The sequence below is a fragment of the Bos javanicus genome, chromosome 4 (genome assembly GCF_032452875.1).
Source record: "Bos javanicus breed banteng chromosome 4, ARS-OSU_banteng_1.0, whole genome shotgun sequence".
Lineage (NCBI taxonomy): Eukaryota > Metazoa > Chordata > Mammalia > Artiodactyla > Bovidae > Bos > Bos javanicus.
In genome coordinates, this window is record NC_083871.1 from 38627601 (window position 1) to 39781033 (window position 1153433).

General features: G+C 36.6%; 3 protein-coding genes and 1 long non-coding RNA gene across 18 annotated transcripts; 3 read left to right on the forward strand and 1 right to left on the reverse strand.

Annotated features, from left to right (window-relative positions):
* Positions 1-86425: 86425 nt before the first annotated feature.
* Positions 86426-608415, forward strand: CACNA2D1 (calcium voltage-gated channel auxiliary subunit alpha2delta 1). 13 transcript variants are annotated; one of them, XM_061413776.1, is made up of 40 exons: positions 86426-87017; positions 200103-200184; positions 222766-222882; positions 370699-370758; positions 402895-402936; positions 420789-420918; positions 462176-462307; positions 476786-476855; positions 479103-479153; positions 482572-482671; positions 517352-517510; positions 523549-523653; positions 537901-537979; positions 538815-538864; positions 540038-540127; positions 545251-545328; positions 547264-547338; positions 547557-547631; positions 550544-550600; positions 553841-553912; positions 555195-555266; positions 558395-558456; positions 564625-564701; positions 565969-565989; positions 566632-566692; positions 574176-574273; positions 575426-575513; positions 577246-577308; positions 577980-578083; positions 578986-579072; positions 580588-580655; positions 580980-581018; positions 582444-582515; positions 583022-583174; positions 583260-583312; positions 584894-584949; positions 585319-585448; positions 587580-587689; positions 588814-588896; positions 590572-590773. In XM_061413776.1, exons 1-40 carry the CDS (start codon positions 86923-86925, stop codon positions 590704-590706), a joined length of 3351 nt encoding a protein of 1116 aa, XP_061269760.1. In that variant the 5' UTR covers positions 86426-86922; the 3' UTR covers positions 590707-590773. The 13 variants fall into 13 exon arrangements, with proteins under 13 accessions (XP_061269760.1, XP_061269761.1, XP_061269765.1 ...); XM_061413777.1 differs by having other exon boundaries at positions 553856-553912; XM_061413778.1 differs by lacking the exon at positions 590572-590773 and adding an exon at positions 604528-608415 and having other exon boundaries at positions 86429-87017.
* Positions 608416-753080: 144665 nt separating this feature from the next.
* LOC133246787 (uncharacterized) lies at positions 753081-760469 on the reverse strand. Its single transcript, XR_009736176.1, has 4 exons — positions 760153-760469; positions 756941-757573; positions 755890-756023; positions 753081-753218 (listed from the first exon to the last, which is right to left on the reverse strand). It is a non-coding gene; the product is annotated as an uncharacterized LOC133246787 (long non-coding RNA).
* Positions 760470-864041: 103572 nt separating this feature from the next.
* HGF (hepatocyte growth factor) lies at positions 864042-950787 on the forward strand. Of its 3 annotated transcripts, none has more exons than XM_061413790.1 (19): positions 864042-864217; positions 864502-864631; positions 871542-871707; positions 877177-877289; positions 879135-879249; positions 884578-884720; positions 890664-890784; positions 892143-892261; positions 913640-913814; positions 917114-917241; positions 927181-927283; positions 933252-933385; positions 937314-937352; positions 938531-938627; positions 941033-941107; positions 941940-942086; positions 942778-942884; positions 943005-943150; positions 947129-950787. In XM_061413790.1, the coding sequence occupies exons 2-19, from the start codon at positions 864544-864546 to the stop codon at positions 947303-947305; spliced, it is 2193 nt and encodes a 730-aa protein (XP_061269774.1). In that variant the 5' UTR covers positions 864042-864217; positions 864502-864543; the 3' UTR covers positions 947306-950787. The 3 variants fall into 3 exon arrangements, with proteins under 3 accessions (XP_061269774.1, XP_061269775.1, XP_061269776.1); XM_061413791.1 differs by having other exon boundaries at positions 884593-884720; XM_061413792.1 differs by lacking the exons at positions 864042-864217; positions 864502-864631; positions 871542-871707 and adding an exon at positions 874382-875410.
* Positions 950788-1037283: 86496 nt separating this feature from the next.
* Positions 1037284-1038739, forward strand: LOC133245982 (nucleosome assembly protein 1-like 1). The gene has a single exon (XM_061413793.1). It carries the CDS (start codon positions 1037402-1037404, stop codon positions 1037981-1037983), a length of 582 nt encoding a protein of 193 aa, XP_061269777.1. The 5' UTR covers positions 1037284-1037401; the 3' UTR covers positions 1037984-1038739.
* The last annotated feature ends 114694 nt before the right edge of the window (positions 1038740-1153433 follow it).

Here is a 1153433-nt window from a genome sequence, read left to right on the forward strand (position 1 = left end):
CTAGCATCCATGCATAAGCCTCTTATCCTTATCCATCAGAGGGCAGCCAAAAAGGCAACCAAGTGTACATAAAACTAACCAAACTGGTCACTTGGATCACAGCCTTGTCTAACGCAACGAAACTATGAGCCATGCAATGCAGGGACACTCAGGATGGATGGGTCATGGTGGAGAGTTCTGATAAAATGTGGTCTACTGGAGAAAGGAATGGCAAACCACTTCAGTATTCTCACCTCAAGTTATATCCTTATTACTAACATAATTCAAGAGACACAGTGTCTTAGAATAAATGAGGGAAGAAGTATGTTTTAATATAGGGGATAGAAGTAGTAAACACTGATAAGAATAATTTGGTTGCTCTCAGGATATAAGACAGTACTTCCAAACCTATAATATTACCAGAATATTGGGAAGCTTTATTTAAAAAATAAAGTTTCCATAGCATCAATATTTATGTTCTGAATTAGAATTAAGATGGCTTCTCAGGTGATTCTAATGACCAGCCAGTTTTGGCAGTTTTTAAGGAGACCTTGGAGAAGGCAGTGGCACCCCACTCCAGTACTCTTGCCTGGAAAAGCCAATGGACGGCGGTGCCTGGTGGGCTGCAGTCCATGGGGTCGCTAGGAATCGGACATGACTGAGCGACTTCACTTTCACTTTTCACTTTCATGCATTGGAGAAGGAAATGGCAACCCACTCCAGTGTTCTTCCCTGGAGAATCCCAGGGACAGGGGAGCCTGGTGGGCTGCCGTCTATGGGGTTGCAGAGTCAGACACAACTGAAGTGACTTAGCAGCAGTAGCAGCAGCAGAGGAGACCTAGTAGAGTAAGGATTAATATTTTGTGAGCATTTTGGGATTTGATATCTTATCTCCTACTCCCACATTCTGGAGCCCAAACACTAACACAAAGGGCAAACTTGTATAAGATCTTGGCTAGATATGGGCATCCTTTTAACATAATTTACAAACCATATGTTAACAGGAGAGTAATTGTTCCAGCGTGAGAAGTAGAATTTTTGATACGACCTCTGTGCTGTGATCACCATGGAGGTTCCTGTTCCTCCAGGCCTCATTATCAAGCCCTTAAGCCCCATGAGCACTACTCCCTTGTCACTCTTCCCAGAGTGGAAATGGATCAAGTGGTTATTTACTGCCATCCTAAGCTGAAGGCAGGGCCTTAGGAGATTTATAGGGTAAGAAGTTGATGAAAAGCAAAAAGAGAGAAGGCAGCTAGTGCATGGAGTTCTCTGCCCTTTACAGACCCACTTCCCAACAGGGACCAGTTGGATATCTTAGAAAAACTGTTCTCAAATCTCCCACCATGTAAATTCAATAAGGGTTAAATTACACTGTTTGCACCTAAAATTAAAAAGAAAAAGAAACGGGGAAGAAAAGAGGAAGTGTACAGAACAGATTTAATATTTACAGGATTTAATTATGTGCTCAGTGAAATAACAAGAAAATATTTCACTTATGGAGTATAGCAGCCATTCTTTATACAGTAGAGTTTAGTGTCAGAGATACATAATGATGCCATGTTCTTGTGGGTGTTTACTGTATATTGCTTTTCCAGAGCTAAGCTCTGTGATAGACTGTATTATCAAAGATATATAATACATGATCTCTACTCTCAAGGAACTCAGAGCCCAAGGAAAATCCTATTAGGAAACAAGCAATTACAGCTTCCTATGTTAAATATCCTGGTGGAGACTGAAGTGACCGGAAAAGCTTGATCATATCCTTCAATGGAAGGATATACAGGAATTTTTCTGATGAACAAGAATAAAGGTATTTCTAGTTAGGGAAGTTGAGGATGTAAAGACATGAGTGTGTTAAATAGCATGGTGGTTTATGAGAAGTGAGTAGGAGGCTATATATCAGCTTAGAATGTAAGGTTTGGGATCACATGGAGATTGGAATTCTTGCATCTGCTACTGACAGTGACACTGCAGCCTTGCCTGACTTTGTTTAGATTTCTGTTTCTTCTGCAGTGAAATGGTTATAATAATACCTCTGTCAGTTTTTTAAGTTGCATATTATGTATGTAAAGTGCTTACTTAGCACAGTACATAGCAGTGCTTAGCAAAGTACAACTTAAATAATAACTTAGTGGTTCAGTATGGTTGGACTAGGAAATACATAGAAATGTGTAATGGAATTTCAGTCTTAATTTATACATGACCAGATCAAAAGAGGCCATACAGCATTGCTATAGAAAAATCACTGCACTCTCAAACCATACAAAAGATCTTTTGTCGTTTTATGTCTTGCAATGAAATATAATTGATTTTGAGTATTTCCCCTGATACTTAAAAGCAAAAAATACCTCAAAGAAAACAATCCTCAAAAAAAAAAAAAAACCTAAAATGGATGTTTTTATAATGTTGTAAAGTATATTTATACAAATGACTCAGAGAAATATATTTGTAAAGAAAATCTGTACTGTTAGACCCCAAGGTAAGTAAACAAGAAAATGGTAATATAACCCGCCCTTCACCATATGTCATTGTGTGCCTAACATAAAAATCAATAAACAGAGAACACATGCAGTTTTTTAGCCTTCGTGTGATTTGCTCTTGACGCCAGTCTTAAAATTCAGAGCAAAACATGACCCAGAGTTTTACTTACTTAGATGTCATTTGTATTACCATCGGGACAGGAAGTACACTGGCCTCTGTCGTTTGAAGATGTGACCCTCTCCCTCATGTGACATGTAGTTCACTTTAAAATTTCAAACACTGGATCATTAGCTACACTTGTGCAAGGGCTGCCCTTTCCTTTCACTTCCTGCTGCTTTTGTTTTATTTTTATTGAATCTGTTACTTCCCTCCACCTCAACATGTATGAATATTATGAACAAACATAAATTTAGCAGAAGAAAAAGAATTTGAACCAGAAATATGTATGAGAATTGTCACCTGTTCATATTATGGAAGTGTACCAAAATAGGAAAAAATGTGTTTTACTCCTGCTGCTGCTGCTGCTAAGTCGCTTCAGACATGTCCAACTCTGTGCGACCCTGTAGACGGCAGCCCACCAGGCTCCCCTGTCCCTGGGGTTCTCCAGGGAAGAACACTGGAGTGGGTTGCCATTTCCTTCTCCAATGCATGAAAGTGAAAAGAGAAAGTGAAGTCGCTCAATCTTGTCTGACTCTTAGTGATCCCATGGACTGCAGCCCACCAGGCTCCTCCATCCATGGGATTTTCCAGGCAAGAATACTGGAGTGGGATGCCACTGCCATCTCATTTACTCCTGCTTTGCCCATTAAATGAAATTGAGCAGCTGTTTAGGCTATATGGGTTTCAGTTACTACACTTACAGAAGAGGTCACTTAAATAGTTGTACTCTGAAATCTATCCCACTGTGTGTGTGTACTCAGCTGCCTCTGACTCTTTGTAGTCCACCATGTTCCTCTCCCCATGGAAGTTTCCAGGCAAGAATACTGGAGTGGATTGTCATTTCCTATTCCAGAGGATCATCCTGACCTGGGAATCAAACTCCTGTCTCTTTCATCTCCTGCATTAGCAGGCTGATTCTTATCCACTGGGCCTCCAGGAAGGTCCTCAGTTTTACATTTTAAAGCCCTCAGATCCTTGGGCTTGTCTGAATTTATGGGTTATATATTATGTACACCTTATATAACCACTGTATCTTTCTTAAGTATACATAATAGTAAAGATATATCTATTTCAAGATATATAATTTAATAGTTAGCTGTTAGCTGTACTATTTACTGTGTTATAATAATAATTTGCCCAGTTATGAAATAACTGATCCAAAAGATTTCAATTTTGAACCCATTTAATAAAAACTCAGAAGAAAATGCTGCCAGATAATAATCAAATATTTTGTTAATTTATGCACAAAAAAACAGAACCGGTCTTACCGTATATTATAAGTAATACTTACCTTGACTTTTAGCCAAGTTTTCTATGATAGCTAGCAGGTAATATTAAAAAATTAGACTCTTCTCTAGTATCGATGTATTTCTGTGTGTGCTGTCAGGTCATACATGATATAAAGTCTAGACAGTAACGTCTATGTTGATTGTGTTGATAAAATTCTCTGTAATGCTGTGGAGCTAAAACCAAAGTGGTCATACAACAAACTTAACAAAGATGGCAAATCATTATCTAAAATCTAACTGAAATTGCATTAGTTGTTTTTTGGTATCAGTGCCACTTCTTTAGAGTATGTTTATAAAAAAAGAAATCACAAGGTATCTTTATTGAGAAATTTTGTTCGGTAATATTTTTTAATATATTAATGAATTTGACTAGAAAATGTTCTACTTACAAATGGGCAATGAGAAAAAGGATGCTAGTGTATAACAGAATTATTGGAGTTTAGCTAATTGTTATAATATAAAAATAATTTGCCCAAGAAGACCTATCTAGCCCTGGTATTCTTTATTATAATCCACTTTTAATTAATTCCTTGGGGCTCAAGGGTGTTTTTGTTTTTGTTTAATGCTGTCATATCAACTGCAGAACCATTCCTTAAATATGGTGGTCAGGAATTTTATTTCCAGATCCTATTCACTTTTCTAATTAGCTTGCTTTATAGACAGAAAGGAGATCCAACCAATCTATTCTAAAGGAGATCCGTCCTGGGTGTTCTTTGGAAGGACCGATGCTAAAGCTGAAACTCCAGTACTTTGGCCACCTCATGCGAAAACTTGATTCATTGGAAAAGACTCTGGGAGGGATTGGGGGCAGGAGGAGAAGGGGACGACAGAGGATGAGATGGCTGGATGGCATCACCAACTCGATGGACATGAGTTTGGGTGAACTGCAGGAGTTGGTGATGGACAGGGAGGCCTGGCGTGCTGCAATTTATGGGGTCGTAAAGAGTCGGACATGACTGAGTGAACTGAACTGAACTGAACTGATAGACAGAAAATGTGAGGTATTATTTGCCCTGAACAAAATAAAAAGAATATACTTTTTTATTTTTTTAATTTTTCTTTTTTTTCAAATTTTAAACTTTTAATTTTGTATTGGGGTATAGCCAATTAACAACAATGTGGTGGTTTCAAGTGAACAGCAAAGGGACTCAGCCATAGATATACATGTATCCATTCTCCTCCAAATTCCCCTCCCATCCAGGCTGGCTCATAACATTGAGTAGAATTCCACATGCTATACAGTAGGTCCTTGTTGGTTATCTATTTTGAATATAGCAGTGTATACATGACCTTTCCAAATTCCCTAACTTTCTCTCTCCCTCAGCAACCATAAATTCGTTTTTTTTAAGTCTGTGAGTCAAAAAGGGTATATATACTTCTTTTAAAACTGATTCTCCTCCTAGGTAGGTGTGTGCTAAGTTGCTTCAGTCATGTCCCAGTCTTTAAAATCCTTTGAACTGTAGCCCACCAGGCTCCTCTGTTCATGAGATTCTCCAGGGAAGAACACTGGCATGGGTTGCCATTTCCTGCTCCAGGGGATCTTCCTGACCCAGGGATTGAACCCGCGTCTCTTATGTCTCCTGCATTGGCAGGCAGGTTCTTTACCACTAGCGCCATGTGGGAAGCCCTCAGTAGTTAACTATCTGATTAAAACTCTCTCTACAAAGAAAGTGGGCATTAGGACCTCTGCTCTCATTATATTCCAGAAGTAGCAATTATATCCGCTGTGGTTATTGTGTCCCACCAAGAGAAGTGGCAATTAGTAAAATCATTTATTTTAGGGTGGCTCCTGAGTAGCTGAGAGTGCTTGATTTTATTTGTTGTTTTTCTAGGAATGCCAAGGTCACCTTGTCTTTTAACAAAATAGAGAAAGTTTTCAAGAAGGGAGCCATCAAGACTGTCAAGTGCTTCTAGGCACTAAATCAACATAAGAACTGAGAAGTGTTCCTCTGATTAGTGTTGGGGAAATCATTGATTTCCTTGGCAACTGCAATTTCAATGAGATTATTGATAGCAAGAAGCCAGATTGCAATGGGTTGAGAAGTGGGTGGGAGGTAAGAAAGAATTCATTACAAGTGTAGAAAATTCTTTCAACTTGTTTTGTTATGAATCATGATGAAGAAGATAGCTGGAGAGGGTTAGGGAACTAAAAGAGAGTTCTTTCATTATTTTCTAAATGGAACCTTTTTTAAATATTAATGGAATAAAGGCAGAAAAAAAAAGAAGTTGAACTAGAATAGAGAGGTCAACGTAGCAATTTCCCTGAGAAGGGATAGAAGAGTCTCAGGTAGGAAAAATGACATCACTTCTGACTTTAACAGAAACAAGATGTCCAAGTGTTTATTTGGGAACATTTACTAAGCCACTGGCAGAATATTGAGGAGTTTTCTTTCTAACAACTTTCAATCTGACATAGCAGAGAAGATACTTGTTGAACATAATGTAGAAGATGGGAGAAGTAGCATGGTTAAGAGCTCAAAAAAATAATTTTTATTAAAGTGGAGAACTGGGGGAAAAAAAAAAAACTTTATTTTTTTTTGAGGTGGGAATCCTGGGGAGTGTTACCAGCATAGCCAATATTAACACCTCAACCAGGAAAAAAAAAAAAAGAATATATGTATATATATATCAAAGCTTAATCTAATTAAATTTCTCTATCATCTCAGGGGAACTATGAGAGATATAGGGATGTGTTAAATGAAACCAGGAAAATGTAATTAGTTAAGACCCATGGTATATGTGATCCAACTGTTTCATCAAAAAACAGCAGTTTAAAAGGATAAAGGAACACTTTTTAAAAAATACAACTGAAAAAAAAAAGAGCAGTAATGAGGTATTAGGTCATTTAGGATGACTGTTATTTTGTTAGGTATAGAATTAATAGCATATTTATTTAGAATTGACTATCTGAGAAGTGTGGAAAAGTATGAGCAATAGGGAATGATGTTTGAGATTTGTTTTGAAATTTGTCAGAGAAAAAAAAGCGGGGGGAAGGAGTAGAATTAGAAGAAGCAAGAAGGGGGAAAATGCCAATAATAAATGTTGATAACTGTGGAGACAGTGATCCTGGGCATCTATTTCAAGATGTTTTGTTGTGAAAACTGAAACTGTGAGGCAGCTGGCAGGGATGTGGGACAAAGCAGATTACTTATTTTAAGATTTTAAGTGGTATTCAAGCATGTTTGCCTGCTGGTGGAACTATCCAGTAGATGGGAAGAAACCAGTGATATAAGGAGAAGAGTAATGACGGGCACAAAGTTGCTGAGCTGAGAGGTGATGGCGTCCAGAACTCAAGCAGAGAAGTTAAAGTTCATCTTTGATAAAAGCAAGGAGGTTTCATCCACAGCAACAGTGAAGGTGGTGTGTCTGTGTACAGATGTAGGTAGGTTACTTGTGGGAGGAACTCAGAGTTCCTCAGTGAAGTCTTCTCATTTCACAAGTCACATAAAAGGTGGGAGAGTAAGATTAAAGAAGCAGTGAGGAACTGGAAGAAGTTTGAAAAGAAAAGAGAAATATGAAATGGTCCTAGAAACCCAGAAAGTGCTTTTCAGTTGGATTTTTCTTCTGAGTAAAAGCATCTGTCTATATATATATTTTTAATTGGAGGTTAATTTCTTTACAAAGTTGTGTTGGCTTCTGCCATACAACAATGCTCATCAGCCTTGAGTGTGTGTATATCCCCACCCTCTTGAACCTCTCTTCCACCCCAGCCCCTTATCCTACCCCACCCTCCCATCCCACACCTCTAGGTCACCAGGGAATGCCAAGCTGGGCTCCTTGTGTTACATAGCGGCTTCCTGCTAGCTATCTATTTTACCCATGGTAGTGTGCGTAACAAAGGTTTGTCTAGTCAAGGCTATGGGTTTTCCTGTGGTCATGTATGGATGTGAGAGTTGGACTGCGAAGAAGGCTGAGTGCCGAAGAATTGATGCTTTTGAACTGTGGTTGGAGAAGACTCTTGAGAGTCCCTTGGACTGCAAGGCGATCCAACCAGTCCATTCTAAAGGAGATCAGCCCTGGGTGTTCTTTGGAAGGAATGATGCTAAAGCTGAAACTCCAGTACTTTGGCCACCTCATGCGAAGAGTTGACTCATTGGAAAAGACTCTGATGCTGGGAGGGATTGGGGGCAGGAGGAGAAGGGGATGACGGAGGATGAGATGGCTGGATGGCATCACCGACTCAATGAACGTGAGTCTGAGTGAACTCCGGGAGCTGGTGATGGACAGGGAGGCCAGGCGTGCTGCGATTCATGGGGTCTCAAAGAGTCGGACACGACTGAGCGACTGAACTGAACTGAACAGAGTGTGTGTATGTCCATGCTAATCTCCCAGGTTGTCCCACCCTCTCCTTCCCCTAATGCGTCCACAAGTTCATTCTTTACATCTGTGTCTATTTCTGTCCTGCAGATATGTTCATTAGTACCATTTTTCTGGATTCCATATATATGCTTTAATTTATGATACTTGCTTTTCTGACTTCACTGTATAACAGGCTCTAGGTTCATGTTTATTTACTAATGAAGGCTGTGATGTGGTTCTAAAGGGAATGATACCATGTTTGTTAGATTATTTTCCTGTGAAATTACTTTATCTTAACTTCATCTTATCTTGAGGGAATCTGGGCAGTGAACAATTCTCAGTCATACTCTAGTGAGTCTACTTACTTGGAGATAATCACATGAAGAAAAAAAAGGTATTTTTGACACTCCTGCCACAGGGCGCTGTGCCTCTCATCTCAACCTTCAAAACTATCAGCTGTTCAGACTGTGAGATTCCACAGTGGCTTTATGTAGAAAATGCTACTGTAGATGTAATGTCTTTCTTTACCTTCTTTGAAGAAGTATCCTTTTAAAGTAGCTGTAGAAGGAGAGGAGTGATTAAAGGGAATACGTGGAAGACACAATGCAACTTTGTTAGTATATCTGAAACCAGGCTGTGTTCACTCTGCACCACATAGCACATATCATATGAAATAATAATAGATTAACCTAACATCCTGGTGGAAGTGGGAGTCTGAAGGCCAGTTACACAAAACAAGTTTTTTTCCTAATGTATCAAAACAGTGTAAGTGGCTGTGCTAAATAAATTCACGCTGGTGCACTGCTGTGAAAATTGAATGATTAATAACCTTCAGTATTATTCCTGCTTCATTTAAGACACAGTAGACTAATGATCAGACATCATGCAACAATACCTTTCTATATGGGTATTGTGAATTCCATTTTAATTCTCTGCTTTCTCTGAGATATATATTCCTCCAGATTTGCTTTTGTCCCTTCTGAAGATTAATATAAAAGGTCTTAGGTCTTAGGCTCAGAAGAAAGTAAGCTTTGAAACTTTAACCTAAAATGGGCTAGCTGTTTGGAAATGGGTTTCTAATGAATTCAGCATGCCTGAAATGCTCCCCTAAATTGGAGCTGAATTAATGCAGAAATGTATATATTTATTTGTTTATACCTGTAATTCTTGTTCCATAGTGACTTGATATGAAGGGAAATTTTAAGGAAAAACTGAACTTAAAAATACTTTATCAAAAATGTAGTGCATTATCATGGGTATTTATGATTTAAAGTTTCTATTAAAAATGAGTACTATTTGAATCTTATCATTTTACAGTGACTTACATTTACTCTTTCCTTTATGAGGATTCAATAAAAATATGAAGGAATAAAGGATAAATATTAAGACTTGAGGTCCCTTCCTCATCTGGACACATTTTACCTTCTTTGAGGTTTTCTTGATATGAGATGCAACTTAGTTTTTTAATTATATGGTAAAAATTTTATAAAATGCTATATGTCATATTTCTTAAATTCCATGTGCATATATAATTTAATATTCTTTTTACCATCCATTCATTGCAAGAAAATAATGTGAAACAAAACTAGATACAATCTTTGCTAATCAGGTGGTGCTAGTGGTAAAGAACCTGCCTGCCAATGCAGAAGACATGAGTGATTCAGGTGCGATCCTCAGGTGGGGCAGATCCCTTGGAGGAGTACATGGCAACCCACTCTGGTATTCCTGCCTGGAGAATTTCCTGGACAGAAGAGCCTGGCAGGCTACAGTTCTTAGGGTTGCAAAGAGTCAGACACAACTGAAGCAACCCTGTACACACACACACAGTCTCCCTATAGGAGAAATCTGCAGTGAATAAACTCGCATATAGATTAATTATCTCATTTCAAAGTTACTACATGAAAAATTGGAGTTTTGACATGCCAAATATTTAAAAACTAAAGCTTATAATTGACATTTTATTTAGCATTTTTAATGAAGTAGTATAATCAACAATAGGTAGTCACTAAAACACTTGGAGTTAGAAGAATCATAAAGTATCAGAAGCCAAATCAGTTCACTTAAAACTTTGCTAGATAGGACTTTGCATACTGATATAAGATACCTTTCTTCTCGTCATAATTTTAGTTTACAAAAGCATATATTAAGTAAACATATTGTATCAAAGTTAAATTTCTTGAATTAAGTAGTTATGGTAATAAAAGAGAACAGCCCATTTCTTAGGAAAAACTTGCCAAAGTACTGAGAGATGATGTGTAGAGTCATGATGTCTGAAAATTATTCTCACTGTGTAAGTGTGTGTGCAGTGCACCTGTGAGTATATGATGGAGGAGACAGAGAGACACCTGGAGGACCTTCTGTTTCTGTAAAAGAAAGAACAAGTTGACTGTTTCAGTGAAACAAACTTTCTGACGTTCTGAAGACGTTTCCTTGTAGTCCCTCTTGATTAAACAATAGATTCCTGGGAACCTTAAGGGCACTGTCCCCCAGAAGCTTCACTTTGGATACAAAATAAAGAGAGGCTTGTCTGAAGAGATCTGCAGGTATGACTTTTAAATAATAGGTTGAATCCCATTATGATTCATAGAACAGTACGAGCAGAGATGCCACAAAGTGAAAAACAGCCTTTTGGCTCCTGAACCTTCCAAGGGCAAGTAGGAAATCCAGAAATCTATTCAGTTGCAAGTACAGGCTATTTCTTATCAAAATGACCAGATGACTCAGCCAGCAGAATCAAGCAAGAGCCCAGATGATAGGTCCAGGAGTTTTGTAGAATTATTCCCAGGGAATAAGACTGGATTCTAATCAATGGAGACAAATGCCTAGCTGGCATTGAGGATTGCAGAGGATGAGTAACTTAGTACTAAGATTCTGTTTCCCACTCTTCCCTCCCTTTCAATGGGAGTGTGTGCTGTGATTATTGTATCTCAGCTTCACTATTTTATGTTGGGTTTGTGGACAGCAGGTAAATTCTCTCTTTGGTTGATAGGCCTTCAGATTGAAAGCAGTCATGCTCAATACATATCACCCATGTAGCTTCACAGGCACCTGGACTTGAATTAGACGACAGGACCTCAGGCTAATTCTGGATTCTTGAGACTTTGGGTTCTTGGGATGGTAAAGGTGCTAAGTACATTTTCATATGAAAGAGATGCAAATAATTTATAGGCCTAAGATGGACTATGGCAGACTAGTGATGGCCACGCACTCTTTGTTCATTCCAGTAAGAGGTGAAGTTTGTGTACCATCTCCTTGAATGCAGGAAGACTCTGTCTTTGCTCTGGCCAATAGCACATGGCAGAAGTGGTGCAGTGCTGGTTTCTGGGCCCAGGCATCAAGAGACTGGAAGACTCTACATCCGATGGACAGTCACCATGCTGTGAGAAACCTAACAGGAGTTTTTAAGTGTAGATTTGGTTCTTATTCAGCTATAGTAAGACCAGCAGTTCAGGAAACAACTACCTCTGAAAAAAAATAGCTTGTTGCTCATAATTCTCAAGAGGAAAGGATACACTGTACCATTCAGGGCCACACAGGGTTTCACCAGGGTGGATCAGGAGGCAGAAGGAGTGACAGAAAAGTATGATAAAGTGATGGAATCTTTATTATGATCTCCAGAGGAAAGGCAAGGCAAACAGGGTAAGAAGTTTTAGGATTGGCTAGTTTAAATAATGTCAGCAGGCTTTGTCATCTAGGGACTGTGTTTACTGATCTGGTACTGGTGCTGGGATGATTAGACCAGAGGGAAGATTGCCTCCTGGAGTGTAAGAGCCAGTATAGAAGAGGCAGTAAAGAATATGGGCTCTAGATCAGTCACTTGCATACAAAGGGCATGCTTCCTTGTGAGTCATAAGCTGTCTCCCAGAATTGGCCAGCCCTGGGAGTGGCAGTCTCTCTCTCTGCAGTCAACAATGCCTCAGAGGCCAGTATACCAATAATATAGAAAATGTTCTATTTCTCCATCAGTCTGGAAAAGCCTTGTTGTTCAGGAGAATAACTACCATGGCTTCTAGTTCTTTGATGAAACCTCAGAGTCATGGCAGGAGCATTTGTTGTCTCCCAGTAGATTGCAGCTTTCTATACGATTGCTGTGGCTGAGCCAATAAAGAAGGCATATGCAGATTTCTACAGAAATTATGATTCCATAGACGATTTTGAGGAGATGAGGAAGGCTGGTATCCTTCAGAGTTCATAAGTGAGTCTGAATGTAAGAATTTCTTTGGGTTGCTTTCATGGAAGTTTGCCACTGACCTGTGTTCCTAAACCTTGAAATTAGGAACTATAAGTATGTGGGCTAAGGAATAGTTTCTCTTGATAAATAAATGATTAATGATACTGTGGGAGATGGAGGATACAGAAAATAAGAAAATATAGTTAGTACAGGCAGCTACTTTAGCCAATGAATGATAGCCATGTGAGTGGACTGTCTCGAGGGTTCAATTAACTGAAAACTTCAACTGACTTCAGCCATATAAAAGACCCTGAACAAAAACCACCGAGCTGAGCCCAGCAACCCACAGAACCGTGAAAGGTAATAATGAATTGTGTTTTAAGCCCCTAAGTTTTGGGGTATGCAAATGAATTGTGTTTTAAGCCCCTAAGTTTTGGGGTATGCAAATTCCAACCGTAGATAACCGAAACAGAATCTGTGTGTGTCTATGGATATATGTGTGTCTATACACACACACACACACACACACACTAACACACACACACACACACTAACACACACACACACACGGGGAGAAGAGAACAAATGTGGCAAAACAGTAACGGTTTGTCAGTAATCTAGGTAAAGAGTTTAGGGGTATTCTTTGTAATTTCTTTTAACATTTCTGTGGATTTGAATTTTTTTTTAATTAAAAGTTTTGAGGAGGAAAAACACACATAGAAATACCAAAAAACCATCTTATGTGAAATGTGGACATGAATTCAAATTGTATTAAGAAAGCCAGAAGGAAGAATGAAGACTTTTCATTAGGTTGATGCTCACATAAATAGAAAAGCATCCCCATTGTGGGTGAAGCCTACATAACCAGAGCCCTAACTTTTCTGCTAAACTATAAAAGAGAAAGAAGCTCTGTAAATAAAAGAAATGTTTAAAAACACTGCCAGATTTAAAAATATTCTCACATTAGTTTACTTTCAGAGATCTGGAAATTATTGTTGTTGCATCCCAGCAAATCTTTGGGGAAAAAAGATGTTATTACATTCCGATAACTGCAAAATAGACATGCCTCTAGCATTCAAAAAATAAAATAAAGATACTTTGTTAGCTCATATAACTGAGAAGTCTAGAGATGGGTAAGGATTCATATAAAGCTGACCATAATTTCTCAAATACTTTAATAAGGGTCAAGTTTTTCCTGTCACTACCTTCTGCCTTTCTCAGTGCCAGCTTGATGCTAAGCTTGATTCCAATATGGCAGTGCATCCCAGGGCTATCTGCATTCTTATTCATTTAAGAAAGTGCAAGTGTCTAAAAATCTGAGATTCACTAAGACCAAATGCTTACTATGCTCGTAAGGCACCAGGCCATTTTTATTTCCAGAAGATGTAATGTGATGATCAGCCCTGCCTTGATTATATGGTTTGCTTCATAAGACAGGAGTGATAGGAGCATCTCTCATGCCACCTAAAGGAGACATAGGTGGGCTAATAATTCAGCAAGAGAAAATAGATATTCCATGGGCAGCCAACCAGTAACTACTGCAGCATATAGTCTTTCTCCTGTGCGCATGATTTTCTCTTTGTTCAGAGTTTCATTTTTTTTCTCTCTCTCTCTTACACTGTAAAGTGACTGCTGGCTGCCAGAGTCGAGTTTAGAATACTTCCTTCAAGAAGATAGCCAGGCTTACATTAGAAAGTTCTTCTCCCAGATCAGATCAGATCAGTCACTCACTCGTGTCCGACTCTTTGCGACCCCATGAATCGCAGCACGCCAGGCTTCCCTGTCCATCACCAACTCCCAGAGTTCACTGAGATTCACGTCCATCGAGTCAGTGATGCCATCCAGCCATCTCATCCTCTGTCGTCCCCTTCTCCTCCTGCCCCCAACCCCTCCCAGCATCAGAGTCTTTTCCAATGAGTCAACTCTTCACATGAGGTGGCCAAAGTACTGGAGTTTCAGCTTTAGCATCATTCCTTCCAAAGAAATCCCAGGGCTGATCTCCTTCAGAATAGACTGGTTGGATCTTCTCCCAAGGCAACTTTATAGGCAGCAAATACTGCCTGGCCTACTCTGAGTCGTGTGACCAAATAAATGTGGTCATGGCCTTGAGTCAGTTCCAGTAAGCAGAAGGTATCAGATTCATCTTTCTTTATTGTTGGATCATGGATGTCACTTTAAAAAGGAAGTTCATGGGAGGACTGTAGAGTCAACCAAAAGTTGTCCACTCCAGGTGTCATCCTAAGTGGGGTATTGGTTATTGATTTAAGATCCTGTAATAGCCAGGCTCCAAGATGGCTTCCAATCCTTCATTCTCAGCATTCTCATCCTGTGTAATTCTCTTCCACCATGAATGGTTTGCTCTGTGTGAATACTGTGAGTGTGATGGGATGATATCTAAGGCTGGTTAATAAAAGGTGTTGTAACTTTGGCCTTGCTTTCTTGGATTGCTCACTCTCAAGGAAGCCATGTACCATGTCATGAGACTTCTCAAACAGCCCTAAAGAGAGGCTCACGTAGACAAAACTATGGTTTTCTCCAACTGCTAGTCTCATCTGAATAGCCATAATGTTTTGGCAACAAGGGAAACAGAATTTTGAACGCTGTTTAAGCTTTCAGATGACTACAACCTCAAAGAGCATCTTGTTACCATGTCACAAGAGGCTCTGAGGCAGAACTCCTCTATCTTATCTCTTCTGAATTTTGTATCCACAGAAACTGAGAGTGATATAAAAGTTTATTACTGTCTTAAGCCACTAAATTTTGAGGTAATTTACTATGTAGCAACAGGTGGCTAAAATAGTCTTATATTCTCTATTTTATTAAAGAAAAAATGTTTTATTGCTAGGAGTGTGTGTGAGAAAGAGAATTCTGTCCCAGGTTAAGCATATTAGGTATTATATTTCATTAAATGTTCTTTTAGAAGCAAAGGCAGCTACTGTTAATTTTTTTCTGATTAGATAATTACTGATGTATCTTCTACTTTTATTTTTTTAATTTAATTTAATTTTTTTACTTTACAATATTGTATAGGTTTTGCCATATATCAAAATGAATCCGCCACAGGTATACATGTGTTCCCCATCCTGAAACCTCCTCCCTCCTCCCTCCCCATACCATCCCTCTGGGTCGTCCCAGTGCACCAGCCCCAAGCATCCAGTTTCGTGCATCGAACCTGGACTGGCGACTCATTTCATATATGATATTATACATGTTTCAATGCCATTCTCCCAAATCATCCCACCCTCTCCCTCTCCCACAGAGTCCAAAAGACTGTTGTGCACATGTGTGTGTGTGTAAGCTTATTTGAATGATTTCCCACAACATTATGAACTAGGTTTTAAGGAAGAAACTGAGGCTTAAAGAGGTTTGGGAACCTAGCCAGATTCACCCAGCTAGCAAGTGCCAGCTCAAGGATTCAAGGTCATGATATTTTACTTCATATTTTAGCCCATGCTTTTCATCATTACATTTTATATAAACCTTCTATTCTTACTCTTGACCCTAATTGCTCATGATGTACTCTGAAATTTGGAATGGTGGTATTCATTTAGGATTTTGTATTACACTCACAGAAGTGTTTTCTCTCTGTCATATATACTATATTGTGACATTTGAGCATCAGAATGTTAGCTTCATAAACCAAATTGAACTACTATGCCTAGATTCTGTACCAGTTACAGTGTGAAGATCACATATTCCATTAAAATATGAAATTATTTTGAAAGTGTGGAATCAAACTTCATGGTTTCAGAATCATTTTAAGAGTATCTCTGAATCAACATATTTTTTATGTTTTTAATATTTTTATTGTGAAATAATCACAAAATTTACAAAAGAGTAAGATTTTGTTATTGTTGAAGTATAGTTGATTTACAATGTGTTAGTTTCTGGTATATAGCAAAGTGATTCAGATATATATATATATTTCTTATTCTTTTCAATTTTAAGTTGTTACAAAATACTGAATATATTCCCTGTGTTATGCAGTTCGACTTTGTAGTTTATCTGTTTCTACATATATGTATTAGTATGTATCTATTCATCACAAACTCCTAATTTATTCCTCTCCTCCTTCCCCTTTAGCAACCATAAGTTAGTTTTCTATGTCTGTGAATCTTTCTCTGTTTTGTAAATAAGTTCATTTGTATCAGAATTTTGATTCCACATTTAAGTGATAGCACGTGATAGTTATCTTTCTCAGACTAGAAGAGTGAGACTTTATAATGAATGATTTAAAAGTTAGTTTGTCAAACTGATAGCATACCACCCTCAAATACCATATTGTGTAATTCCTATAAACAAAAACATCCCCCCTATCCAAACTAACACATAATCATCTAATCCTTGGATACCATTCAAGTTTCACTAATTGTTCCAAAAATATCTTTTCTACAAAATGGTTCAGTTTGTAACTACTGGCTACACTTAGCTTTCATGTCTCTTTAGTCTTCTTCACTCTGGAAGAATTTTTCAATGTTTACTTGATTTTGGTGACCTTGGTATTGCTGTGAAAGCGTTAGTCACTCAATCATGTCCAGCTCTTTGCAACCCCATGTACTATAGCCCACCAGGTTTATCTGTCCATGAAATTCTCTAGGCAGGAATACTGAAGTGGATAGCCATTTCCTTCCCTAGGGAACCTTCCCATCCCCGACATCAAACCTGGGTCTCCTGTGTTGCAGGCAGATTCTTTACCATCTGAGCCATCAGGGTAGTTTACAATATTTCCTGACTTGAGTGTTCCTTTGTAAATATGAATTTTTATTTCTTTTCAATTATTTTAAAATATTTAAACCTTTTTCTTGATCTTAAAGATCGTGTAGATTGGGGCTGGGGAGGGATGAGGGGTGAGTGAGTCTAAAGTGAAGTCGCTTAGTCGTGTCTGACTCTTTATGACCCTATGGATTGTAGCCTACCAGGCTTCTCAGTCCATAGGATTTTCCAGGCCAGAGTACTGGAGTGGGCTGCCATTGCCTTCTCCAGGGGATCTTCCTGACCCAGGGATCGAACCCAGGTCTCCAGCATTGTAGGCAGCGCTTTACCCTCTGAGCCACCAGGGAAGCCCAGAAGGATAATAAATAATCAGTGACTGAAACCATTTCCCCATCATCCTTTGTTCTGAGCATTCTCTATGCCCTTTCAGATACCCATCTTTTTCATTTAAAACCCCAGTCTTTCACCTGAAAGATTTTATTGTATAAAAGTTCCACAGGTAAAAATATTTGGTCCAAAAAAAAAAAGGAAAAATAATCAATATTTTAGGGCTTTTATTTTTTCTTTTGTAATTGTGTAAAAAATGGGGGAAAAAACACATAAAAAGCAGAATTTTAATGTGAAGACATTTTTTGCTATAATCATTGGTTTTAGGGGCATTGTTAGTTTAGCATGTGTGCAGAGTCTGTTTCCCACATCTTTCCTCAAGTATCTTCTATTTTTATCATGAATTCCCTTTTAATCAACTGTAGGTTATTTAAAATAAATTCTTACAACTTAATGGGAAAAAAAGTTTGGATTTATCTGCTGTTTTCTTATGATTGATTTCATGTATGGGTCTTTGACAGGACTGTAGCAGAAGTGGCTGCATCCTCCTCTTAGCATCCTTTCAGGTGACACATGATCTCAGTTTTTCCCATTACTGTTGGTGGTTCACTTTGATCCCTTGATAAGCTGATGTCTACCAGAAATGTCCATTGTCAGGTTACCCTTTCTTTTTAAATTAGTAGATATTTTGAGTTGGACTGTGAAGAAGGCTGAGCGCCGAAGAATTGATGCTTTTGAACCGTGGTGTTGGAGAAGACTCTTGAGAGTCCCTTGGACTGCAAGGAGATCCAACCAGTCCATCCTGAAGGAGATCAGCCCTGGGATTTCTTTGGAAGGAATGATGCTAAAGCTGAAACTCCAATACTTTGGCCACCTCATGCGAAGAGTTGATTCATTGGAAAAGACTCTGATGCTGGGAGGGATTAGGGGCAGGAGGAGAAGGGGACGACAGAGGATGAGATGGCTGGATGGCATCACTGACTCGATGGATGTGAGTCTGAGTGAACTCTGGGAGTTGGTGATGGACAGGGAAGCCTGGCCTGCTGTGATTCATGGGGTCACAAAGAGTCGGACAAGACTGAACGACTGAACTGAACTGAACTGAACTGTGTGGAGATAGTTTAAGGCCATGTAAATATGTTCTCTGTGTATTTATTAATTTATTTTGGGTATGGATTCATGGTCAGAAAGTGTCTGACCCAGGTTTGATCCGAAAGACCCAGGTTTGATCCCTGGTTTGGGAAGATCCCCTGGAGAAGGAATTGGCAACCCACTCTAGTACTCTTGCCTGGAATATCCCATGGATGGAGGAGCCTGGTGGGCTACAGTCCACGGGGTCGCAAAGAGTCTGACACGACGGAGCGACTTCAGTTTCACTTTCATGGTATAATTCAAAACTATCAGTATTGGATTGTTTATATTCATTCTGAATATATGAGACCAATGGGAGCCATCTCAAGCCAGCTCTTATGTACTCTTCACATGTTCCCATCATTCTTTGAGCAATGCCTAGTCTCTGGCACAAGATATTCTTGATTTATCCTGTAATTTCCTTGATCAAACATGGTATTACCATTTCTTCCAGGACCCCTGGTTGCTTTTAGTATAAATGGTTTTGAGAAGCCAAATCTGAGCTCTGTTTGCTTATGTTATTGAAATGTCATTAGTTCCAGACAGAGAACAGAGCTACAGAGTATATGCATGTATGTGTGTATACACATGCACACACACACAGACACGCACACAATGTGCACTCTATTGCTTTGTCTGTCTATGTCTCTATATTGGAAACTCTTAGTTCACACTAACACATGCAATTCCAGGTCAACGCCACATTTTCATTTGTTCCCCGTCCACACCCCTAACTCCCTTCTATGATATTGAAGAATGTGGTTCTCATGGTACTTACTATATTTACTTATTTGACCCCCTGTTCATGACCTATTTCAGAATTTCCCTGCCACCCTTCCCCCACATAGAAGCATCCCTCTTCCTTTTAATCTAACTCTTCAGAGCATTCTCCCTATTTGCCTGGAATGAATGTCAACTCAACCTGTCTGAGCCTAGTGTATCATTACCCTCCACACCCAGCTTGGGCTGTGACACCCTACCCTGTTAGGCGACACTCCGATACAGATGCCATCTTTATTTTGCTCAGTTCTGACACTTCATTCCAGGCCACAGTTCTGTGAAGTGATATCCTCCTTCCCCTGCGTGGGTTCTGACTTCCCACGGTGAGCAACTTCTATAGCTGCTTGGATTGACACCCCACTTTGGGCCTCTCCCCTTCCCACTCCCCTACAGACAACTACTTTTCTCTGCCACACCTAATAGACTTGGGACCAAGTTGTTTGGGAAGGGAAGAGGAAAAAAAGAGTGGATAACTTTTCAATAACTGATTTCAATTTCCTGTACCAATAGTCTTTCCAATAATTTCAAGTTTAAACTTATTTACTGTATAAATTTTTTCAAAGAGATGTAGTCATTTCAAAATTCTCAGAGCACAGAATAATGAGGACAAAATTCTAAGCCACAGCAGCTACAAATTTTGAAAAACAGTTGTCTGATATCATAGTTGTACACATCTTGTGAGAAAAGGCATTCGATAGCAATTATTTATGTTTCTACATGAATTGTGAGTTGTCTTTTTCTTTAGACTATCTTTTTTTCTTAGACATGGCACCCCACTCCAGTACTCTTGCCTGGAAAATCCCATGGACGGAGGAGCCTGGTGGGCTGCAGTCCGTGAGGTCACTAAGAGTCGGACATGACTGAACGACTTCACTTTCACTTTCATGCATTGGAGAAGGACATGGCAACCCACTCCAGTGTTCTTGCCTGGAGAATCCCAGGGACAGTGGAGCCTGGTAGGAGGCTGTCTATGGGGTCACACAGAGTCGGACACGACTGAAGCGACTTAGCAGCAGCAGCAGCAGCAGCAGCAGCAGCAGCAAACAGCTTTGGATGATAGAGATTCTTTCAGAGCAGAGGACAGTTTTGTTTTCTTTTTGCCACCCAGTGTAATAAAGATTTCTTCTTCTGGGGCAAACGTTGAGCAGGTTTGCTTGCAACATGTAATAGAAGACTGAGATTTTCTCTCTTGTAACACAACCCACTGTGTGGTAAGAACCCTTATCCTAACACTTGTAGGAGATGGGAACTTGGGAAATTGGCACAAGAAAATAATGATGCTCTAGCTTCTGATGCTGCTGGGGGGTAATCAGCTATCCTTTGTCTATAACTTAGAGTCTTGTGTCTTCTGCCTGCTTCTGTGAAACTGTCAGCATTACTTTGAGCTTGCAAAATGGGTAGCATATCAAATATTTTATAGTTTTTATAAGAAATGCATTTGACTGCAAATAACAGAAAGTCTAAATATTACTGGCTAAATAAAAATTTGTTTTTCTAAAATAAATAAATATGTAAATAAAAATCTTGAGATGAGTGGTACAGTAATAATGCAGTTGCTAAAGAATCATCATGATTTGGATTCTTTCTTTCTCTGCTTTGTCACCTTTTCAAGCATGGTTTATTCTCAGAATATAGGCATCATCTATTTACCAGATAGGAAAATGAGAGAAGAGAAAAAACAATGGATGGGACCATTAATTTTGCCAGAAAAAAATTGTTTTTTTCCCTGGGAGCACTGGCCAAGCCAACTTCCACTTACCACTTATTGTCACAGAGACTGCCCTAGGGTCTAAGAGCAAAACTTTGAGAATGTATCTTAAGTCAACCAAGAAACAGTATTATTGAGTATTATTCTATAATGCTTAGTCTTCTTTGAACACATTACAAAATTTTCTCATTTCTAGTTCTTTGAATTCATGTTTTCTCTGACTGATCTTCAATAGGTTTGCCAAGTATATCTTTTTATTATTATTAGTTTTATTTGAAAAACTTATATTAGGGGACTTTTGCTTTTGACTACCATGAAGTAATAGGAACTGGATTTACTCTCACATCTGAAACAGTTGAAAATCAATGTAAAATATATTAAACAATGATCTTCAGACTTTTGACATCAGACAGCACAGGAGGGTGACACTGGAGAGAGGAGATGTCACGTAGTCCAGCAGTTCCTAAAGCAGGGGCATGGTGGCAGCTGCTAGGTTGATTTGCCACAGAAAGGAAGACAGTGAGCCAAAATGGATCTGGACAGTGCGATTCTTATAGCACCAGTAACAAGTTGGAACTGATTTTCCAGAATTCAGTTCCTACAAGTGTTACCTGTATACCCACTGGGGATGCATTACACTAGGGAGAAGTATCTTGAACTTAGGAGACTCCTAATCACATCAGGAAACTCCAAGCAAGCCTGGCCAGCCCATGCCCTAGAGGAAGACATTGTATTTATTATCTTGGTCAGATATCTCTCTTCTGCCCTAGAGGGAAAACTATGTTTGTTATACAAACATCTTTGAAAATATAGTCTAGGACAAAAACTGTCACAGAGCATGTAGAAATGCCATGGAGGGTTAGCAACAAGGAAAACAAACAAGATGAGCTCTGCAATAGCTCTAGTTTACTGCCTGGAGAGAACCATTAGGGTGCAGTGCAACAAGGGGTAACCAGGCAGAGCTTGCTTCTGAGAAGCACTGCCTCAATAAACGACAGGCATCCAAATTTCTGTCTCATCTTCTGCTTCTGGAGATTTCAAACTATGAAAACCATTTATAGTCAGTTTTTATAAGTGCTTCATAGACACTTTAACAAGAATGGGTATGTAAGATGTACATTTATAGACCTATATTTATGGGCTTTTCAGGTGGCTCAGTGGTCAAGAATCCTTCTGCCAAGCATGAGACATGGTTTCAATCCTCGGGTTAGGAAGATCCCCTGAAAAAAGAAAAGATAACTTGCTCCAGTATTCTTGCCTGGGAAATCCCATGGACAAAAGAGCCTGGTGGGCTACACCCATGGGGTCATAAGCGTCAGACACAACTTAGGGATTAAACCACCACTGTGGTGAATGTGCAAGTTACCAGAAAAATGGAGGACTGTTTTATAGATGGAAAAGGAAGTTGAGAAGACCCCATAAACAAGGAGTCCATGGCCTTTCATTGGCTGAGTCATTGCCAGGGAAGGAGTTTTTCTTCTTCCTACTGGGCTCTGCTATTGTAGCTGGGCATGAGAACTCACAGTTCTAGTCCCCTTACTCTTTTAATTTAAGATTTCTGTTTATTAATTTTTTATACCTTTTAGGCCTGCTGTTTAACTGTCACCTTAGGACCTGCCTTAACTTCTAGAGCCAGTTTTTTAGAGCCAGTTTCTTAACCATTCTTGTTCTCATTCAGTCGCTCAGTCATGTTGGACTCTTTTCAATCCAATGGACTGCAGCACACTAGGCTTTCCTGTCCTTCACCATCTCCTGGAGCTTGCTCAAACTCATTTCCATTGAGTTGGTGATGCCCTCCAACCATCTCATCCTCTGTTGTCCCCTTCTCCTCCTACCTTCAATCTTTCCCAGCATCAGGGTCTTTTCTAATGAGTCAGTTCTTCACATTAGGTGGCCAAAGTATTGGAACTTCAGCTTCAGCATCAATCCTAATGAATATTCAGGACTGATTTCCTTTAGGATTGACTGGTTGGATTTCCTGGCAGTCCAAGGGACTCTCAAAAGTCTCTAAAACCACAGTTCAAAAGCATCAATTTTCAGTGCTCAGCCTTCTTAATGATCCAACTCTCACATCCATTACATGACTACTGGAAAAACAATAGCTTCCACTAGATGTATCTTTGTCCACAGAGTAATGTCTCTGCTTTTTAATAGCTGTCTAGGTTGGTCATAACTTTTCTTTCAAGGAGCAAGTGTCTTTTAATTTCATGGCTGCAGTCACCATCTGCAGTGATTTTGGAGCCCAAGAAAATAAAGTCTCTCTCACTATTTCCATTGTTTCCCTGTCTATTTGCCATGAAATGATGGGACCAGATGCAGTGATCTAAGTTTTCTGAATGTTGAGTTTTAAGCCAACTTTTTCACTCTCCTCTTTCACTTTCATCAAGAGGCTTTTTAGTTTTTCTTTGCTTTCTGCCATAAGGGTCGTGTCATCTGTGTATGGGAGGTTATTGATATTTCTCCTGGCAATCTTGATTCCAGCTTGTGCTTCTTCCAGCCCAGCATTTCATATGATGTACTCTGCATATAAGTTAATAAGCAGGGTGACAATATACAGCCTTGACATACTCCTTTCCCAATTTGGAGCCAGTATAGTGAATCCATTATTTTGCCAAAGTATATCCCTTAATTGATCTCTCTTATTCTTATGCTAATGCAGTCTCTCTTGCTCTCTCTCTCTCTCACACACACACCCACAGGCATCAAAAGATCTTACCTTTATTCTTAGATCTTTTTTCATTCATCTGCATCAACCCTCTGAGGGAGTATTTGATCTAAACATTTTTTTGTCCCTGGTGTATGTTTTTTCTTTCATTATTCCCTCTATTCCCAACAGTTCTGTTTTCTCTAATTTAGACTCAATCTGAATTAAATTTCATCAGATATTGAGACATTTAGATTAATCATTTATGTCTTAGAGTTTTCATCTTCTTCTCTTTTTTTTTTTTTTGCTCTACATCCTTTTGATCTACAATCAGGGAGAACTTATTTACTCTATTTTCCAAATTTATTATACAATTTATGTTCATCAATTGTGCATTTTATTTCCAGGAGGTTTTTTATTTGTTACTTTTCCATAACATTGATTATTTTTCATGGATGCAATATCTTAGTGAATGTGTTTAATGACAAGAAACGATTTTTTTAAATGTTATCTTCAGTTGTGCAAATTAGTTTCCTTGAAGTTAGTCTTTATTTTTCATTTTGATCTTTTACTTTCAAACACCTTGATTATCAGTTCATAATGATATTGTAGATAATATCTTGGTATCAATTCCTAGTTATAAGAAAGAGGAAGGGGCACATTTTATGTATTCATGTATTATATTGATTGATTCTTTTAAAGGTAGTGTCAAGGACCTGGCATTTATGCTATGTGTGCCTTGAATTCCAGGATTAGAAGAAATTTGTGCTGGGATGCCAATAATCATACTTGTTTTACTTCTCAGTAGAATTCTATTAAGTTATTTAGAGCACTCTACTCTGTTAGAAGTTGTATTGGGTACTAGCTAACAGCAGGCTGTTCTTCATGAGGAAGTTTGGGAAAGGGGTGTCAAATGCCTAGTGCTCAGTAATTCATGACATTTCCATGTTCAAATCTGGACTCCCTCCTCTTCACTTCCTCTGTCAGAATTGTACAGTGGATTTCTCTGTCTGTTGGCAGGCTTTAATCCACTTACTGTCTTCCAGATATTTGATTAAGCCTCTTGTCTGCTCTACTTTCATATAGTAGAATACACTTTTAAGAATTCTATTATTATCATTGTTCTGTTATATGGGGAGAGAGAGAGGTTAAGCATAAGTTTTTAGTCTACCCTGTTGACCCAGAATCATTATGATATTGTTGATCCGTTATTTTTAAAAAGTAATCAAATATTTGATTCAAGTTTTTTCCATCTCTAAAAAGAAAGGAAAATTTAACAGAAGGTCTCAGTTGTAGTGTCATTTCTGACTCTCACAGAAGATCTTGGCCAATGAACTTCTGCGGACCTCAAACTTAATACCTGTAAAATTGAGCATCTAGATCAAGAGAGTTCTAAATTTCTTTCACCTCTAAAATTTTAATACCAAGTGTACTGTAAAATATTTATTAGTTGAAAAAAATTCTTCTGGTTATCATAGAATGCTTTCTTATTGCATATTCTGGAAAGAAAAAGCAAGAATTAGAAGACAGTGTTATTAAATAAGAAAATCTCATTCTTCAAGAAAAAAATCCTTTTTCCATTATAAATTGTATTCTGAGGGGGTAAACCAGCTGGCTTTAAAACAGTAAGGTTTTATTTATAGAATAAAAGAATGACAGCTCAATTCACTTTAAAGAGATGCCACACCAACAGCTTATAAGAAAAGATTCTCTCCTTTGCAAATGTTCATATTGCTCTCTCAATCTTTTTCCAATTATGAAAATTAGAGAGCACCTCCTGTGCAGTGATGGATTTGCTTTTGTTCACAGCACGTTCACAACACTTTTACAGATTTGGGGTCAGTAGACTGAGATTTTAGATTCATATTCTTAAAAGATTTATTTTTTAATTCTAGGGAAATGTACAGAGAAAGGCAGTTGTAATATTTTTATGAGCTAAATTATACCATCGTTTGAGGCTGTTTACTTTTATTGGTTCTTACTTTGAGCTCCCTAACTTAATCTGAGTTAGTGCCTGTTCTTTAACATGTCATAAAAGTGATATTATTTGAAAACCAGTGAAACACATTTTAGTTCTCATTTTACCCTTGGAGCTAAAGTGCTGTTGATTGGTGAAGCACTATATGGAACCCACATTAGTAAATTCTGACACAGATAAGTGGAAACTTTTACTCCATGGGCATATAGAAGAATTGGAAGGAGGCATGGATACATCACAAAACATAATTGGCTCTATTTTAATTGGATCTTGGGGAAAAACTGTGCTTCTTCAGCTTGAGGGTTTTCTTCTGGGAATAAGAAAACCATGGCTCCTTTCTTAACAGTTTTATTCTTATACATTTTAGCATCAATTTAAACTGCAGAGATGATGATACTAAAATATTTATTAGAAGGAAATACTTAACTAAACTTCATGAAAATATCAGCTTCATAAATCTGATCCTATGTCATGAAGTTGTATATTTGACAGAAAACTTGTTTTCATTGTATTGAGTACTTTAACCTATGTTTATATTATGTATATATATTTTTTAATTGTAAATCTATGGGAAGAGAAACAAAATAGTTTCCAGTCATTAAAATTATATAAATTAAGATTATTTGCAGAACTAGGAAAGTTAGAACAACAGGATTGAAGGGATCGACATCTTTCGTAAAAGATTTGCTGCTTTCTTTGGGCTACATGATGTTTCTAGTTGTCTGTTATTACTAAAGTAGGATATTTAGAAAATTATTTTAAATACCAATTCTTACATTTGTTATAGGAATAATAAAGAAATCTTGTGTCTTAGTTATGTTTTGAATACTCTTTGTTGACAAACTTAGTCTCTTTTTAATTGTTCTTTTTATTCTAGCCTGAAGTCCCTTTGTTCCTCAGGCTAGCTCGGGCCTCATTTTATTTGTCTGCTTGTGTTTTTTGTGGGTGTGACATTTTTCTCAGTCTTGTGAGATTCCAGATGTCAGAGATCATATTTTATTAGTTATATTGTTTCACTACTTAGATTAGTGCTTGCTAAGGGCTAGATAGATATTTGTTGAATTTAATATTGGGTTATCTAGATTTTAAAAACTAGGTCTTTATAATCATTTTCTCTTTCCTGTAAATTCATAGAGGACTGTAAAAATAATACAAGAATATTTCACTTTGACCAAGCTGCTGAAAATTGTTGTTATTGTTCACTCGTTAAGTCATGTCCGGCTCTTTGCGACCCCATGAACTGCATGCAGCACACCAGCCTTCCCTGACCTCCATCATCTCCCAGAGTTTGAAGAAACTCATGTCCATTTAGTCAGTGATGCCATCCAACCATCTTATCCTCTGTCACCCCCTTCTCCTCTTGCCCTCAATCTTTCCCGGCATCAGGGTCTTTTCTAGTCGGTCAGCTCTTCGCATCGGGTGGCCAAAGTATTGGAGCTTTAGCTTCATCATCAGTCCTTCCAATGAATATTCAGGGTTGATTTCCTTTAGGAGTGACTGGTTTGATCTCCTTGCTGTCCAAGGGACTCTCAAGGGCCTTTTCCAGCACCACAATTTGAAAGCATCAAAAAGTAAGGAACAAAATGAAACAAATTTTTACAAGTGACATATCAGAGTAGATTTTGAGGAATCTAAGCATATAACGTTGAATTATTACAAGTTGACCCTTACAATATGGGTTTGAACTGCAAGAGTACACTTATACATGGATATATTTCAATAGTAAATACTACAGTGCCACACCATTCAAAGTTGGTTAACTCTGTAGATGCCGAGGAAATGTGGATACCAGGACGAAGTATAAATTGTAGGCATATTAATCTGTGCATTATTCAAAGGTCAACAAAGTTCAACTGTATTGAAAGAAATTTTATTTTTCAGAAGATTTCATAAAGAAAAAGTTATCATTGCCAAGTGCTTTAAATGCAAAAATTGATAATATTCTTTGTGAAGGTATTGTTTGTAAAATGGATTATTAATAATCTCAAAATACTTGAAGTAAGAGGACCATAATGAAAACATTCATCATTTTCTTAAAAAATTTTTTTTCTAACTTTAGTATCTTTTAATTTTACTCTCACATTCTTCAGTTCTGTGAAGAAAGCAATTTCTGAGATAAGGTGATTTGAAGCAAATAATTATCAGATCAGGCTTTCCAGGTGACTCAGTGGTAAGGAACTCGCCTACCAATGCAGGAGACATGGGTTTAATCCCTGGGTTGGAAAGATCCCCTGGAGAAGGAATTGGTAACCCACTTAAGTATTCTTGCCTGGGAAAATCCTAAAGACAGAGGATCCTGACTGGCTACAGTCCAGGGAGTTGCAAAGAGTTGGACATGACTGAGTGACTGAGCATACACACACATATATATAAAATTATCAGATCATAACTATAGAAAAGAATTATTTAATCAATGCCTTATTTTAAATCAGCTGAATCCTGGTCTGCTCACACTTGCTGCTACCTTTCTCCAATTTCCTCTCTTTGTCCATAATTTTTGGTTTCTGTTAAAGAGCCTATTCTTACGCTGTTTGAACCTTGTCTTTCACCCACATACATCCTGCTGCTTTGCAGGTAACCATGACAATGTTTCACAGTTCTCAGGTTATATGCCGTATAAAATGCAGCCATGCTGTCTTAAATTTATTAGCAAATACACCTTTCCCAAAATATGCACACGCACACAAACAAATACCATATTAAAGCTGCATGACATTTGGAAACTTTTACAGGACTGAGTATAAAATCAAATGATTTAATGGGTGGAAACAGCTCATGATTCTTTTGTTAGGAACAAATAAAAGGATATGAATCCTTGCTGATATAGACATTGTAATTTTTTTCTGAATTATTTCAAATACTTTCATGTCTTCAGTGTCTGCCTTCTGAGATGTACCTTATAAGAAACATTTGGTTACTAAGCACAGTAATGTTGGAGATAGATGTATTTTCTGGTTAAAAAGTGCTAATAAATACTAGTTGCTTAATATTTCTAATTAGACAACCGTGGTACAGCATAAATACACTGGTCAAGATTCAGGTTCTGGGAAGCCATAGAAATCACTGGATCAAACATTCACAGCTTTTCAACATGTATATTGTATGCTATTTGGGGAAACAAAGTATACTATACATTGTTTATAGTATACGTATAGTATACAGTATATGCTATATGGGAAAACAGTGGAACAAAGAGAGACTTTATTCTTGGGCTCCAAATTCACTGCAGTAGTGACTGAAGCCATGAAATTAAAAGACACTTGCTCCTTGGAAGAAAAGCTATGACCAACCTAGACAGCATATTAAAAAGCAGAGACATTACTTTGCCAACAAAAGTCCGTCTAGTCAAAGCTATGGTTTCTCACATGTATGGATGTGAGATTTGGACTATAAAGAAAGCTGAGCACTGAAAAACTGATGGTTTTGAACTGCAGTGTTGGAGAAGACTCTTGAGAGTCTCTTGGACTGCAAGGAGATCCAACCAGTCAATCCTAAAGGAAATCAGTCCTGAATATCCATTGGAAGGACTGATGCTGAAGCTGAAACTCCAATACTTTGGCCACCTGATGCAAAGAACTGACTCATTGGAAAAGACCCTGATGCTGGAAAAGATTGAAGGCAGAAGGAGAAGGGGATGACAGAGGATGAGATGGTTAGATGGCACACCAACTAATGGACATGAGTTTGACTAAGCTGCAGGAGTTGGTGATGGACAGGGAAGCCTGGCGTGCTGCAGTCTGTGGGGTTGCAAAAAGTTGGATGTGACTGAGCAACTGAATTGAACTGATACTATATGCTAACATATTGTTTGCCCACACTTAAAGATCTGATTATCACCTCTTCAAAAATACATCTTCTTTTGAGCATTGGTGGAAACATTGATTTAGACCCTGAGATTTAAATAAAGACGTTAGATGTTAACCCAGAACTTGGAAGATTTACAATTAAGTTGGAGATGTGCCATATCTTTGTAAGCTTTTTTCCTACCTTTTCCCCACTTGTTAAACTAGTATATACTCAGTGATCAGTATGGCTGCATCCTCTCTTAGATATGCCCAAGAAAGGAAGGCACAGTGCTGGCCTTCAGGAACTTGTATTCTTCATCCTATTCTTCCTCAGTCTACTTGCTCCCTTAGTTCATGCTATAATTTCAGTACTAACATTAGTATCTTTTTCTTAAACTTCCTCTGTCAATGAATTACATAGCAGATTAAACTCTTAAAAACAAATTTTCCAGTATAACAACAACTGTAAAACCTTCTAACAGGATGGAGTTTGTCATTGAAGGACCAACAAAGCCTAGCGCTTAGTAAACCCTGTGTTATCCCGTTGTCATATTTTTGCCAACATTTTTCCTTCTACCTAGAAATTCCTAATATTTATAGCTATTCAATATTTCAAGACCAATTCAGGCTACAACTGCTCTTTGAAGTTTTCTCAGACATTCAGAATGACATCATTAATGATAAATAATAAAAGCAATAATAATAATAATATACAATATTTAGGGAATAGGCCTGTACTTCAGATAAGCACTATGATCAATGCCTTTACACATCTCCTTTAATCTCTGTATGAACTTTTTATCTGCTATAATAAATTGCCACACATTTCCTGTCTTATAAACAATAGAAATTTATCATTGACAGTTCTATAGTTTAGAAGTCTAATGGGTATCATTGACTAAAGCCCAAGGTATGGACAGGGTTGAATTCCTTTGTACTAGCTCTTGGTAGAATATTCCTTGCCTTCTCCAGCTTCTGGAGGAACTATTGTATCACCCTAGTTTTCTTAAGAGTATATGGGTTCTAGGAGAGTGATGGCTAAAAACAAGAGCTCTAGATTCAAAAATCCTGCATTTGAATCCTAAGACTTCTATAAATTCTTTGTGGCCTTGAGAAGTTGCCTTTACTAATTCTGTGCTTCAGTTTCCTTTTCTTTAAAATAGGGAAAACAGTGGTCCTTATCTCATGGGACAATTATGAATATTAAATGACTTAATCCCTGCAAGGACTTGAAGCAATAGAAGCTACATGTCATTTCCTATGAAGAATCCTTGCAAAAAGTCATCTAACTGGAATCCAATCATGTAAAAAGGATCCAGACAAATCCAGAATGAGGGACCTTCTGCAGGACAATTGACCTGGAATCTTCAGTAAAGCAGTCAGTCAGTGTTATGAGAAACAAAGACAAGGCTATCGTTCTAGATAATAGAGACTAGAGAGACAAAACAATATTGTTAACATGTAAACTTTCATGGGATCCTGGATCTGCATGGGGGGAAGTTTTGATAGACATTTTGGAGACAGTTAGAGAAAATTTTCATGTGAACTATGTATTGATTACAGGGAATTATTGTTAATTTTTTACAGGTGAAAATGGTGGAATTTTTTAAATTGCTACTGTACCAGATTGCCCAAAACTTGGTTAAAAATAATACATATTCTTTATCTTAAAGAGCTGTAGGTTAGAAGTCCCACATGGGTCTAGCTGAGCTAAAATTGAAGTGTTGCCAGAACTACGTTCCTTTCTGGAGGCTCTTTGAGGCTTTAGAGGTCACCAGCATTCAATGGCTGGGGAGCTGTCTTCTTCCATCTTCTAAGTTAGCAAATATTGCATCGCTCTAACTGTTCTTTTTGTAATCACACCTGCCTCGGACCACAACAGGAAAGGCTTTGTACCTTTAAGGATCCATGTAATTAGATTGAGCCCACTCAGATTAACCAGAATACCTCCCCATCTCAAGGTTTTTAATTTAATCACATCTGCAAAGTCTCTTTTTCACTGTTAGGTAATTATTTATAAATTCTAAGAGTAGAACTTTGGAATGATGGAGTAGGAGGGAAGCATGATTTTCTTAACTCAATGGTATTGTGGCTATTTAGGAAATTCTTTTTATTCTTAGGAGAAACATAATTAACTAGGAATAAATCTGCAGTTTAAATATATATGCTGCTGCTAAGTCACTTCAGTCGTGTCTGACTCTGTGCGACCCCATAGATGGCAGCCCACCAGGCTCCCCCGTCCCTGGGATTCTCCAGGCAAGAACAGTGGAGTGGGTTGCCATTTCCTTCTCCAATGCATGAAAGTGAAAAGTGAAAGTGAAGTCGCTCAGTCATGTCGGACTCCTAGCGACCCCATGGACTGCAGCCCACCAGGCTCCTCCATCCATGGGATTTTCCAGGCAAGAGTACTGGAGTGGGTTGCCATTGCCTTATGTATATTAAAAATATATACGCATATACACAACCATAAACACACGGGTAACCAAATATAGCAAAATGTTAACAACAGCTGAATCTAGACGGAGGGTTTATGGTTGTTTTTGTTCTGTTCTTTCAACTATCTGGTAGGTTTACAGTTTTTCAAAAGGTAAAAGAGAGGGGCTATCGAACACCTTCAAGTCCCCTGACAATCCAGGACACATCTGATTAGAGATGATTTTAGAAAAGGAAAGTGGGGACAATTTTAAAGTGGAATATCTCAATAAAAAATCTATAGTGAGAGCCAATTAGAATAATAAAACAGTAATTGGTTAAAAAGATGTTACTCATATTTCTTGGAAAAGGGAGGTGTTCACTAGTTTGTAGGTGACATAGAGACCTTTTTGGGACTGTTTAAATAAAATTACGAAGTGACCTTGTTTTGTTTCATTGTGGTCTTGTCTGATATTGATGTTCTATAAGAATGTCTAATATTCAACAGGACAGCATGGTCTAGCTGTAAGCACCAGGCCAGTTTCTGACAACAGCAAGTCCCAGCTGTCAATGTCAGACCAGTTTTAGGCCACCTAGGACTGCTTTTCCCTTCCTTTTTTTTTTTTTAAATCAAGGCTCCCAGCATAGTAAGAAGTGAGTTACTTTTCATTCCAATGGTAAATTTGCAGAATATAGTCCTTAAAAGTGGTAACTAAACGTAGGGTAAATATTTCAAGGAAAGTGAATATTACTCATACAAATTCATTCATTTGATAAATATATTGAGTATTGAGTAGTTGGAAAGAACTCTCAGTAGCCCAAAGGGGAATGAGTATGTAGTTGCATATGAGACAGTGATTGTCTCTTAAAAAAACGTACATTTTGGTCATATATATAATAAATATTTCTTCTAACTTAGACCATTTATTATAAATAAGGAAAAACTGTCTGTGTATTTGTTAACTAAATTCTTGTTTAGAGCTGAATTCTAAATAATTATATGTAGTAACTTTAAGAATATTGTCAGAGAATCCTTATGGAATTATTTAGCCTGCTATGTTTGTGACTATGTTTGTGAAACTCAAATATTTACCTCCCACAGAGTTTATCAAGGCTGCTATACACTGAGTTGTCAGTAGAAATAAATACATGACTGAATTTAACCAAAGAAATCAGTGTTAAATAATATATGACAAATAGCTGTTCGCCACAAGAATCACCCTGCATGTCGTCTCTAGCAGTGCTCTGCACTCACACTGATATGATAGATGTATGATATAAAACCAGAGCTGTGTCATGTAGTCTTGGGTATTCTTGTATAAAATAAAGATTTCTTCATAATTTTTTTTTCTATTAAGTCACAGCAAAATGTGATGGTAGGAACCACTGTTCTTTTTGGTATTGTCATCAGCCTTTTATAGTCAATAAATGCAATCCTCTAAAAGGAAACACAGGGGAAAGCAGCCCAGTTTAAAGATGTTGTTACCAAAAGTAATTGACATGCAGAAAGAGAGGTCTTTAAGTCCTGTATCTACCCTGTGGGTGTATATTTGAATGAGTATAGTTTCTATGAGCTTAAAATCTCCACGTTATCCAAAATGAATGAAGCAGTTCCTCTTTTTGTTTTATGGACTCTCAGACTTCCAGCTGGATTGGGAGGAAGTTAAACTATTTGAAATTTAACTTAGCTCTCATGTCTTTTGTTCATTTTCTTTTTGAGTTATTTAGTTTTCTGCTATGGAGTTTTGAAAGTTCCTTGTTATTCTAGATCCTATTTTTCAGTCATTATGTCTTAGTACCTTTTCAGCCCTGCCCTCTCTTCTACTTTCCTTCCAAGATTCCTGGAATGATAGAAATGTTCGATCTTTTGTTATTATCCCACAGGTGATGTTGATTGGGGGAGGCGGGGGGGGGGGGGGCGGTGTATTTTTAAAAAATTTTATGTTGAAGTATGGGCTTCCCTGGTGGATCAGTAGTAAAGAATCCGCCTGCTAATGCAGGAGACACAGGTTCAGTCCTTGAGTTGGGATGATCCACTGGAGAAAGAAATGGCAACCCACTCCAGAATTCTTGCCTGGGTAATCCCCTGGACAGAGGAGCCTGGTGGGCTACAGTTCATGGGATCACAAAACAGTTGAACACAACTTAGCAACTGAACAACAAATTGAAGTACAGTTGATTTACAGTGTTCTGTTTCTGCTGTCCAATAGAGTGAGTCAGTTATACATACACATACATCCACTCTTTTTAGATTCTGTTCCCATGAAGGTCATTACATAGCATTGAATAGGGTTCCCTGGGCTATTCACTGGGTTCTTATATCTATTCTATATATGGCAGTATGTATATGTCAGACTCAGTCTCACAATTTATCCTTCCTGCTCCCCCCACCTTTTCCCCCTGGTAACCACAAGTTTGTTTTCTACATCTGTGACTCAACTTCTGTTTTGTAAGTAGGCTCATGTGTACCATGTATTTATGTACCACATCTTCTTTATCCATTCCTCTGTCGATGAACATTTTGGTTGGTTCCGTGTCCTGGCTATTGTAAGTAGTGCTACAGTGAATACTGGGTGCATGTATCCTTTCGATTTATGGCTTTCTCTGGATATATGCCCAGGATTGGGATTGCTGGATCATATGGGGTCTATTTTCTTTCTGTTTTTCCAACAGGTAATATATATCATTCCATCTTAGACATCATTGATTCTTTCCTCAATCCTCTCTCTTCTGCTGTTGAGTTTACTTTATGGCAGTTACTGCTTGCCATAAAATTTCCATTTGGTTCTTTTTTCCTTTTATTTCTTTGCTGAGACTTTCTTTTCTGAAACTGTCCATTTTTATTTGTTTCCAACATTTTTATAATACTGGTTGAAGCATTTTAAAATTCCTTCTTTAACATCTTAGATATTTCTAATATGTCATTTCAGTGTTTATATTCTTTTTAAATTCAAATTGTGATTTTCCTATTTCTCAATATGAGATGTGATTTTTAAAAACTTAAAACCTGTACATCTAAGGTATTAAGTTTATGAGACTCTGGATTTCACACAAATCTCTGCCAAGAAGTTGGCTTTCTCTGGCACTGCTGGAGCAGGGGAAGAAAGAGGTACCTTCTTGTAACTGCCAAATAGATGTCCAATTTCCTACTCAGTTTCCAGGGAGACTGAGGAGTGTCTTTTCCTGCTGGGTAGGGGTGGAATTCCAGTTCCCCTCTAGGTCTCTGCTGACACGACCCTGCCTAGGAATGCTTCCTGTCTACAGAGTGTGAGTGGGCATCCTGGCCTCCAGTGATATCAGGGCAGAAGGAGTGACCTCATTATCACTGGGTTTTGGGGAAAGTCCTAATTCTTCACCAATCCTCACCTGCCATTCACCTTGGTAGGGAGGAGAAGGGATGCTCAGTGGAGATGAAGTCTTAGCTTCCAACGTGGTCTTCTCTGGCACCATTCCAGAAGTGGGTTGCTGAAATTTGTTACAGTCTAGAGACAACTTTCTTCAACTTTTGCTGGGGTCAGAGGCCGAGTTGGAGCCATAGTTTTTTTTCTCTGATGTCTGGCTGGAGTAGTTATTGTTTAAAATATTTCTCTGTGGCTAACCTGCCCATTTCCTGATCTTTGGGCTGGAGAGCACAAGCTTTTGTTGGAGTTATTTTTGTCTGCCCCTATTTGTATTTCCAGGTTACCACTTTTCCAGCATGCAGTCTGGGATATATGGGGCTGAAAGAAAACCCATGCTTTTAATATCATGCTTTTTTTTTTTTTTTCTGGTCCCAAGATATCTAGCTGATCTGCCTCTTCTCTCTACCTTTGAGAATTGCTATTTTTGTTTTATATATAATGTCCATGATTTTCAGTTGTAATTAGTGGGAGATATGTGAAAAAGAATCTACTCCATCTTCCTGTAAGTGGAAATTCAAAAAGAAATTTATTTTTTATATCTAAATGTGTAAATTTTATTTATTATAAATTTTATCAGTGAGGACAGTGAGACTATTTGATGGACATCTCAGATGACCTTCAGCATACAATTTATTTTTATAGTTTTTTTTAGCCTTGTAGTGAGAAAATTCTGCCTGACACAAATAAGGAGTTACCATAATATCCTTTTTTACTTCTCCTGCGACTGATAGGGCACATCTCACCCATTGCCTGCTTTGGTAAGCAAAGTTAGATTGGCTCACAGTCACATCAATTTTTTAACATGTGTGTGGCTACATTTGCAGTACAATGTCAGAGTTGAATAGTCATGACAGAAACATTATGGCACACAACACTGAAAGTTTTTTCTCTCTGTACCTTTAGAGGAAGAAGTGTGTCAACCCCTGCTCTACAAGTTTCACTTTACCTTTTCATGATACTAGTATGTTAATCCAACCCAGAAACTGAAATGAGAAGTGTGAAATATTTGTATCACAAAGAAGAATTGCCAACTATCCTCAATAACTCATTATTTGGTTAATAAAGGAGTCTTTAGCCATTTAAACAATTATTTATTGGTGTAAATATTTTTAGACTAATTTTTGTTAATGTGGTACATTCAGTATTGTGAGTTAAAGAAAATAATAGATGTATTAATTGGAAAGTCAAATTTTTTTAAGCCCCTTTATTAGAACATGTTGCATCTAAAATTTTAAATGTGTTGAATTGCTGATACTTTTTAATCTCAGTTGGAGCACTGTAGTATTGTGTTCAGACACTGCAGTACCCAGTGGAGTTTTTCTGAGCAATGTGCAAATGCGTGTCATTGGAAAAGACTGATGCTGGGAGGGACTGGGGGCAGGAGGAGAAGGCGACGACAGAGGATGAGATGGCTGGATGGCATCACTGACTCGATGGACGTGAGTCTGAGTGAACTCCGGGAGTTGGTGATGGACAGGGAGGCCTGGCGTGCTGCGATTCATGGGGTCGCAAAGAGTTGGACATGACTGAACGACTGATCTGATCTGATCTGATCTGATACCACACATGAGACATATGTGAAGGTAAAATAAAGGAAGAGAGTCATGGGGATAAGTGCAAAACTTTTTTCTAGACTGTATTGAAAATTTGAGGAGTAGTTACAAAATTTTCATGGCTGGGAAAGAGTGAAGGAGGAGGAGAAGACTGATAGAAGATGAGTTTAGATACGTGACCAGGGGCCAGTCATGTCAGACTCCTTTACCATGTAAAACGTTAATTTCTACAATGAGTGAACTAAGGAGCCATTGGATGGTTTGGGGCAAAGAAATCACATGATTCCACTGAAGTTTTGAAAGGATACTTTAATGTTTGGAGAATGGGCTCAAAGAAAGTAGAAGAATAAGTGGAATATCATTTGGGAAGCCATTGCATAGTCCAGGCAAGAGATATTGGTGATTTGAGCTAAGGGGGTGTATGATAAAATTTTGACTGGTCTTCATCCCTGGTTCCTGGGAGGCAGACTTTCAATTCTTGGAATTTCCTGAGTGATAGGAATGTCTTTGTTTTCGTGTTGGGCCCTGATAATTATGCCAATCAGGTGACTTATAGTAGGCGCCAGCATAGTTTAAGCTGGCAAGATGACTCAGAATGGTGGTAATTCAGGCCATAGAGACCAAATTGTGTGATTGGAAGACTGAGGCTTTGAGCCACACATCATTAGCCTGACCCCTAGCGAGGAGAAGGCTCTGGAGAATCAATTCAGTCATGGTGGCGAGTGATTCAATCAATCATACCTATAATGACCCCATCCCACCCCCACACAGTCACACACAAGAGCTGGACACCAAAGCATGGATACAGTGATGTGTACAGAGAGATTTTATGAAAAGAAAACAAATGCTACTTGAGCACTCTTTGGGCAGGTCAGTAAGATGCTGTGATGTTTGGAGAGTCATATTGGCTCAGACAGTGAAGAATCTGCCGGCAGTGCAGGAAACCTGGGTTTGATCTCTGGGTCAGGAAGATCCCCTGGAGAAGGGAATGGCAATCCACTCCAGTATTCTTGCCTGGAGAATTCCATGGGCAGAGGAGTCTGGCAGCCTATGGTCCAGGGGGTCGCAAAGAGTTAGACATGACTGAGTGACTAACACTTTGACTTCTTTCACCTTCTTCCTTAAAAGCAAGATGTTATATTTGACAAGCTGTTAGTCATGAAAATAAATATAGAGTTTACAATATTTTTGTGAATACAGAAACGTTCCATAATATTGTGTATCAATATTTGCACTTAGTAAATACTGGAGTGGTTACGGTGTGATCTTGGCTCCATTTCTGTATGTTACAGTACCTTGGACTTTTAAAGCATATGTATTTGCTTTGATAGAAGATTAAATGAGTACTATACTTTCCAATCCCTACCCTGTCAATTACATTTATAGAACTGGGGACACTCTTGACCTGACAATGCCACAGCTCTAAACAGTTCCATGTGTATATGTCAAATCACAAAGAACTATACTTATATGAAGTGACTGGTTAGAGGGATGTTCAAATAAGTGCATATAGCTTCAAAGGATCTGTAGATCTTAATTTAGACAGAAACTTAGACTTCATTTAGACTTTAAAACTTTAACTGAAAAATTCTTGAAGCCATGGGAATAGCATTTGATAAAGAAACACTAGAAATCTGTGATAAAAATTATAGATTTTCAATGTCATGTTAAAGTCACTACTATAAAAGTTAGAATCACCAATTCAGAGCAGAGGACAAAGTTATGACATATATATAAAGCTGGCCTTAAAACATATATATGTATATATTTTATATACATATAAAAATATATATGTATATATATTATATATTAAATTTAATTAAGCTAAATTAAATCTTTGAGCTATGTTTGTGTATGTAGAATAAAAGAGGTTTTGAGGCACCAGAAAACTCCGTTATAGGTGGCAGAAAGGAGTCTTCACCAAATATAGTACTGTATTTTAGCAAAAAAAAAATCTAGAACACAAAGATACCATGACTATAGTTACAGGAATAAATTGGGGCAGTAATAGATGTTTTTAATAAGAGAATTGCATGTTGCTTTTGCATTTTCCCCAAGCTCTTTCAAAGATTTATATAAAACCAGCCAAAAGCTTGATGTTTGTCAACAACTCTATATTGTAAGAAATTTAGTGGTGGTATACAGAGCTCATCTATTATAAGCTACCTGGAGGAATGTGTTCTTTTGTATTATGTTTAATACAAATAGTGAAATTAACTGAATGATTCAAATGCCTGGATTCACAGGACTAGTCATTTTTTAAATTACCATCACTCTCTTATTAGGTCATAAAAAGTATATTGAATTACATCAACTAGAGTCGTGCAAGAGATGTGTACCCAGTCTGAATCTGTAAGCAGATATGAGCTAATTGGCCTAACTGGCCTAGATCCAGTGTTATTTAAAAGGTATGGAGACTTTCTAAAATAAACTTACTAAAGAAGGTAGGATAATGTTATATTTTGAACATACATATTTAAATCTCAGGGAGTAAAGCAATTATTTAGGTTTATCTGGACATTGATTATTGCTACTTCAAATCTAGACTAGTATTTAATCTGCAAATGTCAAGGTCCACTGGTGTGGATTAATATATCAGGTCAGATCAGATCAGTCGCTCAGTCGTGTCCGACTCTTTGCGACCCCATGAATCGCAGCACGCCAGGCCTCCCTGTCCATCACCAACTCCGGGAGTTCACTCAGACTCATGTCCATCAAGTCAGCGACGCTATCCAGCCATCTCATCCTCTGTCGTCCCCTTCTCCTCTTGCCCCCAATCCCTCCCAGCATCAGAGTCTTTTCCAATGAGTCAACTCTTTGCATGAGGTGGCCAAAGTACTGGAGTTTCAGCTTTAGCATTATTCCTTCCAAAGAAATCCCAGGGCTGATCTCCTTTAGAATGGACTGGTTGGATCTCCTTGCAGTCCAAGGGATCTCAAGAGTCTTCTCCAACACCACAGTTCAAAAGCATCAATTCTTCAGCACTGAGCCTTCTTCACAGTCCAACTCTCACATCCATACATACCCACAGGAAAAACCATAGCCTTGACTAAACGAACCTTTGTTGGCAAAGAAATGTCTCTGCTTTTGAATATGCTATCTAGGTTGGTCATAACTTTCCTTCCAAGGAGTAAGCATCTTTTAATTTCATGGCTGCAGTCACCATCTGCAGTGATTTTGGAGCCCAGAAAAACAAAGTCTGACACTGTTTCCACTGTTTCCCCATCTATTTCCCATGAAGTGGATTAATATATATATATGTGATAAATAATTTCTGCATTTAAGAAATTTATGATACTATGGGAAGTATAATACATGTTCACATGATATATAATTTATGCAAGACAGTGCAATTACCAGGCAGTTAGGGCATGAGATAAATATCTCTAACCTAAGATGGGCAAATAAAGTTGTTCACAGTAAATGCATGTTGACATACAAGGATATGTCACAGCTGAATATGATAAGGAGAAGGGTGGTATCAGCAAAGGATCAAGCAAGGACTGTGTGTGTTTGGAATTGGCAAGTTGATATATTTCCCAGGATATTTAAATATATGTGAAAAAGCAGTAAAAGTAAGATTGGGTTTTCTTGTGGAGGATATTAAATGCCAGATTGGGAAGTATGGATCTCAAACAGTGTATTAATATTTTCATTTGGATTCTGAGTCACTACATCCATAAATCAAAACATAAACTTAAGATCTGGATCAGTTAAAAAGTGATGAACTTGTTTAGCTGAAAACAGCAGTTGTTCATTACATGCCTCTTTTCTTTGACCTGAGAAGAGATTTTTTGCAAAAGCAAATACGTAAAAAATTTAAACAGTTGGTTAAAATGATATGAACATCTTTATCAATCTTAATGACTTCATGTCTCTGAAAGAGGATTTCTCACTGTTAAAGCATCCCCTGTGATGATTCTCCAGGGCTACCCAACAGTATATATTAACAGGCTTTTGTGGTTTTCCTGCCCAGCACCTTTCCTTTGACTTCACTCCTGTTTTTCATTCTCCATTGTAGGGGATTTGCCAGTGAAAGCGCCCTGACCTTCTCTAACGTTGAGACACGTGACCCAAATGAATCAGATTCCCTGTCCTTGGAACTGAAATCTTGGCAGAGTGCCACCAACTCTGGAACTCTGAGGCAAAATACCCCAATTTGTAGCACCGTAAAAAGATAGTTCATTAGTTTCTATTACCTAGCCTCCAGGAGCTGTTCTACTTCCTGAGCTCTAGGACACTGGCTTTTCAGTTTTCTCATAATATGCTTCCAAATTCATTTTTTGCCTAAGTTTTCCCAAAGAGTTTTTGTGGCTTGCAACTCATGACATTGACTGGTAGCAGGCAATTTCTCATAATATAGTTAGGGGATTTCAGCGTGACATGCTATTGTTGATGGGTTATGCTTTGGACCCATTAATGTCTTGTAGGTAAGGTAACGATATAATTCATGATCTTAATCTGGGACACTTCTGAAAGTCAGAGAGGGCATCATTTAAAATTAGCTATAACCACAGTAAAGACCAAGACATAGGTCCTACTCTTACTTTTAGTATATCTTGTGTAAAAAAAAAAACTTTAGATAATAAGCTCTGGTTTGTATTTACACACCTTTGTTTTAAGAAGTAATAAAGAATGGGCTCATCATTGAACAATCATGTCTTTCTACAAAATTTTGAGTGTGCCACTCCTAAGATTCCAGAGTGGTGGTTTGCTATCTTGAGAATTTATCTGACCTTATAGTTCAAGTCTTCTGCATTAAAACATTATTGCTAAGGTTGTTACTGTATGAAGTAATAGAGGCACAACAAACAAAACCACCAACAAAGACGAAAAGGTCTGGCTGATGCTCTCCAAAACATATTGGCTGTATGAGACAGCCCACACTCAGCCCATATTCTTTTGAATATGTTCCATTCTATATAGGTCAGTAGTACTCTTTGTTTTTTAAGGAACAGAAAAGTTGAAAAAGTCCTTTTAATAGTAAAATTCTTTTAACCATGCCTACCATATATATACATACAAATATATATAATATATACATATACATATGTGTATACATATACATAAATACTGATCATAATTTTCACCTACTGAATTACCCAGTTTACACAGATATTGTGAATAAATTATGTGATAATGTAGGGATGTTCATACATGGAAAAAATTCCACAAAAAACCATGAAGAGAATAAAAGTACAGTTTTGTAGTGTAAGGATTAATTGTAAATATGACATCGTAATTCACTTTTTAGCTATTTTCCACCTTTAGGGTTTTTTTTTTAACCTAGGAAAGACTTTTTTTTAATGAAGGAAATACAGTTGATTTACAATGTTGCATTGATTTCTGCTGTACAGCAAACACACTCAGTTGCATATTTTTTCCATTATGGTTGACCATAGGATACTGAATATAGTTCTCTGTGCTATGCAGTACGATCTTGTCGTTTAGCCATTCCATATATAATAGCTTGTATCTGCTAACCCCAACCTCCTAGTCCATCCCTGTCCCAGTGCCCTCCTCCTTGACAAGTCTGTCCCTGTGTCTGTGAGTCTGTTTCTGTTTCATGGATAGGTCCATTTGTGTTATATTTTAGATTCCACATATAAGTTATACCATACCACATGGTATTTGTCTTTCTCTTTCTGACTTATTTCAACTAGTATGATCAATAGTTGCATTCTTGTTGCTGCAAAAGGCATTATCTTTTTTTTTTTTTTTTATGACTGAGTGATATTCCATCGTATGTGCCACATCCTCTTTATCCATTCCTCTGTTGATGGACATTTAGAGTGTTTCCATGTCTTGGCTGTTGTGAATAGTACTTCTCTGAACACAGGAGTGCATATGTCTTTTCGAATTATAGTTTTGTTTGGATATATGCCTAGGAGTTAGATTGCAGGATCATATGGTAATTCTATTTTTAGTTTTCTGAGAAACCTTCATTCTGTTTTCCATAGTGGCCACACCAACTTATATTCCACCAGCACTGTCCTATACTCCTACCAACCTAAGTGTTCCCTACCTTAGGACTTTTAAGTTCTGCTGCCTGAAAAGCTTGTTTCTCACTTTTCTTCTGATTCTAACCTTTCAGGTTTCCGTTTAAATATTATTTCCTCAGCAAAGTCTTACCTACCTGTCCAAATCTAAATCACATACTTCTGATCTTCAACATATCCTTAATTTTCCTTCATTGTAGAATTTGTAGTCATATCCTTATTTATATTATTATTCTATACATTAGAAGAATAGAATATACCTGAAAGCAAAGGTCTTGCCTGCTTTGACTCTTATTAGATGTTCATCAAATTTAATGAAACTCCAGCTAATTTCTAAAACTGCTTATTTTTTTCTTGTCATGTCTTGAGTCTGTTCCAAGAGCACATAAGCAAAGATTCAATAATGTACAGTCTTCTGTATGATTAAATTTGCTCCAAAAATTATGTATGTAGTTATCAAGTATTATCAACCACAGATTTTGTAGGCAATATTTAATTTCCTTTCAGTCAGAATAGCAAACAAATGATAAGAAAAATCATTAAAATTCAAACTTTATTATGTCATAATTAAAGGTGGGCAAACTTTAGTGTTATTGAGATAATTAAAAACATGAGGAATAGGAACTCCCTGGCAGTTCAGTGGTTAAGACGTTGTCTTCCAATGCAGGGGATGTGGGTTTGATCCCTAGTCAGGAAGGTAAGGTCTCATATGCCTGGTGACCAAAACATAAAACAGAAACAATATTGTAAAAAAAAAAATAATGGTCCACAAAAAAAATTTTTTTTAATCCAAAAACCATGAAAAATATATTGTGACCTGATAATGTTATCAGTGTTGCTATCAAATAACAAAATACTTGAATTCTGAATTCTCCCATAAAATTATTGGGAGAAAAAAGAGTGTTACTTCACAAATTTAAAAAATCTCCCATAGACCATAATTTTCTCCTTACTGGGTCTTAATGAAAAGTTACTTGCATGGTTTGTTTACAAACATTTTTTACATACATTCAGTGTCACTGAGGGAATCCATAATTCAAAGAAGACTATTTCACGTTTGCTTAGTTGACATTTTGATAAAAACACATCATATCAATGTAAATGGTTAATCATAAAGACAGAAACCAAAATAGCACATTTTTTTCATTGGCTAGCCATTATATTTGGAGAAGGCAATACCAGTACCCTTGCCTGGAAAATCTGATGGATGGAGAAGCCTGGTAGGCTACAGTCCATGGGGTTGCAGAGAGTTGGACACAACTGAGCGACTTCACTTCAGCCATTATGTAGAAATTGATATATATTTCAAACTTACAAATTAGATTGGTAAAAGGTGTACATTTATCCTTCTTTTGTCAAGGTAATGATCTTTTTTACCACCTCATGATTTTTAAATTGAGTCAAAGATGAGGAATATTCAGGAGAAAGCCAATTACTTTTTCCTTCCATGAGGATCTTCAGAGCAGATTTTGGAGGTATGGCATACTCAACAAAAATACTTAATTAGAAAAGTGTGAGTAGATGAACATCACTAAGACAATAAAATAAATTCATTTCCTTTCTATGGCTATAAGAGTAGTATTTTAGCATATGCTAAAAAGCTGTTATCCATGAATTTAGAGATGTTATTTAACATTGAACAATTGTTTGCCAAAGACAGTAGAGATTACTGTGAATTGACAAAAAGAGATAACGCAGTGTTAGCATAAGGCCACTAGAGGGTGAAATGAAAAACAGTCACAATTCCATATGAAAACATTTCTGCAAAACAACATTTTATTTAATCAATATATGACCATTTATTTCACCTTAAAGCATTATTTACCTTCACAGAATTTTATCATAGGAAAATAGTCATACTTTGAGATAATTTATAAACACAGATGATTTTATGTTTTGATTTGAGCCACATAATTGGAAATATAGCTCTCCTTTGTTGTTAGTGTGACATTTTGTTCCTTATTTTGAAAGGGATTTATTTGAAAACAAACCAAAAGCTATGTTTTAGTTATTTTGATCATTTATTACTCAGATAAATCCAATAGAGTCAATTTAATAAGATAAACCAGTAATTACGTTAAATGTTTGAAGGATAACTCTGCACTCTGTGGTTGAAGGGAAATCTGGCAATACACTTGTGAAAAATGGTAGATTGGTTGGAATTCATAATAAATCCTAACTTTACTTTATAAGTATCAGAAAGGCCTACAGACTTCTTCAGAGTGTCTCCACTTTAGTCATAAATTAGATGTTTTAAATTTGACTTGATTAAGACTCACGGCCAGATATCATTTGGTTCTTTTATTTTTAACCTGAAACTGCTGTTGGAAAATCTGTAATCTTCTATGTATATGCTTCCTTTTCAAATTGTACAAGTATTAATTTCATAGACTTATTACTGTTTTTGGTGATGAGCCTGATGATAGTGCCAATGACTGGCATTATTGAATTAGGCAGTGTTTAGAGTCAATAATGATCTCTTTAAATGTACCAAAAACTATCCTGAGTGTGTTAGATGAATTAACTCATCCAGTCCTCAAAACAAACCTATGAGGTAGGTAGTATTGTTGTCTTTGTTCTACAGATAAACTAAGAAAGAGATTCATTAATTTGCTCAAAATCTCATGCCAGTATGTGGTGAGGTCAAGATTTTACTTTTTTTTTTTTTTTTTTTTTGAGGTCAAGATTTTAACCCAGAAAGTTTAGCTGCTCATATGCTGATAAATTTTTGGCTTTAATTTTGTTTTTGTTTAGTCTCTAGGTCATGTCCAGCTCTTTGCAGCCCCATGGACTGTAGCCCACCAGGCTCCTCTGTCCATGGAATTTCCCAAGCAGGAATACTGGAGTATTGCCGTTTACTTCTCCAAGGATCTTCCTGACCCAGGGATGGAAACCGTGTCCCCTGCACTGGCAGCTGATTCTTCACTGCTGAGCCACCGGGGAAGCCCCTTGGCTTCAGTTACTTAGAAGCAGTTAAGTTCTGCTACGTGGAAACAACACACTGTTAAAAGTCATCAAATTCTCATATCTTACCATACAGTCTTAAAGTTTATGCCCATTTTTGGTTATTTATTATTCATTTCCATTTCTTAAATTCATAAGATCGTAAAACTTCCCAATGATATGACATATCTAAAAATCCTGTTTTCTGAATTATCAACCATATAGATTTTTAATTTCATGCCACATCTACACAGTATATATTACTCCATGGTCAGAAGAACTGACTGACTTATTCTTTTTTTTTTTTTTTTATCACCAAAACTATGATTTAATAGAAAAACCTGTAATCACTTTTTAAAATCCAGATGCACATAAAAATTATCTTGAAACTTTTTGAAAAGTACAAATGCCCAGGTATTGCTTTTTCTCTCCAGAGTTCCAGATATATTTCTAATGAGTAGTCATGTTTAAAAACAACTGGATTATATGATGATCTTTTACTTTAATCTAATTTGTTTCACTTTTTCTATTTCATATTCAGTGCTCCCATTGCATTTAGTTTCAGTTCAGTTCAGTTCAGTCACTCAGTTGTGTCCAGCTCTTTGTGACCCCATGAACCGCAGCATGCCAGGCCTCCCTGTCTATCACCAACTCCCAGAGTTTACCCAAACACATGTCCACTGAGTCAGTCATGCCATCCAACCATCTCATCCTCTGTCATCCCCTTCTCCTCCTGTCTTCAATCTTTCCCAGCATCAGGGTCTTTTCAAATGAGTTAGTTCTTTGCATCAGGTGGCCAAAGTATTGGAGCTTCAGCTTCAGCATCAGTCCTTCCAATGAATATTCAGGACTGATTTCCTTCAGGATGGACTGGTTGGATCTCCTTGCAGTCCAAGGGACTCTCAAGAGTCTTCTCCAACACCACAGTTCAAAAGCATCAATTCTTCGGTGCTCAGCTTTCTTTATAGTCCAACTCTCACATCCACACATGACCACTGTATTCATTGACTGACTTATTCTTAATCTGTTTTCATATTTGCTTTAGCTATTCTGTTAAAGCTATATTAGAAATATTTAATTATATAAGTTACTTAGTGATATTGATTTACATTTATATTTTGATTCGTTACCTGTCTTGTCTTTTTTATTTAATAGTAAGGTTGATGATGCTAAAAGGTGTTTATATGATAACATGATACTGAGGCAGTTTCCTAATGTGAAAAAAACAAACACTGGATTAAGTATGAAAGATGTGGATTCTGTTTCTGACTCTGCCACTTAAGTGGTACCAAGCAGATGCAACTTTTTGAGTTTCAGTTTCTTGATGTAAAAACAGAAGATAATTCCAACTATGGTAGTCCTATCACAGAGCTTTTAAGAAATAAAGCATAATTATATATTAGACAACATTTTTGCAAACTGAAAAAAATGCAATGGTGTGTTTATTATCACTGCTTCAGTTAGTGTTAACTCACATAAACATATATCAAAAGATTAAAAAGGAGCATGTGACAGCTTATAATAACTGTTTGTAGCAAATAACTTGCGGTTTAGTTCTGTAAGCTATTAAAATCCGTGAAAGAGTACAGAAGGGAATAAGTTTTGAAGAAGTTTGGATTCAGATTATGAAGAGTTTTGAATGTCTAAGACTTCTGTCCTCCATCTAAGAGAAAATCTGACTCACTGAATGCTTTCCCACAGAATAATGTATAATACCTGTAGTTTAAGATTGATTTTACAGAAGTGTTTAGGACAGACTAACATTACTAAGAGTCCAAAAAGGAGAAGGCCAATTATAAAAGAGTAGGTAGGGCTTCCCTGGTACCTCAGCTGGTAAAGGATCTGCCTGAAACACAGGAGACCTCGGTTTGACTCCTGGGTTGGGAAGATGCACTGGAGGAGGCAGGGCAACCCACTCCTGTATTCTTGCCTACAAAAATCCAATGGAAAGAGGAGCCTGGCGGGCTATACTTCACGGGGCCGCAAAGAGTCAGACATGACTCAGTGACTAAGAACAGCTCAGCACAGGTACGAGATAAAGAATGCCTGCATGCTATTGCAAAGACAGTTTAACTTTGAATAATTTGCTTCAGAATATTTGCTTCAGAATAACTTGAATATTAAGATTAGTGCTGTGCTATGCTTAGTCACCGGAGGAGGCAACGGCACCTGACTCCAGTACTCTTGCCTGGGGAATACCAAGGACGGAGGAGCCTGGTGGGCTGCAGTCCATGGGGTCGCTAAGAGTCAGACATGACTGAGCGACTTCCCTTTCACTTTTCACTTTCATTCATTGGAGAAGGAAATGGCAACCCACTCCAGTGTTCTTGCCTGGAGAATCCCAGGGACGGGGGAGCCTGGTGGGCTGCCATCTATGGGGTCGCACAGAGTTGGACATGACTGAAGCGACTTAGCAGCAGCAGCAGCATGCTTAGTCGCTCCAAATCTTTGTGACCATGCCCTCCTCTAAGGTTAATCAGTTCAGTTCAGTCACTCAGTCGTGTCTGACTCTTTGTGACCCCATGAATCACAGCATGCCAGGCTTCCCTGTCTATCACCAACTATAGGAGTTCACTCAAACTCATGTCCATCAAGTTGGTGATGCCATCCAGCCATCTCCTCCTCTGTTGTCACCTTCTCCTCCTGCCCCCAGTCCCTCCCAGCATCAGGGTCTTTTCCAATGAGTCAACTCTTCACATGAGGTGGCCAAAGTATTGGAGTTTCAGCTTCAGCATCAGTCCTTCCAATGAACACGCAGGACTGATCTCCTTTAGCATGGACTTGTTGGATTTCCTTGCAGTTCAAGGGACTCTCAGAGTCTTCTCCACCACAGTTCAAAAGCATCAATTCTTCGGTGCTCAGCTTTCTTCACAGTCCAACTCTCACATCCATACACGACCACTGGAAAAATCATAGCCTTGGCTAGATGGACCTTTGTTGGCAAAGTAATATCTCTGCTTTTCAATATGCTATCTAGGTTGGTCATAACTTTCCTTCCAAAGAGTAAGCATCTTTTAATTTCATGGCTGCAATCACCATCTGCAGTGATTTTGGAGCCCCAAAAATAAAGTCTGACATTGTTTCCACTGTTTCCCCATCTATTTCCCATGAAGTGATGGGACCAGATGCCATGATCTTCATTTTCTGAATGTTGAGCTTTAAGCCAACTTTTTCATTCTCCTCTTTCACTTTCATCAAGAGGCTTTTTAGTTCCTCTTCACTTTCTGCCATGAGGGTGGTGTCATCTGCATATCTTAGGTTATTGATATTTCTCCCAGCAATCTTGATTCCAGCTTGTGCTTCTTCCAGCCCAGGGTTTCTTATGATGTACTCTGCATAGAAGTTAAATAAGCCAGGTGACAATATACAGCCTTGACGTACTCCTTTTCCTATTTGGAACCAGTCTGTTGTTTCATGTCCAGTTCTAACTGTTGCTTCCTGACCTGCATATAGGTTTCTCAAGAGGCAAGTCAGGTGGTCTGGTATTCCCATCTCTCTCAGAATTTTCCACAGTTTATTGTGATCCACACAGTTAAAGGCTTTGGCATAGTCAATAAAGCAGAAATAGTTGTTTTTCTGGAACTCTCTTGCTTTTTCAATGATCCAGCGGATGTTGGCAATTTGATCTCTGGTTCCTCTGCCTTTTCTAAAACCAGCTTGAACATCTGGAAGTTCACAGTTCACGTATTACTGAAGCCTGGCTTGGAGAATTTTGAGCATTACTTTACTAGCGTGTGAGATGAGTGCAATTGTGCGATAGTTTGAGCATTCTTTGGTATTGCCTTTCTTTGGGATTGAAATGAAAACTGACCTTTTCCAGTCCTGTGGCCACTGCTGAGTTTTCCAAATTTGCTGGCATATTGAGTGCAGCACTTTCACAGCATCATCTTTCAGGATTTGAAATACCTCCACTGGAATTCCATCACCTCCACTAGCTTTGTTCATAGTGATGCTTCCTAAGGCCCACTTGACTTCACATTCTAGGATGTCTGGCTCTAGGTGAGTGATCACACCATTGTGATTATCTGGGTCGTGAAGATCTTTTTTCTACAGTTCTTCTGTGTATTCTTGCCACCTTTTCTTAATATCTTCTGCTTCTGTTTGGTCCATACCATTTCTGTCCTTTATTGAGCCCATCTCTGCATGAAATGTTCCCTTGGTATCTCTAATTTTCTTGAAGAGATCTCTAGTCTTTTGCATTCTTTGTTTTCCTCTATTTCTTTGCATTGATGGCTGAGGAAGGTTTTCTTATCTGTTCTTGCTATTCTTTGGAACTCTGCATTCAGATGCTTATATCTTTCCTTTTCTCCTTTGCTTTTCGCTTCTCTTCTTTTCACAGCTATTTGTAAGGCCTCCTCAGAATAGGTAAGTTTAAATAAAATAGGTAAATTTGAGTTTATTGTAGATAAATAAACTCTGAGTTTTTTTAGTTTATCCTTTGAGTTTACTGCAGATAATTTAAGCTTTGAGTTTATTGCAGATAATTTAGGCTTAATTTAAAAGCAAGTTGTCTAGAGCAGATAATTGTCTATTTAAATCCTGGTAAACTGTATATAGTTTTGCTAATATAATTTGCTAATTCTCATTTTAGGGAGTTCCCTTGATCATTTAATTTTGAAAAAGCCCTTGTATTTCCACACGTGAGTAACAGTGTTTGATTAAGTGCTATATATTTATCATCTATCAATATTTTAGAAATTTGACTAAGCATAATTTAATAACAGTTTAACCCTTATGTACTTCAATACAAAAATGGTCCATAATATACAAAATATTAAAACATGAATATGAATACACATGCATATGCAGTCACTTAGTGTTAATGCTGAGGATAATGGCATCAAACCAACATGAGTGATCACAGCAACCAAGAAGTGAGTGAGAGTATAAAAACAGCAGTTCTGGGTAAAGATTTTCCTGAAGAAAGCCAGAAAAACATTAGTAAGGTATTTTCACTTATATTTGATCATAAAGAAATGACAGGCTGGCAAGATTATCTTGGGAGCGAGCCATCAAAATACAATCAAGAAAGCAAGGGACTTTACAGACAGAATGAGCAAACCTTTGAATTAAGTATACAGTGGCCACAAGACAGAACACTGCATTTTCTGTCACAGCTTTTAAGATGGAAGGATAATGTATGATGACCTCAAAGAGACTCACTTTAACTGACTAACGCTTTCTGAGAAATCCATTTTGGTTTGTCTCTTCATGAATAATGAAACTGTTGAAGGAAAGGGGACCCCTTCCTGGGCCTGAAAGTGGGCTCTTGTCTAACACTCAGAAATGAATTGTTCGAAGAGACACATGTGCTGACAAAGCAAGAGATTTTCCTGGAAAGGGCGCCCAGGTGGAGAGGAGTAGGATAAGGGAACCCAGGAGAACTGCTCTGTGGCGTGCAGTCTCAGGTTTTATGGTGATGGGATTCGTTTCTGGGTTGTCCTTAGCCAATCATTCTGGTGGTGCATGCCTTGTTCAGCCAAGATGGATGTCAGCGAGGATTCTGGGAGGTGGTCAGACATGTGGTGTCTCCTTTTGATCTTTCCCAAACTCTTCCAGTTGGTGGTGGCTTATTAGTTCCGTGTTCCTTACCAGGACCTTCTGTCCTAAAACAACTCATGCAAATGGTTACTATGGTGCCTGGCCAGGGTCGGCGGTTTCAGTCAGTTTGCTTCCCCTAACAAAACCACATCTAAGTTTAGCTGTGCTGTGAAACTGAATCTCACTTATTAAATAATAAGTGACATCTATTGGCAAGTTAAGGAATAAACATGTTGGTATACTCAATCTCAGAATAAACATGATTGATATACTCAAACTCTGTTAGATGTAGTGAGACTACTTATTCTGCATATTCTTTGAAAGATCAATTGATTAAATAAATCAGGATGAGTTCAAATATATGTTGGTTTAGATAAGGAAATCTTTGATTACTCATGGTTTCCTAACTATACGAATTCAAGTACCTTTAAAAGTCTTATGAAACTAGGAAACACCAGAAGTGGTCTTAACTAGCAATAGGATATATTGGTGGTGCTAATTTAAAGAAAAACTGTCTCTGTCATAACAGCTGGTCACTGCTGTGCTCAGACTCTCCACGCTATTGCTTCTCATTTAAACAGAAATGACTGATGTCTGTAAAAAATCGTTTTCACCGTTTAGCTGGCAGTGGATAAACCTGCTAGTTACCAGCCAAATATCGAGAACTTGCGAAATAATATTTTTTCTGTTGCTGATTAGATGGTGTAGCTTTACAGCTCTGAGGTACGAGTAAAATTAGAAACTCTTTGGAGTTGATTTAAAATAAAATTCTTAAGGTTGGTTAGAGATAGAAATCAATCATTCTTAAAGTCATACTGTTCCACAAGCAGAGTTGTAAACAAGAGTACCCATAAAAGGAAAAAATGATGTGGAAGTTTCTTGATACACTTTTCAGTGGATTCAAGAGGAATTGTAATCAACTTTGGAACATGAAATAAAAGATTGTTATTGTGCTTAAGAGAAAAATATAAATTTTAAATTAATATCTTCTCTGCAAAAAAATTAAATGTAGACAAACTAGACCCAATCTAAATTGATTCAGTCTATTAAAACGTCTTGTAGTGTCTCCAGTTGGAAAATCATTCTTACTCTATGTCTATGTAAGCCTAAAAACATGTTGTAAAGGAAAAAATTGTTTGTATATCAAGCACCTAAGTTTTTATCCTAAATAATCACAAATTTGGCTTATTCTCTCAACTGACCAGTCCAGGGAACTAATCAAAGGAATAAATGATTGTTGCAATGCCAGTAACATGTCCAACATCCCTTATGTGTTGATGATTTGCTCATGATTTTTCTGAATTCCTAGCCAGTAGGATTTTTTTTTTTTTTTAAGTAAGCAAAATTGTGATTCCAGATGAGTGGGTTTTTTTTTTTGTTTGTTTTTTGTTTTAAATAGGATTTGCTGGAAATAGCAGGCCAGTGGAGACTGAGGAGTCTTAACCTTTTTCTCTCACTTTCCTGCTGCATTATTTCTCTCTTCAAAATACATTGTTTTTCAAAATGGTCCTTTTTCTTGGCACTATGGGATTAAAAGGGAAAAGAGGGAACAACTTGTGGAAGGGGAAATTACCTGACAATCAGAAGTCTCAATTCATTCCTGTATTATAACCAACAAAAGCAAGTCCCTTAGCATGTCTGAGTTTTTGTTTCTTCATATGCAAAAGTAGGAGTTAGAAATTAATGCTCTCTGAGGTTCTTTTAGCTCTGTAATTTATTATTCTGAGTATGTGAGAACAGATAAATCATCATATATTATTGAAGGAATATTTGTTACAACAGAATGGCAGTACTTTTTTCCTTCACAGAAACAAATGTGTTAACTTCAAAGCGTAATAATTTGATTTGTATTTCTAATGTTTAAAAAAGTAGAATATAAACCCCAAACACTGGTATAATCTCTAGAGAGTTTTAGAAATCCTATTATAATATACCCTGTCTTTTCAAGATACCTCATTTTACCAAATGTTTGCGACTAACAGCTCTTTTTCCGGAGGAAATAACAGTTAAAATCAGTTAAGGCTTGATAGTGCTGAGTTTTTGTAAGTTTTCATACAGCAAAAACTTAAATGGAGAATTATTGGGGACTAAATATTAAAAGCTAGAAAGAAATCATTGTTTTCATGACCTTTAGCTTTGATCATTGCGGTACATATATGTATCAAATAGACTGGAAATTTTATCGTACTTTCAAGCGTACAAGTTGGCCTGCCACAGTTTCATGGTTGCTGACAAAAGACATGAGACTTCTGTGTCAAAGACAGAGGACTTTATTCCTTGTTATATGAGCCAATATTAGAGTATTGACATTTATGTCTGTGTCCCAGTTTCAGCAGGGAGACTTGAAGCAGGGTAGATGTTATTCATGGGCTTCGCAGATGGTTCAGTGGTAAAGAATCCACCTGCCAATGCACGAACCCTGGGTTGGGAAGATCCCCTGGAGTAGGAAATGGACACCCACTCCAGGATTCTTGCCTGGGAAATCCCATGGACAGAGGAACCTGGAGGGCTACAGTCCATAGGGTTGCAAAGAGTCAGACACAGCTGAGCAACTGAGCGCAAATGTTATTCATATACATTGTGGGTTACGTTACTGAGAGGAATCCTGAGCTTAGGGAACAAGTCCTTTAAAATGAACATTAAGTCTGACTGACCTTTGCCCCAGTAGGAGACATTATATATATTTGCATGCAACAGTAAATAAACCAGATTTTTGCTCCAGAGAGAGACTTCAGTTTCAAATATTATTCCCTGTATGTTCAGACATCCTTGGGAAGGTAGTTCAGAACAAAGGCTGTCAGGATGTACAGAAACCAAAGAGACGTGTGGAGAATTATTCCCAACTATATGTTAAATCAAACTGTCTATGAGTGACTTCCCTGGTGGCTTAGATGGTAAAGCGTTTGCCTACAATGACAGAGTTCTAGGTTCAATCCCTGGATTGGGAATATCTCCTGGAGAAGGAAATTGCAACCCATCCCAGTGTTCTTGCCTGGAAAATCCCATGGACAGAGGAACCTGGTAGGCTACGGGTCCATGGGGTCACAAAGAGTTGAACACAACTGAGCGACTTCACTTAATGAGTGACTAATCATTAAAGCCACATACAGTAAAAATATGTATTGTGTTATATTAAAACTGTTTACCTTTCAGATGTCAATCACAATTGGAATTTGGGATAATAGTGAGGTAGGAAATAAAGCAAACCCAAAATACTGTTTTAACTCAACTCTTTAAATAAGAGTTGACTATATTGTCAATGTCATCAACAAACTTCATTTTGCTGAATCATCAGTCAATCCAAATTCCTTCTCTTACTCCACCACTCTACAGCACTGACAAAGTTGACTACCTCTCAGTCCTGAAGCACTTCCTTCAAAGATATCCAAGATGTTACAATACCTTGATTTTACTATTACCTTATTGGTAGCTACTGTCTAGGTTACTTTACTAAACTTTATTCATCTGACAAAATTTTACATTTTAGTGCACCTGTCTGCTGATATAAAAAAAGACAACCTAAATTTGAGAGTTATGTTTTATCTGGTGGACCATTCTGAGGACTTTAGTCCTGGAAGATAAAACGTTCAGCTTATTCTGAGGGACTGGTCCAAAGAGACAAGGTAGAGGGAGTCAGGATATATAGAATTTTTTTGCAAAAAAAAAAAAAAAGGCCAGGTAGCAAAAACATCAAAAGATTACTGTTAATTAAAGCAAACTGGATATCTCAAGTTAAGGAATCTAGTGCTCTTCTATGTATGGGAGGATACAAGATTCTTGGCTCACTGAAATTATTCCTTTGATATGCACTTAAGCTATCTGGGGCAAGTATCCAGTGTTTTCTCATCCTGAGTTTCATGAGGGTGCCAAGGGTGGTTGCAGTGGCTGACTGCTAGATGGACTTGGCAGTGGGCAGCCCATTTGTCTCCATCCTGGGTTCCATCAGGGTTCACCATCAGGGCAGCTGTAATGTGATGGCTTGATGGCTGCAACATCCTTTGTTTACTGATATGGCTGGCAATATTTTTCATTTACATGACTTTGGATAAAGTTGTTAGCCCTCTTCTCCATCTAACTTTGTCCTAGGTGGTCTCACTCAGTCCCCCAAATTAAAATTGCCAGCTGAGAACCCTTTCTAGATATCTAGGCTTGTATATCCAACTCTCTATATTTCTACTGGGATACAACTGGTATGTCAAACTCAGCATATCCAAAAAAGAGTTTTTAATTAACCCCAGATCAACGGGATCAATTTCTTCTTAATAATTCCCTACAAATATCAGCTCGTTTGCTCAAGCTCCAACCACACTCAGAAGTTACATTTGGATTCTCTTTTCCATATCCTTGACAAATGATCCATTAGTAAATCACATCAGCATCATCCCAACATAAACCTGTCATCTGACTGCTTCTAACCATCTTTCACACACAACTATTATCCTAGCTATTATCATTTCTTGCCTGTTCATTAGCTTCTTAAAATGCTTTTACTCTTGGCTCACTGTAATTCATCCCTATATGGCAACCAGTTTGACACTGGATTAAGTATGAAAGATGTAGATTCTGTTTCTGACTCTGCCAGCAATGCAGGAGACCTGGGTTTGATCCCTGGGTCAGGAAGATCCCCTGGAGTAGGGAATGGCAACCCACTCCAGTATTCTTGTCTGGAGAATTCCATAGTCAGAGAAGTCTGGCAGCCTACAGTGCAGAGGGTCACAAAGAGTCAGACAGGACTAACACTTGGACTTTTCACGTTTTTCCTTAAAAGCTAAATGTTACATTTGACAAGATGTTAGTCACGACAATAAAATAAACATAAAGTTTACAATATTTTTGTAGATAGAGAAACCTTCCACAATATTGTGTATCAATACTTGCGCTAAGTAAATGCTGGGGTTGTAACAGTGTGATCCTGGCCATTTTAAAATGGCTTAAAATTTTCTCAGGCTTAAAAACCTTACTATGACTTGCAGTTATCAATAGAAATAAAACCAACTCCTAGTAGCCTCTAAGACCTTGTAGCTTTAGTTAGTGCTTCTTTCTTGGTCCTCTTCTCATGCATTCTCCCTGATATTCTCTGAACTTCAGTCACACACACTGTCTTTCATGTGTTTGTCAAGCACATCAAACTTCCCCATCTTGGGTACATTTCTCTCGGTCTTCACTTTGCCTAGAATACTCCTCCTCTAGATTTCTACGTGGCTGTGTCCTTCTCATCAGTCACATCTTGGTTCGATTTTATCTCAGAGAGATTTCTTGGAGCTCCCACTCCTTCCAAACTAGCCATTCACTGTAGCAGACACTCTTATTTGCTTATTACAAAGTTCTTCTTTGGTAACAGAACCTTCACATTCACTAAAAATTTTAGAACAAAGTCTTCAAGGGAGACTGGACCCTTCCCAATGCCAAGGCATGACTCAGTTATTTAAAACATAAGCCTATCAAACAATTCACAGGAAGCTCTGGATGGGGGCAAGGAATTGTACTTCTAGAAAATTGTATCTCTTAAAAAAAAAAAAAAAAAAAAAGAATGCTCCCTTTACTACCCCAGGATATCTAACATCTGAGACACTCTCAGCTATTTTGAAATCCTGAGGATATCTAGGCAAAAATACTGGCAAACGTGCTGAAAATGGCAAAGAAGAAAGCATTTCTATAAATAATGAGGCAACTGAGCTTTTGAATTAATCATCCTGGAACTTTTCTAGACCCTGACTTCATATTTTGTGAGATAATAAATGTCCTTACTGACCAAAAAAATTTTTTTCTGGTAACTTGAGACAAGAAATATCCTGACTGCTATATCAGATAGCCCATTGTCCCGTGTTTTCTTCCCACCACTTTTCTCAGTGAGGCTAGGGAAATCTTTATCTTGTTAATCCTTATTTGTATAGCACTCGGGATAGTGCCTTGACATAGTAGGTACTCAGTAAATATTTTTAAATTAAAGAAAAAGAGTAAAACAAAATCAATGTTCAATGGAACTTATATTAAAAGGAATTTGAAAAAATTTCATACACACTTGTGTGATAGATGTAAAATCCTTTAAAATATGTTACAGAGCTTTTTTGTTTTACCTTTCTGTCCTCTGTAATCTCCTCATCAGCTATTTTTGTGTGTGTTGGTTAGGGCAGGGAGAGTAGAGGGGGTAAGGAATTAGGGTTAAGGAAAGAGAAAGACATAACTGCTCAACTTTTAAGACCAAAAGTAATTTATGGGGTATTTGTCTTGCAAGAAACTCTCTAATCTCCAAGTGTTTTGACAAAGAAAGGGATTTTATATGTTCTTTTCTTGAAAATATTGATTTTATTTATTTATTTGTGTCAGGTTGCAGCATGTGGGATCTAGTTAGCTGACTAGGGATCAAATCCACGCCCCCTGGATTGGGAGCACAGAGTCTTAGCCACAAGACCACTAGGGAAGTCCGGATTTTCTATATTCTTTAAGTGTCTGTAAGCATACTAAGATTTCAGCCCTCTCAGCAGGAGTGTTAGGGCTCTTGTAAGATAGAGAAACATCAAGAAAGTGAAGTGGCATTTGTGGAAGAAAATGTTTTAAAGAGGTTTTGAAGGTAGGCAGCAAGGAGAAATTACAAGAGAGAAAAAAGAAAAATATTTTCCTATTCTCCATGAGATTGTGTGAGTTTGAAAAACACTGTAGATGTATCAAGACAAGTATCAGAAGAAATGGAAAATATTTGAGATCAATAGCTCACTTTTCTGGGCAGTCATAGAAAAGGTTGAAAGGTAATTGGAGAATTTTCCTATGTGATCCATCCCAAGCATAGAAGGAAGGGACGTGTCTAGATGGAGGTACCCCAGGGGAATGGAAGGTTGGTGTGAAAGGTAGAAACAGAGGTTTTCCACAAGCAAGGACAAATGCTTGAAATGCAGAGCTTTAGAGAGTGTCAGCAGGGTGCAACAAAGGATCAGAGCCCATCTCACTAGAAACATGGTGAGACCAACCGACCCACAATGGAAGCCAGTAAGGATCCTCCAAACAGTGTATCAGTTTGTGGCTACCTCTTTGCCACCAATGTCTATCCATAGTCCAAATCTCAAAAATGTCTGTCTGTAGTCCAGACCTCACTTTTGAACTTTAACATGCATACCCAATTGTCTACTCAGCATTTCCATTTGGATGACAAATTGAAATCTTGAAACTAACATGCCCCCTCAAAACTAGCATACCTAGATGGGATGCGGAGGGAAGTGGTAGCGGGGCTCAGGATGGGGAACACATGTACACTCATGGCTGATTCATGTGAATGAATGGCAAAACCACTACAATACTGTAAAGTAATTAGCCTCCAATTAAAATAAATAAATAAATAAACTGGCATACCTAAAATGGAAATCATATTCCTTACCCTTGCATTTATTCCTCTTCCTGCTTTTTCTATCTCAGTAAATGTTCACCTTACTCACTTGTTCAGTTGAATGTCTTCAACCTCATTCTTGACTCCACTCTTTAACTAATACTTAATTTCAAATCCATTACCAGGTTTGACCATCTCTAAATTTAAAGCACACTCAAAATCTGATTGCTTCCCACCCATGTCTTCTGCTCCCATTTGAATCTAAGCCACTATCATCTTTTACCTGATAATGTCTTAACTGTTTTTTTTTGCTGATGCTAGTTTTGCCTACTTTAAGTCTATTCTGCACACACACACATCTGTCAATATGATATTTTCAAGATATGTCATATCATGTCTCTTGGCTTAAGCCCCACAATAATTTCACAGTGTGTTCACAATATAATATCCAAATCTCTCACTGTGGTCTAGGAGGCTACTCTTTATCTAGTCCTTAGTACATTTCTGATGCACTCACCAACTACTGCTCACTCTGCTAGAGCCTCACTGACCTCATGATTATTCCTTTGTCAAGACAAGATATGCCTGCATTAGGATCTAAGAACCAGTTCTATGGGTTTGACGTTTAGTGGTCCGTTAGCTTGCTCATTTACTTCATTGAGTTCTTTGATCAAATGTCCTTTCATCAGCAAGCTCCTTTATGACCACTATCAAAGGAGGGCAAACGTATATATTTTTACTACCATAACGCCAAAGCTTTCCCTTACAATTCTTTTCACTGCCAACCAGACTATAGTGTATCAATTGCAAATTGCAATCCTGTTATAGAAAATATAAGACAAACTTAGACAATGAAAGCTTTTATTATTTAAAATACACCAGTAAGTTATGTAGAGTTCAAATGAAGGAGAAATCATTTCTAATGAATGAAATGTGAAAAATATTTAGTAGATGGCAAATAAAACAGACCTTGAAGAATTCATACAGCTTATCAAGACCTAGTCAGAACCTAAATGTCAATCAGGTCCAAGTAATGAATTGTAAAAATACTTAGAAGTATTCATGTGTCTCCAGCTTCTAGGATACTAGGTTCTATTATCAAAATATTGGTTTTCATTGGAATTTTAAGATGAGAAAAGGCAAAGTGACAAAGGCTAAAATCATAAAGTACCAGGTTACCAAGGCAACAATATAGGGATGAAGAAGCAAGAATGTTCTTTGTTTTACAAGACTCTGGAAACTAAAATATGATAGCTTGGTATATAAGAAAATGTAACAGTCCACTTTATAGGTTTATGAAGGAAAAAAATTAGAGATTTGAGATTGGTTTGAGGCTGACATGCTCAGATTTTGGACTTTTCTTGTTACCCTGCCAGGAAACAGGGCGCTATCTAGGATCCAGGGCTAAGTGTTTTGGTCTACTTGGGCTATGCTATAGCCCAAGATTCATATGCTGAAGCCTTAACTCCCCATGTGACTGTGCTGGAGATGGTCTTTAAGGAAGTGACTAAGGTTAAACAAGTTCGTAAGGGTAGAGCCCTTATCCAGTAGGAGTGGTGTCCTGGTACAAAGAGGAAGAGACATCAGATCTCTTTCTCTTCCATGAGAGGACATAGCAAGAAGGGAGCCACCTACAAGTCAGGAAGAGAGCTTTTACCAGAACCCAACCATGCTGGCACCCTGATCTTGGACTCCCAGCCTCCAGAACTACAAGAAAGTAAATTTATGTTTTTGAAGCCACCCAATCTATAGTATTTTGTTATGGCTGCCCAACCTAACTAAGATGGCGCCAATCAAAAGTCTGCAATTTCATGATGATCCACATGCCAAAATGAACAGACAAGTCAAATAAGTGAAAGTCATTCAGTCGTGTCTGACTCTCTGAGACCCCAGGGACTGTAGCCCTGCCAGGCTCCTCTGTTTGTGAAATTCTCCAGGCAAGAATGCTGGGTTGGGCTGCCATTTCCTTCACCAGGGGATCTTCCAAACCCAGGGATCAAACCCAGGTCTCCTGCCTCAGAGGCAAATTCTTTATCATCTGAGCCATCAGGGAAGCCCACAAGAGTCAAATAAGAATTCCAATATTACTACATAAATTCTTCAGATAACAGAAATCAGGCAGTTCTGCGAGATCATGGGCCTCCTAAATGGCATTTCCCTACAGTCTTCCTGCTCACTGATAGGACCTGTCCAATGCAGAGTGATGGCTCTACTGCGCCAACCTAATCATGACATTGGCTTGCTTCTTCAATAACAGCAAGTCTGTGGCACAAAGTTAATACTGATCCTGGCAAACAATGTCCTTTGTGATCTGGCCCCCAAAGCACTCAGGATTCATTTCCTGCCATTTCCAGAAACACCCTAATTATCAGCCTAAAGGAACTACCTCATATTTCCCAAGTTGCCATGCTGTTTTCACAGCTTTAAGCTTTACACCTTGCCTGAGAAACCTCCTTTTCTTCCCAATCCTCATCCATTTTAAAAACTATTCATTTTTCATGTTCTGGCTAAAATTTTGCCCTCATTCCTAACCATATAATTGTACCTTTCTTCACTGCATCTTGAACATTAGTCCTGTATATATAATCAATTGCCATATCTGGTCCATGTCCTTCCCTTTCCTGGACTTACTTAAGAGCCTCAATGTATCACACATTATTCATTGATCTGGAAATTCTCTCTCTTTTGTGCTTCTCTGTTTGGCTTAATAATTTTTTGGAAAACCTTCCCAGTCTCTTAAAATTAGCTGGTCTCTCTGTAAATATCCTTGATCACTTGCATCACACCTTGATTGCAATGTTTTTATTTGCTATTTTCCTCAGGCTGGAATAATGAATGAATAGCATCTATTTGCTAACTGAATTGCTTAGTTCAGCAGCCACAATGACATGTGACTAATAAACAATTGAAATCTAGTTAGTCTAGGTTGAATTATGATGTAAATGTAAAATATGTACTGTATTTTGAACATAGTACCAAAAAGAATATAAAATATCACAATAAAATTTTTATATTGTTTGCTGCTGCTGCTGCTGCTAAGTCACTTCAGTCGTGTCCAACTCTGTGCGACCCCATAGACAGTAGCCCACCAGGCTCCCCCGTCCCTGGGATTCTCCAGGCAAGAACACTGGAGTGGGTTGCCATTTCTTTCTCCAATGCATGAAAGTGAGAAGTGAAAGTGAAGTCTCAGTTGTGTCCGACTCTTAGTGACCCCATGAACTACAGCCCACCAAACTCCTCTGTCCATGGGATTTTCCAGGCAAGAGTACTGGAGTGGGGTGCCATTGATTTTAACATCTCAAATATATTGAGATAAAATATATTATTTAAATTAATATCACTAATTTTACTCCCTTTAACCTGGCTACTGGAAAATTTTAAATGTTCATATATGCCACTCATTATATTTCCTTTGGATTGCTACTACTGTAGCTCATGGTCTTCAGGAATAGAGAAAACATTTTATTGATCATAAATTTATCATATGGCCAAAATATTTATTGAAGGAGTCAGCTAATAAATGGCAAGTAATCAGTAGAAAACACCTGCATTCTTTAATTAGCAACAAGTAATTTGCACAAGTTGTATGTTACTAATCCAGCAAAGTAATTTTAAATCCATCATGATAATATTTTTATATGCTTTTTTATATGCTTATAAAATGAAAGAAATCAGGGAAAAAGAAACTACCCTGAAACCCTTATGATGGTACAGTTCTGACTCTAAAATAAATATACATCCTGACTTTTCTTTAATATATTTTTTAAATTTTTTATTTGAATCTATGTTTGGGGGGCAAATCTAAATGTGCCTGTCATAGGCAGATGCTTCTGTTCTCTAAGACTAGAGACATAGGAATCAGTAGGTGGTGGTGCAGATGGCAAAGAGAGGGTGGGGTGACATTTCAAACTGTGGGCGGGACTAATGCAAATTTGGCAGCCCAAATGGAATTTTTGTGGGCCTGATCATTTTTGTAAGACTCTTGCTTCCCAAACGGTCTTTGCCTACCCCCCCAGGATATATATATATATATATATATATATATATATATATATATAAATAAATATATATGTATGTGTGTGTGTGTGTATATATATATATATATTTTTTTTTTTGCTAATGAGATGAGATTTCATACTTCTCTAACATTGGACATTACAGGAATTTCTATGATAGAGAATATTAAATATAGATAAATAGATTTCATTCTTTCTCAAGCATTATTAAGATCATATATGCAGATGGTTTCAATAGAAAGTGCAACTTATTTCATCTGAATATTTTAGCCATTGTCACTGGAATTGAAGAGCCATAGAATGCAAATGGTTTGAGAGAAGTCAGCCTTCACACCAAGCTTTGTGGCATGACTCAATACTGTTTCCAAAGTCATGGCAAAAGAATTTCATCTCTATGTTCTTGATCCCTAATCTTTTAATAGAGAATGTCCTCCAGGTTGACAACATCTTCATATAGCAATGATGTGTTTCCAACTGTCTAACCATATCCCACTGTGTTAAATCTTTTTTTTTTTTTTCCCTTTATGTGCTTGATCATGGGAGGGCCAATTATGGTATGGTACAAAAACTTTAAAAAATTCTAAGTTTTTGCAAACTATTATTTCCAATGTTCTCATCTATGTAAAAATATGAGAAGTTTCAAAGATGAAACTTAACTGGCTGCTATAAAACATTACATGTCTTTAAACTTAGCAAAATACTGTAGACCATTAGGTTTTGAATTCTAGGTAAATTTCATTTTAAGCTCTTGCTGTAGCAGGAGAAAAAAAAGATACTATCAAGTGTAACTGAGGCTCTGGAATATCCCATATTCTTAACACATTGTTAGTTGGATCACAAAGCATGATAGCTACTGTGAAAATAATTTGACATTGTCTAGTAAAATTGTGCATTCCCAGCTACTCAACAATTCATTCTTAGGATTGTATCTTGAAGAAATTCTCAAATACATGAGGCAAGAAACAGGTGCAAAAATGTTCACAGAAACACTATCTGTGAGAATAAAGAATTAGGAGGTATGTAAGGATCTATCAACAATAAAATAATTCAAAGAATTGTGATAAATTTATGCAATGAAATGTTAACTAGCAATAAAATGAATGCTCTTTAGCTAAACTTAGCATGAATCTACCTTGGAGTCATGAGATTAAATACGGAAATAAGATATAGAAGACTAAATACAGTAAAATTCCATTTATATAAAATTTAAACATGTACCATAAAACAATACATTAATTTTAAATAAAGACATAGATAAAATTACATAAAAATTGGGAGTTTCCTGGTGGTCTAGTAGTTAGGACTCAGCTCTATCACTGCCAGGGCCCAGGGTCCATCACTGGCTGGGGAACTAAGATCCTGAAAATTGTGTGTCATGGCCAAATTAAGGAAAAAAAAAAGCTTAGAGAAAAGATTATGGCAAACTAAAAGTTAGATAACTGTGCATTCATGGTAAGTGAGAAGGGTTGATGGAACCAGGATGGGACAAAGAGGGGCTTTCAAGATATTCTGGTAATACTTTGTTTCCTGAACTGAGTGGCAGGAATGGAAGTGTTCAATTTTTTATTACTGATTTTAGCTTACAATCCATAATAAATGTTTTACTATTTTGTGCATATCAAATATTAAATTTAAAATAATTTAAAACATGGAGTTATAAAGGAAAAGAAAGAAAGAAGTGAGAGAGGAAGGAAAAATCATGGACAAATAAAGATGAAAAATAAGGACCAGGAGAGGAGTAAATTAGTTGAGCAGTCTGAGCAAACAGAAATCCAAAGGGAAAGTTGAAAATAACAGGAAAATGTTGGTCACGATGACATATTAACAATAACATTAAAATGATGATGACAATGATGATATAGTAGCTAATGTTTATGGAGTAGCAGTTATTTTCCAGACAGTGTTCTCAGTTTATGTACATTAATTCATTTAATCATTTCCAAAACTTTATGGGATAGGTCTACTATTTCTATTTTTCACATTGCTAAACTAAGCAAATAAAATCTGAGTAAACTTGAAAAGGTTTCACGCTGATAAGTGGCAGAAGGGGGATTTTAATCCCATTCCAGATGGGCTGCTTCCTTCTTCTTTGGTTGTTTTAATTGAGGTCTAATTGACATTTAACCTGTAAGTTTCAGGTATATAGCATAATGATTCAATATCTGTATATATTGTAAAATGATCATCACAATAAGTCTCGTTAACCATCCATTTACCAGACATAGTTATAAATTTCTTAACATCATAAAGTCTGCTAGAATCATGGTCTCCAGATGAGTGATTGATTTTTCATAGTCTATCTGGAAACACTTCCATGAACCTCCCTCAGTCTGTCCTAGACTCTACTAGGTCATTTCTGGGAATTTTGTTTGGTCTAATAGATTTTAGGCAGACTGTGTGAGAGGCTATAAGATTAAAAGTCTGTTCAAGCTTCTATTTTCACCTTTTAAGAAAGTTTCCTGCTCCTTCTCAAGACTAGCCATCTTCATGAGATACTGAGTTTGGAATCTGTAGCAAAGGTATTAGATCACTTATAATAAAGGCATTCTTGTGCATTACTGTATTTCTATTTCAATTCCTTCTTCCGAAACAAAGAGTAAGTCTTATGTGATGTATAGGATTTTCTGTGTGTCACATAATCTTTCATTAAAGATTAAAATTGGATAAAACTATTTCCCATAATTTTATCTCAGTCTTAACTAAAAGCTTACTCAGGATGATGCCAAGCTTAGAGATTTATACACAGAAACAATTACAAATTGTTACAAAGAAGAATGACAAGGTTCTATATATTTTTCTGAAATGTCACTCTGTGTTGTAAATGTCTCATTTCTTCTATCACTGTGATGACCTTATTCTGTGGAATTATGTATGCTTATTAATATTTTATCAGTCTTGTTAGCAGAAGTCATCATAAAATTATATGCGACTCACCAAGTTGGGGAAAAATAATCATAATAATCACTGAAACTAAGTCACCTTCTCTTTATTATTCTATCCTGTGGTTCTACAGCCCATCTACAATGGGATTAAAAGCAATGATTATGCCTTTACCAGTTTAACTTCCTCTAGAACCTAAGTTCCCTCTTTAGTATTTCCTGAAAAGTGTGAATAAGAATGTGAAGCTCTAAAGAGCAAGATGGAGTAAAAACACCACACAGGCTTTAAGTCAGTGACCTCTGTCTATTTTTAGTTCTGCTATTTGACAGTGTGCCTTGCTAAACAAGTTTCATAATCCCTGTTTCCCTCAACAAATCGTTTAAACTTAGTTTCAATTTTCTCACCTGTGTAAGGAAAATAAAGACCTCCTTCATATGGTGGGTGTGAAAAGTCAGTGAGATGACATATATATATATATATATATGTAGATATACAGATGAATAGACATAGATACGCAGAGTCAGACACGACTGAGTGACTGAACTGAACTGAACAGATACATACATATAACACAGTGTATGACTTGAATACTTGTTAGTTTCCTTTGTGGTTGTTGTTCAGTTGCTCAGTCATGTCTGATTTTGCAACCTCGTGAACTGCAGCTCTCCAGGCTTCCTTGTTCTTCACTATCTCCAAGAGTTTGCTCAGACTCACGTCCATTGACTCAGTAATGCTATCCAATCATCTGTCACTCCCTTCTCCTCCTGCCCTCAATCTTTCCCAGAATCAGGGTCTTTTCCAATGAGTCGGTTCTTCACATCAGGCGGCCAAAATATTGGAGTTTCAGGCTCAGCATCAATCTCTCTTCAGTGAATTTTCAGGACTGATTTCCCTTAGTTTGGACTGGTTGGATCTCCTTGCAGTCCGAGACTTTCAAGATTCTTCTCCAACAGCACAGTTCAAAAGCATCAGTTCTTTGTTGTTCAGCCTTCTTTATGGTCCAACTCTTACATTCATACATGACTACTGGGAAAACCACAGCTTTGACAATACAGACCTTTGTCAGCAAAGTAATGTCTCGGCTTTTTAATACGCTGTCTAGGTTTGTCATAGCTTTTCTTCAAAATAGAATGAGTCTTTTAATTTCACGGCGTCAGGCACCATCTACAGTGGTTTTGGAGCACCCCCCCCCCAAATAGTCTGTCACTGTTTCCACTGTTTCTCCATCTATTTGCCATGAAATGATGGGACTGGATGCCATGATCTTCGTTTTTTGAATGTTGAGTTTTAAGCCAGCTTTTTCACTCTCCTCTTTCACCTTCATCAAGGGGCTCTTTAGTTCCTTTTCACTTTCTGTCTTAAGGGTAGTGTCATCTGCATATCTGAGGTTATTGATATTTCTTCTGGCAATCTTGATTCTAGCTTGTGCTTCATCCAGACTGACATTTCACATTGATGTACTCTGCATATAAGTTAAATAAGCAGGGTGACAATATACAGCCTTAACATACTCCTTTCCCAATTTGGAATCAGTCCATTGTTCCATGTCCAGTTCTAACTGTTGCTTATTGACCTGCTTACAGGTTTCTCAGGAGCAAGTCAAGTGGTCTGGTATTCCCATCTTTTGAAGAATTTTCCGCAGTTTGTTATGATCCACAGAGTCAAAGGATTTAGCATAGTCAATGAAGCAGAAGATGTTTTTCTGGAATTCTCTTGCTTTTTCTACGATCCAGTGGATGTGGGTAATTTGATCTCTAGTTCCTCTGCCTTTTCTAAATTCAACTTTAACATCTGGAAGTTCTCGGTTCACATACTGTTGTAGCCTGGCTTGGAGAATTTTGATCATTACTTTGCTAGCATGTGAAATGAGTGCAGTTGTGCGGTAGTTTGAAAATTCTTTGGCATTGTCCTTCTTTGGGATTGGAATGAAAACTGAAAAGGCAAATAGGTTAGTTTCCTTAACTTCCATTAATTCATTTAGATTTTCCCCCCATAGTAAATATATGTAACCTCAACATCTCTAAAATTATATAGATAAAAACAAAATAATGAACAAAATATCTTCCAAGGATCTGTGAGCAGTATTACATTGCTAGATCCTCACCTTGGCAGCCTTTAATTTCCCACTGGTTTCATCAGTGATCACTGGACCCTGTCAGGTAATCTCAGCCTTGCCAGTATCCTAACAACCACTGGTTAGAGGCATTTTTACAAAATCTCACTCAACACATAGAGACTTTGCTTGTAGTTGTTCTTTGAAACTGTGCCTAGTTGTTCCCAATGTGCCTCCATCTTACTTTAATACTTTTTGTTCTTAATTCCGGTAACCAGATTTCTGATCTCCAGTATTTATACTTGCCCCCAATCAATTCTCTTCAGAACTGCAAAGGTAAAGCTTTTAATTGTGCATATCTGATCATTCAATTCCCCAAATGAGTCCTTCAGTGACTTTTTATTATACTAAGATAAAATCTAAAACCCTTCAAGATTCTCTATAACTTTTCCTATTTTCTTCCTTTTCAGCCTCATATTGAATCACTCCTTTGTTTATTTATTTACTGAAGACCAACAAGTTTAGCTTTAAAATTTTTTTTCCTTGAATGTGACAAACTCTTTCTGCCTATTTCATTGAACTGCTTTCAAAAATGTCTCATTGTTTCTTTTTTATTTTCAGCAATTTGCTATGTGCCTAAATGTGATTTTCCTTTTAAATATACTAATTGAGTTTCACAGTGCTTCCTAGATTGCTGCTGCTGCTGCTAAGTCGCATCAGTCGTGCCTGACTCTGTGTGACCCCATAGATAGCAGCTCACCAGGCTCCTCTGTCCCTGGGATTCTAGAGGCAAGAATACTGGAGTGGGTTGCCATTTCCTTCTCCAGTGCATGAAAGTGAAAAGTGAAAGTGAAGTCACTCAGTTGTGTCCAACTCTTTGCGACCCCATGGACTGCAGACTACCAGCCTCCTCCGTCCATGGGATTTTCCAGGCAAGAGTACTGGAGTGGGGTGCCATTGCCTTCTCCCCTAGATAGCTGAGCTGACATCTTTCCACAATTTTAGAAATTCTCAACCATTCTCTGTCCTTTCCATTTCAGACTCCAATTACATGTGTGTTAGACCTTTTTCACTCTGTCTTGCATGTCTATTCATATACTTTTCTTTTTAATCTGGATAGTTTCCATAAGTCTGTATTCCAATTCCTTAGTTTTGTCTTTTGCATATTTAATACACTGTTAAATGCACCTCTTTTTCAGTTATAAAATTTTCCTTTTAGTTTTTGATTTCCTAGAAAAAATTTTCTGAATCTTATTTTATTATGCATGGTCTTCTCTGTTTTCTTGAATACATTAATAATATTTGAATGCTATTGTCTGATATACCCACTATTTAGAGCACTGTAAATCTATTTGTATTTTCTTAAATTTTCTAAATGTTTAGTTATGTGATTTGATCTTTAACATCTCTAGAAATGTCTGACTAAATACTGGACATTAGGCATTGAAAAAAATGGAGATTTTAAATTATGTTATCTTCTTTTCTTTTCTAAGAAAATATATTGAGACTGATCTCCTCAATATAATCACAGACTTATGGGTTGAAGTTTTGATGGTATTTTGTTGACTTCTGGATTTCTCCTGGAGCATATTCCCCTAGGGCTTTAAAATGAATGTTTGAGATCTTTTTCTGGCAGTCTAGACCTCTAATTCTTGTCCTCTAGGCACAGTGAAACTATTGTAACCTCTCTTAGGGTTTTCAGAAGCGTTCGTCTTAGTTTATTAAACTGATCATGTGTCAAGCACAATTCTCCAAACGTCTCTTCTTATCAGGATCTTTGATCTTAGCCCCAGAGATCTCCTTCCCATGCACACCCCCCGCTCTCCTACTCCCTTCCAACCTTACAGGACTCCTGAGATCTCTAGTCATTTCCCTATCCTTCAGCAGTCATCTTTTGCCCAAGAAAAGTCCATACTCTTGGACATTTGCTGAGGAATATTAGCTCATCCCTCTACAGTTCCCATTTCTCCAAACTTCTGGCCTCTTTACCATGGTTGGTTTTGAAGATCTTTGGTGCTTTCTGAACATTTTATGTGACTTTTTAAGTTCTTAGTAGAGACTGGTATGCTACAAGCTGCCTCATTCTATCAGAATGGGAAACGTGCCTCCACGCCTTCACACAATTATCCTTTCTTTGGGATGTCTCTGATCCACTCTACCTAACGATCATTCTTCTTCTGTATGTCTTTCTCTGAGAAATGACTTACTCGTATTAAGTCTTATTGTTGGATTCTCTTATAGTACTTTAGATTTTTCATCTGTAGCACTTCTCAGCTCTTGTAATTGTATGTGTGACTTATTTAATGCTTTTCCTTGACAAAATTGTAAGGTCCAAAAGGATAGGGATCCCTGTGCTTTTTTTTTAAATGTTTTTTCCCCCAGAACCTATTACGGTGCTTGTGTTTTCCTGACCTTTCTATCAGTACATATTCAAGTACTCCATTCTCCAAAGAATCAACATTTTTGCTTGCTACTTCTCCTCTGAGATGTAGCATAATACCTCAAAACCAGTGGTTTTCCATCCTGGCTGAGGACATCGTCCTAGTTAGCAAAGCTCTTATAAATAAGAAAAACTTTAAAATACTCTTTTTCGAATATGATGAATATGTATTAGTAGCAAAAACAGTTCACTGTCTAGCAAAATGTGTAGATCTCCTTTCATAGTATAAAACTGACTTTAGAGAGGCCATGCTATGAAAAGAGACTAGACTTCCTAGCCTATCTGCATCTAGAGAGGATCATGTCTCTCCACTGAAAAGTGAACAGAAATTCTGTGACGTGCTCTTATACTAAATCTTTTTAGGAAAAAAAAAAAAAGCCTGCCTTCTCCTCCCCATCTCCTGCTGGTGAGTTTCAGGGAGGTTGGGACCACAACTTGAAAACATCTAGGTGAATCCCCATATTGTACTGTTAGCAGAGTGAGAAAAAAAAAAATGCCCGTTTTTTTTTGGTTTTTTTTTTTTTTTGGTGAACCACTGAAACATATGGGGTTATTGGTGAGACAGTGAACATTCTCAAACTAATGCAATTACGGATTCTTTGAGCTGGGGTGATACCAGAACCAAAGCCTAAAATATGCAGCATTTGTTCAGTGGTCAGGAGGTGGTGAGCAAAGAAACTGATCTAACAGACTAGGAAAAGAGACACATATTATGCAGATTTCATCAGGGTATCACTAGCAAAATGTAATAAGGAAACTACATAGCTACCAGACCTATAGTTCTTTCTAGAAAAGAGATGGGGGGCAGGAAAAACCCATAATAAAGATAATGGATGGTTCTTGTGTGACTTAACGGAATTTGATAAGAAGGGCTCATGAAAGAACAGAGTGAAAAGTTCAGCCCTATGGCAGAGATTAAGAGTATTTCAGTCCAAAGATGTTTATAATCTCATGTGGTCATGTGTTTCTTAATGCAGCTTATATTAAGGGAAGAGGGAGAGAAATAGAGAAGGAAGAAAAGAAAAAGAGTAAAGCTGGTTTGAGTATGATATCTAAGAACTTTTGAGTATGATAATGGTAACTTGGGTACTAATGGAACTAATTAGATCTGAAGTCTCTAAATTTTTAGATAATTTTATTGTTAAGAACAAAACACGAGCCTGGCCTAAAAAAAATTTTTTTGAAGTTTCTATGACCTGCTAATTTATCGTAATAGGAATTGAGATCCAAAATCTATTGCTGCTATACCAGACCACCTGACCTGCCTCTTGAGAAACCTGTATACAGGTCAGGAAGCAACAGTTAGAACTGGACATGGAACAACAGACTGGTTCCAAATAGGAAAAGGAGTATATCAAGGCTGTATATTGTCACCCTGCTTATTTAACTTACATGCAGAGTACATCATGAGAAACGCTGGGCTGGAGGAAGCACAAGCTGGAATCAATATTGCTGGGAGAAATATCAATAACCTCAGATATGCAGATGACACCACCCTTATGGCAGAAAGTGAAGAACTAAAGAGCCTCTTGATGAAAGTGAAAGAGGAGAATGAAAAAGTTGGCTTAATGCTCAACATTCAGAAAACTTAGATCATGGCATCTGGTCCCATCACTTCATGGCAAATAGATAGGGAAACAATGGAAACAGTGGCTGACTTCATTTTTTGGGGCTCCAAAATCACTGCAGATGGTGACTGCACCATGAAATTAAAAGACACTTACTCCTTGGAAGGAAAGCTATGACCAACCTAGACAGCATATTAAAAAGCAGAGATATTATTTTTGTCCACAAAGGTCTGTCTAGTCAAGGCTATGGTTTTTCCTGTGGTCATATATGGATGTGAGAGTTGGACTACAAAGAAAGTCGAGCACTGAAGAATTGATGCTTTTGAACTGTGGTGTTGGAGAAGACTCTTGAGAGTCCCTTGGACTGCAAGGAGATCCAACCAGTCCATCCTAAAGGAGATCGGTCCTGGGTGTTCATTGGAGTGACTGATGTTGAAACTGAAACTCCAAAACTTTGGCCACCTGATTCGAAGAGCTGACTCATTTGAAAAGACCCTGATGCTGGGAAAGATTGAGGGCAGGAGGCGAAGGGACAACAAAGGATGAGATGGATGGATGGCATCACCGACTCAGTGGACATGGGTTTGGGTAGACTCCAGCAGTTGGTGATGGATAGGGAGGGCTGGCGTGCTGAGTTTCATGAGGTTGCAAAGAGTTGGACCCGTCTGAGCGACTGAACTGAACTGATTATAGATTACCACAAATATAGAGACTTAAAACAACACAAATTTATTATCTTAGAGTTTCGGAGGCCAGAAATCCAAAATGACTCTCACTAGACTAAAATAAAATACTGGTAAGCCTAAATTCCTTCTGGGAGACGGTCTGTTTCCACCCCCCAGCCCCGGCTTTCAGCATTAAGAGACCCTTGCATTCCTTAGGGCATGTTATTCTTACTTTTAAAAGCTACTGGTGGATGGTCAAATCTCTCTCATTCTGCATTATTTTGACATTGGCTCTCTTGCAGGAGAGACAGGTCATCAAAATTTGTGCTCCATCTTCTGTTGTATTTATGGGAAGTTACTGCTCTGACAGAGATCTTCATCTGTCAACCTCCACTTTCATGTAGGCAGGGCCATTGGACTAGTTACCACAAAGCAATGAGAGAAGTAGCTGTTAAGAAGTGGAGATTCCTTATCCAGTCTACCTTTCTTCTGTTTGGATGCAAAGGACTCCAGGGCTCTGGGTAACAAGAGCTAGGAGCAGGAATCAATCTGTTTCCTTTAGTTACCACTAAGCACAGTCTGCTTGGTGATAAGCAAGCCTGCAATGGATTACTAAATGAGCAAAAACAAAACAAAAAACCTTGAAGTCCTTAGATGTAAAGTTATATTTCTCACATAAATCAATGTTAACCTAATATAGAATTACCTATATAATTAGTTAGAAAAACAAACAAAAAAACAAAATGAAAATACACCTTAATCTTATAAACCAAAACATTAACTTAAGAGGATGTTCATTTTTCCCCCCACTGAAATACCAAAATTTTACAGAGCATGATTTCATAATTAGTTCTGTGACTATTTTAATGAATGCCAAATATGTGATTATTTAGGTACAAAAATGCCTATTCTGTTGAATACTCCTTTAAAAGTAAAAATTAGATAAAATACATTGATAGAATCTAGCATGATCCCCAATTTATATTTTTAAGGGTCTTAGTTATATTAAGATATATATGAATATGATCCTATCATATCAACTCCAACATTCTGTGAAAAATTTTGTATTAAAGGAAAACATGTATATATATGTGTGTGTATTATTATTAATAATAGTATTATTGTTTTATATAAAAGAAGCAGAACCAAATTTCATAGGTGATAACATTTGGAAATGTTGAGTATATCATAGTAAGAATTAACCTATTCAGTTTTATAAACTACAGCTAAAGTAGCCCTAACATTTCAGGGGCTCAATTTTTTTTTTATGATATCAAGATACTTTAATAATGTTACTTATAGTTTAATTTAAACCCCAGAATTACCTTGCTGAGTCACATAATGCATAGTAAATGTAATAGTGAATAATCAAATAGTTACAATAACGGTGCTGTATTTCTTATAAATTAAAACATATATATATATATTTTGGTTTTGCAGATGGTTTTCAGAAGTCACAAAATCTAATTTAAACTTCCAAATCTTACAGTAACCCAATCCATGTATTTACCAGTGCCAGTCTCCATATTAGTGTGCCTACCTGTTTATTCATATTGACATAATACAAGTAGGGAGCAAACATCTATCTCCAGATGATACACATTTCTTTGGAAAACCTGGGGAACTAAAGGAAAAGGAAGACTGGATTACAGTTCTGTACTTTCTCTATCGAATCCTTTAAATTTTATAACCATATTTTTTTTGAGCATCCAGATTACTTTTATGCCCAAGGCATTACGGACAGTTCCTTTTTTTTTTTTTTAATTCAATAAGGATTTTTTTTTTTAGTTTTTGCTCTCTGAAAGGATTCTGTGTCCTATATGAGGCTCTGCTGCTGCTGCTGCTGCTAAGTCACTTCAGTCGTGTCTGACTCTGTGCGACCCCATAGACGGCAGCCCACCAGGCTCCCCTGTCCCTGGGATTCTCCAGGCAAGAACACTGGAGTGGGTTGCCATTTCCTTCTCCAATGCATGAAAGTGAAAAGTGGAAGTGAAGTCGCTCAGTCGTGTCCAACCCTCAGAGACCCCATGGACTGCGGCCTTCCAGGCTCCTCTGTCCATGGGATTTTCCAGGCAAGAGTACTGGAGTGGGGTGCCATTGTCTTCTCTGCTATGAGGCTCTAGGTCTTATTAAAAAGAGTGAAATTGTCCTTTAGGGTCACATAAAGTAGATTTGAGAAACAGCTAATAATAAGACTATGTTTAAAGCACTCTTTGTTAATAATGTTTCTTGTTGATTATTGTTCTTACAAACTTATTTTCATGGTAAATTAAATAAAAATCTTAATCATTTAATTTCAGAGTGAAATGGTTACAGTGATTTAAATCTGTACTGACTTTCTTTACCAAAACAAAAATAATTTCTCATAGAGCCTGGAAATCTCCTTTCAAGGTGATAACTAGTTCAGCTGATAAAACAATTTTTGATAAGAACAAATGAATATTTGTTACCTCTCAATGGGAGTGGTATTTCCACCCTAATAGCTTGTGCATTTGAATATACTTCTTAATAAACCTAATGTAATAAATTTGATAACAGTGTTTTAAGCTAAGTAGGGGAGGGAGGTGATGTTGAGGGTATATGTTTGGAGAAGAGTGAGGTCTTTGACATATTCCAACTCTCATACTGAAGGGTGACCTTCCAACTTGGCCTCACATGTTGCTAGAGCTATTATAGGGGCATGCCAATATCAGTTAATTTGAAACATGAAAGGAAGCAGGAGATCTGATGGCAATTTAGCTCAGGAATTAGTATGAAGGGTATCATCTGGTAGTAAAACTCCCTTACTGAATCATCCCTCTCACCAGGTACCAAGATAATCCACCAGTGTTCGCAACTTTGCTCTGAGTTGGTTTATCAACTTACAGAATTTGTATTCAGTATGTCATCCCTTTTCTCTACTTTTCCCTGACTCACCTCACATCACTTCCCACTTACAAACATTTAATTTATGAGTAAGCAGCAGAATTTCCCTGACCTGCGAGATCACTATCACTTGTGAATTTGTTAGACATGGAGATTCTCAGGCCCCATTCTGGTCTATGGAATCAAAAATTCAGGGCTTGGAACCATTTATGGTTTAACAGGTCTTCCAGGTGTTTATGATGCCTAATCAAATTTGAGAACCACTGATTTGTGTGACTGGTACAGTACCTTCAGTGTTACCACTATAGCTTTCTCCTGTCATTAGGATTTTTTTTCTCTGTAACATCTCAGTCCAGCCTCTATCTCAGGAAAGTGATTATGGGCTGAATATGTCCTTTGAAATTGCTTAGGAGGGATAAATCCTCTTCTCTATGAATTCACACCTCCCAGGAATTTATCTTGGCTCTTAGGGGGATATTTAGAAGAAATTTCAGTTATGCGAGATTTACTTTAAATATACAGAATACCAAATTTTGATTAGTTTTTCTTGCATGTAATACTTTTGGTTCATTTACCTTCTGTTTTGCTTCTTTCATAATATAGGTATAGAGTGTAATTCACAGCCCAGGTACTTAACTAAAGGCAGTATTTTGTATAAAACTTGTAATGTAGTAAATACACATACACACACACATAGATTATATAGTATATATGAGCTGTAATTCAGGTAAAGTTGATATAACATTCACCCATGTAAAATGTACTATTCAGTGGTTTTTAGTATATTTACAACGTCGGCTGCCATAACCACAATCAATCAAAAGTTCTACACAATCTAATGTTCTAAATCTTAGAACATTTCATCACTCCAAAAGAAACCCCATACCAATTTGCAGTCACTCCCCATTTCACCCAACAACCTAGTGTAGTCTGAAGTGACAGTATTTAGACATGTCATGTATTAATACATAGAATTACATTATTTAGCCTTTTGTGACTGGCTTCTCTCACTTAATATATTTTCAGGGTGTATCCATGTTTAGTACGATCAGTACTTCAGTAGTTTTTATTGCCAAATAATATTTCATTGAATGGGTATACCACATTTTATGTATCTTTCAGTTGATGGACATTTGGCTTGTTTCTGCTTTTTGGCTATTATAAATATTGCTGCTCTGAACATTTCAGGTACATGTTTTTCTGCAGACACAAGTTTTCATCTCTTTTGGATATATACCTGGAAGTTGAGTTGCTGGGCATATGGTAACTCTAAGCTTAACCTTTTCCAAAGCTCTTGCCCATCCGTAGTGTAATTTACAATGGTTTTTGACCTGGTATTCTGGATATAAGTTTCAAGTTCTAAAACTTTGTTTTTAGCACCAAAGGGCATGATGTACCTTGCCTTAAGGCTAGAAAATAAGTGGATATCTCATCTAATGTATGTATCACCTACACACACACACATTTCACTCAATTTCTGGATGGTGAGTAGAAACATATATACATTTATGAAGCTTATGATTCCTATTAGAATATATAGCTCTTAGCAAGTTCTTAATGACGAATAGATGACTGACTGAAAGAATAAAATATGAACAAATTAATAAAGACACATCTAAGTTTCTAGTTTACATCAAACAATATACTATGTTCTTTATGTACTCATGTATATACACTACATGTGTGAAAGGGAAGACATGGCTTTTTTTCTTAATGGGATACAATAAATTACTCTTTATTTTTGGCTGCACTGGGTCTTCGTTGCTGCACATGGGCTTTCTCTAGTTGTAGTGAGTGGGGGTAAATTACTCTTAATGCTGTTAATGAGATTAAGTGATGAAAATAAATCCACATTAATCAATAGGTACTTCCAAGGTTATTAATTTAACTGTGTTTGAGGTCTGTTAGACTTTGTGACTAGAAATGGTAATTCTATACACAGCATTTGAAGCTAAGTGGGAATTTAAATACATGCTCATGTTGCTAACTAAAATTCACATCTATGAGAAAATGCAACCTGGGTTTCAAAACACTGATATAATTGTTTGAAACATATTTATAAGTTGGAGATTGACTGTATTTTCAGATTACTATTACTATAATGGTGTTTAGAAAGTATTTTTACTTGTTTTTAAAAAATTAATTAATTTTAATTGGAGGCTAATTACAATATTGTAGTGGTTTTTGCCATTTACTTAAGTTTTTAACAAAACTTCTAAGAGAAAGCACTTGATTCAGTAACTGTTACTATTTTATTGAGTAATAAAATGACAAATCCTCCACATATGATAGATTTGAGGATCTCATAGAAATTATCAAAATAAAATGCATTTAGTTATGAATTTTATTGATCTTTTTTTCTGGTATTTTCATATTCAGTTTTTAAAGCTTCTTATTTACTTGATCAGGGTGAGATTGTTTCATCTCTATAAAATGTTTCTGCCTTTCTCATCTCCATTGAAAGGCTCAAAAATCAGTACTATGAAGATGTCCTGGTGTCCTACTGAGGTATTGCTGTTTATGGAAAAACAGTACATAAAGCAATAAATAGCTCTAGCCTGAGATTCAATGTAGAAGCAGAGCTGATGTATCTGATGAATGGCAAATGCCATTTACAGCCTCATATCCTTCAGTATCATAAATACTAGTCTCAATGTAAACATGGTAATACAAAATGAACTGTATAGTATATACTTTGGAGAAGGCAATGGCACCCCACTCCAGTACTTTTGCCTAGAAAATCCCATGGACGGAGGAGGCTGGTAGGCTGCAGACCATGGGGTCGCTAGAGTCGGACACGACTGAGCGACTTCACTTTCACTTTTCACTTTCATGCATTGGAGAAGGAAATGGCAACCCACTCCAGTATTCCTGCCTGGAGAATCCCAGGAACGGGGGAGCCTGGTGGGCTGCCGTCTATGGGGTCGCACAGAGTTGGACACTACTGAAGCGATGCAGCAGCAGAAGCAGTATATACTTAAATGATAGAAATGAAGAAGTAGGTGCATATGCCAATCTGAATTATAATTTGTTTTTATGACTCTATCAGAGTGAGCTCAAAGTGATTATTTTTATCATTTAAATTTAAATAGAAACTTTTATAGTGATTAGTTGCTTGAGGTGGACTATGTGAAGGATATAGGCTAAGGTTCTATATTTGGCTATACCCTAGTCATCAGTAATTTGTATAAGTATCAGGTTGTTAAAATTTGTTTAACATTAATATTACTTTGATTAACATATGCTACATGTCTACATAGCTAATACTTGCAGATCTCATAAAATACTCTCTTAGTTTAAATATGTAATAACTGATATTTTAAAAAATAGAAATGATAGTGAAAACCTTTTTACAAAACTGAAAGCCATTGGACCATACTCTTTATTTTTAATTTATTTTTTAAATTGGGGTATAGTTGCTTTACAATGTTGTGTTAGCTTCTGCTGTACAACAAAGTAAATCAGCTGTATGTATACATATATCCCCTCCCTCTTGGACCTCCTTCCCACCCTATGCCCCCATTCCACCCATCTAAGGTCACCACAGAGCACCGAGCTGAGCTCCCTACACTACATAGCAGTTTTCCCTTGCTATCTGTTTTACAAATGGCAGTGCACAGATGTCAGTCCCAGTCTCCCAATTCATTCCACTCCCCTCTTCCCTCTCCCCTCACTGTGTGCATAGTTCATTATTTACATCTGCATCTCTATTTCTGCCCTGCAAATAGGTTCATCTGTACCATTTTCTCTAGATTCCACATATATTCATTAATATTCAATATTTGTTTTTGTCTTTCTGATTTACTTCATTCTGTATTACAAACACTATGTCCATCCACATCTCTACAAATGACCCAATATCATTCCTTTTTATTGCTAATATTCCATATCTTTATCCATCCTTCATGGACATTTAGGTTACTTCCATGTCCTGGCTATTGTAAATAGTGCTAACAATGGGATGCATGCATTTTTTTGAATGATAGTTTTCTTAGAGTATATATGCCCAGGAGTGGGACTGCTTGGTGATTTGCTTTTAGTTTTTTTAAGGAATCTCCATACTGTTCTCCATTGTGACTGTACTAATTTACATTCCCACCAACAGTGTAGAAGAGTATCCTTTTCTCCACACCCTCTTCAGCATTTATTGTTTGTAGATTTTTTTGATGACGGCCATTCTGACTGGAGTGAGGTGATGCCTCATTATAGTTTTGATCTGCATTTCTCTCATAATTAGAGATGTTGAGCATCTTTTCATGTGCCTCTAGGCCATCTGTATGTCTTCTTTGGGCAAATGCCTATTTAGGTCTTCTGCCCATTTTTTGATTTATTTTTTTTGATACTGAGTTTCATGATCTGTTTGTATATTTTGGAGATCGATCCCTTGTCAGTTGCTTCATTTGCAAATATTGTCTCCCATTCTGAAGGTTGTCTTTTTGTCTCATTTATAGTTTTCTTTGCTGTGCAAAAGTTTTAAACTAGGCCCATTTGTTTATTTACATTACTCTAGGAAGTAGATCAAAAAGATCTCGCTGTGATTTCTGTCAGAGTGTTCTTCCTATATTTTCCTCTAGGAGTTTTATAGTATCCGGTTTTACACGTAGGTCTTTAATCCATTTTGAGTTTATTTTGTGTATGGTGTTAGGGAGTGTTCTGATTTTATTCTTTTACATGTAGCTGTCCAGTTATCCCTGTACCACTTATTGAAGAGACTATCTTTTCTCTATTATATATTCTTGCCTCCTTTGTCATAGATTAGGTGACCATAGGTTACATGGGTTTGTCTCTTAGTTTTCTATTCTGTTCCATTGATCTGTATTTCTTTTTTTTGGGGGGGGGGGAACATATCCTTTAAATGGTGAATTATATGATTTTTTAATGATCAGTAAAGCTATTAAAAAGAACAAAAATTGGGGGAAATAAAGACCTTATCGTATATTTCCAGTATCTATTTTTTTTCCAGTCATATTTGCCTACCTAAATTGACCCTTGAAAACCACTGATTTATTGAGATAATTTTTAACTTAATTAATTTTGGGCTGTGCTGAGTCTTCATTGCCTTCCCCAGGTTTTCTCTGGTCGTGGTGAGCAGGGGCTACTCTCCAGTTAGGCTGCTCATTGCAGTAGTTTCTCTTGTTGCGGAGCACAGGTTCTATTGGTATGCGATTCTTAACCACTGGCCTACCAGGGAAGTCCATAACCTGGCTACTTTTAAAGTAGAAAAAGAAAAAAAACAAATAGAAAAAGAATTTTTTTTTCATATTTTTGTACATTCATGAAGATTTGTATCATATTTGTATCATATTTCTTTAGCAATAACAATTTTAGATGATTAAATATTGAAATCAGTGATTTGCCCTACTCTTTTGTGTCATGAATGCTACAAGTTTCATTCTCAGTTTTGGCCTTTATGTTTCTGTCTCTGCTCTACTTCTTTCTTCTTTGCATTGTGTTCATCTGTGTTACAGGAATAAACCCATTCTTCCTTTCACATTGCTCTTCTTCATGCATCCATTTTTCTCTTCCCTGGATAATTTTTCTTTGCATCCCTTGATTTTTTTCCCACTTTTCTCCTTGTTACTTAAAAAAAACAAAGTCCCTCTTGTGGTATTGTGTTAAAGACAGTCAACTATTGTATGTGGGGGAAGAAAAAAAGATCAAAAGAAGGGGTGGAGAAGGGGCGGAGTGGGGGTGGTTGGTTGACTTGGGGAAGAAAAGGGGAAAGAATAGCAGAACCTTCTGTTCCTGAACAGGGGTGAATCATGGACATTTGTTAAGGCTTGAATTGAAGTTTTGTCACCAAGTTGTAACTAAGTTTATGATGAGGGTTCATCTTTGATAAGTATTTTGTTGTAGTTGAAAGGGAAACATTGTACACATTTTGAGAGGAAAAAAAAAAAAGAAATTTAAAGGAAATGCATAATCAGTCCAATAAGTAGGAAATCCAAAAGTACTCTCATAATCTTTTGAAAACCATCAGGTCTTGAATATAAAGAATTTTTAGATACTAACAGAGAAAGATATAGAGATGAGTGAATCTACATAGTCTTCTCAACCAAAACATACTTGTTTTTAATACAAATAACTACTACTCACATGAATGACATAAGTATTTCACTATCAATGGCAGCTAGATTATGAAATGTTATTAAAATGTTATAAAAACAAAGATCTTTATTTTGAAGTTATTCATTTGATATTTTAAAGTTATGCATTTAACTTACAAAATTAATCTGCATGTATTCTGACAGCATTAATTCTATCCATAAAATGAATGAGATTCTGGCAAAAGATAGATTGATCTCTGTGTAACAGAAAGACTGGCAGTAATGTCTAGGTAATAAATAGGCTCAGCTTAAAACTCAGAATTTAGTTTACCATTTTACATTGGACTATCCTCACCCAGGTTGGCAAATTTATGAAATCAGTTCTCTTCTTCTAGCTGGTTATGGACATTCTGAGAGTACCATATTCTTTAAGAACAAGTTACCTTAGAATAAAATTTAAGGAATTTGAATAAGAAAGAAAAATCAATTTATATAAATCCAGTTGTGCACAGTGCAAGCTATCTTTAGTATTGTTCTTAGTTTTAGAGGTATAAAATGTTGAAATATTACTGATTTAATTATGAAAAAACAATAGGACGTTTGATAGCATATGACAATATCGTTCAGTCTATTAGGCATTACAGTATTTCCTCCCCAAATTACCATAAACCCTATTATATCCCACCACCTTATATATCTTGAAGAAAATACTGTTATTATATAAATATGTTTGCTCTATTGATTTTCCAATGTTTCCTGATACCCAAATTAGAAGTTTATATCTTCCATTTGCAATAAGGGAGTAAAAAAGACATCATATCATTGTTGTTTGTCAATGGAATATGGGATTTTAACTCTTAAGTTTATCTTCTTTGTACTAACAGTTGGCATTTTAATAACCTAAATCTAAAATATGTGGCTCCAAAGTCAAATGATTGATCTTTTATTTTCTATCCCATGCTCACTTCAGCAGGAGAAATTCCTAGCAACACCCTTTTGTGGTGCTTCTGTGGATACTCATCTAATTAACTATGTGTACAGAAAGTGAATCTGATCCCTAACATATCCATATGTTCATAGAAATATGCTGGGTTATAATGGTGTTTTATTATATAAAGTATATTTAAAAATCTAGTGTCAGAAAAATAATATAAAAAATGATTTTCCTTTCTTTCTCATGGAAGGCTACATCCATGAAATTAAAAAACAAAACAAAAAAAGAGCATCAAGAGTTATTAGCTTTGATTATTTCAAATGTTACTATCTACTTATTATTAACCACTTCACATTGTGTTTTTGTTGTTAGTGAATACTTAGATAAATAACTGAATTGTCTACATTCTTTTGTCTCTATAGGCCTAAGTAAATGGATTCTATATACTTTGTGTTATAAATTATAGTTCAAACAACAAACTCCACCTCTATTTATGGCGAAGGATCTTACTATGAAATCTAGATTTTGGAGTCTGAGTTTTGTTTTTTTTTTAATGGAAAGTCATACTGTAGATGCTGACTTTTTCTGAGATGTGTTTGAGTTTAATGGTGGAGGAAGAGGAAGAGCAAAAATAAAACAAAAATTAATGAAAAATTCTATGATTAGTAGAGACTGAAAAATAGAATGGCCTAAACCTATTGCTTGTTGAAGATACAATGATGTTTTAAATGCAACAGCTTATTTTTCTACATACTTAAGTTAGCATAAATTTGCTAGCAAGAGACTCCTGTGGGGAAATGATAAACTTCCAATAAATACTTTTAACTGTTACTTTGTGTCCATTTTAGAAAAGGTATTTCCTCAAAAGCTTAATGTGGTTATCTGTCAACAGGTGTATTATTTAGGCCAAGGAAAAATGTCTTCTAAATATTTGTCTTGATTTTGGGAAGTATTTGACCATACCTGTTCATCTAAGACAGCGTCTGTTCCACGTTGCTTTGTATCAAGGCCTTCATGTGCTGCTTCAATTTGAAAGTACTGAATGTGAACGCTGACTTAAAAACCACTACACACGCGCTTAACCATTCTCCTGGGAATTGATGCTTCTGAGTTGCTTTCTTTCGTATTCCCATCTCCTGAAAACATTCCCCAAGGACACAAATAGCGGAAGCTTTCTTTCCATTTGTCTTTAACTTTGCTTTCCTCAGCACACATCTGTGCAAGGCAGCGTGACAGGACCTCAAATCAGAAGTATTTCTGATGTGATTCTTCCACATATATTGATCTTAGAACCAGGTCTTTTACTCTATTTGCATATAAGAAAAAGAAGGTCTTTTGTCACACTTTTTGCCTTAGTTTTCTACAGATATGACAAAAAACTAAAAATTCATCATTTCCTTTAAAAGTTTTCTAACTAAGGAGGATTATTTTCCTTTCTAGTGTTTGTACATGAGAGGGGGGGAAAGTGAGGGGAGGAGAGGCCATTTTTAGAATTTCTTTGTCCTTTTCTTAATCTCAAATGTTGAAGAAATTAGATTTGACTTACTGAAAAATAAATAATAGAAAGCATGCTCATACATACATAGAAAAATATGGGAACATCCAACAGAAATAGAATTTTATGCTAGCAATACACACAGTATAACCTAAAACAAAAAGGTAGAAAGAGGAAACATTTTATGGCTGTTCTATTCATATTGTTTTTTGTTCATTCTTAATAAAAATGAAATTATATGAACAAATTAAACATTTACATATTATAGCAATTGATGGTTAGCTAAAAGTGACAGATTATAAATATGAGTAAAAGTGCTGTGCATGAAATCTTTAAAGTTTATTAAAGGAATGATTAAATACAGACATCTAACTTTTCATTAATCTTTACTTTCTTTTTAGAATATTTCCTCCTAAATGAATAGTAGATACTGGTTTCTTATATCTTTCTCACTTAAAGCCCATAATTCAAGTTTTATCATCAATCCTTATGGTATATAAACATTTTATCTTGAATGGCAAATTTTGGTGACTTAGCAAAATTTAATTAAAATTGATAGGCTATGATCTAATCTTCATGAAATTTTCCAAAATAACACAACTGGACAGAAACTGTACATTATAGAATGCTATGGTTAATCAATTGACACATAATGCTGTATTGTGAAAATGGTCTTGGTTTAGTTTTCATACAAAAGAAACAAAAGCCACATTTTGAATATCATCATTAAAAAGGTTTAGATTGATAAAAAGCAATTAACACAACCGAGGATTAAGCAATGATTTCGGCTTACAGATGACAATCAACCCCATCAGAAAGAACTGTAGATGTAATATCTTTCTTCAACAGCTTCAGAAATGAGAGAGCACAGTGTTTCATCAGAGTGATCCAAAGGAATTGAGATTTGGCTCAAAGGCCAACGAACTTAATAATGAAGGCTGACTACCTTCTCGAGAAGTTTATTACATTCTTTTATTCCTTAAGCTCTTTCTCTTAAAGATGTAAAATTGGAAATGGTGTACCTTAGTAGGAAGTCTGAAGTCATTATTGAAATAATTATTTCAGAATTTATTAAAATATTTTTCTGCAGTGTGGCTATTATACCAACATATCATGTAGACAGTAATGGGCATCTGATTCTGCCATTCTTAATCCCCATGCTGGGGAAGAAAATTTGCTTTTTAATCACTAAAAATTGGAAAAAAAAAAAAAGATGGACTTTACTATTTTGTTATCTAATTTTGGAGAAGAAAGCTATCTATGGTTATATAAACTATCTTTGTGAGCTGAGTTCTCAATCCTACTCCATCACATCCCACTTTATCGCTCATTTGCTCCCTCCTGCTGCCATTCTCTTGGTTTAGCATAAAACAAACTAAGTCAAGTCACGGTGGGGTGCCTTTTGTGAGGTCACTCAGAATAAGAGGAAAGAAACAGAGCGCAAGATATATATGTACAGAATTAAAGAAAACAAGGCGTGCACGCGCGCGCGCACACACACACACACACACACACGAGAGGTTAGGAGGAGGAAACATCACTGGGTCAAGAATCATAAAATCACATCACATTTTAAAATGTTGCTATTAAGTATTAATAGTCTTCTGTGTGAGCAGATTGCCTTTAGAGAGATGGCAAATCAATTCCGCATTAATAAGGGTCTTTCTGTTTTCATAATCTCAAGAAACTAGAGAAGGGCTAATTAAAAATCCCAGGCCTCCCATAATGACAACTTTTAGGCATATGCAGGATGGTAATTTTTTTTTTTCCCCCAATCAGAAATGGTGTCAAAGTGCTCTAATACACTACTAGAGGGGGCTTAATAATTTAAGGTGTTCAGGGAAACCTTTTTATCTGGTGCACCAGCTCCTTCCTGAAGGAAGCCTATGTGGTCCGAGAGGCCTACGCAAGACGCACCTGTTTGTCCTAATGGAAGGCCTGGGCACGCATGCCTGCGGATGCAGGTGAAACTAGTCTGTACCACAGTGCTGTTCCCTAGCTCTCTCCCTCAATTCCTCCTCCATATTTTAGGCGCGTTTCGCAAATTGCCACCTGTTTCTGCTTACCCTTTTCATGCCTTCATCCGGACCAAGTGAACTTGTTTTGCAGCAACCTTGTCAGGGCAGGGCAGACCACAGGCCAGACCAGGCATTTGGGGGACTTTTGGAAGTAGTACAATGCTTTTCTCGCGGCACAGTGCTCCTCGGGTATAGAATTTGTCCTTCCACCCCTCGGTCCTACCTAACACATGGCCAGAGTAGGAAGATTTTACAGCATTGGGTCCTTCTCTGATTGTCCTCAGCCCGGACCTTGCCAGGTCTGTCTTGCCTTGCTCTGTCTTGCCAGGTGAGGGGTACCTGGGCGTCGGGCGGCGCTGCCACAGTTGGCACTCAGCCACGCCGGAGGCTCTAGCCTCTGGCACTCCAGGGCAAATAAATAGTGCCACCTGGTAGGGAGTCAAAAGTGGTGCTTTAAAATGCAAATATAAACCCCTCCTACACTCGTTGTCAAATCACTGCCCCACGATTCTCAGGCAGGCAGTGGATTCTGCGCCTGGGAGAAGGGCCGGGGGAACACTGCCTGCCTGGGAAAAATAACCCCCGAAGACGCGAGCCAAGTGCTGGCCCGGAGCCCCTGCTGCCTGTGGATACCCACCCAGCGGCTAGCGGTCCCCTGGGAGCTCCGCGGGGCCCGCCCCGCTCTCGTTCTGCACGCCGGGTGGCTGGAGCAAGCCGGCGCCGACTTTGGGAGTTCCTTTCTGCCTTGTATGGAGGGCCGCTCCTGCCCGTCTCCGCCCGACTGCTCTGACGCCCAGCCCTCCCGCTGTCCACCCCCAGCCACCTCCCTCTGACTTGCCCGGAGAAGCCAGACGAAGCCTCTCTCTCTGCCACAAGTCTCTCCGCCTGCCATTCCCCCATTCCTGCAGCCACCCCCACCCTCCCCAGTGCCGTCACCCCTTCTCCGCCCCCGCCTCCGCCCCCCGCCTTCTCCACGGCAATCGGGGGAATAAATCAGGGAGGAAACCGAGAGGGAGCGAGAGCGCGCCAGCGCCGGCGGGCTCGCCCAGGTCTGTTTCCAAAGTCGCCCTTGATGGCGGCTGAGGCGAGGCAGCTGCGGCGCGGAGCTGCCGACGCGCGCTAGTGGGTCCGCCCGCCGCCCCTTCCCCCGCGCCGGGCTTAGCCCCTGCGGCACCCCCACGCCAGCCCGCGCCCCAGCCACAGCCTCGGCCGCGCCAGCCCGCAGACGCCTGTAGTCCGGGCGGACCTTGCTCCTTCTCCTCCCGCGGTTTCCAGCACCGGTCCTTCCCCCGGCTCCGGAGGGAAGCCAGATTGATCTTCGATCGCGAAGATGGCTGCTGGCTGCCTGCTGGCCTTGACTCTGACACTTTTCCAATCTTTGTTGATCGGCCCCTCGTCGGAGGAGCCGTTCCCTTCGGCCGTCACGTAAGTGCTCGGGCCGGGCAGGCAGGGCGGAGAGTGCGGGCCAAGGGGTGCCGTGGAAGTAGGACGGGGGCTCCGTTCCCGAGTTGAGGGGGCTTTTCTGCCCGTGGGGGTGGGGAGCGAGCCGGGCTCAGATCTGGAGAGGCCGAGCGGGAGGTACGCGCGGCTCATCGCCGGAATGCGCACGGAACCGGCGTCTCGGGAGCCTCGGCGGGGCCGGGCTGTCCCAGGAAAGGTCTGCTGACGACTTGCCGGCACCTCAGCCCATCTCTAAAAGGATTCCTTGGACTTAAAGAGTTTAGCTGCGCTGTGGGAAAAAGTTTCCAGCCACATACCCGCTCTCATCAAACCGACTCCAGTAAAAAGTTGTGTTTGGCTAGGGCATTTTGCAAACAAGTAACTGCAGGCTGGCCTGGGTAGCATGCACTTCTCCCGTACTTGGCCTCTGAGATGCTAATTGCTGTGGTATCCAAACTCGTTTAGGTCCCAAATTACTGGGCGCACTTGACAGCCTTTCTGATATGAGGAGTGCTTGGCCCTCGCGGCAGAGGTGCTGTCCACCCCCAGGGGCTCGCAGGAATTGACACCCTGCCATCCAACCTCCCTCACCCTCTATTTGAAACAGTGTCGGCAGACACGCGGTTCCTGTTGTTAGAATGAATAGAACCCTCTATTCCTTGGGGGGGAGGGACTGAGCGTTTTCCAGAGTCTCCTGCAATTTTTCTCTTATTTTTAACATTTCTAAAATAGCTTAAGAAAACCTCGCTGCTGTTCTGGAAATAGTGTTTGAAGGTAGCTGTATAGTCACACGGCAGGAAGGGAGTGAAAAATAATAATTCTCTCGTGTTGGAGAAAGGAATCAAAGTCAGTGGCACATAAAAATATATACATATTTTTAAATGTGCTGAATAGCCTATTAGGCATTCTGGGAAAGCATTTATTTTGGTTGTTGAAGCTACTTTAAAGCTTGTAAGAGTAGGTAATGGTAAGTGGATGAGTCACTTTAATGCATTTTACATAACAAAAACAAAGCCCAAGGTAGCCTTCCCGGTATTTTTGCTGTTGGGAATTATTTTCTGTCCTTTGTTGGCAGAGTGCTGAAAACTGGAGTTTTTGGTGTATACTGACCTTAAAGCTTCACTAGTTGAAACCCTGCAGTTATTATTTAAGACTCAGCTTAAAGTATTTATTGCATTAGGTGTCAGTGCAAGAACCCGAAGGATGCACATTCTAACCCGGAGAAGGGGAGTGTCTAATATTTTTGTCATGATTTACAGTCATGTTATTTTTTAGATAATCTTCCATAAAAATAATAGCAGATCATTTTTGTTATGAAGCAAAAGGGTAAATGCCATCTGTAGATCTTCCTTTAATTGGCAGTATATTCCAAGCGGATATTTTGAAACGTGGAAAGAGTAAGAATTACACTAAAGATGCTTCAATATTATTCACTCATTAAGAAATTACACTTTTATTCTTTTTTAAGTCTTTTTGTAGCTTGGCCTATAAACTGAAAACTGAAGTGAGTCGCTTGCGTTTTGTGTCAAAGAAGTGGCGCTTTAAAAAGGAGTCAGTGTGTTCAGTTTACAGATTTTTAAAGTGTTATTTTTAACTGGCAGTTTATCAATATTTCTATCATTTGGAGGGAATGCATCATCACACCATAGGGGGAAACTATGACTTTTAAAGATACAACAAAATACAATCTTTTGTTCCTGAACAGACCATGGTAAAATATTAATGTAAAAAATTTTTGTTGTAAGAAGGACATCTGCAATAAGTGTTTTCCCAAAATTAAGATAGCTAAATTTTCATGGTCAGAAATTCACTAAAGAAAAGAAAGAAAAGTGAATAGTTGGCAAAAATAGGAATTAGAAACCCACAATTTCTTTTCTTTCAAAGGATTTTAAATTTATTTCCTAACAATGAAAATTTGAGATATTTTCAAATAATTTGAAACTATTTTGTAAAAAAAAAAAAAAAACCTAAAAGATTTTGTATATATCAGTCTCTTGTAGGAAATACTATTTTTATAAAGCTTCTGCATCTTTAATTATTAATTTGAAAAGTCAGTCATTTCTCCTTCTCTTCTGAGGAAGATGTACTTCATGTTAGATTTCTGAGTAAACTTTATGAAATTTACAAAATGTAGCATTAATTATATCATGATGCAGTGCCATTTGCTTTTCTTGCAAAAAGAGTTCATATGGCGTATTTGTCAGGATAAATCTCAAATCTTTGGGAAAAATTCGAAGTTCATTAAAAACTCAGTACAAAGATTACAGCATCACTGAAGACAATTATTGTGCTTGTCTATACACATTTTTCATTAGTAAATTCTTTTGGTTTTCTTGATCATTCTAGTTTTTCCAGAAAAAGGTAATATAATAAATTTTTTTATCAGAAGAGGAAGAATATGCCACTAACAGTATAAAATTCATTATGCACTCATTGGAGTGGGATCTGAATTAGAATTAGTAATACAAAGTTTTTTGTTTTGTTTTTTACAATTTTTACAATAAGGGCTTAAATATTATTATAAAAACATAAATATCATTCTAAATATTTTCTTTAATTTTCTCTGGTTTAACATACATTCTCATATAGCATATTCTGAATTAGTGATTAAATTGTTCTGAGTTAACACTAAAATAGCTTTTTTTTTTTTTTCAGACAAAGGGAGGAATTTTGATACAGTTCTTTTGCTAGTTTAGGTTTTTCTTTTGGAAATGATTGTTTTAGTAAGGTGTAAAACATAAATATGCCATATGGTTGCAGCCACCTCATGCATATTGGTTTGTATATAAATGGAAAATACATAATTTTCATGTTACAGTATGCACATGTTATATTGATAGTTTAAAATGTAGTTTTCTAAAAGGGAGTTCTCGTTCTAGAAATAATTTGGCTCATATGTGAAAACACTTCTATTTTAAAACCCAAGAGTATTATGTATGGTAGCCAGTATTGTAATGTTAATTTGAATTTGTCAGTTCTAATTTTAGAATCTATTTACAAATCCAATTTTTTAAAAAGAAACATAGTTATAACTACTGTTCATTTTAAACTTTTAGTTATAACTACTATTCATTTTAAACTTTTATCTCATCATATCAAAATGCCAATATGTCCATAATAATTGGCTGAGAGCCCATTGGCATATGGGGATTTTTAATATATTTAAACTATATAATGGGATAAATATACTGGTAAGAGTTACAGGATCTATAGGAAATATAGCATCTCATAAAAGAATAGGACCTTGGGGTTTAAGTACTTAGTTTATAAATTTTTTATGTATTATGAGACAAATTTATATTTAAAGGCTATTAAAAATAAATATTTTCATTGGAATGGATATCTCTTTCATGTATTAGAAGTGATATAATTATTCTTATTTGGGCTTAGCAATTTTAATTTGCATACTATATATAGAACAAAATGTACCTTATGATAAAATATGAGCTAATATATTAGATTGTAAAGCAAAATCTAAAAACAATGAACATTAATAAATCCCTTTCTCAGATCTTTGTTCTCATCAGTTTCATCACACATTTTTCCACAGGTGTATCTTTAAAGTATGCAACAATAGATACATTTTTCCAGATGAGTTGTAACATATTAAATTTTAGTGGGTATATGTGTAGTTGTTTGGATTGGCATTTGAATATACATTAGACAGGTTGAAATGAATATAGTCTAAACATTTGGAAAGGTACAAGAATCTAAGCTTATTATGGTTTGTAAAAGGAAATAAAATGTGCCTTTATTATTTTTCTTTGGCTTTCACCAATTTTAATTTAAAAAAGAAATATATAATCAGAGACTATAGCAAATTGTTCATTGTGAAAATAGGTAAAATTTTACCATTCTCTTCCTTCAAAGAAATCTTGCTTTGTAGACAACTTTCCAATGTTTCTCCTACATTGATACGTTGTTAGGTTTTGCAGAAACATAAATAACACATGCAAATTATGTATTCAGATTTACTGTTTATATTTAGAAGTATGTATTCATAAGAAATAATGCATTTAGAAATTTTAAAATTAATACAGAAATTATGCCCATAACAAGCTGTATTATTTAATTAATGTGTTCTCTGAAGTATCACTATATACAACACATACACAGAAATTTCTTGTTAGTTTTCAGTACTGATGCAAATATCCAAGGAAGTAATCTGTTCTTCTGAATTCATATCTTGTACCTAAGGTGTGTTGTCAAGCTATTTAGAACCTTAAAGTGGAGATTTAAGTGGTTAAATTGAAATATTTTAGGCAATTGTCCAGTTTATTGATTTCAGTGTATTTCATGTGTGGACATAACCCTCACATGAGCATATTTGGATGAAAGTTTGGGGAAAAAATCAGAATTTGCTTCAGTATTTCTAAAAAGTAACATTTCATTGCTATTCAGGTGACAGCTTCCATCATTTGTAATAAAAGAACTGGCTGTCATAGTATTTCAAAAAGCATGTAAGTTGCTGGTAATGCGTAACTGATCTCTGTTCTATGACATCTATTGCAGGTTTACTTAAGGCATATGGTATGTATCAGGCACTGTGTCACACTGTGTCAGCCAGTCTTTCTTTTCCTGGACTATTTATGCATTGTACTACAACTGTTCCCTAGGCTTTCATATGGTGGCTTTCCAATAAACTTGAAACGGCACCGAGATAGTCAACCATGCAGCTTACACATGGTTTGTTTTCTTCTGTGTGCACAAAACTTGGAAATTACTGTGTCATTACTGTTTACAGAGTTTAAGGAAAAAAAAACGATTGACTTCGGTGTCAATTGAGATAAAATGGTAGCACTTTGTGAAAAATACTGTATTTACCACCTTTTTGTTTTTCTGAGGGTTTAAAATATATTAGCATTGCATCATTATATAATTTGTATAGTGTGTCTTATTTTAATATTGAATTTAATACATAGTATTTTATGTCTCTATATCTTTATGTATCTATTATCTCTATATGTGTGTATACACACCCGTTTTTTTTCTTAATTCTTCAAGTGGCTTGTTAGAGTAGAAGAACCTCAGTAAGATAAGTTTATTAACAAAGGTGCATGCTGAAAGCTCCCTGCCAGTCCACAACTGTTCATAGGGAGTAATCTCATTCAGAATATTTTTATAACAGCAGCATTTAAAAATATTTCATGAAGAGAATCAGATGAACTATTCAAAATGTTCAGGTCCTGTTAGACAAGTTATTAACACAATTGATGAGTGACAAAAGAAGTGTGGTTTTGAAGATAGGCTTACTGTCTTTTAGATAAAAGGAGGAAGAGACTATTGCACTTGAACTGTTGAGTGCTTATTAAAAGGTCTTTGCATGCTAAGCAATTTTATTTCTACCATTTAGATATAGGATACTTGAAATTTTTAAGAATTAAACATTTGGTGCACCATGTTTTAGGGTTGAAGGATAAATATGCACAGGTTTTAAAATTTTGTTCGTAAAACCTAAACTTTTCTTTCTTATAGGCTTTATATAATTTGTGGTAATTGAATTCCATTGCTCCTTTAAAATTTGCCATTTGCATAGATTCTAACAAGATCTTAAGGAAAAGATTGACATTGTGGCCTCAACAAACTGGCACACTTTTACCGTTAATTTCAATAATACAGAATCAGGCTGTTATATATGAAGCAATATTTAAAGGTCTCTTTGAATATGAATGTGGGATATTTCTGGCTCAATGTTATTTTAACATTTGCTTCTGCTGATTTTTTTTAACCATATGCTTCTGTTGGATTTAAAAAAATTAGGATACATTTTAAATTCTATATCATAAATGGAAGAACAACTTAAGCTAGAAATGATAGCAATGGAAAATAGTGGTGTTGCCCATTTTAAATGATTGAGATTTGGGAATAATCTGTTTATCTGAAGTTCTTTTCCCTGAGTACTTAAAGTTTTATTGCAGTAGTCTCCTGGCAAATTATGAAAAACAATTCCTGTATTCTTTTGTTTAGATAATTCCTTGCCAATTCTTCTTTCTCTCTTCCTTACCACCCCCCCCCCCACACACAATTAGTATTAGTCATACTTGATTTTTATTTGTATGTAATGTCAAATCAATTGGAGAAAAAAGTTTTTGATTTGTTTTCCATCAGGTTACCTGTAACCAGACCTCAATTTTGGGTCCTTCAGACTTGAATTTTCACTCTCTGTTGCAGGGGACTTCCTTTTACTACTAGATTTTTCTCTGTGTAGGGATATTGTTTAGAGGTTTCGATGCAGAGATAAATCTGTGATACGTTATAAGTACTTTCATCAGAATTGTCAGATGGTTTGGACTGTTGTTGCTTTTGACATTTGCCTATATACTCTGGGAATAATTGGGGAAAGAGTGAGAAGAGCTGACGAGATTGTTCTCTGACTAAGGTACATACTGTCAGGCTATATAAAAGGATTGTCAGACATTAATAATGTTTTATTTTGAGGGTCAAAGGAGAAATGGCTCAGAAAAATAAATGCACTTAGGTATACTGGGAAAAAAATCTGTTTTAAAAAAGTAATCAAAAAGTGTTGTGATGAATATGCTGTGAGGAATGGTATGTATTTAAGTGGAGGCAGACAAAGGAGCCCTCAGATATATGAGGTGTGAAATTACATTAAAGATGCTAAGGTGGCAGTTGATTATTTTATTTTGCTTTTATTTTCTCCCCACCCCCATTTTCCATGTGAGCTTGGTTATCCTGGAAATGCTGTTTACTTCACATACTTGATTTTACTGACCTAAATATTCATATATTGGAAATTCACCTGAGAAACCAAAGACAATAAAATTGTCTAGATTAAAAAAATTGAAGCAATTAGACATTCCTTTTTTTTTAATAGAACCTTGGGAAAATGGGGTTCATTGGATAAGACATATTGGTGTAATACTGTATCAAAAGCTTAAATACTAATAGTCAAGAAAATTATCTTAGTAAATTTCTTCCATTAGATTATAAGAAATGAAATATCTTGAAGGTTATAGGCTTCTAGTTAGTACACTGAAGACTATTTAGACCTCTGATACACAGTACATCTTATTTTTAAAGAATAATTTTGATTTATGCTGTCTCTTTTAACAACTTCACAGATTTTTAACATCAAATGTAATTTAATTCAACAATTAATGCAGTTACTGTTATCCAGAGCAAATTATGCACTTCTCTGAGTTACATGCTGGGAGTCCAAATTGAGGAAGAGCATACCCAAGGAAGACATTCCCAACTCCAGGCTGCCTGTGAAGCAGTGGAATCTAACAAAGCATGACCAGGGAAAAACACACAGCGTGGTGAAGAAGTACCCATGGGTTGTTTCACGTCAGGCTTGGGACTCCTGGGCGTGAAGACAGGTTGAGGCTGAACCATCAGTCTGAGGCTAGGTTATACAATTTTTGCATTAGAGTTATCTTCTCATATGACCCGGAGGGGAGTTGGGCAGTGTGGTAGCCCAGCTCTGTTTTCTCAAACAAATTTGGTTTTCATCCTAAGACTTTGTAATTAAAAATAAAAGTCATGGGTTTTAAATCATAGTATGTGGAAGATGGATTAAAGAGGACCATTATTTAAAGGGACAATGGGAGCAGTTAGTAGACCATCCTAGAGCGAGAGATGCCGAAAGACAAGGAGAAGAGTGGCAGTGGGAAGGCAGAGCAGGGATGAAACGTAGTTTAGAGGTGCATATTCAGGTGCTGTTGGTTATGGGGTTGGGGGAATCGGGAAGAGAGTAGTGTTAGAGATGGCTCTAAGGTCTTTATTTCTAAATTTTATTTACTTTTGACTGTGCTGAGTCTTCGTTGCTGTCCGTGGGCGCTCTCTAGGTGTGGTGAGTGGGGCTACTCTTTGTTGCAGTGCATGGGCTTTGGTCTTAGAGCATGGGCTCTAGGGCACACAGGCTTCAGTAGTTGTGGTGTGTGGGTTCTAGAGGGTGGGCTCAGTAGTTGTGGCGCTTGGGCTTACTTGCCCCATGGCATGTGGGAATCTTCCTGGACCAGGGATTGAACTTATGTCCCTGGGATTCTTAACCACTGGACCAGCAGGGAAGTCCTCCAAGCTCTTTAAAAGGTAATGCAGAAAGAACAGCAAGTTGGTGGTGAGTGAGGTAACATGCTTGCTGTTGGGCATTTTGACATTGAGGCATCTCTATAGATGACTATTAAGCTGTTAGAAATACCTATCTGAAGGGGATTTGGAGGCAAAATGAGTATCTTTGAAAATGGATCCTTCCATTTACTTAGAAAATATCTATTTAGTATCTTTTATGATAGGCACTGTGAGTTTCAAAAGATGAATCTTGATCTACAGATTCATTTTGCAGAGAGGTCGACGATGGGCTCTTTAAGGAAGTCACCAGACCTTTGCTGACATGACAGCAATTTCAGTAGCATGTTTTGGGTGCAAGCATGGCTTCCGTGCCTTGAAGAGTTGTTGTGTGTGTGGTAGTTGCTCAGTCATGTCTGACTCTGTGACCCCATGGACTGTAGCCCTCTAGGCTCCTTTGTCCATGGGATTTCCCAGGCAAGGCTCCTCTGTCCACTGGATTTCCCAGGCAAGAATACTGGAGTGGGTTGCCTGTTTCTTCTTCAGGGGATCTTCCTGACCCAGGGATTGAACCTGGGTCTCCCATATTGCAGGCAGATTCTTTACCGTCTGAGCCACCAGGGAAGCTGTGAAGAGTGAGAATATGAAGGCAGCAAATGCAGATTCTTTCAAGGAACTTGGCAATGTGAGGAAAGGGAGAGAGAGAGCAACTTTAGAGGAAGATGGAAGGGATTTGGCTTTCTTTTGTTTTGCTTAAAGAGTAGGAGTTATAATAGGTTACTTGGGATTGCAGGTAGTAGAAAACTACAGGACTATCTTGAACCAAAAAGAGAAATATTTTTCAACGGTCGTGAAACTGGATGCTCAGTTATGGGAATCAGCAGGAGGAATATGCCCCCAGTTGCAGAAAGGGGTGGAGCTGTTATCAAGATCATCTCTTGTTCTAGCCTCTGGTTTTCTTTGACTCCTTTCTCGTCCCTTTCCTTGCTAAGGCTTTATCTGCTTCCTGGAGCTCACTTTGTCGAATGGCTGTAAGGATTTACATTTTTTTCCCATTGAAACTTTGAACCAGCTTGAGAGTAGAATCGAAGTCCAAAACATAGCCTGCTAAAGAAGATGTGTTGGTAATCTGAATATGAGTCAGATAGTCATCAATAGCCCATTAATTTGAGATCAGGAGATGGGATTTAAAAAGGTTTTGATTGCCTGAGCTTGGGTCACTTCTCCCATCCTGGTCAAATCTCGTTAGGAGGTATTGCATTGCAACAGGCCAATTGCTAGTACCATGGATAGAGGAAGAGGCAGTTCTTATAAAAAGGCATCTGCTGGGAGGGAGAGGTTGTAGAGACAACTAAATAAGTGTTACCAGAGGGAAATTTAAGCATATCAGAGGAAACCAAATGGCAGAGAGATGAAAGGGATGAGAGAGGCCATGATTGATGGGTGAATGTTCTGACCAAGGCAGGTGAGAAAGGGATCAAGACTAAAAACAATGTCTTACAAAGTAACTTTTGAAATATGAAACAGCCCTGAGAATTAAAACAGATGGTTGGAATATAGGATAGATGCACTTTTAATATACTGGAGATGTTTTTGGAGGATTGTTCCAAATTATGTATTCCATTCTCAAGAAGACATGACATTCAGAAATGTAATAAATGGACATTAGTAATGTTCACATTTTGAGATATACAGGCCAGAGTTTATCTTTTCTTGGTAGTAACAAGACTCTAGTATGTCACTGTGTTTCCTTTGGACACAGCAATGTTTGTTTCTTTTTCTTTTCTTTTTAAAGTAGAGATTATCATCCTGAAGATCCATGTAGTTTTGCAAAATGTCATTGGTTTTAATAAGTGTATATGCTTAGATAGAAAGATGTTTCAGAAATATCAAGGAAGAGTAAACAAACAAACAAAACAAATAGTTCTTGTTTGGGGCAATTTACCATTATTCACTTGTAAATTTTTTGGCAGATAGGAACAGTTTACAGCTGGTTTACAGCCTTGCTCTGCCTGTGCTTCCCTGCACCTCCCAACCCCATGTCCATTCTTTAGCAGAGGGCAGAAATTTGAATTGAAACAAGATTGTTTAAAAAAAAAGCGCATTTGATAACAGCAAACCACTGACAGAATATTCCAGCAGAGCATGTCCCTGGTCAACTCATACAGAGGCATCTCAGGTCTCTTGAAGGTCTGAAAATCACTGGCAACTGCTATCTCAGCAGTTTTCTGAATTTCCCAGATGACTGAATGAATGGTTAGGATTACAAATGCTGGCAGATCTAAGAATCAGTCTTGATCTCATTGGTCCCACGGCAATGTGAAGAAACTACCCTTGTGGTCTCTAACAAGAGAAGAGGAGAATCAGGGTGGATATTTATTGCCATTTTGTGACTTTACTTTTTTTTCTCTTCCATAGGTAGTCATAGTTTGCGGGAACTAATTTTGATGTCTCTACCTGCAGAATGTCTGGACACTAAAAATTACTCACAGCTATCTTTCAGTTATTGTGATATTGCTTTCTATAATTTAATTTTTGAGCTCTCGAATGCCAGGCACTGTGAATTAATACTCTGCTTATTTTTTAATCCATCTAACCTTTAAGTCCCTTCCCTAAAATAAGTATTATCCCTATTTTATAGGTGAGAAATGTTAAGTTTTGAGTATGAAGGAGTTTTCTGAGTTTTTTTAGGAATCAAGTTTGACCCCAAGCAGCTTGATTTTAGAGTCCTACGCTTACCTGCTATACTTTGCTGCCTTTCCCTGGCAGTACCCTGGATGTCTTTGCATCCATTATCTTACCTGTTCAAGTTGTGGCTGGCTGCATATTCTAACAAGGAGGCCAAGGGGGAAAAGGAATCAGTGTAAAGTAGAGCAGAATTAACAATAAGTCCAGTTCCTCTATCTGCAGATCAAGGGTAATATTAAGCTAATCTTGAATCACGGTATTCCATTATGGGGATCACATGAGAGGATGCGTTGGGAACCTTGAAGGACCATTTTAGAGCCAGGCTTTATTATTTGTACCACATATTATTTTTTCTGCCTTCAAGAGGTCATGAATCGATGCCTAAGGGTTAGTGAGTTAGATTATTGTACTAATACATCATTTGGGCCAACAGAAAAAACTAAAATGAATGAGAAAAGGGATGCTTAGCTGGCCTTAAAAATGTCTCTTCTTACAAGTTGTGTAGCCTTAAATGATAAAGAGGAAATGAAAAGAGATGCAGTGGATTCCAGTGAGGGAAGTGTTTTGTCTCTAGGTTCAGGACACAACCTGTATCTTAAAAGGGACCGAAAGAAAGCAGGACCGCAAGGGATTTGATGTGCTTCATCTTGGCATTTCAGCCAGCACCTGTTGTATGAGTTCTGTGCCACAGGAGGTTGAGTCTATTTTTAATCGTCATAATTTTGCCCCTGATAACCTCTCATTGTCAAAGATGGGAGTTATCAGTTTCAAGACAGAATATTTGAAAGTGAATAAAGCAGTCTGTCTATGATGTTTATAGAAATGATTCCAGACAACCCTGAAAACTGAACGAGCACAGAATAGTAAAATTGAGACCAGTTGCATTTTTAGCAACCAACACAGAAGTCAGAAAAAAAAAAATCTGCCAAGAGCGTACTGAAAAAGGCCAATTTTTTTCTTCTGACTCATCCCACTGATGATTAGTTAAACTCATTGAACCCCACCCCTTCACTTTACAATATAAATGGAGCCTAGCCTTTCACAAATACTTTTCCCATTTTGGTAGAAATAAAACACTTAAATTTCTGCTGCACGTTTTTGATCGATTTATGGAGGGAAGAGATATTTTAGATGAAACTGTTTTAATACCAACGACAAATGAGCACGACTTGAGGATAACCATTGAAACAGTAAGTGTTCCATGCCAGGAACCTGCCTTCTTATGGCAGTCATTTTGACATTTGCTACAGAAAGGAATGTGTAAAATTCTTATTATGTCTGTCACTTTAAAAATACCAACCCTTCTTTGCCATTACATTACATTAGAATTGACTTAAATTTGCATCTGTGAAAATGTTAGGAGAGATAAACAAATGGGCCATGTGAAGCCTCAGGAGGATGGGCACAATGAGGGGTGTGCAGATTGCTCTAAAATAAACATGTAGAATGCTTGGTTGTCTCTCAAAACACCTGATTTTCCTGTCGATGTAAATGTAGAAACCAGAATTAATTTTCATGAGGTGAAATTTTATTGTGCCTGTGTAGCTCAGTTCCCAGGGGGTTCATCCATGCTGTTAAGATCTGCTAGTGAGTAATTGTTTAAAATTTATAGTAATACTTGATGGTAATAAATAAACATAGGGGAATGGTAACTCATCACAGAGCAAACCATGCATGATAATTAGATGAGGTCATTTATCTCCTTAAATTATCAGAGGTGACGCAACCTGTCTGTGTGGTGTGTAAAAGCCAGCTGAGACCCTGGGTGTAAATGATCCTGACAGGGGCGATTTGAAGGTTGCAAACTTTGGATTTGGTCCTACACCTCTGTTTTTTTTCCCCCTATAAGTGATGTAGGTTGGCTCCTGGGATTTTCTGCTTTTATAATAAACACAAGGATCTAAAACCTGAGTTCAGAAGGTTGCTCAGAGTCTGTTTTTCAATTTCATTTTTATGTTTCTTCAATTTCATTTTTATATTTCTTCTGTATTTTTCTGTATTGCATTTTAATCTTTACAAAGAAATGCATCTATATATAAAACTATAAATGTGTATAAACACACATATATACATAGTTTATAAATATTAGATGTTGGTTCTATGCTGAGTGCCATTGAAGCTGTGTTTTTTGAGGTGACTATTAAGTACTTCTGAATTCTAGAAAGTGATCATTTGTGGTGTGGTTGTAGCCTTCCTAACCAGGTTTCCTCATCTGAACCACAGAACAGATAATGATTGTGTTTATTTAGTGACCATTCCAAAGGTACAGGGTGAAGTTAATAATGGATGCTTTTGAATATTAGGGCTTAATTCCCTCCTGGAATTTGCCTGGTTGGCCAATAGTGTGGGTTCAGAGATCAGCTCTACCATTTGAACAAGTTAACTCTTTCATTGCTAAAACTTCATAAGGTTGTTGTGAGAATTAAGAATGCTAATTCATATGAAGTATGGCACAAAAAAAGCACTGGAAAATATAATTTGACTAGAAGCAAGGGAATTTAGTGGAGTCAGGTGACTTGAGTTCCTTTTTGCCTCCACCAGTATCTTGTAAGGAAGAATTCCTGGCTTTAGCCCTTTCTATAATTACTCACCGTCCAGTCATTTCTGAACAAGTTGGTCTTAGTTGTCATGCATTTGCATTCACGTGTCTGTTGAGCATAAATGAGAAGTTTCTTGGTACCCAAGTATTCCACGGCCCGTAAGGATGCTTCTGAAGAGTTCTCACCTCCAGCCCCCACATTTTAGTATCTCTCTAATAATCTTTCTGATAGCAAAAGTGGTAAAATTCGATGTTTTCCTCCTTTTTCTTTAACTCTGTGCTATCCCCACTTGTACTTAAGTGTGATATGGTCTCAGACTCCTTTCTTTATTTGATTGAAGGGCCCACAAATAAATATATAAGGAGGCCAGTGACCTTGCATTCTTGTGTGCAGAGAAATAATGTTAGTGGCCTATTGACATATGAGGTTTTGGTTCTGTGAAATACACCCTAGATGTTCTCATTTGATAATATATTTCTAGTAATGGTTGCAAATTGTCTGAAAATGGTAACTTTAAATATCAGTAATAATTGTGTGTAACATAGAATAGTGCTCTCATTTTCTTTAAAATGAGCAAAAACCACGTTATCATACATTACCCATGGAATAAATGAATATTATGAGTGTTTTTAAAAGAGTAGAACTCAATTGTACTGTTTAAAATATCTAATTTTTCAAGGAGAATTAATATTAGGGCTCATTATACATCTTAAAGTTTCAAAAAGGTATGTGTGTAGAATCACATGAAGTATGGCCTTTCGTTGTGCCCAGTTGACCAGCTTTCCTCATAGTAAGGAATGGAGAAGGAAATGGCAACCCACTCCAGTACTCTTGCCTGGAAAATCCCATGGACGAAGGGGCTTGGTGGGCTACACTCCATGGAGTCGTGAAGAGTCGGACATGACTGAGCAACTTCACTTTCACTTTCATGCATTGGAGAAGGAAATGGCAACCCACTCCAGTGTTCTTGCCTGGAGAATCCCAGGGACGGGGGAGCCTGGTGGGCTGCTGTCTGTGGGGTTGCACAGAGTCGGACATGACTGAAGTGACTTAGCAGCAGCAGCATAGTAAGGAAATTCCTAAATGAGAGAAGTTAGAGAAACAGTTAAATCCTCATGATTTATGCAAGAAAGATGTGAATCAGACTATACAAAGGGGATTGAATACTGACCATGACCACTCGTTTAAAGTATAGTGAATGAAACAAACCAATAGAATCTTTGTAAAGGCATTTTATGTGGAGATTGAGAGAGAAAATGAATCCTTTGTTTAGAATTAAGTAATCTAGACTCGTGTTTATTTTAGTTTGATGTCTTCTATGTCGTGAATACCACAAATTCAGTGGTTTCAAACAATGGGCATTTCTTTTCTCAGTTTCCATGGTGATGAGTCTAGCCATGGCTTTGCTTGTTCCTTTCCTCAAAGTCGCACATGGTTGCAATAAGGTGTTGACTGGCTTGCATTCCTTTCCAGGGCTACTCTCTGCTCTTTTTTCAGGCTTTTGTGGTTGTGGATGCTTGCTTGTGGTTGTGGGACTACTTCCCCACTTCCTGTTTGTTTTCAGCTCTTGGAGGCCACTCACTTCCTTTCCACAGGGACCTCTCAGAGGTCTTCTCACAACATGGCAGTTTACTCTTTCAAGGCCAAGGCCAGCAGTAAGATCTCTAATCAGAAAGGGGTCCCAATCCCTCTTTAAAGGACCTTCAATTAGTTAAGTTAGACCATTTGCACTCTTGATTATATCTATAGAATTCCTTCACTTTAGCCATATAACAATCATGGGAGTGACAGCCCTTCTTGATCCCAGGTTCCACCCCTGCACCAGGAGTGTGGATGATGCACGCGAGCTGTCTCAGAATTCTTCCTCCCTTGAGTTTTATTATTAGACAACCATCATATAAACACTAACAACTAGAAAATGGGGAAACTTACTCCTTTCCACTTAAGATGTTCACAAACTTTGAAGAAGCACTCAGATAACTGTCATCATTTTTGCCTCAGGCGATCTGTGCTTTGCCACATTGGTGCTGATCCATCCCATCAGGAGTCAGGAAAGCAAATCCCAAAAGCTCATTAACTGCTCATTACTAGTGTAGTTAGTTAGCTGAACTTTTCACCCTCTACAAAGCGTTCTCTGTACTGTGGTTTAAGCCAGTTTGCACAATTATTGTTAATAAATGTGTGAAAAAACTATAAGAGTTCTTTTGTAATGTAAAGGATCAAGTTAGTTGTAAATTAAGGTTGCTGCTGCTGCTACTGCTAAGTCGCTTCAGTCCTGTCTGACTCTGTGCGACCCCATAGACGGCAGCCCATTAGGCTCCTCTGTCCCTGGGATTCTCCAGGCAAGAATACTGGAATGGGTTGCCATTTCCTTCTCCAATGCATGAAAGTGAAAAGTGAAAGTGAAGTTGCTCAGTTGTGCCCGACTCTTAGTGACCCCCATGGACTGCAGCCTACCAGCCACCTCCGTCCATGGGATTTTCCAGGCAAGAGTACTGGAGTGTGTTGGCATTATGAAATCTTAGATCTCTCCCTAAATTGTGTGCCTTTCCCTGCCTGAATAAACTAGGTGATTCTGTAAATTTAATCAGCATCTAGTTTTGCTTATATGTATTTATGGTATGGTCATGTTTTCTAACTAATGCCCCAGTTACAGAGTATTAATGCAGGAATGTTCATATGTAACTGAAAGCATCCATACGTGATTTCTCCTCTTCACTGACTAGATTCAGGTGAATAGCTGTGGCTTCTGCTTTTCAATGAAAGTATTATAAGATACTTCTTCACAGTACCTAAGTACTGGGTACTCAATAAGTTTACCTGGAAAAAAAAAGGCCCCTCTTATCTTGCATGTAGGTGTGCCTTTGCTCTGTACCATGTATGCCTACTGACTTTGTTTTAGAAGTACTGCTGATTGTCTAATTTATTCAGGATTTGTCTTGTTATACCTTTAACACTAATTAATTTGCTAACATGACGAGATTCTGGCCAAAGTAATTGTCTGTCTAATTCAGTGCTTTTCACACTAACTTTGCTAAAGGAACACAGTTTGTTTATTTTTTGTAAATTTCGTATTCATTGCAAATGTGTATTTTTCTAGCATACAATGAAAATCAGTAGAAAAATAAGATTTAGAGAGGTATGAATCTTTGTTTTTAAATAACTATATTCGGTAGTCATAACATTACTTTTTCAGACTGTTATCAAAGTGTCTAAACACCCTTCGTTTCTGTACTTTACCTGAGCTGGATTTGCAGAGTGTAATCTGAATAACTCTAGTTAAATTGATTTAGCTATTTAAGGTAACTAAATGTTTTCAGTTTAAAGTGGCATAAAAAGAAACAAAATTCCCAAAATTGAAGGTTTTCACATTAAAAGATTTTTTTAAGTGATATGTCCTACTTTAATGCTTATCTTTTATATTGGCTATTAGATAGAAATGGCATTTTTTCTCAAAGTCTTCGTAATACTTTGGTTTGGAAGGAGCTGCCAGTTTCACATTGTTACATGCTGTAGTTCCTTACCGGCATTTTATGTTCTTCACAAGCAAATTTATTTGACTTTTAATGTGTTTTCTTTAGAACATTTACCATTTGCCATAGGTCTAAACATTTGCTATCAGTAAAGCAAATATTTTGGTACTGTAATGAAGTTATATGGGCTGCATACCCTTCTTAGGACCATTTCAATAAGTCAGGACTCATGTGAAGATAACTAGTACTCCCTTTTGATGGATTATGGAATTATTTGGATATATTCAAAAACAGAGGGACACAAAATTGTTACTTTACAAAGATTTTATGTCCCAGAATCAAGATGAAAACATCTTAAACATTCCTGAGGTAGGTGAGGTTTTTTTCCTTTCCCCCTTCCTTACCTTGTCTTTAAAAAATTATATGTATTAGGTGTAGTTGGTCTCTGAGGCTGAGGCTATATAAAAATGTCTACCTATTTCTCAGATTTCAGTGTCTGCTGAAGTATAAAAGTATAATCGTTTTCACTGTGTTGAATAACATCCAGAATGAAAATGATTCTTGCAAAAGGCAATTTTTTTTTTTCCAAAGAATGCAATGTGCTATTTATCTTTGGTTCAAATGTTCACTTAGTAAGTAATGAAAATTCAAGAACTTTTTCATTTTGTAGAATTCACTTACTCCGTATGCATCTGTGCACTCTAAAGTTGACATGTATATTAAAAAGCTTTATTGGACAAGAATATTTTTGCTTTCTGTTGGTTCAATTAGAGATTTTTCTGACAGTTTGTTACCAAAGATGTCCTTAAGTTATATATATGATTTTACCTAACAAAACTGAGGCATATTAAATTATATCAGTAGACTGGCAGAATAAGATTAGCTGCTCTTTATTTTCTGTCTTTTCTTGCAGTCCTTCTGAGTAATATCTTTCTCTATACACTTATTCCTGAACAGTTGTCTCAAGGATTTTTATATGAATTTTCCAGACTGCTGAGAAATTAGCTTCCTAAAAAGTCAGAATTATATGTTTTAAGAATGTCTTAAAGGATTCTTACTGTTCTTTAGTGGATTACTTAAAATGAACTGAATTACACTAGATCTTTTTATAAAGATGTTGCTTCTTTCAGCTAATAGTTGGGATGTCAGGTCAAGAACAATACCAGTCTTAACAGTGCTAGACAAACTCTTGCTAAACTTCCCAGAATGGTAATCTCTTTTAAATGACTTTCAGGATAAGCTCACAAAAAATACCTTGTTGACAAATTCTTAAAACTTCATGAATTTTACATAGTAAAAATTGTAGCTATTTCTATGTAGTTTGAAGAAAGATTTCTTGAAAAGGATGTTCAATTCAGCACATTACAAAGGCCATTGATTTTAAGAAATCAGCTGAAATCTTACCAATGAAATTGTCCAACACCTTGGTAACCATTATAGTTAATTATTGCAATGAAATATCAATTATTACATTTTATGTGCATATCATTTAAAATATCTTGCCGAGACGACCTTCATACATGAATATTTTAATGTAATTTAATATATTTGCAATTTGGCCAAAAGTATGGCTAGAAATTTAGAACCAGATGTCATTGCCTTTTAAATGTCACATCTGAAAGTAAAGTATTATCTTCGTAGTGAGCAGCTTTGGCTAGGGGTTAGTTAGGGCTGTTTCTTAGAGCTACATGAAACAATAGGTAGGGAAAATATGGTTAAAGACTATATGAACAAGAAAAACAGAACCTTTGCTGCTTAAAATTAAATAAAAATTTTATTTTAATCTGAGAAGTTATTCTGTTGACCTTAGATGGCCCAGAAATGAAAGTCGCTGCAGTATTCTTTCTTTTCCCTGACCGTCCTCAATTTTTAAATTAGATTTCATTTAAGGCACACCTTTGCACATGTGAACCCACTCCAGTGTTCTGGCCCGGAGAATCTGAGGGACACGGGAGCCTGGTGGGCTGCCATCTATGGGGTCGCACAGAGTCGGACATGACTGAAGCGACTTAGCAGGAGCAGCAGCAGCAGCAGCAGCAGCATGCACACGTGATCTGATTCCATCTGAGCCGCCCTTCCTCCGAGTGAGCTGCTTAGGACTGACAAGCGTCATATTCAGTGGTATGGAGGCAGTCTCCAACTGTGTTGAAATGTGCTTTTGTGTCCATCTGCCTCTCTTTTGCTATTTCTCTGCCACTATATTTCTTCCTTCCCTGATGGAACAGGTGTATACAAGCTCTTTCTTGGTTTTATGCTCCATCCATGATTTTTCATTTGACAGTCAGAAGCAAAGTTTTATTTATAGATAAACTGGTTTTAAAACTTATATTTAAAGTGGTGTGTTTCAACATCTGTTTAGTGATGCTGAAGTTCTAGAGGTAGAATCAGAAATGAAGATGGGATTACCTGGTTCTTGTCTTAAGCCAGAACCTAGAAAAATGTAAACTTAACCTTGCACAATTTCTCAATGAAAATAAAAGTTAGGAGAAGATATGATGAAGTTGGAGTCCTTTTAAAAATATCCTTTAAAGTTTTATTCTAGTCTTTGTTTTAATAAACTTATGCCTTTCAGAAAAGAGGGGATATATTTATACATATAGCTGATTCACTTTGCTGTATAGTAGAAACCAAATCCCATGGACGGAGGAGCCTGGTAGGCTGCAGTCCATGGGGTCGCTAGAGTCAGACACGACTGAGCGACTTCCCTTTCACTTTTCACTTTCATGCATTGGAGAAGGAAATGGCAGCCCACTCCAGTGTTCTTGCCTGGAGAATCCCAGGGACGGGGGAGCCTGGTGGGCTGCTGTCTATGGGGTCGCACAGAGTTGGACATGACTGAAGTGACTTAGCAGCGGTAGCAGCAGCAGAAACCAACACAGCATTGTAAAGCAACTATACTGCAGTAAAACTTAAGAACAAACAAACAAACAAAACCCCAAAATAAAACAAAATAAAAAGTTACTGTTGTATGGAAATTAGAGAAAGTCTGATTCTTGTAGAATTTTCTGTTGTGTGATTCCACGTTACTGTAGCCTGTATTGAAGAAGATAGCATATGTCAGTGTGCTCCACAGACCATCTGCATCGGTCATGAATTTACTCAGAATCTAAGGTGGGCCCAGGAACCTGCTTTTTAACAGCCCTGCCAGGTGATGCTTATGAATTTTCATGTTTAAAATCATGGCATTATGGACAACTTGTACGAGTAACTAGCTGGCAGCTTACTTTGATAAGTTTGACTTAGATGTGGCAGATCTAGTGTAGAAACACCTCAGAACAAATTAAAAACGACACCTTAGGGCAAATGAAGTACTAGAAACTGGTTAGAAAGGCACTTAGTTCCAGGGAAGACTATAATGAATCAGAGTTTCCAGCATTCAAGTTCAACAGTTTTCATTTTGATAGTTTTGTGATTCTTACCCTTAAAAATATTTTGATAATGCTGCGTGCATATTCTTTCCTAAGATGTTTGCATATGAGAGCCCACGTTTGTTTATGTTATGATGGTTTCTGGGTTAGAAGATGTTCACATATACATATTAATCATAGAGTTTTCTGTGTTTTTGGCATAGCAAAATATTGTATCAAAAAATACTAATATGAAAAGAATGTGACAGGAAGTCCACAATATAGTAATTTATGAGCACAATTTTTTTCACTGTAAACTTATATTTTGAATGAAAGTGGAACTTGCCTGACTTAACACATTACTGACCAGGAAATTTTTGCAGAAACTTATGCCTGTGACTGGTGATTTGTTATGCGAGTGAATATTGAAACCCCCAATATTCAGGTGCATTTGAGTAAATAGCGACAAGGTTTTTTTGCACTTAAGAAACTTACAGCATGTCAAATCAATCTTCTTTCCTTCTGTAACATCCAAGCAAACACCTTTTATCCTTCTGGTAATCACCTCTCTTTATTATTTAGAAATATCCTAACACTGGAGAAGGAAATGGCAACCCACTCCTTTATTCTTGCCTGGAGAATCCCAGGGACAGAGGAGCCTGGTGGGCTGCCGTCTATGGGGTTGCAGAGTCGGACACAACTGAAGCGACTTAGCAGCAGCAGTAGCAACCCTAACATTGAATCTGTTTTAATGATAATTATGCTGTTTTAGGTTTATTGACCAGAGGCCATTTATTTAAGTTGATGTTCTAAGATTGAGTTAAAATAAGACTGCTGTGCTTTTTTTGGGGGGGCCAAACTGCTATATTATGTATGTATATGTGCTTTATAAAACTTAGGGATATGAAAGGAGTCCGAAGGTTACAAAGAATGCTTATTAAGCAAAAAGGAAAAGGCAGATGTGTTGTGATAAAAAACAATGAAAAATAGATGATTATTTTTCATTCTGTTGGCTCTGTCTTTTCCTGTGCTTCAAGTTCCTTATGTGAGCCTTTTTGTGAAATCCCTGTCTTTCAAAAAGTAATTTGGGATGTGGGGTAGGCAGGGAGAAATAAGAGTGTAAAAGGCGCAGAAAATACACTGTAAGTGAAAGTCTTTAGAAGCACATATAACTAAGTCTCCTTTAACCCATAGGCGGGCTATCCAAAGGAACTGCCATGGACTCATATTTAATAGTATGGAGGCAGTACCCAACTGTGTTGAAATGTGCCTTTGTGTCTTATCTGCCTCTTTCCCTATCCCTCTACCACTATATTTACTCCTTTCCTGATGGAACAGGTGTACACAAGCTCATCCTTGGGTTTATGCGCCATCCAATGTTTGAGACCTGCCCCCCTACCCCAGCCCCTTTTAAAAAATTCAAAGGACCTCTTGTCTCTGAAACATGGGATAAACAGAATCTTCCCAGAGAGGTGATTTTAAAGGTAGTCTATTACCAGTGGTATATCCTCATTACGTAGACCATGTAAATGCAAATCATAGTTTAAGGGAGGAGTTTTCTCTGATTCTGTTTTGACTTGGTGATTGCAGCTGTCAAACTGTCAGGTAAATATCATCTGGGCTTTCTGCTTCTGAAAGTTTTCTCACCAGTGTTTTGCCACAGAGTCCTGGAAAAAGCTGTGAGAGCATGATTTCTTGGGGTTTTCTATGTAACTTCAGATACTACCCCTTAGAACTCCTCATACTATTCTAAAGTCTTTGTAGATAGTTATCAGTGGCACTATAAAGAAAGCTGAGTGCCGAAGAATTGATGCTTTTGAACTGTGGTGTTGGAGAAGACTCTTGAGAGTCCCTTGGACTGCAGGGAGATCCAACCAGTCCATCCTGAAAGAGATCAGTTCTGGGTGTTCATTGGAAGGACTGATGTTGAAGCTGAAACTCCAGTACTTTGGCCACCTGATGCGAAGAGCTGACTCATTTGAAAAGACCCTGATGCTGTGAAAGATTGAAGGCAGGAGGAGAAGGGGATGACAGAGGATGAGATGGCTGGATGGCATCACTGATTCTATGGACGTGAGTTTGGGTGAACTCCGGGAGTTGGTGATGGACAGGGAGGCCTGGCATGCTGCAGTCCATGGGTTCTCAAAGCGTCAGACATGACTGAGTGAGTGAACTGAATTGATCAGTGGCACATAATAAAGTGCTGATAAGAAGCTGGACATAGCTAGTATAGAACTACTCTGAATATATGTGGTATTTTATAATAATGAAGCAAGAATGCTATTTTACATAATTATGGTTAGTGGAATACCAGTGTGGTAGATTAAGAGGACAAGACCATTGGAATAAAAAGGTAAAGATATTTTGAAGGACTTGCACTTGAAGAAGTATAAAGGATAACTGAATCATAAAGACATAAGTGATAAAGCCAGTGTTAGAGGAAGCTGTGGCCTGATGACTTTCTTCCTACTCTGATTTTTCAGAATACTTTACATTCTGAATTGAAGATTGAAAATCTGCTCCACGTAAAACATAATAGAAATTTATCAAAGGCATGTATTCTCCAAAATTGTTGTTTAAAATATGGAAACAAGAACCTCAAACTGCTTAAAGCAATTACTCTGTAAAGTATATCACAGAAAAGATATTCTAGTATTTTTCAAGATATAGCAATAGATTTCCTCTTTATATTCATTTAGGTACATTTTTGAAAGCATTTGTCATTCTTTTATCTTTCAACAAGCATGGTTCTGTTTCTGGCCCTAATGATGTGGTGGGTTAAAAGTGATGTTTTATTAAAAAAAAACAAGTTGGTTATGAGGTGAAAACTGGAAATTAAGAGGTTTTTGAAGTTGTCATTTGATATTACATGCAGCTCAGTTTTGATTCATTTATATTTCTTACCAATCTTCATTTCTCCTAAATTCAGACAGTATGATAAAGGCTAGACTATTTTGTTTTAATTTTATACTATTTTTCTTAGCATTTCATAATAATTTTATAGTATTTTGGAACAATTCAGAATTATAATTTTAACAAGTTAGAAAAATCAAACCAAAGAAGTTTCACTGAAAATAACTATTGAAGTCTATTAAAATGTACCTAGGAAAAATAGTATTGCCACATGGAATTTATTTTAAAAACCCATGAATTTTCCCATACATTGTAAGGCTGGGTTTCTCAGGCTTGGTGCTGTTGATATTTTGGACTAGATAGTTCTTTGTGACAGTGGTCTGGCGTGTGCTTTGTACTTAGCAGCATCCTCGGTCTACCTGTTAGAGGCTAGTGGCAGTTGTCCAACTCAGAGTAATAAAGAAACATCTCCAGACATTGTCAGATGTCTTCTTGGGTGCACAGTCACTCCTGGTTGAGAAGCACTGATCTAGATGGAATCTGCACAATAAATTGGCCCCTGATATGTATTCCTCTTGCCAATGATGTCTATTTTTGGCTCACTCCCACAATGCTTAGGTGGTGTTTGCATTTTGCTAACATTTTGTCACACCAGTGAGTTTTATTCATTGATCCCTGATAATAAGTATGCCATTAAAAGGGTAAATTAGCTAGTTCAAAATATTTTCGAAATTAAGCTCTTAAATTTAGTGCTTGGTGAAGCAGGAAGTGTAATTATTTAACTTATAGTCACATGTGCAAGGGTAAAATTCTCCTGTTCCTGGAGATCTCAATTTCCTGAAGGAAAATTTTGTAGTGAAACTTGTCTTTAACAGAAGCATATTGGTGTCTGCTCTTTCCTGCTGAGTCTGGAGCGGAAATGAGACAATCTTTCCTGTCGTTGTGCACATTGAATAAAATGCTTTGTAGATACCAGAAATGTTGGACAGTTGCCAAAGTGGCCTGTGGGCAAAGTGTAATTAGCATGGACATACACTCTCCTTATGGGTATTTGTTTCACCTGGGAAAGCGGCATAGTAAGTTAATGAAGATTCTTCTTGGTTGAAAGTACTCCATGTTTTTCAGGGGAGAGCAATTGACAGAGTCCCTGAAACAGTACGAGTACTACTGGGACAAAGTCATGGCACTGCTCAGTTCTATTTGTAGGTATACTGTATAGTGTTCTGTCTTATATGGAGCTTTGAAATTTTATAGTGCTGGTCTGAGCTGATCACGCACACAAATATCTTGATGACTATGAAATGAATACCAGGTGTTTCTGCTCATCTACTTTTTTCTGTAAATGGAGAATAGCTACATGCTGTTTGTTCTCTTTTAGGAGAGTGCACTTACAAGAATGGCAACACCAAGTGGTGTAGTATAGAAACAGTAATCCCAGTGATCACTGTCTACATTGGTTAGGAGGGAATGCTATTAAACAAGTGAAAATGGAAACCCAGGATCTCTGGTCCAAGATATTCTTTTTTTTTTTTTTCTGTTGTTCAGTCAAAAGAAATTTCTTTGCTTCTTTTATTTCTGTTGTTAAAAAAAAAACAAACAAATAGTTTACCTTTTTAGTTGATTGGCTTAAATGGGGGTAAGACCCCAAAAGAGTCTGAAATGCAGTACTTGGATACCATCTCAAAAACGACAGAATAATCTCTGTTTGTTTCCAAGGCAAACCATTCAGTATCACAGTGATACAAGTCTAGGCCCTGACCAGTAATGCTGAAGAAGCTGAAATTGAATGGTTTTATGAAGATCTACAAGACCTTCTAGAACTAACACCCAAAAAAGATTATAGGGGACTGGAATGCAAAAGCAGGAAGTCAAGAGATACCTGGAGTAACAGGCAAATCTGGCCTTGAAGTACAGAATGAAGCAGGGCAAAGGTTAACAGGGTTTTGCCAAGAGAACACACGGGTCATAGCAAATACCCACTTCCAACAACATAAGAGAAGACGCTACACATGGTCATCACCAGATGGTCAATTGACTATATTCTTTTCAGCCAAAGATGGAGAAATTCTGTACAGTCAGCAAAAACAAGACCGGGAGCTGACTGTGGCTCAGATCATGAACTCCTTATTGCTAAATTCAGACTTAAATTGAAGTAAGTAGGGAAAAACCATTAGACCATTCAGTTCAGTTCAGTCGCTCAGTTGTGTCCAACTCTTTGCAACCCCATGAATCGCAGCACGCCAGGCCTTCTGTCCATCACCAACTCCTGGAGTTTACTCAAACTCATGTCCATCAGATGCCATCCAGCCATCTCATCGTTTATTGTCCCCTTCTCCTCCTGCCTCCAGTCCCTCCCAGCATCAGGGTCTTTTCCAATGAGTCCATTCAGGTATGACCTAAATCAAATCCCTTACGATTATATGGTGGAAGTGACAAACAGATTCAAGGAATTGGATCTGATAGACTGAGTGCCTGAAGAACTATGGATGAAGGTTTGTGACATTGTACATGAGGCAGGGATCAAGACCATCCCCAAGAAAAAGAAATACAGAAAGGCAAAATGGTTGTCGGAGGAGGCCTTACAAATAGCTATGAAAAGAAGAGAAGTGAAAGGCAAAGAAGAAAAGGAAAGATACACCCATTTGAATGCAGAGTTCCAAAGAATAGCAAGGAGAGATAAGAAAGCCTTCCTCAAGAGATCAAGACAGAGAAATAGAGGAATACATTAAAATGGGAACGACTAGAGATATCTTCAAGAAAATTAGAGCTACCAAGGGAAATTTTCATGCAAAGATGGGCACAATAAAGGACAGAAATGGTATGGACCTAACTAACAGAAGCAGAAGATATTAAGAAGAGGTGGCAACAATACACAGAAGATCTATACAAAAAGGATCTTCATGACACAGGTAATCACGATGGTGTGATCATTCACCTAGAACCAGATATCCTGGGAATGGGAAGTCCAGTGGGCTTTATGAAGCATCACTACGAACAAAGCTAATGGAGGTGATGGAATTCCAGTTGAGTTATTTCAAATCCTAAAAGACCATGCTGTGAAAGTGCTGCACTCAACATGCCAGCAAATTTGGAAAACTCAGCAGTGGCCACAGGACTGGAAAAGGTCAGTTTTCATTCCAATTCCAAAGAATGCTCAAACTACTGCACAATTGCACTCATCTCACATGCTTGTAAAGTAATGCTCAAAATTCTTCAAGCCAGGCTTCAGCAGTACATGAACCATGAACTTCCAGATGTTCAAGCTGGATTTAGAAAAGGTAGAGGATCCAGAGGTCAAATTGCCAACATCTTGGATCATAGAAAAAGGAAGAGAGTTCCAGAAGAATATCTATTTCTGCTTTATTGACTATGCCAAAGCCTTTGACTGTGTGGATCACAGCAAATTGTGGAAAGTTCTTCAAGAGATGAGAATACCAGAGCACCTGACCTGCCTCCTGAGAAATCTATGCAGGTCAAGAAGCAACAGTTAGAACTGGACATGGAACAAGACTGTTTCCAAATTGGGAAAGGAGTACGTCAAGGCTGTATATTGTCACCCTGCTTATTTCACTTCTATGCAGAGTACATCATGCGAAATGCTGGGCTGGATGAAGCACAAGCTGGAATCAGGATTGCCGGGAGAAATATCAATAACTTCAGATATTCAGATGACCCCACCCTTATGACAGAAAGTGAAGAAGAACTAAAGAGCCTCTTGATGAAAGTGAAAGAGGAGAATGAAAAGTTGGCTTAATATTCAACATTCAGAAAACTAAGATCATGGCATCTGGTCCCATCACTTCATGGCAAATAGATGGGGGAACAGTGGAAACAGTGATAGACTTTATTTTTTGGGCTCCAAAATCACTGTAGATTGGTGACTCCAGCCATGAAATTAAAAGACACTTGCTTCTTGGAAGAAAAGTTATAACCAACGTAGATGGCATGTTAAAAAGTAGAGATATTACTTTGCCAGCAAAGGTTTGTCTAGTCAAAGCTGTGGTTTTTTCCAGTAGTACTGTATGGATGTGAGAGTTGGACTATAAAGAAAAATGAGCCCCGAAGAATTGATGCTTTTGAACTGTGATGTTGGAGAAGACTCTTGAGAGACCGTTGGCCAGCAAGGAGATCCAACTAGTCCATCCTAAAGGAATTCAGTCCTGAATATTCATTGGAAGGACTGATGTTGAAGCTGAAACTCCAGTACTTTGGCCACCTGATGGGAAGAGCTGACTCATTCGAAAAGACCCTGATGCTGGGAAAGATTGAAGGTGGGAGGAGAAGGGGATGACAGAAGATGAGATGGTTGGATGGCATCACCAACTCAATGGACTTGAGTTTGAGTGAACTCCGGGAATTGGTGATGGACAGGGAGGCCTGGCATTTGGCAGTCCATGGGGTTGCAAAGAGTTGGACAAGACTGAGCGACTGAACTGAAATAATTCAGAAGTGTTGCTACTCTGATATATGTAGGAGAGGCTAGAAAGATCCCCTTTATGTGATTAACAATATTTCCTTTTCATATTGTCCACCTCATACTTTGTTCTCAGGCATATCATTCATTTTATTCACAAAAGAAATATATATTATGCTCTGATACTGTGGAAAATCTAGTGCATTTCCTCACATTTCTCTCTCCTTATAGGTGTTCTCCTTATAGGTATTCCTACGTGAGTAGAATAATCACTGCCTTTCCCATTCTCTACTACAGACTAATAAAGGAAAAGATATCAACCTTCCAGCATTTTCGTTCAGCCCAGTTCTTTTTCTTACTTATCCTCATGTTGGGCTTGACCAGGACCCATTTGGTTCCTGCTTGTTAATACTACACTGTCACTTTCAAAGTGTCCAGGTTCAGACACCAAATTATATAGTCCTGTTGTGCTCAGACTCTATCACCAGTATGCCTTACCATGCATTCCAGTATATGGTGTCATTAGTAGGAAATTTAGATTGTGATTTACTAATGTATATGTAACATATAGTAAAATATTGAGTATTTATAAACTAATATACGTATGTCTGGATTGTAGCTATATCAACTCTAAAAAAACAAAATAGTTGAGACATACTTGTTCTAGCTTTTTCTTATCCTGAATATATGCTTTCCTTAAATACATCAAGACGTGGGATATTTATTATATATCACACAATATTAATCTTTTAAAAAATATTTTTATTTTGTGTTGGGGTATAGCCAATTAACAGTGTTGTGATAGTTTCAGGTGAACAGCGAAGGGACTCAGCCATGTATGCTGCTGCTGCTGCTAAGTCGCTTCAGTCGTGTCCGACTCTGTGCGACCCCATAGACGGCAGCCCACCAGGCTTCCCGTCCTTGGGATTCTCCAGGCAAGAACACTGGAGTGGGTTGCCATTTCCTTCTCCAATGCATGAAAGTGAAAAGTGAAAGTGAAGTCGCTCAATCGTGTCCGACTCTAGCGACTCCATGGACTGCAGACTACCAGGCTCCTCCGTCCGTGGGATTTTCTAGGCAAAAGTACTGGAGTGGGGTGCCATTGCCTTCTCCGCAGCCATGTATACATGTATCCATTCTCCTCTAAACTCCCCTAGTATCCAGGCTGTCATATAACATTGAGCAGAGTTCACTGTGCTATATAGTAGGTTCTTGTTGGTTATCCATTTTTTTCTCTTAAGATACATATTTTATTGAAGTATAGTTTCAGGTATACAACAAGATGGTCAATTATATACATATATTATTTTAAAAATTATTTTCCTTTTAATGTTATTATAAGATATTGACTATAGTACCCTGTGCTAACAGTAAACCTGTTGCTTGTTGCATATATTTTTTTTTAAAATAGGAATCCAACATTCTATTCATACTGAGTCAAACAAGTAGAATCAAAATGGCAAAGTTTTTAGTGAGGCAAAAATTCACAAGTCTTCTAAAGTATGTCTACTATAATCATTATGATGATCTTTTTCTTTTATCTCATTTGTTTCACTTTCTGTATTTCAGTTTCAGTGCTCCCATTTCATCTAGTTTATGTTTTCCAATTTCTCCATCTCTTTTTCTTTTTCTTCTTTTGATCTTAAGCTTTTATCAAGCATAGGTTGACTTGTGTACTCCCAGAATCCCTGTGTTGAAGCTCTAACCACCTTTGCTTCAGAATGTGTCTTTAGTTTATAATGAGGTCTTTGCAGCTGTAATCAGTTTAAATTAGTTCAAGCTGCAGGAAGGTGGGCTGTAGTCTATCACAGGTATCCATATAGAAAGAGAAAATTTGGACCCTGACGCAAACATAGGGACAGTGCTGTGTGCTGCTTAAATCAAGGACCCACCAGAAACTAGGCGAGGGGCCTGGAACAGTTCCTCCCTAGTGCCTCCAGAGGGAGCATGGCCCTGCTGACATCTTGATCTTAAACTTCTAACCCTCAGAACTGTAAGGTGGTAGATTTCTGTTCTGCGCCACCCATTTTGTGGTAGTTTGCTTTATGGCAGCCTCAGTACAGTAGTACAGACACCAAGTCTGAGATGCTCTGCTGAGGAGGTCAGGGTATCACACTGAGTCATTCAATATCTGGTGGCTTAGAGTGTCATCAGATACCATAAACTTCAGTGGCTTCATTTTAAATGAGACATCGTTAAAAATAATTCCTGTAGAACATTTAACTATGAATGCTTCATGTATTTATATTCCCAATATTTTTTTACTGGGTGTGTATATATGTACTTGTTGTTCAGTCACTCAGTCATGTCTGACTCTGCGACTCCGTGGACTGCAGCACGCCAGGCTTCCCTCTCCTTCACCATCTCCTGGAGCTTGATCAAACTCATGTCCATTGAGTTGGTGATGTCATCCAACCATCTCATCCTCTTTCATCTTCTTCTCCTCCTGCCTTCCCTGATCTTTCCCAGCATCAGGGTCTTTTCCAGTGAGTCGACTCTTCCCATCAGGGGGCCAAAGTACTACAGCTTCAGCTTCAGCATGATGTACTGGCCATACACATATATGGTTGCCTGCTAACTGGTTTGTCTTTGAGATGTTTTTTTCTTTTAAAAATTAAGATTGAACTAATGAAAGATAAAGTGCAATACATTTAAGCTAAGGAAAAATATTCAAAGACTACTGTTGCATATTCCTGCACAGCCTGTGCAGTGGGTAAGAATTGTGCAAAACCTACCTGACTAGACTAGAAACAAGATGTATGCAGCAACAGAGCTTGTCTTTGAGATCTCAGAGGTAAAAATTCTAGGAAGTTTCATGCAGCTCCTAGACTTCATGCTGAAGGCATTTTTCTGGCCTTCCCTTACAAAGAGAGACTTTTATCTGATATTATTATGCTTGTACTCCTCTCTGGCACAACACCAATAGGTCTGCTCTAGATTTAGGAAAATATGTGATGGATGAATAGGATGATTCTTGCCAGACAGACTTCCCAAGAAATAACCCAGAACCCTTAGGCCTTTAAAGATTAGTTTAATTAAAAAAAAACAAAAAACAAAAAACAACCAGAGGCCAAATTGGAAAGCTTTTATTTCTTCTCATAAAATAATATGATGATAGTACCTTCTAGTTTGGGACATTTTATGTTAGAAGAGTATGAATTTGTTACTGTGTACATTTTTAGGATGCTGATGATGTGATTATAAGTATAAATGATAGCCAGTGCCAGGACGTTAAACGCACGGTTTCACTGAGGTGTACACTCCCAGTATGTATAGTCTCACAGAATTGGAGGTGGGGCTCACTGTGAACTATCAGCCTGGTACTGTGTCCACCTTCTTGAAGAAAACATTGTTATAATAAACCTTTTGAACACATAGACTTCCCTAGAGTGGGTCAGAACCACTTGTCTGCGGAATCAATACTGCATGTGTCTTCTTTCAAGATTTGATGCTCTTTGTACCCTGGTCTCTCTGGATAGATGCTTGATATGTGCTTCTAACACTCATGGCCACTCTTACTTACCATAGATTAACACTCTATATTTCATTGTTATTATGCTTAGTTGTTCTTTACACTTGTCATTTTTCCTGAAGCTTGTTTGATGGTTCCAGTAACCAGCTCTATAGTATATGTGTAGGGTCAGTTGTGACCTAGGCTTTCTTGCTGGCTGTGGGCCCATGTTTGCAGTGTTTGACACTTCAGTCTCCGTTTCCTCATCAGTAAAATGCTTTCAAATGATCTTTCTTACTGAGCTCACTGTGTGGTTGTGACATTCAAATGTGGTGATATTATGGAGTACTTTGAACAAGCTGTAGAGCACAATATTGATATGTGACATTAGACTATTCATTTTCCTCATTTAAGCCAGTGTGTTGGATTTGTATAATATTAAACCCATCGTTAAGATTGGCGGTTCTGTTCCTTGCTTTTTCTGTGCTCATCTTATGTTTGAAAAGCAGTGTCGGCTTCCCAGGTGATGCTAGTAGTAAAGAACCCACCTGCCAGTGCTGCTGCTGCTGCTGCTGCTAAGTCGCTTCAGTCGTGTCCGACTCTGTGCGACCCCGTAGATGGCAGCCGACCAGGCGCCCCCGTCCCTGGGATTCTCCAGGCAAGAACACTGGAGTGGGTTGCCATTTCCTTCTCCAATGCAGGAAAGTGAAAAGTGAAAGTGAAGTTGCTCAGTCGTGTCCGACCCTCAGCGACCCCATGGACTGCAGCCTACCAGGCTCCTCTGACCATGGGATTTTCCAGGCAAGAGTTCTGGAGTGGGGTGCCATCGCCTTCTCCACCTGCCAGTGTAGGTAGATGTAAAAGACAAGGGTTCTATCCCTAGGTCGGGAAGATCTCTTGCATACTTTTGAATACTAAAGCAACCCACTTTAGTATTCTTGCCTGGAGAATCCCATGGACAGAAGAGCCTGGCAGACTGTATGGTCTATAGCGTCGCATAGAGTCGGACATGACTGAAGTGACTTGGCACGCACGTAGACACCCACCGTCTTGTTTAGACACTAGCATTTGTGTTCTATAATTTTAAAGTTATGACTGTGTTACAATTGTGTCTTGGTTTATCATTTTAGTATTTCATTGGTATTCTAGTATTTCTGGCATATAGATTGTTATAAATACCATTCATGATAATATAGCCTCATTAGTAAAACGTTCAGTGTAGTGTTTCTATAAATATGCATTGTATCTATAGATGCACATACACATCATGTACCTCATGTATCACATATGTATTGTGTCTATATAATATATAGGTACAGAGGATGAGATGATTGGATGGCATCACCAACTTGATGGACTTGAGTTTGGGCAAGCTCTGGGAGTTGGTGATGACAGGGAAACCTGGTGTGCTGCGATCCATGGGGTCACAGAGTCAGACACGACTGAACAACTGAACTGATGTAAATATGTGTGTATATGTAACATATACTAATTAATTAGATGAGTAAGATAATATATATATATTTTTTGTCCATGGGATCACAAAGAGTAGGACACAGCTGAGCGACTGAACAACAACAAAATAATTAAACATTATCAGTCATGGGCTAGGCCGTATATTAGTTCTTGAAGAAACAAAGGCATTGAGCAAGATCATAGCCTAAATAATTCATAGGACAGTTATAAGAATACTTAATACTTATTTTTACTTATTAATACTTATTTTACTTTTATTATTTTTTTCTAGATTATTTTGGGTTAACAAGTGTTTTGGTTGTAATCAAGAATTAAAAAAAAAAAACTCGGTTTTTTGTAAACCACCCATACAATAGAATAAGCTCCGTTTATTTTTCTAAGGAATAATGAGACTCTAGCCAAAATCAGTGTCAGACATTGTTCTGGAGCCCTCAGGGACTTGCTGGTCATAAGGATATGACCAGCAACTCATAGAGATGGGAAGCTGTCTGAAGAAATAGTCTCAGCCCAGGCCTGAAAGTGCAGACCCATCACTTATTTGGCTGAGAAATCAGAGCATGAATAGAAATAAACTTGCTGATGACCCATTTTCCTTTGGGCAAGTGTTAGATATTATAGAAGGAAAATTAATAAGTCAATACAGTGTTCCTCTTGTACAGACATAAGAATGGTTCTGCAGTCAAAAAAAGTGATTGAGAAATATCCACTTAAGAAATGCTCAGAAAAGTTATCCAAGAAATGCTCATGAAGGCTGTGTAAATCTGTTTAGTTTGTATAATAGATACGCAAACTAATTCAAATAGTATTGTTTCTTTTTTAGATACATTGAATATAGTTAAAATACTTTAGCAAACTAAATACCTTATTTTTAGCAAACTTACGTAGTTATACTTACTTAGAAGTAAGTATAAACTTCTAGTTTATACTTCTATACTTGCTAGTAGTTTATAAGCATTTTGGAACTTTTTTCCCTCATCATTTTACATCTGAAAGAACTTGGGAAATATTTCAGTTACTTCTGAGTTTAATACAATGTCTTGTTAATCTCAAGGGAGGTATATGATGTTTACTCTAAATGGACCTTCTGAATTTCAAGTATTTTTGCATAATATTCCTCTTTTATACCAATAATTAATGACTTCTGGTCTAAAGGATAAGGTGAGAAGCAAACTTAGTATATATACTGTGTAAAAAATAAAACTAGTTTTCACCAGATTTACAACTGGTTTCTATTTTCTTTGAGAACCAAACCAGAGAAAATGGCTGAAACAGTTAGGACACAGATAGCTTCAGATACAAATACAAAAGTGTAACATGTGAACAGTCTCTGGGAAGACAGCTCAAGAGTCCAGTGGTGATGCCTGTGAGATGAACCCAGAATTTTGATCAAAGTTTACTTTTTAAAATGACTTCTCATGTATTCCCTGACACCTTGGAGGGAGGAAACTCAAATACATTGTTTGAGATTTAGGTAAAGTGATAATGATTAACCATGAATCAGGATTTTTCTGGGGTTTGTATTAATGGAGTGTGTGTGTGTGTGTGTGTGTGTGTGTGTATAGTTTCTGTTTTGGCTTGAGCTTAGGAGTTGAGCGTTTTGAGGCACTATCAATTTCTATGAAATAATTTCCACTTGTCATCAAATATAGGTATCTCTAGTATGTGCATGTTGTGAGAAATGTACCAAAATGCAAAATTTTCTCTAGCAAAGTTTACCACCTGGGAAAAAAAAATTCCCCAAGATATTTTTCACTTCTATTATGCTCTGTCTGCCAGAAAAACAGGAAGAGGTAAACTGTTTAGAAAAAAGGCTTTGAGATTTTGGATTCTTAGATGTAAATAGTATGTGCCTACTTAAAAACAGCAGCAGCAGTTAAAACAGTATTGCTTCTTGATGGTTCGATCATCTGCTGCTCATTGAGTAATATCAATAGATTATTGTCACCAGTAACCATCATCTGTAGTATTTATTGAGTGCTAAGGGGCTGACAGTAAGCTAGTGTCCTGCTGATACTGTCTTATTTAATTCTGACCTCAACTTTATAAAACAGGGATAGACATTATTTTCATCTTTAATAAATGAAGAAGCTGAGATCTTGAGCAGTTGAATTCTGTGCTTCAGACCACCAACAGTGGACGGGGGATGCAGCTCTGAGCTGATTTCAGACTTGCTGTCCTCCTCAACATTTTATTACCTTCTCATGCAGAACTATTCTGGACCAAACATTTAAAATAGCATTTAAAATAAGGATGACCTTATTTGGCTCATGAAATATGTTATTAGGAAGTCTGTAATTTTCCTTTTTTTGGGCCAGTGATTTTTCAGTGGAAGACATTTAAATTGCTATTTCTCTGGATGTGTTAATAACTCTTTTAACTCTTACTTCTTAGACCAAGAGTCCCGGAAAGAATACATAAAATATTAACAGATAAACAGTTTTTCCCCAGAATAATACATGTGAAAGCAATCTTCAAAGTAAGATAGGCAAATGAATATCAAAGACACTTATTTTAGAGTGTAATCCTACGAGAGAGCAGTCTTGAAAGATTAAAAAAAGATTCTCTTTATGATTATGAATATGAAACAGTTGGAATGAATTCAGTCATGGCAACATAACTGAGGATCATTTCTGAAAGTGAGGGATACAGAAAGTTAAAAGACTCATTGCTTGGTGCTGAGGTCACCTGCTTCATAACAGACTAAAATAGAAGAGAACAAGTGTTAGGAATTCATTCTGCCTTCCCAGTGCTTTTGTAGTTTTATTTTTAGAGATCTGCCAACAGTAGTTGGAGCATTGTTTGCCCTTCTGCGCCTGCTCAGTCAGACTCAGCCTCTTTCTTGCAGTCTTTGCCTCCCTCGACAGGTGTAAGGGACTTCCTAAATGTTGCAGACCAGTCACCTGTCATCAGCCACCCTGAGGTAGCTTGCTTCTTCACTCACTGAGCTCATAAGAGAGGTAATTTGTATCTGACTGTTAACATGCATTACTTTTTTCTTAAGGCTGAGGTAATCAGAACAAAAGGGTGTTGGATAGACAGTGGTGCAAGAGTGGTGGAAAAATACTTAATAAAGAGTATGTGTTTCAAATACTTAAATATTTAAAACCCAGGAAACAATAGTGAGCAGAAGAAGTCTTAGTGACTTTCTCAGAAACTGTCAGCAGTTCATGTTGTTCATTGAAATTAAGTGTGATTCAATGGTTTTAAGCACAGATGCATATTTGAATTACCTGGGAAGTTTTCAAAAAACCATTATTTAGTTCCCATCCTAGAGACTATAATAATTGGCTTGGTATTGGTATTAAAAATTTTTTTCTCCAGATGATTTTATTGTATAGCCAGGGTTGAGGGCTACTGACTTAGACAACTCAGCAATTAGTTCTGCTTTTGCCAACATCTGCATCATCCTTGGGTACCATACTTCAATATGTCAGTGTCCTTGTATTAAGGACTATTAGAAGAAATAACATATTTTAAAACTGGAAAGCCGTGTAAGGTGTGTTCAGAATTACATGCAACCATTTATATTTGGCTTGCATGATTTGTAGAAAATAACATTTTTTTAAAATTTTTATTTTATTTTTAAACTTTACATAATTGTATTAGTTTTGCCAAATATCAAAATGAATCCGCCACAGGTATGTACTGCTGATGCTACCGCTGCTGCTGCTAAGTCGCTTCAGTCATGTCCGACTCTGTGCGACCCCATAGGCGGCAGCCCACCAGGCCCCACCATCCCTGGGATTCTCCAGGCAAGAGCACTGGAGTGAGTTGCCATTTCCTCCTCCAATGCATGAAAGTGAAAAGTGAAAGTGAAGTCGCTCAGTCGTGTCTGACTCCTAGCGACTCCATGGACTGCAGCCTACCAGGCTCCTCCGTCCATGGGATTTTCCAGGCAAGAGTACTGGAGTGGGGTGCCATTGCCTTCTCCCTTAAATGTACTAGCATTAATTAAAAAAGAAATAGCACAATGCTTTCATTACCTGACCATATACATATAATGGTCATTCAAATATTTGTTGAATACCTACTATGTAGAAAACACTGACGGAAAGCCTAAAGAATCTGGCTTTGTTTTGTTGTGAATGAATTTGTGATCTGGTGAACTAATAGGTATAACTTAAGAAGTAATTAACATTCCAAAGCTCTGTGTGCTTTACAGCAGTGTACAGTAGTGCTACAGTGAATGCAGGAAGAGTAACAACTCTGGGCTTCTGCTGTCATGGAGAGGGAGAGAGTTCATAGAAGGTATGACACTTGCAACGTTGACCAAGTTGCTGGTTTGCAGTCCTCCCCATTACAGCTTTTCTTTTAAAGCCTCAGAGACTGAGAGGGAACTTTTTGTTGGTGGCTTAAAGTTCTGAGATCAGATCACTAATTTAGACCTATCTGTTCTTCCCTTACAGATAATTATTTTCTTACTGAATAACAACATTATCTAGGGCCCGCCCTTAATTAGCTGATTACCAATTGTGTTTACATTTGCTTGGTGCTTGAATATGATGCTTATGTAAGACAAGAGTAGCTTTTGAGCTGGCCTTACAAAATGAACAGAGTTTAGGTGTCAGTAATAGTAGGTTGAATTCTCTGTTTCAGCTATCAGGAGGAACATACTAAACAAAGGCTAAGGGTATATAATCTGATTGGGAAAGAAACATTACTGCAGTAGAAGCGGAGTTCATACAGTTCTTCCTTCCTGTGCCCTATCTGTTAAGTGTATTTTGATTTTTATCTTTTGTTTACAACTTCTGCCAGGTAGTAATTACTTTTGTTTAGTACAATGTGAGGTTCAAAGAGTTTGTAATATCATACATCAGTAAGCCATCAAGTCAAGACTCACACATAACTCAGTAACCATTCTGATATCAAAAGCAGTGCCCTTTCTACTCTGCCGTGTTGCCTTCTATAAAGGATTAATGAGCAGAGACAGAAGGAGAGTACCAGGGAGAGACTGGGTTGTGGAAGGCCTTTGATGGATTTCATCCAGATGGAAGTGGGTAGCCACTAAAAATTTTTGAAGTGGAAATATATTTTAGGTATTTTAGGAGACTTACGTGGCAAGAATGTATAGGTTATATTCGTTCAATAAAAATGCTTATTCATTCAAAACCTATTCTATTGAATACTGTGTTCTACGCTGTGTGTAGTCTCTGGGAATGGAGTTGTATTAGTGAGTGCTTTTAATCCTGAACTCTCTATATAATATACTGTGCTACACACTTTGGAGAGAAAGAGAAATATGACACAGCATCTACCCTTTACACGTCTTACGATTGAACTAGCCTGTTGGATAATTGGGTCCTTGTTGGTATTTTTGTCTGCCCAGTTGCAACAACGATGGCTTCTAGGAGAGGAAGGTAAAACCGGGATCACCAGGCTTTTGTAGTGGTCTGGATGGTTTCAACTCAAGCGGTTAAAGAACTGGAAGTATGGAAAGAAGAGATCGCTGTAAGAGTAGGCAGACTTTAGTTACATGATACATATGGGAAAAGTAGGGACAATCAGAGACAGTGTCAGTAGGATTGGTCTGGGTAACATTTTAAAATTTCCCCTCTACTCACATAAAGCTGCCTAAATAGAGGAGCGAGCATTTAAAATGTTTCTCTACTGTCTACTTTGTTTCTTTGAACCTTTATGTTTTATTTCAGACAAACTTCTTAAAAGTTCTGTCACCATGAATTAATACGTAGCATGCTGTGATGTTGTGTATTTGTGCTGTGCTCAGTCATGTCCGACTCTTTGTGACCTCATGGACTGTAGCCCGCCAGGCTCCTCAGTCCATGGGATTTCCCAGGCAAGAATACTGAAATGGGTTGCCATTTCCTACTCCAGGGGATCTTCCTGACCCAGGTCTCCTACTTTGCCGGCAGATTCTTTGCCACCAGGGAAGCCCTAGTGTTCCAAATATAATCGGTTTTTAACTTTCAGCATGGAAATAAGTTCATCTTATGTTATATAACTGTCTCTTTATGAAATGTGTGACATGTAAGACTATGAGAGATACCACTCCTTGCATGTTTCTTTATAGCAAAAGAGAATTCACATTTTGACATGTTGTGTTAAGAAAGATTATATTAAGCAAGAGAAAAATTATGTATTAAATTATATAATATTCTTCCTGCGAAGATTTAATAATTCACTAAATTTGACCAACATGTTTTTTGAACTGTCTTTCTTGATGGTAGATACTCTTTCAAGAAAAACTATGTGAATACCATTAGGTGTCAATATTATGTCTAGAGTACAGAGTAAAATTACTTCATTGTAGCATTAAACACGACTGAGCGACTTCACTTTCCCTTTTCACTTTCATGTACTGGAGAAGGAAATGGCAACCCACTCCAGTGTTCTTGCCTGGAGAATCCCAGGGACGGGGGAGCCTGGTGGGCTACCGTCTATGCGATAGCACAGAGTCGGACACGACTGACGCGACTTACCAGCAGCAGCAGCAGCAGCAGCAGCATTAAACCCTCTTCCTGGTCTTCCTTAGTACAAGCTCTGACCTAGTCTATGTGTAAGCAGAGGCAAGAAACTCATCAAAACCCTATGGACACCACACATTATCTATAGCATAGACATAAACAGCTATCATGTTCATAATAATTATTGTTATTTCTCAACTGTATGTCAATTTGGTGTTCTCAATAGATATTTGGACATGTGCCATTCCTTTTTGTTAAAAGGAACCCTGATTCAAAATTCTAGCAGCAAGCTCTTAGTCTTTTTTTTTTTTTTTTTGGCCAATGTGGAGATTATCAAGAAAAACTTAGTTAATGAGTATATTAAAATAGCAGTACTTTTCCCATATTTGTGGGATACAGGAATGTATATTTTATGGAGGTACAGCAATATGAGACATTTTGCTTATGCATGTTTTATTTATCTAGTGATATGAAAAACTCATCGAAGTAAAACTACATTAATAGGGATGTCAAATTCATTTCCCATTGCCTCTTCAAATTTCAAATACATTTTCATAGCTCTAGAAAAATAATCTCACACACCTAGTGTGTGTGCTCTTTGTGTTCACACTACTTAGGGTGCTAGGCAAATCCCTCAGAAAATAATTGAAAAAAGAATTGGAGACAACTGTCAGGCAGCTATTAAATTAAGCTGTGCTAGAGTTTTCTGTCTGTGCCAATCACATTCTTCAATTCGGCAGAATACTTTTACCGTTAACATATCTGCCTTATTGGACTCCTTATAATATTTTTGGAGGGGTTCAGTTCAGTTCAGTTGCTCAGTAGTGTCCGACTCTTTGTAACCGTGAGAAATGCAGCACACCAGGCCTCCCTGTCCATCACCAACTCCTGGAGTCCACCCAAACCCATGTCCATTGAGTCAATGATGCCATCCAACCATCTCATCCTCTGTTGTCTCTTTCTCCTCCTGCCCTCAATCTCTCCCAGCCTCAGGGTCTTGTCAAATGAGTCAGCTGTTCGCATCAGGTGGCCAAAGTATTGGAGTTTCAGCTTCAGCATCAGTCCTTCCAATGAACATTCAGGCCTGATCTTTAGGATGGACCGGTTGGATGTCCTTGCAATCCAAGGGACTCTCAAGAGTCTTCTCCAACACCACAGTTCAAAAGCATCAATTCTTCTGCACTCAGCTTTCTATATAGTCCAACTCTCACATCCCTACATGACTACTGGAAAAACCATAGCCCTGACTAGACGGACCTTTGTGGACAAAGTAATGTCTCTGCTTTTTAATATGCTGTCTAGGTTGGTCATAACTTTCCTTCCAAGCAGTAAGCGTCCTTTAATTTCACTGCTGCAATCACCATCTGCAGTGATTCTGGAGCCCCCAAAAATCAAGTCTGACACTGTTTCCACTGTTTCCCCATCTATTTGCCATGAAGTGATGGGATCAGATGCCATGATCTTAGTTTTCTGAATGTTGAGCTTTAAGCCAAATTTCCACTCTCCTCTTTGACTTGCATCAAGAGGCTCTTTAGTTCTTCACTTTCTGCCATAAGGGTGATATCATCTGCATATCTGAGGTTATTGATATTTCTCCCGGCAATAGTAAATAGAATATGTGATTGTTGACATTAGTTTATATATATATGGGCCTATCATTTGAAATTGCTTAAACATAACCGTTAATTCATTATAATTACTGAAAAAAATTTAAAAGTGATTAGCTGGTTAGGTTGTAAAGAAAGTGAGAAGTCTAAAATTAACAAAGTAGAGATGGGGGTAAAAAGCTTCCAAGATTAAAATAGGTAAGGATTTACAGAAAAGAAAAGCAATGTGTTGAACACTAAAGCTATGATTTCTGAGCCAGGTTTTCTCCAAAATGAGAATTTTTTAAAAAGATTTTATGTTTTAGAGTCCTGGAGAAGGAAATGGCAGCCTACTCCAGTGATCTTGCCTGGAGAATCCCATGGACAGAGGAGCTTGGGGGGCTGCAGTCCATGAGGTCATGGAGAGTCAGTCATGACTGAGTGACTACACTATATTTTAGAGTAGCTTTATGTTCACAGCAAAATTGAAAAGAGAGTAGTACATTGATTTCCCACATCCCTCCTGGCTCCACATGTGCACAGCTTCAGTGTCAGCATCCTTTTCCTTTTACATAAAGCACAAGAATCCAGACTATTGCTCAAAGATAGGAACGCTTGAGGACGTGATGCTCTGTGATGTTAGTTTGGGGGGTGTCTTCCGACCAACACCATTCAAACTCCAGTGCCCACACTTGAAAAATGGTTCCAGTTGTACAGACTTGATAATTTGTGCTGTATGATACATGCTGAGCCATGTTCTTTGGAATCCCCTTCTACTTTCCACCCACAACATTGCTAGTGGCCCACCAGCCACAGTGTGAATTCCTAGAGTTCATCCATTATTTTCCTACTGACCAGCTTCTATATTTTATCCAGGTTTTGTTTTTTGGCTTTTTTTTAGGGGGTGGGCAGGAATGTTGTATTGCCTTTACTGATAAATAATTTCCCCAATTTTAGAAATATGATTGTGTTCACCTAATCTGTAAATCTGAATTTATATGATGATTTTAAACCTTAATTCTATGTCTTCAGACCATTCTGGTAAATTTTAATATACAATTTTATATTTAAAATTTAATATATTTAAAAGTAATGTGTATTAATGGTCTATTATTTTCATGTTACTATTATAATAATTAGAAATACATCTTCATTTTTAAATTGAGAGCACTTATTGTATTTTGGCATTGGTCATATTTTATGTTTGGAATCCCCATGAACAGTGACATGAAATGACCAGTCAGATAATCATAAACTGGTAAAGAGAAAGTTAATTTTTTGTTTGCTCATCCTCTACAAAATTTATGATAATACCAATAGAATTTTATTTAACCAGTTTTGAAAGACTATAGCTCCATGAGAGTAACTCTCAAAAACAGCTAAGTCAGGAAAGGAAAGTACCTTCGATGCTTTGGATTTTTCTATTTAAATCTCCACTCACTGCCCCAAGTAAATATAGATTTAGTATCTGAGTGACAGCGACAAATGTTGAAACCTAACCCTAAAGTCTCAGTGCTCCAGTGGACCATATTTGGCAAATCACTGCACTCTCTGGACTTTACTGATCTAGCAAATATCTTTTCTGTTGACACCAGAGGAGAAACTACGTGAGACATAGGGCACACAGGCTCCTGGTTTTCTTTTCTGAGTGTAAAATTAATAGTACTGGCTGAGGGTGAGAAATAATGAAGTAGTTTTAATTAAAAGTTATCTTGTGGTGCAAATGTAGAATTAAAGTTTGGCTTTAATCGAAAGTTCTATGATACGTACAAAAGCAAGTATACAGGAAATATAATAAAATTTATTCCCCTATGATTGAACTTGATTTGGAATTCCAGCCTTAAGAATAATGATAGAGAACTTAAGCTAGTTACTTATAACTGCTGCTGCTGCTAAGTCGCTTCAGTCGTGTCCGACTCTGTGCGACCCTGTAGACGGCAGCCCACCAGGCTCCCCGTCCCTGGGATTCTCCAGGCAAGAACACTGGAGTGGGTTGCCATTTCTTTCTTCAATGCATGAAAGTGAAAAGTGAAAGTGAAGTTGCTCAGTCGTGTCCAACTAACCTCAATCAATTTGAACCCATTTGAACCAGGGCTCGCAGTTTAAGATCTGAGGATGGCTTAAGTAGTTTCTCCGGCTTTGGAAAGGAAGGTTTTGTCTAACATTCTTTGACGTGACACGAGTTTGGCCTCTCTCCCTGCTGCAGACACTTAGATATGCATGTTCCTCCACATGTCACTCTGTGTCCTCCTTATTGCAACCCTGAGGTTCCTTCAGGTCACTGGCCTCAGCCGCTTTCACATCTCTCTTGGCCAGGGTTTCAAGAACTTAGAACTCTCATCCAAGAATTTGACTCTTTTCTTTCATCTTTGTACTTTGGTGTCCTCCTTTGGCTACTGACTCAGTATAGGGGCTGGGAGTGGAGGGTAGAGAAAGGGGGAAGAAAGTGAATTCAGTTCGTTGCAGTAGGTTTTATCCCTTTAGTGGTTTAGTCACTAAGCTGTGTAAGACTCTTGCCACCCCATGGACTGTAGCCTGCCAGGCTCCTCTGTCCATGGGATTCTCCAGGAAGGAATACTGAAGTGGGTTGCCATTTCCTTCTCCAGGGTATCTTCCAGACCCAGAAATCGAACCCGAGTCTCCTGCATTGCAGGGAGATTCTTTACTGACTAAGCTGTGAGGGAAATCCCCACCCCCCCTTTTTAAATCCCTTTGCACATATTAAAAACTATTCTGTATTTACAGTATTAATATATTTTCCTCATAGAGTTGGAATATTTCTATTGTCATTACATTTGGCGAGGGAGTATAGTTGAATTTGGGTGATGCTGGAAGCTTAATCAATCCTTAAAAAGCCTCTAAATCATAGATAAATAACTTTTTCTTCAATGTGATGTTTGAAAAATATTCTCCCTTCAGTTCAGTTCAGTTGCTCAGTCGTGTCCAGTTCTTTGCGACCCCATAGACTGCAGCATGCCAGGCTTCCCTGTCTATCACCAACTCCCGGAGCTTACTCAAACTCATGTCCATTGAGTCGATGATGCCATCCAACCATCTCATCTTCTGTTGTCCCCTTCTCCTTCCACCTTCAATCTTTCCCAGCATCAGCATCTTTGCAAATGAATCGGTTCTTTGCATCAGGTGGCCAAAGTATTGGAGCTTCAGCTTCAGCATCAGTCCTTCCAATGAATATTCAGGACTGATTTCCTTTAGGATGGGCTGGTTGGATCTCCTTGCAATCCAAGGGATTCTCAAGAGTCTTCTCCAACACCACAGCTCAAAAGCGTCAATTCTTCAGTGCTCAGCTTTCTTTATAGCCCAGTTCTCACATCCATAGGAATGTGACATTGTCCCTTAAGGAAATGGAATAATAACAACCACTGTCAGCTTTGGAAGGCAATTGAGCAGGACACTGGAAATACTTCCTCGTCATTCATTCCAGTTTTCCCCCACTGTGTGGCATCTACATAGTTTAGGTCAGCCCTCATTTCATGCTAATCAGTGTAATCCCATCCCTTGTGACAGTGGTGGGAATGACAGAGCTGGTGGGAATGATGTTTAAGACTATTTTCAGTAAGTAGGGAAGAAAATATTTCTCTTCTAAGCTGATTTTGTGGTCAGCATAGTAAATGAATGAATGTTTTATTTATCTTTTATTATAATGCCTAACACAAAAGCTGGCATATCTTCAGTTCAGTTCAGTTGTTCAGTCATGTCTGACTCTTTGCGACCCCATGAATCGCAGCATGCCAGGCCTCCCTATCCATCGCCAGCTCCCAGAGTTCACTCAGACTCATGTCCATTGAGTTGGTGATGCCATCCAGCCATCTCATCCTCTGTCGTCCCCTTCTCCCCCTGCCCCCAATCCCTCCCAGCATCAGAGTCTTTTCCAATGAGTCAACTCTTCGCATGAGGTGGCCAAAGTACTGGAGTTTCAGCTTTAGCATCATTCCTTCCAAAGAACACCCAGGGCTGATCTCCTTCAGAATGGACTGGTTGGATCTCCTTGCAGTCCAAGGGACTCTCGAGAGTCTTCTCTAACACCATAGTTCAAAAGCACCAATTCTTTGGCACTCAGCTTTCTTTGCAGTCCAACTCTCACATCCATACATGACCACTGGAAAAACCATAACCTTGACTAGACGGACCTTTGTTGGCAGAGTATTGTCTCTGCTTTTCAATATGCTATCTAGGTTGGTCATAACTTTTCTTCCAAGGAGTGACCGTCTTTTAATTTCATGGCTGAGGTCACCATCTGCAGTGATTTTGCAGCCCCCAAAAATAAAGTCTGACACTTTCCACTGTTTCCCCATCTATTTCCCATGAAGTGATGGGACCAGATGCCATGATCTTCGTTTTCTGAATGTTGAGCTTTAAGCCAACTTTTTCACTCTCCTCTTTCACTTTCATCAAGAGGCTTTTGAGTTCCTCTTCACTTTCTGCCATAAGGATGGTGTCATCTGCATATCTGAGGTTATTGATATTTCTCCCGGCAATCTTGATTCCAGCTTGTGCTTCTTCCAGCCCAGGGTTTCTCATGAGGTACTCTGCATATAAGTTAAATAAGCAGGGTGACAATATACAGCCTTGACGTACTCCTTTTCCTATTTGGAACCAGTCTGTTGTTCCATGTCCAGGTCTAACTGTTGCTTCCTGACCTGCATACAAATTTCTCAAGAGGCAGGTCAGGTGGTCTGGTATTCCCATCTCTTTGAGAATTTTCCACAGTTTATTGTGATCCACACAGTCAAAGGCTTTGGCATAGTCAATAAAGCAGAAATAGATGTTTTTCTGGAATTCTCTTGCTTTTTCTATGATCCAGCAGATGTTGGCAACTTGATCTCTGGTTCCTCTTCCTTTTCTAAAACCAGTTTGAACATCTGGAAGCTCACGGTTCATGTACTGCTGAAGCCTGGCTTGGAGAATTTTGAGCATTACTTTACTAGCGTGTGAGATGAGTGCAATTGTGCAGTAGTTTGAGCATTCTTTGGCATTGCCTTTCTTTGAGATTGGATTGAAAACTGACCTTTTCCAGTCCTGTGGCCACTGCTGAGTTTTCCAAATTTGCTGGCATATTGAGTGCAGCACTTTCACAGCATCATCTTTCAGGATTTGAAATAGCTCAACTGGAATTCCATCACCTCCACTAGCTTTGTTCATAGTGATGCTTTCTAAGGCCCACTTGACTTCACATTCCAGGATGTCTGGCTCTAGGTGAGTGATCACACCATCGTGATTATCTGGGTTATGAAGATCTTTTCTGTACAGTTCTTCTGTGTATTCTTGCCACCTCTTCTTAATATCTTCTGCTTCTTTAGGTCCATACCATTTCTGTCCTTTATCGAGCCTATCTTTAGGTACCAAAAAACAGTTGCTTGAATAAATGAATGAGTGATGCTATAAACCTGAAAATTGGAAGAATGTGATTGAAATACAGAAGGGTTTTCTATCATAGTTTAGGTGCATTTAGCTTTAGAGAAAGTGGATGTGAATTGTAATGATAAGTCTTCAATGCCTTATTTTGGGCCTTTTTTTTTTTCGTCTTTTTTTGAGATGGAGGGTGCAAAATGGAAAGAAAAGGTGCGTGGGAGATAAAGCTTTTAGTTTATACCCATTTACAAATGAAACTGTTATATAAAGTTTTGCCAGTTTATAAAAGGGAATTGTAAGCCTAAACATGTTCTATTGGTAAGAGAATTTTTTTTTTCTAAATTATTTTACTATCTGGTGGAAAAGTTAAGTTTCTACATAGCTATTTAAAACATAAAGCATTGTTAAATCACAATGGAGACAAACAGAATTGAGTGGAATCAAGAGTGCCTTTTCATGTTGATTGTGACTTTTATGAGATGGAAAACTTTACTCAATTTCATAATAGTCATAGTCCAGTAAGATTTTGGTGACTGATCTTATTGGTCTGACTTGAATGGGTGACTTAACTGTAGAAGGTTCTCTGTTCCAATTTCAAAATAACTCCTAGTTGATAATTCAAAGAAGTAGTGAAAGAACAGAAGGATGAACAAAACAAGGAAGAAAAAAAGAAGCAAAAACAGATGAAAGGGAGGGAGGATAGAAGTAATGAAGGAAAGAGACAAACTACTGTGATTTTTCAGTGAAACCTCACTCAGAAATGAGTAAAGCAATTCTAAAATGTTATTTATTTTATTCATTGTGTCTAGTAGCATATTGCATCTCTGGGTATAGTACTGTAGTGTGAATAGATAAGTACACACACATATGTACACATGCATATATTTATGTAATAGTTCAATACATAGTACATAATAAGGAATTAAAACATACAGACTCTGATTTGAAAACTCCTTTGTTGAAATAAGTGTCTGTAAATGGAATAATGTTTGTACTGTGGCAAAGACAGTTCAACTGTAGGAGTGGAAAATCAGCTGATTGATCCTTTTCTCCCAGCTCAGTATTCTTTCTTCTTTACTGTGAGTCTCTCTCCTAAGTATTTATTAGGTCTGGGGCTCTGAGGCTGCTGAATCATTCTTTCTTGTATGTTGATAGTTGTGGTTTAACCTGAGTTTCCTATAGACGCAATGTTCAAAGAATGACATCACTATAGATATTTAGGTAGAAAAGCAGTTGGAGGCAGCCTGTTTATGAGGCCTGGCCTTGGGCTGCTGTCATCACCTGTCCGATCCTGTCCCTCTGTGTCTCTTTGACATACTTGTGACTATTGGCTGTTAATACATTTTGTTCCCATCACTGGCCTACTCTTTCCCACTTTTATCACCTAATGAAAAACATTTCATCTTTCAAGACCCTGTTTTGTCTTGAAAGTGAATCTTGACTCCGCTACTGGATTACTTTGGTAAGTTGTTTAACCTCTGTGTGTCTCATCCATATAAGCACCTGTCACAGAACACAGCAATGATGATTAAATGAAGTCCTATGGGCTTAGTACATTCTATAATATGGCAATATATGTTCAGTAAATTTGGCAATCAGAGGAAAATTTGTTGCTGCCTTCAATACTAATATTGCCCTTTCATTGTCAGATACGTCATTAAAACTCTTAACTACATTATATTGTTATCCTTTGCCCTGTGTTTCTTGCACGAGTTTGTGGGCTCCATCAGCATAGATGTTTACATTTTCAAATGCTCAATTCTATGCAAAATGAATATTATTATTAAGAATGATCACTTAGAATCTAAAATAGTCCCATAAATACAAATATATAAAGTCTATAAGTATATTCAGTATACTTCCCTCATGCCTTTCTCCTTTGGTGATCATAAGTTTGTCTTCTTTGTTTGGGGGCCTATTTATACTTTGCAAAAAAATTTATATCATTTTTTTAGATTCCACGTGTAAGTGATACCATTCCTTCATTTGTGGATATGTAAAATAGCAAGATAGCTGCCAGGAAAACCAAACTTCAGAACAATAGTGAGTTTTACATAAAAGGTTCTACACAGTGAACAAAATTGAAGGGCAGTATTACAAATTGAGGAGGGTAATTCTTGCCTGGAGAATCCCCATGGACAGAGGAGCCTGGCTGACTGCAGTCCATGGGGTCGCAAAAGGACGGACACTACCGAGGGACTGAGAACACATGCACATATTACAAATTGAGGAATAATTATTCAGAAGTAAAGGAGTAGCAAGTACAAGGAATCCCCAGGGAAGAAATATATTGTGTAGCCACTAAGTGGTGAATCAGCCCTCAGAAGTGCTAATATGAAAGAAATATTAGCTGATTTAAGATTATCCAAATATCTTCATCTTAAAGACCTAGATTATGGGACTTATATAGTTATACCTAGCACTCTGCATTGCCTAAAAATTGGATAGAACCTGAAAGTGGGAAAGAAAAAACTTGGAGAGTAAGGGAGCAATATGGCAGTTCAGAAGGTAGTATCAACTGAGAAATAATGGTTACTAAAACATGAGTTTGGGTTAAGGAGTTAAGGGCAGAATATTTTATTTTGAATTGTACATAGGCAAAGTTTAATAATTACCAAAGTAATAGAGTATATTAGGAAGTCCAAATAATTCTGTAGTTCTGTGAAGAGAGAATGATAAAGAACACTGCATTCTTTAGTTTGCATAGCATTTTTACATTTGTCTTACTTAAGCCTATCAAACAAATGCCAGGAATGTGTCTTTTGCCCATTATTTATTTATTTTTAAATACATCGATGGAGACTCAGAGTAGAGTCATCTGCTTGACTCTAATTGCAACTTTCTTTCTGTTATAGAATATTTCTTTAGGCTGAGAAAATATGCTCTTACTACGAAACATTGATGAAAATGTGAAATGTCGTAAGTATAGACAGATATGCGTGCTATTCTAACTTCCTTTAGAGTATAATTGAAATCATATAAACTATTAATTGTAATCAACTATTTATATCAATGACCATTATAATATTCAGTGTAGTTCCTCAAACACTTTTAGAGTTAGCATTTTCACCTTGCCTGCTTTTTGAGTTTTGTGCTTAGAGGTTTATTGAATTACTCCTTATACAGTATCAGGTAGAAAAATATAAAATCTGAAAAGCAGAGTGCCATGTCTGAGCCCTGGCCAGTGTGCTCTTACATCCAAAAGAGTAAAGTCCATGGTATGAAGAAAGGGGTCCCGGAATCAAATTGCTTGACATTGCCCTTGTCACTTACCTGGTGTTCAATGCTGGGCAAATACCATTTAAGTTCTCTGTAGCTCAGTTCACTCAGCCAGATTGTGTAATCTATCAGAGTTATGTTTTATGTTTTTTGTTCAATATTGTATTCTGAATGTCTAGAGTAGTGTCCTATGTGTAATGAACATTCAATAAGTATTTTTAAAATACATTTGCAAAAAACTGACTATATTATCTACCCATAGGTTGCTTTGAAAGTAGGCCATTTACCATTTACCATAGCTTTTGGCAAATAGGAGATGCCGTCTCTTCTTTCTGCTATGCTTTTTATCATCATTATCATTATTACTGTCTATTATTGTGGCTGAGGGTGAAGGAGGTTTAAAAGGCAAGACATTGTAGACTGTTCTAAGTAAGTGAGCCGGTGTTTTGGGAAAGGACTCCATTCTGGTAAAATATCTGGTGATTGATTCTATTTAGTTAAACAGAGAGGAGGGTGATGGCTTTATGTTAGTCTCGACTAATAAAGGTTTCAAGTGGCCTTGACCCTCTTGGTTTCTTCTTCTGTTCTAGTAATCCCTTTTCATCTCCTTTCACAGATAATCAGTCTTTGATTCTTTTACTTCTGATGGTTGGGTTTTATCAAGTATTTGAGACTTGAAACTTAAACCATTGGTGTCGTTGCTCCATTTTTCTCTTCCCTATCACTTCTTCTCTTCATGCTTTCATATGCAATGCTGCTGCTGCTGCTAAGTCACTTCAGTCGTGTCCGACTCTGTGTGACATATCTGTAGCTAATTAAATTAACAACTAGTGTTTAATTTTCCTTTCCGAAATGTAAAACTAATTTGGAAGGTCACGGGCCTAGTCCAATATTACAAGGGCTTAGGAACTTTTTATAATATACTAAACATTAATAGCTTGAGATATTTGTCATTTTTTGGAGAAATCTCCTTTTTTTAAAAAAAAAAATAGAAAGTATTCTAGGAAAACAAGCACAAATAAGCCAACAACCAACAAGCAAAAGCAAACAAGCCCCTAAAATCCCCCAGATATTTGTTATGCATGTTGCTTTTTTGAGAGTGGTCTCTTATTCCATGTTCTCTATGCAGGATACACTGCTTTCATAAAAAAGGGTCTGTGAAGCAAACTAGCTGACATGTGATTGATTACTGATAACCTGACACTCAAGCGCTCTTATCTGTCATGATAGATTTCAGCATGGAGAGTTTAGTTTTATTTTTTTCCCTTCCTTTCTTTCCTCTTTTACTTCCTGTCTTCCTTTCTTCTAGTTTTCTTTATCCTCCCTCCCTCCCTTCCTTCTTTCTATTCTTTTAAACTCTTTATAAAGAGGATTGAAGGTATTAATGATAAAATCACTAAGTTTTGATTTAAATTCAGGTAGATGTATTCTCTAGAGCAACAATCCCCAACTTTTTTGACATCAGGGACCAGTTTCTTGGAAGACAGTTTTTCTATGGATGGAGTTAGGGAGGAGTGGTTTTGGGATGATTTAAATGTGTTACATTTATTGTACACTTTATTTCTATTACTATTATTACATTAGCTCCACTTCAGATCATCTGGCAGTAGATCCTGGAGGTTGGGGACCCCTGCTCTAGAGCCCTCTTCAAATCCTCTCATCATCCGTTTCACCTCAGAGTTAATCAAACCCTCCTCTAGGTCGTGTTGCACTTGTACTTGCCTTTATTGATGTACTTACTACACTTCATTTATTCTCTATTATCTGAGTAAGAATTGAATCTTTTTTATTGCCATTCCTCATACTTGGCACGTACCAAAGGCTCAGTAGATGTTTATGTTCTACTTCTGACCTTTAGCAGAATTTTTTTCACTTCTCATTCGAAGTTTCTGTTGTTTCTGCTATTTTCCCACTGGTGTTGCATTAGGGATGTATAAGATTATCTGTAAATAAAATATGCAAGTTATATGTACACACAATGTACATACATCAGTAAGTCTGGTATCTAGTTATTTTATGTTTATATGATCATTTTACATTTTAGAATATCAAGAATAAATAGTTGTTTACAATTATTTTTCATAGACTTCTTTATGTCAGGCACAAGTGAAAGTTTTAGTGTAAATGTGCATGTGTGCTAAATTACTTGAGTCATTTCCAACTCTTTGAGACTGTATGGACCATAGCCTGCCAGGCTCTTCTGTCCCTGGGATTCTCCAGATAAGAATACTAGAATGCGTTGCCATGCCCTCTTCCAGGGGATCTTCCTGACCCAGAGATCGAATCTGCCATCTCTTGCGTCTCATGCTTTGGCAAGCGAGGTGGGTTCTTTACCACTAGCACCACACATTGCAACATTTGGTAGCTATGCCTCAGATAGATCATTCATTATCAGGTATTCTGATAAATGGATTTTATGTGTTGGAAAAGTTTTTTCAAGTTTTTATTTTTTATATTAAAATAATTTAAGAATGGACAGAAAGTACATCTTTTTTGGTTGCTTATTATATTGAAATAAAATAGATGATTAAGGTTTTTTTTTTTAAAGGTTTCTTTATTTACTTATTTTTTATATGTATATGTTTTGGCTGTGGTGGGTCTTGTTGCTGCATGCAGGTTTTCTGCAGTTGCCGAGAATAGGGGCTACTTTTCGTTGTGGTGCTCGGGCTTTTCACTGTGGTGGCTTCTTCTGTTGTGAAGCACAGGCTGTAGGCACACAGACTTCAGTAGTTGAAGCACACGGGCTCAGTAGTCGTGTCTCGTGGGCTCTAAAGAGGAGGCTCGGTAGTTGTGGCGCATGTTCTTAGGTGGCCCGAGGTATGTGGAATCTTCTAGGATCAGTGATTGAAACTGTGTCCCTTGAATTGCAGGGTGGATTCTTAACCACTGGACCATGAGGGAATCATTCAGTTTTATTTTAATTCCACTTTCTAATGTAAATATATATCTTATTAGCCTCTCTTTTTGTCTCTATTTTTGTTAATATAGATACAGTACTATTATTTGAGTTGATGGTATAATGAGCACATCTGTGTAGCATTTAGCTTGGATTATACATATACTTTTCAGGTAATAACATATGCAGCATTATTCTTTCTGTAAGAAATAGCATTACCCTTTTGCATAAAAATACTGCATCTCTGTATATAGGTAAAAATTCTACATGCAGATGCTGTTTCAAGGTAATTCAAGAATCACTGCCCTTTGCTTTTTTTGTAGTCTGTCATTTTATTGTATTTGAATCTTTCACCACTGAGCTTTGAAGACTGCTTACTTACAACTTTATTTTTACAAAATTCATGGAAATTATTGATAATACAATCAAATTGTTATCACTCCTAGAATATTTATTACTTGGATGGGGGAACACTATGTTTCAAAATGAAAGGTAATAAATTTATTTCTTCTCTTTGCTGTTTCCTGATGACTTACAGAGACACTTGAACCTTTACATCTAAGGGGCAATATTTATAATCAGAATTTTTGCACTGACATGGGATAGAACCCAGTGATGATCTCTTTTTCTCTGAGGTACATATTGTTCAAAAATATTGTTTTATCTGTTTTCTTAATCATAATAAATTTATTCATTCTCAGCATATAGTGCTTTAATATGTCACTCCTCACAGGGGCATTCTGAAATAAAAGAACATTTCAGGAAAGGGAGAAAAGTTTATATAAAACAAGGAATGACTAATTACAGGTGGGAAGGTAGTTAATCTTTCTAGCTCCCTTTAAATGCTGCCATATGGGACTACCAACTTTACCTTCTGTTTGGTTTGAATTTGTACAAGGGAACAAAATAAGCCTTAAGAAAAATCTATTGTGTGAAAATATTTAAGGTACTTAAAGGCCAAATATAATATTTTTGTGCTGTAGTCTACCTTAGTCTGCCATAATATCAGTATCCTTTATGACATGGATAATTAAATTTCATTGCATTTTGAATTTAAACAGATCAGTTTGGATAATCTGAGACTTCAGAATTAGATGAGTGGGAAAAACATCAAGGGGGTCAGCAGAAGTGAAGATTACACTGTGTAATTTGCCAGTCCTGTTCAATTTAGTGCTAGAAATTGAGTAATTTTTCATGGACATAGAAAACATGCAGAGGACGTAACTTGTTTCCATCTAGTTATATGCTTGTGCAGTGAATGTGTTATCCGATTCTAAAACCATCTTTGAATTAGCTTTTTTTTTTTTTTTCACGTTGGTACTCTGTGGTTTCTGAGATTTTGTATGATCGTATGAACTGCAAGTGATGCTCAATATTGACAAGTACAGTACAAACAGCAGATGGTAAGATACTGATGGAGACATTTGTTAATGGACCAGTAGTCTTCCTTAGAAGTACAGATTTTGGGGAGAGTTTTTGGCTTTTTTAACCCACTGCTTTTCTATACTGAGTACCTGGGAAGGAAGAAAGAATCCAAAGATTCTTTTGTGTTTCTTCATGGGTAGAAAAGGTGAGTATCAGGATTCCATCAACCTTAGGTGAAACCACTGTTAGTAAACGGAGTTGCTACATTAGGAAAAAGAATGTATGTAAACACCAGCTCTCACACACTAGTTGGTAAACTTGGACAGATTTCCTAACCCTTCTGAATTTAAGATTCTTTTAATGTATGTTGAAGATCACAATATCTATTTTATTATGTTTTCCATTTACTAGGATGAAGTAATACATGTATAGAAAATGTACATAGTGATGCTCCTGGATATTATTATGTAACTGGGAACTAAACAATGTCATGGGAGATCATAGATTCTACTGGCTTAAAGTATGGGCTTCAGAAAATCAGAAAGATCTGGATTTGAACCCCAGACTTACAGCTTCCTTTCTGTGGGAGCATAAACAAATTACTTTCTTAGTTTAAGCATTAGTTTCTTTATAAAATGGAGTATTGTTGTTATATGGATAGTGCTGCTGCTGCTAAGTCGCTTCAGTCGTGTCCGACTCTGTGCGACCCCATGGATGGCAGCCCACTAGGCTCCTCTGTCCCCGGGATTCTCTAGGCAAGAACAGTGGAGTGGGTCCCATTTCCTTCTCCAATGCATGAAAGTGAAAAGTGAAAGTGAAGTCCCTCAGTCATGCCCGACTCTTAGCGACCCCATGGACTGCAGCCTACCAGGCTCCTCCGTCCCTGGGATTTTCCAGGCAAGAGTACTGGAGTGGGGTGCCATTGCCTTCTCCCATGGATAGTGCTGCTGCTGCTGCTGCTGCTGCTGCTGCTAAGTCACTTCAGTCGTGTCCGACTCTGTGCGACCCCAGAGACGGCAGGCAGCCCGCCAGGCTCCCCTGTCCCTGGGATTCTCCAGGCAAGAACACTGGAGTGGGTTGCCATTTCCTTCTCCAATGCAGGAAAGTGAAAAGTGAAAGTGAAGTAGCTCAGTCGCGTTCGACTCTTCCCGACCTCATGGACTGCAGCCCACCAGGCTCTTCCATCCATGGGAGTTTCCAGGCAAGAGTACTGGAGTGGGTCGCCAGTGCCTTCTGGATAGTGCTACTTATATGCAAATTATTCTAGAGTTGGCATGAATTAATTGCTTTATAAAGCTTCCCAGGTGGCTCAGTGGTAAAGAACCCATCTGCCAGCACAGAGACGGAGGTTTCATACCCTCTGGGGAAGATCCTCTGGAGAAGGAAATGGCAACCCACTCCGGTATTCTTGCCTGTAAAATCCCATGGACAGAGGAGACTGGTGGGCTACAGTCCATAGAGTCACAATGAGTCAGACATGATTGAGTGACTGAGTACCCATAAGTGGTAATTACTATCTCTTTCTCTCTCTCTCACTTTTTTTTTATCCCCCACCAGTGACCATGCTGTCACTATTTTTTGTTAGTAAAATAATAACTATTTGAAGGATTGTTGTAAGTTAAAATTATTTTTGACAGGTCAGAACATGAGCCATAACTAAAAAGATGAAATTGTATAGGGTTGAATGTAAAGTCCTGCATTTAGGCTTATGAAAAATATTTAGAAATGAAAAATAAGAGAAAAGATGAACTTTGTAAACCTTATGTTAAGTGAAATAAACTAGAAAAGAAGACTACATAGTATATGATTTCATTTGTATAAAGTTTAAAAGATAGACAAGTTACAGAGACAGAAAGATTAGCAACAACTCTGGACTTAGTCCTGGGGAGGACAGGTAGAAGAAATAGAAGTTGCTTACTAATGGAAGCATGGGTTCTTTCAGGGGGTACAAAAGTGATCTAAAATTACATAGTAGTAATGGTTGCACAATCCTATGACTTGACTAAAACAGAACACTAAACTTTACATTTTTAGTGAGAAATTGTATGTAAATTTTATCTCAATGAAGTTCTTTAAAAATGAAAATAATACTACATTCAAAATAATTTCTGTGATAAGGGTTAAAGTGATAGTTTCACTTTTAGAACTCGGTTAATCCATTCAGTAATGAGCATTTTCCACATTAGAGACATAGTTTTGTATGTATTATGTTTAAGTGTGTATGGGAGGTGCTGTCCCATGACTGTAAACATCTCAAGGGGAAAAAAAAAAAAAGGGTCCCAGGCTTCCTCAGTTCTCTGAAACTATACACATTGTCAGTTAATAAACCCCTTTTCTAGAAGTGGTATTTTGTACCTCTGCTGTTATTTTATTGTTAATTGGCTATTTCTTATTGATGATGTAGTCCTTAAGACCTGCTTTCAGGAATCCCTAAAGAGCCTATGAAGCTTCAACTCTAATTTACCTCCAGGTTCGCACAGTTACCTGAGCCCTTGGAGAAGACTTAGTTTTCCCAGCAGACTTTTCTTTTACTCAAGAAAACAGGAATATTAGCACACAGATAAAGATTGGTGACTCTGCTTTCTGATACAGGCAGGTGAAGACCCCAAAAGAGGAATTGCTCTTTCCAGTCTTGAAAAGGTACACAACTATACAGGGGCTCACACTTACTTCAAACAAGTCTTTTTTGCTCTTTTTTTTCCTGAGAAGAAAATACTGCTCTAGAGAAGCCAGTGAGCCTCAAGTTTGGTGAACTTTGATGGCCTTGAATGTTGCTTGGCTGCTCTCTGGCCTCTTAGACAACATCCTATGGCTTATTCCCTCACAAAGCATAGGGCACAGGGCCTCTGACTTCGTGGACTGTATGTGAAATGGAAAATGCTGCTCAAAATGAGCAACCCACCTGAACTGATTTTCATGGTTCTGTGAATTTTGCTCTCAGAACAGAGTACTATGGTGGCTGGAGCATCTAGAATTCTAATCTGTGCTTTAAGAGCTCATCACACCTCCACCTAGCCACTAATAAAGTAAGCCAACACAAAGCCAAAACATAACCTGCTTTTTTGAATATCAGGTTGTCAGGGGAGTTTCTAATTTCCTTGGTTCTGCCTCGCCGCAGCAAAAATTTGAAGCAGTGGATGGACAAGTGTTACAGCTCAGTTTTATTTGGCAAGTAAAGGAAAATCAAGGCATGAGGGCGGGCTGACCCAAAAGACATGAAGAGAAGAGAGGCCTCAGGCTCAATTTTGGCTCCTCTTTTTACATGTTTTTTCTCCTCCCCCTGAGCCTGCCCTGTGTAAATTGGGCTAGCCAGGGGGGTTGTTTGTTTCACCTGAGGTTCTCACTCAGGTCCTCAGACCTTCCTTTGTTCTATTTTCACAGGCTTTTCCCTTTCTTTATCTTTTAGCCAGCACCGTTTTGGATTCCTTTTTCCTATTCTAACTACCTAAGATTCCCCCTTCAGGAGATGGGAGGCCTGATTCTTTGGGAATAGGGGTGTCGAGGTCTCTCTGGCTACTTCCTGCAGAACTGGGATGGCAGGGGGAATTGGGCCTCCCTCTCTTGCTAGTCTCAAGCCTCAGAGTTCTCACTGTGGTGTCCATCTAAGGGTGAGTGATATTTTCTGTGGTTGGCTGTAGTTTTATATATCCTTGTTGAAGTGGCACTGCATGTTGTAGTTTGTTGACCTGGGCAGAGACAAAACAGGTTAGACAATTGATAATACATGGAGCGATCATAAGCAGCATCAATATGGTGATAACAAGGGCTAGTAGGGGCATTAGCCAACTCCATATTCCCCCTCGCCAGGAGAAGGATCCCAGAAAGAGAGATTGTAGCCACCCCGAGGACTCTCCAGCTTGTTCTTTGAGGTCCTGTAGGCTTTGGAATGTTTTTCTTGAGGACTGTGAGACTTTCTTTAACTTAGCTGGAAGGTATTTACCCAGAAACAACACGTCTCATTCAAGATGGCTCAAGTCCCTCCTTGTTCAGGGATCAGAAGATCTGTCTCCTGTCTATTTTGGAGTATAATCCCTGCCAAAGTGTGTTGGCTCGTTAGAGCTGTCCAGAGAAGTCTTATCCCCAGAAACTTAATTTTGGGGGTGTTCATTAGAATGATACTCATCTGTAGTCCAGAATAGGTATCTAATAGCTCCCAGGGGCTCACAGGTGGATTGAGTCCTCTTCTGTTTTCTTCCAAAGCTGGACTCATGAGTAGTGAATCTAGGAGTCGTGTCCTGGTACCTTGACTGCTGTGGGGATAGAAAGTATTACAGGGTAGGGGCCCTTCCATGTGGGCTGGAGTTGAGCCTTTGGGGACCCATCTTTCCAGACTTTAATTAGGACTCGAGCTCCTAGAGCATATAGTGGTGGCTCTTTAGAATCTTTTGTGTGCTGGTTGACACCCAACAAGCATATATCTTGTTGGAATTGCCCAATGGCCATGGCCTAAGACCGGAGGGTCTGAGCCTCTGGATCTAGGAAGAGGTCACTGACATAAACAAAAGGTCTCCCATATAGCATCTCATAAGGACTACGTCCAACCTGTTCCTTAGGGGCAATATGGTGTGGAGGAGAGCTATTGGTAAAGCCTTCTTCCATTTGAGAGAGGTCTCCTGGGTTATTATTTTTTATCACTGATTTTAAGAATTGGTTGGCTGTTTCTACTTTTTCTGAAGACTGAGGCCTCCAGGCACATTGTAGATAATAAATAATGCCCAAATGCTTTAGAGACCCCTTGAGTAACCTTAGAAGTAAATGATGTCCCATTGTCACTTTGTAATGACTTGGGCAGACCAAATCTCAGAATGATTTCATGGAGCAGTTTTTTTTAACCACCTCCTCAGCCTTCTCAGTCTGGGAAAGTCTTCAATCCGTCCTGTGAATGTATCTGTCATGACTAATAGGTATTTATACCCTTGAGAAACTGGCATCTGGTGAAGTCCATCTGCCAGTCCTCTCCTGGGTAGGTTCCACGTTATTGGATGGGATGGGCTGTCTGGGGTCTTTGAGCTATTTGGGGGTTGTTTAACTGGCAAGTGAGACGGCGGAGACTGGCTGCCTTATAGTTGTTTGGAGGCCTGTCCTTCTGAAGGACCTTTTTAGTAATCTTTGGAGGGCCTTTTCCCCTAAATGAGTGGTGGCATGTAAGGAGTTAACCAACTTCCGTTGGAGGTTCCCAGGCAGAAAAAGGAGTCCCTCCTTTTGGAACCACCCCATAAGATCTTCTTGAAAGTCCTCACTCTTAGATTTAAGAGTCTTACCTTCAGTATATGATGGAGTTTCTGGCATATTAGTCTGTGGAACTAAGGTGGCAACCCCTATTAGGTCATTGTTCTGTAATGCTGCTCTCTTAGCTGCCTAATCGGCAGTTTAGTTCCTTCGTTCCACTTCCTCGTGCTCCCTTTTGGTGTACTTTACAATGGGAGACTGAAACCTCGGTGGGCAGATGGACTGCCTCCAAGACCCTAAGGATGTGGTCAAGTGGCCTCTTTATTTCCAAATAGCGGCATGTGCATGTAGCACCAGAAGGGCAGGCTTGGAGTCAGTGCAAATGGCTACTCTTTTTCCTTTTCCCAGCTCTAAAGGTTGAGTCAGGGCTATGAGCTCAGCTAATTGGGCTGAAGTACCTGGTGGCAGCAGCTTAGTCTCTGTGGTCTCAAAATTGGAGACTACTGCATATCTGGCCCTTATTTTTCCATCCAAGACAAAGCTGCTTCCATCAGTGTACCATATTTCCTCAGAATTGGTCAGAGGATCTTCTGACAATCCCTCTCGGGGTTTTGGCCAGTGGTCTAAAGTTTCTAGGCAAGCGTGAAAGGGGAGAGAGACCTCAGGTAGGCAGGAGGGTAGCTGGGTTAAGAACCTCACAAGGGGATGTAGTCAGGCCTGGATTTTCTTTTCTTTTCTTTTTTTTAAAATTAATTAATTTATTTTAACTGGAGGCTAATTACTTAATATTGTAGTGGTTTTTGCCATACATTGACATGAATCAGCCATGGGTATACATGTGTCCCCCACCCTGAACTGCCCTCCCACCTTCCTCCCTATCTCATCCCTCAGGGTCATCCCAGTGCACTGGCCCTGAGCACACTGTCTCATGCATCGAACATGGACTGGCGATCTGTTTCACATATGGTAATATACATGTTTTAATGCTATTCACTCAAATCATCCCATCCTCGCCTTCTCCCAGAGTCCAAAAGTCTGTTCTTTACATCTGTGTCTCTTTCGCTATCTTGCATATAAGGTCATCGTTATCATCTTTCTAAATTCCATATATATGCATTAATATACTGTATTGGTGTTTTTCTTTCTGACTTACTTCACTCTGTATAATAGGCTCCAGTTTCATCTACCTCATTAGAATTGATTCAAATGCATTCTTTTTAATAGCTGAGTAATATTCCATTGTGTATATGTACCCCAGCTTTCTTATCCATTCATCTGCCAATGGACATCTAGGTTGCTTCCATGTCCTAGCTATTGTAAACAGTGCTGCGATGAACATTGGGGTACCCATGGCTCTTTCAATTCTGGTTTCCTCAGTGTGTATGCCCAGCAGTGGGATTGCTGGGTTGTATACCAGTTCTATGTCCAGTTTTTTAAGCGATCTCCACACTATTATCCATAATGGCTGTACTAGTTTGCATTCTCACCAACAGTGTAAGAGTGTCCCCTTTTCTCCACACCCTCTCCAGCATTTATTGTTTGTAGACTTTTTGACAGCAGCCATTCTGACTGGCATGAGATGGTACCTCATTGTGATTTTGATTTGCATTTCTCTGATAATGAGTGATGTTGAGCATATTTTCATGTGTTTGTTGGCCATCTGTATGTCTTCTTTGGAGAAATGTCTGTTTAGTTCTTTGGCCCATATTTTGATTGGGTCGTTTATTTTTCTGGAATTGAGCTGCAGGAGTTCCTTGTATATTTTTGAGATTAATTCTTTGTCAGTTGCTTCATTTGCTATTATTTTCTCCCATTCTAAAGGCTGTCTTTTCACCTTGGTTATAGTTTCCTTCATTGTGCAAAAGCTTTTAAGTTTAATTAGGTCCCATTTATTTATTTTTGCTTTTATTTCCATTTCTCTGGGAGGTGGGTCATGGAGGATCCTGCTGTGTTTTATGTCATAGAGTGTTTTGCCTATGTCCTCCTCTAGGAGTTTTATAGTTTCTGGTCTTACATTTAGATCTTTAATCCATTTTGAGTTTATTTTTGTGTATGGTGTTAGAAAGTGTTCTAGTTTCATTCTTTTACAAGTGGTTGACCAGTTTTCCCAGCACCACTTGTTGAAGAGATTATCTTTTCTCCATTTTATATTCTTGCCTCCTTTGTCAACGATAAGGTGTCCATAGGTGTGTGGATTTATCTCTTGGCTTTCTATTTTATTCCATTGATCTATATTTCTGTCTTTGTGCCAGTACCATACTGTCTTGATGACTATAGCATTGTAGTAGAGCCTGAGGTCAGGCAGGTTGATTCCTCCAGTTCCATTCTTCTTTCTCAAGATTTTTTTTGGCTATTCGAGGTTTTTTGTATTTCCATACAAATTGTGAAATTATTTGTTCTAGTTCTGTGAAAAATACCATTGGTAGCTTCATAGGAATTGCATTGAATCTATAGATTGCTTTGGGTAGTATACTCATTTTCACTATATTGATTCTTCCGATCCATGAACATGGTATATTTCTCCATCTATTAGTGTCCTCTTTGATTTCTTTTATCAGTGTTTATAGTTTTCTATATATAGGTCTTTTATTTCTTTAGGTAGATTTATTCTTAAGTATTTTATTCTTTTCATTGCAATGGTGAATGGAGTAGTTTCCTTAATTCCTCTTTCTGTTTTCTCATTGTTAGTGTATAGGAATGCAAGGGATTTCTGTGTGTTACTTTTATATCCTGCATCTTTACTATGTTCATTGATTAGCTCTAGTAATTTTCTGGTGTTGTCTTTAGGGTTTTCTATGTAGAGGATCATGTCATCTGCAAACAGTGAGAGTTTTACCTCTTCTTTTCCAATCTGGATTCCTTTTCTTTTTCTTTCTTATTGCTGTGGCTTAAACTTCCAAAACTAGGTTGAATAGTAGTGGTGAGAGTGGGCACCCTTGTCTTGTTCCTGACTTTAGGGGAAATATTTTCAATTTTTCACCATTGAAGATAATGTTTGCTGTGGGTTTGTCATATATGGCTTTTATTATTTTGAGGTATGTTCCTTCTATGCCTGCTTTCTGGAGGGTTTTTATCATAAATGGATGTTGAATTTTGTCAAAGGCTTTCTCTGCATTTATTGAGATAATCATATGGTTTTTGTATTTCAATTTGTTAATGTGGTGTATCACATTGATTTGCGAATATTGAAGAATCCTTGCATCCTTGGGATAAAGCCTACTTGGTCATGATGTATGATCTCTTTAATGTGTTGTTGGATTCTGTTTGCTAGAATTTTGTTAAGGATTTTTGCATCTGTGTTCATCACTAATATTGGCCTGTAGTTTTCTTGTTTTGTAGGCCTGGATTTTCCATCAGTACTATTTGATGCTTGAGGATTCTCTGATCAGACATCCATTAAATGGCCTCTCCCATTCAGGAGTTGTTTCACTTGGTGGCTGGTAAAAATAGTTATTTTGCCCCCAAAAGAGTTTTCACACATCTTCTATCAGGACTGTAATAGCTGCAGGATTTTGAAGGCAGGGAAAGATCTCTTCCCAATGAGGGAATAGGACTCTCAGGGGCCATCAGAAACTGGTGGGAAAAGATTTGTCCATCCCAGCAACAAAGAAGTGCTTGGGTGAATCTTTTTGTAATTGTTTTCCTTGTAGCACCCACATTGGTACAGGTTTGGGAGGAGAAGGCTCCAGAGTATGGAGGTCAGGACAGAGTAGGTAGCCCCTGTGTCAACCAAGAAATTCTCAGACCTACCTGCCACATCCAGTTGCACCCTTGGCTCCAGCCCCATGATGGTTATTTGTGACAGGTGGGCTGGCTGGAGTGGGCTGCTTGAGGGAAGGCTTGGCGCTTGACCTTGAAACTCTTGGGTCCCCAGGGCAGAGTGCCGCCCAATGTCCCAATTGATGGCCTTTGTAGCAAGCCGTTTTAGGAAACTTGTCACGGTTTAGACACTCATTGGCCCAATGTCCCACCTGTCCACAGATTAGGCATTTGCCTCAAGCCTTGTTGTTCAAGGACCCAGGGTTTGCCATAGGGCTTCCCTGGAGGGCAACCAGCATCTGGGCATGCCTTATCTCTTTCCTTCTCTCCCTTTCCTGGGCCTTGGCCTCCCTCTCCTGTTCTTTGTTATAAAAGGTATTGGTTGCTGTCTGGACCATCTCATTTAAAGAGGCAGCAGGGTCCTGCTGCTATAGCTGTTGTAACTTTATCCTGATGTCTGATTCACATTAGAACAGGAATTTATCCTTTAAAATCACCTATCCCTTGTAAGAGTCTAAGTCCAGATTGGTAAACTTTTGGAGGGCCTCTTTTAGCCTTTCCAGAAAGGTAATGGGGTTCTCGTTGGGCTCCTGAGTTATTGCTGAGCCCCGGGCATAGCTTATTACTTTTTGCTAGGCTGCTTATAGTCCTTTACACAGATCAGAAAATGATCCCTTTCCCAGATGTGCTCAGGGTCATTATAATTCCAATTAGGATCTAAGGAGGGGTCCGCAGTTTTTCCTACTGAGTATTTATCGCTTGACATGTGAAGCCCTGTAGCATACCTTCTTGCTCTCTTTAAGATACTAGCATGCTCAGGGTCAGATAAAGTTTGACTAAATATGACCATGATGTCCTTCCAAGTCAAGTCAAAGGCCAAGGTAATGTGTTGGAATGTATCTATATATTTGCCTGGGTCATCCATATAGCTTCCCAGGTCTTTAGTTCTAAGAGGGAGAAAGGCTTAAGGACCCGGGTTGGTCCGAATTCTCCCAGTTTCGACTGGGACAAATTTGAGTTGGCTTTTGTGGAGGGGGTGCTCCCAGATATGGAGGCACATTTGGATACAAGGAAGGAGCACCAGGCAACTTGGGAGCCATGGGAGGTGAGCCTTCAGGGGGGCTTCCTTCTCTTAGTTGTCTGTGCCTAATACCATTTGCCCAGTAGGCTCACTTTTAGGGCATATAACAAACCCATACTTAAGACAGAGTTCCTTCATATCTCTTAGCCGGAAGAAAATTTGAACACGGGGCGGGGGGGTCTCTGTTCATTCCCTTGTCTTTTGCAGAATAGATCTAGCTGCAGGATTGTATTGTAATTTAAATTTCCATCCTCAGGCCAGTGTTCCTTGTCAGCCAGAGGGCACCATGGCCACACAGTGGTACAAAAGAATTTTAAGCGACTTCTCCTTAGAGTTAGAGGATCAAACAGCTTCCAGTTATCAAGGATGCATCTCAAGGGCATCTGTCTGGAAGTGGATTGGTTATTTACCATGTGAAAGACAGTGATGACAGGGAGGAAAGGAAAAAAGAAAAAAACTAATAGTCCTTCTGTTTTTATGGATGGACACCTTAGGGGTGAGTCTTTCTGAAGCTTGTTCTACCCAATAGTGTTGCAACCTGAGAGCCAGGCATTCCTAGGTCAGGGTGCAGATACACAGGCAGGCTGAGGTATGACAGTCTCCTAAAGATCGACTCCCTGGGCAGGTCGAGGCAGGTAAGCCTCCTGAGAATTGGGTCCCTGGGCAGGTCGAGGTATGTCGACCTCCTGGGACTCCCAGACTGGAGTTGGGCATCCCCAAGGTATCCAGTGTGACCAATGCTGGGTAGGAGTTCAGTTCAGTTCAGTTCAGTTGCTCAGTCGTGTCCGACTCTTTGAGACCCCATGAATCGCAGCACACCAGGCCTCCCTGTCCATTACCAACTCCCGGAGTTCACTGAGACTCACGTCCATCGAGTCAGTGATGCCATCCAGCCATCTCATCCTCTGTCGTCCCCTTCTCCTCCTGCCCCCAATCCCTCCCAGCATCAGAGTCTTTTCCAATGAGTCAACTCTTCGCGTGAGGTGGCCAAAGTACTGGAGTTTCATCTTTAGCATCATTCCTTCCAAAGAACACCCAGGGCTGATCTCCTTTAGAATGGACTGGTTGGATCTCCTTGCAGTCCAAGGGACTCTCAAGAGTCTTCTCCAACACCACAGTTCAAAAGCATCAATTCATCGGTGCTCAGCCTTCTTCACAGTCCAACTCTCACATCCATACATGACCACAGGAAAAACCATAGTCTTGACTAGACGAACCTTTGTTGGCAAAGTAATGTCTCTGCTTTTGAATATGCTATCTAGGTTGAATATGCTATCTAACTTTCCTTCCAAGGAGTAAGAGTTTTTTAATTTCATGGCTGCAGTCACCATCTGTAGTGATTTTGGAGCCCAGAAAAATCAAGTCTGACACTGTTTCCACTGTTTCCCCATCTATTTGCCATGAAGTGATGGGACTGGATGCCATGATCTTCATTTTCGGAATGTTGAGCTTTAAACTAACTTTTTCACTCTCCACTTTCACTTTCATCAAGAGGCTTTTGAGTTCCTCTTCACTTTCTGCCATAAGGATGGTGTCATCTGCATACCTGAGGTTGTTGATATTTCTCCCGGCAATCTTGATTCCAGCTTGTGTTTCTTCCAGTCCAGCGTTTCTCATGATGTACTCTGCATATAAGTTAAATAAGCAGGGTGACAATATACAGCCTTGACGTACTCCTTTTCCTATTTCGAACCAGTCTGTTGTTCCCTGTCCAGTTCTAACTGTTGCTTCCTGAACTGCATACAGATTTCTCAAGAGGCAGATCAGGTGGTCTGGTGTTCCCATCTCTTGAAGAATTTTCCACAGTTTATTGTGATCCACACAGTCAAAGGCTTTGGCATAGTCAATAAAGCAGAAATAGATGTTTTTCTGGAACTCTCTTGCTTTTTCCATGATCCAGCAGATGTTGGCAATTTGGTCTCTGGTTCCTCTGCCTTTTCTAAAATCAGCTTGAACATCTGGAAGTTCATGGTTCACGTATTGCTGAAGCCTGGCTTGGAGAATTTTGAGCATTACTTTACTAGCGTGTGAGATGAGTGCAATTGTGCTGTAGTTTGAGCATTTTTTGGCATTGCCTTTCTTTGGGATTGGAATGAAAACCGACCTTTTCCAGTCCTTTGGCCACTGCTGAGTTTTCCAGATTTGCTGGCATATTGATTGAGTGCAGCACTTTCACAGCATCATCTTTCAGGACTTGAAATAGCTCAACTGGAATTCCATCACCTCCACTAGCTTTGTTCGTAGTGATGCTTTGTAAGGCCCACTTGACTTCACATTCCGGGATGTCTGGCTCTAGGTCAGTGATCATACCATCATGATTATCTGGGTCATGAAGATCTTTTCTGTACAGTTCTTCTGTGTATTCTTGCCACCTCTTCTTAATATCTTCTGCTTCTGTTAGGTCCATACCATTTCTGTCCTTTATCGAGCCCATCTTTGCATGAAATGTTCCATTGGTGTCTCTAATTTTCTTGAAGAGATCCCTAGTCTTTCCCATTCTGTTGTTTTCCTCTATTTCTTTGCCTTGATCTCTGAGGAAGGCTTTCTTATCTCTTCTTGCTATTCTTTGGAACTCTGCATTCAGATGCTTATATCTTTCCTTTTCTCCTTTGCTTTTCTTTTTTTTTTTAATTTTATTTTATTTTTAAACTTTACATAATTGAATTAGTTTTGCCAAATATCGGCCTCCCCAGACAGCCATTTTGCTTTTTTGCATTTCTTTTCCATGGGGATGATCTTGATCCCTGTCTCGTGTACAATGTCACGTCCACTGCAGATGTGAATAGATAACTTGATGTAAAGCAATCCATATCTGTGCCCTGAGACTTGGAACCTGGTGAAACACCCATAAGCCTTATCCTCTTATTGCTCTGAGGGAAGGTAAGTCACTGACTTCCTCCCCTAGTCTTTCATAAGAACAGCTTAGGGTGTTTTCAGTGGTAAACATTTCATTGTCATAGACCCACTTTAGGTAATAACAGAAGTAATGACAAAGGAGTGGGTGATTTGGTTCTGTTAGGGGCATTAGGAATATTTTAATAATAGGTGATGTGGAGCAATGTTGCTTACAAGGGGGCAGGGTCCTGGTTGTAGGAGTTAGTAAGTGGCTTAAGAACAAATTGATAAGAGGCAACAGACTGGATGTTCCATAAAAATGGAGTGGAGATTTGATCCAGGGGTATGTTTGTAACTTTAGGAGAAGGGTGGTAAGGATTTGGGCCCAAACCGCCTGCAGGGCTAACTCCCAAAGTGGCCAACATTACCCCTGGAAGCCTATTTGCCCTTGAAGGGATGCCAGCAACAGACGGAGTTCTAGCAGGCATTGTGTGCCTATCACCAGACCTAGCGGGTTCACTGAGATGCTTTTGTTGCACATGTTGTAGGAAACATGGAAAATGAAGGCCTGAATATCTAGAGGGATTGAATATTATGCAGTATTTCCTTCCCAAGGGCCAGCTGTTTTCTGGTTGTCCCTCCAGAAGATTGTAGAGGCAACATTGTTGGCCCAGACCGGGCTCAGGAAAAGAGCATGGAACTGGAGGGAAGGGGGCGGGTCACAACTTTCGAAAGAATAACATAGCCCAAGGGCATAACATAAACTAATTAAAATCAAATGTGTCTAAGAAGACAAGTCAAATTCAACTAAACCTTGATCCTCAATCTACAAGCTAAATGACACACCTAGAGGTGTCAGGACAGTTCCAAGGCACTGTCAAAAGTCTTGAGGAGTGGGTGATTCCCCAATTGTTGGAATGATCCTCCAGCTCATTAGCATATGAAATCACCCAGTTCAGGAAAACTAACTACACTATATTCCATGGCCTCTGCACTTGCCCTCTGTGATGGCCCACACCCTGTGGAGCATGCTTCTTCCTAAATCTGAACAAATCTACCTCCTACCTATTGCTCTGTTTCTCACTGAGCTTTTTCAATGAGACATCAAAACCTGAGATTGATTAGGTCCTGAAACCAGGCACTGTGGGTTTTGGCAGGGCTCAAATCCCAGTTGAACATGAATGAGTGACTAAGCATAGCACAGAGTCCCTGCCATGAGGATTTGAGTCCCAATCTTAGGTAAACGGTTTCAAACACAACTTTCAGAAATGGAAAGCTGATGACCTCCCCAGTCAAACAGTGGCATAGATGGAGAGAGGAGCTGAAAGGAGGGAGGAAAAAGCAGTAGGAAAAATGTGCTGAGGAATCTCCTTCATAACCTGCTGGAAAATCTGCTAAATACCTGACCTGTGCTCACAGTTTTTATTGGCCTGATCCTTGGCACAAAGAAGATTAAGGAAGGAAGAACCCCTACACCTTGGCAACAGCTACTAAGGCACAGCAGATAGTAGAGCCTTCAGGACACCCTGGAGCACCCATTGCCACTCGCCTGTTCCCAGGGGATTCGAGGAAACAAGAAATGAGAGATTGTAAAGAAATTAAGATTTTGTTAGCCATATGTCCTTCCAGCCATAGGAGGGAGGATTTCCTACTCCAACTGGAGGTCTTCTGGAATCTGAGACTGAGCTGCATGAGCTTTCTGCTGAGTTTGTTTTTGCTGGGTTCTTGCATGCTGGGCTTCTTGTCACTTCTACCGCGCTGAGTTTTCTTGATGTTTGGCTTCCACTGTGGGAACTTTCGCCAAGTTGAGCTTCTGCTGTGCTTGGCCTCCACCTCTCAGTGGCCAAGCTGAGGTTGTTTCAGCCAGGTTAAATCTGAGAAACGGCACCATATATGTCAGGGGAGTGTGTAAATTTCCTCTGTCTGTCTTGCGGCAGCAAAAATTTGAGGCAACAGATGGAAGAGCGTTTGGAGAAGGCAATGGCAACCCACTCCAGTATTCTTGCCTGGAGAATCCCAGGGACGGGGAGCCTGGTGGGCTGCTGTCTATGGGGTCACACAGAGTTGGACACGGCTGAAGTGACTTAGCAGCAGCAGCAGCACGGAAGAGTGTTACAGCTTAGTTTTATTTGGCAAGCAAAGGAAAATACATCCTCGAGGCATGAGGGCGGGCTGACCCAAAAGACATGAAGAGAAGAGAGGCCCCAGGCTCAATTTTGTCTCCTCTTTTTACATGTTTTTCTCCTCCCCCTGAGCCTGCCCTATGTAAATTGGGCTAGCCATGGGGGGGCTGTTTCACCTGAGGTTCTCACTCAGGTCCTCGGACCTTCCTTTGTTCTATTTTTGTGGGCTCTTTCCTTACTTTGTCTTTTAGCCACTGCCATTTTGGACTCCTTTTTCCTATTCTAACTACCTAACACGGTATAATGAAACTTCTAGAATATTTGCTAATTCATAGACTGAAAGTGAATTTGTAGGCAGAAAATCAATACTTCTCTGTTTTCCTGTAAAGGGAAGATAACTCTGCTTTATGGTATTCTAATGTATTTTAATTTTCTTTGCTACTTATTTGCATTTAGCTAAGAAAAGAGCAGAAGCATTCATACTGTGTTCTCAGGTATTTTGCAATGAAACATATGTGATATATTATGGGAAAGTCAGGTGTTGATTAAAATTTTTCCTTTTGATTATCTAAATAGTTCAGAAAATTTAATTCATAGCTCAGAAAATTGCATTTGCAATGTGAAAACTAATATTTTCATGGTAATTTTCATTGTTGGATTATTGTATCAGTACATTGTAACTTCATAAATGAGATTTGCCATCCTCTGCACTTCTGAGCATGAGAAAACATTTGTGAATATGTAGAAACATTAATCAAATTTGGCAGTGCAGAACAAACTAACAATATTACTAAAAATGTGTGTTTTTTACTCAGATCTGGTCTTCATTGATCTAGCATTGATCTTCAGTTTCACAAAGAGGATAATGTTCCAGAAAATGCTGTTTAAGGTGGGATGTGTTACTGAGCAGGACCCTATGAGGCTTCCGCCGTATCCTCTGCTTTAGTGCCTCTGAAGTATCTACCTAGATAGTGGTATTTGAGGCACATTTCATGAGTTGTTTTACAGATATGAAACCCCTCCCACCAAATTTTGGTGACCATACTTCCAGGCTTTCCAGAGCCTAAGGACTGATAATGTTAACTCCTGTGACTCCATTCTATTACTGCACCATCAGCCAGTCAGAGAATTGTACATGAGCTGATTGCTTAACTCTGAGACCCGTTTCCCTCATCTGGCTTTAAAAATACTTTACCAAAACCCTTTGGGGAATTCAGGACTTTTTAGTCCTCCTTTTTCTTTTTTTAAAAAAAAATAACTTCTTTAGATTTTTGATTTGGTGTTGAGGAGGAGGTTGCTTGCTAGTCTCCTTGAATGGCCCTGAAGTAAATCTTTCTCTGCGCCAAACTCCAAGGTTTTGGTGTATTTGACCTCACTGCATGCTGGGCACATGAACTCATGCTAACAGATTGGAACAAAGAATGATTTAAAATTTGAAGGATGAGAGTGCTTATATGCTTGTATCCAAGGGTTATTTCACAAAAAATTTTGTTCTTCATTAGTATTACTTCTTATGGTTGTTTATTATACAAAAAAAAAAAGTCTGGGGAAGGGCTCACTGTGGATTCCTATACTAGCCCTCATAGTAGGGGCATTTAATGATTTATAAAAGACATGTGGCCATTGCAAATGATATATTTTTTCAAAGAAATATCTTCAAGTGTAATAATTAATTACCACATTAATCTTTAACCACCTGATAAATACTTTTAAGTTACTTCCACTTTATACACTGTATGTGTGTGTGTGTGTAGAGGGTACTAATCTAATTGCTTTATAATAATTTTAAATTCATTGTTAAAAGCCCAGTTAACATAGTATGTTTTTACACTGAAACAGTAGTGGATTTAGAGGCTTTGAATAGGTGTAGTGGTATATTTTATTTCATTTTTCATACCTGCATGTATATTTCTGCTAAATACTGGTTCTCAATGGATACTCCCTTGGCTTCAAAAGGTTTTTATTATGTTAAAATGTAGTTTGAAACAGGAACTAATTTCTTCCCTCAGTCTCATGTGGAAAGGTATCTCTAACGTATTGTCTTATGTATTTTTCTCTTTCTCATCGTGTACAGTTGCATTTGACATAAAAGTTTCCACTGGAGAATAAAGCACAAAATAAGAAATGGGAACCTGGTTCATTAAAACAGAGGGATATTCAATACTATAGAAATTTTTTACCTTTGCTGAATGTGTTTATTGCTATGATCATTGCCATTTAAACAAGCAGAACCTGCCGCTTACTTAATGGTAGCAAGTGGTCTCTAGGGGAGTTTGCAAAAGATTTCAAGGATACATAGTCATTCCATGAACCAAAAATATTTTGAAATTGCCTGAAAAAATCTTAGCTCACTTATTTCTAAATGTGTTGGTAATTCTAAACCTAAATATAAATGCCAGCATATAGTTAATGTTATATAATGAAAAACAAACTTAAATAAAAAGTCAGAAAGTATATCCAGTATAGGTGGTATCTTTCTGTAATGTTCCAGAATTTATAAGAATATTCTTTGGAAAATGAGCATATATTTTATCATAAAAGCAGTAGTTTCCCATCTCAGTTTGTAAAGCCCATTTGAACCAGATGTCCTACACACAAAAAAATTATTTCACCATCAGGTTTTTTGCTCATTTACTCACTGTGAACATCAGTGGGGGACACATAGGCACTTTGGAAGAAATAAATTTGGAAAAGTCCTTTCTCTGTTTCTCTGATTGCTGTGGCTAGGGCTTCCAGACTATGTTGAATAAGAGTGGTGAGAGTGGACATCCTTTTCTTATTCCTGATCTTAGAGGAGATACTTTCAGCTTTTCACTGTGGAGTGTGATGTTAGCTGTGAGTTTGTTATATATGGCCTTTATTATGTTGAGGTATCTTCCCTCTGGGTTTCCCACATGGCTCAGTGGTAAAGGATCCACCTGCCAATGCAGGAGACATGCATTCAATCCCTGCATCAGGAATATCTGGTGGAAAAAGAAATGGCCACCCACTCCAGTATTCATGCCTGGAAAATTCCATGGACAGAGAAGCCTGGAGGGCTACAGTCCATGGGGCTGCAAAGACTGGATAGAACTGAGCAACTGAGCACAGCACACTGGGTACTCTGCCCATTTTCTGTAGAGTTTTTATTATAAATGGATGTTTATGATTTGAATTTTGTCAAAAGCTTTTCAGGCATCTATTGAGATGATCATATAGTTTTTTATTCTTCAATTTGTTGATGTGGTGTATCCCACTGATTGTTTTATGGATATTGAAAAATCCTTGCATCTCTGGGATAAATCTCACTTGATCATGGTGTATGATCCTTTTAATGTATTGTTGGGTTCAGTTTGCCAGTATTTTGTTGAGGATTTTGCATTGATGTTCATCAGTGAAAACTGGCCTGCAATTTTCTTTCTTTCTTTTTTTTTTTTTGTGATCTCTTTCTCTGCCTTTCTTCAAAGATTTAATAATCCTCTTATAGTAGGTTTTTGCCCATTCCAGTTTGACATTCTAAACTATCTTCCCTTTTCCAGCAGTGGGAGAGAAGACACTCTCCAGCTCTTTGGGCAGCAGCAGCAGGAGTGGAAAGGGAAACACAGCAAAGGACAAGTTGAACAAAATGTGATTCTGTGCCTCAGGGAGCTTGCGATCCAGAGGGCAGGCAGGCAGTTCTTTGATTTGTTGTCTTGAGAAATAGTGAAGTTTTGTAGATGTTGAAAAGAGGAGGAGGAAGCTAATAATGCAGGCAGAAGAGAAAGATTTGCAAAGCCCAGTGTTTCAGTAGAGGATTAGGATGCAGGAGCATTTCAGTGCAGTAATGTGATTTATGTTCCATCTACATGCATTAATTGATTCTTACATCATGCCCCATTTTCCCTTGTGTCTTGCAGTTGAAAACAAGTCCATCTTTGCTTTTTTTTTTTAGTAGTGAAATATACTTACTTTCTGTTGATTTCGATGCTAACTTTTACTGATTTCAGGTTATATGAAAAATCTCTTCCTCAACTAGCCAGGTATTTTTATCATTTATATATAAGGCTAACAAATAACTTATGAGGCTGAAACTCCAATACTTTGGCCATCTCATGCAAAGTGTTGACTCATTGGAAAACACCCTGATGCTGGGAGGGATTGGGGGCAGGAGGAGAAGGGGACGACAGAGGATGAGATGGCTGGATGGCATCACCGACTTGATGCACACGAGTTTGGGTGAGCTCTGGGAGTTGGTGATGGACAGGGAGGCCTGGCGTGCTACGATTCATGGGGTCACAAAGAGTCAGATATGACTGAGTGACTGAACTGAACTGAACTGAACAAATAACTTTACATTTCTTTTATCTTGAGTATTTGAATGCAGCATTTATTTCATACCATAAAATATAATTCTTTCTAGGGCAAAAGTATTTTTTCTTTCTTTCTTTTTTCAGTTTGACTGTCAGTCATCTATTTTTTTTTTCTCAAAATATTTTACAACTAATTGTGTTAGTCTGCTTGGGCTGCTATAACAAAGTACCATAGATTGGGTGTAAACAACAGACTCTTTTTCCTCATGGTTGTAGAGACTGAGAAGTTCAAGATCAGGGTGATGGCAGATTTGGTTCTCGGTAAGAACCCTCTTCCAGCTTTGCAACCTTTTTGCTGTGTCTTCACATGGCAAGGAGGGAACATTTCTCTCTTCCTCTTGTAAAGCCTTTAATTCCATCATTAAGGCTCTACCTGCATGATCTCATCCAACCTGAATTATTTTCCAAAGATCCCATTTCCAAATTCAGTCAGTCACATTAAGGATTAGGGCTTCACAATTTAGTCCACACCACTGAAATTGAAAACAACAGCAACGACCCTGATTTTTCTTTAATTGCTGCATTAATTTCCTAGTGCTTTTGTCAAGTGAAACTTGAGAAATGAGAGATTCAAGTGTATACTCTAACTGAAAAGGAGCTATATACTTTTTCTGTATATTTTATTTCATATTTTCAGGACTCACTTGGCTATGCATGGTAAGTATGTATTTCATATAGACTTGCAAATTTTTCCAGAAGCTGCTTTTGGCTTGTTTAGTTTTAAGTAAATCATTTTGTTTTTCACATATGTAAAAATGACGTGTGCAGAAAGAGTCGAGTTCAGGTGAAAAACAGAAAGCAATATAAATACTGTGCTTGTTCCTACTCTGGAAGCCTCGGCTCATCAGCATTTCTTTGAATTTTTCATACATATTTGCTACTAATTTAGTTTGAATGTATGAAGACCCAGGATGCTATTTTTATTCGAATTTCTGAGGACATTGTGTATGTCCCTTGTTTCAGTACCACCTTTCTTCTGTGACGCTTCTTTCCTGCATGCCTATTATAAATCCTCTTCCTTCCTTCTTGTATTTGCTGCTCTATTTCTCCTTATTGTTTTCTCTTCCCAACGAGGGCTGAATATGAATAATTGAATGGGAAGTAATTTTTAGTTCAGAGTGTCAGTGTTCTAGCTGGCTGTCTTGCCTACAAACATCCTTGGGATGGAATAGTTTAGCCTTAGGGCTAATTCTTCTGTTTTGGAATAGATCAATGGCCCAAAAATCTCATTAAAAGAAGCTACAGCACAAGTTCTGTAAACGCTAGTGGAGGAAAAGTCCCTAGTATCAATTATGATCTATTTTCTAATCAAAACTTTATTCTAAGTGACAAATGTGTAAATATCCCTAATGGTTTATTTCTCAATCTCTACTGACTTTTACACTACTAGGTAAACTTGTGAATCTTTCTTCTACCACTCTGGAACTGATGATTTGGAAGGAATCAGAGTACCATTTTAATAAATGCAGTTAAATAGTGGGAGACCTAAGTCGTCTTCATATCTCTTAATACCATTATATGTTTTCAGGCAGAAAAGTCTTAGATACACTTACTGTTTTATTTTTGGAACAAACATAGTAAATATTTATGAATGCCAGTTATATAATAGATTTTGTATTTTTTCTGTATATCTAAGCATGTCACTTGATTAGTTTTAAATACCAATAATTCATCTAATCTTTTCAGAAGCCCGATTTTAGGCCATGTAACATTTACGGTATCACAAAGCGTATTATGGAGGAGGTGGTTCCCTTACATTACTTAGACAACCAATGACAAATAGAAGGTCATTTTCTGATTTAAGGGGTCACTTTCCTTTCTTCTGTGGAGGGCCACCATCCCGCCCACTGCCCCTCCCCTAACATTTCGCTGAATAGTCTCAGTGAATGGGCCAGCACGCCTCTGTTTAGGCCTCAGGCACTCTTGGTGCAACACTTGAAAAGAGCAGGTGCAGGTCAGAAGTGAATGGGATAGCCCAGAATCACTGCTGGGAAACATGTGCACACAAGTCTCAAGCTAATCTGGGAATGACTTCAGACAAAGAAAACAAAGGAACACTTTAGGGTCTAAATCACCCACTTGACAGAGGAGGGTTCCGGGATGAGAATGCCGATAAGGACCAGTTGCTTCTGTTTTCCTTTCACTCAACTTCTAGTGCATTTAAGAGATGAAAGACAAAACTCTGGTCATCTGAAAGTCAGAAAATTTCCTTACATTTAAGTGAATCCTATATGGGGCTATTCAACATATATATCTTCCTTCTTTCTAGAACTCTGTACGTATACAACTCAGCTTCAATTTAGACTATTGCTGTTACTGTGGCCTTCAAAGTATCTTTATTGAGAGGATGCATTCTTCAAGTTAGTTTATGTCTCTCCCCAGTGTATGGTTTGATTAAATATTTCTCTTTTGTGACATGGGCAAAATAAATCTATTTGGAAAAAATTATATCTATTAATGTTTTGTATTTATAGAAATACAAGAATATAAAACAATATGGTAAAATATGAAAATAATACAAAGTTAAAGACAGGAAAAGAGTAAATATGAATAAGAGGTGTGGATAGTTTGAGTGCAATATGTAAACAACAGGGTATTATGTAGTCTCTCAAAATTCACAAGCCATCAGGGAAGACCCACATGCTAGTAAGATAATGTTCAAAATCCTTCAAGATAGGCTTCAACGGTACGTGAATTGAGAACTTCCAGATGTACTTTCAGAAGCTGGATTCAGAAAAGGCAGAGGAACTGGAGATCAAATTGCCAACACCCTTGGAGCATAGAAAAAGCAAGGGAATTCCCAAAAACATCTGCTTCATTGACTATGCTAAAACCTTTGACTGTGTTCACTGTTGTGGATCACAACAAACTGTAGAAAATTCTTAGAGATGGGAATACAAAACCACCTTACCTGTCTCCGAAGAAACCTGTATACAGGTCAAGAAGCAACAGTTAGAACCAGACATGGAACAATGGACTGGTTCCAAATTGGGAAAGGAGTACTTCAAGGTTGTATATTGCCACCCCTGCTTTTTAACTTATATGCAGACTATATCATGCAAAATGCCGGGCTGGATGAAGCACAGACTGGAATCATAATTGCAGGGAGAAATATTAACAACCTCAGATATGTAGATAATGCCAGTCTAATAGCAGAAAGCTAAGAGGAACTAAAGAGCCTCTTGATGAAGTGAAAGAAGAGGGTGAAAAACCTGGCTTAAAACTCAACATTCAGGAAACTAAGGTCATGGCATCCGGTCCCATGACTTAATGGCCAATAGATAGAGAAAAAGTGGAAAGTGTGACTGGTTTATTTCTTGGGCTCCAAAATCACTGCAGATGGTGACTGCAGCCAGGAAATTAAAAGATGCTTGCTGCTTGGAAGATAAGCTATGACAAACCTAGACAGTGTATTAAAAAGTAGAGACATCACTTTGCCAACAAAGGTCCCTATAGTCAAAGCTATGGTTTTTCCAGTAGTCACGTACAGATGTGAGAGTTGGACCATGAAGGAGGCTGAGTGCCGCAGAATTGTTGCTTTCAAAATATGATGCTGGAGAAGGCTCTTGAGCATCACTTGAACAGTAAGCAGATCAAACCTGTCAATCCTAAAGGAAATGAATCCTGAATATTCATTGTGAAGAACTGATGCTAGAGCTGAAAATCCAGTACTTTGGCTACCTGATGGGTGAGCTAACTCACTGGAAATACCCTGGTGCTGGGAAAGATGGAAAGCAAGAGGAGAAGGGAGTGAGAGAGGATGAGATGGTTGGATGACATCACTGACACAAATGGACATGAATTTGAGCAAACTCTGGGAGATAGTGAAGGACAGGGAAGCCTCGCATGCTGCAGTCCATGGGGTTGCAGAGTCAGACACAGTTTAGTGATTGAATGACAACAATTCTTGAAATAACCAATAACCATGCAGTCAAGGCTGTATATTGTCACCCTGTTTATTTAACTTATATGCAGAGTACATCATGAGAAACACTGGGCTGGAAGAAACACAAGCTGGAATCAAGATTGCCAGGAGAAATATCAATAATCTCAGATATGCAGATGACACCACCCTTATGGCAGAAGGTGAAGAGGAACTGAAAAGCCTCTTGATGAAAGTGAAAGTGGAGAGTGAAAAAGTTGGCTTAAAGCTCAACACTCAGAAAACGAAGATCATGGCATCTGGTCCCATCACTTCATGGGAAATAGATGGGGAAACAGTGGAAACAGTGTCAGACTTTATTTTTTTGGGCTCCAGAATCACTGCAGATGGTGACTGCAGCCATGAAATTGAAAGACGCTTACTCCTTGGAAGGAAAGTTATGACCAACCTAGATAGCATATTGAAAAGCAGAGACATTACTTTGCCAACAAAGGTTCGTCTAGTCAAGGCTGTGGTTTTTCCTGTGGTCATGTATGGATGTGAGAGTTGGACTGTGAAGAAGGCTGAGCACCGAAGAATTGATGCTTTTGAACTGTGGTGTTGGAGAAGACTCTTGAGAGTCCCTTGGACTGCACGGAGATCCAACCAGTCCATTCTGAAGGAGATCAGCCCTGGGTGTTCTTTGGAAGGAATGATGCTGAAGCTGAAACTCCAGTACTTTGGCCACCGTATGCGAAGAGTTGACTCATTGGAAAAGACTCTGATGCTGGGAGGGACTGGGGGGCAAGAGGAGAAGGGGACGACAGAGTATGAGATGGCTGGATGGCATCACCGACTCGATGGACGTGAGTCTGAATGAACTCCGGGAGCTGGTGATGGACAGGGAGGCCTGGCGTGCTGCGATTCATGGGGTTGCAAAGAGTCGGACACGACTGAGCGACTGAACTGATGGAGTTATGTTTTTTTTTTTTTTTAATTTCTGATACATAGAAACTGTTGACACAAAGTTGATATTATGAGTTATCAGAAAGCACAAGCTAGAGTTGTAGACCTATTTGACTGATACCTTTTTTTTTTATAAGTCAAAGTGAGTTTATTTACAAAGATACACATTCCACAGGCAGAATGCAGTACCTCTTTGAAGGTGCAAGTGGCTCTGAGATATGAGGTGACTTATACCTTTCTCATTACTCATAAAACTAATTTTTTAAATTTTATTTTCATTTAATTTTTTCTATTTAAATATTTTATTTGTATTTGAGATTTAAGGTGAACCATGCTGTAATGCCAAATGGAAGCATTCTGTTTCTTGGGTAATGGAAGACAATTACAGTTAGAGAACAGAATGTAAATGTAATAAATGCTGACAATTTAAAAGTAATTCTGTAATGGAGAGAATCTGGGTTATGAGTGGGGGTTAGGTGATGGAGGGATGTGGCGTGGTACTAATATTTTTACTTCTAATACTTAAGGTCTGAGTAATATTGCCTAAAGCCTATGGATAGTCCAATAGAGTTTTTTTTTTAACACTTATTTTTTTGAGATATAGTTGATTTCCGATGTTATGTTAAATTCTACTGTGCAGCAAAGTGATCAGTTATTCATACACAGACACACATTCTTTTTCATATTTTTTCTATTGTGGTTTGTCACACGATATTGAATATAGTTCCCTGTGCTATACAGTAGGATCTTGTTCTTTAACCGCATCTGTCTTTCTATCAATGGATGTGCTAATCCTTAAATCCCAAGCCATCTCTCCAGTGCCAATAATAATAATACTAATTAGGGTATTATTTAATTGTTAAAATGAAAATAGTGGAAAAGTTACAAGTCACATTATGGCAAAAGTTGGAAGAGGGGAGAGAAAAAGATAGACGGGTTTATGGTGGAGGAGAGGAAAGGTATACATGTGAGCTGATTTCTATATAGCTCATCGCAAGAGTGAGTGGTACTTCCTACAGCTGAAAAATCAAGAAATGGAAGTGAAAACAGATTATTTCAAGTTCTGAACATGACCAAAACGAGGCATATAAAGAGAAACTGGAGAAAATAATTGTACTTCCATGGAAAAAACTGGGTAGGGAATGATAGGAAACATTTGCTTTTAATTTTATAACTTTCCATACCATGCATTACTTTTATATTTTCAAAGAGGTGATGAGCAATTCACTGGATATATTATGTGTGAAACTCCAGACCAGTTTCTGAGTAGTCAATAATATTTTAATGTGTCTGAAGACAATATAAATACTTAACGCATATTTTCCCAAATGCGATTTTGAGAGAAATTCAGATAAATGTAAATAAATTACAAAAGCATCATTTTTTTTGGTAAAATCAGTTTATACAGTTGTTATAAAGGTAATTAAGAGTATGATAAAGTACTTTATGAATTTTAAATGGTAAAAATGTTATATGTTACTATTAATTTATCAAGATTGTCTTTGAAATGTTTTTCTAGGGAGAAGTAAATATTTAATAACTTTATGAGAAAAAATGGTTTGTGTATTATGCTTCCATGGATTCTTTTGACTCATGCTCTGAAATTCACTATTCAGCAGGCATAGGGCTGGACCAGCAAATGTTTAATTTTTTAAAGTTTTATTTTATATTAATCAACTAACTACACTCCAATATAAAATAAAATTAAAAAACAATTACACATTTGCTGGTCCAGCTCCATGCCTTGCTAAGTAATGAATTTCAGAGCAGGGGCCAAAGGAATCCATGGAAGTATAATTCAAAAACCATTTTTCTCATAAAGTTATTATATATTTACTTCTCCCTAGGAAAACATTTTAAAAACTATCTTGATAAATAATGGAAGCATGTAACATTTTTTTTTCAGTTAAAACAATGTTGTGTTAGTTTCAGGTGTTCAGCTGTGTGACTCAGTGTTACATATACGTGTATCTATCTATTCTTTTTCAAATTCCTTTCTCATTTAGGTTGTTAAAGAATATTGAGCAGAGATCTCTGTACTATGTGGTAGGTCCTTGTTGGTTATCTGTCTTAAATATAGTAGTGTGTACATGCCAGTGGCAAACTCCCAGTTTATCCCCGCCCCCCACCACAACTCTTCTCCCCCGGTAACCCAAAGTTTGTTTTCTATGTCTGTGGGCCTATTTCTGTTTTGTAAATAACTTCATTTGTATTTGGTTGTTTGGCTCCACATATGTGTGACATCATGTGCTACTTGTCTTTCTCTTACTTCATGAATTATGATCATCCCAAGGTCCATCCATGTTGCTGCAAATGGCATTATTTCATTCTTTTTAATGGCTCAGTAATATTCCTTTGTATATGTACAACAAATATGTAATTTTTAAAGGCATCTAATTTATTATAAAGCAAATGGTTGGAGAAAACACTTTGAGAAACTGAATAAAAAGTAACTGGTACAGATCACTAAAAAATAGTACCACTTTCCCTGGTCTTCTCTTTCACTCTCATTAAAAAAAAATAGTTTCACAAGTAAAATAAAAATTCTTAGTGTAAGTTTACTGTCTGTAGTGTAGAGTGGAGAAGAACTGGCTTAGGTGCAGCACCTGAGTTTAACATACATGACACAGACACACTCCAGCAGCACCAGTAACCAGCTGATTATAAGCAAAACATATCATCCCTACTGAGACCCAAAACTCTATCCTGGTCAGATGACAGTTTGTATGTTGGCTTCAGGTCTCAAAGTTGAAATTTTATTTAATAAGCTGATTGACAGATTATTTTCAAGTAGACTAGGGTGCTCAAGTAGCAGGGAATATTATTCTAATAATTTGGTGTTTTTTAAACAAAAGATTTCATGACAGAAGTAGATATAATGAAAGCATCAGAAATTTAGGCTACTGAGTGAAAGTTACAGGGTGGCAGAATATGGTTTCAAAACTCAAAGTGAACTTGTCATTAATCATCTTTAATACAATTATAATAATTGCTCTTTATTGAGAACTTGTATATTAAGTACTTTTAAATCCCTTTAATCTGTCATTTTTTAAAATCCTTACAACATCCCTGAAAGAAAAGTATGGGTAAATAACTCCATCTTACAGGTGAGAAAAATAAACACTCAAGATTATTTGTCCTGCTTATGATCTCACTGGCTGTACATGGCAGGGAATCGAATCTTAGCTCTTCAGAACTTTGAACTTCCAAATAAGAAGATGAAGTCATAGTTTAATATACTCAGGTTACCTATGTTTGGAAGAGGAACTGAGTTAGATAACATCAGTGGTTTTCTTTTCTTTTTTAAATGTTAAGTACATGTTTAATGATTTTCTTCAATCTTATGTTGGAACCAGATTGATATGACCTGTTAATAGTTACAGTTGCGTTATTTAATGATAGAAGGTAGGAAGGTCAGTCCTGTTTGCCACCTAGTGGAGTTTGGATATTACCATGTTGGGACTTAGAAAAAAGTATTTTGGTCTTACTCAGTGGTTGTACAAAAAAAGATCTAGAAATGCATGAATTTCTGCCAGACTTTTTTTTTTTTTTTTTGCCTTTTCAGAGAAGTTTCTTATAAAGGCACATAATTCATGGGCAAAAGTACTATCGTGGGTGCTCACAAAGTGATTGATAGCCTCATGCAATGTTTGGAGCTAATGACTTAGCTGTAAATAACCTTTGTGTATCTAAAATTCGAGCCCATTATGCTTGAGTACTTGTAGAAACAGTGAGAGTTGAAGCACGACAGAAAAAGAAAGCTTGATCCACAGAGGGGGCTTCTGCTTTCTTTTCCATCCAAATTCTTAGAACCAGGAAGAGAAGGAGAAGGATGTAGTCTGAAGTCAGATAATCATGTGGCAAAGAGCAGAGAGTGCAACAGAGAGAGAGAGATCTTTTCTGTTAAAGAATCCTTGCCCTTTAAACCATAGTGATTGCTGATTATTACTAATAGTAGTCACTGGAGAATCATTATTTCAAGTATGAAGCAGTAAGATTATGAAATCCTTCTTTTAGGTAGGACAGACTGAGAGGGTGAGATCCCATTCAGGAGGATGGAGAAAAATATTTCAAGCAGTGGAAAGAAAGCAAAAATATTCCCTCACTTGGATTCTTTTGCCTACATTCTTGACAATTTTGCCAAACTCCCTAAGAGTCATACTGGTTGCAGTAACTGTAGATAAGCTCTGGACTGAGACAAGCCAATATGAATAGCTGAATCTGACAGATGGCCACAGCCTTGGTCTAGTATAGCAATCCTGATCTAAATGAAAAGGAGGATCTGATACCTTCCAAAGCAGCTCTGAAGCTTTAATCAATAACTGGAATGTTAGGTTTTGGCAAAAGAAACTGACTACATGACCCAATTAAAAAAGGATCAATTTTTATTAGGAATGGAGCCTGGTAGTTTTGCATAGTAATCCAGAATTTCCTTGACAAAATTTGAGTAATGGATTAGCTCCAGTGGAAACTGCGCAATTTTTTTTTGTGTGTGTGTGACTTAAACATGATGCACAAAAAGCTTCAATCAATAATATCCTTGCGTTGGAGAACAGTGTTTAAGTAGGCAAGCAGTGTGTATAATACTGTCATATGTATATAATTATCTCAGCATGAGAACGGGTAGAAAACAATCTTCAAGTGGCAGAAAGTTAATAACCTTCTATTTCACTGTTCAGCATTTTCCTCTAAGTTGTGTTGGTTTGTTTCCGTTTACCCTCATCGCTTGAGATTGCCTTAAAAGTATAAGCCTGACATTGCTCATTACAGCTTACTTTCCCTCAACGGTGAGCTCAATGCTGTTGAAAGCCAAATATTTTACTTATCAGTGTCTAGGAAGGCTAGTTACAAGGAACAAAATTAATCAGCCTAGCTAGTGTATGGAAATTCTGTGCATATATAGATTTGAGTCTAACCCACATGAATTCTTTTAAATTAGATACAGAAGTATATATTTGGAAAAGAAGTATGAAACTGTTCATTTCAGATGAGAAGATTTTAACCTTTGCTGACATTACTGAACTAAGATACTTGCTGTTTTGGAATATATATTGTTTACTGTTAATAACTGTGATGAGAATATATGGTTCATAATCAAAGATTATATTTTACCTCATGGTCATTTCTCTTTGAAGGGGATATTAGCCTTGAATAAGGAAGTCAAGCAAGGACAACATGCACTGGAATCATGAGTGTTGTGCTGGCATTGTGAGTTTCCAGCTGTTTCATGTTTTTTATAGCAGTAGGACAAACTGTAAGAGTAGTGCTATGTGCATTAAAGCTTGTTTCATTTTGAGTTTGTGAATGACAGGTATTTATTGAGTTGCTTAAGACATATAGCAAGATGGAAAAATATTCATTAAAAGCTCCTAGCCCCTTGAAAAATATTTTTAAAGAATTCAAAACTAAATTTGGCAGTGTGTGGGATCCAACTACATTTCTTACCAACCTCCCACGCCAGTGAATTGGACAAAATCAGCCATACCTTTTGTTTGTTTTGTTTTGAGGCAAGAAACACAGATTTCCTGTATTTTACAAGATGGTAGGGGTGCTCAGTTCCCTGCAGATCTCCTTTGTGACATCTATTTTCTGTACCCCCAGCTCTGGCTGACACACAAAATCAGTGACATGTGGCCTTGTTCCACTGACGGACAGCCAGTGTGTTTTTAGTCATTAAGCTTGCTCCTGAAGCCAAGAGAGCCCAAGGCAATCACCCGTAACTTGATTTTTCACCCCAGAGACCTCACAGACACGGCATTTGGGGCTGTAGGCAATTAAGACAGTCTAGAGTGAAATCAATAATATTTGGGGGGGGCATTAAGTATATTTATAAGCTTTGTGCCACATGTGTTTGTTTCCTGCCCACAAAAATCTGCCTCTTTGCGGATGAGAAAGTACACACAGGCAGCTTGTTAACTCTATGATAAGAAATTGGAAAGAGAGAAGGGTTGTGCGGTGGAGCTATAACAACTGGGAATTATTTGTAGGGGAAAAGGCTTGAGCAGAGCACACACTTCCATGTCTCCACACCTCCACACTCCTGTGATCAATGTGACTGGGAATTTAATCGGGCGCTTGCACTTCCAATAGGAGAGATTTTATGATGTGACCAGGGTATCTCTCTGTCACTGAAAATGCTAGGAACAATTCTGACATGGCATTGCTAGAATCTGAAATGCAAGTAGTCTTTGAAATAAATGCCTTTATTTTCTCTAGTGGCCTGAAATATGACGTAGGGTGATGGGGGGCTAGACGAGGCTTTTCTGTATTCTGAAGACCCCATTATGGATGATGGGATATGGCAGGATAGTGGCAAACCTAACTGCTCTGAATGTGTGTGTGTGTGTGTGTGTGTGTGTTAGGAGCATTCAGTTTGGAGTGGTTTTTCTACCTCTTTTCTGCTCCTTGTTTTTATTTTATATATCTCTGACCCAAATCTTTCGTTTGAGTTATCCCACAAAACTTAGATCTAATATGATACTCGTAGGGATAAATCTCTTATATTCTGTCAATTTAATGCCCTTAGCTTGTTGAGGATTAGAAAACTGGAATCTGTTTTGTAAACTCTAAAATCCAGCTGCATCTTTAAGCCGTCATGAAAATGCCTTATTTTCCTCCTTTTAAAATGCTTTTGGTTAAGAGAGACTTTCCTTATGGTAAAGTGAATTATTTGGGTCAGCAGATACTGTATACATCTCCAAGAGGGCTGTTAATCAGAAGGACAAGGAAACATGATTGTGTTAACTTGCTGGATTCCCTGCTTTGCATGAAGATGTGAGAATTGGTTGGCATATTTCAGGACTTCTGAGCTTCAAAAAACCCTGCAACTGCAGTAATTGTGAATCAGGTTCTAGTGACGAAACAAATTTTAATTGCCAGGAGATTCACTTATTCTGTATATTGTGTGTATGTTTTTTGTTTTGCTTTGTTGGATGTTTTTGTTTATTGTGCTCTGTTTTTAGTAATTTTTTGAAAACAGCTATTTTATGAAAAGCATTGCTGTATAAGAAATTTGTAGTAAGGTATTCCTGAATCTGAATTATGTTAGCTTTCATTTAGCTTTATTTATTTTTCCATCTATGTATCTGATCTTTGGGTACTGAATGCAGTCACCATAAATTCTCATTTGCAGAGATGGATGTAGCAATGACTAAAGCATGGAACAAAGCTTAGAAGGAGTGTGTGTTTGTCTGTGGGTGGTGTTTGTGTGTGTGCATGTGAGATGTCTTGATCCATTTGTATATTTCTCTGGGGAATTCTCAGGCAATTAAGTCAACCTATTACAAATAGAGCCCTCTCTGTACATTCTGATTTGATAGGAGAATGGGTAATTCCTGTTAATGACTAGTACATCTGTTCAATTATATTGTTTTGTATTGATGCTTAATTAGGTGTCAAGTTGGAGGAGAGGGAGACCTGAATGCATGATTCCCTTTTAAATGTCAGAGACGCTTCCTAAATTACCTGTCTTTTTAACATACACAGAACACTTTGACAGGCATTATGTTCTTTTGACCTTAAAACATTTACACTGTCTTGCAGAAGTATAATGTTCCTTAGAAAGTGAGCTGTATGTATTGGAACTGGTTTGCCATGAATGTCACTCATGTCCGGTTTCATGTGGAGTGACCCTTGTCAACCTTTAGCTGGCAACAGAGAGGAGCTTCCCATGGGTAATACAGTTTTTGTTAAATAGCTTTCTTTTCTCTGGGAGGTTTTCGTTAGAAAATATTGCCCCAAATAAAGTTGATGCTGTATTGTTTAAAAGTATAACTTGGTTTTTTTTCTAGGTGTATTTAGATATAAGCAAATGAAAGACCAGTTGCATGTTTTTTTTTTTTTTTTAAAATGGTAAGATCACACTGAACCTATTTCTAGAATATAGATGGACTAATGTGTAGGTTTACTCAATGAATAATAGTGAGTATTTATAAATCTAACTCTTGAGAACAAAACAGGAAAAAATTTGTAGTAGAATGGAGAGTGTCTAAGGAGCTGAGTAGTATTTGTTACATTATCTGGAGAGTTACAAGAGTACCACAGTATAAGAGCCTTTTTAGCCAGCTTGTAGGTGTAATTTTCATTCTTTATTGATGTCAGTGGGTGTGTTGAGGCCAAAGATTATTACGCTTTACTTGACAGCTCATGCTATGTCACAAGGCAATATGATGTGTTCTGATAAAATTATGTATTATGTATGAGATCCTGTAACAATTAAAAAGGGAGAATTGACGGCACAGAAATTAAGTTCTTAAAAATGAATCATAATAGTCAAGGCTTGCTTGACTAGAAGACTGATCTTGTTTAAAGTGTTTGGAGTGTTTTTTTTTTGTGAACTGTGGTTTTCCATAACAAAGGAGAAGGAGGTTAATACGATATTCAAGAAATGAATAAAGAGTTGTTGATTGTAGTAACTTTGGTTAGAAGCCCCTTGCCAAAAGAGTCATGCGGTTAAGGCAGTCTAGTAATAATCCAGCAATTCTCAGGTCTGGTCCGTTCTCTGTTTGGTATTGTTCTTATTAGTAAATTTTTTTTCTTAACTATATCTTAAGATAGTAAAATATAAGAATATGTAAAGGAAACTATAAGCCATCTCTTGACTCTGGACACAGTAAAATTTAATCATCCATTGTAGGTTCTTTACAAGTCCTCCCTTTCACAAATTTCATCAATATTTCAGGTTTTATAAATAGTGCTCAGGAATATTATTTGTAAACTATATTTTAAATTTGAATAAGGTTATTTTCTTTTATTGTTTAGGTAAGATTGGAAAATAAAAATCTACTTTGCATCATATATTGCTGTAATTTTATACTGAATGACATTTTGCCTTACTGAATTTCTTTTTTCTTGTATCAATTCTGTAAGTTATTGCTTAGAGAACTAATTTGTGCACGTCTTAAATGCAGTGAGAAATCTCACACTAATTTCCAGAAGACTGAACAAATTTTTTGAGTCATGATTTGGCTCATAATATGTGAATTTTTATAGTTTATTTTGTATTAATACTTATATATATATTTGAGAATATTGTCTTAGAATGGAAGTTAAATGTAAGTTAATGCTGTAACTGAGCATACTTTTTGTAATATACAAAAATGTATTCTAATGATAATACAAATCAAATAACTACAGTTTTTAAGCTTCTTATCTTATTAATTTGTTTAATATATAAAATTAAACAAATTTTATTTTTTATAAATAAAAAATATATTATATATATTTCAAATAAAATATATATTGAAATATATATATTTCAAATAATATATATATATATAAATATATATATATTTCAAATAAAATTTTGAAATTTTCTTTTCTAAGAAAATTCATTTTCTTTTTCTAATAACAGAATGTTTATTAAACATAGAAAAAGTACTGAGGGGGATTTTAATAAAAGGATGAAAATGACGAACAGTTGTACAACATTCCAGGCCTGTAGCCTTGTAATGAAATCACACATTAAGCATTTCCTGGAATTTCATTATAATGAAAGTTTTTTTTTATTTTTTTTAATTTTATTTTTAAACTTTACAATATTGTATTGGTTTTGCCAAATATCGAAATGAATCCACCACAGGTATACATGTGTTCCCCATTCTGAACCCTCCTCCCTCCTCCCTCCCCATACCATCCCTCTGGGTCGTCCCAGTGCACCAGCCCCAAGCATCTAGTATCGTGAAATAGAACAAGTGATTTTTCAGAGGAGCTGTGTATAAAGGGCACAGTAATCCCTATGTGGTAACTTGAAGTTGCAATTTCTGGAAGACAGAGGAAGAGAGAGTCAGTTTGACCAGGTAGGGGACTACTGCAATAGTCTATGCACTAGATGGAAAAGTCCTTAAAAACAATGGCAGTGAGAATGGAAAGAAAGAAGGGATGGCAAAGAGATAATCATTTAATAGAATTAACATTAATTCATTAAACATTTAATGAATTCACACTAGCTGTCAGTCTAGTCAAGTTTAATGGCAAGCTTGTTGACAAATAATTACTATGAAATTTAATATCATTGTAATATTATAAGTAAAGTGTATGATATCCAGGAGAGATTTGCTGAGAACTTAGTATTTGAATTTGGCCTAACAAGGAATTTTCCAGGAGAAAGATTTCAAGGAAGAGATGTTTCCAGTAGAGAAAGTAGAATGCAGAGAGTTTGTACATTAGGAAAAAAGAGTATGTAATGTTGTTAGTAATGTGCTATACCTAAATTATTTTGACTTTCTGAATTTTTATACCAAATAATGTTTTGTTGAACTCATGTTATTCTGGGATGAGAATGATATAAGAATCATTATTTATTACATACAGCAAAAGAGAAAATATTGATAGAAAAAGGATTGGAAATATAGGAGGTGCCAGTTTGTGGAAGCTGCTCATAAAACATTAAAATGTAAATAAATGGGATGTACCTGGAAATTTCTGGACAGGGAGTGAAATGATAGGTTCTGGTTATTCTGAGTAACAGATTTGTAAGGCTTTAATTTGTTGTTGTTACTGTTAATCGATAATAGAATGCCAATCCCAAAGCAACTACCTAGGAAAATGAGACTGGATTAAAGCATTTGTAAAACATGTAAAAGAGTGCATTCCTTGGAGTTAATAGTCTCTAGACACTTAAAAATGGTACATTGATTTGTTTAAAGTCTAAAAATGCAGAAATAGAGACATTTTGTTTCTACTTTAATTTTAGATTCTGCTTTTGACTGAATAAGATATCAGCTATGGTATCATTACTTTCCTGATTCATAGAACTTAAAGAGCTTTTAAAAGTAATTTTAGCCATTGACAAAGTCAGACAATATTAAATAGTAACCTCATTGTATTTCGACACAATTTGTGTAGGTGCTGTTCTCCAAAGAATCTAAAAATTACCCTTGTATGCCAGAGCTTTCAACTTCACAGGGAAGGTGTGCCTGTGTGTGAAAGTCACTCAGTCGTGTCCGATTCTGCGGCCCCATGGACTGTAGTCTGCCAGGCTTCTCCATCCATGGACTCTTCCAGGCAAGAATACTGGAGTGGGTTTCCATTTCCTTCTCCAGGGGATCTTCCTGACCCAGGGCTCGAACCCAGGTATCCACGTTGTAGGCAGACATTTTCCCGTCTGAACCACCAGGGAAGCCCTCCTTAGTTCCTTGTGTTGAAGTTTCTGCAAATGATGAGAAACATTCCCACTATCAAAGCAGTTGAAGTTTAGGTAGCTGGGCAGATAGACAGTGGCGTGCAGTGCTGGATCCCACCTGGTGGAGATGGACAGTGTCCAGAAATTGTTACTCTGATTGCATTGCCATTTCTGATACAATGGCATCATCCCAGTTGGATTGTCTACTTTTTGCTATAGGAAAACAATGATCCTTTTATTTTTCTCATTCAAAACTGACCTGACATAATTTTATGGACATTTTGCATGAAAATTCAGACATTTGAAATGTAAATTTTTTCCACATGACTTTAATATAAACTTTATGGTCTCTGTGTCAGCAAACATTATGTTTACCTAATCTTCTCCATTCTATTAATTGTGAGTAGACTTAAGAAACAATAAGAGCCTGATATGGACAGGAGGTGGGACAAAGAGGTAGTTTAGCTAGTGTGGTTGGGAATGTGTCCTTGCCCTGGGTTTTAAAGGAATGAGGAGAAATGAGAAGCCATGGAAAGGAAATTTGGTAGGCAGAAGAAAGAGTAGATAAGAACATGCTATTCAGTGATGGTGTCAAATTCTAGAGTGGCAAATTTGAGATCTAAGTCTCTTATATCTCTGCTATAGCATTGAGCTAGCTAGGAGAAGAGTTGGCTTAAGAGTTACTTGACATTTAAGTTCATTTTCCATTTTGAAGGTCCAAGTGCTAAAGAATCTCCAATTCATTAGCTGAAAAGTTAGGGAGTAAAACCCCCAGCCAGGTTATAAAGCACTATCAAGACTACCTCCCCACAGTAGCTTGACTTCCCAGATCCTGTGTCATCCACTGTGTTCAATAGAAAATAACATGTCTGGTTATGCAAATCAAACAATATGACCTTAGCTCTCCTTTAAATCTCCGTTATTAACCACATAGAACTCCTAAAGAGAAGGTGAAAGATGGGGGTCAAAAGTGTAGAGGTAGCATATGCAATGGCACTTCAGTATTTAGTGCAATAAAATAAATGTATGTCTTTCACAGATATGTTCAGATATTGGTGTAGCTAAGATGTGAAGATGCACAAATATGAGCTCTACTTCTCTGCAGGGAACCAGTTTTATGATTGCTGTAAACAAATTATCATTCATTTGTTGGTATGTCATTGATCTGCACAGCAAAAATCAATGTTTTTCAAATATTTGTCCACACTGAAAAGATGTATACTTGATTAGCAAAGGTGAATGAACATTGTTTTTTCCTAACAATAAATTGAATGTAAACAAGAATTCATATAAATGAACATAGTCTTAAAAGTGATTTGATTTCATAATTCTATGAGAAATAGAGTGAAACAATCATATATCCCATTATAACCAGATTAAGGGCTATATCAGTTTATAGGACTATTAATTATATATCTCAAAAGTTGCAGTGATTATGTAAATAACATAAATAACGCTTAATTTAAAGTTTTTGGTGATAAACCAAAATTTTTAAGAGGTGCAAAAGTAAATTTTCATCTTCTTAGAATTCAATTGATTTTTAGAAATATGCAGATATTTTTAATATCCTTTTTTTTGTGTGTGTACTCTCCTCCTCACTCTTCCCAAATTCTGTGTGTCCCTATTCCTCATTTCTTCTCGTGATTTCTTTCTTTTCCTTTGAATCCATCAAGTCTCTTTCAATTTCTTCTGTTTCATTTTCCTTCATTTAATCATATCTACTACCAGGTGACTATGTTATAAATTCAGGGAGAGTTGGTTAATCAGGAGCATGTTATTTCCCCTGGGCTTCCCAGTTCTGTGCACTCCTGGATTTTTCTAATGAAGAGTAGAAATACTGTGTTGGGTGTAATGGAGTCTCTTCTGTTAATTCTGTTGCCTGCCCATTCATTGCACACACTTCTCCTTCTGTCAAATCGGAAGAGTGAAAGTAGAGAATAAGACCAACTTGGATGGAAATGAGAACACCTTTACCATAGTCCTGATAGAGGTGTTTCCTTTAGATGGAAAGTATATATACTGTTCTTGAATTTATCCAAAGATAGTCCCTTGGCCTTTTTAAAAAATCCAGCAGGAAGAATTGATTGAGAGAGTCAAGAATAAGGTTCTAATTTGAGTTCTGGCATTAACATAAAGATGAGTATATTTACTTCTTAAACTTCAGTTGTCCAAAAGAAATAGTAAAACCAAATGAACTTTCCATTGTAGTGACATTCTGCATGATACACTTTGGGATCCTCAGAGTAAGAATTTAAATAGATGTGCTTAGTTGCTTACTCGTGTCTAACTCTTTGAGACCCCAGGACCACAGCCCACCAGGCTCCTCTGTCCATGGGGGTTTTCCAAGCAAGAATACTGAAGTGAGTTGCCATGCCTTCCTCCAGGGGATCTTCCTGAGCCAGGGATTGAACCCAGGTCTTCCACATTGCAGGCTGATTCTTTACCATCTGAGCTACCAGGGAACCCCAGTACTGGAGTAGATAGCTTATCGCTTCCCCAGGAGATCTTCCTGACATGGGAATCAAACCAGGCTCTTCTTCATTGAAGGCAGATTCGTTACCAGCTGAGTTACCAGGGAAGCCCTTATAAAGATAGTAAAGGTCTTTAAACACACCTTCATGTCCATGGCCCAGTCAGGGCTTTTAGCAGCTCCCTTTGAATCCACAGATGGACAGGAACACAGGAATTCCATAGATAAGTCCTTAACCACATTGTGAAATTATTGGACTACTCCTTTGATCCCCAGTCATGCTCTATTTTTGTCTTTTGCTGTATTATTGTCTCCAGTTGCTATTCTCTTTCTAGAGCCCCTGTTCTCTTTTTACCCAGCTTATTCGAACCTTTATTTCTATGGGCAACTTCTTTGGTTCTTGGCTCCAACTTTCTTTTTGGACACTGGCTGCTGGCTCTTCTTTAACATTCATAATCCAAAGAACTTGACTGAAGCCAGGCCCCAGTCTACACCTAAACCCAGACCCAGGTTCTAGAACTTACCATTTGAGCAGAAAAATATTTCTATTAAACTTACATGGGATGTTCATTAATCATTATTACCTGTTTGCCTTTAGTTGCTGATTGTTTTTTCTTTTTTTAATAGGAAGGAGAAGATAGAAATTCTCATTTTTTCCTTTACATACATGTATTTTGTTTTCCTTTTTTATTTTGTTTAAATCTTAGTATAAAGACAAATACAAGTAGGGCAGTCAGATGGCCACAACTGTATTAACTGCATTCATTGTTCTTTTGCTAGGCATTAGGAATTGCATGTCTGAAGACAATTGTTTTTCTGAAAATTTTATAATTTTATTTGTAAATTTCAAAGTGATGATAAATAAAAATCAAGCCACATAGAAACATATATAAAAGGTATTTTGGATGGTTGCCTGATATTTTATAAGATAAATATACCATGATTTTTTTTCACCAGAAGAACTTTCTAATAGTTCTGCCCTTAAAACAAGAACATTGTCAGTAAGATACAGTAAGCTCCCTTCATACGAACCTTCAAGTTGTGAACTTTCACAGATGCGAATGTGCGTTTACATGTCTAGTCATGTTAGTTCACGTGTCTGGTCTACATTCTCTTGTGTGTGCATCCTCTCCCAGTGGCTGTGCTTTTGTGTACTTTACTGTACAATTCTTCATAGAGTACAGTACTATAGTATCTTTGTTTCAAGTGTAGGATGTCCGGAAGCAAGCATAAAAGTAGTGGTGATGGAGCTCATACTGCTAAGAGGTGCCGAGTGATAACACTGGGAACAAAAGGGAACATAATTGAGAGAGTGGAGTGAGGTGAAAAGACGGTAGACATTATTCATTCTTCTGACATGAATTGTTCAACCATCAGCATGGTTTTAAAGGACAAAACCATGAAACGTGTGAAGTCTGCTGTGCCAATGATGTCAACTATAATTTTAAAGAAGCATGGAAAAGTGATGGAGGAGATGGAGAAAATTCTCAGTGTGTGGATGTAGGATTAGCATCAGTGTTGAGTCCCACACAGCTTAATGCTGATTCAAGAGAAAGCTAAAAGCGTTTCTGAAGACTTCAAGAAACACAGCGAGAAGCATAGGGTTCACCTTTTAATGCCTCTCATGACTGGCTCCTGAGAAACCTGTATCCAGGTCAAGAAGCAACAGTTAGAACTGGACATGGAATGACAGACTGGTTCCAAATTGGGAAAGGAGTATGTCAAGACTGTATATTGTCACCCTGCTTATTTAATTTATATGCAGAATACATCACAGGAAATGCCAGGCTGGATGAAGCACAAGCTGGAATCAAGATTTCTGGGAGAAATATCCATAACCTCAGATATGCAGGTGATACCAACCTTATGGCAGAAAGTGAAGAACTAAAGAGCCTCTTGATGAAAGTGAAAGAGGAGAGTGAAAAAGTTGGCTTAAAACTCAACATTAAGAAAACTAAGGTTATGACATCTGGTTCCATCACTTCATGGCAAATAGATGGGGAAACAATGGAAACAGTGACAGATTTTATTTTCTTTGGTTCCCGAATCACTGCAGATGGTGACTGCAGCCATGAGATTAAAAGATGCTTGCTCCTTGGAAGAAAAGCTATGACCAACCTAGATAGCATATTAAAAAGCAGAGACGTTACTTTGCCAACAAGGGTCCATCTAGTCAAAGCTATGATTTTTCCATTAGTCATGTATGGGTGTGAGAGTTGGACTATAAAGAAAGCTGAGCACCGAAGAATTGATGTTTTTGAACTGTGGTGTTGAAGAAGACTCTTGAGATCCCTTGGACTGTAAGGAGATCCAACCAGTCCATTCTAAAGAAAATCAGTCCTGAATATTCATTAGAAGGGCTGATGCTTAAGCTGAAACTCCAATACTTTGGCCACCTGATGCAAAGAACCGACTCATTGGAAAAGACCCTGATTCTGGGAAGTATACAAGACAGAGTGGGAAGGGGATTGACAGAGGATGAGATGGTTGGATGACATCACTGACTCAATGGACATGAGTTTGAGTAAGCTCCGGGAGTTGGTGATGGACAGGGAGGCCTGGCTTGCTGCAGTCCATGGGGTCACAAAGAGTGGGATGTGACTGAGTGACTGAACTGAATTGAACTGATGACTGGCTTCAGCACTTCATGGCTAGAGCCATCTTTCATAACATAAAAGTAAGTGGCGAGGCAGTGAGTGCAGATATGGTAGTTGCCTGGGAATTTCCTGAACCGATTTGAGAAATTATTAATGAGGCATGTACAGTATTTACCCAAGCAAGATTTTTTTTTAACTAGTTAATTTATTTTAATTGAAGGGTCATTGCTTTACAGTACTGTGATGGTTTTTGCCATACATCAACATGAATCAGCCATGGTTGTACATGTGTCCCCTGCATCCTGAAATCCCCTCCCCCTTCCTCCCCACCCTATCCCTCTGGGTTGTGCCAGAGCACCGGCTTTGAGTGCCCTGCTTCTTGATTCACACTTGTCCTGGTCATCTATTTGACATATGGTAATATACATGTTTCAGTGCTATTCTCTCAAATCATCCCACCCTCTCCTTCTCCCACATAGTCCAAAAGTCTGTTCTTTACATCTGTGTCTCTTTTGTGGCCTTGCATATAGGATCATTGTTATCATCTTTCTAAATTCCATATATATGCTTTAATATACAGTATTGGTGTTTCTCTTTTTGACTTACTTCACTCCGTATAAATGGCTCCAGGTTCATCCACCTCATTACAAGCGACTCAATGTGTTCCTTTTAATAGCTGAGTATCCATTGTGTGTATGTACTATAACTTCCTTACGCATTCGTCTGCCAGTGGACACACAGGTTGCTTCCATGTCCTGGCTATTGTAAACAGTGCTGCAGTGAACATTGGGGTGCACGTGTCTCTTTTTTAGTTCTGCTTTCCTCGGTGTGTATGCCCAGCAGTGGGATTGCTGGGTCGTTTGGCAGTTCTGTTTGCAGTTTTTTAAGGAACCTCCACACTGTTCTCCATAGAACAGTGTTGTACCAGTTTGCATTCCCACCAACAGTGTAACAGTGTAAGAGGGTTGCCTTTTCTCCACACCCCTCTCCAGCATTTATTGTTTGTAGACTTTTTGATGGCAGCCATTCTGATCAGTGTGAGATGATACTTCACTGTGATTTTGATTTGCATTTCTCTAATAATGAGTGACGTTGAGCATCTTTTCATGTGTTTTAACTATCTCTTTGTCTTCTTTGGAGAAATGTTTGTTTAGTTCTTTCATCTACTTTTTGATTGGATTGTTCATTTTCCTGGTATTGAGCTGCATGAGCTGCTTGTATATTTTGGAGATTAATTCTTTGTCAGTTGTTTCATTTGCTATTATTTTCCAACATTCTGAAGGCTGCCTTTTCACTTTGCTTATAGTTTCCTTTGTATGCAAAAACTTTTAAGTTTAATAAGGTACTATTTGTTTATTTTTGTTTTTATTTCCATTACTTTGGGAGGTGGTTCATAGAGGATCTTGCTGTGATTTTTGTCAGTGTTCTGCTTATGTTTTCCTCTAAGAGTTTTATAGTTTCTTGTCTTACATTTAGATCTTTAATCCATTTTGAGTTTATTCTGATCCAGTTTTTAATGTGGGTGAGATAGGACTGTACTGGAAGAGAATGCTAGGCCAAAGTTACATCAGTAAGGAAGAAAAAGTGATGGCAGCTTGTAAAGCAGCAAAGGCTAGGCTAACTCTGTTGTTTGGTGGCGGTGCTTCTGGTGATATGAAGCTGAAGCCTCTCTTAGTTTATCATTCAGAGAACCCAAGAGCCCTTAAAAACATAGCCAAGGGTTCTTCTCCTCTTTTGTGGAAGAGTAAGCCCCCAAACATGGGTTACACAGGACGTTTTCCAGGAGTGGTTTTCCCATTGCTTTATCCCAGATGTAGAAAAATACTGCTTGGAGAAGGATGTCCCATTCAACATTCTTTTGCTGCCCAACAGTGCCCTGGGCCACCCCCCATAGATGGACAACTTTCATCCCAACATCAAAGTAGTGCATCCACCACTGAATACTACCATGCTTATTCAACCAATGGACCAAGGAGTTATAGTGACTTTCAAGAAATAACTTTTACATTACAGTTTTTGTTAGGTGGTAAAGGCAAGAGATGAATCATGAACAACCTTGTGACAATTTTGGAAGGATTATTACATCTACAAAGCCATAAAACATATTGACTTTGTCTGGCATGCGGTTTTGGCTGTCACCAAGAATGAGATTTGGAAGAACCTTTGCCTGCACTTTGTTCATGATTTTTGTGAATTTGAGAAGTTAGATGAGTCGTTCAGAGAGGTCTTCAGTAACTTAGTGACCCTCAGTGAGAAGCTGGAGCTAGATCTGCAAGTGGGTGACTTCATGGAAATCCTTGTTCTACACCATGAGGAGCTGACCAACCTGATGGAATTGGAGGCCCAGAGAAAGGGTGAAGGGAGACAAGAGGAAGAAGTAACTGAAGAGATTCGTGACACAGGAAATGGTAAAGGGATTTTCTTTAGTTGAGGAGGCACTGTTCGTTTTTGACTCACAGGCCCTGAATTTAGAATGGTATGAAGGTTGCAGCAGTTCTTCAGAATGCAGTCCAGTGCTACTGTGTTATGTATGATGAGAAAAAAAGAGCTACTACTCATGCACCACTGGATCACATTTTTCAAGACAGTAGATAGAATTGGAATCACAGGGAACCTGTGCCGTCCACATCAGTCATAAGCGAAGTTGCACCTTGCCTGTTGTCTCCTGTTGCTGATGATTCTTAAGCTCTACCATCTCCCATCTCCTCTCTCTCCTCCATTCAGTAATTCTTCTTGCCTGTTCACTCAGTGCCAGGCTCTGTATGCCAGCTGCACTGAACTACTGTAGTTTTCAAGGTACTATACTGTAAGGTTAAAGATGTTTAATTTTTTGTTTGGTTTTATGTATTATTTGTGTCAAAAGTACTATAAATCTTTTACAGTACTATATTGCCGATTGTGTTAGTTGCATTCCTTAGGCTAAGTTTGTTAGACATAGGAACACATTGGACTTATGAACAGGCTCTCGGAAGAGAACTTGTCTGTAGTATGTAGGGGACTTACAATAGTGAACACCTACTCCGGGAAGTATTTGGGTGAATTGACATGATCATTTTTTATCGGTAATAATATGAAAATCACCCATTAAGTAGGAAACTGGACTGCAGGCCTGAGGTGTATTCTTCTGCAGTTTTTAGAACTGAAATAACATTTATTGCCTGCATTAACTGGAAAAATAACTTGAGTTAAAAGATGTTCAAAGGTGATATAAATGTCTATGAGGTTACTCTTTCCCTGATGTGATCAAGAGACAAGAGAGCATGATCTGGAACTTGAGGGCAATATAATATGAATAGTTGAAAAGACAGTTCTCTAGATAGCAAGAGATGTGGCAATGGGCTTTTTCTTTTTTCCCTTTTTTTCCCTCTATACTACAGTGACCTAAAAGTGGTATTGTGAATTCTAATGGAGCGCCTGAGCTCAAATTCCTTTGTGTTTTCTGAATAGTAATAAGGGAGTTCATTCAGCCTCTCTTTTACAGAAGGAACATTTTCTGGGAAAATATATGGGATGTCAGGCCTGTGGGAGGTTGCTGAGTCACATATGATTCACAGATCTGGCTTCAGAAATCTTTAGATTTTTGTATTACAGTACAGGGTGGTCTGTTTCAAAACTGCTTGTTGAAATCCACATTGAGGTGTCTAAATGGAGCATGAGGAACACTAACAGTAACTGTTAATGAAAAAAATTAGAAGCCTGCAACAGCTCTTTCGGAATGTTGATTTTTAATTCATGCTGCTGGCTGCTTTGTGATTCCTTCCTGTTTGATGAAGATGATGAGTTCCATGGACGTGCCATCTTACCTTAGACCTCTGGAGCCAAAGTTACCTCTTTGGGTGAGGGCTTATGAAATGCTTCCTCCCTGTTTCTAAAATGACCGAAGGAGATCAGTTTCTCATCTTCCCTTCTGATTGTAGAATGAGTATTTCAAATGTGGAAGATAGAAAGTAAGAGTGAGTATTCATTACTCAGTTGTGTCTTATTCTTTGCAACCCCAAAGTGTAGCTCCCCAGGCTCCTTTGTCCATGGAATTCTCCAGGCAAGAATACTGGAATAGTTATGCAGTCCCTTCTCCGGGGGATCATCCCGACCCAGGGATTGAACCCAGGTCTCCACATTGCAGGCAGATTCTTGACCGATTGAGCCACCAGGAAAGCCCTGGAAGATACAAACATTAGCACAAATGAGACTTTGAAGAGATTAACCATTGTATTTTAAAGTGTTTATATGTATAGAAATAACTTAAATTCAAGTAACCATCTTGTTCACTGTGTGATAAAGGAAAATATGCCCAAGACTTTGATTTTTTAAATTTTTTAATAATTGTGAATTATCTGATAATAAAGATTGATTTTAACTAGAAAAAATTTTTTAGTTTGTATTTAAATTGGACTTCTAAGTAACTATTCATACATAAATCATGCTTTACAGTGTTTTTTTTTTTTTTCTTTTCTTGTGTTTCATTCATTTAAAAATGTATTTTGGCTTCACTGCACAGCTTATAGGATCTCAGTTCCTTGCTACAGGGGATCACACTGTGGCCACAGCAGTGGCAGTGCCAAATCCTAACCACTGCATCACCAGGGAATTCCATACACTGTTTTTAAAACTTACTAAATGCATGACAAAGAAGCTTCAATTGGATTTCATTATATAAAGTGCAAACTTTTTCCTCTTTGATATTTTTTTCTATTTAATTGCCTAGATTTTGACCCATCTTTCCATATATACTGCATCAAAGGTCATAATCTTACAATGTCGTTGATTAAACAATAGCAATTATGACATAATTTGGAAAATTATGTACATCATGAGTACCTCATGAGAAACGCTGGGCTGGAAGAAGCAAAACCTGGAATCAAGATTGCTGGGAGAAATATCAATAACCTCAGATATGCAGATGACACCACCCTTATGGCAGAAAGTGCAGAGGAACTAAAAAGCCTCTTGATGAAAGTGAAAGAGGAGAGTGAAAAAGTTGGCTTAAAGCTCAACATTCAGCAAATGAAGATCATGGCATCTGGTCCCATCACTTCATGGGAAATAGATGGGGAAACAGTGGAAACAGTGTCAGACTTTCTTTTTTGGGGCTCCAAAATCACTGCAGATGGTGACTGCAGCCATGAAATTAAAAGACGCTTACTCCTTGGAAGGAAAGTTATGACCAACCTAGATAGCATATTGAAAAGCAGAGACGTTACTTTGCCAACAAAGGTCCGTCTAGTCAAGGCTATGGTTTTTCCAGTGGTCATATATGGGTGTGAGAGTTGGACTGTGAAGAAAGCTGAGTGCCGAAGAATTGATGCTTTTGAACTGTGGTGTTGGAGAAGACTCTTGAGAGTCCCTTGGACTGCAAGGAGATCCAACCAGTCCATTCTGAAGGAGATCAGCCCTGGGATTTCTTTGGAAGGAATGATGCTAAAGCTGAAACTCCAGTATTTGGCCATCTCATGCGAAGAGTTGACTCATTGGAAAAGACTCTGATGCTAGGAGGGATTGGGGGCAGGAAGAGAAGGGGACGACAGAGGATGAGATGGCTGGATGGCATCACTGACTCGATGAACGTGAGTCTGAGTGAACTCCGGGAGTTGGTGATGGACAGGGAGGCCTGGTGTGCTGTGATTCATGGGGTTGCAAAGAGTCAGACATGACTGAGTGACTGAACTGAACTGAACTTGGAAAATTAATTATTTGAATAATACATGTTCAAAATTGTGACCAAGGGACTGAAAATGATTTCTTTTCCTGTATTCTTTGACATGTATATAAAATTTTCCCAATGGTTGACAGTCTTTGCAAGGAGTTATTTGATAGTGCCAAAAGTTGTAATTCTTTGACTGTTCTATAAGCATAAATTCATTGTTAAATGCAGTTTGCATAATTTCACTACGTTAATGGAAGAAAACCTATTTGTTTAAAAAAAGTAGTTCTGCTTTGTGTTTCTATTGAGCTCAGACCAGGAAGGGCAACTGGTCGTAGTCCCTACCCAAGAAGCAATTTTCTACTTGGAAAATCTGGTGCTCTTAGACCATCAGAGAGGAGTGCCAGGGCAGTGAACATGCTGCTCAGGCAAAGAGGGTCAAAGAGAACCACATGGCTGTGAGGACAAAAAGGTTGAAAGCAATTAAATTGTAGTGTATTTCTGAGCTGGGAAGATGTGTACTATTTCACATTTGAAAAACAATTTTATTTTTCTAGAATCCTGTGCTTAAATATTCAGGAATAAAAATCTTACCAGTGGGCTACTTTTAAAATGTTCCTTCTGATGGTCTTCAGAAAGAAAGTTATTGTTTTTCTAATTTGTGCATTGATAAATAAATTTGCATGAAAATCTTTTTGATTGATAAGTTAACTTTGTCCTGGAATAGCTATCAGACAAATTACACTATGAGCTGTCTTTAAATGCAGCATCATACAAGTTGGTCTGGGCCCAGACTTTTGTATTCTTATATTTGTTTGCGATCTGAACTTGCAGTATGAACACAATGAAGGCCAGCTGCGAGAGTCTCATTGTTGAAGGATGTAATGTTACTTCTAGAATATTTTATATTTAAAAACACATCAGGGCTGACTCTACATCTGACCTGCTACTCCATGTCAGATCTTTGTGCGTGTTGTGTATAATACGAGAGTCTGGCTATGTACCTAATGCTGAGGAGCCATGATATTATGTTAATGAAAGCAGCAAAATTCATGGTTTTGTAAATATAAGAACTAATGCTTGTTTATTTGATAATATGGATAAAACTTAATTTGAGGAAAAATTGTTACATAAATAGTCATGCATATCTTTTTAGGAAGATGCCTGGGTTTTCTCAGTTATAGGTTTTAAATTGTTATTTTTTAAATATAACTAATTCTTTTCTTACTGTGTAAAAATAAAACTGAGGTAATTGTTATTTCCTCTATTTATATCAATGAAATACACTTAGAACCTAGGCCTATGAAAGTCTATAAAAGTGAAAAACAGAAGACTTTTGTAAGTTAGGATGAGAAGAGGATTAGAGTCTACTGCCTGGTGAGATAAGAGATGAGAACAAGCCATGTTTTAAATAACATCGATCAGCATTTATTAAGATGGTAGACTCTTGGCTTCTAAGGGTAAATTGCTCAGCTCTGTCGCTTACTAATTCTGTGACCATGGACAGGTAATATAACCTCTCTATGCTTCAGTTTCCTTATCTGTAAAGTGTGATTTGTAATAGTAACTGCCTCATAGAATTTTGGTGAGAATTAAAGAGTTTGTTCACATAATGTGTTTAGAACAGCTGTTGGCACATAGGTGTGTGATAGATGCTATCTATTGTCTACTGAGCATTTACTGTCTGTTCAGAAATGTGTTAGACATTCTCTGAATACAGAACTAGAAGCTGTGTCCCATCCACTCAGGGAAATCAAGCATTGTTGAGGAAAAATAATACTAACATAAGACAATATATCAGTGTGTATGCTGTTTTGTAGGACAGGCTATGTCTATTTTTAGGAACTTAGGAGGGCTTGAGGGCTTGCCCAGAAGAAGAAACTGAAGTATCGACTTGAAAAATGATGTTCAGGCACTGAAGAGACTTAAGAGAGGTCATTTGAGGCTAGTGGAAAATGTGATTAAATAACATGACAAAACTGACATGTTTGTGAAACTCTTAAACTGGCCTCACTTCAAATACCGATCTATGAAGGGAAGTAGATGGGCTCTTTAAGTCAGAATCCGAACATAATAAATATTTAAGGATTTTGCAGTATTGGAAATATTGTGGATGTGCAGTAAATAATTCAGAGAAGAAAGGAAATGAGGATAATTTGATTATGACATTAAATAATCTTTACATGCTTGAATTAGGCTAAAATAAAATTTGTGAACTATCTACAATCCCTAAGAAAAAATATAGATAAACAATGAAAGAGAAGATCCTCAAGAAAGTGAACGGAGGTTTTATAATGTGCAATTAGAAATTCAGCTCATTTGGTTCATAGAAACACCAGCAGATTGTGTGGCCATTTGGGACACCTCCCTTGGCACCAGGCTGGAGGGACAATGCCTCAGGTTGTAACTAAGGGTGATGTGGAAGCATAAAAAACAAAGCTCTTCAGGCCTCCAGGGAGCAAATGCCTTGTATGAGAACCCTCTTCCCTCTAGCTAATCTAGGGAACTACACTAACATCAACCCTGAAGTGTATTGCTTATTTGTTGTTTTGGAAGCTGGCAGCACATTGCTGCAGCTGAGGCAAAAATAATAGCTAAATAAAGAAACAATGAAAAAGCTGGGATAAAACAAAAATCAATCCAAGATGGTGGGAAAGGTAGATCTCATGAAGAAACTTTGGTCTTTGAGAATTATGAGTATATATATTTGTATTATATATGTAGAGGATATATATTACATATAGTAATATGTATAGTATATATATTTGTATATATTTGTATTATGAGTATATATATTTGTATTATGAGTATATATATTTGTAAAGCAGATTAAACAGACAGACACAACAGCGAAAAGCAAACAAAATGAAGGCAGAGGAACACAACAGCATAAGAATCCATTTTTAGTTTTAAAACCTTTTTGCTTCTATTCTCATGTACTTTAGTTTTCCACTGTGATTAGCACGATCACATCCTTCTCTGCATTTCTTTCAGGATTGACTCTAGACAAAAATGAAATAGTAAGACATTTCACAAGTCTAAACAGCTTTCTAAAAACAGAGCAGCAGTGTTATTGAAAATGGTTTAAATAGAGGATAATTTCAGGAACTAAGGTTCCTGTCATGACATGCATCTCACAAGCAATTTTATGTTTAATGTAGATACCAAGTGTTCCTTTCACACACACATACACACACAGTATTTCATAATACAGTTATCCATGTTATAAGAAATGCATATTTAATAAAACAGTATGTGTAGGCTATTTAAATCTTTGGCTTACTTATGTTATTTTTTATCCAACTATGAGAACACTGTGGGTGTTTTATTATATAACAACTGGGAAAAGTTTGGCATTGGTGGGATATTTATAGCAAGTGGAACAGTTTTGAAATATATGGTCTTATTACTTCAAATTTATGAAAAAGCTGTATATCAACACAATTGAAACGGTCAGTTTATTAGACCTTGTGATATTTTTATGTTTTCCCAGGCCCACAGGGCAGAATTGTTTCTAATTTCCTTGGGTTAAAAATAAAATTATTTCTTAAAAATACTAGTGTAGGCTGAGAATTGCCTTAGGACAAGGACTCCAGAGGGCATGGGCTTCTCACTCTCCTGCCTCCTCTTCCTCTCAGTCTCATACTGTACCAGCCCTCTTCTGTTTGCATTTATTTTCTGTGTATCTACAATAACTTAAAGAGATTTTTAAAGATTAATTTTTATTGGAATATAGTTAATTTATAATTTTGTTTTAGTTTTTGCTGTACAGCAAAGTGAATCAGCTATACATATACATGTATCCACTTCTTTAACGATTCTTTTCCCATATAGATCATACAGAGTATTGAGCAGAGTTCCTGTGCTATTCAGTAGGTTCTTTTGTAGAAACCAAACTTCTGGTTACCAAGGGGGAAGTGGGGGTTGGGAGAGGGGATAAAGTGGGACACACCAGTATCTTCCTTTTTTGCTCTCGTCTCTATAATTACTAGTGGGATAATTCAGGATGGATGTAGGAAAAAGATGTCTGTTTCAATACTCTATTACTAATAGCAGGAAGTTCACACATTCTTTTTTAACTGAGGACTTACTATGTGAGGGTAGGAAGGAAGACAGTCAGCCTCTGTAGGACCTGTTACAACATTTCTTAGCTTTCAGTTTGGCTCTATTATTCCAACCAGTAAAAAGGCAAATTCTCTCTGTAGCATTTAAAACAATTAAATAGATAACTATACAAACTTGACATTTTGTACTCAACTACTACACTTTACAATAGATGGAGCAGGGTGTAATTTGTGCTGTTCTGAATTTGATGTTCCTCAAATGCATGCAAAATGAAATGAATTTCCATCTCTCTCTCTTTTTTTTTTTTTTTAAATAAAGTTTTCTGAACTATGCAATACTCTTTTGAAAGCCATCTGACAGGCAAATGTCATCTCAAAAGGAACAATATTAATTGCATGACTAGTTTTTTTTCTCAAGTTTAGTGAAAACTCGATTATATTATTTGCCTTCAGAATTTGTGCTGTTTGTGTACAATAAAGTGAGGTAGAGGATATAAAAGATTATCTCAACTATTCAATAAAATATTTGCCTCAATTTTTAGCAATCTTTCCAAATTACACTGGATCTGCAGACATCATAAAACAATTGGAAGCATATACTGATATTTGAATTTGTAATAAGTTATTGTAGAGTTAGAGAAGGATTACAAGACTTAATTTTTTTCTGATGAAATTTAATATCCAGTTGAAAGATTTAGAATTATAAGTTATATGCATGCTAGAGATTTAAAAAAAATTATTTAAACTGTTAAGTCATATTTTACAATTCTTCTACTTGTTGAAAAGTGGGTGCTTTTTATAGAAACATGGATTCAGTAGTTTATGTTTTTCTCATGTGAATTTTGGAGAGAAGAAGGAATTTAGTAAATAAATCACTTACTCTATGCATTAAGTAAAGATAATTGTACATTTTAAAAAACATTATGATTACATTTCATTTCAATACACTTTTCTATTTATTCAATAAATATATGTGTGCCTGCTATATGTAAGGCAGTATAATTTTGATTGAGTGACAAATGAGAATAAAAGTATATCTAATCATGAGAGTCTACAGAAAAACAAGCACAAAGCATATTTTTAGTTTGGGAGTTTGTGAAAGGTGATATTAAAGTATTTGTGAAATTTATTCACAATGATGGTAGAGGCTTAATTTCAGGGAGAAGTTATAGAGCAAGAGCAGAATGTGAAAAAGGACAGTCTACGCACATGGAAATATGGGAGGTTGGTCTAAGTAAATGGTCTTAGAAAAGCAGAAGCTAGAAGGCTGAATAGTTAAATTTCAAATTTCTCTGAACTTTGTTTTCTCATCAATGAAACGTGAGCAGTGTTTTTCTGATGATGGAGAGAGAATGTTAAATACTTAGGCAAGAATTTTGGCAGAAAATAAGATCTCAGTGCATTTAGCTATCAAGTGTGTGTTGGAAAAACACTGAGATGCAAAGGATTGATTGAAGAAGGGATATGATGATGAAATTGATGGCAGGGACGTGGATGACTGAGAATATGGTTGGTCAACAAGTAGAAGGAGCATGGGAAGATTAGTGCTATTGGGAGGAAGGATTTTGAGTTCAGTTTTATAGATTTTTGGAAAAAAATGGTGGAAAATCAAAAGGGTGTAATCTGGCAAATAGTTAAGACAGAACTGGAGCTCAGATTACGTATGTAAAGGTGGTAATTGAAGTCATGAGATTTTGACTTTTTATGGTTGTAGAAACTTGAAAAACACAGGATTTCAAAAAACATTGGAAAATTGGGAGACAGGGGTAGCAGAGTGATAGAAAGTAGTTGTGTTACATTCTGTGGTTGACTACATACCCAGTCTCTGGAACTTCTCACCATTTTCCTCTATAAATATCATGCATTCTCACTCTCCTGCTTAGATCATGCTCTAGTCCTATCCTTGTTACCTTGAAGCCTCTGTTACCACTTAACACTTGAAGCCATGGTTACATTTCTAATAAGCAGCGTAAGTGTGTTATTGACATCACAATTTGAAAAATCCCATGCATTTTCTCACGGAAACACTATACCTATTAGTCAAGTTCTGTTGTATCTATATAACCAGATCTACATTGATTCAACTTTTTTTGAACTGCTCAGGTATTCTAATATATATTTATTTCTAAGAGAAAGATGTTCAAGCAAATTGTTAAGCTTTCTGAGAGCAATCTGTTTTATTTCAGTACTTTTAAGAATTTTTTCTTTTAGAAATTATATGTTGTTTCAGGTGACTTAAAGTGAGATATGTGTTCAGGCCACTTTCTTCATTTAGTCTTCTAACATATTATTTTGTGAGATTATTAGTCTAAAAATGTCCCAAATGATGAGAAATTTGAAATTTGGTAATGTGGTATTAGTATTTTTGGTTCCATAAGAAAAGTATTTAAGAAAATAAGCATTATATATGAATATAATACTATAACATTTTAATGACTATTTTTGGTGGTCTTTGTTATTTAGAAATAATAGAGATCTTAAAATTTTCAGGTCCTTCAATTTATTTTTCCTAGTCCTTTATTTCCCCATCTGCTGGTATCTGCTGCATAGTCATCTGAATGCCTTTTTTTCCCATCTTGCCCTCTTTAGCTTAGTACTGGTAGAAAAATTCACAGTTAAGCTGATTAGTACTGTTAAAAACTGATGACCTCCAGTATAGGACTGGTCCTTACTCTCCAGCTATTGTTCTTTTTAAACCTTCAGCTCTTAAACTGCCCTACCTTAAAACCTCCTGCCTTTCTCTGAACAGAGGACTGTGTCTCTGTTTCTGTTATTAAAAAGAAAAAAATAGAACTTGTTTCCAGTTCTGTTTGTTTTTTCTAGTTATTACAGTTATTTCCATTTACTTAAAACCTTTTACATTTTTCCTTCAGTCTCCATGGAAGAAGTAACCCTAAGTTTCTCCTATGTTCTGCTTATCTCTTTACTCATCCGCCATCTCATCATATTTGGAATATAGGGGGTGAGCAAGAAAAAGCTGAATGAATTTGGAGTCTTTTGAAACCTTGCCCTGTCAGTAAGTTACATGTTCTCTCCTGAAATCTCTCTCTAATGTCTCCTTTTCTCCTTGCCGTCTACTTTTGCATGAAACCATGTCTTTGTCTCTTGTGGCAATCTAGTGTTTAAGACTCTGTGTCCCCGTGCGGGGGACATTGGTTTGATCCTTGGTCAGTGAACTGAGATCTCACATGCAGTGTGGCATGGCTGAAAACAAACGAAAAGAAGCACTGAACTGCTTGTTCTCCATTTATTCCTAGGTTCCACACTGTTTTCTCACTCTCCTCACATATAAGATTGATAAATTTCTCTCTTCTTATTTGGTAACTCTCTTTGGAAAGTCTCCCCTTCCCTAACTTTTTTGATACCATTGTTCTTGGATTCCCTTCTCTCTTGCCACTACTTAGATTGCTGCGTCTCCTCTTTTAGTGTTGTTTACAGAGTTCTAGGTCCCGTGTGTTTTCTTCCCCCCTCTAAACCTCTCCTATGGGAATCATATTAGTTTACCTTTGTCCTTTGTAACTACCAGATCTTTCAATTCTATGGAAACTTCTGAGAGCTTAAAATCTATGTATATTCAGATCCTACTGAGTTTCTATACATCAATCTCAAAAATATCTCTACTTCAACCAATAGCAATAAACTCATCAATATTCCTTTAACTTGTTCTTCCTCTTATACTATCATCGTGTAGCTGAGAAATTCCATGAGTCATCTGCATTCACTATTTAAATCAAGTAAGACTTGAAATCCTGTTGGCCATCCTTCAGAATTTTGTTGAGCTGGTTTCTTCAACTTTCTCTCTCTCTCTATTTTTGGACACTCCTATGGCATGGCGTGGCTTAGCATGTAGGATCTTCGTTCCCTGACCAGGGATGGAGCCTGTGCCCCCTGCAGTGGAAGTGCAGTGTCCCTAACTACTGGACCAGGAAAGTCCCTACTTGGTCTTCGTTTTGTTCCCCTCTCTACTCTCACTAATACTGAGCTGTTTTGAATACTACTCATTTCTTATGTCTTGTCTTGACTTCCCTCCTCACTTTTTGTTTTCTCTTTAAGCTACCATCCACTCGGCTGTCACAGGAATTATTTAATAATGTCATTATATACTTAATTGATCTTGTTACTTGCTAACTTCACATTTTCCATCATCTCTCCTTTATTTTGAGGATACAGTTTAAATGCTTTAGAATGTAATTTAAGACCCTGGGTCTGGCAGCTATTTGCTTGAATTTCTTCCTGACCATTCCTGCCTCCTTTCTATAATTTGTTGAGCCAACCTTGGACTCTGGCTATACAGGCTACTTGTGGTTGCTGACTAGGCCATGGTTTACATTCCCTCTGCCTTTGTTGTTACTGCCTTCCCTTCTCGATTTTGTCAAATTCCACTTGTATTTCATATCTTAATTTAAGTAGCTAGTGCAGAAAGCCTCCTCTGTCCACCCCTCCCACACAACTGTCTGGTAAACTTTAAGGGACTCTCATATTGTACTGATGGGATTGAGTATATGCTACCCCAAAATGTGGTTACATGGCCTATTGAGTATTTTAAGCTGAAGGTGTTTGGGAAGTGGTGTGTTTGGGAAGGACCTCCTGACCTTACTCTCTGGTGAACATTGTCTTCCCTGTACTTGGAAGAAAAGGGCATCCTTATCTCTTAAGACATGGGGCAGAAATAGAAATGTGTTGTTTTCCCCAGTTTACTATACTTAGCTGATATTCTTTGTCCCAGCATATCTTTTTTTAAAATTAATTTTTTGGCCACACTGCTATGTAGAATCTTAGTTTCCCGCATGGCATATCAATGAACCCGGGCTCTAGGCAGTGAAAGTGCAGAATCCTAACTATTAGACTGCCAGGGAAATCTCTATCATATCTTTCTGCTTTTCATCAAATCTAGCATAAAGATATTATGCTTAACCATTTTTTGATTAGGCTTAACTATTTTTTGAGGGGATCTTCATTTCCTTATCAAGGCTCTCGTGTCATATAAAATTTAAATTAGATAAATTTGTGTGCATTTCACTTATTAATCTGTCTTTTGTTACAAGGTTCTCAGCCAAGAATTTAGAAAGGTAGAAGAAAAAAATACTTTTTCCTCCCCTACATCACCTTCTTCTTTTTCTCTTCTGCCTCTTTCATATCAGACTCAGTTTAAAGCTCAACCAGATAGTAAGACATGTATCTTTCATTTCTACCCCTCCAGGTTTTAGTATCTTTTCCAACAATGTTGCGTTATATGGGTGGATAGAGAAGAAACAACACATTCTTCCTCATGGAGTGCTACGTTAGTTTCTTATCATCTTAAAAGGCTGTGTCTTCTGTAGAGACATTTAATAGTGCTTAGTGATTATACAAGGCTTCCCTGATAGCTCAGTTGGTAAAGAATCTGCCTGCAATGCAGGAGACCCCAGTTTGATTTCTGGGTCGGGAAGATCCACTGGAGAAGGGGTAATCTACCCACTCTAGTATTCTTGGGCTTCCCTTTTGGCTTAGCTGGTAAAGAGTCCGCCTGAAATGCGGGAGACCTGGTGATTATACATATGTGCTTGACAGTTTACCCTAGAAAGACTGATGGAGAATTTGCCCATGTGAATATTTTCCCTTGTGATCAATGAAGTCTTTGCTTATATCCTAGCCATTATTATTTTCTAATTCCAGGTTTGAAAAGCAAAGTGCCTATACATTTTAGAAAAGCCAGGTAACACCTTTTGTCTATAAAAAATAATCTTTGTTCCTATAAAATGTTGTTGACAGCTTGTCAGTGGGACAGAGAAGACTGGACAGGCCCTGAATTACTTTTCAGCCAAAACAGGTTCACCCCAGTGAACACTGGCAGTGACAGCAGACTCGGGTGTCAGGATAGAAAGCGCGTTTTGGATCAGTTTAGCATAAATCAGAATTCTAGAGTTAAGTTTTTTACATATATAGTCTTTGTCTCTCAGTTTCCCAGCCGAAGACTTGTATAACACTTCTTACTATTTTTTTTTTTTTTTCTTTTTTTGCTGGGAACACTATTTGTCAAGGTTGGGAATTATATTTGAGAAGAGGTGATTCATTTTCTCTGGGTTTTAGGACTTGTTCAGTAATTGCTTGGAGAAATGAAATAGTTTCTCTGAATTTAGAGGATGATATCTATGTCTTTTTCTCCTACCCATCCCCTACTGTAATTGTTTGTTCTTGATATAAAAGTGTATTACATTTATACTTAACTTAATAGAGTAGTAAGAATTATTAGCAGTTATAATATTTTTCAAATATATACACCAGCTTGTAAGTAGTACAAAGTATAATATTATTCTAATAATGTGGTGTACATCATTTATTTTAATGGAACTATAAATTTTTCTTAATTTTACACTCTTTTTCCATTTATTTATGTCTTGTTTCTTGATAATCATGTTTAAAATCATACTCATATAGCATAATTCAATAAATATTCTTTCTTATTTTCATTTGTGTGAAAAGTACCCCTTGTTTTTTGTGTTTCATTTACCACCTATTTTGTTTCACATGTAAATCAAGCCTCTGTGTTTTCCTCTAAGGTATTCCATCCTTTTTCATGATTGATTTTCAATTTTCTTTGTTCCTCTTTAGTTACTCAGCTCATTATTCTTTTATATGTTCTCCTGTATATACCTAATTTAAATCCCTTTCCCATGTAGAAGTTAGACTTCTACATTTAAGTTTTAATACTGTTCCATTCAAAATTAGCAGAAAAAAGTTGATGACATTGTAGTTCTGTCGAATTTTTTGTCTAAGGAGAAGACATACATGCTAAGTTAAATTCTTGTGATTCCTACTTGTGAAATACAAAGTTTATTTTCAAAACAGGACTTTTCTACTCCATTCTAGGAGGAGTGGAAACTAGGCCAGTGAAACCGGTGAACAGGGCTGGGCTTTGAAATAATGAGAACCAGTTCCCTTGGTAGAGGCGGTGTAGCCACCTGCCATTTTAGATTCAGATTGTTGGTCAGTCAGAGTAAGACAGTGGTTCAGTGTTACTCTTCATCGCTCTATTTCCTAAGCGAAAATGTGCATAAGTGCCTTTTAGATACTAATCATGAATAATGTGATTTTCCTCAGGGTAAATTTTTCTGAAATGTTTGGGAGCCACTCACAAACTTCTGGAGAATAGGGAGAGGGACCAGGATTATTGTTCTTCTACAGAGTCAATCCACTGATGAGCTAATTCTCTAGCATTTTAAAGAATCCGTACATTTAGAGTTTCCTGGTGGAATCAGCAGAGATGATATCTACTCTTAGACATTTTCAAAGCCCATGCCCCTTGTCCTTCCATTGAGAAGGCTAGTAGTCAGGAGGGGGCAGGCTCAGTTCGGTGTGAATGCTGACTGGACAGAGTCAGTGCTATTGTGGGCAGACCAGCTTCAGTCCTTGAATTAGTTTACTGAAAGAAGAGTTACCTTAAAAAATTTTTTTTAATTGAAATAAAGTTGATTTACAGTGTTGTGGTAATTTCTGGTGTATAGCAAAGTGACTCAGTTATACGTGTGTGTGTGTGTGTATAAAAATATATGAAAACTGAAAGTTGCCCAGTCGTGTCCAACTCTTTACGACCCCATGGACTACACAGTCCATGGAATCCTCCAGGCCAGAATACAAGAATATTAGAGTGGGTAGCTATTCCCACCTCCAGGGGATCTTCCTAAACCAGGGATTGAACCCTGGTCTCCCACATTGCAGGCAGATTCTTTACCAGCTAAGCCACCAGGGAAGCATATATACACACACACACACATATACACACACACATACATACATATATATATATTCTTTTTTATATTCTTTCATTTTATCACTGGATGTTGAATATAGTTCCTTGTGCTTTACAGTAGACCCTTGTTGCTTATCTGTTCTGTATATACTAGTTTACATCTGCCGATCCCAAACGTCCAATACTTCCCTCTCCCACCCCACTTTCTCCTTCGCAACCACAAGTCTATTCTCTATGTCTGTGAGTCTGTTTCTATTTCATAAATAAATTCGTTTGAAAGTTTATGTTCACTCTAAGATGAACATATCTAAGAGTTACATTTTAAATGTATGAATTATTTGCTATTTCAGTATAATGAAACTAGATCACACTGTCAAAAGGAAAAGGAAAGAAAACACTGTCAGTCAAAAAAAAAAAATTGAGGGAATACATTTAGTGCCAATGAAATCCAAAGAATAGAAGAGATAAGCGACATATAGCTACACATGCCATATATATAGAGAGAGAAAAATTAAAATACTGATAAATCATTATTTCCTATTGTTTTTATTAGTGTTTTATTTCTATTTGAATGGACAGAAAAGAATACACACTTTTTGCAACATGAGGATGAATAAGTAAAATATATGAAGGGATTGCAAATTAATTTATTAGAGTGGGAAAAATTGTGTGGCATTTGGTAATCTCTAGTAGCGGGAAAAATACGACCATCAGTTTAGAATTTTTCTAAGATCTCTAGACATCCATACCTCCTATTTTAAGATCTCTGTTACATTAATCTAAAGTATGTACAATTGTCCCTCAAACAACATGGGTTTAAACTTTGTGGGTCTACTTATAGTAGATTGATTTTCAGTAAATGCACAGTACTACATGATCTGTCATTCGCTGAATCTGTGATGTCAGCCAATGGATATGGAGGGATGACTGTAAGTCATTTGTGGATTTTCAACTGCTTGGGGGCTTGGTACTTTTAACCCCCAACATTGTTCAAGGCTCAACTGTACATGGAAAGGATTTGAACTGGATCCTTCAGCCATAATTTTAATGCTCAAAACCATCTCTTTAGAACTTAAGCCTTGATCCAGTAATTCCAAATCTGAGTCTAGCTAAGGACTAAGCTTTTAAGCTTTATGTACTAAGATATTTGTTGCAGTGAAACTTTTAGTGGTTAAAGCTGATGGCATTCTAGCTATATATTTATTTATTTTTTCTAAAAAGGAGTATGGTCAAGTGTATTAAGTGATTTAGAGATAATGGAATATTAGGTGGCCATTAAAATGCAGTATTTATAAAATACTTGGCATGGAAGAGTATCAAGTGACTGATGTCAAAGACATGAATTTTACATAATATGTGCTCAACTATACAAAATGCTTTTAAAAGACTAGGAGGGGAGTGCCTCAAAATGTTAAGAGTGGCTATCCTTGGGCATTGGAATTATAAGAAATTTTAAAATATTTATTATTTTCTTGAATTTTTCAAATACTCATTTATCACACCTTTAGTATTATATTAAGAAGACTTGGGCTTCCTTGGTAGCTCAGCTGGTAAAGGATCCACATGTAATTCAGGAGATCCCAGTTCAATTCCTAGCAGGAAGATCTCATGGAGAAGGAATAGGCTATCCACACCAGTATTCTTGAACTTCCCTGGTGACTCAGATGGTAAAGAATCCACCTGCAATGTGGGATACCTGGGTTTGATCCCTGGCTTGGGAAGATCCCCTGGAGAAGGGAACAGCTAACCACTCCAGTATTCTTTCCTGGAGAATTTCATGGCCAGAGGAGCCTGGCAGGCTATATAGTCCATGAGGTTGCAAGAGTCAGGCATGACTGACTGTTACTTCACTTTAAGAAGACTTGTAAGCCAAAAGATTAAGTTTAGTTTAGAATATTCTATTTATTAACTTATTTTAATGGAATTTTCATAAAAATTAAGCATATATTTGTAATTTCTCTCTGTTTGAATTGTTGATATTTTAGCATCCTAAGAGGTTGGCCCTTAAAGGTTCATTGGTCTTGTAACTTAAAAGTGGGCTGGGGAGGTGTAGGCATAGTAGGAGCTATGAGGGAGGAGAAATATTTAAAGATAATTTAAGAACTATCTGTGGATAATGTGTACATATCAAATGTCAGTCTATGACCTTACTTTGCCAGAGATTTGATAGAACATTCTTTCCTCTGATTTCTGCAGTATCAAGTCATGGGTGGATAAGATGCAAGAAGACCTTGTCACCCTGGCAAAAACAGCAAGTGGAGTCAATCAGCTTGTCGATGTGAGTAAAGTTCCTCCAAACTTACACATCATTTCTTTAATTTGAGTGCAATTTTTCTAAGAAATCTTATTTCTATGTTTTAAATAGTACGTAATTTTTCATGGGAATATGATAGTGAAATTGAGAGAAACTCTTGGTATTGCTATTTATTACCATCCTTAATAGTTAGTGAGGTGTTTATATACAACCCTCACTTACATGAGTTCACGTGATATATATTCATTCCTACAATTCAAATCAGGATATCCTGTTTCCTCCATCCTTCAGAGCATATTGGAATCTCACATGTAGTGGTTACTTTAAGGCTTGTGATGGATTCTTTTGAATATCCTCAGTGGGAACATATCTTCATTCTTTGAGGGTAGATTTTATTTTCAAAAGTGGTTTCCGGTGTTTACTACAGCTATGCCTGAAGACATGAGTGAATCACTGAGATGGGTAATACAGACTTTTGTACAAGAGAAAGAGACACTTTTATAAAAGATAGTTTTTCTTATGATTATGAAATGGCTATGAATGTCACTCTAAAATGATTTTTAAAAATGATAGCAACATATAAATACTTGTGTGGCATCTTAAATAGATCATGTTCCTTGGGTAAGAGCATATGCATATAGAGCTTCTGTAAGATTTATTAAAAAGTAAATGTCATTTCTTTGGAGTCTCACTGCTTCCATTTTAATGTAAGTAATCTAACAATTTGAAAATATCTCATCTGTGTTCCTAGTGATGCAGTGAGGTCTTTTGTTTCCAAAAAAGTGATGGGATCAATGAGGTGAAATGGTGTAAAAGTGGTTTCATGTATGGATATATGAGTGTTTTTTTTTAATATGTGAATATTCCTTTCTGGTGGAAACTAGAACGAATGGTTGGTTACCTTGTGAGTTACTAGGAATTCACAAGGAAAACATGCTAAGCATATACTTCAATATATTATTCCAGAATTTCTTTGTAAAACAATTGTAGTTTTCAAACTGAATATCTTGAGTAAACTTAAATATCTGTGAGATGACATAGGAATATGCTTTGAAATGATGTGTTCTTTGTTAATAACAATTATCACACTTAATTCTAATGAATACTTAACGAACACATGCTATATCCCAGGCACTGTGCAGGCTACCAAGGGTTTATGGGGAGACAGTTCCTCTCCTCAGAGAACTGACAACCTAGTAATCAAAAATCTCCATTTTTGAAGGTGCAAAGATGCCTGAAAGCTATTGTAAGCTGATGTTTGGGAACTGCAGTGATTTTCTGTGGGAGAATAAATTGAAATATGAAAGTGTGGAGGGTAATAAGTAAGCCTCTATGAAAGTCATGGTGTTAGTGGAATAAGAAAAAATAAATGAGAATTGACAGATTCTGGTTAAAGATTTCATGACAAAATGAAATTAAAAATAAGCTGCTCTTGGGAGCTCTCCTTCACTCCTGCAGTGTTTCTCCAGCCTCAAAAACCAGCTTCTTGACTGACCTCTTTTTTACTTCTGGTGTTAATATGTGGACCCTCTCTTACCAAATCTGCAGTTTTCAATGAATCCATAAGGGAAACAATAAGTGTCGTCTCATTTCCATTATGCTTTATGAGGTGTGGGTTACTAAGAAGAGTGTGAATACTGATGAATGAGGAAATGGCCTTGTCTGAATTAGGATAACGAAAGAGAATTGACAGGATGGAAGAAAATTCTTACAATGTTGCTTTTATAAGACATGTACCTTATTATAGTCACAGGGAAAATACAGATAAAAGAATCATATGTATGTAACAGGGAGGGAAAGAGCAAACTTTACTATTGAAATTTAAGTATTAGGGGACAAGAAGGTAAATGAATGAGTCTATATGCCTCTTCCCTTTCATCCAGAGAGAAGGTACGTGATGGGGACAAAAGAGGTGCATTTTTTTTTTGGCCACAGGAACTCAAAGCACAGACTAGCTGAAGGACACCAGAGTTGAGAATGAAATTTGTGCTGAGACTGGGGGTGTTAGGTGCATGCTGAGGACAAAAGTTGAATAAATAGAAGAATTTAGCAGGTTTATGGGTTGAAATTCAATATTTTAAAATGATGGATCTTCCAAAATTATCAAATTTAGTTTTTACTGACTTCACAGGACACATCTTGCTTTTTACCTGCAGACTCAACCTCAGTGAGTGAACATATCTAAACAGGATATTTTTGCAATTTTATAAAGATTACTTTATGGCATCATGAAATATTAGCTCAGAGAAGATTGATAAATAGTATTGAATAAATGCAGAACTTTAACTTTTAAAAGTTAGAGATTTTGCCAGGTGCCTGCCTGCATGTACGTGCATGCTAAGTAGCTTCAGTCATGTTTAACTCTTTGTGAGCCCATGGGCTGTACCCTGCCAGGCTTCTCTGTCCATTGGATTCTCCAGGCCAGAGTAATGGAGTGGGTTGCCATGCCCATGTCCAGGGGGTCTTTCCAACCCAGGGATTGAACCCATGTTTCTTGAGTCTCGTGCATTGGCAGGATTCTTTACCACTAGTGCCTCCTGGGAAGCCCTGATACTACCTAACTTCAGTTAAAGATCACAGTGAATAGGCCTACATAAAACTGCTCTCCCTGATGCTTTCAACTTCTAAGATATCTTTTATTGGATTTTTCCATTTCTAATAATATATTGGAAGAATACGTATGTCCTTCAATTGCATATGATTATCCACAAAAGTAGATTAAATAATTGAGGAAAAAAATAAGAGAGATAAATGTATTACACTTTTTCTTAATATAATATTAGAACCTTTTAAATACAACTAAAAGGCTACATTTTTTTTCTTTCTAAATTAGTTCAAGTACTGTCCTGAGCTCTTTTCACCCATTATTTTATTAATCTTTAGGACAACCTTGTGAAATGAATATCATCATCTTTGATATGAAGAAAGAAATTGTTTGCAAGGTTAAAGTTTTTTTCTAGGTTATACAGCTACTAAATGGAATGTAATTCCAACAGTGAAGAGAGTCTTGTTATGCTTTAGAATATATGTTAATATTTTATGTTTTTATATTGCCACATGTATTTTGAGAAAGTGAGCAGATCCCCAGTTAGGTACAAGGTTAATATGTCTTCTTATTCCACTGCTCTTTTTATAAAAAATATAAAGGAGAAGTCAAAGCTTTGCCACCAAATATCCAAATATCCAAATAAAAAAGAAAAATGTAGAAGGAAGTTCTAAGACCAAAACTTACATGTATAATTTTTAAAACTTCCATTATTGTGGTGTGCATGGAAGTGGCTTTGTATGTATATCCATTGAAAGAATTGCTAAGAATGGTACAGAAAGCTTTTCTTGTCTTCATGGTCATTCAGCTGAAAGAAATACAGTTAATTATGTTTTTATATAATGTTATAACATATTCTTTTAAATATCATTTTAAGACTGTTATACCTTGTGGTTCTTTCAGTTAATATAGCTTTGTGATCTATCCAAGATGTTTAACCTCATGGAATTGTTGAGATAGTGGAGTGGGTTGCCACTTCCTTCTCCAATAGTTGACATAATCCATATAAAATATTCATTGACCTGTAATCAGAACTCAACAAATATCATTCATTTGTTTTATTAAATAAGGATATAATATTGTATTAGTTGGAGATACAGATGGAACTAATGTAGCAAAGAGATAAGTTAACCATATGTTTTCCTCTCATATAACAGTCTGGAGGTGAGCAGTGTAGGGTCAACAGAGTGGCTCTGCCATCCTCAGTATATGGCTTCCTTCCTGGGTCTAAGGTGATCCTTCTAGTTGCCCTTATTTCCCAGACTTCATGCAAAGGAGAGAGACTAGGAAAGCAGGTACACAGTCATATTTGCTTCCATTCAAGTGGTCAGAACTTACTGTCAGGGCCATATCTTTCTGAAAAGAAGTCGGAACACTGAAATCTTTAGCTGAGTGGTCATATATCTCCTCTATAACAATGGAAGATGAGAACGAACAGTGGAGGATAACTAGTAGTCTTTCACTGATAATGTATCATTATTTGAAGAACTATATCTAAAAATGTATTAAACACCTGCTAATACAAAATGGAATATGTATGTATATTTAAACATAATTAAGAATAAAATTGTAGATGAAGGAAAAATAAAGACTCCCAGATTATGAAACAGATGGTATTTTTTTTTCTATAAGATCATTTTATGTAAAATATAATACAGTCTCAAATTTTATCCTGCATACAACATTACATGGGAACTTTATGCATTTACAAAATTATTTGACAGGGAGGCCTGGCGTGCTGTGATTCATGGGGTCACAAAGAGTCAGACACAACTGAGTGACTGAACTGAACTGATACATTTATGAAGAAAGATTTAGCATACTATTCTGTCCTCATTTTTAAAAAATTTATTTTAATTGGAGGCTAATTACTTTACAATATTGTGGTGGTTTTTGTCATACATTCACATGTATCAGCCGTGGGTGTACATGTGTTCCCCATCCTGAACCTCCCTCTCACCTCCCTCCCCATCCCAGTGCACCAGCCCTGAGCACCCTGGACTGGTGATCTGTTTCACATATGATAATATATATGTTTCAATGCTATTCTCTCAAATCATCCCATCCTCCCCTTCTCCCACAGAGTCCAAAAGTCTGTTCTTCACGTCTGTGTCTCTTTCGCCGTCTCGCATATAGGGTCATCGTTACCATCTTTCTAAATTCCATATATATGCATTAATATACTGTATTGGTGTTTTTCTTTCTGACTTCGTTCTGTATAATAGGCTCCAGTCTCATCCACCTCATTAGAACTGATTCAAATGCATTCTTTTTAATAGCTGAGTAATATTCCATTGTGTATACGTACCACTGCTTTCTTATCCATTCATCTGCCGATGGACATCTAGGTTGCTTCCAAGTCCTGGCTATTGTAAACAGTACTGCAGTGAACATTGGGGTACACATGTCTCCTTCAATTCTGGTTTCCTTGGTGTGCATGCCCAGCAGTGGGATTGCTGGGTTGTATGGCAGTTTTATTTCCAGTTTCTTAAGGAATTTCCACACTGTTCTCCATAGTGGCTGTACTAGTTTGCATTCCTACCAACAGTGTAAGAGGATTCCCTTTTCAGGTGGAGTCTTTAGGGTTTTCTATGTAGGACTTCCCTGGTGGCTCAGATGGTAAAGCATCTATCTACAATGCAGGAGACCTGGGTTCAATCCCTGGCTCGGGAAGATTCCCTGGAGAAGGAAATGGCAACCCACTCCAGTACTCTTGCCTAGAAAACCCCATGACGGAGGAGCCTGGTGTTTCTATGTAGAGGATCATGTCATCTGCAAACAGTGAGAGTTTTACTTCTTCTTTTCCAATCTGGATTCCTTTGATTTCTTTTTCTTTTCTTATTGCTGTGGGTTAAACTTCCAAAACTAGGTTGAATAGTAGTGGTGAGAGTGGGCACCCTTGTCTTGTTCCTGACTTTAGGGGAAATGCTTTCAATTTTTCACCAGTGAGGATAATGTTTGCTGTGGGTTTGTCATATATGGCTTTTATTATATTGAGGTATGTTCCTTCTATGCCTGCTTTTTGGAGGGTTTTTATCATAAATGGATGTTGAATTTTGTCAAAGGCTTTCTCTGCATCTATTGAGATAATCAAATGGTTTTTGTCTTTCAATTTGTTGATGTGGTGTATCACATTGATTGATTTGTGAATATTGAAGAATCTTTGCATCCCTGAGAGAAAGCCCACTTGGTCATGATGTATGATCTTTTTAACATGTTGTTGGATTCTGTTAGCTAGAATTTTGTTAAGGATTTTTGCATCTATGTTCATCAGTGATATTGGCCTGTTTTCTTTTTTTTTGTGGCACCTTTTCTGGTTTAGTATTAGGGTGATGGTGGCCTCATAGAATGAGTTTGGAAGTTTACCTTCCTCTGCAATTTTTGGAAGAGTTTGAGTAGGATAGGTGTTAGTTGTTCTCTAAATTTTTGGTGGAATTCAGCTGTGAAGCCGTCTGGTCCTGCACTTTTGTTTGTTGGAAGATTTCTGATTGCACTTTTCTAAGAATTTGTCCATTTCTTCCAAGTTGTCCATTTTATTGGCATATAGTTGCTGATAGTAGTCTCTTATGATCCTTTGTATTTCTGTGTTGTCTGTTGTGATTTCTCCACTTTCATTTCTAATTTTATTGATTTGATTCTTCTCCCATTTTTTCTTGATGAGTCTGGCTAATGGTTTGTCTATGTTATTTATCTTCTCAAAGAACCAGCTTTTGGCTTTGTTGATTTTTACTATGGTCTCTTTTGTTTCTTTTGCATTTATTTCTGCCCTAATTTTTATGATTTCTTTCCTTCTTCTAACCTGGGGTGCTTCATTTCTACTTTTCTAGTTGCTTTAGGTGTAGAGTTTGTGATTTATTTGACTTTTCTCCTGTTTCTTGAGGTAGGCTTGTATTGCTATGAACTTTCCCCTTAGTACTGCTTTTACCGAATCCCATAGGTTTTGGGTTGTTGTATTTTCATTTTCATTCATTTCTATTCATATTTTGATTTCTTTTTAGATTTCTTCTGTGATTTGTTGGTTATTCAGAAGTATGTTGTTTAGCCTCCATATGTTTGTATTTTTAAATTTTTTTTCCTGTAGTTGACATCTAATCTTACCACATTGTGATCAGAAAAGATGCTTGAGATGATTTCAGTTTTTTTGAATTTACCAAAACTAGATTTATAGTCCAGGATGTGATCTATCCTGGATAAGGTTCCATGGGCACTTGAGAAAAAGGTGAAATTTATTGTTTTAGGGTGAAATGTCCTATGGATTAGGTGTAACTGGTCTATTGTATCATTTACAGTTTGTGTTTCCTTGCTAATTTTCTGTTTGGTTGATCTATCCATAGGTGTGAGTAGGGTATTACAGTCTCCATTATTATTGTGTTACTGTTAATGTCCCCTTTCATACTTGTTAGCATTTGCCTTACATATTGTGGTGCTCCTATGTTGGGTGTGTATATATTTATAATTGTTATATCTTCTTCTTGGATTGAGCTTTGATCATTATATAGTGTTCTTCTTTTTCTCTTTTCATGGCCTTTATTTCCAAGTCTATTTTATCTGAACTATGGAATGAGGTTCATGACATTGTACAGGAGACAGGGATCAAGACCATCCCCATGGAAAGAAATGCAAAAAAGCAAAATGGCTGTCTGGGGAGGCATTACAAATAGCTGTGAAAAGAAGAGAAGTGAAAAGCAAAGGAGAAAAGGAAAGATATAAACATCTGAATGCAGAGTTCCAAAGAATAGCAAGAAGAGATAAGAAAGCCTTCTTCAGCGATCAATGCAAAGAAATAGAGGAAAACAACAGAATGGGAAAGACTAGAGATCTCTTCAAGAAAATCAGAGATACCAAAGGAACATTTGATGCAAAGATGGGCTTGTAACAAAACAGGTAGTTTGACCATTAAAAGATTACTGTTAATTAAGGAAAACCGGATATCTCAAGTTAAGGAATTTAGTGCTTTTCTGTGTATGAGAAGACACAAGAGTCTGGGCTTACTGAAATCATTCCTTTCATATGTATCTCATCTATCTAGGGTCAGCATTCTTTGATTTTATTATATCTATCCTTAGTTCCTTGCTTATTGTAAGCAGTGGTGGCAGCTCAATGGCATTGTTCTTCCTGGGCTCAGAAACTCACATTTGGAGGGCTGGAATCCCTGATGGCTGTGATATCCTTGTTTACTGATTTGACAGGAAATACTCCATTTCACAGTGCTATAGCCATTTTAACAATATTAATTCTTCCATGTACACAGGGTATCTTTCCATTTGTTTATGTGTTTTCTAATTTCTTTCAGTAAAGACATTTTATAACTTTTAAACTCATATACAGACACACAAACACAAACTTTTTACTATCATGCTGGCAAATGAAGCTGATAATCATATATTAATAAATAGATGACATTTAAAAAATTAAAGTCTTAATATTCTTTGCATATTCTTTGTCTTAATATTTTTGGAAACAAAGTTTATAAAACATTCTCTAGCAACCATTTTTTCATTTAATACTTTAATAGCATTTAACATTGTGTAATATATAATTTAATACTATAGTTAATTATAGTATATATTAAAAATTAAGATATTAAATTTAATATTTTTAAAATTAAAATATTAAATATAATATAATTTAGTAATACTTAATATGTAATAAATTTAATAATGAATTTCATTTGAGAAAACATTTAATGATAAAATTGTAGCTAAATTTCAACCAATATCTAAATGATCAGATATTCTAAATGAATTGGCTCTATAACAATAAATTTTGGTTTATTTAAAAGATTTCTAATAATAAATTGATTAGAAACCATTGTTGATTTTATAAAATGCCATTCTGAATCCACAAAAAATTATATTAAAAGGAAAGATAAGTCTGCTGTCTGTCAGAAATGCTCTGTTGCTGCACTTGATGCCCCTACCCTGGGAAAGCAAACCCCAGTAGTAACGTCAACTACAGCCATCCAGGAGCTTTGTTGTCTCCTTTGTGCACTATTCTCTTCACACCTCTTCTTTTGCCTTTAGGAGTCCAAGGCTTTCTTATTCCCTCCTCTTTATTACAAAAGGAAGGGATTGATAGTTATCACTTACACTTGCTTATTTAAGTCTTTGTTTACTCACTTTAATCCCTGAATAGAACATATTTGGTATTAGAAAGCAGGTGTGAAGGCTGCATTTTGGAAGAGGTAGAGTTTCTCCTCATACCGAGAATGTCTGTCTTTTCTGGCAGGGACTGGGTAGGGATGGGGGATTTGCAGAATCTGGAACAAGATGAGGCACACGATGCACTGAGGGTGGGGAATTTAGGGAGGCTCACTCATCCTGAGAGTCTAACGCTTGTACGATTTTCAGAGTGAGTGAGCAGCTCCTGAAATTTATTGCCTCACCCTAGTCCTAGCTCTGGGGCCCAGGAACAGTAAAGGCTGACGTGCTCTGCGTCTTCTGCTCCTCATGGCTCAAAGGAGAGGTGTTTAAGCCTTTGAACATCACAGGAATTCCAGGCTACCTTTTCTTCCCTGTGCATTTCTCCCCAACATATAATGTTAGGTCTTTCTTGCAGCTTTACTTGATGCTTTATAAGCCTTCCAGACTCTTATGTCAATGTAAGGTACAGTGGCTGTTCCTCTAGTGTTAACAATATGTGCATTTTGAAATTTTTACCCCATTATTGGACACTCTTCTCTACTTTGCCTCTATTTCAGTTCTAATGTGTTGTGTCTTATAATGAAGAATGTTAGGGAAATCCAACTTTTTGTTGACAGAGACTATTGTATTCCTCTTGTTATCTAAGAGAGTTGAAATGATGCTTGTCACATTGTTTTTATAAGACATACTTCTTAAAAGTAAATTTTGTCTGGATTTTTAACATGTTAGGCTAGAATGTGCAAACACATTTAAGAAACTTACTGAATAATTTTTCCTGGAAGTTTATTCTTGAAGTAGACTCAGGCTGCAAAGGCATTATCATAGAATTTCCTGGCTTTTGATTCACTGTTATGATTTCATAATTTAAAATTATGTTGACATTAATATCTTCATATTTTAATATGCTCTCAAAAATGTAAATATGAAATGTGTCTAAATATTGAACATTCAGAACTCTTAATTAAGTTAGTATTTACATAACTGTTTTAAGTGAAAAATTTATTTTCATTAGTTACTTATGGGACTAACAGACTGATGCTCTGACACTATAGTCATGCCATCTTTATGTAAATAAAATATTTTCTAGAATCAGAATGTAATTAATCATTGGTGATTGTGTCTAGGAAATCAGCAAGATGCAGAGTCAACAACAGGATTGGGGAATCTTCTTTTCTACTCTAGGTGATTCTGTTAAGTAGTACCATGATGCTAGCTTTCTCTTTACCTGCTTGTCCAGTGAGGCAGATAGTAATATTCTCCCTTGCTTATAGAAATGTTACAGGGGTAAAAGGAAAATAACATGAAATGTGGAAACAATAGTAGATGCTGTGAAGAAGTTAAATTCTTATTACTTTAAAAAAAGTAGCTTTGTATTACTTTGTAAAAGCAATATATTTTATATATTTATAATTACTTTATAAAGGCAGTATAATGATTATAAAGATAATATAATTACTTTTCAAACAAGGCTATTTATTTTTGTTTCATATGTCCTGGTTTTATTTAGAGTTGCCCTATTCCCTCAATGATGAAGTGTTGTAATTAAATCAGTTACCATTGCATGTCAGCAACCTGAGATTATTATGATTTTAGGGGTGAAACACTTTTTTTCTCTTAGGAGAAAGAACTCTATTTAACTATAGACTATATTATCAGTAGAGACTGTGGACCCCCTTTACCCAACTACTGAAGATTTTAAAGTAAGAAGCTATTTTTTTTTTTTAAGACTGTAGTTAATTACATTCATTTTCAAAGTTACAGAATACACTAAGGGAATTTCTAATTTTAAAGTGACTTTCAATATTTTATTAACAGATTTTTAAGTACTGTTGTTTCACACACATGAACAGTGAAGGATTATTACAGATGTTTTCTACCTTACAAATCTGTTCCATTGTCAATCAGTAATTAACACTTTAAATTATGCTAGTACTTGAAGGATGAGTGATTTGTTATCGTTTCTCCAAATAGCAATCAAATGGTTTGGTAATAATAATTAGAGAGTAATGTATAGTAGTTGTGTTCTTTGCTTGTCTATGAGCTGCACAGAGAGAGGAAGACTAAACGCTCATAAGTGTTGTAGCCAAGTGTTGGCTTCTTGTCCAGAATAAAGATGAATGGTATAAAAGACGATGATTTACTACTGCACACTCTGAATATGCAACACGGAGCTACTGCTGCTACTTTTCCCCCCCCTAAAGACGTCTGTCATTAATGTCTTTATATCTAGAGCAGTGGTTCTCAGCCAGGGGCAGTTTTGTCCCCCAGGAGACATTTGTCAGTGCTTGGAAACATTTGTGATTGTCACAGCCAGGGGCGGGGGAGGGGTGAGTGCTATAGGCATCTAGTGTGGAGACTGAGGATGCTGCTAAGCATCCCATAATACACAGGATGCCACCCCACAACAGACTTATTTAGTAAAAATGTCCATAGTGCAGTGCTTCTAGAGCAAAACCACTCTAGAAGGACTTAAGAATTTAAGGCAAGGATAAATCTCCCAGAATTCTTTAAAAGAATATACAGTTGTAAAAATTGGATCTCAGCATCTCTGGCTAGCAGTTTTACTTTCCAAAAGCTGTTTGTTAATAAAGTATTGTGGTTAAGGGCGAATTAAACTCTGCTCCTCTTCAAAATTCTTTTGTTGGCAGTGAAATGAATTTAGGTCGTTTGAGGTTAGGGACATTAAAAGAGCCTCTCACTCAGCCTATGGTTAATTATTTTTTTAATTTAGTTTTTATAAAATCTAATATTATCTCTTTTAATTACATATGAATTTTCTGGTCAAAACACATACACAATTCATATATAGCTTCAGATATTCAAAGGGAAACAGAATAATAAGTTATTTCTGGAATTAAAACCAAACAGAAAACTAAGTAGGTAGATTTTATACATATCTTAATATTTTTCTTGTTTTAATTTTAAGTATTCTAAGAGAAACTTAAAACTTACCATATGTGGGCGATGTTTCCAACCTAAAAACTGAAGAATTCTTGATCTGGATTTTTTTCATGCTCATCTTAGTCTTTGTTAGAGTTGTTTTCCTTATTCCAGAAATGACCCCTCGTATTTCACTTGTATTTTTTGTTAAAAATAATCACCGATTCCTATGTGTAGTACGGAGAAAGTGAACAGGCATATTTATGGTTGTCACTTGTTCTGTTCTTTCTTACATTTTTAAATATATTGCTCAAAAGTATCACCATAAAATTCTTGTGACTAGGAATTAGGGCAAGAAGGAGTATATGCTGTGGAAGACTAGGAATTAGGGCAAGAAAGTGTATGCTGTGGAAGAGTCACTAATTTTGACTTCTTTCTTAATATTCTTCCTCAAAATACTGTCCCAGTTGAAATGTGATCCTGTCCCAGCTAAGATGCTGTGTCATATCAAATGGAACGAATAGGGGAAGTAGGGAAAATATTATCAAACTCTGGTGTCTTATTTTAGAATGCCTGTTTGATGTAATTATGACAGGAAAAACATGTACTGTAGAAGTGAGAACATGACATATTGTATATGTGTATTTATGCATATGTGTGTATATGTACATGATTAACATGTGTAAATATGTTTATACATACGTATGTATATATATTTGGATCATGTTTATAATAAACAAGCCTATGTTATATTTTAAATTCTTCCTATATATGAATTGTTATAATAGGCACTAGACGTTCTAGGAGTCAGTTTAAAATAGCTTGGACTTGACTACACAGTAAAATACAAACCAATATCTTGAATTTTAAAGCTTTTCATCATAGTGTTCCAGTTTGCCTTTCAGTATTGTTCAATAATTCCTTATATCACATTCATTCGGATATCTTTCTCTCCTATTAATACATATTTCCTCTAAAACATGGCTGTAATACCATCTTTTGACTGTCACAACCCATGTAATCTTTTCTTTGAATTCTGATAGCCACATTTTCTGTACCTCTTCAATGAAACTGTAATAATATTCTTCCTCATATTGGTCAATACCTTATTTGTGTATTTATTATTAGAATCTAATTATCATTTAGGTGTTTTTATTTCATTATATAACTGCAAAACACCTTATGTAGCCTTTTTGGGGGGTTCAAAATAGATATGCATTTTTAAAATATAAGGAAGACTTTGTTAAATAAGCATTTACATTGCTAGAAAAGCCTGACGTAGTGGCAGTATCAGTGTCCATTCACTGATTCATGTCATCGGTATTTATTGAGTGCCTGCTACATGCCAGGCACTATACATGAGCTGGGCTGAACCAGTGAACAAAATGGACAAAAATCTGCCCTCTTGATACTAACAATGTGATTAAGAGAAGTAGGAAATACATAATAAACATGATACTTACATGTTAATGATGTTTGCATATGCTCAAAGGGAGCAAAAATACAGAGAACTGAAGCTGTAAAAATTTCAAAGGCAGTATCCTATCTCAAAAAACTAGGTTATTAAAAGAAAAAAGGAACTGTAATTTACTTAAAATGAAGTTGTAGACAATCAAATCTGATTCTTTTAATGATATTAACATATTCTTTCATCTTATGAATGCTTATATCTTCATAAATTTACACAAATTCTATTGGATTAATATACAATTGATGTTGTTATTCATTTTTTTACCCAATTGTGTTAGCTGATACAACACATTTTAAAAGCTTGACTTTTGTTTGAGATTGCATTATTTGCTTTTTAAATCAAGAGGGAAGAGTTTGAATAGTTTAGGGGGTTATTTAGGAAATACTTCATATTTTTTATGGCAAATTTCACCTTTTAAAATTCAGCTAGCTTTCAATGGAGGAAGGAAGGTTTTGTTTTGTTTTGTTTTGTTTTTTGTTAAAATATATTCCAACATCAATTCAGATTTGGTGTTAGTAGTTACTCTTTACCTTAGATGAAGGACTCTTCACATATCTTAATGTCTCTCTCTGCTGGCCAGCTTAGATGATGATGAGATTTATAATAAATTTAAAGGAAGATTGTACCTTTGAATTGTAAAAATTTCTCAAGGGAACTTTCATCCTTGAAAGTGACCAAGAAAAAAATATATATATATCATACTTTCGTGTTACTGCATCTTTTAAGAAACAAGACATTCTTAAGTTGTTAGGAAACAAGTAATTCAGAAGCCCACAGAACACTATTACAAAGGAAAAAAAAAAAAATCCCAAACTGCAGAATTCAACTAAAAGTAAATGAAATTGATTTTATGATTATCTAAAGCCATCGAGGGGGTAGTAAACCTCTTTTCCTGCCTGCATCAGTAGTGAAGATATATGAATTTAGTCAATAAAGATAGTGAAATTGGAGTGATGGTGAGGTGTATATTCTTTTTCTCTTACGCCACCTTTCATTATTATGAGGTAGAATCATATTTATTCACCTAATTCATATAGATTTTTGTACAGTGTATGCCATCTATTCTTTATATTTTTAGCTCCTCTTTCTAATATTTCTTTTCAGGCTCCTAAACAATTATCCAGGCTATAATGTGAGTCCTGAGATAGCTTCATTATTTCATAAAGTCTAATGGAAATTGTACATTTCTCACAATAGAGCTTATTTTTTCATTTCAGTGAAGAGAGTCTGATGACTAATGAAAATGGACATTCAAAGAGTATTTAATAAACAATGTTAATCGCAACTTAGAAAAATACTCCTTAGCGTTTTTAGTTTTTATAGAGTGAATCACTTGGGGAATTTATTGTAGGACTACATGTAAAAGAAATGTAATGGTACCACATGTAAGTGAACTCAGGAAGAGTCTGGGTTTCAGCAAGAATTTAAGGCGTTTGGAAGATAGTTTGGGCAGTGAGAGGGAAGGTCTAGAGCCAAGACATCCCCTGAGGCTGAGTATTAGCATTGTCTCCACTGCTAACTCCTTGTGTTAGTTTTCTGAGTGTGATAAATTACTCTAAATTTATTGACATAACACATTTATTATCTTACAGTGCTGTGGATTAGAAGTCCTTTCCTTGCCTCATGGCCCATTTTCTTCCCCCTTCAAAGCCAGCAACACATGATAATTTCTTCTCACATTATCATCCATTTGGTTTTCTCTTGCATGGTTGCGTTTTCCTCTTCTGTTTTTTAAGGATCTTTGTGAATACATTGGACTCTCCAGGACAATCCAGGATAATCTCTTTAAATGCAACTGATTAGCAAAACTTCATCTACAAAATTAATTCCTCTTTGCCATGTAACAAAATATTCACAGGTTCTAGGGATAAGGATATGTTTATCTTTGGGAAGTCGTTACTTTACCTACCATAGCCATCATTTATCGCACTAATAGTATTTGAAGACTGTTTTTCTCCTGCTAGTCTTTTCACTTTTGCTACTGCTTTTAACTTTGATCCATCTGTCATTCTATGTGGAGAAAACTTGATTTCTTCAATATATTATCCTTGTTCATGTAGATCTTTTCTATCTGATTCCTCACAGATTATTAATTCAGGAATTAGCTGCTTCCAGGTCCAATATCAGTTCAATTCAGTCGCTCAGTTGTGTCTTACTCTTTGCGACCCCATGGACTTCAGCACACCAGGCTTCCCTGTCCATGACCGACTCCTGGAGGTTGCTCAAACTCATGTCCAACGAGTCAGTGATGCCATCAACCATCTCATCCTCTGTCATCCTCTTCTCCTCCTGTCTTCAATCTTTCCCAGCATCAGGGTCTTTTCAAAAGAGTCAGCTCTTTGCATCAGGTGGCCAAAGATTGGAGTTTCAGCTTCACCATCAGTCCTTCCAATAAACACTGAGGACTGATCTCCTTTAGGATGGACTGGTTGGATCTCCTTGCAGTCCAAGGGACTCTCAAGAGTCTTCTCCAACACCACAGTTCAAGCCTCAGTTCTTCAGTGCTCAGCTTTCTTTGTGGTCCAACTCTCACATCCATTCATGGCTACTGGAAAAACCATAGCCTTGACTAGATGGACCTTTGTTGGCAAAGTAATATCTGTGGTTTTTAATATGCTGTCTAGGTTGGTCATAGCTTTTCTTCCAAGCAGCAAGCATCTTTTAATTTCATGGCTGCAATCACCATCTGCAGTGATTTTGGAGCCCAAGAAAATAAAGTCTGTCACTGTTTCCACTGTTTCCCCATCTATTTCCCATGAAGTGATGGGACCAGATGTCCTGATCTTCATTTTTTAAATGTTGAGTTTTAAGCCAACCTTTTCACTCTTCTCTTTCATCAAGAGGTTCTTTAGTTCCTCTTCACTTTCTGCCATAAGGGTGGTGTCATCTACATATCTGAGGTTACTGATATTTCTCCTGTCAGTCTTGATTCCAGCTTGTGCTTCATCCAGCCCAGCATTTCACATGATGTACTGTGCATATAAGTTAAATAAACAGGGTGACAATATATAGCCTTGACGTACTCCTTTTCCAATTTGGTACCAGTCTGTTGTTCCATGTCTGGTTCTAACTGTTGCTTCTTGACCTGCATACAAATTTCTCAGGAGGCAGGCAAGATGGTGTGGCATTCCCATCTCTTGAAGAATTTTCCACAGTTTGTTGTGATCTACATGGTCAAAAGCTTTGGTTTAGTCAGTAAAGCAGAAGTAGATGTTTTTAGAGAACTCTCTTGTTTTTCAGTTGATCCAGTGGATGTTGGCAATTTGATCTCTGGTTCCTCTGTCTTTTCTAAATCCAGCTTGAACATCTGGAAGTTCACAGTTCATGTACTGTTGAAGCCCGGCTTGGAGAATTTTGAGCATTACTTTGTTAGCGTGTGAGATGAGTGCAATTGTGTGGTACATTGAACATTCTTTGGTATTGCCTTTCTTTGGGATTGGAATGAAAACTGATCTCTTTCAGTCCTGTGGCCACTGCTGAGTTTTCCAAATTTGCTGGCATATTGAGTGCATCACTTTAATAGCATCATCTTTTACAATTTGAAATAGCTCAACTGGGATTCTATCACTTCCACTAGATTTGTTCATAGTGATGCTTCCTAAGGCCACTTGACTTCTCATTCCAGAATGTCTTGCTCTAGATGAGTGATAACAACATTGTGATTATCTGGGTCATGAAGATCTTTTTTGTATTGTTCTGTGTATTGTTGTCACCTCTTAATATTTTCTACTTCTGTAGGTTCATACCATTTCTGTCCTTTATTGCGCCCATCTTTGCATGAAATGTTCCCTTTGTATCTCTAATTTTCTTGAAGAGATCTCTGGTCTTTCCCATTCTGTTGTTTTCCTCTATTTCTTTTCATTGATCACTGAGGAAGGCTTTCTTATCTCCTTGCTGTTCTTTGGAACTCTGCATTCAAATGAATATATCTTTCCTTTTCTCCTTTGTTTTTAGCATAGGTCTGATATGTCCTGATGCTATTAGGCAGGGGCCAATGGCAAGATCTTACATTAAAATATTGCTACCCATTTGTATAATGCTGGACCTCATTGGGATAAGAAACTCAAGTACTACATCCCGAAAGTTGTTTACACTGGCGTCTACCCGTCTTATGCAGGAGGCGGCGGATTCCTCTACTCCAGCCATCTGGCCCTGAGACTGTACAATGTGACTGACCGTGTCCTTCTCTACCCCATCGATGATGTTTATACTGGAATGTGCCTTTAGAAACTCGGCCTTGCTCCAGAGAGACACAAAGGCTTCAGGACATTTGATATAGAAGAGAAAAGCAGGAGTAACATTGTTCCTATGTAGATTTGATGTTGGTACATAGTAGAAAACCTCAAGAGATGATTGATATTCGGTCTCGGTTGCAGAGTGCTCATTTAAAATGCTGAATTATGTGCAAACTACATTTTACATAGAAATGTATCTCAAATAGTTCCCATTTGTGTTCTTTTCCATTAGAGGTCATTTCTATGTAAAACCATCAAAATTGCCTTTATAGGTCATGTCCATTTGACGGCCTCTAAACCCTTCAGTTCAGATGATAAAGCGTCTGCTTGCAGTGCGGGAGACCTGGGTTTGATCCCTGGGTCGGGAAGATCCCCTGGAGAAGGAAATGGCAACCCACTCCAGTATTCTTGCTTGCAGAATCCCATGAATGGAGGAATCTGGGGGGCTACAGTCCACGGGGTCGCAAAGAGTCAGACACGACTGAGCGACTTCACTCACTCACTCACTCACCCATTTGTAAGGAAACTCCTCTGACTCCTGTTTCATCAGGGACTTCCAAGAGAAAACTTCCCTCAGAAAGATGGCAGAGGTTTTAATGGCTTGTCCAGGACAAGTTCCAATGGAGGGAAGTAAATGCACAACTATTGAAGGGGCTATCAAAATGTACATATTTTGATTTACTCTGCAGACATTTGACTGTGTTTGTCTTTGGGGAACTTAACTTACTGCCAACAACAACTTAACTGAGCTGCCATTGTTTCTCCCAGAATGGGGGAAAAATTATTCTCACAATTTCAAGGTTCAGCTTTTTCAGTTTAAAACAGTCTCTTGTGATCAGTTTTATATTCAGTTAATTCAGAGTTTCAATTCCCTTTCAGTATTTTCTGATTTTCTTGACTTTTCTCTTGGGCCTCTGGGTACAAGGTAGACTGACATGACAAGGTATCTGGTGTATTTACTGTTTCTGTTGACATGGATATTAATGTTATTGGTACTAAGAACTTGGTCAATCTTTCCAGATAGTTTTCACCATTATTCTTCAGCTGGATCTCTGCTTCCCACTGGCCATTCAGTCTGCATTGGGATCCCCTTGAACTCATACCAGGGTCATCTCCTAGAAGAGATAATTATCCTTAATTTCCAGCCTCCTTACTTGTTCATCCCAAGGGGCTTTGCGATGAATATTTTGGCACATCCTGCTGAAACAAAGAGAGGTCCCAGATAGACAGTGGCACTCAGATTCCCTTTGTGTAACTATGATACATTAGGATTTCATTTCCTTCTGCTCTAGGCAGTGGTTTGCTCCTGAGCGATGTGAAATGGGACTTAAAGTCTCTCCACGCTTACATTCTGGAGGCTGACACCCACTGTTCCCATGAATAAAATGATTAAATGAAAGTGGTGGATGGTTTTGGCTTCCTGGGTGGCTCAGACGGTAAAGTGTCTGCCAGCAATGTGGAGATCCAAGTTTGATCCTTGGGTTGGGAAGATCCCCTGGAGAAGGAAACAGCAACCTACTCCAGTACTCTTGCCTGGAAAATTCAATGGACGGAGGAGCCTGGTAGGCTACAGTCCATGGGGTCACAAAGAGTTGGACATGACTGAGGGACTAAGCACAGCACAGCCTACATATGAACCTGCAAGATGCAAACTTTCAAAGATGCTAAAGTGCATTCTCATGATCAATCACATGAGATTGATCACAGTAATTCACACGTGTGAAATTCATCATTACATGCATGCATCCTCTCTAGGTGTTTGTGCTTTTGTGTACTTTACAGCATAATACAGTAGTACAGTATCTTTATTTCAAGCCCAGGATATCTGAAAGCAAATGTAAAAGCAGCAGTATGTAGCCAATTGTTTTAGTTGGGTACCTTTGCTAACTTTGTTGGACTTAACGAGAAAATTGGACTTATGAACGTGCTCTCAGAAGGGAGTTCATTCATATGTAGGGGAATTACTGTATTTCACGGTATAATTCCATGGTGTGATACTAATATTATGATTTTTGAAACATTTCATTAATTATGTTTATTTAGCGATGGTGTCAGTGAGTGATGTTGCTTTTTAGATAATTACAGGTGAGTTATTTTTAAATGTATTGTTCTGGAAATTATCGCTGAACCATGGGCTTAACTATAGAGCAAAGAGACTTAATGGATGTTTTCAGTGAAAAAGGTAGGGAAACCATGGTTTCTGTAATCACAGCAAATCTTGGCCTCTGAGTTTTGTAGTGAAAGAAAATTAAAACCAGCTAGTTAAGATGATGAGAAGGAAATAATGTACAAGGCGACAAATATTCTTTTTGTCAAGACTAGTGTTAAGGGTGGCAGTGTGAAGATTTGAGTTATAGAAAAAATTAATAGCATGTTAGTGTTATCAGTCAGGAGGAAAAAGATCCTGTCTTGAATTCTCTTTATGTGCTCCATTCTTCCTAGTAGAAGAAACGGAAGCCAGTGTCACATGGCATGTGAGGAGCTGACATGTGATTTGAAAGTAGCTCTGTCTGGTGCCAGAAACTCATGTTATTCCCATCATGTTGTTTTTCTGTCAGGAAAGACATTGGATAAAGGGGTAAAGCAGATAATTAATTTTTTATAAAGGAAAAGAAAAACTAGGAAGAAGAAAAAAAGATATTTAAGACTCTTTAAAATATTCATGTTAGCATGTTAAATATTATAGAAATGTGGTTTATTTTAGTGGTGGAAGGAACTGTAAATACCTGTAAGTTATGGAAATATAATATCTTAAAAATCCATGTGAAACCTTCTACTCTGAAAATTGTTCACTAAACATGCACCAGGCTCTTTCTCTTTGAGAGCCATTGCAATATCTCATGCAACAAAAACAACAAGATTGCATTCTTTGAAACCAGAAGCAAAGTCCACTTCTTTTGATGGTGGCTGTTACATGATTCTAATTCATGTTTTATTACAATGAAAACATTTCAAATGTGATATTGTACCTAAAAATGTATGGCAGGGCATTTGCATTGGGGCTCTAGATTTAAGCTTCCTTGACTTTATTTATTAAAGTTTATTTGCATTCTGGATCTTATTTTTTATTTCCTAAGCTTTTAAAAATTACTGTATAAGTGGAACTTGAGAGAATATTCTCTGTTTGAGAAAATATATATACTTGAACTAGTTTTTTCTTATTTATAATTCATTCATCCTTTATAGCATTTAATATGTCTGGCATACATAGATAGTGGCTAATAATTGGCATTAGCTGTAGTACATAATATGAAGTAGAGACTGTGTCCTGAACTAAACTTTACCAACTTTCAGTTCTATTAGAGTCCCAATACCACAGGAAGGAGGTTAGACTTTATACAGAAATGAGCAAGATATTCATGATACAAAGCACATCTGCCTTTCACAGCAATTAATTATATTGGTTTTTCTGCAAAGAACTAAATATCCTTGATCAATTAGAGTGATGTTGAGTTTTATCTGTTTGTACCTCAAATCAATCTGTTTAGGAGTTCATGTTCCTGGATGAGGTCTTAGGCTGAAACAGATAGCTTTGGACTGGAGGGAGTCCTTCATGGATAACCTGGGTCTTTAAAAACAGGACACAATAATCTGTCCATCAATAAAAAGTAGAAAAAATCCAGTAATATGCAGGAATCATGAATGACGTTAACTCTTGGGATTTTATATGACTAAATTACTGTGCCTTGAATAATTGGGATGAGAACCTACAAGGTCAAAGTTCAAAGTGTGAGGGGAAAGCCTCATGGTTTGAAAATGATAAACAATTTTAGCAATAGAAGTTTGATTTAAATCTCCAAAAATATTTATTAGATAATTAATTTTATTATAGTTAATTATTTTAACTTATTAATTAAAATGTTGATATATTTTAAATCACTTAAAACTGTGAAACTTCATGTGAAACCAACACACTTCAAAAAATAAATGTTAGCAATGTATATTGCTCCTTTTGAAACCAGTGTTTACCAGCAGCATTCATGGTCGGCTGGGACCAGCTGTAGAACCTGTTGGTAGTAACCAGAATGCTGGCATTATGCCAGTAAAAAGCAGGGTTGAACTGGTTCCTGCTTGTGCCTGGATTCACTTCTCATAAGACAGTAAAAACCTGCCAGTCCCTGGCTTTGAAGATGGTTTAGTCATGCATGTGCAACCCATCTGTTGGATGAATAAGGGATTTCCTTTTCAGCCCAGCCCTTCAGCAACAGACATGGTCACTGTCTTTGTGCTCCTCACTAACCCCCCCCCCCCGCCCCACTTTTCTTTTAATCTTTATTTCCTGCCAGGAGTATACACGCTTGATAAACCAGGTGCATCTTATGCTTCTCTAGGGAAATCCTTCCATAAATGCTGATGTGAGCCAGAAATGTAATTGTTTTCTCTTGCTGTCTAGGTTACTTTCAATATAGTCTTATTCAGTGAATTAAAAAAAAAAAATTCAGTTTCATAATATAAATGCTTATACTATTACAGCTTCAACCAAACTTTAATGTAGACCTCGTTGACCTTGTTCTTCACTGTGAAATGTGAAGCTCCCTGTGCCACCAGGATGAACCTGAGGAGGGGAAGGTCTTCATTCTCTGTGTTTCTCTGTTTGGTTATAAGCCTATTTAGCAGCGTACATCTTAGCTTCAGTGATGGAAAAGGTGCGAGTCTCCCTCAGTGCAATATCTTATTCCCTTGTCCTGACTTTTGTTCAGTGCACACATCCTCCAGTTTTGATGTCCCATGCTTAAGTTCTTCTATTTTCTAGAATAACCTCCCTGTTTCTTTAAAATGCTGAAGGTGGAAATACCAGGTTTGGGGCTTCCCTGTAGCTTAGCTGGTAAAGAATCTGTCTGCAGTGCAGGAGACCCCAGTTCAATTCCTGGGTTGGAAAGATACCCTGGAGAAGGGAACAGCTACCCACTCCAGTATTCTGGCCTGGAGAATTCCATGGACTGTATAGTCCGTGGGGTGGCAAAGAGTTGGACAAAGACTTTCACTTTCAATTTTTCACTTTGAGGTTGGAGGTACAACTTGAATTTGCAAAATTGCACACACAAATTGTGTTACAAGATGTTTTACAACCTTTTAACATGATATACTGTTTTGGTGAGCTTGTGGTCTTACAGTTAATTGATATTTATATGTATATCAACATATATATATTTATATATGCATATATATGTATATTTTGAACACACTGGAACTCCAAAAAGATCAAGATGAAGCGAGGAATAGATTTGTCTTTCTAATCAGTTGTTTATGGTTTTAAATATATTCTAATGTGAGGACGGGAACCAAATAAGCAATTATTGTTCTTACTAATTATATTTCCTCTTCATACAGATTTATGAGAAATACCAAGATTTGTATACTGTGGAGCCAAATAATGCACGCCAGCTGGTGGAAATTGCAGCCAGGGATATTGAAAAACTTCTGAGCAACAGATCCAAAGCCCTGGTGGTGAGTTTAAATTGTATCTACTCATTTTATTATTCTATATTACTCATTTATTATTTATCTTTCATGCTTTATTTGGAGGTTTTCTTTAGTATGCTGTTTTATCTGAGAAACTGTGTTCATCTAATATATGTTCATAAAAGATAAGATCATGGTTTCATTGTGGACTTGAAATAATGAATTAGCTTGTTTCTAATTATTATTTTATTTGTATAAGATGATTTTAATACAGAGAAATAGTATATTTAATTAGAACATACATCTGTTTACACATATGTAAATAATCATGTGTAATAATCCTGTTTAAACTGATCATACAGTGTAAAACCCTTGAATATTGCAAGCATCCTTAAACCTGCCTTTGTAGTATTTGTCTCATCATCCTGCGTCTATACCAGAGATAGCCAGTACACTAGATATTTGATTATTTGTTTCTTTGCTCTTTAAAAGTAGCTGTACCTCACATAAATGTTTTGCTAAACATGTGTTAGTCATGATGCTGTATGTGGTCTTCAGCTACATCCTTTCTTCCATCAACATTATGTTTGCATGAGTTTTTTAGATGTTTGTGCTTAGCTTTAATTCATTTTTATTCATGGTAAAATATTATTTTTTGAGCATATATCTTAATTTATTCACTTATTCTTTGCTGGTAAATTATTATTTGGATAGAACCATGAATAGGGTGGCTTCATTTTCTTGAATGAGTTTCTCAGTACATATGTGCAAGAATACGGGTCAATATGTGATAGTAGAATATTAGACTATAGGGTGTTCATAAAATCAGATTACATAAGTATGACACTGATTTTCCAAAATAGTTCTATCAGTTTAGACCTCTACTACCAGTATTTGAGTCCCCATTGGTCCATATTCTGGCCAATGAGTGGCAATGTCAGAGTTCTTAACTATAGGCAGCTGAGTGGGTGCCAAATGGCATCTCTGCTTATCCCTAATGACACGGTTATCTGTTTTGTATTCTGAATATTCTTGTTTCCTCTTCAGTGACATATTTCTTCATATCTTTTACACATCTTAATCATTTAAATTGATTCGTAGATTGTATATTCTTGATGGTAGTTCATTTCAGTTACATGTGATGCAAATCTCTTTTTCCAGTTTGTGACTTGTCTTTTTATTGTCTTTATGGTATATTTTGATCAAATAAGTTCTTAATTTTAATGCTGTCAGAGTCAACTTTAAAAAAAATATTTTGAGGTGTATGCTTTGTTTAAAAAATCGTTTCCTACTCTGATGTTCTAAATATTTTTGTGTATTTTATTGTAAAAGATTCCACTTCTTTCAGATCTATTTAAGCCACCTGTAGCTAATATCAGTATACAGTTTTAGGTCACAATACAAATGATTTTTTTTTTCTGATCAGTTCTCCTGAGACCATATATTAAATATTTTACCTTCCCTTGATGAAGCCCCATTTATCAAGCTAGTATGCTCAGCAGCTCACCATCTTCTTCTTCAAAAGGAATTGACTAGTCTTGAATGTTCACACATTATTTAAAATTTATATTCAGCATGCAATTATTTGAAACAATCTTTACTGGGATTTTAAATGGTATTCCTTTGAATTCCAAATTAAGACAAAATTTGGAAGAATTTATATCATTATGATTTTTGTCTTTATATTTATATACATGATTTTTTATCCAGTTAGCTGTTTTTTATGCCACTTTATAGCATTTTAAAATTTGTTTATAAAGTTCTTATATATATCTTTTGTTAGATGTAATGTTGCAGTTTAAGTTTAACTCCTTGTTCTACAAATCTCAGCACTGTTGCAGGTGTTTGTTCCAGGATAACTCTGAATTCTTTGTTTACTGATCACTTACAGTTCAGATTTTTAACTTTTTATATATATATATATATGTATACACACACATACACATCTCTTGGCATTCAGAAATTGTCTGTTTTGTTTTTGATCCTTACACATTTCTATGTATCTTAAAATATCCAGGATCTTGTTGTAACATAATAAGAGGATCCTTTGGAATATTTGGTACACATTGCCAGAAGTTGAAACACTTTTTTTTTTTAAGTATAGTTGATTTACAGTAGTTTGCAAATTTCTGCTGTATAGCAAAGTAACTCATTTATACACATATATATACCCTCTTTTCATACTGTTCATGGGGTTCTCAGGGCAAGAATACTAAAGTGGTTTGCCATTCCCTTCTCCAGGGAAATAGATGGGGAAACAGCAGAAACAGTGTCAGACTTTATTTTTTTTGGGCTCCAGAATCACTGCAGATGGTGATTGCAGCCATGAAATTAAAAGACGCTTACTCCTTGGAAGGAAAGTTATGACCAACCTAGATAGCATATTCAACAGCAGAGACATTACTTTGCCAACAAAGGTCTGTCTAGTCAAGGCTATGGTTTTTCCTGTGGTCATGTATGGATGTGAGAGTTGGACTGTGAAGAAGGCTGAGCGCCGAAGAATTGCTGCTTTTGAACTGTGGTGTTGGAGAAGACTCTTGAGAGTCCCTTGGACTGCAAGGAGATCCAACCAGTCCATTCTGAAGGAGATCAGCCCTGGGCTTTCTTTGGAAGGAATGATGCTAAAGCTGAAACTCCAGTACTTTGGCCACCTCATGCAAAGAGCTGACTCATTGGAAAAGACTCTGATGCTGGGAGGGATTGAGGGCAGGAGGAGAAGGGGACGACGGAGCATGAGATGGCTGGATGGCATCACCAACTCGATGCACATGAGTTTGGGTGTACTCCGGGAGCTGGTGATGGACAGGGAGGCCTGGAGTGCTGCGATTCATGGGGTCGCAAAGAGTTGGACATGACTGAGTGACTGAACTGAACTGATGGCCTCTTTTAAAATATTCTATTAAGGTTTATTTCGAGAGATTGGATATATTTTGCTTTGCTACACAGTAGGACTTGTTTTTTATCCATTCTAAATGTAGTAGTTTGTATCTGCTAAACCCAAACTCCCAGTTTATCCTTCTCCCTACTCCCTTCCCTTGGCTGAACCACAAGTCTGCTCTCTTCCATCTGTGAGTGTGTTTCTATTTTGTAGATAGGTTCATTTGTGCTATGTTTTAGATTCCACATATAAGTGATAACATGTGGCTTTTATCTTTCTCTTTCTGACTTCACCTAGTATAATAATTTCTAGTTGCATCTGTGTTCCTGCATATGGCATTATTCTGTTGCTTTTGATGGCTGAGCACTATTGCATTACATATATGCTACCACATCATCTTTATCCATTCATCTGTCAATGGATATTTAGGTTGCTTCCATGTCTTGGCTATTGTGAATGGTGGTGCTATGAACATGCTGCTGCTGCTAAGTCACTTTAGTCGTGTCCGACTCTGTGTGACCCCATAGACGGCAGCCCATAGGGATGCATATATCTTTTTGAGTTATAGTTTTGTCTGGGTAAATGCCTAGATGTGGGATTGCTGGGAACTCTGTTTTTAATTTTCTGAGGAATATCCATACTGTTCTCCATACTGGCTACAGTAACATATATTCCCACCAACAGGTATGAGAGTTCCCTTTTTGCCATACTTTCTCCAGTGTTTGTTTATTTGTAGACTTTTAATGATGGCCATTTTCACCAGTGTGAGGTGGTACCTCATTGTAGTTTTCATTTGCGTTTCTCTAATAATTAGCGATTTTGAGCATTTTTCCATGACCTTAATGGCCATCTGTATGCCTTCTTTGGAGAAGTGTCTACAAAGTCCTCTGTGAAGCACAATTTTTAAGAAATGTGTAATGGTAAGGGAAACTTTCTTGATTAGAAGATTCATAACATTATCTTCAGATTTTGTTATATGAATATACCTCTTTAAAGCATCATTTATAGATGTAAATATATTTTCATTAAAAGTTTATCTAATAAAAATTACTTCTTAAGTGATTAATATTCACTAATGACTACTGAAAATGATTCCATTTATATTGATTTTTATCAGCTTACATTTTTTTTTTCCGCCCTGAATGTAGGAAGCAGATAATTTGGTCATCACAGTCCTTAGAAGAATGTGTTGGAATGAAGTAGGATGTATCTTGCCTTAACTGGATTAAAATGGGAGCTTAATGAGACTTTATTTTTTATCATTTGGAATTGAAGACCTAGATACCTGGTATATTATTTGAGTCCTGTGGGATCACTGGCTATCTTAAGCGCATGATGGGAGAGTACAGAAAGCATAATTACTAATGAAATGTAGAATTTGTTAGATTTTATGTGAGGGAGAAAGATTCATGTTTGTTTGCAAACTAAATTTTTATTTAACTTTTTGAATACATGGAAATAAATACATTATTTGAAAGAGAAATATTTTGAGGATAATTAAAAAACAGGTTCTATAATGTGTTGTAAATGAATATAAGATGAATATGAATTCATGAATAAATTAATAAATTTATCCATATTCATATTCATAAATTCATTCATACAAGACGGATATGAATGAATATAATATAGTAATCTTATATAAGAATATAAGATTACTATATTATTAATAGTAATGTATATTATTAATTCACTTCTACTTTTGTTATTGGCTTATACTCAGGGAGACTTCAGTATTAAAGGAGCTTTAATTTATCTGCATGGGGTACCAATGTAATTGCATAAATAAATACTTTGGAAATATATCTTGAATATACAGGTTTGAGATTGATGATCAAATTTAATGCCAGTTATACATTATTGAGTGTTTATTAAGTACTGTTACCTGATGATTTCTCATAATAATGCTGTGCACTATATACCATTAGTAGTCTCATTTTTCAGTAAGGAAATGGAGTCTTTGAATATTCTTTTAACTTTCTTCCAAAAACATATTTAATAAGCAGTGTATTCCAGTGTTTCTCAAACTTTAATGTGCATGTGGTTCACCTCTGGCTCTTGTTAAAATGCAGATTTTTATTTAGTGTGTGTATGTGTGTGTGTGCACTCAGTCATGTCTGACTCTTTGTGGCCCCTGGACTGTACCTTCTAGGTTCCTCTATCCATAGGATTTCCCAGGCAAAAATACTGGAGCGGGTTGACATTTCCTACTCTAGACGATCTTCCCATCCTTTGGATCGAACCTGCATCTTTTGCGTCTCCTGCATTGCAGGTGGATTCTTTACCACTGTGCTACCCTTTTTATTCAGTAGATCTGGCCAAATATACTGAATTTCTAATAAGCAAACAGGTGATGGTCCTGCTACAAAGACTGTACTTTGAATCAGTTTAGTTCAGTTGCTGAGTCGTGTCTGACTCTTTGTGACTCCATGGACTGCAGCACGCCAGGACTCCCTGTCCATCACCAAATCCTGGAGATTGCTCAAACTCATGTTCATCGATTTGCTGTTGCCATCTAACCGTCTCATCCTCTGTCATCCCCATCTCATCCCGCCTTCAGTCTTTCCCAGGATTGAATCAGGATCTTTTCCAATGAGTCGGTTCTTCCCATAAGGTGACCTAAGTATTGGAGTTTCAGCTTCAGCATCAGTCCTTCCATTGAATGTTCAGGACTGATCTCCTTGCAGTCCAAGGGACTCTCAAGAGTCTTCTCCAACACCACAGTTCAAAAGCATCAATTCGTTGGCACTCAGCTTTCTTTATAGTCCAACTCTCACATCCATACATGGCTACTGGAAAAACCATAGCTTTGACTAGACAGACCTTTGTTGACAAAGTAATGTCTCTGATTTTTAATATGCTGTCTAGGTTGGTCATAACTTTCCTTCCAAGGAGTAAGCATCTTAATTTCATGGCTGCAATCACCATCTGCAGTGATTTGGGAGCCCCCCAAAATAAAGTCAGTGACTGTTTCCACATGTTTGCCATGAAGTGATGGGACCGGATGCCATGATCTTCATTTTTTGAATGTTGAGTTTTAAGCCAACTTTTTCACTCTCCTCTATCACTTTCATCAAGAGGCTCTTTAGGTCTTCACTTTCTGCCATAAGAGTGGTGTCATCTACATATCTGAGGTCATTGATATTTCTCCCGGCCATCTTGATTCCAGCCTGTACTTCATCCAGTTCAGTGTTTCTCATGATATACTCTGCATATAAGTTAAATAAGCAGGGTGATAGTATACAACCTTGACATACTCCTTTTCCTGTTCTTACCTTGAGAATTCCATGAACAGTGTGAAAAGGCAAAAAGATAGGACACTGAAAGATGAACTCCCCAGGTTGGTAGGTGCCCACTATGCTACTTGAGATCAGTGGAGAAATAACTCCAGAAAGAATGAAGAGATGGAGACAAAGCAAAAACAACACCCAGCTGTGGATGTGACTGGTGATAGAAACAAGGTCTGATGCTGTAAAGAGCAATATTGCATAAGCCAACTAGAGTGATATAAAAAGATTGCAAGTTTATTTTCTCTCAAAGCAGGAAACCTGGATGTAGGTAGCTCAAGAGATTTCCAGAAGTCTCATTCTGTTACATCTGCCTTCATCCCACTGGGTTACCCTTGGCTGCAAGGGGAAATAACAGATGGAGTTTTTTCAGCTGGGACACCACCTCTCTGTACAGAATTGTGGTAGTCTTAATTAAAATGTGGATCCAGCCAGCCAGTGTCTGTATCAGATCTTTTCAAGATTGAATGTGAGTTTTAGGGAAGAAAGTCTGGAGAAAATTCATTTTGAAAAAGCTGAGGAGGGGAAGGAAAATGTTGCTTTCTTTGGCTTTTTATATAAAGTCCCATTTTGTAAGAATATTTTATTGAAAATATAATGATTGCATGTGTAGTCAAATCAGCTTTTTCTAACAAGGCTTGGCACAGTGTGAACAGCAGTAGATTGAAAGGACTATTGAATCCATGTTTTAAGACTCGTAAGAGTAAATTTTTTAAATATCATGGGTACTTGAGAATTAGTCAACGATAGTTGAAATATTTGAAATCATGAACCATGGGTAGATCTGGTAATAGTTAGAAATTGTGAGTTCAAAAGAGTAAACATTGTTACGATAATTTGTAGTGAACAGTGGAGAAAAAGAAGTTTTGATAAATAATAGAAATGAGAGAAATTAAGAGTTCTGGGTGATAAGGTTGAGGCATGAGTGAATGCTCAAGGAATTTTGAAAAATGTGTTCAACTTTACACAGCAAAGAATTCATTTCTGTATATGTATATGGAAATGTGGTTGGATACAAGCATGAGGTATTTTTTTTAACAAAATAAACATAATACATGGTGTCATATTTCTCACTCAGAACATATGATTTTTCTGAAGTAGATGACAGATTTAAATGGGAAATGCTTGTCTTTCTTGATACCATTTGCTAATGTGTTAAATGAAAATCTCCAGATACAACAGCACATTTCCTCTCTCAAGTTATATACTTTAGCAGCATTTTTATGGATTTTAAATCTCAAGTAATGATAATGCTCGAAATTTGGGGTCAGACAGAATGAATGGGGAAACACTAAGTGCTGTGTTTGGAACCTCTTAAAGTACCCTAAGGAGGAAACAGATCCATATACTCGTAATGGTGCTGCTACTCACTACCACACTCAGCACTTTAATTTTTATAAAATTCTGTTCTGATTATTTGAAGGTTATTTATATTATTTAAAGGTTAGCAGCAAGGTGTTTTTAAAATATTTCCTGCTGTTACTCGCTCTCTGCTATACAGTACTTTCTTCCTTGTCCATTCTGTGAAATAGTGTTCGTACTGAATTGTCTGAGCAAAGACACTTTTGGAAAAAAGATAGCTGCCAAATACCCCTTTAAGACAGAGAGTAGAATTAATGGTAAAATGAAAGTGAAAGGTTTTCTCATGGAAGGTGTTCAGAAAAGGAAAAGTTCTGGGCAACACTGATAGTCTCTTTTTACTAAAAAAAAAAAAAAAAAAAATCTCTTTTGGAAATATGATTTTCATAGACTTGAGTTGGCTTAATTATTTAGGATAAGAAAGTAATGTCAACACCGCAGTATTATTGTGTTGATAACTTAACAAACGTAATATATGCTCCGATAGCACTGCATTTGCAAAAATTAGGAGAAGAGGGAGTGTTGGGTTGTTGATCACATGAAAGATAATGAAAATTAGATGAATTGAATTGGAAATCTCACACAGGCAGTAACAACTATGTAATTTGTGGGGTCTTGTCCAAAATGAAAATGTGGGGCGCCTCTTGAAAGAAGTTATTCAGAATTTAAAGACGGCAGCCACAGAGCTTTAGAACAATTGTGGGATCCAGCTGGGTGATTGCACAGGTCCCACACCCATGGAGCTGGCCAGCCCTCACACCCAGGTGGTCAGAGTCAGAACTGGAATTGGACTTGGGATTCTTAATCATGCGTGCTGTGCTGTTTCTACAGTGATAATCATTGAACTTTACCTGGAGACTTAGGAGTCTTCAAAACCTATGATAATTGTAAAAGAATGTCAGAGTAAGATCCGTATTTCATTCCACTTCTGTTCTAGAAAATTGCAAACTCAAACCAGCGGAATAATAGACATGCTCTTATCTAAATGTGCTAGTGAATGATGTTGACAAGGGAAAAATAAATAGAGAGAAGCAGTGCTAATCCAAGGTTACCATCTTTGATTCACATAATGGAATCTTTCAATAAAACTTCATAACATGCTGTACATTTGGAGACAGTCTGATCAAGTAGTCTTTGCTAAAGGAAGGTAAACAGTGTCTTAGCTGTTTATGGAATTCAGCCTTCCATGGTGTTCTGATTCTTTTTCTGAGTCCTTACTAACTTTATTTTTTAATCTTTTGATGTTTAGTTTTCCCCTTGCCCCCATTAACTCCTTATCATCCTCCTACAGAAATACATAAACTCTCAACCTTCCTCTGAATTAATTTTTATCTTTAATGGAGAACAGAAGGCAGCAGAAGCCCTTTGTGAGATACCCAATGCCATCCAGGTTTTTTTTGTATATACAGGAATTCTTTTAAATCTATTCCAATAATTTTTTTTTTTTTTAGAGCTTGTAAAATCATGAACTACATTTTGCAAAGATGAGCTGTCTGTGCTTTGCTTAAAACCTCCTGACACAATTTATTGGGAGAATGATGGAATGTCCTATTAATTTAATTAAAGTATCATAGAAACGTGAAAGTTGAAAGAATTGGGGAATTCAGTTTTCTGGTCCTCTTCTCATAAGTAGGTGAATGTCTAAACCACCGAGTTTGAGAAAATAGCTGTTTCTTTTCTCAGATATTTTTGGTGATGAAGCTTCCATAATTATAATATCCCATTATTATTGCTTAGCTTAGTATTCAGGAAATTATTTCTAACATGGATGTCCTTGTCTAATTTAAATCTATTTTCTTTTCTGTTCCCTATATATGTTAAAATTTGTTTGGCTTTCTCCTTACCAGAGTATCTCTCTGTGTTGGGTTGAGGAGTGCTGTGGGTGGGAGGACCCATCATCAGCTCCTCATAGCTAAGTGTTCCTGGCAGATCCATATTGATGATTCTCAGTTGGTGAGCAATCTTTATTGCCAGCCATCGTGTTAAATGCTTTACACACATTCTCGGAACAACTCTTAAGAACAACTCTTAATCTTCAGAACAACTCTAAGAGGTAGGTGTTGTTGTGTTGAGGTTGTGTCTAAAGCTAGAGGTATTACCTAACAAAATTGAGCCATCTCAGTTAGCAGGTAGAAGAGATCTTCAACTCAGGTATCCCTGATTGCTAAAGCCTCTGTTTTTGTTCTTTTTTTTTTTTTTTTTCTGTCAGTATGCTGTACTCTGTAATCTAATGAATTCTAATTTAACTCCCTTATATAGACATATTTTTTGGTTTCTTTTTCATTTCTGTATTCTGGAAATTATCAAATATTCTCCAACTTTGTTAAAACATGGAGGATGCAATTGAAGGTGGTTCTTTTATTAAGGAGTAATTTGATAAAGCATAGTATAACAAGTTCACCAATTTTTTTTTTTTTTTTTTTGGTCACGTGATCCAGGTACAGTGAGAACTGCTTTATTCTCTGTGGGTTGTGTATTAGATGATACCACTGTGAATGTTAGATGATTCTGATATATGTTATACTTATGTTGCTAAATTTATAATATATTCTTATAAATAATTTAAGCAATATAAAATGAAAAAAAAATTCCCTATGAGTTAAAAACAGTACCTTCTATAGTGTGGTGACTACCCTTTAGGACTCTTTTGAGTGTGTGTGTGTGTGTGTGTGTGTGTGTGTGTGTACTTATGAGTATTCCAAGAAGATTTTATGTCTGTGGATATGAATACATAAATGCTTCTTATGGCTTTGTATATATGAGTATATTATTTATTTAACCAGTCTTCCATTGATAGTTTCTATATTTTTTATATAGACAATATTTAATATTCTTTATGTCATACCTTTGTATATGGGAAAACTGATTATTTGAATTAAGACATATAAATGGAATGGTTGAGTAAAAAAGCTTATGGGATATTATTTATATTTTTATTTTAAGAAAATAGAAATCTTTAATCTTTCCACTGATTTCTTCCCTCCTTTTTCTTTGTTTTTAAATAACAGAACTTCTGATAGACTCAGGTAGGAGTGACTAGGTTGCATTTGGCCCAATATAGTCAGTTAAATATGTACACAGAACTTAATTTTAAATGATATATATATTTCTAATTATTATAATAATGTCAAAAACTGTTCTCTAAAGATTAGTCCCTTTGTTGTTGGCAACATAATCAGTTCAGAATTAACAGGCTGGCTGGGGCAAACATCTGTCTTCCAGATTTATTAAAAAAAACAAATTCCGCCTAAGAGTTGCAGTTGCTGATTACGTATACCAGCTCATATGCTCTAACTTGCATGCATCATCTCAGCCACAGGCAGAGTGCCAAATGCTGCACTGTGGATACCTGATCCTGTTGCCCATAAACCTTGTATTCTAGGGCAACTGACACTGTCAAGGCCCAGTTAAGAGCAAAACCAAGTTATGTCTTGACAGCCAATGTATTTGTTATAGGATTCTGTCTACCCTTTCTGTGATTAAATTTATTCATTTAGTTCCAGGACTCATTATTCCCCAATTACAGCTACTCCTAGAAATGTTGGTCTATTGTTGCCTGACAAACCAATCACCCCTGATTATTTACACTGCCTTTTATAAAAAATTCTAGGTCAGCTGACTTGAAAGTCCTGTAATAAATAATAATGACTCATTTTCTCCAAGAGGGTTTACAGAGAATTTATTGCCCTATACATCACTGCCTGTACCATTTTTTCCCCGGTGTAACAACATAATATGACCTCTTAAAAAGCAAAATAATTAAATAAATCATCCAGTATGGTATTTGTGTGCTTTGGATGTTTCTTTAAAATGTGGATGTTCAGTGGTCATTTTTTGCTTGCAGCTAGTTCACAGTAATGGGTTTGACTCTTGCAGAATATTAGTTCACTTTCATTAAATAATATTGTCTACATGAACTCTTCCCTCTAAAACAGGTATTTTTTAACTTGAGAGATAAAAATAGATTAATCAAGTGTATAGTTTATGATGCCTTTATTAATAATTATGTTTTGAATAATTATATTATTTGAAATGAAATTGATTCTCACATATTCTCATTAGAGAGTGATGGCATCTTTAGTTTAAATATTAAATTGTTTTTGTAAATAGCATTATATGACATCTTATATTGAGGGGTAGTAATAACATTTTATGAAGCACTTATGATATACTAGGCCCTGTGCTAAGGACTTTATTTGGATTTACTGATATAATTCTTACAACATGCTTCCACTTCATGTATTATTGTTACTATTTAATGGATATATTTTCCCCAAGGATTTGAAACAAGATGCATTTCACTGCCATGTTTTATAATTGTGGTTTTGCACTTATGACGTATCAGGCACTCTGCTGAGTATTTTACATGTATTTTCTGTTTCATAACTTCTCTCTTTCTCTTCCCCTGTTCCTCCTCTTTCTCTTCCACTTTTCCTCCTCTTCCTTTGACCTTCAGCTTCTTGTAATGAGCATATAATATGATCAGGTAAGGAAGTATAGAATTAGAAAATTTTTAAGTGTATTATCCAAGGTCATGTTGCTCTAGGTTGGTATTTTTGTTCCAAAATAGGATTATATATTAATGTATTTTATTTTATATAAGATTTGCTATATAAAAGAATTAGTGAAAGTGAAAGAGTCGCTCAGTCATGTCTAATTCTTTGTGAGCCCATGGACTGCGGTCCGCCAGGCTCCTCTATCCATGGGATTCTCTAGGTAAGAATCCTGGAGAGGGTTGCCATTTCTTTCTCCAGGGAATCTTCCTGACCCAAGGATCAAACCCATGTCTCTTGTGTCTCCTGTGTTGGCAGGCAGATTATTACTGTGCCACCTGGGAAGCCCCGAGCCTTAATGTTATTTGTCTTGCCTTAAGTATTTACCTAAAAATATGTGGTTGTCTGCTGATGGAGATAGAGCTAATAAGATCCAAAAGTGTTATTAAGCTCAGTGTAATTACTTGGGCTTATATCTGAAAACCAACAATTTTACAGTATCTACAAGCCACATGCTTCTGGGGCTTTTACTTCAATAAGTGGATATATTTTGAGAGTGTTTTAGGGAAACTCTGGTGCAGCATATACAGTTGTGGTCTAAAGATAAAAATTAGAAAGGTTCTTGTTTCTAAACCCAAGCTTCAATACTATGTGGATATGCACTCTCTTAATGTAACCAATGAAACCAACAACATTTTTTTGTTGCTATACTCCTCACTTGATATTTCAAGGAGTAAATTTTAATATCTTATAAATATTGGTTAAAGACAGAGATGCAGAGCTCAGTGGGCTATTTGCATGTCCCAGCCTAAGGTATTCTTAAATTAACCAACTTCCTTTTTTTTTTTTCCAACTTTCAATTATAATGAATAGTGAGAAACCCTGGCTGTGGACACCTGTCAGCCCATTGATCACTAGGGTTGATTCTGCTGATCTGGTAGACTGAGTGGTATCCCCTCCTCCCTCATTGCTCCAAGTGCATCTCCCCTGAAGCTGTACACTGATAGAAGAGGATGACCTTCTCTGAAAGAGGCAGACATTTCTTTGGTGAAGGTTTCAAGAGTAGCTGCACTCACCTGCTAGAACCTCCAAAGTGCTCCAATGGGGTATTTGTAGGACAACAGGTAGTCAGCTTCCAGAACTCCAGACACACCCAAATGAGGTGCTGCATGTGGCAGTCAGCATTTCTTAAAAACATTGTGAGAAAGGAAGGGCTATGGTATATATTGAAAAGGCAAAATCACTCCTTTAAAGGGGAGAAAGAGGCATCATGGGAAGAGGAAAGTTAGAACTTGGAGGCCAGCTGAGTTAGTAAAATACAAAGAACCTGGATCAACTCCTAGACTTTTCATTCTTCTTCAAATGTATAGATGTTTAATATATTCACTGTCTGTCATTCCTTTGTCCCCAAATGGTGACTGTGGCCATGAAATTAAAAGAGGCTTGCTTCTTGGAAGAAAAGTTACGACCAACCTAGACAGCATATTAAAAATCAGAGACATTACTTTGCGAACAAAGGTCCGTCTAGTCAAAGCTATGGTTTTTCCAGTGGTCATGTATGGATGTGAGAGTTGGATTTTAAAGAAAACTGAGCACCAAAGAATTGATGCTTTTGAACTGTGGTGTTGGAGAAGACCCTTGAGAGCCCCTTGGACTGCAAGGGGACCCAACCAGTCCTGAATATTCATTGGAAGGACCAATGCTGAAGCTGAAACTCCAATACTTTGGCCACCTGATGGGAAGAACTGACTCATGTGGAAAAGACACTGATGCTGGGAAAGATTGAAGGTCTTTCTGAAGGAAAGAGAAGAAGGGGACTACAGAGGATGAGATGGTTGGATGGCATCACCGACTCAATGGACGTGAGTTTGATCAAGCTCTGGGAGTTGGTGATGGACAGGGAAGCCTGGCGTGCTGCAGTCCATGGGGTCACAAAGAGTCGGACACAACTGAGTGACTAAACTGAACTGTTGCTTTATAATTCAGAAGTGATATTATCAGTTGGGAATTTGGAGGAGGATACCTCTGTCTTTAATTTCAGTGATGCCAAATGCCTACCTGTCATCTGGCCAGGAAAATCAGGGCTGCTTACTGTTGCTGCAGTTCTGTGATCAGATTTCCCTTCACTAAATGGTAGTGTCTAGTGGTAGGGATTGGGGGCAGGAGGAAAAGGGGACGACAGAGGATGAGATGGCTGGATGGCATCACCGACTGGATGGACGTGAGTTTGAGTGAACTCCGGGAGTTGGTGATGGACAGGGAGGCCTGGCGTCCTGAGATTCATGGGGTTGCAAAGAGTCAGACACGACTGAGCGACTGAACTGAACTGAGTCCTTAGCTGCCATTTCACACCAGTTGCTCCATTGCTGATGGAAGCTAAATCAGCGTGTCAAGAAGCAGCGAGCGGCACTAGTGCCTGTCTTGAGAAAAGCCCCCAGGTTTGAGTCGCCTTGGAGTTCCTCAGCTGCTCTCCCTGAAGAGTCTCAGACGCTGATTTGAAACAGCTTTTCTCAGCTTGGTAGAAGGCACACTGAATAGATGCTGGAAGGAGGACAGTTTAAAGACTTAAAGGCAGGTCCTGTCAAGGCAGGCCTTACTTTTGCTCTCAGCTGCACACACACTAGAGAATCAGTCCTGTGACCTGCCAGTGTTTTATTGCCGTGTTAAGTAGGCGTCCATTACAGAAGTAGCTGCAAGGCAACATTTTTGTTGTGTTTGTGTGACAATAGTAATTTCCAACCTCTCCATTTAGTGACAGTGTTTAAAAAGGAAAATAACATTTGCATTTTAAGAAACAGTGAGCTCCAAAAGACTCTTGGGAGCTTATAGAAACACCAGTCGTGTGTGTGGTACAGCTGATGTTTAATAGTTGGATAATGTTCAACTGATGCTGACCAGTGAAAGACTGGAGTGTGCTAGTGTGCCCTTGATGATGTTGGTATACCCTATTTTGGTTCCCTTTGTGGTGTTACCTGTTCGAGTATTACTGAATTAGATTATTTTTGATTTTATATATTAGATCCTGATTCAGTTGTTTTAGCTTTCTGGTCATAGGAAATCATTCCATTATATTTAGTTCTCATTATCAAAGAGGTTCTCAATAAGTTTAATTTAAGGGCGTGTTTCCCTTGTGGCTCAGCTGGTAAAGAATCTGCCTCCAATGCGGGAGGCCTGGGTTCAGTCCCTGGGCTAGGAAGATCCTCTGGAGAAGGGAAGGCTACCCACTCCAGTATTCTGGCTTGGAGAATTCCATGGACTGTATAGCCCAAGGGGTCGCATAGAGTTGGACGTGAATGAGTAACTTTCTTTTCTCTTTTTTTTCCCTTTTAAGGAACTGGATTTTTCTCTTGATAAGAAGTTGGGAGTGGGGAAAAAGAATTGACGGTAGAACCAACAAGGCTGAGGATTTTTTTTTATTATTATTGAAGTATAGTTGGTCTGGTGGGCTACAGTACATGGGGTCACGAGAGTCTGACATGACTTAGCAACTGAACAACAATAGTCGATTTACAATGTTGTGTTAATTTCTGCTACACAGCAAAGTGATTCAGTTATGTGTATAATGCATTCTTTTTTAAAAAGTCCTTTTACATTATGGTTTATCATAGGATATTGAATATAATTCTCTTGTCATTTATCCATTCTATATAAAATAGCCTATATCGGCTAAACCAACCCCCTAAATCCATCCCTCACTCAACTCTCTACCCCTTGGCAGCCACAGATCTGTTCTCTATGTCCTTGTGAGTCTGTTTCTGTTTCATAGATAGTTTGATTTGTGTCATATTTTAGATGCCACATATAAATGATATCATTTTTTTTTTTCTGACTTACTTTCTCTTTCTGACTTAAATCTCTAGGTTCATCCGTATTGCTGCAGATGGCATTATTTCATTTTTCTTTTTGTGGCTGAGTAATATTTCTTTGTATATATCTACCTTGTCTTCTTTAGCCATTCATCTGTGGATGGACATTTAGGTTGTTTCTGTGTCCTGACTATTGTGAATAGTGGTGCTATGGACATAGGGATGCATTTACCTTTTTGAATTATAGTTTGTTTTTCCCCACCCGCACTGCACCCCCCCACCCCCTGCACCGCACCCCCCCCCCCCGCCCCCAGGTATATGCCCAAGAGTGGGATTGCTGAATCATATGGTAATTCTATATTTAGTTTTTTAAGGAATTTGCATGCTGTTCTCCATAGTGGCTACACCAGTTTACATTCCCACCAGTGGTGTAGGAGGGTTCCCTTTTCTCCACATCCTTTACAGCATTTGTTATTTGTAGCATTTTTAATTATGGCCATTTTGACCCCTAGAGGTGATATCCCATTGTATCTCACTGACTGTATTATATAAGAAGATAGTGTGCTGAAAAATCTAGAACAAGAGAAACAAAGCTATTATTCCTTTTTTTCCCTTACAATGTAATATGAAGTGGAATGGTGAAACAGAGGGTGCTGAAGCCTTGATAACTATAGTCATATCTGCTTTGAATCATCTCATTATTATGAGTATAATGATGAACAAGGTTATCTCATGCATTTCTGTACCACATTAAAATGTCATTATTTCTGCTGCTAGGGTGACTGGACATTTTTCAAGTTGGGAAAGAATGCCTACTGTTTAAAATCACTAATTAAAATAGGTGAATATTTATTCCTTAACCATATTTGAACCATATAAATTAACTAAGATTTTGTATTTTTTAAAGGCAAAGGTGGCATGCAGAGGTTCAAGCAGCGTAATTTCTCTCAGGAGCTTTAAGATAGCCCATGTTGTATTTTCTTACAGTTCTTCCTACATATTGTTGATATTACTATGTTTATTTGATACGCTGACTACAGGAATAACTTAGAATGCAAACTTTGCCAAAAGTCTCATTATCCTGGTTTTTTGAAAAATTGGACAAAAACAGTATTATCTGGTTTTCTTACATTCTTTAATGAATAGCACAAATACCTGACTGGGAGAATAAATGGTTTTAGCATTTTGAAAACAACTACAGTCCTTTAATGTCTGTAAAAAGAACAATGAAGTTACAAATAAAGCTTTTTTTCTTCATTTTTTAACAAACTGAAGATGGAAAATATAACAAATAGAAAAAAATAAAAATCAAGCAAACCGAAATACTTACCTGTGCGCCTTGGCATCCTTTGATCCCTTGAGATTCATATATAAAAGAAACCAAACATTATTAATATTGAAAATATGATGTCATAAATATTTTTCATCCAATTCTTTTAGAAAGCCTGTGTTTTTTTCAAAGCAGCATTGGATATAAATAAAAATTGTTGAAAATAATGTACCCTACTTTTCCTTAAAAATATTTAATCTATTGGTAGAAGTCATTGATGTAATATAGTTTTAATTTTTATTTAGTACTTATTAAGGTAAATTTTTTTTTTGGTCTCACAGATAAGCATGTTCAATATAAGAAATATGAGAAATGGAAATACATTAAGTCCTGTTATCCAGAGACAACCATGATTTGCATTTTTAGTATTTATTTTTCAATTATTTCTGTATACATATTTAAAAGTAAAAATTGAATTGTTCTCTGGACTGTTGATGCCTATATATTTTACATGCTTGTACATGTGTTCACCAGACTCTTGTAAAATATTTCAAATGTATTATCTCATTTAATCTTCACAATTATCATTTTAGAGAGGAGTTACCTGAAACTCAGATAAATGTATTTTCCAAAATCACAAGTATAATTAGCAGTACACTTTGTTGGCAAAGTGATGTCTCTGTTTTTTATATACTGTCTAGGTTTCTCATAGGTTTTCTTCCAAGGAGCAAGCATCTTTTAATTTCATGGTTGCATCACATACTGGATGTTGTTTATCAGGTGATTTTTCTTTTATAGCATTTAAATTTGGAAGTTGTCATATATTCTTTATAATTCCTAATGTCAGTCTTCCAGATCCTACTTCCTTATCAGTATATTGGATTGATTTGGATCTCTTTTCAAGGATGAGATTATAGGCATAGATTTTTAATTTTAGAAACTATATTATATATACTTATGATATTTAATGTCATTTTCTGTTTTATTTTTATTCTACTACAAAGGCAGATACCTGGACTGGATGTAAATTACCAACATTCTGAATGCCTTCATCTCAGTATGCTAAATATTCTAACTTCAAAAGCCTTCTTTTGGTTGACTCTTAGTTATGGTCCTCTGTTGAAAAGTGTGGTTGCTTGTATTTATACTTAAGATAGGAATAATTACTGCCCCCAAAATGGTATTTCCTGCATACTTATAGAAAATATAGCAAAACACTGGGGCTTTTAATATATATTATCTGTAAAACTCTAATTTTATGAATAACTCAGTGTTTTCAGTTTTGTTTAAGGAAGACAGTATGATCTATATATTAAGTCATACAAGAGCTTTCACGTTCTCATCCACTTACATATTAAATATTATCAAATATTATTTATTTAGATAAAGTTTGTATTCCTATCAGTGCCTTTGAGCCTTTAAACATCTGGCTTGTTTCTTTCTCTTTGGTTTTCTTCATTTCCCTTGTCCTTTCACACTGCTTTAGTTCATGGGTCTTTATCTTCATTCCCATCTAAGAGTATTTCCATATTCTGTTTCCTCCCTCAACTTAGTGCTTTATTCCTTAGATTTCATCGGGAAGGTCAGTTGGTCAATATATCCATGTTTGACTATATTTTTTAAATCATTCTGAATTAGAGACTCCTATATTATCTTTAAAACAGTGATCACAAATTGGTAGTTATTGAAGTTTTTGTTTGTTTTTTTTTTTAATTGTCTTTGTAAGCAGTAATGTCCACTAGGGTTCATTTCAGTTTTTATTAATCTTGTATCTGCAGTGCCTCTAATAGTACCTGATGTATGATGAATATTCAGTCAATATTTTCTGAATGTTTAAGTTCCTTCATGATTAAAATATAGTTTTATTTCCTTAATGATCTCTCTAATATTTTCTGGTTTGCTATAGTCATAATCCTTTTGAGCTACAGAAATGATTTTGAATCATTTTATTGCTACTCAAATAATAATAAAACTAAGTTTGAATGAAATAACAGTGAGGACACTTTGATGTTATATAAGCTTATTCTTTTTACATTAAATAATCTTTGCTCTTGTTTCTTAGAACATCATGATTGAAAAAAATAAAAAGTAAACAAAAAAGACCAATAAAAGTTCCTATGTTAACCTAACCCCTCTAAAAACAAAACAAAACAAAAACTACTAAGAGTAGTTTATTGTAAGATGATCTTTTCATTTTATCTGTAGCATTTCTTTAATGTTAACCATGTGTCTATATAACAAGTAGATATTTTTTTCCAGTTCACAGGTCAGAAAAAAATAGTTTCGCAGTTACCATTATTTCCCCTTATTAATTTGTGCCTACCATAACTTGCATCATTGTGAAAGACATTTGTAGGATTCTTCAGTTTAAATAAATTCCATAGTGTGATTGAGCTATAAATATGAACTTTAAAATAAAGAGAGAAAACTAGTTCATGAACTCTAGTCTGTAGTTTTAAAGATAGAAGATAACTGTCATTCAGATGTTATAATATATCATTCAGATGTATTATAGAAGGGAATGGAATAACCTGAATTATGACAACTCTTGAAATATATAAGCATATGAGAAAGGAAGACAATGGAATCAGAGGATTTCATAATGTGACTCTAATATAGTGTATCTTTTAGTGAAAATTAAAATTATAGTCCTTTTCTCTAATATTATTTATTAGTAAAGTCAAAAATAAAAAGATGAGTAGTCTGTGGGAATGTCTACATTTCTGTTAGGTTTCAAGTTTATAGAAAATATTTATGTGATACAGATATTTACTGCCATTATTTAATACTATAGCACTTTAAAAATTCACAATAAATATTATTTAGTAATTATAAGTAATATTTATAGTACTGCAATGACAGTATATGTTTCTTTGTATTGAATTGAAAATTTGAATAATATTTTCTAATTAGTCATGCATTTTATCATTTTCTTTTAATGTATTTAATGAGGAAAATCTTTGTCTTATTATTAAAGCTCCAATTGTACTCTACTTGATTCTAATTAAAACTGCCTCTTGGCAATAAATTCTGCCTCTGAGATATCCATACTACAAGAGTGATTGTGAAAATTGTTTGGGTCTCATTTGGTAACAAGGTTGTTAGGAAGGTGAATGAAGACATAATTATTTATAAGATTGCTTATTACTTGTTCTGTTAGATAATAACATTCTTTATTACTTGCTTTCAGCACCTTAAATAACACAATCCTTAGAATTTTGTCTTATATAGAATGGACTGAACGATGCTGAAAGACACAGATATTGGTGAAGACCAAGCTAGATTAGGGCTTCCCTGGTGGTTTCTTGCCTGTCAAATTCCCATGGACAGAGGAGCTTGGACAGCTATGGTCTATGGGGTTGTACAGAGTAAAACATGACTGAGGCAATGAGCATGCCCTCAAAGCTAGATTAAAAACCTGAAGGTAATTGCAGGAATAAATGTGGCCACAACATTTTAGAAATCTGTTGTTATTATTTTTAATGAGGATCCTACTTATTCTGTAATCATAATGAACCTTCTTTTCATTTTAATTTCCTTTGAGAATGAAAATTGACCTTACTTAAGGTTTTCTAGCACTCCAGTATTCTTGCTGGAGAGGAGCCTGGCTGGCTGCAGTCCATGGGGTCGCAAAGAGTGGACATGACTGAGGGACTAAGGATACACACACAAATTCTGTACGTTCCTTCCATTACTGCTTTTATAATAAGATTAGAAGAAATTCACATCTAATTAGACACAGTTACATATGGAAAACCAGTGGTAGATTGTCTTCAACCTTCACCTCTAAAGAAAGTATCTTTATTCAGTATTAGCTGTCAGGAGACATTTATGTTACATTATCTATTATCAAAATTGTTCTTAAACTATTAAATGGGGTAGGTAATGCATTTAATGTTATTTTTTTAAGTGAAGAAACATAGTATTCTAGACCCTGAAATATAAAAGAATTTCTGCAGATATATAATCTCAGTTACATGTAGAAATCCTTTTAACATCTTAGAAACTTATTTATTGAATGTGTTTGGTTCAGTCATGTCGGACTCTTTGCAACCCCATGGACTGTTGCCCACCAGGCCCTCTGTCCATGGAATAGACAGAGCACATATATTTGAGGAAAGCTTTGAATATAATGAGAACATCAAAATGACAAACAGGATAAAAAGGAAAAAGAAGACAAAAGCAAAACAGAGACAACCATGACAGTGCAGGAAACGTAAGAAAATGTCAATTAAATGATAATAAATATCCTTAGATAAGAGATCTTTCATTTCTGAATTAAGACTGGAGTGTTATGTTAAGAGAACATGTAAAAATTTGTAACAGAAACAAAAACATTATGTAAAAGGTAAGGAACGTAAAGTTCAGGACACTTTCTTAGGAAAAAAAGCCAAAAGAAATGAGACAGAATCTTAGAAAATTAGTCTAGGAGGTCTGTAGTGAAATAAGAGTTCCAAAAAAGAGAAAATGGATAGGACGAAATGATATGTACATATGTGTATATGTGTATGATTTTTCTTATGAATTTTATATACATTTTGCATATATATTCATATATTCATAAATATTTATGTATTTACATTATGTGTGATGATGAAATGGACTACAGCCCACCAGGCTCCTCTGTCCATGGGATTCTCCAGGCAAGAATAGTGGAGTGGGTAGCCATTCCCTTCTCCAGGGGGTCTTCCCGACCCAGGGATTGAACCCAGGTCTCCTGTGTTGAGCTTCTCTGGTGACTCAGATGGTAAAGAATCTGCCTGCAGTGTAGGAGATCTAGGTTCTATCCCTGGGTTGGGAAGATCTCCCGGAGAAGGGAATGACAACCCATCCCAGTACTTTTGCCTTTAGAATTCCATGTACCGAGGGGCCTGGTGGACTACAGTCCATGGGACGCGAAGAGTTGGACACAGCTGAGCGACTAACATTTTGTCCTGCGTTGCAGACGGATTCTTTGTAGTCTGAGCCACCAGGGAAACCCTAATTCCCTGTAACTGAAGATCAAGAAACCCAGTTTGATGAGACTCACTCTCATCAAAGTATAAGAAAGTATACTCATCAAAGTATAAGAAAAAAATCATTGGCAGGAGGTTTGAGAACATTAGAGATGATAGTTCTGGCCCAGAGAGAAAAATAAGGGATATTACATTGGAATAATAGTCAAAAGACAATGGACTTTTGAAGAATAACATTGGGAGCTAAAGACAATGGGAAATGCTTTCAAAATTCTGAGAAATGATAATTTCTATACAAGATTGCATATCTAGTCAAACTATCAATCAAGTGTGAGATAGGGTAAGTAAATTCTTATAAAGTTGTTCTTCCATACATTCTTTCTCAGGAAGCTACTGCTGTAAATACTCCCAACAAAATGAGGAAGCAAGTAACAGAAGAAATGCATGGATGTTTTAAAAAAACAAGAAAATGAGAACAGAAAAGGTAGTGAACTACATGTCAACAGAATGGCAGGCCAAGAGTTTGGAGTTCAAACATGCGCAGGGTGGTGGCGAAGTCCACCGTGAGGTCTCCAAAGAAAACATGAGTTTTATATTGCTCAGTGTGTTGATCCTGTTGGAAGGATTGACTTTTCCTTCAGACAGCCTGGCAATATGCAACTCCAGGGATATTACAAGGTTGTAAGAGAAACAGAATATTTTCCCAGTACACTACATGGCTTAGCTTTGAGTAATGTCTACATTATAATTGTATCAACACTGAGCATTGAATTATCTAAAAAATCTGACTATACTGGTAAAATTGATGGAGGAAGAAAGTGTGTGTGTGTGTGTGTGTGTGTGTGTGTGTGTGTGTGTATGTATGGTAGGGAAAGGGAAGTGACATAAGTCACTGACGACGTAATTTTTCGTAGGAGGAATTTTATGGATATTAGTGTCATTTTTAAATGGAGGTACATAACAAAAGAAAGATAATATGATTGAAAATGCTTGAGTTGGGGGGTCAACTGTGAGTTGAAAAAGGTGTAACAGGAATTTAAGAAATCTTTTTCCTTTTAAGAGTTATAATGCTTATTGACATTTAAATGTTTATTTTTGTTATTTTGGCTGTGCTGAGTCTTTTCTAGTTATGGCAAGCGGAGCTACTCTTAAATTCATAGGCTTCTCATTGCGGTGGTTTCTCTTGTTGTTGAGCATGGGCTGTAGGGCACAGGGACTTCAGTAGTTGTGGCATGTGGGCTCAGTAGCTGTGGCTCCCAGTCTCTAGAGTTCGGGCTCGGTAGTTATGGTGCACAGGCTTTGTTGCTCCATGGCATGAGGGATCTTCTGGAACCCAGGGATTGCACCTGTGTCTCCTGCATTGCCAGGTGGATTCTTTACCACTTAGCCACCAAGAAAGCCCCTGAATTACTTTTAAATGAAACATCTGTATTATTCGGGGAAAATAAAGTTTAATTAACAATAAAATATTCTGTGCATTTTCTAATTGGAAATAAATATCCTGCATTTTTATTGCTTCTATAAAATTATGTATTACCCTACAAATTTGGCTTGGACGCTTGTATCTTTGCAACACTTGTGTATAGTTTTAGGCACTATAAAACTGCTGAAAGATATATCTATTTTCTTCTTGAAATCCTGTATTTTTGCATTTAGTAAGAATGAAATAGCAACAATTTATCACTCTTCTTTCTGTGCCTTAGCAGGTAGATATATGAGGCATCCTTTGGGGCTTCCTAGGTGATGCTAGTGGTAAAGAACCCCCTTGCCAACACAGGAGATGTGAGAGACCTGGGTTCAGTCCAGGAAGATCCCCTGGAGGAAGGCATGGCAACCCACTCCAGTATTCTTGCCTGGAGAATGCCCTGGACAGAGGAGCCTGGCAGGCTTCAGTCCATGGGATCGCTGAGTTGGACATGGCTGAAGTGACTTGTAGCATTTGTATTTGTATCTTTCTGCGTTATGCTTGCCTCTGTTCTTGAGTCTTCTTTTTATAGATGCTATCTTAGCCTGGATTTTTACTACTTCATACCTGTCATGTAGCAACAACTTGTGAAATGATTTTCTACTCACCTACTCTTCCCATGCTTTAATTTGTTCTACAGTGCTTACAGGTTAAATTGCAGTAATCACTACAGGGATGCAAGTTCTTTCAATAAACAAAAAAGAATTAAAGGGAAAATGATGCAAAATATTTTCATTGGAAATTAATTATCTCAGGATAGTCATTTCACATCACTGTTCCTGGTGCCAGTGATAAGGTTATTCACTCAACAGTATTTGTTGATTATTGAGCAGACACTCTACTAGGTTATAAAGATTAGAAAGACAATCCCCTCTCTTTTCAGCCACATTGGTAGAAAGGCAGTTAATACTAGCATTTTTACAGAAATGGCTGGGGTTTCAGAGCCAATAGTTGGCTAAGTATTTGCCAAGAGAGATTCAGGATCATTGAGGTATATTTCAGCTGTGGTAGATTAAAAGGTGGTTCCTTTTCCCTCTTATGTTTTTACTCACTGAGAATAATGTTTATTTTTTTAATCAAAGGTTTTCAATTATCGTAAGTCACAGTTAAAAATAAATTATGTAGTTGGTTACATTCTTGAGAATGGTGTGCCCTCTTTCTCTGTGTTCATTTCTATTTTCACTTTTACTTACCTTTTTATTCTGGGCCTCTGCACACTTCCATCCACAAACAATTGCAATTTCAAAATGAATAATTCATCTGATTCATTGTATCCTGAATCGGCATATCTTAAAGCAAATATAATCCTGTGTGTTCATACAGGAAGCCTTTTGTTCTTTTGCAAAAGGAGAAAAAAAAATGTGAAGTGTCAAAAGATGTTTGTGTTAAATTATTTACATGTTGAGCATTTGATTCTTACAGTCATGCTAGGGGGTATATTTAAATGTGGGGATATATAACTAGATTTCATTTTCCTTTTCTGCATTGAATACATTTAAATAATATCATTTCAGTTCTCACATCACCATAAACAAATAGCATTTATCTTTTCCTTTAGAAAAGACAAATAGATAAGTATTTTAGTTGGATCCTATCAAGATGTACAACTGTATGGAACTAAATATTTGTGCTGTGTGATCATGGTGCCCTTCTGATGGTAGTGGCTGTTGCAGGCTGGCTACATGGCTGTGATTTATTATTTAACCACAGGCTGTGTTCATTTCAGCAGGGAGCCTCTCTTCCTGCAGCTCCTTTGAGATCTCTCACTGTCATCATACTTTGCACAGTGGCGTGGACATTGTTCATAGTTGCAGATCTCTCAGAACCCTCTCTCCAAGAGGGTTCATTTTCATAACCTCAGCGGAACACACAGAGAACGCAGGCCTGAGCTTCTTGACTCTCTGATAACCAGTGTGTTCATAGTAGCATAAAACCATAGGCAGCTGTTTTGGGCCCCAGTTGCCAGGTGGGAAATTACGAAGAGCTTCATGCTGCTCTAAATAATTAAAATTAATACCAGAAGAAAGCCTGCTCAGTTAGCATTAGATTCCTTACAGATATGGAATATTAAACTAGTGTCTGGAAGAGACAGATGTGTATTTATGAGATGCAAATATTTAAGTAGGACTAATTTTTAATCTGCCTAGACTATTCAACAAAGTTTATCAATTCAGTGGCTTGGTAAGGAAGCTAAGCATTCTGGTGTGTGTGTGTGTGTGTGTGTGTGCGTGCGTGTGTGTGCGTGTGTGTGCGTGCGTGTGTGTATTCGTTAGGTAGGGAGCCTAAGGTTTTGATGTGAATGTTCTTTCTTCTATCTTAACCTTCAAAGCAATCCTCCCTCCCTTCAATTTCTTTAAAATAATTCATAGAATAACTTTTGGAAGACAGACATGAGACCAAAGGGAACAAGGAAAAAACATTTTTTAAAAGAAATACTGAATATCAAAAACAACTTCTAATATTGGAATGGATGTACAGATGACAACTGCAGAAATGTTTACTCTGACACTCGATGACCTATATAAAATTCTTGGGAATATTGTACCTGAAGCAGTATTTCCTACAGCAGACAACTTCAGCAGGTGCCCAGCGTCCAGTGCTCTGCTCCACATATGAGCTGAGAAAAGCATCACACTGTGAAAGTCTGTAACCAGGGTAAAAGTAAGAATATGAACAAATTCTGTTCTTAGTCTTTGTGTCTCTTGGAGCTCTACTCCTTTATAGTGATGTCATTAGATAGTTTATAGTTTGTTTTCTCATTATTTAAATTGTCTGCACCATTTTTAAAAAGGCTTGTCAAAGATATCTTGCCAAAATACATGACATTTGAATCATTAAAGGATTGTATTGTGATATCCTAGATCTGAAAGTAGAAAGTGCACTTTAATGCTCTCATTTGAGAATTTGGGTCAGTACTCCTGGGAGTTCTGAGTTTGATACTCATTTTCTTTCTCAACTACATTTTTTTTTTTTTCCACTGAAAAGACACTGCATTGAAGTGTATAGGACAGATGTTGTGTATGAGAAAGAAAACTGAAAAACAAGCACAACTGTGCAATGGGATGTGGTTGGGAAGAGATGTAATGGAATCCAATATGGTTATTTCTCCAGAACATCCAGCCAGGTGTAGCATCCATTCTTGAGGCCCCTGACCTTACAACTTACCTGGTCTGTCTAAATAAAATGAAAATTTATAAGAAATTGGTTTTTAGAAATAAATGAGAGATTCTCTAGTGTGCAAAAAGACAAGTAAAGAGTCCAGGCTAGACTTCCCACGTGTTAATTGATTTGTATGTTAGTAACCAGACAGTTGGTCTTGAAGCTACTTTCTGGAAATCCATTAAAAAAAAAATTTGATGCTAATTGTCACTGCCCTAGGTTGAAGACATAGGTTATTAAAAAAAGAATGTTCAAAAGACAGTGATAATAAATTGTAAATGAACTGTAAATTAGACCAGCTGATGATTAAAACACGAGGAAATTACTCTTTTAATCTGTATGTGCTTGTTAAATGGCGCAGGAGGCAGAGAGTACCTGCCTGCCTTTTCTATGCCCTGGACATGCTGTGCTTTTGAAACCTCTAGACAAGTCAAATATGTTCCCAGCAGCCCATGGAGTCCATTTTATCTTCATAAATGGAAACGCACACATGCATGTGCGCATACACACACACACACACACACACACACACACACGTAAGGCAACAAGATAAAGTAACTTGGTTAAGGTAGTTAAAAACCTATTGGGAAAATTTTTTTAATAAGGCATTTTTTTTTTTTTTTTGCTTCCTTCTTCCTTTCTTATCAGAACAAACTAAAGCTTTTTAAGGCCAGATGAAGTATTGAGACATGATCTAATCTGCCCTCCTCTGACCAGGCTGTGCCATCAATAACCAGAGTCAGCTGTCAGAATATGAAAGTAGGGAAATGTAGGGAAACTACAGTTTCTAGGAGTCAACTAGAAAATTCAGGACTTTGAGAAAAAAAAATTGATATGTTTCTATAATATTGTGTTTTGTTATCTTAGATTGCAAAACATTGTCGGATATTTGCCATTTTTTGTTTTAGAGTGGAACTTGTGTCTATTTCAGTGAGGTTATTTTTTGATTTTTTGAGTGGAGTATATGTGTGTGTCAGTAAAACTTGATCAAAATTTCCTGTGAGGGGTTATAAATCCACTTCTTCCTCTGAAGTATAAGAATATAAGTAGTGTGGGGACTGGCAGAGTCAGGAAGGAGAGGAACAGCCTAGATGGGGCAGAGAAGAGGTAGGAAGAGCAGAGACTCCTGGGAAGTTCCATTCTATCTGGCCCTCACAGTGAAGTTTCCCAGTAGCCGGGATCCATTTTCCCCAAAGTGTTTCCTGTTGCTCTCTGGATGACTAGGCCTACTGCTTGGCACATAGTATCCACTATGTGAACACTATTAACCGACATAAGAATGCTGTGAGATATTCCCTATAAGACATGGGAGAGAAGGAAAAACAGGAGGAAAAGTAGGAAATGATGGTGTGGTACAAGAAGCATGGAGAGCAGTGAAGGAAGAGGGACAAAAAGACAAGACCAAAGGAGAACAGCGAAATACTGCTGTTGGATTACCTTTGAAAATGCTCTCATCTTCTAAGGAGTAATTTAGTAGACTCTGGCTTTTTTCATATTTGATCTGCAAATAATGGAACTAATTATTAATTCAAATACTGTTGTTTTTTATAAACTATGTTTGTTGAACCTCTTTAACCTATTTAACTCATCATAAAGTGGGAGAGATTCTTTGTATACCATGTTCTCCATAGAGGGCTGTGGGCTCCATCCCAAATTCATTAATATGTTATCACTAAACTAATGAGGGCACCCTTGTATTCCAGTTGCCCAAGGAATTCCTGATTCTGTCTGTAATCCAATGCATTTATATATACCACTCAATTTTATTCTTTTTGAAAGGGTTCCATTTAAATGATATGTTATATGGTCTACTTCAATGAACTCCAAGCCAAAACTGTCATAATGTGTCTACAGGTGTGTCTCTGAGACTATCTCATCACCCCCTTATTGGACCTCAGATTCCTTATAAAAGTTATATGACTCTTAAAAGACTGAAGTTAATAGATATTTAAAGTTCTTTATATGTTAAGTGCACATAAGGAAATAACTATTTCAAGAGTAGCTATTACATACTATGACACTTTGCCATCTACAGTTGGTCCTTGGGACTGCATTATCCTAGCTGGGTTGTGTAGGGGTTTTGAAGGATTTGGGACCTGATCAAGGAAAAAGTCACGACCATGGGAAGCAGTAAAATACAGCAAGCTTTATTGGGTGGCACTTGGACAAGGTTGCATGAAAGGGGGGAATCCATAGCATGTGACTGTCCATAAGCGTATGGGACAAGGAGCACCTTCCAAATGGGGCGGGACAAAGGAACTCCTGGAGAAGAGGGGCATCAGAGAGGGATTTCCATATCTGGGTGGTGTTGCTTGGCAGTACTGCAGGGAGCCTCCATGTCAAAGAGCTCTGAATGGCAGAGACCTTAGGGTCCACCAATTAGTTGTTACTAGCACATATAGGGTAGGATTTTTGACGGGGTTTGCAAAGGATGCAGGTACTAAAAGGCTTAACATCTGTTTGGGTTATTTTTTAAATGGTTGTATAAATTTTGAGTTTGATGCTAGTGGGCTTTTGAGCTCACAGAACTCAGTCTTCTGGGAAGATATAAGCAACCTAGGGATCAACATACAGAGGTCGTCTTTGGCTCATTTATATAACTGACCCATGCAGTTTCCCAGAGTCAACTGAATGAAGGACTGGACCATTCTGGCCCTAATGTATGTTGAGACAATCCAAACAACTTTGATCTTTATTAACCCCCACAGTGAGAGAGAAAATAGCAAATACTTGGACAACTCCAGTGACTTCTTATGTATCAGTTACACCTCTAAAACACTTCTTTCCAAATACACAGCGATGAGCCACCACTGCTTCCTCTCAGACTCATGGCCATCAGGGTCATTAGTCTTGTGTTTTTCCTGGTACAGCTCCTGGTATAACTTAAGACCAGCAAAACTTTGGTTGTTTTATAAATTTAGGTTTATTTAGAGTTTGCCCAAGTATTTACTTAGTTAAATACCTCTGTCTTTTCTGTAATAGAGGAATAGAGATTTTACAGTCTCTGGGTGCTTAGAGCTGGCCCAAGCTACTAGAGTACTGGTAACATTAGTAATAATAACATTTTGGATATGTTTAATGTTTTGTATTCCTGTAGTAATTGTAATGATACAGGGAACATTATTGGCCAGGTATTTTAGTTTCTAAGAAACAATGACTCTTTGGTTGAAAATCATGTCCTGTATGTGAACTGCAAAATATATAGTTTGTTTCACCCCTTTTCAGAAATAGTTGTTCATTGGCAATCTGTTTTATTGCTGGAAATGGGCAGGTTACAGTCTGGAATAGAAAAGAGGAGCACAAAGGGCCTGTAATGATACATTTTTTCCAAAACATACACAATTCAGTTTATTGCTCCTTTTTGAACATGCAGATTCTTTCTGGAATAGGTAAATGAGTCATAAGGGAATTACCTTAATAGCAAAATTTTTTCTTTTTCCTCTTCAAATATGAAGATCATGTAATTGCCCATGAAATACAACAAAGTTTTCATGAAAAGGGAAGAAAACTTTGGAGCTGATTTTCTGCAAAGTTTCTGTAAATGGAAATACTGGGACAGGTAGCTAAGTGTTGGTTGGAGGGTTTCAAGTGTGTCAGGAGCTGAAAAGGAAGTTATCTGGGTTTTAGATTTTTAGATTTCCATAAACCTTTGAAAATTACTGAGAACCCACTCATGTGTTCTGTTGACACATAGGACATTTATATATGCTTACCTTTCAAGTCTTTTTTTTAATTAATTTATTTTAATTAGAGGCTAATTACTTTGCAATATTATATTGGTTTTGCCATACATCAACATGAATCCGCCACTGGTGTACACGTGTCTTATGCCCTGTTTTCCCTTCAGTGCCTTTGTTAATTTAAATTTTGGATGCTTATTCAAATGAAACTAAGACAACTTTAAACATGGAGATTAAACTACAATTTTGTACTTTATCATTAATATTTGAATTGTTACATTATTTACTCGAAAGAAAGGAGAGATGATAATTCAAGCATTTTATAACAGATTTTACCTAAGTTTCATTTTTGGAATTTGGCTTCATCCAAAGATGGGAATTTCTTCATGTAGGGAAGATGTACATTTTTGTTCATTGATACCAGTGTATTAGGTCTATCAATGATGTTTCAAAAAATTAGTAAATTGTGTTCCATTTGTGGTATAAATTGTATTAATGTAAGAGGTTGACAGCAGTCTCCTATGTTTGTAAGTGATACATTACTAAAAGTAGAATGTATGAAAGTTATACATGTTGAGAGAGAAAAGCCCTGCTATCAAATAACTAAAAATATATAGAAATTTCTTTTATGTTATGTTCTTTTTAAAAAAAAAAAAAAAAAGATTTATTTTGTTTTTTGGTTGTGGTGAGTCTCCGTTGCTGCACAAGGGCTTCCTCTAGTTGCAGCGAGCAGGGGTTACTTTCTAGTTGCTGTGTGTGGGCTTCTCACTGTGGTGTCTTTTCTTGTTGAGGAGCACAGGCCCTGGAGCGCGTGGCCTGAGTAGCTGTGGCACACGGGCTTAGTTGCTCTGTGGCATGTGAGGTCTTCCTGTACCGGGGATCAAAGCAGTGTCCCTTGTGTTGCATGTTGGATTCTTAACTACTGGACCACCAGGGAAACCCCTGGTAGGCCCTTTTTATGACGTAAGCTCCAAGGATAATTCTGAACATTTTGTTTGTATGCATGCATGGGTATATATACACACACTAATAGTTCCTTATCTCCAGTTGACGTTAGGGATTGGTCAGTTTTGTTAGGTCAAATTCCTATCATTGTCCAAACTCTATTAATGCAATCATATTAATGATTCTTTGCCCAATATCTCCAACATTACTTTTCCAGTCTGCAGTCATTGCATAAAATAAAAAAGGGGGACTGCAGTTAAGAGTTCAAATATAAAGTCCTACGGACACTGCTGTGCAGACAAATGTGACTATGCTGTTCAATAAAACCATTGGCTCTTAGATAGTAGCACTTTGAATCAGCTCTAAAAGGTCAAATGAGTTGATTAAAAAAAAAAAAAAAGAGATGGTGTCTGTCTATAACCTATCAAAGTGTCCATTCCTTGAAAGTTGTCTTCATGACATTTTTAAGTTTCATATAACAGAGAGTGGCAAGCCGATTTAAATAGCAGACGTATTTATTGCATGAGTATATTGGCTAATTCACAGAAGCACATTGCATACAGAGCCAGGCTGAGGAGGACACACTTGTCACCACCCCAAACGCGGGTACCATGGCTTAAATTGCCGCCATCAGCATGGGTCGCCGGGGGCACTTGTTGCTGCCTCTGAAACTGGATGTTGCTGCTACAGCCAGGTTGAGTGTGTCAGTGTCCCTGCTTCTCTGGGTGACAAACCTCATTCAAAATCCAGGGCAGGTCCATCAGCTTGGCTGAATCAAAGAGGTTGGTCAAAACTCAGGGGCAAAGAAAATAGACAAAATAGGTTTTTGATTTCTGTACTTGATGTGGGCACTGCCTCTCAGCATAATTTATATCTTGAGACATTCTCTAAACAGAGAGAGTGAAAAATAAGTAAACTGAGACAGTTTAGCTTATTGTAAAGTTTAGCTTACTGCAGTTAAGTATCTCTAAACATGCCTCTGTCGAAATAATTTGACATTCAGGTTTCTGTGATTACTTTAATCAGCCTGGGCAAAATAGACTCAACTCATTTCAAGAACATGATAAAGTAAAACTGCTTATTTGATTGGTTTGCCTGTCAGGAAATTAGAACAGTTAAACAATTACTTAATTGGTATAGATGTAAATGAGATAATGTGAGTGGAGACCTTGGAAGAGCATATCCTTTATGGTGGGATATATATAATGAGTGACAGTTCAAAAGCCCATTATGATCTGCTCAATTTGCTTTTTAAAAATCTATTATGTTTCAGCAGAAAATCAGTAATTACCCTGTCTGTCAAAGGGCAAATGTTCTATCTTCTCAAACAATTATTTAGTGCTTAGTGTGTGCATGCCCCTGCACTGTTGCTTTACAAGATACACACTCACAAGATACATCGCTTGAGCACTGTTGATCTTTGCCTTCCAGTGTGTATTGCCTTTAATCAGCCTGGCAGGATGAAGTGTTGCTTGTGGAAAGTAATTACAGGCTTTCAATGGAAATGACAGTGTAAAACCAGCTAGATGATATTTGTCGCACTGGAGAGTGTATGGGAAGCGTATACAAACTGCGCGCTCTCTGCAGAAAGACCCCGTCCAGAGATAATGATAGAGCTGCTTTGGCAATTGATTGAGTCAGAGAGCAATGTGATAGGGGGTGCCGCCCTCACCTTGGGGGCACAGCTGTGCCATCTGTTTAGGAATATCAGGGAAGTTTAAAGAAAGTGTTAAATAATGAGCACATGCTGCTGGATATGTGGCTCTGAGCTGGACAGAATTTAAAGAGGTATTATAAATGGGGGTAGAGATGCTATTGAAATTTTGATTACTTGGGAAAGCAGTTCAAATGCGATATTGTTTCCAGGTCTTTTCAGGGAACTAGGTGACAGAGCTAAAGCTCTTGTAGGTCTTGGGTAAATTTTAATGTTTAATGAAGTAATAAATTTAAACTGTGACTTAATTGGTAGCACCAGACAACTGGCTGCTTGATGAAAAAAGCTTGCATTGTACAGCAGTGTATATATTTCATATAAAACTTACTTAACATTTGCACGTGAGATTGGCTCATGAACAGGTGATTTTCATTCTGTATACTGTTATACTTTTACTGCTACATGCTAGAGGTCACAGCATGTATGTCCTCGCACAGAATTACATTTGGCTTGTTTTTCCTATTCCCTGAAGTTAATGTCATTTTTTAATGGATGCAGGTGTTGCAAGAAGAGGGACCCCTTCCAGGGCTTGAGAATGGGCTCTTGTCTAACACTTGGAAATGAACTGTCCCAGGAGACACATATGCTGACAAAGCAAGAGACTTTGTTGGGAAGGGACACCCAGGCAGAGACCAGTAGGGTAAGGGAACCAAGGAGAATTGCTCAGCCATGTGACTCACAGTCCTGGGTTTCATGCTGATGGGATTAGTTTCCAGATTGTCTCTGGCCAATCATTCTGACTCATGGTCCTTCCTGGTGGAACAGGCATTGCTCTGCCAGGATGGATTGCAATGAGAAGAATTCTGGGAGGTGGTAGGATGTGTGGTGTCTCATTTTGACCTTTCCTGAACTCTTATTAGTTCCGTGTTCCTTACCAGGACTTCCTATCGTAAAACAGCTCATGCAGATGGTTACTATGGTGCCTAGCCAGGGTGGGCAGTTTCAGTCAATGCTTCCTCTAATGCACGGGATGAAATTTACTGGTGATGCCCTCATTCAATAATACATAAATATATGTATTCAACAATTTTATTTATTTTGGAGTGCCTATTTTATATCGTGTTGATTTACGGGCTAGAAACAGCAAACAGAAACTAATCACCTCCCTCGTGGAGCTTATATTCTAGTAGTCTTTGAATGTAGGAATGCAGTTGCATTGAGAGGACTGCCCACATATTGTTACTGATGTAGGTCTGGTGGTCTCCACTTTGCTTAACCCTTTGTTGTGGTTTAGTAAGGATAAACAAGCAGTAACAGACTTCAGTGAATGAAGTAGAAACAAAGAAGGAAAAAGAGTACAGTCCCTCCATATAAGCCAAGAGGGGAGACTGTATGAAGACTAGGTGATGGTCAGCAAGGTGTTCACTCTAGCCTTCATTCATTAGAAAATATTGCGTGAATTGCTGCTATTGAGTAGGCATATTTTTAGGGACTTGGAGTACGGCAGTTACCAAGATGGATAGATTTCCTGCTTTAATCTTATATTTTATAAATTAAAGGAGATAGACCATAAACAAGAAAGTAAAAAAGAGATTTTTTTTTTTTTATAGTAAAAAGTACTCTGGGGAAAAAAAAAAAGGTTCTGAAGATTGGTAACCAGAGGGACATAATTCTTAATTTGTTGCCTGGGCAGAATATGATTGTCAGTAAAGCTCCTCTGTGTTGATGTGAGAGGAAAATGCATTGGGAGAAGGAGCCATGCTCAGGAATGAAAGTGCTGCTCCAGGAAGAGGGCAGGGGTGGTACGTGCAGAAGCCCTGAGGTCCATGGAGCTTTACATGGTCCCAGGATAGAAGGGCCAGGATGACTGGAGTTTAATGAACAAATGTGAGAGTTTCAAAGAATAGTTGAGAGAGGCAGTCAAGGGTTAGATGACATATGGTATTCTAGAAGAGCACTGACAATGTGACTTTGCCTTATTCTTTTCTTCACTAGATGAATTACTTTCTCTTTGTATTAGATGTCATCACTAAGTCATGCCTCAGCACTTGAAGAAGGGACTGTCAAAGAATTTGTAGACATTGTTTAAAGTTGCTCAATAGATTTTACCATTTTCTCACTGGCATATTATAGGACATTGACAGTATTACTACAGTTAATACTGGACAGTGGACAGTCAATGCTACCATCTCCCTGTCTGTAGTCCAAATTTTACTCATTTTACTATTTTACATGCTTATCATATATTCCAATTCCCGTGCTGTCATAATTGTTTATTTTTAAATGTTTGGAATGCTACAATTTAGGTTATATTCATATTGTTTAGAATACCTGTCATTTAGAGATTGTATTAGGGAAAAGATTCTGTCATACATTTTGATTCATAAATTCATTATTTGGATTTCTGCTTCAATGAGTTTTTACTTGTATAAATTTATAATTTGTATTTGTGTATACTATTTGAATTGTTGGTCTATATCTACTATCTAGGATTATAAATTTTATTTATTTCAAATAGGTTAAGATAGTCAGGAAAGAAGAAAATGATTTAGAGTTTTATACTGTAATTAACTGCGTTCCTCACTCTAGCCAGTTACTTTATTCTGAAACCTTTTTATCTCCTTGGCTCTAATTAATAACTCTCTTTCTAAACTTCAACATTGCTCAGCTTCTAAATATGGATAATAAATGAGCTTTATAGCCACAGCATGCTTGTAATATTAGTTAGCTATCACTTTCTTAGTGGTGGTGATAGTGGTGATTGCCTGAGGACCAAAATCAGCAGATTGAAAACTAGCAAGCTTGTGTGAGATCTGGCCAATTGGAATGTATTAATTTATGGATGGGAGAAGATACATAAAGTTAGAGTTAAAATCTCCATTTTAATGGAATGAGTATATTTTATGGGATAAAGAATGGAAACAAAATTTGAGAGAGAATCAAGATAATTCATAGACTACATTATAGGGGAGAAACATGAGCAAAAAGAATTGACTCAGTATTTTGAGATTGAATGATTGGGTGAATAATGGTATTTTTTTGAGTAGTAAGAGGAAAGTCTAGATGGGAAGCTAGGTTCTAGAGAAAGCAGTGGCTTTACTTGCCTACAGAGGAATTTGAGGTGATGGTAGTGTTTCTTGCTGTAGCTGGTTAACAGCCAGTGAAGTTAGAGGATTGACACTTCTGAGAGAAAGGATGATAATAGAGATGTGGTTTTATATGCTGGCAGTTGACATGAAAAGCAAGAGCAGAAGGTTGAATCTGTAGTGAAAATACGATATTTGTAAAGTGGAAGTAGGGAATAGAGCCAGAGTTGCATAGGAATGAAGAAATTAACATGACCAGTACAGCGAGGGGAGGAGTTGGCAGTTAAGTAAGAAATTCAGTTTAAGTAGGTGATTATTAAAAAAAAAATACAGTTGAGCTACAAATTGTAGATATTAGAGTAATTAGGCAGAAGACATAAGGAAACAAGTAAAAGCATGAGTGAGACCTAAAGAAGTAGTTAGAAGGAGTTGAGTAACGGAGACGGTAGGAAGTCTGTTTTTTCGAGTTCACCAGAATGGCCAAAATTTTTTTAAAGTTTTATTATGTCAAATTTTTTAGAAGACTCACTATGCCAAAGATTTTTTAAAGACTCACCATGCCAATTTCTGGAATGTAAATACATTAGATGTAAGGATACCCATTTTTGTAGCAAACTTTGTGGAAAATTTTTTGAGCGTATCTCACCCTAGTAAATCAGTCCTGAATATTCATTGGAAGGATTAATGCTAACGCTGAATATCCAGTGCTTTGACCACCTGATGCAAAGAACCAACTCATTGGTAAGGACCCTGATGTTGGAAAAGATTGAAGGCAGGAGGAGAAGGGGATGACAGAGGAGGAGATGGCTGAATGGCATCACCGACTCAATGGACATGAATTTGAGCAAGCTCCGGGAATTGGTGATATACAGGGAAGCCTGGTGTGCTGAAGTCCATGGGTTTGCAAAGAGTCGGACATGACTGAGTGACGGAACTGAACGCTATGACCCAGCCAATTCTTAGAATATACTCAGGAAAAGTGAGTGCGTGTGTCTACCAATAGTCACGTAAAATTATTTGTAATAGTTTTTGCCTGAAAACTCAAATGTCCTTCAACAGAAGACATTTTTGGATAAACTTTAGTGAATTCATACTTGGGAATGTTGCACAGAAATAAAAAGAAAGGAGGATTGTTACACACAACAGCAGTTACACATCTCCCAGGTATAGATAAGAGCCCAGAAAACCAGACCAAAAAAAACTGCATACTACATAATTTGATATATGTGAAGTTCAAGAACAAGCAAAACTAACCTGTAGTAACAGGGGTTAGAATGGTGGTTACCTCAGGCATGGGGACAGAGGAGGATAGCTCTTGACTCAAATAAGCATAAATAAATGTGAATAAACCTGAAAAAGTAAGAAATAATTGGCAAAGTTAGAAATAGCTAAAGAGAACTGGTTAAGAACTTAATTAGCGGAAGCCCAATGATGGATCTTTAATTCAAGATACGGAAACCAGAGAGACAGAGCAACAGTTAGAATTGTATAACAACATAAAACAATGGAGTCTCGCTTGCCTACTTTTTATGTCTCTTAGAAGTCCCAGTTTAAGGCTGTGAGCTGGGAGGAATGGAGAATGTAAATGAAGAGGTTAGTTCTTTCTGCTGCTTTCTTCCTGATATCTGTTAGGCCTCAGTCATTTATTTGCTCAGAAAAATTTTTAGTAAGTACCTCTTATGTTCTAGACATTGAGCTGAGCTGGGTACTGCTGCTGCTACTGCTGCTAAGTCGCTTCAGTTGTGTCTGACTCGGTGCGACCCCATAGACGGCAGCCCACCAGGCTCCTCTGTCCCTGGGATTCTCCAGGCAAGAACACTGGAGTGGGTTGCCATCTCCTTCTCCAATGCATGAAAGTGAAAAGTGAAAGTGAAGTCGCTCAGTCGTGTCCGACTCTTAGTGACCCCATGGACTGTAGCCCACCAGGTTCCTTCGTCCATGGGATTTTCCAGGCAAGAGTACTGGAGTGGGGTGCCATTGCCTTACTAAGGAAATACAATTTAAAGATGGTATCTTTGCCTTATGGAACTTATAGTCCATTAGAGGAAGACTGTCAAGTAGTCAAGTAGACAAAAAGAAATTTTTTAAAATTATAGTTGATTTACAATGTTTTATTAATTTCTGCTGTACAGTAAAGTGGTTCTGTTAAACACACACACACATATACACATACACACATTTATATACACACACACACATATATATGTATCCTTTTTTGTATTCTTTTCCACTATGTTTTATTACCAGAATTATTGAATATAGTTCCCTTTGCTATACAGTAGGACCTTGTTATTTATCTATTAGACAAACAATTTTAATAGATGTACAAATACTATAGATGTGGGGAGAACACTTCTCAGACTCTTGAGGTGAAGAGAAAGCTTAAGAGAATTTCAGATGGTACACAATAAGGTTATTGTGCATAAAGGAAATGATGAGATGCGAGACCAGAGAAGTCCGTAAAGTGAAGTGAAAGTCACTCAGTCGTGTCCGACTCGGTGTGACCCATGGACTGTTGGGTTTCTCCAGGCCAGAATACTGGAGTGGGTAGCCTTTCCATCCTCCAGAGGATCTTCGCAACCCAGGTCTTCTGCACTGCAGGCAGATTCTTTACCAGCTGGGGAAGCCCAAGAATATTGTAGTGAGTAGCCTATCCCTTTGGAGAAGGCAACGGCACCCCACTCCAGTACTCTTTCCTGGAAAATCCCGTGGACGGAGAAGCCTGGTAGGCTGCAGTCCATGGGTTCGCTAAGAGTCGGACATGACTGAGCGACTTCACTTTGACTTTTCACTTTCATGCATTGGAGAAGGAAATGGCAACCCACTCTAGTATTCTTGCCTAGAGAATTCCAGGGATGGGGGAGCCTGGTGGGCTGCCGTCTATGGGGTCGCAGAGTGTTGGACACTACTGAAGTGACTTAGCAGCAGCAGCAGCCTATCCCTTCTCCAGCAGATCTTCCCGATGCAGGAATCAAACCGGGGTCTCCTGCATTGCAGGCAGATTCTTTACCAAATGTGCTATGAGGAAAGCCCACAGAAACCAGATAATCAATGGGGCTTGTATGACCTGTGCCCTGGGAAACCTCTACACTTGAAAGTGGACATGTCTGGACTTGAATTTTATGACTTAACCAGTAAGATGGAGAAAATGTTGTCCATTTTAAAGCATTGTGAGAATTATAGGCTTAAATCCATGCTTGCTGTTGCTTTAGTGAAGGTGGTCCTCTCATGACTAATAAAGAAAGTAAGTATTGGTATTATTTTAAATTCATGTTGGTAGCTTTAGCACTGTATGGGTTGGAGGATTTCAAAATCAGATTGGGGAAGACCAGTGCTGTAGAAATCCTAGAATGTGAAGACATCTTGAAAGAAAACTGTTCTAATGCAAATGTAGAAGGCCTCCCTTGTGGCTCAGATGTTAGAATCTGCCTGCAATGCTGGAGACCCAGGTTTGATCCCTGGGTTGGGAAGATCTCTTGGAGAAGGAAATGGCAATCTATTCCAGTATTCTTGCCTGCAGAATCCCATGGACAGAGGAGCCTGGCGGGTTATAGTCCATGGGGTCATAAAGAGTCGAACAGGACTGAATGACTACACCTGGTGCGAGATAAAAGAGGAGAATATGTATTTCATGATGAGTCTCTGAATGTGACCTTTGAGAAAAAGGTGTTTATGTTTCTGATAATCAGGTGGACGCTGGTCTTTTTCAGTTGGGAGAGTGTACAGGGGCCATCCACTTTCCGTTGCAGACTACTCAAACTTTGTGGCACTTTTTTATGCCGGTTCATCTTGTGCTGTAATTCTGGCCTGTGGAAACATCATCTTTTCAAGTTCCTCTCTTCACTTTCTTGTACAGATCAGGAACTCTGGACTGAAGCTTCCTGACTCCCTCTTCTTATCTTTGTCCTGTTCTAAGGTGTTTAGCAGACTCTTCAGATTTACCATCTTGGAAAGGTTCCTTGTCATGGTGTTCTGTTAACTCTCATTTTATCCTCTTACTTTTTGGCTCAGGGGTCTCTCCAGTCCTCTTTTCATTCCCACTCTCTCTAAAGCTCATATTTGCTTTTCATCCTTTAAGTCGCTGTGCAAGACACCTTTCTCCTTGTGGCAAAACTGGTTTTTCAACTTTTTGTCCAAACATGGTCCACATGACTCTAGCCAGTAACTCTTATTTTGGTGTATTTCTGGTTTTGATTAAAAAAATAGGGTGGAATGTAGGAAAATCAGGGTGAACCATGTTTGTTTGGAGGGAGAGTGAATAACTGGGTGATGTCCATACATGGTTGTGATTAAATAAACCCCAAACAGTATGCCTCAGGTTCTCTCCATATTATCAGTAAGTCATTGATTGTTTCATCTGTTTCTGTGAAAGAACTATTAGAAGTTAATTTCATATTTATTATATTTTATGAATGCTTTCAACTAAAGTACTTATTGAGCATTTATAGAAATTATATCTGAAACATTAAATCTTAGCCATTTATGATGAAATTTTTGTATAAGACAGTTTTAACTTTGGTGTAATTACAGCAGTTTATTTCTTTTGATCAATTTCAGTCTTTCTCCATTTATGTTTTACTAAAATTAAAAAAGCTTTCCTGGTGGCTCAGCTGGTAAAGAATCTACCTTCAGTGAAGGAGACCGGGGTTCAATCCCTGGTTTGGAAAGATCTTCTGAAGAAGGGAAAGCCTGCCCACTCCAGTATTCTGGCCTAGAGAATTCCATGGACTGTATGATCCATGGGGTCGCAGAGAGTCAGACACGACTGAATGACTTTCATTAACTAACTCACTAAAAAAAAAAAAAAACAAAACACTAGAAACATAAGTTTATGCCTAAACTAGATTTTCCCCTCTGCTTATATAAAACATTGAGGTGACTTAATTTTCCACAAGTAGTGAAAGAGTTTTTACTTAATAATTTATTGATTTTTCTGTTTTCCAGATAGGTAGCTTGTAGATTCTATATGTATAAAGAAGTTGGCTTTATTGTTTTTTTAATTTTTGTTTTATACTGGAGGATATCTTATCAACAATGTTTTGTTAATATCAGGTGTACAAAAAAGTCATTCTGTTATCCAAGTACATGGATCTATTCTTTTTCAGAATCTTTTCTCACTTAGGTTATAGAGCACTGAGCAGAGTTTCCTGTGCTATACAGTAGGTCCTTGTTAGTTATCTATTTTAAATACAGCAATGTGAACAAGTCATTTGTAAACTCCCAATCTCTCCCACCTCCTGTTAGCTTTAAAATCTTTACTTTTGTCAAATCCATAGGAAAATCACATGTTGTGTTGCTTTTCAGGAAAAGTGTGAGCCACTGGTTATACCAAGAATGTTATTTAGTACCTGTAGTCAAGAAACTTACAGACTATTGGGAGAAACAGACGAGTGCTAATAATATTAAAGTAAGACCATATACATGTTTAGGTGCTATAATTGAATATCTTAAGATGAATTGTTAGCAAACAAATTATTCTGAGATATTTTCTTGATTTCAATATATAATACCAATTGGTGCTGTGCCATAAATAAATGTGACACTTAGGGAATGTATCATGAGCATATCAAAAAGTTATACTTTCTACATATCAATAAGTAAAAAATGAACAATCCAAAGAAAAGCAATGTAAAAGAAAAGTCGTTACACGCTGCCTCTCCCGTACACTCCCACACCAGTAACATATGAAAGTGCTTGTTCTCTCCAAGAGAAATGCAAGTCAAAATATTGATATATCCTTTTTCTCCGTGTATATTTTAAATAATTTTAATAGGGACCTTTTTGGATTTTGATATTTACCTTGAATTTATTTGAGTCTAAATTAATTTATTAATTTTAAAGGTAGCCAAATTCTGTATACAACCATTGGAAGCATCTAGTTGATGAATCTGGTAGAAGAAAATATACTTTAGAAATAGTATGTCCTGTTATTGAAATGTAGATATAGAACAAATCAAATATATCCTGGATGGGTTCTTCTTTAGGATAGAATAGTTCTCCTTACAGTGTATCTGGACAAGGAAAAAGGTCAAACATATTTCTGTTACGAATTAGTCAAAGACGTTTTCTACCAATAGACAGTGATGGAAAGCTTCAGGCACTGACCTGCTATATTTGGGATTTTATAAGATAGTACTTATGAGTTGATTTCTACAACTGCTATGATTTATTATATTTTAGATGTAGATGAGAATGAACTCAGATCCATTATCACTGTATATTCTTCTAAACTAACTTAAGAGTATTTGGAGAAGCATATAATTAGTGGCAATCCACTCCAATTTTTTGCCTGGGAAACCCCATAGACAGAGGAACCTGGTGGGCTACAGTCCAAGGGGTCACAAGAGTTGGACACGACTTAGCAACTAAATCACCACCACCACCATACTTACTTAAATCAATGGAAGTACATGTGTATTTTTAACACCAGTGACCAGTGAAGGAGTCTGTCTGCTGATAACTAGTAGCACCTTGCACTTATAAATCTTAAATCAAACCTTGGATTTCACGTAGGCAAAGGAGATGTAGCTCATTATTATCTAAAGGCCAGGCAATTTCTCTTTCATTTTCGAAATTGGCTTATTGAATGGAAATGCTTTCGTGGCTTTTTAAAGGTAATTGAATGGCTACGGTAAAACTGTCTCTGTCATAAATTTCATAAATGTCATAAATTTCATAAAAAAACAGTGCATTATATGCACACACACAAATAAATATACCACCATGTAGATCTAATAGATGGTTTAATGAGGTAGAATATATTTCCATCTATTTCTTTTAACATCATATAGACAGAGCTAGAACTATTAAAAAATAGCTAACCAAAAATATAAGATTCTGTACTGTCTCTCATTTCTCTGAATCAAATCCTGGATAATGGAGAAGGAAAATAAAGAGGAGAATGATTGAAAAATCAAAAATTTAATATATAAAAAATGGAAAATGGGCTGCAAATAATGGCATGTTGTTGAAGTATGAGATGCAGTTTTAAGATAAATTTACTCTTGAGACTAGCTATATTATACTCTTACATGGAGCCCAAAAGACTTTTCCAAATCTTTCATAAGGGCTTACAGAAACAGGCAGATATTCAGAGAAGAAAAGGAACTCAAGGCAGATTAAATTTCTAGATTTATATCTGTACATTGATAAAATAAGCCAAAAGGACCTATTACAAGTGGAATTTGGGGATGTTGAATGAAATCCAGATGTATTCATTGTTAAATAAAGGGATGAAAACACTACAGGCATCAAAAAATGAAAAAAATTAATCATTAATATGTATGGGTTAGGTTTGGCACCAGAGATCTTAGATTAAATACTACTGGGTCTGCATTGCTCTAGGAAAAATGTAAAGCAATATTTAGAAGAAAAAATGATGCAGTGAAATTTAGCATTTCAATTCGAGAAATAGTGCTTTGCTTCTAATGAGCAGATGCTCAACTGTGTATTGAGAGACCTGATGCAATTAAAAGATGTTTTTAGGTGGGAGGAGATCATTCAGCCTTGTATTGCCTGTCAGATCTACCTTGGCCAGCTTTCCACACGACAGATGCAGTTAGATTTTCCTAAGTCTGTTCAGCCAGCCATTAATTTGGCAGCAGTCCTTCTAACAATAACTTGTAAGACCTGGGTTTGGGAGAAGACTTATATGTCCCTTTTCTAATATAACAGAGATCAGATGTGTCACTGCAGTGATAGGAACATGCCTAATAATACAGTGAACCTCAATGGATTTTCAGGACAGAAGAGAGAGATTGAAATTAGACACAGAGGAGAGACCTAATTGGGAGAGGCTGCTGTAATATAGGGATGTATTTGGATCTCTGTGTGTGTGTGTGTGTCTATACACACACGTACGTACATACCTGCGATAGAAAGCTCCTTAAAATAAGAGCAGAAATGCCTCTTTTCAGAGTGAGTTACTCCATCATTAATGTTGAGTCTTGCATCACACTAATTTTAGTTTAAAACATCTTAGGTGAGTAAGCAGGTGCATCTTAAGTAATAAAGTGGAGCTTTGAGACACCAAGTCATAAACTGGATTCAAAATTTGACTCAACTGACATGCTTTCCCTTGTCCATTCTTTTCCTTTACTTTCTTCATTTCTCTTCAGGTCAGAGGCTGGCAGCATAATTAAAATTTGAATTATTTATGAAGAGCCATTAAAGTGGGTGGCTTGCAGATTAGTCAAAGACAGCCGAGCTGACACTAAGCTGTATTTCTTTTACTCTCTCACAGTAAATGATACTGTATGCCTTGAAAATCAGCATTTGAGGTTGAAGCTTTTAAAATAGAAAAACAAAACATTGTGGCTGTTTACACTGAGGCAAACTTAAGTGTGTATCTATAATCATCTTAATGTGCAAAAACATCCTTTGTGTGTGCCTATATAAATACAAGACATTTCTTGACCAGTCACTCATTAATATTGAGTAGAAATATAATTACCACGGGGAAGAGGTTTCTGTAGATATAAAGATATGACTGGAAATATAAATGCACACACATGGGTATCATTAAGTGTGCATTTTATATTTGGATAGGGACACTGAAACAGTTCAGAAACATCTGTCACCAGTGCGACGTGTTGAGAAGCAAAGAAATGGAAATGGGTGTCTGTTTTCTCAAAAGCATTAGGATCTGTAAACATAAACATCATTTTTTAAAATCTGCCAATTAGAATGAGTTTATGGGCCTAATGCAATTTTTGAAAACAGTGAGAGCCTACATAATAACGTCAAACTAGAATATTCTCCAAATTAACAGAAAAAAATTCCCATATGATGTGCTTCTTTATAGCTTTATCCTAGTCATGGGGGAAAGCAGCATATTGTGATATGTTTCATTTGCAGAGATTGAAGCAACCCTCTCTATTTTGTTTACCATACCCGTGTAGATTTATTCATACCGTTAAGAGGAAAATTAAACATACCTTTGCTTTTCTGGTTTTATTCTTGTTCATGAGAAATGGCCCACAACAATTTAGTTCTAATAACATTAAAACTGAAAGAACATTAAATATATTCATATGTTTAATTTCATTTTTAATGTCTCTTGTAAGACATCTCTAAGCAGAATTTTTTTAATGCTCTATTAAGATAATCACTCTTCTCTGATATTTTTTCAGTCATATTCATTTGTAATTTCAGAGTTAATTCTGTGGATAAGATCAATCTCCTTTTTTGTTGTTGTTGTTTCTTTTTTAAAGGAAAAATACTAGGCTTAAAAAAAAAAAACTTGGTAGCAGTGTTTTTGGAGAAGGCAATGGCACCCCACTCCAGTACTCTTGCCTGGAAAATCCCATGGATGGAGGAGCCTGGTGGGCTGCAGTCCATGGGGTCGCTACGAGTCGGACACAACTGAGCGACTTCACTTTCACTTTTCACTTTCATGCACTGGAGAAGGAAATGGAAACCCACTCCAGTGTTCTTGCCTGGAGAATCCCAGGGATGGCGGAGCCTCGTGGGCTGCCGTCTTTGGGGTCGCACAGAGTCGGACACAACTGAAGCGACTTAGCAGCAGCAGCATTTTAAAAATAATAGCATCCAGGTTTAATCATTTAAGCTTAGGCTGTTTGTCTGGAGCCAAATGACCAAAGCACGATGCTTTCTATGGCGTGTTGATATATGTATATAAGAGGAACAAATCCCTCTCTCTCTTCTTGTGTTCTTTCTTTTATGTAAGGTTTTGAGTCATCTTCAGCAGATTTTTACTTGTAGTTCAGTGAATTACATGATAAAATAATAGTAGCACAGCAACAACAACAATAATAATAATGAAAAGCTTCTTACTTTTTGTTAGCATAGAAATGTTGCATGGAAAGGATAGGCTGGTCGCCTTCCTCACTAGCACTTGGAATTGACATTACCTCCAAATAAGTACTCAACAAAGTTTAATTTACTTGAACTCTTTGAGTGCAAAGGTCATTGTAAGAAAAGTACCAGAAAGATCCTGAGCTTTACCAACACCGAAATATCGTTTGTCTCAGTTTTTCCACTTACAATGAACTATTGTTTCTATGATAAGATGATTTTTTTATTAGAAATGATTATGTACAATACTATCCTTACATACACGTAGAAAGGCTACCTTTATGATGTTGTTTCAAAAATGCTTACAAGAGTGTTCCTTTCACCAGTCCTTATCCAATAATTCATTTGTACCAGAAAGGAGACTTCATCAGCCTAAGGGAGGGTTATTAGAATGGAAATACCTTTTTCTTAAATCCTGGGCTTTATTTTTGCTTAATTTTTTTATATTTTACTTTATTTTTTGCCTAAAGCATAAATTAGAATCTGGAGATAAAAAAATAACAGCCAGTAGTGCAGCACTTGTAAAAGGAAATTGATCCACTGGCCTCAGCCACACCGGTCATGTGGAAAAAAAGAAAAAAGATTAGTCTGAAAAGTTTACAGATAATGAAGTTCTTAGAGCCATACTTGCTGCTAAGGAAAGGAATGGTAATTACACAATGCAGCATTTGCCAAAATGTGTTCCATAGCACCCAGGTTTAGAGAGATTCTAGAAAAATGGGGCCATGATCCATTAAATTTTGGACATACTTTATATATCTTCATAGACTCATTAAAGCCTGGGATTAGGGTCATATATTTCAGAGATTTATGTGAGTTTGTTTAGTCCAGCATTTCATATATATTCAAATGATATCATGTGTATATATGTGATATAATGGGGTCCCTGGTGGTTCAATGGTAAAGAGTCCTCCTGCCAACGCAGGAAACACAGGTTTGATCCCTGGATCGGGAAGATCCCCTGGAGAAAGAAATGGCAACGCACTCCAGTAATCTTGCCTGGGAAATCCCATGGACAGAGGAGCCTAGTGGTCTACAGTCCATAGGGTCACAAAAGAATTGGACAAAACTGAGCGACTAAACAACAGCAGCAAAGGTCCTACATTTAGGAGACCTATTTAAGTTTGTTTAATCCAGTGTTTCATATATATTCAAATGATATCATATGTATATATGTAGTGTAGCATCGTGATATTATTTGGCTATTATGGGGGTGAATGTATCTATATATGTATTTTTATGGGCCAGAAAGCAAAGTAGGGAGAGGTTAAAAAAGTAGCTCAAGGTGACAAAGCTAATAAGTGGTTGAGTTAGCAGTCAAACCAATGAATAGGACTACAGAGTGTAGGCTTTTTTAATTTTTTTGGCCACACTCCATGACATGCAGAATCTTAATTCCCTGACCAGGAATTCCCTCTGCAGTGAAAGTGCAGACTCAACCACTGGACCCCCAGGGAAGTCCCTCCAGAGTCTAGGCTCATAACCACTGCAGTACGTGGAGAGAAAGGCTTTGTGCACATCCCTGGTCCTCACTTCCCACCTGCTTGAGCTTGTGATCCGAGGCAATTCTAGTTTTTCAGTTCTTTATCCTTCCAATATCAGTGTTGCTGGATAGTTGCGATTGTGTCTTTCTATTTACTTTTTAACCCCTTTAGCTTTTAGGACTGAATTAATGTGTACTTAATAAGTATTTAATCAAAGAGTTCTCATTATCTTTTATCCCTTAACTACTGATCAAACCAAACAACACAACTCTAGACTTGCTTTCTTGGAACTAAATTTATCAGCTGAATTATTCTCAGAGTTGTTCTGCTACCAATATGTTATCTTCCAGTAGACATTTATAGGAAAGGACTTGTTGTATTTCTCATGTTGTAAAAAGTTCCTAAAATTCTCTAAATAGTTATTCAAATGATATTCAATAGCCATTTGACAGTATATATATTCCAGAGAATATAATAATAATAATGGTAATAATAATATATATTAATATTAGTACTATTAATTATATTATAAGAGTCCCTGGTGGCTCAGAAGGGTAAAGTATCTGCTTGCAATGTGGGAGATGCAGGTTCGATCTCTGGGTTGGGAAGATTCCCTGAAGAAGGAAATGGCAACTCATTCCAGTACTCTTGCCTGGAGAATCCCATGGGTGGAGAAGCCTGGTAGACTACTGTGCATGGGGTTGTAAAGAGTTGGACACTACTGAGCGACTTCACTTTCATATATATAATATATATTCCAGAAAATCTTTGGAATCTCAAAATCTGTAGAGTGTTCTGCCATTTCAATTCCTAATTGTTCTCATTTATAAAGGAGGGACAGTGATAACTGCCCCAACAAGATTGGAAGGATGTGATATTAAGTAGCAAAAAGAGGCCTTTAGTTAAGGTCAATGACTGAATAATTTGCATTCAAATTTAAGTTGATGGCCTAAATAACTCAAATGTATATCACAGAAAATTGCAAAGAGGTTCACATTAAAGCTTTAGATTGCTTACAATGTGGGAGACCAGGGTTCGATCCCTAGGTCAAGAAGATGCTCTGGAGAAGGAAATGGCACCCCACTCCAGTACTCTTGCCTGGAAAATCCCATGGATGGAGGAGCCCAGTAGGCTACAGTGCATGGGGTTATGGGTCGCAAAGAGTCGGACATGACTGAGCTACCTCACTTCACTTCACTTCACTTCACATGAATGTTACAAGCATGTTTGTAAAAGTACACTGATATATCTATAATTTGAAATAAAATTAAAGGTACATTTTGTATTTTAACCTTATCACCACCTAAACTTTTATGTTGAGGCCAGACATAATGGTCCTTTTTTGGATGGAAGATGACACAATCCTCAAAGAGCCTATAATACTAAACATGTCTGTCTGTCTAATTGTCCGTCTATCCATCTGTGTCTGTCTATATGTATATATGCATAATCATCTACCTTTCTATCTATATCTATCCCAGTGTTTATTCAGGAATAAGTTATAGGATTTTATAATTTGAGTAGTTACAGTTTTCTTCTAATAAGCAGAACCACTTTCAAAAGTATTGGCTTATGTGTTCCTCTGTTGGTTCAGATGAATGATTCAATATATAGTGAAAAGAGAACAGTGTGTTTGGAAGAGAGGGATGTGATTAATATTTAAATACCTGCAATGGAGCTTTCTCAGTGTTACATTTTATCTTGTCATCTGAAACTGTTTCGAGTGACACTCCAGATTTTAAACTAGAAATTCACTGTTTGTCTGAGTACTACAGGATATGATTTGGGACCCTTAATTCTATAAACCCTACTGACTCAGTAAAGTTTGCATAAGGCTGGTGTAAACTGTACTAGACTTATATGTTTTCAGATTGACCAGGAAATCTTGGATGAAACTCACAGAAGCACTGTTTTTCATCTTTCTTCATAAGGAGAAAGGAGTAAGTCAATCTGACTATAGGACTGTAATCTCTAAAGGAATTGGAGAGGGGGAAAAGTCATTGTGAGTATATACTCTTCAGAATGGAGAATATTTGATTTACTTTAGTTGTGAGAGTGGAGGTCAGACTTTCTTCTTCTTTCAGCTCTAATATCTTCAGACTTTATCTCCATCTGTAGCCGTTTCCCTCCAACCCAGAATGTGTCCTTTCCTATGTCAGAAGTTAATGTCATGGCCTGTTTTTAAAACCATTTGCTTCCCATCTCTCCCCAAACTGGGGTTTCCCTCCACAATCTGAGTTCCTATTTTATTTTCAGTCTCTTCCATTTTGCTGTCTCTTGGCTCAAAGCTTACAAGTTTATACCTGTTCTAATCTCTCCCATCTTTTAAAGAGAAATCTACAAACAAAACAGATATTATTAAAGTTTGTGTTCCTCTTAATTAAAATATTTCTTCTTTATTTATAGCCAGATTTTACTAGACCTTTCCAGATTTTTAGATTTCACAGATCAGTATATTCTTTTAAATGTAAGAATTCATCTAAATTACTAACAATTACCATATCTTGCAGCTAAGTTTCATCAAAGAGAGCATCTTATATTAGTAACCATAAAGGAAGAAGGACATATTTAGGTTATTCTATTCTTACTACTTATTTTAGGGTTTACATAGTCCTGGAGTATAGAATTTATGTTTTCATTAATTCTTCATTTCTTTATTGTGATATTGTTGCAATTCAGTGCCTGTATTTAGATTTTAGGCATCACTACATTGGCTTTGAATCAAACAAGGAATGTGATTTAATTCTTTGGATTGTGTTGCCAGTTGTAAATGGGAATTATCCCAAGATGCATATGCGTTTTCCCCGAAAATAGATGATTGGCACAGAGTGTGTGTTTTCAGTGTCAAGATAGGGGTAATATATATGATTCTTGGTAAAATATAGACTGCTGTGGGCTTGGGGCCAGAATCCTGTCTCGTATTCTATGCCAGTCCCTTCGAGGAGCAGAGCTGACTGGAGCTGATCTGCTCAACTAAAATGCCATATGTAAGATACCAGACTGAGTTTCATTAAAGGAGGGAAGAACGAACTATTTTTTGGACTGAAACTCACTGAATTTTTATTTTTCTTTGTAATGAAAAGTATTAAAGGTTAACACAAATACAAATAACAATCTACTATAATCTATCTGGTTAATATGGGGAAATACTGACAAAATACTTCCAAATTGTAATAATTCAAGTTAGATTTGTTGTTCCTACTTCATTGTTGGCATCAACCCTAATCAATTATCTGAACTTATTATGAGTGAGATTTTTACATTTTGGAAACTTCCAATATATTAATATATATTATTACCAATGATGGTAATCAAAGCATCTACTAAGTCAGGTATTTTTTTATAAAATTTAACTTATTTAAGTTTTTCTGCTTCAAATTTTAAGTGACTTATGGATTCAGATTACTTCAGTTCTTTGTGCTTTTCTTTTGTCACAGTATTATCATAATATTTTTTAATGGATGGCTTGATTAAGGGTCTTCATTGTAGGTTATAACTAATTAAAGTTTTCTAAATAGGACAATAAAGTCACTCTGAAAGATTCAAATGTATTTTTAAAGCAGTTCTCATAACTATATATTCTTTATTCTCTTTGATGTATACAATAGTAGTATATGTCTTTATTTCCCTGCATCTATAAATGCATATAATTATTACATGCTCTCCATAATCAGTATTACTGTGTGACTAAATTTAATGTGATTATAGTAAATATATTAGAAAGCACACACAGTGAATTATGGAAGATATAGAATAAAAGCTGGAACTGAAGCAACTCACAACTTGGAAAGAAGATCAAAATTCGATAGTCAAATTTTAATCGATATACACAGACACATACAGTCAGTGGATGGCTGAAGCATGAATCTTAGGAATTCTGAAACCAGAATGCTTCCATAACTTGACTGAATGTATTCACTTACTTCAAAAATAAAAGTACTAAGTTAGTTAACTGACTTACTAATTAAGTTAGCCAGTTAGTTGATCAGTAGTAGTTCAAGTAAAGAAAGAAGGAAGTTTATAAAGAAAACCTTTTCTGTGTTTAAACATTACCTTTTGAGGGAGACACTTAGCCATTGGTTGTGAAACAGAGGAGCCTGGTAGGCTACAGTCCATGGGGTCGCAGGGTTTTGGACAGGGCTTAGTGTGAAACACCATTGCTATTGACATTTAGGTACCATTCTCAAGATTATTCCTAGATGCATAATGTATTCTCACCATTCCCCTTAATTATTTAATTCATCGAAGGCCCCTTCTTCTTCTTACATGATCAAAAGTTTTTTATCATTTGGCTTTTTAAGAAGTTTTACCTGCAGCGAAATTACTGTATAGGTTATGCCAACAATGGTGATCCAAAAGGTGATATTTCTTAGAAGTAACTGATGATTTTGTATTATACCACAGTTTTGTGGGGCTTCTCAGGTGGCGCTAGTGGTAAAGAATCTGCTTGCCAGTGCAGGAGATATAAGAGATGCAGCAGATTGAATCCCTCAGGAAGGCATAACAACCCACTCCAGTATTCTTACCTGCAGAATCCCTTGGACAGAGAAGCCTGGTGGGCTACAGTCCATAGGGCCACAAAGAGTTGGACACGACTGAAGCGACTAAGCACAGAGGCACAGTTTTGTGAACCAAGTTAGTTCTTTCCCTTGTGAAGTGTTTATCAGGATTCTATTAATAGGCCAGCTGTATTTCATACTCAGGGTAAATCAGTAAATAAACAGGCAAGTTGCTTGTCCTTGGAAAACTTAAACTGTGGAATGGTGAGGTAGACAGGATAGATTCTCAGAGAGAAAAACACAATAAAGTAAGCGAACATAATGATATAATAGAGAATAACTGGGAGAGAGAGAAGGAGTTTTTTGGAGGAAGGGAGGGGGAAGTGGAATCTGTAATGACTTTTAAAAGGAACTAAAGGCTCAGAGAATTTATTTAGCAAGTGAGAGAACAGTTTTCCAAGCAGAGAAAACCAAAAGTTCTGAGCAGACTAGAGTTTTAGTATACAAAGAAAGCTGGTAAAGGTAGGAGTATATAATACTAAGTAGAATCGTATAGATGAGGGAGTTTGGATTTTTTTTTTAGATCTACTTCAAGTACACTGATGAAACCAAGATTTTGAATTTCTGAAGCTGAAAGCCTGATTCTGGAATATCATCAATTTAAATACAATAAATAACTAGAGCCTGTTATATCTTTTGAGACCAGTTTTTCTCACAACCTGAGCCTGTAGACTTTTCCTGTATATGCTAGCAACACCATGAATGATAAGCATAACATTACACATATCAACAATGCCATGTAAAATGTCATACTTCTGACCATTATTGTTTTAAATCATAGGACTGATATTATATTGCTAACTTAGAGAATGATATACTTATTTAGGCAAAGGGAGACCATGCAACCTAAAGAAACATAAATGCTGCTTCACAGCTAGATCTTAAATACATCCTGCCTTCCACTACTAGACACATGAAGGGACTTGCCTGGTGGCACAATGGATAAGAATCTGCCTGCCAGTGCAGGACACATGGACTTGATCCCTGGTCCTAGAAGATTTCATATGCATGGAGCAGTGAAGCCCGTGTACCACAGCTACTGAGCCAGTGTTCCACGCTTGCCAGCTGCAACCACCGAAGCCTGCGTGCTTAGAGCCTGTGCTCTACCAGAGAAGCTGCTGCAATGGGAAGCCTGTACATAGCAACTAGAGAGTAGCCCCTGCTCTCTGGAACTAGAGAAAGCCTGAATGTAGCAGCAAAGACACAGTGCTGAGAAAAAGGAAATAATAAATAAATATTAATCAATAAATACAGATAGTAGTGTGTACATGTCAATTTTTTAAATAAAAGGCAGACAAAGAATTATAGCCAAAGTCAGAGTGCCAAGAAAAGAAAAGTGAGCCAATAAGACATTATATACATAAATAAGCAATCATTTATAGCTCCTTTATCTCACAGTTACCTACAAATGATACTTACCTGCACACCCACTCCCCACCAATTAAGCATATTTCAGGAAAACACAGGATTTTCCATGGAAATTCCATAAAAACCATGGAATTTATGCTGAATACTACTAATTTATTTGTTTTCTATTCAGTTTTAAATGGAAGGAATAAGAACTAGCCAAGTTGAATTCTAGAGATGGAAGAAGGTTAGAGGAATGAGAATATAATCTTTTTAAGTCCATCAGTTCAGTTCAGTCACTCAGTCCTGTCCGACTCTCTGCGACCCCATGAATCACAGCATGCCAGGCCGCCCTGTCCATCACCAACTCCCGGAGTTCACCCAAACTCATGTCCATTGAGTTGGTGACGCCATCCAACCATCTCATCCTCTGTTGTCCCCTTCTCTTCCTGCCCTCAATCTTTCCCAGAATCAGGGTCTTTTCAAATGAGTCATCTCTTCGCATCAAGAGGCCAAAGTATTGGACTTTCAGCTTCAACATCAGTCCTTCCAGTGAATATTCAGGACTGATCTCCTTTAGGATAGACTGGTTGGATCTCCTTGCAGTCCAAGGGACTCTCAAGAGTCTTCTCCAACACCACAGTTCAAAAGACTCAATTCTTTGGGACTCAGGTTTCTTTATGGTCCAACTGTCACATCCATACATGACTACTGGAAAAACTGTAGCCTTGATTAGACGGACCTTTGTTGACAAAGTAATGTCTCTGGTTTTCAATATGCTGTCTAGGTTGGTCATAACTTTTCTTCCAAGGAGTAAGTATCTTTTAATTTCATGTCTGCAATCACCATCTGCAGTGATTTTGGAACCCAAAAAATAAAGTCAGCCACTTTTTCCCCATCTATTTGCCATGAAGTGATGGGACCAGATGCCATGATCTTCATTTTCTGAATGTTGAGTTTTAAGCCAACTTTTTCACTCTCCTCTTTCACTTTCATCAAGAGGCTCTTTATTTCTTCTTCACTTTCTGCCATAAGAGTGGTGTCATCTGCATATCTGAGGTTATTGATATTTCTCTTGGCAATCTTGATTCCAGCTTGTGCTTCTTCCAGCCTAGCGTTTCTCATGATGTACTCTGCATATAAATTAAATAAGCAGGGTGACAATATACAGCCTTGACGTACTCCCTTTCCTATTTGGAACCAGTCTGTTGTTCCATGTCCAGTTCTGACTGTTGCTTCCTGACCGGGACACAGGTTTCTCAAGAGGCAGGTCAAGTGGTCTGGTATCCCCATCTCTTTCAGAATTTTCCACAGTTTATTGTGATCCACACAGTCAAAGGCTTTGGCATAGTCAATAAGGCAGAAATAGATGTTTTTCTGAAACTCTCTTGCTTTTTCCATGATCCAGTGGATGTTGGCCATTTGACCTCTGGTTCCTCTGCCTTTTCTAAAACCAGCTTGAACATCTGGAAATTCACGGTTTACGTATTGCTGAAGCCTGGCTTGGAGAATTTGAGCATTACTTTACTAGCGTGTGAGATGAGTGCAATTGTGCAGGAGTTTGAGCACTCTTTGGCAATGCCTTTTTTAGGGATTGGAATTTTAAGTCCATAGTGACATATAATTTACTTTTTAATAGTCCCCACTTGGTAAGTGGGTGTCCCTGGTGGCTTCGACAATAAAGAATCTGCATGCAATTTAGGATTCCAGAGACCAATCCCTGGGTCAGGAAGATCCCCTGGAAGGAGGGCATGGCAACCCACTCCAATATTTTTGCCTGGAGAAATCCATGGGCAGAGGAGCCTGGCAGACCCACCTCAGTCCACGGGGTCACGAAGAGTTAGACACCACTGAGTGACCAACACACACATTTAGTAAGTAGCAAAGCAAAAATAGAATTTGTATATCCTTATTGGTCGATTAAACTAAAGTTTAGATGAATAATATGTTCATGTAGTCAACTTTTGATGTTGTTTTGTTTTTTAGTCAGATCAGAAATACTCCCCAAGCACAGATCAGCAGAAGGGTGAAGCTACTCATCAAATTGAATTGTCAGGGAAGAAAAACATTCCTTTCCAAAAAGCCTGCCACTTAAAACAATATTTGACCTCATGTTACTTAGCCATATGGGAATATACTAAATTCAAGGTTCAGTAGCTTCAGGGAATCTGCGCTAAAATCTTGCAAGTGTCTAGAGAATAAACTGTAAGTATATATTTTTTCTAGTATAAAAATATATGATAAATACATTATGTGGGACCATAGGAGTTATTAAAGGAAAAATACTGGAGAAAGATTTAATATGAAATACATTCACAGAATTAATGCACATTTCTTTTTTGTATACCAGTATTGTCTTACCAGATTCTTTTGGTAGTCTTTGTTTTGTGTATTAAAATATTTATTGATATATTTCAGATTTTCTTATTAAGTGATGTCATTTTTTAGAACCAGTACTTTTTATCATTGTTTCCTTGACTAATGTTTTGTACATTGTATTATTCAAAGAATATATGAAGCCATACTTAGAGAGTTTTTCTCTCATTGCTGGTCTCCCTTTTTAAAGCACATTTAAGAAGTCTTGCCCTAGTTCTCATCACTACCTCAGTTCATGCGTTTATCATTTCTGACTTGTGTTTCTGTGTGTCCTCTTGCTTTAGATTCCCACTGCTCTTTGATTCACTTCAGTTTCCATACTACAGCCAGTCTTCCTTTTCAAATTAAAAAAATTCATTTTCCTGTCCCAAATTCCATAAGGCTTCCCTGGTGACTCAGTGGTAAAGAACCCATCTGCCAGTGCCCAAGATGCCAGTTTAATCCCTGGGTAAGGAAGATCGTTTAGAGGAGGAAATGGCACCCCACTCCAGTATTCTTGCCTGGGAAATCCCATGGACAGAAGAATCCAGCAGACTGTAGTCCATGGGGTCAGAAGAGTTGGATGTGACTCAGCAACTAAACAAGAGCAGCACCAAATTCCATACTCATTTCTCCTCCCCTTCAGGATGTAATTCTCATTATTTTCAAAGTGAGACTGAGTCTGTGTTCCAGCACAGCCTCTGCTTTCTCTCTTCCTTCTCTGGAGCTTCTCACACTTAGCTTCCCTGAATGCCTACAGGCTGTGTCCTAACTTTTGAACACCCTTAATTTTATTCTTCAACAGGTGAGCTACTTATCCTTACACAAGTGTTTCCCCACAAAACCTTTCTAGATTTTAGTCTCTCTGATATGCACCGCTCCCAACTCATTCTCTCTACCTTCTACAGTTTGTCTCTGGGTTGAATGTTTCTTCTTTTGCTTAAACAACTTAGCTCTTATTAATACTGTAGTGATGTTAGAAAACACTAGAAAGTGTTGTGATCCTTCCTATTTTGAAAATCCTTGAGTTTAGGAACTCTTTATCTTCACTGATGAATACAGAGGTCATTCAATCAATATATATTTAATGAGTGTTAATACATGTTTAATTAAGACAGAGAGTAGAACTGATGTAGTTGTGATAATGTCAGGCAGCTCCACTGTTACCAGCTATTATGAACAAGTAAGTTACTTAAACTCTCTGTGCTTTACTTTTCTGATTGGAAAATGAATGTTACATGGATTTCTAGCTCAGAGCATAGATGCAAGGGCATAAGGCAGTTAGCAAAATGCTTGATGTATCATCAGAGCTCAAATGAATGTTAACTGTTATTGCAAAAGAGGGAAGTTTATCAGAATTATAGTATACAGTATCTTTATTTTACTATCCCAAAGATTGCTCACAATTTCATTTTAGAGTACAAATAAGAATAGGGTACAGCATATTTGGAAAATAGTCATTATTGTAATGTCTAATAAATGAACTGTAGTAGATAAAAATGTGATATATTTATATTTTAAGGACATAAATTCAAATAATGAAAAGTAAATGAATCATAGAAATAAAGTAATGATTTGCTAGACTTTTTATCACATATGTCCTTTGTAGTCCTATGACTGATAAAAAATGTTGACAAAACATTAGCAAAAATGGTTAAACATCCTTAGGGAGTCAGGCATTTGGCGTCAGGCAGATCTAGATTTGCATTCCATCTCGTACTCTCTCCATGCTGATTGACTACTTGACATTTCCTAATTCACTTAGGAGTTATTTTAATGAATATAACGTATGACAAAATTTCATTCTTTTCTGAGACTGCATACACACACACACACACACACACACACACACACACACCTGGAGAAGGAAATGGCAACCCACTCCAGTATTCTTGCTTGCAGAATCCCATGAACAGATGAGCCTGGCAGGCTAGCTTCCATGGGGTTGCAGAGTTGGGTATGACAGACACCCCCTCTTCCCCGCCCCCCACCCCCACACACACTCACTCACTCACTCACTCATCTTCTTTATCCATTCATCTGTTGATGGGCACCTAGATTACTTCAATATCTTGGCAATTATAAATAATGCATGTATCTTACTGAATTTGTGTTTGGCTTTTTCAATTATATCCCCAGGAGAGGGGTTTCTGGGACATATGGTAGCTCTGTAGTTTGGTAGTTCTGTAGTTTTGTTTTTAGTTTTTTGAGGAACCAATAGTGTATGAGGATTCTGTTTTCTCCACATCATTGCCAACATTTCTTTGTATTATTTTTGATGATATGGTTTTGATTTTTATTTCCCTGGTGATTTTATTAAGCAGTTTTTTTGTTTGTTTGTTTTTTAATGCAGAGGAATTGCAGGGGAAGTTTAGAGACTGATTTGCTAGTTGGCTACTCATAATTCATTTCCTACCTTTTCCCTTCTCAAGGCTTTCCTATAGTACCCAGTCAAAAGATTTAGGTTGGACTGATTTAGGCCCAGAACCCATCACTTATGAGTGGATTTTGATTGTTTAAACTACGTCAGTTCAGGATTGGAGATAAAGTCTTCCCATATCAGTCAGTACAAGATCTGTGCTTGATTACAGAGTGTTCTAATAGTTAAGATTCAGAATATTGTTTAATTGTTTTGAGAATATGACCTCTGTTCTGCCACTGGATAAAAATAAGTGTGATTTCAGCAATTTCTGGTCATTTTGCAGCAATGAGTTTGGCAAAGCTGAAGATACTTTGCTAAAGCTAACCCTAACACAGGGAGATCAAAGCTAAGGGTGTGTCTTTTCTTTCTTTAATGTGGCAAAAGTAGTCTTTCATTATCTGATTCTTGCACACTTTTTTAGCCTCATTTCCAGGCTCTTCCCTGCTATATTCTTTAACCTAGCTGCGTCATCTGTGGAGAATTTCCAGATTGTCCCATACTCTTGTTTCCATCAAATTCCTTTTTTCCTTCAAGTCCTTTTACCTAAAATCCTTCATTCAATCATGTTTCTTCAATCCACAGTTACCATTTATTTTTTAAGACTCAGCTCTAGGGAAACTGTCAGCTATGGTCTGAATGCTTGTAGGCTCCCTGCCGCTACCCCCGATTCATGTGCTGAAACTTAATACCTAATGTGATGGTTTGGGTGGGGAAAATGGGGAGGTGATGAGTTCATGACGATGGAGCGTACATGATGGGATTAGTGCCACTTACAGGTTAAATTACACATTCAGATAGGCTTGAAAAAGATCAGTTCAATTCAGTCGCTCAGTCGTGTCCGACTCTTTGCAACCCCATGAATTGCAGCACGCCAGGCCTCCCTGTCCATCACCAACTCCCAGAGTTCACCCAAACTCACCTCCATCGAGTCAGTAATGCCATCCAGCCATCTCATCCTCTGTCGTCCCCTTCTCCTCCAGCCCCCAATCCCTCCCAGCATCACAGTCTTTTCCAATGAGTCAACTCTTTGCATGAGGTGGCCAAAGTCCTGGAGTTTCAGCTTTAGCATCATTCCTTCCAAAGAAGTCCCAGGGCTGATCTCCTTCAGAATGGACTGGTTGGATCTCCTTCCAGTCCAAGGGGCTCTCAAGAGTCTTCTCCAACACCACAGTTCAAAAGCAACAATTCTTCGGTGCTCAGCCTTCTTCACAGTCCAACTCTCACATCCATACATGACCACTGGAAAAACCATAGCCTTGACTAGACAGACCTTTGTTGGCAAAGTAATGTCTCTGCTTTTGAATATGCTATCTAGGTTGGTCATAACTTTCCTTCCAAGGAGTAAGCGTCTTTTAATTTCATGGCTGCAGTCACCATCTGCAGTGATTTTGGAGCCCAAAAAAATAAAGTCTGACACTGTTTCCACTGTTTCCCCTTCTATTTCCCATGAAGTGATGGGACCAGATGCCATGATCTTCGTTTTCTGAATGTTGAGCTTTAAGCCAACTTTTTCACTCTCCTCTTTCACTTTCATCAGTATGATTTAATTCCAAATTAGTTACTGAAATGTTATTTTTCCACTTCAGATCCTTATTTTAAAACCCCGAGAGACATAAAAGAGGAGAAAGCAGGTAACAGGGTTGACAGTCCTAACTCGTCCTCTTGGTCAGTACAGCACACTGTGGCTTCCCTTCTTTCAAAGCCTGTTTCTTTGGTAGATAAGTGATGGCCTGAGTTACCTGGAACGAGATACTAGGAATGGGAAGCATCTCTGTACCTCATGTGCCCTTGGTGTGACTGTGTCTCTGTGTATGCATGTATATTTGTGAGGTAGTAATGTGTAGGGGGTGAGCATGTAGAGTATCTTGATATATAAAACTATCAGGATAAAGTCAAAAGGGTCCTAGAACCCCACTTCCCTCTCTCCCAGCCCTCTGTGTCTGTATCACCAGCCAGAGATGGTTTGCCCTCTTCATAAAGATAAAAACTGTCTAAATATTCCCTCCAAATATGTTTAGATACTTTTATGAAACAACTGGTAATTGGAGGAGCTTGTACACTTATGTCAACTACCGTGTCAGCCGATCAAAGAATAAAGCCGTTTCTTGCAGCCCTGCTCCCTACACTGTCATTCTCCTTGCCCTGCTAACACACACAAATGCACACACCCTATAGATCAGACCAGGCTTCAAGCAGAGACTTTGCACAAGTAACATCTGACTTTTAATCAGATAAGGCCACAGACTTATTGATATATACACACATAGAATGAACATATAGCAGTAAGTAACATACTGAAAACTATCATAGAGGGATATTTAAATATAAACAAAGCTTATGCTATGAAATAGCAACCCATTCCAGTATTCTTGCTTGAAGAATCCCATGGACAGAGGAACCTGGTAGGCTGCAGTCCATGGGGTTACGAAGAGTTGGACACAGCTGAGCAACTTCACTTATGCTGTGCCAGAAGGTAAAGTTATCAGGGCTTTTATAACTAGCCATCAATATATATTTTATTCTTTAATAACAGTCTTTAATAAAATTCTGTATTCTCCTCTGTGAGAGTGAAGACTTGACAACATTTTCTTTGAGGTGAACTTTACAAAACTGAAGGGTTTTTTAATGTGTGTGTGTGTGTGTGTGTTGCTGGATAAAGAATTTACAACATTTTAAGTAACTAAACATTTAAGAATGCTTGGCTTTTTTACAACATTTGATGTTCCCTTCTATTTGTAGAACAGATATCTTCACCAAGCTTACTGTATATAATGTCTAGTTATTCCATTATAAGAATTTTCTTCCCCCTTGGGAAATACCAAAATGGAGAGTTTAGTATTCTAAAAAAAGTGTCTCTTTTGCATGAATATATAATTTTCCAGGGGTTTATTCAGGACACAAACAAATTATGCATCAGTGCAGAGCTGAGCAGTCTGTAAGCTCAAGAGGATTCAGAGAATTTTGTTTCACCTGTGGTGAAGGTGAATAGAGTAAAACAGTTATCATTGACAGTATGAAACATTGATGTTCCATGGCTGGCCTAAGGTTTGCCATGGACATGCTGCCAAGGTTACATATTACATAGTTCTTATTAGAATTGTTGCTGTTCCCTGGGTTTAAGTGTATGTGCTAGAGTATGCTTTAAGCTTTGTTAGAAAATCAGCTTTAAGCTGTTGCTACATTTTCAATTTTATTATGCTTTTCCCAAGCGTGAGAGGCAGTAATGATCACAGATTTTTTCCCCCAAGTATAATTCATATGATGTTGATGGAAAGCACATTGCCTTTGTCTGTAAGTGGAATACAGTTAAAATTATACCTTTAAAATAATACTAGTAACTGTGTTTATATGTGTTAAAGTTGGAAAGTTGATAGTATTAGGAAAATATTTTTATTTATTTTTTCTTCATTTAATTTCATTTTCCTTTCATTTCAACTGATGTGCAGGCATTTGGCCTGCTGTGTTATTTCTACATGGACTTTAAGCTCAGCTCCTAGTAGTTATTGCTTGATTCAGTTTAGCATAGGTTAGTGATGGTGGTCTACTGTAGACAACTAAGATTAAAGCGAAATTCCAATGTGTATCTCAAAAAATGTTTGTGAAGACCATTTTACAAAAGAAATTATGATCACTAGTTACTTTAGATTTCTTTCTTCCTCAAGCTCACTCTTCCGTCTTATGGGACTGTAGAAACCTCTTTGATAAATAAAAGGATTTATGTGTAGCTTTGGATACCTCATCCCTTAGTGTCATGAAGGATTTGAACTTAAAGCTAATTAAAATCCTAATAAATGAATATACATATGAAATATTTATCCATTGAGATAAAATGGCAGTTCCAATAACAAGAGTGTATTTTGTTTCTATGAAATGTTTTCCCTCGAGAGGCTCAATGCCTTTGAAAAAAATAGCAAAATCCACAAATTATCTCACTGATGTGCACATTAATGAATGAAGGAAAATACTTTCCCCTCTCATTTACAGATACAAATCAAGGTGAAATATGAAAGGCTTTTCACCTCTAAATTAGTCTGTCAAAAGAACAGTGAGTTCAGTCCTGAAAATTCTTAAGTCTTTTGTCTTTATTCCCTTCTTGAAACCAGCATGAAATTTCTGGTCACCTTTGAAAATGGGAATTTTGATATTTAAATGCAAGAACCACAAATCATACTTTTAAAAACTCAAAAGCCTGAGTGAGAATGTAAATAAGTCTGTGATTTCACTGTTGAAGGCCATATAGAATAAAGTTTAAGGTTTGGGGATCCGGAGTCCTCCCGTGTGGGTTTTCTTCTGGCTGCACCCGTGCAGGGTGTGGGGTGAGAGTGAGCAAGAGACATGACCTTTTGGTACCTCAGCTTTCTCACCTCTGCAGGGGAATCGTGACACCTTGTTTGGATTTGTTGTGAGGATTGGATGAGATACTGTATGAAACACACCATATCTGCTTGGCAGGTAGCATGTACTCATTAACAATTGGCTATTTTACTAATACTTTAATAGTAATAACTGACAATAACAAGTAAATATTTGTATAGCTAATTTGTTCTAATTGGGAATTTTACTTCCCTATTTCAGGAAGAGATGAGGCAATCATATGTCAGGCTGTTTTTTAAAAAATGTTTACAAAGCATGAAATCCATTGTAGGATTGAATTTTTAAATGATCTGTAACTAAAATCAGCCAGGACTCTTCTCTTTGGGAGAATATGAATAAAATGTGTTTTTTAATGGTGCTTGTGGAAGATGGGATGGTGGAGGGGATGATGGGGTGAAAGATGGGGCAGACTTGAAATAAAAAAGAAGTCAATGGTTTAGTTCCATATACCATATTTAAAGGTTTGCTTTTATTATAAACAAAAGATCAGAACAGCACAGCTTAAAATGGTTTTCTGCAAAACTTTAAATAGATATTTAATTAAATATCTATTAAATATCTATTTAACATATAACAAAATGTTTTGGTATCCTAACAATCCAGAGTTAAATATATAAATTTTTGAAGCTTTAAAAATTTTCTCGAACATTCAATTTGTGATTTTAAAAGAAGACTGACTTTCATAATATGATGAACTGTTTCCTAATTGTGACAATAATTGTGGTTTTAAGGCACAGTCTTAATAAAATATGAACAGAATATATTTTTCTTGCTTTTGCAAAGTATTTTTTTCAATAAATTTGGAATGAGCCAACTAAATAAAATTGATTTATAACGTATGGATGTGTAAATCCAAAATAAACAAGTAAAAAAAAATGAATGCAGTGAGTTCATTTACCACAGAAAAAATTTATATTTTATATAATGAAAATCTCTTCCTTGTTACTTGATTTACTGAGTAAGATCTTTTGCATTTAAGAAAGCCATGTTCTTTCAGGGACTACTACTACAAAAAACTTAATGTCAGTTAGGGTATGAGGGTGAAAAAGTAGACTTTATTTAAAATGATGCAACCTAGAAAGTCTTACCAGGAGAAATGAATATAAAGTACTTAAGATCCACAAATAAAATTATTAGTCTAACAGAGAAGTGACATAGTTGTAGTGAATTTGAATATGAGTGCTGCTGCTAAGTCGCTTCAGTCGTGTCCGACTCTGTGTGACCCCATAGACGGCAGCCCACCAGGCTCCCCCGTCCCTGGGCTTCTCAGGCAAGAACACTGGAGTGGGTTGCCATTTCCTTCTCTAATGCATGAGAGGGAAAAGGGAAAGTGAAGTCGCTCAGTCGTGTCCGACTCCTAGAGACCCCGTGGACTGCAGCCTACCAGGCTCCGCAGTCCATGGGATTTTCCAGGCAAGAGTACAGGAGTGGGTTGCCACTGCCTTCTCCATTGAATATGAGTAAATAACGTTTATTTTAACATTATAAGAATTGCTTATAATAGCTATGTCCATTGTCAACTATACTTTAAATTTCTATAATTTTACATCTTAGAATGTTCACTTTTAGAGATATTAATATTTCAGATAGATTAGAAAATTCTGATTATTTTAGTTTAGTGTCTCATATGCTACTTTCTGATATTATTTTTTTGGCAATAAAATCCACTTGTTACTTCAAGAATATTTAGATGCACATAATATTAATTAATCCATAATTAATCCCTAGATCACATACTGAATAAGTTTGTCTTATTCAAACCTCATAGCAGACTTTGGATGACAGATTTATCCTCTTTAAAAAAGTGAAGAGAGAGAGGAAGATTTTTAAGAATAATCTTAGAAGCTTATATTTGAGATTAAATGTACTTGAGGAGGTATGAGCATAATTCTGCTCTTACAGCTCAGGATGTTATATTTTATCCTGTACTAAGATTTTTAGTAGACCAATACTATGCATAATTAGTCAGTTTTACTCCTAGAGAAATTAAAAATAGTAGCATGTATTTCTCCTATTAGCATGCCACTTTATTTATTTAATTTCATTTTTTTTCCTTCTAGAAACTTGCCACTGTATGTAAGTTCATACTGTTGATACAGCAATGTTAGCACTAAACATAGGAATTATTTCCACTTACGTGTAGTTGGGTCCAGCATTATCTCTTCTGACCTGGTCTCCCCACCTCTCCTTACATACACACACACACTCTCTCTCTCTCACACACACACTGTCTGTCTCTCTCACACACACAGGCACACACATATACACTCTCTCTCCCCAGTGATCTCTCAGTCTCTCAATTCTAGAATGATTAGGAGATTAGCATCTAAAAGGTGAGATTGTGTTGGTATAAGTAGAACTCTTGGGAACACTTTTCTCATGAGTTCCCAAATTGATCCCACGGAGATGAAGTGAGTATTCCCAGTGTTGCTAAAGTTTCCTTGTGGGGTATTGGCCTGTCTTCAGCTGTCTGAAGGTTGAAAATCATTTCCCTGGAGCTTAAGAAGTCCCTGAATTAATTCAAAATATAGTCTAGATTAGCATGATTCTTTCTGAAGCTACTTCCTAGTGTTGAGAGCAAAATATAGAATAAAAAGTATTTAGGTCAAATCTTGAAATATAGAAACATAGTTTATCTTTAATAAGTAAGCATTCATTAATTAATAAAGCTTATAAAGATATCTGATTCATAATTGAGCTATAACTATTGAGAAAATCTAAAAAAATTATTTTCAGTATATATTTGAGTTACATCAGTCCTACTATACAACTGATAGCATTGGAATACTGATCCAATAACCAAATTAAAGATGTTCTTAGGACTACCCTAGATTCTTTGGTTTGCATGCTGTTAATTCAACTGCAGTTTTTAAATGATTCTATAATGATAATCTACAACACCTTTTATGCAAAACCTTAAAGGTGACTTTTACATAAAATTTAGGAAGAACACTTTATTAAATAGAAAAATTATTAAAATAATTGAATTAATTAGCATATAAGGCAACAAAAAATTAAAGATACACGATTTGTGAGAATGCTTTGATGCATTCACACTGCCAGATGTATAATATAGTTATACTTGCTGCTCAACTTTGAGATTTTAAAGACCATTGTATTAATATGTTTTACATCGTCATGAAAGGGTAATATTTTTTCTAAACTCAGTTTTACATGAAATTATTAGCTCAGGAATGATTCAAATTCTCTTGAAGTTTATTGTGAATTAGGAGATGGAGAAGAAATATAACATACAATGAGAACCTGTTGTTTGAGAGATTCCATTTGATTTAATAACCACAGTAAACTTATGATGTCAGCAATGTTGTTACAGTTTTCTAGAGGAGGAAACAGAGGCTTATTAACTAATTTGTCTGAGTGATACAACTGGCAGGTGGGTGAGGGTGAGGGGTGGGATTTAAATTTGAATCAAAATATGATTTAACTGTGACTCCAAAGTTGAGGATCTTTTTTCTATTCCATAGGTTCCACAGAAAGTCTGAAACTGTAATTCATGTTCATTGCTCAGTCCTAGCTACATTTTGATATTCCTATTCTTAGTTAAACATGTAACATTTACATTTGTTCTTACTTTTTTACACTTAATGTCTTTATCTTTTTTACTACGGACTGTGGAAAGAGTTTGAGCAGTGTGGCTGAGATCTTCTACATATGTCAAGACATTGGAAACTGTTCCATGGTGATGGTGTGTGTGTGTGTGTGTGTGTGTGCGCGAGTGTGCATGTTTACACATCATAAGCACATAGACAAGTTCAAGTAGACCTTGTGTATAGGCTGAATACTTCAACAGGCCTTCCTGCCTTGGACAAAGTAATTTGCTGGGCAGGAAAATGCGATTTCTTTCTTTCTTTCTTTTTTTTTTTTTTTAGCATTTATTAAGCTTCTAATATAATTTAAAATGAGGCAAATGATTTAAACTTCTCTTCTATGGAAAGCTTTAGTGCTGGCTTCAACAATATAAATTATGATGTCTTTATCGTGGATACTGGGACTATTACTCTTGGTGTTTGTTTTTGTGAAAAGCTTTGTAGCTACATAAATGTGCCTTAAAGAAAAAAAATTAATTTACTAGAAAAAACCGTATTTCAAGGCCAAATTTGCCTGTTACCCCAGGTGTTTCTTGACTTCCTACTTTTGCATTCCAGTACCCTATAAAGAAAAGGACATCTTTTTTGGGTGTTAGTTCTAAAAGGTCTTGTAGGTCTTCATAGAACCGTTCAACTTCAGCCTCTTCAGCATTACTGGTTGGGAAATAGACTTGGATTACTGTGATATTGAATGGTTTCCCTTGGAAACAAACAGAGATCATTCTGTCATTTTTGAGATTGCATCCAAGTACTGCATTTTGGACTCTTTTGTTGACCATGATGGCTACTCCATTTCTTCTGAGGGATTCCTGCCCACAGTAGTAGATATAATGGTCATCTGAGTTAAATTCACCCATTCCAGTCCATTTTAGTTTGCTGATTCCTAGATTGTTGACGTTCACTCTTGCCATCTCCTGTTTGACTACTTCCAGTTTGCCTTGATTCATGGACCTAACATTCCAGGTCCCTATGCAATATTGCTCTTTACAGCATAGGACCTTGCTTCTATCACCAGTCACATCCACAGCTGGGTATTCTTTTTGCTTTGGCTCCATCCCTTCATTCTTTCTGGAGTTATTTCTCCACTGATCTCCAGTAGCATATTGGGCCCCTCCTGACCTGGGGAGTTCCTCTTTCAGTATCCTATCATTTTGCCTTTTCATACTGTTCATGGGGTTCTCAAGATAGAATACTGAAGTGGTTTTCCATTCCCTTCTCCAGTGGACCACATTCTGTCAGACCTCTCCACCATGACCCACCCGTCCTGGGTGACCCCACACAGCATGGCTTAGTTTCATTGAGTTAAACAAGGCTGTGGTCCGTGTGATCAGATTAACTAATTTTCTGTGATTATGGTTGCAGTGTGTCTACCCTCAGTCAGTGTGTCTGGCACAACAGACTGATTCCAAATAGGAAAAGGAGTACGTCAAGGCTGTATATTGTCATCCTGCTTATTTAACTTATATGCAGAGTACATCATGAGAAACCCAGGGCTGGAAGAAGCACAAGCTGGAATCCAGATTGCCAGGAGAAATATCAATAACCTCAGATATGCAGATGACACCACCCTTATGGCAGAAAGTGAAGAGGAACTAAAAAGCCTCTTGATGAAAGTGAAAGAGGAGAGTGAAAAAGTTGGCTTAAAGCTCAACATTCAGAAAATGAAGATCATGGTATCTGGTCCCATCGGTTCATGGGAAATAGATGGGAAAACAGTGGAAACAGTGTCAGACTTTATTTTTCTGGGCTCCAAAATCACTGCAGATGGTGACTGCATCCATGAAATTAAAAGATGTTTACTCCTTGGAAGAAAAGTTATGACCAACCTAGACAGCATATTGAAAAGCAGAGACATTACTTTGCCAATAAAGGTCCATCTAGTCGAGGCTATAGTTTTTCCAGTAGTCATGTATGGATGTGAGAGTTGGACTGTGAAGAAAGCTGAGCACTGAAGAACTGATGCTTTTGAACTGTGGTGTTGGAGAAGACTCTTGAGAGTCCCTTGGACTGGAAGGAGATCCAACCAGTCCATTCCGAAGGAGATCAGCCCTGGGATTTCTTTGGAAGGAATGATGCTAAAGCTGAAACTCCAGTACTTTGGCCACCTCATGGGAGGAGTTGACTCACTGGAAAAGACTCTAATGCTTGGAGGGATTGGGGGCAAGAGGAGAAGGGGACGACAGAGGATGAGATGGCTGGATGGCATCACCGACTCGATGGAGGTGAGTTTGGGTGAACTCTGGGAGTTGGTGATGGACAGGGAGGCCTGGCGTGCTGCAATTCATGGAGTGGCAAAGAGTCGAACATGACTACGTGACTGAATTGAACTGAACTAGAAAAAACTACCAGATGACACGATTATTTTTAGCTGCTGCTGCTGTAATTACTAATGAAGAGAAACTTGGAGAAAACGAGGGAGGCATCACTATCGTAGCATTTTTTTGTTTGTTTGCTTGTTTTGATTTTTGGAGGGGATGTGGCCTATTAAATAGTTTAAAACTATTAGTTCATTGAATCATGATTTAGTGGAGCTTAAATTTTCGTTCCCTTATGGTGTTTTTATATAGTCCTGATCTTTTTTTTGGAGCATACTCTGGATTTATCACATATGGCCCACATATAGGTTTATTTGACCAACTTATTGGCATTAGAGGCAATAAGATTTAGCTTTCTGCTTAGCGTACTCTTCAGTGACTTTATTCTCCTGACATAATAGTATTTCTAAATTAATATTCTGTTGCTCTTAAAGAAATGAGAGAAAAGGGGGTAAAGAGATGGATTTAACTAAAATACTGCTGTAAAAATGAACACAGGTTACTAGAGCTTCTGTTGGGTTGCCATTATTGATACTTTTTTATCAGTTTAATGTATCAGTTCCTAACATATTGTAAGGAGCCTCCTACGGATTATTACTTAGTAATATTTTAGTTTTCTCATAATGTCCTTATCCTAATACATCATCTACTGAGTAATTTTTTTTTTAACTCTATAACGGTTTGTTTCCCATCTGTTTAGTGTTGGATATTGTAATGAGTTCTGGAAATAATGAGATGAATGAGTTGTTGTGGTTGTCCTCAAGCAACATCTAGTCTGTCCATAAAGACAGAACCGTCAGAGCCAACTACATGTGTGTTATTAAGCCATGACAGTTTTCGACTCCGCGAGCATTTAATGCGTGTCTGTCGTGTGACTGGTGTGGTGATAGCCTTGAAGATACTAATGTGTCTAAGTCTAGACTGTGCATTTAAAAAACTCAGAGACTTCTGGTACGTGGAGGTGTAAGTATATGGTTTGTTTTGACCGTGGCTATTAGAATTACCTTCATGTGTTTGGGAAGTACAGAGAAAGGAGTGGTTACTTGTGTTGGGCTGGGCGTAAGGAAGGTATCACTACTACCTGATTTAGGGATTGCTGAAGCAAAAACATGCTTGCCAGCAACGATAAAATAGTAATTCGATGGGACTAGAGAAACACCATGGTTGAGAGAAATCTTTTTCTTCTGTTATTTCGGTAGCAACACAGACTGTCATGTTAACGAATTTGGGATTTTTCTTGAAAATGACATGCAGCTATAAAGAGACTTTAAATGGACTACATTGTTTTCTTAAAACAACAAAAACAACAACAAACAGCCCAGGAGTGCAAACAGGAAGGACTAAGGCCAGAGGCCAGATGATTTCTCATTAACAAGATATTTCACTGCTAAGGACCCATGGCCGGCTGGCTGTGTGTTCACAGTTGGCAGGCTATTTGTTCAACTGAATTTCTTCAAGTACCTTTAATTTCCTGGGCTCTGAAAATAAGAAGACCATGACATGGTCCTTCCCATAGGCATTTTTTGGCAGATGAGTATACCCCTGCCCTGAGGTTGTTAGAGATGATCTTTAGCTATGTTGGAGTTATTAAAGACCGTTCCTCAAATTTTCTTCCATACACTTTTTCAGTTAAGCTTAATAGAGAGTTTCCTAGGTTTATAATTAATGGATGTCTAAAAATTGCATATCTTATTCCTAAAGATGCTGCTGCTACTGCTGCTGCTAAGTCACTTCAGTCGTGTCTGACTCTGTGCGACCCCATGGATGGCAGCCCACCAGGCTCCCCTGTCCCTGGGATTTTCCAGGCAAGAACACTGGAGTGGGTTGCCATTTCCTTCTCCAATGCATGAAAGTGAAAAGTGAAAGTGAAGTCGCTCAGTCGTGTCCGACTCTTTGCGACCTCATGGACTGCAGCCTACCAGGCTCCTCCGTCCATGGGGTTTTCCAGGCAAGAGTACTGGAGTGGGGTGCCATTGCCTTCTCCTTCCTAAAGATGAACATATATAAAAGAATATATACATTATAAAAGAATATAAACAAAGTGAAATATATATCAAAGTATTGTATGCCTATGAATTTGGTTCCTCAGAAGAATCTCATGTTTACCATAGATACATAATGATAAATAAAAAAGAAAATCATTTCAATGAATTTTTGATTTCCTAGCAGGTTTTGCTTTTATTTTCCTAATTTGTAAATAGGAAGAGCTCTGTTATGGGAGAGAGATTTTGATGGGAAGAAAGGCTTGCAAAGACTTTGGAAATCACCCTTAGAGGTGGGACTAATGTATCCATACTTGGCCTCTAGTTATATGTTCATAAACTCCTGATGGTTTTAGCTCTTCACCTGTAGTCCATGTTATTTTCTAAGTCTTAGGGTCCTTAAGCATTTTCAAGTCCAGTGACTTTGGTCTTTGAAGTTTTCTCTTAAGACCTGATCTGCTTTCTGAACATCACTAATCAAAATTAGTGGAATGAAAATTAAAACAATAGTTACACACCAACTCACATCTGTCATAATGTGTATTATTAAAAAGACAAGAAATAGAAAATGTTGGTGAGCATGTGGAGAAAAGGAAACCTCTTGCACAGTTGGTGTGAAAGTGGTGTGGGCACTGTAAGAAATAGTATGGAGATTGCTCAAAAAGTTAAAAATGGGAGCTGTTAATACCATATGATCCAGTAATTCTGCTTATGGGTATTTATCTGAGGAACAAATGCACTAATTAGGAAAGATACATGTACCACTGTGTTCACTGCAGCATTATTCACAGTAGCCAAGGTATGGAAGCAGCCTAAGACAAATGGAAAATGACGTGGTATCTATATGCAATGGGATATTCTCAGCCATTACAAAAGAATGAAATCTTGGCATTAGGAACAGCATGAATGCACCTAGAGGGTATTAAACTAAGTGAAATAAGTCAGAAAAAGAAAGACAAAGACTTTATGATTTCACTTACATATGACATCAAAAAAATAACAAATGAACAAACAAAATGGAGATAGTTATAGATACAGAGAGCAAACAGGTAGTTGCTAGAGGGGAGGAAATAAATAAGGGAGGTTAAAAGGTACAAACATCTAACTGCAAAATAAACAAGTTGCATATATCATATGTCTAGTGTGGGAAATACAGTCAGTAACTATGTAATATCTTTGTGTTGTAACAGGTCATAACTAGACTTACTGTGGTGATCATTTAAAAATGTATAGAAATATCAAATCACTGTCCTGTACAACAAGAGCTAACATAGTGTTGCAGGGCAGTTGTACTTCAAAGAAACTCATAGGAAAAAATACCAGGTTTGTGGTTATTAGAGGCAGAAGGGGGAGGGAGAGGCAATTGGATAGAGGCAGTCAAAAGGTACACACTTCCAGTTAATGTAAGTGCTAAGGATGTAATGTACAACACCATTAATACAGTTAACACTGTTGTTAAAGGGTAAGTCCTAAGGATTCTCATCACAAGGAAAATGTATTTTTTTCTATTCCCTTTACTTTGTATCTGCGGCTTTCGTGGTGGCTCAGTGGTGAAGAACCTGCCTGCCAATGCAGAGGATTCAGGTTTGATCCCTGGGCTAGGAAGATCTGGAGAAGGAAATGGTAACTCACTCTAGTATTCTTGCCTGGGAAATCCCATGCACAGAGGAGCCTGACCAGCTGCAGTCCACGTGGTCACAAAATAGTTGGACATGACTTAACAAGTAAACAGCAAGAAATTTTGTATCTATAAGACAGAGGAACCATAGATCAAATTGCCAACATCTGCTGGATCATTGAACAAGCAAAAGAGTTCCAGAAAAACATCTATTTCTGCTTTATTGACTAGGCCAATGCCTTTGAGTGTGGATCACAACAAACTGTGGAAAATTCTGAAAGAGATGGAAATACCAGACCACCTGACCTGCCTCTTGAGAAATCTGTATGCAGGTCAAAAAGCAACAGTTAGGACTGAACATGGAACAACAGACTGGTTCCAAATCGGGAAAGGAATATGTGAAGGCTGTATATTGTCACCTTGCTTATTTAACTTACGTGTAGAGTACATCATGTGAAACACTGGGCTGGATGAAGCACAACCTGGAATCAAGATTGCTGGGAGAAATATCAATAACCCTTAGATATGCAGATGACACCACCTTTATGGCAGAAAGCAAAGAAGAACTGAAGAGCTTATTGACTCTTGATGAAAGTGCAAGAGGAGAGTGAAAAAGTTGGCTGAAAACTCAACATTCAGAAAACTAAGATCTTGGCATCCGGTCCCATTACTTCATGGCAAATAGATGGGGAAACAATGGAAACAGTGACAGACTTTATTTTTTGGGCTCCAAAATCACTGCAGATGGTGACTGCAGCCATGAATTAAAAGCCACTTGCTACTTGGAAGAAAATCTATGACCAACCTAAACGCATATTAAAAAGCAGAGACATTACTTTGCCAACAAAGGTCCATCTAGTCAAGGCTATGATTTTTCCAGTGGTCATGTATGGATGTGAGTTGGGCTGTGAAGAAAGCTGAGCACCGAAGAATTGATGGTTTTGAACTGTGGTGTTAGAGAAAACTCTTGAGAGTCCCTTGGACAGCAAGGAGATCCAACCAGTCCATCCTAAAGGAAATCAGTCCTGAATATTCATTGGAAGGACTGTTACTGAAGCTGAAACTACAATACTTCGGCCACCTCATGTGAAGAACTGACTCATTTGAAAAGACCCTGGTGTTGGGAAGGATTGAAGGCAGGAAGAGAAGGGGACGACAGAGGATGAGATGGTTGGATGGCATCACCAACACGATGGGCATAAGTTTGAGTGGGCTCTGGGAGTTGTTGATGGACAAGGAAGCCTGGTGTGCTGTAGTCCCAATGGGTCGCAAAGAGTCAGACACAACTGAGTTACTGAACTGATAATAAATGATGGCTGTTCACTGAACTTATTGTGGTAATCATTTCTTGATGTATTTAAGTCCAGTCATTATGCTGTACACCCTAAATGTACATAGTGCTCTATGTCAGTTATATCTCAGCAAGGAGTCAGACATGACTGAGCGACTGAACTGAACTGAACTGAAAACTGGAAGAAGAAAAAGAAGACTGGATCTGTTCTGATCATGGCTGGTTTGACTGATTAGTAGTTCCAGCATGCATTTGGGAATGCTCACTGGTGTGATGTGATTTTTCTTCTCTCCTTTTAGACTAGATTTAAGTGAGTTTTGGTGATAATAAGAACTTACTCAAAAGGTTAGCATAAGCCTACCTGCTTGCTAGTGAGGAACACAAGAAATATTGGTTCTGTAAGACACACATTAGTAGTTGAATGCTGGACTTTTAGACAGATAATCCTGAATCCTTATTAATATTCTTGTTGCCAGTGTGAATTTGTTGTGTGATTTCACTTTCCTTACCCCGCAAAAGAAGATAGTATCTATACTATCTAAAATGTAGGATGGTGGAGAAGATGATGGCAGATTATGTAGGAGATAGTGCGTGAAAAAAATTACTGTTACTGTATAACAATAAATACCTGAGAATAACAGTAATGGTGGGTAACGCTTATATCATCGTAAGTCCGGTTCACATTTCCTTATTTTTTATATTGACGTTTCCAGCCAATTTTAAATTGGTTTCCATGTAAGCCACTGGTTGGACCAATTGCTTTGACTTTGGAACGAATTCCATTAGTGAGGTTAATACCTCCTCATGATTTGGTTGTAAAATTAAAAGTACTTACTTGCATAGGGTTTGACACAACCTGTTCATACCTGAGAGTAACAGTAGAAAAAATATCAGGAGACATGGGGAGAAAAAAAAAACTCTTAAAAGTCAAACAGAAAGATATGTTTGTATGTATATGTCTGATGTTTTGCCAAAAACACGTACAACTCTGATATGTTGTGTTGAGTAATTATTCACTGAGCTAGTTTTAGAGGTTCTAGTTGTTAAATTTGCTGTTTAGTTCCTAACATTACCCCAAGTTTTAAAAGGCTATAAAGGGAAGGGACTATTATTATTGAGATTTATTAAGAGTAGGAAAATACTTTAAGAACTTTAGCTTTAGGGTTTAGGAGACAGTGATTCTGAGTTTCTTTGTAATTTAAAAAAGTGTTCAGTAAGTTTTCAGCTATTAGACACTTTAAAATATATTCATGATAAGCACAATGTTATAGAATTAGTGTGACAGATTTCAGTTCTACAGGTACTAGTATATGATTTAGGTGTACCCACTAAAATAAAGACTATTTAAATTTATAATTATATTTAAAATACCTAGTTAGGAATGTAAGTGGATTCCACTATTGCTGAGGAAACAGATTTCCAAGTTCTAGCCAACTGGGTCATTTGTAATTTTGTTTCTCTCTTCAATATAAAATTTTAGAATTCAGAATAAAAATCACCTGCAGTAGATGGCAAATTAGTTTTATGTCATGGAACTCTGCCATTAGTGAGGAAACATTGTTAAGAACATAAGTCAAATAGAACTTAAAAATAATAACCTTTTTCTTCTGCTTTTGTTATATTGTCAAGTTGGATACTTTTATAAAAAGCTGAAATGTAGGCAACACTACTGAAGGAGGAGGAGAAGGCTTCTGATAACTTTATTTGAATTCCTCTTTGTAACTTAAATCAGTGAAGAAAATGGCTTCCTTGGAGTCAATTTTTCTGATATACAATTGGTTAGTGTAGAGATTAAATTATAAGTGTCACATTTAATTTAAAACCAAAGAGAGAAATAGCATTATCACGGAGAGTGTGCTCTTTTGTGAATGTCAAGTGCAACTTGTTGAAGGTCTTTTGAAAAACAAGTAAGACTTTGTGCATTAGTTATGCATGCCTGGAGCACCTACCAGTTTGGCATACAGATGCCAAGTACACTATTGATCTGCACTGTTTTTAATGCAGGTTGGCTCTTGGAATGATGCTGTCTCTATTTTCCATTCGAGCCCAATGAGCCTGTGCTTTGGAATGGATCCAAAGCCCCAGAAAATTTGCTTAGAAATATCATTCTTGCCTAGGAAGTCGGTGTTCACTTTCTGTAAGTTTGGGGTTTACCTAGTAACAGCAGAGTTTCTAGAGAGGCCTTTTCTCTCGATGCTGCATTTTTCTCCTCAAATCTTGGTTTTCCTTAGGAAGCAGGTGTCTTTTTGTTAGTCCAGTGCTACACAACTGAGAATGTTAACAGTTGTCAGTCTGCTTGTTTCTGTTCTCTTCTTAACCTTTCACGTAAGTTTTTGAGAGTGTTAGTAGGGTTCATTCATGGAAAGTTCTTACTTAGTTCCTAGCACAAGTCAGTCATCCTTAGGGCTAGTGGGGAGTGTATTTTCATTAGAGAGAGGAGGGGAATGAGACACAGAAATATCATCTCCTTAGTCTAGAGACATCATTGGGCCTCATGCACCGTGGCGTTTTAGGGATACACCCAGGTCATTCTTGTTTCTTTAACTGTTGCCCACTGCTTATCGTGCCTCTATCGCTCCGAAGCTAAAAGTCCAACCACCAGAGTCACTGGACAGTCAGTGTTTCTTGGCATCTTAGGCAAAATCTGTGAGAATGAATAAAAAAGATAAAATTAGAAGAATCATCAGTAGATCTTTTATCAGTATTCTTCTGATTAATCTTTGATTATTCAGCTATTTCTATCATCATCATCACTTTTCACTTCTCTGGTTTAACCGAATTTGAAGTGATGTGTGAGAATGGATGGAGTTTCTGGCAGTTAAAAGGATCATTGGCAATAGCGAATTCATAATGTTGCCAGAGCAGGGAAGGAAGCATCCCTGTCTTTCTAATTCAAGTCCATTTGCTTTTGGTGGTTATGCTGGATAACTTGGCCCAAGGCACCAGCTAAAGGACTAAAATATAATTGGTTTAGTTCCACTTTACATTTAGGACTGGTTCAACTGTTCTCTCAGGAGACAAGCATATCATTTTTATCTGCAGAGAGGAGTTGATTTTTGCCGATTGCACCACGGAGAATATTTGAGCAAAATGTTTAGTAGCTTTATATAGCTTACCAGTCCATCTGTTTTGTAAGTAATTTTAATTAAGAGGAAGAGGGACAGAATTAAAGCATACCATTGTTGGACATTACTTTCATCTTTTAGTTTGCTTGTTTAGCCTGGTGAACATGTTTTAGTAATTTTACTCCTTCCCAAGTTTCTACTCTGCTCACTGCATTGGATGTTGGGTAGAGTTTAATATTTGCCATGTGATATGTTGCAGCAGTTAAATAGTAACAGTTTTATTAGTAATTCTCAAAGGCCATCACATTTAATACTAATTCTATTTAAAGTAAAACTGTATTATGAGCCCAGAGGCAGATATGCCTGTTTAGGAGAGAAGTAAGAAAAAGTTTCTCTCTTCAAATGCATAGTATATATATATGGGACAAAGCAAGGTAATTTGTATTCATTTTCACTTTCAAAAATTATACTTTGCATTAATAAACATTTCTTTAACTACTTAATTTTCATTGATTGATTGACTCCCCTTTCAGTTTTCTGTGGGTTGTCTGAAAAATTCAAAGAAGATTATTATGGCCCCCTTGTGGTGAAATAATGTAAAATTTTTCAAGATTGAAGAATAGCTATCTTTTTCTAAAACAAAAAAAAATTATTCTTGAAAAACTTTTGATGGATAATAAAGACACAAATTCATTGAACATATATTTAACATATGGCTAGATATTTAATTTTTAGAAATTAATAGTACAAATATATTACATATGTTTATATGTAAGTGTTAATTGTTAATGCTTATGTGAATGTCATATCTGGATAATTACATTCCTTACCCCACCTTCTGTGATATTTTAGTTGAGATATATTATAAGGTAGTTTAAAAAGTATGTCTCACATGATGATGAATCTGCTAGCTATATATTATTTAATACTTAAAAACAAAATAGGATGTGAAATAGCATGTATATACTTCTGGTAATTAAGTCTTAACATTTTAATTAAAAGAATTATCTAGTTTCTCATATAATCCTATTTTATCATTGATTAGGAGAAGCATTTTGAACCATTTCTAAGAATATAAACATTAAGAAAAGTAAATTTTGGAAGTTTTTCTCCTGTGTTCAGTGTATGTTTTATGTTTTACAAAAGGATTCAAGAGGTTAACATCAGGAGGCATCTTAATATTCATTATTTATCTTAACATATCATCTTAATATATACATTATTTTAATATATCTTAATGCATATTTCAATTAATAATTGATTGTAAATGGAACAAGCAGTTGTTCTTATCACAGTGTAATGAGGCTTTAAATTATTTATACTGAGAACATTTACTGACATGAAGAGTTTGTGTCCTACCTTTTGGAAATGACTATACATAGAAAAAATTGTCTAGATTTGGGCCAACTGCTCTCTAAAATAGATGTGAAAGGTTATGTAAGATTGTTACATGTATAAATCTTTCTACTTAAAATATGAAAACAGATGGTAGTGAACTAAGCACGAATAAATCATGTTATGCAAATATAACTACTATCTCTGAGTTGTTTTAGTGAAACATAATCTTTTTGGTTTTGCTGTGATTGTAAGAGTGGAAGGGAAAAATAGAACCTGCAAGTGTATAGTATGTGCCAATGAGAGACTTTCAAAGGCTGTCCCGATCAGTGCCAATTTGATATTACTATTTTCATCAGGTCTGCTTCACTTGATCTCAGGGGATAAATTTCTGTCTTCAGTGAAGAAATGAAAGAGCTAGCAGAAATTAAATGAATACTTCAATAAAGGTCACAAAGAATTTATCAGAGCTTTGCTAGATTAAAAAATATCTGTGAAGGCAAAACTAATCTCTGGTGTTAGAAGTTAGAGCACAAGGGGCATTTCTGAGATGCTGGTGATTTGGTTTTGATGTGAATGCATCATGAGTACTTCCTTCGTGTTCAAATCATTATACTTGATACACTTTTCTGTATGGATACTATTTTTCAACAGTAAACTAACTTAAAAAGGGAAAAAATATTTGTGAACACCTGAAGAAAATTCTGGAAATGTTTGTGTTCTAAAATATTGATATGTTAGGGATAAAATGTTTTCTGGAACATACTTTTATGATGAATTTAGTTTAAGATGCTTTAGCATTAGTTCTTTCATCTAAGATAAATTTTATAAAGAGTTTCTTTTCTATAAGTAGCTCAAAGTCAGGAAAGAAAAAGTTTTCATCTAAATGTCATCTAAATTAATTGCTTTCCTGTTGTAAGAAATTACCTACCTGATTTTAAATATTGAAGGATTTCTGCTTGAAAACAATCCTGAAGCATATATATTAGTTTTAGTCTTTTCTGTGTGTATTTGTGATGTTAGAAACCAAGTGCATTACCGTGAATTTTGTACAAATGAGAGCAGTTACAATATGCTTTGCAGCCTTTGATAACACATGAGAAACTCTATAACATAAGGTCTGGTACATGACATGTTTTCAATAAAAGTTTGTATATTCTTTTTTTCCCCATGGATATCTTATCTCAATCTACAGTTAGAAATGTGTGGATTATCTGATTTGCTGGCAACACAAAGAAGGGGACATTTGTTACTTTAAAACATGTATCACTTTATGAAAGCATTAGCCAGATGAAAAATCTTTATGTTTAGTAGATGATATGTATCAATGTGATGTGAATTGGGGCTAAATGAGTGTGGTATCCTAATTTGAGATGCTGCTGCTGCTGCTGCTGCATCACTTCAGTCGTGTCCGACTCTGTGCGACCCCATAGACGGCAGCCCACCAGGCTCCGCTGTCCCTGGGATTCTCCAGGCAAGAACACTGGAGTGGGTTGCCATTTCCTTCTCCAATGCATGAAAATGAAAAGTGAAAGTGAAGTTGCTCAGTCGTGCCTGACTCCTAGAGATCCCATGGACTTCAGCCCACCAGGCTCCTCCGTCCATGGGACTTTCCAGGCAAGAGTACTGGAGTGGGGTGCCATTGCCTTCTCTGATTTGAGGTGCGATTTGGTTTTAAATTTTAACATTAGGACAATTTAAATTTGTAATACTGGCAAAAGTATTTTAGAAATAAAAAATGTATTTTCTTTGGCCTCATATTCCTATTGCTGGGTATATGTCCTCAAAAAATAGTTTATAAAGTAGGAAAAGGGCTAGAAAGCCACAAACACAGAATAGTAGAAAATTGTTCAAAATTTAAATATCACACAATAATAGAATATTTATAATTTAAACTTTTTTGGTGAGTAGAGTATTTTATATTTTACAAAAAAAATACTATAAGATGTTTGTTTCAATACAGACAGTGTGTCATGGGGTAAAGTAAAAGTTTAAAAGTGTATGCACATCATGATTTATTAGAATTGTACAACTGAACAAAGACTATAAGCATTAGGAAAAGTACATACCTCTCTTGGGCTAACGTTGTGGAATTAGGGGTGATAATGTTCCTTTATCATTGTTATTTTCTTTCTTTTCACTTGGGCAGGATCACCTGGAGAGCGAGAGTACATAATAAACTACCAATGACATTTTTTTGTCACACTGGTATCTATATATCTTACAATGTAGTTTTGTTTTTTGGTGGTAGTATATTGAAATCTTACAAAAGTGAAGTGTTTTGCTACAGGGTTCTTTCTCTGGTTCTCCCCAAAACATGTTATTGGCAATCTGACCTAACCGTCTCTTGAAGTGAAGTGAAGTGAAGTCACTCAGTCCTGTCCAACTCTTTGCGACCCCATGGACTGTAGCCTCCCAGGCTTCTCCATCCATGGGATTTTCCAGGCAAGAATACTGGAGTGGGTTGCCATTTCCTTCTCCAGGGGATCTTCTCAACCCAAGGATCAAATCCTGGTCTCCCGCATTGCAGGCAGAGTCCTTACCCTTTGAGCTACCATCTCTTAGCAAGTGTAAAAGATTAATGCCAGTTAATCACAGTTAATGTGGCAACAAATGTGAATCGAAGCTTCCAGGTTTGGTGGCTCACTTGCATTTCTGACTTCTCCTTCTTGTGCCTGGTTCCAGGTACACTCATACCAAGCAGAATCTCCCTCCACCCAGCGTTGGGGTTGGAGGGCTCTTACACAAATCATAGGTGAACAGTCTGTGTAACTAGAGTGGGTAAAATGCAAACAATTACTTTTCTTCTTTTGGTTCAAGTCCTTTCCAGTCTTCCACTGTGGCAGGGTCTCTGCAGTTTGCACTGGGGCCTGAAGCACAAACAACAAAAGGCAAGCTGGGGAGGCAGTTTTAAGTAATTTTATCAAGTGTCCTACCTTCTCATTAAAAGAACATTTCAAGGGGAACATTTGCTGATGTTTCTTTTTGAGGATTCATTTATTTTATAAGCATTGAACCAGAGCCTTCTATGTACTGGAGGTATAAATGTAGGAATATAAAGGTGAATTTGACCTGGTCCCTACCTCAAGTAGCTTATATAAGGGAGAAGTTTGTCCTGCTCAATTTTAAGATTCTCTAAAATGGAAGCAGCTTCTTTTCTTTTTATACTATATAAAAGGAAAGCCAAGGATGCTTTTATTATACTGGTATTCTTGGATAGATGTATTTCCAGTAGATGTAAATTATTTTATTTCACAAAAGCTAGTCTGTATATTTCTAGAAGTAAAACTGGCATACTATCTGCAGTGTTTTTCTTTCTCTTTTTGCAGAAGTAAAAGTTTAAAGCAGTCTTTTCAAATAACAATAGCATGATAGAGAATACAAGGTTGGGGTTGTATCAATTCAAACACTAAGTTTCTTCCTTTAGTTTTAATTGGGAGCCAGTACATGGTTTCCATGATTTATTTTTAAATTAGAGATACACTTTTGTATATATCAAAGTGAAACATATGTATACACTATAATTGTGCAGTTCTTAGATACATTTCTTGATAGAAATGTGTAGGTTGCCAAAAGACATACACTACAATGTTTATTGTTGTTTAGTCACTAAGTCATGTCTGACTGTTTGCGACCCATGGACTGCAGCACACCAGGCTTCCCTGTCTTTCACTTATATGAATGTAAGAGTGCAAAAATGTTCATTCATAGCAGTGCTATTCAAAAAAAAAATTATTGAAGTATAGTTGATTTCCAATGTGGTTTTTAATTTCTGCTATAGAGCAGAGTGACTCAGTTATACATGTATACATAGACTCTTTTTCATATTCTTTTCCATTATGGTTTATCACAGGGTAGTGAGTATAGTTCCCTGTGCTCTACAGTAGGACTTTGTTGTTTATCATCCTATATCTAATAGCTTGTATGTGCTATCCCAAACTTCCAGTCCTTCCCTTCCTCACACTTCTCCTTGGCAACCAAAAGTCTGTTTTCTATATCTGTGAGTCTGTTTTTTCCTTTCATAGATATGTTCGTTCGTGTTGTATGTTAGATTCCACATATAAGTGATACCATTTGGTATTTGTCTTCCCCTGTCTGATTTACTTTGCTGCTAAGTCACTTCAGTCGTGTCCGACTCTGTGCGACCCCATAGACGGCAGTCCACCAGGCTCCCCCGTCCCTGGGATTCTCCAGGCAAGAACACTGGAGTGGGTTGCCATTTCCTTCTCCAATACATGAAAGTGAAACGTGAAAGTGCAGTCGCTCAGTACTTACTGTTAAAGTAGTCTCTAGGTCCATCCATGTTGCTACAAATGGTGTTATTTTATTCTTTTCAATGGCTGAGTAGTATTCCATCGTATATATGTTCCACATCTTCCTTATCCATTTATCTGTCAATGGATATTTAGGTGTTTCCATATCTTGGCTATTGTAAATAGTGATCAGCACTATTTTTAATAGCACCAAACTGGAAGCTACTCAAATGTCCATTAACAGTAAAAATGGAAGCATAAACCGTGGTACATTTATGACATGGGAATATGATATGGCAGTGAAAATATGCAATAAAAAGGACAAATCTGAAACATAGCCTTGAGTGAAGAAAGCTGGATACCACAAGTGGATACTTTTCCCTAATTCCATATCAATAAAATATCAAGCAAGCCAAGCTGCACTGGGATTAGCAGTTAGCATGGAAGTTACTCTGGGGGAAACTCTAGTGCCTGGAAGGCAGTGCAAAGGAGGGTATTTGGGGGCTGCTCAGAACATGGAGTTTTTTCACCTCAGAGCTCATTACACAAGTGTGTTTGCTATTGATGTTCAGTTGCTAAGTAGTTTCTGACTCTGGAACCCCATGAACTGTAGCATGCCAGGCTTCCCTGTTCTTCCCCAACTCCTGGAGTTTGCTCACACCCTTGTCTATTGAGTCAGTGATGCTACTAACCATCTGATCCTCTGTCGCACCTTCTCCTCCTCCCTCAGTCCTTTCCAGTATCAGGGTCTTTTCTAATGAGTTGGCTCCGTATCAGGTAGCCAAAGTACTGGAGCTTCAGCATCAGTCCTTCCAATGAATATTTAGGCTTTATTTCTTTTAGGATTGACTGGTTTGATCTCCTTGAAGTCTAAGGAACTCTCAAGAGTCTTCTCCAGTGCCACAATTCAAAGGCATCAATTCTTCAGTGTTCAGCTGTCTTTATGGTCCAACTCTCACATCCATACTCGACTACTAGAAAAACCATAGTTTTGGTTTATAAAAATTCATTGAGTTTTAGGCTTGGGAGATGTGACTTTCTGCGTGTATGTTGTCCTTCCACACAAAGTTTAAATGAATGGATGGGGAAAATGTAACAGGAAATGGAGCTGTGTTCCTAGCCTTTATGCTGCTCATACACCGACCTTTGGAAGTAAATGAAGACCTTGCCTGTTAGAAAAGACAGAGGCTGTCTATTCTGAGTTTTATATGGCAGCCACCATCACTTGTACTTGGCCTAGACACAGGGGCAAGGAGGGGAGTGGGACAGCATTACAAAAAAAAGAGGAAGGGCTTAGAGTGTTCTGTGATAGGAAGATGTTGGCAAGGGGAAGCTACGGAGGACTGTCCAGAAGTGGGGCATCTCATGTGATTGGTTGGGCACATAGATGGCTTTCTTTGGTCGATCCTGAGTTGTAATACAGGGCAAGAGTATAGAGATGCTGGCAGAACTTTGACCAAGTTCTGACAGTGCTGAGCAAGTTGCTGCAGAAATGTAGTGTGGTTTCCCAAGTTGGTTGCTTCAGAGGTTGTGAGTCAGAGCTCTGTTGTCATACAGGGTCTGAGAGGGTCTCATCACAGAGGGAGCCATGTGCAAGTGGAATCATTACACACAGGCTGCAAGGAAAGTGATGTGCTCTTCCAGAGCCTCACAGTTGATGCACTGTGGATATAAGCCTCAGTCTCTTGTATTTGTGGGGCTAGACATTTTCCTCAAAGTAGTTAGACTGTGAGAAAACAACCACCTAATAATCTAAGTCCATATACACTGAACTAATTTAAGAAATTTCTAATGGAAAGACTATTTATGTAACCTGGCAGACATATCTTCTTAAACAATTGGTCATTCCCTTTTTTGATGATGAATTTGTTCAGAGAGTCATTAGATGCTACAAAAAGGAAAAAAAAAAAAAAAAACCACCAGCAGCATCCAGGATTCCCAGTGATGATATATTTAGAGTAGTGGTTTTTAATCTCTCTGATATCAGAATCAAGAGGGACCTTTGAAAACTGTCATGTTCCTGATCATACCAGCAGAGAGAGAAATACCAATGCAACTGATACTGTGTGGGACCCAGGTATTACTTTTTTTTTTTTTTTTAAAGATCCCTTTTTGTTTTTAGTGTGGCTAGTATTGATCACTCGGAGAAGGCAATGGCAACCTACTCCAGTACTCTTGCCTGGAAACTCCCATGGACGGAGGAGTCTGGTAGGCTGCAGTCCATGGGGTTGCTAAGAGTCAGGCACGACTGAGCGACTTCACTTTCACTTTTTACTTTCATGCATTGGAGGAGGACATGGCAACCCACTCCAGTATTCTTGTCTGGAGAATCCCAGGGACACAGGAGCCTAGTGGGCTGCCATCTATGGGATCACACAGAGTTGGACAGGACTGAAGTGACTTAGCAGCAGCAGCAGCAGTATTGACCACTACACCACTGGTTTCGGGCAAAGGTTGCAAAATTAGTAATTTGTTGTTGTTCAGTTGTTAAGTCATGTCTGACTCTTTGCAACCCCATGGACTGCAGCACACTGTGCTTCCCTGTCCTTCACTGTCTCCCAAAGTTTGCTCAAACTCATGTCCATCGAGTCGGTGATTAGTGGATTGCCATTCAACCATCTTATCCTCTGTTGTCCCCTTCTCCTCCTGCCCTCAATCCTTCCCAGTATCAGGGTCTTTTCCAGTGAGTTAGCTCTTTGCATCAGATGACCGAAGTATTAGAGCTTCATCATCAGTCCTTCCAATGACTGTTCAGGGTTGATTTCCTTTAGTATTGACTGGTTTGATCTCCTTGCTGTCCAGGGAACACTTAAGCATCTTCGCCAACACCATAGTTTGAAAGCACAGCCTTTTTTATGGTCCACCTCTCACATTTGTACCTGACTTTTGGAAAAAACTTAGCTCTCACTGTATGGACCTTTGTTGAAAGTGATGTCTCTGCTTTTTAATATGCTGTCTAGGTTTGTCATAGATTTTCTTCAAAGGAGGAAATGTCTTTTGATTTCATGGCTACACTCACAGTCCACAGTGATTTTAGAGCCCAAGGAAATGAAATCTGTCACTGTTTCTATTTTTTTTCCTCATCTGTTTGCCATGAAGTGACAGGACTGGATACCCTAATCTTGGTATTTTGAATGTTAAGTTTTAAGCCAACTTTTTCATGTTCCTCTTTCATCATCATTCAGAGACTCTTTAGTTCCTCTTCACTTTCTGCCATTAAGGTGGTATCATCTGCATATCTGAGGTTATTGATATATCTTCTAGCAGTCTTTATTTCAGCTTGTGATTCATCCAGCCCAGCATTTCACATGATGTACTGGGGGCTTCCCTGGTGGCTCAGATGATAAAAGAATCTGCCTGTAGGGCAAGAGGCCCAGGTCTTATCCCTGGGTCGGGAAGATCCCCTGGAGAAGGGAGAGGGTACCCACTCTAATAGTCTTGCCTGGAGAATTCCATGGACAGAGGAGCCTGGCAGGCTATGAAGTCCATGAGGTCACAGAGTCGGACATGACTGAGCAACTAACACACTCTACATATGTTAAATAAGCAGGGTGATATTATACAGCCTTGTCATACACTCCTTTCCCAAGTTGGAACCAGTCTGTTCCATCTCCAGTTCTAACTGTTGCTTCTTAACTGGCACACACAGATTTTTCAGGAGGCAAGTAAAGCAGTCTGGTGTTCTCATCTCTTTAAGAATTTTCCACCATTTGTTGTGGTCCGCAACTCTTTAAGTCTAAGGCTTTAGAGTAGTCAGTGAAGCAGAAGTAGATGTTTTTTTCTGCAAATCCCTTGCCTTCTCTATGATCCAGCAGATGTCAGCAATTTGATCTCTGGCTCCTCTGCCTTTTCTAAATCCAGCTTGAATATCTGGAAGTTCTCGGTTCACATACAGTTGGAGCCTTGTTTAGAGAATGTTGACATTACTTTGCTTAGTGTGAGATGAGTGCAATTGTGCAGTAGTTTAAATATTCTTTGGCATTGCCTTTCTTTAGGATTGGAATGAAAACTGACCTTTTCCAGTCCTGTGGCCACTGCTGAGTTTTCCAAATTTGCTAGCATATTGAGTGCAGCATTTTCACAGCATCATCTTTTAGGATTTGAAATAGTTCAGCTGGAATTCCATCACCTCCACTAGCTTTGTTCATAGTAAATGCTTCCTAAGGCCCAGTTGACTTTGCATTCCAGAGTGTCTGGTTCCAGGTGTGTCATGATAATTCCTGGTTTTCTATCCAGTGTTTTACGTACACTCTTTTATTAGATTATCACCAGCATCCATTAAGATAGTTGTGGGAACTGAAATTCATAGTAACTAAATAATTTGCCTGTAGCAATTAAATAATTAATGTGAAGTCACAAAACTATAGGTACATGAGCCCTTATTTATAGAGAGCTCTTATTTACTGAATTCCCATAACCCAGTATTAAACACAGTGCTGGGAAGTTTAATGTAATAGCATATTCATTTGTATATATTCATCTATACAATGTAAAATTGTATTTTTTCTCTGTAAAATTTTTAAAAGTATTCTAAACTCTGGCCCTGAAATTTTCAGATAAAGGATTATGAAACAGGAGTAAGAACAGAATCAGATCTAATCAGATCCAGAGAATCCCTCTAAATTACTAGGCCATATACTGCTATCATGTGAGGTTTTTATTAAACTGTGTTAATCTAATACATTTTCTCCATCATTCTAGGAACATGTTTATCCAGAGAACCCAAACCAGTCCCTATTACTGATAGGCCTATAATTTCTGGTTCAGAAGAGATCTTAATAGCTTTCTAAACCAATAACCAGTCAGATACTTGATGCAATTTAATCTTCTCAGGACTCAAAACCTATCCTAGAGCCTTTGCCAGAATCAATAGCGAACTCTCAATTTTGTAGTTTATACAATTTATTTTCTCATACTTTTGGAAGATCAGTTGCACTTGTATATCTCGGCGTTTAAAGACCTTTTCCTGTTCTTTGTGAGCCATGTAACACGATAACGTATTGTTGGCTGGGTCATTTTTAACTTTTTCCAACCTTTCAGACCAAAGGTCCTGAGCTCTTTTAGTATGAATAAGTTTGCTACCACGAAGGTGGGGGATGGACACTATTTTATTATTTTTTCAACTCTTTATATTCTAGAGACTGTATTTAGCCCTAGAGAAACATCTTTCAATTTTATTAATCTGTATTCAGGTTTTTTTGTTTTTTTTTTAAGTAGTTTTAATTTTTAGCATGAAATTTTGGGAGCAAATCATCCCAAGGTCGTTTAAAATTTTTCATTGTCCAGCAGATAAGAATTGTAATAATTTATGTGTTTTATATAATGCAAAGTGAAAACCTCCTAAAATAGATTTTATACTACAAGTTAAACTGAGCACAGCATCTGGTTCAAGTGATTCTTCGTTTAGAAGGACTAAATGAAGGACTAAAAGATCTAGTGTATAATGAAGTATATAAACACATACAATTTGGGAGTTAAATGAGAAGTGCAGAATAACAGTTAAGATAGTTTCTCTGTCTAATATTATAGGAGTAAGCCCCTGAATCTCATATTTCTTCTTCCTTTGGGATATTCTTTTCTTTTTTGTTGGTCTATGGTTACTGCTTAGTCATTTCAGTTGTGTCCGATGAATCTGTTTTAATTTCTAATATGATGGATAATTGAAGGGATCCTTTCCTTATCTGTACTCAGAAAGCCTGTTCCATTGTCCCTGTAACTCAGCTGTTTTTTAATCAATCCCTCTGAAGAGATGATATGCTAGCAGAATGACGAAATGTCTCAGAGTCTGCACACTTGTCTGAGAAGTTAAATCAGTTCTTCCCTTTCTCCAAAAAAATGTGTAATAGGAAAAGCCTTTGACCCAGAAAGGAGGTCTAGGTAATAATCCTTTACCTCATTTAAAACGCACTTCAGTGGCCTTCCTTTCAATCTCTTGTGAGAACAGATGAGAAAATATGTGTGAAATGCCCAGCAGAGTGTAAGTCAGCCCTCAATAAATGGTGATTGGTGAGCTGTGGAGGCGATTGTTGGCATGTTGGTGACGGCATTTTGAGCTGTTCATATTTCTTAATGAGAATCAGTGAGTCTTTGGTGTAAGAAAGTCAGTTGGTCCTAAATGGACTCTTATTCACCTGTACTTTTCAAAAGATGTCTAAGAAGGACTGACCACCTAAACCAACTAAACAACTACGTAGGACATGATTTTTTAAATATAATTATATATTTTGTACTTCTACTGCTGCTAAGTCGCTTCAGTTGTGTCCGACTCTGTGCGACCCCATAGATGGCAGCCCACCAGGCTCCGCCATCCCTGGGATTCTCCAGGCAAGAACACTGGAGTGGGTTGCCATTTCCTTCTCCAGTGTATGAAAGTGAAAAGTGAAAGTTAAGTCGTTCAGTCGTGTCCGACTCTAGCGACCCCATGGACTGCAGCCTACCAGGCTCTTCCATCCATGGGATTTTCCAGGCAAGAGTACTGGAGTGGGGTGCCATTGCCTTCTTCATATTTTATACTAAAGCAGCACTAAAGTAGAATAATGAAGGATGTTTTAACATGTGTTTTGCATTTGGGAATTGGTTTCATTTTGAATGATGAATAAACTATTATCTTTATAGCACTTAATTTCTCTACAAACCTTAGACCTATTTCAAGTCTGCATTTGCATGGAGAGCCATGATAAATATGCATGGGTGCTCAATTAAATGGGTCATTGTCAGCCATTTTGGAAATACACTTATGTTGATAGAAAATAGGATCAGAAGGACTGCCTCTGTCTATTCAACACATTAATAAATTAGCAATTTAAAAACTGTGCTCTGGTAGAGGATGAGTTGACATTCCTTTATGTAGGTGACTTAAACCCAAACGGAAATCTTAGTTGTGAGTCTTATAAAACTTCTCTTCCATATATTTCTATATGCATGTGTGTATGCATATAAAATACACAAATATCAAAGAGCACCTATTTTTCATGATTATATTGAGTAGGCTATTTTTTCTTAAACTCTGTTAAGTCATGGATTCCCTTGAAAAATTGGTGTAAGATGTGGAAGTTTTTACAGAAAAATTGACATATAAATGCCTACACAAAATACTGTGGACAGTTTCTAGAGATTGATGAATCTCATTCTGGTAGGTGATTCATGAATCTCAAAATCAGCACCATTCTTCATTGAACTTTGAGTCAGGCAGGAAATCTAAGTGATTACATAAATTTTATAGTGAGCTTATTAAAGTACAGAGTAGGTAAGCCAGTCAGCTACCTTTTGTAAAGAACAAAAAGCCTAGTTCTTGATTTTTATATTAGCATTCTATTCCCCTATTTCCTAGCTGTATCCATAGTGATTTAATTCCATAATTGGCAGAGGCTGTAGAATAGGTTCTATGTTATATAACATAACTACTTCTGGTCATAATTCTTACTGCTCCCTGCATTAATTTCTGTCAATTTATTTTTCTACCTTTGAACAATTCTCTCAGCAAAGTAGCAGGGTCACTTAAACAAAAATTAGTCTATAAATTAGAATACAGCAAAAGTTAAGAGAGAATGATTTTTGTATAGTTCTGTGTATTAATTTTTCATCATGAATTTGAAAGTGAATACATTTTTACATTGGACAGTCTTATCAAGCATGAATTTTGTGTCTCATTAGTGATCTAAGTTTGTTTTCCAACTGTGAGACATTCCAACTTAGTTTTGAATTTCACATCCAAATAGGAGCAGAATTTCATCTGTCATTGCACATTGTAGCTTTGCTGAGAGGAAGACCCAGATGCCATGTGGAGGGAAATGTGGCCTGGGGATGAGTAAACAGCCACTGCATGATTGATGAACAGGAGCAGTTCATGCAGCTTCTGTTGAGACAGAGAGCTACGTCTCCTCAGACCTCTGTGAACTATCAAGTGTGGGCTGACTGAGAAATAGGTCCTGTCTTATTTCCTACCCTTCCCAACATGACAGGAAAAAATGCTCCTTGAATCGCAGCAAATCATTTGACACATAGTAACAGTAGATCAAAATGATTTTATGAACCCTACAAGAAAATGAATGTTGTAAGACTTAAAGTATCTCTGTTGTGAAGTTCTTCTTGAAAATTAGTGTGTTCGCTGAAGGAAGGACCTTGAGCTAATTATATAGCTTGTTGAACCTCAGTTTTTTCATCTGGGACAATGATTATTCCTACAGCATCAGTTTTGTGTGAGGAACAAATTAGTTAATGCCTCATGTATGATAAATAAGCTTTCAATGAATACTAGCTATTCTTATTTTTAAATTAAAGGTCATGCAACCTAAAGGGGTGGGATGGGATGAGGAGGGATGGGAGGAAAGTTCAAGAGGGTGGGGACATGTATATACTTACGACAGATTCACAGTTTTGTATGACAGAGACCAACACAACATTATAAAGCAATTATCCTCCAAGTTAAAAAATAAAAACAAACTGTAATAATAGTTAAATAAAAAATTAAGTTCATGAGAAATGTTTTTCCATAATTTTACAATTCTGCATGTATTTGGACTTTTTAAGAATTATTATTAATTATATATTCATTCATTTAGCAGATACTTTTGAGGGGCCTCCAAGTAGCAGAAACTGTTCTTGATCTTCAGCAGGTAGGACTGGATGAAGCAGAGTGACAGGAGTGGAGTTGCAGGAGGTTGCTAGGAAGGGGTGATGATAAGGGAATATTTGAGTAGACCATGGAAGCAAAGTAAGGGAAGTGAAAGGAAGAGCGTTCCAGGCAGTGGATCTCAGATGTAATAAGTCTCCAAGGCCAGAGTGTGCCTAGTCTGTTTATGGAACCAGAAGGCCCCCGGCAAAGTAGTGTGAGGAATATCTCCATGGGAGATGAGGTTGGTAGTGAGAGTGCAATGCACATTGCTTCCGATCTTTCATAATAGGTGCAAGAAAGGGAAGCCATTGGATGATTTTGAGCAAGAGAGTAACATCAGATTTATATTGTAAGAAGGCTCACTGCATGCGTTGGGAATGGGGGACACACATGGAATCAGAAAAATCAAATAGGAGCAGTTGCAGTTGTTTAAGTAGAAATGATGGTTTCTGGACAAGCCTGATGGCAGTGAAGGTTTTTTTTTTTTTTTATAAGGCTCAGTAATGTGTTAAATGGGAGAAGGCAAAGGCACCCCACTCCAGTACTGTTGCCCGGAAAATCCCATGGATGGAGGAGCCTGAAAGGCTGCAGTCCATGGGGTTGCTAAGAGTCAGACACGACTGAGCGACTTCACTTTCACTTTCCACTTTCATGCATTGGAGAAGGAAATGGCAACCCACTCCAGTGTTCTTGCCTGGAGAATCCCATGGACGGAGAAGCCTTGTAGGCTGCAGTCCATGGGGTCGCACAGAGTCAGACACGACTGAAGCGACTTGGCAGCTTGGCAGAATGTGTTAAATACCCACTGTGCATGGGATGCTTTCCATGTATATTGTCTAATCCACACAACAACCCTAAAAGGGAAATATCAGTACCATTCAGAGGTATGATTTGCCCACAAGGTCCTTCAACTGAAGTACAAGTATAGCACGAGGCTCACTATGTTCCCCTATTTCTACATCTAGACAGAAAGGAGAAAAGAAAAATGACAAGTACTGCACGCTGATCACGTTGCCTGGCTGAGTAAATTTTTCACGTGTACTGTAGATATTTTCAGTAGTGGATACTTTGAGGAAAGGTTGTAAGGCTGACAGATGGAAGAGAATGGAAAACATTGTACAGTGTGTTTTAGAGTTTTTAATGTTTAGAGATCTAGTGCATTGAAAGTAAAATCTTTTTTCGGAATAAGCTGAGTGACAATTTAGCATTTTAGATAAAACACTAGAAGCAGAATACAAAAGTGAAGCTAGGAACAATAAAAAATCCTGAAAAAACTTTTAAATTTTAATGGGATATTTATTTAATAAGTAAATAATCATTACACTTGTTTAGTATCTAGTCTGTGGCAATTAGAAACTTAACATTTAATAAAAAAAAGTAAGACATGATATCTGCCCTCAAGAGCTTAGCTGTATGCTAAATGATAATAGTTTAAAAGGAACCATAAAGTGTTCTCTAGAAAGTAGAAGGGCTTCCCTGGTGTCTCAGATACTAAAGAATCTGCTGGCAATGCAAGAGACCCAGGTTTGATCCCTGGGTCAGAAGATCCCCTGGAGAAGGGAAGCAACCTGCTCCAGTATTCTTGCCTAGACTTCCATAGACGAAGGAGCCTGGCAGGCTACAGTCCGTGAGATCACAGAGTCCAACACTGTTAGTCCAACTAACAGTTTCACTTTCCAGAAATCAGTAAGCAGGTGTGTGTCTTGAGGATGGCAGGGAAGTTGTCACAGGGGAGAAAGTAGTTTTGATAAATAATCTCTTCTGTTAGATTGGACCCAATGGAAAAGTTCACTTGATTCATGGAATAAAAATCTTCATTTTTCAGTATATAAAGTCATACAACTTTAGCCATAGGTCCCTATCACTATAGTTAATATGTCTGTAGCCTAGAATAGCTTTTTCTGGCCACCCAGATCTCAACTGACCATGAACGATTAGCTTCTGATAATGACTCTTATAAGTTATTGTTGTTTCTCAATTTGAACTTCATCTTTGGACTGCCTCTTTCTATTCTGGGGCCAACAGCAACTCTATTTTTTCCATCCACCACTCCTTTATTGGGGCTTCCCTGATAGCTCAGCTGGTAAAGAATCTGCCTGCAATGCAGGAGACCCCAGTTCAATTCCTGGGTCAGGAAGATCCGCTGGAGAAGGGATAGGCTACTTACTCCAATATTTTGGGGCTTCCCTGGTGGCTTAGCTGGTAAAGAATCCACCTACAATGCACAAGATCTGTGTTCAATCCCTGGCTTGGGAACATTCCATGGTGAAGGGAACGGCTACCCACTCCAGTATTCTGCCTGGAGAATTCCATGGACTGTACAGTGCACGGGGTCGCAAAGAGTCAGACACGACTGAGGGACTTTCAGTTTCCTCCTTTACTAATTATTTTGCTCATATTAGGATGATATTCTACTAGCACCTAAAGAAATGGGTCCTGATTTTGAAGAGGGGCTGTGATTCCTCATATAGTGGTAAAAACAATTGGTATTTTAGAGAGATTGAAAGGAAACCCTTATTTTTATTACAGCCGGCAGGCCTTTCATTACTTAAAATTGTTCAGCTCTTTTGACTATAAGGATTTTTTTTTGTATCAAAATCATGGTATTGACTTTAAAAGCACCGTTATAGAAATTATTCTGTAACTTGTCTGGCAGTCATTTTGATGTGCTATTAGCATTTGTAAATAGTTTAATATTATTCTAACAGTGAGCTGATTTAACAACAAATAGTTGTTTCACCCTGAGGTTGGAAATCTAAGACCATGTCCTAGCTCTGGTAGGAATTCCAAGAATCTATTGTAGACAAAGTGTTAGGAGTGAGTCTTATGTGTAATATGCAAACTCAAAGTGTAATATTTATTTGGCATGTGTATAATGTGAAAGTGTTTGAGAAGTTGTCTGTATTTAAACATTCAGAATCATTGATTCTTAAAGTGTGGTTGAGGCTCATCTGGGACTCTACAGAACCCTTTGAGAGGGAGTGCAAGTTACACATTATTCATAAGTAAAAAAATACTTCACATGTAAAATATACCAATAATCTATTTCAGTGTAATACAGAAGGAAATGTTCGTTGATAGGGTTTCAGATTTTTCATTGCACTAACCTTTAAGAAATTTTAGAAATTTCTGTTTGTTGAGTTATGATGTGGTATCACAAAAGTTTATCCACAGTTGTCTATAAAGCACACTAAAATATTCCTTTATTTTCACACTATGTATCTTTGCCACTCTTCTCATTGTTTTCTTAAAAAATCTGTTTATTTTCATGAAACTATGTTATTTAATCATATAATATGAAGATTATTATTTTTACTAAAAGAATCAGTAGGTTATAAGTTAAAGACTCTTAGTTTAATTGCTAATAGAATAAGTGCTAACAGATATAACCCACATACCCAAAACCTTTTGGAGTCCTCAGTAATTTTTAAGAGTATAAACACGTCAGAGATTGAATGTGTATTGTGACCTCCAGCCTTCCAGACTTCACTTCTGTTGCTTAAGCCGCCTAGTGCACAGTGATTTTTATAGCAGCCCGAAGTGAGATGCTTATAAAGGTTTTTTTATTAATGGCCATGACTTCTGTCATTCTCAGAAACCATGCTTACTACTTTTGAAGAACAAACCAATAAAGAAATCTGCAGTAATCTTGATATCATTAAAAGGGAAGTTATCCTTTCATAAAGATTCTACATATGAAAATCAACTGTCAATATTGTAGACTTTTCCTGTCTAAAATATTTTGTATGGGTATTCTATTTTTGGTAAGTACCTTTTATATTGATATTTTAATGTTCTCATCAAAATAAGATAAAATTAATCATAAAACAGATGAGAATGTTGTTCAGGTATTTTTGTAACTAAAATGTAGTTTTAATTTTAGGATCAAGTTTGTACTTTTTACTTAAGTATGACTAGATTTAAAGTTACTTTGTGAACCTTTCTAACAGTTTTCTTATTTATAAAAATTTAAAGCAGGGGAACTATGAAAATATATCTTTTTTATTCAAAGAAAATAACTTTCCTTTGAAGATATTCCTAAAATGTTAAAATATAAGGTCACTTATACTTCTGGTTATAATTCTTTATTTAAAAATAAATGCAACAGGTATTAGTCTTTTAATAGTTACTAAGTATTACACATAAACAGCAAAAATAATAACGAAAAGCTTATGGTTTTCTGGTACTATTGGAGGCATAAAATTCTCGAAGTAGAATCATGATACTGTTATATAAGTGACAAAGAAACTGAAAAAAATAATGTTCTCTCCAGGTTTTAAGAAAAGCTATATAAAATAATTTTTACGAAGTATGCACTATATGGCTGTCAGTAATAAAACAATGAAATTCTTACTAAATCAAAAATGTTTTACTTATACTACTTGTATCTATATAGTTATAGGTTGTATAGGTCTCTTGTAAGTCTTTGTTGTCCCAGAACTGTTTATATTTTTTAGATAAGTATATATTATGTAAATAATTTACACAATTGTAAATTCCTTAGGGGATCTTACACTGTCATTTTACAAGTGAATAAGTTTTTGAAACATCTTCTTTGATCAGTATTTTCAATTTAAAATTAATTTTAGCACCAAAGAAAAGAAACAAAGCTGTCCTGAAATGGAGGATCCCATGAAGGCCATTTAGGGAAAGCTTAAAGAGTTGACTCATTGGAAAAGACTCTGATGCTGGGAGGGATTGGGGGCAGGAGGAGAAGGGGACGACAGAGGATGAGATGGCTGGATGGCATCACTGACTCGATGGACGTGAGTTTGAGTGAACTCCGGGAGTTGGTGATGGACAGGGAGGCCTGGTGTGCTGTAATTCATGGGGTCGCAAGGAGTCGGACACGACTGAGAGACTGATCTGATCTGCCTACCCTGGTTCCTTTTTCACAACTATAGGCTAATTTCTTTACTCTGATTATTTTAAAATGTTAAAAAAAAAAAGCTGTATGTCTCAGGAAGCTCAAATAGGGGCTCTGTATCAACCTAGAGGGATGCGATGGGGAGGAAGATGGAAGGGAGGTTCAAAAGGGAGGGTTTATATGAATACTTAACGGCTGATTCATGTTGAACTTTGACAGAAAACAACAAAATTCTGTAAAGCAATTATTTTTCAACTAAATATAAATTTAAAAACATGCAATCCAAAATATCTAACTGTTCAAAATTTTAATTGGCTCATATCATAAGCCACTTGCTTGAGAGTTCTTGAGAAAAATATTCGAACAGAATATTTTAACAGAATATTCTAACAGAACAAAATTCTAACAGAAGTCAGTAAAGATATGAAACTCAGATGGACCTGTATTGTGTCTGGTTCTCAGCTGCTATAGAGAAAATGAAGCTTTGCATCAGTATCAGAAGTTGGACCTTCCTTCTCTGATCAGTTCTTTCTTGCTGCTGCTAAGTCACTTCAGTCATGTCCAACTCTGTGCGACCCCATAGATGGCAGCCCACCAGGCTCCCCCGTCCCTGGGATTCTCCAGGCAAGAACACTGGAGTGGGTTGCCATTTCCTTCTCCAGTACATGAAAGTGAAAAGTGAAAGTGAAGTCGCTCAGTCATGTCCGACTCCTAGCGACCCGTGGACTGCAGCCCACCAGGCCCCTCCATCCGTGGGATTTTCCAGGCAAGAGTACTGGAGTGGGTTGTCATTGCCTTTCTTGGTGATTAATAAATTTGTAACTAAAAAAAAAAAACTATAAATTTGCAATGCAGAAAAATCCTACACTCCTATTCTATAATAGGGAATATCTTTGGAAATATTATCAAGTAGAAAACAATTTGGAGTAAAGACTTGAAGATAACTTAAATGGCCATCAACAGAGCAATGGATTAAGAAAATGTGATACATATATACAATATTACTCAGCCATTAAAAATAATGAAATAATGACATCTGCAGCAACATGGATAGAACTCATACTGAGTGAAGTAAGTCAGAAAGAGAAGGAGAAATATTGTATGACATCCCTTATATGTGGAATCTAAAAAGAAATACAAGTAAACTTACTTTTGAAATAGAGGCTCAGAGACTTAAAAAATGAATTTATGGTTGATGGGAGGAAGGTATAGTTAGGAACTTTGGGAAGGTCCTATACACACTACTGTATTTAAAATGGATAACCAGTAAGGACCTGTTGTATAACACATGGAACTCTGCTCGATATTATGCGCTGGCCCGGATGGGAGGAGATTTGGAGATTTGGGGGAGAATGGATACATGTATGTATAGCTGAGTTCCTTTGCTGCTCACCGGAAACTACCACAACATTGTTAATTGGATATAACCCAATGCAAAATAAAGTTTAAAGTTTTTGGGAAAAAATACTTGCAGATAACCTAGCCATTTCCTGGAGAAGCAGCATATTGCAGGCTTATAATTCTAGGTCTGAACTGTGTTACTTGCTCAGTTGTGTTCAACTCTAGATCTAGGTCTAGAGAAAATTTTCTCTATTTTAAGATCAGTATTTACTAACTGTCTGAACTTCAGTAAGTGAGCCTCCTTAAGCATCAGTTTTCTTATCTCTTAAGTGTGGGTAAAAGTAGTACCTTTTGTAAGAATTTATCTGAGAATTAAATAATAGTCTCGGTAAAGCTGTAGCATAATATCTCCCACATTAGAAAAAACAACTTAATGTATGTTAGCTCGATTTACATTGATTATGATGATGGTGTCAAATATGAGGAAGAAAGAACTGGACAAATGTTCAAAAAGAAATATTAATGATATTTTGCTCCTGAAACTATTTTGCATTTTAATATCCTTAAATTTATTTTTCCTTTCTTTTCATTTGAAATTAATGAGATAGACATATGGTTATGTACCAGCCTGATAAAATATTTCCACGATAGAAATATTATTTTGTATGTGTGTGGAACTTCACCATGACTGATAGTAGATCTTGCTTGTGGCAGTAATATAATAGCCGCCATAAAATGATTGCAATTTTATCTTTACCTAAAATGAAATTTCCTGTCTCTCTTTAATTTTGTTTAAATTTTTAGTTGGCTTTGGAAATGCATCAGATTTATTTGACCTGGCTTTGAAATTTCTTTATGTCAAAGGCATGTTTTTTTCCTGATATTAAAACAAAGACAAACACACACAGGATGTAACAGACATCAGCATAACGTAAGGTACAAATCTAGACTTCTAGTTGCTCTCGTTATCTCCTGTGTTATACCTTATAGCTTCAGGATACTGCCATGTCGTGTGTGTGACTTGTAATTAATTGAAAGTATGTTGTTTAAAGAGTTCAGGAAAAAAGATTGTTGAGAGGAACAAATTGACTCACAGAAATCTCTCACATGCTAGGCCAGTCAGACAGGTGATAGCTTCTGTCCTTAATATAGATGGTCAAAGACATTATAAAGGAAAAAAAAATAGCACTTTTAAAGTAGGTGACTGCAAAAAAATTCTCCGCTGATCTGACTAAAGGATATCATATATTGTGATTTAAAGTATCTTCAACCTCATCTTTTAGAAAAAAATATGTATTCCTTGAATCTCTTTTTCTTCCCTCCCTCCTTTTCTTTTTTCTATCCTGTTTTTATGTTTTTCTTTTTCAAGTATTCAGCCATGAAACTTGAATTGATATTCATTTAGGCTTACAGCTAGTGTGAAGATCAAGAGGTTTTAAATTTACAATTATTTTTTGATTGTTCATTAGTGTATGTACTGGTTTTTTGGTTGCTTATTTATGGAGTTTTCTTTGACATTTGGGACATCATTTCTTTTTTACTTTACTTTTGGATCCTTTGAACTCTAGTTATTTAATTTTGCTAGAAATCTGATCTTTGGGTAACTGAAATACTTCATAAAACCATTGTTAAGAGTAAAGTGTCTCATTATGATGATGCTTTAAGTTCCGGAATATCCCATAGAAGTAAGAATATATCAGCAGTCTAACTTTTAGAAAGGGAAAGTTTAGAATGTTTATTATGAAATATCTCATGAATATGTAGCAAATCAAATTGATTTTGATAAACTACTTCATATTCTACTGTTATTTCTCTTCTAGAAAATTTTACTTTGTGTGGTGGGAAATTAAAAGAATATAAGAAATATATTGGAAACAAGTGTATTTGGAAACAAAAAAAGTGGTCTGAATATTAGGGGAATGAAAGAAAGAAAAAGAAGCCATTACTTTTAAAATGCTGCTGCTGCTGAGTCGCTTCAGTCGTGTCCGACTCTGTGCGACCCCATAGATGGCAGCCCACCAGGCTCCTCTGTCCCTGGGATTCTCCAGGCAAGAACACTGGAGTGGGTTGCCATTTCCTTCTCCAATGCATGAAAGTGAAAAGTGAAAGTGAAGTCGCTCAGTCGTGTCCGACTCTTCGCAACCCCATGGACTGCAGCCCACCAGGCTCCTCCATCCATGGGGTTTTCCAGGCAAGAGTACTGGAGTGGGGTGTCATTGCCTTCTCCAACTTTTAAAATAGGGTAGAACAAATTCAGTACAGCAGTGCTTTTCAAGGACAAGCCTATGTTCAAGATCAGAAAATAGTTTGCAGATCTCTGTTCTGATGGGCCCTCACTTCTGGTTTTCTTATGACCTTTCAATGGATTATTCCAAACGTGGGAATGAATTGGTTCTAGACTGATGTGTTGTTTATAAAAAGCTCCCTCACCTACAGCATTCATTTGAGATGCCTTAGAAAGCTTTTTTGAATCCATATATAATTCTTCAGGATAAAGAGGTCCAGTTATTTGAAGGCCACAATGTAATATCTCTTAATGCTGAGGACAGCGCATACTGGAAAATGAAGAGGCACAGTTTTATAATTAAATAGTATGGCCAAGGAATCTGTGATAAAGTAAAAAAAATAATGTATTAAGCAAAAAAAAAAAAAAAACCCTCAATTTGAGGTAAAATTGTTTTTGACTAGTTAATCAAAGGTACAATCAGGATTTATTTTGCATATTTTTTTATGTCTGATTAAATTGGACTATATGAAGTATTTATTTTGCACAGAATTTTTCATGACTATTAGAGTAAATCTGATCATTAAGAAAAAGATGCAAAGATGTTAGTAGGACTAATCAGAAAAACATTATTTTTAGCTGAAGTAAATTTTGAATTTTAGTGCTTTAAGAAAATGATTGCTGTTGAGGAAATTTTGGCATAAAAGATTAACTCATGACAAAGAAGAAATATAATTAAAAGACTATGGCATAGGAGTTTAAAGTATTAATTGGATAAAATTATTTTACATGCCTTATATATCAGAACATACTGAATAAATGAAATGGTTTAACAGGAGAAATTTTTTAAAAACAGTTATAAAAGACATCATATATAAATTGATTTAGACTTTATGTGTTATATAGTGTCATTTATTGCTAAATCATTCTGAGAAACTAGTATTTCTTTTTATGAAATGTGAAATAGAAGTGTGAGGCTCAGATTCTGGATGTTTTTGGAGCAAAATTTTAACCTCTCTTGCTACAATGGTTCAAGTATATGGCTAACTGCTTTCTATAAAGTTTCTTTTAATTGTTCTTGGGATTGTTAACTTCAGTGATTTCTTTCTGATGCTTCTGGAAAGAAAGAGACTATTGATAAAGCTGGAATGACATATTCTGTTAAGAATTAATGGTTAAACCCCTTGGAAATTTATAAATGCTTCTTAGGGTACCAGAATATTTTCCTTATTTTCTCAGCTACTGAGAGCTTTGGCAGTTGAGGTTGTCAACCAGAGAAAACCACTCAAGTTGTGCCTCCCCCTCAGAAAAGACCTGCAGTGAATGGCGGGTTAATCAGACGTTAAATAAAGAATGAAAGAGGCAACCTACACACTGATTTCTTTTATAAGTTGAAGAGCATTATATCAACAATAAGGGGTAGTAACAAATCATGGAGATAGACATCCTGGAATGCGAAGTCAAGTGGGCCTTAGGAAGCATCACTATGAACAAAGCTAGTGGAGGTGATGGAATTCCAATTGAGCTATTTCAAATCCTGAAAGATGATGCTGTGAAAGTGCTGCACTCAATGCCAGAAAATTTGGAACACTCAGCAGTGACCACAGGACTGGAAAAGGTCAGTTTTCATTCCAATCCCAAAGAAAGGCAATGCCAAAGAACGTTCAAGAAGAATGTTCAAGGTATTGCACAATTGCACTCATCTCACAGGCTAGCAAAGTAATGCTCAAAATTCTCCAAGCCAGGCTTCAACAGTACGTGAACCGTGAACTTCCAGATGTTCATACTGGATTTAGAAAAGGCAGAGGAACCAGAGTTCAAATTGCCAACATCTGCTGGATCATCAAAAAAGCAAGAGAATTCCAGAAAAACATCTATTTCTGCTTTATTGACTATGCCAAAGCCTTTGACTGTGTGGCTCACAATAAACTGTGGAAAATTCTGAAAGAGATGGGAATACCAGACCACCTGACCTCACTCCTGAGAAATCTTTATGCTGGTCAAGAAGCAACAGTTAGAACTGGACATGGAAAAACAGACTGGTTCCAAATAGGAAAAGGAGTACGTCAAGGCTGTATATTGTCACCCTGCTTATTTAACTTCTATGCAGAGTACATCATGAGAAACGCTGGACTGGATGAAGCACAAGCTGGAATCAAGATTACTGGGAAAAATATCAATAACCCTTAGATATGCAGATGAAACCACCCTTATGGCAGAAAGTGAAGAAGAACTAAAAAGCCTCTTGATAAAAGTACAAGAGGAGAGTGAAAAAGTTGGTTTAAAGCTCAACATTCAGAAAACGAAGATCATGGCATCCGGTCCCATCACTTCATGGCAAACAGATGGGGAAACAATGGAAACAGTGACAGACTTTATTTTGGGGGGCTCCAAAATCACTGCAGATGGTGACTGCAGCCATGAAATTAAAAGACACTTGCTCCTTTAAAGAAAAGCTATGACCAACCTAATCAGCATATTAAAATGCAGAGACATTACTTTGCCAGCAAAGGTCCATCTAGACAAAGCTATGGTTTTTCCAGTGGTCATGTTTGGATGTGAGAGTTGGACTATAAAGGAAGCTGAACTCCAAAGAATTGATACTCTTGAACTGTGGTGTTGGAGAAGACTCTTGAGAGTCTCTTGGACAGCAAGGAGATCCAACCAGTCCATCCTAAAAGAAATGAGTCCTGAATATCATTGGAAGGACTGATGCTGAAGCTGAAACTCCAGTACTTTGGCCACCTGATGGGAAGAACTGACTCATTGGAAAAGACCCTGATGCTGGGAGAGATTGAAGGCAGGAGGAGAAGGGGACAACAGAGGATGAGATGGTTGAATGGCATCACCAACTCAATGGACATAAGTTTGAGTCATCTCTGGGAGTTGGTGATGGACAGGGAAGTCTAGCATGCTGCAGTCCATGGGGTTGCGAAGAGTCAGACACTACTGAACGACTGAACTGAACAAACAAACCAAAGAAGGCTTTTTCAGAGGAGTTATATTAGTTTAGCTTTCAACTGATAGCAGGGCATTCTAGGGATACAGAATAGCATAAGTATTTGGAGGTTAAACTAAAAAGCATGGGTCCTATATGGAAGTTCCAGAAGTTCATCATGAGCGATCAACAGATACAAGTAAGAATGTTACTGGGACATGGAAATGGACAAAATCCAGACAATGACAATTCTTGCGTGTCTGTAAAGGGGAGTATACTTGACCAGTAAGCAGGGTACTGCCATAATCAAGTTTGTGTTTTAGGCATGTATTCATCTCTAATTTGAATTATAGTTAGGTTTTGTTTTAGAGTTTTTTGGCTATTAATGAGCTTGGATTTTGAATCTAGTTTTGGGGTGAGAGAGAGAGCAGAGTGTTTACAGAAGTACAGCCACGTAGGAGGGAGTACTGAGTTTCTTGAGCACAGTTTGGAGATATACATTTGCCTCAGGTTGTATGAGCCATGTGTATACAGCCAGGGATATGTCCTCTAACCTGCCAGTCTAAACGAGATTGGCCCTTCTCTAGAGGGCGTCTCTCTTGGAGTGTGTGTAACTGTTCTTTTCTTTTGTTTTTAAAGAACTCTTTGCAGTTTATCATGTTATATATTTATTTTTTAGAAAGACAGTCTACAATATTAAGAACTAGGATATTATACTCGTATTTTGTTTTCAGTCCCAAATCTACCACATACTTACTCTGAGACCTAAAATCTATCAAAATAATAATTGATTTCTTTATTTATGAGAATGACAAAGGCATATTAGGTCTGAATATTTCATTGCCATGTGATAGAAAACAAATTCATGTTTCAATGTAAAATTATATTGGCATAATAACTTTGAATTGTACCTATTGAGACAACATGCAGAGGCAATGTTGAATCCAGGGGTTCAAGTGACACCATCAGAACTTTGGCTCTACTCTGCTCTGTAAAGGTTTCATTCCTAGGCTGACTTTCTCCATGTTTAGCCAAGGATGGCACCCACCCAATCATAGTCTTATGTACTACAAATTTAGCCTTACCAGGAAAATATGAAGGGCTTCTTGTCTGATGGTTCAGTATAGTCTTGGTATTTGAATTTCAAATAAATGAATCATTTCTTAAAATCTTAGGTTAAAGATTGCATGGAATGCACTTACATTAAGAAACAATTTCTCTGTATATATGAAATTCAACTGGAATTGGGTATCCTGTATTTTTATTTGCTAGCTATGATAACCCTTCTTAGAAACCTATCAGTTTCTGAACTCATAACTCTGTTCAGGGTGATAGAGTGTTGATTAGGCCTGGGTAGGTACCTTCTTAACTAAACTCTCCCACCTTAAAGCAAACGGATCAAGAAAGGGAGAAAGGTAATTTTATTACAAAAATTGAAGTGCTAGTATTATTCTGTGCATATAGAAAACCAAAAAATATACACAAATAAAAATGTTTTAGAAAAATGATATCTAATAGGACTCCCGAGGAGGTTCCATCATAAATCATCCTTTTAAAGCTGTTAGTACAGTGCCTGGCACATAGAAAATCTTAGTAAGTGCTTTCCACTGCACATACTATTACTGTTCTGGTAATTCTAATACATAAGTATTGACTGCATTCATTCAGCAAATATGTATTGAGCATGTCAATATTGTTTCAGTTTTCATGCCTTATTTCAATAGGAATAAAAGACATAATAGGAGAATGATGAGATAATTCTGTTGAACATCTTTGTTCCTTGGACTTCCCCTCCACTCCCCCCCGACCCCCTGCAATGAAAATTTTCCTAGGAACAGAGAGGAATTACTAGCTGAGGGGGAATGAGTGTTCTGAAATCCAGTTACTTGTGCTGAACTGTCAGTTATAGCTCTACAGTTTCCATGTTCCAAAGTCAGAGGCTATTTGTCTCCCACTACCCATAGATTCAACCCTATTTCCAAAACCAGAGCATCCAGATATCTACACTCTCAATCTAGTTCACAGCTCATATGACCCCTTACTAGTAAAGTCGCATGGAAGGTTGAAAATTAGTTTCTATAGTTGTCTGGCCTGAGAGAGACATTCTCACCTTCCACCCCAATACAAAAGTCCCAGTTTAGACTTGAAACTTCAGTGCTGTTACTGTTTTTCCAGAGCTCTTTACTCTTCTCTGATGACTTCTTCCAGTATATCTTTAACCTTCTGAGGTCAATTTGCCCTTCATGTAGCAGGTAAAATAAGCAGTAGATAGAAAATTTACTTAGGAAAGCCTTATCAGAATAAACCTAATATTAGAGAAAACCAGAGTCTTAACGTTGCTCAAATGACTTTTTTGAAGTGGAAATATAATCTCCAGCCATCCCCGTTGACCACATTGATCTGCTTTCCTTAATCCAGAGGTTCAAAGAATTATTCTCCTCACTTTCAGTTCTTTCTAGTTCTTTTGTTTAGAAGACTGAAGAGAAATTAATGAGGATTGCAATTTTTAAAATAAAATAGGGACTTCAAGGAAGGTTAGTCTTATTGATGTTTAGCTTTGTCTGTTAAAGAAACAAGTTCAGCTAAAATTCTCCATAACAGGGATCTGAGTGGACCCACGTTAGGGAGTTTCATTCACACTTTAACTGTGTATACATGTAGGAAATGGATGTCCCTCATAGCTCAGTCAGTAAAGAGTCTGTCTGCAATGAAGGAGACCCAGGTTCGATTCCTGGGTTGGAAAGACCCCCTAGAGAAGTAAATGGCAACTCACTCCAGTATTCTTGCCTGGAAAATCCCCTGGACTGAGGAGCCTGGAGGACTGCAGTCCATGGGGTTGCAAGAGTTGGACACGAATTAGCAACTAAACCACCACATGTAGGAAGGCAGCCAAAAGGGTATCCTAAATTGTTTCACACATCTCTCTAAAGGAGATTGAAATTTATAGGTCAATTGGGAAATATCTAATGTTTAGACAACAACAGTCATTGTCTTAACCTAATATTCTGTTGATGCCAAAACTTCCCAGTCTCACCAAATACTACTTTATCCCTGTAGTTAAATATTCATGAAAATGGTAAGCACTCAACTTCTTTGAAAGTCAATGGTCTATCAATTCATACTTTCCACTAATATAAAATACTGTCTCTTTTTGTGTCTAAGACTGATTCTGTTGCACATCTTCACTCTTGTGGACCTGGATTTTAGTAGTGTTTTGCCATATATCCAAATACATCCTCAACACTCATGGTTTAACCATACATTTCATTTGATTGACTGGGTTCACTTGCCTCCACACCACTGACTGTATTACACAGAGGCTCATCTACTCTTGGAAGATGAGAAATTCATTGGCTTGCATAACACTTCAGATGGCTGCTTGTTCAACACTAATTTTGACAAAAATACTATGAAATCGTATAAAACATAGCTCAAAGAGTCACAAAGAAAATTAAGCTCATAATGCTGAAATTATGTTCTGCATAGCAAATAATCACGATGGTGTGATCACTCACCTAGATCCAGACATCCTGGAATGTGAAGTCAAGTGGGCCTTAGGAAGCATCGCTATGAACAAAGCTAGTGGAGGTGATGGAATTCCAGTTGAGCTATTTCAAATCCTAAAAGATGATGCCTTGAAAGTACTGCACTCAATATGCCAGCAAATTTGGAAAACTCAGCAGTGGCCACAGGACTGGAAAAGGTCAGTTTTCATTCCAATCCCAAAAAGGCAATGCCAAAGAATGCTCAAACTATCGCACAATTGCACTCATCTCACACGCTAGTAAAGTAATGCTCCAAATTCTCCAAGCCAGGCTTCAGCAATACGTGAACCATGAACTTCCAGATGTTCAAGCTGGTTTTAGAAAAGGCAGAGGAACCAGAGATCAAATTGCCAACATCCACTGGATCATGGAAAAAGCAAGAGAGTTCCAGAAAAACATCTATTTCTGCTTTATTGACTATGCCAAAGCCTTTGACTGTGTGGCTCACAATAAACTGTAGAAAATTCTGAAAGAGATGGGAATACCAGACCACCTGACCTGCCTCTTGAGAAACCTATATGCAGGTCAGGAAACAACAGTTAGTACTGGACATCAGTTAGAACTGAACAACAGGCTGGTTCCAAATAGGAAAAGGCATACGTCAAGGCTGTATATCGTCACCGTGCTTTTTTAACTTCTATGCAGAGTACATTATGAGAAATGATGGGCTGGAAGAAGCACAAGCTGGAATCAAGATTGCCGGGAGAAATATCAATAACTTCAGATATGCAGATGACACCACCCTTATGGCAGAAAGTAAAGAAGAACTAAAGAGCCTCTTGATGAAAGTGAAAGAGGAGAGTGAAAAAGTTGGCTTAAAGCTCAACATTCAGAAAACGAAGATCATGGCATCTGGTCCCATCACTTCATGGCAAATAGATGGAGAAACAGTGGAAACAGTGACAGGCTTTATTTTTTGGTGGGCTCCAAAATCACTGCAGATGGTGACTGCAGTCATGAAATTAAAAGACGATTACTTCTTGGAAGGAATGTTATGACCAACCTAGACAACATACTGAAAAGCAGAGACATTACTTTGCCATAGGTCGTCTAGTCAAGGCTATGGTTTTTCCAGTAGTCATTTATGGATGTGAGAGTTGGACTATGAAGAAAGCTGAGTGCTGAAGAATTGATGCTTTTGAACTGTGGTGTTGGAGAAGAGTCTTGAGAGTCCTTCAGACTGCAAGGAATTACAACCAGTCCATCCTAAGGGACTTCAGTCCTGGGTGTTCATTGGAAGGACTGATACTGAAGCTGAAACTCCAATACTTTGGCCACCTGATGCGAAGAGCTGACTCATTTGAAAAGACCCTGATGCTGGGAAAGATTTAAGGCAGGAGGAGAAGGGGATGACAGAAGATGAGATGGTTAGATGGCATCACCGACTGAATGGATATGCGTTTGGGTAAACTCCGGGAGCTGGTGATGGACAGGGAGGCCTGGCGTGCTGTGGTCCATGGGGTTGCAAAATGTCAGCACAAATGAGCAACTGAACTGAAGGCAAATAATAATGAAAATTTCTGATTGGATTTTTAAATTGATAAATAGAATAATCATGACAGAACTAGCTGCCACTTACACAATGTAATTTAGAGAATACTTTTATAAACATACAGGGCAACATATAAAAACATATTAGTGTGTCAGTTTTTCTTCCAGTTTTTGGAAATATTACCTTGCTAGAGGCATGCAATTTAGAAAGTGAATTTCATCATACTCTGGTATTTATGCTTTGCTCATCTAATATTTTGGTAATGTAACTGTATTTATGTAGAAGAGTAAACCTATGTGGAACATTGTCTTTACTTTGTATCTCATTTCTGTATTTATAATTCTGTGAAAGAATTATGCATTGTTTGACCAAGTGTCTCAATTTATCCTGTTAATATTATTAGGACCTAATAACAGTGATAATGTCCATTTATTCACTGCTCAGCATGTGACGAACATTAGTTAATTCTCTCCAGGCTGTGAAAGAGCCCTTGCTACTCACGTATTCTTGGAAAAGTACACAGAATTTTATTTTGGTTAGGGAAGCCTTGAGGATATGCTGGGAGAAAAGGCCTGTAGATAAGCTAACAGAGGAAGGAGTCAAAGACAGGCTGCTAAACATAGGCCAGGAGAGATTAATTCCTTCATTTCTTAATCTCTTTTGAATTCCTTAATTCCTTCAAAATAAAGGAGTATTTTCCTCTGGGGTGGAAGAAGAGGAGAGGGTTGTAGCAAATATTAATAAATTGAAAGGCAAACATTAATGCGAGTTTGGTTGACTGTGATTATGTACTGTCTTAGGTTTTGGCAACTCTAACAAAATACCATAGACTGGGTGACTAATAAGCAATAGAAATTAATTTTTCATGATTCTGGAGTCTAGAAGTGTGAGATCATGGTGCCAGCCTGCTGAGGTTGTGGTGAGATCTCTCTTCTGGGTTGCCAAGTGCCGCGTTCTTTTCTCCTCACACAGTGAAAATGGGAGAGGCAGCTCCCTAGGGGTCTCTCCTTTTTATAAGAGCAACAGTGCAGTTCTTGAGGATTCCACCTCCCTGACCTGATTACCTCCCTATCACTCTTAACTCCAAACACCTTACATTGGAGACGAGGATTTCAACATGAATTTTGGGGGGACATGAACATGTACTATAACATGAACCAGTTTGGAGGTGTTGTAGATGCAAAAAAGATAGCAGATTTTGCTGATCCAAGACTATGAAGTTTTATGCAAGTTAGGACAGAAAGGCAAAAGAACATTCCAAACTGAACGTTAACTAATTATTCGGTTTTCAAGTTAATCATTAGATGTAGAACAATTGTGTGTGCCTCACACCATTATAGAGTATTCTCTGCTCTGAGTCTCACAGTCCCATCTAGAAGACAATACATACAGGCAAAGCTGTAAACAAGGAAATAAACTGTTAGTCCAATGATGGATGTTAGAGTCATTTTACATGGCCAGTGTTCAGAGTGATGTCAGAGAAATTTTAAGTTCAAAAATTCTCTTTAAATCTAGGATGTTCCCTTCATTGTAGGCCACAGGATAATATTGCATTTTTTAAAAATCTGCAAACTGTGAGTCATCATTCATTGTAAAACCAATCCAGATTTTATAGATATCAATTAAAATGGGCAAAAATGTATCTCTCCAAGGCAATAAATAGATGTGTAATACTTATATTAGAATTAAAACTTCAAACTATTGCAAATTTAACATAATTTTGAAGAGACCCATTCTGAACTTAATTTACAAAAAATGAATCCATTATTAATTACCTTCTCAATGCATCAGTACATGAAAACTTGTACAGTTCATGCCATATAGTAGGCATGGTTCTTGGGAATCATCATTTTATTTACATTAGCTTCTGTGAAAAAAATTGATTTCATGTTTGATAAATTTTAATTAAATGACTGCTGATTTTATAGAATTCTGGTGCATAAGGTCATTTGCTTTATAGATGGCAATTCTCTTTTTAAAAAAAGTTTTTTAAGTTGACAATTAACATGATTTAAGACTTAAACTTACCTTGAGGATATTTTTAGATTGTGTTGTAAATGTTGGTCTGCAGGAACCAAAAATATACCTTAATTTGTTCATTTATAGAAGCTAAGAGGCAAGGTTTATTTGATTCGTACTGTGCAAAACTGTGGCACTGGCTATATAAGGAGCAATTTGGGAACAGCAAACCATTTCACAACATCCATTATTTCAGAAATAATGCCTGTTTTATTTCGTTGACTATAAGAAAGAATTAGAACTTTCCTGGCATATGTACAGAAATGAGCTCATTAGCGTTGGAATATCTTCTTATAACTGTTGGGAACAAGAAAAGAAAAACCAATCTGTTTGTTCCTTACTTCATATTCATGAAGCTGCTCAGAGGCAGTTTGATTGACACCGCTGGTATATGTTTTCTGCTTTCTTTAGATCAGGCCGAGGGTTTTGGTTCACCTATCACTCACTTTCACTTAGCTACCAAGGGCTATTGTGGCTTTCTAAAATTGTGTTGTGATGAATTGCCCATTTGGGAATTTTTAGGATATCTTAATTCCAACCTGACAGAAATCCCTTCGATAAATAATCTACCAACCCCTTCTGCCAAATACAAGTGGATCAGTGGACATAGATTTATGACAGCTTTCACAAATGAAAAGCAGTGGCAGGGAGTGTATGCTTAGCATGCTCAGAATCCATGAATGGTCTCTATTTCCCAGTTTAATTTTTCCCCACATGTATTTGGTTGAAACGTGTCCTGCAGGAGTTTCTTTAAAGCTCTGTGTGTGTGTGTGATGTGTGCATGTGCATGCCCCATGTGTCTGAATGTGCAGCTGCTTCATTGATTAAAAATGGGAAATTATTTATAAAGCAATCACTGGAAATCATTTTTATTTATAATTTGGGATTTTCTTGGGTAAATATATAACTAATAGAATCTGAATGATAAGAATAGGTCACTCATTTTAAGGGATTAAATTTTCTTCAAAGAAAGTGGTTTTCATTGAAAAGCACATGAAGTTACCTGTGGATGAATTAATCTGATTATTTGAATCTGAGCTGTTTGGATTTATGCCATGTGATATAGAAATGGCAAAGAAAAAATTGTTGGGTAGATGAAATACTTGTAATATTTTTAGTGTAAATTCTATTATTTATGATAAATTATTAAAAATATCAAACCGTTAATGCTATGGAATAAGCTTATGTCATAGAATAGACTCGAAGTACTATTTCATGTGTATTATATACATACATATAATATGTTTTATTTATTGAACATTTAAAAAGTGAGAAGTAATTTTAGGGAACAAATTCTGATAATTAGTCTTTTTTTTTTTTAGTAATTGTTGCATTATCACAGTTAGACTGTGAATTTTGTCACTCTATTACAGAAGCATCGATCTTTCTGTAAAGTGACAGCCACCTTTTCTCACCCTTAAGGCATATGGCACAAGTTCACAGCAAGTTAGAATGTGACATACTGCTTTTTCCTGTTAAAACTTAGACAGCTTTATAAGCTCCTTATGAGGCTGAGAGTTTTCTTCAGTAATGAAGAAAAGAGAGGGTTGTGTGCACACGCGCACACATGATCCCGTCTGATGGTGTACTGTGTGTTTTTTTCCTTTTCTTTTTGTATATATTTGTAAAAATACTGGTGGCAAAAAAATAAAAACAAGAACTATGGACTGGAAAAGTCTGTAATTTACTAAATCCATAGAAGTAAGTTAATATGGGCGTATTGTTGTTTTAAAAAAAAAAAACAACTGGATTTTTTCAGAACAAATCCCAAAGAGGTTCTTGAATCCCTAATAAGTACCACCTTCTTTTCCTTTGCCAACAGAGCTACCTGCAGGTGACTGCAGCCACATTAAGGCTGTAACACAAGGTCAGGAGCGAAATTGCTTCTGGCATGGATAACTGAAAAAAATCAGAGCCTTCAAATTAGTGTTTGTGTTCAAATTAGACAGTAATACCGGTAATACATACTCTTTTTTTTTCTTCTTCAAATCTTTCTTAATGAACCCTGAAAAGTATGACACAGGATAATTGTTAAATGAAGCCAAATGTTTTAATTTTTTGTGGCACTGACATTATGCAGCACTTTTTCAGGTCATTTTCACCTTATGTCCATACAATGATTTTTGTAAGGCTTGAGGGCGACTCTTGTTGAATCCACATCACAGAAGAATAAACCAAGGCACAGAGAGCGGTAATTTACCTAAGATCACAGAGCTGCTAGGATCAGGTTTACTGAATTCTGTTTCATTTTGAGCCTTTTGATCATGTTTTCAACCAGGGGTTGATGTAATACCCCTCCTATCACACTTTCTCCCTCTGCTTGCCCAGCAAGAGACTTTTTGTGTGGGACTGTTTTGATTATCATAATATAACAGCTGCTGGTGTGTAGCGGGCAGGGCCAAGGGTAGTTCCACACAACCAGGGCTTTTTCTACCTAGACATTCTGTAATGCCTCTCTTGAGAAACATTTACAGTCACGCACATGCCGGGAAAGTGGTTCTTATAATTTTATATGAATTTTTAAATTTCTGTTTTCATGTGTTTAATAAATAAGTCTAAGATTGTATGGTTAAAAAATTTTATTCTCTAAAGAATATTATAAATAGAACTAGTAAAATAACAAATGAATAATTATAATTCCTCATTCCTCTTTTGACATTTAGCTATAATACATACACATAAAAGCATATCTATATCTTTCTATACATTTTAATATACTTCATTTATTATTCTTCCAAATTAGAAATATTATTAGGACAGTAATTTTTAGCCTCTTTTAAATTTGCTATCCCATTATTTATACTATATTACCAAATGCTGTGGTTTGCTCCTGCTGTTCTGAGACTGAGAGGGAAGGTGATAAGCCTCAGGCTTTGCCTGAAGAAGCAACAGAAACTGTCCAGTTAGCAATTACATTTGCACTTTTTTTGGCATGAGTTTAACATTTGATTTGAAGGGTGCTAATTATTTTATTTTCTAAGTATCTAATTTGGTTTATGGAATGTTAATAGTGGTAGTATTGTTACCATTTGACAAATTAGGAAATAAAATATATATGGTTGTTACTTCTAAGAAGTTATCACAATCAAGATAAATGTTTAATTTTATGGTTATTGTAGACTTATATCCTCTATGTTCCTCATTCATCAAAGGGATAAAAAAATTGGTAAATTTTTGATAGTTTACTATGTAATAGCATAGTTTTTGAATAAAAAATATATATAATATAGACATCTGCCAATAAATAACAATATATATGGCTTGTATGGAATTGACTCTTGTTGTTTTAAAATATGCTTTTAGAAGCAACAGGTTAGGATTTAGTTAATAAAGTTAAAAAGAACCCATAAAATTCACATTCATATTTTATTGAATATATATTTTAAGGTCATGATTAATAGAAGTTCAATATGCCTCAGAAACAAAGTTTTCTTTGGACATTAATGGGAAATTTCCATTTTGAAGCACATTCTTGGTGCTTGTATCTTTCTTTTAATTAGCTGATTTTTAAAATAAAAATGTTTAATATTTTCTATCAAATTGAAGAAGATTAGAAAAGGCATGTATAATATTGAAATTACTGTAGTGAATTGGTTTAATTTGATTTAGTCTTTTATGGGGACTGTTTCAGGGTTCAGCATAGCTCTATGATTTTTGTGGTTAAACCTCTTAATACTTCAAGGCATCAGCAATTGCACATTATATGAGTTGAATTTTATATTTGTGTAGATCTGTTTTTAAAAATCAGATTTTTTAAGGAAAACTTGTTATTTGAAATGACATATAATATAAAAATAATTGCGACTACCTGCATTCTTCTAGTAACATAGAATAAATATTTGGGTTTTAATCATTTCTGACTTGAAAATTAGTTGGTGTTTCTTAAGAAAGATATATAGTATGACTATTTTATTTCACTTCTGTCTTCTTCCACTTGTGGAAAGACATAGCCATGCTATCCTAGTTATTATTGCAATTGCTTATAGAGAATAAACTGCCCAGAAATTAATATCAGAATTTCCCTAAGGGGTATTACCGTGAGCAGACGTAAAGGATAAATTACTTGAGGGGGAAAGTTAAAATAGCAGAGATCCATGTATTATATTAAATTATGAGTGACAAAATAAGCAACGTACAATTCCAAGAGGTTAGAAAATGGAATCCTGTGGAATAAATTTATTAACCCGTATAAGTCTTTTGATAAATTGTCGGTGGCTGCTTTTTAAGATTTTCATTGTAATAGTATTTTCCCACTTACAGGGAATGAGAGGTCACTTAGTTCAGAACAATAGTTAGCTGGAAGGAAGTAAAAATTTAGTATGTATTGTTCTCCATTCTAGTAGAAGTGGTCTTTGTGTGTGTGTGTGTGTGTGTAATTATTTTGTAGTATTGTATTGGTTTCCAGTGCGCAACAAAGTGGTTTAGTTATGTGGGTGTATGTATGTGTGTTTGTATGTATATACTTTTTCAGATTTCTCCCAATAAAGGTTATTACATGCTCTTGAGTATAGTTCCCTGGGCTATACAGGAGGTCTTTGTTGTTTACCTAGTTTCTATATAGTTGTGTATGTTAATCTCAAACTCCTAATTTAGCTCTCCCTTGTACCTTGTATCCCTTTTGATAACTGTAAGTTTATTCTGAGTTCAGTGGAAGCAGTCTTGATGAGCTAACAGTTCTATCAAGTCTTATAAATAAGCATTTACTATACATATTTATATATATCCACATTGTAAATATGCATATAGTTTAATAATTATACACACACATATAACTGAACCACTTTGCTGCACACTGGAAACTAACAACATTGTAAATTAAATTTCAGTTTAAAATTAAAGACCATTTCTACTAGAGTGGAGAAGAATATCGACTAAATTTTTAATAAATATATATATATATATGCATGTATGTATATATGTAGAGAGAATGGCTTCCTGGGTGGGACAGTGATAAAGAATCCACCTTCCAATGCAATGGATGCAAGAGACATGTGTTTGATCCCTGGGTCGGGAAGATCCCCTGGAAGAGTAAATGGCAACCCACTCCAGTGTTCTTTCCTGGAGCATTCTATGGACAGAGAAACCTGGAGGGCTACAGTCCATGGGGTTGCAAAGAGTCAGATGTGACTGAGTGTGTGCACACACATACACACACACATGACCACATATAATTGTCTTAGGTCTCAGGCCTCAAGGGAAAATCTATGCATTTGTATACTGGTCAGATTATTCAGACACATAATATATTGTTTGAAGTATTGTTTGTGAGTAATAACATAATCTCTAATGATTAAAACAAATGTGATTAGAACTATGAGACACAAAATGCAGAAAATATTGTTGAATTCCCACAAGTGACCAGATTCTCCCTAGAGGTTTTGCTCCCCTTCCCTCCTTCATGATTCTTCAACCAATGATCATTGCATGTGGGAAGGCAAGAGGGCAACCCCGTCCCCAACAGGAGACCAGTTTCGTGCTGTGGTTCATACTAAGTGTTTGCCATGGGATCCAGCTTACAGTTTTCTGTCCAGTATGTTAGAAAATGATATGCCTGTCAGTTCTCATCTTTGCAGTAGAATGCCTTACATATGGAGAAGGCAATGGCACCCCACTCCAGTACTCTTGCCTGGAAAATTCCATGGATGGAGGAGCCTGGTGGGCTGCAGTCCATGGGGTCGAGAAGAGTTGGACATGACTGAGTGACTTCCCTTTCACTTTTCACTTTCATGCATTGGAGAAGGAAATGGCAACCCACTCCAGTGTTCTTGCCTGGAGAATCCCAGGGACGGGGAGCCTGGTGGGCTACTGTCTATGGGATCGCACAGAGTCCGACACAACTGAAGCGACTTAGCAGCAGCAGCCTTACATATGTATTCTGATTTATGGTTTACAAAGTTGTAACACATACATGATTCTAAATATTTCTAGTGTTTTTCAATTATAAAACTCAGTTTATTTTAGCAATGTATTCTGAAGCACCTAAAACATCAGATATTATTCAGAGAATGATAGATAAGGTAAAATGAAAAATATCCTATTTCCAGTCACCTCATAAATTACTCTTCAATTTTAGATTTTCTCTTTGAGCATTCCTAACTTTTATATCCTGCCACAGGGCAGTGTTTTAAATTAAATGATGTTTAGTAAAGATTTATTGGCATACAACCTTTAATCTCTAATGAAATAATCTATTGTCTTTTGTGTTATAATAAAGTTATTTATGTGATAGTTAAATGCTTAATTAATTAGCCACAATTTTTCCTTGACTGATTTTATCTAGTACTGAGGTTTTCTACAGTTTCTACAATGAATACTACAATTCATTAAGACAAGGATATCTTTCCTTAAAAAAATTATACAGTAAATTTACTTATTCTCATGTAATGCTCTTACTCAAATCACCAAAAGAAATGTGTTATTTCATCTCTGTACTCCTTTCCTCCCATTCTACCATATGTTCCTTGATTTTCAAACTCCTGACATCTTTTCATTCAGATATGAAATTGAGGATGTCAGTTGGAACATCCTCAATTTCTTTGCCTAGCCTTTTCTCACCTGTAGCCATATTCATCCATCTCCTTTATTTCTGATTCAGGGAAATAATACTCTACTTTGCCCAAGTCTAACAATCTTTCATTATTTGGATCTCTTTCTCTTTTCTTTAAGGACTTTACTCCCCTCCATCAACTATTGTTGTTTTCTCCTGTTCTTTCTTTAAAGGGGGGAAAAAAATACAGACCAACTAAGGCCATAAAAAACAAAAAACCCAATAGCAGCAGTAGTTCTCAGATCTCTATATCCCAATCCTCTTAATTCTATCTCCTTCAGTTTGGTTCAGTCGCTCAGTCAGCTCCGATTCTTTGCAACCCCATGGACTGCAGCACGCCAGGCTTCCCTGTCCATCACCAACTCCTGGACCTTACTCAAACTCATGTCCATTGAGTCGGTGATGCCATCCAACCAGCTCATCCTCTGTCGTTACCTTCTCATCCCACCTTCAATCTTTCCCAGCTCAAGGTCTTTTCAAATGAGTCTGTTCTTCGCATCAAGTGGCTAAAGTATTGGAGTTTCAGCTTCAGTGTCAGTCCTTCCAATGAATATTCAGGAGTGATTACTTTAGGATGGACTGGTTGGATCTACTTGCTGTCTAAGGGACCCTCAAGAGTCTTCTCCAACACCACAGTTCAGAATCATCAGTTCTTCAGCACTCAGCTTTCTTTATGGATGTGTCCAACTCTCACATCCATACGTGACTACTGTAAAAACCATAGTTTTGACTAGACGGACCTTTGTTGGCAAAGTAATGTCTGTGCTTTTTAATATGCTATCTAGGTTGGTCAAAAGTTTTCTTCCAAGGAGCAAGCGTCTTTTAATTAAATGGCTGCAGTCACCATCTGCTGTGTTTGGAGCCCCAAAAATAAAGTCTGCCACTGTTTCCACTGTTTCCCCATCTATTTGCCATGAAGTGATGGGACCAGATGCCATGATTTTAGTTTTCTGAATGTTGAGTTTGAAGCAAACTTTTTCACTCTCCTCTTTCACTTTCATCAAGAGGCTCTTTAGTTCTTCACTTTCTGTCATAAGGGTGGGGTCATCTGAATATCTGAAGTTATTGATATTTCTCCCGGCAATCTTGGTTCCAGCTTGTGCTTCATTCAGCCCAGTGTTTCTCATGATGTACTCTGCATATAAGTTAAATAAGCAGGGTGACAATATACAACCTTGACATACTCCTTTCCTCTTTTCGAACCAGTCTGTTGTTCCATGTCCAGTTCTAACTGTTGCTTCCTGACCTGCATACAGATTTTTCGGGAGGCAGGTCAGGTGGTCTGGCATTCCTGTCTCATTAAGAATTTTCCACAGTTTGCTGTGCTCTACATGGTCAAAGTCTTTTGCATAGTCAGTAAAGCAGAAGTAGATGTTTTTCTGGATCTCTCTTGCTTTATCGGTGATCCTACGGATGCTGGTAATTTGATCTCTGGTTCCTCTGCCTTTTCTAAATCTGCCTTGAACATCTGGAAGTTTACATTTCACGTACTGTTGAAGCCTGGCTTGGAGAATTTTGAGCATTACCATGCTGTCATGTGAAATGAGTGCAATTGTGCAATAGTTTGATCATTCTTCGGCATTTCCTTTCTTTGGAATTGTAATGAAAACTGACCTTTTCCTGTTCTGTGGCCACTGCTGAGTTTTCCAAATTTGCTGGCAGTACTTTCACAGCATCATCTTTTAGGATTTGAAATAGCTCAACTGGAATTCAATCACCTCCACTAGCTTTGTTTGTAGTGATGCTTCCTAAGGCCCACTTGACTTGGCTTTCCAGGATGTCTGGCTCTAGGTGAGTGATCACAAATCGTAATTATTTGGGTCATGAAGATAATTTTTGTATAGTTCTTCTGTATATTCTTGCCCCCTATTTTTAATATCTTCTGCTTCTGTTACGTCGAGACCATTACTGTCTTTATTGTGCCCATTTTTGCATGAAATGTTCCCTTGGTATCTCTAATTTTCTTGAAGAGATCTCTAGTCTTTCCCATTCTATAGTTTTCCTCTATTTGCATTGATCACTCAGGAAGGCTTTCTGATATCTCCTTGTTATTCTTTGGAACTCTGCATTCAAATGGATATATCTTTCCTTTTCTCCTTTGCCTTTCACTTCTCTTCTTTTCTCAGCTATTTGTAAGTCCTCCTCAGACAAACATTTTGCCTTTTGCATTTCTTTTTCTTAGGGATGGTCTTGATCCCTGCCTCCTATACAATGTCACAAATCTCTATCCATAGTTCTTCAGGCACTCTGTCTGTCAGTTCTAATCCCTTGAATCTATTTGTCACTTCCACTGAATCTTATTTACGTCACCATTCCTCATACCCTTGGGTTTAGTCTTGTTTCCCATTGTTGTCTCCCGAGTATATTAGTGTTATAGGTACCTAACAGAAATCTCTACCTCAGATATATCTCTCCTATCTATCTTTCCAAACATCCATCATAGAATTCTTTAGTGTCATTGCCTTTATGATACGTTCTAAACCTCATATCATATAAAACTGATTGTTGACATGAGAGTCTTCTCATCTGGAAATTTTTTCTAGGCTCCAAAGCTGAGGATTATGAGTGTAAAGTATCCCTGTTCTAAAGAGAGTTATTAGACTGTGTATGTAGCATTTGAAAACAGTGGTTCCAAAATCTGTTTCTAGCTTTTGCTAATCTCCTCCCTTGAGGCTAGATAATAAAAAGTGAAGAGTATACCTGGTGTGAGTCAACAAGTCCCCAGCTAAAAGAGCCTGACTTGAATCATCAGAATCTACATTGGATGGAGAAACTTACACCCCATTCCAGGGGTGGGAATCACCATTTCTATGTGATCACATTGAGAGATCTCCAGGGAGGGAATTTCTGTAGAATGGTTAAGATTTCCTGGGAAACGGATTTAGCACTGGAATTCCTTCAAACCCACACACAGCAAATTATAACTCTTCAGCCAAAGGGGACCCTTTCTGCCATCATTTCTCCCTCTTCAGCTGAACCAAACTATTAAGGGTTGCGTGAAGTGTGGGAGGTAGTCTTAGAGTCTGGTGTGTAAATAGTGTTAGCTATTCTGTAGATCTTTCAACCTGAATCAGGACAAGAAGGTACAATGTTCAATCTGATAAAGATCTCACTAGACAAGAGGTTTTTTGCTTCTTAAGATCTGAAATTACAAAGTCAGAGGGGATAATATTCCGACTTAGGGAAAGGAGATTTGACATTGCAAGGAAGAAAGGCTGTTACTTGCACCATAGTGTCCTAGAGACCTTTAAAAATAATCCAGTTCTGATAGCAGGCAAAATCTTTAAATATTTGTTCCCTATTTATCTAGCAGTCCTTCAAAAATCAAACTCTTTATCTTATCAAAACACTTTGAACACCCTTCATCATCATCGTCCTTATTTAACTCCCATTTGATGTTAAGACAATTCAGGAATCACCTTCTCAAAGGCACTTCCCATAACGTCACACCCCACCTCCTTTTACATTAGATGTTCCCATTTATATTTTTCTGGCACCTTACTTACTCCCATCCAATCACTCATCAACCTGGATAATGGTGGTTTTGTCTTTCTCCCTTATAAGACTATGTAATTCTTTAAAGACTATGTAACTCTCTTTTGTATTTACATCCCTGACACCAATTGTATTGTCTCTTTTATTTTTTTTGGTAAATGAAAATTGTTAATGGCATTTTTGAATTGAGATATATTATAAATCTGAAGAAATATGTGGAAATACATGGAGTCTAGTTCACTAATTGAAACATTTAAAAATTGCGGAGCAAAAACATTCTTTATATAAGATAAGAGGAAAATAAAAAAGTTACCTTTGTGTTACTTCTTGTGTCGCTGCTCTCCCTACCCCTCACCCTCATTCTGTCTCATTCTCTCCTTGTGCTAAGCAGATACAGAACTGCAGTACTGCTCACCTTCCGTCTGTCAAGCACTTTCACTGTATCTTATCTCGTTATACACTCTAGATACACTAGAGAGTTGCTTTTCATTATAGGTTTGCAGCCCTTTTTTACAGAGAATATGCCTCGATATGACCTTTGCCAAAGATTGTTATTATGCCTTTCCCCCAAATCTGATCTGAACATGTTTTTGAAATTAATCTTCTATTAAACATGCAATAATATATATCAAATAAAAATATCATGTAGTTTTATTTGCCTCATCTTCTCATTAAGATTTCTGATGCTTCTGCTTTAACTTTAGCTTACTAGCCGCAATTAATTAAAAAAAAAAAAAAAAGACTTAAGGAAACACGGGTATGAGATCCACCATGTAAATACCTCAACTATTGAATTTTTTTTCCACATGCAGAAACACCTGTGCATGCAAATCATTTTAGGATGATTTGTTTTTTTTTTTTTAGCTGTTCCAGTATAGGAAATAGGGACATGTTTGGCCTAATCCTATGTGAACTTGGGAAAGTTTATTTACTTGGTATTTGCTATCTTTGCACAAAGCATAATTACATTTGTCATCTTGAAGGACAGACTTGTGGCAGTCACAGGAGCCTTTGTGCCCTGACGTGACTCCCAGAAGCACTTGGGGAGGCAGACCCAACTGGTGGTTGCTTGTGGTAGCAGATACCCAGGTCCTCTGAGCAGCTCATGGAAGAACACCAGAAACTCTGCTAATGACTGGTACCAACCTCTGGGGATACATATAGGGCTTTCAGCAACTGCTTTGAAATCCTGCTGATTGGTTAGTTTTAGAGATTTAATTCAACACAAAATTTGTTATTTAAAGGGATTTGCTACCAGAGCAGCAATGTAATCTCGTTTGGATGCCAAATTTATTATAGTGATAGTCCAGCCCAATCTGAAAGCAGTTAGTTGTACAAATGTGACTTTAAAAAATATATATATATAAAAGCTATAAAACATGCATAAATATAAGGAATACTTGCAAAGCATTTATACATATTAGTGTGTGTGTGTGTATGTGTGTGTGTATATATATATTCTTAGATTTTATTTATTTGGTTTTAAACCAGCTAATCAAAGATAAAGTTAAACATAATAAATATTATAATTAGCTATCATGGTAAATTTGTTTTTAGTATTAATAATATGTACTGTTCCCATGTTGAATTTTAGGTGAAGTTGAAAGGGTAAAAACTCAGGCATTCTCCAAGATTTCCAAAACATTGCTAAACTGATTTTAAAAACTCTTAACTATGAAATGCAGTGCATTAATTTTAATACTCATTTCAATGTAGTATGCATTTCTGTATATTACAGTGTGTTCAGGTATAGTACATGTTTTGTGAAGATTCATTGTTTTAATGTACTACAGAAATCAGACTTTTCATTTTGTCCATGCTGAATCTTTATTAGACTTAAAAATGCTCCTACAAACCCACACATCTCAAAAAATTTGGCAAACTACAATGAAAGCAATTTTTGTTAATTCCAAACACTGCTAAAATTTCCCAGATATTTGTCAGTTTGCCTAGATCTATTTTGGACACACATGTTAGAAGAGATTAATTTTCTATTATCATATGGCCATTAGTCATCAAAAAAAAAAACTCGATAATGTATAAATGTGTATTGTTTGAAATTACTTCAGAAAAATTTCCAGCTGTGTCTACCATTAATACTATTCAAACACTTCTCTTACCTGTTTGGCCTTGTTTGATATTTTGAATTATAAGGAGTTAGAGGCTGTTCTATTTAATGCTGTTCTCTATCCAAATCTAGCTATAAAGCTTCAGGATAAAATTTGTATACCTTTGAGATCAGCGTATCATTCACCAATATAGTTGGGCAAAAGAAACATCACAAAAGGGATTAGGAATTAGATTAGGAGTGTAGTTTCAGTTTATCTATTGATTCAAAGGTAAACTTGATAACTTTAATACAATAAGAAAATTATGACTAAACTATCATTAATCAACTAGTATTTTTTATATAGGTCAGGACTTTAGATGTCCTTGTATGGTTGTGTGTGTGTATGTGTGTGTGCTTGCACACACATGTGCACACACAGTATTTCATTCAGGTGTTGAAATAAATTTTTTAAAAAAGGAATGACACATGTATACCTGTGGCGGATTCATTTTGATATTTGGCAAAACTAATACAATTATGTAAAGTTTAAAAATAAAATAAAATTGGAAGAATAAAAAAAAAAAAAAAAAAAAGGAATGACTGCTCAAGTTACTAGCATTCAAAAATCTATGTTGAAAATGCAGAGACAATGGAGCATACTGAATAAAAGAAATAAGAAAACCTATCAGGGAGTTGGCCTCTGCCAAAGGGAGACGATCTGATACTTACACCGCCATCATTTCAGCTTGTGACCTATACATTAGGAATCAGTTTTGAATCATCTTGGATGCTGACATTCTGTTTTCTTTACTGGTTTCATTGATCCTTGTACTTAAGAAATAGATATTTCTCAAAGATTAACTCTGAACTCTCTTTGCCATTCTCTTTGTAGTCTCCTTCTAGGATCACATTTAATATTTTCACAGAGAAGAAGATGGCTGTCAGTCAGTACTTCTGCATTTTTAAGCTATTGTTCCTCATTCCAAAACATTAAAATCTTACTCAGATTTCCAGATTCCACATGTATCTCAAAATCCCAAACTCCCAAACCAAATAGATAATGTTTCCCTCAGAAAGTCCTTCTTCAAGATTTTGTGCCTTTAATAGCAACAATGTTATTTTTGCATTGGAATTCTGCTTCCACAGTTGCAGCCTTTTTCTTACATACCTTATTGGCCCCAAAGAAGCTAAATGTGTTTCTTCAATTTCCCAAAGTGATCATGTGTGTCATACTGAAGATTTCAGAGAGAAGTTAGAGTAAGGGATTAACTCTGCCACAAAAGTCATGCTAAATTGAAAATTAAGCTTCTCAATTGTTTAAAATTTTTTTGACTGTCCCCAAATGAGAAATTGTCCCTAGTCTCTCATTCCATCTGCTCTACATATACATACAACCTTGAAGTGTCGTCTTTCCTTCCTAATACCCTCCAGAATTTCCTTCCTCACCTACCTTCCTCAGAACTGTAATTTCATTTTACCTACAGAGAATTATTCTGGTTTTCTTAGTTTGATTCCCAAACTTGTGTATGTAAAGCCAGCTAGATGCACAGCAGAACAAAATGCATTTCTTTTTCATAGGATTTAGTCTCCTTAGGAAAAATTCATTTTTTCTAGGAATAATATTTTGTGGTGCCAGCCACACTTACTCTGCTTCTTCCCTATGCAGTCTCCAAATTCCATTTTGATTTAGAAATTGAAATTAACTTTTTTCAGTCTTTCCTATGAATCAAACACTGGACCATCATTTCTTAAAAAAATATTCTCCATTTTTAAAGACTGTATTCGATAGTAAATGAAACTATATATATATAGTTTGATATATATATGTGTGTGTGTGTATATAGTTTCTCAGGCCTGCTGGAAAAGGTTTTTACACTTAGAACATGGTGATAATAATACTGTTGATGGGTTATTGTGAGATTATCTAGCACCATACCTGGCACTCAGCACTAAGTGATTAAAAGTCATATTCTCATTTTTTCTTTGGAACCCTAGTGTTGATTACGTGACTTTAGGATGCTCTATTAATCATCCCATTAAACTTTTTCCTTTTCTCTTTCTCTACATTAAATTGTGAAGTTCTTGAGGGCAAGAACTGTATCTTGGTGCTTAAAGATATGTACATATATCTCACAGAACAAAGTGCATTTGAGTAAAGAAGATTCACGCTTTTTTACCTACATGGATTTCTGAAAATATGACTTTAAGAAGTTCCTTGTAGTGTGTGGTGAGATTGTTTTGGAGAGTTGTGGGGCTTAAACTCTCAGTAAGTAGTGATAATTTTTCTGTGGGTTTCTAAGATAAATGTGAGTCCAAATTGAGAGAAAATCATATCTGACTAAAGTTGTTTATTGCAGCCTGTCCTTTGAAATATAGTCATTAATACTGTGATTCAGCATTTTCATTTTCTTTACTTTTCTTTGTCCTTGTCTTTTGATTAGCTGCTTTCAAATGCCCATTTATGCTTGAAGATTATTACACAGGCACACATTCACACACACACACAGATATGTATGCCCCATTAACAAGAGAAAAGGAAATTAGTTGGGTTTATTCATGCTTTGATGTTTTACATTTTTTTCTTTGATTTTAAAAGATATGGAATACTTTTAAAGTCAAAACTTTCCTGGATAGAGGTGGTAATGAGTGGAAAGAAAAACCAAAAGTTTTGTACAGGATAATATTCAAAGCAGCTTGCCTATGTTCTTTGAGTTTGAAGGTGGTGATTAGGTTTTCAGATTTAGAAAAGTGTGAGACAACCTAATTAAACACCTTTTTGCTGAAAAGCAGCTCAGTAAATTCAGAGTGCTTTGGGAAGCTCTCAAAGCTTTTATCAGAAAACTAATACTGCAAAAGTCTTCTAAATTAATAGCTTTTGAAAAATTATTTCCAAGGCTGGAAATAGATTATAAAGATATTTAAATAAATATGCCTGCTAGGATATCCTTACATTGACTAGATGCAAAAATATGTCTTAAAATATATGAAATATACAGTCAGTAAAAGTGTTAGTATATATTTCCTAGTAGTAGTTAAGGTGAATTAACTTAAAAGGTAACTTTTTGAGCCCTTAGCTCTCTGATATTTGTTTACAGATCTTTAGTAATTATACATGAAGGGGGTCATATGGAGATCTGGATGAAGAAAGAAAAGCAAATCTCTATACATACTAGATTTATTGAGTTGTACATAAAACCTTGATTTTCTTTATAAGCATATGTTTATTATTGCCCTCATTAGCAGTATACTTACTAAATGTGAATCATTTACCTGTAAATATAGTGGAACAGATTTTGTAATTTTGTGGTATCATGCGATAGCATACCTTCCTTTCTAACAAAAATCCTTTTGGATAGCCTTATTCAGTGCCCAGACAGAAGGATCTTTATCTAATTTGTTTTGTCATTCCTTTGTGAGAGGAATAGCCTCTAAAATCCTTTCCAATCTTTAATAACATAAGATTTTATGGCTTGATTTTTTTATCATAATGCCAAGAGGACATGGTGATGGGTTTAGATGTTGGAGGATTCCCTTATTCAATTGAAAATAGTCCAGGGTACTAGAAGAGAATATTTAATAAGATGATATTACAATTTGAAGAGAGCAGGAGATTGCAGTTAGATAATGAGTAATAGTGGTGTAAACAAATCCACACACTATTGGGTTGATTAAATTTAGCTTTCTGGGAATTGAATATATGGTGGTCTTTTATATTACAAATGAGATTTGAGGAAAGTTAATGAAGCTGAATCCTCATTAGGTGGCCATGCTTTTCTGCCTGTTTGATTGATAGCAAAGGATTGCTATTGTCTTTTAGTAATTAATCTCCTTTGTGTCATAGAACACATTTTTTATTTAAAACAATTTATTCAAAGTTAATACAATTATGGATATGAAGCAATTAAACATTGGCTCACATTCAGGATAAAGAAAAACTAATCGATAAGCTGAATTCTCCATACATACAACAAGAGCAGTACTGTATTACTGTGGAGATAATTCTGTGAATGTGAATAGCAATATTATTTTGGCTTCTAAAGTTGTTACTTTTAAAGTTATAAAATTTTGCTTCTGTGACTTTATCATTTAATAAAGAGTCCAAAAACGGCAATTTCCTGTAGTTGGACACTACACTACTTGATTTCATATTCTGTAACAGAATTTTTTTTTCAAGGTAAGGCAGGTTTAGGTAATAATAAATTCATTTTAAATTGCTTATCTTTGAAATGTATCTGTGATAAAATTTATGGTTCCCATCGTTTCATTTATTTACTGTAAATTTGTAATTCATAACTTAAAAATAATTTAAATTCAAAAAAATATCACATCTGAATTTTTTACAGCCATTAAAAACATTGTATAGAAAAGGGAGGAACGGGGATGGCATTTTAATTTTTTAAATTTTTATTTATTCTTATTATAATTTTTTATTTTTCATTGGGGCACAGCCAGTTAAAACAATTCGTGATAGTTGCAGATGAACAGCAAAGGGACTCCGCCGCATGTATACATGCATCCATCCTACCCCACATCCCCCTCTCTTCCAGGTTGAGGAATGGCATTTTTTTTTTTCCAGATTAGTAGTGGATGATTCTGATATGGTAAAAAATAAAGACTAGTAAATTGGGTATTTTGCCAATTTGATTGACTGATTTACAATTTTTCAAATCCTTAGAGGAAAAATTATACATGTGGGGGAGGAGCACACAGCATGCAGTTTTATCTACCAAACAATGCGATACATTGACCCCTAATGTATTAGCAAAAGCAGAAAATAAAAGGAGTATTTCTGTAGCAACATTCTTAAAACACAAAATTTTCCTGCTAAGACCAGATTTTTTTTTTTCTCTTCTGAGCCAACAACCCACCCACCAAATTGGCAGCCTGTGAGTTAATTAAACTCAAAGGTAGATTATTTAAAAGTAAAAAAAAGATTAAGATAACATAGCAGGAATGATAAATAGTTTACAAGCAGTTAGTAGCCTGGGGTAAAGGAAGCAAATCTCCTTTGACAGAAGAAGAATCAAAGGGAGAGTAGTTGGAGAAGGAGAGCTGAAGTTGGCAAATCATTAGTGTAAAATTAAAAGGAGAGGGTGCTGAAGCAGCTGTAATCCGACAGGATCTTGGGTGCATGCAGTTTATTTAGACTATTGTGATATATAACTGTTTGATTATACTTCAATAAAATGAAAAAGCTCCTTATTCCTGTTCTTAATTTCTAAAAGCTTTTGTTGACAAGGATATCTTTCACTGCTATGTTTGTTTAGCAAAAATCTTAACTAATGCCTAAACAATTCTGTGAAAGGGTACTATTGACCGTTTTACAGATGAAAAAACAAAAGTGCAGAGAAATTAAATAACTTGGCCCATATTTTCAAAGTCAGTATTTTTTTTTTATGGTTTCCTTAATTCTTCTTGAACAAGCCCTGCACAAAACATTTTTTTTTAATGTTTTTGACTATTTGGCATATTTTATTTTTTAATTTAATTTTAATTTTAATTTTTTTAATTTTTTATTTTTTCCCCAAGCATCCAGTATCGTGCATTGAACCTGGACTGGCAGCTCGTTTCTTATATGATATTTTACATGTTTCAATGTCATTCTCCCAAAAAATAATTTTTAATTTATTTAATTGGAGGCTAATTACAGTATTGTGGTGGTTTTTAAACTAACCTCAAAATTAAGTTCTGAATAGCTGAATACTTTCTATAATATCTTTGGTTACTATGTAATATTATGAAGCTTCTGCATTTACTGTTACTTTAAATTTATGTGCGGTAGCTACCCTCTCTAGTTATTTGTTCAAAGAGCAGGTTAGGGCAGTGGCAGGTAATGAATTTCTGTCTGTCTGTGAGTTGATTTAGAGGGTTAATAATTCAGGCTGTTTTAAAATTCTTTAATTATGACAAGGGAAATACAGTTATAAATGCTTTATTGGTTATAATTGCTGAAAGATGTTGTATCTGAAAAGAAATGATCCTTTACTAATAGGCTAAACCTTTTAAGTTTTCACTATAGGATATCACAAGAAATTTGGTAGATTTTTCAGTCCACCCTTCTTGACTGGGCTTCCCTGGTGGCTCAGAGGTTAAAGCATCTGCCTGGAATGTGGGAGACCCAGGTTCGATCCCTGGGTCGGGAAGGTCCCCTGGAGAAGGAACTGGCAACCCACTCCAGTACTCTTGCCTAGAGAATCCCATGGAGGGAGGAACCTGGTAGGCTAGAGTCCATGGGGTCACAGAATCGGACACGGCTGAGCGATTTCACTTCACTTCTTTACTGGCTCAACTGATAAAGAATCCGACTGCAATACAGAAGACCCTGGATCGATTCCTGGGTCAGGAAGATCCCCTGGAGAAGGGATGGGCTACCCACTGCAGTATTCTTGGGCTTCCCTTGTGGCTCAGCTGGTAAAGAATCCACCTGCAATGCAGGACACCAGGGTTTGATCCTTGGGTTTGGAAGATCCCCCGGAGAAGGGAACAGCTACCCACTCCAGTATTCTGGCCTGCAGAGTTCCATGGACTGTATAGTCCATGGGGCCGCAAAGAGTTGGACACATGACTGAGCGACTTTCACTTCTTGATAATCCCCCCCCAAACTTAGTATCAGTTTATTGCTAAATATGTAAACTTATACATATGCATGTATAAAACTAAAGATAAATTATAAACATCCTGCTTCTAGTTATGGTCTTTGAAGAGAGTTGAAGCCTTTAGATTCACCTTCTGTTTTTTTCTTAAAAACAAAAAGGTCAAAATAAAGTGTCAAGAAATAATTTCAAAGGTACTTCTTACCTATTATACTACATCTTTTTAAAAATTATGTCAATTTGCATCATGTTCAATTAAATAGTATTTTTGTTATTGTTATAAACTAGTAAAACTCAAGTGAACTTTGGTTCATTCCTAGATTTGTAGGAGGGCAGAGCCTCACACAAAGCATAAGACAGTGAAAAGTGGTCTTTCCACATCTTTTCCCTTCTGTTTAAAGTGGTTATATACTTCACCAGTTCTTTTATATTACCTGCTTCCTACAAAATCTGATCCCTTTTTTAGAAGTACCACCTTTCCCCCCATTCTCACTTGTCTACACTTCTGTGCTTTATGCTGTATTTGCCAACCAACATATAAAAACCAAAATGAAGCCCTGCAGCCTATAAAAGTACCTGCAAATTGTGAGTGGTGGGCTTAAAAGAACTAAGAAAGTTTAGCCCATTCAGTGTCCTGTATACAAGAAAGAAGGGAAATGGGAAGGGAAGGATGCAGGAAGTAAGGCAAGAAAGAAGGAGAGAACTGTGGGTTATAAATTAAGGCAGTGTGTTTTGATAATATATTCAAAGAATAATAGTAAGATAATTTTAGACATTTATAAAGTTCACTTTTATTGATTTCAATTAATCATATTTTAGTATATTTTACTGAAGATTCAGAGATACTTCTCCAGTTTCTGATGTACATTTAATACTCTGTTCTATAACATTATGCGGTTGTTTTACATATTTTTCAAACTGGCAAGTATTATTTTCAGTATTTTAATGCTTTGAAATTAAAGTTAATGATCTCAGATACAAAGTTCATAAACTGTATTAATCAGTAAAAGTAAGGCTCTAAATTACAAGTAGACTTCTGAATTGGTATCTTGTGATTGGGGTTAATCATATCATGGATTTTTGCCTCATGTATTCATCTCTAGTATCTCTGAGATACAAAGTTTATTATTTTAAAAAAGACTTTAGAACAAATAGTTTATTCTTATTTTATTTGTTACAGCTATAAGAGCTTACTGTTAAGATAATAGAAACTTCAGTAGAACAGGCCTTTTCTTTTAGAACAGTGCTTCTCAAACATTAGTTCACATAAGAATCACAGGGAGGGTCCTAAGATGGCGGAGGAATAGGATGGGGAAACCACTTTCTCCCCCACAAATTCATCAAAAGATCATTTGAATGCTGAGCACCTTCCACAGAACAACTTCTGAATGCTGGCTGAGGACACCAGGCACCCGGAAAGGCAGCCCATTCTCTTTGAAAGGAAATAGGACAAAATATAAAAGACAAAAAGAGAGACAAAACAGTTAGGGATGGAGACCTGTCCTGGGGAGGGAGTCATGAAGGAGGAGAAGTTTCCAAACAGCAGGAAACCCTCTTATCAATGGGTCTGTGGGGAGTTTTGGAATCTCACAGGGCAACATAACTGGGAGGGGAAAAAAAAAAACCCACAGAATATGTGCCTAACCACATCTCCTGGCGAAGTAGCCCAGACACTCAAACGTCTGCCACCAGCCAGTGAGTAGGGGCTGGACAGGGAGGCGTGGGTTGATTATCTCAATAGATGCAGAGAAAGCCTTTGACAAAATTCAACATCCATTTATGCTAAAAACCCTCCAGAAAGCAGTCGTGTCCGACTCTGTGCGACCCCATAGATGGCAGCCCACCAGGCTCCCCCGTCCCTGGGATTCTCCAGGCAAGAACACTGGAGTGGGTTGCCATTTCCTTCTCCAATGCATGAAAGTGAAAAGTGAAATCACTCAGTTGTGTCCAACTCTTAGCAACCCCATGGACTGCCGCCTTCCAGGCTCCTCCGTCCAGGGATTTTCCAGGCAAGAGTACTGGAGTGGGGTGCCATTGCCTTCTCCAAGAAGGAACATACCTCAACATAATAAAAGCCATATATGATAAACCCACAGCAAACATTATCCTCAATGGGAACAATTGAAAGCATTTCTCCTAAAGTCAGGAACAAGACAAGGTAGCCCACTCTCACCACTACTATTCAACATAGTTTTGGAAGTTTTAGCCGCAGCAGTCAGAGAAGAAAAAGAAATAAAAGGAATCCAGATTGGAAAAGAAGAAGTGTAACTCTCAGAGTCTGTGGATGACATGATCCTCTACATAGAAAACCCTAAAGACACCACCAAAAAATTACTAGAGCTAATCAATGAATATAGTAAAGTTGTAGGATATAAAATTAACACACAGAAATCCCTTGCATTCCTATACACTAACAATGAGGAAACAGAGAAATTAAAGAAACAATTCCATTCACTATTGCAATGAAAAGTATAAAGCACTTAGGAATAAATCTACCTATGTATAGAAAACTATGAAACACTGATTAAAGAAATAAAAGGTGACACAAATAGTTGGAGAAATATACCATATTCATGGATCAGAAGATTCAAAATAGTGAAAATGAGTATACTACCCAAAGCAATCTATAGATTCAATGCAATCCCTATCAAGCTACCAGCAGTATTTTTCACAGAACTAGAACAAATAATTTCACAATTTATATGGAAATACAAAAAACCTTGAATAGGCAAAGCAATCTTGAGAAAGAAGAATGGAACTGGAGGAGTCAACCTGCCTGACTTAATACTGTACTACAAAGCCACAGTCATCAAGCCAGCATTGTACAAAGACAGAAATATAGATCAATGGAGCGAAATGGAAAGCCCAGAGATAAATCCACACACCTATGGACACCTTATCTTTGACAAAGGAGGCAAGAATATACAATGGATAAATAACAATGTCTTTAACAAGTGGTGCTGGGAAAACTGGTTAACCACTTGTAAAAGAATGAAACTCGAACACTTTCTAACACCATAGACAAAAATAAACTCAAAATGGATTAAAGATCTAAATGTAAGTCCAGAAACTATACAATTCCTAGAGGAAAACATAGGCAAAATACTTTCTGACATAAATCACAGCAGGATCCTCTATGACCCACCTCCCAGAGTAATGGAAATAAAAACAGAAATAAACAAATGGGACCTAATTAAACTTAAAAGCTTTTGCACAATGAAGGAAACTATAAGCAAAGTGAAAAGACAGCCTTCAGAGTGGGAGAAAATAATAGCAAACAAGCAACTGACAAAGAATTAATCTCAAAAATATACAAGCAGGTCATGCAGCTCAAACCAGAAAAATAAATGACCCAATCAAAAAATTTGAGAAAGAACTAAACAGACATTTTTCCAAAGAAGACATACAGATGGCTAACAAACACATGAAAAGATGCTCAACATCACTCATTATCAGAGAAATGCGAATCAAAACCACAATGAGGTACCATCTCACGCAAGTCAGAATGGCTGCGATCCAAAAGTCTACAAGCAATAAATGCTGGAGAGGGTGCGAAGAAAAGGGAGCCCTCTTACACTGTTGGTGGGAATGCTAACTAGTACAGCCACTATGGAGAACAGTGTGGAGATTCCTTAAAAAACTGGGAATAGAACTTCCTTATGACCCAGAAATCCAGCTGGGCATACACACTGAGGAAACCAGAATCAAAAGAGACATGAGTACCCCAGTGTTCATTGCAGCACTGTTTATAATAGCCAGGACATGGAAGCAACCTAGATGTCCATCAGCAGATGAATGGATAAGAAAGCAGTGGTACATATACACAATGGAGTATTATCCAGCTATTAAAAAGAATACATTTGAATTGTTCTAATGAGGTGGATGAAACTGGAGCCTATTATACTGAGTGAAATATGTCGGAAAGAAAAACACCGATATGGTATATTAACGCATATATATGGAATATAGAAAGATTAACGATGACTCTATATGTGAGACAGCAAAAGAGACAGATAAAGAACAGACTTTTGGCCTCTGTGGGAGAAGGCGAGGGTGGGCTGATTTGAGAGAATAGCATTGAAACATGTATATTATCATATGTGAAATAGATCACCAGTCCAGGTTCTATGCATAAGACAGGGTACTCAGGGCTGGTGCATTGGGATGACCCTGAGGGATGGGATGGGGAGGGAAGTGGGAGTGGGGTTCAGGATGGGGGACACATGTATACCCATGGCTGATTCATGTTAGTGTATGCTATTCTTTCAAATCATTCCACCCTGTGTACACCTGTGGCTGATTCATGTCCATGGATGGTGAAAATTAGTATAATATTGTAAAGTAATTAGCCTCCAATTAAAATAAATAAATAAAGTAAAAAAAAAAGAATCACAGGGAGGTCTTGGTAAAATACAGATTGATAGAGCTTCTGATTCAACAGGGCTGAGATGGGATCTAACAATATGGGTATCTAACCTATTCCCAGGTGACTCTGCCCCCTCTGATCTAGGAATAATTTGAAAGGGGTGCAAAATGCATGCTCAGGAAATAACTGAAGAGAAAATAAAGATGACATCAGTTATATGATGGTGAAAGTTTAAAGATAGGAAGATGGATGAGTGAGCATTTTCATAGAAGAGGACTCAATCAGATATGGTGTGTTGAGAAGTGAAAAGGGTCTGAGATTTTACTCTTCATGTACCTAACAAGCTAGCCAATTACCATTTCATAGGTTTAGGAGACTCCCTGAGTCGGACACAATGGACTTGGTAACTCCCAGCATGGGAAGTTCCACAGGTAACTCCTTACCATCAAGTCCAGGGCAGGCCATTTCTGAGTTGCCCAGATAGATTGTGCCTATGCTGTGAGCTTTTGTCACAGCTGAGGAGCCCTGAGCTTGGGAAATGCCCCTCTTTTAAAGGGAGTCTGCCCAAGTTTTGCCCCATGGGGTTATTTTTATTTACCTGAGGAACAGATAAATCTTTCTTCTGCCCTGCAGGGAGACACTCTGTCTTCCAACTCTGTTTGCTACACAAACATTCTTGAGAAGATAATTTAGAGCAGAATCTACCCCACCTCTGTTCACAGAATGCGCAGAAACATGAGAGAATTGTCTCCCAAATGGTGATTGGATACAGAAATAGTTCATAGGGAACAGTGATGACATATTTAAGATCGTTTAAAAATCAAAATGAAGTAGCTGTGGTTCAGGCAGCCAAAATGGACCTGGTGGCCTTTAGGGATATATGTCTTGGGGTTCTGAATCGGCATTTGTATTCAACATTTGAAGAATAAGGCAACTGATTATAAATTGGTTTTAGAATCTCAGAGTGGAATTAGAATTACATGGATTAGTTTGGATCCATATCACATTCAAAGCCAAATTCTACTAAATTTTAAGGATCATGTGGTGATGAATTGATCCAGCAAGTTTTAATAATTAGATAGTGATGTATTGATCTAGGAATATGCTTGTCTTGTGGGAACGAGTTTTGTGACCTCCTGAAGTATCATGAAAATGAATGTTAATAATGTAGTGAACTTAGTTATTAATCTTGATACAACTGAGATAAAATATTGACAGTACTTAAAAGTGATTATTTATACATTTCCACACATAGTAATTGAGTATCTGTTCCCTGCTACACATGGCATGAAATGTTGGCTGGGTACAGACATGAAAGAAATGTGTCCTGTGCCTAATGGAGTTGCTGCTGCTGCTGCTAAGTCACTTCAGTCGTGTCCGACTCTGTGTGACCCCATAGACGGCAGCCCACCAGGCTCCCCTGTCCCTGGGATTCTCCAGGCAAGAACACTGGAGTGGGTTGCCATTTCCTTCTCCAATGCATGAAAGTGAAAAGTGAAAGGGAAGTTGCTCAGTCGTGTCCGACTCTTCGCGACCCCATGGACTGCAGCTTACCAGGGTCCTCCATCCATGGGACTTTCCAGGCAAGAGTACTGGAGTGGGGTGCCATTGCCTTCTCCGAATGGACTTGAAGTTAGTGTTAAATAGAAAGTCTGAGAGAGAGAGAGAAAAGAGAAGGAAAAAGGGAATTAGGGAATAGGAGGGAGAGACAACAAAGATATGGATAGAGTTAAGTATGTGATGGGAGTCAGGATAATGTAAGGCTAGGGAACTAGTGGGTTATTTTTGTTTGTCTATCAACTTGTGCTACTGTTTCAAACAGTGTTTTTCAAAGTGATTAAATTCATATGTCTAGTATAGCTAAGATGTTTTTCTGGAACTCTCTTGCCTTTTCCATGATCCAGCGGATGTTGGCAATTTGATCTCTGGTTCCTCTGCCTTTTCTAAAATCAGCTTGAACATCAGGAAGTTCACGGTTCACGTATTGCTGAAGCCTGGCTTGGAGAATTTGGAGCATTACTTTACTAGCGTGTGAGATGAGTGCAATTGTGTGGTAGTTTGAGCATTCTTTGGCATTGCCTTTCTTTGGGATTGGAATGAAAACTGACCTTTTCCAGTCCTGTGGCCACTGCTGAGTTTTCCAAATTTGCTGGCATACTGAGTGCAGCACTTTCACAGCATCATCTTTCAGGATTTGGAATAGCTCAACTGGAATTCCATCACCTCCACTAGCTTTGTTCGAGTGATGCTTTCTAAGGCCCACTTGACTTCACATTCCAGATGTCTGGCTCTAGGTCAGTGATCATACCATCAATAAACTGTGGAAAATTCTGAAAGAGATGGAAATACCAGACCACCTGATCTGCCTCTTGAGAAATTTGTATGCAGGTCAGGAAGCAACAGTTAGAACTGGACATGGAACAACAGACTGGTTCCAAATAGGAAAAGGAGTTCGTCAAAGCTGTATATTGTCACCCTGTTTATTTAACTTATATGCAGAGTACATCATGAGAAACTCTGGACTGTAAGAAACACAAGCTGGAATCAAGATTGCCGGGAGAAATACCAGTAACATCAGATATGCAGATGACACCACCCTTATGGCAGAAAGTGAAAAGGAACTAAAAAGCCTCTTGATGAAAGTGAAAGTGGAGAGTGAAAAAGTTGGCTTAAAGCTCAACATTCAGAAAACGAAGATCATGGCATCCGGTCCCATCACTTCATGGGAAATAGATGGGGAAACTGGAAACAATGTCAGACTTTATTTTTCTGGGCTCCAAAATCACTGTAGATGGTGACTGCAGCCATGAAATTAAAAGACGTTTACCCTTGGAAGGAAAGTTATGACCAACCTAGATAGCATATTCAAAAGCAGAGACGTTACTTTGCCAACAAAGGTCCGTCTAGTCAAGGCTATGGTTTTTCCTGTGGTCATGTATTGATGTGAGAGTTGGACGGTGAAGAAGGCTGAGCACCGAAGAATTGATGCTTTTGAACTGTGGTGTTGGAGAAGACTCTTGAGAGTCCCTTGGACTGCAAGGAGATCCATCCAGTCCATTCTGAAGGAGATCAGCCCTGGGATTTCTTTGGAAGGAATGATGCTAAAGCTGAAACTCCAGTACTTTGGCCACCTCATGCAAAGAGTTGACTCATTGGAAAAGACTCTGATGCTGGGAGGGATTGGGGGCAAGAGGAGAAGGGGACCACAGAGCATGAGATGGCTGGATGGCATCACTGACTCGATGGACGTGAGTCTCAGTGAACTCCAGGAGTTGGTAGTGGACAGGGAGGCCTGGCGTGCTGCGATTCATGGGGTGGCAAAGAGTCGGACACGACTGAGTGACTGATCTGATCTGATCTGAGTATAGCTAAACTATTACCTTCTTCTCGAGCAGGGTTTCCCAACGTCCAGGATCTAATGCCTGATGATGTAAAATGATTTAAGGTGAAGGTAATGTAATAATAATAGAAATAAACTGCACAATAAATGTAATGTGATTGAATCATCCTGAACTACCACCCCCCCGACCCCCTACACACACACTCTTACAGTTTGTGAAAAATTGTCCTCCACAAAACCGGTCCCTGTGCCAAGAAGGTTGGAGACTGCTGTTCTAGAGGAGCCTTTTCAAGGTTTAGTCTGTGGAAAAGATGTTCTCTATGAAACAATGTAGATTTCTGGGAATGATCCCAGAATCAGAATCTTCAGATGGTTGTGGAGTTGAGTGGGTTTGTGTGTATTCTAGGTGATTTGAACAGGTTCATCTGGTGATTCTTTTCAGGTATCAAAGTGTATCAAAGAGGTGTGTATCAGGCTGTGTATCAGCTTTTTCAGGTATCAAAGAGCTGATGTAGAAATTACTTTCCGTTCAACAGCTTTTTATTTTAGTGTTTGTGCTGCAGAGCCAAAAAAAAAAAAAAAAAGTGATAATTGCCAGTTGTGTATTATTTACTTTCACTATTGCTAAAAGGAGTTTTGCTATTCTTACCAGATGACATCTCCTTTACCCTGGCTTATATATTCCAAGACTCTGCCAATTTATTTGGAGCTAATTGCATGTTGGAATATTAGACTTGAAGCTTTGTAGTTAATTTCAAAAGCATTTCCTGAATATGTTAGATCCTGGCTGAAATCTATACAACAAGATCCAGAAGCCATGTTCCAAAAGATTTAATTTTCACTGGGCCACAAATAAAAGAATAAATAATGACTGGCTTGATTTCAGCGACTTTTATTTGTATGTTTTGCATATATGATACTCCCTTAAATCTTACACTAGAAAGGAAAAATAGCGTTCATATACTGATCTGTTCTTGTTTCTAATTTCATTTATTATAAGATGAAATAAGACTGAAGAACTCATTTTACTGACTACTGTGTAAATCTGCTGTATTCCCTAAATTGTGATTGCTTTTGGTACACTCTGTAGTTCCACAGATAAGAGCTTTTCTACAGATCAAAATACAGTGAAAACTTAGGGACCATTAAGATGTTTTCATTCATTTCACTCACATATGTACACATTGAAGTGGTTATCATTGATTACCGTGCTGACATATTCTGTCCTATGTAGTTTGTTTGTAAGATTCAAATGGAAGTAAAACTTTATTGAGTTTATAATATGGTAGATATTGAAATACCAATAGAAAATATATAAAGTAGATATTGTTGTGAAATGCTGAAAGAATGTTAAGTCCATTTCCTGTGATTCCATAGTTAGTGAATAGCAGTACCAGAATTGGAAACTGGATCTGTTTGATTCAAAAGTACATGCTTATTTTAACAGTTTTTTAATTGTTTAAGTATTTAACTTATTTTAATGCTAGGGCTTTCCTCAGATCATATCAGATCAGATCAGTCGCTCAGTCGTGTCCGACTCTTTGCGACCCCATGAATTGCAGCACGCCAGGCCTCCCTGTCCATCACCAACTCCTGGAATTCACTGAGACTCATGTCCATTGAGTCAGTGATGCCATCCAGCCATCTCATGCTCTGTGGTCCCCTTCTCCTCTTGCCCCCAATCCCTCCCAGCATCAGAGTCTTTTCCAATGAGTCAACTCTTTGCATGAGGTGGCCAAAGTACTGGAGTTTCAGCTTTAGCATCATTCCTTCCAAAGAAATCCCAGGGCTGATCTCCTTCAGAATGGACTGGATGGATCTCCTTGCAGTCCAAGGGACTCTCAAGAGTCTTCTCCAACACCACAGTTCAAAAGCATCAATTTAAAGAATTTGCCTGCAATGCAGGAGACCCGGGTTTGATCCCTGGTTCAGGAAGGTCCCCTGGAGAAGGAAATGGCTACCCAGTAGCCATTCTCCAGTATTAGTGCCTGGAGAATTCCATGGGTAGAGGAGCCTGGTGGACAACAGTCCATGGGGTCGCAAAGAGTCAAACACGACTGGGCAACTAACACTGTCCCTATCCAGACTTATCAGTGGCACCTGTACACTGTTCTTCAGAGCCCAGAAGTCTGTTCTTTTACTTGGTTGCTGTTTTCAGTAGATGTTGTTAGATCATTCAAATGATTATCCTGATTCTTTAGGTATCTTAAGAACATTGGATGAAAATAGGGAAAACTTGTCAACAGAAACATAATACAATAATTTGCTCATTCTTATAGTTTGTTGACTATTTGAACATTGATTATATTACACTTGCATTTTTTACCAGTCTATTGTAGAGAACTAGTATTTACTTATTAGAAAGAAAAATCTTGACATACACTAACCAAAGAAATAGTTTTGAATTAGTTATTTATTTGAATGCTGTTTCAGTTCTTCATATTATTAACATTGAGTATCAACATTATTGGATTCTAGCAGAAATACCAGTTGATCCCTGAAGATTTCCTTTCAAAGCTATCAAAGGAAAATTCTTTGTAATTAAGTGTTTCAGAGAACTTTATCTTTCATATGCTATTAGCACACAGTCTAGGAAGTAAATTTTTTACAGGTTTGGAAAATATTCCCAAGAAAAAATATCTTTAGATATTTTTAAGGAAAATGATAGCTTTATTTCTTCTTACACTGTATAATTATACTGCTTTTATTAAACCTGCACATCACTTGATAGAATGCAATGCTAGTGGAAAAGATAAAGATATGACAAAAAGGTGAAGGTTGAGAATAAATAGACCTTCAAGGGAGCTGATCTTTCTCTGATCTGATAAAACCTCTCCCATTATCTGTTTCTTTCTCTTCTTTTTTTTCCTTGCAGATCACTGCATATCAAAAGCTTTCTCCCTGATTAGCAACATTCTCTCTGGATTTGAGGGCAAGACCAAAAGAAAAAGATAGTATCCAAACTGACATATGACATTCTGTTCTATTTTTCTTGTAGTCTTTAGCAAATTCTAAAAAGTACTGGGTGTTTTTCCATTAACCTTAAATAGTTTTCTGCCTGTGTTTTTTTTTTTTTCCCTTGATTCTACTATGTGTCTTCGTATATTCTATGAATGCCAAGTGATATTAACACTTTGATAGGTTTAGTGGTAACTAAAGGTTTGTCTTGTGGAATAAGAATAAGCTTTGGAGTTGGAAGGCTTAGGTTCAAGTCCATTTTGTTAAACTTGTTCTTAAAATATATCTTTAAGATGATTTTTTATTTTACATGCTCAGACCAACAGGTAGGTAGGGATGTATATATTATCAGTACTTTAATGACATTGTATCTATGCTTATCATTCCATACCCAAAGGACTTTTAAATCCATATATGCTATTTTACTTTTATAAAGCCATTTAATGAAAATTTCTGGCTTATCTTAATATGACAGAATCTTCAGTTGTTTTCTTGTAGGTGTTTATGCTGATCTCGGTTTTTTGTTTCTATCTGGTGCTACATCTGGTTTTAGTGTTTGATACTGTACTAAACTGTATTGTAAATTAAATGAGAGGAGATACATTTTCTTTTTCTGAAGTAAGTTAGTGTTCACTTCAGTTCAGTTACTCAGTCATGTCTGACTTTGCAACCCAATGGAGTGCAGTACGCCAGCCTTGTCTGTCCATCACCAACTCCCGGAGCTTACTCAAACTCATGTTCATTGAGTCAATGATGCCATCTAATTATCTCATCATCTGTCTTCCCCTTCTCCTCCCGCCTTCATTCATTCCCAGCATCAGAGTCTTTTCCAGTGAGCCAGTTCTTCACATTCAGGTGGCCAAAGTATTGGCCATTCAGCTTCAGCATCAGTCCTTCCAATGAATACTTAGGACTGATTTCCTTTAGGATGGACTGGTTGGATCTCCTTGCAGTCCAAGGGACTCTCAAGAGTCTTCTCCAACACCACCGTTCAAAAGCATCAATTTTTTGACGCTGAGGTTTGTTTATAGTCCAACTCTCACATCCATACATGACTACTGGAAAAATGAAAGCTTTGACTAGATGGACCTTTGTTGGCAAATAATGTCTCTGCTTTTTAATATGCTGTCTAAGTTGGTCATAACTTTTCTTCAAAGGAGCAAGCAGCTTTTAATTTCGGGGCTGCAGTCACCACTTGCAGTGATTTTGGAGCCAAGAAAAATAAAGTCTGTCATTGTTTCCATTGTTTCCCTATCTTTTTGCCATGAAGTGATGGGACCATATGACATGATCTTAGCTTTCTGAATGTTGAGTTTTAAGCCAATGTTTTCACTCTCTTCTTTCACTTTGATCAAGAGGCTCTTTAAGGGTGGTGTCATCTGCATATCTGAGGTTATTGATCTTTCTCGTGGCAATCTGGATTCCAGTTTCATTCCAGTTGATTCCAGCATTTCTCATGATGTACTCTGCATAAAAGTTAAATAAGCAGGATGACAATATACAGTACTTTTGAAAGTACTCTTTCCCTATCTGTTGTTCCATGTCCAGTTCTAACTATAGCTTCTTGACCTGAATACAGATTTCTGAGGAGGCAGGTCAGTTCATCTGGTATTCCCATCTCTTGCAGAATATTCCACTGTTTATTGTGATCCACATAGTCAAAGTCGATAAAGTAGAAGTAGATGTATTTCTGGAACTCTCTCACTTTTTTGATGATCCAGTGGATATTGGCAACTTGATCTTTGATTGAACAAGTTATTGTTACAGGGTTTATATATATAGGCAACTATGAAAACAGGGATTTCCTACTAAGCAAACATTCACATTTTATTAGGTAGGAATTTTATCAGTCTTAACACAATTTCCCCATGGCATTTAATGGTAGATCATTGGCTTTAAAATATAAAATGTCACTTTACCAAAATAAAAGCTAATTAGGGACTTGCAGTGTCCAGAAGATGTCTTTTTTCTTTTTCTTTTTTTTTAAATTTTATTTTATTTTTAAACTTTACAATATTGTGTTAGTTTCGCCAAATATCGAAATGAATCCATTAGAAATGAAAATGGAGAGATCACAACAGACAACACAGAAATACAAAGGATCATAAGAGACTACTATCAACAATTATATGGCAATAAAATGGACAATGTGGAAGAAATGGACAAATTCTTAGAAAAGTACAACTTTCCAAAACTGGACCAGGAAGAAATAGAAAATCTTAACAGACCCATCACAAGCACGGAAATTGAAACTGTAATCAAAAATCTTCCAGCAAACAAAAGCCCAGGTCCAGACGGCTTCACAGCTGAATTCTACCAAAAATTTAGAGAAGAGCTAACACCTATCCTGCTCAAACTCTTCCAGAAAATTGCAGAGAAAGGTAAACTTCCAAACTCATTCTATGAGGCCACCATCACCCTAATACCAAAACCCGACAAGGATCCCACAAAAAAAGAAAACTATAGGCCAGTATCACTGATGAACATAGATGCAAAAATCCTTAACAAAATTCTAGCAATCAGAATCCAACAACACGTTAAAAAGATCATACACCCTGACCAAGTGGGCTTTATCCCAGGGATGCAAGGATTCTTCCATATCTGCAAATCAATCAATGTAATACACCACATTAACAAATTGAAAAATAAAAACCATATGATTATCTAAATAGATGCAGAGAAAGCCTTTGACAAAATTCAACATCCATTTATGATAAAAACCCTCCAGAAAGCAGGAATAGAAGGAACATACCTCAACATAATAAAAGCTATATATGACAAACCCACAGCAAACATTATCCTCAATGGTGAAAAATTGAAAGCATTTCCTCTAAAGTCAGGAACAAGACAAGGGTGCCCACTTTCACCATTACTATTCAACATAGTTTTGGAAGTTTTGGCCACAGCAATCAGAGCAGAAAAAGAAATAAAAGGAATCCAAATTGGAAAAGAAGGAGTAAAACTCTCACTGTTTGCAGAAGACATGATCCTCTACATAGAAAACCCTAAAGACTCCACCAGAAAATTACTAGAACTAATCAATGATTATAGTAAAGTTGCAGGATATAAAATCAACACACAGAAATCCCTTGCATTCCTATACACTAATAATGAGAAAACAGAAAGAGAAATTAAGGAAACAATTCCATTCACATTTGCAATGGAAAGAATAAAATACTTAGGAATATATCTACCTAAAGAAACTAAAGACCTATATATAGAAAACTATAAAACCCTGGTGAAAGAAATCAAAGAGGACACTAATAGATGGAGAAATATACCATGTTCATGGATTGAAAGAATCAATATAGTGAAAATGAGTATACTACCCAAAGCAATTTATAGATTCAGTGCAATCCCTATCAAGCTACCAACAGTATTCTTCACAGAGCTAGAACAAATAATTTCACAATTTGTATGGAAATATAAAAAACCTCGAATAGCCAAAGCTATCTTGAGAAAGAAGAATGGAACTGGAGGAATCAACCTACCTGACTTCAGGCTCTACTACAAAGCCACAGTCATCAAGACAGTATGGTACTGGCACAAAGACAGAAATATAGATCAATGGAACAAAATAGAAAGCCCAGAGATAAATCCACACACATATGGACACCTTATCTTTGACAAAGGAGGCAAGAATATACAATGAATTAAAGACAATCTCTTTAACAAGTGGTGCTGGGATAACTGGTCAACCACTTGTAAAAGAATGAAACTAGAACACTTTCTAACACCATACACAAAAATAAACTCAAAATGGATTAAAGATCTCAACGTAATACCAGAAACTATAAAACTCCTAGAGGAGAACATAGGCAAAACACTCTATGACATAAAACACAGCAGGATCCACCATGACCCACCTCCCAGAGAAATGGAAATAAAAGCAAAAATAAATAAATGGGACCTAATTAAACTTAAAAGCTTTGCACAATGAAGGAAACTATAACCAAGGTGAAAAGGCAGCCTTCAGAATGGGAGAAAATAATAGCAAATGAAGCAACTGACAAACAACTAATCTCAAAAATATACAAGCAACTCCTACAGCTCAACTCCAGAAAAATAAATGACCCAATCAAAAAATGGGCCAAAGAACTAAATAGACATTTCTCCAAAGAAGACATACAGATGGCTAACAAACACATGAAAAGATGCTCAACATCACTGATTATCAGAGAAATGCAAATCAAAACCACTATGAGGTACCATTTCATGCCAGTCAGAATGGCTGCGATCCAAAAGTCTACAAGCAATAAATGCTGGAGATGGTGTGGAGAAACGGGAACCCTCTTACACTGTTGGTGGGAATGCAAACTAGTACAGCCACTGTGGAGAACAGTGTGGAGATTCCTTAAAAAACTGGAAATAAAACTACGTTATGATCCAGCAATCCCACTGCTGGGCATACACACTGAGGAAACCAGAAGGGAAAGAGACACGTGTACCCCAGTGTTCATCGCAGCACTGTTTATAATAGCCAGGACATGGAAGCAACCTAGATGCCCATCAGCAGATGAATGGATAAGAAAGCAGTGGTACATATACACAATGGAGTATTACTCAGCCATTAAAAAGAATTCATTTGAATCAGTTCTAATGAGGTGGATGAAACTGGAGCGTATTATACAGAGTGAAGTAAGCCAGAAAGAAAAACACCAATACAGTATACTAACGCATATATATGGAATTTAGAAAGATGGTAACAATAACCCTGTGTACGAGACAGCAAAAGAGACACTGATGTATAGAACAGTCTTACGGACTCTGTGGGAGAGGGAGAGGGTGGGAAGATTTGGGAGAATGGCATTGAAGCATGTATTATATCATGTATGAAACGAGTCGCCAGTCCAGGTTCGATGCACGATACTGGATGCTTGGGGCTGGTGCATTGGGATGACCCAGAGGGATGGTATGGGGAGGGAGGAGGGAGGAGGGAAGAGGGTTCAAGACATCTGTTTTCTGTGAGTCATGACTAGCTGGTTTTTTGCTACAAGAAAGGGCACTATCAGCAACTATTTGTTTCGATTCCGAAGATAGGCTAAGTAGCTAAAGTTCTGTATTTTGCTTTCTCATGAAAAATGCTAGGTAAAAAAATTATTTTATTAATTTCTTTGTGAAAAAAGAAGATAGTAGTAGTGCATTTTCATAATATGTATCTCTTGATTTCCAAGCTGGGGATATAAAATTCAGCAAATTTTCAGCTCTCAATTAATGTGTTAAAATACTTTTTTGCTTCTACAGAAATACAGGTCTTTAGGCTTCTAAAGCTATTTAGGAATGTTGCAATAAATGGCATTTACTTCATAAAATTAGTGTATCTATATGTATAATTATCATATATGTATAGGAAAGATTATTTGGACTCTCTACCCTCTAAGAGAGTCGTCTTATAGTTTATGACCGTTGTTCATCCCTGTTTAGTTTTTTCTAGCAATAATTAGCTGATGATTACTATCACTATGGCTTGTTAAATGTGGATTATGTTCCCATTATGAACCATGTGATTCTGAGTTAGATCAGAGTACAGCCCAGCATGGTTGAGTGAGACCTGGTGCCCTGAAACCCATGTATGGTCCTGTGGGTGAATGTCCCCCAGTGTGTTTTGTTGGATTAGCAGCCTCCTTGTGTGTGTCTTGCAAGGAAAAATCTTAATATCCCTCTTCAAGAAATGTTAGAGTTCTAATATTTCTTAACCTAAAAATTATATAACTTATTTGTATTCTATCCAGTATTTTGTTTAAATTCACAAAATGCTTAAGTTTATTATTGGCCCCATTTGTATGAGTAATTTAGTTCTTATACGCATTGTTAAAAATGGGGGAAGGACATACATTCTGAATTTTCTGAAGTCTATGCATTTTTCCCCCTCATTCTGTCTTTTCTTTTTTCTATTTTTCCTAGTAAAGTTTTCTTATAAAGAAATTGCTTCCAATTACATTTCTTTTACCATTTTATTCATTTTTTTTAGCAATATTTTTATACTGTATGAGTTTTTAATGTATTGTGATACAGTGTGACTTTCTGAAATAAATACACTTTTCCCATGATTTTGGTCTATTTAGGAGTTTGTCTTTTTTTGTCTTTTTTGGGTTACTCTCCCTGGTACAATTTCTAATATTTATTAGATTCTCCTAAGTTACATCACTGCCTAGTAGTTGATAAACCGGAATCATTGTCATTTAAGCACGCTGGGGAATTTTTCCTTTAAAGTGATTCAGTGGGCTTTCCTGATAGCTGAGTTGATAAAAATCCACCTGCAATGAAGGAGAACCTGGTTGGTTTCCTGGGTCGGGAAGATCCACTGGAGAAGGAGTAGGCCACTCCAGTATTCTTGGGCTTCCCTGTGGCTCAGCTGGTAGAGAATCTGCCTGCAATGGAGGAGACAGGGGTTCGATTCCTGGTTTGGGAAGATACCCTGGAGGAGGGAAAGGCTATCCACTCCAGTATTCTGGCCTGGAGAATTCCATGGACTATAGGTATAGTTCATGGGGTTGCAAAGAGTCGGACATGACTGAGCGACTTTCACTTTCACTTTTCAAGACTCTTGAGATTTCCCACTAGGCAATATTTTGTAGTCATTGCGAATAGGTACATAATAGTTTAGAAACATGAATGGGTTATAGTATTAAATGGGCTTCCCTGGTAGCTCAGCTGGTAAATAACCCTCCTGCAATGCAGGAGACACCAGTTTGATTCCTGGGTCAGGAAGATCTGCTGGAGAATGGATAGGCTACCCAATCCAGCATTCTTGTGCTTGTCTGGTGGCTTAGATGGTAAAGAATCAGCCTGCAACGTGGGAGATCTGAGTTCGATCGCTGGATTGGGAAGATCCCCTGGAGAAGGGAATAGCTACCCATCCAGTATTCTGGCCTGGAAAATTCCATGGATGATATAGTCCATGGGGTCACAAAGAGTCAGACATTTCTGAGTGACTTGCACTTTCACTCTCACAGTATTATATAAAAGGGAATAAAGCCAGTACAGACTTCCCAGGTGGCACACTGGTAAAGAATCTGCCTGCCAATGCAGGAGATGCAAGAGATGCAGGTTTATCCCTGGGTCCGGATGATCCCCTGGAGTAGAAAATGGCAACCCTCTCCAGTATTCTTGCCTGGAATATTCCATGGACAGAGGAGCCTGATGGGGGCAAAGAGTCAGACACGATTGAGCCCCCCCCCCCACACACACATACACAGAAGCCAATATACTAATATAAAATTCATCTAAAAGAATGTTTCCTTTCCTAGTCTGGGCTAGACTTCCACAACAAGACCACATACTGAAGTGTACAGTTTATACTGAAAGATCAAAAACATGAAACAGCAAACCACTATGAGATTTACACTTTTCTAAAGCCTAACTTGATCGTTTCTATCTCTAAATAAATTAGTTTAATGCATATATTTACTGTTAAACTTGTCCTATTTTGCCTGTCTCCTAGCTGTCTAGGGGGCAGGATACAGATGAAGTGACATAGAGTACAGATGTAATCATAATTATCCTTCACAGTTAGATAGCTGATGTATATATTTGCTTACTGTCTGTCAGGCACTGTTCTAAGCAGCTTATATATAGTGTAGTATAGTATTTAATTCTTTCAGCAATCAATGAGGTAGATTTTGACACTATTCCCATTAGAAGATAGGAAGAGAAACTTAACTTTTCCCAAGTTTGCACAGCTAGTGTGCAGCAGGGTTAGTATGTGATTCCTCTTTCTATGAAATGTCAAACATTAGGAGAAATAATATTAAAATTCCCAAATACCTCCATGATAGCAATATTCAGGAAATAGTTTATGGTAAACATTTTTAATAAACAGCAGCATAAAATAATCAGTGTTTAATATCTCTGGTGTGTGAAATACAAATGCATATATCCTCAATATAAAATAGGCTTCTTGTCATTACAATTTCATGCTTGTCTATTTGAAATGCCCATAATAACAAATCAAACATTAAGTAATAACAGTGATTAAATGCATACAGTGAAAATAAGGAAAGATAGGGCAAGATATCTGAGTAGTGCCATTATGTATTCGAAAAAAAAAATCTATATCGAGTTAGAAACAAAGGAAACAAGGAAACAGACCAGATATAAAAAGGCAGAGATATAAAAAAAAAAAAAAGTAGAATCATCAAAGTGATTCAGTTGTGTGTTATATATATATATATACACACACATCTGCAACCAGCACAATATTATAAATCAACTAAAAAAAAGGTTATTTTGTTGAAGCAAATCAGGGAAGCAAAACAAACAATCCCCCCCCCCCCTTAATAATACAAACGAGAAAAAATCCAGTGGTATATTTAAGGGACAGGAGAAAATAGAACATGTAAGCAAGTAAGAAGGATAAAACCAAAGGGCAGAGTGATCAGTAGGAAGCTAAAAAAAAAAAAAAAGAACAACAACAAGAGAGTAAGATTTACATGTTTTCAGAAAGAAAAATGAAAAAGAAAGGTAAATCTAAAGAAAAAAATAAATAAATAAATAAAACCAAGTAGTCTAGTTTTTAATCTATTCTTATTCATTAAGTGTTACTGTCTTTTGTGAAAACTTAGCCCAATGGAGAACGTGATAGCATCAGTGGGAAATACAGAGAGAAAATATAAAAACTATTGGAAAAAAATTTATCTGCAAAAAATCATTAGCAGGCTGACAATAGGTATTTCATCTCCAACTAAACCTAACGAAATAACCTTTTAGAAGTGCTAAAGGTAAATAAGTCAGACTAGAATTCTCTAATGACTTTGGAGTACAAGAAAGAAGGGGAAATAAAGCCATTTTCGAGTGTGTGGATTGATAGTTTGCTCCTCACAGGTATCTGAATAAACTCTTAGGAATGTATTTTACCAAGGAGAAAATTATTACAATTTTGTCTTTTTTGGTTAAAAAATAAGCTAAAAATGCTATTAAGAATGTGTGTGTACAAAATTTAGCCCATATTTATTGATTTCCGAATGTCATTTCTTTCCAGTATATGTTATAAAGGTATTCATTAAAAGCAAGGTTTTACCGATTAATATACTCTAGTGATGGAGAAGGCAATGGCACCCCACTCCAGTACTCTTGCCTGGAAAATCCCATGGACAGAGGAGCCTGGTGGGCTGCAGTCCATGGGGTCGCTAGGAGTCGGGCACGACTGATCGACTTCACTTTCACTTTCACACAATGGAGAAGGCAGTGGCAGCCCACTCCAGTGTTCTTGCCTGGAGAATCCCAGGGACGGTGGAGCTGCTGTCTATGGGGTCGCACAGAGTCGGACACGACTGAAGCGACTTAGCAGCAGCAGCAGCAGCAGCATACTCTAGTGATCAAAGCTTTTCTCTTAAATAATTGTTAGTCATTGATAGATGGCATCACACTACTGAAGAGGCAGAGGTAGTAAACTTACTGGTATTCAAGAGTACTATGCTATTTACATTTAAGAGTAAATACATATATATCAACTTTAGTAAATTAGGTTATTAAATCATTTAGAATTTATGATTCACAAATAAGGAACGTCTCTTTTATGTCTTAATAATCGATTTGAAAACCCAAACATTATATAACAATTATATAATCATGTGGTCATTTGAATTCTAAGAATCTTGTTTCCTTTGCAGCGTCTAGCTTTGGAAGCAGAGAAAGTTCAAGCAGCCCACCAGTGGAGAGAGGATTTCGCAGTAAGCACCCTTTTAAACAACTTGAATTAATATTTACATTAATGTCCTGTGTTTTGATAACCTAATGGTTGCATTTAAACTATATTTTTAGTGATGGACTTTGGGACAAAAAACAGTTCACTATACTTCATTTAAAAAAGTACCTTCAAATATCCCATACTCCAAGGTATTTATAAAATTAATAACAAAAATAACATTAAACTGTAGTATATGAATAATCTTTGCATGTATTATGAAAATATAGTAGTTGAAAAACAAGTGGCATTTTCTAAGAAATGCCATGCATAATGTAATCACTTTGGTGGGCAATACAATTGAAGTTAGAATAAATGTATTAAGGTTTCTTTAATTTGTTCCACAGTAGCTAGACATTATTGATTGTCTGTTCTGGTTTGTTTTTACAAATATCAGAGGATACTAACTTTTGTCTGAGTTTTTTTTTGAGAAACTAGTTTTGTGCTTCAAGAGTCATTGGGGTGAATTATACAAATCTCAGAAATTCTTGTGATGAATTCCCTTCCTTTTTTGCCTCCCTCCCTCCCACCCTTCCTCCTTCCCTCTTTCCTTTCTTCCTTCTCTCCCTCCTTTCTTCCCTCCCTTTTGCCTTCCCTTCCTTCCTCCCACCTGTAGCTTTGTCTTATCTTCTTATGTCCTTGAAGAAGTCTGACTTTAAATAGTTAAAAGACTTCTGTTACAAATATTTGAGTTATTTCATTTATAGTGAATATCTCTTTCAGTTCAGTTCAGTTCAGTCACTCAGTCATGTCCGACTCTTTGCGACCCCATGAATTGCAGCATGCCAGGCCTCCCTGTTCATCACCAACTCCTGGAGTTCACCCAAACTCATGTCCATCGAGTTGGTGATGCCATCCAGCCATCTCATCCTCTGTCGTCCCCTTCTCCTCCTGCAAGAACAGTTCCAGACAACTCATTTGGGGAATGTTAACTGTGTCCTCCCCCGTTTAAAGTATCTTTCTCTAATATGATTACAGTAAGAATGACAGCTTGAATATACTGTTCAATTGTCTTTGAAAAACAAAAATCTCAAATTTCAAGATAAAGTTGTGCTTCAATACAACACTAAACTTGTTTAGTGTTTAGGAATTAAGGTTTAAGGTTTAGAAATTAGCAGTTTTACTTTGTGTTTCTGTGATTATATTGTATATCAAAGGAAAATGTAGTAAATGGCACTTCATTTACTTATAGGGTAATAGTTAAATAGTCTTTTGTGTTTATTAGTTCTGATATTATTTACTTTTACTCTCTTCTACCAATTTATATTTCTTAAGTAAACTCCTAGTCTACTCAGTTGAGACTCTGATTACTGTCAGTTCAATTCTTTCATTTGGATTGATCATATTGCTTGATTTATTGGTATCATGTAGATACTGGCTTAATCCACAGTTGTTTTTTATAGATGCACAGGTCAATATGGCATCCATAAAATATATATAAAGAAAAAAATTAATGATTAAGTTAAAATGCAGTCTTTTTCAATATAGAGGAGAAATTTTAAACTCATCCAGTGAAGATTTTACAATGCAGTTTGTTGCTGTTACATGAAAGGAAACTAAACTTGCATTTGTTTGGTGTGGCTTGAATAAACCAAAAATAGCCAAATATTCTTTTGATGAACTGATAATTAATGCAATTTATTTTTCCTCCCCTCTTAGAAGTGGCATAGTAAAAGCATAATAGTTGTAAAGTTAGACCTTGTAGTCTGCCTAGTCTTGATATAGTAAGTTGGTGCTTTTAGTTTTAATCATGAGTAATTCTGAGAATCTAAAAATTTTAAGTTCATTCAAATCAGACTGCACAGCATGTAGATTAGACTGGTCTTCTCAAAAGCTTCTCTTGCATTAAAGGAATTTGGTAATATTTCAGTCATTTATTAGTGGTATGTCTTTTCAAATTTTCTAGGGAAAAATGCTGTATGAAAATAACTTTACAAGTAGGAATGTAGTATATAAAATTTCCTTTCCCAGATATGTTGACTCATTAACGCTATGTTAACATTATGGCAATGATTTATTTTTCCTTATAGAAGTAATGGGTGACCATTGTAGGTGACATGAAAACTCTTAATAGATGACATGAAAACTCTTAAATGTGTGCTAGCCATTACTCTTTTATTTAATCTAAACCATCATCTATTGTATTGCACTTTACCGTTTATGTATAGCTAAGAAGGAAAAAAAAAGGGAAACCAGTCAAATTATGATACATCAACAATTTTAAGCAGTATTTATACTTTTCGGATATCAAAATGTGTAAAAATTTACCTTGAAATATAGCTTTTTAAAATCTACTCTCTCAGTGCCTGTATCCATACAGAAATATGGCTAGGAAAAGTTATGCAAGAGAACAAGTCAGTTACACAATGACAGATGCCATCACTAGATGTTCTATTGTTAAATAGAAAGTAAATGATTTACCCAAATTTAGGAGTTCTTAGCAAATAGTCATCACTGTGTGGGAGAATTTTGAACAAATTCAGTTCTAAATTTCCCCCTAAATTACTTCACAATTTATTCAAGATCTATGAACATAGTGATTGACATTAAAAGAGACCATTTAAGGGAAAACAAATTAGTGCACTTTAGAGCCCTGTCAACTCATTTCCTGAGTACCCTTCTTGATGAACTATAAATGGTGTTCACAGTATACATATCTGTCACAATTTGCATGTTGAGAATTGATATTTTCCATGAAGTCTTTACAGTAGCTCTTCCCTTTGAAATAACACAGGTGAGGGACTGTTGAGACAATAGTGATCTTATATTTGAAGAATAGAACCTGGATGAAGATTGCCTTTGGATTCAAATAAGTAAATATTGCAAAAATAGGAGATCCTTTTCCTCCCTTTTGTTTGTTTTCTTCTCTGATAAACTAGATGATGCTACAATTCATTTACATACAGTAAGGTTAAACAAATCCTTCAAGACTGTGAAAAAAATTAAGTTCACTTTCATGAGTGGTTGGTAATTATTAAATCTCCCTTTATTTTGTGAACACAGGCAAAACAACTGCAAATTTATCAATTTCTTAACCAAACATTTAAAAATATTTAAGTTAAATTCTTCCATACTCCAAAAGATCCTTCTTTTAAACTTTATAAGCCTTTTATCTTTTGAAGGATTTAACTATTTGCATCAGTGCAATACTTCTTTAATGCCACCCTTTAATAATTTAACACTAGGATGATTTAGAAGGCAGAAATAATTTACTAAAAGGTACATTAACATTTCAAAAAGAAATATAATATGCTAGTTCTTCCCTCCAGTATAAGTAGGGTGGTTTCATTAACATTACTTAGGCAAAATGTTGATTAACATTCTGTAGTCCGTACTGTAGAGAAATCTCAAGAACAACAAGAACAAAAGGCAAAGCACTAAAATGCTGGCAACAAGAAAGGGCTCCTGTAATTCACGCTGTCCTTCAGCTCCACTCAATTCCCAGTTGGATGTACAATTGAAGGAACAAAAGGCGTATACTCTAAATGGATTAAGATTTATGTGGTCATGCATTTACAAGTTCAAACCAATATTTGTAAATAAGCTGTGTCTACCAGCTTCCTTTCAGGTCTGCATACAACTTACTGGCATTAAAGGGGACTTTTTATTTCATGTATGATGGGGCAAATTATTTTATTAAGGGCAGGTGGGAGAAGGAAAAAGGAGCTTGGAAAATTAATTGTTCTGCATTAAATAATTGCTTTTATTTCTACTGAACAGATCTTTTCCATTCGCTTCTGAAATCTCATTTGATTGCATTGCAATGGTTGGTTAACTAAAGCAATTTTGTTTCCAACTAAGCCTGCAATATTAATTGTACTTACACATGTATAAACATAAGGGGTACCTAATTTGTATTTTAATAAGTGGGATCCTTATGTATGGCTTATTAGCATCAGCTTGCTACTGTGAAGGCTGAGTACAGACAGGCTAAATTGGCCAGTAAATAAAACATTTCACGAGCCTCCTTTTAGCTCTAGCTTCACAGAGAAACTAAATTAGACAGTAGAAATTTTTCTAGTGAAGTTGAATGCTATTGAGTGTTAATCAGGCTAATTTAGTTTTCCTAATTTAGTTTTAATTATATATATATTTTTAAATTACCTTACTCTAATAATATTTTCAAATGTTGCTTTAAAAGTTGTACTGTGTAGAATTTTGTGTTTATATGAGTTAAATTAATGGGCACTGGCATTGTATATTTATTATTTCACCTATCCTTATCATTTCATGAAATAGCCTAACCTTTATTGATTGCAGCACAAACAGTTGTGAATATGGGAACTATGAAATCATACTATATTCATTTTGGTTACAATGTATAAGAGAAACACTGTTCTAAATTTGTGCAGGTGCTGGATATGAAAGTGCTGACTTCCTAGGAGTAAAAAATGAAAAATGGTGGGCAAGGTGGCATTTTGTCTTAATGAAAGAATGAATGAATTTAATAGATTATCAAGATACTTTAGTCTGTAACTGGATTTAGTCTTTGTCAGTTTCTACCTTTGGTAGAGTCATTTTTTTGGAATCAAGAGCATTCATATTTCAGTATATTTTTGCAACACTTCTTACATAGGGAAGTAATCAATTTTTTACTACTGCTTTTTTGAATCTTACCAATTTTCTCCTCATCATCAAGACAGATGAAAAGGAGCCACAATGCAAAACTGATTTACCCCCAAATTGTGGGAAACCAATTTAATAGAAAAGATCCAGACAAATATGTGTTATCTGACTCTTGTTTGTTTGTGCATGCACATAAAAGCCCATGGTAAAATGACTATAAGACACCAGAGTAGAAAATAATAACCAGGGGTGTTAAATGATCCATTATCCTGATTACCCCTTTTTTTTTCTTATATTGAAAAAAAAAGCAACATATTTACTCATTATTTACCTAGCCAATACTGTTTTTTAAAAAAATAATTTTTAATATATTCTAGTAAGTATTTTGTCCTCACTATTATTTCTTTTGAAGCCAAAGTCACATGATAGTATACGATGATACAGTAGAACTCCTGCAAGTAAAGCATCATGACAGTATGTGCTGGAATAATGCAAATGTAGATCTAATTGGAGCTTGGTAAATTTTTTTTTTCCCTCCTCTCAGGAAGGTAGAGAGAACTTGGGACAGGTGTCTGATTTGGGAAATGGGGAGGTGGATGGAATCTTCTATATTTTTCAAACCTAATCTGCTGCCTGTGTATCCCAGGATTGAGCTGATTTTACATTACTACATTAAGGGGAGATTCCTGGAATTACTGCCATGTTCTAAAAATTATAACCATGAAGAAAACACAAAATCATCCTCATTGATACTTAAGTTAGAGTCAGTTATTATCATTGGCAGATATTAAATTGTAATTGTCACGAGAGCTTTTGAATGTACTCATTCATTAACTTCACTATAAGTTGAGCTGAGTATTATTACAGTTTTTGGATACCCCTTATTTGCATTAAGGTGAGGTTTACTATCTTAATTTCTCAACCGCAAAAGAAATGAAAAGATGAAGAAAAATGTATCAGCATTACAAATCAATGTAGAGTCTACAAAGATTTGCTATATAAACTTTTATCCGATTGATTTTCTTACTTAAAAATCTGCAGTTACTTTCCATTTTCAGTAAATGGTATACCAGGCCTTTCATGATCTTGCCCCATCTTATCTTTAGTAAATTTTCCATTGCAACATTTTCCCAGTAGTTATTACCCTTTCCCTGAAATTCTGAGTCCTAAGCAGAGTAAACTACTTGATGTTTTCCTTAGACAGTATTTCCTTCCTCTTCTCACCTTTTGAAAATTTCTGCCTAGAATATTTCATCTCTTCCCCAATTTCGTTTTGGTTTTGATCCACCAATCTTGGATTCATTGTTTGTTTTATATGGTCCTCTAATGCTGAGCATGTATTCATATTCAGGTATATACTCCCTATATAATTTTCCTTTTACCATATTTTTTCAGCACTGAAATGTAAACTTCTTGGGGATAAAAAAAACTTTGGCTAAAGCATAACCAAAATAACTATAGTATAATGGCACCCCACTCCAGTACTCTTGCCTGGAAAATCCCATGGACAGAGGAGCCTGGTGCGTTGCAGTCCGTGGGGTCGCTAGGAGTCGGACACGACTGAGCAACTTCATTTTCACTTTTCACTTTCATGCACTGGAGAAGGAAATGGCAACCCACTCCAGTGTTCTTGCCTGGAGAATCCCAGGGACGGGGTAGCCTGGTGGGCTGCCATCTATGGGGTTGCACAGAGTCGGACACAACTGAAGCGACTTAGGAGCAGCAGCAGGAGCAGCAGCAGCAGTACATAATAAGACAGTAGTGTATAAGTAAGTAATTTTTAAATTAAAGTACTGAGATATCCATATTTTATTCTAAACATTTATTGTCAATTTTTCTGGAGGAATAATTTTTAAAGTTTGTTGAAACTGCACATTTTTAATGTCTGAATATGTTTGCCCACAGCTGTGGTATAGGTACAGAACACTGGGCTTGGAGGTATGCAAATCTCCTTTAAGTACTGGCTTTCCTACTAACTTGCAATGCAATTTTAGAAAACTAGCAATCTTTTGATATTAATTTCTTTATATAGAAATCTTGGTTCTTTTGTCTCCACTGGCATAATTATTTTTGTGAGATGCTCTGTGCCCTCCCTAGCTCCATAACAAAGAAGCTATTTACTAGAAACCTTGAGATACATCTCAGGTGCTCACATCCAGGTTGGTACAAGACCTGTGATGGCTGTTTGCCTAGTCCAGTGAGCATCTCCCAGCTGCCTTGACTCTGGTACTCAATCTCTTTTCATTGCTCTGATGAAAGAAATACCATTCTGCTCAAGCTGCTATCAACTGGTGCATCCCTAACTGTAAAGCCTTTGAACTGCAGTAGTAGGGTATTCTGTGCAGAAAGAGGGTAAATGACCTTATTCCTAACCATAGACAGTTTTTAAAACCTAGATAAATAATATTTTAATGTACCATTTTAAAAAGTCAGAGTTCATACAAAACATCCACTGTGAACAAAATATCAAACTTACTTTTCTTTATGGAAAATGGATTGTCATGAGAACACAACATGAGATCTATCCTCTTAAGAAAGTATAAGTAAAGGTACAGTACGTTGTTACCTAAGGGTAGTGTTGTGTGGTTGAAGCCCATAGCTGTTTCTCTAGCTTGGTTGAGATTTTATGCCATTGATTACTGACTCCCATTTCTTCCTCCTCTCCAAACCCTGGTAACCACCATTCCAGTCTTTGATTTTATTAACTTGACTGTTTTAGTTATTTCATGTAAGTGGAATCACGTACTATTCGTCTTTGTGTCTTCTTTATTTCACTCAGTGCAATGTCCTCGAAATCCATCCATGTTGCTGTATTTATTGTAGAATCTTTACTTTGTGTGTGTGTGTGTGTGCATTTAGTCATGTCCAGCTCTTTGCAGCCCCATGGACTGTAGTCCCCCAGGCTCCTGTGTCCATGGAATTCTCCAGGCAAGAATACTGGAGAGGGTTGCCATTTCCTTCTCCAGAGATCTTCCTGACCCAGGGATCGAATTCATGTCTCTTGTGTCTCTTGCATTGGCAGGCAGGTTCTTTATCAGCTGAGCTGTTGGTGAAGCCCTCTACTTTTTAGAGAGGCTGAATAATAATATATTGTATTTATATACCATAATTTTTTCATCCATTCCTCTGTCAATGGATGTTTTGGTAGTTTCCACATCTTCAGTTCAGCTCAGTCACTCAGTCGTGTCTGACTCTTTGTGACCCCATGGACTGCAGCACTCCAGGCTTCCCTGTCCATCACCAACTCCTGGAGCTTACTGAAACTCATGTCCATCAAGTCGGTGATACCATCCAACTGTCTCATCCTCTGCCATCCCTTCTCTTCCTGCCTTCAGTCTTTCCCAAGATCAGGGTCTTTCCCGATGAGTCAGTTCTTCATATCTGGTGGCCAAAGTATTGGAGTTTCAGCTTCAGCAATCAGTCCTTCCAATGAATATTCAGGATCGATTTCCTTTAGAATTGACTAGTTTGATCTCCTTGCAGTTCAAGGGACTCTCAAGAGTCTTCTCCAACACCACAGTTCAAAAGCATCAATTCTTTGGAGCTCAGCTTTCTTTGGCACTCAGTCCAACTCTTACATCCATACATGACTACTGGAAAAGCTATAACTTTGACTAGACAGACCTTTGTTGGCAAAGTAATGTCTTTGCTTTTTAGTATGCTGTCTAGGTTAGTCATAGACAGAGTGCCTGAAGAACAATGGATGGAGGTTCGTGAAATTGTAAAGGAGGCAGTGATCAAGACCTTCCCCCCAAAAAAGAAATGCAAAAAGGCAAAATAGTTTTCTGAGGAGGCCTTACAAATAGCTGAGGAAAAAAAAAAAAAAGGAAGCTAAAGGCAAAGGAGAAAAGGAAAGATATACCCATTTGAATGCAGAGTTCCAAAGAATAGTAAGGAAAGATAAGAAAGCCTTTCTCAGTGATCAATGCAAAGAAATAGAGGAAAACTATAGAGTAGGAAAGACTGGAGATCTATTCAAGAAAATTAGACATACCAAAGGAACATTTCATGCAAACATGGGCGCAATAAAGGACAGACATGGTATGGACCTAACTGAAGCAGGTATTAAGAAGAGGTGGCAAGAATACACAGAGAAACTATACAAAAAAGATCTTCATGACCAGATAACCACGATGGTGTGATCACTCACCTAGAGCCAGACATCCTGGAGTGCAAAGTCAAGTAAGTGGCCCTTAGGAAGCATCACTACAAACAAATTTCTAAATTTCCATATCTTAGCTGTTTTAAATAAGGGTACAATGAAAATGAAAGTGTTATTATTTCTTCTAGATCTTGATTTTAATTCTTTTGGACACATAGCTGCAAATGGGATTGCTGGATTAAATGATAGTTCTGTTTTTTGTTTTTAATTTTTTTTTTAGCAACTATACTGTTTTGTGTAATGATTGCACCATTTTGGATTCTCGCCAGTAGTTTGCAAGGGTTCCAATTTCTCTACATCCTCACCAATGCTTGTTGGTTATCTAATGCATTAAAGACCTAATGGTAAAAATCTAAAACTGTAAGACACTTAAACATAGCGGAAAAGTTTCATGACATTATTCTTGGCAGTGATTTTATGGAGGGACAGCAAGAGCATAGGCAACAAAACCCAAAACAGACACATGAGACTGCACAAAACTAAGAGCTTGTGCACAGCAAAGGGAGCAATCAGCACAGTGAACAGCAGCCTGAGAACGGGAGAAAACATTTGCAAACCATATATCTGATAAGAGGCTTATCTCCAAAATATATAAGAAGCCCATACAACCCATTAACAAAAATAACAATCTGAGGCCTTTCTCGTCATCAGACTGTGGAGCTAGTTCTCCTATTCCCATGTGTTTAAAGTGAAAGTCACTCAGTCATGTCTGTCTCTTTGCAATCCCATGGACTGTAGCCTTCCAGGCGCCTCTGTCCGTGGAGTTTTTCAGGCCAAAATTCTAAAGTGAGTAGCTGTTCCCTTCTCCGGGGGATCTTCCCAACTCAGGAAGCAAACACAGGTCTCCCTCATTGCAGGCAAATTCTTTATTGTCTGAGCCACCAGGAAAGCCCGTTTATTTAATTCTTCTTTCAAATAGGGCAGACACACTTTTCCTTAGGAGTCTTTGAGGAGACTTAACCTTATCCTCTGGAGAAGGCAATGGCACCCCACTCCAGTACTCTTGCCTGGAAAATCCCGTGGACCGAGGAGCCTGGTGGGCTGCAGTCCATGGGGTCACTAAGAGTCGGACACGACTGAGCGACTTCACTTTCACTTTTCACTTTTCATGCATTGGAGAAGGAAATGGCAACCCACTCTAGTGTTCTTGCCTGGAGAATCCCAGGGACCGGGGAGCCTGGTGGGCTGCCGTCTTTGGGGTTGCACAGAGTCAGACATGACTGAAGCGACTTAGCAGCAGCAGCAGCAGCAACCTTAACCTCATCTTATAAATATCCCTGTAAACTCTTCTTCATGTTTTTCTCCTTTTGTAGAAAACAGTCCTCCTCCAGCAAATGAATGCATGAAAATAGATTTCTGATAATTTTTCAGCTTTCTTCCTATATTATTATAGTTCTTGTTCATTCTGAATGTCCTCTATTTTTAAATACATTCATATTTCCAAAAAGCTCTTTGAAATTAAATGAGATAATTTATGGGACTATGCTTAGCCCTTTTGAAGGTCTCAGAAATGGTAATTTTAATAGAGGATGCACTATCTTCTTCAAGCCTTATTCTTTTTAAGAAGTTCTCATTGCTTCTTAATGATTAAGTGTGGCTGGGTATATCTACTTAAGAAGGAAAATATGTATTGCCCATAATAGCCAATAGATGATTGCTTATTAAATTGACAAATCCATTTTACTTACATTCCATTTATGAAAAATCAGTGCATTTGGAAGTGACAGGTACTCAGCATGAGACTAAGAAATTTTTTTTTGTTCTTACTGATATTTGTCTTTTTGATTGTATGAAGTTCTAGTTTATTTACTGCCTAAAACTACCCTGGTAGACCTTAGTAGAATTAAAAAAAAGTTGTATCTAAAGATATTCTTAGGAAGTACAGAGATTAATACATATTTCTATTTACTGTAGATCCTTTATGATCGACCCTAGGGTAATAACTCTATTCTCAGAGATAATTTTGATATTGAGAATAGCATTAGATGTAGGAGAAAGAAGTGGCAACCCACTCCAGTATTCTTGCCTGGAGAATCTCAGGGACAGAGGAGCTTGGTGGGCTGCTGTCTGTGGGGTCCCACAGAGTGGGACCGGACTGAGGCGACTTAGCAGCAGCAGCATTAGATGTTGGAATGGTTTCACTTTAATGGCATTAGAGATATGTTAATGTTTGCACATATTGCCATGGGAAAGAGAATGCTTCAGGAATTGAACAACTGGCGTAGAGAGCTTTTGTTCCTGAAGGACTGGCACTACAGGGATGAAATTTGGAGCTTTTTATAAAGAAGCCAAGTGATAAGATGCAGGCAATTAATATACAGTCATGGGGTTTAGTCACTAGTAGGATACAGTTTGACTTTGGGAGTCACCTAGAAAATGACCATGAGAACTGTGTTTCAATGGAGGGATGATATGTGTTCAGACAGAATACATGAAAACTGTTGAAACATGGGTCTGGATAATGTTGGGAGTATGAATATTGCAATGAGAAGTCTATCAAGTAAGTCTCTTAAGTAGACAGAAGGCATTTTTAAAAAGGTCTTTGAATTAAACTTATAAGTTTAAAAGAAAAGACAATGAAACCTAGAGAATATTGATCCACATGATTGAAAAAATATTAACTGGACTTTAGTGCTGGATTTGATTACATATAGGAAAATACTATGAAAATTTAGATAAATTATTATTTCCACTCATGCAAATCAGCTTTCTTCTTTAAAGTTCATGCTTGTGTCGTCTTTTAACCTTACAAGCCAGTTTGTCAATGGATTTTGTTCCTCATGCAATTCTAAGTTGTCAACATGTTTGTTTGTTTTACTTTCTCATCAACATAACAAACTGGTTCCCTTTTATCATTAAAAAAAAGTCATCTCTTTTAGTTTTGCCACATTTCTTTTGTCTTATTCTTCAAGTTTCAAAAAAAAGAAAAAAAAAAAAGGTAGACCCGCTCTATCTTTTCATTTTCATCTTCATCCAGTAGCCAGCCAACTCCAGTCTAACAACAAAATTCATCCACGGTGAAAATATTCTCAGTGGTCACATTTACCTCAGGTCATCAAATCTAATGAACTTTTTTATCTATCTCTGTACCTGGTCCTTTCCTATCATTTTAGTGTACCACTTCCTATTTATTCTTTCATCAAACACACGTTTCTTCTGTTAGTTTTCAGGAAACTCCATTTTTCTGGTTTTCCTATTTTCTCACCTTTTATTCCTTCTTAATCTCCTTTTTTAGTACTTCTTTCTGTACTGTAGCTCTACAGTACTTCTGTAGTTTAAATTTAGGGAACAGTCTTAGAGCTGTTCTAAGTTTAAGGAACAGCCTTAACCTGCTTGTTTTTAATGCCCATATTTTCTCCCAGGACACTGCATCCATTTTGTTGAAATTATATAGAATTCTACCCAAATCTCTTTTCTGAGCTCTAGGCTCATTTATGCAACTGACCATTTGCTGATTCCATTTAAATGTCTCACCTGCATGGCACTAACATGCCCAGAAGAGCTGTTGTTTCCATCCTACTCCCCACCCTCCAACCCGCCACCACCACCCAGTACCCTGATCATCTGTTTCTCTACCTCAGATGAGATCAAGTTCTCCCATTTCATCTAGCCAAAATTAAGTCATAATCCTTTATTTCAGGACTTCCCAGATGGTGCCTGTCAGTGCAAGGAGACACAAGAGAAACAGATTCGATCCCTGGATCAGAAAGATCCCCTAGAGTAGGAAATGGCAACCCACTCCATTATTTATGTCTGGAAATTTCCATGGACAAAGGAGTCTGGTGGGCTGCAGTCCATGGGGTTGCAAAGAGTCAGACACGACAGAGCAACTGAGCACGTGCACGCACACACAGTCCTTTGTTTCTCCCTCTGCCAGAACTGCTCACATACTGTAATTTGTGTGTAAATTCTGTTCCAGGCCCATATATATCATGCAACCATCCATTTCTTCTTTACAAACACCATGTTTATTTGAATTACTGGGATCCCACAGGCAGAATAATCTTGAAATTATTAATCAAATTATGAATCAGAAGTCTACTTTACTGAACTGGGGGAATCCACAGGTTTGTTTTACAGAACTTTAGTGGCCCAGGATATACATAATTAAATAAGATTTTAGACTCTCAGTTCGATAGAAGAGAATGAGATTTTTTAAAAGAATAAACACAATTTTATAAGATGGCGGGAAATGGAGCTTTATATATCCTTCTGATACAAACATTTTAGACACCAAAGAAGATGAACAAGATGTACAAATTTTAAACTAGGAAGTCAGGGAAATATCAAAACAGAGTAGTTTAAATAACACAAAGCTGTATGTAGAAAGTAATAACTGCTGCTTTTCTCAAACTATCCATGAAAAATGTGTGTTTGTAGCAGTAACAACAGTAAAATCCAGGCAGCACAAGTAACAAAAAGAGGGGAAAAAGCCAAATATTACTTCTAGCCAAAATTAATGATACAAAATATGGAGTTTTGTATGAATTTCATTGTAAAATAGCAATATCTAAGTGCCTACTTCTGCTTTGTTAGAAGACATTATGGTCTGAGAGAGAAGGCAATCCAGAGAGCTTGTAATTGCTGGATGTTGTAAGAATCAGCTATCATGGGAATTGTGGTGTTGTGTGCCATGGGATATATTATATGTTAATTAAATTATTAGATTCAAAAATTATAAAAGTAGAAAAAGCTATTTTGTTATAATGTTTCACCAGTGTGTGTACAGCTCTCCTAGGGATCGTATAAGAATCAAGTGGAATCCTTTGTTTTCCAAAGTCTTTTCTTACATTCTCGCCATAAGGTTCTCTGTGACCTCAAAGTCAAGACATTGAGAATCCTTCGGCAGTGAGGCAGGGTAAATAACTGGAATGTGATTTCTCTCTCATGGGTCTTAAAACTGAAGAAAGCTTGACAGACACTAACTGGAAGTCTTACTAATTATGAAAATAAATATAATTAGTCTAAATGCAGTTCTAAAGGTTGGAAAAAAGGAACTGAATAGTAAATAGACCTGAGGTAGAAAAGAAAATTATAATAAGCAAGTAGAGCTCAAAAAAACTGAGTAGTATGGCTGCTCAGTTACTCAGTCATGGCCAACTCTTGTGACCCCATGGGTTGCAACCCACCAGGCTCCTCTGTCCATGGAATTTTCCAGATAAGCATACTAGAGCAGGTTGCCATTTCCTACTCCTTGAAACCATGTCTCTTGCATCCCCTGCATTGACAGGTGGATTCTTTACCACTGCGTCACCTGGGAAGTCTGGGAAGTTGGATTTAGTTAATAACAAAATAGCAATAACAGTAATAATCAGGGCTATGCAATCACTTTTTCCCTACAGTTATAATACCGTAATTGTTTTTGTAATAGTTTTAGTATCATGATTTAAAAATTAAAATAATTACAAAAGAAAACTTAAAATCTTGCCTAAACTCCGTTCCTTGTTTACATTGTCTCATCATGTTCAGTTTATCTGTTTTTACTTTTTTCATGTATTTTTTCATGATATACATACAAAAATTCATTGATATAGTCAATATAACAGAGTGTACAGACTTATAATCAGAGAGTATGCTCTATTTGAATAGATTAGCATGTCCGTGCATTCTCTCACTTTCTTCATACATCCCCCAATCTTCTTAAACTACTACTTTTAAGATTCATCTTACTTCTGTAACCACAGTGTTTAATACTGCTTCTGTAATTTGATAGATTAAATGCTATCAGTATAACTTTTATGATAATTCGCCCATTACTGCCCTTATTTTTTTCTCTTTAAATTCATATTTGATTGAATGCATTTTGTTGTGAAGTAGTTGGAACAAGACGAGCTGTGAGATTCCTTAATTCCTGAGTTCTTGTATGACTGAGAATATCTGAGCATTTCATTTTGGGCTTGAAAACCTTGACTAAGTATGCGTTTTTTCCCACTCGAAATTTTGGGACATTACTTTACAGTCTTCTGTCAGTTTTCGTGGCCATCAAGAACTCTTAAGGGGCTTTCGTGGTGGCTCTGACAGTAAAGAATCTGCCTGCAGTGTGTGAGACCAGGATTCAATCCCTTGGTCGGAAGATCCCATGGAGAAAGAAATGGCAACCCACTCCAATATTCTTGCCTGAAGAATTCCATGGACAGCCAAGCTGCAGTCCATGCGGTCACAAAGTCAGACACAACTGAGCAACTAAATCACACACACACAACCTACTTAACTAAGCTATTCTGATTTTAGCCCCTGGTTTCCATCCTGAATTGATTTGATTCTTTTCACTGATTCTCTAATGATATGTTCTTTGTTTTTGAGGTTGAACAAGGAGTGATACATCTGATTGTTGATTGTTTGATGTCTTCTTATTAAAATTGTAATTTCATTTCAGAGATGTTTATGTTTACTTTCAGCATAGTTTTGAATATTTCTGTGTGTAATTTTTCATGGTTTTTCAAGAATATTATTTAGTGTAAGTTGGGACTCTATTTCTGGTTTCCATAACTGTATATTCCCTATTACAGTTTTTAAAAAATATATTTTTATTCAGTTACATTTCATTTGATATGATTTTCTGAAGCCTGTCTAGAATGATGGTCTTTTCACCTGCATCTGTGCTTTTGTTGTTTTCTTGTGTCTTTTTTCAATAAATAATCTTTTTTTGTATCTCCCACTTAGTTCTCTGTGTTCTGGCAGCTTCTTTGCCAACTTATATTGGTTTATAAACTAATATTTTGAACTCCTCTATCTTTTATTTTCTTTTATTTCCCCCCCTTGCCTTCTCCCTCTACCCTTTAATTTAAAGAATTGATCTACAGTTTCTCTGACCCTCTGAAGAGTCATGGATCTTAATTCTTTCTTTTATTTTAGAATGTCATATGTTGGCAGTTTTCCTATCTTCCCTCTCTTTTCCAAAATGGCTATGTGCAGGTTCCAGAATCTTTGCATTAAGTAATGATTTGATAGAAGTTGATGAAAGTTAAAAAAAAAAAAAAAAGAGAACCAAAGATAATTTAGAGAAAGTTCAGGCCTTCTGCTCATAGGACTCTTCCACTAAGATGAACAGTCTTAGCTGTGTTCCTTTGTACATTTTCAGCCAGTTGTTATCATCCAAGAAGTCTGTAAGACATGGTAAAAACAATTAAGTCATGGCTTTTCTTGAAGCAATATGCTGATTGTCATTTCTCTTTCTTACCAGGATTTATTTTCTTTTATGCTTTTGGTAGTATTAATCACATTTTCAAAGTCAAAATAAGGAATGTCTGATTTATGTGTTCCTGCAAATATTAACATGTATATGTAATTATCCACTTGGTACCAGCTGGATATCATAAATTCCACTTTAAAGTACATTATTAGAAAATATGATGAAGAAAATAAAATATAATGTAAACCATTATGAAGATAGAGAAATCAGAACATACTCTAAATAGAAACCCTACAGTTACCATTTGTACATTAGAATTATTGATTTTCAGCTTATAATGTGCTTCTTGCTTCATTTAATAGGTTATTTTGTTGCATAACATTCAGTCTAAAATGATTTTTTGAGCCATGAAACAATTAAAACCTATGATATTAGAAGTGGCAAACAATAATAAATTTTGACCAGGGTCCCAGAAAGATTTAGTTTGTTTGTTTCCTATTATGTGATTTTTAGCTAACTAATGTCTAAACCACAGTTTTTTTAACAATAAAAAGGGGATAATATCGGAAATGTTAGCACAGAATTTTGATACTTAATGAAAATTATGCATGGAAGCCTTCATGCAGGTCTTTGACAAGTAGATTTAAGCATTTGAGATAACTGAAATTTGCTTAGCAATCCAATTTAGCTTTCTTTAAAAATTTATATTCTTCCCACTTGGTTTCAAGTAGACAGCATCCTGCTCTCATGAAATACCCTTCACATACACATAATTAGTCCATTTAATTGAGATCAGTTATGCTTGCAAATGTGTTGTTTCTCTTTAAACATGGTTGTAAAGATTAAAAAACAAAACAAACAAACAAAAAAAACATGAGATAGTCAATAAGGCAAACAGTACAGAATCAACATATCCATGTTGATAAATGTTTATTTGTTCTGAGGGGTTTTGGTTGTGAAATAAAGAACATGCAGTATACTCAGGAGAGAATAGATTACAGAATTTAAGTTGTGATAAATCTAAAATATATGTTTGACTGCTAAATTCCTTTTCATCATATTTGTGCTGAGTGAAAATGACCCCATCGTATATTCAAACTGACTTAAGTCTATTTCTTTGACTAGAAGGGAAATGAAACTACGTGACAGTGAATATCAATGTTTCTATTATTTTAGTATCATAGATGTTAATCCTAAGGCTTCCCTGAAGTGTCTGTAACTTTTACAGGTTTTTCTCTGAAATTCTGATTCAGAAAGTCATTCATTTGATAACCTAGATTTTAATCTCTGGTTTCTTCTATATTACAGGCTTTTAGTTTTAAATTTTCATTCATAATGAGCTACCAGCTTGGGGTGGCAAGGACAAGTGGTGGGAAACATGAATAATTTTAATCTGTAAATGAGTTATACACCATTTTAATCAAACTCTTATTTTCTAATCTGAACGGCCACAGAATAAGCACCAAGAGTTGTGGAACTATAGAATGCTGGCTTGTCTGGCATCTGAAGCTTTGTCTGGCTTACTTGCTCTTGTTTCCTTTCTCAGTGAAATGTCAAGGGTATTTCATTGATGATTATGAATTGTCTTGAGTCATGCCATGTGACTCAGAAAAATACAGCAATGACAAGAAAAGCCAAGGTCTCGCTACAAAAGCACTGCTCGGCCATGTTGAAAGCTTTGTGAATTCAGAATGAAGATGGGCAATTGTACTATAATTCATTGCTCTGCTTCAGTGCCAAAGAATCATATCTTTCAATAGCTTTCAAGTTCTTCAGGAGATGTAAAATTCAAGGTTACTGTTGAGCAAATTAAATTCGTCAAATACTTAGACTTCAAAGGTATAAACATCTATTGTGTGGTTTGAGAGAAAGTCTGTTGAATCATGTTGGTACTAGTCAATTTGCTAATACAGAAACTATACAATATAAGAAACTTTCACAACTGATTATAACGTGCAAGCATATTTTCATCAAAAAGTGAAATTTCCTTGGCTTTCCTTCCACTCCCCCTCTCCATCCAATTACAAAAGGAGAAAGAAAAAATATTCTAAGTGAGGACTAAAGTTTAAGTGTGTGTGTTCACTTGTTTTTGACTCTTTGCAAGCCCATGGTCTGTAGCCCGCCAGGCTCCTCTGTCTGTGAAATTTTCCAGGCAAGAATACTGGAGTAGGTTGCCATTTCCTCATCCAGGGAGTTTTCCTGACCCAGAAGATCAAACCCATGTCTCCTGCATCTTCTGGACTGGCAGGCAAATTCTTTACTGCTGCACTGCCTGGGAAGCCCTTTAGTGATGAATAGTTTGGTTATTATCTGTTACTTGAGATTTTATACATGAAACTTTTTTTTTTCCTTTGAGAAATATGGGTTTATTTACTCTTTTACTAAAAATCATGGTTCTTTTTCAATTATACTTTTTCAGAGGTGCAGTTAATATAAATGTGAAATGTATATTATATATATTCATTACATATATAATTTTTCTTAAGAAAAATGCAATATATGTATGTATGTCACATATATATCTGTTTTATATATATATATATAATATTTTCTTAAGAAAAAATAGGGTGGCTATGTATTTATTTGGAATTATAAAGGGCAGGTTGATTACCCAGAAAAATTGGGCAAACTGTTGCTTGAGCTGCTTGTAGATTGATTTCCGAGCTTCTCGCTTGTTAAAAACTGAGTATGGCAGGAGCTTAACTGCTCTCAAGCTTCCCTGCGGCTTTATTTGTACCAGACAGTTTGGTGACAGGCAGATTCCTGCTGGGACACCTGATCCCAAAAGTAAATAGAAACCCAAAGTAAGGAGATGACAACAAAATAGGTCACTAAATAGGCTTTATTGGCATTGATTGTCCCTAAATTTAAAAGCAAGTTTTAGTGAATTAAAGCAAATGTGTGGGCAATTAACTTGTCTGCATAGTGTGTCAACACATTTTGAATAAAATTAATTTTTATCATCTTGCCAATAGGTATTTTGTAATGATATCTTGGCACACATTTAAAATTTAAATCTTACATATTAGCACCAGGTCTTTAATGATGCAAAATTCATTTGTTTCTAAACTTTTTAAAATTTTAAGTGAATTGAAATGTTTTAAGAATTAGATGAGGGAGCAAATAAAATATTACAGTACATGATACTGATACGATATAAGCAAATATGCCGTGCTGAATATGTTTCTATCCAAATGTAATTATATCTTGCTTCTGTATTTCTGTTTCTCCTTAACTTTCAGCTGTCTGTTTAGACTGCCCTCTAGTGAAATAAACAGTAATGAAAGCAGTAATGAAGACAGTCTTTGAGCTGGTGAAACCTTATTTTCTGTACCCTGTGTCGTTTTCCTCTTTATGTCATCTGCATTATCTCAATAATTTGACTTGCTAGCAATAATCAGTGAGGGAGAGTTGAAGAAGCACAGAGACCAATTTAAAGAAAAGTCTAGCTTTGTGAAGCTGATTTCCTTTTGCTAATGGGAAAAAATATCATTTCAGAAACTCACTGGAAGGGAACATTGTTATTCAGAAATTGAGAGATTTTGCATTTGATATTTCCGTATTAAAGATGCTTGTTTGGTTTATTATATTTATTAAATATCCACAGGTTTAAAATATATAGCATATGATGTGAAATTAGTAAGGGAAAGAAGAATGTTCATTTGCTCCAGAGGAAAATATGGAAGCTTTAACATATATCTGGATTCCAATTCTGTGTTGCTTCTTACTAAGTAACTTTGAGAAATTGGCTTACCTTCCCAAACCTCCATTTTCTCGTCTCCAAATTATAATAATATACATATCTTTAATATTTGAGATGAGCACTGCATGAGAGAGTATGTTTACATACTAAATTATCAGTAAAATGACATAATGTTATCATTATTATTGTCATAACCTGTTTTACAAAAGACAGGTCTATAAAGATTAACTGGGATTTATTCTTTGAATCATATTTTATACCTCCTTAAATTCAGTGCAAGTCTTTTCAGTGTTTATGTGAGCATGCATATATGTTTTATGTATTATGTTGTTCTTCTTCTGGAATTAGAAATGAGGGCTGATAATCTCAGATTCTTGGGTTTTCCTTTGTATACATACAAAACTCACACATTTCATAACAAAACATTTCACTTAAAGTTTTGTGCTGACAAATGTAAAAACAATCCTGAAAGAATGATATTGGATCATTGTCTGTTATTTTTCTATGCAAGTAATGTTAATACTTACTGTGGATGGAGGTTATGGGAACAGAGAGGGAGGAAAACAGAGAGTGGCTATTTAAAGAATTTTTTTGTGTTTTATCAGAAAACACCTTTGAAGATCTCCGCCCACTGTATTTTTTAGTGTCTGTCATGCTTTGGTGACAGGGAGAACCAAAAAGGATTGGTGGGAGCAGAATGGACAGTACTTAAGCATCACTTAAAATAGTTTTCAGGTTCTACCAAGATGTCAGAATTTTGTACTTTGATAACAGGAATGTCCTCTGTCTGAGAAAGTTATACTATTTGACCTAGGGTGGGAGGATCAAATAAACTATAGTTGGAATGTAAGTGTGTATGTACCTGGCCTGTCAGGTCATGGATATCAGTTTAGGTGATCTGTGCGATCGTAAATATGACAGCCTTCAAAATTTAACATACTGCTACTAAGTTACCAATGTAAACATTTTGATGATTCCTTAGTATATTTCAAAATGAGAATTAAATGAACAATATCAGGTAAATATATGTGTAAAATTGACAATACCATTGAAGCATACCGTACATTTGACTAAGCATTTATTCCAACTTTGCAAAGCAAATATCCCTTGGCCTTTATGGGTAGTTAAGTTTTCTAAAGACTGGAGCAGTTTGTAATTTTGATATCACTCCTTTGAGATCGTTGTTCCAAATTTCATTTCAAAGCTAATGTTTAATGATACAGCATCCTTCTCCCCTCCAAAATTTCCTGCAACAACATTTAATTTTTAAAGTGTTGGTAATAATATAAAATGTACTTAAATTATATAATACTGTCTTATAAATTAGGGTTGCCAGGTTTAGCACATTTTAAAAAACCCAACATGCCCAGTTATATGGCATTGAAACATGTATACTATCATGTATGAAACGAGTCACCAGTCCAGGTTCGATGCACGATACCTCTGGGGGTTCGATGCACCCCCAGAGGGGTGGTATGGGGAGGGAGGAGGGAGGAGGGTTCAGGATGGGGAACACATGTATACCTGTGGTGGATTCATTTTGATATTTGGCAAAACTAATACAATTTGTAAAGTTTAAAAATAAAATTTAAAAATAAAAAAGAATTTCAGATAAATAACATATATCTCTTATTATAAGTGTGGAACGTATTTTTACAAAAAACTATTGTCTGAAGTTCAAATTTAATTGATTGTCCTCTGTTTTATCTGGAAAATTGTATTTTAAATACTTGTATTAAGCTCTTAAATGAAAATTCTTAGCTCAAGCTTTCATCAACTTTCTATACTTATGTCTGTTTTTGCACAGTCTCTGAACGATTTCTAAGTAATACTAGTTCAATCATATAACTAACTTTTATATCATTTATTTGGTGAATGGGAAGGATATTATGTATATTAGTATTTATCAGCTTGGTTAATAATTTTTAGCTTTGTTTTGTACTCTGTTGATATATAGTTTGACAAATTTACCTTTAAAATATGAAATATAGAGGATAATTTAACTTGACCTGCTTTCAGTTTACTTGCTTCTCTTCAGTGTTTCTAGAAGAGCTATTTTAAACAAATAATCCATGAGAGATGCCAAAATATGCAACAGATTGGAGGAAAAAACACAGCTTTCTACTTTTTTTAGGGAGGAAATAGTGTCTGTAAAGGTTAATTGGCTGCTAATATATTCTATTCTCACCTAGATATTAACTTTGAAATCTCTTTCTTCTTTAAATGTAAAATAGTTTTCATACTGAGTTTCTTATGTGCTAGGAGAGAAGTGATTCTGATCAAAAGATGAGTATCCTTTGTTCAGTAACACATCTGGAAGCATAGTTTAAAATGTAGACAACTCTGTAATTGGCTTGCTTTTTTGCAAGATTTCTGCTCTCCACTGAAGTGACATCAGCCTCTTGTGATTAAAATATCTTCAATTAGTCAAGTATTTAAGCTGGTCAATGTCTCTTTTCCCTCAGTTTCTTGTTTAAAAACTGTCTAAGTGTTATTATTGAAAAGAAAAGCTATGACAAACCTAGACAGTGTATTAAAAAGCAAAGACATCACTTTGTCAACAAAGGTCCATATAGTCAAAGCTGTGGTTTTTCCAATAGTCATGTATGGATGTTAGAGCTGGACCATAAAGAAGGCTGAGTGCTGAATAATTGATGTTTTTGATATGTGGTGCTGGAGAAGACTCTTAGGAGTCCCTTGGACAGCAAGATCAAACCAGTGATCAATCTCAAAGAACATTAACCCTGAACATTCATTGGAATTTCTAAAGCTCCAACATTTCATCTACCTGATGCAAACAGCCGACTCATTGGAAAAGACCCTGATGCTGGGAAAGATTGAAGGCAAAAGAAGAGGGCAGCAGAAGATAAGATGTTTGGATAGCATCACTGATTCAATGGACATGAACTTGGGAAAACTCTGGGAGATAGTGAGGGACAGGGAGGCCTGGTATGCTGCAGTTCCTCAGGTCTCAAAAAGTTGGACACAACTTAGTGACTGAACAACAGCAGCAACAAAAATCATTATTTATGTTTAACCAAGTTGAGTGCCATTTTTATTTTTAGGAAATACTTATTTCCGTTTCAACCTTCTCTTAGTCTGTTCTGTTTATATAATCACATCTCTAACACAAATACTTTTTGGTTATTTAAGTAATGGCATTGATTATAATTGTATAAAATAGTCCTAAAATAATTTGAATACTAGAAAGTTGTATATATAATCTATGCACATCTTAAAATTTCAAAGTTCTTTCAAATAAGTCAGAACTTAAATTTATCATTGCAGCCCTTTGAAGTTGGAGTTCTTTCCCTAGCTAATAAATGAGACGACAAAACAACTTTGGCTGTATCAATTTACTCGTTTGCTGCCACAGACTAAGAATTGAACAAAGGAATAGAATTCTAAAAGTGCTTTTTAGATGCTTTCGATTTGTGGTGCCAGAGAAAACTCTTGGGATCGCCTTGGACAGCAAGGAGATGAAACCAATCAATCTCAAGAACATCATATTTGAGGAACGGAGCACGGTCCACAGAATTCCTTTTCCCTGTCCGTTGTTTAAAAATTTTGCACAACAGATGAAATGCATTATACTCCTTAGGACTCTGTTGAGTCTTTTGGATTACTTGAGAATCTTTTGGATTGTGACTTTCATAAATTAACATTCTAACAATCATACATGTTTTAATTAGAGATGTTATATCTGAGTCACTGAACAGTTTGAATTTAAAAAGCTCTTTGAATTATGACTTAATTAAATGCAATTACTAAAACTAGGCTAATGAAGTATATGCTACTAGGAAGTTTTTTGTTGGTTTCCAAAGCAGTTATGTATTATTCAGATGGAATGGAGTGCTTCAAAATGTCAGAAATTATTTCATTTATTTCTTCTGCAGTAACCTTTCTTTTTTGTACTGTGAGCAAAATTATTTTCACAGAGAAGTAGCTCAAATTATTTAAGCTGTAATTTATCCCCTAGAAAAACACTGATTTCTACTCCAGTTTAAATAAAACTGAATGGCATTCCATTATATTAATGAAAGGCAGCAGCAATTGATCTAGAGCAGTTCCTTTCTACCGTAATGAAGAGAGTGCCGGAATAGTTGTGCTAGGAGGCAAGGGGTTGATTTAAGCTAGTTTGGGGATGCTTCTATCTCAAAACATCCATCCTCAGAAACAGGTACTGATTTTCAGAGATGAATGAATATACTTTGACTTGACGTTTCAAGACATAAAGAAAAATAACAGTATAGAATCTTCTTATGCTTTTACATGTTTCTACAGAAATATGTCAGAGACATTTCCAGTGTGGCAGGGACTGGGGTGGAGAGGAGGGGAAGTGGGGGAGAAATAGCTTTGTCTTTGTTTTAAAGAATTAAAAGACAATTGAGTTTTGTTGGATATTCAAATGAGAGGAGAAGCAAATCTATCAAAGCCTCATTGAACAAAATAGATGGAAGACAGCTACTGGGTCTTGTGTAATCTAAAGAAAAATAGTTACTTAGTGGACACATCAAAATATATAGATGGGAGAATTCTAGAGACCATGGCTGTCCAGTGACTCATTTAAAATTGAAGAATGGAAGCCTCAGGAAGTCACAATGTCAGCTAGTCAGTATTTAAAATCGTTTCTTGATTGAGCCATGTGCTCAGTAAGTATTTCTGATGGACTCGCTATGTGACTGTGGTAGATGTTGGTTTCCTGCCCGAAGCTCTTCAGAGCACACACACAGTTGTCTAGCTTCCTACTCTAAGCATATATAGATCTTTGCTTGAGGGCTTTCTATGGAGTCAGGAATTCACAGAATTCAACGCTTTGAACCAGTGATGACTGGTGTGGGTGAATACGAGCAATCTTCTCACTCTTCGGATACAACAATGTTGAGCCATGTTTGAGAGCATCCTAGCATCTATTATGCTTATTCTTATTGGGGTATGACCACAGGCCTATTGGTAATTGTCCACTGCTAACTACCTAGGCTTAAAGCATATGAATCATGGGTTAACTTTGATTGTATCTTTCTTTTCCTTTGTTCAGACTAGTTTCAGGGAATTTGGGGAGGTGGGTTTGGGCCCGTACACTGAGGGTATATAAGGTTTCTTCCTTAAGTACTACCTTTGGAAAAATTAACACATATTTACTCCTAGGACATCATATGCTGTTAAGATCAAGTGCTGTGAACTTTGGTCATGAGTCAAGAAAATCTATGAGTTGTGTAAATCAGTAGGGAGAAGTATAGAAACTGGAATATTTTGGTGGATTAAATTTTAATGTTTTAGTTGATGATATCCCAAGCTTCAATTGAATCATAGATTAAAGGAAATTAAAGCTAGGTCATCAGCATTTTAGATGTGTTTGTTCAGTTCTGGTCTGAATTTCCTGGGATATTTGGTAGATGAAAATAACATTTATCTTATTATATTCTACTTTGGCTTTTATCCTATAGTTTAAATAATGTATTTATTGATGCCCTTTGGAACACTAAAAAAGATTACAAGCAGATTCTTATTAAAATTTACCAGATGAAGAAATAAGTTGCTGCACTTAATGTTTAATAGGAATTGATTTCCTCAGAAGTTCAAAAACATGAAACTCTGGAATCACAGTCCACTTGGAATTCCACCTTGATTTCTTATAAGAGTGAAAGTGGTCTCTATTTTAACTCATTGAGGCTTTTTAGAAGTTATATACTTTCTACTCTGATGCAGTGTATGTGCCTATGTTTATGCAAGCATTTATGGATATGTGCATTTTGTTGTTATTTTTACTCCAGAATTTCTAATAGTTCTTTATAAGCTTGTGATAGTCATTTATCCATTGTCTGTCCATTCAGTAGCTCAGTTGTGTCTGATTCTTTTGACCCCATGGACAGCACATTTTCTTATAAATCTCTTCATTTATCAGATTAAAAATAACAGCTAGTAATACCATTCTGTTATACGGAATCTTTGAAGAAGGGACTTTACATGAGTTAAATCGACTCAAGCATAATATGTGATCTAAGAACATAAAGTTGTAAACATTTACTTTAATTCATAAGTAATTACCAGATAAAGCTAATAGATAAATTCTATGGATATTCCTGATTTTTATGTTTCAATTTGTAAAACAATAGCTTATAATTTGTAGGGGGCCCATACAGGCACTCTGCTCAGCACTTGATGTCAGTTCTTTATTGTCTCTTATATATAATGTGAATCAATGTAGGTTTATCACATGATTTCAATCTAGTGATCTGGGAACAGATCTCTAAATGGACCTGTGCCCATGTTTTTCTTTTTTCTCTTCATAAACAACATTTTCATCATTCCAAACCCCACACAGCTATAATGACATAAAAAAATTTTTTTTTTTAAGAACCACTGTCCTTAGTGCTTCAAGCTACTTTTAAGCTATCTTTGGAAACTTCACTTACATTCACACCACCTCCCAAACACACACAAAGACACACAAAATCATATACATTCTGCACCCCCCACTCACCAAAACATCTTCCTAAGTTGTTTTATTCACACAGTGCTATTCACACACCAGGGCTGCTGGTTATCCCATCTCATGTACCATGGTTGATTTGGGCACAGTCAATAGTAGTGGTGTGTCTGGTTGTATGCATGCATGCGAAGTCATTTCAGTCATGATGGACTCTTTGTGACCCAATAGACTGTAGCCCACCAGGCCCTGGGATTCTCCAGGCCAGAATATTAGAGTGGGTTGCTAAGCCCTCCTCCAGGGATTCTTCCTGGCCCAGGGATCAAACCCATGTCTCTTATGTCTGCTTCACAGGCAGGCTGGTTCTGGTTACCAGGTCAAATTGTTACTACGATATGTTAATCAAAAAAATTTGAAATTTAAATGATTTGAACTAAACAGTGTGGTTCTTGTTTGGCAGGAATCATTAACACAACTACTTTGTAACATAGAGTATCCTTTATGTTGAGCTTTCCTGGTAGCTCAGTGGTAAAGAATCTGCCTGCAATACAGGAGATGCAGGAGGAATGGGTTCTGTCCCTGAATCTGGAAGATCCCCTGGAGGAGGAAATGGCAAACCATTTTAATATTCTTGCCTGAAGAATCCCATGGACAGAGAAGCCTGGTGGGCTACAGTCCATAGGGTCACAAAGAGACATAACTGAGTGAGCACAGCGCGTGCGCATGTGCGCGAGCACGCATACACACACACACACACACACACACACACACATCCTTAATGTTCATCCTACTGACTTCATATTTGGAAATAGAGATAAAATGAAAATGAGTTGTTTTTTTTTTTTAAGTGATTTAGCAGGCGATAGAGTTGCCCCCAAATTTTCATGCTGTGGATCATATGTAGAGTCAAGTGTATAACCCAGAAAATAAAATTAGTAACTTGGACAGGAAGTTAACATCTATTTGAGTTTTAAATGTGTCATATATTTCAGATATTGGCTATAAAATCCTAATATTTGGTTCAAACACTTAAATCTTATCCTTGGCAACATCTTATTCCCAGATTGAAGCTTTGTGCTTATGGTTCAGGTTTTTAACATGAACTATTCATCAGAGGCTGCCTTTTATAGGCAAGTAGCATGCAAGGTACTGTCATTCACAGTATGTTTTTATGATGGAATGGTCTATCTTGTCCAGATTGAATTTTTGACTCCCAGTAGACTCCCAGATAAACTAAAGTCATTTATCTGTCAGCTTGCTAGGGGATGTTTTAAATTTCAGTAAACAGCAGTATTGTATTAGCATGAACCATTTGGGTAAATTTGTTTCAAGGAGATAATAAATAACTAAACTACTTGGTTAAAAATCAGAAACAATTTGTTCCTGTCATCTGGTGGTGCTTAAATTAGGAAAAATAACTCTCTAAAGGTGTAACTAATCTATGAATCTAGTTTGAGGCTCTTGCTGGCTTTATCTATCAGATTGCACATAATGCACTGAAATCCATGGATATCCCCCGTGTTTGGGTGTAAAATATCTTCTAAGATGATGTTATTTATAATTTGCATGAAAATGTTTAACTAGAAGGATAGCAGGGAAAGAAGATGATTCAATTCTATAATCTGTGCCAGCGATAATTAGTTTATATACTATAGTTTTGCAGTCTTAAATGATACTGATATAACTGTGTACCTTCTGGAAAAGGGACTGAAAGAATTTTGAGTGGTAGGATAGGTAAACGATTTAGGAAGAAACATACATACACATGTGCAAACACGCATGCTTGAGTTGATCAACAGAGGAGGAATGTCTCAAATACCTGGAATTCTTAACTCTCACCTGTTTTAATATCTAGGAAGGTTTTGTGTTATATGGTGTTACCATCCATGTATGATAAGACATATTCTTCAGTTATAGCAGATTGAAGCAACTGGCCCAACTGCCTCCACATCTTGTCACATGTGAATCAGGAGAGCCAGAACTTAACTCTTAGGTCAGGGTTAATAGTCTTCATCTTTGTTTCCCCAGCATTTAGCACAGAGTGACGTCAGAAGAGTACTGTTGAATGAGTGGGGTGTGTGGCGTCATCTCATGGTCATGAGACCTCAATATCTTCCTGTACAAAGTCTAGGTGAGATGGAGGCAGAAGCAAGGTAAAGGGAGAAGGAACTCAGCTGATTGATACTCTTGCCTCTCCTCCAATTTCCCCCACACAGACCATTAACTATTAGCTGTTTTTAAACAATATCTTTCCCTAATTTTCTTTTAGCATAGAGTTCATTTTAACCAAAAATTTTCCCTATGTAAACATCAGGACATAGAAGTAGGCCTGATTCACTGTGAATTGTCCTTTATTCCTGGAAATTGTCCTTTAACCCAATCGTCTAAAGATTATTTCTGGATTATTCTGGTGATTCAGTGATTTATGTGATTTGATTTCAGATTGATTTAGTTTAATGTAGCTGCACACATCTGAAAAAATATATATATATATTTATATACACACACACCTATATATATAATAGCAGAGCTAATATATACCTCTATGAGGCAGAAGAGATGGCTCTAAATGAATGTGATGAGAAAGAGAATTCAGATTATCATTATTATTAAACTTATGGTCTTTCCTCATCTATATTCAAAATTATTATTGAATCAAGAACTCTGAAATTATGCAAACAAAAGCCACAGTAAAGCAAATCACTGCAATTTTCCACAAGAAATTATGATGAGTTATGACCTAAAATGTGTTTTATATAGTTACACAATTGAAAGGTCGCATGGATATTTGCCATTTATTTTAGCATCATGCTGCCATGTAGGTGGACTAGGTTGACAGATTAAATAGAGAGTTACAGTTTTCCCAAGTCCTGATGCCCTAGGGTGATTTATCTTTACTAATGTTGATCAATTTAGCTTTTCTGTTAGATAAAATAAGGGAATAAAGCAGTGTTCATGCTATCAATGCAGAGTCTGAGGTTTGAGAAAGGAAAGTGTACTTATAAAGATTAAAGAAAAGCTTCTGAGCCAAAAGCAATGTCACGTTTATTGAAGAGAAGAAATTTTGTTTTAATACAGTGGACATAATCAGTTGCACATTCCACTCAGGTCTGTGTTCTCTTGTTGAAATGTGACAGCCTGTCTAAGCATATGTGTTTGATTAAGTACTTCCGAGATATGTTGTTGTCATATAAAAAAGACACACTTGTTTTTCTTTGCATTTATATTTTGACCAGCAATCTTGATTCCAGCTTGTGCTTCATCTAGTCCAGCATTTCTCATGATGTATTCTGCATATAAGTTAAATAAGCAGGGTGACAATATACAGCCTTGATGTACTGCTTTTCCTATTTTGAAAAGACCCTGATGCTGGGAAAGATTTAAGGTGGGAGGAGAAGGGGACAACAGAGGAAGTGATGGTTGGATGGCATCACTGACTCATTGGACATGGGTTTTAGTAAACTCTGGGCATTGGTGATAGGCAGGGAGGCCTGGCGTGCTGCAGTCCATGGGGTTGCAAAGAGTTGGACACGACTGGGTTACTGAACTGAACTGAACTGATATTTTGACCATGTTAGACTTATAAGGAAAGAGCTCCTTAAATGTAGAAATATAGAATACCTAGTCACAAGAAGTACTGATGTTTAGCATGTAGTATTACTTTACGCATAATATGTGTTGTTTTCAGTTTGCTTAAAAATTTTTTTTAAAAAAGCCAGGTTTGGCATTATATGTCTTCTGATTTCCAGAAAATTGTCTGTAAATCCATACATAAAAGTTACATACAGTTAGCAATGCACATTTTTAATAACAATTTTAGCAGCAATATACAGCTTTATAGGTTTTATATAAAGTATAATACAGTAACAAAGGAAAAATACTGAAATTCTCAAAAAGATTTTTCTCTATTTTAATTTTTATTTCAACTTCAGTCACAGTCTATCTTAATAGAGTCAAATACTTAGCTTGAGTTAAAACTAGTGTTTCTTTATCACACCTTACCCTCTTCTAAAACTGTGTGATACTCTTCATCTTGTATATATAAAGTAAATTCTCTTTGTTACTGTGACCACATGTCACACATAAGAAAAGATTTTAAGTAATCATTGTAGTCCATTAGCTCTGGTTCCAAGGACTAAGTGTAATCCTAGATAAATGAATTATTTTATATAGTTATCTGAACATTTTATTTTACCTAAAAATAGAGGTGGGTATCTTTAACTTACTTTGTGTCTTTCTTGGCACAGATGTATTTACAAATAGGTATTGAATGAGTGTTGAAAGGATGCTACTGAACCAGGTGAAATTTAATGCTATTTTACCTTGTTTTCCACATGTTCCAATTTGGTAAATATAAGTATTCAGTTGGCAAACATAATATCTAAAATGAAGTAAACATATTCAGTGTTTTAACATTTGATAGAATCCACAATCTAAATTGAAAATTGTCTCCTAAGTATAAATTACAAGGCTCCATGAGGGATCAATAAACTAGTAATTGGATTTGAGTCTCAGGAGAATTCCAAAGATTCTCTTGATTTATGTATGTGATGAGTTCTGATGTGTATTTTACCTTTGTTACAAACCTAATGCTATAAGTAGGAAATGTTCCAGGATATAGAAGTTTTATGTGTGTGAAAATTCTCTAGCTACTTATTCTTTTTGAAAAAACTAATATTAAATGGTAATTTTAAAAATGTTAATGATGCTAAATGAAATTAAAACTCCCAAGTTTCATTCAGTATTACAAATCATATATTCTTATATTTATTTATGTAGTGTTTGGTTGGTTATTTGGTCTTCAGAGAGATCTGTATTTTATAAATCTTCATTATCATAGTATGTTTCTCAAATCAAAAAATAGGCAGAATCTGTGACCTGCCCAAATCAAAACAAAACAAGATCTCAATTTTTTTCTTCTTTTGGAGATTATAATGTGCATTCATACACTGAAGCTATATGAATTCCTGCTGAAAAGAGACAGTTTTAACTTTATCATTTATTCTGAAATCATGACCTTAGAATAATTTTGATTATAAAAAATCTATTACATCTTTAAGAACTATTAATTTTCTTTAGAACATACTTTAAGAAGCACTAATTTAGTCTGTTTTCCCCAAGTAATTAAACAAAATTCTATCAATTGTGTTTTTGTTAGTCAACTTTTGGATTGTCCTTATTTGTAAATGTTTAAGAGACAGAGAAAAGTACACTTTTACATGATACTCAAAATACAAAAGACATACAGAAGATGAAGAATATGCATCTACAATCATTTCAGGAAAAGAAATAAAAAAGAAATCAGTATATATGTATTATTTTTAAATTGCATAGAACTAGCCTTGTAGATAGAAAGAACAAGAATGTAAAATTCCTTGATAGTTCTTTGATCCACTTTCCTTTCCATTTTTTCTCTGTAACACAATTTATGTCCATAATTTATACTTAAGACATATTCAGCAACATTGATAGCTAGTAAAAATGTCCACACACATTCATTCTTGAAAAGTTAACACTCATTTGCTACTTTAGTAGAATATGAGACCATTAGAGTGTTGGATTATCTGATATTTTAGCTGTCTAAATTCACAGACAATCTTGATTCCTTATCTGAGTCTGCTGAAGAAATTCCTGCCAATATCATGCAGTTACACTTTTCTTCAAAGAATAATTTCAACACTTGATATATATTTTTTAAATGTCATGGTTTTAGCCAAATTTTAACAAGCCAGTTATTCACTTGTCTAGAATTATCCTATCTATCATTTCATGATTTAGGTGAAAGAGACAGAGAGAGAGAGAGAGAGAGAGAGAGAGTGTGTATGTGTATAAATTACTGTGTTAAGGATTTTTCAATTTTTTTCTTGACAAATTGACCTCAGATTTGCACTGAGATATTTTGCCCCATTACAAGATGTGGTTTTCTAATGTCACTGATATAGTGTTTTAATATGTTCTTGTAGAAAATATTGGCTAATATTTATGCATCTTTGTGGAATATATCATAAAAGGAATACTATGTGAGGCTTATTATTTCATATGTGAATAAAATATACTTAATGTTTGCTCCAATATGTTTTTAAGTTTTTAATCAAATCAATAAAACATTCCTTTTTCCTTTTTTTATAGAGCAATGAAGTTGTGTACTACAATGCAAAGGATGATCTTGATGTGAGTATTAAAAGTTTTACATTACATTACAGGCTAAACTTAACTAGACTAGGGTGAATGGCTTTCTAAACAATCTGACCATGAAGTATATTTAGTTGGATTCATGTTCCCATCCAGCTTTAAAATTGTAGTTGCTTATAAGCATTAACACCTATGTACATTCAAACTGTTTTTCTTTCATCTTAGGCGTGCTACAGTTAATTCTGTGATCCAAAAATTTCATTGTAGTCTTACGTATTCTTGAAATCCTGCTAACTTCATCAGGTTTGCTGGAGATGGTCCATTTCATGTAAAATTTTTAAGAATTTGTAAACAATTGTAAGATAATATATTTTAAAATTCATTATAACTTTGTTGGGGTAGTTTAAAGTACTTTAGATATGTTAATAGTATTGCTCTTTTAAACCCTTAGATGGTGAATGAAAAATGAACTGTGTTTTATGATTGGTATATTGGTTTAGCTATTACAGAGAGACTGAAATATGCTAAACTGAAAATGCTAAAGCAAAACAAAAGATTATTCCTCTCTAATGGCACTTTCTGTGTGCAAGGCCTGATAGAACAACTCTCTATAATCCAGGCCCTGCAAATCTTTCGCTCATGATTTTTCCTTTCCTCAAAATAGCTTTTCCATTTTACGGTCCAAAATGGATGCTGCAAAACCCACAATGATATTTGCATTCTGTCATCAGAAAGGACTCAGATGGCACTGAAGGTCATATTCTGGAAATCACAGAAGACACATCTGTCTGTACCTGTTGTCTACTACTTAATTCCTAGTGTTACCTGGTTGCCAGAAGATGTGCAGTGTAATTCCCCGTCCTCCTCCCACCTCCCCATAAGCATGTAGACAAATAAAATATAAGGTTCCGTTACCAAAGAGAGAATAGAGAGAATACTAGTTGGGAGTTAATTAGTAGTTTCTATACTTAACTTCAATTTGCGCTTCCTGGCATATTGAAGTTAGTGCCCACATCTACCCGTCAATTGAGTGACTTCTATCAGTTCAGTTCAGTAGCTCAGTCATGTCTGACTCTTTAAGACCCCATGAATCACAGCACTTCAGGCCTCCCTGTCCATCACCAGCTCCCGGAGTTTACCCAAACTCAAGTCCATCGAGTCTGTGATGCCACCCAGCCATCTCATCCTCTGTCGTCCCCTTCTCCTCCTGCCCCCAATCCCTCCCAGCATCAGGGTCTTTTCCAGTGAGTCAACTCTTTGGATGAGGTGGCCAAAGTATTGGAATTTTGGCTTCAGCATCAGTCCTTCCAAAGAACACCCAGGACTGATCTCCTTTAGGATGGACTGGTTGGATCTCCTTGCTCTTGAGGAGGATCTCTTCTCTCAAGAGTGTTCTCCAACACCACAGTAAACTTATATTAATATAGTCAAATTCTTCAACTTGGAATGGAGCAAAAAATTCTCATTTATAGTACAATGATTATAACATTTTGTGCTATGTTTAGTATTATTTAGTTCTTAATGCATATGTTTTGATCACTGTGACCAAAATGTTCTCTGCAATAGAAATATATAGTCCTTATTTTTTTAATTAATTTATTTTTTATTGAAGGATAATTGCTTTACAGAATTTTGCTGTTTTCTGTCAGACCTCAACATGAATCAGCCATAGGTATACATATATCCCCTCCCTTTTGAACCTCCCTCCCATCTCCTTCCCCATCCCACCCCTCTAGGTTGATACACAGCCCCTGTTTGAGTTTCCTGAGCCATATAGCAAATTTCCATAGGTTATCTATTTTATACATGGTAATTAAGTTTCCATGTTACTCTTTCCATACATCACCCTCTCCTCCCCTTTCCCCATGTCCATAAGTCTGTTCGCTGTGGCTGTTTCTCCATTGTTGCCTTGTAAATAAATTCTTCAGTACCATTTTTCTAGATTCTGTATATATGCATTAGAATATGGTATTTATCTTTCTCTTTCTGACTCACTTTACTCTGTATAATAGGTTCTAAGTTCATCCACCTCATTAGAACTGACTCAAATGTGTTCCTCTTTAAGGCTGAGTAATATTCCATTGTGTATATGTACCACAACTTCTTTATCCATTCATCTGTCTGTGGACATTCTAGGTTGCTTCTATGTTCTAGCTATTGTAAACAGTGCTGCGGTGAACAGCGGGATACATGTTTCTCTTTCAATTTTGGCTTCCTCAGTGTATATGTATAGGAGTGGGATTGCTGGGTCTGTGGTGGTTTTATGCCTAGTTTTTTAAGAAAATGAAAGACAGTTAAGAAGTGTTAGTAAACACTGAACTTGGATATTCACTTTAGGACTTTTAGTGGTTATACATTTTTTTCTTAAGATTATTGCTTATCAGATGAAGTTGGACTTATATAGATGATGAAATTAATTCACCCTCACCAAACATTTTGCAATATATGGTTGGATTTAGTTGGTTCTTATCCTCCAGCTTTATATGTGTAATGATATTTTTATTTATCAAATGTTTGTACAATCATAATGGCATTTTGTTTTAATTTGAATTGGCTTACCCCTCACTGTTATTTATTTCACTTTTCTATGTACCAATTTAGGGCTTCCCTGGTAGCTCAGTCAGTTAACAATCTGCTTGCAGTGCAGGAGACCCAGGTTTCATCTTAGGGTTGGGAAGATCCCCTGGAGAAGGAAATGGCAACCCACTCTAGGTCCTTGCCTAGAAAAGCCCACAGACAGAGGAACCTGGCAGGCTGCAGTCCATGGGGTCATAGAGAGTCGGGTATGGCTGAGAAACTAACATATACCAATTTAGTTTCATGTTTTTATTGCTCAAATTCCACAAAGCCATATTCATTATGAAAAATTGGCAACTGGAGATTATATGATGTGAATTTATAATCTCATACATCAATATCTAATAGCTAATGAACACAGGAACTAATTGGAATGCTAAATATTGAAATGGTGTTATCAATTAATAAATTTGTCCTCATATGTTTGAATGGGGTATAAATATCTGAGATCTAAATACGTTTTCTATTTTCTGGAATAGTTATATATTTAACCTATGAGTGGATTTTGAAACCAAGGGGCTGAAATCTTGCCAGTAATGTGAAGCTATAGAAAATAGGCAGGCCAGATTTAACTGTAGACATATTTTGATATGCTATTGCCTTTGGATGTCATACATTCTCCAGCTTGCCTCAATTCCACTCTCCTTGTTGTTTTATTCTCTGTCTATATCACACATCTACACACATAAAAAATAAAGTAGAATTGCCTTAACATAATACAGGGATAGAATCCTCAGCACACCAACATTTAAGGAAAGGTCTTGAAGGCAGGGTATGGTGTGTAGAATAAAAGTAGATAGAAATGAGGAAAAAGTAGCTTTCATAATAGAAGTAAATCATATGTAAAAGCCCATAACTTAAGTTTATGTTGAGTTAAAGACTAATTGTTCCTATTTTTCTTCCATGTTTGTTTTATTTGTCCATCACCAATTAAGATTTGAATATAAAGAATGACATATTCAAGTGTAATCTATTGGTTTTGTTCATTATAATGATGATACATGGCCTCACTTAAAGGTAAAGCAAGCATTTAAAGCTGATCAGTTATCTCTTTGGAGTGTAACTTTCTATTAGCTACATCTGAATTAGTTTGTGGAGAGCTGTCACGTTGTAAGCTTTTCAAGGACTTTGATATAAGACAGTTCCTCAGGGGCATTTTATAATCTCCACGCTACTCTAGATCAATGCTATTTATATTCACCTTCTGGGTATAAAAATAAAAACTTAGGGACAGCCAGATTTAGCTAAAGTGGTGACTGAAATAAGGGTAAAAGTAATGTCCCTTAGGATTGTGTAATATTATATAAAAACTATGACTATAGTCATTCACACAGATTTTTGCTTTGGAACTTCAAAATGTAAGTATTACTGGGCTAAATTATTTGGTTATGTGGTTAGCCACAATTCTCCTGGTTGACATAAGTTACATAAGGTATATAGCCATGCTAGAAATGTAAGATAATCATTTCTGTCCCTTGTGCTAGTTATATTAGCATATTCTTTCCTCTAATTACCTGATTATAATATCCTACAGTTTTTGTGCTAAGTATTCTTTAAAAACTAATTCAAATACTACCTACTCTTGAAGCCTGCCTTGGTTTTTCTAGATAGCAAATGGTATTTCCTTCTTCTGAGTTCCCTAAATAACTTGCTACACATTTTTGGTTTTAATGGTCTAATACCATACACTATAGTATTTTTAAGTATTTTTATATAGGGATAATCTTTATTAAATTTTTGTGTCTTGAGATAAGGGTCTTACTCATTTTCTCTCTTTAATGATTTAGAGTAATTGTTGACATGATGCTATTAAATTGGATAGTTGATTTTCAGTTCCCCAGTTGCTTACATCGCATTCATGAAGATTGTTTACTTTTTAGATGGTGCTGTATTTGCAAAGTAAATAGGAAACCCTTTGCAAGCATGGTAGAAAAAAAAAAGTTTGTTTTGCTTCAAGGTTGGGTGGAAACAAGATTAAGAGAGGATTGGCAAGACTGGCTTTGACTATGGACTGTCTTTGAATTAATTTTTTTTTAATATAGACATTTGAAGATGGGATCAGAGTGGACCTTGTTCCTTCCTGTACTCTCATGTGTTCCTTCTTCCTGTTAGCCTCTGGTTCAGTCATGAGGACTAAGACAAGACAGACAGTCTGCTTTGCCCTATGTCTAAAACTGATTCAAGTTGAGAATAAGTATTAGAGTTAGAATATTTGTAGGCAGTTACTACAAGTAATATAAGATCAGAAATTTTGGTTCTAAGACTGAAGAGATCTGATAGGCTAAGTTTTTATGAATCTTTATGAAATGTGAAATCAAGCCTATTAGTCCATTGAACTAAATTTTGTCTAATTTTGCATTTAATAGAAGTAAATTGCTGAATTTCATTTTCAAAGAGAATACAGCATTAATGTGCATAGAATGTTTTAATGTAAGATTAATTTTTAACTTTTTATCAGGAAAAGTGTTTTAAATATAAAAAAGAAAGAATAGTAAACCGAGTCTCCATAGTTGCTGTATCTAGTATTTGTGTAAATATTTTAAGATAAAATAGAGATATGATATTTCACTCCTAAATTCTTCCATATGAAACTATTTCCCCCAATTAATAACAATACATACATGTATAATTACTATCAGTAATTATACCTGTAATTACTATCAGTAATTATTATCAGTACATTGTTATATGGAGGAAATAGAGTATGATACTTAAGAGATTTTATTCCAGAGTTCCACTGCAAGCATTTGAACCCCAGATGTGCCGTTTTCTAGCCTGGTGATTTGGCAGTCACCTAATCTCTCTGTTTTTCCCTCTTGGCTTGAAAAATAAAGGTAATAGTGATCCCTACCTCATACAGTCACTGTGAAAATTAACATTCCCTGTCTTACAGTAGGCAGTCTAGAAATATTAGTGAGTGTAATTTTTAAAATGAGTAATTATATTTTTACAATACATTTAATATTGATTTGAAGTGATTTTAGTTCCACATGGGGAAACATTTATGCATGTGGGTGTGTTAACAATAATTAAAGAGTACTAATTTGAGTTATTTTATTGTTAAGAATATCCTTATATTTGTGTGAAAAACTTAAGAAAATGCTTAACAAAATAAAAATTGAAATAGAATCCTCTAAAACACATTTAGAAATGCATGTGACTGCAATGCAGAAATTTGTTGTAAAGTCCTTGTGAGTGGTATATATCCCAATTAGAAAAGATAATTAAATGTCTAAATAAAATGGAAAATAGCTAACAATGCAACAATTAGTTATGAAATTCCATATTCAGGTTCTCCTTAGTTTTGATGGGTGGAGATACCACTATGCCAATGAGGAACTGCCCTCTCCTTAGTTTTGAAGTTTATTTAGGTTCTTAGAGACATCTGTCCCAGTAAATCCTTAACTTTCCTAAAGGTTTAGCGAAGTAGATTCTGCAGAAGGTTTGAGTTGTGCTAGCATGCAGCACTGTTTTCTTAATTCCCAAAGCAAGCAAAGAGAAAGCAGATCATTGCAAACCCTTATTAACCTAATTCGAAGATCTATGTTTTGGACTGAAATCCAAATGAAATAAATTCAACCCAGAATTCCCATGTCAATAAATTAGGTTGATTTATTTGCTACATTTTATTTTATTGATTACATTAAAAATGTGACCTATCTGGGACATTTGGCTAGTCTGCTGAATTCCCTTGCATATTTATGTTGCTATTTATTTTCTTACTGGCCTTGTCTAACATTAAAATTAATCCCAACCTAATGTCCTTTCTAAATGTCTTTTTAAAAGGCCAATCATTCATTTTATTTTATGGAAATATCAGTCTGCTTCTAGAATGAATCAAAAGCAGTATGTATCAAACAATGATGAAATATGTTCTAATTATTAAAGAAGGAATCAAAGTCTAGGTTTCTCTCTCTCTCTCTCTCTTTTTTTAAAATTAGCTGATAGTATGTGGCCTTTATTTGAGGCTCTGCTAATGATTATTGTTGAATCCTCATAGGAGATAGTATAGAGATAGAATATTAATTGCTTTAGTAAAATAAATGGTATAATCAGAGTGCCTTTTTTCTGTGTGAATCCAAAATAAATGGTTTGAATATTTTCAATGCTGTTTGTTTGGATTAGATTATAATAATAGTTATAATTGTATTATATAATATATATAAAATAATAGTCACTCAAACATGTGTTAGCTAAATGGACTTCCCAAGTGGTGCTAGTGGTAAAGAATCCGCCTGCCAGTGCAAGACGCATAAGAAACTGAGTTTCATCCCTGGGTTGGGAAGATCCCCTGGGGGAAGGCATGGCACCTCTCTCTAGTATTCTTGTCTGGACAATCCCATGGACAGAACAGCCTGGTGGTCTACAGTCCATAGGGTTGCAAAGAGTGGGCATGACTGAAGTGACAACATGCATGCACATACTTACTCTAAACTAGGAAATAAATGCTTTGTAGGTAATGTTATCATTCACACTCATCTTTTGTGGCACATACTATTATTTAAATAATTTTCAGAAAAACCAAGTAAAATTTAGTGAGCTGAAGTGACTTGTCCCCTATCACATATGTGTATTTGGAAGAGCAGAGAATTGAATGAAGTGCAGTCAGAGTGATGCACAGCAGGAGCCACGTGTCACTGTGCTGTGCTGCCCTGCATATGCCATGAGCATCCGCCGTGCACAGGAAGGACCCTGTGATGGAGCTGTTATAAATCAAGATTTTCAATTAAAATTTTTGAAGATGGTTTTGATTTAAAATTTTAATTTATTATACCTATCCATCATTCTTTCCATATTTAATTTTGATGTATATGGCTTGTATTTATCCAGCCAGCTTCATCCTTGACTGTTATTAACAGTGACTTGCAAGTAGGCAAAATAAAATCTGTGATTAAAAAAGATGGTTAGACTTTAAATCAGAAATCTTCACTGATCTGATCCATCATTCCCAGTGGTATTTTCCATGAACACCTTAAAATGAATGCATGCACCTTTGTGTGAAATATAGCCTTATTAGAATTCCTGGGAGGGGGAACTGTTAAGACTGATAATAAGGAAGATTATTTCAGATTCTGTTTCTTGTAGGAATAGTGCCGTGTGTTTTTGGTGCCTTCTTCCAAAAATTGAGTCTGGTTTAATATTTTTGTAATGCTTTGTACACTTGTGTATGTGCTGGTTTTGCAAGGATAGTTAAAACATTGGTCCTAAGCTGCTTTGGAGTGGTGGCATGCATAATTCTCTTTCAGATTCCACATGTCATATTCTTCCTTTACAGAAGGTAGTGTATGGTGTATTTACTTAGAACTCACTGAATTAAGTTTGGAAAATTTGGTGGTATTATGTAGGCATTATCTATTCACCCTATCTACAACATTGGGTAAATAATTATGGGGACCGGATTGCTTTGAATGATATCTTCAACCTTTTCTTGCTTGCATATACATATCAGTTTAAAAAGATCACCTATTTATTTATAAATTATATGTAAACACACACACACAAACACACCTGAAATGATATGCTGAGAAACCTCCCAAGCGATTTCCAAATTTTTAAGATAACTGAAGTTTTATGAAGTGTTGGTTTAAGTGGCATTTCACAATAAGAATTGCCAGAAAAAAGCAAAAAGTTTTATCTAGATACTTACTTGCTAAATGCCTTTGATTATGATGACTTTGTATTACCACTGGAAATACCTCAGCAGGCCATATGAACACAGGGATTTGTTACCAATATAGTACTAAGAAATCTAAACCCATATTTATAATAATCTTCTTGATAATGTTAGCTTTTTTGACTAGTTTACTGGTTGAATTAATTGAATCACTTTTCTATCTGGTAAGAAGAGCTAGTTCTGGCAATGGAAGCATCATCTCTGTCATTCCCTTTTTGTTCAGTGCAACTTCCATTACTAGAATTTCAACTTCAGTCATTATTAATTACAGCTGGTAGCACATATGGAGTAGGTTGTAGCTAAGAAAATAGTAAGTAAATTTACACATCAGTTCAATTCAGTCACTCAGTCATGTCCGACTCGTTGCTACCCCACGGACTGCAGCACGCCAGGCCTCCCTGTCCATGACCAACTCCCGGAGCTTACTCAAACTCATGTCCATTGATTTGATGATGCTATCCAACCATCTCATCCTCTGTCGTCCCCTTTTCCTCCTGCCTTCAATCTTTCCCAGCATCAGGGTCTTTTCAAATGAGTCAGTTCTTTGCATCAGGTGGCCAAAGTATTGGAGTTTCAGCTTCAACATAGTGCTTCAGTGAATATTCAGGACTGATCTCCTTTAGGATGGACTGGTTGGATCTCCTTGCCGTCCAAGGGACTCTCAAGAGTCTTCTCCAATGCCACAGTTCAAAAGCATCATTTCTTCGGTGCTCAGCTTTCTTTGTAGTCCAACTCTCACATCCATAAATGACTACTGGGAAAACCATATCCTTGACTGCTGCTGCTGTTGCTAAGTCACTTCAGTCGTGTCCGACTCTGTGTGACCCCATAGACGGCAGCCCACCAGGCTCCCCTGTCCCTGGGATTCTCCAGGCAAGAAAACTGGAGTGGGTTGTCATTTCCTTCTCCAATGCATGAAAGTGGAAAGCAAAAGTGAAGTCGCTGTCGTGTCCAAGTCTTTGAGACCCCATGGACTGTAGCCTACCAGGCTCCTCCATCCAGGCGATTTTCCAGGCAAGAGTACTGGAGTGGGTTGCCATTGCCTTCTCCTATAGCCTTGACTAGATGGACCTTTGTTGGCAAAGTAATATCTCTGCTTTTAATTATGCTGTCTAGGTTAGTCATAACTTTTCTTCCAAGGAGTAAGCATCTTTTAATTTCATGGCTACAGTCACCATCTGCAGTGATTTTAACCCCCCAAAATAAAATCTGTCACCTTTTCTACTGTTTCCCCATCTATTTGCCATGAAGTGATGAGACCAGATGCCATGATCTTCGTTTTCTGAATGTTGAGCTTTAAGCCAACTTTTTCACTCTGCACTTTCATCAAGAGGTTCTTTAGTTCTTCTTCGCTTTCTGCCATAAAGGTGATATCATCTGTATATCTGAGGTTATTGATATTTCTCCCAGCATCTTGATTCCAGCTTGTGCTTCATCCAGCCCAGCGTTTCTCATGATGTACTCTGCATAGAAGTTAAACAAGCAGGGTGACAATATACAGCCTTGACGTACTCCTTTTCCTATTTGGAACCAGTCTGTTGTTCCATGTCCAGTATTAACTGTTGCTTCCTGACCTTCATACAGATTTCTCAAGAGGCAGATCATGTGGTCTGGTATTCCCATCTCTTGAAGAATTTTCCACAGTTTGTTGTGATGTGATTAACACATAAAGTGTGCACTGAAAGTGACTTTGTAGGAAGTAAGCTCTCCTTTCTCCTGTTGTACCTGGAGGGTGAGTGATGACTTGAGACCAACTCACATACACTTAGTAAGGCCAGAGTAGATGGAGTGCTAATGCCACTCCATTTAGTAAATATTAATAACATTTAATTTTTCTTATTTACTCAAAATGGGTGTAACTGTAAGTTCAAATGTTTTTTTCCACCCTTCCTATGGATTCTTTTGGGGACCATGGACACATGGTATATTAAGTTTTATTTAAGTTCTTCACAGAGAAAAAGTCTTGGTTGTCACTTGAGAGAAGTAATTGAAGTAATTCTACTTGTGAAATTGAAGTGAAAAGCCAGCTAATATTCTAAGCTATGTTCACCTACACAATATCTCTTTGACTGATTGATATCTATACTATGTTGTGAATGCATTATCATAAAATAAAATGAAAATTCTCAGGGCCAAGGGGTTTGGAAACCAAGAGACTCCTTTGGTAAATGCTTATTTATACCCACCTTCCATCATTTACATGTTTTTGTAGTTACATGACATTTAGGAAAAGAAAGGTTGGAAACAATTCACTTTACGTTAAAGTTCATAGATTTCAGAATTATAATTTTCAGAGCCAGAAGTAGCCTTACAAATCTTATTTTCCCCTGTTTCTTTAAAAAGAGAAACAAACAAAAAAGCACCAACAAAAAACCCTGAGGAGCCATAGCAAGAACACAAAGAATTGGAATGAGAATGAGAAGCTGAATTCCTGACTTAGGTGCTGTCTGTAAATTTACTGTGCTGCTTCCAGTGTTTGTTCTTTCTTCAGATGGAAGTAGAAAAAGCATGAATTTGGGGAGTAAGAAATATAGATTCAAGTTGATTTATTCACTGAACAAATAGTATAAATAGGGCAAGCAGATACAGTTCTAAACAATTTGCCAGGTGCTAGGGCCACAACTGAACAATGTCAATGAGTTCTCTTGCCCTCGTGGTGACTATATTTTAGTGTAGTGAGACAGCAAACATGGGACAGATAAAATGGCTGGTAACATTCTTAAGAGGTGCTTGCTCCTTGGAAGAAAATCTGTGACCAACCTAGACAGCATATTAAAAAGCAGACACACTGCCAATAAAAGTCCACCATCCAGTCAAAGCTATGGTTTCTCCAGTAGTCATGTATGGATGTGAGAGTTGGACTATAAACAAAGCTAAGCGTCAAAGAATTGATGCTTTTGAACTGTGGTGTTGGAGAAGACTCTTGAGAGTCCCTTGGACTGCAAGGAGATCCAACCAGTCCATCCTAAAGGAGATCAGTCCTGAATATTCATTGGAAGGACTAATGCTGAAGCTGAAACTCCAATACTTTGGCCACCTGATGCAAAGAACTGACTCATTTGAAAAGACCCTGATGCTGGAAAAGATTGAAGGCAGGAAGAGAAGGGGATGACAGAGGGTGAGATGGTTGGATGGCATCATTGAATCAAAGGACATGAGTTTGAGTAAGCTCTGGGAGTTGGTGATGGACAGGGAAGCCTGGCGTGCTGCAGTCCATGAGGTCGGAAAGAGTTGGACATGACTGAGCGACTGAACCAAACTGAACTGAACATTCTTACACATCCATGAGTCCTTAAACACCATTTCGAATATTAATTTGTTGATGACAAATTTCTGATTTTAATTCAGAGAATTCTGATCATTGAATGAGCTTTGTTGCAAATTTGATTTTTAAAAGATATCTGAAAATAAAATGTGGTAAAATTATTGCTTCTAAAGTCAAATTTGGTACAATCTATGTAAGACAGAATGGAAATAGAGGCAACTGCACCAAAGCAGTTATGTAACCACTCTTTATCCTTTTTTTGACATTTTATACACAGCTGTTAATTTATTCTCTTTATCTTGAAAGGGTTGTCCTGCCATCTATCCATCTATCCAAATTCTGTCCATGTTAAGACATAGCCTGAGGTTATATCTTAGGATATGACTTAAATTTTGCGTTAATGAATCTTTGACAAAACTTAATGTGAAATTCCGTAAAGTCAGTCACATCTGCATTGCTCTTAAGGTGATAAATGTGATGTAATATTTCCATGATTCTATGGGCAGTAATTTAGATGGGAAAATCTCCAAGAGAGTATTTTTCAGCTGAGATCCGAAGAATAATCTGATACTATTACAAAAGACCAGGAAACAGCATACCAGGCAATGGGAACAACAAGCACAAGGACCTTAAACCAGGAGGAGCATGAAGTGTGTGAGGAACAGGAAAACAGGCCAGGGCAGCAAGAACACGATGATCAAGGAGGACAGGGCAGGGGACGTGGATAAAGAGTCAGGCCAGAAGTAGGTTATTTGGAGTCTGTGAGCCATTGAGAGGTTTTCATTTCTTTATAAATATGGTAGGGTTTTGGTTTCCTGGAGTCTGGGCTCTGTGTACATTAGTTGTAAGGTGTTAGTCTTGGCCTCAGATGTCAAGGATAACATCTGGTCTGCCCTACCAATTTTTTTTAAACTTATTTTGCCCTGAAAGTATTTTTTTTTTAAGTATGTTTGTCTGTCATAATCTTCACAATATAAAAATTTGCTTTTAATTTTTTAAGAAATAGATGGGCCTCATTTAAATCTTTCATAATGCAATGCATATATACCACTATGTGCTTTCCAGTGGGAGTGCTATATTGAACTTTCAGACTATTTGAAATCACACAGTGCTTTTCATATGTAAGAAACCATTTCACAGTCCCTTAGTAGAGAAAATACGCTCTCTGTCACTCCCTAAAATTTAGGTTACATATTTATATATAGAATAGATATGTATATGTTTTAGAGTATTACATTCCTTTGTAATGCTAATAATTTGCAAATTTATACTGCTCACAGAGTTTACATCAGCTTCCAGCTCTTTTCATAACACCTTCCTGTACCATGGTTGTGATGGCTTTCATGCTCACTGTGGGCTAGGTCCTGGATGGGTGAGTCACGAGCATTCATCCAGCGTGCAAACTATCAATAAAAATTCATCAGTTTCATTTTGAGAATATCCTCAGATCCTGTATTCCTACTTAATGTTATCGGCTTCCCTAGCGGCTCAGATGGTAAAGAATCCACCTGCATTGTGGGAGACCTGGGCTTGATCCTTGGATTGGGAAGGTCCCCTGGAGGAGGGCTTGGCAACCCACTCCAGTATTCTTGCCAGGAGAATTCCCTTGGACAGAGGAGCCTAATGGGCTACAGTCCTGGGGTCATAAAGAGTCGGACATGACTGAGCGACTAAGCACAAAACGTCATCGTAATTTTCATCAGCAACCTCAGCATCCGATCAGATCAGTCGCACAGTCATATCCGACTCTTTGCGACCCCGTGAATCGCAGCACGCCAGGCCTCCCTGTCCATCACCAACTCCCGGAGTTCACCCAGACTCACGTCCATCGAGTCAGTGATGCCATCCAGCCATCTCATCCTCTTTATATTTTATTTGAAAATGCCTATTTTTGCTTTTAAATTTTAATATGCAAGTTACTACAGTGATCACTATCCCTTTTTGACAGTTGAGTTCAATGTTATGTTTCATATTTGTATTTATCTTTGAATCATTTCATCATATGTATAAAAGGTATGTATTTTTTGCTTTAATATCCCCTATGTGTTTTTAAACTTTTCCCCTGTGTTATTGTACAGTTTCAGTTGCTTACTATTTTCCCTGCCACCAAAGTCAGGTTATTCCAGACTGTTTCTTCTTTTTATTTTATTTATCATAATTGTAGTAGAAGAACACATGGAGACTTAACAGTGCATCTAATTTTAAGAAATAGAATTATTCATTCAAGTTTCTTCTGACCACTAATGTTATTGTATCTTTTATATTAACTGTGAAACATTCTTTTCTTAATATATTGAGTAAATTGCCTCTGAGGAATCCATTTTATACTTTTTCCATAGAGTAAATCTAAGGAGTTAAAAATTTTAACTACTTGACGACCTGGAGAAATCTTCTGAATTTAGAAGAAAACTTTTGTTTGTTCGTCAGACATGATTAGCTGAACTCATCTTTTTTTTCTGGGGATAATATGCTATTCATTTCTTTATAATTTTGTTTTGTTTTGTTTTCTTGTTGTTGGGATTCAATAGAGCATATGTACAAATATTATATCAAAATCCTTAGTATCATTTTAGTGTCATATAGTCAGTGTCATCCAGTTCATATTTCCAGTTCAGTTCTATTCATTTACTCAGTGCATCTTTGACTCATAGCGTCCTCAAGGAGAAAAACAGCAGCTTAAACCAATTAACTCAGGAGACTGGACGGTGTTCATATTGCATCATAACTGAATTCATTGTTTACAGTTCAGCATGACCTAACACCCTGACCAGAAAAATTATAACTGGCTGAAGGCTCAGCATCTTTTTCTCTCTATTCATTATTCATTAACTGGGCATGGGCAGCTGCAGCTGCCCTGATGAATCCCCACTGCTTATTGATGCAAGTGATTTACTGAAAGGGAGGCTTTCCTGTATATCAGTCAGAACTGGTAACCAGCCTTAATGCTTAGATTCCAGTGGTGAATAGTGGTTACAGAGCCAGTCTTATCTTTAATCCATAGAGCTGATAACAACATGTCAGCATAAAGCAGCCTTTTAGTCTTGGTGTCTCTATGAAAGTATACTGTAAATATCATACATCTATGATTATTATTTTCATTAGGTGATAATATGCCTAGAGGCACATTATGTATCCAAAATTTTATTTGATAACAGTGACAAAAAATTTCAAGAATCAAAAATATCTATATTGATAAAGTGGCAAGGCCCTATTGTAAATAATATCTACTAAGTAGTTGTAAAAAAGAAAAGGATGTATTTGGAGGTGGAAGTTTTAAAATATACACATATAGACATTGTAGAATTTTATATAAGTCTATAGTCTTTGGTTTTTGAAAAACTTGTTTTGGTACACAAGAACCCATTCATTTAACCCTTTCACTGCTGCTGCTGCTGCTAAGTCGCTTCCGTCATGTCTGACTCTGTGCGACCCCATAGACAGCAGCTCACCAGGCTCCCCCGTCCCTGGGATTCTCCAGGCAAGAACACTGGAGTGGGTTGCCATTTCCTTCTCCAATGCATGAAAGTGAAAAGTGAAAGTGAAGTCGCTCAATCGTGTCCCACTCTTCGCAACCCCATGGACTGCAGCCTACCAGGCCCCTCCGTCCATGGGATTTTCCAGGCAAGAGTACCAAGCCTTTTCATGGTTTTCTATAAGTATGTGGTTTGTAATAGGTTTTATATGAAAAAAACAAACAATCAGCATCACATGAGCTTGAGAACACTGAGGGTAAATATTATTTTCTTTAGTGGAGCTTATCTCAGAGTTTTGATGTGCCAATGTGCTTTGTTATTTCCTTAATGGAAGAGCAGAAGAGTATTACTACCTCAACTTATTTTAAGTTGCAGCCAACCCTGATAGAATCTGCAGGGACTGTTTTCTTTTCAAATATCCTTTGACAAATATTACTGGCCATATTGCTATGTGCATGCATCTGTTATTCAGTAATAATAAAACAGTGTTTCTGCCCTGTGGAGGGTAGAAAAATTGAGACATCCATTAATATGCTTATTACTAGTCAATTCTAATTTTTTGATGAAAAAAATTGTGTGTCTAATTTAAACTATTGATATTTTAAAGGAGTGAACTTGCAGTTTTAATGTGTATCACGATCACCTGGAGGGTTTGTTGAATTACTGAATTGCTGGTCCCCTTCCTGACATTGGGGCTTCCCTTGTAGCTCAGTCAGTAAGGAATCTGCCTGCAATGCAGGAGACCTGGGCTCGATCCCTGGGTTGGGAAGATCCCCTGGAGAAGGAAATGGCAACCCACTCCAGTATCCTTGCCTGGAAAATCTCATGGACAGAGGAGCCTTGTGGGCTGCAGTCCACGGGGTCGCAAAGAGTCAGGCACGATTGAGCGACTGACATTTTCCTGACATTTCTGATTGACTGGGCCTAGGGTGGAACCTCTGACTTGCATTCTAAAATGCTTCAGTGGTTGGTGATACTGCTTCTTCAAGGACTAAACTGTTAGAAGCCTCTGCTTTAAAATAAATATTGAGGCTTTTTACTAATTTAGAATGTTTGCAGTGGAGAAGCATAATGACATCATTTATTTGGTGAGACCTGCTTTACATTCATATTATTAATGGAAGTAGTTTATTTTAATTTTCCCTCCTCTTATTCAAGTCAATTGTGCCCATAGATAATCATAGAATAGAGGATGAATTTTAAATTATAAGAAAATTCATGACTGAATCCAGGACCAAGTCCCAGTTATTATTTTTATTCTTTCCTTTATTAACAGTTGGAATCATGGTAGATGTGTTAGGTTAAGTGTTTTGTTCTGTGGTGCTTCTTTGCCTTATCATTCTTTCTTTTTCTTATCCTTAACACTGCACACACCTAACCTTTGCTTTAGAAAATAATATGAGTTAGTAATTTCTGCATGTAGGCTTTTTGTCAAATTTTAGACTTTCAGCACTGCTGTTTCATTATTTTGTATATTCAGTTTGTTACTAGAGGGGCAATTATATCTTTGTTGCTTTCACATGGATTAAAGATAATGATCCTTCTTTAACTCTGCTTATCGATGACAAATTTTACAGTCCGAATGACATATACCCAGATGTGCACACATACACAGAGAGTCATATCTAACTAAACCACAGTTGCCCAATATAGTCCTTCTCCTTATTATAGAGAGTATATTTTCATGTCTTCTTCAACATTGTTTCATTTGAAAAATAATTTGGTCATGACCTGTTAAATTGATTTCATTACATAATAATGAGTTGGACTTGCAGCTTTAGAAATCATTGATTTTTTTAAAGCCCTTTTGCTAATATTTGTGTCTAAATAATCTTTCCCATGTTGCAACTTCCCTAGGGAAACAAGGAAGTGTGTATATGTGTGTGTGTGTGTTCTTGGGATACTAATGGGTTATCTGGTTGTCCAAATTCTCAGAGCCATCTAGAAAGCTGGACACTATTGCTTCTTTGTAAAGTTTGTTTTTGCCACATCCTGCCACCCTTATGAGACTGTCCACTTAAGTTCTTTCTCTTGTTTATCAGTTGTATTACTGCAGTGTGCTGTAAAATAGTCAAATGTTGTGGTTCTTTTTTCAGTTTTGTTTTGTGGAAATTTCCTTAGGAAAGTGGAATACATTTACAGATACGAATTTTGGATAAATGAGTGAGATTGTTAGTTATTTGCCAGAGGAGAAACTGAATTACCTTGCCAGGGTAATTTAATAATCAGAAACATAGTTCAAATAGGCAGAAAATTAATCTTCAACCTTAAACTCTGTGGGATTTTCTTGAATCAATATTGATTGAATCTTTGCTTCTGCCTCAGGAGACAACTTGGTTGAAGTTAGGATTCAATTGTACTTAGAGTTACAATAGATCTCTTCTTTCTGAGCATTTGTACTTTCCTTTTTTAAAGCAAAAATTGATACACATGGAAAACATGCAAAAATCAAGGGAATAGGACAAAATAATCCTTCATTGCTATTATTTTTTGTGTTCATGTGTAAGATTAGTTGTCAAACCAAGAAATTATATAAAGTTGTAGCATAAGTGGTGAATTTATTTCAAGGGGAAACTTTTAATTTGGTTGTATTCTATTCTTTAAGTGTACATTTTAATAAGTGCTGTGCATGGGAAAGCTCTGGTCCTCTCAGGATGTTCCTGGGTAACTCCAATGTTGAGGAAATTAGGAGAGAAGTTAGGTTATAATGTGAATCGTATCATGAAGATACAATGTGAATGTTAGTGGCTGAATGGAAATTTGTGGTGTCTGATATTATCGTGGGAATATTTTAAAATATTCTTACAAGAATATGCATTTGGCAAATGAAGAAGTGAATGTGAAACTATCTGTGTTAGGATACATTGTAATATTCTCTTTATTGTCTGTCTTTTCTTTATAGCCAGAAAAGAATGATAGTGAACCAGGCAGCCAGAGGATAAAACCTGTTTTTATCGATGATGCTAATTTTGGGCGACAAATATCCTATCAGCACGCAGCCGTTCATATTCCCACTGACATCTATGAGGGCTGTAAGTAAAAGGATGTGAACAACTCTTGGAATACCATGTTTTTAATCTAGCTTATGTATCTTATTTTTGGAAAAAAAAAGGGAGCAAACTTGATGCTCTCATTTACATGTTATTTAAGAGTCTATGGTAAACTCTGATTTATGCAAAAGAAGAAACCTAATTTCCATGAGCAGTGTATTGACATCGGGCCTCACTATGTGAATAATTGCAGGAGAGCCTGTAGCCACGGAGGTGTCCTCCTCTTTTAACAAATAATTCTGCCTTTCCAGTTGGTAACAATAACTTCCAAGTAATACATGCATTTATAAAAAATTAAAACTCTGTAGTATTAGTGCACACAGATATTTTTACAAGGACACCAAACTGGTAAAGAAAGAGCAATGTGCATTGTAGACCCTCCAGTTCTTACCACAACTTACTGTGTTTTACCTGTCTCTCGCTCTCTGATCTGCCTTACCCTATGATGTAAAGATACCGCCCTCCTAGTTCACTGTGAACTCAAGGTAGAAAAGGGTTGGGTAAAGGAATAAATGATACCCTAAAGAAAAAGAAAAACTTCAAATTGAGTGAGAAGGCTTCACTGCAAGGAAGGGAGGGGAGTACGTTTTTAGGAAGATACAGAGGAGGAAGCTTATGGCAGTGATATTCCTTGGACAGCCTATGTGCTAATAAGGGCAACGTAATCGCGTAGGAAGATGAGCTGTGACCCAGAAAGCAGAGTCTTTGCCCAATCACAACTCTGGTTTTACATGTTATCCTTTTCTAACCGGTTCCTACCCTTCCTGCTTGTACCCTGCCTTTCACATAAGTAAATGGTAAGGAGAAAGAACCACTTGAGATTTTTAAAAGTGTGTTTCTAATAGGCCCCTTAATTAAAGACACTGTAAAATGTATTGAGTGTCCAGAGTGTATACATAATTGCCTGGATTCTGGATGCAGACAGCCTAGGTTAAGTTAAATTTCAAACCTAAATTTTAACAGTATTTCATTGGGCAAATTTATTAACTTTCTGGGCAAGCATTTTTTGCACCTGTAAAGTGGGGATAAAATTACTAGCCCAAAAGTTCATTTGAGAATAAAGTAAGTTAATATACTTGAGTTTCCACAATAGTGCCAAACTCAAAGTAAACATTATATAAATGTTTGCTGTTATGACTAATTACAAATGAAGTTTATTTAGTAGTAGTGTTAGTCAATCAGTTGTGTCCAACTCTTTGCGATCCCACAGACTGTAGCCCACCAGGCTTCTCTGTCCATGGTATTCTCCAGGCAAGAATACTGGAGCGCATTGCCATTCTCGTCTCCAGAGGATTTTCCCGAACTGGGGATCAAACCCGGGTCTCCTGCATTGCAGGCAGATTCTTTCCTGTTGGAGCTACAGGGAAGACTAAAGTTTGTTTAGACGAAAGAATTAAGTACAGGACGAATACAAGAAATTAGCTTTTGTTTTTTGGATTCACTCTGAGATTGTTGCTTAAAAGGGAATTTTTAAGTGCATTCCTGACTAATCTCATAATATAAATCTCATCTTCTGTTTTATTTTATTCATTTGTTTTGTTTCACCTTTTTAATATTTTTAAAAGTACATGTTTTCATCATGTCATTTCTTTAAAAATATTAAACATATGATTTTGCTGTATGATAGGAACAATATGGTATATGTAAGTAGTTACATAATTTCATTTCTTTACAACTTAGCTGTATTGATTCTAAGTCCTTTTAGAAATTACTAGGATCCAGGTTTGATTTTTATATTTTTTTGTTTTTACTTTGCTGCATTCTTTTTTTGAGAATATTTTTGATGTTTGCAGTTAAATTTTATAACTTATGACAACAATTATCAGATAATACTGAGCTGTATGGTTGTGTTTCTCATTTTTTAAAAAATCATGTTTCATCCACTTTATTTCTATTAGAAATTGTTATCACCTGTTGATTTTTGGGTATGTCAGCAAGAAAAATATAATTTTAGAGTAATTATCTTATTACTCTAAAATTATATTTTTCTTTCGAATTCACTTTAGAAGAACAAACTGGTTGGATATAAAATTTCTGAGTCAAAGCATTTTTATGTTGATACTCTGTGGTCATCATGTCACTGTTGTCTGGTCTATATTAGTATGTTGAACAAACATGAGGCCAGCTTGAGTGTTTTTAATTTGTTAGCAGACCTTCATGATCATGTTTCTGTTTTGTTGCCAATAGTGATTATCCAGATATTCTCAAACTTTCCATTAAATTCTCGAGGAAGGGTAACAGAACTTTGTCCAGGGAGAGAGAGATCCCCCTCTTCCCCAGTTCTTCTTGAGTTTTTTTTGGCTGGTCTAAAATTGACAGAAGACAGATTAATAGATTAATTTAAAATCAGTTTGCATGTATGAGTGGTGCTAGTGGTAAAGAATCTGCCTGCCAATGCAGGAGACACAGGGACACGAGTTTGATGCCTGAGTTGGGAAGATCACCTGGAGTGGGAAATGGGAAGCTGCTCCAGTATTCTTGCTGGAGAATCCCAGGGGCAGAGGAGCCTGGCAGGATATAGTCCATGGGGCTGCAGAGTCAGACACGACAGATCAGAGCAGACCAAATCATAAAAATGGTACCCTCACAGTGTCCAAAGCAGGCCAATTACATATCATTTTTAGACAAATAAACAATATGTGAAGAGATAAGACCAGGCAGCTTGTGCTTGGGGTAGCTGACTAACGAAGTAACAACATATGTTTGTACAGCTCGCTTAGCTTTGAATTCCTTACCTCAGCTGATAGGAGTGCATACCTTCATGTGGAAGATGTATTTCCTACTTTTAGAGGGTAAGAGAGAAATGGTTGTATTTTTTTATACTTTATTTTCCATTGGCTGTTTCTCACATAACTCTTAATTCAGAATAATCAATATGCTACTGAGGTATATTTTGGAGCAGCCTACTCTGGGCTACAGCAACCTCACACATTTAAAAAAAAAATTTCTTTTTCTAAAAGCTGTGTTACCACAGTAGAAGAAATTTTAATATTGCATGCATGTTTAAAATAGAAAATAAAGGTCTCAAACAATAACAACTCCCGAAGCTAATCATGACTAAGTTTGGGGCATAGTCTTATAAAATATGTATTTAAATGCAAACACAAACTAATGAAATAATCCAAATGGGATTTTTCATATTGCTTTTCAACTTGCTTCCCCACCAACCTGTTCTGCTTGCCTTGCTCATAGTAGAGAGATTTGTTGTTGTTAAACTATTAAAAGGCTGAAAATAGAGAGGAGAAAGGTATCTCTTTAGGAGTAGGTTATCCAGGGAATAGAAAAGCAAAATAACTTTGATTAACTTTTCAATGAAGTGATATTGAATAAATAAGTGAAAAATGCATTTTTCGCTAGGTAATTAGAACCTAAAATCATTAGAACCTAATTTACCAGTCTAGTAAATTATACACCAGTAAATTATAGTGTCTCATTTTATTACTGTAACTTTGTTAAAAATTTTTGAAGAGGAAACTCAAGCTGAGTTTTTAATGAAAGTCCACATCACTGGTAAAAAATGGAGTCAAGTTTCATATAAATTCTAATTCTAAACTTTATACTTTACAGTACAGTAATAGATAAAATTTCTAATGTTTTCATTTGACTTAATTTTGACTCATATTACTTGTGAGCCAAGATCTAACTCCACAGGAGTTAGTAACATACTGATTTTGCATGAGAATCTTCATTTTCTTATTTCTTTTGCTCTTTTGTTTTTCATGAAGTCACATTCATTAATGTCTTCATCTATTTTATGCTGGAACAAACATAAAATTGACACATAAAGTAAATCCAAGTATCCTTTCTTCATATTGATGTCACATAATATACATATCTTCTTTTAAAATCCTATAGAAGAGTTTTGACTTTTTGTAAATGTTTCTGTTTCTAATTTAGAATAAACTGTTGGTGGATATTTACAAAGGATGATTTTAATAGTCTCAGAGGCTAAAAAGTATTACTTTGATTACTTTGAAAATCAGGAAGATAGAATATTGAAATAGATGTTTTCAGAAATTGTAAGAAATTTTGGTATATGACATAATTTAAAAAAAGAAAATGAAGCTATGTCTTTGGATTGTGTATTTAGTCCTATTTATCTTGAAGAAATATTGGCTTCTCCTTTTTTGATGAAATCGCATCAGTAAGACTCTGACCTTGCCTGGCCTGCACTGCTTTAAAATTCATATCCGGTGTTATGAGCTATGTGAGTAAATGACATAGGAGTAAAATCAGAAATGTCAATAAGATCTTGAAAATTTAATAATTACTGGCATTTTTCATGCAGTTCATCAAAACATATCAGATGCACAGAATCATTCTAGATTCTGAATTTAATAAATGGAAAAGCATACTTTAATTGAAGGCTTAACTGAAGGGAACAGCCTCTTCTTTCATTCAAAGACAGTTTGTGTCTCTGAATTCTCATAAGATATCTTGTGTTCTAATTTTCCAAAGGTGATTACTTTTGAAATTCCCTTGAATTCAATATGATTGCTTTTGCTCCATGATATATTTGAAGTTTTCAAACAGTGTATTTAATTAAAATATTGTCTGAAAGCTTTTAGTTTTGAGGATTTTACTGGTTAATACTTTAATTTTAGAGGGCACCCAAACTACACTTAATTTTTTAATCACTTATCTGTTTCAGTATAAAAATAGTAAACTCGATAGAAAGGGCTGAATATTCTGACAATTTGTTTTAATCACAGAGCTTTATTAATGTGTTAATTATTTTTGATTCAAATATAAGGAATGCTTTTATAGAATATTTTGGTCATTTGTCATTAGAAATTTATGTTAATATTTATTTGCAGAATTATTATAGTTGTAAAAATTATACATTACTACGAGAAATCAGTAGGGAACTCCAACTTATGTAACTTTCAGGTACTAGATACTTTTGTCCTTATACTACCTTTTGAGGTAAACTAGAAGGCAATGGCACCCCACTCCAGTACTCCTGCCTGGAAGATCCCATGGAGGAGCCTGGTAGGCTGCAGTCCATGGGGTCGCTGAGGGTCGGACACAACTGAGCGACTTCACTTTCACTTTTCACTTTCCTGCATTGGAGAAGGAAATGGCAACCCACTCCATTGTTCTTGCCTGGAGAATCCCAGGGACGGGGAAGCCTGGTGAGCTGCCATCTATGGGGTCGCACAGAGTCGGACACGACTGAAGCGACTTAGCAGCAGCAGCAGCAGCAGGCGATTTATAATTTCTATTTTAGAAATTTAAAAATGAACATACTTCTGTCACAGAGATACAATGATTTTGATCGAGGAAGACAGAATTTTCTGGAGTTATATTAATATCCTTGGAGGTCTCATATACTTTAACAAATATACTCTTTATAAATTAAATTATCTATAATCACTAATACTGGGTTCTCATTTATCTTTTCTTACATTGAGGTATAGTCTGTGTACAGTATTATATATAAATTTCACATGTACAGCATAGTGGTTCACAATTTTTTAAAGGTTATACTCTGTTTATTGTTATAATAAAATATTGCCTATATTCCCTATGCTGTGCAATATATCCTGTAGCTTATTTATTTTATAAATATTAGTTTGTATCTCTTAACCCCCTACTCCTATCTTGCCTCTCTTAATGTTCATTTGTTTTGTCATAGAAAATATAACTACTGTATGTAAAATGATGTTAGTGTAAAAATTACAGAGGAGAAAGCTGCTAGGCTTTTGCTGATTGTGATAGTCTTTCATAAGCAACTAATCTATTTCAGGATATGTGCACTATTTAATTAGAGAATGCTTATAGTTTACTTTTGCTGTTTTAAAAATCTGTTTATAATGGAAATATAGCACTGAACAAACAGATTTAAAAAATCCTGTACTGAGGGAGTTTACATTGTGATGGAGATAGGGCATAAAATAAACAAACAGTTAAATAATGAAATATATTGTAACATAATAAAAGCTTGAGATAAAAATAAAATAAGGGAGGGTTATATGCAGTTCCTGGGCTTCCCTATTCCCTGGTAGCTCAACTGATTAAGAATCCGCCTGTAATATAGGAGACCCCGTTTCGATTCCTGAGTCAGAAAGTTCTCCCAGAGAAGGGATAGGCTACCCACTCCAGTATTCTTGGGCTTCCCTGGTGACCCAGACAGTTAAGAATCTGCCTGCAATGTGAGAGACCTGGATTTGATCCCTGGGTTGGGGAGATCCCCTGGAGGAGGGCATGGCAACCCACTCCAGTATTCTTGCCTAGAGAATCCCCATGGACAGAGAAGCCTGGTGGGCTACAGTCCGTGGTGGTGAGAAGACCTGGACATGACTGAGCAACTAAGCACAGCATAGCATAGGCAGTTCCTGGGTTAGGAGTTGGGGAGTTGATATTTAAAACATGGAGATAGGGAAGGCTTTGTGGATAAGATAACATAGCCTGTAGTTGGTGAGCATGAGAGTTGAAATTCTCTAGATGTTGTTGCAGGCAGAGGGAAGAGAAAGCACCAAGATCTTGAGCCTGCTAGGTTCATAAAGAGCCTAAAGACCAGGGTGGGCATAGCTGAGGTAGCAGGTGGGAAGGAGCAGGTGTAGCAGCAGAGGCCTCATTGTATACAGCCTTGTGGATAATTGCAAAATACTTTGATTTTCATTTTGAGATTATTTTAGTCTGTTTGGACTGCTCTAACAAAATGCTGTAGACAGAGTGGCTTATATAATAGATATTTATTTTTATAGTTTTGGGCACTGGAAGTCCAAGATTAAGTTGCTGACAGGTTTGATTTCTGATGAGGTACAGAGAGCTTCCTGTTTTGTAGATGGCCCCCATCTTGCCGTGTGCTCACATGACTACTTCTTTGTGCACATGCAGAGTGAGTGAGATCTGATATTTTTTCCTCTTTTTATATGACAGCAATCTGCATATGAAGGTGAGACACTAATTCCACTACAAATGCTCTACCCTCATAACCTCATCTATGCCTAATTACCTCCCAGAGGCCCCACTTACTAATACTGTTGCATTGCAGATTGGGTGTTCAACATACAGGTTTTGAGAAAACATAGAGATTAAGTCCATAACAGAGAGGGAACTCTGAGGTGTTTTTTGGATGAGGAATTACACTTTCATAAAAAGGTAGATGCTGAATACTTGATTGAGAACAGACATAAAAGGCAAGAATTGAGGAGGAATGATGGGACCTTGGACCAAGGTTGCAGCTCAAAAAAGTATACCTATTAAAATATGTGGATTTTTATTTACAGGGCAGCAAAGGAGAAACGGACGTAAAGAATAGACTTACAGACTTGGGGAGAGGGGAAGAGAGGATGAGATGTATGGAAAGAGTAATATGGACATTTACACTGCCATATGTAAAATAGATAGCCAGCAGGAATTTGCTGTAAGGCTCAGGAAACTCAAACAAGGGTTGTGTATCAACCTAGAGGGGTGGGATTGGGAGGGAGGTTCAAAAGGGAGGGGATATACGTATACCTATGGCTGATTCATGTTGAGGTTTGACAGAAAAGAACAAAATTCTGTAAAGCAATTATCCTTCAATTAAAAAATAAATTAATTTTAAAAAATTGTGTAAATCTAATATACTTTTGAGATATACATTTTTCCTTCTTATTTTATGTGATGGAGACATTCTGTTCAATTAACTTAATTATCTCAAAATAGTGTGGCAAACAAATTTTATCCTCATAAATAAACATTATAAAAGCACTTTTAGTTGAGAACTAGTAAACTAAGATAAATTTCTTGAGATCTTTAAAGAGTAGTGAATTAATTCAAGTTCAGTAGAACATCAAAAGACCTTTTTTCTGTGTCTTTCTTCACAACTTTTAAATTTTCTTTTTGAGATAAATAAATTCCATGCAAGTTAGTTTCCTCTTCATCATTCAGTGTTATAAGTTAGAAACAGGATTGTAATCCTACAGAAAAACAGAGGGAAAATATATAGACATATTTCATTTTACCTGTTTACATAAATCCTTACATATCCTTTCATTGGTGCAAACTGCTGAGCTTTGTTCAGGCTTGCCTGGTGTATTTCCTGTGATAGGCTTCTGGTTTGGGATTCACATCTCAGTACCAGCAAGTTTTCAACTTCGTAACTGTTGATGTATAGGTATGTGCATGGTAGTGTTTTAGCTGCTGTTTCTGTAAAAACAAATAATCTTGAATTAATGCATAATCTATTTCTTTGAAGTAAAATGTTAATAGGGTTGTTCCACTTCCAGAATCTTGATTGGAATAACATATGTGTTCCTGTTAAACATCTTATGACTTTTACAATTGCTTTTGAGGCAAATATAACATTAAAATGCTTATTTTTCTTACTAAAATAAGTATATGATGATTTTATGAAATACAAACTAGTGTAAAGGAAAATATGTAAAATTACACTGATACAGATACTGTATGTCTGTGTATATGTTCATTAAATATACTAGTAGCAAATATATAATTACTAAGCAAATATACTGAAACACTACAAAATTTATACCTGACCTATTGCCTACTAAGCAAATATACTGAAACCCTACAAAGTTTAAACCTGACCTTTTACCTTATCAGAAAGTATTTTTATATATTTAATAATTTTTATCATGAGATATAGATAAATCTCTGTATTTCTCATTATCACCTTAAGATAAAACAAGAACTTATATTAAAAGGACAAAACTATTGATAAATTTTCTTGATATTACAGGTTAGTACCAAATTAGATTATACCTTCAATGAATTAGTTCCTTTCTAATTCCAATTTGTCAATGACACTATTATCTTTTAATTAATGTTTTAGAGATTATGTAGAATATTGATAGTATATTGGAATAGTTTACTGCCTTTTTTTTTCAGCATTGTCATATGTTTGTTCTTCAACACTAGGTTCCATTGCTATGTAAAATAAAATGCTAGGGCACTATGAAGTGTAGCAGCAGTTTGTCTGAGGGATGGTAACAAACATGTTTAGAAATTACCCTGATTTTCCCACATGCTAGATCTTTCACAACATATATTGTAAAGTTTTCACTTTTACCTGATTAGCCTGAATTTAGTGACTGTGCTTAATTGAACTTTGTTTGATAAGTATATACATTTAAAATTTCAAGTAGCAAAATGTGTTTAAGTGTACTTTAGCAATAAAATCACAAGCTTTAAAAAAAGATTGTCAAGGCTTTTGGAAAATGAGAGAAAATATGAAAAGTAAGAAGTATAACTCCAGAAAGTGGAGATTAAAACCATGAAAGGGCATTAGGGGCAACTTTACAGTAAAGTGCTATATTCTGTAAGAAGAGTGGATGATTTATTATAAAATAAAGTCAGATCAACTCAATAATATGTCAGTAATCATAAAATAAATTGGAAACATTCAAGTTTATGGCCAAAGAAAGTACTTCCTGTTGAGTCATTTCTATAAAATTTTCAAATAAATACTTTCAAGTTTTGAATGTTTTTCTAGAAATGTGAAAAGTTAATTAACTCATTGCTTCATTATAAAAAAAAGATGTAGCAGAAAAAAATAAAAAATTGTAAGCCAGTTTTACTTTATGAATAATAATGAAAAATTCAATGAAAAAATTTCCAAGCAAAGTAGCAATGAAAGAATAATGCCTGGAAACAAAACAACTGACTCGATAATTGAGTATTTTAGATGGCTAATAATGCTTTTATATTCTGTATCAATTGATGCAAATTAAGCATTTACCTTTTTTTTTCAGTTTGAAATAGAATTGGCATATAGAACTATATAATTTTAAGGTATAAAATATAATTTGACTTACATATATCATGAAATGGTTGGCACAGTAGATTTAGTGAACATCTCATATAATTTAGTATTCAAGAAATGGAAAAAATTTACATTCATTTTTAACTGAAGTCATTTTAATTAAAATCTTATCAAAATACTCCTACCAATGATAAAAACTGCTCTGATGATTAAGGAGAGCTGAGAAATTCCCACTACTTCTATACAGGTTTGTTTTTAGAGTATTTGTTGTCCTTGTTTTTATTTATTACAAATATGATTTTGGTTTAATATACAATTATATGAATTGTTTTGTGCTAATTTTTTTCAGCAGATAATTACCAAAAACAAAGTTTTTGAAATTCTGGGGGATACATCATTCCATGCTATAGAGTTGTGTGTTTAAAGACTAAAAAATACCAATACAATATTGTAAAGTAATTAGCCTCTAATTAAAATAAATAAATTTAAATTAAAAAAATAAAGACTAAAAAAGTGAATGACTTTAACATATTATCATGGTTATCATATTAACAAAGTAGCTTTTCTTTTTTCTTTAAAAATGCTATTTAAATCATAAAGCCATGATCCTAAGCCATGAAAGCAGAAATCTGGTAAAGGCTAAAAAAAGGACACTTTTAAGAAGTACCATTTATTCTCTAACAAAATATCATCTTATGTATGTGTGTGTCTGTGTGTGTGTGTTTAAGGTTTAGCTTAATTAACTAGCATCACTCCTCATTAAGAGCATAGCAATGAAATGATAGAAACATGAGAAGACATGAGGTACTAATACAATTTTAGGATAGGATAATTTGATCATGCTTAAATATGAGACAAAGAGAAGAAATTCCGCTTCTAAGGGAAAGTTTGCACTTCATTTCATTGTTTTTCTCTAATGATGTTTCTATAATATATTCATCTTATAAATGCAATATAGTATTCATTTTCTATAGGAAAACGTTGACCAAAAGTAAACCCAAATGCCAAAGAATATATAATCTTCTGACCTTACAAGATAGACACTAGCCCTTTAATTCATTCAGAATTATAGAATAACAGACCAATTAGCAATAACAGTTTCATGGATCTTGTAAATTGCTATGGACTGAATTGTGTCCCACATGGATTCACATGTTGGAGTCCTAACCCTCAGAGGTGAGTGACTATATTTGGATAGGGTCTTTAGGGGGCAGTCAAGGATAAACGAGGTCATTAGGATGGGGCCCTAATCTGGTAGGATTGGTGGTTTTATAGGAAGAGGCATTCCTGCACAGGAAGGGCCATGTGAGGAGACAGCCACAAAGGCAGCAGTCTGCAGGCCTGAAAGAGAGTTCTCACCAGGAACCAAATTGGCACTCACCCTGATCTTGGACTCGTCAGCCTCTAGAACTCAGAGAAAATACCTAGTCTGTGTTATTTTATTATGGCAACCCAAGCTGGCTAAGACACAGTTTTGTTTCCAGGGAAAAATTGGAATAGGCTTAAACTCGTTTATATATATATATATATATATATATATATATATATATATATAATATAAAAATAACAGTATTGGAGAAGTCTCTTGAGAGTCCCTTGGACTGCAAGGAGATCCAGCCAGTCAATCCTAAAGGAAATCAGTCCTGAATATTCATTGCAAGGACTGATGCTGAAGCTGAAACTCCAATACTTTGGCCAACTGATATGAAGAACCAACTCATTGGAAAAGACCCTGATGCTGGGAAAGATTGAAGGCAGGAGAAGAAGAGGATGACAGAGGGTGAGATGGTTGGATGGCATCACCGATGTGATGGACATGAGTTTGAATAAGCTCTGGGAGCTGGTGATGGACAGGGAAGCCTGGCATGCTGCAGTCCTGGCATGCTGCAGTCCATGGGGTCGCAAAGTGTTAGACACAACTGAGTGACTAAACTGAACTGATATATAATGAGCTGAAAATTTAAGTTGGTTATGTCATACTTCTAAACATACATCAGAGTGTAAAGTATTTGCCTGTTTAAATTTGAATTTGCAAAACTATTTTTGGCATTTTAATTTAGAATCTTATTTTCTGTACTTCCCCTTTGAAGTAGTTGTGCTGTGGAAATCAGTTTATGCTTGCCAACTCAGTAGATGAATAGACTTACCTATTTATTGGAGAGACAATTAATTTGTAATTCTAGGTATATATAGCAGTAATAATTAGATTGTTTTCTTGGAACATTCCCTAAGTTATAATTCCCTAAATTTATAGATCCATAGGCTGTGCAGATATAGAGCCTAAAATTTATAGTTACTGAAGTGTGGTTTTGTTTTGTTATTTTTTAAGAGAGGGCAAAAGAATATTGTAACAACTTGACTGACTGTCCATTCATTTGATCATGTATCCTGTGTCCAAAATGGTGCCAGAGTCACTCTGACAAGTTTTTTCTTGTCTGTGCAGTAAACATTCTCCTGTGTACATTACAAGGTGATTATATACTCTCCCCTGGTTGAATCTGTGAAGCATTCTAGTCTCTTATTTGAAATTTGAAGGATATTTTAAACCACAATTATATTTAAGATCTATAAAAAAAACCTAGATCTTATTGAAAATAAAGTGGTACATTAGTTAGCCCTTGTGATAGCTTCTACTGCAAGATCGACTCAGTTCTTGTATATAAACATCTATCATGGTGATTGTATCCATCTTCTGTATCATGTATTGACACTGTTCATTCAACCATGCCATGTTTTCTCAATTCTGTTATAGGTAATGAAATTATAACAGGATTCTTAATTGGGATAATGATTTGCTGGCCAAACAAATTTGGGAAATGTTATATAGCTTCCTCTTTGGAGATTCCTAGTACTTATTAACCTTTAAAAGTGCAGAGAAATTATGCTAGAAATAAATAAAATTTGTCATTTTACTGATAATTTTTCATATTTCTATTACTGTGTAATATTAACATACTATAAGCTAGAAATAAAATTTAATTCATTTTACTGATAATTTTTCATAAAAATATTTCTATTATTTCAAGATAATATTTCTATCGCTGTGTAACAGTAACATACTATAAGCATATATTTCATTTAATTCAAATAAAAACACTACCCCAAAATTTTTATATTATTGGCAAGTGCCACAATACTTTTGATAAAATTTACAACTCATTTTGTTTTCTCCTTGAGTCACCTTGTCCAACTGTGCCAGGCAGTTTCTTGTAAAGATTTAACTTTATTTTGTTAGACTCAAACTTTTTCAGTAAATGACTAGATAAAGATGACTTTCCTGGTAACAGATAATAAGATGGTCTCAGTTACTTTTAGATGTAAATACAGTATATAAAAAGCAAAAACACAGCCTTAGTTCCAAATTTGATTTATTATTAACCCCTACTGCTCTAGCACCCTGCACCGTAGGTTGGGGCTAATGGAAGCCGACAGTGGAAAAGAGGCGGAAGGGATGGGGTACTTCCTAGCTGAATGTATTTTGCCTCCACCAGGTGGAAGTGCTAAGGTGAAGGGAGGGCAGAGAATGGTTGGTATCTGGCTGGCTGACTTTGGCAAGGCTAGGTAGATGTAGTTATGTGGTAAATAATTTAAACTAACTTTTTCTCTTGGGGAGAGATTGTATGGGTTATTTAGAAATTTCTTATGTGGGCATCCTCTCCGTAGTTCCTTTGAACCAGCAGACACATATCTCTATATCATGTGAAGATGTTCTGCTACTGTTTTCTGTGGCTTTGGGTGTCATTTTGGATTTGTCTCCTCAGTACTATAAGAGAATAGTGCATTCTTCATGCTGCAAGGCAGCCTTAGCAGATGTTACCCAATCAGCCAAAATTTGGACATAAAATGTTGCATCATTCTTAATGTTTTACAGTATGTTTTTTACTATTTTTCTTTGCAAAATTTCTCCTATATTGTTGCATATTTGGATAAATATTTAAGAAAGGGCCACTGAAAAGTCTTTTATTCCTAGGAACCTCATGAAGATTGTTTGGTGAGTCCAGAAAAGTTTTTCAAGAATCTCTGTCAACAATGAAGTTACTCTTGGTATTGCATCAGTGTTTTTTATCTAATAATATTAATGTACATGTGTAAGTCACTTAGGTACCAGCCTTCCGTAACTCACTAAAGAAAAATCGCAGATCTTTCTGTAACTTCTTGGAACTGAAATATATTTCTCAGTGTTGTTGCTAAGGAAGGGGGCCTTCAGATATTGTATAATATGATTATTAAACTTCCTTAATTTCTATTCATTTTTCATATTTTATCAGAAGTTGTGAAAATTTTTTTCTGTTAATTTTTTAAAATCTGTTACTGAACATGGATATTCAGGGATTTGTTAAAGGTCAAATTATTGCTGTTTTTTAAAAAATTGTTAAGAGGAGAATACAAATAAAAATCCATTGTCTCATTGTTTATAAAAAGATATTAAAAAGGGAACATGGAAGACATCAAAAAGGACATGTGCACAATTCAGAATCTCTATAAATTGATAGCTGGAGATGAGACGTCTACTTGGCTAGCTTTTTATGATGGCTATAACAAGTGACAGGCCATTCAAAGGCTGAAGAAGAAAGATAATGAAATATTAAATTAGAACAGCTTCCAAAACAGACTGACAGTACTGTTCGCAGCAAATTAAAAAGGGATTGACAACTGAAGAGAAAATAGAGGTCTGGAATTTGAGATGAGAATTTTTTAATCATCTGGCATTTTGCTTCATGGATAAGATCTTACTCAGATTTCTCCCTAGAGATAAAGAGGCATTTAAAAGATATTTCTAAAATCCAATTATTCAAAGAGAAAGATTCTAAATGGGTTTAAAGATTTCAAAGCTATTTTGTCACAAGATACAAGATCAGGTTTTTAAAGTATGGAGCTATGAGTTATGCTTGCATTGAGATGGAATTTAGTCAGTATTTTTGTAATTAGAGCAAATCAAGTCATATACAATTTTACCCTAATGAATAATACATGACAAAAAATACTGCAGTCCTTTCTGGTTATTTCAGTCTTACATAAAAATCGTTTTGTTTTTAATTGTTTCTTGCAAATCATAGCAACTAGAAGCTGTGAGGCAGTTCATGGTGGGGCCTTTCTTTATCTTACATTCATCCAGACTAGAACATGACTGAGGAAATGGCTCATTACTATCCTGCCAGGTCTGTGAAGACCAGTTGTGGTTTCTGTACTTTCTGTACTTTGTTATATGATTGTTGGTAGTCACTACCCAGTAAATAAAAAAATACATCAACATTATTATTAGGTGCAGAGTATAAGTCCCCAGGAGAATTGGCAAAAGACTTTATTTTTGAAAGAAATGAATGTATAAGGATGGTCTCTTTCAAACTGAAAATGACTTCTCTATTTGTTCTTCATCTGTTTTAAGCCGCAGAGTTTCTTTGACTCAGAAAAACATACTTATTTCAGAATAATGTAATTCTTTTATCCTCTTCAGCTATCAGTGTTGATATTTCAGTGAATATTTAGATAAACAGCTTTTTAGCAGTACCTGACAAAGTTGCTGTTTGTCAAACTAATCTAATATATATCTTACTTACCTCAAAGGACTGTTACGAAAATTTTAAAAACGTGTAAAATGACTAGAACACTCCTTGATGAATCTTAAACTAAAATCTATCTCATATATCAGCAGGTTTTATTTTCCTGAGAAACTGTATTCAGTCCAGTTCAGTTGCTCAGTCGTGTCCGACTCATTGCTAACTTCAGCATCAGTCCTTCCAATGACTATTCAGAACTAAATTCCTTTAGGATTGACTGGTTTGATCTCCTTGCAGTCTTTTAAAATAAATCACTTTTATCTAAGTCTAATGAGAATATTGTCATCTACTAGAAGTTCTTAATATAGAACTGAAAACATGTACACATTTTTTCATTAATTGAGTTAAGCAAGATGAATGTTTTAATAAATATTGATAAATTATGGAATTTTTAAAATGCATTTTAAGTAATTCAGAAATATTTGATAATGATTAGTTTCTTTCATAGTTCTTTGTTCAGATATGGTTCTATGTTCTTTGTATGGTTCTATGATCTTTGTTCCCTACTTTCTTCAATTTAAGTCTAAATTTGGCAATAAGGAGTTCATGATCTGAGCCACAGTCAGCTCCTGGTCTTGTTTTTGCTGACTGTATAGAGCTTCTCCATCTTTGGGTGCAAAGAATATAATCAGTATGATTTCGGTGTTGACCATCTGGTGATGTCCACGTGTAGAGTCTTCTCTTGTGTTGTTGGAAGAGGGTGTTTGCTATGACCAGTGTGTTCTCTTGGCAAAACTCTATTAGTCTTTGCCCTGCTTCATTCCATATTCCAAGGCCAAATTTGCCTGTTACTCCAGGTGTTTCTTGACTTCCTACTTTTGCATTCCAGCCCACTATAATGAAAAGGACATCTTTTTGGGGTGTTAGTTCTAAAAGGTCTTGTAGGTCTTCATAGAACCGTTCAACTTCAGCTTCTTCAGCATTACTGGTTGAGGCATAGGCTTGGATTACCATGATATTGAATGGTTTGCCTTTGAAACGAACAGAGATTAGTCTGTCGTTTTTGAGATTGCATCCAAGTACTGCATTTTGGACTCTTTTGTTGACCATGATGGCTACTCCATTTCTTCTGAGGGATTCCTGCCCACAGTAGTAGATATAATGGTCATCTGAGTTAAATTCACCCATTCCAGTCCATTTTAGTTCGCTGATTGCTAGAATGTCGACGTTCACTCTTGCCATCTCCTGTTTGATCACTTCCAATTTGCCTTGATTCATGGACCTAACATTCCAGGTTCCTATGCAATATTGCTCTTTGCAGCATCGGACCTTGCTTCTATCACCAGTCACATCCACAACTGGGTATTGTTTTTGCTTTGGCTCCATCCCTTCATTCTTTCTAGAGTTATTTCTCCACTGATCTCCAGTAGCATATTGGGCCCCTACTGACCTGGGGAGTTCCTCTTTCAGTATCCTATCATTTTGCCTTTTCATACTGTTCATGGGGTTCTCAAGGCAAGAATACTGAAGTGGTTTGCCATTCCCTTCTCCAGTGGACCACATTCTGTAAGACCTCTCACCATGACTCGCCACCCATCTTGGGTTGCCCCAAGGGCATGGCTTAGTTTCATTGGGTTAGACAAGGCTGTGGTCCTAGTGTGATTAGATTGACTAGTTATCTGTGATTATGGTTTCAGTGTGTCTGCCCTCTGATGCCCTCTCACAACACCTACTGTCTTACTTGGGTTTCTCTTACTTTGGATGTGGGGTATCTCTTCACGCCTGCTCCAGCAAAGTGCAGCTGCTGCTCCTTACCTTGGACAAGGGGTATGTCCACAGGGCCTTCCCTCCTGACCTTGAATGTGGAGTAGCTCCTCTTGGCCCTCCTGCGCCCTCACAGCTGCAGCTCCTTGGACATGGGGTAGCTTGTCTCGGCCGCCGCCCCTGACTTCAGATGTGGGGGTAGCTTGTCTTGGCCGCCGCCCCTGACCTCGGACATGGGGTAGCTCCTCTCTTAAATTGAAGAAAGTAGGGAAAACCACTAGACCATTCAGGTATGACCTAAATCAAATCCTTATGATCATACAGTGGAAGTGAGAAATAGATTTAAGGGACTATATCTGATAGACAGAGTGCCTGATGAACTATGGACGGAGATTCGTGACATTGTACAGGAGACAGGGATCCAGACCATCCCCATGGAAAAGAAATGCAAAAAAGCAAAATGGCTGTCTGGGAAGGCCTTACAAATAGCTGTGAAAAGAAGAGAAGCGAAAAGCAAAGGAGAAAAGGAAAGATATAAGCATCTGAATGCAGAGTTCCAAAGAATAGCAAGAAGAGATAAGAAAGCCTTCTTCAGTGATCAGTGCAAAGAAATAAGGAAAATAACAGAATGGGAAAGACTAGAGATCTCTTCAAGAAAATCAGAGATACCAAGGGAACATTTCATGCAAAGATGGGCTCGATAAAGGACAGAAATGGAATGGACCTAACAGAAGCAGAAGATCTTAAGAACAGGTGGCAGGAATACACAGAAGAATTGTACAAAAAGATCTTCACGACCCAGATAATCATGATGGTGTGATCACTGACCTAGAGCCAGACATCCTGGAATGTGAAGTCAAGTGGGCCTTAGAAAGCATCACTACGAACAAAGCTAGTGGAGTTGATGGCATTCCAGTGGAGCTGTTCCAAATCCTGAAAGATGATGCTGTGAAAGTGCACTCAATATGCCAGCAAATTTGGAAAACTCAGCAGTGACCACAGGACTGGAAAAGGTCAGTTTTCATTCCAATCCCAAAGAAAAGCAATGCCAAAGAATGCTCACACCACTGCACAATTGCACTCATCTCACACGCTAGTAAAGTAATGCTCAAAATTCTCCAAGCCAGGCTTCAGCAATATGTGAACCGTGAACTTCCGTGAACCGTGAACCAGATGTTCAAGCTGGTTTTAGAAAAGGCAGAGGAACCAGAGATCAGATTGCCAATATCCGCTGGATCATCGAAAAAGCAAGAGAGTTCCAGAAAAACATCTACTTCTGCTTTATTGACTATGCCAAAGCCTTTGACTGTGTGGATCGCAATAAACTGGAAAATTCTGAAAGAGATGAGAATACCAGACCACCTGATCTGCCTCTTGAGAAATTTGTATGCAGGTCAGGAAGCAACAGTTAGAACTGGACATGGAACAACAGACTGGTTCCAAATAGGAAAAGGAGTATGTCAAGGCTGTATATTGTCACCCTGCTTATTTAACTTCTATGCAGAGTACATCATGAGAAATGCTGGGCTGGAAGAAGCACAAGCTGGAATCAAGATTACCAGGAGAAATATTAATAAGCTCAGATATGCAGATGACACCACCCTTAAGGCAGAAAGTGAAGAAGAACTAAATAGCCTCTTGATGAAGGAGAAAGAGAGTGAAATAGTTGGCCTAAAGCTCAACATTCAGAAAACTAAGATCATGGCATCTGGTCCCATCACTTCATGGCAAAGAGATGGCGAAACAGTGGAAACAGTGTCAGACTTTATTTTGGGGGGCTCCAAAATCACTGCAGATGGTGACTGCAGCCATGAAATTAAAAGACACTTACTCCTTGGAAGGAAAGTTATGACCAACCTCGATAGTATATTCAAAAGCAGAGACATTACTTTGCCAACATAGGTCACCTAGTCAAGGCTATGGTTTTTCCCATAGTCATGTGTGGATGTGAGAGTTGGACTGTGGAGAAAGCTGAGCGCCGAAGAATTGATGCTTTTGAACTGTGGTGTTGGAGAAGACTCTTGAGAGTCCCTTGGACTGCAAGGAGATCTAACCAGTCCATTCTAAAGCAGATCAGTCTTGGGTGTTCATTGGAGGGACTGATGCTAAAGCTGAAACTCCAGTACTTTGGCAACCTCAAGTGAAGAGTTGACTCATTGGAAAAGACCCTGATGCTGGGAGGGATTCGGGCAGGAGAAGGGGACGACTGAGGATGAGATGGCTGGATGGCATCACTGACTCTATGGACGTGAGTTAAGTAAAGTCCGGAAGTTGGTGATGGACAGGGAGGCCTGGCGTGCTGTGATTGATGAGGTCGCAAAGAATCCGACAGGGCTGAGTGACTGAACTGAACTGAACTGACATTCTTTGTTCAGATATAGTTCTATATTCAGTTTTTTGTTATGGTATCATAATAAGTAGCTTGTGAATGAGGTTTTTTTGATAATTTTGAGATGTGTTTTAATATTTTAATGAATAAATTTTGAATCTGAATATTTGTATATGAAAGCATGTTTACTTTGAGGATCATTAAGTTACTAATTTATAGTCTCCTTTTTTTGTAATCAGGTAATATATTTTAGAGTTGTTAAGGTTTCAATTTTAAATTTGCTGCTCATACAGTAATAAAACAAAATATTCTTTTGTTTCCATAAAGCCAGTTATTATGAATGAATAGAATTAGCTATACATAAAGTAAGGCTGCTGGATGATTGAAGCTCATGGGTATTTTAGTGTATTATAATATCATACTAGACTATATATAGTATAAGTTATATATAGTAAACATTAAGAATTAGGTACGAAGAGTAGTTATTAGGGCTTTATGTCACCTAGTAGCATAATCATAATATTCATTTTACCTTTCAAGAATTTCATTAAGTGGCTGACCTATTCCCAGTGCGTGGTCAAAACCAGTCTTTTATTAGGTTGCTCCTCTTGTGTTCTTCTACATTAAAGTCATTATTAAGTGAAAAGCCATTATAGTCTAGTTTATAGGTTTTTTTAATGAAATTAAAAATCATCATTCAACCAGGACACCTTCCTCAGTGTGATGTGCTATATGACAAGGCCTAGTATCGATGGCATCGCTTCACTGCGTCTGAATCTCTCTTTTGGACATGTAGGAGAGTTACAGCTCTTCCCACCGGCACCAGGGTGGCGGTCCATGGCTAGTGCTAGGCAGTGGGTTATGATGGAAGTGATATCTGTGCCTTTCAAGTTGGTGAATTTAAAATTGCCAGAAGTAGACTCTCGAACTCTCTTCTTGCCCCAGAATCAGACGGTAGAACCATGTGGAAGGAATTTCTGTCAGTCTACATCCCTAGGGTGAATGAGCACATACTAGAGACTACCCCCTCTTCCATACCTGGATTCCACCAGCAGTAAGCTCTGGGTTTGTAGGATGAGACAAATGAAACAAGATAGACAAATGATAGATAGAGAAAAGATAGACAAATGAAACAAAAGATAGACAAATGAACTACTTGGATATTTAATCCACTGAAATTATATGCATTTAAATATACACATACATGCTCATGTAGCAAATAATTTTCTAATTGTTTTATCTAATTAATTTTCCTAAAATATCATTCTTCATCTAATTATCCTTACATCATCATTCTTTTTACAAAATGACTAATTTCACTTTCTCAGTTTCTCAGGATTTTTTCCCCAAATGTTTAAAAACTGAAAATTTCAATCTAAAACTTTGTCTCCAAAATAAATATTAAGAGTTACTATTTGCTAAGTGTTAAAGCTCTCATCAAACAGATTTATATTGAGGTACGAAATAAATGTCAGTTCCATTCTCTTATTCTTAATTTTTCATTTTTTTTCCTTCTGATTCAGATTTTAAAACTATGACAGCTTAGGGAAAACAAAAACTCACTGTTTATTCTCTTATGAGGTTGGATGATAGACTCATTTCAGACTCTGACAATTTAAAATCTATATTTGTGCTCCTTTCCAAGTTAGCAAACTAGTACAAAAATACATAAATTGTACATGTTGAAAAAATGCTATCTCCAAACTTATTAGTTTATTTTATAAAACTCAACAGTAAACTATTATCCACAATATGTGATGTTAACTGCCTTCCCACTGAATTATACTGCTTATAATATATGAGAAAATAAAATTGACTTAACATGTACTCTGTAATCACTAGCCTGTAGTACATATTCAAATGAAGAGACTTGAATTTAACCTGGGTTAGTAGCTATAAAGTATATCCATAAATATGTTTGCTGTATATATAAAAACATGTATGTATAAAATACATACATAAATAATATGTAAATGATATATACTTATATAGACATAAATATATAATGTACAATTGTACAAATGTATAAATTAAAAAACATAATATTTTTGCATTACAGTTGTCCATATATTAAAATACCATTACTATAAGTATGACATTGCTATACTCACCTTAGTTTAAATATTTTCCATTAATTCTTATGAAGCATAAAATTTTAATGAAATTGCAGGTTTGCAATCAAAGAGCAATGTTATATACCTTTCTGATTTTCAGTTTAACAATAAGGTACATTTTATAAGAAAGTTTATTTTGGAACGTTTAGATTTTTGTTTGTCTTAGGAGTTCAGTGTCTAATTTGACATTTACTGTTTTTAATGGGTTGAATTTCTGTGCAAATAATGTAGAAGTTGTAGCCCATCATCTGATCTATCTCGGTTAGATTTTGGCCAAACTTACTTCAGACCTTTTATAGTAGTAAGGGACTGGGAGATCTTCACAGTGAAAGTTAGGAATTCTGTTCTGACTGCGACATTGTTAACCTCCAATTTTAGAATCATTTGGTGACATTGAGTGGCACGTGCGCAAAGTTGTCTTCCTCTTTTGATTTTCGTGTTTGTTAGTGTATAGTTACTAGAAACTTAATCTCTTTACATAATATATAAGAATCCTCCATGTTAAGGAGTAGATAAAGGAATATTACACTTACACATTTATCATGTTTGCATCTACTTTTGTGTTTGGTATAAATAGTAAGGTCTAGATTTCAATATAAAATAGTGCCAAGTAATCTGTTTCAATTCAAAAATTTATCTACAAGCTCATGATCTTGAATATGATCTATACATACCAAAAATCACATTTACAGGTTCTCTATATTTCAAAAATACAAGCTACATTTCAAAAACTATCATTGTAGACTCTTCTTAGAAAATGACATTAAAGCATTTGCCAGAAGTAAGTTTAAAGAATCAGTCTTGATCCAAAATAAAAACAGGAGTTTGGAAAACAAAATCTTTGTGTGAAAATTTTTCTGAAAATTCAAATATTTAAGATACTATTTCAAATCTCCACATAATCTCCATGTTACTTGGCATACATGCACATATGTATATATCTCATGTATGTATATTATTCAAGCATAGAACTCTTCCCAGTAAGCTATTCATTGAATCAAATTTCAGATAATAATTCATTAAGCTAGGAAAAAGGGAATGCTTCCAGTCTGTATTTTGATGTTGATAGCATAAGTTTCAAATTATTCTGAGCTAACAGAAAAAAAAAGTGTTTATAAATGACAATAACAAACAATGGTCGTGTGTTTCAGGCAAGTTTTCATTTTAATGAACACATCTTTATACTCCAGAAAAACCTGATAATACCTGTGAAAGGTTAACTTTAATAAAAGATACTAAATTCTAGACAAGAAGATGAGGTTTTTTAATGATTTTTTTTAAAGTAAATTTCCTATGAAATAGTAAGATGTGTTCCAATGCTAGGCATAACTTTGTAAGTGAGGAAATAAATGTGCACTCAGGAAAAGTCAGAATATTACAAAAGAAAATTCAGAATATTACAAAGAAACGGTAAATCCAGTCTCAATCTCAGTGTATTTGCACTTTCCAAACCAATAAAAAGTCTGTTTATCCTCTCTAAAAATATTTATATTCAGTTTTGGCAGTGTCTAGAAGAGCTGTTATATAAATGCTTCTAAATGAATTATGTTATTGGTTATGTGTATCATAAGCATGTGTACGTGCTAGGTTACTTCAGTCGTGTCCAACTCTGTATGACCCTATAGACCATAACCCGCCAGGGTCCTCTGTCCATGGGATTCTCCAGGCAACAATATAGAGTGAGTTGCCATGCCCTCCTCCAGGGGATCTTCCCCACCCAGGGATCAAACCCAGTCTCTTACGTCTCCTGCTTTGGCAACTGGGTTCTTTACCACTAATGCCACCTGGGAAGCCCATCATAAGCATGTATCATTTTAAATAGAGATCTAAAGTATATGATATGGTGCCCGTAGTGATTCACACACACACACACACACACACACACACACACACACACACACACCCAGCTACCTTCTTGTGTAAGAAGATATTGCTACCTTTTTTAAGGGTATGTAATTTTAAAAATAGAAGACATATGGAAATAACAAAATGCACAGACTTTTGCTTTTAAACAAAAAATGTTGGAGATGTCACATTTAGGAATAGCATGTAAAAGGACAAGACAGGGAGAAATTGATACTTAAATAGAATACATATGAAAAAATGACAGTAGAAAACAAAATCAAAAAGCTTCGCTTCAAATTTATTTGAAAGGCCAGAGAACCTGACAAATAACGTAAAATATCCTGGCTTCTATCAGTCTGACGTGAAATGCAAAGTGACAAGGAAGTAAAGACTTGTTTCAAAATCATGAAAAAGGTTAATGTCAACGAAACTACAGTTTTGGTAAGAATGGTAAAATCATTTAAATAAGTTATTCATGTTTATATTAGAAAATGGTAGCTATGTTTGTAAAGTTAAATGGAATTTATTATCTCTTTACACTTGCCTAATTTGATGTTTTATGAAATAGAAGGTTTGAAGTCTTCATCTGTATGTAACCTTTTGATATTAAATTTCGATTGAAGTTTTGTTTTTAGAAATAAGTATCTGAGATGCTGTTAAGTAGTTAAATCTTGTCACTCTTGTGTATCGGATGAATGAGGGTGGTTGGCATTTGTTCATTTAGAGCTACTGATGCAAGTTTAAATCATTTCTGAAAGTCAAAGGCACAAGCAATTTGCAGAAGAGAGCCAACAATGATGATAAGAAAACCATGGTCGGCAATTTGAAGTGTCTTTATAATACATATACGACTCTTGTGGTAGAACTTTGTGGTCTTATAAGACCATGTAATCATCAAGTTTCAGTCTCGTGGGGCTCTGTGTAAGTGTAGAGGCACAATAGATTGCCTTATCATTCTAACCGAGCATAAGGGGAATTGCTTATTCTTCAAGTACACAGCAAGCATTAAGTGCTCTACATAACAAGAGTTTCAGGCATTGTATCCCTGGGTACTTCATTTAAGTCAATAACTCTTTTAAAAAGGCAAAATTCAAAACAGTGCATTAGAAGATAATGGGTTTTTATTGGTTCCAATATCTTTTCATATTATTTCTTCTTGATGGACTGAGTTGGGCACAGATACATTGAATTTGTGCAGTTGAATTCAGTGTAGTTGTTTTAACGCTGATGTAAAAATTATATTCAAAAGGCATATTTTGTGGCTTTTGATACATGAAAACAATAGGTACGTATTACAGCACACTATGCCCTGGTGACTTTTCATGGGAAACAGTGTTCTTGTTTATGAGTGTTGCTGCTGCTGCTGCTAAGTCACTTCAGTCGTGTCCGACTCTGTGCGACCCCATAGACAGCAGCCCACCAGGCTCCGCCATCCCTGGGATTCTCCAGGCAAGAACACTGAAGCGGGTTGCCATTTCCTTCTCCAATGCCTGAAAGTGAAAAATGAAAGTGAAGTCCCTCAGTCGTGTCCAACTCTTAGCGACCCCATGGACTGCAGCCCACCAGGCTCCTCTGTCCATGGGATTCTCCAGGCAAGAGTACTGGAGTGGGGTGCCATTGCCTTCTAGGTCCATGTTATTTCCTTCTGGCAATCTCTCTCAGCTAGGTAAAGCCTCCTTTGTACTTAAGGATCTGTAGCACTTATTGATGTCAGTAACCATGAACATCCTTCAAACAGTTGTGACTGTCACTGAAACAATGACTTCCAAATCTGATTCTTCCATATGGATCCATGACTAAGCTGCAGATTCATTTCTCTGCCTTTTGGATAACCATTTTCAGTGGATTAAAAGGCCTAGGCGCCTCACATTATGACATCAATATCTCCAAATATGCCCCTCCTCCAATGTTCATATCTTTGTTAATAGTATCATCCAGGTCCAAGCAGAAAACCAGGGCTCTTCTCTCCCCCTGCCCACCATCTGTCACTATGGTCTGTGGATTATTTAATCTTCTTCCACTCCCCATGTCCAGCACTGGTTTTTTAGTTCCAACCATTGTCATTACTCTCCAGCCTGACCATACTAGCTTTTTGTCTTCTTCTCCCCATTCATATGTGGCTTTTCCCCAGTCCACTTTCAATCTTCTTCCATGCTGGCTTCTTGAAGCCTCAAGTACAAATATGATTATTTTGTATTTTAGCTTTTATGACTCTGTAATTCTCAGCATACAATTATTTTTGTTTAGTACTTCTGTATCATTATAACAGGATGTCTGCATTCTTAGCTTTGCTGCTTTGGGCCATCAGTTTAGTTGCTCAGTCATGTCCAGCTCTTGGCAACCCCATGGACTGCAGCATGCCAGGCTTCCCCCGTATTCTTCTTTTATTCAACCATTTTGAAGCATGTAGAGCTCCTGAAATGCCTTATGCTTTTTTTTTTTTTTTTCCAGCCTCTGTTTTCTGCACAAGGCATTCACTGAATCAGTCACTCACTTCACTACTCTTCTTTAAAACTGTACCACTTCCTCCTGGAAGTCTTTTTTGACCACCAACCTTTTGACTCTCAAAACATTTACTCACCTCCTGAGAGGCAGCACTGTTGTTAATAGCGTGTATGATACAAAAGCAAAATTGGATGTAAGATGCTTTGTCTCTCTTTCTCCATTAGATGCAGATCAAACTGAGAAGAATGGTCATGATTTACTTTAATTCTGAGAGCATAGTCAAGAGTTATTATTGTGCATTGAGGGACTGAATACAATGCTGGAATTAGACCTCTAGAATTCAATCTATTACAGTAAGAAGACCCAAACCATCTTTAATGTCACAGTATTCCTTTTGTGCCGTGCATTTTTGTTTGGATGTTTTGGTGTTGCAGCAAAATTGTGTGAGATTTATCCTTGAAATACTGCACTGGATCCTAAAGCTTTCTGTTAATAAAGTGAACAGTGGGAAAGGAGGTCTGGAGATGGGGTAGAAGAAGCCATAAAAGACCAACTTTTATGGAGACTTAACTGAAGACTTTTCATTCAGGAAGTCATTTGCCATGTAGAAGACCATGGCAGTGGCGGTAGGAAAAAATGGCTGAAAATGAGGTGAAATTGGAGGCAGGGAGACTAAAGGCTGTTGTGAGAGACATAAGTGAGTTTGGCCTTGGAGTGAGAAGACTGAGAGATACACGGATCTAGAACCAGTGTGGCCTGGTCATTTACCATCTCATGACATTTCGTCAGATCAAAAACCTTTAAGCCGCTTGTAAAAGTTTGTGTGCAGACTGTTTAGATCAGGTATTGAATCCTTTATAGTATTTTTTTATTACTTTATAAAAAAGTTTACTTGTTCTTTTGAACATTTTTCTTTAGGTAAAAGACCAAATAAATGAATACAGGGGGATAACTTAAGAATTCATTTGATGCCATTGAGGAGATTTATGAATCTACTTTCCTAGTTACACTAAATGATTATTTTATGAGGAATCCTTTACTGTAGTTTAAAGCTATGTCAGAATAACTTGAATTTATTCAACCAATTTGGCCGATACATGAAAACTTTTGTGGGATATTAAGTTATGAATGAAAATTAAAAATACATGAATTATTAGAATAGAAAAAGAATTATTTCTTAAGGTATTTGTTGAACTGGCAGTAGCTAGGACTGATAAATATAAATTCAACATCAATAACTATAACAAATACATTAAAATCTGAACAAGTAATGCTTACTATGTTGTAAGCATCCTGAAAACTAATATAGTTGATATATTTTTTCTTTTTATATATAGATGTCTATCTTTATAAATGATAAAATAAGTTATGAGTGCTCTGTATGCCTGTATGCTTATTTGCATATGGCAATTTTTTATTTGTATGCAACTAGAGATACAAGGATATAACCTCATTTTGTCTTAGATACAGAATTAGATTTCATCCATACCTTTATGGAACATGACTCGGTAAGCAGCGATCTGTAGTACAAAAGATTTATTTTTTGTTTAATTTCACTCTGAAGCAGTGCATGGTATTTAAGTGATTGTTCTTTTTAATTATAGCAACCTACTATGTGCTGTGTTTCAGTGCATCTAATCTTTCCATCTTAAAATCACCAGGCAACTCTTTGTTCTGAAACTAGTTGACAGAAACTCTTAAGTACTAAGCAGTCTGTGCCTCATTGACAGAATCACCCTTGCCCCCACGAGCCTTGTTATCCTTCTCCAACCGTACCTCGTTAGTCAGCTCCAATACTTTTTGATCCTTCTTTGTAAATTCAGTAGTCCAGATTTGTATGTAGACACTAAATTCCCTATGCAGTTAGGCAGTCTCAGAGCAAAGGCAAGAGATTTCCCATATCTAATTTAGTCTGCAAGTCTTGGCCAGAGTTTCCTCTCTGCCTTAAAAGAACTGTGTACCCATCATTGTGTGTGTGTGTGCATGCGTGTGTGTATGCCTGTGTTGTGTCTGGTATGTATATTAGGTCTTATATAATTTAATATCCCCTTTCAGAGTTTTAATGTTTTCATTTGTATTCACCAGTATGTATTCACCAGTTGTATTCACAGTCACTGTGGTTTATTTTCAAGAGCACTGGGAACATTCCATATGAAAAAATTATCCTCACTGAAATTATACAGTACATTACATACTATCATTACAGAGATTTTTCTTTTTCATTTGTGCCTTCTCTTGTAACAATGTAAGTGGTTTGGGAAGGGTAACAAGCTGTTTTCTTCTTGAGATTTATAACAAGAAAATTAAGTAGTATTTCTGAACGTTAATTTAGGGCCAAGGAAAGAACAAAGATTCTTTGAGGAAAAGAGAGGATGTTAGATTTTTATCACTCATCCTAGCATTTTAGCAGCATGGTCAGAATGGCTCCATAAATATATATTTTTAAAAAATCTTTTAAATGCTGAGTATGAAGAGGTAAATAAGAAAATAATGACAGAGGCAGATAGCGTTTATTGTGCAGTTAGTAAGTGACAGAAGTGTTCTGAGTACATATAACTCTCGGCACAGGGCTGTGAGGCAAACACTATTGTCATCCCCATTGTGCAGGCAAGGAAAATGAGGTTTAGAGAGGAGAAAATGCTTTCCCAAGGTCAAATGCATACTACACAGAGACTCAGCCTTTCGGTGGAGGGCAGTAAGTAACAATATTCTTTGCTCATGCTGCATACATACACGTGGGCTGTGTTTAGTCACTCGGTCATGTCCAGCTCTTTGCGACCTCATGGACTGTAGCCTGCCAGGCTTCTCTTTCCATGGAGATTCTCCAGGCAAGAATACTATAGTGGGTTGCCATTTCCTCCTCCTGAGGATCTTCCCACCCAGGGATCAAACCCCACTCTCATATATTACAGGCCGATTCTTCACCGTTTGAGCCACCAGGGAAACCATGCATATACTGAGTTCTAAAATGCCGATTTATTTAAAGGAAAAAGCATCATCAGCAAAATAAGTGGGCATCTAAAATCAGCACCTCAATTTGAAGTTCTTTATATTTGGTCTTAATTGAGCATTTATTCTTAAATGGCTTTGACTTCACCTCTGTGTTCTCATAGCTCCTGATTTCTTTTTTAACCTCATGTATTTATTTCCCTTTTTAAAGTTTAAATTTTAAAAAGGTTTAGAATATTTTTGTCTGTTTTTTGTTGGTTCAGAATTAGCAAGCTGTATTTACTAAATATTGCTCTAATGCCTACAATGTGGGAGACCCGGGTTCAATCCCTGGGTTGGGAAGATCTCCTGGAGAAGGAAATGGCAACCCATTCCAGTATTCTTGCCTGGAAAATTCCATGGACGGAGAAGCCTGGTAGGCTACAGTCCGTGGGGCCACAAAGAATCAGACACGACTGAGCTACTTCACTTAATGTATAAAATGGATATTTAACAATCTTTCCAAAAATTTTAGTTATAAATAGTCACATTTATGATGAAAATGATTTTGTAAAATAGTGTCAATGGAGGAAATTGTGTTGTCTTCCTTAGGTAATTTCTGTAAAGTTCCAACTTTATGTTTACAAATTATGCAGTATTTCCAAAATGTAAAATTAAAGTATTTCACTATATGATTCCAGTGAAGAGTATCTCATGATGTGAGAGGGTTTAAATAAATTAGAGGGTGGACATAAGGAATGTAGTTTTATTGAAAAATAGAGTTATATTTAAGTTGCTATATCTGAAAGAAGTTATTGTTCAAGTAAAAGAAAATAACTGACAAAATTTTAATGTTTATTCCAGCTAAGGAAAGGACTATAATCATATCATACACCCTGACATCCTTTTATTCATAGGCTTATTTGACATTCATGTTAACTCTATCTGGCGCCCTTAATGTGTTTATTTTTATTTTTTTTAGATGAAGGGACAACAGAAGTATAAGACATTAAATGACTAGTTTGAAGTTGAGGCTGTGCCCATGAGAGAGAAACTTAAAATGCTTGCAAGATAAACATTTTGCCTCCTAATCTTATGACATTCTTGTGCATAATACTTCTACCCCTTCAAGAAAAATTTTGCAAGTAATTATCATTTTATTAAAAATGACATTAAAAATCCTCAATTAACCAACCCATTAGGTCTGAATGTCTTCTATTCTCCTTGCATTATTCTTATTTTCTTTTATAAAAGTTGTTTCTCCTGAAGTCCTTCTATGTGCTCTGCAATTTGCACATTTTTTTTAAAAGCAGAGCAGCTGTGTTCTGAGTATTAGCCAGGTGCTCAGTCTATGGGAAACTAGACATTGGGAGCAACACCAGAAATCTCAGCAATACAGAGGTTAGAGCATTGACAAAGACAAGAACCTTTTAATATTTGTACCAAATTAACAGTAGGAATAAGGCTTATCTCCTCATCAGGGCCCACAGTGGGAGGTGTGTGGTGGTGCCTGAGATATGATTAGAGAGATTAGATTTGGTCTTCCCATCTCCCTGTACTTTATTAATATTTCATTTACACTGGCATTAGATTAGATTCCTTTAGCCAAATCCACCAAAAAGATTCTTTCATTTTAATATTTATGAACACTGCTTATACCTTAAAGTGGATTTTTTTTGTTTGTGTGCTTAATTGGATCAGTGGGTTTCTTCTTATTAACATTTTTCTTTTTTGAGATGAAGGTTGATGAATTAAATTAGTGACATCTGGCTCAGCTCTTGGACTAAATGCAACTCCTTTAATGACTGTGTTATATACTGTGGGATAAAATGAACATTTGCTATAAAGATAAAATTAAATTTAGTTTAGAATCATACAGTGTTGAATCATTTTTTTAAAAAAGCAAAACTCATAATATTTTTTGAATATCTAAGAACAGGAAGAGGGAAGGATAACATTTTTGGGGGAAGAGTGTAGCAGTAAGTACATGGCCTCTTATTAATTTATTCATTTTATTATTTAGTTGGTATATTTATTTTTAATTAATTTTTATTGGAGTATAGTTGCTTTACAACATTGTATTAACTTCTACTGTACAGCAAAGTGAATTATCCATATGTAGTCATATATCCCCTCCCTTTGTGGTGTTGGAGAAGACGCTTGAGAGTCCCTTGGACTGCAAGGAGATCCAACCAGTCCATTCTGAAGGAGATCAGCCCTGGGATTTCTTTGGAAGGACTGATTCTAAAGCTGAAACTCCAGTACTTTGCCCACCTCATGCAAAGAGTTGACTCATTGGAAAAGACTCTGATGCTGGGAGGGATTGGGGGCAGGAGGAGAAGGGGACGACAGAGGATGGGATGGCTGGATGGCATCACTGACTCAATGGACCTGAGTCTGAGTTAACTCCAGGAGTTGGTGATGGACAGGGAGGCCTGGCGTGCTGCGATTCATGGAGTGGCAAAGAGTCGGACATGACTGAGCGACTGAACTGATCTGAACTTTGACTTCCTTTCCATTCAGGTCACCACAGTGTATTAAGTAGATTCCTTATACTATAGAGTATGTTCTCATTAGTTAACTTATTATACATAGTATCGGTAGGGTATATATGTCAATCCCGATCTCCCAGTTCCTCCCACCCCATTTTTCCCCCTGGTATTCGTATATTTTTTCTGTATGTCCTTGTGTCTATTTATTTTTTGCAATTAAGATCACCTATACCATTTTTCTAGATTACCCATTGTATATTAATATACGATATTTGTTTTGTCTTTCTGACTTACTTTACTCTATGATTTTCATTCCTTTTTGTGGCTGTATAATATTTCATTCAATGGCACTAAAACATAGCTTTAAAATCCTTATCTCTTCAATTATATGAGAATAGTGTGTTAGAGGGAGAAGGCAATGGCACCCCACTCCAGGACTCTTGCCTGGAGAATCCCATGGATGGAGGAGCCTGGTAGGCTGCAGTCCATGGGGTTGCTAAGAGACACGACTGAGTGACTTCACTTTCACTTTTCACTTTCCTGCATTGGAGAAGGAAATAGCAACTCACTCCAGTGTTCTTGCCTGGAGAATCCCAGGGGCGGGGGAGCCTGGTGGGCTAACGTCTATGGGGTCACACAGAGTTGGACACGACTGAAGTGACTTAGCAGCAGTGGGTTAGAATTTCTGGGACTGAAAATGAAATTTCTCAACCCAAAAAGTGTGAAAATATAGCCTGAAGTATTGACATAATTTAGTGTGAAACAATAATATTTTTAAATGTATCAGCTTTCATTTGAAGAAGTTTTCCTGTGGCTTTTTGTGTACAGAATTTGTTGGGAATATTGCTTTTTACAAAGTGAATTGATTTTGTTTATATTTGTGCTTGAGCAAAGTTTCTAAACTTTTGCCCTGCTGACATTTTGAGCTGAGTGATTCATTGTTGTGGAGATTGTCCTGTGCATTGTAGGATGTTTAGAGTGTCTTGGGTTTCTACCTAGCAAATGCCAATAGAACTCCTAGTAGTCTTTCTTTTCTATTATTTTGGCCCTGCTTTGTAGCATGTGGGATCTTAGTTCCCTGACCGGGGATAAAACCCTTGCCCCTTGCATCGGAAGCTCAGACTCTTAAATCCTGGACCTCCAGTGAAGTCCTGCCTCCTCCTAGTGTTTTTTTTTTTTTTTTTCTTTATTTTTCATTGAAGGATACTTGCTTTACAGTGTTGTGCTGGTTTCTGCCATACATCAGCATAAATCAGCCATAGGTATACATATGTCCCCTCCCTCTTTGAAACTCCCTTGCACCCCCTACCCCATCCTACCCTTCTAGGTTGTCACAGAGCATCAGGTTGAGCTCCTTGCATCATACAGCAAATTCTCACTGGCTATAGATTGTGCAAATGGTAATATGTATGCTTCAATGCTACTCTCAACTGTCCCAGTCTCTCCTTCCCCTGTTGTGCACGCAAATCTGTTCTCTGTCTCTTTTGCTGCTCTACGAATAGATTTATCAGTAGCATTTTTCTAGATTCCATATATATGTGTTAATATGATATTTGTTTTTCTCTTTCTTAACTTATTTAACTTGTAAAACAGGCTCTAGGTTCATCCACCTCACTAGAATCGACTCAAATGTGGTCCTTTATTATGGCTGAGTAATATTCCATTGTATGTATGTATCAAAACGTCTTTATCTGTTCACCTGTCAATGGACGTCTGGATTGTTTTCATGTCCTGGCTATTGTAAATAGTGCTGCAGTGAACATTGGGGTACATGTATCATTTAGAATTGTGGTTTTCTCAGGATATATGCCCAGTAGTGGGCTTGCTGAGTCATATGGTAGATTTACTCCTAGTTTTTTAAGAAATCTCTAGACTATTCTCCCTTGCGGCTGTATCAATTTAGATTCCCACCATCAGTGTAAGAGAGTTTATTTTTTCCACATCCTCTCCATCGTTTATTGTTTGTAGATTTTTGATAATGGCCATTCTGACCAGTGTGAAATTACATCTCATTGTAGTTTTGATTTACATTTTTCTCATAATAAGCAATGTTGAGCATTTTCTCATGAATTTATTAGCTATCAGTATGTCTTCTTTGGAGTGATGTCTGTTGGAGCTAATCAGTGAATCTAGTAAAGTCACAGGATACAAAATCAATACACAGAAATTTCTTGCATTCCTATACACTTAACAATGAAAAATCAGAAAGAGAAATTAAGTAAGCAATCCCATTCACTATTGTAACAAAAAGAATAAAATATCCAAGAATAAACTTACCTAAGGAGACAAAAGAGCTGTATACAGAAAACTATAAGACACTGATGAGCGAAATCTAAGGTGACATAAACAGATGGAGAGATATGGCAAGTTCTTGGATCGAAAGGATCAATATTGTGAAAACAACTATACTGCCTAAAGCAATCTACAGATTCAGTGCAATCCCTATCAAATTACCAATGGCATTTTTCACAGAACTATTATAGAACAAAAATTTTCACAATTCGTATGGAAACACAAAAGACCTCGAATAGCCAAAGCAATCTTAAGAAAGAAGAATGGAGCTGGAGGAATCAACCGTCCTGACTTCAGACTCTACTACCTGTCTTGACCATCAAAAATGTCTCTAGATATTGCTGAAAGGAGCAGTCTCAGTTGATTGGGAAACAGTATTTACAAGTGCATAGGTGATTTTCACTTCTTCAGATTTGAAATTCTAAATTAGAGCGACGTAAATAATGAAAGCTAGAAATAAATAGCTCATGAACAGTGAGGATCTTGAAATGTGACTTATTTGGGTGCTGTGTCTATGACTGCCTCTGCATGAATTTTGGTAAATTACTCTTTCTAGATTTTATTTTTATCATCTAAAAAAAGAGTGATATTTTTAGGTTGCTGCAAAAGTAATTGTGATTTTGCATTTTTGAATTTTTCCATTTGATATTGGAATACATTCTTATATAAATGTGATTGTTATACATCATTTTAATGTACATTTCTCACTGTATTTTTTTGCTAATGACTTAATACTTGCTGTTTATTTTATATTTATTTTATACATAGAAATGATATTCAACAAAAAGCAAATTTGAGCAGTTTTTTTATTTGAGTTCAAAATGGATTGTAAAGCAGCTCAGACAACTCACAACATCAACAAAACATTTGATCCAGGAACTGCTAATGAATGTACAGTGCAGTGATGGCTCTAGAAGCACATGAGAGCCTTGAATGTGAGGAGTATTGTGGCCAGCCATAGGAAGTCAACAGTGACCAATCGAGAGCAGTCATTGAAGCTGATCCTCTTAGAACTGCATGAGATTTGGCCAGGAACTCAATGTCGACCATTCTACAGTCGTTTGGCATATGAAGTAAATTGGAAAGGTGAAAAAGTTCAATAAGTGGGTGCCTCATGAGCTGACTGAAAGTCAAAAGAATTGTCATTTTGAAATGTCCTCTTCTCTTATTCTGTGCAACAACAACAAACTATATCTTGCTCAGATTGTGACACATGATAAAAAGTGGGTTTTATAAGACAATCAGCAATGACCAGCTTAGTGGACTGCGATGAAGCCCCAAAGCACTTTCCAAAGCCAAACTTGCACCAAAAAAAAGGTCATGGTCACTGGTTGGTGGTCTACTCCTGGTCTGGTCCGCTACAGCTTTCTGAATCCTGGAGAAACCATTACATCTGACAAGTGTGCTCAGCAAATCGATGTGATGCACCAAAAACGGCAGCTCCTGCAGCTGGCATTGGCCAGCAGAAAGGGCCTAGTTCTTTTCCATGACAACACTTGACCACACATAGCTCAACCAGTTGCTTCAAAAGCTAAATGAATTGGCTACAAAGTTTTTCCACATCTGCCATATTCACCTGGCCTCTCACCAACTTATTCAAGCATCTCCAAAACTTTTTGCAGGGAGAATGCTTCCATAAACAGAAGGAGGCAGACAATACTTTCCAAGAGTTCATCAAATCCTAAAGCACACATTTTTGTGCTACAGGAAAAAACAAACTTGTTTTTTGTTGACAAAAATGTGTTGATTGTTAATGGTTCCTATTTTGATTAATGAAGATATGTTTGAGCGTAGTTCAGTTAAGTTTAGTCACTCAGTCGTGTCCAACTCTTTGCGACTCCATGAACCGCACCACACCAGGCCTCCCTGTCCATCACCAACTTCCGGAGTACACCCAAACCCATGTCCATTGTGTCGGTGATGACATCCAACCATCTAATCCTCTGTCGTCCCCTTCTCCTCTAGCCATCAATCTTTCCCAGCAACAGGGTCTTTTCAGATGAGTCAGCTCTTCACATCAGGTGGCCAAAGTACTGGAATTTCAGCTTCAACATTAGTCCTTCCAATGAACACCCAGGACTGATCCTTTAGGATGGACTATTTGGATCTCCTTGCAGTCCAAGGGACTCTCAAGAGTCTTCTCCAACACCACAGTTCAAAAGCATCAATTCTTCTGTGCTCAGCTTTCTTTATAGTCCAACTCTCACATCCATACATGACCACTGGAAAAACCATAGCCTTGACTAGACAGACAAAAGTTGACAAAGTAATGTCTCTGCTTTTTAATATGCTGTCTAGGTTGATCATAACTTTCCTTCCAAGGAGTGGGCTTCTTTTAATTTCATGGCTACAATCACCATCTGCAGTGATTTTGGAGCCCATAAAAACAAAATCAGCCACTGTTTCCCCATCTATTTGCCATGAAGTGATGGGATCAGATGCCATGATCTTAGTTTTCTGAATGTTGAGCTTTAAGCCAACTTTTTCAGTCTCCTCTTTGACTTTCATCAAGAGGCTCTTTAGTTCTTCTTCACTTTCTGCCATAAAGGTGGTGTCATCTGCATATCTGAGGTTATTGATATTTCCCTCGTCAATCTTGATTCCACCTTGTGCTTCCTCCAGCCCAGCGTTTCTCATGATGTACTCTGCATATAAGTTAAATAAGCAGGGTGACAATATACAGCCTTGACATACTCCTTTTCCTACTTGGAACAGTCTATTGTTCCATGTCCAGTTCTAACTGTTGCTTCCTGACCTGCATATAGTTTTCTCAAGAGGCAGGTCAGGTGGTCTGGTATTCCCATCTCTTTCAGAATTTTCCACAATTTATTGTGGAAATAGATGTTTTTCTGGAACTCTCTTGCTTTTTCCATGATCCAGTGGATGTTGGCAATTTGATCTCTGATTTCTCTGCCTTTTCTAAACCAGCTTGGACATCTGGAAGTTCACAGTTTACGTATTGCTGAAGCCTGCCTGGGTTGGAGAATTTTAAGCATCACTTTACTAGTGTGTGAGATGAGTGCAATTGTGCAGTGGTTTGAGCATTCTTTGTCATTGCCTTTCTTTGGGATTGGAATGAAAACTGACCTTTTCCAGTCCCGTGGCCACTGCTGAGTTTTCCAGAAGCCTAGTTATAATGATTTAAAATTCATGGTCTGAAACCACAATTGCTTTTGTACCAACCTAATAGTGTCTTGTTTCAAGTGTCATTTTTAGTAAAATGTGATAGTGGATAGAAAATAGTTAACTTATCTGCTTGCTCTTAATACAATATACTGACTGTTACTATCAGTGGAAATAGTTTAAATAATACATGCTAATTTTATCTTAGTGCAAGTCTATGATAATGGTATGATTAAATGGCAATAGTGTAGTCAACATTTTGGACAGTTCCCTTTTTTAAACTATTTAATTGTATCATATTTAGTGTTGTTAAAAAAATTGTTACTATCCACTCCCTTATATAACTTTAAGATTTACAAGTCTTAGGAAAGACCTGCCAAGGTATTTTATGTTTTATAAAGTATATTTGTGGTGCATATTTATCAAAGTTATTTTATATTTTCAGTAAATCATAAAAATTGTTTTTCTTTTTTTTCTAGCATATTTTTGCTTCATTTCAAAGCTATAGTTGATATTAAAATAATCTTAAGGTTTTTCAAATAGTTATATAGTGCCTTCAGCACATGGTGAGGCCCAGAACCCTGAATAAGTCAACAAAATAAATTCAGACTTAAGTGGGAGCAGTAGTGGAATACTTCTTGGCTGAAGTTCGCAGGAGAAAATTGGATTCTGAACTTGTTAACGATTCTACATTCATGTCATAAACAAGATACAGCTATGTCACATATTTTAGAAGAATTAGCAGCAAATGAAAGGTCCTTTTTTATGCTGTTACAAATTAGATTTTTCTTTCTTCCCTTGAGAAGCCAAACTGAACAAAAGAATCCTCTACAAGAGAGAATTGCTGAACACCAAGGCCATGTTTTTGAAAACTAAATATAAGAAGAATAGAAAGAAACACATGCTTGGCTTTCTGAATCGATTAGCAGTAAAATCCTTTTATACCATTCAGATTAGGGGCCCCAAAGTCAAGGTTTGCTTTCCCAGCATTCATTGCTTTTAATCAACTTAGCCTTGAACATCTATGAAAGATTTGTTTTCACAAACTCTAATTTTCAAACAAAGATTAAAATCTTAATTTCTTAAAAGTTGACAGAAAAGCAGTACTCATGTTACTCCTAGAAGTCATAAGACAGTTAGCTAAGTTCATTAGAAATGGCAGCAGGTTCAAGGCTAGATCACAATTGGCCGGTATGTCTTACACAGTGAAAAATACATAAGCCACTCATGTACTTCTATGTACACCCATGTACTCCATTCGAGCAAGAAATTAGAAATTTGAATGTGTGAATATAAAACGTTACTACTACTTTAGGAGGCAGATAAGAAAGGTGTGGGTGCATATAGAATACACTATATTAAATAAGGCCATATATATCCAGTATATAATTGAGAAAATAAAATACAATATGATTTTAAAGACTGACAAATGATTTATGGAAAACCAATCAGAACTATTCCCTATGTTCTTGAGTATATCTGTCTTAATAGACAGCTAAGTTTTATTGGTGGACAAGAAGTATTTCAAGGCCTTTTAGAAAGATCATTTATTCTGGAGTTATTACATAAAATACAGTTGAGCTACTAGTTTATATCAATATTTATGCAAGTAAAGAAAATCCCTTGTGTCTTAGTTTCTTGCTCAGGATATTTATATAAAGATAATGCTTTACAGAAAAAATAATTACATTTGAAAAGTTTTAGCATTGCCAGTGTTCTGCATTAGTTTTATTATGCCATCATTTGCAAATGACCCAGTTACTTCAGTATTGTTTTTCCTTAGTTTTGCTGATAATATAGAATTGTGGAAATGTTGGGCACTTTAGTAATCTCTGGATTAAGTATTTAGTTTTTACAAGGTTAAGAAGGTAAAAATCTACTTCTTATAGAATGCCGAAGTAATATATGTTTATTGTGTTATTTGCTCAGTTTTGTTCAACTCTCTCTGACCCCATGGACTGTAGCCAGCCAGGCTCCTCTGTCCATTGGATTTCCCAGGCAAGAATACTGGAGTGGGTTGACATTTCCTTCTACCCAAGATGGATATAAAAGAGGATTCATACTTATTTGTTTGCTTATATATTTTACGTATCTCCTTTTACATTTTTAACTGGATTCCAGTGTAATTTGAGAAAAAATATTTCCTACTGCAGCAATTTATTTTTGTATTTTAAGGAATTTGAACAGTATAATTAAAAGAATGATTCTTGGTCTAAAATTCTCTGACTCAGGACTGAATATCTGTAGTCTCCCCATAGTATAAATTCTTTCAAATAGAATTGCTGGATTAATGACTGCATTTTGATAGATAGCTTTTGCCGAACTCTCCTCTGCACTAATTTTGTACTCCCATGGCAGATCCTTTTAATTTTTTTCTTGTGATGGACATTCAAATAAAAATTGTGGCCACAAGAATAATGATTGCACTCAAGTCTTTATAAATACACAACAACAAATGCAGCTCTCTTGTTACAAGAGAGCTCATTAAGTTTTATAAACCTTGCTTATTTATTAAGTGCACAATGCCATTTCTTTCATTCTGAGTAAATAACTTCAGGTGTCTATTCTGCAAAAGCTTTATGTACTTTTCTCATTTGCATATGAACAGCTTTTGTGGAAATCATTTTGCAGTGTCTTATCTGAAAAAGAATTTTCAAACATATAATCTACTATTTTAAAACAGATCACCATCATGATAACATTTCAGAGTTTGACTTTTTCCCCCAATACATAAAAGTATAATTCTTTATCAGTGTATCAGAGCCTAATACTTAGTAGTTGTTAGATAATAAAACTGAGTAAGACTCTGAACACAAAGAAAAATTCATTAAAAATAATTAGATCTCAGTTGTTGCCTAATGTGAATTAAAGAACCAAGGAAACTGAAGAGACAGACTTCATTAATCCCCAATCTATTCTAAGTATCTGGAATATAAATAAACATGATTATTTTGTTGAGTAAAATATAATTGTATAATTCATGAATGTTTAAAAAAAAAGAGGATGTCCCTCTTTTTCTCTGCTATTTTGTGTAGTACCATAAATATTCATGGATAGTGAGTATCAGTTTAGGTTATCTATGTGAATATAAATTTTCATATAACTGGTCACTCAGTGTTCATTGGATCATGCTTTTGAATTTGAATTCACTAGTATCTCAGATGTGCTATGGATCTGACCCAACTCATGAATATTTACACACACAACTGATCTTTCTGAAGATAATCACATCCATAAAGATGGGAAACTCATTAGTTTCCAATAATGAGAAATGCATTAGGATGCTGGTCCCAGAACAATTTGCAGTATGCTTGTTTTCATTTTTTGGGTGAGTGATAAAACCTTAAAATACAAATACATATGCTGTATGTCTTTCTTGAAAGAAGCTCTTTGTTCTTTTATCTTCAAAACATCTTGCATATGTTTTAACCATGATTGTATTTGTTTCTTTTACTTACTGTGGTCACAGAAATGAATGGAAAAAAGTTAAGCAGTAATTCTACTCATTATCCCAAGCTAATGTCCATTATTTAGGCTTGGACATATATTCTCAAAGGCAAGATTTCCCAATCTGCTAATCTGCTGGGGGCATGGTACATATTTTACATATATTAAGACCCTCCAAGAAAGATGAGATTATCTCATATGTCATCTTTTTTGTGTAAAGGGAAAATAATATTCTAAGCTGATTAAACTTTTATCATGTTAGACATAGGATGCTATGATCATGGAGAGCCATAATTAACATTTATTAGCCACAATTAACATTAATTATATTTAGCCCATGTTATAGCCTACATTATAATTGTTCCTCTTTCATTATAATGACTGGCATATGTTTGTGATACCTATGCAGGATCAGTTAGTCAGTATAAGTAGGTGTCAAAATCAATGACCTGTCCCTTGTTAGCACCACACTCTAATTGTTAGTTGAACTAACCAGAAAAAAGAAAATTATTGTTCATAAAGCTAGTAATAAGGTATCAGCTACATCTACTTCTATTATTGATGTTGTCAAGCCTCTGAATGAGTTTTTCTTTATCAACATGTATGCATTTTTGTTGTTACAGAAATATAGTTAATAAGCTATTCTCAATGACAGACATCTATTTTTTTTTTAACTCAAGTAACAGATCAAACCATGTTAGTATATCACAGAGAATCATCAATAGTTGAGGAAAGTAGTCATCAAACTGTGTCCTAAGGTGCCCTGTAGGTTTCTTTAGAACTGCCTCAATTGGAGAAATGCTTCCCACCACCTCTCAGCCAGCAGAGCTTGACTATTGCCTGTTTTAAATTTTGTGTATCACAGTGGTTCTCAGCAGAAAGTAATTTTGCTCCCCAGGGCTTATGTGATGATATCTAAAAACAGTTTTGCATATCACAACTGGGAACATGGTACTGACATCTAGGGTGTAGAGGCCAGAGATGCTTGTAAACATCTACAAAGCACAAAACAACCCCCACTACAAAAAAGTCACCCAGCCCCTAAATGTCAGTAGGGCCACCATCATATAAACATTTGTTTGAAGAAATTATTCCATGTCTAAACTTTCTGATTACCACCAGATCAGAGTGCTTTTATAGATAAAGCAATAAAATATATATAACATTACTGTGCACATATATGAAAACAGGCTCAGTTACTAATTACAAATTTGAATTGACTGATTTTTCCATTCTTTCACTTTTGGTAGCAACAATTGTATTAAACGAACTCAACTGGACAAGTGCCTTAGATGAAGTTTTCAAGAAAAATCGAGAAGAAGATCCTTCATTATTGTGGCAGGTGTTTGGCAGTGCCACAGGCCTGGCCCGATATTATCCAGGTAAGTACTTAGTGGTTCAATAGGTATCAAGTAAAACTGTAAATACTAGACTTAGTTTTTCTTGACAACACTCTGTTACCTTCTCCTATTTGGTAAAAGATGGTTATCACATGGCTTTTGTAAGAAAAGTCACTTCTCCTTACATGGCTCTTTAACTACCTAAATCACTATAAGTCAAAATACCTGAGAAGTAGCTGGAACCATTGTCATGTGAAATCAGGCTGGGCTGCCGTTGAGACTGTAAGCAGGTATCTGTGGACCTGGAACAGGAGGTTGTCATGAATCCTAAAACAGTTCTAAGAATCCAACTGCATAACATGGACCACTTTGTGAATCACGTTAGAGACCTGAATAGAAATTTTAGAAACTAATTGAAAGATCTCTTTCCAGATTTTAAGTCTGTGTGTTTATATGAAAGGAATTGATGCTTTTCTTTAATCAGTGAATGTGGATTTGTTAAAATGAGAAGAGGAATATATTTTACAAATTAACACGAATAAATCCTTGTGTAATGTCCTTTATTCTTATATAAAAGTTTAAGAGGAAATAAATTTATAATGAAAATGAAAGATTAATCACTAGTACATACTGAGAATCTATTGAAAAGACTTTAAGTGAAATGTCTGTTGGTATTTTTAACTTTTCCACCTTTCCAAGCAAGCTGACAAACACAAATGCATTTTCTTTCTCAAAGTGTAACTGAGTTACGGGATACATACTAGGTCATTAGGCTTTAAAAAGCACAGTATATATGAGAGTTTATTTAGACTTGCATTTTTTTAACATTTAACATTAGAGTTGTTAACAATAAAAAGTCACAACAGTGAAAAGGGGGTGAAATAGAAATTAGATAATGTATGTCTTTGTGAATAAAGTATGTGGGCATCATCAAACTAAATAGCTCTAAAATTAGGTAAAGATATATAACTTCTTGCAATTAGTGCCAGATAGTAAGATCATTGACAATGACTTTTTGCAGAAATCCAGTGGGCTAGGAAAGGCGTACTGGTATTTCATTGTTGAAAAAGATTCATGCACCACCAAAATGTAAACATTAATATCAGATGTTGGGGAGATATCACATAGCTCGTTATAATAGATGAATTTTCTCCTTGGAAATGCTGTTCAGTATAATACAAAACTTCTCCTAAAATACTGTTACATTACTAGTATGTTCAATATCATATATCAGGAATTTGAAAACTTTCATATGTAATATAAAGAAAAAGGTATTTATTGCTCATGTACATAGTAAACCCAATATAATAAACCTTAATATTATGGCAGGTCTTATCAAAGTACATTTATAATTATAATTAGTATGCAATAACACTAATACATAAATATAATTATTTATATTTATCAGTAACTTACAGCATTATGTAGCTTTAAAATGTATTAACTCAATACAAAATTCCATTTATGAGCAGCTGAGGATAGGAGGAAAAAGATAAGTAAGAGAAAATATGATAACAATGAGAAACCTAGAGCCCAGAACTACAGGGAAGTTGATAATGCTGCAAAAGAAAGAACACACATTATTATAAGAGAGAAATAGGAAGGAGAATGGAAGGAAAGATTGTATAAGAAAGGGAGAGAGAACATTGGTGTCAAGAGGTAGGAGGAAAGATAGATCCTATTATGTATGTTTTTCCAAGATGAGTCTTTTTACAAGTAGTTAACTTTACAGCATACTAATAAATCACCAATAAATTTTCTTTTAAATGCTAATTGAGGGATTATGGCTTTAATTTTTTTTTTTAATCCTAATCATATACTTCCTAACATGTTGACATTTGTCCACTTTTACCTTGGAAAAACTCCATAAAGATTTAGTTTAGTTGAATCCAAATGGTCCTCCCAGAATGTTAGTTGAGGAAGCAACCCTGGGCTTTCCTATAACTCCGTGTTTTTTAAGATTTGACTCAACAAATCATCTCAGAGTCTCATAATGGCTCTCTTGATTGCTATGGAATACACTCAATGAAATTTCATTGAGTCTATTTAGTGAGTATGTTGCTGAGGTGCTCTTTTATTAAAAAAAAATTTTGACATATGAAAAGCTGTACATAGTTAACATATGTAACTGGATGAATTTGGAGATAAGTATACATTGGTGATACCATCACCACAATCAGTGTCATCAACCTATTTATCATCTGGAAAAGTTTCCTCCTACTCTCTTATTTATTAGTATATTTTGTATTATAGAAACACTTAATATAAGATCTAGCCTGTATGGACGGAGGAATCAGCAGCCAAGATGACTATTCTCTTGTTCTCTGTCCATATCCACTCATCTAGTCCCTGCTTCAGCTACAATCTGTTCACCTGACTGACCTTCACTCTTAATAACAGGTAGAACCTAATTAATAAATTCCTACATACTTGCTCCCAGCCCCAGCTTGTGATTATTCTAAGCTTTATATCAGCTTTATATACCTGATAGCTTATCAAAGAGCAGTGAGGGGCATGCTCTCTGCTGCCTTCACTGGTAACCTATGAGCTAAGCTGAGATCAGTGTCAATTCTCCCTATAACTGGCAACTTCCTCTCCTTCCTTCCCTCATTCCCTCCCCACTCTCCACTTCCAGCTAAGAGTGGGCTATATTTCTGCCCACCAGCAGCCACACATGGTGGAGTATTGCTTCAGGACCTTGCTTCAGACCCATAAGATCCCCCAGTCTTTTAAACCTTTGATGTCTCTGTCACTATCTCCAGGCTCTTTAGCCTTAAAGCTGCAGGCCTGTGGAACACAGCCCAATATACCCTCTTAGCAAAATTTTAAGTGTTCTATGCTGTATTGTTATCTTCTGGTTCTGTGGTAAACAGAAGATCTCTAGGGCTTACTGGTTTTGTATAACTGAAACTTTGTACTCTTTAACTGATATTTCCCCACTTCGTACTTTCCCCTGGCAACCACCATTCTACTTTCCTTCTATAAGTTTGATTATTTTAGATTCCTCGTGTAAGTGATATCATATTGTCAGGGGCGAGTGTAGTTTCCTCGGTTCTGTCTCACTGCAGCAAAAATTTGAAATGACGGACCCAGTGTTACCTCTCTGTCAGTTTTATTTGGCAAGCAAAGGAAAATACATCCCCGAGGCATGAGGCATGAGGGTGGTTGACCCAAAAGAAGAGAGGGCTCAATCTTGGCTCCTCTTTTTATATGGTTTTTCTCCTCCCCGTGAGCCTGCCCTATGTAAATTGGGCTAGCCAGGCTGTTTGTTTCACCTGAGGTTCTCAGTCTGGTCCTGGGATTTTCTTTTGTTCCATTTTTGCAGGCTTTTCCTTTCTTTTTCTTTTTCTTTTAGCCACCACCATTTTGGACTCCTTTTTCTATTCTAACTACCTAACCATATAGTACTTGTCCTTCTGTGCCTGCTTATTTTGTTTAGTGTAATATCCCTCAAGTTCATTGATATTGTCACGAATGGCATGATTTTTGTCTTTTTTAAGGCTAAGTGAGTTGATCTTCATGATAATAATGTTCTAATAGAATCAAATGTCTTTAGCAAAGACACTAAGACATTATTATAATCTAAAAGTGGACCTCTATATTTCTGTGTATGCTAAGGCATGCTTTCAACACATTTTACATGTCTTGCAGGTTTAAAGAGTTTTTAAAATAAAGGATTTAAAAAAATTTTGCAGTAAGCCATACTTTCCTCTCTGATTTTAGTCTTTCCATTTTGATACTGAACAAAATAATGTGAAACAGCTCATCCCTGATTACTGTCTGTTAAAACGAAGGTCAAAATAGCCTTTAATTATTGTTAATTATCTTGTGAGTTGAAATAGAATAGATATTACCTAACTGGATTTTACATGGTAAGATTTGGACCTCAGGCTAGGATCTCCCTACTAACTGTGAGAAACTAGATGGGTCTTCTAAATTTTCTGAGCCTTACTCATCAAATCTAAAAATAGATATGGGCACTAATGTTTAAATTTTAGAGTTCCCTGATGGCCTAGTGGTTAGGACACTGAGCCACTGGATAGCCCAGGTTTGATCCCTGGTTGGGAAACTGAAATCTTGGGGCTTTCCAGGTGGCTCTGTGGTAAAGAACCCGCCTTCTTTGAAGGCAGGGGTTGAACACAGGTTCAATCTCTGGGTTGGGGAGATCCCCTGGAGAAGGAAATGGCAACCCACTCCAGTAATTCTGCCTGGGAAATCCCATGGATAGAGAAACCTGGTGGGCTACAGCTCATGGGGTCATGAAAGTCAGACATGAATTGGTGACTAAAGAACAACAACAATAACAACAAATGTTTCAATTTATCCCCTGAGAGTTGTGATCGATGAGACAATCTAATGAAAAGTACTTGCAGTTACTGCACATGGTGGAGTTGGTCAGGAGATGTAGGTTTTAACCTATGACCTTAGTTAAGTCACTTCTCAAGAATGCCCAGTTAAATTTCAGTTTCAGATAACAAAGGACTTTTCAGTGTAAGTATATGATGTTTGAGAAATATTTACTCTTAAAAAGTATTTAGTATTTACTCTAAAAAATATTTTTTAATTAAAATTGATATTTAATTGGATGTCCTTAATTTTCTTTTCCTAAATTTATTAATCCTATCTCTCCAGCACTGAGTTTATGAGAAAATATGAGAAATAAACTTTCCTATTACCTCATGGCATTGTGAGGATCCAAGAATCTATTTCATGTATTAATATAAATGCAGAATTTGTGTTTTTTCTTCTTTTTTTAATTCTACAAGCTACCTTTAAAGCCTTTTTGCCATATTATTGTAAATGAGTTTGTAGAAACTAGAGTCCTCTAACTCACAATATAGGGTCTAAAATAAAGTGTATTCTTGTGAAATATTAAGATGCTGCTTAAAGCAGAGCTAATAGTATGAGTGGGTTAACCAGGTATATAACCTGATAGCCAGTGTTAAACACTCACTGCCATATCTTGATATCATGGTACCCTTGGGGAAATATTCAGACTTGAACTGTTAAACAAAAAGGATAAAGTAGAATTAAGAGAAGAAAAAAATTAAGTGCTTCTTATTTGCTAAGACATTTAGGAAAAAGCCAGTGATGATTAGCCACTCTGCTGATTTCCATTTTTCAGGTTATTTAAACTGCATGGAGGCACTACACAGAGGGCTCCAGAGCTGACATAATATAAGGGCACCTCTGTAGAGCCAATTCTGGATAGCAGTTTGATATGACTGGGAATGGATTTGACCTCTCACATCTGTCCTTAGATTGAATATCAGTAATTTGTCTGTTTTCTAATTTTGGTTGATATGTATGGAAATACGGTATAAAAATGGTTGTTGTATGTCTTTTTCTTCTTTTTTCCCCTTTTCGCCTTCTTTTCTCCCCTTTTCGCCTTCTTTTCCTCTTCCTTCTCCACCTTTCCTTTTTCTCCTCTCTCCTCTCCAACTTAGCAGATAGTTAGGCTGTGTGATAATAGAAGGAGGATCATTGTATTGAGAGGAGTTCTTGATTTCATATTAAAACTTTCATGGCTAAGTCATATCTCTGAACCTGTTTCTTAACCAGTAGCTTGGGATGATTGAAGAAGGTGATTTCCAAGGCAGGCACTACCTTTATTTACTTATGCATTTAGACCTCATTTGCTACACCACAGTCCTTGTTTTGTTGGGTAAACTAGAGGTACTTGCCCTAGTCATACAGCATGTCATGGCAGAGTTGAAGCTGGAACCCATATCTGATGACATCTTGTTGACTATGTGCTGACTGGACAATCAGTTTAATTTATGAGTGCTTTCTCAATTCCTGGGTTTGGAAGATCCCCTGGAGAAGGGAAAGACTACCACTCCAATATTATGGCCTGAAGAATTCCATGGTCTATAGTCCATGGGGTTGCAAAGAAGCAGACATGACTTAGCGACTTTCACTTCACTTCCTTTAGAAGCCCTTAATTGATTTATATAAATTAACCTGACTGTTATTAAAACTCCTCTCAAGAGCTATCAACTGTTTGAATTTTTATGCATCATAAAAACTATAGGTATACACAACACATTTCATCCATTAGTGTCTCTTGAAATTGTACCAATTACTGCAATAATTAGGACTGTAATTAGGAGTTACTGGCTTGTCAGAATGCCAATATAGACAGCACTTATTCTTTTTAGGTAATTAGTTGCACTTATAAAGAAAGGAAAAAACTTAAATCTCAAACTTCATGTTACATTTTTGATTAATCATTTAATTAAATGTCTTATTGAACATTTGTTCTTTCTTCATCCTCTTTCATTTATTTGTTTCAAAAACACGGGTTTACAAAACAGGAACCTAGTATATGTTGAATTAGTATTAAATATTCCTTATGGAGACACTTCCTTGTTCTTGGATCTGCTAGGATTTTGCTAAAATACAATGTAAAGGAACCCATGTGCAGAGTATATAGAGGGACATATTTTTGCCATGTGTATAGCCAGTTATTCTTAAGCTGCTTGACTCTTTTTGAAAAATACCTTTAAAATGTTTTAAACAGCAAATAACAGATGACAACAGAGCAGTCCAAAGAATACTTTTTTAGTTATTTATAAAGGGAGCATTTGCTAGATTTCTGGTTAATTTGAAGAAAACATGATAGCAATGGAGCCTCAGCATTTTGAGGTATTTATAAAAGAATAACTGCTTTCAGTGATCAGTTTTCTTAAAAAAAAAAAAAAAAAAGCCTGATTTTTTTTTTTTACTTTGATATTTGTGAATGGATATGAAATTTAACTGTAAATATGTTTAATTATATTTGTTGAATGCTGTATGAATACACTTTAAGTTGAAATGATTACCTTATTGCTTTTTTATAATAATAATGATTAGAGTCCAAGCATCAGTTAGGAATAAAACTAGCTACCAGTTACAGGAAATCCAAAACAATGGTGATTTCAACACTATAGAGGTTTATTTCTTACTCAGTCAAAGAATATCAGTTACAGAGACCAGGGCTGATAAGGAAGCCTCACATACAAGGGTTTACACTCCTGTCTATTTCTCTGACATTCTCTGAGTATATATTCTGCAGTGTCCACCATTGTTAACTTGTGTTTTTTTCTTAAGGAACAAAGAATAGTATTCCCTTTTTAAGGCACTTTCTGGAAATCACACAAAACCTTTCCTCTTAAGCAACATTGGCCAGAGTTTAGTGGTCTCATGGTCATAGTTTACCTTCAGTTTATATTGTTAATTATACAATTTGCTTTTCTGTATACCATTGATCAGTTGTATTACTTGCAAAATCATCATATATATATATATATATATATATAAATGCACACACATATACAGAAAATAATATATTTTAAAATTCTCACATGATCCCAACTTATAGAGGTAATTCTGTAACCTTATTTTTGTTTCCTTTTATATGACCCCATCTCTTACCTGAATCTGTCTTATTTTTCACATATAAGGGTGGAAGAGTCGTTAACTTTACAGTCAACTACGGGTCCAGTCATTTCACAAATGAGAGCAGTTAAGTAAGATCCTGATATGAAAATGGGATGGGCTCATAATTTTATGGAGGATAAAATTGTATGTAAAATGTCTGCATCTGTCTGTGTCTGTGCTAAGTCTCTTTAGTCGTGTCCGGCTCTTTGCGACCCCATGGACTGTAGCCCACCAGGCTCCTCAGTCCAGGGGATTCTCCAGGCAAGAATACTGGAGTGGGTTGCCATTTCCTCCTCCAGGGGATCTTCCAGACCCAGGAAAAATTAAACTTCCTCTCTGAGGTCTCCTGCATGGGCAGGCAGGTTCTTTACCACTATTACCAGCTGGAAGCCCTAAATATGTGCATGCTGCTGCTGCTGCTAAGTCGCTTCAGTCGTGTCCGACTCTGTGCGACTCTATACATAGACGGCAGCCCACCAGGCTCCCCCGTCCGTGGGATTCTCCAGGCAAGAACACTGGAGTGGCTTGCCATTTCCTTCTCCAATGCATGAAAGTGAAAAGTGAAAGTAAAGTCGCTCAGTTGTGCCCGACTCTTCGCGACCCCATGGACTGTAGCCCACCAGGCTCCTTCATCCATGGGATTTTCTAGGCAAGAGTACTGGAGTGGGGTGCCATCACCTTCTCCAAAATATGTGCATAAGTATTGTTAAAAATCTTTAGCTCTTTTTAAGTTCTAAAGTAGCTCATTTTATTCCTTTTTCTTTGATACATTGCTAAATTTGCTATCCATTTTTAGATACATAGAACCATCTTTGATGTGCAGCTCTTGTTGTGTTCAGTATATTTATTAAGAAAAATTTAAAACTCTTTTGTCAAAATTTAGACAACTTTTTAAGCACTTCTCTCAGATACACCGAATATAAAATTTGTAAGAAATACATCCTTTAGCCCCATTTTCTAAAAAGATTATTGAGTTATAAAAATGATAATCTTGTCCCTATAGAATCACAATTTACTTTTGTATCACTATTATCACCTAACTGGATTTATTTGCTTACAAAAGTAGAAACTTTTTTCTCTGTCAGAGTTCAGTTTTTCTCTGTCTAGCGTACATGTGAAATTATTTTCCAGTAAAATTCTCTTCATGTTTTACTTAATAGAACTTGTTGTGTGCAAGTTTATTTTTGCACTAGAGCTAATAATAACATATGGACCATCTAAATGATTAAGTCTTTGTGTACCATTTACTTTATTGAATATTTCATTTAATCTCACAGCTTGTCCTTGTTATCTGCTACTTCTGCTGACAAATAATCCTTGTTAAATGGAAATGTTTTACATGGGCTGTCTGATATATGCAGAATTACCAGCAATTTGCTTTGTAACATGTGCTTTAATTTTTAAAACTTATGATTTATCCTTGGCTGTAATACCTTATAGCTGTATGAATTTCCAATGTTTATTTACCTAAATTAGAGAAGTGTTCTGGACATATGACCATACAGACGTCAAAGGCACTCTCAGACCAATACAATACTATCATTGAACATCAAGTCTAATTTCTTAGAAACAATATTAAAATCTAAAAAGAATTTGATTAAATATGTCAATATACTCAAGTGTAAGTTGGAAGGAGGAAAACATAAACTAGCAAAACTGCTGTTTCTGAAGGAACTGAGGTTCCTAAGGATTCAGGTACCAATAGGAGAGAATTTTGCTCTGAAGAAGCTCATAGGTAGATGAGACAGGAAATGTCTTAAACACATTAACATGCAATGCAAAGAGACATCTAGTACATTTATTAAAAAGTTATCTGGAGTTAACTTAGATTATTACTTCTCTAGTAAAATGCAGCTGTCTGGGATTGTTTACTTAATGACATCTGGCTCACCTAATGTGGCTTCAGGCCATCCCAAGAATCTAACCTAATCTACATTTTGAGTTTTACAGTGGCACCCCACTCCAGTACTCTTGCCTGGAAAATCCCATGGACAGAGGAGCCTGGTAGGCTGCAATCCATGGGGTCGCTAAGAGTTGGACACGACTGAGCGACTTCACTTTCACTTTTCACTCTCATGCATTGGAGAAGGAAATGGCAACCCACTCCACTGTTCTTGCCTGGAGAATCCCAGGGACGGGGAGCCTGGTGGGCTGCCATTTATGGGATCGCACAGTCAGACACGACTGAAGCGACTTAGCAGTAGCAGCAGTGGTACAGTTAAACCTCCATGTACTCCAAATTGTTTTTCCCCCCTTTAGTATTTATTTGGTTTTATTTTCTCCAACCTGCCCCATTGTTCATATCCCTATATACTTTGATCCCAGAACCCCATTTCTAGTCATATACAACTTATCCATAATTCCAAATAGAATACATTTGGCTTTCCCCAGAGCAGTCTGTCTTTGTTTTGCTCTCTCAGAGAACTTGTTTTTTTAATCTAGATTACAACAGCTATCAAATTTTATCCTTCTTCAGAATTTATTTGCATATGCCCTTTAAAAAAAAAGCATGGCGATGTAAGTAATTGCAGGTAAACTCTGTGTGTATGTGTGACAGAGAGAAAGAGAAAGAGATCCAAGCAATAGAATGACAGTTGGCTTTTACAGGCATTTTTTAGTATGAGAAAACTTACTTTTTTTCTCTTTCCATGAGACTAAAAATATGAAGTCTTTTTGAATTTTAAAAATGCATTTTAACTTGTTAATTGAACATGCAATTAAATGTCATTCAAAACGGTGTTTTTACCAGAGAATCAGCCCTCAGTTCATCATTTTGTACTTTATTACTTCCTAGCAGAAATGAAAAACTCATACTCTTATTTTTAAGCATATTTACTAGAAAATGGCTCAACAGTGTGCATACTTTCTCAAGAATATTTCAGTATTCTGAGTTAACATATAGGTAAAACACTTCAAATCAATGGTTTGATCACTGACATAGCACACCCCAAATGTCTTGTAAAGCAGAAATGCCAAAAAAAAAAAAAAAAAGGCAGAAATGCCATCAGGTAGATTTAGTCAAAGATACACCCACAGTTCATTTTTTATCAGGATAAAAAAAACAAGTGATCATTATCACCATTAATGATGGCCTTCAGAAATGAGATGCCCACATTGTAGGCTTTCATTTCTACTTCTTTCTCCTGCCATTCCAAAATCTTATTGGAAAGCAGAAAGGACTTTTAAAATGAGCAACATTTCACTTTTTGCAAGGTTTGTAGAAATTCTGATTTTCTTTTACGCAGCGTTCATTGAACCTCATTATGAAACTGATTATTCTAGGGAATTGCAATGTATGGTTATTATCTTTTTTTTTTTTTTTTACTATTTGACCTTCCTTCTTTCTGAGCCTATATAAATAATGTACCATATAAGTACCACAATGGGATTTTATAATCAACTAATTAGTATCACAGAAGAAAGTACATTATTTAATTTTAACATAATGTAAACATCTTAAAATAACTAATGGTTATTTCCCTCTGGTAAATATCTCTGCAGACTTCTATGGGAACAATATTAATACTTTTAAATAGAAGCCATCTAAAGTTATAAAACATGTTACAATTTAATGTCTGACTCCTATTGTAAATTATGACCCTTTTTTCTGTCTTTAAAGAAGTAATTTTATGGAACATATTAATAAATGTCACAGTTCATTTCAATTAGCAGTTATACCAAAACCAGAAATCCTAGGTGAATTTACTCTGTAAAGAGTTCAGAAACCTAATTTTTTAAATTAATTTAGTTTATAATTTAAGGATAATTGCTTTACAGAATTTTGTTGTTTTCTGTTAAACATCAACATGAATCAGCCATAGGGGACATAGGTACACCTATGGCAGAAATCTAATTTAAATGTGACTTTCAAATTCCTGTTTTTTTAACCATTTTCAAATACACTGGTTGATCACTTTCAACTCATGGTGATCACTTTTATTGTCAGTGGTAACCAATCCCAGTTCTCCTCTCACGAAAATATTTGTATTAGTCTGAATCAGAAAAGAGATAATACAACATTTTAAACAGGGCTAGTTAATTTTTTAATAAAGAATTATTAACTTTGGCAGGGATTAAAGAGGAATTAGCTAGAAGTAGGGATAAGTCTAAATAATACAGGAATTCCAGATACAATATTGTGTAACTACCACCCGTAGAGCAGAAATAGGTAACCAAAGGAAGAGACTTTGGTCCCCAAGTGCCCCTGGATTGAGATGCAGATCCTTTTACAGAGAACATGGTTCTGGCCCACCAAATGGCAGAGAAGGTACTGCAGTGTAACAGAGTTTGCTGGAATTTCACCCTCGGAGTTGCAGGTGTCTCATCAGAGGCATTCCACAAAAAATACCTGAGGGTACTGCTGGAGAGCCAGACAGCAATCCATAAGCCTTGTTCTAGAGAAGCTGTGCATGAGCTCTGGAGGATATGTACTGCCAGAGCCACACCAGGAAAGCTGCACTTACTGCCAGAGCCTTGGAGCAAACAAACCAGACCAGGATGTAGAAACCCTTTCTCACAATGTCTGTTTTCATCATCTGCTGAGAAAGCTTAAATTGTCCTTGTTAGGTAAAAGAAAAATATTTAAGGGACCAGGAGACATTTTCATAATACAAGATAAAAGAGTGAATTTGGAGTTAAGAGGGAATAAATGTACAACCAGCCCAGGATTTTACTGAAAGAAGAATGAGATAAATTTGAAGTTATTACAAAGACCCAGACTTGAGGAATTATGTAATAGTTGAATGTGAACTGAAATGTCTGCCTGTGTGCTTGTTGCTGAATTCATTCTAGCACTACCACAAACAGAAAAAAAGTCATAATTTATCTCACTAACTCTAAGTTTCTGCAGATGTTAATGGGAATAATTAAACTTGCCATTTCAGTTGCATACTATATCAGTACATATTGTTGGGGCAGTGCTATATTTAAACTTAGCTGTTTCTTATAAATGTGATTAGTTATTTTAAATGAATAAATCATTTTCTGATATAGGTGCTAATAAGAAAGCCATTTCACAGTCAAGGAGAGGCTCAGTAATATATATTTTTGACAAATCTTAATTGGCCAAGTTATCTTAGTCAGCTCATAAACATGATTCTCAGAAAAGTTCTACATAATTTTCATCATTTCTCAATAAAGGGCAAAATACATTGAGAGACGTACATCATATGAAGTATTATTGGGAATTTTCCCAAGAGTTACATGTCTAAGTGTGTTCAAGGAGAAGAGGATTTCAACATAAAATTATCATCCAATTCATAAGCACTTATTGTTCTCCATTGGGTCAAAGGGGTGTGTGTGTATGTGTAAAGCTTTGTAAAGTATTTTAATTAAAGTAAGTTTAGAGTTAATTGGAATAGTATAAAATAATTACATTTTAAAAACAGTTAAACATACTTTTTTCAATTTACTGCAAAATGATAAAGACTCTGAAACATCTTCTGTTAGTTAATAGAAGATTCTTGAATCTGTACTTGAATTATTTCACATCATTCAAATAAATATCAGGAAGTTTTTTTCGATGCAGTTATGTTAATTATAATTTAGTTTTTAAGTTATAATTTTAAATTATCAAATATGCCACACTAATGGCAGAAAGTGAAGAGGGACTAAAGAGCCTCTTGATGACGGTGAAAAAGAAGAGTGGAAAAGATGGCTTAAAACTCAACATTCAAAAAACAAAGATCATGACATCCAGTCCCATCACTTCATGGCAAATATATGGGGGAAAAGTGAAAGCAGTGACAGATTTTACTTTCTTAGGCTGAAAAATCACTGTGCAAAGTGACCTTTTGAAATTAAAAACCACTTGCTCCTTGGAAGGAAAGCTATGACAGACTTATACAGCGTATTAAAAAGCAAAGACATGACTTTACCAACAAAAGTCCATATAGTCCATAGTCATAGTTACGGTTTTTCTAGTAGTTATGTATGGATGAGAGAGTTGGACCATGAAAGATGAGCTCTGAAGAACTGATACTTTGGAACTGTGGTGCTGGGAAAGATTCTTGAGAATCCCTTGGACAGCAAGGAGATCAAACCAATTAATCCTAAAGGAAATAATCCCTGAATATTCATTGAAAGGACTGGTGCTAAAGCTCCAATACTTTGGCCATCACATGTGAAGAACTGACTCATTGGAAAAGACACTGATGCTGGGAAAGACTGAGGGCAGGAGAAGGGGGCAACAGGGGATGAGATGGCATCATCGACTCAGTGGACATGAGTTTAAGCAAACTTAAGGAGATAGTAAAGGACAGAAAAGTCTGGTATGCTGCAGTCCATGGGGTCACAAAGAGTTGGACACAACTGAGTGACTGAACAAGAAAAAGTACTCAATCTGAAGTTCCAGTACTTTGGCTACCTGATTGGAAGAGCCAACTCATTATACAAGACCCTGATGCTGGGAAAGGTTGAGGGCAGGAGGAGAAGTGAGTAACAGATGAGATGGTTGGATAGCATCACTGACTCAATGGACATGAGTTTGAGAAACTCTAGGAGACAGTGAAGGACCGGGAAGCCTGGCATGCTGCAGTTCCTAGGGTTGCAAAGAGTTGGACATGACTTAATGACTGAACAAAACAACAAGGTTAAAAAATTATGCTATTATAACAATCCAAGAAAAACAGTCTTTTTATAGACCAAGATAATATAACATTGAATGAAAATAAAAGGATCAAATAATTTAAAGTACAGTTTTCATTAGTGGCAAATAAATTTTGTTAAATTTTTCTGTTAGTAGAGAGGAAAGAAAATGTATATTTTCTTGACACTTGGTGAAACATACTCATGGGCACTCTGAACATCCCTATGCCTACAGGTTATTTTTGAAATAATATGAAAAAAATTGACTTAAGCCACTTTCTTCTGTATTGCTATGTTGTTTTCCATTTAAAAATGAAAAAGATTAAAGGCATAAAACTCTGGTATCTCCCAGTTTAACATTGCTGTGGATAAGTGGAATGTGTCCCTTAGTGCTTTGTAACTTTTAAAAATATTGCTTTCCTAGATAACACCTAATATTTTGGTTTTACTTCTGTATTTTAAATTTAACTTCTCTTGTTCTTTCTAATTCTTTTTGTGTCTCTTTTTTTAAAGCTTCTCCATGGGTTGATAACAGTAGAACTCCAAACAAAATTGACCTTTATGATGTACGCAGGAGACCATGGTAAGAATGTTTGGGTAATAATGAAAAGATGAAAAAGATAAAATAAGTTTTATTTCTTTTTCTTTCTTTTTTTCTGGTGTAAAAGTTGGAGGGACTCGTTCTACTATTAGTGTTAATATTGTCTGATTATTATAGAGCTCTTGTGTGTTTTTTTTTCCTTCTATACATTTGCATTTTCTATACACTTCTACTTTTAAAAATAAAGTTAAATGAAAATGATGAGTTCAGTGGGCACTGATAATGAATATTGTTGAACTGATTCATCAAATGCATTTGAAGTGGACTTCCTTTAAGTTTTTAGTTAGTGTCATCTCTAAATCTCTTTTAGCTTTTAGGGATTTCTGTTGAAATACTCCCACTTCCTTGTAGTAGGGCTCTAACAAAGTGTCCAGATAGAGTAGAAGGTAGTTTGCCTCTGGCAGTGAATTAATGAGAACTAGCCCCAAGGAAAGAGCTACCCCTAGTTATAGACATAATGCTTAGGTTTCATTTTTCCAAAAAGAAAGTTTAATTGTTCCTTGTAAAGAAACTCATTATTCTAATATATAAGTAGAAGAATACCAAAAAAGTCATAATTACCCTTGTTGGGACATAATTGTTAAACTTATGTATTTAATTGATTTTTTAATGTATGTAATACATGGCTATACATTTTTTAATGAGTATGCATGTTATTATACAGTATACTGCTTTGTAAGCTACTATTTCATATCAATACCTTTGAGTACCTTTTCATAAGAAACACACTTAACATCATTTTAAAAGAATGACTAAATGGTGAATTATTTTAAAAATCCTCTATTAATGGACATATAGGTGATTTCTCACCCTTTGTTAGGATTCAGACAAATTCTAAGACACATAATGGTCAATTCAAAGAAATATATTTAAAGCTTTTAAAATGCTCTGTTAAATGTCCTAGTAGCAATTTACATTAATACCAACTGTGTGTAATATTACCAGATGCTATTAATCCACATATTATTCTTGTTAATATTTCTCCAAGTTCGTGGCCTTGGAGCCACGTGGCCTTGGAGCTGAATGGAGGCAAACCCTCTGCCACCATGTGATTTAGGTTCAGGAACCAGTTGTTTTGGCAGAAAATTAGAAATTAGGTCCCAACCAGAGGAGACAGATGAAATTCTGTCCTCTCATTTTCCCATGGAGACGCATGCCAGGACCATTTGTCAAAATGCTAGACATGAACTAGATTTGCCTTTCATTGAAATAACCCAGCAACCCTGCCATTTTACCCTCTGACAGAGAAGCAAACTTAAATGCAAGCTAAAAATTCTTTTCCAAGACCATATAATCCTGAACAGTTACTAACTGTGCTGAATGTTGTCTGAAAGCTAATTGGCAAGTTATCTGGCAAGCTTCTGAGAAGTTAGATTTACAGTGGTGGACAGTAAGTAGAATATGGAGTTCAGATTCAGGTCTTTTTGCTAGGCAGGCCCCAACAAAGGCAGGCCCCTAGTTCCCATCAGTCTACAGCCAGGCGCCATGAGCTTTTGGGATTATTCACCTTTAGTTAACTTTATGTCTACAGTGACTAAGCTATTCTCCTAGAGTTTCTTTTCATACACAGAGATTCTGAATCTGTAGGAGTTGGGTTTAGTATGACAATCAATATTTTGAACTGACTCTCCAGGTGATTTTTAGATACTGTAAAGTTTGAAAACCACTACTTGAAACTCTTAGAAATAACATTTTTTTGCTGTGTTTCTAATTACTTTATTGTCCCTTTGTATTTCCCTTATATTGATACTGCTTTTTCACTTTCCTAGACTACCTATTTATTTTTGTGGGAATTGTGTGTGTGTGTATTTAAATTAATGACATAATCTTATTATTTATTTTTATTATTATTCCTTAGAGTGAGTTTTGAAACTGTGATCAGCAAAATGGAATTTAGGATAACTTTTTTCCCCCTTAGGGAAATACTCTTCCAGAAGTTAATTTCTTGTACTCCTAGTATTAAAGTACACCTCTTATTCCTTTGTTATAAATACCTGTAAAACATACTTTAAATATTATACCTCTGATATCTCTATTATGTTAAATATTGTGTTTTTAAGTTGATGTTGCAGAATCATGAATTAAATAGTATCATCTACCTAGATAGGAAGGACATAGGGCCATGCTTGGGAAATGTCTCAGAGATCAGTAAATAGCAATTCAACAAATATCAGTGTTTGAGATTTTACAAGAGAAAAAAAAATACTCATATGAGTTTATTTGTTTCAGGTACATCCAAGGAGCTGCATCTCCTAAAGACATGCTTATTCTGGTTGATGTGTAAGTAGTTAAACATTACATTATTTTTTATATACTGAGAATATAGGAAGGGTTTTCAGTAATAGTAATAGTTTGAGACTAGAAATAGGTGGGGAAGAAAAAAACCAAAGAATAATTATTATGACTTTGTTTATATCCAGACAAAGAAATCAAATTAAGACAGTAACAAAACAAACAAAAATTCTCTTGTTGAAAATGAGAGGAATCTTTGTCAGAATTGAAAATTATAACTTGGTTCTGAAGTCTAAGCTTTTTGAAAAATTATTAATTTGCTTCTAGTTTTTTGCTTGTTAAACAGTATTAAAGTACATGATTGCTAAAACCAATCATTTTCTGCTACCAAAAATGTAAAATTGTTTAGGTGGCACTTAGTCACTATTGATCCAAATATCTTTTAGGGATTGGTCACAGAATAGATTACTACTAGATATATTGCATTTCCATACTGGAACTTTCTCAAGGGAAATGCTGAAATACACGAAAAAATTCATTAGTTTTTAGATTGGTTATGTATTTGTCTCCTTGTTTCAAGTTAGGTATGTGTGTACAATCTTCCAATAAGATTGAAATTGAAATTTGAAACTGTAGGACATAGAGAAGACTATATCCTGCAATGAAGATTCAGTTTTTAAGACCAATACTACAGAATTAAAAACATGAGGTATAAAAGCTTTTATTATTTTCCCTGAGAGACAAAGATTATATCCTCATCTGTTCTTTACTTCTCTGGTGGTGTAAAAAGAATTTGCCTGCAGTGCAGGAGACTTGAGTTCAATCCCTGCTTCAGGAAGGCCCCCTGGAAAAGGGAATGGCAACCCACTCCAATAGTCTTACCTGGAGAATTCCATGGACAGAGTATCCTGGCAGGTACAATCCATGGAGTCACAGAGATTCGGACATGACTGAGCAACTGACACTTTCACTTTCATCTGTTCTTTGCCACTGGAAGTAACAAAATTCCGTGTTTTATAGGCAACTAAATTCATTTCACAGAATATTGTCAGCATTTGAAAATTTCTCCATTATAGCCTGAAGTAAACAAGTTTAAAATCTTTTAATCTTGCCTGAGAAAGAGAAGATAAATGAAGTCAACAAATATAACTTAAATATTAAATTTCATTTCATTTGTTAAAATGAGTTTAAACTTCATCTTTTTAAGTTAAATTATTGTAGATTTTGTACATTTGCTAATCCTTGATAGTCTTCTGAAATATAAATCTAAATGGGAATGCGATATGTTGTAATCCTATTGGATATATGCTAATGTCCAGACATAATTTCTTATATTAAGATATTTAGAATGCATAAGGTCTACTAAAGTTAAAAATAAATGAGCATGAGGTTGTAATGGCATTTAAAAAAATTATTTCAACAGAACTAAACTGAGAGTATCTTATATACAATGTGATGATATAGAGACAAAGATTATTAAGACACAGTTCCTCCTCTCAAAGATGATTCAAATGTATTAGTGAAATGAAACCTTATTCACAAATAAAACAATTATAGAAAGTGTGAGATATAAAGTGCGACATAGCACTGAAGGAATACATAAGTGAGAGAGCACATTTCAATTTGAAGTGTCAGGAAAGACTTCATTAAGGAGATAAAATTAGAATTGAATCCTTATAGCTAAGATTTAACAAGGCAGGCATGGAAGGGAGAGAAAAGAGTGGAATTTCAGATGGGAGAATTGATAGAAGCAAAGTAACATTGTTGAGAACATCTAGAGGGACTATATGGAAGGTGGAGGTAGGAGAGAGAGAAGACAATGAAACTTTCTGAATGCAAGGCTTTTAAGATTCTTGGATGTTTTGTAGGTAACTGTTTTGTAGGTAGGGCTTCCCTGGTGGTTCAGTGGTAAAAATATGCTTGCTATCAGGAGACACAGGTTCACTTCCTGGGTCAAGAAGAATCCCTGGAGAAGGAAATGGCAGCCTACCCCAGTATTCTTGCCTGGGAAATCCCATGTACAGAGATCCTGACGGGCTACAGTCCATGGGGTTGCAGAGTTGCCAGATATGACTTAGTGGCTAAACAGCAATATTTTATAGGTAACAGAAATGGATGAAGATATGCTGCCAGAATTTTCACCTGTTAGCACGGGGCAGAGAAAGAACTAAGAGATGAATGGTTGTCACTCTGGCTCTGGATCTCGAGGTGGTAAACACATAAGCTAGAATGGAAAGAGTATGGAGAGAATACTGTAAAGTACAATGAATAAGAGAGGCTGTCTGAATGGGAAGGAAAGTTGAGAGGGAGAATGAAATTGAATGACTGAGATCTAGTGTGGTTGGTATCAAGGGCATATGTAGGAAGGAAAAATAAGTTTTGGGACTAATGTGTCATTTTGGACATTGAACCCATAGTCATTTAACAAACAGCTAGAAAAATAAAACTGGGGAAAAGTTAGGAGCTACAAAAGTGAATACAAAAGATATAAAAGTGAAAGTTAATTGCCCAGTGGCGAGGAAAGATTGAGCGACTTCACTTTCACTTTTCACTTTCATGCATCGGAGAAGGAATTGGCAACCCACTCCAGTGTTCTTGCCTGGAAAATCCCAGGGACGGTGGAGCCTGGTGGGCTGCCGTCTATGGGGTTGCACAGAGTCAGACACGACTGAAACGACTTAGCAGCAGTAGCAGTAGGAAAGATTGAAGGCAAAAGGAGGAGGGGGCGGCAGAGGATGAGATGATTAGATAGCATCAGCAATTCAATTGACATGAATCTGAGGAAACTCCAGGAAGATAGTGAAAGATAGGGAAGCCTGGCATGCTGTATTCCATGGGGTCACAAAGAGTTGGACATGACTTAGTAAATGAACAACAGCAACAAATTGCCTGGAGATGAGCCACAGAAATAGATGAGGTCATCCAGGATCATAAAATATATAAAGACAAGATAAGTGATGACTAAATCCCTGAGAATATCTACTTTAGGAATAAAACAAGGCATTGTGTTTACAAATCTATTATCAAATTCTTGTGCTGCTACATAATAATTGTTTAATCAAGTCAAATAGTGCGCTCTTAGGGTGATGACTGCATTATATTAACCTCTGTAGCCCTCACTTCTAACTTGGCTAATAGAACTGATATTCAGTATATATTTCTTGAAAAAATGAATATGCCATGAGTATCTGTAGTTTCTTAAAATTATCACTTGAAATGTAATTTTCGTCCTTGTAATTAGAAATAAATACATTCTGATGCTTGTAGCAAAGAAAGACAAAATTTCTTGTACTTTATTTCTACTTGCTATCAAAAGTAGGACTTTTTCTAGTACTGATATTTTAAAGACAAATTATGTTAATATTATATAGCATCAGTGCATAAGTTGCATTTCCTTAGGGTGTCTGATGTTGACTAAATGCATAGTCATTAACATGTGTGGATCTGTTTTTTTGTTTTAAAATAGGAGTGGGAGTGTTAGTGGTTTGACACTTAAACTGATCCGAACATCTGTCTCCGAAATGTTGGAAACCCTCTCAGATGACGATTTTGTGAATGTAGCTTCAGTAAGTATATGATGATTGCATTTTTGTTGAGTTAAATCTGCAATTTTTATCTCTCTCTGATTTTAAGTGTCTGATTGTGTTTTGTCATAGATAGACTGAGATATTTCTGGTCCTATTACAAGACTGTCTTACTAAGCTGTTCTCTCTTGTTACTCATTCTCCTATGCTTTCACACCAAGGTCCTTTCTCAGTGTTTGTGCCCATGAGAGAAATGATTAAAGCAATGAATATGAAGGGAAAACATTATATATATATATTCTCCTTGACTCAGAGGAGCTTAAGCTGACATGCAGCCCTGTACTCGTTGATGTCATTGTAACTCCTAATAAGTATTGAGTTTGCAGTATAATTGTATGACTCTTTTTTGTTCATTATAATTCTCAACTTTCACACTGGACATATGTTCATAATGTAGTATGTTTTTAAAGTTTATTTATTATTATTATTAACATGAGAACTAATAGATATTTGAATCTGCTTTCTTAAAAATCTTATTTCCAGGAACCATTTTAGACCTTTCTCTCATAAGTAGAGAGATTTGATTTCTGAAGCAAATAAAGGAGGACAGAATGAATGTTACTGTATTTCATTTTAATTCATAGTATTTTGGCAGAAAATTTCATGACTGTGCACTGGTTGATTTAATTTCATGTTTGAAGTGGTTATATTCATAGAGATGAAAGTAAAAGAAGATGTAATTGTGGTGAGGTCATTTTGTATTGAATGTAAGAGAATGGCTCTGCCTCTGAAACCATGTGGGAGGAAGTTAAAGCAGGTGGTTTACAGTCAGTTTACTCCCTTCACAGGAAGGGCACCCACTAGAAGATAAAGGTAGTCAGAGGAACTGAGTTAATCTCATCAACCAGAGCCTCAAGTAGCTAAATTGTTTACTAAGGGGAAGACAAATTACTTTGAAATGCTTTTAGCAGAATATCCCTAGCTAAGGATAACATAGGGCTTCCCTTGTGACTAAGCTGGTAAAGAATTTGCGTGCAATGCAGGAGACCTGAGTTCAGTCCCTAGTTTGGGAAGATCCCCAGGAGAAGGGAAAGGCTACCCATCCAGTATTCTGGCCTGGGCAATTCCATGGACTGTATAGTCCATGGGGTTGCAAAGAGTCAGACACAACTGAGAGACTTTCACACAGTTCAGTTCAGTTCAGTCACTCAGTTGTGTCCGACTCCATGCAACCCCATGAATCGCAGCATGCCAGGCCTCCCTGTCCATCACCAACTCCCGGAGTTCACCCAGACTCACGTCCATCAAGTCAGTGATGCCATCCAACCATCTCATCCTCTGGTGTCCCCTTTTCCTCCTGCCCCCAATCCCTCCCAGCATCAGAGTCTTTTCCAATGAGTCAACTCTTCGCATGAGGTGGCCAAAGTACTGGAGTTTCAGCTTTAGCATCAGTCCTTCCAAAGAAATCCCAGGGCTGATCTCCTTCAGAATGGACTGGTTGGATCTCCTTGCACTCCAAGGGACTCTCAAGAGTCTTCTCCAACACCACAGTTCAAAAGCATCAATTCTTCAGCACTCAGCCTTCTTCACAGTCCAACTCACATCCATACATGACTACTGGAAAAACCATAGCCTTGACTAGACGGACCTTTGTTGGCAAAGTAATGTCTCTGCTTTTGAATATGCTATCTAGGTTGGTCATAACGTTCCTTCCCAGGAGTAAGCGTCTTTTAATTTCATGGCTGCAGTCACCATCTGCGGTGATTTTGGAGCCCAAAAAGATAAAGTCTGACCCTGTTTCCAGTGTTTCCCCATCTATTTCCCATGAAGTGATGGGACCGGATGCCATGACCTTCGTTTTCTGAATGTTGAGCTTTAAGCGAACTTTTTCACTCTCCACTTTCACTTTCATCAAGAGGCTTTTTAGTTCCTCTTCACTTTCTGCCATAAGGGTGGTGTCATCTGCATATCTGAGGTTATTGATATTTCTCCCGGCAATCTTGATTCCAGCTTGTGTTTCTTCCATTACAGCATTTCTCATGATGTACTCTGCATATAAGTTAAATAAACAGGGTGACAATATACAGCCTTGATGTACTCCTTTTCCTATTTGGAACCAGTCTGTTGTTCCATGTCCAGTTCTAACTGTTGCTTCCTGACCTGCATACAGATTTCTTAAGAGGCAGATCAGGTGGTCTGGTATTCCCATCTCTTTCAGAATTTTCCAGTTTATTGTGATCCACACAGTCAAAGGCTTTGGCATAGTCAATAAAGCAGAAATGGATGTTTTTCTGGAACTCTCTTGCTTTTTCCATGATCCAGCAGATGTTGGCAATTTGATCTCTGGTACGTCTGCCTTTTCTAAAACCAGCTTGAACATCAGGAAGTTCACGGTTCACATATTGCTGAAGCCTAGCTTGGAGAATTTTGAGCATTACTTTACTAGCGTGTGAGATGAGTGCAATTGTGCAGTAGTTTGAGCATTCTTTGGCATTGCCTTTCTTTGGAATTGGAATGAAAACTGACCTTTTCCAGTCCTGTGGCCACTGCTGAGTGTTCCAAATTTGCTGGCATATTGAGTGCAGCACTTTCACAGCATCATCTTTCAGGATTTGAAATAGCTCCACTGGAATTCCATCACCTCCACTAGCTTTGTTCATAGTGATGCTTTCTAAGGCCCACTTGACTTCACATTCCAGGATGTCTGGCTCTAGGTGAGTGATCACACCATCGTGATTATCTGGGTCTGGAAGATCTTTTTTCACAGTTCTTCTGTGTATTCTTGCCATCTCTTCTTAATATCTTCTGCTTCTGTTAGGTCCATACCATTTCTGTCCTTTATTGAGCCCCTCTTTGCATGAAATGTTCCCTTGGTATCTCTAATTTTCTTGAAGAAATGTCTAGTCCTTTCCATTCTGTTGTTTTTCTATATTTCTTTGCACACTCAAAGGTAACATAAATAGAACTTGCTGGGGACCAGCTTCAGCAGAGTTCAGGGATACCCTCAGGATGAACGGCATTGGTGAATGAATGACACGGGGAGGCCAAGCTTCAGTGAGCAAGGCCCATAACTTTATTTTCAAAAGGAACTTTTATAACCTGACTTGTACATAGAGAGAAATGAAAGATGCAAGGTCATGCAGAGTCAGCCCAAACACTGCAGCAATTTTTCCCTTATCGAAAGCAGGGTTTTTTTCTGTATGCCTTTCCATAAACAAGGGTCTTATGCTATGTACCTTATCTTCTGGCCTGGAGGCCTGTTGACAGTTTGTGACCCGTTTTTGATAACGGTTGATCAACCAGAAAACTTGTTTTCCCTTGAAGTGTTTTTTCTTCATATTTCTAATCTGTGTCAGCCTCAGAAAGTACTAAACAGAGTTACATTCTCATGGAGCAAAAGTGCAGTGGGTCACAACAAAGAAAGAACTTATTAGGTCAAAGGTCTGATGTGGTTAATACCAAGGCTACTACTTGTGTTTCTTACATTCCAATACATTAACTAATGCACTCCCAGGTGCACAATGGATAAGGGATATGGGAACTTGGCAGCAAGCATTGGCCCAATCACGAAGCCCTTTACCAGTACTATTCTAATAATTTTTCACCCCTTAAAGGGCTCTGTGCCCATTAGGACTTTTAGAAAGTTTAGGCTTCCCATACCTTGCATGGTTGGTAAGTTATGAACAATCATGTGTGTTAGTTGTAAGAGTAAGGAAAAACCTGTCAAGCAAGCTAGAATGCCAACAGAGGGGTTAGAATAGAAATATTCGTTTCATGCCCAAGAGACTTGTCAACTTAGAGCCCTAAGTTGATTTTCTCCAGAGAAAGGTGATTGGGGATAGCCCCCTGCTAATATCAGAAGAGTGGTTGAAAGGCATAACATAGTGAACAGTAGACAGACAGATTTTGGTTTCGGGGTAGATGCTCGAGCAGGTCCAGGGAATCCCTCGAGTCCTGATCCGCCTTTGCCTGTCAGGTCTTCTCCGCATGACCTTTGTCATGGGTGGGATCTCCCATGGTGGCTCCCGGCAAGAACTCAAGATCAGTGTGGCAAGATGGCTTTAAAAATACCTAGTAGGTAATATAACACTCTGGGTAATAAACAGGAAATATTTCATGGTTTAAATACTCCCACTATACAAGGAACCCTGCAAACCTCTTTTGAGACTTATTTCATCTGGCCCCAGAACAGTGTCTTCAATACAGTAAGGGAGGATCTGTTCTATTAGTGTTCTAAGGCTACTTAACCAGAATAATGCAGACTAGGTGGCTTTAACTGAAGAAATTTTTCTCTCACAGTGCTGGAGGGTGGAAGTCCAAGATCATGGTGCCAGCAGGGTCAGGTTCTCCTGAGGCCACTTTCTTGGCTTGCAAACTGCTGCCCTCTTGCTGCCACTTCCTTTGGTCATCCTTCTGTGCAGACTGATTTCTCTTCTTCTCCTTATAAGGACACCAATGATATTGGTGTCATATGCTCTTACCCTGATAGTCTCATTTTTTTTTTCCCATGTGCCCCCTCCCTCTTTTTAAAAAATTTATCTGTTCTTTAACTGAAGGATGATTGCTTTACAGAATTTTGTTGTTTTCTGTCACCTCATTAAAGAAAGATTACCTATGTTTACTGTTACATTTGGAGATAGTAGGGATTAGGACTTCAACATAGGAATTTCAGGGGGAGACAGTTCAGCTTGTAACACCTAGGAACTGCCCTCCATGCCCAATTCTTTCTGTGTTTTATCTGAACATTTAGCAGTCCTTTAGCTTAGCCAAGAAAGTATTATTCATTCAGTCATGTCCAACTCTTTGAAACCCCATGGACTATAGCCCACTAGGGTCCTCTGTCCATAGAATTCTCCAGGCAAGAATACTGGATTGTATACTGACTCCCTTCTCCAGAGGACCTTCCCAACCTAGGAATCGAAACCAGGTCTCCTACATTGTAGGCAGATTCTTTACCTTCTGAGCAACCAGGGAAACCCTAGCTTGTTTATATCCTTGATATTATTAGTAAAGTTTGATATTGCATAAGAGCTCTGATTAATGTTAGTCTGATTTTATAACCTGACTCCATGTGTTAGCTCATAACATATTCAACAAAATGTGTACAAGTAAAATGTAATGGTTGGTCTCTGAAATAAATTGATTAGAGAAGGTAATCAATTAATTTATACATAAACATATTTATTATAACTGCATTGGAAAGGTTATTAACAAAATGTTATGTTTGGCATAGCAAAAGAGGAAATTGTAAAAACATTAAATTCAGTACAGATTTGGCATATCAAATGAAATTTATATAAAACCAGCTGACATTAAACATGACTAATGTCTTAATATGGCTTCTTCCTGGTTCTTACTTATGGATTCCAGTGTAAATGGATTTATCTGTGACATGGTCCCAAGAAACACAAGGAAGCAAGACAAGGAAAGGAAGGAAACCAATTAAAGAAATTTTATTTAAAGGAACTCAATCCTACTGAGGAAGTCTAGAAGCTGTATAGTATATGAACTGTTATTCTGCCTCAAGGTCAAGTGAACTGGGGTTTTAAGTGTGTACCAGCATTCCGTATGTGTGGAGATAATAGACTCCGGTCATAACAGAACTGAAACAGAAAGTTGCAGGTGATGGTAGCTAGAAACCTGTCCAGAATCCACTATGTTCAGTTAATAGTCCTTAAAGATGGCATCTAACATGTCATTCAAGACCAGTGTTTCCTCATTGATTTTTTAATATGGATGATCTTGCCATTAATGAAAGTAGGGTCTTAAAGTCCTCTACTATTACTGTATTACAGTCATTTTTCCTTTTGTGTCTGTTGCTATTTGCTTTATGTATTTAGGTGTTCCTATATTGTGTGCATAGCTATTTACAAGTGCTATATTCTCTTGTTAAATTGATCCTTTTACCATTTAAAAGTTCCTGACAGGGTAACCATTGTTTTTTTATGAGTGGATACAGTCTTGTGCCAGGACATTAGTGGACTTCATGCCATGGTTCAAAGTATAAACTGCATCTTGATGGACAGCATTTTAATTCAAAGACTGAAATCTCCAAGTTGGAGCTTTCACATTTAAGAGGCTATCCCAATGTTGTTGGTTTTTTTTTTTTTCCAGACTGGCAGTTCCCAACTGATGCATTATATCATAGACCCAGTGGATTCTGTGGTCATTTGTTTGTTGTTAGACCTCCTTTACTATAAAACAGATTGCTTGATTTAATGTGAGGTTATGCAACATTCTATAATGATAACCCTTCATGATAAATCAGACAGTTCAGAGGATTATCTTAGTGGATGAGGAAATGTAAACAGGAAGAGGAATGCTTAACTGAAATATGTATCAATAACAAGGAAAACAAAATTGACCATACCCCATTCCAGAATTATAAATAAAGACTGGTTATAACCTATTTGATATCAAGTTGTTAAATGTCTTTTTAAAGAGTGATACTGTTTTGAATTCTCACCACTGGATGATTTCCAGTGGGTTGGCCATTCACCAGTGGCAATAGGTATACATGCTAGGTGAGAAAGAGCCTGTATTTTTAGGTCCACATAAATTCCCTTTCTCTCTGCTACCTGGTTATTGCATTTATTTGCAGTTCCTACATACAAAGGCTGGATGACTTCCAGTGGACGAATCCTCCTATCCACTCATTTAGTACCTCCTCTGTAATGAATCGGAGAAGGCAATGGCACCCCACTCCAGTACTCTTGCCTGGAGAATCCCATGGACAGAGGGCCTGGTGGGCTGTAGTCCATGGGGTCGCTAAGAGTCAGACACAACTGAGTGACTTCACTTTCACTTTTCACTTTCATGCACTGGAGAAGGAAGGGGCAACCCACTCCAGTGTTCTTGCCTGGAGAATCCCAGGGACGGGGCAGCCTGGTGGGCTGCCGTCTATGGGGTTGCACAGAGTCAGACGTGACTGAAGCGACTTAGCAGCAGCTGTAATGAATGTTGTCCAGTGGTGATTGATTTCAAACAGACGTCTGCACACTTGATGCCTGCTCCCGTAGATCCATCCTTATGCTTCTCCAGAACTCTTTGTCTTGGGAAGGTCTTCCAGTCTTGATTCTTCAAGGGCATTGGCCACCCAGCCAAGCCATTTGCCGCTGTGCAAGAGTCCACGTGTTTTCTTATCTCAGTCTGCTTACTTCTTCACACCAAGTTAATACCCAGGTGGTTTTTGCCTCGTAATCCATCAACATCCATTCCCTGGCATGTTCTCCCACTATCTGCTGATTCATATTAAACAAATATTGCATCTCTTTTGTTGCGTATTTTCTTCTGTTACCCTGGAACAGAGACTATTTTTCCAGGTAAGCCATGTTGAGACCTGGTCTATTTGTTGGCTAGAACCGTGAGGAAGATGAGCTCAGATCTTGAGGATAGCAGGCTTCATCATGTATGCTCTTTAGCATGGAAAAACTACTATGCTCTAAGGGGAAGAGGTTACTTCTGCCTATTCAGAGGGTATAGGGGAACCTGGAAGTTCAGTGTTCTCAGTCCTATTCACTGGATGTCCCCATTCTCCTTTGAAATAGTTCATGAGGTAGGATTCAAGTACAAGTGGCTTGTATGGAAAGTAATTCTGGGAAAGATTTAGACAAATGTAAGAAGTAAAACCAAAAAAGAAGAGAACTAATACACAATGGACTACCAAATAGGTTACCACTCAGAGTTAATAGATGTAATCCTTGGAAATTCTGAGAACCAATGTAGATTGCAAGAATTGAAATTATTCTTTTTTTCCAAGCGGACGATATGTTAGAGCATTTGAAGTTAATGATGGCTCCCAAGGAATGTTAATTTCCTAGTGTTCCCAGGCTACCATGGGCACAAGCAGAAGGCTCCCAGAAACCTCGTGCAATTAAATTTGAGATGACATGTGTGGAAATATGGGTGGGGCAGGAGTAGCATCTACTTAAGTTGAAACTGAACAATACTTTTAAAAGTTTGTTTTAAAAGACTTCCTGACTAAACAATAGAAATGAATTTGAATGAATTTTGTGCTTTCAACATTTAGCCAGCAACTAATGATTCTTTCCTAACTAAAATAAAGAACTTTGATGGAATTGTGATTGACCTTTGCTTTTCCTGAAAATATAGCTGTCAAATGTGTGTTTCTTTAAAGAGAGTTGTTAACTAAGTTCTTTTGAAACAAAATTGCAAGATGTTTCCTTGTGATCTCAGTGAATCAGGTTAATACAGACTTTACTGATGTATTGACAGCTCTCTGACAGCTCACAGTAAATCCTTGCTGGGGCATGCTCACATGATGTAGCTTGAATATGTGACTGAAAGCATGTAAGTAAAGTGAATATGTTGCTTTTAAAAAGAACTCTGCATGCATTTGATATGGAAGTAATATATCTCAATATCTCAGGTTAAAATTATGGAAATACCTCAGTTACATATTCAAAAATAGGGGAGAAGAGTGATATTTAAAGATATATAATTCGTGCAAGTTCTAAGATGAATATTGCAAAAAATATATGAAAGATGAAGTCATAGTGATTTCACACTCTACTCCTAGAGAAATTTATTAGTGGTCTTAGTTCCTAGTATAATGGCTTGTTTGGTTGAGATTCATTAGTATAATTTACTTTATTTTAGTGGTTTATGGCTGTTATTTACCATAAGGAGATACTTTTGTCAACTATACTCTGATTTTTTATTAACTATATATTTTTGTTTGCTTTTGTTATCTGAGAAAAATGATTAGTACATTTTCAGAATTGAAAAGTCACTAAATGATAATAACTTATATTATTCCAGACATAAATTTGTTCTTCAGAAAATAAATACAAACAAGATCTAAAGTAGATATTTGTCATTGTTTATCTAGTTTATGTATTAATCTTTAATTTCATCATATCATAGTGAATTCTTAGAGTTAATTTTTCTTACCACTGCTCATGATGTGCAGGGAGTGGTCTATGTGTTTTAATAGTTACTCATTTGTTCTCTACGACAACCTTGTGAGGGAGATAATATTACTGATGTAAACTTTATAAAGAAATAGAAAATGTAGTTTGCTATTTCCAGTGTATTCTCTTAGCAAAACTCTGTTAGTCTTTGCCCTGCCAAATTTGCCTGTTACTCCAGGTATCTCTTGACTTCCTATTTTTGCATTCCAGTCCCCTATAATGAAAAGGGTATCCTTTTTGGGTGTTATTTCTAGAAGGTCTTGTAGGTCTTCGTGGAACTGTTCAACTTCAGCTTCTTCAGCATTACTGGATAGGATAGAGACTTGGATTACGGTGATATTGAATGGTTTGCCTTGGAAATGAACAGAGATCATTCTGTCAGGGGAATCTGTAATTTCCTTGGTTCTGTCTTGTTGCACCAAAAATTTGAAGCAATGGACAGACCAGTGTTACAGCCCTCAGACGGACCAGTGTTACAGTGCTGTGTTACAACTCCGTTTTATTTAGAAAGTAAAGAAAATACATCCTCAAGGCGTGAGGGTGTGCTGACCGAAAAGACGCAAAGTCAAGACAGTCCCCTGGCTCAGTTTTGGCTCCTCTTGTTATATGATTTTTTTTTTCTTTTTCCCTGAGCCTGCCCTATGTAAATTGGGCTAGCCAGGAGGGCTCTTTGTTTTACCTGAGGTCCTCACTCTGGACCTCAGACCTTACTTTGTACTATTTTTTTCCCTTCTTTGTCTTAGCCACCACTATTTTGGACTCCTTTTTCCTATTTTAATGACCTAACAATTCTGTCTTTTTGAGATTGCATCCAAGTACTGCATTTCAGACTCTTGATGACTATGAGGGCTACTCCATTTCTTCTAAGGGATTCTTGCCCACAGTAGTAGATATAATGGTCATATGAGTTAAATTCACCCATTCCAGTCCATTTTAGTTCACTGATTCCTAAAATGTTGATGTTCACTCTTGCCATCTGTTTGACCACTTCCAATTTACCTTGATTCATGGACCTAACATTCCAGGTTCCTATGCAATATTGTTCTTTACAGCATTGGATTTTATTTGCATCACCAGTCACATCCACAACTGGGTGTTGTTTTTGCTTTGGCTCTATCTCTTCATTCTTTCTGGAGTTATTTTTCCACTGTTCTCCAGGTGCATATTGGGCACCTACCAAGCTGGGGAGTTCATCTTTCAGTGTCATATCATTTTGCCTTTTCACACTGTTCATGGGGTTCTCAAGATAGAATACTGAAGTGGTATGCCATTCCCTTCTCCAGTGGACCACATTTTGTCAGAACTCTCCACAATGACCTATCTGTCTTTGGTGGCCCTGCACGGCCTGGCTCATAGTTTCATTGGGTTAGACAAGGCTATGGTACATGTGATTAGACTGGTTAGTTTTCTGTGATTGTGGTTTTCATTCCATCTGCCCTCTGAGGAATAAGGATAAGACGCTTATGGAAGCTTCCTGATGGGATATACTGACTGAGGGGGAAACTGGGTCTTGTTCCAATGGGCGGGCCATGCTTGGTAAATTTTTAACCCAATTTTCTGTTGATGGGCGGGGCTGTGTTCCCTCCCTGTTGTTTGACCTGAGGCCAAACTATGATGGAGGTAATGAAAATAATGGCTACCTCCTTCAAAAGGTCCATGCACACACTCAGTGCCCCGACCCTGCAGCAGGCCACTGCCAGCCCACACCCCGACTGAGACTCCTGAACACTCACAGGCCAGTCTGGGTCAGCCTCTTGTGGGGTCACTGCTCCTTTCTTCTGTGTCCTGGTGCACAGAGTTTTGTTTGTGCCCTCCAAGAGTGTGTTTCCCCAGTCCTGTGTAAATTCTGGTGGCTCTATGGTGGGACATGGCAACCTCCTCCAAGAGGGCTTATGCCACACCAGGTCCGCTACACCCAGAGTCCCTGCCCCTGTGGCAGGCCACTGCTGACCCGTACCTCTGCAGGAGACACTCAAAACACTCAAAAGCAAGTCTGGCTCAGTTTCTGTGGGGTCTCCTGGTGCTTACAAGGTTTTATTTGTAGTAGCTTTTCTAAGGGAGGAGCCAGGATTGGAGCATAGCCATATTCATTTTTTAGTCTAGATTTATCCACAAAGTTATGTGACTGGCTCCTGAAGGAAATTATAAAATAAGTTTACTAACTTTAGTGCATATCTGATGTATTTAAGTAAAATTCCAAACTATTACATTTCTTAGAAATTCAAAAGTAGAGTATGATTAGGTTATAAAAACAAGGAGAAATGCTTCTTTTAAGTCTAAATTTATTACTAACTTTTGAAGAAGAAAATTATGTTTTAGTAGAGGAATTCTTTTAAGAAATCTGCTTTATTTTGACTTGAAAAAGCATATATGAATTGGATTATTATAATTACAAATAAATACTTAGACATTGTATCTGGATTATATATCTTGCTTAGGTATCTTTTTATAAATTTATTTACTTCCTTTATCATATGTCCTCTTGTTTCAGTCATACTACCTAGATTGTTATGTGCATTTATATAGTATTTAATGTTAAAAACCACTCCAGTACTCTTGCCTGGAAAATCCCATGGACGGAGGAGCCTGGTAGGCTGCAATCCATGGGGTGGCTAAGAGTCAGATACGACTTGAGCGACTTCACTTTCACTTTTCACTTTGATGCATTGGAGAAGGAAATGGCAACCCACTCCATGATCTTGCCTGAAGAATCCCAGGGACGGGGGAGCCTGGTGGGCTGCTGTCTATGGGGTCGCATGGAGTCGGACACAACCGAATTGACTTAGCAGTAGCTTAGCAATGTCAAAAATATCAACCTCATAATTTAAAAGAAATTCTTCAGTTTTATTAGTTAGGTGAAAATAAAATACCTGAAAGCAATACATATAAAGAGAATTAATTCTTATGCAACATTTGGGTCAAAGGAAAGTAAAATCCTATTTCTGTCTTTAACAGATAGGCCTTTCTCATTAAATAGAAATGTAACAATCTAACTAGGTAGAGATTCAACAGGAAATAAAACCTGCTAACACAGTTCTTCGGAGAAGGCAATGGCACCCCACTCCAGTACTCTTGCCTGGAAAATCCCATGGATGGAGGAGCCTGATGGGCTGCAGTCCATGGGGTCGCTAAGAGTCGGACAGGACTGAGCGACTTCACTTTCACTATTCACTTTCATGCATCGGAGAAGGAAATGGCAACCCACTCCAGTGTTCTTGCCTGGAGAATCCCAGGGACAGGGGAGCCTGGTGGGCTGCCGTCTATGGGGTCGTGCAGAGTCGGACACGACTGAAGTGACTTAGCAGCAGCAACACAGTTATTATCTCCTGGACTGTGTGTGTGTGTAGGCACACAGATGTGCCTGTATATATTTTTCTTTCTGAAACTATTTGAAAGTCTAAGAAAGAGATATTACAACTTTTAGCTGTTGTAGTTTCAGGGAGGCATAATAATAAGGCACTGAGGAAACATGGTAGTGATTCTGTAAATTTGACAGTAATCTTCCCACAAAGCCTGCCTGCATTTCTCTTCATCCTCACACCTGAGATCATGTCTGCCGTCCAGAGTCTGATGCAGTCTGTATGAACGCTTTCCCAGTGTTGCCTAGAACCACCAGACAGAAAAATCAAGCAGCTTCTCACCTTTAGGCTTATATATCTAAGTTTCTTTTTTTTTTGAGACCCGTAATTTTTGTGCTTCAATCACACATAAGATGTCAAAACAAATATTGCATCATTTCCTAGTGTTTCTGTAATCTCCAGGGCTGTTCTTTGTTACAGAAAGGAAGCCTGCTGTTAGACAAAGCTTTAATGCACGCATAATGTAGCTGTTTTCCCACTAATCCAGTTATATGCTTTGATAGAAGTAAGTCGTAGATGATAAGAGCAGCAATTCAATCACAGCATGTTCTGATTTACAAGCAAAATTTCAAATGTTGACACAAAGAGGGGAATTTGTTTATGAAAGTGAGCAAGCTTGACATTTTAGGAGTAAAATACTGCAAGCCAGTGAAGGATGAAAGGAAAATGTAAGCTGATGGTGGGCAATATGTAAAAATTAACAACTGAGGAAGATGGTCTTGTGTTCAAAAAGAAAAAAAAACCACGTATCTTTTTATTTAAGGACTAGATTGAAATGTTATTTATGATCTAGTAAATCTGTGAGTCAGTTTTCTTGTAGGAAGCTCTTCTAATTTATGGTCATTATAAAACTCTTTCTAAATGTTATTTATGATTTAGTAAATCTTTGAGTCAATTTTCTTATAGGAAGTCCTCCTAATTTATGGTCATTATAAAATTCTATCTTTGATTACTCATCAAAAAATAATTAAAATATAGTTCCTTATATTTGCTATTAGCTGTACAAGATAGCCTTTTAAAAATAAATAAATAAACTCTACTCTTTACCCAATTGTAATCATGAAGCAGTAGTTCTAGAGGTGACAATCTGTAAATGCCAGGGCAAAATAAAATGTGAGACCCCATAGCCTTATTGGAGGCTGGGAAGGGATGATCATGATGAAAGGATCTGGTAACAGTAGTCAGGTTCACCTCTGGTTAAGTGTCCTGTGTCCCAACCTTCTCACAATCCTGCCTCTTAGATGGACTCATAAAATTGCATAGAGATAACGCAGTTGGCTTCCCTGATGGCTCAGCTGGTAAAGAATCTGTCAACAATGCAGGAGACCCAGCTTTGATCCCTGGGCTCAGAAGATCCCCTGGAGAAAGAAATAGCAATGCACTCTAGTATTCTTGCTTGAAAAACCCCATGGACAAAGGAGCCTGGGGGGCTATAGTCCATGGTGTCACAGAGTCAGACATGACTTAGTGACTTAACCACCAGCACCATGTGAGCTTATACAATCAACCTAAGGCCTGAGAGATTAGCTCTTTTCCTTCTCTTTGAAATGGACAGAATCATATTTAACTTGCCACCCTTTGTTGAGAACCAAATGGAATAACATGTAAAGTACTCTTTTTATTGTAACCATTATTCTGGTTATTATTTTTGTTATCTTCCAACACTTTTCTACCAACCATTAACATACAGTTCTTTGTGAATATGTCACCTTTCTTCAAGTCTGAACATTAATAAATTTGCTCAGATTTATATACATTATTGGATAAGTACAGATAGAGAGGTCTCCCTCCTCAGTAGAGATTTACAATGCCTAGTAATTAAGATATTGTCAATCTGTGGGAAGGAGGGATGGGTCAGCTGTCAGCACCCCCTAAAGAAAATCAGGACTTCCTCATCTTGTGATCCCTTGCCTAAAACACACCTACTGCTTATGCATGACCCCTGGCCCTCTTCCCATTCCTCTGTGGGTATTTAAAATGGCACTCTGGCTATTGGTACTGCGATTGGTATTGCTGTGAGTAATAAGCAGCAGTCTTTGCTCTCTGACCCCAAAAGCTTCCATTTTTCTGCCAGTATCTGTGAAGCTATAGGAGGATTACTCGTTAACTTGGAAGAAGGATAAAATCTCAGAAACTTCCCAGTTCTTGGCTTGACAGTTTAATACCAGCTAATGTCAGAGTGGGGGTTTGTTTAAATATCAAATCACAGTGTATATGCAAGAAAGACATGATTTGGATTGTTCACTTTCCTATTTGATTTAAATTTCAGGGTTTTTTTCTAAAATACCCTTGAGTGTTCCTAGACAAGGGCATGCTTTTCTTAGATAGGAACTTTCCTTCTCTGCATATGACAGTGAGCACATTTGTTGGTTATGGAACAAAACTTAAATTTAAGAGTGATTTCTCCACCCTTGCAAAACAAGCCCTTTTTGCCAGGGTTCAAGTATAATAAAAGACATTTAGTATGCCAATACAATTATATGACAAATGAATTTTAGGAGAGTGATTTCATTTCATGTCTTATATAATCGTCATCTGTCTAGGAAAACTTGATGTTGATTCATATCTCATTTATGTCAGTGAACAAGAATATTGTAGTTTATGCCCTTCCTACTTAAAGTGAGGTCTCTGGCCAAGCAGCCTGAACAGCACCTGCAGCCTGTAAGAAATGCAGAATCTCGAACTCCACCCCAGACTTAAGAGCCAGAATCTGCATTTAGCTAGTCTCCCAGGTGATTATTAAGCAATGAGGAAATCAGGGTACTTTAGGGAGGTGCTGTGAGCGAAGTCATTGGACTTCGCTATTGAGGCACCTGTCTGGGCCTTGTTATGACTAATCATGCTTATCATTGTCTTAGAGTCTGACGTCTTTGTAATCAGAATTACTAGTACTATGGAAATTTGTGAATATTTATACAATTTATTGTATAGCCATTTGCTTTTTGGAGGAAAGTACTAAAAAAGAGAAGAAAGAAGGAGTAGAATTATGTTCATTAAAAGAACCAAAGTTTTCTCTCTTTTATATACTTGTACTTTTAAGGAAAAAAAGAAATCTGAATCACTGTGCTGTACACTTGAGCACAAGTTGTACAAGTAAGCACAAGTATGTACTTGTAGTAAGTACTTGTACAATATTGTACTACGACAATATTGTAAATCAAATATATATCAATTTTTGATACTTATTTTTATTGATTGATTGCTTTACAATGTTGGTTTGATTTCTGTCATACATCTACATGAATTAACCATAGGTACACATATATCTCCTCCCTCTTGAATCTTTCTCCCACCTCCTGCCCATTCCCCCCATCTAGGTTATTACAGAGCCTCAGTTTGAGGCTCCATGAGTCATACAGCAAATTCCCATTGGCTGTCTATTTACATATGTTAGTGTATATGCATCCATGCTACTCTCCATTCATCTCACCCTCTCCCTCCTCTCCCCTTGTCCATAAGTCAGTTCTCTATGCCTGTATCTCCACTGCTGCTCTTTAAGCAGGCTCATCAGTACCATCCTTCTAGATTCCATGTGCAGTGCTGTGCTTGGTGGCTCAGTCGTGTCTGACTCTTGAGACCCCATAGACTGTAGCCTGCCAGGCTCCTCTATCCATGGGATTCTCCATGCAAGAATACTGGAGTGGGTTGCCATTTCCTCCTCCAGTCCAACTCTTTAGGACCCCATAGACTGCAGCCCTCCAGGCTGCTCTGTCCATGGAATTTTCTAGGCAAGAATACTGGAGTGGGTTGCCATTCCCTTCTCCATCTGTATTCCATATATATGCATTAATATACAATATTTGTTTTTATCACTTCATTCTGTATAATGGGCTCTATGTTCATCAACCTCATTAGATCTGACTCAAATCATTCCTTGTTGTGGCTGCATTGTATTCCATTTTATTTATGTACTGCAGCTTCCTTATCCATTCATCTGTCGACAGGCAACTAGGTTGTTTTCATGTCCTGGCTATTGTAAATAGTGCTGCAATGAACATTGGGATACATGTCTTTTTCAGTTCTGGTTTCTTCAGGGTATATGCCTAGAAGTGGTTTTGCTGGGTCATATGGTGGTTTTTATTCCTATTTTTTAAGGAATTTCCATCTTCCGTAGTGGCTGTATCAATTTACATTCCCACCAGCAGTGTAGGAGGGTTCCCTTTTCTCCACATCCTCTCCAGTATTTGTTGTTGGTGTATTTTTTTTTTTTTATGGCCATTCTTTCTGGTGTGGGGTGATATCTCCTTGCAGTTCTGATTAGCATTTCTCTAATGATGAATGATGTTGAGCATTTCTTCATGTGTTTATTAGCCATCTGTATGACTTAGCATAGCATAGCATAGCATGCCTTCTTTAGAGAAGTGTATGTTTAGGTCTTTTGCCCACTTTTTGATTGGGTTGTTTGTTTTTATGATATTGAATTGTGTGAGCTCCTTGTATACTTTGGAAATTAAAAGTTTGCTTGTAAGGCAAAAGAAAAAATGAGTGCTTCTTAAAATTTTATTCATTTAAAAAACATAAAAATTATAGGCTGTGCAGAAAAGACTGTATAAAGGATAAATTTAGGAATGATAACAACAGGGCAAGTGATCAAGGTTATTTAGTTTTTGAAAAGAGAGAATACCAGAGGATAATTTAATTGCTTTGCAAGTATAAGGAAAGCTTATAAGAAGGTGTTGACAGTATGATAAATATATTCTCCATTAATTATATGATGAACTAAAGTTTTAGGTAATTAGAAATTAGTTGTATTTGCAGTTTGAAATAGCAAAGGAAGGTGAGGCAGAGAGGCAGAGGAAATACTTTCATTTTGAATTGAACTGTAGTTTTTTAAAAACTATGAGAACTTGTTTGTTGAGGCCAGAAGAATTATGAAAAGACTTCACATCCAGTAATAACAGATCAGCATTTATGAGTACAATTTTCAAAGTTCAGCCGTACCTCAGAGATATTGCAGATTCAGTTCCAGGCACCACAATAAAGCAAGTTTCACGAATGTTTTTAGTTATCCAATACATATGAAGGTTATGTTTTCACTATACTGTAGTCTATCAAGAATGCAATAGCATTATGTCTAGCAAAACCAAAATACATATCGTAATTAAAAATACTGTCATGCTAAAATATGTTATCATCACCCGAGCCTTCAGTAAGTTTTAATCTTTTTGCTGATGAAGGGTGTTTCCTTGATGCTGACCGTTGGTTGCCGGATCAGGGTGGTGATTGCTGAAAGTTGGGGGAGCTGGCAATTTCTTAAAATAAGACGAGTAAAGTTTGCTAGAGGAAAAATTTCTGCATAGATGTCAGAATTTTATAGTAAATTTGAATCAGTGATGAAATAGTTTTGTGTTTGTAAGTGACCAGAGTCATCCTGATTCATTGTTAGTGTGTCATATCTCTGCTCTGTAAACACATTAGGTGTTCTTTCTCATTGTGTTCTTCAGGCAAATCCAACCATCATCACAAAAGTTCTTTTTTCAACTAGGTAAGCTGTTCAGGTAATCAGCTTTGTGACCACTAAAATATTAAGCATACTGACCAGCTCTGCATCATGAGTTGGTGAAGAGAAAGTGAGAACGCTTGACACGTGATCATTTGATCATTTTAGTAAAGCTTCATCTGAGAGCTGGCACTCAAATTTCCACAGGGCTATGAAAATATACTTGTGTTAGGAATAATATGGATATGATTATTGTATCTCAAGAATGTTGGGGAGACAGCTGTCCATATTTCTAGTTGAGTGAGTGCTCTGGAGTTAGAATTGTACACTGGTTACTTATAAAGCTGTTTGAGAAAATACAAATATCAATGAGAGATGAGCAAGGAAGCTAAATACAAATTAATTCTAGAGCAAAAGAGTAGCATATGCTTGCTTGAAATTCTTCTAAATGCCTATAATTAGAGAGGTTCAAAAGTTTTCTGTCCCAAAATGTAAATTGACTATATTAAAAAAGATAATTGAAACTTATTCAGAAATTCATTCAACATTTTGACAAAATTTAACAGACTGAATTTTGAGCATGTCATGATTCAAGTTAATGGAAATATTTGAAAATGACAACATTTATCAAAAATTTTAATGGCCAATGATTTATAATTAGAGGTAAACATAATCTTCTCGATATTTTCATATGCTATTGATGCCATTTTCTTTGGGTTATATAAAATTTATTATTCATATTCATTTATGTAATTTTCCCTAATTGATAAAATTAACAGATATAAATGATATTATTTTAGAATTTCAGGGGCTTTCCAAGAGATCTACCAAAGCCTTTTCCTTCAGAAAAGAAAAACCTGAAACTCAGAGGGGATAATTAAATAAACCTTGACCTTGGGTGCTTATAACAGGCAGAGTGAGTGAGTGATAGGCACTCTGTCGTGTCCCACTCTTTCCGACCCTGTGCAGGGACTTTACCTTGCCAGGCTCCTCTGTACATGGAATTTTCCAGGCAAGAATACTGGATTGGGTTGCCATATCCTTCTCCAATAACAGTCAGGGCCTGGACTAAACCTGATTTTCCTAAACTGAATTTAAAAATGGTAAATTTAAAAAAATATATTTTTCTGTAAATCAAGGAAACTGTAAACGAGCAGCCATTATTTGGGGACAGCAACATCAATTTAAGAACAGGAGTGTTCAAGTCCAGAGTGCTGTTGGCAAAGATTTTTGTGACACCTCTAACCAGGGGAGGGTGACCACACTTTCTGATTTTTGCTAAACAGAGATTAATAATAGAAATTAAAAGCACATTCACAATATTTGCCAAATCTGTGCATTAACTAACATTACTTTTAATAATATATTTAGGGTATGCATTTTACTTTTTATTGAAGTATCATTGATTTAAAATTATTTCTCAATTTTCGGTATATAGCATAGTGACTCAGTATTTTTTTACAGATTATACTTCATTAAAAGTTATTACAAGATAATCCCTGTGCTTTACAATATAGCCCTGTGGCTTGTCTATTTTATACACTGTAGTATGTGTATCTTAATCCCATACCCCTAGCTTGTCCCTGCCCTCCATCTTCCCAAGGTAACCACTAGTTTTTTTTCTATATCTGTAATTCTGTTTTACTATATACATTTTTTATTTTTTAGACTCCACATAAAAGTGATATGTTAAATGTCTCTCTGACTTACATCATTACATAGTATTCTCTAGGTTCATCTTCATTGTTGTAAGTGGCAGATTTGTATTATTTTTAATGACTGAATAATATCCCACTGCATGTATACCACATCTTCTTCATATATTTGCCTATTGATGGACACTTGGATTGCTTCCAAATCTTTGCTATGCTAAGCAGTGCTACTGTGAACCTTGAGGTGCATATATCAGTTAGAATTAGTATTTCTGTTTTTGCTGGATGTAAACCTAGGAGTAGCATTACTGAATCATATGGTAGTTCAGACTGAAATTGAAGAAAGTAGGGAAAACCACTAGACCATTCAGGTATGACCTAAATCAAATCTCTTATGATTATACAGTGGAAGTGAGAAATAGATTTAAGGGCCTAGATCTGATAGATAGAGTGCCTGATGAACTATGCAATGAGGTTCGTGACATTGTACAGGAGACAGGGATCAAGACCATCCGCATGGAAAAGAAATGCAAAAAAGCAAAATGGCTGTCTAGGGAGGCCTTACAAATAGCTGTGAAAAGAAGAGAAGCAAAAAGCAAAGGAGAAAAGGAAAGACATAAACATCTGAATGCAGAGTTCCAAAGAATAGCAAGAAGAGATAAGAAAGCCTTCTTCAGCGATCAATGCAAAGAAATAGAGGAAAACAACAGAATGGGAAAGACTAGAGATCTTTTCAAGAAAATCAGAGATACCAAAGGAACATGTCATGCAAAGATGGGCTCGATAAAGGACAGAAATAGTATGGACCTAACAGAAGCAGAGAATATTAAGAAGAGATGGCAAGAATACACATAAGAACTGTACAAAAAAGATCTTCCAGACCCAGATAATCACGATGGTGTGATCACTGACCTAGAGCCAGACATCCTGGAATGTGAAGTCAAGTGGGCCTTAGAAAGCATCACTACGAACAAAGCTAGTGGAGGTGATGGAATTCCAGTTGAGCTATTCCAAATCCTGAAAGATGATGCTGTGAAAGTGCTGCACTCAATATGCCAGCAAATTTGGAAAACTCAGCAGTGGCCACAGAACTGGAAAAGGTCAGTTTTCATTCCAATCCCAAAGAAAGGCAATGCCAAAGAATGCTCAAACTACCGCACAATTGCACTCATCTCACGTGCTAGTAAAGTAATGCTCCAAATTCTCCAAGCCAGGCTTCAGCAATATGTGATCCGTGAACTTCCTGATGTTCAAGCTGGTTTTAGAAAAGGCAGAGGAACCAGAGATCAAATTGCCAACATCCACTGGATCATGGAAAAAGCAAGGGAGTTCCAGAGAAACATCTATTTCTGCTTTATTGACTATGCCAAAGCCTTTGACTGTGTGGATCACAATAAACTGTGGAAAATTCTGAAAGAGATGGGAATACCAGACCACCTGATCTGCCTCTTGAAAAATTTGTATGCTGGTCAGGAAACAACAGTTAGAACTGGACATGGAACAACAGACTGGTTCTATTTGGAAAAGGAGTACGTCAAGGCTGTATATTGTCACCTTGTTTATTTAACTTATATGCAGAGTACATCATGAGAAATGCTGGACTGGAAGAAACACAAGCTGGAATCAAGATTGCTGGGAGAAATATCAATAACCTAAGATACGCAGATGACACCACCCTTATGGCAGAAAGTGAAGAGGAACTAAAAAGCCTCTTGATGAAAGTGAGTGGAGAGTGAAAAAGTTGGCTTAAAGCTCAACATTCTGAAAACGAAGATCATGGCATCCGGTCCCATCACTTCATGGGAAATAGATGGGGAAACAGTGGAAACAGTGTCAGACTTTATTTTTCTGGGCTCCAAAATCAGTGCATATGGTGACTGCAGCCATGAAATTAAAAGACGCTTACTCCTTGGAAGGAAAGTTATGACCAACCTAGATAGCATATTCAAAAGCAGAAACATTACTTTGCCAACAAAGGTTCGTCTAGTCAAGGCTATAGTTTTTCCAGTGGTCATGTATGGATGTGAGAGTTGGACTGTGACGAAGGCTGAGTGCCGAAGAATTGATGCTTTTGAACTGTGGTGTTGGAGAAGACTCTTGAGAGTCCCTTGGAGTGCAAGGAGATCCAACCAGTCCATTCTGAAGGAGATCAGCCCTGGGATTTCTTTGGAAGGAATGATGCTAAAGCGGAAACTCCAGTACTTTGGCCACCTCATGGGAAGAGTTGACTCATTGGAAAAGACTGTGATGCTGGGAGGGATTGGGAGCAGGAGGAGAAGGGGAAGACAGAGGATGAGATGGCTGGATGGCATCACTGACTCGATGGACGTGAGTCTCGGTGAACTCTGGGAGTTGGTGATGGACAGGGAGGCCTGGCGTGCTGCCATTCATGGGGTCGCAAAGAGTCGGACATGACTGAGTGACTGATCTGATCTGATCTGATGGTAGTTCCTTTTTTAGTTTTTTGAGTAATCTCCATTCAGTTTTTCATAGTGGCCACACCAATTTACCCCAGCATTGAATGTTACATTGACTGTGGGTTTGTCATAAATAGCCTTTATTAAGTTGAGGTATGTTCCTTCTGTACCCACTTTGATGAGAGTTTTTATCTTGAATGGATGATGGATTTTGTCAAATGCTTTTTCTGCATCTATTGAGATGGTCATGTGGTTTTTGTTTTTGTTTTGCTAATGTGGTATGTCAAATTGTTTTTCATATTTTGAGCCATCCTTGTGCCTTAGAATAAATCTAACTTGATCATGGTGTATGATCCTTTCTATGGATTCTTGGATTAAATGTACATTTAAAGTAATTATTGGTTGCTGTGAGAGGTTTATACTTATTGCTGTTTTATTGTTTTCTGATTGTTTTTGTAGTTCTTTTTGGTCCATTTCTTTCTTTTTTTGTTTCTTCCCCTTGGTTTGCTAAGTTTATTTTTTAGTATGCATGTGTTCCTTTTTAAAAAAAAATTTTCTGCATCTATTGGTTTTTGATTTGTGATTATTATAGGGTTCATATATGTTGACCTATAACTGTATCTAATTGTTTTCAACTGATTGTCATTTAAGTTCAAGCACATTATAAAAGATCTGTATTTTATTCCTGTCCCCTACATTTTGTGTTTTTGATGTCATATTTTGCATTTTCATCTTTAGCCCATAATTATTGTAGTTATGATTGTTTTAGGGGCTTCCCAGGTGGCGCTAGTGGTAAAAAACCTGCCTCCCAATGAAGGAGACATGAGACATTGATTTGATCCCTGGGTCAGGAAGATCCCCAGGAGGAGGGTATGGGAATCCACTCCAATATTCTTGCCTGGAGAATCCCCATGGACAGAGGAGCCTGGCGGGCTGCAGTGTGTAGGGTCATAAAGAGTTGGACACGACTGAAGCAACTCAGCATGCACGCATGTTTGCTTTTACAGTTTTTTGTCTTTTAATCTTCATATTGGCATATGTAAGTGATTGATCCTTAGTACTTTCAATATATTTGCATTTCATAGTAGGATTTTTCCTTTCATATAGATTTTTACTTCTTTTTCATTTAGAGAAGACCCTTTGACGTTTCTTTCAGGCTGTGTTTAGTATTGATAATCTCTTAGTTTTTGCTTGTCTGAGAAATTCTTTGTCTCTGCGTCTATTTGAAATTATAATCTTGGGTAGAGTATCTTGGGTTGCAGATTTTTCCTTTCAGGACTTTGAATGTATCATGCCCTCTCTTTTAGCCCGAGGGACCTATGCTTATCAGCCTAGGTCCCTCAAATACATTTTATATGCCCTTTTCTCTCTCTTCTCCTTTGGGACCTCTTTAATGCGAATATTGGTATACTTATTGTTCTTCCAAAGAGCTGTTAAAACTGTTTTCATTTCTGAAATTCTTCTTTTTGCTCTTCTAAAGGATGATTTTCATTATTCAGCCTTCCAGATGACTTATGCATTCTTCTGTATCACTTAGTCTCCCACTCATTCCTTACAGTATTGGTTTTCCTTTTTTTCTTTTTCTAGTTATTGTATTCTTTATTTCTGTTTGAGTCTTTATATTATTTTCTAGATTTCTCAAATTTTTCACTGTATTCATCTATTCTTTTCCTTAATAAATTAACATTTTTATTACCAATGCTTTGAATTCTTAATCTCGTAAATTGTTTCATTAGTTCTTTTTTTCAGGGGTTTTTCTCTTGCTTTTCCAGTTGATAGCAGTTCCTCTGCCTTATAATTTGCTTAAATTCCTCTGTCTCTGTGAATTTAGAGGAAACAGTTACCTACTGCAGTCTTAAATGTGTGTTCTTTTGTGGGTGCAGTCTGTCCCTATACAGACTGAGTGTGCTCATTTGCCCTTTCGTGGGAGAGCTGGTTTGATGTGAATGCAAGTGACATCTTTTTCAGGATATGCTGACATCTGTCACCTTGGTAGAGGAGGGGCTGCATCCTATGGGATGTGGGGTCTGATCCCACCTTGTAGGGGAAAAGCCTTTATGGTCAGGCCTGAGTTGGTTCTGTTCTCTTTAAGTTTGTGTTTTCCCCCTCTCCAGGATGGGATCCTTGCCTCAGAGAAGGAGGGGTGCTCAAGCTAGCGGGGGGGCCTGAGTGACTTCTTGGCCTATCTCATCTGCAGGCAGAGATCTGAGTTATCTCTGATGAGCTGCTCCTTCAGGCACCTGCCCTTGTTTTCTTGCTCTGCTCAGACACAGCCTTGGCTGCAAGTCCCTTTTGTCCCTCATAGCTCATCACAACCGCAAGACTTTGCTGCCCCCTCTCTGTTTAGAGACACATCGAAGGGCAGGCAGGGCCCATCTGGACTCTCAGAGTGTACTGGGGCATGAGGTGTGATGGAGATGGAGCAGCTGCCATCAGAAACCCAGGCTTCTTCTGAGGCTCTGCATGAGTAAGTGGCGGCAGTGGCTGCTGCCAGCCCACCCAGGCTCTGCCTGGGGACGGAGTAACCTTGTGTGCCTGGGCTGAGTCTGCTCGGTTGTGACCACCCTGGATCCAGTGCCCAGTGTGACATAGAGTGAGTGGGGCCAGAGCGTCCTCTCAGCTTGGACTGAGGTGAGCAGCCGGGTGCTTGTGAGAAACCAGCAGCCACTAGAGAAGTCTCTCTCCACTTTCTATTCCTGATTTAGGGGCAGGCTAGCTCATGCATTCCCCCACCAAGTGGGGTGCAGGCCTCTCACAGCCCTCCTGTTCATCCCAGAAGCCTTCCAGCCAGCAATAGCGTCTCATCTTCCCTGAGTAGGTATCCAGTATCAGGCCTCCCAGTCTATGGCTCTCACCGTTCACTCCCCAGGAGGCTCTCCGCCTGTGTAATCTCCCTTTTCCTTTGAGTCCCTTCCGAGGGGCATAGGTCCCTATCTATTACTTGACTTCCCTTCCTACCCAGTTTCCAGTTAGATGCAGTGAGAACTGTTCTACACATAGATATATTTTTGATGTGTTTGTCAGGGGAGGTGAAATCCATATCCAAGTCTTACTCTGTGATCTTGATTGATCTTCTTGATTGATGCCTTGCATTTTAAGAGATGAGTATCTGAAATATATGTATACATATATTGAGGTTGATGGATAATTCTTCCTGGATTGAAAAGTTGATTCTTGTGAAGATACCAATTTGTTCCAAAATTAATTGCTAAATGTGGTTTTAATTTGTCAGAAGATAATTCTGAAGTTCAGTGAAAAAAGTAGCATGACAGAGTATGGCAGTTTACCCTCCTGGTATAAACTGAAGGTGATAAGGCACCACGGAGAAAGTCTCAAGGGGTGGAGTTTGAAGTAGAGTTCTGACCTTGGTTTCTTCGTGACTCTGAGCACTTCCTTTGACACTCTAACCTCATTTCCTCAACTGTACAGTGGAAACCATGTTACAGCTAAGGCCTTAATCTTGGTAAAGGTTATGTGAATTAACACATGTGACAGTTTTTGATTGGCATAGTGTGCTTCTCAGTACATGTTAGCTAATATATTAATTATTACTAATAAAAAGTTAAAAGCCAGTAAAATCATGAAAATAGTAAAGGAATACATTTACAGTTATTAAAGGAAATGTATCCATAATTTTTATTATACACAGTGGGTCAGGAATGAAAAATTATTCAATAAAAGGGAAATTGACTATGTGAAAAAGCACTTTAATCTAATTGTAACTTCATAACATTGGGGGTAATAATTTCCACCATGACTGAAAACCAAAATGTAAAATAAGCAAACAAAGCATCAAATATTAGAGAGTGCAGACATGTATTTACCTTAATAGTAGATGGTTTTATAAACGTAAAACTATCCCGCTATGCTATGCTAAGTCACTTCAGTCATGTCCAACTCTGTGCGACCCCATAGACAGCAGCCCACCAGGCTCCCCCGTCCCTGGGATTCTCCAGGCAAGAACACTGGAGCGGGTTGCCATTTCCTTCTCCAATGCAGGAAAGTGAAAAGTGAAAGTGAAGTCGCTCAGTCGTGTCCGACTCTTAGCGACCCCATGGACTGCAGCCTACCAGGCTTCTCTGTCCATGGGATTTTCCAGGCAAGAGTACTGGAGTGGGGTGCCATTGCCTTCTCCAAAAACTATTTTAAGAAGTCATAAAGTACAGGTTCAAAATTTAAAATTAGAAGGTAAAAAACAAACTGGAAAAAGTAGAACTTACAATTCACAGCTTTATGTCAACTAATTTATGAAAAAAGTTTCACTTCACTTGCCATCAACAAATTGTAGTAATAATTGAATATTGAAATATTCTTTTCAATTACAATCTAGCAAGTAAAAATGTTGTGTTTGTGAGAGTGAATCTGAAAAGTAATTTGGCAATATATAAAAAACTTAAAATCATTCTTGACTAGGAGTAGGTACATATGCAGTTCAGTTCAGTTGCTCAGTCATGTCTGACTCTTCGAGACCCAGTGAACCGCAGCATGCCAGGCTTCCCTGTCTGTCACCAACTCCTGGATTTCACCCAAACTCATGTCTTTTGAGTTGGTGATGCCCTCCAACCATCTCATCCTCTGTCATCCCCTTCTACTCCTGCCCTCAATCTTTCCCAGCATCAGGGTCTTTTCAAATGAGTCAGTTCTTTGCATTAGGTGGCCAAAGTACTGGAATTTCAGCGTCAACATCAGTCCTTCCAATGAACACCCAGGACTGATCTCTTTTAAGATGGACTGATTGGATCTCCTTGCAGTCCAAGGGACTCTCAAGAGTCTTCTTCAATACAACAGTTCAAAAGCATCAATTCTTTGGTGCTCAGCTTTCTTTATAGTCCAACTCTCACATCCATACATGACTACTGGAAAAACCATAGCCTTGACTAGACAGACCTTTGTTGACAAAGTAATGTCTCTGCTCTTTAACATGCTGTCTAGGTTGGTGATAACTTTCCTTTCAAGGAGTAAGTGTCTTTTAATTTTGTGGCTGCAGTCACCATCTGCAGTGATTTTGGAGCCCAAAAACATAAAGTCAGCCACTGTTTCCACTGTTTCCCCGTCTGTTTTCCATGAAGTGATGTGACCAGATGCCGTGATCTTAGTTTTCTGAATGTTCAGTTTTAAGCCAACTTTTTCACTCTTTCTCTTTCATCAAGAGGCTATTTAGTTCTTCTTCACTTTCTGCCATAAGGGTGGTGTCATCTGCATATCTTAGGTTATTGATATTTCTCCCAGCAATCTTGATTCCAGCTTGTGCTTCATCCCACCCAGCGTTTCTCATGATGTACTCTGCATAGAAGTTAAATAAGCAGGGTGACAATATACAGCCTTGACATACTTCTTTCCCAATTTGGAACCAGTCCATTGTTCCATGTCTGGTTCTTCTTGACCTGCATACAGGTTTCTCAGGAGGCAGGTAAGGTGGTCTGGTATTCCCATCTCTTTCAGAACTTTCCACAGATTATTGTGATCCACACAGTCAAAGGCTTTGGCATAGTCAATAAAGCAGAAATGGATGTTTTTCTGGAACTCTCTTGCTTTTTCCATGATCCAGCGGATGTTGGCAATTTGATCTCTGGTTTCTCTGCCTTTTCTAAAACCAGCTTGAACATCTGGAAGTTCACGGTTCACGTACTGCTGAAGCCTGGCTTGGAGAATTTGAGCATTACTTTACTAGGTGCATATGCATATGGGTAAATGCTATGAGCTATGTCTCGGATTTTAGGATAACCATTTTGTTTCTTTACAATATTTACTAGTTTCCTACAAAAACTGGAAAAATCAAAATAAAGGGAAAATATTTTGGTAGGAATAAAAAAAACCTAGACTTTAATGATCACAGCCTCTGTTCACTTTGCTTTGCTTTGCTTTGCTTTTCCTGCATCGCCATCTGGTGTCCAGAATGTGGATAGCTTCTGTATCATAATTTGTAACTACTGCCTGATAATGTGCAAAATTTTATGCAGTTTATTTAACTTAGATACTCCATCTAAATGATTTTATATAATATAAATTTGTTATATAAACTATTTGTAGTAGACCACTATGTAGAGTATTTTACACCTATTTTCTAGTTTTAGAAAATACCCATGTTCCAAGGCAGGCCAGTCTGAATTTGATTTGTTTTTGCTGACTATCTACACAGTGTGAGCCCACAGTTTTACACTGTATTACTTTTTCATGTCGAAAGAAGAAAGAATTTTAAATACATAAATGAAGTAATTAAAGGCATACTGAGTGATCGACAGTAATAAATAGGTCACGTTTTCTCTGCAGTTTGAAGTAGAAGAATATCAGTTTTGGGTTTATTTTCCCTTTGCTTCTTCAGCATCGCAGAGGAAAACTGCTTGAGCCCACCAACCTCTTCAGGGTGAGCTTTTGTGCTCCGTGAAGGTTATTATAGGTGCCGTTCCTCAACAGGGTTGCTTTCTAGGAATTTGATACTTCTTTGATTTGTGTGTATCAGACAGTGCCAGCCTTTCAGTGTTTGTATCCTAAATTAATCCAATGAGCTGTAGGGCCTCCTCTCTCAGAAATATTTTCTGTTTTTTTTTCTTATTCAGGATATCAAAACAAAAAAAGACACCGCCTTTTCAAAACCAAAGGTTTAAAATATTTCACTTGAGAAATTAACAGTTTGTTTGGGCCCTAAAGTATCTTTTAATTTGGTGTGTGTACTTGACTGTGATATTTAATAGGAAAGTTCATTGGAAGTACTGACATTTACTGTTCCTGGTTATGCTCAGAGACTGTTTCAATCACTAAACTAATGTTTGAGGGACACTTGTATCATTACACTAATGAACTTTATGTAAGCTCACTAAAGCTGATATTGCTTATATCAATCTGTTTCGTGAATATAGGAATCCATTCTTATTTCATCACGTGGCATATACTAATGGTTTTACTAAAATAGTTTTTAAAACCACAGAGTTGCAGCTGATTTAAAATATACTCTGTGTTGGGCTCCGTGCTGGGTGTTCAGCATACATCTTCATTTGGATATTTTAGTAGTATCTGTTTGGACAAAGTATATTTACAGATGTACACATTCAATAAGATATGGAGAACTAAAATACAGTTCCTACACTTAGAAGCCTTTAGCTCAATAATTGATTGATGTCTGTGCCCTGTTTTCTAATTTTCTTAAACTCCACATATTCATTCAGTAAATATTGTTTTCATGTTTATTGTATACCAACTATATGTATACCTTTTACTATGTCATTTACAGTGGTAGGATGGATGTTTTCTATGACCATAGCTTTTAATCCAGTTGAAAGTTTAATCAGAATATCATAGAAAGAAATATAGAATTATAAACATTACGTATTCCATATAAAAGATAGATTTAGGCCTATGAGAACTTTTAATGGGGATGATTTGACCTAGTCAAGGAAGATCATGAAAGCCTCATATAAGGAGAGAATGTTGAGGTAAGTGGACAGGCAAGTGAAGAAAAGAGTAATAAGTGGAAGGAGCAGGGTATATGGAAGAGGAGAACAAAAGAATGTCTGAGTTCTGGGGCAGAGAGACACATCCCTCCTGAATTCTACCCCAGATGCATACGTTAGCCCACACACCTTCCTGGCTCAGTGTGCTAGCAGATTTTCTCAGCACTTCTAGGAAGGAACCTACTTGGTTGAATTTTCTGGGATCAGGAAAGGAATGAGTATGATGTTAGTTTCAATTTGAGTCTTTGTAGGGTTAATGGCAACCCACTCCCGGACTCTTGCTTGGAAAATCCTATGGATGGAAGAGCCTGGTAGGCTGCAGTCCATGGAGTCGCGAAGAGTCGGACATGACTGAGTGACGTTACTTTTGCTTTTATGCATTGGAGAAGGAAATGGCAACCCACTCCAATGTTCTTGCCTGGAGAATCCCAGGGACAGCGGAGCCTGGTGGGTTACCATCTATGGGGTCGCACAGAGTTGGACACAACTGAAGCAACTTAGCAGCATCAGCAGGGCTGGTTAGGTCTTTCCTGATAGCTGAGGTGGTAAAGAATCTGTCTGCAATGAAGAGAGACCTGGGTTTGATCCCTGGGTCAAGAAGATCCCCTGGAAAAGGAAATGGGAACCCACTCCAGTATTCTTGCCTGGAGAATTCCATGGACAGAGGAGCCTGGCAAGGCTACAGTCTATGGGGTCGCAAAGAGTCGGACACGACTGAGCAACTAACACACTTTTTAGGGTTAATTAAGTGTACATACGTAAAAGAAGTATTTTCTTAAAAGATGAAAAAAGCAGGATTCCTTAAGTATATTTTCAATCACCGTGTAGTATTTCAAAGTTTTATGAATGATAGTTGTTCAGTTGTAAAGTTGTTTAGTTGAAAGAAGGTTATGCAGTTTCAGTTCATGAAAGTAAATCTGTTATTCTTTTTCTATTCTAAAAGCAAGTCAGCCTAAGATATCTGTGAAATATATACTTACCTAAGCTGGAACTTTTCACATTTCTCATCTCTTTCTTTGAGAATAAAATTTGCCATAGGGACTTATACCTTGTAAGTTATTCTTTTCTCTGCATTATTTATGCATTTTTAATTGTGATATTTCTGTTATACATCACTGAATTTGTATTTAATGAATCAAATTTACATTTAATCAGTTTGTGTTGAAGTGATTTAATGAGATACTTTCCTTTTCTGTGTTAAAAGCAGGTCAAGGTCAACTGAAAGACTCAGGGCAATACATTATTCAATGTTCATTTTTTATATATCTTGTAACTTTATCAAGTTTTATGATTTAACTAAATCACATAATAACATTCCCTGTAATAATTTCTAATTATTTTTTAAGGTCAGACGTTTTACTATTAATGTATTGACAATCTATTGTTTACTTTTGCTTTATTTTATTTTATTTCATTTACTTTCTAACATGGGAATTCTCACATTCTTCTACTTTCAGAACAGAATATGTAGATTAAGATTGTGTCAGATTATCAAATAATGTGAGAAAAAAGGCAGTGCATTTCAGATCTGAAGATAATATTCAGGGACTTCCCTGTAGGTCCAGTGTTTAAGGCTCCACTCTTTCCTGCAGGGGCACAGGTTTGATACCCGCTCAGGGAACTAAGATCCCACATGCTCTGTGGCACAGACAAAATAATAATAATAAAAGATACGGTATTTTCAATGTTTGAATTTATTAAAACCAGAAAACAAGAGTATCAAAGCTTTGTTCTCATATATATGATGTACCTGAACGTAGCGTTCAAAGTAAAACTGACAAAGAACTGAGTATTTATCTGTGTGGGACATTTTTGTTGTTCAGTCACTCAGTTGTGGCCAACTCTTTGGGACCCCATAGACTGCAGCATACCAGGCTTCCCTGTCCTTCACCATCTCCTGGAGCTTGCTCAGACTCATGTCCACTGAGTCAGTGATGCCATCCAGCCATCTCCTCCTCTGTCGTCCCCTTCTCCTGCCCTCAATCTTTCCCAGCATCAGGGTCTTTTCTAATGAGGACATTTTACTTCCTGTTTTATCTATACTCTCTCCAAACCTTCCACCTCTGCCTTTATCCTGATGGCTTTGCCTCATAGTCCATTCGAGACAAAAGCCACAAGCAACAGTGTCATCCTCCCACATCGAATTTCCATACACCCATTGTCTATATTTAGCCCTCAGTCTTCTTTCCTAGAACAATGAAGTGGACACTGTACATGGTTTCTTAAAGGGTTGTTCCTCTACAAGCCATCCGTATCCCATCCTTCCCCGTCTTCGCAAGAGCTTTGGTTTTCACCTCTGTTCTGTTTCCCGCATCATTTTCTTCCTTTTCTCTTCAATATATATCCTCTGTTGCTCTGATGACCCTTCGCTTTGAAGACTTTCCTTGACCCTAGTCTGTCCCCGTAGGGCCCACCCTTTTCCTTCTCTGCCTCTCAGCCGAGGTGCTCTGAACACTTGCTCTGCAAGGCCAATCCTTGTCACTGTTGTTCAGTGCCTCCATCGTTCCAGTTATGTTCCACCCCGCCTCCAGATGCTGCCTGTGCAACTGGATGAGTTCAGCGGGCTCCTTTAAGTCCTCATCTTTTCTGTCTCTGTACCACAATGTGTTCTACTTGAGACCGTTCTTATTTTTCCCCTCTCATCATCTAAGACAGTCCCATCTCCTGATTTCCTTCCTGCCTCCATGGGAACTTACTCCCACTCAGTTTTCTCAAGGACTCCTCCTCTGCTTCACTTTTATTCACATGGTTTTAAACCAAATTTTTCTGCTGAAGCTCTCCGTTTTTTTTAAATATTTAATCAAGACTTCTTTTGAGCCTGTTGCTTTTAACATGATGATTTCTTGACATTTTCATTTGTGTATCTCACATGTTGAAATCTCACCTGCACTTGAACTCTCTGCCTCTCTTCTCTAATCCTCAAGTGTCCCTGAACCATCCCTTCTCCAGCCACCCAGATACCCATGTCAGAAACCTGGCAGTCATTCAAGACACCACTCTTCTTAGTCTCTACCACCACTGCCTAGTGATTCTGTCTCCAAAATAAGTCTTGAATCCCTCTCTTTGACCACTTCCATGAATAACAAAATCCCTGGTCTAGTAAGCTAGGTTACTACAGTAGCCTTCTGCTTATTTTTCATCCTTTACATTTCGCTCACCTTAAAACTTGGAGAAGGCAATGGCACCCCACTCCAGTACTCTTGCCTGGAAAATCCCATGGATGGAGAAGCCTGGTGGGCTGCAGTCCATGGGGTTGCTAAGAGTCGGGCACGACTGAGCGACTTCACTTTCACTTTTCACTTTCATGCATTGGAGAAGGAAATGGCAACCCACTCCAGTATTCTTGCCTGGAGAATCCCAGGGACAGGGGAGACTGGTGGGCTGCCATTTATGGGGTCGCACACGACTGAAGCGACTTAGCAGCAGCAGCAGCACCTTAAAACTACATTCCAAACAGCAGCTACGGTGAGCTATTTAAGTTCTAGTTTAAATTATTTTACATTTGACTTAAAACCTTTTGTGACTGGCTGTTCAACAGAAAATACGTTCCTAATTGTTCAGCATTTCCATTAGACACTGCACAGTCCATCCCTGCTTCCTGCCTGAGGTCATTTTTATGTGGCTGAGCTAAACTCTCCATTTTCATGTTTCCCTAAGAGGGTTTTTTTGTTTTCTTTCTGTCACATAAGGGCATTTTTGCATGTGTTCTGTTTGTCTGGAATGTTCTTCCTCTACTGTTTTCAAGGAAACATTTCTTTGGAATCACAGGAAATGCCATTTCTTGGGGAAACTTTCCTCCAACTGCTCACAGTCTGAATTAGAACCCATTATCTCTTAGAGCTTAATATTATATTGCTTTACAGAACACATCATGATTTATTGTAATATTTTGAGAGGTGCTGCACGAGTAGTTAAAATCCCAGACTCCTGCCACAGCACTGGTTTGAATCCTGACTCTCTATTATTTCCTATGTGAGTATGGGCAAGTCTTTTAACTATGCTTAAGGTTTCTCGTGGATAATAATAACTTAATTGTAGATCATTTCAAAAGCATAAATGCTTAATATTTGTAGAGAAGATAGTCAGTGGAGCACAAAGCAAACCTTGTGTATGTGTGTGGATAATCTACCTCACGTCTGAAGGCACAGGGCTCTCAGCTGGCACATGCAGTCCGGGACATACAACAGGCTGCCAGCGAATGTTTGCTTCATAGAGTGGTGAGGTGTACAGTTCATCATATCAGTGTTCAGGGAGGACCTTCAGAGAAAAAAGAATGATATTGTAAGAGTATATAATCACTATGTAAAATTTATGTTTTGGCTTATGATACACTTTAATTATTTAATGGGAGGGTACTTGCTTTATAGTATTGTGTTGGTTCTACAGTAAAACACAAATCAGCCATAATTATATATATATATCCCCTCTCTCTTGAACCTCCCTCCCCCTCCCACACCTATGTTTTTGATCTGAGAATATCTTCATTATTTGATCTGTCCAGCCCCTTTTAGCAAGAATGTTTTTGTTATTATTATTATTGTATTGCAGATATGACAGTCTAGCCCTAAGAGCCTAAGGGGCTTGTATGCACAGCAGAGGTAATAAATGATAGGATGATCCCCTCATACCAGCTCCCTGGTCTTCTTGCTGCAATCTTATTGTTTCTATCTTTTTGGAAATATCCCATGAACTATATAAATACTTTGTATGTGGTTGGTGAAATTACTTTGGTGATCATTCTTAAATTTTCAGTTTGGGCAGATATTGTTAGAGCTTGTTTTCTCCTCCTGCAGCCTCTTTGGACTTCAGGCCCTTATCGCTCACAGCAATAGCTCTGCAGTGACCTGCCTGCCCGTTGTCTTGCTCCATGATTCAGCTGTTTTCCTTGTAGAACCTCCAGAGTGATAGTGCTGAAAGGCCACTTGTTGTTCTTGATTCTTTGAGATTACTGTCCTGTTTTCACTCTCATGGTGAGACTGCCATCAAATTTCAAATATGTTAAACCCCCATTCCTATCATTCCATGTACTGCATTTCCATTAAGCTTTCCCTTATGCGAGGCAAGTAAAATGCTCAGTTTCTTCTGTATTCTCTGCAGGCATCATCATATCATTTCTGGATTCTGAATTTATTTCATTGTTGAGTTGTTTTTTGTTTTTTTTTTTAATCTAAATGCTCATAAAATTTGAGAGCTGGAAGGGACCTCGCATAACTCAAATCCCAAATTTATCATCAGGGAAACCAAGCTAGCTTCAGGAATGTAACTGAGCGGCTTAATTACTGTTACAATAGGACTTGGGGCTTAGATGAAATTACTGTTTGATCTGTAGTGCACTTTTGTTACCAGTCTATTCACTTTTCTTTCTGAACGAGAAAGCAGTGCGTTAAGATTGAGAAGTATAACATGAATTCAGTGAAAATTACATGATTGATTTTAATGTTCATTTATATATTTACCTTTTTATCTTTTGCAGTTTAACAGCAATGCCCAGGATGTAAGCTGTTTTCAGCACCTTGTCCAAGCAAATGTGAGAAATAAGAAAGTGCTGAAAGATGCAGTGAATAATATCACAGCAAAAGGAATCACAGATTATAAGAAGGGATTTAGTTTTGCTTTTGAACAGCTGCTTAATGTAAGTATCAATGCTGTCCCCTTTGTCTTTTATTTTTTTATTTTTCTGGAGACTTAAGGATTTTATTTTTTAACTTTACAATGTTGTATTGGTTTTGTCATATATCAACATGAATCCGCCACAGATATACACGTATTCCCCATCCTGAACCCTCCTCCCTCCTCCCTCCCTGTACCATCCCCTTTGTCTTTTATTATTGAGTTATAGTATCTGAATTTCAATATCCTAGTAGTTACAGCTCTGCAGGATTAAGTAATAGTGCTATTTTTCATTCATTTAGAAAGCATATATATCCAGGCTTTAGAAATCTTCTAAGCTTTTTAAAACATTTTTAAATCCAAAATTCAAATGTAGATTTTTTTTTTCTTTTGTATCTTTTCTTCCATACTTTTTTTTTCCCAAACTATATTTAAAAAACACATTTGTTGGGTAATTTAACTTTGAATAAGCACTGGAAACTTAGTTGACACATTTAGAATATCATTTATTTTTTCTTATCTCAATTAGTACTATATTTATTTGGAAACTTGTGCCTTCAATCATCAAATGGTTTCTGATGAAATATTTTAGTTTTAGTTTTAAACATCAGGTTTTGAGTCTTTAGGTTGTTCCTAATGTATAGAAAGGTCCAAATGGTAAAGATCAAAGTGGACAGAAGGATAAATCTCAGAGATTCCTTCCAAAGTGAAAATTCCTTTGAATGAGTCATTGATGTCTATAGTGTTTTATATTTTCCACACCTATTCCCTACCCCATATCATAACAATATTATATCATGAATCTCATACTACAGACTAATATTTTCAAATGGCCATGTTGTCTGTTTCATTTTGAACTGTTTGAAAGCAAGAGCTATCATTCGGATTTATATCTCTCATAAGGCGATATTATTGCAGTGGTTGAGAATACAGATTTAACCTCTCTCTGCCTTGGTTCCCTCACTGGGGTTGTAGAAGGAATGTCCATAGAATCTGCAGATATAGCCAACCACATGAGTGTGTAGTTATTGGGTTGGTGAAGAATTAATACATAAATAGCATGAGGCTGGTATAGAATCAGCTTATAATTCCTATCAAATTTGCTAAGTCATTGAATAAGCTCTTTATTTTGTTATTTCCTATGTGGATCTTCTAAACAGTTTTCAAGGTCTCTGATTGGATGATGACTCATTCATTTGTTCATTCAGCCAATATTTACCCAATGCCTCACAATTTCCTGTCATAGCGCATTGATGAAATTGTAGAAATAAACAAGAAAGACCATTTGTTGTCAAGAAAGTCGAGCATAACTTGCTAAGTCATCATTTCTCATATAACATGTAGTGCTGTTACAGGGTATTCATAGTGTGTTTGCTCAGAGTGTCTCGGGGAAGTGGCTCAACTTACCCAAAGAAGTCAGAAAGTGGTTGCTTTTCCTTGAAAATGGGATTTTGAAGAATGAGTAGAGTCTAGGTAGATGATGAGGGGGGCGGGCAATCATTTCAGATTAAAAGAACACCAGATTTTTAAGGAATCTCCACACTGTTCTCCATAGTGGCTGTACTAGTTTGCATTCCCACCAACAGTGTAAGAGGGTTCCCTTTTCTCCACACCATCTCCAGCATTTATTGCTTGTAGACTTTTGGATTGCAGCCATTCTGACTGGTGTGAAATGGTACCTCATAGTGGTCTTGATTTGCATTTCTCTGATAATGAGTGATGTTGAGCATCTTTTCATGTGTTTGTTAGCCATCTGTATGTCTTCTTTGGAGAAATGTCTGTTTAGTTCTTTGGCCCATTTTTTGATTGGGTTATTTATTTTTCTGGAGTTGAGCTGTAGGAGTTGCTTGTATATTTTTGAGATTAGTTGTTTGTCAGTTGCTTCATTTGCTATTATTTTCTCCCATTCTGAAGGCTGTCGTTTCACCTTGCTAATAGTTTCCTTTGATGTGCAGAAGCTTTTAAGATTAATTAGGTCCCATTTGTTTATTTTTGCTTCCACTGCTGGGCATACACACTGAGGAAACCAGAAGGGAAAGAGACACGTGTACCCCAATGTTCATCGCAGCACTGTTTATAATAGCCAGGACATGGAAGCAACCTAGATGTCCATCAGCAGATGAATGGATAAAGAAAGCTGTGGTACATATACACAATGGAGTATTATTCAGCCATTAAAAAGAATACATTTGAATCAGTTCTAATGAGGTGGATGAAACTGGAGCCTATTATACAGAGTGAAGTAAGCTAGAAGGAAAAACACCAATACAGTATACTATCGCATATATATGGAATTTAGAAAGATGGTAACAATAACCCGGTGTACGAGACAGCAAAAGAGACACTGATGTATAGAACAGTCTTATGGACTCTGTGGGAGAGGGAAAGGGTGGGAAGATTTGGGAGAATGACATTGAAACATGTAAAATATCATGTAAGAAACAAGCTGCCAGTCCAGGTTTGATGCACGATACTGGATGCTTGGGGCTGGTGCACTGGGATGACCCAGGGGGATGGTATGGGGAGGGAGGAGGGAGGAGGGTTCAGGATGGGGAACACATGTATACCTGTGGCGGATTCATTTTGATATTTGGCAAAACTAATACAATTATGTAAAGTTTAAAAATAAAATAAAATTAAAAAAAAAAAAAAAGAACACCAGCGATTAAAAAGGCACGGAAGCATGAGGGGTTGTGCACATTGAAAAAATTGCAGGTTTGTTGGCATGGCTGGGCCATAAGCAGTAGAGGAGAAATGATGGGAATGGAAAGGCCATGAGCTATCCTTAAGTGAGGTATGGAAGAGCAAATGGAAAGTGTGTGGTTGGAGAATGATACAGTCTGATGAGTGTTTTAAGTTAAGAAGCTATTTTAGTAATCCTGGTGTTGGATTAGAAGTGATGTTAAGGTAAGTGACCTAGTAACTATTGGAGTGGTAGGAGGGGTTGCTGAGAAGGGAGTGGGGGTGACTCCAAGTTCTCTGAACTGGAAAACAAGGCGGAGGGTGGCCTAGGAGTCTACATTAAAGGAATGTGGGGGTAGAATTTTCGATTATTTGGAATTTGAAGTAATATTTTTCTTAGGTACAATTAGATAAGCAAGTAAATAGTAGAAAGGCAAAGAAATACAGCACTGCAGTTTTCCGGGGAAATTATCTTTGCTAAAATTCATGTGATTATTAAATGATGTATGTGCATTAATAAAAATGAAAACTCAAAACTTTTGAAATTCAAGCACAGGTGATTACTAAAATAGGATATATCCTTTCTGCAGTAAAGGAATGTGAGGGCTTTTCATAACTAATTTTTCTCTCGAGTCAATAATCAAGTTTTCTAGATCTTAGCATTTTAATTATTCTTAGTGTTGTCAGTTGGCCTCACTCATTCCCTCATATTCAAGTTTCTGTTGTGGAATGATGAGGCGTCTCAAGCCTGATGTACTACTTCCGAGGCAGTCACAATAGAGGGGCCGGGTTAACTCCCACATTCATTATTAGTTACTTATAAAATATGGTCGAACTTCTACTGGCCTCTCCTACTGCCTTTGTGAGTTGTAAATGATTTTTAACATGTCCTCAGTTATTCCTGTAGTAAATCTCATATATTTTGCTTTCCACATGTCCCTTAGGTATTACAGTTCTTCATTTAAAAATAATTTTCCCAAATGCACAGCATGCCTTGTTGAGCCGAAGCATGTTTTGTCTTTTTCTTACACACAGTACCATTCCTTGTCTTCTGTCGGTCCTGGCACGGTTTACCCTTAAGATTCCTGAATCAAGTGTCCAATAGAATTAGACATTGATTTGAATTAGTCTTCAGTTAGCATTTCATAAAATATTGACAAATGTATGAGATGGATTTTTCAAACAAAATTTTGAGTGTGTATATAATAGATGCTGTGCTGCAAGCTACAGAGATACAGCCAAGTGTGCTATGAAATACCACGAAAGTCAATTACCAACCCTAGCCATTGTGTTTTTATTGACGTAATCAAGTTTTTCCTTGCCTTAATTCCTTCCAAGCCAGTTTTGTATACTTGTTGTGACAGTGTGATTCTTTAGATAGTTAAAAATCCAGTGAGAATTTGCTGAGGCAGACTATTCTACCACAAGTCCTGAGAAATCTACTTAGAAAAAAAAATGTTGAAAACAAAACATTTCTTCATTTCTCCTTTTGTGAGTGTACTAAAAATGAACAGCAAGATGCAGTGTGCTAACTTTGATACTTATATTCCATAATAATAATACCCCCACTATTTTAAAAAATGAAACCAAGTCATCTGCTAAAAACTGTCACTTTTTTGAGACGGTCTTTTAGGTAAATATTAGTTTGCCATTTTACATATGCAGATAGAAAAGATAAGTCATCAGAGAATTTAGTTTTCGATTTAGGGATTTCAACACCTTTCACAAAAGTATATTGATGATAAAATATGTAACTATTTTATGGTCAAATTTTCAGATAATTACCTTCCAAGATAAGAATGGTTTTTGAATGTGATAAATAGAATTAGTCACTACTTGAGTTTTCACAATGCTTAGTTAAAAGCTTTAACTGCCACTGGGCTAATGGCCTAATCAGTGGAATAAGAATATATGAAACAGGAATTTTTCATCAGATAAAACAACATGTTGTCCTCATTACCTTTTCCAACAGGAAATGTGATTTACCTTTTTTGAAAAATAGAAATAAGGACCTTCAATAAACTCCAACACTATTGGAGAATTAGTGATTTTTAGACTGTGTTGTCCAGTATAACCATAACCACAAGTGGGTGTTGAGTGCTTGCAGTGTGCATAGTCTGAACTGAAATGTGTTATAAGAAAACACTGAGATTTTAGAATTTACCATGAAAGAAAAAAATATTTATTTTCTCAATTTTTATATTGTTTTGATGTTGAATTGACTATTTGAGTGACTGAGTTAAATAAAATATATTATTAGAATTTCAGATATTTCTTCTTATATTTTTTAATGTGGCCATTAGAGGGATAAAATTACAAATTAGCTTCAGATTTTATCACCTTTAAATATCACTAAACTAGAAGGCTGACATTTTCAAAGAAGCTGAGCAGTCATAAATTAGTGTTTTTTTTTTTTTATTCTCAGCAATTTTGCAGACATATTTTACAACATTAGGAAGGCTGAGATGATAATTTCAGGCCTCAAAGAAGCTCAACTTTGTATATTTCATGTGGCCCTTTGATGCTAATCCATTGTTTTCCTAAGTCCAGCTCTTTGAGGGACCTTCAAGAAAATGTAAGAGAGGATTTAACATTGGAATTGAGCCTTTCAGAATTAGAATATATGTAGTAGGTTGAGAGCAGATAAGACAATATTCTGGAAATAACTGTTGACATTTACCAAAATATGAAAGAGCACTGTGTGTTGGGATCAGCATTACAATTTCAGAAATGTAAACTGAATAAAGTAGGAGGGAGGAGGAGCAAAGAGAGGAACAAATATTTGTAAATGGATTGAAAACATACATGAAAAGATATGTACGTTTTATTAATATTTTTTGTTTCTGGTATATATTATAGAGGTATAGAATTGATACCATGTCCATTAATCACTTTAAAACCCATGTATTAATTAAACCCTGAGAGGTTATTATGTATTAGGCATTCGTTCAGACAAGGAAACTATTGAACAAAAAAGACAAAACTTTATACCTTTTTGGTACTTAATATTTTATTGGAAGTCAGTAATAAAAAACAAACACATTATATACTGCATATAACAAATGTGAAATGCTATAAAGAAGAATACACCTTGGGAGGGCAGATTGCAATTTAAAATGCAGTCGTCAGGAAAGTCCTCAAAGGTTAGGTGACATTTGATCAGAAACCCAAAGAAAGGGAGAGTGGTGGGTGTTGAAAATGAGGCAGAGCCTGTGTAGGCAGGCACAGGCCTGCTTGATCCAGGAACCTGTTCTTAAAATTGGCTATTGAACAGATACTTCAGTCATCACTTGCAATCTGCACATACTTTCCATTTTGCTTTTATACTCCCTCCCTTTTACTATGAATGATATACAATTTTATTGATATATTTTACAGTATAATGTGTCTAGAGCCAACTGCAATAAGATTATCATGTTGTTCACGGATGGAGGAGAAGAGAGAGCTCAGGAGATATTTACCAAATACAACAAAGACAAAAAGGTGAGTGTAATTTTTCTGATATTTTAAATTTAATATTAATTTAGGTGGTTTTAAGAGAGAATACAGCAAAAGTGGTAAGGGAAGATGTTTTTGGTTAAAACATTAGTGTGCTGACTATAAAGCCATACAGCTCATGGATTATATGCCAATCACTGAATTAAATGTCAAATATCTTTTGTGAAATTCACTAGTACTTGACGGCTAATTTATTAATAAAATAATTTGAACCTATATAGAGGCCTGTATAGAGGCCTATACAGAATATATTTGTTTCTTTGATTGTTTTACTGCAGAGAAAAGTATTGTACACAGGCCTGTTTTGAAAGCTCACCAGTGTAGCTGAACCTACTGATATTGTGGAAGATATCAAATGTAACTATTTTTTCTATCACTCCTACTGTCAGCTTATTTTAATTTTCTGATACTCTCCATATTTTATGAGAGGACAATGATTCTCAATTTAATTTCCTAAAATGCCAAGAATCCATAAATAAGTAATGAAAAATTATAGCTTACGTCTTATGCTTTCAGAACTTCAACAAAAATTATATATTTCACAAGGCACCCTTCAGGGTAAAATACCTATCAACTTTGCTTTTAATTAGAACTTTCATCATTGACTCATCATTAATGCTAAAGAATTGTTTTGTGAAGGATTAAAAAGAAGGAAAAATTAAATTAATACATTTAGGTAAATATACATAAGTTATATATTGGCAGGCAAAATACTGTGGATAATAGGGTAGAGTATTAATGAAAAATTTTGAAACATTTCAAAAATACCAGTACTTTCAGAGTTGACAACACACATATGTGTAACTTTGAATTGTTTACAAAATGTTTTAATACTCAACTCTATGTACTGCATATGCTATTAAAGTATAATGTCATATGACATAAGTTTAATGTGAGGGTTAAGTTTTTTTAAACATCTAGTGACTCTGATTATATAGAAGAGCCATTCCTTTTGGAAAAGTTGATAAATGGACTGAACTGTTAATAGCCTATAAATATTTTGAGTGGTATCTTGTTATTGTGAATATTTGTTTCAGAAATATCATTAGAATGAAAAGTAATGGGAAAAGACAGATGCATTAAGATATAATGTACATTTCTTACTTTTTAGTAACTGTGACTGATCGTTCAAAATCCAGGGCAGCTGCCACCCCTTGGAGGATGTCCTGACATCCTTTCCTCCCACTTCATGTTTGTTCAGGCGCCTGTGCTCTGATCCCACAGCACAGTGTCTGAGCCCTCCACGTCTCTTCACACTTATGCTACCCGTGAGGTCTTTTCTCTGTTCACCCTCTGGATCCAAGGTCCCACATGAGTAGGCCTTTGTGTTGTTTAACTATGAACTCTCAGCATCCTACAAGAAGCACAGATTCAGAGTTAATTCTCAATACATGGCAATAAATAAAACTTGAGAGTGTCTAACAAAAGTTGGAAGCATAATTTCTGTTATAGAACAAATTCATAATCATAAAAAATAATCTGGGTTAAAGAATATTTCACTTATTTAAATATTCTCAGTGATATAAAATTACCATGTTTGGAAGAATTCAAATGTAATAAAATAAATTTAATCTAAATTCATTTCTATTAATAGAATACATTTATTTCAGTATTCTTCTAATTAATCATACACTGATAATTTGGAAAGGACTTTTTAGCATCTTCTAGTCATAAGCTTATTTTATTATCTTATGACAGGTGCATAAGTTCAAGCCCCAGTGCTTTTCATTTTTTAATGAATATAAGTTTAGTTAAATCATCTTTTCTTAGATTTTGATATCATCCAAACTGACAAGCAGGAATATCATCCACCTCTAAATATTTTTCTTCAAAAAGAAAGTTTCTTAAATATGGCAATAAATATTGCATTCTGTATTGCAATTTGTGCCAGAGATATATTTTAATTTCAGAGTACAAAAAAGTTTAACAAGTTTGAATAAAAGAATTTAAATGTATAAAAAGAGAAAAACAATAAACTTGTTATTTATTTTTTTCCTCTCCAAAAACTCTTTTTGCATGCAGAAGTAACACAATAACATGTCTTGGGGGCATATCATAATTTTATTTTTTTCCATAAAAGAGATTTTATGTCATAAGGAAAACAACTGTATCCTACCCTCCATTTTCACAAATTGTCTAGTTGATTGAATAAACGAAGAATTTACTAGTTGAAAGCCATTTTTCTATGTATATATCCAAAAAATGTCCAATCTAAATATTACTATCTTGTAACACTCCTTCTCATCTCCTTCACCTTTTATAGGAACTCCACATTTTAAACAAAGTCATTTTGTGACATTCTAAACCACATAAGAAATGATTCATATCACATTCACTTTTTTAAAACTGATGAATCTAATCTTACTCAACAATCTTGCTGTTTGCCTATTAATAATACCTCTCTGCTGTAAGTACACACACTTCTCCTAAGGACATAGAATTTTTGTGAATTCCAAAGAAACTTTGAAAATTAAGTAGTCAGTGCTTTCTATGATTTTTGAAATAAATGTATAGTTAGCTAAGAAAAATTAAGATGTCCTTGGAATTAGAAACTACATTCTTTTTTAATGGGAGTCTAATTTAGGGGCTATAGCAAAGTTCCGTGATACACACTTATACATGTGTACATATTTACATACACAAGTATATGAACACACATTTATATCTGTTTTAAATGGACATTGATTCTGTCAATTATATCTCTAGAAACAAGGGACCATGTGTGGAACTATGGCTAGCTCTCTTATGTAAAGTGCTATGAGTAAATTTTGACCACTGACAAGTGGTTAAGAAGTGATCAAGGAATGAGGAAATAGAAATCTGAACATAAACTAATTTTTTTCTAAAATCTTTGCAAATTTGCTAAGAAAAAATAGGAAAAATTAAGACAGTCAACTCTGGGTGAAGTTTTGCACACATACATGTGCATGCATACATGTTTTTTTTTTAACAATGGAAGAGCTAAGTCATTATTTTAACTTAAGGTTAGTAAAGGGATATCCAGACAGATAAAACTTATAGATACAAAACAGAGAAAGGATAATTGATGGTGATCCTTGAAAGAGGAGGGATTGAGAGATAGAGAGCACAGATTTGTGAATTAGACAATTAGGAATTGTGTTTCTGAAAACATTGTTGTGCCACATTTCATTGCACTCTGCTTCCAAGTTCAATGGCTTTTTAAATTTTCTAACATGGAAAACTATGTTAGACCAAAAATTTGTCTCTTGGCATTTGCATGTTCTTATCCACTAACAGTGATGATAGCAGACGATTTTTAAGTCACTTATGTTTTTGAGTGTGTTGGTATTTTGTCAAGACAACATTACACAGTTAATTGTTTATGCCAAGGGTGTATGTATGCAACTAGTGTGTATAAGAGAGATTTTTCCTCCATCTTCAAAATGGTTTGGGATGAACTGTCAAACCCTTTCTCACTTTCTCTGCTTATTCTGACTTCTCTACCTTCCACTCATCCACCCAGTGTGAGAGATTTGCCACCCTCAGACATGTGGATGCATGGAAGATCCTTGTCTATCTGTGTCATCTAAGAATGTGTATGACCAGTTATTTACCTGCAAAATTCATATTTATTATGCAATAAATTTATCAACTCAGAACTTAACTAGCTACATTTTCTTTCAAATGGCCAATATGTAAAACTGAAATTTGATAGGTAGTAAAATATAAACTTTCAATACTTGTAAAATTCTATATTCAACTATAATTTTACTTTAAAACATGCCCCTTAAGATGGACATTCACTTGTAGCTTAAAAATATAGAAATTGCAAAGTCACAAAGTTTGGAGAGCTTTTAAAGAAAAAAAATCTGAAAACCTCTTTTTGAATCCTACTTTCTCCCCAGGCCTCTTGCTTGGCATGAATGTGACTGAATGCTTCATTTAAACCCATTTGTCACCCAGATGACATTAGAAATCACTCAGAGCAACCCAGATAGGTGTGATGAGGTCCACCCATAGAGCTGATGAATGAGCCTGCAGATACAGAGCACAATTTAATGAGGCCAAAAGGTTTGAGAATTAGAACAAAATGTTTGGGTTCTTTTGAAATGTATTACTCGTGGGAATTAATCTACCTGATTATAGATAGGTACAGCTTAAAACCGAGTCCATGTTAATCTCCTCACACAGCTGTTCCACATTAAAATGCATTCACTTTCTAATCTTTACCTGCAACTCTGCCATTCCTTAGGGCTCAACCATGTGTATGAGACTGCCTTAAAAATGGTGCCAAAACCAAAATGAACTCTATCACAGATTCCAAACAAATGAACAAAGGAAACTGACACCAGACACAGAGTTGAAAGATAATTCCCAGGTCTAGCAAAAGTAAAGATATTTAATTTTCTGTAGATTAGCAAAGAGATTGGTTAGCATATACACTTAAGATTGTCTAGCCAGCTATAAAATTGTTCTTGGATTTTTAGGTTAATTCTCAGAATTAATCAAAAATAAAAAGACATTCAAAAATCTATAAGATGAAAATTTCAAAATAGTAAACTAAATGAGAAGAAGAAATGAAAAAATGCACATGATAGATGTGGAATAATTTTGTAAAATAAAGAATGCACAGCTAAAAAATTATAATTGCCTGACAACAGATGCTCTATTTTTTAGATTCTTTCGAATTTGATTGGCAGTCTTTTCTATTTTTTGTCAGATCCAGAAGAGAAATAATCTGTAGTCTACAAAAATCGAAAGCAAATCACAAACGGCTAAATCTGTGTATGAGTTTTATACAGTAAAAGTGAAAATCATCAACTACTTTTTCAACATATGGTAGGAAAAATAATTCATGGGAAATAATTCATTGCCTTCTTGGTAGTCTCTGCCTGGCTTCTCCATCAGGCAAGAATGAAACCTTTGGAAGGAATGTTCAATCCTCTTATAATAGAGTATATTAGACTTGTAGAATATTTAATACTCTTTAGAAATGCACTGCTTTTAAAAATTTTCATGTAATTTGGCACTTTCAACCATTTCCAAAGGATTTTCAGTTTTAGAATGGGAACTATAGCTGTGTTCATAAAAACCAAATATATTACTTGTGCTAGATTAAGATATAACTAAAAACAATAATTTTCAGTAATATTGGCCCTGCCAATAGATGATGAACTTAAAATTCAGGTCGTGTGCATCTGTGTAGTGTGCTTCTCTGACAGATTTGTTTACATTTGTCTTCTTAGAATGAAATTAGTATTGATAATTCATTACCTAAACTAAGGAACAGTTTTCTTTGGGTCTGAGTAGTTAATACACTACTTCCATACATTTTACAGAGTCCTTAATTTGATGGCTAGAACAAATCCATTGAAACGTGAGAATAAGTATTACATTAAACAAAGTATATTACATGATATAGGCTATAGAGTGCCACAAATACACTTGAAATAATTTCTAGGTAGAATTGTGCCACCTAACATTGTGATTGCCTTTTGTTGATGTGAAATCACAGTACCAGGAAGGGCATTCTGTCCTGCTTTTCCTGAGGCTGTCTTCTTAGACTGAAAGCTCTGCTTGCCATGGAGCTCCACACAGAGATCTTCCCTGCTCAGACTTTCTAGGGTGGTCCCCTTTTCCTACACACCTCATTATTCTCTATTTCAGTACCATCTTTCCTCCTTGTTTTCTTTCTCCCAGATTACCATTTTAAAAAAATCATTTCAATTATGTACTTATTTACATTATCTTGAACTCCCTTCTGTTACAAGCTCGAAGAGGTAGGGGTTGTATCAGCTTGTAAACCTACCATTGACTCCTTAGCGGCTAAGAAGGGATTGATGCACAGTGGTTGCTGAGTAATTACTGAAGATGCCCAACATAAGTGAATAAATGTAAATATGCAATAAATAATCTCCAATAGTAAACTAAGTCTAGTCAAGGCTATGGTTTTTCCAGTGGTCATGTATGGATGTGAGAGTTGGACTATGAAGAAAGCTGAGCGCCGAAGAATTGATGCTTTTGAACTGTGGTGTTGGAGAAGACCCTTGAGAGTCCCTTGGACTGCAAGGAGATCCAACCAGTCCATTCTGAAGGAGATCAGCCCTGGGATTTCTTTGGAAGGAATGATGCTAAAGCTGAAACTCCAGTACTTTGGCCACCTCATGGGAAGAGTTGACTCATTGGAAAAGACTCTGAGGCTGGGAGGGATTGGAGGCAGGAGGAGAAGGGGACGACAGAGGATGAGATGGCTGGATGGCATCACTAACTCAATGGACATGAGTTTGAGTGAACTCCGGGAGTTGGTGGTGGACAGGGAGGCCTGGCGTGCTGCGATGCATGGGGTCGCAAAGAGTTGGACACGACTGAGCAACTAAACTGATAGTAAACTATATATAAAACATTCATATATGATACTCAATAGCTTTGACCTTTTACAAGAATATAATTTAAAATTATATTTTTTCCTTATAAGTGGAATGTTGTTGTTGTTGTTCAGTTGCTGAGTTGTGTCCAACTCTTTGAAACCCCATGGACTGAAGTGTGCCAGGTTTCCCTGTCCTTCACAATCTCCTGGAGTTTGCTCAAACTCGTATCGAGTCGGTGATGCCATCCAATCATCTCATCCTCTGTCATCCCCTTCTCCTCCTGCCATCAATCTTGCCCAGAATCGGGGTCTTTTCCAATGAGTTGGCTCTTCTCATCAGGGTGGCCAAAGTATTGGAGCTTCATCTTCAGCATCAGCCTTTCCAATGAATAATATTTGGGGTTATTTCCTTTAGGATGTACTGGTTTGATTTCCTTGCAGTCCAACGGACTCTCAAGAGTTTTCAAAACCACAGTTTGAAAGCATCAGTTCTTTAGCACTCAGCCTTCTTTATGGTCCAACTCTCACATCCATACATGACTGCTGAAAAAACCAGGCTTTGACTAGATGGACCTTTGTTGGGAAAATAATGTCTTTTTGTTAATATGCTGCTAGGTTTGTCATAACTTTTCCTCCAAGGAGCAAGTGTCTTTTAATTTTATGGCTACAGTCAACATCTGCGGTGATTTTGGAGCCCAAGAAAATAAAGTCTGTCACTGTTTCCATAGTTTCCCTATCTATTTGTCATGAAGTGATGAGACCGGATGCCATGATCTTAGTTGAATTTCAAGCCAGCTTTTTCACTCTCCTCTTCCACTTTTATCAAGAGGCTCTTTAGCTCTTCTTTGCTTTTTGCCATATAAAGATATCATCTTTATATCTGAGGTTATTGCTGTCTCTGCCGACAATCTTGATTCCGGCTTGTGCTTCATTCAGCCCAGCGTTTCGTATGATGTACTCTGCATAGAATTTAAATAAACAGGGTGACAATATACAGCCTTGACATACTTCTTTCCCAATTTTGAACCAGTTCATTGTTCCATGTCTGGTTCTTCTTGACCTGCATACAGGTTTCTCAGGAGGCAGGTAAGGTGGTCTGATATTCCCATCTCTTTAATTTTCTACAGTTCATTGTGATCCACAAAGTCAAAGGCATTGGCATAGTCAGTGAAGCAGAAGTAGATGTTTTTCCGGAATTCTCTAGCTTTTTCTATGATCCCACGGATGTTGCAATTTGATCTCTGTTTTCTCTGCCTTTTCTGAATCCATCTTGTACATCTGGAAGTTCTCAGTTCACTTACTGTTGAAGCCTAGCTTTGGAGGACTGAACATTACCTTGCTAGCATGTGAAATGAGTGCAGTTGTGTGGTAGTCTGAACATTCTTTGAACCCCATAAACAGTATGAGAAGGTAAAGGGAATGTAGAGTAAAATTAATGTTCCACCCTTGTATATGTCACTGTAAGAATTAGGGAGACTTAAGTTCATATAACAGAAAAGGCAATGGCACTCTTGCCTGGAAATCCCATGGACAGAGGAGCCTGGTAGGCTGCAGTCCATGGGGTCGCTAAGAGTCGGAAACGACTGAGCGACTTCAGTTTCACTTTTCACTTTCATGCATTGGAGAAGGAAATGGCAACCCACTCCAGTGTTCTTGCCTGGAGAATCCCAGGGACAGTGGAGCCTGGTGGGCTGCCATCTGTGGGATCGCACAGAGTCGGACATGACTGAAGCAACTTAGCAGCAGCAGCAGCAGCAAGTTCATATAAAAAATGATTGTACTGATGGCACCTCTCCTTTCATACTAATCAGTCCAACACATAGTTTTTCATGAGTATTCTCATTATTTGTGTCAGTGAAGTATGTAGCCTTACCCAAGAGGAACAGCTGAAATAAGTATATCACTTATGTTGTGACCTCTCCGCTGACAATAGTCTCTGCAGAGCTAAATTGCTTAGAAATGAAATGTATCCATAGCTTCTTCCTCTGTTATCAAATCCTGTCAGTGCATGCAGATAGAAGGGGAACCTGAACTTACTCCCTTATAATCTTAATATGCAAGGATGATTCATTGTAATTGTTAACATTTTTAAACACCAACATAATCCCAAGGGCATGTATCTTTGTTATATACCTACATGCAAGATATGTAAGAGAAATATCAGCTAGGTCTTTAAGATCATGTAAGCAAAAACTACTGCATTTCGATTTCCTTTTTAAAGTTGCTTGGTGTGATTTACTTAAACAAACTCACTGGTCACTTACTAAATTTGTTCTTTTGTCAGGCCCTGGGAAATTCCATACAGGCATATCTTATATGGACACAGCGGCATTTAGACAGTATCTTTTTCTTTGGAGTTTATTCTTAAATGCAGTAAAGCAAACCAAATTTGTCCCTCTGGGAAGGTATTATTTCAAGTTATGTTCTTTTTGAGGCATGAAAATGGAAAATGTTACCTCATTGAATTCTGATAGTTTGACTATAGAAGACATTGTAGTCATCATCATCATCATGTCATCTTTATTACTGCAGCTAATATTTATTGTGCTTATAATTTTCCATATAATACAAAAGCTTTTCATGTATCACTTCATTCACAGTTGTAATAGCCATATGATAAAAAGGTTTTTATCACCATCAACATCATCCTCATTTTGGAAATAAGAAAACCAAAATTTGAGAAGTTAACGAGCTTGCTGAAAGCTATACAGCTACTAAGTGGCAAAATCAATCATTTAAATGTTCTGCAGTCCAAATTTCATAACCTCATGTGGAGTGTGCTGGCTAGTCCTGCATCTCTCTCTCTAGGGCAGCCTTGGGGCCATGCCAGTCATCATTTGCCCACCCAGGATCCTTCCTTCTAGTTGGATAGCAAGATTTCACGACTAAGGAACATGCTTCCCACAGCTTTAAGAAGCTAAAATGGATTAAACTAAGCCATCAAATCTTTGCAGACTTGCAAGAACCTTTCAGATCACTGGGCTTTATAAAATAAATTAAGTGTGAAAGGTACATTTGGACACTTTTATTTATTTCATAATGCTATAAACCAAGAGATGTGGGTTATTTTAAATGCTGTGGATCCTGGTATACTTGTGAATTATGAAAACGACTGTAGAATTTTCTCCTAAAATATTCAGTCCAATCTAGTATTTTTATAGGCTTATTGCCAAAAATTTTAGTACACACAGTAAATTAATAAAACCCGTTTCTGACATCATTTTTCTAACATGATTCGATAGCTGAAGTTTTTATTTTAGTTTTATTGGCTTTCTTTCTTTATAGTCTCATTTCCATTATTCCTTGGAGATTTGCCTATTGTAAATTAAACTTGAACTCTGGGTAACTGATAATTGTTGAGGTGACAGTTTCCAGTAACTGGGTTCTGCTGGGAAACAAGAAATTCCTATGACTTTTAAAATAGGTTGACCCTGTGGTTTTGGAAAAATCTTAATTGAAGACAAGTATTTTTGTCTTCAACAAACAAGACAAAATAAAAAGCAGAGTAACAGAAGTCTAGAACTAAAGGACACATCAGTAGTGTATTATAGGAAGCAAATGAGTAACCCAGTTTGCTGGTAATTAAAAGTTTTCTCTGGTCAAATAGGCCAGGCTTAACATATAAATTATAATTCAAATTTACACTTTGGAATTATAATTTTCTGTTCAGAGAAAAATGATTTTTGGACCAAGTGAAGGCCAAATTATATAAATTGCAACTAATAATAGAGACTGATTTTTAGTTAAGTTTAATTTTATTAAACTTGTTCTCAAATTGCAGTTTATTTTGTGAATATTCTTATATAACTAAACATGAGTCAATAATTATTTTTTTATTTTCTAGGAATAATACAGCATATAAATGATATGTGTATTATACATACTTAACTTTCCTGAAGAAATTTGCTCATCTCCATTTATAAAAAGACTATGTAACAACAACAAAAAAAAGATTACGAATTTGCCATGATATAAGTGTAATGAAACAAGGCTTTGAATGCAATTATGAATGCAAGGCTTCTATCACTCTGGTTTTGGCTCTACTCTGTTATAATGAACTAATTTATATATCAGATGATATCAAAGTGTGTCTTATATCCCTCTGGGAAAACATGAAGACCACTCATTTAGCTATTCAGTTTTTTTTCATTTAATAAATACTTATTTTCATATCTATGTAAAGTACTATAATAGATACAATAGTGCAATCCTGAAACTGTTTCAACCCAGTCCAGTGTTTATTCAATTTCTAATTTCCCATATTATTTCTGTTAGAGATCTGGCCAGCAATGTGAAAAATATTTTTCAAAGCCATCTATAGCTATGTATGTTTCATATATGACCCTCACAGAAGTGAACATTCTAAAACATAGCCTATCTAACATCAACCAGTTCAGGATCATTTAGCAAATTTTCTAGGAATATTACACTTAGAACAGTGAGTCTTCAGTATGTACTTGTTCTATGGATCTAGTGTTGTGATTATAAATGCACTACTAGGCCTAAGTAATGGGATTTTTTCTCCATAAAAGCTGACTTTGCTTTCATGGAGGCCTGATTTAAAGTAATTTACTTAATGGAGACTTTAGATGAAATATTTAGCTTGTGTGACTGCACATTAAGTGTTTCAAGGTTTTTTGTGTTTTTTTTTTTTAATGTCATTTTGGTTTTTTGTAAGGCCACGTAAAGAAAAGACCTCTGAAAATGCACATCTTTGAGAATGTAATTTACCTTAATCTCTAAATTGTGCCTATTTCAAGGAATCACTTTATTATTTTATTTCCCCAAATTTATAGCTAAAGAAGAATGGAACACTTAAAGAGGTGAAAAACATCAGACTGCGGGGACAGCAAACCTCTCTGTAAACTTGGCTTTGGGGTTAGTTCATTAACTCATCCACAGGGTGGCAGTCACATAGTGCGGAATAGGAGAATGAAAGTAAATCTCCCAAGTGGAAAGTTAGAGTTCAAAAATTATTTTTTAAACTATCAATTCATTGTATATATGTACTATGAAATGTTGAATATCACACCTGATTATGAAATCAATCTAGTTAAAATCTTATTACATAATTAGTTCAAATTTTTAAAGCAAAGACAAAAGTCAGCGTGGTACAGCACCTGGGATTGAAGTATAGTATTCATGTGTATTTTTCATTGTCATAGAAAGAATTAAAAATTTATATCTGATTTATATTAAACTTTTTATATTTGATATGATTTATATTAAACTTTTCTCAATCAAATATATATAACATTTATCAAGTCATTTTGGAAAATTATAAGGTAATCTATTTTACATGCATATGTTTTGTGTGTATGTATATCTACCAAGAGACAAAATAAGTATTTTAAATATACTAGAAAGATTTTATAATTATTGTAATGGTAAGACAGTTGCTGAAACTATAGAAAGGTTGAATTTGTAATTTTTAAGATTTTAGTAACCATTGGGAGGATGTTTTCAGAAAAATGTCTTTAAAAACATCTATCACAAGGCAAATATAATTTTCAAAGTGAGTTAAAAATTATACATTTGTAATATGGGAATGATTCAATCAGTTGAGTTCAGTCGCTCAGTCATGTCCAACTCTTTGAGACCCAGTGAACCGCAGCACGCCAGGCCTCCCTGTCCATCACCAACTCCTGGAGTTCACCCAAACTCATGTCCATTGAGTCGGTGATGCCATCCAGCCATCTCATCCTCTGTCATCCCCTTCTCCTCCTACCCTCAATCTTTCCCAGCATCATAGTCTTTTCAAATCAGTTAATGCATCCTACCTATATTCAAATAGACAAGGAAGGGCCTATGAGATAAATGAATAAAGATAGAGAAGAAAAAGTTAAAAAAAAAAGTGTATTAAACTTTTATTAAATTACAATTAATTATGACAGTGTATACTTTGACACCCAGCTCTGATTCTAAATTCTTTAATTTGAACAATATCTGAGGTTTCCATGTAGGCCAACAATTAGGGTCAGGCAAAACTGTAGTAAAACAAATAAAGCAATATGTTTTGTTGTTTTTTACTAGTGTGTTTTTTGCCTGTGTTGTGTTTATTTGGACTGTTTGAATAACATCAGTCAAATATTCACATGGTGTATGTCTGTGTATGTCTAGCCTCTATGTTGTTAGAAATGCTTGATTTCTAAGGATGTAGATATGTAATAATAATTCATTTAGTCTTATTCATTTATGTCCTTGTACTGAAGAGTACTTTATGGAAACCATTTTATGGAATACTGTTGTGGTAAGAGAAACAACAGACAAAGCAGTGCTTTAAATCGAAAATTTGAGACATGCTTTCAAATGTTAATCATGAAAGTGATCCCCAGGTGCTTTCTAGAACATCTGGATTGTTTCCGTGTCCTGAATTCACATGACAATTGTTTAAGGTATGGCAATTAAATTGAATCATCAGTAGGGTGGCCAACCCGTTCGTAAAAATAATCCATTTAGGAGTAATTTTAACTCTGTTAAGTAGTAACACTCCACTAAAATGCATATCCCCCAAAATGACCAATTGAAGATTTTAGGAAATGAAACTAGATTTTTGTATTTTGAAGGACTAAGGGAGAGAGGGTAGTAAGTAACACCAACTTGGGTAGCAAGAGAGGGTAACACTAGGATAGGGAGAGCGGGTAGCAAGAGAGGATAACACCAACTTCTGTTAAGCTAGAACCAGTCACCTGTCTTTACAGTTTGGGGTGATTAAAACTCTGATGTATTCACCAAATGGCTTCTTGCATAACTAGCCAAGGCAAACCTGGATGATTGGCTTGAGTGAAACTTTACAAGTGAAACAACCACCTCCCCAGTGTACTTTCTGGGGCAAGGGTTGTTATGATGTGATCTCTGTGTGGCCAAGACCAGCAAAAGAACAGAGACCAGATGTAGAATCTCTTGAGATTTGTGCTCTGCAGTCATGTGCGAAAGATGAAACAGATGAAACAATTAGAAAATGTCAATTCAAACAGTCAATCGACATGAATTAGGGAAAAGCTCTTAACATAGTTCAAACCAGACCATGAATTCATGGAAAAGTGCTTTTCTGCATGTTTATCTTTAGAAAAAGCTAAACTGTTGAACTTAGAGTATTGGTTTACTCTCATTACTAAATTGGTAAAAATCAGTGTAATTCAAGTAACCATTTTATTAAATATTTGTTGACCTCATTGAATTTATTTTCTATGCTTTTATACTGTTTAAATTCAGCACCTTCCAATGAATATATAAATTACAATAATTAAACAGTATCACAATTATATTTTTAAATATTTGCATATTAGAAGCAGTCAATATTTTAATTCTTTTAAAAAATGCTCAGAGCTTAAAATATTTATTTATATGTTCCAGTCATCTTTTATAGAAAGTAAGTCATATGACTAACATCATACTCATGCATATGCATATTAAATATTTTCATGATGTGAAAAGTAGTGAAACCATCATTAAGTATAATGCTCTAAGCAACTAAACGTAGAGTGACCTCCTTTCTATATAGATTTTTGTAACCTTGTACCTATTAAGTAGAATTTTTTTTTGGCAGTGACTAGATAGATATGTGAATAATATGTTTTCACCAGGTGAGACCGCTGATGTTGAGTTGAATCTGAAAGATGCCATTTCTGCTAATGAAACCTTAGTCATGATCCTGCCACAGAATTGAGATATGATGCAGAGCACCCAAGTACTAACTTAAATTTAGTAACTAAAGTCTATATTTAGAGTAGATTATGTGGTTTCTCTCTGGTGCCTTCCAAGTGATTTAGAGGCCTCAATTTTCTTGTCACATAAATTAACTGAAAAACATGCTTTTATTTATCTTTTATTTTAGCTCTTTTGTTTTGGCTTTCAATTAAATTTTATGCAGCCTAACAGATACCCATTTTTAAATTCACCAGGTCCGTGTATTCACATTTTCAGTTGGTCAACATAATTATGACAGAGGACCTATTCAGTGGATGGCCTGTGAAAATAAAGGTAACAAGTCTGTTTACATGACCACATTTTATTATAAGAAGATGAATTTAATAGTTGTTACTTCACATATTATCATTTAAAATACTCTAAAGTTGTAGCTAATTTTTAAATCGAGGCAAGAATAAGATATGTTTTCTCTAGAGAAAACACACGAGAAACTTTGACATCAGTGTTACATTACATTATAGTATTACTTTGACATTAGTGTTATATTTTATTAAATTATGCTAGTGACTCTCAACAAATATAACTTCAAGAAGAATTAAGAATCAAATAATATCTGAATTGTGTAAAACTTAGCTATCAGAAAGTGTAACATTATATGGTACTATTTTTCCTGAGTGGCTAAATTATTTTTTTAAATGTCTTATACATTCCTAGATAATTCAGACTTTGTATAGTGAACCTATATTTCACTTATACTCAGAAAAAAATGTTGTTTGAACAATGACACATGACAATAGCAAGAGCCTAGATTTATTCTCAAAGTTATATTTTGGCAGATATAAAATTATTAGATACCCATCATTGTATACTTTTAATTATTTCTCCAATGAAAACAATTTTTCAGGTTTTCTACTGCTTTCTAGAACAATGACATTTATTTTATACAATATAAGAAATTTAGTGAAGTTTCTGATAAAGCTTGTGTATTTGCTATGAGTTTACATTAATCACACATTTTCCAAACTGATCAGTGGTATTGATATTTTAGTGTTTGGTGAATTAGAAGTACTCGGTTTCTCCTAGAAAGCCATAAAACAGTTCTGTGTATTTTATTATATCATAATATGTAAACATATAAATCTATTGTGTATATATGTGTATATTTCAGGTTATTATTACGAAATTCCTTCCATTGGAGCAATAAGAATCAATACTCAGGTATGGTTATTTAAAACTTGTTTAAACTGTTTTTTCAAACTAAATTATTTCTCTGCTACTTTAAATATGCTCAATATGAAGAAAATAGGTGAAAATGAATAAATGATTGATGTATTACATGAATAAATAATTCATACTATTTCATTTGTAATGAGTATCATGGTAATGTATTGGTTTTTATTTCATTAAAGTTCCAAATGTTTTTAAATATCTGAAACTCAGACAAAGATGTGTAATTATGTTTGTATTCTCCTATTTTAAAAACATCATAGAAAATAAATAAAATCAATTTAGTAACAATCTCATCATATAATTTCAACTTGTTTCTATGGCAAACCATTTAACTGAGTTTCCCCAAATTATAGGTTCAACACAGAAAATTAAACAATAATTATTTGCAACTTACAACAAGGAGATGGTTTTTGTACAGCCATTCAGTTGAAAACATACTTGTTAAATAGGTAGATTGAACCAATAAGTTAATTTAAATATAAATTTAATATTCATAAATTGCTGTTTAAAATCATTTATTCAGTTTTAAACATAACTGAAAGTCTACAAAATAGACTAAGTCAAAATTTAGCCCAAATAACATGGCTTTTGTGGAAATGAATACTGAATATGTTGAGTTTTGAAATGAAACAGCAGCTGCATTCAAGTCTGATGTCTAGTTTTGGCACAGTATTTCATTTATTTTTGATATGTTTAAATGTAGTTTTGAATTTCAGCCAAACAATCTGTGATATGAAAACAAGTATGTGGCTGCTTTAGTATTTCAAATTTGTGCAGTTCCATCCAGTAAATCACAGAGCCTTAAATAGTTTAGATTAACATAAAACAATTCACAGGGAACTTATTTCACTTATCCTTGGCTGTATCTCAGAAATAGAATGTTTTGTTAGGAGGAAAAAACAAAACAAAACTGGGGTAGATACATTGTATAAATAATACAAGTCAAATATTGTTAATTCTGAGTATGCAGACATACCATTTATGGAGTACCCAAAGTAGAAATTGAATGATTATATGCTTAACACTCTTAATAATTTTAATTCCATCTTCATTTTTACCTTTAGGTAAATTTTTCTCTGTGGAGTTTTTTTTTTTTTTTTTTTTTAAGAACTGCATTCCTAGTTATCAACGACTTAAATTTTTTAATGTGTTTTTATATAGGAATATTTGGATGTTCTGGGAAGACCAATGGTTTTAGCTGGAGACAAAGCTAAGCAAGTCCAGTGGACAAACGTATACCTGGATGCACTGGTAAGCTAGGCTGTTCAGTCAAAGACTGTTATAACAAAAGCACACAGCTAACTTCTATTTCTCTCTAGCTTCCATTTCTCTTTTTCTCTTCATGAAACCCTTTCAGAATTCCTTCTATCACAACCTTCTTTGCTAGAATTTACATAATTTACTTAAAAATCTAGACTTGTGTGCAATAGAGAACCAGAGATGTAAAGTGTTATTTTTCAGTTGTCATTGAGGATATAGAGTTTCAAACCTCCAATCTTTAATTTAAGATCATTCTAATAATTTTGTGAAGTTTTATGTAAAAAAAAAAAATCCTAAAGTCACATGAATTAGTAGATTTTGAACAAGAATTGTGAAGAAACTATTTTTAAAGTAGATTTCAGCTAGCAGAAGCTTGTAGCTCAGATGGTAAAGAATCTGCCTGCAGTGCTGGAGACCCAGATTCGATCCCTGGGTTGGGAAGATCCCCTGGAGGAGGGCATGGCAACCACTCCAGTATTCTTGCCTGGAGAATCTCCACAGGGTCGCAAAGACTCAGACATGACTGAGCAACTAACACTTTCATATTTTCAGCTAGCAGGAGTCTGTCTGCTGTCTCCTCCATATTTGAGATAGCCTCCATATCTTAAACCAGACTCAACAAAACTCAGAAGTACTTGCAATTAGATAAACAAATACCTTATCCCACCCTGGAACAATCACAAACCTAATCACCTCTTCGTATTATAAGTTCTTGCTTAGAGTCAACCTTAAATACTTATGGAAATAGCCCATTGAAGTAATCCAGTCTGATGTGAAGTAACAAATACAAACATGTTAAGTTGCCCACTGCACAGTGGGAATTGTAGTACAGGCATGCCATCGTATTTCAGAGCAGTGGTTCTTTCTCAACTGGGGGCAGTTTTGCCCCTCAGATCACTTGGAGATATCTATAGGTTTTATTGATTGTCATGACTGGGACAGAGTTTGCTACTGGCATCCAATGAATAGGTGTAAGGGATGCTGTTAGACATTCCCACCATGTACAAGAGAATCACACACATCCCCAACACACTCATGCGTGCACACACACACACACACACACACACACACAAAACAAAGAATTATTCAGCTCAAAATGTCAATAGGGCTGATATTGAGAAATCATATTTTAGTATAACTTTTTCTTTCCTAATATGAAATTTATAAATAGTAATAAGATTTATTCATATGCTTAACTTAATTAGAGAAGACTTAATTAACAATTTTGCTAGTGTAACATCAGAGAGACTTACAATACTAAGCTCTGAAAAATAGGTGCTGATTCAGTAACCCCTTTTCCTACTTGGAGTTTAATTATATGCTGATACTACTTTCCTGAATACAGTGATGAACCCACAGGGCAGAATGCAATCTATTTAGAAAGAATTACTTATCATTTGGTTCTTGTAAAATAAACAAATACAGGAAGTTTAGGAGAAAAACAGGCACTATTAGCAGCAGCCTTGCACGCTAAGAATGATAAAATGAAGCTTGCTTACCTCAAGCCCTTGCTAAAATTACTGTCCAGTGTTCCTTCTTGACATCACATATTTATTTAAGGTCACATGGTCATCTGAAGCTGTGGTCAAAATGTTTCACGCATTCAAATCCATCACAGGACAGAGTATGATAGGAGGAGTCAGTAATTATTCCCTCTTGTATTTCCTATGAACCAGAAGTTCATTAACCAGCATGTCTGCATTGTTGGTGAGGTTCTTGCAGATATCATAAATGACTTTAGGAAGCGATTTTAGTTTTGAATCTGCTGTTCTGCTAGCTGAGACTAAATGTAAAAAAAAAAAGAACAAAATGAGACACATTAATTGACTGGTCAGTGGATACATAGTGCATTCTTTCTTCTAACTTAAGACTCAAACATGACCCATTTTTATTTCCAATTACTTGTTTATAGTCTTTGCATATAGCACATTCAAAAAATAATCTGGTCAGATTCACAGTTTTTTTTTCTTTTTTTTTTAAAAAAGGTAAAAATATTGCAAGACAAAAACATAATGAGAAAAATGGAAAGAACTCTAAAAATCAGAAGAAAGAGGCCACATATTTGGTGACAGAATAAGGTTAAAAAGATGGTATTGTTTTAGCTAAATATATGAGTCTAGGTAAGGTCTCTACAATTGATGTGCAGAGAAATTACAGAAAGGAATAGCAGTATGAAAATTGGACAAGTGCTATGTATATTGAAAGGATGATATTTGGTCACTTTTGCAGATAATGGAAGGTAAGACTAGAACCAAGACTGGGACAGTATTGTGGAAGGTTCATTTTATTTGAGAGATAAAATAAGATTCTTTAGAGGAAAAGAATTGCACTCTGGAAACTCAATATCAAATAAATTCCAAGATAGCAGATATCTTGTTTCATTTCTCTTCTTAGTTCTCTAGAAACTTGCACAGTGCCTTGGAATTGACTGCAGTTTATAAGTTTGTCTAATATGTTAGAAGTCTTGTATCTCATTTGGGAGCACATATTACCATATTTAGAAAAAATTTATGGTATTCTATGTAAATGTGAAAGTGATGCAAAGAAAAAGATTGCTTCTATTATGCCATGTTAGTTAGTTCAGTCGATCAGTCGTGTCCGACTCTTTGCGATCCCATGAATTGCAGCACGCCAGGCCTCCCTGTCCAACACCAACTCCCGGAGTTCACTCAAACTCACGTCCATCGAGTCGGTGATGCCATCCAGCCATCTCATCCTCTGTCGTCCCCTTCTGCTCCTGCCCCCAATCCCTCCCAGCCTCAGAGTCTTTTCCAATTAGTCAGCTCTTCTCATGAGGTGGCCAAAGTACTGCAGTTTCAGCTTTAGCATCATTCCTTCCAAAGAACACCCAGGACTGATCTCCTTTAGGATGGACTGGTTGGATCTCCTTGCACTCCAAGGGACTCTGAAGAGTCTTATCCAACACTACAGTTCAAAAGCATCAATTCTTTGGCACTCAGCTTTCTTCACAGTCCAACTCTCACATCCATACATGACTACTGGAAAAACCATAGCCTTGACTAGACGGACCTTTGTTGGCAAAGTAATGTCTCTGCTTTTGAATATGCTATCTAGGTTGGTCATAACTTTCCTTCCAAGGAGTAAGCGTCTTTTAATTTCATGGCGGCAATCACCATCTGCAGTGATTTTGGAGCCCCCCAAAATAAAGTCTGACACTGTTTCCACTGTTTCCCCATCTATTTCCCATGAAGTGATGGGACCAGATGCCATGATCTTAGTTTTCTGAATGTTAAGCTTTAAGCCATGTTACCATTCCTAAAACTGTGCATATACTCAATATATACAGAGTTGGTCCTCCATATCTGTGTCCTGTGTCTATAGGAACAACCATTGCAGATTGAAAATATTTAGGAAAAAGATTCAGAAAGTTCTAAAAAGCAAAACTTGATTTTGCCAGGCACTGGCTTAATGTATACATAACATTTACATTGTACTTACAACTGTTTACGTGGCATTTGCATTGTAAGGGGCTTTCCTGATGTCTCAGATGGTGAAGAATCTGCCTGCACGATCCCTGGGTCAGGAAAATCCCCTGGAGAAGGAAGTGGCAGCCCACTCCAATATTCTTGCCTGGAGAATTTCATGGACTGAGGAGCCTAGTAGGCTACAGTCCATAGGGTTGCAAAGAGTCGGACATGACTGAGCGACTTCCACTTTACTTTACCTTTTTGCATTGTAAAAGGTATTATAAGTTATATAGAGATGATTTGAAGTCTGGAAGAATGAGCATGAGTTATATGTAAATAGTACTCAGTTTATATAAGGGACTTGAACATCCATGGATTTTGGTGTCTTTTGGATACTAGGTTTATAAATTATCTATAATATGACACTGTTTGAGGTGGAAAGTTTTCATTGCAGATATTAATTCACATATTCAATTAAGGATGTTTTCATGGTCAAATTTTCTTCCTTAAAACTAAATACAAAGTCAACATACCTATCATGCAGCCAACTATGTGTCATCATTTCCTTAATTTTCTTGGTCCCAAATAATTTGATACCTTGTTCTGCTGAAAGTGTATGATTGTCCTTTCCCACTAATTCAGTTTCCACTGTTTCTGAGCTTCCCATGTGTATAATTAATAATAAACCATAGCCTAAACCATTTTCTTTATAAGACTGTGCTGTTTCTATAATTAGAACAAGAGTCAATAAATTTGGATTTGGGATCATTATTCACAGAAAGATTACTAATAATTTCTCAGTAAATTCAGAATTTTCAACAATAATTTTTAAACTATTTTAAAGAGTAATTTTGTTAAAAATGTAGTTCTGACATGAAATATTTGTAACAGAAATATAATTGTTGCAGATGACAATCATAAAATGCAACCTATGACCTGAAAAATCAGTTTTTTTCCAACTAATCTCTGTGGATTCATGTAACATATGAAATTATCTACATGCTGATTAATACTGTGTGATTATTTTTACTCTACTGAACTGCTTCATGACTGGACTTTCATATTTGATTACTGCACTTGTCTGCATCGTTTCAGTTTGTCAAAACATTCATTTTGGAGAGCATATAGAAGCAGTGTTGCTTCTTTTGAACATCATAATGCTTACCTAGAATATCCTAGAAATGTATTATCAGTAGCATGTTTTTTCTGTTTATAATATTATTTTGCTACACATCTGTGATTTAGCCTGAAGCCTTTGGCTTGGGGCATGAAAAAATTTAAGAATGGAGCTGAAAAAAAAAGCAAAGTTAAATCATTTGAAACAATATTTTAATATCACTGTTCATAGTGGCCTCTGATATTAGGTGGACTCACTGTGAAAAAAAAGAGTAGATGGACAGGGTTACTACAAGGCTTAGTGTAATTTGACTTTTAAAGTTATTGCAATGCTCTCTTGAGAGTGTTATTTTAGATGTTGCATGCTTAAAGAACTGACTAATAGATACTACTAATTTCTAAGGCATTTATTTCATTGACTTTTAAATAAGCTTTCAAAATAAATTTCTAATTTTTATGACTGTTTATAAAGCAACTAAAATACAGTGTCAGATATCCAAAAACTAATGCATAATGACAAAGTTTAAATTGTTATTTGAATTTGACTTTTTTCTGTGAATCTATTTTTAGGAACTGGGACTTGTCATTACTGGAACTCTTCCGGTCTTCAACATAACCGGCCAAAATGAAAATAAGACAAACTTAAAGGTTAAAAGTTAATTGATAAAATTAATAATAATAAATGATAAACTATGACGTTGAAGCTCATTGTGGATAAGATATTTCTATAAGGAAATAATACAACGTAACTGTCTCATGAGGCTGAAAGTAAAAGTCAGCAGCTGTCTATGTGATAACCACCTGGGAAAAAGGAAATGCAGGACAAATTCTCAGTTCCCCCAGAGACAAGATTCAACTTAACTCTATCTAACTGTGACTTGACAAGAACACAAGTTCAGGATCTGGGAGTAATTATTGCTTGGACCAGAAAGTTCATTTGGGTTTCCCGTAAGATGTTACAGAATACATGATAAATGGGCAGTACTACTGTGTGCACATTTTTAAATGCATCTAAGATACCCATGGAGTTCAGGAAAAAAAAAATAACATGGTAATGTTTGTATCAGATATATATAGGTACCTTTTTAGGATCGCTCATCCTCCCAGTCCCATACAATAAATTATTTTTTTTTAATTATCATGTAACTTAAGGATATGATTTAAATGAATAGTTCTCTTTCTGTTTTTCTCTTTTTTAAGATTGAGGAAAAAATGCTTACTGAGTCTCATAAAAATACTTATTTCTATAGCTCTGGCATTGTCAATGCTACCAACTTAAAGTTCTACAAATGTTGAAAAATATATATCTTGTGCTTGTTAAATTATCTCATTTTAAAAAATACTTTTGATTTAAAGTAGGTTTGCATTCCTTTGTCTTAGCTTGCATTAGAAGGAATTTAAAAATCTAGGAGAATTAAGATTTTTAAATACTAAATACTGATTTTATATTTTGGCTGACATTCCTGATTTGAGGGAAATTTATTTCTAGTTTATAATATAATGAATGTTGCACTTAAGCATTATTTGCTCACTTATTATAAATTTCAGTTGAAATCCTTATTTTAATAATGTGGCCATAGACAAAATTGGTTATTCCTCTTTGGGGGCTCATTACCATTCTTAAATATATGCTGGTTCTGATTATTGTAACTCATGAAGGGAGTAATTCTCTTAACTCCTCATATAGACTGTGTAAGGGATTGCTTAAATTTGGGGAACATGCTCTGAGTTGGCTCTGGGTTGGTTCATGGGAAAACAGCATAGCTGTTGACCTAACTTTCTCATTCTGTGTGTACCTACACAGGATTTACAATGTGCTTATAATAACTGTTGACTGGATTTAATGACTTTCTGTGTAACATTTTATTTTATAATTTATGTAATTATATTTAAAACAGATTCCTGATTCCAAATTTTAACACCATTACCATCCTTATGTCCCATAAAAGACTATGATAACAATTTGCCACATGGATTCTTTGATTTGCAACTAAAACTATGATGCCCATTGTTTGGTATTTAGAAGTTAACAGCAAGCAGAAATAGTGTTGTGAGAGTTTCCATTTTATTACACATAAGATCACATACTTTTCACATATACACTAGTATTATCAGCAGCAAAAATACATGGTTCTTTTTTATTTGGTATTGTCTAATTAATTTTAAGTGGTGATTTCTGAATTGTATTATAGCACAAAGTCAGTTTATACTCACAAATATACATACAACCCCCACTTAGAGCTGTTGACTGTATAGTATCAATTAAACTATAGGGTAATTAGTACAAAAAGCAACAAATTTAAAATTTCATATATTTTTTGTATTTTAGCTCTAATAATCAAGATTTCACTTTTAACCTAATAACGATACAGTTGAGGGAAAAGAAAAATCACAGCTGAGAATCACTGCAAACTGATAGCTTAAGTGCCTCACGCTTACACATAAAAAAAATATATATATATATATATTTAACCTAATGTGAAATACAAGCATTGTCAAGCAAAAGGAGGAATGTATGTTATAATTTTGTATAGAAATGTGCAAATTTTTGGTAAAAATATACTGCCTTTTTGCTTATTATAGAATCAGCTGATTCTTGGTGTGATGGGAGTTGATGTGTCCTTGGAAGATATTAAAAGACTAACACCACGTTTTACAGTAAGATGCAATTTTCTCTTTTGATATCTTTTTTATTTTAAAACTGTACTAATTTAGCTTGTCTTTAAGGCACTTAAGAAATTCTCAAAAATTGTGCATTTATCTTTGCAAAGTTACTAAATATTTAAAATAATTCTTAAAAGAATGTTATAATATCATGTTACCTTTCTTTATGCTTTAAAATATGTATTTAATAATTTATTATTATTATTTTTCAGTTGTGCCCCAATGGCTATTATTTTGCAATTGATCCTAATGGTTATGTTTTATTACATCCAAATCTTCAGCCAAAGGTATGTCTATAATTTGTTTACAGTGATAGTGTTCTGTAAAATTAGTGATTAATGTTCTTATTAGGTTCATCATTTTTTATTCACTATATAGCACTAAGTATAAAAAAGCATTTTATGTGTAATGTTAATAATACATGACAAAGCCACAGTTATGCGAAGAGTGAAAGCAGTTTTCATTTTCGCTTACCAGCTTAGCTCTGCAATATTCCTATCCAGTGTCCAGCTAACCAGGAGTCCTGTCTCGGAGGCAGTCATTGTCACCTCTGGGCCTGAGCTTCGCACATCCTCCTGGTGTTTTAATTAGGCTGTAAGGTGGTAAAGGCCGCTGCCTGGATGGGCATAAACCTGAAAGCATTATTCATGTTCCTCTCTGCATAGGCCATTTCTCTCTCTCTTTGATTCTGGTAATTATTTCTCCTTTCCCTCTCCCAGACTTATAAAGATATGTATAAAATGCAGTAAGTAAAACTCAGTGAGATGGACTTCATAACTGGGAAGGGGTTATTAATCAGTGAGTTATATGAAAGTTATAAAATGCCATACATTAAAGATTTTATCCAAATCTTTATTCCTACTTTCCTAAATATCTCATCCAATTCATTTCACTTTTCATTAATGCTTCACAGGTAAAGCACTTATGTATCTATATGTAAAGCTGGCAAAACCTTATTTATTTTTAATTTATAAGCAGCTTCAAGTTATTATTTAACTTTGAAGATAATATTAAGGATACTTTAAACCATGCTTCAGGGAAATCTATGCAGACTTACACATACTATTTCCTTCTCCCCAGGCATAGATATTTAATGTTAGAGATATTTTAGTGTATCAAGTAGGGTCATTAAAAATTATTCAAAAAGTAATAATTAAGAACCATTAATATTGAATATTAAAAAACATTTATTGTTATAACTAATATCTGCATTTTATTTCTCACTCTGGAAATTATTTCCATACAAAATCCATCATTACCTAAATATTTACTAATTATTTATAGCTACTGATCACACTGAATTATTTTTAAAGTTGTTACTTTAATGTAAATATGAGATAAGCATTTCACATGTTATCATTAGTCTGTCACAGCTCTTTAAAAACATGTCAAGTTTCTTATAATAGAGTTGTTTATGATTGGCTAACATTATGATTTTTTATAATTGAAAATTTTGATCTTTCTGAATCTTAAGATTTGTAAAAACTTTATAGTATTATTTTGTATTATGTTGTATAGCCAATATATTTAAATTATATTCCCATAAGTAACATGATTTAAATGCTATAATAATATAATGTGCTGAAGGGTGTGAAGGAGCCCTACTTTTATGTAGCTGGACATTTCATGATTGTGAGTGTAAACTCCTTCCCCAAAGGAACTAAAATATATCATAGACAAAATAATAAAGAAGAATAATGAGAATAATGAATATATGTAAATATATAAATCCATCATTTAGAGGTAATTATTTGAAAAGTTTTTCCCTTTTCTACATTCTTGTACTAATAACCAGTATTTATGTGGAAAATATTTTATTACTATTTGAATGCTTTAAACATGTTTCTGGCTCATACTTGGAATAATTAATTTACTAAAATTTTGAAAGCTACAAACAAAATATAAATTATTTATAAATTCATAGTAAAGCCCAAGTGGTTGATTTTTCTTCAGGATTATGTTATTTTTTCATATTTTTATATAGGAAATTATTAAAAGAATAGTTTTAGAGAACCATTTAAAATGTTTAAACTATCAGTGTATTTTTTCTGAAGTTCATGCTTTTGAATTAAATATGCTTATTCTCATTATTAACAGGTTAGATATTATAATTTCTTTTTGTGGGTGATGTTACTAGTTATACAGATAGATACAAGAACCTGATAAAGTATAATATAGTGTATTAGAAACTGATAAATACAAAAGACCAATATGGTTAGAGTAGCATGCTAGCCAAATTAATCTTAATCTTTTTCATTCAAAATTCACCAGTGAAAATATAGAAAAATAATGCCATGTTCCATAGTATCCATTATTATTTAGCAAGATCAACATTTAATCTTACGCAGGCATTCTTTGCTGAATGCCTTGTGTTTCCTCCTGAAACTATAATCTTAATTCAACTTATTTGAGTACAATTCTGAAGTTTTTAGAAGGCAGAAAAAGTATCCTAAAGCCAAGAATAATGGAAAATAAAATAGCTGTGAATCTTTTGCTTATCTAATTTCCTAAGGAATCATTACTTATCTTCTCAAAGTGACTCTTCAGAGTCTCTACCATGACTATATTTTGACAAATGCTGAATTATGTATCCTCCTTTATTCCAAAATAGAATTTAGAATTCCCTCATTTTGTTTCATTGACATAACCAGATTAGGTATACTTACTAGATATCTCATTTTTTATCAGTCTTAAGAAATATTTATTGTATAGGAAATTGTGAATAATTTACATTTAAAATATTTAAAATGAACCTACAGTGTTATGGGGAGGGAGGAGGGAGAAGGGTTCAGGATGGGGAACACATGTATACCCGTGGCGGATTCATTTCGATATTTGGCAAAACTAACACAATATTGTAAAGTTTAAAAATAAAATAAAATCTAAAATAAATAAATAAATAAATCAGCATAAGAATTGTCTGAGAGAAAGCATCTTTCTCCTTTCCTACTTTATTACTTTTTTTTTTTAGGAATAAAAGGAAAATATTAGTAATTTTTCTTTAAATGTTACGTAATTTTACTAGCTTTACATATTTTTTCACTAAAAATATTTTTGAACTTTCGTTTATTAACTCATCATGAACTTGATGATACCTGTTTCTGATTGAGGAAATATCTGACCAAAATTGATGATAAGGTAGAACCTTTACCCAGGTTTATATGTAGTATGATGAATTACCGTCTTTCTGTTGCTTCAGCCTATTGGCTTAGGTATACCAACAATTAATTTAAGAAAAAGGAGACCCAATGTTCAGGTAACTGAAGTTAGCAGTGCCTTCAAATTTGCTAAATCAGAGTTGCGATCAAGCTTCTTTTCCTAAAAGCATATGATTAATGCCGCCTTTCTTGATAGCAAGCTTCCAGAGCATGAGATGGAGATGAGCATCATTTTTCAATAAATTGGAGCAAAAATGTTATTAATGATGGCAGAGGGTATGCATTTGCTGACTAAAGACTGCTAGCAAATTATGTAACAATGATAATCAGAGTAATCACAAAATTAAAATTAGGTTTGTTATTAAATATTATTGTGAAATCAGTGTCAAATCAGTGTAATCCTAACAATTGGTTGTAAAATTAACTTCTAAGTAGAAATAAAAATAAAATTCTGATGTGTAATTTCTATGAATCACACAATTTAAGCAAAAATTCTGGGGAATTTCTAAAAGTATATTTTCAGGTTAGCAGTTAGAGCAAGTTCACATCACCTAATTAAAAATGTCCAAAATTGAAAATTAATACTGTCTGGAAAACTCACTTGCAAAATCTTTCCTCTGGTGGGAAAATAACTTAAAACATTAACACTAAAAATAATCATCGTGAAAGGATTCTTCCTATAGTTTAGTAAAATTTAGTAAGAGCATTTCAAAATTTTGAAGAAAGTTCAGCGTGACTTAAGGTTTTATATGTAAGCCTATTTCTTTTTAAAAAATGGTGATATTGTAATAGAGAGGTAGTGTGATATTAATGGATCATTACAGTATGCATTTGTAGAACTGAACTCCAGTTTGTTCTACTTATAACCAACACTATATCCTTGAGTAGTGCACTAAACCCCATGGTACTTCAGTTTCTTCATCTGAAAAGTAGGAAGATTCAACTAATAATAATTTCCTATCCTACACAGGATATTCTGAGGAAGTTAAATATAGATCCCCAGCTCCATCTCCTGAAAATTCTGACTTAATTTGGCCAGGGATAGGCCCTAGGCTTATGAATAGTTTTAAAGATTCCCAGGGGATTCTAAAGAACAGAGCCTTTGGATTAATAAAAACTTCAGTTCCCTTCTAGCTCTAAAATTCTGTAACAATCTGAATTTCATGTTGCTGTGTCAATCTTCATATCTTTTATGGTTCCTCTACAGTTAAAATTTGCCTTTTCTTGATGTATTAAACTGTTTTATGTTACTCCTCTTGCATGTTTCTTTTTGTGTATTACCTTAAATTATACTCATTGCAGTCATGTGCATTTTAGCGAACTTTTAGTTTTGCGATACTTTTAAATATTGCATGTAGATATTGTGATATAATTTAAAAAAAAAACAACCTGGAAAATGGTTTATTTTTGTTTTAAGGAAACTTTAAATGGCAAACTAGCAACCACACAAGACTTCTAAATTTAGAAAATATTTTTTGAACTATGTAGTATTTTTAATAATGCTGTTAATTATTTCAATTTAAAATTTAAGAACATTACATTCTGCCTTTTATTTTAGTTCCACAAATGGTATTAATCATTTTATTAGTTGATATTTAAATTTTTCAAATGAGGATTGTTGGATATTTAAAACATTTTAAAATATTTGAAAAATGAAAAATATTAAATAATGAAAGTGCTGGGAACGCAGGGACTGGATTCAGTTCTCATGCGTCTCTTGGTTCTTTTCGATATGAGTCTGCTTTTGAATTTTTCTGTCACTTTACTTGTGATGAGTCTTTTAAAAACTGGTCAGCCAGATTGCCATATACAAAGTACAAGTGGTGCATTGACATTTTTCTTTTATGATTTCCTTTTCCTTTCTGTGTCTTTATATGTTGGATTGGGACATGATCTTCATATTGCCAATTCTTCCTGATAATGCCTCCTCCATGCATGCTGTTTGGGTCTGGTCATGCTATGCATTATCCATTGCATGTAAGATGATATTCTTATTTATGTTTATATTTTATCATTTTATTTTGACTTTGTTTTGCAGTGAGTTAAAATTGTCATGCTGATAGGGTGTTTGTGTAAAGATAATTTATTTCATATGACTTTAAGTAAGGAATTTAGAATAACTGTCAACTTTAGAGTCTCCTTTTGATAGAAATGTGTACAATTTCATATTTTAAGCAAAGGACTAGAATTATTTTCAATGCTGATTTTTATTTTCTTCTTCAGAAACATGTTACTTTTCAAAAGGGTATTTACTTCCAAACCAGTAAAATGCTGCCTAAAAAAAAATCAGTATTTTAACCTGTTGAACAATCCAATACTTATTTTCAATAGTCTAGAACCTTCTGAATTTAGATATCAGTTTCATAAGCAGTGAATTTTTTTTTAATAGACATGCCAGGCACAGTTTGTTTTTGTTTTTTTTCTTTTTTTCTTTAAGAATTCCCATTCATCAAAACCCACGGGAATTATATATTTTTCATTATTTAAATGGAATTACTCCCTAAAGGCATTTCTGTCATTATTATAAAATGAATATATGCTATGTATATTGTGTTATTCAGCATTTGATATAAATATTTAACTTTAATATATTTCATGTTTGGCATTGTCTTTGGTAGTCAGCATTTGTAAAACAGTGTTTAAAATAATGATGATTCAAATATATTTTAGAAGAGACTGTGAGGCTGTAATTTTTTAACTTCCAGTGACCTTCCACTAATATGGCATAATTTGTGTTTATTACTTCTATCTAATTAGTTATAACATATTGATGGTATCTAATTTAGTAAACATTAAAATCCAGTTTCTAAATTTTTAAAGTTGTAAAATTTTAGACATGTATTATGATTTTATGTTCTAGTGAACTTTGAAATTCTACTACAACATGTTGCATTACTAGTGTTACAAGAGAATAGTATATGTTTCTTTATCAAATATTTTGAGGTCCTTACTTTATGATTAAGAAAAATTTTTTAAATGTCACGTGGTCATTTCACATCCTGATTAAAGAAAAAAAAGCTGTAAGTGGATCTTCAGAAGTCATATTCCCACAGGATTTGTGATTATAAATGTCCCATCTAACACAGGACTCAAAATATAAGTATCTTCAGTTGGTGATAATCAGAATTTGCCACAATTAGGCTCAAATTCCTAGCCTACTTATTATAATTTTAAAATATATATGAAAGAATCTACATTTATACAATTATTTAGTCAGCTTTTTCATATATCTTAGGTAAGTAACTTTTATGGAATTAATTCTATATTTAAATATCCCTTGAATTATTCTCTATACAGCATTTTACAATGTCCTATATGCTTAATTGTTCTCTGTGTAGAACCCCAAATCTCAGGAGCCAGTAACTTTGGATTTCCTTGATGCAGAATTAGAGAACGATATTAAAGTGGAGGTAAGTGCAGTTGGCCTGAACAACACCCTCCTATCAGATGCTGGGATTCTTCCAGTCCACAGGATTTGTTGAGCATTTTCATGTGTTGGTTCTCTCTTTGGACTATATGCACAAAGATGACTGTCTTTTGTCTTTAAAAATTTCCAGATCCTAGGCTCTCTGATCCAAAAGATCATATGAAAAGGAATAAATATTTAAAATTGGGTGTGACCTTAGTTTTTTCTTTCTTTTTCCTTCCACAGGTAGAGTTGTATATTTCAATACAAATATAACTTGTAAATTTCAATTAAAAAAACATAGGGAGGAGGATGTTGCCATAGAATTGAAAGAAAATTTTCAGAGAATTTAACCACTCAATAAGCAACATGAGGAAAGAAGCTGCCATGTTTTTCTTAGTACTCTATTTCAGAAAATTTCTATTTTCTTTCAAAACCAACATTGCATGCCACTTCCTCTGAGAGGACCTGCCATAATAATAAAGTGAAAAGTGAAAGTGTTAGTCGCTCAGTTGTGTCCAACTCTTTGCAACCCTATGGACTATAGCCTACCAGGCTGCTCTGTCCTTGGGATTCTCCAGGCAAGAATACTGGAGTGGGTTGGCATTTCCTTCTCCAGGGGATCTTCCCGACCCAGGGATAGAACCCAGGTCTCCTGCATTGCAGGCAGATTCTTTACCATCTGAGCTACCAGGGAAGCCCTCCATAATAATAAAGATAATTATTAATAATAACACGTATTGAGTATGTGATAGGTGTCAGTCATGGCTTTTCAAGAGCTTCTGAAATAGGTTCATTGTTTTTGTTGTTATTACTACTATTATTATTATGTCTGTTGTACCGATGATCTATTTGAGGTACAAGACGTTACATAACTTATCTCCAGTTACTCAGCTATTAATAGTAAGTAGCAGAACCAGAATTTGAACCCGGCTTTCATGTGCCAGAGCAGAGATTTCTCAGATTCTTTCAAGTGGATTAACTCTGTCTCTTATCTGTTCAAAGACTCTCGTATTTCTTTTACAGTTTGTCACACATTTGTACTTGCTTTCCACATTTTACACATTTACTCCCTCAGTGTAGAACGATAAAGTCTATTTATTACAATTACCTTAGACTGAGGCTTCATGCTGGGATATTTTAGGTAAACAATGAATATCTGTTGTAAAGTATTCTGACAGGATGACCTAAAATAACAATAATGCAGTAACTTTTAAAAAGAATATTTCCACACTTGGTTGGTCTGTTGAGTGTCTGCATAAAGTAACTGTTTCAATTTCCCTTAGATTCGAAATAAAATGATAGATGGAGAAAGCGGAGAAAAAACATTCAGGACTCTGGTTAAATCTCAAGATGAGGTAAGAATTAAGCCAGATTTATTCTTAAATAAAATGTATATATTAATAATAATAATTGACATTAGTGGTCAGTTTGATCTAGTAAAACAATATTTATTTATCAAACAGATGTTTCTAGTAAACAGATTTATTTAAAACACTCCTTGCTGGAGGGATATTTTCAGTAAGATTTTAAAATCTGAAACGTTTATAAAATAATGTTGCTATAGGTTTCTTAATGTATTCTTATATCACTAATAATATATTCTTGAAAATTACATTTTTAAGAATTTTATTGAAGCATAGTTGATTTACAATATGTTTCAAGTATATAGCATAGTGTTTCAGCTATACATACATATGCTAAGTTGCTTCAGTCGTGTCCGACTCTGTGGGACCCCATAGACGGCAGCCCACCAGGCTCCCCCGTCCCTGGGATTCTCCAGGCAAGAACACTGGAGTGGGTTGCCATTTACTTCTCCAGTGGATGAAAGTGAAAAGTGAAAGTGAAGTCGCTCAGTCGTGTCCGACTCTTAGCGACCCCATGGACTGCAGCCCACCAGGCTCCTCTGCCCATGGGATTTTCCAGGCAAGAGTACTGGAGTGGGGTGCCATTGCCTTCTCCGATACATACATATACATACATACATATTCTTTTTAGATACTTTTCCTTTTAGGTTATTACATAACGTTGAATATAGTTCCCTGTGCTCTACAGTAGGTCCTTGTTGGTTTTCAAAAATAGTATTTTATGTCTCCATTTTTTCTATCACAATAAGAAATAGAACACACAATATAATGTCCTGCCTGCCATGTTCTTTTAGGCCATTTCAGTCATACAATTTGAAGTCAGTACTTAATAGCTGAATGTTTTGTATGGCTTGTGTATGCAGATGTTTTAATTGTTGAGTTACATATATTAATTTTTTTCATTACTTGTTTACTTGTTTCTGGCTGGGTTTATTTTCTTTTACTCTTTCTGTATGATTGCCCTGCATTTAAATCTGAAATTAAATCGAGAAAACATAGCTACCACTTTAAAATCACTGGTACAACCATGTAATGCTTGTATTGTTTTATAATGACGTTGGGAAGTTCCTTGTGTATTGAAAGTGTGTCTCTCCATTATCAGTCACATGGGGATATGTGTTTGTGTATTTGGGTATTTGAAAAATACATAGAGCCCACAAGCTTTTGAGCCTAGACATTTAATTTAAGCTTTTATGTATAATGTAAGTCTTATTTCCTCATAATCTCATCCATTTTAAGTGTAACAATTCTCCTGAGTTTGTTAAATCCATTTTAAGTGTAACAAATCTCCTGAATCTGAATCAGCAGAATTTTTTCCCTAAGATGAAGCCGGGATCCAAACATATAACTTCATCAGCACCTGCCCTTTCTCACTTTAATCAGGAGTCCCTGTTACCAGAACACAAGGGGGACACATCAGTGTCAGTCTTGAGATTTGAAATGTCAGCTCTGTTTACTTAGACTTTAGCCATGCTGTTTATACCTTCACTTTTCTGAAAGAAGAGCTAAACCATTCAGCAGTTCTGCCACTTCTCTCTGTTGATCTGCCAAAAAGAACTCTTTGACCTGTACCTTCTTTTTTTCAACGTATAAATCCATTTTGTTTCTATTAAGTCACTTTTTAATTTTTCTCCTCCAACTTACTGTAAATTCTTTTTTTTTTTTTTTGACCAATATCCCTCCATAGACTTTTCGTATTAATTACCTTGAAGAAAGTGGTGTCTTGTGTCTTTATTTCTCTAATCTGATACTAATTTGATACTAATTGATACTCTAATTTGATACTCTTTTTTTTTTTTTTTAATATCTTGTGGAACAATACTAGTTTGCCCTGGTTTTTTAGGAGTAGTATTAAATACATAAACTTTTTTTTAATTATTCTTTTAGGAATGTTATGAGTCCAGAAACTTCCTGTGCGCTTCCTGTCCTCTCTCCCCCATCTTCCACACACATAAATAAAGCCATGGGGATATTTGATTAATAAAACAACATTGTGTGGTTGTTAGAAAATAAACTTGGAATCATGCATTTTCCTTCATCCTGCTAGTTAAAGTCCTCTTGAAGATTCATTTTCCAAATCAGTAAATTGTGGAAAAGAATAGTATTTCATTTACTCCAGGGGCTTGACTAAATGAGACAAGGACTGAAAAATGTTTTGTGTATTGCCTAATATCAAGTAATAACTTTAGTGAATATTATTGTTCTGCTGAGGATGATGACACTGGAGATAACTGAAAATATTAAAAGATGCATATGTATCATCACTGAATCTAATAGAAGAAGGAATGATAATTTCTTTACTACCCTTCAATAGCTACATAAGAAAGATTCAATATATATGAAGTCATTTAGCTCTTTCTTCCTTTCCCTGGTGGATATAGTTGTTTTTCTAACCTTCAAAAATATTAAGTAATTAGAATCTAAGATAAATACTGTAATAATACCTTAATAAGAACTGCTACTGCTAATCCTGCTGTTTAGTCACTCAGTTGTGTCTAACTGCAAACTTATGGACTGTAGTCTCCCAGGCTCCTCTGTCCACAGGATTCTCCAGGCAAGAATTACTGGAGTGGATGGTCATTTCCTTCCCTAGGGTATCTTCCTGAAGCAGGGATGGAACCTGCGTCTCCTGCTTGGCAGGCAGATGTTTACCACTAAGCCACATGGGAAGCCCTAATCATAAGAGTAATATGCTAATCATACATTTGGATCTAGCACTGCATTAAATTCCTGATATTACCAATTTATTTTAAACATACTTTACTATGGAAAAACCTGAGTGTTATGTAACATTTCAATCATGTTTCATTATTAAAATTTATTTTTCTAAGAAATGTTTTTAAAGTTTTGATGTTAGTAATTTCATTAATTACTGATTTTAAATTAAGATTTTCCACTTACATGTCCTTAAAATTGATCATGTGGCTACTTTTTTTCCTAAAATTTTGCTTTACACACACACATAACAAAATAAGTAATTGTAGAGTGGAATAGATCAGACATTTGTGAAGAAGGGTATTGAATCACCACTGAATTTATAAATAGAGCCTAATGTTCTGCTGTTCTTATAAATTAACATAGGATAAAAATGATCATAATCAAGTCCAACTCTTTTTTAGAGATATATTGACAAAGGAAACAGGACATATACATGGACTCCTGTCAATGGCACAGATTACAGGTAATTAACCATATTTATATGTGTGCTTATAAAAAATATTCAGTTCAGTATCTTTTAACTATTTTTAGTATCTGTTTTTCCAGTGGATGAATATTGTTTTTATATATTCTCAAGCTGTTCTCAATGTAATTAAAATAGAAATATTATCCTTTCCAACATTAAAATGCATTAAAATTATACATTATTTTCAAAATGGGTAAAATGGGGGAAAGCTGGAAATATAAAATTTAGAAATGAAAATTTGTATGATATACATATATTTGATATTTTGTATATTTATGTTAGTAACAGTTGACAAAATCCTGTTACTTTGTAGTCATGACCTCCACTGACTTCCTCATTAAATTATTATGTAGTTTACAGTACTTAAATTTAGGCTGCAAATTAACTTAAAACTTCTCACATCATCATATAATCTGATATAAAATGCTCAACTGATATAATTTAACCCCATGAGTAGAAATTCTGTAATATACTGATTCTTGCAGTTGACTGGACTTTGAAAAACTGGACAGACTAATACCCTAAAATTTCTTGGAAATTCTTCATTCTTCAACACTTGCTGAGCATTTTCTTTGCTTGCTCTAACTTTAAAGTCACCTCTTTCCCTGTGGTCCTGCTTCCTACAGCCTCGTAATACTGAAGCTGATACGATTACGTCCTGCTTATCCATTCTCTCTTCCTCCTCCATCACATCCCCACCTTTGGATTTCATGTCACCAGACAATACCACCTACCATTCCTCCCTTTAAAGAGTCATCCCCTTCTCATTTCCGGGATTTTGATTCCTGGGCTGGTTGCCACCCTCTCCTCCATTCATGTGGATCACTGTTTCTCAAACTATTTGGGACATAACCACAGTTATAAAAAAAAAATGTTTACTAAAATAAACACTAAAAGATGAAAAGTCAAGTGGACAACAATTTTTATTGGACTTCATAGACATAAAATTAGTCTGTCAGATTACTATAAAAATTTCTAAATGCTTACTCTCATTTTCTATATTTAACTATTCATGACCTGGTAATGGGTAGTTTGCAAAGGGACCAGGTTCTCTGGACATACTTTGAATACCGCTGGCATAGATGATTTTTCTGGTGCCTGGACTCGGTTTTTCTGTCTCCTTCTCTGATGATCTTGTCAATCCCATCTTAGCTAGCTGCTTCAAAGTCATGTCCTGCAACTCTAACATTCAGACTTCAAGTCCTTCATAGTCTTAATTTGATGTGTTTTTTTTTTTAATCCAACTGTCAGATGACTACATTTTAGCTTTCCATCCCGTCCTTCTGATAGCCTAACTGCAGCAATCCTTTGACTCAGTTGAGACCTGAAATCCATCAAGTCCTGAGACCTTTCATTGTCCTTGTCTTCCTCATGTGCGTGTACCTGTTATTTCAGCATAAATTCATTGGATCTTATGTTCTCTCATAAAATGCCATCAACTTGTACTCAAGTATAGCAAAGAGTAGTTTGACCAATTTCAATCCTAGTTAAATTATTACCAGTACCACCCAGCATCGGCACAGCTACAGATGGGGAAAATAAAATATTCCTTGACTGATAATGTCTAAAACCTCTAAACCTCAAGTAGACTTTTGTCGCACCTTTTGATCTCAATAGTCCAATAAATTTAGGAGGCTTCTAGATGACTTTTGATAGCTTCACTCCTCAAACCCATCTCTTTCCCATCCATTTTCTCTGTTGATCTGAACCTCTATTTTTCTCAGTGAAATAGGAAGCAATCAAAAGAGACCTTCTACCACCATAGAACATAACTACTAGCATCTGTTTCTCCATCTCCTATCTATTTCTTTTCACAACACAAGGGTCATATTTCACAAGAGTCATAGTATTAATACTTGAGTTGTATTGTTTCATTTATCTATCCACAATACTCCAATAATTTGCTGTCTTAATATTTATAAAATGTAAGGTTCGCCACAGCCACTAGAAGCCTTACAGCATATGACTTCATTTACCATCAGTCATCTGAAGTTGTCGTCTCAGATTCTTCACTGAACCACCTTCATCTCCATCCTCCTTGCTGCTCCTCACAAACCTGGAACCACTCTGCCTCAGGACCTTTGCACCTAACTTACTTCTCTGAGGATGTAAAGTGCCTCATCATTTCACATTATATATATGTGTGTACATATATATATATGTACATTATATATATGTGTATATATATACATGTATATATGAAGCATATATAAAGAAATTTTTTCTACTGTTTATTGTCTCCCCGTCACTGTTAAGTTCTAAGAAAGCAACATTCTAAGACTGTTAAATTCTGAGATTATAAGACTGTTGCCTGCTTCATTTACTTTTGAATCCTCAGATTATAAGACAGGCACACAGTATACATTCTATATATCTTTAGACAGTTAAGTAGATTTTCAACTTGTTTCTTTCTGTCGAATTCAAATAATAGTGTCCAAACTTCCATTGAAATATTCAAATATGAAGGATTCTTTGACTACATATTAATGTATGATTAATATGTAGCCCAATTAATAGGCTGTGGCAGACTCAACCATTCATTTCCTAATAAAACCAAACTATATTCCTCCTGCCTCTGTCTCAGAGCATACGCCTGACTTTGCCAGAGAATCTAGAGTGCTGGGCTTCTCTTAAAGCTGTAATACTATCACAGGGGACCATTGCCTTTTCTGTTGCTAGGATGGCATGCAGACTCAATCTAGAAGAGGAGCCCATGGATAGTAATGTCATGATACACCACTACATGCCAATATTTCTCCATTGTTTTAGTTTTTCACATAATTTTGAATCTACTGAAAAATACCAGTATGACTGTTTTACTTGTATGTATCTCTTGGTTTCTCTCATTGCTATTAGGCATTTCTTTATACATATACCATCTTTATGTATCAGTATATACATAGGTCATTTTTTTCCTTCCTCTTTCATGGTTATTGCCAGCTTGATATTTTTTTTTATTTTATTTTATTTTTAAACTTTACAATAACTTGACAAAGGGTGTAATAGCCAAGAGGAAATCTGGGAGTCCTGTCTCTTTAGAGATGACTTCATGATAGGAATGTGCTCTTTGCCTCTGTTGGTTAGACAAATAAATTCCAAGTTAGAAAAATGGTTTCTTTTTGACCCTGACAGTGAGTCATTCTGATGGTTGGTCCTACTGCAGTCATAATTACACTCTGGGGGAATTTAAAATTATTATCCTTAAATGTTTTTAATAATCTCACAAATGTCTCTGATATTCCTCCCCTTCCCCTCCCACCCCCAGTAATAACTCAGGTAACCAGATTAATGTTCTTTTCTTCAGTTCTGAGTATTTCTCTCCTTGTTCACAGAACTTTAGTCTCTTTCCATTTTCATTCGAGTTCAGACTTACAGGCTTGAAATTCACATCACACATCTCTAGCCTAACCTTTCTGCCCTGTCATTTGCCCCACCATCCTCCCCACAGTAACCGCTATTCTCTGAACAAGCCTCAACTTCATCATCTTTGCATGTTTTCTTCACACAGTCCCTTCACAAATCTGTAACTTTGGGACAGATTGAATTTATTTTCATTGTAAGTACTCCCTTGAATCTCTGTACAAAGAAATTCACAAATAACAAAGCAGAACAAAACATTACATCTAAATTGAAAAAAGTGGAAGTGTTTTTATGTAATGTATGAGATACCAAATTTTACTTAGTGATTTCTGTCTCCTTAAGCTTTGATATAACTTGATATAACATATTTTGAAGTATAGAAATTATTTTAATAGAATATTTTCTTCTTAATGAAGAGTGATTTTATGGTGATATAAATGATGGAATAGAAAAGTGTGCTATATTCCATTTAACTATGTTAACCATGTTTATGGGAGTTGCAAAAATATTGCTTGGGCTGTACCATCCATCTGGTGCCCACTGCCTTTATTAGATTTTAATCCCTTGGAGAAAATAAAGCAGCCTTAGTCAATTGGTTTTATATGGAGAAATACAACAAAGACAGCATATGGCAGCATCATTGACTTGGAATGTTGATTAAAGATCTTATCGGCTATAGGTTGAAAAAATAACTATTGCCTCAAGACAAAAAATCATTATGTGTAACTATATGTTTCTATAAAATATAGATATTATTAATAATAGCAACTTGAGACTTGCAGGCCAATAAAATGTATATATGATATGTCAATTTTAAAATTTCTACTGTGTTCCTCATGGGTTTCCACACTAATTTTTATGGTACGTGAGCTGTACCCCAAGCTTGCAGTGTGACACTGTAGCAGCCACATGATATATTGTTATCAGTTTTAATTTGAAGTTTCTCTTAGTAATAAATGCTGATGGGGCATTAAAATGTCGTAATTTCCCTTGAGAGGAATTTGTGGGAGACAATCTTCAAATGCTCACTAATTCTGTGCTACATTTTATAAATGGCAAGTGAATCATGAAAGGTCATCTTACTTTCAGACTAATTGCACTGTTGTTTTTTTTTTTTTAATTTTAATCTCTTCTACTTTAAAGGAAGTTACCTTTAAAATGAATGTAGAGATTTTCATTAGATCTACATAACATTTTGTTTCTCTGACCTTTACCCATAAGGGAAGTCTATGAATTACTTAATGATGGAGAAAGATTTGGGAATTGGAGGTAACAAGCATCCAATTATTTTGCTATCTTGACTGCATAATTAAACTGTAGCAAATCAGCCCTTGCTTTTTTCCTCTTCATGGAATGAATTTTTAACATATATTCATGAGAAGAAAAACCTGGAATTTTATATTTTGTCCTGTTCAATATTGTTCGTTAAAAATGCATAATGGGATTACAGTTTGGACATCTGTATTCAGAACCTGGGAAACATGAGGCTTGAGTGATGTAAAAGATGATCTTCTACAAATACCTAGAAATCTCAGAAGCCTAGAAATGGACACATTTTTCTGTATTGCTAAATTAGGGGTTAAATTGTAAAAATGAATCTGAACAACTCAATTGGTGACTTTAATCAAGCATCACTTTTTTAAAATTTTTAAATAATAGTTTAATTGGGAATCTTAAGAGATTACCTCATTTTTGGCATTAGTTTCCTTCTGTATTCAAAGGATAGCAAAGGTCATTTGCAACTGTAAGTATGGATAAGGAATAATTATGTTCTGCACATGTGTATCAGCCATTGTGAGAGTAGAAGAATTGCATGTATGCAATTGTTACTGGAAACTGCATAATATTATGATTTTTTAAAACAATTCTTGTGTGTATGTTCATTAATTGGCATCTTCAAAATGAGTTGGGTTATCTGCCTGTCTGTGTGTTAATTTTTACAGTCATATTAAGACAAGGTTGGACGACAGGCTTGACAGTCTTTGTGTCTAAAATGTTCTGAATCTTGCTTAAAATTTGCACTGGAAATTGCCTTCAATGTGTATATCTACCACAAGACTAGAGTAGCCCCGTGGCTCTTGTAAACTATAAAAATCACGATGTTTCTCCTATTGTACCTCATAACAATCTACCAAATGATATGGGATATCCACATTTAATGAATTTGAAATAAATACAGTTACACTGTTGGATAAGAACCAATGGGATGAGCAAAGGAATCTGAATTTCCCCTTCAAAAGACACAGGGGAAATTGCAAAGAGATGAGTTCTATAATAGTAGGTATTTAATCCTTCAAAAGAAAATATTTCAAATGATTGTGTGCATTGTATAATACTAATAATACTTCTTATATTTGCTATTGTTAATAGTGTACATTTGCTAGCAAGCACTGTAACGTTATGTATGATTCATTAGGGAGGGTATAGCCAATGTGCATGATGCAATTACTTTGCCTAAACATATCCCTACTATTCTTCTGTTTTTTTTCACAAAGTATTTTAATATACTTTTCTGGAAATATAGTATCCATGACATTTTCTTCAGCTCATTTATGGGCACTCTTAGTAGCTAATTTTCCTTGTGTCTATTCTAATTCCCCACAATGTGGAGTACTGGATAACTCTGGATGGCAAAACAAATTAAGTGCCTTATTTGCTGAAAGCATTTTCCTGTCAAAGTAATGTCTTTTCCTTCCTGCGAGGAAGATCTTTGGATTTCCCGTGAACTTGATGTGTCTTTTTTTTTTTTAAGTTATGTTTCATTTTTGTTTGTTTGTGTTTATGCTTCTCTTGTTTCTATTGCAGTTTGGCCTTGGTATTACCAACCTACAGTTTTTACTATATAAAAGCCAAAATAGAAGAGACAATAACTCAGGCCAGATGTAAGTACTGTGAAAGTGACTTCAGGGTCTATTTGTTATCTCCTAGTACCAGAGGTTTAAATACGTCTAGACTTTTGAATACCCAAGGCTTATACCTTTTAGTAGGTGTTATTACCAAATCAACAGCAATGATTCTAACCCATTCCAAACATGCAAGGAACAAGAAATATTCTACATGGATAGAATATGAGCAGGTACTCCAGCCTCACCGGCAGTCCGCACCACTCTCCCTGCCTTGCTTTGTGCTCATAGAATCATTGCAGCGCTGCTGTCCTCTGTTGCTGTTGTTTTAAGGGTCTGCTAACTGGCGCAAAATGTTTCACATAGTCTCTACTCATGGCACTCTGCTAGTAAAGTTTCTATTTTTTTCCTTTCTTTTCTTCTTGTTTTTGCATTCAGAAAAATGATATGCTCCACATCTGCAACATTGTTTGAATAAATTGCACTGGTCTTTGGCTTTGGTTTAGCAATTAACTCCCTTCTAATTATCCAAATTAATGTCTTCAGTAACCTAAATGGATTAATTTTTTAAAACGTCATTTGTAATGTGGAGTAATTATTAACACTAGCGCATATTTCAAGTCATTGTTAATCTTTGTTTTGGGTGGCTAGATTTAGCAAGGTAAAGGGACCATCATATCCTTTACATATCACTCAAGTATTCCTGACCACCGAAATTTTTCCTGTTATGATAAAGTAAAAAAAAAAAATGTGTATATATATATGTATATACTTTTTATATCTGACCTTACAGAAACTGCCATTTCTTTTGTTTCTATGTCAGTTCTCTTTTTGCTCTCCGCAGTCCTAGTTCTCATTGTAAATTGTAGTAATTTAGACATTTGTATTTCTACTTGCACTTGATAGATATGATGGTCTGTTAACAACCACTGACTTTGCATGAGCTAGTTCATCACTTGATAAATGAGGGGATGACTAGTGGGTCTTTGATGATTGGTAAATGCTTCTGTGTATAGGCTAGCATCATTGGGATTGCACTTGAATTAGCCACTTTGCAAAATAGACCCTTGAAATAACCACAGTACAGAGAGGGTGCTCTAGTAGTAATTGACAGGACATACTTTCCAGTCTTCAAAAATATGTGTCTTTTTTTTCCAGAACTACAGCTGTACATAAATAAACCTTTGATCTATGCACAATATTTTTATTCAAGAAAGTCATTGAATAAAATATTGTTTGTGACCCCCTTTGCTTTACCCTCTTTTTTTTTGTTTCCCTGCTTTCTCTTTCTGATGGATTTTCACAGCCAAAAAGGGCAGAATGAAGGGCAAGTATTTTCTTGTTGCTCAATTTCTTTTTCTTTAGTAACACTTGACTTTCCATTCCTATTGGATATTATCCTCTGTGCTTCTCATTTGCTAGATTTTCCTCCATGATCACTCAGACCTTAGTAGCAGAAAAGGGGGAAAGAATATGCTTGTGTTTTCATATATAACCTGTTTTACTTTCTGTTTTTTTTCTAAACTTGGATACTTGTGTGTTTATCCTTCCACTTACTAATTCATACTAATATGAAGAATGCCGTTAATTCACTAGGGCGTTAATGGGTTTATTGAAATAATTTTATTACAATATTGGTAAAATATTTATGTTGATATTTTAAATTAATACCTCTGGTGTAACGCTGACCTAAGTCGTTTTTTAAAGGATATCTTGGTTACCGTAGGGTTAGTTAGTAAATGGGAAAATTGTAGACCTAGCATTATCTTTGATATGACCATTGTAATCCATGTTATGAAATTAAAATTGATTTTATTACTGTGAAGTATTGGGGAATCTTTATGTGTTTCAATTTAGGATGAAAGTCTATGTTTTTCCTTATTAGGTTATCTTTCTAACGCCTTATTGACATCAAATATCAGGATGCATATTCTGATTCTTATCTAACCCTATAATATTATATTTTCAGATTCAGAAACTCTGAAACCAGATAATTTTGAAGAGTCTGGCTATACGTTCATAGCACCAAGGTAGGTTTTGTTTGGTTTTCTTTTTTAAGGCTCATTGTGGATGTATAGGCCTTCAAGAATAGGTCAGAGTTGGGGGTCAAGACTGCTCTGGGTTATGCCATGTCTAATTATGGAACCAAAGGAAACAGTAAGTTTAAAACTGAAGGAGAATTCTGTTCGTTCAGTCATTCACCCATTCAGGTACTTAGCTGCTGCATTGTGCTAAACAGGATGCCGACTTGGGGATCAGGTGGTGACTGGGACAGATGGAGGTTCTGATTTTGTTGGAGCCAACAGTGTATTCAACAGAAATGGAGAGTTGTGTATTTGCATTTGTGGCTGTGTATGCACATACAGCTCTGTATACATATACACATACAGATAGATATGTACAGATATATACCTGTATGTGTGTGTATACACACAAGAATGTGTATACCTCAGAGCATGACTAACGTCATTGATTTAACACAAATTTTCGGAAAATATATTTTAATATAGTGAGATTTTCTGACATAATTTTTAAAATGAGCATTCTTTTTCCTCCCACATAATTTTACTTCTCTTTCATATAATCCCCCTTTCTCTATCTCTGTACATCTTCATCTCTACCTCTATTTTCATATAATTATTTGGGACTCCATTCATGAATCCAAGATTATCCTTTATTTCTATTTCTTTCCTTAGTTTTTGACTCCCGGTCTCTAGCAGACACATGTAATAGTACATATCAACATAATTTCTATTACCCTAGGCTAAATTATTGAATAAAATATTCAGAAGCTTGTAGTATTCTCTCCTCTCATCTTTTCCGTCTTAAAGAAATTCCTTTCAGAAGGTTCCTAAAAATTGGTCTCAGTTATTCTTTCATTTTATTTCTGCATAAGCATATCTGAATTTTCTCTTCTTGAAAAAAGGAATATGTACATATATATATGCACACAGATATATATAAAACTTTGCAGAAATCTGTATTAACAAAGCATATTCCTGCTTTGTAAGTGACTGCCCTGGAGCGGCTTTCTTGCTTGGATTTCCTTCAGTGTGGACACTGCTAATCCCATCTCTTTCGACACTTGCCTCCTCTTGTTTGTTGACGCGCTTTTCTAGGTTTCTCCCTCCCTCTCCAGCTGCATGCTCAGTCTATTCCATGAGCTTCCCTTCTTGTGCACATCACTCACATGAGCTGCTGGACCCTCTTATCTTCGTATTGTGCGTCTATAGATACACCACAGACTCTCAAGTATTCTATGCTTTGGTTTGGGCTGACAGCTCCCACGTCTCCAGGATGATCATATCATCCAGAAACACAACAGATATAATATGTAGTTTATTAACCTTACATTAGAAGATCAAACAGTATACCAATTTCTAGACTTCATGTATATCCTACCTATTTCAATATGAGACATTCATGTTTGTGGAACATGATGGGAATCTCTCTTCAAGGTGCTTCAAAGTCATTATCTCCTGAACATTTGTCTTCTTTTGGGGGAGCTCTTCTTTCCATGTTGCCTCAGTAACAAAAATACTGTCCTCTCTAAATGCCATTCTTGAAAGCTGATAGATACAAAGAAAGGGAGCAAAGATGTCTAACTTCTGGTCAATCAATAAGTCTTGCCAAGCAGGATTTATCTTATGAGTATCCAGTATGTCTGTCAGACTCTGCTGCTTTTGTTCAGCCTGGTGTTTTCTCTCACCTAAACTAGTAAGGCTGCCTCCTAATTGATCTCCCTGCCTCCAGTGTCTCTCCCTTACTTCCTATTTCTGTCTCCTTTTTATAACTAGAGGGAATTTCTAAACTTTCAATAAAGTTTTGGTTCTCATCTGCTAAATACTAGCCAGTGGCTTAGCACTGTCCTCATGATGGTCTGCTCTGCACAGGATGGCTTTCAAACATCCTGTCACTAGATACCAGTTTACCAGTGTGGTACCCTATGCTCTAAATCAGGGGCTGACAAACTGGCCTGGAGACTGGCTGCCTGTTTTAAACATGAAATTTTACTGGTAGCCATGGCCATCTGTTGAGGTACTGTCTCTGGTGGTAACCTGGACCTTTTTAGCCCACAGAACCTGAATCATTCACTCTCCTACCCTTTAAGAAGCAGTCTACCAACCTCTGCTTTAAAGTCCAGCCACACTAAATTTTTTTAGTTCCTAAATGTGTTTTATCCTGCTTACATTAACCTTCTATTCTGGTTTGAACACACCCACCACCAGTCCTTGCCACACTCCAACTTCATAGCTCCTCCACCTGGGAATTTCTTTCCTGTCCTCTCTGGATTAGACATCCTTGCTGACTGCCTCACAGAGTCCTGTATTTCCCATAGTAGAGCACTGGCCACATTTCACTTTACTTACTTTCCCCAGCCGAGATGATGGCATCTCTTTGGCTTACCATTCAATATTCAATATCACATCTGCTGCCTGGCACACAGTAGGGGCTTCGTAAATATTTGGTGACTGGAGAATCTATAAATATATGAAAAGTATTTTTAAAATCATGTTAATAATGCCTGCAATCTTATAAGCAGTTTTTTGCTACAAGTAACTTTGAACAACTAAACTGCTGAAACTAGTAGGAGATGGAAAGCAGAATATTACTGTATAGCACAGAGATGAAATGGCATTGCGATACTGAGTGTGCTCTGTTGATGAGACTCTCCCTCCATCTCAGATCTGTGATTTTCTCTGGGTAGCTTCTTGACTCATTTCTCTCAATTTTTAAATAGCAGACCACGCAGATTGGCTTTTTCAACTTCACTCTTAAACAAAGTAGAAAGCATGGTAAATGTCCAAGTTCTCCTGGAGAGGATGAATATATCTCTCAATCCCAATTTGTAGGCAATCAATTTTGTTTAATTCAGCAAAGATTAGCATATGGACCACTGCTGCAGCCTTAAGTATGTTCAGCATCATGGCTGGAAGAGTGGAATTTGCCTCTAAAATTTAGGGAAGGAGTAAATACCAGAGAAAGAAAGACACATTGTAGCTTGTAGGATAAATCAATGAGTGTCTCCCTCAGTTAACATATTAAGCCTTTTACATGCTATGATTACATTTACCCCTCAAAAGAATATAATAAATTAGTATTATTATCCTATTTCATGGATTAAGAAACAGTTTTAGAGGTGGTAAATAATAAGGGATTTGAATCCATTTCCTTGCTACTCTAAGGTATAAATATCTACACTGAATATGTAAATACTTAGGGAATTTCAAAAGAACATCCAGTACAGCTGAGCAAATATTTTTGTAGGGAACATTTCCTGGGAAAGTGGGCATTGAATGTATATTCAAAGATTTGTGGAAAATAAACTGATAAAAATTAAGAAAAAGAAAAAAAAATGGTGAGGAAAGACAGACATTTATGTTACCCAGGATATCAGGCATATGTTTTTGTCACTGTTATTAATGGGGAACAGTGAAGCAAATTAGAGCAACACTATCAGAGTCTGTTTCCCAGATATTCATTGTCATGCTGTTACTCAGATTTCCTGCATCTTAGTTTCTTTACTAGCAAAATAGTGCTAACAATTAATACCTATCTTATAGAGTTTTTATAAACTTTAAATGAGATAATACTACATGTAATATATACTTGTAAGTATATTACTTAAGTAATATATATTTAATATAGTTCTTGGTAAGAGATGAGCTCTAAATAAATATTAGTTATTATTTATGGTTCTAGTGGAGGTAGGAGGAAGAGGGAGTGCTATTTAACAAAGAATGTTAAAACGCAGTTATTTTAAAATAATTTAAAGGCAAAAGCTTGCAATTTTTAGAGGTAGAACCATTTCTGTTAATTCCTAAATAATTATACTGTTTGATCCTGATTAGTACTCAGTTTTAACTTTTCCTTCAGTCTTAAGACTACTGGAAAGGAAAGCATTGAGAATACAGATGCATGTAGCATTATTCCTCCCTTTATGAGAATTACCGTCAGAGGGATGAAACATGAATTAATTTTTCTGTCTTTCTGGGATAATCAGAAATAAGAAAGCACTTCAAAGATATGTTGGAATGAGAAAGAAATAAAAGTATGTGATCCCCAGTAGTTAAAGACTAATTTGTGATGTATGACCTATGTAAGTGAAATAGAATGAGAACAAGCAGTATTTTAGAAATAATTTGGCAAATTTCTAATACCAAAGCTCTTTTAGTTTCAAAGTAATGTAAGTTACAAATTTCATTTGCTCGGAAACACAAAGTGAGCAAATGAGATCATTTTTAGCTTTCAGATTATGAAGGTATTTTCAGGAAATGGAAATTGGTCAAAACCCATCCAGAGGTTTCTCCATCTTGCTAATCTTTTTTAGAAGAAAAAAAAAAAAATTCTCAGAAAAATTATGATCCAAAGCGTGTAAACCAGATCTCTCATAGGAAAACAGAGCATCTTAGAACGTTTGCCAGCGAGTTTTCCAACTCATCCTAAGGGGAAGTCAGCAATTGTGGTAACCGCAGTATGTTGCCTAAACAGACTTGCCTGGGGTGGTTCCTCTGGAACAGGAAGTGGCGATTATCTTCAGTATCAAGCTCCCAGCCATGTGCTAAACAATCGTTAGGCTATCAGGCAACTGATGTTGGTGCTGTCTGTTTAGCCACACATTCACACCTCAGATACTTAAGTCAGGCTACTGCTGCTTATTGCTTGCTGCCTTGGGGGGTGACTTTCTGTTGTCCAGGATCATTCTTATTACTGGACAACTCATTCTTCTGACACAGTCAACACTTTGTTTTCTCACATTTCTGTTGTGCAATTTTTTTTTACTTCTGCTCCTATCCTAATTCAGCTTGTCTCCTTAATGACAGCTCCAACACTTTTCACTGCTTTGCCATTAGAATACATCAACAAGTCAAGAATATCTTGAGACTAATTCAAAATTGGGTATAATCCAGCCAGTGAGGATAAAAACAAAAGCAAAACATTATGACATTGTCTAAATTAATTGCTCAGAACAGCCTTCTGTTGATAGAGGTTGAACCTGCTTTTGGTTTGAAGCTTTGTGGGTGTAAAAGCTCATGAAGTAAAAGTTTAAAGCACATTGTATATTGTGTTAAAACACTAATTTGGGATCTGAAGACTGGCTTCACCTCTGGGCTTGACCATTTGCCAGTTAGGTGCCTTTGGATAAATCTTTTTACATCTTTACATCTCAGTTTCCTCACCATTGAAATATTAAATTATCTCCTGGTAAAATTATTTTTAGAATTAAATGAGAAAAGATAATTTTAGAAATGCCTTTTAAATAATAACATGGAATTTTAAATGATCTTTATTAATAATTATTTTATTTAGTCTTTATACAACATTTTACTTAATCCTTCTAAAATCTTGCCATCAGCTTCTAATTCTGTGAGATGCTACTTCAATATATTGGCCTTTTGACTTGCAGGCTAGTGTTATTTCCCAAAAAGCATAACACTGTGGGAAGAAGTCGATTTTAGCTCTGTCAAAAACTGAGTATCAATTATGAAAACTTTTTAAACCTTGCCTCCAAACTAAAATTTTCAGTGAAACAAGAAGTTATGACATTCTGTTGCTCTCTGCTCCCTGAGGCTTTGTGTTTTAAATCATGGGCTTGCATCTGAAAATGTTTACTTTTTAATTGCATTTTTGTCTTGAATATTTGATTGTTTAGCCTATTAGTTGTATTAACCTAGTTATTATGATTGCAGTCTTCTTATATTTATGGGACCTTACATTTATTCTGCGTTTTCAAAGCGCTTAGGACAGCAGTTTTCAAAGTATGAAGCCCAAACAATGGTTTCCAAACACTCTTTCCAAGAATTCACAAGGAGAAAGCTATTTTCCTAACAGTGTTAAGTGGCATTTGTCTTTTTCATCGTATTGATGTTTGCAGTGCTGTGACAGTACAAAAGCAATGGTGAGCTGTTACCGCATTGGGAGTCAAGGCAGTTGTACTAAAGTGTACTGGTAGTCACTTAATCTTCGATGCAAGACACCCGCATTGGGGAAAAAGCCAGTGTCACTTTAAAATATCCTTCAGCATGTATCTTTTAATACTCTGAATAAAGAAAATGGAAATCTACTGTATACTAGAGTAACTTGGCTGACTCCAAAAAAGAAAGAAAGAAAGAAAAGCACTTGTGTGATTGTTTGAATTGAGAGCTAAAAAGTAAGAGTGTCTTGATTTTTTTCATGAAATGTTTTATTAGAAAGAAGGAATGACAGATGAAGTATGCTTATTCAGACTTGGGATGGCAGGCATTTTTGCAAAAATCCATTAAGTGAGCCTTTTACTTTGAAGAATACGACTGAAAGTAATTGTTCTCAATGACAAAATCTGAACTTTAAAACAGAAGTTAGAATTTTAGGAAAGTTATATTTATTACTATAAGCAGGACTGCTTTGCAGTAGTTATAGACTTATCTAATGAGATCAGTGATATAATTTATGAATGTGAATTTTCAGTATAGTATAATGAAATGCGTCATTGTTTGAAAGATCTACATTATTCACATTTTCCAAATAACCAATTTATGATGTGAGAAAATCATGGGTGGGTAAAAGAGTCACTCAAAATGTAAGATTGTGCATCGAATTTTAATATAACAGGGTAGAGAAGTTCATTGGTATTGTTTCAGATTCTGTATCACAAATCACAAAGCAAGAAATTACAAATAATCAAGTTTTAGTGTTAAAGCATAGTGACAGTTATCTGAGAAGACAATTAAAATAATTCTCTCTTTTCCAACTGGTTATTTTTATGAGGACTGATGTTTTTCATGTGCCAAAACAATCTTGCAGTCACTTGAATGCAGAGGCACGATTGTCTTCTATTAAGTCAGGAGTTACAGAAATTTGCAAATAAGCACATCAATGACATTTGTTTTTAGTAGATTATTTTCTGAAAATTCAGTAATTTCTCATAAAAGTGCTATCATGTGATGGGTTTATTGAGATATTTAATAAATAAATGCTTTTTAATTTCTTGATATTAATTTTTTAATTTCTTGATGTTAATTTATAAATGTAAATCACTAACCTACAGCATTCAATAATAGCTCAATCAGTAAAGAATCTGCCTGCAGTGCAGGAGACCTGGATTCGATTCTTGGGTTGGGAAGATCCCCTGGAGAAGAAAGTGGCAACCCACTCCAGTATTCTTGACTGGAGAATCCCATGGACAGAGGAGCCTGGAGGGGTACAGTCCCTGGCATTGCAAGAGTCAGACATGGCTTAGTGACTTAACCACCAAACCCACAGAAATAACAGAAGTTAATTTTTATTGAGCATCTTTTGGTCCAGAGGTCAAAAGCTTCATATATATTGTCTATAATCTTTAGCACTTAATGAAAAAATATTGTTCTATTATAGAGATAAGATGGAGATAACAATTCAACAGCTTACAAAATCATGCACTAACTAAAAAAATAAAACTAAAAATAAAAAAATTGTTTCCACTACCTATGATTGCTGTGAACATATTTTTAAAGTTTTGAGTTTAACACCTAATATCCAAAATATGTTTTTCAGAGATTACTGCAATGACCTTAAAATATCAGATAATAACACCGAATTTCTTTTAAATTTTAATGAGTTTATTGATAGAAAAACTCCAAACAACCCATCATGTAAGTATGCATTTATATGTAATCATTGTTTCACTGTGTTTATATTCAAAGTGGTCAAATCTTGGTTCAGTTTGTTGCTATGCTGGTTTATTTATTTACTTTTTGAATTTTTAATGGTAAAATGAAACAATTTGACTCAAGTTTTTGCATATATTAAAGAAATTTCATGCCATTATTAAGTAAACTTTAATTTTCAAAGCCAGGTATTAAATACTTGCAAATGGTCAGCTGTAAATAAGATAGGCTTACCTTTACTCCTCTCAAATTTGAGGAATTTAATTTGGAATGATCTTTTGAAGGTTTTTTTCATTGCATTGTTCTTGCTATGTAGAGGAAAACATAACACAATTTTATCAAGTTATTTATATCCTCCAATTCATATAATGAGTTTTAATATAGATAGTATAAACATAAAACTAAATAAAGATATAACACCTAATAATTTTCTCTCCTTGATATTCTATTTTTATCACAGTTAACTTTAATCTTAAAAAGTATGGATCTATAATTCTCCATTTTATGAAGTAAATCAAGTTGGAATAGATAAATTTTACTAGTTAGTTTTTAACCATTTTATTTGTCTTTTAGATAAATTTACATCATTTTACTATGAAACCTCATAGAGATTTATGGATTCTTGGCTCTTAAAACATTTCAAAGTCTTAACTATTCTTTTTTTCCTAAAAATACCCTAGTTACTAAAATGTAATATCAGCAGAAAATGCAGAGATCATAGGAAATGAGAGGAAGAACCATTTTTAGGCTTAGAACATAATGAAAATATAAAAGAAATTATGAAATTACTTGCAACATTGATTTATATATATTATAGATTAAAATAATGGTCTCCTTTCCTAGAGTGAATTGAAATGAAGTCTATGAAATTATGATGCTTTGAAATCCCTATTTTTTTGATAACATTTAGAAAATAACTTGCCTAATGTAGAGTTGGCTTTTCCACTTCTAATCCTGAAAAGTGGGAGGAAGAGGAACACACGTGAAAATGCAGATAATTAATAAGGGTACATTTTTAAATTCATAGAAATATTATCCACTCTAAATTGCTTTGGAAACTTAAAATATACATTTGTTTCATTATTATCCTAATTAAACTATGTGGGTATAATTAAGCCTCTCCTTTTTCTGTGTTAGGCAACACAGACTTGATTAATAGAGTCTTGCTGGATGCAGGCTTTACAAATGAACTTGTCCAAAATTACTGGAGTAAGCAGAAAAACATGTAAGTATTTGTTCTTATTAATAAAAAGATATATATTCTGTATTTCAGTTTACCAACTCTGGGAAATTTGAGGGAAATTGGCCTCATAAATTTAAAGTTTATTATCTTTAATAACAATTTCTCAAGAAAACCATTTTGCAGTTGTTAAATTTTTAGTATTGGGTGTATGTCAGGGCTGAGTTTACCAACTCTGGGAAATTTGGGGGAAATTGGCCTCATAAATTTAAAGTTTATTATCTTTAATAACAATTTCTCAAGAAAACCATTTTGCAGTTGTTGAATTTTTAGTATTGGGTGTATGTCAGGACTAATATCAGCTGTTACTCAGCTTTACATATTTATACACCTCACTGTGAATAACCAAATTAAATAGATGTGCTTGCATGGGTCTCAGTGTTTGAGGTAAAATAGGATCTCTAGTGAATGTTCAGTTAGGTTTCTAATAGTACTGCCCTACACCTAGTCAGGGAGAAGGCAATGGCACCCCACTCCAGTACTCTCGCCTGGAAAATCCCATGGGCGGAGGAGCCTGGTGGCCTGCAGTCTGTGGAGTCAGGAAGAGTCCAACACAACTGAACAACTTCACTTTCACTTTTCACTTCCATGCATTGGAAAAGGAAATGGCAACCCACTCCAGTATTCTTGCCTGGAGAATCCCAGGGACGGCAGAGCCTGGTGGGCTGCCGTCTATGGGGTCGCATAGAGTCGGACAGGACTAAAGCAACTTAGCAGCAGCAGCAGAACACCCAGTCAAGAAATTGAGAAATCTGACGATTGTTCTGTTCCAGTCTCTTCTCCACTCCATTTCTAATCAACCACCAAATGATAAATATTTTTTTCTAAAAAAGTTTTCCTCTCTTCTTCATTCTCAAGGTTCTAATGTTTTTCCATTTCTAGGACATCACAAGCAGGTGATTTTTCTGCCTTTAGTGCTTCTGATTTCTCTGCCCACAACCCCGTCCCATCTATTCTCCATGTAACACAGACTTGCCAGAGTCTCACTTTTAAAACAGAGTCCTAATTTCAGGATAAAGGTGAAGCAGGCTCTCCAGCTTGGATTTCAGGATCATACATGAGCTGACCATTCTTCAGAAGCTTATACGTGGAATTTTACTTCCTATTGTTTCTCAGCTCATGCCTTACGCTTTTGTGCACCAAACGCTACCGCTCTCCACTAGCTTCCCCTCACGTGTACTCAGTGCTTCACATGTGGTGTCTTCCTGTCATCTCTGTTAAGTCCCATTTTGTCTTCAAAATGCAACTATATCATTGTTTCTTATGAAATGTCTTCCTCGAAGATCCTCTCTTTAACTATTTCTTAGACATTTTAACTGTTAAACTGTAGTGTGCATCTATTCATATATTTACCTTGGCTTGCTTTGTCTTCAGTTCAGTTCAGTTACGTCCGACTCTTTGTGACCCCATAAATTGCAGCATGCCAGGCATCTCTGTCCATCACCAACTCCCGGAGTCCACCCAAACCCATGTCCATTGAGTTGGTGATGCCATCCAACCATGTCATCCTTGGTCGTCCCCTTCTCCTCCTATCCTCAGTCTTTCCCAGCATCAGGATCTTTTCAAATGAGTCAGCTCTTTGCATCAGGTGGCCAAAGTATTGGAGTTTCAGCTTTGTCTTAGGAACCCATTTTATTTCTCTTTGTACCACCAACATCTAAATATTGTACAAAGACTCAGTTGAACGAAACTTTGCTTCTTCTGTCTTCTGTTTCAGCAAGGGAGTGAAAGCACGATTTGTTGTGACTGATGGTGGGATTACCAGAGTTTATCCAAAAGAGTAAGTTCAAATAACATCTGTAAAAGTTAGTACATTACAGAGGACTTCTCCATGGATCTGTGCATTACTGTATTAGGAAGCTATTCTTCAGAGAAACTGATCACTATTAAATTAGAGTTTATTTAAAGTACTTAATTATTAAAAAACTCCATTCTTGAAAAACATGCTATGATTCTTCAATTGTATTTTTCCTTGTCACCTATATTACAAAATTTAAGAAGTTTTAAAAGAGATTTTTCTCTTTGTAGACATAACTAACCTGGTTAAATGAACATAATGTTATTATGAATATGACTATTGGCAATATTTGCATAGCACTTCATTATTTTCACTCATGTATGGATTTTATCTGTGTTTATCTTTAGAAGAGTCCATAAAGTGGGCTCTGTAGGCTTTTTAATATTAATTGACTTACTAACTGACTTGTCCTTAATTACCTGGCTAGTAAACGTCAGAGTAAAACTTGGAGTCAGCTTTTTCTGCTCCTTAATTTAACTCTGTGCTGATCTATTGCTTAGTAATGAATGTCATTTACACCATCAATTACCACTAACTTCCTTACACGTACCAGAGATGCAGACATATCTGTAAAGTTCAGTGATGTCCACAAATGGAAAAGTAAGTTATCACATAGATTAAAGAATAAAAATGATGAGCCACTTCCTCCTTAGGGCTGGAGAAAATTGGCAAGAAAACCCAGAAACATATGAGGACAGCTTCTATAAAAGAAGTCTAGATAACGATAACTATGTTTTCACTGCTCCCTACTTTAACAGTAAGTACTACTTTACAATTCATTCATCTCAATTCCCCTTTTTAAAATAAATTATTGCTCCTACCTGCTTTCCTACCAAACAATATATTTTACGATAGTTGCTCAGATCAATCATTATTAATTATATACCATATGCATGACACTGAAAAGACTGAAGTATCCCTTTAGTTGAAGAAGTAAAATGCATCTACAGGAAATCAGCCAGCCAGTAATGTGAATACTGCATATCTACAGGCATGCACGGTACAGTGAAACAGATGTAGACAATCCCTAATTTCACCAACTGCAAATACACTGAAGAATGTTTAGTGAATTTTTAAAAATGGAATTAATCAGTTTACTCTGCTTTAATCAGTATTAGTTGCAATATATTTGTACAAATTATTACTAGTCTATATTTTAAAAATATTCTATTGGGCTGTTTCCCTAAAACTTTCTATTTTAATCCTTCAGCCTTTCTAGAGTTTGGGCTTATTACCATCATTTTTACAAATGGGGAAACTGAAGTTCAGGGAATTTCAGTTTTTTCCAGGGACATGTACCTTTTACAGCAGTTTCATGAATCTAAGATCAATCTTTCTGCTTCACTTCAATAGCCTCCTCAATATTTTAGCAGGTATCATAAACCAGAGATTTGGTGTGCATCCTTTAACTTGTGAGAGTGATGCAGCCAAGCTAATAAGTCCCATTCCAAAGTCAATTAATGCAACCAATTCATGGACACTCCAAGTAGCCTGGTATAAAAAGGAAGAAAAGGGAAGAGGAGAGCACTCATTCCTTGATAACATATCTATGCTAGAATATTTAAGCAAAATACTGTTTTCCTATATATATTAAAAGAAATATAATATTATTTGATTTAGCTAGAGTGGTTTGTTTTCCTTTTTTTTTCTTTCTTTTAGAAAGTGGACCTGGTGCTTATGAATCAGGCATTATGGTAAGCAAAGCTGTAGAAATTTACATCCAAGGAAAACTTCTTAAACCTGCAGGTAAGCATATATACTATCCACATACACAGGACTGAAATTAAATGTGACCTACTCTTTCTAAATCAACTGGCAGTACTTATCAGGAAAGCAATCAGTAAGCTTCAACCAAAATACAGTCAAAGACATGCGAGTGTGAAAAAGAAAATGAGACACAGTTACCTATGAGATTGGGGATAAAAGTAAATTGATACTATAAAGAGTTGACAGATTTTTGAAAGAAGTGTGTATATGTTTATACACTGTTGACACAAATTTATGGAGTCAGTTTTATACTATATCAAAATTCTAAATGTTTGATGTAGCAATCTCCCTTTAGAAATCTAACCTATAAAGTATTTCAAATATACAAAAGTAGAGGGAATTCCTTGGCAGTCCATTGGTTAGGACTTCACGCTTCCATTGCACAGGGCACGGGTCTGATCCCTGGATGGGAAGCTAAGATCTCACATGCCAGGTAGCAGAGTAGATATTGCCAAGGATGTAAATGTCTGTGATATTTTAAACATGAAAAGTTGTTTATATCATTGAGAAAGATAAATTATGTCATATCTATATTATATATCTGTTACAAAGTAGGGATCTTTTTTAAAAGCTTAGAATAAAGAATATGAAATTTTTGGTAAACTAAGTCAAGCAAATGCAAAAGTTCTTAAAACTGAGCATCAGTGGGAGAGTTAGAAGTGGGCTAGAGTAAACAGATAAATAAAAGTTAAGGAAAAAAAGTATTGTGTAAATCAGTGTTGTTCGCATTCTATAAAGGGTTTAGAGAGGCCATATTGAAGAAGCAGATACATCCCTTTCTGCTCCTGAGGGCAGTTTTAGCCTTCAGTGGTTCAACTACATGGATTCACTCTGTCGCTCATGCAGTGACCAGCTCATTTGCTCCTTCCTGCATTCTCACAGTTGCTTATTTACTCATCCAGTCTTACTCTTTCAGTCTCTCATTCACGTGCCCTTTCCCACCCGCTCACCTACCTACTCATGCACTCATGTTTCCACACTTTAGCAACATTTCTTCAGCAACTACTGCATGCACTGGTTAGGTGAGGGAAGCCCCTTCAAGCTCACCCTTCAAATGACTGCATATTTATAAATCTATTCCTGACACTATCAATTTTTAAGCTTATTGTATTAATTGGCAAGGTTGTAGAAAATGAACTATGAATATAAAGAAGTTTATGTAATAGTTTAAGAGCTATTAATATTACTTCTTAGTGAAAACCTCAAGAAATATCTCTAATTTTAACATTATATTCAATGTAATGCTATTTTATAAATTACCTAAATATCATATAGCAAAGTATATATCTAGCTAATTAAATGTGTAACCTTTTACATAAATTTGAATCAGCATTTCTCAGTGTATCTGCAATTAAATGGATGTTCTGGTTTTTTTTTTAAGAAACTTACATTTGCCTCCTTAGGAATTTTCAAATGTGAGAGTAAAGATAAGTGACAGTTATGGCTACATTTCTTTAAAATTTTGTGTTAATTTTTCTTTACATGGTTTTTCAGTTGTTGGAATTAAAATTGATGTAAATTCCTGGATAGAGAATTTCACCAAAACATCAATCAGGGATCCGGTAAGATTTTTTTTTAATTCCTATGCTACATTTACTAGTCTCAAAAACAGTGGCAAAATCAACTTTTAATGCTACTACACTGAAGCATAATTATGAATTCCTATTTTTTTGCAGATATTTTGTTTAGTCAACCAATATTAAAAATATTATCAACGTAAGAATTTAAAATGCCCATTTAAATATTTATTGATATTCTCTAATTTATAAAGGTAAAACTAATGATTAGACTATCATTTAATCTTTTATGGTAATAATTAAAATGATATAATTAAAATGCAGTTATTAAGAAAATGTGAGGTGATAATTATACTTTCTGTCTTTCAGTGTGCGGGTCCAGTTTGTGACTGTAAAAGAAACAGTGATGTAAGAAAACTCTTTAAAATGGAATTTTTAAATACAACTTTTTGTGTTACTCTTTCTAAGACTAATGGTAAAAAAATGCAGGAAGTTTTCATCAGATTCCAAAACAATATTGTATGGAATGGTGAACTTATTCACTGATGAGAATTTGAATTACATGCTTTTAATTCCTAAATTTAAACTTTAGAAGCATTTAAAAATATTCATTTAAAAGCCATATCAATATGAACTGTATTCTCTTTGGACCCAATTGTATTAGATTCTTTTGCACATATTTATTTCGGCTTTGTTTCTGACCATGGTTTCTAACTGAAACATACTTATTATCAATGCAGTCTTCCCTCATCTTTTGCATTTTATCTGAATATTTTTGTGCTGTATTATAGTGGTGAGAAAGTTTCTTTTAACTGAACCTTAGAATTGTAAAAAAGTTTTACTTGCCTGGATTGGATTCTATCACTTCCATTTTTGTTTGAGAAATTGAAAAAGCTAATATGAACCTTTTGTTTCCAGTTTAAGATGTTGTACGAATGATATGAGCTAAGTTATGCCTATCCTCAATAAGAAGGATGAATTCCCCTATTTTCTTTGAGTCCTCGTATGTATGTCTATATGCTTCCAAGGGAAGCAGGAGTTTTGTATCGTTTTATCACTCCTAAATCTTGAGAAGCCATAGCCAGTAACATTCATTTTACATAGACTATGTATCAGCTGTTTTTAGAGCAAAAGTTTTAGCAAGCTTCTTCCATATTAGGAAAACAGAATGTATTATGTCCTGAACTCTGAAAACAATGCTTTTAATTGTAATTTCATACAGTAAAACTATTAAATTGATTGATATATTTAAGCATAATTTAAACTGGGAACATTTTAGGATATATGATTATTTTTCCTTAAAGGCATTTTTTCCCCTTGATTCTTGCTTTTACATCCCAAATTACCCAAAAGATTTTAATATAAAACAATTATAAATAACCTCATGGTGTTGCTTTTTCTTTTTAAGTCTGTGATGGATAGTGCCCCAAATGGATTTTTTAAAATGTCTTTCTTGTCAAAATCTTAATTATGTGTTTAAATATAATAAAAATGATACATTATTAAATATTTGATTTATCCAGTTTCCTGGTTCATTAAGATGACCACAGAGTGGCAAAAGGATTTTTTCTGATTTGTTCTTATGTATTGTTCGGACTGAGTTGACAATTTTAATGGCTGGATGGTGGTGGAATTTCAAGCCCTGATGGTTTGATAGCAATCTATGCATACCCTGATTTCATCAGAATCTCCTGAGCACATACCTTCAAGATAAGATATAGTTATTTAAGCTTTTCTCCTATTTTTATTGTTATAATCATCTACATAAAATGGAGTCATAATGTAACTTAACCTTCCTTAAAAATGTATTAACTGCTGTTTTTATTTTGATAGGTAATGGACTGTGTTATTCTAGATGATGGTGGGTTCCTTTTGATGGCAAATCATGATGATTATACTAACCAGGTATGTACCTAAAGTGGGAAGGGGTAGAGTTTCCTAAGTGTGTTTCCCTGATCAACATTATGAAACTCCTCCAAACCACTATAAAAATTGATAACCAAAGTGTTTAATGTAATAGAAACCATAAAAAAATACATCCTAAAAATAGTTTTCCTTTTACTTGTTAGTTTTACTTTCTGGTATTGTTTCTGTTAAAACTTATTTGCTAAAGATTTTAACATGATATGAACTGTTTTATTTTTGATCTCTCGGGAATTTAGAGAAATTTCACATATTAGTTTGTTGATAATATGAGTCTTAATACAAACTGGTTTGAAACAGATGAAAACACCTAATCTCATGGGAGTTCTTTCAAAGTGTCATATACTCATTTATTACTTGCTTTTGTTTTTAAGCTCCTCAGTGGTTTTAGTTCAGTTTCTTTGTATCATTTCTTTTCTTTGTACTGATTCAAGTGTTAATAAAGTTTCAAATGTGAGCCAAATATTAATTATTTTTTTCTGTACCAGATTGGAAGATTTTTTGGAGAGATTGATCCAAGTTTGATGAGACACCTGGTTAATATATCAGTTTATGCTTATAACAAGTCTTATGATTATCAGTCGGTGTGTGAGCCAGGAGCTGCACCAAAACAAGGAGCAGGGCATCGCTCAGCATACGTGGTCAGTAATATCCACTCGGCTTCCCATTGTGTCAGAGGGACACTCAGGGTTCATGAGTGTAATACTTTCTTATCCTGTTTTATAGCCATCAATAGCCGACGTATTACACATTGGCTGGTGGGCCACTGCTGCTGCCTGGTAAGTCCAAATTTTAGTTTTATGGGTAATGAGCAAAAAGTGTTGTAAAATAGGAAAGAATTTGATGAAAATACAGACATGTAGATAATTATTATGGGAACTACATTATTTCCTACAGCACATATTGTTAACAGTCATAAGTATTTTTTTCCTAAATGATCAGTATAAAACCATTATAGTTATTCAGCTTTTTCTATGAAAACAGTTTTACGCAAACTTCAGCCTCTTCAGGGGATCCTTTTATCTATGGATCTGTTGAAATTCTTTTCACTGGTATTTTGTGTTGATATTGTACTCAGTCCTTAAATTTTAGGCATCACATTGATCTACAGAAATTTACTAGTTACTGTCTTAAATACCCACGTTAAATGTCTTCATCCATCAGATTCATGATATGATGACTTCTCTTTCTACTTCTTCACTTTTCTTACAAAGGCTGGCCTCGTTTTAGAGGCATCATATTCCTGAAATGGATCTAATTCTTTTCACCAGTTCTACCCTTCCTCCCATTTCCCCTCTACCTATATCCTGCCACCAATGAAAAGAAGACATTTAAATTGCTTTTTGAGGCACTGTGGAAAGTCTGGAAGATCAAATTTGTCATTGTTTGGGTCTGGTCAGTCAAGTAACTAATCCCCCTGTGATGTCCGGGTCCATCCCCCCCTTCCTCCGTGTTTCTCTTTCGTACCATTACCCAACTGGATTGTGTAAGTTTTGTTCCATGTAGGTCAATACATAAGGTTCACTTGATTTTGAGGCTTTCCCAGCTAAAACTAAATGATTATGCATTTTATTAAAGTAGCAAAGATTTTAGATTAAAAATCTGATTTCTTAAAAATTATGAAAAATGGTACTTTCTGTTGTCAAATGCTATTTTAGATAGGCTTTACAAAGTCTATCTCATAGTCATCCTGAAATACTTGTTTTTATGCTATTTTCTGGCCAGAAAATCCCTCCTCCTCAACTTCCCCTTCCCTTCTCCCCACTTTTGTTTTAACTAAACTCAGTTCCAAATGAGTTTTTACCAGTATTTGGCTCAATTGTCATTTATTGTAAAACTGAAATGTGCCATATGTCCTATATTTAAAGGTATATTTCATGAATGCCACATTATGCATTTTATTTTATGCCACCTTACGTAAATAGTTAATAAACCCATGGTACACAGTCATTTTTGTTTGTTTTGTGGTGTTTTTTCCCTACCGTAATACAGCTTCAATATTGAAAATAAGGATAAAATCTTGAATGTCAAAACTATGCACTAAAATGATGACATTCTCCCTAGAGTTATCACTTCTCCTCACTCAGATTTTATATTAAGTGTCTTCACACATTATGTGTCCCTCACAGGGTCCTGAAGACAACTGACTTCAGGACTTCTTTTACAGAAAGAAATTCACAATGTCTTATATAATTTAAAAACACTTCTATAAAAATGCTTGCAAATTCTCAGTTTTTCCAGAAAGATGAAAAAAGAAATATGTGTATGTGTACATGCAAAAATACTCTGGTTTTTATGATATAATTTATAAAATAAAACACCTAGCTTTTTATCAATAGTTTTTTGTATTTAAAATTTAGGTCTATTCTACAGCAGTTTCTCTTGAGTTTGACCTTTCCACGACTTCTTGAGGCAGGTATGTCATAGCTCAGATGCTATCATAATAACTTAAAATTTTCTTTTTGGGTATGCTGAGTGTGTGTGTGTGTGAGAGAGAGAGATCGACCATTTAACATTTTTGTAGGTTAAATTCTTTTTGTCACAACTTTCCTAATGCCTTAGAAACATTCCTAGGTCACATTGATTTCTGTTTTGCAGCTGTTACATATTCAAATTCATTTATTCTAATGAGAGTTAATGGGTACCTTTAGGAGCTGCCACTGTACCTCATGGAGTAACTAGCCAATTATGGTGCCTGCCCTTATACTGATTGATTTGTTTTGCTCTTTGAGAAATGGAGGCTCTGGGAGACCCCTCATAATAATGGTCTTTGTTTTCCCCACAGTTGAGATGGAAGATGATGACTTTACGGCCTCTCTGTCAAAGCAGAGTTGCATTACTGAACAAACTCAGTATTTTTTCGATAACGATAGTAAATCATTTAGTGGTGTATTAGATTGTGGAAACTGTTCCAGGTAATTCGTTTCTTCAATTCTGGACTAGTCTTGCTTCCCTAAGAAATTGTACTCACTTGTATAATCATTACAGAAAATAACAGAGATTGTCATTTGAGTATGAGAGAGAGGAGTAACTACTTTACATTGAAAACACCACAGATCTTCAGTTTCTCTGAAGGTTTTTAACGTTAATTCTGACTTCGATAAGTTGTAATTCCTTCAACTTATTTTAGTAATTGTGTAATCAAGAAAATTATGCCCACTTTTAGGCAGAATATAAAGGAATTTGTCTAAAAGAATCCATATTAAATTTTTTCTAATGTAGAGCTAGTTTCAGAAATGATATTAATTTTGATTAGAATTATACTTACTAAACAGATTAACAGACATATCCTTGGGCAGGAAATTGTTTTAGTTGTAGTATTCACTTATCTATCTTTGATTTGAAACTGAAAAAACTAAGAACATATTTCCTGAAGTCAAGGTCAGTGTTGGTCATCACGGTCCATAAAACACTTTGAAAAATTTTTGGAAGAAATGGAAAATTTTATTTGTATCGAGAGAAAGAATGAACGGCAGGGTGGAGGTTTTTGAAGTTTTAAGAGGAAAGGGATAATCTATGTCACAGTATCCCTGAGAACAGAGCAGGAAGGCACATGGAATACTTTGTTTTTAGTAACTTAGGACAGCTTATTCTAGAAGAAATGTTAACAGAGAGAAGAGGAAATATGAGGAGGTGAGGTAATCTGAGCAGGTGACAGGGCAGGAACAGTTGGTTGCTAGGGAATTTGGAAAAGAAGTTTATAACAGGTTTGTTTTTTTTTTTTTTAAGTATTTTCAGGAAGGGGTTAACTGCAACGAGCACAAAGTTTTAATCCATGTGGTCAGTATGATTTTTTGACTTAACTTTATTAAACCTCCACGTCCTATGAGGAGGTGGGGGGTATGCAGAGGAGAGGAAAGGGGTGGAGTCCGGCATGTAATCAGCAAAAAGCAGACCATCTTGTTTAGAGATTAGCATATCACGACCTCACTTTCAGAAAATAGAACTGTGGCAAGTTAAGTGGATTTATCAGTTTAGAGTCTTTGGTCTTTCATTAATTGATGTCCAAGAGTAGCAATGTATACTTTAAAAATGGGACGACCCAGAGGGAGGGTAGGGGAGGGAGGAGGGTTCAGGATGGGGAACACAGGTATACCTGTGGCGGATTCATTTCGATATTTGGCAAAACTAATACAATATTGTAAAGTTTAAAAATAAAATCAAATTCAAAAAAAATGACTAAGTTAAACTGTAATGTAAAGACCAGTATAATAAGTTGAACCATGGTTATTTTTGATTTGCTCTATGCTTGTGTCCCAACTTAAATAGGTTAAGAAAAAAAGAAAACCCTGCTTCCTTGAAAAATCAATTACTTTTTAACAACAGACCTACATTTTTATTGTGAAAGGTAGAAACAGCTTAAGATGTGGGAAAAAAACACTACATGGAATTCTAAGCCCTTAATTCCGTCTAGACCTGTGTTGTCCTAATTCAGTAGCAACCAGCCACAGATGGCAATTTCTGTCACCTAGTCATTAGTCATTGCAACTAATTAATAGTACAGTTTTGTACCTCAGCAACACTAGTCACCATTTCGGGTGCTCAATATAGCATCCTGTGGCAAGCGTTTGTCTACCATATTGGTTAAAGTGGACGGCATTTCTGTCTTCCCAGAAGGCTTGTTTAACAGCCTGATCTAGACTTCAGCCTGGCATGAGCTTGGGCAAATGCTGAGTCATTTTATACTCCTAGTTTCCTTCACTGTAAAATAAGGCACCTCTGGGACATTTTTAGTGATAAATACCACACTTCCTTAAACATATAAACTAAAACATTTCTTACAACTCTAAACAACAGAGTGGTACTTATTTTGCATTTGGTTTATTGCTTAAGAAACATCTCCTGTTGGAATTTTTTAGTATTCGTTTGAGAGATAATATGTCCATGTTACTCTCTCTCCAAAACGCATTCTCATTCAGTTTTACTGCTTGTGCATGTGATGCTTTGTTTCAAAAGTCTTGTTTTCTTTTCTTTTTAATATGTAACAGTCTTTGAAAACTGTTTTCTCAAATGACATTTTCTCTAATCTTTTATAATATTCTACAGAATCTTCCATGTAGAAAAACTTATGAACACCAACTTAATATTCATAATGGTTGAGAGCAAAGGAACTTGTCCCTGTGACACACGGTTGCTCATACAAGCAGAGCAGACTTGTATCCTTTCACATTGGAGAGGTTTGGAATGAAAATTCCATCTTAAAGCCATGCATTTTTAACCACATCACATTGTTCGTGCCCAGAAAGAGAAAAATACCACAGAGGGCTGAGATCGCTTCACAGAGGCAGCATGGACCCGTCACACAAAATTTCATTTGGATGTCAAGACTCATGATGCTACACATGCACTCAGAGAAGGCGAGAGGCTTCTCACTTGCACAGTGAGTCTTTGTGGAGAGAGCAATGCAGATTCCCAAGGGCCTCTGAAGATGGCTAGAGAGCACCAGGGAATGCCTGGCTTGGGGTTTGGTGGTGGTTGGGAGGATGCTGGGTTTCTGCCAGTGCTCCCTGGGGCTTGTTGGCCCAAACTTCCACACGGTGCCAGATGAGGGAGTACTCTGTCTTCCCTGTCAGCTCGCCCAGGTATAGGACAGAAGGGAAAAAGGGTCTGCTGTGCCTTGAAAGCTGTCAACAGCCAGTCATCATTAATGGCGTTGAATGTGATCTGTACCCACAATGGAATATTATTCGGCCTTTAAAAGAAGGTAAGTCCTGTCATATGCTACAACTGCGATGGCAGCAATGCTAAAAATACTTCTGCGAGTAAATATGCTAAATAGCAATGCAGTGACTATTCAAGCATTACAGGCCGAATTTTGGTAGACTGCCTCTGGTTTTTGCTGTTTCTGGGAAGATAGTTCTCCCATATGTTATGTTTGGAACTGACATTTATTACTAGAATTAGTTTCTATTTCTATCTTGCTGAATAGGAGGCACCAGGGTCCTCCGTTATGGTCTTACGTGAATGACTCTGTCTTACAGATGCGTCATTTGCACATTTCAACCACTTAGATTCTACAAATATTTACAGAGTACTTTCTTGTGCCAGCAACCATGCTGTGCACAGTACAGATAAAAAGTTGATCTCTTCACACAGTCCCTAGGCTAACAAAAGAAAATCTGTGGCAGTTTAGTTCCTTAAAGCCTATAGTAGTGTATGGCACTAGAATAATGTCATAGGTTTCTCCTGCTTGCTTTGAGAAATAAATATATGGCATTGTATTTTTTCAGTTTTGTGGGGGGGAAAACATAACTTCATATCCCTTAACAAGTTTTTTTAGCTGATGGTCCAGATCCTTGTGATATGGTGAAGCAACCCAGATACCGAAAAGGGCCTGATGTCTGCTTTGATAACAATGCTTTGGTAAGTGTGTCCAAAGAATTTCAGGGGACAAATTACAGTTTTAATTCCAACATAATGTCTTAACCATAGTATTCTCATTAACACGACATACTTGCTGGTATATAGATTTTTTCATTTCAATATTTCTTCATGGTTAGCATAAGCTTAACAGTTGCTTCTTCTATCTATCTGTCCTTTCCACAGAAATTGTACTTTCAAACACAATGCCAGTTTAGTAATGTTCCAAGATCATTAATGATTTTAAAGCCTTTCTAATAAATAGTAACTGACAGTAAATGTTACTAATAGTATATGAGTTGCCTACCTTCATTTGTTATTATAGTATTTTATTAATTTGTTTAGTCTTCATTCAGTATATTTAAAAACTTGTTAAATCGCTGTTGTCCTCTTATTTTGTAATTCTATCACCTATTAGCTTTGTATTATTTTTCTTAATTACTTTTTATATTGTTTGAAATTAGACTAGGTTAGTAACACAGGATTAAGTTGGTAAAATTTTACACACCATATTTAATGTATGTTATCTGAGATGAGTAGTCCTTTTCCTATAGGTTAGCTGTCTTCCTTTCCTAAGCACTATCCAGACTACTGTATATATAAGTAGCTTTATACTTTTCAAATTAATTTAATTTTTAATAAGCTTTATTCTGAATCAAACCCCATATAAAAGGTGCTCACTACTTATAAAAACTACACTTCTTTAATATTTCTCAATTCTCCAGTCTTCATGTCTCTTTGTATGAAGGTTTGCAAAGAAAGCATTATCATCTTAGGAATTGCTTATTATAAAATATGTCAGATCATTTATTCAGTAATGTGCATTTCTAGAAGTTATTTATTTAGAACTGATTTACCTATTGTGTACTTAAATACACATAATCACATTTGTTTCAGAAAAGAATAAAAATTTCCATAGTTACATATTATGCAAGTACATAATACAGATTAGAAGCAGAGCAGAGAAGTAAAATTGGTGATGGGGAATAAGGGTGAAAACCCAAAATGCTTTAGCCACTAAATCCTTTTACCTCCCTAAGGACTGTTGATCAGTTCGTCTTTGAAGGGGAAAACTGATTCAAAGTTAGAGCTATTTGACCTTTTCCTCTTTTAAGTGAGGCTTACGTAAGACCCAGATACGAGGACTCTTTTGTTCTGTCTACTCTACCGTAAGGAGTTTTGCCGCGTCAAATTATTCCCCAAAGAATGTTATTTTTGGACCCAAGGCTAGTGTCACTCATTAGGGAAACTTCACTTGTCAACTGTTTGTCACCAAAGACAGATTAAATTTACTCAGGTGCACTTCCAAGATCATATAAAAACCTATTACCCAAAATACTTTCACCGTCGGAAACTGTATGTTTTGATCACGACAAGAAGAAGATTTTACAAAGACAGAAATTTCCAATGTTAAAGTTCCTATAAATTGTAAAATGGATTGTGTGTGAAAGTACAACTCTTGCTCAGTAGCTCAATGTGCTAATAATGTCTTGTGTTTTTTTAGCACTGGAGTATTTTGGTAATGCTTATTTGCAATGGTCACTGTGAATCTGCTCTGAATGGAGGCTCACATAAACTGCTAACTGCCAGCAAATTGCATGAAATCTCATCTTGTATGTCTTCTTTTCTGTGTTTTCTTTCCTTTTCCTGTACTTGCTACTTTGCCCGTTATTAATAGGATCAACTTGTATGCACAACGAGTCGTGCCTGTACCATGATGTCAGCTCCTATCTTCATTTTTCTGCAAGTTTTCATGTGCTGTGGATGGTCAGTCACTTTCTCGAATTTTTCTTTGTTTTTGTGTTTGGCTTGAAATTTTTAAAAGTAATCCATATCCCTAAATCCACTACAATAAATGTCCTGAAACCAGGTTATTAAAATGCCAGTAGTAATGTTGTTTTGTAAATAACAACGTTCAAATATTACATGTTTCTAATCCTGAACAGAGCATATCAGTTTCCTATATTTAGTTAAAAATTAGTTATGTCTCTTACAGGAAGATACCCTGGAGAAGGGAATGGCACCCCACTCCAGTATTCTTGCCTGGAAATGTTTCTTAAGGTTTTACTAAAGGTTAAGTCAATGTGGAAAAAAGTATACATTCTTCATGATGTCTTACTTAAGAGAAATACCCTAAGGACAATTATTAGAGACGGTCATAAGTTTTGTTTCAAAAGTTGTTAACATGAAATTAATGAAATATTTCAGTTTTATCAAGCAGTATTCAGTACCTTCTAAGCTCATTATCCTAATTTTTCCTTTTCCATATAAATGGATATTGTCTACACAGCATTTCTTTAGTGAAATATTTTAGTATCACTAAGTGCTTCTAATTTCTAAGTTAATTTTACTTCCTATTATTTACATTATCTAGGCTAGGATTATCATTATTTGTTATTTTCTGACAAATTTCTGAATTACATACTCAGTACGACTGAATAGATATTTTAGGGCCTGAATTTATAGTCAGAGTTCCATTACATTTTTTCTTTTCTTTTTTGATGTTTTGGAATCCTGAATGTAGTAACTAGACAGCATTCGTTGTGTTCTTTCTTCATTGCTGTCCAGGTAGTCTTTGGTTAGGAAACCACTAGATGGAGATGTGGCCATTACTGAAGAGTGAGTTCATCAGAAGGAGAGAAAAGTGGAATAGCAGAGGAGTGTCAGAATGTAAAATAATGCTTTTGAATTTAAGTGGTAAAGAAAAACAGCAAATCAATAACATGTACTATTGAGGAAGTTCATTATTTTATGCAAACATAATTGGTAAATACATGTTATTGAGAACACGAAAAATGAGTATGTAGAAGAAATATGTGTGTATACATACACATACATTAAACCTACCTCATGATTGAATGTGGTTAAATGTATTAAGGTGCTATGTAGGAAATGATTTGTTAGGGACCTTATTCCTATTAAGAGAGTTATGTGTGGTATCTACCTGCGTAAATAATTTTAAATATGCATTTTCTTTGAAGCTGCTGTGGGTGATGTAAGTATGCTGCTGCTAAGTCGCTTCAGTCGTGTCCGACTCTGTGCGACCGCATAGACAGCAGCCCACCTGGCTCCCCATCCCTGGGATTCTCCAGGCAAGAACACTGGAGTGGGTTGCCATTTCCTTCTCCGATGCATGAAAGTGAAAAGTGAAACTGAAGTCGTGTCCAACTCTAAGCGACCACATGGACTGCAGCCTACCAGGCTCCTCCGTCCATGGGATTTTCCAGGCAAGAGTACTGGAGTGGGGTGCCATTGCCTTCTCCGTAAGTATAGAGCTATCTAAATTCCAGATAGCTCATATTTAGTGGATGCTTTTTACCAATGATTTGAGCTTTACTCCCTGGAGGAGGAAATGGGAAGCCGCTCCAGTTTTCCTGCCAGGAAAATCCCGTGGACAGAGGAGCCTGGCAGGCTGCAGTCCATAGTGTCGCATATACAGATATACTTACTGGTATATCTGGTCTTAAAAAGTAAGCCTTGGGACAAAATCATGAAAAAGTAAGCCTCAGGGCAAGAATATGGTTTAGATATTTTTTCCTTGAGTAGTAATGGGACAGAAAAAAAAAAAAAATGAGGGATTCTTAGTTGAAGAGTATTTTGAGACAGGTCCCTAGAAGGAAATAAAATTATTCTTTCATATCTTAAAATATATGTAAATAGTTTTGGCACTTTATTCCTTTACTATTTAAAGCTGAAACAAGGTACCAGTCTGTTATCTTCTCCACTAACCTTTAAAAATCAGACTGATTTATCTGGTTATGGTGTTAGTGGGATTTTGGTCTCTCTAAGATAGGGAAAAAAAAATGCTGAGGTTTCTCCCACATCTATGCATTTGTGATTTAGAATGTTTTTAGAATGTATCTCATAATTTATTTTCATATAATAATTTCAAGTCTTGGTATATGTGGTTGCCCATGCAAAACATTTGAGAAAACATGATCAGGAAACTGAAGGGACAGATTTTTCAGTGTGGATCAACATGCAGACTTCAGGGACTCCAAATAAGTTATCTGAACTACCACCTCCCAGACTGAACAGACATATCTCATCATCACACAGAGGAAATTATCCCCCCCCTCAAAAAAAACACTGGAAATATAAAAATAAAAACAATGGCAGCAGAGCCAGAAAGAATATTTTTCTTTCCATAACATTTCTAGAACATACAGATGTATTTTGCGTTAATACGTCAACGGGTCTCGTATGTTTGCTAATTTTGCATTCTATCAAATTAATACTTAACCAGAACTGGGAAGCTCTCCTAATGAAGTGACAGTTAAGCCTTTAAGTTGGTATTTTATGTTTGTAGTGTTCCTAACTAATCAACCAACCACTGCTTTATTTGAGTACGAGTACTCATTTATCAAGTACTCGTAGTACACCACCTATGTGTCAGGCCACTATTATATCCCTGAGATTAAGACACATTGATACTAAACTGTAAATTTTTATCTCAAAGTCGCATGTAATTCAGCATCCTGTTTTTTTCACCTGGTTAATCTACCTAGAGGGAAGGCTATTTGAACAAAGAGAAGAGGAAATGCAAAGGTCCTAAGATAACAAATACCTTTACCTGTTGCAGAGAAAGTGTTATTGGAGCAATGTGATGTGGGGAAGAATAGAGGAGGATGAAGATGGAGAAGCAGCCAAGCTGCACATCACATAAGGCTTTGTAGGCCTTTATAAGAAATTTGGATTTTGTTCTGAGAAATTTCAAAAAGGGCATGAAAGGATTTGGTTTTAAGAAGGCTGCTTTTTGGAGAGAAAATTGTTAAAGAGCAAGAATAGAAGCAGTGAGTCAAGGGAGGCCGCAAGTAATAGTAACCTGGACATGACATAGTAAGTAGTAGGTCTGGGGATATATTTTGAAACTAGAGTTAAGAGGACAGGCTGATAGATTAGATTTGAAAAAAGGAAGACTCACAGATGATGTGTTGTCTTTGACCTGCTTCATTACTCCTAGAAATATCATTCATAAAAATAATATTTAGGGGCAAGTTTAAGATATTTCTGAGAATCAAAAGGAGAGGTGATGGAGCTCAGAGGCGCATTCAGGGGTAAAGGTTTAGAAGCGTGAGTTACTGAGTTTCTGGTCCAAGATGGTGACAGAGTAGACTTAAAACTCACCTTAACTCACAGACCTAACAAACCTACAGCTAGAAAAAGAGCAATACCCTCTGAGAGAAATGTAGCAAGTAGATGAGCAACTCTTACGCACTGAGTGAATGTAATACGCATCCAAATGAGTAGGAAAAGCTGAGGAACATTGTCTCCGTAAACCACACACTCGGCACAGCAACATACAATTAGAAAGGAACTCACAACTTCCAGCTTCGACCTGAGCAGTGCAGGGTTTAGGTTGAACATCTAACATCCCAATTTTTTTTTTAATTTTTAAAATTGTTATTTTTAATTGGAGGATAATTGCTTTACAGTGTTGTTCGTTTCACCTGTGCAACAACATGAATCAGCTATAAATATATGTATATCCCCTCCTCCCTCTGAGCCTCACTCACCCCTGCCCCCATCTCACCCATCTGGCTCATCACAGAGCACCGAGCTGAGCTCCCTGTGCGGTACAGCTTCCCACCAGTCATCTATTTTACACATAATAGTGCATATGTGTCAGTGCTACTCTCTCAATTCATCCCACCCTCTCCTTCCTCTATTGTATCCTCACATCCATTCTGCATCTCTGTCTGCTCTGAAAACAGGTCCATTGGTACCCTTTTTATAGATTCCTTATATATGCATCAATATAAGATAATTGTTTTCCTCTTTCTGATTTACTTTACTTGGTTTTCTTTTTATGGCTAAGCGATGGAATCATTGTATATATGTACAACACCCCAACTTTTAAGACTCTAACCTGAGGGATGGGCCCCCAAAACTTCTAGCTTTGAAAGCCTAATAGGGCTTGTGTCCATATGACAGACAAGACTACAAATACAGAGAAACAATTTTTAACAAATTTGCAAGGACTCCCTGTGGCTATCCTTCCAAAGCTCAGAAGAGGGAGCAGAGAAACGCACTTCTCCCAACCTTTCCTTTAGGGAGGCTATTTGCATACTTTAAAAGATTGCCTGCAAGTAAGGCTTCTAATTTAGCTCACATTTAGGGACTTACCTCACGACTCCCTGGAGACAGGTGAAGGGGTAGACTATGCCCACTGACCCTCTGACTCACTCCAGGTCAGTGGTATCTTCCTAAAAGAAGCTTGTGATCCCATCTGGCACCTTGACTTTTGAGGTAGCTTCCCAAAGGACACACCCTTTTGTCACTTGGCTCTGAGAGCCGGCAGGGCTCGCGTTCACGTCCATCAAAGGACCATAGCAAACAAATAGTTCTCAAATGCCTGTCCCCTCAGAATTCAGCACAGAGGGAGCAGACAGAAATGCCCATCCTGCAGTCTTTCCCTGAAAGAGGTGCTTTGGCATACTTTGGAAGCTGCTGCCTGAGGATCCAGCCTCCAATCAGCCTGTTTCTGAGTGCTGACCGAGATCTTCCCCACTGGGACACTGACAGATGTTAGCACACCCTCAACTACTAGGATGCAAGGGAAACCACAGCACAGAGTGTCAAGGAAAGTGAAGAAACAGAAAAATATGTTTTAAAAGAAAGAGAACTCCACAAACAGACCTTAATGATACAGAGAAGAGTGACTGACATGAGGAAGAGTTCAAAATACGGTCATAAGGATGGTCACCATATCAGGAAAAGAATGTATGAACTGAGAATTTCAGCAAAGAATATACAAGAAAGTATCAAACAAATGTCACAGAGCTGACAAATACAGTAAGGCCAATAGAGAGGAGTTCAAATAGCAGACTAGATGAAGTGGAAGAAAGTATCAGTAAACTCACAAACAGAGCGGTAATTCATTCCATCAGGAACCAAAAAGAATAAAGAAAGTGAAGATAAAGTGAAGCTAAAGCAACTTACAAGACAACATCAAGTAGACTGAAATTCACGTTCTAGTGTCCCAGAAGGAAAAGAAAGGCAGACACGGGTAGAAAACTGTTTGAAGAAATAACGATTGAAAACTTTCCTAACCTGAGAAAAGAAACAGCTATCCAAATCTAGGAAGCCTAGAGAGTTACAGATAAGAGGTATCCTAATAACACGCAAACCAAGTAAGGAAGAGGAAATACCTCCAAATTCATAGCACATGATACGATTCTGTATATAAAAACTACCCCAAAAAACTCTCACTAATCAACAATTTTATTAAATTTCAGGGTCTAAAGCCAGCATACAAAAATCAGTTGTATTTCTCTACACAAAAGATGAAGTATCTAAAGCTGTCACATTCACAATGCCATCAAAAACAATAAACTATCTGGAAAGAACTTTAACCAACAAAATGAAAGTTCTCTATTAAATTAAAACTACAAGACTTTCCTGAAAGAAATGAAGCCAACACAAACAGATGGAAAGACATCCCATATTAATTGATCATAAGTATTGATATTGTTATAATATCTATACTACTCAAAGTCAACTGTAGATTCAACACAATCTCCATCAAAATACCAATGGTATTCTTTACAGACAGAAAAAAAAATCTCAAAATTTATATGAAGTGACAAAGTCTGCAAATAGTCAAAGCATTTCTCAGAAAAAATAACAAAGCCGGAGGTATCATGTCCTGTTTTTGACTTTACTACAAAGCTACAGTAATAATAAATTATTTTTAAAGGTATGGTAGTGGCATAAAAATGGACAGAGACCAACAGAACAGAGCAGAATTAAATCCCTGCATACACTGTCAACTAATATTTGCTAATGGAGCCAAGAACACCCAATGGGAAATAATAGCCTCTTTAACAAATGATGATGGGGAGATGGGATAAACAAATGCAGAACAATGAAATTGGACTCCTATCTTACACCACTCACAAAAATTAACTCAAAATGGATAACAGATTTAAAAATAAAGCCTAATAACTATAAAACTTAGTAGAAACATAGGAAGCTCCTCAACATTGTTATTGGCAATGATTTTTGGATGTAACACCAAAAGTACATGCAGTAAAAGCAAAAATAAGCAAATGAGACTACATCAAACTCGAATGCTTCTCCACAGCAAAATCAACACCTGACCAGATGAAAAAGCAACAGATTTCAAGAAAAAATTTGCAAACCATGTATCAGATAAGGGATTTTATCTCCAAAATCCAAAATATATAAAAAACTCAAACTCAAAAACAAAATAATCCAACTAACAAACAGGCAGAAAAACTAAATAGACCTTTCTTCAAGGAAACACAAGACTGCAGTGACCTGCCACCTCACACCTGTTGGAATGGATATCATCATGAAGATGAGAGACAATAGGTATTGGTGAAATACGAATAAAAGGGAACATTTATATACTGTTGGTTGAAATGTAAATTGGTGCTACCAATATGGAGGTTCCTCAGATAAAAATAAATCTAGTATTATGATCCATCAATTCTATTTCTGGGTATATATGCAAAAGACATGAAAACAGGATTTTGAGGCAATAACCATACTCCACATTCAGGGTAGCATTATTCCCAATGGTCAGGAACAATCTTATGGACTCTGTGGGAGAGGGAGAGGGTGGGAAGATTTGGGAGAATGGCATTGAAACATGTAAAATATCATGTATGAAACGAGATGCCAGTCCAGGTTCAATGCACGATACTGGATGCTTGGGGCTAGTGCACAGGGACGACCCAGAGGGATGGTATGGGGAAGGAGGAGGGAAGAGGGTTCAGGATGGGGAACACATGTATACCTGTGGCGGATTCATTTTGATATTTGGCAAAACTAATACAATTATGTAAAGTTTAAAAATAAAATTAAAAAAAAAAAAAAGATATGGAGCCAACCTAGATGTCCGTAAACCAGTGAACAGATAAACAAGAGGTGGCATTTATGCTTATGTGTGCATATAGGCACACAACAACATACTTTTCAGCCACGAGAAAGTGCAGACTGCCCTTTGCAACAGCATGGGTGGACTTTGGGCATATTATGCTAATTAAGAAAGACAAGTACCGTGTGTAAAATCTAAAAAGCCAGACTCATAAAAACAGAATAAATGGTGGTTACCATGGACTAGGGGGTAGGGGATAAGACACATGTTGTTCAAGGGTAAATCTTAGAACAGGTAGTAAATAAGCTCTAGAGAGCTAATGCACAGTACACTGAATATAGAAAACTACTATAGTCATCGAACTTGCTAAGAAACTAATAAATGAATTATTCCAACTACTAAAAAAAAAGATATTTATGTAATACAATAGAGGTGCTAATTATCACTACAATGGCAATTATATTACAGTACATAAATTATCAAATTAACATGTACGCCTTAAATTTACACAGCGTTTTATTTCTAATATGTTTTAATTAATGTGTCTTTGTATTGGTCTCTAAATTTTCAAGAGTAAATCTATGACAAAGATGGCAAGACAATCTCTGGTAAATCTATGACAAAGAAGACAAGACAGCCTCTTCAACAAATGGTGCTGGGAACACTGGACAGCTACATGTGTGAAAGAAAGAAACTAGAACATTCTCTAATACCACACACAAAAATAGACTCAAAATGGATTCAAGACCTAATTGTAAAACCAGATACTATAAAACTCTTAGAGGAAAACACAGGCAGAATACTCTTGGACATAAATGACAGCACTATCTTTTTGGATCAGCCTCCTAGAGTAATGAAAATGAACACAAACAAATGGAACCTACTTAAACTCAAGAATTTTTTCACAGCAAAGGAAATCACAAACAAAATGAAAAGAGAGTCCACACAACGGGAGAAAATACTTGCAGTGAATCAACTGGCAAGGCATTACTCTCCAAGACATGCAAATAGCTCATGCAGCTCAATATCAATAAACAATGCAATCAAAAATGGGCAGAAGATCTAAATTTCTCCAAAGACATGCAGAGGACATGTGGGATCTAAAATATGGTACAAATGAACCTATTTACAAAGCAAAAACAGAGTTACAGATATAGAAAACAAACATGGTTATTAAGGGGAAAAGGGGGGCAGGAGGGGTGAATGGGGAGATTGGGAATGACATACACTGACTATACAAAATAATTTAAACTTGTTAAAATATTATTATATACTATAAAAATTTATAGACACCTGTTTGCACAGTGAACTCTTTTCAATAATCTGTAATGACCTACATGGGAAAAGAATCTATCTACCTGTCTGTCTATACACACATATAACTGATGCACTTTGCTATATAGAGAAAACCAACAATGTTGCAAATCATCTATACACTAATAAAAATTAATTATAAGTAAATAAAACATACATGGCCAAAAAGCACATGAAAAGATGCTCAACATCACTAACTAGAGAAATTGAAATCAGAACTGTAATGAGGTGTCCCCTTGCACCGATCAGAACAACTATCATAAAATGTCCACAAAACACTGGGTGCACAGGAAAGGGAGCCTTCCTGCATTGTTGCTGGGAAGGTGGCCACTGTGGAGAACAATATGCAGGTTCCTTAAAAGCTAAAAATAGAGTTACTGTATGATCTAACACTCCCACTCTTGGGCCTGGATCTGGAGAAAACTATAATTGGAAAAGAGACAGACACCCCAGTGTTCATCACAGCACTATCTACAACAGACAGAACATGAAAGCAACCTACATGTCAATCATCAGAGGAATAGGTAGAGAACCTGGGGTACATATATGCAACTGAGTATTATTTGGCCATTAAAGAACAAAATATTGCCATTTGCAGCAATATCATGGATGGATTTAGAGAGTATCACACTAAGTGAAGTAAGTGACAAAGACAAATAGCATATGATATCACATATGTGGAATTTAAAAATATGATATACAAATGAACTTATTTACAAAACAGAAACAGATTCACAGACTTCAAAAACAAACATCATTACCGAAAGAGAAATGTCAGGGAGGTATACATTTTGGGATTGAGATTAATACATATACACACTAATATACCTACAATAATCAACAAGGATCAACTGTAAACCACAGGAAATGCCACTCAACACTATAATAAGCTGCTAAGTCACTTCAGTCGTGTCTGACTCTGTGCGACCCCAGAGATGACAGCCCACCAGGCTCCCCCATCCCTGGGATTCTCCAGGCAAGAACACTGGAGTGTGTTGCCATTTCCTTCTCCAATGCAGGAAAGTGAAAAGAGAAAGTGAAGTCGCTCAGTCATGTCCGACTCTTAGCGACCCCATGGACTGCAGCCCACCAGGCTCCTCTGTCCATGGGATTTTCCAAGCAAGAGTACTGGAGTGGGGTGCCATTGCCTTCTATAATAAGCTATATAAGAAAATAATCCCCAAAAGTAGATATATGTCTATGTATAAATGAATCACTTCGCAGTACACCTGAAACTGACATGACAATGTGTATCAACTATATTCTAATATAAATATTAAAAATTTTTAAAGTAATAAGAGAATCTTAAAAGAAGCAAGAAAACTTGTTACAAACAGAGACCTACCAGTATCTTTCCACCAAAATGTGCAAGCCTGATGTGAGTAGCATGATGTATGTAAAGTACTGAGAAAAAAACCTACCAACCAAAAATAATCTTATCTAGTAAACTGTCCTTCCAATTCGAAGGATAAATAAAGAGTTGTAGACAAGCGAATACTGGAGTTCATTACCACTAGACTGACCTTACAAGAAATGTTAAAGGCACTCCTTTAAACTGAAACAAAACAGCACTAATTAGTAACAGGAAAACATATCAAAGTATAAATCTCACTGGTAAAAATAGATAAATTCAGAATAATCTAATATTGTAATGACAGTGGGTTAATCACATAAACAAATATAGTAAAAATAGCTATCATACAATAATCAATGGTTACACAGACTAAAAATATGTAAATTGTGAAATCAAAAGCATAGAACATGAAGAAAAGAGTTTTAGAATACATTTGAACTTAAGTCTCAAAATAAGTTGGTAAGATGTTATAACTTATTGTATATATAGCACTAAATATTATGAGGTTTAAATAAACATGTTATATTTATAACAGTTATAACAACTATAGAGTCCCGTTTCAACTTTACAGACATTCACAGACTGAAATGGAAAAAGATATTCCATACAAGTAGAAACCAGAAGAAAGCTGGATAGGTATATACGTAGACAAAATAGGCTTTAATACAAAAACTGTAGTAAGAGACATCATGATCATCACATACTAAAAAAGGTCAATCTAACAACAGGATATAAACATTTTGTAAATATTTATGCACCCAACATAAAGTGAAAGCGAAGTCGCTCAGTCATGTCCAACTCTTTGTGACCCCATGGACTGTAGCCTACCAGGCTACTCTGTCCATGGGATTTTCCAGGCAAGAGTGCTGGAGTGGGGTGCCATTTCCTTCTCCAACATAGAAGCACCTAAATATATAAAGCAAATATTAACAGACAAAGGAAGAAATAATAATACAATTTAAAATTGCAAAAAAGTCCAACAACCTAGAAGAAATTGATAATTTTTTACAAACATACAACCTATCAAGACCCATTCATGGAGGAATAGAAAATCTAAACAGACCAGTTACTAGTAAGAAGATTGAATCAGTTATCAAAAACCTTCCAACAATGTCCACAACCAGATGGCCTCACTTGTGAATTCTACCATATATTCAAAGAACAATTAATACCTGTCCCTTCTAAACTCCCAAAAAATAAGAGAGAAATGAATACTTCCTAATTCATTTTTACAAAGCCAGTCTTATTACCATGATACCAAAACCAGACAAGAGCACTACAAGAAAATTGCAAGTCAATATCCTTGATGAAAATAGATGAAAAATTCTCAACATTATCAAATTAATTCAACAATACTTTACAAAGGTCATATACCATGATCAAGTGGGATTTATTCCTGGAATGCAGTGATTGTTCACAAACCACAAAATCAACTGATGTGATATACACATTAACAGAATGAAGGCTAAAAATCATACGATCATCTTCACAGATGCAGAAAAAGCATTCAGCAAAAATTCAACACCTGTTTATGATAACTCTCAAAACAGTGGATATAAAGGGAATGTGTATCAACATAATAAAGGCATTATTTATAGACTACATGATATTATATATAGAAGGTCTTAAAGACTCAACCAAGAAACTGAGTTAATAAATTAAGTAAAAATACAAAATATAAAATTAATGTACAAAGAACATTTATTTCTGTATAATAATAATGAACTCTCAGAGAAATTAAGAAAGTAATTCCACTTAAAATTGCATCAAAATGAATAAGAATAATTTTAACCAAAGAAGTGAAAGACCTATATATTGAAAACTATAAGGCAGAGATGAAAGAAATAAATGGAAGATATTCAGAGCTCAGAGATTAGAAGAATTGTTAAAACATCCATACCACCCAAAGTAATTCACAGATTCCATGCAATCACCATCAAAATTTCAATGACATTTTTCACAGAATTAGAACAATCCTAAAATATATATATGAAACTATAGAAGACCCAAATATCCAAAGCAATCTTGAAGGAGAAAGTTGAATGCATGATAACATCTTGATTTGATGTATATATAGCTGTTCACTATATTATGTTTACTATATGTATGTATAGCTGTTCACTATATTAAGCAGCTGCAGTAACAGGAAAACTGAACAGCCATATGCAGAAGAATGAAACTGGACCACTATCTTAACAGCATACACAAAAATCAACTCAAAATGGATTAATGACTTGAAGACCTGAAACCATGATAAATCTAGGAGAAAACACAGGGAGTCATCTTCTCGGCACTGGTTTTGGTCATGACTGTTTGGACTTGTCACCATGGAAAAGCAAAGGCAACAACAAAAAAGTGGGATAACATCAAACTTAAAATTTTCTGCACAGCAAAGGAAAACAACAGAATTAGAAGGTAGCCCATAGAATGGGAGGGAATGTTTGCAATTCGTGTACGTGATAAGGGGCCAGTATCCAAAATCTATAAAGAACTCATATAACTCAGTATCAAAGGAATAATCTGATTTTAAAATTAGCAAAGGATCTCAATAAGCATTTTTACAAAGAAGATATACAGATGTCCAATAGTACATGAAAAGATACTTAATGTCACTAAACATCAGAACAATACAAGTCAAAACCACGAGTATCTCCTCACACCTGTTAGAATGGCTATTATCAAAATGACAAGAGATAAATGCTGGCAAGGCTGTGGACTATCTTTACACATTGTTGGTGGGAGAGTGCATTGGTGCAGCCACTATGGAAAACAATATTGAGGTTCCTCAGAAAATTAAAAATATAATTACTATACGATCCAGGAATCCCACCTCTGAGATGTGAAAAACAAAATGTTCTTTAGTGGATTATTTTGCTTCAGATTTACCTTTAACAGACTTCTACTGCCTTAAAATACAATTCAAGAAGAAATTTATATGCTCGGTGACAGGCACTGTATTAAACGCTACTGAGCAAAAAGAGCCATTGTTTTAGTGTCTGGGAGTTTAGAGTCTTTGTAAAAATATTCTTACTATATTCTTTCATAACCTGTTATTCTGACTATTAGAACAGATGAACCTTGGATTAGTAAATTCTTAAAAGATGTTCAGGAAAACAATGAGATAAGGGATTTTCTTGTGGAGTTTTTTTTTTTTTAATTGAAGTATAATTGACCTATAATATTAAAGTTCCAGGTGTAAAATATAGTGATTCACAATTTTTAAAGGTTTTTATCCCATTTATAGTTATAAAATATTGCTACATTCCCCATGTTGTATAATATATCCTTGTAGCTTATCTTATGCCTAGTCATTTTACCTCTTAAATTAAGATAGGAAGTTTTTTTAAAATGCAATTCATAAAGGAATCAAAGGATGCAAAAAATATTACAGAATACAGAACCTAGGAATAACAGTAATTTTGTGTTACCAAGGAATCTAATGATCCACGAGTAGACAATAGGGGATTCAAATGAGCAAATGGGTAGCTTATATTTCATGGTTCTCTGAATAGAACAAATCTCTCTTGCTAGCTTAACTCTTTATTTTGGATATAAGTTTTCAAAGTGTCCTTCCTTGAGGGTTCAACTACATTATTGTTTGTTTAATTCTTGACGAAGGTCCAGATGCTACATGTACAACCTTTGATACTGGATATGGAAAATAAATGCTCATTTTTCAAATTTACTTATTTATTCTACCAGTCTCAAACTTTGCCTTATAGAGCATAATTGCTAATATGTTAATTCTTTGGAATTATAAAACAGACTGTTACATTTTTATATCTTATATTTATAAATATATAAGGATGCTTGACACTGTGAAAGTAAGGGTTTTCTTTTACTTCAGAAATTGGTGTATCACTCAACTCAGCATTTATTATTAAAGTATTTCCTTTAATAATCATCAGACTCTACAACTAAAAATGTAAGGCATTCTTCAAATGGTCCTGGAAAAATTGATTAATCCAAAATTGTTGAATAGTGAAATATAGGACAATGTAATTTATCTGGATTCAAAGCAAAGCAGCATTTTAAGGTGAGTGGACTAAGCATAGGGTACTTGGAAAGATGTCTTAGGAAATATTTTTCAGGAGTTTTCTTTTCCCTTTTCTTTCCAACAGGAGGATTATACCGACTGTGGTGGTGTCTCTGGATTAAACCCTTCCCTGTGGTCCATCATCGGCATCCAGTGTGTGCTACTTTGGCTCTTATCTGGCAGCAGACACCACCAGTTATGACCTTCTCAAACCAAATCTGCAGATTAAACTCCAGACCCTGCTGAAACAGGAGCCCTCAACTGCATTAAAATAGGGTCAACTGCAAACTCAGCAGACCACTAGCTGGGCCCACCCCATGGCATCCATCTAAGACGCAGACTCATAAGGCACCCACTGGCTGCATGTCAGGGTGTCAGATCCTTCAACTTGTGTGAATGCTGCATCATCTATGTATAACATCGAAGCAGAATTCTATACATGCTCTATTGGAAAATTTGAAAACTTGTTGTTGCATTGTTGGTGATTACATGTTAAAGGGCTCCCCACACAGTTGCTTATGGATCATGCAAATTGTCTTGATTTTGACTTGCTGCAATCCTTGTTCTTTTACCAAGAAAATCTCTTGGGGAAAAGAGTTGCTTTATTTTCCTTCACTTATTCTTCTGTTAAAAATTATTTCCTGCTTTGAGTAGTTATTATTGGAAATACATAGAGAGACACAGAGGGAGAAAGAATTAACATTGGTATAATCTGACAAAATAGAAATAATGGCTTATTTTCTACAAAAAAAAAAAAATGCCATGAATAAAATGCCTTATGAAGAATGGCTTCTCTGCCAGAAATATAACACAAATGATGGCCAAGTTTTGGTGGGTATAATGGATTGATTGTTTGAAAATAATAACTAAGAAATTAAATTAAAGGTGCTTGAGGGTAGAATTAATATGCGACATATGTCCTCATATATGTGAGCCCTTAATAAACGCTTTGATGTAATGTCCTTTTTGTTCACAGTAAAGTTCCGTAGTGCTAGCCAGAAACTTCAAAATGCTCTAAGAAAAGCTTGTTGGGGGGAGGGGAAATGTTTTTTCTTGTGATAAATGAACTTTGGTTACCAAGGGTATTTTGCATGATGCTGCTGCTATTTTAACTTTCGGTTTGTTTCTCTCTTACTGTAGAGTATAGTCCATTGAAAAGTTAACTGAGTGACATTATTGTTATGTAAGAATCTGAACCTTGCAGTGTAATGCACTTAAGTCATCTTTTAAAATGTCTTTAAACTACTCTGAATATACTGTGCAATGTAAATGCTGAATGATTGGATTAGGTAAATGGTGAAATGGGAATTAATGGATTTTATACAGATTCGTGCTTTTGCCTGAAAACCTATGTACAGATATTTTAAGTACATAAATCAGATTTGACACATTTATTTTTTGAAGAGTACATATATGTTCTCAGTGAAGAGACATCCTAGGTTTCCTCTCTGTTCGCTGGAATACTAGCACGTACAATCCCAAACTCGCTGCTGCTTTTGTTGCCTCCGTTTTAAATGATACGAGCACTTGACCAAAATTTCCACACAGTTTGATGAGGGTTTTACAATAATCTGAACAAATAGGAAACCTTGAATCTCTTATGTATGCACATGAATACTTGATTGTGAATAATCAAAATTGTTTTTATACAACCTCATTAGTGAAAATGGTTAGTGTATTAAATCAGATATTTCATTATAGAGTAATATGGTAGAATTTATTTATGCTTTTAAAGATTATTTTCAGGGTTAAACAGTATTTGAAGAAAGGATAAAAACAATGAATGTGTAACAATTATAGGGAATAATTCTGCTGAAGGCTGGAAGTATGCAGATATTTGCTCTTTTTTTCAAACATGCCAGAAACTGGTATGTGTCTATGCTGGAAATTTTCTTATATATCATTTTTAAGTAAAAATCTTATTAACATTATCCAGTATGCTTTAATATGCTTCATATATCAAAGATATAACCAATTCTTTAGCATAGTTTAAAAGATATATTTGTTTTGTTTTTAGCTTTGCACACATTTGTAATTCCCTTCACCACTAATATACCCTAGGCACCACTTGTGTACATTTCCTTATTTAAAATATTTTTTTATTTAAAAACGGGGCTAGGGGGAAATGGAATCACTTTGCCAACTATCGTTCTAAGAGTTGACATCAGTTACCATTTCTAATACATTGTTGTGGTTTTGTAGTCTCATTTGTAACTGGTATTGACATTTTAGAAAACACCAAAGTGATTTAAAAAAATATGGAACTTCTCACTCTAGTAACAATATGTTTAAATCATGTTGTTTGTTAATTAAATATTTAAAACTTATTGTTAACTTTTGCTAGACTATTTTAAATCATGAAAGTGTTGAGAAGGGGATATCGAAATATAGTTATGTTAGCTTGTGTACATAAACGACGCACATTAAAACAAGCAAATTGCTTCCAGCATACAACAGACTACCTTAAAATTATCTTTAAAATCTATTAAATATATTTTCATGGCTAATGTCACTGAAGTGTGTTTTCATCAACTACATGTTGTGTTCATCACAGTGAAACTTGGCATCTCCTGGCAGAGTCCTATTTGATTTCATTTGCCATCAAAATATATTTATGTATATGAGTCTTGCCATGATCCTTTATTTTCTGTTATAAATTAAACATATATTATGACAGCCACATATATGTTAATAAATTGGGTAAGAACATGCTCTCTGACTAAAAATTGTTCTCATACCTAATACTAGTCTTCATGCATTTTGAAAGACCGTAACACTCATCCCATCCAATTATTATGTTTACTTTAGGATTTTTCTGAGTTTTGATTGTTGAACAATAACTTAAATCACAGCCTGTTATAATATTAATTTTCAAAGACTTAATAGTACAAGAGATCAAGAAAAAAGCTTTTGAACTCCTTTTGCTTACCTAATGTTTTGCTATGCTCACGCAGCTGTGTAGTTTTCACTAAAACAAAACCAAAATAAGTCTTGTATTGGAGTTGAATAACAGAAATGGATTTTGCATTAATGATTTGTTTATATTTTCTTCATTTGAACAACCAGCATTACTGCCAAACACCAATCGTGGTCCATATTTGTAACAGGTTTTTAACATGACATAGTTAGCAAGTTTGACTGAAGAGATTTTTAGGTCCTGGGTCTAATAAGATTTTAGTATGATCTTTTTTCATGTTTCTAATGCTTGAGGCATTATTGCTTAACTTGGAAAAATCTAGACAGTGTTGCTGCCATTTGTAAGTTTTCCTATAATATTCCTTTTATTAACTTTAAAACTGGCCTTACTGGGTTCAAATAGGCAGTATCCCTTTTAAGTGACCTTTGCAACTCAAGTGTTACTTGCTTATTTGATGCTCTTTTGTATTTTACATCTCATTTAAATCTTTCTCTCCACCAAAGCTTAAATTCTATGTCTTAATTTAAACTCTGAACTATTCCATTAATCATGTTAGTTGACATTAAAGTGTCTAGAGGTACAGAGGCTGACCTAGGGAAACAAAATGGATGTTGTGACTCAGAGGATACAGTAGAATGATGGTCTCACCTGCCCACAGTTTCAAATATGTTACAATTATCTGGAGCCGGGACCTGTGTTGTTTTCCCATAGCACAGAATGTTAATACCGCTATTATTCCATGTACATTTCTGTAAAGAACAAATCAATAAAGCAAAGGTATGAAGTTTCTTGATTTCTTGAAAAAGTTCCAGGATGTTAAAGTCTTAGAAAACCTTTACCAACAGTTTCATCTACTTTATTTCTAATTCACAAGATTAACTCAAAGAAATTCTGAGACTAATGGGATACTGTCTTGAAAAGATGCCAATTAAGTCTACAGTGTGACCTGACAGAGCTGTCTTTTTTGTTGTGCTGTATGTTGTTGGATCATTTCTATTAGGGATACTTTTATTGAAATGCTCAGTGTGCATCCATGAAAAAGGCCAAGTGGCTTTGTGAACAAAAGATACTTTCTCCCCTTTATTATGTTCTCTTGACACTTTTGTGGAAATTAGCCTGATAAAAACATTTTTGTAAAAATTTGTATATTACTGTTATAAAAATATTTATAATCCCAGAAAATGTTGTGTTAAATCTTGTGCAAAAACAGTATATTCAGAATAAAAGTTTATCATTTAAAGTCACCAGCTTTGATTATTTAATTATTTAAAATTCAGTTCAAAGAACCAGAGGTCTCTGTCATACATACAGTTTAAGAAAGCAGGCTTTCCAGTGGAGAGAATTGTAGATTGTGAAAATAAAATCTGGCATTATAAAAGTGCTTTTACAGTTTCAACCTCAACTCACAAACAAATTTAATTGCAACTCCTTTGCATAACTCTGACCCTTCTCACATGTGCTTCTGCCATCAAGATAGTTAGGAACTTATTAAAACAAACTTTTGACTTACGTAAGAAATTTTTTTCTATACAAAAATAATGTTTCCATGCTTCTTTAAAGACTGTGGGAAAATAGTTTGAAAGAAACAAGTGAAATATATGAAATGCATATAACTGTTATACATGTGATTAACACAACTATCCCTCCTAGCTGATAGCTACGTTATAGCAAATAAAAGCTGACACAGTGAAATATAATATACAGAATTTTTTAACTTGTATATGCCTTTTACATTTAGACCAGCTTACCACCTGCCCTCCTATGCTCACCTATTAAGTAATGAGCCTGGTATTCTGTAGAATCTAATATAATGTAAGCCTATTTTTCATTTTGGGAACTCTTTAAGAAAGAGAGCAAGAATACCTACACAGAAGAGGAATGTAGTATGTGGGCTACCAATGATGGTGATTACTGGAAAATCTGACTCCTTGTTTCTGATCAAGGCATTTTAACAGGGAAACTAGTAAAAAGGGTAAGGTGAATAACATTTGCTTTTTGAACATCTGGCTTCATTCTGAACCAATTTATCCCCTCAATCAATCCTCTTACTCCCTGCTACCCTCATTTCCTCTATCAATCATCTTGATCCCATCCCCACCTCTTCCCTAGGGACCACGCCTCATCAATCCTCCTTTCTCAAGCATATTCAGTCTCCCTTTTCTACAGACTTTCTTCCCTCTACCTGCAAACACATTCAGAACACCTCTACTTAAGACACGACTCAGTACTAAACAACAATTTAATACAGTAAAATCAACTATCCATTGCTGCACAGTTGCCCCATTACTTCAAGTATAACACTAAAAATATGTGTGTGTATTTAACATTTATTCTTTGCAATATCTCAACGAGGCCTTAGAATTTTAGATATGAAAAGCTTGTTCTCTCTGACCTTATGGGTTAGTGCTGAAAATTTTAAGTTCCTTATATGAAGGTCTGATAACTTCAAGGTCTTGGGCACTTCTTGATTCTCAAATTCTTTATATCTTAAAATTGGGTCATTATTCACAAAGCACCAATACAGTTTTCTATAAATTGGTATATAATCAACAATACTATATAATAATATTTTTATTTAATAGATTATTTTAAATAAGCATATTTTTAAAAATTTAACATTACTATGTAACTGGAAAGCCAATGTAATTTGCTATAATTAGTAATCATGTCACATGTTCATATCTATTATAAATTTTAAAAAAGCATACACCAGTGTCTAGTGTGCTAGATTTAACATTTCTTCAACACATTTATTGTAATGATAAATTAGGCAGTTTCTCTGTTGCTGCCATGAATGTTTTCAAGATTAAATCTGGACTCAGTCACCTGACTATATATTGTAAGTAGTAGTGGATTAAAATATTTACCAAAACGCACACTCGTGAAGTTTTTCAAAGTTTGAGTTTTCTTGGATGCATGGGTTTAGTTTTTCAAAACTACTTTATCATAGTAATTTTTCAGTATCTCAGGACCCTGACATGTCTTTAAAGTTTACTTGTAAAATATATTCACTGATATAAGGACAAAATATAATGTACCAAGGTTGGAATAACAATAGCAATTTTCTATATTGAGGACTGTTTTCTCAAATTGTTTAAGAAAAACTGACCTTTTGTGAAATTATGGGATAGCTGATAACTATTGTAAATAGTGAAACTGTTAATAAACTTAGGTTAGATACCATTTTATCTGCACTCTAATCCCTCCTTTTATAATTGCAAAATTATACTGATCTGTAAAATTCCTAAACCTGATAGATACTGACCTAGTCCTTAGGAGAGCAGTGTGCCACGTAGTAACTGCAATCTGCTGTTTAGATTTGGCTTCTGACTTTACTACTTAATAGCTGTGTAACCCCGTGCAAATTATGTGATGTTTCCAAGCTTCAGTTTCCTCATCCTTAAAAAAGTAATAGTAACTGCACAGTAGGATGGTAATGATGACTAAATGATATAATTAATATATAGGGCCCAGACTGTCAGCTCTCAGCAATGGTCTCCATGATTATTATATATTGTTACCATAATCATCTTCCCAGCCAGCATCATCATTTTGACCTAGAGCTTTTCAGATCCTAATTAACTGCATCATTTGTCATTTAAGATACTTACTGATTCTCTATTCAACTGAACTGTTAGAAGTAGAGCCTTATGTAAAATAAAAAGCAGCACCTTCCTTAATGGAACTGCTGGGTAGGAATATTGAAAATTTAACAAGAATTTACAACAAAGTGCTATAAGAAATGATTGTTCCCACATTTATTTCTTATAGAAATAAGAAATGAATTATTTCTCTGATGTAAGAAATAATATATATATTGTGGGAGCTTACAATACAATAACCTAGCTAGACTGAGTGGCCAGAGGAGGTTGCCATGATACTGAGTTAAGGGAAAGAGGCAGCAATACAATTACAAGAGTGGAGAGTATGTGAAAGCTGAGGGGCACATGCAAGAACCTGGAGGGAGCTGATTATGAGTTCAGTATGGCTTGGGGGTAGGGTGATAAGTAGCTAAATATGAAGTGGAAGATGACGCTGAAGATAAAAAGGACCATAGCCTGGAGCCCCCTCCAGATGACATGGGGTTAGGTAACTGGAAGCTGCTGAAGGTTTTTAAGCAGAAAACAGTTTGATGAGATTGGCATTTCAGGGAAACCTGGATGGAATATGGGTTATTGGTAGAATACCTACAGGAAAGAACCAATTAAGAGGCTATTGTCAAGGTGAGAAACTTCTTGATTGGCATATAGGAAGCTAGATAGAAAAAGTGGACTGATTTTAGAAGTATTCAGAAGGGAAACGGGAAAGAATTTCATGATCTACTTGTACTAAAAAAGAAAGGACAAAATGTTACAGTTACTCCCAGGTTTTTGAAGTTTAATATTGTGTGCAATAATACAGTCCCCCAAGTTAGGAAAGAATGGAGAGTACTAGAAATAGGGACAGGTGAGACAAAACCAGAGGAGAAAATGAGGGCTTCCTCTTTAGAAATATTGTCTAAACATAAGACCAGAAACTATAAAACTCCTAGAGGAGAACATAGGCAAAACACTCTCTGACATACATCACAGCAGGATCCTCTATGACCCACCTCCCAGAATATTGGAAATAAAAGCAAAAATAAACAAATGGGACCTAATTAACCTTAAAAGCTTCTGCACATCAAAGGAAACTATTAGCAAGGTGAAAAGGCAGCCTTCAGAATGGGAGAAAATAATAGCAAATGAAGCAACTGACAAACAACTAATCTCAAAAATATACAAGCAACTCCTACAGCTCAACTCCAGAAAAATAAATGACCCAATCAAAAAATGGGCCAAAGAACTAAATAGACATTTCTCCAAAGAAGACATACAGATGGCTAACAAACACATGAAAAGATGCTCAACATCACTCATTATCAGAGAAATGCAAATCAAAACCACTATGAGGTACCATTTCACACCAGTCAGAATGGCTGCGATCCAAAAGTCTACAAGTAATAAATGCTGGAAAGGGTGTGGAGAAAAGGGAACCCTCTTACACTGTTGATGGGAATGCAAACTAGTACAGCCACTATGGAGAACAGTATGGAGATTCCTTAAAAAACTGGAAATAGAACTGCCTTATGATCCAGCAATCCCACTGTTGGGCATACACACTGAGGAAACCAGAAGGGAAAGAGACACGTGTACCCCAATGTTCATCGCAGCACTGTTTATAATAGCCAGGACATGGAAGCAACCTAGATGTCCATCAGCAGACGAATGGATAAGAAAGCCGTGGTACATATACACAATGGAGTATTACTCAGCCATTAAGAATACATTTGAATCAGTTCTAATGAGGTGGATGAAACTGGAGCCTATTATACAGAGTGAAGTAAGCCAGAAGGAAAAACACCAATACAGTATACTAACGCATATATATGGAATTTAGAAAGATGGTAACAATAACCCGGTGTACGAGACAGCAAAAGAGACACTGATGTATAGAACAGTCTTATGGACTCTGTGGGAAAGGGAGAGGGTGGGAAGATTTGGAAGAATGACATTGAAACATGTAAAATATCATATAAGAAATGAGTTGCCAGTCCAGGTTCTATGCACGATACTGGATGCTTGGGGCTAGTGCACTGGGACGACCCAGAGGGATGGTATGGGGAGGGAGGAGGGTTCAGGATGGGGAACATATGTATACCTGTGGAGGATTCATTTTGATACTTGGCAAAACTAATACAATTATGTAAAGTTTAAAAATAAAATTAAAGAATATATATAGAAACAACAACAACAAAAAAGAAATATTGTCAATGATCTTTTGCAAGGTGCTAAGGATACAAAGATGATACATTCTCCAGTGCCTGGAATGTATACTCCAGAATAATGATTTTTAACACGGACTTATTTAGAAACCCTTGTTGGAGGTTTTATTAGTTCATTTTCTTTAAAATACTGACTCAGGATGCACTCTAATTCAGAATCTCAGGTATTTCTAGTGTGCAGTCACCATTACACTACTGGCGGCGTGTTAAATGACAGGTGTGACAGTTCTGGTGCAGATTATCTGAATTAGATTTTTCAAACCCAATTTAGATGTATGTTACTGGCTCAATTTTAAATTAACCCCCTTTTTGAGCACTTTTTTGGCAACATACCCTATGATTACAACTCAATTGCAGTTTTTCTGAGGACTACTTCTTAAGGTTTTATTTTCTCTTCTAATCCAGATTCTGTATCTGTACATAGCTGATAACCAATAAAGTTTTCATTGATTGTGGTTGATAAACAAGACTACCATTAAGACGATTTCTACCAGAGGAAATTCTATTCCTATTAGTCATACTGATGATATCAAATGTCTCAGAGTTGAACCACAGATTTCTATAAATATTATCAGTGAACTCCGTCAATAAGGTTCATTCTTATGGAAATGATACTGCAAGTCAGAATAAAATTAGGAAATAATATTATAACAATCTGGTTTCTATAGATACTGTATTTAATTAAATGATGTTTTCGCTGATAAAAAGCTAACCAAAACTTTTAAAATTCCACTAAAAATATAAGTGCTTCAGATTGATGTCAGACTGCCCCATTCATCTATTCCACAGAACCTCAAAGAGCTCTAACTGAAGCAAGACCATTAGGTACATAATAGAGATGCCAGGCTCCACAGTTAGACTACCTGGGTCCACATCCCAGCTCCCCAACATGTGCATGTTATATAACACCTCTAACTGTTACATATATCAGTCTTATTTATACTATTGACTCCACAAATATTTGTGTATAAAATTAATAGTCACTATCTAATTGCTGTCCAGCCTCTGCTTCTTGTTTCAGAAGCTCAATCATTCTGATGCTGATGATTTCAGGAGTGCCTAGAGAAACTTGGCATTAAGATTTCTAAGGTGTGAGGGATACTGCAAGAACTTCAGATTTTTTACTTGCTGGATAGTATGGATACAGTGATGACATTGATGAGAAATACAAACAGCAAAAGCTATAGAAGAATGTGAGGAGAAAATTCATCCAAAAATTCACATAAATATATTATTACTAGCTCTAAAAAATCATTGCAATAAAAGATCTTGGTAATAAGAGACAAATAGCAAACTAGAGAACAGGGCCAGATGGAAACTGAATTGGGTTTAGTTACAGGGCTGGAAAGAAGGAAGATCCAAACTGTCCTGGGTATTTGATCCAAATCTCAAAAACAACTATACCAATATCTCAGATGACTATAGATGCAACAATTCCAATAAAATATTAGCAAACTAAAGTTAACAACACATTAAAAGGATAATACACTATGACAAAGTAGTTATTTTTCTTAGGATAGAAGGATAATTAAATATGTTAATAAATTAATCACATTAATAGCATAAAATATAAAAATATTATCATCTCAATATATGTAGAAAAAGGTCATTTGACAACAATACAACACCCTGTAATGATAAAAACACTTGACCTATAGGCCCGCACTCCCATCACACACTCCCCAGCCTGAGATGTTCCCCCATGGGTGTGGGTAGGGGCTGGGCGCTGAAGCTTAGCCTTTGGAGCTGAGACCCAGGGAAAGGTCTCAAGTTGGCTGCACAGAGGCAGGCTGACGAGGCTGCAGTGTTTCAGTGAGGGTACAGTCAGAGGGGTCTGTGCCCGCACAGAGTAGAAAGGTGCCCTTGTTGCGGGGGAGGGGAGAGAGGTGGGCATGAGGAGAGGGCAAGACCACCCGAGGAGCTTCTTTCCCTGCGTGTGTGTTCTCTATAAACAGGACACCACCTATAGAAGCTCCGGGGAGCGGGTACAGGCAACTGCCTCTGCTAGGGAACCTGCGAGCAACACCGAGGACTGACCCTGCTGTCCTGGGACAGCTCAAGCAGCGCCACCACTAACACGGCCTTCTGGGGAGCAAGAACTGGCTGCCACACCTGCACAACCCATATCAGAGGAATAACGGCCGGGACACACTGAGGAAAGAGTCAGCAAGCATCCGAAGTAAAAGCAGCTGCTCGATTCCAGACAAGGTGGCAGATTAGAAGGACTTGAGCTCACCTCCTTTCACAAAAACAGCAAAATCACAACTAAATGCTGAACAACCATACATTAAAAGATTTAAAAACAAACAAACAAACTTGGAATCAACCAAAAATATTTTACATCCAAGGGCAAAGAAGAAGCCACAATGAGACAACAGTAGAGGCATTTTCACGATGTAATCAAGTCCCATACCCACTGGATGGACAAGGCAGAAACTGGAAAATAATTATATCATAGAGGTTCTCCCACCAGAGTGAGAGTTCTGAGCCACACATCAGTCTCCCCAGCCTGGGTGTCTGGCACTGGGAGGAGAAGACCAGAATATTTGGCTTTAAGGACCAGCAGAGCTTGAGTGCAGGAATCCAAAAGGACTGGGAGAAACAGATTCTACTCTTGAAGAGCACACGTGAGAAGTCACGTGCACTGGGACCCAGCACGAAGCAGTGACTCCATAGGAGACTGAGTTAGACTTGCCTCTGGGTCCTGGAGCATCTCCTGGGGAGGTCGTATTGGCTATGGCTCACTGAAGGGCTAAGGGCACTGGTGGCAGAGGTCCCAGGACATAGTGATGGGCTTGAGCTCACCTGAAGGTCTCCATTTTGGCACAAAGACCAGGCACCATCTAACAGCCTGCAGGCTCCAGCACTGGAATGCCTCAAAAAAAGGAATCTGAAAGAGAAAGGATACATGTATCTGTTTTACTGATAACTGAGCTGCAAGCCTTAAACCAACAGAATACTGTATGTCAACTATATTCTAATAAAATTAAATGATTTTAAAAGGTGGCAAATTATACCTAATTATGACTAGATATAAAATTTATACATGTAATGTTAAGATTAAAACAGAATCTGAAAGGTGAAATCTAGAATGTGCAAATTTGTAGTAATTAAAAATGTATTTCTGTCATTTTGTTAGCTTTATCAAATGTTTAACACGTACTTCCAGAGTAGTTCTATGTAATGGATTCAACATTATAATGAAAAGGGTCACAAAGAACAATGCTCCCCAACTCAATAGATCTGACCTTGACTGAAATTCTAATATGTATGTGGTCTAATTTGAAAAAACATTATTCTATCTGAATATATAATCCACAAATTAGCATTGTGATCTATGAAATTACTACTATAAATTGTGTCCAATATATTGAACAAAAATTCTAAAATTTAGTGAGTGACAAAATCAACCAGAATTCATTTATAACACATTCCAGTAAAATGTCAATTAGAAATTAAAATTAAATAAAAGGAGAGGGAAAATTAAGAAAACAACTCCATCTACCATTACATCAAAAAGAACAAAATACTTAGGAACATATCCAATTAAAGAGATAAAATACTTGTACTCCCAAAACTCTAAGACATGAATTAAAAAAAAAAAAAACACCTATATATGATGCAAACATGGGAAAATATACTCATTTATAAAATGGAAGAATATTGTTTAAATGACCATACTATACAAAGAAATCTAGAGATTCAATGCAATTCCTATGAAAATACCAATGGGATTTTTCACAGAGCTAGGAAAAATAATTCTGAAATTTATATGGAAACACAAAACACCTTGAATAGCCAAAACAATCTAGAGAAGAAAAATAAAGTGAGAGGATTGCACTTCATGATGTCAAACTCTACTACAAAGCTACAGTATTCAAAAGTACAGACACGTAGATTAATGGAACTGATTAGAGATTCCAGAAGCAAACTCACATTTATGTGGAAAATTAATCTATGATAAAGAGGGCAAGAATATACAATGGGGAAAAGACACTCTTCAAGAAATGGCAATGGGAAAAATGAACAGCTACATGCAAAAGAATCACACTGGACTGCTCTATCACAGCATGCACAAAAATAAATTCACAAATGAAGCCATAAAACTTCTAGAAAAAAATGGCAGTACAATTTTTGCCATTGGTCCTCACAAAATATTTTTATATGTCTCCCAGCACAGGTGAAACAAAAGCAAAAATAAGCAAATAGGATTACATCAAACTATGAAGCTTCTGCACAGAGAAATGAGTTATCAACAAAACAAAAACATCAGCTACAGAATGTGAAAAGATATTTGTAAATGATGTGAATTATAAGGGATTAATATCCAAAAGATACCAAGAACTTATTCAACACAACATCAAGAAAATAAACAGTCTGATTTAAAAATGGGCAGAGGATCTGAATAGATATATAGTCATCAGCAAATAAAAAAGTTTTCAGCATCACTAATTATCAAGGAAATGCAAGTCAAAACCACAGTGAAGGGACTTCCCTGGTTGTCCTGTGGTTAAAACTTCGTTTTCCAATTCAGGTGGCAGTGGGTTTAATTCCTAGTCAGGGAGCTAAGATCCACATACCTCATGGCCAAAAAAACAAAACATAAAACAGAAGCAGTATTATAACAATTTCAACAAAGACTTTAAAAAAATGGTCCACATTTTAAAAAATCTTTTAAAAAAACACAATGAAATATCACTTCACACTGCCAGAATAATGATTATTAAAAAGACATAAAATAAGAAGTGTTGGTAAGGATATGAAAAAAGGCAGAAATTTCATGCTAGGGGATTGTGAGTATGTAAATTGGTGCATGGTTCCCCTACATGAATCACAACCTTGTTGTAGCAAAGGGGCTTGCATAGCTCAATGAAGCAATGAGCCATTCCATGCAGAGCCACCCAAGATAGATTATAGAGAAGAAATGTGGTCCACTGGAGGAGGAAATGACAAATCGCTTCAGTATTATTGCCGCAAGAATGCCAGGAAGAATATAAATGAGACAAAAAAAAGACACTGGAAGATGAGCCCAGCAGGTTGGAAGGTATCCAATATGCTACTGGGGAAGAGCAGAGGGCAATTACTAATAGCTCCAGAAATAATGAAGTGGCTGGGCCAAGGAAGACATGACTGTTAGTTGTGGATGTGTCTGGTGGTGAAAGTAGTCTGAAGATGTAAAGAACAGTATTGAATAGGAACCTGGAATGTTAGGTCCATGAATCAAGATGAATTGGACATGGTCAAGCAGGAGATGGCAAGAGTGAACATCAACAACTTAGGAATCAGTGAACTAAAATGGAATGGGCAAATTTAATTCAGATGACCATTATATCTACTACTGTGGGCAAGAATCCCTTAGAAGAAATGGAGTAGCGTGCATAGTCAACAAGAGTCCAAAATGCAGTACTTGGGTGCAATCTCAAAAATGACAGAATGATCTCAGTTTGTTTCCAAGGCTACAGTAATCCAAGTCTATGCCCCAACCTCTAATGCTGAAGAATCTGAAGTTGACTGGTGCTATGAAGACTTCAAGACCTAGAACTAACACCAAAAGAAGATGTCCTTTTCATCACAGAGGATTGGAATGGAAAAGTAGGAAGTCAAGAGATATCTGGAGTAATAAGCAAGTTTGGTCTTGGAGTACAAAATGAAGCAGGACAAAGGCTAACAGAGTTCTGTCAAGAGAACACACTGGTCATAGCAAGCACCCTTGTCCAAGAACACAAGAGATGACTCTACACATGGATATCACCTGATGGTCAATACCAAAATCAGATTGATATATTCTTTGCAGCCAAAGATGGAGAGGCTCTGTACAGTCAGCAAAAACAAGATATGGAACTGACTGTGACTCAAATCATCACCTCCATATTACAAATTTCAGGCTTAAATTCAAGAAAGTAGGGAAAACCACTAGGCCACTCAGGTATGGCCTAAATCAGAGCCTTTATGATTATACAGTGGAGGTGATGAATAGATTCAAGGGAATAGATCTGGTAGACAGAGTGCCTGAAGAACCACAGACAGAGGTTTGTAACATTGTATGGGAGGCTGTGACTGATACAGTCCTAAAGAAAAACAAATGCAAGAAGGCAAAGTGGTTGTCTAGCAGGCTTTACAAGTAACTGAGAAATGAAGAGAAGTGAAAGGCAAGGGAGATATATCCAACTGAATGTAGAGTTCCAGAGAACAGCAAGGAAAGATAAGAAGGACTTCTTCAATGGAAAATGCAAAGAAGTAGAGGAAAACAATAGAATGGGAAAGACTAGAGATCTCTTCAAGATGGAGATACCATGTGAAAATTTCATGCAAGGATGGGCATGATAAAGGACAGAAATGGTAGGGACCTAACAAAAGCAGAAGAGATTAAGAAGAGGTGGCAAGAATGCACAGAAGAACTTTACCAAAAAGGTCTTATGACCCAGATAACCATGATGGTGTGATCACGTGCTAGAACCAGACATCTTAGAGTGCAAAGTCAAGGGGGCCTTAGGAAGCATACTATGAACAAAGCTAGTGGAGGTGATGGAATTCCAGCTGAGCTATTTCAAATCCTAAAAGATAATGCTGTTAATGTGCTGCATTTAATATGTCAGCAAATTTGGGAAACTCGGCAGTGGAAAGGTCAGTTTTCATTTCAATCCCAAGAAAGGCAATGCCAAAGAATGTTCAAACTACAAAACAATTGTGCTCATTTCACATGCTAGCATAGGTAATGCTCAAAATCCTCTAAGCTGTGCTTAGCTGCATGTGAATCAAGAATTTCCAGATGTACAAGATGAGTTTAGAAAAGGCAGAGGAAGCAGAGATCAAACTGTCAACATTTGTTGGATCATGGATAAAGGAACAGAATTACAGAAAAACATCTACTTCTGCTTCCTTGACTTCACTAAACCTTTGTGTAGGCATGCATGCTAAGGCACTTCAGTCATGCTTGACTCTTTTGCAACCCCATGGACTGTAGTCTCTCAGGCTCCTCTGTCCATGGGATTTTCCAGGCAAGAATACTAGAGTGGGTTACCATGCCCTCCTCCAGGGGAAGCTTTCCAACCTAGGGATCAAACACATGTCTCTTATGTCTCCTGTATTGGCAGGTGAGTTCTTTACCACTAGTGCCAACTGGGAATGTGTAGATCACAAAAAACTGTGGAAAATTCTTAAAGAGATGGGAATACCAGACCACCTTACCTGTCTCCTGAGAAACCTATATGTAGGTAAGAAGCAACCGTTAGACTGGGACATGGAATAACTGACTGGTTCAAGATTGAGAAAGGAGTACAACGGGGCTGTACTTGTCACCCTATTTATTTAATTTATATACAGAGTACATCATGATAAATGCTGGACCAGATGAATCACAAGCTGGAATCAAAATTGGTAGGAGGGAGAAATATAACAACCTCAGATATGGAGATGTCACTCTAGATGTCACATTAGATGCCACTCTAATGGCAGAAAGCAAAAATGAATTAAAGAGCCTCCTGCTGAAGGTGAAAAAACTATCTTGAAACTCAACATTAAAAAACTAAGATCATTGCATCTGTTTCTCTCTCTTCATGGTAAATACAAGGGTAAAAAGTGGAAGCAGAGACAAATTTTATTTTCTTGGGCTCGAAAAATCACAGCAGACAGTGACTGCATCCATGGAATTAAAAGATGCTTGGCCCTTGGAAGGAAAGCTATGACAAATCTAGACAGTGCATTAAAATGCAGAGACATTAATTTGTCAACAAAGGTCCATATAGTCAAACTATGGTTTTTCCATTAGTCATGTACAGATGTGAGAGTTTGACCATAAAGAAGGCTGAGTGCTGAAGAATTGATGCTTTCAAACTGTGGTGCTGGAGAAGATTCTTGAGAATCCCTTGGAGTGCAAGGAGGTCAGAACCGTTAATCATAAAGGAAATCAACCCTGAATAGCCACTGGAAGGACTGATGCTGACGCTAAAGCTCCAATACTTTGGCCACCTGATGCAAAGAGCTGACTCATTAGAAAAGACCCTGATACTGGGAAAGATTGAAGGAAAAAGGAGAAGTGGGTGACAGAGAATAAGATGGTTATATAGCATCATCGACTCAATGGACATGAATCTGAGCAAACTCTGGGAGAAAGTGGAGGACAGAGAAGCCTGTTGTGCTATAGTCAATGGAGTCACAAAAGAGTTGGACATGACTTAGCGACTGAACAACAAGAACAACCACAACTGTTTATTACAGTATTATGTACAATTGTCAAGGTATGGAATAATCTAAGTGCCCATCAATACATGAGTGGGTAAAGAAGATGTGGTTTCTATGTACACTAGCATATTACTTAGTCATGGAAAAGAACCAGATCTTGTCATTCATGACAACATGGATGGATTTAAAGGATATTATGCTAGGTGAAATAAATCAAAGAAAGAAAAATAGTGCACAATTTCACTTATATGTGAAATTTACATAAACAAATGAGTAAGCATAATACAGAAACAGAGTTATAGTTACAGAAAGAAACAGGTGATTTCCTGAAGGTACAGTGGTGGGTAAAGAAATAGGTAAAGAAATTTAAGATGTACAAACTACCAGTTGCAAAATAAATGAATTACAGGTATACTATGTACAGTAATGGGAGTATAGTTCAGAACTGTTTAACAGGTTTGTATGGTGACATCATAACTACACTTAGTGTGAGGATCATTTTTAAATGTACAAAATTATCAAATCACTCTGTTGTGTGTCAGTAACTAACACAGTATTGTAGGGCAACTATACTTAAAACAAACAAATAATCTTAAAAAGAGTTCAGATTTATGATTACCAGAAAGGGTGACAGTAGATGGGAATTGGATAAAGTCAGTTGAAATATACAAACTTCCAATTATAAAGTAAATAAGAACTAGGAATATAATGTACAACATGATAAAAATAACTAACACTGTTTAGTGTTGAATATGAATGATACTGAGAGAAAATCCTAAGATTCTTACCAGATGAAAGTTTTTTCCTATTTCTTTAATTGTACTATGAGATGATGAATATTCACTAAACTTACTGTGATAATTACTTCATGATATATGTAAGTCAAATCATTAAGTTATACATCTTCTACTTATACAAGCTCTATGTCAATTACATCAATAAACCGGAAGGGAAAAGGAACATATAACAGGTGTCTAAGGCCTAACTAAAGTTGTCTGAATATTAAGTGCCAGGTTGACCTCTGAACCTGAAATGGCCCAACAGGAACTTCCCCTCCCTACTCTGCTCCTGTGGATGTCTCTTTATCAAGTATATAAGGAACAGTTTCTGCTTATACCCTTGTAACAAATTTCAGTTCACTGTTAGCACTTGGAGTTATTCAAGGAAGTCAATCACATTCTCCACTGGACTCAGATACAGTTTTACCTTTCTGATACTCGAAAACCTCTCCTAGTGTCTGGTGGTTCATTCTGTTCTCAAGCACAACTCCCAGGTGGACTCTTAGTGTGCACCGTGTCCTCCTACCACAGACTATGTGTATATGTGACTAGTCAAATGTTGTTGGTCTCATCTTCCCAGTGTTGGAGGTTGTGTACAGACATCCCTATAACTCTAGGCTGGTGCATTCCTCTCATCAGTGTGGTAAAAAGGCAGCAATTAAACAATCAAGTAGATAAGACAAAGAATCCTTCAGATTTTAATCAGCCTTTGCTTCTTGAAGCAAAAGAACACTAATGGAAACAAATGGACTAAGTTGAACCGTGATTCCAGACACATGACGGAAGCATTCACTAAGTAAGGGAAGTCAGGAGAGGGACTGGATTGGAGGAGAAACCACGAGTTCAACTGGCAAGATTTGGTTATATGTGCCATGAAATAACGAGGTATCATGTAGCTGTAGAATAAGAGTCTACATCTCAGCAGGAAAATGCATAGGAAAAAACACAAATGTGAGGGTTCCATTTATAAACACCACTTGAAGTCATCAGTTTACATGTGGAAGGCTAGGCAAATTAAAAAAAAAATTGCAATAAACATGTATTTATTGCAATGAATCCTTTGACTCTAAACTACTATTCATGCCAATTTACTCAAATTTCTTATAAAGGTAGAATTTTAAAGAATCATAATGATGTTTTAAAGAAAGGTGTTAATTTCCATGGGTATGTCCATAATTTCTAGCTTTTTAGGTAAATTTTATAGAGAAGCTATGTCTGAGGTCTTAGATCATATAAGAATTAAACACTAAATATTGAGAAGGATTTTTCATAAATTCCTATGAAAGAATTGAACATGTCCCACACTTGGCTTAAATGAACTTATGGCAGCAGCAGCAAAAAAAAAAAAAAAAAGAATATAGAAAGAGAAGCAAAGGACTGGGTGGGAAAAGAAGAGGAGGAACATTCATCTCAAATATGACTTCTCCTACATAGACTTTCTAGCATTAACAGGAAAAGGAATTTATTCCTATTAAGTAATTTTTCTACTTGTTTTGTTATCTTAAAAAGAAAACAAACATTGTATAGTTGTATTTATTTATCATCATTCCCTAATAAATCCTGAGATCTTCCAAACAAGGGCCAGTTATCTTTGAAATCTCACTATGACATCAAAGATGAAAAGTTTGATATTTGTCCCATAAATCTAGTAAGAAGAGATCTATAATATAGTTTCGATATGTAAAAAGAGATGATTGGAAAGCACTTGATCTATTTTTCCTCATATATTTAGGTGTGTCCCAATGAAAGACTTTAGTCTTTCAAGGCCAAACTATACACTATTAAGGGAAAACACTATTTAGCTTCAGATTGAGATGCCAGATAACACATAGAGTTTGTTCCACATCTCAGTGAGACTCCTCTGGGAAACATGGAATGAATTACAAGGAAGAAAAAAGTATAACACCCAGGAGAATAGGAGGCGGGGTGGAGAATTGCTGACCAATGAGAAATATCAACACTTTTGTTGAAGTAGGATAGAAGATGCAACCAAGCATAGGCTAGATGGAAGGAAGGGAGGAGCAAGTTTTCACAGAGAGTCTCTCTAAAACTCTCATCTGAGAGTGAGGCGGTATGCTTAAGCATGGAAATGGAAAACAGAGCTGAAATTCACTGTAAGTGTCAGTATGGAATAACTGTCCTCAGAAGGTCATTCACCTTTCTTCAGTGTTGAACACGCAAATCACTAGCAATCCATGTTCACTCCCAAGCACTGGCCCAGACGTTTGCAGAGGTTAGTGTGATTGGTTATGATGTACGAACAACCAGAGAATGACATGTCTTTGGCAGGCCAGATCATTTAATTATTACCCTTCAAGAGCCTTTCCATCAAAGACAGGCCAGCAACACTGGCAGCTTTATCAGCCTACACCCAGAGAAAAGAGATATGGACAAAGATATCTGCTGTTCTTAAAATCACTGAGTTTACTGGCTTTCTTGTTATCTTAGAAAAATCTAATCTTTTCTTATTTTGGCTTTGGTCTTATCTCTATCTAAATATAATTGATTATATTCTTTGCAGCCAAAGATGGAGAAGGTCTATACAGTCAGCAAAAACAAGATCAGGAGCTGACTGTGGCTCAGATCATGAACTCCTTATCGCCAAATTCAGACTTAAATTGAAGAAAGTAGGGAAAACCACTAGACCATTTAGGTATGACCTAAATCAAATCCCTTATGATTATACAGTGGAAGTGAGAAATAGATTTAAGGGCCTAGATCTGATAGATAGAGTGCCTGATGAACTATGCAATGAGGTTCGTGACATTGTACAGGAGACAGGGATCAAGACCATCCCCATGGAAAAGAAATGCAAAAAAGCAAAATGGCTGTCTGGGGAGGCCTTACAAATAGCTGTGAAAAGAAGAGAAGCAAAAAGCAAAGGAGAAAAGGAAAGATATAAGCATCTGAATGCAGAGTTCCAAAGAATAGCAAGAAGAGATAAGAAAGCCTTCTTCAGCGATCAATGCAAAGAAATAGAGGAAAACAACAGAATGGGAAAGACTAGGGATCTCTTCAAGAAAATTAGAGATGCCAAGGGAACATTTCATGCAAAGATGGGCTTGTTAAAGGACAGAAATGGTATGGACCTAACAGAAGCAGAAGATATTAAGAAGAGATGGCAACAATACACATAAGAACTGTACAAAAAAGATCTTCAAAACCCAGATACTCATGATGGTGTGATCACTCATCTCGAGCCAGACATCCTGGAATTTGAAGTCAAGTGGGCCTTAGAAAGCATCACCACGAACAAAGCTAGTGGAGGTGATGGAATTCCAGTTGAGCTATTTCAAATCCTGAAAGATGATGCTGTGAAAGTGCTGCACTCAAAATTCCAGCAAATTTGGAAAACTCAGCAGTGGCCACAGGACTGGAAAAGGTCAGTTTTCATTCCAATCCCAAAGAAAGGCAATGCCAAAGAATGTTCAAACTACTGCATAATTGTACTCATCTCACACGCTAGTAAAGTCATGCTCAAAATTCTCCAAGCCAGGCTTCAGCAGTATGTGAACCATGAAATTTCAGATGTTCCAGCTGGTTTTAGAAAAGGCAGAGGAACCAGAGATCAAATTGCCAACATCCGCTGGATCATGGAAAAGCAAGGGAGTTCCAGAAAAACATCTATTTCTGCTTTATTGACTATGCCAAAGCCTTTGACTGTGTGGATCACAATAAACTGTGGAAAATTCTGAAAGAGATGGGAATACCAGACCACCTGACCTGCCTCTTGAGAAATCTGTATGCAGGTCAGGAAGCAACAGTTAGAACTGGACATGGAACAACAGACTGGTTCCAAATAGGAAAAGGAGTATGTCAAGGCTGTATATTGTCACCCCGTTTATTTAACTTATATGCAGAGTACATCATGAGAAACACTGGGCTGGAAGAAGCACAGGCTGGAATCAAGATTGCCGGCAGAAATATCAATAACCTCAGATATGCAGATGACACCACCCTTATGGCAGAAAGTGAAGAGGAACTAAAAAGCCTCTTGATGAAAGTGAAAGTGGAGAGTGAAAAAGTTGGCTTAAAGCTCAACATTCAGAAAACAAAGATCATGGCTTCCGGTCCTATCACTTCATGGGAAATAGATGTGGAAACAGTGTCAGACTTTATTTTTCTGGGCTCCAAAATCACTGCAGATGGTGACTGCAGCCATGAAATTAAAAAACACTTACTCCTTGGAAGGAAAGTTATGACCGACCTAGATAGCATATTGAAAAGCAGAGACATTACTTTGCCAACAAAGGTCCATCTAGTCAAGGCTATGGTTTTTCCTGTGGTCATGTATGGATGTGAGAGTTGGACTGTGAAGAAAGCTGAGTGCCGAAGAATTGATGCTTTTGAACTGTGGTGTTGGAGAAGACTCTTGAGAGTCCCTTGGACTGCAAGGAGATCCAACCAGTCCATTCTGAACGAGATCAGCCCTGGGATTTCTTTGGAAGGAATGATGCTAAAGCTGAAACTCCAGTACTTTGGCCACCTCATGCGAAGAGTTGACTCATTGGAAAAGACTCTGATGCTGGGAGGGATTGGGGGCAGGAGGAGAAGGGAACGGCAGAGGATGAGATGGCTGGATGGCATCACTGACTTGATGGACGTGAGTCTGGGTGAACTCCGGGAGTTGGTGATGGACAGGGAGGCCTGGCATGCTGTGATTCATGGGATCTCAAAGAGTCGGACACAATTGAGCGACTAAACTGAACTGAATTTATTTCTAAGTTGGTGTAGGGGGAGTAGAAAATCCAAGCCTTTTCTGTGGCTATTGGTACTCCAGCATTTATCCCTTACTGATCTAGAATTAGGAAATTCACACAAAGGAGAGGAGAGAAACAGATCTGAGAGGAAATACAATTTTTTGAATGAAAGAGTGCATCACTTTAAATGGCTTACACTTAGACATATTCTCATTGCACTTCAGAAAAATAAAAGAGAAGATATTAATGGCTTCTAAAGACAGATTTTAAAAAGTCACTCAAAAAGCAATGAAAGAAATATAGATATGCCAATAGGCACATGAAAAAATGGGCAACATCACTAATTATTTGAGAATTGCACATCAAAACTACAGTGAGATATACCTCATACCTGCCAAGAAGATTATCACCCAAAAGTATACAAACAATAAATGCTGGAGAGGGTTTAGAGAAAAGGGGAACCCTCCCGTACTGTTGGTGGGAATGTAAACTGGTACAGCCATTATGGAGAACAATATGAAGGTTCTTCAAAAAACTAAAATTAGAACTAAGTTATTATCTAACAACCCCATTCATGAGCATATATCCAGAGAAACCACAATTTGAAAAGATACATGCCCCTAATATTCATTGCAGCACATCTAACAAGAGTCAAGACATAGTCCATTGACATATGAATGGATAAAGAAACTGTGGTATATGGAATGCATAGAATACAATATGTAGAACATAATGGAATTCTACACAGTTACAAAAAATGAATGAATTTTCCATATGCAGCTCTTTGGATGGACATAGAGATTATCATAATAAGTGAAGTAAGTCAGACAGAGAAAGACAGTATCATATGAAAGCACTTATATGTGGAATCTTGAAAAAACAGATACAAATGAACTTATTTACAAAACAGACTCAGTGTCTTCAAAAAACAATCTTATGTTTACCGAAGGGTAAACAAGGGGGTAAAGGGAAGAATAAATTAGGAAATTGGTATTAACATACATACACTATTATATGTGAAATAGATTATCAATAAGAATCTATTGTATAGCACAGATAATTCTACTAAATATTCTGTAGAATGGGTATATAAATATGTGTATATGTACAACTGCGGAGAAGACAATGGCACCCCACTCCAGTACTCTTGCCTGGAAAATCCCATGGACGGAGGAACCTGGTGGGCTGCAGTCCATGGGGTCGCTAAGAGTCGGACACGACTGAGCAACTTCACTTTCACTTTTCACTTTCATGCATTGGAGAAGGAAATGGCAACCCACTCTAGTATTCTTGCCTGGAGAATCCCAGGGACGTGGCAGCCTGGTGGGCTGCCATCTATGGGGTCACACAGAGTCGGACACGACTGAAGTGACTTAGCAGCAGCCGCATGTACAACTGAATCATTTATCTGTATATCTGAAACTAAAACATTGTATATCAGCTATACTGCAATATATAATAAAAATTAAATTTAAAAGAAAGCTCAAATAATACTTTGACTATGATATGGAATACAAATATGTAAAGGTCAAATTTTAAAGAGAATGTTGAAAAATGAAATCTAGAATGTTCATATTTATAGCAACTAAAATATACATTTCAGTTTTGTTACCATTATCAAATGTTTAAATAGTACTTCCACAGTAGTACTAGTTATGTAACAAATTCAAAATTATAATTAAAAGGGTCATGGAGAACAATGCTTCCCCACTCAATAGATCTGATCTTGACTGAAATTCTAACATGTATGTGCTCTAATCTGAACAAATATTATTCTATCCTAATTTACAGTCCTTGATTTATCATATTTTTGTGATGTTTATATTAAATTCGTCTTTTAAATGATATCTCATATAGTAAACAAATAAAACTCTAAAATTTAGTAAAAGACATAATCAGCCAGAACTGATTTCTAACACACTACAGTAAAATGTGGACTGTAAATTAGAAATAAAGAAAATAATTAAGAATTCCTACCTACCATCGCATCATAAAAACTTGTAATTCCTGGGAATGAATCCAACTAAAGGGCTAAAAGACTTGTACGCCAAAACCTCTAAGACATGACAAAAAAAACAACAAACTGCATGTGACACAAACAGGGAAAAAAGATAGTCTGTTCATAAGTTGGAGAATATTGTTTAAATGACCATAAAAACCAAAGCAATCTACAGATTTAATGAAATTCCTATCAAAATATAAATGGCATTTTTCAAAGAGCTGGAACCAAAAAATTCCAAAATTATCTGGAAAGACAAAAGTCCCTGCATAGCACAAACGACCATGAGATGATTAGTCAATGCTAGATATAGCAAACTCCCTGACTTCACACTATAATACAAAAGTACAAAAAAAAAAGACACAGAACAATGCAACAAAACAGAATTCCCACAAACGAACCCACATGTAAATGAAAATTAATCTATGACAAAGAGGACAAAATACCCAGTTGGGAAAAGATAGAGTCTTCAACAAATGGTAGTGGGAAAACCAGACAACTGCACACAAACGAGTGAAACTGGACTGTTCTACCACACCAGGCACACAAATCAATTCAAAATGAAGCCATGAAACTTCTAGAAAAAAATGGCACTACACTTCTTCCCACTGGTCCTCACAATATTCTTTTTTGATGTAGCTCCTTGCACAGGTGAAACAAAACTAAAAATAAATAGGATTACATCAAACTATGAAGATTTTACACAGGGAAATAAGTTATCAACAAAACAAAAGGACCCGCTGTAGATGGGAGAAAATATTTGCAAAGTCCGTGACTTAAAAGGGGTTAATATCCAAAAGATACAAAAAACTCATACAACTCAACATCAACAAAACCTAGTTAAAAAATTTGCAAAGGATCTGAATAGATATTTTCCCTGAAAGGTATACAATGCTCATCATACAAATGAAAAGATTTTCAACCTTCCAAGTCATCAGGGAAATACAAATCAAAAGCACAGGGAGATATCACCTCATACCTGTTAGAATAACTATTACTAAATACAGCAAAAAACAAGTGTTGGCAAAGATATAAAGAAAAAGTACATTCACTCTGGAACATTTGCTGCTGCTGCTGCTAAGTCTTGTCAGTTGTGTCTGACTCTGTGACCCCATAGATGGCAGCCCACTAGGCTCCCCTGTCCCTGGGATTCTCCAGGCAAGAACACTGGAGTGGGTTGCCATTTCCTTCTCCAATGCAGGAAAGTGATAAGTGAAAGTGAAGTTGCTGGTCATGTCCGACTCTTCACAACCTCATGGATTGCAGCCCACCAGGCTCCTCCATCCATGGGATTTTCCAGGCAAGAGGACTGGAGTGGGTTGCTATTGCCTTCTCTGCTGGAACATTTGAGGGTATGTAAATTGGTGTAGTCAATATGGAAAATAGTATGGAGATTCCTCAGTTACAAATGGAACTACCATATAACCATATGCAATGCTGCTCCTAGGTATATATCAGAAGAAAGCCAAAACTCTAAGTAGAAAACATATATGCACCCCTATGTTCACTGCAGCCTTATTTACATCATCAAGATATGGAAGCAACCTAAGTGCTCAACAATAAATGAAAGGGTAAAACTGATATGCTCTATATATACAATGGAATATTACTTAGCCACGAAAAAAGAGCTAGATCTTGCAATTTATGACAATGTGAATGGACCTGTATGGTATTATGCTATGTGAAATAAATAAGACAAAGAAAGACAAATCATGCATGATTTCACTTAGATGTAAAATCTACATAAAGAAACCAAACGAGTGTATAAAACAGAAATAAAGTCATAGTTACAGAGAAAAAAACAGGTGACTGTTAGAGGAAATGCTGTTGAGGGGAGGAAAGAAGTAGGTAAAGAAGTTTAAGATGTACAAATTTCCAGTTGCAAAATAAATGAGTCAAAATAAATAAGTGATGGAAATATATTCTAGAACTATATAAATGTTTGTATAATAATATATCATAACTAAGGTTTCCCAAAGCGGTACAGTGGTAAAGAATCTGTCTGCCAACGCAAGAGACACTAGAAACACAGGTTTGATCCTTGGGTCATGAAGCTCCACTGGTGCAGGAAATGGCAACCCACTCTGGTATTCTTCCCTAGGAAATGCCATGGAGAAAAAAGCTTGATGGGCCACAGTCCATGGGGTTGCAAAGAGCTGGACATGACTGAACAAAGCAGCACACACACGTATAACTAGACTTACTGCAGTGATCATTCTGAAATGCATAAAAATATCAAATCATATATTCTGTATTTGGAACTTACACAGTGTTGTAGGCCAACTATGTTCCAAAAATGAATGAACAAACAATTTCCTAGAAAAAGAGATCAGATTTGTGTTTACCAGAAAGGGGGGCTTTGGAAGGAATTGGATGAAGGCAGTCAAAATGTACAAATCTCCAGTAATAAGACGCATAAGTCCTACAACATGATAAAAATAACTAACACTGCCCTGTGTTATATATGAATGTTATTAAGAGTGAATCCTAAGGCCTTCATCAACCAAAGAAACTTTATTTTTCTTTACCTGTATCTATGAGATGATATTCACTAAACTTACTGTGATAATCACTTCTTGATGTATGTAAGTCAAATCCTTACAAAGCTGTATACCTTAAACTTATACGAGCTATGTGTCAATTATACCTCAATACACCTGGAAGAAAAAAGAGCACAACTCTTAATATTTGTGTAGGGCCTAACTACAATTATCTGAATATTAAGTACTCCATCGACATCTGAAACTGGGATGGCCCAATTGCAAGTTCCCTTTCCCACTCTGTTCCTGTGAACAAGATATTTCTTTATCAACTATGCCAGGGACAGTTTATGCTTATAACTTTGTCACAAGTTTCAGTTTCCTGTTAATACATGGACTTATTCAAGGAAGCCAATCATAATCACCTAATGAATCCAGAGGACATTTTACTCTCTTGATACTGCAAAGCCTCCCCCAGCGCCTGGTGGTTTGTGCTGTTCTCAAGCGCAGCCCTCAGGAGCACTTTTGGTGAATACCGAGTCCTCCCACCCCAGGCGGTGGGTGTATGTGATTACCCAACTGCTATCAGTCTCATCAGCCCAGTATTGGATATTGTGTTCAGACACCCCTAAACCTCTAGCATGGGAATTCATCTCATCAGTGTGGTAAAAAGCAACAATTACAATAACCACAGTTATAAACCCTTTAAATTTTTGTTTTATGAATCTAATGAACCCTAACCAAAACAAACGCACCTAACTGAAGCATAATGAACCAAGTGTATGTTAGCTGTAGGATATGAGTCTACATTTCAGCAGGAAAATTCATAGGAAAGTAGACATGTGTGGAGTGTCAGTATATAAATAGCTTTTGAAGTCACTAGTTTTGACGTGGAAGTTCAGGTAAATAAAAAGAAAATTTGGCAATAAAACACGTATTTATTCTAATGAATCATTTGACTGACTTTCTTTTGTGGAAATCTTATATATAAAAATTTGTTAAAATTTTAGATTTTGAAAGCATGTAACAAATGTTTCAAAGAAAGGTGTTAATTTGCAAATAATTTCTTGCATTTTAATTAAGTTTGACAACAAATCTATGTCTGAGGTCTTAGATCATAGTTGAAACACACTGTAAATATTTAGTAGGAATATTCTCAAATTCTGATAAAGGAACTGAATGTGTTCCATACTTAGCTTAAATAAATTTATGAGACAGCTTAAAAAAAAAAAACCAAAAACCTAGAATATGGAAAGAGAAGTAAATGCCTGGGTGAGTAAAGAAGAGGAGGAACATTCATTTCAAATACTTCTTCTCCTCTGTACAATTTTCTTGCATTTAACAGGTGAAACAAATTTATTTGTCTTCTGTAATTCCCTAGTTGTTTTGTTAAAAAAAAAAGTGTATTTTTATTTATGTATCTTCACACCCTGACACTGTGATAAATCCTGAGCATCCACAAAATAAGGGCCAGTTATCTTTGTAATCCCACTCTGACAGGAAGATTAAAAGTCTGAAATTTGTCCACTAAATCTAGTAAGAACACATCTATAATATACTTTTGGTGTATAAAAAGAGGTTATCTCAAGGCACTCATATTTTTCCATATATGTGTGTGTGTGTCTCAGAGAAAGAATAAAACGAAGCTAAATGGGGGAAAAAACTATTTTGAATCTAGTTTAAGATGTCAGTTCATTCATAGAGTTTGTACCCCTTCTCTGTCAGATTCCTTTGGAATAGATGGAATGAATTATGAGGAAGAAAACAGTAGAACCCCAAGGAGAACAGCTGACTGATCAATGTGAAAGATCAACTTTTGATGAAGAGAAGGAGAAGCCACTACCAAGCCTAGGCTAGAAGGAAGAAAGAAGGAGCAAGTCTTCACAGAGAAACTGTCAAAGCTGTCGTCTCAGAGTGAGGATGTATGCTTAAAGCACAGAAATGACAAATAGGGCTGAAGTGTTAGTACAGAATAACTGTCCTTTGATGACAATTCACCTTTCTCTGAACTTGAACACACAAATCACAAGGAATTAAAATGGTCCTGTTGCTTGTATAGGACCATGTGATTAGTTACAATGAATGAACAATCAAGAGAAATGGCATCTGTCTTTTGTGGGCTAAATCATTTAAGTATTACCCTTCCAGAACTCTCTTTCTATTAATTACAGGGCAGCAACACTGAGATGTTGGTGGCTTTATCAGCCTACCCCCAGAGTGAAGAAATGAAGAAAAGAGAACCCAGTCTCTACTGTTGTTAAAGTGACTAAGTTTTTTTTTTTAACTTTACAATATTGTTTTGGTTTTGCCATACATCAACATGCATCCACCACAGGTGTACACGTGTTCCCCATCCTGAACCCCCCTCCCACCTCATACCATCCCTCTGGGTCATCCCAGTGCACCAGCCCCAAGCTTCCTGTATCCTGCATAGAACCTGGACTGTTGACTAAGTTTTTTGCCTTATTTGTTATCTTAGCAAAGTCTAATCTATTCTTATTTTGCATGTCATTTTATGCAAAAATTGGAGGAGGGGGAGTGGAAAATACAAGTGTCTAGGTTGCACATTTGTACCACAGAATTTACCTCTTATTCTATTATTTGGAGGTTCACACAAAATACAGAAACATGATGTGGCTAGGAGAAAAACAGACTTGACATGCTGCTGCTGCTGCTGCTGCTGCTAAGTCTTGTCAGTTGTGTCTGACTCTGTGCGACCCCATAGACGGCAGCCCACCAGGCTCCCCCGTCCCTGGGATTCTCCAGGCAAGAATACTGGAGTGGGTTGCCATTTCCTTCTCCAATAGACTTGACATGAGACACAACTTTTTAAGTGAAAGTTCTTCAAATGATCATCACTGTAATTTTAAAAGGCTCACATTTAGACATATTTTCATTAAACTTCAGAAAAACAAAGGAGATATTAAAAAGCTTCTAAAGACATTTGTTAAAAATCTACTCAGAAAGCAATATATAGATGGTCAAGAGGCATATGAAAAGATGACCAACTTTGCTAATTATTCAGTTCAGTTCAGTTGCTCAGTAATGTCTGACTCTTTGTGACCCCATGAACTGCAGCACACCAGGCCTCCCTGTCCATCACCAACTCCTGGAGTTCACTCAGACTCACGTCCATCGAGTTAGTGATGCCATCCAGCCATCTCATCCTCTGTCATCCCCTTCTTCTCCTTCCCCAATCCCTCCTAGCATCAGTCTTTTCCAATGAGTCAACTCTTCGCGTGAGGTGGCCAAAGTACTGGAGTTTCAGCTTTAGCATCAGTCCTTCCAAAGAAATCCCAGGGCTGATCTCCTTCAGAATGGACTGGTTGGATCTCCTTGCAGTCCAAGGGACTCTCAAGAGTCTTCTCCAACACCACAGTTCAAAAGCATCAATTCTTTGGTGCTCAGCTTTCTTCACAGTCCAACTCTCACATCCATACATGACTACTGGAAAAACCATAGCCTTGACTAGACGGACCTTTGTTGGCAGTAATGTCTCTGCTTTTGAATATGCTGTCTAGGTTGGTCATAACTTTCTTTCCAAGGATTAAGCATCTTTTAATTTCATGGCTGCAGTCACCATCTGCAGTGATTTTGGAGCCCCCCAAAATAAAGTCTGACACTGTTTCCCCATCTATTTCCCATGAAGTGATGGGACCAGATTCCATGATCTTAGTTTTCTGAATGTTGAGCTTTAAGCCAACTTTTTCTAATTATTAGAGAAATGCAAATCCAAACTACAATGTGGCATTACATCACACTGGTCAGAATGGCTATCATGAAAATGCCTACAAATAATAAATGCTGGAAAGCATGTGGAGAAAAGGAACCCTCCTACACTGTTGATGGGAATGTGAAGTGGAATAGTCAGTATGCAGAACAGTGTGGAGGTTCCTTAAGAAATAGAGCCGCCACATGATCCAGTAATCTCACTCCAGGCCATATATTAGGAGAAAAACATAATTTGAAAAGATTCATACACTCCAGTGTTTGCTGCAATACCATCGACAATAGTTAAGACCTAGAAGCAACCTAAAAGTCCATCAACAGAGGGACGGATAAAGATATGCTACATATATTCAAAAGACAACTACTCAGCATATGAAAGAATGAAATAATGTTATTTGTTATCAACATGGATGGACTTAACGATGATCATACTAAATGAAGTCAGTAAGACAGAGAAAGATAAATATCACATGACATCACTTATATGTGAATCTTAAAAGAAAAGATACAAATGAACTTATTTACAAAACAGAAACAGACTCAGACATTAAAAACAATCTACGGTTACCAAAGGGGAAGCTTGGAGGAGAGAGAGGGATAAATTAGGAGATTGGTATAAACACTATATGAAATATATAATCAACAAGGATCTACTGTACAGTACAAGCAACTCTACTCAATTTTCTTCAGTAAACTATTTGGGAAAAGAATCTAAAAAGAATGAATGCATGTATTTGTGCAACTGAATACCTAACTATATATCTGAAACTAATCTCACAAGGTAAATCAACTATACTTTAATATAAAGTATTAAAGAAAAAGAAAAATGAAATTTATATAAAATAAATTCATTTTTATATAAAATGAAAATTAAATAATAGACAAAGTTTTCCATTACTATTATAAATGATGTCCCATACACTGAATAAAGAAAATTCCAAAATTTACTGAATGACATAATCACCCAGAATTTTGTTCAAGCTTTTCCATTATTCAGTGAGTGCTATGAGTTAAAAATAAAAAAAAAAAGAAAAATTAAGGAAACAATCCCTTGTACCATCAGCCTAAAACAAACAAAACACCTAAGGATAATCAAACCAAAGAGATTAAAGACTTGTATTCCAAGAACTCTAGAATGTGAATGAAAGGAATTCTATACAACACAAACGTGGAAAAATAAACTGTGTTCCTAAATTGGAAGAATATTGTTTAAATGACCGTACTACCCAAGGCAATGTACAGATTCAATGAAATTCCTATCTAAGTATCAGGACATTTTTCAAAGAATTCCAAAATTGTATGGAAACACAAAAGACAAAACAATACAATTTTGAGAAGTAAATCAAAGTTGGAAGTACTTCACTCCATGATTTCAAACTATAATGCAAAAATAATCAAAACAGTGCTGGGCATGAAAATCAAACACATAGATTAATGGGATAAAATAGTAATTATAGAAATGAACTCACACTTATATAGAAAATTAATCTATGACAAAGAAGGCAAGAATATACAGTGGGGAAAAGACAGACTCTTCAGCCAATGGCAGTGGGAAAACTGGAGAGCTACATGCAAAAGATTCAGACAGGACTGCTCTATCACACTATGAACAAAACTAAATGCAGAATGAAGCCATTAAACTCCTAGAAGAAAACCGGCAATATATATGTTGAACCTGGTTCTCACAATATTTTTATTTTGTTGCTATGTCTCCTTGCACAGGTGAAACAAGAGCAAAAATAAGCAAACCGGATTACATCAAACTATAAGGCCTTTGCACAGACAACTAAACTGTTGATAAAAGGACCAGTAACTGATTGGGAGAAAATATTTTTAAGTGATGTGACTTATATGCAATTAATGCCCAAAATATACAAACAACTCTTTCAACTCCACACTAGTGAAACAAAAAACCTGATTAAAAAAAATGGGTATCGAATCTGAATAGACATTTTCCTCACAAATATGGTCATCAGTCAAATGAAAAGATTTTCAACATCACTAATAATCAGGAAGATGCAAATCAAAACCACAATGAAATATCACCTCACACCTGTCAGAATAACTATTATCAAAAAGGCAATGAATTGCAAGTGTTGGTAAGGATATGAAGAAAGGGAACCTTTGTGCTGGAGGATTGGGGGGTATGTAAATTGATGAAGCCAATATGTAAAATAGTAGGGAGATTACTCAATTAAAAAGAGAACTGCATATAAACAGGAAATTCCTCTCCTGGCTATATCAGAAGAAAGCCAAAGCACTGAGGAGAAAAGATATATGCACCCCTATGTTCATTGCAGCCTTATTTACAATTGTCAAGATATGGAAGCAACCTAAGTGTCCATCAATAAATGAATGGGTAAACATAATATACTTAGACATGAAAAAGAATGAAAGCTTGCCATTCACAAAAACATGGATGAATCTAAAGGGTATTCTATTAAGTGAAAAAAGTCAAAGAGAGACAAATAGTGTGATTTCACTTATATGTGAAATATAAATCAGCAAAATAAATGAATAAATGTATATCAGAAACAGAATCATAAAGAGAACAAATAGAGGAGAGGTTGGTACGAAAGGGAAAGAAGTAGATAAATATTAAGAGGTACAAATTTCCAATTGCAAAATAAATGTGTTACAGGTATGAAATGTACAGTGATGGAAATATAGTTAAACTATAAAACAGGTTTATATGGTGATGTATCATAATGAGACTTATTGTGGTGATCGTTTTGCAAGATAGAGAAATATTAAATCACTATGTTCTGTATCAGGACTTACCACAGTGTGAAGATCAAGTATACTTCAAAAATAAAAGAACAAACAATCTCATGGGAAAAAGAGATTAGATTTGTAGTTATCAGAAAGGAGGTGTGGATAGGAATTGGCTGAAGAAAGTCCAAATGTGCAAACTTCCTGTTATAAGATATATAAGTCCCAAGGATGTAAGACAACATGATAAATATAATACTGCCCTATGTTACATATGAATATTTTTAAGAGAGTAGATCCTTAGGGCTCTCATTAGGCAAAGAAATAATTTTCCCTGAATTTCTTTAATTTTGTATCTATATGAGGTGATGGATATTCACTAAACTAACATGACTATCACTTCACAACGTATGTAAGTCAGATCATTATCCTGTACATCATCACTTCAGTTCAGTTGCTCAGTTGTGTCTGACTCTTTGAGACCCCACGAATCGCAGCATGCCAGGCTCCCCTGTCCATCACCAACTCCCGGAGTTCACCCAAACTCATGTGCATCGAGTCAGTGATGCCATCCAGCCATCTCATCCTCTGTCGTCCCCGTCTCCTCTTGCCCCCAATCCTTCCCAGCATCAGAGTCTTTTCCAATGAGTCAACTCTTCACATGAGGTGGCCAAAGTACTGGAGTTTCAGCTTTAGCATCATTCCTTTCAATGAACACCCAAGACTGGTCTCCTTCAGAATGGACTGGTTGGTTCTCCTTGCAGTCCAAGGGACTCTCAAGAGTCTTCTCCAACATCACAGTTCAAAAACATAATTCTTCAGCGTTCAGCTTTCTTCACAGTCCAACTCTCACATCCATACATGACTACTGGAAAAACCATAACCTTGACTAGATGGACTTTTGTTGGCAAAGTAATGTCTCTGCTTTTGAATATGCTATCTAGGTTGGTCATAACTTTCTTTCCAAGGAGTAAGCGTCTTTTAATTTCATGGCTGCAATCACCATCTGCAGTGATTTTGGAGCCCCCCAAAATAAAGTCTGACGCTGTTTCCACTGTTTCCACATCTATTTCCCATGAAGTGATGGGACCAGATGCCATGGTCTTCATTTTCTGAATGTTGAGCTTTAAGCCAACTTGTTCACTCTCCACTTTCACTTTCATCAAGAGGCTTTTGAGTTCCTCTTCACTTTGCCATAAGGGTGGTGTCATCTGCATATCTGAGGTTATTGATATTTCTCCCGGCAATCTTGATTCCAGCTTGTGCTTCTTCCAGCCCAGCGTTTCTCATGATGTACTCTGCATAGAAGTTAAATAAGCAGGGTGACAACATACAACCTTGACGTACTCCTTTTCCTATTTGAAAAGGAGTCTGTTGTTCCATGTCCAGCTCTAACTGTTGCTTCCTGACCTGCATATAGATTTCTCAAGAGGCAGGTCAGGTGGTCTGGTATTCCCATCTCTTTCAGAATTTTCCACAGTTTATTGTGATCCACACAGTCAAAGGCTTTGGTATAGTCAATAAAGCAGAAATACATGTTTTTCTGGAACTTTTTTGCATTTTTGATGATTCAGCAGATGTTGGCAATTTGATCTCTGGTTCCTCTGCCTTTTCTAAAACCAACTTGAACATCTGGAAGTTCACGGTTCACTTATTCCTGAAGCCTGGCTTGGAAAATTTTGAGCATTACTTTTCTAGCGTGTGAGATGAGTGCAACTGTGAGGTAGTTTGAGCATTCTTTGGCATTGCCTTTCTTTGGGATTGGAATGAAAACTGACCTTTTCCAGTCCTGTGGCAACTGCTGAGGTTTCCAAATTTGCTGGCATAGTGAGTGCAGCACTTTCAAAGCATCATCTTTCAGGATTTGAAATAGCTCAACCAGATTCCATCACCTCCACTTGCTTTGTTGTTAGTAGGTCAGGGGCGGCGGCCTAGCTGAGCTACCCCATGCCCGAGGTCAGGGGTGGTGGCTGAGAGCAGCAACCCCAAGTCCAAGGAGCAGCAGCTGTGTGGGCGTGAGAGGGCTGAGAGGAGCTACTTCATGTTCAAGGTCAGGAGGGGCAACCTCGTCCAAGGTAAGGAGCAGCGGCTGTGCTTTGCTGGAGCAGCTCTGAAGAGATACCCCACGTCCAAGGTAAGAGAAACCCAAGTAAGATGGTAGGTGTTGCGAGAGGCATCAGAGGACAGACACACTGAAACCATAATCACAGAAAACTAGCCAATCTGATCACATGGACCACAGCCTTGTCTAACTCAGTGAAACTAAGCCATGCCATGTGGGGCCACCCAAGATGGATGGGTCATGGTGGAGAGGTCTGACAGAATGTGATCCACTGGAGAAGGGAATGGCAAACCACTTCACTATTCTTGCCTTGAGAACCCCATGAACAAACAGTATGAAAAGGCTATACATCATCAACTTATACAAATTCTATGTCAATTATATCTCAATAATACTGGAAGAAAAAAGAACACAAAATAGGTGTGTAAGGCCTAACTAAAATTGTCTGAATATTAAGTGCCAGGTTGACCTGTGAAACTGGAATGGCCCAATGGGAACTTCTCCTCCCAACTCTGCTTCTGTGGATAAGATGTCTCTTTATCAAACATACAAAGAACAGTTTCTGCTGTTACCCTTGTAACAAGTTTCAGTTCACTGTTAGCACATGGAATTTTTCAGGGAAGCTCATCACATTCTCTATTGGATTTAGAGCTTTTATCTTCCTGACACCCCAAAGCCTCCTCTAATGTCTGGTGGTACACTGTATTTTCAAGTGTAACCCCAGGTGGACTCTTGGTCTGTACTGTGTCCTCCTAGCCCAGGCTGTGGGTGTATGTGACTAATCACCTGAACTGCCGTCAGTCTCATCTGCCCAGTGTTGGAGGCTGTGTACAGACATCCCTCTAACTCTAGGCTGGTGAACTCCTCTCTCACCAGTGTGTTAAAAAGACAGTGATTAAATAATAATTAAAGAATTCTTCAGATTTTAGTCAGCTTTTGTTTCTTGAAGCAAAAGAACCCTAATGGAAACAAATGGACTAAGTTGAACCATGATTCTAGATACATGATGGAACCGTTCACTAAGTAAGGCAAGTCAGGAGAGGTATCAATTGACAAAGTCTCATTATATGTGCCCAAGAGATAACAAGGTATCATGTAGCTGTAGGATAAGAGTCAGCAGGAAAATGCATAAGGAAAAAAATATATTTTAAACATGTATTTATTCTAATGACTGCTTTCACTTTAAACTATAGTTTGTGCCAATCTTATTTATTTAAATTTCTTACAAAGATAGAATTTTAAAGGATCATGGATGTTTTAAAGAAAGGTGCTAATTTTCACAGGTATGTTCGTAATTTCTCATTGTTTAGGTAAGTTTTATAGAGAAGCTATGTCTGAGGTCTTAGATTAAATGAGAAGTAACACTAAATACTGAGTAGAATTTTTCGTAAATTCCTATGAAGAAACTGAATGTGTCCCATACTTGGCTTAAATGATCTTACAGCAGTGGAAAAATCCAGAATATGGAAAGAGAAGTAAAGGACTGGGTGGAAGAAGAAGGGGATGAATATTCATTTCAAATATTACTACTATGCAGCCTCTTGGCTCAGAGGGTAAAGCGTCTGACCACAATGCAGGAGACCTGGGTTCGATACCTGGGTGGGGAAGATCCCCTGGAGAAGGTACTCTTGCCTGGAAAATTCCATGGACGGAGAAGCATGCAGCCTCTCATTCATTTAACAGGAAAAGGAATTTATATATATATATATTCTCTAATTTACTAGTTGTTTTGTTATTTTAAAATAATAACACTGTATGTTTGTGTTTATTTCTCATCCTTCCGTGATAAATTCTGACCTCTTCCAAACAAGAGCGGGTTATTTTTGTAATTTCATTGTGACAGCAATTAAAAGCCTGATATTTGTCCCATAAATCTAGTAAGAACAGATTCATAATATAATTTTGATATGTAAAAAGAGGTGATCATAAAGCATTCTATGTATTTTTTCTCATACATTTAGGTGTGTTTCAGTGAAAACCTGAGGCGGAACAGAGGGGAAAAATTGCTATTCAGCTTCAGATTGAGATGCCAGATAATACATAATGAAGTCACTCAGTCATGTCTGACTCTTTGTGACCCCTTGGACTGTAGCCTACCAGGCTCCTCTGTCCATGGAATTTTCCAGGCAAGAATACTAGAGTGGGTTGCCATTTCCTTCTCCAGGGGATCTTCCCAACCCAGGGATCGAACCCTGGTCTCCCGCATTGCAGACAGATGCTTTGCTCCAAGTCTCAGTGAGAGTCCTCTGGAAAACACAGAATTCCAGAGGTGTAGAAGTATTACTGACCAATAATAAATATCAAAACTTTTTTTGAAGTAGAATAGAAGATGTAACAGAGCATAGGCTTAGAAGGAAGAAGGAAGGACTAAATTTTCACGGAGCATCTCTCCAGAGCTCTCACCTGACAGTGAGGGGGTATGCTAAAACGCAGAAATGGAAAACAGAGCTGAAGTTCACTGCAAGTGTCAGTATGGAATAACTGTCCTTAGCACATTCATCTTTCTTCAAAGTTGAATACTGAAATCACCAGCAATCCATGTTCACTCCCAAGAACTGGTCCAGACGTTTGCACAGGACTATGTGATTGGTTATGACGTATGAACAATCAGAAAAATGACATGTGTACTTTGGCAGGCTGGATCATAATTACTACCCTTCCAGACTCTCTTTCCATCAATTACAGAAGAGCAACACTGAGATGTTGGTGGCTTTATCAGCCTACACCTAGAGTGAAGATATGTGGACAAAGATCTCAGTCTCTGCTCTCTTAAAGTCACTAAGATTATTGGCTTGCTTGCTATCTCAGCAAAATCTAATCTTTTCTTATTTTGCATGTCATCTTATCTATAAGTTGGGGTGGTGGGAGTGGGAAATCCAAGCCTTTTCTGTGGATATTGGTACCCCAGCATTTATCTGTTATAATTCTAGTATTTGGAAATTCACATGAATGAGAGGAAGAAACAAATTTGACAGGAGATACATTTTTAGAATGAAGAGTTTATCAAATATTCATCATTTTAAATGGCTCAAACCTAGATGTATTTTCATTACACTTAAGAAAAATAAAGAGAAGATATTAAAATCATCTAAAGACAATTTTAAAAAGTCATTCAAAAGGCAGTGAGACACATACAGATGTGCCAAGACACACATGAAAAGATGGGCAGCATCACTGATTATTAGAGGAAATGCAAATCAAAACTACAATGAAATATCACCTCATACTAGTCTGTATGGCTGTCACCAAAATGTCTACAAACAATAAATGCTGGAGAGTGTAGAGAGGAGACTCCTCCTACCCTGTTGGTGGGAATGTAAGTTGGTAAACCAGTATGGAGAGCAATATGGAAGTTCTTTAAAAAAAAACTAAAAATAGAACTATCACATGATCCAACTATCCCACTTCTGGGCATATATTTAGAGAAAATCATAATTTAAAAAGGTGAATGCACTTCAATATTCACTGCAGTGCTATTGACAGTAGCCTAGACCTAAAAACAACCTAAATGTCCATCGACAGAGGACTGGATAAAGAAGATGTGGTACATATATACAGTGGGTTACTTCACAGTCATAAAAAAATGAAACAATGCCATTTGTAGTAACATGGATGGTCATAGAGATTATCATACTAAGTGAAGTAGATCAGAGAAAGACGAATATATGATATAGCTTATATGTGGTATATAAAAAATGATACCAAGGTACTCACTTACAAAGCATGAACAGACTCACGGACTTTTAAAACAATCTTATAGTTACCAAAGAGGAAACATGTCAGGGAGTGATAAATTAGGATTGGGGATTAACATATGTACACAACTATATATGAAACAGATAATCAAAAGGGTTCTAAGTATAGCACTGGGAAATAAATTCAATACTCGGTAGTCATCTCCATGGGAAACAATCTGAAAAGAATATATGATATATATACATGAATAAATGAATCACTTAGTGGTACACATGAAACTAAGACCACATTGTAAATCAACTATACAGAAAAAAAGTTAGAAATTACAAATTATACTCTAAAATTATAATTTTAGAGTAGTCTAAAATTATAGGATATAAAATTCACACATGTATGTATGAAGATTAAAAAAGAATGTGGAAGTGAAATCTAGAATGTGCAAATTTGTAGTGATTAAAAATATATTTCAGTCATTTTTAAAATTTTTTATTGAAGGATAATTGCTTTACAGAATTTTGTTGTTTTCTGTCAAACCTCAACATGAATCAGCCATAGGTAAACATATATCCCCTTCCTTTTGAACCTCCCTCCCATCTCCCTTCCCATCCCTCTCCTCTAGGTTGATAGAGAGCCCCTGTTTGAGTTTCCTGAGCCATATAGCAAATTCCCCATGGCTATCTATTTTACATAAGGTAATGTGAGTTTCCATGTTACTCTTTCCATACATCTCACCCTCTGCTCCCCTTTCCCCATGTCCATATGTCTATTCTCTATGCCTGTTTCTCCATTGCTGCCCTGTAAATAAATACTTCAGTATCATTTTTCTAGATTCCATATATATGCGTTAGAATATATTTATCTTTCTCATTCTGACTTACTTCACTCTGTGTAATAGGTTCATCCACCTCATTAGAACTGACTCAAATGTGTTCCTTTTTATGACCGAGTAATATTCCATTGTGTGTATGTACCATAACTTCTTTATCCATTCATCTGCTGATGGACATCTAGGTTGCTTCCACGTTCTAGCTATTGTAAATAGTGCTGCTAGGATACGTGTGTCTTTTTCAATTTTGGTTTCCTCAGGGTATATGCCTAGGAGTGGGATTGCTGGGTGATATGGTGGCTTTATTCCTAGCTTTTAAAGGAATCTCTATATCGTCTTCCATAGTGGCTGTATCAATTTATATTCCCACCAACAGTGCAATGGTGTTCCCTTTTCTCCACACCTTTTCCAGCATTTATTGTTTGTTAGTAGACTTTTTGATGATGGCCATTCTGACTTGGGACTTCCCTTGCAGCTCAGTCAGTAAAGAATCTGCCTGCAGTGCCAAAGACCCGGTTTCAATCCCTGGGTTGGGAAGATCCCCTGGAGAAGAAATGGCAACCCACTTTAGTATCCTTGCCTGGAAAATCTCATGGACAGAGGAGCCTGGTGGGCTGTAGTTCATGGTGTCACAGTCAGGCACAACTGAGTGACTAACATTTACTTACTTATTCTGACTTGTGTGAGGTGATATCTCATTGTGGTTTTCATTTGCATTTCTCTAATAAGTGATGGTAGGCATCTTTTCCTGTGTTTGTTAGCCATCTGTATGTCTTTGGAGAAATGTCTATTTAGGTCTTTTTCCCACTTTTTGATTGGGTTGTTTGTTTTTCTGGCATTGAGTTGTATGAGCTACTTGTAAATATTGGAAATTAATCTTTTGTCAGTTGTTTCATTTGCTATCATTTTCTTCCATTCTGAGGGTTGTTTATAGTTTCCTTTGCTGTGCAAAATCTTTTAAGTTTAATCAGGTCCCACTTGTTTACTTGGTTTTAATTCCATTACTCTAGGAGGTGGGTCATAGAGGATCTTGCTTTGTTTTATGTCATCAAGTGTTCTGCTTATGTTTTCCTCTAAGAGTTTTATAGTTTTTGGTCTTACATTTAGGTCTTTAAACCATTTTGAGTTTATCTCTGTGTATGGTGTAGGAAGTGTTCTAATTCATTCTTTTACATGTAACTGTCCAGCTTTCTCTGGAGAAGGCAATAGCACCCCATTCCAATACTCTTGCCTGGGAAATCCCATGGATGGAGGAGCCTGGTGGGCTATAGTCCATGGGGCCGCTAAGAGTCGGACACGACTGAGTGACTTCACTTTCACTTTTCACTTTCATGCATTGGAGAAGGAAATGGCAACCCACTCCAGTGTTCTTGTCTGGAGAATCCCAGGGACGGGGGAGCCTGGTGGGCTGCCATCTATGGGGTCACACAGAGTCGGACATGACTGATGCGACTTAGTGGCAGCAGCAGCAGTCCAGCTTTCCCAGCACCATTTATTGAAGAGGCTGTCTTTGCCCCATTGTATAGTCTTGCCTCCTTTGTCAAAATAAGGTACTAGTGTACCCAAGATGCATGGGTTTATTTCTGGGCTTTCTGTCTTGTTCCCTTAGTCTATATTTCTGTTTTTGTGCCAGTACCATATTGTCTTGATGACTGTAGCTTTGTAGTATAATCTGAAGTCAGGAAGGTTGATTCCTCCAGCTCCATTCTTTTCTCAACTGGTTATTCAGGGTCTTTTGTGTTTCCATATGAATTGTGAAATTTTTTGTTCTAGCTCTGTGAAAAATGCCATCGGTCATTTGATAAGGATTGCATTGAATCTGTAGATTGCATTTGGTAGTATAGTCATTTTCATAATATTGATTCTTCCTACTCAGGAACATGGACTATCTCTCCATCTGTTTAGGTCGTCTTTGATTTCTTTCATTAGTGTCTTATAATTTTTTACCTTTGTCAAACATTTAACAAGTACTTCCACAGTCTATGTACAGTCTATGTAATGGATTCAGAATTATAATTAAGAGAGTCATGAAGAACAATGTTCAACCACTCAATAGATCAGATCTTACTGAATTCTAACATGTATATGTTCTCTGACCAAATGCTATTCTACCCTAATTTATAATCTTCAAATTAGCATTTTTTAAATTTTTATATTAAATAACTATTGCATATGATGTTTCAGAAACAAATAAAATTCTGAAGTTTAGTGAATGACAGAATTAATCAGAACTTAGTTTTAATATATTAAAATGTGGATCAATATGAAGAATAAATAAAAAGAAAGAAAATAATCCCATTTACTATGAAATCATAAAGAACCTAGGAATTAATCTAAGTAAGGAGGTAGAAGACTTGTATTTCAAAAGCTCTAATACATAAATGAAAGAAATTGCATATAAAATAAAAATGGAAAAAATACAGTATATTCATGGATTGGAAGAATATTGTTAAAATGACCATACTATCCCACATAATGCAATTCTTATCAAAATACGAATGGCCTTTTTCACAAAGCTAGGAAAAATAATTCCAAAATTAGTATGGAAACACAAAAGACTCAGAATAGCCATAATAATCTGGAGAAAGGAAAAACCAAGGTGGAGGTAGCAGACTTCCTGATTCCAAACTGTAATACAAAGCTACAGTAATTAAAACTGTAGCAGCACACACAAAAAGCACACATAGATTAATGGAATCAAATAGAGATTCCAGAAACGAACTCACACTTATATAGAAAACTAATCTACGACATAGAAGGAAGAACATATGGGAAAAAAGAGACTCTTTAACAAATGGCAGTGGGAAAACTAGACAGCCACATGCAAAAGAGTCAAACTGGACTGCTCTGTCACACTATGCATAGAAATAAATTCAAATGAAAGCATAAAATTTCTAGAAGTAAACTGGCAATACGTTTCTACACTGTTTGACAATGACCCCCACAGTATTTATCTTTTTTTTTGGATTATGTCTCTTCACACAGGAGAAACAAAAGCAAACATAAATAGCATTACATCAACCTGTAAAGCCTTTGCACAGTGAAGTAAACTATCAACCAAAGGACCAGCTACTAAATGGGAAAGTACAGTTTTAAATGATGAGACTTATATGGGGTTAATATTCAAAATACACAAACAACTCATTCAACTCCACATCAAGGAAACAAACAACCTGATTAAATAATAAGTAGAGAATCTGAATAGATATTTTCCCTGCAAAGACATACAGATGGTCATCAGCCAAATGAAAAGATTTTCAATATCACTGATCATCAGGAAAATGCAAATCAAAACCACAATGAGATATTACCTCACACCTGTCAGAATTTAATTATTATCAAAAAGTTGACAAATAACAAGTGTTGGCAAGGATATGGAGAAAGGGAACTTTTGTGCTGGAGCCTTTTGATGGTATGAAAAGTGGTGCAGCCAGTACGGAGAAAGTATGGAGAATCCTCCAACAATTGAAAAGGGAACCACCTTATAACTTAGCAATTCCACTCCTGGGTGTATTTCAGAAGAAAACCAAAATACGAAGTAGAAAATATATATGCACCACTATATTCATAGCAGTAGTATTTACAATGATCAAGATATGGAAACACTGTAAGTGCCAATCAACTATACAATAGAGGAAAGACAGTCTCTTCAATAAATGATCCTGGGAAAACTGGACAGCTACATGTTAAAAAAAAATGCAGTTAGAACACTCTAACACCATACATAAAAATAAACTTAAAGTGGATTAAAGACATAAATAGAGAGTGGACACTATAAAACTCTTAGAGGAAAACATAGACAGAACACTATCTGACCTAAATTGCAGCAATACCTTTTATGAGCTGCCTCTCAGAGTAATGGAGATAAAAACAAAAATAAACAAAAGGGCTCTAAATTAAACTCAGAAGCTTTTGCACAGCAAAAAAGCCACAAACAAAACAAAAAGACAAGCCACAGAATGGGAGAACATATTTGCAAATGATGTGACCAACAGGACATTAGTCTCCAAAATTCACAAACAACTTGCACAGCTTAACATCATAAACACAAGGAACCAAATCAAATACAGGGTGGAAAATCTAAATAGACATTTCTCCAAAGAAGCCATACAAATGGCAAGAGGCACATGAAAACTGTTCAGTATCACTAATTATTAGAGAAATGCAAATCAAAAGTACAATAAGATATCACCTCACACCAGTTAGAATGGCTATCATCAAGAAATCCACAATAATTGCTAGAGAGGATGTGGAGAGAAGGAATGCTCTTACACTGTTGGGGGAAAGTACACTGGTATAGCCACTCTGGAGAATAGTATAGAGGCTCCTTAAAAAACTAAAAAGAGGGCTACAATATGATCCTGCAACCCTACTTCTGTGCATATATCTGGAGAAAAACATGGTCCAAAAGGATGCATGCACCCCAATGTTCACAGCAGCACTGTTTTCAATAGCCTAGACATGGAAACAATGTAAGTATCTGCTGATAGATGAATGGATAAGCAAAATGTGTTGTGTGTGTGTATACACATACACACACACACACACACAAAATGGAGTATTACTCAACCATTAAATAGAATAATGAAATAATGCCATTTGGGGCAACATGGATGGATCTAGAGATTGTCATACTGAGTGAAGTCAGAGCAAGACAAATATCTTAAGATATCATATATGTGGAGTCTAAAAAAAGTGGTACATATGAACTTATTTACAAAATAAAAACAGACTCACAGACTTAGAGAATGAATTTATGGTTACCAGGGGAAAAGGGTAATGGGGGGAGGGTTAGTTAGGGGGTTTGGGATTGACATACACACACAGTTATATTTAAAATTGATAACCAACTAGGACCTATTGTATAGCACAGGGAACTCTGCTCAATATTATATAACAACCTGAAGAGGGAAAAAAAATGGAAAAGTAATAGATAAATACATAGGAATAACTGAATCACTTTGCTGTATTCCTGAAACTAAAACAACATTGTAAATGAACTATCATATAAAATAAAAATTAAATTTAAAAAAAGAAAAAGTATAACACTAAGAAAAAAAGAGAAGAGTGAGCACCACTGACCAAGGAGAAAGATCAACCTTTTTGTTGAAGAGGGAGAGAAGCTGCAACTGAAACTAGGAGGGAAGCAAGAAGGAGGGAACAAGTTTTCATATGGAAACTATCGGAAGCTCTCACATTAGAGTGCGGAGTTGTACTAAAACATAAAATTTAAAAATAGGGTTGAAATTCAGTGAAATTGTCAGTTTTGAATAACTGACCTTTCTCTAATCTTGAACACACAAATTATAAACAATATATATTCATTCCGAAGCAAATTCACTGTTGGTTGTGCAGGACCATGTGACTAATTATGGCCAAGGAACTATCAGAGATAGTGCTGTGTGTCCATTTGAGGACAAGATCATTTAGTTGTTAGCCTTGCAGTACTCTGTATCCATCAATCACAGGCCAGCAACACTGAGATGTTGGTGGCTTTATCAGCCTACACCCAGAGTGAAGAGATGTGGAACAAAAGTACCAGTCTCTACTGTTGCTAACATCACTAAAATTTTTGATTTGTTTGCTGCTGTTGCTAAGTCGCTTCAGTAGTGTCCGACTCTATGCGACCCATAGACGGCAGCCCACCAGGCTCCCCCGTCCCTGGGATTCTCCAGGCAAGAACACTGGAGTGGGTTGCCATTTCCTTCTCCAATGCATGAAAGTGAAAAGTGAAAGGGAAGTCGCTCAGTCGTGTCCGATTCTTAGCGACCCCATGGACTGCAGCCTACCAGGCTCCTCCGTCCATGGGATTTTCCAGGCAAGAGTACTGGAGTGGGGTGTCATCACCTCAGCAAAATCTAAACTAATTTTATCTTGCCTATTGTACTATCCAAACATTGGTAGTGGGGGGAGGGAGAATCCACGACTTTTATTGTGGATATTTTACCCTGGAATTTGGCCCTTATCATTCCCATTTCCGGAGGCTCACACAAAATAGACAGAAAAGATGGGGAGGAGACACATGAGTGCTTGCCAAGTTGCTTCAGTCATATCCGACTCTATACAACTCTATGGACTGTAGCCTGCCAGGCTCCTCTGTCCATAAGAATCTCCAGGCAAGGGGTTCTTCCTGACCCAAGGATCAAACCCACATCTCTTAAGTTTCCTGCATTGGCAGGAGGGTTCTTTACCACTTGTGCCATCTTTTCAGAAATAAAGGGGTTCATCGGATGCCCATCTCTTTAAAAGACTCATACATAAAAACAAAAGAGAATATATTAAAAGTTTCTAAAGACGCTTTTTTTAAAGCCACTCAGAAAGCAATGAGAAAATGCCTGTCATGAGTCTGAGTGATGTAGTATCTATGCAATGAGGTCTAGAGTCAGGAGCTGAAGTTTACTAACCACGTGACTGGGGCAACTTATTTAACTTGTTTAACTTGTTCAACTTTTAACTTGTGTTTAAGTTATTTTGACTATAAAATGGAGGGAGTAATAGTTTCTACCATTTATGAGTGAGAATTTAAAGTGTTTAGTGCAGTGCTTAGACCTAATAAGTTGTTAATAAGTGTTGATTATAATAATTTTCAGACTAAAAGAGCAATTCTCAGTGTGAGAAGAGAGTAGGGCAACTACTCAGAGCTTATAATATGCTTTAAATGATTACAGTTATGAAATGAACATAATTGCAGTGTCCATTTAGAGTGTCCATATTTCTTTCAAACTGAAATTTGTTTTTAGCTCATGAATCCCAAATAGTGTTTGGCAGTAGAAATTACTATATGGCCATTCACAGTAACTCAGATACTTAGGGTTTTTAAGCTTGGGCTCTTGAGACTCTTACCTTGCTTCTCATGTTAATAGAAGGGATTAGTGGGAACAGGAGGTACTTAGGGGAGTTATGTCTGCTCCAAGTGCTGACGTCTATCCTTGATAGCCTCCCGTGTCTGGCCTAGGACGTTGGTGACTGTCTCCATTGCAATAATTTGTTCCCAGATGGAATAACTTATGGTCTCTAATTTCATAAGAAAAATACACTATTTTTTCTGAATTGGAGCTTTTTGGTTCTCCTCCTGTCAATCTGGGTTCCATCTTAGTCTTTGTTGCAAAGACTGATGTTCTAAACTCAGCCATCTCCCAGTACAGCCTGGACTATCTTTGTATAGCCTCAGCTACAAGATCCTTTTACCTCATTCCACCATGAATTCTCAGCAGGCATGCTGGTTCGAAATGCCAGCTACATTTTGCATTACACTCAGAAATTTCCCAGTCTTCTTCATGTTGGTGACAGCCACGAATATCTAAGTTGCAGCTATGCTTTGGCACTCAGTTGCAAGCATGCTTTTATGTACTGGGTACATACTAAAGGGTGTGTAAATCAATTATGTGACTGGTGTGAAGATGCTAATGAGATTTAGAGATGAAAGAAATTAAAGTTTTGCACAGAATCAATGAGAGAAAGAAAGCTTTATTTATAAAAAGCAATTAAAATTAAATTTAGACTAGCATATAGTTTTAGGCATTTCCATTGAGAAGAAACTTTTATTCTAAGTTTAGTCTTTTCCAAAGATCTTGATCCCATTGCTTAATCATATGTGGTGGGTACAATTTTACTCTCCATCATTTAGACATGCCATGATCAGTGAATGGATAAGAATAAACTTCAGCCCTTAATGTAACCTGATACTTAGAGAAAGTGATCTAAGGCTCTGTTTTGACCTTTAAAATTTATAAATGTCTCTGGGATTCACATACAAAGCCACTTGAATGTGGTTTCTTATGATTAAAATGTAAAGTTCATGATTTTTTTCATTTTGGTACACCTGTATTTGATAACGTAACTTTGAAAACACAACAGTTGCTATTATTTCTTGTAGGACAAATAGATACTTCTTTAAGTTTTTACTGGTCAAAGGGCAAACTATAACGTGATGTGCATATCTAGTATGACAGCTTTATTTACAGAAATATGATCCTTAAGAATGGTTTTAAAGACTAATATCAATGACAAAAAATTAAAGAGGGAAAAAAGATATGAACATTATGACTTCTTACAAGATACATCAGTAACCAATGATTTAAGTCACATTCTTGCTATTTTATTTCAAGATTCTTTCAGTATTAGAGTGTGAAAAGTAATTTGTATTACCAGTTTTTTTTTAAAACGTAGTTGTGGGGACCTATGTCTTTGAAAAAAAAAGATATCATAATTTCTCATCAACTGATCATGTCTTTTTATAACATCTAAGTTCAAGGAAATGTGGAATGAAATGTGATAAAGGGTCGATATACATTACATATTACATTACCAATGTCTATCTTCAATAAAAACTTCATCCAGCTTCTGTACCATGTGGTATATGAGTTAGACTCACTTTAATTGACTCCAGCTGTTAGTTACTATGTGGAATAATGAATCATGATCTTTTCAGCATTGCCTAAAATGAGATATGTGTACAAAGGGAGAAAATGTGTAAAAAAAATACATAATCACTAATCTATATTTATTGAGTGTACTAGACCCAAATGTGGGAAAAGAGGGAGAATCTAGAACATGGCAAAGTAAATAATGAACTAAATTAAAGGCATTCAGGCATAATGCAAAGAACAGATGTCTAGAAGTCAGTACACCTGGTTATAGGCCCTGGCCTTACTGCTAACTTCTCGTGTAAGCAACACTTAAATGTAAATTATGCTGGCTCCCTACAGTCTAGGTTGCATATGGAGAAAGGAAACAGTTTACCAGATTTCAACAGGCTAACAGGTGAGCCAGGGTAACAAAAGAGCATCTACCAGGGAGATAATACAGAGAACAGTGGTCAAAAAAAATTGATAAACCCAGGCTTATCTAAGGCCCTAGTCCCCTGTAGGTGTCCAGTACTGGTAGAATGTCATTTAGACAGAGAAGATGGGCAGATGACATTTTACAGTCAAGTAGGATCATAGGATCATAGTTCTCATTACAGTCAAATAGGATCACAGTTCTCAGACTACTACCTGGTGGGTGAGCCCACTCTAGATTATTGAAATTGGATATTTAAGGCTCAAATCCAGACATCTGAGGTTGAAACAGAGACATGTATACATTTTTTATGCTCCACAGATAATTTTAAATGCATTCAAGGTTGGGAACTACTGGATTACATGGTCATTTTAAAGTTTTGTCCTTGAAGTGGCAGGTCACAGGACAATGGACTGGGGTTCAGTCCCCTCAGTGAAGTCAAGCTTTGAAACAGGAATAAAGAACAAAGGGTAGGCAGAGCTATCACTCCAGGATTAACATGAGTGATCAGTGGACCCAAGTGGACAGTGAATCTCACATGTAACTGGTAGCACATTTGAGATGACCACACTTAGCCCTCAGTACTAAAGAAAGACCACAGAGTAGAGAGAGGTGATGGCCATAGTAGATTGAAGAAGCCCTATTTCGCTTTGCAGGTGGCAGTACTATTAAAGAATCCGCCTGCCAATGCAGGCGACGCAAGAGATGCGGGTTTGATCCCTGGGTTGGGAAGATCCCCTGGAGCATGAAATGGCAAACCTGCTCTAGTATCCTTGTCTGGAAAATCCCATGGACAGAGGAGCCTGGCAGGTTACAGGCCATGCACCACAAAGAGTCAGACTTGACTGAGTGACTAAGCACTATATATACTGTCAGCATTAGAAACTGCTTAGGAGAGAAAAGCAAACAGAATGATGCTAGATAAACCAAAAGAAAAAGGAAAAGCCAGATACTCCTGCTGTGATCACTACATCAGCAACATGAGGTTGACAAATCGTTTTTTTGCAACATTAGTGTCCCTATCAGTCATCTGTTCCACTTCAGAAGCTTCTCACAAAATATTACCTTGTTAGTTACATTCTCATTTATTCTGTTTATCAGTATTTCAAAACATTCTTTCACAAAAAACTGAAAAATGACCTAATGAAATTATGACAATTTAGCTCAAGTTATCTTGAATAATAATGGACTTCCCTGGTGGCTCAGATGGTAAAGCGTCTGTCTACGATGCGGGACACCCGGGTTCAATCCCTGGGTTGGGAAGATCCCTTGGAGAAGGAAGTGGCAATCCACTCCAGTACTGTTGCCTGGAAAATCCCATGGGCAGAGGAGCCTGGTAGGCTACAGTCCATGGGGTCACAAAGAGTCGGACACGACTGAGCGACTTCACGTTCACGTTCATCTTGAATAATACTATATAAATAATGCAACAAGAAAGAAAAAAGTAAATGAGTTTAAAAGTTGGAAAGGAGAACATAAAATTATCATTAATCTTTGATGAAATGGTAATAGTTAAACTCGAGAATAACACAAATACTAAGTTATATAATAAATGCACAGGTGCAAAATTAATATACAATATTAGGAGTTTTCCTCAATACAAACAATACACTGGAAGGTAGGAATAAAAAGATTAAATATCTAGGGGAAAAAGATAATAGGAAATGTGGAAAAACATGTTTAAAAATAAATGCTACAAAAGAACTTAAATGAATAATTAGAAAAGTGTGTTTTGAGCATGATTAGAAAATCTGTAATAAAGACATCAGTTATCCCTAAATTTTTTAAATTAGCACAAAAAATGTAATAGGAATTCATTTTTTAAACATGTTAATTTTAAAATTCATAAGGACAATGATACCTGTAATAATATTAATTTTTCATAAGCTAAAAAAAGAAAATTAAGAATCATATTTTGGTTGTCTAGAAAAGACTACATCAAGGAAAAGGAAAGACTGAAAAACATGGGGCATCCCAGGTGACAAAGAGGTAAAGAACCTGCCTGCCAATGCAGGAGATGCAGGTTCCATCTGTGGCTCAGGAACATCCCCTGGAGAAGGAAAGGGCAATCTGCTCCAGTATTCTTGTCTGGAAAATCCCATGGGCAGTGAAGCCCATGGCTACAGTCCATAGGGTGGCAAAGAGTCGGATGTGACTGAGCCTAGCAGAGACAGCATGAAAAAAGAGGGCTTTTTGTCCAGGCAGGAAGTATTTTCTGGATGAAGGTACTGATTAGTAGTCATTCCATCACAGATGAATCACAGACAGAAGTCTGACCACTTCTTCCTCAGAAATCCATATATAAAAACTAGGCTTTCAAGGTTCATTTGATATAGGGGGCATTTATGTAGTTCATCAGTTTCATTCTTTTTACTAAATCTAATAAAACATTGCACTTCCTTAGAACACAACATAACACTGGTAGTCTTCTGATCTGACCCACATTTTTCATCTTTGACTTTTTCCTAAGACCTTCCTCCTATCTCCTCAAGTTTACCCTACCTTGACCTCATTTTTTCCATCCTTCAGTTTTCCAAATCATATATTTCCTTCCTGTAGGTTCTAAGAGAAACAAGACTTGAATCCATTCTATTTAACTGTAACTGAAAGTATTAAGCATTCCTATATTTGCTGTAATGAAGATAAGAACACTGTTGCTTGTCTTTACATACTGATTCAATAAACTTTGATGATATCACTATTTATTGAATCTTAATGTCCTTATCACAATCAAATTGTTATGACATGTTTTATTGGAAAATAATCTGCTTTCAGAGTTTTAAAAATTATTAGCTTTTAAAAATTATTAGCTGCATGCTACATGGATTTATTCCATACTTTTAGATCCATTATTAATTTATTCAAACACTGACTAGTTTACAGTTTCATAATTTACTGTATTACTTCAGATGTATGGTATATTCATGAGTTTTGGGGAAAACATTTAGAACAGCAATATTTTAAGTCAGAAAATGAAAACACAATTTTTTTTTTGCTAAAAATATATATCTAGTTGACATTATTTTTGTCTGATGTTCATCCATATGGTTGAGACATAAGTAAGCTTTATAAGACTGATGGGACATGGTACTACATTTTAGTTTAAAGTTTTGTTTTTTCTGTGAGTACAAACTGCATATATATCCATACAGGGGTGACACAAAGATTATGCTTTACAAAGAAGTTCTTTTATATTTTATAGTTTATCTATATCTTTATTGATAGTTATAGTAGAGAAAATATATTAAACATTTCTTTCCTCTAAGTGAACTGTCACCCCATAGTGTTCATTTAAAAAGGATAGATTTCTATTCATCTGAAGCATAGAATTTGGCTCCAGGCCACTGAAACAGTTTGAAAAATGATATTTAAGATGTGTAAATTAACAAAACACCTGTATTGTATGTATTCATTTTTGTTTCAGAAGTTTTTCATTTTACACCCTTTGAGCAATACAGTTAATTTATCACTGAAGTGCATTTTATGATATAATTTAGAAAAGGCATGTTGTTTCAAATGAATTTTATAAATGGCATTAAGATCATATGAAAGGTTTTTACACCTCTGGAATATTTTTGCCACAATGTACACAGAGTTTGGGCTTCCCTGGTAGCTTAGGTGGTAAAGAGTCTGCCTGAAATGCAGGGTCTCCCTGGTTTGATTCCCGAGTTGGGAAGATCCGCTGGAGGAGGGCATGGTAATTCACTCCAGTATTCTTGCCTGGAGGGCTACAGTCTATGGGGTGACAAAGAGTTGTGTTAGGTAGTTAGAATAGGAAAATGGAGTCCAAAATGTCAATGGCTAAAAGACAAGGAAAGGAAAAAGCCTGTGAAAATGCAACAAAAGAAAATGCAAGCACCAGAGTGAGAACCTCAGGTGAAACAAACAGCCCTTCTAGCTAGCCCAATTTGCAAAGGGCAGGCTCAATGTGGGGGGAGGAGACAATTGTATAAAATGAAGAAGCCAAGAGGGATTGAGGCTTCTCCTTTGGGGTCGGCCCACTCTTACACCTTGAGGGTGTACTTTGCTTGCCACCGAATAAAACTCTGAGCTGTAACTGAGCTGTAACACTGGTCCACCACTTCAAATCTTTGCTGTGGTGAGACAGAACCGAGGAAATTACACACACCCCCAACATATCTGGTGCCATGTCTTGGATTTAACCTAGCTGAAAGAACCTCGGCTTGGCCCTAGCAAGGCGGAGACCAAGCACAGAAGCCAAACTCGATGAAAGCTCATGCTGTGGAAGCTGGACGTGAAGGAAACCCAAGCACGGTGGAAGTGACAAGAAGCCCAGGGTGCTGGAAACTGGGACAATGACAACAAACTCGGCAGAAAGCTCACACTGCTCAGTCTCAGATTCCAGAAGACTTCTGGTTAAGGTAGGAGGTCCTCGTCCCTATGGCTGGAAGGACATATGGCTAACAATCTCTTGTTTCTTGTTTCCTCAAATATCCTTTGAACAGGTGAGTGGCAGTGTGTGCAACTGAGGGACTCTGGCAGGGACTGCTCCCCAGTGTGTCCCAAAGCCTCCATTATCAGCTGCGCCCTAGTGACTGTCGCCCAAGTGGGTTCTTCTCTCCTTAACCTCCTTTGTGCCAAGGATCAGGCCAATGAGAATTGTGGGCACAGGTCAGGCATTTAGTAGTTTTCCCAGCAAGTTGTGAAAGGGGTTCCTTGGCACATTTTTCTCACTGCTTTTTTCTCCTGTCCTTCAGCTCCTCTCTCCATCTATGCCACTGTTTACAACGTATTGGGCAGCTCATCATCTTTCTATTTCTGAAAGTTGTGTTTGAAACTGTTTACCTAAGATTGGGACTCAAATCCATCTGGCAGGGACTCTGTGCTGTGCTTAGTCAGTCAGTCGTGTCTGACTGGGACTTAAGCCCAGCCAAAACCCACAGAGTGTGGTTTCAGGACCTAATGAAACTCAGGTTCTTGAGGTCTCATTGCAGAAAAATTCAGTGAGAGACACAGTGAAAGGTAAGAGGTAGATTTGTTTGGACTGAGAGAGAAGCACAGTCCACAGAGCATGTGCCATCACAGAGGGTGTATCCGGCAGCCATGAAACGTGTGGTTAGTTTTTGTGAGCTGGATGATTTCATATGCTAATGAGTGGGAGGATCATTCCAATAACTGGGGAACCACTCACTCCTTGGTCTTTTGATAGTGCCTTGGAACTTTCGTGGCACCTCTTGGTGTGCCATTTAGCTTGCAGATTGAGGACCAAGATTTGGTTGAATTTGACTTGTCTGCCATCTTGGACCCATTTGATTTTAATCGGTTTATGTTATTCACTTGGGCTATGTCATTCTTTCAAATGTTGTGCCCGCCCCCTTCCCTCCTGTTTCATGCTCTTTTTGTGAGCCCTGTCTGGGGCCACAGTGTTGCCTCTACAATCTTCTAGAGGGACAACCAGAAGATAGCTGACCCTTGGGAGGGAAATACTGTAAAATATCCAATCCCTCTAGATATTCAGGCCTTCAGCTTCTATGTTTCCTACAACATGTGCGTCAACAGTATCTCTTAGTGAACCTGCTAGGGTGGGTGATAGGAACACAATGCCTGCTAGAAGTCAATCAGTTGGTGGCATCCCTTCAAGGGCAACTGGGCTTTCAGGAACAATGTTTGCCATTTTGGGGGTTAGCTCAGCAGGCCATTTGGGCCCAAACCCTTACTACCCTTCTCCTAAAGTTAAAAACATATCCCCTGGATCAAATCTACACTCCACTTTTATGGAACATCTGGTCTGTTGCCTCTCATCAATTTGTCCTTAAGCCACTTACTAACTCCTACAACCAGGACCCTGCCCCCTTGTAGGCAACATTGCTCTACCCCGCTTATTATTAAAATACTCTTAAAGCCCCTAACAATACCAAATAACCCACTCCTTTGTCATTACTTCAGTTATTACCTAGAGTGGGTCTATGACAATGAAATTTTTACCATTGGAAACCCCCTAAACTGTTCTTATGGAGGACTATGGGAGGAAATCAGTGACTTATATTACCTCAGAGCTATAAGAGGATACAGCTATTTTGCCAGGTTCCCAGTCTCAATGCACGGGCTTGGATTGCTTTACATCATAATATCTATTCCCATCCATGGTGGACAAACCAGCAATGAGTTAAGATTACAACCCCTTAATCCTACCCAGCACTAGTCATACAGGAGAACTTGGGGATGCCCAACTCTAGCCTGGGGGTCCCAGGAAGTCGACCTGCCTAGGGATCTAGTCCCCAGGAGGTCATCACATCTCAACCTGCTTGGGGATCCACCAGCCTGGGGTCCCAGGAAGCTGACCTGCCTAGGGATTTGGTCTCCAGGAGGTTTTCATGCCTCAACCTGCTCAGGGATCCTCCAGTCCAGGGGTTGCAGGAGATTGACATGCCTTGACCTACCCAAGGACCCCATTCTCAGGAGGCTGACATGCCTCATCCTGCCCAGGGATTACATCTCCTGGAGGTTGTCACGCCTAACTTGCCTGGGGATCTTCACCCTGACCCAGGGATGCCTGGCTCTCAGGTTGCAACAGTAGTGGGTAGCATAAGCTTCAGAAAGACTCACCTCTAAGGAAGTCTACCCATGGAAATAGAAGGAAGAATATTAGTTGAGGGATTGTGCCCGGTCTCAGCAATAACTCAGGAGTCCTATGAGAACCCTATTGGCTTTCTGGAAAGGCTAAAAGAGGCCCTCCAAAAGTTTACCAATCTGGACTTAGACTCTTACAAGGGACAGGTGATTTTAAAGGACAAATTCCTGTCCCAATGTGCATCAGACATCAGGATAAAGTTACAACAGCTATGGCAGCAGGACCCTGCTGCCTCTGTCTGATGGTCCAGACAGCCTCTCTTTTGCAACAGAACAGAACAGGAGAGGGAGGCCAAGGCCCAGGAAAGGAAGAGAAGGAGAGAGACAAAGCATGCCCAGATGCTGGCTGCCCTCCAGGGAAGCCCTATAGCAAAACCCTAGTTCTTGAAGGACAAGGCACAAGGCAAATGCCTAATCTGTAGACAGGTGGGACATTGGGCCAGAGTGTCCAAACCATGATAAGTCTCCTAAAATGGCTTGCTACAAATGCCATCAATTGGGACATTGGGTGGCACTGTGCCCTTGGGACCCAAGAGCCTCAAAGTCAAGTGCCAAGCCTTCCCTCACAATGGTTCAACAGGACTGAAGCAGCCCACTCCAGCCAGTTCACTTGTCACAGATAACCAATGCCCAATGCCCCTTGCCATCCCAGCTCAGCAGGAAGTAGCCAGAGAGACTTCAACACCCCTATTCCCAAAGAATTGGGCCTGGGCCTCCCGGGCCTCCCATCTCTTGAGAGGGGAATATTAGGTAATTAGAATATACAAAAGGAGTCCAAAATGGCAGTGGCTAAGACAAAGAAAGGAAAAAGCCTGCGAAAGTGGAACAAAAGAAAATCCAAGGACCAGAGTGAGAACCTCAGGTGAAATAAACAAACAGCCCTCCTAGCTAGCCCAATTTGCATAGGGCAGGCTCAAGGTAGGGGGAGGAGACAAGTGTATAAAAGGAGGAAGCCAAGATGGATTAAGGCCTCTCCTTTGGGGTTGGCCCACTCTCATGTCTTGAGGGTGTATTTTCCTTTGCTTGCTGAATAAAACTCTGAGCTGTAACAGAGCTGTATCACTGGTCCACCATTTCAAATCTATGCTGCAGCAAGACAGAACCAAGGAAATTACACACTCGCCTGACAGCTGGATATGGCTGAGTGACTAAGCACAGCACATACAGTTTATCTGAAGATGGCAAATTATTATTTTTAACTTTTTCACTGAAGATTTATTTCATGCCCAGTATCAGGAAGTGCCATGAAAAAGAGGAACAGAAAGAAGAGAGAAGGAGTGGGATGTGGGAGAGACTATAAAGAAACCTATTAGGTTAATGGTGTTGATGAGATTAAACAAAGTAGGTATAAAACAGCAAACAACTGACCTTAATGACTGTGACTGCAATGAAGTGTTAAGGACAGAAACCAACCTTTATGAATTAAACAGGAATTGAGATAATGGCATTAAAAGCATGTTATGTTACTAGTGAGCCAATGTGTTTTTCAGAGAATAACTGTAAAAAGATATAGGGGAAGGTTGGGTTTGTTTTGCTTCTTGAAACAAATATGCATTTTGACCCTCTTCCAAATTTGCATTTGAATTGAAAAATCTGTAGGATTAAAACAGCCTCTAAAGAAGTCTGAGGAAACTTAAATAAATAATTGTCATCACTAATTTGTAGTATGAAATTGACAGGAACCCTTTTTAAAAAAATTTTTGCAATAGAAAATCTTTTTATTCAATCTCAATAGTCTCATAACGATGACAGTAAGGTCTGAATTATTTGTCATAACACACATTATTCAATCATCCTGCTTCAAACAGATTTTCTTAGTGTAACTGCTGATCTGTTCTTGATATTGTTTGTATCCTTTCAAAATAAAATACTAAGCCAATGGGAAAAAATTTTTAATTAGAATGAAAATTCACTATAAGTGTATCAAACATGAAATTAACATATCATCAACTCTCTTCAGACATAAAATTCTAGCAAGCTTGAGAGATTTACTTTTCTTTCAGTAGCATATATCATGCAATACAAGTCTTAACATGTTGGAGATAGCTTTATGATAGCAGATGTTAGTACAGAAAAATTTTATAGTATTTTAAGATTAACATTTTTCAATGTACAGGATTAAATACATGTACTATGCCTTAAAAATTGTTTGACCTCAAGTTAGTACATGGATCTCCATTATCTCTAAGTCATTAAAAAAGTAATAATAATTATATAAATTTCAAATGCTTCCATTATATTAATACAAACATGGATATATTTTAAGATAAGCTATGGAATCTATTAATGCCATGCCAGCCTGTCACTTTAGTTGTGTCTGACTCTTTGTGACTCTATAGACTATAGCCCATGAGGGTCCTCTGTCCATGGGATTTGCTAGGCAAGAATAGAATACTGGAGTGTGTTGCCATGCCCTCCTCCAGGGGATTTACTGATCTAGGGTTTTAACCTGCTTCTCTTATGTCTGCTGCACTGGCAGGCAGATTCTTTATCACTAGTGCCACCTGAGACTGTTAATAAAACATATTACTTCTCCCAGTGTTTCTAGGATGACGTCAGTGAAAAGAAAGTGGGCTTCCCTTAAATACATCAAAAAGTCATCAAAATATGGAACAACTCCTCCAGAACAACTTCTAAATGATAGCAAAAGACACCAGGACTCCAAAATGACAAGCTAATCTCTTTGGATTGAGGTAGGACAAAGATAAAGACATTAATAATTTAAAAAAAAAAAAAAAGAGGACTTCAGGACAGGAGCTTGTGCCCCAAGAGAGAGAGGGAGTCATGAAGGAGTAAAAGTTTTCCATGTACTAGGATACTCCCCCACAGGTGGGACCAAGGGCGAGCTGTGGAACCTCAAAGTGGCATGCAACAGTGGGGACTCAAAAGGCAAAATACAGAGAAAGCTGCAGAATACCACTTATCACACTTATCAGCCCATCAGCAGCTCACAAGCCTCAGCCTAGACCACAGGGTCAGGGTGGGGAGCTGAGAGAAGTAGCTAGCAAGCTTAGGCCTGCAGCAGAGGGTGGGACCGGGGGTGGAGGCTCCAGCAAAGATTCCAGGAAAAGGTAGGGGGCTGGTGCCGTGAGGATGTGCTGAGAGGGCTGCTTCAGTATGGCTGCAGAAATACACATGACTACCACTGCCAAAGCTCAGAAGGCTACCAGAGGCAGTGAACAAAACACCACTGATGCAGTCCTAACCCCAGAGGTTGCAGCTACCACCAGGCTGTGCGCAGGTACAGGTTACTGCCCACACCTTGCTGGGAGTTTAAGTAGCTGAGTTCTAGGGACCCACGACCTGGGGCCTTTTTCTCTGGGAGAAATCACAACCTGACCCAGACTATAAGAACTCCAACAGGTCTCTATTGCCCCAGGTGCTCCCCAGTACATCCCAGTTGTAGCCGCCATAATCCTCCCCTCTCCCCAGCCCAAGACAGCTAGTGAGCCCTAATGAACTTTGGCCTTTGCACAGTTGGGGAACACACTGTGGACTCTAGGGGCAACTGTGAACCTTAGGAGCAACTACAAGCTGGAATAAGATTAGATCTGAAACTGAACTGACCCCATGCTCCCACAACAGGTCCAGAGACCTTCCTAGAAATATTAGAGGACTTTGGTGTAAGCCTCTGGGTGTTCTGGGCTGAGTATTGCCTTCACTGAGAGTATTAGGAACTTGTATTTTGTGCTGTGTGGCTTGTGAGGTCTTAGAGTTTCAGTGGGCTTTGAACCTGAACTCCTCAAGTGAGAAGCCCAAGACTTTGAACCACTAGAGAACTCCTGACACCAGGGAACATTAATAGACAAGAGCCCTCCAAAAGGCTTCTATGACAATACCAAAACCAAGACCACCTAAAGGTCAGCAAGCACCAGTGCCCAGATAGCCCCATGCCAATCATTCAACAAAATAGAAATACAATGCTACACAATGCAGACAGGCTGCCCAAAGCCATACCAATCCTACAGACACCCTAAAACCTACTGCCGGACACAGCAGTGCCCTTCAGAGAAATGAGATCCAGCCCCATTGACTAGAACACTGGTATAAGTCCCCCAAACTAGGAAATCATCACAGGGTACTAGTACAACCCCACCCACAGGGGGCAGACACCACAACTAAGAAGAACTATAACCTTAGGAAATGTTATCTTTTAAAAAAATCACACTGTTCATTCCCCTTACATACTTCTACCTGTATGTTGGCCTTCTGTGATGTTATAGATTTTCCCTTTTTAAAAATAATTAAAATTTTCCTTCTTCTTTTTTCAAGTTTTTTGTTCTATTTGACTGTTTTTCTTATTGTCCTTTTCCTGTTGTACTTATTCTTTAATATGCATATATAAAAATCATTTATATATACTTCTATTTAGCTTTGCTTTTCTATTTTTTTTGTCATCCTTCCCTTGCTTTTTTCTTCTTTCTTTCCCTTTTTCTTTCTTTTCTTTCACTCTCTCTTTTTTCATCATGTTTGTTAATTTGTTGTGTTTTCTTTGCTTTATTCCCCAGTTGGCACTCTGCTTTGGCTCAGTTTCCTGGTTTAAGTTTTATTTAGCTCTGTTTTTAACTGGTTGATATCATTTTGGCTTTCCTTGCTCACCAAGTCAATCTCTTGTACTTTCTTTTCTTTGGAATATTTTGGTTATATTTGTGTGTATATACCATTGTTTTTGTATTTATATGTCTGATCTTGTATTTACCACTTGTCTGGGTTCATCCTTTGTTTCTTGTTATGTTTTGCTTGTTGTCTTCATGTGTTTGTTTTAATCCCCTTTAATACTATAGTGAATGACTGTGGAGTCTTGGTCTCCTGACCAGGGATTGGGCCTGAGCCATTGAAGTGGGAGTACTAAGTCCAGGACCACAGAATGCCAGATAACTCCTAATTCCAGGGAGTATTAATTAGTGACAACTTCCACAAAGGCCTACACCCGTATACAAAGCACGGTATCACCCAGCTGCTGACAGCACCTAGTGCAGGATGCCTCACCCAAACACGCAAGGCAAAAGCACAAAACCAATCATCAGCAGACAGAATTCCTACAGACATTCCAAAATATACCACCTCACACCGCCCTGCCCCTCAGAGGGAAAAAAGAAAATACCTCCTCCCACTGGAACACAGTCAAAAGTCACCCCCAAAAGGAAATCAACACAAACCACTTTGTGGTGGGTAAGGACCAAAACACAGAAACCAAAAGAAGGAATAGACCAACCCTAAAGCCTGGGAAAGGAAGATCTCAAATGGAGTAAGTTTGGAAAAAAGAAAAGACAGAGAAATATAGTGCAAATGGAGAACAAGGTAGAAACTCACAAGACCAAATAAATGAAGAGGAAATAGGCAAACTACTTGAAAAAGAATTCAGAGTAATGATAGTAAAAATGTTCCAAAGCCTTGAAAATAGAGTGGAGAAAATGCAAGGACCAATGAACAAAAATGAACATGGCCCTAGATGAAATAAATAGAGACAAATAACACAATTACCAAAAGTAAAAATACTCTAGAAGAAACCAATAGTATAATAAGTGAGGCAGAAGAATGAAAAAACGAGCTGGAAGATAGAAAGGTGGAAATAACTGCTGACGAGCAGAATAAAGCAAAAAGAATGAAAAGAACTGAGAATAGGCTCAGAGACTTCTGGGACAGTATTAAACACACCAACATTTGAATTATAGGAGTCCCAGAGGAAGAAGAGAAAAATAGAGGGTCTGAGAAAATGTTTGAAGAGATTATAGTTGAAAATTTTCCCAACATGGGAAAGGAAATAGTCAATCAAGTCCAAGAAGTGTAGAGCCCCATACAGGATAAACCCAAAGATGAACACATTAAGACACATACTAATCAAGCTAATAGAGATTAAACACTAAGAAAGACTATTAAAAGCAGCAAGAAAAGCAATGAGTAACATACAAGGAAAAACCCATACTATTAACAACTGATCTTTCAGCAGAAACTCTGCAGGCCAGAAGGGAATGGCAGGATATATTTAAGTACTGAAAGAAAAAAAAAATCTACAACCAAGATCACTCTACACGGCAAGGATCTCATTCAAAATTAATGGAGAAATCAAAAGCTTCACAGACAAGCAAAAGTTAAAAGAATTTAGCAGTGCCAAATCAGCTTTATAACAGATGTAAAAGGTTAGAGAGACTTATACAGACAGGAAACACAAGAGAAGGAAAGACATACAAAAACAAACCCCAAACAATTAAGAAAATGCCAATAAAAGCATCAGTTCAGTTCAGTTGCTCAGTCGTGTCCGACTCTTTGCAACCCCATGAATCGCAGCATGCCAGGCCTCCCTGTCCATCACCAACTCCCGGAGTTCACTCAGACTCACGTCCATTGAGTCAGTGATGCCATCCAGCCATCTCATCCTCTGTCGTCCCCTTCTCCTCCTGCCCCCAATCCCTCCCAGCATCACAGTCTTTTTCAATGAGTCAACTCTTCGCATGAGGTGGCCAAAGTACTGGAGTTTCAGCTTTAGCATCATTCCTTCCAAAGAAATCCCAGGGCTGATCTCCTTCAGAATGGACTGGTTGGATCTCCTTGCAGTCCAAGGGACTCTCAAGAGTCTTCTCCAACACCACAGTTCAAAAGCATCAATTCTTCGGCACTCAGCCTTCTTCACAGTCCAACTCTCACATCCATACATGACCACAGGAAAAACCATAGTCTTAACTAGACAGACCTTTGTTGGCAAAGTAATGTCTCTGCTTTTGCATATGTTATCTAGGTTGGTCATAACTTTCCTTCCAAGGAGTAAGCGTCTTTTACTTTCATGGCTTCAGTCACCATCTGCAGTGATTTTGGAGCCCCCCAAAATAAAGTGTGACACTGTTTCCACTGTTTCCCCATCTATTTCCCATGAAGTGGTGGGACCGGATGCCATGATCTTCATTTTCTGAATGTTGAGCTTTAAGCCAACTTTTTCACTCTCCACTTTCACTTTCATCAAGAGGCTCTTTAGTTCTTCACTTTCTGCCATAAGGGTGGTGTCATCTGCTATCTGAGGTTATTGATATTTCTCCCAGCAATCTTGATTCCAGCTTGTGTTTCTTCCAGTCCAGCGTTTCTCATGATGTACTCTGCGTATAAGTTAAATAAGCAGGGTGACAATATACAGCCTTGACGTACTCCTTTTCCTATTTGGAACCAGTCTGTTGTTCCATGTCCAGTTCTAACTGTTGCTTCCTGACCTGCATACAGGTTTCTCAAGAGGCAGGTCAGGTGGTCTGGTATTCCCATCTCTTTAGAATTTTCCACAGTCTATTGTGATCCACACAGTCAAAGGCTTTGGCATAGTCAATAAAGCAGAAATAGATGTTTTTCTGGAACTCTCTTGCTTTTTCTATGATCCAGCGGATGTTGGCAATTTGATCTCTGGTTCCTCTGCCTTTTCTAAAACCAGCTTGAACATCAGGAACTTCAAGGTTCATGTATTGCTGAAGCCTGGCTTGGAGAATTGCATATATATCAATAATTACTTTAAATGTAAATGGATTAAATGCTCCAGTGAAAAGACACATACTGGTTGAATGGAAACACCAGCCATACTCCTTATGTAGGAGCACCTCACTACATAAGGCAAACACTATAAGAGTATGGGACTTTAACACCCCACCAATGGACAGATCATCAAAATAGAAAATGAATAAGGAATGCAAATCTTAAATGAATTATTAGACCAAATGGACCTAACTGATCTCTTCAGGACTTTATATCCAAATGCAGAATACACTTTCTTCCCAAGTGTACATGGAACATATCCAGACCACATCTTGGGTAAAAATCAAGCCTCAGTGCATTTAAGAAAATTGAAATTGTATAAAGCATCTTTTCTGACAGCAACACTATGAGACTAGATATAAATTACAGGGAAAAAAACTAAAAAACACAAGCACATGGAAATTAAGCAATGTGTTTCTAAGTATTGAACAGGTTACTGAAGAAATAAGAAGGGAAATTTTTAAAAAATTCCTAGAAACATGACAGTGAAAGCATGATGACTCAAAACCTATGGAATACAGCAATAACGTTTCTAAGAAGGAAGTTTATAGCAATACAATCGTACTCCAAGAAACAAGATAAACATCTAATGGACGACCTAACTCTACACCTAAAACAACTGGAAAAAGAAGAACCAAAACCCCATAAAGTTAGTATAAGGAGATAAATCATAAAGATCAGACAGAAATAATTGAAAAAGAAATGAAGGAAACAATAGTGAAGATTAATAAAACTAAAAGCTGCTCTTTGAGAAGATAAACAAAATTGACAAACTGTTAGCCAGACTCATCAAGAAAAAAAGGGAGAAAAATCAAGTCGACAAAGTTAGGAAAGAAAAAGGAGAGATTAAAACAAACAATGTAGAAATACAAAGGATCATAAGAGACTATGAGCAACTATATGCTAATAAAATGGACAACCTAGAGCTAATGGACAGATTCTTAGAAAAGCTCAACCTTACAAGACTAAACCAGAAAGAAATAGAAATTATGAACAAGTCTATTATAATGACTGAAATAGAAACTGTGATTTAAAAATCTCCTGAAAAACAAAAAGGTCAGGGCCAGATGACTTCACAGGTGAACTCTATCAAACATTTAGAGAAGAGCTAATGCCTATCGTTCTGAAATTCTTGCAAAAAAATTACAGAGGAAGGAACATTTCCAAACTTATTCTACAAGACCATCATCACCCTGATACCAAAATCAAAGACATTACACAAAAAAGAAAATTACAGGCAGACATCACTGATGAACACAAATTCTCAACAAAATTCTAGCAAACAGAATTCAGCAATACATTAAAAAGATCCTACACCATGATCAATTTGAGTTTATCCCAGGTATGCAAGGGTTCTTCCATATAAGCAAATCAATAAATGTGATACACCATATTAACAAATTGAAAGATCAAAACCATATGATAAAAAAAAAACATATGATAATCTCAATAGATGAAGAAAAAGCTGCCAATAAAATTTAACACTCAATTATGATAAAAATTCTTTAAAAAATGAACATAGAAGAAACCAATCATAACATAATAAAGACCATATACAACAAACCCACAATAAACATTATTGTCAATGGTGAAAAACTGAAAGCTTTCTCTCTAAGATCAGAAAAAAGACAAGGGCACCCACTCTTGCCACTATTAATCAACATAGGTTTGGAACTCCTAGCTACAGCAATCAGAGAAGAAAAAGAAATAAAAGGAATCCAGGCTGCAAAAGAAGTAGAACTCACTATTTGCAGATGACATGATACTGTACATAGAAAACCCCAAAGATTACTAGAGCTAATCAGTGAATTTAGTAAAGTTGCAGGATACAAAATCAATACAAAGAAATCATTTGCATTCCTATATATTAACAACAAAAATCAGTAATAGAAATTAAAGAATCAATCACATTTACCATTGCAATAAAAGAATGAAATACCTAGGATAAATCTACCTAAGGAGACAAAAGAGCTGTATACAGAAAACTACAAGACACTGATGAAAGAAACCAAAGACAACATAAACAGGTAGAGAGATATACAATGCTCCTGAATTGGAGGAATCAATGTTGTGAAAATGCTACCAAATGCAATCTACAGATTCAGTGCAATTTCAATCAAATTATGAATGGCATTTTTCACAGAAGAAGAACAAAAATTTTTGCAATTTGTGTGGAAACAAAAAAGACCAAAAATAGCTAGAGGAATCCTGAGAAAGAAGAATGGAACTGGAGGAACCAACCTACCTGATCTCAGACTATACTACAAAGCTACAGTTATCAAGACAGTATGGTACTGTCACAAAAACAGAAATACAAACAAATGGAACAAGACAGAAACCCCAGAGATAAACCCACAAACCTATGGGCACCTTATCTTTGACAAAGGAGGCAAGAATATACAATGGGGCAAAGATAGTCTCTTCAATAGTGATGCTGGGAGAATTAGACAACTATGAGTAAAAGAATAAAATTAGAACTCTTCTTAACATCATACACAAAGATAAACTCAAAATTATTTAAAGACCTAAATGTAAGACCAGAAACTATAAAACTCTTAGAAGAAAACACAGGAAGAACACTATATGACATAAACCATGGCAAGATCTCTATGACCCACATCCTAGAATAATGGAAATAAAAGGAAAAATAAACAAGTGGGGACTAATTAAACTTAAACTTTGCATGGCAAAGGAGACTATAATCAAGGTGAAAAGACAGCTCTCAGAATGGGAGAATATAACAGCAAATGAAGCAACTGACAAAGGACTCATTTCGAAAATATACAAGCAGCTCATGCAACTCAATACCAGAAAAACAAACAACCCAATCAACAAGTGGGCAGAAGATATAAACAGACATTCCTCCAAAGAAGACATATACATGGCTAATAAACACATGAAAAGATGCTCAATATCACTCATTATTAGAGAAATGCAAGTCAAAATGCAATGAGATATCACCTCATACTGGTCAGAATGGTCATCAAAAAATCCATAAACAACAAATGCTGGAGAGGTGTGGAGAAAAGGGAACGTTCTTGTGCTGCTGATGGGAAAGTAAGTTGATACAGCCACTATGGAAGACAGTATGGAGATTCCTTAAAAAAATTAGGAATAAAACCACCACTGTTGTTGTTCAGTCAACCAGTCATGTCTGACTCTTTGTGACCCCATGGATTGCAGCACGCCAGACCTCCCTGTCCCTCATTCCCCAGAGTTTGCCCAAGTTCATGTTCATTGTGTCAGTGATCTTAGTTTTTTTTTTTTTTTAATATTTAGTCATAACCTTGCTCTTTTACTCTCCTCTTTCACTGTCATCAAGAGGCTCTTTAGTTACTCTTCGCTTTCTGCCATTAGAGTGGTATCATTCACATATCTGGGGTTGTTGATGTTTCTCCTATCTATCTTGATTCCAGCTTGTAACTCATCAGGCCTGGCATTTCTCATGATGTTCTCAGAGTATAGGTTAAACAAACAGGGTGATGGCAGACAGTCCTGTCATACTCCTCTCTCAATCTTTAACCAATTAATTGTTCCACACAGGGTTCTAACTGCTGCTTCTTGACCCACACACAGGTTTCTCAGGAGGCAGGTAAGATGTTCTGGTGATTCCATCTCTCTAAGAGCTTTCCACAGTTTGTCAAGATCTACACAGTCAAAGGCTTTAGCGTAGTTGATGAAACACAGATAGATGTTTTTCTGAAATCCCCTTGCTTTCTCTGTTGCTGCTAAGTGGCTTCAGTTGTGTCCAACTCTGTGTGACCCCATAAACGGCAGCCCACCAGGCTCCCCCGTCCCTGGGATTCTCCAGGCAAGAACACTGGAGTGGGTTGCCGTTTCCTTCTCCAATGCATGAAAGTGAAAAGTGAAAGTGAGGTCGCTCAGTCGTGTCCGACTCTTCGCAATCCCATGGACTGCAGCCTACCAGGCTCCTCTGTCCATGTGATTTTCCAGCAAGAGTACTGGAGTGGGTTGCCATTGCCTTCTCCACTTGCTTTCTCTACAATCCAGCAAATGTTGGCAATTTGATCTCTAGTTCCTCTTCCTTTTCTGAACCCAGCTTGAACATCTGGAAGTTCTTGATTCACATAATGCTGAAGCCCAGCATGCAAGATTTTAAGCATGACTTTCCTAGCATGGAAGATGAGTGCAACTGTCCAATGGTTAGCACATTCTTTGGAACTACCCTTCTTGGGAGTTGGGATGAGAATTGACCTTTTCCAGTCCTGTGGCCACTGCTGGGTATTCCAGATTTGCTGACATAATGAATGCAAAACTTTGATGACATCCTTCTTTAGGGAGGGCAATAATCCCATAGAATAAACGGAATAACCCTCATAATCAACAAAAGAATGCAAAATACAGTATTTGGTACAACCCCCAAAATGACAGAACAATCTCGGTTTGCTTCCAAGGCAAGCCATTCAACATCACAGTAATGCTGGGAGGGATTGGGGGCAGGAGAAGGGGATGACAGAGGATGAGATGGTTGGATGGCATCACTGACTCGATGGACGTGAGTCTGGGTGAACTCCAGGAGTTGGTGATGGACAGGGGGGCCTGGCGTGCTGCGATTCATGGGGTCACAAAGAGTCGGACACGACTGAGTGACTGAACTGAACTGAATCCAAGTCTATGCCCCTACCACTGATAACAAAGAAGCTGAAGTTGATCAGTTCTATGAAGACCTAGAAGAAATCCTAGAACTAACATCTAAAAAAGATGCTCTATTCATCATCAGGGATTGGAATTCAAAAGTAGGAAGTCAATATATACGTGGAATAACAAGCAAGTTTGGACTTGGTGAACAAGATGAAACATGGCAAAGGCTAACTGAATTCTGCCAAGAGAATGCACTGGTCATAGCAAACACTCTTGTCTAAGAACACAAGAGATGACTCTACATATGGATATCACTAAATAGTCAATGCCAAAATCAGATTGAGTATATTCTTTGCAGCTGAAGATGGAGAAGCTCTATACAGTGAGCAAAAACAAGACCTTGAACTGACTGTAGCTCAGATTGTCAGCTTCTTATAGCAAAACTCTGGCTTAAACTAAAGAAAACCAGGAAAAACACTAGGCCAGCCATGTATGACTTAAATCAAATCCCACATGAATTCACAGTAGAGGTAATAAATAGATTCAAGGGACTAGATCTGGACAACAGTGTGTCTGAAGAACTATGGACTGAGGTCTGTAATATTGTACAGGAGGCAGCAAACAAAACCATTTCAAAAAAAAGAAAAGCAAGAGGACAAAGTGGTTATTTGAGCAGGCTTTATAAATAGTGGAAGAACAAAGAGAAGAGAAAAACAAGGGAGAGAGGGAAAGGTACATTCAATTAAATGTAGTTTCAAAGAATAGCTAGAAGAGACAAGAAGGCCTTCAGTGAACGGTGTTTAATAAAACCACCATATGACCCAGCAATATCACTTCTAGGTATATACCCTGAGGAAACCAAAACTGAAAAAGACACATGTACCCCAGTATTCACGGTAGCACTATTTACAATAGCTAGAACATGGAAGCAACCTAGATGTCCATTGATAGATGAATGGATAAAGAAGCTGTGGTACATATATGCAATGGAATACTGTTACTGCTACTGCTAAGTCGCTTCAGTCGTGTCCGACTCTGTGCGACCCCATAGATGGCAGCCCACCAGGCTCCCCTGTCCCTGGGATTCTCCAGGCAAGAACACTGGAATACTACTCAGCTATAAAAAGGAATACATTTGAGTCAATTCTAATGAGGTGGATGAACCTAGAGCGTATTATACAGAGTGAAGTAAGTAAGAAAGACAAAAACAAATATCATATATTAACATATATATATATATGGAATCTAGAAAGATGATACTGATGAATCTATTTGCAGGGCAGCAATGGAGACACAGACATAGAGAATGGACTTATGGACAAGGGCAGGGTGGAGGAAGGAGACAGCGAGATGAATAGAGAGAGAAGCATGGAAGCATATACACTACCGTATGTAAAATAGATAGCCAACGGAAATTTGCTGTATGACTCAGGGAACTTAAACTTGGGCTCTGTAACAACCTTGATGGGTGGGAAAGGGTACAAGGTAGAAGGGAGATTCAAGAGGGAGGGGACATATGTACACCTATGGCTAACTCATGTTGATGTATAGCAGAAATCAAGCCAATATTGTGAAGCAATTACCCTTTGATTAAAAATGAATAAATTTTTTAAAGTTTTAAAACAGAATTATGCATTCATGACACAAACCAAGAGATGTTGTGCAAAGACCTTCTTAAACAAAAAATGTGTAAGAACTTAAAATTTTGAAATATGCTATTCATTACTAGCAAACAACAATTTTTACATAGTTCCATGCACCAGGACCATTTTGTTTGAGTTAGCAATTTTTCAAAGGGGAGCTGCATATCTTTGTTAGCTTTATTTAGTTTCATTTTGCCTTGTTTTGCAAGGCAAGACAATTCTAGATTTTTCTTATCCTTTTTACTGAAATATAGTTGGTTTACCCAGTTTCTTCTACAGCTTGCTTACTATCCAATAAAACTAGAACTACTACCATAGTCGTTTATGGTAATTGTCATTAATTAACATTTGGTTTTTGTGTAGTGTAACCAGAAAATGTTGCATATAGTAGTACTACCATATAGGTAGTATATAATATACTACATAAAATATTACTATAAAAGTAGTACTTTTAGAACATTTTCTTTGTGAAATATTATATAGTCAATTTTTATGACTACTCTATGAACTCTGCAAAAGAAGATAATTTCATTTTTATAGCACAAAGTTTGTTGTATATAAATTAGATCTACTTTCTTAATTATATTGGCCTATATCTTTCTTTAATTATCTTCCTGCTTTATTAGAGAAAAATATAAATTAAAACCTTGTATCTCTCCATAAATCACACTGTCTTATTAGGTGAAGCCTACATTCTACCTAGGAATTCTAACCAGGAAGAAAAGCAAGGAGACTAACTAATATCATGAATCAAATGGGGATAAAACTACTGATTAAAAGAATAAAAAATGCTACCCCTCCCCAAAAAAGCCTATGTCCATAAATTCACTAACTTAGATGAAATAAATTCCTTGATAGACACAGAATACCTAAAATCGAAGAAATAGATAAATCAAATAGTCTTATGTCTGTTAAAGATCCCCTCCACTTATAGGCCCACTAAATTTACAAATATCTACAGAGCATATATTGATAAGAAAGACTAAAATCTAGCAGAAAATATCTTCTACAAAAAATACGTAAAAAGGAATTACAATGAGATGAGGCAGGGCAAAGTCAGAGTATAGTCAAGATCCTTATCACAAATTCGAAAATAATTACAATTACAGAGGTTTTCCTTAAAGAACAATGGTTCTGAGACAAATATCAGGTTTCCCAGACCAGGGGTCCTATAACAGAAAGATAAGCCCCAAGAATGATTGGCTTTGAAGGCCAGCAGGGCTTACTTTTGAGAGGTGCAGAGTGTTGTGGGAAATAGACTCTGCTCCTAAAAGGCACATACAACATCTTATAAGCTCCAGGTCCCAGGAAAGAAACAATAATTTGAAAGGAGCCTAGGTCAGACCTACTTGCTGATGTCAGAGGGTGTCCTGGAGAAGGAGGAAGCAACTAGAACTTGCCCTAACGACACAGACACTGCTGGTGCCATTTCTGGAAGCCCTTCTGTCACGTGGGACACTAGTGCTGTCAAGTGCCATTTGGAATCTTGCTTCTGGCATATTTAGCACCGGGAACCAGTCCCCAATACCAGTCTGTTGGCACCGACACTGGGAAGCCTCAGGCTGTGCATCTAGCTAAACAGGGACACAGCATACCCACCAGCAGACAGGCTGCCCTGACTCAGCCAACCTGGGACACAGCCCTGTCCAACAGAAGGCCCAAGAGCCTGTTCTAAATCAGAGGGCCTAAGGCCCTATCACAAAACCAGAGGGCTGGCTCTAGCCCTGTGACCATTCTCACACACTGGTGGGCAGGTACCAGCCCCAGGATACCTGAGCCAGCATGTGGACACCAATCCCAAGACCCCTGAAGTCTCACAGCTTTCAATAGCAGGCCACAAAACAAGTCTCAATAAGTTTAAGAAACCTGAACTCTTATAAAGCATCTTATGTATCCATAAAACTACTGGACTAGAAATAAACTATAAGAAAAAACTGCGAAAAACAAAAACGTGGCTAAATAATATGATACTAAACAATCAGTGGGCCAATGAACATATCAAAGAGAAAATAAAATAATATCTGGAGAAAAATGAAAACAAAACCACAAAGACCCCAAATCTATGGGATGCAGAAAAGCAACTGTAAGAGAGAAGTTTATACCAATACAAGCTCTATCAGGAAACAAGAAAAATTTCAAAGAAACAGCTTAAACTTATACCTAAAGGAACTATAAAAAGAATGAAATCCAAAGTTAGTAGAAGGAAAGAAATAAAAAAGGACAGACATAAATGATATAGATACTAAAAAACAAACAAACAACAGTAAGAAAGATCAATGAAAGTAAGAGCTGCATCTCTGGAAAGATAAACAAACTTGATAAACCTCTGACCAGATTCACCAAGGTGCGGAGGCGGGGGCGGCAACCCAAATCAATGAAGTCAGTAATGGAAAAGGGGAATCATCAGCCAATACCACAGAAATACGAAGGATCATAAGAGGTTACCATGAGCAACTGTACACCAATGAATGGACAGCTTAGAAGAAATGGACAATTCTTAGACATTTACACTTTCATAAAACTGAAGCAGGAACACGTTGACTATGTCTTCTGTTTCCTAGAGCAAACCAACTGCCAGTAATGAAACTGAATCAGTAATAGTACTTTTTAAAAACTCCAAAAAAAAAAAAAATGTCCAGAACCAGATGGCTTCATAGATGAATTCTACCAAACATTTAGAGAAGAATTAATATATTTTTATTGTTACTGTTCAGTCGCTAAGTCATGTCTGAGTCTTTGCCACTCCATGAACTGCAGCATGCCAGTTTTCCATCTTTCACTATCTCCCAGAGTTTGCTCAGATTCATGTCTGTTGAATTGGTGATGCTATCTAACCATCTCATCCTTTACTGCCCTCTTCTCCTTTTGCCTTCAATCTTTCCCATCATCAGAGTTTTTTCCTATGAGTCTGCTCTTTGCATCGGGTGGCTGAAGTATTGGAGCTATAGCATCAATTCAGTTCAGTCGCTCAGTCGTGTCTGACTCTTTGCGACCCCATACACTACAGCATGCCAGGCCTCCCTGTTCATCACTCAATTCCCGAAGTTTACTCAAATTCATGTCCATTGAGTTGGTGATGCCATCCAACCATCTCATCCTCTGTCATCCCCTTCTCCTCCTGCCTTCAAACTTTCCCAGCATCAGGATCTTTTCAAATGAGTCCATTCTTTGCATCAGATGGCCAAAGTATTGGCATTTCAGCCTCAGCATCAGCCCTGCCAATGAATATTCAGGACTGATTTCCTTTAGCATGGACTGGTTGGATCTCCTTGTAGTCCAAGGGACTCTCAAGAATCTTCTCCAACACCACAGTTCAAAAGCATCAATTCTTTGGCATTCAGCTTTCTTTATAGTCCACCTCTCACATCCATACATGACTATTGGAAAAACAATAGCCTTGACTAGACAGACCTTTGTTGGCAAAGTAATGTCTCTGCTTTTTAATATGCTGTTTAGGTTGATCATAACTTTTCTTTCAGGGAGTAAGTGTCTTTTAATTTCATGGATGCAGTCACCATCTGCAGTGATTTTGGAGTCCCCCAAAATAAAGTTTGCCACTGTTTCCAATGTTTCTCCATCTATTTGCCATGAAGTGATGGGACTGGATGCCATAATCTTTGTTTTCTGAATGCTGCACTTTAAGCCAACTTTTTAACTCTTCTTTTTCACTTTTATCAAGATTCTCTTTAATTCTTCACTTTCTGCCGTAAGGGTGAACTATGGAATGGGGTTCATGCATTGTACAAGAGACAGGGAGCAAGACCATCTCCAAGAAAGATGTACCCATTTGAATGCAGTGTTCCAAAGAATAGTAAGGAGAGATAAGAAAGCCTTCCTCTACGATCAGTGCAAAGAAATAGAGGAAAACAAAGAATGGGAAAAACTAGAGATCTCTTCAAGAAAATTAGAGACACCAAGGAAACGTTTCATGCAAAGATAGGCTCAATAAAGGACAGAAATGGTACGGACCTAACAGAAGCAGAAGATATTAAGGAGCTGCTGCTGCTGCTAAGTCGCATCCGTCATGTCTGACTCTGTGCAACCCCATAGACGGCAGCCCACCAGGCTCCCCATCCCTGGGATTCTCCAGGCAAGAACACTGGAGTGGGTTGCCCTTTCCTTCTCCAATGCATGAAAGTGAAAAGTGAAAGGGAAGTCACTCTGTTGTGTCTGACTCTCAGCGGTCCCATGGCCTGCAGCCTTTCAGGCTCCTCTGTCCATTGGATTTTCCAGGCATGAGTACTGGAGTGGGTTGCCATTGCCTTCTCCGATATTAAGGAGACGTAGAAATAATACACAGAACTGTACAAAAAAAGATCTTCACAACCCAGATAATCACGAAGGTGTCATCAGTCACCTAGAACCAGACATCCTGGAATGTGAAGTCAAGTGGGCCTTAGGAAACATCACTATGAACAAAGCAAGTGGAGGTGATGGAATTCCAGTTGAGCTATTTCAAATCCTAAAAGACGATGCTGTGAAAGTGCTGCACTCAATATGCCAGCAATTTTGAAAACTCAGCAGTGGCCACGGGACTGGAAAAGGTCTGTTTTCATTCCAATCCCCAAGAAAGGCAATGTCAAAGAATGCTCAAACTACCGCACAATTGCATTCATCTCACATGCTAGCAAAGTAATACTCAAAATTCTCCAAGTCAGGCTTCAAAAGTATATGAACTGTGAACTTCCAGATGTTCAAGCTGGTTTTAGAAAAGGCAGAGGAACCAGAGATCAAATTGCCAACATCCACTGGAATAAAAAAAAGGCAAGAGAGTTCCAGAAAAGCATCTATTTTTGCTTTATTGACTATGCCAAAGCCTTTGACTGTGGATCACAATAAACTGTGGAAAATTCTTCAAGAGATGGGAATACCAGACCACCTGACCTGCTTCTTGAGAAATCTGTATGCAGGTCAGGAAGCAACAGTTAGAACTGGACATGGAACAACAGACTGGTTCCAAATAGGAAAAAGAGTACATCAAGGCTGTATATTGTTACCCTGCTTATTTAACTTACATGCAGAGTACATCATGAGAAATGATGTGCTGGAAGCAGCACAAGCTGGAATCAAGATTCCCAGGAGAAATATCAACATTATGTATATATTATATATTTTATTATTATAAAATTATAATATATATAATAAAACTAGAAGTCAGTAACAGCTAAAAACAGGAAAATTCATAGACACGTGTAAACAAAACAACACATACTTGAACAACCATTGAAGAGGAAATAAAAAGGAATTTTAGGGCATCTCTGGTGGTCTAGTGGTTACAAGTCCTCTTTGCAATGCAGGGGGCACCAGGTCGATCCTGGTCTGGGGGGAATCCCACGTGTCATGGGACAATGGAGCCCAAGCATCACAGTTACTGAGCCTGTGCTCTGGAGCCCACAAGCCACAACTACTGAGTCCATGTGCAGCAACTCATGAAGTTCACACACCCTGGGTACATGCTGCACAACAAGAGGATAACCACAATGAGAAGCCCATGCACCACAACTGGAGAGTAACCCCTGCTCTGCACAACTAGAGGAAGCCTGAATGCAGGAACAAAGACAGAGCACAGCCACAAAACAACGAAATAACATTTTTGAGAAACAGAATTTAAAAATATCTCAAGCAGACAAACAGAAAAATGTAATATCCTAAAGCCTATGCTGCTGTGCTCAGTCACTCAGTCACGTCTGATGCTTTGTGCCACATGGACTATAGTCCACCAGCTGTCCACTGTATTTTTTAGGCAAGAATACTGGAGCAGGTTGCCATTTCATATTCCAGGGGATCTTCCCAACCCAGGGATCAAACCCACATCTCTCGTGTCTCCTGCATTGGCAGGCAGATTCTTTACCACTAGCACCACTTGAGAAGCTTCCCTAAAACCTACAAGATATAGGAAAAACAAATATAAGAGGGAAGTTTACAGTGATACTTGTCTATGTTAAAAAAAAAAAGAAAAGCTCTTAATAAGTAACTGAACTTTACATCTCATAAAACTAGAATAAAAAGGACAAACGAAGTCGAAATTTAGCAGAAGGAAAGAAGTAATAAAGATTATAGCAGAAACAAGTCAAATACAGAATAACACCACCAAGAAAAGAAAACAAATCAATAAAACTAGGTTGGTCTTTAAAATAATAGAGCTAGTTAGTAGTTTAGTCAGTAAGTTGTGTCCGACTCTTGCAAACCCATGGACAGAGGAGTCTGCCTGCCAGGCTCCTTTGTCCATGGGATTCTCCAGGCAAGAATACTGGAGTGGGTTGCCATTCCCTTCTCCAGGGAATACAGCTAAAATGCTGTCAATGTAAGTAAGTAGGAAGAAGATTCAATAAATAAAACCAGCAATGAATGGGAGACACTGCTATGGATTCCATAAAAATTTTTAAAATAACATAAGAAACTATTATGGATAATTATATACCAACAAACTGGATAACCTAGAATAAATGAATAAATTTCTAGAAGCAGACAACCTACAAAAATTGAATCAAGAAGAAATATTAAGCCTGAGGGTATCAGAGGAAAAAAGAAGAGCGGGAGGGAGATTAAATAAGTAATCAAAAATCTCCTAAAGAAAAGCAAATGATATGATGGCTGCATGTGTGAATTCTACCAAACATTCAAAGAATTAATACCAATTTTTACTGAACTTAAAAAAAAAGAGGAAACACTTCCAAAGTTATTTTATGAGGACAATATCATCCTGATACCAAAACAAAGAAGACACTATAAGAAAACTATATGCAAATATCTGTGATGAACACAGATGCAAACATCCTTAATAAACTACTAACAAAGCAAATTCAACAGCACATTAAAAGCATTCTGCATCATGATCAAACGGGACTTATCCCATCGATGTAGAAATGCCTCAACATATGAAAAGCAATTAATGTGGTACATACAATACATAACAAAATAAATAAAAACACTGGATATTTTGAATAGATGAAGAAAAAAATCAACTGACAAAGTTTATAATTCATTCATGGAAAAAAACTCTCCACAAAATAGCAAGATAATGATCATACTTCAACATAATAAAGGCCCTAATGAAAAGCCCACAGGAAATATCAGACTTAATGAAGTGTTTGTAGGGGTCAGGGGGAGATGGAAAGTCTCCTTTTAAAGATCTGGTACAAACCAGGGATAGACATTCTTGCCACTCATTCAACAAAGTATTGGAAATTCTATTCAATGCAATTAGATAAGAAATAAAGGACATCCCAGTCAGAAAAAGAAAACAAAAAATTACTTCCGCTTGCAGAGGACATGATCATATGCATAGAAAACACTCAGCAACAATAAAAAAAAATAGACTAGAACTAATAAATTCAGCAAAGCTGCAAGATACAAAATTGGAACACATAAATCAATTATGTTTATATACACAACCAACCAACCATTCTATAGAGAAATTAAGTAAATCATTCCATTCACAATTGTAATGAAAAATAATACTTAAGAAAAAAGAAACAAAAAAGTGAAAGACTTGCACACTTACAATGATTAAATACTGATGATGAAGGAATTAAAGAAGGCACAAACAAATGGGGAAAAACATCGCAAGCTCATGAACTGGAAGAATCAATACTGTTGAAGTGTTCATACCACACCAGGTTCCACTATCAAAATCTCAATTACACTTTTTACAGAAATAGAAAAAAATTCATGAAGAATAATAAAAAAATTCAAATAGCCAAAGCAATCTTGACAAAGAACAAAGTTAGAGGTAGCGCACTTCCTGATTTCAAAATGTATTTATAAAGCTATAGCTGTCAAAACTGTATGTCAGGTAGAAAACATATAGACCCGTGGAACAAAATACAGAGTTTAGACCTATATCCCCACACCTGTATTCAACAGATCTTTGAATAGAGTGCTGAGAACACACAATGGTGGAAGGGATATTATATTCAAGAAATTGCGGTAGAAAAATTAGATATTCATATTCAGAGCAATGTCATTGAACCCTTAACTCATACCACACAAAAAATCAACTCAAAATGGATTAAGGGAATAAATATAAGGCCAAAACCATAAAAATACTAGACAAAACCTGGATAAAAAGCTTCTTGATGTTTGTCTAGGCAATTAATTTCTAAATATGACACAAAAAGTACAGATGACAAATTCAAAATAGACAAATCATATTATAGCCATCTAAAATGCTTCTGTACAGAAAAAAAAAAGAAAAAAAAATTACCAGCAAAGCAAAAAGACAACCCACAGAATGGGTAAAAATACTCGCAAACCGTGTATCTAAAAAATAATTATAAAATATATAAAATATAAAAATACACAAGAAATCCATTCAACTCATAAGCAAGTACTATACAATACAGTTTTTAAAAGGGCAAAGGGGATTTCTGCTTCAGGAGTGTGCCATCAGAGTCTCTTGAACGAATCTCCTCCTATGGACATACCAAATATACAGCTATATACACAATTCTCCCTGAAAAAGACCTAGAAAGATTTAGAAACTAGTTTAGCAACTGCTACACACTGGGTGAATGAGAAAAACCCCATGTTGAAATTTATATAGCAGGCTGAGACCTACTCTTACCATACACTCCACTTCAGATACAGTGACACACAATTAGAAGGGAATTAACAAATCCCAGCTTTTCTCTGAGGAATGAAGGGTTTGGTTGGATCCATATGTGGTGCTCCAGCTTTTAGGATTCTTACCCAGAGACAATTCTCCAAATCAAATACCTAAGAAAGCCAACAGGGTTTGCACCCATTCGAGTCACAGAGATATAGAGTATTAAGAAACAGTCTTGAGTGCTAGTTCAAGATGGTGGAGTAGAAGGATACGTGCTCATCTCCTTCTGTGAGAACACCAAAATAGTAACTAGCTGTTGAACACTCACTGACAGGAGGATGCTGGAACCCAGCAAAAAATGATACCCCAAGCCCAAATACAAAGAAGAAAGGTGCAGCATGATGGTTCAGTTCAGTCACTCAGTCACGTCCGACTCTTTGTGACCCCATGAATCGCAGCACGCCAGGCCTTGTAGGAGGGGCTAAATCATAATAAAATCAAATCTCATACCCACTGGGTGGATGACCCTCAAACTGGAGGACAATAATACCAAAGAAGTTCTCCCACTGTTATGAAAGTTCTCAACTTCCCATCAGGCTTCCCAGGCTGGGTATCTGACAAAAGGCCTGGGAATCCCCAGGGAATCTGGCTTTGAGGGCCAGCAGGATTTGATTATATAACTTCCAGAGAACTGAGGGAAACAGACACTCCAGTCTTGGAGGGCACAAACAAGATTTTGTATCCATCAAAACCCAAAGGAGAGGAGCAGTGACCCCTAGCCACTGCAGGGCACTGGCCAAAACTACCCGCTAGTGTTGGAGGGCCTCCTGGGGAGGTGTGAGTTGGCAAGGACTCACCACTGGGACGGGGCACTGAAAGACCCGAGGGCTGGGTCCTCTCAGGCCAAACAACTACCAGGGAAGAAGTGCAATGCCAACCATCAGCAGAAAATTGGATTAAACCTTTACTGAGCAAGGCCCTGCCCACCAGACCAAGACCCAGTCCCTCCCATCAAGAAGCTTACAAAAGCTTCTTAGCCTCATCCACCAGAGGAAAAACAAACAGAGATGAATAATACCCTAGAAGGAATTAATATCAGAATAACTGAGGCAGAAAGGGTAAATGACCTGGAGGACAGAATGGTAGAAATCACTGCCACAGAATAGAATACAGAAAAAAAGAATGAAAAGAAATGAAGACAGCCTAAGAGACATCTGGAACAACATTAAACGTACCAATATTTGCATTATAGGTGTCCCAGAAGAAGAGAAAGGACCTGAGAAAATATTTGAAGAGATAATAGGTGAAAACTTCCCAAACATGGGAAAGCAAATAGTCAACCAAGTCCAGGAAGCACAGAAAGTCCCAGGAAAGATAAACCCAAGGAGGAACACACCAAGACATACTGTAATCAGACAGACAAAAATTAAAGACAGAGACAAAGTATTAAAAGCAACAAGGGAAAAACAATAAATAGCATACAAAGGGAACTCCCATCAGGCTATCAGCTGATTTCTCAACAGAAACTCTGCAAACCAGAAGGGAATGGCATGAAATATTTAAAGTAATGAAAGGGAAGAACCTACAGCCAAGAATATCTACCCAGAAAGATTCTCTTTCAGATTTGATGGAGAAATCAAAAGCTTTCCAGACAAACAAAAGTTAAGAGAAGTCAGCAGCACCAAACCAGCTTTACAACAGATGCTAGAGAAACTTCTCTAGGCAGGAAACACAAGAGAAAGAAAAGACCTATGGAAAATAAACCCCAAACAATTAAGAAAACAGTAATAGGATCATGCACATTGATAATTAACTTAAATGTAAATGTATTCAATGCACCAACCAAAAGACATAGACTGACTGGGTGGATGAAAGCACGTGTATGCATGCACTTCCACTTACCACATTGCTCTGCTTGACCCCCTCCCCCCCAAATTGTATGCAATTATTTTATGTTGTTAAGTTAATCATGGGCCTATTATGGCTTCCAATTGTAATCATCTTTTATTTTTTTGTCTAGCTATTGATTGTGAAAACTGATAAACATCTTTTACTATTGTGATTATGTAATTATTACTCAATACCATTGTATCATGATTGGTCAACAGAAAAATGGTAGAACTCTATATCACCAAAAGTAGGATCTAATAGAGAAACCTGTAATCACTGTTTAAAATCCAGATGCATATAGAATTATACTGAAATTTTTTGAAAAATACAAATGCTCAGGTATTGCTTTTTTTCCTCCAGAGCTCCAGATATATTTCTAATGAGCAACCATGTTTAAAAACAACAGGACTATATGATGATCTTTTCTTTTATATCATTTGTTTCACTTTTTCTATTTCATATTCAGTGCTCCCACTTCATTTAGTTTATGTTCTCCAATTTCTCCATCTTTTTTTTTTTTTTTAATGTTCTCTCTCAAGCCTTTGAGAGTTGGATTATAAAGAGGGCTGAGCGCAAAAGAATTGATGCTTCTGAACTGTGGTGTTGAGAAGACTCTTGAGAGTCCCTTGGACTGCAAGGAGATCCAACCAGTCCATCCTAAAGGAGATCAATCCTGGGTGTTCATTGGAAGGACTGATGTTGAAGCTGAAAGTCCAATACTTTGGCCACCTGATGTGAAGAGCTGACTCATTTGAAAAGACACTGATGCTAGGAAAGATTGAGGGCAGGAGGAGAAGGGGACTACAGAGGATGAGATGGTTGGATGGCGTCACTGACTCAATGGACATAAGTTTGGGTGAACTCTGGGAGTTGGTGATGAACAGGGAGGCCTGGCGTGCTGCAATTCATGGGGTCACAAAGAGTCAGACATGACTGAGTGAGTGAACAGAATTCAAGCCTTTATTAAGTGTAGTAGAAAAGCTTTTGTACACATATACATATAAATATATATAATACATATTTTTTAAAAACATGAATTTTTGCCTAACTAAAAAAAATTATGACATTTTGATTTCACCTGTTTGACTTAATATGAATAGAATGTGAGATTTCTAATTAATACATAGATATGCAACAAGCAACAAAGGTTTATTGTATAGCATAGGGAACTAGAGATAATATCTTATAAAAACTTATGATGGAAAATAATTTCAAAAATAATATATGTGTGTTTGTATAACTGAATCACCTTGCTGTGTGCCTGAAATATTGTTAAGTCAACTATACTTCAATAAAATATATACATTAAAAAAAAATAGTCTTAACAGGCTCATGGGAACTCATCACGGCCCAGTGCAGAGGCAATAGACAAAAATGTCCTGTATTTCTGTGGAAGAGATTTCTTTAAAGATCCTAAAAACAGAAGCCTGAAGGTCAGGCTTCTAATTTAACATACATACAGGGTCTGACTGCAATCCTCTCCAGAGATTAATGAGGCCAGCAGATAACATTTTGATGTTTTCCCTTTGTCTTGAATCAGCAGATTGGTGTCTCCATTAAAGGAGTTGGTTCACATGTTTGGCACCCCAGCTACTGCAGTTGTCACTTAGAGGATTTGTGATTGATAGCCTGGTTATGGTAACCAGTGAGTCTTGTATTCACAAGTTCATTGGGTTGGTAGTGAAAAATAGGTTTTTTGTTTGTTTGTTTTTTGGCTATTTCCCCAGATCTCAGTGCAAAATAGGAAGAGATAAAAATACCTATCTCCTCTAAAAGAAGCATATTTGCCTACTTAAAATCTTCTGCCCAGTGTTCAGGTTCCAATCTACCTGCATTTAGGTGCTAAGATCTTCTGAGCTACTGGACATCACTAAGAAAAAAGGTAGCTGCTTGGGCAATCACAAAAGTTTGAGAAACAATTAAGAGCTAAGTCAGGATTGAACAGCAAGATTCATCTCCCCAAACAAGACTAATTGGGAGGGATGGCTATTTAATAAATGTATTGAAACCTGAGTCAGGAAAATAAAAAAAACAAACAAAAAACAGAGGACTATGTTTCAAATTGAAAAAAACAAAAAGATAAAACTTATGAAAAAGACCTTAATAAAACAGAGAAGAGAGCTTCACTGATTAAGAGCTCAAAATAAGGCTCGCAGACATGCCTACTGATGTCGGAACAATGCATGAACAAAGAGAGAATTTCAATAAAGAGACAGAAAATATAAGAAAATACAAAACAGAAACCACAAAGCCAGAGCTGAAGAATACAATAATTGCACTGAAAAATTCAAGAAGGGTTTAACAGCAAACTAGATGGAGCATAAGAAACAATCAACAAATGATGAAAGCAGTGAGATTCCTACAATCAGGAGGGTAGGAAATAAAAAAAAAAAATAAAGATAGTTTAAGGGACTTATGAAAGTGAAAGTCGCTCAGTCCTGTCCGACTCTTTGGCACCCCATGGATTATACAGTCCATGGAATTCTCCAGGCCAGAATACGGGAGTGGGTAGCTGTTCCCTTCTCCAGGGGATTTTCCCAAACTAGGGATCGAACCCAGGTCTCCCACATTGCAGGTGAATTCTTTACCAGCTGAGCCACCAGGGACATATGGGACAATATAAAACAAACCAATATTCACAGTATAGGGATCCCAGAATGAGAAGAGAGACAGATAACAGCAGTTTCTTTAGGAAATGGTGGCTGAAAACTTCTCTAGCTGAGGAAAGAAATAAAATATCTAGATCCAGAAACCTGGGTTCCAGACAGGAGGAATCCAAAGAGACTGACATAAAGACACGTTACAATTTCATCGTCAAAAATAAAGATAAGGAGAAATATCTTAAAAGCAGCAAGAGAAAAACAACTTGTTATACACAGTGAAACCCCCTAAGGGTATCAGCAGATTTCTCAGTGTAAACACTGCAACACAGAAGGGAGGAGCAAGATACATCAGACTTGCTCAAAGAAAAAAAACAACAAACTGCTAGCCAAGAATTAGTTCAATTCAGTTCAGTCACTCAGTCATCTCCAACTCTATGCAACCCCATGGGCTGCAGTATGACTGGTTTCCCTGTCCTTCACCAATGCCCAGAGCTTGCTCAAACTCAAGTCCATCAAGTCGGCGATGTCATTCAACCATCTCATCCTCTGCCATCCCCTTCTCTTCCTGCCTTAAATCTTTCCCAGCATCAGGGTCTTTTCCAATGAGTCCGTTCTTCGCATGAAGAGGCCAAAATATTGGAGTTTCAGCTTCCAGTCCTTCCAATGAATATTCAGGACTGATTTTCTTTAGGATGGATTGGTTGGATCTCCTTGCAGTTCAATGGACTCTCAAGAGTCTTTGCCAACACCAGAATTCAAAAGCATCAATTCCTCAGCTGTCAGCTTTCTTTATAGTCTAACTCTCACATTCATACATGGCTACTGGAAAAACCATAACTTTGACTAGGTGGACCTTTGTTGGCAAAGCAGTGTTTCTGCTTTTTAATATGCTATCTAGGTTGGTCATGGTTTTTCTTCCAAGGAGCAAGCATCTTTTAATTTTGTGGCTGCAGTCACCATTTGCAGTGATTTTGGAGCCCAAGAATATAAAATATGTCACTTTCCATTGTTTCTCCATCTATTTTCCATGAAGTGATGGGACTGGATGCCATGATCATAGTTTTCTCAATGTTGAATTTTAAGCCAAGTTTTCACTTTCCTCTTTCACTTTCATCAAGAGGCTCTTTAGTTCTTCACTTGCTGCCATAAGGGTGGTGTCATCTGCACATCTGAGGTTATTGATATTTCTTCCAGCAATCTTGATTCCAGTTTGTGCTTCATCTAGTCTGGCATTTCACATGATGTACTCTGCATATAAGTTATATAAACAGGGTGACAATATACAGCTTTGATGTACTCCTTTTTCAATTTGGAACCAGTCTGCTGTTCCATGTCCAGTTCTAACTGTTGCTTCTTGACCTGCATACAGGTCTATCAGGAGGCAGGTAAGGTGATCTTGTATTTCCTTCTCTTTAAGAATTTTCCAGTTTGTTGTGATCAAAACAGTCAAAGGCTTAGGCATAGTCAATAAACCAGAAGTAGATGTTTTTCTGGAACTCTCTTGCCTTCTTGATTATCCCGCAGATGTTGGCAATTTGACCCCTGGTTCCTCTGCCTTTTCTAAATCCAGCATGAACATCTGGAAATTCACGGTTCACATACTGTTGAAGCGTAGCTTGGAGAATTATGAGCATTACTTCGCTATTGTGTGAGATGAGTGCAATTGTGTGGTAGTTTAAACATTCCTTGGCATTGCATTTCTTTGGGATTGGAATGAAAACTGACCTTTTCCAGTCCTGTGGCCACTGCTGAGTTTTCCAAATACTTATATGCAGGGTCCATCATGAGACATGCTGGACTGCGTGAGGCACAAGCTGGAATCAAGATTGCCAGGAGAAATACGCAGATGGCACCACCCTTATGGCAGAAATGAAGAAGAACTAAAGAGCCTCTTGATGAAAGTGAAAGAGGAGAGTGAAAAAGTTGGCCTAAAGCTAACATTCAGAAAACTAAGATCATGGCATCTGGTCCCATCACTTCATGGCAAATAAATGGGGAAAACAATGGAAGAGTGACAGACTTTATCTTTTGGGGCTACAAAATCACTGCAGGTGGTGACTGCAGCTGCAAAATAGACACTTGTGCATTGAAAGAAAAGTTATGACCAACCTAGATAGCACGTTAAAAAGCAGAGACATTGCTTTGCCAACAAAGGTTCATCTAGTCAAAGCTATGGTTTTCCAGTAGTCATGTATGGATGTGAGAGGTGGACTATAAAGGAAGCTGAGCACTGAAGAATTGATGCTTTTGAACTGTGGTGTTGGAGAAGACTCTTGAGAGTCCCTTGGACTGCAAGGAGATCCATCCAGTCTATCCTAAAGGAAATTAGTCCTGAATATTCATTGGAAAGACTGATGCTGAAGCTGAAATTCCAATACTTTACTTTGGCCACTTGATGCAATGAACTGACTCTTTGGAAAAGATCCTGATGCTGGGAAAGATTGAAGGCAGGAGGAGAAGGGGACGACAGAGGATGAGATGGTTAGATGGCATCACTGACTCAATAGACATGAGTTTGAGTAAGCTCGGGAGTTGGTGATAGTCAGGGAAGCCTGGCGTGCTGCAGTCCATGAGGTTGCGAAGAGTCAGACACAACTGAGCAACTGAACTAAACTGATTACAACACTTTCACAGCATCATCTTTTAGGATTTGAAATAGCTCAACTGGAATTCCATCTCCTCCAATAGTTTTGTTCATAGTAATGATAAAATGTGGCCCACTGGAGAAGGGAATGGCATCTCACTCAGTATTCTTGCCTTGAGAACGCCATAAACAGTATGAAAAAGCAAAAAGATAGGACACTGAAACATGAACTCCCCAGGTTGGTAGGTGCCCAATATGCTACTGGAGAAGAGTGGAGAAATAATTCCAGAAAGAATGCAGAAATGGAGCTATGAAAACAAAGTGAAAACAAAGCCAAGCTGTGGATATGACAGGTGATGGAAGTAAAGTCTGATGCTGTAAAGAACAATATTGCATAGGAACTTGTAATGTTAGGTCCATGAATTAAGGTAAACTGGAAGTGGTCAAATAGGAAATGGCAAGAGTAAACATCAACATTTTAGGATCAGTGAAATAAAGTGGACTGGAATGGGTGAATTTAACTCAGATGACCATTATACTTACCACTGTGGGCAAGAATCATTTAGAAGAAATGGAGTAGCCATCATAGTCAACAAAAGAGTCTGAAATGCAGTTCTTGGGTGCAGTCTCAAAAATGACAGAATGATTTGTTTTTGTTTCCAAGGCAAACCATCCAATAGCACAGTAATCCGAGTCTATGCCCCGACCAGTAATGCTAAAGAAGCTGAAGTTGAACAGTTCTATGAAGACATACAAGACCTTCTAGAACTAACACCCCCAAAAAATGTCCTTTTTGTTACAGGGACTGGAAAAAGTAGGAAGTCAAGAAATACTGGAGTAACAGGCAAATTTGGCCTTGGTGTACAAAATGAAGCAGGGCAAAGGCTAATAGAGTTTTGCCAAGAGAACGCACTGGTCATAGCATACACCCTCTTCCAACAACACAAGAGACAACTTTTCACATGGACATCACCAGATGGTCAACACCGAAATCAGATTGATTATATTCTTTGCAGCCAAAGATGGAGAAGCTCTACACAGTCAGCAAAAACAAGACCAGGAGCTGACCGTTGGTCAAATCATTGCCAAATTCAGACTTAAATTGAAGAAAGTAGGGAAAACCACTAGACCATTCAGGTATTTACCTACATCAAATCCCTTATGATTATACAGTGGAAGTGATAAACAGATTCAAGGGATTAAATCTGATAGAGTCCCTGAAGAAATATGGATCAAGGTTCATGACATTATATAGGAGGCAGTGATCAAGATCATCCCCAAGAAAAAGAAGGCAAAAAAGCAAAATGGCTGTCTGAGGAGGCCTTACAAATAGCTGAGAAAAGAAGAGGAGAGAAAGGGAAAGGGAAAGGAGGAAAGGAAAGATATACCCATTTGAATGCAGAGTTCCAAAAAATAGCAAGGAGAGATAAGAAAGCCTTCTTCAATGATCAGGGCAAAGAAATAGAGGAAAACAAAAGAATGGGAAATACTAGAGATGTCTTCAAGAAGGTTAGAACTTCAAGAAGGTTAGAACTCATCCATGTGAGTTCTGCCAGAGGTAGCCATTTTGGCACCAGACCTGGCCCCACCCAACAGCCTGCCATTTCCAGTGCTGGAAGGCCTCAGGCCAAACAACCAAAAAATTGAGAACACAGTACCACCCATCAGCACACAGGCTGCCTAAAGTCAAGCTGACCCTACAACTGCTTTTAAACAAACACTTTGACATGGCCCTGCCCACCTAGGGAGAAAACCCACTTCACACCAGTGGGCAAGAACCAGTCCCTCCCATCAGGATGCCTGCAAAAGCCCTTAGACCAACTTCACCTGTCAGATAGACGTCAGATCCCAGAAGATTTATAATCCTGCAGCCTGAGGAACAGAGACCACAAACACAGAATGTTAGACAAAATGAGAAGACAGAAAACTATATTCCAGACAAGGAATAAGATAAAACCCAAGAAAGACAACAAAGTGAAGTTAAGATAGGCAGTCTACCTGAAACAAATTCATGGTAATGATGATAAAGATGAACCAAGATCTTATTAGAAAGCTGGTGGCAAAGACCAAGAGGAAAAAGAATGTTTAATAAAAAGCTAGACACTTTAAAGAACTAAAGAACAGAAATGAATAATATAATAACTGAAATAAAAAATACTAGAAGGAATCAACAGAATAAAGGAGGAAGAAAAATGGACAAGTGAGCTGGAAGACAGAACTATGGAAATCATTCCTGCAGAGCAAAGAAAAAAGAATGAAAAGAAATTAGGACAGTCTCAGAAACCTCTGGGACAACATTAAATGTACCAGCATTCACATTGTAGAGATCCTAGAAGAAGGAAAAAGAAAAAGGCCTGAGAAAATATTTGAATACTTCCCTAACATGGAAAAGAAACACATTTATTCAAGTCAAAGAAGCTCAGCAGTCCCATACAGGATAAATCCAAGGAACAACACACAAAGACACATATTAATCAAATTGAGAAAAATTGAAGACAAATAGAAAATATTACAAGCAACAAAGGAAAAGAAACAAATAACAGACAAGAAAATCCCCATAAGGTTATCAGTTGATTTTCCAGTAGACACTCTACAGGCCAGAAGGAAGTGGCATGATATATTTAAAGTGATAGAAGGGAAGAACCTACAACCAAGAATACTCTACTCAGCAAGGCTTTTGTTCAGTTTTGAGAGAGAAATCATAAGTTTTACAGACAAATAAAAGCTAAGTGAATTCAACACCACCAAACCAGCTTTACAAGTGTTAAAGGAACTTCACTAGATGAAAAATAAATGACCACAACTATAAACTAGAAAATTATGAATGGAAAAGCTCACCAGTAAAGCCAAACATACAGTAAAGGAAGTTAATCATCCACATACAAGTACGATACCAAAATCAGCAGTGGTGAGAAAAAGAGAAACCTCTAATGTACAATATTGGAAATGCATTTTGAAATTAAGAAACCAGGAACTTAAAACAATGTATATATACAGACTGCTATATCAGAGCATCATGGTAAATGTAAATTGCAAGTCAATAGTGGATACACAAAAAAGGAAAAGCAACCCAAACAACACTAAAGTTAGTGATCAAATCACAGGAGAAGAGAACAAAAGAGGAAAGAAGAAAAAAGACTTACAAAAACAAATCCAAAACAATTTAAAAAATGGAAATAGGTACATACATATTGATAATTACCTAAATGTAAATTAACTGAATGCTTTAACCAAGAGACATAGATTGGCTGAATGGATATGAAAATATGACCTGTATATATGCAGTCTTCAAGTGACCCACTTCAGGTTTAGGGATATACATAGACTGAAAGTAAGGGGATGGAAAAAGTTATTCTATGCAAGTAAAATCAAAAGAAAGCTGGAGTAGCAATACTCATATTAGACAAAATACTGTTACTACATAATTATCAAAGGATCAATCCAAGAAGAGAAAATAATCTTAAATATATATATGTACCCAATGTAGGAGTACCCTAATATATAAGGCAAATGTTAACAGCCATAAAAGGAAAAACTGACAGTAACACAATAATAGTGGATAAATTTAACACCCCACTTTCATCAGTGGACAGATCATCCAGACAGAAAATCAATAAGGAAACAAAGGCCTTAAAAGACACATTAGTCCCAGTGGACTTAACTGATATTTACAGCATTCCATCCAAAACAAGTGGAATACACATTCTCCAAGATAGATCATAAGCTGGGCCACAAAACAGACCTCAGGATATTTATCATATTAAGCATCTTCTCCGACTACAACACTATGAGATTAGAAATCAACAAAACACAAACACATGGAGGCTAAACAATACATCACTAATTGATCATTGCAGAAATCAAAGAGGAAATAAAAATTACCTAGGGACAAATGAAAATGAAAGCATGACAATCCACAGCATATGGAACACAGCAAAAGTAGTTCTAAGAGGGAAGTTTATAGCAATACAGTGTTTCTTCAGGAAACAAGGACAATCTCAAATAATTCACCTAATCTTACACATACAGCAACCAGAGAAAGAACAAACAAAACCAAAAGTTACTAGAAGGAAATAAATCACAAAGATCAAAACTGAAATAAATGAAATGGAGACTAAGAATACAATAGAAAAGATCAATAAAACTAAAAGCTGGTTCTTTGAAAAGATGAACAAAATTGATAAAGCTTTAGCTATATTCATTAAGAAAAAAAAGGAGTGAGCTCAAATTAGTAAAATTGGAAATTAAAAAGATGTTAAAATAGACACCACAGAAATACAAAAGATCACAAGATTTCTATGAGCAACTATATACCAATAAAATGGACAACCTAGAAGTAATGGACAAATTCTTAGACAGGTACCTAAGAGGTACCTTCTAAGACTAAACCAAGAAGAAAAAGAAAATATGAACAGACCAATCACAAGTATTGAAATTGAAAGTGCAATTTGAAAATTTCTATCAAAAAAATCTAGGACTACTAACTCAATTCACGATTGAATTCTATCAAACATGTAAAGACTTAACACCTATTCGTTTGCAGTTCTTCCAAAAACAGAAGGAACTCGCCCAAACTCATGAGGCCACCATCATCCTGATTTCAAAAGCAGACAAAGATACCACAAAAAAAATAAACTCACAGGCTCATATCACTGATGAACAGAGTTGCAAAAATTCTCAACAAAATACTAGCAAATTGAATCAACTATACATCAAAAGGATCATGCACCCTGATCAAGTGGGATTTATCCCAAGATTTTAAGGATTTTTCAATATCCCCAAATGAATCCATGTGATACACAACATTAACAAGTTGAAGAATAAAAACCATATGATCATCTCAACAGATGCAGAGAAGGCTTTTGACAAAATTCGACATCAATTTATGATAAAAACTCTCCAGAAAGTGCATAAAGAGGATCTTCTTCAATATAACATAGGCCATATGTGACAAACCCACAGCAAACATCATTCTCAGTGGTGAAAAATTGAGAGCATTTCCTCTAAGATCAGTAACAAGACAAGGATGGCCACTGTACAACTTTTATTAAACTTCTCTGAAGTCCTAGGCAAGGCAATCAGAGAAGAAAAAGAAATGCAAGGAATCCCCATTGGAAATGAAGAAGTAAAACCGTCACTGTTTGCAGATGACATGAGACTGTACATATTAATAGAAAATCCTCAAGATGCTACTAGAAAACCACTAGAAGACGTGCAGATAGATGGCCAATATCATGTGAAATGATGTTTAACACTGCTAATTATTATAGAAATGTAAATCAAGACTTCAGTGAGCTTCCTGTGTCACAAAACAAATTTCCACTTGCTATATACTTTAATATAGTAATGTATATGTTTCCATGCTATTCTCAACTCATCCCACGCTCTCCTTCCCCCACTGTGTTTGCAAGTCTGTTCTCTACGTCTGCGTCTCCATTACTGCCCTGCAAATCGGTTCATCATTGCCATCTTTCTAGATTTCATACACACGGGGTGAGATGGGGTGGGAGATGGGAGAAGAGGTTCAGGAGGGAGGGGACATGTGTATACCTGTGGCTGAATCATGTTGATGTATGGCAGAAAGCAAGACAATATTGTAAAGAAATTATTCTCCAGTTTTAAAAAAAGACCATCATCAATATGTCTACAAATCATAAATGTTGGAAAGGGGGTAGACAAAAGGAAACCCTCCTGCACTGTTTGTAGGAATGTAAATTGGTACAACCAGTATGGAGAACAGCATGGGGATTCTTTTAGAAACTAAAAATCAAGCTACCATTTAATCCAGCAATCCCTTTCCTGGACATATATTTGGAAGAAACCATGATTCAAAGAAGCACATGCATTCCAATGTTCACTGCAGCACTATTTATAAGAGCTAAGACATGGAATCAACCTAAATGTCCATCTCCAGATGAGTGGATAAAGGAGATGTAATACATATATACAATGTAATATTACTCAGCCATAATGTAGAATGCAATAATGCCATTTGCAGAAACACACATGGACCTAGAGATGGTCATAAGTGAAGTATGTCAGACAAAGACATATGATTTCATTTATATGTGGAATCTAAGAAGCATGATATAAATGAACTTATTTACAAAGCAGACTCATGGACTTTGACAATAAACTTATGGTCACCAATGTGGAAAGGTGGAGGGAGGTGTAAATTGAGGTTGGGATTAACATATACTCATTACTATATATATAATTAATAATCAACAAGGACCTCCTATATAGTACAGGGAACTCTATTCAATATTCGTTAATAACCTATATGGGAAAATAATCTGAAAAAGAATGGATATATGCATATGTAAAACTGAATCACTTGCTTTGCACCTGAAACTAATAGAACATTGTAAATCAACTATAATATCATATAAAAATTAATTTAAAAAAGAGAAAATAACAAGCCAATATGCCCAATGATCACAGATGCAAATATTATCAACAAAATATTAGCAAACCAAGTTTAATAATACTCTAAAAGGGTCATATAACATTATTGAGAATAATACATTTCAGAAATGCAAGCATGGTTTATTTTTCATAATCAATTACTGTGATATACAATATTAACAAATTGAACGGTAAGAATTATATAATCTGAATAGATGCAAAGCACTTAAGTCAATATCAATTTGTGATTAAAAAAATTACAATAAAGTGATTATACAGGTAATGTACCTCAACATAATAAAGAGCATATGTGACAAGCCTGTGGCTAACATCATATTCAGTGGTGAAAATTGAAAGCTTTTCCTCTAAAATCCTCAACAAGACAGGGATCCTTACCATTTCTGCCTTTACTCAATATTGTACTAGAAATCCTAGCCAGAGCAATTAGGCAAAATAAAAAAATAAAATACATTCAAATGATAATAGAAGTAAAACTGTCACTTTTTGCAGATAACAAGGTATTACATATTGAAAATCCTTAGAACTCTACTGAAAAGCTGTTAGAACTAATAAATTTAGTAAAGGTATCAGAAATATAAAATGAATACACAAAAATCAATTGCATTTTATACACTAACAATGAGGTATTAGTAACATAAATTAAGAAAATAATCCTATTTATAATTATATCAAAAAGAATACAAACACAACTATATAAAATCTATGGAATGCAGTGAAGTAATAGCCATACATGCCCTTCTCATAAAACAAACAAAAAAACCTTTTTTATAAACAATCTAACCTATCACTGAAAAGAATTAGAAAAAGAAGAACAAAATCTAAGGTCAGCAGAAGGAAGAAAATAATAAAGATCAGAGAGGAAATATATAAAATAGAGATCCACAAAACAATAGAAAAAATATCAATAAAATCAAGAGCTGATTCTTTGAAAGGGGAAAGAAATTTGACCAGGGGAAAGAAATCCTCTAGCCAGGTTATCAAGAAGTAAAGAGAGAGGACCCAAATAAAATGAAAAATGAGAAGTAACAACTGATACTGCAGAAATATTACACAATATAAGAGAATTCTATGAATAATTATATGCCAATAAATTTGACAACCTAGAAGAAATGGACAAATTTCTAGAAACATACTGTCCACCAAAATTGAATTAGGAAGAAATAGGTAATTTGAACAGACAGATCACTAGAAGTGGGATGAAATCTGTATTTTTAAGGGAAAAACGCCATAAAAATAAGCATCCAGTACCAGATGGCTTCACAGGTGAATTCTACCAACCTTACAAAAAAGAACATATACAGATCCTTCTCAAAATCTTCCAAAGATTGAAGAGGAAAGGGCACTCCCAAAGACATTCTATGAAGCTATTATCACACTGATACCAAAACCAGACAAAGACTTTACCAAAAAAGAAAATTAGAGGGCAATTTCTTTGACAGGTATTGACATAAAAATTCTCAGTAAAATACTAGCAAACCAAATCCAGCAACACACAGAAAAGATCATACACCACCACCAAGTTGAATTCATCTTATGGTCACAAGGATGGTTCAATATATACAAATCAATGTGATACATCACATCAACAGAGGGAAAGGCAAAAAAAATATGATCATTTCAACAGTGCAGAAAAAAGCATTTGATAAAATTTAATATCCAATTTTATCCATTCATGATAAAATCTATTAAAGTGGCTCTTGAGTGAACATATCTCACCATGATAAAAGCCAGGGATTGTTATACTAAGTGAAATAACTCAGAAAAAGAATGATATTGTTTTTATGTGGAATCTAAAATATGACACAAATAAATCTATTTATGAGACAGAAAAAGACTCAAGAGACATAGAGAACAAACTTGTAGTTGCCAAAGGGCAAAGGATGTGGATGAGAGATTGGGAGTTTGGGATTAGAAGATGCAAACTATTATATATAGAATGGATAAACAACAACGTCCTATTGCACAGCACAGGGAACTACATTCAGTATCCTGTGACAAACCATACAGAATATGAAAAATAATATAAAAGAGAGCATATACATATGTATGTATAACTGAACTACTTTGCTGTACAGTAGAAGTTAACACATTGTAAGTTGACTATGTCTATCTAAGTAGCCATGGCTGAGTGGTTAAGGCTATTGACTAGAAACCCATTGGGGTTTCCTTGCACAGGTTTGAATTCTGCTGACTATACACCTTTCCTATTGAGACATAGCCAGCTAGGAAAAAATGCTGTTGCCCTAAAGAAAGAAACTGGATTGATCTCTAAACTGGCTCTTTATGTTTGAAAGGCCCCCAGCATGCAGACTGTACCCTAAACAGCATGGGATCTTTTTGTTTTTGTTTTGGCTTCCCAGATGACTTAGTGGTAAAGAATCTGCCTGCAATACAGGAAATGCAGATTTCATCCCTGGGTGGGAAAAAATCCCCTAGAGAAGGAAATGGCACTGCACTCCAGTATTCTTTTCTGGAAAATCCCATGAACAGAGGAGCCTGGCAGGCTACAGTCCATTTGGTCACAAAAGAGTCACACATGACTCAGCAACTAAAAAACAAAAGCAACAAATCAACTATATTTCAATAAAATAAATTTTAAAAGGAATAAAAAATGTTAGGATTAAATGTAACCAAGGAGGTAAAAAACCTGTAACCTGAAAGTTTGAAGAACAGATGCAATCTAAAGATTCAATGTAACCCCTAACAAAATTCCAATGGCATTTTTCACAGAAATAGAAAAGTAAAATCCTATACTTTGTTTTGAAGCACAAAAGACTAGAATCACCAAATCAATCTTGAGAAAAAATAATAAAGTTAGATGCACCACATTTCCTGATTTTAAACTATACCACAAAGCTACAGCAATAAAAACAGTATGAGTTTGTCATAAAAACAGACACATAGGTTTCCAGATTGGATCTGGACAAAGAAATGTTCAAATGAAGACTGAAGTCTCCATGAGGGATGGACCCAGCAGCTCCTGAGGCCAGAGAGACTGCAAGCTCAGGGCTTAGCAGAACACAGGCAAAAGCCACCACTAACAAGAAATCATCATGAACCACTCAACCAACCTTTCCCTCCAAGGGCAAAAACCAAAAGGAAGAAGGAATGCAACCCTAAAGCCTGGGAAAAGGAGACCTCAAGTAGAGCTAGTTAGGGGGAAAAAAAAATTATAAAAAGACAGCAAAATACAGCACAAATAAAGGAGCAAGGAAGAAACTAACAAGACCAAGTAAGCAAAGAAGAAATACACAAAGATGCTCTCAAGACTTGAAAACAGAATGGAGAAAATGCAAGAAACACAGCTAATACAGCTAATACAATCACCAATGACATAGAAGAAATAAATAAGATGAGAATATATTATGAATAATGATAAATGAATAATATAATTACTGAAATTAAAAATATTCTAGAAGGAACCAATAGCAGAATAACTGAGGCAGAGGAATGGATAATGAACTGGAAGATAGAATGGTGGAAATAATTGCTGAAGAGCAGAATAAAGGGAAAAGAATGAAAAGAATTGAGGATAGCCTCAGAGACTTTGGGACAATATTAAATGCACCAACATTCAAGTTATAGTGGTTCCAGGGGAAGAAGAAAAAAAGAAAGGCACTGAGAAAATTTTGGAAGAAATTATAGTTGAAAACTTCTCAAACATGGGAGAGGAAATAGTCAATCAAGTCCAAAAAGCACAGAGAGTCCCTTACAGGATAAATCCAAGAAGAAACATTGAGACACATATTAATCAAGCTAACAGATATTAAGCACAAAGAAAGAATTTTAAAAGCAGCAAGGGAAAAGTAATAAATAACATACAAGGGAAAACTCATACAATTAACAGCAGATCTTTCAGCAGAAACTCTGCAAGGCAGAAGGGAATGGCAGGATATATTTAAAGTATTGAAAGAGAAAAACCTACAGCCAAGTTTACTACACCAGCAAAGATCTCATTCAAAACTGATGGAGAAATCAAAAGTTTTGTAGACAAGCAGAAGTTAAGAGAATTTAGTGCCACCAAACCAGCCTTGCAACAAATACTAAGGGGACTTACATAGCCAGTAAACACAAGAGAAAGGAAAGACCTACAAAAACAAGCCCAAGACAATCAAGAAAATGCCAATAGGAACCTATGTATCAATAATTACCTTAAATGTAAACAGATTAAATGCAGCAACCAAAAGATTCAGACTGACTGAATGGATACAAAAACAAGATCCATATATTTGCTGACTGCAAGAGACCCACTTTAGACCTGGACACACATACAGACTGAGAGTGAAAGGATGGAAAAAGATATTCCATGTGAATGGAAGCCAAAAGAAAGCCAGAGTGGCAATCCTTATTTCAGACAAAATAGACTTTAAAATAAGTAATATCGTAAGAGACAAAGAAGGACAGTACATATTAATCAAGGGGTCAATCCAAGAAGACGATATAACAAGTGTAAATATGTATGTACCCAACATAGGAGCACCTCAATACATGAGGCAAACACTAACAGACATAATAGTATAGTATAGTATAGTGAAGTCACTCAGTCATGTCCGACTCTTTACAACCCTGTGGACTGTAGCCCACCAGGCTTCTCCATCCATGGGATTCTCCAGGCAAGAATACTGGAGTGGGTTACCATTTCCTTCTCCAGGGGATCTTCCTGACCCAGGGATCAAACCTGGGTCTCCCACATTGGAGGCAGATGCTTTAACCCCTGAGCCACCAGGGACATAATAGTAACACAATAATAGTAGGGGACTTTAACACCCCCTGTACACCAATGACAGATCATCAAAACAGAAAATTAATAAGGAACACAAATCTTAAAGTATCAGATCAAACGGACCTAACTGATTTCTTTAGGACTTTCCATCCAAATGCAGAAGAGTACACTTTCTTCTCAACTGCACATGGAACATTCTCGAGGATGTACCACATCTTGGGCCACAAATCAAGACTCAGTAAATTTAAGAAAACTGAATTTGTATTAAGTATCTTCTCTGACCACAATGCTATGAGAGTAGGTATCAACTACAGGAAAAAAAAAACTGCATTAAAAATGCAAAGTCATTATAGAATACATTACGAAATAAAGAAGAGGCTACTGAAGAAATAAGAAGGGAAATCAAAAGATTCCCAGAAACAAATGATAATGAAAACATGACAACCTAAAACCTATAACAGTAGCAGTGTTAGTCGCTCAATCATGTCTGACTCTTTGCTACCCCACAAACTATAGCCCACCAGGCTCCTCTATCTATGGGATTCTCCAGGCAAGAATACTGGAGTGGCTTGTCATTCCCTTCTCCAGAGGATCTTTCTGACTCAGGGATCAGAAAGGAGAACCCAGGTCTCCTGCCTTGCAGGCAGATTCTTTACCATATAAGCTATAGGGAAGATATTAAAACCTATGGGATCAGCAAAAGCAGTTCTAAGAGGGAAGTTTATAGTGATACCATCATATCTCAAGAAACAAGGAAAACATCAATAGACAACCTAACTCTAAAGCTAAAGCAGCTGGAAAAAGAAGAACTAAAAACCCCCTAAGTCAGCAGAAGGAAAGACATCATGATCATTAGAGCAGAAATAAGTGAAAAAGAAATGAAGGAAACAATAGCAAAGATTAATAAAACTAAGAGACGGTTCTTTGAGAAGATAAAATTGACAAATCACTAGCCAGACTCATCAAGAAGAAAAGGAAGAAAAATCAAATCAACAAAATTAGAAATGAAAAAGGAAAGGTTACAACAGACAACACAGAAATACAAAGGATCACAAGAGAATATTATGAGCAACTATATGCAGGAGGAGAAGGGGACGACAGAGGATGAGATGGCTGGATGGCATCACCGACTCAATGGATATGAATTTGAGTGAACTCCAGGAGTTGGTGATGGACAGGGAGGCCTGGCATGCTGCGATTCATGGGGTCTCAGAGTCAGACACGACTGAGCGACTGAACTGATATGCTAATAAAATGGACAACCTAAAGAAAATGGACAGATTCTTTAAAAAATTCAATCTCTCAAAACTGAACCAGGAATAAATAGAAATGATGAAACCCAATTACAAACACTAAAATCGAAACAGTGATCAAAAATCTCTCAAAAAACAAAAATCCAGGGCCAGATGGCTTCACACAGATAGATAGAAATTCTATCAAACATTTAGAGAAGAGTTAATGCCTATTTTTCTGAAACTCTTCCAAAAAATTGCAAAGAAAGGAATACTTCCATTCCTCATTCTATGAAGCCACAATCATCCTGATACTCAAACCAGGAAAAGACAAGACAAAACAAAGAAATTATAGGCCAGTAAACAGCGGAAACAGTGACAGACTTCATTTTCTGGTGCTCCAAATTCACTGCAGATGGTGACTGCAGCCATGAAATTAAAAGGCGCTTGCTCCTTGGAAAAAAAGCTATGACCAACCTAGACAGTATGTTAAAAAGCAGAGACATTACTTTACTGACAAAGGTCCGTGTACTCAAAGCTATGGTTTTTCCAGTATTCCATGTATGGATGTGAGAATTGGACCATAAAGAAAGCTGAGCACCAAAGAATTGATGCTTTTGAACTGTGGTGTTGGAGAAGACTCTTGAGAGCCCACTGGATTGCAAGGAGATCAAACCAGTCAATCCTAAAGGAAATCAGTACTGAATATTCATTGGAAGGGCTGAAGCTGAAACTCCAATACTTTGGCCACTTGATGCAAAGAACGGACTCCTTGGAAAAGACCCTGATGCTGGGAAAGACTGAAGGCAGGAAAAAAGGAGACGACAGAGAATGAGCTGGTTGGATGGTATTACCAACTCAATAGACATGAGTTTGAGCAGGCTCCAGGAGTTGGTGAAGGTCAGGGAAGCCTGTTGTGCTGCAGTCCATGGAGTCACAAAGATTCAGACATGACTGAGTGAACTGAACTGATTGATCAGTGATGAACATAGATGCAAAAATCCTCAACAAAATGCTACCAAATAGAATTCACCAAAACATTGAAATGCTCACACACAATGATCAAGTTGGGTTTATTTCAGGGGTGCAAGGATTCTTCAACATACACAAATCAATCAATGTGATATGCCATATTAACAAATGGAAAGATAAAAACCATATGATCATCTCAATAGAGGCAGAAAAACCTTCAACAAAATTCAGCACCCATTTATGATTAAAAAAAAAAAAAGCTTCAACAAATGGGCATAGAAGGAACCTGCTTCAACATGGTAAATGCCATATATGATAAACCCACAGCAAACATTACACTCAATGATGAAAAACTAAAAGCACTGTAAGATCAGGAACAAGACAAGGATGTCCACTCTCACCACTATTATTCAACATAGCTTTGGAAGTCCTAGCTATGGCAATACACAGAAATCACTTGCCTTCTTATAAAAGAACAATTAAAAATCAGAAAGAGAAATTAAGGAATCAATCCTATTCACCATTCCAACAAAAAGAATAAAATATCTAGGAATAAACCTAACTAAGGAGACAAAAGACCTGTAAACAGAAAATTATGACACTAATGAAAGAAATCAAAGACAACATAAACAGATGGAGAGGCATTCCATGTTCCTGGGTAGGAAGAATCAATATTGTGAAAGTCACTATACTGCCAAATGCAAACTACAGATTCAATGCAATCCCAATCAAATTACCAATGGCATTTTTCACAGAACTAGAACAAAAAATTTCACAATTCATATGGAAATGCAAAAGACTCCAAATAGCCAAAGCAGTCTTAAGAAAGAAGTTGGAGCTGGAGGAATCAACCTTCCTGACTTCAGACTGTACTATAAAGTTGTCATCAAGACAGTATGGCATTAGCACAAACCCAGAAATATAGACAAAGGAACAAGATAGAGAACCCAGAGATAAACCCACACACCTAGGGATAACCTTATTTTTGACAAAGGAGACAAGAACGTACAATGGTGCAAAGATAGCCTCTTCAATAAGTGGTGCTGGTAAAACTTTGCCATACACAAAGATAAAATCAAAATGGATTAAAGACCTAAATGTAAGTCCAGGAACTATAAAACTCTTAGAGGAAAATATAGGCAGAACACTTGAATTTATAAATCAAAGCAAGATCTTCTGTGACCCACCTCCTAGAGTAATGGAAATAAAAACAAAAATAAATAAATGGAACCTAATTACACTTAAAAGCTTTTGCACAGCAAGGAAATTACAAAGAAGGTGAAAAGACAACCCTCAGAATAGGATAAAATAATTGCAAAGGAAATAACTGACAAAGAATTAATTTCCAAAATATACAAGCAGCTCATACAACTCAATACCAGAAAAACAAGCAACCCAATCAAAAAGTGGGAAAAAGACCTAAAAGGACATTTTTCCACAGAAGACACAGAGATAGCTAACAAGCACATGAAAAGCTGCTCAACATCATTCATTATTAGAGAAATGCAAATCAAAACTACAATGAAATACCACTTTACATCACTCAGAATAGCCATCATCAATGGGGGGACACACGTACCCCAATGTTCATTGCAGCACTATTTACAATAGCTAGAACATGGAAGCAACCTAGATGTCCATAGACAGATGAATGAATAAAGAAGTTGTGGTACATATATACAATGGAATACTACTCAGTCATAAAAAGGAACACATTTGAGTCCATTCTAATGAGGCGAACGAACCTAGAGCCTATTATACAGAGTGAAGTAAGTCATAAAGAGAAATATAAATATTGTGTACTGACACATATATAAGCAATCTAAAAAGATGGTACTCATGAATTTATTTTCAGGGCAGCAATGAAGAAACAGACATAGAGAACAGACCTACAAACACAGGGGGAAGGGAGGAGGGAGAAGGTGAGATGTATGGAGAGAGTAACATGGAAATTTACAATATCTATGTAAAATAGATAGCCAATAATACTTTGGCCACCTGATGCAAAGAACTGACTCATTTGAAAAGACCCTGATGGTGGGAAAGATTGAAGGCAGGAGGAGAAGGGGATGACAGAGGATGAGATGGCTGGATGGCATCACCGACTCACTGGACAGGAATTTGAGTGAACTCCAGGAGTTGGTGATGGACAGGGAGGCCTGGCATGCTGCAGTCCATGGGGTTGCAAAGAGTCAGACACGACTGAGTGACTGAACTGAACTGAATGGGAATTTGCTCTGTGATTCAGGGGACTCAAACAGGGGCTCTGTGATAGTCTGGAAGGGTGGAATGGGGAGGGAGATGTGAGGGGAGTTTGGGAGGGAGGGGACATAGGTATACCTATGGCTGATTCTTGATGTATGACAGTAAACCACAAAATTTTGTAAAGCATTAAAAAAAAAAAAGACATAGATCAATAGAGAATAGAGAGCCCAGAAATAAACTTAGATGTGTATGATCAGCTAATTTACAAGAAAGGCGGCAAGAAAATAAAATGGGAAAGGACAGTCTCTCCAGTAAATGGTGTTGGAAAGAATGGAAGTCACAAAAGATGCAAAAAGAGTGAAAAAAATGCAAAAGAGTGAAACTGGCCTATTATATCATATATACAAAAATCCACTCAAAACACATTAAAAACTGAATGTAAGACCTGAAACCATTAAACTCCTAGATGAAAACACAGTAGTATTCTCCTTGACATTGGTGCAAGCAATGATTATTTAGATTTAACACCAAAAAAAAAGCAAGTTAAGCAAAAATAAAGTGGGACTACATCGAACTAAAAAGCTTAAACAGCCAAAGAAACCATTAAAAAAACAAAGCTATTCTATTAAATGCTGCTACTGCTGCTGCTGCTGCTAAGTCACTTCAGTTGTGTCCGACTCTATGCGACCCCATGGACTGCACCCTATCAGGCTTCTCCATCCATGGGATTCTCCAAGCAAGAACACTGGAGTGGGGTGCCATTTCCTTCTCCAATGCATGAAAGTGTAAAGTGAAAGTGAAGTCGATCAGTCATGTCTGACTCTCAGCGACCCCATGAACTGCAGCCTACCAGGCTCCTCCATCCATGGGATTTTCCGGGTAACAGTACTGGAGTGGGGTGCCATTGCCTTCTCCTTCTATTAAATGGGTGAAAACATATTCAAATCATATATCTGATAAAGGGTGGATATCCAAAATATATTTTTAAAAACTCATACAATTTTACAGTAAAAAACAAAACACAAAACAAAACCCAAAAAAACAAACAATCTGAATTTAAAAATGGGCAGAGGAACTGAATAGACATTTTTCCAGAGAAAACATCCAAATGGCTAACAGGTAAATGAAAGGTGCTCAACATAACTACTCATCAGGTAAATACAAATCAAAGCCACAATGAGATATCACCTCGTGCATGTTTGGATTGCTATTATCAAGAAGATAAGAAATATTCAGTGTTGGTGAGAATACGGAGAAAAAGGAACTGTTGTAAATTGATGGTAGGAATAATAGTGATTATGGAAAACAGTCTGGAGGTTACTCAAAAAATAAAATAGAACTATCATAGTATTCCTCAATTCCACTTTCAGTATTAATCTGAGTAAATGAAAATCATTCTCTCAAAAGGATAATTGTGCCTCATGATCATTGCAGCATTATGTATGATAGTTGAGACACTGAAACAAGTCAAGTGTCTATCAGTGGATGAATAGGTAAAGAAAATGTGACATACACACACACTGGAATATTATTTAGCCATTAAAAGAAGAAAATTTTGGCATGCAAAACCTGAATGAACATTGAGGATGTTATGCCAAGAAAAATAAGTCAGAGAAAGACAAATACTTTATCCTGTTACTTATATATAGAATTTTTTAAAAACACCTTGAATTCATAAATATAGAGAACAGATTTAAGATTGTCAGCACAGGGCATAGAGTTTAGGGGAAATGAATAAAATTGGATCAAAAAGTTACAAACTAAAAAAAAAAAGAGAGAAAATGCAACAACAATTCATAACAGCAACTCTTAAACTAGTAACAAGGAAATTTGCACAATATGATAAAAGGTATCTCTGAATAACCTAAAGGAAACATTATCCATAGTGGTGAAATTCCAAGTACTTTCCTCCTAAAATAAGAAGCAATGTAAGGATATTCTCTCTTATGTAAAACATTTATTATTCATTAATAAGATTTTTAAAATAATCTTTTAACAACTTAAATACTGGTAGCCATGTAAAAATTTATATTTTAGGTGGTACATAGGGTAGATAGCATACAAATTAAGTAGACAAAAAAATCTAAGAAATTTTTTCAGTGTAGTGTTATAATGAAGTGTAAATGGACAAGTAGGTTACACTTAAAAAAAATACACATATTGAGAACAGAGAGAAAAGGAATCAGTGTTTGAAAATTCTTGATAAAGTAACAAAATTATACATGATATAAAAATCCATTAACAACAAAATATGTAATGAACTCTATACTTAAAAAGATACTTAGCTATTCAGAAAACTAACAGGCTTTCCTTATGTTGTGAAAATTTAGCAAATACATTTTAAATTAAAGCAATATAATAAAAATTTTTATATCATTCTGCAATGTACATTTAAAGGAGAGTAAAAATTATTCAAATTTGAACAAAAATCAAACTGGAACTGAAGTTGATGATTTAGAACATGATATAAACACTTCAGTTCTAAAATTAAATGTTGTCAAATAAAATTTTCATCTGTAGTTGGAATTTTTTATGTTTGAAATTACAGTTTCTCTCAGATATGAAAATGGCTCAAAAAGATTTAACACACATTCTCAACATATAAAAAATATTTAAAAACAGGAAAATAAAAGCACTAGCAGTTAGATATTGAAGCATTTAAGCACATAGTGTTCTGAATAATTTTAATAAATATGATTGCAAAGTGGGAGGCCAACTACAAAAATAATCCTTCCTACTTCATAGATGTTTAAAAGTATACTACTTAACAAACAGGATCTAAAAGTGAAAAATACATTCAATAGAGGAAATAACTATTTGGCCCCAATTTTAAGTGTTTTTAATATTTATATACTATGTTTGGGGTTTCCCGGCTGGCTCAGCGGTAAAGAATCCACCTGCAATACAGGAAATGCATGGCTTTCATTCCTGGGTCAGGAAGATTCCCTGAAGGAGGGCATTGCAACCCACTCCAGTATTCTTGCCTGAAGAATTTCATGTACAGAGGAGCCTGGCAGGCTACAGTCCATAGGGTCGCAATGAGTTGGACATGACTGAAGCGACTTAGCACCCACATGTACTATGTTTATAAAATAGTTAGTTTTTAATATAATATGGAAGCTACTCATCAAATTGAGTTGTAAGGGAAGAACAGCATTCCTTTCCCAAAAAACCCTGTCACTTAAGAAAATATTTTGACTTCATGTTTCTTAGCCATATGGGTATATACTAAATTCAAGGTTCAGTAGCTTCAGGGAAACTGCTCTAAAACCTTGTCTGGAGAATAAACAGAAAGTATATTTTATTTCTAGTAAAAAAGTCATATGATAAAGAGACATTATGTGGGACCATAGGATTTATTAAAGGAAAAACACTGGAGAAAGATTTAATATGAAATATACTGACAACATTAATGCATACTTCTTTTGTATACTAGTTTTATATGCCATTACCAGATTCTTTTTGGTAGTCTTTGTTTTGTATGTTAAAATATTCATTGATATATTTCAGATTTTTTAATAAGTGATGTCAGTACTTTTTATCATTATGTCCTTGATTAATGTTTTTGGACATTATATCCTGCACAGAATATACCATGCCTTACTTAGAGAGTTCCTTTTCATTCATTGCAGATCTCCCTTTTTAAAGCACATTTAAGAAGTCTTGCCCTGGTTCTCATCACTATCTCTATCATTTCTGGCTTGTGTTTCTGTGTGTCCTCTTGCTTTAGATTCCCACTGCCCTTTGATTCACTTCATTTTCCATACTACAGCCAGTCATCCTTTTCAGATTAAAAAAATTCATTTTCCTGTCCCAAATTCCATAAGGCTTCCCTGGTGACTCAGTGGTAAAGAACCCGCCTGCCAATGCCCGAGATGCCAGTTTAATCCCTGGGTAAGGAAGATCGTCTAGAGGAGGAAATGGCAACCCACTCCAGTATTCTTGCCTGGGAAATCCCATGGACAGAAGAATCCAGCAGACTATAGTCCATGGGGTCAGAAGAGTTGGATGTGACTCAGCAACTAAACAAGAGCAGCACCAAATTCCATACTCATTTCTCCTCCCCTTCAGGATGTAATTCTCATTATTTTCAAAGTGAGACTGAGTCTGTGTTCCAGCACAGCCTCTGCTTCCCCTCTTCCTTCTCTAGAGGGGCTCACACTTAGCTTTCCTGAATGCCTACACACCGTGGCCTGACCTTCAACACCCTTCATTATATTCTTCAACAGGTGAGCTACTTATCCTTACACATGGTTTCTCCACAAAACCTTTCCAGATTTTAGTCTCTCTGATATGCACCACTCCCAGCTCATTCTCTCTACCTTCCACAGTTTGTCTCTGGGTTGAATGTTTCTTCTTTTGCTTAAATTTAGCTCTTATTGCACTGAAGTGACATTTTCTAGTGCTGTTGTGCTTCCTCTTTTGTCACCCCTTGGGTCTAGGAATTCTGTATCTCCATTGATGAGTACAGAGGGCATTCAGTAAATATATATTTAATGAGTGAGTTAATAGATATTTAATTAAGACAGAGAGTAGGGCTAATGTAGTTGTGATAAGCTCAGGCAGCCCTGCCACTTTTCAAATCCTTGCTCCACTGTTACCGGCTATTATGAACAAGTAAGTTACTTAAACTCTCTGTGCTTTACTTTTCTGACTGGAAAATGAACGTTACATGAATTACTAGGTCAGAGCACAGATGCAAGGGCATAAGGCAGTTAGAAAATGCTTGATGTATCATCACTGCTCAGATGATTGTTAACTGTTATTGCAAAGGAGGGAAGTTAATCAGAATTACAGTAAACAGTACCTTTATTTTACCATCCCAAAGCTTGCTCAAAGTCTCATTTCAGAGTACAAATAAGAATAGGGTAGAACATATTTGAAAAATTGTCATTATTGTAATTTCTAATAAATGAACTATAATAGATAAAAGATAAAAATGTGATATACTTATATTCTAAAGGACATAAATTCAAATAATGGAAAGTAAATGAATCATAGAAATAAAGTGATAATTTGCTAGACCTTTTATCACACATGTCCTTTGTAGTTCTATGACTGACAAAAAATGTTGACAAAATACTGACAAAAGTCAATAACAGTCCTTAGGAAACCAAGCATTTGGCATCAGGCAGATCTAGGTTTGCATCCCATCTCCTCCTCTCTCCATGTTGATTGACTACTTGAAATTTCCTAATTCACTCAGGAGTTATTTTAATGAATCTAATGTATGATTAAATTTCATCCTTTCTTGTGACTGAATATTTATGTACCTGGAGAAGGAACTGGCAACCCAGTCCAGTATTCTTCTCTGGAGAATCCCATGGACAGATGGGCCTGGCAGGCTAGAGTCCATGGGGTCGCAAAAAGTCGGACATGACTGAGTGACTCACACACACATGGAAGTCAGATTTGTCATTGCTCATCAAAAAAAAAAAAATAATAATAAAGAGAAATTTTAAATTCATACAGGTAGAATGTATAGATTGCTAAATACTGAAAAAATATAACAATAAAAGAAGCAACCTATAAAAAGTGACTCAAAATTTTTAAGACTGAAGAAATCTATAAAACTTCCTTCTCTGCTTATTTTAATATGTATAAACACTCGTAGTAAAAAAACTTAAGATTAATTGTATTGCATTAGAAATTAATTTTAATTTCACAATGAAAATTTTAAAAATCATATTTTAAAAATTAAGGTCTTTCTCCAATAATTTTGCTACAAAGCCTACAGCCATTTTCCTTAAAAATGGCACTAAGTTCAGTTTGTGCAAATTAGTTTAATTCTGCTCCAAGTAACTCTCAATATGAAGACTGCCATTGTGGGTATGAATAATAAATTGATTTGGTGGGTTGTCTTTCATATGGTAATGCACATGCTATTGTTGACAAGCAATTAATTTCAACCATTTTCTATTTAACAGAAAACTGCAGAAAATCCACACTCATAAAAGTATGTGTTAGCAAACAGAAACAGTGAATTATCATAGCCACTTCCCCAGGTAAGGGCGGCTTATGTTAAGGAAACCCAGAAATCTCTGACATTTCTTTGAAATCATGTCAAATCTTTTCTTTCGTCTTCAAGGCTGACATCATTTTTGGCAAGGTATACCTTACTGATGTTGTCTCTGTCAGGCAAGAAATGAATAAAGAAATCCACATTTCAATTCTGAGGTTGTCTGAGCAGCAGTTATCTTCAAAAGAAGGCTGCAGGGCTCCCAGGTGTCTTCAGATTCTTGCTGTTAGTGAAATTGATATATAGACTCCTGACTCTGTTCTGCAGAAATAGTTCCAGCATTGGAAAGTTCACATACTGTTGATTTCCCATCTCCTCCTCAAGTGGCAACTTATATAAATAAACTAAATACTTTAGGAGAGTCCATAATATTGCCTCTAAGGCCAAGGCAAAAATATCCACCAAAAAAACCCATGTTAAGTGAAATCAGTTCAGAAAATGGAGAATTTCCTTTGAATTCTGTGAACCCTTAATTGGAAAAGAAACTGACCTCAAGGAGTTTAGTGGGGGTAGGGAGAGAAGCACTACCCCATTTTTCTGGGAAGTATCCTGGGATAGATTATAGAATAGACATTTACCTATGTTTACCAGTCTTGGTGTTTTCTGGCAATACTCTCAGCTGTTTAGCAAGGGTACCTCTCTGATAAAATACCTTGTTCCCAAACTACAGCTACAGTCTCAGCTTTTACCTCCTTTATGCAAAGATGAGGCAGATCTAATATATCCCCTGCCCCATGGTGCATTCATGAAATATCATATTATGTTGTGGGGAAAGGAGGTGGAAATGTTACTATTCTGGTGTAAATACTACATGCTGCTGCTGCTGCTAAGTCACTTCAGTCGTGTCCGACTCTGCGTGACCCCATAGATGGCAGCCCACCAGGCTCCCCGTCCCTGGGATTCTCCAGGCAAGAGCACTGGAGTGGGTAGCCATTTCCCTCTCCAATGCATGAAAGTTAAAAGTGAAAGTGAAGTCGCTCTGTTGCGTCTGACTCTTAGCGACCCCATGGACTGCAGCCCACCAGGCTCCTCGTCCCTGGGATTCTCCAGGCAAGAGCACTGGAGTGGGTAGCCATTTCCCTCTCCAATGCATGAAAGTGAAAAGTGAAAGTGAAGTCGCTCTGTTGCGTCTGACTCTTAGCGACCCCATGGACTGCAGCCCACCAGGCTCCTCCATCCATGGGATTCTCCAGGCAAGAGCACTGGAGTGGGGTGCCATTGCCTTCTCCAAATACTACATAGCAGAGTTAATACAGAGATGCCTAAAGTTTTCCCATCTTTACCCATCACAACTCAATTTTATGCCTTTGCGCATACGAACTTTATTTAGTAAATGACAGAGAACTGTCCCTTTAAAGTTCTGTAGGATTCTTCTTGGAATGAGTCATTTTAGAAACTTGTCCATGAGAAGGACTTAAAAAGAAAAAAATTGCCTTTATGTCTCTATGCTGTCTTTGATGGCTCTTCCTTTCTTAAGACCTTCCTAGAGTTCCCAAAAATTAGATTAAAATATTCCACTACTTTAAACAAAGTCCCCCAGACTCTTGCCTTGGTAGACTTTTTTCTGGATTTCAAATTACAACATGAAGCATGTTTCCCAGTTATTTCAAAAATATATAACAAGGATTTTAACGTGCCAGACTTGCTTAGAGAAATCACCACTGAGAAAATGTTCTGCCTTATTTTTTCCTCACAAGAGAAATCAGATTATTTTGAACAGATTTCTAAAACTTAAGAAACATTCAATCAGTCAATTCAAAATCAACATGAACTTTTACTCACAAGAGCTTCCATTTTTGGTGAACTCATGGTGAGAGGTGGTAGAAGAGAAGAGAAGAGAAGAGGTTAGGATTGGGGGCAAGGGGAAATTTTAGTTGGATCTTTAAAAATAAAAAAAAAACAACTTAGGACAATTGTTATTAGGACCTAAAAAATACCCTCCCTAAAACCTTTTGGGAGGGATAATAATTATAAGCTAACTATTTCTGTGTCTTTATAATCATCCTATGGCTGGAGTATGTTCAACAACAGGAAAATCTCACTAAATTTCTGTTCAGGGAGATGGCTCAAGTTGTTCAGGCTATCATTGAAGACAAATCAGAGTCAAAATTTTATTTTTATCTCATCCAAATTTTCCATAAAATGTGTTGCCTTCCTGGCTCCTCTTCCCTTTTTCCCTTCTTGACTTCAAATTAAGATTTTCACAGTGTATATATCTTTTCAAATTAATATTTTTGTTTCATTTATATGTACATATCCAGGAGTTAAATTTCTGAATCACATGGTAGTTATATTTTTATACAGGGATAGTTGATTTGAAATCATATATATAAAGTGTGTGTGTGTGTGTGTGTGTGTGTGTGTGTGTATATAATGCAACATTACTTAGCCATAAAAGAGAATGAAATTCTGACATTTGCTACCACATTGATGAACCTACAGGGTATTATGCTTAGTGAAGTTTGAGAATTGTATGTTATCACTCGTGTGTGGAATAAAAAAAAAAGCCAATGAGAATAACAAAACAGAAATAGACTCACAGATACAGAGAACAAAGTAATGGTTACCAGTAGGGGAAGGGAGGGGGGAGGGGAAAAATGGGGGTAAGGGATTAAGATGTATAAACTATTATGTATAAAATAAGATACAGGGATATATTATACAGCAGAGATTACAGTCAATAATTTATAATAATTTTAGATGAAGTATGATCCATAAAATATTGAATTACTATTTCTATATCAAAAATCAATATAGTATTAAAATCAGCTATACTTGAATTAATAAAAAAGAATGGACTAGAGCTACATTCAACAACATGGGTGAATATTACAAACAAAATGCTGAGTGAAAGAAGCCAGATTCAAAAGATTACACATTGTATAATTGCATTAATAAAAAATTCAAAATACAGATAATATGGTATTTTATTATTTAGAGATGCATGCCTATGAAGAAATATATCAAAAAAAAAAAAAGAATTTAAGAAAAGTTCAGAAAAGCAGTTACTTTGACAGGATTTGTAGGAGTTTATAAGTTTCTTTGGGTACTGTAGTTGTGGTGGTTGCTTATGATTGTTTTGTGATAATTCGTTTATGCTTTACACTTTCCTGGGCATGCGCTATATTTCATAATAAAGAGTTTAAAATACTTACTTGGAAAATGATTTTTGTGTGTCAAATCAGATCAGATCAGATGAGTCGCTCAGTCGTGTCCGACTCTTTGCGACCCCATGAACTGCAGCACACCAGGCCTCCCTGTCCATCACCAACTCCTGGAGTTCACTCAGACTCACGTCCATCGAATCAATGATGCCATCCAGCCAGCTCATCCTCTGTCGTCCCCTTCTCCTCCTGCCCCCAATCCCTACCAGCATCAGGGTCTTTTCCAATGAGTCAACTCTTCACATGAGTTGGCCAAAGTATTGGAGTTTCAGCTTTAGCATCATTCCTTCCAATGAACACCCAGGACTGATCTCCTTTAGGATGGATTAGTTGGATCTCCTTCCAGTCCAAGGGACTCTCAAGAGTCTTCTCCAACACCACAGTTCAAAAGCATCAATTCTTCGGTGCTCAGCCTTCTATACAGTCCAACTCTCACATGCATACATGACCACAGGAAAAACCATAGCCTTGACTAGACAGATCTTTGTTGGCAAAGTAATGTCTCTGCTTTTGAATATGCTATCTAGGTTGGTCATAACTTTCCTTCCAAGGAGTAAGTGTCTTTTAATTTCATGGCTGCAGTCACCATCTGTAGTGATTTTGGAGCCCAGAAAAATAAAGTCTGACATTGTTTCCACTGTTTCCCCACCTATTTCTCATGATGTGGTGGGACCGGATGCCATGATCTTCGTTTTCTGAATGTTGAGCTTTAAGCCAACTTTTTCACTCTCCTTTTTCACTTTCATCAAGAGACTTTTGAGTTCCTCTTCACTTTCTGCCATAAGGGTGGTGTCATCTGCATATCTGAGGTTATTGATATTTCTCCAGGCAATCTTGATTTCAGCTTGTGTTTCTTCCAGTCCAGCGTTTCTCATGATGTACTCTGCATATAAGTTAAATAAACAGGGTGACAATATACAGCCTTGACGTACTCCTTTTCCTATTTGGAACCAGTCTGTTGTTCCATGTCCAGTTCTCACTGTTGCTTCCTGACCTGCATACAAATTTCTCAAGAGGCAGATCAGGTGGTCTGGTATTCCCATCTCTTTCAGAATTTTCCACAGTTTATTGTGATCCACACAGTCAAAGGCTTTGGCATAGTCAATAAAGCAGAAATAGATGTTTTTCTGGAACTCTCTTGCTTTTTCTATGATCCAGTGGATGTTGGCAATTTGATCTCTGGTTCCTCTGCCTTTTCTAAAACCAGCTTGAACATCAGGAAGTTCACAGTTCACATATTGCTGAAGCCTGGCTTGGAGAATTTGGAGCATTACTTTACTAGCGTGTGAGATGAGTGCAATTGTGCGGTAGTTTGAGCATTCTTTAGCATTGCCTTTCTTTGGGATTGGAATGAAAACTGACCTTTTCCAGTCCTGTGGCCACTGCTGAGTTTTCCAAATTTGCTGGCATATTGAATGCAGCACTTTCACAGCATCATTTTTCAGGATTTGAAATAGCTCAACTGGAATTCCATCACCTCCACTAGCTTTGTTCGTAGTGATGCTTTCTAAGGCCCACTTGACTTCACATTCCAGGATGTCTGGCTCAAGATGAGTGATCACAGCATTGTGATTATCTGGGTCATAAAGATCTTTTTTGTGCAGTTCTTCTGTGTATTCTTGCCATCTCTTCTTAATATCTTCTGCTTCTGTTAGGTCCATACCATTTCTGTCCTTTATCGAGGTCATCTTTGCATGAAATGTTTCTTTGGTATCTCTGATTTTCTTGAAGAGATCCCTAGTCTTTCCCATTCTGTTATTTTCCTCTATTTCTTTGCATTGATCGCTAAAGAAGTCTTTCTTATCTCTTCTTGCTATTCTTTGGAACTCTGCATTCAGATGTTTGTATCTTTACTTTGCTCCTTTGCTTTTCACTTCTCTTCTTTTCACAGCTATTTGTAAGGCCTCCCCAGACAGCCATTTTGCTTTTTTGCATTTCTTTTCTATGGGGATGGTCTTGATCCCTGCCTCCCGTACAATGTCACGAACCTCATTGCATAGTTCATCAGGCACTCTATCTATCAGATCTAGGCCCTTAAATCTATTTCTCACTTCCACTGTATAATCATAAGGGATTTGATTTAGGTCATACCTGAATGGCCTAGTGGTTTTCCCTACTTTCTTCAATTTAAGTCTGAATTTGGCAATAAGGAGTTCATGGTCTGAGCCACAGTCAGCTCCTGGTCTTGCTTTTGCTGATTGTATAGAGCTTCTCCATCTTTGGCTGCAAAGAATATAATCAATCTGATTTCGGTGTTGACCATCTGGTGATGTCCATGTGTAGAGTCTTCTCTTGTGTTGTTGGAAGAGGGTGTTTGTTATGACTAGTGCATTTTCTTGGCAAAACTCTATTAGTCTTTGCCCTGCTTCATTCCGTATTCCAAGGCCAAATTTGCCTGTTACTCCAGGTGTTTCTTGATTTTTATGTGTAAAAGGTGTCAAAAGAAAATTCAGGATATGGCTATTTTATTGGATGAAAGACAAATTGTTCTTGAACAGGAAGTTTCAAAATCAAAACTGGAAGGAAGTTTGTTTCAAGAAGGTTACAGTAAGGCTTATGGAGTATAAAAAAAGAAGTTCATAGAACTTTTCTCATTGGTTTGGCCAAGCACTTTACTTAGGTCATTACTGATTGGCTACAATGTGCTGAGTCATCCTGACAAGGAAACTTTGCTTACAGTTTAAAGGATATTTCAGGAAATGGATTTTCATGGGTTTTGCTAAAATAGGGTAATTTAAGAATTTATTTCAATCTTGATATATTTATGTATAGGAATTGGTAGATTCTTGATTTAAGGAAAAAGCCTACTCTTCTTTTCCTGAGCTACCTGTTGACCTGAATTCTAGTTCCCTTGGTAATATGGCTCCCAAAGTGTAATGTATTTCTTAAAGTTACACAATAAATTTAGAGTTGTCAGAGATTCCCTTGGTCTAGAGAAACATCCGCAGAAGGCAATGGCACCCCACTCCAGTACTCTTGCCTGGAAAATCCCATGGGTGGAGGAGCCTCGTGGGCTGCAGTCCATGGAGTCGCTGAGGGTTGGACATGACTGAGTGACTTCACTTTTACTTTTCACTTTCATGCATTGGAGAAGGAAATGGCAACCCACTCCAGTGTTCTTGCCTGGAGAATCCCAGGGGAGGTGGAGCCTGGTGGGCTGCCGTCTATGGGGTCGCACAGAGTCGGACATGACTGAAGTGACTTAGCAGCAGCAGCAGAGAAACATCTCCATTGATAGAAACCGATTCCTGAAAAGAAGTTAACATATGGCTGCCCATTTCTACATGTATTGGCAGGACTTACACCCAGAGAACTCATGGGCAGCTGTTTCTGATACATTGTTGCTGGTAACCTCCAACTCCACTTTTTTTCATGGACTAACCTCATTACTGGAACAGTTGATGGCTCAAAAGCTTCTCTATGTACTGTGGAGTGAAGATGGCATGCAGCTGGGTGATGTTACAAAGGGGTGGCCCTCTGCCAGCATTTCTAATTCTACCAACCTCCTCAACCATTGAAGGAAATGGCAACCCACTCCAGTATTCTTGGCTGGGAAATCTCATGGACAGAGGAGCCTGGCAGGCTACAGTCCAAGGGTTCACAAAGAGTCAGACACAACTTTAGCAACTAAACAATATCGACCCTTGGTCTTGGTTTTGCCTTATTGCCTGATTACTTAATCTAGGTTTAACTAGTTATATACAGTTGCCTGTATATAAAGGCAAGTAAATGGACCATAAACCATTCACAAGTAGGCCTCCAAATTTTAATCTATATGTATAATTTATTTTTGTTTCTATTGAAGATACTTGCTCTTAAGTTGATGTTTGTCATGTTGACTTTCAACAGAACAGATTGTAAAATATGATAAAGAGCAGATTACAATTTAGGGGTTAAGATAGGTAGCACCATAAATAACTCAGAGCTAGACGTATATAGTATTTATTTGGGATATCAAATACTTTTGTCTGGTGCACAGGAGAAAAAAAGTAGTTACATCAAAGAAAACAGCTCTCTTAAGCAACCAAATAGCTCTACAGAATGACTGACTAAATAGCACAATATTTGTGGGCTGTTTTTTATAACACATATTCAGCAATTTGCTGTTTTTAAGTCAGTATTTGCCTCTTAACCTTTCCAAACTGGAGAAAAAAGCAAGTCTAATCTATTTATTCTAATCTCCTTCTTTTGAAAATGAGTATACTCACAGCCAGAGAGAATGCCCATACTAGTTGCTTTCTTGGTCAGCCCAGGCAGACTGCCAATTATGAAACCATGGAAATGTGGGGGGAAAAAGTCTAGATATTCATTCCCAAAGCCGAAATTGCTAGCATATCTGAAGCATCTGTATTGGTGGTAACTGTCAAACTTTGCATTGCAAAACTCAAAGCCAGAACTTGAGTGGGATATTAAATATGAGGATTCTGTTCTCAAGCACTGTAAAAGGCAAAAAAGGAAACTAAAAGCCCTAAGGCAAATATATTGCACTGACATTTGAAACTCTTACAATAGATTTTATTATTATGCTTTTTAAAAACAAAGAACTAGAAATACACATTCCATTTTGCAAGGTGAGATACAGTCTCTCTATGACAATAAAAATGTAAAAATAAGGTATTTTATGTATTGAAATCCCAATGAATTTGGAATTTGCAAATGATCTCTTTCAGAGGACCTCAGGACAATAGTTTAAAAAGCTCTGGTAACTATATAATGATTCATATCCAGAAAGTGCTTGAAAATTGTTAAACACTGATGGTTTGTAATGCAAGTTGAAATAGTCCATACTGAAATGACCTCTGGTGAATTGGACTGGGGCTGAAAAAACTGTTTTGCCAGGGATCATGTTAAGTGAGTGCTAGCAAGCAGAGAGACAGGTGTTTCCTGTTCCCAACCACATGGCATAACCATATAGATTAGCTGCAGGGAATCTAGCCAGAGTATTTTTTTAAAACCTAATTCAATTTACCACCACTCACATGGAAATTGGTTTAGGTTTAAATTATATTCTAAATAATTTGGGACTCATAATTAAGATTTATATGCTTTTCTATATTCCTAATATAGAAAAACAATATAATATCCCAGAATCATAAATGCTAATAACAGAATGTGCTCTTGAACTATCTCATCCAAACTCTGTTAATATAGGTATTCTGTCTATTACTGTCTTGGAAGGTAGGCTACCACCCTTTTCGTGAACACTTCCAGTGTAGGGAAGGGAGGAAGAAAAACTCAAGAATGATTGAGACAAATTTGGTTTGTTTTTTTTTTAGATACCTCTGAGGCTGTTTAATGCTGACTGTTTGGATATTTAAACTATAATTTAAATAGTAAGTGCATTATATGCAAAGTGGGAAAACATCATATTTGCACATCCTACTTTAAGTATATATTAAATATATTAATGCCAACTTGGACTACCACACAATACTGCTTTTACATTTCTCAAAGAATTTTATTATATCTAGCAGAATAGTAAATTGGAAGGGATGTTTTCTAGGGAAAACACTAACAATGACATGAAGTGATTATTCTCCATATGTCTGTCACACTCCTTCCCCTGAACATACCCATCCAATATACTATGGGATGTTGGGCACTGCAGAGTCTTTAAAGAAGAGAATTTCCAGATTCAGTATCATTGCCCTGCCATGTACTATAGTAAATTATCTGATTAGTTGTTAAAGAGCGAGAGAATGAAAGAGGCTGAGTCATGTGGCACCTCATAGGCTTATAGAGGAGGGAGTCTTGGGATGTCACTGAGGAGAGAATCTAAAACAGTATGTGTTAAGGGTTGAAAACTTTGTGGAAGTTATGGGCCCACAAAACAGCAGATCCCTTCCATATTCTCTTATTAAAAACTAAAAAAATAGTTATAATACTTTATTATCTATGGTACTATGAAAATTCTAAAAAAGATATATGGATCTCATGCATAAATCTATTCTAGTGATGGGACAGCACAGGCCAGGGTCCTAGTCTGTGGGAGTAGGAGACCCATGAGTCAACTTCCAGCACCACTACTTAAGCCCTAGAACTTTGGATAATTTAACTTCTCTGTGCCTCAATTTCTTTATGTACAAAACAGAGATAATAATCTGTACTAAATAGACTTAAGAGTGAAGGTGAAAGTGAAGTTGCTCAGTTGTGTCCAACTCTTTGTGACTCCATGGACTGTAGCCCACCAGCTTCCTTAGTCCATGGAATTCTCCAGGCAAGAGTACTGGAGTGGGTTGCCATTTCCTTCTCCAGGGCATCTTCCTGACCCAGGGATCGAACCCAGGTCTCCTGCATTGCAGGCAGACGCTTTACCGTCTGAGCCACGGCAAATGAAACAAACAAACAAACAAAAAATAGACTTGAGGTGATGAGTAAATAGGTAAACTCTGGCACAGAGCTTTCATTTGGTAAATATATTATTTTTCACTTTTGTAGAAATATTCTTAAATGTCATTAAGGGTGCTCTGTGTTTTTTGTTTTCACCTATAAGGGAACATACACTCCTGGCTCTCTGCTTTGTGTGCAGCTCTGGCTATGAAACCCTAAAAGATGGTATTTTGGTGAAATTGCAGAAATTTCTTTCTTTCCTCTTTTCTGTCTCTCTCTCCACTTTGCCCCTCGCCTCTGCTTCCCCCTCTTTCTTTTTGCTGAGTCCTCAGTTTTGTGGGACCTCACAGTTATGCACTGAGGATCTGCCCACACAGGTAGTAATTTCCTGGGCTGCAGGCTGAAAGCACAAAGGCTTGCATGTGGTGGCCGGGACTTCCTCTGCTCTGGACAGATGCAAGCATAATTTTGGCCAAAAGGCAAGGGGGTAGGAAAGGGAGAGATTTCTCAAAGCAGTGCTTTGCTGATGTCTTTCAAAAGGGGAAAAAAAAGATTATACCTCTAGGTTAAAAAGTAAGACTAAACCACAGTTATGTAATTTTGAAAGATTCCTTAATCTGTATTGGCTCATTTTAAAAACATTAAACTTCAAAGAAATAACAAAGAATTTCTCCTGACCTCATACTACATATATTCCATTAAAAATTCAATTTGTAAAACATATTTCAAATGGTTATTCTCAAGAGAATATGCCTCAGTGAAGACCAGACACATGGAATATTTCAACTGTGTGTGGTTCTTCTTCATTTTTTTTCCTTTCTCTTCACATACAGGATAGACCTTCTAGATGAATAAAGATATGGTGTGTGTATTTTCCAGGACCAAATTATCTTTGGGTTGTGATCAAGCATGAGAAATTTCCACCCTGAGGAAAAATATTTGAAGGGTGCAAAATGAATGTAAGTTCATGGATAAAACTACTTTTCTACTGTAAACATACTGTGTTCCAAATATATTTTCAATAGAAAACACCTAGGAATTCCTAAATTATGTAATCTCTGGGGACATATAGATTGGTGGGCTTCATAAAAATTTCAGGGTGGCAGAATGTTTAGAGATTTTCCTGTTCAAATGCCCCATTCTGCAGATAAATAAACAAACACCTAAATTATTTCAAGGGGAGAATTCATTCTAACTTTGTGATAGAAAATAGCTTTGTGTTTGAATGCTAACTAAAGCCAATTGCTAGTGCTTGTGTGCAAATTTCTTTTGAGACAGATTGAGAGTTAAGTTCAGATTTGGCTGGAAAGGGTGCTAGAAAGGGTCCATTAGCATCTGCCCCAGCCTCAGGATCAATTATAAGACAGCAAGAATGTCATGTGGTTGCTGACGGTAGCTGTTGGCTATCGAGAGCAGAGCCTTTAAAATTAGTTAAGGTCTGGCAGTGGGCCGTGGTGTTACTTCTGCTTGTTAGGTAGATTTGTTTCTTAACATTTCTGCACTTCAGTTTCCTTATTGATCAAGTGGGAATTAATTAGTTATTGGGAAGAGATTTATTGATATAATCAGAGCTTTATCTACAGTTTTAGATTTGGTTTTTAGAATGAATGATGCTATCTTTCATATTGAGTGACCTCTTATCCAGGTTGGATCTGGTAGCCCAAGACTATGATTGCAAAAAGAAAATGGAGGGAAGCTGTGAAAAATTTGGTATGACCAAACATAGTGAGAAAACGAAGAGCTTTGAGCAAAAGTCATGTGGAAGGAAAACCTGAGGAATATCACTATACATGAATGTTAACACTGCTTATAAGAAATCTGAACAGTGAACAGTGAAGTCGCTCAGTCATGTTCGACTCTTAGCAACCCCATGGACTGCAGCCCACCAGGCTCCTCCATCCATGGGACTTTCCAGGCAAGAGTACTGGAGTGGGGTGCCATTGCCTTCTCGCATAAGAAATCTGAAGAACCATATAAAAGTCACCTCTGTGGAGATTCTCTGAAGGACAAGGTCGAGAAATCATGGCAACATCAAGCCTATCAGAGATCAGGGTGTGCTGCAGAAACAATACTTTCACAAGACCAGGAAACTGGTGTCTCTGAGCAAGAAAACTTGAAAGACTGTAGGTAAGCTGGGACCAGCGTAACAAGCATGACAGTATAAGCTTTCCTGTCAACAGCTTTGATCATCTGAAACAAAATAGTGGCATCAAAATAAAAACTTCTCTGCTTTTAAGCTATAGAAAAAAATTGAAAATACTTATCTGTAGGTTTATAGATAAAACATGGACTTTTCTGCCTCTGTGGACCATGCGTATGAGAAAAAGTGCAACACCAAAGAAAAGTCTTTTAACATTCTGCAACCAGTATGAGTACCATCTTTGTGGGTATCTTCAGTAACACCCAGAGTGTCCAATAGATCTTGGGTTTTCAATAATGAAAATTGTTTCAGTGGTCAGTTTATACCTGATCCTATTTTCCTGATTCTAAGATGTAGTATTAGAGAAGGAAATGACAACCCACTCCAGTATTCTTGCCTGGAGAATCCCATGGACAGCGGACTCTGGTGGGCTACAGTCCATGGGATCACAGAGTTGGATACGTGATTAGTGACTAAACAGCAAAAAGCTGTGGTACAAGAACTAGATTGTCAAAAGGAGCCGCTGTGAGAATTGTGAAGATGGAGATTTTGTAAAATGACTAAAGGCAAAGAAAAATCTATGGTTGACAGAGAGTTGTGATGGTATCCACTAGACCTGGGGAGAAAGTGAAATGAGGACAGGCCGTAATAACATTACTAGAACTGTTCAAGGCCAAAAAATTCCACAAGAAAGACAGGACAATTTTTAGAGCTGAAGAGAACATTTGAAATGTTACTGCCTGTTTTAAACACACTTGTATAAAACACGTTTGCTCATGTTTGACTTGGCAGGTGAAATTGATATCTTTATGTGTCATGTGAGACTTTCTCTTCGAACCTACATAAATATTTAAAGCTAATAATAATAAATACTTAGTTCCTACTCTATGCTAGTCACTGATAAGTTTGTTTACCTACTTTTAATGATTAGGAAAAATATATTTATGATACCTGAGAGGGTAACTCCTTGCTGAAGGGTGGTTATTATTTTTCCCACATCCACATTGTTAGGAAGGGATAGAGTATGAGCTAGAATCGAGCCTGTGCTCTTTTTTCTATTATACTAGGGTTGAATTTCTGAAAGCCAGTCATATTATTTTAATAGTCTCCTGATGGATGAATCACTTTTATCTCATTTATTTATTATGCACCCCCGAACAATTCATGACTTATTTTCCTAATAAAACTTACATTTATAGATGTTACTGTCTTCATTACTTCATAGAAGATTGAGGGAAGTTAGATACTAATGGCAGAAACTCATGTTTGTCATGAGAGTAGGAAACACACACAAACACATCTGGAAACCTATTGCATATATATATATATTTAATGTAGGCCATTATCTGATAAAAATTATATAGTACCTATCATTTGTGTTGTCTCATATATAATGGCCTACATTAAACTATCAAAAGATGTCATTAGTCTTGAAATTCCCTTTGTAAATGATTTAGGGGGTCAACAATGGAGTGGTTCAAAATTGGAAAAGGAGTACATCAAGACTGTATATTGCCATCTGGCTTATTCAACTTATATGCAGAGTACATCATGTGAAATGCCAGGCTGGATAAAGCTCAAGCTGGAATCGAGATAGCCAGGAGAAATATCAATAACCTCAGATATGTAGATGACACCACCCCAATGGATAAAGTGAAGAGGAGCTATAGAACCACTTGATGAAAGTGAAAGAGTAGAATGGAAGTTCAGTTCAGTTGCTCAGTCGTGTTTGACTCTGTGACCCTACAGACGGCAGCATGCCATCCATCACCAGCTCCCGGGGCTTGCCCAAACTCATGCCCATTGAGTCGGTGATGCCATCCAACCATCTCATCTTCCATTGTCTCCTTCTCCTCCTGCCTTCAATCTTTCCCAGCATCAGGGTTTTGTCCAAGGAGGCAGTTCACATCAGGTGGCCAAAGTATTGGAGCTTCAGCTTCAGCATCAGTCCTTCCAATGAATATTCAGGACTGATTTCCTTTAGAATGAACTGGTTGGATCTCTTTGCAGTCCAAGGGACTCTCAAGAGTCTTTTCCAACACCACAGTTCAAAAGTATCAATTCTACAGTACTCAGGTTTATTTATAGTCCAACTCTCACATCCATACATGACTACTGGAAAAATCATAGCTTTGACTAGACAGAAAAAATTAAGATCATGGCAAATAGATGGGGAAAAAATGGAAACACTGACAGACTTTACTTTCTTGGGCTCTAAAATCACTATGAAGAGTGACTGCAGCCATGAAATTAAAAGATGTTTGCTCCTTGGAAGAAAAGCTATGACAAACTTAGACAGTGTATTAAAAAGCAGAAACATCACTTTGCCTACAAAGATCTCTAGAGTCAAAGCTATGGTTTTTCCAGTAATGTATGGAAATGAGACTTGGACCATTAAGAAGGCCGAGCACCAAAGAATTGATGCTTTCAAACTGTAGTGCTGGAGAAGACTTTGAGAAAGGAGATCAATCAAGTCAGTCCTAAAGGAAATAATTTCTGAATATTCATTGGAAGGACTGATGCTGAAGCTGAAGCTCCAATACTTTGGCCACCTGATGTGAAGAGCTGACTCACTGGAAAAGACCCTGATGCTGGGAAAGATTGAGGGCAGGAGGAGAAGAGGATGACAGAGGATAAGATAGCTGGATGGCATCACTGACTCAATGGACATGAGTTTGAGCAAACTCTGGGAGATAGTGAAGGACATAGAAGCCTGGTGTGCTGCAGTCCATGGGGATGCAAAGAGTTGGACGTGACCAAGCAACTGAACAACAGAGCATCAAGTTATGCCGATGCATGGTAACTAGAATTTGGTGATGACCCTTTTAATTAATACATATGTCAAATCATAACGTTGACACCAGAAAGTTACATAATGTTATATACCAATTTTACCTCAATTAAAAATATTACGCTAAACATTCTATCACTGCAATGTGCTTGTAAATGAAGAAAATCAGTCATTGTACTGTAAGTGGAAGATCTGGTTAGTGTGTAAACAATTGGATGGAATGGATTCTCAGAGTTAGGGAAGATTTTAAATAGAAAAGATTTATACTTTACTGTTGAAATCCTTTTGAGCTTAATTAGGCCCCATTTGTTTATTTCTGCTTTGTATTTCCATTATTCTAGAAGATGGATCAAAAAAGATATTGCTGCAATTTACATCAAAGCATGTTCTTATGTTTTCCTCAATTGTTTTATGTTTTTCCACTAATTGTTTTATCATTTACAGAATCATGCCTCATACTTAGACCCTTTAATCCATTTTGAGTTTATTTTTGTGTACAGTGTTAAAAAATGTTCTGGCTTCATTCTTTTACATGCAGGTGTCCAGTTCTCCTAGCATCATTTATTGAAGAGACGGTATTTTTCTCCAGTGTAAAGTCTTGCTTCCTTTATTGTAGACTGATTACCACAGATGTGTGTGTTTGCAAAATGAAAAGACAATCCAAAGAATGGGAGAAAATGTTTGCAAATTAGGTGACTGGCAAGGGATTAATCTCCAGAATATGCAAACTGCTCGTACAGCTCAATATAAAACAAAACAAAAAAAACCTTAAAAAACAGGCAGAAGATCTAAATAGACATATCTCCAAAGAAGGTATTAACGGATGGCCAATAGGCACATGAAAAGATGCTCAGCATGGCTAATTATTAGAGAAATGCAAATCAATGTCACCTTACCCCAGTCAGAATGTCCATCATCCCAAAGTCTACAAATAACAAATGCTAGAGAGGATGTGGCGGAGAAGGCAATGACACCCCACTCCAGTACTCTTGCCTGGAAAATCCCATGGGCGAAGGAGCCTGGTAGGCTGCAGTCCATGGGGTTGCTAAGGGTCGGACACTACTGAGCGACTTCACTTTCACGCATTGGAGAAGGAAATGGCAACCCACTCCAGTGTTCTTGCCTGGAGAATCCCAGGGACAGGGGAATCTGGTGGGCTGCCATGTATGGGGTCGCACAGAGTTGGACACAACTGAAGTGACTTAGCAGCAGCAGCAGAGAGGATGTGGAGAAAAGGAAATTCTCTGACTGTTGATGGGAATGTAAGTTGGTACAGCCACTGTGGAGAAGCATATGGAGATTTTTTTTTTTTTTTTAAGATTTATTTTTGGCTGAGGGCCGAAGAATTGATGCTTTTGAACTGTGGTGTTGGAGAAGACTCTTGAGAGTCCCTTGGACTGCAAGGATATCCAACCAGTCCATTCTGAAGGAGATCAGCCCTGGGATTTCTTTGGAAGGAATGATGCTAAAGCTGAAACTCCAGTACTTTGGCCACCTCATGGGAAGAGTTGACTCATTGGAAAAGACTCTGATGCTGGGAGGGATTGGGGGCAGGAGGAGAAGGGGACGCCAGAGGATGAGATGGCTGGATGGCATCACTGACTCGATGGAGGTGAGTCTCAGTGAACTCTGGGAGTTGGTGATGGACAGGGAGGCCTGGTGTGCTGTGATTCATGGGGTCGCGAAGAGTCGGACACGAATGAACGACTGATCCGATCTGATCTGTGCTGGATTTTTGTTGCTATATGAGAGCTTTCTCTAGTTGCAGAGAGCAGGGCTACTCTTTGCTGTGGTATCTTCTTTTGTTTTGGAGTATGGGCCCTAGGCACACAGGCTTCAGTAGTTGTGGTGCACGGGCTTAACTGCTCTGCCATATATGAAACCTTCCCAGAGCAGGGATCAAATGTGTGTCACCTGCATTGGGAGGCAGATGCTTAACCACTGGACACCAGGGAAGCCCTGGAAGTTCTTGAAAAACTAAAAATAGAGCTTCCATATGATATAACAATCACACTCCTTGGCCTATATTTGGAGAAAACCATGGTTCGAAAGGATATATGCACCCCAGTGTTCACTGCTGGGAAAGAGTGAGGGCATGATGAGAAGGGGGTGACAGAGGATGAGATGGTTGGATGGCATCACTGACTCAATGGACATGAGTTTGAGCAAACTCTTGGAGATAGTGAAGGACAGGGTAGCCTAATGTGCTTTAGTCCGTGGGGTTACAAAGAGTTGGACACAACTGAGTGACTGAACAACAACAATGTTCACTGCAGCATGATTGGCAACAGTCAAGACCTGGAAGCAATGTAAATGTCCATCAACAGACGAAGAGATAAAGAAGATGTGGTATATGCATACAATGGAATATCACTCAGCCATTACAAAGAAAAATGAAAAAAAAATTGCCATTTGCAGCAACATGAATGCACCCGGAGATTATCATACTAAGTAAAATAGGTCAGACAGAGAAAGCTAAATATCATATCATTAATATGCAGAATCTAAAAAATGATGCAAATAAACTTGTCTAAAAAATAGAAACTCACAGATTTAGAAAACAAACTTTTGCTTACCAAAGGGGAAAGGTCAGGGGAGGGACAAATTAGGATTTTGAGATTGACATAACCAGCAAAGACCAAATAGTATAAATGAGAAAATAATTTAAAAATCGATATGTATATATGTACATATGTATGGATATGTATATATGTACTTTGCCGTACATCTGAAACTAACACAACACTGTAAATGAACTATACTCCAATATGACATAAAATATTTTTAAGAAGATTTAAAGTTTGTATTATATTCCCAAAACTTGTTTCATACTGGAAGAACAAACATCATTTTACCCTGCAAGGCAAGTGGATATTCTTGAGGAAGACAGCATACAAAATCCTGTATTATTTCCATTTAAGGGGATATTGTTCTAAGGTTCTTATATATACATATTTACATATAATATTCAAAAACTACCCTATATGTACTACTGTTATCAAATTATTTATTTTCAGAAAATAATCATATATGATGATCAAAAGTAAAATGTGCTGTATATTACAATTTCCTCAGTGAAAGCTGTCATGAGCAAACTTCATTAATCTCACTGACCATTTAATGGGCATTTATAGGAATTTCTCTTAGTTTTTGTTTGGATTTTTTTTTAACTATGAATGGACTCTCTTTGGATAGGTAAGATTTAAAAAGCTAATATGAACTGGATAGGAAGACAAAAAAAGATGTAGAGCATCTTCCTCACATACATGAAAGGAAGCTAGACACGTGTGCGTGAGTACTCAGTCACTTCAGTTGTGTCTGACTCTTTGCGACCCCATGGACTGTAGCACACCAGGCTTCTCTGTCCATGGGATTCTCCAGGCAAGAATACTAGAGTGTGTTGCCATGCCATCCTCCAGGAGATCTTCCCAGTCTAGGGATCAAACCCACATCTCCTGTGTCTCCTGCATTGCAGGTAGATTCTTTACTCAGTCATATGTAGTCTTATATATGCCATCTGTCTGTATTATTTAGTTTATGATGATTGTTTTTTAAAATCAGAAATTACTATATGACCTTTTAACATTGAAAACAAAAGAGAATAATCATCCCAATTCCACCACTCCAAATAGTTCTAAATATTTCCTTTTGTTGTTTTCCATCAATGGGACTGCATAGGGTATGTGTCAAAATTCACTTAATATTGTATCATGAGCATTATCCCAACTCCTAAAATTGTGTGAAAATGTATTATTTATGTTATAACAAATGAAATTTAGTCATTCTTCTATTGTTAGACCTAGAGTTGATTTCTAGGTTTTGTTTTTATTTTTTACTAATATCCATCTATTTGCAATAAATATCTCTGTACATCAAATTGTGTATATGTGTATCACTGATAACTCACTTATAATTCCTTGTAGCAAAATCATAGGGTCCTAAATGATGATCATTTCTAAGGCTTTGATACATTCAGTTTTTGTGTGGTCAACTTTGCTTTAATTGTATTTCCTTTCAGTTTGTTTTCATAATTTATACTTAAAAATCTGAACAAATCTAGATTTTGCTGCTATTATTATTTTGTAGGAGATAAGACTCCATCTTGTATTTCCTAAAATATCACATATTACAATTCATTTTTAAAATGTGCTTTATAGGTAAGATACTGATGTATCAGAGCCATACAATATTGAGATTCTGAATAATATAGTATATTTTGCTGATATCTAGGAAATGGCAACCCACTCCAGTGTTCTTGCCTGGAGAATCCCAGGGACAGAGGAGCCTAGTGGGCTGCCTTCTATGGGGTCACACAGAGTCGGACACGACTGAAGCGACTTAGCAGTAGCAGCAGCAGTATCCAAAAAGCTCTTGTGGGAATAATTCTCTCAATTTATTAGAGAAAGCAGAGAGGCAAGTTAATTTCTAGAAGATCTGTTCAGGGATGTAGAGGTCTAGTGTGGAATGAATATTTGTTGAAGTTTGTAAATAAAGAGTTGAACTGAATGTTACATAAAACATATGAATGAAAAGCTCTCCCAGGATGGCTTGTGGATCACCATGAATTTTCTTATTAAGAAATAAAAAGATTTCTTTTTATTTTATAAAATAAAAATATTTTTCTTTTATTTCTTAATAAAAATATTTTTCTTATTAAGAAAAAAATTATGCCTATAGATTACAATATTTATTGAAATATTTGAATTTAAAGGATCAGAAGTTGATCCAATTGAACCAATCAGAAGTTGGCCTGATCCAATGGAGGCATAAAACCCTATTTGCCACTTTTTATTTTCCCACTATTGGCCTGTTACCTGTTCTGTCCTCTAGTATTGACTGTTACTCATAAAATTGACACTATACCCTTGTCTGTACATTTAAGGAAATCACACTTGGTGGCTTTGTTGTCTGTGCAAATTCAGAAGTTATTGAAAAATCATATAACTCACATAATTAGATTGGGCTTCTCTGGTGGCTCAGTGGTAAAGAATCCACTTGCCAGTCCAGAAAACACGGGTTTGAACTGTCAGGAAGATGACCTGGAGAATGAAACAGCAACCTACTCCAGTAGTCTTGAGTGGAAAATCCCATGGATAGGGGAGTCCGGCAGGCTACAGTCCATGGGGTTTCAAAGAGTAGGACACAATTTAAGCAACTAAACAACAACAATTAGGATTACATTATAGCAAACACTCAGAAGAGACTTGGGTTACAATTTCCCGAGTCTCCAAAAAAAAAAAAAAAAAAAAACACGTCTTTTGTTGTCTTGCTGCTTAATCAATTCACCTTATTTTTAATCTTTATTCTCAAGAGAACGCTTAAACCCTGTAAATTCTTAAGGGTTAACCACGACTATAGGGTAAAGTATACATTGGAATAAACTTTCAATAAAATCTTACAGGCACATTTGGGCAGTTCATTTTAGATACATTCCAGAAAGAATGAATATTTTTGTGTGTGCAATTCCAGATAATTTCACCATACACATCATCCCTGAGAGTTTAGGATTTATGCTGATTTTATTATAGTCATAATGAATTTATTATATTGTTACTAGAACTGACACAGGGAAATTTAATAGTCTGAGCAAAGTGTATTTTAAAATAACAACAATGATTCTATTTGATGAAGGTTAAATTAATTGCTCATAGCAAAATATTACAAGAGGCTTTCCCTCTATTCTGTCATTATTTGTTATAAGGCTTTTATTCAAACAGCTTTTTGGTGAGACTGAACTGGATGTTGAACAGAGTAATGGTAACAATGCCTATAAATAATTGAGATACTATAGGAGAAGGGGACAAGAGAGGATGAGATGGTTGGATGGCATCACTGACTCAATGGACATGAGTTTGAGCAAGCTACGGGAGGTGGAGAAGGACAGGGAGGCCTGGTGTGCTGCAGCCCTTGGGGTTGCAAGGAGTCTGACATGACTGAGCAACTGAACGACAACAACATTATGTGTCAAACTGCTCACAATTAAAATTAACAAAAAATCTGTATGTTCAACATTAGCAGCCCATTTTTTATATTTGGAAATTGTGCATAAAACAGTTAAGTAATATGCCTAAATCCCAAGGCTTATAAGTAAGAGAATTAGGATTTCAAACCCAGATTTGAATGACTCAAAAGTCCTACTCTTTTCCACTATGATGCATCATCTTTACTTGATGAAAAGGATCCAGGCAATGTTGAATCAGAAATTAGTTCAAGTGACACATATGTGACATCAGTGCTTGATGTGAGGAGAAGAATCATGTATATTCTATGTGAAGTTAATGCATTCCAGCAGCTAGAAAGTCACATCATAATTCTATGAGACTCTAGATCTAAGAGAGAAGAGAGAGAAGTCGCTCAGTCATGTCCGACTCTTTGTGACCCCATGGACTGTAGCCCACCAGGCTCCTCGGTCCATGGGATTTTCCAGGCAGGAATACTGGAGTGGGTTGCCATTTCCTTCTCCAGGGGATCTTCCTGCCCCAGGGATCGAACCCAGGTCTCCCGCATTGTAGGCAAATGCTTTACCGTCCAAGCTACCGTCTGAAGTGTAGAGCAATTCTTGCGTCTGTGTCTGTTGTTAGGAAACCACAGAGCAGGTGAGCCCTAGGGCTAGCAGCTTCACTCTCTGTCTATAATAATACAGTTAAAGAATATTGGTCCAAATTCTCTATACACAAAATAATCTATATGTAACACTAGCTCTGTGATTCCTCTCTCAATTATTTATAGAAAGATTTTTTCTTTTGTTATGTATTTTTTGTTTCATATTGTTAAACTCTTACAGTATAGTAATATATAAAACAACTTGAATAAGCACTGACTTGATCTTAGAAACATGATTTATACCTAAGAAGTTGCCTTATCATGACTGGTGGCTTATAGCAGTCAAAAAATTTTTCAAAATCAGATTACTAGTACACTCTTAGTTTAAAGACAAGACAAAAATTTAGCCTAACAAATACACATAACATGGTTTAGTGGTATAGACACAGGCTTAGTATTCTCAGTCGGAGTTGAATTGCTTTAAATTTTATTTTTTACTTTTAAAATATTTCTACATTTCTTATTTTATTAAAAATATAAACTTAACAAATATTGTAAATGACCAAAAATTATAATATGCCATGTATAAAGTTTCCCCCTCAATACTCTCAGCCTTCAGTCCCAATGGTATTTATGATATAAACTATTTTTAATTTGTTCTTATAATGCACTGAGGCAAATTCCAAGTATTTATGTATCTTTATTTTCTTTAACAGCATCATAAACTTTCATAGGGTTTAAGTATACTAATTTTCAAAAAAAGTATTGTTATGAATAATGATGCTGGTTAGAAATTTTATTAGTTACAAAGACAGAAATCAGTTGGTAATAGCTTATCAAGAATAAGCAGTGTATTGGACATATTGTGGTAGCACAGAGACCTGAAAGAAAAGCTAAACACCCAAATCGTAGAGAAAACAGCTTCAAAACTAGACCAGTTCAAATCACCCAACAACCTCCTGTAAGATTTTGTCCATCACTGGTTTCTATTTCTTCCTGTGGGTCGCCTTTATTATCTTAACCATAGATGGGCTTCTCTACAAGATGGGGGTGGAAGTAGCCATCTACAACTCTGTACCCAAATACTTTCAAAAACCCTTGAAAAAAAAAAAACAACAATTTCCAAAACCATCTGCCTTTCAAAAGGGCCAATTTGGGCACTTTTTGACATGAACCACTATGGCTGGGAGAATAAAATATCATTTGTGATACAGCTGGAGTTCCTGCTCTATCTCCAGTGCCTTAAAATTCTCAACAAGTATTTATGGAATTACCATCCCAAAGACAACTTTGTTAAAATAGTAACATTGAAAAAAGCCCAAGTACTTAAGAAACATCTTGTGTTGATAAACTGTAATTACTGTAATTTTACAATGTATATATATATAAATTTTCTCTGTAGACACAATGAATTAAAATGTATTCAGTGATTTTTACTAATTCTGACAAGATTATTTCCACATAATCACTAAATCCACCATTTAATCAATCTATTGTTGCTATTTGAGATGAACCAAGAGAGAGATGACTACATGCCTAGTTTGAGTATATGAGAATGTCATCTCCTCAATTTGATTTGAAGCAATGAATAAACTTTTTTCTTGAAAATTAATGGTTTAAAATCTTTAATCTATCCTTCCTTCCAGCAATACTCATTGAAATTATACCCAGTGTGAGGCCCTTGTCCAGGTGCTAGAAATAGAGCTGTTTATAAGACAAATCTTTGTTATCGTTGAGCTTATAATTAGAAGAGTAATAAATCCAAAAAAGGCAAATCAAAACAGATATTAAAAAGAGTTATTAATAAAGCACAGCTATTAGGATAAAGCAAGAGAGTAATGACATAGAAGACACTGGTATTTTAGACACGGTGCACAGATTAGCCTGTTCTCTGGGTGTTTTTTGAGCAAGCCCTAAATGAGGGAGGGGGGTTGTGCAAGTAACTCAGGACAAAGAGAATTACATGTATAAGGATCTAAGGAAAGGATCCAGTGTCCAGAAATCTCCAAGATAGCTGTAGAGTCTTGAGGATGCCTGAGAGTGGTAGGAGATGGGGTTGGATCATATAAATCTTTATAGACTATGTAAGAGGTAAAACAGTTTATTTTTGTTTTAAATTATCTCTGCAACTGCCCCATATCTATTATGTTAAGACTGCTGTTAGGTGAGCAGGTCTGCAGAATGAACTGGGGGACTCCAACAATTGTAATTTTTATTATTTTTTGCCTAGTCTCTATTGTGCTAGCAACTTTTATTTGATGACTTCAAATAAAATAAAATTTCCACAAAAAATTTAAATTTGATTGCATCAAATCAATTTTATGTTTTAGATGGGGGATCCACTAAGCATTGAGAATAAAAATACAGAACATATTTAAGCAACTTCCAATTAGAGGAGACAAATAAAATGATTAATAGATGGGGATGCTATGGTATGACAAGAAGACCATCTAAACCAGTCCTTAAAAAGACAGGAGATTCCTTAAAAAACTGGAAATAGAACTGCCTTATGATCCAGTAATCCCACTGCTGGGCATACACACTGAGGAAACCAGAAGGGAAAGAGACACGTGTACCCCAATGTTCATCGCAGCACTGTTTATAATAGCCAGGACATGGAAGCAACCTAGATGTCCATCAGCAGATGAATGGATAAGAAAGCAGTGGTACATATACACAATGGAGTATTACTCAGCCATTAAAAAGAATACATTTGAATCAGTTCTAATGAGGTGGATGAAACTGGAGCCTATTATACACAGTGAAGTAAGCCAGAAAGAAAACCACCAATACAGTATACTAACACATATATATGGAATTTAGAAAGATGCTAACAATAACCCTGTGTACGAGACAGCAAAAAGACACTGATGTATAGAACAGTCTTATGGACTCTGTTGCAGAGGGAGAGGGTGGGAAGATTTGGGAGAATGGCATTGAAACATGTATAATATCATGAATGAAGCGATTTGCCAGTCCAGGTTCGATGCACGATACTGGATGCTTGGGGCTAGTGCACTGGGACGACCCAGAGGGATGGTATTGGGAGGGGGGAGGGAGGAGGGTTCAGGATGGGGAACACATGTATACCTGTGGCAGATTCATTTTGATATTTGGCAAAACTAATACAATTTGTAAAGTTTAAAAATAAAATAAAATTTAAAAAAAAGACAGGAGGGTCTAACAAGGCTTATTGAAAGGTAATTTTTAAATTATTCTAAAAATTGGTGGAGACAAAAGCATGTACAAAGACTGGAGGCAAGGAGGGGGAGTGTGGTCAATTCAGAAAATAAATGATCAAGGAAATCAGCATGACGGAGACAAAGGGCAGAGAGGATTGTTTCATTGTTGGCTTGTTTGCTCATTGGGATTTGGATTCTAGAGGTAGAGTTTGGGAGGCTGGGAGAAATAAGGAGCAAAGATAAGCATAGGTCAGTTCAAGAGACATGAAGAAAGAATTACTAATACTTGATCAACTGCAACAGTTGGGAAATGCCATCAGGCAGGTTACTATAAAAAAGACTATACACAGAGAAAGATTAAAAAGATACTGAGTCCTCAAAAACCCACCATTCTAAGTCCCTTCCAGGGAATTCTTGTCATCTAAGTCATGGTGTGAAAAGTCAAAGTTGCTCAGTTATGTCCAACTCTTTGTGACCCCATGGACTGTATAGCCCGCCATGCTCCTATATCCACAGAATTCTCCAGACAAGAATACTGGAGTGTGTAGCCATTCCAGTCTCCAGGGGATCTTCCCGACCCAGAAATCGAAGCTGGGTCTCCTACATTGCAGGCAGATTCTTTACCATCTGAGTCACCAGGGAAGTACAAGCCATGGTGCACACATGCACAAGTTAATTGGATTGCCCACCATGGGGTCATTGTTAGAAAGACATGAATTAATACAATTTCATTTATGAAAGGCATCATCATTCTGAACCCCTAATTAAATACTACTCTATTGGAAACATTGGAATGGTGATTTTTTACTCTTATTACTATTATTTCAGACGTTCAGATATGATTTTTTCTATGACCTTTGCCCTTGTCAGGTTTACATTTGAAATTGGAACGATTAAGACACAATCTTTTAGTTGCCTATCATTAAAATAGTTCTCTAAAGGAATAATTTCCAGAGGAAAATGAATACATCAAAGCTTGCACCGAAAGGAATCAAAGGCAACATTCTCTTCCTTTGCATTTTTCCTTAATGCATCTCTGTTTGCAGAATGAGTATTTGTTTAGTCATGTTTAACTTCGTTAAATTATCTCTGCATAAAAACTTAATAAAGTTCTCTTTGTAAGTTTCAATAAATCCTTTTTAAAAATATAGAGTCTTGACTATCTTAACAATTCATTGATACTGTTTGTTTTTATCTTATGCAAATGGTAGGATCAGTTATAGCAATAATTTCAGATTCTTTTAAATAAACATCAGATTCTAATTACTGTAAACTGAAACACTTCTAAGAAAACAGTTTAATTTATGCAATTTAAAAAAACCCTGAAGCTGTACTTGTGAGACACATCATTGCTTTGACGCCAGTGACCTAACCACATGTACTATTTTTCTCTTGCAACACTTTTTAAAGTGTCCTTGACAGCATATTTTACAATCTTTGATGTCTTAGCAATTCCCCAGAAATGCTTTCAGACAAGAATTTCTAAGTAATGTAAGTACCTTATTTACATGGAAAAAAGATGAGTGATTCTAAACATTGAGTAGACATTATCAAAAAATTAGTTTTTGGTTTATATAGCCTCTTACACTGTGTTATGAAAATAAAGCATGAAAACGTGTGTATTTTAAAATGAATAAATTAAGTTGTGAAAATTTCAACTAGTTTGCTATTTATATCAGCAGTCTCCAACCTCTGGGATGTCAACTGGTACCTGCTGTCAGATCAGTGACGGCATTATATTAGAAATAAAGTGCACAATGCACTTGAATCATGCCAAAACCATCCCCCAGATCCCTGGTTTGTGGGAAAACTGTCTTCCACGAAATCAGTCCCTGGTGCCAAAATGGCTGGGGACTGCTGACCTAGGGAATCTTTATACAACAACAATAAAACAATATGTAACATATCTTAAAAGAAACAAAAATATCTCAGAAAGAACATACACCCCAATGTTCAGAGCAACACTATTTACAGCAGCCAAGACATGGAAACAACATGTCCATCAATAGATGAATAAAGGAGATGTGGCAAACACATACACACACACACTGGAGTGCTAATCAGTCATAAAAGCAATGAAATCTTGCCATTTTCAGCAGTTTGCATGGACTTGGGGGGCATTATGTTAAGTGAAATAAGTCAGAGAAAGTGTATAATGTCCATTATATGTGAAATATAAAAGATGGAACTAGTGAGTAAAACAAAAAAGAAATAGACTCACAAATACAGAAAACAAGCAAGTGATTTCCAGTGGAGAGAGGGAACAGGAGAGGGGCAAAATAAGGGTAGGAGAAGAAAAGGATTATTTCAGAATTACATGAAATCATGTGTGTGAAACTTTTGAAAATTGTATAGCACTACAAAATTTGTCATTTAATAGGAAAAGCAATATTGTAGCATATTTTATATTTTATAAGATAAAGCAGATAGACAAAATATTGAGTTTCTTCAGAAGGGTTAATGAATGAATTGATAAAAATGAGTATTCTGTTTTCCTTCAAAACAATTCAAAGTTCATCTCAATTCATGGTGAGTCTGTTCTTCTCACCGGTCAGACAAAACAGTTGTAGACATTCCTATTATTTCGCTCACACTCTTTATGCAAACCGTAAGTAAATATTGTTAGTTTTACTTCCAAAATACACTGAGAATATGACTACTTCTCATTACCTCCACAGCTATCACTTGATCCCAGCCACAGTCATCTCTAGCCTGAGTTATTTTAAGATTATTGCAACTATCTCTGCCACATGTGCCCCTACAGTCTGCTCACATCACAGCAGACAGCATGATCCTATTAAATAACTTATCTTTTACACTTGAACCTCCCAATGGCACCCCATTTTACAGAGGGAAATCCAAATTCCTACAACAAATGTTAAGTTCATCCAAGCTCCTCTCTTCCTAATCTCATTTCTTACAGGTCTCTTGCCTACACCGCTTCATCAAAACTTGCCTCTTTGCTGCTTCTTAAGCAAGGAAAATGGTCATACTCTTGCCTCAAGGCCTTAGTGTTTCTCTCAATACAGAATACCCTTTCCAAACATATTCATATCGCTAGCTCCCTCTTAAAATATTTTTGCAAATCTTACCTTCTCATACTTCCATCAGACCTTCCATGTCGGCTGGCGTCCTGGCAGAAATGCGTTGGTAGCTTAAATTTGTAATCATCAGGGATTATTCGCAAAAGCTGTGTAAAGGCTTAAGCAAACTACACAATGATGGTGAAGCAGCCAAAAATTAGCAACAGCTGTAAGCCATTACCATCCCTAGGTGAGAGCACCAAGGAGAGAGACTCTTATCTGAAAGTAGTAAGAGCTGTAACATTAAGAGGAAAGTCACCTGATAGAAGCTTGCACCTGTAAATAGAAAAACAAAGGCACTAACAAACTATACTTCATCAGGGAGAGAATAAGGGGAAATAAATATGCCGATCTCTCTTTCTTCTCATCCTATGACTGACTGGTGGACCTTACATTTGCTGTATTTCAATAAAAGCCAAAGAGTGAGGGAATCTTGGATATATACTCTAAGAGCGCAGAGTGGGGGCAAAGAGAGAGACTAGATCTGATGGGTAAAATGACAAATAATCACAGGTGTTCTTCCCTTCCCCACTCCCAGAATCTACTGTTTTTCAAAAAAAATAATAACCGTACCAACAAAATACTTTACATGCCACAAAACTGGCATTTTCCCACCAAGAAAGATAAATAGAAGTAATTGGCTTGCACCTGGAAAAATCAGAAGTCTGTGCTCACTGCTTACCTCAGGGTTATGCCAGCTTGTCTCTCTGTTGTATTATAGTCCAGAGGAACCACAGTCATCTTCCTGGCTCATTATAATGACATCCTACCAGTACCTAATGTGCTTGCATGTCACATCCTGGAAAATCCCATGGACGGAGGAGCCTGGTAGGCTGCAGTCCATGGGGTCGTGAAGAGTCGGACACGACTGAACAACTTCACTTTGACTTTTCGATTTCACGCATTGGAGAAGGAAATGGCAACCCACTCCAGTGTTTTTGCCTGGAGAATCCTAGGGATGGGGGAGCCTGGTGGGCTGCAATCTATGGGGTCACACAGAGGTGGACACGACTGAAGCTACTTAGCATGTCACATCCAGCAAGCAAATCTTCCACCTTTCCAGATGCAAGTCAGCTCCTTCTCTTTGTTGGTGACAATTGAAAAGAAAGTGATGCCTCATCAATAGCTATATATCAGGTACCAAGAACTGATTTGCTGCAATTATATCAAGAAAAGCAGCTGTGATTAGCCCAAGCTACTGACCATCCTCAAGAAAATCCGGTCATTATTCAAGAAACATTTGGTTTTATAATGGCTAAAGAGACAAGTTAAACAGGGATCTGTGAGGAATTACAAACCATGCATTTTTCAAGACCTTAATGATAGTGCTAATCTGTGTAATTCTCCTAGAGATGCAGTATTGCTTTGAATGTACCATTTTGGGTGTAGAGCAACATTTATAGAGGCTTCCATTGGACTTTTTTTTTTTTTTTATCATACTAGCCCTTACTCCATTGGAGAAGGCGATGGCACCCCACTCCAGTACTCTTGCCTGGAAAATGCCATGGACGGAGGAGCATGGTGGGCTGCAGTCCATGGGGTCTCGAAGAGTCGGACACGACTGAGCGACTTCACTTTCACTTTTCACTTTCCTGCATTGGAGAAGGAAAGGGCAACCCACTCCAGTGTTCTTGCCTGGAGAATCCCAGGGACCGGGGAGCCTGGTGTGCTGCTGTCTATGGGGTAATGAAGAGTCAGACACAACTGAGAGACTTCACTTTCACTTTTCACTTTCATGCATTGGAGAAGGAAATGGCAATCCACTCCAGTGTTCTTGTCTGGAGAATCCCAGGGACCGGGGAGCCTAGTCGGCTGCCGTCTATGGGGTCGCACAGAGTCGGACACAACTGAAGTGACTTAGCAGCAGCAGCCCTTACTCTATGGTCAGGTAATTAATGTGGGGAGTTTGGCCAGTTGCTAATTAGTATATGCATTCTTACTGAGCGTGCTTGGACTAGACAAATAACCACAGGATGGATTATTCGTTTCACGGTGAGACAGATTCAGATCAAGACTCCATCACTGTACTTTGATAAAGCTCCTCTCTAAGCTGTAGCTATAGTGGCACTTTGGAGTTATAGGGATTAGCTTTAGTGAAGAGCCCCTGTGTAAGTTTAACAGCCTTCTGAAAACACTGCATTTTCTTGTCTGGTATAGAGTTCTACCACCCCCTCCCTCCATTTGGAGAAGACTGCAAGAAAGATTCATGGTATAACTTGTGGCCACATTGAAGTGTCCTTTTTCAAATACTTAAGGTCTATTGTCTTTAATGGTTTAGGCCTGTTTCTGGCACATTTGACCAGGAGTTTTGTATTAAAATTAAACTCAAAGATTTCATTTCCATCATTATCTCTGGTCTACAGGGGACCGCCATCCCACAGCTTTCACTAATGCTTTGGAAAAGAGCATAACTTCTGGGTTTCCAAGAAGACAGGATGTGGCTGAGCAACTTACGCAAGTAGCACATGGAGATCCACTGCAACATCCTTAGGCTTTCCCGCCCATTCCTTTGGCATGCCAGGTAGTGTTGTCACTTCAGTTTCATTGACAGTACTTCACCACAGAGTTCAGTTTCACTGGGTTAATGAATCAAGCCACTGTTAACCCTGCTACCAAGTGTTCAAGCTAACATGTAAGATGCATCCCGGTTTCCCTAAGTTCAGCCAAAATCAATAAGTCAATATTTTATCCTACTTTTTCCTATACTCTTGTAAATAATTTTCACCTATATTGCCTAATCTCTGGATTATGCTAGGTCTTGACTATATACTGGGGCTTTCAGTATATCTCTCTGTTTTCATGTTTTTAAGTTATTCAGAAATGACTAGCTCATCCCACAGTTCTTCATCATCGTCATCAGAGTGACCGAAGGCTTTACTACTACAAGATTTGCAAATGCCTTATTCTCCACCAGTGTTCCATCCCATGTCACTACCAGTGATAATGTTAGTAATGCTAATACAATGTAAGCCACAAATTGTGTCCCATTTATTCCTACAAGGAGATTCTTCATTTGCATCTTTCAATATGTGAGCAATAGTTCCAATTCTAATGTAGAAGGTCTATTTGGGGATGCCAAAATTTGCTAAAAATTATAATATTAGAAATTAGCCAAGCAGGACACAATATCCTCAAAACAATTTCAACAGTTTAGTTGAGAAAAAATTTAGGCATCCAGTCCCATCACTTCATGGGAAATAGACGGGGAAACAGTGTCAGACTTTATTTTTTTGGGCTCCAAAATCACTACAGATGGTGATTGCAGCCATGAAATTAAAAGACGCTTACTCCTTGGAAGGAAAGTTATGACCAATCTAGATAGCATATTGAAAAGCAGAGACATTACTTTGCCAACAAAGGTCTGTCTAGTCAAGGCTATGGTTTTTCCCGTGGTCATGTATGGATGTGAGAGTTGGACTGTGAAGAAGGCTGAGTGCCGAAGAACTGATGCTTTTGAACTGTGGTGTTCAAGAGTCTTCTCTTGCGAGTCCCTTGGACTGCAAGGAGAACCAACCAGTCCATTCTGAAGGAGATCAGCCCTGGGATTTCTTTGGAAGGAATGATGCTAAAGCTGAAATTCCAGTACTTTGGCCACCTCATGTGAAGAGTTGACTCATTGGAAAAGACTCTGATGCTGGGAGGGATTGGGGGCAGGAGGAGAAGAGGACGACAGAGGATGAGATGGCTGGATGGCATCACTGACTCGATGGACGTGAGTCTGAGTGAACTCCGGGAGTTGGTGATGGACAGGGAGGCCTGGCATGCTGCGATTCATGGGGTCGCAAAGAGTCAGACATGACTGAGTGGCTGAACTGAACTGAAGGACTATAAAGAGAAGTAATGAATGCATGTGTGCAAAGTCACTTTAGTCATTCCTGACTCTTTGCAACCCTATGTACTATAACCTGCCAGGCTTCTCTGTCCATGGGATTTTCCAGGCAAGAATACTGTAGTGGGTTGCCATGCCCTCCTCCAGGGAATCTTCCTGTCCCAGGAATCAATCCCACATCTCCTATGGCTTCTGCATTGCAGGTAGATTCCTTACCATTGAGCCATCAGGGAAGCCCAAAGAGAAGCAATAGCAGATGGCTTTGCACCCAGAAAGATTCACTGATAAGAATCCCTTAAAACACCTAGGCTTGACAGACAGAGGTAGGAAACCATTAAGAGAAACTTGAGAGCTATCTCCATAGTATACAAGTTTCCCAACAGTAACCATGGTTAGTTAGGTTAGTGCACCTAAGAGATGAAACATGGTGGCTGGTTGGGAGAAGTAAATAATCAGATTTCTCTCACTTCATATCTCCTACTGGTAACTTCTTTGCTCAAATTCAACTAGAAGTCCAGAGGACAAGAGAACTGGATGATACATATAGTCATAGTGATCATTTTTCTGGGGCACAAGACAGGACACAGAAGTGTGAAGAATGGATTTAAATAGGCAAAGGGATGTAACTAGCATCCTTTCTGAACTCTGACTTCCCTATTAAAATCTGCACACTCCCTCCTTAATTTTTCCCAAATAACACTGTCATATTTAATAAACTAGAGTTTACTTACCTATTTTGCTTATCATTTGTCTCTTCTATTATAATGAGAGCTTCATGAATTTCCCTGTTTTGCACTATTCTCAGTGCCTAGAGTGGCCATGGGACTGGAAAAGGTCAGTTTTCATTCCAATCCCAAAGAAAGGCAATGGCAAAGAATGCTTAAACTACTGCACAATTTCACTCAATTCACACGCAAGTGGGCTTCCCTGGTGGCTTAGACGGTAAAGCATCTGCCTGCAATGCAGGAGACCTGGGTGCAAGCCCTGGGTTGGGAAGATTTCCCTGGAGAAGGAAATGGCAACCCACTCCAGTACTCTTGCTTGGAAAATCCCAAGGACAGAGGAGCCTGGTAGGCTACAGTCCATGGGGTCGCAATAAGTTGGACACGATTGAGCAACTTCACTTCACTTCACTTCACACGCTAGTAAAGTAATGCTCAAAATTCTCCAAGCCAGGCTTCCACAGTATGTGAACCATGAACCACCAGATGTTCAAGCTAGTTTTAGAAAAGGCAGAGGAACCAGAGAACAATTGCCAACATCTGCTGGATCATTGAAAAAGCAAGAAAGTTTCAGAAAAACATCTATTTCTGCTTTATTGACTATGCCAAAGCCTTTGACTGTGTGGATCACAACAAACTGTGCAAAATTCTTCAAAAGATGGGAATACCATACCACCTGATCTGCCTCTTGAGAAATCTGTACGCAGGTTAGGAAGCAACAGTTAGAACTGGACATGGAACAACAGACTGGTTCCAAATAGGAAAAGGAGAACATCAAGGCTGTATATTGTTACCCTGCTTATTTAACTTATATGCCGAGTACATCATGAGAAATGCTGGCTTGGAAGAACCACAAGCTGGAATCAAGATTGCTGGGAGAAATATCAACAATCTCAGATATGCAGATGACACCACACTTATGGCAGGAAGTGAAGAGGAACTAAAGAGCCTCTTGATGAAAGTGAAAGAGGAGAGTGAAAAAGTTGGCTTAAAGCTCAACATTCCGAAAACTAAGATCATGGTATCCAGTCCCATCACTTCATGGCAAATAGATGGGGAAACAGTGGAAACAGTGCCAGACTTTATTTTGGGGGACTCCAAAATCACTGCAGATGGTGACTGCAGCCATGAAATTAAAAGACACTTACTCCTTGGAAGGAAAGTATGACCAACCTAGATGGTATATTGAAAAGCAGAGACATTACTTTGCCAACAAAGGTCCATCTAGTCAAGGCTATGGTTTTTCCAGTAGTCATGTATGGATGTGAGAGTTGGACTATAAAGAAAACTGAGTGCTGTAGAATTGATGCTATGGTGTTGGAGAAGACTCTTGAGAGTCCCTTGGACTGCAAGGAGATCCAACCGGTCCATCCTAAAGGAAATCAGTCCTGAGTGTTCACTGGAAGGACTGATGTTGAAGCTGAAACTCCAATATGTTGGCCACCTGATGTGAAGAGCTGACACATTTGAAAAGACCCTGATGCTGGGAAAGATTGAGGGCAGGAGGAGAAGGGGACGACAGAGGATGAGATGGGTGGATGGCATTATCAACTCAACAGACATGAATCTGAGTGAACTCCGGGAGTTGGTGATGGATAGGGAGGCCTGGCAAGCTGAAGTCCATGGGATTGCCATTTCCTTCTCCAATGTGTGAAAATGAAGTTGCTTAGTCGTGTCCAACTCTTTGCGACCCCATGGACTGTAGCCTACCAGGCTCCTCCGCCCATGGGATTTTCCAGGCAAGAGTACTGGAGTGGGGTGCCATTGCCTTCTCCCAAAGTTCTACTCATAATTGCTTACAGCTAAAAAAATCTAATGTAAGAATAAGTGTATAATAGATTAAGAAATAGTGGCACCTCTGTGCAATCACATATCTCTGCAACATCTACATATGACTTCAGTTCACTAAAACATTATATATACACATCTGAAAACTTTTATCATCCATGAAGATTTTAGAGGAAGACTGAAGTCAAATGGAGTCCAAGATGTTTCAGTAATCCTCTGTTACTGCTATATCAAGTATATCAACAGTTCAGTCTTATCCCCTTGGACACCATGAAGACACATATTTACAACAGCGATATTATTGGGCCATAGCTTATTCTTCCCTTCGTTTCCCTATCTCTTGACTTTTTCTTGGTGCTTTTCTGACCTCAGTTTTCAACATAAAATTTATGATCTCTGGTCTAATTTCTCTCTTTTCAGTTCATCACTTTATATTATTTTTGTATTCTGAAAGGTTATTTTCAAAGTTAATCTAACATTTTCTGCAGTGTTCTAAATGTCAAGCGGTTGTTCCTGATGAGATCGTAAATTCCTACATCACAGACCAATAGAGTGGATGGACCGATTAAGTCTCCATAGAGCTCGATACTAGAGAAGGCAACAGGCAACCCACCCTAATACTCTAGCCTGGAAAATCCCATGGATGGAGGAGCCTGGTGGGCTGCAGTCGATGGGGTTGCTAAGAGTCAGACATGACTGAGCAACTTCACTTTCACTTTTCACTTTCATGCATTGGAGAAGGAAATGGCAGCCCACTCCAGTGTTCTTGCCTGGAGAATCTCAGGGACGGGAGAGCCTGGTGGGCTGCCGTCTATGGGGTCAGTCATGACTAAAGTGACTTAGCAGCAGCAGCAGCAGCAGCAGCAGATCTTGACACACATTAGGCTTTAAAGTATTATAAACATGTGCTCATTTCTGAATTTTAGAGTCTGCTTGGTAGGATATACCTTTTATTAAAATAAGGATAACACAACAATATTGGAAATCCTCTGTTACATTGAAATAATGTGAAAATTCCAGGTGTATCTTAGCCACTCAGTCGTTCAGTTTCTGAGTTCTGGATTATTATGACTTTCTTTTTCCTTTTCTTTCCTTGTAGGGTTACTTTGCTACCTTTTTATTGATGTTTCTCTGCCATATTTGTGAAATAGCATAACTTCTCATCATGTTTTAGAGTGTTGTGTACTTGCTAAATGTGTGGATGAGAGATTTCTGTAGCATTCTTATTTTTTTAAATAGCTGTTTTTCAAAATCATTTTCTATTTACCTCAGCAGGTCTGTGATCACACCAGTAAAGTATTATTTCAGTAGGATATGAAAAACAATAACAATGCTGATCAAAAGAGTTTGAGGAAAGATGTGATTACAATTCAGAAAAACAAAAGACAAAAAAAGCAGATGAACAGATATAATCTATTATAACTGCAGACTGAGAGGTCACTATAGCTGGAATGAGCACAGAATAGGTGGGTTTTGAAATAACATTGTTTTATTTTTTTTCCTGATTTGTAAAAGTAACACATGGATATGACTACTAGAGAAAATTAAAAAAAAAAGATAAATATGTAAAAAGAAAAAAAAAGTGGCATCTAGAAAAATACATTTTGACAAATGAATACCTCAAAAAACTGTGGTACATAATTTTAACATTTTTTTTTGATATTTTACTATCAATTAAAAATCATTTAATATAAAGGCTTTGCTGCTGCTACTTAGTCACTCAGTCATGTCTGACTCTTTGGGACCCCATGGACTGTAGCCCACCAGGCTTCTTTGTCCATGGGGATTCTCCAGGCAAGAATACTAGAGCGGGTTGCATGCCCTCCTCCAGGGGATTTTCCCAACCCAGGGATTGAATCCAGGTCTCCCACATTGCAGGTGGATTCTTTACTTTCTGAGCCACCAGGGAAGCCAAGAATACTGGAGTAGGTAGCCCATCCCTTCTCCAGGGGATATTCCCAACCCAGGAATTAAACTGGGGTCTCCAGCATTGCAGGCAGATTCTTTACCAACTGAGCTACCAGGGAAGCCCATAAATGCTTTATTACTATGTAAATAATATATACTTAAATTTTTATCATAAATGAAGCCTTTATAGCTTTGTACTTATTTTTTTTAACATACTTCCAACTATTTTCTAGAGAATACATTTCTCAAAGTGAAATTATTGTGCCAAAAATATGAACGTTTTACATCTCAATAATTACTGCTAAATTTCCTCCAGAAATGTTGCCAAATCTTTGATAGCACATTATGAAATGTCTGTTTCTTTAAATCATCACAAGTATGTATATATCTGCCATGGGTTGAATTGTGTCCCAAAAAGATGTTGAAGATTTAATCCCAAGTACCTGTGAATGTGACCTTATTTGGAAATAAGACCTTTGCAGATTAATGAATTTAAGATGAGGTCATACTGGATTAAAGTGGGCTCTAAACCCAATGAGTCATTTCTTAATAAGGAGAGGGAGCTTTGGAGATACAGAAATACAGGGGATAGCAGGGTATATGGTCCTCTGAAGTCAGAGCAAAGATTGGAGCTGGGCTACCACAAATGAAGGAATGATAGGCATAGTTAGGAGCCCCAAAAACTAGAAGAGGCAGGAAAGGATTTTCCCCTAAAGTCATTCAAGGGATCATGGCCCTGCCAACAACTTGATTTTGGACTCCTAAACTAAGCCTCCAAATTTCTGTAGTTTTAAGCCAACCAGTTTGTGGCAATTTGTTATAGCAGCCTTGGAAAAGTAATACAATAAATACCTAAAATGAAATGTCTACAGTTATATAGCCTTTTAAAGATGTATGTCTCTCAATAATAGTGAGGAGAAGCCATTTTCCTTATGTTTGTGGCAGAGTAGCTGTTGTCTGGCACGTCTGCTTTGACAGATCGATCTGAGGGTCTGTTGTGACAGACCTCTTATTTCCTGGTTCTTCTTTATCGCAGATATTTTCTAACTGTGGCTTTCTAATTTTTATTTGTGAGGTTCCCTCATCACAATCCCAACCCTCCACCAAAGGATGCCGTGTGCACAGCGCTATGTAAAAGCTTGGAATTCTTACTTTGCATGAAAGACTATTTTCAATACCCAAATCCTGACATAGGCAAAATTTCCCTGTTGTGTCCCTGGGACAAGGACAATTATTTTTTCTAGGCCCTCTTCTTTGTCTTAAGTGGACAAATGTGAATTCCAGGTGTATTTCGAGGTCTTATTTCCAACTCTACACTTAATTCAGATTCAATACCCCTTTTCTCTTGTCAATTTTATAAAACTGCAGCTCTCTAGACATGGATTCTTTATTGGGGCCTAATTCTCCTGCTGAAGTATGAACTAGTGAATTTTCCATTTGCCTTGACATTCCCTCTTCATTACTGGAATGAAATGAAGCTTCAAATTTCCTTCTGAAAGCTTCAAGTTTCATTTTCTTTACAGTTCAGCTATGCTAAAAAAACAAAACAAAACAAAACTCAACCATTCATAGTAGTTACTACTGGTTAATGTTTTTAGCTAGTTTGGCTCATGTTTATATCTCAAGCAAAACGGGGGGTGGGAGAGAAAGAGAGAGGCAAGGGGAAAGTTACTGAGGCAAAAGTTATGTGATGTATAAATATGATGTTACTATAGTGAAATGGAAGACATTAAACTCAGGCTAGAAGAATTACTCCAGTTAATTAGTGCCTGTGATTATAATGTATAACCATCCAAATTCAATGGCTTAACACACTGAAGGTTTATTTCTTGCTCATATAATAAAAAAGATAATAGTCTGAGCAAGTGGTGACTCAGGGGCCCAGTTTCTTTCACCTGTGATCCTGCCCTCTTGATCGTATGGCCTCCCAGATCACTACTGAAATAGGTGGAGTGAGGATAAACACAAAAGCCTAAAGAGGCCACAGCCAATGCAGGAGAAGCCAGTCACTTGGTCCAAACTTAATTTGAAGGGATCTTGGAAATGTAAGCTTCCTAGATTCCTAGGAAGAGAAGTAGATATGAGTAATCAGGCTGTATCCCAATAGGTGAAGTGAGGAAGATCCCCAGGAGATGCTAATAAAGTGTCTATGTCATTATATTTACAGGTTCTCTAAGAGATCGATAGCCAAATATAGCAAAGTTCCTTAAATCTGTGCACTGAGAGGAATGCAGGAAATTAAGAGTTCACAAATGGCATATATTCAGAAACAAACCACCACCAAATATATCTCATTTTTGATCTTGCCTTGTTGAAAGGAAAACTAAGATCACAGAAAAAACATAATTCTCTTTCAGTAATGCAGATTTATGAAACAATGGATGACTAGTGTAATTTTATATTGCCGTTTCTTAAGGGAGCTAAATATTACATCGCTTCAAGTTATTGATGTTTCTTCTAAAGCTTTTAGTGTTCTATTCTGTTCTCATCTTTTAAAGTATCTTTCAAATTTATACACACCTGCTTTTAACCTGAAAGTGAAGCTTCCTGGCCAAGGCTAGCTTTATAAAATGCTTACTATTATTTAATATTGAAACTTTTATGTACAGAAGTTTCTGTGATTGAACTCTGGACACCAGAAAACCCACTAATCCAGAGTTTTCTCTTATCCTCTTAGTCATTCCCTACAACTCAGCTTATTCCAATTGCTAATTAGCTCTGCAATTTCCTCATTAGATTTAAGGCTTACTCAGAGGCCCACACCTGGATTGAAAAGATGAGTCCTGTGCTCTCTACTCTTTGTACTTTCATTTGCTGACTGACATACTATTTTAAAATGAACTGATATCCTGATCAGTAACATTGCCCCCTACTCAAAGTAATATGATTCCTTGAGGATTTCAGCTGTTGGGTTTTCCTCCACCAAATCAGGCTACCTTCAACAGAAAGGCCAGTCAAAATCAAACCTATGTGGATCATATCCATTTGGATGACAGAATTGGGTCTGCTGGGCATCTTCTTTAATCAAAGAGATTCTCTAGGTCAGATCTCCAAACTGCTTTAATAAAAAGTTCTGACAATACTGGCATTATCTTTTCTTAAGCACTGTAGCTAAGACTTTTTTCTTCAAGTTCACTTATAAAGTTTCATAGCTCATAATATATCTTCATTTCTCAAAACTGTTTGAGTACCTATAGAGCCAGCAATAACACTGAGTACTATAAAGAGAAACATGAGTAAGAATGATGTCTTATTCTGAGATATTCATAATCTAATCAGAGTAATAGATATGTAAATACATGTATCATTGTTGTTTAGTCCCTAAGTCATGTTCAACTCCTCTGCAACCCCATAGATTTCCCTGTCTATGGGATTTTTCCAGGCAAGAATACTGGAGTGGGCTCCCATTTCCTTCTCCAGGGTATATTCCCAACCCGGGGATTGAGCCTGAGTCTCCTGCATTGCAGACAGATTCTTTACCACTGAGCCACCAGGGAAGCCCAAATATATATATAATACAACATAATTGCTACAATGACTATTTGAACAAAGTGCTAGCAATCTGTTAAGGAATAAAAAGCAATCAAATATTAAGGAATATATCAAATTAATGAATATTTCAATATCTTCTTCTCTCTTTACAAGGACATTTGAGAGTGCTTCTTCATTTGTGGCCACTATATTTTACCCACATTTCAATGTGGCTTTCAGTCTGCAATCATACTCTCAGAGTCTACATGCTCTAGCTCAAGTTTCTTATAATACACTGAGGGACAGGACCTGTTGGGTGGCTGAGGCGCTGGAGGATGGTGACATTACAGTAAACTCGTTTGGAGGAGAGAAGGCTAAGGCAACAGTTAGTGCAGACACCAGTGTGAGGATGGGCAGTGAGAAGGAGCCAGGGACTTGCAAGAAGCTGCCTACTATTCAGGAAAGTTAAGAAGTTGAAAGACTGTGCTCCTGGGTGAATCGATAAGTTGCCTTTCACAGGCTGTGTGTTTCCTAATGCTTTCTGTTCTTCATGGTAAACTTATGTTGATGGGCTCTGCTGTTTATCATTTGGTCCTTCTGGCTGGGTGGTAACTCAGTTGCAGAAGGAATAGCATGACTTCTGAGTTTGTTTGGCAGTTGAATCTCATTTTCTAATCTAGCTCTACTGGAAATAAAGAGAAAATCTGAAGTTCCATCTGATCCTTGTATCTATTTCTCAATCAGTTTAGTATACACTTGGCATGCTGGGTCAGAAAACTTGAGAAACAGTCTTAAGAAAACTAGCATTTGGGGTCCAATTAATTGTATAGGGAGACAGCAGATTTTTATTAATGATGCCAGGTGACTTAAATCTTTTCATGAGGCAGAGAACTCAAGTTCTGAGATAATACATGGGCATTGTTCTAAGCCATTAAGTTGGCTTATTTTTTTTTTTTTTTTCTAAAGCAAAAGAAAGATAAAACAGGTAGAGTGGATGGAAGAGGAAGGGTTATGAATCCAAGAAAGACAACAAGGTAAAAATTACCTTATTCTCGATGTTCTAAGTCTTAAATGAAGTGGGGAATGGATTCATGGTTGCTCTTTTACTGTCCTTCATCTGTGTGTGCTAAGTTACTCTGACCCTTTTCAACCCCATGGACTATAGCCTGCTAGGTTCCTCTGTCCATGGGATTCTCCAGCAAGAATACTAGAGTGGGTTACCATGCCCTCCTCCAAGGGATCTTCCTGACCCAGGGGTTGAACCCACCCGTCTTACGTTTCCTGCATTGGCAGATGGGTTCTTTACAACTAGTCCTACCTGGGAAGCTCACTGTGCTTCATACCATATTTTAAATATTTAATACTTGTTTCTCTTGTATGCATCTCATATTACCTAGAAACAGTTTAAATCTCTTGTGCTGTTTCATTCATGGTTTTGTGGCAAAAGCAAGGTATAATAAATCACAAATATTTTCAAATGAAACTTTCCCTTCATGAAAAAGATACACACTGCACAATGTATTTTCAGGAAGGACAGGAGTGAGGTTCTCATTCAGGCTTTTTGATTCATGTTGATTCCATGCTAACATTAGAAATATTAAAAATTTGCTTCCCCATCATATTAATGAAATTTTAAAAACCCATGGGATAAATCTTTGCTTTACTTTTTGTCCTTTACATGATTTGCACTACGTGAATTGTGGTATTAAAAGAGAAGTTAGATGCCACTTAGCACACATATTTATTGAGCACCTCCTAGGTGCCTGGCTTTCTGCATTTGGTGGTGCCTGCGCCTATTTAACGGTCAGTAGTCACAACTGAAGGGTGTGTTTTCTTCAATTTGTAATCTTGGATACTATATTAGTTTCCTAGGGCTACCAAAATAAATTGGGCTCCCCAGGTGGCGCTAGTGGTAAAGAATTCACCTGCTAAGAGCCGTGGGTTTGATCCCTAGGTTGGGAAGATCTGGAGAAATGACAACCTGGAGGAGGAAATGACATCCTGCTCCAGTATTCCTGCCTGGGAAATTCCAAGGACAGAGAAGCCTGGTGGGCTACTTTCCATGGGACTGCAAAGAGTGGAACATGACTGAGCACAGCACAGCACCTACAGCCAAAACACATGACCATAAAGCAGGTGGCTTGTAACAACAGCATGTATGTTTTCACAGTTTCGGTGGTCAGAAGTGTGAAACTGAGGTATCAGCAGACCCAGGTTCCCTGAAAAGGCTCTAGGGGACAATCCTTCCACGCCTCTTCCAGCTTCTGATGCCACTGATATTCCTTCATTTGTGGCTGCTGAACCATGATTTCCGACTCTATCTTCACCTGGCTTTTCTCCTTCTCCCTGTATGTCTTTCCTTTGTGTGTCTCTTCTAAGAACACTTATCATTGGATTTAGGACCCATTCCGATAAATGCATAATCATTTAATTTTGACATCCTTATTTTAGTAGACTTTTTATTTCAAAGAAGACCACACTCTCTGGTTCTGGGATTAGGATACAATCATATCTTTTGACTGCTACCATGTAACTCACTATAATTCTAGTCTAGAATTCACAACATTGAAATGTTAATGATAATATATCTTCATTAGAATTACATGACTCCTTATACTACTTTGTTAATAAGTAGTATAATACTTATATTTGTAAAATATCTAAGTAGTAAATGAGAATTTCCTTCAATAAAATTTAAAATGTTTAAAGCAAGAAAGTGGTTCCCTGCTTTGTTTTAAATTTAATATATTTTAAATTTTATTTATGATCTTTTGACCCCTAATAAAAAATTCATCATTCTAGAGTTATTCTCCACTAGGGATTGGACCAAAAAAAAAACCAAAAAACCATATTTTCTGAGGAAAGGGCTTACCATTACCAAGGTTGTAGATGGAAAAATTATTCTGGGATTTATGAAAAACACTGGTATACTTACTGCCTTTATAACCCACAGTAGATATCAAAACTGAAAAATTATTCACACCTTGAAGGGATTCAGTTCAATTCAGTTCAGTCGTTCAGTCGTGTCCGACTCTTTGTGACCCCATGAATTGCAGCACGCCAGGCCTCCCTGTCCATCACCAACTCCTGGAGTTCACTCAGACTCACGTCCATCGAGTTGGTGATGCCATCCAGCCATCTCATCCTCTGGCGTCCCCTTCTCCTCCTGACCCCAATCCCTCCCAGCATCACAGTCTTTTCCAATGAGCCAACTCTTCGCATGAGGTGGCCAAAGTACTGGAGTTTGAGTTTTAGCATCATTCCTTCCAAAGAAATCCCAGGGCTGATCTCCTTCAGAATGGACTGGTTGGATCTCCTTGCAGTCCAAGGGACTCTCAAGGGTCTTCTCCAACACCACAGTTCAAAAGCATCAATTCTTTGGTGCTCAGCCTTCTTCACAGTCCAACTCTCACATCCATACATGACCACAGGAAAAACCATAGCCTTGACTAGACGGAACTTCGTTGGCAAAGTAACGTCTCTGCTTTTGAATATGCTATCTAGTTTGGTCATAACTTTCCTTCCAAGGAGTAAGCGTCTTTTAATTTCATGGTGCAGTCACCATCATGGCATCTGGTCCCATCACTTCATGGGAAATAGATGGGGGAAGCTTGGAGGGATAAGGAGAAAGAATTATAGGTTTAAAATGAAACAAATAAATAACCTCTGATCAATAATCATACCATTAGTAACCTCATAGAGTTCATATCTATTAAACATATTTTTCTGTCACATTGATTTAGCACTAAAATACTTATGCTAATTATATTGCAAAACTGTGCAATAATCCTTTGGGCTATAATGATGACGATTAAACTTACACCTTAAAATTTCTGTCTGCTTGTATAATCTAGTGATCATAGGCTTACATAGTCCTTATGATATGTCTGTTCAATTCCTTTGCAAAATTTCCTTAAAAATACTTTTTTAAATCTTAGTTTTAAAACATCAAGAATATATTACATATTTTCCTTCCTGTATTGAGAGCTTCATAAAACTTAGAAAACATACTTCACCTATTAGAAAAAGCAAAGAGCAATAACATTTTGCCTCACATCAGTGGTAATGTATTTCCTTCAAGACTCATGTGGACCTAAATGCTATGTCATAATTTTTGTCTCTTTTATTGTATTACATCTCCCTCTCTCTTTCCCTATCCTTTAAAATAATGCTTATGACAAATGCTAAATACATTTTGGCCAATTTTTCCTTCTATTATAAGAACATACTTTGATTTCAGGGGCTACTCCCAAATACCAATTCATATCAGGAGATATGTACACAAAGGAAAAAAAAAATGTAAGTTAATGAAATACAAGATAAAATACAATTTAAAATGTAAGAATACAGAAAGTTTGAAATGTGGTTTGAGACATTTGATGCACTTGTATGCTCAGGTTTGATTAGCATATCAGGCAAACTGAAGGGTTGATCTGTTTTTTAGAGCATGGATCAAGAAGCACCCAGGCGAAGGAGAATGACTCTTAGTTCAAAAGTGTGGGTCAAGTGTCTTTTCCTATACTACATCATTCGTATTTATGTCATCATGATGAATGCAATGTAACCTAACACTAATACTGTCTAAATCCAGCTGAAAAGTGGGCAATTGTATCACAATCTATTTGTTTTTACAGCCTACCACTCGACAGCACGACAAAAGTCAAGGGTTATCACCAATGGTCAGCAACATCCTATAATAATTCCATGTGAGCTAAGGAGGGCTTTTGTACATTTAAAAAAAAAAAAAAAGCAAATGTATCCCCAAACTGTAAAACCTGAAGCATTTTCTTCTGGAAACTTAATCTGGACATATTTTATTTCCTTTCATATATCATTAGCATAAGCTTAAAATTAGAGGAAAATACTTGTGGATGCTAAATTTTTTACCATAAACTTAAGAATGTAAGGTTAAAAAAAAGTGATAACCTGTGTGCTTTCTAAATGTATCCTTTGCACATAAATCAAACCGTATGCAAATAATCATTAAAGTAGGAAAATGACATGAATTCTGTTCATGCATATTAATAAATTCAGCTGAAAGAACATACTCTGTAATGTTATTTATTTTAAAAAGTGACATTGTTCAGTATAACCTTTTCCTTTTTAACAGAAGGTGACTCCTTTTCAATAGTCTGATCATCAGAATTAGATGATAAGTCAGAACAAGTTCTTCTGAGGTTAAACCAGAGGGCTTTTCCCCTCAGTTTTCATGAATCAGAAGTTTGTCTCCATTGCTTTTCTTAATCACCACACAATAAAAACAATAAAATTCGAAGGCAATAAGCAGGGTTTTATTTGCTTTTTTGAGCAAGCTTAAGGTGCTTCAGGTTTTCTGAAATGCCTACATGGTGCGCTAAGTAAGCTAGTTTTGAAAAGCTACTATGATTTATGGCTTCTCATGTTTACACTTGGTCTATATTTAATTACCAGTATCTGGATGTCAGTAAGTCATATATTTTTAAAGGATAAAACCAAACAAATCTAGGCTTCTTTAAGACATTTGTAAGAGTAGGTCTAATTAAAGCACATCCGTTACCAAAGTCACTTTACAACATTACTCTGAAGTACAATACCTCCTTATCATAAAAATTCATTTGGAGTCAAACATTTGCCTTCATCACAACAATGATCTAACAATGAATTAAATGAAAAATAATTACTACGATTAAGAGCAATCTTTTTCTGATAATTATAATGAAAACCTAACCAATAAGGAAGGCTGCCAAAATTAGATTTAAGTGGAACAAATGCATGTATACTTTTTTATCTTGAGATAAATTTATTTATTTTGAGATTTCTTGAAAACTGCCTTCTATCAATTATGTGGGATTTAGTTAGGCTAAATGAAGTTCAACGTTATATTTGCATTTTCCCTCTGATTCTCATAGAGCATATCTTGTTACTTAGAAAGGTTTTCCATAAGGGTGGGCTTGCAAAAGTTTGGAAAAGTATTCACATTTTTATAGTCATGGAAAATTTGTCATATGGCCAACGTTTAGCATATTTTCTTTACTCTGATATAACTTTATCCTGGAATTGCCTTCCTCCTTCCTGTCTTATCATATATAGATTTGCTTCATACAACTATACAGAGTTTATACAACTATACATACAGCTCTACAGTAAATCCACTAGGCTTTTGAATCTTTGAGCCTCAAAAAAGTATTGTTCTTACTCATATTTACTGAAAAATCAGTTCATTCTTATATAATATATGCTATTTTCATACAGTTTCCCTTTATTTGTATGTACGTATGGACAGGGAGGGGGAATAAACCTACTTGCTATTAGGAGGGCGCTCCAGAATCAAGCATTTTCTTCACCTTTCAGGAAACTTTGGTCATCTTGGGAGTCACTGATGCTGTGGACATATAAGCAAGGCAGAGGCCTGCTTGAGAGCTGGGCTTTCCAGAGACTAGAAATAAGAATTAAAGCACAAGAAAGTGTAGTTCAATCAATTAATCTTATTGATTATTTTTATATTATTAATTTTTTGAAATTCATACATAAATGAATGGAATAGTAAAATGAAACCCATATATGTATATTCTAATTTCAGTAATATATCTAATTATCTTACCTACTGTATCCCTCCAGATTATTTTCATGTGAATCTGAGATATTGTATCATTTCATCTATATGTATATCAATAAATTTCTAAAAAACACATACTCTTTAAACAAAAACATAACCATAATATAGTTATGACAACTAAAAGTGAATAATAATTCCTTACACTGCAGAATATTTTTATATAAGTTTTAGATGCTTGGGCCATATTGAGTCCGGTGCTATGCTAACTTCTCTATTTGAAACAGAATTTGGTTTTCTGAACAACACTTTGTAGCAGGTATTATTATTATGTCATTTTTTCACATTGAAATCTACATGAAATTAATTTCCCAAGGTAATGGTAGCAGAACAGGTTCAATTCCTGAAAACTTGTTCCAGTACCTTCTCACCTAGATCCATATAATTTAGTATTTCAGAGTAGCAGAATTATACCCAAATGTATATATCACGTTTTCATAAAATTCCACATGTATTTGAATATACATAAAAACATACTTTTCTTGTATCCTACAAATATCTATTTTTTCCCGTTCTTTCCTTTCCTTTCCTCTTTTTGATTGATAGTAAACATACTTGAGTATTACTCATAACTCAGAAATGCCTATCCTATATTCTATAAAAATATTCTATATTCTTAATAATGAATATACTAGAAGTTTCTATTTTATTTTCTATTAGTTTATGTATTTTTGTTGTTGTGGTTCAGTCACTAAGTTGTGTCCTACCTACTCTTTGCAACCCCAGGAACTGCAACTCACCAGGCGTCCCCGTTCTTCAATATACTATGCTCAAATTCATGTCCATTGAGTCAGTGACGTTATATAATCATATCATCCTCTGCCACCCTCTTCTTTGGCCTTCAGTCTTTCCCAGCATCAGGGTCTTTTCCAATGAATCGGCTCTTTGCATCAGATGGCCAAAATATTAGAGCATCAGTTTCAGCATCAGTCCTTCCAGGAAATATTCAGAGTTGATTTCCTTTAGGATTGACTGGTTTTATCTCCTTGCAGTCCAAGGGGCTTTCAAGAGTCTCCTCCAGCACCACAATTCAAAAGCATCAATTCCTCAGTGCTCAACATTCTTAATGGTCCAACTCTCATAACTGTACATGACTACTGGAAAAACAATAGCTTTGACTACATGGACCTTTGTCAAAAAATACTGTCTTTGCTTTTTAATATGTTGTCTACATTTGTCATAGCTTTCTTTCCAAGGAGCAAGTGTCTTTTAATTTCATGTCTGTAGTCATCATCCACAGCAATTTTGGAGCCCAAGAAAAGAAATTCTGTCACTGCTTCTACTTTTCCCCATCTATTTGCCATGAAGTGATGAGACTGGATGCTATACCTTAGCATATGCATACCTTAGCATATAATGCTTTTTTCATTTGCCTAAAATATTTCAGAAAGCAAAAGTATTAGAGAATATTTAAAATATATTTTGATATGCAATTCTACATTTTCAATTTTAAAGTAGGTTCCATAGTTAATTTCTGCATGATAAAACATAAAAAGCTTAACAGTTTTAGGACTTTGAAACTATAGGAACTATAAAATCAGGGAAAACACTAAAATCAGGGACTTGGCATATACAGAATGAGCACTGGCTGTAGCAAAAGAAACTCACTTACAAATGTATTGGTTTGAACTAAACTGTGACTGAACCTTGTTTAAAAGTTTATATGTGGTTGTGAGCACTCCTGGAAAGTTGATTACAACTGTTCTTTTTATTTTCATCTTGTGCTTCCCATTGTCCTGAGATGTGAGAGTAAGAATTGGTGAAATTAACCACTTCTGGGAAATTATTCCTACATATGGACTCCTTACTTCAGTTATTAGGGTAGTCTACTATGTGGAAGATATTCTACCAAGCTTTGCCATGGGTGTAAGGATGAATAAAGTTCTGTGTCCTCCAGTGGAGAGACTTAAATTCCCTATAGAGGAACCTTACGGGTTTCCTTACAGTAAAGAGTGGAGACTCAGAGCCTTTGCACGTGCAGTCCCCTCTGTCTTGCTGTGCTTAGTTGCTCAGTCATGTCCGACTGTTTGCAACCCCATGGACAGTAGCCCACCAGGCTCCTCTGTCCTTGGGGATTCTCCAGGCAAGAATACTGGAGTGGGTTGCCATGCCCTCCTTCAGGGGATCTTCCCAACCCAGGGATTGATCCTAGGTCTCCCTCATTGCAGGCAGTTTCTTTACCATCTGAGCTACCAGGGAAGCCCAAGAATACTGGATTGGGTAGCCTATCCCTTCTCCAGAGGATCTTCCTGACCCAGGAATTGAACCAGGGTCTCCTGAATTGCAGAGGGATTCTTTACCAGCTGAGGTACCAGGGAAGCCTCTCCCTCTGTCTTACATCACTTCATTCTCTCATCTTTTCTTGTGACTAGGATCTCAGTTCAAAATCACTTCATTGAGAAACCCCTGCCTCCCAAACAGTAGAGAAAAACTCTTTCCTATAGCACTATGTATCTTTTGTTTCAAGGTTTTGTTTATAATTTTATAGGCATTTCTGTTTTACTTATGTCTGTTTTCTGTCAATAGCCTATAAGCTCCACAATAGTCTGTTTGTATTCATTATTATAGGGTCAATATTTAACAGATATCTGGTAAGAACTCAATATTAATGTGGAATAGCCAGAATTTACTTTTCTTATTCCCTTTCTTCCTTCCTTTCTCTTTCTTTCTTTTTCCTTTTCCACATCCCTCCCTCTTTCTCTATCTCTTCCACAGCTTCCTCACTCTAAGAGATCAGTGAGAGATATTCATTCCTATAATCTGCAAGTTATTCCGAAAGCCTACCTACGAGGCTGTAATGGTGTGATTCTTAACCATGGCTGCATATTAGAATCACCTGGGGAGTTTTCAATAAATACCCATGCCTAGGCCCACCACAGACCAATTAAATCAGCATTTCTGGAGGTGGGACTCGGGCAGCATTTTTTAAAAGCTCCCTAGGTGATTCTAATGCATAGCCAGGGTTGTGAAACACACTCTAATGGATGAAATCTGAACACCCGAATGTTCGTGAACTAGATGAGCCATTATGTTTGGCCTAGGAAACTTCTAATTCTAATTAAATTATCCTTACTCATTCACTCATTCATATATACACTCAAAATTTATAATTTTAAACCATATGTTATTAAATCCTGTATTTGTTGTTCTAAATAGTGTATTTATTACTAGAACCAAAGATTTCTACTAGGAGTTGTAAAAGGCTATACAGTGTGGCTAGATACTTTCCAGAGTCTGATATTTTGAATGAACTCTTTCCTCACTTTGCTGATACCATGGGTTTTTTCAATTTAACCTCATACTTTTCTCTTTGCTTATCCTTTTACTGTACATATTACTTGAGTATACAGTAGACTTTCACACTGATTGTGCATGTGATAATGCAGTCATTGTTTTTGCAAGAAAACCTGTGACCCTCTCCTGTGAAATAGGCACATCCATGCAAAAAAAAAAAAAAAAAATCTTTGCTCTAAAAACTGAAGGGTAGCCTTTTTGATAGCTATGGCCTCTAGGGGACAGTGGTTAGAGACGTTGCAAAAAGAGAAGCTGAAGAGGTGTTGGGGGTGGGCAGGAAGGGCAGAAATATTTAAAAAGAGACATGGTGAAATCAGGAAGCTTTTTCTTCAAAGGGCAGTTACTGCTGGAGCAACTGAATCATCCTCCCAGTATTGTCTGTCCTAGTTACAGTGAACAGGAAGTGAAAGTTCAGTGTTGGTTACTGTCAATTACCATCCACATAAACAGACACAGGAAGATCAAGTCATGTTATTTAGCCTTATTGCCCTTGGATGTTTTGATAAACATGTTAGCTATTTAGTCAATATAAATACTAAACTTATATACCCCAAGGCAAAATTTTATAGTTTTTCTTTTGAATTTCTGTCTTTTAAAAGCTTTCTCTTTTCCCATGCATTTTCTTCTGAATTCATCAGAGCCCTTTGCCTCTCCTTACCTTCTGCTTATGGGAGGGAAGGTCTCATCATCCAGGCCCCTCATAAAGGTAAACTTGGTGCCAGGGAGTAATCCCCTTGGGTCACTAATGTATATTCACACATCTGAGAATGCTGTTAAGAAGCTTCTGAAGTGGAATGCGATTCCAGCCATAGCAATTACATACTGCTCATATTTCCTAGTTTAGACTCCAGGGAGTTCAACCACTGCCTATTAGCAAGCTGACGATGGAAGGAAGTGCTGTAAATCTCACAACAATGATAAAGCTGAAGCTCCTGGAAGAAGTGGGAAAGAGTGAATTGCAATTAAAAAACAGAACCGTGAACCTTGGCCTTTTAAAAGAACACCCACAGTAAGTTAATGAAGAACACGAGAGGATAAACTAAACTGTAAACATTTCTTATATCTCTTTTCAGTTATCATCTGGGTTGTAAGCAGAATGAAAGAGGAAACTAAACATCAAGAATCCAAATTAGTCTGTAAGATACATCTAATTCTCAAACAAATACCATATCACTTTGAACTTTTTAGAATATTTGGTTTACATATAATTTGGCCACTCCTGTTAAGACAAAGAGGCAAAGAGTTTACAGCTCCTATCACATGTGTGTGTGTTAGTTGCTTGTTCGTGTCTGACTCTTTGTGACCCCATGGACTGTAGCCCTCCAGACTCCTCTGTCCATGGGGATTCTCCAGGCATGAATACTGGAGTGAATTGCCATTCCCTTCTCCAGGGGATCTTTCTGACCCAGGAATCAAACCCAGGTCTTCGGCATCACAGGCAGATTCTTTACCATCCATCCACCATACTTTCACTCCTTTTATGTTCTCTACATTTTTAACGGTGAGTAAGAGAGTTTTAAAATATTTTTATAGGATCTGAATGTCATGGGACCATGGTATTTTTCAGCCATGGATGAAACTGATGGCTTCTTTTTCAGCTTCAGCTTTCAGTGTCATTTGATGGTCCTGAACTCCCCTGTCAAGTGAGGCCTGTGTGTCATTCTGTGCTTGATGGCACTGTGATAACCAAATCTTGATATTTTACTTACAAAGCCACCATTCAGAGTGTATTCGTTGGCCTAATTTTCTTTACCCTTTGCACTCAGCTGACTGTTGTGTCCACTGTTTATCCTTTATCTCCCCTCCCCCCAAGGCAATCCATCTTTTTCTTCCTCCCCTGTTCCTCTTCCTCACCCTAGTTTCTCTCCCTCCCCACTCTTCTCAAATTAAGTCTGACTGACAATATTTTATTAGTTTTCAAGTGTACTCCATAGCAAGACAATATTTTTGTACATGACATGGGTACCATTAAAAAACACTTAAAAATAAATAGCTCTCCAAATACAAGTTGACCTTAATTGTTATCGGAAAATGTACTAAATCTCATGCATAGTTTACTAAATGTAGTAGGTTGCATATTAAGCTTTATAACAATTTAAGAGGTTTCATTTCTGTGCTCACTAGACAGCTATGAACACTGATATTGAGAAAAATTATGTAGTTCACTGGTGAGTTCAGTGGTAAATCCACAAACACAAAATAACAAACTAGGAATGGGGGCCCAGTTCTGTCTGACTCCACTGACTCCAGAGTTCATGTGTTTAATTTCACCTGGTGTTTCCTACTGTGAATCTAACTAGGATCTATTGGAGGGAGGTGGAGATAGGAATTTAAAGACCCGAAAGGAAGTATCAAATCACAGACACTTTAACTAGAAATGTTGGATTTTTAAAATGGCACTATGGTGCCATCATCTCTTCCCATTGCTTAAACATAGCAAATTAAAATTTTGGAATATGACATATGGTCAGTTTCCTGACCATACTCTATATAATGGCTTCATTGATTAATAACTAGTCAGAAATCTACCCTGTGTGGAATGAAGGGAGGGCATTTTGATACTTAGGAGGAAGGATAGGGAGAGGGAGATATAATATAATAATAAAAAAAAAGATGTAAGAATGATGAAGAAGAATACCTAGTTTACACTTTCCATGGTGATTTTGCATATATTATCTTGTTTTACATTCATGGTTTGAGGAGTATGATCCACTCTCTATTAAAGCCATGGGACACTTAAAAATAAGAAAAAACAAAAATTGCCATATACCACAAAACTGTAGAGCATTATTATCCTTTTGCTTGACATAAAAGAGGTATGACATTTTTAAGTATTTTGCTTTTTTTAATTGTTAATGTCTCACAGTACCATTGCCAAGTCTATAAAAATGATACCTATGTACCTTATTGTCAAATGTACCCAAAACAATAACATTAGACGAGATAGGACCATCCTAAGTAAGTATAGCTATCAATAGTCCATTTTGAAATGGGAGAAAAATAGAACTATAAATTTATGAATATGTTTGTAAAGCATTCTCTCTAAGGTGTATAATTTAATCATTTTTACAGTTTAAATATCTTGACTTTGTATGGCATTGATAGCAGGTGAAAGGTTAATCTGTAAAATTCACAGTTCCCCAAAACTTAGGAAGTACCAATGAAGAACACATTTTTAACACGTGGAAGACCCTACCTACTAAACATAATCATTTTGTTTTCCTGCAAATACATTTAGCATTGCGTTGCAAATGAGCTTACAACATTTTTTGACCAAATCTTTCGAGCCATTGGCTTTAAGTAGAATACATGACTGCTCCTTTCTATATAATGGAAAGTCCTATTCCACTGCCAGCAATCAAGATAATTTTGGGAAAATTTGAGGAACCATATTTTACAATGTAAATACCAACTTAATTTTCTTGGGCTCCAAAATCACTGCAGATGGTGACTGCAGCCATGAAATTAAAAGACACTTATAATTTGCTTCTTCAAAGAAAAGCTATGAGAAACCTAGACAGTGTATCAAAAAGCAGACACATCACTTTGCTGACAAAGGTCCATCTATCAAAGCTATGTTTTTTTCAGTAGTCATGTATAGATGTGAGAGTTGGACAATAAAGAAGGCTGAGTGCCAAAGAATTGATACTTTTGAACTGTGATGTTGGAGAAGACTCTTGAGAGTCCCTTGGACTGCAAGGAGATCAAACTAGTCAATCCTAAAGGAAATCAACTCACTATTCATTGGAAGGACTGATGTTGAAGTTGAAGCTCCAATATTTTGGCCATCTGATGCAAAGAGCCAACTTATTGGAAAAGATCCTGATGCTGGGAAAGATTGAAGGCAGGAGAAGGAGACAACAGAGGATGAGATGGTTGGATGGCATCCCTGACTCGATGCACATGAGTTTGACAAACTCTGGGAGATGGTGAAGGACAAGGCAAAGACTGAAGGACTGAACAACAACAACAAAAAATTTTACTAATTTATTTACTCTGTCTCAAAAAACCAGTGAGGACAGATGAACTTCCCAAATAGTCTAGATTCTGTGTAAGTTAAATATATGCAATTTCATTTCTTAATTTTTTTTTCTTTTTCTTTTTTTTTTCTTTAATAGAAAATTATTTAATTAGTATACATGTGTTCCCCATCCTGAACCCTCCTCCCTCCTCCCTCCCCACACCATCCCTCTGGGTCGTCCCAGTGCACCAGCCCCAAGCATCCAGCATCGTGCATTGAACCTGGACTGGCATCTCGTTTCATACATGACGTTTCACATGTTTCAATGCCAAGACAGCAAAAGAGACACTGATGTATAGAACAGTCTTATGGACTCTGTGGGAGAGGGAGAGGGTGGGAAGATTTGGGAGAATGGCATTGAAACATTTCTTAATTTTAAATGACACCTTAGAATTAGAGAAAAGGAATGTTATCAGAAAGTTTTTCAGAGAGAACTTTTTAAAGACATTGTTTTGTATTGGCCTATAGCTGATTTAAAATGTTGCAATAGTTTCTGGTGAACAGCGGAGGGACTCATCCATATGTATACATGTATACATTCTCCCCTCAAATCCCCTACCAGGAACTTTTTATTAATTAGACCAAAAATAAAGTTTAGATAGATTTTAGTGGGTTCCTTGAGACCAACTCCTATAAGTACATAAAATGCTCAAAAAACCTCCAAACCCTCCAATTGACAATACTATGTGCATCACATATGTGTATATTCAACAGTTTTCTGTAAATGAATTATTCAATGTGCATATCACATGATATTAGTTGATTTTGCTGTTCAGTCTCTCAGTCATGTCCGACTCTGTGACCCCATGAACTGCAGCATGCCAGTCTTCCCTGTCCTCCACTGGTTGGTTGACATATTTAAGAATAGTTCCAAAGAGCCATGTTAGATAACACTAGTGGTAAAGCATTGCAGACTCTGGAGCCAGCATGTCCAGACTGCCTAAGTTCATATCCAGGATTTATGTAGTCCTTAACTTTTTATAATTTAGCTTTATCTATAAAATAGTTTGTCAGTAGTACCTACTTCATAGATTCACTGAGCTTCCCTGGTGGCTCAGACAGTGAACAATCTGGACTGAAGGAGCTAATGTTTGTAAAGAGCTGTAACAGTGCCTGGCACCCAAGAAGGACCGTGTAAGTGTTGTCTATTGTCCTTTCCCCCTTTATCGTTTTTATAGATCTATTTCTCATATCTGGGCAGCTTTTATTTTCTGAAAGGTTGATAAAATTTAGGGGTAAATGTGGAATCTTTACAATATATTTACTAGAAAACAGTATAAATAAACATGTGGTAGTTGCCCTCATGTTCCTTAGAATTTAGTGAGTAAAATGGGAAAAAATAGAACTTATGAATATATGATTAAATTTGAAAGGATTGAAAACCAGTAAACTATGATAAATGATATGAAATAGCAGTGAAGAATCAATGGCAAAACAAATTGATTGCCTCCTGGAGTTAACTAAAACAGCCAAGAAGACTTAATGGAAAGAAACAAAGCATACTTATTTTTAAGTATTTTCATGAAATAAAATTAAATAATATTGCTAAGAGTTTAAAATTTAAACATACATACATACTATCGAACTTAATGCCCATTTAAATCTATTTTCTGTTGCACACACTTGGATATTTATTAAACACATACAATTTAGATCTTGCTTTTTCACTTGTTATTTTTGTTAAATATGCTCTGTCAAGTTCCTATAAAGGTTCATAATTACTTTTTTAATGGCTGCACAACTTCACATCAAATAGCATATTCTCTTAGTGTTGTACACATTTGCTATTTTTAATATTTAACAATTATAAATCATAAATTATAGTTTATAAATAAACTAATTCTGTAGATTTTTCTTATTTTGAACTATTATCTTTGGATTAACTAGAATAAGTGAGATTATTGAGTCCAAATGTATGACTTTTTTCTGCTCCAACTTTTCTTTCAAAATTGATCTTATGTTAATGTTTTGTAATTATAAAAATAATCTTTGATCTGTGTGAAAACTTCAAGCAGTACAAAAATATATGAGGTAAAAATCTAAAATATTTTATCTTCCATGCTGCTGCTGCTAAGTCGCTTCAGTCGTGTTCGACTCTGTGCGACCCCATAGACAGCAGCCCACCAGACTCCACTGTCCCTGGGATTCTCCAGGCAAGAATACTGGAGTGGGTTGCCATTTCCTTCTCCAGTGCAGGAAAGTGAAAAGTGAAAGGGAAGTCCCTCAACCGTGTCTGACTCTTCTCGACCCCATGGACTACAGGCCACCAGGCTCCTCTGTCCGTGCGATTTTCCAGGCAAGAGTGCTGGTGTGGGGTGCCATTACCTTCTCCATATCTTCCATCAGATCAGATCAGATCATATCAGTCGCTCAGTCATGTCCGACTCTTTTCGACCCCATGAATCGCAGCACGCCAGGCCTCCCTGTCCATCACCAACTCCCAGAGTTCACCTAGACTCACGTCCATCGAGTCAGTGATGCTATCCAGCCATCTCATCCTCTGTCGTCCCCTTCTCCTCCTGCCTCCAATCCCTCCCAGCATCACAGTCTTTTCCAATGAGTCAACTCTTTGCATGAGGTGGCCAAAGTACTGGAGTTTCAGCTTTAGCATCAGTCCTTCCAAAGAAATCCCAGGGCTGATCTCCTTCAGAATGGACTGGTTGAATCTCTTTGCAGTCCAAGGGACTCTCAAGAGTCTTCTCCAACACCACAGTTCAAAAGCATCAATTCTTTGGTGCTCAGCCTTCTTCACAGTCCAACTCTCACATCCATACGTGACCACAGGAAAAACCATAGCCTTGACTAGACGAACCTTTGTTGGCAAAGTAATGTCTCTGCTTTTGAATATGCTATCTAGGTTGGTCATAACTTTCCTTCCAAGGAGAAAGCATCTTTTAATTTCATTGCTGCAGTCACCACCTGTAGTGATTTTGGAGCCCAGAAAAATAAAGTTTGACACTGTTTCTACTGTTTCCCCATCTATTTCCCATGAAGTGGTGGGACTAGATGCCACGATCTTTGTTTTCTGAATGTTGAGCTTTAGGCCAACTTTTTCACTCTCCACTTTCACTTTCATCAAGAGGCTTTTGAGTTCCTTTTCACTTTCTGCCATAAGGGTGGTATCATCTGCATATCTGAGGTTATTGATATTTCTGCCGGCAATCATGATTACAGCTTGTGTTTCTTCCAGTCCAGTGTTTCTCATGATGTACTCTGCATATAAGTTAAATAAGCAGGGTGACAATATACAGCCTTGACGAACTCCTTTTCCTATTTGGAACCAGTCTGTTATTCCATGTCCAGTTCTAACTGTTTCTTCCTGACCTGCATACAAATTTCTCAAGAGGCAGATCAGGTGGTCTGGTATTCCCATCTCTTTCAGAATTTTCCACAGTTTATTGTGATCCACACAGTCAAAGGCTTTGGCATAGTCAATAAAGAAGAAATAGATGTTTTTCTGGAACTCTGTTGCTTTTTCCATGATCCAGCGGATGTTGGCAATTTGATCTCTGGTTCCTCTGCCTTTTCTAAAACCAGCTTGAACATCAGGAAGTTCACAGCTCACATATTGCTGAAGCCTGGCTTGGAGAATTTGGAGCATTACTTTACTAGCATGTGAAATGAGTGCAATTGTGTGGTAGTTTGAGATCATTCTAATTATTAGATGTATATTTTTCCAGACTTTGTCTTAATATTTTGGGATTATACTCCATAGTGTAGACACAAACTGAATATAGTAATCTGCTTTATATTACTTGATGTCTTATGAACATCTGTTTATTACTTTGTCATAATTGAGAATATTTAATGACTGTATAATAAATATTTCCCTGCATGGTTTTGCTTATTTGTGTGTGTGTGTGTGAATAATCCACCACTGTTGATCATTCAGGGTGTTTCCAAGTTATTATTACTATGCTCAAAGGATCAAACATATATCATATTTTTTGTGCTTGTCAAAATATTTCTATTTAATAAATTCTTGGATTACTAATAAGGAAAAGTACATATTCACTTGTCAAATGAATTTCCAATCTTCGTTTATGGTGACTTTTGCTGTGTAGTAACTTTTGTTATTATGTTTTATGTAAACAAATATATCTGTTCTTTCCTTTATGGTTTTTGTTCAAAGCTTCTTTTTTTCTAAACTTAGACCCTCCCTACACCAAGATGATGAAAATAGTCTCTCAAATGTTTCTTAAATTTTTATGGTTCTATACTTTAAATTTATACCTTTAATTAAACTGGAGCCTGTGAGTGTGTTTTTATAATATGGGGGGGGGTATATAACTTGTTTGAATAACTTTTTACTAGTTTTAAATTTGAATTTTATCATTTATGAAGTTATTGCCAGAATTTCTTTTATGTTTGTTCATGCATGTGTTTATTCTTATTCCTTCCTACAACAAACAGAGCTTATTTGTTCTTTTTTTTTTTTAACTGATAGGATGATCCACTGAACTATAGTTGTAAAGTTGTCCTATTTTCTTGTTTTTCAAATAAATTAATTGAGTCACACCCTTCCAGTGGAATCATAATTATGGAGAATTATAATAATTAATTTGGAAGAAAACGTAAATCTTTACTGGTTGAGTTTCTCTATCCAGGAGCAACCCACACCTAATTGCTCACGTGTTCTTTTCTTTTGTGACTGAACTTTTCTTTCTTTTGGTCCTTTATACTTAGTTTTTTAGTTCTTTGGTTGAGAGCAATAAAACTACTCTAACAAACCATTTCAAGTCAACTGAACCTTTATAGGGTAAAAACAAACAAAGAAAAATAATGGATTCAGACAAAGCAGATGGCCAGCTGGGGACCCACACAGTAGCATGTAATGGGCATCTCGAGATCCCCACAATAGAATGAGGAGTCTGCTTACAGAAAAGGAGGAAGAGACAGTGGGTAGCCAAAAGCCAAAGTAGACTCTATTTTAAGCTTATTATCATTATTACTAGAGTGAATAGAATAACAGTTTTAATTTGATGACTAGTTGATTATTTCTGGTATTAAATTATTTTTTAATCTTGCTTTAAGAAAATTTTCTATATTTTCAGTAATTTGAATATTTTTCATTTTTATTGAATTCTCTAAGCATTCAAAATATATAATGATTACTTTCTCTATTCCATTTGAAAAATTATTATTATATCTTTTCTTATGTTATTATAATATAGAGAATAATCCAACATGGTGATGTATGTCATGCTTTTCTTTTTCCTAATTCTATTAGAAATAACTCTAGTAGTTCACTATTGAATAAGATATTAAAATTTTTAATGTATACTTTTTACCAAGTTAAGAAAGTTTCTTTCATTCACTAGAATAGGATTATAATTTTTTATATGGATTGAATATTAAATTTTTTGAATACTATTTGGGATATGTTGAAATGTAGTTTTTCTCTATTATTTTTGAGATTAAATATTGCCAGATTTGATTTTGTTGAATCAGCCATGCACTTCTGAAATAAAGCCTTCTCTGTCATGTGCATTATTTTAATAAAAACATAGGCCTTGTTCATATTTTATTGGTATAACTGCATCAACCATTGGAAGCAAGCTTTATTAATAATTTTATCACAACTATCTTTGATAGTTCAAATTTCTTTTCTCTTCAAATATAAACCAAGAATAAGCTTTTGGCACTTTGCAACTTTTTATTCTATTTCAGAATTTCTCAACTTTGGCACTCTTGACATTTTGGGCTAATAGTTTGTTGCTGTAAGACAGTCCTGTATACTGAAGGATGTTTAACAGTATTTTGACCTATGCCTTTTCCTACTGGAATATGACCATCCTCAAGAAAAAGAAATACAAAAAGGCAAAATGGTTGTCTGAGGAGGCCTTACAAATAGCTAAGAAAAGAAAGGAAGCTAAAGGCAAAGGAGAAAAGGAAAGATATACCCATCTGAATGTAGAGTTTCAAAGAATAATAAGAAGAGATAAGAAAGCCTTCCTCGGTGATCAATGCAAAGAAATACAGGAAAAGAATAAAATGGGAAAGACTAGACATCTCTTCAAGAAAATGACAGATACTAAGGGAAATTTTCATGTAAAGATGGGCACAATAAAAGACAGAAATGGTATGGACCTAAGAGAAGCAGAAGATATTAAAAAGAGGTGGCAACAATACACAGAAGAACAATACAAAAAAGATCTTCATGACCCAGATAAACATGATGGTGTGATCACTCACCTATAGGCAGACATCCTGGAATGTGAAGTTAAGTGGGCCTTAGGAAGCATCACTACGAACAAAGCTAGTGGGAGGTGATGGAATTCCAGTGGAGCTATTTCAAATCCTAAAAGATGATGCGGTGAAAGTGCTGCACTCAGTATGCCAGCAAATTTGGAAAACTCAGCGGTGGCCACAGGACTGGAAAAAGTTTTCATTCCAATCCCAAAGAAAGGCAATGCCAAAGAATATTCAAACTACCACACAATTGCTCTCATCTCACACGCTAGTAAAGTAATGCTCAAATTCTCCAACAAAGCTTCAACACTAAGTGAACCATGAATTTCCAAACGTTTAAGCTGGATTTAGAAAAGGTAGAGGGATCAAAGACCAAATTGTCAACATTTGTTGGATCATTGAAAAAGCAAGAGAGTTCCAGAAAAACATCTACTTCTGCTTTATTGACTATGCCAAAGCCTTTGACTATGTGGATCACAATAAACTGTGGAAAATTCTGAAAGAGATGGGGAATACCAGACCACCTGATCTGCTTCCTGAGAAATCTGTATGCAGGTCAAGAAGCAACAGTTAGACTGGACATGGAACAACAGACTGGTTCCAAATAGGAAAAGGAGTACGTCAAGGCTATATATTGTCATCCTGCTTATTTAACTTATATTCAGAGTACATCATGTGAAATGCTGGACTGGATGAAGTACAAGTTGGAATCAAGATTGCTGGGAGAAATACCAATAACCTCAGATATGCAGATAACACCACACTTATGGCAGAAAGTGAAGAAGAACTAAAGAGCCTCTTGATGAAAGTGAAAGAGGAGAGTGAAAAGTTGCCTTAAAACTCCATTCAAAACATGAAGATCATGGCATCTGGTCCCATCACTTAATGGCAAACAGATGGGAAACAATGGAAACAGTGACAGACTATTTTCTTGGGCTCCAATATCACTGCAGCTGGTGACCGCAGCCATGAAATCAAAAGACACTTGCTTCTTGGAAGAAAAGGTATGACCAACTTAGACAGCATATTAAAAAACAGAGACATTATATAGCCAACAAAGGTCCGTCTAGGCAAAGCTATGCTTTTTCCAGTAGCTATGTATGGATGTGGGCGCTGGTCTACAAAGAAAGCTGAGCACCGAAGAATTGATGTTTTTGAACTGTGGTGTTGGAGAAGACTCGTGAGAGTCCCTTGGACTGCAAGGAGATCAAACCAGTCCATTCTAAAGGAGATCAACCCTGGGTATTCTTTGGAAGGACTGATGCTAAAGCTGAAACTCCAGTACTTTGGCTAACTGATGAGAAAAGCTGACTCATTTGAAAAGACCCTGATCCTGGGAAGACTGAAGGTAGGAGAAGAAGGGGATGACAGAGGATGAGATGGTTGGATGGCATCACCAACTCGATGGACATGAGTATGGACAAACTCCAGGAGTTGGTGATGGACAGGCAAGCTTGTGCTGTAGTCCATGGGCTGCAAAGAGTTGGACATGACTGAGTGACTGAAGTGAACTGACCTATTCCTCCTAGAGGCCAATAGAATACTCTCCTTACACCAGTCCCTTTCCCAGTTGTGACAATCAAAAATGTCGCCCAAAATGATGAATGTCTCCTCACAAAAAAAAACTGCTCCCTGGTTGAAATCCACTGGTGTATGCTTTGGAAAATTTTAATGTTTGTGAAACTTCTCTGTGAATCATTTGAATTTGGTACCTCATGTGGAGTTGTATGGAGTTTGGAGGAAGCTGTTTAGTTTTTTAAAATATTATCTTTCCAGTTGGGTAGTTAATGTCACAGTTTAACCAAGTCCTGTGATGTCTCCCATAGATGTCTCTCCTATGATTCTTTCTTCTGCATGCTCTTCTTTCTCATCTACATGTTTTTCTTGAGCAAGTACATCATTCCCTATGGTGTCACACCATGCTTGTTTTACTGCTGCTGCTGCTAAGTCACTTCAGTCGTGTCCGACTCTGTGCGACCCCATAGACGGCAGCCCACCAGGCTCCCCCATCCCTGGGATTCTCTAGGCAAAAACACTGGAGTAGGTTGCCATTTCCTTCTCCAATGCATGAAAGTGAAAAGTGAAAGTGAAGTCCCTCAGTTGTGTCTGATTCTTAGCGACCCCATGGACTGCAGCCCACCAGGCTCCTCCGTCTATGGGATTTTCCAGGCAAGAGTACTGGAGTGGGGTGCCATTGCCTTCTCCAGCCTGTTTTACTAATGAACTCCAAATCTTTTTCTCCTCTCTAGAGTTTCCAGAGCTCCAGATTAACATATCTATCTATGCTTTCTGCATCCATGTCTGGATATCCCACTGGTACCTGACACACCACACATCTACAATAACATTTACTGTTGTAGTTACCTCTTCCTAAGTCCCATCCTCTGTCAGCTGCAGTGCTGCATGTACTCCATCACACACAACACAGATTCTGCCTCCCCTTTTTTAAAATTCACTTTGAATTAGCCCAAGTTCTGCAGATTCTACACTCAAATATTTACTTATATCTTTTATATCAGATACCTACTATTTCTACCTGAAATATTTGTATTTTACCAATGAAAAAGAAATTTTAACTATGAATTTTAAGTGCTAGAATACACATTTATTTGTTGAGTATTTTCCAACTACTAACAACATCAATGTTATAGTAGCAAGAAGGGAAGGGCTAAAACTCATAGAGTTACTAAAGACTTAGTAAATTATGGAACATATTAACTCAGAGAATTTTCTGTATAAAAGAGCTGCAAGTCTCTACACTTGACTTGTCCAAAGTTTGCTTTAGTTACTTAGTAGATATAAGGGGATAATTATAATTTTTTTCAGAAGCTTTAAAACTAGAATGCATATGTGTAACTTATGGCTGAAAAGGTGTTTAAACATGAAATGATGTATCTAACTAGGCAAATGTAGTAGGGACACTAGTGAAGTTCTATTTTTGTTGTTTAGTTGCTAAGTTGTGTCAAGCTGTTTCGACCCCATGAACTGTAGCCTGCCAGGCTCCTCTGTCCATTGTATTTCCCAGATAAGACTATTGGAGTGTGTTGCCATTTCCTTCTCCAGGGGATCTTCCCAACCCAGGGGTAGATCCTGGGTCTCTCATGTCTCCTGCATTGGCAGGTGGGTTCTTTACCACTAGCAGTACCTGGGAAGCTCAGGGTCTTCTATGTACTAAGTCACTTCAGTCATGTCTGGCTCTTTGTGACCCTTTGGACTACAGCCTGCCAGGCTCCTCTGTCCACGGGATTCTCCAGACAAGTATACTAGAGCGGGTTGCCATGACTTCCTTCAGGGGATCTCCCCAACAAAGGGACTGAATCTGTATCTCTTATGTTCTTTACCACTAGCAGCACCTGGGTGTTCTATACTGAGGTTCAAAAAGTGAACTATAACTTACAGTTTATTGCTAAAACAAGCAACATGGAGCAACCAAAAGGAAAGAACAAACAGAAAACATGAACACTCTAAAGGCCCTTTGTGAATGTTTTGGGACTATAACTCTATGCTAATTTAAAAATGGTCACAAACTTACATCATCAATTATATGGGTAGTAAATACTATTATTAAGACTAAAAATAATTCAAACTGTTACACAAAACTCAGTTAACTACTATTTACATTAAAAAAGATGAAAGTAGCTGTGACTTACCAATGCTTAGCAGATCATGTAGATCACCAGGAGTGGGACCTGAATTTGGCCCTGTGTTCTCATGGAGTTGACACTAAGGGATCCAGAGCCTAAGCAGAAGCACACAAATCAATACAACAGGTAGTACAGGAACAATTACAAATGAGGATGCTGGGATAGCAGGGAAACACAACAGCCAGATTCTTTGTGAGATACAAGCAACTTACCATTTGTCTAAAGGCAGTAATAGCATCAGTTACTGTGCTAGGGCTTAGGGTCTAGGCACATGTTTTGGAATGGCAAGGTTCCAAGCAGGAGCTTCTGCACAGGTAAATAAATATGCAGTGACTCAGTTATTAGAATAGAGATTCAAGTGAGAATAAGGTAAAAGCTGAGTTATCTGAACATAGCTGTGGGTGATTGCAGGGGTGACTTCTGTTTAGTCTGATAGTTAGCTAGAGCTCCAAGTATCCCTCTAGGATGTAAGGAAGTACTGAGCCTGCCGGTGGTTTGCAAGGAATTCCAGCTGCATAGAGATTACTGCTTCAGCCTTGAGAATTTTACTTGACTGTGAATTCAATATAAGCTAATTTTGGATACCTAGGAATATAATGTAGTTGTCATATAAGAATATAGCATCATAATAAGAGTGGTCTAAAAAGTTCTGTATTGTGCTTAGTTCTGGATGTAAAGTTTTATGAGGGCTAGTGACATACAATTTAGGAACAAATTTAATTGCTTTTAAGGTACCAGGTATGTATTGTAAAGAAGTTAAGTGGACCTAGAACTGAAAGAAAGAAGAAAGGAAGGCAGGAAGGGAGAAAAGGAGGAAGGAGAAAAAAAGGTGGAGAGGAACAAAGAGAAAGAGGGAGCAAGATGTTAAATGGCAACTGCCGTTTGGCCACCCTCAGGAAATTAGAACAGGCAAAGCATATGGTGAGCTGGGTGGTGCATGACCCGTCAAGGGGCTACCACTCCAGGGGTCTTTGATCTTGGGATCTTCAAGTATTTACCAAACTGTGAGATATATTTATTAGTGTCTATTATCTTCTGATTTTTAATCTCGGCAGCTAATTTTTTTTAGCTATGTAATGGGCCAAGAAAAATATTCTGCACACACGGGACTGTTCCTCAGGGTAGCCTCTGTTCCTCAGGGTAGCCTCTGTTCCTCAGGGTAGCCTCTGTTCCTCAGGGTAGCCTCTGTTTCTCAGGGTAGCCTGTTCCTCAGGGTAGCCTCTGTTCCTCAGGGTAGCCTGTTCCTCAGGGTGGCCTCTATTCCTCAGGGTAGCCTCTGTTCCTCAGGGTAGCCTCTGTTCCTCAGGGTAGCCTGTTCCTCAGGGTAGCCTCTGTTCCTCAGGGTAGCCTGTTCCTCAGGGTAGCCTGTTCCTCAGGGTAGCCTCTGTTCCTCAGGGTAGCCTGTTCCTCAGGGTAGCCTCTGTTCCTCAGGGTAGCCTGTTCCTCAGGGTAGCCTCTGTTCCTCAGGGTAGCCTTGTTCCTCAGGGTAGCCTCTGTTCCTCAGGGTAGCCTCTGTTCCTCAGGGTAGCCTGTTCCTCATGGTGGCCTCTGTTCCTCAGGGTAGCCTCTGTTCCTCAGGGTAGCCTCTGTTCCTCAGGGTAGCCTCTAGAAGAATGCAAGTTGTGACTTTTCTCCCCACAAAGGACAAACACCATAATGTTTAGTCCAGACAAGTCATGAGACATACTTCAAATATGTCTAAGACTACTGTGTGGAAAATGTAATGGTTATTTGAAAAACAGGACTAGGACTAATGAGGCAGCTTTTCATACAATGTAATAAAAGACTTTCTAATGATTAGAGCTGTTCTGGCACAGAAACGTCAGAGCATCTTCTTGTTTAAGGCATGCTGCACCTGGTGGATAAATATTTATTGAAGGAATAAATAAACCATTGAATTGCATTGGGATATAAGATTTGGACGCCTCTCTAGGACATAGGAAGACATCCTATGTATTGACAATACATATATCTTTAAGTTGGTTGATGATAGTACTGTCTCAGGAATGTAAGCAATTTGAGACTTCTTTGGATATGTATTTTCCATTATTACCCTTTATTTAACGTGGCAAACAGATTTACTACTTCCAAACATATGTCTTATATTGATATAAATTTTAAGAAAAATATTATTATTTTTGCTTTGTTTTTATCATTTAATTATGAATTTGCTCCTTGATCTTTTAAAGATGGCTCACAAAGGAGAAGCATCATGAACTGTGTGGAAATTATAAGATTTGAAAGGTGATGGAAATGGGTTAAAATTGTGAGTCCTCTTAATGTGATTTAACTAATTTCTATGAGTCTTAGCTTTCTCATCTACAAAATATTTAGTTTGCTTTTGCAAACTATGTTTAATTTTAACATCTGTAATAGAATACCAGTATTTACTACAGAGTTGAAGGAATCATGGGAGCTAAACCATGTCAAATGACTGATCTGTATTTGCCTACAGTTTGCAATACACATTTACAACTAATCCAAATTCATGTGCAAATACTATATTTCCCAATGGGTAATGCGAGAACCTGTGCTGAGTGCTGAGCTTAGTTGCTCAGTCATGTCCGACTCTTTGTGACCCCATGGACTGTAGCTCACCAGGCTCCTCTGTCCATGGGGATTCTCCAGGCAGGATTACTGGAGTGGGGATTACTGGAGCCTTCCTCCAGGGGATCTTCCCAACCCAGGAATCGAATCAGGGTCTCCTCCACTGCAGGCACATTCTTTACCAGCTGAGTTATCAGGGAAGCCCCAGTGCAAGTACCTATAACAGAATATCCCCTTCCCTTAAGCCATAGCTATCATTCATTTCACCTATCCACAAGCTATAATCACCAAATATGTTGTTGTCATTATTTTGAACAAACTGTTATCTATTAGATCAATTAGGAATAGAAAAATAAGGTATTTTACCTTCGCTTATCCTTCTCTCATACTCTTCCTTTCTTCATGTAGATTTGAGTTTCTGATCTGTATAATTTGCCTTCTTTTTGAAGAACTTCTTTTAATATTTCTTGCAAGGCAAATCCAGAGGCAGCAGTCTCTGAATTTTTGTTTGAGAAAGTATTTCTGCTTCACTTTTTTCTAAATATAAAAATGCAATGTTTTCAAAGACTTTATTTTTTAGCAGTTACAGGTTCAAAGCAAAACTGAGGTGAGGGTACAGACATTTCCCAAATACTCTCTGTTCACACATGCATAACCTCCCCCACCATCAACATCTCCTGCTAGAGTGGTATGCTTGTTATAGTGGTGAACTAACGCAGACACATCATAATCACCAAAGTACTCTCCTTTCCTTTGAAGGATAATTTTGTTGGATTCAGAATTTTAGGGTGGCATTTTTTTCCCTCTCTTAACACCTTAAATATTCCATTCCATTTCTTATCTTACTTGCACAGTTTCTGAAGAGAAGTCCAGTGCAATTCTTATCTCTCTTTCTCTGTAGATAATGCAGTTTTCTCCTCTTTGGGCTTCTATCAAGTCTTACTCTTTGTCTTTGATTTTTAAAATTTGAATATGATGAGCTCAGGTATAGAATTTCTAGCATTCTTCCTGCGTGGTGTTTCTTGAGCTTCCCCTATATCTGTGATTAGGTGACATCATTAATTTTGGAAAATTCTCAGCCATTTATTTTTTCAAAATTTTCTTCTACTTTTTCTTTCTTCTTCTTTTGGTATTCCCATTATACACATGTTACAATTTTTATAATCATTCATCAATTGTTGAATAGTCTGTTCCATCATTTTCTTTTTGTTTTTCAAATTCTGATTCTTTTTCTTTAATAATGACCTTGTTTGCAAGTGATTTTCCAGAAGATGGATGTTAACTTAATTGGGGAATTGTATATCCAAAAGGCAAATTCAAATCACAAGTAAAACGCACAAGCACCTAAATAAATAGCTCAAACAAAACCAGTGGAAATTATCTTTGGGAAAGACTTACTGGGAGTTGAAGAAGCAATGTTGATCTATGACAGCTGCTTAGCTGAGAGGTTCTGATGAGGGTCTCTCATGAAGTTGCAGGAAAGATGACTGCTGGGGCCACAATCTTTGAAGCCTTGCCTGGGGCTAGCTTTTTTTTCTTTATCTTTTTTTATATGTCATTTTCCGAGGTTTCTGTTGACATATCTTTAAACACTGATTCTTTCCACAGCTATGTACAATCTTCTGATGAGATTGCCACCAAAGACATTCTTTTTCCTGTTCATCTTGTGATCACTACTATTTCCTTTTGAGTTTTTCTTAGAAGTTTTATCTCTTGGCTTACAGTACCTATTTGGTCCTGCATGTTGTCTGCTTTTTCCAGCCCCTGGAATATTAATCATCGTTACTTAAAATTCCTAGTGTGATAATTTAAAAATCTCCATTATATCTGGCTTTGGTTCTGACACTTACTTTGCCTCTCAGAGTGTATTTTTATCTTTACCAGGCCTTGTGATTTTCTTGTTGAAAGCTAGACATGACTATCAGGCAAAAGAAATGAGGTAGCGTGACTTTTAGTATGAGATTTTATATCTTTCTGTCCAGGGCTTAGGTTGTGTGTATGCTTGCTGTATCCATAGTTTCAGAGACTAACATTTCATTTACTGTCTATGTTTCTGCCTCTCCTGTGATTCTGAGTTTTCCTAGAGACTTCTTAATAGTGTCTGAGGTTTCAACTTCTTTTAGTTGTGTTCTTGCTATTATACAGGAACCCTGTTGATATGGTGGTAAGGTGTAGGGGAAGAAAAGTTATCTCTAGTACCATAATTAAGTCTCTCTTTTTTTTTAAAGTGAGTCTCAGTTGGGTATTTCCCTTCTTTAATGTCAAAGGCTAGATGAGGCTTGAGTTGGGTATTTTCCTCCAGGTGGGTAGCCTCTGATAGAACCTCAATCAATTAGACTTTGGTAAAGAGTTTCCTTGGGGCCAGGAGCAGAGAACTCTGAAAATATATTAGAAAGATTACTTTTTCCTGCCCCCTGCTGCAAACATGAAGTACTTTTTCTCAAATCTTCACAGAATTTGATAAGGCAACTGGGAGTAAAAATCATGAAAGCGTGCCCCTCTCCCACCAAGAATGTGCCACCTCTGATTTTTTTTTTAATGAAGACTAGTTTCTATTTATTTATTTTAGTTAGTATTATTATTATCATTTTTTTTGCTGTGCTGGGTCTTTGTTGCTACATGTGGGCTATCTCTAGTTGAGGCGAGCGGGGCTTGCTCTGTTGTAGTGCACGGGCTTCTCGTTTTGGTGGCTTCTTTAGTTGAAGAGCACAAAACTAGGCATGCAGGCTTCAGTGATTGCGGCTCATGGGCTCTAGAATGCAGGTTCAGTATTTGGTGGTGCCTGGACTTAGTTGTTCCAAGACCTGTGTGTTCTTCCTGGATCAGGGATGGAACCAGTGTCCTCTGCAGTGCAAGGTGGACTCTTAACCACTGGACCACCAGGGAAGCCCCCAACTCTGAGTTTTTAAATCTCACTGTGTCTCCAGCAATTCATTAATCATAGCTTAGAGTCTTCCTATTGATACTAGCTCCATTACAGATTCTGCTCCAGTGAGTCTGCTTCAGGTTAAGTAGTGATTCTCTGTATCTGCCTGTCTGTCTTTCTAGTGGTCAGAGTAACAGAGCTACAGCCTCAGTTCTCTGATGTATCTAAGATTTCTTGATTTTCAGTTCGTTTAGCATTTCTCATGCCTGGATGTGAATTATGACTACCAAGCTGTTGCCATGTTGGATCAGAAATCAAAATTCAACTGGCCCATATTAAATACTCAGCAAGCATTGTATCTCTTATCTATTTTATATTTTTCTTTTTACCTTTACCATATATATAATTATTTTGTTGTTGAGGGTCTACCATTTTGTTTCTTTAAATAAAATTATTCTATCTTGCATAACTTTCTAAAATATAAAATTAGAAAAGTCATAATTAGGTGCATTTTTGCCTCACATGTATTAAAATGTGCACTTTGGCACTGCTATATTTAAAATGGATAATCAACAAGGACCTACTATATAGCACATAGACCTCTGATCAGTGTTATGTGGCAGCCTGGATGGGAGGGGAATTTTGGGGGGAATAGATACATGTATATATATGGCTGAATCCCTTTGCTCTTTACCTGAAATTACTGCAACATTGTTAATCAGCTATATTCCAATACAAAATAAAAAGGTTTCTTTAAAAATGTGTACTTTGTTATTAAAATAATAAAGTGAAAATAGATGTGCAGGTTGTTTGTGTGGGAATTGTTGGTCTTCACTGTGTAGTAAAGTGTCTCATTATTTGAATAACACTATTAGCATAATCAGTGTCTGTATAATGTAAGTCAGAAGCTAGAATGCAGTATACAAAAGCTACTATTTCATGATGGAAAATTCCTTGGTGGAAAAGGAACAGCATTGCAGCCCAAAACACAGGTTTATACTCAGACTCATTCCCCCCCACCAAACACACAAATAACTGGAGGAGTGCAAGAGAATTATTTTTGTTTTGCTCGTACTTCCTGTTTATTTTTCAGGAGTCAGCTCTCTATAATTTGTGATGTAACTTTACCTTTCATCTTGGAGTTGTGTTTTCTAATTTTCTTATATTATCAAAGTCTACTTTCTCAGTTCAGTGTAAAGAGGAAAAAAAATCCTTAAATCGCACTTGGTGAGAAGCAGCAGGTGCTCCATTCTTTGCTAAACCTATTCTTCTCTTGAGGGGTAGCATATTCTGTCTCGGATCTCATGATGTCTCATTTCTGCCTAATCAATAAACATGGCTTCTATTGATGCGTGTGTTCCAATAAAACCAGATCATAGTGTGCACACTCAGGAATGCCATCATATGTCAAGTATCCTTAGCACAGAATCATGCCTGGAGTGATAGCTCTACTAAGCTGACACGCTAACTGTCTTCACCATCAAACCTTTCTTCTCATTTTGCAAGTATCCATTTCAGTAATAGAAGCCTGCCACGTTTAAGTATCTTATCTGACCTCTTACTGTTCATTGAAATGGTGTGAACTTGTTTCCTAAAAAACCTATGCTGGTCTCATTCATACTGGTATGGTAAAAATTGCTCTCTCTTGAAATTCCATACACATCCTAAAAATAAATTGTCCTCCTTCTTATTTTGGGACTGTCAGTTATGTTTAAAGAATGTAGTAGGAAAGCAGGCTGTGCTAATCCAAAGTACCCTGCCTGGTGGAAAGTCTCCTGAGGCATCTGTTCTAAAACCAAGAAAACGTTTGAAGGCTTTACATCTGAGTTTTTAGACAGCTGTGCTAATTTAACTAAAGGAGTTACAGGACGGGATGGAGGGGAAAAGTCTGTAAAGTGTTTGGTTGACATTTGAAAAAGAAATTGGATATTTTCTCCATAGCTTCATAGCAGTGTATGACATAAATTGTGATACTGTTCCCAGATTCATAGGGATAGATATAAGAATTGTAAAGCATATTTCTAGATTTTTTCAGGAGCAAATGCATCCAAATACACATATTAATTTGTATATTTAGGTGTACATATGTATATACTGGTGTGAACAACATAAAGTTATTCAATAATAGTTATTCATGCATGTGCTACACACACATGCTAAATGTAGCCACTTCATATATTTTGATTGAGAATTCATCTTGAAAAATAAAGGTTAGGGGTAAGTTAACATTTAACTAAGTAAATAAAACCAAAAGTTTTATTTACTTTAAACCAAAAGTTTATTTACTGAGTTTTCAAAATTAAAATATTTCATTAAAAAGTGAATAATTCAGATAGTTATTACATAGATGGATATAAAAATGTCTTTTTATGATCACAAAATTGGTATATAAATAAACTGCTTGCTTTTTGTCTTCAAAAAAATGGAATGTGAGGATAGACCATATGGAATGTAATTAATCTTCTTAATGTTTAGAACAGAGGAATGAATAAATTTTAGAAAGAGAGAAAAGAGGAAGCAGGAGTAGCGAGAGCAGGAAACAGAAAAGCATACAATTCATAAAAAGAGGAAGAATTTCTGAGACTGTTTTGCGATTGAATCAATGGATCCCCACTTCTTGGTTGGACTAGATGATCCGTTGTTTTCCCACTGCTTTCCTCAGTTGAACAATTATTATTTTTACCTGGAGTTTGCCACTTTGTTCCTGTGACAAGTGGAAAAAGGGATTCAAAGTCCTGGGGAGGCAAGCTATGATTTTACCAGGGCCAGCCCTAGGGTTAAGGAGCAGTGGAATAGAACAAAAATAATCTGTACTCAAGGTGGATATCACTATCGCCATCTTGTCTTTGTTAAAAATACATGCTAATAAACTGAATCAGTTAGCCAGAGGTATATATTTTTCTTTGTTTTCTTTTTTTAAAGTCTTTTTAATATAAAGCTAAAATTTAAGCAACATATTAATAGTACAGAATGAGGATTGATTTGACAGGAAGAAAAACTTACCCTAATATGGAATCAACAAGATACCTAATCTGATAATATAGTATAAGAATTTTTATAAAAGGGCTAGATATAAAATAATAGATATTGTAAGAAGTACATAATGCCAAAATGCCAGCAAAATATCAGCAAAAGTATCCAATCTGGATACTTTGACCTTGTGGACAATATTCTCATCTACTTTTCCTAGTAGATATTTGATTCGCAAGTATATATGTCAGAATATTGCATGACATCTATGCAAATAAGAAAGACAGAATTAACATTAATTGAAAGATTACTTATGTAAAATTAAAACCAAACAACAACTCTACCTGATTAGTATTATTATTCCCAATTTTCTGCAGGGAAACCTGCTGATTTCCAGGGCAGCTAGAATCCAAGGTCTGCACCATATGGTTGCACATTTTTACTTCTACTGCAGCAGGTGAGAAATACTATTCAATACGTTAGAAATAAAAACAAATAATATATTTGGTATTCATTCTATACAAATACGAAAAAGACAAGTAAACATACAAAGAAGGTTTTGAAAGGATCTCTATTGTTTGTGGGAGTCCAGATCAGTCCAATAAATTCTTCTAAAAAGGCTGCTCATAGCCACAGACATAGGTCACTTTATCAGACAATTACTTGACTGTCCAACAAAACCACCTTCTTAAACATTCCAATATGTTGTTAAGAAAAAGATATGAAGTGTGATGTTAAGTATTAAAGTACTTAAAAGCATGCCTGCACTTCTTTGGTGAATGGACGTGTCATTAATGAACGTATATAAACTTCAGTAAATAAGAGCAGAGTGTGCGAGGAGAGATTTACTTCAAGTGAAATCCTCTGCCCTCAAAGGGTTAAATGTTAACAAAGTTAAAAAGCAAAAATCAGGCTCCTATTAGTCTTGAACACTAATCTTGTTGACGGCTGAAGTGTTTCCTTATTTTATCCATATTTATTATATTGAAGGTGGGTTATATGGTGGTGACTAATGACCAAACATCTGGACCTAGTGACCCTTAAAATCCTCCAGCCATTGCTGTTCACAATTAAATACCACATGAACTAAAATGATATTTTGGCTTGACCAGGACAAATTAGTGTGGCAATGCTAAAGAAATAGCCTTGTCTTTAGTTGTAGAAATCACAGGGAATAGAACTATTAAAATTAAAAAAAATAAAAATGTTTATAAAATTTGCATATCTCATCATCATTATGGAGCTACAAAAGGTAAAAATGAATATTTTCAGAAGAAAATGAGTATTCTGGTGGACTGATCATAGTTGATATGAAGAACATTTGTTTCAGAAGTTTTACCTACCTCCCAGAATTTTGACTGAGCTGTGGAAAATGGGATTACTTCAGGTTAAATAATTGGCAAACCTCACTTCCAGAATAATTAATTTTATCTGCAGACAGATGGCTAAAGAGAAGAAAAGGCAAATGTCATCATCATCATAAGAATTATTGACTGAAGATGAATGAGTTTGTCTTCTTACAGGTAGAAGGGCATGGAAGCAACAACAATAAAGATGGAATTTTCCAGACAGAAACATGAGAAAGTAACTTACACGAGAATCTCTGAGGTTGTGTAAGAACCCAAGGGAAGGGCCTCACAGGAAGCTCTATTTGAGCGCTACAAAATGTGTCTAGTTTTCTGTCCTCTGGCTAAGAAAGGAGGTGGAGAGCTGCCGGGGAAAGTTTGGCAGAAGTGCAGAACTCAACTCCTCTGACTGAGTCCTTGAGAGATGGCATCTTCATAATTTGACTTCAATATTCAAATGTATCTCCTGTTGCCCTAGGAGAAACCTGTAAGTAGATGGTATGAAACTTTTAATAAAAAAAAAATCAGAGAACAAATGTACCGATCATATCAACACATAGCCTCTCCTGATGAATCCATGCCTCCTATCTAAAATAAGAGCACAAAAATACAGACAGAACACAAAGCAAAAAATAATCAGCCCTCAAATTTCATGATAGTCTGGGGTGAACACCAAAAGAATTCAGATAAAAAAGTAAAAGAATCACAGGGAATTATATAAACTATATCTGCAGAAAAATATTCAGACATAACTACCCACATTAAATATGAGAAAGATGAAAAGAAAAACACTGACCACTATGGAAAAAAAATGCCACCACAATTTAAGAAGATAAAATGCAATACAAGCTTAAAAACATTTCTTATGGAATTTACGCAAATACTGAAAAAGATTTTCTTAAAAAATACTTTCAAATACAGATGATATACTACTGCTAAGTCACTTCAGTCGTGTCCGACTCTGTGCGACTCCATAGACGGCAGCCCACCAGGCTTCCCTGCCCCTGGGATTCTCCAGGCAAGAACACTGGAGTGGGTTGCCATTGCCTTCTCCAATGCATGAAAATGAAAAGTGAAAGTGAAGTTGCTTAGTCGTGTCCAACTTTAGCGACCCCATGGACTGCAGCCTACCAGGCTCCTCCGTCCATGGGATTTTCTAGGCAAAAGTATTGGAGTGGGGTGCCATTGCCTTCTCCGAGATGACATACTAGGAAAGATGAAATCAATAAAACAAAAATTAAATCAAAATTAAGATAATGAAACCTCAGACAGACATATGTTGAAATGGTGAGGAAAACAAATTGAGAATCAAAACATATCATTACAGAATGAACAAATAAGTGACTATTAGGAAAAAATAAATAAATATGTATATCTAAAACCTAAAATAATGACATTAAAAAAAGACATAGAAAGTAGTTAGTAAAAGTGTTACTCACTCAGCTATGTCCAACTCTTTGCAACCCCATGGACTATAGCCTGCCAGGCTCCTCTGTCCAAGGGATTTCCCAGGCAACAACACTGGAGTGGGTAGCCGTTCCTTTCTCCAGGGGATCTTCTTGACCCAGGGATTGAATCTGGGTCTTCAGCTATGCAGGCAGATTCTTTGCTGTCTGAGCCACCAGGGAAGCCTGGGGGGGGGGGGGGGGAAACAGCTAAAGATAGTTTATATTGGGCACAGAATTAAAACTAAACTTCTAGGAGATGTCCCTAAGTTACTGAACTAGAGAATGAATCATTTAATACAGTTGACCCTTGACAATACAGATTTGAATTGCAAAGTACACTTACACTTATTCACAGACGTTTTTTCAATGGTAAACACTATAGTACTGCAATGGCACCCCACTCCAGTACTCTTGCCTGGAAAATCCCACAGCGGAGGAGCCTGGTGGGCTGCAGTCCATGGGGTCGCACAGAGTCGGACATGACTGAGCGACTTCACTTTCACTTTTCACTTTCATGCATTGGAGAAGGCAATGGCACCCCACTCCAGTACTCTTGCCTGGAAAATCCCATGGATGGGGGAGCCTGGTGGGCTGCAGTCCATGGGGTCGCTAGGAGTCGGACATGACTGAGCGACTTCACTTTCACTTTTCACTTTTCACTTTCATGCATTGGAGAGGGAAATGGCAACTCACTCCAGTGTTCTTGCCTGGAGAATCCCAGGGACGGGCGAGCCTGGTGGGCTGCCGTCTATGGGGTCACACAGAGTCAGACACGACTGAAGCGACTTAGCAGCAGCAGGAGCAGCAGTTGGTTGAATCTTTGAATGGATACAGAGGGCTGCCTAAGTTATACACAGATTTTTTAATGTGCAGAAGGTCAGTGCTCTTATCCTACATATTGTTCAAGGGTCAACTATATATCAAACAAGAATGGCAGATTTTCAAAGACAAACCTATAGAAACAGGACAAATAAGAGGGTAACTCAAGAAATCCTATAATCCCAGATAAAACAAGTAGATAAACAAAACATTATAAATGTACATAGTTGTAAAGAAGATTGATCCAAATATATGTATGAAAAAATATTGTGGCACTAAAGTAAGACTTCTTGTTATTTTATAACATTTCCCCAAAATAGTATATTTTGGATAACATTCTCATATATATATATATATATATATATATGAATATATTTGTGTTTGTGACTATACTTAATATTCAGAATAGACAGAAAATATCCAAAATGAAATCACCACATACACAAAATATATGATAAGAGCTAAACTTAGGTCTTAGATGAAAAATTTAGAGCTTTACAGATTAATGCTACTTAATTTGATATATAATAATGCAGAAGAGTAAACATTTAATACAACAAAATAGATCACAAAATAAACTAACAGAAGATTAATGAAGGGAACAAATAGAGTTAAAAGCAGCAATACATTAATTAACAAATAGAAAAAATACAGTGAAGAACCAAATTTTTTAGATAAAATAATTTATATAAAGAAACAAAACATAGTTACACAATCATAAAACCTGGAAAGTAAAAAGGCACAGACACAGAGGTAAACCATTTTTAGTGCCCTATTTTGCAAAAGTAAAGGTAAATGAATGCAGAAACAGAAGAAATGGAAGATTTTCTGCAATAAAAGCCAAAGTACATAATTAACTTGAAGAAGGAAATGGCAACCCACTCCAGTACTCTTGCCTGGAGAATTCCACAGACAGAGGAGCCTGGTGGGCTACAGTCCATGGCATTACAGAGTCAGACACTGAGCGACTAACACTACTACATAATTAACTAAAAAACAAAAACAAAATAACAGCACCAAAGTGATCCTAGAAAAGAGAACACTGAGCAAACAGTTACCCATGGAAACAAATTGCCATGGGTTAATATTCCATGCAGTGTCAGTCTTAGATAATTTCCCAGGTAACTTTTCTTCTTCAATCCTTGAAGGAATAGACAATGCTGATATTTAGTGGGTTCCATAACACGGAGACAAGTAAGTATAATAACATAACTCTGAACATAAATCCACATACAGATTTTTAAAAATTTATAGAAAATTTACGCATGAGAATATCTTATATGATCTCTCCTATTGTCTAGTATCAGTTTTCAAATAACGAAATTACTCCCTTTAAGTCATCTGTCCTAACTCATGAGTGTAAGGTACAGCAGTAGTTTAGAAGCTGTAATTATTTTTCCCATACCATTTCTCCCATCACAAGCTCACAAGCCGGCTCAAATTTGCTTAACATCAAAAGAAAAATGAATCCCAAGTGAATAGTCCTTCCCTCTAGTGGTTTGCATTTGGAGATTACACACACACACACCACTGCATATGAATATGTGAAACTGATGATTATTGCATCAAGTTCAAGTCAGTAAGTCAAATCAACAAATATTTGTTCAATACCTATTCCTCTCTAAGTAGTTTACAATCTGTAAAGAACCAATTGGAGAACATTTAAAAAGAATGCATCCTCAAAAGGTATTTTTTTTACAGTAGAGATTGTAAATGACATGTAAGTTGAGATAAGAGAAATATCAAATTATCTACAAAGGTCAATATCTTTATTAAAAGAAAATAATGAATTCCTAAAATTTTAAATCCCTATCCCAAAATAACTCTATTTTGATCAGGTAGTAAATCACACATGGAGAATAACAATGTGGTAAAAAAAACTAAAATTAGTCATGGGAAATAATCTCCAGTTTTTGAAATGCGGTTATATTTTCTCAATAAATGAGTTGAGCAGACACCATTTGTTGATAAGCATCATATGGGAGAACGGAGTGGTTTGCCATGGTCAGAAAGTAAATCAATCATAGGTTTGAAAATAGAATCCACATGTGCAGACTTGCAGAGCTGGTTGAGTCACTGGCCAATACTCTCTCATCACACTATATTAGCTCCATTTCTGTCCAGGAGAAGATTGTTAATGGTGAGTCTGATTAAACCATGAAACTCAATCCCAAGGGGACTGACAAAGGCACCATCTTATGTGTCATTTAAAGTAACTTTAGGACCTGGATGATGTCATTTGGTGTTAAGAAGTAAATAAAGGGCTTGATTATCCTGAGATATTTACTAAATCCATCAAACTTGAGTAAGCCACTTTAAGGATGGTTTTTTTTTTTTTTCCAGAATCAGACATCACTGTCACCCAGTACCATGCAATACAATAGTCTGAAAATAATTTTTACTCAGGAATTTTTTTTTGAGAAGGGCACCAAATTGTTGGTGTGCTAGAACTACAACAAAAATGTGTTTGCCTGTATTCCTAGGATACACTTCACTTCTTTCTTTCATTCATCCATTCATTTCTTCATCTCTTAATGTAAATAAACTGAGTACTCACTTTGTTCCAAGTCCTTTCATAGAATAGAAGAGGCAATTTCTACATCACGGTGTAGTGACAGACACAGACATGATGTAATAATGCAGACTCTTCTGGTTGCAGATGATGAAAACTCAGCCTAAACTAGCTGAGAGTAATGTCCATTAGCAAGCATACCTGGAATATCCAGGGGGTACAAATGGCTTCAGCCAAAGCTAAATCCTGGCACTAAAATAGCATTTTACTGTTCATTCTCTTCCTCTTGACTTCTTGATTGTTCTTTACTTTTTAATAACTTCACTCTCAGGCATGCTTCCAATAAATGGGGGAAAATCCGACCCTCAAATTTACATGATGCCTAGCAATTGCAATCTCAGAAAAGAGGCCTTTCTTTTCAGGTGTCAATATCAATTTTAAACTGGAATCTGGCTTTTACCTCTTGGGTCATTTGTTCTTCCTCAGTTATTCATTGTGGCCAGAGGAATTTTGTATTATGATTCGCTTGTGTGTCTATCCTGTGAGCAGGAAGGTGAAATCAGCTCAGCCCGAACTGTAGTGACCAAAATGAGGAGAAATAACTTTCCAAAAAGTATCTAAGAAGGTAAAATATGTTTGTGATGAATATTTTAAGGATATGCTATATAACTTAGGTATTATTATAGAAATAGAGAAGAGCTTAATCAGAGCACAAAGGAACTGGTGTCAGGAATTCTAGAGGGATGGGAGGGGTCAAGAAAGGCTTATGAGATTAGGTAAATTTAGGCCTGAGTTTTAAAATATAAAGAAGATGTTTAATTTTTATATTGTTATAGTAAGACATGCAAGAAGAGACAGCAAGAAGACAGACCTTAAGTGGAAAGTAAAGAAGCTTTAAACAGCCTGGGAAGGTATTTGTTATGAACTCAAGACAACAAAAACTGGTAAAGTTTTAATCCACAGGTTGACCAGTTCAATTCAGTTCAGTTGCTCAGTCATGTCCAACTCTTTGCGACCCCATGGGCTGCAGCACGCCAGGCCTCCCTGTCCATCCCCAACTCCTGGAGTCTACTCAAACTCATCTCCATTGAGTTGGTGATGCCCTCCAACTATCTCATCTCATCCTCTGTAATCCCCTTCTCCTCCTGCCTTTAATCTTTCCCAGCATCAGGGTCTTTTCCAATGAGTCAGTTCTTCACATCAGGTGGCCAAAGTATTGGAGTTTCAGCTTCAGCATCAGTCTTTCAATGAATATTCAGGACTGATTTCCTTGGTAGTATTTATTCAATAAAAGTTTGATGAGTGAAAAAAAGTTAAACAATTTTCAAATCAAGTATGAAATTATGGAGGAGATAGAATGAACATTTGCCAATTACAATGATATTTTGCAAAATTAAAGATGAGGACTTTGGAAGAATTTGAAGTTTAATGACGTTATTTTAATTTCTGGACAAGCTGCTAGAAGAAAATGTGAATAAGCTAATCTCTTTGTTATATATTCAGCATCCAGCAGGACATGTAGATTCAGTCTTCTGCTTGAAAGAAGAAAATCATTTTAGGTGACACAGAATTCTAGTAAAATCTAGAGGCCACCCAATGTCTAAACATTTATTTCCTTTCCCTATTGAGTTAATTTTTAATTCAATTAGGACTTTTCCAATGTTATAAAATCTTTTGACCTTATTCTTTTACTGTCTTCTCTCTTCTCATTATCTTCCAACATTTTCACTTCTCTGTCAAGTCACCTAGCTCATGACTTAGGAGAGATATCCTTCCAATAATGAAGACTCTGTGTTATGCTCCCTGAAGGTAGATAGGGGTGCCTTACCTGTCATTTTTGGAAGAGTTTTAAAATATTTCATATATTTACAATTGGAGCATCACAAAAGCTAAGTAAACTATGCCATTGATGGTATAGTCCTCCTCTTACCAAAGATATCCTCTGCCCTAATCTTAACACCATGGGTGAAGAAGGGAAGGGACAAAAATGAGGAGGGAAGTATCCTGACCTCCTGAATTTCAAAGTTAAGAAATGTATGTTTTTAAAGAATCATCAAAAAAGCAAGAGAGTTCTAGAAAAACATCTATTTCTGCTTTATGGACTATGCCAAAGCCTTTGACTGTGTGGATCACAATAAACTGTGGAAGATTCTGAAAGGGATGGGAATACCAGACCACCTGACCTGCCTCTTGAGAAACCTATATGCAGGTCAGGAAGCAACAGTTAGAACTGGACATGGAACAACAAACTGGTTCCAAATAGGAAAAGGAGTATGTCAAGGCTGTATATTGTCACCCTGCTTATTTAACTTATATGTGGAGTACATCATGAGAAATGCTGGGCTGGAAGAAGCACAAGCTGGAATCAAGATTGCCAGGGGAAATATCAATAACCTCAGATATGCAGATGACTCCACCCTTATGGCAGAAAGTGAAGGGGAACTAAAAAGCCTCTTGATGAAAGTAAAGGAGGAGAGTGAAAAAGTTGGCTTAAAGCTCAACATTCAGAAAACGAAGATCATGGCATCTGGTCCCATCACTTCATGGCAAATAGATGGGGAACAGTGGAAACAATGTCAGACTTTATTTTTCTGGGCTCTAAAATCACTGCAGATGGTGATTGCAGCCATGAAATTAAAAGACGCTTACTCCTTGGAAGGAAAGTTATGATCAACCTAGACAGCATATTAAAAAGCAGAGACATTACTTGTCAACAAAAGTTCGTCTAGTCAAGGCTATGGTTTTTCCTGTGGTCATGTATGGATGTGAGAGTTGGACTATAAAGAAAGCTGAGCACCGAAGAATTGATGCTTTTGAACTGTGGTGTTGGAGAAGACTCTTGAGAGTCCCTTGGACTGGAAGGAGATCCAACTAATCCATCCTAAAGCAGATCAGTCCTGGGTGTTCATTGGAAGGAATGATGCTAAAGCTGAAACTCCAATACTTTGGCCACCTCATGCAAAGAGTTGACTCATTGGAAAAGACCCTGATGCTGGTAGGGATTGGGGGCAGGAGGAGAAGGGGACGACAGAGGATGAGATGGCTGGATGGCATCACCGACTTGATGGACGTGGGTTTGGGTGAACCCCGGGAGTTGGTGATGGACAGGGAGGGCTGGCATGCTGCGATTCGTGGGGTCGCAAAGAGTCGGACATGACTGAGCAACTGAACTTACTGACTGACTGACTGATGGTGAATTAAGAGTGTATTTTCTTCAATATTTATTAGCCATTTCCTATTCCATCATACATGTGCATATTCTCCTAATAAAAATTCCTAGTTAGTTCAGTCTCTCAGTTGTGTCTGACGCTTTGTGACCCCATGAATCGCAGCACGCCAGGCCTCCCTGTCCATCACCAACTCCCGGGGTTCACCCAAACCCACGTCCATCAAGTCGGTGATGCCATCCAGCCATCTCATCCTCTGTCGTCCCCTTCTCCTCCTGCCCCCAATCCCTCCCAGCATCAGGGTCTTTTCCAACGAGTCAACTCTTCGCATGAGGTGGCCAAAGTATTGGAGTTTCAGCTTTAGCATCAGTCCTTCCAATGAACACACAGGACTGATCTCCTTTAGAATGGACTTGTTGGATCTCCTTGCCATCCAAGGTACTACATATTATTAAATCCCATAATAAAAATTTACTTAAGATCTTTTCCTTGATATTAGACATCTTCCAATATTCTATTAAAATCAAGGTGTGCTCATTAGTAGAACTGAAATATTTTCTCACTGAACCTATGAGTAGAATGAAGAAAGGGACAACATAAATAAATATATAAAATTTCAGAATCCTTTGTCTGAACCAGGCAAATGCATTGTTAGACATTTCTCAGATATCATGTCTGAGAAAAAGAAAACAATTAGAGGACAGCAATTGTTTGGATTTGCAATATCCTTTGTGACTTGAAGTATAAAACTAAGTACAAGGAAATATGCCTGGTGGTTATGGCACTGAGATTTAAATTAACCCAAAATATATTTGATTTTGAGTCTCACCATATTTTTATACTAGTTTTACTTTGGGCAAATCAGTTAAATTTTCTGAAATTCATTTTCATTATTTGTAAAATAGGAGTAAGTTATGAGGACAATTGTGAAAATTAAACGAGAAAATATGTGTGAACTAATTAGGTCTTGTACATAATAAATCGGTGCTCCATAAATATAACTATTATGGAGAAATCTGCCTTTGAGCTAACAGAATAGATCCCAGGTGATACCAAAATCAAAGGGAGGTAACAATGTATATAAACAAAGAGGGTGTTGCTTTTAAAAGCAGTTCCTCAGCAATAGACATTCTGAGAAGGAATTTCACTGGCAGTGCTCATTTACTTACAGCCAGGAGACAGGAGAAAAGGATATGAGCTGTTTAGTCAGAAGGCTGGTATGTGTTTGATGTGGAGGTCAGCACATTTGATTGACGTAGAGCGAGTCCAGTGCACGTTGGATGGTCTCTACATCACATGCAGAGTGGTGCCAAAACTGAGCTACTTTCAAAGTACAATTCCCATTCCCCACCCATCATCTCCAGAGAATGGTTAGATAATCTATACTTTTAAGCAAGCTCTTGAACTTATGATCCAGATGCTGCCAATGTAATTCTCTCTGTTCTGATTTTGTGCTTCACCCTGAATTTTGGTTTGGATCCCAATGTTAGTCTCTCAAATACAGAAAATGAGCTGGTCACATGGGCAAGGTTTTCAATTTCCCACACAACTGTGTATTTCTTGCTGTAGATTGATAATTGTCATTCTGGTTTACCCAGAGTTTACTGTGAACAAGATTAATATATTTGCTTTAAACCACTTCTGGTGTGGTGACTAAAATTTCTACACTTTTTAATTATGAAGATTGTATAACTCCCTTAGGGAACTGTCAAACGGTGAAACCTTTTAGAAAGTCACATAGCTGGCTGAACCCAATCTCAGCGTAGTTGCCGTATCCCCAAAGACCAGCAGTGCGGGCCACCGTGACTCCATGTCCTGTGTTCACAGACACGTACTTTCAGTTAGTGTAGTTAAGAGTCACTCAGTATCAGGGTCTACTGGGCTGACCTATTCATTCAGTGTCTGGTTTTCTTCACAAAGTACTGTCCAGGAATTTCAGAAATTCCTGTACAGTAATTTCCATGTAATATCCATCTTGGATGGATATTACAGAATTTGCTGTCTTTTCTTTGTCTCTAAAGTAGGCTTTGTGTGGTGCCAAGCAGTCCGCTGAGAAGTGGAACTTTATTTCACATGGTTGACTTTGCTGCATCAGGTGTTGGTGATTTGGTCAGAGTCTCCATGTATGTATTGCCTTCTTAGGAATAAAAAGAGGAATTTTTCTCTCATTTGCTTTTTAAAAAAAAACAAAAAAACAATGAACTCAAGACCATTAAATAATGCTTAAAAATAATCCTGCTGCCTCAGCAAGCAATCCCCATATTGTCAGCACAAGACTGGTAGACCACATGACCATGTAGACTGGTGGGAGTTCAGAGTCTTTCACTGACCACCGTAAGCAAGGCTTGTAGTCTTCTTCATTCCAGATCCCTAAGAGACTAAGGTTTCTTCTTAAGACAGTATCACTTGCTTCTCTTTTCATCTGTAAAGGGCCATTGCTCTAATGTTTAGTTAAAACCAAACTCTTTTAAGCATGGCGATGCCAACTCTGGAAAGTATCAAAAAGTAAAGATTAGTGTAAATATTATACCACTATAAATATATTTATGTCACAAACTCTTGCTCAGTTCCCTAAATTAACTTTGGTATTTCTGGTGTGACCACATACGTAACTTCACTTCCCCCACTTGGTGCTTATGACTAATGGGATCAAGTTATAGATGAAACTTTTAAAAAAACATCTAAGTTTTTCTCATGAGCACGTAAGGTGTCTCGCAGCAGGCTGCCAATAACCCCAAAGCAGCATAGCAAACAGGCATTCAAGCTGGGCTTCTAAGATTTCGTTTCCCTTTAAAACTTGTTTTAATGCTCAGTTTAATGTTTTGGGAAGTGTCTCAAACAGAATGACATTCCCTTGGATTTGAGCTCTTCTAAGTGAGACCTGAGTGGAGATTGTTATAAACCAGCTGATAGGAGGCTGAGACGATGCCTCTTTGCAGCTGTGCAGTCCAGGGTGGAGAGTAAACCTCATCCCCACTGCATTCTCTCGAGTGGTGAGTGGTAGAGCAACGTACTCGAGGTCCAAGGAGAGTAGGCACTCATCTCTATTGCAGTTCGTGTTAGTATGCGCCAAGCTTGTATTTATAAACCGTGGTTTTGTTAGAAGACAATAAACAGAGGCTTTTCAGAACAGTGCCACTGCATCCTTCAGCCCCAAGGAGAGTGGTATGTGTGTGTGTTTGTATGTGTACTGCATGTACACAAGCTCATGCCCTTAACCTCTGTTCCCTAGAACAGTGCCAAGCATGGTGGGGTGCTTAACAGTTTTATTAGGTTTTATGTTGTCTCTGTAAGGGTTGCCTCATTGATTGTTCCTAACAGCCTAGAAAGAAAGGCCTGATTAGCCCTATTTCACAGAAAAGGCAAAGGGAAATGAAATGACTTGTCCTGGAAGCTGAGCTGATATTTGACGAACTCTGTCTTATTTCAGTGTTTAGATACATTTGATATTATCTCTGGGTATGGTAAAGACCAAGCCTCTGAAACTAAAAAATATTTTATGAAAAGAATTCTACACGCCAAACTCTGGAATAAGGGAAACGAAATCTTTTCCACTGAAGGTTGCTGGTGCCAGGGAATATAGCAGAATTCTTGTGAATGATTTGTACAGTATCTTTATGATAGGAATCACAACACAAAACATGAGAGTTTCCCTCAGAATGTGAGTGAATAGAGAAAAATATCACTGACTTTCAGATGAATAAACATACTATTTTACATTTCACTGATTAAACAGGGAAATGCCTGTAGGAAGTTCATAAGTTTATCAAAATTGAGGAAAATTTTCTTTAAATGGAAAATACACATATATTATATTGCTCTATTATTAAAATATTTATTTAAATTTTAATTGAAGACAGATGCAATTTATAATTTCACTTGCATAAAATAAGCTTAGTGCCCAAATGGATTAATATATAATGAAAGAAAAGAGATGTATTTGTAATATGCAAGTTATAAATTTTTAAAGCTATTTCTAGTATGAGGTTATTTTTTATTTAAATTAAAATTTTTATTTAATCTTAATGATTCTAATAATCAATAAAAACTAAAGCTAAATTAAAATATATATTCACAAATTTATTAGCAATAGCATTATGAGCATCGTCCGTGCTTGTTTTCTGTTATATCTGTGAAAGTAGGCACCTGGATGATTCCCTCTGTACCTGTTTTCCTGACCCTGCCTTGATGATGAGCCTAAAATGTTATTTAGATACAGTGTAGGTCACAACTGGGAAAGGAAAATTCTGCCAGTAGCAAACTGTCAGTGGGTCGGGAATGCTCAATCTTTCAACAGCACATGTGTCTGTCTACTTGTTTGAAGTTCTAAACATCTATTAATACTATTTTTATCCAACTCTCCTTTCTCTTAAAAGGCAACCTTTTTCTCTATTTGTAAAGGATATTTAAATCTTCATAAAATCAAGAGTTTTGAATTAAAGATAATTCAAAGATGTTTAATTCATTATACAACTTGTTTTTTAAATTTCTTTATTCAATCTATTACTGATGTCATCCCATATTGCCAAACATTTGTGATTCTCTCATTAAAAAGTAATAAAAATAGAACTTCAAAGCTATCTCCAAAAACTAATAGTTAACAAATGCTCTAAGTATATTACTTACTTTAAAGGTCACAAGAGCCCAGTGAGATGAATATTATCATCTCAAATTTACATTGAGGGAACTAAATTTCAGAGATGACATACATTTAAAAAGACTGAAATCAGTGTGATTTGCCCAAGGCTCCTGAGGCAGAATGGGGATAAGATAAAAAAAAAAAATTTGGTTCAGGGAATTCCCTGGCAGTCCAATGGTTAGGACTCAGTGCTACCATTGCCATAAGAGTGGGTTTGATCTTTTGTCAGGAAAATAAGACTCTGTAAGTGGCTTGGCGTTACCAAAAATTTAAATAAATAAAGATTTTAGTTCAGTGCTTTTTTCATACAAAAATATAGAGAAGTTTCCAAATATTTCATTAAAAAAGAAATCAGAAATTATCATTGATTGAAACTCACTTAGAGATTAAAAAATTATAACAAACACATTATGAACAGAACAATGGAAAATAGATTTCCCAAGGCTTAAATGTTAAGAAATCTTTGAAAATGCATTGTGTACAGTGACAGGAAAGCAAAAGGAATATAAAATCTTTACCTTCAGTGACATCAACCTCTTTTTATAATAGTGAATTTTGAGGTCAAGAAGGTCACCATTGTGATGGCACAACAGTGTAAAGGCAGAAAACTGTCTCATTTCTTACTGTTCTGTCCCTTTTATGTCCTGCTAGATGTTGAGAGATGGTGAAAAACAACACTTACCCCAACAGTAGGCCAATGGCACTGTCTGCAAGACTCTGGACCTAGAGATTCTGGAAAGGACTCCAGGTAGAGGCTGGAGGAGACACAGCAGAACTCAAGTATCAGAAGTTCAGTCAGTTCAATCGCTCAGTCATGTCCAACTCTTTGCGACCCAATGGACTGCAGCATGCCAGGCCTCCCTGTCCATCACCAACTCCCGGAGTTTACTCAAATTCATGTCCATTGAGTCAGTGATGCGATCCAACTATCTCATCCTCTGTGGTCCCCTTCTCCTCCTGCCCTCAATCTTTCCCAGCATCAGGATCTTTTCAGATAAGTCAGTTCTTCGCATCAGGTGGCCAAAGTATTGGAGATTCAGCTTCAGCATCAGTCCTTCCAATGAATATTCAGGACTGATCTCCTTTAAGATGGACTGGTTAGATCTCCTTGCAGTCCAAGGGACTCTCAAGAGTCTTCTCCAACACCACAGTTCAAAAACATCAATTCTTCGGTGTTCAGCTTTCTTTATAGTCCAACTCTCACAACCATACATGACTAATGGAAAAACCATAGCTTTGCCTAGACGGACCTTTGTTGGCAAAGTAATGTCTCTGCTTTTTAATATGCTGTCTAGGTTGGTCATAGCTTTTCTTCCAAGGAGCAAGTATCTTTTAATTTCATGGCTGCAGTCATCATCTGCAGTGATTCTGGAGCCCAAGAAAACAAAGTCTCTCACTGTTTCCACTGTTTCCCCATCTATTTGCCACGAAGTGATGGGACCAGATGCCATGATCTTAGTTTTGTGAATGTTGAGTTTTAAGCCAACTTTTTCACTCTTCTCTTTCACTTTCATCAAGAGGCTCTTTAGTTCTTCGCTTTCTACCATAAGTGTGGTGTCATCTGTGTATCTGAGGTTATTGATATTTCTGCGGGCAATGTTGATTCCAGCTTATGCTTCTTCCAGCCCAGTGTTTGGCATGATGTACTCTGCATATAAGTTAAATAAGCAGGGTGACAATATACAACCTTGACTATCCGAAGTTAGGGACCAAGAAATAGGAGTGAAGCATTCAAGAGGGGTTCTAGAACATTTTGGAGAAGGAAATGGCAATCCACTCCAGTATTCTTGCCTGGAGAACTCCATGGAAAGAGAAACCTGGTGGGCTACAGTCCAAGGGGTCCAAAGAGTTGGGCCCAACTTAGTGACTTTCACTTCGCTTCACTAGAACATTTGCTGGTGATTAAAAATTACTCTGTTTTCTTCTTTTCTTATGTTATGCTCTCCTTCTCAACTTCATTCTTGGCTTCTCTTTTGTCCTCTTTCCTTTTCACTTCCTCTCTGCTGCAGCAGGAGAGCTGTAGAATACTCTGGTTACTAACAACCTAATGACATCTGGGGCACAGGGCACTCTTCTCAGGCTTCCCCTCTCCTCAACTGTCAGGGCAGCCATGTCCCACTGCTCCATGGGCTTCTAGAATGAGGTAAGCAGAAAGAAATGGTGTTAGACAGTTGTGGTGGGTTGCAGTAGACTTGTTAGACATCAGTCAGGTCATGTTCCCCATCAGATGGGTAAGGTAAGTGTTACACTTTACAATAACACATAGGGTAAGCCCCTTGGCTGGCCAGTTGAGGTAGCTATCAGTAAGTAGCCAACACAGATGTGTGTAGTAGTCAGAAATTAATTGCCATATATATTTTATATCTTATGTAAATATCTTTATATCACTAATAGATAAGAACAAAATCAAATACACACACACACATGCACCAAAGAAAAAAAACACAAGAATTTTTTTACTTGTTGGCTAACTGTTAACCAGATGCAAGAGACATGGGATTGATCCATGGGTTGGAAATATCCCTTGGAGTAGGAAAGGGCAATCCACTCCAATATTCTTGCTTGGAATATTCCATGGATCGAGGAGCCCGGTGGGCAACAGTCAATGGGGTTGCAAAGAGTCAGGCACGAATGAACACAGCACAGCACAGCAATTGACTAAGTAGGGATTTTTTTAAAGGTAAATATAAAGCATTTTTAGATAAAAAAATTATATATGTCCTTTTGATATATGTTCTTGGAAAGGCCAAGGTTATTATCCCCAACATCCAGATAAGGAGACTGATATGCAAAGTGGCTGCAGCACTTATCTGGGGTTGACAGATAGTAAGTTTGAATAAATAAGATTTCTTAATATAGCATTTTGTTTTTACTTATACCAGAATGGAAATGAATTTGTTTCCCAATTTCCTGTTTACTAATTTCGATGGTATGCATCTGAGTGTCATAGAAACAGTTATATCTCAAGAGATATATAAACACTTTTATCTCAAGAGATATATATCAGAACTTTCAGCAGTTCTCCTGAGTCATATTTCCAACCACTTTTAGGGTATTGCCATTGAACTGTTTGCCACTGCATTAAGTTTATCAAGTCCTAACTGCATCATATCTCTCACAGATACTATTATTCTTCTAGTCATCTGAATGAGACTAGAAATTTTGGACACATCTTTTACTCATTCTGCTCCTTCATCATCTAATTACAATCTGTCCCCAAGAGTTATCATACCTTCATCTTCGCCTCCCCTGCTGGATTCCCTCAGCTACCTCACTACTAGGGGTTTTCATCACCTCAGGCTTAAATTACTGAAAGAGCCTTCAGGATGACTCCCTTGCCTACACTCCATCATCTGCCACTCTGGCCTCAGATCAGTGGCCGTCAATATGCACAGCCACTAGCTAGTCCAAACACTTCTTCTGGGATTTGGGACCTTTCTAATCTAAGTTTATTTTCTAGGAAAGTCTCAACCTTTACTCTCAGCTCACGGGAAGCCATTTTCCATACATTCTCCTGCACAAAGTCACCTTCTTTCTCCTTCAAAACTTTAGCTTGAATACTTTATCTTCCTTCCTTCTTATCTTTTATTAAAACTGTAACCACACTTGGAGGGCCACCTCAAAAGCACTGTCCCCCATCTTCTATGATCAAGGAAGTTCATAATGATGTTTCCATTTTCTGAATTCACATGATTCTCATCAGTATCATTTGCTTTGGTCCTTCATTGTGCTCTAATGGATATGGTATGTTTATTTTACCAAAGAGACTATACATACTTACTGTGCTTCCCTGGTGGCTAAGAGGTTAAAGCGTCTGCCTGGAATGCGGGAGACCCAGGTTTGATCCCTGGGTTGGAAAGATCCCCTGGAGAAGGAAATGGCAACCCGCTCCAGTATTCTTGCCTGGAGAATCCACGGAGGGAGGAGCCTGGTAGGCTACAGTCCAAGGGGTCGCAAAGAGTCGGACACGACTGAGCAACTTCACTTCAATGTTAATTGCACTTTTCATAGCACCAAAACAATTCAAGTCACATAGAAGTGATACTATACTAATTGGCTAATTCACTGCTGCTGCTGCTGCTAAGTCGCTTCAGTCCTGTCCAACTCTGTGCGACCCCATGGACTGTAGCCCACCAGCCTCCTCCATCCATGGGACTTTTCAGGCAAGAGTACTGGAGTGGGGTGCCATTGCCTTCTCCAGGTTAAGTCACTAAACGTGCATTATTATTTTTTATAAGCAGGTAGGAAAAGCTGGCAAGGTACCCCTCAGTATCAAATATCTCAAAGAGGTCAGTGACTTCTTTAGATTTTACAGGTCTAACCATTTTGACTTTATTTATATACCTATCATGAGGCAGCTACTCTGAATATTCTGCTGACAAGTGAAGTATCAGAATAAGATGCATCGTTTATTTCATGGACCAGAGATTTACAGGCAGAATTACATATGGACATTCTTCACTATTACAAAATGTAACTAATGTCTGAGATACATCCTCTTTCTAATTGTCTTTCCCTATTGAAATATCAAAATGGATGTGCATCTGAACACATATGCATGGCCTGAATTTCTGCATTTTTTTCATGTCAGCAGTATATTGTCACGAATCAAAAAAACTGGAAGATACACACAGCTCCTGGCTAGGTATTCTTGGACTTAAATAGAAAAATATTTAAACCAAGTCTTTGCCACTCTCGCCACTTATTCAAAATCTTTGCAAGAAAAGGCAGAAAAGAAACAAATTGTTCTAGTAAAATGAAACTGTGCATAAAATCCCCAGCAGTTCAAAACTTGGCTTTCTGGACTTTTTCACGAATTACAACTGCAAGTTTAACAGCCAGCCTTTGGGACTTCAGTGCACCAGGTAAGGGATATTGTTCCATAGAATAATTGCTCTCTGAGGAAAAGGCATTTCGGTGACTTTCATGTTATAAGGCAGCACGAGCCAGTGGGTCATTAATCATTAGTGAGTGTCACTGAGGAGTTTAAATATAAAAAACAGGATCCAATGACATTAAATATCAGAGCAAAAAGGAATCTTGCAAATTTTTATGATAATCTGTCTTACTGATACTAAAGTTTCATAACTATACCTTGCAGCAAATTTCAGATTTAAAGGAAATCTGATAAGATAAACTTAAAGACTAATTTATTACATTGAATAAAAATTTATATCTTCCCATTTGATTCTTTAGGGCTATGTATAGGAGAGCAGCAGAGTAGATGAAAATGCTTTAGAGTCTGATATAAAAGATAAGTACCATCTCTATTTCTGATTTATTTTTTAAACATAAAGGGAGCAACTTGGAATACAAGGCAAACCTTTGTTGAAATTTAAAGTAAGTTAAAAAAAACTTTAAAATAAGGTAAAGAAGTACTATTAGCAGAAAAAAGACATTATTATTTTCCTCAAAATCCTAGCTTAAAGATAACCACTATAGTCATGAACTATTTCTGGTCCTAAAGTTCCTAGTGGCTAGGCAAAAAGAGGAATAGAATAAATTATCTCATGAGAAGCACGAGATAGAATGCCAGGAAAGCAAATTTTCTCCTACCACTAATTTTCAGGAGTTTATCTCAGAAGTGACACTCTACATCATTGATTCAGTTAGTCTTCAGCTTCAAACAGCAGAAACCGCCTCTGGGTAACTTGAGGAATTCTCTAAAAGATATGATGCAGCTTGCAGACTCAAAGGGACAGTAGAAAAAACTAGACTCGGACCCCAGAGGAAGCAAACTTTTAAGAGTCTCAACAGCTGGAACGATCTGACAGCCACTCTCAGGCAATAACAGTTCAGTAAGTACCACTTTCCTGCTCTCCCTGAGTCTATTACTATAACAAGGTGACTCCTGTCTCAATAGTAGAAAGTATTTGACAGCTTCTCCCAGGCACTATCACTCTAACGAACGAGTCCAACTTTTCCATTACGTTTGCCTTTATAACAGGCATTTAATTGTGGCAGTCACTCAAACTCTGTAACTGCCTTCCTTCTCTTGCCATCAATGTCAACCTCCACCCCATCCCATTATGCCAGTAGCTAGTAGCCCTGTCAGGTCAAGATAAATATGGTTAAGCAAATTATTCTGAGGGGAGAGGGAATACTGCACTGAAATGAGAGTGAAATTTAATAATCTGATAAGACTACAGGTCATTGCTCCCAGAGACAGAAGTTTTCAGGAGAAAATGAAACACTTTAAATGGGAATCTTAGTCTTGTTCCTCCTCACCCCTGCCCCCTGGCCAGAGTGCAGAAGGAAGGAGTGGGAGGAAGTAAGCCTATCGCCTTCTGGGAAGGAGAGATATAAGGCTGCACCCACGAAAGCAAAGAAGCATATTGGATATTTTTTCTAATGGGTTCATATGGGTAAGGAGCTCAGGATAAACTCCCATACGGGAGTGGCTGGCTGAGTTTGGTGACATACAGTAACTTACAACTGCTATATGGAAAGAGAGAAGACGGCTCTGAAGTAAGGAGCCTTCAGGGACCACGCTGGCTTCCCTAGTGGGAAAGAAGGTGCTGAATTTACAATCTCCTCAAGCCACACAAAGTGTGGGAGTGGAAATTCCCCAACAAAGATCAGTATTGTCTTTAGAAAGGGGAAATGGATTGCTAGGCAATCAATCCAAATGTATCCAAATCCAAATGCTCATCATGCATGGCAGTGGCAAGAGCAATAGCAATAGTAGCTGACCTGACACTCGGTAAGGACCTGTTATCTGTCTGGCACTGTTGAGATGCTTTACCTTTGTTCATCCTCACAATCTCCCTATGAAGATGGCATACCAATTGATGACTGTAATTTTAATAAATAAGTTGCCAGAGACACTCAGATGATAAGGGATGGCATTAGGATTCAAGTCCTACTTCTGGATTCATGTTATTAATCCCTATGGACGCCATCAATAGCTGTTTTAAAATAGATGCAGAAAGTGCTTCCATACAGCTGCTTCTCATAAAAATAAATATAAAATCAGAGATTTTGAAAATAATGTGTGTATTCAAATGTATTCTGAAAGTATATGTTAAATATATTATTTTTAAAATTCTGTGGTATCAAGTACATACCGAAAATAAGGCTATGTAAATGACACATAGAGGAAAGTCAGTATTATTTTAGAAAAATATTTTTTTATATGGTAGACAGTTTAAAATAGCTTTCCTGAAAACATATCTTTCTAATCTAAATAGGGTAATTTAATTGTTTTTGCTACTTGAGTATTTTTAAAAGGAAAACCAGTAATAAATACATTGCCAATAATTTAATAAAAATTTACATATTTCCTACTTTCAAAGAAAAAGTTCCTTGTCACTGATGCCCAAATCCTCTACCAGTCCCATTCCCTAGATGAAAACAGTAGGAGGTATCATTTTTTAAAACATTCTTGTTCACAATAAAACAGGCAGACTCTGTGATGGCTGTGGGATTTCTATGTCAGAATTAGAGCCAGAGAAACCTATTAATTGAAATTCTATATCACCAAATCTTAAACATATCTTTCATTTTTCTCCAAAACAATGATAATCAAATTATTGGAGTGGCAAGGATAAGAAGTTGAAGAAAGATATCCTTCTACTTTTCCCAAATTCTGTCACTGCTCTGTATTCTTAGTTTCACAAAAAAGAATGATTTTTTAACTTTGTCAACATTCATATCCATGGAGGATTTGATAATTCTGAAATTTCTTTGTTTCTTTCTTTCAGGGGAAAAATACACACACACACACACACACACACAAATACACACGAACACAGACTCATCAGACTCATATAGACATATGTACTTCCCACAAGTCTATAAATGATTGGGGGCATTAATTGTATAATAAAGTCATTCTAGTGACAATAGTTTTATGGTTCAGTTCAGTTCAGTCACCCAGTTGTGTCTGACACTTTGCGACCCCATGGACTGCAGCACGCCCGTCTTCCCTGTCCATCACCAACTCCCAGAGCCTGCTCAAAGTCATGTCCATCAAGTCTGTGATGTCATCCAACCATCTCATCCTCTGTCATCCCCTTCTCCTCCAGCCTTCAATTTTTCTCAGCATCGGGGTCTTTTCAAATGAGCCAGTTCTTCACATCAGGTGGCCAAAGTATTAGAGTTTCAGCTTCAACATTAGTCTTTCCAATGAATATTCAGGACTGATTTCCTTTAGGATGGACTGGTTGGATCTCCTTGTGGTCCAAGAGACTCTCAAGAGTCTTCTCCAACACCACAGTGGAAAAGCATCAATTCTTTGGTGCTCAGCTTTCTTTATAATCCAACTCTCACATCCATACATGACTACTGGAAAAACCATAGCTTTGACTAGGTACACCTTTGTTGACAAAGTAATGTCTCTGCTTTCTTTTTTTTTTTTTTTAGTTCTACCAGTTTATTGCTATCAACCCATATCCCTCCAGGGATTCCCTGGTGACTCAGATGGTAAAGCGTCTACCTACAATGCAAGAGACCCAGGTTCGATCCCTGGGTTGGGAAGATCCTCTGGAGAAGGAAATGGCAACCCACTCCAGTATTCTGCCTGGATAATCCCATGGATGGAGGAGCATGGTAGGCTACAGTCCATGGGGTTGTGAAGATTTGGACATGACTGAGGGACTTCAGTTTCAGTTTCATATCCCTCCACGCTCCTCATACATATGTGCTCAGTCATGTAACCCCATGGACTGCAGTCTGCCAGGCTCCTCTGTCCACAGACTTTTCCAGACAAGAATAATGTAGTGGATTGCCATTTCCTTTTCCAGTTTCTCTGTTTTTTAATATGTTGTCTAGGTTTGTCATAGCTTTTCTTCCAAGGAGCAAGTGTCTTTTAATTTTATGGCTGCAGTCACCATCTGCAGTGCTTTTGGAGCCCAAGAAAATAAGTTCTGTCACTGTTTCCATTGTTTTCCATCTATCTGCCATGAAGTGATGGGACTGGAGGAAATGGTTTTAGTTTTTGAATGTTGAGTTTTAAGCCGGCTTTTTCACTCTCCTCTTTAACTTTCACAAGTGGCTCTTTAGTTCCTCTTCACTTCCGTCATAAGGGTGGTGTCATCTGCATATTCAGAGAAGGCAATGGCACCCCACTCCAGTACTCTTGCCTGGAAAATCCCATGGATGGAGGAGCCTAGTAGGCTGCAGTCCATGGGGTCACGAAGAGTTGGACATGACTGAGTGACTTCACTTTCATTTTTCACTTTCATGCATTGGAGAAGGAAATGGCAACCCACTCCAGTGTTCTTGCCTGGAGAAGTCCTGGGATGGCAGAGCCTGGTGCGCTGCGGTCTATGGGGTCACACAGAGTCGCACACGACTGAAGTGACTTAGCAGCAGCAGCAGCATTTGCATAACAGAGGTTATTGATATGTCTCCTGGCAGTCTTGATTCCAGCTTATGCTTCATCCAACCCAGGATTTTGCGTGATGTACTCTGCATATAAGTTAAATAAGGAGGGTGACCATATACAGCCTTGTTGTACTCCTTTCCAAATTTGGACCCAGTCTGTTGTTCCATGTCAGTTCTAACTGTTGCTTCTTGACCTACATACAGGTTTCTCAGGAGGCAATTTTATGGTAACACTTCTCATTTTAATTTAGTCTTTTTTAAAATTTGAGAACCTATTTATTTCTGCTTTATTGACTATGCCAAAGCCTTTGACTGTGTGGATCACAATAAACTGTGGAAGATTCTGAAAGAGATGGGAATACCAGACCACCTGATCTGCCTCTTGAGAAACCTGTATGCAGGTAAGGAAGCAACAGTTAGAACTAGACATGGAACAACAGACTGGTTCCAAATAGGAAAAGGAGTACGTCAAGGCTGCATATTGTCACCCTACTTATTTAACTTATATGCAGAATACATCATGAGAAATGCTGGGCTGGATGAAGCACAAGCTGGAATCAAGATTGCCAGGGGAAATATCAATAACCTCACATATGCAGATGACACCACCCTTATGGCAGAAAGTGAAGAAGAACTAAAGAACCTCTTGATGAAAGTGAAAGAGGAGAGTGAAAAAGTTGGCTTAAAGCTCAACATTCAGAAAACGAAGATCATGGCATCTGGTCCCATCATTTTATAGGAAATGGATGGGGAAACAGTGGAAACAGTGGCTGACTTTGTTTTTCTGGGCTACAAAATCACTGCAGATGGTGATTGCAGCCATGAAATTAAAAGACGCTTACTCCTTGGAAGGAAAGTTATGACCAACCTAGATAGCATATTCAAAAGCAGAGACATTACTTTGCCAACAAAGGTCTGTCTAGTCAAGGCTATGGTTTTTCCAATGGTCATGTATGGATGTGAGAGTTGGACTATAAAGAAAGCTGAACACAGAATTGATGCTTTTGAACTGTGGTGTTGGAGAAGACTCTTGAGAGTCCCTTGGCCTGCAAGGAGATCCAACCAGTCCATCTTAAAGGAGATCAGTCCTGGGTGTTCATTGGAAGGACTGATGTTGAAGCTGAAACTCAATATTTGGCCACCTGATGAGAAGAGCTGACTCATTAAAAAAGACTCTGATGCTGGGAAAGATTGAGGGCAGGAGGAGAAGGGGACAACAGAGGATGAGATGATTGGATGGTATCACTGACACAATGGACATGGGTTTGGGTGGATTCCAGGAGCTGGTGATGGATGGGAAGGCCTGGTGTGCTTCGATTCATGGGGTCGCAAAGAGTCGGACACAACTGAGTGACTGAACTGACTGAACTGATTTATAAAAATGTGTACTGAGAAATTAAACCAGGAAATATGACTTGCAATGATATCCAATTATATTCTATATTAGATAATACACTAATATATACAATATATAATAGATTATGTATACTATATTTTATATATTACATTATTAATGCAAAATCATATTTTATTTTGTACAAGTTCAAGTTGTGTTTCTGTCACATAGAATGAAATGATACAGTGAATTTTTATTCTTTGAGTACATTTTGAGAAAAATTACTGACTAGAAATTGCTACTAGAAAAATTGCACTTTGGCGTATTTTTCAAATTTTAAAATTACCAAGACTTTGAATATGATGTGAGTGACCGTGAGACAATTAAAATGAAACTTGATTTTACTAATTTTTCTCAGTATTAATAGGATTTTCTAAACTTTTCTAACTCTTATTAATGCACCAACTCTTTCTATAATTAAAAAGATAGAGGATGAAATACCCACATATGTGTGTATGGGACACAGAGGCCTTAACATTTTCTCAAGTTCACAATAAACACTAAAGAATCTTATCTTGAAGTTACCTGTTATCTTCTGTGCCTGAACCAACTTCATATAATGAGAGTGTCCTTTAGCTACTCAAACAGCATTACTTCCATTAAGTCAACTGTAAAATTTTCTACGTTTAACTCTTGAAATGGATCATTTGTTAAGCGTTTGATGATAAAATTATAAGAAGATCATCAAAGGAGATGGATTTTCCTGGGAAAATAATGTATAGAGCTGTATTCTGCTACATGTGGGAAAGATAAAGATGGGTTTGTTTTCATTTTTACCTTGGTGTGACCCTAGCTTGAAAGGTGATTTTATCAGTATTACACTTAATTAGATATTTGTTCCGTGGAGAAATTGAATGTCCCAAGAAGAAGCTTTAAATCCCTGCAGAAGCGGATGGCTCTTTGACTGAGCACTTTTAAGACAGAGCAAAGCCCTTGTCTGTGTACACAGGAATACCAAGAGCATTTTTAATCTTTTCATCTTAAAAACACTGGACAAGCAACCAAAGAGGTTTGAAGAGTCATAGAAAATAAGCAGGACAAGGCAAACAATGAGAATAACACTGGCCCAAGAAGGAAGAACAGACTTAGGATCAGGAACACAATCATATAATTTGCAGGGCCCAGTGAAAAAAAACTGGGGACCCTTTGTTCAAAATTTATTAAAGATTCCAAGATGGCTATAGCAGAGCATGAAGCCAAGAGACATCTTCTAAGGACAGGGCTCTGTGATATGCAGAGTTGCCTACCCATGAAGCAGGCCCTCCTTGTTTAAAACACAGAAACAACTTGAATAAATCTTTATGGGCTACCCTCAGAGAGATTTGAAATGATAACCAGTTCCACAAACCAACAGTAAGACATAATAAAGGGGAAAAAAATAGGAGACAACAAAGAACTCATGAAGTTTAAATATATTTAGAGATGAACCAAGGAGATGTTTAAATACATTTAGAGATACAGCAAGAAGAGATAGGAAAGTCTTCTTTGGTGATCAATGCAAAGAAATAGAGGAAAACAAGAAAATGGGAAAGACTAGAGATCTCTTCAAGAAAATTAGAGATACCAAGGAACTTTTCATGCAAAGTGGGGCACAAAAAGAACAGAAATAGTATGGACTTAACAGAAGCAGAAGATATTAAGAAGAGGTGGCAAGAATACACAGAAGAACTGTACAAAAAAGACCTTCTTGTCTTTTTTGACATGGTGGTGTGATCACTCACCTAGAGCCAGACATCCTGGAATGCAGAGTCAAGTGGGCTTTAAGAAGCATCACTATGAACAAAGCTAGTGGAGGTGATGAAATTCCAGTTGAGCTATTTCAAATCCTGAAAGATGATGCTGTGAAAGTGCTGCACTCAATATGCCAGCAAATTTGGAAAACTCAGCAGAGGGCACAGGACTGGAAAAAGTCAGTTTTCATTCCAATCCCAAAGAAATGCAACGCCAAAGAATGTTCAAACTACGACACAATTGCCCTCATTTCACATGCTGGCAAAGTAATACTCAAAATTCTCCAAGCCAGGCTTCAAAAGTACATGAACTGTGAACTTCCAGATGTTCAACCTGGATCTAGAATAGGCAGAGGAACCAGAGATCAAATTGCCAACATCTGTTGGATCATGAAAAAAGCAAAAGAGTTCCAGAAAAACACCTACTTCTGCTTTATCGATTATGGCAAAGCCTTTGACTGTGTAAATCACAACAAACTGTGGAAAATTCCTAAATAGATGGGAATACCAGACCACCTGACCTGCCTCCTGATCTGTATGCAGGTCAAGAAGCAACAGTTAGAACTGGACATGGAACAACAGACTGTGTCCAAATTGGGAAAGGAGTATGTCAAGATTGTATGTTGTCACCCTGCTTATTTAACTTATATTCAGAGTACATTATGTGAAATGCTGGGCTGGATGAAGCACAAGCTGGAATCAAGATTGCCAGGAAAAATATCAATAACCTCAGATATGCAGATGACACCACCCTTATGGCAGAAAGTGAAATGGAACAAAAGAGCCCCTTGATAAAAGTGAAAGAGGAGAGTGAAGAAGCTGGCAAAAACTCAACATTCAAAAAACTAAAATCATGGCATGCAGTGCCATCACTTCGTGGCAAATAGTTGGGGAAATAATGGAAACAGTGTCAGACTTTATTTTATTGGGCTCCAAAATCACTGCAGATTGTGACTGCAACCATGAAATTGAAAGATGTTTGTTCCTTGGAAGGAAAGTTATGACCAACCTAGACAGCATATTCAAAAGCAGAGACATTACTTTGCCAACAAAGGTCTGTCTAGTCAAAGCTATGGTTTATCCAGTAGTCATGTATGGATATGAGAGTTGGACTATAAAGAAAGCTGAGCACTGAAGAATTGATGCTTTTGAACTGTGGTGTTGGAGGAGACTCTTGAGAGTCCCTTGGACTGCAAGGAGATCCAACCAGTCCGTCCTAAAGGAAATCAGTCCTGAATATTCATTGGTAGGACTGATGTTGAAGCTGTAATTTTAATACTTTGGCCTCCTGATGCGAAGAACTGACTCATTAGAAAAGATTCTGCTGCTGGGAAAGATTGAAGGCAGGAGGAGGAGGGGATGGCAGAGGATGAGATGGTTGGATAGCATCACTGACTTGATAGATGTGAGTTTGAGCAGGCTCCAGGAGTTGGTGATGGACAGGGAAGCCCAGTGTGCTGCAGTCCATGGGGTCACAAAGAGTTGGACACGACTGAGCAATTGAACTTAACTGAGAGATGCACCAAAGTTTCCCTTCACTTTTTATTTGGCCTACTTCTGCTAATTGGCTTTGGTTTCAGCCTCACTTTTTGGAAAGTCAAAAAGGTGAATGTTTCCTTGTCATTTTGGCATTTCTCAGCTTGTATATGAAAAGTTGATTTCCCAGGTGGCTGAGGAGTAAAGAATCTGCCTGCCAATGCAGGAGATGTGGGTTCAATCCCTGGGTTGAGAAGATACCCTGGAGGAGAAAATGGCAACCCACTCCAGTATTCTTGCCTGGAGAACCCCATAGATATGGAGTATGGCCAGCTACAGTCGCTGGTGTCACAGAGTCAGACACAACTGAGCAACTGAGCGTGCGTGCATATGAAAAGCACCTGAATTCCCAAGAACTCTAATTGGCATATCAATGCCACTAAAAGTAACAGGCCCTCCAGTTCAGAACTATTTTTCACATGTGAGTATTTACTTTCTTTGGAGTAAAAGATTCTTGTGTATTTCATATGTTGAATTCTATTAGTAATTTAAGTGTAACTATGTATTTATTATTACAAGTGTAAAAATGCCATAATATTTAATGATGCCTGTATAAATTTGCATTTTCATAAGAAATGTAGTTAACTTTCAAACAGCTAAAGTAAGAAGTAAATCAGCAACCAATTTGAATACTGAACAAAAATTCTTAATTTGAATATGGAAATCAGTGTCATAGTACATATGTGAATGCTATAAATACTACAAACACTTTTATATATTTATCTTATTGAAAGGATACAACAATCATTTGAGATAAGTAGAGATCATCACGTACATTAGATATTTGAGAGCACAGAGGCTCAGAGTAGTTAGATTTTGTCAAGGTCACCCATGCTGAAAACAGAGGCAAACAGAACCAATAAAGATTTTTTTGCTCAAAATCCACTGTTATTTCATACCACGTGTCTTTTCAGGATAACTATGGATGACTCCTCTTTCACTTTCATCAAGAGGCTCTTTAGTTCTTCACTTTCTGCCATAAGGGTGGTGTCATCTGCATATCTGAGGTTATTGATATTTCTCCCAGCAATCTTGATTTCCAGCTTGTGCTTCCTCCAGCCCAGCGTTTCTCATGATGTACTCTGCATATAAGTTAAATAAGCAGGGTGACAATATACAGCCTTGACATACTCCCTTTCCTATTTGGAACCAGTCTGTTGTTCCATGTCCAGTTCTAATTGTTGCTTCCTGACCTTCATACAGGTTTCTCAAGAGGCAGGTCCAGGTGGTCTGGTATTCCCATTTCTTTCAGAATTTTCCACTGTTGAGGCTGAAACTCCAATACTTTGGCCACCTGATGCGAAGAGCTGACTCATTGGAAAAGACCCTGATGCTGGGAAAGATTGAGGGCAGGAGGAGAAGGGGACAACAGAGGATGAGATGGTTGGATGGCATCATTGACTCGATGGATATGGGTTTCGGTGGACTCCGGGAGTTGGTGATAGACAGGGAGGCCCGGCATGCTGCAGTTTATGGGGTTGGAAAGAGTCGGACATGACAGTGACTGTATTGAACTAAACTGATGGATGATTCACATAAAATATTTTTCTAAATAAATGGAAAAGACTACTTAAAAGTGTAGTCATTGTTGTTAAGGATTCATTGGATCAGACTTTAAAAAAAAAAAAAAACTATGAAAAAATTCCTGAAAAGATTGTTTCAAACTGGGTTCCATGGTACATTAAGATGGTAAGATGGTTGGGATCAGAGTATGTAGGTTTTGCTCGAAGCTGAAAGAATGCCAAAGTACCATCTCCACTTCAATCAGAGAAGATGGAGTTTTATGTTTCTTAGATAGCAGGCATATGAGTAAGATACCTTTTGATGTAAGGATTTGATGATTAAACAAACAAAAAAAAATTAAATAAACAAAATAAGATGATAAAAAGCCAGTGAGACACTGACCTGCATTATTGTTACTAAAACAATGTGTTCAGTGTTTTATCTGTGGCCCAACAAATATCAAGTGAATAACTGAAAATTTACCACTTGTTTAGCAATCGCCTCCATATAGATCTTTATGGATATGGATAGCACACTGCATATGATTTAATTTTGAACTTCTTTTAGATATTATTTTCTAAAACATGAACCATGAACATGGGCTTGGGCATATGGCATTAAAAGAATTATATGCGAGTATTTCAGTCTTTTCCTGACATCATTTCCACAATTCCTATTGTTATGAGTAATAATTCCACTTTCTTTTATATAGAAATACCATGATCACAATTCTCTGGGAAAAAAAGCCCAATTTTATATATATAGTCAGCCATGTGTAAAGCCAGATTTACTTACAAGAGTATAAATCATGCATTTACACCTGCATAAAAAATCCTGCACTGTACAAATTATTTGCTTTTGCCAAGATGATATTAAATAGAGCCAAACCTAGCGAAACTGTGGCGTTTTCTATTCCTGTCCTCTGTCTGAAGTTTCTCCCATGCTTTGGCTGGACCTATGTCCTCTAATCACATAAATAGCACAGGCTATCATTTATTAAACTCCTCTTCTGCATCAGGCATTTTACACATGCTATTTGTGAATCTCAGCACAACTCTGCAAGACATTTATTAGTTTCCATATTTTTCAGATGAGAAAAGCGTGGTTCAGGAAACCGAAGAGAATCACACTGATAATCGCTGTGGTTTCATAGCTACTTTTTCATGTCACCTTCTACAAGATTTTCTTTCTAGTTTTGAAGGGAAATTGAGGATAAAATTTGATATATTCCTTTGTAGCCTAAGCTTATTTTGGAAATTAACTTGATATATGAAGGAGTTACTGAATACTGTTTTTACTCAAATTTGATATCTTTCCTGACTTTCTGATACTTTTCAAGATCAAATTTCCAGGAGTAAAATTTGTCCAGCATGTCACAATTTCACAATCAGAAAGTAACATTTTTTAACATTTTTACTTGGCAAAATAATCTTTTTTTTCTTTTCATTTCCCTTTGTAAATGTATCAGTTGTAGATATTGCTGAGTTTATTTCCATTATTCACTTTATTATCAGTGACATTGTTTCAAGTTCTTCAAATGTTTGCTTCCTTTCCCACTTTGAAGATTTGCACTTCAGTCAAATTGTTCACATTTTTAGTGTCAACTTTTTCAATTTTGTTTATTTTGAATATATTGTATATTTAAATAATGATTTTAGTGCAACAGTATTTAAGGTTTTCGGGTTTAGTGGTGTTATGAGCTATGTTTCAGTATTTAATATTCACATAGAAGAAATAAATGAAAGATCCACTTTTCAATAGATAAACCAGCCAAGGGAAAAAGAGAGCTGGAGGGCATAAGAGAGTGGTCACTGGGGAGATGGTGCTGCAGGGCTATAAGGAAAATTTAAATGACTGAAATAATCCATAACTTACTTATTCTAGGGGTGATTAAATAATAATTTATATTATTTCATAGACAAATCTATTTTTGTCTTATAAATTAATACTTCATGTCCATTTCCATTTTTATTTTATTTTGATTTTTTTAGTTGGTGTGTGGTTCTGTAACATGCTTTCTTAAGCAACAGAGGTAAGAAAAGAAAAAATATCACAGGAATTCTATTGATCTGATTATGCACGGATGGATAGCATCACAACTCAAAGGGTACATAGTAATGTTCCTCCCTTTTTCAGTTTATGGACTTTGTTCCAATTAGTCAACACCAAACTAAAATAATTCTTTAAAGTACACATAAGTCTTAATTGTTTCATGATCAGATTCTTTTATTTAATAAGGATCAAATAAACAGGTTACTTCTTTTTATCAGAAATTCACACTCTTTTCTCTCCTCCATTAAAAAAAAATCTCAAATGAAAACTTCTTTCCACAAGAATTTATTTAAATTTGTCACCTACTTTTATATGCTTCCATTTTAACATCTAGTTAAATATGCACACATTTGGTCAATTGCAGATATACATGCAGAATATTTTATGAGAGACACTATGGAATTGTAAAAAAGTGTTCTGGTCTTTGAATCAGGAAAACAGATCTCTAGCTCGTGTTTGCCAGTAACTGTCAGTGCACACCGCAGCAAATCACTCCAGTGATCTGGGCTTTAGTTTCCTGATCTACAAAGTGCAATGGTTAATTTACATAATTTCTAACTCTTTATGCTCTAATATTCTAATGAGTCTATTCTTTCTCCCCACTTCACTAAGAAATCACAATGATGGAGAATGATGAGAAAGACTTCAAACTATAAAGTTCTATTTATTTCCTTTAAACATGTTTAAATAGAAATAAAACAGTTTTCATAGTCTTCAGAAGGCTCTCTCTCAGATCTATCTATAAATTTTAGGCACTGAATAAAATTCACTGTGTATGTGTGTGTTCCTTGGTAGACTGGTAACTATTAACTTAATGTGACATTTCCTTCTTATTTTTCCTTTCAGAGAAAAGAAATCAAATTTAGAATTAAACATTATAACCCTTATTATTTCATTCTTTGCAACTGCATAAAATGGTTTACAAATGAGATTACTATGTATTTGAGAGAAAAATTTGCAGGTTAACCTTCCTGATATTGGTTAATTGCAACCTTCTGTGAGTCTATGGTAACCTTATTTCCAGGGTTAGAGCCAGTTTTTTGCATTAGTTCTTCCAAAGGGACCACATGTCAAATATCCTTGGAACAGGGTACAATTTAAATTACTGGTGGTCTACTAGTTACTTTCAGTCTAGGAGAACAAACACCAGATGTATTATAGACAGACTTTAAAGGGCATTATAAAGAGAAATTGGCTGGGGCGGTGTTGTGGGGGAATGATCCATTTCTCAAACTGTGGGATCCAGCCACTGTTGCTCTGCATAATAATCTCATTCTAGAAGAATTCAATTCATATTCATCATCATGTTCTTTGAAATGAATCCATGAATGAAGATTCTGTGCATAGAGCAACCTTATACAAGCAAGACATAATTCACTCCTGATCTCTAGCAAGTGACTTGGAATTTGCATGCCTGAATTAAAGAGAGGAATTGATGATGTACAGTGTGTCAAATCTTATTTAAGGTTACTTGATAGTGTCCTGTGGTTTTGTTTGAAAATCAAAATATTTACTAGTTCAAAAACAGTTTAGGAAAAGTATGTATAAAATTAATCAGCTTATTAAAGATGAAATAATTTTAAAGCCCAAATCACTTTTCTTCTCTGTAGAGCAAGTTTTTCCTGGGGATTTTGCCAATATTTTCAGTTTCTCTTACAACCCCCACTCCATTTACCTCCCCTGATCTCCAACTATACACTGCTTTGGGGGTGACACTGACCCTCAGCATAACTATTAAACATGACTTTGTTAACTGCTCAGTGAGGCCTGGTGTGAATTGAGTGGCCACCATCGCCAGCTGTGCAAAGCCTTTGATCTTTATTTACATTTTGATTTCACATATTGGCAATAGAGGTGGAGATTTTCTAACCAACACTGGTAAATGGATTTAAAATTCGATACAAATATTCTTTTTAACCATTATCTAACTAGTTAGAATCTATTAGAAACCTTTTCAACATAGGGTTATAACACAATGAAGAAAATAACTACTACTTATTTTCCCAAACATAAAGAAATATACACACTACATTTTAAGGTAAACATATTTCCTATTGAGCCTTGACTATTTTCTAACCTATATCTACATTTCCGTCAGGAGTAATTTAAAGTTCTTACCAGCTCAAGAACATCACTGGACAATGTGCGTTATAGAATTCACCTGAAAATATTTGCATTCTTTGTAACAATGCATTACAATTCCTTAAGGTATTATTAGGGAGATAAAGATCAATCAGGGAATTTTATTACAGTATCTAAGTATTTGTAAATACATACATTTTAAAGTTCTTTTAAATCAGAAGTAGGGATTATAGAAAGAATCTTATAGGCATGACTAAATATACCAGGATTTAAATCTGTAAATTTTAAACGTTCTTGTGCATTTTGAGTTAACAAAGCAAATATTTGTACTTGCAATCAATATGTACAGACAAATTTGTATATCTACCTCTATCTTCAGTTCAGTCGCTCAGTCGTGTCTGACTCTTTGCAACCCCATGGACTGCAGCACACTAGGCCTCCCTGTCCATCACTGACTCCCGGAGTCCACTCAAATTCATGTCTATCTAATTGGTGATGCCGTCCAACCATCTCATCCTCTGTCGTCCCCTTCTCCTCCTGCCCTCAATCTTTCCCAGCATCAGGTCTTTTCAAATGAGTCAGTTCTTCACGTCAGGTGGCCAAACTATTGGAGTTTCAGCTTTAGCATCATTCCTACCAATGTATATTCAGGACTGATTTCCTTTAGGATGGACTGGTTGGATCTCCTTGCAATCCAAGGGACTCTCAAGAGCTTACTCCAACACCACAGTTCAAAAGCATCAATTCTTCAGCACTCAGCTTTTTTTATAGTCCAACTCTCACATCCATACAGGACTACTTGAAAAACCATAGCTTTGACTAGACAGACCTTTGTTGGGGCTTCCCTTGTGGCTCAGCTGGTAAATAATCCATCCACAATGTGGGAGACCTGGGTTCGATCCCTGGGTTGGGAAGATCCCCTGGAGAAGGGAAAGGCTACTCACTCCAGTATTCTGGCCTGGAGAATTCCATGAACTTTTCAATATTCAATTTTTATCTTTTATGGGATCAAATAATTAAATGAAGCCATAGAATATTTAGAAGCAATGATATCATTCTGTTAGACATAAATCACATTTCAGAAGAAAAAATCTACAATGTTTAACCTGTTTCTTAATGAAAAGATATGTTAGAAATGAGATATTTAATGTAGAATTACTTATGATAAATCTAGAAACAACCAAATCTACAGTAACCCTGTTGGTCATCTAATGGCATATCCTGGATGATTTAGTCTCAAGTAATTGATAGCCCCTGAAGATTCTTGTATGCACCAGGACCCAGGGACCCCACAGAAACTGAGACAGAACTGTGTTTGAGCATCTTCTGTGGAGGTACGGGCCAGCAGTGGACTGCCACAGGGACAGGGGCTCTGGGTACAGCAGACCTGGGTATGGCATAAGCCCTCTTGGAGGAGGTCGCCATTAACCCCATCACAGAACTCACACAGGACTGGGAAATAGGCTCTTGGAGGGCACAAACAGAACCTTGTGCACCAGGACCCAGGAGAAAGGAGCAGTGACCCCACCAGAGACTGACCCAGACTTGCCTGTGAGTGTTGAGCACTCTCCAGCAGAGGCGTGGGTTGGTGGTGGCCTGCTGCAGGGTTGGCGGCACTGAGTGCAGCAGTGCATGCATGGGACCTTTTGAAGGAGGTCACCATTATCTTCATTACCTCCACCAAGTTTGGCCACAGGTAAATAACAGGGAGGGAACAAAGCTCCACCTACCAATAGAAAATTGGATTAAAGATTTACTGAGCATGGCCATGAGAACAAGATCCAGTTTCTCCCTCAGTCAGTCTCTCCCATCAGGAAGGTTCCATAAGCCTCTTATCCTTCTGCATCAGAGGGCAGACACACTGAAAACCACAATCATAGAAAACTAACCAATCCAATCACATGGACAACAGCTTGTCTAACTCAATGAAACTATGAGCCATGCTACCATGTAGGGCTACCCAAGACGGACAGGTCATGGGGGAGAGATTGACAAAATGTGGTCCACTGTAGAAGGGACTGGCAAACCACTTCAGTATTCTTGCCTTGAGAACCCCATGAGCAGTATGAAAAGGCAAAAAGATAGGACACTGAAAGATGAACTCCCCAGGTTAGTAGGTGCCCAATATGCTACTGGAGATCAGTGGAGAAATAACTCCAGAAAGAATGAAGAGATGGAGCCAAAGCAAAAGCAATATCCAGTTGTGCATGTGACTGGTGATGGAAGCAAGGTCTGATGCTGTAACAGCAATATTACATAGGAACCTGGAATGTTAGGTCCATGAATCAAGGCAAATTGGAAGTGGTCAAACAGAAGACAGCAAAAATGTCGACATTTTAGGAATCCAGGAAATAAAATGGACTGGAATGGGTGAATTTAACTCAGATGACCATTACATCTACTACTGTGGGCAAGAATCCCTTAGAAGAAATGGAGTAGCCATCGTAGTCAACAAAAAAAGTCTCAAATGCAGACTTTTTGGATGAAATCTCAAAAACAACAGAATGATCTCTGTTTGTTTCCAAAGCAAACCATTCATTAACATGGTAATCCAAGTCTATGCCCTGACCAGTAATGCTGAAGAAGCTGAAGTTGAGTGGTTCTATGAAGACCTACAAGACAGTTTAAAACTAACAACCCAAAATAATGTCCTTTTCTTTATAGGGGACTGGAATGCAAAAGTAGGAAGTCAAGAAACACCTGGAGTAACAGGCAAATTTGGCCTTGGAGTACAAAATGAAGCAGGGCAAAGGCTAACAGAGTTTTGCCAAAGAATGCACTGGCCATAGCAAACACCCTCTTCCAACAACACAAGAGATGACTACACATTACATCACCAGATGGTCAACACCAAAATCAGATTATGTTCTTTGCAACCAAAGATAGAGAAGCTCTATACAGTCAGCAAAAACAAGATTGGGAACTGACTGTGGCTGAGATCACGAACTCCTTATTGCCAAATTCAGATGTGAATTGAAGAAAATAGGGAAAACCACTAGACCATTCAGGTATGACCTAAAGCAAATCCCTTATAATTATACAGTGGAAGTGAGAAATAGATTTAAGGGACTAGATCTGATAGAACTATGGATGGAGGTTTGTGACATTGTACAGGAGACAGGGATCAAGAGCATCCCCAAGAAAAAGAAATACAAAAATGCAAAATGGCTGTCTGAGGAGGCCTTACAAATAGCTGTGAAAAGAAGAGAGGTGAAAAGGAAAGATATTTCCATTTAAATGCAGAGTTCCAAAGACTTGCAAGGAGAGATAAGAAAGCCTTCCCTCTGTGATCAATGCAAAGAAATAGAGGAAAACAACAGAATGGGAAAGACTAGAGATCTCTTCAAGAAAATTAGAGATACCAAGGGAATGTTTCATGTAAAGATGGGTATTGTTCTTTATTGTTAAAGAACAGAAATTGTATGGACCCAGCAGAAGCAGGTAGCAAGAATACACAGAAGACCTATACAAAAAAAGTCTTCAAGACCCAGATAATCAAAATGGTGTGATCACTCACCTAGAGTCAGACATCCTAGAATGCAAAGTCAAGTGGGCCTTAGGAAGCATCACTATGAACAAAGCTAGTGGAGGTGATGGAATTCCAGTTGAGCTATTTCAAATCCTGAAAGATGATGCTGTGAAAGTGCTGCACTCAATATGCCAGCAAATTTGGAAAACTCAGCAGTGGCCACAGGACTGGAAAAAGTCAGCTTTCATACCAATCCCAAAGAAAGGAAATGCCAAAGAATGTTCAAACTACCGCACAATTACACTCATCTCACACGCTAGTAAAGTAATGCTCAAAATTCTCCAAGCCAGGCTTCAACAATATGTGAACCGTGAACTTCCAGATGTTCAAACTGGATTTAGAAAAGGCAGAGGAACTAGAGATCAAATTGCCAACATCCGCTAGATCATCAAAAAAGCAAGAGAATTAAAAAAAAAAAAAACACTGCTTTATTGACTATGCCAAAGCCTTTGACTATGTGGATCACAACAAACTGTGGAAAATTCTGAAAGAGACGGGAATACCAGACCACCTGACCTGCCTCCTGAGAAATCTGTATACAGGTCAAGAAGTAACAGTTAGAACTGGACATGGAAAAATAGACTGGTTCCAAATAGGAAAAAGAGTATGTCAAGGATGTATATTGTCACCCTGCTTATTTAACTTATATGCAGAGTACATCATGATAAAAGCTGGTCTAGATGAAGCACAAGCTGGAATCAAGTTTGCCAGGAGAAATATCAGTAACCTCAGATATGCAGATGACACCACCCTTATGGCAGAAAGTGAAGAGGAACTAAAGAGCCTCTTGATGAAAAGGAAAGAGGAGTGTGAAAAAGTTGGCTTAAAGTTCAACATTCAGAAAACGAAGATCATGGCATCCGCTCCCACCATTCCATGCATATACATTGGGAATCAGTGGAAACAGTGGTATACTTTATTTTTTGGGGTTCCAAAATCACTGCAGATGACGACTGCAGCCAGGAAATTAAAAGACACCTACTCCTGGAAGGAAAGTTATGACCAACCTAGACAGCATATTAAAAAGCAGAGACATTACTTTGTCAACAAAGGTCTGTCTAGTCAAGGCTATGGTTTTTCCAGTAGTCATGTATGTATGTGAGAGTTGGACTATAAACAAAGCTGAGCACAGAATTGATGCTTTTGAACTGTTGTTTTTGAGAAGACTCTAGAGAGTCCCTTGGACTGCAAGAAGATCCAACCAGTCCATCCTAAAGGAAATCAGTCTTGAATATTCATTGGAAGGATTGATGTTGAAGCTGAAACTCCAATACTTTGGCCACCTGATGAGAAGAGCTGACTCATTTGAAAAGACCCTGATGGTGGGAAAGATTGAAGGCGGGAGGAGAAGGGGACAACAGAGGATGAGATGGTTGGATCACATATCTGTTTCAATGGACAAGAGTTTGAGTGAACTCCAGGAGTTGGTGATGGACGGGGAGGCCTGGCCTGCTGCAGTGTATGGGGTTGCAAAGAGTCGGACACGACTGAGCGACTGAACTGAACTGAACAGAAAGATTCTGGAGGCTTAAGAGGTGTTAACTTTTTGTCTTTTGAAAGAGTACTGTATGACATTTCCATTAGCAGTTTAAGAGGATGAGCACTGTTTACTGTAATGTGGAATTAAAGCTTTCTCAAAAAAGAAGGGGTTTAAAAAAAAAGGGGGGGGGTTTGTTCAAATATAATTGACAAATTTTGGGAATGGCTTTCCAATGGACACTTTTTCAATGGTCATTTCTTCTCTTGCTGTTACTCTTTAGTGCCAACACTGAACATCTGAATTTGTAAAATCTGATTAATGTCTGAATTTTTATTTTTGTTGTTTGTTTCACACATTATTTGTAAGATATATATAATTACCCCCATATGAAAACAATGAAATTAAACCCAAAATATTGTCTCCAAGCAGATTGTGGACAAACCATGAATAATTGGGACACTGGTGTATGAGCTTGCTGGAATTGGCACGTGCGTTCAACAAACTTCTGAATTCAAGAAAGTAATTTAGCAGTTCTACTGACCTATGCCTCAGAATTAGTAGGAAACTTTAAAACATATACTCTTCTGTATTCACAAATATTTAGCAGTTGTTCTTTCAACATTCATATTGTATTCCTCTAGTATGTGCTTCAAACTAAAAATACACGATGTTAATAAAGGCCTTGCTTTCAAGGAGCCAAGAGCCAAAAGTGAGAGAGAAGTCATGTGATAAATATTTTATTCAGTTTATGTACAAATCAAGAGGAAGGAGCTACTTTTTGTCTGGTGAAGACAGAGAAGATAATTCAGTAAAGGTGTTGGATTATAAGATGGAATGATGAATGATCATGAGGTAGATAAACTGGGAAAAATGTGTTCTAAGTAGAGGGGGTCCATGGGCATTTTTGGGGTTAAGTGCACAGAACATTTATAAAGCTTGCCAATAATTCTGGTGAGCTTTGACATTTCCTTGAGTGGAGAAATTTGCCATGAGATGGAGCTGGAGATTTTGATTGGAACTGGGTTGGGTTCACCACCAAGTGTACATGTGAATCTAACAGCCAGCTACACTTTGAGAGCTGAATTCAGAGACAGACCACCACCAAGATGGCAGGCTGGCCACTGGTGATACATACATGGAGTTGATAAGAACAGCACTGAAAAGGCTTTGAAAAAGAAGCTGACATTGAAGCCATACTCACTGAAAGCTGATCATAACTTGTGGTCTGTTAAAGTTAAAATAACAACATTCACATCAGTTTCTCAGGCAAATAAATGTCATGACCATGTTTTGAGATAATTCTGGTGTAGAATAAATTTGAGATAGATAATGGAGACACTGGAGAAATGTAGAACATTATTAGAGTAGTACAAGGAAAAAAGTGATAAGAATGTAAATAAGTAGAAAAAAAGAGTAATAAAGGTTATTTGAAAAATATGAGTGAACAGGTAGATAGCAGGGACTTATTTAATACAAAAAGGTTAAACAAAGCAGAAGAAATGAAAATAATAGCTGTTTCTTCCTTAAAAAAATTCCCACTACTGGAGATAAGATGGGAAGGCAGTAAGGGTGTATGGAGAAGATAATGAAGTCACTTTAGGATATTAGAAGGACTTTCAAAAATGTTCACATAGATGGTGCTGAGTAATTACAAGCTCAAAACTAGATCTCAGGGAGAGGCAGAGATGTAAAGTAACAGTATTGTAGTCATTGGGCTGTACAGAAAGCAAAAAGAAAAGATGAGAATTATAATAATATTAATAATAAATAAATAAATACCATCTGTCTTAGATTAAGTTCCACAGAGACGTTGGAACAGAAACAAGACTGAAACAAGGACATGTATGAGTGATTTATGAAGGAGTCACCCCAGGTAATGTGGCAAAGGATGGAGAAGCAAAACAGGGAAGGGAAACAAGCCAAACCAAGGAGCATCTCAGGCAAAGCCTCCAGAGGGTAGCTTCACCATGACTGTGTAAAGGAACTCAGAAGTTTAAGACTTGCCTCAGGCGTTATTCCTCCAGGCAAGGGTGCTTTGGAAACTTTCAGGCTTGCTTACCATTTAGAGATAACAATATCTAAGTCCTTACAGTCACCTTCAGATGAAGAGTCACAGATGCTGAACACTGATAGCGAAATTACACAGTGGAAGGGTGGATGACCTAAATCAAATCCCTTATGATTATACACTGGAAGTGAGAAATAGATTTAAGGGCCTAGATCTGATAGATAGAGTGCCTGATGAACTATGGACAGAGGTTCCTGACATTGTACAGGAGACAGGGATCAAGACCATCCCCATGGGAAAGAAATGCAAAAAAGCAAAATGGCTGTCTGGGGAGGCCTTACAAATAGCTGAGAAAAGAAGAGAAGCGAAAAGCAAAGGAGAAAAGGAAAGATATAAGCATCTGAATGCAGAGTTCCAAAGAATAGCAAGGAGAGATAAAAAAGCCTTCTTCAGCGATCAGTGCAAAGAAATAGAGGAAAACAACAGAATGGAAAGACTAGAGATCTCTTCAAGAAAATTAGAGATACCAAGGGAACATTTCATGCAAAGATGGGCTCAATAAAGGACAGAAATAGTATGGACCTAACAGAAGCAGAAGATATTAAGAAGAGGTGGCAAGAATATACAGAAGAACTGTACAAAAAAGATCTTCACGACCCAGATAATCACGATGGTGTGATCACTCACCTCGAGCCAGACATCCTGGAATGTGAAGTCAAGTGGGCCTTAGGAAACATCACTATGAACAAAGCTAGTGGAGGTGATGGAATTCCAGTAGAGCTATTTCCAATCCTAAAAGATGATGCTGTGAAAGTGCTGCACTCAATATGCCAGCAAATTTGGAAAACTCAGCAGAGGGCACAGGACTGGAAAAAGTCAGTTTTCATTCCAATCCCAAAGAAAGGCAATGCTAAAGAATGCTCAAACTACCGCACAATTGCACTCATCTCACACGCTAGAAAAGTAATGCTCAAAATTCTCCAAGCCAGGCCTCAGCAATATGTGAACCGTGAACTTTCAGATGTTCAAGCTGGTTTTAGAAAAGGCAGAGGAACCAGAGATCAAACTGCCAACATCTGCTGGATCATCGAAATAGGAAGAGAGTTCCAGAAAGACATCTATTTCTGCTTTACTGACTATGCAAAAACCTTTGTGTGAATCACAATAAACTGTGGAAAATTCTGAAAGAGATGGGAATACCAGACCACCTGACCTGCCTCTTGAGAAACCCATATACAGGTCAGGAAGCAACAGTTAGAACTGGACGTGGAACAACAGACTGGTTCCAAATAGGAAAAGGAGTACGTCAAGGCTGTATATTGTCACCCTGCTTATTTAACTTCTATGCAGAGTACATCATGAGAAACGCTGGTCTGGAAGAAGCACAAGCTGGAATCAAGATTGCCAGGAGAAATATCAATAACCTCAGATATGCAGATGACACCACCCTTATGGCAGAAAGTGAAGAGGAACTAAAGAGCCTCTTGATGAAAAGGAAAGAGGAGTGTGAAAAAGTTGGCTTAAAGCTCAACATTCAGAAAACGAAGATCGTGGCATCTGGTCCCATCACTTCATGGGAAATAGATGGGGAAACAATGGAAACAGTGTCAGACTTTATTTTTCTGGGCTCCAAAATCACTGCAGATGGTGATTGCAGCCATGAAATTAAAAGACGCTTACTCCTTGGAAGGAAAGTTATGACCAATCTAGATAGCATATTAAAAAGCAGAGACATTGTCAACAAAGGTCCATCTAGTCAAGGCTATGGTTTTTCCAGTGGTCATGTATGGATGTGAGAGTTGGACTGTGAAGAAAGCTGAATGCCGAAGAATTGTTGCTTTTGAACTGTGGTGTTGGAGAAGACTCTTGAGAGTCCCTTGGACTGCAAGGAGATCCAATCAGTCCATTCTGAAGGAGATCAGCCCTGGGATTTCTTTGGAAGGAATGATGCTAAAGCTGAAACTGCAGTACTTTGGCCACCTCATGAGAAGAGCTGACTCATCTGAAAAGACCCTAATGCTGGGAGGGATTGGGGACAGGAGGAGAAGGGGACGATAGAGGATGTGATGGCTGGATGGTATCACTGATTCAATGGATGTGAGTTTGAGTGAACTCCGGGAGTTGGTGATGGACAGGGAGGCCTGGCGTGCTGTGGTTCATGGGGTCACAAAGAGTCGGACACGACTGAGCGACTGAACTGAACTGAACCGAACTGGGTGGATGAGAAGGGACATGCTGGGTGGGAGGATGACATCATCCTAACCGTCTAAACCCAGCGGTTATCTATCACTTGTTTCTAGAAAATTAGGCACAATTGATGTGAGAGGGAAACATGAAGTGGCTGGACAACAGGAGTAGAAATGATTTGACTTTAGGACTCATCTCAGTTTGGTGTAATGGGATTTTTCAAGTTCCTTGACCTCTTTATTCTATAGTTTTCGAATCTGTTAAATGGGAAAAATGACATTTGCCTTGCTGCTTGGGAAGTAATTTGATTTAATGAAAAAAAAAAGCAAGTAAAATTTCAAACTGGAGCTGAAGAATCTTTTTCAAAAATTTCTGTTTTGGAATGTTACAACTATTAAAAAATAATCCTTAATAAACTACATATAAATGCAAGTGTTATGGTCCAGACCTCTCTCTATTATATTACCAATTCAAGAAAGATTTAAGGACTGAAGAGAAATCAGCTTTATCAGAAATGATTAAAATGTTTCTCTTGAAAATCAACTCCTATTGTTCAAATTCAGAAGAAAGGAAACTTTTGCCATCAACATCTAATAACTTGGCAAAAACAAATGTACTGTTCTGTTCTTCTTCTCCTTGTTAAAACTTTTTTTCACAGTTAGGTTTTTCTATTCACCCATCTTCTGTGAATAGGTATTATCCAAATTTATAGGCACTAATATAGTTATATGAGTTTAGGACACTTGTTTAACATCTGTGTCTCAGTTTACTCATCTACAAAATGGGAGATAATACATATTTCATTAGTATTAGTGGGTAAAGTGCTTCGAGCAATTTCCAGCACAGAAAGACATAAAAAGAGCTCTGTAGTTGCTGGCCGATATATATATACATATATAAATATAATATTTATTTATATATATTTATTATATATAAATATATAAAGGCTACCCACTTCAGTATTCTGGCCTAGAGAATTCCATGGACTGTATATAGTCCACGGGGTCACAAAGAGTCAGACATGACTGAGCAACTTTCACTTGTCATATATTTTTATGTTATATACATATATATTTATTATATATACATGTCACAGGGTCATATACGCACATATATATGTATACATGTTAATGTATATAGTGCTTCCCTGGTGAATCGTCGGGAAAGAATTCGCCTGCAATGCAGGAGACCTTCTGCAGTACAAGAAACGCAAGAGATGTTGATTCGATCACTGGGTTGGCAAGATCTCCTCGAGTGGGAAATGACAACCCACTCATTTTTGCCTGGAAAATTCCATGGACAGAGGACCCTGGAGTCTACAGTTCATGGGGTCACAGAGTCAGACACAACTGATGTGACTGAGCACGCACACACCATCAGATCAGATCAGATCAGATCAATCGCTCAGTTGTGTCCAACTCTTTGCGACCCCATGAATCACAGCACGCCAGGCCTCCCTGTCCATCACCAACTCCCGGAGTTCACTCAGACTCACGTCCATCGAGTCAGTGATGCCATCCAGCCATCTCATCTTTTGTTGTCCCCTCTTCCTCCTGCCCCAAATCCCTCCCAGCATCAGAGTCTTTTCCAATGAGTCAACTCTTTGCACGAGGTGGCCAAAGTACTGGAGTTTCAGCTTTAGTATCATTCCTTCCAAAGAAATCCCAGGGTTGATCTCCTTCAGAATGGACTGGTTGGATCTCCTTGCAGTCCAAGGGACTCTCAAGAGTCTTCTCCAACACCACAGTTCAAAAGCATCAATTCTTCGGTGCTCAGCCTTCTTCACAGCCCAACTCTCACATCCATACATGATCACTGGAAAAACCATAGCCTTGACTAGATGAACCTTTGTTGGCAAAGTAATGTCTCTGCTTTTCAATATGCTATCTAGGTTGGTCATAACTTTCCTTCCAAGGAGTAAGCGTCTTTTAATTTAGGTATATAATAAAACATAAATAATTTTTTGCTTACCAGAGAATTATAACTGTTAGAGCCATAGAGAGTATTCAACAACATGTTAAATGAGTGGTTGAATTCTGTCCTGATTCTTTGGCCAAAGGACTGATGCTAAAGCTGAAACTCCAGTACTTTGGCCACCTCATGCGAAGAGTTGACTCATTGGAAAAGACTCTGATGCTGGGAGGGATTTGGGGCAGGAGGAAGAGGGGACAACAAAGGATGAGATGGCTGGATGGCATCACTGACTCGATGGACGTGAGTCTGAGGGAACTCCGGGAGTTGGTGATGGACAGGGAGGCCTGGCGTGCTGCGATTCATGGGGTCGCAAAGAGTCGGACACGACTGAGCGACTGATCTGATCTGATCTGATCTGATGGTGTGTGCGTGCTCAGTCACATCAGTTGTGTCTGACTCTGTGACCCCATGAACTGTAGACTCCAGGGTCCTCTGTCCATGGAATTTTCCAGGCAAAAATGAGTGGGTTGTCATTTCCCACTCGAGGAGATCTTGCCAACCCAGTGATCGAATCAACATCTCTTGCGTTTCTTGCACTGCAGAAGGTTTCCTGCATTGCAGGCGAATTCTTTGCCGACGATTCACCAGGGAAGCACTATATACATATAACTGAAATTATTAAAAATAAAAATTAAAAATACTATCTGTTCTATTCTGCCCCCATTAATGTCCATTATATACTGAGTCTGGGGAAATTACTTACTTTTAAGAGCAAAAATGTATTCAGTGAATTCAATTAAACATTCAAAGAACTAAGATCATGGCATCTGGTGCCATCACTTCATGGCAAATAGATGGGGAAACAATGGAAACAGTGACAGACTTTATTTTATTGGGCTCCAAAATCATTGCAGATTGTGACTGCAGCCATGAAATTAAAAGATGCTTGCTCCTTGGAAGAAAAGCTATCACCAATCTAGACAGCATATTAAAAAGTAGAGACATTACTTTGCCAACAAAAAGCTATGGTTTTTCCAGTAGTCATGTATAGATGTGAGAGTTGGACCATAAAGAAAACTGAGAGCTGAAGAATTGATGCTTTTGAACTGTGGTGTTGGAGAAGACTCTTGAGAGTCCCTAGGACTGCAAGGAGATCCATCCAGTCCATCCTAAAGGAAATCAGTCCTGCACATTCATTGAAGCTGAAACTCCGATACTTTGACGACCTGATGTAAAGAACTGACTCATTGGAAAAACCTTGATGCTGGGAAAGATTGAAGGCAGGAAGAGAAGGAGACACAGAGGATGAGATGGTTGGATGGCATCACCAACTCGATAGACATGAGTTTGAACAGGCTCCGGAAGTTGGTGATGGACAGGGAGGCCTGGCGTGCTGCAGTCCGTGGGTTTGCAAAGAGCAGGACAGGATTGAGTGACTGAACTGACTGACTGATTGATGCAAATAATAACTTATTTACTTTAAAATTTGCTTTTTAATCCTATATGTATGCCACATTCAGGATGACATAATTAAAATTTCAGTTATTTATAAAGTAGCTTTTTTCACACATAAGATGGTGTGAATAGATAGATAAGGTTGGACCTTATAGATAAGGTATTTAGCTAACAAGATTTCTGAGAGAATGTCAACCAAATTTGAAAAATGTACAAGATTAAATAATTTACTTAAACATGATTAAAAAGATATATCCTTTTAAGGTGCTTCATTGTATATGCTTTTGTGAAATACTTCCTTTTGTCAATGTCATATTGCTTTTTGTTTGATATATGTAAAATTTTGCTCAGCATGAATGGTTCGTAACTTTCTTACAGTTAAAAAGCACTCAGCAGAACTGGTGGTCCAGTTCCTTCACTGAGTGCAGTTGGTTATCTGATTCTGTAAAAACATCCAAGTTCCACATTTGGTTCTAGACCAATTAAACTCTGCCACCTATAATTACTTTAAAAAGTCCACCAAGGACCTTAGAGAATGATTAATTGTAAAATGGAAAGGAATACCTGAGAGCTGGATTAAATACTGTTGATATTCAGTCTGTGATAAGAAAATGATTGCATCATGGACAAAGCTGTGGTGAGGCAGGCAGCTGAGCCACATCGCTTCCTGCTCTACCAGTGTGACCATGGGTGATCAGGGGTTTCAAAGCCAGTGCTCTTTGTATTAATGGCTTATTCCTCTACATCACCAGTCTTGCTGTTTAGCCCAACATACTTTCTGCTTAGCCAGTTCCATTCAGGATTTTCTAGTTCCTTCCCATTTGGCTGCAGCAATGCAGTTTTGTGAATGGGTGACATTCTGAAAAGTTTCCATTTTTCTCTCTGGGAAAGAATGTGGAAATTAGACCTATTCTAATTTTTATTCAAAAGAATTCCATTTAGTTTGATTTTCCTGAGAAAATAATCATAATGCTGATAGTAATAGTAGTAATTGAAATGTACTGAGTATGTAGTACCTGCGAAGCTCTATGCTAAACACTGCACATTTATTATTGTAACACTTAAAACAACCATAAAAATTAAATGCTGGTATTATCACTCTTTTATAGATGAAGATAATGAAGCATAGAGATGGTAAGCAGCTTATTTACAGGGCCGTGGCAATTAAGTGGTAGAGCCAGGATTCTAGCATTTGAAAGCTGACTCCAAAGACTGGGCACTCGTGATACGTTTTTTAAAAGATATATGTAATTATCTCATAACCTTCTTGGGACTTACCAGAATTCATGCATTGAGTAAGTAATAAAAAAACATATACAATTAAGTCCTATGCGTTTAGTAGTTACCACAGGCAAATGAGGGAAATCAAAAGGTAAATGTGAATCTGGGAATCTTCAGGGAAGATGGTCAGGTTTTTGAGTTTTTAGAAAATACATTAAAAAAAAAGGAAGAAAAGAAAAAAAAAAGAATTGAAGGTGGGAGCACTTAATGGAAGAACAAGTTAGAGGGGAAAGGGGAAAAGGAGGAAGCATTTCAAAGACATCAAGAAAAGAGCCTTGTTCCTTCTGAAGGCTCAAAGTATCAAGAGCAGACAGATGCATCAACGCTCTTCTAGCCTAGTGGCTTCCAAGTGCTCTCCTGAACTCTAAAATTCCTGGAGTCAAGTAATGCCATGCCTGCTTCAACTGAAGTTGCTCTGCACCTATTTTCACTATTTGTACATACGTGTACTTTCCAGCAGACAGTTAGCAAGTAATCCTTACAGCTTGTCTCTTTGCCGTAATCACTTTATTTGAAAAGTTAACAGCCACACTGACTGCTTATGTCTGTTTTTAGGTTTACAATCCACATGAATAGCTTTCATGGTATCATATCCTCTCATCTTTCTTACAATCTGGAACACAGTAGATGTTCAGTAAATGAATTTTAAAAGAACAATAAAGAAAGAAAAAGGAAAAGGAAATCTGTTATAGGTATATCAGGAACTCCTGCTTGCTTATTCCCCAAGAACAAGATTTTAAACTTTTGAAAGTTTATTTTCCACTATTGGCTCTCTTCTGCCAGATTAGATCTGAAAATAAAGAATGTAGAGACTGGGTCCCTTTTTCCCTGTTTGTAATTATTTCCTCCAATCAGGATGTAGTTTCAAGGGTGGCCAACACTGTCAATCACTCTCTACCCTCCTTTGAAACTCCTTGATTATGGGAAAGGGCTTTGAATGTAATCACTTCAATTACTTGGTAAAACTTCCTGTGTTCCATCTGCTGTGTTTTGAATTTATTTAAAGAGGCTTTGCACTTTTTCCTTACATTCTTTAAAAAATATAAATACACACACACACATATATATATATTTCGAAGGAATAGAACAAAATGGCCTTTAAGGATGACCAAACATCTAGTTGTCCAAATTAGCTTATCCAGCCTGGAGAGTCCCCAGAGTTGGAGCAGACAATTGGATGCCAGAGGCATCAGAATGAGGGGTTTTAGCAGAGGGTTAATCTGAAACTGCAGATTCCAGGGAGATTGCAAGCTGGGAACTTGGTAGCAAGCTGTTGCATTTGAAACCATTCATTTTGTCAGAAATTCCTCTGGCATGAAGTTCTGGGGTTACTTTATGGGTGATACACTTCTTTGGCCTTGAACTTGGTTTAAAAAAAAAAAAAATCAAAAACAAACCAAAACCAAAACCAAATAAAGCAACCACAGCAAAAGACCCTCTTTGCTGGACCTCCCAGTGCAGGGAATGATAGTTTCAAAAAGAGATCCTCTCTTGATCTTTGAGGGCTTGACCTGCTTTATGATATTATAGTCACTCTGTTGGCAAAATCTGCAGAGTAAGCTGCCAGGCTCCTGATCACAGGGGGTGGTGTGGGGTTTACAGGACTAGGCACGGACTCTCTTCCCAATTGGCTCAATGACTGCAATCCTTTCAGAATAACCAGTCAGTCAAACCACACAGTGCCAGGGGTCACAGATTTCCCCGTGTGAATCTCTGTACCCTTAGAAACTCAATCATGGGAAGTGTGATGAAGTTTTATATTTAGTAATATATCCTTCTCTTATTGAAAACTTACTCAAGACTATATCAGCATCACTTGAAAATAAATACATTTTAAGCACCTACCATGTTCTAGGAACTATGCTAGAAACTAGGCATGGGTGATACTGAGGTAAATAAGACCTGTGACCCACCCAGGAGTCACAGTTAAATGGAGAAGTTTCTCCTTCTGATGGAGATTGGAACCCTCCTTCTATCTTGCACAGACTTAGGCTTTCATTCCCAAGGGACTATTTCGGGTAGAGGGAAATCAAATGATACTTGAACTGTCACAGCTCTTCTCAATGACAGTTTTCATCTCCTATAATCAATTCTAGTCAAATCTCCAGGCTGTGTGCGCCAATGTAACAATTTCCATTTGCTAGATAAGAGAGGTAAAGACACAAGGATTCTGAATTTTTCACTTAGCCAAAGATCAGAGAAAAATTCAACTGGGAAGAGATGACGATTTGAATCAGATAGTGACATTAGGAAAGCAAGAGCAAGAAAGATAAAAAAGAAAACAATGAAGTATTTGACAAAATATCTTGTACCATCAATAAAATAGTTTCTCAAATCATTCAGTTCCACAATCAAAAGGGACAGGAAGTTTGCTTAACATTAACTAAATACTTGTTAGGTTTTTGGTGTGATATCTTCCCCTATCCTTTACAAAATTTTTGTGAAGCAAGTACACCATATCTACTTTATGAATTCTCTAAGATAAGGAAACTGAGATTAAAGTAAGTTGTCACATAAAGAGGGTGTGGAGAAAAGGGAACTCTTCTACACTGTTGGTGGGAATATTAACCTATACAGCCACTATGGAGAATAGTATGGAGATTCCTCGAAAAGACTAAAAATAGAGCTACCATAGGATTCAGCAATCCCTCTCTTGGGCATATATCCAGAGAAAACTATAATTTGAAAATATACATGCACCCCAATGTTCATTGCACACTATTTACAATAGCCAGGACATGGATGCAAGCCAGAAGTTCAACAAAAGAGGAATGGATAAAAATGATGCAGTACATATATAAAATGGGATATTACTAAGCCATAAAGGATTAAAGAAATGCCATTTATATCAACATAGATGGACATAGAGATTGTCATACTGAGTGAAGTAAGGCAGACAGAGAAAGAAAAACACCATATGATATCATTTATATGCGTAATCTTATTATTTTTTTTTAATATGCGTAATCTTTAAGAGAGCTAAAATCTGAACTTATCTACAAAACAGAAATGGAGTTACAGATATAGACAATAAACTTATAGTTACTGGCGGGGGTGGTGGTAAGTGGAGGGATAAACTGGAGGACTGGGATTGACACATACACACTGCTGTCTATAAAATAGATAACTAATAAGGACCTCCTGTATAGCACAGGAAACTCTACTCTATACTTTGTTATGGCCTATTCTTGAAAAGAATCTAAAAAATAATGGATATACTTATATGTATAACTGACATAACATTGTAAATCAACTATACTTCAATAAGAAAAAAATTAAAAAGTAAATCAGTTGCCACAAAAAAGCAAAAAAAAAAAAAATACTAAATTATTACATTTCTGAGGTCATAGCTAATAAGTGGTGAGCTACATTTTAAATTTGTTTGGCTCTCTCCAAAGCCCATGTTATTTCCTCTAGAAGTATATACAGTTATTACCTTTGCTTTACAGAATAAACTTTGTTTTGAGAAAGTCATGGAATTAGTCTAGGCTGATGCCTGCAGGAAAGTAAGAAGAAAGAGATGGGAGAGCATGACCAAAGAATATTGACTGATGCTTTCTGAAAAGAAAGGAAGTGGGTGTCAGCTAACTCAAGATTCTGAAAGTGTGTTAGTTGCTCAGTCATGTCAGACTGTGGAACACCATGGGCTGTAGCCCCCCAGGCTCCTCTGTCCATGGGATTCTCCAGGCAAGAATACAAGAGTGGGTTGCCATGCCCTTCTCTAGGGAATCTTCCCACCCCAGGGACTGAACCCAGGTCTCCCACATTGTGGGCAGATTCTTTACCATCTGAGCCACCAGGGAAGCCCCAAGATTCTGAACTTGATACCAAAAATGGTAACATCACCAAAAAATATTTTAAAGGTAAAGGGTTAGCAAGTTTAAAGAGGAAGTTAATAAGGTGGTCTGCTAAACTGACTCTGAGTTGACATCCAAATATTTATTGAGATGACCAGAAGGTAACTAAAGATAATTAAGAGGGTAGGTCACGTGACAAGCTTACTCTGGAAATACAACTTTAAATTATAGCTCCTATTTCCTTTAGATATTCTGGTCTTAACTCTCTTGTTACCTCTCCCACTTAGTCTTTCTTAATTCAATCTATATTTCTACCTATGTGTCACTGTTCTATGTTCTCATAACACTTATTATTTCTGAAATAGCCTTAATCATTTTTTTATTTACTTGTTTGCTGTCTTTTCCCATTAAAATATATCCAGGTGACCAGGGGCCTTTGCTTATCTTGTTTACCAGTGTATCTTCAGAGCCTAGAACTTTTATTGGAAGAAAGTAGACAATGAATAAATTTTTATACAAAAAAAGTGAAAGAAGGAATAACTGCAAATAATTAAGCTGAAATGTATGCGTGTCTCTGAGTTAAATACTGAGGATTCATAATTTAGTGAAGCTTATTACTTGGTGTTAAGGAGTTAAGCCATGACCGTAAAACACTTCTCTATGAGAAAGTATTTAGCTATAAAGACAAAATGAAAGACTTAACTCTGGAGAGCAGCCAAAGGTACGATGTATGAGACAAAACTGATGCAAGGAAAAAGAAAATGAAAAATATATAATAAGAATCTGATAAAACAATATAAAAACCATAAGAGAAAATTCATTGTGGTGAATATTTGTGATAATAGGATAACAAATTAAATTGTATTCACTGATTAACTTCAGAGATAGGAAAAATATGTAGGGCCTAGTTAGATGCTAACTTACTAACTCTACCTTTCAGTCTTTCAGTCTTATTCAAAGATAAGTAATACTGGATTAGTCAAAAAGTTGATTCAGGTTTTTCCATAACATCCTACAGAAAAACTCTTGGCCAACCCAATATGTTAAAAATGTATAGTAATTTGGTTTTTTGTTCCAAACATTCCTGAAATGTTTCAATGATGATGTCTGCAATACAAATTTGTATGTGGTTTTGGATCACATTTACATAGTATAGTAAGTATTTAAGAACAATAGCAAACAGTTGGTACATCTGAACAGTTAAATGGAATTATCCTTCTCTACATCAGACCACATTATTTGGCCTGTTACATATCATCATTTTCCTCTGAAATCAGTGGCCCTATTTGGAGATAAGTGTAACATTAGTGCTAGTTCAATAGCTGGAAAAGATTAGCAAGAATGAAAACAGTATTTCTCTTGGCAGAAAATTAAAATTACATTTTAATTAGTACCACTAAAATTTTTATTTTAGTTAAAGTTATACTCAATTTGTAGCTCATGGGGTATCATGTGCTTAATAGTTTAGTCTCCAAATTTGTTTGAGTTTTGACTATTTTATCTTGAATGTTTTTGTTATTATGATATATTGAATGGGAAGTGAAAAAAAATCGAGGTTCTTTGTTTTTATTTCAAGAATTAAAATAAAACAAAGAATCTATAAAACAAATCTATTTTTTCAAAAGTCATTTTCCTTTCTGTCATTAACAATCACTTATTGGTCCATTTAGAAGGTTCACATTCTCTATTTATATAACTATATCCTATATACATTTTAACCATAGCAGAAGAAAATTAGGTTAATCATGAACACAGTTAATGTACCACATCAGTAAGGCCTTGGGTAACTTTTATCCTATTGACAACAATTCATTCCTAAATATTTTGACTCACTTTTAAATTTTAAAATGGATTTGTCTTTTAAAAATACTATACTTCCAGAAATTTTTAATGGATAGCTATCAAAATCTTTGTAAATAAAAGCAACACAGTAATTTCTCTGCACACATTTAAAATATTTATATATATATGCATTCATGTTTCATTAATATTTTCTTGTTTTAATAAAGAATGGTAATTTAGATGTATTTTATTTCTATAAATATTAAAAAATACTTCTTATCCATTGTTTTATTATTTCTTTTGAAAAAGCCACAGCCTAATATTCCATGCCTAAAGTCCAGTAATACAAGGGTGATCAAAGTTCTATATACCAAGGTTCTATTTAAATTCAAGTTTTAGATGAAAACAAATTTAAGAGATCAGTGTATGTGACAGAATCATCTAGTTAATACGCTTATATTCATCTTTCTCACTCATTATCATGACACATTTACTTCAGTAAGATTTTGATAACATTTGCCAGAATGAGTAGAATTCAGGTTGCAGCAAATCTATTTTAGAACTTTATTTCAAAAAAAAAAAAAAAAAGCAAAAGAATGGTAAGCATATGATAGATAAATACTAAAGGAACTCATTATTTCATCATTTAGCTTCAACCTGCTTTGCTCTGCTGCTTTACTTTCAAGAGGTTATTTTTCTTACTCATTTTAAACTTTAATCTGCAATATAATTTTTTTTCTCCTGCAGGCATTCTGCCAAACCTCACTAATAAATTTAGTGAGGTCTGACAAGTCTGTTTATATTTTTGTGAACTATGAAGATCAGGGGTTCCTAGAGTAGATGTGAAAGAGTGTAAGGTGTCATTTGCTTAATTTAAAACACATTATTGGACAGTTATTCCTGATCCTAATGGTATCATAATTAAATTTTATTTCAGTTAAAAAGCAGGATATTTAGTTTTAAATGTGGGTAAATATTTCAAAGGCTTTTCTTTGTGATTTATGAATATTTTCTGCAGAGCTGTTTTAATTTTTATGTTTCAAACAGCTTTCTCTTAATGACATGCATTTTTTCCTATTATGGTGTATTTTAATTTTGAAAAAAAGATAAACATTCTATTACCAAATATTTATCTGTAAATATTAAATAATCATCATATGTAAATATATGAGCTGACATAACCTTATAATTCAGTTCAGTTCAGTCGCTCAGACGTGTCCGACTCTACGCGACCCCATGAATCGCAGCATGCCAGGCCTCCCTGTCCATCACCAACTCCCGGAGTTCACTCAAACTCACATCCATCGAGTTGGTGATGCCATCCAGCCATCTCATTCTCTGTCATCTCCTTCTCCTCCTGACCCCAATCCTTCCCAGCATTAGGGTCTTTTCTAATGAGTCAACTCTTTGCATGAGGCGGCCAAAGTATTGGAATTTCAGCTTCAACATCCGTCCTTCCAATGAACACCGAGGACTGATCTCCTTTAGGATGGACTGGTTAGATCTCCTTGCAGTCCAAGGGACTCTCAAGAGTCTTCTCCAACACCACAGTTCAAAAGCATCAATTCTTCGGTGCTCAGCTTACTTCACCATCCAACTCTCACATGCATGCATGACTACTTGAAAAACCATAGCTTTGACTATATGGACCTTTGTTGGTGAAGTAATGTCTCTGCTTATAAATATGCTATCTAGGTTGGTCATAACTTTTCTTCCAAGGAGTAAGCGTCTTTTAATTTCATGGCTGCAGTCACCGTCTGCAGTGATTTTGGAGCCCAGAAAAATAAAGTCTGACACTGTTTCCACTGTTTCCCCATCTATTTCCCATGAAGTGATGGGACCAGATGCCATGATCTTCATTTTCTGAATGTTGAGCTTTAAGCCAACTTTTTCACTCTCCTCCTTCACTTTCATCAAGAGGCTTTTTAGTTCCTCTTCACTTTCTGCAATAAGGGTGATGTCATCTGCATATCTGAGGTTATTGGTATTTCTCCTGGCAATCTTGATTCCAGCTTGTGTTTCTTCCAGCCCAGCATTTCTCATGATGTACTCTGCATATAAGTTAAATAAGCAGGGTGACAATATCCAGCCTTGACGTACTCCTTTTCCTATTTGGAACCAGTCTGTTATTCCATGTCCAGTACTAACTGTTGCTTCCTGACCTGCATACAGGTTTCTCAAGAGACAGGTCAGATGGTCTGGTATTCCCATCTCTTTCAGAATTTTCCACAGTTTATTGTGATCCACACAGTCAAAGGCTTTGATGTAGTCAATAAAGCAGAAATCGATGTTTTTCTGGAACTCTCTTGCTTTTTCTATGATCCAGCAGATGTTGGCAATTTGATCTCTGGTTCCTCTGCCTTTTCTAAAACCAGCTTGAACATCAAGAAGTTCACGGTTCACATATTGCTGAAGCCTGGCTTGGAGAATTTTGAGCATTACTTTTCTAGCGTGTGAGATGAGTGCAATTGTGCAGTAGTTTGAGCATTCTTTGGCATTGCCTTTCTTTGGGATTGGAATGAAAACTGACCTTTTCCAGGCCTATGGCCACTGCTGCGTTTTCCAAATTTGCTGGCATATTGAGTGCAGCACTTTCACAGCATCATCTTTCAGGATTTGAAATAGCTCCACTGGAATTCCATCACCTCCACTAGCTTTGTTCGTAGTGATGCTTTCTAAGGCCCACTTGACTTCACATTCCAGGATGTCTGGCTCTAGGTGAGTGATCACACCATCGTGATTATATGGGTTGTGAAGATCTTTTTTGTACAGTTCTTCTGTGTATTCTTGCCATCTCTTCTTAATATCTTCTGCTTCTGTTAGGTCCATACCATTTCTGTCCTTTATTGAGCCCATCTTTGCATGAAATGTTCCCTTGGTATCTCTAATTTTCTTGAAGAGATCTCTAGTCTTTCCCATTCTCGGAGGCAGAAATAGGGCCAAATACATGAAAGTTATAAGGTGGTAGACTTCAGATCAAGATGAAAACGAATTATCTAACAGCACAAATGCTAAACAGAAAGAGCTACTTAAAATGATGGTAGATTTCTAGTCTTCGAAGAAATAAGAGAGATAGTATGACTACTAGTTCACATGTTATTTGCAAGAATGGGCCACTAGGATTTTGGAATCAATATTTTATTTCAATATCCGATAAATCTGTGACCACTGAAAGAGTTCAGAAAAAAAAAAAAAACGAAAGTGATATAGATGTATACAGGAGTGAGGAAGTTCTGAGTAATGATTAAGAGAAGAGGCTAATCCATACTGTCACCTACCAGACGGGGATATCAGTTATATTAATGGACAGGTTTCTCCCTTTTTCCAGCCTTAATTCAAATTCAAAGAGAGGAAATTCTTTGCCCTCTATTCTTAGGCTGCTGTGCAGTATTTTACTCTATTTTTTTTTTTTTTGTTAAAGATAGGCTAGCAATATAGACTTCAGAAGCAGAATGCTTGGCCAATCCTATATTTGCCATATACTAGTTGTATATAGTAAAACTCAGAACCTCACCTGTAAAGTGGAGATAACAATAGTACCTATCCCTATCTCTTTTTTGATGATTTTTTTAAAAGATATTTTAAAAGTATAAAATATAGATTGTGTATTGAATAGTGCTCCAGAAATGTTTACTATTATTTATGATCTGGAGTTAATGCATTTAAATTATTTGATGCAAAATCAATAAGGGAGATAACCTGATGATTTCCCAGGCACATTTCTTAAATTAGTGAAAAAGTATTTCTAGTTATTTTTAAATTAGAAAATACTGTAAAAATAATAAGGCTGGCAATGAATGATCATCAACACCAAAATCTATGATAAGTGAGAAAGAAACAAAGAAGATAAACCTAGTTCTACTTGCTTACTCAACAGTTTAAAAATCACAAGAAATGTAATACAAAGAATGGAAACACAAAATTAAATATAAAAATACATGAAATAATGCAGTATATCTCTAGTGGCTCTCTCAGGTTATCATTGTTAGGCTTATTGGTAGATAATTCATCCTTTGGAAGGGATCATGTCTCCTATTCCTTTGTATGATCTCACATTTATTAGTACATTGGGCACTCAACGATTATTAATGTCATTTCCCAGCAGGTGCAAGAATTGGAGTAGGTTTTAATAAATGATTTATGTTAGTAATAAGATGTGTAAATACAACAGTCATCCAAGAAAAGTAAATGGGCCAGCGAGGTTGGGGGATAAAAGTACTTTCAATTACCACTTTACACCCACAGGTCTAAGATTATGTGGCCAGGATTTTTAGCAAAACCCACCTGTGTTTGACAGACTTCGTGTAATTCCTATAACTATTTTTCTGGTCCTTTAAAATAAATTATTTGACTTTTTCTTTGCACTGCTACATCAATTTTTCAGTTACTTTTTGCACAAGAACTTTGGATTTACATCCCAGAGGAGGCTCTGGGAAGTCTTAGGGTATCAGATAAACTTGGACTGGAGGAGTGCCAGACATATTAAAGCGTCTACAACAAGGATAAGACTAGTCGTAAAATCCTCCTTCCTTAGGAATCTGAATAGATAAAGGAAAAGACAGTTTTGCAACTTCCCCTTTCAAAGATACAGATCTTTGTCTTTCAAAACAGCACTATTGTTTGTTAATCTTCCTGCAATGTCAAGTGTGACTTTTTCTGTCTTTATTTCCTTTCTCCTAATTACTTGAATAAACAGCACATTGCAAAATGTTTCTCTCAGAGAGCAAGTAGTGCATCACTGCAAAGGGCAAGGCAGAAACCAAAATGAGGTTAAGATTGCCATCACAAACTGGTTAGTACAAACTTTTTTTTTTTTTTTAACTTCCTTATTATATCATTCAATCAAAACATTTTGAATACTTACCAAGTGAAAATACTAAGTGAAAGCATCTCTTCAAATTACCTTTCCAAAGCTAATTTGGAAAAATAATAAGGAAATATAAGGCTCAACTCCTACCTTTAAAGACTTTACAGACTACTCAGGGAGGTTAGACATAAACATATGCACTGGTTTTCATCTTTGCTGTAACCAATAACTACAAACCAAAAACTACAAAATCTTGGCTTAAACAATACAATTAGTTATCTTCTTAGTATGTCAGAAGTCTGACTTGGGTTTCACTAGAAAAAAATCAAGGTAACAACAGGGCAATGTTCTTTCTGGGTGTTCTAGGGGAGAGTCTGTCCTAATTCCTTAGCTTGTGTCCCATTCCCTTTTATCATCAAAGTCAGCAATTTGCATTTCTCTGATTCTTCATCAGTCATCATGGCTCTCTCTGAAACAGCTGGGAAAGTTTCTCTGATTTAAAGCACTTATGTGTTTGGGGAAAATGGATACATGTATTTGTATGTCTGAGTCCCTTTGATGTCCACCTGAAACTATCACATTATTGTTAATCAGCTACAAAATATAAAGTATTTTATTAAATAAAAAGTTAAAAAAATTAAATAAAAACGTCACAAAGGGAAAAAAAAGACATGTCATGAGATAGGGTCCACATTGATAATCTAAAATAATCTCCTATAAAAATATCCTCAACATTAATCACATATGAACAGTCTCTTTTGCTATATACATTCATTGGGTTGAGGGATTAGGACAGAGACATCTTTAGGAGCAATTCTTTCGCCTCAGTTCAGTCGCTCAGTCGTGTCCAATCCTTTGCAACCCCATGAAAGATTGCAGCATGCCAGGCCTCCCTGTCCATCACCAACTCCCAGAGCTTGCTCAAACTCATGTCCATTGAGTCGGTGATGCCATCCAACCATCTCATCCTCTGTCATCCACTTCTCCTCCTGCCTTCAATTTTCGAGCATCAGGGTCATTTCCAATGAGTCAGTTCTTCACAGCAGTACTGCTACGAAGTACATTCATTCCTTCCAATGAATACTCAGGACTGATTTCCTTTAGGATGAACTGGTTGGATCTCCTTGCAGTCCAAGGGACTCTCAAGAGTCTTCTCCAACACCACAGTTCAAAAGCATCAATTCTTCGGCGCTCAGTTTTCTTTATAGTCCAACACTCACATCTATACATGACTATTAGAAAAACCATAGTTTGACTAGACAGACCTTTGTTGGCAAGGTAACGTCTCTGCTTTTTAATAAGCTGTATAGGTTGGTCATAAGTTTTCTTCCAAGGAGCAAGCATCTTTTAATTTCATGGCTGCAGTCACCATCTGCAATGATTTTGGAGCCCCCCAAAATAAAGTCTGTCGCTGTTTCCACTGTTTCCCCATCTATTTGCCATAAAGTAAGGGGACCAGATGCCAGGATCTTCGTTTTTTGAATGCTGAGCTTTAAGCCAACTTTTTAACTCTCTCCTTTCACTTTCATCAAGAGGCTTTTGAGTTCCTCTTCACTTTCTGCCATAAGGGTGGTGTCATCTGCATATCTGAGGTTACTGACATTTCTCCCTGCAATCTTGATTCAGGCTTGTGCTTCATCCAGCCCAGCATTTCTCATGATGTGCTCTGTATATATCAAAATTCCCCAAGCCAGGCTTCAGCAATATGTGAAACGTGAACTTCCAGATGTTCAAGCTGGTTTTAGAAAAGGCAGAGGAACCAGAGTTCAAATTGCCCACATCTGCTGGATCATAGAAAAGCAAGAGAGTTCCAGAAAAACATCTATTTCTGCTTTATTGACTACACCAAAGCCTTTGACTGTGTGGACCACAATAAACTCTGGAAAATTCTGAAAGAAATGGGAATACCAGAGCACCTGGACCTGCCTCTTGAGAAACCTGTATGCAGGTCAGGAAGCAACAGTTAGAACTGGACATGGAACAACAGACTGGTTCCAAATAGGAAAAGGAGTACGTCAAGGCTGGATATTGTCACCCTGCTTATTTAACTTATATGCAGAGTACATCATGAGAAATGCTGGGCTGGAGGAAGCACAAGCTGGAATCAAGATTGCCAGGAGAAATATCAATCACCTCAGATATGCAGATGACACCATCCTTATGGCAGAAAGTGAAGAGGAACTAAAGAGCCTCTTGGTGAAAGTGAAAGAGGAGAGTGAAAAAGTGAGAGTAACAGTACACCTATAAATATACCATTGGTTTTAATTTTAATTTTGTGAAATTATGAAAAATAATGTTGATGCATGTAATAGTTTCTAAGTTTCACTATTACTGATCATGTACTATTAAGATAGCATTTATTAGAGCTGAAATCAATCTCAATAGAGTATTAATGGACACAGATCTTGTGTTTTTGTTATAAATCAATGTCTAAAGATGTATGTCAGATAATAGGGGATCTTTAAGTATTCTACAAAAGCAGAACTTTGCTTTCAGCTTAAATTTCTATTCTGTAAAATGATAGACTTTGGTTTACTTAAAAATCCAGCGGTCTACTAAATGGTAACCTGACTTTCCTTAGAGCAGTTTATGGTAGTTTTGGCCAACATAATTTTTTTTAATGTACTCATGTGTATATGTGTGCCTAAGTGCATAAAATCAAATGGTGAATTTTACTACTATTTGTAATGCTGTTTGAAGAAAAATATCAAAATTTTTCGATACGTTAGGTAAAAATTCATAAAGCTTATTCAGAATCTAAATTGCTTTTGTTAGTCACTAGGATATTTCAGTGGAGAAGGCAATGGCACCCCACTCCAGTACTCTTGCCTGGCAAATGCCATGGACGGGGGAGCCTGGTGGGCTGCAGTCCATGGGTCGCTAAAGTCGGACACGACTGAGCGACTTCACTTTCACTTTTCACTTTCCTGCATTGGAGAAGGAAATGGCAACCCACTCCAGTGTTCTTGCCTGGAGAATCCCAGGGATGGGGGAGCCTGGTGGGCTGCCGTCTCTGCGGTAGCACAGAGTCGGACACGACTGAAGCGATTTAGCAGCAGCAGCAGGATATTTCAGACATTGTTGTGGGCTCTAAAAAACCATTGTCCTTCTGCTTCCCATAAAATTATGGGAGTAAAATCTTCGAGCGAGGAATGAGACAGGAGGGAAGTCAGCATGGCACAACTATTAGCCATTGAGGATATGACAAAAAGTGATTAGAATCAACCAGGCCCAAGATGGTAGTAGATCTGACTTCCCGTAGAACTTCAGCCTCATTGTAATATATAAGTATGCTAAATGACACACCCAGAGGCAGCAGGACAGTTCTAAGGCTGACCATAAAAGACCAAAAAGTGAGCAGTGATCCAATTCCTGGAAATCTCCTCCCTTCCCCCAAATAGTTGGAATAATCCTCCCACTCATTAGTCTATGAAATTACTCAGCCCATAAAAACTAATCACCCTATGTCTCAGGCCTCTCACCCTGTCTGATAGCCCATACACTGCCTACGAAGTGTGCATCTTCCTGAATAAATTTGTTTTCACTTAAAAAAAATTATTATTACAACCCTTACATTTTGCCAATGAGTAAAATGGATTAATTTTTCCAGGTTTGCTCAGTAAGTTAGATAATTAGGACTTGAATTAGCTGGTCTTGACTTTGCACTGTTGACATACATTAAGAAAGAATTAAATAAATCTTAACAAGAAATGGTAAATTGTAGGGCATTGAGGTTATATATTGTATAGAAATCCTGAATTAGAAATTAAGCAAGACACAGTTTTGTTTTTTTTTTCTGATAAGTTGTCAGATGATGCAGAATAACCATAATGTGAAAGAGTACTTGAAAGAGTCAGGAAGTTATTTCTGAGGAAAAACACAGGGAAAAAAAAAAGAAAAAAAAAAAAAAAAAAAACCAACAAAAAAAATTCAAAACCCAAAACCTGAAAAATAAAATATTTAAACATAAGAAATGTTAAAATAAATATATTGTTTGGGGAGGGTAGATGGAATAAAGAAAATATTTTATTTATTTTTAAAAGGTTATTCATAAAGAATAAAAGTTTAAAGTAACTGCAATCTAGTGTTCTCCATTATGGGTATTCTGCTAAATGTCATCACCTATTCAATATTTGAGGTAGAATTCTGTTTTAGAGTTTCAGGGTGACAACATTTGGTTCACTCTAGAATTATTTTTTCTCCCTTCATTCAGTATTAGATTAAAACATCCAGTAACATCCTTCATCTGTTCTTTAAGCCTGGCATTTTACGTAAGTTTGCTATTTCCCCCAAACATTGTTGTGAATTGAAAAAGCATGTAAATTTTAGCAAGATTAAACAAGTAAAGAATACAGATAGTTTTAGGAACCATGAATTGAATTGCCTCCACATATTCATTCAACATTGCGTGGCCAGTGAAAAATGATACTTCTGATGGATTTGGTTGTCCCTTGGCTCTATAAAGTCTGTAGGGGTCCCAATACTGCCAAACTTGAGAGAGGCAAATCAGCCAAGGACCCTACCATATAGAGAAAGAAGTCCCAGGCTCATAGATTAGGAAAAGGGTAAGCTTATTTAACATCCGAAACTGTATTGCCTTACAACTAAATTAGATAGAAATTCAGTCATTTAAAAAAAATTACCGTTAGTATGTTATATGGGACTATGCTACTATAGCATTAGTTAGATGTCTCTTTAAGTAATTCATAAGTAGAGTCAATAGACCAGATGAGCTATGTACAGTATAGTATAAGCAAAAAGCACCCCCACCCACCTGCCCACATACACATTCACACAAAAGCAGTACTCAGCTGGGTGAAGACTTTTTCTCTCTAGTTTGAAATGTAATTCCTGGTATGAAGTGCCATCTGGTAAATGGAGTTGCCCTCAGTTATCCCCAAGACCACAATAAACATGCAACGTGTACATATAATAAAAAAGGAAACCTCCATTTTATTACGTGGCTTTTAAGATGTAAAATAAATGGATTAAACAGTTGCTTTGAAAAATACCTCATTGTGAATATTTCAGTTTTCTTACACTATGATTTAATCATTGTTGGATTCTAAATTCAGAGAAAAGACATGGATTCCCTAAATTCATACATTGTACTAATATACTAGTGTCCAACATCCCAGGTGTGGAATGCTTAGGGTTTATAAGTTTGGGGGCACTCCCAGATTTAACAAAGCAGCCAACAGCTGGAAATACATAAAAGCTGGCCTCTAAGCACAAGGTGATGAGTGTTAGTTAACTAGGCCCCCTAGATTCAAAGAATGGCCCCTCGTGGCTCAGAAAACAAAACTGAAAATGCAACATCATAGAGTTTAGTTTTAGCTCAGATTTCCTGGTGTTCTCAATGCCTATCTTCTCTTTACTCCCCAAAGACAAGGAACAGCTCTAATCATATGACTATCCTTTGATTTTAGAAGAATTGTTTAAATCCACTGTGCTATTGCTTTATAGACATGAATGAACTTCACAAAGAAAAGTGATGTATGACACATTTCTAGAGGAAAAAAAAAATAACACTGCTTTTTTACACACTTGACGATTCCTACCTTGTGACGATGTTATTGTCATTTTTCTGGATGTTGCCTTGTGGTTGGTCTTACCACAAATTTGGCAACAGATTTCCTGGGAGGGTAGCAAAAATTCGGGTGAGGGATGTATGATTTGATTGAATAATCATTAATCACTTTAGTGTTTAAGCAATGTTGAATCAATTTAAAGCACCTTACATCACATCTATAATGTATCATTAAGTCTTGCCAGTCGTTTTCAATTAGGTCATTAAAAAAAATGTAATGGACAAAAACTTGCAGGTCACTTTCTCAGTAGGTGTGGATTGTATCACATTCCATAGTAGACAGGTGTCTTGTTACAAATATAGCTAACTTTAAAAGTTTTTCTCATGACAAAGTGTTGTGTGTGTGTGTGTGTCTGTCCTGTGTGCCTGACATAGTCTCCAAACAATGAGCTGTCGAGCTGTCTTCTATCATAGCTATTTTATGTTCAAAAGATAAAGTAACTGGAGTCCTGTTATACTTGTTCCAACAATATAAAATACTAATAGAAAGTGGGGGGCTTTCAAAGTATCAATAAATGTCACCAACATACAAATTATGTTTTAGTATTCTATTTTTCTTACATCTTTAACAGTCATTGTTTACCCCTCTGCTTGAGTCCAAAATCACATTTAAATGACATCTTAGACTAGATCAATATTATCTAATAGAACTTTCTACAATGATGGAAATATTCTATATCTGCATTGTTCATGATGGGAGCCACAAAAATTTGACTGCTAAGCATTTGAAACATGGCTAATGCAACTTTGAAAGTTTAGTATTAATTTTACTTAATATAAGTTTTTACGTAGCAACATATGGCTTTGTGCCCAATGCTGACAGCACAGGGTAAGGTAAGGTTTTTATGTGGCCATTGTATCCTGTCTTGGAGAAATTTTCAAATAAATATGCCATCATGCCTACTTTTATCATGTTGTTTTCTGATTCTGCTTCCCTTATTTATAAATGTTTTCTGTCTGGGCCACAGTTTTAGTTGCACTAGTACTCAGTGTTCGGAGAAGGCAATGGCACCCCACTCCAGTACTCTTGCTTGGAAAATCCCATGGACGGAGGAGCCTGTTAGGCTGCAATCCATGGGGTCGCTAAGAGTCAGACACGACTGAGCGACTTCACTTTCACTTTCCACTTTCATGCATTGGAGAAGGAAATGGCAACCCACTCCAGTGTTCTTGCCTGGAGAATCCCAGGAATGGGGGAGCCTGGTGGGCTGCCGTCTATGGGGTCACACAGAGTTGGACACAACTGAAGCAACTTAGCAGCAGCAGCAGCAGTACTCAGTGTTAGACTGAGTACTTTAGACATTAGTACTGAGTCTGAGTACTGAGACTTTAGTACATTAGACATGAGACTCAGTACTCAGACTGAGTACTGAGACTTAAGTACATTAGACATAACTTTAAATTTGTTTTCTGAAAAGCAATTACCCAATAATCATTTTCTATCCCTAGAACATATACTCCTTTTTCATTAGGAACTACTGGTATAGTATCTGTGTCTTAGCCTGTTTGAGCTGCTATATAAAGACTGGGTGGTTGATAGAGCAGAAATTTATTTCCCACAGTGCTGGAGGCTGGGATTTCAAGATCAGGGCACCAGCAGATTGGTGTCTAGTGAAGGCCTGCTTTCTGGTCCATAGATGGTACCTCTTATTGTTCATCCTCACATGGTGCATGAGGAAAGGGAGCTCTTTTGTACTTTAATAAAGGCACTAATCCCATTCCCAAAGCACCTCCCAAAGACTTTGCCTCCTAATACTATCATTTTGGGGGTTATAATTTCCATATTAAATTTGGGAGGGAGCAAAAACATTCAGGTAGTAGCACTTTGAATATAAGTGAAGGCAAATTGATATATTGATCAAGATTTTATGTACATGTTCTGTATTATCGAAAGGAAATCAATACAACTCATAATGAAGTTTGTAATATTTCCTATATTATATGTAGTCAACACGATTATCAGTGGTGAGGCCTACATTTGAAAAATTACCATTTAGAAGGTGGAACATATAAGAGGGTGGAAGAATGAGAAGATATGGTTGTATGGGAAAGATAAACCATCTCAAAGATTACATAGGAACTTTTTTCTCACGTGGAAAGATCAGAATTATATAAAAGTATAGTGACCATTAAGTAGAATAGTCAAATTTTAAAGCTAGGAAGAAGGTTGCTAATCTTTCAATCTGGATCTCTGTCACTGTGGTATACTATTTGATAGCAATGACTTGATATCTAGACAGCTGGGGCTTAGAATCACATGTTATTAGCAGCTTAACTAATGCAAGTTACTTGTCGTCTCTAAATCTCAGTTTTTAATATGTAAATCAGAGACAGTAATAACAAATACATCTTACGTAGCTTCTGTACAGGGGTGCGTGGGTGAGAATGCATTTGAAATGTTAAGCAAAGTACTCCCACATAGTGTCCCATTTTACTGGTGAGGAAGCTGAGTTTTAGGGAGATTAACTTTCTGAATTAGTAACTCTAGGGAAATTAAAATGGATGAAATCTTGTTTAGGCTTCAGAAGCAGGAGAGCAGGCCTCTGACCTTGCTTCTGACCTGCTTGGACACTGCCCTGGTTCCATGCCTGCCCATAAGCACAGCTAGTCAGGTGGCACTTTAGATAAGAAAGGGAGTGAGTCTTAGAATTCTTGAGCCCTGCCTGGAGGTCTGGCCAGCCTTGCCTGGAGTTTAACAAAATCCCATGACTCATGAGAAAAAACAAAGAGCACTGTACACATGTTAAAGTAAAAGCAGAACTGCATTTTTGCATGCACACTGATGATGTGCATATCAGTTTGCAGCTTAGGATTATAAGCTAGAACCCCCCAAACTGCAATGTGAAGTTTCATCTGTGGAGCGGACACACTGCATGGGACCTGTTCCCCACTGAGACTCGATTGCTGTTACTTGAGACTTCCCAGCATGCTGTTCAAGGCTGGATGAGCACTGGTCCAATTTGGTGATGTATGTGGTCTTACTCTTCTCTATTGTTTCTATTTTTCTTTTCTTTTAAAGACTGTATATTGAAATTAAGTTAAATAATCCTCTATTAAATATTGAAATTGTGTGTAACAAGTGGTTTCTTTTGTTCATGAATCCTTTGAACCTGAAACAAAAGTAAAACTTTTGGCAAAACATAAATTATCACTGTGAGAAGGATTTGTGAAACAAAATGCCACTCTAATAGGAAAGAGGCTAAAATTAATGAAGTTTTCATTCCCGAATGGGAAGATTTCCCTTAGTGCTCATTAACTACTGAATACGGCACCCTCACTGGATTGTGTGAAAATTGGGACTCTGAATTAAAGCGGGCTGAACATTTTGAAGTTATTGTATGCTTGGGGTGTGCATCAATTTAGAAAGGACAAGAATGTGTCTCTTAGGCTACTGTAAGGTACATGAAACCAAAAATTAAAATTGGTTGAAGAGAAGTCACAATTGCAAAAATAAGTATGTGATTTGCTAAGACAACTGTCCTTGTCAAAATTATATTTTAGCTGACCTAGTCTCCACATTTAAGTTGGCAGCTGAAAAAGCCACCATAAAGGTTATGTAAGCTAAATATCAAAAGTGGCACAGCAAGGTTAACATAAAAGAAAGTTCATCTGGTAATACCTAAAGCAGGCGTAGACTGGGACCCTGATGCTTGGGACGGGAGATTAATCCTTCCAAAATTCATGGACCCACCCAGACTATAAAGTTTTGGGAATATAATGGGCTAAAGAACATAGAAATGTAAGGGCAATCGGTTTCTGGCAACAGCATATTCCATATTTGGGCCAGATATTGAACCCACTTTACAAAGTAACTTGGTGTGAAGAAACTTTTCAGGAAAGAAAATGTAAATGAGAGAAGAGGTGTAGGGATAATTATGCTTTATGAATTTATACCTAAAATAGTTTCTCCAGGTTTTGGTGACCTGCATTTCTAGAGTTGTACTTAATTAAGCTAAATGATGGAAGTTTAAATAATTAGGCCATTTCCAAATAAAATAAGATGCTGAACCAATAATTACTAAACACTGGCTTTTTTTTTTTTTTAAAACAGAGAAACAAAACACTTAGAACTATTACTGGATATGTTTGGTATCATCCTGAGATGTTCTTTATAAGAAAGCAAAAAAGTTTTAGAAATTATCACTGGCATTTATGTTCACCAATCAGCAGAATGCTAATATAAAGGACAGTTTACAGTTGCTTAAGGAAAGCAGATGTATGTTTTGAGTAAATAAATCATGAAGAATGGAACTGCATTTTATTAAGGAACAAGAAAGTAGATCTGACTTACATGTGTCTGTTTCTGAATGGGAAAATAAAGTGATGAATACAGAGTGATAAAAAAGGTTTGTGAAGAGTGGATCCTGAGAACAGAGTTCTATGCATGGTACAAGTTTTCTGGGGATGTTGAACTGCCTTTGACAACAGATATTAAGTTTCTTTACCTCTTAAGTGATATGTTCTGTATTAGCTTCTTAAATCTTTATTGTTACTTTGTCTAAGTGAATACTATTGTTTCATAGTGACCTATGATCTCATCTGACAGTGTTCTAAACCCTTTGACGCATTTTGACAGAATCTCCTAAAATCAAATTCCAATGAACTTCTTTTGATCTCTAGTTAACTTTGTGGTTAACTGACAGAACGTGGTCCACTGGAGAAGGGAATGGCAAACCACTTCAGTATTCTTGCCTTGAGAACCCCATGAACAGTATGAAAAGGCAAAATGATAGGATACTGAAAGAGGAACTCCCCAGCTCAGTAGGTGCCCAATATGCTACTGGAGATCAGTGGAGAAATAACTCCAGAAAGAATGAAGGGATGGAGCCAAAGCAAAAAGAATACCCAGCTGTGGATGTGACTGGTGATAGAAGCAAGGTCTGATGCTGTGAAGAGCAATATTGCATAGGAAACTGGAATGTCAGGTTCATGAATCAAGGCAGATTGAAAGTGGTCAAACAGGAGATGGCAAGAGTGAACGTCGACATTCTAGAAATCAGCGAACTAAAATGGACTGGAATGGGTGAATTTAACTCAGATGACCATTATACCTACTACTGCAGGCAGGAATCCCTTAGAAGAAATGGAGTAGCCATCATGGTCAACAAAACAGTCCAAAATGCAGTACTTGGATGCAATCTCAAAAACGACAGAATGATCTCTGTTCGTTTCCAAGGCAAACCATTCAATATCACAGTAATCCAAGTCCATGCCCCAACCAGTAACTCTGAGGAAGCTGAAGTGGAACGGTTCTATGAAGACCTACAAGACCTTTTAGAACTAACACCCCCAAAAGATGTCCTTTTCATTATAGGGGACTGGAATGCAAAAGTAGGAAGTCAAGAAACACCTGGAGTAACAGGTAAATTTGGCCTTGGAATACGGAATGAAGCAAGGCAAAGGCTAATAGAATTTTGCCAAGAGAATGTACCGGTCATAGAAAACACCCTCTTCCAACAACACAAGAGAAGACTCTACTACACATGGACATCACCAGATGGTCAATACCAAAATCAGACTGATTATATTCTTTGCAGCCAAAGATGGAGAAGCTCCATACAGTCAGCAAAAACAAGACTGGGAGCTGACTATGGCTCAGATCATGAACTCCTCATTGCCAAACTCAGATTTAAATTGAAGAAAGTACAGAAAACCAATAGACCAATCAGGTATGATCTAAATCAAATCCCTTATGATTATACAGTGGAAGTGAGAAATAGATTTAAGGGCCTAGATCTGATAGATAGAGTGCCTGATGAACCATAGACTGATGTTCGTGACACTGTACAGGAGACAGGGATCAAGACCATCCCCATGGAAAAGAAATGCAAAAAAGCAAAATGGCTGTCTGGGGAGGCCTTACAAATAGCTGTGAAAAGAAGAGAAGTGAAAAGCAAAGGAGAAAAGGAAAGATATAAACATCTGAATGCAGAGTTCCAAAGAACAGCAAGGAGAGATAAGAAAGCCTTCTTCAGTGATCAATGTAAAGAAATAGAGGAAAACAACAGAATGGGAAAGACTAGGGATCTCTTCAAGAAAATTAAAGATACCAAGGGAACATTTCATGCAAAGATGGGCTTGATAAAGGACAGAAATGGTATGGACCTAACACAAGCAGAAGATATTAAGAAGAGGTGGCAAGAATATACAGAAGAACTGTACAAAAAAGATCTTTAAGACCAAGATAATCACGATGGTGTGATCACTGACCTAGAGCCAGACATCCTGGAATGTGAAGTCAAGTGGGCCTTAGAAAGCATCACTACAAACAAAGCTAGTGGAGGTTATGGAATTCCAGTGGAGTTATTTCAAATCCTGAAAGATGATGCTGTGAAAGTGCTGCACTCAATATGCCAGCAAATTTGGAAAACTCAGGAGTGGCTACAGGACTGGAAAAGGTCAGTTTTCATTCCAATCCCAAAGAAAGGCAATGCCAAAGAATGCTAAAACTCTCGCACAATTGCACTCATCTCACATGCTGGTAAAGTAGTGCTCAAAATTCTGCAAGCCAGGCTTCAGCAATATGTGAACCGTGAACTTCCAGATATTCAAGCTGGTTTTAGAAAAGGCAGAGGAACCAGAGATCAAGTTGCCAACATCCGCTGTATCATCAAAAAAACAAGAGAGTTCCAGAAAAACATCTATTTCTGCTTTATTCACTATGCCAAAGCCTTTGACTGTGTGGATCACAATAAACTGTGGGAAATTCTGAAAGAGATGGGAATACCAGACCACATGACCTGCCTCTTGAGATATCTGTATGCAGGTCAGGAAGCAACAGTTAGAACTGGACATAGAACAACAGACTGGTTCCAAATAGGAAAAGGAGTACGTCAAGGCTGTATATTGCCACCCTGCTTATTTAACTTCTATGCAGAGTACATCATGAGAAACGCTGGGCTGGAAGAAGCACAAGCTGGAATCAAGATTGCCAGGAGAAATATCAATAACCTCAGATATGCAGATGACACCACCCTTATGGCAGAAAGTGAAGAGGTACTAAAAAGCCTCTTGATAAAACTGAAAGTGGAGAGTGAAAAAGTTGGCTTAAAGCTTAACATTCAGAAAACAAAGATCATGGCATCCGGTCCCATCACTTTATGGGAAATAGATGGGGAAACAGTGTAAGACTTTATTTTTTTGGGCTCCAAATCACTGGAGATGGTGATTGCAGCCATGAAATTAAAAGACACTTACTCCTTGGAAGGAAAGTTATGAGCAACCTAGATAGCATATTGAAAAGCAGAGACATTACTTTGCCAACAAAGGTCCGTCTAGTCAAGGCTATGGTTTTTCCAGTGGTCATGTATGGATGTGAGAGTTGGACTGTGAAGAAAGCTGAGCGCCGAAGAATTGATGCTTTTGAACTGTGGTGTTGGAGAAGACTCTTGAGAGTCCCTTGGACTGCAAGGAGATCCAACCAGTCCATTCTGAAGGAGATCAGCCCTGGGATATCTTTGGAGGGAATGACGCTGAAGCTGAAACTCCAGTACTTTGGCCACCTCATGCGAAGAGCTGACTCATTGGAAAAGACTCTGATGCTGGGAGGGATTGGGGGCAAGAGGAGAAGGGGACGACAGAGGATGAGATGGCTGGATGGCATCACCGACTCGATGGATGCGAGTTTGAGTGAATTCCGGGGGATGGTGATGGACAGGGAGGCCTGGCGTGCTGCGATTCATGGGGTCGCAAAGAGTCGGACACGACTGAGCAACTGAACTGAACTGAACTAACTTTGTGGTACCTCAGAGGGCCCTTGAACCATCCCAAAGAAAGATATTAAACTAATTAGGTTCATTTGGTATGCTAAAGTTATATGGGAAATACTGTCAAATAAGTCATAAATCTTTTCAATAAGTTTATATTATATGGTAAATGTTACTAATACAGATATTCTAGAAATTATACAGAATTCATAAAGTTCTGATAGGTCCTGGTAAAATATTATCAGTCATAATTCTAGTTATTACATTAAACTGTTACGTGTCACCTCAGTGACCAAGTTACTTTGTCACATGGATATAATCAGGTTTTAAATGTACCTTCTTAAGCCTTTTGTCATCAGCAGCTATAGTTTCACACTGATGCCGTTGCATAAAAAAAAAATAAATTACTATCACCTCTTCAAGATTTACAGAAAGGACTTTCTAAATCTACGATAATTAAGATTACTTAGATAAACAAAATTTTTTATTAACAATAAGCTGGTATCAGACTGGAATTATCTTTTCTCTCTGGGTTAAGAGAACAGTTTTCTTGACACTCTTTGACAAAAGTTGAAGCAAGATCCTGTATGACCTACCTCCTAGAGTAATGGAAATAAAAGCAAAAATAAATAAAAGGGACCTAGTTAAACTTAAAAGCTTTTGCACAGCAAAGGAAACCATAAACAAGATGAAAAGACAACCCCCAGAATGGGATACGATATTTCAAAATGAAGAAACTGACAAAGGGTTAATCTCCAAAATATACAAGCAGCTCATGCAGCTCAATATCAGAAAAATAAACGACCAAATCAAAAAACGGGTAGAAGACCTAAACAGACCTTTCCCCAAAGAAGACACACAGATGGCCAATAAACACGTGAAAAAAATGCCCGTCACTATCAGAGAAATGCAAATCAAAATAATAATGAGATATCACCTCACACCAGTCAGAATGGCCATCACCAAAAAATCTACAAAGAATAAATGTTGGAGAGGATGTGGAGAAAGGGGAACCCTCTTGCACAGCTGGTGGGAATGTAAACTGACACAGGCACTGTTCTCCACACTGTGGAGAACACTGTGGAGATTTCTTTAAAAACTAGGAGTCAAGTTACCATGATGACGTGAAGTGAAGTGTTAGTCACCCAGTCATGTCTGATTCTTTGTGAACCCCTGGACTATATTCTGCCAGGCTCCTCTGTCCATGGGATTTCCCAAGTAGGAATACTAGAGTGGGTAGCCATTCCCTTCTCCAAGGGATCTTCCAGACCTAGGGATCCAATCTGGGTCTCTCTTGCATTGCAGACAGATTCTTTAACATCCGAGCCACCAGGTAAGTCTAAAGCTACCATATGACCCACCAATGTCACTACTGGGCATATATCCTGAAAAAAAAACATAATTAAAAAAGACATCTATACCTCAATGTTCATTGCAGCACTATTTACAATAGCCAGTACATGGAAGTAACCTAGATGCCCCTTGACAGATGAATGGATAAAGAAGTTGTGGTACGTACATACAATGGAATATTACTCAGCATAAAAAGGAACAAATTTGAGTCAGTTCTAGTGATGCAGATGGACCTAGAGCCTGTTTTACAGAGTGAAATAAGTCAGAAGAGGAAAAGAAACATCATATATAAACACATGTATTTGGAATGTAGAAAAATGGTACCGATGAACTTATTTGCAGGGCAGGGAAAGAGACACAGACATAGAGAACAGACTTGCGGACACAGTAGGGAAAGAAGAGTGGGAAGAATTGAGAGAGTAGTATTAAAACATATACATGTCCATATGTAAAATAGCCAGCTAGTGAGAAGTTGCTGTGTAAAACAGGGAGCTCAGCCTGGTGCTCTGTGTGTGTGGATGGGGTGGGAGGCATGTGAGGGAAGTTCAAGGGGAGGGGACAAATGTATACTTATGGCTGTTTCACATATTGTTCGGCAGAAACTAACACAACATTGTAAAGCAATTATCTTCCACATTAAAAAAAAAAACAAAAAGAGAGAGAGAGAAAGTGTTCTTGCAATGTGGCTATTGATAATAGACAATGTGATTTCTCTGCCTTTAAGTTATTTATATTTGTTTTTCAAATCTTTTGTTACTTTGGTAAGGTAAATATTATTTCACAATGATCTATGAAGATTGTGACGTAGATAACGCTCATTCTCCTTCTACAAAAAATTAACCACTCATTGTCAGACTTTTGCTATCCTGATGTCCTTAGAAAATGGCAACAGTCTACTCCTAAATCAAGGAATTTAAAATGCGTAAACAATAGCTGTAAATCCAACAGTTGGAGCCTTTTCTGGTAGTTCAGTGGTAAAGAATCTGCCTGCCAATGGAGGACACATGGACTTGATCCCTGATTCAGGAAGATCCCACGCGCCATGGAGCAACTGAGCCTGTGTGCCACAACCACTGAACTTGTGCTCCGCAGCCCAGGAGCCACAGTTACTGAGCCCGCAGGTCACAGCTACTACAGCCTGTGCTCCTAGAGCCCATGCTCCACAAGAAGAGAAGCCACCGCGACGAGAAGCCTGCTGAGCACTCCAGCTGGAGAGCAGTCCCCACTCACAGCAACTAGAAAAAATGCAGAGCAGCGGCAAAGAGCCCGCCAGCCAAACGTAAAAATAAATAAATAATAAAAGACAAAACAGTGGGTGCTGTGGGAAATCCAAGACAGTCACTTGCTTTTTCCTGGCTCCGTCAAAACCTTCATTTTGTATTTTATAAAACCTTCCCTGACTGCAGGGTTAATGCCCCACCTCCTACCCCTCTACACACAATTATGTATTTTACTGACTATTAAATTCTAGCTTAACTAACTGAAATTTATGTTGACCAAGACTCACTTCCCAGATAGTTACTGACTGTTATGTTTTATTGCTAAAAAGTTTAATTGAATTATTCTAAAGCTTATCTCTGCAATCTATCTTTGGATGGAGATCAGATACCCCATGAACTATAGCCAGGGGACATAAAATTACATGTATTTATCAATGAACTATATGCTAATTGAAGCTTATGGCATAAACAGCATGGCAAATGAGTGCCTTTGGGCTTCCGGAGTAGGAAATTTCCAGAGGCTGGGAGAAATTACATTACCTTTGAAAAACAGCTATTGGTTTATTATCGGGCTTTGATTGATATGGAACAATTGACTATAGATCATACTGTAATATTAAGACATCAAGTGCCAATCATGCAATGGGTACAAAGTTTACCCCAAATGCACAGGGTTGGGTAAGTTCAGGAGTCCAGCATAATAAAATGGAAATGGTATATTCATGAGCAAGCCATATCTGTGCCATATGGGGTTACTGCCTTGAATGAAGAGATTTCTGAAATTCCTATTGAAGGCCATGAGCAAGAGGCTATAATTACACATGAGAACTGAGCTGTCTATAAAATGGGAAAGCCCTTTGACTCTTTAACTGCACAAGAAAAACACCACACATGATTCACTGATGGATCAGCTAAATATATAGGATTCACTTGCTATTGGAAAGTGGTGGCACATAACTCGGTCACTACTAAATTGCTGACATATGCTGAGGAAAGTAAAAGCAGCCAATTTGCCTAGTTATATGCTGTTTATCAGGTAGTACAAGATAATTTAACTGAATGCTGTATATACACAGATTTTTTTATCAGTAGCCAATGGATCGGCCACCTTACTTCCCCTATGGGTAAAAATTAACTGGCAAATTCACTCTGAAGAGTATGGAGAAAGCAATTATGGTCTGATGTTTGGGAAATTGTTTAAACTACTAATGTTTCAGTCTTTCATGTTGATGCTCAGAGTGTTCCAAATTTTATGGAACAACAGTATATCTCTATTATAGATGAGCAAACCCAAATCCAAGCAGTAGAAGTCTATTCAGACTCCAGAGAGTTGAACACTTCTACTTTGCGGGCACACCAATAATGTGGCCATCTGAGAGAAAAAGCAACATACAGGTAGGCTCAGGATCAAGATTTCCTTAACTACGGATCTCATTAAATCTATTTCTTTACAATGTCTAATTTGTCAACATAGCAAGCTTGGAAGCTTTCCACAATTAGTTAAAGGAAAATTGGCATGTGGCAAGCTGCCTGGGGAAATATGCTAAATTTTCTATCAGTTCAGTTCAGTTTAGTTGCTCAGTCATGTCTGACTCTTCACAACCCCTTGAATCGCAGCACGCCAGGCCTCCCTGTCCATCACAAACCCCCCGAGTTCACTCAGACTCATGTCCATCGAGTGAGTGATGCCATCCAGCCATCTCATCCTCTGTCGTCCCCTTCTCCTCCTGCCCCCAATCCCTCCCAGCATCAGAGTCTTTTCCAATGAGTCAGCTCTTCGCATGAGGTGGCCAAAGTACTGGAGTTTCAGCTTCAGCGTCATTCCCTCCAAAGATATCCCAGGGCTGATCTCCTTCAGAATGGACTGGTTGGATCTCCTTGCAGTCCAAGGGACTCTCAAGAGTCTTCTCCAACACCACAGTTCAAAAGCATCAATTCTTTGGCACTCCGCTTTCTTCACAGTCCAACTCTCATATCCATACATGACCACTGGAAAAACCATAGCCTTAACTAGACGGACCTTTGTTGGCAAAGTAATGTCTCTGCTTTTCAATATGCTATCTAGGTTGGTCATAACTTTCCTTCCAAGGAGTAAGCGTCTTTTAATTTCATGGCTGCAATCACCATCTGCAGTGATTTTGGAGCCCAGAAAAATAAAGTCGGACACTGTTTCCACTGTTTCCCCATCTATTTCCCATGAAGTGATGGGACCAGATGTCATGATCTTCATTTTCTGAATGTTGAGCTTTAGGCCAACTTTTTCACTCTCCACTTTCACTTTCATCAAGAGGCTTTTTAGTTCTTCTTCACTTTCTGCCATAAAGGTGGTGTCATCTGCACATCTGAGGTTATTAATATTTCTCCCAGCAATCTTGATTCCAGCTTGTGTTTCTTCCAGCCCAGCTTTTCTCATGACGTACTCTGCATATAAGTTAAATAAGTAGGGTGACAATATGCAGCCTTGACGTACTCCTTTTCCTATTTGGAACCAGTCTGTTGTTCCATGTCCAATTCTAACTGTTTCTTCCTGACCTGCATACAGATTTCTCAAGAGGCAGATCAGGTGGTCTGGTATTCCCATCTCTTTCAGAATTTCCCACAGTTTATTGTGATCCACACAGTCAAAGGCTTTGGCATAGTCAATAAAGCAGAAATAGATGTTTTTCTGGAACTCTCTTGGTTTTTCCATGATCCAGCAGATGTTGGCAATTTGAACTCTGGTTCTTCTGCCTTTTCTAAAACCAGCTTGAACATCAGGAAGTTCACGGTTCACGTATTGCTGAAGCCTGGCTTGGGGAATTCTGAGCATTACTTTACTAGCGTGTGAGATGAGTGCAATTGTTGATCCATTAATTCTGAGATAAAGGATGCCAGTAAGTGTGTACTCCTATGGACACCTATTCTCAATATTTAGTGGCTATTCTTTTTGGGAAAGCCAATCAGACTATAACTATTAAAACATTGGAGGTAATTAATTTATATTATGGTGTTGCACTTCAAATTCAGAGTGACAATGGGTGACATTTTAAAGGTAAATTAATATAAAAATTTGCTCAGGAACATAATATACATTGGGTCTTTCATATTCTTTATTATTCTCAAGCTGCCTTTGACTGATAGAATGAATGGTATGCTTAAACAGCAATTAATTAAACTTGGAGATGGCTCTTATAAGAACTGGAGGACTAACTTAAATATGGGGCTTCCCAGGTGGTGCTTGTGATAAAGAACCTATTTGCCAATGCAGAAGATGCAAGAGACGTGGGTTCAATCCCTGGGTCAGAAAGCTCCCCTGGAGAAGGGCAAGGCAACCCAATCCAGTATTGTCTGGAGGATCCCATGAACAGAGGATCCTGGTGGGCTTTGATTGTTAGGGTTGCAAAGAGTCGGATACAACTGAAGTGACTTAGCATGCACGCACACACAACTTAAATAATGCTCTCAATATTTTAAATAATAAACCTATAGGAGAATCAGAAACACCTTTGATGAGAATGGGCATTTCAAACTTAACCAACTCATAAAATAGACTTCCATCCTGAAACAATTGAGTATTAGAAAATTAGCCCATGAGTTTTTATTCTCGTGGATAGATTATTCTTGGAAGCCTGGCTATAATGCAGCTTGTCCTTCATGGCTCAACCTTCAAGGATATGCTACAATTAAAGGAAAAACATGAAGAAAGCTATTGGTGAATCTTTAGCTGGAGAAAGCAGAGCCAGACCAGAACTCAGGATAACTTCATCTGCCCAAAAGACTTCAAAGCCAGTCTTTTCTTAACTTTACCTTTCCATAGACAAAATGTATCTGTCTGTTAGATTATACCGGAGAAGGCAATGGCACCCACTCTAGTACTCTTGCCTGGAAAACCCCATGGATGGAGGAGCCTGGAAGGCTGCAGTCCATGGGGTCGCTGAGGGTTGGACACAACTGAGCGACTTCACTTTCACTTTTCACTTTCATGCATTGGAGAAGGAAATGGCAACCCACTCCAGTGTTCTTGCCTGGAGAATCCCAGGGACGGCGGAGCCTGGTGGGCTGCCGTCTATGGGGTCGCACAGAGTCGTACATGACTGGTGACTTAGCAGCAGCAGCAGCAGCTAGATTACACAGCTCTGGTAAAGATTCAGCTCAAGCCTTTAACACAAGTATTATGTGACAATTTCCTGTGTCACTGTAATTGTCGCAACAACTTACTGATAGACTGTGACAAGAGTAATGAGAGACCACTATGTGGACCAACTTCTTGCACTTGGGGAACTCCACTTATTGGAGAACCCATCAACTATTGTGAATGAATTGTTTTCCCTAAAACCTATGATATGTTTTTTGAAATAGCCCCTGAATTAGTATGTATTGTAACTGATGATGTAAACACTCCCTCTATGTATCTGTTAGGAAGCCTTTTCCAGATGTCTAACATGTGTTGATCATTTATATTGGAAGGGGACCATCTATTATTTTCTCTCCATGAAAATTCAGGTATTATTGACTCAAATGTCCATGTCACCGACTCAGTGGACATGAGTTTGAGCAAGCTCTGGGAGTTTGGCATGCTGCAGTCCATGGGGTCACAAAGAACCAAACAACTGAGCGACTGAACTGACCTGAACTGACTCAAATGCTATTTCCTACTTTGTCTGTTGCTAATATTAGCTTTTCCTTAGCACCCCTATGTAAGATTTTGCAAAGAACTAAAGTATTACAAAATTTCATAGAAAAAAGGAATCATTCCTTGATAGAACATTCTGTTGTTACTGCTATTACAGCCAATAAGTTAATTGAAATAGGAGTTAATGTACAAAATCTTACTTCTAATTCATGGTGAAACTTTTTGTTTACAACATCCCCTACAGAAATGGTTTTCTATATTGTTTAACCCCTTGCTTGTTTCTTTAATTATCTTGTTTCTTTTGGGCTGTTTGGAATTGTTATTTGACCTACAGAATTAACAAGACTGCTCGTGTTATATTGCCTTATTCCTATGTTCTTCAGCCTCAACAATCCTGCGGCTGACTGTAAGGAAAATTAAAATGGAGGAAGTCTTGTTCAGGTTTCAGAAGCAGAAGAGCAGTCTTCTGATCTTGCTTCTGATCTGCTTGGACACTGCCCAGATTCCATGCCTGCCCACAAGCACAGCTAGTCAGGTGGCACTTTAGATAAGAAAGGGAGTGGGTCTTGGAATTCTTGAGCCCCTGGAGGTCTGGCCAACCATGCCTGGAGTTTAACGAAATCCTATGACTCACAAGATAAAACAAACAACACTGTAAAAATGTTAAAGTAAAACCAGAGCTGCATTTTTGCATGCACAGTGATGATGATATCAGTTTGAGGCCTAGGATTATAAGTGGGAACCCCCAAAACTGCAGTTTGAAGTCTCACCCATGGAGCGGATGCGCTGCATTAGACCTTTTCCCAACTGGGACTCCAGACCGCTGTTCCTTGGGAATTCCCAGCATGTGCTGTTCAAGTCTGGATGTTGACTGACGCAATTTGGTGATGCACATGAGGTTGTTAACTCCATTGTGTCTATTTTGCTTTTCTTTTAATGGTTGTATATTGAAATTAAATAATCCCCTACTAAATATTGAAATTGTTTACTTGTGTATAATGAGTGTTTTTTTTTTTTGTTTATTAATCCTTGGAAACTGAAATGAAAGTAAAACTTTTGGCAAGATAGTAACTGGGATTTGAAACCAGGCATAGGACTAAACTGAGTCTACAAAGTAGTAGAAGCAAACAGAATGACACAATATATGTGCCTATTACTTAATAAATGAGACGGGTTGTCCACGAATGTAGAGCTCTTTAGTGGTCTACAGAACACAAATTCCTATCAGTTTCGTTCTAATGTAAATGGACTCAAGCACCACTTGTGATTGAGAAACATGAGGCTTTTGAAGACAGGGATTTTTTTTTTTTTGAGTTGGGGGGATCAAGTATAGTCTTTTAAAAAACATCAGCGGTGCACTTGTACTTTTTTTTTCCCATTCAATCAATCTAGTTCGTGTGGAATACTAGAGTTAAACTTATGAAAGATTTAAAATGATATTATGTAGGCAATGAGGATCCATCTTGTATTTAAGGAATTATACAAGTTGTAGCATTTAAAATATTGTCTTCATAAAATTTTCTGTCTTATCAAACAATTTTCACACTTTTGGGGATTTATACAGTTTAACAACTAAGGAGTATAAAGGAAGAGCAGAGCATGGGGAAAATGTGATTATGACTTGAAAAAAATAATGAGAATCTTTATCAAGACAAAGTAAAATAATAGCATGTTTCATTACTTTGTGTATTTCATCATACTTTTGGGAGATTAAAAATTATTTATACTTTCATTTATTTCATAAATTATTGTTAAGCACCTCCTATATGTTTGGTCTCAGGATAATTTTAGTGATTAACGTCTTGTTCTTATAAGGTTTAGAGAAATTTATCCCATCCCATGTGTTGTGATCAACAATGTTCAGCTCTCCCACCTGAATCTTTATTCCTTTGGGATCTAGAGCAAGTTATTTAAGAATAAAAATAATTTACTTAAGCTGTTTCAACTATAAATGGGGATTCTTTTTTTTTTTAATGTAGGTTTATTGTAAGGATTAGTAAGAATCTGTTTAAGAGTATTTGGTACAATGCTTAGCATACACCAAAAATTCAATGCATATTAGTTGTCATTTCAATATAGATAAACCAAATAACCTGTCAAAATAGAAATATAAATAATAATTCTAAATAAATTATATTTAATGTGGCAATAAAAACTGTGAAAATGTGTGACCTGTTAAATAAGATTGTTCAGTTTCTTTTTGGTGCCCTAAGTTTCTTATCCAGGATAGATTTTGCCCCAAGCTATAATGATAATCGCAATTATGCTTATAGTCCTGATTCTGCTTTCTCTGAGAGAGAGAAAACAAATAGGAAGACTGGTCCTTCATTGTTTACCTACAGAATTTACTTATCAAAAAATCTAGCTTCTTTAAAAGGAGCCTGAATCCCTAGTGAAGCACAGGAGTTACCATGGGGCAAATCAGGATCATGGTCACACAAGAACATACTGAAATTGAGAATTTGCAAGAAGTGTAATAGAAAGTGTGTGGGCTTCCCTGGTAGCTCAGACCATAGACAATCTGCCTTCAATGTAGGACACCCTGGTTTGATCCCTGGGTTGGGAAGACCCCCTGGAGAAAGAAATGGCAACCCACTCTAGTATTCTTGCCTGGAAAACCCCATGGACAGAGGAGTCTGGTGGGCTACAGTCATGGGGTTGCTAAGAGTTGGACTAAAAAGTAAAGTAAGATGAGTACTTAGGACATTAGGAAAGGTTGACAAATTATTTGTGTGTTTGCTTGGTTTTGTTTTTATATGGAGAAAATGAGAAAAGAAAAGGATTAAAAATAGGAAAAGGTAAGATGAAGTGGATTCCTCAAGACTAGTTCTCTTAATAGCTAGCACTTCCCTGGTGGCTCAGACGTTAAAGCGTCTGCCTCCAATGCAGGAGACCCAGGTTCAATCCCTGGGTTCGATCGCTGGGTCAGGAAGATCCACCTGGAGAAGGAAATGGCAACCCACTCCAGTATTCTTGCCTGGAGAATCCTATGGTCAGAGGAGCCTGGTAGGCTACAGTCCACGGGGTCAAAGAGTCGGACACGACTGAGTGACTTCACTTTCACTTTCACGCTCTTCCTCAGGTTCAAGTCCTTTCAGGAGGTGGGGGTGGGCTGAACTGAAGGATGAGGAATGAGAGCTGTGGAGGAAAGGCTGTTTTGAAGATGGCTTTAATTTTGCCCACTACCATCTCTCTACAGCTCCAGAGACAGGCCACATTATGCCCATTTTCCCTTCCTCTGTAGACAGAGACATTGTTCTTATTTGTATCCATTTCAGAAACACATGGGGCAACTATACCCCAAATTCATTAAAAATAGCGCAAGCTATTACCTAAAATAATCAAAGCACTACCTCAAGGTGCAAAGACAAACCTCTATATCAGGAGTGTCCACTCCTTATCTTCTCCCTTCCTCCCCAGTGCAAGCCCTTCATCCCCTCCACTTTGAGGGAGGCTGGGAAGTGCATGCATATGGGATGGAGCTAGAAAAGAGGAGGGTGGGGGGAGGCAGAACATGGAATCCATGCCACATTTATGTCAGGGAGAGGCAGTGCATAATCTCAGTGTTTCAGACATTTTAAGAAGAGGGCATGACCAAATTGTATCACAGTCTCCACATCAGACAAGTTTATGTGCTTTTGATACCTTTGCTGTGATTGGGGAGCTTAGCTGAGCTTCTGAAAAAAGTTACCTGCTCTGAGCCCATTGAATAGGGGCAATTTTTCTGCCTGACAATCGTGGGTGTTTTTGTTTTGTTGGTTCATTTATTTTTACCCCACAGTATCATATTCTGTTCTCATGGGACTTCTTTCTACCTGGGCTTGGACCTGTCTGCCGTCGGCCTCCCAGACTGCCTCCCAGCTCCTTCCCGGGCTCTAACACCCTAGGGAAACTGCCTCAGTGTTTGGAATCCCTAGATTGCTCATAGCAGTGCAACTAGACAGATTAGGAGTTGAAGCACATTTAACAGAAAGGCAGTGCTTTGCTTTCTTCTTATGCTGCTTCCCCTTCCTCTTTTCCCAAATAGATATGTAAACACATGTATTTTCCTGTTTAAACTTAGCGAATTGGTCCTCTGCCTGTGCCTTGATTTAGCTATTGGGCTGAGCCTTGCTCCTCCCTTCCTTACTCGGATAGGAGCCACTGGGATCTGGAGCTCCAACTTCCAAATTGCAGCTGGCCTCAGGCCAGGTGACCTTTTCTTTGTAAGTTTCTTTCCTAAGCAGAGTGGGGGTGGGGGGGTGGGGAGCTGGGATCTGTTTGGTGGTGTGGTGGGCGAAGGGGGGGGGGCTGGGGGGGTAGTGAGGAAAGGAGGGGGGGTGGGAGAGAGTAAAGGGCTGTTGTTAAACAGTTTCTTACCGTAAGAGGGAGTTCAGACCTAGATCTTTCCAGTTAATCACACAACAAACTTAGCTCATCGCAATAAAAAGCAGCTCAGAGCCGACGGGCTCTTTTAGGCTCTGAGTCGGAAGAGGGTTCTTTCACCCAGGCATCTGCTCCAGTGGGATCCGCCAGCACACCCAGCAGGACCATGTGGGTGACCAGACTTCTGCCAGTCTTGCTGCTGCAGCACGTCCTCCTCCACCTCCTCTTGCTTCCCATCGCCATCCCCTATGCAGGTTAGTTTTCTCCTTTAATATTATTATTTCACTCTCTCTTGCTAACCTTTGCTTTCCCTAGCTCTCCCTTTGCCTTACTCCCAGCATCCTTCCTTAACTCAGTTTGTGGTAAGGTTTTTTTAAACCTCTCATTTATCTTTCTTTTGACATGCTTTTGCTGTTTGAAAAGCATTTAAAATGATAATTAGCATCCCCCCTGTTGTTTCCACCCATTTCCCATTGATCCAGCCCCATCTCACTTAGCCTGATAGTCCTGGATGGTGGAATGGGAATGGAGTGCTAACACAGGCTTGGAGAAGTTTAAAGCTGAACAGAGGGTCTAATCTGAACGGGGACAGTGATGGTCAGTACAGCAGGGACACAATTTTTTTTTTTTTTTTCCAGAGACAATTTTCCACGACAGTCCGCTATCCCACATCACTCAGTCAACATTCAGGGCCAAATTATGACTTAATACAGGTTTTCATTTGGAGAAGGCAGATTAAACTCTGAGTATATGCATGTTATAAAAATGAAAGAGAAAGCCTCTCTTCTAAGGTCTTATTCTTTCTGAGTATGGAAGCCTGCCTTTTGGACACTGCAGTGCAAAGGAGGCAAAAATTGTGTGACTTGATTATAGCTGCAGAACTGCTCCTTTTGGTGTCCTGCTTTCTCCCCAGAATTTACAGGTTGGGAAGGAGTTGCTTGGGAGTTCATATTGTCTGGAAGTTTAGACTTTCATTTGCTGCTTTGGGAAGTTTTCTGTTGTTATCAGGGCAAGAGGAAACATCTGTATTTGGTTGTATTATCACTGTCGTGGCTGGGATGCCAACAGGAGAGGGTAGTGAGCATCAGAGGTGGGCACAGGGGAATAAAGGAATAGAACAAATGCCCAGATGGTAGACATGGTTTTTTAAAAAATAATACAAGACAGAGAACTGGCTGTATTTTTTGAGATAAGTTAAATATGAAATTTATCAGACCTCTGATCTAGTTTTCGATGTAATCCAAGGGTGAAAACACCAAGAATTTGCAAGTGACAAGAAAAGTCATTCAGTCCTACCTGGCTTTCTTTGATTTTGTGACGTGTTCTTTTTGGAAAACAACACTGTGTGGAAAGGGTCAGTTTGAAAACATTTATGTTAGATTTCTAAAAAGATCGGAAAAAAGTATCAATCTAACAGGTTATCACCCTTGAGATGTGTCGTGTTAAAATTAATTCTTATATGACATTGCTGGTTTGGGGGATTTTGAGCCTAAATTGAAATGATGGCTAACATTTTGAGGATTTTCATTTCTAAAATTAAAATGTTGATGGGCTGACGTAGAATATGGTTACCTAGAGTCATCTGTGCTAATACATGGGGATCGCGGCGTGGAAAACCCAAACAGTAGATCAACCATAGACAATGTCTATCTGCTTTTGGCATGCATTTGAAACTTTGGCAGGAGATATACATTTGCAATTATATTTCACTTTGGCTAGTGTTGAAATGACTGCATTTCCTGAATATAGGGAGAATGGAACCCAAGAGAATGCTGCAAGCAAGAAGAAGACAGTTGGGAATTACAGATAATAGAATAATTCCTAGAGTGGATAATGTTAAAATTGTTATCCAAAAGAGGATTTCCCTTTGTCAAGTTTATTTTGATAGTTTTTTAAAAAACATAACATTCTTCAAAGTAGAAAACATGGCTAGCCCTCTTAGAACATACAAAGAAAGTCTGTTCTTTTTTATAACATCTAAAATGGAACATTGAGAACTTTGTTATTGCTGTTACTTGCTTAGGTTATACTTTTTTGATTTATCTGATGACTCTGCATTTTTACATACTGTGAGATAACACAATATTTAAAACGAAGTCGGTATTATAATGAGCTGATAACCAGTTATGAGCAGAATGTATTATGGAGATATTTTTAGAAAAGCTTCAAAAAACTTGAAGAAATATTGATTGTTACAGACCCAAGCCATCTTTATAAGAAACTAGTCCACATAGGATTATCCTCCATCATCCCACCTGCACTGGATACAAATATCCAATTCCTTCTAACAACAACAAAGGAACATTAAAGGAGCCCCTATTGTCAAGGAGTCTGTGCAAGATTTACAGATGAACAAATGGCAAAAAGACCTACATTTGTTGAGCAACTGTTATGGACCTGGTTCTAAAACAAAGCTTATTTAATTCTAATAAGATTGGCATTATTGGATTGACTCATTTTACAGAAGGAAACTGAAGTTAAACTCTTAATTATTTTGTCTTATTATCTTAGATAATGGATAGAACTGAGATTCTTACCTAAATCTACGTGAATGAAATATGCAATGTGCATTTTTTCCTTTTATTTATATTGAAAACAGAAGCAGTGAAATCAATCAAAACTTACTTAAAAAAATCTACTTTAGTTAGTAATACAAGGATGATTCTGTGTTAAAAGTAGTATTATGTTACGGTTGAGAGTTCATTTCTAGCTTAGAAGATCAAATAAGGTTTTAGGGGGTATATAGTAGCCGAGTGGAGTATGAAAATATAGGTAGCAGTATGCTCAGTACTTAAATCAGGGAAACATAAAGTGGCTGAAGGTACTGAAATAAGCAAGTATATCAAAGGACAGGTAATCATGTAGGGGTGGTGTACTGAGTGCCTGAGGAGGAGGAGTATGACCTAGGTCTGGAAAAATAGACTAGCATGTATATGGGCTTCCCAGGTGGCACAGTGGTAAAGAATCCGCCTGCCAATGCAGGAGACAAAAAAGATGCAGGTTCAATCCCTGGGTTGGGAAGGTCCCCTGGAGGAGGAGGAAATGGCAACCCACTCCAGTATTCCTATCTTGAAAATCCCATGAACAGAGGAACCTGGTGGACTAGAGCCCATGGGGTCACCAAAAGTTAGACACGACTGAGCGTGGTGCATATGTATGCTTGAACATCACACTAAATTACATTATTTTAAACATTATGGATGGTTCTGAGTTCACAAATACATGGATGAAGTGTGGTTGCTTTGGCTGGGGGTGTGGAGGAGAGCTGTAGAAAGAAACAGACAATGAAGCAAGAGACCAGGAAGAGGCTGAAGGAGGAAGTGGAATGAAGTAGAAGGAAGGAGATGCCTAGGGAGGGTCCTAAACTCATACTGAACATCATTTCATTTGTAAAACTTTTTGGAAGAGATAATTACGCTGCTTCTCAAATACTAACATTTGATTGAAATCTGATTTGATCCTTTCTTGATATCTTTACTTGTGATATTGTTCACTTCTCTAAAGAAGGGGAGAAAATTGTCTGCTTATGAATCCAAGTCCTAGATAATAGAAATGAAGATTTGGACTTGTTTTTATGATTTTTGCCTCTGGGAAGTAAATTTCCAGTCACCACCATTCCCTTCCATTAATTATTTGTGTACTTTCATCTTAACATCTTGCCACTTCAAGCTGTTAATCACTAATCACGTGGGTAGGTTTCTCAGAATATGTGGAGCCAGATTCCTGCTTCTTTCCACACCCTGCAAATCCTTTCCTTTGCATGATTTTCCTTTGAAGTCAATGGTTACTCCATACAGAGAAGAAATATATGAGGTACTGAGAGAAATGAGTGTGAGGCCTGGGGACCAGAGGGAGAAATGTGTCTTTCTTCAAGCACCTTGATACATTTGACCCTACTTTCTGTTTGTAGGTTTTCACTAAGATCCTAATGATTTCAATTCTAAAACTGGGACTTAAGTTTTTTTTTAGGAAATATAGCTTTGAGAATGTTTTCCCATTCTGAGGGAAGAGGGAAAAGGAGTTGCAGTTTAAAATACAGGAAAGTATGACAAAGTTGCAGTGATCTCTTACCCTTTGATTTCATTTCAGTATTTTGTTTATAAACTTCAACTAACAGTCATGCACAAAAAAATAGTAGGGAAAATCTTATCCAAAGATATTTTTGAGTTTCCTCCAAAATTAAGTTTGTGTTTTAACTGTTTTTAGCAAAACAAGCATCAGTTGTTAATACATATGGAAGAGAAAGTATTTTCAGCAAAGGAATTTTATTTTCAGATGCTGTTTTTGAATGACTCCTGTTTTAAATTTTTCTTTTATTGAAGAAGGAATTAATTTTATAGGTGTGTGGATTACATGATGTACAACTAGCTTGAACTTTGCAGTTTTGAGTAATCATTTACTAACTTAGTAGAGATGACTGAATTATAAGGGAAAGCTTCTAAGTTAGTAGAAATAAAGAGTGAAGAGGGAATCCTAGTATCTGGTTCTGATTGCCTCTGATTAGCTTTGTAACCCCAGACAAGCTTTTCTCTCCTATTTATTATCTAGTAAAGGGAAATTATAGATTTATTTGTTTTTCAGGATACTTTTTGATCTTTAGATGAAAGGTAGTGATTGAAAGTTTGTCAGCAAGCAAGAGTAGACTATTTTTATGAGGTACAGCCACACATTAACACATTTCTATAGGTCAGCTGAGGATCTGCAGAATTAAACATAACCAATGATCCCACAGAAACCCCTTTTCTCTATAGTCATCCTCAATGCCTTCCTTCTGTTGTCTGGTTCTGAGAAAACAAAACAGAGCACTGACCAGAGGTGCTATTTTTTGTAATTAGTAAAACGCATATCTGAACTCAGTGTTTGTCTTAGACTTTTTAAATTTAGTTTTACATTCTTCTCTCACACTTAAACATATGTAATAAATGCAATATACATTAGGCCAATTTAAGTTCTGTACTTTTAGTTAATTTAATTGATGATATATATATATAACATATTTTTTCCATTTTGGTAATAGTTTTTTGAATATATTTTTTGCATCTATTACTATATGTCTCTAAGAAATATTCCAATTTATACAGAAATTCAGATGATTTTTATGAAATCATCTGAAGAAATAGTGCATCTATGAAATAGTGCACCAGGGTCAAAGGAAGGAAAAACTCTTAGTGGTGAAACTTAGCTCCCATTAACATGGTCATGTGGCAGATATCAAAATTTGAAAAGAATAATACCACTTCTTAGCTTGGGAGAATAATGATTTCTTCTCTTATGCCAGAAATTAAAGGATGAAATTTCAAAAACAAAAGTAAAATTTTGCATATTCATAATGTTTCATAATCCAAATTGATTTCCATATGATTACAGTTTAAATCACTCCTTTTAGTTCAACTATAACTTTTATTTTGTATCAATAGATTGAATAATGGGATATTAGCATTTAAGGTAATAAAACAAAGTCACTTGGAAAGTCAATAAGAATGCCAGAATTATCATCAGTCTGCCAACATTATGCAAGGCATTTGGTCCACACTCAATGAGTAACATGTTGATAGATTATTTGGTTGACTGAGTTTCTATGTTAAAATGTCTTCTAAATTATATCTCTTTTACCATAGCCATTTCATCTTGTAGGGCAAAGAAAAGTTGAAGAAAAGAAAATAAAATGTAAGCATTATTATAGAAATTAGTTCCAGTCTTTTGGGGATTTTATTCTGGGGTTTTACAGAGAACCAGAAATTCAGAGGAATTCATGTTTCCTCCTGTTTCTTGTGGACTTCATGTTAGGATAGATATTAGCGAGTAGCATTTGCATGTTTAATAAAATGACTGGTGGCAACTAGTGGTTGCTGGCAAGCTTCAGAGTATGATGCTATTCTTGTTATCTCACTCTGTTAAGCCATATTCCCAAATTTCCTGCACAAAAATTTTCATCCTCTTTTCTTGACACATTTCACCATGTTTAAAGACCGGAAATGATTTCTTTTTCTGACATGCAAGTTATTTCTCTATTGATACCTTTAACCAAATCTTCAGAAACTATATATAAGCCATATTTTCATATACTGTCTTAGCAAATCTTAGAGGAGGATGGCATTGTAAGTGTTTAAGAGTGGGGGTTCTGAATCCAGGCAGCTGGATTTTGAATCAGATCGTCTAAGTTGTCAGTTTTCCCCTGTATCTTGGTTTCTTTATCTTAAAAATTTATTGCTACCTTTGTTATAAGGGTATTCGAAAGTTGGACAGGCAGGGGAGGGGCACAGTTATGTCCATCCTTTATAAAATAGCTACTGTCTCTTAGACAATTTGATCCTCATTGTGAAGAGGAGATTATCATTAGAGACCAGGTAACTTTGGATAAATTAAGAATGAAGAAGTTCTTCATATTCCAAAATTATTCAAAGATTAAGTCTTTTGGGATGTTTTGGCTCTGCTCTTTGGGTTTTTAGTAGGAGGCTTCATGTATCTAGGGGCCTGGTAGAATACTATGATGAAGAAAAATGATATTGCTTCATTAAAGGATGAAGTTTTACATTCATTTGATTTATAGTTTTTGGCTTGATTTCAAAACAAGCAGTTCAGCGATACTAAGAAATAGTGCCCCCAAACACAGAAAACTCTTATGTAGGAAATGAGAAAGACTAAAATATGAATAGAATGAAATATTTTAAAGAGCAAGTCAAGTATTTATCCAGTGCACCATTTTTAAGGAGAAGTTTCTCACCTGTCATTGAATTGGCTTATGTAATTAGTATTAATACTATAAGTTACATAAGATCAATTGTAGAAGGAAATGACAAATTAAATTATAGAACATGATATGATATGATATGCCCTGGCACTTGCTTTCATACTGTTTGGAGAATATCATGTTACTTATTTCTTAAGAGTGAACTCTGTCCTAATTTTTAAAAGCATCCTTCATTTGAAAGAATGTAGATAAGTGACTCTGTATGAGAAGTTATTTTTTCTTCACAATTAAGTATTCCTTTCTTGCTCTTAATTATCTGAGAGTATCATTCCCCACATCATTCTACCTCCAAGCCCTGGAGGTCCGGTATGTTGTCAAAATCACTATCTTGTAGATGATTCTTAAAGGATATTTTACTATATGACCCTTAAAATATTTTCCCCTATGTTTTTAAAAATTATTATTATTAATAGAAGGACAGAAGAAAAGAAGAAACACACTTCATGAATTCAAAAGGTCAGCAAAGACTACTCTAATTAAAGAGGACCCATTACTGAAGATAAAAACAAAAAAAATGAACACTGCAGACCAATGTGCCAATAGATGTATTAGGAATAAAGGACTTCCATTCACTTGCAAGTAAGTTGCTTCATTTTGTTCTTAGAATAATTTTCCAAATATAGAATGTGCTCATTATCATCATTGGTTTTGAATTCAATGGGATGTGCTCTTAAAATTATAAGCTTGATTTTAGTTTTAACTCATTATAACAGAAGACTTAGCTCTCATTTGATGGAAATATGTGTAAGGGAGAACACATGAGCCACAAGATTGTTTAGAATTCAGTGGTTTTAGTTATGGAATTTGTATTTTCTCATTTTATGAACGATTGAACTTTAGGAACTAAAATCCAATTAGATTAACTTTTTATTTCTGATATTTTAAAATATTCTGTTCAGAGTAAACTTTTTCTTATTTTCCTCACAAGAGGAGTGGAGGAATTTTCAGAATATAAATTGGGCAACAGTCAAAACTTACTGCAACATATTGTCTTTAGGGCTAGAAATAAAAAGTGTTGATATAATTAGATTAAAAACCTAGGGGTATTGGTGTCAGCAGCAAAAGCTTAAACAGCCTCTTAAAGTAGTTAGGAGGTAGTGTGATGAAGTTTTAGATGAAAAGTGATGGAGCAATTCAAAGAGGCACGAGGGGACTCAAATCGGGAGTTGTCTCATCTTTTGAAAGTTCTTCTGCACCTTCCAGGAAAATTCCTTCCCACTTTGTCAGTACTCTCAGAGCATAAAACTTGGAGTTTGGGGCCATGAAGGTGACAATTTCATCTGAATAGTCTTCCAAATTGCCCGAAGAAAATTCATGTTCTAGTTCTGCAAAAAACATTCCTTCCTCTCACTTTTCATTGTTTTTTCCCCTATTTCATTCCATTTCAATAGCACTGCACAGGGCCGCCTGTCACTTTTGAAGTCTACTCTATTACATTTGGCTTGTGACACATGATGTGAACACAGATTTTAGGAATGTCACGGCCAGAATTCCTATATTCAAATTGCCTTTCTCAGGGAAATAAGTGTTACGGGTCTGAGGAGAAAGGACATGGTCAGAGGAAGTCTTCCATAGATTTAGTGGGAAGACAGACTATCTCTTTTCTTTTCATTTATATCTCCTCTAGAAGTATTATAGCCAAATTGCCACTTACTGGGAGATATTTCCTGGCACAGGGAGTGGGGAATTAACTTTGCAAGTAATTCATATGATAATTCCATCTTTTTCTGACTTTCCTAGAAAAGTCTTGATATTAAAAAAAAAATAGAGAAAATTACTCTCAATCAACATCTCAGCTATGTAGATTTATGGAGATGTTCTTCTGGCAATTGAGGAGGTTGGATTTATTGTATTTTTCCCTCTCAGGGTTAGAAGGGCAGGGCAAAGGGAATGGGAGAAGAACCACATCTCATTGTTGATTTTTAACTTTGAATCTGAAAATGCACTCTCCTGGGTCCACAAATAAGGAAAGTACTGGTAAGCCTCAAGTTTTACACTAGTCAGCCCTTTGGCTAGAAAAAACAAAACAGACTTCCCTTTGTTTTATTTAGGAGAAACTAAAATGATTTTGTTGTGTTGGAGAAGACATGTGACCTGATTAATAAATCTCTACATATCCCATGTATATGAGGTTTCACACTTTTCTGCCATATTCTGGTTGAGTTATATTTAGTCACCAAATTTAAGCCAACCTGTGCAGAAAACCACTTGTGGTAATACCAATGTATGACCAAAATTCTCTGCCCAGAAATGGTGTCATCCTTCACACTTGTCTATCCTAAATATATATTGGCTTCCCAGATAGCACTAGTGGAAAAAAACTTACCTGCCAGTGCAGGAGAAGTAAGAGACGTGGGTTTGATCCCTGGTTTGGAAAGATCCCCTGGAAGAGGGCAAGACAACCTGCTCCAGTGTTCTGCCTGAAGAAGGCCATGGGCACAGGAGCTTGGCAGGTCACAGTGCATTAGGTCACAAAGCGTGACACAAGTGACCTAGCATCACTTCAGCAGTATGTGAACCGTGAACTTCCTGATGTTCAAGCTGGTTTTAGAAAAGGCAGAGGAACCAGAGATCAAAGTGCCAACATCCGCTGGATCATCAAAAAAGCAAGAGAGTGCCAGAAAAACATCTATTTCTGCTTTATTGACTATGCCAAAGCCTTTGACTGTGTGGATCACAATAAACTGTGGAAAATTCTGAAAAAATGGGAATACCAAACCACCTGACCTGCCTCCTGAGAAATCTATATGCAGGTCAGGAAGCAACAGTTAGAACTGGACATGGCACAACAGACTGGTTCCAAATAGGAAGAGGAGTACGTCAAGGCTGTATATTGTCACCCTGCTTATTTAACTTATATGCAGAGTGCATCATGAGAAACGCTGGGCTGGAAGAAACACAAGCTGGAATCAAGATTGCTGGAGAAATATCAATAACCTCAGACATACAGATGACACCACCCTTACAGCAGAAAGTGAAGAGGAACTAAAGAGCCTCTTGATGAAAGTGAAAGAGGAGAGTGAAAAAGTTGGCTTAAAACTCAACATTGAGAAAACTAAGATCATGGCATCTGGTCCCATCACTTCATGGGAAATAGATGGGGAAACAGTGGAAACAGTGGCTGACTTTATTTTTCGGGCTCCAAAATCACTGCAGATGGTGATTGCAGCCATGAAATTAAAAGACGCTTACTCCTTGGAAGGAAAGTTATGACTAACCTAGATAGCATATTCAAAAGCAGAGACATCACTTTGCCAGCAAAGGTCCGTCTAGTCAAGGCTATGGTTTTTCCAGTGGTCATGTATGGATGTCAGAGTTGGACTATAAAGAAAGCTGAGCACCGAAGAATTGATGCTTTTGAACTGTGGTGTTAGAGACTATTGAGAGTCCCTTGGACTGCAAGGAGATCCAAACAGTCCGTCCACCAGGAGATCAGTCCTGGGTGTTCATTGGAAGGACTGATGTTGAAGCTGACACTCCAATACTTTGGCCACTTGGTGCGAAGAACTGACTCATTTGAAAAGACCCTGATGCTGGGAAAGATTGAAGGCGGGAGAAGAAGGGGACGATAGAAGATGAGATGGTTGGATGGCATCACCGACTCAATAGACATGAGTTTGGGTAAAGTCCGGGAGTTGGTGATGGACAGGGAGGCCACACACCTATTTAAGTAATATATTTAGTGATTCCATACAGAATAGAATGGACATACTGTAATACTCTAAAAGTAAGTTCTTCAAGAATTGAAGATCTTTTTACAGCTTGTAACATGAACTAGAATCATTAAAAAACAATGGCAATTACACAAAAACCTTTGGAAAATACCAACAATGCTGCGTGAAAGCATCTGTGATTCAATGGGCATGAGGTGGAAGTCTCAAACACTGTTTCCTCTTGAGGAAGTGTCAACAATACTGATTTTATAGAGACTGAAAGTTTTTTTTTTGCTGTACGAGAAAGATGACCAGAATGCCTGATTCTAAGCTTTTCAGAAGATTTACGTTCAAGAACTGACTTAAGAGATGAAAATTTCTAACTACGACTGGGTAAATGGTATTGAAAGTGCACTCCTGCCATAAACAACTCAACATAATGAATTCTTGAAAGGAAGATGGTAGTTAAAAATATGACTAAGATAAAGACTCCTAAAATCAAACTTAAAAGAAGATATGCAATTCATGGAATTTGTTAGCTTGGATCCAGTCCATATAGAGGTGTAAAATGATATGAGCAAAAACAGTTTTCTGAGAGTAGATGAATTGCCATGGACTGTGAGAAAATGGTGAATGAGATAGGCAATCTTACATGTTCTTGATGGGGTTCAATGAGTCACCTGCCCTGTTATTGACAGAAAAGTAGTACATGTATGTGTGGTACATTTTAATTTTAAGGTGAAGTTAAGGGGCAGGTATTTGATTTTGTAATTTTAAGATTTCTTTTTAGGTATTTGTTTAGTTTTTTATCTTCATGTGTATTCTTTATCTAATTATTACACTTTCAAAGTCATTTAACACTCTCTCCCGAACACCCTACAATAGGAAAATGTAACACGTATTGCATAAGTTTACTATCTTCCAGATCAAAATTCAAATCTATCATTAGTCAGTTTTTCTCTTATGATTTCTTCTCAGTTGCAACAATATATTTTTATGTTTATTTTCTAATGCTATTACAGGTATAAAATGTTCTTGTAGGTGGATATTTGAAAATGTCTACATGTAAACCAAAGCACAGACTTTATATATATAATTTTTGAAGTTATTTAGCTATAGACTAAAATGTACTATGTAAAAACATAATAATAGATAAAATATTTTAAATAATTTTATAGCATCTTTTTAAAAGTTGTTTTATAAAAGTTATTTCCCCTCATTTAAAATTATTTAAAAGCTGTTGAAATGTAAAGAAATAAGTGATTAACTTGAACTATCTAAAATTGCAAGAAAATTGAGGTTTCAAAATATATGGCCTGGGAGTGAAAAATCTTTATTCTTAGAAAATCTGTGTATTTCTCTTAATTTGATGCTTATACATGGTGGCATTATAGTTAGCATGAACATGGTAAGAAGGAGTTTTAATATTATTTCTTAATGGAAAGAAAATAATTCAGGTTCTAACTTTATTTTTTGTATTGTAAAAAATGGTAACACTTAATGTGTTGAAAATTTTAAGTACTTTACTATTCTCAGTTAAGGGATTTTTGTATTTATCATTCTGCTTTAGAAACATATTTTTTTTTAGAAATATATTTTTTAATGAGCAACAAAAATCCAATATAATACTTAGCTGTAGGAATGATGATTTTAAGAGTTAACACATTTTAATTATTTTTGTCAAGATGATATATTAGAAGCATATTCTCTATTACATTAATAGTTTCTTAAAAATTAAAAATGCTTATGCAAGCAAATCTATTTAGGAAACATTGACTTATATAAAGCTAACTAATAGAGGGATTTTCATAGCCTTTAATAAGTTTCAATGCTTTATAACTCAACAAGAAAGGATGTTGTATGTAAAATTTCCCAAACATTTGATTTCAGATCCTTCTTTGCTAGCGGGATCTCTTGGGGTTGTGATTTGTCTATTGCATTTTAGGACATGTCAGTTTAGAATGTGCTTTTTATAATTATAAACTTTGGAAATTAATCATGATACTTCAAATATAATCATTTGTATATAACCACAAAAAAACCTTCCAACTTTCTGTGTACTTACAAAAATAATAAAATCTTCATAAATAAGCCAAGTAATTGTGTTGTATATTGATTGTGCTTGTTGAAGCCCTCATTTTTCTACATTTCATGTAGAATAACATGACACCATTTCAAGTTTTAGTATATCTGGTATTTAAATCTACAGCTATAAAAATTTAATTTTGTTCTGTCTCATTTCACTATCAAAATTGTGGGTTCAAATATCCTCTTTTCTGTATATGTAATAATTCATCTGTTTTTATATTATCTTCCTTGGTTAAACCATGTACCTATTCTTTAAAAGCTGTATAAATAGTAGTATTCCTTCTTTTCATTCAGATATTTTTTTCAGGGCCTTTGTTTTTGATAAAGCAAGAAAACGATGCCTCTGGTTCCCTTTCAATAGCATGTCAAGTGGAGTAAAAAAAGAGTTTGGCCATGAATTTGACCTCTATGAAAACAAAGGTAACTGGCTTTTCTCTAAATATTTCATAATGAAATAAAGTATATGTAATTACCTGCCACAGTGTTCTTTCTGACTTTTCCATCATATCCTGATCTGTTATGCAGTCAATTCATCCGTTAAGACAGATGACACTAACGCCTTGACTGTTTTCAGTGTGGCCCTTTAAAAAGAGCTTGTCCCAAATTTTCCATAATTAGATTACCCCCTCTCTCTTTGTTTATTTCTAGTAACATCTCCTGGGACTGATATTCTCCACATTCATTTTAGAATGTGCCACCTTAAGTTATTAGTTTAAGATGTTTTATTTTATTATTTTTTTTGGGGGGTATAATTAGGTGCAGCTTTTATTTATTTATTTATTTTTATTATTTATTATTTTTTTTTACTTTACAATATTGTATTGGTTTTATATATTTATATTAGTTTAAGACATTTTATATATATAAATATATAAATGTATATTTATCCAGTATTCTAAATTTTAACAACTTTTTTCTAATAACTAAATTTTAATCTATGGATAATTAATCTAAGTTATACTTATGATGGCTGATAATAATAAAATATGGAGGTTTTGAAAATTTAATTGGATCTATTGCTAGTTATATACTTAAAAAAATCTTTAAAAGAATTGAGACCATATTATTTGTTAATTTGTCTATGCTGGTAATTTGATATCGTATTCTCAAGGTATTTACTTTGCTCAAAAGCAGATTTATATCAATAAAATAATCTCTCATCACACAAAATAATAATCATGAGTTATGTTTTTGATAATACTATGTGTCTCAATTTTAATGTTTTGTTATATCATATTTTCATAAATTTAGTTATTTAGTAATACACATAGACATTTCTTTGTTAATAGGGAAAATGCTTAGATTACATTAAAATTAATTCATGTTAGAAAATAAGATGATCTCTATGCACCCCAATAATTCTATAAATCCTAAACATGATTCATAATCTAGTGTAAAACCATCTTCAGTCTTCTAGGTTGCTAATTGAATATACTGTTATTTGATAGGAATATACAGCTTGTTTCTATTTGATTGTCCTATAATTTAGCAGTCAATCTGTTAGAAAAAATATGGAAAATAATAATCAGAATAATGTAATTGTCACATACACACACATACACAAAAACTCACACGATTTTACTGATGTAAAGGCAAATCAATAGCATTGGCATATATACACTCTATGTGTAAGCTAGGTAGCTAGTTGGAAGCTGCTGAATAGTACAGGGCGTCCAACCTGGTGCTCTGTGGTGACCTAGAGGGAGGGGATATACATATAGATACATATACACTTATGGCTCATTTGCATTGTTGTATGGCAGAAACCAACACAACTTTGTAAAACAATTATCCTCTAATTAAAAAAAAAAATGAATCAGATCACTTATATCAAAATAATCAGTTATTTCCATTACCTCAAAGTAACTGCTTGAATTCAAATAAGTTTACAAATTTTTATTTTTAATATTTTCTTAAAATGGTCTCTGCACTTAAGCAAATAATTGGGCCAAATTAAATTTGCCTTGTCAATTGAGTATATAGAATAATCTGTGTTAAACAGGTAGACTAATCTCTAGAGTTTCCCAGGTATATACTCACAAATTAAAACTTCTCAATGGTCTGTTGTTTTTGTTTGTTTTGGCTTACTCTAAATGCATTATTTTGAAAATATTAGAAGTTTTAGGCAAGAAATTGCAGTATTTGTGGTGGTTTATAAGCATTAATTACTTAAAGATTCAAATGGAATTTTATAATTTTTATTTTTAATATATACAGCATATATTACACATGGTTATAACATTTTTTTCTGCTTTCTTTTAATAGACTACATTAGAAACTGTATCATTGGTAAAGGCGGTAGCTACAAGGGGACGGTATCTATCACTAAAAGTGGCATCAAATGTCAGCCCTGGAATTCCATGATACCACACGAACACAGGTAAGACCAACACGAAGAAAGGAGGATAGAGCCTTTCTTGGACGGGTCTGTTAGCAGGCCCAGGTTAGTCCTTCAGATTAATCCTACAGTTCTGTAATAGTTTAGCCAACTTTGCTGAAATGTATTAGTCTAAGGCTTATCTGAATTAATAACTGATAGCCAAAGAATAAAAAATATATATCATTAAGATGTAGCCTAACATTATTTCACCACAAAACGTCAATTTATAGATCTTGGTGTTTGGGAAGAAATAATAAAAAAGTAATAAAATTTTTTTCCCCTTCTCTTTGCCTGTGAGAAGGCACAGCACTCTGCAGCTGGAGTGGAGAGGTTGCCTGTGCTAAGTTGGAGATGGAGAAATTCTGATCTTCCCCAGGGGCCAAATGTTGTTTAACCATGGTGGTTCTCAAACTTGGCTGCACATTAAAATCGCTAAAAGCCCTTAATGAATCCTACCACTTGGGTGTCAATATGGACTGATTAAATCAGAATCTTTTGGGGGAAATAACCTAGCCACCAGTTTTTCTATAGAGCTTTGCTAAACATTTGTGTCTCAGATGACCACCTTTCCCTTTTCACCCAGCAGCTAATGACTGGAGAAAACTTATTTCTTGGAAATTAAATATCTATAGTTAAGAGAAAGATTGTGTTCATTATAACAGATGAATGCTATTTAAAGATGAGTAAATATAATATCCATAGGCTCATTAGTCTGAGAGTTTTAAACATCATGGAGGAGAAACAGATATCTACTCACTGGAGAGCTATATATAGCCAAAGTTTTTCAAGACTTATTCTAGAAATAATTTTAACAGGAACTAGTTTAAAATCAGAGAAGGCAATGGCACCCTGCTCCAGTACTCTTGCCTGGAGAATCCCAGGGACGGAGGAGCCTGGTGGGCTGCCATCTATGGGGTTGCACAGAGTCGGACACGACTGAAGTAACTTAGCAGCAGTATTTTAAAATAGCTCTACCTGGTTATTAGACGCACTGGAAGATTTATATTACCATGTGCCTAGTACCTTGTTAAACAGTATACCTAGGTTATCTCATTTAATCCTCTCAAGAACCACCTGTGTGCTCAGTCACTAAGTCGTGTCTGACTCTCTGCGGCCCTATAGACTGTAGGCTGCCAGACTCCTCAGCCCATGGAATTTTCTAGGCAAGAATACTGGAGTGGGGTACCATTTCCTACTCTAGGGGATCTTCCCAACCCAGGAACCGAACCCATGTCTCTTGTGTCTCCTGCATTGGCAGGTGAATTCTATATCACTAGCACCATCTAGGAGGCCCCCAAGAACCACACAGTAGGTGATTTTATTAGTTCTGTTTTTTATACGGTGAAACTGAATGGCGAAGATCTTAGTAAGTTTTCAAAGTCACACACAGCTAGCAAGTCGTGTATCCAGAATCTGAGGCCTGCCAATGCCACTCTAAAACCTGTGCTTTTAACAACTTTCGGGCCTTAAACACTCAGCAAATCAGGATACATACTGTGACTTCTTTTTGCAATAGTGGTAATTTACTTGCCTTGATGAACCCACTTTGTCCATTTCCATTCATTTGGTGGGGAATAACCATGCAAGATGATTTTACTTCAGTAAACAGAGTTCATCGGTCCACATATAAAGAAAAAGAGTTGGTTGGTCTACACTGGGATGAAATCTTTGATGTTGGTCTAGTTAATGCCAACCAGCAAGCGTCCAAGTGAATCAGTTTTACAGTGTTTGAATAACAGAAAGCAACTAATTATTTTTGTCAAATTCATTACTTATAATTATGCATGAATACCTCCAAAAAATAGTTTTATCATTATAGTACAAAGCAAACAATATAATTGGTTTTGTCCTCTCATAGGATTTGCATGGTGCCAGTCCCTGCATAGTGAGGAAAACATTTTGCTTAAATAGATGGATCTAAGAATTTCATGAACAAAGGAATAGTGTTTGAAATCAATCCTACTGTAGTCAAGGAGAGCGCACTGGACTGACCCAGGAAAGGTCTTATTTCAACCCAAATTCTCTATGATTATGATTCTCTGCTACAGGAGTACATATGAAATAGATCTCCCTGGGAACTAGCTTCCTAGTCCAATCAGCTATTTTATCAACAAACATTTCCTTGTGATATAGAGCTTTAAGGAAGAGAAGACTTCATAGGTTAATCAATTTTTGTATTCAATGGGAGCAACACATTTTCATCAATTAGCGGCTATTTGGAATATCTAAATGATAGGTTAACACTTTTAAAGTGATAACTAAAGATTAATTGTATGGAAAGTGGAAAAATAAATATATATCTATATATGACTCTGTCTAGAAGGGTGATTTATTGCGGACTCCCTAAATTGAAATATTTTACAAGTGGCTTAATGGGAAGATGATGATAGATGATGAAATTAGTATAGAAGCTTAACTAGAAAATCAGGTGACCTGATATCTCCATCTGTATCCTTCACTGGCCACCCAGCATTCATTAAAGAAGCAGATGATGGAATGGATCAAGTTTCCTATAAACATAGTTCATATTAAAAGAAAAGAAAGGGTGGCTAGCACCCAGAAGATCTAAGTTATATTTCCAAGTATATTTGGATATAAATCAATTTTACATTTTCTTTCACTTATCTTTCTAAAAATAAAGCTTTGGTCACAAGGACAAAGAACCAAAAATAGTATGCATGTGAGTAAAAGTTTATTACAGAGCTTATTGCCTGGCACAGGGCATGGGTGTAATAGATTTTCATAAATATGTGTTGAATGAACACAAAAGAACAAAGAACAGGGTTAGGCTTCATCACTTGGTCAAGTATGATATATTAAAGAAAAGCACACTAAAAACCTCAGAACACTGAAGAATGCCAGTTAATTTGGGTAAAAGTTATATATACCAAAGAATGAAGAGAAGAGATGACCTAGACTGCTCTTTACCCTACCTGTCCTAAAGAGGAGTTTGATATGCACTGATACAGAACTGTGGAAAGCAGCACATATTTTCCTCTTCATTTTTCATTTGTATTAACTCTATTGGGAAAACTTTATTCTTTTAACCATACCTATTTTAGATTTTTACTTTATCTCTCTTCCTTCCAACTTGCATCTTTCCTACTAAACTGTTGACTTATGCATTCATTACTTCTTCACAGCTTCTTTTTCACTTTACAAATCTACTGGAAAAGTTTATGTTTGTGTATGTGTAGTGTATACGTGTATGTGTTTTGTGTGTGTGTGTAACAAAAATCTCTAAAACTTCAGGTATTTTATAATGTGTGCATTTAACGTGTTAAATCATCACTTAGCTTTTTAAACTTAATACATAGAAGGATAAAAATAAAGGACCTTATAATAATCTAATTCACTCCATTCATTTTGTAAGTCAAGTTGAAAACCCAAAAAGCAAGTAAATTGCCTAAGGACTAGTGTTGTATACTAGTTGAGTGAAATGTATAGGGCAACTATGTAGATTTTCATGATTAACAATAACCTATTCTTATTATTATAATAAGCCAAACTTTTAAGAAAGTAGAGTTACAGGGGGGTTTTCTTAGGTAGATTTGGTAAAAGCAATGCTTTATGAAAAAAATATAAAGTAAAATTCAGTTTTGATTCTATCAGAAAAATGAGTATTTCATTATAAATTTACTATGAAAAATTAGATAACTGGCAAAAATGAAAAGAAAATACATTTCATGCAATGGCACAAAGATTATCTTAAGTTATTCTGGAATAATAGAGCTAAAACTAAGACAAAAGATGACATTGTTTTCTTTGAAATTTAAATACTGTTAAGAACTGTAAAGTCATGATAAACTTTAATTATAATTTGTATCAATCATAAGACCAAATGTTTAATTATTATTCCCCAGTATTTAAAATGCTAGTGGAATAAGAATTAAACTATTTTGACATTTCATAATGTTAATGATGCTTAATTCATATCTTGAAATTGTTTAGTTAGTAGTAAGTCTCTTAGACTATTTTTGACCAATAATTTATATTTTCTGAGGACTTTATTGTATTTCACGTCCAAAGTAAATGATTTCTTTGCAAAATGTTGCTTGGTACCCAAGGCATGTTTCTATTTATTATGTGCTACAGCATAATGAAAAACCATTATTTCTTAACTAAAAGTTTAAGTGCATAGAAAACATATTTGAATAGCATTTACTGACAGACTAAAAGCTTTGGATTTGACTGTTGTTTAAGTACCATTTAGAACTCCGAGATCAGTAAAAGTAGAAATAAAGCTTTATGGAAAACATTGTACTGAATATTGAAAATACAGTTGGATTTTCCAAAAAAGCGCTTACAAATGTTACCTACAGATGTATATTGTTTACTTCTGCTGTTTATGTGTGCAGTCTAGGAGACACATGCAGTATCACTGAGGCCAAGGTCACAAGCAGTGCAAAAGAATAAAAAGAGCTTTGGACTTTTTTGCTTTTATGTTGAAATACCTTATGCTGATAACAAAATTATAACTAGGGCATTAGAAATTTTAAACAAAGGTCCTGTATTTCAGTCTATGGCCAAATACTATGAACTAAGCCTGAAAGCACCACGCTCCAGTCACAGTGAAAACTTTAAAAAATTTTAAAGAGAATGGCATTTCTGTCTTTTACTATGACATCTAAAAACTAAGTGGAGTGTGCTTAATAATAGGTAGCATTTATTAAGTCTCAGTTACTCCTCTCTTTGAACTTCTCAAAACAACCACATGAGGTGTAAGATGTTACAAGTTATGGTTATACTCGGTGTACAGGTAAGCTAACAGGCTGAAAGAGGCTACATTGCCCACTGGGGTCTCCAGTTAGTAAGATAGAGCTGAAATTTGAGTCTGGGTTTAGTTTGAGTGTAAAATCTTTGTTTCTGTTACTTCATCAATTTGTTTATCAATTGTGAAGAAAAGGGGGGGTATTATTCATAAGAAAATATGTAAAAAACAAGTAATTATCTCAGATAAACAATGTAATAGTGAGATGTCAGTGCCTCTTCTCAGGGGTTCTCCTCTATTATTTGCTACCTTTGAGTGGAACTTTGAAACTATGGTTCAAACAGTGTCAGTTAGGTTCTAGAATGATTAGCAAAGTCAGAGATGAATCATTCTTATTGGCGCAGAATACGAGAATTCAGTTAGGTAAATGTCTATAAAATTTAAAGTATTTTAAGAATGGATGGAAGTGATAGAATTCAAGTTAATATATATGGCTGTCTGAGATAGAGTAAAGAATTTCTCTACTTTCAGGAAAATATATCCACTAGTTAGTAAAATTAATAGGCCCCCCAAAGTTGCATGCTCTTATACTGTAATGATTATCATTTTAAAACTAGCTTTTTGCCTTCGAGCTATCGGGGTAAAGACCTACAGGAAAACTACTGTCGAAATCCTCGAGGGGAAGAAGGGGGACCTTGGTGTTTCACAAGCAATCCAGAGGTACGCTACGAAGTCTGTGACATTCCTCAGTGTTCAGAAGGTAAATGACCTGAGTGCCATGTGGGGCACTCTGTTCCCCCTTTGTGTAAAACTGCAACTCACATTAAAGGTTAACGGAATTGAATTAAATCACAATGAATATGCTGTCCATGCAAATGCAACTGTAGATCATTACTTGAGCATTTTTATAGGATGTTTTAAAAATTAAAAACTGATTATCATCAAATTAATGCAAAGTAATGGAGGGAGTTAGTTTGAATTTCAAAGGAGCCTGAGGTATCTCTCTGGGTAGAGTAAAATTTGGGCTTCTTCATCTACTGTTTTGAGCTCATATACCTCAATCTATTCCCTCAATCTCCTCACCGGAAAGGAGCCAAATGACACTTAGCCCTTTACTTGTAACACTAATTCTATACATTCAGAACCTGCTTCTGCAGAAGTTTTGTCAAATCTGTATTGAAGTGGTGTGGCAAGGGTATACAGAACCAGAAGAGAATGAAGAAGGGGGTAACTGAAATTTTGAATGCCCTGTATGTGTTTTGGTGAATATGTGTCTAGAACCAAATTTGACACGTAGTCTGGAACTAAGTACCATTCAGAATGTTATCTGAAGAGCTCAAATCTATAGATTCCAGCTGTCTTGAAGGCAGCCACTCCACATCCGCGTATTCATCTCCTCTCACAGCATGAAAGGGCCCTTCCTTACTTTTCCAGTGGAAAATGAATGACTGAAGACAAGGAAAAGTAACCGTTTCAGCATTGTACTTGGTTTTCTTAGTCTCTGGCTACGTAATAGCTGGCTTTTTAGTGGTGTCCGAAACTAAAATTCTAAAAATCACAATGAAACATGGATTAAATTCTGATAAAAATTTGGTAGGGTTTTGAAGTGCTTGGGGTGGGGGTTACTGCTGGAATGCTGTCCAATCTTTATAGTAGGATATCTTGCTTGTTTGTTATTAATCAAATATCTTTGAACTATTTCTTCCATAGTATTCATTAAATATTAGGTTGATATTTATCACGTAAAAAGGCCGTTGTTAGCTATTTGTCACAGAGAAGTCAAATTTTGTTTTTTGTTGTTAGTTAGTTTAAAATTCTTGAATTAATGTGCTAGAGCCAGTCCCAACTCTGTTTGTAAATTCTTACGTTCCATTCCATATCATATTCTGTTCACTATAACTTATTCATTGTTTTCTTTTCTTTTAAAAATAATAAACTGATCTGTGATAACGTTATGAATAAGTCTGTTTTGTATGAATAAGTCTGTATTTAATATCTGTCTTAAGTTTGCACATGGAAGAAAACTCTACTTTTAGGGATTTCTCTGCTATCACAGTTTTTTGAGGTTGGAAATTATTGGCAAAGAGTTTTATTTATTGGTTTTGTTTGACCTGGGACAGTGTTTTCAAGGAAAGGCAAAATGGTCAAACTTTAAACAGTTTAGCATTTTTTCTGTGTGCCTAGTTTGTGGGAATGTGATTTTTCAACCCCTGATTTATAAAAAGAAAGTTCATCAAAATATATTCACACAGATTTAAACTATCAGGCAAAAAATAAGTGTGCTAAAAAATAAATGACTGGGAAAATTTCTGGTCATTCTTATTAGGGTATACATCTTGAATATTTTTTTTTCAATGATTTGAGATTATCATACCTCCCTTAGAAAAGGACCTTGTTCAGTAGCACGAATGGCACTTGATGCTGTTGGTCACCATGGCATCAAAGATTGTGGGTATACTTTTCTGGAAACTACTTAGTCTGACAGTACTTGCAAAACTCTCCTGTGAGAGAAGTAAACCAACACCTGTCCTGTGGGCTAAATATATATCAGGAATGTGAATTGAGCTTTGATATTTAAGCTCATACTAAAATGAACAATGTTTTAGAAGGATTTTAATAAAGAAGCTCTAAAATAAGAAGAAGCATAGTCAAACATTAATAGAGAAAGAGTTATTTACAAAATGGATAATATAAAATATACAAAATAATGTACATATGATGTAAATTCTATTAAAATATATATATGAGGGAAAAAGCCTCAAAATTCACAATGTTTAAATAGTTTGATGGGTGAGACATTTTAATAGATGGATATTGCAAATGTCAAGTTCCAAAGGTTATTTATATGAATAAAACATTAAAGATGCCATCATTTTGTATATTTTAAAATTAAAGTAACTTTAATCAACTTTGGACTATTTGGAAAAGGACAAGTAAAACAATATATATTTTTTGAAATCTTTCTATATATTTTGAAATCTTCCTAACTATATTAAAATTTTTGCTTTAAATAATTATCTGAAATTTGAAATTTTGGTTCATAAAAATATATCTGATATTAAAGTTATTATCATATAAGTTAAACCTTTGAAGTATATTAAGCATTCCAAAAGAAAATGAATACTCATTTATCACATTTAAAACCTTACATAACTATGTAAAGAAAATACTACCATTAATGTTTAATTCAAAGATTATGGAAAATTGAGGTATATGAAATCTGACTTTTTGCTTTAACATTTGCTTGGGATTTAAAATAAAGCAATCATTTGTCATTGAAACAGGTTTTTTAAATGATAAATATTCAAGTAAATGCATTTTATTAAGACATAATTATATTTTTAAATACTTACACATAAAATACCAAATAATTCTGCCATAACTTTAAATGTGTAATTCCTGTGTGGCAAAAGACTTTTAAAAACAAAGATTTAAATAAAACTATTATTTATAAATGGGGGTTTGTGAGACTATTCATATTTTAAACATTCTGTTTTGCTGAAGTAATCACCAGCATGGATTTATCTGAGAGATACTTTCAAAATAGTTTTAGTCTGTAAACTCAGATCACTTGTGACTTTATGACTGAGAAAAATGGAACAGAGCAACTTTCGAGTTTAGTTGGTTAGTATACCAGAAAGGTGTTAAATTAATCCTACTTATGATTAATGTATAGTGTGTGTACCTTTGTATTATCAATTAGGGCAGAACTATAATGGGAAAAAATATTCTACTTATGAATAGAGATTTTGTTTGAATTTATGAGAACTGGGACATAATTTTTTTTTTTTTAATTTTAAGGGGAGAGCTTTCTGGAATGGTTAAGGAATACATTAGCCATAACAGAGAGAGTCAAAGAACATAGAACAGGAGATGCAGTGCTTACCTTCTTGAACTATTATCTAGTTAATGCCCTCACCTGAGTCCTTAGATGGACTTGGTTTACACCTGGATGGCTTGACTATGAGCTGGGAAAACTTAGGAGAGTCTTAGAATTCTCAAAGATTGAGAAGTAAATATGAGATCAAAATTTGCCTTTCTCAAAGTAATTTTTATGACTAACCGGATGGTTTGATGCAAAGGAAGAACCACACATTTTTTATCCTTAGATAAGTTTCTTGTAACCTCCAATAGGTGAGAAACCAACAGGAGAACAACTGATGGCTGTAAAAAGAGGGAAGAGGGTAATGAGGACAATATTAAAAAAAGACAGGGAGACTGACCTTCTAAAAGTTTTACTTTCGGTCTATCTTAAAGTATGGCCAGTTAGAATGTATAGGAAACAAGTTAAATATACAGGATGGATAGACAGTTAGGGGAATGGAGAGAGCACTGGACTGTGGGTCTGACCTGTGTTCTAGTTACAGATCTGGCATTTTCTGTTTTAGGTAAGTCCCTTAAAACTTTTGTGAGCTTTGCTTTCCTCACTGCAAGGATCAAATGATTTCTTACATGTTCAAAATACTGAATAATCAAAGAATATGTAACTATATTTTTAGCATCTCAGTCCTCACAGGATACATTTAATTCCTACCCCAACAGCAACTTTCATTGCCTTCCAAAACTGAACATTATTCATGTTAAGTTTTATTATTTTTTCAACTTCATTAGGTTTGCACCTGCATTCATAACTCTCCCTTCACTATACTATAAACATAGCATACTAGTTCATTTTTTGGGAACCGTTTAGGTTATTTTGCTCCCTTTATAGTTTATCCACATGTCATCCATTCTTCAAGGTCTAAGGAAAATCCATTCTCTCCTAAAAGCTATTACTGCCAAACACTAAGAACTTTCAGAATTGAACAGATTATCTACAAACTTGTCACTCAGTGTGAGGTCCAAGAACCAGAAGCATCAGCATCCACTGGGAGCTTGCTATTAATGCCCCAACCCTGATTCACCGAGTCAGAACTTGTCCTTTATTGGACAAGATCTCAAAGTAACGTTTATGCACATTAAAGTCTGGAGAAGGTGTGATCTACCACTCATGCTGGAAAGTGGTCATCTTATAGAATCACCTGTTTCATTTGTGTAGCTATTTTTCCTTTAGAAATTTAAAAATTCTAAAGTTTCAGGAGAAACGTTCTTTTAATAATGCTCCACAACAATTTCCCAAAAAATAATTTTATTCGCTCTAATTTGAAAAGGATATACTCTTATAAACTGCATTTTCTAATGGACACAAAATAGGTGTATTCTGATTCTTAAGTACTATTAAAGATTAGAAATTGTACATGTGTATATTTATTCCTTATCTGTGATTGTAGGATTCTATTATATGCTTTCATTCAATACAAAGGAGCAAACGACAATGATCGATGATACGTGAACCTATCAAACCTTACATTCTTTTCAAAATGGAGACTAAGTAAGCTTGTAATCCTATTCAGATGGAAAGCGGAAATGTGATGATCCGTAACCTATGCAGATTTGATCTTTGCCAGCCAGAGCACTTTTATCTACATGCTCTTGGACCCCCTCAGGTGTTTACCGACTGTTGTCTGGGTGAGCTCAGTATCAAATGAGAGGAAGCTGAATCTGTCTCTTTTCTTACTTCATAGATTAACTTACATGAAAAGAAGTAGATAGATCAGGCCAAATGGTTTCATGTTTTAGATATTTAATTGTTAATGTCCTATTAGATTATAAAAATTAAAGTTTCAAAAGTGATGATTCTAATAGTATATCCCAAACTACTATAAATACTCATTAGCCTAGATCCCAGTGGATAAAATGAAACCCTGATATCTTTTCCCACTTCAGCTAATGTTAGATGATCAGTAATCACAAGATACAAATGATGTGTTTGGGGAAGTTTGCCGGATTCGTAGGAAAGCCAAGCAATGATTTATTCCACAGGGTGCCTGCTGTGCTACATCAAATCAACCTGTCCATTTGAGAAGTCTCATTTTCAGCTAGTTGATATGATTCAGAGTTTTCAGTGTGGCCTAAGGTGCCAGCCAGAAAACTATTAATTAACCTCAGAGAATCAACAGTAATATTTAGCATAGTTAGATCAGTTTATAGATTTTTAAAAATAGTGAGTACAAGAAGTTCAATAGTAGGTCATATTCCATCCTAAGCTTTAGATAAGAATGTAAGTCTGCTCGGTTATTCGATGTGGATGCTCACTAATAGAAAGGAACTGTGATTTTTTGTTTTAAAATATTTGTATTCTTTAAATAGTACTAGATTACTATTTGAAGCTGGTCTCTCAAATCTGTGTGGTCCTGATCTTTGCGTTAACGGTAGCAGTATGATGTGCACTCATTTCAAACTGTGCATTTTCTGTGTATGTATTGGAGGGTAAGTTGAAAGAGGAGCACTATTATGTTGACAGTATAGATGTTGAGATCCCTGGCATTATAGACCGACACAGGGAAAATTCCCAAGGACTTTTCAGTTTCTAGGTACCTTTTAGATAGTTATCAAAAATTAGGAAGGTAGTATCTTGGCCCTGTGGTAATTTTGTATGACACTAACTACAAAAATTCCATTTAAACTGTGTGAAAAGTTCTGTAGGGAGTATTTTATGCCACTGTTAATGGACATTGAGCCCTAATTTAAAGTTAAAATAGTATATAAGTTTTCCTAAAAATATCCTTGCTGTTTAGGTGATTTACTGTTCTTTAAATGGAACAGTGGTGCTCTTGATTTTGCTGTCAGAAGCAATTAATATGCCATGCTTTGATTTTATTAGTTGAATGCATGACCTGCAATGGGGAAAGTTACCGAGGTCCCATGGATCACACAGAAACAGGCAAGATTTGTCAGCGCTGGGATCATCAGACACCACACCGGCACAAATTCTTGCCAGAAAGGTAAAATACCACCAAATCATGTTTCCAAGTGATCCTCTTTACAAACTGTAATTTGTCCCATGACAAATTACATGGAATCTCTCTTTCTATGTTTTCCTGATAGTCTTGGGACAGAGGGGTTTATGATGAGGTACATGAGAGTGCTGACTACAGCGTCAGCTGGTCTTGGCTGATTAGGTTGCGAGTCCCTGAAATCAGGATGGTCCTGAACACAGGAGCATCAGTGGGTACAAAAGGAAAACACTAACAAATGCTTCCTCTTTCTCTTCCATGGCAGCAAAAAAGATAAAAGTACATTCACTAATAACCACTTCGACAGGTCCAAGCTGGGGAGGGTGGCATTATTGTTAACCAAAAGCCAATCTCCTCCTTGTGCCATACCTTCCTGTGACTCAGGTAAAGTGGGGTCATTGTATGACACCATGTCACAGGCTAAAGGTGGAACAAACAATTCCTTGGCTGCTTTTTTATGGTAGATTTTTAAATTGCCTATGTGGCAGTCAGGCAACCAAGTTTACATTTCTCCTCAGGAGAACGTTTTGAGTTTAAAAATTATGTGTATTTTGGTCTATAAATTTCATAGGCAATGTTTTAGTTGAAAAAACTTTTCCCTTTTTTATTATAAAGACTGAAAATACAAATAAATACAGAAGAAGGCCTTTCTGCCCCTTTCTCTGGAAATTGCCAAATGGTGTTTTTTCTTTATATTTTCTCTTTTTTGTTTGTTGCTTTTTTAGATGAAATTAAAACTGCTTTATTTTAAAATGCATTTCTCATCTTTCAAGTGAGATCAGAAGGGATATGGTAGTAATTAAAAGCAAACCACCAATTCAGGACCCTGTTAATTTAAAGGGAGGTGGGTATAGAAAAAGAGGTGTGATGGAGTTCGTCTTTTACTCTGGTGGAGGTGAGGGCATGACCTAGACAGCTCTAGCTCCAAAACTGAGCTATCATTAGTAACATAGCTATTGAAACCTAACTTTCAGTTTGAACTTTAAGCCTGCTCTAGCAGAGGACCTATTTTCTTAATAAATAATCTATTCAAGGTCAACATGTATGTAACCTGTCCTTAATTGGGCTTGTGAGAAGGGGATTCAGTTTGAGACCTAACTGGTGTACAGGTGCCAAATGGACCTAACTTATTACTGAAGGGGATGGTACTCTAGCCTTACTACTATATGCACATTAATACACTCAGCAGTAATGATGAGCAGTCCTTGTAAGGCAAAACATAGAAAAATCTCTTCTTTCACCAGTTAAAATAGTATCCGAGCTAAGTCAAAAGTTATTTTGTGAGCTGAGGGCTGGGTAATGTTCCAGGAAGATTTACATGACACTTTTCTTGGTGTGGTTTGCAGATATCCTGACAAGGGCTTTGATGATAATTATTGCCGCAATCCTGATGGCAAGCCGAGGCCATGGTGCTATACTCTTGACCCTGACACCCCCTGGGAGTACTGTGCAATTAAAATGTGCGGTAAGTTAGGGTCAAATTTATTGCTTCCTTTTCCTCTCACAGACTGGATCTAAGCAGGCGATTATTAGTGAGACAGGTTAACAACTGTTTGATACTTTAATGCGTATAGGTTTTAAGAATGTGTTACGTAAACTTATCCATTTTCAGATAAGTTTTGCATTTCAGATAAGTTATTGCATTTTCAGATGCAATAAACTTATTGCATTTTCAGAGAGCCATTATTTTGAGATACACATGTAAGTGTCACATACACACAAAACAAACTCATGGTAAAGGCCTACACATTCTCATGTTATCAAGGAAAAGGAAGAAAAAAAAACAGAATGAGAAAAAGATCAGGGATTATGTGCAGTATCATAATGTCATTAGGGCTGTAAGAGTGAAGACCTTAGACTCTTACCTACCAATCCTGGATCCTTTCCCTAACTTATCCTCCTAGACATAACATGAGCAGTCAACCGACTATGGACCTCTTCTGGTGAATGATAGAGGTGGCAATGCAGAAAACTAAGTCTGATAGAAGATTCTTACAGACATCTTTAATCTCTAGCAGCTAATTTTCACCACTCTGGCTGTCCTTGTGCACAGCCTGCATTCTCTTTCACCTTGTATTTTAGCAGTCCTATAGCCCTTCTGCATCCTGGCCTTTACCCTACTCTCCTGAGTTTATGATAAGGCTTCTTTTCTTACTTGCTTTGTGATATCTCTTTAAATCTGTACACTTGGTCCTCTTCTTCATTAGCTCACACATTTTTATTCTTCTCTAAAATTATCCTGGATAATAATTAGATGTAGATATGCTTTTATTTCTGTGTATAAGAAGTCTTATTTTTTTCAACAAGATGCTAAAATGCTTTCAAATCAGTAGAATTGCAAAAACGTAGTAAGTGTAATCATGTTATAAATTGTCTTGCTAATATAAAAATATGTATATATGGAGAGAAAAATATAAAGACAGATAATCAGGTGCCAGCACACCAAATGATAAATATACAATTACTAGGCTATGCATAGGGATTTGCATATTTCCTTAGATTGGCATGATGAGACTGTTTCTTTGAACAAACTTATTCAGTATTATCTACACAGTGATACTGCCAAGGTAAATATCTCTCCACTTAAAGCTGCTAATAAAAAGAAATGTTTTGGACGACTCAAATAAAACCCATAGAAAAAAGACATGTCTGGCATATGCGAAATAACTGCAGAATCTGGAAGGCTCTCAATGTTCCAAGGAAACTGAACCATCTGTTTGGTCCTTTACAATAAAGGATGATTTTTGTGACAGTGTTTCTCTGTATAGATTGGGTTAGTGCAACTCATTGACTTTTTAAATGTTATTAATCTGTTTATTATCTAGACCAGGCAGGTACAATAAATCAGTAGTTTCCCTTCCTTGTGTGTGTGTGTGTGTGTGTGTGTATTTTAGGCACTCATAAATTGTCTCTGGAATAAGACCAGTAGTAACACACACACACATACACACACACACACACACATGCATATTGACTGGCACATTCACCTTTCAACTGGCATGCGCAAGATTGGCTATTTTTAAAAGACATTGGGAGAGGAAAAAAAATACAATGAATATGACACTTCTGTTAGGTAGATTTTTTTTTTCTCTTCTGTCCAGAGTTGACTATTTATACAACATGCAACAATTCTGATGGATTTATTAAACAGAGGGTGGTGTTTATAGGATGCTAATTCCAAGAAAATGGTGGTAGAATTTGTGAACCAACCCTCTATACATTTGGGCCTTAAACAACATGATGATTAGGTGGCACTGACTCTCCTGGCTCCCCTTGTATCTGTGAATTCAACCAACTGTGGGATCTTGTAGTACTAATAGGTAATAGCATCTACCATAGGAAAAAAACCAGCATATAAATGGACCTATAGAGTTCAAATCCATGCTGTTCAAGGATCAATTGTAGTTAAGATAAAATTATTTTAAGGGTTTGGGAATATTTTTAAAATATTTTAAGTTTTAGTTTGTAAACTTATATAGAGAGACTATACTTTTATCAAAATTAGTGAAATAAACTGGCATTTAGGAATTTTGGAAAATGTAACAGATACTTTCTTCCAGATATTTTGTCTTGTACATATAAGCCTATAATGAAAAACTAAGAAAATTGGCAATGGTTTCTTTTTTTTTTTTTTTTTTAGTTTAAAATTGGTTTAATTTCCTTTTTTTTTTTTTTTTGGCTTTGTCAAATACTTTATTTATTTTTTTTTTTCAAAATGGTTTCAATTGTGTATTAATTTTCTATTGCTATATAACAAATTATCAGAAACTATCAAATTATCAGAAACTTGGTAGCTTAAAGTAACACATATGTATTATTTCAAGTTTTCTGTGGGACAGGAGTCAAGGCATAAATGAGGTGTGTTCTCTGCTTAGGATCTCACAAGGCCACAGTCCTGGTGCCCACCAGACATACTATCTCATCTAAGACTGAGTGTCCCCATTCCAATTCAGTTTCTTGTGGTTCTAGTGCTAAGGTGCTCAGCTCTTAGAAACTCCCTGATGTTTTCTTCCACATGGCCCTCTTCAAAATACAGCAGTTTACTTCTCCAAGACCAATAGCATAGCTTTCTGTTACTTTGAACCTCTGGTGTCTGCGCCCTCTTTCATTTATTTACTAAGGTTTTTTTTTCAAGTTATTAAAATTTTATAAGCCAACTTTCTCCAAGATTCTGCACTAGGGATGAATTTCAAAAGGACCTGTTAGGAAATTATATCTTTTAGTGCTTCTATATAATTTCTTTCATCTTAACACAGAGTTGTGAAAGGCAAAAATAACCGTGTTTTATTTTTCCTGGGAAAATTGTATATGTTTATTGGGGACAATGATTGAAAAATAACTGGTCAGTTTTTGCCCTCACTCTGTATGATTTGATACAGAAAGCTCTGCACCCTTTTAAAGAGCTCACCTCATTAGGTCAGCCCACCCAAGGAAGTCTTCCTTTAATTAATTTAAAGTCAACTGATTGGGAACTTTAATTACATCTAAAAAAGTCTCCTCACTTTTGTTGTACAACATAAACTAATTACAGGAGTGGCTTTTCCAAGTGGCTATTCACAATTTATACCCATACTAGAGGGGAGGGGATTACAGAACATACATCAATGGGCAGAAATCTTAAGGGCTGTATTAGAATCCTGTATACCAACACAGGTTTATATGCACTGGCTGTAAAAGAATATTGGTTTATTATGCATTACTTATATCATTTGATTCTTGGGTTATCTCTCTGGCTATCTCTGGTTATCTCTCAGTCTCAACTGCTTGAATTCATTCTGAGCTTTCAATATGTTTGAAGAAAAGAATAGAGTTTATGATTGTGTCATTTGTCTTCTCTAAAGTTGAAGGCAGATTTTGAAACTCTTATTATGTAACAACTGTATAAGAAAATTATAACTGCTATTATTTATTTAACATCTGCTGAAAGGTGCTTCCCATCTATTAACAATAATCTCTATCTCAAAATGGCTGTGATTAGGTAGGCAGTGATGAAAGGTGTGCAAAGACATGATCAGGGGCACAGACTGCAATATTCATGACATGGTAATTAGGTTGATATAGATAAGGATGTGATAAAGACAGAGAAAAGGAAGGAGATGAGAAAATTAGATTAATGTGAGGCAGATGAAGTAGAATCTGAGTATCCCAGCTAGTTGCCATGACAAACACTGAAAAATTAAGCAGGGAGAATGATCTTGTTCGTCATCTAGAACAGTAGCTTCCAAATCAGTGTGCATGAAACCCAGCAGAACACAAAACCTGTCCTAGGGATTTAAGGGCATGAATAGGTTAAAAGCCTCGAATTTCAGCTCCTCTTTTTCCATATGAATTCTTTCTCAAAATCTTTCGCTTGAGGTGCATGGGTTGCTAAGGGGTCAATCAAATTCAATATCCTACCTGTCCACTGACAACTGCCTCTTGCTACTGTACTGAAAAAAGGTAAACTGTCAATCCTACCTGAATATTAATGGGGTATATTGTCCTGGGTGTAAAAATCTTGGGGACACTAAACAAAGAGACCTTTGAAAATACTATGTATTCATACTGTTTATCATCTACATACTGCTAATAATTATATAACTCCATCCATAACAGATAATACCAAAGAATATCACAATAATACTAAAGAACTGCTCACACTGTTGTGAAAGTTCTAGGCCCCACATCAGACTTTCCAACCAGGGGATCTGGCAAAGGGACTCCCCAGGGAATCCGACTTTGAAAGACAGTGGATTTGATTCCAGAACTCCCACAAGACTGGGGGAAACAGAGACTCTTGGAGGGCACAAAATCTTGTGCACACCAGGAGCCAGGGGAAAAGAGCAGTGACCCCACAAGAGACTGAGCCAAACCTGCCTGTGTGTGTTGGAGGGTCTCTTGCAGAGGCGTGGGTTGGAAATGGCCTGCCGTGGGAACAGGGGCACAGGAAGCAACAGTTCTGGGAGGCATGTGTTGGGTATAAGTCCTTTTTGGAGGTTGCCAGTAGCCCTACCATACAGCCTATACACTCTAGGACTCACCTTAGGCCAAACAACTAACAGGGTGGGAGCACAGCCCTCCCATCCAAAGACAGTTTGACTAAAGATTTACTGAGCATGGCCTTGCCCACCAGAACAAGACTCAGTTTTCCCCACAGCCAGTCCCTCCCATCAGGAAGTTTACATAAGCCTCTTATTCTCATCCATCAGAAGGCAGACAGAAGTAAGAACTTAAATGTCTGGAGTTGAGCTGTAGGAGTTGCTTGTATATTTTTGAGATTAGTTGTTTGTCGGTTGCTTCATTTGCTATTATTTTCTCCCATTCTGAAGGCTGTCTTTTCACCTTGCTAATAGTTTCCTTTGATGTGCAGAAGCTTTTAAGGTTAATTAGGTCCCATTTGTTTATTTTTGCTTTTATTTCCAATATTCTGGGAGGTGGGTCATAGAGGATCCTGCTGTGATGTATGTCGGAGAGTGTTTTGCCTATGTTCTCCTCTAGGAGTTTTATAGTTTCTGGTCTTACGTTTAGATCTTTAATCCATTTTGAGTTTATTTTTGTGTATGGTGTTAGAAAGTGGTCCAGTTTCATTCTTTTACACGTGGTTGACCAGATTTCCCAGCACCACTTGTTAAAGAGATTGTCTTTAATCCATTGTATATTCTTGCCTCCTTTGTCGAAGATAAGGTGTCCATATGTGCGTGGATTTATCTCTGGGCTTTCTATTCAAAAAATGGGCCAAAGAACTAAATAGACATTTCTCCAAAAAAGACATACAGATGGCTAACAAACACATGAAAAGATGCTCAACATCACTCATTATCAGAGAAATGCAAATCAAAACCACTATGAGGTACCATTTCACACCAGTCAGAATGGCTGCGATCCAAAAGTCTACAAATAATAAATGCTGGAGAGGGTGTGGAGAAAAGGGAACCCTCTTACACTGTTGGTGGGAATGCAAACTAGTACAGCCACTATGGAGAACAGTGTGGAGATTCCTTAAAAAACTGGAAATAGAACTGCCTTATGATCCAGCAACCCCACTGCTGGGCATACACACTGAGGAAACCAGAAGGGAAAGAGACACGTGTACCCCAATGTTCATCGCAGCACTGTTTATAATAGCCAAGACATGGAAGCAACCTAGATGTCCATCAGTAGATGAATGGATAAGAAAGCTGTGGTACATATACACAATGGAGTATTACTCAGCCATTAAAAAGAATACTTTTGAATCAGTTCTAATGAGGTGGATGAAACTGGAGCCTATTATACAGAGTGAAGTAAGCCAGAAGGAAAAACATAAATACAGTATTCTAACGCATATATATGGAATTTAGAAAGATGGTAACAATAACCCGGTGTACGAGACAACAAAAGAGACACTGATGTATAGAACAGTCTTATGGACTCTGTGGGAGAGGGAGAGGGTGGGAAGATTTGGGAGAATGGCAATGAAACATGTAAAATATCATGTAGGAAACGAGTTGCCAGTCCAGGTTCGATGCATGATGCTGGATGCTTGGGGCTGGTGCACTGGGACGGCCCAGAGGGATGGTGTGGGGAGGGAGGAGGGAGGAGGGTTCGGGATGGGGAACACATGTATACCTGTGGCGGATTCATTTTGATATGTGGCAAAACTAATACAATTATGTAAAGTTTAAAAATAAAATAAAATTGGAAGATTTAAAAAAAAAAAAAAAAAGAACTTAAATGTCACAGCCTCCAGAACAAAAACCACCATCACAGAAAGCTAATCAAAATGATTGTATGGATCACAGCCTTGTGTAACTCAGTGAAGCTATGAGCCATGGCGTACAAGGCCACCCAAGATGGATGGGTTTTGGTGGAGAGTTCTGACAAAATGTGGCTCACTGGAGCAGGGAATGGCAAACCACTTCAGTATTCTTGCCTCAAGAATCCCATGGACAGTATGAAAAGGCAAAAAGATATGATACCAGAAGATGATCCCCCTAAGTCGGAAGGGAGAGTGGAGAAATTCCTCCAGAAAGAATGAAGAGGCTGGACCAAAGCAGAAACAACACTCAGCTGTGGATGTGCCTGATGGTGAGAGTAAAGTCTGATGATGTAATATTTCATAGGAATATATGGGACACATATTCAGAGAACAATATTTCATAGGAACATGGAATGTTAGGTCCATGGATCTAGGTAAATTGGAAGTGGTCAAGCAGGAGATGGCAAGAGTGAGCATCAATATTTTAGGAATCAGTGGACTAAAATGGACAAGAATGGGCAAATTTAATTCAGAGGACATTATATCTACTCCTGCAGGCAAGAATCTATTAGAAGAAATGGAGTAGCCCTCATAGTCAACAAGAGTCTGAAATGCAGTACTTGGGTGCAATCTCAAAAACAACAAAATGATCTTGGTTTGTTTCCAAGGCAAAATTTTCAAGTCACAGTAATCTGAGTCTGTGCCCCAACCACTGATGCCAAGGAAGTGGAAGATGACCAATTCTGTGAAAGCCTACAACACTTCCTAGAGCTAACACCAGGAAAAAAAAAAAATGTCCTTTTCATCAAGGGGATTGGAAAGCAAAAGTAGGAAGTCAAGAGATACCTGGAATAATAGGCAAGTTTGACCTTGGAGTACAAAATGAAGCAAGGCAAAGGATAACAGAGTTTTGCCAAGAGAACATGCTGGTCATAGCAAACAACAACACAAGAGATGACTCTACACATGGACATCACCAGATGGTCAGTACTGAAATCAGACAGATTACATTCCTTGAAGCCGAAGATGGAGAAACTCTATAGAGTTAGCAAAAGCAAGACCTGGAGCTGACTGTGGCTCAGATCATGAACTCCTTATTGCAAAGTGTAGGCTTAAAATGAATAAAATAGGGAAAACCACTTTCGGATATGACCTAAATCAAATCACTTATGATTATACAGTGGAGGTGACAAGTAGATTCAAGGGATTAGATCTTGTAGACAGAGTCCCTGAGAACTATGGACAAAGGTTTATAACATCGTATGGGAAGTGATGACCAAAACCATCCCCAAGAAAAATAAATGCAAGAAGGTAAAGTTGTTGTCTGAGGAGGGCTTACAAATAGCTGAGAAAAGAAGAGAAGTGAAAGTAAAAGGAGAAAGGGAAAGATATACCAACTGAATGCAGAGTTCCAGAGAATAGCAAGGAGGGATAAGAAAGCCTTAAGTGAACAATACAAAGAAATGGGGGTAGGAGGTGGGGAGGGGAAACAGAATGGGAAAGACTAGAGATCTCTTCAAGAAAATTAGAGATACCAAGGGAACATTTCATGCAAAGATGAGCACAATAAAGGACAGAAAGAGTAAGGACCTAACAGAAGCAGAAGATATTAAGAAGAGGTGGCAAGAATACACAGAAGAACTATACAAAGAAGGTCTTAATGACCCAGATAACCAGGATGATTTGGTCACTCACCTAGAGCCAGATATCCTGGAGTGTGAAGTCAAGTGGGTCTTAGGAAGCATTTCTATGAACATATTGAAAAGCAGAGACATTACTTTGCCAACAAAGGTCTGTTTAGTCAAGGCTATGGTTTTTCCAGTAGTCATGTATGGATGTGAGAGTTGGACTGTGAAGAAAGCTGAGCGCCGAAGAATTGATGCTTTTGAACTGTGGTGTTGGAGAAGACTCTTGAGAGTCCCTTGGACTGCAAGGAGATCCACCCAGTCCATTCTAAAGGAGATCAGCCCTGGTTGTTCTTTGGAAAGAATGATGCTAAAGCTGAAACTCCAGTACTTTGGCCACCTCGTGCAAAGAATTGACTCATTGGAAAAGACCCAGATGCTGGGAGGGATTGGGGGCAGGAGGAGAAGGGGACGACAGAAGATGAGATGGCTGGATGGCATCACCGACTCGATGGACATGAGTTTGAGTGAACTCCGGGAGTTGGTGATGGACAGGGAGGCCTGGCGTGCTGTGATTCATGGGGTCGCAAAGAGTCAGACACGACTGAGTGACTGAACTGAACTATGAACAAAACTAGTGGAGGTGATGGAATTCCTGCTGAGCTATTTCAAATCCTGAAAGATGCAGCTGTTAAAGTTCACCCAATATGCCAGCAAATTTGGAAAACTCAGCAGTGGCCACTGGACTAGAAAATGTCAGTTTCATTCTAACCCCAAAGAAAAGCAATGCCAAAGTATGTTTCAACTACTGTACAATTGTATTCATTTCACATACTAGCAAAGTAATGCTCAAAATCCTTCAAGCTATGCTTCAACAGTACATGAACCAAAAATTTCCACATGTTCAAGCTGGATTTAGAAAAGGCATAGTAACCAGAGATCAAATTGCCAACATCTGCTGGATCATAAAAAGATCAAAGGGATTCCAAAAAAATATCTTCATCTGCTTCATTGACTATGCTAAAATCTGTATGTGGATAACAACAAACTGTGGAAAATTCTTAAAGAGATGAGAATACCAGACCACCTTATCTACCTCCTGAGAAACCTGTGTGCAGGTCAAGAAGCAACAGTTAGAACCAGGCACACTGAACAATGGACTGGTTCAAAACTGGGAAAGGAGTAGGTCAACGCTGTATATTGTCACCTTGCTTATTTAACTTCTATGTAGAGTACATAATGTGAAATGCTGGGCTGGATGAATCACAAGCTATAATCAAAATTGTCAGGAGATATGCAGATGATACCAATAATGGCAGAGAACAAAGGGGAACTAAAGAGCCTCTTGATGAGGGTGAAAAAGAACAGTGAAAAAAATGGCTTACATTTAAACATTCAAAAAACTAAGATCATGGCATCCAGTCCAATGACTTCACGGCACTGACAGATTTTGTGTTTTGGGGTTTTAAAATCACTGTGGACAGTGAGTGCAGACATGAAATTAAAAGATGCTTGTTCCTTGGAAGAAAAGCCATGACAAACCTAGACAGTGTATTAAAAAGCAGAGACATCACTGCTGACATAGGTCCATATAGTCAAAGCTATGGTTTTTTCAGTAGTCATTTATGGATGTGAGAGTTGGACCATCATGAAGGCTGAGTGCTAAAAAATCAATGCTTTTAAATTGTGGTGCTGGAGAAGACTCTTGAGAGTTGCTTGGAGAGCGAGGTGATCAAACCAGTCAATCCTAAAGGAAACAACACTGAATATTCATTGGAACGGTTGATGCTGAAGCTGGAGCTCCAATACTTTGGCCACCTGATGTGAAAAACCAGCTCACTGGGAAATACCCTCATGCTGGGAAAGACTGAGGGCAGTAGGAGAAGGCAGCAGCATAGGATGAGATGGTTAGATAACATCACTGACTCAATGAACTTGAATTTGAGCAAACTCCGGGAGATAGTGAAGGACAAGGAAGCCTGGCGTGCTGGAGTCCATGGAGTTGTAGAGTCAGACACAGCTCATCAACTGAACAACAATCCATAATACACATAATAGGCCCGCAATGCAGGAGATGTGGGTTCTATCCCTGGGTTGAGAAGATCTCCTGGAGAAGTAAACTGCAACCCACTCCTGTATTCTTGCCTGGAGAATCCCATGGACACAGGTATCTGGTGGGCTACAGTTCATGCTGTCACAAAAGTGTTGGACATGACTTAGCATTTAAACAGCAAGAACAATTCATAACATGCACACATATATATGTGTGTAGTATTTGTACATTTATGCCTGTGCATGTATTTAGTGTGTATTTGTCTCAGAATTTTGTAGTCACAAGAGATTTTTATATGATTTAAATATATAAAAATCTTTCAGCAAAGTATGAGAAATGAGCAATAAAAGACTCTCCAACATAAAATAAAATACATTACACTAAAGTAACATCCTGTGGTTAAAGTGGAATAGAAAATGATTTGACGAGAAAAAGAACTTGATAATGTACGTTTTATCAAGAAAAAGGTAGATGTAAATCCCCGTGGTATTTAGAGAACCTTAAATCCATTCAAAAGAGTGATATACAATTTTTTGTTTTAATACTGTCAATAATTAAAACATGCTAGAAATCACGTCTTTTGTAGCTATTTAAACTTAGCATAAAAATGTAGATGGCGACTTAAAAACATGAGAGGGAACAGAAGTAATTTTTCATAATAATTTTAGTAACAAGAGCAAAACCCAAAAACAAAAAAATGCCAACATTTGAAGACTACTGGTCCATTCTAAAGTAGATCAGTCCTGGGTGTTCATTGGAAGGACTGATGCTAAAGCTGAAACTCCAATACTTTGGCCACCTCATGTGAAGAGTTGACTCATTGGAAAAGACTCTGATGCTGGGAGGGATTGGGGGCAGGAGGAGAAGGGGATGACAGAGGATGAGATGGCTGGATGGCATCACGGACTTGATGGACATGAGTTTTAGTGAACTCCGGGAGTTGGTGATGGACGGGGAGGCCTGGCGTGCTGTAATTCATGGGGTCGCAAAGAGTTGGACACGACTGAGCGACTGAATTGAACTGAACTGATCCATAAGAATTACTATATATTCTGGGTGGTTAGCATAGTGTTGCACAGAAGGCAATGGCACCCCACTCCAGTCCTCTTGCCTGGCAAATGCCATGGATGGAGGAGCCTGGTAGGCTGCAGTCCATGGGTCGCTAGGAGTTGGACATGACTGAGCAACGTCACTTTCACTTTTCACTTTCATGCATTGGAGAAGGAAACGGCAACCCACTCCAGTGTTCTTGCCTGGAGAATCCCAGGGATGGGGGAGCCTGGTGGGCTGCTGTCTCTGGGGTCACACAGAGTCAGACACGACTGACTTAGCAGCAGCAGCAGCATAGTGTTGAACAAGGAGGCAGGTGCATCTCATAAGAGCTTATTTTAACAGTAAAGTAAGAAAGAGAATGTGAACTAAGGCAGTAAACAGTGACAATAACAAGGTGAAGAAGGATGTGAACAATATTAAAGAGTTCAAATATATAATGATGATATAAACTGTCCCATATATAATGACAAGTTGGATCAACTTGGAAATGAGATAGGGAAAAGGTAAAGTCTAAAGGTTTTTTCCCTAAATTGATTAAATGATGCATATTTAAGAGGAATAAATTTGAGGAGAAAGATATTAAGTTTGGTTCTCTTTATATTGAGATGCAGGTGCTTCATGTCAGTGCTCAAAGCATATTTAAGTTCAGTCTTCCATGAATGTCATGCAAAATCAGAAGTGAATAGTGAAATCAAAAGCCTTGGACATAGCAGCACTCCGAGGAAGCATAGAGAGAGCATGCTGCTGCTGCTGCTGCTGCTAAGTCGCTTCAGTCGTGTCCAACTCTGTGCGACCCCATAGATGGTAGCCCACCAGGCTCCCCCATCCTTGGGATTCTCCAGGCAAGAATACTGGGGTGGGTTGCCATTTCCTTCTCCAATGCATGAAAGTGAAAAGTGAAAGTGAAGTCACTCAGTCGTGTCCTACTCTTAGCGACCCCATGGACTGCAGCCTGCCAGGCTCCTCTATCCATGGGATTTTCCAAGCAAAGTACTGGAGTGGGTTGCCACTGTAGAGAGAGCATAAAGAGGGGTATTTGCCCCTTTTATATAGAATTCATTAAACAAATATTTACTGAGTAGCTCTTATATGTCATTTTTTTAGATTCTGGGGATAGAGAAGTGAACAAAACAGAGCAAAATCTATGATAAAATTGCAATTTCATAATTTTATCATAAACTAGTAAAGTAAAAAAAAAGCTGAATGAACTATAAATGTATAATTGTCACTTTGCTTCTGAGTTTCTCATCTTGAAATCAGTGTATCAGTGAAAGTTCATCACCTGACATGTGTACCAGGCTGTTCCGGGAGAGGCCTTGTCAGTCCCCCTTCACACCATATTCTTCAAAAGGTGATTTCTTCCCAGATGACAGCAGCCTACACATACTCTGCTATATAACTTTAACAGACTTCCAAGAATTTTAAAACACTGCAAACATGTAGTAAGATTGGAGGTCCCGTGTAGTGCTTAAATGAAGTACTTATTTTTTAATGGTTTTTCCCTATAACAATAACTCTGTATTCTGAGTAAGTTTGTTTTATGTATTAGTCCATGCTTTTCAGAGAGAAATAAAATATGTGTTGGGACTAATTGTGCTTTTCTGAAGTGAACTTTAGTAGCTCTCTGCAACTGAAAAACTAACTTGTGGTTTATGTCCCTTATGATGTGGTTGATGTCCCTTAGGTATCCCATTGATTATTTAAATCAATTAAACTGAGGATATCTTTACACATTATTGAGAACACCAAATTGTCTGAGTGAGTTATATGAGTCAATATCTAATGTATTGGAAATTAAAACATAAATTAAAAACATTTATTAATTGATTAGACATAATAAGCTCATTCAGTGTTAATAAATATAACATTTTAAAGGAAAAAAAAACTTTTTTCAGAAAAATAGAAAAATGCTAATAATGGTTTAGATTTTTTTTTTTTTGTAAATTTCTTTAATGTTACCTAAATTGTAAGAAGATAGCTGAGTGTCTTGTATTTGCTTCTGCGTTTAGTCTTTTGGGATGGATATCACACATCAAAGTGCACCTGGATATACCACTGTAAAAAGGACAAGTGGCATTCTAGCATGGTTATGAAAATAGTTTTGGCTTCCTAGATTCCTGCAAAGATCTCCAGAATGCCAGGTATCCCTCTGAGAACTTTTTGCTCCATGTCAGACATGTAAGGCTGATGTCCCATAAAAATACTCTAATTAGGATATACTTGTTGTATATCCGTTCCCACCCTTCATCACCAGCAACTTGCCTTCTTGGAGACTTCTATCACTTATTATCTTTCTCTCGGACTTTCTTCATTTATCCTGTCAGATCAGATCAGTTGCTCAGTCGTGTCCAACTCTTTGCGACCCCATGAATCGCAGCACGCCAGGCCTCCCTGTCCATCACCAACTCCCGGAGTTCACTGAGACTTGCGTCCATTGAGTCAGTGATGCCATCCAGCCATCTCATCCTCTGTCGTCCCCTTCTCCTCCTGCCCCCAATCCCTCCCAGCATCAGAGTCTTTTCCAATGAGTCAACTCTTCGCATGAGGTGGCCAAAATACTGGAGTTTCAGCTTTAGCATCATTCCTTCCAAAGAAATCCCAGGGCTGATCTTCACGATGGACTGGTTGGATCTCCTTGCAGTCCAAGGGACTCTCAAGAGTCTTCTCCACCACCACAGTTCAAAAGCATCAATTCTTCGGCGCTCTTTATCCTGTAGGATGGTCTAATCTGCTTTGTATGCTCTCTTTTGCATGACTGATACCACCATTTACACAGTTTAAAATCCAAAAGCTTAAAATAATTCTAAACGTGCTCTTTCCTTCATGTCTCACATTTGATACATCATAAGGCCTGTAAATTTTATTTTCTATGTAGCTCTCAAATCTCCATTTCACTTCATCCCTTTTATCTAAGCAGAATTATTTTTGAACTTTCTTGAATATTCAGATGGACTTCTGAGTGGAGCTATATCCATGTTCACAAGCTTTTCCCCTCCAACTCCTTCTCCACTTGGCAAATAGACTATTTAAAAAAAAAATCTGAATATATCATTCCCTATGCCTAGCATATCACACACACACACCAGTTTAAAACTCTACAGTCACTGCCTTTGATCTTAGGACACAGACAAAATAAAACCATCTTTTACTTCTCCACCCGACTCTCCAGCCTCATATACACGTCTCTCAATGCTCTCTGTACCAGCCAGAATATGTTTCTTCCTATGCCTCATATCTTCCATATTCTTATTATAGTTCCTTCAACCCCTGCCATGTCCTCGGCCTTAAAAAATGTTCTCTTCCTTCCTAACCTAATTGACAGCTACCCATTGTACAAATTTCAAGTCAGTTATCATTTCTTCATTTGACTTCCCAGACTGGGTCAAATTCCTTACTGTATATTTATAGCAACATAAACCTCTCCTTCCATGTACTTCTCAGAGTTTGGTTTCCACATTTACTTTTGAAGCTATTTGGTTAATAGCTCTCTCTATCAAAATTTTTAAGCTCCAAAAGAGTAAGGACTATGTCTTTTTTTGTATCCCAGAGACTTACCACATTGCCTTGCCTGTGACAGGAGTTCAACAAATCTTTGTTGAGTGAATGACTGTTCCTTTCCTAATCAGTGGTAGTTTTTCATTTTCTTTTAATGTCTCTTGGAATTTATACTATGCATTTTGATTTTCATGTAAAAAACAGGCTTTCCCCAAACATTTCCAACTAGGAAGATTTGCTTCTTAGCTTCTTCCCATCACTTCAACTCACTGTCAGAGTTCATGCTTCCCTGAGCTAGTTTTGCACCTTTGCTTCTTGTCTTGATGGGTTTTCCTTCAATAAAATAAACAAAGCTTGTGACGTCCTCCCTATTTTTTCACCTCCTTTTTCTTTTCCCTCTTATTTTTTAAACTTCTGATATATGTGTCCAGAGCCATTTTATATTTTTAAGCGCTTTACTGAGCTATAACTGATGTTTAAAAACATCACATATTTAATGAACACAGTTTGATAGCTTTGAATGTATGTCTATGAATCTGTCTCCACAATCAAGATAATAACCATATTACTTACCTTCAGAAGTTTCCTCCTGACTTCCCTTGCCTTTTTGTGTGTGTGTTTGGTAAGAACACAACTTGCGGTGTACTCTCTTAACAATCGTTTATTATATAACACAGTATTGTCAAGTATAGTTACTCTGTCATATCATAGATCTCTAAAACTTACTCATCTTGCATAACTGAAACTTTATACTTGTTGAACAACTCCCCACTGCAGAAGTGTGGCCTAGGCAGATCTCTGATAGCTAAGATTTCTATCAAAATTATCATTATGGGTTGACTTGTGTTCTACTCAAAATTCATACGCTGAAGTCTAAACCCTTATTGCATTTGGAGTTGGGTTCTTAGGAGACAATTAAGGATGATGAAGTATAATGATGGGATCCTAAAACAATAGGATTTGTGGCCTTAAAAGTAGGGGATGAGCATAATCTCTCTCTCTACAATATGAAGATATACTAAAAGGGTATGTCTATACCTACATCTACAAGCCAGGAATAGAACTCTCACCAGGAATCACTGGCTACCACCTTAATCTTGGACTTTATAGCTGCCAGAATTATAAGCAAATATATTACTGTTGATTAAGCCACCCAGTTTTATTTTGTTATGGTGACTTGAGAAGATATGTTGCCATTGGTACTAAATTAAAAGAATCCTTTCTCCTAGTAACCAATGTACATTGGCATCAATATATAACCTTTTAAAATTCCATGTCTTTGTGTGTTGGGAAACTTACTTTAGCAAATCATTTTCTTTCTTAAAGAAAGCTAATTATTTGTCTAAATTTTATTAATTAATTCAAGGCCGGAACAGAGATTCATAGAAATATAGTCCTCTCATTGTATTCAGTGTCAGGAAAAAATTGCTATCAATATCCTTTCTCAAGGGAAAGATCTTGTACTGGAGGTCTTTTCCAAGTCATCTTCTAAGGAACAAGAGAATAAAATTGAAGACCTTTCATGAAAGTCTTGTCTCCTGAGCATTTTACAACAGAAAAGAATTGGATAAAGTCCAGGGGAAGGTTTCAGACATGAATTCCAGGTTCACATGGAAAGAAAACATGGAAGCAATTTGAGGTTTGGGTTTGGAGGTCTTTATATCATTCTCTCACAACAGTTTAAAACAAGGAGCTCTTTAAACTTACATTGAGCTTTATCCTGCCCTTTGTGGCCCAAAGAGCAGAAGTCTGATGATGGGAGAGTAGCTTTACACATTGTTCTAAATATCCAGGGACCATCGTAAAGTAAATCCTACATTTCAATTGCTCTTCAGTAGCTGGGAATAAGAAGTAGGTTGGGTTGAATTATTCTAAGAATAATCAGGTATTTAGCCAATGGCTTATGAAGCAACTTGTTCTTAGCTATAGGCAAAAGAATGCAATAGCTTTTCACCACTAAGAAATCCAGATTTTTTGGAGGGCTAAGGGGACTGTAAATGTGGATTTACTAATTGTCTATGTAAAAGTTATGGAGCCATGGGTGTGGCTTTCTGTCACATACGTGTGTACTCACATTCTCCACTGCCTTTCACAGGCCTCTGTCAGGGCCTCGTGGCCTCTCCGCAAGGACTCAGCTAGCCTTTAACAGAGAAAAAGCGTCAATTTATTATACATTGTCTTGGAGGCAAGAGGGCTTTCCTAGCAATTACATAACAATTAATGTTAATTCTCTCAAAAAATCTATTCAGACCTTAAAATTCTCTACCAAATAGTATAATAATAAGATCACAGCACATCCATACCAGCAAAGTGAAATTAATGTTCCAAGAGACACCCGTTGTATTTGATCATGTTCTAGCAAGACAGTGAAATTTTTCAATAGCTCTTGTTTTTTTTTTTCCTTAAAGCATTTCCAAATAGAAAACTTTGTGTCAGTCATCAAAGAAAAACATTCCTTCACTCATAGGCCACTGAGGATCATACAGATATCTTTGCCTCTGCTTCCAAAGGGTGACCACTACTTACACCCCTGGCAAAATGTTTTATTTGTTAGAAACTCTCAGAAGAGTTCCTGGTATTTTCGGTGTAAGCCTGGTAGACATACTTGCAGAAAAATTTGTGGATGTTGAGATGCAATATTTTAAAAACATGTTGCTTTGGCTAAACTTTATAATCTTCAGCTGATACTGGGGTGTTTCTGTGCTTCTTTAATGCTTTGCTAGGCCACTGGAGACTCTTCAAAGCCTTCCCTTATTCAGGTCTAATGTTTAAGTATTAAGTCCAAAAGAATAGATTTCCCAACATTTAACAGCCCTTTCAAATCAAATAGCATGAAACATTTGTTTTGTTTTTGCTCCAAGTTTTGATGTTTATATAGTAGGACAGCTGAGGGAGTCTATTTTATTGCAGACCAGGAATAATTCCTTTTGTTTGAATCATAAGTATTCGTGTAGGCGGCAGAGATCAAACATTTATATCAGTTAAATGGTCTATGGACATTCATGGTCCCCCTCAGATATTATTTATTAAATAGCTGCATAAAATCTCACAATAACTGTTACTAATTAATAAAAGCTATGTAGTTACCTTGTTGTACTAATATATCTTTTTTTGCTTATATTATTTATTCTATATAGAGAATAAATATATATATTTAATAAATAAATATATATATAGAATATAATTCAAATATATAGAATATAATTGCCATCAGAATTATGTAGCTTTGTTTATGGGGCCTCTTCTAGCAGCTGAAATGGATAAATACTGACCAGAGGGTACTTTTTAAGTAAATAAAAATACTATATAAATATTGATAGTTTGTAGTTAAATCACAAGAAATATTTCTACTGAGTTAAAACATATCATCAAGTTGTTTCAGGTTACGTATTTCAAAGTTCAGTTCAGTTCAGTCACTCAGTCGTGTCCGACTCTTTGAGACCCCATGAATCGCAGCATGCCAGGCCTCCCTGTCCATCACCAACTCCTGGAGTTTACTCAAACTCATGTCCATCGAGTCGGTGATGCCATCCAGCCATCTCATCCTCTGTTGTCCCCTTCTCCTCCTGCCTCCAATCCCTCCTAGCATCAGGATCTTTTCCAATGAGTCAACTCTTCGCATGAGGTGGCCAAAGTACTGGAGTTTCAGCTTTAGCATCAGTCCTTCCAATGAACACCCAGGACTGATCTCCTTTAAAATGTAAGCTACAGATGCTTGTTAAAATAAGAGTCAAAAACAATAATATTATTTAGATTCTTTATATCTTGATAGGGCCAGACTTATTTCAGGCTGCTATAAGAGAATACCATAGATTTGGTAGATTCTAAACAACAGAAACATATTTCTCATAGATCTGGAGGCTGAAAGTCCAAGGTCAAGGTGCCAGCAGGTTTGGTATCTAGAGGGGCTGATTCCTGGTTCATAGATGGCTAACTCTTCCCTGTGTCTTCATATGGTAGAAGAAGCAAGGGAGCTCTGGCAGGGGCTCTTTTATAATCCCATTTATGAGGGCTCTGCTCTTACAAACTAAACATTTGCCAAAGGCCCCACTGTCTAGTACCATAACATATGAATTTGAGGAAGACACAAATATTCAGTTTATAACAAGACCTAATGAAATTATATTTATTCTGTACAATATTGTATTTTTACTAGTGTGCAAAAATTCTTTGTATTCTATAAATTTTTATAATTTCAAAATTAGGAATTGTTCAATACTCCTCCAAATTAGAATCTGTTCAATAATCCAATTATTTAATCCAAATCCAAAAATTTAGTTTTTAATCTAACCATTTTAAATTACACTGTCTTTTAGTGAATAATCAGATCAGATCAGATCAGTTGCTCAGTCGTGTCCGACTCTTTGCGACCCCATGAATCACAGCATGCCAGGCCTCCCTGTCCAATAGTGACTCCTTATAATAAGTTTATATCATTTTTAAAATATAATAATAAAAGTTCAGAAAAAATATTTAGCATAATTGTTCAAATGAGGATTTTATGATAGTTAAAGTGAAAACAAATTCTTTAAAACTTTCTGGGAACCTCTGCAGTTGAGGTGCATGGTCAGTAAAACAGTTCAGGTCTCTGAACTTGACACTGAAATTTTAATGCATTGATCAGCAAAGAAATATTTTCCTCCATATTCTTATACAGGTAGTCTTTTCTTTGACTTAGAGTTTTTGTAATATAGATAATTCTTTTCACCAGGACTCCAAAAATTTGAAAACTTAACCTCAAATTAGAAAAATATTTATCTTTTACTAGCTTTTAAATTTTATCATTCCTCTTTTTACATTGTTTAGGTTGATGTCTAGACAATCATAGTGTAGTACAAGGACTAGAGTGTGTTAACCTCTGATGGGCGTGCAAGGCCCATTATCTAGCCAAAGGTGGCCCTGGCTGCCTGGATTCTTCAGTTGCAAGTTCATAGTGCCAAAATGATACTGAGAAGGATGGATCACTAACACTCAAAACAACACACACACATAACTAAGAAAGTAAGAGAGCTGTAGTACCCAAGTCAGGCAATGAAGTCCATGAGAGTAGAGGAAGTGTTTTTGCTCTGGCTGCCCTAACTCTGACCTTCTTGCCATTGTCAGTAATCTGAGACCTGACTGAGGTCACAAGTTTACTGCCCAGGAGCTTGTGTCCAAGAAGTGGGGGATCAAAAGTTTTCTTCTTAAAATGTTAAGCTAATGAAGTGACAGATTCCTGGGGACATTCCTTTTGTCTTTTTTCACATCATAGTTTTATAATTAGATGTATATGTCAGTACCTGTTTTAGAGTTGTCACCCTTTAAAGACTTCCGGCACATACCCAATCTCCTCAAATCATTTAACAATCCACTCAAATTATCAGAAAAAATAGCTTAGTAGCATTTGTTTTAATGAAATATAGTTCTAACCCTCAGAATCTATGAAATTTAATATTTTCTATTTCATCAAAGAACTTCAGGTAGTATTAAAATCATAATGAACTTAAATAGTATGAACTTCTATACAAGTACTTTCTCAGTTCAAAATTTTTGTTCTTCCTGAATCAATGAAGTGAAGTGAAAGTTGCTCAGTTGTGTCTAACTCTTTGCAACCATGGACTATACAGTCCATGGAATTCTCCAGGCCAGAATACTGGAGTGGGTAGCCTTTCCCTTCTCCAGGAGCTCTTCCCAACCCAGGAATCGAACTGGGGTCTCCTGCATTGCAGCCAGATTCTTTACCAACTGAGCTATGAGGGAAGCCCTCTGAATCAATATACATTGATATACATTGACAATAAAAATTGCCAATATCAACAGATACTAATTTCTAAGTCATCCACTCTCAATGTCCATTTTATGGGTCAATCTGTGGACATTTCCTCATGTCCATTTGGATTTCTTTTTAATTTAGGATGTTTCTAAGCTGCATTTGTATTCCCTAAAGCAGATGCCTAAGAAATAACACATTTTAAGATGAGCTGAAGAAGAAGTTTTTTTAAAATAAAAATTACTAAATGAGCAGTTTGTGAAAATTTGTGTTTAAAATGTTCTAGTGGTTGAGATGGTCATTAATTAATCCTTATTTTTCACAAAGCTTCATAGAACAACTCCAAACTTAGGCTCTACTACCTTTGCAAGGAACTCGATGAAATAAAGCATTCAGCCACATAAGGTAATAATTATTTGCAAGAAAGAAAGAAATTCAAAATGAAGCTAAAGAGCCACTTTTAAAGTATTTACACTGTTAAATATATTACATTTTTATACACATCCCTAGCCTCTGAAGACATGTCTAATTCTGACCTCTCCTTTGGAGAAATGATACATCAAATTCCAGAATAGATGAATAAAAGACATTTATTCACTTTTTAAACTATCCTAGACGGTGTCAACTTGAGTTTTATCCAGAGGCATCTTGAATAACCATTTAGGTTAAAGGTAATGGGTGAGTTTACATGGAAACATAAACATTTTCATGCATGTTTTGAGAAGGTATATGAATTTTAGTTGCTCCAGAATGCTTTGAGTTATATTTTGTATAAGTGAGTATATTTTAAGACAAAGAGAGAGCTCAAGTTTTATAAGTTTAATTTTGTACTTTAAATATTTTCTTACTGAGATTTTCAGGATCTTTATCAGGTATGGTAAGCACTGAAATTGGACAAACAAAAAGGCAATAAATAAATCTGCTTAGAGGCAAGCAATATTTTTAAAATGTCAACAAGTTGAGTCCACCATTTTAATCCTCCTTTTGGTTGAATGAGATAGTAATAGTGATAAACTGAATTTTTTATTTCATTCAATTATTGTAAAAACTTATGTGACAGAAAATCCTACAAATAAAATGCAAGTGAACTCTAAGAGGTAGATGACAAATTAAATTATTTTATTTAAATTTATATTTCTTTTTACCAATAGCCCACAGTACTATGAATGACACAGATGTCCCTATGCAAACGACTGAATGCATTCAAGGTCAAGGAGAAGGTTACCGGGGCACCATCAATACCATTTGGAATGGAATTCCCTGTCAGCGTTGGGATTCCCAGTATCCTCACCAGCATGACATAACTCCTGAAAATTTCAAGTGCAAGTGAGTAAATTAGGGAAATTATAAATTTCAGTAGGCAGAATGGTTGATTTTTACTAATTTCTATGTTAGTGATCCTTAAACTTTAGTGTGCCTAGGGAAAATTTAGCAATTAAAAGGCAGATACATGCACCCCAAATTTTTGATTCTTCAGGTCTGAAATTTGGACCTCAAATAATACATTTTAGCAACCACTCTTGTTGATTCTGAATCAGATGGTTGATGTACCATCCGTGCTTTGGGAAACACATCTTTAGGTTTCTGATCACAGCTTTGTTCTTGCAGGTCTATTTAATGAACAAATCAGTGGTAACTATAACCAGGAAACTTTCAAACTAGTGCTTCCTTAAATTTTCATATTAACTTGAGGGGAGATTACAAGGCATACCTTAAGTCAACATTGTAAACTGATGAGATTTCAGCCTTGAAAAAAATTTATAGTTTTATATGAAATTTTTTGATTGTTTCAACATTTTATTTAACAAGTAGGGAAGTAAAACAATTGTATAGATGAATCAAGCTGAAGAAACTGCCCTTGTATATCAGTTCTATACTTGTTATGTTCTTCCCCATGGCTGCTTTTCTTCACCACTTGAATTTTGTTGGACAGCCACAGTGCCATGTGTTTTTAAATTGTCCACCTTGTTATTAGGAACATAAAATGATTGCTTTTCAAATTTATAACACACATGTCATTCATAGTGGCTTTGCTGAAATAGCACCTATAAATAACATATATTGGCTTTATGTAACTGACTTTTAATAAGAGGGCTTAACATTTCAAGATGGAGATCTATGAACATTAGTTGGCCCATTCACTGGAGAGGGGATATAGTTTATGGTTTTTTATATGATTTAAATTTTTTAAACCAATTCAGAGTTCTTTGCTTAGATACTAAATATTCACCTGTTGTATTTAAAAATATATTTATAATAAATGTATTGTTGCCACTCTGTTTATTTTTTATTTCCCTCATTTTTTTCACAGCAATTCACTCTATTTTTGACCCATGTGTTTCACACCTCAGGAATAAACATAAAAGTAGAGAGAACAAATAAAATGAGAAAAGAATAGTTAAGAGAGACAAAGAAGACAGTATCAGTGCCATGCACACTTCTGGTTCTAATGACTGGTAATACTCAAGATTGTATATGTGATCCAAATTAACCTCATCTGTAAGAAAAAGAAATTCATTACAGAAATTGAATCCACACGTTTCACAATAAAAAATGATCAAAAGTTTAGTTGCTATATATTATTGGAATTTAAGCTATTCTTTTTTGGGGGAAGGCTTCCCTTGTAGCTCAGTGGGTAAAAACTCTGCCTGCAATGCAGGAGACCTGAGTTCAATACCTGGGTTGGGAGGATCCCCTGAAGAATGAAATGGCAACCCACCTCATTACTCTTGCCTGGAGTATCACGGGCTACAGTCCATGGGGTTGCAAGAGTCAAACATGACTTAGTGACGAAACCACCACAACCACCAAGCTATTCTTTCTTAATTGGTTATTTGGTCAAGATAAACATAAATATGAAAAAACAAAAAGTGAGTTGTGTTATTAAACACATAAAATCTGATGCATCATTTTGCTCAGAGTATTGATGCATTTACTGTTTGTGGGCTAGCAAAGAATGGAGTTCTGGTTAGGTGTCTCTGGTTGTACCAAACACTGTTTGCCCCAGTACTGAAATTCCTTACAAATGACAATTTTTAAAGCACTATAACTAAAAAATACTGCCTGTGATGATGTACATGAATCATACAATCATTAATTTGTTTTAAGAATTGTAACTGATTCTTCAAGTGAGGTGAATAAACTTAGAAAAAATATTTGAGCAAACCATGACTTTCTGGTTTAATCTAGATTAATGAGGTGCTTCTAGATATAGATTATAAAAGGGGAACTTTAAGTTTTTTGATAGCCTTAGATATATGTTTAATTATCTTGCCTTAAATTACAACTCAAAGTTAACTAAGCAATTATTCATTTAAAATTGCAAATTTCTATACACTTTATATAAAATTCAGTGCACATATATTGTACTGACATAATCTTTTAAAATTTGAGTATAAACTAGTTAGGAGAAAAGATTTTCTTCATCTCTCCAGTTAATAATTTTATGATTTTATAAGAAGAGTAAAGGTTTAAATGTGGGTTATAAATAAGAACATTTGCTATAGAATGGTCAAATCTATTGGCACTCACTGTTCTTACAACCTTAAATAACATAGTTTATGTCAGGACTTATTTTGGCTTGATAAACTATTACTTGTTGATTTTATAACCAAACTCAAGCTTTTTTAAAAAATGGTTTTCAGTTTCTAATGGCCAACTGATTAGTATTAAATGTGTCGTATTTTTAATTGGGCCTAAGTGAAATAGCATACCTTCCTATAGAATGAATATTAATTTTGTTAAATTATTAAAGAGATCTATGGAAAGAAAGTACATGCTTTCTTCAAATTAGAGACCACTATCAGGGGAACAAATCATGAACTCCCCATTTTATTTAATGTGAACTTTGTATTAAAGGTAAAATCCTTTTACATACAGATAATATTAATTTAGACTTTTTCCTTATCACAAGCTCCAAATGTCTAACTGTATCATTGATAAAATAAAGGAAGTACATGTGCTATGTTGACAACTTTTTCTATAGGTAGGTTTTCTATATTGTAATTAGGCCTTAATTTTACAGAAATATAAAATTTCAGGTAATATCGCTAAATCAAGAAAGAACTACTTTGTAATTAAAAGAAATCTATGTGGTGAATTAAATAAATAAAAGAAATACAGAATTTAAAGGATAAATATTTTTTTCGTGGCAAATGTTTGAATAGGTAGAACTTCATTTTTAACAAAGTAATTAAAGACTGTTAATTATAATAGTCTTTCTTCTGCAAAGAGAATGTTGTTTCTACATTATCTATGATCCATGAAAATACAATGAGTAACAGACCAGACTTTAAAAATTGTAACAGTTGAGAGTCCAAGTCTTAAAAATGAGTGAGAATAATGAAGTGGTATTATTTCTCTTTTTCATGAAGCAGTAGTATTTGTGTGAAACTCCAGGTCTGTGGAAGTAAAAGAATTCTGACATCTGACAGCATTTATTTCAGTAATGTGGGCAGTGTCAGCTGTGTATATTGAAATCTAAATTGTTAAAACTATCCCAGATCTAAAGTGTAGAGTTCTATTTATAGAATGCATACATTCTGGGATTCTAGAAATGTAATAACACTGACTTCACCAATGTAAGAAACCCTGGCAATTTACATTAACGTGCTTATTCTCAATAGGGACCTAAGAGAAAATTATTGCCGAAATCCAGATGGGGCTGAGTCACCGTGGTGTTTTACCACTGATCCAAACATCCGAGTTGGCTACTGCTCCCAAATTCCAAAATGTGACGTGTCAAGTGGACAAGGTAATAGCTGACATTTTGCAGTGTGGGCATGATTAAACTCAGTGGAAATGCCTAAAGGGAGTATACATTTTATAGGAGATGAGCTATTTCTTATTGCACGTTAGCAAACAAAATCACAAAGTCCAAAGTTGGATTTCTTTTTTATATTAATTTGCTCAATATCCATTTATTTATGTGACCGTATACTAGTGCCAGGGACAATTTTAGGCACCGTGGATATACCAGTAAACAAAATTCTCTGGCCCCATGGAACTAATGTCCAGCAAATAAAAAACAAGCAAAATTAAAATGGAGGTGGGGATAGTAAGCTAATTTGTGTAAGTGCTAGAGAGATAAATGTCCCAGAGTTAGAGAGGAGGGTGTTGCTATTTTACGTTTTAATGGTCTGAGAATATCTTACATATTAAGGTAACATTTAAGGAGGACCTGAAAGAGTGGGAGAGCAGCATGTACCATGTGCATAATTGTAAAGAGCATTCTGGGGAGAGGAAATTGCAGATGAAAATGAGATGAGATGGGAAAGTGCTTGAAAAGTTAAAAGAAAGAAACAGCACAGAATGAGCAAGGTAGAGAGTAGCAGAAGATGAGGTTAGAGAGCAGCTGAGCTAAAACTTCATAAGTCTTGTAAAAACTGGAAGGATTTACACTTCTATTCTGAAAGAGAAGAGACTGCTGTAGGATTCTGAGAAGGGAAATTAAATGATCTGTTTGATTTCAATTCTAACTGGATGACTCTGGCTGCATTATGAAAAATAGCCAGAGCTCCTGACAAGGGCCAAAACAAGGGGATCAGTTGAATGATTGTTTCGGTAATCTAGGCAAGAAAGGAGAGTGATGTGGACAGGAGTGTTAGCAGTAGAGATGATAAGCAACAGTGGGCTTTGAGATAAATCACCATTGTACTTGGAAACACAGACAACCATTGCAAAGAATTGTTTTAGGGAGCAGTGGTTAAGAAAAGTCACATTGAAACAGGTTTAAAAAATCATTTGTCAAACAATAATAATAATGTTGGCCTCTGGGCATTTATTGCTATAGAATGAATTGGGAGTTATGATTTTTAATAATCATATTCTTTCACATAAATTTACTTTTGATGGTCATGGCCATGGTCAGTTCTAAATCATTCTAAAAAGTCCAAACCAAATTTAAAGCTTTGTTTCATGGATTTATTGCCCTATACATACTTCTTCCATCCCCTGACTTTCCCTCAGTGCCATTTTTCGTGAACAACTCCAAAAACAGTTGTAGAGGGAAGATCCCTTTTCAATCAATTTCACTCTTCCTGGGCAGACTTTAAAGGTCAGTTGGAAATAAAGTTGAAAACAATGATTAAAGAAGGTTTGGTACCAGCTGGATCTATTTTGTCCCTGCTTTATTCATTTAAACAATTACTGCTAATTTCTGAGTGACAGAGGCAAATGAGAATAATTGTTTTGTAAGCCTCTGGTGTGTATTAAGATGCTTTTATGTACAGATATATCACTTATCAAAGGATCAGGTAATAGAATATAGATTTTTGGTTTTGAAAGCAAAGTTGATGTTATTGCTTATATAATAAACCTACACATTAATAGATGAAGAAATTAGTTTTGTGGAATTCAAGTAACTTGCCTAAATTCTCAAACTAACACAACTAGGATTTACCTGAATTCTCCTTAAAATGACCTTTCCATTACCCCCATGATTTCTGCTTTTCATGAATATTTTAACAATATATTATAATCTTTTTATTTAACAATATACCTGATATGCAACAATCTGCAGGGTCCTATGGGGCAATTTGTATTGAGACAGTTAGCCAACAGAGTTGTGAAATTTTATCAGACAGTTATATTACTGTATAATACTGCCAAGCTAATAGTAGGCATTGTTACATATGTGATATGTATGCATGGAGAGACACACATATACACATACCTGTCCAACCCTCCCCCCACACACACACATTAAAGGATGGTGCTCTTATCCCTCTGTATATAACAGGAAACATAAATTTTACATATAGGTTGATGAGTTCAAAACTTTTGCTCAAATCTTGCAGCATCTGAATTAGCATATATATAAAAGCTTTTCCATTTGGATATTAAATAACTGTTAAAAAAATCAAAATTGTAGAATTTCTTTAAAAACACTGATGAAACACTGTATTAGATTATATAAGGTACATTTAAGGTAGAAAACAAACAATTGACATTTTAAATATTTATATCAATAATATATGATAAAGAGAGGGGAATGAAATTTCCCACTCCAAGAAGTGTAAAAAAAGTAAACCAAAAGCAACAGAAGAAGGGAAACAACTAGGACAAAAGCAGACATTATAAAAGTAAAGAAAAAATAGTAGAACTAATGAATAAAGCTAAATGATGATTCTTTGAAAAAATTAACAAAATGGACAACCATTAGCCAACTGACTCGAGAGAGATGGTAAATATATAAAACAATAATTATGAAGGTAAAGATAACCAATGAACTGGAAAATTAGAAAACATGAGATTATTTTATACAACCTTATATGAAAACTGAAAATGAAAATAAAATGAATAATACAGTAGGAAAATTCAAGTTAGTTGAATTGACCCTGATAGAGAAAGAAAATTTAGACTCATTCCTATAGAAGAAACATGGAAATTTATAATAAATTGTTCCACCACAAACCACATCATGCCTTGATGAATTCACAGATCAAGTGATCACAATGCTACATAAATTATCCTATAGCTTAACAAATGTAATAAAAATTTCAAATTATTTCTGGATGAAATTATAATATTGAATCCTAAATATGATAAAGGAATCAGAGAAGAAAACTATACATTCATATCATTTGTAAATATTAATGTAAAATCTTAAATGAAATTTGAATGAACAGTTTAATAAAGAAATTAAGAAAATAATACATAATGGTTGAATATAGTCTGAGTACAAAAATGGTTCAGTTTTAGAAACCCATTAATATAATTCACCTTAGTTGTAAGAAAAGCAACCATATAACAAATCTCAACAGATTCTGAAATTACTGTGACAAAAATTCATGCATTCTTCATAAAAATACTCAAAAATATTCAGTATACATACAAACTTACACACCCATATATCTGTATCTATATATGTGTATGTGTATGTGTGTGTGTGTGTGTGTGTGTGTGTATATGTGTGTGTATGTATATATATATATAGCATCCTCAGTCATGTCCAGCTCTTTGCGACCCCATGGACTATAGCTTGCCAGGCTTCTCTGTTCATTGGATTTCCCAGGCAAGAATACTGGAGTTAGTTGCTATTTCTCTCTCCAGGATATCTTCTCAAACCAGGGATGGAACCCATATCTCCTGCATTGGCATGTAGATTCTTTACTACTGAGACTCCAGGGAAGGCCACTATCTCCCTTACTATTTAATATAAATATTTTAACATTATATTTTCTTTGACATTGCAATGTTGACACTTTATACAATTAGAAGGCATATTTATTGACTGCGTAAAAAGGCAAAAGATCTTTGCACAAATTATATAATAGTAATATTCTTGGAAATCTAAATTCAAATAGTAAAAAAAATTACTAAGGTAGCATGATATATGATTAATATACAAATATTAATAGCATTCACATATGCGTTTGAAGATATAATTAAAGAGAAAACTACATCTGTAATAGGAAATAAAACTGATGAAAACTTAGGAGTAAACTTAGAAAAGATATGCAAATCTATGTAATTAAATTTCAGATTACTACTGAAAGTCCCAAGTTGTACTTTAACATGTAGAAAAAATCACTTGCTGTTGATATAAGATCTCAATATCACAAATACATCAGTTTCACCTAAGCTAATTTGTAAATTTAGTGTGATATTAATAAATAGATTACTGTCTTTTTTGATATCAAACAAATGCATCCTAAATCTTTCCTAGAAGAATAAACATGTAACTATAGTAAGGAAAATGTGAAAAAGAAATGATTAGAGGTAAAAAACTTTATCAGATACTAAAATATTATTAAAGAGTTTATAATTTTATTTATTTTTTTTAAGAGTTTATAATTTTAAAAATGTAGTTCTACCCCAAGAGTAAATTGACAATTAGAACAGAACACAGGATCTAAAAATAGACTCCTTACTGAGATTATATTTAAAATGTGGCACTATATGTCACTGGGTAAAAATTAAAAAATAATAGTGGATCAATAAAGTTCTATTTGGAAAAATAATAAAATTAATCCATGCTTTGCACCATACCTGAAAATAAACTTCAAATGGATAATAGATATGAGCATAAAAATGGAAACCATATAGATACTAGGAGTAAACTTGGAAAAATACTTTATTTCTTAGATGTAGCAATGTGGGTTCTAATTAACACTCAAATTCTAAAGACAATAAAAGAAAAAAAATAAGCTACAAAAGGTGTCATGACAAAAACATAATCAAACCTATATTTTTAAATTCAAAAGACAAATGACAAATTTGGAAAAAGTTTTAAAATGTATATCACAGATAAAGAGAAATATTTCTAATATATAAAAGCTATGAAAGTGAAAAATATAGGACCAAAAAATTAAATAATGGACAAAACATATGAACATTTCTTTAGAGAACATTAAAATTATGCTTAAAGTCACATGTAACAAGAAAAAATTAAAATATAAGTAGAGATTTTTCATAAATCTCATAAATATGGGACTTTGTTTTTCACATATAAATTCACAAAGATTCAAAATCTTGTCAACACTATTTTTTGGCAAAACTGTATGGGAATATGAACTCTCGCACTTTGTTCTTGGGAATGGAAAATGGTAAAATCCATATGGAATGGAATATTACAATAATTAAATTACATATACATCCATCTTTTCACCTAACAATACACTATCTGAATATATAGCTCCAATAATATGGAAACTCATATGCACGAGTTTTTGATTTCAGCATTTTTTTTGTTAGCAAAACAACACAAATCTACTCTGGCAAAATCACACAGTGGAACACTGTGGATTTGCAAAAAGAATGATAAAGTTTTTTTGAATTAATATGAAGTGATTTTCAAGTATATTATTAATGAAAAAAGCCACTAAAATATATATTTGGTATTCTATTAATAAAAGTTATTTATTCCTAGTAATAAAAAAATGGGATATAATAATATATACATAGAACATATACATATAATTTATATAGTCATATTACATATGTATATATGTGTGTATCTTTGCCAGAAAAGTAAAACAAAGAAACACAAGCACCATAAACAAAAAACTAATGAAATTGGTTACCCTAATGGTGGGTAGCAGTGAGTAGAAATATGACACAGAAGCAAGAGGGAAAATGAGAACAGTCTGAATACATACTCTCATATACCAAAACTAATGTTTTAATAGTGTTTTAAATGTTCAAAAAGTAATCTCAAGAAAGATGGGGGAAAAAGCACAGAAATATGCCTATCTGTGTATCAAAGAGATACCATTACTACAGAATTTGGAAATAAATTTCAAAATGATTTTTAAACGTATTTTTTTATATATAGCCTCACTGAAATACATTTAAAAGTAGATAACTATAAATGTGTTTTGAACTTTAAAATATAAATTTGTTGTTAGGAGATTTGACATTATCTTGTGTGCATTGAAGAATTCAGAAAATGAAGAAATACATTCATGTACCTACAATCAGTGTTCTTACTATGGGAGAAAGGAAATACACCATTAAAATAGAGAAGAGGAAAAATTCTTGTACTAGATTGGAGTTAGAAGTGATCAGTTACTCATGAACACACACACACACACACACACACACACAGAGCTTGGCTCTATCAAATGAAAGGGACCAGAAAAAATGGTAGCAAATAGCAATGAGCACACCTGTTTCTCGTCTTCTTACTTTTCATCACTAACAATGGCTCTCCGGTGAAATTGAAGAATCCATGCCTAGGGCAAGAAAAACACAAAGTAAGGCTGGAGTATCTTTTGCCAGAAAGCTAGCAAGTGCTCAAAAATTCACGTCTCCCTCTCAAAAACTTATAACCTAGATCTAATCATGAAGAAAATATCAGACAAACCCAACTGATGGACATTTTATAACATGACAGTTCTCATTAAAACTCTTAGGATCATCAAAAAAGAAAGTCTGAAAAAACTGTTACACTAGAAGAGCCGAAAAAACATGACAGTTAAATGTAATGTGGTATCATCCTAGAACACAAAAAGTACTCTAGGTAAAAACTATGAATAAATTGGAGCGAAATAGTCTTCAGTTAGTAATAATGTTGAATAGTGGCGTTAAAACCATTGTACCAATATAAGATAGTAGGGGAAACTATGTGGTGTATTAGAACTTTGTACAAACTTACACGTTTTTTTGTAAATTAAAAGCTATTCTAGAATATAAAGTTTACTAAGAAAAAAAAAGCCTAGCTTATAAATCATCCTCTTTCTCTAATACAGAAAACATAGGTGTAAAATGAAAAATGTATTAAAGAGCAGTACCATATACTGCATTGCACAATTGTTTTCTTCAATGAGAGCTTATTTAAATAATTTACTATTTAACAGCCAAAGGTTTAAGATTACATAATAAAGGAAAAAATAGCATTGTCAGAGGAAATTTTAATTAATACATTCTGCATATGTACAATAATTGGATTTTACAAAATTATGCTTTCTGAAAACAATTTTATTGTGTATTGTAATGATTGCTATATTATTTGTATCAAATCCCATATCATTTGAATTTGTATATTTAAGTTTAAATCATGAATACCAAAACATAGCTATTGAATATACTTACTGTATATTTTATATATACTTTTGTAAATTAATTTATATAGTTTACTAAATTATATACTTTACTAAATTAATTCCTGGACAATTTATTTAAAATTTTTATTAAGCTTTCTACCTATTATTTTGGGGCTTCCCTGATAGCTCAGCTAGTAAAGATTCTGCCTGCCATGCAGGAGACTCTGGTTCGATTCCTGGGTCAGGAAGATCCCCTGGAGAAAAGATGGGTACCCATTTCAGTATTCTTGGGCTTCCCTGGTTGCTCAGATGGTAAATAATCTGCCTGCAATGTGGGAGACCTGGGTTGGATCCCTGGGTTGGAAGGTCCCGTGGAGGAGGTAATGACAACCCACTCCAGTATTCTTGCCTGGAGAAACCACATGGACAGAGGCCCCTAGTGGGCTACAGTCCATGGGGTCACAAAAAGTCGGACATGACTGAACCATTAAGCACAGAACACCTATTATTTATTCTAATCACATAGCATATTTAAAACCAATGATAATATTCTTTGGCTTACCAAATTTAAAAGAAAATAATGTTGATGTACATTTCTAGGTAACATTTTATAGTCTTTTATCATATTTATTCACATAAAAATCAGAATTTTTAGTTACTTTTAAAATACACAAGATTATTTAAGAATATGTAGTGCTTTTTTTCAAATGCAGAAATTGCTACATATATATTAGAAAGAACTTAACTTCTTTTTCTTAATTTTAAAATTAAGAATATGGTCACTCCTATCAATGTTTAACAGAACGCAAATTGCTCAGTTGAAAAAAAGTGAAAAACTCACATGGGGCATGATAAAAGGCACAGGAATCATTTTAACATGGCTTCCATTGGCTAAATTTGTAACAACTTGAGCATTAAAATGAACAACAGGAATAGATTATATATCATGTTGAATAAAAAGAGGATCCATGAGTCCATCATTACATTACTACTTCTACTAGTAGGTCTGCCAATACCATTGCTAGTATTACTACTAGAAGTATTTAATAATACTTAAATGAAGGGAGTTGGGGGAAAAGGTAAAACTCTGTGTTAGAGAAGAATACCAAGAAAGAAAGAAATATAAGAAAGAAAGATAATATTTTAAAACCAACATAGTAATAACTGATTTATGCAATATTAATCAAAGTATTCCTAAGCCATTTTAAAAAAATTTGTTTGGGAATAGGATGTTGTCAGTCTCAAAGGTCTCAAAACTTTTATTTGCTTGTTTTTGTTATATATGAAGAGAAGTTTTTCCTTTTTATCACTTAACCAAGTTATCAAACTCATCACCAATAATTGAAAAAACTGACATCATGTGTCACATGAAATAATGCTATAAATGCAACAAAATATCACCTTATATAATATTTCTGTATTTAACTTGATTTCATTCATGAGGATAATCAGACAAAATTAAAGAGTGTTTGCGAGACAGCTGGCTTGGATGACCCAGAATGTCAACCTCATGTAAGACAAAAATAATAAGTCAACAAACGTGACTGGTACATGAGTAGTCATTATATCTCTTGTGACTCTTCTGTGGAGTAAAATTTTTCCGTTGGAAAATATATATTTAAAAAAGGCAATGCAAAAGAATGTTCACACTACTGTACAATTGAGCTCATTTCACATGCTAGAAAGGTAATGCTCAAAGTCCTTCAAGCTAGACCTCAACAGTACGTGAACCAAGAAATTCCAGATGTAGGAGCTGGGTGTAGAAAAGTCAGAGGAACTAGAGATCAGATTGCAAATATCTGTTGGATCACAGAAAAAATAATGGAATTCCAAAAAAAAAAAAAAATCTGCTTCAGTGACTATACTAGAGCCTTTGACCACGTGGATCACAATAAACACGGAAAATCCTTAAAGAGATAGGAATACCAAACCACCTTTCCTGCCTCCAGAGAAACCTGTAAGCAGGTCAAGAAGCAACAGTTAGAACTGGAGATAGAACAATGGACTGGTTCGAAATTGGGAAAGGAGTACATCAAGGCTATATGTTGTCACCCTGCTTATTTGACTTATATGTAGACTACAACATGTGGAATGCTGGGTTGGATGACTTACAAGTTGGAATCAAAATTGTCAGGAGAAATATGTGCAACCTCAGATATACAGATCATACCACTCTAATGGTAGAAAGGGAAGAGGAACTAAAGAGCCTCTTGATGTGGGTGAAAGAGGAGAGTGAAAAAGCTGGCTTAAAACTCACATGCAAAACACTAAGATCATAGCATCTGGTCCCATCACTTCATGGCAAATAGATGCGAAGAAAGTGGAAACAGTGACAGATTTTATTTTCTTGGGCTCCAAGGTCACTGCAGATGGTGACTGTAACCATGAAATTAAAAGATGCTTGCTTGCTCCTTGGAAGAAAAGCTATGACAAACCTAGACAGCATATTAAGAAGCAGAGACATCACTTTGCTGACAAAGGTCCCTCTAGTCAAAGCCATAGTTATTCCAGCAGTCATGTACGGATGTGAGAAAGAAGGTTAAGTGGCCAAGAATTGATGCTTTTGAACTGTGGTGTTGGATAAGACTCTTGAGAGTCCCTTGGACTGCAAGGAGATCAAACCAGTCAATCCTAAAGGAAATCAACCCTGAATATTCATTGGATGGACTGATACAGAAGCTGAAACTCCCAACACTTTGGCCACATGATGCAAAGAACCTACTCATTGGAAAAGACCCTGATGCTGGAAAAGATTGAGAGCAGGAGGAGAAGGGGGCAACAGAGGATGAGATGGTTGGATGGCGTCACTGACTCAATGGACATGAGTTTGAGCAAACTCCGGGAGATAGTGAAGGACAGGGAACCCCGGTGTGCTGTAGTTTGTGGGGTTGCAAAAAGTTGGTCACGACTGAGCGAATAAACAGCACAAAGTTTTTCTTTCTTTGATGTCCCTAAGAGGCACTTATTTAATTTTTCTTTGGATTTTTTTTTTAAGTTTGTAATTTGATGTACAAGCTTCCATTTTAATGAAGAAGAAATCTGGCTAAAAAAATGTTTTATTAGAGATAGTTAAGTCCGTTTGCTTTGCACATATTTCAGTGTGTTGCTTTCATTTTTATGTTGATTTTCATGAATTCATATGTTTGTAAAAATGTCTTTAAGAATACTCCCTAGGATTCATTAGTTTTCATATATTTTATGTTTAGATTGTTATCGTGGGAATGGCAAAAACTATATGGGCAGTTTATCCAAAACACGATCTGGACTAACATGTTCGATGTGGGATAAGAACATGGAAGATTTACACCGGTATGTAAATTTATTTCTTTAAATATATAGTATGTAGTGATAGCAGCAGATACATGTATGGAGATGCATTGGTATTTCTTTCTATTCATTTATGTATCTTAGTAACCTAATAGAAACTTTAGACTGATTATTCAATGTAACTCAATATAATATTTTCTCCCTATGTGGCAAACAATTCAAACCAGCAAATATTTATTGAGCATTTACTGTGTGTTCTGGTCTATAAAAGGTGCCTTGGCGACATTAACAAAAAGTAGACATATGTTTTGGTTTCACCTTTAAGCAGGATATGTTCCTATTGAGAAAACAATTATACAACTTGATAAGACATGAATAATTAAATGTCAAATCTAGTGTTTCATATAGTACATTACATGTTTATATTCTCATAATTATTTATTCATAGTAGTTTATAAAATTGATGTTATCATCTTCATGTACTTAGATACCTTACAATTCCACTTTACTAAAAACCTATTGAGATATGTTTCCTTGTACACCTTTATTTTGACACACAATTTTTCTATAATTAATGGAATAGATATGGAATTGAAAACCCGTATATTTCAATGAGATTTTGACATTGAATATATTCACAAAAAAGCAGTTGCCTTCCACTATCTTTCCCCAGCAAATCGCTAGTGTGTTTGAAATAATAAAAGAATTATGAGACATATTTATCACATAGAAGAGATTTTTATTAAATATCCCAGAATATATGCAAAAGGATTAAGAGAACAAAAAGGTAGTGTCATTTAACAAAGTATCTACAACATGGTTGCTTTATATGAGTTGTTATCACATTTGACCATCATAATTATATACTGAAGATAGTTCTATATGTGTGTATAAGAATTTAAGGATCTAGAGAAGTTGAGTCATTTTGCTCCCGGTTCCACTTTAAAGTTCTTATTCTGTTTCAAAATTTACTCACTAGTGGATTATACAGTTTTGATTGATTTACTGCCACGAACAGTAATAGTTCTAGAGCAGTGTTCTCTAACATAAATATGCAATTCAAATATGTAAGCCGCACTTGTACTTTTAAGTTTTATAGTAGCCTGTCACTGTTTCCATTGTTTCCCCATCTATTTGCCATGAACTGATGAGACCAGATGCCATGATCTTAGTTTTTTGTATGTTGAGTTTTAAGCCAGTGATTTCACTCTCCTCTTTCACCTTCAATAAGAGGCTGTTTAGTTCCTGTTCATTTTCTGCCATTAGGGTGGAGTCATCTGTATACCTGAGGTTATTGATATTTCTTCTGGCAATCTTGATCCCAGCTTGTGCTTCATCCAGCCTGGCGTTCTGCATGAGGTACTCTGGGTGTGAGTTAAATACGCAGGGTGACAATATACTGCCTTGATGTCCTCCTTTCCCATTTTGAACCAGTCTGTTGTTCCATGTCTGGTTCTAACTGTTGCTTTTTGACCTGCATACAAGTTTTTTCTGGAGGCAAGTAAGGTGGTCTGGTATTCCCGTGTCTTTAATAATTTTCCACAGTTTGTTGTGATCCACACAGTCAAAGGTTTTAGTGCAGTCAATGAAGCAGAAGTAGATGTTTTTCTGAAATTCCTTTGCTTTTTCTGTGACACAACAGATGTTGGCAATTTGATTTCTGGTTCCTCTCTTTTCTAAACCCAGCTCCTATATCTGGAAGTTCTCGATTCACATATTACTGCAGCCTAGTTTGAAGGATTTTGACCATTATCTTACTATCATGTGAAATGGGAGCAGTTGTGGGGTAGTTTCAACATTCTTTGGCATTGACCTTCTTAAGGATTGGAATGAAAACTGACTTTTCCAGTCTTGTGGCCACTGCTGAGTTTTCCAAATTTGCTGGCACATTGAGTGAAGCACTTTCACAGCATCATCTTTTAGGATTTGAAATAGCTCAGCTAGAATTCCATCACCTCCATTAGCTTTGTTTGTAGTTATGCTCCCTGTGATCCACTTGACTTCACATTCTGGTTCTAGGTGAGTGATCATACTATTGTGGTTATCCAGGTGACTAAGACCTTTTTTGTATAGTTCTTCTGTGTATTCTTGCCACCTCTTCTTAATATCTTCTGCTTCTGTTAGGTCCATACCATTTTTGTCCTTTATTGTGTCCATTTTGCATGAAATATTCCCTTGGTATCTTTAATTTTCTCAAAGACATTTCTAGTCTTTCCCATTCTATTGTTTTTTCTCTATTTATTTGCATTGTTCACTTAAGAAGGGTTTCTTGTCTCTTCTTGCTATTCTTTGGAACTTTGCATTCAGATGGGTATATCTTTCCTTTTCTCCTTTGCCTTCCATTTCTCTTCTTTTCTCAGCTATTTTAAGGTCTCATCAGGCAACCATTTTGTTTTGTTGTATCTTTTTCTTGGGGATGGATTTGGTCACCACCTCCTGTTACAAACCTTCATCCATAGATCTAATCGTTTTATTTTTCACTTCCACTGTATAATCAATCAATTATAAGGAATTTGGCTTGTCATATCCGAATGGCCTAGTGATTTTCCCTTTCTTCAAGTCTGAATTTTGCAATAAAGAGCTCAGGATCTGAGCCACAGTCAGCTCCCAGTCTTGTTTTTACTGACTGTATAGAGAGCTTCTCCATCTTTGGCTGCAAAAGATGTAATTAATCTGATTTTAAATAATAGGTTTATATTATTCAGCATTTCTAAAGCTTTTCATTTCAATATGTATTCAACATAAAATTACTAATGAGATATTTTACATTTATATTAAAGCTTCAAAATTTGGTGTGTATTTATAATTACATCACCTTTCAATTTGGAGAGGTCATGTACTACTTTGTCACCACATTTGGCTAGTAGTTACTCTATTGGAAATTGCAGTTCTAGGACTCCAAAATTACGTAGAATTCTGCCATCATGGATCTTACTCTGTAGTATGGAATGGCTGAAACAGCAATGCCAATGCCATATTTTAAAAAATCCATTGTTGTTATTCACTCAGTCGTGTCCGACTCTTTGCGACCCATGGACTGCAGCATGCTAGGCTTCCCTATCTATCACCAACTCCCGAAGCATGCTCAAACTCATGTCCATCAAGTCAGTGATGCCATCCAACCATCTCATCCTCTATTGTCCCCTTCTCCTCCTGCCTTCAGTCTTTCCCAGCATCAGGGTCTTTACCAATGAGTCAGTTCTTCATATCAGGTAGGTAAAGTATTGGAGTTTCAGCTTCAGCATCAGTTGTTCCAATGAATATTCAGGACTGATTTCCTTTAGGATGGACTGGTTGGATCTCCTTGCAGTCCAAGGGTCTCTCAAGAGTCTTATCCAACACCACAGTTCAAAAGCATAAATTCTTTGGTGTTCAGCTTTCTTTATCATCCAACTCTCACTGGAAAAACCATAGCTTTGACTAGATGCACCTTTGTTGGCAAACTGATGTCTCTGCTTTTTAATATGCTGTCTAGGTTTGTTGTGGCTTTTCTTCCAAGGAGCAAGCAAGCATCTTTTAATTTCATGGCTGCAGTCACCATCAGCAGTGATTTCGGAGCCCAAGAAAATGAAGTCTGTCACTGTTTCCATTGTTTCCCCTTCTATTTGCCATGAAGTGATGAGACTGGTTGCCATGATCTTAGTTTTTTGCATGTTGAGTTTTAAGCCAGCTTTTTCACTCTCCTCTTTCACTTTCATCAAGAGGCTCTTTAGTTCCTCTTTACTTTCTGCCATAATGGTGGTGTCATCTGCATATCTGAGGTTACTGATATTTCTCCCAGCAATTTTGATTCCCGCTTGTGCTCCATTCAGCCCAGCATTTCACATGATGTATTCTGCATATAAGTTAAATAAGCAGGGTGACAACCTTCATGTACTCCTTTTCCAATTTGGAACTAGTCTGTTGTTCCATATCCGGTTCTAACTGTTGCTTCTTTACCTACATACAGGTTTCTCAGGAGGTGGGTAAGGTTGTTTGGTATTCCCATCTCTTTAAGAATTTTCCATGAAAACACCACATTTTATGTTATGGGACTGCAAAGAAGCCAGCCAGACTTAGATGGTTAGGAAGCTTTCCTAGCAGAAGGGACATTAGCAGGATACACATAATTGGTAGGAGTTGGTCAAAGAAGTGTAGGAGGAAAAACACATCAGGCAGAAGAAACAACTTGTCCAAAAGCTCTTTAAATTGAATTGTTTGAAAATTGGAAATACTTTTATTAACCATAAGGTTTAAGCAGTTTCATTTGGTCAGTGGGCATAGAGAAGAAATTCTCTAGTGGCAAAGCCATACAGGCCCTTTAACCTCTGTTAAGGAGTTTGGGTTTTATCCTAAGCCCATATGGGTCCATTAAGAATTTTAGCAAGAATTGGCATGGCCAAAACTAATGCTCATTTTAACACTGGTAGTTTTAAATCATTTTTAGAAATATGATGGGGTAGAGTGAGCTCTTTACCTGCTTGTGAGAAATAACTGTAACCAACTCTGCCTTCGGTGATTCCAGCATTAGATGCTTGACAGTTTTATGGTGGAAGTAGTTATGCTACAGAAATCTGCAAGGACAGCAAATAAAGACTTCCTGCATATACAGTTCAAAATGTCAGTTGCTAAATATTTATCAACATATCACTGGAAATTTACAACATATTTATTCAGGAACTACAATTATTATAACTTTAAATTCACTGTGTTTTGATTTGCCTTTGGGAATAGTTAAAAGTCATTTGGAAAGAACTTGTAGGCTATTGATGAATGAGTAAGTTGCATGGTACCATTTTGGTTTAAGAACAAATCTGTGACTGCGTGAAGAGGTAATGCGATGTGATGATTTTGAACGAAGACTCTGGAAAATGCTACATGTTCAAACACCTGATCTACAGCTGAAAAATATGTGACCCTAGACAAATTAATTGTTCTCTGTGGATTTCAATTTCCTCAAATACAAAGTTTCATAATCTTAGAGCCTGTCTCATCAGGTTGGTCTAAGTAAGTATGCAAGTCTACATAGTAGAATCTGTTACATACATGTCTTTCTTGTTTTATTGGTCCAAAAAGTGAACCTGAGTTTGGAAAGACAGTCTAAGTTTCTATGTTGAAGTTCCTCCCAAATTTTAAAAATGACACATTAATTAAATTCAAGCATGATGGTTAATTAATGTTGATGTTATATGAGTGGGCAGGCTTCTCTGGTGGCTCAAATGGTAAAGAATTCACCTGCAATGCAGGAGACCTGGGTTGAATCCCTAGGTTGGGAAGATCCCCTGGAGGAGGGGATGGCAACCCATTTCAGAATTCTTGCCTGGAGAATCCCCATGGACAGAGGAGCCTGGTAGGCTGCAGTCTATGGAGTCACAAAGAGTCCAGCATGACTCAGAGACTAAGCACAGAACACATATGAGTGGGCATGGTCTAATAAAATAATATACAGCATTTTTTGCTTTTCTTTTGTACTAAATTTAGTTAAGATGTAAAATGAGATAGCCTGAAATGTTACTCAGTTATCTTTCAAAAACTTATCTTAAATGACCAGTGAAATTCTCAGATTTAATGTTTATTAGCACACTGTGCTTTCAGTGTATCTTCTTATATGTTGTCATAGCAGTGTTGCTAATGAAGCTTGTTTACATGTTTCTGAAACATGAAAAAATAAATATTTTTGCAATAGCTTATATTTTTATACATTTTATAACTTAGATCTTTATCATCTGCTTCTTTCTTGCATGGTGCATTGTTACCTTCCCAGTATAATTAATTAATACAAACAATGTAATAAATTTTTTTATCATTTTATCTATGCTACTTATTCAGCCTTATTCCTCAGTTAAAGAACATGCTTCCAAACTGCAAGAACAACAACAAAGTCTCAAAAAATAAAAAAGAAAAGTTCACAGCAGGTAGTTTATGTTGTGCCTGTAATGAAAATTATGTGCTAGGGTTGTATCTTCTTGTTTTGTTTCTCTTGGACAAGATGTGTGCTTCTTGTGATGTTCCGAGTTTGCTGTTTATGCAGGCATATCTTCTGGGAACCAGATGCTACTAAGCTGAATAAGAATTACTGTCGGAATCCTGATGACGATGCCCACGGTCCCTGGTGTTACACAGGGAATCCTCTCATTCCTTGGGATTATTGCCCTATTTCTCGTTGTAAGTACATTTTGTGATCTTTTTCAGGTGAATTATTTTAAGTATACTGCATGCCCTAAAATGATAATTCAGTTGGAGGTGGAAGTAATACAGGAGGGCTAGAGTTGATCCCCAAATAAGGATGCACTCCAGACAGCAATACATATACACACAATTTCATCTCTCCTCTAGACAAAGAGACATTTTGCTGACCTTTTAAAAGAGATTTTTCCTCCCTCGAAAGATTCCTATTTGGAATCCAGAAGCAATACATGGCCATGGTTCTGACTGGGCTAGAAAGACTGCCTTGCCCCACCATCAATAAACTTGATATTAGCAATATATATTGATTCAGGAGGGCTTCCCTCATAGCTCAGTTGGTAAAGACTCTGCCTGCAATGCAGGAGACCCCGGTTCAATTCCTGGGTCAGGAAGATCCACTGGAGAAGGGATGGGCTACCCTTTCCAGTCTTCTTGGGGCTTTGCTGATAGCTCAGTTGGTAAAGAATATGCCTGCAATGCAGAAGGCCCTGGTTCAATTCCTGGGTTGGAAAGATCTGCTGGAAAAGGGAAAAAGCACTCCAGTGTTCTGGCCTGGGCCACAAAGAGTTGGACAGGACTGAGCAACTTTCACTTTTTTGGTTTTCCTATTAGCTCAGATGGTAAAGAGTCTGCCTGCAATGCAGGAGACCCTGGTTCGATCCCTGGGTCAGGAAGATGCCCTGGAGAAGGAAATGGCAAAGCATTCCGGTATTCTTGTCTGGGAAATCCCATGGACGGAGGCCCCTGGCGGGTTACACCGCACGGGGTCACAAAGGGTTAGACATGACTAAGCAACTAATGTACACACAGGCTGTAGAGCACAAGCTCAATAGTTGTGGCACACAGGCCTAGCTGCTCCTTGGCAAGTGGGATCTTCCCAGATCAGGGATTGAACCTATGTCTGCTGCACTGGCAGTCAGGTTCTTTACCACTGAGCCACCAGGGAAGCGCTAATTAAAGAAGTTTTTAAACATATGTTCAACTAACATTTTTAAACTAAAAATTAGTAATGTGGTATTGAAAGACTTGGGGGCGTTACTAGTATTTGATTAAATGCTATTGCAGATAACATTTATTTCAATGCATTCTGAACATTAATTTCAGCAAATATTTTGCTGTCATTTTTCTAACTATATATATAACCAGGATTTCTTTATATTTTATCACTAGTGAAAGGCTAAAAATATTTATCTTCAGAAGATTTGATTTCTTATCTATTTAACTTCAGAGATTGTATATATCATTTTCACACTGTACATTTGCATTACAAAACATGCAAAGGTTTCTATTTCTTTTTTTTGTATTCCTTTAAAAAGTTTTACAAAATGATATGTTATATATTTTAAGATTATCAAGATGCAAAAGTAAAACTGTAGAAATGTCTGTATTTGTCTATACATGTACACACACTATATCTTAGTATTAAATAGATATATATCTATTTATATAGTATCTAAGTATTAATTAGATATATATTTCAGTATCTAAGTGTTAAGAGAATGCAGTGGTTTAGAGTTGCAACTCTGACTTCCTAGGTAAAAATTATAATTCTAACACTTTAAGTGCCTTGGGTAAATTTCTTCCACTTCAGTTTGCATTTACTTATTCATTTATTAATAATTTTAAATTGAGCTGCTACTGTGTGCAAAGCCCTATATAACATTTTAGGTATAGAAAATATAAACAATGTCTCCTGTACTCAAATCATTTTCAATGTGGAGAGGAGAGAGCTACATACCTAATCACAAATACAGTCATTTAAACACATACATGTTAATATTAAAATATATAATGAAATGGGAATACAAATATCAGTCTGGAAAATATGCGTTGTTCATAAAGTTTTGAATTTGAGTTGAAACTTTAAGGATCTATTAAAAGAAAGTTTTCTTTATGCTTTCACTAAGAGCCCATGTTTTTTCTGAGGCCATATATCAACACATAGACACATATATCTCTACTGTTCCACAGGAAGAACTTTTATCATTGACAAGTTTTCCCTCTTCAAAGTTAAGTTGAGTCAATATAAACAAGATTTCTATCATATATAGTTGTTCAGATTTGAGTACTATGGTAGAGATATGAAGGAAAAGTAAAAGAAGTGAAGTGAAAATAGTATTTTAAGGGAAAAGGGAAAAGGCCTTGAAAGCTGAAGAAACTAGAGAAGCTAGTTAAAGCTAGTTAAGAAGCTTTTTAACAATTTGCAATCTAACAAACTACCCAGAATATTTAGAAATCTGACTTTAAGTGGTATTACAGCTTTTCTAAATATTGGCTTACAGAAAAAAAAAAAATATATATATATAATTATTAAAGCCTCTAAATTATAATATCTAAACATTTAAAAATTTTTAAATATTTTAATGAGGCACAATAACAAACTGAATACTTTGCAGAACTATTAGCTTGATGCTTAAAAGTAGGAAACTTGATACGTAATTAACAATACAATGAATATGCAATCAATCACAGTGCCTCGAAAGTTTTTAATTTTGGAGATTAAACTCTTTTGTTTTAAGAACTATAGTTCTCTGTTTTGTTTTTTTAAGTGCCCTTTAGGCTCTATCCCAAATGTTATCTTATTAAACATTTATTTAAAAAAAGAATACAATGAATAGTCTAGTCTTTTCTCACCACAACAATATAAGAAATAAACAGCTTTTCAGTTTGGAATTTTTAGAAATTAAGTGGAAAAACCAATATCCTTGATGTTTTAATGACCACATTTATACTATGAACTAAAACAATTACCTCAGCTGACTCTAAGACAAAACTCTCCCTCGGGATAAACTAAAAGGAAAGGGAAATGATGAAATTTATAGTTCACCTTTATGCTCATTCACTTAAAATATCTAGATCTGGAAAATGAACATAAACAAAAAAGCTTTAGCATGTGTTAATTTTCTCAAAATTCCCCCTAAATGAAAATCAACTTTTCATCTATTACAAAGGCATCCATATGCCATTTTTGTTTCGTTGCTGGTTTATTTGAGCTCAGGGCACTTCTAAGGACTAACAACCAGCTGGGTCTAAACAATGTCTGACTAAACTCTATGTCATCAATTCTAAACAGTCACACATTAAAATCCAGGAAATGTCTTGGGCCTCATTCATTACTACTTAAGTATTTTTAAATTCTAGAATCTTCCAAGCCAATCTCTTTGCAGCAGTTAAACCCCACTCAGTAGAGAGGTTATAAAAAAGAATTAAGTATGAAGTGTTAGTCATAATTTATTTGCAGTTTCCAAGTACTCTTTTTTTTTATACTTTTCCCTTTACTACCTAGAAAAACCAATCTTTGAAATATTCTGACAAAACATAATTATATTTTGTTATTCCTCTTTTTCCATGAGTGAGGTGGATTTCTATATTCTCAAATTATTAAAAAAAGTTTTTTGAAACATAGAGGAAGATTCAATTATCCTTAATCATATAAAAGATAAAAGTAATTTCAGCAATAATGTAAATGGGCCAAAATTACAGTAAAGCTATATAGTTTATATGAATGGCCCAAACAAACAATAATAAGCAGTGGAATGTTCATTGTGTACAGTGTTTGGCATGTTGGGAGAATGAGGCAGCTCCTCGGTTCCAGCAGTGTAATTCAGACTGCCAACATCATCAAACCACATGCCCGAGAGTCTTCAAAAATCATAAAACAGGGCTTTCCTCACATCATCCACTACCATACTTTCAACTTTGTCTAATAAAAGTGATACAGAATTATTCAAAAGGGTATTATTACATTATATTTTTGAATAAATGTAAAGAATTGTCTTAAATTATCAATTCATGGATATTTGGGTTTCAATACAAAATGATGTACTATTGAATAGTACATTTTATTTTTACATACAGGAATATGTATACATGAATTATGTATATATGTATATATTTGTTTTTACAGGTGAGGGCGATACCACACCTACAATAGTCAATTTAGACCGTAAGTGATCCTTCAAAAGAATTTATTATATCTTAGTATCTATGTGTCATAATGATCATTATTTACTTCATAAAAATATCATTATATAAACTTCCATCATAAATTGTTTTATTTGAACACTTGTCCTGTGTGAATGTATAAAGGTATTACAAAGACAGCTGCATGCTAAATATCAAAATTCATTGATCTGTCAGAAAATATTATATTAAACTTTGAAAAGCATGTATAGTGCTTTTAACTTGGGGCAGAATATATCCAGTGGACCTTCACCATCCTTTAAATTAAATCAGGATGCCAAAGTTAGAAAGAATGAAACTAGAAGGTTGGAAAGTTATGCACTGTCTTTATCTTGCTCTATCTTTAAAGCTCTTTGCATTTTCTATGAGGCAAAAGATGACACAATGTGAAAGGTTTAGTTAATCCTCAGTTTGGGAAAATCTAAACTGCATTTAGGAGCTGCTTGTATCACACATTTCTTGGGCTGAAGGAAGTTACTCAAATGTTTTGGTTTGAGAGACCACCTGCTGTGTCTGAAGAAGCAAATGGAAATCTATTTTAGACCATGGAGAAGAGTAGATAGGATAAAGCAAAGAACACTGACAAGGGTCAGGAAAAAGTTTACTTCAAAGAGTCTGTGTTATATCATTTGGATATAATGATTTAAACATAATTATGTCATTTGGATAACATTTCAATTAAGATCACTTTGGTTAACACCTTGCAAAACAGTTCTACATTCTTACTATACAAATTCAGAAGTAATAAACCAAATATATATATATTTTCCCCCACTGGGGCTTTCCATTGATATTTAGGGAAAAAAGCACTGTAAATAGCATCATTCTGTCGTGTTGAGGTTGGTAAGGAAAATACAGTTGCTGTTAGACCTGAAGAACTTGTACATAGAGAGCAAAGTCTGTCACTATGATGTCAATTCTGCTGACCTTGAGTTGATTACTTTTTCTTTGTTATCTACCTACTTAGATGAGGAGAGCAAACATTTTGGGTCTGATCTGGCACTGTAGTCACACTATTTACCTTTGCTTTTTTCCAAAATGTACTTCTGACACAGTTACAGTAGTTACATTTGTGTAGTGACCGTCAAATGCTTAAGAAAGCTGAGAGGCACAGGTTGTTTCAAAATGTTTTGTCAAAATGTTGTTTGGTCCTCTTTTTAGATCCAGTAATATCTTGCGCCAAAACAAAACAATTGCGAGTTGTAAATGGAATTCCAACACGAACAAATGTAGGATGGATGGTTAGTTTGAAATACAGGTAATTATTAATAGACACAAATCACACATATTTGGGTTATTTGCAAATAGTTGTATTCCCAGCAGTATGGCCATGTGCAGCCGTGAAGGTTGTGCCCTGCACAAGACACCCATATGAGGGGGACACAAGAGGGACGAATCACATTCTGCTTGCCAAACATCCCTGGATTTTGCAGTTTGTGCCTCCAGAGATAGAGCTGTTTTAAATGTTTACAAAGGTCCCATATGTGTTGCCATTGTCCCTGATGTGACATTTTAGTTGTTAAGCAAAAGACAACTACACAGGAAACCTACTTATACCTTGATATAATCATGGTAGTTGTAATACTTATGTTAATTTCCCAATTAAGGATATTATGAGATTATTTTCTAGCATGTTTATGCACAATCATAGCAAAACATTTATATTTGATTTTAATTTTTGACTTTTTCATTGTCATTCTAATGAAAAATGGCAATAATTTAAAATACTAGAATATTTTATCATTAAGAAAAGTATAAATTATACTGATAGTTTAACAGTCTTGAAATTATAATATTTGATATGACAAGACATGTCTATTGCTTAGTGTAAAAATCAATGCCATGTTCTATGTAAAATAGGTTTTAAAAATGTATTATTATACAAAATTAAGATTATTTATTATAAGAAGTAAATACTGAAAATAGGAGCTAGCTTTAAAACCTGATCTTAGAACTTTCTATATACTACACATATTATACTGTATGGTAATCAGAACGTTAAAATTTTTTTTTAATATATCTATCTCTATTGGAATGTCATCGTGAAACATACCCCAAAGTGCACCTGAATTCTAGCCGCATTTTCCCTTGTTTTCAAGACCCTCCATGTTTCTCCCTCCAGCCTTTGTGCTGCTGGAGCTTTCTTCCTCCATATTTTATGCCTACAAAATTTGTATGTTTTAAATACAAACTGGAATATCTCCTTTTTTTCTAAACCTTCCCTGTTTCTTTAACTCTAGCCTCCTAGAATTTAGGAATAAAATTCATTTTTACTATAATTAACTCACAGTGATATTAAAGTAGAATAGGGACAACTTGAAACTGGTTATTTTTCTTTCAATGACTAAGTCAATTCTTAATAAGCATGAAGTTTATATTCTTTATACACCAAGTAGAAAATGACCTAGAGTTCCCTTAGTGTGTCTTTCTTTCAAGGAATTAACATCAATTTTTATAAATCTTTATGCTGATAATTGTAGGGTAGTAACTAAAATAGAGTTATGAAACTCACCAGAATATTAATCATGCAATGTGAAGACATAATGAAGGCTGTAAAATTTGAGGGTGGTATTTTCTTTACTGTAGAAAAATTTCCAATAATCTACATCTTTGAGCTAATTAGAGGATCTCTGCAAATCTCATTACTCCAGAAGAAAAGGCAAATACTTTTGAATTTATTCTTACTTATAGGAGACTTCCTTTTGAAGTCGCCATCTTTGGAGAAGTAGGTGAAACTGTTTTTCACCAGATCAGTGTAGTATAAACTTTTTTTAAAAAGTACTCTTTTCCTTTTAAATCTAAGTTCTTAGTAACAACAGCTGTTTATCTATTGTTCCAAAACTCATAGAGAGGAATAGAAACTAAAACTCTCTATATATTCTTATCCTCCTGTGTGGTATAGGCCGTAAATAAATGTGGTCTTAGTCTGGGAATCTTATTCTATTACTCTCTGAAGCACTGAACATCTGTACTCTTTGGAAATGTAAATTGTGAGTAGTTGTACTTTTTCCCATGTGTTTGCCAAAAAAGAATACATTTACAGATTTTGGATATCATCAAATAAATATTCTAGTATTTATTATTCTTTACAAATATATTATAATTTCCTAGATGATATATCTTGAAAAACTGTTTTAATTTGATAAGTAAAATGTTATATTGTTGATATTAAGCTGGACAAACAAATTTACTGTTATATCCTGTTAATGTATCAGAACTAAATAATGGTAATGAAAGAAGCAAATAGTGCATAAATATTATATATGGTTACCACAAGATGGTTTTCAGAATTTAAATAAACACTCAAATTTGTCATTTTCATAATCAAACATTGAATTTAAATTAGGTCTAATAATCCTATGTTTATAGCACATACTTTCTTTTATAAGGATAGACTACACACATGTGAACATGTGTTTGGTAATGAATCAGTAAAGTTGATTATATAAAATTATAATCACATTTTGAAAAACAAGTTCTAATGCTACATCATCAAGTATCATCCTTCTGATAAAAAAATACTCATTTATTCTGTTTGGGTTAATATCTATAGTTTCCTCTCAATGTGTTCATGCTTAACAAATGGAGCCATAGGTTTTGCATTAATTGGCAAGCACTCTTTCTGTACAGATGTTACTTGTTTTTCTTTCCTCTTTCTTTTAGAAATAAACATATCTGCGGAGGATCATTGATAAAGGAAAGTTGGATTCTTACTGCAAGACAGTGTTTCCCTTCTCGGTAAAGTGAAACCAATATTTGTTTTAAGCATTTAAAAATATGTATGGCTTCCTCCTAGATTCCCCCTAGAATGTATAGTCATTTAACAGATATTCACCAGCATGGGGTGAACAAATTATTTTTATTTTAGATTTAGCTTATGAAACTGACTTAATAGTTATGAGTACTACTTCTGTCTACCTCTTTCCACGATTAGCACTACTCTCATTTGGGAGAAAATTTTGCTAGAATTATGTTAATAATTTTTACCCTAACCTCCTTCTTGAATTCTATATTTCTAGAGAGAAATTCTTTTTCTGAATTAGCAACAAACTTCTTTCAGTCCTCACTTCTTTCTTATGTACAGCCAGCCTCAAAATAATACTGAGAATGATTTTCAGAGTAAATTAGCCTTAAGGAAAAGATAAAGAAATAGCATTTGTTAGCTTACTTCTTGATTCTCATCAAGATTATACTGACTTTGTTAGTATAAATCTTCAATCCTTATTAATAAGGCAAACATATACACCTTTGAGATAAAGAGGAAAACTTGCAATAAATTATAATTCTTGTAATATGCTTTACCTGAGAATTTTTCATAAATAACCTACTCTCTAGCAAGAATAAGCAAGTTGAAAAAATAGCCGTTTAGAATTTCAGCAATTTAAAGGCTCTTCCTGCTTATATGTTCTTGTAGTATTCAGAATCTTCCAATAAAAAATGTGTTGCTCTTTATTATACTTTAAACTTTAAATTTAGGTTATTTATCTGCCCTTGTAAGCTAATATAACAATACATATAAATAATATTACATAATTTAAAGTTATATTTTACATTTTAATTTTTTACTTAGAAACAAGGACTTGAAAGATTATGAAGCTTGGCTTGGAATTCATGATGTCCATGGGAGAGGAGATGAGAAACGCAAACAGGTTCTAAATGTTACCCAACTGGTATATGGGCCTGAAGGATCAGATCTGGTATTACTGAAGCTTGCTAGGTTAGTTCCTTTAGATAGTTTCATATTTTTAACATACACTTGAATGGTTGAATCTTTTTATTCAACTATGTGGTTATTCTTTCTCTCTCATGGGCTTCCCTAGTGGCTCAGACGGTAAAGGGTCTGCCTGCAATGTGGGAGACCCAGGTTCGATCTCTGGGTTGGGAAGATCCCCTGGAGAAGGCAATGGCAGTCCACTCCAGCACTCTTGCCTGGAAAAATCCCATGGATGGAGGAGCCTGATAGGCTACAGTCCATGGGGTCACAAAGAGTCGGACATGACTGAGCGACTTCACTTTCACTTTCATGTAAATATATTATAAAGCATATGTCACATGTCATATGTGTGTGTGTGTGTGTGTATGCATACAGAGGCAAAGAGAGGGGCATTTTCAAATTGTTCATATGTGAATAAATGAAAGTGGGCCAACAATATGGTTAGCCTGCTCTAAAACCAAAGCTTAGTGAGCAATTATATGGTAACTTTTAACAGGTAAAATAATGACTTAAAAATCACAATGACCATTTACTCTTAAATATTTTCAAATATTCATTTCTCTACTACCTACGTGAAGCAAAATTGTTTATTCTTTCTAAATGAAGTATATTAAACTTTTACACTACATTTTAATATGTTTATTTTGTGCTGAATCCAGTCAAAGGTACTTACCATTATATTTTCTCTTTTCAGGCCTGCTATTTTGGATGATTTTGTTAGTACAATTGATTTACCTAATTATGGGTGCACAATTCCTGAAAAAACCACTTGCAGTGTTTATGGCTGGGGCTACACTGGATGTAAGCTATTTTTTAAAAGATAAGGCAATATCATATTTATTTTACAAAAATAGTTGGTAATTGTTTATTTTCTCACTTTACCCTATGCTCATTAACCATACATATTTTGCACCATTCCAGTGATCAACTCAGATGGTCTACTACGAGTAGCACATCTCTATATTATGGGGAATGAGAAATGCAGCCAATATCATCAAGGGAAGGTGACTCTGAATGAGTCTGAAATATGTGCTGGGGCTGAAAATATTGTATCAGGACCATGTGAGGTAAAAAAGGGGGATTTTAAAATAAGTAACACGTGATAGATAGCATATTTTTTCCTGTTTATAGTTTTTTTCTATTTTTCTCAAGTAAGAATCATTGTACATCTGCCTGTTGTAAGAGAAAGGAATTGGAAAATATAACCCTTATTATTCTTGTATATCTCTTTTAGCTAAATAGTGAACAATCCATGTTTCATTAGCAGCAAACTAAGATGCCATTCATCTCTCATATAGCAAGAAATTAATACAGCCAAAACTCTAAGAGAAAGCTGTTCAAATTAGAAGTAGCCAACGTGCAGTTTGATACCATAGCTTGCATTTTTTCTAATGTTTTTCTAAATTTATCTGTTCTTCCCAAATTCTAAGCTAACTCTATTAATTTTAGTAAGAGATCCATGCCTGGTTTTAAACCTTTAAATGTGTTTTTGGTTAAGCCAGTGTGTGTGTGTATGTGTGTATGTGTCTGTGTGTGCGTGTGTGTGTGTGCGTGCGCGCTTCTATTTTAAAAAACCAGAAGGTCAAAGTTTGTGACTTTAAGAGTTTGGACATTTTCATTTCTTAGGCAACTGTTCTTTTTACTTGGCAGTGTTCCTATCCCTATTTAACATAAACAAGCTGTTAAACTGCTATTTTAGATGTATTTTCAATGCAAGAGACAAGTTCTCCAACCCTGAGAACTCTGGAATTATAGAATACTATGTGTAGTAAAATATGGAATGAGTTCAGTAATAGTGAAATATCTTTTGACTTTTAGGAAAATGTCCTATGTATGGAGCATAAATTTGTATTGAAGTCCATATGTTATGTATATATTGCTTTGAGATTTCATCTTTGAAAAGAAAATAAAATATTTTTAAGTTAAAAAAAAGTTTAAATTGCTTGAAAATAATATGAGTAGAAACTGATTATGTGTTTATAACCACTTTGGAATTTGGCGTTTTTTGTTCCAGTAAATCTAACATCATTAAGTCTATTATAACAAATGAAAATTTATGAGGAATATTTTTTATCTATTTATTTATTCCCCAAAGAGCTCTGTAAATACAAAAATGTTGAGCTAAACCAAGTCTTTGAGATAGTTAGGAAGTTTACACTTATTCAAGTTCTACTGCCATTATTACTTTGACAACTACTCTTCTGGATAGCCTGTAATCTGGTTTATCATCTATATACTCTTAGATTCCTAACTTTAGCACTGAAAAATTTATCATATTATCACATATTTGCTATTTTTTATCCATTTGCTTCAAATTGATTCAGCCACTTCTTAAAAATGCTTAATTTTTTTTTATATCACTGTTATTTGAAATGATAATTTAATCACCAAACCACTGAAATCTAAACACTTGAAAAAGAAATCTCTTAAACATTTGTAGGGTAGCAATAGTATCACATTTAGTGAAAGTCTCTAAAAACGTAATTGACTTGAACAATTTGTATCAGTGAACACTGGTGCATTAATTTAAAAACCAGATAAATTCATGTGGCAGAGTTTAATCAAGTCTTTAAAAAAAATCACTGGAATATAGCTGCTTTATAATGTTGTGTTAATTTCTGCTGTACAGCAGTGTCAACCAGTTATATGTATGCATATATCCTCTTTTTATTTTTAATTAAAAAATTAACCCCTACTCTTTATTGAATACTTCAGTTCAGTTATTAGTTTCTAATCATTTGCTACTATTAGCAGAGCTATCCCTCTTGGCTCAGATGGTAAAGAATCCGCCTGCGTTTAAGGAGACCTGGGTTCGATCCCTGCATTGGGAAGATCCCCTGGAGGAGGGCATGGCAACTCACTCCAGTATTCTTGCCTGGAGAATCCCCATGGACAGAGGAGCCTAGTGGAATACACTCCTTGGGGTTGCAAAGAGTTGGACATGACTAAGAGACTAAACACACAGCAAAACTGATATTCCTATAGAGAAATCTTTTTGCATGTGTCTGAATCATAAGTTCTTTAGGATAGATTCTTAACATGGAATGACAACATTAAAGCAAATTTAGATAATTTATACATTCTGTCAAATTGCCCTCAAAAGTTTATATCAATTATTCTTCCAGAAACACTATATGAAAAAGAAGCCCCCTTTTCCCATTGCTAAGACTCAGTATCATCAATTTTTAATATTTTGGTACAAATGAAGAAGTGAAAGTGCTAGTCACTCAGTTACATCCAACTCTTTATGACCCCATGGACTGTAGCTCTCTGTCTATGGAATTCTCCAGGCAAGAGTACTGGAGTGGGTAGCCATTTCCACTCCAGGGCATCTTCCTGATCCAGGGATCAAACCCAGAACTCCTGCATTGCAGACAGATTCCTTACTGTCTGAGCCACCAGGGAAGCCAGTTCAAAATTTATCTCATTTTTGTTTGATCAGATTTTATTGCTCACATATTTAAGCATCTGTTCCTATTTCATCATACTTTGTAATTACTTTTTCATTCATTTGCAAATTTATCTGTTAAGTCATTTGTCTTTTTCAAATTGATTTATAGGAGTTTCAAATGTTCTTTCAATCTATGGCTTTATTTGAACATTGTTTATGATGAATTTTGGCATTCAGAAGACTTTCACTTCATTGCACTTTTTTGTGGGTTATTTATTCATTTATTTTTAATCGAAGGATAATTGCCTTTCAATGTTGTGGTTTCTACTGTACAACATGAGTCTGCTATAAGTATACATATATCCCTACCCACCCCACCCCATCCTGCTCCTCTAGGTAATCACAGACGCCAAGCTAAGTTCCCTGTGCTCTACAGCAGCTTCCCACTAGCTATCTATCTTCCACATGGTAATGTGTGTATGTCAACGCTACTCTCTCAGTTTGTCCCATCCTCTCTTTCCCCTGCTGTGTCCACAAGTCCCTTCTGTACTTCTGCATCAAGTCTCTTTGAATAAACTATTTTCCTTAGTATTTTATCTTCTGTGTCACCCCCACCTTGATTTTATCTACCATAGAATGTTGATAGCTCTCTTCTTTCTACTTGTATTACAGAATTAAATTTTGCAGTAGTTTAGTTTATCTCATCACTGTTGAGGGAAAATGAAGATAGTCCCAAGCACTCTTCTAGATACAAAGACACCAAAAGTCAGTCACTACAATCCCAGGAGGCTGCTTGGCATAAAAAAAGTGATGCAGCACATTTTAATGATGACATATAACAATGGTATAAACATAACATCTATATTAAAAAAATATACAGGAAAATCTTTTTATCAATCTATTCATCTTTCATCTATCACTTATGAAGATATGATCATACAACAGGGTTACCATACAGCCTTTCCACAAAGAGTAAGACAAATATAAATATAACTCTGTTAACTACTAATACTAACAGTAAGTGCAGGAACATTCCTTCTTTAGGCCCAGAAAAGCAATTTCTAAACAGTAAATAGAATTATTTTACTGCCTACAAGTTTTTGTTTAACTTGTTAAAATCATTTTGGGGGCAGGGTTGAGAGAAGGGAAGAAATTAGATAAAAGTTAATGTGGCTTAATCATTTAAACTGTATGATTACAGGTGAGGTTTTTTTGATACTGTATTTGTCTATATTTTCCATTTTTTCTATATTGAACATACTCAGAACACCAGAAGACAACCAGAATGAATATAAAATCTACTTTCTTAAAAAGCTATCAGTGGTTATGTATTAATTAGTCTGCTTGAAACAAAAGCAAAAACCACTTTAAAATATGAGTGACTATTTTAGAAAAGACAAATCATTCTTAAATGATTACTACACATGATAGAACACTATTGAACCTTTGTACTTATCTCAGTCTTGAGTTGTCTAATAGAAAGACAACCAATGGTTTAGTACATCAATTGAATGTCTTCATATTTTAGTTGAAGTTATTCTCTTTTTTACATATATATATTTGAGATATAAATTGATATATGAAATGTTAATGATTTGTTAATTTTTATTTCTAAAATAATACTTTGTTGTTATTATTGATGTCTTCTTCCTAGGGAGATTATGGTGGCCCACTTGTTTGTGAACAACATAAAATGAGAATGGTTCTTGGTGTCATTGTTCCTGGTCGTGGCTGTGCCATTCCAAACCGTCCTGGTATTTTTGTCCGAGTGGCATATTATGCAAAATGGATACACAAAATCATATTAACGTATAAGGCACCACAGTCGTAGCTGGTTTAACTGTCTGAAGCTTCCAATAACACAAGTCTCTTTTACATGAAGATTTTGGAGTACATGGAATTAAAATGTAACTTAAAAATCCTGAGACAACTACTTGAGTGTCATGTTTGTTAAGATACTCATTAATATTTATGGGCGTTTGCTGTTGTTTTGTTTGTCAGTGTTATTTTGTAAATGTTGAAGTGAATTAAGGTACATGCAAGTGTAGTAACATATCTCCTGAAGATACTTGAATGAACTAAAAAATGCAAAGGTATAATTGCTGGATGCTAAAGATACAATGGAAAAGATCAATTAATTTCTCTCAGCTGCTTTCCAAGGTTAGTTTCATAATAATAAATAAACCATAAGTTAAACATTATTTCAACCTCACAAAAACAATTTATATCTTGTGTCCTTAAACTGTAACTCTATATTAAATTATATTACCTTTAATATGCTATACATTATAGTTCATTCATTTCTCCTCATCATGTATCCTGTAATACTGGTACATATACTTTTTACAAAAACATATACCTATATGCAAATACATGGGTACACATGTGCATACACTACAGTTCAAACTGTGGTGTATCTAATGTAATCCCTAAATATGCTGAAATTGTATATTTATAGTTTTTCCTTAAGAAAAATATTAAAAGAATTCTAAAGACTTGTAGGAATATTAAGGAAAAGTGCAAGATAGAAGTGACTAGATCATCCTCCATATAATCTGCAGATGGCCTCTACTCCTTGGCAATTGAGGTGTGGTCATGACACACAGAGTTAAATAACACCTAACCTAGGTGCTTACGTATATTTATTATCCAAGTTATTTTAGATAGTTTCTGACTCTTAAAGGGAATAGGCTATTTGTTTATTAGTATTCTTTCTTTCAAATTTAGGGACACTTATTTATGCAAGGTATTTTTAGATCTTTTTTCCTAAAGTAGTTAAAATCATCAGAGATAACTAATTGAAATTTAAAAGTGTTATGGTCCTTAAGATGTATTTAAGGATCTAAGTCTAAGACTTGCTGCTGTGATTGGCTTCTTTCTCATCTTCTTTAACTTAAAAGCAAATATTTAAGAGGAAAATTCCCATGTCTCTAAAATTTGTAAATAGCCTTTCACCAAATTATGCATTAAAATATATATTGAAGAAAGAAATAAAAATAACTTTGTATAACTGGAGGTATTTTAGTCTAATCAAACTTTACTCAAGTAAAGGAAAAAATGTAAAAGGAAAGGAACTAGTTTGTCTAAACTCTGTATTTGATTATTTTTTAAAGTACAGTTAAATCTGCTGAATGAGGTATTTTATCAAAATACCTTTATTTTATCTTACTTAATTTTACATAGATCTTTCCTAATGCATGGGAAATTTCAGATTTTGTATTCTGTATGATAATAACCAGACCATATTTATTACTGTATTAGTCATGATTAGCTAAAGATCATGTATTTGTCAAGAAATAACAAAGAGTAATTATTATATGCTCTGAAGTTTCACAAAATATTCCTGTATAAGAATTCTTTAAAAATAATTATTTGAACATTTTGAATCTAGTATGTTCATTTCTCTAACTTGTTTCTTTTGGATGATCTCAGTTAAGGCCACGGATCCAAATGATGCTCTAAAAATTCCAGAAGACACTGTTCAATCTTGAGTAAAATGGTTTTAATTTTACTCAAGAACTTAGTTCAGATTATGGGCAGCAAATCCAAAATTCTTTTCAAAATTGTGCCATTTTCTTTATTTTTTGTAATAATATATGTGCTGGTATCAAGAAACGGTGACAGTGAAGAGAAATCCAACAAGTTGCTAGTACATAACAGTGTATTGTATTTTTCTCTCCCTTATGTAATATACCATTATAATCAAACAGAAATTTCCAAGGTAAATTGTCTAGATATTAAAGTATTTTTCAGTTTCTTCTCGCTAAATGACAAAATTTTATTGTTACATATTAATTATATTTGTAAAACACTAAATTGCAATTCTTTTAAATACTCACATTTAAAAATATTTCTTTTATGTCTTTTCCTCTAAATTTCCACTGAGGGTAGAGATGACATAGATAGAAAATGAAGCTAACTTTATAGATGTTTTGAACTCAGTGTTTTCCATTTTAATAAGGATAAAACAAGACCACCAATAAACTATCAGGCATGTGTAAAAAGCAGTTCTTTTCTTTGGGAGTTTCCTTTTTATAGGAGATTGGTGGAATAGATATAAAAGCAAGATGAACAAGACTCATGTTATTTTAGGTGGTGCAACAGGGAATAACCATGTCATTTTTCTCTGGTGAAAAATACTATTTCCTGGGCATTCTTTTTTCTTAATAAAAAATAAAAAATCCAATTTATGTAAAAATCCATTTCATTTGAGTCATGGAAAAAAATCTTTAAATTAGAAGTTTTCAATGATATTTTTATTTTGGCTGTTTGAATAATGGTTATGTGCTGTTATAATTGTGGACATTTTCTTATGTCTACCAGGAATAGTAATGTAAAATTAAAATATTTGTCATAATGCCTCTGCCGTGCAGAAGGAATGATAATCCTTTTGTGTACTTCTTTAATTTTATTGTGAAATGTGTAATGACTTTTACCTATCTGCTGTGGGCAGGTCCTCAGTAAAATGGTTTATATTGAGTGAATCTCTAGTATTAACAGGCTCTTGCTTGCTATCTAAGTGTTTCAAACTATGGGAAATGTGAGACACTGGAGGGCAAGAAAAATAACAATAATGACATGTGATAACAAAATTGTATTTCACTTATTCCTGTGAATATTTCTTGTTGGTACCAATGGTACTGTAGAAAGTGAATGTTATAGCCACAACATTCTCTTGAAAAAAACACTGTCAAGAAATAAGAAATTGCTGTCAGGAATTTTCTTGCTTTTTCTAAACATTAAAAAAAAAATACTGGCTCTGCAATATAAGGATCATGTGGTGAAGAATTTTAATAAACTCACACTAAATATATTGTAAATTGACATAAGTCCAAAAAAGAACTACTTTCAATCAATTATACCCCATATATATAGACAAACTCATTTGAGAAATAAAGTTAATTTGAATGAAATATAATCTTTATGTGAATAAATTATGTTTCATAATAAAATCCAAAAGAATTTATCTTTCAATATTCAACAATTTTGAACTAAGAATTTGCTAATATAAAAAAAGTTAAAATTCTCTGGACCCTATAAATATTGACAGTGTGGTTTTCAGTAGGTTCACTTCCATTTGCACAGAAAGTTTCTGTCTTTAGGAAACTGAAAATGGAATACTGTGGATGTTATTACTGTTTGTCTTGTATGTAAATAGGAAATAGATAAGCTGCCTATTGAGTGGTATAGCTGGATGCTTACCCAAAGGGGAACACTGTGGTTATGACGTGTATATAAATTTTCTGTAGTTAATAAAGTTGTTATTTTTATAACCATGCTTATTATTATTAATAAAATATTTTATCAAAATGCTCTCTTCATTTTAGTTATATAAGTGGACATATTTGAATCTGCTCTGGGGTTAATGTAGAAAACAAACAACAATGATCTCATTGACAGAAATTATATATGCTTAATTGCAAGAAAGATTATATAACTTGTGTATAGAACCAAGACAAAAGTTATTATTCTGTTACAACTTCTATCTACGGTAATATCAGTGATCTTCAGTAAACTGTTAATTTCTATGGACTTCAATTTTTTCCACTGCAAAATAGAATTATTCATTCTTCATATTTGCTAGAGTGATGCTCTGATACAAGTTGTCATGAATGATCATCTGAATTCCTTTACTATGTTACTATATATTACAAAGGGTATTATAAATGAGTTAATCACTTTAGAATTTATCTTCAATGTATACATTAAATTCAGAATAAATATGAATCAAATTCACTCTTTTCATTCAAATTGGAGGCAAAATTGGAAGAACTAATTATCAATTGGTCTAACCAAAAAGAGTTCTATAACACCATTGACTATTTCAAGTTATATTATACTGTCTATCCCTCAAAAAGGTTGCTTTACCAATTTTTCTGGCATATACTCATCTCAAGCAGTGATTAGTATATCTAATTCTAGAGCCCATTATAAAATATTTAATCTTTTTAATGGTTATGATCCAAGTAGAATATATGTATTCACTCATTTTTGGTGTCAATAAGAACATTTCAAATGTATATATTGTTAATTTTTCTAATTTTTTATTTTTTCTCACTCTTTTCTAAAACTCCATTTCATCCTAAACCCATATTGTGCTATTTTAAGTAGAATAGTCCAGAAAAGCTCCTTTGAGAGATGGTATTATAATAGGATACTCAGTGAAGTGAGAGAGCAAGTGAGAAAGTTGTAATAATATCTGGAATCTGAGAAGGAGAGCTTGGACAATATTTTTGCTGGCTTCTTAATATAATGTATTCATTTACTCTTACAAATTATAATGCTTTAATTAGTCACCGTTTGTCAGTGTTCTGAATAGAATCACCTTGGTTTGCAATTCCTCAGTGTTTTAATCCAGGAGTTTTATTGCCATTCTATTCCATTAGAACTTCCCCGGGTGGCTCAGACGGTAAAGCATCCGCCTACAATGTGGGAGACCTGGGTTCGATCCCTGGATCGGGAACATGCTCTGGAGAAGGTAACGGCAACCCACTCCAGTACTCTTGCCTGGAAAATCCATGGATGGAGGAGCGTGGTCGGCTACAGTTCATGGGGTCGCAGAGTCGGACATGACTTAGCAACTTCACTTTCTTTCACACCATTATTACATTGCACAGGCACCATCCTTAATCTACACAGCCCTAGATGTGCTTTCCACATCATTTCACCAAGTTACACCACTTTCATGTATAACTTATATTAAAAGTCTTATTTTAGCCAGTATAAATTTTTCTTTTGGTTCATGAATTTGCAAATATCTCTATTGCATGTGTTGTTTGGGAAAGCTGATTTTAAAAGTCTTAATAACTTTAAGATAAAACTATATGTAAGGTAATTCGGAAGCATTTTATAATACTATGAAGAACGGGCTTCCCAGGTGGCTCAGTGAGTAAAGAACCCGCCTACAATGCAGGAGACGCAGGAGATGTGGGTTCAATGGCAGGCTACAGTCCACAGGATGCCAGAGTCGGACATGACTGACGCGACTGAGCATGCAGGCACAAACGCACTATAAAGAGCAAGTTCTTTTTTTTTTTTCCTCATGGTGTCTTTATCTGGTCATGGAATGACTTCAGATGTGTTCCTACCCTTTCGTTTTTTGGGAATAATTTAAGCAGGGTAAGTGTTAATTGTTTGAATGTTTGGTAGACTTCACATGGAAGCCATCTGGTCTTAGACTTTTGTTTGTTCAGATGTTGATTTTTATTACTGATTCAGTCATTACTGGTAATTTATCTGTACATATTTTCTATTTCTTCCTGATTCAGTCTTGTGAGATTGTCTGTTTTTCGGAATTTATCCATTTTTTTAGGCTGTGCATTTTTGGGGGCATATAATTGTTCATAGTAATCTCTTACTGTTTGTATTTCTGTGGTATTTCTGGTAACTTTTCCTTTTTTATTTCTGATTTTATTGATTTGGAAAAATCATTATGTTTCTCTTTATGAATCTTGTTATTCATTGTCCATTCGCTGAGTTGGGTCTGACTCTTTGCGACCCCATGTACTTGCAGCACTCCAGGCTTCCCTGTCCTTCACTGTCTCCTGGAGTTTGCTGAAACTAATGTTCACTGAGTCAGTGATGCCATCCAACCATCTTAATCTCTGTCACCACCTTCACTTCCTGCCCTCAGTTTTCCCAGGATCATGGTTTCTTCCAATGAGTCAGCTCTTCGCATCAGGTGGCCAAAGTATTGAGAGTCAGCTTCAGTCCTTCCAAAGAATATTCAGAGTTTATTAACTTTAGGATTGATTGGTTTGATATCCTTGCTGTCCAAGGGACTCTTAAGAGTCTTCTCCAGCACCACAGTTTGAAAACAATTCTCTGGCACTCAGCCCTCTTTACGGTCCAACGTTCACATCCATACATGACTACTGGAAAAACCATAGCTTTGACTAGATGGACCTTTGTTGACGAAGAGATGTCTCTGCTTTTTCATATGCTATCTAGGTTTGACACAGCTTTTCTTGCAAAGAACAAGCATCTTTTAATGTTGTGGATGTAGTCACCGTTTGCGGTGATTTTGGAGCCCAAGGAAATAAAATGTCACTGTTTCCACTTTCCCCTCATCTATTTGCCATGAAGTGAAGCGATGAAGCTAGCTAAAGGTTTATCAGTTTTATTTAACTTTTCAAACAACCAACTCTTAGCTTCATTGACCTTTTCTATTATTTCTTGTTGTTGTTGTTTTTAATTAATTAATTTTTTTGAAGGGTAATTGCTTTACAGAATTTTGCTGTTTTCTGTCAAACCTCAACATGAATCACCCACAGGTATACATATATCCCCTCCCTTTTGAACCTCCCTCCCATCTCCCTCCCATCCCACCCCTCTAGGTTGATACAGAGCCCCGGTTTGAGTTTCCTGAGCCATTGGCTATCTGTTTTACATATGGTAATACAAGTTTCCATTACTCTTTCTGTACATCTCACCCTCTTCTCCCCTGACTTTTCCCCTTAGGGAAATTCCTTTCATGCTGTGGTAAAGTCAGTGCGGCTGAATTCTTTTAGCTTTTGATTGTTTGTAATCCTCTTTATTTCTTCTTCAAATCTAAATGACAGTTTTGCTGAGTAGAGTATTCTCGGTTTTAGATTTTTCCCTTCATCAGTTTAAATGTATTGTGGCACTCTCTCCTGGCCTGCAATATTTCTGCTAGAAAGTCACTGGACACCTTCTGCTTTGTTTTTAATGTACATTCTACCTCCACTCAGTTTAAATTCCTTGAAGGCATTGGCAATATCTTGTCATTAATATTTGTATATCCTTTATTCTACAATGTTTTCACATGATAATATCCCAGTCATATAATTATTAATATTTTATAGTCCATTCTCTTTTTGAAGGCTTATCAGTATCATTCAGAGATTTAAAGTGTTTATACAAATTGTGCAACTCACACTGAAGGTTAAGAATTTGGGGTTTTATATTTAATTGCATTATTAATTTGAATTAGTAATTGGGGCTATTTTAAAATGTTTATTGTATTTCAATACTAGAACATACAACTAGAAAAGAGAGGAACTATTTAAGAGTTTTACATGTAAATTTATAAATGTAGTTATTAAAATGAAAATGGAAAAGAGAATTTAGTTTACTAATGGACACTGATATTTACTTCATACAACCTAATATAATTTAGATTATGTTGGTAAACATTTTCTGGTCTGATTTTGTGTGTGTGTGTTGGGGGGGCGGGAACGTTGATGTCATATCTTTTAGGGGAAAGGGATTATGTCAGTTATTGCAAAAATATTCTGAGTCAAGAATAGTCCACTTATGACTTATGTTAAAATATGCCATCTGCTGTGCATTGAAAGTTTCACAATATTGTTACTCAATTAGCAAAAGATCCTCATTTGATGAATTTTCTTAACTGATAGAAATCTCAGATAAAATGTTGCAATAAAATGAAACAGAGAAAAGGCAGATTTGGATTTTTGTTGTTTTTTTTCCATGTATTTTAATGCTTTACAAAATATTGTCTAGTTTTCATATATCTTATTTTTCACGTGGCTAAACTCAAATTCAATGAAAGTATGGAATATGACTATACCCTAAACCTTTATTTTTTATAAAATAATAATAATAAAATATTTAATAAGTAGAAATTGGACACCATGGAGTGTTAAAAGTTAATAAAGTCTTTTCAAAATAAAGAAGGTACAGTTTAGTTGCTCAGTCATGTCCGACTCTTGGCAACCCCATACACTGCAGCACGCCAGGCCTCCCTGTCCATCACCAACTCCCAGAGTTTACTCAAACTCATGTCCATTGAGCTGCTGATACCATCCAACCATCTCATCCTCTGTCTCCCCTTCTCCTGAATTCAATCTTTCCCAGCATCAGGGTCTTTTCAAATGAGTCACTTCTTCACATCAGGTGGCCAAAGTACTGGAGTTCCAGCTTCAGCATCAGTCCTTCCAATGAATATTCAGGACTGATTTCCTTTAGAATGGACTGGTTGGATCTCCTTGCACTCCAAGGGATTCTCAAGAGTCTTCTCCAACAGCACAATTCAAAAGCATCAATTCTTCTGTGCTCAGCTTTCTATAAAACCTTATTGACTAGATGGACCTTTGTTGTCAGAGTAATGTCTCTGCTTTTTAATATGCTGTCTAGGTTGGTCTTAACTTTTCTTCCAAGGAGTAACCATCGTTTAATTTCATGGCTGCAATCACCATCTGCAGTGATTTTGGAGCCCCCCAAAAAAAGTTTGTCACTGTTTCCACTGTTTCCCCATCTCTTTGCCATGAAGTGATGGGACAAGATGCCATGATCTTTGTTTTCTGAATGTTGAGTTTTAAGCCAACTTTTTCATTCCCCTCTTTCACTTTAATCAAGAGGCTCTGTAGTTCTTCACTTTCTGCCATAAGGGTGGTGTCATCTGCATATCTGAGGTTATTGAGATTTCTCCCAGCAATCTTGATTCCAGCTTGTGTTTTATCCAGTCCAGCATTTCTCATGATGTATTTGCATATAAGTTAAATAAGCAGGGTGACAATATACAGCCTCGAGGTACTCCTTTCTTGACTTGGAACCAGTTTGTTGTTCCATGTCCAGTTCTAATTGTTGCTTCCTGACCTGCATACAGATTTCTCAAGAGGCAGGTCAGGTGGTCTGGTATTCCCATCTCTTTCAGAATTTTCCACTGTTTGTTGTGATCCACACATCAAAGGCTTTGGCATAATCAATAAAGCAGAAGCAGAAGATTTTTTTTGTACAGTTCTTCCATGTATTCTTGCCATCTCTTCTTAATATCTTCTGCTTCTGTTAGGTCCATACCATTTCTGTCCTTTATTGTGCCCATCTTTGCATGAAATGTTCCCTTGGTATCTCTAATTTTCTTGAGATTAGAAATTTTCTTGAAGAGATCTCTAATCTTTCTCATTCTATTGTTTTCCTCTATTTCTTTGCATTGATCACTGAGAAAGGCTTTTTTAATCTCTCCTTGCTATTCTTTGGAACTCGACATTCAAATGGATATATCTTTCCTTTTCTCCTTTGCCTTTCACTTGTCTTCCTTTCACATCTACTTGTAAGGCCTCATCAGACAACCGTTTTGTTTTGTTGAATTTCTTTTTCTTGGGGATGGTCTTGATGCCTGCCTCCTCATTTTTGTACAATATACAAATGATACAAAACTCCATCCATAGTTCTTCAGGCACTCTGTCTATCAGAGAAGATACACACATGATTTAACATATTCTTTGGTTGTTCAAAGTGTCATTCTGAGAGGAAAATAATGCTTAGATATTTCTGATTAAGAAAGTAAGAATTTGGGGAAAGTAAGATTGATATTTATGTCAGTTTAAGTATCAGGTAGGGCTCCATAATTCTGAAGACTATAAAATACAAAAATGAATAAGAAACCTCAGAACCTCTTACTATGGACACTTCTTAAAATAGGAAATGTTTCCTCATTGACTTAGGTAAGTTTACCCAGACTAGTCTGTTATGGACCGCCATTCTGTAGGATACTAAAAGCTGTGCTGAGAACAAAGTGTTTGGGGTTTGAATAAGTTTTAGAGATGCTCGGATGCTTTAAATAGGTCACTTAGCTGCACAGTTGTCAAGGGCCTTCAGATGTTCATACGTGTTTTGAAGCTACACAAAGGAGTATGGTATAGCATGTTTTTCAAATTTACTGTACTACAAAACCTCCTTACAATTATGAAGATGATATTTATACCTCTCTCATTAAAGTTCTGATAAATGAAGTATAGGAAAAGATTTACATATTTTCTGAACCAGAGGAAGTAGTAACTATACAGTATGAGTTTTCTATTGTCTTTAATAATCTACAGTAATTTCTGTCTCCCAAAAAACATCTCTCAGCAATCTTTCCATTTGGCAAATTTTTCCAGATCAATCTATCTTTCTTTTTTTTTTTTTTTTACGTGATTTGCCCTTTGTACTTAATTTGAGTAAAATTTAGACACTTAGGGGGAGTTTAGGAATATACTTTTGGTATATGTGTACCACTTACCTGATCTCTCATATCATTAATATGAAAGCAGAATTGATAACAAAATTATAAGATAACAATATTTTACCATGCAAAACTAAAAATAGAAAAAAAGAAAATAGCCCATTTTCCCCCCATTTTACTAGTGCTCACAGTATCCTCTCATCTGCTGAAATTATTTGGAAGTGAGGAAACCAAGAGGGAAAAAAGACGAGAAAAGATTATAAAAGGAAAAGAAAGAGAAAAAGGAAAAAAAAAATATCTGGAAGGGAGCTGGGAAAGTTTTCTGGAGGTTGTTTACATGTCCCTGGAAGTAAAGTCAAGAAAATTATGTAAAGCATTTTTCTTTTTTAGTCTGTTTCCTTCTTTGTCACAGTCATTTGTATTTCTCAATCTACTTGTAAAAACTAAATATAAGGAGTGACCCTAAAATTAACAAATATAGAGTATGAGTATAGATCTTCTATATTCATAGTCAGGGTTCCATTTTTATTCTTTCGTCTTCTCCATTCCTTTTTTACTTGCTGCCTCCCTCAATTACATCATACCCATGATCCAATAAGGAAAAACAAAATTCTCAATATATTAATATTGCTCTGTAAAATATTATAACACCCTTCTCACCTTCAAGGGCTTCAGTATCTTTCCTCTGCCATAGCAAATAGATGAACATGGCTGGAACTTCAGGAAGATTGCACAACAGTAAAGAACCGAGGTATCCAATGGAAGCACAAAGGCAAAAGTCCAGCTGCCCACTTGACATCACTCCTCAGATGCACTCTCATCATCTACACTGAATGACTCCAAAACTAAAGACTACTCCCTCCTTTCCCCTCAATCTTGTTTTCAAAAGGCACATCAATCTGGCTTTCCCAAATCACAATCCAGAGACTCCTTTATTCCTATTAGCCTACTATGTCTATACGAACTGTCCATGACTATTTAACTCATCCACCATCCACTCTCTTCTCTTTGCTCACTATATTTCAGCTACATCAGACTCTTTCCATTGTGGGAGTATGTTAAACTCTTTACTTCCTCAAAGTCTTTTTATCAGCTATTCTTTCTGCCTGGAATTACCTTCCACCCACCAGTTTTTCCCTGACTAATGCTTACTTCATCCTTCAACTTAAATGTCACAAATTGTCCCCTCACCACTGCTCCAGACCCAGTTACACATCTCAAAGTATGATGCACTTTTATTTCAGAACATTTATCTCCATTAATTAAATTGTTATTTGCATAGTCTCTCTTCCTAGATTGTAAGCTCCCTGAGAATGTGGGCTAGAAGTAAATTCTTCACACATGTATCTTCAGTACCAACTAAGTATTACATGATAATATTTTAAAATAAATGTATCAGTAATTATCTGCTTGCAGGATATTTTATTTTTCAATCAATTCCAATTTCATAAATTCTAAATTTTGTTTGCTATTAAAATAATAACACTTCCAAATTTCTTCAGTAGTAGTGTTAAGGAGGAGGTTTCTATCAGCCTCTGTCACATGCTTCTATTTCATGTCAGCTCATATTTATTGATCACCTACTGTGATAGAGCTAGGTACTGGAAATATAATAGTGAATAAATAAAATTTGGCTTCTACTTTAATTATAAATACAGACAAGTTTGGGAGATAAGCATAAGATAAGGACCTGAAAGTGTTAACTAGAAGTGTGAATAACTTCAGAAGGATATGGTAAGATTTCACTGAGCTTTTTGTTCATCTTCCCTTAATTTTTCTGTACTGCTGTAGTCTAAAATCCTGACAATTTGAATATTAGTTTTATTCTATTTTTTGAACATTTCCTTCATTGCATTACTAATTATTTAACTAAGTACAGAGTTTCTTTTTTTTTTTTTTTTCCCCATCTTCTCCCTTATTAATCAGTTTTCCAGGATACTAATCTTTTCAATTCTGCACCCTTTTCCTTACATTCCCAAGAATCTTCTGATGCTTTTGGTAGATTCAAAGAGGTTTAGGCATTTATTATCAAAGGAATAATGTAACTTCTCAAAGGGAAAGAACACTAACAAATTTTAGAGATGAAATTATAAAGGTTTCTTCAGATCCTGTTCCACGTAGTGAATGTCTGGCTGTCACTCAAAGAAACCACAAACATCTTTTCCTCTGGGCAGAGAGCGCCTGGCCACCCCCACCCCACCCCCAAGCTAGTCCCCACTCTGCCTTAAAAAAAATAAGAAAGAAAGAAAAGAAAAAGTATAAAGATTTCTTTTGCTAGTGCAAGACTGATAAGTTTATCATGATAACTTTTTAATTATATTTGAAGATGATCTAATAACAGATAACATCCATTCAGCGCTTTTTATTTGTCAGACTCTGTTTTATCTCATTTAATCAGCATCGCAATGTTACATAGGCAGGTTCTATAACCATATTGGCCTTCCCTGGTGGCTCAGAGGGTAAAGCGTCTGCCTGCAATGCAGGAGATCCGGGTTTGATCCCTAGGTCGGGAAGATCCCCTGGAGAAGGAAATGGCAATCCACTCCAGTATTCTTGCCTGGAGAATTCCATGGACGGAGGAGCCTGCTAGGCTACAGTCCATGGGGTCGCAAAGAGTTGGACATGACTGAGCAACTTCACTTTCATAATTATATTAATTTTAGAGAAAAGGAGATGTTCAAATAACTTGTAAAAAGAACACAGGAGCAGATTTTCAGTATTAATTCTGCTTGATTCTTCCCTTCTAGCCTATCTAATGTATATTTACTTATTTTCTAGCAAAGTAGGGCAAAGAGGGAAACTTATTTAAACAAGAAAACACTGCCATCATCTGGACAGGATATGAGCAAAAAGCTATTCCAGGGACAGTTGCTTTTCAGCTGGCCTTCCCCAAAGTTCTGTGAGTCATCATCAGCTAAAAGAGCATGCCCTTCTCACCTTTAAATAAATGACTAAAAGATGAGTTCCTTGTATTGCTACTTATGGTGGAGTTGAAGGCCAGAGGGGTAAGGAGCTAGTTCCACAGAAGAGGTTTCTTTATCTTTGAGGGGGAGAGTTGGATAATAGCTATTGACAAAAATAGTACAACAGCCTTGTGAGACAAGTAATAAAAATCATAGAGAAACATGTGGTGGTAAGAATTCAAAAGGGTCCCAATGGGGGGAAAAACTCAGAATTTATTCTAAAGCAAAGGCGTAATGGTGCTTGCCCTGTAAGTACTATATGAAAGAGGGAAAAAGCTCCCAAGGAAATTATAATCTTTTACAAATGGTCACTGCAGTCCTTGGAAAAACTTGATTTACACATTTATGTTTTTGCATTATATTACATGGAATCAAGGGCTTGCAAGGTGGTGCTAGTGGTAAAGAACCTGTCCGCCAATGCAGGAGACATGGGTTCAATCTCTGGATGGGAGATCCCCTGGAGAAGTGCATGGCAGCCCACTCCAGTATTTTTGCCTGGAGAATCCCATGGACAGAGGAGCCTGGCAGGCTACCATTCACAGGGTTGCAAAGAGTCGGACAAGACTGAAATGACAGCACACATGTGGAATCAAAGACTTTCACAGCCGCAAAGCTATACTAAAAGTCACATTTTCAAATTACAGAGGAAAAAACAAGAAAAACAGAATGACTTATCTGTTCATAGACAGATATGTCTATGATATAGACATATAGAACAGATATAGACATAACTAGCTATGACATAGCTAGAGGCAGAGCCAGTTCCAGAAACAAATCTACTCCTTTTTAAAATTCAAAACTTTGGTTTTATTATTTACTTATTTTGAACCAAGATCAAAAAATACATAATACTGAAATTTAGTCAAAACCTCAAAAGAACCATAGTTTAAAAAAATAGTAATTTAAAAAGAAGGGTTAATAAAAACTTAAAATGCTGTCCAGACAAAAGTGAGGTTCAATTTACTTTACAACCTAAAGGAATCTGGCCTAATTCCTGTCAGAGAGGCCCAATACTAGGTGGAGATACAGCAAACTCCTACTAAGGAATAAGCCAAGGTGGGTGTCATCAGGCTTCCTTCCCTGTCTCAGTCTGTGATCTGATCCCATCTCTGACTGGGAAGAAGCCTTCTAAGGACAAGCTGGGGTGGGGCGGGGGGAGGAGTGGGGATGTGTTAGTTTTTTGGCAGAAACAGAATTGAAATGCAGAAGAAGCAAAAACATATGCTAACAAGCAGTAGCATAAAACGAAATGATGTGCATAGGACTGTTCTTCCTAACCCCTGGGTAAATAAACCTCCTGGGGATAACCAATTCAGAAATTGGCAAGAGTTCCTCACCCAGGGATTTTATTTTTAAAAGCAGTTTTTAAAATTTTGGTTTTACTTGCAGATTAGAATTACTTTCAGTTCCTCATGTGGAGTCAGTGGTGTTCTGTGGTTGTGCAACCTGAAGGAGATGAGTTTAAAACTCTAGCTTTAAATTTCCCAAATACAAGGTCATACCCTGAGATTAAAGGCTTATTGAAATAGTACTTATAGTTCTCAACATTATACACATGATTTATATATTGCTCAGCTACCTTAATTCACCAGTTTGATTTTTCAAACTCTGTCTCTATGTACCTAGTGAGCATTTTCAGGATGTTTATCTGTCTAAAAACATACCCAAAGCCTACTGTAGTCTAGTGATCCTGTCTGGGAACCATGCAGTCTCATTCCTTGATGTTATAGTCCTGAAGACGGAAGGAGTAGTGTTGGCAAATGTGGCCCCTGGATCATTTCAAGTTTTATCACTTAAGTATATGGTCAATGATGTCCAGTGGATAAGCTTGATTTTGTGGGGTTTTTTGGTAATAGTAACAATAACCTAAAAATAAAGGTTATTTTTATTAACCTCATAATAATGTGGCCTACGTTTTAGTCAACTGATTTTTTTTCTTACAGTGTTATGAAGTAAAATGAAAGAAAGTGAAGTCACTCAGTCGTGTCTGACTCTTTGCAACCCCATGGACTATAGCCTGCCAGGCTCCTTTGTCCATGAGATTTTCCAGGCAAGAATACTGGAGTGGGTTGCCATGCTATGCTTTGAGTTTAATGTATCTAGAGTCCAAAATGCTCTTCTGAGATTTACTAAAAAGATAAAACTCTACCAAACCCAGAATTTGTTATTTCCCACTGAACCTGATTTTCCTCCAATATTTTCTATTTCAGTCATGGCAGTACCATCTGCAAACCCACCAAACAAGGGCACTGGCTCTTACAGTGACAGCCCTGGTTCATACCATTCTTCTCCCTGCTCCCTACAGCTCAGGTCTCCAGCTGTGCTGATTCTGACATCTAACTATGTCTTGAAAAGGCTCATTCTTCTTCCGTTTTACCTCTTCTCCCCTAGTTGAAGCCCTCATTATTTCCCTCCACTGCCTCAGTATCATAAAAGGCTAAATACAAATTGGTTCTGCCTTAAGCCATCCTCTTCCATAGTTAGAGTGATCCTTTTAAAAGGCACACATGACAAGGGCAGATCATAAATATGCCTCTCCATCTGCCAGGATGTAGACACCAACCTTCTTAGTGACCTCAGAGCTCACTCCATACCTCTTCCCTCCTTGTTCACTCTGCTTCATGCAAACAGATATCATGGTAGCTGCTTGAAAAAATGGTGATTTGTTTTACCATTTGTTTCTTTTCAGTTGTTCCTCTGTTTCTTCCCTCAATAACTATTTCATGGTCTCTGTCTTCCTGATGTAGTTCTGCCTACCATCTCTATTAGTTGCTAACTTCATAAGTTTTGAGATTGACCCTAGGTGTAACCTTCTCTTGTCCTTTATCCTGACCAGCTGACTGGCTGGATCCCACTTTCTTGTTCAGTTTCTGCCAGACCTGTTGTCTGGGAGCAAAACACTGCTCTAGATCAATTCCATCTGTTTTTAGATGAATATCCTTAAAGAAGCTACTTTCCCTGGGGCAACAGGATCTCAGTTCTGTGGTTGTTAGCTGGGACTAATCCTTTGGAGTTTGAACAACAGTCACATGTAAAACTCCTGTGATGTTATTCTCACAGTTCATCCCTCTTCCTTGGAGCTTCTGCTTCCACATCAAGTGTCACCTAATACATTCAGGACTGCAGGGGGAACAGGTGTTTATCAATGAACCACAGATTCTGATATTTTGCTTTCCCTTCTATGAAATGGAATTTAGAAAACTACACACATAAGTGATTTTAAAAATAATTATGACCTTGGGTTTATTTTAATTTTAGATTTTAAGTTAATCAATAGTAGTTTGGATCCCCTTAAGTCTTCAGTTAAGTATCAGTACTTAACTTTCCATCTATACTTTTGTGGGGTTTTTTTGTTGTTGTTGTTATAGTTTGTAATATTAAGTATTCTGACAGTAATATAAACAAAAATCCCACAGCGGTGGGTTTTTCAGTTAAAATTAGGTTTGGCTACAATAGACAAAAATTCAAAATAATAATTTTATTCCTGTTTCATATAAAAGCAATCTGGAGGTAGGAGTCCAGGGTTAGCATGGTAAATTAAGGGAATCCTCAAGGAATCTATTTTATTGCTGCATTATTTTCAGTACTCAGTTCTTTTTCAGGTCCAAAGTAGTTGCTCAGAGTTCTATCATTAAGTCTGTTTTCCAGACAGCAGGAATAAGAAAGGAAGGCTAGAAGGACATCCTCCATTTGAGATCACTTCCCAGGAGTCCCCTGCCCATAACTTAGTCTTATGGCCAAACTTTAGCTGAAAGAGTTGGTAGACTCTTGGGCTCCATATGCCCAAGTAAATATTGTGGATGCTATTTTTAAGGAAGAAGTGGAGAATGAATTTGGGGGAATGCTATTAAGAGCAAACTATGTGATGGGAAGATTTACTTTTTTAAACAAAACATTTAAATTTTTTAGGTGACTACTTAACTTATAAGTAGTTACCCCTCTGCCAACAGGTCTAGCAGAAACTGAACAAGAAAGTGGGATCCAGCCAGTCAGCTGGTCAGGATGAAGGACAAGAGAAGGTTACACCTAGGGTCAGTAGTTACTCTCTCTTCCTTGTGTAGTGGGGCTTAGAGGAAAAGGGTGGAAAGATAACAAATCAGTATTATTATACATGTAACACTAGTGGTAAAGAACCCTCCTGCCAATGCAGGAGACATAAGAAACACAGGTTAAATCCCTGTGTCAGGTAGATCCCCTGGAGGAGGACATGGCTACCCACCCCAGTGTTCTTGCCTGGAGAATCCCATGGACACAGGGGCTTGCCAGGCTACAGTCCATGGGGTCGCAAAGAGTTGGACACAACTGAAGCAACTTAGTAGGCATGCTAAGAGGAAGTACTTACTTAGAGGAAGACGTACTTAGAGGAAGTAGTGACAATTATGTAACTCATCTAGTAATAATAACATTCTCTTTAAATGACAGGATCAGGCTATATAAAGGGACAATCAGGTATTCGTAAGGGGTTCAAATAAGTACTCCATGTTATTTAGACTGAGAATGGGAATATACGCTGAGGAAAATTCACATCCCCTCACATTCTCCTTTTATATTCATTCTTTTACTGTTTTCATCTGATCACAGCCCTGAAATTTTACTTTTTAAAACAGTTTAATTTTCACTATGTATACTTTTATTGTAAACAATTTTGTGGGGAAGAATGTACAGTGTACAATTGTTGGTATTTTGATAGCGGTTGCATTGAATCTGTAGCTTGTCTTGGGTGGTATGGTCATTTTAACAGTATTGATTCTTCCAATCCATGAATACATACACCTTTTCATCTGCTTGTGCTGTCTTCAGTTTCTTTCATCAGAGTCATAGTTTTCACAGTACAGGTCTTTTGCCTCCTTAGTTAGGTTTATTCCTAGGTAGTTTATGGTATTTAATGTGATGGTAAATGAGATTGCTTCTTTAATTTCTCTTTCTGATCTTTCATTGTTAGTGTATAGAAATGAAACTGATTTATGTATATTGATTTTGTATCCTTCAATTTTATCAAATTCTCTAATGAGCTCTGGTAGTTTTCTGGTCGTGTCTTTACAATTTTCTATGTGTAGTTCATGTTATCTGCAAACAGTGACAGTTTTATTTCTTCCTTTCCAACTTGGATTCCTTTTAGTTATTTTTCTTCTCTGATTGCTATTACCAGGACTCCTAAAACTATGCAGAATAAAAGTGGTGAGAGTGGGCATCCTTGTCCTGTTCCTAATCTAAGAGGAAATGCTTTCAGCTTTTCACTGTTGAGTATTATGTTAAATGTGGGTTTGTCATATATGACCTGTATTATGTTAAGGTATGTTCCCTCTGTGCCTGATAAACAATATCTTGTTTAAATTAGAAAGACAAAACTGTTTTTATCATCTTGTCATGAGTATTCAGGCAAACTCATGTGATTCCATTGTATATTGGATAATTATGAAAGAGTTGGATTTTATGCACAGGAGAAAGTGGAATAATACTTTTTATGCATGCTCCATTTAAATAAACATAATTATATTCTCATGATAAGACATGTAGATTAAAAATATTACCAAAGCCTGATACTCTACAGAAATTTCTTATGTGGAGTCTATGTACTTATGAGGAAGAAAGTTTTATTCTACAATGCCAAATTCTACATTAAAGTGTATATCCAATGCAATGCCTACTTTTTCATTATCAAATAGATGTTTGATTTGAAAAATATTTATGATTTGGTAATCTACTTCAAAGAAGTGATGTGCTATATACCCTAAATATAAAGTATATTTATTAAAAATTAAACAGCTAGTATTTATTGAGTGCTTCTTATATGACAGACACTAGAGTGAGAAATGAATATAGATTTCTAATTTAATACTTAAAAATATCTGTATATCTTCATTTTACTTGAAAGTTAATGGAATATTAGAAAGTAGGTATGGTTGATAGCGATTGAATGTTCACATCCAATTTGTGCTTTTTAACCACAGATTTTTTTCATCTTCCTCTACCATGACATGCACTTTATTCTCATTATTTCAGAATACCAGGATGAAATAGCTAAAACATCTATTTTGACAGATAAACTAGTATTGTTGCTGTATTTCTATGGTCTGCCTTCCTGGTTTTTAAGTACATATGTCAAGGCAATTATTTTTTGCTTGTTGATACTCATGAAAATTTCTTGAAGCAGTACAACAAGCCATGTGAAACTAGGCCCTGCTGTAAGTTACAACATTTGTTAATTAATTTAACTTGCACATATTTATTGAACAGATGTCATGTGTTGGGTACTTTTCTAAGCACTGGGAACATAGCAGTGAATGATCCAGGCATAAACAAGTAAACAGATTTTTAAAAATATAAGAATAATGGTTTTAGAACTTTTAAATAAAAGAGTAGGAAGATAAGAAAATTCTGTGGTATTAGATCTATAATCAGGGAAGACCTCTTTCTTCATGAAGATCATATCCAAGTAGAGGAAGAGAATATAGGGAGGAAAACAATGTGCTCCACAGGGAGAGCAGAGAAAATAAAAGACATGAGACGTCAGATTCTTGTAGAATGAGAGCAGCAAGAAAGCCTGAGTGTCTAGAAGAGGATTTGGAGAATAGAGAAAGATGAGGTTTGGATGCAGAAAGGAGACAGATCATCTATAGCTTTGTCGTAGGCCATGGTGAGGGGGTTGAGCTTATTCTAAATGTAATAGGAAGCTCCACCTAGTCAGCTTGATGGAAAAGTTTCAGTCTAGACTCCTTCCAGTCATCACTGTAGAAAGGACTTTACGCTGCTGCCCACAGGCAACACATTTCACTTCTGGATTCAGTTCATTGATGATAGCATGTCACGTGGCTGAGCCCGCGTCTATGAGACGGATGGTGTAATCCTTCCCCATGGAGTGTGAATGAACGTTTATGAATAAAAACATAATGCATCACAATAGATATCACTTTGAGGGTCTTTTGCCCTCCCCACCAGATAAATCTCAAATATGCATATAATTTAATCACATAATTTTAAGTAAATTTTCTAAATTTTGCAAAAAAAAAAAAAAAAGGAAAGAAAGAAAAAAGAAACCTACCAAAGTTCCAGCTATTTCAGAAACAAACATATCCATCAAACACACAGGTCAAATTTTCTATTTGTTTAAAACTCTAGAAAAATAATTGCTGGATTATTGAGATAATTATTTTAGAAGCTTTTCACATATAATCTAGTTGTCTTCAAAATAGGTAGGATGAATTTAAACTTCCATCGACAACATATGAAAACTTAAGTGTCACTGGAGTATAATTAGTAGTTTGTTTTCTAGCTTCATGTGTTTTCATTTCTTCACATAGCACAGTAGGAACACTTTCTTCTACTCTGATTTCCAAAAGGAGCTAGACCAACCTTTTGGCATCAGGGACTGGTTTCCTGGAAGACAATTTTTCCACAAATGGGGTGGGGAGGGAAGGGGTGACAAGTGATGGTTTTAGGATGATTCAAGTGCATTACATTCATTGTGCATTTTATTTCTATTGTCATTGCATCAGCTCGACCTCAGATCATCAGGCATTACATCCCAGAGATTGGGGACTTCTGAGCTAGAGTTTGAACGCCCCTGCAAGTCTTTCTAGTTCCTAAGATGTCCTTTCCCATGCTCTTTCCACTAGCATATGGGAGATGAAAAAAAAAACAAAAACAACTTTGTTTTGAAAACCACTTAAGATATTCATTCTGTTTATTACCATGACATAACCTAGCCTATCTTGACTGATAGAATTATGCATCTGAGGATTACAACTAGGATACACTAAGACCCCCTACTTGGAGGTCGATCAACAACAGCATACAATAAGCACTAAGATTCAATGACAGAACCTTCCCTGATGGTACAGTGGATAAGAATCCACCTGCCAATTCAGGGGACACAGGTTTGACCCCTGGTCCAGGAAGATTTCACACGCTGTGGAGCAACTGAAGCCCATGAGCTTCAATTACTGAGCCTGCGTGTTATAACCACTGAAGCCCACGTGCCTAGAGCCTATGTTCCACAGTAAGAGATGCCACCACAATGAGCGGCTCGTGTACCACATCAAAGAGTAGCCCCCACTCACCGAAACTAGAGAAAGCCCATGCACACCAACAAAGCCCAAGCACAGCCAAAAATACAAATAATTAAATTTTAAAAAGGGATATCCTGTTCTCTACTTATCCACTCGCCCTATCCTTAAAAAAAAAAAAAAAATCCAGGACAATTTTGTCAATTATACCTCCATAAAACTGAAAAAAAAAAAAAAAGAAAAGATTCTATGGAATGAGAAAACAAATGATGGCTTTCATGAATGAAGACAAAATTAAAATTCAGCTAGGCAGATACTCTAAATAAAGAGGTGTTGACTTAGAGTTGACCTGTTTCTCATAGGCCATTCTGGGTTGCACCAGGGTAAGTGGTGTCAGGGAGTCATTTTTATACATATTATTATTGATTCTTGATATTATTATTGATTCTTGATAGTATGGCCAAGATAGAGAGAGAGAGAGAGAGAGAGCATGTAAATATGTTTAGCATAGCAATTTTACAATATTTCAACTCTGAAGGACCGTAAATGGCCAGCTTTAGAATGATGAAATGTATAATACAAACTCATAGATATATTTTGCTGCTATGAAAATACACTACATTGCTGAGGTTACGTGTAAAATGCTTGTGCTTGTGAAGTCTATATATAGTATAGTAAAAGTAAAAAATGAAAGAGAAAACCGTGGGATGGCAAGAAACCAAAATGGTGACAACTATAGTCAAAGGATGAGGAACAAAGAAGGGATTTCAAATTAGTCTTGCTACTTTGTACAGTTTTTACTACTTTATAGTATATGCATGCATCCACAGTTTAAAAAGGAAGAAACAGGGGTTGTAGGATTTGGAAAGTTCAGTGTTATGTTGAGTGTTATATCTTAGGAAGACAAGATTCAATTGAAGGTGAAAAGAAATTAAATATTATGTATTGAATTAGCAGGTAACTTTAGTTTGTTTTTCCAGATGTTCCCTCTCAGCCTTGGTCTTTCTAAGCAGAAAAACATAGTATATACAAATGCAAAATGTTCATAAAGTAAGTGTTTTAAAGAGAAAATCATAGTTCTCATCTACATGAAAAATAGCATTTTCCCCTTTAACATTGCCAACATTCTTTAGTGCAACACACAATGAGACTCTTCATGGCTCCATATTAATCCACTTCATAATCTTATACCATCAATTTATCATTTGAAAATGATGAAAACTTTAACTCTAGCTGAGTCTCCAAAGACATATCTTGTGTCACTGTAGGTGCCATTTGCTAAAGTTTAATTTCATGCTATTTATCACATCAGTCCCTGACCCTTTCTGCCTCTAATTTAGTGTAGAAAAAGGGGGAGATTTATCTTTACTTATTTAATTGTAAGCCTCACAGATTTCCTCTGCTGTCCTTGTGAGGCAGCAGTGTTAGTAATTAGTAACCAACCATAAAGGAGTGGAGACAAGGCTCCGCATGTCTCTTCAATTACTTTCCCCTGGAATTTCTCAATGTCAGCCTTATCATTGAGATAAAGCCACCACTTCCCCTTTGCATTTTTGTGAGCTGGATCCCTTTGTAAAAGGAATTGGTGTTTTGTTCTTTAATGCTATCTTTGGTGTATTATCTTCAGTTCAGTCCAGTCCTGTCCTACTCTTTGTGACCCCATGGACTGCAGTACACAAGGCTTCCCTGTCCATCACTAACTCCCAGAGCTTACTCAAACTCATGTCTATCGAGTCGGTGATGCCGTCCAACCATCTCATCCTCTGTCGTCCCCTTCTCCTCCCGCCTTCAATCTTTCCCAGCATCAGGGTCTTTTCAAATGAGTCTGTTCTTCGCACCAGGTGCCCAAAGAAATGGAGTTTCAGCTTCAACATCAGTCCTTCCAATGAATATTCAGGACTGATTTCCTTTAGGATGGACTGGTTGGATCTCCTTGCAGTCCTAGGGACTTTCGAGTCTTCTACAACACCACAGTTCAAAAGCATCAATTCTTCTGTGCTCAGCTTTCTTTTTAGTCCAAATCTCACATCCATACATGACTACTGGAAAAAACCATAGCTTTGAATAGATGAACCTTTGTTGGCAAAGTAATATGTCTGCTTTTTAGTATGCTGTCTAGGTTGGTCACCAGAAAAGGCAATGGCACGCCACTCCAGTACTCTTGCCTGGAAAATCCCATGGATGGAGGAACCTGGTAGGCTGCCTGCAGTCCATGGGGTCGATAGAGTCGGACACGACTGAGCGACTTCACTTTCACTTTTCACTTTCATGCATTGGAGAAGGAAATGGCAACCCACTCCAGTGTTCTTGTCTGGAAAATCCCAGGGACAGGGGAGCCTGGTGGGCTGCCATCCATGGGGTCTCACAGAGTCGGACACGACACGACTGAAGCGACTTAGCAGCAGCAGCAGCAGCAGGTTGGTCACAGCTTTTCTTTCAAGAAGCAAGCATCTTTTAATTTCATGGCTGCAGTCATGATCTGCAGTGATTTTGGAGCCCCCCAAAATAAAGTCTCTTATTGTTTCCCCATCTATTTCCCATGAAGTGATGGGACCAGATGCCATGATCTTAGTTTTCTGAATGTTGAGTTTTAAGCCAACTTTTTCACTCTCCTCTTTCACTTTCATCAAGAGGCTCTTTAGTTCTTCGCTTTCTGCCATAAGGGTATTATCTTAGTGTAAATTTGTGTTTGTGTGTGTGTGTGTGTGTGCATTTGTTTTATCAAGTTTTGTATTCATAAAAAAAAATCATACATGCCTGAACAAAAGCAAAAGATGCAGAACAATGTAACAATATACGGTAAAACTGAAAGTGACATATCATCATAGAAATTATATTAACAGTTTGGCATATATCTTTTAAATTATATCTATTTATATTACATACATATATATATACACTTTTGTGTGCTCAAGACTATAGGGTAGTGCATCTTCCCGTGATCACATTTATAAACAATTTCTTTCTCTCATTACTGAAATCATTCTATATTTTTAGTTTGTACATTGTTGTTAGCATTTCAATTAAAAACTACTACTTTTTTGTTTGAATGGATATCACATAACTTTGTCATGTCACTTTTTCTTTTTAATCACACTACTCAGTCCCCAAGATTTCCTTACGGTACCTTCAAAATGAATTTATTTTTGCTTTTTCTCATGAACAACACCATGAAAAATCTCTATTTCAGTTTAAAAAGAAAGAAAAAGGGAAATAAAACATTGTGTTTTACATATGCCAGCATTATACTAGAAACTTTAACTGTATAAATTATTTTTTATCTTCATGACAACCCTGCGAATAAAAGCCATTGGTGATAATATATCTATTGAACATCTACTATGTACCTGATACTCTGTGATTTCCAGCTATCATGCAAGTTAAATATATAATCATCATTTTACAAAAGGGAGGGAAAACTGGTTCTACATTTTAAAAAGTAAAGGTGATAAATGACTGTGATAGTATATGAACATGTCTGTATAAATACATGGCCTTTAATCTTTCCATTAAGCCATTTAATGTCACTTATTTAAGTGTTCATAATAAATAACATTTGTTTTACACTGCTCCACATTTTATCTTTGAAAATAAAATTTAATAATCATACTTAAAAACTTTCATTGGCTTCAAATTCTCTAAAGGATCTAGGCTTAAATTAACAAGAATATTAAAAAGCCATTCAAACTTTTTTTGTCCCCTACTTCAGGAAGATCCACTGGAGAAGGGATAGGCTACCCACTCCAGTATTCTTGGGCTTCCCTTGTGGCTCAGCTGGTAAAGAATCCACCTGCAATGCAGGAGACCTGGATTTAATCCCTTGGTTGGGAAGTTGCCCTGGAGACGGGAAAGGCTGCCCACTCTAGTATTCTGGCCTGGAGAATTCCATGGACTGTATAGTCCATGGGGTCACAGAGTCAGATATGAGTGAGTGACTTTCACTTCACTTCACTTCCCTATACCATAATCATGCAGAACTCATTTTCACTCACTAAACATGACATACTGTTTTACAACTTTCACTTATTTCACATCCTACACCATAATCATGCAGAACTAACTTTCACTCACTAAACATGGCATACTGTTTTACAACTTTGCATATGTTTTCTCACATGTTATCTCAACTCATTCCTACAAATGGTGAACTGAAATTCATATTTCACATGCCACTGAATTGTCACCACCTCAGGGATATTTTCCCAGACTTCTTCAGAGAAAAAAATCATTTCCTACTATGAACCTTTGAAACAATTTTTATATGCCTTTACCATAGTACATATCATAAGATAGTATGACTATGCTTATATTTTCACTAGAACACAAACTTTTGGAAAGTAGGATCACTGTTTGACGCTACTGTTTGTCTTCCCAACAGTCTAGGCCATTGGTTAAAAGAGTTAGTGCTCAAGAAATGAAAGCTAAATAAATCCCACCAAATAATTACTTTAAGGTTATATACCAATTCTGACAACAGACTAAGATATCACTAAATCTATAAGAAGACTATTTAATAAAGGTAAATCTACATCTTTTGTGGGGCTGTATGTCTGTACCATGCAGATGACAGTCAGTCAGTTCAGTCGCTCAGTTGTGTCCAACTCTCTGCGACCCCATGGACTGCAAAACGCCAGGCCTCCCTGTCCATCACCAACTCCCAGAGCTTACTCAAACGCATGTCTATCAAGTCGGTGATGCCATCCAGCCATCTCACCCTCTGTCGTCCCCTTCTCCTCCCACCCTCAATCTTTCCCAGCATTAGGGTCTTTTCAAATGAGTCAGTTCTTCGCATCAGGTGGCCAAAGTATTGGAGTTTCAGCTTCAACATCAGTCCTTCCAATGAATATTCAGGACTTATTTCCTTTAGAAGGGACTGGTTGAATCTCCTTGCAGTCCAAGAGACTCTCAAGAGTCTTCTCCAAAACCACAGTTCAAAAGCATCAATTCTTCGGTGCTAGCTTTCTAAAGTCCAACTCTCACATCCATACATGACTACTGGAAAAACCATAGATGATACTAATCATGGTGTAAAACATTACTTTTGTGGCCTATTCTACTCTAGAATTGATCATGAAAAAGGTCAGAACACAGTACAGACATCTCTTTTATAAGATAACTAAAGAAGCCAAAAGATATTGCCAGAGTATACTACAATCTTAAGTCCCAATCATGTATTTTGTTTTGCTGACCACAGGAAGAAGAACTAAGGATAGACTCTCCTGGCCTCCTTTTAAAGGTACCAGAAGTGTTTCATGATAGCTGTACCTTCTTCATTTCTAATTAACTAGTTCTAGTGACACCAAATCCTGAAAGATGATGCTGTGAAAGTGCTGCACTCAATGTGCCAGCAAATTTGGAAAACTCAGCAGTGGCCACAAGACTGGAAAAGGTCAGTCTTCATTCCAATCCCCAAAAAAGGCATTGCCAAAGAACGCTCAAACTACCGCACAGTTGCACTCATCTCACATGCTAGTAAATTAATGCTCAAAATTCTCCAAGCCAGGCTTCAGCAATACATGAACCGTGAACTTCCTGATGTTCAAGCTGGTTTTAGAAAAGGCAGAGGAAGCAGAGATCAAATTGCCAACATCTGCTGGATCATCAAAAAAGCAAGAGAGTTCCAGAAAAACATCTATTTCTGCTTTATTGACTATGCCAAAGCCTTTGACTGTGTGGATCACAATAAACTGTGGAAAATTCTGAAAGAGATGTGATACCAGACCACCTGACCTGCCTCTTGAGAAATTTGTATGCAGGTCAGGAAGCAACAGTTAGAACTGGACATGGAACAAACAGACTGGTTCCAAATAGGAAAAGGAGTACGTCAAGGCTGTATATTGTCACCCTGTTTATTTAACTTATATGCAGAGTACAATGGCACCCCACTCCAGTACTCTTGCCTGGAAAATCCCATGGACAGAGGAGCCTGGTAGGCTCCAGTCCATGGGATTGCTAAGAGTCGGGCATGACTGAGAGACTTCAGTTTCACTTTTCACTTTCATGCATTGGAGAAGGAAATGGCAACCCACTCCAGTATTCTTGCCTGGAGAATCCTAGGGACAGAGGAGCCTAGTGGGCTGCTGTCTATGGGGTCGCACAGAGTCGGACACGACTGAAGCGACTTAGCAGCAGCAGCAGCAGAGTACATCATGAGAAACACTGGACTGGAAGAAACACAAGCTGGAATCAAGATTTCGGGGACAAATATCAATAACCTCAGATATGCAGATGACACCACCCTTATGGCAGAAAGTGAAGAGGAACTAAAAAGCCTCTTGATGAAAGTGAAAGTGGAGAGTAAAAAGTTGGCTTAAAGCTCAACATTCAGAAAACAAAGATCATGGCATCCGGTCCCATCACTTCATGGGAAATAGATGGGGAAACAGTGGAAACAGTGTCAGACTTTACCTTTTTGGGCTCCAAAATCACTGCAGATGGTGACTGCAGCCATGAAATTAAAAGATGCTTACTCCTTGGAAGGAAAGTTATGACCAACGTAGATAGCATATTCAAAAGCAGAGCATTACTATGGTGTTGGAGAAGACTCTTGAGAGTCCCTTGGACTGCAAGGAGATCCAACCAGTCCATCCTGAAGGAGATCAGCCCTGGGATTTCTTTGGAAGGAATGATGCTAAAGCTGAAACTCCAGTACTTTGGCCACCTCATGCGAAGAGTTGACTCATTGGAAAAGACTCTGACGCTGGGAGGGATTGGGGACAAGAGGAGAAGGGGACGACAGAGGATGAGATGGCTGGATGGCATCACTGACTCGATGGACGTGAGTTTGGGTGAACTCCAGGGGTTGGTGATGGACGGGGAGGCCTGGCGTGCTGCAAATTCATGGGGTCACAAAGAGTCGGACACAACTGAGCAACTGAATTGAACTGAACTGAAATGGGTAAATTCCAGCTAATACTTTCAGCTCCTATTCTCCATCTCTGACTAGAATATTGTTACTTTGGTTATATCATGACTTAATTTCTTCAGGTCTTTGTCAAAGAGCAAAGCTTTCACTGAAACCTTCCCTCCATGAAATGGAAATGATAATGGTATTCTTATAGGGTAAAGTGCTTACAGTTGTGTTCAGTTTACTTCAGTTCAGGTGCTCAGTCGTGCCCGACTCTTTGCGACCCCATGAATCGCAGCACGCCAGGCTTCCCTGTCCATCACCAACTCCCAGAGCTTACTCAAACTCATGTCTATTGAGTCGGCGATGCCATCCAGCCATCTCATCCTCTGTCGTCCCCTTCTCCTCCTGCCCCCAATCCCTCCCAGCATCAGAGTCTTTTCCAATGAGGCAACTCTTTGCATGAGGTGGCCAAAGTACTGGAGTTTCAGCTTTAGCATGAGTCCTTCCATAGAACACCCAGGACTGGTCTCCTTTAGGATGGACTGGTTGGAACTCCTTGCAGTCCAAGGGACTCTCAAGAGTCTTCTCCAACACCACAGTTCAAAGGCATCAATTCTTTGGTACTCAGCTTAGTTCACAGTCCTACTCTCACATCCATATATGACCACTGGAAAAACCATAGCCTTGACTAGACAGACCTTTGTTGGCAAAGTAATGTCTCTGCTTTTGAATGTGCTATGTAGGTTGGTCATAACTTTCCTTCCAAAGAGTAAGCATCTTTTAATTTCATGGCTTCAGTCACCATCTGTAGTGATTTTGGAGCCAAAAAAATAAAGTCTGGCACTGTTTCCACTGTTTCCCCATCTATTTCCCATGAAGTGATGGGACCGATGCCATGATCTTCGTTTTCTGAATGTTGAGCTTTAAGCCAACTTTTTCACTCTCCTCTTTCACTTTCAAGAGGCTTTTTAGTTCCTCTTCACTTTCTGCCATAAGGGTGGTGTCATCTGCATATCTGAGGTTATTGATATTTCTCCCAGCAATCTTAATTCCAGCTTTTGCTTCCTCCAGCCCAGCATTTCTCGTGATATACTCTGCATATAAGTTAAATAAGCAGGGTGACAACATACAGCCTTGACCTACTCCTTTCCTATTTGGAACCAGTCTGTTTGTTCCATGTCCAGCTCTAACTGTTGCTTCCTGACCTTCATACAGATTTCTCAAGAGGCAGGTCAGGTGGTCTGGTATCACATCTCTTTTAGAATTTTCCACAGTTTATTGTGATCCACACAGTCAAAGGCTTTGGCATAGTCAATAAAGCAGAAATAGATATTTTTCTGGAACTCTCTTGCTTTTTTGATGATCCAGCAGATGTTGGCAATTTGATCTCTGCTTCATCAGCCTTTTCTAAAACCAGCTTGAACTTCTGGAAGTTCACGGTTCATGTATTGCTGAAGCCTGGCTTGGAGAATTTTGAGCATTACTTTACTAGCATGTGAGATGAGTGCAATTGTGCTGTAGTTTGAGCATTTTTGGCATTGCCTTTCTTTGGCATTAGAATGAAAACTGACCTTTTCCAGTCCTGTGGCCACTGCTGAGTTTTCCAAATTTGCTGGCATATTGAGTGCAGCACTTTCACAGCATCATCTTTTATGGATTTGAAGTAGCTCAACTGGAATTCCATCACCTCCACTAGCTTTGTTCGTAGTGATGCTTTCTAAGGCCCACTTGACTTCACATTCCAGGATGTCTGGCTCTAGGTCAGTGATCACACCATCGTGATTATCTGGGTCGTGAAGATCTTTTTTGTACAGTTCTTCATATATTAATTATCTAATATAAGATTAGATAATATTCCCACCATCATCCAATCAGTTACTAGGTCTTGACAAATCTTTTCTCTTGGTATCTCTTAACTCTATCCTCTCCTTTGTGTTACCCCTGAATGACAGAGTATTATTTTCCAAATTGTACACATGTCACTAGCAGTACGGAAGATTATTTTAGATTGCATATAGGGATAAATTTTAAAAAGGAGCCATTATTTATTTTATTTTAAGATATATAAATTTTCTTTCTGAATCAATAGGTTTGAAATTTAAAGCAAGTTGATATAAAAGTAAGGATTAAGTAAAAGACATATGCTATGCTATGCTATGCTAAGTCGCTTCAGTCGTGTCCGACTCTGTGCGACCCCATAGACGGCAGCCTACCAGCTTACTCTTTTCCTAGACCACCTTTTTCTGGTCTCTTCTCCAGGCAAGAGCACTGGAGTGGGTTGCCATTTCCTTTTCCAGTGCATGAAAGTGAAAAGTGAAAGTGAAGTCGCTCAGTCATGTCTGATAGGCCATACATTTAAATGCAAAAAATCTTGAAGACTTTTATGGGAATAACTGATATTTGAAAAGTATGTTACCTGGACTGTCTTTATACCCTAGCCTTATCCCTACTTCTTCCTGTCTCCATACTATCCTCTGAGTTATCTTTCTAAATAAAAATCTGATCCTATAGCCCTTTGCCTTAAGCATCATCCACCCTTAAGCTTCTTTATAGGACAAATCCCAGTCTTAGGAATGCATAGAGGTCTTCATCATCTGGACTGTGTTTTTGTTCCTGACTTCACTGATTGCAACTTCCATAGCACAATTTATGCTCCAGCAAAATCAAGCTGATGAAATTCCTTGATCATATTCCATATAACTTTACAACACTTTGCATTCAGGCAAACTGTTGTGTTTTTGTTGTTTGGTTTTTGTTTGTCTTGTTTTGCTTGAGTACTCATTTATTTGCTCATCCAAATGGAGAATTTACTTCATGCCAGTACCACAGTGTCTTTATTACTGTAGTTTTTAAACATTTTGAAATTGGGAGGCAGCTGTTTTCTGCCTTGCTTTTTGGCAATACTTTTTTTGCTATTCTTGGTCCTTTATATTTTTATATAAATTTGAGGATAAGAAATTTATCAATTTTGGGGGAATAAAGCCTGCTGGAAATTTAATAAATTTAATAAAGTTTTACTCAACTGTATTTCATGTGATTTTTCTTCTTTAGGTTGTAATATGTAATATGTAATCTACAATGTATGTAGATTACATTGACTGATTTTTGAATGCTGTAGCAGTTTTGTATCACTGGAATAAACTTCATTTGGTCATGAGGTATAATTATTTTATATGTTGCTGGATTCCATTTGCCGATATTTTGTTGAAAAATTTTAAATCTATATTTATAAGGAATATTTGTTTCTTGTTTTAATAATATATTTTTAATGGCTTACATATCAGGGTAATATGGCCTCCTAGAGTTGAAGAGTGTTGCTTTTTCCTCTATTTTCTGAAAAAAATTTTGAAGTGTTGATGTTATATATTCTGTAAATGCAATTAACCAATTAATCCATGAAATTCTGGGCTGTTCTTGTGGGGCAAGACTTAAATTTACTAATTGCTTACTATTACTATGGGATATAAAATAGTGCAGTCATGTGAGAGCTGTGCTGGGTCTGAGGTCTCAGTCAACTGTCTTGGGAAGACACGAGGGTAGGAATGGAAGGCCAGGAAACAAAAATTAAAACTTTACTAAGATATCACCATATACCCACCAAAATGACTACAGTATAAAAGAAGGGAAATAGCTTGGAATTTTTAGTGTTGGAAAGGGTATAGAGTAACTAGAACTTGTATCTGTGCTGGGGGGAGTGTATGTTGGTGTGGCCCCTTTGGAAAACTAGTTTTATAAAATAAGCTGAGCATATTGATGCCCTGTGACCTGGCAGTTCAACTCCTAGATATATACTTAATAGAAATTCATAAACATGTTCACCAATAGATGAGTACTAAAATATTTATAGCAGCACTATCCATAATAACCCCAAGCTACAGGTCATCGGATGCAAAATACCTTTGCTATGCTTACTCTTTTCCTAGACCACCTTTATCTGGTCTGCTTCTTTATTCCCCATTCAATGATAAATCACCCAATTTTTCTAGACATAAATTTTAGCATCATTCCTAACAATGCCCACTTTGTCCCAAACCATATCCAACTGCATAAAAGTTTTGGCCATTACTCATTAGATTGATTTTTTATGTTAATGTCTTGTGCATTCCACAGTATTTCTGGCTTGAACTCTCACCTTGATATCAAAATGTCTTCTTAAGGTCTTGTGTCAGAATCTCAAATCCAGGTAACTTACTTTAAAAAGTGGGGAAGGGGGGTGGGATTTGTTGGCTTATGGTACCAACTATGAACTGCCACAATAATGCTGCATCAGAAAATAAAACAAAATCTTTGTGAAATATAATACTAAAATTTATTTTGCTCTGTAAGTCTGTGAATTAGGTGAGCAGTATGTGGATTGGACTGGTTTGAATAACCTTGGCTGGGCTAGTTTATGTGTCTGAGGTAGACTGGCAGGTCGGCTGCCTAGTATTTGGGCTGACTCAACTTTTCTCTATATGGTTTCCCAATTTTCAGCATGTTGCCCTCAGTTTGTTCTTATGGCAATGGCAGGGTTTCTAAAGAACAAATTGTCTTAGGCTTTCTGAGGCCCAGGCTCATAACTGAAACATAGGCACTTCTGCCTCATTTTGTTGCCCAAGGCAAGTCACAGATATACCAGATATAAGGCTTGGAGAAATAGATGCTGCATTTTCAAGGAAGGACATGAAAATTCACACTGCAAAGGGCACAGGTAAAGAGAGAGAGGAAGACTTGGTGCCATTTTCACACTCATTATACTATACTCATATAAACAAAACTTAGAAATGGGATGAAGCTATTTTCAGAGAAGATTAGACATAAGGATAGAACTCTTTTCTCTGTTCAGCTGTAATCTGTAATTTTCAGGCAGCTAGCATATACTCTTCTCTGTTCCTTTCACTGTGGTCATGGATAAATGGTTATTATTTATCATTAACCCAGTCAAGATAAGGTAGGATGCTCTTTCCTTCTACATTCAGAAAAAAAAAAAGGGAAAGTGCATTTACTAAAAAGGGGAAGAAGAGTGATGGGAAGGCAAAATTAACATGACTCTGGTCTTAAGCAATTTAGTTCCTTCACATTCTTATACTATACAGCATCAGTGGAGTTTTTCTCTATTAACATCTCATCATGTTACTTCCCAGCTTAAATTCACTGCCTGAAGTTAAATATAAGCCTTTTAGTATGACATGATGTGCTTGTCAATGTGCTGCAAACGTATCTCTCTAGTCTTTTTTATCTGCTTCTTCTTTCCTTGGTTACTCGAAGATATAGCCATAGTGACACATTTGCCATGACAAAAATATATGACGCACTTTTGCCAAAGTTTTAATTATGTTTTCTTGATTATTTGGCCCAAATCTATATCTCCTCCATGTTTTCTATCAGGCCATTTCAGCACCTAGTAATATATGATCAAGTCATACTGTATTTCTGTCCCTAAACCCCTGATATTTTATGATCCAGTGCCTTTACTTAAATAGTATGCCCCTTAAAGAGTATGCCTCTCCCTTTCTCATTCTCTGGCATAAACTTGATTATTCTTCATATCCTAGGTCCAATACTTTCCTCTCCACGAATCTTGCTTTATCAATAAATTAATTATTCATTATTCTCCCATAATCCCTATCATACTACATTATGAGTATTTGTACTTTTTCTAGCACTTCTCCCTCTGGAATTCTTTTATTTCTTTTCTTTTAATCCTCTGTGTTAGCATCATACCTAGACTATACTACCTACATAGTAATTCCTGATAATTATTTTGTTTTTAGTAATTAGTGCTGCTGCTGCTGCTAAGTCGCTTCAGTTGTGTCCGACTCTGTGCGACCCCATAGACGGCAGCCCACCAGGCTCCCCCATCCCTGGAATTCTCCAGGCAAGAACACTGGAGTGGGTTGCCATTTCCTTTTCCAATGCATGAAAATGAAAAGTGAAGAGAAGTCGCTCAGTCGTGCCCGACTCTTCGCGACCCCATGGACTGCAGCCCACCAGGCTCCTCCGTCCATGGGATTTTCCAGGCGAGAATACTGGAGTGGGGTGCCATTGCCTTCTCTGATAGTAATTAGTAATCTTCAATAATTTAAGTCTACATAAATGTTGAAGGCTAAATTGAAAAAGGATACTATGTAGTCATGAAAAGTATTTGCAAATCTCCTTGAATAGAAAAACCACTGTTTCAATTCTGAACACTAGAATAAAAATAAATGATTATTTTGAACATTCAGTCTTCTGCAAAACCTTTAAAACACCTGAAACCAGTGGAGTTCAAAACTCACTTATCAACTTTATCTTTGAAATTTCATTATTGTATTAGATGTGAATTATTCTCTCCTCCCATACAAAAACCGTGTCACTATCTTTTGAAATTAAATATCCAATATTTCTTCCTTGGTCTAATTCGAATGTATCCTCTGTCTAAGCAGAGATAGATGCATTTTTACTTTGTTCTGTAAAACCATATGCACTAATGATAAATGAGCAGTGTCTGTGGTTACAGTTGTTCTTATCTCTTTTGAAGCAGAAAATCTGGCAGTCTCTTATCTAAACTTTAACAAGTGGAGATAAACCTTGATAGAAAAATGTTTCTGGACTGCCATCACTTTTAGCAAGAGTAAACTATTTAAACTAAAAGCAGCTGTTTGTTTCCAAAAAATAAATCTAAAAGTAGAATTCTCTCCAAAGAATGGCATATAATTCAATGTAGCTTTCAATCAAGCACAAATGCAACTGTCCCGCACATTAATGTTATAAATACAAAGCCATTTTATAAATTAAGTACTTTTGGCTTTGAACTAAGCTGGCTATTGAAATAATGGCCAGTCTGTGCCATTAATATTATCAAGGAAGTAGTGTTAATGTTGTAGTACAAGCTATTAAGCTTATAAACACCAATATTTTATTTTTCTAACAATTGGTAAATCCATTTGCTAGATTTTAACTTATGTCTCATCAAGTGGGAATTCCCCTGAAAGTTCTTAGAGTACAGTGGCTCCTGATGGAGGAACACAGTTCAAGATCAGCATTCCTATTCCTTTTCAGAAGGGACTACAGAAAGAAAAAGAATTTCATGGAAGAAGAGAAAAAGATAAATCCTAATGGTGAAGAAGGCAGTAAATAAACAACAATTTCTGTATTATGAGGGACGGACATGTACATTTTAAATCTGAAAATTGTCATCCCAATTTGTTGCCTTCCTTGCTCCAATTAGCTCAGGGCTCTGATGTGCTTGATCTAATTGCTGACACAAATTGGCTTTTTTTTTTTCCCTTTCTTTAATGATTATTCTTTGGCATATGTAGGTATAATTTTTTTCTCTTGCACAAATACCAGGCTGATATATAATAAAGCGTGTATTTTCAAGTTATTTCATTAACATAACTTTCAAATTTCTTTCCCTCTTCTTTCCTTCCTTTTATTCTTTTCTGTTTTTCCTTTCTGTTCATCAGAGCAAAAGTGATCATTACCACAGTTGAGCCTAAACTATTTTTCTTTATAAATAAATTAATATAAGATATGTATGTATATACATTTAAAATAAATCATATTAAGATAAATGGCTAATTAAGCTAAATTCCCTTCAGTTCAATTCAGTCGCTCATTCGTGTCCAATTCTTTGCGACCCCATGAATTGCAGCACGGCAGGCGTCCCTGTCCATCACCAACTCCCGGAGTTCACTCAGACTCACGTCCATCGAGTCGGTGATGCCATCCAGCCATCTCATCCTCTGTCGTCCCCTTCTCCTCCTGCCCCCAATCCCTCCCAGCATCAGAGTCTTTTCCAATGAGTCAACTCTTCGCATGAGGTGGCCAAAGTACTGGAGTTTCAGCTTTAGCATCATTCCTTCCAAAGAAATCCCAGGGCTGATCCCCTTCAGAATGGACTGGTTGGATCTGCTTGCAGTCCAAGGGACTCTCAAGAGTCTTCTCCAATACCACAGTTCAAAGGCATCAATTCTTCGGTGCTCAGCCTTCTTTACAGTCCAACTCTTACATCCATACGTGACCACTGGAGAAACAATAGCCTTGACTAGACGGACCTTTGTTGGCAAAGTAATGTCCCTGCTTTTGAATATGCTATCTAGGTTGGTCATAACTTTCCTTCCAAGGAGTAAGCATCTTTTAATTTCATGGCTGCAGTCACCATCTGCAGTGATTTTGGAGCCCCCCAAAATAAAGTCTGACACTGTTTCCACTGTTTCCCCATCTATTTCCCATGAAGTGATGGGACTGGATGCCATGATCTTCATTTTCTGAATGTTAAGCTTTAAGCTAACCTTTTCACTCTCCTCTTTCACTTTCATCAAGAGGCTTTTGAGTTCCTCTTCACTATCTGCCATAAGGGTGGTGTCATCTGCATATCTGAGGTTACCGATATTTCTCCCAGCAATCTTGATTCCAGCTTGTGCTTCTTCCAGTCCAGCGTTTCTCATGATGTACTCTGCATAGAAGTCAAATAAACAGGGTGACAATATCCAGCCTTGATGTACTCCTTTTCCTATTTGGAACCAGTCTGTTGTTCCATGCCCAGTTCTAACTGTTGCTTTCTGACCTTCATACAGATTTCTCAAGAGGCAGGTCAGGTGGTCTGGTATTTCATCTCTTTCAGACAGTTTCCACAGTTTATTGTGATCCACACATTCAAAGGCTTTGGCATAGTCAATAAAGCAGAAATAGGAGAAATTGGACAGCAAGGAGATCAAACCAGTTTTTCTGGAACTCTCTTGCTTTTTCCATGATCCAGCAGATGTTGGCAATTTGATCTCTGGTTCTTCTGCCTTTTCTAAAACCAGCTTGAAAATCTGGAAGTTCATGGTTCACGTATTGCTGAAGCCTGGCTTGGAGAATTTTGAGCATTACCTTACTAGCATGTGAGATGAGTGCAATTGTGTGGTAGTTAGACTATAATATATGCCTCTATGAATCTAAGTAGCAAGGAATCATTTTCCTGTAGTTTTGCAGAATGGAAGTCACCAAGTTTGACTTCCAAAATACTGTAGTACTTTCTAATTCTTTTCGATTTTCGCTTAAAGAAAGACATTTGATCTGTAAATTTAAAGTTTCCTTTCGAATTAGTGGAAATTTTGTTAGAAATTTGGAATGCAAGGATTTTGCACTGTAAAGCTCAACATTCAGAAAACTAAGATCATGGCATCCGGTCCCATCACTTCATGGGAAATAGATTGGGAAACAGTGGAAACAGTGGCTGACTTTATTTTCTTGGGCTCCAAAATCACTGCAGATGGTGATTTCATCATGAAATTAAAAGACACTTACTCCTTGGAAGGAAAATTATGATCAAACTAGATAGCATATTCAAAAGCAGAGACATTACTTTGCCAACAAAGGTCTGTCTAGTCAAGGCTATGGTTTTTCCGGTGGTCATGCATGGATGTGAGAGTTGAACTGTGAAGAAAGCTGAGTGCCAAAGAATTGATGCTTTTGAACTGTGGTGTTGGAGAAGACACTTGAGAGTCCCTTGGACTTCAAGGAGATCCAACCAGTCCATTCTGAAGAAGATCAGTCCTGGGTGTTCTTTGGAAGGACTGATGCTGAGACTGAAACTCCAGTACTTGGGCCACCTGATGTGAAGAGCTGACTCATTGGAAAAGACTCTGATGCTGGGAGGGATTGGGGGCAGGAGGAGAAGGGGTCAACAGAGGATGAGATGGCTGGATGGCATCACTGACTCGATGGACATGAGTTTGGGTGAACTCTGGATGTTGGTGATGGACAGGGAGTCCTGGGGTGCTGCGATTCATGGGGTCGCAAAGAGTCGGACACGACTGAGCAACTGAACTGACTGACTGACTGATATGAACAAATAATTTCTACTCTAGGGATTTTTTTTTTTTTTTTGGGGTAAATTCAGCTGTCTTATTACTAATCACTCTCCTTCATAGTTGATGTTGAGATTAAAGTTATCAGTTTGGTTTATCTTTATCCATTGGGAGAACTACAATCTTTGAATAAGAGTTTGTGTCTGGTATCATATTTTAGTTGTGGTCCCAGTTTTCATAGAAGGAAATATATAATAGAGGAATTCAAGTAATACTACTACTTTAAAATTATGAAATATTTCTCTTGGCACAGCCATGCATTTTATAGCTATGATTTTCCAACTCAAATGATTAGTGACAACAGATAGCAGTGAAGGGGTGAGGCACTTCTGTTCCAGTTGGATTGGGTGGAGGTAATTCAAAGTTTTACTGGAAGACAAGTACATTTATTCAAGAAAAAGAAAGCCAGAATCATTTCTTAAAGAGAAGTCTTTAAGAATTACTATCAACAAAACTGAGCTGGTAAAGCAATTTTCTTCATTAAATTGTAGCATTCTCCCCTCCCCCAAAAGGACTTGATTTTTCTTAACATCCTGCCTCCACACTGAATAATCATACTCTCTGAAGGTACTAAGTATATACCAATTCCAATTACTTCATTACAAAATAGAGATCTTCAAAGAGGAAAATTGCTAGTGAGTTATAATGATAAAGTAAATATAGTTTTAAAACAGTTTTATCCACCCTAATGGACTGGTCTACTTTCTTTCACTCCTTCACAGCAGTTAGAATTTAGTTTGTGGAACAACATACTTTAGGGCTGACAAAGGTTCATGTAGTCAAAGCTATGGTTTTTCCAGTAGTCATGTACAGATGTGAGAGTTGGACCATAAAGAAGGCTGAGCACCAAAGAACTGATGCTTTAAAATTGTGGTGCTGGAGAAGACTCTTGAGAGTCCCTTGGACAGCAAGGAGATCAAACCAGTCCATCCTAAAGGAAGTCAATGCTGAATATTCATTGGAAGGACTGATGCTATGGCTGAAGCTCCAATACTTTGGCCACCTAATGCAATGAGTTAGCTCATTGGAAAAGACCCTGATGCTGGGAAAGATTGAGGGCAGGTGGAGAAGGGGCCGACAGAGGATGAGACAGTTAGATGGCATCATCAACTCAATGGACATGAGTTTGAGCAAGCTCTGGGAGATAGTGAAGGACAGGGAAACCTGGAGAGCTGCATTTCATGGGGTCACAAAGAGTCAGACAGGACTTAGTGACTGAGAAACAGTGAACAACAACAACCACATAAAGCCTTGTGTTTAAAGCAAAATTACTCTTGGAAACATTACAAGCTAGTCACTGTCTTCTGCTTAATTATAATTCCCCTATCTCTTGAACTAGTTTCCAGAGTTAGCTAACAGTGCAGTTTATCAAGATGGTTCTTTAAGCATTGATTCTAATTTTCTCATTTTTTTCCTGCACAATTTTTACTTATTCTTTCAAGTTTTACTAGTTACCTTTAATGTTTACATTACCATATCACCTATATTCAGATATTAATCCAACTTTAAATTGTCAAATGGTTGTTTCCTCATATACTTTTACTATTTAATCTATTATCATTACTATATCTATCAGTGAATTGAATATGTACCTTAAAAAAAAAAATACGTACCTTAAGTCTATGAAAATATGAAAAGGACAAAACTTCACCTTCATACTTATTGCGTTTTTGTAGTGAATTTGTGTTGAAATTGGGCTTCATGACTGATTCATGCCTGGAAAAGCATCTCAGCATCAATGAAAAATGGTCTCTGTCCATATGTATTCTCCAACATTTAAAGCAGTAGACTTAAATGATAGTATCAAAATTTTACTTCAGTTTTACAGTTTATTATGCTCTAGTATAATCCTTTATACAATTTAGACATTCCAGCTGCGACGGACGTGCAGAAGGGTGGCCGAGAGGAGCTACCCCTCACCCAAGGTCAGGGGCGACCGAGAGCCCCAGGCTGTGACGGCACAGGAGCAGTTGAGAGGAGCTACCCTATGTCCGAGGTCAGGGGTGGTGGCTGAGACGAGCTACCCTATGTCCGAGGTCAGGGGCGGAGGCCAAGAGGAGCAACCCCACATCCAAGGAGTGGCTTCGTGGGCACAGGAGGGCTGAGAGGAGCTATACCACCTTCAAGGTCAGGACGGGTGGCCCTGAGGAGATAACCCTCGTCCAAGGTAAGGAGCAGCACCTGCACTTTGCTGGAGCAGCCATGAAGAGATACCCCAAGTCCAAGGTAAGAGAAACCCAAGTAAGACAGTAGGTGTTGCAAGAGGGCATCAGAGGGCAGACACACTGAAACCATACTCACAGAAAACTAGTCCATCTAATCACACTAGGACCACAGCCTTGTCTAACTCAATGAAACTAAGCCATGCCCCTGGGACAACCCAAGGGCAGGTCACGGTGGAGATGTCTGACAGAATGTGGTCCACTGGAGAAGGGAATGGCAAACCACTTCAGTATTCTTCCCTCGAGAACCCCATGAACAGTATGAAAAGGCAAAAAGATAGGATACTGAAAGAGAACTCCCCAGGTCAGTAGGTGCCCAATATGCTATTGGAGATCAGTGGAAAAATAACTCCATAGAGAATGAAGGGATGGAGCCAAAGCAAAAACAATACCCAGCTGTGGATGTGACTGGTGATAGAAGCAAGGTCTGATGCTGGAAAGAGCAATATTACATAGGAACCTGGAATGTCAGGTCCATGAATCAAGGCAAATTGGAAGTGGTCAAACAGGAGATGGCAAGAGTGAACGTCGACATTCTAGGAATCAGCGAACTAAAGTGGACTGGAATGGGTGAATTTAACTCAGATGACCATTATATCTACTACTGTGGGCAGGAATCCCTTAGAAAAAATGGAGACCCCTTCATGGTCAACAAAAGAGTCCGAAATGCAGTACTTGGATGCAATTTCAAAAACGACAGAATGATCTCTGTTCGTTTCCAAGGCAAACCATTCAATATCAAGGTAATCCAAGCCTATGCCCCAACCAGTAATGCTGAAGAAGCTGAAGTTGAATGGTTCTATGAAGACCTACAAGACCTTTTAGAACTAACACCCAAAAAAGATGTCCTTTTCATTATAGGTGACTGGAATACAAAAGTAGGAAGTCAAGAAACACCTGGAGTAACAGGCAAATTTGGCCTTGGAGTATGGAATGAAGCAGGGCAAACGTTAATAGACTTTTGCCAAGAGAACGCACTGGTCATAACAAACACCCTCTTCCAACAACACAAGAGAAGACTCTACACATGGACATCACCAGATGGTCAACACCAAAATCATATTGATTATATTCTTTGCAGCCAAAGATGGAGAAGCTCTATACAGTTAGCAAAAACAAGACCGGGAGCTGACTGTGGCTCAGATCATGAACTCCTTATTGCCAAGTTCTGACTTAAATTGAAGAAAGTAGGGAAAACCACTAGACCATTAAGGCATGACTTAAATCAAATCCCTTATGATTATACAGTGGAAGTGAGAAATAGATTTAAGGGACTAGATCTGATAGACAGAGTTCATAGCCTGATGAACTATGGACGGAGGTTGGTGACACTGTACAGGAGACAGGGATCAAGACCATCCCCATGGAAAAGAAATGCAAAAAAGCAAAATGGCTGTCTGGGGAGGCCTTACAAATAGCTGTGAAAAGAAGAGAAGTGAAAAGCAAAGGAGAAAAGCAAAGATATATGCATCTGAATGCAGAGTTCCAAAGAATAGCAAGGAGAGATAAGAAAGCCTTCTTCAGCGATCAATGCAAAGAAATAGAGGAAAACAACAGAATGGGAAAGACTAGAGATCTCTTCAAGAAAATTAGAGATACAAAGCGAACATTTCATGCAAAGATGGACTCGATAAAGGACAGAAATGGTATGGACCTATAGAAATAGAAGATATTAAGAAGATGTGGCAACAATACACAGAACTGTACAAAAAAGATCTTCATGACCCAGATAATCATGATGGTGTGATCACTCAGCTAGAGCCAGACACCTGGAATGTGAACTCAAGTGGGCCTTAGGAAGCATCACTATGAATAAAGCTAGTAGAGGTGATGGAATTCCAGTTGAGCTATTTCAAATCCTGAATGATGATGCTGTGAAAGTGCTGCACTCAATATGCCAGCAAATTTGGAAAACTCAGCAGTGGCCACAGGAGTGGAAAAGGACAGTTTTCATTGCAATCCCAAAGAAAGGAAATGCCAAAGAATGCTCAAACTACCGCACAATTGCATTCATCTCACATGCTAGTAAAGTAATGCTCAAAATTCTCCAAAGCCAGGCTTCAGCAATACGTGAACTGTGAACTTCCAGATGTTCAAGCTGGTTTTAGAAAAGGCAGAGGAACCAGAGATCAAATTGCCAACGTCCGCTGGATCATGGAAAAAGCAAGAGAGTTCCAGAAAAACATCTATTTCTGCTTTATTGACTATGCCAAAGACTTTGAATGTGTGGATCACAACAAACTGTGGAAAATTCTGAAAGAGAATGGGATACCAGAACACCTGATCTGCCTCTTGAGAAATCTGTATGCAGGTCAGGAAGCAACAGTTAGAACTGGACATGGAACAACAGTCTGTTTCCAAATAGGAAAAGGAGTACGTCAAGGCTGGATATTGTCACCCTGATTATTTAACTTCTATGCAGTGTACATCATGAGAAACGCTGGGCTGGAAGAAGCACAAGCTGGAATCAAGATTGCTGGGAGAAATATCAAATACCTCAGATATGCAGATGACACCACCCTTATGGCAGAAAGTGAAGAGGAACTCAAAAGCCTCTTGATGAAAGAGAAAGAGGAGAGTGAAAAAGTTGGCTTAAAGCTCAACATTCAGAAAATGAAGATCATGGCATCCAGTCCCATCACTTCATGGGAAATATATGGGGAAACAGTGGAAAAAGTGTCAGACTTTATTTTGGGGGGCTCCAAATTCACTGCAGATGGTGACTGCAGCCATGAAATTAAAAGATGCTTACTCCTTGGAAGGAAAGTTATGACCAACCTAGATAGCATATTCAAAAGCAGAGACATTACTTTGCCAACAAAGGTCCATCTAATCAAGGCTATGGTTTTTCCAGTGGTCATGTATGGATGTGAGAGTTGGATGGTGAAGAAGGCTGAGCTCGAAGGATTGATGCTTTTGAACTGTGGTGTTGGAGAAGACTCTTGAGAGTCCCTTGGACTGCAAGGAGATCCAACCAGTCCATTCTGAAGGAGATCAGCCCTGGGTGTTCTTTAGAAGGACTGATGCTAAAGTTGAAACTCCAGTGCTTGTGCCACCGCATGCGAAGAGTTGACTCATTGGAAAAGACTCTGATGCTGGGAGGGATTGGGGGCAGGAGGAGAAGGGGACGACAGAGGATGAGATGGCTGATGGCATCACCGACTCGATGGACATGTGTCTGAGTAAACTCCGGGAGTTGGTGATGGATAAGGAAGCCTGGCGTACTGTGATTCATGGGGTTGCAAAGAGTGAGACACGACTGAGCTACTGAACTGAACTTAACTGATGAGTTATACAGAGGTACTAACACTTCCTTATTTTTTGTTTCACTTTGTCACATCTCCTGTAGTTTAAAGTTCACGCTTCTAACATCCTCTCACAGCACTTAAAAGACAAAACTCTTCTTTGAGTACAAATTTGCACCTAACTGCTGATGCATAATGCTTGCATCAGTTGAATTGTCTTTGAGATTAAACATCCAGTTATTAAAAGTTCAAAGTGTAATGACTTTCTCTCCCTTGCTTCTGCCATATAAAGCAATTGAATTTCACTTTAGCAACATATTTAAATGATATATACTTATCAAGGGATTCATTCATGTCTTACTGCCGTTCAGTACCTGCCAAAGATTCCTTTAAGACTGACAATTGAGGACAGCCTAGCAGACATTTTAATATCTATCAGAAAATATTTTCCAAGTTCTATCCCAGTATTATGTAAAAGGACATTAAAAAAGCGTCTGGGCCTTCTGTTTCAGTCTTCTATATTGATATAATATCATAACCTGCAGTTTATAAAACAATTCTTTAAGTATTAACCATAAAACTGTGATTATGCATCTTCTGAAAATTTTTATTTAAACAGGTATTATTAGAATAATTAAAATTAATTAAGATACCTTTGTCGTAGTTAAAGATATTTTCTACTCTGTTGTTAAGTGTCATAGAGGGCAAATTCCCAGTTGATTTCTGAGGGGGGGAATTGTGTATTTACATGTGAATTAGTATAATTTGTGAGTGGCATAGTGTTTGTTTGCCTTCTTTGGCCTTAATTTTCAGAAGATGTATAATCACTTATCACAATATTGGTAACTTTTAATCTAGGGCTTGACAACTCCTATATCTGTGGCTTACATTTATTTTTAAATTTCATAACATTTCCCCCTTTTACTGTGTATTTGATTTTCTTCTTCCCAAAATCTTATTGGAGGATAAAAATCATCATAAGTAAATTGAGATGAGATAAATACATTGTGACTATAAGAAAACACTCCAAGAAAACCAATTAAAAATGGGCAAAAGATCTAAATCAACATTTTTCCAAAGAGAACATGTAAGTTCATGGTAACCATGAGCATGATAAGATGCTGAACAACACTAATTTTTAAGGAAGTTACCTGGTGCCTCAGATGATGAAAAATTGGCCTGCAATGCCAGAGATCTGGGTTCAATTCCTGGGTTGGGAAGATCCCTTGAAGAAGGGAATGGCTACCCACTCCAGTATCCTTACATGGAGCATCCCATGTACAGAGGAACCTGGTGGGCTACAGTCCACGAGGTCACAAATAGTTGGACACAACTGAGTGACTAACACTTTCATTTTCTTTCACTTTCAAATCAAAACTACAGTGAGGTATCACCTCATAATGGTGATCATAATCAAAAGGCTCAAATCAAAAATGACCACAATAAAAAAGTCTACAAATAATAAATCCTGAAGAGAATGTGGGAAAAAAGAATCCTCTCTGCCAAAGCCTTTGACTGTGTGGATCACAATAAACCGTGGAAAATTCTGAAAGAGAATGGGATACCAGAACACCTGACCTAACACTTGAGAAACCTATATGCAGGTCAGGAAGCAACAGTTAGAACTGGACATGGAACAACAGACTGTTTCCAAATAGGAAAAGGAGTACGTCAAGGCTGGATATTGTCACCCTGATTATTTAACTTCTATGCAGTGTACATCATGAGAAACGCTGGGCTGGAAGAAGCACAAGCTGGAATCAAGATTGCTGGGAGAAATATCAAATACCTCAGATATGCAGATGACACCACCCTTATGGCAGAAAGTGAAGAGGAACTCAAAAGCCTCTTGATGAAAGAGAAAGAGGAGAGTGAAAAAGTTGGCTTAAAGCTCAACATTCAGAAAACGAAGATCATGGCATCTGGTCCCATCACTTCATGGGAAATATATGGGGAAACAGTGGAAAAAGTGTCAGACTTTATTTTTTGGGCCTCCAAAATCACTGCAGATGGTGACTGCAGCCATGAAATTAAAAGATGCTTACTCCTTGGAAGGAAAGTTATGACCAACCTAGATAGCATATTCAAAAGCAGAGACATTACTTTGCCAACAAAGGTCCATCTAATCAAGGCTATGGTTTTTCCAGTGGTCATGTATGGATGTGAGAGTTGGATGGTGAAGAAGGCTGAGCTCGAAGAATTGATGCTTTTGAACTGTGGTGTTGGAGAAGACTCTTGAGAGTCCCTTGGACTGCAAGGAGTTCCAACCAGTCCATCCTAAAGGAGATCAGTCCTAGGTGTTTATTGGAAGGACTGATGCTGAAGCTGAAACTCCAATACTTTGGCACCTGATGCGAAGAGCTGACTCATTGGAAAAGATCCCGATGCTGGGAGGGATTGGGGGCAGGAGGAGAAGGGGACGACAGAGGATACAATGGCTGGACGGCATCACCGACTCTACGGACAGGAGTTTGGGTAAACTCTGGGAGTCAGTAATGGACAGGGAGGCTTGGCGTGCTGCGATTCATGGGCTTGCAAACAGTTGGACACGACTGAGTGACTGAACTGAACTGAACACTTGGTGAGAATGGAACGGTCACCATGGAGAACAGTACGGAGGTTCCTTAAAAAAAACTAAAAATAGAATTAACATATGACTATGCAATTCCTCTCCTGAGCATATCTTCAGAGAAAACAATAATTTAAAAAGACACATGCACCCCAGTGTTCATAGTAGCACTGTTTACAATAGACAAGACATAGAAGTAACCTAAATGTTGATGGATATTTGAATGAATAAAGATGTGGTACACACACAAACACAGGCATACACAATGGACAATTACTCAGCCATAGAAAGAATGAAATAATTTCATTTGCATAATGTGGATTCATTTAAGAGATTATCATACTAAATGAAGTAAGCCAGGCAGAGAAAGAGAAATATCATATGATATCACTTACATGTAGAATATAAATATATACATATATATATACAATGGAACTTATCTACAAAACAGAAAGACTCACAGACATAGAAAACAAATTTATGGCTACCAAAGAGGAAAGGGGTGGGTATAAATAAATTAGAAGGTTGGGATTAACCTCTCAACCAACAAGGACCTAATAATGTACAGCACTGGGGTCTACACTCAATATTTTGTAATAACATTTGTAATAATCTATAAGGGGAAAGAATCTGGAAAAGAACACACACACACACATATATATGTGCACATAATCTGAAGCAATGTGTTGTACATCTGAAACTAAGAGCATACTGTAAATCTGCTATATTTCAAAAAAAGAAAGAATTACACTGAATAAGTTAGACAGGCAAAAAAAAAATACATTGTTAAAAAAATAAATACTTCCATGTAATATATACCACAATTATTAATGGAATTCATAATTACCAATATGCAAAATGTTAGCTTCTATTTTAAAGAGTCTTTGTCTCAAAAGTTAAACTTTATAATTAGTAATAACTGCTAATTTTTTTTATGATAATTAATATTTGTCAAAATAGAGAGTAGTTGTCTTTGTCAATGTATTTATTATCTAAAGATTTTTTTTTAGAGGAAAAATATCAGTGTGGCCTTTTAGAGTTTAATTTGTGGTGTTAAAGTCACATAAATATTTATCAAAAAGAAACTTGAAGTCTCTTATGGTATACATCTGCTATTGAAGAGCTGCAACTTACACATCATATGTCTTTTCTTGACAAGCAGCATGTCAGAAAGGAATGTTTAAAAAAATGAAAATTAAAAAAATGTAAGCTCCTATCAAACATATTAAAATCATGGGTACATAATAATATAATTATGTCTCATTAAAAGATTCTAGAAAAATATCTGGAGCACATATGGAATAAGACAGCTGTTAGGTTGCTTTTTAAAGGTGAAACAGATTTATAATATCTCTATTATAATCCCCATGTATAAATATCAGAGATTTCTCAGAGTAATTAATATTCATGACATAAAAAAGAAAACAAGTATGTCTTTGAAAAACATGAGACTTTGCATATTAATTTTAAATTGACTCAAATTATAAAAGTAAGTACTTTGGCCACCTCATGTGAAGAGCTGACTCACTGGAAAAGATCCTGATGCTGGGAGGGATTGGGGGCAGGAGGAGAAGGGGACAACATAGGATGAGATGGCTGGATGGCATCGTCGACTCAGTAGACGTGAGTTTGAGTGAACTCCGGGAGGTCTGGTGTGCTGTGATTCATGGGGTGCAAAGAGTTGGACATGACTGAGTGACTGAACTGAACTGATAAGAGTAAGTAAGATGTGTTATTTTATGAAAGACTGAAGGATGTCTTAAATCCAAATGAAAATGGAAAAATATTAAAAGATTACAGTTATTTTCAGCATAGACATGCAAAAAAAGTTAATTGATTCTTCTTATAAATTGTATTCCTTAACATCCTTTTACAACAATCTTATTCCTTAACATCCTTTTACAACCATAAAGAAAGCAAAAATGAATTTAAAAAAACAGAATGAATTACAAAATAAAATACAAGTTCAAAAGCAATTGTGCCTTAGAAATCTGTTTACAATCATTACAAACATAATATTTATATGGCCTCTCTTTCTGAATCTGTGTCTCTCTTTGACTCTCTCTGTCCTTTGCTTCCTGTCTATCCAGACTCTGCTGTGTCCCAAAAGTATTTAAGATCCCTTATATGGAAATACATGAAATTCACCAAGAGCATTGTCATGGTCGAGCCAGGAATACAGAAACTGCTCTGTGTTTTAAACAGTTAGTTTAATGACAGAAATTATTTACCCAGGGGTTACTAAACTGATCTGATCTGATTAAACTGGTGAGAGTCCAAATAGGGGACACTAGGCAACAGAGAATTCACTAGGCAACAGAAATTCACTAGGCAACAGAGAATTTATGAACAACAGGAAGTAGCTACCATCTTCAGTTGAAGGGACGGGGAAATAAAGCTGCATTAGGGATTAAGGACTAGAGTCTCCTCATAGGAACTAAACCCACTGCAGGTATGTCTGACAGGAAGGAGCCAGGTCCATGTGGAGGAAGTAGTTACTGACTGCAAGCCTGCAGAGAAAGAGCTAAGAAGTACTGTGGCTTCTACCATCCTGTGGACTCCATCCTCTCTTCCAAAAGAGCCTCCTATAGGCAGAAAATAGTAGGAATCCAGTTGAGGGAAGCTGGGAAGTGTAGGCTACAGGGGTCAGCCTCGCTGTGAAGAACAGACTAGGGCAATGTAATAATTGATACATGTGATGTCCCCATGAGGTGTATATCCAGCTTCTAGCAGCTAGCTACTGGCTAGAGTTACGGCCTTTATTTAAGAGAAACAGGGTGTAATCTACTGGATGAGTTCATGGAAGGACTGTGGTTAAAACCAGGTCCAGAAGTTAAAGGTCACTCCACACTTGCTGTCTGTATCACACAACAGGTTCCATTGGGATTCCCTCTTTACCCAGGTTGGGCTCCAGGAATTACTGGCTTTCCAAGGTCCTTCTTCAACAAGAGGGAAGAGGGCAAGGCACAATCTTTAAAAGAATGACATAGCTATTGGATATGACAAAAACTGGTTCAGTTCAGTTCAGTCGCTCAGTCGTGTCCGACTCTTTGTGATCCCATGAACTGCAGCACGCCAGGCCATTCTGTCCATCACCAACTGCCGAATCTACCCAAACCCATGTCCATTGAGTTGGTGATGCCATCCAATCATCTCATCCTCTGTCGTCCTCTTCTTCTCCTGCCCTCAATCTTTCCCAGCATCAGGGTCTTTTCAAATGAGTCAGCTCTTTGCATCAGGTGGCCAAAGTATTGGAGTTCAGATTCAACATCAGTCTTTCCAGTGAACACCCAGGACTGATCTCCTTTAGGATGGATGGACTGGTTGGATCTCTTTGAAGTCCAAAGGGCTCTCAAGAGTCTTCCCCAACACCACTGTTCAAAAGCATCAATTCTTCAGCACTCATCTTTCTTCACAGTCCAACTCTCACATCCATACATGACCATTGGAAAAACCATAGCCTTGACTAGACGGATGTTTGTTGGCAAAGTAATGTCTCTGCTTTTCAATATGCTGTCTAGGTTGGTCATAACTTTCCTTCCAAGGAGTAAGCATCTTTTAATTTCATGGCTGCAATCTCCATCTGCAGTGATTTTAGAGCCCAAAAAAGAAAGTCTGACACTGTTTCCACTGTTTCCCCATCTATTTCCCATGAAGTGATGGGACCAGATGCCATGATCTTCGTTTTCTGAATGTTGAGCTTTAAGACAACTTTTGCACTCTCCTCTTTCACTGTCATCAAGAGGCTCTTTAGTTCTTTATTTTCTGCCATAAGGGTGGTGTCATCTGCATATCTGAGGTATTTGATATTTCTCCCAGCAATCTTGATTCCAGCTTGTGCTTCTTCCAGTCCAGTGTTTCTCATGATGTACTGTGCATATAAGTTAAATAAGCAGGGTCACAATATACAGCCTTGATGAACTCCTTTTCCTATTTGGAACCAGTTTGTTGTTCCACGTCCAGTTCTAACTGTTGCTTCCTGACCTGCAGATAGGTTTCTTGAGAGGCAGGTCAGGTGGTCTGGTATTCCCATCTCTTTCAGAATTTTCCACAGTTTATTGTGATCCACATAGTCAAAGGCTTTGGCATAGTCAGTAAAGCAGAAATAGATGTTTTTCTGGAACTCTGTTGCTTTTTCCATGATCCAGCGGATGTTGGCAATTTGATCTCTGGTTCCTCTGCCTTTTCTAAAACCATCTTGAACATCTGAAAGTTCACAGTTCACGGATTGCTGAAGCCTGCTTGGAGAATTTTGAGCATTACTTTACTAGTGTCTGAGATGAGTGCAATTGTGCAGTAGTTTGAGCATTCTTTGGCTAGAGCTAACTAGATCCAAGACAGCAGAAGATTTGACTTCCAACAGACCTTGAACTTCGTTATATGCTCATTGAAATATGTCAGCATTCTAAATGACATACCCACCTGAACTGTGACAGTTCTGAGATAAAACCATAAAAAAAAAACAAAAAGTGAGGTGCACCTCAATTCCTAGAAATCCCTGCCCTTCTCCAGAAATCCCCGCCCCTCCCCAGAAATAGTTGGAATACTTCTCGCAGTCATTAGCCTATGAAATTAACCAGCCTGTAAAAACTAAGCACCCCATATTTGAGGCCCTCTCATCTTCTGAGATGGCCCACACTCTGTGGTGTGTGTTTCTACCAAGGCCATTCTTGCCTTTTGAGATGGGCCACATTCTGTCTATGGAATGTGTATCTCTCTAGATAAATCCACTTCTTACTTATCACTGTATCTCTCACCGAATTCTCTCTGTTGTAAGACATAAAGAACCTGAGTTACATTAAGTCCTGTTCAATTAAAAGACACCATGGATTCAAGTCCCAATCTGGTTTAGACAGAGTTCAAGTCCCAATCTGAGGTGCACTGTTTCACCTCTGAACCTCCTTTCTCTCCAGGTCCTACTCTCCAGCTGCTATTTCAGGTGGCTTTCTGCAATGCCATAGTTTTCATCATAATTGGGGCTGGTGATTTCTATGAGTACCACTACTAAAATAGAGAAGACATCTGTGATATCTCTCCCTGAAGGAGGCTAGCTTATCTGACCCAGAGAGGGGGGAAAAAAACAGAAAGGAGTGTATTAGAGAAATTTCAGAGGAAGAAATGATAGGAACATAACACTGAGCAAAGATGAGGTTAGTATAATTTACTGTGTATGCTAAGTCACTTCAGTTGTGTCCAACTCTGTGCACCCTATGGACTGCAGAGGAGTCCTCCAGGGTCCTCTGTCCAGGAGGATTCCCCAGGAAAGAATACTGGAATAGGTTGATATTTTCTTCTCCAGGGCATCTTCCTAACCCAGGGATTGACCCGCACCTCTTCTGTCCCCTGCATTGGCAGGAGGGTTCTTTCCCACTAGGGCCACCTGGGAAGCCCTAATTTAGTGTGCTGCTGCTGCTGCTAAGTCGCTTTAGTTGTGTCCGACTCTGTGCGACCCCATAGACGGCAGCCCACCAGGCTCCCCCGTCCCTGGGATTCTCCAGGCAAGAACACTGGAGTGGCTTGCCATTACCTTCTCCAATGCATGAAAGGGAAAAGTGAAAGTGAAGTCGCTCAGTCGTGTCCAACCCTTTGCAACCCCATGGTTTGCAGCCTACCAGGCTCCTCCGTCCATGGGATTTTCCAGGCAAGAGTACTGGAGTGGGGTGCCATTGCCTTTAGTGTGAGTACCTGACAATCAGCTTTTTGATTGTAATGTAAGTGACTGACATCAACCTTTTGATGGCTGAGACATCCATTTCAAAGACACTCATCTCAAATAAACATATTGCCAGCTATACAACTAAATAAAGATTCAGACCACTCTACCCATAAAGTTACTTTTAGAAAGCCCCCAGTGACCTAGATTACTGACCTCTTGAGGGAGCACTCTTCTATTCCCATGCTCTCATTCCTACTCTTATGTTTTAAATTAACTAGTAAAGAGTAAACCCACAAAATCCTGGGGACCCCACCCATGACCCCAACAAAGGCAGAACCCCATGTTGTTGCTTTCTCTCTGTCTTTCTGTTTGACTTAGCTGTGTGGCCCTGGGCATAGTGTGTACCCTCCAGGACCTGTGAGTAATAAAACTTGTTTTTCAAAATTTCCTGATAGTTGTTGCTGAGGTGCATCCTGCAATCATAATAAGAATCAGAAGGGCTGGTCCAGCCACAACATTGGCTCCTCCTGGAGAAACGTTTATGGCAAATCCCCGCAAGTCCCATGTGGTGCCCCAGGCAATCCTAGCTGATAGCTGAGACCCAGCTAAAGCATATGCAGAAGTGCAATAAAATTTTAGTAAATTATAAATGGAGGCAGCCATTTTAAAAATCTTCCTTACCAACAAATCTAAAAGTAATGTACAGGTAACCATATAGTTTACAGAGACAAAAATTACTCAGAAGAGGCAGACCTTTCTTGATGCCAAAACAAGAAATGAGTTTGATCTACGTCTTGTAACAAAAAGAGTTTAAAGTAAAGAATACTGTCCTCAAAATCCTTGTAGTGATGAATTTCATTCTTCATGATTTTTAGAAATCTAAAAGAATACTACTGAACAAGAAACAGTAGGGGTTCAGAACAAGCTTTCCCCCAAATGTATCACATTTGCAAGAAGATTATTTTGAGCTAAAGACAACCTAGCTACAGGTTCAAGAGAAACTACTGCCTATCTCTTAACTACCTAGAAGAAATTAACTTGTGGATTTTTCCAAGAAAAATAATTATTACTAGAGACAAATTTTATCTAAGTGGTTCCATCTATATGGCAGGGCAAAGATCTAATTACCAAACATCTGCTTTTCTTATCATTCTGTGAATGACCCTCTTGTCCTTAGAATCCCTGGGCTCCTATCCCATTCCTTAGACAAGAATGCCATATATAAATAAATAAATATATATATATATATAATTTTATCTTTCTGTCTCTGAACTTCTCATGTGTGTTAGATTCCCATATGTACAAAATTAAGTTTAATTCTTTACTGTTAATTTGTCTCATGTTAGTTTAATTCTTAGGCCAGCCAGAAGAACCTAGAAGGGTAGAGAAAAGTTTTCTTTTTCTCCTTCCTGACAGTTTTGGTACCTAACATGGGCATTCACTGGCTGGAAAACTGCTTTCTTCCAAAAACAATGGCAGATGAATAGATTCTGGGACATCTGACAACAGCAGGCATAATAAGGTGGCATTTCTTGCCATATCAATTTCCCAGATTTCAGCATGCTGTAGGGTACATTAGAAGTGAAAGTGGTAAGAACTGTCTTTTTTTCCCCCCTGACCCCCTCTCTCTTTCCTAAATTAAGATAAGCAAGTTCCCTGGCGAATCAGTGGTAAAGAATCCACCCGTCAATGCAGGAGACACAGGTTTAATCCCTGGTCGGAGAAGATCCCACATGCCTCGGAGCAACTAAGCCCATGTGACACAGCTTTTGAGCCAGTGCTCTATATCCTGGGAGTCGCTGAGCCCATGCACTGCTTGCTGCAACTAGAGAAAAGCCCATGTGAAAAAAAAAAAAAAAGAAAAAAGAAACACAGCCAAAATAGATAAATAAATTCAGATTAGCAAAAGAAAGTATACGTGGAGCTAGTTCTTTGGGCTAAAAGGACCCTAGAAAATATTTGGATGTTATATTCAGGTTTTCTGTTGATCTTGTTCCTGCCAGAGATGGTCACTGTTTTCTCTCTGATCGCTGCCAGTCAGAGGATACGTGTGCACCTGGTGGGCAGCTGAGTAGGCTGTGGATCTAAAGAAATGGATAACTTGTGGGTTGGTGAGTCACTCTGTTCTGTTCAATAGGGGGGAAAATCTGCGATTCTCTGCTGCTTAAAAACAGAGCCCCTCATAGTTACTGCCTTTACTTTCTTAGGTTTAACTCTGAGAGTGAACTTCCTGGATCTTGTAAGGGCTGCAATATTTCTACTCTTTTATAGTATAGCACTTACCTACATGGTTTAGCCACAAAAAGGCTTATTGGACTCAGCTGCTGTTAAGATTAACAGATACTACTCATCATAATGGCCACATAATGGATTATTTGAATTGGTTAAATTAAAAACAAATACTGATAGCTCTAATATTGGTATAAACGCTAGGTGTTAGGACTCCTTTAATAAGATTGAAGATAGACAATAGAACACAAATCAAAATCCACTAACATCCCTTTCTATTTGCCTTCAAATACTTGAACATACTTGTAAAAACAAACAAAACAGGGCATTGGAAGTACAGCTGGTCCTGCATGTAAGAAACAAGTTTTTTCTTAAACCCAGGGACAATCCTTAAAAAGAAATTTCATTTTTTAAACAGATTACCTTCTGAGATTAATGGATAAATTAAAAAAGATCAAAGAAATGAGATGAATAAAGTGAACACTGATGGGATTAAAATAAAGGTTTTAATACAGAAATACAAAAGGCTGGGTGGGCCAAAGTGACTCAACTTTAGTAGGATGGTTAATTAAGTTAAAAGAGCCAAAATCCTTTGGCCTGACTCTTCACTGGGGATGCAAAGCCTTTTGCACAAGAGTGGGTAAAATGGGCAGGAGAGAGAAAGGTGAAATTTCCAGGACCCTTTGATATCGGAATCCCATGAACTGTGGTACCAAAACTCATTGGTGAAGCTGATTCAGGCTAAAATTAGGTTGAAAGAATATATAATAGAAATGTAAGTGTTGACAAAATTATGTCAATTTTACTTGAATGTTTTATGGGATAGATATGTATATCTGACTGTGAATACTTTCTCCTGAACAATACTGCATAACCAAAAGTTATTTTTGAAGTCCTAATGGGGGCTACAGTTAGAAATGTAAGAGTTGATAGAATTAAGCCAAAAAGTTTATAGGAGAGTTGGTATATTTGAACAGTCTTTATATAAAAGGTTGTGTTTCTGGTATCTGATTCTATTATGGGGATGGATATTGTATTTCACTGGGGAATGTCTCCCCTACCTAGTATTATGAAACAGAAGACATGCACATCTATTCTTTAAGCAATTTTAATTGGACATGTTAAAGGAAACAAAAATATTACCTGAGCAGAACATAAAAACATTATAGCTTGCATCTAGGAAACCTCCATGATATAAAAAAGCAAATTGAAGATAATGTAGTTGGACAGGTGGATCAATCCATGATGCCATTTAAACTATATCTTACAAATATTTGCAAAACCAGAAATGTAGCTCAAGAGGTAGTTCAAATTCTACCCATTCCTTCATGAACCCTCAGACCTCCCCCTTTTATCTCAAAAGGCTTCTAACCTCTTCAGGAACACTGATCTAGACCATCTTCAATTACTAAGACTGAAAAACAAACAAACAGACAGAGCAAGGGGTCTTTTTAAATATATGAACTGCTATAGAAGCACCCTTACCAAAAATCTAGCTCAAGGAAAAATTTTAAACAAAAAAATGATAAGACCTCTGCTTTTATTTGTCTGCATGTTCATGTGTGTCTATATATACATGTCTTGTAAACATGTGGGGTTCTTTTTATACCTCTTGATGGCACTGATAAAATTATTTTGTAAAAGAGTTCTATTTAATTGTTTTAACAAACAAGCCCTATATAAATCTAGTATGTGTGTGTATATATATATACACACACACATATGGGCTTCTCTTGTGGCTCAGCTGGTAAAGAGTCTGCCTGTAGTGTGGAAGACTGAGGTTTGATTCCTGGGTTGGGAAGATCCCCTAGAGAATGGAAAGGCTACCCTCACCAGTATTCTGGAGAATTCCATGGACTGTATAGTCCATGGGGTCACAAAGAGTCAGACACAACTGAGTGACTTTCATATATATATATACTCTCAAAATATAATAAAAATTGACTCAAATGTTTTTCAGGTCTGTATGTTTTAGGATTAGCCTTCAGTAAATAAAAGACAATTTAAGGTTATTGGTTTATGTAAAACCTATATGTCATTAGACTTGTCACCATTAAGTATAAAACTTCTATTCTAACTAGGTTTACTTAAAGTCAAATAGGCTCTGTAACAAAAATTGTCAGCCAAAAAAAATAATTAAGGATGATGACTGATGATGTCTAAAGCCTAATAAAGATTTTTTTTTGGCAGGTAATTTAAGCATATGTCAAGAACATATGAATAAAATAAATGTCAGTATCACAAGCTGGAAGCAAGATTGCCGGGAGAAATATCAATAACCTCAGATATGCAGATGACACCAACCTTTTGGCAGAAAGTGAAGAACTAAAGAGCCTCTTGATGAAAGTTAAAGAAGAGAGTGAAAAAGTTGGCTTAAAGATCAACATTCAGAAAACGAATATCATGGCATCTGGTCCTATCACTTCATGGGAAATAGATGGGGAAACAGTGGAAACAGTGGCAGACTTTATGTTTTGGGGCTCCAAAATCACTGCAGATGGTGATTGCAGCCATGAAATTAAAAGACATTTCTCCTTGGAAGGAAAGTTATAACCAACCTAGATAGCATATTAAAAAGCAGAGACATTACTTTGTCAACAAAGGTCCATCTAGTCAAAGCTATGGCTTTTCCAGTAGTCATGTATGAATGTGAGAGTTGGACTATAAAGATAGCTGAATGCCGAAGAATTGATGCTTTTGAACTGTGGTGTTGGAGAAGACTCTTGAGAGTGCCCTGGACTGCAAGGAGATCCAACCAGTCCATCCTAAAGGAGATCAGTCCTGGGTGTTCATTGGAAAGACTGATGCTGAAGCTGAAACTCCAATACTTTGGCCACCTGATGCAAAGAGCTGACTCATTAGAAAAGACCCTGATGCTGGGAAAGATTGAGGGCAGGAGGAGAAGGGGACAACAGAGGATGAGATGATTGGATGGCATCACCGACTCAATGGACATGGGTTTGGGTGGACTTGGGAGTTGGTGATGGACAGGGAGGACTGGTGTACTGCTATTCATGGGGTCGCAAAGAGTCAGACACAACTGAGCAACTGAACTGAACTGAACTGAACTGATTACCATTTTTAGGTGAACTTTTTAACAATAATCGTTTTATGTTGTTTAGTCACTAAGTCATGTCCTTCTCTTTTGTGACTCCATGGACTGTAATCCCCCAGATTCCTCCGTCCATGGGATTTACTAGGGAAGAATACTGGTCTGGGTTGCTATTTCCTTCTTCAGCGAACTTTTATGGCTCCTGTATTCTTGCCTGGAAAATTCCATGGTCAGAAGAGCCTGATGGGCTACAGTTCATGGGGTCGAAAAAGTTGGGTACGACTTAACAGCTAAACCACCCAGAGATTGAACCCATGTCTGCTGCTCTGCAGGCAGATTATTCACTGCTGAGTCACCAAGGAAGCCTAATTGTTTTCTGAGCTATTTACTTAAAAGAGTTTCCTGAATCTCTGGTAATTTTCACCATTAGAGTTTTGCTAAATTAAGTTAATGATTAATTAAATGAAATTCATTGAATATTTAGATCATTCCCAAATGAGATACTGAAACAATTAATTATTAAACATAGACTTCTCTTTTACAGAGAAACTAAAGATATTCAGAACTATTAATAAACATGTTTGGAGCCACACTGAGAAGTTTTCTATGAGCAAACGTGTTTTGGAAATTAAAAAAATTATTTTTTGCCAATCTACAGAATGCTATAATGTAAAATGCAATTCATAATTGCCTAGTTCTTGATTTTCACTAGAAACTACAACTTTCTAAGGGTAAAAAAGGAGGGGGGCACCTCTGTATGCAAGAAAGTAAGATGGGTGTTTGGTAAAACAACATTTATGAAAAAGGAGTCTTTGAAAATAAATTTTGTGTGTTGTAAGGACTGGATAATACTGGAATGAATTTAACCAAGCAAATTAGTTTTAATATCAAGAGTAAACTGGCACAAAATTGGAATTTGGTTTTCTCTCTGTTAGAAAACAAAGTTGCTTTATTTTTACCTACTGGTCTGCTCTTGATAATAGAAGATTATGAAAGGTTTTTCTTTAGTATTAAGTAATCCAACTATAAAAAATATATATTTTGTCTTCTGAAAACAAACACTTATGTTCTGTGTTGTCTTTGAATACTTAAGTAAATCTAGTCTGTTCTATATTAAAAGAGCTAAGTGATGCTCAGAACCATATAAACTTCTATATTTGCCTTTAACTGTCATTTTGGTTAAACGGCTAACTAAGCATTGTTTCACAGTGACCTATGATCCTATCTGACAAAGTGTTTTAAAACCTTTTGGATATTTTTGACAAACTTCCCAAAGTCAAATTGTAAACGAAGTCTTTTTGATTTAGAACTAACTTTGAGATATGAGATACTTTCAGAAAGTCTCTGATATATCTTAAAAAATGTGTTATCTTTCCTTATAAAAAAGATGGGTATTATATTAATTAGATATATTAGATATGTTTAGTTACATGGGAAATATTTTCAAATAAGGAATAATGTTATGCAGCAAGATGGATGAACCTAGAGATTCTTATATTGAGAGAAGTAAGTCAGAGAAAGACAAATATCATATGGTATCATGTATAGCCTAAAAAAAAAGGCTACAAATGAACTTATCTACAAAATAGAAAGAGTTAGAGATATAAAAAACAAACTTGTGGCTACCAGGGCTAAGAGAGGGAAGGACAAATGGGAAGAATGTGACTGACACATACACATAACTAAGGACCTACTCCATAGCACAGGGAACTCGATACTCTGTAACGACATACATCGGATAGGAAGCTAAAGAAGAGAGGCTATATGTACAGACTGCTCTACACCTGAAACTAACACAACATTGTAAATTATATCCCAGTAAAATTAAAAAAAAATAATGTTACAGCTTCTCAATTGCATCTGTATAGGTATAGGTTATCAAGTGTTTCAGAAATTGTGTGCAATTCTTGGAAGTTTGATGTGTCCTGACATAAAATGTTATCTATCATCAAATCTGGGACAAACCCTAAGAAGGATTGAATCTGTGTATCAGTAAAATACACTAGATGACTTGCATGTAAAGGCAGTAGGAGCAGAATCTGTAAACATTGTGTCACATGTGAATGAAGTCCATCCCACTTCTGCAAAAAAACAAATTGACCCCTCATTGTCAGACTTTGGTCAACCTGATGTTTTTGTAACAGGGCATCAGTCTGCTCCTGAATCAGAGAAATTACTGAGATAGTCAACTCCTAGAGAGGTTGATCAGAGAAGGCAATGGCACCCCACTCCAGTACTGTTACCTGGAAAATCCCTCGGGCGGAGGAGGCTGGTAGGCTGCAGTCCATGGGATCTCGAAGAGTCGGACACGACTGAGCGACTTCACTTCCACTTTTCACTTTCATGCATTGGAGAAGGAAATGGCAAGCCATTCCAGTGTTCTTGCCTGGAGAATCCCAGGGATGGGGGAGCCTGGTGGGCTGCCATCTATGGGGTCGCACAGAGTTGGACACAACTGAAGCGACTTAGCAGCAGCAGCAGCAGCAGCAGCAGAAAGGTTGATAGGAAGTCCAGGGTTCCTGAGGAGGAGAAACGGGTCTGGAGGCCTTGAGAAGGCTTGGAAAGGGGTCTGGGACTCTTAAGGAGAAAAGGACAAACAGTTCTTCCCTACATTGCTTTGTCTTAGTCAATATAACAATGTATCTTGCTCAAGGACATGTTTCTCTCCTTAACAAGAATCTTCTGACTAATCCCGTCATTTTAAAATGTATATTATGGGATTGGGTCTGGTGAGATCTTTCTATTGTTCATTATAACCTTGTTAATTTCAGATGTTTGTTGTGGGAGTGGGTCTGGGGCACTCTCCATCCCCTTTCTGATGTCTCTGTCAGAAGCTTTCTCTGTCCCTTTTCTTACTTTAATAAAACTCTGCTACACAAAGGCTCTTGAGTGATCAAGCCTAGTCCCTGGTCCCGAAGCTAAATCTTCTTCGGAGACCACAAATCCGACATCGTTCACCATAAGCTGTCATTATGATGGGTAAATAATAGCTATAAATTAAACAGTATTATAGGCATTCCTAGAAGGCCACTGATTCTTCTTAGCTTCCTGGTGAACCCCATTTTTTTTGGCATTCCTTCATTGACCATAGTGCATTTGTATGCCTGTGTTCAGTTGCTCAGTCGTGTCCAACTCTTTGCAACCCCATGGACTGTAGCCTGCCAGACTCCTCTGTCCATGGGATTATCCAGGCAATCTGGAGTGGGTTGCCGTTTCTTCCTCCAGATGATCTTTCCCACACAGGTATCGAACCCATGACTCTTGTATCTCCTGCATCTCAGGTGGATTCTTTACCACTGAGCCACTAGGGAAGCATTTAAGAAACTCAAGTTGTAAATGTGTGCATGACAAGTCGCTTTAGTCATGTCCGACTCTTTGCGACCCCATGGACTGAATACTGGATACAGGCAAGAATACTGGAGTGGGTTGCCGTGCCCTTCTCCAGGGGATCTTCCCAACCCAGGGATTGAACCTGGGTCTCTTGCATCTCCTGCATTGGCAGATGGGTTTTTCTGTTTTTTTTTTTTTTTTTTACCACAAATGCCACCTAACCGAAACTGTAAGTAGACATTGCCAGAAAGATTTCTATAAAATTATGAAAACTGTCTACTAGCACTCTCTGACCTATCAAGGCCATAACCCTGGAAAAATATTTATGTCATCAAAGGCCTCAGACCTCCTCTCTCCAGGTCCTTTGAACATCTGCAGCTGAACCTCATTCAACTTTCATAGTATAAGTTATTAAAATCTTCTTGTTAATTGTATGTATATTTTCCTGATGGGTGGAAACATTGTTCTGCTGCCTTGTAAACTTCTTGGAATTATCACTGTCCTTATCATTTTCAATAATCAGACAAAGTCAACAGAATTAATGGAAAAACTGGACTCAAGCAAACAAGAATTAATTATATGGAACTGAATGAACTAATGAATATGATTATACTTTTGTGACTTTATCTAAAATACTGGATTATACAAAAAGTTCATTTGTGTCTTTCCCTACTGCGATACAATCCAATATTCAGTTCAGTTCAGTTGAGTTCAGTCAGTCGTGTCCGACTCTTTGCGACCCCATGAATCACAGCATGCCAGGCATCCCTGTCCGTCACCAACTCCCAGAGTTCACTCAAACTCTTGTCCATTGAGTCAGTGATACCATCCAGCCATCTCATCCTCTGTTGTCCCCTTCTCCTCCTGCCCCCAATCCTTCCAAGCATCAGGGTCTTTTCCAATGAGTCAACTCTTTGCATGAGGTGGCCCAAGTATTGGAGTTTCAGCTTCGACTGATCTCCTTTAGAATGGACTGGTTGGATCTCCTTGCAGTCCAAGGGACTCTCAAGAGTCTTCTCCAACACCACAGTTCAAAAGCATCAATTCTTCTGTGCTCAGCTTTCTTCACAGTCCAACTCTCACATCCATACATGACCACAGGAAAAACCATAGCCTTGACTAGATGGACCTTTGTTGACAAAGTAATGTCTCTGCTTTTCAATGTGCTATCTAGGTGGGTCATAACTTTCCTTCCAAGGAGTGAGCGTCTTTTAATTTCATGGCTGCAATCACCATGTGCAGTGATTTTGAAAAATAAATAAATCACCCAAAAAATAAAGTCTGACACTGTTTCCACTGTTTCCCCATCTATTTCCCATGAAGTGATGACACCACCCTTATGGCAGAAAGTGAAGAAAAACTAAAAAGCCTCTTGATGAAAGTGAAAGAGGAGAGTGAAAAGGTTGGCTTAAAGCTCAACAATCCAATATTAATATTTTAAAAATCTTTTGTTTTCCAGATATGAGTTTTTTTCCCCTAAGCTACACATAACTTACAGTAATTTGGTAAATTATACAGCTATGTGCATACGTTCTAAATCACTTCAGTGGTGTCCAACTCTTTTTGACTCCATGGACTACAGACTGCCAGGATCCTCTGTCCATGGGATTCTCCAGGCAAGAATACTGCAGTGGGTTGCCATGTGCTTCTCCAGGGGATCTTCCCAACCCAGGGATTGAACCCAGGTCTCTTACATCTCCTGCATTGGCAGGTGGGTTCTTTACTACTAGCACCACCTGGGAAGCCCTTATACCTTTATAAGCAGTGTTAAAATACTTATCTTTTTCTCTCTACCTGATCTGCTTAGAGTTTGGAAGTTCTTAGTATTGTTACTATGATGGCTATATAGTTATTTGCTTAAGCTCAATAAGAATCTGTTCTCTTTATAATAGGACACAATTAGAAACACTGGTTTAATACCAAGGTTTTAGCTGGAATATCATATTAGGAACATGCATAAAATCCAATATGACCAGTCAGCTTTAAGAAACTAAGATTGACTTTATGGAGCCAATAAAGCCCCTCAGGGAAAGAGCTTGGTACTTTGCTTATAGAGTTCCCAGCAGCCTTACCATGTGAGTAACAAAAGTCATTTCCTGGCAGGTGCTGGAACCTCAAGATATTTTGATGATCTCAAAAAGAGAGGAATTCACCCAGATATTTTTGTAAGATATTACAGAAAAATCTGAACAAACTTTCTGGTCAACCCAATGTATAAGTATTACAGGTGAAGTTTGATAGCAAGTTTTTGGCTTAGCTTTCCTGGCCTTGAAAAGCTTTTAAATATTTAATGAGAGATTCCTTAGGAAAAGTTCCAGCAGAGCAAATTTTTTAAAGCTTATATAATCAGTTCCTATTCTTGTTACATCTTTGTAAATAATCAGGACAAGTTTATTAAAACCAGACTTATTTAGCAAAAAGTTTTAATCTTAATTTGGCTATCTTTGATAGAAAAAAAGGGTCATTTTATAGAGAAAAAATTAACTTCAGTAATACATATCTGTGGATATTAGGTAAATTAACTTCAGTAATTCAGATTTGTGAATATTAGATTTTAGAGCTGTCCATTGTCTTTTAAACTTTCTACTGGTAAACTGGATAAGATCTTTTTTTTTTTTTTAATTTTATTTTATTTTTAAACTTTACATAATTGTATTAGTTTTGCCAAATGGATAAGATCTTGAATTCTAGTTTCCTTTAATATCTGGCTATGACTCTTCAGACTAATGTTCCCAGTTTTTCTCCTATCCTTCTTATTCAGAATCACTGATGAGAACTAAAGCTGTCCCTTTTCTGAAGCTATGAAAACTGAAGTTGGATAACTTGATATAAGTTTCAGAGAAATAACCTTATGTATGGACAATCTTCATACCTGTTTATATGGGCTGATCAGAAAGATCACCGAAGACATTCAAACCACAACCTAGGAAAACCTGTAAATTGTCACTGCCTGAGTTTGCTCAGCCTGAGAATGCTTTGAGACTGTCATCTACAGTTCTTATTGACTGGGTAGCTTCAGAACTCAAAAACTGGGATTATGGTTAACTCTAATCACTAACTTGTTTTCTTTTGTTTTTATAGAAATGCCTTTTATTAAATACCTGATTACCTGCGCTAGAGGCCTAGCTTTGTAAGTGCACCTGCATCACTACTTACTGAAATGAGATACAACTATTTTACTAAACTGACTTGCTTTCAGAACTAAGAGACTATTTTAATGAAAAAGAGGACTCTACTTACCCATTCTCCTCTTCAGGGTCTCCAGGAATTGCCAGGCCAGAATAGTGGAGTGGTAGCCATTTTGTTCTCCAGGGGAATTTCCCAACCCAGAAATCAAACCCAGGTCTCCCACACTGCAGGTGGATTCTTTACTGTCTGAGCACCAGGGAAGACCTCATAGTCACCATTCAGCTTTTTATATGTGAAATTTCCAGAGATGTTTCAGAGGAGGGAACTGTAGGGGTTCAGAAAGAGCTTCTTTAAAGTGATCCTCTTTTGCATGAGGATTATTTTGAGCCAAACACAATCTAGAGGTTCAAGAGAAATTACTGCCCCTTCCTTAACTACCTAGGTGACTGTAAATTAGGGATTTTTTTTTTTTTGTTACATACAAAGAGTTATTCCTGGACCTGGAGATAAATTAATGGTCCCATCTACATTACAGGGTAAATATCTTATTATCAAATACCTATCCTTCTTAAATTCCTGTGACTGACCCTCCTATCTTTGGAAGACCCATGTCCTTTTCCCATTCCTTAGCTTTGGATGGCATGTAAACTTCATTCACCTTTCTGTCCCTGAATCTCTCATGTATGTGGAATTCTCTTACATATTAAGTTAAATGTGATTTTCTCTTATCAACCTATCTCATGTCAATTTGACTCTTAGACCAGCCAGAAGAACTGAAAAGGGTAAAGGAAAGTTTTAAAAAATCATTTCAGAGGAATCTTTTCCAAGAGGAAAATGCACCCAATATAATCCAGATAGACTATTCTCTGGACTTCCCTGGTTGGTGGTCACTGGTAAAGAATCCACCTGCAATGCAGAAGCTGCAGGAGACACAGGTTAGAGCACTATGTCAAAGATCCCCTGGAGGAGGGCATGGCAACCCTGTCCAATATTCTTTCCTGGAGAACCCCATGGACAGAGGAGCCTGGTGGGCTATAGTTCATAGGATTGCAAAGAATTGTACATAACTGAAGTGATTGAAGAATTGATGCTTTTGAACTGTGGTGTTGGAGAAGACTCTTGAGAGTCTCTTGGACTGCAAGGAGATCCAACCAGTCAATCCTAAAGGAAATCACTTTAGAATATTCATTGGTAGGACTGGTGCTGAAGCTGAAGCTCCAATTCTTTGGCCACCTGATGTAAAGAACAGGCTCACTGGGAAAGACCATGATGCTGGGAAAGATTGAAGGCAGGAGGAGAAGGGGATGACAGAGGATGAGATAGTTGGATGGTATCACCGACTTGATGGACATGAGTTTGAGCAAGATCCAGGAGTTGGTGATGGACAGGGAAGCCTGGTATGCTGCAGTCCAGGGGGTTGCAAACAGTCGGATCGGCTGAGTGACTGGACTGAGAAAGGTATAAACTCAGTATAAGTTTGATTAATTAAATTTAATTATTAATTAAATATTAAGTGACTGAGCATGCAGTTTATTTTTTTTCTCCTAATTTTATTTTATTTTTAAACTTTACATAATTGTATTAGTTTTGCCAAATATCAAAATGAATCCGCCACAGGTATACATGTGTTCCCCATCCTGAACCCTCCTCCCTCCTCCCTCCCCATACCATCCCTCTGGGTCGTCCCAGTGCACTAGCCCCAAGCATCCAGTATCGTGCATCGAACCTGGACTGGCAACTCGTTTCTTATATGATATTTTACATGTTTCAATGTCATTCTCCCAAATCTTCCCACCCTCTCCCTCTCCCACAGAGTCCATAAGACTGTTCTATACATCACTGTCTCTTTTGCTGTCTCATACACCGGGTTATTGTTACCATCTTTCTAAATTCCATATATATGCGTTAGTATACTGTATTTATGTTTTTCCTTCTGGCTTACTTCACTCTGTATAATAGGCTCCAGTTTCATCCACCTCATTAGAACTGATTCAAATGAATTCTTTTTAATGGCTGAGTAATACTCCATTGTGTATATGTACCACCGCTTTCTTATCCATTCATCTGCTGATGGACATCTAGGTTGCTTCCATGTCCTGGCTATTAGAAACAGTGCTGCGATGAACATTGGGGTACACGTGTCTCTTTCCCTTCTGGTTTCCTCAGTGTGTATGCCCAGCAGTGGGATTGCTGGATCATAAGGCAGTTCTATTTCCAGTTTTTTAAGGAATCTCCACACTGTTCTCCATAGTGGCTGTACTAGTTTGCATTCCCACCAACAGTGTAAGAGGGTTCCCTTTTCTCCACACCCTCTCCAGCATTTATTATTTGTAGACTTTTGGATGGCAGCCATTCTGACTGGTGTGAAATGGTACCTCATAGTGGTTTTGATTTGCATTTCTCTGATAATGAGTGATGTTGAGCATCTTTTCATGTGTTTGTTAGCCATCTGTATGTCTTCTTTGGAGAAATGTCTACTTAGTTCTTTGGCCCATTTTTTGATTGGGTCGTTTATTTTTCTGGAGTTGAGCTGTAGGAGTTGCTTGTATTGAGCATGCAGTTTATTCTCTGGTCATCCAGATTCTAGATTAGTCCAGTGACTGACTTAGAAAAGGGATTGTGATGCAAATTCATCAGCCACTGTTCAATAATGAACTTTTGATAAACATTAAGTGAAAGAAATTTAAGATTAAAGTTCGGAGTAGTTTTGTAGAGCTATTTAGTTTTGTCAGTTTACTCTGGAGATTTTGTGCTTTAGAAAGCAGTTGCCCTGGATTAAGAGCCAATCATGTGCGTGTGTGCTATATCTCTTCAGTACTGTCCCATTCTTTGTGACCCTATGGACTGTAGCCTGCCAGGCTTCTAGGTGCTTGGGATTCTCCAGGCAAGAATACTGGAGTGGCTTGCCATGTCCTGCTCCAGGGGATCTTCCCAACCCAGGAACAGAACCCGAGTCTTATACCTCCTGCATTGGCAGGTGGGTTATTTATCACTAGTGCCATCTGGGAAGAACCATTCACATATTTGGAATTACAATACAGCAGAACATGATGGCTCGAAGTGGGAAAAAGTTACATATGATTAATGGTTTAGCTACGTTGCTATGCTAAAAGATTCAAGGTATTAGTAGCTAATAACAATTTCATTCCTATTTAGAATATTATTTAATATATTCAGAATATTATTTAGAATAATAAAATTATCCAAATTTAGTGTGAGATGTCATTAACGCAGTAATCCCTCATTTTTCCTCTATGAATTAGCTGAAATGTGCCCTTTTTTTTCTATGACTTTTTTTCCTTTTCTTTTTTCCAGAGTTTTCAAGTAATTAGTAGATGGACCAGAGCTACCTTTAGTGTCTAATACTATAAACATTTGGCTTCATTATATTATTGCTGATAGTTACATATCATAACTAAAGTCTGCTAGGACAGAAGATAAGTCACAAATTAATAAAATAGAACTTGAAAGTTCAATCCAAGTATATACAGTCTTCTTTTGGATATAGTATGAGTGAAATAAACTCCTTATAATTACTGTTCTATACATGCAATGGCACCCCACTCCAGTACTCCTGCCTGGAAAATCCCATGGATGGAGGAGCCTGGTAGGCTGCAGTCCATGGGGTCACTGAGGGTCAGACATGACTGAGCGACTTCACTTTCACTTTTCACTTTCATGCATTGGAGAAGGAAATGGCAACCCACTCCAGGGTTCTTGCCTGAAGAATCCCAGGGACAGGGGAGCCTGGTGGGCTGCTGTCTATGGGGTCACACAGAGTTGGACACGACTGAAGTGACTTAGCAGTAGCAGCAACACACTATATGACTCTCTTAGATAATATTATTTGTCAACCCTCACAAAATCCATTATGTATTTGGTGTTATATATAAAAACTCTTGCATCCTACTTTTTACCAAGAATGTAAAAAAGTCTGATAAAACATATCTGAACATTCTATTAGTGTGGGAATATCTCTTGTTCCCTAGAAAATAACAATCCATTCCTTTTTGCAGAATCATGCCAAATTCAATAACTATGTAGATCAAGTAACTATTGAGAAATACAAGAATTATCTTAGAATACTATTACTTAATATTAGAAAAAATAATATTTTTAAAAAGAGATAGCACAAGCTCAGGGATTTATAATATTAAACAAAACCAGCTTTGACTTTTCTTTCACAACCCATAAGTGACCTTGTCTACATGCCTTTCAAGCAAGAGGCAGCAGAGGCCTAAGGTTCAGAACCCTGACTCAGACGCCTATCTGCTGGTGCTGAATCTGGCTTGGTTACTTACTAGCTGTGCAACTTGGAAATTTACTTTATTTCTATTGCCCTAGTTTTTTTAACTGCAAAATAGAGGCTGTATTAGAAGCTTATTCATTAGTTCTTACTAGGTATTACAAATAGTTAATATTTGTAAATTGCTTTAAACATTGCCCAGCATACAGTAAGTGCCACTAAATGGCTGTTAAATTAAAGCCTTCAGTATATTTATTTTTAAAAATGAACAGTAAAACTATCTGCTTATTTTTAGTGTATAAACTTAGAATATTTTGTATGTAAGGTTAAGGACTATTTTACAATGTTTTCATACTCATATTAATCAACCACTGACCTATAGGTGCTTCCTTGTGAGCAACACAATTTATCAGATGAAAGCAAAATTGTATTCTTTACCCCATTTAATTATTCTTACTACCGAATTCTGCTAGAGCAAAAAAAAAAAAAAAAAAGGAATCAAAATAGACAGTAGATGTTTGAAGGTCTTTGTATGCATACAATTAGGAAAAAAAAAAAATGTGTCTCAAGACAAAAACACAGCTGAAGTTAGGTTATGGTTAAATGCCTGAAACATAAACATTTTTGAAGTACTTAAATAAGTTCTACATCTGTCTGGCCATTTATTATTCATCCTACTTCCTAGGGGGAATACTGCAAATAACAAAGCATATGTTGATTTGGGATCATTTCAACAAATACTCTTTCGTATGCAAATATTTATCTTAAATTCCTTAAAGCTACTAATGAAGGCAAAGACTTTACACAGACAATAGAATATTGCAAACCCTGGGATACTGAAGGCCTAGATTCTCGAAGTTAAACTGAAATTTTCATTGTGTTACGGTCAAGAAATTATTACGTTGTTTAAATCTTGTTAAAGTATGCATGTGCTACTTTATAGGCAAGGAAAAAAACTCTACAGAGAGAGTCAAACAGAAGTTAAACATGCACTCCTATTGAAACAGTTGTAGTAGAGCTATAATTTTTACTGCAGTAAATGCTTTCCACATATTATCTTATTTAATCTCAGTTCAGTTCAGTTCAGTTCAGTCGCTCAGTCGTGTCCGGCTCTGTGACCCCATGAACAGCAGCACACCAGACCTCCCTGTCCATCACCAACTCCTGGAGTTTACCCAAACTCATGTCCATTGAGTTGGTAATGCCATCCAACCATCTCATCCTCTGTCGTCCCCTTCTCCTGCCCTCAATCTTTCCCAGCATCAGGGTCTTTTCTAATGAGTCATCTCTGCATCAGGTGGCCAAAGTATTGGAGTTTCAGCTTTAACATCAGTCCTTCCAATGAACACTCAGGACTGATCTCCTTTAGGATGGACTGGTTGGATCTCCTTGCAGTCCAAGGGACTCTCAAGAGTCTTCTCCAACACCATAGTTCAAAAGCATCAATTTGGCACTCAGCTTTCTTTATCTTCCAATTCTCACATCCATACATGACTACTGGAAAAACCATAACAGAAATAGCCATAAAGAGGGCAGCATTTTTAATTCATAACAAAGAAAACTAATGTTAAAAAGTATTTACTAACAAAAATTATCTTATTATTATGTTTGCCTGATTACTATGCATTTTCCTCTCTAGAATGTAGTCCCTAGGGGAGGAGAGACCTTGCTCTTTTTTTCTGACCATATCCTCAGTGATTGCATCAGCAGAATGATGAAGATGATCATACACTGGCCCCTCACCCCTATATTAAAAACAACAACAACAACAATAAAAATGTCAAGCCCTAGCCAGCAAAGCAATTATTTCAGGTAAACACAGGACTCGAGAATGACTCTAATATATAGAATGGAGATGTAGAGGTGTTTCACATAAGGAGAGTATATGGAGAAAATTTGTCTTTGCCTCAGTGGATGCTAGCTTTTCTGTGCTAGTCATCCGGAGAGTACAACTTGAGGTATTAAACTTAATTGGAAAACTTCTTTCAAGTGGTCAGTTTAGCACTGTGCATGTTCCTGTTGGGGGCTTCCCAGATGGCTCAGTGATAAAGAATCTGCCTGCTGATGCAAGAAACACAGGAGACACGGGTTCGATCCCTGGGTTGGCAAGATTTTCTAGAGTAGGAAATGGCAACCCACTGCAGTATTCTTGTCTGGGAAATCCCATAGACAGACAGAGAACCCCGGTGGGCCACACTCCATAGGGTTGCAAAGAGTTGCATACGACCAAGTGACCAAGCGTGCACACACACACACACGTTCCTGTTGAGGGAGAAGTCATTGATACATATTCTCTCTCCTCTCAGAAAATGACATTTTGGCCAGCCCAGAGTTAATGCGCACATCCAACATGTCAAACTCTCCTACTTGATAAGTTCCTCCTATGCTGAGCTGGATATGGTCTCTGGGGATGACATGTCTTCCATAGGCTTTCACTTGACACCTGACTCCTAGGAAAGGTTTGGACTCACCTCCAAATTTGTTTCAGTAATATATTTGTTCTCAAGAAATTTTTGAACTGAGGTTGCAGCTGATACTTCTTGAACTGCTTAGTTAAATCAGAACCAGTAGCTCTACATGTACTTTCCTAGGCACTATCTTTCTTCAGCATTTTAAAGCCTTGTGTAGCTTTAAGGCTTTGAGTAGCAGGAGTAGATAATGCCTACAATATTGAAAATCTCTATATTTTTATCCTTTTTACGACAATTTAATTGAGTGAGTACAAGTTCCAGTTCTTTCCTTTCCATCTTTACTGCACTTGGAATAAAATTGAGTCTATGTTTTCTTTCATTTTCCTTTCCCCTTTTCTTTCTTACTGTAATATCTGCATAGATCTCTACTTTCATAATGTTCTATTTGTTGTCATGTGTTACCTCCTGTAAGATCAGGTCAGGTCATTGGCTCAGTTGTGTCCGACTCTTTGCAACCCCATGAACTGCAGCACGCCAGGCCTCCCTGTCCATCACCAACTCCCAAGTCCACCCAAACTCATGTCCATTGAGTCGGTGATGCCATCCAACCATCTCATCCTCTGTCATCCCTTTCTCCACCTGCCCTCAATCTTTCCCAGCATCAGGGTCTTTTCAAACGAGTCATCTCTTTGCATCAGGTGGCCAAAGTATTGGAGTTTCAACTTCAACATCAGTCCTTCCATGGAACACCCAGGACTGATCTCTTTTAGGATGGACTGGTTGGATCTCCTTGCAGTCCAAGGGACTCTCAAGAGTCTTCTCCAACACCACAGTTCAAAGCATCAATTCTTTGGCACTCAGCTTTCTTTGTAGTCCAACTCTCACATTCATACATGACTACTGGAAAAAACATGGCCTTGACTAGACGGACCTTTGTTGGCCAAGTTGTCTCTGCTTTTTAATATGCTGTCTAGGTTGGTCATAACTTTCCTTCCAAGGAGTAAACATCTTTTAATTTCATGGCTGCAATCACCATCTGCAGTGATTTTGGAGCCAAAAAAAGAAAGTTGTCACTGTTTCCACTGTTTCCCCATCTATTTGCCATGAAGCAATGGGACAAGATGCCATTATCTTAGTTTTCTGAATGTTGAGCTTAAGTCAACTTTTTCACTCTCCTCTTTCACTTTCTTCAAGAGGCTCTTTAGTTCCTCTTCACTTTTTGCCATAAGGGTGGTGTCCTCTGCATATATGAGGTTATTGACATTTCTCCTGGCAATCTTGATTCCAGCTTGTGCTTCATCCAGCCCAGCGTTTCTCATGATGTACTCTGTATATAAGTTAAATAAGCAGGGTGACTATATACAGCCTTGATGTATTCTTTTTCCTATTTGGAACCAGTCTGTTGTTCCATATCTAGTTCTAACTGTTGCTTCCTGATCTGCATACAGGTTTCTCAAGAGACAGGTCAGGTGGTCTGGTATTTCCATCTCTTTCAGAATTTTCCACAGTTTATTGTGGTCCACACAGTCAAAGGCTTTGGCATAGTCAGTAAAGCAGAAATAGATGTTTTTCTGGAACTCTCTTGCTTTTTTGATGATCCAGCAGATGTTGGCAATTTGATCTCTGGTTCCTCTGCCTTTTCTAAAACCAGCTTGAACATCTGGAAGTTCATGGTTCACGTATTGCTGAAGCCTGGCTTGGAGAATTTTGAGCATTACTTTACTAGCATGTGAGATGAGTGCAATTGTGCAGTAGTTTGAGCATTCTTTGGCATTGCCTTTCTTTGGGATTTTAATGAAAACTGTCCTTTTCCAGTCCTGTGGCCACTGCTGAGTTTTCCAAATTTGAGAACATATTGAGTGCAGCACTTTCACAGCATCATCTTTTAGGATTTGAAATAGCTCAACTGTAATTCTATTACCTCCACTAGCTTTGTTCATAGTGAGACTTCCTAAGACCCACTTGACTGTGCATTCCAGGATGTCTGGCTCTGTGATTATCTGGGTCATGAAGATCTTTTTGTACAGTTCTTCTGTGTATTCTTGCCATCTCTTCTTAATATCTTCTGCTTCTGCCAGGTCTGTACCATTTCTGTCCTTTATCGAGCCCATCTTTGCATGAAATGTTCCCTTGGTATCTCTACGTTTCTTGAAGAGATGTCTAGTCTTTCCCATTCTATTGTTTTCCTCTATTTCTTTGCACTGATTACTGAGGAAGGCTTTCTTATCTCTCCTTCCTATTCTTTGGAACTCTGCATTCAATTGGGTATATCTTTTCTTTTCTCCTTTGCTTTTCGCTTCTCTTCTTTTCACAGCTATTTGTAAGGCTTCCTCAGACAGCCATTTTGCTTTTTTGCAAATAATAAAAAAATTAGTTCATTGACTCTCCAAACCATTCACTGTCCAAGTAAATCTTTTTGTCTTTAAATTCTTCTTGATTTGGAAAAATGACACCCAGAGGATATTCTCCCATCAAAACTTTAGCCAGGCCTGGAATCAATCTGTCTCTTTCCGTTTCTGTCGTCTATGTTTAATGTGTCTCTTTTTGTGGACCTTCCCTGAGAAGTCTTATTTTACACATCCCTTAGGCACAGGCAGTATCTGTAGCTCCACTTATAATACCTTGAAAATCAATTATTAAAGCCTGAGTATTTTATTTCAATATTTCCAGTCATCCCTTCTCAAGTCAGTGAATTGTTTTTTATAACTGTGTAGCCTAAAGTCTCAATCTTTAAGGAGACAGCTTCCAAACTACTCTTACTATGGAAATTTAAGAAGCATCTCTCAATTATTTTTTTGAATCTTAGCTTGCTTTGGAAGAATGATCCAATCTATTCTTCCACAATTTGCTCCACTGGAGACTCAATATGAATTGGTAACAACTAATATATCTTCCTCCTTTATATATCTCTTTATGAGTAATTATATCTGAAGGTATTAACTTTTCCTTTTAATATATCATTTTTCCAATTTATATCTCTAAATATTGGATTGGTCTTTTCCAAAAAGATATCTTTCTTCTTCCAGTTGAATCATATCTTCCTTCTTGCTCCTCCTTTCCATCTTCCGCCCCTTCCTTCCTTCTCTTACTTGTTCTCTCTTTATCTTATTCATCTACTACTCCTTTTCAGTTGAGCATCTTTTGCAAATCACCATATTTTCTCTTTGAGGAAACCTGATTGCTAGGCAGTGTTTTATCAAAGCCCTGTTTAGTTACCCTTCTATGTGTATGATTGAGTAATTTTAACCATTTGATTTTAACCAAAAAATTGTATATTCCCTTTATAATATTTATCTACATTCCTTTTACTTGTTCATGGAGGAAAGCTATAATGTTTCTCTGGGTGAATTTGAGACTTAAGAGTCCTAGATTCCTGATTCAAAGAAATAAAAATATTTCTTTGTTCAGTCACCAAGTCATGTCCGACTCTGTGACTCCATGGACTGTACCATGCCAGGCTTCCATGTCCTTCACCATCTCTGGAGTTTACCCAAATTCATGTCAAAATGAATTCAAGATGACAAGTATAATGTTTCTCTGGGCTGAGTTTGAGACTTAAATGTCCTTGATTCCTGATTCAAAGAAATAGAAATATATCCTATGTTCTTGGATTGTTGTTGTTGTTCAGTCACCAAGTCATGTCCGACTCTGAGACTCCATGGACTGCAGCATGCCAGGCTTCCCTGTCCTTCACCATCTCTGGAGTTTACCCAAGTTCATGTCAGTTGAATCAGTGATGCAATCCAGCCATCTCATCCTCTTGGATTAGAAGAATTAATAGTTGCTAACATGGCCATAATATTTACAGATTTAATGTGATCCACAGGCAATGCACAGGACACAAGAGATGCCAGTTCAATCCCTGGATCTAGAAGATCCCCTGGAGGAGGAAATGGCAACCCACTCTAGTGTTCTTGCTGGGAAAATCTCATGACAGATGAGCCTGGTGGTCTACAGTTCATAGTGTCAAAAAGCATTGGACACAACTGAGTGATTAAACATTCATACACACACTATCAAATAGCCATAAGCTTTTCATAGAATTAAAGCAAATAATCCTAAAATTTACATGGAACCATAAAAGACCCAGAACTGCCAAAACAATCCTGAGGAAAAAGAACAAACCAGGAGGAATAACCTTCCCAGACTTCAGAAAAACCTACAAAGCTGCAGTAATCAAAATAGTGTGTTACTGGCACAAAAACAGACATATTGACCAATGGAACAGCTCAGAAATAAAATTACACATATATGATCAACTAATCTGCAACAAAAGAGGCAAGAATATACAATGCAGAAAAGATAATATCTTCAGGAAGTGGTATTGGGAAAGTTTGACAGCTGCATATAAATCAATAAAGTTAGAACACACCCTTATGCCATACAGAAAATGAACTCAAAATGAATTCAAGGAGCAGCTGCAGACTTTTCAAATAAATTAAAGTTTAAAGCAAAAAAAAAAAAATGAATTCAAGACAAGTACAAGACAATTACACCATAAAACTCTTCAAAGAGAATATAGACAAAATATTATCTGACATATACCAATGTTTTCTTAGGTCAGTCTTCTAAGGCAATGGGAATAAAAATAAAAGATAAACAAAAAGGACCTAGTCAAACTTACAAGCTTTTATATAGCAGAGGAAATCATTGTTGTTGTTTTTCAGTCGCTGAGTCAGGTCCAACTCTTCGTGACCCCATGAAATGCAGCTCACCAGGCTTCCCTGTCCTTCACTATCTCCTGGAATTTGCTCAAATTCATGTCCATTCAGTCTAAGATGCCATCCAACAATTTCACCCTCTGTTGTCCCCTTTTCCTCCTGCCCTGAATCTTTCTCAGCATCAGGGTCTTTTCCAGTGAGTCAGCTCTTTACATCAGGCCAAATTACTGGAGCTTCAGCTTCATAATCTGTACTTCTGATTAATATTCAGGGTTGATTTCCTTTAGGATTGACTGTTTTCATCTCCTTGCTGTCCAATGGACTCTCAAGAGTCTTCTCCATCAATGAACTTCAAAAGCATCAATTCTTTGGTGCTCAACCTTTTTTATGTTCCAACTCTCACATCCATACCTAACTACTGGAAAAGCCATAGCTTTGACTAGAGGGACCTTTGTTGGCAAAGTAATGTCTCTGCTTTTTAATACGCTGTATAGGTTTATCATAACTTTTCTTCCAAGTAACAAGCAACTAGTCTAGCATTGCCTGACAACATGGCACTAACAATTGAAACTGGAACTTCAGACACAGTGTCCTATAGCTCATATGGAAATTAGGTGTAACCTAATAGCCTGATTTGCACAGCCCAGAGACATGGTATTGCTTTTGTTTTTTAACTCAGTGTTAACTGGAATGGGTGGGAGTGGTTCCAGGGGATGATGCTTTTTGTTTCCTATCACAAGAGTCCTTATTCCATGGGTTTGGAAACAAATATGGAGATTCTGTTAGTTATTACATATATTTATTACCACTGTACATTCTGTATAATTAGTTTTCCTAAGTAATATAACGGAGAAGGCAATGGCACCCCACTCCAGTACTCTTGCTTGGAAAATCCCATGGACGGAGGAACCTGGTAGGCTGCAGTCCATGAGGTCGCTAAGAGTCGGACACGACTGAGCGACTTCCCTTTCACTTTTCACTTTCATGCATTGGAGAAGGAAATGGCAACCCACTCCAGTGTTCTTGCCTGGAGAATCCCAGGGACAGGGGAGCCTGGTGGGCTGCCATCTCTGGGATTGCACAAAATCGGACACGACTGAAGCGACTTAGCAATAGCAGCAGCAGCAGCAAGTAATATAAAGGTTAAATGTTGGGAAATTGTAAATATCTTACTGACATGCTGTATATATTATCACTTTTTAAGGTTCTTCTCTGTTGTTCAGTCACCCAGTCATGTCCGACTCTGCAACCTCGTGGACTGCAGCACACCAGGCTTCATTGTTCCTTACCATCTCCCAAAGTTTGCCCAGGTTCATGTCCATCACATTGGTGATGCCATCCAGCCATCTCATCTTCTGATGCCCTCTTCTCCTTCTGCTCTCAATCTTTCCCAGCAGTTGTTTACAAATATGTAATCAATACATAACACCATAGAAATACATTTGATTTTCATATTAATCTTTATCTTTAACCTTTCCAATTTATTTATTTTAGTAGTAAAATTACCTTTCTTATTTTTTACTGGCTAAGATATTCAGAACAATGATCAGTAGAAATGATGATAAAGCATATTCTTGCCTTATTTATAAATTGGAGTGTGAGGGATATTTCCAGTATTTCAAAAATATAGATGTCTTCTTTTCAAAAAAATTAAGTATGCACGCTTTCTGGTATTTATGGGAGTATGGTTGCTTTACAATGTTGTGTTAATTTCTGCTGTACAGCAAAATGAATCAGTTGTGCTCACTCTTTTTTAGATTTCTTTCCCATTTCGATCACCACAGAGCACTGAGTAGAGTTCCCTTTGCTATACAATAAGTACTCATTTAATTATCTATTTTATATATTATACTGTCTATTGTAAATAGTGATGGAATGAACATTGGAGTGTATGCATCTATTCAAAATTATGGTTTTCTCCAGATAAATGCCCAGGGTTGGAATTGCTCGGTCATGTGGTATACATTTTCTGAAGGTTTTTGTATTGCAGATGTTTTATCTCACATTAAGAATATATTCTTTAATTGCTTGTTTCTGAATATTCAGAAATTCTCATATATATATATATATATATATATATATATATCTGGATTCAATTAGCAAATATTTATTTTGACATTTGTGATGTTGCTTATGAGAAACACTGACTCATAACCTCCCTTTCTATTGATGTATTTCTTGTCAGGGTTTTGTATCATGCTTATGCTCATGTCATGAAGAATAACAGTTTCCCCTCTTTTTACATTCTTTGAAAAGTTTACGTAATAGTTTTGTCATCTTGTTCCTATTGCTTTCTTGTTTAATTCAATTAGTTTACAAATATATTCTCTATTATTTTTATCCCTAGAAATGTATTCAGACTTCCTTCCAGCATTTTGGTAAATGTTCCATTTGCACTCGAAAATAGCCATTTTGCTGCAATTATTGGACATGGGAACCTATACATGTTAATTAGAGCTAGTTTGTTAATGGTGTTATTCAAATCTATATCTTCTATATCTTGTACTAGTTATTTGAAATATTTATTAAAAATTTCCACAATAATTGTTGACTTTTCTATGTTTCTATAATTACATAGATTTTTGCTTTATATAATTTGTGACTATGCTATCAGATATAAGCACATTTAGGATTTCATATTGTCTCGATAGAGTCTTTTATCACAGTTAAATATCTATTTCATCTCTAGTAATGTTTCTTGCCAGAGTCTTTGTCTGTTATTGTATGGCTATTCAACATTTTAGTAGTTGCAGGTAGTGTTCATACAATAAACTTTTAAATATAAAAAAAAATTAATATTTCTACATCATTAGATTTCACACACATCTCCTTAAGCAGTACGTAATTGTTGATTTGTTAATGAAATCTGGCAATCTTTTCTTTTCTTGGTACTTTTTAATCTATTTACTTGTAATCAATTAGTGATACACTTAGTTTTACAGCTAATGGTTTTATATCCATTTTACTATATCTCTTTTGCCTTTCTTCATCTTTTATTAACAATTTTCTTCTGATTATCATGATACTCTCTCAACTTCTTTATGGTTACTTTGGAGATAGCAATATACATCCTTGACTTCCTGTAGTGTAATGTACATTAGTATTTTCATCATTTCTAAGACAGTGCAGGGATCTTAGATTAGTAAGATCTTCTTTTACTTCTCTTTGTTCTTTGTGCTTTTTAAAATATATTGACTCATAATATTTTACACAATCAATATGAATTCACATTTGCCTATTTATTTCCTCATTCTGATGTTCTTCTTCCTTTGCAAATATTACGCTTTTGTTATAGGTAATTTTCCCTCTACTTGAAGAGCTCTTTTAGAAGTGTGTGCATGCTCAGTCGTGTCTGACTCTTCACAACCCCATAGACTTTAGCTCACTATGCTCCTCTGTCCACAGGATTATCCCAGCTAGAATACTGGAGTGGGTTGCCTCCTTCAAGGGATCTTCTGACTCAGAGATTGAACCTGGGGCTCCTGCGGCTCTTGCATTGGCAGGAAGATTCTTTACCACTGGGCCATCTGGGAAGCCTCTGCTTAAACTAAATTCTCTGTTTTGTTTTTTCCCTGAAAACATCTTTCATTTGCTTTCAATCTTTTATCATGAGGTACTTTTTTTTTAGTAACACAGGGATGGAGACAGATAACTATTTTCAAAGAGAAAAATACCTTCATTAAATTTTTACAAATTATTTTTTAGTTATAGAATCTTACCTTTTATTGTTTTCTCTTTTTTCAGATATTTACCCAGAAGTAGAATTGTTAAGTCATATGATAGCTCTATTTTTAGTCTTTTTTGAGAAAGCTCCATACTGTTTTCCACAGCATCTGCCTAATGTACATTCCCACCAATAGTGTGCAAGCATTCCCTTTTCTCCACATCCTTACCAATATCTGTTATTTGTGTTCTTTTTGATGATAGCCATTCTGACAGGTGTGAGAAGATATCTCATTGTGGTTGTGATTTGCATTTCCCTGATAATTAGTGAGGTGTATCTTTCCATGTGCCTGTTGATCATCTGCATTTCCTTGTAGTGAAGAAGTCTATTCAATTGTTCTGCTTATTTTTTAATTCGGTTGCTTATTTTTTGGACATAGAGTTGCATGAGCTGTTTATATATGTTGGATATTAATCAGTCACACCTTTTGCATATATTTTCTCTCATTCAGGAGTTTGTCTTTTCATTTTGTTGATGGTTTACTTTGCTGTGCAAAAGTTTTTAAGTTTAACTAGGTCTTTCATTTATTTTTGCTTTTATTTCCTTTACTTTAGGAGATGGATCAAAAAATATTGTTGTGATTTACATCAGGAATGTTCTACTTCTATTTTCCTCTAGCAGTTTTATAGTACCCAGTCTTACATCTGGGTCTTCAATCCATCTTCAGTTTATTTTTGTATATGATGTTAGAGATTGTTCTGATTTCATTCTTTTACATGCAACTGTCCAGTTTTTCCAGCATTACTTATTGAAGAAACTGTCTTATTCATTGTATATTCTTGCCTCCTTTGTCCCAGATTCATTGACCATAAGTGTGTGGATTTGGACTCTGTATTCTGTTTCATTGATCTATGTGTCTGCTTTTGTGCCAGTACTATGCTGTTTTGATGACTTCAGCTTGTAGTGTAGTCTGAAGTCAGGGAGAGTCATTTCTCTAGCTCTGTTCTACTTTCTCAAGATTGTTTTGGCTATTTTGGGCCTATTGTGCTTCCATACAAATTTAGAACATTTTTTTCTGGTTCAGTGAAAAGTTTCATTAGTATTTTGATAGGGATTGCAATGAATCTGTAGATTGCCTTGGGCAGTATGGTCATTTCAGCAATATTAATTCTTCCAGTATAAGAACATGGTGTATCTTTCCATCTGCATTGTCTTCAGTTTCTTTCATCAGTGTTTTGCATTCTTCAGAGTTTAGGGCTTTTGCCTCCTTGGGTAGCTATATTCATAGACATTTTATTCTCTTTGATGCAGTGGTAAATGAGATTCTTTCCTTAATTTCTGATACTTCATTGTATATACAAATGCAACAGATTTCTGTATATTAATTGTGTATCCTGAAATTTCACCAAATTCATTGTTAAGCTCAAATCATTTACTGGTGGCATCTGTAGGATATATATTTTTTTAATGTATAATGTTACCTGCAAACAGTGACAGGTTTTTACTTCTAATTTACATCTAATTTGAAAAGATACATGCACTCCATTATTCATAGTAGCATTATTTACAATTACCAAAATACGGAAGCAACCTAAGTGTCCAACAGAAAAAAAGGATAAAGAAGATGTGGTTTATATAGAAAGTGGAATACTATTCAACTATACAAAACACAAAATTTTACCATTTGCAGCATCATGGATAGACTAGAGGGCATTCATTATACTAAGTGAAACAAGTCAGACAGAGAAGGACACAAACTGTATGACATCATTAATATGTGGAATCTAAAGAATACACAAAAGTGAGTGAATACAACAGAAAAAGAAGCACTATGTTCCTGTTGAAGTTGTGCTAGTTTTTCAGATTCTTCTGCTTAACTTGGCTTCTTGGTCACTTACCTTATGCAACAGAGGGATTAGGAAATACTCCAGAAAAAGCATGGCACGATTCCACACTTATTTCCCTATAGTTTTGTTTTGTGATGTCAGCCCTTTAGTTATAACTTGTAGTTATAATTTGTAGAAACAGTTTGTAATCCTCAACTCCATTGTTTTGTCTACCCACTTTCTTCAGTTTAACAAAAGCACTGACCTACTGATCAGCCTGTATAAGTTACATATCAGCCTGCTTAAGTTATACATATGCTAACACCTTGGGTTTAAAATCAGTGAAGAATTTAGGACTTATCTTTATGTCCTGTCTTAACAACCTAGTTCCTCAAGTCCTGTTTGCCTTCAGGTACTTTTCTAATGCCTCTCAATAGCTATTAAAAAAAATGTTTATAGCTTTTATATTTATTCACTGCAGGAGAATCTGTCTTTTAAAAACAACTCAATCACAGTTGAAAGAATAAGACAAAAGAATACACTGATCTGTGTTTTGTTTCCAGGGGTCTACCAGCAAAAAATATGACTGGAGTACTATACAGTCACACTGTGTATATATCAACACTATGAAATGATTATGACAACTGAATGAATTTAAATAATAGTAAAGTTAAAACAATATCTATACAAAGCACTCAAAAAATACGTTAACAAGTTTTAAGTTCTGCATAGTATAACCCCTTCCTTCATCTTCATATTCATCCCAAATGCTTGCTTTCCAACCAAGCTTTAATTCCAGCCTTGGTGGGGGTGGTTTAGTCCCTAAATTGTGTCTGGCTCTTGTGACCCTAGGGACTGTAGCCCACCAGGCTCCTTTGTCCATGGGATTTCCCAGGTAAGAATACTGGAGTGGGTTACCATTTCCTTCACCAAACTCCAGCTTTACTGGTCTTTTTATAGTTTTGTAAATGCCATGAGAACATTATTCCCTAAAGACTTCACATCTACTTATTTCTGCTTTCACTTCTAGTGTGTGGCTTTATTTTCTGATTTCAAGAGAGTTTAAGCCTTCTAATTAATTGTTATCATTAGAAATATTTGATTATAATGACTTCAAATAAGTACTGTAGACTTGACTGTTCTCTAAGTTGAAGGTCTCATACTGGGATCTTCGTACATATTTTCCTCATTTCTCAGTCACAAGAACATATAAATAATATACAGCACATATTAGCTACCCAGAACTTTTTGTTGAATTATGCTAGAACAATGAAAGGAATCCTGGACCCTCCAAAATGATAAAAATCGACTCATATAGGAGGAAATGAAATGATAGTAGAGAACTGATAATTATGTATTTGGGGAAATTGAGCTCGAGGATCTGGTGAGACAACTGTGAATTGCTCAGGAGAGAAGAGACATTTTCTACTGTAAAGACAATTCTAACAGTTAAGTTCCAGAAATAGAAAACTGAATAGCTGGGATTAATACCAAGGCAAATCTAGCTAAAATAAATATCTAGCACAATTTTGTCAAGTATGAACTATACCTAATATGGGTATTTTGTTTAACATAGTTAACAGAATACTTTTTTTTTTTTTCCTTTGGGGACATCTTTTGAGAATCCTTTATGTAGTCAGTTTTTTTCTTGTCTGTTTCCCTTTTTACCTGCCAGCAATCCACAAAGATATTTTTAACCATATTAAGCCAATCTCTTTCTCCCCAGAGGCCTAAAACCATAAGAAACCACAAATAGGCATGTATATATTTGAAGCTGAAGTTTTGCCAAAGAAAAGTATTCCTGCCAAATCAAACTTGAGACTCTAATGCTTTCACACTTAAAACATTGCAGTTTCATGGTAATGCAACGTCCAAGAAAGCCACAACATTAAAAAATTTTCAACACTTCATGATGTGAAAGGATAAATAAATAAAACATAACATTTTGATTAAATTGGAAATCAAATAAAATAAAGGTACATTTTTTTCTTCTTACTAATTTTTTAATACAGAAATTTAATATATTTTTAAGCCTAAGTAGAACTAAGATGTAAAACATTATAAAGTATGGTACAAAATACACTTTAAAATGATAAACGCTAAAGTTAAATATGTATAAGAAATATTGTAAAGATTCTTTAAAGAGAACTTGATCTCAAAGTCAGAAATAAACTTTGGTTTTGTGAAACTGCAATGTATAACAAATTTTCTACAGTCTGTTTTTGCTTAATAGTAAACAAGGACTTTCCCAATTTTTAAAGATATTTGTAGTGTTTGCAAGTCTTCTGTTTTCAATGAATAGATTGAAAATTATATAGAGGCTCCTTTTGATTGTTGTCTTTTTTAACAGTGTTTAGTAAATATAAAAATGTAGGGTCAGAATACAATGTATTAGTTCATTAATCACATACTCTATGCCTATATTCTAGGCTTCCCTGGTGGCTAAGACAGTAAAGAATTTGCCTGCAAGACCTGGGTTTGATCTCTGGATCAAGAAGATCCCATGGAGAAGGGAATGGCTACCCATTCCTGTATTCTTGCCTGGAGAATCCCATAGACAGAGGAGTCTGGTGGGCTACAGTCCATGGGGTCGAAAAGAGTAGGACACGATAGAGTGACTAAGCATGCATACAAACACATGCCAACATTCTAAACACAAGTGCATTAACTCATTTATTTTCAGAACAATATTCTATAAGTACTATTATCAAATCTATCAAACAGATGACAAAACAACAGCATGAGACTCTGAACTAATTTCCAAATCTACACAGTTTTCAAGTGGCACAATTGAGATTCGAACCTTGAGAAGCCTGTTTTGTGCTTGGTCATAAACAGGCTGCCTAGAATTTTTTACCACCTGTTTCCCTCTCAATCTAAACCAATTTGGCTTTCATTACAGTAAAACTCTCTTTGATAGGGTCATCAAGTCTTTCCTAATTGCCAAATCTCTTGCTGCTGCAGCTGCTAAGTTGCTTCAGTCGTGTCCGACTCTGTGCGACCCCATAGACGGCAGCCCACCAGGCTCCCCCATCCCTGGGATTCTCCAGGCAAGAATACTGGAGTGGGTTGCCATTTCCTCTTCCAATGCATGAAAGTGGAAAGTGAAAGTGAAGTCACTCAGTCGTGTCCGACTCTTAGCAACCCCATGGACTGCAGCCCACCAGGCTCCTCAGTCCATGGGATTTTCCAGGCAAGAGTACTGGAGTGGGGTGCCATTGCCTTCTCCACAAATCTCTTGGATGCCTTTCTGAATTTAACTTCTTTACTACAATTAACATCATTACCTACTTTTTTTGCTGAAATTCTTTCCTGTTCAGCTTCCATGAAAACACCTTATGTTTCCTTCTTAACATTCTGGCCAGTTTTTAAAAAATTGCTTCTTTCACATACTTTTCCATATCATTCAACCTCTTAGTTGTATTTTGTTTTTGTTTTGTTTTTGAACTCAGCCCTCAGCGCAGTTGTCATTACTTAATTTCATTGAAAGGCTAATTCATATGCCTAAGTATTTTCTGGAAATCTATGCCTGGATATCTTATAGGCAACTAAAACTCAACATAGTGGAGCAGCATAGAATGCACTATCTCAAAATATGCCATTCTGGCATATTGACTATTTTGAGTCAAATATAGTTGAAAAGCATCAGATGCAAGAATGACACTCTGACTTTCCTTATTTTTCTTAAAAGTAGATGAAATTGTTATGTAAAAAGTGTCCTCTCTATATCAGAAGGAAAGAAACATTCTCATTACCAAGGATGGGAGGTAAAAAACAAGAAAAATTTTCACAAACCTTATTAAACTAATCTTTATCCTCCTGGTGACTTCTCCATCAATTAACTACCCCAGCCTAAGTCCCTTTGCCTTGTCACATTTTCACAGATTACTACTTTTTGTCCAACTCAGTGTAAGCTTTTAATTCTGCTTTTTTTAATCTTCGTATTTCTGGTAAAGGTTCCCATGTATATGTTAAAAGAAAAAAACTTTAATGGTTTTTTTCTGTTAATCTGTCTTATGTCAGTTTACTTTTAAGCACTAAGAGAGTAAAGAAAAAACTGTCCTCCCCTACACTGACTAAACTTAATTCTCCAGTTTTTCTTCTAGAAATTGGCTCTTTATAAAGAGGGATATACATGGCATACCTCTCACACATGAAGTCAGCCTTGACTCCTCCTTTTTATTTCTCTTTCACTGCGTCAGTCCTCAGGTCCACCCTTTCACACTGAGCCACTGCCACTTCCTTGCTATAGATAGGTCTTACAATTTTTTACCAGGATTAGTGTTATAGCTTTGGATCTGTCTCTAACTTCTTTCTCACCACACCTCTCTCCCCCACCACATAAATAGAGTGATCATTATAAAACCAAACTACAGTCTTATCACTTGGCAGCATAAAATCTGTAATGCTCTTGTCTCATTCATAGATTCTTCCAGGTTAAAATTTCCAAGCTTGGAGTCAATCTGATATAACCTTTTCCTACACTTCCTATATCATATCTCTTCCCTATTTATATGTTACCTGTGAATCTTTCACATACAGATTCACAATATTCACAGATTCCATATTTGAGAATCTGTCTAGTTGCTATAATTTATTTGTAACCACAAAATCAATACTCACAGATCTTTCACAACCATTCATGTTCTTTGAGTTCCCCAATGTACAAATTCTCAGTGATGGTCAGAAAGGTGATGCACTGCCTTGCTTTAGCTCAGGTACTATAAATATGTGTTCTCGTCACCATCTCATTAGTGTGTGTTGTCCACATTTTTGTGCTTTTTTTTGGTGGTGAATTTGCTGTTTAAAATGGACCCCAAGCATAGTGCTAAAGTGGTATCTAGTATTCCTAAGTGCAAGTAGGCTATTACTTGCCTTACAGAGAAAATGTATCTGTAACTTAGAAAAGTTACTTTTAAGATACATAATAGTGCTGCTGGCTTTGAGTTCAGTGTTAATGAAACAACCATACACATTAAATAATGTGTCTTTAAACAAAAATACACATAAAACAGGACACATAATTTTAACTATATTCATTAATAGTATTATTTTTAAACATATTATAGATAAAAGAAGAAATTATGCTGATATTATCACTTAAGATTTCAACACAAAAGAGATATTGAATAAAATCAAATGTTATGAAAAATATTTATAGTTTTATAAATTATTTTGGAATATCAGAAAGATTTAATACTTTATTTTTATATTTCTAAAACAAATAACTACTTTCAAACTCCATTCATTGAAAAAGCATAGGAAAATAACAAGCTAGTCTACAAACATAGATGATTCAATAGTAATTAGCACCACTAACACCCAGGTTTGGATCTCTAATTATGATGCCCCACTAAAAGGAACCAAAACTCTTAAAGAAATGGTTGGTTACAAGTCTAGAGCAAGAAAAGTACAAGATGGTCCTGGAACATCTTGTGCCAGAAACAAAGGACGCTATCAAGTATCACTGGAATCCCAGTAACATTCCAAACAAAACTAACTAAAAAAACTAGGAAACCACTGAATGTGTTCCCACTGCTTAATATTAGGAAAACTACAGTGTCAAAGAAAACAGTAACTGCAATGATTGAAACCACAAGTTATATTAAAGTTCATGAGTACATATATATTTTAAAAATCTTACTGCTTATCTTTACCTTTGGTGATTTGCTAGGACACACACTCTTTATTCTAAACCAGGGGGTGGCAAATTTCCTGTAAAAGACCACAAAGTAGATAGTTTAGAATTTAGGGTCTACATTCAGTCTCTGTTTCTTCTCCCTCTCCTACTCCTTCTCCTTCTTCTTTTCCTCCTCCTTCTTCTTCAAAAAGTCTACTTAATGTTGCATGTTCTCCTTTATTTTTATTAATATCCAGTGAAAAATGTACAAAATAATTTTAGCTTATGGGCCACACAGAAAGAGGCATGGGCCATATACAGTACATAGACTATAGTTACCAACCACTTCTAAAGAAAGTCAAGATAAATATGACAAATTTTATCTAGATTTCTTGTAGAAACTGTACTTTACCTTAACCAAAGAGTTAATGAGAAAATTTTCTTTATCAAAGTCCAGCAAATGATCTCAGAAATAATGATAGAATTTTAAAAAGCCATCATTTGTGTACCATGATAAAATAATCAGATCAGATCAGTCACTCAGTCGTGTCGGACTCTTTGTGACCCCATGAATTGCAGCACGCCAGGCCTCCCTGTCCATCACCAACTCCCGGAGTTCACTCAGACTCACGTCCATCCAGTCAGTGATGCCATCCAGCCATCTCATCCTCTGTCGTCCCCTTCTCCTCCTGCCCCCAATCCCTCCCAGCATCAGAGTCTTTTCCAATGAGTCAACTCTTCGCATGAGGTGGCCAAAGTACTAGAGTTTCAGCTTTAGCATCATTCCTTCCAAAGAAATCCCAGGGCTGATCTCCTTCAGGATGGACTGGTTGGATCTCCTTGCAGTCCAAGGGACTATCTAAGCAATGATCATTATACTAAAACAGAGTTAAGTAAATACATAGATTAAGTTAGCATCACTTTGATCCACTGGATTCCAAACTTTGTCACATAGCAGCATTACCTGGTGAATTCTAAAAACCACTGAGGATTCTCAGCCATGGATATGCAGATTTAATTGGCATGGCTTGTACCTGAGTCTCAGTTTCCCAATTCCTCTGATCATTCTTAACATCATCAAAAATGGAACAACTAGGTATTATGTACTTTGTGATGAGATATAACAGGGAGTGTATAGCACTGCCAAAATACACAGTGCTGCTACATACACATTATACAAAAAAAAATCATAGATCTAAACAATGCTATTTAAAAGCAGTGGTCATTATAAGATGAGAACTTTTTTTTTTCTTTTCCATTCACTGATTTCATTCAAATTTTAAGTGGACAATAAATCTATAATTTGGTGAAATTAAATTTTTCTAACTCCATTATATGTTGCTGATGCTGCTGCTGCAGCTAAGTCGATTCAGTCATGTCCAAATGTGCGATCCCATAGATGGCAGCCTACCAGGGTCCTCTGTCCCTGGGATTCTCCAGCCAAGAACACTGGAGTGGCTTGCCATTTCCATCTCCAACGCATCAAAGTGAAAAGTGAAGTGAAGTCGCTCAGTCGTGTCCGACTCTTCGCGACTCCATGGACTGCAGCCTGCCAGGCTCCTCTTTCCATGGGATTCTCCAGGCAAGAGTACTGGAGTGGGGTGCCATTGCCTTCTCCATTGAGTGCTTAGTGCAGGTCAAATACCTGACAATACTAGGGAGGTCCATGCATTCTTTGCACAGAAAAACATAAATATGTACTATTTTTACATATAATAGTATGTAAAGTATATGAAGTATAATAGTATTTCTTAATGAACCTAAGAAATCAAAGTTAAAAATACTCTTCTAGAGGCAGGAGAGATAATAACTTTTGAAGAAGGAAATTATAAGAATCAGATTTCATTTTTAGTGTGTAAGATAATGATCCAAGATAGTTGCTAACATCTAAAATTTTCTTGCAATATTTTCTTGTCTCTGAAATTTTTAAATTGATCTATCTGAATGACCATTCATATAGCCATTAAGAAGGCTGAGAGCCGAAGTATTGATGCCTTTCGAACTGTGGTGTTGGAGAAGATTCTTGAGAGTCTCTTGGACTGCAAGAAGATCCAACCAGTCAATCCAAAATGAAATCAACCCTGAATATTCATTGAAAGGACTGATGTTGAAGCTGAAGCTCCAATACTTTGGCCACCTGACATAAAGAGCCAACTCATTGGAAAAGATCCTGATGATGGTAAAGATTGAAGGTGGGAGGCGAAGGGGATGACAGAGGATGAGATGGTTGGATGGCATCACCAACTCAATGGACATCAGTTTGAGCAAGCTCTAGGGGATGGTGAAGGACAGGGAAGCCTGGCATGCTGCAGTCCATGGGGTTGTAGAGTCGGACATGACTGAGTGACTGAGCAACAATAATCTGAATGATTCTTAAAAGCTGATAAAATTTCATGTTTTCTTTTAGAGGAGATTCTCTCTACCATACATCTAATCCTTTTTAAACTAGATATTATTTTAGCTTTAACTGTATTTAATACACTCTGAATTAAAAATTTCACTTTGAACTTACAGGAGATTTTATAATTTTATATCTATAAAAGGATTCTTGTATAAAATAATATTTTTTTTTATTGAGGATATCTTATAAATCATGCAATCTTTATCTTTTGAGATTGAATCTTTCCAAACAAAATATTGTACAGTGAAATGGTCACTCACGCTGCTCTCTCATTACTATTTGTTCTTTGATTTTGAGAACAAACTTGTTATTTTAGGAGTAAGATGGGGTAAGGTAATTATTGCTATGCTTCTTGTTTTTTCTTATATGTTTCATTTACTTTAGCTACAATATTCTTTCTTCCATTTCTCCTGTAATTCAATTCCATTTGTTTTACATCTTCAAGCATTTTCTCAAAATTTTCAGATTGCTTAGGGTTCCCTTTTAGGTTTTCTAAGCCATTACATTACAGCCCATTTCATATACAGTTAGCCTTTGGATAGATGGAATGGGCTGAATTTGTATACTGAATTTAACATCGTCAGTCAATTTCTAATTAACAATGTACAATACTGTGTTTCTTTACCTTTCTTATCTTTTGTTAGATTCCTTGTCATACTTTTCATTGCCTTCTTTAATCCATCTACTCAGACCTGTTCTTCTCAACCCCTACAAGCTTACACCCTATTTTTCTTCAAGAAATTATGAACAATCATAACTTCACTCCCTTCATACAGGTCAATTTATCTACATTGCCCTATGGTTATATTTTCTTTCTATCCTCAATACTTGAGAGGTCTTCCCCTTCTTCTCCAGAAGGATGCCAATTCTTACTTCTGGGCTCCTGATTCCATCTCATCTCTTCTTAAGAAGCACCACACGAATGCTTATCTGCATTGGTGCTCTTCTCTATCAGCTGCATTGTTCAAGTTCCTCCTATTCTAAATAACTTTGTATCTATTCTTCAGTTTTAAGATTGTTTCAAACAAAATTCTTTCTGCTTGTTCAATCATTCTTTCCCTTGTTCTCTGCCCTTCTCTCATCCACTCTCCCTTTTCAGAGGAGTTCTTGTGAGTGAAATCTACAAGTCACCCTTCCCATTCAACATTTTGACAATCTTTCTACTGATTTTGTCTTCTTCTTCTTGTTCAGTTGCTAAGTTGTGTCTGACTCTCTGTGACCCCATGAACTGAAGCAGCTAGCCTTCCCTGTCCTTCACTATTTTGGGGAGTTTGCTCAGATTCATGTCCATTGAGTCAATAATGCTATCTAACCATTTCATCCCCTGCCACCCCTTTCTCCTCCTGCCCTCAGTCTTTGGCAGCAATGTTGTCTTTTCCAATGAGTAGGCTCTTTGATCAGGTGGTCAAAGTATTGGACCTTCAGTTTCAGCATCAGTCTTTCCAATGAATATTCAGGGTGGATTTCCTTTAGGATTGACTGGTTTGATCTCCTTGCTGTCCAAGGGATTCTCAAGAGTTTTTTCTGGTACCACAATTTGAAAGCATCAATTCTTCAGTGCTCACCCTTCTTTATTTTGTCTTTTATATTTTTAAATCATATTTTACCATCCTCCATTGTGGTATTGTCTTTGTAAGACTTCTTAAATAGTGGATTTTTTTTTAAAGTGTGCTGTATTCTTAAAAATGTGTGCTGTTTTCTATGCCAGATATTTGCTTCTTGACCTGATCTCTATTCTAAACTTTAGAAAAATATTTATACAAATTACCTAGTGAATAACTACTTGGATGTTTCACATGTGACCCAAACTCAATCATTCACTACTGTCTCTTTGCTCTCAACCAATGTCCCAGTGTTCTTTCTGCATTTCTCATATTACTTAATAACACCTCCATCTATATAATACCCAAGATAGGAATTTGTGGAGCCAGTCAGGCTACACTTTAATCCTGCTAGCCACATCTACCATTTCATCATTTACATACAATTTAAAAGGTGGTTCCACTCCTGCTCCTCCCGCCGCCGCCCTGAGTCACTGCCTGCGCAGCTCGGGCCGCTCGGCTCCCCGCGCTCGCCACCGATATTTGGCATTTGTACAACATGGCAGACATCGACAACAAAGAACAGTCTGAATTTGATCAAGATTTGGATGATGCTGAAGAAGTAGAAGAAGAAGAAACTGGTGAAGAAACAAAAATCAAAGCGCATCAGCTGACTGTTCAGATGATGCAAAATCCTCAGATTCTTGCAGCCCTTCAAGAAAGACTTGATGGTCTGGTAGAAACACCAACAGGATACGTTGAAAGCTTGCCTAGGGTAGTTAAAAGACGAGTGAATGCTCTCAAAAACCTTCAAGTTAAATGTGCACAGATAGAAGCCAAATTCTATGAGGAAGTTCATGATCTTGAAAGAAAGTATGCTGTTCTTTATCAGCCTCTGTTTGATAAGCGATTTGAGATCATTAATGCCATTTATGAACCTACAGAAGAAGAGTGTGAATGGAAACCAGATGAGGAAGATGAAATTTCGGAGGAGCTAAAAGAAAAGGCCAAGATTGAAGATGAGAAAAAGGATGAAGAAAAAGAAGATCCCAAGGGAATTCCTGAGGTTTGGTTGACCGTTTTTAAGAATGTTGACTTGCTCAGTGATATGGTTCAGGAACATGATGAACCTATTCTGTAGCACTTGAAAGATATTAAAGTGAAGTTCTCAGATGCTGGTCAACCTATGAGTTTTGTCTTAGAATTTCACTTTGAACCCAATGAATATTTCACAAATGAAGTGTTGACAAAGACATATAGGATGAGGTCAGAACCAGATGATTCTGATCCCTTTTCTTTTGATGGACCAGAAATTATGGGTTGTACAGGGTGCCAGATAGATTGGAAAAAAGGGAAGAATGTCACTTTGAAAATGATTAAGAAGAAGCAGAAACACAAGGGACGTGGGACAGTTCGTACTGTGACCAAAACAGTTTCTAATGACTCTTTCTTTAATTTTTTTGCCCCTCCTGAAGTTCCTGAGAGTGGAGATCTGGATGATGATTCTGAAGCTATCCTCGCTGCAGACTTTGAAATTGGTCACTTTTTATGTGAGCGTATAATCCCAAGATCAGTGTTATACTTTACTGGAGAAGCTATTGAAGATGATGATGATGATTATGATGAAGAAGGTGAAGAAGCAGATGAGGAAGGGGAAGAAGGAGATGAGGAAAATGATCCAGACTATGACCCAAAGAAGGATCAAAACCCAGCAGAGTGCAAGCAGCAGTGAAGCAGGATGTATGAGGCCTGAGGATAACCTGTACTGATTTACCTTCTGCTTCCATGGAAAGGATGAAGTTACATCATTTGACAAGCCTATTTCAAGTTTTTTGTTGTTTGTTTGTTTGCTCATTTTTGTTTTTGCATCCTAAAATAAAAATGTCATATAATTTTAGTTCTCAAAAAAAAAAAAAAAAAAACGTGGTTCCTAGACTGCCGTGGTGGTGCTGTGGTTGAGAATCCTCCTGTCAATGCAGAGGACAGGGGTTCAACCACTGGTCTGGGAAGAATCCACATGCTGTGGAACATCTAAGTCCATGCACCACAACTACTGAGCCGGCATGTGACAGCTACTGATGGCTACACTCTCTAGGGCCTGCACCACAACCACTGAACCAGTCTGCTGCAACTATGGAAGCCCTCATACCTAGAGCCTGTGCTCCACAAGAAGCCACCACAATGAGAAGAGTAACTCCAACTCTCTGCGACTAGAAAGAGAGAAAGAAAGTGAAGTCACTCAGTCGTGTACGACTCTTTGTAACCCCATGGACTGTAGCCTACCATGCTTCTCCATCCATGGGATTTTCCAGGCAAGAATATTGGAGTGGGTTGCCATTTCCTTCTCTAGAGCATCTTCCCAACCCAGGGATTGAACCTGGTTCTCCTGCATTGTAGGCAGATGCTTTACCGTCTGAGCCACCAGGGCAGTCCTTGGTACAACTAGAAAACCCGAGCACAAAAAAAGGCTGTCTGCCTTTCTTCCATTTGTGTTTATGTTGACTTAGCTTGGATCTTTATTATCACTTGAGTAACTACAACAGAGTTCCATGTGATTTGTGTATTGGATTTTACCCCTCAAAACTTTGCAACACACTCAAATCAATGAGTCTAAAACACACATCTGATTATGCTGCTGCTAAGTCGCTTCAGTCCTGTCCAACTCTGTGCGACCCCATGGACTGGAGCCTACCAGGCTCCTCCGTCCATGGGATTTTCCAGGCAAGAGTACTGGAGTGGATTGCCATTGCCATCTGATTATATCATGCTTGAAAAAAAGTCATCACCTAACAACTTCTATTCAAGGTGCATCATCTGTCATGACCTTCTTCACACTTTATTCATTATTTGAACTGACTTCCTTTTCTATTTTTTACACACACACACACACACACACACACACACAGATGGAGAACAGAAGGTACTATATCATTACATACTTCTGTTTGCCCATATCATTTCCTTTCCCGGGACAGACTTCCTTTCACTTCTTGGTTAGAATACATAATGCATTTAGACTTGACTCTTATATTACTTACTGAGGGAGGAGTATTCTAATTGTTTTTAAACTTAATCCCTCACCTAAATTACTATAATAGATTTAAATGATTTTTGTCTTTTCATTTCCCCATGAAATTATAATTCCCTTTGGGAGGGGATGGTATCATATTCATCTTCCCTTCCTTAAGTGCTTGGTTCAGTAGTGAGGTAGGTGGTGGGTCCTTAATAATTGTGGGCATTTTGAATTGAACAAATATATGTACTACATGTTGCCTTGGGGAAAAATGCACAATTGAAGTGCTTTAAGGCTTAAAATTTTTTAAATGGTACGAAAAATGGAATAATCTTTATATTTGTTAGTTCTTTCTTTCTTTGATTACAGACATTTTAATAATAGTATATTATTATGTTACAGTGTAATACTGTAATATTAAAAATAAGGTGAAATTGGAGTCTGCCAAATATTATTTATCAATCTATATATTTAAATATACTACTTTCAAAAGATAAAATTAGTAAATGTTCCACTTTAAAAAACGACACAAAGAACACATTTAACAAAATACAAACTATTAATAATAATTTTGATATAAATCAAGGGTTTGAGAGTTTACCTACCATATAGATATTATCTCAGAGAACTTTATTATTTTGGCTATTACTTGAAATGGAGTATAATATATGGTGTTTTCTTTTTTTTTTTTGCTTTTCTTTTAAAATTTTTCTAAATCAATGAATTAACTATTTTTCATAAATGGCTGCTTCAACTAAGATATTTTTCAAATCTGGACTCTGATATTCCACAAAGTTAAACACTATAATTATCCAATTGAAACATTATCTCTTGAAATGCATAAAGACATAAATCCCTCTGCCTATTTGCAGTGTTCTATTTGTGGATCTCTGCACGAACTGGACTGTATCTTCCCAGGATGACCCCTTGGCCTGATAGACACCAGAGAGCTTTAGACCATTCCCTTGCTAGACTGACATTTATATTAGGAGAAGAGACTCTTTAATCTATAACTCTACAGTATATCACATTTCCATTTATATTGTGTCACTACATTTTATTAACGCTTCCTGATACGTTCAAATAAGTTATGCTCTCATGCCAAAAATGACTGTACTGTCTCTGTTTTTACTGGTTTACCATTTTCTCTAGGGAACTGACTAAGAGGCATACTTTTGAGATTGCTGTGAAAGTGAAAGTTAATACTGGATCCTGAGAGAAAAAGTTGAAAGTCTTGGGGGGTGGGGGTGGGGAGAACAGTTTTGTTTTCCTATTTTTATTTTTTACCTCTCCTTCTTTAATCTTACTGTTCAAGTTCCTATACATTAAAAATGAAATATGATATATGACCTTTATAAGTGTGTCCAAATCAGGAGACTCAAGTGAAGAGTCACTTATATCCAGAGAGAATTAGTTCATCCAAAGGATAAATTTGTTGAAATGTGATTATATGAAAGTAGACAGGGTTTTGGCTAAGGAAATATCTTCTTGAATACTATTTTTCATATGTTTTATCTATGGATCATTTTGGGGACACCAAAGATATCTAAAATGGGCTGACTTATTGAATAATGTTTTCGTCAAGTACAGTCAAGCTCGTTTCTACTTCTCTAGGAGTGTAATTCTAGCAACTACTAGAATAATAGTTTAATATGGGATAATAACTCTATGAATAGAGATTTACCATCTTTAAACAACTTCTGGTGATTGTGATGCATTTATGATAATTAGAAAGCCACCAACTTTGGCACTAGACAGACTTGTTTTTGCCCTCTGATTTTATCATTGATTGTTACATGAAAGCATATATCTTTGATATGTTATTTTCCAACAACAACAACAAAAAATCACCTATCTTATAAAAATCAACAGTTCCTGTACATAGTAGGAGATAACAAATATTTGTTCTCCATTCTTTCTAACACTTCATCTTTCTTTTTTTTCTCCAAAACCTCAGCTCCTTCTCCTTGACATCTTTAGACTAGGACCTAAAAAACTAGGCAGATATTTCTGAGTTCCTTTGGTAATTTTTTATTGTATTGAGATAATATCTTCACTGCTGGTAATCATCTTGAGTGAGTTTATCCAACCAGTCTGAAATTGCATTACAAAAACTGTTTGATTGCTTTATTAATTCAGATAACAGAATGGTTAAAGGAAAGCCAAACAGTTACATCATTAAAAATCATGAGAACTTTGGTAAATACTTTTTTAGTTTCCATCTCTGTTTAAATATGGAAAAGAGGAGTAATGAAGAGAAAATAAAGTTGATGTTTCCAAACTTAAAAGTAAAGATTCTATTCATTTCCAGATTCATTTACCCTATCACATAAAATCATTACTGCCAATAAAATATTTTTATATTTTGATAAAGTGTTTTTTTTTTAATACAATGTGATATGAGCTCAATTCTCATGTGAGCTCATTTCACAAGCTGGCAAGGTAATACTCAAAATCATTCAAGTTAGGCTTCAACAAGAAGCCTATGAATCAAGAACTTCCAGATGTACAAGCTGGATTTAGAAAAGGCAGAGGAGCCAGAGATCAAATTGCCAACATCCATTGGATCATAGAGAAAGCAAGGGAATTCCAGAAAAACATCTGCTTCATTGACTACACTGAAGCCTTTGATTTAGTGGAAACAAACTGTGGAAAATTCTTAAAGAGATGGAAATACCAGACTATATTACCTGTCTCCTGAGAAACTTATATGCAAGTCAAGAAGCAACAGTTAGCACTGGACATGGAAGAATGGACTGGTTCAAAATTGAGAAAGGAGCTCATTAAGGCTGTGTATTGTCACTCTGTTTATTTAACTTATATGCAGAGTGAAGTGAAGTTGCTCAGTCGTGTCGGACTCTTTGCGACCCCCATGAACTGGGGCCTACCAGGATCCTCCGTCCATGGGATTTTCCAGGCAAGAGTACTGGAGTCAGTTGCCATTTCCTTCTCCAGGGGATCTTCCCTACCCAGGGATTGAACTTGGGTCTCCAGCATTGTAGGCAGATGCTTTACCATCTGAGCCAACAGGGAATATGCAGAGTACATCATGTGAAATGCTGAACTGGATGAATCACAAGCTGGAATCAAAGTTACCAGGAGAAACGTACAGAAGCTCAGATATGCAGATGATACCACTCTAATGGCAGAAAGCGAAGGAACTAGAAAGCCTCTTGATGAGGGTGAGAGAGGAAAGTGAAAACGTTGGCTTAAAACTCAACATTCAAAAAGCTAAGATAATGGCATCTGGTCCCATCACTTCATGGTAAATAGATGGGGAAAAAGTGGAAACAGTAACAGATTTTTTTTTCCCTTGGGCTCCAAAATCATTGCATACAGTGATTGTAGTCATAAAATTAAAAGATATTTGCTCCTTGGAAGGAAAGTTATGACAAACCTAAACAGCGTATTCAAAAGCAGAGACATCACTTTACCAACAAAGGTCCCTATATTCAAAGCTATGGTTTTTCCAGTAGTCAAGTAGTCACAAACAAATGTGAGAATTGGACCATAAGGAAGGCTGAGCACCAAAGAATTGATACTTTTGAACTGGGGTGGTGGAAAAGACTCTTGAGAGTTCCTTGGAAAGCAGAGATCAAACCAGTCAATCCTAAAGGAAATCAACCCTAAATATTCATTGAAGAACCGATGCTGAACCTGAAGTTACAATACTTTGGTCACCCAAGGCAAAGAGCTGACTCATTGGAAAAGACCCTGATAATGGGAAAGATTGAGAGCAGGAGAAGGAGATGACAGAGGATAAGATGGCATCACTATGTCAATAGAGATGAGTTTGAGCAAACTCCACAAGATAGTGAAGGACAGGGAGACTTGCTGTGCTGCAGCTCATGGGGTCACAAAGAGTGGGACATGACTTAGGGACTGAATAACAATTAAATACAGTAGACAGATATAAAAGTACACATGTCGTAAGTGTACAGGGATCATCACATTACAAACAGATATATATCCATCAATGTATTAAAATTGAAAATAAAACATAAAATATTTATTAATATAACAATAAAATCATTAAAGGTAATATAAATAGTGCAAAATAACTATATTTTTATGTAAAATAACTATATTTTTCTAAACAAAAATATAGGAAGTGTGTCACTGTTTCACATTTTCCAAAATTCCTTAATAAGTGTATCAGTAGAAGCAAGTTGGATTTTTATATCAGTTTCTGCATTTTTTTTGCTATATGCTATTCAGTTGAATATTTTGAAGGACATGTAATTTCATGCAAGCATGTACTTGGAAGGAAAGGATGTTTAAATATATTTTTCAATAATTGTGCATATATTTAACTTTGACACAACAGAAAAGCTCTACAAGTGGTAATTTCTTAAAGGTACATTAGAATGTGGAACTGAAACTATCACCCCTCATACCTCCCATTCTTCCACCCCTGTGCTTGTGCATAGTCGCTCAGTCATGTCCGACTCTTTGCAGCCCCATGGACTATAGCCCACCAGACTCCTCTGTCCCTGGAATCCTCCAGGCAAGGATACTGGAGTGGGTTGCCATGCCGTCCTCCAGGGATCTTCCCAACCCAGGGACTGAACCCAGATATCCTGCATTGTGGGCAGATTCTTTACCATCTGAATCACCAGGGAAGACCCCAAGAATACTGGAGTGGGTAGCCTATCCCTTCTCCAGGGGATCTCCTCACCCAGGAATTAAACTGGGGTCTCCTACATTGCAGGCAGATTCTCAACCAGCTGAGCTATCAGGGAAGCCCCTTCCACCCCTAGATACAACAAATACTTTATTTCTGCCACTTTATACTATTTTTTCCTGGTTTCAGACTTCATATAAGTGGAATCTGATTCTGAATAGTTGAGAGACTACAGAAGTGAAGATCAAATAACATCACAGCATTATTATGAAAACAGTTTTGCCTTTGTAAAACACCTGCAAGAACCTCAGGGCCCATTAGGGTTTCCCCAACTACCCTCTGAGAACAACCGTATTGTAAAATACTTCATTATGTGATACATATAATTTATTAATATTTTCTATTAATTAACAGATATTTAGGTTGTTTATTGAAAATATTATCCTTCCCCCTACTGTTCTTCTGTCTACTTTTGTTTTATTTGCATCTATTTCTGGGTTCTATAATACTGCATTGTCTTAGCTATCTAATATTTTAACAAGATAACAAAATATTACTTATTATAGCTTTATAATAACACTAGATATAATGTAGACTAAATCCTCTAATTTCCTTCTTTAGATATTTTTCTTTACTTTTGACTTTTTGCAGTTCAATATCCCTGTGATTTGTTGTTTTCTCTATGGACTCTCACAAAACATTGGTTAGATTCATTCTAGGTACCTTATGCTTTTTGTTGTAATGGTTAATAAACCTTTAAACATTTTTTTCAGCCTCTAATTGTGTTGGTTTATGTAAATACATTAACTTTTCCGCAGTGCAAACTTGCTAAATTTATGTATTTATTTGAATAATTCAGTATAGATTATCTCATGCAAATTCATGCCATCTGAAATAACAATTATTCTTCTTTTTGATTATTTATTTTACTTGATATATGGCATTGGATAGAAACTGCCTCAGGAAAAATATGAAATAGAAGCAATGATATGATATAGTATTGCTTCATTCCCAAGAGAGGCTTCCCTGATAGCTCAGCTGGTAAAGAAACTGCCTGCAATGCTGAAGACCCAGTTTGATTCCTGGGTCAGGAAGATCCTCTGGAGAAGGAATAGACTACCCACTCCAGTATTCTTGGGCTTCCATTATAGCTCAACTGGTAAATAATCTACCTGCAATGTGGGAGACCTGGGTTTGATCCTTGGGTTGGGAAGATCCCCTGGAGAAGGGAAAGGCTACCCACTCCAGTACTCTGACCTGGAGAATTTCCGAACTCAAATAGAAAGATTTCATTGTTAATAATTTAGTAAGTAATTAATTAAATTTCATCATTAGGTATATGTTTGCCATGGAGTTTTGAAGAAAATTCCTTTATTTTTCTGGTTTACATTATTATGCAATGAATGTGAATATTATCAATTCCTTTTTTGCACATAAAATGACCTTTCTTTTTGTATCCTTGTAATACAGTAAATTGTATTAATGAACTGTTAAAATAAATTTGTATTCCTAGGATAAATCCAAATTGATTGTGATTTTATACACATACATAAGTGTGCATGCACACACACAATTAATTTAATTTGAATTGCCAATGTTACATTAAGATTTTTAAAACCTATATATTTATGGGAGAGATTGGCTGGAACTTACATTTTCTTACATTGTCTTTGTCAGGTTTGGTATTAAGATAGTCTTAAACCAAGCTATTAAGTGTTACTCTTATTTTTGTTGAGAGTGTGTAAATTGGAATTTATTTTGTTGGAGGTGGAGTAATTTCTTACTCAGTATCTTTAATGATTACAGAGTACAAAATGTTTATGTCATTTTTATTTATTTATTAAGGTATAACATATACATACTAAAATGTCTATATCTTTAGTGTTAAGTTCCTTGAATTTTAATAACATTATATATCCAACTTTGTATTCCTTTGTGTCCTTTCCTAGCAATCCCTGATAACTCTCCTACTTCCATCCTGGGATACAATAAATTTCTTATTTCTGTGTCCTTGGATTAACTTTACCTGTTCTTGGACTTCATATAAATGGAATGATATAGAATATATCCTTTGACCTTTGCCTTCTTTCTGTTAATGTAATGTCATTCAAATGCATCCATGTTACTGTATATATGAGTAGTTTATTCCTTTTTTAGCATGTAGTCTTATTCCACTATATGAATATATCACAATTTATCTGTTATCTGATAATGGACATTTAGGTTCTTCCCAGTTTATGGTTATCATGAATAGACCATTATGACCTTTTATAAAAGGTGTTTGTGTGGAAATATATTTTCGTTGGGTAAATACCCAGGAAAGGATTGTTGGGTCATTGGCAAATGTGTGCTTAACTTAATTGCTATTGTTGTTCAGTTGCTAAGTTGTGTCCTCCTCTCTGCGACCACATGGACTGTATCCATGGGGTTCCGCAGGCAAGAATCCTGGAGTGGTTGTCATTTCATTCTCCAGTGGATCTTCCTGGGTCAGGGATTGAACTGGTGTTTCCTGCATTGGCAGGTGGATTCTTTACCACTCTGCCACCAGAAAAGTCCATGTGCTTAAGCTTATAGGAAGCTCCAGATCAGACTTTCAAAGATGTATCAAATTTAACTCCCACACGATGTATGCATACTCTAGCACCTTCACATCTTCCAACATTTGGAAATGTCAGGTTTCTTTATTGTTTTGGATTTCTTTTGGGGGGGGCTTTCCAATGTGTTAAATAGAATTTCATTGTGTTTTTAATTTACATGTACCTGATGCCTAAATTGTTATCACACTTTTAGGATTTTTGGCCACTCAAAAATCTTTTATAAAGTGTGTGTTCAAGACTTCTACCAATTTTACATGTGCTGCTTGTCTTTTTTTATTACTTACTATTAGCATTTATGATGTATTGTTCTTAAAATTTCTTTGAAAGATTAACCTATAATGAACATTTTCTAATGACATATCTTGTCAACTCACTTCTTAATGGTATCTATTCATGAATAGAAATTTGTAATTTTGATGAAGTTCAGTTAAAACTTTTTCATTGTTGTGTTTCTGTAACCTATAAAAATGTCTACAAAAAAAATCCATGAAGTTATTTTCTTGCATTTTCTTTTAGAAGCTTCATGGATATATATGATTTAGAAGTATATTTTGAAAATACAATAATTGCATTTTACTGTAGTGTCCAATATTCTTATTAAGAAGTTACTGATTAGGCTTTCTGTTGCTTCTTTGAGGATAATATGTCTTTTTTTCTGATTGCCTAAAACTTTTCTCTTTGTATCTAGGTTTTAAGTTAATGTATATGAATTTTATGTAATGAAATTAGATATGATTTTCTTTATAGTTACTTTACTTGGGTTGATGTAGTATAGCTTCAATCTGTGGCTTGTTATCTTTTTTCTTCTTTGGAATATTCTTGGCCATTATCTCTTGCAATACTGTTTCTTTACAATTCTATCCTTTCTCCTCCTTTGTAAAAACAATTACACATATAGTATTATTTTTAAAAACTGTCTTCTGTATTTTTTTTTGGCATGCAATTTCCATGCCTACATTCATCTATGACTATAGGATGGATATATTCTTCTGCTTTATCTTCCCATTCACTCAGTCTCTTCAACTTTATATAATCTCATCTATCAATTTCTTAATTTCAGTTATTTCATTTTTTCATTTTTTAATTTTGCAGTGAGTTCATTTTTTAAGTTTCCTATTTTGTGATTATACCTTCTATTTAGCAAAATTTTTCAAACCTGGGCCTTAGACCTTGTGAAATCTGGTAAATTTCTATTGCATTATACTCTGACTCCTGTCATGTAGTTTAAAGGTCTTATCTGAAAAAAATGTTGAATTTACTAGTATCTTCTTATTTAGAAGGTCTGAATTCTACTGAAAGAAATGCTTAGCTACTCAGCTTCTCACCTTTAGCTTTCAGAATAAAAATTTGCTGTGAGGAGAGGAGAAAATTCTTAAGTTATTTTTATTTTCTCTTCTGTATTATACCTTGAAATTCTAGTTATCCAATGCCTCAATAAGACATTTCAATTATAAAATTGGTGTGAAAGTTACTTTTGTCCAAAATTTATTTTTTAAAATTTCTGTTTTTTCAATTGTCAATATAATATAAAAGAACTTACTGTTGAATAAGTTAGTATGAGAAAAAAATATATACTTTAATTGTTGGAAAAATTAATAAAAATAAAAGGCAATATCTTTTGCAAACTTTTGAAGTTTTAAAGTTAATTTGTTCTCTGATAAATTTGCCAGTCTATACAACTTATAATTTATATGATTCTATTGTTACTTTTATTCTAGATATTCACATTTTCATCAATTTAGTATTAGAAAATATATTTCATAACCATTGGAACCAAATACAAACTAAATATCCATCTTAAAACGGATATTTATACAAGAAATCTATATTAGAGTTTAAAAAATATATGAAGCAAATTCAGAATTAATATACAGAACTTTTAAAAATATTTATTTCCTATTACCAAAGATAACAGTCATTGTTATCTGCTTATTATTTATAAATATATTATTATGTTTGCTTTAGAACACAGTCCCACATTTTGTGATAATTCTCTTATGGAGAGGTGGGTTCTAAATTTTTCTTTTGTGTCTGTTTGTTTTTCTTCATCCATAAGAATATAACAGAAATATAATTCTATGTGATTTCCAAGTTTGGTAATAAAAGACTGCATGGTTTTCACCTTTTGCTGCAACACTCACTCTTAGAAACATGTATTCACATAAATCTGACTACCCGGAAAAGTCCATGACATGAATAAGCCAAACCAAAGGGAGAAGTCTGTTCAACACTTTTAGCTAAGCCTATGCACTGGGTCTTCCCAGTCCAGGTGCCAGATAAATGAGTGAAGAAGCCTCCAAATCATTTCAATCTCCAGCCATTTGAGTTACTTCCAGTTGTTTTGGCTTTTCCAGTTGAGATTAAAAATTTTATGATTCAGAGGCAAGCTATCCTCACCCTGTTCTATTTTAAATCTTAACCCATAATACCATAAGCAAAATAAAATGATTGTGTTTTGGTGATTTGACATTTAAGAGGTAGAAAACCAGACCATAATTTGGGCACAGGACCAAAAATTTGGAGAGTTTCATAAAAAGCCTATGACATGCTGATTTGGGGAGTAAACATATGGACTCCCACCAGTCCTTAAAGAGCATGTCTATGGAAGATTGAAAGAAACTGAGGAAAATGTTATTGGAAGCTCAAGGAAAAAAAAAAAAATTCTTTTCTTTGACAGTCTTTATAGCCTGCAAATGGAACTCAAAGAAAGAAAGATTGAAAAAATAAATAAATAAAATAAAATCTGCAGTATTGTCAAAAAAACATGGCCTCAGAGTAGAAATGAAGGCAACATTTGAGAGAAAATTTCTTCGTTGAGGTCCAGAGAGATTTAAGATGCTTTCTTGTAGATGTTTCAGAAAGTCATAAGGTCTTCTAACACTCTTAGAGTTAGACCTTGCAGATACTGTTGCTGCTGCTAAGTCACTTCAGTCGTGTCCGACTCTGTGTGACCCCGTAGACGGCAGCCCACCAGGCTCCCCCGTCCCTAGGATTCTCCAGGCAAGAACACTGGAGTGGGGTGCCATTGCCTTCTCCTGCAGATACTGTTAGAGAGTAAGAATTCTAAGGGCTTTTCATACAGCAGTCTCAAAATTGTGACGCCTAAAATAGTGAAAGACTTAAGTGGAAGAATTTGGAGTTACGAGTTTTGTCTAAGGGACTGAATTATGAATCATGCATTAAAGAGATGTTTTTAAAGGAATTTTACCAGTCTGCCCTGAAGGGGATAAACACAATATAAAAGAAATCGTGCTCTTTATATGTTTATAATGCTGTGAGTATCAAACTCAAATGTGAACACGAACAAGGCAGAGCCACATGCTGCAGAGAATTACGTTCAGGAAAAAAGACTGAGCCCAATTTAAGTAACTGGTTTGTGCACATGCCTGGCTTATGAAATTACTATGAACTAATTGTGTACCTTTTCTTTTCCTCTACTTTTTGAGATACAGATTATGTAAAACATTATATTAGTTTCAAAGGTAAAACATAATGATTTGATATATGTATATATTACAAAATGACCACCTACCTCAAGGATGTAAGCTCCTATGTTTCCCATTTAGAGGCAGAGGATACAAGAAAAGATATGATGAATATGCTAAGATTACTACTAATTGGCTGATGGGCTTACTAATTTATTCTTATTTTGTCCAAAGTTTAATTTGCATAAATTTGGAAGAAGCACAGGCTGGAATCAAGATTGCCGGGAGAAATATCAATAACCTCAGATATGCAGATGACACCACCCTTATGGCAGAAAGTGAAGAGGAACTAAAAAGCCTCTTGATGAAGGTGAAAGAGGAGAGTGAAAAAGTTGGCTTAAAGCTCAACATTCAGAAAACTAAGATCATGGCATCTGGTCCCATCACTTCATGGGAAATAGATGGGGAAACAGTGGATACTGTGTCAGACTTTCTTTTTTGGGCTCCAAAATCACGGCAGATGGTGACTGCAGCCATGAAATTAAAAGACGCTTACTCCTTGGAAGGAAAGTTATGACCAACCTAGATAGCATATTCAAAAGCAGAGACGTTACTTTGCCAACAAAGGTCTGTCTAGTCAAGGCTATGGTTTTTCTAGTAGCCATGTATGTATGTGAGAGTTGGAGTGCGAAGAAAGCTGAGCACCGAAGAATTGATGCTTTTGAACTGTGGTGTTGGAGAAGACTCTTGAGAGTCCCTTGGACTGCAAGGAGATCCAACCAGTCCATTCTAAAGGAGATCAGCCCTGGGATTTCTTTGGAAGGAATGATACTAAAGCTGAAACTCCAGTACTTTGGACATCTCATGCGAAGAGTTGACTCATTGGAAAAGACTCTGATGCTGGGAGGGATTGGGGGCAGGAGGAGAAGGGGACGACAGAGGATGAGATGGCTGGATGGCATCACTGACTTGACGGACGTGAGTTTGAGTGAACTCCAGGAGTTGGTGATGGACAGGGAGGCCTGGCGTGCTGCGATTCATGGGGTCGCAAAGAGTCGGACATGACTGAGCGACTGAACTGAACTGAACTGAACTGAGGGACTGCACTGAACTGAACTGAGGTATTAATCACCAATTAATGAGATGAGTCATAAAATAAGAGTCTATTGTTTATCTATTCAATTATCATTTGAGGGTTTTTTTTTAATTTCATTTATTAGGAACCACTTTATATGTTTTAGATCATGGCTCCTGACATTGAATTTTAAGTAATTCTTTGTGCTGAAAGTAATAGGGACTTTGTTTTTCTGTAGATTCCAATATATTTGTTAAAAATTTATTAAATGAGTTTTTTAAAAAAATGTTCTTTGATTTATATGACCATGCTTTTTGTGTTCTAACATTGAGTTGCTATAAGAAGTTTTAACTTCCTCAAGTTTATTCAATTTTACTGAATCAAGATCTTCTAAATTGCCTGCTCAGTCTTAGTTACCATTTATCAGATGCAGAACCTAGCAATTTCCCATAGGCCCATAAGACCATTTATGAAAGGAAACTATTGTCTATGAATTAGTCATTGTAGTCTTTTGGTATCATATATTTCAATATGGCTTTCTAAACTTAGTGTAAAAGAAAATGATGTCACAAGTATACTCTGGAAATTCCTAAAATCAAGTTATTTTCATTTTCATAGAGCATGGAAGATTGACTTTCAACATCTGTGTTCTTTAGAGATTACTGTAGCACAGATAATCATTAAAGTGTCATTTACCTTTGCTCTCACTACATTTGTAACATTAAAGTACCAACTGGGTCTTTTTGAATTTTTGATTTTAAAAGGGTACACATACATTTTTATAAATAAATGAAAGTTATACAAATGGATTTAGAAACCCTAAAATCTATCTCAATTTATTCTTAAATGCACATGAAATATAGAATGCAAACATTCTATGAAAAAATTAATTCACAGGAGACTAACTTATAAGTTCCAAGAATACTATAATAGTTATATCTTAACATGATGTTAATAACTGTACAATATAAAAAGAGGTAAATTGTGACATCAAAGCATAAAAGGGATGGGTTTGATTCCTGGGTTAGGAAGATCTCCTGGAGAAGGGAATGGCTATCCACTCCAATATTTTTGCCTGGAGAATTCCATGGGTAGAGGAGCCTGGCTGGCTACAGTCCATGGGGTCACAAAGGGTTGGACATGACTGAGTGACTAACACTTTCATTATATATAAATAGTTACTCTAAACTCTAAATGTAAATGGATTGAATTCTCCAATCAAAGGCACAGAATCACTGGATTAAAAAAAAAAAAGCAAGATTCAACTACATTCTACCCATGGGAGACTAACTTCAGCCTGAAGACATACATAGGCCCAAAGTGAGGAGATGGAAAAAGATATTGCATGCAACTGAAAGAGAACAGTGCAGGCAAATTCTATCAAATATTTACAGAAGCACTAATGGTTATTCTTCTCAAACTCTTCCAAAAAATAGCAGAGGGAGGAACACTTCCAAACTCATTCTACATGTCCACCATCACTCTGATACCAAAACCAAAGACATCACAAAAAAGAAAATCACAGGCTAAGATCACTGATGAGCATAAATGAAAAATCCTCAATAAAATTCTAGCAAACAGAATCCAGCAATGCATTACACACCATTAGCAAGTCAGGTTTATGTCCAGGATGCAAGGATTCTTCAGTGTATGCAAATCAATCAATGTTATACACCATATTAACAAACTGAAAGATAAAAATTATATGATTATCTCAATGGATGCAGAAAAAGCTTTTAAGAAGATTCAGCATACATTTATGATAAAAAAAACTCTTCAAAAATATGCATAGAAGGAACCTACCTCAGCATAATAAAGGCCATATATGATAAACCCATGGCAAACATTATTCTCGATGGTGAAAAACTGAAAGCATTTCCTGTAGGATCAGGAACACGACAGGGTGCCCACTCTTGCCACTATTATTCAACATAGTTTTGGAATTCCTAGCCACAGCAATCAGAAAAGAAAAATAAAAGAAACCCAGGTTGGAAGAGAAGAAGTAAAACACTCACTATTTGCAGATGAATGATACTATACATAGAAAACTGTATTATATACTTGAAAGCTGCTGCTGCTGCTACTGTTGCTGCTAAGTCACTTCAGTCGTGTCCAACTCTGCACGATCCCATTAGACGGCAGCCCACCAGGCTCCGCCGTCCCTGGGATTCTCCAGGCAAGAACACTGGAGTGGGTTGCCATTTCCTTCTCCAATGCATGAAAGTGAAAAGTGAAAGTGAAGTTGCTCAGTCATGTCCGACTCTTCTCGACCGCATGGACTACAGCCTACCAGTCTCCTCCGTCCATGGGATTTTCCAGGCAAGAGTACTGGAGTGGGTTGCCATTGCCTTCTCCGTGAAAGCTGATAAGATGGTATATTTTAAATTTCTCACCACACAAAATAAATGATAGGAAGTGTTAGCTAACTCCATAGCAGTACCTGTCTTGTAATATATGAGTGTATCAAACCAACACATTGTATAACTTACACAATTTTATGTTAATAAAATTGGAAAAAGATAAGCTAGGTTTAATATAAAAATGTGTATGCTGATACATATGAAATTTAAGACAGAAATATTCTGAACAATATTTTAAAATAGACAGAGGTATTAAGTCATCATATCATAAAACAAACAGAAAAAACTATGCTTGAACCCAAGATAGGTATTCCAGCAATTTTCAACAAATTAAAAAGAAGGGATGATATTTCATGATAATATGCAATGTTCCTAATCAAGAGGGCTTTTATAACTTTAAAACAGTACAACTTTCAGAAAAAAATATAGAGATGTAGCATATCTTAATTAAATGTAGTATAAAATCATCTATTCTGTTTGAACTATTCTTTTATTCTTTCATTAAAACTTCCATACACACACACACACACACACACACACGGCTGCCCAGGTGGAGACAGTGGTAAAGCACCCACCTGCCAATGCAGGAGATGTAAGAGATATGGGTTTGATCCCAGGGTTGGAACAATTCTCCTGCAGGAAGGCATGGCAACCCACTCCAGTATTCTTGTGTGGAGAATCCCTATGGACAGAACAGCATGGTAAGCTATAGTCCATAGGATCACACAGAGTCGGACACAACTGAATTGACAGCACATACACAAGAATATATGATTGAGATAATAGTAAAATGGTTCATATTTTCTATTTATCATTTAAATTGCAAATAAAACAGAATACTGCTATTAAGGAAAAATATAAGTGGAGAAGTGTTGTTTTTCCTTTTCTAGACAACACAAAAATATTTCTAAACATACATTTCATTCTACTGCTAAAAATTGCCTTTAATCCGTATTTTTTTCCAGCCAATAGCCAGTTCCAATAGGTCATTTAGATAATCTATAACTATTCCACATTCTCAGGACAATGTCCAGCTCTATGATATGGAAAATGAATTTTTACCCCAGTGATATCAAACTGGGAGGGCCACTGGATCAGTTTTGGAACAGGGTCAAGGTCTCAGGGTTCTTTCCCTCAACTGAATTCTAGAAGAGCCCCAGATTTTCCCTAACATGTAGCCATTGAAAGACCAATATCCTGTAAATGAAGCCGAGTGATCATATGGCAAAAACTTAAGCAATTAACATACAATGGTATTTTTACCATATAGACTGGTATTTTTAGAAACTTGACCATTATTTGAATAACGAATTTCATTGGCTAATCAGGGAGAGAAGAGAATAATAAAAAGATATCTAACATATACAAATTAATGTTACCTGGAAGAAAATTCTATATAACATAAATACAAATAGTTTCCCCAAAGAATGATATTTTAAATGAAAACATTTGAATGTGGAAAGGCATGGGGGAAGAAACAAATAATGTTTGCTTGTTTTTTTAATAATTGTTTCTGTATCAATTTAATGAGTAAAGTAAAAAATCAATGTTAACTTTAGCAGTGTAATCTCCTTTAACAGCTTTCTTTTTTAAAATAACATTTATATATCACAGTGCTCAGACTATAGAGGTATACTGTGGATGACAGAGATATACTCTTTCAATGGAAATATAATAATTATAATTTTGCTACTTAAAAGAATATTTAGACTTACTTTTACTCATTTTGATACCTAAGACAGGGAATACAATCTTAAATATTTTCTTGTCTTTCAGGAAACTCCTCACAAATCATAGGTTAAGAGCAATGTTAAGAATAATTTGGTTAAAGAAAATACTATATGACTTAAAACTAGGTTCTTAAAACAGAAAACTATACTTTTGCCAAGATTATTTTTTACTTTGTCACATACACAGTAGTCTGTTTTTGAAAAAAAATAAGAAAAACTTTTTCTGTTATTTTTTAATGATATTTAAAATTTCTGTTATTTTTCAGCCTGCGAATTGCAAATAAAATTTGATAAGAAGTTTATTTATTACACACCTTTTGATAAGAGATTCTGAAATATGTATTTGCAGTAGCCACTGATGGCACACCCAGAAGCTATGCTGTCATTCCAAATAGGTCTGTCTAACTTATCACTTAAAAGTAAAGTAGTTCCCTTTGGATCAAACACATACAAGGTTTAAGACTTATGGTACAAATTAGAGGAAGGGAAATGTTCTTTAAAAAGCCAACTGTTTAAAATGCAAAATTGTCTTTTAAAAATTCTCCTTATGGAAATACAAGCTTTCACTGAAGTTTTGTCTACACTGGTAATCTTTCTCTATGATATTTGCCAGTGTTCACTGTCTATCCCCACTGGAAAGAAAGAAAATGGATGCTTTCCATCTGTAGCAAAATAGAGTCAAAACAAACGTATTTAAATTGGAAACATTTGTGGGTAAAAGAGCTATTCTCCATAAAAACATCTGGTTGTACTTTTAAGTCATTGCCAAATAAACGCATGCTGGAAAATCTATTTTATGCCACACATGGTCACCCATGTAGATGTAGCTTAAAACTGTTTTTGTTTGAGGTCAACACCCTATTTTAAGAAGGAAAGTACAGATTTATAAGTGTGCAGTGATTTTTTTTTAAACAATACTACTGGAATGGCCATGGAAGTTTGAATATGTCTATTTTTTTTTCCCAGACAAGGAACAAAATATGACAGACAGTGCTTTTGATAGTTCTCAGGTAGACAATGCAAGGATTGAAATAATGATGGTTGTGGGGCAGATCAAATAGCTCCTTATTTGTGGACAAAGACTGCTTGTGGTTTCTGGTTTCAGATAGTTTTTTTTTTTTTTTTTTTTACATTGACACAGAGAGATAATCAGCTAAAAAGATGTGAAGAGAGAGCATCTCAGACTGTTTGATTGACTAAGTTTGTTAGTGTGCGTGCATGCTTAGTCACTCAGTCATGTTCAACTCTTTGTGATCCCATGAAATGCAGCCCACCAGGCCCCTCTTTCCATGGGATTCTCCAGGGAAGAATCCTAGAGTGGGTTGCCATTTCATTCTTCAGGGAATTTTCCTGACCCAGGGGTTGAACTTGGATCTCCTGCTTTGCAGGTGGATTCTTTACCATCTGAGCCACCAGGGAAGACCGTTTGTTAGCGTGGGTAATCCCCAAATAACAATGGCTTAAAGTAGAAGTAGAAGAAGAAGAGTAGAAGTTTCTTTCTCACTCAAGTTTAATGCAGATGTTTCCGGTTGGTGGGCAGCTTTCTATATTGTCTTTTAGATCTAGGTTCTTTCAGGCAAGTGGTTCTTCCAATCTTTAGGGCTCAAAGACTACTGAAGGTTTTTCTATGTTGAATAATCAAAGAATTTAAAAAGTATGCTGGATATTTTCCCATGCTAGGTCTGAAGCTGTCCACATCTTATTGGCCATACCTAGTGAAAGGAAGTCTCAAAGTTGTCATCTACCTGTGTAGCAGGACATACAGTATACAGGTTTTGGTAAAGGCAAAGCTGTGTCTGCTGTACTCAGGAATGGAGTTAAACAGAAAGCTCTTGAAATATCAAAAGAAAGCATTTTAAGTTTCATTATGTCTCATGCACATATCAGAACAGGGTCACTGAACTTTGTCTCTCCTTTTCACAAAGAATATCAGCTACCTATAAATTAACCCTCAAATGTGCTTCTGAAAATGTGTCATAGGCTACATGAACACATCCACTACTGCCACACCACTTTTTATCTGCTTAGCAACTGCTGTGTTCTACTGTTTTCAAACATCTTGTACCCCTTACTGGAACCTCTGCCACCATCTACTGATGGTCATCTTCTAGACTGTGCTGTGTCTCGACAACTATGCACATTTAAAGACAAGACAGCACAGACCTTTGTGCTGTCAAATTTATACAATGTTCAGTTGCAAAATGGAAAAAAGGCTGTTAGAGGTGTACCCACTTGTAAGGAAGAAAAAATTTTACTCTAGTATTTTAGAGTCTCTGTCTAGGTCTTGGGATTAGACATAAAACAGATCAACAAGATGAAAGCATATACATTTTTACATGTATATGGAAGCTTCCACAGGAAAATACTTAAAAAGACAATAGACCCAAGTGTTTATAAATGGTATACTAGGTTGTTAAAAAGAGTAATGATTGTGGAAAAATAACAAAAATATATGGGAAGACTAAAGCAAGGTAAAAGCAATTTAGCATTGTTTAGTCATACAATTTTCTCTTGGCTTCCCCTCTCCAATGATAAGCTTTCTTTCCTCTTGGTATAGGGAAGAAATCTTTCACATGAGAGTTTTATCTTTTCATATTTTTCTGCTCTTCCCCACCCCCCTCTAAAATGTCTATCATTCTCTTTTTACTGAGAATAGTGGTGTTCAATTTAGAAAAATTCTCAATTTTTAAAAAGTATAATAAAACCCACTGAATCCCAGGGTCAAATTCATGGACTAGTGGTGAATGAGAGAATCTGTATGTGAGAATAGAGGGACAGGAATTATATGTGCCAGACTAGAAGGGGCAGCTACCATCTAACTTGAGCCAATAGTTGTCATAATGAAATGCATACAATCTATTGCCAAATTTTATTATTTTCCAAGGACGTTAGGAATTTGGATTTTTTATGTGCAATCTCTAGATTTTTAATTATTGTCATTTTACTCACTTTTAAAAATTGAGTTTCTAATATGCAGTGCCTGAGTGAGGTCCTATTGACCCTCTAGTTATATTTATGGATGTGAAATAAAGAGACTGCACTCTCCATATTGGTTGTGTTCCAGATTTAATAATCATTATATATTTATGGCTTTACTCATTCATTCAGTTTGTACATTCATTCACTATTCCATTATTCAACAAATTTTGTACTATGTGCAATACACACTCTACTAAGTCGAAAATAAATCATCCTTGCCTGGAAGGTGCTCATAACAAGTATGTCTTTTAGAGACATACTAACAACCAATTAAAATGCCTTTTTATAAGTGCATTAATGATAAAAGGAGTGGTAACTCTCTGAGGATGACATTTAATGATAAGTGGGAGTTTGCCAGGGAGAAAAGGCATGGAAAAAATAGTATAGAAAGCCTGCATGCACACTCATTTACTTCAGTCGTGTCTGGCTATTTGCAACCCTGTGGACTGTAGTCTACCAGGCTCCTCTGTCCATGGGATTCTCTAGGCAAGAAAACTGGAATGGGTTGCCATGTCCAGAAAGCCTAGGTGGTTTAAAACAGCAGAATACAGGTGGTAAAACCTGCAGAAATTGTATATGGCTTGAGCAGAAGATGCTATTGGGAGTGGTAGGAACAAAAAATACAGATTTGTGAGAATAAACAAAACCTGACACAGAACTTATAATACTGCTAAATAGTAACACTGATCTTTATCATTACAACTACATTCATTGGCATATTATTTGATTACAAAACTGAGTCACAGAAAATAACTACTTGTGATACAGGAATTTGATAATTCATACAGCAAATATAAATTTTACTTTACTAAAAGATGAGCACTTATTACATTTTTATTTTGTCTAGAGATTATTTCTTATCTCAAGAAAGTACAAGAAGTGACTAGTAGAACTGCTATGTTAAATTTAAATCTGAAAGAATAAGGATTAAGTGACAATGTTTTCTTGGGGAAAATGATCATGCCATTTAAATGTGTGTGATGGCCAAGACAAAAAGCACTGAGCATGATTAAAGACATTTCCTTTACCTTAAACGTATGAACTTCCTCAACTTCGACAAAAAGACTTCGCACCTTAAAATTTTTGTGGCTAATAAAGAAAGGGAATATTTCAACTCTATAATTTCAAGTTCAGTTCCTTTCAAGAAACAAAATGTAAAATCAGCTAAAAGACATGAGGCTTCCTAGAACAATCTATAATGTTGATGAAAAAATAAAATTATGACATGATAGTAACCTGCTAATATCACAATTAATTAATGCGTGTTTCATTAATGTTTGCTCCTTGGAAGAAAAGCTCTGACCAACCTAGACAGCATATTCAAAAGCAAAGACATTACTTTGCCAACAAAGGTCCATCTAGTTAAAGTTATGGTTTTTCCAGTAGTCATGTATGGACGTGAGAGTCAGACTATAAAGAAATCTGAGTGCTTAAGAACTGATTCTTTTGAACTGTGGTGTTGGAGAAGACTCTTGAGAGTCCCTTGGACTGCAAGGAGATCCAACCAGTCCATCCTAAAGGAAATCAGTCCTGAATATTCATTGGAAGGACTGATGCTGAGGCTGAAACTCCAATACTTTGGCCACCTGATAGAAAGAACTGATCACTGGAGAAGACCCTGATGCTGGGAAAGATAGAGGGCAGAAGGAGAAGGGGACGACAGAGGATGAGATGGTTGGATGGCATCACCGACTCTATGGACATGAGTCTGAGTAAACTCTGGGAGTTGGTGATGGCCAGGAAGGCCTGTGTGCTGCTGTCCATGGCGTCACAAAGAGTCGGGCATGACTGAGCAACTGAACTGAACTGAATATGCCAGATACAATAATTAACACAACCTATAACATGAATATTATTATACTCATTTTATGAAAAAGACCAGAGAAACTTAAACACAGTACTTCCCAAACTAACATAATAGAGATTATGGTATAAAAGATAGGCTTTGTGACTATGCAGTTAGTGTTCCAACCCAAGTTACTCTGAATATAATTATAAACGTGTTGTTCTCAAATATAAAAGAATATAAACAAAAGTTACTAGAGAATAAAATAGCATTGTCTTCTTTTATTGTTGTTTAGTCACTGTCTGACTCTGTGACCCCATGAACTGCAGGATGCCAGGATTTTCTGTCCTTCAGTGTCTCCCAGAGTTTGCTCAAACTCATGTCCATTGAGTCAGTGATGCCCTACAGCCACCTCACCCTCAGCCACCCCCTCCTCTTGCCCTTAATCTTTCCCAGAATCAGGGTCTTTTCCAATGAGTAGGTTCTTTGCATCAGGTGGCCAAAGTATTGGAACTTGAGCAGCAGTCCTTCCAATCAATATTCAGGATTGATTTCTTTTAGGATTGACTGGTTGACCTCCTTGCTGTCCAAGGGACTCTCAACAATCTTCTCCAGCACCAGTTTGAAAGCATCACTTCTTAAATGTTCAGCCTTTATGGTATGGCTCTCACATACATACCTGACTACTGGAAAAATCATAGCTTTGACTATACGAACCTTTCTCAGCGAAGTGATGTCCCTGTTTTTGAATAAACTGTCTACATTTGTCATGATTTTCTTCCAAGGAGTAGGTGTCTTTTAATTTCATGGCTGAAGTCCCCATCCACAGTGATTTTGGAGTCCAAGAAAATAAAGTCTGTCACTGTTTCCATTTTCCCTCATCTATTTGCCATGAAGTGATGGGACCTCATGTCATAATCCTGGTTTTCTGATTATTAATAAAGTATAATATATGCTGCTGCTGCTGCTAAGTCACTTCAGTCGTGTCCGACTCTGTGCGACCCCATAGATGGCAGCCCACCAGGCTCCACTGCCCCTGGGATTCTCCAGGCAAGAACACTGGAGTGGGTTGCCATTTCCTTCTCCAATGCATGAAAGTGAAAAGTGGAAGTGAAGTCGCTCAGTCGTGTCTGACTCTTAGCGACCCCATGGACTGCAGCCTACCAGGCTCCTCCGTCCGTGGGATTTTCCAGGCAAGAGTACTGGAGTGGGTTGCCATTGCCTTCTCTGAGTATAATGTACATCACAGTATAATTGCATTCTACTTGGAACCAATCAACCCTCCTTTGCAGGTTTTAATAGAGTTCAGGATATCACATTTCAGAAATATTCAGACCTGTCTTTGGAAAAAATAACTACATGTTGGAGAACACTTAAGGTTATATTACCTTAAAAAATGACAGGTCTAGTGATGTTTGGAGAAGGCAATGGCACCCCACTCCAGTACTCTTGCCTGGAAAATCCCATGGACGGAGGAGCCTAGTAGGCTGCAGTCCATGGGGTCGCTAAGAGTCGGACACGACTGAGCGACTTCACTTTCCCTTTTCACTTTCATGCATTGGAAAAGGAAATGGCAACCCACTCCAGTGTTCTTGCCTGGAGAATCCCAGGGACGGGGAGCCTGGTGGGCTGCCATCCATGGGGTCGCACAGAGTTGGACACGACTGAAGTGACTTAGCAGCAGCAGTGATGTTTAAAGTACAAAATAGGACCATTGAATACTTAAGGAAAATATTGACATTCCTTTTCAAATTAATCAAGCAATAAAAAGAAAGTCAACAAAGTTCATTTAATGTAGCTCCAGAGAACAAATATGGGATGGTGAGTGGAAGATAAAGAAAGAAGCTATGGAGATGAAGACTTTTAATATCCTATGATCTGAGAAATGTCATATGTATGTCATATATATATGATAATAAATTCTAAACTTTGTGAGGAAGATTTCTTCATTTTAAAGAGGAAAAAAGTGAGGGTGTTTGGAGAAGTTATAAATAAGAGAGCTATTAAGTGGTAAGCAGCCTGCCAGTTCTTTTTCAAATCAAACCCTGTATATAAATAGAGTTCTCCAAGAATGGAGTGAAACGTTCAACATATCCTTTGCGATCTTGGTTCTCTTAGGTGCAAAAAAAGATTCTGGAAGTCAAGATTGTATTCTCTCCAGTTCCAGAAAAGATTGCCCCATGTTATTCTATTAGATTCATCACTTATTTAGATTGCTTTCATATGTTCAGTTCATATATTTAAAGTATAATAATAAATTATTTTTTATCACTACTTTAGGAAATAGAGGGATTAGTGTAATTAACTTTGATTCTTTAAGACTGTTTAAATCTCAGCAAAATGTTTTCCAGTTTTTATTTTGTGACAGATTGATTAGGCATGACCCATATACTGGTAGATAACTTTAAGACTTCAAGGCCTGCCTACTCCCAACTATATAAACAATGAAACTTTCAAAGGAACATTTTAAGGAAGCAAAGAGAAAGAAAAAGAAAAAAAAAAAAAACAACTTAATTTGTCCTTGCTTTTTTTCTCTTCATTATCTCCTTGTTATCATAAAGATTCTATTCAGGAAAAACAAAACCCAAACCAGAGTGCCTTTTATCTGTACACCTTTTCCACCAGAGTTAAATTAGCAATTAAAAAATAAAAAAGACTAAAATGTTTTGGGAGATTTATGAATAGAAGGTAATTAAAAACCCACCAAACAACCAAATAACAGGCAAATACCAGAATGTTTCTTTTAGTCTTACTAAAATAAATTATATGATCCTAAATAAACAGATCAACAAGATAAAGACTACTACTGTGTAAAACCTGTATCTGTCAGTTTGATATCCTATATCAGAGAATTTATGTATTAAGGGGATTGCTCCAGTTATAAGATTAAATAGGATCTGGTAAACCAGTTATAAACTCTCATTTCCTCCAAGGGTTACTTAAGCTTTTAGTTAAAAAGAGTTTGAATTACTCATGAAAGATCTGTATTTTTCAGACACACAACCAGTGACTCACAGGATGAGTAACACGCAGACCAGTCCTCTTTATTCTTCCTCCACCTCCTCAGTTCTCCCCTGCTTAGCCAAAACACACAAATTAATTAACTGCTTTCAGCATGCCCGTCTGCTGCTTATTTTAGTTCTTGTCTTTCAAAGATGCTTTTAAAAAACTACAGTTTTTTCACACATTAAACTATATTTGAGGAGTTGACTGACAGATACTCATTGAAAGATTAAAATATTATATAAGCACATAAATTTATATTTATCTATCTATCTGGAGAAGGCAATGGCACCCCACTCCAGTACTCCTGCCTGGAAAATCCCATGGATGGAGGAGCCTGGTGGGCCGCAGTCCATGGGGTCGTGAAGAGTCGGACACGACTGAGCGACTTCACTTTCACTTTTCACTTTCCTGCACTGGAGAAGGAAATGGCAACCCACTCCAGTGTTCTCGCCTGGAGAATCCCAGGGACGGGGGAGCCTGGTGGGCTGCCGTCTCTGGGGTTGCACAGAGTCGGACACGACTGAAGTGACTTAGCAGCAGCATCTATACATCTGTCCTGGTCCTGGGAGGAAATATGAAATCTGTAATGGAGGCATTCTAAGGTTCACTTCAATATATTAAATCAAATCCTTTTACTTTTCTCTGAATCAGTTTTTATAATAGGCTGAATTCAGAAAAAAAAAAAAAAAAACCCAATGAGAAAATTTTGTCTATAGTTTGTCCCTTACAGTAATCATTTCAAATAATCCTCAATCCTAGTGTTCTTCCAGTTATTGAGATGACTCCTTGATGAAGAGAGAAAAAATGTCCCTGAGCTCATGTTGTTTACATTGCAGTGAGTGGAAATGGACAACTGATAATATGAACAACTGCACATGTTAAAGGATGATTACTATAGAAAACAGTAAGACAGGGGAAGGGGAGAATGAAGAATTGCTCTTTATGTCAGAAGTTTACCAACTTTAAAAAGAAAATGATAATTGAGCAAAAACTTGAAGGAGATAATGGATCGAGACATGTGAACATCCAGCGGAAGAATGTTCCAGGCAGAGAGAATGGTCATTTCAAAGGCAGCACTCTGTTAGGGTGTGTGCTAGAGAGTTTTGGACTTTAAGATTCTGTAAGAATATACATCCTTAAGATGCAAAGGAAGTAAATTCTCATGATATAATTTAATCCATAATATCATAGTTGACACAAGAATCTTTTGTTCATTCATTTATTTAAAAGCCCAAACGATAAGTAATACACCTTTCATTGTCCTGAGCACTGGAAACACAAACATGAGTTAGACAATGAGGAGACACTTCTGGAAGCACATCTTTAAACTTTGTAAGAACCATAACACAGTGTGTACAAAACTCTTTTAGATGATAGTAAGTTGGATGACTAACCATCCTGGGAAAATCATGAATTTCTTCACTGAGGAAGTGATATTTGATTTGGTTGCTGAAGAATGAGTAAGCTTTTACAAGCACTAAAGCAGGGACAGGCTTTTCTGGGCACAGAATCATATCTGGAAAAACAGAGATTTTGAAGATAATACGATAATGCCTTGATTTTACTAGATATGTGGTGCATGAGAGGGCGGAAGGAGAAATGAGTAAAATGTGAAATACTGTATGCTTAGTTGTTTGGACTCATATGAATGTTTCAGTAGAAAACTAACATAATTAGGTTTATAAATTAGAACTGTTTGATGGTGGATGTGGAGAATGAATTGTACTATTTAAGCAACTTTCTACATTTACCAGCTGTTTATAAGAGATCCCTGTAGATACATGTATAAAGATGCTTCCGTTCTTTAGGGAAGGCTTTATAACATTACATAGGAATCTTACTGCAAGTGTTGATGTTGAACAGAACTTCAGAATAGGATAGATTACTTCTGAAAATATTCAAATCACAATCCCAGGGAGTGTACAATGTGAGGGTCCGCACGTTTCTGTTCTAGATTTTGAGCTATTTAATAAGGTATCCTAAGTAACTTTAAAGCAATATAAAATATTTGTTGAGTGCTTCTCATATATCCTGTACTGTACTGTGCTTTTTCCTTTTATGGATTACCTCATATACTCTCCATAATAGCTCTGAGGTAGTTACGTAATTTTCCACATATTATAAATGAGGGAAATGATGAGTAGGAAGGTTAAATAACATCCTTAGATGTAAAGCTTCTATTGGAATTAGGTACCTTTGATTGCAAGTGCTTTGCTATACTACTTCCTGGAAAATCTGACCTCTACTGTATAAGAATCTCTAGCAGTTTGCCATTAAAGGATAATACACATTGGAAATATTTCCTTTCTATAGGTTTTGAACTTGCTCTGTTGTATGCACTGAGATCTGTTTGAGTGATTAGAAAGATACACTGAGGTTTATCATGGCAAGAACTTGTGAAAGGCATGAGATTTTGCAACACCTACAAGCAGAGAGGTTTGCTTCTCCTAGCTTCATGCTTGCTGCTGTGAGAACCATGGTTGCTCACGGTAGGAGACATGAGTTTCTTGGGTCAGAGACAAAAGAAACTTACTCAAGGGAACTATAGATGCCACAGTGTCAGCATTCACACTGGATCTTAAGTCCTGAATTTCAAAGAGCGATTCAAAGAGGCCATGTGATGCCTGATATATTGCCACAGGTTGGGTTATGAGAGAGGACCTTTGAGTTTAGGGATCTCAGGTTTTTTCTAAGGATTATTATGTCTGCATGACTTTTGCATTGGAGAGAGACTTTATTATACTAGACAGTAAACAAACTAATCCCTTATTTTAGATATACCATTTCATTCTTTCAAAATTGTTCCCTACACAAAAATCCTTAAAGATAGTCTAGAACAAAGGTGGTCAAGTTCTGAGTTTAAAAGATAAACAGAAATGTAAGAAACCCATGGAGAATAGTCTCCTCGGATCTCACTCAAAAGGCAACTGTGCTGGAGTATATGTCAGGAAGTCTTATCAACCACCATTTCTACCTTACATACCTGGAATCCCATGGCACCTTTGGGATGCAAACATTTCCTAAAAAATTTCCCCGGTAGCTTAGCTGATTAAGAATCTGCCTTAACGCAGGAGACCGTGGTTTGATCCCTGGGTTGGGAAGATCCCCTGGAGGAGATCATGGCAACTACTCCAGTATTCTTGTCCGAAGAATCCCCATGAACAGAGGAGCCTGGTGGGCTACTGTCCATGGGGTCGCACAGTCAGAGGTGACTGACTGAAGTGACTTAGCACACACAGCCCAAACCAAGTTCAGTTCCACTGCCAGAGCTATACAGAAACTTGCGGATTTCAATTCATTATTAATAAGGCTGTATGGAATTGATTTTTTTTTTTTTAGCTAGAGATTTTATTTTATTTATTTATTTATTTTTAATTTTATTTTATTTTTAAACTTTACAATATTGTATTAGTTTGATTTTTAATCTAATATAGAAAACACTCATTCCTTGGTAGACTTTGACATCATCATTAAAGGAGAATGTGCTTGAAAGAATTTTTCTAGCACTGTGACTGGTTGAATCATATATAACCGTGTTTGTTCTTGGTGATAGTCACTGCTGGCAAAATAATCTAAAATTTAAAGCACTTCTCATATAGATGATCCTGATTCTCTCAGAGTCATGAATGAAAATGTGAAATTTTTCTTTTAACTACCAAATACAATTTAATTTTTCCAGTCAATAGATCAAGAAATTATTTCAATTTGTAAAGTCTGTAACCTTAGATGGATTCTCAGACAGGCTATTGACACAAAAACTGAAGATCAGGCAATTTCCTTATCTGATTTTTGGATAAAATATGAGTTAAAGCATGAATGGAAAATCATGAGCGCATCCAGGAAAGAAGGAATAGCAAAGAATATGAATGTAATGCAGCAAAACATTTACCACACTTGCAAATAACTGCAGGATTCCAATCAAAAATAGATGAAGTTAACAGAAGAAATGAAAGACTGGAAATATTGATGCTGCCACCTTTTGAGAAACTCTATAGATATGAAGCTAGAGGAACACAGTGAGGGTGACCTATCACCATAAATGAAGACAACAATTGTGCCAAAAGGATGAAACTGTCCCAGAGGTATTGACATTGTCAAAAACTTCACATTAAAGGAAATCTCAAAGACACTGGAAGTACATAGGATAAAGTATGGGAGGCTGATCCAGTCTGGAAAGAAATAGAACAATTTGCCATGGCACAGAAAAGATTTCTATTCTGTATCTTAAATTATATGATAAGAAGAAAGCAAGCGCACTATTCAAACTAATCTGGATATATATTTTCTTTTACAAAGAAAACATTTCTATTCTCATTTAAAATACAGTGAATCAAATAAATATTCATCAATTTAAATTACCTATCTATATATGTGTGTGTACATATAAAATGGTTTATAATATTAATATATATTCTACAGACCAGAGATTATTCTATAAGTATAAAGAATAAGCATCTTTCTATATTTCTGACAACTTATTTTGGATATTCATTATATCTTATGTCAGTTCAGTTCAGTTCAGTCGCTCAGTCATGTCCAACTCTTTGCGACCCCATGAATCGCAGCACGCCAGGCCTCCCTGTCCATCACCAACTCCCGGAGTTCACCCAGACTTACATCCATTGAGTTGGTGATGCCATCCAGCCATCTCATCCTCTGTCGTCCCCTTCTCCTCCTGTCCCCAGTCCCTCCCAGCATTAGAAAGCTATAAAAGACTTTTTACCATTGTATTCTCATCTTTCTCACGTTGCTAGTCAACACTTAGTGTCCCTTATATGAATATTTCTAAAATGCATCTGTAGTCATGCCACAGCTTATTTTGTTATACAAAAATATTTTCCAACATCCTAATTGTGCTCATACTGCCTTCACCACAAATGTCTCAATCTCCCCTTTTCCTCTTCCCTTTATTACATGAATGCAAAAACTCGCAAATATTTACTGGTGACATATTTCATATAAATGAAGTAAATTAAGATAACATTCTCTTAGAGGTACTCTCACACACATGGAAATATGGAAAATAACCTACTGTACTTCCATAAGGAAACATTAGAACTTCTAATTACATTTAAATCTGAAATATAAAAGAGAAGCAAAGTTTTTATATTTATTTAGGCAGTGGTATTCTTATGGATCCTCATGTCAAACAGTCACAAGTCACATGAAGGCCAGAGTAGGAAGGCCATTGTACAAACAAGGGATATTTGCTCACATCTGGCATGTTGCAATCATTTGCACATCACGTAAATATGACTAAAGTGAATTTATAAATTATATCATTTTGCTTAAATTAAATCTCACTTTAAAAATTAAAAAATAAATTTAAATTCAATGAGACAAGAATGAAGCAAAACATAGGGGGAGCAGGAACTGACACTGGATATGCATGCTTGCTGCTGGTATTCAGTTCAGTTCCGTCGCTCAGTTGTGTCCAACTCCTTGTGACTCTATGGACTGCAGCACACCAGGCCTCCCTGTCTATCACCAACTCCCGGAGTCCACCCAAACCCATGGCTATTGAGTTGGTGATGTCATCCAACCATCTTATCCTCTGTCATCCCCTTCTCCTCCTGCCCTCAATCTTTCCCAGTATCAGGGTCTTTTCTAACGAGTCAGCTCTTCACATTAGGTGGCTAAAGTATTGGAGTTTCAGCTTGAACATCAGTCCTTCCAAGGAACACTCAGGACCGATCTCCTTTAGAATGGACTGGTTGGATCTCCTTGCAGTCCAAGGGACTCTCAAGAGTCTTCTCCAACACCACAGTTCAAAAGCATCAATTCTTCGGTGCTCAGCTTTCTTTATAGTCCAAATCTCACATCCATACATGACTACTGGAAAAACCATAGCCTTGACTAGATGGACCTTTGTTGACAAAGGAATGTCTCTGCTTTTTAATACGCTATCTAGGTTGATAATAACTTTCCTTCCAAGGAGTAAGTGTCTTTTTATTTCATGGCTGCAATCACCATCTACAGTGATTTTGAAGCCCCCAAAAAGAAAGTCTGACACTGTTTCCACTGTTTCCCCATCTATTTCCCATGAAGTGATGGGACCAGATGCCATGATCTTCGTTTTCTAAATGTTGAGCTTTAAGCCAACTTTTTCACTCTCCACTTTCACTTTCATCAAGAGGCTCTTTAGTTCTTCTTCACTTTTTGCCATAAGGGTGGTGTCATCTGCATATCTGAGGTTATTGATATTTCTCCTGGCAATCTTCATTCCAGCTTGTGCTTCCTCCAGCCCAGCATTTCTCATAATGTACTCTACATATAAGTTAAATAAGCAGGGTGACAATACACAGTCTTGACGTACTCTTTTTCTTATTTGGAACCAGTCTGTTGTTCCATGTCCAGTTCTAACTGTTGCTTCCTGACATTGCATACAGGTTTCTCTAGAGGCCAGTCAGGTGGTCTGGTATTCCCATCTCTTTCAGAATTTTCCACAGTTTATTGTGATCCACACAGTCAAAGGCTTTGGCATAGTCAATAAAGCAGAAGTAGATGTTTTTCTGGAACTCTTTTGCTTTTTTGATGATCCTGCAGATGTTGGCAATTTGATCTCTTGTTCCTCTGCCTTTTCTAAAACTAGCTTGAACATCTGGAAGTTCACGATAGTTTACTTAACTTGGTGGTTGTTAAAGATGGAAAAGATGCTGCAGATGCCTCACAAATATGTGTAACCTTGCAAATATGTGTAGAACTAAATGGATGAGGTATATAATTTTGTAGTTAAAATATGAAGGCATCTTTTAGTTTTATCTGCCAGTTCCCAAAAGGATTGAATATTGATAGCATAAAATATTCTTAATCTTTGATGCAAATCTGATATTTCAAACTAATAGAACAGTATTGCATTTTACATTCTTTAGTCAATTATTTTAAAATGTGCTGAGTTTTTCAGGTGAAATAGTTTTAAACCGATTAGAAAATTCTGTTTTCCTGTACAAGTGGGCTGACATAAGAACTTTTGTAGGTGGCATGCTTTCAGTGATTTGAATCACAGAATGATGGAAACATTTACAAACACATCTTCATAGCTTGAATTTTTTTCAGAAAGCAGTTGCTTTCTTATTCATCACCAAATGCCACATTTATTTTTAAGGGATTGATAGAATATATCAAGCCTGTATATTGTCACCCTGGTCATTTAACTTATATGCAGAGTACATCATACAAAATGCTGGGCTGGATTACCCACAAGTTGGAAGCAAGATTGCCAGGAGAAATAAAAAGAGATATACAGATGATGCCACTTTAATGGCAGAAAGTGAAGAGGAACTTAAGGACCTCGATGAAGGTGAAAGAGGAGAGTGAAAAAACTGGCTTAAAACAACATTCATGAAAGAAGATCATGGTTTCTGGTCTTCTTATCACTTCGTGGCAAATTTACACAGGAAAAGTGGAAAGTGTCACATTTCAAATTTTGTGCTCCAAAATTACCGTGGACAGTGACAGCAGCCACAGATTAAAGGACACTTGCTCCATGGATGAAAAGCTATAACAAACCAAGACAGTGTATTAAAAAGCAGAGACATCACTTTGTGACCAAGGTCCATCTAGTCAAGGCTATGGTTTTTCCAGTAGTCAAGTATGGATGTGAGAGTTGGACTATAAAGAAAGCTGAGCACTGAAGAATTGATGCTTTTGAACTGTGGTGTTGGAGATGACTCTTGCGAGTCCCTTGGACTGCAAGGAGATCCAACCAGTCCATCCTAAAGGAGATCGGTCCTGGGTGTTCCTTGGAAGGACTGATGTTGAAGCTGAAACTCCAGTACTTTGGCCACCAAATGTGAAGAACTGACTCATCTGAAAAGACCCTGATGCTGGGAAAGTTTGAGGGCAGGAGGAGAAGGGGACGACAGAGGATAAGATGGCTGGATGGCATCACCGACTTGATGGACATGAGTTTGAGTGAACTCTGGGAGTTGGTGATGGACAGGCAATGGCACCCCACTCCAGTACTCTTGCCTGGAAAAACCCATGGATGGAGGAGCCTGGTAGGCTTCAGTCCATGGGGTCGCTAAGAGCTGGACACAACTGAGCGACTTCACTTTCCCTTTTCACTTTCATGCATTGGAGAAGGAAATGGCAACCCACTCCAGTGTTCTTGCCTGGAGAATCCCAGGGACGGGGAGCCTGGTGGGCTACCATCTATGGGGGTCACACAGAGTCGGACACGACTGAAGTGACTTAGCATAGCATAGCATAGGGAGGCCTGGCATGTGGTTCATGGGGTCACAAAGAGTCAGACACGACTGAGCGACTGAACTGAAGTTAAACATAAATGGAACATTGACCCTGGCTCTGAATAATCACAAAATGCAAAAATTGGATTGTCAATAATAATGAAGCATATTCATTTGCTCTCAGTCTTCAGTATTATTAAATAACAATCAACATTATATTTGTATAGTTTATATAAAATAAAATTAAGAGTTTAATATGTGAAATGTATCTTATATGATTAATAAGAGTTTAAAGAAATATTATTTGATTTCTCCAGCTGATTCTTTACCTCATTATGAAATATTATTAATAAAATCATAAAAAGTAATTTATGTTATTTATAATATTTTAAAGAAAGAAAAGCTTTTTATTGTAGCATATTCATGTCATTTTGCATTACAATAATATTTATGATCATTATAACACATTATGGATAACACTACATGGAAATCATCATTATATTATATTATATCATTATATATATAATATATTATATCATTCTTTTAAATTTATTCTAAATTTTATTTATATTTTATACCATATTATATATTATGCCATTTTTGATATAAATACTTTATAAATATATAAAAGTACATATATTGATAGATACCCACTGAAACCATTTTACTAGAAAGAGCAAAAGACTTTGATGCTTGACAGTCTCATTTTGTAGAAGTCACCTCCTCCTTGAAGCTTTCTTCTTTTTCCCCTCTTTGGAAGTGTCTCCTCTGTCTCTTGAATTTTGATACTATTTTACTGAAACATATCACCCACTCTGCTGTGGTGTAGCAATTTTAACACTCCATTATCTTTGCTAGGTAACAGAAAACCTAAGAATGGTTCTTGCTCATCTCTGGAGCTCCTCAGACATCAACAGGTACTGAGTCCATTGATAGTGCCTCTCAGAAATACATGTGGACTGAATTGTCTTAGGGTATAAAAATATATACAGAGTCTTGTTAGAAATAATTCTTTATCCTATTATAGAGCATTTTCTCTTAGGTAAAGAGGGATTAAATTGCAAATCACTTGGGCTGCTTGACAAAAAATCTCCTTAGGATACCTCGTCTCAAATTCAAATACTTGTAATTTAAATTGATGTTACATAATGATCTTGGCTTTGCTGATAGTATTCTCATTGATATATATGGGAAACAGAAACAGAAGCTGAAATATGACCTGTGTGCTTAATCACTTAGTTAAACAGAATAACATTATTGGTTTCAATGTTGAGTAATAATTTATTAACATTTTGGCTTAAATTCTAGTAAAGACTGAATTTGTATAAATAGACAAAGCCATGCATTTGCTAGTGGGTATTGCTATGGGCGTTAGGCAAGCAGGTCTAGATATGAACATCCTTAAGATTTTATTTATGTGCACAGGTTTGTTTAACTTCTGATGTTTCCTTAGCTCTTAAGAAAGTTGAGGTTAAATGTTAGTTAAGGAATTTGAATTCCTTCTGAGATCCTTTTCAATCACTGAATATTATTTTCTCTTACTCTCTCACTCTGTCTCTTGTGTGTGTATGTTTGTGTATTTAAATGAAAAAGAAAACTCAGGACTTATTCTTTGATTATTTCAAACAACACTCTACTTTTGGTATTATTTTTTACCTTTAGAGTCCTCTTTTCCCTAGAGTAATTTGCTATATAAAAACTCTATTATATAACAAAATTTATATAAAATATTTAATTTAACTATTGTTTTAATATTGTTCTATTTTTAATATCATTTATATTGCCTTTTAGTCACACTACATACTCTGGGAGTGAGTTACAGGATATGGCTATTTCTGCTTTTTACTCTAGAGGTGCAGCATAACACAATTTACAATGAGTCACAACTTAAGCAAAAACAGAGCCTCTTTTTTCCTAACAGAAATAAAAGCAGTAAAAAATAACTAAATAAATTAATGCAGAAAGAATGTTTCACTGATTTTTTTCAACTAGCATTTTAAAATAAAATACAACAAACGTTTACATGAAAAATATTACTTTTTCAAATATGCAAAATGATTTGACGGAAAAGATAAATAAGCTAAAGTAGGGAATTAACGAAACTTGCTTTTAACAGAAATAACCATTCTATATTACAGTTTCCAATGAAGGTCTAAAATAAAATTGTAGTAAAGCTGGTATCTCAAATTTTTCATAGTTTTGCTCTGCATAGTATACCACAGAAGAACAATATTGAAATGAGTTAAAAGAAAAAAAAATGACTTAGTTTTAGATTAAACTTTTTTTCAAAATTATAATTTCATTTGTAAATGTAATTTATAGGGGCAAATATGTGAAATAATTACTGATAAAGCTGTTAATTTTAATATGTTTCATTTTATTTAAAAATCTGTGTTTTCTCTTTAGTGTTCTCACATACTGCAGCAGAAATTCAGTTCTTAATTAACCCAGTGTATTTGCCTGAAAACATGCTTCCTGGGACACAGCTAAGTAGAGCTTATGACAAGGATGTAGCTGGAAATGCTGATGTCTATTACTTTCTGAGTAAAACAAAGGATTTTATCATCGACACAAGTAATGAATTTCAGCATTATTTATTTATTATAGGCTTTTAAGATTCAGAGTTTAAAGAAAAATATTTAATTAAACCTAAGTGTTTTATTATATTTCTTGGTTAAAACCTGCTGCAGATAGTTATATAAACAAAATTCCCAAGAAGCTTCTTGTTACTGCCCTAATTCATAATTCTAGTGTTGTCACAAACATTTTCAAAAGAAATAAAAACTTTGGTTATTAAATTGTCATGAGAGTCATCCTATGCTTTTCAGAGAAAAAGTGTTCTTTGAGTAATAAGAAAAATCATCCAGAATATATATTTTGCATTAATTTCAAGAAAATAATTTAAAAAAATTCTGGCCAAGTGAATTGAAAAGTTTCTTAAAAGGAAGAATTAATAAATGAGTCAGTTAAGACAGGAAATACATGTCGTGCCTTGTGTTGCCCATAGCATCCTGAGCCAAAGCGGTGGCCTATGCAGTAGGTCCTCAATGAGTTCAAAGAAAAAGCAGAATGGTGTCTCTCAGTTAAAATCCAAATTAAAAAATCCTTTGCTTTCACAATTATAATTCAAACAGGATCGGTCATAAATACAAATGCTATTTCTGAATTCCTCCGAAATAGGGTCCACTTGTTTCCTTACCAGGTTGCTCTTTACTCAGGTTATGATTTCCCTACTGCTGCTGCTGCTAAGTCGCTTCAGTCATGTCCGACTCTGTGCGACCCCATAGATGGCAGCCCACCAGGTTCCCCCGTCCCTGGGATTCTCCAGGCAAGAACACTGGAGTGGGTTGCCATTTCCTTCTCCAATGCATGAAAGTGAAAAGGGAAATTGAAGTCGCTCAGTTGCGCCTGACTCTTAGCGACCCCATGGACTGGAGCCTACCATGGGTTTTTCCAGGCAAGAGTACTGGAGTGGGGTGCCATTGCCTTCTCCATGATTTCCCTAGCTAAGTGCAATTAACTATATACTAATTCTAAACTGAGACCTAAAATAGCATAGTTGTTTTCTACATTTCAAACACTGGCAATATTGTGTATATATTTGTGTGGTACGCTCAGGAAATGTTAAAATATTGCCAGACATGATTTTTATAAATTTAAGAAAATGGTTTTGAAAACAGGAATAGACAGTTTTTTGTCTCACTCATTGCATAACTGCACTTCACTGGACAATGAGGCTTGTGGCTCAGTACAGTACCACACTTTGATAACAAGCCCAGCCTCTTTCTGCAGAAGTCAATACTAAATTATGTTGACTTGCCTACTCACTTCTTCTTAATAACTAAGATTTTGCTCAAAATCCCCAAATTTTGAATAATATCTGAATAATCCTAGACCTTCCACTTCTCTCCTACAAGGTATAAGATACTGGAAGACTTCCTTTGGTGGGAGAGCTCTGATTCCTCATAGTCAAACTATAATAATGCCTGCCTCCTTAGGCTTCCTGATTGCCTGCCACTTGGTCCTAAATTTTTTTTTTTAAAAATTGACCTTTGCTGGGAGTGACATCACAAAACTTGGCTAGAATCCCAGAAGAATTCCTCATCATCTTTATACACTGCTTTCTTAATAATATGGAAATATCTGAACCTAATTATATGAAAAATGTGTATCCACTTAATGTGTATATACTTAAATGTGTATCCTATTTCTCATATCCCTGCTATCCTTGGTAATTCCCTAAGATAAACAAATATATGTTTATCCTCTTTTCTTTTTTCTATTTTCATCTCCATACAACTCCAGGCTTCCTTTCCCCTAATCTAACCTCACATTCTTCTTACATTCTCACACCTTTCATTTATGGATTGTGAAATCCCCATTATGCAGCAAACAAACAAACAAATAAGTCTCTTTCTTTTCCATTTATTTTGTGACATTTCTCTACCTCTTGCTTTAACTGAACTTTGTTTATTTGTAGGACAATCACAGCATGCCTCAAGCTGATGTTAGTCATTCACCCACACATCTCATATCTCTGGTTCACCAAGTGGGAATTCAGCATTCTTCTCATTCTCCAAGCTGATTCCTACAATTATTCCAATTCTCTCTGGAAATTCCCTTGCTCATTTGGAGCTCAGGACACTTGGCTCCTTACCAAGTATACTAATCACTCTCCCTCAAGCCTTGGGGACTTGAATACATCACTCTGTGTTTCTCCCAATAACAAGTCCTACCACTGTCTCTTAGGTTACTTCAATATTCACATTATGGCCCAGCCAGCATTCCAGAAGCACAACCCCTCTACCTTATCTAGTGTAAATCTTGGAACCTAAAGCCTTGTGACTTTAAAATTTACTTCCACCCACACCCTCCCATGGCTGCAGCCAGCGCTTCTTTCAGCAACCAGAACAATTCCACTTCTGCACTATTAATCTTGGACATCTCACTCTGATGTTCTTTTCACCTCTTTTACTCAGTTATCCTTACTACTGTACTGTTTCACCAGCATCACCAAGGGTACACATCCACTGATTTATTTTCTCTCAATTATTCACCTCTTTACTTCTCTATATAGCATTAGAACCCATCTTTCAAACTCTCCATGATAATATCCTTAGATAACTTGCCTTGTTGTTATTCTATCCTTTTATCCAGGAAAACTCAACATGAGATAAATCCAACAGCTTATATTTCCCACTACACCTGGGCTAATGAGTGTTGTTAGAATTACATAAGATGGCATATTAACTCTAACTTTCACTTAACTCATCCTTTATGGTAATCCTTCAAAATTCCTTTAGTCAAATTTTCTTTCATTGCCAACTTGGCTATTTAAAATGTTCTCCAGTCTCATCTCAAATCTTCTAGTCAGTTAAATTTTTTGTCTTATCAGATAAATTCAACTGTATTTGGGAGAAAATAAATGTTCTTGCCTGGAGAATCCCAGGGACGGGGGAGCCTTGTGGGTTTCCGTCTATGGGGTCACACAGAGTCGGACACGGCTGAAGCGACTTAGCAGCAAAAGCAATGAGGAAGAAATATTCTTCTATCGATATATGTAGACAGATGGTTCTTTCTAATCTACTTCTTTTTTCTCTCTTTTCATAAAGGAAGATGCAAACTTGCTTTTATGTACTTCCATTCAGTTCAATTTTATTCTGAATTCGACTTTTTTGCCCTCTTCAGACATCTTGCTATAGAGTTGATATCCTTTTTTCTTATGTTTTTTCTTCTTTTCTGCTGGTTCCCTTCTATTAAGTTTTTAGTAGTCTCTTAAGCTCCCCACCCATGTTAATAAAATCCACTCCTGACTGCTGTCTCTTTCCTTTGTCTTCCTTCTGACCTTTTATAAAGTGTCTCACTCCTCCTCCAACTGCCCTGACATCTTTAAACAATTCTCTACAGCACTTTTACCACTCCAGCCCCTCCGTTTATTCTTGGACAAAGTTTAGTGTGCATTTTGACGAATCACGCCACTGAGACGTGTCACCATATGTACCAGTCATACTCATTGTTAAATACAGTACCGTATTTGGCCCTCATCTCACAGAATCTCCCTTTAGCATTTGGAACATTGAGTAGCATTCTATTCTTCTGCAACACTTTCATCCTTTGATTCCTATGACACTGCATTCTGCTGGTGGTTTCCCCCCATCCCTGTGATCCTCCTTTTGATTGTCCTGCCTTTCCAACTCTTTCTCTATGTTCTTTTTTTGACATATATTTTTCTTCTATTTATTTTGTCCATGTATAGATCAGCCCTGGGATTTCTTTGGAAGGAATGATACTAAAGCTGAAACTCCAGTACTTTGGCCACCTCATGCGAAGAGTTGACTCATTGGAAAAGACTCTGATGCTGGGAGGGATTAGGGGCAGGAGGAGAAGGGGACACAGAGGATGAGATGGCTGGATGGCATCACTGACTCAATGGACGTGAGTCTGAGTGAACTCCGGGAGTTGGTGATGGACAGGGAGGCCTGGCGTGCTGCGATTCATGGGGTCGCAGAGTCAGACACGACTGAGCGACTGATCTGATCTGATGTGTTTCAAGGCTATTTAAGGTTTCCTTTTCTTCAAACTCTTCAAACTCTCGCTTCATATTCTGAGCAATCTCATCTATCTCTTGACTACAATTACAACATATATTCTGATGATCCTTAAGTATATATACAAACTCAAACACTCTGACTAGAATTCAGACTAATATATTTACTTTACTGAAATAGTCACAGATAATATTAAATTTAGTTATTTTAACCTGGACTGTTTTTTACCCACTAAACTACTTTAACTTTTGTGTTAAAGTAACCTAGGGAGCAGAGGCAGTCAAACAATGAGGCAAAGAATTCTGAAACCTCTAATTATCATCTACTATTTTGTAGGACATCACAAACACCTTTATATGTAATAAATTTGTTGCCATCTACCTTTCAAAAAACTTTGTGATAGGCATGACTTATTGAATCATTTTGTCACACCTTCCAACTCTGATTATCACCAAAATCTCTGGATTTTAAATCTGGTATTGCATCCAAATCCCATTATCACTATTTGAAGTTACTTCCCCATTAACTTTTTCTCCAGATTTTTGCATCTACCTCCTCATTGTCTTCTTATCTCCAGACCGATTCAACAATTTTCCCTTCACTGAGTTGGTAATCTTATTAAGGTACAAATAGATCAATAGCACTGATTACTTGTTATCTATCATTTTCCATTTATCAATGCTATTCCACTTATAATCTTTGACAGTTCTATTCCCTCAAGGTAAGACCCAAACTCTTTAAACTGACATACAAATCTCTTTAAGATGTGGTTCCTGTTTATTTCTCCATATTCAAAGCAATCACTTTCCATTACATGCTATATATTTCCAAGAAAGGGGAGACTGTCCGGCTACAGTCCATGGGGCTGCAAAAAGTTGGACATAATTGAGCACACACATACACACATATGTGCAGCATTTCCTAAGCCAAAAACTGTCTTCTGCCTGTGTGCTTTTACACATATCATGTCTTTTTCCTTCTTCATTTTGCTTCATGTGACCAACCTCTTCACATTTTTCAGGCACTAGTTAAGAAATAATTCCCTGCAGGAAGAAATTTCAGTATACATCCTGATCCCATTTCATAAAATGAACTTTTTATGTATCTTTACATGAATTCAGTTCAGTTCAGTCACTCAGTCCTGTCTGACTCTTTGCAACCCCATGGACTACAGCACACCAAGATTCCCTGTTCATCACCAAATCCCAGAGCTTACTCAAACTCATGTCCATTGCATCAGTGGTGCTATCCAACCATCTCATCCTCTGTCATCTTCTCCTCCCTCCGATCTTTCCCAGAATCAGGGTCTTTTTAAATGAGTCAGCTCTTCCCATCAGGTGGCTGAAGTAATGGAGTTTCAGCATCAGCATCTGTCCCTCCAATGAGTATTCAGGACTGATTTCCATTAGGATGGACTGGTTGGATCTCTTTGCAGTCCAGGGGACTCTCAAGAGTCTTCTCCAACACCACAGTTCAAAAGCATCAATTCTTTGGTGCTCAGCTTTCTAAATAGTCCAACTCTCTCATCCATACATGACTACTGGAAAAACCATAGCCTTGACTAGATGAACCTTAGTTGGCAAAGTAACATCTCTGCTTTTTAGTATGCTGTCTGGGAAGGTCATAGCTTTTCTTCCAAGGAGTAAGCATCTTTTAATTTCATGGCAGCAGTCACCACCTGAAGTGATTTTAGAGCCTCCAAAAATAAAGTCAGCCACTGTTTCCATTGTTTCCCCATCTATTCGCATGAAGTGATGAGACCAGTTGCCATGATCTTAGTTTTCTGAATGTTGAGCTTTAAGCCAGCTTTTTCACTCTCCTCTTTCACTTTCATCAAGAGGCTTTTTCGTTCCTCTTCACTTTCTGCCAAAAGGTTGGAGTCATCTGCATATCTGAGGTTATTGATATTTCTCCTGGCAGTCTTGATTCCAGCTTGTGCTTCATCCAGCCTGGGATTCCATATAATGTACTCTGCATATAAGTTAAACAAGCAGGGTGACAATATACGCTTTAATGTACTCCTTTCCTGATATGGAACCAGGCAGCTGTTCCATGTCCAGTTCTAACTGTTGCTTCTTGACCTGCATACGGATTTCTCAGGAGGCAGGTCAGGTGGTCTGGTAATTCCCATCTCTTGAAGAATTTTCCATAGTTCATTGCAATCTACACAGTCAAAGGCTTTGGTGTAGTCAATAAAGAAGTGGATGTTTTTTCTGGAACTCTCTTACCTTTTCTATGATCCAGCGTATGTTGGCAATTTGATCTCTTGTTCCTCTGCCTTTTCTAAATCCAGCTTGAACATCAGGAAGTTCATGGTTCATGTACTGTTGAAGCTTAGCTTGGAGAATTTTGAGCATTACTTTGGTAGTGTGTGAGATGAGCGCAATTGTGTGGTAGTCTGAGCATTCTTTGGCATTGCCTTTCTTTGGGATTAGAATGAATACTGACCTTTTCTAGTTCTGTGGCCACTGCTGAGTTTTCCAAATTTGCTGACGTATTGAGTGCAGCACTTTCACAGCATCATCTTCTAGGATTTGAAATAGCTCAACTGGAATTCCATCACCTCCACTAGCTTTGTTCATAGTGATACTTCCTAAAGTCCACTGACTTCACATTCCAGGATGTCTGGCTCTAGGTGAGGGATCATACCATCCTGATTATCTGGGTCATGAAGATCTTTTTTGTACAGTTCTTCTGTGTATTCTTGCCACCCATTCTTAATATCTTCTGCTTCTGTTAGGTCCATAACTTTTCTGTCCTTTATTGTGCCCATCTTTGCATAAAATGTTCCCTTGGTATCTCTCATTTTCTTGAAGAGATCTCTATTCTTTCCCATTCTATTGTTTCCCTCTCTTTCTTCACATTGATCACTGAGGAAGACTTTCTTATCTCTCTTTGCTATCACTTGCAGCAATATTTCTTCTCTGGTTCAATCTCTTGAGCACAAGGCCTGTGCCTGATTCCGTTTTCTCTCTCCTGATTTTGTATCTCTATGAATGTTCCTACACTAATAGACACTTGGTTGTATTTCTAATTCTTAATCCAACTCTTTGTATGCCTCTTATTTCAATTGTCTACTTCTGCAAAATAAATCACTCAAAAATTTGGTTGCTTAAAACAACACTGTTTTATTTCTCAAAATTCTGTGGGTTGGCTGAATGATTCATCTGCTATTTTTGCCTAGTTTGCTCTTATGTCTGAATTCCAAGGGTATGTTCAAATCTATTCAAAAGAAAAACCAGCTTATCCTCTGAAACCGAGTCTAACCACAAGTCCCTAGATGAGTGCAACCAATTAACTTGAACCAAAAATTGACATATTGTCAATACTGATACTGGAACTCTTTCTCCTTTATATTCTTCATGCCAAAAAAAGGTGTAAAAAAATCTTTCTTGAGCTGGAGGGATCAAGGAGAATTAGAGAATTATTCAGTTAAGTTTCACTTCTATTAATATGGCTATAAGATACTTTTTAGTAAACATTATAATAAATAACCATGCAATGGTTAAATCTATTAATATTCCCTGTAGGTTTCATCTACCAGCACACTTTGAGATTGTTTATTGTCCTTTTTGGAAGGGATATGTAATGTCTATTTCAATTTGAAAGAAGTTCTACATTGGCTTATTACTGTTTCTTTTTATGATCTAATTGTAATTGACACATCATTCCATAAAATGAAAAAGAAAATACAAAACATTGAAAGAAATTAATTTGTTACAGAATAGTTTTTGTTTATATTAAATTCATTAGCTATGATTTGTTGGTACATACTTTTAAAAAGTGTTGCCTATCAATAATAGTGACTTTTCCAAATTTAAGAATACTATTTCTACCTCTAATTCAATAGCCTTAGTGATTCATGGCTTTCTAAGAATATCCAAAATATTTCACTCGCTTTAAAAGATACTCTTTGCTTTAGGTATAGAGTTAGGTTACAGTTTACTAACACATACATTGTCAATGAAGCAGAAGTAGATGTTTTTCTGGAACTCTCTTGCTTTTTTGATGATCCAACGGATGTTGGCAATTTGATCTGTTTCCTCTGCCTTTTATAAATCGAGCTTGAATATCTGGGATTTCTTGGTTCATGTACTGTTGAAGCCCAGCTTGGAGAATTTTGAGCATTACTTTGCTAGCATGTGAAATGAGTGCAATTTTGCGGTACTTTGAACATTCTTTGGCATTGACCTTCTTTTGGATTAGAATGAAAACTGACCTTTTCCTGTCCTTTGGCAGCTGCTCAGTTTTCCAAATTTGCTGGTATATTGAGTGCAGCACTTTCACAGCATCATCTTTTAGGATTTGAAATAGCTCAACTGGAATTCCATCACCTCCTCTAGCCTTGTTCATAGTGATGCTTCCTAAGACCCATTTGACTCTGCACTCCAGGATGTCTGGCTGTAGATGAGTGATCACACCATCCTGCTTATCTGTGTAATTAAGATCTTTTTGTATTGTTCTTCTGTGTATTGTTGCCACCTCTTCTTGATGTATTCTGCTTCTTTTAGATCCATACCATTTCTATCCTTTATTGTGCCCATCTTTGCATGAAATATTCCCTTGATATCTCTAATTTTCTTTTAGGTCTTCATGAAACTGTTTTATTTCAGCTTCTTCAGCATTAGTGGTCGGGGCATAGATTTGGATTTCTTTGATTGTACATAGTTTGCCTTGGAAACCAACCAAGATCATTCTGTCATTTTTTGAGATTGCACCCAAGTACTGCATTTGGACTCTTTTGTTGACTATGAGGGCTACTCCATTTCCTCTAAGGGATTCTTGCCCACAGTATCATATACAATGGTCATCTGAATTAAATTTGCTTATTCCCATACATTTTAGTTCAATAATTCCTAAAATGTCGATGTTCACTCCTGCTATCTCCTGTTTGGTCAGTTCCAGTTTATCTTGATTCATGGACTTAACATTCCAGGTTACTATCCATAATTTTTTTTTACAGTATTGGGCTTTACTTTCACCACCAGACACATCCACATCTGGACATTGTTTCCGCTTTGACTCAGCCTCTCCATTCTTTCTGGAGCTATTTCTCTGCTCTTCTTCAGCAGCATATTGGGTACCTACTGACCTGTGGGGTTCACTTTTCTGTGTCATATCTTTTTGCCTTTTCATACTGTTTATGGGGTTCTCAAGGCAAGAATGCAATGTGGTTTTCCGTTCCCTTATCCAGTGGACCCCTGTTTATCAGAACTCTCCACCATGACTGTCCATCTTGGGTGGCTTGCAAATTTATATTGATTTATTTTTTTATTTGGCAGATAATCACTTTACAATATTGTGTTTGTTTCTGCTGTACAACAATGTGAATCAGCCATAAGTATACATATCCACTCCCTCTTGAGCTCTTTCCCACAATCCCTGTAGGTGAAATACAGATTCTTAAAAAGACTTACATCAAGAAGAGCAAGGCAGGACAGAAAAATATATATAACGGGTCTTGACAACTTAATACATAAATTTAAACCCTTGTTTGTGAAAATGCCTCAGAGTAATTTACCTTTACTACCCTTAATGTTCAAAGGATATTTTCATATTATGAAAGCTCATAATGTGTGTGTGTGTGCATGTGCGTGCATTTGTGTGTAGGCATTGATCAAGTCAGACCTTTAGGGAAGCTTTCTCTAAGGAACTGATAATTTACTTTAGATCAAAACTCTGATATCAGTAAATAAACAAGACAGGGAAGAGTATCTTCATGTAGAAGGAACTACATGTAAAAAGCCTTGAGACAGTACAGAACAAGGCAAGAACTGAAAATTTAGTGGCAGAAAATGAGACATCACTAAGTATTATGACACAAAGTGAATACTGAAAGGTGATACAGGTATTTTAAGAATGTTGATCTTTCCCCTAAAGGCAGTGGGAATTCTTTGAAATATTATATGCAGATAGGTGTTTTAAAAAGATCCATCTGTTTGAGTGGAGAGAAAGATTTGAAGGCAACAAAGGTAGAAGAGGTATCAGTAGATGTTGTGAAGGGTCAGATAGTAAATAAGTTGGGTTTTAAAGTCTAAAAGGCAAGATCAAAAATAGTATTTATGTTGGGCTTATGTAACAATGAAGGAAACAAGTTTGTATAAATTTTTATTAAGAAATTAAATTTTAAAATATAATAATACTAATAATTGGTTACAATTTTTAACACAAATATACTACTGAGAAGAATGTACTCATTTTTGGAAGGAAAGGTTCCCTTTTAATTGTTAAAAGGTTTAATAAGTCAACATCAGTGAATAGTTTTCCTTGCTTAGATGACAAGTGAGCCACTCAGAATCTTATTTTGGTGGCAGCTTCATTTTTATCTTTGTGAATAAAAGCTGTCATGATGAGATATTTTGTTAAACATTTACCATTTTTTCTGACCATTGTTTTTGTGTCAAATGGGAATATAGAGATGAATACTTAGCCTTATACTTCTTTTATATATTGTATTTATTTTATCAGCCAAGCTGGAATCAAGATTGCTGGGAGAAATATCAATAACCTCAGATATGCAGATGACACCACCCTTAGGGCAGAAAGTGAAGAGGAACTCAAAAGCCTCTTGATGAAAGTGAAAGTGGAGAGTGAAAAAGTTGGCTTAAAGCTCAACATTCAGAAAACGAAGATCATGGCATCTGGTCCCATCGCTTCATGGCAAATAGATGGGGAAACAGTGGAAACAGTGTCAGACTTTATTTTGGGGGGCTCCAAATTCACTGCAGATGGTGACTGCAGCCATGAAATTGAAAGATGTTTACTCCTTGGAAGGAAAGTTATGACCAACCTAGATAGCATATTCAAAAGCAGAGACATTACTTTGCCAACAAAGGTCCGTCTAGTCAAGGCTATGGTTTTTCTAGTGGTCATGTATGGATGTGAGAGTTGGACTGTGAAGAAAGCTGAGTGCCAAAGAATTGATGCTTTTGAACTGTGGTATTGGAGAAGATTCTTGAGAGTTCCTTGGACTGCAAGGAGATCCAACCAGTCCATTCTAAAGGAGAACACTCCTGGGTGTTCATTGGAAGGATTGATGCTAAAGCTGAAACTCCAGTACTTTGGCCACCTCATGCGAAGAGTTAACTCATTGGAAAAGACTGTGATTCTGGGAGGGATAGGGGGCAGGAGGAGAAGGGGACGACAGAGGATGAGATGGCTGGATGGCATCACCGACTCGATGGACATGAGTTTGAGTAGACTCCGGGAGTTGGTGATGGACAGGGAGGCCTGGCATGCTGCAATTCATGGGGTCACAAAGAGTCGAACATGACTGAGTGACTGAATTGAACTGAACAGATAACACTTTGTATAATAAGCAGAATGCTTTGCCACATCCATTGTGCTTTGAAAGTAATCCACTCCCTCATACCTTTAAAGTATGGCATTCAAAGTCCACATTTCTATTCTTCTTTTATTTAGCCATGATGGGTAGGCATGGTAACAAAAAAATACATGGTACTCGGAATGCTATTGTGACTGGATTACTGCACTTTATACTATGTGAAGTGATGAGAGCATCATTTATGCTCTCTATTTCTGTTATCAAATCTACCAGCATAGCAAAAGTGCAGCAACAGACACTACATAACCAAGTGAGTGTGTATGTGTTCTGTAGAAAGTGAAAGTGAAAGTCGCTCAGTCTTGTCCAACTCTTTCCAATCCCATGGACTATACAGTCCATGGAATTCTCCAAGACAGAATACTGGAGTGGGGCCTTTCCCTTCTCCAGGGGATCTTCCCAACCCAGGGATCGAACCCAGGTCTTCCACATTGTGGGTGGATTCTTTACCTGCTGAGCCACAAGGGAAGCTCAAGAATACATGGGTTCTGTTTATTAATGCTTGATAAACACTGAAATTGGACTTTCAGTGCCACAGATATTACTCTTTCTTTTGATTTTATAAAACCACTTAAATATGAAAAAAACATTCTTTGCTCATAGGGCCATACAGAAATAGGCAACAGTGTAGATTTGACTTATGAGCAGTAGTTTGAAGACCCTTGGAGAATAGGGAGGAAGTCCAGTTATCAGGTTGTTTCAGACTAGAGATGGTATAATTTGACCAAGGAAGGTGATGGAGATAAAAAGATAGTCTTGAGATAGGTAAAGGGTAAATAAACAATTTATTTACCAGTCAATATATCTGGTACTGAATTAAATATAAAGGAAGTGAAGAGGACTCAGGTTTATGATTTGCATAAGTAGCTTGGAGATTCTCAGTTAAATTAGGAAAATCTAGAAATAGATCAAATTTGGGGAGAAAAATTATGAGTTCACTTTTGAACATTTTGCTTAATTATGCCTTTGTTATATCAAAGGATAGATTTAAGTAAGCAGGGAAGCTCACAGGTCTTGCCTAGGGCTATAAATGTTTTGTAATTGAAAACATGAACTGGGATAAAATTACTTAGCTAGAGAGTATAGAATTAGAAGAAAGCAAGGCATAGGGCCAAACCTTGAGAAACTCCTACACTTAATGACGTGGGGGGAGAAGCTTAGCTTGCCAAGGAGAGTAAGGAGCAGCTAAAGTGGTAGTATAAAAAAGAGAAAGTTATGCCCTGAATGGCAAAGGGAGAAGTTCTTGAAAGAGAGTGCCCTTGGTTAGTAGACTTGAATTCTACAATCAAGTAAGATGATATTAAAATGTTCATTGCACTTATTTAGTGATATGGGGATAATGAAATGTAATGAATCTAGTGAGAACTATTGTATTGGTGTTTTAGAGGAAGAAACCAGAATGGAGCAGAATTAGGAGTGAGGTCATGAAAATTGAAACCATGTTTTAGAAACTTGCATATGAAACTGTAGAGAAGTCACTGGCAGAACTATATGGATAAAAGCTTTGTCTGGGGCATTTGGTTTTAAAGGATGATGCTTGGGTAAATTTACAAAGAACTGGGGTGAATCCACTTGACTTGGTGATTGAAGATACATGAAAAAGTAAAAGACAGGTGGGATCAAAGCCCAGGTGTAATTAATCAATCATTAATCCCAAGTGACACTAGTGGTAAAGAGAACCCTCCTGCCAATGCAGAAAACGTGAGACATGGATTCAATCCCTAGGTTGGGAAAATCCCCTGGAGGAGGAAATGGCAACCCACTCCAGTATTATTGCCTGGAAATCCCATGGACAGAGGAGCCTGATGGGCTGTGGTTCTAGGGTCACAAAGAGTCTGGCATGACTGAGAGGCTAAGCACAGCACATATACGAATGGGCATGGTCTTATAAAATAACATAAGCACTTTTTGCTTTTCTTTTTTACTACTACTATTTATATTTTCTATTCATTTTCATATTTCATAATTCAAAATGCCTTGAAGCTTTAACTTTTCTCCTTTCAGAATGTACTTACAACTCTAATCGCTGGAAATCAATGAGTGAATTGAAGGTACCAGTTCATTTGATCATGTGCCTGACAGAAATTTTCTTTATCAATCCAATTAAAATACAGTATTTTGGAAACACATTATTATCCCTTAATTTAGAACCCCTCTTATATCAATGGACAGATTGACCAGATGGAAACACCAGTCTTAAATGACACATTTGACAAAATAAACTTAACAGATACATACAGAACATTCTATACAAAAGAGGCTGAATACACTTATATTCATAATAGTCTATCCAAAAGAAGCAGAATACACATTCTTTTCAAATGCACATGGAACATACTCCAGAAGAGATCATACTCTAGGAAACAAAACAAATCTCAATACATTTAAGAAGACTGCCATACTATCAAGCATCTTTTCTGACCAAAATACTATAAGACTAGAAATAAATTATATATTTTAAAAAAAAACTTGCAAAACACAAACATATAGGCTAAAAAACATGCTACTAAAGAACATTCAATGGATAACTGAACACATCAAAGAAGAATTTTTAAAATACCATTTCAAAAATGCAAATGAAAACCCAGAAAACCAAAATCTATGGGATGCAGCACAAAAGTAGTTCTAAGAGGGACATTTATATGATGCAAGCCTAACTCAGGAAACAAGAAAAATCTCAAATAAACAACCTAAACTTAGACATAAAGGGATGAGAAAAATAAGGACAAACAAAACTCAGAGTGAGTGCTGTGCTGTGCTTAGCTGCTCAGTTGTGTCTGACTCTTTGCAATCCTATGGACAGTAGCCTGCCAGGCTCCTCTGTCCTTGGGGATTCTCCAGGCAAGAATACTGGAATAGGTTTCCATGTTCTTCTCCAGGGGATCTTCCCAACCTATGGATTGGACCCAGGTCTCTGGCATGGCAGGTGGATTCTTTACCATCTGAGCCACCAGGGAAACCCAAGAATACTGGAGTGAGTAGCCTATCCCTTCTCTAGGGATCTTTCCAAACCAGGAATCAAACTGGGGTCTCTTGCAGTGTAGGTGGATTCTTTATCAGTTGAATTCTTAGGGAAGCCTGAATAAGAGGAAAAAAATAATTAAGATGAGAGCAGAAATGTATAAAAATAGAGACTAAAAACACTTGAAAAGATTAATAAAACTAAGAGAGACTGTTTGAAAACATAAATGAAATAGATAAACCTTCACCCAGACTCATCAAGAAAAACAGAGATGACCCAAATTAATCAAATCAGAAATTTAAAAAAAGTTATAACCAACACCACAGAAATGAAAAGAATCATAAAGGATTACTGTAAACAATTATAGGCCAATAAAATGGAAAACATAGAAGAGAATCACACACAATGATCAAGTGGAATTTATCCCAGACATGGAAGGGTTTTTCTCAATATCCACAAATCTATCAGTGGTACACCACATTAATTGAGAGTGAATAAATTGAAGAATTAAAATCCTATGATCATCTCAATAGATACAGAAAAAGATCTGATAAAATTCAACATCCATTTTTGATAAAACACTTGATAGAGTATAGATGGAATATATCTCAATATAATAAAGGTCATACATAATAAGTCCACAGTTAAAATTATATTCAGTGCTCAAATGCCAAAAGGATTTCCTCTAAGATTAAGAAAAAGACAAGGATGCCCATTCTTTTATTCAAAATAGCACTGGAAGAGGTAGAAACAGCAATCAAACAAGAAAAAGAAATAAAAGCAATCTATACTAGAAAGGAAAAAATAAAATTGTCACTGTTCACAGATGACATGATATTAAACATAGAAAATTCTCAAGATGCCACCAAGAAACTACCGAAGCTCAGCAATGAATCCAGTAAAGTTGCAGGATGCACAACCAATATACTGAAATCTGTTGCATTTCTATATACTAAAAATGAACCATTACAAAAATGAATTAAGAAAACAATCACATTAACTATTGAGTCAAGAGGGACAAATATACAGGAATAGAACTAACTAAAGAAGCAAAAGACCTGTACTCAGAAAACTGTAAGAAACTGATAAAAGAAACTAAAAAAATACAAATAGAGACACTGTGCACATGAAGTGCAAGAATTAATATTATTAAAATGACCATACTATCCAAGGAAATCTATGGATTAGATGCAATTCCTATCAAAATATCAATAGCATTTTTCACAGAACTAGAAAAAATAATATAAAAATGTGTTTGGAAACACAAAAGACACTATAAACAGTGAAACAATCTTGAGGAAAAAGAAAAAGCTGGAAGTATCACAGTCCTTTACTTCAAACAGTCCTACAAAGCTATAGTCATCAGAATAGTATGGTGCTAGCACAGACTTAGACACATAGATTAATAAACAGAATGGAGAGCCCAGAATTAACCCATACTTACATAGTCAGCTAATCTATGACATAGGAGGTAAGAATATACAATGAGGAAAAGACAGTCTCTTCAATAAATAGTGTTGGGAAAACTAGATAGTTACATAAAAAAGAATCAAACTGGACTACTTTCTCACAACATGTACAAAAATAAACTGTAAGTAAATTGAAGACTTAAATGTAAGATCTGAAATCATAAAATATCTAGAAAAAACAGGAGATATGCTCTCTGACACGAATCTTAGGAATATTTTTTGATATGCCTCCTCAGGGGAAATAAAAGTCAAAATAAGCAAATTAGACTCCAACAAACTTGAAATTATTGCAAGTGAAGCAAACTATCAACAAAATGAAATGCAAACTAAATGAGAGAATATATTGGGAAGTGGTATATCTGATAAGAGATTGATATTCAAAATACACCTAATTAAACTTAAAAGCTTCTGCACAACAAAGGAAACTATTAGCAAGGTGAAAAGGCAGCCTTCAGAATGGGAGAAAATAATAGCAAATGAAGCAACTGACAAACAACTAATCTCAAAAATATACAAGCAACTCCTATAGCTCAACTCCAGAAAAATAAATGACCCAATCAAAAAATGGGCCAAAGAACTAAATAGACATTTCTCCAAAGAAGACATACAGATGGCTAACAAACTCATGAAAAGATGCTCAACATCACTCATTATCAGAGAAATGCAAATCAAAACCACTATGAGGTACCATTTCACGCCAGTCAGAATGGCTGCGATCCAAAAGTCTACAAGCAATAAATGCTGGAGAGGGTGTGGAGAAAAGGGAACCCTTTTACACTGTTGGTGGGAATGCAAACTAGTACAGTCACTATGGAGAACAGTGTGGAGATTCCTTAAAAAACTGGAAATAGAACTGCCTTATGATCCAGCAATCCCACTGCTGGGCATACACTCTGAGGAAACCAGAAGGGAAAGAGACACGTGTACCCCACTGTTCATCACAGCACTGTTTTTAATAGCCAGGACATGGAAGCAACCTAGATGTCCATCAGCAGATGAATGGATAAGAAAGCTGTGATACATATACACAATGGAGTATTACTCAGCCATTAAAAAGAATACATTTGAATCAGTTCTAATGAGACAGATGAAACTGGAACCAGAGTGAAGTAAGCCAGAAAGAAAAACACCAATACAGTATACTAACGCATATATATGGAATTTAGAAAGATGGTAACAAAAACCCTGTGTACGAGACAGCAAAAGAGACACTGATGTATAGATCAGTCTTATGGACTCTGTGGGAGAGGGAGAGGGTGGGGAGATTTGGGAGAATGGCATTGAAACATGTATAATATCGTGTATGAAATGAGTCGCCAGTCCAGGTTCGATGCACGATACTGGATGCTTGGGGCTAGTGCACTAGGACGACCCAGAGGGAGGGTATTGGGAGGGGGGAGGGAGGAGGGTTCAGGATGGGGAACACAGGTATACCTGTGGTGGATTCGTTTTGATATTTGGCAAAATTAATACAATCTTGTAAAGTTTAAAAATAAAATAAAATTAAAAAATATATACAAAGAACTCATAGAACTCACCATCAAAAAAAAAAAAAAAAGAAAAAAACAAACATCCTTATTTAAAAGTGGCAGAGGATTTGAATAAACACTTATCCAAAGCAGACATACACATGCAAAATAGGCACATGGAAAGATGCTCAGCATAACTAAACTTCAGGGAAATGAGAATGTGGATAAAGGGAACCCTGGTACACCATTGGTAGGAATGTAAGTTTTTACAGCCACTGGTTCCAAATAGGAAAAGGAGTACATCAAGACTGTATATTGTCATCCTGCTTATTTAACTTATATGCAGAGTACATCATGAGAAACGCTGGGCTGGAAGAAACACAAGCTGGAGTAAGGATTGCCGGGAGAAATATGAATAACCTCAGATATGCAGATGACACCACCTTTATGGCAGAAAGTGAAGAGGAACTCAAAAGCCTCTTGATGAAAGTGAAAGTGGAGAGTGAAAAAGTTGGCTTAAAGCTCAACATTCAGAAAACGAAGATCATGGCATCTGGTCCCATCACTTCATGGGAAATAGATGGGGAAACAGTGGGAACAGTGTCAGACTTTATTTTTTTGGCTCCAAAATCACTGCAGATGGTGACTGCAGCCATGAAATTAAAAGACGCTTACTCCTTGGAAGGAAAGTTATGACCAACCTAGATAGCATATTCAAAAGCAGAGACATTACTTTGCCAACAAAGGTTCGTTTAGTCAAGGCTATGGTTTTTCCTGTGGTCATGTATGGATGTGAGAGTTGGACTGTGAAGAAGGCTGAGCGCCGACGAATTGATGCTTTTGAACTGTGGTGTTGGAGAAGACTCTTGAGAGTCCCTTGGACTGCAAGGAGATCCAACCAGTCCATTCTGAAGGAGATCAGCCCTGGGATTTCTTTGGAAGGAATGATGCTAAAGCTGAAACTCCAGTACTTTGGCCACCTCATGCGAAGAGTTGACTCATTGGAAAAGACTGATGCTGGGAGGGATTGGGGGCAGGAGGAAAAGGGGACGACAGAGGATGAGATGGCTGGATGGCATCGCTGACTCGATGGACGTGAGTCTGAGTGAGCTCTAGGAGTTGGTGATGGACAGGGAGACCTGGCGTGTTGCTATTCATGGGGTTGCAAAGAGTCGGACACGACTGAGTGACTGAACTGAACTGAACTGATGAAAAACAGTATGAAAATTCCTCAAAAATTTAAAAATAGAATTACCATATAATCCAGCAATTTCACTACTGGGTATCCAAAGGAAACAAAAACATTAATTAGAAAGGATATATGTACCCCTAAGTTCATTGGAGTATTATTAATATTTAATATGGCAAAGATATGGAACCAAACAGTCAATTAATGAATGGATAAGGAAGCTGTTGTCGATATATGTACAATAGAATATGACTCAGGCATGAAAAAATAAATTTTGCTCTCTGTGACAACATGAGTGGACCCAGAGTATATTATGCTAAATAAGTCAGAGAAAGGCAAATATTGTATGATATCACTTGTATATGGAATACAAAAAATGAAACAAATGAATAAACAAATCAAAAATAGTTATAAATGTGGAGACAAACAGGCGGTTGCGAAAGAGGGAATAAAGAAATAGATGAGGGAAATTAAGAGGTACACATTTCAGATTGCAAAATAAATGACTCACAGGTGTGAAACACAGTGTGGGAAATATAGTCAATAATTATGGGTGATTATTTCCTTCCCCATTTTAGGGAAGTTTTCAACTACTATCTCCTCAAGTATTTTCTCATGGTCTTTCTTTCCCTTAAAAAACTGGAAACAGAACTGCCATATGACCAAGCAATCCCACTGCTGGGCATACACACTGAGGAAACCAGAATTGAAAGAGACACGTGTACCCCAATGTTCATCGCAGCACTGTTTATAATAGCCAGGACATGGAAGCAACCTAGATGTCCATCAGCAGATGAATGGATAAGTAAGCTGTGGTACATATACACAATGGAGTATTCAGTTCAGTTCAGTTCAGTTGCTCAGTTGTGTCCGACTCTTTGCAACCCCATGAATCGCAGCATGCCAGGCCTCCCCGTCCATCACCAACTCCTGGAGTTCACTCAGACTCACATCCATCGAGTCAGTGATGCCATCCAGCCATCTCATCCTCTGTCGTCCCCTTCTCCTCCTGCCCCCAATCCCTCCCAGCATCAGAGTCTTTTCCAATGAGTCAACTCTTTGCATGAGGTGGCCAAAGTACTTAGTCATTGAAAAGACTACATTTGAATCAGTCCTAATGAGATGGATGAAACTGGAGCCTATTATACAGAGTGGAGTAAGCCAGAAAAAATAACACCAATACAGTATACTAATGCATATATATGGAATTTAGAAAGATGGTAATGATAACCCTGTATGCAAGACAGCAAAAGAGACACAGATGTATAGAACAGTCTTTTGGACTCTGTGGGAGAGGGAGCGGGGGGATGATTTGGGAGAATGGCATTAAAACGTGTATAATATCATATAAGAAATGAATCGCCAGTCCAGGTTCGATGCAGGATACAGGAAGCTTGGGGCTGGTGCACTGGGATGACCCAGAGGGATGGTATGGGGAGGGAGGTGGGAGGGGGGTTCAGGATGGGGAACACGTGTACACCCGTGGCGGATGCATGTTGATGTATGGCAAAACCAATACAATATTGAAAAGTAAAAAAAAAAATAATAATAATAATTTTTTAAAAATAATAATTATGCAACATCTTTGTATGGTAAGATTTATCATGGTGATCATTTTGAAATGTATAGAAATCATGATGTTGATTAACGGGAACAAACGTAGTGTCATAGGTCAATTATGTTTCAAAAAAACTCACAAATAAGAGATTATATTTGTGGTTATCAGAGGTGGAGTTGGAGGGAGGGAGAATTGGATAGAGACAGTCAAAAGGTACAAACCTCCAGTTATAATTTCTAGGAATGTAAATTACAACATGAAGACATAATTAACACTGCTGTCTATTATATATGAAAGTTTTGAATTCTCATGACAATTAAAAAATTTTTTTTTAAATTTTGTATCTATATGAAATGATGGATGTTCAGTATACTTATTGTAATAATCTTTTTATGATGTATGTTAGATCATCAAGCAGTACACCTTAAACTTATACCGTGCTATATATCAATTATATTGGATAATGAAATAGATAGTATTTTGGAAACATGGATTATTATCTTTTTCTCTGAAGAATCATGAATGTAAATTATAAATTTCTTTTAAAAATATTAAAGAAATTTTAAACTTACCATTTTGAAGTTTGGACCACATAAGCCAAAATCTATTATTTATTTAATTAAACTGTCTTATTGCATATCTTGAAAGTTAATTATAAAAATATAAAGTTTTTTTATACACATTTCTACTATATTGTGCTCAAATATCACATTCATTTTCTTAAAAGCTGTAGATTACACCATATTGATTACATTCAGAAATGTAATATTTATTATTTTGACTCAAAAGCATTCTTCTTTCTAAGTTTCACAATTAAAGTTCTCTGATACCATGTGCTATTAATTTTCAAAACAAACTTGCACACACATACAAACACAAAAACATTCACATGTTCACAGGCAGTCTTTCAAACAAAATTTGGAGGAGCGTTAACACCTATCCTTCTCAAACTATTCCAAACAATTGTAGAGGAAGAGCTCATTCTACAAGGCCACCGTAACCTCAGTATCAAAACCCACCAAAGATATCACAACACAAAAAATGAAAATTACAGGCCAATATCACTGATGAACATAAGTGCAAAAGAAAGAAAAATCAAAAAACTCAACAAAATGCTAGGAAACCAAATTAAACAACTCATTAAAAGGATGATACAACAATATACTTAAATCAAGAAATGTGATACGCCACATTAACAAATTGAAGAATAAAAACCAAACGACCATCTCAATAGATGTAGAAAAAGCTTTTAGCAAAACTCACCACCCATTAGTGATTAAAAAAAAAATCTCTCCAGAAAGTGGGCATAAAGAGAATATACCTCAACATAATAAAGACAATATATGACAAATCCACATAAAATATCATTCTCAGTGATGAAAAATGAAAAGATTTCCTCTAAGATCAGGAATAAGACAAGTATATCCATTCCAATTTTATTCAGTATGGTTTTAGAAGTCCTAGTCATGGTGATCAGAGAAGAAAAATAAATTAAAGGACTCTAAATTGGAAGAAGAAAACTGTTATACATATAAGCTTTTCCGGTTGACTCAGCAGTAAAGAATCTGCCTTCCAATGCAGGAGACTTGGGTTATCCTTGGGTCTGGAAGATCCCCTGGAGTATGAAATGGCAACCTGCTCCAGTATTTTTGCCTGGGAAATTTCATGGACAGAGGAGCCTGGTAGTCTACAGTCCATGAGTCCATGAGGTTGCAAAGAGTTGGACACAACTGAACAACTGAGCGTGCACACACACACACACACACACACACATAACTGATTCATTTTGGTATATAGAAGAAAGGAACACAACATTGTAAAGAAATTATACTCCAATAAAACTAATTGAAAAATATATACAAGTTCAATAATGATATTGGCTATGGATGTGAACAATTAACTAGGATCCCTTCATAGTTCCCCCCCTCCTTTCTCTCTTGATCAATGTATTAAGACTACATAATCTTTCCCAAGCTCCCCTGGGCTCTCAGCCTCCTTCTCTGTCATATTGAGGGCACTTGAGTCCTTACTGTTTCTGTTCCTAGTGCTGGCTCTGCCCAGGATATGAGGTTCAGGATATGAGGTGGTGAAAAGTGTACACTCAAGGATTATAGATTAGGGTGGTAGTTAAAGGAGACTTCAGGTTATTTAGAAGTTGTTGATTCAGATTTGAAAAGCTGTACAAGTATTTTGTCTAATCTGAGAACTTAATGGCTCTTCAGGAACTATGCCAAGTTTAATTTTCCAGGGCAATTTTTCCAAAGGTATTGAAAATTTTAGAGCATACCCTATTGATTTGCAATAATGTTTTTCTGCCAAGAGGAAAAGCAAGCATCAACTGTATAAAGGTCAAAGAGAAATGAAATAAGATGGACAATGAGTATGATTGCTCTATCTATATAGACTTTTACTGACATTTTAGAAAACAAGATTGATGTTCATAGCGGGCAGAACCTCTAGTAGACTGGACTAAAGACTGAGAGGGAGGTGAAGAAATACACAAAATTCTAGTAGAGAGACAGGGGCATCGCTAAAGTGAGTTTACAATTAGGCTGCTTTTTTTAAAGGATGAGATTTGAGCATATTTAAGTGGTAATACAAAGTAGACAGTAGTGAGGGAGTATTTGAAAGAGGGATATAGAGTTAAGTTCCTGAGAAATAAGAAGGGGAAGATACCTTCCAGTGGACAGGGATTATCATTAATAACAAGCAGTTCTATCCTTTTACTGTGAAACAAAGGGAAATGATGCAGATATTAGTGGGACTACAGATCTTATGAGAAACTAGTCTAACAGTTTCTCTTTACTCTGTGTTTAAGAAGAGAGATTGTCTTTGGGAAGTAGGACAGACAGGAAGGAGTAAGAGGTTTGGGGCAAAAGGCTAAAGTTTGAAGTAATTTTTGAAGAATGGTGAATAATAAATAGAATAGAACTTGCTTAACAGCAATGAGAGGCCAATGCACTTATTTATATATTAATTTTCTTTTCAATAAATAGTTCAGGCTTATACATATGATGTGTTACAGAATCTGACTTTTGTCTAAATGTTGGAAAATTAAAAAAAAAAAACAACTTTTAAGTGCAAATTTTTGATTGAGATAGTGTGTAGATGCCAGTATATCTTGTTGTTGTTGTTTAGTCAAAGTTGTGTCTGATTCTTTGGACCCCGTGGATTATAACCTGCCAGGCTTCTCTGTCCATGGAATTTCCCAGACCAGAATACTGGAATGGGTTGCTATTGCCTTTTCTAGGGAATCTTCTGAACCCAGGGATCAAACTCATGCCTCCTGCATTGGCAAACAGATTCTTTATCGCTGAGCCTTTAGGGAAGCCCCCAGTATATCTCTAGCGTACATTTTACTTCATTCACTGTTCTGTTCAAAAATATTTATATCTTAAAACAAGTTTTGTTTTTATTATTACTTGCCTTTAAGAAAAAAAGTGGGGGATATGAAACTTGCTTTTTTCATTATGCATTTCCTTAGAGTACTAAGCATGGTGCTTTCAACGTAATAGAAGTTAGGGCTTTTCTTTTACATTTTTACTTACTCTTTCTGATGGTAATTTTACATCAATCTTAGGCCCGAAGTTTGCTTTATCTTTTCTCTTACCAGAAACTTTTCTGCATCATCCTTTGCTAGACACAAGCCTCATGGTGGGATGAACACCTGTGATATTATTTGCCAGGATTTGTTAAACTTTTTCATTTCTTTCTTTTATTTTTTAAATACGAAGTTTGGTCACATTCTATCTCCTGGTTCCTCTGAGGACAAATTTCTTCCTTATTACTGTATTGCTTTTGGAGAAATTATTGGCTACATGCTTTAAGACAGCTACCATTATTTTATTATCTCAGCTTCACGTACCCTGGCATTTCTTGGTCACTCACTTTAAATGTAATTATATTACAAAATTGTGAGGGACAGGGAAGCCTGGTGTGTTGCAGTCCTTAGGGTTGAAAAGATCTGGACATGACTTGCTGACTGAACAATTAGAAATTCAATTAGCTTTAGAAAAACAAAGATAATTAAATTTAGTTAGCCAACCTGTTAAAATGTATCATGATGTATAAATTTAGTTAAAAAACATAGGTGTGTAAGAAACAGAAAAGTTGCAAATGTCTTACACTTTGTGTTAAATTCTATTCCAAACTTCTACTCTATGGATTGTAATAAACACACACACAAACATATATGAGACACACAAAACACCAGAAAATAAATAAGTAAAACAATTAACCTACATCTTTCCTGAAGTCACTCTACCCATGTTACATTGTAGTTGTGGGCTTTCTTTTTTTTTTTTAACCCAATTGGTCAAGGTTTTGGGGAGATTTTAGAAGGTGTGTGAGAGTTGGAGATCAACCACAACAATCGCAAATGTCCACAGACATATTTCTGTAAGAAAGAGTTCCTCCACACATAGCTCCATCAGTTCTAGAAACTGGAGTACAAAAATCTTTTATAGCAAACCTGGCTGGCTTCTCCTGGGGTAATCTGTCAGTATACATGTCATGTTCTTTTTGTTTAAGCTATAGTTGCCACGGACAGTGCTAGGAAGTAAGGAAAAGGAGCAAGAAAGATGGCAGGAAGCTAAAGGGAAAAAAACAAAAATAAGAAAAAATAGATCCCTATCTTAAAATATTATCCCAACCCTACCCTAAAATCTAAAATTAATGTTGTCCTGTTTTTATTACATAAAGACCTAATGAAAGCATCATATATGCTAATTTTTGATACATGTTGATTTTTGTTTCACAGCTACCTTAGAAATTGATGACAACTATTCATATATCAGTCCATTTATAGAGTGACAGCCACAGATGAGGACTCTTCAAATGGTGATAGACTGACGGAAGGTGGTGATCATTGGGTGAAAAACATATATCGCTTCAGCATGCACTTAGAATGGCAAAACACATGAAAGATGTGATATAAGCCTTATATATAAATTTGAAGCTAATGTGGTAGGAAAGAACAATTTCTGTTATTTCCATGAAGAAAATCAGGAAAGCATTGCTGGGAACTTTTCTGAGCACAGTGCTATGCTTTGAAGATATTTTTCAAGCTTGGTTAATATATTTAATTTGATAATTAAAAGAGAGCACAATGAATTTGGCAAATACTCTATCATAATATTCACATTAATGCTGGAAATAACATTTTTATAAGAAGAATTTTTCTTGATGAAAATAAGAAAATTATATAACTTCTAATTGAGGTGGACAGCTGCAAGAAAGATGTCAACACTGAGCTGAAACTGGCGCTTTGCCTTTGGGATTGTATTCAGAACTGTTCCATTTTTCTAGTTATTCCAATGTCACATGTGAATGTGATTATATTTTTTGATCTTTCATTATCCTAATTACTAGATATCTAACTAAAAGAAACTTGCTTTTCTCATAATTGTCTCATGGTTGTAAAGTCTCTTAGAGATTTGGCAAAATAAAAAGAACCTACAAATCTTTAAATGGAGACTAGTGGTACATTGGACGACAAAAGTCAGCATGCTTGCTCTGCAGCTGTTCTTTTTAAACATGTATTGAAAGAGTTTTCTTCCAATTTAGCAATTCATAGTATGAAGTGATGGAGCACTGAATGGGGGTGAAGTAATGGTGCTTCAGGTGACTTGGGTCAAGTTAGGACTTTACCACTAACTAGCGCTTTAATCCTGGGGAAGTCACTTAATCCCTTGTTCCCTCGATTTCCAGTTAACCTCCAGTGATACAGGGCTGCTGTTAGCCAAGGTACTCAAAAGCTCTGCTTAAAAATAGTTTGCTGTAGACCAGCCAGTATAACATTAATATGAAACCGTTAAGAAATATGAGACTTTTCCTATTTGATAATATCTTTCCCATAGGTTAAAAAATAACCTATGATCCAGTTGAAAATAGTTATTACCAATTGTGTCATCTGCAAGAACAGAGCCCAGCCGGTGTATTTTAAAATTTAATATTTGGATACATAGAGTTACGTTGGTGAAGTCTAGATCCTTAACACATTTTAAAAATATATGGTTATAATTGAACTTTTCTTTAATCAAATTTAACCTAATTTCAAATATTTTTTCAGACACTTTTAAGAAAGATTTATCTACTCTCACCTCTTGTCAAACATGGTGGCAAATAAATAAATAGTGTGATCAAGAAGAAAGACAAATTATAAACTGTATTCAACTGTATTAGTATTTAAAATTAGTTTATATCATTATAATTCTTATTTCGTTTCTAAGAAGTCAAACAGTGACGGTGAGTTTATTTTGTACATTCTTTCAGAGGTATATTAACTTGCAAAATCAGATGTTATTTTTGGAATTCTCATAAAGAAATATGTATAGTGTTATGTAGCTCTATAAAAATAAAACAAATCTTTTGGTTGGGTTAATGAACTAAACAACACTTAGTTTTCTTGTATTCTGCATCAATATATTCCAATAGTTTTAATACAGGCTTAGATAATAGAGAAATTAATGTGAAAATAAAGAACTTTCTACTACTGTATATTTGCACCATTGTTGTATCTTAGTGATCTTCCACATACCTTTTCATTTCAGTGTGATTAATGTATTATTTTGTTTTTCTACTGCTCCATTGAGACACAGTTATCTGGACCAAAGCAAGGAGCAAATTCTTTTGGAGTGGATTCTGTAATTGGCATTGTTAGTGTGAGAGGCAATGATCTCTTAGACTTTGATTCTGGATACCATGTAATTAATATATTTATTATTTTACAGAGCAACAAGATTATTTGTAACTCTGAACTCTGCCTGAAAAACACACTATTATTTTAAAGGAAGAGTAATAGTATGTGATCCATTAATAAGGATTATGCAGCTAACCAAATATCAAAAGATCCAGTCTTTGCAGATATCAAAGCATACAGGTCGTGTCTTAATTTTTTTTGATATCTAGCGAAAGAAGTTTCATAAAAAAGATTTTAAATAGCTTTCTAATTAGGTAAAGTTAAATCAATACACTAACATTTATTCTGAACATCACTGACGAAAAAAAAAATTAAAAGTCAAGTTTCTTATTGAAACAAGTTTCTTATTGAACATTCATATCTTGTCCCACTTAGAATGGCAAAACACACAGGTAGCCCAAGGAAAGATGAGGTATTCACTTTATAGATGATTCTGACGCTAATATGGTAGGAAAGAAGGGGAAAAATCTGATTTTCCATGAGAAAAATAAGAAAAGCATTGTTGGGAAGATTTTTCTGAGTAGAGAATGATGTATTAGTAGGAACAACTGATTGGAAAGGAAAGAGCTAGATGGCTATAGTGGTACCCTATGCACACAGAAATGGACTGTGAAATTTGAGAAATAAGGGATAAATTATTATTATTGGCATTGGTAAAACATTTTCATTTTCAGAAATTCTCCACATGTATTATTTAAATAATGTGGTTGAGAAAATAGTCATAGAGAGCGAATGCAAGAATTTATAGAAAAAATAGTGAATTTGCTGCTGAATAGATATTTAGGAGAAGGAAGTATTAATAACAAGATAATCGTAACCTTCTAGCCCAAGGAATACAAAGGGTAGAAGAAAGCCAATGATTTCCATTTAAATTTGGAAATGTTAAATGTCACAGAAGGATGGAGAAGCCGATGATACCTATCTTTTAAGTGATCTCAGTGTTAGGACTACAATATGAGGTTAAAATTAGGTGAGAAAAACGAAGATTGTACATACGAGCTACATACATATTAAGCAGTTGAGCTCCATACTTGTGCTCATTCCCTACCTCACCTCCCTTGCTTGCCTTGACTCACATATTCAACCAAACCTCTAGTAAGTCCTTTAAGACCTACCTCATCTTTCTACTATGTAACTAACCAATTAACTTTATGACATTTTATATGTTAGTACCTATCCAAGAGATTTAAGAACAATCGTTGACAACTCCGCACTTAGCACAGGCTCTTGTGCATTGTAAGGGCTCATTTAATGTTTGCTTAAGAAAAGTATAATAGATACCTTATTGCCTCAGGAGTGTTTTTTTCTTTTCAAAAGAACACTTACTGTATGTCTGAACAAATAATGTCTAAAGGGTAAGATGTGTGACAGGATAATGAGGAAAATATTCGAGATCTGATGACATTCTTAGAAGTTATCTCCTGTTCTTGATCCCAAAGAGTAACTCATAGTTCTGTTTCCAGGAGTTAGAATTAAACAGCTTGCTTTGTGAATATTTTAAGTGCATTGTACTTTTAGTTAATAACTGACTCCGTGATTCATTCATTATCTTTTTTGTTCAGTTTCGTCTATATCTAGGCATACATCTAAGCTACACATTTGAGTGAGGCTTAATGGCATTGAAATGAAGCTATTTTGAAATATACAATTAATCTAATTAACTGAGAAAGCACATGTATTTCTTTTAATCGCCTAGGAGAAAAATAAGTCTATATCTAACTGGAGAATACTACAACAAAAATCTAACAGGAGACATACTATAACGATATATATGTATTACTAAATAGTATAATTTTTAACTCTTTTCCAGGTTTTCCAGCTTACACTGAGAGCAACATATTCAACAGGTCTGTTCTGTCAAGAGACATTGATTATCACAATTAGAAACACAAATGATGAGAAACCTCAATTTGAGTAAGCATATTTATTTTGAACTGTGGTGCTGGAGAAGACTCTTGAGAGTCTCTTGGACTGCAAGGAGATCCAACCAGTCCATTCTGAAGGAGATCAGCCCTGGGATTTCTTTGGAAGGAATGATGCTAAAGCTGAAACTCCAATACTTTGGCCACCTCATGCGAAGAATTGACTCAATGGAAAAGACTCTGATGTTGGGAGGGATTGGGGGCAGGAGGAGAAGGGGACGACAGAGGATGAGATGGCTGGATGGCATCACCGACTGGATGGACGTGAGTCTGAGTGAACTCCGGGAGTTGGTGATGGACAGGGAGGCCTGGCATGCTGCAATTCATGGGGTCGCAAAGAGTCGGACACGACTGAGCAACTGAACTGAACTGAACTGATTTATTTTAAAGTGTAACCATAAGAGAATACCTAACTAAATTTTTCACATATATTATAAATAATAATAATAAAGATTATGTAACTACATATAAATATATTATAGGGTTATATTAAAATATATTACTAATATATTAAAATATATAAATATAGGGTTATATTTACATATATTAAAATATATTACTATATATGAAAATATATTACTATATTATAGTAAAACATATTACTATATACAAATTTGATATATGTAGCAATATAAAGTAAAATACATTTTGTAAAATATTGGAAAATAAATATAGAAGTGAACAATATTGTAATATGGTGAAAGCACTTTTGTGTCTTTCGGTTGTCTTCTGTAAAAGTTTTGTAATGTTGTCTGGTTGTTATATATTAATTTTAAATTATAGGAAAAGTATACCTTAAAATGTAGTTTTAAATGTTTAATTTAAACTACTTAACTTCCGTACTCAGGTATAATTGTAGCTTTCAAAAACATTTTCAGATTATGAATGACTGTTAGATGTTTTTCTTTATGTTAAAGTGTTGTAAACAAAAATATTACTACAATCTAAGCAAAATTAAATACTTCTTAGATTGATGAAGAGGAAAAGCAACATTGTAATATTCAAACTATTTTACTTCTACCCCTAAGTTATATCTCTACAGATGACTAAGAAGAGTGACATTGTCGCAGTCCTCAAATTCATTTTTGTATTATCTGAATAATAAAAGCAAATATGGAGCTTTTATTTCTTAGCTTTTCTCTTATTTCTTGGGTTAGTTACCCTACCTGCCTACGTACATTTGGGCTAGAGGTATTATCAATTTTTAAAATAATTTTTGTCACCTGCATGCTTTTTATAAGCATAAATTTATTTTACTTGCTTAGTAGATTTCAATGTTAGATAATAAGCAATATCAAAATTTTGAAAATATGGTATGGCTGCAAAATATTGTTTTCATTTCTTAAGAGACATAGTATATTAAGTCACAATTAATGAAACAGAAAAGAAAATGATGCAAAGTGGTACAGCATGTAGATATTGTGAGTTATATTATACTATGATAAAAGGAGAAATCACATTGTAAAGGAGAAACCACATTAGATTGTGGTGGTCAAGAAAGTTGCTCAGAGGAATGGCCTCACCCACTCACCTCCCTTTTCCTTTAATCCCACTGAACTTCTCTTCTGACCCCAGATTTAGCCTTTCCTTTCCTTTAAAATATCCAGCAAAGTTATAGTATCTATTACATAGTACTGTATTTATTTATATACATGTTCACCACTAGCAATGAGATCTAATAAGCAGAAACCAGCTTATCATGTGTATAAATTGGAATAATATACTGTAGGTTATTGATAAATGTCTGATGCTTGAATGGAAGTTTTAATAAGAAAGAAATTTAAGTTTCAGAAATGTTCTAGAAATTGATCAGGGATTTGAAATATACTTTAAATAGATGAACAATACATTTAAAATAAATGTCCTGATAACTTGCTTTAATAAGTTCTGACTTTGGAAATCATTTCAATATACCAGATAACAAGATGAAAATGAAAATATTTAATCCCTTATGTTCAGTTGCCAACTGTTCCATGCATTTGATATTTGGAATATAGAGGTGCACTATTTCACTCTGTCTTTCAGCTTTATTTCTTTGATGTCATGATTATCTTTGCTATCTGTCATGATTCCAGAGACTAAATCATTAAAAATTATTGCTTATGCAAAGATTACACAACTTAATGCCAGAAAAGGATTTTCTTAACATTTGATTACCTTTGGAACTCAAATTCTTGACATAGTGAACATAGTACTATTACAAATCCAAAAGATTCTTTGCAAGTTATCAGAACTAGGCAGGTATGTGCATACAGATTTGCATTTGCAACATCCTTTGATCACTATATTTTGTAGACCATTTCTTCTGAATTCTATTAATGCGACTGGAAAAAAAAAACCCTGTTGGAGGAATTATAGCAAGAGTAAAAGCAACAGATCGAGATGAAGACAACAGCGTCACTTATTCCTTTAGAACACAGCAGGAAAAGTTTGTTTTGGACTCTTTTAAGTTTTAGATACATACTTTTAGCTTTCTTTATTTAAGCATTCACTATCTAATCTGTATTTCTTTTAGAAATTGGCCTAGTAAAACTACTCTTTCAAAATTAAATATGAAGAAGGAAACACCAAAAATGTGTGGTATTTCACAGTTGCTATTTTCCTACTTGAAAAAATGACCTTGTGAAATAATGACTGTCATAATAACTTATTTTTATAACTGGCTATTGGCTTACAGAAGCAATCAACACAATATTTCTGTGAAATCTCTGTAGACTATAGGACAGATAAGTCATATCTAATTCTTTAATTTCTCTTGAGAAAATCAGAACTTTTCCTTAACAATTATATTTTGAATACTTGATTATAGATATATTCCAATATATGTGGACATGAGAGTCCCTTGGACTGCAAGGAGATCCAACCAGTCCATTCTGAAGATCAGCCCTGGGATTTCTTTGGAAGGAATGATGCTAAAGCTGAAACTCCAGTACTTTGGCCACCTCATGCGAAGAGTTGACTCATTGGAAAAGACTCTGATGCTGGGAGGGATTGGAGGCAGGAGGAGAAGGGGACGACAGAGGATGAGATAGCTGGATGGCATCACTGACTCGATGGACATGAATTTGAGTGAACTCCAGAAGATGGTGATGGACAGGAAGGTCTGGCGTGCTGCAATCCATGGGGTCACAAAGAGTCGGACACGACTGAGCAACTGAACTGAATTGACTGATGTAGACAGAATTACCACTCCAAGATACCGCTTTCTTACGGCTTGTCATAGTATTTGACAAGCATTCAACCAGAGGAAAAAAAACACCACCAGCAACAGCACTCTGAGAATTTCTTAGGCAGACTGTGTAAGACTGTTCTCTCTCTGTCTGATTCAGGGAGCTTGAGGTTCACAGGCCCAGAAATCAGGAGGGAAGATGGATATAAAGTAGAGGAGATTAAGGGTAGACCGGAAAACACAAGCAGATGTAGAAACAAACTTATTGTTTTCAAAGGGTAAAGGGAAAAGGGATAAATTGGGAGATTGGGATTGACATATAAACATACTATATATGAAATAGATAACTAACAAGGACTTACTACAGAACAGGGAATACTACTCAATACTCTGTACTGGCCTATATGAGAAAAATCTTAAAAAGATGGATATATGTATATGTGTAATTAATTTACTTTTCTGTACACCTGAAACTAATAAAATATTAGAAGTCAATTATACTCTTATAAAAATTTTAAAAAAAGGAATAAGTTAAGTGAGATGGCAAAAACAATACATGATTATGATTTTAACATAGTTTTTTTTCAGGCTCAAAAACACTGATAAATTTTTATTATTATAACTAAAATAAAATATTATAATCTAGTATTTTAAAGTACAGATGCTACCTATGCTTGGCATATCCATAAATTACAATTTAGAGATTTGGGTAACAATATGATAAAATCATTTTTTAATATTAAATTATATTTTAAAGGTAAGTATAAAGCAAGTGAGCATTCCTAAACAAATATTTTCGTTGAATATAGAACTGCTAAACATCACTTTTCTTATTCACTAAACATATACACTATTAAATGAATTAAACTACTATCAATATAAATAAATTGACATTTGCTTAATTATTTGAGTTTGGTAATTTTTCTTTATTTCTTTTCATTACTCACAGGCATAATTACTCTTCTTCAGCCTTTGAATCTTGACAACCCAGAAAATCCTAAAACCTACTCTTTGGAAATTGAGGCCATAGATAATGCGAATAATACAAGTACTTATGTGTTTTCAGTTTTTGTGGAGGATGTAGATGATCCTATTGTCTGTGACCCAAGTTTTTCAACAGGAGCAGGTATACTACAAGTCTATTTTATTGATAACATTCATGAAATGAAAGAGAAAAAAAACAACTAGAGTTGGTGTGATTTAAAATAACATTCAAATAATTGTGTCTTTATGTGGCAGACTGGACATAGGAATAGTTACAAACATATTTTAAGTTTATCATAACATATGAGTTAACAGGCAGCTTCACAATATTAAGATATGTGAAAATCTAAATTATAAAATACAACTTCCATCTTCTAAATTGACCAAGGCTTTAAGATAATTGGGGGGAAAGGCAGTGCTGACTAAGGTATAAACAAATTAACACAATGCAGTACTATTCAGACATAAAAAAGAATGGATTTTTACATTTGCAGCAATATGGATAGACTTGCAGAGCATTGTGTTAGGTGAAATAAGTCAGACCGAAAAAGACAAACATTGTATAATATGACTTAATGTGGAACTGGAAAAAATACAGTGAATATAACAAAAAAGAAGCAGACTCACAGATCTAGAGAACAAACTAGTGTCCACCAGTGGGAAGAGTGCAGTTAGAGAGGAGACAATATAAAGGGAAGGGATTTAGGGGAACAAATTAGTAGGTATAAAAGCAGCTACAAGAATACATTATACAACAAGGAGAATATAGCAAATATTTTATAATAACTATAAATGAAGTGCATGCGTGTGTATTCAGTAGCTCAGTTGTGTCTAACTCTTTGTGACCCCATGGACTGTAGCCCACCATAATTCTCTGTCCATGGAATTTTCCAGGCAAGAATACTGGAGTGTGGGTTTCCATTTCCTACTTCACGGGATCTTCCTGACCCAGGGATCAAACCCACATCTTCTGTCTCCTGTATTGGCAGGTGGATTCTTTACCACTGAGCCACCTGGGAAGACTATGAATCACTATATTATATACCTGTAACATATAATACTGTACATCGACTATACTTCAATAAAAAAGAAATTAACACTTCATAAAGCAAAATTTTGAATAGCAATCTAAAATACTATTTCAGTTCAGTCCAGTCACTCAGTCGTGTCCGATTCTTTGCGACCCCATGAACCGCAGCACGCCAGGCCTCCCTGTCCATCACCAACTCCCGGAGTTCACTCAAACTCACATCATCGAGTCAGTGATGCCATCCAGCCATCTCATCCTCTGTCGTCCCCTTCTCCTCCTGCCCCCAATCCCTCCCAGCAGCAGGGTCTTTCCCAATGAGTCAACTCTTCGCATGAGGTGGCCAAAGTATTGTTTAGTAACTGCTTATAAAGAGTATTAAAATTATTATCTTCATTTCATTATTTTTGTTTCTTGGTTTATTTTTACAGAATTAGACATGTATTCAAGGTTTATGGGCAAAACTTATAGTAACATAATATTTTAATATTTATTTTTTAATCCTTAAACATGTATAAAGCGTTTCAGGTTCTTTCTAAGCCACACAAAACATAATGTCCCAAATACAAAGATGTGGCAACATGTAAAATAAAATGAAAGCATGTGTTTAAGAGGGGTTTCTCTGGTGGCTCAGCAGTAAAGAATCAGCCTACAATGCAGGGGATGTGGGTTTGATCCCTGAGTTGGGAATATCCCTTGGAGAAGGGAATGGTAAGCCACTATATTAAGAGATTGAAAAAGTGAAGTTGCTCAGTCGTGTCCGACTCTTTGCAACCCCATGGACTATAGCCTACCAGGCTCCTCCCTCCATGGGATTCTCCAGGCAAGAGTACTGGAGTGGGTTGCCATTTCCTTCTCCAGGGAATCTTCCCGACCCAGGGATCAAACCTGGGTCTCCCGCATTCCAAGCAGATGCTTTAACCTTAGCATGTTATTAAGGTGAAATCACTCAGTCGTGTCTGACTCTTTGCGACCCCATGGACAGTAGCCTGCACCAGGCTCCTCCGTCCATGGGATTTTCTAGGCAAGAGTACTGGAGTGGGTTGCCATTTTCTTCTCCAGGGAATCTTCCAGACCCAGGGATCGAACCCAGGTCTCCCTCATTGATAGACAGACGCTTTACCGTCTGAGCTACCAGGGAAGTCCAAACCACTCTATTATTGCCTGGTAAATCCCATAGACAGATGAACATGGTGGGCTACAGTTCAGGGGTCGCAAAAGAGTTGGACATGACTTAGTGACTAAAAAATAGCAACATTTGAAAGAAACAAAATGTCTAACAACAGAAAATTGGTTAAAAGATAGTATATCCATTTGATGAAATGTTACCTAGCAATTAAAAATTGTCTTTACAAAAAATAAAAAGCATGAGACGAAATAAACTGTAAAAAGTTTTCTTAATTATATTGAATACAATGCTATATGATATTAGCCAATAATTGTAAATATCATTTTATTTATATGATCATATTTATCTCTATTTTTGTATAGTTACAAAAACTATTCTTTATTTCATAAATGTTTTAAAAAATATATCTATTGTTAATTTTTAAAATGTTTCTCAAGTTAAAATTCTAGCCATGGTTATAAACTTCAACTTCTTGAATAATCACCATCATACTCCTAATAGTTTGTAGCTATCTCAACTGATACTCTTGCTCCCAAAAGAGTACTTGGTTAAAATAGGTTTTCAATTATATAAATTGCAATAGAATAGATATTTAAAGTAATATATGAAGGAACCCTTCAGTATGAGTAAAATAGATGCTCCTGAAAAGTTTGGTATAAGTTAAAATTTTGTCAAGTGTATTTCATCTTAAAAATTTCACTCATTAAAAAACACTCATAATATGTTAATTAAAATCAGTATACTGTCAATGCATAAGAAAATGAATTATGTTTTCAATAGCACCAAACAAATCACAACTTCACATACTGTTTTCTGACTTTATCAGTATATGTGTTTATGTTTTTCATAAAGACCTCCTGAAAATAAAAATTTTAAACATTTAAATACATTAATACCTGAGACTTTGTACATAGTAGGATCTCAGAAAATCCAAGTTGGCTTGGTTTGAATTTGGTTTGGTCAATTCAACTCCTTAATTATATCTGTTCTGCTAGTTACTCTCTCCAGTCTTTTCTTTCATGTATCTTTAATCTTACTTGCTTGCTTATCTATCATAGTCAAACCCTCTCTCCTGTTTCTGTCTTCTCTGTTCTGACTCCTTTATTTTTTCTAGCTGTTTCTATTAGGAGAAACTATCCAGTTAACCAGGAAACAATGAGAGGATAATAAAGTTGAGGGTAAATGGAACATAGCAAACTTTATTAAAACAGTTTGTTTTTGCTTTAAAAAAAAAAAATTCCTGTCCATTATTGCTTTGTTTTCATTTCACACAGCCATTGTTATCATTTCTCCATTCTTAAAGAAATATCACCCTTTAAGAAATGGAAATTTTCCAAAACACACACGTATGTGTGTGTGTGTGTACTTCCATCTTATTTTGACCTAAAACATATATTCTGGTATGTTATAAATCTATCTGAAATAAGAATTTGTGTTAAAGGGACTTGTTCATAGATGCTAAACCTCAGAAAGAAAAACCTCCTAGTAGGCCTTGGCAATGAATCACCTTATAGGCCTGGTGTTTATAAAAACTTTATCTTTTGGATCACTTTGAGACAATCGAACTGATGTTCTTCATAATTTACTCTTCTGGTCTCCCCCAAATCATGGAAAGCTTTAAAAAGATACACATGGATCACAAGGAGGTCATTCTGACCCAATTTCTCCCACAGACTTGGCTGAACCAGCATAAACTGCTTCGGCAGGATCAAGATCAGGTTCTCTTCTCTTCCATCATGTGGGTTCATGGACCTTGTGACAGAGAAGTAGGAGAAAATAAAATTCTACCTTCTATCTAAAATAGTGTAAATCTGCTGCTCTCTGTGAGATTTCTTAAGATAAGGTATCCAATGGCCTTAATTAACTAGAGCAAACCACTAAATTAGGGAATCCGTTTATATGTCGAGTTTGAAACAATGAGTTCAAAATAAGCAAGACCTGTTCACATAACAATTGTTCCATTACATTCTTAGAAATAGTCAAATTACATGAGGCTTTTTCAGGACTTCCTAGTCTAGTTTATAGACTATATTCAATATTCAAGTGAACAGAAAGCAGAAATAATTTTAAAAGAGTATCATTTGTAGAATCATACAATGGGTGAAAACAATTCCTATGGTTTAATGTGTGTGTGTTTGTGTAATTTGGTTTTGAGGTGAGACAGAATCACAATTGGTAACACTGAAAGAAAGATAAGAAGCAGTAGTTGAAGAAAGGAAAGTAACTTTTATTGATCACTTGTGAGATGCATTATGCATAATATTTAATCCTCAGAACTACTCTAAGGTTGAGAATATATCTTATCCTTTTATATAGATAAGATTATTGATGCATTAGAAATTCAACACTATTTTTTCCTGACTCCACAGCTTTTGCTCTATTTCTTGTACATTATTGTGAAAAGAGATAAAAGACCAATTATCAAACAAAGGAATCAGAGTTGAAAGCATATCTTAATGGTCACTGACTTTGTGCCAGACACTGAGCAATTATATCCTATTCCACACACTAGCTCAAAATTTAAATGTAGAAATATGTTGGTTTTCTTAAAATGAATGTTAGTTGAAAAATTATTTGTGATTGTTTTTCTCTGAAATAAATATCATTAAGAAAACTACCATAGGGAGAAATTCTTACAGCATGACAATTTATGGAACCATTATAAAACAAAACGTGGTAAAAGAATGTTTGAATTTAAATTACTGCTCACGGTTTATGTAATTTTATAGGTGTTTCCATGTCTGTTCCTGAAAATGTTCCTGCACCTGCTTTTACATATATGATTCTTGCAAGAGATCCAGATCCAGGACAAGAAGTTGAGGTAAGCATTTCATTATTATCTATTAATTTTTTCCAACTTTCACTTTTTAAAAAGTGGTCAAATATTCAATGAGCAAAAAATTATTTCATCAGACTTTGAATTAATGTCATCTTTATTATCTTATGGTAGTCAGTGAAGTGAAAGAAACCTCTGAATAAGTACATTCTAAAAATGATGACTTGGAAATGAAAGTAATATACCTTGCAAGATACTCTAAAAGGTATTTAGAAAAACTAGAGCATACATTTATTTGATGATATTTATACAGCTGAGAGCGTATCCTTTCATGTTTACTACCTTTTATTCATCCTAGATCAGGAATAATTTCTTTACTACACATATAATTTGAATAAATGATATGTTATTGGATTGGCCAAAATGTCTGTTAGGGATTTTCTGTACAATGTTATGGAAAAACCTGAATGAACTTACTGGGTTTTTTGTTTGTTGGCTTGCTTTGTTTTTTGCTTCGATGGGTTTTGGTTGCTGCACGCTGGCTTTCTTGAGTTGTGGCGAGTAGGGGATACCTCTGGTTGTGGTAGTGTGCTTCTCACTGTGGTGGCTTCTCTTGTTGCAGAGCCCAGGTCCTAGGTCGTGCACACTTGAGTAGTTGCTGCTCACGAGCTCTGGAGCATGAGCTCAGTAGTTGTGACACATGGGCTTAGTTGCCCCATGGCATGTGAAATCTTCCCGGACCAGGGATCAAACTTGTACCCCCTGCCTTGGCAGGCAGATTCTTAACCACTGGATCATCAGAGAAGTTCCCAAATGGACTTTTTGGACAACCCAATATACCTTCATATAATTTCTAGTTACAAAAATAAATAATAATGCTGCTGCTGCTGATGCTAAGTCACTCAGTTGTGTCCAACTCTGTGCGACCCCACAGACAGCAGCCCACCAGGCTCCACCGTCCCTGGGATTCTCCAGGCAAGAGCACTGGAGTGGGTTGCCATTTCCTTCTCCAATGCATGAAAGTGAAAAGTGAAAGGGAAGTTGCTCAGTCATGTCCGACTCTTAGCGACCCCATGGACTGCAGCCCACCAGACTTCTCCATCCATGGTATTTTCAGGCAAGAGTACTGGAGTGGGATGCCATTGCCTTCTCCAAACAATAATAGTGATTTAATAAATAATAGATGACAAAATAATTACATTAAGAAGCAGTAAAGAAGAAGAAATTCAGGATAATTAGTCTAGATTTTCTCAGGAATTTTTTATGGTATACATATGAATGATATTCTAATTGCAAGAAAAAATTGATTTTTTGATTATAGAATTATAAATCATATTAGTACAGTGGACTATTCTGCTCTAATTCTCTTTAGAGCTAACTGCATTTTTTCTATTTGCTCATATTTACTCTAGCAACTGGCTTGTAAACATTGTTTGAAGAATAAGGCTGAAGCGATAGGGGCATTGTTGGAAAATTTAGTCTGTATACAGTTTTTCTGGTGATATGATTACAGTGATGCATTGATCAATAGTCCCAATTTCATTTTTTTGCTCATGTGAATTTTAGATTGAGGAAAGAAAATAACACAGGAAAAACATAATTTCTTATTTACTCAATTCAGAAGCTCCATTTATATGGATGTGTAAATGCTTGTGGGAGGATAGGGTCAGGATATGTATATTATGTGCATTTAGGGTGTGTAGATATATATGGGGATTTAGGCCAGGATTATATCCATATAGGAGAAGGATGGGGTTTCTATATAAATACCAATTATAATTTTATGTGTTTCCATGTATATATTTCATAACTAAATATTATATGAATTATAATGTAAAAGTCACTGGGAAAGAAAAACAAAAACTTGGAAAATAAATTTTAAAACAAATCCCAAAGTATAATAATATGGGGAGAAACAGGCAAATGAGATTTTCCCATAAGAACATTTAATGGATTTTAGTCTAACATAAGCCAACTTTGGTTGTTCACTTATAGACAAATAAAAATCAGTTAGTATACCCATCAAAATGACTGTGATGTCTTTTTGGAAATGGCATTGGAAATGTCTCCCAGGTCTTATTGTTTTTCTTCGGACCAGAAAATAAATGTAAATTTTTAAAAAATATGATATCTTTACTAAATCCTTGAAACTGAGTCTATTTATAAGCAAAGTGATAACAATGGTGAGGAATGTGATGATGCCCATAAAAATATCTGTCTAAGGCAATATTTTATTGTGCCATACAGAAAATCAATACAGAGATGATGTCTGATGGATTTTTCCAAATAATTCAGTGCATGTATACAAGAAGGAATGGCTTATTTATATATTAGAAAAATCTGTAAATTGCAACACTAGAAATAAACTAATTATAAAACCAATAATGGATGTTTACCAAACATGCTCTAATATTAAATATAAAAATCTTGGGGGAAAAAAAACCTAAAATGCTGAAAAAATTTCAGATTGCTTTTGAAGTCTGGAAAAGAAAGTTTAGCTTTTATTTTATGGGCACTGTCTTCACAAAATTAATTTTGGTTTAGTTAGGTATGCCAAATAATTGATCAAAACTGTCAGTTCAAAATTCATGCTTTTTCAATAATATATTAACCATTATTTTGTGTGTGTTTCTTAAAAGTTTTTAATATCAAATTCTTCAGTTAATGCCACTGTCTACCTTGCTTTGGATTCCCATAATGGTGTCATTTCTAATACCATGAAACTTCTTTTGGATTATGAAACAAATCCTAAAGTAAGAATATATATGAAACTATATTAAAATAATAAATATATTTAAATGCCCTACATTATGAATAATTTTCAATATATTTAATAAGAATAACTTGTGAAAACAAAACACACCAAATTCATGTAAATTATATTTTCATATTCACATAGATCAAGCAAAATTTCACTTTAAGAAAATAAATTTAGAGGTTTATTTGATTTATTGTACTTTTTCCATTAGACTTTTTAAAAATAACATTTCATTTTTGTATTTGCTTCTTTAAGTGGATATAAAAGAGAGAGAAGGGATTATCTCCATATTGAAAAACATAAAAAAGTTGGAGAAGGGACTCCCTCCATATTCAAAAGCATAAAGCTTAAGCGATGTTCTAGGTAATTAAATAAAATTGCCCTATTTTACAGTCACGATTTATCTGGAGTGTTGCCCTTATCCTTGGCTTTACTTGACTACAGAAATCTGCCCTAAGTCTTTTTTCCCCTCAATGTCCTGGTCAAATTTCAAATTTGCAAATATTTGGAAAGAAGAGAGAGGTATAAAGGAATGGAAAAGCATAACAAATCACTTTTCCTACAAAGTCATTCTGGGAAATGGGACCACTTAAATTTCAAATGTTTACTAGTGTCTTTAAACATTTCTCAAAATTTCCAGTAGTAGACTTATCAGGCACATTTTTTAAAAAAAACATCATATTACCTAAAATAAGCCTTTATAAGCTGCAAAAAATTTTTTTGTAAGTTGCAAATATTTTGACCAGGATTTTCTCACTGTGTGACAGAAGAAAGAAATAAAGCAACAACTGGTGCTCTAGGACAATTGGCTAATAGTCTCTAACATTACTTTTAACTTTGGTATTGTAGGATCTCTCTCATATATTCAATTTTGTTGTTTGAAACAAAGTGCCTCTGTTCTATTTGCTTCTTCACTCTTTCAAATAATGTTAAAAATTAACTTTAGGGAAAAAGCCTGATTCATATTTTTATTTTAATTGCACTGAATTTATAAATTAGACTGAAGAAAATTAGCGTTCTTATTATTCATAAAGCAGGATGATTTATTAACTTATTCTGAACTTCATTAATTCCTTCCCTATATTTTACATTTTCTCCACAAAAGAATTTACTTTTACACATTATATTAATATTTATTACATTCCTAGGCAACTTGAGTTTTGTTGCTAAATATTCATTCCCTAATTGTTCTTCAAGGTTATGGAGGAAACTTGGTATTTATACCTTGATATTTAATGGCAGCTTTGCTAACTCCTTGTATTAATTCAGATAATTTCTATATGATCTTTCATTTTCTATGTGTCAACATTCATAGTTAAAATGACTGTCAAGAATGACATTTTTTTCTCCTTAATTCTTTGCTATAGCTTTTTATTTATATCATGGTGATGGTGGTTTAGTTGCTAAGTCATGTCCCATTCTTGCAACTCCATGGACTGTAAACCACCAGGTTTCTCTGTCCTTGGGGTTCTCCAGACAGGAATACTGGAGAAGGTTACCATTTCCTTTTTCAGGGAATTTTCCAGACTCAGGGATCAAATCCTCGTCTCCTAAATTGGCAGTTGGGTTTTTTACTGATTAAGCCACAAGACTTATTTTTTTTATGAGGACTTCCAGAACAATGTTTACTAGAAGTGGTAATAGGAGGCATCGTTGTTTTGTCATGATTTTAAAAGGTATTGCTTAAAGGTTTCAAATAATGGTATTTCTTATAGGGCTATAGCAGATTTTTTTTTTTTTTAATAAGACAAGTATTTTTAAATTCTTAGTTTGTTAAGGGCTTCTATCAGGAAGTTGATATTGAATTTTATTATATTTTTTTCCATTTGCTTACAAAATTATATGGCTCTTTTTTAAATTTATTAAACTTCCAAGTTACTTTAATACATTTTATGCTACTATATCATATTTGTCTTTCTGGGATATGTCCTACCCCATATGAGGTAGTTTTCAGTATAGGTTACTTTATTCAATTTGCTAATTTTTAATTTAATTTAGGGATTCCAAACCTAGATGTTCTGTTTTCCATGTACACTAAAGTTCAAGGCAGTTTGTTCTCTCATTTTTTTCCCCCAACATATGAGCTTATGTTTAGAAGAGCTTCTATACGTTTACACATTTAAACAGTATTGACCAATTGTCTCTCCAGAAGGATATACTTTTGGCATTGCTAAGACATCACTGACTTTATATGTTAATTTAATTTTCTCCTTGGAAGAAAAGCTATGATCAACCTAGACAGCATATTAAAAAGCAGAGACATTACTTTGCCAACAAAGGTCCGTCTAGTTAAAGCTTAGGTTTTTCCAGTAGTCATGTATGGATGTGAGAGTTGGACTATAAAGAAAGCTGAACACTGAAGAATTAATGTTTTTGAATTGTGGTGTTGGAGAAGACTCTTGAGAGTCCCTTGGACTGCAAGGAGATCCAACCAGTCCATCCTAAAGGAAATCAGTCCTGAATATCCATTGGAAGGACTGATGCTGAAGCTGAAACCAGTACTTTGGCCACCTGATGCAAATAACTGACTCACTAGAAAAGACCCTGATGCTGGGAAAGACTGAAAGCAGGAGGAGAAGGGGATGATAGAGGATGAGATGGTTGGATGGCATCACTGACTTGATGAACATGAGTTTGAGTAAGCTATGGGAGTTGATGATGGATAGGGAAGCCTGGTGTGCTGCAGTCCATGGGGTCACAAAGAGTTGGACATGACTGAGTGACTGAACTGAATTGAACTGAATAGCCTGGCTATTCCTGAATCAAATGTGTTGTAAAGCCTAACTTTTATGAATCTCTCTCTCTCTTTTTCTTTTTCTTCTATGATTTAATTTCAGTGGTATTCTGAAAGGATTATGACAAATGATTTTACTCTGTCCACCAATCTGCTCTTAAAAAAAAAAAAAAACACCTTCATTTGATAAACTTTTCTCTTCCTTTGATCTATATATTAGTCTTCCCCATTAGAATGTGATTTCCTCCATAGTGAGGTTATTTCTAATTTAGTGCTTATCTCTGATGTACTGGTTTCCCAGGTGGCACTGATGGTAAAGAATTCGCCTGCCAGTGCAGGAGACTTAAGAGGCACGGTTCAATCCTGGGGTCCGGAAGATCCCCTGAAGGAAATGGCAACCCACTCTAGTGTTATTGTCTGGAGGATTCCACGGACAGAGAAACCTGGTAGGCTATTTTCCATAGGGTCACAAAGAGTTGGACGTGTCTGAAGTGACTTTGCACACTGGTGTACTGTGCTGTTGCATCATATAATCAGTGCTCAATAAATATTTATTGAATGAAAGCATGAACTCTCTCTTCTAATTTCAAGAGTTCATGTATTTTGTTAAAACTTAAAACAATGAGAAACAATAGATTCATTAGGTTGAAATCATTTTTGAATTGCCAAGTATTGTACTGGAACACTTACCCTGATTTTCAAGACATCACATGTTTATTTTTTTCCTAGAGCAGCAAAATACTTGCATTAGGTTGAGTATGTGTTAGGCACCAGTAAGGTGCTTCATAAATTATAACTTAATGCTTATGAAAGCCTTGTGAGATAGATACCATTTTAACCTCCATTTTTATGGATGAAGACATTAATAAATAAGTAGCCTACTCAAGATCACCCAGCTGGTAAATGGATGAATAACGATTTCAACACAAGCAGCCTAACTTTAGCATGGGTTCTTCACCACTTTGCTATCTTGCCACTATTGGCTTCTCATCTCTTCTAAAAAGATGTTACTATCCTCCTCATACTTTCATGCTCTGCTGTAATCTCTGTGTATGCAGAAGCTGTGTGTGCTGCTTATTTTAAATATCAGTGTTTGGTACTTAAATGATGTACTAAGGATGAATGAACAAGTGATTGAATGATTAATTCAGAAGAGCTGTGCTGTCATAGGAAATCCCACTTTTTCAGACAGTTTCAATGAACAGAAAATTGACATATGTGAGGACAAACTTTTCATTTTAAATCACCCTTTTCACTTGTTGTTTAGGCAGTTTTTACATTTTTTGAATAATAATTTACTTCAGTGGTAATATGTTTTTGGTCAAGCCACAGTTTGTTACATACTCCTTGTAATCTTCAGTTTTTTTCTCATTTATTTGAAATATTCTTGAAATAGAGGGCTCTATAAGATATGCTGCTGCTCCTGCTGAGTTGCTTCAGTAGTGTCCGACTCCTAGCAACCTCATGGACTGCAGTCCACCAGGCTCCCCCGTCCCTGGGATTCTCCAGGCAAGAACACTGGTGTGGGTTGCCATTTCTTTCTCCAATGCATGAAAGTGAAAAGTGAAAGTGAAGTCGCTCAGTCGTGTCTGACTCTTAGTGAACCCATGGACTGCAGCTCACCAGGCTCCTCCATCCATGGGATTTTCCAGGCAAGAGTACTGGAGTGGGGTGCCATTGTCTTCTCCGAAATAAGGTATATCCTTCTATAATTAAAAGCACTTAGATTTGTTTTTCTACATATTCTGCCTATTAATTATATAATTAAGTTTGATAAAACAAAAATTAAAATCATTCTTTGACTTCATCAAGCTTTTAACTATCACCCTATTAGATCACATTTTTAATTATTATGACAATTGAATATCAACTTTTTATATGAAATTTTACAACTTTTTAATGAGGTTTCTAAAGTATGCATTATTTTTCTTTTTTTTTTTCAAAAAATAAGATAGCTGTTTAGCTTCACATAGTTTTTTTCCTAAATACTGAAACTTAGTTATTCTTTTAGTTTGCTATTTCAACAAATTTGACTATGTTACCTTAAATGTAGCATACCAAACCTAAAGTTTAAAAACATTGTCAAAATTCTGTAACAATTAGTAGGTAGCTTAAACACAGAAATCTATATGAGGGTACAAAAGATACTCCTTTTGACAAATCATCTTTATTTATTTTTGTTTTCTTTAGGAATGGACCTACATTCTTAAGCAGCAATTTTTAAGCACTTTTCACTTGTATATATAAAGTGCTCTTTTGTAAAGGGAAATTGCATATTTTAAGGACTCAAAAAAAACATATTCTGTCATGTATTATTTATTTTAGCATCTCCAAATAGTGGTTGCTGTTAAAAACAGGGAGAACCTGTCCCTGGATTCATGCGTTGGCAACATCATTTTAAACATCAGGAATGTTAATGATGAGAGTCCTATTCTTACATGAATAATGACTAATCTAAATATTTAGATTTTACAACTGAAACTTTTTTATAATGGAATAAATATCAGAGTTTTGCTATTATTTCCATTGTCATTTTTTTAAATAAATATTCAAAGTAACCCAGAAGCAAACCTCTATTAGTTCTACACTGTAACTCTCTTTACACACAGTGAAGGTAAACCTCATTCATTTTTTATGCTTGAAACCACAGAAGAGAGTCAATTTTTATGGAATAAGAATTCAAGGTTTTCTACTTAACTGTTAAGTAATATATTGTAAACATTCCTTAATAAGTAAAATATTGTAGGAGATGCACACGGATACACTCATAATGAAGAGAATTAGGAACTTGCTCTGGATTAGGTTTTGGCTTACAGGAATATTGTGGCCGGTTTGATCTTCTATCCAGACCACTAAAACGTTCTCCATATCAAAAATAAAGCTGTTTCACTTATTATCACTAGTGATTCACTAGAGCAGCACTTTTAATTTCCTTTAAAAAACTTTTCCCTTGCATTCAGAACTTGGATAACTGTTTGGCATAAGAGGCCTAGCTTTCAGCCTATTTTGGCTTTCTACGTGTATTCCTCACTAAGTTTAATCATTTCTAGCTTTTGATTTAAATTGAGAGAGATGTCATTCATTCCTATGCATATTTAGACACTACTGTAGGGTATTTAATATTGTTGTGTCTCAGGGAATAGGGTGGACAAGGAGAAAAGAGACAAAGGAATGGCCAATCAGTGGAGCAGTCAGAAAACACACCATATTTATCCAAGTCCATTGTCTCATATTGGCATAGTTTGTGGTGTCCCAAAACAATTATAATAGTAATATCAAAATCACTGATCACAGATCATCATAACAAATATCAATATTATAATAATAATAATTAAAAAAGAAACATTATGAGGATTTCCAAAACGTGATGTGAAAGTGAAAGTTGCTCAGTTGTTTCCTACTCTTTACAACCACATGGACTATACAGTCCATGGAATTCTCCAGGCCAGAATACTGACGTGGGTAGCCTTTCCCTTCTCCAGGGGTATGTCCCAACCCAGGGATCAAACCCAGGTCTCCTTCATTGCAGGCAGATTTCTTACCAGCTGAACCACAAGGAAAGCCCAATAATACTGGAGTGGGTAGCCTATTCCTTCTCCAGTGGAACTTCCCAATCCAGGATTTGAACCGGGGTCTTCTGCATTGCAGACAGACTCTTTACCAACTGACCTATCAGGGAAGCCCAAATGTGATACAGAAACATGAAATGAGCAAATGCCAGAAACTTTCAATTTGTAAGAAAATGCAATATCTGCAAAATGGTTTAAAGTAAATGCAATAAATGGGGTACGCCTAAATATGAAATGAAACAGTGATTTCCAAAGTGTTTGTAGTAATTTTGTTATCTGGAATAACAAAAAGATATAATTTACTGGTCACTAGAAGGACTAGAGAAAGGGCATAGATAGGTGAAAACTTTCAACTGCACTTTACAATACTTAAACATTCCCTAATACATGTAGTAATTTATAAACAAAAAGAATTTTGAAGCCAGGGACTTGAGACTCTTACAAAATAAGTATGATTTAAAATATTTGTTGTGTGACAGATGAAAAGAGACATTTGTCTACACTAAGTGATTAAAAAAATCCCTTTTGTCCCACAGATATATACCAGATGCATCTATAAATATTTATGAAAATCTGCCTGTTGGAACAAGCTAGTGAAGCCAACAGTAACTGATAGAGACATAGGGGACTTGGTACATTATGAATTTATAGGTATACAAAGAGAATTTTCAATAAATGAAGGTATAATAATTTTTGTTGCTAATAATTTTATAGAGTATATTATAAAATGTGTCGCAAAGAGTCAGACACGACTGGGCGACTTTCACTTTCACTATACATTCTCGTAAGCACTTTGCATATATAATAACTTCTTTGTTTACTGTCCTAATTCTCATCTAACATATGATGCTTGGAGAGAATTCTGACTTTATCCAAGTTCATGCAGCTAATTTGCATATCAGAACCTGCATCTGAATTCAGTCTGCTTGAATATAAGACCTATAACTCTAAGTACATTCTATATGACTGCAAGAGGTAACAATAACCCTGTATACGAGACAGCAAAAGAGACACTGATGTATAGAACAGTCTTATGGACTCTGTGGGAGAGGGAGAGGGTGGGAAGATTTGGGAGAATGGCATTGAAACATGTAAAATATCATGTAGGAAACGAGTTGCCAGTCCAGGTTCGATGCACGATGCTGGATGCTTGGGGCTGGTGCACTGGACGGCCCAGAGGGATGGTATGGGGAGGGAGGAGGGAGGAGGGTTCGGGATGGGGAACACATGTATACCTGTGGCGGATTCATTTTGATATTTGGCAAAACTAATACAATTATGTAAAGTTTAAAAATAAAATAAAATTAGAAAAAAAAAAAAAAGATAAGAATTCATGCCTTTCAAAACACTCTCTGACAAAAATCACAGCAGGATCCTCTATGACCCACCTCCTAGTGTAATGGAAATAAAAGCAAAAATAAACAAATAAGACCTAATTAAACTTAAAAGCTTTTGCACAATGAAGGAAATTATAAGCAAGGTGAAAAGACAGCCTTCAGAATGGGAGAAAATAATAACAAATGAAGCAACTTACAAAGAATTAATCTCAATAATATACAAGCAGCTCATGCAGCTCAATTCCAGAAAAATAAACAACCCAATCAAAAAATGGGCCAAAGAACTAAACAGACACTTCTCCAAAAAAGGCATACAGATGGCTAACAAACACATGAAAAGGTGAACAACATTACTCATTATCAAAGAAATGTACATCAAAACCACAATGAGGTACCATCTCACGCCAGTCAGAATGGCTGTTATCAAAAAGTCTACAAACAATAAATGCTGGAGAGGGTGTGGAGAAAAGGGAACCCTCTTACACTGTTGGTGGGAATGCAAACTAGTACAGCCACTATGGAGAACAGTGTGGAGATTCCTTAAAAAAACTGGACATAGAATTGCCATATAACCCCGCAATCCCACTGCTGGGCATACACACCAAGGAAACCAGAATTGAAAGAGACACATGTACCCCAATGTTCATTGCAGCACTGTTTACAATAGCCAGGACCTGGAAGCAACCTAGATGTCCATAGACAGACAAATGGATAAGAAAGCTGTGGCACATATACACAATGGAATATTTCTCAGCTATTAAAAAGAATGCATTTGAATCAGTTCTAATGAGGTGGATGAAACTGGAGCCTATTATACAGTGAAGTAAGGCAGAAAGAAAAACACCAATACAGTATATTAACTCATATATATGGAATTTAGAAAGATGGTAACGATGACCCTATATGCGAGACAGCAAAAGAGACACAGATGTATAGAACAGACATTTGGACTCTGTGGAAGATGAGGGTGGGATGATTTGAGAGAATAGCACTGAAACATGTTTATTACCATATGTGAAATAGATTGCCAGTCCAGGTTCGATGCATGAGACAGGGCGCTCAGGGCTGGTGCACTGGGACGACCCTGAGGGATGGGATGGGGAGTGAGGGAGGAGGGGGTTTCAGGACGGGGGACACATGTACACCCATGGCTAATATATGCCAATGTATGGCAAAACCACTATAATATTGTAAGATAATTAGCCTGCAATTAAAAAAAATTAATGTACAAAAAAAAAAAAAAAAGAATTCATGCCTTTAACAATTTAGGCATTAAAAAAAAGGAATGGGATAAAGAAATGTTTTTTCATTTCTTAAGAGGTATTGTACATTTGGTATGCATAAAAAGAGCACTATTAAAAACACAGTGTCTGTCATATTGGTGAAGAGTCCCACATGGGAGTGGAATCTCCCCTTACTCAAAGGTGAGTAAGGGGACATGGAGGGGAAGAGCCACTTATGGCAAGCCAGAGCTATAGCAAAGGGAGAAGATGTTCAAGTCAGGAGTGATGGGAAGAGAGTGGCAGCAGAAATAGATTCATTATATAAAGTATGATTGTAGTAAAATCTACTTGTTAAACATAAATTAAAGCTGGTGTCTCCTGTCAGACATGTGAATTACAAAAGCAGAGAATGAGAAAACTATAATGAACAATATGAGGATAAATGAAAATTGAAGGTGTTAGAGTAATCATGTTTTTCATTATATGTTTAGGTACAAGAAGTATGCATGCATGTGTGTGCATATATAGTTACATAAATACTGATGTAACTGTACACACAGGCACACCTATACATGGATACACTTCTATAGTTATATTTACTAAAAGAGTGAAAGAACTTAGGAGGATGATACCTCAGTAGCAACGAGCACACTGAATACTCAGATACTGACTTCTATATACCATTTTACCTTACAAGAGTTCCTTAGAGAAAAAACTCATTTTGAATCTGATAGGGTTAAAATATAAGATGAACTTGGAAATATTTGGTTGTGACAGAAAACAAAAACAGGCTCAAAGAATATTGAGGGTATGTTACACACACACACACACACACACACACACACACACTCAGAAATTAGCTTGAATTGGCACCCAAATCTTATCATGGGCAGACATCAGGCAAATCCAATTTGAGGATAATTCTCCTAAAAGTTACCAACCTTTAATCTTCAAAATGGTCTTGAGAAGATTTAAGAACTTTTGAGATTGAGGGAGACTAAAAGAATGTGACAACCCAGTCTTTCTGCTATAAAAATATTATTAAGACAATTAGTAAAACTTGAAAGGAAGTCTCAGTATTATGTATGTTGATGTTAACTTATGGATTTAGTTATTTTTATTGTGATAATGTTGGGGGATGCTCTTAGCAAATATACCTTAAAGTATTTGGAGATGATGAGACATCAGGTCAGCAAATTATTCTCAAATGGGTTAGGAAAAAAATTTCCTACATGTTTATGATTATTTAAAATATTTAACTCTTACAAAGACTAAAAAACAGAAATAAAGAAAGAAAATTTGATATTGAAGACAGGTAGAAAGGGGCAATGGGTTTAAATCATACTATAAAAATTCCAGAAAAAGCTCATAAAAGCAGTAGAGCAGAATACTGAAAAGTCACACTCAAGAAAATATTTCTAAAATAAAAGCAATTTTGAGGCCACACAGTTAAAGAAGGTTTCTAGGTTTCTGGAAGACAAATACAGAGTGGCTGAATCTGAAATATTTTTCTAGTAAACCATTAGATATTAATGAAAGAAGAAAGGAAATATTTGAGACTCTACACAATAAGGTTAAGATACATATAAGAGAGTGATAATCAAATCGTAAGAAGACTTTATCATAAGACTTTTCCCACATTTAATGGAGTAACATATTTAGCAAACTTGTGGACACAAATTGTGACTTTAAAAATTTATACAAATGAAAATGATCCCATAGATAAAGAAAGCAAATAAAATTTTAGGAACACGGAAACACCAAGGAAATATTATTCCTATGAGTTCTTCCTGAGAAATTTGCTAGAGAATGAACTCTAGATAATCAAAATAAGTGGAGAATTATCAATAGAAGAAATGACGGTAAAAGACAGATACATTATTTATTTACAAAAATAACAATTAAAAACTTTGTATTTACTTTTTATTTACTACACATAAGGGCTGCATTAGCTGCAAATATAAATAAATTAAATTATAAAGCAACTATTAATTAAAATATTACCAGTTTTTACTTTTGCTGATTTTTGTTATTGCTTAGGTATTTTTCTTGGCACACACATCCCTAACCTAACTCTACTCTGCCTGAAGCCAGAAGAACTAAAACTGTGAATTAGTAGGGGAAAAAAAAATTGGAACAGAGGTGCAATGAGGGGAAACTAGCATATATTAACGCCTCTAAATCGCAAAAGTGTGATAGATAAATGACTATTCATATAGATATATGAAACATAATATATAATCTTGATAAGAGTATGTATCTCTTGATACATACTTGATAATCTTGATAAGAGTAAGAATACATTCATGAAAACTTAAAAGTGAAGAAAAGATAGACATTTTAAAACTATGCAATAACAGGATAGCAGTAGGAAAAATAAAACATTTTTGTACTGTGGAGCAGAGAAAATCAAATTGATTAGACATTTTTTAAAAAATGCAATCATACACATAATAGAACAAAATATAAATGGATTTCTTTATATTTGGGAATAGGAAAAACTTTTATAACTGCAACTCAAAATCCAGAAACTACATGGGAATAAATTCACGAATGTGACAAAATCATGATATAATCAGCATCATCACTATCATCACAACTGCAACAGCAATAACAATAACATTTTTATGACAAACAAATAAAATCACCATAATAAAAGTAAAAATACAAGTGAGAAAATGGGAAAATATTTACATATTAGAAACTAAAATAATCATATATGAAAATGAACTAAGATAAGAATCAACAACTTAGAGGAGCTGCAAATGACTCTAAAGCATATGAAAATATGCACTATTTTATCCATAATAAAATTGAAAATTAAAACAATACTACACATATTTTGTAACCTGTAAGATTACCAAAATTTCATGTTTGACAATATCTTCTTTTGGTAATGCTGTGTAAAACAGGCCTTGTATAAGTATTGGGGAGGATGAAAAATACTACAACCCTTACTGAGAGAAATATGGTAGAATCTAGGAAAACTGCATATGCATCTGCACCTTAATGCCACAATCTCACCTCTAGAAAATATCTCAAAGTACACTGGCAAAAACATAAAAAAGATGTATGCAGATGCCATTCTTTGCATCATTATTTAATAGCAAGATTGAGAATATCCATAGGGTAATGACTGTATAAACTGTAATAATAGACAATGGAATATGTCCACAGAAATAAGGACTCTTTATATATTATTTATATTATATATATAAATATCTCAGTGTAATGGTCTCTGAGATACTAGAGGTGGAAAGGTGGAAAAAAGTATGCACAGTGTGTTACCATTAAACTTATCAAGGAAAGAATATACAACTAGATAACAAAATTTTTTAAACCCTGAAGAATTTTGTAGAATAGAGAGAGTTGAGAGACATATCAACTAATTAAAAAGTGTGAACTTAGCTAATGATTTGAAAAGCAATAAAACTTAATAAGACAATAAAAAATGTTATAATTACTGAATATATGATGATGCTAAGGATTTATTTATTTATTTATTTTTTTAATTTTATTTCTCATGTGTTCCCTATCCTGAACCCTCCTCCCTCCTCCCTCCCCATACCATCCCTCTGGGTCGTCCCAGTGCACCAGCCCCAAGCTGGTGTTTTAAAATATAACTCTCTCTATTCTACAAAATTCTTCAGGGTTTAAAAAATTTTGTTATCTAGTTGTATATTCTTTCCTTGATAAGTTTAATGGTAACACACTGTGCATACTTTTTTCCACCTTTCCACCTCTAGTATCTCAGAGACCATTACACTGAGATATTTATATATATAATATAAATAATATATAAAGAGTCCTTATTTCTGTGGACATATTCCATTGTCTATTATTACAGTTTATACAGTCATTACCCTATGGATATTCTCAATCTTGCTATTAAATAATGATGCAAAGAATGGCATCTGCATACATCTTTTTTATGTTTTTGCCAGTGTACTTTGAGATATTTTCTAGAGGTGAGATTGTGGCATTAAGGTGCAGATGCTAAGGATTTAATGTGATTCCCTAGGTATGCTAATTATATCATAGTTATATTTTAAAACAGGGGTCTTTTGCCTTTAAGAATAGATAATATAATATTTACAAATAAAATAACATATAGTTTGGGATTTTCTTCAAAATAATTCAAGTAGGAGATAAAGTAGGCAATGCTATAGATGAAATAAAATTGGCCATAAATTTGTAATTGTCAAGGCTAGTGATATGTACATAACAGTTTATTCCATTATTCTCTCATGGGGTTGCAAAGAGTCTGAGATGGCTGAGTGACTGAACTGAAATGATCTTGGATTTAATACATGTGAATTTTTAACTAAAATGTTTTATTCAGGAAAATATATGCCCTATCTTAATAAAAGTAAATATACTTTCAAATGCAATAAACTGCATCTGTAAAACAACACAATTTAAAAATTGGATGGAAGGCTGACACTCCAAAGTGAGCAAGTGAGTGCCTTCTACAGGATGCCTGGGCATGTCTCCCTCCATGCTCTTCCATACTGGGCTCTGGGGCAGAGGATGTATTTCACACATATCTATAGATTTGGTGTGTCTGTGAGAGAACTGACTTCCTCCAGAGTCACCACGGAGTAACTTATTATAGATTCTTCAGTTCCATTATTTATATTTGTGCTTCTGCATCTAGATACCACCCTACTGTCATCCACTTTATATGATAAATGGTGCTTAGAACTTGCTACCATCAAATGTTGCAAAATAAAATATGTATCACAGTCATCTAAAGTTAATACAGATGCATGCACTGCTGCACTGAGTACCACCATCTATGGAGCAGGCCACCGCTGATCCATGCCTCTGCTGGGTTAGGGTTAGGGTTAGGGAGACCTCTGGACACTCACAAGCAAGTCTGGATATCAAGCCCTGAGCCTTTGGAGTGGGAGCACTGACTCCAAGACCCTAGACTACCAGAGAACTAACCCTAGGGAGTATTAAATAGTGAGAACTCACACAAAGGAAACCACTTGAATAAAAGACCCAGCATCACCCAACCACTAATAGCACCCTGTGCAGGATGCCCCATTTAAACAACAAACAAAACAAAAATACAAACCCAATCATCAACAGACAGGATTACCACCTCACTCAGCCTTGCCCATCAGAGGAAAAACAAACAAAAACTCAGCATAAATCTCACCCTACATGAAGCTTATACAAACCACTGGACCAACCTGAAGAGGACAGAAACCAAAAGGAAGAAAGAATTCAACCTTGAAGCCTGGGAAAAGAAGACCTCAAACACAATAAGTTAAAAAAAAAAAAAAGAAAAGGCAGAGAAATACTACACAAATGAAAGAACAAACTAAAAACAGAGAAGTCAAAATAAATGAAGAGGAAATAGGCAAACTACCTGAAAAACAATTCAGAATAATGATAGTAAAGATGATCAAAAACCTTGAAAACAAAATGGAGAAAATGCAAGAATCAATTAACAAATACCTAGAAGAATTAAAGAATAAACATACAGAGACAAACAACACAATTACTGAAACTAAAAAATACTCTAGCAGGAATCAGTAGCAAAATATCTGAAGCAGAAGAATGAATCAGCGAGCTGGAAGATAAAATGGTGGAAATAACTTCTGAAGAGCAGAATAAAAAGGATGAAAAGAACTGAGGATAGTCTCAGAGACCTCTGGGATAATATCAAACACACCAACATTCCAAGTATAGGGGTCCCAGAAGAAGAAGAGAAAAAGAAAGGGTATGAGAAAATTTTTGAAGAGATTACTGTTGAAAATTTTCCCAACATGGAAAAGGAAACAGTTAATCAAGTGCAAGAGGCACAAAGAGTCCCATACAGGATAAATCCCAAGGAGAAACACACCAAGACACATACTAATCAAACTAACAAAGACTAAACACAAAGAAAGAATGTTAAAAGCAGCAAGGGAGAAGCAACAGGCAACAAACAAGGGAAACCTCATATGCTTAAGAGCTGATCTTTCAGTAGAAACTCTGCAAGCCAGAAGGCAATGGCAGGATATACTTAACTTACTGAAAGGGAAAAACCTACAACCAAGATTACTGTACCTGGCAAGGATCTCCTTCAAAATTGATGGATAAATAAAAAGTTTTTCAGATAATCAAAAGTTAAGAGAATTCAGCACCACCAAATCAGCTTTACAACAAATGTTAAAGGGACTTATTTAGTCAAGAAATACAAGACAAGAAAAAACATCTATAAAATCAACCCCAAATAATTAAAAAAATGGCAATAGGAATATTTATATCAATAATTACTTTAAATGTAAATAAATTCAATGCTCCAACCAAAAGACACAGACTGGCTGAATGGATACAAAAACAAGACCCATGTATATGCTGTTTACAAGAATCCCACTTCAGACCTCAAGACCCATATAGACTGAAAATAAGAGGATGGAAAAATATATTCCATGCAAATGGGAAGCAGAAGAAACCTGGAGTAGCAATCCTCATATCAGACAGAATAGACCTTAAAATAAAGATAATTACAAGAGATAAGGAAGGACACTGCATAATGATCAAGGGATCAATCCAAGAGGAAGACATACCAATGGTAAATATCTATGCTCCCAACACAGGAGCACCTCAGTACATAAGACAAACACAAACAGACATAAAAGGAGAAACTGAGAGTAACACAATAATAGTAGGAGATTTTAACACCCAACTCATACCAATGAACAGATCATTAAAATAGAAAACTAACAAGGAAACACATCTTAAATGATACATTAGATGAGATGGATCTCATTGATATCTTCAGGACATTCCATCCAAATGCAGAAGAATACACTTTCTCTCAAATGCACATGGAACATTATCCAGGATAGAGCACACTTGGGTCACAAATCAAACCTCAGGAAACTTAAGTAAATTGAAATCATATCAAGCATCTCCAACCACAATACTATAAGACTAGATATCAATTACAAGAAGAAAAAAAAAAAAACTGTTACAAACACAAACAAATGGAGATTAAAAACACATTTCTAAATAACCACTTCCATGGTGGCTCAGATGATAAAGCGTCTGCCTACAATGCAGGAGACCTGTGTGGGGATGATCCTCTGGAGAAGGAAATGGCAACCCACTCTAGTAGTCTTGCCTGGAAAATCCCATGGATGGAGGAGCCTGGTAGGCTACAGTCCATGGGGTCTCAAAGAGTCGGACACCACTGAGTGACTTCACTTTCACTTTTCTAAATAATCAACAGCTTACTGAAGAAATCAAAAGTGATATAAAAAGAATTCTAGAAACAAATGACAATGAAAACATGAGAATTCAAACCCATGGGATGCAGTTCTAAGAGGGAAGTTTACAGCAATACAATCCTACCTCAAGAAACAAGAAAAACAATGCATAGACAACTTAACTTTATACCTAAAACAACTGGAAAAACAACAACAACAACAACAAAAACCCAAAATGAGTAGAAAGAGAGAAATCATAAAGGTCTTAGCAGAAATAAATTAAAAAGAAATGAAAGAAGCAATAATAAAGATTAATAACACTAAAAGCTGTTCTTTGAGAAGATAAACAAAATTGACAAGCCTTTGCCAGATTCATCAAGGAAAACAAGAGAGAAGAATCAGTTCAACAAAATTAGAATGAAAAAGGAGAGGTTACAACAGACAATGCAGAAACACAAAGGATTATAAGAGACTATTATGAACAACCATATGGCAATTAAATGGATAACTTGGATGAAATGGACAGATTCTTAGAAAAGTTCAGTCTTCCAAGACTGAACCAGAAAGAAATATAAATTATGAACAATCCACTTACAAGCACTGAAATTGAAGCTGTGATCAAAAATCTCCCAAAAATCAAAAGCCTGGACCAGATGGCTTCATAGAAGAATTCTATAAAACATTTAGAGAAGGGCTAATGCCTATTCTTCTGAAACTCTTTCAAAAAATTTTAGAGGGAACCCTTCCAAACTCATTCTATGAGGCCACCATCACCCTGATACCAAAACCAGACGAAGACAACACAGAAAAAGAAAACTGTAGGCCAATAGCACTGAAGAACATAGATGCAAAAATCCTCAACAAAATTTTAGCAAACTGAATTCAACACATTAAAAAGCTCATACACCATGATCAAGTTGGGTTTATTCCAGGGATGCAAGGATTCTTCAATATATGCAAATAAATCAATGTGATACCATGTTAACAAATTGAAAGATAAAAACCATATGATAATCTCAATAGATGCAGAAGAGGCCTTTGACAAAATTCAGCACCTATTTATGATTAAAACTCTTTAAAAATGGGCATAGAGGGAACCTACCTCAACATAGTAAAGGCCATCTATAATAAGCCTACAGATCAGATCAGATCAGTCGCTCAGTCGTGTCAGACTCTTTGCGACCCCATGAATCACAGCACGCCAGGCCTCCCTGTCCATCACCAACTCCCAGAGTTCAATGAGACTCACGTCCATCGAGTCAGTGATGTCATCCAGCCATCTCATCCTCTGTTGTCCCCTTCTCCTCTTGCCCCCAATCCCTCCCAGCAGCAGAGTCTTTTCCAATGAGTCAACTCTTCGCATGAGGTGGCCAAAGTACTGGAGTTTCAGCTTTAGCATCATTCCTTCCAAAGAAATCCCAGGGTTGATCTCCATCAGAATGGACTGGTTGGATCTCCTTGCAGTCCAAGGGACTCTCAAGAGTCTTCTCCAACACCACAGTTCAAAAGCATCAATTCTTCGGTGCTCAGCCTTCTTCACAGTCCAACTCTCACATCCATACATGACCACAGGAAAAACCATAGCCTTGACTAGAGGAACCTTTGTTGGCAAAGTAATGTCTCTGCTTTTGAATATGCTGTCTAGGTTGGTCATAACTTTCCTTCCAAGGAGTAAGCGTCTTTTAATTTCATGGCTGCAGTCACCATCTGCAGTGATTTTGGAACCCAGAAAAATAAAGTCTGACACTGTCTCCACTGTTTCCCCATCTATTTCCCATGAAGTGATGGGACTGGATGCCATGATCTTAGTTTTCTGAATGTTGAGCTTTAAGCCAACTTTTTCACTCTCCATTTTCACCTTGATCAAGAGGCTTTTTAGTTTTTCTTCACTTTCTGCCATAAGGGTGGTGTCATCTGCATAGCTGAGGTTATTGATATTTCTCCCAGAAATCTTGATTCCAGCTTGTCTTTCTTCCTACAGCAAACATTATTCTCAGTGGTGAAAAACTGAAAGCATTCCCCTAAGATCAGGAACAAGACAAGGGTGTCCACTTTCACCACTATTAATCAACATAGTTCTGGAAGTCCTAACTATAGCAATCAGAGAAGAAAAAAAAATAAAAGGAATTCAGATCAGAAAAGAAGAAGTAAAGCTCTCACTGTTTGCAGATGGCATGATACATACATAGAAAGTCCTAAAGATAGTATCAGAAAATTACTAGAGCTAATCATTGAATTTAGCTAAGTTTCAGGATACAAAATCAATACACAGAAATCACTCTCATTTCTATACACTAACACTGAAAAATCAGAGAGAGAAATTAAGGAATCAATCCCATTCACTATTGCAACAAAAAGAATTAAATATTTAGGAATAAACTTATCTAAGGAGACAAAAGAAATGTACACAGAAAACTATAAGACACTACCTAGATAGCATATTGAAAAGCAGAGACATTACTTTGCCAACAAAGGTCCATCTAGTCAAGGCTATGGTTTTTCCAGTGGTCATGTATGGATGTGAGATTTGGACTGTGAAGAAAGCTGAGGACCGAAGAATTGATGCTTTTGAACTGTGGTGTCGGAGAAGACTCTTGAGAGTCCCTTGGACTGCAAGGAGATCCAACCAGTCCATTCTAAAGGAGATCAGCCCTGGGTGTTCTTTGGAAGGACTGATGCTAAAAGCTAAAACTCCAGTACTTTGGCCACCTCATGCGAAGAGTTGACTCATTGGAAAAGACTCTGCTGCTGGGAGGGAGTGGGGGCAAGAGGAGAAGGGGACGACAGAGGATGAGATGGCTGGATGGCATCATCGACTCGATGGACATGAGTTTTAGTGAACTCCAGGAGTTGGTGATGGACAGGGAGGCCTGGCGTGCTGTGATTCATGGGGTCGCAAAGAGTCGGACACGACTGAGTGACTGAACTGAACTGAACTGAACTGAATGAAAGAAATCAAAGACTACATAAACAGAAGGAGAGATATTCCATGTTACTGGGTAGGAATAATAAATATTGTGAAAATGACTGTACTACTAAACACAATCTACAGATTCAATGTGATCCCTATTAGATTACCAATAAATTACCAATGGCATTTTTCACATAACTAGAACAAAAAGTTTCACAATACATATGGAAACACAAAAGACTCCAAATAGCCAAAGCAGTCTTGAGAAAGAAGAATGAAGCTGGAGGAATCAACCTTCCTGAGTTCAGATAATACTACAAAGCTACAGTCACCAAGACCTTATGGTACTGGCAGAAAAACAGAAATATAGACCAACAGAACAAGATAGAAAGCCCAGAAATAAACCCATGCACCTATGGGTATCTTATTTTTGACAAAAGAGGCAAGAATATACAATGGGGCAAAGACAGCCTCTTAAATAAATGGTTCTGGGAAAACTGGACAGCTACATGTAAAAGAATGTAATTAGAATACTTCCTAACACCATACACAAAGATAAACTCAAAATGAATTAAAGACCTAAATGTAAGACCATAAACTATAAAGTTCTTAGAGGAAAACTTAGACAGAACACTCCATGATGTAAATCAAAGCAAGATCCTCTATGACCCACTTCCTAGAGTAATGGAAATAAGAACAAAAGTAAATAAGTGGGACCTGATTAAACTTAAAATCTTTTGAACAGCAAAGGAAACTATAAGCAAAGTGAAAAGACAGCCCTCCAAATGGGAGAAAATAATAGCAAATGAAACAACTGACAAAGGATTAATTTCCAAAATATACAAGGAGCTCATACAACTCAATACCAGAAAAACAAACTACCCAATCAAAAAATGGGCCAAAGACCTAAACAGACATTTCTCCAAAGAATACACACAGATGGCTAACAAACACATGAAAAGATGCTCAACACCACTCATTATTAGAGAAATGCAAATCAAAACTACAATAAAATATCACCTCACACCAGTCAAAATGGCCATCATTAAAAGTCTACAAACAATAATTGCTGGAGAGGGTGTGGAGAAAAGGGAATGCTCTTGCACTGTTGGTTGGAATGTAACTTGATACAGCCACTATGGAAGATGGTATGGAGATGCCTTAAAAATAGGAATAAACCCACCATATGACCCAGGAATCCTGCTCCTGGGCGTAAACCCTGAGGAAACCAAAACTGAAAAAGGCACATGTATCCCATTTTCATTGCAGCACTATGTACAATAGCACTATGTACTTCCTAATGGAAGTAACCTAATGTCCATGGACAGATGAATGGATAACAAGTTGTGGTACACATGCACAATGGAATATTACTCAGCTATAAAAAGGAATGCATTTGAGTCAGTTCTGTTGAGGTGTATGAATATAGATTCTATTATACAGAGTGAAGTCAGTCAGAAAGAGAAAGGTAAATATCGTATTCTAATGCATATAGATGGATCTAGAAAAATGGTACTGAAGAATTTATTTACAGCAGTGGAGAAACAGACATAAAGAATAAATTTATGGACATGGTGAGAGGGAAAGAGAGGGTGAGATGCATGGAAAGAGTAACAGTGAAACTTACACTAACATATGTAAAATAGATAACCAATGGGAATTTGGTATGTGACTCGGGAAACTCAAACAGGAGCTCTGTATCAATGTAGAGGGGTGGGATGGGGCAGGAGATGGGAGGTAGGCTCAAAAGGGAGATAATATATGTGTACCTATGGCTGATTCTGGGCTTGATAAAGGACAGAAATGGTATGGACCTAACAGAAGCAGAAGATATTAAAAAGAGATGGCAAGAATACACAGAAGAACTGGACAAAAAAGATCTTCATGACCCAGATAATCACGATGGTGTGATCACTGACCTAGAGCCAGACATCCTGGAATGTGAAGTCAAGTGGGCCTTAGAAAGCATCACTACGAACAAAACTAGTGGAGGTGATGGAATTCCAGATGAGCTATTCCAAATCCTGAAAGATGATGCTGTGAAAGTGCTGCACTCAATATGCCAGCAAATTTGGAAAACTCAGCAGTGGCCAAGGACTGGAAAAGGTCAGTTTTCATTGCAATCCCAAAGAAAGGAAATGCCAAAGAATGCTCAAAATCCCGCTCAATTGCACTCATCTCACAAGCTAGTAAAGTAATGCTCAAAATTCTCCAAGCCAGGCTTCAGCAGTATGTGAACCGTGAACTTCCTGATGTTCAAGCTGGTTTCAGAAAAGGCAGAGGAACCAGAGATCAAATTGCCAACACCCGCTGGATCATGGAAAAAGCAAGAGAGTTCCAGGAAAACATCTATTTCTGCTTTCTTGACTATGCCAAAGCCTTTGACTGTGTGGATCACAATAAACTGTGGAAAATTCTGAAAGAGATAGGAATACCAGACCACCTAATCAGCCTCTTGAGAAATTTGTATGCAGGTCAGGAAGCAACAGTTAGAACTGGACATGGAACAACAGACTGGTTCCAAATAGGAAAATGGGTACGTCAAGGCTGTATATTGTCACCCTGTTTATTTAACTTCTATGCAGAGTACATCATGAGAAATGCTGGGCTGGAAGAAACACAAGCTGGAATCAAGATTGCCGGGAGAAATATCAATAACCTCAGATATGCAGATGACACCACCCTTATGGCAGAAAGTGAAGAGGAACTAAAAAGCCTCTTGATGAAAGTGAAAGAGGAGAGTGAAAAAGTTGGCTTAAAACTCAACATTCAGAAAATGAAGATCATGGCATCTGGTCCCATCACTTCATGGGATATAGATGGGGAAACAGTGGAAACAGTGTCAGACTTTATTTTTCTGGGCTCCAAAATCACTGCAGATGGTGACTGCAGCCATGCAATTAAAAGATGCTTACTCCTTGGAAGGAAAGTTATGACCAACCTAGATAGCATATTCAAAAGCAGAGACATTACTTTGCCAACAAAGATCCATCTAGTCAAGGCTATGGTTTTTCCTGTGGTCATGTATGGATGTGAGAGTTGGACTGTGAAGAAGGCTGAGCGCCGAAGAATTGATGCTTTTGAACTGTGGTGTTGGAGAAGACTCTTGAGAGTCCCTTGGACTTCAAGGAGATCCAACCAGTCCATTCCAAAGGAGATCAGCCCTGGGATTTCTTTGGAAGGAATGATACTAAAGCTGAAACTCCAGTACTTTGGCCACCTCATGCGAAGAGTTGACTCATTGGAAAAGACTCTGATGCTGGGAGGGATTGGGGGCAAGAGCAGAAGGGGACGACAGAGGATGAGATGGCTGGATGGCATCACTGACTCAATGGACCGAGTCTCAGTGAACTCCGGGAGTTGGTGACGGAAAGGGAAGCCTGACGTGCTGTGATTCATGGGGTCACAAAGAGTCGGACACGACTGAGCAACTGATCTGATCTGATCTGATGGCTGATTCATGCTGAGGTTTGACGGAAAACAACAAAATTCTATAAAGCAATTATCCTTCAAAAAATTAACAACAAAGAAGAGAATCCAAAAATAAATAAATAAATTTAATACAACTTGGCAACTATCCGACATGGGTTAGAGCATTGTAATTTCTCAAATTCAGTAGAGCTGGCCATTTAGAAAACCAGTATCTAAAAAATATAAAAGTATTAAGAATATTTAAAGCATATATAATGTATGTTCAAGCGGGATTTCGAAAAGGCAGAGGAAGGAGAAATCAAATCGCCAGCATCCATTGGATCATAGATAAAGCAAGAGAATTCCAGAAAAACATCTTCTTCTGCTTCATTGACTATGCCAAAGCTTTTGACTGTGTGGATCACAACAAACTCTGGAAAATTCTTAAAGCAATGGGAATACCAGACCACCTTACCTGCCTCCTGAGAAACCTGTATGCAAGTCAAGAAGCAACAGTTAGAACCAGACATGTATAACAGACTGGTTCCAAATTGGGAAAGGAGTACGTCAAGGCTGTATATTGTCACCCTGCTTATTTAGCTTAAATGCAGAATATATCATGTGAAATGCTGGGTTGGTTGAATCACAAGCTAGAATCAAGATTGACAGGAGAAATATCAATAACCTTAGATATACAGATGACACTACCTTTATGGCAGAAAGCAAAGAGTAACTAAGGAGCCTCTTGATTAAAGTGAAAGATGAGAGTGAAAAAACTGGCTTAAATCTCAACATTCAAAGAACTAAGATCATGGTATCTGGTCTCATCAGTTCATGGCAAATAGATGGGGAAACTGGAAACAGTGAAAGACTTTATTAACCAAGACTGTGTTACTAATGTGCTTCATGAACATAATTCCTATTAAAAGGCATGAAAGTATTACAGAAGTCTAGTGAATAAACAGTTTTTGTTAACTACATTTTCTACCATACTTTTTGGAGTTGCATTTATCTCAAATCTTTTCAACGTGCTCATTTTGAAAGTTTTTCTATTTCTAAATCCATCCTTATAAAATATCTATATATTTGACAATCTTTTAAAATAGTTCAATTTTCCTCCCATGCAATACATTTTAAATACATTAAAAAGCCTTGAAATAAATTTGGTACTTGTGAGAAAAATAAATAAAAAAAAGTGGATGGGATATAGTAAAATTATTAAGAATTTCTTTTATTGTTTTCACTCTACTTCTGTTGTTCTTTCCAAGACAGATGCCTAATCAGCTAGAATATGTTTATCAATTCTATCTGCTAAATACAGATTAAAATCCTTTTTTTCCATCACTATTATAATTCAAACTCTCACCCAGTCCTCAGCAGTGCAATTTGCTTTTCTCAAAATACTCTGTTCTTATACATATTTCTGCCCCTCCATGTGTTATTCCATTTATCTGGAGTGTACATCCTATTTCTTCTTCTCTTTTGGCTTCTCTTTACCATAACTCTCTCCTTGCAACCTCCACTCTCACCAGTCTTCTTTATCTGGATTTCCTGTGCTTGTTTTTCAGCACTCAGTATAGGCTTCATCGTGCACCCATCACCCCTCCCAACATGACCCTCTTATGAAATGCTTTCTGACTCATGTCACTAACCATTCCCCATAGATACTGAATGGTGACTGATTTATAAGCCTCATCAAATCAGCAACTGTTTTGTCCTTTAATTTATCTGCAGAACTATTTTCTCCATATCACTATTTTAATTTATGTTTTCACCTTGTGAATGTTGAACAAATATGCATGGTCTGCTTTTTAGATTCAGGAGAGGTTACAACTGTCTATCCTTTGGATTATGAAGATGCAGCCACCCCACATTTTTGGGTATTATATTTTATACTTTATGACAATGAACGAGTATATTCCACAACTGGAATACTCACAGTGATTCTACAAGATGTTAATGACAATCCCCCTCAATGCAACTCAGGATATTTACATGTAAGTTATTATAGCAAAATTGTTCAGATTTTGGCATTGAAAGAAAAATAAATGTATAAACAACATATTATTCCTGGAATGAAGAATAAGTCCTTCCTTCCCTCTTTACTGTATTATTAACTAATTTTCAGCATCTCTGGTACAGTTAGACCTGCTTTATTTTGACTCAGATTATTATAAAAATAAAGCTAGAAAGGAACACAAAAAGTGACATTTGTCTAACTCCTTGATTACAGGGAGGTAAAACAACTATCACATTAAAAATTATATATGTGTATGGATGTGTGTGTGTGTGTGTGTATGTGTGTGTGTGTGCGGGCGTGTGTGCATGTGCCCACACATGCTCAGTGGTGTCTGACTCTTTGAGACTGCATGGACTGTAGCCCACTAGGCTCCTCTGTCCATGGGATTTCCCAGGCAAGAATACTGGAGAGGGATGTCATTTCCCCCTCCAGGGGAGCTTCCCGGCCCTGGGATGGAACCCGTCTCTCCTGTGTTGGCAGGCAGATTCTTTATCATTAGCGCCACCATTCATTTAAAAAATATTTTTGGCATTAATTTACAGATAGATCTAAAGCTACATAAAAATAGATTTTTAATTACATATAGATTTTAAGGTGCAGGCATGAGAAATTATTTCCATTATATAAAAGGTGTACCAAATTTGTCAGATTTCATTCACTGAAGCACAGATTTCCTGATCCCTAGTACATTTTCCCCTACAGAATATCTGATTGCTTGGAAAATTCTTAATCTGTTCTGGGAGAACTCTGGTAACATACTCTTTGGTATTCTCGTTGCATATCTCATTCCAACAGTGTATTCAGTGATCCACCTCTGAGGAAAACCATAGATATGTGTGCTTTATATCATCAAGTAACAGAAGACATCTAGATGGAATTAAAATCAACTACATGGAGTAGAACTTTTGACAGTCCTGCCTGCAAGCTGAGCAATAGAAGCAGCCCCTGCTTAATCAGACCTTTAACTTACAGAGCCCAAACAATATTTATACAATCCTATAGAATTGTTTGGTGGTCTGCTCTTGAATAACTTACTTAAACCATTCAAATAATATTTTAGAAATACTTCTGCTGACATATATTTGATAACTTTGTAGAAATGAAACATAATCCAAAATCCACATATAGAAATAGTGCCATTATACTACTGTTACTTCAAAAATCAATTTCTAGTTTGTAAACTTTTTTCCAGAAATATATTTTATTAAAAACCTGAGATGAAAAGAATAAACAATAATTCTGTGGATACTCCAATTGTAGTTTGCTTTCATTTCCCATTATAGCTAGTAGTTTACTGATTCTTACTGGAAAAATATTAGAATTTTTGGTCTCTAAAACATTCTGTCAACAAATTTGACAACTCACTTTTTATTCCATCTAATTTTCAAACTTAAAGTATTTTAAGTAATTAAAATGAGAAATATTCTCTTAAAAATACAAATCTGTTTTTATTGGTCAGGATATTTAACACTGGTTTCTGTAATACCAGTGACATTTTTTTTTTTTTTAATCAGTGGCTAAATTCATTCAGCATTTCTTTGCCCCTTCTGCGAACAGTAGTAAAGGCTGATTGGCCCTAGGGTGTTGCACTCCTTTCTCTCTGCTGGGGCTCAGGGATCCTGGCTTATTGAGTCCTGGACTTCCGTCCTGGTCCTATTGTTGCCTTTTGCTTCTAACCACTTGGACAGAGAGATCGTGTGGAATGTATCCAACATATTTAATCACTTTGCCTAGACTGAACACAGCCTTTCAACTTATATTTCATTTTTAAGCACATCCTCTCTTCCTCCTGACCCCCAAAGCCAACTGCAGAAGCTGTTGGAAAACTGGGACACAGCAAGCAGCATAAGAATATAGATAAAAATTAGCAGTCCCTGCTAACCATTAAGCAAATTTAATAGACAGTAACAGGACTACTACAGCTTGAACTGTGCCTAGAGTGATCAGCAATATTAATTTTCAAGTCTAATATTAATTTTAGGAAATTTCTTAAAAAAGACAGCTTTAAATACCAAGAACACAAAGAAAATAATAGTGCAAGGAAGGCAAAAATTCAAAGGTTCATTCTTTCCTTCAGTCTTTTTAATTGTCATTTAACTACTCTAGTTCTCAACATCCTAGTTTTAAAAATGGGGAAAATGATAACTTAAGTGCCTAAGGGCAAGAGCATGGAGCAAGTAATTTCAGATCAGTTTTAGCTGTAGGATGTATAAATAAAAAATTTATGAAGCTGGGGTACTACTGTCATTTCTTCAATGATAATATATGTGTGTATGTTACTAAAGTTGCTGCTTATTAATCCAACATAATAGCTGTTCATTTTTCCTAGGCCTTAAAGCAAGAATGCCAAATATTTTTTTAATCTTTAACGTTTGTTCCCCAACATTATAATTTTATAATTGGCAAAGGTAGTTATCTAAAAGAATATATTTTTAAAATATTTGAAATTAAGTATTATCATTTGCATAAATCTAAATTAACATGCTATATCACATTTTTTCTCATATTTTACTTATTACAGAATTGAACTTCCTGAAAATATTCCAGCTAAAACTCTTAGTCTCTTTAACTTGTACAGATAAGGACAAAACTGTCCCAGATAACAAAATAACTTATCATTTGATTATGGATACTTTTTCAAATGAAACCTTTATCCTCACAAACAATGAACTGAAAGTTGGTATTCTAAAAATTCTCTCTTATTGTGGCCTTGTGACTGAACTAAGAAAAACATTTTATTTTTATTATTGTAAAATTCTTAATGAACTACAGTAGTTCAAATAGCTGATGGCAGAATCTGTTCCTGTATTTTCAACTGAACCTTAAATTGCCAACAAAATATTTAGTTTAGGATGAATGCTGGAATGCAATTTTGATCTTGGGAACTGAACTAAGAAGTTTATAAATTTCCTAGGACAAATGGTTCTGTGATAAAGTACTGGCTATTCTTTTGGAATGTGTTAAAGTTACCATAATTGCCATGAATAAATATAATAAACAACTATTGAGCATTATATAAAATAGAATATGCATATTTTATTACTACATCTTGGAAATAAAATAGCTTAAATATTTTAACAATTCAGTAAATCTAAACTTTATTTTAAACAATTTTTTGAGACAAAAGTCAGGCTATAAATTGCTATATTCATATATATTTAATAGAATTGATAGGGTTGGTTAAGTATTGTGTTCATCCAGGATTTGTGGGTAATGTGTGGATATCATTAAGATAAAAAAATTGCTCATTTGACAAGTTGGCTAAGACATTGGACATGGTCTGAATAAGTAAGACATAGATAGTTAATATTCAGTTCTTTGGCTTTGATTTGATATAATCTCTTGCAGTTGGACTCCTATCCAAGCCCCACGTTGCACTTAATACTAACTCTGCTGCTGCTGCTGCTGCTAAGTCGCTTCAGTCGTGTCCGACTCTGTGCGACCCCATAGACGGCAGCCCACCAGGTTCCCCCATCCCTGGGATTCTCCAAGCAAGAATACTGGAGTGGGTTGCCATTTCCTTCTCCAATACTAACTCTAATACCCTTTTGTTCGCTGCCTCACTCTGTAATAGAGGTGCACAGAATCACTTCCACAACATTAAACACAGTCTGTCAGCTCTTTTAGTCTTGGTAGACACAGTTTGTACCATTAGAAAAATGCTCCAGCACTTTGTTACCCACAAACTTTTGCACAGTCTTCATAACTTTGTTTAGACATTTATTTTAAGAAGGCTTCCCTGGTATTTATTCTCTCTCTTGTCTGTATCGGGTGATACTTTGCATTCTCACAGCACTTTGTATATCTCCCATGAAAGTCCTAATCACATCTCTGTATGCCCAAATAAACAGGGAAAGAAAAAATGTCTGTTATTAAATTAGTGCCTGGCACATACTCAGTACTTCTTTGATATATGTTAATTAATGACTGAATTAATGAGTTATAAGTGAACAAAATTAAACTGAAAAAAGTTTGTAAGGCATTGAAAGGATTTAGTAACAAATTATACCCAAATGCACCAATACTACATTTTCACAATTCTTTGCAACTAGAAGTTATTGTTAATATGACTAGAATGTGAAAACAGATTTTATAACCTACATATACTACTTTGTACCTGATAATGATGAAAAAATAATGCAATATCAAAACATTCTTCATTAGGAGTATTAAGATCATAGCACTTATAACATTTCCTTGAAAAAATAGTAAATAAAATAAGCTCACAAAATATATGAACAAACAGTAACAGATTGTTGCACTCTACCTGCTCTCATTTTGACAAAACCCATAAAACTTGCCACATAAATTTCCTAGAAGCAAAATCACTGAATCAGGGTACCCATGCTGACTTTTCCTACGTTTTCCTGTATATTATTGAATGTTGAGCTCACAGGTATATAGTACACCTCCCTTTTTAAAAAAAAAAAAAACATTATTAGATTATTTGAATGAGAACAAGAGGATATTTTTTTCAAAAGGTTATTAAGTTCAAAAAAGGTTATTAAAATGGCAACAGTCTTATCTTGCTACAGCAGACAAGCCAAAAGAACCAGATGATAGAAGAAAAGAAACTGACATAATTTTAATGCTTAGTGAATAAAAACTTTATTAAGAGAACATAGAACACAAATTTGGCTTTTCAACAATGTCTTAATTTTAAACCCACAAAGGGACATAATTAAGATTCTAACTTTAAAAAATAAAATTGATTTGTTCCAAGATGGCTATACATTTGCAGTGTATTTTACTAAGTGGAGAAAAAAACAGTCATAGCATTCCCTCAAAACTGAGATTTACAATATTCATTGAGTTTTACGTTAAAGTAATGAATAAATCTCTCATAAACTAGTAGATACCATTAACTCTAAATTTATCTTAAATCACTGAATAGTGATGTTCACCAGGGTACTGGTGGTAGCTCTGTGAATTTAATGTTGGATGTTGAATAATGAATTATTATATAATTAATTCAAACTGCTTCATTTGTAATATATTTAAATTATTAATAAAATAATTTAAAAATAAATGTTTCTTTATATTAGTATTGCTAATCACATATTTTATTAGGTCATTTCTCTTTAATGAGTATTCCTAAAACATCATCCCAAAATATTTTATTAGTCAATTCATTTTTAATTATTAATACTATTTTATGAAGTAATATTTGGTATTTATAAGATAACATTTTCAAGCTATGATGCATAGCATTAAAATGAACTCTGTTAAAATATTTACAGAAAATGATATATTTTCCAGAATGAAGAGTCATTTGTGTATTGTATCTATCTATCTATCTATCTATCTTCTATCTACCTACCTACCTAGTTGCTATAATGTTCTCTTACATGCTTTAATATCCCATTGTGTGACTATAACCATTTTCCCATTGGAATTTGGATTTCTTCCTGGATATCACTTAAGGTTGCAATAAATATTCTTTTATGTTTTTCATGGTGCCTACACGCAACACATTTGGAAGAGTATCTACTTAAGGACAGACGATACTGCCATATTGTATGTAAATGGTCAGTTACATGATGTAGTGCCAAATTGGAGAAGGCAAAGGCACCCCACTCCAGTACTCTTGCCTGGAAAATCCCATGGGCGGAGGAGCCTGGTAGGCTGCAGTCCATGGGGTCGCTCAGAGTCGGACACGACTGAGTGACTTCACTTTCACTTTTCACTTTCATGCATCGGAGGATGGCAACCCACTCCAGTGTTCTTGCCTGGAGAATCCCAGGGATGGTGGGGCCTGGTGGGCTGCCCTTTATGGGGTCGCACAGAGTCGGACACGACTACAGTGACTTAGCAGCAGCAGCAGCAGTGCCAAATTATTTTCCAAACTGGTTGTATCACATTATACTCTCACCAGCAATGTATAAGGATTTTCTTGATCAATATCCTTCTCATAATAACAGGTACTCTTGCATAGTTTAACATATTTTTTGCCTGATTAGCCATGAGGCTAAACATTTCTTCATATATTAATCAATTGAGTGAAAAAACTTGAAATACTTGTTTTTCCTTTGTGTGATACACAAAGTATATATTTATCCATTCTTATTTTGTTTTCCTTACTGAATCAAACAATACATTCTGGAAAATATCTCATTTTCTCTAAATATTTTAACAAGAGGATTTTCATACATAAGTTTTCTAAATACAGGAGAACTGATTTTGTGGTTTGAAGTGAAGTAGGGATTTCAATGATTTTTTCACCATTTGTAATACCAACTTGCAGTGATGTTTCTACAGTCACCTGCACTGCCAACTTGGACATAGATAACTTTTCATGTATTTTTGTGCACCTGTTATTTTCTTTTTTTGTTGTTGTATTTCTTTTCAGTGCTCAATTTATTTCTATTTTTAATATTATTTTAATGTAAATAGGATGAAAAAAGCACACAACAAATTAACAGGAGCATTACCTCTGTGGATTATTAAGTTCTTAACTAATAGTCTGGTTCAGTGGTCATCACATCACCTCTCTTTACCTAATTAGAATATAGACTACAGAATTTTATCATTGAAAAGTAGTTTAGAAAACACATAATATTATACTTTATTCATGCAGAAACATTTTTTCCCAATTGGACAATTCATTCTCAGTACTTGGTTTCTATAATTCTTAGAGCATTGTAAGAACATCTTAGAATCCTAAGGAAACAATGCTTTTCACGTATGCTTTTCTGCACCAACTTATCACCTCGTTGCTACACATAACTTTCCTCCCTAATAGGTGTTGGCTGTTTGTTGAGGAAAGATCCTTAATGCATCATGGATGCCCTGCACATCCCTCTCAGGGGAGTAAAGTGAAAAACAGATTATGTGAGATGTTTGATCTCTCACACAGAGTAGATCTCAAATTCTGTTTTTGCATTTCAAAGCTTGCAATTTAAAGCTTGCTTCTGAGAGATTATTCTTGCTAATACTAACTCATAGCTAATTCACTTTTTAAGAATGCAAATAAATTTATGACAACTACATTTTACGAATCTTAATTATACATCAGAGCAGTTATTTATGAAGAGGATGTATGAAATAGGAAGAATACAATGTATGGCAAATGAATCAGTGTGAATAAATGCATATCAAATATAGAAGCCTAGTTTTGCTATCAGTATACTTTCACAGTATGAAATAATGATTACAAACTGCCATAATATACAGTAATAAAATCTTAGGTTGTGTAACAAATTTATAGATTTTGTATTATAAAGCTTTGCTTGCCAGTATGGAAGCTATCAGTTACTTGTGCCTTTGAACACCTAGGACATGGCTTGTCTGAACTGAGATATGATACAAGTATGAAGTAAACAATGAATTTCAGAGAATTAACACAAACAAATGCATGTTTGTGCTAAACATCCCGTTAATAAATTTTGGTTGTTATTACAAGTTGAAATGATAGTATTTTAGACATTTTTATTAAATAAAATACTTTGTTAAACAATTTTTTTTCCTGTTTCTTCTTACTTTTTAAAAATGTGCCTACTAGAACATTCAGTTCAATGTCAAAAAGGAAGGATGGCATGGGACATCCTTGTCTTGTGCCTAGTGGGAAGCTATGAGTTTTTCACTACTGCATATGATGTTAGATGTAATTCTTTGTATATATTCTTTATCAAGCTGAGGAAGTTTTCCTCTAATTCTGGTGTACTGCGAGCTTTTATTATGAATTTGATTTTTTTTTCTTTCCTTTTTAGCCTGTTGATGTGATGGTAACATGGCTTCTTGAAAACTTAAAATTACATATATGATTCACATTCAGTTCAGTTCAGTCGCTCAGTTCAGTTCAGTTCAGTTTAGTTGCTTACTTGTGTCCGACTCCTCCCGACCCGATGAACCACAGCATGCCAGGCATCCCTGTCCATCACCAACTCCCAGAGTCCACCCAAACCCATGTCCATTGACTTGGTGATGCCATCCATCTCATCCTCTGTCATCCCCTTCTCCTCCTGCCCTCAATCTTTCCCAGCATCAGGGTCTTTTCAGATGAGTCAGCTCTTTGCATCAGGGGGCCAAAGTATTGGAGTTTCAGCTTCAACATGAGTCCTTCCAATGAACACCCAGGACTGATTTCCTTTAGGATTGACAGGTTGGATCTCCTTGCAGTTCAAGGGACTCTCAAGAGTCTTCTCCAACACCACAATTCAAAAGCATCAACTCTTCGGCATTCAGCTTTCTTTACAGTCCAACTCTCACATCCATACATGACCACTGGAAAAACCATAGCCTTGACTAGATGGACCTTTGTTGGCAAAGTAATGTCTCTGCTTTTGAATATGCTATCTAGGTTGGTCATAACTTTCCTTCTAAGGAGTAAGGGTCTTTTAATTTCATGTCTGCAATCACCATCTGCAGTGATTTTGGAGCCCCCAAAAAGAAAGTCAGCCACTGATTCCACTGTTTCCCCATCTATTTGCCATGAAGTGATGGGGCTAGATGCCATGATCTTAGTTTTCTGAATGTTGAGTTTTAAGCCAAGTTTTTCACTCTCCTCTTTCACTTTCATCAAGAGGCTCTTTAGTTCTTCTTCACTTTCTGCCATAAGTGTAGTGTCATCTGCATATCTGAGGTTACTGATATTTCTCCTGGCAATCTTGATTCCAGCTTGTGCTTCATCCAGCCCAGCATTTCTTGTGATGTACTCTGCTTATAAGTTAAATAAGCAGTGTGACAATATACAGCCTTGATGTACTCCTTTTCCTATTTGGAACCAGTCTGTTGTTCCATGTCCAGTTCTAACTGTTGTTTCTTGACCTGCACACAGATTTCTCAGGAGGCAGGTAAGGTGGTCTGGTATTCCCATCTGTTTCAGAATTTTCCACAGTCTGTTGTGATCCAATGATTTACTTACTATCAAATATATCCCCACTGAATACCATTGCTGAAGAATGTTATTTTCAGTTATTTTTTATTACCAAAGGTTTCACAAGTCTTAGTTTCAGATTCATGTAACTGACAACATGGTGTTTACTTTTAAAAATATCAACATGATTATTTTTCATCTGCAGATTGGATCTACACATCTAGAGTATAATAATGCTATTTTTGCAGAAATGCAATTCAAATAAACATTACTTGTGAGAGTATCTGTTGAAGGAAGTCCTGTAGTCTCAAGTGAGAAGTTACTAGTTTGACATATTAAAATGTTTTAGTTATATAAAATATAATTTTATAACAAGTTATTTAAGAAATTAGAAATTTATTATACTTTTAAGTATTCTGATGATCTGGTATAATAAACTATACAAATTATTACTTATATTAATTTATTTAGTGCATATCCACTGCACTTTAAATAAGAAAGTCCAAATAAAAATTGGAACATAAGTGAGAGAATGATGTCCAAATGCTATTACAGCATGTTGCAGCTATTTAAAGACAGTGTCAAAGTTGAACTTTTCTTAAATATTTGTTGTTTAAAGGATATCTCAGGGAATTAATTTATTTTTCCATAGAGAAAATATTAATATTAATGTTTATAGAAATTGCACTTCATATTCTTTATTATATTGTCCTGCTGAAGTATTATAATCATATTTCAATTAGAAATTGAATTGCTTTTGGAAACTATAATTTTTAAATCACAATAGTACCATTATGTATAAATATATTATAAAATGTAATTGTTTTGACACACATTTAAAATCAGTTAATAGAGTGTTTTAATCCTAAACTTATTTTCAAATGTTTAATAATTTAAGAGGTAATAATTTAATAACTAAAACTTAATAATATAGATATATGTGTATAATTTATATACTTATATAATATTATGTTAATTAAAAAGAAAAGAAACTATGAGAATTATGGAAGGCACATGATCATCTTAGTTACATCTTTATGTACTTATTTCTTCATAGCATCTATTACAGTTATTATAAGGGTGAGTTGCATAAATGAATTAAATTCAATTGGTACTACATTGGCATTTACCTTCACTGTATTTGAAAACAGTTCAGTTGATACTCTAGTTGGAAAACTTACATTTACAGGTGGAGGCTGGCTGTTTAATAATATAAAATATACAATTGGTGGAGGAAATTTAGGATCATCTCCCATATTTTACATTGGACCAGACACAAGTACTGTAAAAATGCTAGTATCAGTAACAAAAATAAAGAAATCATATATACTCATTTAAAATGCATTTTACTGAGAAACAGTTGATAGTGGAAATCTTTTTTTTTTTTTTTAAACAGCTTTCTCTTTACCTATAAATGTTTACCTTGGTTTGTTAGCTGTATCCATAAATACAGGAAAAGCACTGAATCTTTGGTATACAGATCTTCAGAAAGCCTATGCCCATGTATGTCATCCATGTATCTAAGAATACATAATAGGTAACTAAAATGGTGTGTGAATTAATGTCTACAATAGTTTTGCTGTTCGATATGCATGCTGGGACTATGAAAGTTGATTTGTATTAATTTATTCCCATTTGTTATTATAATGATTAGTTCATTCATATAATTTATAATTTAGCATAAATTGACATTCAGTGATCCCGGACAATCATTCTCCTTTCATTTTTCTGTCAGGAATGAAAAAGCTATTGGATTCACTGGACAGGGAATCTGAAACACAGTACAAGATAGATGTGAGAATAAGAGACTTGGATAATGACGCTGTTCCTGACCCCTTCAGACAGAGAAACAGTACTGCGCAGGTGACTGTCAGTGTTCTGGTAAGAATGAATCATTACTTGTAATAGCGTTATCCCTTAGGAGACATATTCTTGGGAACTAAAAATGAGAAAATTATGAATGATTAAATTCAGTCCCCTCAGCATGGACCCAATTCAGAGAGTGATACATGGGTTCAAAAATGGTAACACACAATGAGAAAACTGCCATTATATACAAACTAATCTGTGTGAATTCTGAATCTGATGGTCTCACAAATCTGAGACAATCAGATGTCTTCCATGATGGCTCAGCCAGTAAAGAGTCTGCCTGCAACGCGGGAGACCTGTGTTCAACCCCTGGGTTGGGAAGATTCCCTGAAGGAAATGGCAATCTACTCGAGTATCCTTGCCTGGAGAATTCCATGGACAGAGGAGCCTGGTGGGCTACAGTTCATGGGGTTACAAAGAGTCGGACACGACTGAGTGACTAACACACACACACACAAATCGGAACTTTTATTTAGAGTGCCTGATACCTAAAGTTGTTACGTAAGAAGCTGGAAGAATCATCCCCTTGTCACATATAGTTTCATAAAGAAACACACATATATTCTAGAGTTTCAGGAGGTCACTCTGTTTGATATTAAATAAAAACAAACTCTGTTTCTATGCTCATTTGGTTGCCCTATCCCTCTCTAGTTTTCACCTAAGCAATATTTTAATATTTTCCATAACGAAGATTCTGAGAGATTAGAAGTTCACAAACATGAACCATAGAGGCAAGAACTTCCAACTTATAAATAAATACTATTTAAATATTCAAAGTAAAAACATTTTGACTTGGTTTAAGACATATCAATATAATTCTGTATACTTCTAATATTGGTAGGACTGTACACTACTTATATTGGTAGGACTATACAAAAGGAGAAATTCTCTTTTATAGATAGTGCTAAATTTTCTTTATATTATGACTTTATTTGTGCCCTTTCTTGCTACTTGAGAGCAGTAAGAATTCTAACAGGAGATTCTATGAAGCAGGCAATGAATTTAATGAGATGATTTAAAACCACAAACACTGTTTAGAGTCTATGCATACCCCTACACAGCAGACATTTTCACATGTGTTCTTGGTGAGCTAAAATCCTTACTGGAGCCCATGACTCAGTGTCACAATCCCCACTATAGGATCATTATGTCTGGAAAGCATGATAAACCAGGCCAAAAATCTTTGTGGAGAAAAATTTAATGAAGTAATTTGAGTGGTTTCAGCCATGACTCAGAGGATATCATAAGCTAATGAACCTGCAGTCTTTCTGTAAGCTTTCAGTAATATACTCCAAGTGCACTTTAAGTTACAAGTTTCAATAGATGTCTTTTGCATTTGTGCTTCTAAAACTGATTGTTTCCACTTTTATTTTGTTTGCTAATTCTTATATTTGGATTGGTATAGAACAAAATATCTTTGTTCTTCAGCTTTGAAAGCATTCACATTTCTTGTGGGGCTAGAAAGATTCACTTAGGAATGAATATCTGGTTTCTTGGCACTAGGAAAAATGCTATATATTTCCCACAATCAAATAGTATGGTAAACTTTTGCCTAAGACGTTGACACTGAATTCAAATACCCTTCCTCTAAAGAAGGGTACTTCCAACCAAATTTTGAGAGGAAGGTATAAAAATGTTTTACTCAGAAAAATAAACTGAGGCCAAAATTCTCTGTACAATGTAATTATTTTTATACTACAATTTGTCCCAAGAAAGACTGAAGCTCATACAAAAGATGAGCACACATAACAATACTACTTAAATTAAAATTAGATAACTATATCTAAATTTCATCTGTAACAACAAATAAGAAAAATTTGTATCTTTTATAAAATGAACGATGAATATTGTTATGTACTGAATGCTTGTGTCCCACCAAAATTCATATAGTTATAGCCCTAATCCTCTCTGTGACAGCATTTGAGAATGAGGCCTTTTAGGTTAGGTCATGAGGATGAGGCCCTGGTATGATGACATTATTTTCTTATTAGAAAAGATATCCGAGAGCTTATTTTTCCTCCCTGCCATGTAAGGATATGGCAAGGAGGTGACTGTCTGCAAACCAGAAAGTGCTTTCACAAGATACTAAAACCTGCTTGCCTTTGATCTTAGACTTTCTAGCTTCTACTATTTAAGCAACTCAGTCTATAGAATTTTGTTATGATATCCCAAGCATACTAAAGCAAATATAATTTGTTTAAAGAAACACAAAGATGTTATAAACTATAATATTAAAAGATATATTCCCAGTAAATAATAGATATATAGCTATATCTGTGTAACATACTGGGAAATCTGGGATGCAAGATATAAGATAGTAGGTTAGTGATAAATTCTTATACAACCTGTGTTAGAATAACTAACAAAAATGTTTTGGCAAAAATGAATGCTATTTCTTATTTTAAATAGGAATCTTAGAGAAATAAATGCAAAATAATAAGCTATAAATAAATATATATATGTATGAAGAAAAATAAGTAAGCATTTACAAAATCTTGAACTTGAGGAAGGGCTTCTACTCAGTATTATAACAAGGAGGCATCATATAGGACAAGATAGCTAGATCTAACCACAAAACATGAAAACTGCGTGCATTTTAAAAACCGCAGAAAGCAAACTGAAAGGCAAACAGAAAGTTGACAAAAATATATTCATAGCATTTATAACAGAATTTCAAATATTTATATCTTTAGTCAATAAGAAAATATTATGTATATCTTTAGTCAATAAGATTATTATAATCGTAAGAAAAGCAACTTTACTAAGTAAACTAAAGAATGAAAAATTTTTGAAAACTAATATACTTCTGCATATTAAATTAGCTAAGAGAGAATAAGTAGATGATATTTCGTGTTGGAAATAATATAAGAAATAGAAAACTCATTTCTCTGGGAATTTAAATTGGCACAATTTTTCTGAAGCATTTTTTGGGAATGTATATAAATTCACATTTCGAATGTGAAGAGGCTAATATTCACAGAGGTTAATAAACCTCAGACTAGCATGGCTATCAAAAGAAGAGTCAGTTCTTAAACTTTTAATCACTGAACTCTTCAAGTATTTTTTCAAAAGCATCAATACAAAGACTATACATATTTGCAATTCCTGTAATGGAAAATTATTTCAAATCATAGCATATATGTAATTTTTAAATGGTATTTTATTTGAAAATATGCCATAGATATATTTCCATGTCATTAAATATTCTTCTTGCCATCATATCTATGTCATTTTAAAATTTTAATAGAAATAATTATAGTACAGAGTATTTATCTTTGTTTCTAAAATTGTAAAAAAAGGACAATCAAAAACACTCCCCATTGAAATGCTCTAAAAGCTTGTAAACAATCTCCTGCTATATCTTTCAAGATAAATCAGTTTCAAAATATATGCCAAACTTTTGTAGTGAGATGAATTTTATAGACATCATCATCTATTGCCAGATTCAAATTTATTATTGTCAATTGATTAGTTCATCTGCAGTTCCTTTTTTATGGAATAATTAACTTCTTGGGTCATATGATTCTAAGAGAACTCATAAATTATGATAATAAATAGCATCATGAGGATAAATTGGCTTGTTGGAACATGCTATGTTCCATAGAAGTAAAAGTTGTAGAGACATGCTTTTACTTTGACAAAATTGAGCCCCAAATTTTTAGGACCATTTTAGAAAGAAGTGAAGAACTCATCTCATTCTCATTCTAT

Coding starts and splice junctions, on each gene's coding strand:
- CACNA2D1 (XM_061413776.1), top strand. CDS start 86,923: ATGGCTGCTGGCTGCCTGCTGGCCTTGACTCTGACACTTTTCCAATCT. Junction 402,937..420,788: donor ATGCAAAGGATGATCTTGAT/GTGAGTATTAAA, acceptor TTTTCTTTATAG/CCAGAAAAGAATGATAGTGA. Junction 584,950..585,318: donor TCCACGACTTCTTGAGGCAG/GTATGTCATAGC, acceptor TTTTCCCCACAG/TTGAGATGGAAGATGATGAC.
- HGF (XM_061413790.1), top strand. CDS start 864,544: ATGTGGGTGACCAGACTTCTGCCAGTCTTGCTGCTGCAGCACGTCCTC. Junction 877,290..879,134: donor TGACCTCTATGAAAACAAAG/GTAACTGGCTTT, acceptor TTCTTTTAATAG/ACTACATTAGAAACTGTATC. Junction 942,885..943,004: donor TGGCTGGGGCTACACTGGAT/GTAAGCTATTTT, acceptor GCACCATTCCAG/TGATCAACTCAGATGGTCTA.
- LOC133245982 (XM_061413793.1), top strand. CDS start 1,037,402: ATGGCAGACATCGACAACAAAGAACAGTCTGAATTTGATCAAGATTTG.